Source organism: Bos taurus, chromosome 4, assembly GCF_002263795.3.
Source record: "Bos taurus isolate L1 Dominette 01449 registration number 42190680 breed Hereford chromosome 4, ARS-UCD2.0, whole genome shotgun sequence".
Classification (NCBI taxonomy): domain Eukaryota; kingdom Metazoa; phylum Chordata; class Mammalia; order Artiodactyla; family Bovidae; genus Bos; species Bos taurus.
The window spans coordinates 95,719,779-96,773,206 of record NC_037331.1 but is presented as its reverse complement, the minus strand read 5'-3'; the positions used below and the strand labels follow the sequence as shown (position 1 = coordinate 96,773,206).

General features: G+C 45.8%; 2 protein-coding genes and 2 long non-coding RNA genes across 6 annotated transcripts; 2 read left to right on the top strand and 2 right to left on the bottom strand.

Annotated features, from left to right (window-relative positions):
• The first annotated feature begins 11,858 nt into the window (after positions 1 to 11,858).
• On the top strand, positions 11,859 to 304,388 carry CHCHD3 (coiled-coil-helix-coiled-coil-helix domain containing 3). Of its 2 annotated transcripts, XM_005205750.5 has the most exons (9): positions 11,880 to 12,091; positions 26,939 to 27,026; positions 73,873 to 73,954; positions 116,301 to 116,418; positions 200,939 to 200,953; positions 202,832 to 202,915; positions 244,719 to 244,789; positions 288,971 to 289,106; positions 303,660 to 304,386. In XM_005205750.5, the coding sequence occupies exons 1-9, from the start codon at positions 12,011 to 12,013 to the stop codon at positions 303,681 to 303,683; spliced, it is 699 nt and encodes a 232-aa protein (XP_005205807.1). In that variant the 5' UTR covers positions 11,880 to 12,010; the 3' UTR covers positions 303,684 to 304,386.
• A 198,038-nt stretch (positions 304,389 to 502,426) lies between these two features.
• PLXNA4 (plexin A4) lies at positions 502,427 to 984,946 on the top strand. Of its 2 annotated transcripts, NM_001191504.3 has the most exons (33): positions 576,488 to 577,672; positions 597,266 to 597,448; positions 622,984 to 622,991; positions 780,207 to 780,234; positions 815,037 to 815,141; positions 872,597 to 872,697; positions 882,608 to 882,731; positions 883,400 to 883,553; positions 884,756 to 884,855; positions 887,239 to 887,353; positions 899,140 to 899,340; positions 906,623 to 906,719; positions 907,094 to 907,284; positions 911,913 to 912,064; positions 914,815 to 914,932; positions 920,507 to 920,643; positions 921,890 to 922,054; positions 924,306 to 924,399; positions 924,879 to 925,118; positions 925,773 to 925,919; positions 926,937 to 927,171; positions 930,125 to 930,267; positions 938,438 to 938,706; positions 941,855 to 941,921; positions 942,689 to 942,835; positions 947,714 to 947,873; positions 960,220 to 960,323; positions 960,852 to 960,951; positions 962,285 to 962,475; positions 963,691 to 963,860; positions 967,878 to 968,090; positions 975,403 to 975,553; positions 977,858 to 978,103. In NM_001191504.3, the coding sequence occupies exons 1-33, from the start codon at positions 576,488 to 576,490 to the stop codon at positions 977,951 to 977,953; spliced, it is 5,691 nt and encodes a 1,896-aa protein (NP_001178433.1). In that variant the 3' UTR covers positions 977,954 to 978,103. The 2 variants fall into 2 exon arrangements, with proteins under 2 accessions (XP_005205806.1, NP_001178433.1); XM_005205749.3 differs by lacking the exons at positions 622,984 to 622,991; positions 780,207 to 780,234 and adding an exon at positions 502,427 to 502,941 and having other exon boundaries at positions 576,421 to 577,672; positions 815,010 to 815,141; positions 977,858 to 984,946.
• On the bottom strand, positions 887,337 to 890,478 carry LOC132345132 (uncharacterized). The gene is made up of 4 exons (XR_009494265.1): positions 890,146 to 890,478; positions 889,904 to 890,001; positions 888,877 to 889,049; positions 887,337 to 887,420 (listed from the first exon to the last, which is right to left on the bottom strand). It is a non-coding gene; the product is annotated as an uncharacterized lncRNA (long non-coding RNA).
• A 26,566-nt stretch (positions 984,947 to 1,011,512) lies between the features above and the next one.
• LOC132345131 (uncharacterized) lies at positions 1,011,513 to 1,031,889 on the bottom strand. The gene is made up of 3 exons (XR_009494264.1): positions 1,031,581 to 1,031,889; positions 1,030,895 to 1,031,023; positions 1,011,513 to 1,011,815 (listed from the first exon to the last, which is right to left on the bottom strand). It is a non-coding gene; the product is annotated as an uncharacterized lncRNA (long non-coding RNA).
• Between the last annotated feature and the right edge of the window lie 21,539 nt (positions 1,031,890 to 1,053,428).

Genomic DNA, 1,053,428 nt, shown 5'->3' with positions numbered 1-1,053,428 from the left:
CATGGGGTCACAAAAAGAGCTGGACACGACTTAGTGACTAAACAACAAGGTATGTATAACATACACTTTAGCCATTTTTAAGTATATGGCTCAGTGGTCTTAATTGAGTCCATTCATATCACTGTGCGGTCATCATCACCATCCATCTCCAGAATTCATTTCATCTTGAAAAACTAAACTTTAAACCCATGAATCAATAGCTCCCATTTTACCTGCCCTCAGCCCCTGGTAACCACTATTCTACTTTCTGTCTCTATGAATTTCACCATTCTACATACCTCATAGAAGTGGAATCCTATAGTATTTGCTTTTTATAATTAATTATTTGGTAATGCCACGTGGCATGTAGGATCTTAGTTCCCTGATCAGGGTACATGCTCTTGCCCACTAATTTCATGGCTAGGATTTTATCCTAGGAGATAACCATAGATGTGTGCAACAAGTTACCTACAAAGATCCTCATCAAAGCATTGTTCAGTTCAGTTCAGTTCAGTCACTCAGTCGTGTCTGACTCTTTGTGACCCCATGAATCGCAGCACGCCAGGCCTCCCTGTCCATCACAAACTCCTGGAGTTCACTTAGACTCATGTCCATCGAGTCAGTGATGCCATCCAGCCATCTCATCCTTTGTCGTCCCCTTCTCCTCCTGCCCCCAATCCCTCCCAGCATCAGAGTCTTTTCCAATGAGTCAACTCTTCGCATGAGGTGGCCAAAGTACTGGAGTTTCAGCTTTAGCATCATTCCTTCCAAAGAAATCTAGGGCTGATCTCCTTCAGAATGGACTGGTTGGATCTCCTTGCAGTCCAAGGGACTCTCAAGAGTCTTCTCCAACACCACAGTTCAAAAGCATCAATTCTTCGTCACTCAGCCTTCTTCACAGTCCAACTCTCACATCCATACATGACCCCTGGAAAAAACCATAGCCTTGACTAGACAGACCTTTGTTGGCAAAGTAATGTCTCTGCTTTTGAATATGCTATCTAGGTTGGTCATAACTTTCCTTCCAAGGAGTAAGCGTCTTTTAATTTCATGGCTGCAGTCACCATCTGCAGTGATTTTGGAGCCCCAAAAAATAAAGTCTGACACTGATTCCACTGTTTCCCCATCTCTTTCCCATGAAGTGATGGGACCAGATGCCATGATCTTTGTTTTCTGAATGTTGAGCTTTAAGCCAACTTTTTCACTCTCCTCTTTCACTTTCCTCAAGAGGCTTTTTAGTTCGTCTTCACTTTCTGCCATGAGGGTGGTGTCATCTGCATATCTGAGGTTATTGATATTTCTCTGGGCAATCTGGATTCCAGCTTGTGTTTCTTCCAGCCCAGCATTTCTCATGATTACTCTGCATAGAAGTTAAATAAGCAGGGTGACAATATACAGCCTTGATGTACTCCTTTTCCTATTTGGAACCAGTCTGTTGTTCCATGTCCAGTTCTAACTGTGGCTTCCTGACCTGTATATAGGTTTCTCAAGAGGCAGGTCAGGTGGTCTGGTATTCCCATCTCTTTCAGAATTTTCCACAGTTTATTGTGATCCACACAGTCAAAGGCTTTGGCATAGTCAATAAAGCAGAAATAGATGTTTTTCTGGAACTCTCTTCCTTTTTCCATGATCCAGCGGATGTTGGCAATTTGATCTCTGGTTCCTCTGCCTTTTCTAAAACCAGCTTGAACATCAGGAAGCTCACGGTTCACGTATTGCTGAAGCCTGGCTTGGAGAATTTGGAGCATTACTTTACTAGCATGTGAGATGAGTGCAATTGTGCAGTAGTTTGAGCATTCTTTGGCATTGCCTTTCTTTGGGATTGGAATGAAAACTGACCTTTTCCAGTCCTGTGGCCACTGCTGACTTTTCCAAATTTGCTGGCATATTGAGTGCAGCACTTTCACAGCATCATCTTTCAGGGTTTGAAATAGCTCACCTGGAATCCCATCACTTCCACTAGCTTTGTTCGCAGTGATGCTTTCTAAGGCCGACTTGACTTCACATTCCAGGATGTCTGGCTCTAGGTGAGTGATCACACCATCATGATTATCTGGGTCGTGAAGATCTTCTTTGTACGGTTCTTCTGTGTATTCTTGCCATCTCTTTTTAATATCTTCTGCTTCTGTTAGGTCCATACCATTTCTGTCCTTTATCGAGCCCATCTTTGCATGAAATGTTCCCTTGGTATCTCTAATTTTCTTGAAGAGATCTCTAGCCTTTCCCATTCTGTTGTTTTCCTTTATTTCTTTGCACTGATGCTTTAAAAGTTAGGGGAAAAAACCCCTTGATGTCCAATTCTAGGAGATTTGATAAATTAGCTTATTATACAAAGCAATACAATACAATCATTAAAAAAAATTAAACACAAGGAAAAGAGAGTCACAATATATTAAGCAAAATTCCTAGCAGGCTAAAGAACAGTATATTCTGTATAATCACATCAATTTTGGAGTAAAAAATACGTGTATGTTTTTAATACATTAGCAGTTGTTATTTATGTGTAGTAGATATTTATGTGTATTTATGATTTAAACTTCTAACCCTATGTTTATCTACATTTACTACAATGAACACATAATTTTTAATAAGTTACTTAAGAAAGATTAAGTAAAATAAGATAGTTTAAAATTAAGAATTTCAAAATAAAATCAATCTAAGGAATTTATGTAAAACATGCAAATGAAATATAATATTTAGGACTTGGAAATATAGTTAATAAGATATTTTAAATCAAGCAAAATAAATTTAACACTAACAGAATAATACAAAATCACTATTTATTGAGCCCCCAGTCAATGCCAGATGCTGTCTGTACTAGCTATTTTATATACATTAACTAAAGCAAAGTAATAAGGTAAAAGATTTTCTTTTTTAAAGGAATCAATGGATGAGAGGAAAAAGGCAGAGACTGAGAATATTTCAGATTTCTAGTCATTCAGTCTAGTACTTTGCCACCAGCTCTTGCTCTCTCTTTCTCCCTTGAGAAATTGCCCTCAAGGGCATAAAGTGCCAAGTTCTGATGCCCAATACGAGATATTGCAGTGGCTACTGGAACTGTGGCAACCATGATTAAATGGTTGTTGAGGTCACTTCCACTTGAAAATCCTGTGATTCCCAATAAAAGAATCACATTGTCTGTACTCTTGTTCCAGACTGAGCGGTGAGGTACACTGTGCTTTGGAAGATGTGAGTAGAATAGAGTTTCAGTGAAGTTAAGATGCTCACAAAGTGCCCTCCTTGGGCCTCTGTCTGAGCTGGAGCCAAGGTGGAAGGAAACAGGACAACACTTGCAGGTGAGGACCACTTTGTGGAATATTTACTTAGGGGCATTTCTACACCATCAGCATCAACAAACAGGCATGTTTCTGCCTACCCAACATCACAGCAGAAGTGCTCATGTAACCTTGATGCGCTTTAAGCATTTGTTATTCGGAAGTAAAGAGGCTAACAGCCTGCATTTCAGAAATCTCTCAAGATCCATGACAGGCAGATATTGTTAAAGGGTTAGGAGAATGTCCCTGGGCTCTCAAATAAAAATGGTTTGAGAATTCATCAAGGCCAGAGGAGCCATTCAGGAGAGATGACAGATGATATGTTTGTACCTGTTTAAGGATTAGAGATGAGAAATGAGCCTCTTCTGACTTGGGCTCTGTTTGTCAGAGATGATCACTCTAAATCCAGCACAAAGGAAATCAAAGGGACCTGGGATCCTTGCTGGGCTTGAGAGCAGACGAGACAGGAGCTAGGGTGGGCTGGTCTCTCATTCCCTGGGCAGACTTTTCCCCACTCACTAGCATTCCTCCTTCATGCTCAGATACCAATCCTCATTATTTCAGCCAGTATATTATGATGAATGTAGGATGAAGAGAAAAAACACAAAAATGGAAAAAAAAAATAGGTGTGTGTCTTAGAGAATGGTCTTTTAGAAACCAGCTGTAAATTTGCTGAGACTAGGATAATCTCTATGCCAGAGATACCAGGAAATCTTGGCACACTTTGCCAAGTTATAGCCCATGTGTAGAATTTATTTTAACTATGTGTACATCTGTTAAGCAGATTGCTCACTGGAGTCTATGACACAGTGTAGAACAGCATACTTAATATTGCAAATAAGAAATTAATAGCAAAAGGTACTATCAAGACTCATGATTTCACTAGATGCATGGGTAATGTAAGAATCAGTTTTTCTTCAACAGCGATGGGATACTAAGTGGAGAACACGTGATCTGAGTCCTTGCTGTGGATACTTTCAAAGATACAGAGAAATGATGTTATGCTGTATTTGTGAATGCCTTGTCATTACTGCTGACTTGTTTCCTGCTATTTCAGGAAATCTTCAAGTGTGCTGCCCCAAATTCTTGTGTTCAGTATATGTTGCATAAGCACATTCAAGCCCCTCTCTCCCCACATACATACTGAGAACTACTATTTTAGGGTTTCACTGTTTTTATGTGATTCTACATTCAGTGTTTGGTGGTGAAAGCTTTAAGGCTGATGTCTTGTTATGTCTTGTTGGATAAGTTGGTCCATATTTTCAGAATGTCCTTATATTGATTGTGCTACATAAGAAGCCCTTTTCAGGGATTTTAATTGGTTCGCTAAAATTATGGCAACTCTATGTCCTAGATTTTCTAGGATGATCCTGATATCAAGGACTGATTTAATTGTCTCTATAAGTGTACAAATAATAGAGCATGTGTGTCAATTTTCAGCTCAGAAAACATGATGGTTATATCTATATTCTATTTCAGCACAGGTCATAGAATCTGAGTGCTCTACTGTGTAGCTGAAATGCTACTCAGAAGAGCTGGTCAAGGGTTATGATGAACAATGCATGGACTATCTTTCCTAGCTGGGAAACAGGACAGGCCTTTTCTCCCTGATAGTTCGTCATGTCAGGTCACGTTCTTTCTGTTTTTACTCCTCCTTTTCATTCATCTCTTTCTCTATATTTCATCTCATCTCTCTACTCCCAACCAGTGCATTAGGACAGTAAAGTGATGTGCAGAGTTAAGTGGTAGAAGAGGGACAACCTGGATTTCACCTTCTGCAACTTTTTCTTTAAAGTTGGGTTTGAAAAAAACCAAGAGTATGTAATGCAAACCTCCTTCCTTCTGGAATTTTGTCTGTTAGAGTGATTTGGAAATCTAGGCAGATTTTTTTTTTTTTTTGCTAATTTATTTAATTTTTAATTGAAGGATAATTGCTTTACAGAATTTTGTGGTTTTCTGTCAAACATCAACAAGAATCAGCCATAGGTACACACATGTCACCCACCTCCCAAGGCTCCCTCCTGTCTCCCTTCTAGATAGTCACAGAGCCCGCTTATGTTCCCTGAGTCACACAGCAATGTCACACTGGCTCTCTAGTTTACATATGGTATTGTAAGTTACTCTCTCTTGAATTAAATTACTCCATGTTACTCTCTCCATACATCTCACCCTCCCCCTCTAGGTGGATTTTTTTCAGGGGACAGGGGATATTAGGAATGACTGGAATTTTGACAGCAGACCTATTTATTGGTTTGTTTGTTTATTTGCAACATTAATTCTAAAGGTTCGACACTGTGAGAAAGTAAGAAATCCCTCAGGATGAAGGCAATATGGCTTCATGGTCAAGCTAAGGTCGGTGAAGAATCACATTACTGCTCAGTTCTCCGCTCAGCATCCAAATAACCTGTGAATATCCAATGTTTTTACTTAGAGTGCTGGTTTCATGGCCTGAGACTGAAGGAAATATTATGTTATATTATTGTAGATATTCGAGTAGGCCTCATGTGATTAGGGATGTTCCTTGGTAAAATGCCTCAGAACCTAAGACACAAGGAATAGCTGGCCCTGAGGAAGACTGGAAGTACTTTGGCCACCTCATGTGAAGAGCTGACTCATTGGAAAAGACTCTGATGCTGGGAGGGATTGGGGGCAGGAGGAAAAGGGGATGAAAGAGGATGAGATGGCTGGATGGCATCACCGACTCGATGGACGTGAGTCTGAGTGAACTCCGGGAGTTGGTGATGGACAAGGAGGCCTGGCGTGCTGCGATTCATGGGGTCCCAAAGAGTCGGACGAGACTGAGTGACTGAACTGAACTGAGGAAGACTGGGAGCTTTGATGGATCCAGTCATTACGAAAACTGCAGTTGGAAGACTTTTCTGAACCTCAGGCAATCCTAGAAGCTTCTGGACTTGTGGGTCTTTACTACAGTACTCTGTTACTTGTAGGACACTAAGCTAAGTCTTTTTTTGTTTCTTTCTGGCAGTGCGTGCAACCTGCAGGATCTTAGTTCCCCAGCCAGGACTTAAACCCATGCCCTCTGCAGTGGAAGGGTGTAGTCATAATCTCTGGATCACTAGGGAAGTCCCTTCTATCACATTTGAGTAGTTTATGTTCTTTAACAGCTTTATTGATATATAAGTCACATATTATAATGATCATCCACTTTAAGTGTGCAGTTCAATGAATGTTGGTATATTTATGAATTTGTACAAGGATCACTATAATCTGATTAAAGAATATTTTTATTACTTTCAAAAAAGAAATTTTGCACCAACCAGAAGTCACTCCTTTGACAAGTCTAACCTATTTCATTTTTAATAGATTTGTCTACTCTGTACATTTCATTTAAATAGAATCATACAACCTCAGATATGCAGATGACACCACCCTTATGGCAGAAAGTGAAGAACTAAAGAGCCTCTTGATGAAAGTGAAAGAGGAGAGTGAAAAAGTTGGCTTAAAGCTCAACATTCAGAAAACTAAAATCATGGCATCTGGTCCCATCACTTCATGGCAAATAGATGGAGAAACAGTGGAAACAGTGGCAGACTTTATTTTTTGGGGCTCCAAAATCACTGCAGATGGTGACTACAGCCATGAAATTAAAAGATACTTACTCTTTGGAAGGAAAGTTATGACCAACTTAGACAGCATATTAAAAAGCAGAGACATTACTTTGCCAACAAAGGTCCGTCTAGTCAAGGCTATGGTTTTTCCAGTAGTCATGTATGGATGTGAGAGTTGGACTGTGAAGAAACCTGAGCACCGAAGAATTGATGCTTTTAAACTGTGGTGTTGGAGAAGACTCTTGAGAGTCCCTTGGACTGCAAGGAGATCCAACCAGTCCATCCTAAAGGAAATCAGTCCTGAATATTCATTGGAAGGACTGATGTTGAAGCTGAAACTCCAATACTTTGGTCACCTGATGTGAAGAACTGACTCATTGGAAAAGATCCTGATGCTGGGAAAGATTGAAGGCAGGAGAAGGGGACAACAGAGGATGAGATGGTTGGATGGTATCACTGACTCAATGGGCATGAGTTTGAGTAAACTCCAGGAGTTGGTGATGGACAGGGAGGCCTGGCGTCCATGGGGTCACAAAGAGTTGGATACAACTGAATGACTGAACTGAACTGAACTGAGAATCATACAGTATGTATGTTAGGGGCTTCCCTGGTAAAGATGGTAAAGAATCTGCCTGCAATGCGGGAGACCTGGGTTCAATCCCTGGATTGGGAAGATCGCCTGGGAGAAGGAAATGGCAACCCACTCCAGTATTCTTGCCTGGAGAAATCCATGGACAGAGGAGCTTGGTGGGCTACAATCCATGGGGTTGCAAAGAGTTGGACTGAGTGACTAACACACATACAGTATGTGGTCTTTTGTGTTTGTTCTTTCACTTGGCATAATGTTTTTGAGGCTCTTGTATACTGTAGCTTATGCCACAACTTCGTTCCTTTTTGTTGCTATATAATACTCCATTGTCTCTGTGTACATTTTATTTGCCCAGTCATTAGTTAATGAACATTTGATTTGTTTTTTATGCTATTATAAATGAAATTGTTTTCTTAATTTAATTTTGACTTAATTACTGGTGTATAGAAATATAACTGATTCTTGTATGTTGACCCTCTTTCCTATATAAGCTTGCTGAACTTAAAAAAAATCAGTTTCAACAGATTTTAGTGGATTTAAATATTTTTTCTATTTATCATTATCTATAAATACAGTTGTACTTATTTTCCAGTAAGGATGCCTTTTATTCTCCCTATAGTTCCTGCTTCCACCTATCTTTAGTTAGCCTCATGGTTCTAACTCAGTATCACACCTTCTTTCTTTGCTGTTTTTCTCTTTGCTCTGAATTTTCAAGTTTAAATAGAGGGGAAAAAGGGAAAAAAAATACAGAGAATCTGATTGTCTCAAATGTTAGCTATCATTTTTCCTTGGGCAAAGTTCTCCATTGTAGCTCATAACTCTCTGGCTAATAAATGCTGCCTTTGGGTTAGATGATCACTAATAAGGTATAACCAGAGAGAAAGGCAGACCACAGCTTCTGCGTAGCTGGAGAAATTTTCTTTAAGAGACTGTATGCATGGCCTGACTTTGAAGTTGATACAGACAGAATACTATTGTTATAGTAGGTATTGTTCCAAGATAAGATGCATATAAAGAAAGTGAAAAGTGAAGTTGCTCAGTCGTGTCTGACTCTTGTGACCCCTGTAGCCTGACAGGCTCCTCCATCCATGAGATTTTCCAGACAGAATACTGGTGAGAGTTGCCATTTCCTTCTCCAGGGAATCTTCCCGATGCAGGGATTGAACCCAGGTCTCCTGTACTGCAGGCAGACTTTACTGTCTGAGCCACCAGGGAAGCCCCAAGATGCATATATATTTTTAATTCAGAGGATTTCTTTGTGATGTTGATTGGAATGGATTATTAATTCTAGAATTTTAATTAATTAAAATTGAGGTATAACTGACATACAACATTATATTATTTTCGGGGCTATAATGTAATGCTTCAGTACTTGTCTATACTGTGAAATGATCAGCACAGGGAAGTCTAGCTAAGGTTTTTCCCTTGTGATGAAGACTTTCAAAATCCACTACAATTTAAAATGCTATCTAAAGCGTTTTTAGATTGCCTTATAAGACTCAGTTCAGTTCAGTTCAGTCGCTCGGTCGTGTCTGACTCTTTGCGACCCCATGAACCGCAGCATGCCAGGCCTCCCTGTCCATCACCAACTCCCGGAGTTCACTCAGACTCACGTCCATCGAGTTGGTGATGCCATCCAGCCATCTCACCCTCTGTCGTCCCCTTCTCCTCCTGCCCCCAATCCCTCCCAGCATCAGAGTCTTTTCCAATGAGTCAACTCTTTCCATGAGGTGGCCAAAGTACTGGAGTTTCAGCTTTAGCATCATTCCTTCCAAACAAATCCCAGGGCTGATCTTCAGAATGGACTGGTTGGATCTCCTTGCAGTCCAAGGGACTCTCAAGGGTCTTCTCCAACATCGCAGTTTAAAAGCATCAATTCTTCGGCACTCAGCTTTCTTCACAGTCCAACTCTCACATCCATACATGACCACTGGAAAAAACCATAGCCTTGACTAGACGGACCTTTGTTGGCAAAGTAATGTCTCTGCTTTTCAATATGCTATCTAGTTTGGTCATAACTTTTCTTCCAAGGAGTAAGCGTCTTTTAATTTCATGGCTGCAGTCACCATCTGCAGTGATTTTGGAGCCCCAAAAAATAAAGTTTGCCACTGTTTCCACTGTTTCTCCATCTATTTCCCATGAAGTGATGGGACCGGATGCCATGATCTTCGTTTTCTGAATGTTGAGTTTTAAGCCAACTTTTTCACTTCCCTCTTTCACCTGCATCAAGAGGCTTTTTAGTTCCTCTTCACTTTCTGCCATAAGGGTGGTGTCATCTGCATATCTTACAAGACTACTTATTAAAATTTTTCTTTTCTTCTTTTTGGCCATGCCCTGAGGTTTGCAGGATCTTAGTTCTCTGACCAGGGATCTAACCTGGGCCCTGACAGTGAAGGTGCTGCATTCTAACCACTGGACCACTAGAGAATTCCCCTCATTTAACATTTTAAAGAGATAAATATATTCAAGATAACTAATTTTCCTTGGTCTCTTTACTTCCTCCAAGAAACCCTTTCTTTGTAATTAGTTATTTCAGTACGAATTTATTGCACATCTGTTTTATGTAGAACCTTCAATACCTGGTACATATTGGGGTAAAAAATGAGGAGTGTGTATTTGTGGAGGGGAGGTCTCGAAGAAATGAAAAGCGTGCTTCCTTGGATTTTTAGTTCCCTGTAGAAAGAAAGTGGAAACATATTATAGAACTTGAGAACATATAGAAAGTAACATGGAGTCTGGAAACTGCAAAATAGCCTAGTATAATTTGGATAGGTATACTGTTGAATAAAATCATGATATGTCATAAATTCAATACTCTACTGCTGACCAGGGATACAGAGATGAAAAAGACACAGTCTCTGCCCTAAGACTTTATTGTAATAAATCAGTACATAATTGAAGCTCAAAAATGTTATTGTATTTTTATGTGTACCTTTGAAACAAGCTATGATTTTTCCAGTAGTCAGGTATGGATGTGGGAGTTGGACCTTAAAGAAAGCTGAGCGCTGAAGAAGTGATGCTTTTGAACTGTGGTGTTGGGGAAGACTCTTGAGAGCCCCTTGGACTGCAAGGAGATCAAATCCTAAAGGAGATCAGTCCTGAGTATTTATTGGAAGGACTGATATTGAAGCTGAAACTCCGATACTTTGGCCACCTGATGCAAAAGACCCTGATGCTGGGAAAGATTGAAGGTGGGAGGAGATGGGAACGACAGAGGGTGAGATGGTTGGATGGCATCACCAACTCAATGGACATGACTTTGAGGAAACTCAGGGAGATAGTGATGGACAGAGATGCCTGGTGTGCTGCAGTCCACGGGGTCGCAAAGAGCCTGACATGACTTAGTGACTGAAGTGAACTGAACTTGAAAGAAGAGGATGTCATGCTGTGTTGTGACTGGCTGACTTTAATGTTGTAAGAGACTACCTGAAGAGTATCATCACTAACCTAATTTCTAAAGAGAATACATACACCTCTGTAAGCCTAAGGTCCTATGGGTAAACTTATATATGTCATAGAATATTTGCAAAAACTAAATTTTAAATATGTATTTAGGTAACATAAGCATTATTTATGTGTCCTGTAGAGGTGAAATACTGATTTAGAAACTTTCCAAAGGAAAACTCAACTTTGTCAGATATAGTTTTAATTACTGCACTAATTCATATTAATACTATCTTTGACAATCACTTTTTTCTGCCTGATCCTATTATGATATAACTAGCTTACGTAACCGAAGTGGAAGGAGACAAAAGTGAACGCTCTGCATGCTTGATGCAAATAGTTTTCTCTGTTTTCTTATATGCAGCTTTGGAAACCATAATATTTAAAATTTTATTTTTCATAAAAAAGAAATAAAAACTAGTTTACAAAATAAAGCCGTAGGCCAAATGCAGTCGTGTGCTTTGTTTTGTTTTGCTTTGACTGGTTAAGACTGAAATAAAGAACATTCTGCCTCATATATTTGTGTATAGGAAAATAGGAAAGGCTCTATTAGGAGAGTGCAGCTCACTCTTTAAACCGTGAGTTCCCTTTCGAAAGAGATTGTATCTTTTAACTTGGTAGTCTAAACTTTAAGGGTATCTTTAAGGATAGAATACTACCCTTAAAGCGTGCTTTGTTGGGATGAGAGAACTTCCTTGACAGTTCCCCCAGTTTCACGCCTTTTCTGCAGCCAAGACTACAACTCCCAGAAAGCCATACTCCTCTGGACCTCAAAATATGAAGGCGAGAAAAGTTCCAGCACCCATCGCGCCAGATCGAGAATACAATTCCCACTATACCCAGGGGCTCCGGAAACCTTGTCAGTAACCACCTGTTGTCATAGCATCCGGGTCTGCGCTAACCAATCCGAGAGCCCCTGCCTTGTAGAGGCGGGCAGTTCGTATCTTTGACCAATTGGAGTCAAGTGTTGTTGTGTCACGTGACCGGAGGAGGCGGGAGCTCAGGACGGCGCCTTCTCCTTGCCTCTTGGGGTCGTGGCCTTGCTCCCGCTGTGCAAGACAGGAGTCTGGGCCCGTCCACACACGTGTGTGCCCGTGGGACCTGTGGTGCCTGTGGGTCCGTGCTAGGTCTCGGCGGGGTCAGTAGCCGAAGCCATGGGCGGGACGGCCAGCACTCGTCGGGTCACCTTCGAGGCGGACGAGAATGAGAACATCACCGTGGTGAAGGGCATCCGGGTGAGTGACAGTGGGCGGGCGGAGGGCCAGCATTCCGACTCGAACCCCGTATCTCTTGCCTTTCCAGGTTCTGCTCGGCCTACTTTCCCCCAGTTCTGCCACCAAAGTGTTGTTCGGCCCAAAGCTGAGTTCCTTGCAAAGAAGGTTGAAGTTTCTCAAGACTTGGGACATCTATTCAGAGATACTTCCTGCTGTGTGCCAAGTGCTGAACACTGTGCTGGGGCGACTGGGGGATGCCAGGTTGATTTAGACCTTGTAAGGGCTCAAAGACCAGTTTAGACTGTATTGCTTAGTAGTTCTGGGACTTTAATTGAAACCCCTGCCTCACTGTACCCACCTGTGAAATGGGCTTGTCTTCTGGATTCAGAATTCAAACCCTGCTTTTTCCCTGCTCACATGACCTCTCTTAGGATGAACTTGGCGTTTTAAGGAACTCTTTATGTAGTGTCTGTTGTTGAATACTCTTCCACTGACAAGTCCCCATTCCCCCAACACCCACCCACCCACACCTTAGACTTTTCTGCCTTGCTTCAGGTGACTTCTGGCTTCTCCCTTCTTCACTTTCGCTTGATATCTTGTCTTTCTCAGACGCCTCCTCTTGTGGCCTGTTGTGCCCAAATTTTGGACTAGGCCCAGTGGCTTCTAGACTAACGTCTGCCGGCCTCATAGGACTTGAGATAGGTTTGCAAGTTTTCATGTCATTAGGAGCAGTACAGTTTGTTTTGACCGAGACGTTGGAGAAAAATTTTAAATGCCCCTGCTCATGCTTCATACATAAACTGAAAGCTTGATTTTTCTCTAGGGTGTCAGTATACCAGCACTCACTTCATCAACACACCCTCCACCGCACCTGAATTAGCAGCCTCAGGTTTTTGAAGTATGATGACTGAACCTAGTAGATAAAGCAGTTTGACCCCAGAAAGTTTTATTCTGTTTTCCTTCCTCTGTACTACACAACCAGTGTAAGTAAATGTGTAAATTCTTTTTAGCATTGATGATGAGGAATTAAAACTTCTTAAATATTTGAAATGTTAAAAAACTTTTTTACTTTGCAGCTGTTACCTTGAAGAATTTGTTAAAGTTTTCTTTATGAAAACAGACTGTTGAGCTCAACTTTTGGTCTGTGGCCAGCATTTCCTTGCATTAATGAATGGTGGTACCGCATTTTGTAATAAGATGTCTGAGGCAGCATTCTTTGCACTGTTGAGGTTTAGTTGGTACTCTTTAAAATAAAAATTTCTGTAGGCTCTGAGTTTTATGCGGAGACTTGATTAATCTTGCCTTCAGAAGCTTTGAGTGTTACACGCCAGAGGGTGAAGAAGAAAAGTAAGAAGAAGAAAAGTAAGTTTGGGTTGAGAAGGCAGTTGGCTAGAAAAATGTATAAGTTCATGTTCTCATGCTTTAGTACAGGCACAGCGATGGCAGCAAACAAAATTAAGAGAGAATTGGGCTACAGCACAGAGATTCACGTCAAGTATTAGACAAGGTTAAATATGTTAAGTATGAAGAAAGTTTGAGGTTAGATTAAATGGAGAGATTTTCTTAAAGCCCCTTTTAAAAAAACTGTATAGGAAAAAAGCTATGTCCTTCGGCTGTTCAATTTGGTGGAAATATTCTTTTATTTCCTTTTTCTTTCTCATGGAGTACATTTTATACTGTTCTAATTCAAGCACATAATGCTCCCTGTGACCTCTGTGCTTTGCTTTGCTTCAGTTTATACCCTTCACCTGGATTGCCCTTGCAGCGTTCTCCCTGTTGCTTCAAATTCTTTTTCAAGGATGATTTTCGATCTCTGAGCTTCAGTTTTCTCACCTGCAAAGTGGTGGGGTTTGAGTACACCTGTAGCCTCTCATCTCTTCTAATTCTGAAATTTTGTGCGTCTGGCGGCACTGTGAGTTTCTTGTAGCCATGCTCAGCCTCTTGCACTTTCCCCTAAAAGTAGTGTGCTGTTGACTTGTTGAGTACTTAGGTATCATTCTGATTTCTTTGAGGTCGTGGTCAAAAGAACATCAGTTAGTTGTTGAACAGACCTCAGTTAAGTTAATTAGGCATGTTCTGGTCTGCATTCTTGGACAGGTCACTTCCCTGATTATATTCCTGGATCGCCAAAGGGGAGTATCATCTCTTGATTGTGCTAAGAAGATGAAGTATTTAAAGCACATTGTAGATTTTTAATAAAAGGTAGTTGTTATTAAAATGATAGGGTTCCTTCTACATCTCATGTTGTAAGACGCTTTGAGAGTCCAGTGGTAAGAGCATGTTCTTTGGAACCAGGCAAACCTTAGTGTGGTGCCAGGTGTGCTTCTCAGCAGCTGTGTGCAGCATACTTGCAGTACTTATGAATTCAGACACTGCTTTTGAGAATTTGATGTACGTAAGCGTCCCTGGTGGCTCAAACAGGAGACCCGGGTTCAACCCCTGGGTTGTAAGATCCTCTGGAGAAGAGGATGGTAACCCACTCTAGTATGCTTGGCTGGAGAATCCCATGGACAGAGGAACCTGGCGGGCTACAGTCCATGGGGTCACAAAGAGTCGGACATGACTGAATGGCTGAGCACGCATGTAAGCATCTGGCAGGGTCTGGTACTCTGAGGGTGTTCACTATGCACATGAGTAGTAATTGTTTTTGGAGCTGGGCAAGGAGATGGATGTGTAACCTTACATGAACTGAATAATAATCAATAGATTAAAAAATAAGAGCATATTGTGTTCCCACAGGTATACCTAAAGGGATATGGACTGGGGAAGGGACTCCTGGGTTCTACAACTGATTGCCTGTGTGATTTTTTTGTCTGTGTGTTTTCTAGATGTTTTTAAACTGATATATATATATATTTTAGCTTGCAGCACTTCTTATTTCCCATGAGAGAGCTACTGTTTTAGCTCAGTTGATTGAAACATGGTGCTCATGAGGCCCAAACTTCAGTATTGAATTGCAGATAGGTTAGTTCAGCTTGGCTGCTGAACACGTTCCAGATTTTCCCAGTTGACCAACATTTATGCTTTTACTCAGAAGAGTAAGAGTTTGCCACATATGCACACTACTATATGTAAAATAAATAACTAGTGAGAACCTATTGTACAGCACAGGGAACTGTACTCAATATTCTGTAACGGCCTGTGCGGGAAAAGAATCTGAGAAAAACAAGAGTGGATGTATGTGTATATATCGCTCTGATTCACTGTGCTGTGCGGCAGAAGCTAACACAACACAGTAAATCAGCTGCTCTCCAGTAGAAATTTTTTAAAAAATGCGTTCCCCTAAACACTGTTTAATTCCTACATGTGTTTCTCTCCAGTGGTTTTGGGCTTTACCACATCTTGCCCACTTTAGACACCTTTTGTTAGTTTCTTGCTAAGAGAATAACTTGTTTCTCTGATACTTTCCCCTTACTTCGGTGCACACCACTTTTCCGCACCCACTGCTTCTGTGTTTAGAGCATTTTCTTTTGGACCACTGTGACCATATCACCTGTAGTTACCCTTTTTCATAACAATAAAACTTTAATTTTTGAAATAAAAATAATAAGAGTGTGCCAGCAGTGCAGCAGACTCAGTCGCTGCTGGAAAACCAATTTTGTGTTCCACTGATAAGGATAGTAATTTCATCTTCATTTATCTTAATGTACGAGGAGTCATATTGAGTAAGCAGACATAAGGCTTTTAGTAACTAGGCTGCATTTATTAATAGATCATGTTTTTCCAGATTTTTCTTGCTGAGGTCCTCATCAGCTGGCGATTAAAGGACCTACCTAAAATGTTGAGTTTGAAGTGTCTTCTCACCCACCATGTGCTATTTTCACGGTTATTTGTAGGGTCCTGGTTTTTTCTTTCCCTTAATTCTCACCAGTCAACAACTCCCTCTCCCCCCTTCCATAAAATAACCTGTGTTCTTACACCTGACTCCAGCTTTGAATCTGAACTCATGGATTGGATGAAAGGCCACCCTTTTGCCTTGTCCTCCTTTCCAAGTCTAAACTAAATTTCTTGTGATCGAAAGACCAAGCGTTTTGATTACTCATATTGCATGTGGTTAATAGGATTTTTCTGGGCACCTGCTGAGCCTGTTTGGAAAGTGTGCCTTCCACTCAATCTTGCACAAGTTTATCTGAAACATCAAAGCTGTGAGTGAACTCTTCCAGAGCAAATGTCAACTTCAATAAGTATCATTTTCAGAGTAATATTTATCATGCTTCCCAGGCATAAACTAATCTCTGCAACTTGCCTTGAAGTTGCAAGCTGAAATTCATAGGAGCCAGTTACGGTAGCAGGGATGCTAATGTGGAACACAGCTCATGCTTTGGGAAGACTTAGAGTTAAGAGCCCCTGCATGAAGAGATTACTTCACATGGGATGTGGTTAAGGATCCTACAGAGGGTCCATTAACAGAGTCAGCAAATCCCGTCTGTCACTGGGATGGTTGAGGAATGTTATCAGGTAAATGATTGGCCCCTTTCCACTTTAGGTTCTGTGAATCCCTTGGGTATATATATTACCATGCTAAGCTTTCTAGGATTTTATACAGAGAGGAGAAGTTCATGATTTCCGCTGATAACAAAGGCAAAGAATATGAGTGATGAACTACAGACACGAGCTGAAAGTTACATTTTATATATATGTGTTTGTAGTATGGAATATATTCCCCCTTAAGTAAGTATTTAGGAGTAATTTCTTTCAAATACTAGTGGCAGTTTTTGAAGTCTTGAAATGGTAGTTGAAAAGGAAATGACCTATGCTGCATGGAAAGAGGACCAAGTGAGAAAAATGAGTCTGAGTCTTTTAATCATTTTGACAAGCAGCACCTGGAAGAAGTTGAGAAAAACTATTATGGGGCTGTGGGTCGCATTCATTTCTGTCTCATGTGGTACCTATCTTGACGTCTTAGGGGGAACTTACAGGGAGTTCTCCTCCCCCTTGACTCTGTTCCTTGGAAGTAGAAAGACTTGATCTTTGTCTGTCCCAGTCTCTTGTTTCTGAGAAAATACTAGATTCTGGGTTGATGAGTGGTGTGTTCTAATTTTAGATAAGACCAATGAAGGTGGGTGGGAAGAGATGAGTGGGAAGACTATGGAAGATGACCCACAACTTTTCCTCTTCTGTCGAGCACATGTTGGTGTGGGGAGTAGTATGGACCATGACTTGGCAAGCCTTGTTTACTTAACTACACCTTTAGGAGTAGTAGAGAATAGGGCAGATAAGTCAGTGAACGGAATTCAGCTCTGTTGGCAGGCCCCATTCTTTGGTTCTCACTAATTGTAGAACCCGGGTCTCCTGCACTGCAGGCAGATTCTTTAGTATCTGAGTCACCAGGGAAGCCCCAATAGAACAGGGGTTCTTAACTTTCAGTTCACAGACTACCGTAAATCTGTAGGCTTTGGACTCTGCACATAATAATGCAATAAGCAGAAAATTTTGCATACAATTGAGAAATTAATCCATAGACTTCTGAATCCATGGACCTCAGGGCATAGTTCTAGCATTAATGTGGGTGGGTGGGTGAGGGGTTTCTGTCACTCTTCTTTACCACAAATAATTTCTGTAAATTGCACTTGGTATTTGCCTTGATGGAGATTCCAGAGATCGTCTGGAAACCAGGTATGGCAGGTATGGATATTTAAACAGGAAAAAGCTTTTCTAAAAGAGGTATCCTATTTAAGGAAAGATGCTTCCTAAAGAAGTTGCTGCTTATACAGAGGCTGGTTGTCCAGCTCTTGCAGAAGCTTACGTTTTACCTTTGACCCCTTCTAGGGTTGGTTTTGGAGAAGGCGATGGCACCCCACTCCAGTACTCTTGCCTGGAAAATCCCATGGATGGAGGAGCCTGGTAGGCTGCAGTCCATGGGGTCACGAAGAATCGGACACGACTGAGCGACTTCAGTTTCACTTTTCACTTTTTTGCATTGGAGAAGGAAATGGCAACCCACTCCAGTGTTCTTGCCTGGAGAATCCCGGGGACAGGGGAGCCTGGTGGGCTGCCGTCTATGGGGTAGCACAGAGTTGGACACGACTGAAGTGACTTAGCAGCATCAGGGTCAGTTTGCCTCACAGAGAAGAGTTGTTCTCTAGCTGCAGATTGTATAACAGGCTAGCATCTCTAAACCTTGTCAGCTGCTTAGCAAGTGAGTCCCCAGTTAACAGAGATCAGGTGAGTGCGAGGCCTGAACTCATTATTGAAGCTGGGGTGTCAGCTCAGCGGGTATCAGTTTGAAATACAAAGGATAGCCTGGCTGTTGCCTTCCATCAGCCTAGTTGTGACCAGACTGGGGAGACGGTAGATCAGGCTTGGAGTAAGCAGAGACGCAACTGTAAGGTGCCATGGGCGCTCCTTTGGAAAGACTTCTGAAAACATGTATGAGTAATTCTAAGAACAAAAAAAAATAGGTAGACTCTCAAGGCAACCTTACAACATATTTATCGACTTAAAAAATGAATTGTGTACCCTTGAATGACATACTTATAAATTTACTGAAGTATGACCAAAGACCTTATTGGGAAATCCTTTGAACTGATTGAATTTGACATTAAGTAGCAAGTTTTGCGGAGAAGGCAATGGCAGTCCACTCCAGTACTCTTGGCTGGAAAATCTCATGGATGGAGGAGCCTGGTAGGCTGCAGTCCATGGGGTCGCTAAGACTGAGCGACTTCACTTTCACTTTCATGCATTGGAAAAGGAAATGGCAACCCACTTCAGTTCTTGCCTGGAGAATCCCGGGGACAGGGGAGCCTGGTGGGCTGCCATCTGTGGGGTCCCACAGAGTTGGACACGACTGAAGCGACTTAGTAGCAGCAGCAAGTTTTGAGGCATCAGATAAACCACATAAATAAAAGTTACCAATAAAATAAGAAGTAATGTTTAGGTTGAAGGAGACATTGTACTTTTAATGCAAAGAGCATCAGTTCAGTTCAGTCGCTCAGTCGTGTCTGACTCTTTGCGACCCCATGAATCACAGCACACTGGGCCTCCCTGTCCATCACCAACTCCTGGAGTTCACTCAAACTCATGTCCATCGAGTCGGTGATGCCATCCAGCCATCTCATCCTCTGTTGTCCCCTTCTTCTCTTACCCCCAATCCCTCCCAGCATCAGGGTCTTTTCCAATGAGTTAACTCTTCACATGAGGTGGCCAAGGTATTGGAGTTTCAGCTTCAGCATCAGTCCTTCCAATGAACACCCAGGACTGGTCTCCTTTAGGATGGACTGGTTGGATCTCCTTGCAGTCCAAGGGACTCTCAAGAGTCTTCTCCAACACCACAGTTCAAAAGCATCAATTCTTCAGCGCTCAGGTTTCTTCACAGTCCAACTCTCACATCCATACATGACCACAGGAAAAACCATAGCCTTGACTAGACGGACCTTTGTTGGCAAAGTAATATCTCTGCTTTTGAATATGCTATCTAGGTTGGTCATAACTTTCCTTCCAAGGAGTAAGCGTCTCTTAATTTCATGGCTGCAGTCACCATCTGCAGTGATTTGGAGCCCAGAAAAATAAAGTCTGACACTGTTTCCACTGTTTCCCCATCTATTTGCCATGAAGTGATGGGACCAGATGCCATGATCTTCATTTTCTCAATGTTGAGCTTTAAGCCAACTTTTTCACTCTCCTCTTTGACCTTCATCAAGAGGCTCTTTAGTTCCTCTTCACTTTCTGCCATAAGGGTGGTGTCATCTGCATATCTGAGGTTATTGATATTTCTCCCGGCAATCTTGATTCCAACTTGTGCTTCTTCAGCCCAGCGTTTCTCATGATGTACTCTGCATAGAAGTTAAATAAGCAGGGTGACAATATACAGTCTTGACGTACTCCTTTTCCTATTTGGAAGCAGTCTGTTGTTCCATGTCCAGTTCTAACTGTTGCTTCCTGACCTGCATATAGGTTTCTCAAGAGGAAGGTCAGGTGGTCTGGTATTCCCATCTCTTTCAGAATTTTCCACAGTTTATTGTGATCCACACAGTCAAAGGCTTTGGCATAGTCAAAGCAGAAATAGATGTTTTTATGGAACTCTCTTGCTTTTTCCATGATCCAGCGGATGTTGGCAATTTGATCTCTGGTTCCTCTGCCTTTTCTAAAACCAGTTTGAACATCTGGAAGTTCATGGTTCACGTATTGCTGAAGCCTGGCTTGGAGAATTTTGAGCATTACTTTCCTAGCATGTGAGATGAGTGCAATTGTGCCGTAGTTTGAGCATTCTTTGGCATTGCCTTTCTTTGGGATTGGAATGAGAACTGACTTTTTCCGGTCCTGTGGCCACTGCTGAGTTTTCCAAATTTGCTGGCATATTGAGTGCAGCACTTTCACAGTATCATCTTTCAGGATTTGAAATAGATCAACTGGAATGCCATCACCTCCACTAGCTTTGTTCGTAGTGATGCTTTCTAAGGCCCACTTGACTTCACATTCCATAGATAGGGATAGATGGGCACCTTTAGTCAGACCAGGACTCATGCAGGCCTTGTCTTCACGTACCACGTAGAGAAGGATCCCCATATGAACTTGGTGCAGCTGATGAGAGTGAACTGAGATAAGTGGGCTGCTGAAGTCCTGGTGGCTGGAGCTGTATCAGTTATTTGCATTGCATCTTGGAACCCTTCCTCCTCGGTAACTCCGGGGCTAGGTGTTACTTTCCTAGTTTCCAGATGAGGAAAGGGAGGCCCATTGAGGGGTTATATAGCTAGTCAGTGACCAGTGCTTCTTCCTTTATTTTGGGCCATCGTTTTGTAAGGTATAAAATCATATATGTCAAATTAGCTCACAAGAAAGTGGAGAGTGAAAAAGTTGGCTTAAATCTCAACATTCAGAAAACGAAGATCATGGCATCCGGTCTCATCACTTCATGGGAAATAGATGGGGAAACAGTGTCAGACTTTATTTTTCTGGGCTCCAAAATCACTGCAGATGGTGACTGCAGCCATGAAATTAAAAGACGCTTACTCCTTGGAAGGAAAGTTATGACCAACCTAGATAGCATATTTAAAAGCAGAGACATTACTTTGCCAACAAAGGTTTGTCTAGTCAAGGCTATGGTTTTTCCTGTGGTCATGTATGGATGTGAGAGTTGGACTGTGAAGAAACCTGAGCACCGAAGAATTGATGCTTTTAAACTGTGGTGTTGGAGAAGACTCTTGAGAGTCCCTTGGACTGCAAGGAGATCCAACCAGTCCATTCTGAAGGAGGTGAGCCCTGGGATTTCTTTGGAAGGAATGATGCTAAAGCTGAAACTCCAGTACTTTGGCCACCTCATGCGAAGAGCTGACTCATTGGAAAAGACTCTGATGCTGGGAGGGATTGGGGGCAGGAGGAGAAGGGGACGACAAAGGATGAGATGGCTGGATTGCATCATTGACTCGATGGACATGAGTCTGAGTGAACTCCAGGAGTTTGTGATGGACAGGGAGGCCTGGCATGCCGCGATTCATGGGGTTGCAAAGAGTTGGACACGACTGAGCGACTGATCTGATCTGATATTAGCTTTAAGCACATAAATTATATTACATATGTAACATAGTAGATGTATTAGAGGATAATATGTAGTAATATGGTACGTAATATAAAATATATATTACAGCATGCTATGTTAATACAGTACATTGTATATTATGTATTAGTACATTACATTATATTGAGTAAACTTCAAATTATATATCCATAAATATAGCTTTAAGATTCCAAAACTTAATAAGCCTCATTTTATTTCCTCACGAGGAAGTGATACATGTGTGGGATAAGGAGTGTATTATTTAGCAGCAGAGAAAGCATGGGACGAGAGAATGGGGTTACTGGTTGCTGGTCCTGATGCTACCAGTAGCTGGATAGCACTTAGAATCTCTCTTTTGCTCACCTGTGAGTTGAGAGGATTGGGGTCAGTCTTAAGGAGTTCTTCCTATGAAGTAGCTCAGCTTTGCAGATAAGTTGAGGCAGCAGTCTCCGTGGCTGTCAGTTGATAGAGAAGCCGAGTCTGTGGGCACTGTCCTTCCTAACTTCTGCTTCTCTTCTGAGAAAGGAGTCATGGTTTCTCCTTCAAAGATCACAGCTTTTGAGCTGTCGACTTTCCCTTTGCTGTCTCACCTCCGTTCTGATTTGGGTCCTGAGATACAAGTAACTGTTCAGCTACAGACCGTTTCGTGTTCATTGATGTTTCCCAAGGGCCTCCGTTAGTGCTCGGCCTAGTCAGCCTTGTTGGGCGACTCTCCAGCGTAGGCGCTCACAGTGTTGTGGAAAGGCAGACGCTTGTTCTGTCACTGGAGCACTGGACGTTTGTGCGAGGTACCCGTGGGCGGCACAGGAGGGGTCCTTCCTGTTGGGTAGGCAGAGTTGGCGTGGGATGACTTGCGGATGTTTTGAGCTGAAGTTTGAAAGGCAGTTCTGTCCCAAGGTGTGAAGGCATTGTAGGCAAAAATAAAGGCAAAGAGATGGCAGCGAGTGGCCAGTGTGGGTAGAGAACAGCTTATGAAGTGCTGAGGGAAAAGCCATGGAAGTTGCGGTTGGAGAATGAGGCCATAACCAAAAGAAGAGGGAGTCTTGAATGCCATGCAGAAAAATTTGGCCTTTCTTGTCAAGAGAGGTAGCTGTTGAAGGACTTGAAGTGAGAATTACCATAATCATTTGTATTTTAGGAGGGATATTGAGGATGCCATGAATTAGGGCAGGGGAAACAGGATGGGAGAAGGGACGGCAAATTCATTAGCTGTTTAGGGGTTGAGGAGGTCATGGCTCAGAGAATGAGGGAGAGGGAAGAGTCGAGAACTCCTGAGTTTTGATTTAGGAAGCTGGGTGGAGGTGGTGTCATGAATGAGATAAGGAAAGCAAGAGGACACAGAGGTCTTTTTTGGCAAATGTGAATTCAGCCTGGGACATGTTGGGTTGGCGGTGCTTGTGGTCTGTCCCCGGAGAGGTGTCCATTAGGCAACTCGGTGTTTAGGTCTGCCTTTTGGGATACAGGTCTTGGACTGGAGATAATGGGTTTAGAATTCATTAATCAATCAACAGCAGTTATTAATAAAACATCAGGGGAGTGAATGAGAGTACCACCAAGAGCACGTGGAGTGAGAAGAAATCAAGGCAAAAAACAGAATGTGGAGCCCTCTAGCATATAAGGGTGGGCAGGGGAGGACTAACCCCACTCCAGTACTCTTGCCTGGAAAATCCCATGGACGGAGGAGCCTGGTGGGCTGCAGTCCGTGGAATCGCTAGAGTCGGACACGACTGAGCGACTTCATTTTCACTTTTCACTTTCATGCATTGGAGAAGGAAATGGCAACCCACTCCAGTGTTCTTGCCTGGAGAATCCCAGGGACGGGGGAAGCCTGGTGGGCTGCCGTCCATGGGGTCGCACAGAGTCGGACACGACTGAAGCGACTTAGCAGCAGCAGCAGCAGCAGCAGCAGGGGAGGACTTCCCAGGTGGCTCAGTGGTAAGAATCCGCCTGCCGAGCAGGAGATGTGGGTTCCATCTCTGGGTTGGGAAGATTCCCCTGGAGAAGGAAATGGCAACCCACTTCAGTATCCTTGCTTGGGAAATGCCATGGATAGAGGAGCCTGGTGGGCTGCAGTCCATGGGGTCACAAAGAATCAGACTTGACTTAGGGACTAAACAACAACACAAGGGAGGGGGAAGCCTGCAGAAGAGAGGAGACTCAGGCAGAGTCCTAGGACCAGCAGGAAGGGGATGTTGGAAAAGTGGCGTGGGGGCTGGGGGCTGCGTTTCTGGAAGCCGGGAGTGATGCTAAAGATAAGTCATAAATTAGGTGCTTTGTAAATATAAAAGATGTTTATTTATATAAATATCTTGCTCAGTTGTGGCTCACTGCTTGCTACCCCATAGACTGTAGCCCACCAGGGTCCTCTGTCCATGGGATTCTCCAGGCAAGAATAGTAGAGTGGGTTACCATGCCCGCCTTCAGCCCACTTCTCTTGTGTCTCCTGCATTGGTAGGTAGATTCTTTACTACTGGTGCCACCTGGGAAGCCTGTATAAATATAGAAGGTTATTTATTTGATCTGTGGTGACTTTTGCCTGGTATTGGGTTACAAGTCAGTCATTGGAGTGTTAAGGAAGTAGAAACTGGAAGAAGGTCCCTGAGGATGTAGTGGTGGTGTATGGTGGGGTTGGGGGGTAAGGGGTGGGGTTGTTTCTCCCCGTTACTTGACCTGTAAACCTTTTTGATGATTTCTGCTTCACCCTCATCTAGTCAGACAGTGAGTCTGGCAGTGAAGGGGATATCTGAGTGTGACCTTGATTCTCAGACTTCCTGGATTTGAGTCCTGGCTTCATTATTGACAGCCTGTAAGATCTAGCACAAGTTATTTAATCTGGCTTTGCTTCAGTCTCCTCACCTATACAATGGACATGATAAAAGTATCTCATAGGATTGTGGAGGATTAAATGAGCCAAATACTTGGTTTAACATCAGTGCCTGGCACCTAATAAGCACTTGGTGAAGGTTAACTTTTTTTTTTAAACAACTTTATTGTGGTGTAATTTACATATAATAAAAGTCACCTGTTTTCTGTGTATAGCACTTTCTAATGAATTTACAGAATTGTGCAACCATCAGTACTTTCCGGTTTTAGAACATTTTCATCACCCCAATAAAATCTCTCATGCCCATTTCCAGTTAATCTCCATTCTCATTCCAGCCTTAGGCAACCACTTACCTAAGATATTTTCCATCTGTATAGAGTTCCCTTTTCTGAGCATTTCAGGTAAATGAAATTATACAGTATGTGGCCTTTTGTGCCTGGCTTCCTTAACTGTTTTTTAGGTCTGTCCTTATTGTAGCTTATTTCAGAATGTCACTTCTTTTTATTGATGAATCCTTGTCCATTGTATGGCCATATAATGTTTTGTTTATCCATTCACCAGAAGATGGATATTGTTTCCACTTTTGCTGTTATGAATAGTGCTGCTCTGCACATTCTTGTGCGAGTCTTTGTGTGGACATATGCTTAATAGCTTCTTAATTGGTCCTTTAGCCTCCTTCAGGGGTCCTCCTGCTTCTGTTCTCATCCCCCTCCAATCTGTTCTTCACACTGTAGCTAGAGTGATCTTTCTAAAATGTAAGTCTCATTGTGTCATTACCCTGCTTAAAATCCTTCAGTAGTGCCTAGCTGCCCTCAGGATCAAGTTCAACCCCCTGACTTGAAGGATTTATTTACTAAGAGTCTTCAAAATCCAGAATCTTATTTCCCTCTCCACCTTCTGTTTCACTGAGCCCCCTCCTCAACTTCCTGCTTCAGCCATTCTTTTCTTCATCCATATTGTTTCATTTATTTAACCATTCACTAATTAACCAAGCTTATTGAGGCTCTGGGGTATAGTACTGGACAGGACCGCCAAATCCATGCTTTCCTGGAGCTTTGTTTCTAGTGAGCAAGACAGGCAATAAACAGCAAAGTATCAGATAGTGATAAGTGCTATAAAACAAGTGAAAGTCCCTCTGTCCTGTCCGACTCTTTGCGACCCCATGGACTATACAGTCCATGGAATTGTCCAGGCCAGAATACTGGAGTGGGTAGCCTTTCCCTTCTCCAGGGGATCTTCCCAACCCATGGATCGAACCCAGGTCTCTCACATTGCAGGCGGATTCTTTATTAGCTGAGCCACAAGGGAAGCCTGATAAGAAAATAATAAAAGGATGGTATGATACCCAGGGGTTAGAGGTGCTGACGACTCAAAGCTCATGGCCTGAGTGTTCCTCGTTGCCTCCGTGCTTTTGCCAACTGCCTGTTTGATATTTCCACTTGCTGTTAAGCCCTGCTGCTTAATGGTAGCTTCATGTGGTACCCTCTTCTTTCTTTTTAATTTTTAAAATATTTGTTTTTGACTGCTCTGGGTCTTTGTTGGTGTGCATAGGCTTTCTCTAGTTGCATTGCTCGGACTTCTCATTGTGGTGGCTTCTCTTGGAGATGAGCACGGGCTTTAGGGCACGCAGGCTTCATTAGTTGTGGCTTCTAGGCTCTGGAGCACGGGCTTTAGTAGTTGTTACTAGTTGTGGCACATGGGCTTAGTTGCCCTGTGGCTTGTGGAATCTTCCCAGACCAGGGATTGAACCCATGTCCCCTGCATCGGCAGGTGGATCCTTAACCACTGGACCACCAGGGAAATCCTAATACCCTCTTCTTATGGTACTCTTATCCTGTTCCTTCTGTTCCTAAGTACTCTTCATCCTTCTTAACCTCCTGCCCAGCCCCGCTCCCAAAGCCTGGCTGGATGCCCTGCCCATCTGGCCATTGTGCTGTCTGTCCTTCCATTACAGGCCAACTGACTTAAGTAACATTCTTTACATTATATAAATGCATGGTGGTCTGTTTCTTCTCTTTAAGCAACTTGATTGTTAGAATCAACTGTTAGAATACTTGAAGTCTAGCCTAGTTCCTGGCACAGAGTTGGTGCATAAAGAAATCTACTGAAAGAGGGATTGTTTGTGGTTAGCCTTGAACGGAGGGAGGGTGGGAGGGACACCATTTCATTTGGGACTGGAGGGAAGGAAGGCGCTAAGGCCTGCTGCAAGTGTAAATTAATTTGGAGGATGAGGGCAGAAAGTTGGAGGAGTTCTGATGGCTTACATTTTCTCAGAGATTACAATTTCGTGCACAGTGTAGAATGAGGGAAAGAGTTATTTATAATGAGCAATGAGCATTGCATTAGAAGAAATGAAGTAGTGCTGTGGGGTGCATCTTGATATCTTAACACTCTTCTTGGTTTTAGTTTCACAGTGATCAGATTTAGTCTGATTTCTTCAGGCCATTCGTTACACACATTGCCATGGATGACTGGCTTACTTGGATGCTGTTGTACTGTTTTCTTTCTTGTTCTCTTATAATTGATTTTATTTTGATGTTGCTCTTTTCAGCTTTCGGAAAATGTGATTGATCGTATGAAGGAAACCTCTCCATCTGGCCCGAAGTCTCAGCGGTATTCTGGTACTTATGGTGCCTCAGGTATTTCAGAGTTTGAATTTCTGAGTTCTTAGTAGAAAAACTTCTAAGTGGTGAAAGTTCACTCGATAGTCATGTTCTCCTGCACTCTGTCTTTTGTTACTTGGATGCTTTTTACAGGAGAATTGTCTTCCTTTGGTATTCATGGGGAACTGGTTCTGGGACCCTCTTGAATACCGTAGTCCATGGATGCTCAAGTCCCTTATATAAGACGGGTAGTATTTGCCTATAATCTATGTACATCCTCCCATATATTGATCGTTTAAATCTTGTTTAGATTATTTATGATACATATAATACGCTGTAAATACCATAGAAATAATTGCCGGCATGACAGATTCAAGTTTTGGGTGTTTTGGGTTTTCCGGAATTGTTTTTTTTCCTTCTCCCTGAATAATTTCAGTCTGTGGTTGGTGGCATCTGTGGATGTGGAACTTGCAGTTACGGAAGGCCAGCTGTGTTAGTGGTTAATATTGGGCTTTCTTTTAAAATGCTTTGCTGTAAGGTAGAATGAATCTACTTTCAGTCTTGGGAAATTTTTTTTTTTTCTCTTCCAGCTCCTGGATCCTCTGTTAGGCTTTGGAAGGTTATTGCCTAGTTTTTTGTGTAAAATGAATGACGTATAAGGGGTATTAGAGGTTTGGGAGTAAATATTTATTTAAAAAATTGAACTTAGAAAATACTGATTTATTGTTTCCAGATGGTGAAATATCTCTAATGATTTTACTTTGTAATGGATTTCTTCAAGTTTATAAGCAGTTTATTCCTTCAGAGTCTTAATTATTGATGAAAATATGTTAAACGAAATCCATGGAGGATTATTGTCTTATTTTGTCTGTGGATCCTGGAGGATAAGAGATTGCTTTTCTTTCCTCTGTCCTACCCCCATCCATTGATTCATCCACCTAATACTTACTGAGCACCTGCTCTGTGTCTGGCACTGTTCTTGTTGCTGCCAAATTTGATGGATGGACATGCTGTGTTTTGGTGAAATGACAGTGAGGAAGTAGTTGAGATGATTCATTGTGAACTAAATGAGAATTTTCATTATTTATTAGAAAGTATTGGGTGGTAAATCTAGCTGCAGACTGAAATACCTTGAGAAAGATGAGCTCCTGCACAAATGCCTCACCTGGCAGCATTTGTGACCCTCTTACTAATCATTAAATTGATAACCACAAGTTGAACTTCTGATGTGTTCAGAGCAGAAAGTGCCGAGATGAATAAGAAATAGTTCTTGTCCTTTTAAAACTTCTTGTTTGGTAGGAGCATTAAGAAGGGTTCATAGTTCATGACGGTTAAATAGTAAGTGGCCACTCCCTCTGCCAGAAACCCTTTCTTTGACTTCTGGGCCACACTCTTGGTTTTCCTTCTACCTTACTTGAATTCTCCAAAAGTTGGCTTAAAACTCAACATTCAGAAAACTAAGATCATGGCATCTGGTCCCATCACTTCATGGCAAATAGATGGGGAAACAGTGGAAAGAGTGACAGAATTAATTTTTTTGGGCTCCAAAATCACTGCAGATGGTGACTGCAGCCATGAAATTAAAAGACTTTCCTTGGAAGAAAAGTTATGACCAACCTAGACAGCATATTAAAAAGCAGAGACATTACTTTGCCAACAAAGGTCCATCTAGTCAAAGGTATGGTTTTTCCAGTGGTCATGTATGGATGTGAGAGTTGGACTATAAAGAAAGCTGAACGCTGAAGAATTGATTCTTTTAAACTGTGGTATTGGAGAAGACTCTTGAGAGTCCCTTGGACTGCAAGGAGATCCAACCAGTCCATCCTAAAGGAAATCAGTCCTCAATATTCATTGGAAGGACTGATGCTGAAGCTGAAACTCCAATACTTTGGTTACCTGATCTGAAGAACTGGCTGATTGGAAAATCTTTCCCTGATGCTGGGAAAGATTGAAGGGGACAACAGAGGATGAGATGGTTGTATGGCATCAGAGAGTCAATGGACATGAGTTTGAGTAAACTCCGGGGGTTGATGATGGACAGGGAGGCCTGGCGTGCTGCAGTTCATGGAGTTGCAAAGAGTCTGACAAGATTGAGTGACTAAACTGAACTACTTACATTCTCAGTCTAGTCTTTGCTGATTTCCACTAACGTCATCAAATTGCATGCCTTTTGAATCATTATGTACTTGCCTCTCAAAACTCTGTCTCTAGCCCTGACTTCTCCCTGAAACTGCCGTCTCAGGTAACTGCCCCTTAGATTTCTTCAACTTAACACATCCAAAGCAAACCTTTCCGTTCTTCAGAGTTGCTTCTCCTCTTTATCTTTCCCAGTAAAGGGCACTGGGATTCACCCTTGTTTGCTTTTTTTTTTTTTCATTTTGATTCTTATATTAGACCATTAGCTGATCTTATCAGCTCCATCTCCAAAATAGGTTTGGAGATGGTCTTCGCACATCCGTCTTCACTGCTGCATCTCCAGTCGAAATAACCACCATCTCTTATCTTGTCTTTCGATGAAGCCTCTTAACTGGCTCCCCACTTCCACTGTTGTCCTCCGTGTGTGCTCTGCCATGCACAAGAGGCCTCAGTAGCCTTTAAAAACATAGATCAGCTCATGTCACATCCCAGTGGTGATTCGCCATGTACTGACAAAATAATTTGAATTGCTTTATTGGCTTCTGAGGTACACCATGACTGATCCCTTTCTGCTTTTCCAAAATCATCTTTTGATACATGGGGATTTTTAAAAATTGGAATTTGATCTAAAATGTGCTTTGTTCTCGGTTGATTTCTTTTTTACGTGCTGGGTTAAGGAGATAGGATGATGCTATGCACTGATGATGAAATAGTGAAAGAGAATAAGTAATGTTTATTATGTGCCAGGTACTCTGTTAAATCCTTTGTGTCTGTCTTATGTAATCTGTATAACCCTATGAGGAAGGTACTATATTAAGTCATTTTACATGGGAGGAATTTGAGACTTGAAGTGATTAATTATCTTGCCCAAAGTCACACAGCTGGTGAGTAGTGGAGGTAATATTTGACTTCAAGTCTATTTGACTCCAGAGCAAATGCTGTAAAGCACTGTTTTATTGTAGTTTGAATGAAGCCTTGCTTCATATGTAAAAAGGATGTGAGAGAAACGAGGGAAAGAGGTGCTTTTTAGTGATGTTCTGCTAGAGTTTAAGAAAGCACTTTCTTTTTCTAACTGATTTTTGGTTTTTTTTGTTTTTGATTTTTGGTTTTTCTAGGTTTTCCCTTTGTTGGCTCTCATTAGCAGTGAGTCGAAGGAGAAGAAAGTGTTTTCCTTCTTGGCTTGGTTTCTTAAACTGGTACTTTGAGCAAACGGGTGAAGGTGGAAAGACTTTCTATCAGTGCTCATGGTGTGGCCTTGCGGAGCATCACACTGACTTTGTGATGAGTTGTGGCTGTGCTGAGGGATCCATCCCGTCCCATTTCTCCGTTTGATGTGACTGATGACCTCATTGGTCCATGAGCATCCTGGGCACTGAAAGCTCTCTGAATGCTACCTTGTGTTTTGTTGGTTGGACTAGAACTACACTGTCTCAGTGGTAGCCACTTGTCACATGTGGCTATTCATATTTAAGTTAAAACCAATGAAAATGAAGTAAAATAAAGGCTTCATCTCTTCGCGCTTGGTGACTGCCTGTGGCTCGTGGCGCCGTGTTGGGCAGTGAGGCAGAGGACACTTTGGTCATTGCAGGAAGTTCTCTTGCTCGGCTTTAGAGTTTTCGCGCTTCATTAGATGGTTTTAATGATGCGGTGACTGAGGTAGTGGAGCTAGATGGCTCTTTGTGTTTGTGAATCTAGTTTCCTGCATTTTCTACATCCCAGCTTCCCCAGGGCTGCAGGTAAATGGATGCTTTAGCAAATATTTCAGGGAGTACTGCCTTCACCTCAGTCTTCAGCACAGCTTCCTAACCTGTGCGTTATGAGTGTATTGGAGGAACTGATTTCTTAGCTCAGAGAGGTTGGTGAACACGTGCGTAGCCTCATATTGCCATACAAGCACTTGCTTTTTCTGTCTGCACCTTGATGTGAAAAAAGCTCAGCAAGGCTAATAGTGCCAACTCTTTAAGGATATTTCCCTTTCCCATGCCAACCTAACCCAAGAAAAAAGCTAAGATTTGACATACTGTTGCAATTAGACTATGATTGTGCAAATTAGCAAAGATTTATTCTTCTTAAGATTTAAAAAATATGTTTATAAAAGTAAGTAGCCTCAAAGTTTATATTCTCTTTCTCATTTGGGGTTTTAGTTCATACCCAATAATAGATTTCTTAAGATTTATAATTTAGATGTGTTATGAAATAATTTTTCAAGTCTACAAAAATAATATTGATAAAAATGTCACCAGCTTTTTCTGCATTTTTCAGTGTCAAGTAAATTATATATTAAATGTGAGTTGAATTTTTAATGTTTGTTAAAATGCTTTCTTCCTTGCAGGACTATTAATTTATACCAGCCCTCTAGGCTATTCATATGTGTGAATAAACTAAATTTTGTTGTATATATAGTTTTGAGAATATAATTTATGCTGTTAAGAAAGTGATTTCCTCTAAAGACTTTACTGAAACTATTTTCTGCCCAACCTTGAACCAGAACAATGACTCGTTGCAGTAAGTATTTGCATGTAAAGCTGTTCAGGCAAAATAATACACTGTGTGACACACAGCAGATTGTGATGCCACTTTAATAAATGAACGTGCTCTAAAGAACTTAACTGTGTCCTTGCTGCCTCAAGTTCTCTGCTGCATTATGTGCTATCTCAACTACATTGGCTTTTTTTCATACCAGGGCAAATTATTTTTTTCAGACTGACGTAAAGGGATTGTTGTTGTTGTTCAGTCGCTAAGTCATGTCTGACTTAAAGGGTTACCTTTTCATGAACATCTTGCATTTTTCAGTGTTGGATATTGATTTTTTTCCCTGTCCTCCTTGATCCTTTAGTTTTTCTGGCTTATAGGGAGGTCAGACCTCTCATGTTTGATCCCACCTAATACTGAGGAAACCCTGTCCCCAAGTCAGTATGAGAAAAACAGGCAGGAATGATACTAGGAGGCTCTTTGTTGGTTTCCTGAGCTGCTAGCAACCAGATGAAAAGGATGAATCTGGGCAAAAAGACAAAGGAGCTCACTTGTATTCTTATCCTCACTGTGCAAGGTTCTCTGTACCTTTCTTGTCATTGGGAAGAATAAGAAAGATTTGCTGATTTGCTTTAAGTGTATAACTGAGATCACTAAGTATTTGGCAGCCATAACAAATCGCAGGAAACCAATTTAAGCAGGAAATAGCACAGCCCAAACGAAACAGCCAATTTAGGGAAACAGATTTGTCTATACGTTCTATGTGTTTTTCTCCCAGCATCTGGCCCTCCTAGTTCTTTTTAAACAGCTCTTTAAGGCTCATTTAGACCTAGTATTGTAGGGAGAGTTCACAGTGACGAGCTGCCCTTACTCCTTTGACTTGAGCTACAAGAACTGAAGGGGGTTGCCACGTCTCGGTTTCCAACTTTTAATATGTGAAAGTTTGTTGATGGCACTGTCTTGACACTGCACTGTTTTGCTGCTGTTGTTTTTAATGTGTCCAGTAACAATTTATAAAAGGAAGAAATGTATACACTATTGATTTAAAGCTATGATTTAAATAAAATTCTTCAGTCAGTATATTCTGTTCTTAAAAAGAAATCCATAAACCATCTACATTTAATGGATGGTTGAACTCCATTAGTCAACAGGTGTTAGCAGGGAGGTGATCTTTGACTTTGAGGAACTGTTAGTTTCGTCAAATCATGTTTAACATTATAGTGTAATGAATAAGCACTAATGTAGTGCCCTTCACCTGCTCAGTTAAGATTTTGGAGGAGGTTAATGAGTATGTAAGTGAGAGAGAATAGATAAAAGGTCTAGGAAGTGCTTTAGGACTTCAGAGAAAGAAGATCAAGAGCTTGGGTGGCAGACCATTCAGGGAAGTGGACTTGAGCCAGACCCTGAGGATAAGAGGGGTTGGGGTATTGGTGCTGAAGGTGTTCCCGGCAGAATCAGTGCTGATCTAGAGTTCAGACCAGATAAGAGGTTTCAGTAGGGGTTCTCATGGGTGGGAAGGTTGGGGGGAACTGAAGAAGTTTAATCTTATCCTATAGGGTTTAGTGGCTACTGAGCTGCTGCATTTAATTTTAAGATACAAGTTTAGAAAATTGCATTAGTTGCTGCTTTTCGAGTATACTCAGTCATTAATAACATATTTATGCCTAAAAATGCAGTGCTGATTTTCTCCTTGATATTTTTATATTCAACAAAGAAATCTAAATGGTAAGAACGTGTTTTCCACTGTAGCACTAAATGAACCCAGTTTCATTTTCTTGAAAAAATAAGCAGCCTCATAAGCATTTTTATTTGTCCTTAGCTGACCTTATAGCAAAAAATAAAAAGGAAAGAATATTCAGCTACTTGAGGCTGTGGAAGGTAAACTTTGTGAGCTGGGAACGTAAAATGGTACAAGTGGAAAATGTAGAACATGAGTTGGAAATTGAAGACAGGGAAGACAGCAGCTGTGTGGTTGAGGTGGAAGTGAGGAAGGCAGAGGAGGGTTTGGGTGGAGTTGGTGACTGAGGCCACGTGGCTGTCTAGTGGCAGGCTCACACTTCTGTCGTTTCTCCCCTGGTCCAGGGCACGTTCCCCCTGTGCCACTGGATTCATCACTGTTTGTGTTGTATGTATTTTAAGAAACCAGCACAAACATAAGCACTCTATTTTGCAGTTGAGACGTGAGCATTGTTATTGTTCAGTTGCTCAGTCGTGCCCAACTCTGTGACCCCCATGGACTGCAGCATGCCAGGCTTCCCTGTCCTTCACCATCTGCTGGAGTTTGTCCAAACTCATGTCCATTGAGTCGGTGATGCCATCCAACCTTCTTGTCCTCTGTTGTCCCCTTCTCTTCCTGCTCTCAGTCTTTCCCAGCATCAGGGTCTTTTCCAATGAGTTGGCTTTTCACATCAGGTGGACCAAGTATTGAGGCTTCAGCATCAGTCCTTCCAATGAATATTCAAGGTTGATTTCCTTTAGGATTGACCGGTTTGATCTCTTTGCAGTCCAAAGGGTTCTCAAGAGTCTTCTCCAAGATGCAAGCATAGAAAACTTTAAAAAAGGTATAACAGATCATTGACACTATAATGTATATTCCCTGGTATTTTGGGGTGGTTGATAGGGGAGTTGCACAGAAAAGCAAAAGCTGTAGCAGAAGAAGAAAGAAATTGCAGAGAGAAGCTTAGTAGGTCTTGAAATATCAGTGAGTCACACCTTCCAGTGGTTTTTCTGTGACTTGGAACTTCTGCCCTTTGATTTCTTAGTTAACAGACTAACCATTGGCTGCTTTTTATTAAATCCTCAGAGGCCCCTGCCATACTTCTACTGTAGCACAATTTACTTTGCACTCGTTCTTCCAAGTGGCTTGAAATCGAGTGGGCCAGAAATTCCCTATCTGTTCCTGCATGACTAGAAATAAGCAGCTCTTTTGGTAACGTGTGTTGCATTCTGTAGATTAGAGATGTAGTTATGACCTGCAGTCACAGAACTCAGGAGCTGGAAGGATGTAACTTTAGTGACCTGAGGAAAAAGAGAAACTGTTTTGAAGAACCTCTTTTTTTTTCTGCAGTGGGTCTTGAACACTAAAAGGATAGTGTATTGCACTTTCTGATAGAACAAGTGTTGTTATTGGGTATAACAGTCAAGTGAATCATTAATATCACTCATAATAGTAAATAATAATCAATAAACTGCAAAGAGAAAACAACTGTAAACTGTTTTATAATCATACCTCAGGGTTTATGAAAGAAAATAGCAGACCTTGGTTGTATAAGCAGCTTGAAGGAATTTTAAAGTATAGGGCATATAATATGTAAAATCACTATTTTTAATTTTAATTTAATATGCCAGGGGTAAAATAAACACTAGGTTAATAGTATTTTTGCCTTTCTTGGAATTTGATAGACTTTGAGGGTCGTTTAGATGGCTCAGATTTCTTCAGACAAATTGCCTGAGAGAATTTGAAATTCATACTGCAAGTAGAGGTGTTCGGAATTAATTCACAACCCTTCGATGTGTCAACTGAATTAATAGACTGTTGTTGTTGATGACAATGTTTTTCCTCTAAGAAAACATTTTAGAAAAGTAAAGTCTGACCCGGCATTTCATTTCTTCCTTTTCCCCTTTCCTGTCTCTCTGGTTTGTTCAGAATTGCCTGGCCAGTGCTCTGTGTTAGGCCAGGTCCGTGCTAGCAGGGAACAGTAAGTGCTTTTCAAGTCCTCTGTTTAGACCTGATCTGCCCCTAGAGCTACTTGACGCTTTGGGTTGACAGCTGTCACTGTACTTGAGTGTTTCTTGAAAAGTGTTGGGAACCCACGTGAATCACTATGGTAAGGCTCTTCAGACTTTTTCACGGAATTGCTGTGGGATGCTTAAAACAATATTCTGGTTGTGCATGTCCTGGTTCCCTTGACTGAGTGGTTAATCGAAATACAGGTTTTAGTTAGCCAGCGTCAAATGATTGGAGTTTGAAATTACAGGGTGGTAACGATAACTGTCTCCTTATTTCAAGGCCGGATGTGGTTAGAACATCTTGCACACTGTATCAGTGGTAGCTGGATAGCTGCTGAAAGCCCCTGTACATTGACATTGTCGGTGGGACTTGACTTATTTACCTTTATGTTTTTGCTGCTTCACCCCCATTGTTGCTCTCATCCTGCAGGGGACACCGCAGGCCTTGCTCTGCACGTGGTGAGTAGCAGTAGAACCTTGCTCTGAATTTTCTTTTCCTGCTTTCAGGTCTTACAGTTTCTCCCATTCCCGGTATCATTGCCTTAGTCTGGCCACCGGTCCCTCTTCTCCCATGTTCTAGGCATCTCTTACTTGGGGTCCCGGCCTTCAGTCTCCCATTGCCTAGTCTGTTCCCACTGCAGCCCTAAGAATCTTTCCAAAGTATGGGACCAGTCATGTCATTCCTCTGTTTAAAACTGTAGAAACTCCCCCTTCCTCTTAGGTGAAGTCTAGGTCTCTTTTACATAGCCAACAAGGTTCTGCACAATTTTTCTCCACATTGATGTCCTGCATCATCTCCCAGACCTGCCCGTGTCTCTGTCTAGCCATGGGGCAGTTGTTGAGTCCTTGAACTTGTCCTTTTTGGTCTTTCTCTGTGTTGTCTTTTCTTTCTCACTGCTGTTCCTTCAACTGTCTCCCCTAGCTCACCCTGTCTCCTCCCTGTCTTTTATCTGCTGACTCTTCCTCATTGTTCAGGTCCCTGCCTAGAAATCACTTACTTCAGAATTTTTTCTGACTCCAGGTCTGGCTTCCTGTGGGGTCGCCCAGCATCCTGGGTGTACTGTTCTGTCGCAGCCCTTGGCACGTGGTGCTCTGACTACGATCCATCACCTCTCTCCCTCGGATCCACAGCTCTCATTGACTCATTTGTCCTCTTGGGACCTCCTTTTATGATACTTTTTTCCTGCACTCTGACTTATTTGGTGTTGATCTCTCCTTGCTAAGGTGAAAAGCAGTTACAGACCAGTCTGCTGTAGGTAAACATTGACGTTTTGAGGAAGTCAGAGTTGAGGGGTTTTTTTTTTCCTTCAAGAGCTCCTCTTCACCATCTCGTCTTCCATTTGGCTGCATCTCCATTATCAATTATCTTAACTTTTTTCTTCTGAAAGGATGAACTCTCTGCCCTCATTCACTTCCTCAAGGCCCTGGGACAAGCTCTGACACCTGGGGTTTTGGTGTCTGAAAATCAGGCATGTTGAGGATTAGTTTGGCTTCTGGTTGAGGATTGGTCTTCCCTGGTGTCTCAGGTGGTAAAGAATTTGCAGGAGACCTGAGTTCAGTCCCTGAGTTGGAAAGATCCCCTGGAGAAGGAAATGGCAACCCACTCCAGTATTCTTGCCTGGGAAATCCCATTGACAGAGGACCCTGGTGGGCTACAGTCCATGGAATTACAGAGAGTCCCACTCGACTGAGCAACTAATGCTTCTTTGAGGATTGAAAGGAAGACCTACTGCTTGGATCCCATTAGGCCAGCAGAGGAGGACCAGGGATCTGGCTCCTCTGTATGTCCAAGCACATAAATAGTTAAGCCCTAAGGACAAAAGGAAAACTAAGAATGTCTTAGCTCATATGGGCATTTACTTGGTGCATCCCATTTTCTCCTTATCACCCTGTGCTACAGTGACAATAATTCATATAACTCTTATCAGATTTGCTTTACATCTTAAATCCTTCAGATGTAATTAGTTCTGCTGTTGACATAATGGTCATCTCATGACTTTAAAAAATAAGAAAATATTGATTGCTGTCTGTCATTTTTGAGGATGAACCAGAGGAATAATATGAAAATCAATTGCTATAATCAGGATGGATTGTTTTAAATAAAAATTATTAAAGCGGTATTTGAGATTGACAGTTTTACCCAAAACATTTTTATTGTTCCACTAATGCAACCAGCTCAGTTATGGATTCTGAATATTGTCCTATAATTATTTGAAGAAATTAATTTAACAAAATATAATTATTTTGAAAAAACACCTCTAACAGTCATCAATTAACTTTCTTTCTTATAACTTGCACTTTTAGCAAGAAGAGGTGACTTTGACTCTTGTGTACCACATGCACTCTTGTAGACATATAAGGCCAGTTGAATCTGTTCTCTGGTATGGCCAAGCAGCTTTTGTTTAATTTTATGGATCAGCATAGATACCTACAGGGCATAGTGTATTTTTAAATAACATGTTTTTTGGGGAATTTTATGAGATTGTGCTCATAGACTACTTTGGTGACATCTTTATACAACTTTTCTAAAAAGGTTGCTTTCATATTCTTTCTCAGAAACCTTTTAGACTGATTATTACAAGATTATGGGGTGTTGTAACCCTCTTTTCATGATTCTTTGACCTTTGACATATTTTACTAGTTTTTTAATAAAAAAATCTTTAAGAAAAACATGAATTGTATAATTAAGAAATAATATTTTATCAGGCTTGATAAACATACAAATGATAGATTACTTCCTCTAGTTCTTTTTTTCTTGTCCTGTTAAACATACCTCTGCTGACTTGACCGTTGTTTCATAACCCAGGTTCATCTTTTTGCAGAAATGATATTTGCAAAAATGGCAAAGTGAAATTTTAAAAAACAGTAATTTTTTAAGTTGCTCTTTTTTTTTTCTTATTGTTGCTTATCAGACTTTGATCTGAAACTTTTAAAGGTCATGTTATATTTTGATTGAGAACTACCTTCTCTTCGGCCAGGTAACATTCTTTGCTTTGAACAGCGCGGGGGCCTCTGTAGCGCTCAGGCCTGCAGCGTTTCTTCTAGAGTGCTCAGGAGGCATGATTCGTACTGGACCAGCCGGACCCTGGATGGGGGCTGCAGAGGGTGCCTGAAGTCACCACCTTTGCTTAGCTTGGCTGGCAGTGACGTCATGCTACTGTGTGCTTTCAGTAATGGGGCTCCAAAGGAGGTGAACCCCAGTTTCTTCAAGTAAGGTTGTAGCTGAATTATCTCTAAATAGAAGTATGTGTGCGTGTGCACACACACACACACACACACACGCACACAGTGTGTGTTTAGTGTTTGAAGAGCTTTTGGCACTTAATAGTTGTGTCATCTTGTGTTAAGTTATTTCAGATTCCTCCAGGATAGGCTAGAGAGACTAATTTCATATGGTTGTCATGGAGACTAAATGAGATAATGTACCAGTGCTGAAATATATTAGCAGATAATCAATAAATGTCCCCTTCTTTTTCTCATACTTTAACAAAGCATCCAGGGCTCTTACTTCACTGCCTGCTTTCACGCACTGCTAACCTTTCTGTCTACTTCTGTGCCCTTATTCCAGCAAACAGTTAGTGCTGGCTGTGTGCCTGACACCTTGCTCAGTGCTAAGATTTCAGAGATGAACAAAACAGAGCCATGCAGATGAGTTGTAATAGAGATACACTTGTATCATAAAGAATGGCTTAAGGACTAACTATCTGGGGAGGTCCCAGTAGACTTCATTGAAGAGGTGATGATATTGGAGCTGAATAGTGAAGGATGAGTAGGAGTTCACCAATCAGACATGATGGGATTGATGGAAAAGGCCATTTTTTGGGAGAATTGGTGGGTGGAGCAGTTAGGATCATAAAAGGCTTAGTGATTTCTAGGAATTATAACTAGTTATATTTATTTGAAATGCGGGTACTGAGTGGGAGATCAGAGTACAAGGAGTAAATATAGATGGAATAACAGAGCCAAGGGCTGTGGGTTTGCTTCTGTACAAAGTGCCTCCATCCCTGTGTTGTCATACTTGAGTTAACTGTGTGTGTGTGTGTGTGTGTGTATGTGTATGATCAACTCAAAGGTTGCCTTATCAGAACTTTTCTTGATCTCATTTATGTTGCCTTCCTCTAAACTCACATGGCCGTCAATATTTTCTACATTAAAAAAAAAGTTGTTTATAGCTATGTTAGCATCTTTATTTTGCAGTGAGCCTTATGAGGGCAGAATTCATACTGAAAATCTGCCAGGTCTCCTTGTGACCCACGTAGTGTCTGTCTCACCTGTAGAAGGTGTTCAAGAAGCACCTGAAGATGGAATGAGCGAGTGGAAGGAGCCATGAGCATCAGAGTCCCAGCTTCTTCAAAACACTTTTGACCTCAAGACACTGTTCAGTGAAAGAAGCTGGTCTCAAAAGACCACGTAGGGTCTGATCCTGTTTCTGTGAAGTGTCCAGTATAAGCAAATCTGTGGAGGCAGAAATATTGGGTTAGTGGTTGCCTAGGGCTGAGGGTGTTGGAGGTGCGGTTGAGGAATACAGATGACTGCTTCTGGTGGCTCAACTCTGCAAGTCTGTTAAGGCGCACTGAACTGTACCCCCTATATGGGTGAATCTTATGGTATGTACGTTTTCTTGGAATAGCACTGTTAAAAGGCACTTAAAATCTTGTCATGTTTGTAAGAAGCATCTTCAAATGCGTATTTTCTCTGTTCCTGTGTTTGCAGCATTCACTTAGGGACTTGCATGACGATATTTATTATTCTATTTTAAGATTTTGACTTGGCTCAGTAGAATGGAGGTGAAGAAGAGCTTTGGGAATTCATACCCCTTTCAGAGACACTGGGGAGTGTGAGCCAGGACCTCTGCTGAGCCTGTGCTGGGTGACCTCATTCTCTGGTCAGAGGAGCACGGCAGTCACTCAGTTTAGTATCAGCAGAGTGGCATTGTTGGATGTATTTGAACAGTGCATTTTTATTTTTCAAGTTTTTGAAGAAGTCTGTCTTTAGGGAATTACGTACCACGTTGTCTTAATAACAAGAAATACAGCATTCACTGAAGAAGAGGAGATGGCGCTGTTTTTCTGTTGCCTTTGGAATAAGAGAAGGAGATAGTTAGATTTTCAGCCTGTTGATCTTGTTTTTCTTATTAACAGGTACTTCGTTTTAAAAAGCTGTTTTATACTAAAGCATGTATGAAGCTATACATATTAATATAACGTATTCCCTTAGAGAAATTGTGTAATGTGGTTTTCTCTTTGCTCCCATGATGTAGGAACTAGTAATCTCTGTGTTGATGAAACAGCAGGGGCACCTATTTCTAGTGTGCCTATTCATGCAAAATTTAGCCCTCTTGAAAATGAACAAAGATCATAACCAGAAGGTATTCATCATGCAATCTATCCAGAAGAAATCACGAACGAAATCATCATCAAATAACTTAAATAAAACAGTTATTTCCTGACATTATATCACCAAGTATAATTTAAGACATTTACCATTATTATGTGTGCATTTTTCTTTTTCATATGATTACCAACTATCTTTAAAAATGGGCTGCTTCAGATTACTGTTTTGGGGAGGCTGATCTGATCTACTTGACCTTGATTTCACTTGAGTTAGTGGCCGTGGGTGGTTCTTCATCATAGATCTGATTGTTCTTTGGGTTTCTTCAGCGCCTCTATGAAGCAAAAGCACTGCATTTGATGTCTCTTCACTTAGCTTCGCAACTAGCAGAATGTTACCAGGTGCTTTGGCCTGAGGCTGGATCGTACTTCTTAAATGGGAGGACTTAGGGCTGAGAGAGCAGAGTCAGGATTTGGTGGGAGATTTTCAGTAGGCCCCCTGCCCCTCCTGTATGTCACCCAAGAGGTAGCTCAGACACCTGCCTATTTAGTAAACGCCCAGGGCTGTGGTTTGGTGGAAGGAGCAAGGATGTTGATAGATCTCGAAGACCTGATGTGGCTGAGCACGGGTCTCAGCTCTGCCCCTTACTGTGTATGTCACTTGAGGGCAATGTTTTGAACCTCAGCTTTCCTCAGTTCTTGGTAATGCCCAAGAGTGATAGGGCTTCATGTGCTACAGCCACTGCTCTTTCTTGGGCCATTTCTGATTATTGAACAAAGAAACTCAAAATGCATTTTCCCGAAGAAAGAATGAGTGCAGCTGAAAATAATGTTTTTATAAGTAATTCTTCAGGCTTACCATGGATTCTTGGGTTAACTTGGAAACCCAAATACCATTTCACTTTTAATGATGAATTTACAATAAGCTTTGCCACCACAAAGTTGTTGGTACCTTCCCATAGCTCGCAATCAAGGTTTCTTTATGTCTTGTGAATGGGCTGAAATGGCTCACTTTCGTTTCCAATATTTGGGTTCATATATGGTCTGTATGTGGTTCTCATTGAAACAGGCAGCAAACAAATATTTGTCTACACATATACACGCAGATTGTGTGTGTGCAAATGATGTGTTAACTGCAGAGATGTTAGTATAGACATGTTAACAGTTTAATTAGTAGTCACTGAAGATTCCTTGCAAAACATGTAAACTTACATCAGAGAGAATCTTGTTCCCTCTGCTGTTGTGCCTGAGGCTGGTGTGGCTGGACAGTGAAGTGAAGGGGTTGTCACAAATTTGCTTTTATAATAGCCTATATAATTTTCGCTGGCTTTTGTTTATCTGATTTTTCAGGTTGATAGTGGTGGCTTTTTTTTTTTTTTTTCCCTCTATTTCAGAGTAATTACTCTTGCATTTTTCCCCATTAAACTCTTAAGTAGGAGGGAGAATTTAGCACAGGTACACAGCACTAATTTCATGCTGTGTCAAGCCATTCTTCAGGGAGGGTCAGAGCCTGCAAACGTCTGTTGTTGTAGAGTCAGGTGGAGGCAGTGTGGTAAGGAGGGGAGCTCACGCTTTGGGACCCATCATCCTGAATCACCACAGGCCAGTCACAGCGATTTCTTTGTCTATACGATGGGGTTCTGATTATTGTCGTTCAGTCGCTAAGTCGTATTCCACTCTTTGTGACCCCAAGGACTGCAGCTTGCCGGGGTTCACTGTCCTTCACTATCTCCTGGAGTTTGCTCAGACTCATGTCCATTGAGTTGATGATGCTATCTAACCATCTTATCCTCTGTCTCTTCCTTCTGCCTTTGTCTTCAGTCTTTGCCTGCATCAGGGTCTTTTCCAGTGAGTTGGCTCTTCGCATGAGGTTGGCCAAAGTGTTGGAGCTTTGGCTTCAGCATCAGTCCTTCCAATGAATATTCAGGGTTGATTTCCTTTAGGATTGAGTACTAATTACTAGAGTGGTAACCTGAAGCTTAGAACATTGCTTAATAAATAGAGACTGTTTAAATTCATGTGTTATTGGCTTGCTGGTTGGAAATAACTTCTATCTCAGCCTTATTGGCAACTAGCCATTTTACCTTGTACAAGTTTATTACCCTGAGCCTTAATGTTCTTATCTGTCAAATGGTGGAATGGACTCTTATCTCCTATATTCCTTGGATAGCTTGTGAGCTTTTTTGATAAGAACCATTTTCATTCATATTTGTATAACAGCACTATTATGTGGGCAAGACATTTTGTGATTAATGATTGAGTTTGATATTTTCCCACTCAAGTCATAGTTATATAGTTATGTAGTTATATGTAATTACAGTTACGGTCTTATTTGTGTATGCCTATTCTGAAAGAGACGGGAATACCAGACCACCTCATCTGCCTCCTGAGAAATTTGTATGCAGGTCGGGAAGCAACAGTTAGAACTGGACATGGAACAACAGACTGGTTCCAAATAGGAAAAGGAGTTTGTCAAGGCTGTATATTGTCACCCTGTTTATTTAACTTATATGCAGAGTACATCATGAGAAACACTAGACTGGAAGAAACACAAGCTGGAATCAAGATTGCCGGGATAAATATCAATCACCTCAGATATGCAGATGACACCACCCTTATGGCAGAAAGTGAAGAGGAACTAAAAAGCCTCTTGATGAAAGTGAAAGAGGAGAGTGAAAAAGTTGGCTTAAAGCTCAACATTCAGAAAACGAAGATCATGGCATCTGGTCCCACCACTTCATGGGAAATAGATGGGGAAAAAGTGGAAACAGTGTCAGACTTTATTTTTCTGGGCTCCAAAATCACTGCAGATGGTGATTGCAGCCATGAAATTAAAAGACGCTTACTCCTTGGAAGGAAAGTTATGACCAACCTGGATAGCATATTCAAAAGCAGAGACGTTACTTTGCCAACAAAGGTTCGTCTAGTCAAGGCTATGGTTTTTCCAGTGGTCATGTATGGATGTGAGAGTTGGACTGTGAAGAAGGCTGAGCGCCGAAGAATTGATGCTTTTGAACTGTGGTGTTGGAGAAGACTCTTGAGAGTCCCTTGGACTGCAAGGAGATCCAACCAGTCCATTCTGAAGGAGATCAGCCCTGGGATTTCTCTGGAAGGAATGATGCTAAAGCTGAAACTCCAGTACTTTGGCCACCTCATGCGAAGAGCTGACTCATTGGAAAAGACTCTGATGCTGGGAGGGATTGGGGGCAGGAGGAGAAGGGGACGACAGAGGATGAGATGCCTGGATGGCATCACTCACTCAATGGACGTGAGTCTCAGTGAACTCCGGGAGTTGGTGATGGACAGGGGGGCCTGGTGTGCTGCGATTCACGGGGTCGCAAAGAGTCGGACACGACTGAGCAACTGATCTGATTTGATGAACATTTATAAGTGGAAATTATATCATTTTTTGAAGTTTGTCTCCAAACAATCTGAAATATACTTCTATCTCGAGAGTATATCTTTTATCTCTAGAAGTATATGACATATATAAATGTGTGTGTGTGTATGTTTAGTTCTGGTGTACCAAAATTTAAACTTAGGTAAAAATACGTGAACATGAACAATGTATAAGGATATACATTCTTAAAGGTCTCTTGCTTTAGAATAGTTTATTTATGTTTCATTATTTGGATATAATACTCAGAATTACTTGGCCAATAACAAAACAATGCTGTTGGCAGTGTCTGGGTTTAAAAAAAAACACTCTCGAGAATTAGGGAATAATAGTAATTAAAAGGGTAGTGTCAAGATTGGTAGGTCTAAATTTAGCATCCCAGCTGTGTTTTGGTTTGTACGGGGTATGAGTGTCATGCTGTCTCCCCCAGTGGTTTGCCTTCTGTGTTAGGAGCCAGGAGTGTGCTATAGCGCAGGTACAGATACTGCCTTCTAAAGCGCGGTCTCAAGAAGTGGCTGCCTGGATGTTGCAGGGCCCAGCTGGCTGGCCTGCAAGAACCTTGTCTGTGTCTGGAGCAGTTGAAAGCTGGCAGATGTAATGTCATTGGATTTTCTGGCTTGGCTGTGGTCATTTTCTGGTACAAGTCGTAACCACTGGCCCACCAGGGAATTCCCTTGTGATTTTTTTCTGAAGGAGCTCTCTAAGCACAGAGGACGGCTCTCTGCTCTGTGCTGGGAATTCTGTGTTCTCTTGAACTGAAGTGCTGTGTGCTCATTCACTTCAGTCGTGTCCAACTCTTTGTGACCCCATGAACTGTAACCCTGCAGGCTCCTCTGTCCATGGGATTCTCCAGGCAAGCATACTGGAGTGGGTTGCCCTACCTTTCTCCAGAGGATCTTCCGACCCAGGGATTGAACCTGTCTCTTTTTAACCTAAGATACCAGTAATTAAAAGATATACCATTGTTTTATGTTTCACTGAGAAATAACCTTGACAATTAAGCTGTGATAAAATGCTTTCTTATTCTTTGGGAACATTCATTTTGCATTTATTAAAGAATGTAGATTAGAAAGGAAAATTGAAGTAAAATGACTTGGTTATGATATTCTTCAATTTTATTCACAGAGTCCTAGTTTTTGAATTACTTTCCAACTCCAAATTGTCATGTTGGTGTATTTCCACAAACTGTCCTCCTCTATGCCTTTAAAAGTGCTAGTGATGGGGCATTTCTCACAAAAGGGTTTTACTCTCTGCTCTGGAGTTTTCTCCCAAGCTGCTGACATTCTTTGTCCATGTTTCGATGCTGTTGCTTTCTTGATCATACATAGACAAGTCATGAATTATGTGATGACTGCTGCTTGGCCCCCAGCAACAGTAAGATGCCATCCATATCAGAGCTGTTGGAATGTGAGTAATTGTGCTTCTTAGAGTCACTGGACTACATTGATGGACTACTACAGCATCAGTAGTGGCGGGGAAGGGACTTGCACTGAGGAGTCAGTATTGGAGTGGAGGTGTAGGAGTGTAGTAGTGGAGGGGTGGGAGATGGGGCCTTTTTTTTCCATTCTAAATGATTAGCAGGTGAAGAGGAGAAGGCAGTGGCACCCCACTCCAGTACTCTTGCCTGGAAAACCCCATGGACAGAGAAGCCTGGTAGGCTGCAGTCCATGGGGTCGCTAAGACTGAGTGACTTCACTTTCACTTTTCACTTTCATGCATTGGAGAAGGAAATGGCAGCCCACTCCAGTATTCTTGCCTGGAGAATCCCAGGGACAGAGGAACCTAGTGGGCTGCTGTATATGGGGTTGCACAGAGTCGGACACTACTGAAGTGACTTAGCAGCGGGTGAAGATACTTATTCTCCAATCACTTTTATGTACAGTTCCCTTTTCTCTCTCATGGAGAATCCTAATGGAGTTTAATCTTAACCTGAAAAGATAGACCTGTTTCTTCTGCTTGTCCTATTGAAGTGTTTTTCAAAAATCAGACTTTGAATCAAACATTCATAGCTATGTGTTAATTATAAGGGATACAAAAACAGTGATTCAATGGGGATGAACTCAGCGGACAGGAATACAGCAGTGTCTTGTGGATCTCATTTTGGGTGACAGTGCATTTACTGTGCTTCATATACTGAAGTGAGTTTAAGGAGGCCTCTAGTTTTTTTTTTTCCTTTAAAAACATGGAAGACTAATGTAATAGAGCATGTAAATCAGTTCAGTTCAGTTGCTCAGTCGTGTCCGACTCTCTGCGACCCCATGAATCGCAGCGCGCCAGGCCTCCCTGTCCATCACCAGCTCCTGGAGTTCACCCAGACTCACGTCCATCAAGTCAGTGATGCCATCCAGCCATCTCATCTTCTGTCGTCCCCTTCTCCTCCTGCCCCCAATCCCTCCCAGCATCAGAGTCTTTTCCAATAAGTCAACTCTTCGCATCAGGTGGCCAAAGTACTGGTGATGTCCGTGTATAGAGTCTTCTCTTGTGTTGTTGGAAGAGGGTGTTTGCTATGACCAGTGCGTTCTCTTGGAAAACTCTGTTAGCCTTTGCCCTGCTTCATTCTGTATTCCAAGGCCAAATTTGACTGTTACTCCAGGTGTTTCTTGACTTCCTACTTGTGCATTCCAGTCCCCTGTAATGAAAAGGACATCTTTTTTGGGTGTTAGTTCTAAAAGGTCTTATAGGTCTTCATAGAACCGTTCAACTTCAGCTTCTTCAGTGTTACTGGTTGGGACATAGACTTGGATTACTGTGATATTGAATGGTTTGCCTTGGAAATGAACAGAGATCATGTAAATAGAATGGAAGAAATTAAACCAGGATAAAATTGCTGGGCACTTCCCCTCCTGGATTTATTAAGTCTGCCTTACATAAATTAAAGAAATACTGTCACTGAATGTATATGATTCTGGATTGGATCTGAGTCATGTGTTTTGTTTTTTGTTTTCTTTAAAAGATGTATGGACGATTGGAGAATAGTATAAGACCTATAGATTGTAGTATTGTATGTTTATGACTATTATTTCTTAATTTTGATCATTGTACAGTAGTTATAGAACAGATTGTTCTGGTGTTTTAGAAAGCTCCCTGAAATATTTAGGGATAAAAGTTATCATGTCTGCAATATACTGTCACAGTTTTCAGAAGAAACTATTATGTGCGTGTGTCTGTGGAGAGAGAGAGAAGGAGACAGTGATCAAGTGTATCTGATAACATGTCAGTTGTGAAATATGGGGGAAGGGTACATGTGGATTTTTTGTAGTGTCCTTGCAACTCTTTTTGTAAGTTTGAAATTATTACAAAAAATAACGAGATTGAGAAGCTATTGCTAAAATACTAGATGTCCAGTAGTTTATATCAGCTATTTATTTTATGTGGCTTTAGGGCAGGTATAGGCATATTTACAAAAAACTCCACTCTTGGCAGAAACTCGCAAAATGTCCTGACTCTGGTTCCCGGCTTTCAGACATTCTGAGTTGCTCTGTCACTCTGTGGAGAGGGAGGGGGAATATATATATATAATATATATATTTATGTAAACATAATATAAATACATATAATTTATAAATGATGTATATTACATAAATTTATATATATGTATTTAATATATATAAATATATATTAAATACATATACATGTGCACACACATGTACATATATATATTTTTTTTTTTTGAGGCCAGTTTGGGACATTTATGCATAGGTTTCTGTATTGTTGCTGTTGTCTAACTACTTTGTCATTGCAGTGTCTGAGAGGTTTTAAATGATTTTAGGGGGGCCAGTTTCCTACACTTATTTTTTGATAGTAAATTCCTGATGATATATGAATATAGATTTTGATGATTTAATTCAGGAAGGAGATTTCCTCTTTTTAACTTTCCAAACTAACCCCTTGAGATTCTAGCTGCTCTCTTGCCTCTCTCCCCTTGCCTTATTTGTCACAAACCCTCCCCCTAAAAAAAATTGGGTCAGATTTGTCTTTAAAATCAGTACAATCCTGTCTCTTCAGGAAGTCTTCTCTGATAATTCCCACTGAATTCTAATCACTTTTTAACCAGCATTTACTCCACTAAGTTATTGTATTGTTTTATGTTGTCTTAATTATGGATTGACCAATGGTATCTTAAGTTGTGTCCGACTCTTGTGACCCCATAGACTGTAGTCTGCCAGGCTCTTCTGTCCTTGGGATTCTCCAGGCAGGAATGCTGGAGTGGGTTGCCATTTCCTTCTCCAGGGGATCTTCCGGACCCAGGGATCGAATCCAGGTCTCCTGCACTGCAGGCAGATTCTACCCACTGAGCTATGAGACGATTGCATTTAAAGGCATGTGTACAGACTATTTTCACTGCCCAGTGTCGAAATACTGGCAGGTACTAATTACTCTCTGTTTTCCCTCTGAATTTATCCCCACAGCTCATGGCTGCTGTCCCTATAAGGTGGTTGTTCACTAACTGATTCTGTCCAAGTGGATACCTCTTACTAGATCCAAAATAAAGCTTTGATGTTTGACTTTTGGGATTATCTGCATCTCTCCTCTCTTCCTTTTAACTTCCAGTCTCCAAGGGTTAAAGATTTTCTTGTTTGCCTGCATTAGTTGAGATAGTATTTTCATAATTTAGCCATTTCATTTGCTATTTTAAATTCAGACATCACAAATAAACTGATTAAAAAAAACCCCTGTGATTAGATCTGTGATTGTTAAAATTTGTAAAACATATTTGAACAAAAAGACATTTCAGCATAATTTATAAGCGTGCTATACTCTGTGGTAAAGATAAAATGATGAGAATAATTTTTGCTTGAGGATAAACCATATTTGCATCTTAAATATAACTGGTAACGTTTCTCTTGTTAATTCAGGTAAAGTAACTTTTTTAAGGTAACTTTCTCAAGTGACAAAAATTTAGATGATGATGTGAAATAATGAGCTGTGGCTGTCTGTTTGGTTCATGTCTTAATTGTTACTTGCCTTTTCTGGTTTGTCTTTCAAATGCTACCCGAGGACAAGGTGTTTTAATAGGGTTTGGATTAAAAACTGTCACCCGTCCCCTTTGACCTTTGTTTTTTCTCTGAAATCTTAAAAATCCTTTACAGAAATTGTATTGGCCTAGATATGCTTCTAATTCTGCCTTCTTTATCGTGGTCTGGCATCATGTAAAATTTGATTTATGCTTTTTCACACATTCCCACGTCCCAGCTACCCTCAAAAGTAAGCACAAGTGAGAACACAGCCTCTGAGAGGTTAATGACCGGGATTTAGGCTTCTGTCTTTGCTGCAGGTCTGTGCACTCTACTGTGTTAGAAGCCCTTAACCTTTTTTGTGCCACGTTTGACGTTTTGGTGAAGCCTGTGGGTTCATCTTCAGAGTAATTTTTTTTTTTTAAATACATAAAATATATACCATTACAAAGGAAATTAATTATAACAACATTTTCAAAATACTTAAAAACCCAAATTTGTACCATGGTAATATGCTTATTTATTTGCACATTAAATAAAAAGATCTGACATTGGGTTTATTGTATTTTGAGGTTCTGAAACGTTTTAATCTTATGAAAATATATGCTATCTTTTGATGACAAAGTCACAGGTACTGAGGCTAATATGACCTGATTTTAGGCCATCATTCATCACTGGAGGAAATGCTTACTTTCATTTGTGTGCTATGAGCAGTCTTTCTGTCCTGTCCAGATCTTTGTGATCCCATGGGCTGTAGCCCATTACGGTCCTCTGTCCTTGGAATTTTCCAGGCGAGAATACTGGAGTGGGTTGCCATTTCCTACTCCATTTCCCTCTGACCCAGGGATTGAACCTGTCTCTGTGTTTCTGTGTTTCCTGCGTTTTGGCAGGCAGATTCTTTACCATTAGTAAAAATGAAGATGCTTTTTTTTTCCTTATCCGAGTTTACAAACTTGTTGCATTCCCAAGGTCAGAACTGCTTTAGACCACACTGTCTTTGTTGCCAGTGTACATTTTGTCACCTGCTGGTCTTGGCACTTACTAGGCATTAATAAAGGTTGAATAAACTATTTGCAGAACCCAAAATATATGCTAATGATATAAGGCCTCCAAAAAAAGAGAGAACTAAGATCATGGCATCTGGTCCCATCACTTCATGGGAAATAGATGGGGAAACAGTGGAAACACTGTCAGACTTTATTTTTTTGGGCTCCAAAATCACTGCAGATGGTGATGGCAGCCATGAAATTAAAAGACACTTACTCCGTGGAAGGAAAGTTATGACCGACCTAGATAGTATATTGAAAAGCAGAGACATTACTTTGCCAACAAAGGTTCGTCTAGTCAAGGCTATGGTTTTTCCAGTGGTCATGTATGGATGTGAGAGTTGGACTGTGAAGAAGGCTGAGCGCCGAAGAATTGATGCTTTTGAACTGTGGTGTTGGAGAAGACTCTTGAGAGTCCCTTGGACTGCAAGGAGATCCAACCAGTCCATCCTAAAGATCAGTCCTGGGTGTTCATTAGAAGGGCTCATGTTGAAGCTGAAACTCCAATACTTTGGCCACCTCATGCAAAGAGTTAACTCATTGGAAAAGACCCGGATGCTGGGAGGGATTGGTGGCAGGAGGAGAAGGGGACCACAGAGGATGAGATGGTTGGATGGGATCACTGACACGATGGACGTGAGTTTGAGTAAACTCTGGGAGTTGGTGATGGACAGGGAGGCCTGGCGTGCTCCAGTTCGTGAGGTCGCAAAGAGTCGGACACGACTGAGTGACCGAACTGAACTAAACTGAATAAAGGGAAGAATGATTAAGACATATGTTGAGAGCCTCTTGAGAGTAAGAATTAAAGTTCACTTTAATTTGAGATGGTTAGAACCTATTTATTTAAACAGAATTGTTAATATTTTGTTCCTTAGGATTCTAGTCAGTTCTCTGCCTCTCTTTCCCCTAAAGGTAAACAAAAAAAAGAAAAGGGATTATGGTATTTTCTTCATTAAAAAGCTTTAACCTTCTGTATTACAGTTTCTTTTGGGCAATTTGTTTTAATGAGGGTGACTGACTGTCATGGAAAGTTTAGGTTAGTTCTCCATCAGTGATGACTGGTATGCAGGGCACAGACAGGACCTGAAATAGGATGTTTAAGAGCGTTGAATTGGCATGGCTCCCCTGCATGTTATGTAAGCCTGAAAAGGTTTATTTTACTGCTTTTTACCTGGGTGAGTCTGAACTTCATCAGTTGTCAGATGCGACAGCTTAAGTGTACTGTAGTTGCTTCTGTCCTTACTAAAATCTAATTCTACTAGTTTTTTTTGTTAGTTAAATAGGAGGTAACCACTTAAAAACATTTTATTTCCTCCCTTAGGTGAGGAATAGGCAGGCTGTTTTTTCTTAACTGTTCAAGGCCCCTCTGTCTGACTCTGTGTAGCTCCAGAGACCCTGAGTAACTTGGATGGTGTTGAGAGGGAAGGCTTCAGGTACTGGGGGAAAGCCCTTTAGCACTTTTTCCATCAGTGGAGTTGTAGCCCCTGGTATACATGAAGTCCGTGGCTGAGCTCTCTCCAGTCCAGCCTTGTGGTCAGAGCTGTAAACTCGGGGCACTCTCTGACACAGCCCAGCTCCTCGGTCCCATCTCCTCCCAAGGAGGATGCTTTCAGACAAGTATGCGCTTCACTCAGCTTCCTTGGTTCTGTCTCCCAGCTCGGCCCTGCAAGAACACCTACTGAACTTCTCTTCCGCCATATGCATTTTTCCCTCCATTCTTCCCAACCTCTAGTTTGTTATTTTTTTGATCACTACCAACCCTTAGAATCAAAAACTTTTTGTATTTGATACAGGTAGTTTGCAAAAGCTTTTAGCCTGAATTTTTATAAGATTTTTGCTTACAGCAGGGGTGGAGCATACTATTATCTCCTGATTATCTGAGAACAAATCATTTTAAATTTGGCATGTAAGTTGAATAGTACATTTTTTTTCTTTTAGTACCTCTTCTTTTGTAATGACATTTTTTTGGTAGAACTGTCCTTCCCCCATTAATTTTTATTTTGCTGCAACCCATTAGGAAACTTCCTGAGACCCACAACATAGGTGTTTATCCAGTTATTAGGAGAGTTTGAAAGAATCCATATTTGCTTAGGTTTTTATTTTGTACCATTTTAAAGCAGTGTTTCCCAAGTGGGGACTTGAATAACAGTATTTGGAAGAGCACGTTGCTGCCAAAAGCTCTAATGGAGGCTATTTTAAATTCTCAATAAATCCAGCAATAAAACAATTATTAAATTTTTTTTTTGCATGTCTAATGAATTTTGTGATAGTCAGTGGAGATAAAGCAAAAGGGCTTCAGTTCCTGACTTGCTTTATCACACAGTTGGTTTACAACATACGTATATTCCTGCCATGGGGATTAGATGTTTATGTGGTTTAAAATTTTTATTCATAGTCATGTAGTATTTAATTTATGGCCTATGGTGGATTATTGGCTAAAGTCTAGAAACATCCAGGACTCTGTTGATGAAAAGCAGGTTAATGAACATCATAAACATGATGATAGTTCTGAAAATTAACTTCAGGATGCTTTCCACTACATTAGTAAGCTGTGTTCATTTGATATAAATCCTCATTTAGCGCATTGAGGTGCACCTATATTTTAGTACTTAATGTTAAAAAGAGAAAAACATGGTGATTATTCAGTTTTGTTTTTAATTTATTGGGAATAAAAACTGCTCCTTCACCCCGCCTCCCCACCCCAACATATTCACCTTTACAGATAGCACTCTGAACTCCTCTGTCTTGTCTTGTTATTTAGAAGTAAAACACAGAAAGTCTAAAATTAAACCACTTAGTTCATTTAAGTACAACATGCAAGAGTTCTGAACATTAGATCATGAAAACAGTCTTTGTTTATTTTTGATATTACATTTAAAAATACTGCATATGCTAAGTCAATTCAGTCATGTTCAGCTCTTGGTGACCGTATGGACTGTAGCTTGCCAGGCTCCTCTGTCCATTGGATTCTCCAGGCAAGAATACTGGAGTGGGTTGCTGTTCTCTCCTCCAGGGGACCCTCCCGACCCAGGGATCGAACTTGCGTTCCTTAAGTCTCCTGCATTAGCAGGACGGTTCTTTACCGCTAGTGCCATCTGAGGAACCCTTAAAAATACTATTGATCCTCAAACCAAAGATAATATAGTATCATTTTTGAAAATTTTTTTGTATAATGAAAGATTGAAATAAGTTGAATTTTACTTTGATAAATTGTAAGTGTTATAAAAATATTACAGTCAACCTTGTCATGATCTTAATGATGTTAGTGATTTATGAGCACATGTTTTAAGTCTCTTTATCTTGTGACGTACAAATTACAAGGTCTTTAAAAAAAATTTCCATGGGTTTCTTAAGATTGTATTGTATTGGCTAACAAGTTCATTTGGGTTTTTTTGTAAGATATTAAACACAGGAATGAACTTTCTGGTTTACCCAATACTATGGTGAGAGGATCTGCCCTTCTGAAAATGTTGAGAAATGCATTTTGTCCATTGGAATGTGCAGTGGGGAGAAACGCTCTGGGAAAAGAAAGGAAACGTCTTGCCAGTGAGGAGAATGTATGGAAACGTGTACACGCTGGCTCAGACTGGGGTCAGCTTTGAACGCTTTCAGTAGTATATTGGCCCTGGTTATAATAGGGCCTGTTCCCTGTATTACTGCATTTTTGATGGTAACGAACATCACCTGACAGGGATGCCAAGATCTCTGCATCTTGCTGGGTTAAGGATGATTTTAGTAAAAGAGGGTTCACTACTAGAAGACTCCTTCAAGGGTGTTACCTTGTTTTTGAGCCCTTAAAGTTCTGTCCTTAACTGCAGGAATGTTTAGATTAATTGTGGATACTAAAAGGGAAACCCAAGGTTGAGAGAATCTTAGGAAAATACAGAAATACTACTTCAGTGTGAATAAGAGAAGCATTTTTAAGATGATAAAAGTACAAATATTGCTCATTAAAAACAAAAAAAAGATGTTTCAACCAAGCTTGCTGTTAAGTGAATATGTTTAAGTGGCTTATAGTTCTCATTTATTTTAATACATCTTTTATAAAATTGGACATGCTATATTGAAAAAAAATGGGCCCCTGGATATAATTTGCATTTCTTAAGAATGTAGCAAATCTGTCATGGCATGCTTAAAATAATTATTTTCTTACAGAATTTTAACACTAATGCTAAGACCATTGCTGCTGCTGCTGCTGCTAAGTCGCTTCAGCCGTGTCCGACTCTGTGCTACTCCATAGAGGGCAGCCTACCAGGCTCCCCGGTCCCTGGGATTCTCCAGGCAAGATCACTGGAGTGGGTTGCCATTTCCTTCTCCAGCTAAGACCATTACCAGCAGCTTTAATGTATTAATATTTCACCTAACTTATGCCCAAGCAGACTGTTCTAGATCTAAACTAACGTTTACTTTTCAACTGTTAGTTGAAATTCTCTTAGGGATTGTTAGCATATCAAAGGGAGTATTGAAGTAGTGTAGTTGTTTGTTCTGGGACTTCGGAATTTCTGAAGTTTAATAGAATGTAGAGTAGTGGAAGTGAGGTTCCTAAGTGGAAGACACAGGACAGGATGCTCACACTTGAATTTTGTGCTAATATGTGGAAGAGGCGGAGGTGGGATGCATGAACTTGTGACTTAATCCTTTCATTTCAGGTTCAAATTCTGATTTTAGTGAATTTGCAATAAAAGAGAATCTATGGGAAAAAAGGGAGAATTAAATAGGATTTATGTTGTATGCCACCATCCATTGGATCATCGAAAAACCAAGAGAGTTCCAGAAAAACATCTATTTCTGCTTTATTGACTATGCCAAAGCCTTTGTGTGGATCATAGCAAACTGTGGAAAATTCTGAAAGAGATGGAAATACCAGACCACCTGTCCTGCCACCTGAGAAATCTGTATGCAGGTCAGTAAGCAACAGTTAGAACTGGACATGGAACAACAGACTAGTTCCAAATAGGGAAAGGAGTATGTCAAGGCTGTGTATTGTCACCCTGCTTATTTAACTTATATGCAGAGTACATCATGAGAAACACTGGGCTGGGTGAAGCACAAGCTGGAATCAAGATTGCCCAGAGAAATATCAATAACCTCAGATACGCAGATGACAACACCACCCTTATGGCAGAAAGCGAAGAACTAAAGAACCTCTTGATGAAAGTGAAAGAGGAGAGTGAAAAAGTTGGCTTAAAGCTCAACATTCAGAAAACTAAGATCATGGCATCTGGTCCCATCACTTCATGGGAAATAGATGGGGAAACAGTGGAAACACTGTCAGACTTTATTTTTGGGGGCTCCAAAATCACTGCAGATGGTGACTGCAACCATGAAATTAAAAGACACTTGCTCCTTGGAAGGAAAGTTATGACCAACCTAGACAGCATATTCAAAAGCAGAGACATTCCTTTGCCAACAAAGACCGTCTAGTCAAAGCTATGGTTTTTCCAGTAGTCACATATGGATGTGAGAGTTGGCCCAAGAACACTGAACGCTGAAGAATTGATGTTTTTGAACTGTGGTGTTGGAGGAGACTCTTGAAGAGTCCTTGGACTGCGAGGAGATCCAACCAGTCCATCCTAAAGGAAATAAGTCCTGAATATTCATTGGAAGGACTGATGTTGAAGCAGAAACTCCAATACTTTGGTCACCTGATGTGAAGAACTGACTCATTGGAAAAGACCCTGATGCTGGGAAAGATTGAAGGCGGGAGGAGAAGGGGACAACAGAGGATGAGATGGTTAGATGGCATCACCGACTCAATGGAGATGAGTTTGAGTAAACTCTGGGAGTTGGTGATGGACAGGGAGGCCTGGCGTGCTGCAGTCCATGGGGTCGTGAGTGAGCGACTGAACTGAACTGATGTTGTATCCTTACTGCTGTCGTGTAGAATGCTGTGTGAGAAGAGAGAAGGAAAAAATTTGAGAGTGTTGTTTCAAGTAGTCAGATTCTCAGCAAACTTTGAGATAGCTGCAACATTTTCTCATGAAGGTTTAGCTTGCTGGAAAGGTGGTGGAAAGTTTGTGAATTATTAGTCTGTAGGTTGTATGATTATGTTAGACGGGTTGAACAGGCAGTAGGTGGAAGGATGGAACCTCAAAGAATTCCTGGGGTAGAAAATGAGTAATCTATCAATTGCAGGCTATTTGAAATTTGAGGATTATTTGTATGACGTTCTGGGTGAAGTAGGTTTATGGGAGGGAAAGAGTAATCTGATGAGGTAGTGGTATATGTCAGAAGATAATATGATGCTCACAACATTTTTTTTACAAGGTTACTTTCATTATACCTGCTTTGTAGGTGGGGAGACTGAGTCACAGGAAAGCTTATGACTAAGGATGCAGAATAACAGATGGCAGAGCAGGGTTTTAGATCTAGGCAGTGTGATTCCAGAGCTGACATTCTCTTCTGAAGAGATTAAATAACTTGCTTAACTGACTTGCCCTGATTTGGACAAAGCACCTCATTGATTTTCCAGTTTTCTCTTACTACACATATTTTGGATGAGGAGACTTTCCTGGGGCAAATATAGACTTCTAAGGTAGAAGTCTATACCACCTCTTTCAAGTATGCTCAGTATAGCTAATTTTTTAGCTTCTTAAGTGTTGATGTTTTTAAGGCTGTCTTTGATTCTTCTAGGTGTGAGAAAAGTTAAATTAGAACTTTGAGGTTTTTTTTCTTTTTAAATTCTGAAAGTATGCTAAGACATTTACGGAAGACTTGGAAAATGCAGAATACAGTTATAATAGTTCCATTAAATACATTACAATTTTTTTTATGTTGATAGAGATTTTTAGTTGGAGTTTCAATACCAAACTAACTCTCAAAAATTGATAGAATGAATAGAAAAGATGAAGGATATAGTAGATCTGAAAATCACTGTGAACCAATTCAGTATAATTAAAGTTTATATAGTTTTCACACAACAGCAGGATACAAATTCTATTCAAGTTCCCATAGAGAGCTTTGAATTTTTGCCATGTTTTATCAGGATATTTGGGGTAGAATAGAGGTTCTGCTGTCTAATGGAGACTCTACGTAACAGTGGCTTAAAAAGTTAGAACTGGACTTTTCTCTTGTATAACATTTTGGATAATTTCATGACTCCTTAGTTTGGGGACCCAGGCTCCTTCTGTCTTATTGCTCTGCATCCCTAAGGTTTTTCCCTTGTCCGTATGGTCCACGAAGGCTCCCAGCTGTTCTCTAGCCCGGGCCATGGGGAATAACTTCGAAGCCATTCACACCACATCCAGTCACATGTTATTAACCAGGATGTAGTCATGAGACTACGTGACTGCAAGCCAGGCTGGACAATGTTGTCTTTATTCTGATCAGCCATGTGCCCAACCACACATCGCCTGTATGGCAGTCTGTGCTGGGTTAAGTTATTCATCCTTTTCTTTGGATTCCCAGGTGAGAGTGGAAAAGGGTAGTTTGTGCTGAAAATGTTGGTAACCCTGAGACGGACGTTCTTGCCAAAATAAAATTGAGTTACCTTGGGATATTTTGGTTCACTTTCTCACATGTTTGAATTCCTGTTTGGATTTTAGTTACTCCTCATATCAGCAGGATGAAAAACTGAAAAAACATAATATTTCAGTTGATACCCAGATTACATAAACAGCATCTGAGGATTTCTTTACTACTGCAAGGATTGAATAATTTAGTCTAATTTTCTTTTAGACCCAAATAAATAAGATGGAAGTCAAGATAAAGCTATAGTATCTGTTACAGAGTCCTGTCATTTATCATTGCTACCCTGTCTTGAAAGCTTTGTGAAAAGAGATGGTTTTGATATTTGTGATTGAGATACAATTCCCACAAAGAGGTGTTTCAAACCTTTTCATCTTATCCAGTGATTGCGGTGTGTGCATGTACTAAAGCAACTTTTAAAAAATGAAACTTTGGTACATCGAATAATAGCTTTTACTAGAGATGCTTCAGGCCGTGGAACCCCAGTGAGAAGTTGTCAGATACCATTTTAGAGAAACAGGGCTATATTTTGATATGTATTTCCTACCAAGTATAAATCGAGTCAGCAAGCAAAGAACACGGAATCCTTTAATTTGCTGGTGGCAACAAAGGATGTAATGATAGATACAATATAGTTAAAATTTATCGTTGATGTTATATGTTCTTTTGGCCTATGCGTGTGTGTGGAATAAAATAAATAGATCTCTATGTCTGTTTCACAGCCCAAATGGACAATTTATAGAGTGATTTTCTAGAACATCCCCAAATAGAGTGACGTTTTGTAGCAGTGAGTGCTTACCTGTGGGCAGTGTAGCTCCATGAAGCTTCACCTGCGTTATGTTGCGGGACATTTGTTGCTGATGCAGAAAATCCTGTCAGTGGTTCTTTCCTTCCTTTTATCTGACTTAACCTCAGCTGATTGCTTAAGTCACTGACTAAGGATTTTTCATCAGCTGTCTTTGGTAACATATATTGTTCATCATACTAGGGGCATTGGTATTATCAATTGAAAAGTCTGAATGGAAGGCAAAAAATTAAATGCTACATTAAAAACTGAAGTGAAAAGAGAATATTTTGGCTAAGATTTCCTCCATATTCTCCATACATTTAGTACGGCCACCGAGTCTTTTTTCCTGACACTTTGAATCATCATTTTCAATCCAGAAGAATTCTTTGTCAAGCAGCCCTCGTCACGTGGTGTGCTTCCAGACAGTGTATAAAAAAACTGTGTTAGAAATAAGACTTTAGTATCATAGTGGTGTGTGACTGTATTTTCTTTGAGTAATTTGCCTTTTAAGAATGGGGTATAGGCAGGATGGCTGTGGGGTAAAAGGAGAAAATGAAAGCCAATTTTGTTATCTTGAATCTTGGGGTGTTGTTTTTGTGTAGACTTTTCTACACTTTTTAATCCCAGTCAACTCTCCTTTGGTGTATAGAAAGTGGTTTGAACTTCTGTTAGCTGAGCTGATATAATTTGTACAGTGGATGTTCATTGAATTGATTGAATTGATAGTTTTTGTAAAAACTGGCATTTTTTCCCCTGTTTATTCATGCCTCATTTAAAATGGTTATGAATATAAAAATGTGCTTTTGGTATGAAAATACTATTAAGTATAAAGAGAGAAAGAAAAATGAGCCATTCTCCCCAAATTCAAAGATAATCATCATCATTTTGTATATATCATTCCAGGCCGTATATGTGTATGTATTTCTTGTGCTTTTTTCAGAGCTGGACATAATACAAAACAAAATGAAGAGCAACAGTATTTTCAGTTTTTAGTATCTTGTCCTTTTTGGTTACTTGTGAGGCTATTTTTCTGGGATTAATATTATTACTTGTTTCTTAATATTAGCTTAGTATTTTGTTATATGGCTGTTCTGTTTTACTATTTGGCCATTTTCCTATTTTTGGAAGTGTAATTTGGTTCCTTTTTCTCATTATTTTATGTGTAAAAGATATATTGCTCTTCCTTGTTGTTTAAGTCTTTCTCATTGCCATCAGCCTTCATGCTTCTAAGAGGAAGATTTAATAGTCATTTAACCTGGCCATGAAAATGAATTTTTAGACAATCCTTGATCAGCATCAGTTTTACCTTACCCTTTCGTCTCCTCTTCATTCATCATAATCTGTGACTTTAGTAATGTTCAAAGACAATGAAAGAGATTCCAATTAATTCTTGTTACTGTCAGATCAAATTAATTTACAATAAATATGTGAACCTTGGAGATCAGAAACTAAAATACTTATGTAATTGGACCTGGACATCAAGCTAGATCCTAAATCCTCTTGAAAGATGCACCACAAATTCTTCTGTTACACACTCTTTGCTGTGGGTTTTAAAAATTGTAAATCCTAGCATGTTGACATTCTGAAGGATATATGGCTTAAAATTGCCTCTCACAAAATATAGTTTTGGCTCAATGAAATGTTATATAGCATCAGTCAGGATTTTTAAAATAAAATGCTGGTGGTTCTTCAGTTGAGGGGCGTTTCATTCTGTTTTCATAATGAGTTCATTTTGGACTTAAAATACCTCCTCAGTTCATTTCATCTTCAAGAGAAACTTCATTGGTAATTTACAGATAAAAATTTAAGTCACAGAGAATAGAGTCAGGAATAGAACACCGGTCTCTCTTTAAACCTGATTCTTTAATTAAAATTGTTTTGTTTTGAAATGTGCTTTTATGTCCTTTAAGAGAAATCAAATATAACATGCGTGTGTATTTCACAATCCTATGGTGTATACACACACACACACACACACACACACACATGCCTTCGGCCCACGGTTATGATTATAAAATGAAAGTCTTTCATTTTCATGTGTGGCAGGTTGTACCATTATGATTATTTTATGGCCATGTTTCAGATGCGTATCAACTTAAATCTGATCATTTTATACTATCTTTTAAAAGATCTTTTTATATATGAATAATGTCATAAATGCCTCGCTGTAAAATTCTTTGTAAATTATATAACTGAGATCAAATACATTAAAGCCATTTCTAAGTGATAAAACACACAGCAAAGTCTTATTAATTTGGATTCATTTAATTTACAGTTTGTCATGAAGTTAGAGAAGATTTATATTTACTCATATCAAACAAGGTCAGGGTAGGCGATGGCGTAGATAGGGTTTGGTAAGAAAATTCAGAGGGGAAATCTCAGATTACTTAGCACATTATTTTATGTAATCATCATGTACCTTGGACATTACTATTTACAGAGGATAAGTTGCTATTCTAATTATTAGTTTCATTAAAATAGTTCCTAGGGACCTCTGCCTGATAACAGTTAAAAGAGTTAAAAAGAACATGAATGTGTATCTTTTAAAATATTATATGTTTAGATTGTACCGTTGCTGCTTTCCTACCATTTATTCTATATAATTTTGTATTATATGCTGTAGTAAAAGCTAATTTATTTTTGGTGTTTATAGAGAAATTATTCCTTATTAAACCCTTCAACTCCTTAATTTCAAAATGGAATCTCTGTGAATTATTATAAGTTAATTTAGAGTGAATAACTTTAAATCCTTTTCTCATTTTCTTTGAATATAAAATTATAGCCTTATTGAACTGTTTGTTCAACATTAATTCTGATATTGTCACCTATGAAAGATATAATTTTAATTGGCCAAGAGCTATCTGATGTAGATAGTTTTGATGAGAAGTGTGTCAGCTTGAAATAAATCTATGTTTGAGAAATTTACTCTTAAAAACATTAATCTGAAAATGTCTGTGAATGCCTAATGCATCTGAATAGCTTGGGTAGGTGGGTATCACCTTGTATCTGTGTGCATTCTTATGATACCATAACAGTGAGCTGGGGCTTGGCTGTAGTTTGTAGTCACTTTCCATTTCCATTGGATTCTTAATGAAGTCCTTGTCCTTATTATATGACATATTTTGAGGCACCAGGAGAGGGGGTAAAAAAAAAGACAGTTGGATAATTTAGCACAAAGTGGTTTTGGATACCCTAAGGAATAGCAGGAGCCTGGCAGGTTACAGTTCATGCAATCACAAAGAGTTGACGCGACTAAGCGACCCACACCCACACACCAATGCCCCCTCCCCCAGTCAAGGTGAAGTGGGACTGGGGAGATGTGACTTTGGTGAGTATGGAGAGAGAGGAAGCTGGTAGTGCTTGGGCACCTTGAGGCAGAGGTCATGTGGGAGGAAGGTGCTTTGCTGTCATCAGCAGATTTTCATCTGTGTTTGAAAAGTCCGTATTACTGGAAGTGCATTATTTGTGATTATCAGTGGTCATACAGACTAGGTTTCCCATGTTTATCTTTTATCAGGGTGAACATTTTGGCCCAGTCTATAACAGTGTTTTCCGGTGGTGGGGCAGTACTGAGTCCAGGGAGGCTTAGAGATCTGTGGGCAAGCCACTGGTGTTTAGTGGGGAGGTGGGGACAGGGATCTAGAGAGCTTGCAGTGCCTCGGGGAGTTCCGCCCCTTGAAGAACTGTCCTGTGTCCTCCATTTCAGAATGTCCCATCAGGAATTCATGCAGCTGAAAACCTGCCCACCTAGCCCAGAACGGACAGAAGGCGTGTGGTTTTGTATAGTTTAAAGATACTCTGAATTTTCTGGGGATGCAACTGCTCTGTCACAGTAACCATAGCTATTGCATATGCGGTGGTTTAACAGAAGCTCACGAGTCAGCCTGTTTTATTGTATCTGGTATAGACTTGAGGTCTGATTCCCTGGTGGTTCAGTGGTGAAGAACCCGCCTGCCAATGCAGGAGACGCGGGTTTGATCCCTGAGTTGGGAAGATCCCCTGGAGAAGGAGATGGCTGTCCCCCGCTCTAGTATTCTTGCCTGGGAAATCCCATGGACAGAGGAGCCCGGCAGGCTACAGTTTGTGTCCGACTCTGTGATTAAACAACAGCAACAAGTGCAGGCTTGAGCATTTACATACTAAAATGCCATTATTCATTATAAATTAATTTCTCTTTATTTTTTTTTAATGGTACACTTAGGGTATTATTGATTAAAAACCTTGTGTCTGTATTGTCTATTTATTTTCAGCATAGTAGAGGGAGTGTTACAAAATACTTTATTTTGTATTTCACCCTATAGGGTGAAACCCAGTGGTCTGAACAAGGACCTTTTATGTCATCCCAGGTGTTCTAAACCAGTTACATCCTAAGCCTTGAGCACATGATATAACTGCTTCTGAAAGACAAAGTGTTCAACGGCCTTTCTCTGTGTAACACTAGTGTGAAGAAAATTTGTGGATCTTTAGGAATATAATCATAATAAATGTTTGTACTATTCTGTTGAGTTGAGCTTGACTATAGATAATTTTACTTTTAGAAAAAAGGTAAAGTACATTCTTGTGTTTAAAAGATAAGCTAGGGCCTTTGTTCTTGAAATTCTTGTGCACAGTCTTGTCTCTTACAGATGGTGAAGTCACTGGTGGTCATTGACTTCACAGAGTTTCCACAGTGCTTCACAGAGAATTATGTTTGGTTTATTAGACATTGCAACCGCCGGTGACTACGTTGAAATAGGGTTTTCTGAACAATAGGTAGATATTCGTTGGATGGAGGAAAAAAATAACAGGGCTATAGATAAAAGCGAGGCTGACCTAATTTTCACAGTGTGAATTAAAAAACGAAGCTCAGGGTATTGCACTATAGTTTAATGAAAAATATTATACCAATATGTATTATGCTGCCTCACAGTTTTAATATATTTGAACTACCATAAATAAAATATGAATCAAGCATGGGTGTAAAATCTCAATTGCTTTATTTAAAACTTCCCAGGAGAGGCCGTTGTTCTGCAGTGGTTAGCTCATGGGTTAAATAGGTCCTTTTTGGCATCTCACCCTTAATGGACTATAAATGAAGCCACTGAAGCCCAGAGGTCTGACTCTGACCTGCTGCTGCTGCTAAGTCGCTTCAGTTGTGTTTGACTCTGTGCGACCCCATAGACGGCAGCCCACCAGGCTCCTCTGTCCATGGGATTTTCCAGGCAAGAGTACTGGAGTGGGGTGCCATTGCCTTCTCTGACTCTGATCTGCCTACTGTTTTTGCTGCCTAGTGGTAGGCCAATATCTAGAAATAGGACTCTAGGTTTTTTTTTTTTTCTTCTTGTAGAAAGGGCTGTCATTGGGTCAGAACTTTTACTTTCATTCAGAAGAAGAAAAGTCTTGAGGTTGGAGTTAGTTGACATTTCCCAGGGCTGTAGGTGGATTAGAAGATAGATTCTGTTTTTAGACTTTTGCTTTCCTTGGACTTCGAATATGTGCAAAGATAGATTTAAAGTCTTCCTTGGAAAATAGTGTGGGTCAGAGTTTGAAGTACTAAATATTTTAGTTGAATTTAGGAATTTTATTAGCAGTAATGGATTTTTGGCTAAAATACAGTTTTTATCACTAATAGGAAGAAGGAAGAATGATTTATGACTTGCTATTTTGACTTTCTATTTACCAAAGCAAATTACTTAGGTTAGGACATTAGTCTTGGTTAAAGCCCTTTAGCACACGAGAGTGGGCTTGTCCACTGTTGCAGTGTTCTAAACTATGTTTAGAGAAATGTGCTGTGAGCCTGGCTTGCATCGGCGTGGCAATCAGGAAGGAGGACTGGAACATGATAAATCAGTGTGAACTGGTCCATGCTGCTGCACAGCCACATCTTTGTGAGTAATGTAGACATTATAGTCTCTAAATTACTTTTGAGCAGCGACCACTAGCATTCATCAGTCTTTTATAATTTAGTTGCAGATTATTGATTATGACTGCCCTTCAAACATGCACAGGTCTCTACCAATTGCGAAAATCATCTTTTATTTATAATTTTTCCAACTCGTTCCTTTTTGTTTCATTTCTAAACTTGGTGAAGAGAGGCTTGTAATTGCTGCCTTCCATTGTCTCCTCCCACTGGTTCCTGATGCCCGGACCACCTGATTTCCATGCACTCCATGGGACGGTGGGTCATTGCAAGCATGCTGCCAGGTCTTCCCGCTGTGCCCAGGATAGACATGAATTCACTGAACCTGGACTAGGCCGTGGAGTCCTGCACAGAGTGTCCCAGGCCGCTGCTGCCAGCTAATCAGAATTGGCACATGAGTCGAAATCTGTTTCACTGTTTCTGTACAGAGTACTTTGGTTCATATCTTGCTTTTCCCATTCCATTTCTTCTTGGTCTCTAATGATGTTCTTTCACGCCTCTCCTTCATCTGATGAATTTTTAAGGCCTATTCTTTAGCCTTCTACTCTCTTTATACATTTTCTTTATTTTTCCAGGAAAATTCACTGATCTCAGATCTGTAACAGTTATTTCCAAATCAGCATTTCCAGCCAAGTCTCAAATCAAATCTGAATTTCAGGTTCAAATGTCTAATTGCCTGCCATTCCATGTGGTGATTCTGCCATTACTTTCAACTGAAAGTATGTCTGACCTGAAACTCATTACCTTTCTTCACTTTATTGACCATGCTGGGTGTTAGTTTTCTGGCATCTGGGTGCACCTTTGACTTTCTTTCTCGTTCATCTCTCAGTCACAGATGATCAGTTTTTCCCATCAAAGTCCTTGTATCTCAGAATCCATGCTTATGGCCAGTATCCTAGTTCAGGTCCTCATCAGCTTACACCAGCAAAGCTCAGGCTCGAGTGAGCACCTCAGATTTGGTGGGCTTGTTAGCACACAGATTGCTGGGTCCCACCCCCAGGCCTTCTGAAGTATAGTTCTGGGGTGCATCTGAGTTTGCATCTCTTAGCAGATTCCTGGTGACGCTGCTGGGGGACGGAGGCAGAGAGAATGAAGCTGCGTTTTGAGAACCACTCATTGCTTTACATTTTTCCCATCCAATTAATCTGCAAATCTCTGCGAGATTAGACTAGATTAGACTTCCTGGAACACCCCATTTCATTGAATTATTTTCATTTTTAAACACCTGTTTATGATACCCTCTCTCTTAACATTTCTTATCCAAGCCCTGCCTAGTTTCCAAGACTCCTCACAAATGAGCATAAATTACCCTTCATTTTTTTTTTCCTTACAAACAAGCTTTGTTTGGTTTCCTTTCCATTTGTCTGGTCTTATGTCCTTGCTTCAGTCCCTCTTCCTTTGTGAAATACTCCATGAGTACACCCCACCTTTGTAAGTTTCATTATTACTAAACCCCCAAAGCACTCATTCAGACTCTTATCTCCTTAATGGTAGGAACCATATGTCTTCATCTCCTACAAAGCCTAGAATAGGATTAAATCAGTGTGGATTTACTACTAAGTGAATTGATTGATTTCTCTAGTTTGTATATTCCTCGAGGCTGCTTGATTTGGGAGAAAACAATTAAGCAAAAATAATTTCATATATTTAAGCATTAAACCTTACAGCTAGTACAATAAGCTTATAATGAATGTCCATCCCTCTCTCCTTTATGAATAATCCACTGCTGGTAGTGGTGGCTCAGAAGTGTCCACAGGAGCAGAAGCCTGGTGATGGTGGTCGTGGCATGCAGAACTGGGGAGAAGCCCTTTGTTTTGAATTTCTTTTGGCAGTCCGCACTTTTTCCTTAGATAACATGTGATTTTGGAGAGGGTGTTCTTAGTTTTTTCTGAATCATCCCTAAGTTACCTGAAAAGTTGGTGGTTTACTTCCCCTAATGACTGATGTTGACTCCAGAGAGCAAGCAGTTAAGATGTTTACTGAACAGCTGCTGTGTGCCTAGCAGAGTCTGCACAATATTGCTGTCTCTCACCCTGTCCTTCCTTCCCTCCTCTGTGTTTTTGGTTTGCCTGTAAAGCGTAGAGGATGTTTTTGCTAGTTTTCAGGGTGTTTGCTAGACAGTTGTCCCAGATGAGCGGAACGTCGGTTCAGGGGAACACTTGGCAGTATATGTTGTCAGCGGTAGAACCTTGGTTCTTTCACCTTCCGGTTTGGGGCTTTTTGGGGAAATGGAGGCTCAAGCATGAATTCGGTCTTGTCAGGCTCTCATTTAACACAGCCGTGTTAAGGGGAAGGCTGTTGGAGAGTTTCTAGCTTGGGTTCTCATTTTACAGAGGAGACAGCTTTGACCTAAAGCAATGACGTGTTTTTGAACAAAGTCACAAAAACGCATTATGGCAAAGCCAGAATAGACGGGAACCGCCTTTACATCCAGCTTGGTCCTCTTTGTGTGTCATGGATCTTTATGGAGAAGCCTTTGAATGTGGCCACACTCAGGACTATTGTAAAGAAACAGGAAAAGGTTTGGGTGGTTTTGGTACTGCATTTGGGGTTGGAGGTTTAACGCTGCTGAATTTATAGTTTTATCCCCAGTGAACAAAATACATCCATTTGTGAAACAGACAAAAAAATTAAGCTATGCATCAAAAAGCAATATCCAGAGGTAATTATTATTTTTTAATTTAAATTATAGATCTTATTTTCCTAGAGGCTGTGTGAGATTTTGCAACTATTATTCAGAATATTAAGACATGAAATACTAGGTATATCTGATTCTCAATACTGGTTTATGAATTGTCTTCTTAAAAATGTGGAGACCGTAGAATATGAGTGATGAGCCTTTCTGCTGCTATACAGCGTCTGCAGCCCGTACTGATGTTTGTTTTCACATAGAATGGAGCATGGAGCTGGTTTCCAGGAGTGCTTGTTGTGAGGCAAACAATAAAATGAACATTATTTGCATATTATGCCATTCAGATTAGAAATTTACGAAAGCATATAAATCCTCATGGAGCAGTAATACTGCAAAATAAGCCATTAACTTGATGCAGTTGATGTTTAGGTTGCCAAACTCTTTGTGACACTGTACCTTCTGATTCGATATTTATGGTTCTGAAAGTGCAGTTAAGGATTTTCCTTCCAACGTCGTCATTAGCTTTGATGTATATGTGGCCTCAGTTACCCGGCCAGGTATCTAGACAAATGGCATTTCTCGAAGTCAGTCCTAGGTTACATTACCCTTAAGGTGATGGTGAACGTTACTGTCAGCTTATCATCACACTTAACACTCCGTGTGTGTGTGTGCTTAAATCAGGTTTGTCTGCTAACTAGATGCTGCCACAAATGGATAATGGCACACTGTTACGTGATTCTTTCTAACCCTGGAGATTTATTGTAGCCATCTTTTGACTCTTCTAATCAAACCCTGTACCTTTTATAAGATAAGGAGCGTGACAAGATTTATCCTGCAGCCCATGCTGTGAGTCATTTACTCCTGATACACTCTGTGTTGTATTTCATTGATTGCATGGATGCTTCCATTATTATTTTTTAAACAATCAGTGCTCTTTTTATATTAATGAATTTATTGAAATAATAAGATTAATGGATATTTCTATGGAGCTGAAAATTTAATTTGGCTGTATTTTATGGTGTTAGCTTTGGCTCAGCTATCTCAATCCTGGCAGAGTCAGTGTTTATCTAAAATCTGCTGCTTGTGTTATGCAATTACATACATTTATTTCCTTCTGAGAGTAGACCGCCATAGTTCTCTTTGGTGTTTTTAAACTAGCATATGAAAATAATAGGCTTTATAAAATTGGATATGATACATATCAGCAAATGGTAAGACCAGAAATAGAAATGGAATAAAGGAAAAATCCCAAAGGACCTGACATTTCTCTAAGAGGCAAGCCATAATTTTTATTAAGTAACTTATGGAGATAGTTTCAGAAATACTGTAATTGAGGAGGGAATTATAATGTAAGGGTTATGTTAAGAAAATGAAGGAAAGGGAAAGTCATAGTGGAAACAGTTGCAAAAGGAAATTGGTATGTTCCTTGAAATCCAGGGAATCTGTGTAAGTCAAATCATGGTTGTATTTTTAGTCTTGTGTTTTCATGACATAAGCTATTGTGTTACGGCTTGATGAGCCATTCATAACGACATTTTGTCTTTTGGAGTCATTTCTGTTCATCATTCAGGGAACTATCTTAAATATATTTGTAGAGTTCCATCTCCTCTACCCCATCCCTCTCTACCCCACATTTAACCACATTTAACAGAGAATTAGGACATTGTCATGCAACATAGAAGCCATTCATAACGACATTTTGTCTTTTGGAGTCATTTCTGTTCATCATTCAGGGAACTATCTTAAATATATTTGTAGAGTTCCATCTCCTCTACCCCATCCCTCTCTACCCCACATTTAACCACATTTAACAGAGAATTAGGACATTGTCATGCAACATAGAAGACAAGTGAAGTGTAAGAAATTTATGCTGCTCTTTCTCTCAGAATTAAGACCGTGGTATCCACAGTTCCTGAGAATACTAAGAATCAAGTAATATAAGGTTAGGAGTTTGTTATTTGATCCCCAAGTTAGAAATTCTTAGAATTTATTAATTTAATTTAGTAATTTAGAACATGGCTAAGAGGGACAAAAGTTTGCTAGGTGGTCAGTAAAGAAGAATCTTTGGACTAACCAAAACATTTTCTTTTTTAGAATGCTGTTTACCTAAAGCAAGCATAAATTTGAGTTGTTTTTAATTCAGATACTTCTTACTTTCAATAGTAATTTCAAATAAAGGGTTTAGGGCAGACACCAAGCAGTTGTAATGCTTGACTTTTTCTCACATATTTTGTGGTCAGTGTCATATCATGTATAACTAATTGACAAAAATGCCAGTCTTTGTGTTTATTAGGATACATTTGCCATTGAGAAAAAAAATTAAAGTGGTTTCTGAGAACATTTTACCAAGTCCATGAGTTACAAGTATGTGAAGAAAGCATCCTTTTGTCTTAATACATTTTAAAAGGAAAGTGAGAAATGTATATGAAAGCTTTGGAACCCTACTTACTGAGTCTGAACTAGTTTTGCAGATTTGCCTGGCAAATCTGATGTATATGGTTTGAAAATTTCTCATTTTTACTTTTTCTCATTTCACAAACTTTGCCAGTCCCCAAAGATCTGCTTGGAAACTCACTGTGCTAATAGGCAAAGTTGGCCTTTCCTGAGCTTCTGTTCAAGTAGTCCATCCTGAAACACTGACCTTTTAGTTTAATAACAGTTTTATTTGAGAAAATGTTTAGATCCTGAAGCTGAAAAGAGTGTTTTCAGAAAGGCCATTTTAAATAGTGGTCTCCAAATGGTATATCTGTTTTCCCTCATGCACTTTGGACCTATCTACCTAGAAGAAATGTATTGTTGCTTTCTGTATTCTATTGATTTAAAAACAAATAACATGAAACTTAGATTTGCTCAAAACCCATTACCACACCAGTTTATTTTCCTGCCTGGGCTTTGAATTGCTATTTTAGATTTTAAACTTTATGCTTGGTCATGTTTTATCTTTTGTTATTTTAAATTCTCCATTGTAGCTAAAGTAATTACTTTTTCAGCTGTGACCTTGAACTTGGGACCCAAAAGGGGTGGGTGGGTGTGTGTGTGTGTGTGTGTGTGTCTTTTCCAGGAATAGCTATGGCATTAAAGAGACAGCCGTGCTTTGACTGACCAGAAGTGATGGAACTAGCCGGTCCCTTGGGCGTGTCTTCTTCAGTGGCTTCGGGAGCATCCCTGCCTTTTGCATCTCTGGTGCTTCCTCCTCTCACCTTTCTCCCTCCACTTGTGGCCTACCTAGGTGATTGCACCACTTTCCATCTATTTACCACCTCACCCACGGCAGGTGGCTTGGCAGACAAGCCTTCTGCACTTCCTTCTCTGCAGTCTCTCTTGGCATGGCTGGCTTCCCAGCCCCCAACCTGGCCATCATTTGGAAAAGGAGTCCTCACCATTCTCTTTGAGGTTTATCACAGCATCATGAAAAACTCACTGCTGAATTTGGCTTTTCCCCTGGTAGGAAGCCCCTATGTGAGAGGCATTCATGGTTGTTCACCTGCTAAGTCATGTCTGACTCTTTGTGACCCCATGAACTGCAGCCTCCTAGGCTCCTCTGTCGTCCACTATCTCCCAGACTTTGTTCAAATTCATGTCCATTGAATTGGTGATGCTGTTTCACTGTCTCATGCTCTGCTACTCCCTTCTCGATGTGCTCTTCAATCTTTCCCAGTATCAGGGTCTTTTCTAATGAGTCAGTTCCTCACATCAGGTAGCCAAAGTACTGGATCTTCAGCATCAGTCCTTCCAGTGAATATTCAGGGTTGATTTCCTTTAGCATTGACTGGTTTGATCTCCTTGCAGTCCAAGGGACTCTCAAGAGTCTTCTCCAACACCACAAGTCAAAACCATCACTTCTTTGGCGCTCAGCCTTCTTATGATCTAACTCTTACATCCATCCATGACTATTGGAAACACCAGAGCTTTGACTGTGCACTGTCCTTATAGTGCACTGTGAGGACATGTTGGATCAGCTCCCCTAGAAGATTGATCTCACTGCTTCATGCTTAGACCTGGTATACCAAGGTCTTACCAAAGCCTAGTTCTGTTGAGTGAAATTCAGCTGAATTGTGATCAAGAATTTGATTGAATTTTGCCTGAGAAAAATTTTGCTGTGATAATTTGATTATCCTGGCAGATTTGTGTGATTTTACACGTGGTCTGACTGTGCACTGACCCAAACTGATATACTGTACTTCACAGTATAGTTTCATCGGGTAGTACTAACTGGGTTAAATATGTGTCTCAATGTTTGCTACTAATAGAGCTACCAGCTGTGGACAACTTGAAAAACTGTGTCACATTGTTTTGCTTGGTGATAAGAGGGTGAGGAAACCGTGAAAACCATCACCTTGTGGTGGGCATAGCCTGGAACTTCATAGCCAGCTGACATCTATGTAACCTACCCGGTCTTGTTTTTGGATGAGGAAATCAAAACTCAGCTAGGTTAGCTGATTGACCTAAAGCCTGGCTGATAAAAAGACAAAGTCTATCCAGACTCCTTGACGAGCCATTACTGTCTGTAATTTCTCTGCTGGGTTTTGTATTGTTTTAAACTCTTAGTGCTGGAAAAGAAAATGAAAAAAAAATCTTAAGATTTGCCTGAATCAAACAATTTCTTTTTTAGTTTCTTAAAAAGTTTTTGTTTTGGATGACTTTTTCAAAACAGAGACTTGTCTCACACTTTAGACTACCAAGTAGAAGAATGGCAAACAGCAGAATAGTTTGTGTATATTATATGTATGTGTGTGTGTATATATGTGTGTGTATACACACACACACACGCACACACACATACATATATATATATATATATAGTTCTAATGGAGAATGTCCGTTTGAGAGCAACTTCTTGAGAAAACTGCCCAGAGAGGCTAGTAACTTGCCCAGGGTCTCCCAAGTTGCTGATGGGCAAACTGGGATCAAACCTCAGCTAGTCCGTACATCTTTCTCTGGTTCCTTGTCCATCATTCTTTTCATTTATAGTATATTCTTTTCTCAGCTTTATTGAGAGACATTTAACATATTGTACTATTCACTCATTAAAGTGTACAGTTCACTAATTTTTAGTATTTGCAGATTGTGCAACCATCTTACAGTCTAGTTTAGAACATGTTCAATACCCCCAAAGAAATCCTATACCCCCTTAGCTGTCACTCTCCATGCCCCCACTCCCCTGCCCCAGACAACTACTCACCTACTTTCTGCATCTGCAGGTTTGCCTTTTCTAGACATTTCATATCAATGGCCATGTACAATACGTGACCTTTGTGTCTGACTTCTTTCACTTAGCATTTTTTCAAGATTTATTCATGTTGTAGCACATATTAGTACTTCATAACTATTTATGATTGAATAATATCACACTGAATGGATATACTACATTTGTTTATCCATCCATCAGTTGATGAGCATTTAGATTGTCTTCACTTTTGGGATATTATGAATAATGCTGCCATAAATATTCATCTAGAAGTTTTTGTGTAGACATGTTTTCAGTTCTCTTGGTTATACACGGTATCTAACAGTGGAATTGCTGCGTAATATGGTAACTGTTTAGCATCTTGAGAAGCTGCCAAACTATTTTTATACTGACTGCATTATTTTACATTCCCACCAGCAGTGTATTAATATGCAGGTTTCAGTTTCTCCACATTCTCACTAACCCCTGTTAATTGTCTTTTTCATTAAGTTTGAATTGGTAAATCACGTGGCTTTGGTTTGCATTTCCCTAATGATGGATACTATTGAGTGATTTTTCATGCAGTTATTGGCCATTTGTGTATCTTCTTTAGAGAAATGCCTGTTTATGTCCTTTGCCCATTTTTAGTTATGTTACCATTTTATTGTTCAGTTCTGTTGTAAGTGTTCTTTTATATTCTGGATACAAGCACCTCAACAGCTATATGATTTGCCAGTATTTTTCCCCATTCTGTGGGTTGTCTTTTCACTTTCTTGATGATGTCCTTTGATATTGCTATTTTCTGATAGTCCACAATTAACAGAAAACATCCTTAAGAGCTTTCATATATTTTCTTTTCTTGCTGTTACCCAGTGTCAGCTAAATTTTTGCGTATTTCCTAAGGCAAGGTTGTTATAATATCAAGATTATCAAATAAAATGTCATCAAAGAGCAGAGACAGTACTGTCTAGTTTCCATCTAATAGGCTCAACCAGTTGAAATCCTGGGTGAGGTCCTGTGTGTATTCCTAGAGTTTAAATGTTTCTGGTGCTTTCTTGGTCATAGTTTTGGGTAGTGGGTTTTGGGTAGTGAAGAGGAAATAGTCCTTGCTTATTTCTTAGGGAGGGCTCTTAAAGAGTATATAAAATTTGTCAATTTATTTGCTGTCATAGCTGTAAGACTCTTACAAAACATATTGTACAAAATCATTTAATTGGAAAGACCAGCTGTTTCAAGTCAAGTCACCAGGTACTTAGAAAGCTCCAGCTGTGTTCTCAGCACTGTTCTGTGTCTCTCTCTCCAATTGTTGGGACTTGAATTTGAAGGACACGTTTTCCAAAAAATATGGTTTTAACATTTTCATGAGTCAGTGAATTCCTTTTTCATAAATCATGGATAAGTGAATTTAACCACACATGATTTTATTTCTCTAATAAGTGATTTTTTAAAATGTTCAGTTATCAAAGTGGGAATGTTTTGATGTCATTTTCTTCTCTGAAGTCCCTTCCTTGCAGCCTCTCCTCTTTCTCTATGCAATTGTCAGACTTTAGTGGTAGGACATCATTTTAAAGAATTTGTACTTAATGGCTCAGTCCCCACTGGGCAGTAAGCAGCTCCTTGAGTTTATTATAACTTTTGGCAGGTATGGAGATTTCTAGGTCGCCAGAGAGCTCTTGATTAAATTACTTCTGAAGTGCACTAATTGGTCTTTTCCACAGTGCTTAGGTGGTTCCAAGGAGATACTGACCAGCTGGCAGAACTTTGCCCATTAAGATCTAGTCTCAGTTTCATCTTCCTGAGTATTCTCATGCTTTTGTTTAAAGAAGTCACTTATTGTATCTTTTTCCCTTCTTTGTTGATTTTAGTTTCTGATGAAGAATTGAAAAGAAGAGTGGCTGAGGAACTGGCATTGGAGCAGGCCAAGAAAGAATCTGAAAATCAGAAACGGTGAGTTTCATGGTGTTTGAGACAGATTTTGGTGGACCTGTCATAATTATGAAATGCTTTTGGAGAGGAGTGATTATAAAGAGACTCATCATCGGTGTCTGGCTCGACTTCAGAATCTGCTGAACATAAATGGATGTGGCTCTTTTTGGTTTTGGACTGTGCTTGTTAAAGCCCTAGGTTATCCCTTTCCCAAACTCAATTGTAAGTCACCATTTTATCTCTTGTGTTGTTCTCAGTTGCATGAATAACTGAGCCTTGGTTTTTCAGTATGTGAAAAATAGTTTTTGAGGATTCTTCTGGCATTTCTCAGGCTAGATTCTTTTAATGAATGTATTTTTGATAGAAAATTACATTATCTGCTATGGGTATTGCCAGTATCTGATGGATCATTGAAAAAGCACAAGAGTTCCAGAAGAACATCTACTTCTGCTTTATTGACTACTCCACGGCCTTTGACTGTGTGGATCACAACAAACTGTCGAAAATTCTTCAAGAGATGGGAGTACCAGACCTCCTTCCCTGCCACCTGAGAAATCTGTATACAGGTGAAGAAGCAACATTTAGGATCGGACATGGAACAACAGACTGGTTCCAAATTGGGAAAGGAGTACATCACAGCTGTATATTGCCACCCTGCTTCTTTTACCTATATGCAGAGTACATCATGCGAAATGCTAGACTGGATGAAGCACAAGCTGGCATTAATATTGCTGGGAGAAATATCAATAACCTCAGATATGCAGATGACACCACGTTTATGGACAGAAAGCAAAGAACTAAAGATCCTCTTGATGGAAGTGAAAGAGGAGAGTGAAAAAGCTGGCTGAAAACTCAACATTCAAAAAACAAAGATCATGGCATCTGGTCCCATCACTTCATGGAAAATAGATGGGGAAGCAATGGAAACAGTGAGAGACTTTATTTTTTTGGGCTCCAAAATCACTGCAGATGGTGACTGCAGCCATGAAGTTGAGATACTTGCTCCTTGGAAGAAAAGCTATGACCAATCTAGACAGCATATTAAAAAGCAGAGACATTACTTTGTGGACAAAGGTTCATCTAGTCAAGGCTATGGTTTTTCCAGTAGTCATGTATGGATGTGAGAGTTGGACCATAAAGAAAGCTGAGCACCAAAGAATTGATGCTTTTGAACTGTGGTGTTGGAGAAGACTCTTGAGAGTCCTTTGGACTGCAAGGAGATCCAACCAGTCTATCCTAAAGGAAATCAGCCCTGAATATTCATTAAAAGGACTGATGCTGAAGCTGAAACTCCAATACTTTGGTCACCTGATGCGAAGAATGGACTCATTTGAAAAGACCCTGATGCTGGGAAGGAGTGAAGGCGTGAGGAGATGGGGACAACAGAGGATGAGATGGTTGAATGGTGTCACCCACTTGATGGACATGAGTTTGAGCAAACTCCAGAAGTTGGTGATGGACAGGGAAGCCTGGTGTGCTGCAGTCCATGGGGTCACAAAGAGTCAGACACGACTAAGTGACTGAACTGAACTATGGGTATTAAGGTTAACAATATTGTAGCTAATAATGAATGTCATAGATAGTACCCATGTTAATAAATAGGGTTAATTAGTAATCAGTTCTGTTCAGTATGCTCACTTAAAAATTCAAAGACTTTACAGATGTGTAAGGTTGAAAAAACAAAATCCTCCACAATTTCATTCTATTAAGATCATCACATTTCACTCCTCTAGCCTTTTTTCTGTGTACATACTTCTATTTTATTGTTGTCTTTAGGACTACTTCTACTAGCAGTAGCAGCTGAAAGAGTTCATTGAAGTTCTTGTAATAAAAAACTGGAAGCAGTCCATGTGCCTGTCATGGGAGACTGGATGAATGAATTATGGCACGTACCCATCATGGAATATTAGATGCTCAAGTAGATCTTACATTCTGATTCAAAAAGATGTTGAAAAGCTGTAAACTGAACACAGTATTTGAAACAATGTAGATGGTTTTTTGTGGGTAAAGCAGCGCCATGGACTGTAGCCAGGCTCCTTTGTCCATAGGATTTCTCCAGGCAGAAATACTGGAGTGGGTTGCCATTTCCTTCTCCAGGGTGTCTTCCCAACCCAGGGATCAAATCTGCATCTCTTGCATTGGCCATGGATTCTTTACCACTGAGCCACCAGGGAAGCCCTGGGGGTAAAAGTTGTACTTTTTAAAGTATGCTGCTGCTGCTGCCGCTGCTAAGTCGCTTCAGTTGTGTCCGACTCTGTGCGACCCCATAGACGGCAGCCCACCAGGCTCTGCCATCCCTGGGATTCTCCAGGCAAGAACACTGGAGTGGGTTGCCATTGCCTTCTCCATTGTGTGAAAGTGAAAAGTGAAAGAGAAGTCGCTCAGTTGCGTCCGACTCCTAGCGACCCCATGGACTGCAGCCTACCAGGCTCCTCCATCCATGGGATTTTCTAGGCAAGAGTACTGGAGTGGCTTGCCATTGCCTTCTCTGTTTTAAAGTATAAAGTATAGTTACATAAAGTATAAACTATACTTTAAAGTATAGTTGCTTATTCATAAAAATATGTGAATACATTTTAATCCGCAGTAGTCAAGTGCTTCCCTTCTGTGCTGTTTCTGAAATTTGCATACGGCACAAAGCATTATTATTCTGTGATCATGTGAATATCTTCCACATGCACAATGACTACTACCAGTAGATGGTTTGTGAGTACTACTACCAGTAGTACTACTACTACCAGTAGATTTTGTGTGTGTTTCTGAGTGTGTGTATTTGTTTTGGACTGCTTCACTAGTTTGCTTGAAGAGAGCTAAATGTAAAGAATCTTTGAATTGGTAAATCTAGTCTTCATTGGCTATAGGTGGTGGTGGTTTAGTCGCTTTCTGTCTGATTCTTGCAACCCTATGGACTGTAGCCTGCCAGGCTCCTCTGTCCATGGGATTCTCCAGGCAAGAATACTGGAGTACTGGAGTGGGTTGCCATTTCCTTCTCCAGGGAATCTTTGCAACCCAGGAATCAAACCTGGTTCTCCTGCATTGGAGGAAGATTCTTGACTGACTGAGCTACGAGGGAAGTCCTATAGGACCTTTCACATATAATTTAACCTCATTGGCCCTTAAATATTTCATATCTAAAGTGAGGAGTTTATGAAGTATTTTCTAATATTTCTTCTCTTTTGATGGAGTGCTTGGTACGCTAGGTCCAATTTGCCTGAAATGTCTGGGACAGGACATGAGTTTTAGTTTATACCACCATTTTCTCAGGAAATAGAGAAGACTCATGGCTTAGGATTTTAAAAATCAAGATGTAATTAGTACTGCTAAAAGGGTTTACGCATATTTCAATAGTTTCCTATACAGCCCTTTTTAATTATTTAATTGGGGTTAGGTTGATGGAGTACATAATTACACAGTGAAGTTTATTCAAAAACATTTCAGACCATTTTCTTTAAGAAGCAGAGAAAATCAGCATGTTATGGTAGAATTCCTTGTCTTTGAAATTTTATTATTTTTAATTGAATTTTATTTTAATTAGGAGTTTTTGGGTTAGACCTTCGTATTTACTTTGCTTACGTTTTTCACATAGAAATTTTTTGTCTTCTTTTCTTCTGCTATGGTACCGGCTGTTGTTACAACAATTCTAGCTGTGGTGGTTTTTCCCGCCTCTGTCACTTAGCGCCCATCTGCTCTCCCTGTTCTGTGAAAGATAAAGGGCAGGTGAGGTGGATAAAAGGTGTCAGTGAGAGCCGCTTTCATCTCTCACGTGGACTAGGGTTGGCAGCTTAGCTGTAACCTGGGACAAATGACTATTGATAAAGAATTTATTTTCTGTCACTTTTAAGGAGAGTAGAGGGTGGTACAGCATTTTTTTTTCCCCCTCTCTCTTTTAACAAAATGTTTTGTTTGAAACCTTCTTCATGAAAACTTCCAGCTGTCAAATCTTGGCAAAAAGTGTGTGTTTATCTGTATAATAGTTCTTATAAGAGTCAATAGCTATTATTTTCTTTCTTTTATCAACCAGAGAAGAAACTTCAGAAAAAGCATTAAGAAGGTTTTCAGTGTCATCTTTTAAAAGCATCTTTTTTTAGAGAAGCACAGAATTTATAGATGACTGTACCTATTGCCTTAATTGAATGAAGTCTTGAGAATGGTTCCTTGTGCCTTTGGATCGTCACTTGCACATCCTTGGCTTACCACGTCTTCTGTTTTCACCCCAAATGCACGCATAACTGTAGCTGAGTTCCTGAGTGCTTAAGACTGGGACACAGACACAGTCCAACATACGCAGAAAGGACTTTGGAAATGACTTCTGTTGTGATCTTTTTCTTTGTAGGATATTAATCATCTTTAGCTTTTTTATTATGGACAGTTTAAAGCACCTTCAAAAACAGAAGAGTACAGTGAGTCCCCATGACACTGTTTCAACAATTTTTGTTTCATCTGTATCCTATTCACTCTACCATTGTGGTGAGTGGTATGGAGAAGCACTAATATTTTTAATAAGTTGGTGAATTTTGTGGCAGGGAACTACTCTGAAATATTTTCTGTCAGCCTAGCTTCATTTCAGTTAGTTTTTTTTTTTTTTTTTGGTTGAAAGACTGGAACTTAACTCTGGCCAACTTGGGAAGCAAGGAAATTTTTAGAAGCATATTAGATAGTTCAAAAGAATCAAAAGGAAGACTAGAGAACCAGTACGTAGGGAAGAACTGGGTACTACTTAAAGCTTTACACAGTGGGGAAGAAGTAATTCCCCTGGATGATGGTTCCATGATAAAGGGGAAAGGATGGCGTGTGGCTGAATTTCATTGAATGGAAGATGCTGTTAATTTTTAGGAAGCATTGTATTTGGTATACCGCTAAGAAAAAAATAGTTGCAGATAATAACACAGTAGTTAATATCTCTTAGACTTTTCTTATTGAAAGAGCTCATTAAGATTGACTTTGAGTTTTTAAAAAGCTATCACCTGTGTGTTCATGAAAAGGAAAATGTGAGGAAAATAAATAGGTTAAGGCAGTGTTGTCAACTAGGGGAGATTTTGGTTTCCAGGGGATATGTGAAAATGTCTGGGGACATTTTTGGCTGTCACAGCTAGTTAGGTCTTACTGGTGTCTAGTGGGTAGAGGCCAGGGATACTGCTAAACATTCTGTAATGCACAGGCTACTCCCCCAAAACTCCCAAAAGCACACAAGAATTATCTGGCCCAGAATGTGAATAGTGCTAATAGTGAGAAACTCAAGGTTAAGTAAGGGATTCTCAAAACTTGTTCACATTGGTCTGATTCTTCTAAATCGCTCTGTGGCTTGGGGTCTTGATGTCTGTATTTTTCTACATAGTGTCATATTCTGTGCCATCAGAACCTTGATGACGACAACAGCCTCCTGCTGTCGTTCCTGGGATTTTTCCAGGCTGCTGAAAACCAGTTTTTACAAATTTTGATGCTTCTGCGCAAGCTATGACAACTGCTCAGGGCAGATTGGCAGAATGTAAGTGTGATATGCTTTCAGGCATGTGGAAACTGGACAGATGGGATCCTAGAATGTATTTCATCAGGACAGTCTGCAAACACTGTAGACCGTAACCTCTGTTAGGTTAGAAATGATTTCTTGAGTGTCTGCCTCATGTCCTACCTAATGCAGAAACCCTTTTACAGCATCTCTGACAGGTCACGCCACACACTGAGAATCATTTACACTGAAGGTATTTTAAAGTGTATTGGAGTCCTTAAAATTTCCACTTCCTTACTTTTAACTTATTTAGAGAATTTTATTTTTTTAAATTTTAGTTTTGGCTCTGCTGGTTTTCCTTGTTGTGCTGGGTCTGGTGGAGGTGATCAGGGCCACTTTGGTTGCAGTGCACGGGCTTCTCACAGTGTAGTGACTTCTCATGGAGCACGGGCTCTGAGGGCACGTGGACTTCAGTGCTTGTGGCGCGTGGGCTCAGTCGTTGCAGCTCCTAGGCTTTGGAGCACAGGCTCAATAGTTGTGATGCACAGGCTTAGTTGCTCCGAGGGATGTGGGAACTTCCCCAGCCAGGGATCAAGCTGGTGTCGCCTGCATTGCGAAGCAGATGATTAACCACTGGACCACCAGAAAAGCCCTATTTATTTTTTAAATTGAAGTATAGTTGATTTATAATATATTAATTTATGCTACACAGCAAAGTGATTCAGTTACATGCATATATATGTACACATTCTTTTTTATATTTGTTTCCGTTTGGTTTATCACAGGGTATTGAATATAGTTCCCTGTGCTATACAGTTGGAGCTTGTTTATCTAAGTCTCCGCTTCTTTAATAGGCAGATACAGCCTAATTAAAAGTTGCTTTCGAGGAAAAGGTTTCTACTAGGGTCACAGTGACGACACAGCTGATTATGAGCATGCTGTATATGTTCTGTTCTCATTTGTAAAACACATTTACATGTGGAATCTCAATTCATCTTAGATCTGATTCTGTTTTATGAGACTGTTGAGTGATTTGATGCCCTCCAAAATCACTGATATAGATTTAGTGCACACAGTAAAATCACTGGGTCTAATCTGGAATCGTAGTTTTGCTTATGACAACACCTAATGGGTGGAATAGTTGCCTGGTGTATTGGGAGTCAAGAGCAAATTAAATGCCCGTGTCAGCAGCTTGTTTTTCTGTGATACTCTGTGTGTTTGGGATTATAGCTGATCGTATTGTGTTGCAGCTAGAGAAGGCCAATATAGCAAGGACGCAATGTGCTACAGTTTGAGTATAGACTTTTAAAATGTGATTTGCTTCTCTCTTTTGCCGTACCTCCAAAAGTCAGTCTCTGACAGCAAGAAGAATGTGACTGCATCTGACCTCTGACCTTTGGTATTTGAATTTCACCTTTGTACCTATGAAGACAAGTGAAAGTTGCCTTCATTTTAATAACCTTTTTCAAGAAATCAAGAAGAAAGAAAGGGAATAGCTACTTGATGTTGTAACTAGCTGTAGATCCACCAAGATTGTTTGATGCTGCTTTTGGATGAATGTTGGTTGAGATTTTACCCCAGTTTTAATTACTTGAGAAATTAAATGCCATTTTCTAGTCATCAGCACATATTACGCAGTTGTTATTATGAAATTACATACCTCCAACCTGCAAGTAATCTCTAGGTATATAGTAATTAAAAAATAAAGCCACTTTCAGGGAGTAAGTTCTGTTGATTACTAATATTTATCAATCTCTTTTATCATAAAAATATGGTTTGTAAGGGACCTGAAAAGATGAGTTAGCAGTCACAGGCGGTGAATCTCACTTCTGATTTATGCTATGCTATGCTATGCTAAGTCGCTTCAGTCGTGTCCGACTCTGTGTGACCCCATAGACGGCAGCCCACCAGGCTCCACCGTCCCTAGGATTCTCCAGGCAAGAATACTGGAGTGGGTTGCCATTTCCTTCTCCAGTGCAGGAAAGAGAAAAGTGAAAGTGAAGTCACTCAGTCATGTCCGACTCTTCGTGACCCCATGGAGTGCAGCCTACCAGGCTCCTCCGTCCATGGGATTTTCCAGGCAAGAGTACTGGAGTGGGTGCCACTGCCTTCTCCATCTGATTTATAGGTATTTGCAGAGAAAGTGATTACAGTTCGTACACTGCTGTGATGTGAACAGATTTCCCAGTGTCTGGCTCCGGTAGGGGCAGTGGACAGTTGGTTGGCTTTATCTGCAAACTGTTTCTTTGTGTGCTCTGACATTTGCGAGATCCTTCTATAATATAAAAATCCCAGTGTATTAGATTAATTTTTTTATTAACCTCATTAAAGCTTTTTTTTTTTAAATGTATGTTGTATTGCTTTTCTATTCCATTCTGCTTAAATATAAAGACTTAACTCCATCTGAATGAAATAGATCACATCCTAGCCACCCGGTACTGTTCACTGGGGGATGATTGAAAGTGCTGTGTATGTACTAGGTATTGAAATCTGTAGCCATCTGCTACTTTTGTCTTTATTTTTTCCCAAGTGTCACTTTTCTATTTTTAATAGAGACAACTGCTTTCTATAACCAACAATTACAGAAGGTTGGGTTATCCAGTCTATGTTTTATTCACATCTCTTTACGTCTTTTTCCAAATCCAGTTTTCTTTCCTATTGATGTTATGCTGTTGTAGACTCCTACTCTGAATTCTGTTTGACAATCTGTTTTTTTTTTTTTTCAAACATGTAGGAATATTAAACCTGGAAAACCAGAATCAATCAAGCATGCCACAGAAATCTGTAACCCCCCCTTTTTTTTATTGGATGTAATAGCAGCCTTGATATTCAACCACTTCTTGTTCAGATGTTTCTTTTGACAGTAATTGCAGTGTTTTCTCTCATGAAGCAAGTGTTTGAAGTAATTTGTGCCAGAGTGGGTTTCTGCATTTGGAAATTTCTAGGAACTGGTTTTTGAGTGCCCTGTAGTTGTAGTAGTACTTCCTGAAGTTTCCCTGTTACCCAGAACAGTCTAGGAGAGTAGGGGTGGTAATGTACTCTGTAAAACATTTATTATTCTTTACATAAACTGTTAATGTTTCTTATCAGTGTTACCACCGATTTATAAAAACAGATGACTCAAGTAGACATCTGTAAGGTTGTCAGTCAGCAGGGGAAGCCGGTCTTGGGCCGCCTGCCCCACAGCCCTGCCCTCTGTTGCTGAGGTGATAGAATCATGTTGCCTTTGGTCGTTGTTTGTGCTCAGTGGTTCAGTCGTGTCTGCTGCTTTGTGACCCCATGTTCCGAGGCCCGCCAGGCTCCTCTGTCCATGCGATTTCCTAGGCAGGAATACTGGAGTGGGTCTGCCATTTCCTATTCCAGGGAATTTTCGCAGGTCAGGGATTAGACCCGTGTCTCCTGCATTGGCAGGCAGATTCTTTACCACTGAGCCACCAGGAGAGCCTCACATTGCCTCTCACCACCCTGTAAACATTTATTCAGAGGAGACTGACAGAACTCCGATAAATAGCTGGTCCTGGTGCCATCTGGTTATAGCTCGGACAAGGGGTTTAGAGCTCTCTGTCAGCCATTTTCCCCTCCTTTCCCCTTCCCAGAGACGTGGGAATCAGGGGGCTTAGAGAAACTTGTGGTGAGGATAATAGTCTCTCAGATTGGGACATTTCATGTGTGAGGAGTAAACTTTTCTCTTCCAAACAGCATTTGTTGGATAGACTCAGTTCAGTTTCCGTTTCAGAAGGTGAGTGGGCAGGCCTGATGTCCACTTCCTTGAGTCCAGAAGCCTGTACTTATGGACAGTGGCCCACGTAGGCTGGGCCTTACCCCTCTGAACCCTCAGTCCCGAGCCTTCTGGGGAACCATCTGCTGAGCCTGCTGGTGATGAATGCCCTGTTAGGAGGAGGGGAGCAGAATGAGAGGCAGGTCTGGCAGCTCCCTCTGCAACCGGGGAGAAACTGGCAAAGCTGCTGAGGTCAGAAGAGGAAGGGGAGAAGCCTGTTGTGTTTCTCCCTTCTCCCCTTCCTCTTCTGACCTCAGCAGCTTTGCCAGTGGAGCCTTGAGCTGAGAACGAGTGCAGGCAACATAGTTATAGTTCAGATGTCAATTTTATCTCAACATTATCATATTTCTAACTATTGGCACGTTCATGTTTAAGTAATCCCCTGTCCCCTTTTCCTAGTTGGAGAAAACTGTTAAAAAAAAAGAGTATCTCAAGTTTCTGATATATATATATTTTGAGAGAACCCATATTCTTTTGCATCCTATTCTTACGCAGAGCAGTTGTCATTTGTCTTTGATGAAAACTTTCCTCACAGTTTATAGATGACATACGTATAGAATACACACCTTGGGGTCACATTATGTTATGAAAACCATTCCAGAGTACAGGACCCATATGTCCAACTAAAACGAAAAAAAAAAAAAATTAAAGCAACAGGTGTTGGATTCTTGTATTTCCTGAGCACTTTATATATTTTAACTCATTTCATCCTCACAACACTTCTGTTATCCCCTCTCTATAAGTGAGAGATGAAGAAGAAATTACCAAAGTCATATCTAATAAGTGGTGAGCCTGGGATTTGAACCCACGTCTCCGTCAAGTTCATGCACTCCACCATCCTGCAGTACTACGTTGCTGTGTGTACAGGGAATACTCCCTTTAAAATTTTTCATTTGCAGTTGTGGGAAGAGGTAACAAACATTTACTTGAGCTTTCACCTCTAAACCGTTAGTAAATAAAAGATCTCTTGAAAGTGACCTCAGCTGTGTGCTTCTAGTTATTAGATCTGGCAGCCGCTCGGTATTTTTAAAACCTCCTTTATCTTAGTACCAGAATCTTTTGAGAGTTTGTGTTTCAAGTTAATATTCTTTAATCACGTAGGCTATAACTCGCTGTTAAATGCTGGTCTGTGTCCACCTTTTCAGTGATGGTGGCAATTTGAATTTCTTGTTTGCTTAAGATTGGAGCACAGCAAGGGTGGGGTGTCTGGAAGCAGATGGGGGCCTGCCTCGTGATTTGGAGGTGAGGGCTGCTTCCGCTCAGGGAGGCACGCAGTGCCCAGTAGTCCGTGCTCCTGGGAGCTCTCTGGAGCAATCAGGCCCTCCCCCTGTGCGGGAAGCAATAAAGAGGCACAGCGCTGCCTTTAATAGATGGTCATGAAGTAGAAAGCATTTTGCATTTCTACTTCTCTATTCATCTTTAGCCTTTTTTTTTTCTTTTTTAAGAGGGTTTGCCTCATTCTCTTACTGATACTTTGTTTTCCATTGTATAGCTTGACATGTTGGGTTTTGGTTTGTAGTCTTCCTTACCATTTATTTGCTTTTTGTGTGATAGGGTATTTTGAGAAGTCATCACCTTTTTTCAAACTTAATGTTTTTAAATCAGTGAAAACAATCTAGCTACTAGGACAGTGTGACTTTGGAACTCAAGTGTGGAGTTCCTCCACTGAATGATGTACAGCTACACACGGCAGTTATTAGTTACATGCCTTTACAGTTGCTCCCTTACACATACACTGGGTAATTCCTCCAGGCAGAAACCATTTCACTTGGAAATTTTCTCAAGTTATTCCATTAAAATGATTTTAGTGATTTTTGGTATCAAGAATAAGGTATAAAAATAGATGTTAGCCATTTAAGTATTTCAGTTAGTGATTTAAATTTGAATTTCTTCACAACTTCTTAGAATGGATCTCTTAAATTCTTCATTTCCTAGTACCATTCTGTTAATGATTATCAGAGTAAAACAAAAATCCTTTCAAAATCCATAGATTACAGTTTTGCTTTCCTGAGGTTGATCGATTGAAACCAAACCAAATCAAAGCAAAACCAAAAAAAGTCACTTGAGACCACTAATTTAATATGGGAAATGTCTATTAGTTTAAAAACCATTACCTAACAGTTTCTATAGTTTTTATTATTGCTACAGAATATGGTAGGTTTGACCTAGGAAGGTCACTCATTCCTCAAACTACTAAATACATGGATAATGTTGATTTATTTAAAACCATTACAAAAGAAATATATATCAAAGAAATTCAGAGAACATACATGCATCAAAAGTTAGTCATGTTTACCCTGTTCTCCATTACTCTGCTCTTCCCTCCTCCCCAAAATTCACACATTATACCCTAAGGGAAATATATCCTTATATAGTTTGTTTTTTTTTAAACAAAATGAGATTGCAGTAATAATGTTGTAGGACTTGTTCCCCCCCACCCCCACCCCATCATGTCCTCTATTTGCAGAATAAGGAGATCTTGAATAGACTTAAAAATCTGATGATATGCACCACTTAAGAAGACTTTGACCTGAGAAGTAATACTAACAGCAGTAACATTTAATAATAATTAGTAGTATTAGCTAACAGTTTTTGTACACTTCCTTTGTTCCAAGGACTCTCCGAGCACTTTGCACGTAATGATCATTTAATCCTCACACCTACCCTATGCAGCTGTTTCCAGTCTGCTGGTACCCTCATTTCACCGCCTCATCAGGCGGCTGCTTCTAGTCATATAACCCAGAAAGCAGAGGAGTTGGGATGTGAGCCTTTGCACTCAGGAACCTGAAACCACTCTCCTCATCCCTCTGCTTGGTTGCATCTCACAGGCCAACTTGTTTTCTGGCCCAACAGGGATGCTTCCTAGTACATGTTAGTCTGAACGCTCTAAGGCTCTTTTGATGTGGTTTACTGAAGATGTATGTTTCTCAGGTTTTAGTACAATAAGTTTTACCTTGATTGTGGAGCTCATTAAATAAGGAATTTAGTTATGAAAAGAATTCACAAGGGACTTTCAAAGTTTTTTTTTTTTTTTAATTCACATGATGATATTTTGAAATAAAACTGTCAAAATACTGTCAAATAGTGGGTGAAAGTTAATATTTCTGTGGATTTTGCTATAAAGTGTTGGAAATTGTATATTTCTTCATGAATATACCTGTTAGTTGTACAATTTGGTTTTTATAGTCTTAGAGAAAAGGAGTCCAAGCCATTGTCCACATACGTTTCTGTAGCTTAGCTAGTCTGTGCAGCCCCAGGTAGGTTTGACTTAGAAAACACTTCCCTCAAACTACTGAAAACTTGGACGTTAGTCTGACAAACCGAGAGTCATGTCAGAAATTTGATTACTGGTTATTCTGGCTCCTTCCTTCTTGCCTTCGTGTTTCTACTTTTTAAATAACTGCAGATTCATTCCTCTCACCATTTCCATGCCTACTTAGTCTAAGCACTAGATTCTCAACTGAGGGGCATTTTGCCCCCTCCTCTCAACCCCACCTCCAGGGGCCGTTTGGCCACATCTGGAGATCTTTAAGGTGGTCACCACTTGGAGGGTTCTGCTGGCATCTGTCTCATGGATGGTGTCCAGGGATGCTATTAAATATCCTGCAGCACAGGACAGTGCCCCACAGTGAAGGATGGTTTGGCCCACATGTCAGTAGTGCCATGGTTGAGAAATAAATCCTGGACTGTCATTATCACTTCTCACGTGAGCTGTTAGAGTCTCCATGTCAGGAGCCAGTCCTGTCCCCCAGATCCTCCTCTCCACAAGGCAGAGCTGATGTGCTTTAAAAGATGCATTCTTAACCACAGCAGTTTATTTCTTTAAAATCATTTTTAATGGCTCTTCTCTAGATTTAGCATAAAATCCAGATCTTCCCCCAGATCTTCTGGTCCTCCTCTGCCCTTTCTATTTATACCCTGGGGACCCATCTCTTACCACCTTCCCACTGAGCATTTTAGCTATAGCAGCTGCCAGACCTGTTTGTTCTCGTGTTCAACTCTTTGCCTAGAATACTTGTATTTTTGTGGCTGACTCCCTCTTACTATTTAGTGCTCTTCTCAACCCCACGGAGGGGCTTTCCTCGCTTGCTTTCTGTAGTCGTCGTCTTTCCTGTCCTCTGACTCTAGCTGTCCTTTTCTCTGTCTTATTTCTTCAGAGCACTTTTATCTGTTTACTGACTGTTTCCTCCACCGGAATATAAAGGTCTGTGAGGGCAAAACTCATTGTCATATGCTAAGTGTCAACAAGAAAGCATCACTAAATTACAGCAGTACTTTATGGTTGTGGTGAACAGGTTAAAATGGGATAGACTTTGTTCAAAAGAGAAAAAGAGGCAGGAGCATCATCACAGGACTACAGCCAGCCACCACTGAATGATTGCATACTATTCACCAGGCGCTGTTTGGGTTCAGGTGCTTGGAACTCACCAGCAGCCTTCTGAGGTTTGCCTTAGGTTTTAGTCAGTGGCCTGTAAGGTGATGCCCCTCACATCCCCCCAGGCCCCAAGATGAGTGACCCGTCTCCTCCGCACTAGACTGGAAAGACTCGGTTGTGTAGCTGTGCTGTCTATGGGTTTATTTTACAATCAGGATGCCCCTGCTGCTGCTGCTAATTCGCTTCAGTCGTGTCCGACTCTGTGCGACCCCATAGATGGCAGCCCACCAGTCTCCCCCGTCCCTGGGATTCTCCAGGCAAGAACAGTGGAGTGGGTTGCCATTTCCTTCTCCAGTGTATGAAAGTGAAAAGTGAAAGTGAAGTCGCTCAGTCGTTTCCGACTCTTTGCGACCCCATGGACTGCAGCCTACCAGGCTCCTCCGTCCATGGGATTTTCCAGGCAAGAGTACTGGAGTGGGGTGCCATTGCCTCCTCCGGCAGGATGCCCCTAGGAGAGGCTAAATCCCTTGCCCATGGCTGTGTTACTGACAGAAGCCAGCCTCAGAATTTAAGCCCAGTTCTCTATTACTCCAAGCCCAAGCCTCTTTGCCAACACTTTTTCAGGTTTTCTTGGTTCTTAGGGAACATCTTTAGTTCATATCCCCTGTTCTAGCAGGCTGAGGTGGTGTCCATTTTTTGATATTGGGACTGTATTTTTAACTCCAGAGGAAACAATTTCTTTGGTTTCTGGTGACTTAGGCAAAAATAATTGCTTTTCTCTCTTGTCCTGAGACATGTCCTCAATGAACATGAATTTGAACAAACTCCAGGAGATAGTGAAGGACAGGGAAGCTTGGAGTGCTGTAGTCCATGGGGTCACAAAGAGTCAGACACGACTTAGCAACTGAACAACGACAACCTGAGACAGTTGCTTAGTATTGTCTAGAAGTAAAACAAAGACGAAAACCTGACATTATGAGAATATAATCTAGGCTTTGGACTGTTTTTATTGGCAACCAAAAACATTCTCAAAAGTTGTAACTATGAATATGTAAAACATTTACTGTGTCATGCATCCAGATTTCTGAGACTGACCCAGAACATGGTTTGTCTGTCTTTGAGCCTTGACGTTGGTGTAGAAGTCGGGAAGCCTGTGGCTTGGCCCTCGTGCTCCTCATGCCCCAGGAACCCTGTTGATGACAGCGGGTTTTCTTTTGCACGTTTGTTGCTTTAAGTTCAAGAGGAACCAGGAGTCACATGGATTTGTATATTGAAAATTTGCATCCATTTCGTGATATGATGAGAGTTTTTGATTGAAACCGGAACTTAACTGCTTTCCTTGGCTTTCCTGCCTCCCAGGAATCCATGCTCGCTTGGGGCAGCCGGGGGAGGTGGAAGCCCAGGGTGGCCTGTGATGGCAGATTATTCTGAATTTCAGCTTTCCTATTATGTTTTGTGAGTTGAATATTGCTTTTGCTTCATGCTCTCTTGTATCTGTTCCTCCCACTACCTTCAAATTTTTTCTTTTTTTTTGGTGGGTTTTTTTTTTTTTTTTTCTTCTTCTTCTTCATTTTCTATCAGCTTGTCATAGGATGACACACACTCAGCAAACTCAGCCTCAGACAGCGTTTCACAGACAAGAACAACACATTCACCAGTCAGGGAACAAAGTGAGAGAAAAATGAAGAACAATATTAGAAAAGAACCCTTTGGGAAACTGCACAAAAATGTTATATTAAAATCGATCCCAGGGCTTGACCTTTTGTGGTAGTGTATATTTTAAAGCCTTCTATTGATTCTCTTTTAATAACATGTTTATTCTAGTTTACTGACAGAAGCCTAGGGAGAATACAAAAAGAAAAGAGCAAATTCTTTATTATGACGGTCATTTAAATTTGTCTTGGGCGCTTTTTATGTCTGACTAGTGTTATCTTTTTATGTATTTAACATACATCATTCTTTCTCAGGACAAGACTGAGAGATGTTATGAAGGTGGGGATGTGATTTTTTAATTTACTTTTATTGAAAATATGCTCAGCCTTGCTGTTACATATGAGTGCCCCTCCACCCTCTGAATTAGAATTTGTTGCTTTTCTGCATGTGTGTTGAAGACAGAAGAGTCTTCATTTTGATTTTTTTTTTTCCCCTAATCCTGAAAGCCATCAGTAATTTAAACAACCACGTCTGGGAACGTTTGGTGACAGTTCTGCACATAAAAACAGTTGTCCTTACTGTGTAACTAATGGCAAAATGTTGAAGAACAGGAAGATCTCCATACCCGACCCTTTTGATCACTCAGTTTTGTCATTTCAAGCTCAGAAATATTCATCGCTTTGCACGATGAGGGACTCCTTGTACCTCACATAGGAAGCCAGTTCTCTTAAAAGCGTCGTCCAGTCATGAATGATGGCACTGTGTCCTCATCCCTTCCAGTTTTCATCCATTAGGGGGAAAAAAAAAGGAAACAGAAAAAAAAAAAGAAACAATTACCCCATCAGATGATTTTCCCCAACATACAGATTTCAGAGGTATCCAGAGCAGCAGGAAGGACTTGAAAGATACACCTGGAAAGGTTATTCTGTAAATGGCAAATTGAGTGAGATTTTGCCTGTAGAACATCAAGTTAATAGGCTTGGGGAGAAATGGGATGCTTGGATCTAATTCACGGCTCTAATATAATAGTCCTGTTGTTTATGGGACATCTGATATCACATGTTGAGAAGCCAGACAGCTATTCCAGGAAGGCTGTAATGAATTAGAGGACATTTTGAAAGGGCAAGTAAATTAATCAAGAAGCTAAAGGAAGATTGGGAGATATGGATTGTAGCATTGCAGGGAGCAGGCTCCACAGAGGGTACAGCTCGAGGTCCCTAAGGGCGTCCAGAGAGTTACTCGTTTCCTCTGCCTTGGAGTCTTTTAAGTGCTGCAGGGCCTGGCGTTAGCAGCCTCGGGACAGCCACCTTCTCGTGGTCTCTCAGGCACGCCATAAGGAGAGTTGTTTCTGAGCACGGACCCTGCTTCGACTACTTCTAGAATCTGTCTCTGCTTTTTTCTCTTACCTTGTCCCACAGTTGATTTTTTATTGTAGCCTGGCCTGCTTTTCTGTGTTCTGACATCACCTCACCCACAGTATCTTCCTAGGACCTAAGAATATCTATAGATAAAAGCAAAAGGCACAAGCCACATGATAGTAATAAGTGTTTCTTCTAATTACCAAGATAAATACACTATATAGAAAATTAGAGATATGCAGCTAAACAAAATAAAGCGAAAATGGCCACAGTCCCACTAATTCACACACGACTGTTGTCAGTGTTTTGGTATACAGGCATATATACGAAGGGGGAGAATAACAGAAGTGGTGTCATGCTATCCCTATTTTTTGCAGGGCTTTGTTTTTATCATTAAGATGTATCATGGATATGTTCTGTCAATAGATAATTTCATGGTAGTTCACTGTAAGACATTGAGGCTTCCAAATAAATGGTTCAGAATGGCTCACTGTCATGAACACACTGCTTTGAATATACCTGTTATTAAATTTACACATACCCAGTATTATATCCTTAGGGTAAACTTTTACCAAGTGGAATTACTAGGTCAGAGGTTGTACAGAATATTATTGTTGCCAAATTACTTTCAAGAAATTGTGCAAGTTAGCTCACTACCAATATGAATCTCTGCTTTTGTCTTCTTGTTCCAGATATTGGGACTATAATAATAAAACAGGTGATGGTTTTGCATTATGCCCACATGACCATTGTCATATCTGTTTATTCGGCTAGTATTTTCATTAATTTTAGTAGTGGTTAGTGGGATTTCATTAATTTTAGTAGTGGTTAGTGGGATGGAGTGTGTAGTCTTTATGTTCCTGATGGAGTGACGTTCAGGCACCTAGTAAATACTTCTCAGATCATTTTGGATTATTGTCAAGTCACCTTCTAAGGTGCTAGGGTACCTTCCAAGGTACTAGGCATTAGGGCTAACAAATGAGTTTGAGAGGGACTGATTTAAACCATAAAAGATTGACTAGACTGATTGACAGATACATGTATGTGAGTTGATGGGTATGGTCTTCCTCAGTAGGAAATAAATTCTTCTATTAATTTCTTTGAAGTGTCTTCTAGGTCCAAAATTCTTGAGTGGTGATTTTCTAATGAAAACTATTTTCCTCAGGATTTTTTTAGTGACTGTGGCTTGAAGTATAAAAAGGGTTAAGGCTAGGATTTACTTGATTCGTGAAAATAATGTCATATGTCTCTATCCATCTGTTTTTAGTTAGGTAGGTACATTTGTAGTAATAAAACAAATAGGCCACAGAGTAGCCTTGTAAAAGTGGCAGATAACTTGGGGCAGCATCTTGAGTTGAGGCACTGAGCCTCCACAGGTGTAAAACAGAAGACTGTCTACATTAGAACTTGACAACTAACTATCAATTTTCATGGCTTCTCATGGCAAGGAAGGCAGTGAGACTGGCCTTTACAGCCACCGGTGCCTCTTCACTGCCGTACATCCAGGACTCTGACCAAACTATCTCCCCTCCATTGCTAAATTTTTGAGCTATATGAGTATTTAACTAGCTTTATGTATCTCACACAGATAAAAATAAAAACTCCATGGTGTTATATGTTATTCTTAATTTTGCTTTTAAAAAATAATGCTTTATTTTGTGTTTCCATTGAAATGACCCAAACGCAGAGAGGTTAATTTACCGTTTGAAGCCCTTCTTTTTTTTTTTTTTAAAGCCAGCAGTTCTCTGTTTTAGGAGCATGTTTGCCAGTTCTGTACTCCTTTAGCCCTGTAGATGTGGAATTGTTAAGAATTGGCAATAATGAGAGTTTCAGGTTCTAACAGTCTTTTGTATATCTTGTTGCATATTGTCTTTGAAACATTTATCTTACTTGAGAATCTGCTTTCTGAGGATTATCTTGGTTAATTTTAAAACATAGATCCTTAATTCTTTTAGGGTTGATTTTTTTCAAAAGGTTTCTGAATTGGTCTCATTGGTTATTTATTTTTTCACCCCATTCTCAGACATGTATATACTGTAACTAGTAGAAGCACAAATGTGTATTTTATTTAACAGTGACTTAGCCATTTCATTTCATCCTGGAGACCATTATGAAACTTAGAACAATGTCACTCATTTTCATTTGTATTCTTGTGCAGTCACTATTTAAATGAATGTAAGTTAATATCATTGCAACATTTACTGCCAGTGCGATTGTATTGTGTATGAAGATTTCAGGAGATGTCATTATTACGTGACATGTAATGGAAGAGCAGTTTTAATGAAGGTTCTATAGATAGTTGAAAATAAAAAAAAATGTAATTGTGTCCCTATTTAAATAGTATTCCCATTCTGAGTTAATTCTGTTAAAACAAGCTAAAAATGATTTAGAAATTATTGTAGCCTCTAGTAGTCTTATATAAGTGGTCTTTTTTTTTTTTTTTGGTGGTGCTCACCTTCATCCAGGTTATCTCTATACAGAGTATGTTTTTTGTGAACTGTCGTATACTATGAGTGAAATTATTCCAGTAGCAGGAAAGCGTAATTATCATGGATTTCTACCATTATACTAATTACAAATCCACCTAAATTATGAGGGGAAAGAAAATAAGGACCGAGCATCGTCTTTGGATGGAGGTCTGATCTGAGTGCTGGCTTTGCCTCACAGCAGTGGTCTGTGATCCCGAGTAGGTGACGCACCCTTTTGCACCTAGTCTTCTTGTGAAATACTTACCTTGTTTTTAAGTGAAGATGAAATCAGATAACGTATATGGAGTGCCTGGCACACACTAAACTTGCGATATAAAATGCTTATTCTTACAGAGGACTCCTTTCTGTCTTTGAACTGAAGAGCCGCAGATCATGATGTGTGGTCTCAAAGGTCGGACTACTTGGCTTTAATTCCAGCTTTACAGGTTTCTAGTTTGGAGGCCACATAGTAATTGCTTAACTTCTTCAAGGGTCAGTTTACTCATCAGTTAGGTGGGGGACAGTAATGACACCTACCATTGGCTACCGTCAGGGATATTTTGAGGATTAAATGGGATATTCCATGTAAACTTCTTAGCATAGCCCAGTGACTTACACAGAATCATAGCAAATGCTCTATAAATGTGTTTGTTTATCTCATCCATCCATCCATTTCAGAGAATTATGCTCTAGTTGTATAGTGTTTTCTTCAAATGCCCTTTCTTATTTCTTCTTGCCTTTATTCTTGCTAAGAAGTATAGAAAATCTTTATATTGGTGAAAATACAGGAAAGATAAGCTAAAGGAGGCTATATGAATTTGTTCTCTTTTGCATGAGCCATTGATTATCTTTTTTCAAGAGTGTGCCCAGGAATGGGGCTTCCTCAGTGGCTCAGTGGGTTAGGAATCTGCCTGCAATGCAGGAGCACAGGAGATGCAGTTTTGATCCCTGGGTTGGGAATATCCCCTGGGTAAGGAAATTGCAACTCACTCCAGTATTCTTGCCTGGAGAATCCCTTGGACTGAGGAGCCTGTCAGGCTATAGTCCAAAGGGTTGCAAAGAGTTGGGTATGACTGAGCAACTACACACTCATGCATGCATGCCCGAAGTGGTAAGTGGGAGAAATGAGAACTATTTTATTCTTTTCAGAGCAGCAAGTGATTTAAAAAGCTCAGTGTAGCTTTTAGTTTGAAAAATATTCTTTTGGGTAATATGATTTCTAAAATTGATGGTTTTCCTTATGTATTGATGCCTTACACTTTTTTTTTTTTGTTTGCTCGGAAAATTGTTTTCAAGGGCTGGGAGATATAAAGTCCATGGGTCTCCACTGTTGGAATGTTGCAGTGTTATGTGTGGCGGAAAAGGATGCAGTTGTGTTTAGTTTTTTAAAGCTATTCTGAGAAGAGATCCAGGTGATTAGCTGTAGCCACTTCTGCCAATGTGTCAATAGTTAAAACCGTGAAATGAAGACAGTCAGTGGCATTCACATGAAATATATATGTACCAAGAAAGTAAACAGCACACAAGGGTTGGATAAAGATCTTAGAAATCACTAGTGAGGCGGTAGCTTGCCATGAGCTGAGAACTGATAAAGAGAAGTTCTCATTTATTATTTATTTATTATTTGTCGCTTTGAAATTTAGAAAGAAAAATACCTAACTTACGCCTTGATAGGCCTTTTGAAACTTTTTGTAGCCCTGTACAGTTAAGCACTTGAAGTGTGGTTGGTCCAAATTGGCAGCTGCTCTAAATATGAAATGTCCACCAGATTTCAAAGACTCACTGTGAAAAAAATATGAAATATCTCTTTAATAATTTGTATTGATTACACATGGCAGTGATAATATTTTGGATATATTGGGCTAAATCAGATGAATTTTTTAAAATGAATTTGACCTCGTTCTTTTTACTTTTTTCATGTGACTTAGAAAATTTAAAACTGCATTTTTAGTTTGCATTCTGTTTCTAATAGTCAGTGCTGCTCTAACATATTTTATTTAAGTGTAGTTTACGTAAAATGTCAATATCACAAGTGAAAAAAGCTAAGCCCAGTACCCCATCTCGCTCCCCAGTGATAACCATCATTAACAGTTTCTTGTGTGTTCTTCCTGTCATTTTCCTAAGGATTCTGTTCTGCCCTTAAATACATTGTAAACTAGAGAATAATCGTAAAAGCTGATGCATCGATAATTCAATATTTTTTTTGGATTGGAGTGTGTATAAAATGCCAAGTGAATACCTGCTTTTTTGTCTCAGTTATTCACACTTGAGAAAACTCTTAATTACTCAATCTATGCACCCTTAAAGAGACACCATCATTACCTGTAGGAGTATCAGGACTGATGCTTAGGAGAAATTAATTAATTTTTTTTGAATTGTAGCATCAATTCTTTTAAATGGTTTAAACAGAAAAAAAAAAAAAACGGACTCTCCATGGCAGTGGTGGTAATTAAGATCTTACAGTGAACTAAGATTGTTTATGTATCATTAGCAAGCTTTTCAAGTTTTCTACAGTACACATTTGAAAACAGTTTTCTTTCTTTTTTAAATAATTGTTTATATAGTTGCTGATCTGGTAAAAATGGAATAAAGTGAACTTAGTAGTAGTATTTAGATGTTATGACATAAAGGAAGGGATGTTACTGTGGTTGATGGTAGAGTCACTGATTTTTTATTTTTTTAACAGCGCTTTGTACACTCAGCACATAATACATACTCAATAAATACTTTAATTAATGATAAGAACATGTTATATCAAATTGGTTAATACAGCATTGAGTATCACTGATACTTTTTTTTCCCCAAATGAAGATACCTTATAAACTATCAAAATAAGACATTACATGGAAGTTTAGGATGGGAAGCTATTTCAGGCATATATTTGTGTTGATTCTTCAATTACTTCGTGCTTATTTTCCTCCTTTATTGCAGAAACTAATGGAGGCAACATAGAAATTGCTGTTGCCTGTTCTTTGTGTTCCCACCACCATGGTGATCATGTCAGTGAAGGCCTTTCCCAAGATCATTGCAGGTGCTTGGTAAATGCTACCCAGGTTTTTCTTTGTTTACTCACATTGCTATGAATGCTTTTCGTTTGACTTAGTGCTTACCAATATCATTTAGTTTGATTCTGTAACAGTTGTGTGACAGAGGGTGTGACTGTGCCCATCTTCCTATGAGGAAACCAGCAGAATAGAGAGGTTAAATTGAGAAATCAGTACGTGGCAGAGTCGATTCTTAATCTCGTGATTAGTGACTTGGCTGTTGTGAACTGTGCATGCCCATGAATTTGGGACATTAGGCATTATTTACATCCTTTGACTGGGGTTTTATAATAGTAACATTCCAGTGAGGACTGCTTTACAGTCCTTTCTTCACAGTGCTGAGGTTTGGAGTATTACTTAACTGATTTCAGTAAATCCTGCTCTTGTTCTTTTTACGCTCATCTGTAAGACATAGTATTGTTTGCAAATGAGGCAAGTCCTATAGTGGGTGCGGATTATCCATTCATTGGATTAGATGGACACATTGAACCAGCTTCAGCTTCCCTGAAATTTTTTAGGTTAGCAACTTCTCTTTATAGAAGATTTGGAGATAAGTCATTATTGATCTGAACTTGCTATGAATAATCGAATTGACATGTTGATGCAACTGGCAGATTTGGTTCCTCAGTATATTTGAATGTAGACCACACAATGCTGTTTTTACACTAACCCTCCTTATTTTTTCCCCACACCTCTTGGCACAGATATGTGAGTTCCTAGTAATTTAAAAATTCTGGTGAATGACACTTGTTAGATGGTGTGATATTGTGAATACTGATAAGCTCTAGAAATTCAGTTGGCAAAGCATCAATTTCACACCTGAGACCTCAGCTCAAAGTTTAGGTTAAAGGTTTGCCTGGAGTCCTTAGTCTTTTTCGCAGGTCCCCAGATAAATGCAGTGATTCCAAACCACATTTTTCTTCTGCATCAAATCCAGGCAGCACTCTGAATCATTAAATATTAAACCTTATATTCAAGAACATTATTCACTCATTAATATTGCATTGTGGCCTAAACTGCATTGTTCAAAACATTTTAGGATGTTATGCAAGTCTGTCAAAATACATTAACGAACTTAGTCATGTTGAACTAAGCAAAAAATGACAAAACTGTTTGCACCACAAACGTGTTGTCATTGAGTTTTTGTATCATGTAAGCATTTTACGTTGAGATATTTGGATATCACTGTAAAGATAAAATGGATTGCAGTAGAAGCCAGATGGGATGAATATTCATGTTGCATGTAACATCTGCTATATATCTTAATGAAATTTATAGTTATCCCTGAAATTTTTCTTCCTTGACAGTATTTATTTATCTTCAAAATTGTTTTAACTAGGAGTTGAGTACAATTTAGTACAATTCCAGCTGCTTATAAAACTGTGGTATCTGCATCAGGGACCATTTTTCACATCTCCATGATGGCTATCATCTCTGCAGAATAGAAGCTGGAGAGGCCTCCTGCACACCGTGCAGTGACTGGGAAGCTTCTGATACTCGGCTGAGATGAGAGAGTGATGGAGCTCAAGCTTTGGTCTCTGACAGAATTTGTTGTGGATCACCAGGAACACATCTGGTTTCTTGCTGCTCTTCACAATCCTGTTAGTTACAATGAGAGTCCCTAAAATTCTTCCCAGGAAGGAAAACGATAGAAACATTTTGTCTAATATGCTAAAATTATCCCTTCTTAATGAAAAAGAAAAGAAATCCTTTTTTCTGGTGCAAGAAGAAAGTTAAAATAGCAAAATGTGTGAAAATACACAATTGCTGAAGAGATACTTTTTTTGTGTGTGTGCTGTGGCGACAACATAGCTTATGAGCTTTATCAGAAGTTTGGTTGTCTTGATTATATTATGCATTAGTGATTATTGGCATTTGATGGGTTAGAATTTAATGAGGAAGACCAGTAAGAGGGAAGGTTGATGGTACAGCCTTGATGACCTCAATTTGTTTTTTTTTTTTTTTTTTAAATGAAGGATGGATTGATTTTCCTGTGATAATGTGAATCAGAATCTATGTAAGTAGCCAGTGGGCTCATCTTGAACACCTACAGCTGTTATTTCAAAAATGAGAGGAATGGGTGTTGTGAGGTAAATAATGAAGGTGGCATAGCGAATTCCTGCTGGCTAGGAGTTAAATTATTCATTTTGTTGGTTTAGCTAACATGGTTCGTGCTGCGTGGGATTGGAACACTATGTCAGTGACGGATATTGCATAATTAAAAAGCCTCAGTTCCTCAGGCCTGTAATATAGTTGAAATTTAGAAATGGTTGTTAACACCCTGAAAGTATTTTCCTTTGTGTGGGTTGGTGCGGTTTACCTGCCATTTTGAAGTTTTTATGTTGTTGAACACGGGTGTAACGATTAGCTGTAGTTAGTATTGCTCCCACGCCATTGTGTTTCCCTTCTTGATAGTCTGCCCCATAGTCAGCGGCCCATTTCAAAAGCCTGGTGAGCACACGTCCTCCTCACTCCGACACCACGCTTCTGTTCCTTCTTACTTAGAATTACAGTGTGGATTAGTGAAGGGGTTTGGGAGGGTCCCACTTCTGTAACTGCTAACTTTGGGCACTGCCTAGGCACTGGGACCTTTGCAAAGCAGCTTAGACAGTAATTTTATTACCGTCTCAGCCTTAGTAACTGAAGGGCAAAAGACCATCGCAAACCTCTGAATTTTTCACAATGTTATACATGGTGTTTTGCACTCATACTCAGCATGATAATCTTTACTTTATGCTTCTTCATTCATGTAATTTTATACACGGGTTGGTGCCTGTGAAATAGCCTGTAGCAGTATTTCTTGACCTCAGGAGTCTGTGGGTGGAAAAAGAAAAGCGTGGAAGCGCTTACTGGATAGTTGGACAGCCACTTGTCACCATGTAGTATCAGCGTTTGTGTTCGCATCTGCAGCTGCATCGGGGCCAGTAGATTGTGTCCTCCATTGATGGATGGAAGAAGGAAGGGCTTTGTTAAGGGAGGGAGGAAAATCTAGACGCTTGTATTAATATTTGGATCAGAACATGGAACGTTTTACTTTGAGGGGCTTTGAACGCTTTAGTTCACATAGTCAGGACCACCTAGTATAGTGACTTGCACGTGGTGTCTGGAGTTACAAAGGTAGAAAACAATTACCGCCCCATATTTTGAGCAGTTTATTAAACGTCTCTCAGTTTTGGTTTCTTCAGTTCTGAAAGGTGGATGACAACAACTCTCTGGGATTTTTTTGTTAGGATTAAATGAAATAATGTATGTAAAACTCCTGTTAAAATCCCTGGCATAAGGAGGTACTCCATAAATGATAGCTGTTACTAGTTGAATGTTATGCATTTTTCCGTTTGAATGACATAAGTTGTATCTAAAGTCTTCCCTATTAAAAGTAACAAATCAAATGGAACAGACAAAAGGTCCATCTAGTCAAAGCTGTAGTTTTTCCAGTGGTCATGTATGGATGTGAGAGTTGGACTATAAAGAAAGTTGAGTGCTGAAGAATTGATGCTTTTGAACTGTGGTGTTGGAGCAGACTCTTGAGAGTCCCTTGGATTGCCAGGAGATCCAACCAGTCCACCCGAAAGGAAATCAGTCCTGAATAGTCATTGGAAGAAAGCTTCAACTCCAGTATTTGGGCCACCTGATGTGAAGAGCTGACTCATTGGAAAAGACCCCGATGCTGGGAAAAATTGAAGCCAGGAGGAGAAGGGGACGGCAGAAGATGAGAGGGTTGGATGTCATCACTGACTCAATGGATGTGAGTTTGAGTAAACTCTGGGAGTTGGTGACGGACTGGTGATGGGAAGCCTGGTGTGCTGCAGTCCATGGGGTTGCAAAGAGTGGGACATGACTGACTGAGCGACTGAACTGAAATGGAACAGAGAGAGAAAGGACCACATGAGTCTGAATGCTTTTGTTGGAATAAAGAGACACTTAGTTCTGGCTGGCTCCTCACGAGCCAGGCCTCTCTGCTCCGCGGTGTCTCCTGCAGGGCGAGTCCTTGTCCTCACACTATGGTCTTCACAGTACATTTCTGAAAAGTGCTTTTTAATGCATTTTCATTTTGGGCAACTCCATTTGTTTCATTTATTTTTGTCATCGATGTGCGTTCTGAATGGTAATTCTTATTTCTTAAAGTATGTCTGTGATTTAACCTGCAAGTCAGAGACAGGGAAATGGCAAGTAAGGAAATGAACAGGAGTTACCCTAAGATGACAGTAGGGAAAATCATACAGAGTTTCACTTCATTTGCTCTTTTGATACGTGTTTCTGCTGTCTCATTTTGTGTTTAAGGTGAAAAATTAAAATGAAATTCAATGTACTGAATAGTGTGGCTTTCAGATCAATGTGTTTCTATTCGAATTTATTTTTTCTTCAGCATGATTTTGTAGGGAATGCTAGAAATAAAACACCTGCCAAGGAATGAATTTTTAGCTGATGAAGAATGTCAGAGAGGTGTGAACATGGATCGTGTTGTTTGGGGACAGCACAGTGTGGGGGGGGGCATGGTGGGTGCTGAGGCTGTCTGTCGTACTTTCTGTGTGGTCCAAGGTGACTTTAAATGGAAAAATGAGCCTGGTCTCACAGAGTAAGCCCCTTCAACTCTTGATATTTGTTTTGAGGTTGTAGAGTAGTTGAAGTAAAAAGCATGGGGCCGTCTTTATTCAAAAGTGAGACTGATAGAGGTTCTTTTTGCAAGCCTGTGTTCAGCGAACAATAACAACTGTGGCCATGCTCAGTGATACAGAATTTGACTATTTATCCTTTCGTTGGAGGGGGTTTCAAAGAGTGTTTTGGGAACAGAATTGCTTTTGCAGCACATGCCTTTTGGAGGTGGGTTGTCCCCTTGTTTCATATGCAACTTCATTGGCTCTTCAGCTTTCCAAAGAGGACATCCTCCTTCTCTCAGCTAGACTGCGCTTTATGGCAATTGGCTGAGCGTTTCACCAGCATTATAGGATAGGTGCTTGCCGTGGAGTTTAGTCTTGAACTTACTCCTGTGTAATATTAATCAAAGCAGTACTCTGATATAGGTGGTTTCTCTTCTCTCCACTGATTCTCCAAGACCTGTCCTTCAGTTATGCCTGGTGATTATCGGTGAGCTGCAAAACCTGACAGTGTTGTCTAGCCCACGTAAAATCGCTCTCATTTGATTGTTTTGGTGCTAGTAGTTTCTACCCTGTATGTGTCTAGAAAGACTACATAGGGCTTGCAGTACAGGGGGACTGTGTTTCTTTATCAGTTCAGTTCATTTGCTCAGTCGTGTCCTTCTCTTTGCGACACCATGAACTGCAGCACACAGGCTTCCCTGTCCATCACCTACTCCGAAGCCTACTCAAACTCATGTCCGCCAAGCCAGTGACGCATCCAACCATCTCATCCTCTGTCATCCCCTTCTCCTCCTGCCTTCAATCTTTCCCAGTATCAGGGTCTTTTCCAATGACTCGGTTCTTTGCATCAGGTAGCCAAAGTATTGGAGTTTCAACTTCAGCGTCAGCCCTTCCAATGAATATTCAGGACTCTTTCTTTATAGGAACAATGTGTCTTTTTTTTTTTTTTTTTGAGGGAAGTACAACATCTGCTGGATCATGGAAAAAGCAAGAGAGTTCCAGAAAAGCATCTATTTCTGTTTTATTGACTATGCCAAAGCCTTTGACTATGTGGATCACAATAAACTGTGGAAAATTCTTCAAGAGATGGGAACACCAGACCACCTGACCTGCCTCTTGAGAAACCTATATGCAGGTCAGGAAGTAACAGTTAGAACGGGACATGGAACAACAGACTGGTTCCAAATAGGAAAAGGAGTACGTCAAGGCTGTATATTGTCACCCTGCTTATTTAACTTATATGCAGAGTACATCATGAGAAACGCTGGGCTGGAAGAAACACAAGCTGGAATCAAGATTGCCAGGAGAAATATCAATAACCTCAGATATGCAGATGACACCACCCTTATGGCAGAAGGGGAAGAGGAACTGAAAAGCCTCTTGATGAAAGTGAAAGAGGAGAGTGAAAAAGTTGGCTTAAAGCTCAACATTCAGAAAACGAAGATCATGGCATCTGGTCCCATCACTTCATGGGAAATAGATGGGGAAACAGTGGAAACAGTGTCCGACTTTATATTTTTGGGCTCCAAAATCACTGCAGATGGTGACTGCAGCCATGAAATTAAAAGACGCTTACTCCTTGGAAGGAAAGTTATGACCAACCTAGATAGCATATTCAAAAACAGAGGCATTACTTTGCCAATGAAGGTCTGTCTAGTCAAGGCTAAGGTTTTTCCAGTGTTCATGTATGGATGTGAGAGTTGGACTGTGAAGAAAGCTGAACACTGAAGAATTGATGCTTTTGAACTGTGGTGTTGGAGAAGAGTCTCAAGAGTCCCTTGGACTGCAAGGAGATCCAACCAGTCCATTCTAAAGGAGATGAGTCCTGGGTGTTCATTGGAAGGACTGATGCTGAAGCTGAAACTCCAATACTTTGGCCACCTCATGCAAAGAGTTGACTCATTGGAAAAGACTGATGCTGGGAGGGATTAGGGGCAGGAGGAGAAGGGGACGACAGAGGATGAGATGCCTGGATGGCATCACTGACTCGATGGACATGAGTTTGAGTGAACTCTGGGAATTGGTGATGGATAGGGCGGCCTGGCATGCTGCGATTCATGGGGTCGCAAAGAGTCGGACACGACTGAGCTACTGAACTGAACAGCTTATAGTGAAGACACAATATAGGGAGATGGTTTCCATAAGAATTAATGTACAGTGCCCAAGATTGCCCCATCCAGCACTTTCAATCACTTCCCTCTGCCCTAAAATACTTTAAGTAGTAAACCTTTTACTGCGGGGTAAGAAAGTTGGATGGAAATGTGAAAGGTGGATAGGCTTCTAGGGAGGAGTTGGAGGCTTGAAAGCATCTCCATTGTCTTCTCATTGCAATTTCAGTCTAATTCCCAGCTGCTTTTTCTTAGTAGAGCATCTGCTGGATGGTTGTGAGCCAGTAGGTTAGTTTTGGCACAAGGATCACCAGTGTTGGCCCCAGTCTGTCTGAATTTTGCAGAGAGAACCTTCTGATTTCTCTGCCCCTGTTGACTGCTCTGAATGGGTAGAGGGTGGGAGACAGGAACAGAGAGACTTTCTCTTGGTTCCCTTGACAGGGGCCTGAGCAGGCACCCCTGCTTAACGTAGTTCAGAGCCCTGGTGAGTAGGAGATGAAAAGCAGCAGCAGCCTCTCAAAAAAGGTTCTTCTGGCAAGAACCGTTGGCACATTCGAATGGTGCTTTTGGTGTTGTAGCACGGGCGACTACTGCCACTTGGTCAGATACACTGGTTTTACAGTATGTCTTGATTTCATGGATACTGAAGGATGGTGGGGGGAATACCCCGTATATTTGATGAAATAGACTAAATTCTAGATGGAAATAAAGGGAAGTGAGAGAGAGGAGCAGTGATAATTAAATTATATAAAAACATTTCGCTGAACTGAAGAAAGATTGGAGGCTGCAAATTGAGAGGCCTCTATTCTGGGAGGGATTGATGAGAAAAGATGAGCACCTGGTCAGACTACTAAAATTTCTGAGCTCTAAGGATAAAGAGAAAATCTTATAAGCTTCCTGCCAGAAAGAACCACTAATTTATAGAGGAAATGTGATCAGTCCGGGTTTAGGCTTTTCTTTGCCAAACTGGAAGCTTGAAGGCAGAATGACATCGAGGGGTTCCTGAGAAAGGACTGAGAGCCCCCAATTCTGTGTTTCACTCTCATTCACCTGCCAGGGTGAGAAAGAGACTTACAGATAATGTAAGGATTTGGAGAACTTATTAATGTAAACAACTAGCAGTCAGAATCCACCAAGGAGACAGAACTCATCAGTTACTTTTATGGAGAGAATTTAATGTAAGAATTGTTAGTGAGCCACTTAGGAGCTGAAAAGGCAAAACAGCCACAACAAAGCAACTCACGGGCAGTGCTGTTGCTAGAAGTATATTGTTAGCCATCTATGTAATTATAATTTTTCTAGTAGCCACATCAAAAAAAGGAAAGAATTCTAAGATTTTATTTTCCCTGGTATATCCAGGAGGTTTTCATCTTAACATATAATCAACATAAAGCATGTTAGTGGGACATAGCACATTCTTATTTCCATACTCGGTATTAATCCAGTATGTATTTTGTACTGACAGCACATCTCAGTTTGGACAGATTGCATGGGCTTGGTAGCCGTGTGTGGCTGATTTCAGCGGTATTTGACAGTGCAGCTCTCAGCTATCCCAGAGGTAACGCTGGCAGGAAGTTAGGAGTTAAAACACTGAATCTGGGAGGAGGGGCTCTATGGAGCTGCAGCCCAGGGAAGGGGAGGCCAGTGGTTCTGGCACTCAGATTTTTGAGGACCATCCAGGTAGGGAGGGCTGGTGTTTCCAGAGTGAAGTGCAGGAAGGTTGCTTTTCCAGGTGTGAGCAGCCTGCAAACTGGATTGAACTGCTGCTGCAGGAACAAGTGCTGCTGCTGGCCTGAAGCAGTGAGGCCTGAGTGATGCTGAAAGGCGTGGACTGCAAACTGGAGCATTCCTTTTCCCTCCACCAGCCTGCAGGCTCCCTCTGGCGCCCTCTATTGGCAGAACCTAACAGGGACCCAGCTGCAAAGCAGGCATGGGGTTTAGAGACTCCTGGCTCCCACTTCACAAAGTAGGGGCGTGTGAAACTGAGTCACAGCTAAAAATCTGACATGCGGGTCCATCTTAGGAAGATTCTTAAAGAATTTGAACCAATTTGAAAATTAATTACAACAGAGATCTTAACTAGGGAAAGGTGGAGAGGAGTAATAGAACCTGTGAGAATCCATCTTTTCACTGTGTATTGATACATGGATGATAGAGTGGGAACATCTGATAAAGCTACTAATAAGGGTTTTTGAAAATGAAGAGAAATTCTTAATGGGAAAACTAAGAATTGTATGAATTTAAAAGCACTGAACTCTTAGCTCAGAGTTGGGTTGAGAGTCAAAGCATTCAAATGATTTCATCTTACTGACTTTGCAGAGGGTGGTGGTTGGGAAAATAGTAGGAATTTTGTTTTTAAACAATAGTAGGGAAGTGTTTGTGAATGTTCAGAAAGAGAATGATTACTAATCTCAAAGAAAAATACCAAAGATCTTTTTGGGATGGAAGAGCATGTATAGTAACTTGATAAAACTGGGAAAATAAGGAAAGGGGAAAAAGAAATAAGAGCAAAGTAAGATTAATGGTAGACAAAATATAAAATTAAAGACATAAAGTTAAGTGTATCAGTTTCTAACTATTAATAATTGTAACTGATCACAGTTGCCCACTTAAAGATCAAGGGTGCCAGATTATTTTAACATACACATACATACACCAAGAGCTATGTATTATTTGACATACAAGTAAAACAAAGTTATTTGTTTAATCTTAATAAAAGTTAAAAAATTACTGGATTGTTAAAGCTGTACCAAGCAAAAGAAATATGAGAAAAGGTACAAATAAAGGTTGTCAGCCCTAAACAGAACAAAAAGGCACAATTATGTATTGATAACAAGCCAGATTTTAAAGACAACAGTCATTAACCTTTATGCATTAATCAAATTAGCAGCTCAACATGGGAATCAAAAATGATTACAAATTCAAAGACTGCTTGATTTAAAAAATAATAAAAAATGTTCTGTAATTATTCTTTCTTTAAAAATGTTTACTCTAGGATTGATGGTGGTATCTGCTAAGCTTTAACTTTAAAACATCTACCATGAAAAGTGTTGGAGTGAGTTAGGTGGTGTGTATGTCTTTGTATGTTTCAAGGGTGAGAGGTTGCAGTTGGGTTTAAGCTTGAAAGTCCTTTGAAATAGAAAAGAGGAAAAGTATTGATTGTTTCCCTTACAAATCTTAGGAAGGAGAACGGTGATATCTTCTCTCTCTCTGACCAAAAGTTTACCAAGACTTACTGACTTAACAAGGCCGGTTTCAAAATATGTGTTCTGGTGAAAATGTGTCTTTTAACAAAAAGCAAATGTAAGTACAGAAAACTGTTAAAGGCTTGATGCATCTTTTATGCATGTAAGGGTGTGTACTAAGTTGCTGTCGTTTCTTCGTAGCTCTGGGCCCAACCGTGTCTCACAGGTCCCTTGAACCAGGTGTGTTGTCCTAGTTTTCTGTCTTCAGGAGGACATCTCATGTTGCCATCTGTCCCGGACTCAAGCCCATCTGGGATGAGGCTAGTGCTTAAGTTGATGTCTTGTCCACCTGGGCTCATTAGAGGGGTTTGCCCCAGAGATACCTGCGTTTGACCTCTGGTTCCTTTTTCCTAGAAGACTCTGTGGTTCTCCTCAACATCTTAGTAAATAAACGACTGCAGCGCCCATCCGATACACGTCCTCAAGGGAGGAGGGGAGATACTTTGAAAACAAGTCTTCAGTAGTAACGGGTCATGCATGGGCGTTCCCTGCTACAGCTTCTGTGCAGCAGTTTGTTTAAAGCCCTGCTGCTGTTAAGTCGCTTCAGTAGTGTCCGACTGTGTGCAACCCCATAGTCGGCAGCCCCCCAGGCTCCCCTGTGCTGACTGAGCACAGTTCAGCGTGTGCTGCTCCCACTGTTGCTCACGTGTATTTTGAATATTATAACAATTGGTATATACTCTCTAAGATAAAAAGATGATTATTGTAGCTTAAGATGCCTCTAAATATTTCATTTAAGCCAGATAAGAAAGAGGCCGCAGATTCTTCCAGTAGATACAAGTCAAGGGCACTTTGGGGTGTTGGGTAACTTCCTCAGGGAAGTTTAATTGTGAATTCCTGAGGGAGGGGGATGTGGGCCTTGGATATGGTGACATTAACTTGTGAACCGAAACCAGAATTCTTTTCACGTACAGATCTATTTTTCAGTGCAGTAAGAGAATGTATTTGATAAGCAAATGGTCCCAGAAAATCCAGGGTAGGTAGAACTTGTTCTCAAGTGAGACTTGAAATCGGGACTCGAAGTACAAAGTAATATGCCATGTGTGAACAAGAGGTGATTGTCTCAAATGAGGAGATGAGAACCATTTAGGATTATAACTATGGGTAAATCCCCCATATTTACCTATATTCGCTGTAGGTAACCTATATTAGCTGTAGGCTTCCAGTTAGAGGCTGTATACTTGTTTTTCCTTCAGACATCATTTTGAAAGCCATGCAAGAAAATGCCCAGATTGTGGCTACATTTTAGTATGCTTTTAAACAAAAACACTTTTAAAAAAATGTTCTTGTGTAAAGCAAGGAAACTTTGTTAAATTTTGAATGACATTTTAAATGATATTTGCGTAGAAACAAAGATGACCGAAACAAACATCCTCTTGGTTGTATTCAGAACCAAGTCTTAATGCTGGTTAGGTGATACTGATCGACTGTGGGTCTGCCAGATTGCAGTCATTCAGTTTTCCAAGACAGTGCCATTTCTTGCTAAATTATCATTATATAAAGAGTACCTGTGTTCCATTGGATTAAACTAGGCTCATCCTCTGTTAATTTCTTTCAACAGTGCTTATTGAATGCCTGCCAAGAGCCAGGCACTGTGGAGTGTCCGAGTTACAGTGGTACATGAGACAAAGTTCTCCCCCGTCCCCTGGCTTAATATGTATATATACACACTTACATTCTAATAGTGTATATGTATTATGTGAGTGTATCTTCTGTAAGAATGCAGGCTCTGAAATCAGCCTGCCTGGCTGCACCTCTCACTGGCTTTGTGACCCCAGGCAGTTTACTTCATAAATCCTGTAAAGCCTTATTGTTACAAAACTTCTCTGTGCCTCAGCTTCTTCATCTGAAATAGAGTAAAACAGTTTTGATAGGGGTGCCTTCGAGGATTGTAAATGAGTTACACTCGTCAAGTGCTTAGACCTCTTCCTGGTACAAAGCAAGCATTAATAAATGCTGGCTCTTTATCTGTTATACATACAGATGTTACACATTCAGTATATATACACATACTGTGTATGAATAGGACATGGCCATGTAATGTACATTCATTCTAATGTGTTTATTTTGGAAATACAGTGCATGTATATTTCCTTCTAGGATGTGAAATTATTTGAGCTGAGAAATATTAAGCTTGCTTTTATTTTGGTAAAGTCTTATTAATAGAAAGCTGTATACTTTCTTTTTTGTTATTATTTTTAATAGTCTTAATAATTAGTTCGTTAAATTACCCACTCAGCTTTTCTGTTGAAAAGATGAGTAGTAAACAGTATTTTGAATGCTAGTTCAGCATGTTCTGACAAAGTATGATGCATTAAAATGAAATTCGTCATTAGCATTAAAACTGACCTTTGTGGTCATAGTCGCTCATTTTTCTCTTCTAGTGTTTGAAACAGTCTAAGTACATTGCAGTACTATGCAGATATTCTGTGTGTAATGGTCATAGTTCAATTTTAGATAAATCATTTCCTCAAATCACTTTATCTGTAACAGTCTCAGTTTCCCATTTATTCTCACCCATTATCTGAGGTTCTTATCAACTTTCCTTCAATAATATAATGGCCTTATATATTATATTATAAGGTAATTTTCTAAGCTAGAATTGTGTAGCATTACTTATGTGTCAACCTACATGAAGATAAATCTGAGTATTTGTGAATTGCCAAATGAGCAGTGCCCAGGTTCAGAGAAACATCTAGGGCCATTGAAAGCCAAACCACTTTGGGAAAGGGCTGGTGATAATTTTGACTCTGGCAAACTCAGACTTGATATAATGAAAGCAAATTTTAAAATGAGCTTCTTTTAAAACAATTATGAGTAATGTGGCTTGTAAAAACTGTCCTTACACGAGCACGAAGGTGAGTGACGTAATGAAAGCTGATCCCTGTTGGTGGTGGTGGCGTTGCTGCTTGTGATACTCCTCAGGTTTAAGAAGCGTGGCTTTGGAAATCAGATCAGGTCATTTCATGTCTCCTGTGTGCTTTTCCACATCTCAATTTTCTCATATATATATTTTTAAATAGTAATGCCTCCTTCATAGACAACAACAAAGTTGAATCTATAAAACATGCCTAGATAGGTTATCTTTAGAAACACTCCTCCCATTTTCTTAAAACCTTTAAGTTCTTTGAAATAAAGAACCTTAGGTTCTAAATAAAACCTTAGGTTCTTTGGTCAGTTTTTACACAAACTGAAATACATAAATTTTATATATCAGATATCTATAAGAACTGAACATATGTGAGTAAATTATTATTATTTTTACCATTTAAAGGACACGTGTAATGTTCATTATAAGAGATTTGGCTCATTTTTAGAAATTCATTTTGCTGGTGTATCTTACATCTCTCACCTGGTTGAGAATATATTGAGAACAAGAGCTCAGTTGCTAGGGTTTGAGGTGTAAGGATAGAGCTGACTGGTATTTGTTTCATTAAGCTTAGGCAAGCTATCCAATTACTTAATGCAAATAAGAAAAGTTTACACTAAACTCCTACTTCTTTGCTTAAAACTCTAGAGAATTTAAATGAGGAGAGATATGTATTTAAAAGAAGGAAATTTAAATGAAACTTAAATCAAGGGCTTAATGCAGAATAATATTAGACCAGGAGATCTGAAATAATAAGTGGGAAATGCCAGTAAATAAAAAAGAGAATGTATTCTCCAGGATACTTGGTATGTTTAGTTTTATCTTGAGATAATTCTTAAATCTTTGGATTTAAGTTAATAATGACTTATTTTTGTCTCATACCTGCCCCTCCCCCCCTTTTTAAAACAACAGGGTCCTTGGTGGCTCAGGAGCCTTGGGCTATGTAAAGCTCAGCCTTCAAAATTTAAAGCTAAGAAAACTGATGTTTATTATTAGATTGTGTCATTAAACTGCTAATAGGTAGTGAGGATTGGTTCTGGGTTCTACTGCCAGACTTCTTAAAGATATGAAATTCTGTTCAGGAAACTGTCACTACACAGACCTTTCTTTTTTTTCATTTTATTTTCAGACATTCCTTTAGAATAAACTATTTGAGAATTTGAACAGGTCTATTTGTAAGAAAATGAAAGTGACTGTAAGAATAAGGAGAATTTCTTTTTGGTCACTTTGTGCCATCCCCCAGTGTCTTTTCAACCAAGAGTCAAATATAACTAGGTCTTGGTAGTTGGAGGCTCTGAAATGTTATGAAGTGTAAACAGCCTTCTTCTTTAGGTTGGTGTGGTCCAGGATCATCCCACTTGTGACGCTTAGCATCACGGTGGCTTGGCCCTTGCAGAGCTCTGTTGTGTCTAGTTTCTTTTTTTTTTCCATACTCATAGCTATTTATTATGCCATTGTTAGTTGTGCAAAAATGAGAAAGAAATATAGTGCCCGTGAAGTGAATGAATGAGATACATACCAGCAATAACTCCTTCCAAACAAAAAACTGTATGTATATTTGTGTACAGAAATTGAATTATATTTATGAATAGAAATAATATACATGATTAGGTGAATAAATAAGCTAAAGTATTATAGTAAATTCAGTATATATAGGGTTAAGTATCTGTATATGTTTGTATTTATTTATTTTTTTTTCATTGATTTTATTTTATTTTTTAAATTTTATTTTATTTTTAAACTTTACAATATTGTATTAGTTTTGCCAAATATCGAAATGAATCCGCCACGGGTATACCTGTGTTCCCCATCCTGAACCCTCCTCCCTCCTCCCTCCCCACACCCTCCCTCTGGGTCATCCCAGTGCACCAGCCCCAAGCATCCAGTATCGTGCATCGAACCTGGACTGGCGATTCGTTTCATACATGATATTATACATGTTTCAATGCCATTCTCCCAAATCTTCCCACCCCCTCCCTCTCCCACAGAGTCCATAAGACTGATCTATACATCAGTGTCTCTTTTGCTGTCTCGTACAGGGTTATTGTTACCATCTTTCTAAATTCCATATATATGCGTTAGTATACTGTATTGGTGTTTTTCTTTCTGGCTTACTTCACTCTGTATAATAGGCTCCAGTTTCATCCACCTCATTAGAACTGATTCAAATGTATTCTTTTTAATGGCTGAGTAATACTCCATTGTGTATATGTACCACAGCTTTCTTATCCATTCACCTGCTGATGGGCATCTAGGTTGCTTCCATGTCCTGGCTATTATAAACAGTGCTGCGATGAACACTGGGGTACATGTGTCTCTTTCCCTTCTGGTTTCCTCAGTGTGTATGCCCAGCAGTGGGATTGCTGGATCATAAGGCAGTTCTATTTCCAGTTTTTTAAGGAATCTTCACACTGTTCTCCATAGTGGCTGTACTAGTTTGCATTCCCACCAACAGTGTAAGAGGGTTCCCTTTTCTCCACACCCTCTCCAGCATTTATTGCTTGTAGACTTATGGATCGCAGCCATTCTGACTGGTGTGAAATGGTACCTCATAGTGGTTTTGATTTGCATTTCTCTGATAATGAGTGATGTTGAGCATCTTTTCATGTGTTTGTTGGCCATCTGTATGTCTTCTTTGGAGAAATGTCTATTTAGTTCTTTGGCCCATTTTTTGATTGGGTCATTTATTTTTCTGGAGTTGAGCTGTAGGAGTTGCTTGTATATTTTTGAGATTAGTTGTTTGTCAGTTGCTTCATTTGCTATTATTTTCTCCCATTCTGAAGGCTGCCTTTTCACCTTGCTAATAGTTTCCTTTGTTGTGCAGAAGCTTTTAAGTTTAATTAGGTCCCATTTGTTTATTTTTGCTTTTATTTCCAATATTCTGGGAGGTGGGTCATAGAGGATCCTGCTGTGATGTATGTCGGAGAGCGTTTTGCCTATGTTCTCCTCTAGGAGTTTTATAGTTTCTGGTCTTACATTGAGATCTTTAATCCATTTTGAGTTTATTTTTGTGTATGGTGTTAAAAAGTGTTCTAGTTTCATTCTTTTACAAGTGTTTGACCAGTTTTCCCAGCACCACTTGTTAAAGAGATTGTCTTTAATCCATTGTATATTCTTGCCTCCTTTGTCAAAGATAAGGTGTCCATATGTGCGTGGTTTTATCTCTGGGCTTTCTATTTTGTTCCATTGATCAATATTTCTGTCTTTGTGCCAGTACCATACTGTCTTGATGACTGTGGCTTTGTAATAGAGCCTGAAGTCAGGTAGGTTGATTCCTCCTGTTCCATTCTTCTTTCTCAAGATAGCTTTGGCTATTCGAGGTTTTTTGTATTTCCATACAAATTGTGAAATTATTTGTTCTAGCTCTGTGAAGAATACCATTGGTAGCTTGATAGGGATTGCATTGAATCTATAAATTGCTTTGGGTAGTATACTCATTTTCAGTATATTGATTCTTCCAATCCATGAACATGGTATATTTCTCCATCTATTAGTGTCCTCTTTGATTTCTTTCACCAGTGTTTTGTAGTTTTCTATATATAGGTCTTTAGTTTCTTTAGGTAGATATATTCCTAAGTATTTTATTCTTTCCGTTGCAATGGTGAATGGAATTGTTTCCTTAATTTCTCTTTCAGTTTTCTCATTATTAGTGTATAGGAATGCAAGGGATTTCTGTGTGTTGATTTTATATCCTGCAACTTTTCTATAATCATGATTAGTTCTAGTAATTTTCTGGTGGAGTCTTTAGGGTTTTCTATGTAAAGGATCATGTCATCTACAGATAGTGAGAGTTTTACTTTTTCTTTTCCAATTTGGATTCCTTTTATTTCTTTTTCTGCTCTGCTGTAGCCAAAACTTCCAAAACTATGTTGAATAGTAAGGGTGAAAGTGGGCACCCTTGTCTTGTTCCTGATTTTAGAGGAAATACTTTCAATTTTTCACCATTGAGGATAATGTTTGCTGTGGGTTTGTCATATATAGCTTTTATTATGTTGAGGTATGTTCCTTCTATTCCTGCTTTCTGGAGAGTTCTTATCATAAATGGATGTTGAACTTTGTCAAAGGCTTTCTCTGCATCTATTGAGATAATCATATTGTTGTGTCTAGTTTCATAAGTCCCCCAGTCCTCTATTTTCTGCAGCTTGTTTTCTATTTTCCAATGAGTTGGAAATATGCCACTCATTCATTCATGCATATACTCAAGTATTTTGTGAGCACTTGTGGTGTGGGGCTGGCACTGTTTAGCACTGGGTATATAGCAGTGGAAAAAAGCAAACCAGATCCTTGCCCTTATGGGAAACAAAGAAAGGAACATGTGCAAGGAGGGGGCTACTAGAGTCATTATAGTCGATTTACTTGTTAAAGGTGCTTGATCATAAAAATAAAGCAGAACATTGAAGAATTGGGGAAAAAAGCTGGAGAGGACCAAGTGATAGATCAGATCAGATCAGATCAGTCGTTCAGTCATGTCCAACTCTTTGCAACCCCATGAATCACAGCACGCCAGGCCTCCCTGTCCATCACCAACTCCCGGAGTTCACTCAGACTCACGTCCATCGAGTCAGTGATGCCATCCAACCATCTCATCCTCTGTCGTCCCCTTCTCTTCCTGCCCCCGATCCCTCCCAGCATCAGAGTCTTTTCCAGTGAGTCAACTCTACGCATGAGGTGGCCAAAGTACTGGGAGTTTCAGCTTCAGCATCATTCCTTCCAAAGAAATCCCAGGGCTGATCTCCTTCAGAATGGACTGGTTGGATCTCCTTGCAGTCCAAGGGACTCTCAAGAGTCTTCTCCAACACCACAGTTCAAAAGCATCAATTCTTCGGCACTCAGCCTTCTTCACAGTCCAACTCTCACATCCATTCATGACCACAGGAAAAACCATAGCCTTGACTAGATGAACCTTTGTTGGCAAAGTAATGTCTCTGCTTTTGAATATGCTATCTAGGTTGGTCATAATTTTCCTTCCAAGGAGTAAGCGTCTTTTAATTTCATAGCTGCAGTCACCATCTGCAGTGATTTTGGAGCCCAGAAAAATAAAGTCTGACACTGTTTCCACTGTTTCCCCATCTATCTCCCATGAAGTGATGGGACCGGATGCCATGATCTTTGTTTTCTGAATGTTGAGCTTTAAGCCAACTTTTTCACTCTCCACTTTCACTTTCATCAAGAGGCTTTTGAGTTCCTCTTCACTTTCTGCCATGAGGGTGGTGTCATCTGCATATCTGAGGTTATTGATAATTTTCCTGGCAATATAGTTATGGTATATTTAATGAATGTGGAGAGTTCCTTCTTTTCAGAAAATAACTGCTGCTTCTGTATTCCTGATCCCATGGTGGGTACTATTGTTATTACTGCTCCTCACCTAATGCACTGAGTGCTTACTGTGTCACAGGCTTTGTACTCAGTGCTTTTGTGTATCGAATTCTGTAAGGTAGGTGTTAATACCAGTCTATTTTACTCATGAGAATAATAGGACCAGGGAGGTTAACTACACTCAACTAGTAAGTGGTAGAGCCTTGGTTTAGACTCAGGATTGGTATTAGATATTGCAAGCTGAATAATCTTTATTTTTTTTTTTTTATTATAACATTGAAGACTTTTGCGCTTATGTTATTGCTTCATTTTTCATTAACTTGCTGAACTTTATATTTCCAAAGTTGAGCTACTTTTAACTCCATTTATAGTTAAAACTTATGCCATATACAAGTAAACTCAGAAAAAATGTTATTAAAGTGAATAATACTTTAAAATTTGATATACCAATTGTGGAAAATTTGAGAAGCTTTAGTTATGTAGAACTCACTTTATGTCCAAGAACTAATAATGAAAACTGAATTTCACACTAGTTTTAGGTGTGTATATAAAGTGCCTGGCACAGTGTTTGCATACAAGCAGGTGATCTGTAAATTATAGTCATTTTTATTTTTCGTTTCCACCTCACTTGTCATCTAAGTAATGCCTTTTGCTTACAAGTGATAGGCTGGTAGAAATGCTTTATGTACCTTGTTTTCTGATCTGCTACAGTAACTTCAGCAGTTGTCTGCATGCTGTCCTTATGGGGACCATTTTGTTTCTCATGTTGCTTTCCTTTTATATAACTCCAGGATTTATTTGGGTAAAAGTATATTTGCCTCTGTTATTTATCTTTATTCAAGACATAAGTTTACACAGGTTTAATTTTTAGGCGGAAAAGCATTATCACTTTGGAATGTATTTTACAAACTGATTTTATCTGTTAGAATCGATTTGTGAGAATTTCAGAGTATCAAGGTGATACAGCAATTTAAAACTAGTAACCAAAAGTTTTCTTTTCTTTTCAAGAATCCTTTTTAAAACTGAAATTTGATAGACTAGTATTGAGTTCAATTTGGTTCTCATCATTCCCACTTACGAAGTAGATTGCACTCAGAATTTCACTTATACCAACATACCAATTTTGCTTTTTCTTTTTATAGCATCACTTATAACTTCAGGGATATGATGGTATAGAGGGATTTTTCTCTCAAAGAAGAAAAGGCAATCAAAATCTTTGTCCATGAGATTAGCCTAAAATGTACTCTCGCTCAGTGATTACTGAGAACCTTTATGGGCCCAGGCACGTCTTTGTCATGCACAGGAGAGAGGTTGACGTGGACCGCAGCTGAGTATGGTCTAACTGTGTGATGAGGCTGATAGACCCGATGCAGTCAGATGCTTCATTAGTAGAATTGGTGTTGGTTGGGAATCTTGGGAGGTGAGGTTCCGCTGTCTTACTTTGCTGGACCGCATCTGCAGTGTTAATACTTAGTTTGGAGCTAAGGGGCAAATTGGGAGTCATCCCACAAGTGAGGAACCCTGCTCCTGAAAGGTCTGGCCATTTTTGCAGATAAAGATTGTTGGGAAATGAGAGAGTCACGGGGAGGAAAGATCTTTTAATAGTGTTTGTATTTCCTGCGGTGATGTCAGGTCCATGAGATCGGGGGCTGGTCCTTGTCAGAGCTGTGCCTCGCATAGAGTCAATAAATAGCGGACTCAGTTTGGATGGGAGGATGATGGTTACCTTCAAATATTTGTCTTATAGATGGCTTGTTAATTAGATGTATTACTTCTATCTCCAGAGGGCAGATGGAGTCACCAGGGATAGAATATTTAGTTGGGCAGATTTCAATTTGACATAAGAAGAACTTAGTGAAAACTAATTTAGCAGTTAGATTGATTAGCCTCTTGGTATATTTGAATTCTCTTCTTTTAAATGCTTGGATAAAGGGTGCATGAGGATTTATTAGAAAATATACCTGCTATTGATAAATTTTAGGCCAAGATGACTTCAGCTACTAACTTTGTGGTTGTTTCTATATTTTTATTTAAGTATTCCATTAAACACATGATGTCAACTATTAAAATATATTTTTTTTCTAAGTTAGAACTTTGTTGTCTTTTCAGACTGAAGCAAAGCAAAGAACTCGATGCAGAGAAGGCTTTTGCCAACGAGCAGTTGACCAGAGCTATCCTTCGTGAGAGGATATCAAATGAGGAGGAGCGTGCGAAGGCAAAGCACCTGGTGAGCATGAAAGATTTAGTGGGAAGGTCTTGTCTACAAGGAAACCGCTGATGTTTGGGAGAGGCTTGCCAACTCCCAGTGTGGATGATACTCATGCTCTCTTTGCTTAGATTTTCTTAATCTTTGCCTTTTATAAGTGGCTGACACTTTGCTGAGGTTAGCCATCAAGGACTCTAAGGCAGGTGTAATGAGAGTTATTGAAGAAAAGATCAACACAGAGACGCAGGCATCTTACCTGAGGGATATTGTTTGCTTGTTCCACCCGAGTTGTATTTGAAACCTCTGGGGTGAGAGCCTAGCTTAGTCCTGTCCTTGCTGGCAGCCACCAGATGCTAGCTGGGAAGACTCCCGCGGAGGTGAGTAACGTTTGATCCGTCACTTTCTGGACTTCAGAAAAGGGGAACCATTTTTTATAAGAAAGGAAATAATTTTTTCAAAGAAAATATTTTTTTAGAAATTTAAATATTACATAAATATGTTTAAAAATGACTATTAGTAGCAGAAAATTTAAGAGGCACCCGTAAACCTGCCACTCTCACATAACCACGGTTCACCCCAAGGTGTTTCCCTCTAGACAGTTTCTATTCCTAGGTCTGTTACCTATTGAAGACTTTGGATAGTGCTGTACGCAGTGTTTACATCATGAACATACTCTTTATATCACGACAATGTGGTTTTTAATGGCTGAACAGTAGTGTCTTGTGCATGCAACATGATTGGTTGGACATCTTCCTGTTGGTAAATAAAAGTGGAGCTGTTCTGGGTGAAGCCTGGGGTCCTGACTACTCAGTGCTCACTTTAGCCTTCCTGGAAACCCTCATGTCATTTCCCTGTCTTCTCAATGGAATATGGTTGGGAACTCATTGGAGAGAGAAATGTAACCATATAGCGGAGAGCTTGGGATGTAAGACTCAGGGGATGTCCTAGTCCAGCAGGCAGCTGGGGATTGTTACCAATTAATCAGAAAAGAGTCAGTTTCTGTTCTCTCCTGTTCTTTCTCTTGGTCCTTTCTTTGAGAGGCTAGCCTACGACCAGTTGCCAGTAGAGAAAATAGGAAGCCATTGTGTACTGAATCCATTTCTTCAGTGACTAATTCAGGATCCAGGCTACATGGGTGGGCAGTAAACCAGAACAGAGGTGATGGACTAAGAAAGGAAGGTCTAGGGTCTGGCCAGCGCCCCTGTGAGGACACACACATTGAGTGGAACTGAGGCCTAGAGATGTGGACAGAGTCATTCGTTGTGAATGGGGTTAATTTCAGAATTAAAAGCATTAGATATTGAAGAATTGAATTATGACATCTGTTGTGCTCCTGAGTTTGAGGGTTTTTTGGGGAAGTTGAAAACATGTCGGGCCCATGCGTTAAGGGTCATTCCCATGAATGTTACAGCCTCCCAATTGGAAGGCCAGGGATGGAGAGGAGAGAGTTTAATAGTGCTTGTGGTGGAGGGTGGCGGGTGGGGGTTGCGGAGCAAGCTTCGAGGTTTCTAGTGGGCAGAGGACCCCTTGGTTCTCATTTTTATTTGTGTCCCAGCTTTTGCCTCTTCTCTTTGAAGCATTCTTTTCTCTACTTCTTTTGGTCTAAATTTGAACATGTTACCTTGTTCTTTTATTTCAGGGAGATAAGCAAGATTAAGATTAAAAAAAAAAAAAACTCATTAAACACACTTGCACATGAGAAGGCATAAAAAGAGAGTTTTCACAAGAAATGTGAAAATAAAGAAAAATTTCTTAAGTCACAGTAACTAGAATATTATGTAATGTAGTTGGGTTGGAGCAGTGTATCTTCCGCATATATTTTCCTTGTACCTTATAAATCCTCTCTATTTCCTATCTATATATTTTTGTTTTTAGGTTAAACATAAGAAGTTGGCATTACATATTCTTTTTTGCAGATCTCTTCTTTATTGATTCTGGAGTCAGGGGTGGCAAATTACTGACAGCTCCTTAATTTCAGCATCTGTCATAAATTGGCCAAACAGAGTCCTCAAAGGACGTTGGGACTAAAAGTAGAATTTATGCAATAGCATTATAGTTGATCCAGAGGCTCCTGTTCTGGCTTGAGGATTCTCAGATATTTAAGTGTAGTTCTTGGCCACAACAACATGGCTGCCTACAGCAGTTTGGGTACCTGGTGACTCCCAAGTGATTTACCATGTTATCACCTTTATTGTTGTTACTCATGATTACAGAAGACATGCATATTTGTTGGGTAAAGATCAGGAAATAAATACAAAACAATAAAATCAATTAGATTACCATTATCCAGAGATAATTACTATTAACTTTCTGGTTTATTGTTTTATATTCCTTTTCGCATTGCACTAAGTCTGTATTAAACATTTATGTTAATATGTATATTTGTATTTCTCCAAACAGATAGTAGTATATGTAGTTTTATGTAACTCTTATAGTAACTTTCATATTGAAAAATATTTAGACTATTTAAGGCCTTTCTATACCAATAAATATGTATTTGCATGATTCCTTTTAATGGTTGAGTGTATTTCACTGAATTTTCTTCTGATTATTAAAATAATACAGGGATAAACGTTTAAAGTTACTAAGGAATCATCTTATGTGTTAGGATGACTGTGGTTAAGCTTACCAGTAAGGTGTCTCAGGGAACTGTCAGTGTTTTGTGGCAGCCTGGATGGAGTGGAGATTTAGAGGAGAGTGGATACATGAATATGTATGGCTGAGTCCCATCGCTGTTCAGCTGAAACTATGACAACATTGTTAATTGGCCCTACCCAATACAAAATAAAAGGTTTTTTTTTTTTTTTTTTAAAGACAGTAACAAGTATTGGCAAGGATGTTCTGAGAATGTAAAATGGTACAGTCACTTTGGAAAATAGTATGGTGCTTCCTCAAGAAAAGTAAAACTAGAATCATCCTATGATTCAGCAGTCCACTCTTCTGGCATGTGTGCATGCTCAGTCCCTCAGTCATGTCTGACTCTTTGCAACCCCATGGACTGTCCTTGGGATTCTCCAGGCAAGAATACTGGAGTGGCTTGCCATTTCCTCCTCCAAGGGATCTTCCCCACCCAGGGATCGAACCTGCATTTCCCGTGGCTCCTGCATTGGCAGATGAATTTTGTTGTTCTTTATTGCTTGAGCCACCTGGGAGGCCCCACTCTTCTGGTTCTTTTTTTTTTTAATTTTATTTTTAAACTTTACATAATTGTATTAGTTTTGCTAAATATCAAAATGAATCCGCCACAGGTATGCATGTGTTCCCCATCCTGAACCCTCCTCCCTCCTCCCTCCCCATACCATCCCTCAGGGTCATCCCAGTGCACTAGCCCCAAGCATCCAGTATCGTGAAGAACTAAAAGCAGGACATTGAAGAGATATATCAATGTCCATTGCAACATTATTCATAATAGCCAAGAGGTGGAAGAAATCTATGTGTTCCTCAGTAGATTAATGCATAAACAAAATTGTCATATACATACGACGGAGTGTTATTCAGCCTTTAAAAGGAGGGAAATTCTAACGTATCATGCAATTTAGATGAACCTTGTGGACATTATGCTAAGTGAAATAAACCAGTCACAGAAAGGTAAATACTGTGTGATTCCGATCGTGTGAAGCATCTAGTCACATTCAGAGACAGAAGGCAGCAGGGTGGTCTCAAGGGGCTGAGTGGAAGGAAGAGTGATGAGCCCTTTCTAATGGGTCTGGAGTCTTAGTTTTGCAGGGTGAAAAGAGTTCTGGAGATTGGTTTTGCAGCAGTCTGAATGCACTTTATACTCTGAAACTATACACTTCTAGTTATTAAGATGGTAAGTTTTAGATTATGTGTATTTTACCATAATTACACCTTATGAAAATGGTGTAAAGGAGATGCCTAAGGAACTAGCATTGCTGCGTGTATAGTTCATGTTCAGGGGGTGTAAACTTCCTTCTGCCCCTCCGCCCCCGCCCGCCACATACACAGAGTCTGCATCTCCCTATCCTGTAGGACGTGTGCTGGGGACACGACTTCAAGTCTGTGTCGTCCATCAGTGCCTCGATCCCCAGGCTGTGGCAGTGGCGTCCTCAGAACCCGTGACTCGTGTGAGAGTCACCCAGGACCATTAGCGTTGTTCTGCTGAGTGCTGGACCCCCACGGCTGCCATTCTTAACCCCAGTATATGGGACTCTGTTGAGTGATGGCCAAACGTTGGTGTCTTCCTTTTTATTTAGAATCCAAATATTGCAGCCAGCAAGAGAGTAAAGGTTGGATTTCACACATTGGAAGGAATTGGAAAGCTGTCTTTCAGTAGAACTAGGGGGAAGGATAAAAACCCCAAACTGACGCCTTGTTGGTGCTGCGAATAAAACTCCTCTTCCCCCTTCCCATCCTCCGCCCACACGCGGTTGACATTTAGATTGCTGTCTCCTTAGATGCGAGTCCAGGCCGTTTCTTCCCACAGTTGTTGTAACAGCTAGCTTTATCGAAGCTCTCTGAAAGGCAAAGTCATGATGGCCCTGTTGTTGAAGTTTTAAAATAGGATCAGATGAAAACTTTCCTTTTTGGAAGGATTGCGTTAGCTGGAGAAGCCACGGGTCCTGCTCTCGATTCAAGAAGAGCTTACCAGTCCCTCACCCTCTACCTCTCATGGACAGGGACCAGCATTTTTATCAGCTGATTCTACCCAGAGGTTTTGGGAAAGAATTTCCCTGATAATTTTATCTGCTTGAAAATGTTAACTAAAATTCACATGAAAGGACTGTGGCTTAGGAGCAGGAGAGCAACTCTGTAAAGAAAGAGCGATTAAAAGGAGTAAGCTGGGAAACCTGAAAGTTAATGTGACTTGACATTTGTGTATCTCTGAGAGCCTGTACATCTAAACCTAATATTTGCTGTGTCATTAATTTTTTTTAAATTAAAGAATAAGGACTTTGCATTTACATTTTTTTAAAATGCCAGTTAACATTTTGTTTCACTCCTCCTTTCTGTTGTATTAAACTGTGCTGGTTTGACATTAGTCATTTCTTTTTACAACCACAGAACTGTAGTATTTTTCTTATTTGTTTTTGAATCTAAACTTGAAAAGAAGCCACAATTTACTTAAAGAAATAGTTGCTTAAATATTTTGGAGCTTATAAAGCTAAATGTGAAAGAGTTTCCTGCATTTTTTGGGCAGATGTTTCATTGAGTGCTTACTATATGAAAAACGTGGTGCTGGATACTGTGGCTGTATGAGTGAAAAAGACGAAATCCGTAAGGAATTCACACTGCAGTGTGGGAGACAGATACATGAAAAATAATGTTAAAAAGTGCCAAATCTGTGATAGAGCCTTGCTACTTATATCCTTATGAGAATTCTCACTTCAGTGAAAGCAGAGACTGACTTTCTTGTAACCATTTTGTATCTGCATTCATTCGTTCACACACATTTGAGAGCCTAATACGTACTGGAGCCTGGCAAAGAGTAGAGAGTCAATAAATGCTTGCCTATTTCATAAGTGAGGAATTGAGTCTACTCAGGTTGTGGAAGGAGAAGGCAATGGCACCCCACTCCAGTACTCTTGCCTGGAAAATCCCATGGACAGAGGAGCCTGGTAGGCTGCAGTCCATGGGGTCGCTAAGAGTCAGACACTACTGAGCGACTTCCCTTTCATTTTTCGCTTTCATGCATTGGAGAAGGAAATGGCAACGCACTCCAGTATTCTTGCCTGGAGAATCCCAGGGACAGAGGAGCCTGGTGGGCTGCCGTCTATGGGGTCGCACAGAGTCGGACACGACTGAAGCGACTTAGCAGCAGTAGCAGCAGCAGCAGCAGCAGCAGGTTTTGGAAATGGGAGGAGAGGAAGTAGGGAAGATGAGAAAAGATTTCCTAGAGACATGATACCAGAGTGGAATGTTTGAGTAGGAATTGCCTGTGTGGTTAAGGAGTAGGGATGGTCCAGCCTACAGTATTTGCCAGTAAAGTATGGAAGCCTGGGGGCACTGGAACACCACAGGAGCTAATGAGTGGGAAGTAAAGGGTGAGGAGTGTTGAGAGATGAGGCAGAAGAAGTTGGCAGAGCTAAAATCACGAGGCACATGTATGCAATCCAGAGACCGCTGGACTGTATACATGCAAAGGTTTGAAGTGCAGTGGTTAGACGGCATTTTGATAGTTGTGTAGTGAAGGGTGCAAGATGGACTAGAGGAGGGAATGAATGGAAAGAGATCATTCTTTTCTGTGGTCCCCACCATCACACGTTTATGGAACACCTGGTGTGTGCTAGGTTACATCAGTTGCTGGGGGTGCAAAGATAGATTAGATTTGATCTCTCTTCCTGAGTCTGCCTTCTTCAGTCAAGTATAAGCTGGGTGGGGAAGGTCATTCTTAACTTGGATTTTTTTTTTTTCTGCTGGTAACATTTTTGAATTTGTAAAACCTCATAGTGTTTAGAAAAAAGCACAAAAAATTAGGGTAAGTGAATGCATAAATTTAGTTTTTGCAAATTTAAGTTACTCTTTCTCCAAAATGTCACTTTTTATCCCCAGTTTCCCTTTTGTCTGAAATGCACTAGTGAAGCAATCAAGAAGAATTGATTAATTTTGTGCTTTGTGCTTTCACTTCTGTGTTTTATTTGTGCTTCAAACTGTGACAGTTGAAATTTCGTGGTTAAAGAGAAAAAGGTTTGAATTTGGGGCTGGAGGAAAATGACTAAAGGAAGTAGAAAAGAATACTGCTGCTGCCCAAGTATATAAGTGAGGGTCTTCCCAAGAGCAGAGGTTACCATTGGGGTTGTAATTTTGAAATGATCAACAGGGTTCATGTTCAAAAGTTTTGGGTTGAAGAAAGTTAAGAGTGATCACTTGGGGCTTTTAGTGTCATTAAAATTAACCAGGTGAATGAAGCTGCAGTGTAGCAGCAGTTATCCTGGGTTCTTTTGTTGGACACTTAATCCTTTAAAAAAAAAAATATTTGGTCTTTTTTGTGGTGCAATTTAGTACTTCAGTTATAATCTCTATTAACACACTCCCTCTGATTATATATGCCCTGGGCTGGTTTTTCTTGCTATAGACACGAATCCCCAATTGTTCTGACGTGCATGGAGTATTAGTTTGCTTTGAATGCTAAAAATGAAGTTAATGACTTTGAGCTTTCACTTTTGAGGACTGTTTAAATACTGAATTTCTGTTCTGTGTCAGAAATTTAAGCCATTTAGGCATAAGATAATTTCCTCGGTGTTACTGGTGAGAATGGGACCTAGGATCTGTCTGCAAGCCCATTTCTTCCTGTCTCTCGCTCAGTTCCTATCTGACCAGGAAATTTAAAGGGCAGCAGCCCTCGGGACAGGTGGGAGCAGAGGCGTGCAGCATCATTTTGCCTCCTGTGTAAATATTTGAATTCAGGAGGCCAGGACAAAGCCTCCATCTCCTGTCTTCTCCCTCGTGTGCTTTGTTTTCTGGTGTGGTCTTTGCCTCCTGTGTGTGTTAAAGCAGCACGCTGTTGTCAGCTGAAATGCATACAGTCCTGTGGAGAAATTATTAGGAAGAGATTTTTAGTCAGATATTCCATGGAATGCCAGGCCAGATCTTGGTACCTTTTTTTTGCCACAGTAGTAGAAAAAGAGAAACAGGTTTTGTCTCAGTATGCCAGCCTCATCTTTATGTTAAGAGCCCAGAAAGAATAGGATTACTGTTGCAGATTTCAGCATTGCGTGCGTGTGCGTGTGTGTGTGTGTGTGTGTGTGTGTGTGCGCACTCAGTCATGTCCAACTCTTTGCAACTCCATGGACTGTAGCCCGCCAGGCTCCTCTGTCCATGGGATTTTTCAGGTAAGAATGCTGGAGTGTCTTAACCAGATGAATGTATTTCTCAAATGTATGTGGTCAGACTCTTTCCTCATCAGGATTTGCAGGAATACACAGGCTCGTAACATTACCATCTAGTCCGAGAGAAGCCTCTTGTCATGCTGAGCAGATACTGGGGGGCCTGGAGGAGAGAATGGCTGAACATTGTTCTGAAAGTGGAGATTAAATCTCACTGTCAAGGCTGGTGAGTCTGTCCAGTGAGCACATTGTACAGGTGACTGCAGTTTGCTGGTGTTGCATTTTTTCCCCAAGGAACTATCACAGTTTGTGTGACCTGTTGACAGAAGGATTAGAGAGGATCTGAGGAAAATGCAGTTGATGTTCTTGTCAACAAGTAGTTGTACTTAAAGACAGCTATAAGGAGCACCTCTGCTTAAAAGGTGCTGTCATATTGTCATTCTAAATGCACTTTGCAAATTCATCAAGTTGCTTGCACAGTGGTTGGCTCAGGGCAACTCCTGTTGAGTGGTGTCATATGTGGTCACCCTGCCATAAATAGCTTATTGACATCCCATCAGTTGGGTCATTATGGGTGTCAAGGTGAGGTATGGAGAGCACTGAGTAAAAATCCATAGGTAACTAAGGTGCAAATGGTTGGTTATAATTCCATCTCTTTATAGTGCCCTGGCATTTATTGTTAACTTATTTGCTTCACTGCCTGGTCTGAGATGAACTGTCATTAGGGCCTTGGAATGTTATTAAACTGACATCATAATCTCTTTTCCTACTGAAGAGGCTGAGAAATATGGCCCTCAGTATTTGCTTTAACCTGTGACAGATTAAAAGTTGAACAGAAACATAATGAACTCCATCAATCCTTCCAAATCCCAAAGAGGAGTGCTTTGCGCATTGTTTTGAATGAGACTCTAAGGCCGATGGGCTCGGTTTTGTTCAGAAGCATCCTTTTCGGCCTGTCTCCCTGGCAGGCCTGAGGACTGTCAGTTCTCGTACAGCCGTGGAGAACTGCTTTCCACCTGTGGGACGTGGACCTCTGGTTTGGTGAATGCAGTAGTAAACTGAAGAGCAGTAGTGTTTACTAGGTGACACACCACGGAGGAGTGAGGTGTGCTTCGGTTTTGCTCACTGACATTAAGGTCTTCACAGCGCTGAACATTCTGGAATCACTGTGTGTTTACTTCTTTTATGTATTCCTGCCTTTATTGGGCAGATATGATTCCTAAATGGGACTGAGGTATGTTCTTTCTGTGTTTCTTGATGTTTTGAACTGTGCCCTGCTTTGGTGGGTATAAGGGTTTAGTTTTATGGAGCCTGGGGTTATTCCCTTCACCATAAAGACATTCAACATTTTGTTCCATTGTGGCTCTCTCCACCATTTTCTTTACTAACTATATTTTAAGGATGACTTCTCCTGAAAATACCAAGGGGCAGAATTACCAAATGAAGTAAGGCCTGCATTCTCTAGAGAGCAGGAATCTGTTTGCAAACCTGCAGTATTTATTACATACCTCATTTAGCTCATTCATCATTTTAATAGAAAAATGAGTCATTTTAGATGATTCTGAAATAATTCGAGGTAAGCTACATAGCCCCAGGCAGAATATGATTTCCTCAGCCACCAAGCTGTTTTCAAAAAAAATAAAATGGAATGATCAGCACCAATAATTTATGATTACTTGTGGTAAACTTATCAGATGTCTTCATTGTCATAGAAATTGGTTGAGATTAAGTTTGGAGGAGTTTTCTAGCAAACTTCTGCCAGTTCTTCCATCTTTCATGACACATGGCTACGAGGTTCTGTACTTAGCTGTGTGTTTAAATACTCTCTGCCTGTTTAAAACACTGTAAATTTAATTCCAGATTTGTGTTTAATAATCTCCTGATAAGAAAGAACACAAGTCAGTGTCACAGGGCCAGTTTTATTGGAGATTATTATAAACCTATTTGTGTACATTTCTGTTCAGGCATTAAGAGTTGATCCTTTTCTTTTCCTTAACCTGTCTGATTCTCAGGAACACAGCTAGCTGATGGCCTGGAACCATAACTCTGAAACCAAAGTGAGTCACGGAGTATTTCTAGATTGTGCCATAGTGCTCACGGCCTTTGTTAATAAATCAGCACCACAGCGAAAACACTTGGTACTTGTTTCTCGTGTTCTTTGTTTAACCAAGACCTTTCAAGTCCAGCGTCTTATTTGGTGTTAATAAATGCTTGATAGAAGTAGGACAGCCAGTCATTCCTGTTTCTAAGGGATTGGAAACCTAAAGTGTGCACAACGTAACAGCCAGTGCTGCAGATTGGACCTCCGCTGCGTCAGTGATCTTATTTGGGGCACAGTTGAGTAAATTTAGTTATTATTACTTTTTTTTTTTTTTTGGTGTGAGGGGGACCTTCCCTGGTGGCTCAAATAGTAAAGAGTCTGCCTGCAATACAGAAGACCTGGGTGGGATCCCTGGGTTGGAAGGATCCCCTGGAGGAGGAGATGGCAACCCACTCCAGCCTTCTTGCCAACCTGAATGTGTTCTTAGCCGGAAGTGAATTGGCCCCACCGTATTGGCCTTGGTCCCACTGTAGAAAGGGTGAGAGGACTTTGAGGGACAGGCACATGGACAAAGAAGAAATTACCACAGACATAAATGAAAACAGGCATCCAGAAGCCACACGTATGATGAGCGCACACAGGACTAAAACATCACAGCGTGGTGGGCCTACTCATCGGAGAGGCCGGCAGCCATGGCCATACGCCTGGAGTGCTCCTGCCTGTGAAATAAGTATCATATGCATAATCATAACACTGTTGGGGGTTGACAGTCTGTTTAAGAGCATTGAATGTAGTACTACACATTGCAACTAAAGTTTCCATCTAGGCCATTGTGAATTGAAATAGTTTCTCAGTAGTCCAGAAAAATTCTCACCTGTGAATCTGCGTTGCAAAGGATACTGGTTAAATGAAGTGTTTTTATGTACTTTTATAGAGTTTTTTTTTTTGAGTGGGCTTATTTTTAAAAAATGTTTGCTGTGGTGTGTTCTGTTCTGGTCGGGGAGTGGTTGATAGAGATACAAAAGGACTTGGTTTGTAGCAATTATTCCTTTGCCCTCAGAACATGGATATATAAAGGCAGAAGCTTGGTTGTTGTTGTTGTTGTTGTTAACTTTTTATTTGCAGGGGAGATAAAAGACAATTCAATTTTTTTTCTGTTACTTTATGAAAAGTCAATTTATAAGTATACAGAACTTTGCATTCTCTAAGAACTCCTGTATTTATATATTTATTCATCAAGGTAACAGACTTGAAAGAAAAGTACAGGTGAAAGAAAGGTAATGATGCATTAGCCTGGCGGGATGATTCTTGAGAATAGGCATAGACTTGCTGCAGCAGATAATTCTTAAGAGTCAGTGTGACATATGTTAACAGTGTTTCGTCACTCATGAAGCGGATTCACTCGTGTGTTCTGTGTTTTCACTGAACTTTAGGAAAATTCAGAATGAAGATCCTCCACAGGTTTTTCTTGTACAGTCTACACACACGCACATATGTGCAAGCACACACGCACGTCTTCAAGACCGCTGGAGCGTGGGGTACACACACTGTGCCAGTTGCCCCCTTACATTTCTATACCTTAAAATTAGTGTGTTTCTTATGTAAGCAAGTGCACTCGTCAGAATCAACAAGTTTAACATGGGTGTAGTGCTTTAATTTTTAACCACAATTTCAATAATGTTCCTCATAGCAAATTCTCCTCCTGGAAAAGGATACATTCTTGGGCCATATATTCCATGTATGTAGTTATCGTGTCTTAAAACATTTTTAACGTGATTTGCGAGTAATAGGATCTAGGCAGATACCGTGCTAACCTGAGTTAATGAATTCTTGCCGTCGTTGCTAGAGTTTTAGACGAAAGTAGAATGGATGAAAAGAGGTAAAGAATTTCATGCAGACATATGGATTGGTGTTCCTGTGTTGTGGGTGAAGGAACAATTGTTTTGGATATTTTCTTTTATGAACCCAAACTAAAACAAATGCCTTCACCAAGATCTGTGTAGATTCTGTGTCTTTGAAATGTAGCAGGCATCCAAGTTGTATCATTAAAAATAATTAGAGAGTAAAGTGTTTTCCTACTTCTCTGGAGAGTTTTTTGAAGAGTAATTTTATCAGAAATAGCCTTCTTTCCACACCCCACCACCAGCACCACCCCCCAGGTACTGTTCCATGTAATTTTAGGCAAATTGCTTTTTTTTCTTTGTGCCCTTTGTTCCATGTGTTTAAAACGAGGACAAGGTTGTGAATGTACTTTTCTTTCAAGTCTGTTACCTTGATGAATAAATATATAAATACAGGAGTTCTTAGAGAATGCAAAGTTCTATATACTTATAAATTGACTTTTTGTACATCCTAAGTAATTTTGTTTTATGAATAGGTTACCAATTCCAAGAGTCACATCTATTTTAATTTTCTATAGTTATTAAAAACAGCCCATTTAAAACAAAGAAAAATAGTTAAAGTTAAAAGCTTCTGTTTCCTTGGTTAAATTGGATTTTTGTTATTGAAAACTTATTCTGATTAGTAGAAGTGATTTAGTTGTAGGCACAGTATAAATGCTGTTAGGAGTTCTTGTATTTTGAAAGGATCAACATGAGAGGTGTCCTTTTCTTGGATATGAGAAGGTGGAATCTTTTTGCTAATACGTGTTTATTGGCTTACAATGAAAATTCAGACCTTTGTTAGCAAAATAAAGTAATTAAAATACATTTATCAGTTCAGTTCAGTTGCTCAGTCATGTCCGACTCTTGGCGACCCCATGAATCGCAGCACGCCAGGCCTCCCTGTCCATCACCAACTCCCGGAGTTCACTGAGACTCACGTCCATCGAGTCGGTGATGCCATCCAGCCATCTCATCCTCTGTCGTCCCCTTCTCTTCCTGCCCCCTCCTGTGTATAAATACATATACACTATTAAAAGGTACAGAAGTTGATCTACTTTATGCCTTTAAAAAATGACTATTAAATGCCTTAAATTTATGTATTATAGTGGATTAAACCCTTCTGCTACCTAAGATCAAGGCTTCATCTTTTCAAATGCTTACTTTATTTTCCATTTATTTCCTATTTACTTTTTAACTCATTAAAAGTCATTTGTTATTTTTTAATATGACTATCATATCTCTACCTCGCCCTTGCCTGACATAATTTTCCTTCCTTTCCTAATGCCCTCCCACCCCGCCCCATCCCATTTTAAATTTCCTGCCCATGGATGGTGGCGTTTTTGGAATGTTCCCATCATTTCCTGCCATGAATGGGGATCAGGAGAATGTCTTGGTGCTTTAGACTTTTTTTTTTTAAAACTCCCTGAGGAACCCAGTATATTATAAAGAAACTGGCTCAGTTCCAACCCCGAAGGCATCAAAAAGACCAAGTTCTAAATAATATCCTCCTGTAGGATGCAGCATGTTTTCACCATGTATCCCCATCTTGGAGATCACCATTTCCAAGATATATCTATAGCTCCGCATATGCTCCATGTGTATATTATAACATTGCCCCCCCCACCCCCCACCCCCCACCCTTCGCCTCCTCTCTCCTCGGAGTTTATTTTTTCCTTTTGTGCGAGCCTTGGGAACATGTCCATAGGCCCCTAGACTGACACAACAAAAGCAGACACTTGAAGTAGTCAGGTTTTGTCCTTGTCAGTGACATGGGACAAATGCACGCGGGGGATTAAAATATGTTCACCCTGACAGAAATCTTTTAACTTGAAGTGAAAAAGCCTCCCGTCAGTTCCGATCGCAACAAAGGTTACGCTGCTGCCAGCGAGGGTGGCTTGCCAAGAATGCCAGCTTCTCAAGCTCTGTTCTGGAGATACATTTGTTACTTGATTCTCAGCTTTGAGTTGGTTATAATCTTGTCTTGGCATGCTTTGTTTCCCGAATACATCAGTTTTCAGTTCCTTTGGCTTTTTCTCAGGATTTATGAAGAGGGGAGGTGGATTTAGCTTTTTGTCTGGCGGGTAGCAAAGACTGTTTGAGTTCCCTAATCAATAATTGTAAAATAACTCGAAATTGATCCATGCCTGCTGTAAATCCATCCATGCATTTCTATTAACGTCTGTCATCTGAGAGAAGCTGTACAATAGACATTCCTGTCCCCATGTCACTGTAGATGGGACATGGACAAGTAACAGGCTGCTGTGTATTAAGGGGATGTTCTTAAGGTGTCCACAGTTTGATACAAGGCTTTGGGAGCTGTTTCCTAGATTTGTAGTGTAGACGTTGCAGGGGGTTGACAAAAGCTTGTCGTGTGTGTGTAACCTAGTGGAGGGGGGGACTTACTACTTGTCTCTCATGTAGACAGAGTAGTGACGTGATGTTGTTGCCAGGTTATGCCTATCCCAAAATACACTTTACACTGATTTGACATCACCTCAGCCTTGTCTCAGTTGATCTGGAATTCTTATTTCCCTCCCTTTCTCATTAAGGGGGAGAAGTGCTGGATGTTCAGTTTGACCACTGCTGATAGACATGTCTGTTACCTGGGCACAAAGGATGCTAGCTGGTATTTGGGGAAGAGGGCCACACCTCCTCCTCCTTCCCAGCGTCCATGATGAGGTAGTGTGTTTCATTGCCACTGTGTCATCATGGAGGTTTTATAAAACCTAAGGGTTTTAACTGGACAGGGAGGTCTGTCCAGTTGTATTAATGCAGGGGAGTCTTCTTTCAGTAACTTAGAAACAGGGGAGAAATAGTTGTCTTAAATAAAGTTCAAAACATACTCTGACTCCAGAACAAGACTTGCCTGTCACTGATTGAATATATTAACACGTCTAAAGAAAGAATATGTCAATCTTGATTTTTTTTCAGTCTTTAAAGTTTTAAAAAGATTATTTAATGTCATGGGACTTGTTTACAATGTGATGTGCAGTAGAATAAAAATCAGTATGCTCTTTATTATTTGTATATCTGCAAGGACAGAAAGCTTGGTATAGGTTTGTGGGGTTTTTTTAATATTTCTTTTTCCTTATATATGTTTCAAACATTTTCTGGTTTACCTGATTGTCTTGACTACATTTACTTATATATAGCACAAAATCGGAGAAGGCAATGGCACCCCACTCCAGTACTCTTGCCTGGAAAATCCCATGGATGGAGGAGCCTGGTAGGCTGCAGTCCATGGGGCCTCGAAGAGTCGGACACGACTGAGCGACTTCCCTTTCACTTTTCACTTTCATGCATTGGAGAAGGAAATGGCAACCCACTCCAGTGTTCTTGCCTGGAGAATCCCAGGGACAGGGGAGCCTGGTGGTCTGCCGTCTATGGGGTCACACAGAATCGGACACGACTGAAGTGACTTAGCAGCAGAAGCAGCAGCACAAAATACATATTTTCAGTAATTACTTAGTACTTTTTATATAAAGACAGAAAGATTTATGAAGTTGTATATATAAAAGGAAAGAAATGATTTGAAGAGACAAGCGATTCTTGAGTCCGTCTCAGTGCAGCCCTGGTCTCACAGTTGTCTGGCCCTGGCGGATGCTGGCCTCTTGTGCAGGTCCTTAACGGTAGCTGTCTTAGTTTTGTGCCTGGATACTTTCAGGTCGTGAAATTCATCAAGTAACCCTCTGATTTTGATTTGGCTTCCGATGGCCTGCAGAAGGCACTCGTCTTGGCGGGAGGTCCCGCATGCCTCTTCTTAGCAAGTGTAGTTCTTATTTTAAAGTGATGATTTGGCCTTTGAGTTGATTTGGAAGTCTTGAAACTTCGGGGTCTGTTAGCAAACGAGGCTTCGAAATGTGCAATACTAAGTTCACAAAACTAGTCAATTCTTCACTGGGGCTTTTTGACAGGTGGCTTGATGCTGTGTTCAGTCACAGCCCCGATGCCATGTGCCAAGTTGGGCCTCTCTTCTCCCAGATATCATTGAATAAAGCGAGCCCGAGAATCGTGCGCTCTGGAAAGCGTGGCTCTTGACATGGGAGCCTTACGCTCATAGTGCTGCGGCCATTCCCTAGTCCTGCTCAGAGCCCGCTCTTGGGGTTTGAGCTCCTTTGTCTTGTCCTTTCTCAGAGACCAGTCAGCTGTGGTGTAGATGGAGGCACAGTCATCTCTTGTGATCACTGTAACTTCCTGGTAGAACTTGAGGAGATGGTAGAAATCCCCTGCCTAGCGACCCCCTCTTCTAGGGGGAAGAGCAAGGCCCGGGGCTGTCACGGACAGAGTGATGGAGTGAGGACCAGCACTTAAATCTCTCTTTAGGATGATTTTCCTCTTCGTCAGTGATCCTTTTTCAGATAGGCTCCCAGGATTGCAGATCAGAGAACAAAAACGTCAGGAATCTTTCTGCAAGCTTGGGCTGGCTGGAAGAATAGAAGCCTCCCTGAGGATGGGCAGCCTCCCTGCGGCGTAAGCCAGGCACAGAGGGCATTTGGGACGGACAGCTCTTGAGCAGGGTGAGGCGGACACGTGTTTCTCTGGTATCATCACCTCTGCTGTCTTTCCTTTATATGCTGCAGTTTTCTCAACTGCCCTTTCTGTGTGCGTATCTCCTTGCCTAAGAGCCTTAAGTATCTGGGTAGAGATTAATGTTATAGCTTCCTATAAAATGAAACTGATGCCTCTCCCATAGTTTCTCTTAAATAATGGGGGAAAGGCCCATGGTATTTGTCAATTATCTTCAAGGCCACTGTTATGACTACTGAGATAGGGAGTAAATGTCACTGATCTCTTCCTGTTGTTACCTTGAAACAAAGAGGCAGGAATGCAGTCATTGAATACAGTGAATAATGGTCATGGGTAGTTCTCATTGTATGATCATGAGATTATGTTGTACTTATGTGGAATTAGAGCAGAGCTGTTACAGTAATTTAAAACACAGCTTGCCCATCACAACCAGTGCCCATTGATTTAGCAAGAGTGAACGTCTCCTACTTGCTTTTCCTTCATATATATATATATATATATATACACACACACCTGTGTGTGTGTTTGTGTGTGTATGTCATTTGCATTTGCATTCAGGTATTATTTAGAACCTACTATATTCTAGGCACTGGTTTATGTACTGGGGATACATCAAAACAAAACAAACAATAATGCCTGCCCTTATTGAATTTATATTAATTAGGAATTGTCTGAAACTGTGTCTGAAAAGTTACAGATTAGGGAGAAAGGGAGTTAATCCTAAGGGAATAAAAATATTTAACTTAGTATTTGATGCTGTAATATAACCTCTTGTTTGTTTTTTTTTTAAGTAACTTACTCAGGGCATTTTAACTTTTATATTTGAATTGGAAAAAGTTTGATAATTGGATGAGATGACAAAGTTTTTGAAAACATTCTTTTAAACTATACCAATACTAAACACTATACAAATACTGGGTTTAGGATTAGGTAAACCTGTATTAGGGTTCGCCAGAGAAACAGAACCAGTAGAGGGTGTGTGCGTGGACATACATATTTGCCTGTACGCATATAAAGATTGATTTATTTTAAGGAGTCAGCTCATGTGATGCTGGGGGCCAGCACGTCAAAAACTCAAGAGAAAAAGTTGATGTTGGCGGTCTGGAGGCAGAAATTCTTCCTCTGTGGGAAGAGGACCTCAGTCTTCTTTCTTAAGAACTGCTGCTGCCCTTGTGGCTTTCCTAGGCAGGATTTTGTGGCTTGTTGGAGCTCTGCCCTGTGAGCAGCTGGGGCTAGAGCTGGGGGTTCCTCTGGTTTCTGAGCATGGTAGCATTCCTTTTTTGTTGAGATGCCCAAGGTGGCACAGACGAGGGCTCAGGTGGCACGTATTGGCACTGTCCCTTGCTGTCACCTCCCAGCCACTTCTCATTAATCCTTGTCTCTGGTTGGTTGTCTCCCCATAACTTCTGACCCAGTGACTGCAGAGGCTTGGGTTCTCCCAGCTCTAGGTGTTTCCTATACATTCTCTGAAACTGTGGGGCCGGTGAAAAGCGCTAGTACCCCGGCCATCATCTTCCTCTTGAAACAGCAGAGCTGTGTAATGGGATATAGGTGGCACAGTGTCGCTTACTTTGATTCATTGTTTGAATAGCAGCCCGTGATTAGTAGCCCGTAGGCTGTGTGCGCATCCTCTGTGCCTGGTGCTGTGTCAGGAGCCGGAGAAACAAGAGCGAACGCAGTCTTTGCTCTCAGGAAGCTTACAGTTGGCTGCAATATAGACCACCACTTAGAAAAGAAGCTAGTTAGGCTGACGGCACCCATGCCCGACTCTGTGTCTGCCCGAATGTCATCCTGTACTTCTCCACCCACTCTTAGCCCCTCATTTAAATTTCACCCTTCATTTCAGAGCCCAGCATAAATGTTGTCTTTGTAAAGCCTTTCTGGTTTCTAGCTCAGGAGTGATAACAGCCTTTCCATAGTTCCAAAACTTTTTGTTCATAGCTTTTTTTATGAGTTGGGTGAACCCTATAATTTATCATCCAAACAGAGAAGGTGAAAGAAGACACCATTAAATTGATTCTTTCAGGACAGCACACAGAAGCTGGGACGTTCCAGGGAAGCCAGGACGTATGGTCACCCCAGGTATGACCCTGTTTGAGTAAAGAGTGGTATGGTCAAGTGTGTGTTCATGTCCCATTTTATAATGTGAATTTGTTGTAGGGTTGGGGGAGGCAAAGAGGAACCATGTCGTTTATGCTTGCCTGTCCACATGGAGATTTATTTACACTCAGTAGGAGCTCAGTAGTGCTTACTGAATATTCCATTCTGGTGCTGTTAACAAGAGATGTCAGAAGTGACACAGACCTGCTGGAACCTCTTGCAGATCTGTCAGGAGACGATTCTTGTGAATGGGCAGAGGTGAGGGCCAGGGAGGCTCGGCTGTGAACGGGCTCTTTTGGGTTGTCCAGTAGTCCTCATCTTGGGATAATGTCAGTTAGGGGTCATTCAGGGCTGCTCTGGTCAACCAGATGGCAAGACTGTTCTGTTAGGTGGAGCACTGACCATAGGGAAGCCCCTGGGAGCAGTCAGGAAGGCGATTGAGCTGTGGCTCCTGGGCCATTGTGTCAGTGGAGAGAGGAACTCAGCTGAGGCAGGCTGGTGACAGCATCCTGTTCCTACCTGCTGTGCTTGGTATCTTCAGTGTTCCTTACACCTGACTCCTTCCAGGCAGTGTGTTAAATTGAAAGCATTTGAAAAGGTGATAATCACTTAGTAAGGCTGCTGAAGGTTACACAGAGTAGAGGACTCTATCAGGTTTTTTCAGAGACTAGGTGTCACTGACAAATTCTTTGATGGAGTCTAGATGACATTAGTTCATGGGCTTTTACATATAAATGAAACACTTATTGAAAGAGTCCTTTTCACTGGCCAGAGTAGGCAACTATTGGTAAAATGAAGTGAGGCACTGGATATATAATAATACCAAGTTTATTACCACATGGTTCTAAAATAAATAACGAATGGATACATTGACTTCTGCTTTATAGATGACTTTGGAGACCTCTTCAGAACACTTCAAAGGTCTCCTTAAAGACGTAGTATTTTGCATCTGTTATCATTGTTCCTTAGTGCCTAGGGACCAGTGTCTACTGAAAAGGTGGACACTTAGAGTCTTTTTGTGCATAATAAGCATTTGGCTTTCCCACAGCCTGTAATTTGGACTGTAGTAGCAAGTTGTTAGTACTAACTCTTGAGCCTGGGGTATTACAGCACTTTTTGTCAGACACCTATGCTCAGCACCTATGGCACGAGCTGATTGTGTTCACGTCTGTGAAACTGTACTTCTCATCCATCCATTTATGGCTGTCTTGAGTGGTTTCCTTTGTGTAGTTAAAAATTGCTTGGGTTGGATACTACCTCCCTGGAAGGGATTGTTTAATTCTTTCTACACCTCCTGTCCTTTGCCTGCTCTTGTATAATCTATAGATGACTTACAAAGCTGTGACATTTGCACCAGCCTCCTTTTCTCTATCAACTGTGAATACAGGTGTCAGAGGAAGAGCTGTGATCCTAGCTGGAGGTTCCCAAGCTTGACCAAGAGTCCCCTGTCAATATAGGTGCCCAAGTGGACTCAGATTTACAGGGCAGGACCTGGGCAGGTGTCTTATTGCTCAGCCCTCATTGTCAACAGCTGATGATGGGATGAGAAAAGCAAGGCATCCTCCTCCTTTTACTGTCGCTCGGCAGCAGCCCTGTGATTGGAACAGCTTTGGTGTCAGCCCAGTGGCAGAAGGGCTGTTCATTGGTAGGCCAAGGCCTCGGTGCCTACATACATTTTCACACCTCCGTGTTGCATGATTATAAAATCTGTATTGAACATGTTATGATGTCATAATCTTCCTGTTCTTGTGAGGATTCAAAGAAACCATTCTTACCCTTCTCTCTTGTCCCTTCCCCCTTCATGCCACTTCATTCTTATTTGATCTTTGAGAAAAAAGCCATGGCTTTAGAGAGAGAAGACCTGACTTCTGAACTCTTCAACTAATGAGCCTTTGCTGTTCAGCCAGTCCCCTCAGTTTTGGGCGTCAAGTTCCTCCATTCCAGAATCAACATGGTGTTTTCCTTATAACTTCCTTGGCAGGATCCTGTGAGCTAGTGAGTACACAGTCCCTTTGTAAAAATGTAACGCTATAGGTTTTGATTCCCACAATGGCCAGATCAGTGTTTATCCTTAAAATGGGTCATCAGCAAGTATTCTAACAGACTGTAGACAGAAGATACTTTCCAGGTGGCACTAGCGATAAAGAACCTGCCTGCCAATGCAGGAGCCATCAGAGACATGGGTTCGATCCCTGGGTCAGGAAGATCCTCTGGAGAAGAAAATGACCATGCACTCGTCTATGTTGCCTGGAGAATCTCATGGCCAGAGGAGCCTGGTGGGCTACAGTCCATAGGATTGCAAAGAGTCAGACACTCCTGAAGCAACTTATTTAGCACAGACAGTAAATTCTCAGAGTAATGACACATTCACATCACCTCTTTCTAAATTCTTCTCCTCTTTGTGCCACCCTATGAGGCTGGCAGTTCATTCCTTGTTTCATTCCTGGGGAACTGGCCTTGTTTCCCCTGCAGTGAGTGTCTCATGGTGGAGACCCACCAGTCAGTAAGCACATGGAATTTCTCCTTGGCCTTGTCAGCGGTTTAATTCCAATCACATTGTTAAAACAATATTTCACTACTTCTGTTTTTCCTAATTATCATGCAGATAAACAGTGGGGATCATGACATTAGAATAAGTGAGTGCCTTATGATTTTTGCCTCAGAAAGAGAAACTCTTGCTGCTTTTTCCCCCCCTTGAGCAGCGCAGCAGTAATAAATGAGCAAGTCCAGAGGACTTTATGATAGATAGTTAATGGTGCTGCACCGCAGCCAACAGGCCTGTTTCCACAGCATCTGTCACAATTCAGAGTCATTAGCATACCTTTAATGGTTTCTTTTCAAAATAATTTCTACCAGGGCATTTAGAATACATCAAGGAAAAATATTGAGTTGTAGAAATGAGGAATTTTAAATGTAGACAAATGGTTTTCATTCTTGCAGATGTAATTTTGATAAAATCGAGAAGCCACGTAGCAACATACTGTACGGTCTTAACACAATGGACAGAACTTAATGTACTGCCTGGGAATTACTTTTTTCAGACATTTTAAAACAGTTAATTAACAAAAAATTCACTTAATAAAGCTTAATTGAAAAAATGGTAGAGATTCTTAGCACGGTTGACGCCACCAGAGGCCTTCTCTTGGTGTGGGTTTGGACTGTCCACTGGTTGCCTTTCACACTCTGTTTTGCAATCAATCATGGAATCGATGCTTTTCTCATTTTATAAGATGAAAAATGTCTTGTCAGGTATAAGTCATTTTTACATAATATTGGTAAATACTAGGCTTGTTTATTTATTTAGCTGTGAGGGGGAAATCTTCAGAGAAGGAAATTAAGCCATCTTTTCCCTGAAATGTCAAGGGCAGGTGAGAAGAGATCTTTATTAGATTTTAAAATATGAATGCATTTATGATGACATATGTCTTTAAAAAACAATTACTTTCTTTTCTTTTTAAATGTGAATGCCAATGTGTATTTTAGGATGTGTACCTTGCTTTATGAATAATAGTTCCTTATATTTATAAAGTGCATCTGCTTTAGACCTATTTTCATACTTTTTTCTTTCTTTTTTAAAAAAGTATTTTTTCATATTAAAATGTCTACAAGAGAACTGTGAAGTCACAGGGTGTATATTACCCCATTTCCCAAAACCACTTTGAGAACCTCTAAGAGGAAACTGATACTTCCCTGGTAGCTCAGAGTCTTTCCCCTGTGGCTTAGTTGGTAAAGAATCTGCCTGCAATGTGGGAGACCTGGGTTCAGTCCCTGGATTGGGAAAGGCTGCCTTTCTAATATTCTGGCCTGGAGAATTCCATGGATTGTATAGTCCAAGGGGTCGCAGAGTTGGACACGACTGAGTGGCTTTCACTTTACTGTGGCTCAGTCAGTAGAGAATCTGCCTGCAGTGTAAGAGACCTGAGTTCTATCCCTGAGTCGGGAAATGGCAGTGCACTCCAGTATTCTTGCCTGGAGAATTCCATGGACAGAGAAGCCTGGCAGGCTACAGGCCATGGTATTGCAAGAGTTGGAAACAACTTAGCAACAAAACCACCACCACCACAAGAGGAAACTGGATATGGTCCAGTTTATACAGCTGACAGTTGGAATGACCAGGGCTTCTGACTTGTGTTTTTTAAGCTCTTTTCTCGAATATTGTTTTGGCTCTTCTGTACTTCTCTGGAATGATTTTTGTATCCTCACTGATACAGAAATTTCCACACATCAGTTTTAACACCTTTTTGGGAGAGACCTTGTTTTTTTAAGTATCCTCTTCTTGGTGCTTAGGAATCAAATAGTTTGATTTTTTAAAAAGGTCTTAGGACATATCTGATTAACTCTAGAATCTGAGGTTTTTAAAAATTTATTTCAAGTATTGACACTGTATGAAGTCATTTATTCTCATTGTTGCTGATTATTTTTAATTGGACTAATTAAAATTCAGAGTCAGTTGACTGAATTGGAGAAAGGTATTCATTTCTGAGTACATTTCATATATTTTTGCATTCTGTAACAATTACTGTTGTATTAAGATATAGACTATAAGGATGGAAGTTGCAGTTTTGTTTTTTTTTAATCCTTTTTTTAAAAAAAATTTTAACTGGAGGCTAATTACTTTACAGGGCACCCCACTCCAATACTCTTGCCTGGCAAATCCCATGGATGGAGGAACATGGTAGGCTGCAATCCATGGGGTTGCTAAGAGTCGGACATGACTGAGCGACTTCACTTACGCTTTTCACTTTCCTGCATTGGAGAAGGAAATGGCAACCCACTCCAGTGTTCTTGCCTGGAGAATCCCAGGGACGGGGGAGCCTGGTGGGCTGCCGTCTGTGGGTTGCACAGAGTCGGACACGACTGAAGCGACTTAGCAGCAGCAGCAGCAGCAGCAATTACTTTACATTATTGTGGTGGTTTTGCCATACATCCACATGAATGAGCCATGGTGTACATGTGTTCCCCATTCTGACCCTCCCTCCCACCTCCCTGCCCATCCCATCTCTCAGGGTCATCCCAGTGCACCAGCCCTGAGCACCCTGCCTCATACATCGAACCTGGACTGGCGATCTATTTCACATATGTTAATATACACGTTTCAGTGCTATTCTCTTAAATCATCCCACCCTCAGCTTCTCCCACAGAGTCCAACAGTCTGTTCTTTATATCTGTGTCTCTTTTGCTGTCTTACATATAGGGTCATCATTACCAGCATTCTAAATTCCATATATATGCGTTAATTTTTAAACTTTATATCAGTATTTGCGTATGGTTAGTTCTTATCCATAGGGTCCGGGAAAGCTGATTTTCACATTCTTGTTTCAGACAACAGGACATAGTAGGGGAAGAAGGAAGATAGGGATGTATCTTTTCTCTTTCAGGATGAGTTCTGGCTTCCCAAGTGGCGTTAGTGGAAAAGAATCTGCCTGCCAGTGCAGGAGATGCAAAAGACGTGCGTTTGATCCTTAGGTTGGGAAGATTCTCTGGAGAAGGAACCCGTTCTCTGGCAACCCACTCCAGTATTCTTGCCTGGGAAATCCCATGGATGAGGAGCCTGATGGGCTACCGTCACTCAGTTGTAGAAGAGTCAGACGCAACTGAGCACACGTACCCTCTTGCGCTGGAAGGTAACACTTGCCACCTTTGCTTGCAGTCTCTTGGTCACACCTTGGTTACCCTCCACACCCGGCATCAAGGGAAGCTAGGGAGGGTGTTTTTTCCTCTTTCTAGGATGATAATGAGCTAAACATCAGAGCCCTTATTATGGATAAAGGTGAGATGGATATTATGAGGGTTTATAAATCTGCCAAAATTGCATGGTTTTCCAAAGCGGTAGTTGAGCTTTCTGATGCAAAGTCAATTTAAAAAATATTTAGATATTTAACATTTCTTGACAACTCCTTTGCGATTATAAATCATATTGACTTTTTGATTATATATATTCATTTGAAAACACCAAATTCTATTCTTGCCCTGATATTGTGGTGATAAAAAGTTGTCAGTAAAATCTGGAATCTTTAAATAAATTTTGAAAAGGGGTGATGGACCAAATGGAATTCTAATTACTTGATTTCAACACATTTCTCTTTCATTCGAATCTTTCAAGAGAAAAGTGAAAAGCAACATTATCCTTCAGAAAATTCTCTCTCAGCATCTAAGCAGCCATTTTTAATTACAGAAGATGTTGTCAAAATCTGTTTTGCCATTTTAAGGCTTTAGCTGTGAAAGAGTCAACTGTCAGTTGTGTAATGGAGGAAGAAAATATTACACGGAAAAGCCATTTGTGTATTATGTTGAGTAGACACATATGTTATTTGAACATTGGTGGCTGATTTTCCATAGAAAATTTTTCTTCTTGAAGTTGTTGTCATTGGTCACATAAACACAGAGGAGTCTCTGTTGTCAACCAGTTCATGCCTGTAGAAATATGACTCTAATGAGAACTGTTCAAAAGTAAACCTTACTAATACAATTATGTATTAGTTTAAAAATAAAATAAAATTAAAAAAAAAAAAAAAAGTAAACCAAAACCATGCATGAAGTTCTTCCTTCTAAAGGAGTCTCCTTGGGAAGCCATTGCATTTTTTTTTTTTAATTAATTTTATTTTATTTTTAAACTTTACATAATTGTATTAGTTTTGCCAAATATCAAAATGAATCCACCACAGGTATACATGTGTTCCCCATCCTGAACCCTCCTCCCTCCCCATACCATCCCTCTGGGTCGTCCCAGTGCACCAGCCCCAAGCATCCAGTATCGTGCATTGAACCTGGACTGGCATCTCGTTTCATACATGATATTTTACATGTTTCAATGCCATTCTCCCAAATCTTCCCACCCTCTCCCTCTCCCACAGAGTCCATAAGACTGTTCTATACATCAGTGTCTCTTTTGCTGTCTCGTATACAGGGTTATCGTTACCATCTTTCTAAATTCCATATATATGCGTTAGTATACTGTATTGGTGTTTTTCCTTCTGGCTTACTTCACTCTGTATAATAGGCTCCAGTTTCATCCACCTCATTAGAACTGATTCAAATGTATTCTTTTTAATGGCTGAGTAATACTCCATTGTGTATATGTACCAAGCTTTCTTATCCATTCATCTGCTGATGGGCATCTAGGTTGTTTCCATGTCCTGGCTATTATAAACAGTGCTGCGATGAACATTGGGGTACACGTGTCTCTTTCCCTTCTGGTTTCCTCAGTGTGTATGCCCAGCAGTGGGATTGCTGGATCATAAGGCAGTTCTATTTCCAGTTTTTTAAGGAATCTCCACACTGTTCTCCATAGTGGCTGTACTAGTTTGCATTCCCACCAACAGTGTAAGAGGGTTCCCTTTTCTCCACACCCTCTCCAGCATTTATTATTTGTAGACTTTTGGATCGCAGCCATTCTGACTGGTGTGAAATGGTACCTCATAGTGGTTTTGATTTGCATTTCTCTGATAATGAGTGATGTTGAGCATCTTTTCATGTGTTTGTTAGCCATCTGTATGTCTTCTTTGGAGAAATGTCTATTTAGATCTTTGGCCCATTTTTTGATTGGGTCATTTATTTTTCTGGAGTTGAGCTGTAGGAGTTGCTTGTATATTTTTGAGATTAGTTGTTTGTCGGTTGCTTCATTTGCTATTATTTTCTCCCATTCTGAAGGCTGTCTTTTCACCTTGCTAATAGTTTCCTTTGTTGTGCAGAAGCTTTTAAGTTTAATTAGGTCCCATTTGTTTATTTTTGCTTTTATTTCCAATATTCTGGGAGGTGGGTCATAGAGGATCCTGCTGTGATGTATGTCAGAGAGTGTTTTGCCTATGTTCTCCTCTAGGAGTTTTATAGTTTCTGGTCTTACGTTGAGATCTTTAATCCATTTTGAGTTTATTTTTGTGTATGGTGTTAGAAAGTGTTCTAGTTTCATTCTTTTACAAGTGGTTGACCAGATTTCCCAGCACCACTTGTTAAAGAGATTGTCTTTAATCCATTGTATATTCTTGCCTCCTTTGTCAAAGATAAGGTGTCCATATGTGCGTGGATTTATCTCTGGGCTTTCTATTTTGTTCCATTGATCAATATTTCTGTCTTTGTGCCAGTATCATACTGTCTTGATAACTGTGGCTTTGTAGTAGAGCCTGAAGTCAGGTAGGTTGATTCCTCCAGTTCCGTTTTTCTTTCTCAAGATCGCTTTGGCTATTCGAGGTTTTTTGTATTTCCATACAAATTGTGAAATTATTTGTTCTAGCTCTGTGAAGAATACCATTGGTAGCTTGATAGGGATTGCATTGAATCTATAAATTGCTTTGGGTAGTATACTCATTTTCACTATATTGATTTTTCCAATCCATGAACATGGTATATTTCTCCATCTATTAGTGTCCTCTTTGATTTCTTTCACCAGTGTTTTATAGTTTTCTATATATAGGTCTTTAGTTTCTTTAGGTAGATATATTCCTAAGTATTTTATTCTTTTCATTGCAATGGTGAATGGAATTGTTTCCTTAATTTCTCTTTCTGTTTTCTCATTATTAGTGTATAGGAATGCAAGGGATTTCTGTGTGTTGATTTTATATCCTGCAACTTTTCTATAATCATGATTAGTTCTAGTAATTTTCTGGTGGAGTCTTTAGGGTTTTCTATGTAGAGGATCATGTCATCTGCAAATAGTGAGAGTTTTACTTCTTCTTTTCCAATTTGGATTCCTTTTATTTCTTTTTCTGCTCTGATTGCTGTAGCCAAAACTTCCAAAACTATGTTGAATAGTAATGGTGAAAGTGGGCACCCTTGTCTTGTTCCTGACTTTAGAGGAAATGCTTTCAATTTTTCACCATTGAGGATAATGTTTGCTGTGGGTTTGTCATATATAGCTTTTATTATGTTGAGGTATGTTCCTTCTATTCCTGCTTTCTGGAGAGTTCTTATCATAAATGGATGTTGAATTTTGTCAAAGGCTTTCTCTGCATCTATTGAGATAATCATATGGTTTTTATTTTTCAATTTGTTAATGTGATGTATTACATTGATTGATTTGCAGATATTGAAGAATCCTTGCATCCCTGAGATAAAGCCCACTTGGTCATGGTGTATGATCTTTTTAATGTGTTGTTGGATTCTGATTGCTAGAATTTTGTTTAGGATTTTTGCATCTATGTTCATCAGTGATATTGGCCTGTAGTTTTCTTTTTTTGTGGGATCTTTGTCAGGTTTTGGTATTAGGGTTATGGTGGCCTCATAGAATGAGTTTGGAAGTTTACCTTCCTCTGCAATTTTCTGGAAGAGTTTGAGCAGTATAGGTGTTAGCTCTTCTCTAAATTTTTGGTAGAATTCAGCTGTGAAGCCGTCTGGACCTGGGCTTTTGTTTGCTGGAAGATTTTTGATTACAGTTTCAATTTCCGTGCTTGTGATGTGTCTGTTAAGGTTTTCTATTTCTTCCTGGTCGAGTTTTGGAAAGTTGTACTTTTCTAAGAATTTGTCCATTTCTTCCTCGTTGTCCATTTTATTGGCATATAATTGTTGATAATAGTCTCTTCTGATCCTTTGTATTTCTGTGTTGTCTGTTGTGATCTCTCCATTTTCGTTTCTAATTTTATTGATTTGATTTTTCTCCCTTTGTTTCTTGATGAGTCTGGCTAATGGTTTGTCAATTTTATTTACCCTTTCAAAGAACCAGCTTTTGGCTTTGTTGATTTTTGCTATGGTCTCTTTTGTTTCTTTTGCATTTATTTCTGCTCTAATTTTTAAGATTTCTTTCCTTCTACTAACCCTGGGGTTCTTCATTTCTTCCTTTTCTAGTTGCTTTAGGTGTAGAGTTAGGTTATTTATTTGACTTTTTTCTTGTTTCTTGAGGTGTGCCTGTATTGCTATGAACTTTCCCCTTAGGACTGCTTTTACAGTGTCCCACAGGTTTTGGGTTGTTGTGTTTTCATTTTCATTCGTTTCTATGCAAATTTTGATTTCTTTTTTGATTTCTTCTGTGATTTGTTGGTTATTCAGCAGCGTGTTGTTCAGCCCCCATATGTTGGAATTTTTAATAGTTTTTCTCCTGTAATTGAGATCTAATCTTACTGCATTGTGGTCAGAAAAGATGCTTGGAATGATTTCTATTTTTTTGAATTTACTAAGGCTAGATTTATGGCCCAGGATGTGATCTATCCTAGAGAAGGTTCCATGTGCGCTTGAGAAAAAGGTGAAATTCATTGTTTTGGGATGAAATGTCCTATAGATATCAATTAGGTCTAACTGGTCTATTGTATCGTTTAACGTTTGTGTTTCCTTGTTAATTTTCTGTTTAGTTGATCTGTCCATAGGTGTGAGTGGGGTATTAAAGTCTCCCAGTATTATTGTGTTATTGTTAATTTCTCCTTTCATACTTGTTAGCATTTGTCTTACATACTGCGGTGCTCCTGTGTTGGGTGCATATATATTTATAATTGTTATGATCAAAGGATCAATCCAAGAAGAAGATATAACAATTATAAATATATATGCAGCCATTGCATTTATTTTCTTAGAAATGCTTTCTCCAAGTCCCTCTTCCTTTCTCTTTCCTCCCTCCTTTTCTTTCTTTCAAGAATTGCCTTTGAAAGCATATTTCTTTGCATATCCTCTGATATATGACTCTTCATCAGTTGAGAATAGATTTGATTTTTTGAGAACAGCCAGAAGTCATTTGGAGTCAAGGCTGGTGGGTGATGAAACTGTAATAACATTTTCACTTAGATACAAGGAGTAACTACAAGGTAATGAGACCGATTCTATTGACTTTTTGGAAGGCTGACCAAAAAGGAAGTTCCAGAATAGGAACTCTCAGTCTGGTAATGATATTAATGAAGTTTGTGTATGATTTATTCAGTCATTAATTTCTGTATTTACCCCTAACTCTTTTCTCCAGTGGCTGTGTTTTGTGTCTGCCTCTGGGATCATTGTCACAGTTTTATTTTATGATGATAGTCCTTTCAGAGTTTGTCCTTCTATCTGTATGTCATATTTGAAGTATAGTAATTGAATTGACATACATAGGAGGAAATCGAATTTTACTTAGTGTTTAATTATATAAATTGGCTACCTGATATTTTTTTCTTTTGGAGTTTAACATTTGAAAATTGGCAGTAAGATTTTTACGCTTCCCTTAAACACCATCATCATGTACATCCATATTATCAAATGCAATGATATTATTATAATTCCTTCAAATAAGTAGTATATTTAGCACACTGTCAACTTACATTGCTTGACAACTATAACTTAGAAAAATAAATTGAGGTGTTCAGCAATTTCACGAAACATTTGAGTCTTTCTGTATCTGTTAAATATAAAGCTTAATGATATTTATTAGACTTTAAAAATTTGTGATGCTCATTTTGATTTCTTTTGAGCTTAAGCAGTATCTTATTTTTTAAGGCTATAATTTAGAAAGTTTCTATTTTACATTCTTACTGTCATTAGAGTTTTTGTTTTCTTTCCCCAAACTTCTTGTGTAAAGTTTTAAAAGAAGGGAAGGGCTACTGAATTTGCTTTGGAAGAAGGCAGACAGGCAGGAAAGAAAGAAAATAAATTAGTACAAAAGCTAAAAAGGCATGCTTAGATATTAAGAAGTACCTTTTATTTCCGGTTATTTGAGCTACATGGTTTATTTTATTTTTGATGAATAAAGTTAATGCCTTTGACTATTATAATACATAGTAAGTTTAAAGCACTTGTACTGATTAGCCATACATATAAGAAAGTAATCTTATTAGGATATTCTTTTGTCTGCTTACTTTAAAAAAGCATATTTTACATAAAAGCAACAATTTTCATTAAATTTTCTAATATTGTAACAGAATGGTATGTCTTATAAGTAAATACTCATTAGTTTGTGTTTTGAGAAGGCATAAAAGTTACGCTTGTTCAGCAGAAAGAATGCTGATTCATGAACTTTTTTGGTAAAACAGACGACTGAAAACTCAGTGGCTTAGTAAAATTTTTAGATGGTATAAAAGTTACTGTGGATTTGAATGTTAAAAAAAAAAACCAAATAAACAATATATAGAATTTGGATATTCTCACTAAAGATATTACACTGGGAATTTGTTCATTAATTCATCTGTTCACTTGATAAAATGTATATCAGGCTATATTCAGTAATAGAGATGGAAGTTTGCATTAAAATAGACTCCTATCCCTTGGGAACTCAGTCTGAAATATAGCAGTTTTCACTCTGCTTTTATATTTATAAAATAGGAATATAAGACTAATCATTTTGAATCAAAAAATTCCTGGGGTTAAATCTCGATGACCAGTAACAAAAACAGATTGAATATTTGTCATTCTCAATTGAGTGAAGCCCCAGATGACACGAGAGTCCAGTGTCAACATGGTTTAGCCTCTCAGCCATACTAATACCGTCACAGGAAGAGATCTAAGTGATGTTCCAGCCCTAGGGCTCTAACATTGAAGTTTTTATTCTACAGGTACTGGGCCAGACACTGATTTTCACCAAATCAGGTACATTCAAAGATATTGAGATGCTCTTGAATGTCTCATGTTCTCTTCCAAAATAGGAGGAATAAAAAAGGCCAATTAAAGATTTAAAATTATTCCCCTCTGGTTAACTGAGCATTTCCTATCAAGACCAAATTTAGTAATCATCAACTTGATTTTTTAAAAAATGTTGAATGTAATAATAATGTATCTAGTTTTTAGTTCAGTTTATATTTATTGAATGGATGTTTGGATATTGTGTGCCTGCAGATGGTTCTGTTTATCATTTTCTATAAAAGTGTTTATATGACCTTTGTAAATTTGCCCTCTGAAGATTATGCCAGTGTTTATTAGTATAATTGCTAACTGATGTTTCTTGGTGCAGATTGTGGTGGTGTTTTCAAACAGTTCAGAAAATCTTATGCATGCTTTTTGTGTGTATCATGCCAGTGGTCTGCATTTAGTTGATCTTGAGTATTTATTTAAGTAGATTGTCTTTTTAAAAAGTTCTTATAAAATAAAATTCTATTAATGTGAGTTGAGTTTGTGTAAATGAGAGTTACACAAATGTTTGCTAACTCTTTATATTAATGTTATCTTTTCAGCTTGCTTTTTGCTTGTATTTTGGGGGGGTCTTTCCCCTTTTCTCACTTTCTATATATCACTTTTAAAAGTAAAGTCACTTGGGATCATTTAATCATGTAGGAGTTACTTTAACTTGTAGTCAAGAACAGAAAATCATTTTAATACTTGGCAAGCCATTGTTGTGTGTGTGTTTGTGTGTGTAGAGTTGGGTTTCAGTTCAGTTGCTCAGCCGTGTCTGACTCTGCTACCCTATGGACTGCAGCATGCCAGGCTTCCCTGTCCCATCACCAACTCCTAGAGCTTGCTGAAACTCATGTCCGTTGAGTTGGTGATGCCATCTAACCATCTCATCCTCTGTTGTCCACTTTTCCTCCTACTTTCAATCTTTCGAAGCATCAGGGTCCTTTCCAGTGAGTCAGTTCTTCGCATCAGGTGGCCAAAGTATTGGAGTTTCAGCTTGAGCATCAGTCCTTCCAATGAATATTCAGGACTGATTTCCTTTAGGATGGACTGGTTGGATCTCCTTGCAGTCCTAGGGACTCTCAAGAGTCTTCTCCAACACCACAGTTCAAAAGCACCAATTCTTCAGCTCTCAGCTTTCTTTATAGTCCAACTCTCACATCCACACATGACCACTGGAAAAACCATAGCCTTGAGTAGACAGACCTTTGTTGGCAAAGTAATGTCTCTGCTTTTCAATATGCTGTCTAGGTTGGTCATAACTTTTCTTTCAAGGAGTAAGCATCTTTTAATTTCATGGCTGCAGTCACCGTCTGCAGTGATTTTGGAGCCCCCCAAAATAGTCTGTCACTCTTTCCACTGTTTCCCCATCTATTTCCCATGAAGTGATGGGACCAGATGCCATGATCTTCATTTTCTGAATGTTGAGTTTTAAGCCAACTTTTTCACTCTTCTCTTTCACTTGCATCAAGTTCTTCTTTACTTTCTGCCACAAGGGTGGTGTCATCCGCATATCTGAGGTTATTGATATTTCTCCTGGCAATCTTGATTCCAGCTTGTGCTTCTTCCAGCCCAGTGTTTCTCGTGATGTACTCTGTATGTAAGTTAAATAAGCAGAGTGACAATACACAGCCTTGACGTACTCCTTTCCTTATTCGGAACCAGTCTCTTGTTCCATGTCCAGTTCTAACTGTTGCTTCCTGAACAGTTCCTGAACAGTAGAAACTTTTTGTGTTTTCAAATTTTTAACAATGGCATTTTTATGCAGTCTTGTATTTATTTTGGCATGTGGTATCACGCTAGGTTTTTCTAGAAAGTTTTGCCAGTGTTTGTTTTTTAAATAAATAATTTATCCATTCTCCTTAGAGGTATCTTGTTTTTTTTTTTTTTTTAAAATACCAATTTCTGATGTAGAATTAAGGCTGTTTCTGGTACTTGAATTCTGTAGATTTACACTTAAAAAAAAGTTTGTCAGGGCAGTTCCCCAGTGATTGCTATTAATTTTAAAAATTTCTTAACTGATATAATATCATATGTAATATATAGTATAATAACATCTATTCTTCAAAATGAACATGAGTTTCTTTTTCATAAGCGTTTGAACACTCAACCCTTTGGTTATTTGTGCATTGCAATACCTTTATACAGTATTTGGAATGTATGTGTAAATAGAAATTTTGTGCTTCTATGATTAATTTAAATACTTTAAATATTCTTTAAAGCATGCTTATATCTTATCCTTTCGCCTTATCTCATTGTTTGAGTCCCTTTCTGTCTATTTGCCTTCAAATCCTTTATTACTCTTGCATAGTTGCTTGCTTTGTAATCCTTGCAGCCAATCAGATGCCTAGTGGTAGACAGGACATGTAAGGTGGATTTTGCTATTTATAAATAACATGAGTGTGTTATTTATTGAAGTCGACCTATGGACTTCATTTAGATTACTCTTCCTGTTTTCATTATGACCAGAGAGAATTACTTGTTTGCTTTTTCAGAGGACGTTTATGTCATATGTTTTTCTTTCTTCATGTTTTATGGATGTTGTCATATAGTATTTTCAAGTCTATAATACTGGTCTAGATCCTATCATCTGTTTAGTTCTTCGGTGTATTTCATATAGATATCTTCTTTTAATAAGAAAAAACAGGAGAAACTGTCTAAAAATTCTTATAATGTACAAAGGCACAGGATTCAGTGATGTGAAATTACAGTGGATTCTTCAGTATTTTCAGAAAATTGCAGTTATTAACCCTGAGAGTAATTTTTTTTTTCTTAACGTGTAGTTGGTAGGGAACAGTTTAGTAAATTGATGCTTCTGTCAGAAGTCTAGATGAGTAGGATCCAGGCTCTTTCTGGATGTGCCGTTAAGAACCCTGCAACTTTTACTAACTGTAAAAAAAAGGAGTCTATTTTATACTCCATTAAACTGTTACACATCATAAATAATTTATATCAGGCTTATTCCCATCTGTATCAAGTATGATAAACTAGTCACTGTAAAGATTTTTTAAAATGAATATAATAGTATTCCTTTCTTCTCCTGCATTTTCCCTCTCCCAGTCTCTCTTCTCATTGGAAAGAACTGTACGATCTTGAGTGGTCCCAGCCAGGCCTAGAACTGTGATCAGGATCCACTCAGGACATTTCAGGAAGTCAGATGACTCAGGGTGCTTCCCTGCTCACTGAATACGTATAACTTTGGCCACAGTCAGTCTTCCTGCATCTCAGTTTCCTTCTCTTTCAGCCCAGCATAGGCACTTCCAAGGAGTTTTTGAGAATTCAGAGATATATGAAAGTGCTTTGTAAACTATGTGAACTCTGTAAAATGGACCATAAAGAAGGCTGCAGTAAGTGACATGAAGGGTGCTCCATCGTGTTGTACCCGTTGTGACCCCATGGACTGTAGCCTGCCAGGCTCCTCTGTCCATGGAACTCTCCAGGCAAGAATACTGGAGTGGGTAGACATTTTCTTCTCCAGCGGATCTTACCCTACTCAGGGATCGAACCCATGACTCCTGTGTTGGCAGGTGGATTCTTTACTACTGAGCCACCAAGGAAGCCCATTAAGGAGAATAGAAGATAAGAAATAAGGAGGTTATGGTCGAAGACATGGGATGTCAAATTCAAATCTGTCAGTGGAATGGAGCCTCCTGTCTTGCAGCCTAGGAGTAGCTCCAATGGTGAGTGGCTGACGGTCTTAGAGGGTGTGTTTTGAAGAGGATAAGGCAAGCCGTGGTTGAGAGCTAAAGTGTAGTCATGCTGGGCAGCAGGGAGAGTCTTGGTGGAGCGCAGAGGAGGAAGCTGCAGCCATGTCAGGGACTAGCCTTGTACGAAGGCTCTAAGAAATGCGGTACCTTGTTTTAAACTCAGTCTTCAAGAATGACTTTGAATCTGAGAATTGTTGTTGCAAGCAGGGAACTTAGCCACTGCTTCTGTTAGATATAGTCACAGGTTTGACGACAGAGTTCAAAGAACTGCTGCTCTGCCATAGCCTTTCTGGTATATTTGAACATGCAGATCCTAATGCCTGAGCAGTTAGCATCATGTAAGAATGGATAAGAACAAGCAAGCCTTAAAGTAAGGCACCTGTAAGATTGAGAACCATCAGGTGTAAATAATTTGAGAAGCCATCGAGAAAGTGGCTTCTTTGGTTATACTGGAACTTGGATCTTCTGTGTGGAGTCTGGGGTCTAAGATTTCCCCTGCTCTCTTCTACTAGAAATGGAAACTGACCGGGTAAATAAAGCAATACCTTAGTTCCTTCTGAGTAATAAGAATAATAGTACCATTTTCTTTTCTCCTTATGCCCGCATTCCTAACTTTACTCACATCCATTGAATATATTTCTTAACCAGTTTGGTTATTCTGCCATCCCCTCAGTGATCCTTGGAAGATACAGCAAACTCTTGTATGTGTGTGTGTGCCAAACTGCTTCAGTCGTATCCGACTCTTAGCAACCCTATAGACTACAGCTTGCCAGACTCCTCTCTCTATGGGATTCTGCAGGCAAGGATACTGGAGTGGGTTACAGTGTCCTGCTCCAGGAGATCTTCCCAACCCAGGGATCTAATCCGTGTCTCTTTTGTCTCCTGCGTTGGAAGATGGGTTATTTAGTACTAGCACCACCTGGGAAGCCTGTAACAAACTCTTAAGCTGAAGTAAGAAATGGGATCTGTGACATTAGAGGTGTCAATATTAATCGTGGGAGAAATGACTGCTAAAAAACATTGAAGGAGGAGACAAAATATAAACAGTGGGGACTGTATTAAATTACTCCGGTGATGAGTATTCCTAATAACGGTCTTGATTCGTCTGTAAAACAAAACCCTAAATTCAACAGCATGTCACTATGCTTTCCATTCGGTTGCCTATAAAGGAAACAGGGAAATGAAATACTCAGAGGAAAGATTTTCCTTACAGATGGCCACAGATGTAATCAGGGATTTAGGATGCATGAAGAGATAAGCCTCAGTTATGTAGAAAATGCACTTACGTGGAGCAGTTTATTTCCCAGGGACGCCAGATAATTGAGTTACATCTAAAATCTTGACCCGTCTAAGACACACATGTACATGTCTAGTTTCAGTGAGCTGAGAGGTGTTAAATGGTTTGAAAACTGTAATTAAATAGCTGAAATTGTGCTGCAAAATCACTATCAGCATCTCCTTATTGTAGTATTTCAGCGTTAAGTGCTAAAATTTAATCCGAGTAGCTGTGACTAATCTAGTCTTTATTAGTAACACATTCAAATTAAGAGGTGTGTGTTCCTGTTCGTGTACTTTCTCATTAGCACTAATACTGCTAATGGGAGTGACAAACGTACTGTGTTTTTGCCTGTCACTTACACCTTTTAGATAGCTAGCTCCTTAGAGAAGGCAATGTTCCCTGTGATACATTTACAGAGCTTGTGTTTAATAGTTTCCTCAAAAGAGAATATGTCCATGGGGACTGTTTATTAGTTGATGGGCTCTGGGGAAAAGAGTTTGAATTAATCAATTTGAACCATAGAGGAAATTATGATGGCAATTAATATAAATGAGAATATTACACACTCATTGGTTCCTATAGACCTTTCAGGCTCTTTTCTCCTCTTACTTGTTATGAGATTTCAAGGTTTTTTCCCCCAGACTCTTGGCTTTGCTGCTTGAGTGGCCCGTCTTTATTCCTCTCCTCCAAATCCTCCTGATTGTTCAAAGGACTCCTTAATGTTCAAGAGAGTGACTGAACAGTTCTTAGTATTTAAAATGATGTAAAGCCATCTTCTTTTCGTGAATAGTCAGTAAGGGCTAGTATGTTTGGTTTTTGTATTCTCTCCAACCACCTTAGCAAATACTCTGGGGTTGGTTGATTGGATTTTTAATGTGAGATATCCAGAGTGGGATCTCTTCAGGGAATGTTTGCTGCTACCCAGCGTCTGCAGCTCCCATGACACACTCTCCTCACACATACTCACACACACACACTTACAATTTATTCCTCTCCCCCCACTCCATACCTATTATGAACAGTGGTTGTCACACAGACGTACACACGCACACACACTCCCTCCTCCACTTCTCTCATTCACACTCGTTGCCCCCCTCACACACCCCGTGGAACAGTAGCCAGGCAGTTCTCCCAGCTGCAGCTCTTCTCGGGGCTCCTTCTGTCTTCTCCTCAGGGCTCAGAGATCTGAATTTTCTGCCTGGAGAGCCTTCTCCAGACACTCAGGGGACACAAGTGTGCGCAGACAGAGGAGGAGCCCTGTCATTCTGGCCTGTAGGCATAGCTTCCTGGTGTTCCTGTTTCTGGTCAACATGCATGTTTCCTTAGAGACAGTGTTACGAGGAGTGATTAGGGGTACCTAGGACATTTTCAAGGCTGTACAGTTCAGCTATATTATGAATTCAGTTACAACTTGTCTAGACAGCTTTGGGACCTAAGACATTGATTTCCCAAAACCAAATTCCAAATGACCTTTGGGAATAGCCCATTTCTAAATTGTGTACTGTCCATATTTCTGACTCAAATTATTTACTTGCATCCTGGAAATAGATGAGTCAAGTCTGTGGTGTAGCAGAGAAAGAAAGAAAATGTTCAGATCAAGAAATGAGAATGAATCCTTGCTCTTAGTAGTTTTATATTCTTGGGTGTGAGCCCAAATATTTCTGCCTGTTAAACAGAGGTGATAAATAGACATAGTAACTTATTTCCCAGAACATTTTAGGAGACAGTGTACATGCAGTTGTCTGTAACTTGACAAAAAGGAATGTAAACAAAAGGTACAACTATTTCATAGTTGGAAACATAGAAAACAGCTATATTTTGCATGTCTCCAAAATATAAATTTTAAATTGTTGAGGAATTTGCTAAGACTTTTTTTTTTACTTCTGCCACCTTATAACATCACTGTTATATTATTTTTAAGTAATACCGATTTTTAATGAGTTAATTTTCTTAATAGCAATAGGTTGTAGATAAAACACCTTACAGTAACAAAGTACTTGGATAAGGCACGTCCTTTGATAGACAGAAGATCAGTCAGTCTCTGTATGTGACACAGTTCAGAAATAGCGGCCACCGTATTAAATCTAATCAGTAACAGTGTTCACTAATTACAGAAGCTGGTTTATATGTTGGGTAAATCATTTGTAAGTGTTGGATTTTGTTCACTGACGTAGCATATTGCCAGCCACAGAATCAGCATAAGGTTTGATAAAAGCTTTCATCAGTAGCTTGAAGTAGGCACTGCTGCCTAATATTTCAGTCAGTGTGGAAAGGCAGGTAATGACATTATGAATACGTTTACAGTGCAGGCCAATTTCTTCTAAAATGCATGAAAGTATTACTTTACCAGGACTCTCTGAAATATGATTTATTTAATGCATTTCAGCCCCCATAATATTAAGATATAATTGAGATGAGAAGTTAAAAAAAAAAAAAAGATTGCATGCAGTCAGTATGGTATGTGAATCTTAGACTAAATTGCTTGTAATTTCAAAGGCACTTAAAGGAATTGTGAAATTTATATAATGCATTCTTATATTTGGAAAAGTTATAAGAACAATAGTCCAGTTATTTTAGTATTTCAGTCCTAAAGATAGGACTCTCTGAATTGCTATTAAGCGTTTCAAATAGCCACACAGTGAGCAGATCAAAATCTTTCTGTGTCCAGTTCTCATTAAATAATTTTTGTGAATTTTCCCTATAAACCTCTTACATTTAGCCAAGTAGTTGAGCAGCATATAATTTCTATGAAGGCCATGATCTCGTTTTTACCAGCTCTATGACCAGATGCATGACAACAACGTAAGCGATGCCAACACGTTTAGAAGGGATTCAGTTAAATGGTACTTGGAGTTTTGATGATTATTGCTTTGAGAAGACTGAAAATCACAGGTCTTGGCTTTATAGTTTAATTACTTGCTTAACAATTGCTAGTGATTCACTGAATCACAAGGCTTCCAAACAAATGAGATCAGTAACTGCTGCCATGCCTAAACAACTCCAATTTTCTTGACAATGGCTACCAAACTGTGTGTAGCCTAATATAAACTGTTAGTCTAACAGCAAGCAATAGGGATTTCAAGCGTGCCATTGATGAGAAGCCAGTGGATTGAGCGCTTTACCAGCAGTGACACTTGTGTCAAGCATAACTTGAGCGTATTTCATCAAGACCAGTTGGAGAAGCAAATATAGTAATTATCCACATCCTGTTTTGATACTGGTTTTGGTAATAATGAGTGCTGTCTAGCTTTCCAGAGCATCTAATTAATAATTGTTCTTAAGAACGCAGAATGTGTTTGAATAAAACTAGGAAACGGCAAGCTGAAGATCCTCCATACTTCTACGGGCTGGAGTCAGAACCACCGGTGGCACCTTAAAAGAAGACCACGCTGTAGGCAGAGGTCCAGGTGTCCTGGTGGGAAGGTTTAATGTGTGCCTTTATTGGCCTGTGCCGCTTTCTTCACTGTGTCTTAACGTCGTGGCATTTCCATGAGTACGTTGCTCCTCCATCTTGCCCTTTAGCGATGGCAGGGTCTTTATTTCAAATGGATTTTTCCAGAGTTAGATGAGTTCCTCAGTTTTTATGTATGTAGCTGCCACAGTTTTTGCTCACACAAGAATCATCTTACCCCTCTTCTTTAGTATTACACCATGGAAATAATGGAAAAGAAACAGGTCAGTCTGCGTTTAAGCAGTGGTAATAGCGCCCACTGTCTTAACTGGGTGCCTACTCGCCAGGGAGTGTGCCAAGAAGTCCACATACATTAGGTGGCGATATTAGTATCCCTGTGATAGGAATAATGGAGGCTTAGAGAAATTAAAATTTACCCAGAGTCACTCAGTAGACAGTCTGGCTTCAGACCCATACTCTAGGCTGCTGTGCCAATACCGCCTCCTTAGTGTACATATGAACTCTTACTTTAAATGTGAACATGACTTATTCACGTGAGACACTGTATGAAATATGCTCCTTCTTGACGTAGGTGGGTATTTTAAAAGTTTTATTTAAATGATGACCCACATTAATGCCTTTTGCATTATGACCTGGTGCACACACACATGTTACTTGAAACATAAATAATACCGCTTGTGGTTCATCCTACTATTTTCCACTTTTCATATTTTGTATTTTTACTCTCTTTTCATTTTTCAAAATGCTGGTTGTGACATACCAAGATGATTTCACAGTCCGCTGATAGGTAGCAGCCGACAGTTTGAAAATCATGGAGAACCAGTTCTGGCCTTGGGGGTTCACGCTGGTCGGTGGAATCTGTGTTCTGCTGGTTTGACTCTTGCTAAGATGCTGCCTCAGGAACTTACACTTCTAATTTTGTTACTTTTCTAATTTTGTAAGACCTCAAGTAGTTTCGCCAGTAGGCATTTGTGAGTGATTGAATTCTGTGGATGGATTAATACCTTTCCTGAGGCTCAGAGAGTTTCTCCTTTGCCATTTTATCATGGTCCTTTGGGGGTCCCATGGAGTTTAGATTATAGGGTTTTTCTCCAAATTTGACCTTCCAGAGGCCATCTTCCTTTCCTTCTGCAGGGCAAGCGGGTTCATTTTGGCAGTTGAAGGACAGTGAAGGAGAAGCAGCTTCTCTCCCCAGCTCTCTTTTCCATTTTGTCTCGTGTTGTGCAGGACAGAGTGCTGGGTGGGTTTACAGTAGAGCTGAGATGATGCAAAATGTCCCTCGTCTTCACCTTTCTGCACCCTTCGTCGGGCAGACCTCCCTAAGCACTGGCCAGCAAGCTGGAGGGAGGTTGTTACCCGACTTGTCTTTGCCCCACACCAGCTGGCAGCACCGGACTGGGGCCACCTAGCACCCTCTGGACCTGAGAGGTCCGTGCCATCTCGTCCCATCCCTCCTGGGGTTGGAGTGTGTGCTCTGTGCTGGAGGAAAAGGCAGACAGTAAACAGCAAATAGATACGTAAATACGTTTATTTTCCAAATGCAGTAAGTGTATGAGACACAGAGATGTAGAGTCAGATGCTAGAGAGTTGTGACTGCAGCATCTCTTCACTTGTTTGAGCCCCACAGCCAGGGTGATTGGTTTCCTCAGGACTGCAGAGCCTCTAAAAAGATCCAGAATGTGTGAGTCAGGGCCATGATAGGATTTTCATTTGTGAGAGGCCTATACGAGAGGACAATGTTACAAGGGATAGGTCCAATGACGCTTGTAGGTACATTGATATTATCTGGAAACTTGTTAAAAGTGCTGCCTCTCTGGTCCAGCTTGGACCTGCTGAAGCAGAATCTGCATTTGAACAAGGTCTCAGGGTAAGTCCTTCTGCAAAGTAAAGTGTGAGAAGTACTGCTAGAGTAATAGCTCTCAACTCCTGCAGAGTTGGACATGGTACGTCAACTCCCAGTGAAGTGACATGTGACCAGACCTTCAAGGTTGGACGGTTCAAATCTTGTGGAAACCATCATTTGCCCCACTGTGCTCACCTTTGCTGTGCCCAGTGAGTGCGCGCGTGCGTGCTCAGTCGCTTCAGTTGTGTCTGACTCTGTGACCCCATGGACCCCCCTGTAGCCCACCAGGCTCCCATGTCCATGGGATTCTCCAGACAAGAATACTGGAGTGGGTTGCTATTTCCGCCTCCAGTGGATTTTCCTGACCCAGGGATCGAACCCATGTCTCCTGTGACTTGTGCATTGCAGGTGGATTCTTTACCACTGAGCAACCAAGGAAGCCCACTGTGCCCAGTAAGGCTGTGAAGTAACCTCTCTTGCTCCTTGATCCCTGTCTCTCCCTCCCTTCCCTCCCTAGGAAGGACCACCCATTATTCAGAAGTCCTGCAGGCACGCTCCAGGCCTTGCACGGATATTTCCAGCACCAGGCCTATTCTGTTTCCTTCCACCTGGACACCAGAGTTCTTTTGCTTATGGGTCTCTGTGCCAGGGATTCCCCTCATCCTCCTGTGCCTGAGTGAGTGATACACTTTTGGATTGCATGTGATCACTGGTTCAGCTGTGCTGTGAAAATTCCGAAATTACCTCTGGGAATTTTTGAGAGAGGGACCTACAGACCCAGGTGTGGGCCAAATCAAACTAGAGCCCTGTAGAAAAAAAAGTTGGGGGGAAATCTCAATTCTCAACACATAACTCCAAGCAAATGAAATCACCATCTCGACAGTGTGAGACCTAGCATTTTTTAGGACTCAGCATTTTTTTAAAGTTCTCAGGTAATTCCACAGGGCAGCCAAGACTGGCACCCTCCACTCTAGAGGAAAAATATCCTTAATGTTATTCAGTTCAGTTCAGTCGCTCAGTCATGTCCAACTCTTTGCAACCCCATGAACAGCAGCATGTCAGGCCTCCCTGTCCATCAACAACTCCCAGAGTCCACCCAAACCCATATCCATTGAGTTGGTGATGCCATCCAACCATCTCATCCTCTATCGTCCCCTTCTCCTCCTGCCCTCCCTCTTTCCTAGCATCAGGGTCTTTTCAAATCAGTCAGCTCTTCGCATCAGGTGGCCAAAGTATTGGAGTTTCAGCTTCAACATCAGTCCTTCCAATGAACACCCAGGACTGATCTCCTTGAGGATGGACTGGTTGGATCTCTTTGCACTCCAAGGGACTCTCAAGAGTCTTCTCCATCACCACAGTTCAAAAGTATCAATTCTTTGGCGCTCAGCTTTCTTTATAGTCCAACTCTCACATCCATACATGACCACTAGAAAAACTATAGCCTTGACTAGATGGACCTTTGTTGACAAAGTAATGTCTCTGCTTTTTATATGCTATCTAGGTTGGTCATAACTTTCCTTCCAAGGAGTAAGCGTCTTTTAATTTCACAGCTGCAATCACCATCTGCAGTGATTTTGGAGCCCAGAAAAATAAAGTCAGCCACTATTTCCACTGTTTCCCAATCCATTTGCCAGGAAGTGATGGGACTGGATGCCATGATCTTCATTTTCTGAATGTTGAGCTTTAAGCCAACTTTTTCACTCTCCTTTTTCACTTTCATAAAGAGGCTCTTTAGTTCTTCACTTTCTGCCATAAGGGTGGTGTCATCTGCATATCTGAGGTTATTGATATTGCTCCCGGCAATCTTGATTCCAGCTTGTGCTTCTTCCAGCCCAGTGTTTCTCATGATGTACTCTGCATAGAAGTTAAATAAGCAGGGTGACAATATACAGCCTTGAGGCCTTAAAATATTTTAGAAGCTATTTAAGATAGAAGGGCTTCCCTGGTGACTCAGTTGGTAAAGAATCTACCTGCAATGCAGGAGATCCGGGTTTGATCCCTGGGTTGGCAAGATTCCCTGGAGAAGGGAATGGCTAGCCACTCCAGGATTCTTGCAGGAGAATTCCATGGACAGAGGAGCCTGGTGGGCTACAGTCCATGGGGTCGCAAAGAGTCAGACACAACTCAGTGGCTTTCACTTTCACTCTGTGATAGATACTGTCATTTGCACTGTCCATCGTTGGCACATACCCTGTGCACGTGTGTGTATGTACAGCATACTGCTTACACCTTTCGAATTGCTTGGTCCTGCGTTTGTAAAGCTATGGCAGAACTGACAGCAACAGAGCAGAGTTACTAGAGTTGAATTTGAGTCACCACCATGAGACTGACATCAGATCCTGTGGCATATATGTTGCAACAGATGTGACTCAATTGGTAAATGAATAATAGCATTTTTTTCTTTAATTTAAAAAATAACAGTTCCTTTTAAACTTTAGGACATTTTGGCCTGTCTTGTCATCCGAGACCTGCTAATCTACGTTTGTGAAACTGATCAAGACCTGTTCTGAAAGGGACACCTATAATCCCAAACCCTTCCACACTCTGGGAGATTTCCGTGTCTATCTTGCTTTTGCTCTAGTTTTTCCAGATGACACAGAGCAGCAGGAATCAGCCAAGAGTCCCTCAAAGTCAGAAGATGAAATGGAATTAGAGAAGGTGTTCTGAGGTAGGAGACAATGATTAGATAAAGGGATGTCTCAAAGGGAAAGATCTCCAGATCCTTAGATTTTGCAAAGTTTGATAACCTGGGGCAATAAGCTATGGTTTGGGAGAAACCTGAGTGGAAAAATTGAAAGGAGGTCCCTAAAATTTTGTAGGATGGCAGAAAGAGAAATTTTAGCTGAAAAGGTTTGCGTGTTAATTCTTGATTTGAAATATTGTCCTCCCAGCACTTTGATGCACATCTGTCAGTGACCTGCCTTTGATGTTCAGACTCTGTGTGAGCTGGCTTAACCTGAGAATCCTGCCTTAAAGGGAACAGCTGGGGTTGGCAGGTTCGGTGGTCGTGCGTGACCGTGATTGGCTCCCAAGGTGCGTTGGCCAATCGGCAGCTCCTTCGGGATAGAGACCCAGGGCAGTGCCTCTGCTGCTCAGTGTCTGCGGGTCTTTGACAAGTGAACAATAAAATGTACCGTTTGATTGCAGACTGTCTTGCTTCTTTGCCCTGTCCCTCCTGCAGTCTTTCTTTTTCATGTCACATTACATGAGGAGCTTTTCACCTCTCTTTCCTGCCCCTGGGTTCCAGTGTTCATTGGTCTCTCTCACCAAACCTGTGCTTTAATTGGCAAAACTGGAGCCTGGTGGCGGCAGCCCACTCTTTCCATTTCCTAATTGGTGTCAGGGGCAGCTGGTGAAGCCAAGCCACGCTGGATTGACTGATAGCTTGGCTGCTGTGACTGTCAAGCTTCCGTCTGACCAAAAAGTTTATTATTTTCAAAACTAAAAATTAAAATGTTAAATATATCTGACAGTGTTCACAGTGGGTCTGAAATTAAGGAGAACTTTCAGTGTTAACTGAAGGTCCCTTGGCTTTGCAACTCAAAATTTTGTTTTCTTTCTGACTGACAGCGGACTGTTTTCTTGCTTTTATGATATGTTGTAAAGCTGCATTGTATTTCCCACCACCTGCAGCACACAGGGTTTCTTCTTTTTAGAAGTATTGCAGACATGATGCTAAATGTGAGTGCTTAGAGTGGCGATCAGGGTGGCATTGAAGACACTCTTATGGAACTTAAAATTTACAAGCTCGGTTACGTGGGTCAGTGAGAAGGTATTGTTCTGTTAAAAGTGAATTATAAGAGCAAGAAGGTACAAATTCTTTTTCAAAAGCTATTTCATTTAATTGACATTTATGTTGAAGATATGAGGGGGCATTTAGGCATTTGAGTATAATATGGTCGTTTACCCAAATTAATGCCACAGTTACAGAAGGCTACATACAACATGCTGTGTTTTAAAATCTAGTTTTAATACTTTGATTAGCATATTATATTCCAGTGTAATAAAACAAAGTAGTCAACTTAAAGAGATCACATATTACCAGAGAGCAAACCTCTGATGTTTTTGTCTCATCTAATTCCTGTAGCCAGTATGAAATAATTTCTAGCAGCATTTCTTTCGTAGAAAGAGGATTTGAGTCATTCTTTATGGGCACACATTGTGTAAAATGTTATAATAATACCATCTTTCATTTGTTTGCATTATGCTGGTTTTCCAAAGAACTGTCATATGCATCGTTTCACTTGGTCCTTTGAACATCCTGAAGTTAAGAAGTACTATTTTACATTTGATGGTTGAGGGGACTGAGAATCAAAAAGTTCAGTAACTTAATGGAAATCACTCCTACCACATGTGACTGATTCATGACATGAACCAACCCTCTTGACTCCAGATCTGTTGTTTTCCCACTATAACGTGCTGCCCTCTACATGCAGAATTTTAATGCTTTGAAGGTTACAAAGATGATTCCAGCTCTCTAGGTCTTAAATGCTAGTTTGGAAGATTGGCAGCATTCACAGATAGAAACACAGAGTGCTAAAGTGCTGAAGGAGTAATTCAGGCTCTGAAAGTGGGGTTGGCCATAGAGGTGATGAGGAGGGGAAGTTGCCATGGTTTCTTAGAAGAGTGAGTATCCAAACTGGACCTTTAACAAGGGAGGGGCATAGGGATTTGGAGGGTGTTTGGCACATAGAGTAAGAGAGTAGCTGGAACAAAAAAGTACAGAGATGGGAGAAAGACATAGGTTCTGTTTTGGGATGTTGAATAAAGGGATGTAGTGAAAACGGGGGTGCTGCGTAAAAATGCACTAATAATGGTTGGCAGACATGGAATGCAGAGAATAGCCGAACTGCCACTCTCATGACCGTGCTGGGGACAGATTATAGGTAGGAGAGAAGGGTGACATCTGTTAGGAATGTGGTGCAGCCTTCCCAGGAAGGGGAAGCTGTTTGAAGTAGGGGACTGTTCACTGGCATTCAGAGAGAGATTGTATTTGGTAGATGTTCCTGAGGTCAGAGACAGATTAGAAATAAGGGGGTTTGAAAGGAGAGATGAACTGGGCCCCACCATAAAGCTTTTTTAGTCCAGCTTTGAAGACTTGGAGAAGGCAATGGCACCCCACTCCAGTACTCTTGCCTGGAAAATCCCATGGACGGAGGAGCCTGGCGGGCTACAGTCCATGGGGTCGCGAAGAGTCGGACACGACTGAGCGACTTCACTTTCACTTGCACTTGAACACTGGCAAGAATCACATTCCAGTGTAATAAACTTCCAATTTAAGGAACCAGCAAATCAGCAATTCAAAGAGTGTACACGAGTTAAGGGCCCAAGTAACTGGGTGAGGCTTCTTCTTGTTTTATTAATTCTTCACAGAAGCAGACCCAGGGTTCTGTGGTCATTACCTCCATCCCGGAGGAAACAGTCTGCCGTGCTAGTGACAGTCAGAACCAGAGCTTCTCTGACTTCCTTCCTGTGGGAAGCTGAGCAAGACACCCTCTCAGCCCTCTACCGATGGGGCAAGAAGAAAGCTGTCCTGAGTCTGGTCTTGTGCTCTGTCCCCTGCTGTCTCGCTGGCTCTGACCTGGGCCAGGGCGTGAAAGGTCGCTGCCATTTGAAGCTCAGTGACGACTTTTGACTGGGTTGCTAACAAGTGGTGTTTCAGGTTGCTAGATTTGAAGGACCTCCAAGGTATCCACATGGATCTATTAATTCAGGAAATTGGAAACATAGGTCTGGAACTGGGGCAGGCAAACAAGGGTGGAGAGAGTTCAGGAATCCTTCTCCAAGAGGTGAAGATCTGGGAAGAGGTGAGATCTCCAAGGAATAGAATGGAGGGAAGAGAAAAGAGGGCAGAAATGATTTTGGAAACCCTCACCTAAGAGGCAGGTGGGCTTCCCTGATAGCTCAGTTGGTAAAGAATCCGCTTGCAATGCAGGAGACCCTGGTTTGATTCCTGGGTCGGGAAGATCCACCGGAGAAGGAATAGGCTACCCACTCTAGTATTCTTGGGCTTTCCTTGTGGCTCAGTTGCTAAAGAATCCACCTGCAATGTGGGAAACCTGGGTTCAATCCCTTGGTTGGGAAGAGCCCCTGGAGAAGGGAAAGGCTACCCACTCCAGTATTCTGGCCTGGAGAGTTCCATGGACTATATAGCCCATGGGGTCGCAAAGAGTTGGACACGACTGCGTGACGTTCACTCACTCACTCTAGGCAGGTGGAGGACAGGTGGAGTTGCACTGGAGACTCCATAGGAGCTGGTAGCAGGGCAAGGCGAGAACGAGCAGCAGGCGCCACCAGGAGAGACTGGGGAGGCAAAGCAGTCGGTCAGAGATGCATTTCCAGAAAGGGCTGGTGGAGGAACCCCAGTGGAAGGCCAGTGAATTGATGATTATTGATCCATAATAATATCATATTATGATATTTGTACACATAATCAAAAAGCATGTAGAAATCAGAACCCAGATTTCAGGTGGTTAAAGAAGAAGGAAGAAAGGGGATAGCTGAGGCAGTTACTATTCTTTCAAGATTTTATTCTTTGAAAGAAAGGTGATAAAGAGTATGTACCTCGAAGAGTCAGCAGAATTTTTAGGATTTTTTCTTTAAAGACATTAATGTGTATGTGAGTTGAGGGGATGAATTTGATGGCAAGATAAGGATTAAAAATGCAAAAAAAAAAAAAAGATGGTAATAATTGGGTGGAGCAAAATCTCAGAATTTTGGGAGTTCTGCTTTCAAGGGTAGAATTGAGGGTCTTTGGAAGATGGGGAAGGAGGGGACCCTTTCTGTTCAGGGTGAGAGAAGGAGCAAAGGAGGGATGACTGTGGAGATTTAAGTGGGAGGAAGGGAGGTTTTCTAACGGCCTCCATTTTCTCAGTTGTAGGATTTCCTGACACTCGACATTCTTCTGTGTAAATGCGGAGTTAGCCTGTTCTTTAGGGGGGGAACGGGGTACCCCAGGGTGACTAAGGTCAGATAATGGACTTATCAGGCAGGTGCCTCCTCTGCTCCTCAGATGTTGACACCTCTCACCTGCCCTGACTGCCCCCTGCCTGGCGCGTCTGTCCCAGCTTCGGCTTTCGCTCAGCTCTGCTGGACTTCTGTCAGTTCTTACCCTTTATTCTTGATTTCGTTTCCTTCATGTGGCAGATCTTCCTTCTTGCCTGACCTGCCCTCCTCCTTAACAGGCCACCAACTGAGGACCTTAGCCTAGTCTTCCACTGGGACCTTGATGGGGGGAGGGTGGGTTCTGGGATGTAACTGGTTTCTATGCTAAGAGCAAAGAAGACCAAGGTTGCCTTTGGGCTCCTCTTTTAACTGTATCAATGTATTTGTTATATGAATAAGTGAATGTGTTAGAGGATCCTACAGGATGTGGGGTAGGTTAAGATACTTCTTGGGAAAGATGAGACCTTGTAAATAAATTAGAATGAAGTCTTAAAGATATCTGACAGATTTTGTTTTCCAGCAGATTAGTCTTTCTCACTGAAGCATACTTTTGAGTCTTATTTAAGGTTGAGTTCTTGCAGTGCTTCTGAAATCTGTTCTGACTTTCTGACAGTAGACGTGGACATCCAGTTCCAAGAATAGCCTTAAATTAAAGACTGTCAATTTTAAACAGTTTAATAGATATGTAAGTGATAGCTCTATTTTAAGTGTCTTTCATTTTTTGAAAAATAACGCTTGTTTTAGAAATTCAAGCTGTTTTAAACCAGTTGCTTCCTTGTAACTTGGCAACAGCCGTTAACCTATGCTAAATGGTCTGGGCAAGGTTCATCCTTACAAACTTGGAGGGTCTGAAGTTTGTTTCGAATTTGTTATGAATCACCAGCCTGTCCCATCTTCTACAGACTTGTGTAGATTGTTTCATTCCTACCTGTCTAGATTAGGAGTGGAGCTGGCAGGTGAGAAGTTAGAAATGAATACAGAGGTTCCAGAAACTTGGTTCCTGTGCACACAAGATCTCCCATTTAACTTCATTGTGGCTAATAAAGGCAGCTGAGGAAGGGACCAGCAGCATCAGTAGTTTGCAGAAAACTATGGTTTTCCGTGAAACTGCTTGTTGATACTGCCTTTTAGGGAATGAGCTAACGTCTGTTTCATAGGCTTGATTCTAGTAGGCTCTTATTTTAGTGGTTCTCATCCAGGGTTATGGATTTATGTGTAATCTTGTGAAGACATGTTTCAATAACCAGTACTGCCTAAAGTTCTGTCATATTTTGGGTTCTGATCATTGCACCCATATCCATGTAATATAGTTGCTTGTATAGACAGATCAGTAGAGATTCTTGATAAACAGGGTGGACACTGATGTGGTATTAAAACAAAAACACTCAAGTATCAAAGATGCAGATGACAATACATTCACGTACATCTCATTTGCTTGTCACAGCGTCCTTTGCAATTGGCGTACTTCCCTTTAAACCTCTCTGCTATCCACAGTCTCATCCACCCCCGTGACTCTAGCCATCAGCTGTAAACCAGCAACCCTTGCATCTAGTCAGGGCTGTAGTTTTCAGCATGTAACATTTAACCAGTCTTTTCTTTCCACTTGCCAACTTCCTGAGGACCTGATGTTCTCTTTCTCAGTGGGCGAGATGGCCATCCCCATCATAAATCCAGCTGTACTCCTTGCCTTCCCCCTCCCCTTTTCCAAACCCTGCTGATTCCATTTCCTCGTTACATTCAAACCTGCTGCCACAGACCTTCCCAGCCTTCCTGACATTTAGCCTGTGTTTCTTTAGGTGTACCCCTGCATGCCTCTGGGTTCCACATTGCCACATTGGGGTGGCTGATCTGCAAGGACACTCTGCTGTGTCACTGCCACGCAGGAAGTTCAGCAGGGGCCTGCCACAGTCTCTAGGTCGAGCAGGAGCTTCAGTCTGGTACCGAGGGCTGTCTCCGTCCTCTGTCTGTGCTTGCTTCTGCTGCCTTATCTCTGACTGCTGCCATATTTCTAAGTGAATAGACCCTGCTGCCCAGAACCTCGGGCATGTTGCTCTTCCATGCTGCCATCCCTCCATGCCTTCATGCCTTAGCCTTAGAATATCCGCCTACATCTTTGCCACCTCTTTCTTGAGCCCCATCTTTTGGAAGCACTTTCGTCAGCATTTTCCATCCATGTGGAGTTTTGTTTTCCTTCCTCTCTGTGCCTGCTCTGCTTCCCCAGTGGACAGAGAAGTCTTAGAAGACAGGTGCATCTGTTTCTGCAGCACCTTGTACCCTACGTGGGACATACACCTTCGCAGAACATTTCACAAGTCTGAGTCTGCTCACATTTTAAATAACTAAATGACTTATTCAGGGTTATAGGGCGAGGTTCAACTAGAAATAGTTCCAGGTCCAAAGTTCTTTTATTCTACTTCTGTGTATGCTGTGTTTTTATTTTTTAAAAGTAAGTCGAGATAACTAACCAAACCTTTGGTCTTAGTTGAGTTTTCCTTTTTTTTTTTTAGGACAAAAAAAAGAGTATTGCTGTTAAAGTAACTTGTTAGTATGGCTGGGTGCTGGTAGGCTCTGCCATAGGTGAAAAATATCAGCAACAGATCTTTTCAGAAATTTCTATAAATAACACAAACTCAATAAAACCTTCACATCACTATCCTGAGGGTGTAGCCAGGGGAACCATGTCCCCTGTGAATGATGCATTTAATTAAGTTCAACTTTAATGTTTAACGACAATAACTAGACAAATTTATTACTCCCAATATTTATATCTTATAAAGTATTAACTTGTAGCTGGAAAGCAGTAATCATTTTGAAATGAATTCCAGAGTCACAGTAATGCGGGGTTAATTCATGAGGTTGGTACTTGCAACTTTGGAGTCTAATCAGGTTCTTTTAAAATTAGTACCACTTAAATGAGAAATTGTGTCTTACCCATTTTCTTTTTTTAGAAGATTAGAATCTCTTTCCTTTCTGATGGAGACTGAAATGGTTTTCCCCACCTTCATTTTTCCTACTCTGCTGCTTCCCGCCGCACTCCATTATTGATGTTATTATATCATAAGGATTGTTTTTTGTTTTGAGGATTTTTCTCCTGTAAATTCCCCCACTCTTTTCCCCTTTCAAACAGATAAATATAAAGAAAGAATAGCCCTCTTTCATCCATTATAAATGATTTTTCATTTGAGCATGTCATCTTGCTTTTTGTTACAATGGAGATCAAAGGGATATAGGTTCACCACTAGTGTTCAGCAGTTCTTTTCAGTTTTGGACCTTAAAGAAATAAGATCTAGTTTAATTTGTAGCAGCTTCAGATCTCTCAGGCATGTGGCACTCAGACGGGTGGCTGTTACTGCATGCTCTGTGTGTGTGTGTGTGTGTGTGTGTTAAGGCAATGAGGGAGCTGGAAATTTGGTACTTCATATGCTTTGCATATCCCAAAGATACAAATCTCAAAGGAATGCATTTGTGTTGAAATAGTACTTGTTTCTATTTAAACTAAGTTGAGAGTCCTTTAAAGATCCCCATTTAAAAATATTCATTCCATAGTTTGAACGCTGGTGTCATACAAATTTTCAGTGTTCTATTGCTTGGCTTTTTGTTTTAAAAGAGCCTTTTAAAACAACCTTTTTGTTGGTGCAGTGTTGAAAGAATCCGAGTGCCAGTGCAAGAGACACAAGAGACATGGGTTCATTCCCTGGGTTGGGAAGATCCCCTGGGGTAGAAAATGGCAACCCACTCCAGTATTCTTGCCTCAGAGATGCCATGGACAGAAGAGTCTGGCGAGCTACTCTCTGTGGGGTCGCAAAGAATCGGACACAACTGAGCATGCACGTGCACATTATTGGATAATGTTAAACCAAAACCTTACCACTCAGTAGGCTTACCATCTGATCCTTCTTAGTCTTCAAACCTTCCATATGATGTATTCCTTACTTCACTGAAACCAGGCCTCTTTCTCCCAGTGTCATCACTGTGACCTGATCTCATCCTTTGTGGTCCAAGTCCCATTCTTCTTGCAGTTATATCAAATATTTACTCTAAGATTTATAAGTCAAATGTTATTTTATGGTTCTGATGAATTGCATAGTTTATTAGTGTTATCTGCTAAGGATTGCACTACTTTCAGAAATCCAGTACCCACTCATTATTGCATGGAACTAATAAATACTGAAATGGTGCATCTATGTATTCTGTGCTTATTTAATACTGCTCCTTCCCTAGATCAAATTGACCTTCGCCTGTATCCACTTTTCATCTTTGGGTGGCAAAAGGATTTAAATAAAATTTCAGAAGCTAAAGGCCAAAACTATGTTTGGTTGCTGAGTGGGTTCTATCTTTTAGTCTATCTCCCATTGACAAAGCCTGTTGAAAAAGACTTTACTTGAATGTAGAACTTGGGTTCTAATTTTTATCTTACTTTCCATGTAGTTTTATGGATGAGGATCTGAAGAAACATAAAACCCTCGTCTAGAGTCAATTTAACAGAACCTGAGATCCCTGTTGCTAAGAATTAAAAAAAAAAATCATATTGAAAGTCAATACTATATTCTAGCTTGTTGTGCTTTCAGAAATCTGGCCATTGCATAAATGGAATAACAAAAAAAAAGTTTTTTTCTTCTCTATGACTATTTTATATTTATTTCCATCTATGTTTTCTAATCGTGTCAATTCTGACCATATGGAAAAAGGGGGTTTGGAGTGTCCAGTCGCACAGAAATCTGCCTATAAATTCTGTTCAACTGTGTGGAAAGATATAAACATAGACATTTAAAACCTGCTAAAATGTCAACTGAACTGAAAAAGGATTATTAATGTGATTTTTTTGATAATTAAACAAAAAACCAAATGTATTAGCAGATTCTATTGATACATTTGAATTTTTGATGTTATGACATTGTCGTGACAATGTCTGTTATGACATATGTGGAAAGGTATACGCTTTGTTCTCATTTGAGCAAGATGTTGCTCTGATTATCTGGAATTCATGTTCTCAGTGGCTCTGTTCATTTTGGTTTTCCTTCTGAACCGTTTTGAGATTCTGACTTATGAGGGAATGAATCACTTTTCACATGAAGCATGCTCAATCATGTCCAATGCTTCACAACCCATAACCTATAGCCCCCCAGGCTCCTCTGTCCATAGGATTTTCCCAGCAAGAATACTGGAACAGGTTGCCATTTGCTTCTCCAGGGGATCTCCCCAACCCACGGATTGAACTTGCGTCTCCTGATTCTCTTGCATTGGCAGGCAAATTCTTTACCACTGAGCCACCTGGGAAACCCTTTCACATGGAATGAAGTGTGAAAGTTTCTCAGTCGTGTCCGACCGACACTTTGCAACCCCATGGACTATACAGTCCATGGAATTCTGTAGGCCAGAATACTGGAGTGGGTAGCCTTTGCTTTCTCCAGGGGATCTTCCCAACCCAGGGATCAAACCCAGGTCTTCTGCATTGCAAGTGGATTCTTTACCAGTTGAGCCACAAGTAAGCCCCTTCACATGGAGGTTTATTGGTAAATCTATTTAAGGTGTACCTTAGTATGTTTATTCAGGAACACTCAGCACAACCATGGATGGTGTAGGTTTGATGAGGCAAGACCATTTGGAATGGTATTTCCTCACTGGCCAACATATGATATAGAAAAGCAAGAGGTAGGTGCTTTGGAGATAGATTTCTCCATACCTACAGTAAAGGGGAGCTATTTGTAAGTAGCCCTGAATTAATGTTGGGTGTCTCAGTTTTGGCTAAAACCCCAAAAATGAATACAGTTCTGTAAAAATTGATCAAACCACTTGGACTCAAATAATCAGAACCAGGTCTCAAGGAGAATAATTTCATGCTTAAGGGAAAAATAACGACTTACATATTTCAAAATTGTGACAGACATTCTAAGAAAGTTCCAGTATATGGTTACCTGCTGGTAAGTTTGGGGATATTGTCTTTTTCTTTTTTTGGTGTCTGGAGGGAGAGAAGCAGGTTACAGGGTCACAATGTTTTTTTTTTAACCGTGAGCATAATGTGGGCTATGCGAGGCCTGGCACAGACCACAGACTACTGTCTGTGCGAGGGATGCGGGCAGTTCTCTAAAACTCTGTGGCCTTCTCTTTGGTATTTGCGCTTTGGAGGAGATGAACTGAATACTGTTGAGCAGAGGTGCTTGGTGGTAATACTAGTAGTTTTGCTTGGGAGAGGTCACACATCACGTCTGTGAACCAGTATTGAAGTCAGGAGAGGTTTGCCAGCCCCTCTGCCTTCCTGAAGCCGGGCTTGGTGAATTTTGAGCATTACTTTACTAGTGTGTGAGATGAGTGCAATTGTGTGGTAGTTTGAGCATTCTTTGGCATTGCTTTTCTTTGGGATTGGAATGAAAACTGACCTTTTCCAGTCCTGTGGCCACTGCTGAGTTTTCCAAATTTGCTGGCATATTGAGTGCAGCACTTTGACAGCATCATCTTTCAGGATTTGAAATAGCTCAACTGGAATTCCATCACCTCCACTAGCTTGTTCGTAGTGGTACTTTCTAAGGCCCACTTGACTTCACATTCCAGGATGTCTGGCTCTAGATGAGGCTTCAGCAATATGTGAACCGTGAACTTCCAGATGTTCAAGCTGGATTTAGAAAAGGCAGAGGAACCAGAGATCAAATTGCCAACATCCGCTGGATCATCGAAAAAGCAAGAGTTCCAGAAAAACATGTATTTCTGCTTTATTGACTATGCCAAAGCCTTTGACTGTGTGGATCACAATAAACTGTGGACAGTTCTGAAAGAGATGGGACTACCAGACCACCTGACCTGCCTTTTGAGAAACCTATATGCAGGTCAGGAGGCAACAGTTAGAACTGGACATGGAACAACAGACTGGTTCCAAGTAGGAAAAGGAGTACGTCAAGGCTGTATATTGTCACCCTGCTTATTTAACTTACATGCAGAGTACATCACGAGAAATGCTGGGCTGGAAGAAGCACAAGCTGGAATCAAGATTGCCGGGAGAAAAATCAATAACCTCAGATATGCAGATGACACCACCCTTATGGCAGAAAGTGAAGAGGACTAAAAAGCCTCTTGAAAGTGAAAGAGGAGAGTGAAAAAGTTGGCTTAAAGCTCAGCATTCAGAAAACTAAGATCATGGCATTTGGTCCCATCACTTCATGGGAAATAGATGGGGAAACAGTGGAAACAGTGTCAGACTTTATTTTTTGGGGCTCCAAAATCACTACAGATGGTGACTGCAGCCATGAAATTAAAAGACACTTACTCTTTGAACGAAAAGTTATGACCAACCTAGATAGCATATGGAAAAGCAGAAACATTACTTTGCCAACAAAGGTCCGTCTAGTCAAGGCTATGGTTTTTCCAGTGGTCATGTATGGATGTGAGAGTTGGACTGTGAAGAAAGCTGAGCACTGAAGAATTGATGCTTTTGAACTGTGGTGTTGGAGAAGACTCTTGAGAGTCCCTTGGACTGCAAGGAGATCCAACCAGTCCATCCTAAAGGAGATCAGCCCTGGGTATTCTTTGGAAGGAATGATGCTGAAGCTGAAACTCCAGTACTTTGGCCACCTCATGCTAAGAGTTGACTCATTGGAAAAGACTGATGCTGGTAGGGATTGGGGGCAGGAGGAAAAGGGGACGACAGAGGATGAGATGGCTGGATGGCATCACCAACTTGATGGACGTGAGTTTGAGTGAACTCCGGGAGTTGGTGATGGACAGGGAGGCCTGGTGTGCTGCAGTTCGTGGGGTCGCAAAGAGTCAGACACGACTGAGCGACTGGACTGAACTGAACTGAACTGCCTTCCTGAGGATACAGCGCTTGTGCTTCGCCAGCCTGATCTCTGTGTTCGTGACGCTGTCTTCATCAGCCTCACGTGCCCACCCGTTCTCACCCTAAGCAGCTTCCTCCTCTTCTGCTCTCCAACCTTCTGTCTACCAAGTTGACAACAGGTTTCCCTTTTACTCTGTACATTCTCTATCAGCTTACGGAAGCTGACCCAGTCCATACACATCAAGGGGAAAATTAAGGAAGGAGGTGGCATTCCTTTGCCCTTCCCGTTTACAGGTTTCTTCTGACTGGGCATCCTTGGACCATTGTTCACTCCTGCTGAACCTTTGTTTCCACGTCTGAACAGAAATGTGGCTTTGAAAGGAGGGATTTCTCAAGGCCTTGGAAACTGTAAAATTCCTTGTCTAAAAGTTCCGTGGTCTGTGGGGAAATGAGTCCTCTTACTAACCCAGAGTCATCAGCGTCTGAGAATTGGTGATAAGAAGCCCCATTTAGGTCTTGCCACTGCCTTAGGACCATTTTTGAAAGGAAAAATACGTTCAGAATTCCAAACAGTTGCCTTTAGAATGTCGTCTTTGGAAGGTAACTTAGATAAGCCTTTTTTGTGCTTTGTGTTTATATCCGTGTATCTTATTTTTCTGTTCTGTTTGTAAAAGTTTCCAGCTCTTATTAATTTGTTTATTTACCTATAAATTAATATTCTTGACACCTCCTTCAAGCAAGCATTGGGTTTATTTACAGCTTACTTTTCGGATGAGTCTAATATGCAGAGATGTGTTAGATTATTAATCTTATTACTTTGGCAAAGGACTGTTTCAAAGGGTGAATACTGAAACTTGCCCTCATACTTGGAATTTATTTGTTTTTATTACATTTCATAAATGAAATTTCAGAGCCTGGAGGAAAATAGTGGGGTTAGTATATTTCAGGAATACATAATTGGCTTGAATTCTTTGGTAGAGAAGAATTTTATAAAATTAAAGTATCATTATGAGTAAAGTAGCTTTTTGCTTGTGTATATATGGAGCCTCAAATCTTTTAAAAATTGGAGTCATAATTTACTCAAATGTAATAACATTAAAGCTAAAATATTGCTCAGTTTGTATATATGACTGTTTCCCCCCGTCCTTGTTCCACATTTAATGGTGTTCCATGGTTTTTGCTTCTCCACGGCGATTTGTCATGAGAACTGACTAGTCATAGCTGGGAAACAACTTGGGAAACAACTTGCATCCTTGGGAGCCCTGAGGAGGATGTTATTGCTATTTTAGCTCAAGCAATGCCTGTTACTGTACTTCTTCCCCAGCCAGTAAATGTGGGTAAGAAAGCATAAGACAAATGTGTTTAGAATTATCTTTCCTACAAGCATTCCACAAATAAGCTAAACTGTAATGGGAAGTATGGTTTGAAAAAGCTGTTTTCATTATAAACTACTTACTGGGCCAGATTTTTATAAAGGTAATCAATGAAGAACTTTTTAAAGCCAAGAACATTTAAAAAAATAGTGGTGCTTGAAACAATTAAGTGAACAGTGATTGCATCTCCTTTTGGGACATAGCAAGCCTGCTATTCAAATCAAAATGCCAACCACTTGCTCTTGGAGTGGCTGGACCACTTGGTGGGCGGCCATATTGGGCACAAAAGCAACTCGCCTCTGAACCGTGCAAGAGCCTTCTGTCAGCATCCGGGAACTCCATGACTACATTTGCTTCTGTTTTTCATGACAGCAAACAAGTAAACAAATACCAGTAAATAAAGAATAAGATAGGAAACAACATCCTCTCTATTTCTGACTCATATTTCTTCTGTTTAACAGGAAGAGTAAGGTGAGAGAATGTGTTGCTTTTCCATGTGTGTTTGGTCATTCAGAAAACTAGTGGTCCTGCATTGAAATCATCTGTTCTTCTGCTTTTTCAGAGGATCTGAACGTCAGATCAGCAGCTTCTTTGTACAGCTGTTCATTTTCTTCCCCTGAGTGTTGGAAAGAGGGGTCAGCAGACTTTTTTTCTGTCAACGGCCAGATGTGGATGTTTTAGGCTTTACAGGCCATACGGTTTCTCTTGCAGCTACTTAAATCCGTCCTGGTGGCGTGAAAGCAGCTGTGGACTGTGTATAGGGGAATGGATGGGTTTGTGTTCCAGGAAAATGGGAATTTTACTGTATTTCCAAAACAGGTGATGTGCAAGATTTGGTGCTTGAGCCATAGTTGATTGCCCCCAGTGTTGGAATGATGGTTCCTGCTTTTCATGTGTCCACATATATAACACTGCTCCATGGATTACCTATATTATAAATAAAGGGATAGATAAAGGGGTGATCATTATGGGTGCTTCCAGGGTACTCGCTGTAGCTCTATCCCTTTCTTCCTTAAGGCAACATCCCAGAAGTCCCAGGAATTAGTGTAGCTTATCACAGGGATAACCTTGGATCTTCTCTGATTTTGTAACAAGTAAACCAGTCAAAATCCTCAGTACTTTAATAGTAGTATCAGATTACTCATCAAACTCCCCACACCAGGCTTTCGCCATTGGCCTTTGAGAGTTCTGGTTTGAGAAGGCCAGTTCTTTGGAGCTCACGGTTGGAGTCTCATGGAACAGTTTGGCAGAGTTGAAGCAAGACATCTCTGCTCATCACTGGTGTCCACATGGGCCAGGTGGAGCTTGGTGTGTACAAAACGCTCTCTTGTGTTGTTCATGGAGGCATGCGAGTCAGGTGAGCCAAACAGTTATAGACCTTGTGTTTTATTGTCCTAGATCTTACCCTGTTCCTCCCTCCTGCAAGCTAAAATTGCTACAGACTGATCTTGAATACATGTGTCTGCGTTTGGGTGACTGGAAAGTTTGTTTTACAGATTTCTGGGAGGTGGTTAGAAATCAGCTGGTTTTGGGGTATTGGTCAAAGAAGGGTAAACAATTCATGTGAGTTCCTGCAAGAACACACCCAAATAGATGGGATTAGAGTTAGGATAATACTTTGGACACCTGGTAGGAAGAACTGACTGCTTGAAAAAGACCCTGATCCTGGGAAAGATTGAAGGAGAGAGGAAAAGGGATCAACAGAGGATGAGATGGCTGGATGGCATCACCAACTCGATGGACATGACTTTGAGTAAACTCCGGGAGTTGGTGATGGATAGGGGAGGCTGGCGTGCTGCAGTCCATGGTGTCTCAAAGGGTCAGGCACGACTGAGCAACTGAACTGAAAGGTGGTACTGGTACTGATGATTCAGATACATGTAACTCTTACTTGGCCTTCTTACAGAATCCACTTGGTGGACAAAACAGTTTGTGCCCCTCACAACATTTGATCTGCGATGTCCATGCCTCATTGGTCTATGCCTACCAGCCTTCTGAAATTTCTTACCTGACCAGTTAAGTAGATGTTCCCCAGGAATCAGTTGTGCTTGTTTGTAAATGTATTCAAGTTAGTTGTTACTGTTATTAATGTTTTAATTACATGTCATTTGTTGTTTGTATGAAAAATAAGATGACTGATTTGGAAAGACCCATCCAGGTGACTTACCAAAAACTTGTTTTTGACTTAGGTGTGGGTGTGGGTGGGAGAACTGTGGAAGAGATGGAGGGAGGCAGCAGAATTGAGAAAGATCCCACTCACTGACTAGTGTATAAGGATCTTTACATTCTCACTCACCTTTAAAGAAACCAGTTGAAGTTGTAGGTAATGTAGTGTGCAGGTTGCAGGGAGCTCCCCAGAGCCATACTCCCAAGGCTCATTTTTGTATCAAGCAATTGGCAAATAATTTATATTTAATGTTTTATTACAACTTAATGTATAAAGCACATATGTATCTTTTGGTTTTTACTTTGTGTTTTAAATATATTGTTTGCTGGTCCTGATTGTATCTGAGTGCTTCCCAAATGTGCCAGAGCTTTGCATAGTCTTTTATTTATCCTCACCATTGCCTGTTGGAAGAGGGCCCAATTATGATCTTCATTTTAGCAATTGGGAATCCAAAGCTTAGATATCTAATGTAACTTTCCTGAGATCCCTAGGCTAGTAAATGCCACATGTGAGATGCAGTGTCTTTGTCTTTCTCATTATACCATCTCCCTGCCTGCAGCCAACTTGATATTTAAATGCAATATGGATTTTTTTTGGAATAATGTAGTTGGTAAGATTTTAACTTATTATGAATTGCTAAGCTGATCTTTATTAGAATTAAACCTGGACGTTGCCACAGGGTGAATTAACTTTAGTTAGTGCAAGAAATACAAGCACAACTTAACTTAAACCTTAACTATATTGTCCTTACGTCTTTTCTGCGTTCTGGTTTTCTTGTCTGGTTGCAAACATACCTACTTGGAGTGAGTATATTTTTTTTACTTCTTAAAAAAATCATAGGTATATGATTTAATTTAATTCTTAAAAAGAAATGTAATAGGGAAGATATTAATAACTCCATGTTTTTTAGATGAAGAAACTAAGATTCATAGAATTTAAGTGAACTAAGAGACATATTTGGAAAACCACTAGGCCTTTCAGGTATGACTTAAATCGAATCCCATATGGTTAACCACTGGAAGTAACAAACAGATTCTAGAGATTAGATCTGATAGAGTGCCTGAAGAACTATGCACAGAGGTTTGTAACATTGCACAGGAGGCGGTGATCAAAACCATCGCCCAAGAAAAAGAAATGCAAAAAGGCAAAATGGTTGTCTGAGGACGCCTAACAAATAGCTGAGAAAAGAAAAGAAGCTCAAGGCAAAGAAGAGGAAAGGTATACCCATTTCAATGCAGAGTTCTGGAGAATAGCAAGGAAAGATAAGAAAGCCTTCCTCGTGATCACTGGAAAGAAATAGAGAAAAATGATAGAATGGGAAAGACTAGAGGTCTCTTCAAGAAAATTAGAGATACCAAGGGAACATTTCACGCAAAGATGGGCACAATAAAGGACAGAAATTGTATAGACCTAACAGAATCAGAAGATATTAAGAGGTGGCAAGAATACACAGAAGAACTGTACAAAAAGATCTTCATGACCCAGATAATCATGATGGTGTGATCACTCACCTAGAGCCAGACATCCTGGAATGCGAAGTCAAATGGGCCTTAGGAAGCGTCATTATGAACAAAGCTAGTGGAGGTGATGGAATTTGAGTTGAGCTATTTCAAATCTTAAATGGTGGTAGTGTGAAAGTGCTGCTTTCAATATGCCAGCAAATTTGGAAAACTCAGCAGTGGCCACAGGACTGGAAAAGGTCAGTTTTCATTCTAGTCCCAAGAAAGGTAATGCCAAAGAATGCTCAAAGTACTGCACAATTGCACTCATCTCACATGGTAGCAAAGTAATCCTCAAAATTCTCCAAGCCAGGCTTCAATAGTACGTGAACCAAGAACTTCCAGATGTTCAAGCTGGTTTTAGAAAAGGCAGAGGAACCAGAGATCAAATTGCCAACATCCGTTGGGTCATCGAAAAAGCAAGAGAGTTCCAGAAAAACATCCGCTTCTGCTTTATTGACTACGCCAAAGCCTTTGACTGTGTGCATCACTGAAAAGCAAAGTGGTGAGGAAATGTCAAATTCTGCAAGACGACAATTTCTATCAGTGGAAGGCAGCAGACCCACCATGGAGATATTAATATTGGAGACGCAGTGCGGGCCTTAGGGCATTGTATCAGAATCACTGGAGATGCCCTTAAAAAGGCAGATGGCTGGAGCTCCACCCAAACCTAATGTGAACTGTCTCTGTAGGTGGAGCCAAGGTATTTGGTATTTATACCTTTAAGGTATTTATACCTTTAAGAAGTATCCTGGGTATTCTCTGCACTTCAGTGCCTAAGAACTGCCTGAATTAGAAAGCCATCAGACTAAGTAGAACTCTCTCTTTGGCACCCAACACTACCTGGCACTTCATAGGCACTTCAATTTCAAGGCTGCTTTGGAGAACAAAACTTTTGTAGGAGCAGATAAAGAAATTAGCAATGCAGTTGTGATGATTTCTTCATAACAGGATCACTTTGGAGAAAGAGAGCAAGAAATACTTATCATGAAAATAGCATTTTTCTAGAGAATGTAGTATTTGATTAGGAAACCCCCACCTCAGGTTTCAAAGGATAAAGTAAATGAATGGACTGAGAGGACTTAAAAGTATCTTTCTTTGAAAGGTGTATGGAAAGTATCACTTGAGTGTTCAGACTTACTGTTAGTCCACATCACGGGATTTTGTATATAAAAAGGTATTACAGAATAGCTCCGGCTCAGAGCGGTGCCAAGTCAAAGAAACATTCATGATGAAAATACTGTTTGCTGAGTTTACCCCCCTGAATTCCTGCCAAGGTGAGCTCCCACCATCAGAGCCCAGGGCCAGAAGGAGGAAAACAGGAGTGAGCAACTCTCTCTCTCCCTTACCTCCAGTGTGAACTACTATTGGCTGTTCTAGAGGAAAGTGTATTTTGTTTGCCTGTTGTGGGGGGTTGTAATTTCTAGCTCAGACTCAGCACACTTTCAGCAGTCCAAATTCTCTTTGGATAAATTCCAGCTAGCAGGAAAAGAGAGCTTCCAGTTAACTTTTTTTCTTAAGAAGTAAACACTTTTTAAAAGTCTTCAATGAATTTTTTTAAACAGTATTGCTTCTGCTTTTTGTTTTGGTTTTTTGGCCAAGACACGTGGGATCTTAGTTCCTTGACCAGGGATCGAACTTGTCCCCCCTGCATTGGAAGGCGAAGTCGAAGCTGCAATACTGTGGCCACCTGATGCGAAGAGCTGACTCATTAGAAAAGACCCTGATGCTGGGAAAGATTGAGGGCAGGAGGAGGAGGTGACAACAGAGGATGAGTTGGCTGGATGGGATCTCTGACTCAATGGATATGAGTTTGAGCAAGCTCCGGCAGATGGTGAGGGACAGGGAAGCCTGCGTGCTGCAGTCCATGGGGTCACAAAGAGTAGGACATGACTGAGCAACTGAAAAATGATGAGATGGATGTAGAGTTTGAATAACATAAAGCAAAAGATCCACATTGCAGTTGAAAAGTTGGATTAAAAGATATTTTCCTATGTAATACAGATATTTAGTTAAAGGAGGAGAATGTTGAGGGGCTATCCTTTCCCTAGTATGTGCTGAAGTATTATATGGAGGATTACTACTGGCTCTTCTCTAGCTGCATCTGAGTATGGGATTAATTTTTTTTTTTTTAAAGGGTTCAATTTCAGCAGGAGGGATTTAGTTGAAAGACAGGAACTAGTTCTGGTAGAAGGAAACTCTGTAGGGTAATCTTCTCTGTGGAATTCTGTAGAACAGTTTTAAGATTCTGCCCAGATTTAAAATAATAAACTAGCTAACCAAGTACAAAGTTCTACAGTTATGTATATTGATTTTACTGTTTTTTTTTTATTGTAATTAATTTCCTACCACCTTCTTTTCATTCTACAGGGAAAATAATGGTGGTAGAAAACAATGTATTTAGGCAGACAGAGGCTTTGCAACAAAGTTTCACTTTTATCAGTTTATATCCTTTCCCACTGAGTGTTTTAGTTGTTATTCCTAATTCTCCGAAAGAACATTTTAATGGTAGACCCCAGACAGCAGTAAACTTATTAGAATGAAGGATGAAAAAGGAAATGATGGATTTAAAAGTTAGAAGCATCTGATATTCAGGGATAAGAAGTAGTATTCAACTAAATCATTGGGGAATAATTAGAAAAATAGGTCATCAGACAAGAGACTTAGAAATCTTTCAGAGGGAGGCTCAGGAATTCACTGGACTGTTACCCATATGTGTTAATTCTGCAGTGTGAGATTCCAGAATGACAGTGCTAATTTTGGCTTACCAGAGAACATTTTACTTTCTGTGAAAATTTAGTTTTTTATATCTTACCACAAAGCACCAAAGTTTTACATGCACCAGCTATAATGTATCCTTAGTACTTTTCTTTCCTTATCCTCCAAGAATAAAAAAAATTAGAAAATTAATTAAAAAATTTGGTGAGGCAGCAATATGAGCAACTATTAAGAGAACTAAGAATGTGTTTGCTAAATCAGGAATGGGGAATTTTGAACTTAAGTGTAATAGCAAGTAGACTTACTAAAGTAGAAACCAATCTTATGGTGACCAGGAGAGAAAGGGGGAAGAGATAAATGGGAGATTGGTATTGACATATATACACTACCACATATAAAATAAGTAACTAATAAGGACCCAGGGAACTTATATAAACTCTTCTCAGTACTCTGTGATGATCTGTATGGGAAAAGAATCTGAAGGGTGGATATATGTATACCTACAATGGATTCACTTTGCTGTACAACAGAAATTTAACACAGCATTGTATTTCAACTATACTCCAGTAAAACAAACAAACAAAGGAATAGAGATTTTTCTCTAAAATGTCACTAATTATCTGGAGGGAACAAAAAGAAATCTGACCACCAGTAAGGTGGTGGGTATAAGATTAACGCTTAGGGATTTTTAGAGTCAGAAATACGAAATATTCAACTTGAGCCTTTTGAACTTTAGAACAAAACAAACAAGACACCCCTGTAACAGGTCACATACATTTTTAGCTAAGGGCAAGGATTAAAAGTGAAGCAGAAATGAACAAAGAGAACAAGAGAGACAAGAAGTTCCTGGTAAGTGGAGAGACAGATAAGAGAGGGGGAGAATATGGCAAAAGTCCAAAAGGAAACACCAGAGGAGAAAGAATGAAACAGCCGTGGAGGTTGTCCCCGTCTGCCGTCTTCACGCCAGTTCTGCAGGCTTCCTGGCCATGCTTCCGCCCTGTGGCGTGGCTCCACCTGCTTGAAGGTTTGCCAGGGTTCTCCTGTTCCAACCCCGTGTTCACCTGATGTCCACTCCTCTTCTGCTCAGCTGCAGTTGCCTGCTGCTCTTCCCGGGTGAATGTCCCCAAAAGCTTGTGAGAGCTCCCACACAGAGAGCTCTCCAGCTCGTCTGCCTGTCTTCTCCGTGCCTTTTTTATTCTTGGTTGTTTATGGCTCAGAATCCTCTGTGCTGCCTTGTGGGCCCAGTCTGTGGTTGCATCGCAGCCCCTTCATAATTCTCCTTGACCTCTCTCAGTTTTCTGTTAAGTTCGTCTTCAGCTTGAATCACTCTTCCTTCACCCGTAGCGTGTCTGACAGCCATCTCATAGTCTAACGAACCGTCAGCCAGTTCCAGTGATTGGCAGTGCCTGCCTCTAGAGCACTGCGTGGGGAGGACTGTGTAGCTCCATTCAGACTCAGTGCGTCCGGAGTGTTGGTGGCTGAGTCGCCCTTGCCGAGGGCGCGGCGGTCAGGAATGGTGACCCGCTTGCATCCGTCTGCTCTCCTGTTGAGTGTTCTGGATGCTTGAAGTTGTTATGTTCAGTGTGCTAAAGGGGGTCAGGTTGGATCAAGAGGAGTGGACATAGGAAGTTGCCTGCTTAGACCCATTTCTTGGAACAAGTGATATCGAGAAAATGACCGGAGAAATGAGTAGTATTAAATGAGGAGACAGAACTACAATGGGGAATTCCAGAAATACGCCTTTCTCTGTCAAAGGCACATGCCTTTCTATGCCTTTTACCTTTCCCTGTCAAAAATCCAGTCCTTGAAATCCCGGTAATTTCTAAGAATAGAAAGTCAAGGAATAACGAGTATGCTTTAGTTAAACCTCCCTGTGTCTGTCAAGATGCTGAACTATATAGGCATTATAGGAGCCAGGGGAAGCCTTAGCACCCATCCATCCATTCATCCATCCATCCATCCGTCAAACCTGTATCGAACCTCTGTTTCATATTGCCAGGCTCTGGCCATATGGCCATCAGAGGACACATGCCCTGCCCTCAAGGAGTTCAGCCAACACATTTTATTTTCATCTTTATAGTTACTTATATGCTTATGTTTTTTCTTGATACAAGTTTTTTTTTACCAGGTAAACCTGTATCTGATCATTTTCTCATTTTTGCTCCTGCCCTGTGGTGGTTAATATTATGTGTGAGCTTGCCTGGCCTACAGGTTGCCCAGGTAGCTGATACAGTGTTACTTCTGAGTGTGTCTGTGAGGGTGTTTCCAAAAGGGGTGAGCACATTTGTTTCAGTACACCATGAAAGAGGTCTGCCCCAACACGGGCAGGCTTTGTACCATCCGCTGGCATCCTGCATGGAACAAAAAGGTGAAAAAAGGGCAAATTCCCTCTCTTCTTGAGCTAGGACGTCCATTTTTTTTGCACTCGAACATTCTTGGGCCTGGTTCTTGGGCCTCCAGATTCCAGGACCTAACCAGCACCCTGCCTGTGTTCTCATACCTTTGGCTTCAGACTGTGAGTTACCCCAGCAGCTCCTCTGGTTCTCAGGCCTACCCCACTGACTCTCCCGGTCCTCCAGTTTGCAGACAGCAGATTGTGGGACTTCTCAGCTTTCATAACTGTGTGAGCCAGTTCCAATAATAAATCTCTTCTTTGAGATACATACATATATGTATATATATCTCCTTGGCTCTGTTCATCTGGAGAAACCTGACTAACACACCCCTAAGCAGCTGCCCTCTCTACAGTGCCTCATACATTGGAGTTTCTCCATAGCTGTTGCCAAGTGAATCGTTTACTATCGGCTGCTTGGGCCCATGAGAGTTTATATAAGGGAGTGGTCGGTAGAGCTGTGCATGGCTTTATAGAGAAGGTGATAGAAGTAGTTGTGTAATAATGAAGAAGTGGTTGATTAAAAGCCATCTTGACCATTTATCAGCCATGTGATTTGGCCAGTTCATTTCACTTCTGTGACCCTTGGAGTGCTCTGCTGTAAAATGGGGGTGGTAATTTTGACAAGGTTTGCTTATTTTACTGTTTCTGTCTGTGCTAGGTTAGTAGCTTTGAGAATTTAATTTAGTCCTGGGGTGGTTTTCATTTTTTTTTAATTCTGTTTTATAGAATTTATAGTTTTAGACCTGATTTTGCTCATTGCTGCTTTTCTTTTAAATTGTAATTCTTTTTTCTTTTCTTTTTAATTTATTTTTTTATTGAAGGATAATTGCTTTACAAAATTTCCTGGCGTTCTGAGAATTAAATATTATCAATGTGAAGGAAGTTTATCAACTCTTAAGTGTTACGCAGTTATTAGTTTTTATTGATCTTTGTCATTAGAAGCTGCTGTCCCCAAACTTCTGATTTCAGACATCTATGCCTTGGATCTGTCTTCCATTTTATTAAATTGTCTGCACAGTCCTAAACGAGGCAGTCTGCCCTAGGCCCAGCACCCTGGACAGAGGTTTATGCTCCTGACTCATTTCCTGGGGCATCTTAGCTATCCATTGAAAAGAGTAATCTCTTAATTTAAGGAGAGTCTAGAATTTTAACTTTTCAACCATGCCTTAGAAACCAAAGATATTAAAGGATGCCTTTAAAGCACGAGTTAAGAATGGATTACCTTGATTCACATTTTCAAGGTGGTATGCTAACAACATCTCAGTGAAATACCTGCAGAAATATTAAAATTAACACATTCTGAAATTGTCTATGTGAGATTTATACTATTCTAAGGTTGGGGGTTTTATATAGTAGTCTTTTGTTTAGGGTAAAGGACTTACACTTAGTGTCAGACTGCAGCATATTTGAACTTTGATGGAAGTGCATTAGTACTGGACATAAGGAAACCTCTCGGTTATTTTCTCATGTGATGACAGCATAATTCTCTCAAATACCAGATTTTCAACCATATACTGACACTGTTGGTCAAAGAAAATAATTCCTATGGTGATTGCAGTTAATAATATAGTATTGTATATTTGAAAGTTGCTAAGAGAGTAGGTCTTAAAGGTTCTCATCACAAGGAAAAAGAATGTTGTAACTAGGTGTAGTGAAGGATGTTAACTAGACTTATTGTGATTCTTTCACAATAGATGCAAATATTAACATTGTGTTGTATACCTGGAACGAGTATGTCAGCTATACCTCAATAAAAAAAAAATCCTAATAGCTCATGATATATGCCAATTTTCCTCCTCTTTCATCAGTTGTATTTTCCTCTTTTGTTTTAGAATAGAGTGTGTGACATCTTAAATGTATTAATATTTCCACATTACAGAGTGTCTGGTTATTTCTCAGATTTTCTGAGCATGACCAACAGCATGCATTGTCTTAATTCTCGCATGTCCCCCCCATGTTGTAGAGCATGATGTGCTCTTTCAGTTTCGTAGTTTGCTGTCCTCTCACTAGAATTTGTGCATTTACTTTAGACCATGTTTAGAAAGTGCTGGTGGAAACATATCTGCCATTCAGCACGTGTAGGCCTCTATTATTCATACCTGGATCCTTTCAGTTGCCCCCTTAATGGTTCCCCCACTGGCATTCTCCCCTCTTTCTAATCCGTCCTATTTACCAAGATTAATCTTCCTAAAATGCTGTGTTCATTGCATTCAACCTTTAGAGGCCCCCTGATGGCCTGCAGGATGAAGTCCAGACCTCTTAGCCAGACAATTAAGTCTTCCTGCAGCCCAGTTTCCACTTACTTTCTGGCCCTCTTACTGTAATTCCCTCTTCAACTGATACACCTGCGGAGGCCTCCTGTCTTCCCTCCTCTGGACCTCTCTTGATTGTCCCCTTTCTTGCTATGGCCTTTGACTCAGTCTCTGCCCATCTAAATGCTACTCATCCAGTTTTCAAGTTCCAGTCCAGCTGATGACATCTTTTATTTCCCTTGCAGCATTCACTGTCTTTATCATATATTGTCTTTTATTGTGGCTGTTTATACAACCTGTGGGCTGCTCTCCACCCCACTCTGTAAGTTCTTGAAAAACACAGCATCTATGGACAGGAATGGATGGCTGCTAGTTTATCGCTCTATATGTGAACTGGAGCTTTAGGACTATGATTGGTGGTCACTGAGTGAGATGCAGCTGGCTCACTTACTCATTGTGTTCTACCATCTTTGTCACAGGATCTTCATAAAATAGGTTTCATTGAGTGCTTGTCAAATAAATGAATAGAGACATTACGTTTATTTTGTTCTTCCCATAGGTGAATTGTTTTAGCATTTAACAGAACACATTAGCATGCATAGAGTTTGGTTTATTCAGAATGCCCCAGGATCATTTATGGATGGTCGTGAATTGTGTGTAGTCTGCTTAGGTCATGCTGTATGCTTAGTTAGAACTTAGTAAGTTGGCGGCCAGGTCTTTCTATCAAACAGATTGGAAAAATTCTCCAAAGTGTTCCAGGAACTCTTTGGAGAATAGATCAATTAACAATTTTATGTTGCATTTCATCTCTTGAAGGTTCAGGCTACCTCAGGTGCAGGGAAGCTCCTGCAGGACAAAAGATGGCTTGTTGCAAAGACCAGCTAAACAGTCTTTTTACACACATTCAGCCAGTTGTCAGTTCTTCCTTGATCGTATCATCATTACTGCTTGTATTCATCTGACACCAGACTGAAAGAATAAAGGCAAAAGATGGGGGGACCTGGGAGGGAATTCCTACAGCGTTTATACCAGGCTTGTCACGCTGCAGGAGCACAGTGTCTGGTTTTAATAATCTCATATGTCATTTTCAGTTTATTATTAGTAAAATAAAAACCTATTTCTGAGAATTATTTTTATTTTTGAGAAGATTATGGAATGTCACTTATGCTCTTCTTTCAGGAAAGTCATGGAGGGGGCTGTTAACTTGCTAAATGTTATTATACTGCTTGTTTTCAGTTTCAGATTAATTGCAGGTGGTAGCCATTTTTCAAAGCAAACAGGCTGTCTTTTTAGTTCGGTTAGAAGAAGAGCACGGATTCTTTACTGTAGCCTGGAATATTCTGTGCAAGGTGACAAATGGCAGGGATCACAAAATGCTTTAAAAGATAGAAAAGCTGCTAATATTGTAATTTTTAAAGGACCAAGGCTGAGCTTGCAGCAGACTATTTCTTTACCATACTAAACAAGTTACACATCTTGGTATTTATGCTTAACATATATATCTATTACTTTCAGTATATTTTTATGCAGCTGTTTTTGACTTGGCAGTAGTATCTTTGTCCACTTCTACAGTGTTCATTCCAGATAGTAAACACCCCTGGGAAGGAATTGCATCTTAGAAGCTCCTTAGATAATGACCCATGCAAATATAGCTTTTAATTTAAGATAACCTGTACAATACTCTTAAATTGTGACTAACTGGCTTTGTCATCTAATGAGAGTAGAGCTGTCCCGGAATTAGACTGAGTTTGGGAGGTACATTCCTACTTTGAATGTATATGACTCTTTCTCCTTTTGTCTGAGTGTTTTTGGTAGCTGATAAGTACGGCATCAAATGTCTTTCATGGTTGGTCATTAAGATCATCATTTTACGTGTGCTTGGTTTAAGAGGCTTTGAGGGTGGGGGTCACTTTCCTCTGAGCCATGGCGTCTGATCACTTAGCTTCTCAGTCTGAACTGTTGCTAGGAGCTTTCTAGCATCTGATCAAATGATGGATGAGTGAAAATCATACTCACAGGAGGATGATTGTTAAGCCAGAAAGATAATATATAATTAAAATGATAGCCATAACTGTAAAGCAGACAGGATATCGTGTCAAGTAGCTAATAATATTCTGACTTCCCAGCAAGTAAAACCAAATAAAAAATCACATGGCTCGTGTTTATTTCTTGGGTCCAAACCTGCAGTGGGGTCTGCTTCATGAGCTTTAGTGGGAAGGGTCAGAAATTGTTTTCATGACACAACTCTTCCAGTTGTAAATTTCAGGGAAACTCCTGTCTGCAACTGTTTCCTTAACTATAAAAATAAATGAATAAGTAAGCAAATAAGCAAAGTGGGTGTAGTGACTCTTTGTGATGTGATTTCATTGTTGTGTCATGAGGCTTTCCTAGTGTGATTGTGTAGTTTTACTTCTTTAAAAGTGATATAGGATGTTAAAAATTGTAAGTTGACATTTCGGTTATGTCTGTTTTTCAGTTTCTTGTTAGCAAGTCTCTGATGAAACATGCTCACCAGTGCACCAAGGAATTCTGGAATTTTGATTCAGAGTTCTCTGTTTTATATGGTCCTTCTATACCAATGTACTAGTACGGATGAGAACAAAGCTAAGTCTCAGCTAGCTTGGCTCAATTTATGAGTCAGAAGTCGGTTCGGCATGGCCCGCATGATGGCCAGTACTGGCTGTTTCTTCATCCTTCTGCACCAGCTCCAGTAACTGAAGTGGCTTATTTACATTCTCTCCTGTCTCTTTTGCCTTTCAGCTGGATGATTTATGCTTTGGGTTCATTCTCTTCTTTCCATTCCCCTCTAGGACTTCATTCCCTTTGCTTTGTTCAAGCTTGATTTTATCACTAGTTATTCCTGTGATCTCATCTCTTAACCTCTTTTCCTTGGTCAGTTGAACTGGAGACTTCATACAGAGGCTGAAGATTTTATGCATGTACGTGTGTGTTTATTTATACTGAAGTCTGCAGATGATGATTGCAACCATGAAATTAAAAGATGCTTACTCCTTGGAAGGAAAGTTATGACCAACCTAGATAGCATATTGAAAAGCAGAGACATTACTTTGCCAACAAAGGTCCGTCTAGTCAAGGCTATGGTTTTTCCTGTGGTCATGGATGGATGTGAGAGTTGGACTGTGAAGAAGGCCGAGCGCCGAAGAATTGATGCTTTTGAACTGTGGTGTTGGAGAAGACTCTCGAGAGTCCTTTGGACTGCAAGGAGATCCAACCAGTCCATCCTAAAGGAGATCAGTCCTGGGTGTTCATTGGAAGGACTGATGCTAAAGCTGAAACTCCAATACTTTGGCCACCTCATACGAAGAGTTGACTCACTGGAAAAGACCCTGATGCTGGGAGGGATTGGGGGCAGGAGGAAAAGGGGACGACAGAGGATGAGATGGCTGGATGGCATCACCAATTCGATGGACATGAGTTTGAGTGAACTCTGGGAATTGGTGATGGACAGGGAGGCCTGGTGTCCTGTGATTCATGGGGTCACAAAGAATCGGACACGACTGAGCAACTGAACTGCACTGAACTGATAGTTGATTTACAGTATCACGTAAGTGTCAGGTGTACAGCACAGTGATCCAATGGTATATACATTTTTTTTTTTCAGATTCTTTTCCCTTACAAGTTATTGCACAATATTGACTATAGTTCCCTGTGCTCTACAGTGGAGAAGGCAGTAGCACCCCACTCCAGTACTCTTGCCTGGAAAATCCCATGGACGGAGGAGCCTGGAAGGCTGCAGTCCATGGGGTCGCTAAGAGTTGGACACGACTGAGCGACTTCACTTTCACTTTTCACTTTCACGCATTGGAGAAGGAAATGGCAACCCACTCCAGTGTTCTTGCCTAGAGAAGCCCAGGGACAGGGGAGCCTGATGGGCTTCCATCTCTGGGGTTGCACAGAGTCGGACACGACTGAAGTGACTTAGCAGCAGCGGCAGCTATACAGTAGCTCCTTGTTGATTATCTGTCTATACATAGTAGTGTATATGTTTTAATCTCAGCCTCCTAATTTATCCCTCCTCCCACCCTGCTTTCCTATTTGGTATTCATGACTTTGTTATATGTGTCTGTGAGTCTCTTTCTGTTTTGGCAATAAGTTAATCTATGTCTTATTCTTTTTTTTTTTTCCTCCATTTAGAGTCCTTGTATAAGTGATATCATGCGGTATTTGTCTTTCTCTGACTGACCTCACATAGTATGTTAATCTCTAGATCCATCCATGATGCTGCAAATAGCATGATTTCATTCTTTTTTGAAGGCTGAGAAATAGTCCACTCTGTGTATACACCACATCTTCTTTATCCATTCATCTGCCAACTTCATATAGAGGCTGAAGATTTTTTTGAATTCCCTCATTAGCTTTGGGGGAAAATGGGATGTCTTAGAGGGCCAGGTACTCCTTCGTACTTTCATTACCAGTGGCCACTGCTGAGGCCATTTTAAAATATAATTTTTATCCTTTTAATACTTTTACAGTTTCATTGTTTCTTGGTGTACAGTAGAATTGCATCTTGCTTAAGAATTTAGTTTTAACACCAGCATGTGAATTTTATTTGCCAGTTATACCTTAATAAACCTAAAAAAAAAAAAAAAAAAATCCACATGTGAAGCCAAGATCCCTTTGTTCAGATTTACTCTCGGGAGTCCGGCATTGCTGTCTTTCTTCCGTTACTGAGTTAGTAGGTTTCTTTGAGCACTAGATGAAGTGTTGGCTTTCAGTTAAGGATTTTGTGACTGCAAACTCTCTAGAACCGCTAGCATTTCATTCTCTGGGAAGAGTTGGGGTGTGCGGGGCATGAGACAAGCCGAGCGTAGAGCTGGCCTGGGCTTCTGAAACAGGTGGGATCCTACACACGAGTTAAACTTTCCTCTTTCTGCTCTTTAGCCTGAGGAGTTGGAGTTGCATAAGCTAAGTGTGCATGTGATGCAGTTGCACTGTACCGTCCTCCTTAAAGCACGGTGAATGAGATGAGGATGCCCAGTTGCTTGAACTTTAGTCTTTTGTTGGCAGAAGAGGAGAGCGGGTGTGACTTGGTTAGCAACAATGTATTGAACTTATTTTAGAAAGTGGCCCATTGCACCCTGGATCTTACCTTTTTGAATCGGCCAGGTGGTGGTAGGTTCAAGAAGCAGCACAGCAAGTATTCCTGAGTGACAGAGAGCCAGTGAAGTCCCTGATGCTTCACCAGTAGCTGCAAACCCACCAGCGGTGCCAAGGCAGGCAGAGAGGGAGCTGCGCTGCTGCCGTGCAGGGTCTGCCCCTGGCATCCGGTGTCATGTCCACATGGTCATTTCCAAATGTTGTCACATGTGTGCTTGTAGCCTCCTGGCCACTTGGCAGTAGAACATCCGCATTTGTGGAATTTCCTCTGACCTAGCTCTAGAGTAGATTCAAAATGAATAATGGAAGAAATGTTGTGGTAAATGTAATGCATGAAATGCAAATGTTTAGCCCATCCCCTTAAATTTACAAGGAAACACTCAAAGGTTAACCTGCCCATGATCATGAGAGAGCAGCCATTCTGGAATTGGAACTTGAATTGTCTGAATACTGTTTTGTAGGTTTTCCTACCATACAGAATTTCTGGATCGAATTGTATTCCACAAGTCTGTTTGGATTTATTCCGCCTGGCCTACACAAGTGAAGCCTTTCTAAAGTGAATTGCAACAGATAGAACCTCATTTTTGCTTGCTGGTTTACTTTCTATTTGAACTGGAAGCCAAAGTTCAAGACCTGCTCAGAGTTCCTTGTTTGTCCTCCTTTATTTTTGGTTAAATGGCGAATCAGGTGACGTGGCTGCCCTGGGGGGTGTACCTGTCAGCTCTTTCTTTAAGGGGGAGCCTGCTGTCAGAGTTCAGTTAGCAGAAACCTGGGATCCACCACAGCACTGGGATCCACCGCAGTGTTGACTGACAGTACATGGCATGGATTCTGGAGCTGGGCCTTTCTGCTTGACACAGGATTCCTCATGGGCAGTCTCTGCCCTGGGGCTCTGCATTGGCTGGCCAAGGTTTTCTTAGAGCTGTGCTGTTGCTTCCTTCCTCGTCTCCCAACACAGGTGTCAAACCTACAGCATCATAGAAGACTCCCTGTCTTCTTCTGCCCCCACCCCCCACTTTCTCCTTCCCCCTAATAAATTTCCTCTACTTCTGATTCTATCTCAGTATCTGCATCCCAGAGGAACTGAACTATGATAAGCTACATAGGTGGTTTTGAAGGCATTTTCAGGCTATTCTCCATTAACCAGTCTCTTTATATTGAGTAGTGCTGAAATGTGACTGCCAACATTTGACTGGCCATCTTTATGTTGTCTTCCCTTAAAGTCAAACCAACATGAGATAAGGTTAGATAGTGATGGTTTGTGCACTGCTGTCAAGAGGCAGGGGTCTGAGAACCAACTTTGTCCCTGACCTCAAAGAATTCCCTCTGACACCAGGGACTTTGGAGTCTCTTACTTCCTATAAAATGAGCTGGATGGTCTCTGAATGTTTTTTTCCCAGCTCCAGATGTGAAGTAGATTGCAAGAGGAGAGATTGACTCTGGCCAATTGGTTTCAGTCCTGTGACCATTAAACCCAAATTTAAACTGAACAGATACAAGTTAATACAAAGAAAAGGAATTCAGAAGTTGTGCAGTAATTGTCTCCATGTTGTTGTCCAATTTATTTGTCAGATCAGTGACACCAAATACCTTGGCACAGATAGTACAGCTTAACTAGCAGCTCTGTGTTAGAGTGCTTCTGAGATTTTAATATCTATGGTGAAACAAGATTATTTGTTAAGTGCCTGGAAATGGAAATATTATTCCCTACAATATGGAGTAAGAGTAGAGACAATTTAATATAATTGGGATTTAGGTTACAAATTCCAAATGCCTCCACTGTATCAGCTGTGGTCTAGAGAGAAACCACTCTGCCTTTACATGTAATGGTAATATTCAATGGCTTATAACACCAATCTCTTCTGCAGCTGAATTTGATAGTAAAAGCTCCTTCCTGCTCTCAGTCCTTATAGTCATATCGTAGTTTTATTAAATATGACCCTTTTAAACCACATTTTCCTCTTTGAAATATAATTCTTATCTTTAAAGTTTCTGAGCTTACTAACAATTCCCTGATGTAGAGTTCTTATATATTTTGTAGAACTTGGGTTTCTGGAACTTTGTTTTTATGCAGCTGCTGAATCTAATTACAGATGGTCTTTCGGACCTTGCATGTTTGCATTCACTTGGTCCACCACAGTCATATAGTCAAAGCCAGTGTCATTAGAGAAAGTAAAAACTACACATCTGAGAACTCTGAAGCCCTCACAGTTCATTTCCCTTTTGCCGCCACATTTATTTACTGTTTCTTATGTGTTGGGTATCTTGATGTGTGCTCTCTTTTTAAATGGCTGTTTCGAGAGGAGCACAGAATATACGAGGCTGAGCTGATGAGGTGATATATTTCAGCGCCTTTCATGTTGAGACTTCATGTTGAAATGTCACGTTGCTTTGTGACGTGAAACTATTGTAAAATCGTAACATGCCTGTTCTTAGGAATGGTGTATAAGATATTTAACAACAGGTCTGGCATTGTCACTGCCCAGGAAGAACAAGTGTTAAACCTCCAGTACCAGGGCTCGCCAATTCTGTCTGAACTGAACATTGGTCACATAGATTCAAAATCTTACGTTATATGCACATCGATTCTCTTGTTACAGGGAGCCATACAAAAGATAGGACCTGTTTTGTGCCTTTCCTACGTAATTCAGAAAGAATACGTTCAAACTTCCAGTTTCTTCTCTAACTGGGACATGATTAACCATTTTCTATACCTTCCTTTTGTACATTATACCCTTCAGGCAACCCTACAACCGAATTACACTGTGATCAGGTCTCTAACCCTGTTCTACCATACATGTAGGCATTTACTTGATAGAAATTTATTAGCAAGCAGGTACAAAATGCTTCATGTAACTCATCTGTAGAACTCAGCGGAGTCCCAGTTGTCTGTTCTTTTAGGTGCTCTTTGCAGGGATGGGTCACCTGAGTGACCCAACGACTACTTACCATTGGCCTCAGACAACCAGCAGTCTTTTTAAACCAGTGGTTCTCAACTGGTGCCCGTTTGGCTTTCCTGGGGACATTGAGCTCTGTCTGGGAACCTTTCTGTCTTTTGCAGCTAAAGAGCTAGGGGGCGCTCCTGGCGTCGTAGAGGCCAGATATACTGCTAAACATTCTGCAGTGCACAGGACAGCTCTCTGCAGCAAGGGGTGATCTGGCCCCAAATGGTAGTGGTATCCAAGGTGAGACTCTGCCCTAAACCAGTGGCTGGACACAGGATTGTTCAGAGATCACACCTGAGGCACTGTTCGTAAAGTTAGAACCACCGGCCTTGTTCTCATAACTTGTTCGCACAACAGATGTAGGAGTATCTTTATATACGTTCATAACCCTTACATCTTTTTGATAGTTTTCATTTTACCAATAGAACATCTGCTATTTATCATGCTAGTTAATGAGCCATTTTCTCTAATAAAATCTCATTTCCAACAGTCACTGTGCTAACTATAACCAGCAAGGCATCACGGTTGATCAAGATATGGATAGGTGAAGCCCTGGTTGCAGCCATATCTAACGTTTTAAGCTTCCAAATTGTGGAGTTTTTGATAAGAATACTACCTGCTGATCGCTTCTGGATTGTGCGTTGTTTACTGATACGCCAGCAGCTCCGAGTTCAGAGCTTCATCTAAGTAATGTGCACACATACCATCCCACTGAGGGTGCTCTCGTACTTTGAAGTAACGTCACACACTGCGACAGATTTGTTTCCCAGAAGCTGTGTCTGCTCACCTTCTACAAACTCTTCCCCTCAATGCACTTAATTTCATCTTGGCTACCATGTCCTGAGAGTTTCCCTTGTGGAAGATAGAGGAGTAAGTCTCTTTTCTTGTCTTAGAGAGTCTGAGGTTGACAATAGGAATAGTGGGTAAGTGAACATGTATAATACAAGACAAAGTCAAAAATATGTGCCCTGAGAGACACGTGGAAAATTTTATTAGGTGTAAAAGTGTGAGAGGCGGCAAGGGTATGACATGGCAAAAACCACATGAGGGAAGAACATTCAGAAGGTGTTTTGAAACTTGATAGGGGTCTGGACTGGGTCAGTGCATGGTCACCTGGTGATTTAGCTGAGCTCAAATGGATGTCCTGGTCTCCTGACCCCTCACCAAGTGGATTTCCAAGTATGTCATAGTGCTGGTAAGTTCTGACTTACGCTGGAAAGCTGAGGAAGTAAATCTGTGGCATATAAAAAAAAAAAAAAATGTTTTTTTCCCCCTCTCTAAAACTATAGAAGAAAGCTTGTAAAATTGTTTGCGATTTCATCTAGCACTTGATGTCACTGCTTTTGTCGAGAAGCATGATCTGCACAAATGTTATGAGAGAACTACTGGAAAAATTTAAAGCACTACTAGGGTGCTTTCTGTTCTAAATGTATGTAGCTAACAACCTCCTCACTTCATTGTTAGTTTACTTTTTAATTTGAAAGACCATTTATCTTTGCCTTTGTTCTTTTCAAGAGAATAGGCAGATACGCTCCCAAAAGCAGGGGACACATTCAGTAGGCTGTTGATAGTAAGTTGACAATATGACATGTAGACCAGGGTCCTTTGGGGAAGACAAAACAAACAGAAACAAGTGGATTTAATAAAATCCTGGGAGACTGAGTGTGACTTCCAAACTTGGGATCAAGACGTCTGTTGGAAGAACGGCCTTTGTCTTTCATCCCTTGGTCTGTACTCAGCTTGCGTCAGCTCTTACTGTGTTAGGGAACAGAACATTTCAGGCTGGGCTTTGCTCATAGCTTGTGTTTAACGCCTCTAAGTAGTCACTGAAAGGTGTACTCAAGTTGATACTAGGTTGGACATGGTTCACGTTCCCTTGCATGAGTTACCATTTTGAAGGTCACCTTCTGCTGTGGTTTGGAAACCAGGGCTTTGAGTATAACTCTTTGTTTATTAATCCCACTTGATAAAAGTTCAGTGAACCCTATGTAATTTCTCATTTGTAACAAAAGTCTAGTATTCAGCTAATTGAATTCATGGCCACCTTAATTATTTTGTTACGGCTAATTGATATTCACAGTGATCATGTTCTACAGTTTCTAAATGTAATATTACTGTATAAGTTTATGGTTCAGCTGCTTCAGATATTTCCATTTTTTTGTCTCTTAGTGTCAGCATGTAGTTTTATTTTCCTGTGTATCATGCTTGATATAGGTCTAATGTGGAAGAAAGTTCCTTGCCCTGTTCTTACTTGCCTGTGTGAGTTGATAGATGTATAGATTGATTTTTGCCTACCACAGATTATCCTTATGACTGAGAAAGATTAACTCTTTCCCAGTTCATTATATGTGTGTTTCAGATTTGTTCAGTTCAGTTCAGTCGCTCAGTCATGTCTGACTCTTTGCGACCCCATGGACTGCGGCATGCCAGCCTTCCCTGGCCATCACCAACTCCCGGAGTTTACTCAAACTCATGTCCATCGAGTCGGTGATGCCATCTACCATCTCAACTTTTGTCATCCCCTTCTCCTCCTGCCTTCAATCTTTCCCAGCATCAGGGTCTTTTCCAGTGAGTCAGTTCTTCACTTCAGGTGGCCAAAGTATTGGAGTTGCAGAATAGTCAGGACTGATTTCCTTTAGGATGGACTGGTTGGATCTCCTAGTAGTCCAAGGGACTCTCAAGAGTCTTCTTCCAACACCACAGTTCAAAAGCATCAGATTTCTTACAAGATTTTCCTGTTTACATTGATTTAGAATTATTGCCTTTTCTCAGTTTTAGTAATTTCTGTCTTCATAACATCATCCCATGGAAAATTGAGCTGATACCTGCTTTGTTTTCTACCTTGAGGTATTGAAATTGAACCCTGGCCTTTAAAGAACTATGTCATTTAAAATATATAAGCTTTCCCATAGCACCAGCTCTCCCCTTACATGCCTTGTACTTGATGTGTGAAGTAACAGTACTTCCTCTGAGCTCAGTGATTATGATGTCACTGCGTTTCCAGTGCTGTGTGCTCTGTTCCTCATCTCAGTCTTCACGGAGCAGCCAGGCCTAAGAGGGCCGAGCTACCATGCCAAGAATCTGTCGGCGTGAAGATTTCTCTAGGAACATACATGGAAAGGTACGTGGGAAACCACCTTTATGTCACAGGCGGAATCCCAGTTTTTACTTCTCTTAACTTACTGTATGGTTTGTCGTTAACAGCTTCAGGTCTCTTCTGAAACGAGGAAAGACTTTAAGGAAATACGTACGTGTTGTATACTTCGTTTTGAATCTGGCTACCAGCACTGAGTGCAAACATCAAAATGTTTATGTGTTGGGTTTCTTAAAATTCGATTTCCTTGTTTTCTTTCTCTTGTATATGGCACACTCCAGTTTTCCATAATGATCCATTTAGGCGCTTTCTGTCATGTTTTCAAGCCCAATCACATTATCCAAAATCTAACAGAATCTGAAGACTAATCAGTACATATTACTTCTTGAGAAGGAATAGCGAACCAGAGACGGTGGGTGCCGGGGTCCAGCCCCGGCTGATCCAGGGTATTCGAAGGGGAGACGGCTTCAGCGAGGATCAGGATACAATAGCTTCAATTAGACATTAATTAGAGATGTAAAGAGTAATAGAATGAGGATAGCTCAGTAGGAAAATTCAGTGGAGAAAAGAGGCTGAGTAGCTTGGTTTACGCAGGAGACCAATAAAACTTCAAGAAGTTTGCACCACTTACGTAGGCCGCAAGCGTCCTTCCGTTCTTCCGAAGGAGAGGAGACACTGAGGCCTCCCCGGTCGGATCTTAGAAGCCCGGGCAAAATTAGTAAGCTTGGTGGGTTCCGCACTCCAGATGGAGACTCAGCCAGAGTTTGAGAGAGAGAGAGACATGGGGAGACCAGTATTTCAAGGAACTGATCCCAATTCTTTATTTTCCAGGGTCTACTTTTATACACTGAGGTGTTATACAAAAGTCACGTGGGGTCAGCAGTCCTGACTTTTATCAAAGTCAGGTGCTTCATACAAATGTATACAGAGGTCTTAGGGGTGTTACATCATCTTCTGGCCAGGGGGCCTGCTGACAATTGATGACCCTCTCCTTGTGACAGCGGTCAGTCAACCAGGACACTTTTTTCTCCAAGGGTGATTATTCTTAAAACAGACGCCACCCAAATAAAGTTACATTCCTATAGGGTGAGTGTGTAGTGGGTTTTAGTTAAGGAAAGAATTTACTTAGCCTAAGGTCTAACGTGATTTATATCAAAGGTTAATACTTATTTCTTCTATATATTCATTAATGTGTATAAGGGCAGGGGATGTGGAGACTCAGCAACAAACATTGGCTCAACAAATGAAAAACCCTTCACCAATACAATTTCTAATCAGCCCACTATACTTATACTAATGGTTTTCTAACTTCTCTAAAGAACCTGTTTTTAGAAGGTTTAAAGCACCTCGTGCCTCTCACAGCAATCATATGTGGCCAGACAAGCCTGTCAGGCAGGCTAGAGAACCTTCAGAGGAGTTTGTAAGTTTGGAACACTCCTATCACACCCAGGAATTATTATTAACTGGAGCTCTAAGTTAACTCCTTCTCCGAAAGAGGTGGTGGGGGACAGCCCCCCGTAAAGTCAGGTGTAGGGGAGAGCACAAAGTAGTAAAGTAGGCAGGCTCTGGTTATGGGGGTAGATGCTCGAGAATTTCCAGGGGTCTCCTGAGGCTCCATCCCGCCTTTGCGTATGTCGAGCCTCCTTCCTCATGACCTTTGCCATGGGTGGAGTGCCTCACGCTGGCCCCCAGCAGGTGGGGGGAAGCTTTTTATATCCATTTCCCCCCTCAGAAACGATTCTCCTGTAACAGTGAATAACGTTGTAATCCTCTTTGTTGTCATTTGTTCGTTTACCGTGATTCCATATCAGTCAGACAGGTCTACGTGGATGTTTCATTCCCTGCAGTTGGTTTATCGCTTTTTCTTAAGTCGCGTGTGACTCTTCATCCTCGGCAGCTATTAGTTTAGCCAGTGTATCCCAGGCTTATTTAAGTTTCCAGGTTCATACTGTGTGACTTTCTCTCCCAGCCTCGCATTAACTGTTTCAAAGCAATGTGCCATTGAGGTGGTGTAGCCGTGTTTCTGGCTCTGTTCTTCTCCCCAGCAGATCTCAGGCTATTGATTCTGTTGACAGTCTAAGGGAAAGACCTGTGATGTCAGCCTGTGGTTGGGTGTTTTCAGGCCTTTGGAGGTGGTTCGTCTTTAGTGTGCATATCTCACCTTTTGACGTGTTTCTTTAACAAAATTCCAAGGATTGCATCTTACAGTGTGGGAGTTTCTGCATATCTTTTATTTAGGTGGTCATCAAGCTTTCAAAATTAAATTTGGTGGTTAGTGTAGTCTCTTTTAGGCTGAAGTTATATACTTGTGATACTGAATTCTTAATATTTTCTAAATAGCCATAATAGAATATCTATTACTTTTTTTTTTCTTAGAAAAGAAATCTCAGTGTGCAGCACTATGTGAACAAAAGCAACATTATTTAGTGTAAATGGTTTAAGAACCATGATTGGTAATGTCATGCATTGAATGGGGAGATAATCAAGTCCTTATGCGTTAAGCATTTACTAGGTAAAGTAATTTTCCATGCTATAAATAACTGTTCAAGTTGTTAAATTTTTATGTTTGTTAGTATAGCTACTTAATCACTCACTCTTTTGTCTTTTGTACCATGTTATATTTCCATCTGATAATCACAGATAAATGTATGTCATTATAATGTTTAAAGTTTTTTTAATTAAAGAAATATAACTTTGTTACAGAGATTTTGGAAAATAGAGAATAGTCTAAGTAAGAAAACTATACCGCTGTGCATATCATATCCACTGTTAACATCTCAGCAATATTACCCTTTTTTTGTGTCTACATAATCAGGTACTCAGTTTTTCCTGTCCTTCCCTTCTGCCCCCCGAACCCTGTTTCTTAACCAAAATTAGGAATTTGGTGTACATGGTAATTTATGACCATCCCCCTCCCCTTAATATTTTGAGTTAAAGAAATCAATTATTCTATTAAAACAGTATTTTTTTAATGGCTCTCAATGTTTGATCATTATGGCCAGACTCAAGTCTTTATAATAAAGAGACAATATGGTTGTTGGACCATATCTTATTTACACAAACCTCTGTTGTTCCCAGTTTTTTTTTTTTTTAATAATATAAATTTATTTATTTTAATTTGAGGCTAATTACTTTACAATATTGTATTGGTTTTGCCACACATCAACATGAATCTGCCACGGGTGTACATGTGTTCCCCATCCTGCACCTCCCTCCCACCTCCCTCCCCATACCATCCCTCTGGGTCATCCCAGTGCACCAGCCCTGAGCATCCTCTATCATGCATCGAACCTGGACTGGGGATTTGTTCCCAGTTTTTTTGTTGCTTTAAATAATGTTGGCAGCGTTTTTTTAGATATAAATTTTTGTGTGCTTTTCTTAGTATTTCTTAGAATTAAGTGCCTAGAAGTGAAATATAGCTAACTGATAAGCAAATTAACATTAGTAAAGATATACATATATATTTATAAAATTATTTTCATAAATTTTAATATGCTTTATTTGGATCAACTTAAAAATTTTATATTGTTAAATTCACACTTTTGTGATACACTGTTGTTTGAGTTTTGACAAATGCATGCACTTGTCTAACTACCATAATCAAGAAGGAGAATTGTTTCCTCACCTCAGAAAATTCTCTCCTTTGTCTTTTGACTGCAAAGTGTGTTTATTTTTAATATGGAAAACTTAAGGAAAAAAAATAATTAGAAACCCTCCATAAGCTTACCACCCTGCCATAACCTCTATTGACATTTTGTTGAATATCCTTCTGGTCTTTTATTTCTTCTTCCCTACAAAAAAAGAGATCATACTCCCCTTTCTGTTTATAGTCTTCTTCTTTTTTTACTTAGTATATTTTGAGTATATTTTAATTTAACTGCTAGATCGGTTTTTGTTTCTGTTTCTTTGCAATTCTAATTAATCTTATCGTGAATATCTTTGCATATTGCCATAATTACTTAAGTCCTAAAAGTAGAGTGTTTAGATCTCAGTGCATATGTACAGTTTTCAAACTTATTTACATTTTGTCAAACTGATTTTTAAAATGCTTATGCCAATTTATATTCTGACGAACAGTGTCTTGAAGAGCATGTTTTTCATGTATCTTGGGCAGTATTATTTTTATTTTATATTTTTAAATCTGATAGATGAATTATGGAATTTTGTTATTTTAATTTTCATTTTTGATTTCTTGTGGGTTTTTAAAAATGTGTTATGTACATTTTTGTGCAGATTGCTAGTCTGTGTCACTTGGATGTTTTTCTCTTGACTCTTTTTGGGGATGGAGAGCTTATTTTTTAAGTGCTCTTTATGTGAGCAATACTAATTTCACTGTTAGGAGTAAGTATTTCTTTTCATGTGCTTGTTCATTTTGTTTAATGTTTTTTATCTTATGGAGGTTCTCATAAATCCATCTTTCTGCATTTCCTTTATATTTGCAGGGATATGTGTTCAATTTAGACAGATAGAGGAATCTAGATCATGTAGTCTTGCATATTTTCTTCACACATAATTTTTTTTCTCTCTTTTTTTTTGTTTGTTTTTTTTAATTTAATTTAATTTTTTAACTTTACAATATTGTATTGGTTTTGCCATATATCAAAATGAATCTGCCACAGGTATACATGAACCTTGTATACCTGTTCCCCATCCTGAACCCTCCTCCTCCTGTTCCCCATCCTGAACCCTCCTCCCTCCCCATACCATCCCTCTGGGTCTTCCCAGTGCACCAGCCCCAAGCATCCAGTATCGTTTACACATAGTTTTGTCAAAAATTCTTTCTCCATTGCTACTACTCCATTGTTACTCTATTACTTACTCCATTACTACTCCATTATTACTCCTACTCTTACACTCCTGTTAGACTAGTGAGGTTTTTACTGTTATGTCAAGGAGCCGTAGATTATGTGCTCGCATATGTGTGTGTTTTTTATTTAATTCATTATTTGGTTTTTAAATTACACTTATACTTTGAAGCAGCATGAACTTTTCATTGAAATCTTCTATTCAAACAGTATTTAATAGTGCAATAATATTCAGATATGTGCCAAGTTAAGCAAGTCCTCTTATTTTTTCCCCCATTGTCACCTTTGGCTTGCACTTTAGGTAAATACTATCCATCTGATTTCTTGGTTGACATTAGGGGAAAAAGTGTTTCTCCTGGTAAATAACTATTTCTCTGTTTTTTACATGCCACAGGATATTGAAGTCAAAGTAAGTAGCAAAACCGTTACCTACAACAAATGGGCACATGAGCTGACCTAAGTGTGTAGTGACAGTCTCCCTTACACAGGTTGATCCAGGCGACCCTTGATCGCATTGCATGGCAAAAGAGTGGGAATGCCAAAATATGTATTTTGCTTATTTCTTAAAATTTCTAGCTGGGCTTGTGTTCAACATTCATTGACCAAAAAGTATGTTAAAAACTTTTCTAACATGGGTGATGTAGGGAGGTTTGTTCTCAGAAATAAAGGTCATTTAAATATAATAAAAATAGAAACAGCAGTTTAAGAAATGCATTTTTCATTGTCCCTCCCCCAGTTTTATTGAGATATGATTGACATACAGCACTGTGTAAGTGTGAGGTGTGCAGCATAACAATGATTTGACCTACATACCTCCTGCAGTGATGACCACAATAGGTTTAGTAAATACCCATCATCTCATATAGATACAACATTAAAGAAGTAGAAAAATATGTTTTCCCTTGTGATGGGAACTCAGAGGATTTACTCTCTTATGATCTTTATAAGGTAGAACAGTATTAATGATCTTACCATGTTGGACATTACATTCCTAATGTTAATTTATCTTATAACTGGAAATTTTTGTCTTTTGACCACCCTCATCTATTTACCCCTCTCTCTTCCCCTCACCGCCAATAGCTACAAATAAGATCTCTCTTTCTCTGAGTGTTTTCCTTTGTTTGTTTTTGAAGTATAACTGACCTGCAGCGCTGTGTTAGTTCTTGGTGTACACCATTGTGATTTGATATTTCTGTATATTGGAAAATGGTCATCATAATACGTCTGGTTGCCATCTGTCACCATGCAGAACTATGACATGATTATAGACTTATAGACTACATCCCCCAACTGCAGTACTTTTCACATTTGTGAATCATTCATTTTGTAACTGAAAGTTTGTATCTTTTAATCACTCTCACTTATTTTTCTCTTCCCCCAGGTACCTCCTCTCTGACAACCCCCTGTTTCTTTGTATCTATGCCTCTGTTTCTGTTTGGCTATATTTGTTCATTTGTTTTGATTTTTAGATTTCACATATAGTGAAATCATACAGTCTTTGCCTTTCTCTTGTCTGCCTTATTTTACTTACCATAATACCCTCTCAGTCCATCCGCTTTGTCCCAAATGGCAAGATTTCAAAGAAATGCATTTTTAATTTAGCTTCAAAAACATCCATAAGAAAGCATTATTTTTTTCAAGGATAAAGATTTTATTGCTTGATTTTTGATTTCATAAAAAAGATAAATTAGTTAAGAGTTATAAAATTACTTTTATTATTTTACTTTTAATTACTTAAAATTATTCAAATATAGAATTAGAATGGTTTTTGCCCTTTTTGCCAAAGACAGCTATGCCATTAAAAAGGAAGTAGACCGATACATTTATTTATATGCTGGTTTCACTGGGTATTTTAAGGGTTCTCGTATGTAAGGTTTATGTACAAAATGTTATATAGGCGTTTTTTATTGCTCAAGAAAGGTTAATAACTGTGTCTTTTGCCTGGGATAAAAATCAAAGTTTTATTAAGCAAAATATTAATCCTTGAAATTACTCTTTGAAAGAGAAGTTAAATAAAACTGTCTGTGCTGTATTCTGACATTATCAGAAACATTTGGACAAAGTAGGACACAGCTGTTACAGTTTAAAAAATTACAATATAGGCCCATTCTTTACATTTAAATACAGCAATCATCATCTTATAAATGTTTTTTCTATGGCAGAGACCTACTAGCCTGCAAAAAATCTTCATCTTTATATACGTATTTCTAATGCAATTTATACTTAACTTTTGCTTTGCTGTTACTGCTCTTTCTTAATTTAGTATATTTTTCATTTCTTTTTTTAGGCTAAGCAGCTGGAAGAGAAAGATCGGGTGATAAAGAAGCAGGATGCATTCTACAAAGAGCAGCTGGCTAGACTGGAGGAGAGGGTATGGCTGTTTCTTGTCAGTGATTCTCTTCTCTTAACCACATCTGCAGTGTTCTCAGGGGTGTATTTAAAAATCAATACATTAGAACTGTAACCACTTTTCCTAGTTAAAAAGTGGCCAGGAAGTAAAGAAGCCAACCAGGCCGGTCATTATCAAAGATAATGTCGTTTCTACTTTGGTAGTTTTGCGTGTTGTTGTGTTCCTGGCTCGTTGATAACATTTTACTACTCAGGAACTCCCCCGAGATATTTTCCCCTAAACGTTTAGAAGCTGCACTGTCTCTAGGTCAAGCAGTAGAGTGCTATTCCGGGCTCTCCCAAACATTGACTAAGCTTGAGCACGTTCTTAGAAGCGGAAATGTTTTGAAGGATAAACTGTCTTTGTGAAAGCTCAGTTTCACTGCACTTGTGGCCAAGAAATGAATGTCTTTTTCAAAACTGGTGGACAGGAGCTGAATAATAGGACTCAGGAGAAGAGTTAGGATGGAGAGAGGAGGAAGTATCTCTGGTCTCCATTTCTATAGAATTCGACAAAGACTCGAGGAAATTGAGACTGAAACAGGAGGAGGCAGTGGGCTTAAGATTGGAAATTTGGGGACCCAATCAGTGCCCCTGTTCAATGAAATATTTTATTGTCTAGGATAATTTCATACCTAGACCATGAGGTTGCAAAGCTAGTTTTCTCTTTGCTTTGATTGAGACCTCCAAATTTGATTTGGAATAGCATGTTTAGTAAAAAAGTAGAAACTAAGAAATAGACTATCAAACTCCATTCAGTACAAATATTTGTATGTTGTCTTCACCTCTCTCTGTGTCATTGAACTTAGTACTTCTTGAATGTAGGGATCATTTTCTCATATGTATATGTCAGTCTTGTATATGTCAGGCCTTGATAGTGCCAGAGAGAAGCTAATGAAGAAAGTGAACTGAACTGCTGCCCTTGTGGAGCTTAAATTCATTAAAACCCTGTCAGCATGTTGAATGGCAGATTATAATATATGCAAACAGTGGAGTGGAAAGAGGAGTCCCAGGGCCTAGGAATGCAGGTGTGGCGCTGGGTGGAAGGACCTTTCTAAGAGGTATCTGGGTGTGGGAAGCAGGCCAGGACCAAGCCCTGAAGCAGGGTGGTGCTTGACGTGTTTGGAAAGGTTAGATGGCTTGTGAGTTGCTGTCTTCAGTAAGAACTGAAGCAAGAGGGACTTACTAGGTTGATGCAAAAGTAACTGCAGTTTTGGACTGTGAAATTTTAAATCATAACTAGGCTCAAATATATCTTTATTAATCAAAATAGGAACCATTGCAATAAACACATTTTTGCCAACGAGAAATGACCCTTGAGCTATGGTTTGCAGAGGACTGATTTAGTGCATGGGTTCTGACATCTGGAGGCTTAGATTCAAGTCCCTGAACTGGCATTTACCTGCTGCCTATCTTGGAGTGGTGGTGGTGCTTTAGTCACTGAATCATGTCCGACTCTTTGTGACCCCATGGACTATAGCCTGTCAGGCTCCTCTGTCCATGGGATTCTCCAGGCAAGAATACTGGAGTGGGTTGCCATTTCCTTCTCCAGGGGATCTTCCCAACCCAGGAATGGAACCCAGGTCTCCTGCATTGCAGGCAGATTTTTTACCAACTGAGCTATGAGGGAAGCCCTATCTTGGAGTGTTATATGTAAACTTTAGCTTTCCTCAGCTATAAACTGAGGATTTTGTAGTACCTACCTCGCTAATTTGTAAAATGAGATAATTCTCATAAATTAACTGTAAGACTGTCCAGCCGTTCAGTCAGTGGTAGCTCTTCTTTTACTTCTATCCCAAACACTGTTTCTGATGTAATGAGTAAATATTATCTGAATCAAATGAACGAGTGAAAGTTTTTCAGGTGATTAACCAGGAACCTGCCCCCCCCACCCCGATCCAGTGATAAGTTTTCTGTGCCTTCAAGTATTACCGTGCTAGGTATGTTTTGAAGTTCTCATCGATCACTGTTACATATTGCCCATTTCTCATAAATCACCAGTTTCCTAGAGATATTCAGTGATTGGTTTGAGGCACTGAGAGGATGGATTTACTCTTGGCCAATTAAAGATGGTGCTAGTGGTAAAGAACCCTGCTGTCAGTGCAGGAGACATAAGAGAAATGGGTTTGATCCCTGGGTTGGAAAGATCCCCTGGAGAAGGACAAGGCAATCCACTCCAGTATTCTTGTGTGGAGAATCCCATGGATCAGAGGAGACTGGCAGTCTACAGTCCATGAGGTTGCAAAGAGTCAGACCACAACTTAGCAACTAAGTTTCCACCACATGCAGTACCTCTCACATTCTTGAAAAGTTTACTTCACATCCATGTCGGCTTTGATAAAGCTGGCAACATTTGCAATGAAGCAAGTATTTGAAAAACTTTAAAATGGCTTTGACTTTCTTTGTCAGTGAAGAGTTGATAGCTTTGCCTATTGGTTCTAAGAAGGGTGAAATTGGTGTACAGTTAAATTACACTTATTACTTCTCTGGAGTTGAAGAAAGGCAGAAATTATCTCAGATGTCTGGGGAACCAGCTGATATGAATACCAGGGAGGAGAAAGCTCCATTCACACAAGGGAATGTCTAATTGATAAGGAGTGTATTAAAGTAGAATCTAGAGACATCCCAAGCTGTATTACAGAACTGCTTGTGTTTCAAATGCTCAGTAGACTTGGGTTCATATTCTCAAATGACCATAAATTTCTCACTTTAAAAGAAGCACAATGAAATATTAAAATAACTCTTAGAGATATCATGCCATAGTTGCATCATGAAATTTGCATCAAGTCAATGAAAATGGATGGCTGAAGTAATAAGATTATGAGTCATCAAAAAGTGATAATGTACAGATGGTTAACAAACACATGAAAAGATGCTCAACATCACTCATTATTAAAGAAATGAAAATCAAAACTACAATGAGGTATCACCTCACACCAATCAGAATGGCCGTCATCAAAAAGTCTACAAACAGTGAATGCTGGAAAGGGTGTGGAGAAAAGGGAACGCTCTTGCACTGTTGGTAGGAATGTAAATTGATACAGCACTGTGGAAGGTGGAATGGAGATTCCTTAAAAAAATTAGGATTAAAACCACCATATAATCCAGCAATCCCACTCATAGGCATATACTCTGAGGAAACCAAATTGAAAGAGACACATGTATCCTATTGTTCATTGCAGCACTATTTACAGTAGCTAGAACATGGAAGCAACCTAGATGTCTGTTGACAGATGAATGGATAAAGAAGTTGTGGTACATATACACAATGGACTATCACTCAGCCATAAAAAGGAACACATTTGAGTCAGTTCTGATGAGGTGGATGAACCTAGAACCTTTTATACAGAGTGAAGTGAGTCAGGAAGAGAAAGATAAGTACCATATTCTAACACATGTATACAGAATCTAGAAAAATGGTACTGAAGAATTTATTTACAGGGCAGCAATGGGGAAACAGACACAGAGAATGGACTTATGGACATGGGAGAGGGGAGGAGAGGGTGAGATGTATGGAGAGAGTAACATGGAAACTTACATTACCATATGTGAAATTTACTGTATGTCTCAGGAAACTCAAATGGGCTCTTTATCAACCTAGAGGGGTGGGATGGGGAGGGAGATGGGGGGGAGGTTCACAAGGGAGGGGATATATGTATATCTATGGCTGATTCATGTTGAGATTTGACAGAAAATAGCAAAATTCTATAAAGCAATTGTCCGTCAATAAAAAATAAATAAATTTTTAAAAAGTGATAATGTATACAATTACTGTGGCTGCTAATGTAGCTGACAGGCAGATAGTATGGTGGTCTTAGAAGTTATCCTGGGAATGACTGTATAAGATACCATGTCCCCTCTTCATTAATAAGACCACCTAGTATTCCATTGATGGTTTCAGCAGTTCATCTAGTTAAAACAGAGAAAGATAAGTACTTGTATCCACTTTTAAACTTACATTTTTAAACAAGAATCTGGACTTCATAGTCGGTTAAATGATTCTGCAACTTATGTAATACCACAACCATTTTTCCTTACATTAGCCACTGCTGGATTCTGCATTTTGCATCTTTTAACACAAAGTGTGCAGAATTTCTAACAGAAATGGTTAGACATTGTACTTTTTTCACTGTAATCACAAGAAAATCCTCCTTACAATCTTCTGCATTAAGTTTAGAAAGTGCTTCATCTTTGCACACCTAAATGTCTCTCAAATATTCCAAGGTGAAATCCAACTGGAAAAAATTCAGCTTAGCTACTTTTAGGAATGGCAGTAATAAACAAAAATAAGATATTATAGAAATGGACAGAAGACACCAGGAGGTTGAATACCACGAAAGTAATTTTATGATTTTCAGTATCTTGCACACAGTGGAAAATATTCTTTTTATAAAAAATATTTATTTCTTTGGCTGCACCGAGCCTTAGCTGTGGCACCCTGGATCTTTGAGCTTCATTGCAGCATGTAGGATCCACTGCCCTGACCAGGCATTGAACCCCGGGCCCCCAGCATTGTGAGTGCAGAGCCCTAGCCATTGGACCACCAGGGAAATCCCGAAAATACATATTCTTTAAGGGGCAACAGCTTATATTTTGGAGAAGGCAGTGGCACCCCACTCCAGTACTCTTGCCTGGAAAATCCCATGGACGGAGGAACCTGGTAGGCTGCAGTCCATGGGGTCGCTAGGAGTTGGACACGACCGAGCGACTTCACTTTCACTTTTCACTTTCATGCATTGGAGAAGGAAATGGCAACCCACTCCAGTGTTCTTGCCTGGAGAATCCCAGGGACGGAGGAGCCTGGTGGGCTGCCGTCTGTGGGGTCGCACAGAGTTGGACACTGCCTAAGCGACTTAGCAGCAGCAGCAGCAGCAGCTTATATTTGTTAAGCTCTTTCTTACCTCATGTAGGTATGCCCTAACTGAAAAAAAGCTTGAGTATCAATTCCCATGGGTTGATGTAAGAAGCTTGAGAGAATTAATTCCTGATCAGTGATTGATGAAAGGAATCACAGAGCAGCTTTCGAGGAAAATGTTCTTAAATGTTTTTAAGACACCTTTGCCAGTCCCTATGAGGCTTCTCTGGTGGCTCACAAGGTAAAGAATCTACCTGCAAAGCAGGAGACCCGGGTTTGATCAGTGAGTTGGGAAGATCCCCTAGAGAAGGGAATGGCAACCCACTCCCATCTTCTTGCCTGGAGAACCGCATGGACAGCAGAGGCTGGCGGGCTACAGTCCATGGGGTTGCAAAGAGTTGGACACGACTGAGCCACTTTCACTCGTCAGTCCCTCAGGTAATTCTCTACAATGCTTTATGTCTCTCTTAATGTGCCATGTTTATGCTGACTATGATTAGTTACCTGTGTTTATCTGGTGAGCACCTTAAGGATAAAATCATTTTCTCATTTCTGTATTTTACACAACTCAAATGCAGTGATTGAATCCTGCAGTTCCTAAGTTTATGCCATAAGGTTAGATCCAAGCCATTCATGTACAGTTTGTAAGTATTGCAAAATATTTAGTTTCGTTTTCATTAGTTAAATTAATAATCTAAATCTATCGTATGAAAATATCAAGTTTAACTTTGAATATCTGGATATGTAGAGCATCTTCATCATCCTCATAGCTAACAGTAACATCTTTTGAGTATTTATGTTGTGCTGGGCACTTTGCATGGATTATATCATTTTATTCTCATAAACAACCCTAAGAGGCTATCAACCCTGTTGTTTAGGTGAAGATCCTACAGGTTCAAGTAATTTGCCCGAGAATATACAGACAAAGGGCTTTCCAGGTGGCTCAGTGAGAAAAAATCCATCTGCAGAGAAGGAGCCTCAGGAGACCCGGCTTCAGCCCATGGGTTGGGAAGATTCCCTGGAGAACAAAATGGCTACCCACTCCAGTATTCTTGCCTGGAGCATCCCCTGGACAGAGGAGCCTGATGGGCTGCTCAGTCCATGCGGTCAAAAAGAGTCAGATAGGACTGAAGCGACAGAGCACATAAGCACGCATACAGTCAAAATGTGACCTGAATTTGAACCAGGTCCAACATCCGAGCTGTTAGCCATTGTCCAATACCATTTTTAATGCTTGTCAGTTCTGCACTTTAGAGTTAAATCCTGCTGATTGCTTTATTAGTTCTATGGGTAGTAACTTAACTCCTTCTGGCTTCTAATACAGTGTTTTAGGTCCTGATGTTAAAACTTGATCAGTGTTAACATATAACCTGGAAGTGTTTAGCATTCAAAATGCTTAATCCCCCCCCCCCCACCCGCCCCAGGATTTGGCACTTCCTGGGAAAATTTGACCAGAAGGGCAGCAGCAAGGTCATATTACTTAGTAACTGTGGCATGACACCCCCAAGAATTACTTTAATGTCTGGTTGTGCTGCCTGTACTTTGAAGGAAGAAATTCAGCTATTCAAGCAGTTTAGAAATGTCTTTGGGGCATCCCATTCATTCATAGGTTCACAATGTCGCTACGGGATAATCATCTCATTCCATTTCTAGGATGAAAACAAATTTTCTGTTTTATCAGCTGTTTGATGGTTATTTGATGAAAATCTGAATTTGCCTGCTCCTGAAACATCCGTTGCCTGGGTATTCTTCAGAAGAATATGTATTTTCCCATAGTCTGTTAGCCCTCTGGAAACGAATGGAGAGGCAGGACTAAGTCCATGGTATAAAAGGACAGAGTCCAGTTTCTTCCAGGATCTTCTGGGATGAAGGACCCCTCCCTCCCTCTCCCAGGATATCTAGAGATGTGCGTTCTTTGATGATGAGTGTGTGTTGCATGTCTAACTTCTCAATTATAAACTTGAATTGAGTTGCTCTATGAAATCCACTTTGCTCTTGGCGTTCCTAAGAATGGTGGGGTTTGGCACAGCATGAAGAGAGCTATAAAGCCCTAGTGGCTCGAGTAGCTGAGGGAGATCAGAGAGCTTAGTTGGAGACCATTACAGTGCTCAGATCAGCGGGGTAGTGCTGTTTGTATTGTTTCCAGTTTGCAGGTTCCTCTGGATTTCGGCAACTATTTGCATACACACTGCCGTCAGCCCCATACAATTGAGAAGGAGAGGGAATTGTACAAGCTGAGTGAAAGAGAGTGATGCAAAGAGAATGGTGAAAGATAAATTGTCATTAAGAAGAAAAGTACTTTACTAGTTCATCACCTGTGGAGAGAGTTGCTAATTAAATTCTAAGGTCATGCTTACATCAAATGAGCAAGTTTTCAAAGCCTTTTACTTACAGTGGGTGGCGTATCTTCTATTGCATCACAGTGTTGGACTCATCTGTATGATTAATTGGCTGTTTTGATTGCTTGACTTCTTCTTTGTCAGTTGGTACCTTCATTTCTGTGTTCCTCTCCACAAAGCTTGAGGGGGAAAATGCCACAAATGATGATAAAGAGAAATGACAACAGAACAGATTATTGCCGGCCCCGTGTGCTCCTTATGGAAAGAAATTATTGGTGCTTTTGTACTATCAGATGAAATCTATCATTGTAAAAAGATTTCATTGAGTGGAACTAGGTCAGCCATTTCAAGGGATTAATACTGGATGGAATTTCAGTCAGACCACTGGCATCTGTGATCCTAAAACATGAAGATTCTTTTTTGAGGGAAGTGTAGAGCAATAACTACTTAGACTCAATTTAAGGGATAAAAAAAGCCCTTTGATATTCTTCCTCTTAGGTACTTCTAAACATTTGTCCATGATCCAAGGTCATATGGGTAGCTCATATACACTGAATTGTGTGTGTGTTTTGGCCAGGCGCTGAGATATAGCAAGTTTAACTCAATAGTTAAAAGCATTACTTGGTGGGAGATATTCCTTGGGAGTTTATGCTAGTTTGCACTTGTCAGTCTAGAAAGAGAGATTATTCCATTGACACTGGGAACTTTTGTACTGGCCTCCTCATTCATCTTGAAACCAGGGCAGTTTCTCTAGTTACCAAGAGTTGCAAGAAACAGATAAAGCTCTCTTGTCCAAGAGTTTGTATGTTGAAGGCATAGAAACCAGTGTCACTTTTAATTGTATTGCTGTTACAAATGACAGAGATTTCAGTGAAGTGGTTTTTAGCATATACCTTTTGTTAATCAATGAGTGTTTTTTTTTTTTTTTAAATAACAAGTATTGATAGTTCAAATAAATGTACTTAGATGTTAGCGGTTAGGTAGAGAAATTAATAAGGCTCAGTATCACTATGTCTCTTGTTAATATAATTGAAATAGTTATTTATAACTTAGGCTCAGAGACTGACCCTTCTGCACTTTACTGGGCTCCCTAAAGGAAGTTTATTATCGCAGACTTTCCGAAAGTAGCAAGGCGGGTGGACTCCCCCCACCCCAGTTTTGCTCTACGGAACAAGGGGCAAGGAAATCGGTACAGTGGGGGTCTTATCCTTAATTCGTCATTCAACAAGTCCTCCAAACGCACTGACTTTTCTGTTAACCTCTCTGAGTTTTCTAATGGGAAATGTGCCATGGGTAACCTTGAAATGCTTTTTTAATCTGGCTTTAGGGATATGAGAGTTACATTTTTTTTTCCTGGGATGAGCTGTTAAAAGTGCATCCTGTTAAAATGATCCCTTTAACTGGAGCCAGTTTTTCTGTGCCTAACTTTAGAGGAAAGATTTGCAAATGATGGGATCAGCACTTAATTTGGGGCTCTATTTACCATGTAGGCTGTCAAGAAGTATTAACCTTAAGGTAAGATGAGAATGTGGAATACAAAGCTATGAGCTGATGGCACAAAGTGCACCAGGTATTAAATAGCATTATCCATCCTGCTTGCTACAGTAAATAGGATTTCACTGTTATGATGTGTCAGGGCTTTCAGGGAAATCACATTTACAAGACACTAAACTGCCATCCTCTCTGCTGAGCAGCTTTATTCTGGGATCTTGCTTTCATATTAATCCTGTTGGTTAGGAAATACTTGTAGCAATTGTGCATGGAAATTATAATTTAATGATCTCTTCCTTTTCTCTATTCAGAGCTTAGAATGGACCATTGTGCTTTGTAGCGATAGCCCCAGGGCTCTGAGAAAGAGATAATGTGCAGTTCCAGCTTTAAAGCCCAGTATTGCCTTTCTGCGAGCTCTTGTAATGATCATAAGTGCTAAGATGCCAGCAGTATGGGCTGCATGCTTTCTCAGCTCTTCACATCTCCTTTACCCTATGAGAGGCGGCACAGTAAACTGGATTCTGTTTACCACGACAGTTTTTCAGTGCCACCTGAATGGGTAAAGACCAGGTAGAGAAATGAAGTGTGATGAAATCTAGGGAAAATTAATTCTGCTTTTACAGATTCTGTTTGTTCTGTCTAGGGAGGCTCAGTAGGCTGTTTGCTTTGAAAAACAATTAATACCCCCTTTCCTGTGCTGGGATCTTTTCTTGCTATTGATAAGAATGTTGCAGCCAGGAAGGCATTCTGTGTTTCCTGTGTATTTCCTGTGTATGTGATTGAAAATGAGCTAAATCTCTTGAATTTTCTTTGCATCCAATTTCATCATTAGTGATTGTTTTGCTTCTTGATACCGTGTTTATTTATAAATTTCAAATGCACTCGATTTAGGCAAACCAGCCACTGCTCATTTCCCTATTTTCCTGACTGAAAAATTAAACTGCATGAATATTAATTCTTTTAAGGGAAATTGCAGGGCTGGTATTGGAAAATGCTCTTGAATCTCAGTTTTATGTCCAGACCGTGAGCCAGCTGTGCCTCTGTAAGGGATTACATCTCAACACATTAGCTTCCTTAAGAAAGATGTATTTGGTCATAAAACATTTGCAAATAATATTATCTCAGAACAAAATCAAATAAAAAGTGCCCATATCTGAATTTGGCATGTCAAGCAGATTGGCATGGTAAGGACAACATGAAATTAAGGGAATTTAAATCTAACCTGACCATGGAGACTATCTAAGATAGGAGTTTAACCTTGGTGGTGTTTATCAGAATTGGGGGCAGGGGGGTAGGGTTTGAGGGAATCCTCGACATTCAGCATTCATTCGAACACACATTTGTTAATCTCCTCTGGTGAGACAGGCACTGTACGTAGATACAGTGATGAATACAAACAGCACCGACACCTGTTGGCATCTGCTACAGAGCTTTTGATCGCCATGGTGGACCATGTAGGGTTTGCCAGGCTTTCTTCCAGAGGGGAACTGTTTCGTGAGGAGAAAGCCACTGCTTTTGTCCCTTCAAGGTCTAAAGATCAAGGGATTTAGAGGGGCATTTTGTGGGTTGAAGAGATTCATCAGGTTAAATGCTCAGATAAAGACCCAATAAACTGGTTACCTTCAATGGCAGTCTTTGGAAATAAATGTTAAATATATAAGTTCCATAAAGACCAGAACTGTTTGTGCTTTTTGATCACCATTATAGTGCCTGGCACATAGTAGGTGCTAGATAACTTTTAAAATCAACGTGTTAGTCAGGAAGTGGGATGGGTTCCTTGGCCAAATAATTTTGAAGAATGTTAAGCTTAACTAAGCAGAACAGATTTCTTTACTGTAGTCCTTCTCTGAGTTTGTGTACATTCTGAGCTTCCAAGATGAGAATACTGCATGCCATGTTTCAGCATTATACTTGAACCATAAAGTCCTTTTTTCAAGGAACACTCATTAACTTATCCCAGCCCACCATCTGAGATTTCCTGTGCTCTACCTAATGCTACTGCTTAGCATTTTTTGAGTTCTTCCTGATGTGCATCCTAGAATGTAGAGGTCAAGAAGCCATAGAATTTCATTGATAGAGTTCCTAATTTGAGGGCTTCTGAGGACCTGGACCCTCCTGGAATTGCCTGCCTGTATACTGTGTTGTAAAAGAGTGGACAGAGGAGAAAGAGACCCAGGGAGTCGATAGTTCCTCTGGAGGGCTCTGTGTTCTGACTCTATACTCTGCAGAATCTCTATTCTCTCTAACAGTCTTTGAGAAAGCTACGCCCACAGTAGCTCAGTTTCATCAGGGCCCTCCCACCACAGGACACTTCAGTTCAGTTCAGTTCAGTTGCTCAGTTGTGTCCCAACTCTTTGCAACCCCATGGACTGCAGCACACCAGGCTTCCCTGTCCATCAGCAACTCTCGAAGCTTGCTCAAACTCATGTCCGTTGAGTCGGTGATGCCATCCAACCATCTCATCCTCTGTCATCCCCTTCTCCTGTTGCCTTCAATCTTTCCCAGCAGGACGCAGAGCCATGCCCATTAACCCAAGAGTCGTACATCCTCATATGAAGAATCGGGCATGTAGAATGCCCCCAAGGATCAGAGTCCCCATAGAAATTTTCTTCTTTTTTCATTAAATCGAGTAGAGGAATTGGATTTCATAAATATTGAATTACCACCGTGGATCTTTAACCCACAAGTGTTTGCCAAGACCCAGAGCTGAAGGAACAAGGAACAACATTTTTCATTCCTTCATGATCTTGAGTTTTCTGTGCCCCTTCGGAAAGACTTTGGAAGTAGTAAGATTTGCTAGCCATGATCAGAAAAATCGTGCAGTCTGTGTCCTCACAAGTTCAACAGTCCTTCTCTGTAACCTCATTCGCCTTCACACAAGAATCCAGGGGGGATAGTGAGGCCACAGCACTGCCCCTCACGACTTGCAGTTTCACACCAGATCTCTGCGATCAGTGCCTCCCACGTAGTAGGTGTTTGACAGATCTTTGTTGAGTAAACAAATAAAGGAGCTTTCAGCAAGTAAAAGGCTTCAATCTTCAGACTGGCCCAGGTACCTTAGGTGTACATCTTCCAGGTGACTTAGTGAACACTTCCCGCCAAGCTACACGTTATCCTGCAGGTTTTGCAGAGATTCAGACTCGGGTCCTTCTGCTCCAACCATGCCAGCTGCTAATATTAATGCAACAGCCTATCTTACTTATATAGAATTAAACAGTGCAGATGCCACTATTTGGGCAAACTTTTGAAGTAAAGTAAATCACATTGCCTAAGTGGTGTTCTTGTCCATTACTTTTCTGTGACTTGAGGCAGGGGTAATCCATTTTATCCACAAACCCTGCCCTAAATAGAATCCCACCTTCATGAGTTCTCCCCAAACTTGGCTTTTGGTGAAAATGTTCGTGAGTACTTTGCACTCTGGACGTCCTTGCTGTTCCAAGGCTATTGGCCGAGAAATATAGTATCATTAGAATCAGCATCATATTAAAACAGCTACCATGTATTGGGGGGCTCCCTGGTGGCTTGGACAGTAAAGAATCTGTCTGCAATGCAGGAGTCCTGGGTTTGATCCCTGGGTTGGGAAGATCCCCTGGAAAAGGGCATGGCAACCCACTCTAGTATTCTTGCCTGGAGAATTCCGTGGACAGAGGAGCCTGGTGGGCTACAGTCTTTGGGGTCACAAAGAGTCTGACACAACTAAGCAACCAACACTTTTCACCATCTATTGAGGGATTATCATAAGCCGGGCAGTGCAGAGAAAATGTTTTAACAAATCATTTAACTCCAGGACAGACCTCCAGGGAAAGGTATTTTTTTCCTTTGCCACCTGACTAGGTACTGATTTTGTTCTTTGGGCTCAGAGACATCAGGTAACTTGTGCTAATGTTTCCCAGCTAGTGCAGCCAGGCCTCTCTCTGTCTCTTCACTGACTGCCTCTCCTTCTGTGTGACCAGTGAGCATCTATGAGACTCCCTTAGGCTTACATCTATTACTCAATTCCACTCCCCCAGACTTTAAGAAGAATTTTGGTGGAAGTAGGCATGACGGTTCTTGTTTAGACCCGGTAGAGTCAAATAACAGATTCTCAGCCATGTTTCCTTTAGCAGCATTTGTACTTGACGACTTTTATCAACTAAGCACCCGTAGTCTTACTTAATCGTGGGTCATATTCTACAGTAAAGTAACAGTGATAAAGCATGATTGGATGTTGGATACAGAGAGTATGGCTTTAGTACATAGACTGAACTGATGGAGACACTGTCAGTAAGGAAACAGTACAGGTTCTGTGGATTGGGCCTTATCCTCTGAGGTGATGGGTGGAAAAGATGAAGGACCTGGAAATACCAGGGGGAGAAATAGCTGGAAATCAAAAGGACAGGCTAGATCAGCCATGGGGATGCTGAGATCTAGTGGGGTGACCATTGGGGGAAGCAGGTGGAGGGTTCAAGAGTGATCAGGTAACTCCCACTGCCACTTGGGCACTCCTGCCCTTGCCGTCTTCCTTTGTAAGGGCCCACTTTGCAAAATTGCTTCCAGTAGATCTCTGACAGAACCCTTGAAACTCGGTGTCCACGGCAGCCCTGCCCATTTTGCCTGCTCTTCAGATTGTGAACCTATGGAAATTTGGAGTATAAACTTCCTGCAAAGTTAGATTATAGTCATACAAATATGTATTTACTGTTAATCTCCTTTTTCTAGTTTAAGGCCAAAGATGTTGCTCCTAAATTAGAGCTATTTGAACCTCAATTCAGGGGCTTCCCTAGATTCTGCCACAGAATTAACTCAAGTAATCAAATCAATGTCAGAAATATACCATTCAGTCAGCTACCCTTAAGCCAGGCATTCCTGCGTTTAACCTCTGTGATAGCTTTCCCTCTACGGCTTCAATATGGTTCATCCCCTGTCTCGGGGGATGTTGACCACCTGCTCTGTGCCCAGGTATTGTGCAGAGTAGGTCCTGTGATTCACGGAGTGGCTAAATCAGGCCCAGTGTACCTCTGCTGTCTCATCCCTCCTCCTTGCCCACTAGTTCTTCTTCTTATTATTATTTCTAGAACTTAACGTAGTCTCTGCCTTGCCTAGACTGACTATAAATGATGTGAGGTGGAGAGTGTAAATAGAAGTGTGAGGGAAGAGTAGTTCAAGGTTGAGGGTTAAGATCCTGTGGAAGGCAGTCCATGTGCTGGGATCTGTATTTCTGTTTATCTATCATTAAGACAAAAGTGTTACTAGAACTACAATGAATGTTTCTGTAGCTCCAGAAAAATAATACATAATAAATTGAAAGCTGTCTAGTCTCTCATGAGGTACTTGCTCTAGATTGTAGAAATTTTGGCAGACATTCCTAGAACTATTTGTTAAAATTCAATAGCATGTAATTAAAGACAGAGACTGCCATTTCTCTGTTGGGTACATTAAAAAATTATATTATATATCATTTGGATTTGACCCCAAACTCCGTTCCCAAAAGAATAATGCCAGAAAGACAAAAGGGTAAGTATTTTAGTCTTAACTAGAGGCACAAGTTACATAAAGTAACTACATTTACAGAACTGTCAATTATACCCTAGCTATTTAAGAGTAATTATGCAAAAGATAGCTTCTGAATGAATATTACTTTACACATCACCAAATGGAAATAGTGATTCTGATGAAATTCTGGGTTTTCAGCCTTGCCAGGCAACAGAATAAGATTGCTGATGTTTTTAGCGTGTGCTGACGATTAAAACCAATATTAATACAACAACCTGGATGCTATGTTAATGAAATGGAATATTTTATAGGCACATAAAATTTACTGCTTCTTGGAACTTTAATATTCTTCTAGCACAGAAGTGTGTGTGTTTTTTTGTTTGTTTGTTTTGTTTTCAGACAAATCTAGAGGTTTAAAAATTGGTTTTATGTACTTAGGGAGAGGAGTGGTGGCATTGTTTACCTAGTCATTATTATTGTCTCATCAAGTAGGTTCTAAGTTAGTGGATGAGGATTTGTTTATTTAGGTTCCTAGAACTGATTTGTGTTGGGGTGGCCTAGCAGATATTGCAGAGGTGACTGAAATGTAATGAATACTTGGGAACCATTCCTTAGGTTTTATGAAACTTAATCAAACAGACAATAAAAGTTTCTCCAGCTTTGTTGATATCATGGTACAAAGCAGACATGCAGTAGTTTTAAAATTATTTGCTATACCGAACAAAACAAATTTTTACTAGAACTCACCTGGTTTGTTCTATTGGAAGAAAGGACAGCTAAGTTGCTAATCTGTTCCAGTTGCTAATTTTCATCTACCTACCAATGCTTGTCTTTTGGTCATTGCCTGAGATATTTAAGAATAACCCCAGACCTCAAGAAAGTAGGGAGATGAGCTTGGATGATTGCAGAATGCATTGAAGCTTTGGGACCCCCCACCAAAAGACCTCAAGGTAAATATAATGGTATCAAAGACAGGTGGATATAGATCCAGGTGTTAGACCTTCTACTTACTGGTTCTTTGTCCTTGGAAGCACCCTGCAACCCGTTTGACCCTCAGAGTCCTCATCTGTAAGGTGGCTTTCAAAACATGTTTCCTGAGGGTGCGGAGAAGAACTGAAATGTTATATGTGAATTTATATGGATATTAAATTAGGATAGCACTAGGTATCATCATTAGTTTCCATCGTCTAGGAGGTTGATAATTATATGCTGTTTGAGGTAACTTGTTGAGGGGAAAACCCTAGGAAAAAATAGCTATTATTTTGTCATGTTGAAATGTTAACGTGGATTTTGCCAGAAGGAATGGAATCATTGGCTCATTTGTAGAACCGTTGTGTAAAACGGATAAAAAAACGTTTAAAGCTACAATTTAGATCTACATTATCTTTTGGATTTTCAGATCTCTTTAATGTACTTCATTTTATCAGGTAAAAAGGGATTTCTCTTGCATGTATTTCTATTCAAATTTGGCTGCCTGTGTGTGTGAGAGCGAGTAATCTGGATACTTCAGTGTCCTTCTGTACTTTGGGTTTTCTGCCATTCTCCATGTTTTGAGAGAGGCTGGTGTGAATCTTTGTCCATTTAGTTGAGTCTTTCAGTGTTCCAGGTTAAAAATGGCCTATTTATGAAACCCTGTGACATTATAATGTTGGCATCTAGCTCCTCAAGACTGGGCACACAAAGACAGAGAGGTCAGGTTCCAGAGACTGTCGTGGTGAACTTTGGGGTACCATCTTTAAGGCGGTTACTGGGGGATGGGGAGCTTAGGGCCAGAGGAGACTCTAGACTCTGGGAGAAATGCTGTGCAACTCTTATCTAGGTTGGTTCTTCTTGTTGTTTAGTGTTTGCTTTTCATTTTAATCTTCTGTTGGCAGTCTTTGACTTTGGATATTAATGGAGAACAAGGATTTGCCTCTTCACTGTGACTTTTGGGTCAGTCTTGCAGAGTTTCTTACTTTAGTGTTGTTAATTTTTTTAAAGCCCTCTTCCTATTATCCATTAAAATGGAATGGATGGCAAGGAGGAGGAAGCATGAATGAGGACAGGTTACAGGGTGGTGATGGGACAAGAACAAGGAGACATGAGGCGAGGAATCATAGAGGGGCGATCGCTTGATAGATATTGCTCTTCTCTGGGTGGACTTCTCAGTTAAGAACATTATAGCCCTCATTAAAAGGGTCTTCTCTTGAAAAATGAGGCAGAAACCATCTCTGGTGGGGTCATAGCTTCAGGAAAATGCTAGGGGTATCTTGATATCAGTATTGTAGATTTCATTTCTACAGAAAAAATGCACTAGGTCAGGTGTAATTCTGTGTTTATACGAGGATCTATTAAACGTACCCACCAAAAAGCAAAATCTCTGAAGTCCTTTTGATTATGAAATGAAGAGCCTCACAATATTGTTGGCCAGCTCCGAAAGCAACCACAATACAAATACAACACTAATACAAAACAAATACCAAGTAATACAATACAAAATAAATGCAATACAAAACAACAGTAATACCTAGTCTTATCATCTTCAAAGTGTACCTTTTTTGACTAGATTCCTCAAGAGGCCTTTTGAGATTTGAGAGTTTTCATAAAACTTAATTACTAAAGACTTCAGTCTAAAAAAAAATCATCAACCGGTAACCTTTCAAAAAGATTTATCTGTATAAACCACTGATGTCTTTCTCATGTAAATTCATTTTCATTTATTTCCCACAACTTCCTGTTCTCTTTATTGCTTCTGTCTCAAAAAGCAAACCAAAAAACCCAATTAATATTGGTTAGTCCCTAAATTATGCAGTTGTTATGTTTTTAATCCCTTGAATCATAGTATATTTTTAATAACTAAAGCATCCAGTTGTTATAAATTATGAGCATTTTAAGGATTAAAAGCCCAGTTTCTTGATTGTGGGTAAATGTCTTTTTATTGAAATACGGGCATGTTTAAAGATAAAGGTGTAAGTAGCTATTGTAAATTGTTTTTTCTTGCTCATTTTCTGTGTGGTACAAAACATGGTGAAATACCTGCTAACTCACCACTCTGAACACCCACACTGCAGTTAAAAAAAGTTCTCATAGCCTATTTTATATAATATACCTTCTGGATCATCCCATCATCCAAAGAAAACCATTTTTCTTTTGAGAAAATTGCAGCTCTTAAAGTTTATCCACATACCAAATAAGCTGTTGGTAGATATTCTTTATGCTTTATAGTTCTCGTTATTTCTTTATCCTAAAATCAGTGGTGGCAATAAAATATTATATGTTTGTAGTAAGTATTTTTAAGAAGCTGAAATACTGACTTTTATTTAATGTATTTTTAGTAATAACTTCATCTGTGAACATTTTAAGGGGGAGGTGAACATTTTAAGGGGGTGGTGAACGTTTTAAGGGGAAGGGAAATGTTTGTTGATTTCAGTTAACAAGTGAAATAAAAACTTAAAATATTTGTTTTCATAAACCCACCTTGCATGTTCCTCAGTTTGTTTTCTTGCTCTCAGAAGTGACAGTCCTTTCAATTTCTTGGTCTGTCTATGATTTAAAATACTTTTAGATAGTTTACTTGGATTTTTGGAAACTTTTAAAAAGTAATTATTAAAGATATTTTTATTAATTTATTAAAACAAGCAATTTAGTACCCTTCTTACTAACAATTGAGAACTTTTGGCAAATGTTTTCTTTGTCACTACGAGCTGTTCCTCAGGCTCAATCATTCATTTGATATTTATTTAGAGTGAACTCTGTAGAAGGCTCCATTTTAGGCTCTGTGGATTTAACAGCGGCAAACAGAAAATAAAAAAATCCTGTTTTCATGAAGTTTCAGTCAGTTCAGTCACTCAGTCGTGTCCGACTTTTTGCGACCCCATGGACTGCAGCACGCTAGGCCTCCCTGTCCATCACCAACTCCCGGAGCTTACTCCAACTCAGGTCCATCGCGTCGGTGACGCCATCCAACCATCTCACCCTCTATCGTCCCCTTCTCCTCCCGCCTTCAATCTTGCCCAGCATCAGGGTCTTTTCCAATAAAGTTTAGTGCTCTGTTAATATGAGACACTCAATAATGGATACATTTTACGTCAAGTAGTGATGTGCTCTATGAGGAAAAATGGCTCATAATAAGGAGAGAAATTGACAGTGTGTGGAGGGGTGGAGATGCTGTTTCATGCAGGGAGGACTCTGATCAGCTGCCACTTGAGCAGGGACTGAGTGCCAGGCTGAGCCATGCTTTTGGGGGAGAAGAGCCTTCTGGCAGGTACTGTTGAACAGCCGCTGCCCAATCTCTTGTCTTGATTCCATGCCATTTATTGCTCTGGTGTATTCTTCACTATCTTTTCAGAAAGTGCCAGGTTTGCTTTTCAAGTACCACAGTATAGGTCTTGCCAAGCCTCGCAGACGGTGCTTATTTTGGTCTGTACTTTGTTAGCAGATCATTTCTATGTTGAGTTCAAATGGCACTCTGATTTCAAGAGTGATTCCCATCCTTGTTCTGCTAGAGGAACAGTAAACAGGCACTGTGGATCAGGTAGACGAATATTGAAGTATTTTCAAAAATGCCTTTTTCAAGTGAAAATGTGCCCAAGGCTCCCTGCGACCTTGTACTCCTCTCTTAAGCCTCCCCTGACTCCCCAGTTCACAGCATGCATAATCCTACCTAGCTCTTTGAAAGGCAGAATGGCAGCTTCTATCATAAACTCCCCATTTTCCAGCACTCTGCTATGCACTTTACATGTGTTATTTCATTTAACCTTTCCAGCTGTTCAAGGTGGTTATCCTCATTTTACAGATGAGAGTGAGGCAGAGTAGTGGTGAGTACTTTATCCAGTGTCACAACAGAGTAAGGTGTAGAGCCAGGATTTGAACGCTGGACGTCTAGGCCCACAGTCTCACCCTGTGCCCAGGGAGGGCTCCTGGGAGGTTGGAGTTGGCATGGGACTGAATTAGACACAGAGGTTGCTTTGACTTAGGCTGTCCCTTCCAAAGCTAGACATGTGTGTTATACCATTAGTTCAGCAAAAAGTAGTCCTGTCACCACGGTTAGCTTGTCCACAAGGTGGACAGATCTTTCACCATCTCCATGTTCCCTTTCCTCTGTTCATTGAGCCAGACTTCAAAGGCCTAAAGCTACTTTTTGCACCTGTCATCTTTGAGTCTCTATTTTGGGGTTGTTTTTTCTTTTTCTCCTCTCACTTTCCTCTCTACTTTTAGGTTCCTGACCCTCCCTGCCCCCACCCCCTACCCCAGCCCACCACTGCCCCTTACCTCCTCTCCATCATTAAAACAGAAAATGGTTGGACTCCCCAGAGGTTTGTCTACTGTGGACAGGCTGCTGAAGCTACAGCAGTTGAGCACCATTGTAAAAGTTAAAGTGACTATTCTGGAGCTTTGGGACGCATGTTCATTTCTCATTCTTAGCGAAGTGACCACTCTCTTTTTTCCCCTCCCTGTAAATTTTTCTCAAGACATTTATATGATTTGCTTTCTAATACATTTGGCATAATTTTAAGTGTTATTTTGTGCCATAACCCTCTTTATCTGAAAAATTCATTTTAAATGTCTGTCTTAGCATTTCCGACTGTAGACAGTGAAGTTTTAATGACAGAGGTATATGGTTGAATACATCTTTGTAGTTAATAGAGATATTTAGAGATATTGCTGACACTATTTGAAAATAGTGGTTTTTCTGAGCAAGATGAGCTGCAAGATAATATGAGTTTTCAGAACCTTTATGTTATTTTTTAAAAGTCTTTCAGTTAGTTGAGTCATTACTGTAGTTTGAAATTGATGGTTATCATATTGCCACTCATCTTTTGAAATGGAAATCTTTCTCAGTATGGTCAGATGGTACCAGGATCAAGAGAAAATAAGCTTTGTCCTTGTTTCCGACTTGTAATACGCTTCTGCTGTGCCTTGCCTTCCTCCTTTTATCAATGCACATTGACTACTAAGTGCTAAGATTCAGGGACATGGTTCCCTTTTCTTAAGGAGCCAGTAAACTATAGCAGGTATGTAAATACAAGGATTATTTCTCTCTTCTCTAGTTTGTTGCATGTGAGAAGCATTTGAAAGAATGTGTCTTCATGAGATTAAGGGTGTCTTCAGAAAGACTTTCACTTGGATAAAGTAAGTGATGAAACTAAATGGAAACATTTTATTTATCATCCCATGTTGTATCACAGATCTGATCTGTAGGAATTGTTAACCTGTGACTCACCTCTGTATTGTTTTTTAATCTGAGTTGGTTATATAGAAGATAAGGCAGATGAGGGGAACTGTAGCACCTAGGTCATAATAACTAATGTGTAATTTTTATTTTTTAATGACACATCCTCTGGCTTTAGGTTGACATTAACTATACTGGGCGGGAGCACACGAATAAGTCTTTGGAAAGTTGTATTTGCTATGTTTCGCAGGTTTCTAAGATTTAGTTGGACATTTAAGGGAACTTTTAGTGAAGTTATCGAGTACATCACTGCATCACTTTCTTCCGTTGAGTTCACCAACTGTGAGTAACGCACTCATGGTAACAAATGAGGATCTCTTCCAGGTGGTAACCTGAGGCTCCACAGTAATGACTTAACTCTGATTCTTGTTGAACTAAATGTCAGTGCACAGAACACTATAGCTGCTCAGGGTGCTGCCAGGTCAGACTTAAGAGCTGTTTAGGGGAAAAAATGTCTTTATGAATACCTAGCTAAGAGATGTTACTGATTTGTAAAAATAATATACTTGCTAGTGTTTGTATTCTTTCTTAACCCCAAAATGATTCAATTGGACTTGAATATTTTTATCAGGAAAGCTGGAGTTGTCTGATATATAAACCCTAACTGTGCAAAAGACTAAATACCAATTTTTCTTTATATTATTCGTGCTGGCACAGTACTAGGCTCTTTATGCTTTTTTTGAACTGAGAGCTAAGCCCCAGAGCTTGCTATGAGAGAGTCGGGGGATCAGGGCAGGACTGGGGTAGGCCAGCTGCCTGAGGGGTTGTGTCTAGGGCTGGTAGCCTCAGCAGAAAGCTCCGTCTCAGTATTGCTGCCGCTTTGTCACGAAAGAAAGGTGTATAGCAAGTGTTGGTTGAAGGGGGGTGAAGCCAGAGATGAAATAAGAAAAAAGAACTAGAAAAGAATTGAAGACAGCTCTACTCTAAATGAGCTCCAGTATCCGGATTAGAATAACCCACATCTCAGTGTGGAAAATGCTGGCAGGTGCTGGCTCTGCTGTGGGGTGGCTGCCTCCAAGAACAGTAAGGGATCTTGGAACACCAGACCCAGTGGTCTTTGGACTGAGTTGAGGTTGTCAAGCTTCTTGGTGACCTCCCCTTCCTTCAGCTCTGATCCTGTCACCATCCTAACTTTGAAAGCAAGGACCCCAAGACCCAGAGAGGTTGAGTGGCTTGCCCAAGGTCACAAGCAATCAGGTCACCCTGGGGAGTGACCCCTGTTAAGCAGAAGTTTCAGTTCTAAAATCAGCTGCTCTGTGGGATATGCCCATCTCCTGGCTGCCGTCAGTACTTTAGGCAGAAGGAGAGTGATCGCTTGTCAAGGATGTTGCAAAGAAGATTCTTGCAAGAGGATTCCATGACCTGTAAGATCCCTTACAGCTTTAAATTCTATGATTCGAGCTCCGTTTTCATTGGTTTAAGCAGACCGTCTTCCCTCTCTAGCTTCCCAACTTCTTACAGAAATTGATCTTCGAGAGCATTTTGTTACATTTTCCATTTAAAATAAAAATTAGCCTTGCATCTCAGGTACTTCACAGTGTATTGAGCCACATGTATCATTCCTTTGGAGTATTCCTTCACCAGACAGTGCCTACAGTTTTAGTTACATATGAAGTGGTAGTTTGATGAAACAACATTCTGGCTTCTTTCTCAGTAAACCAAAAGCTCTAGAAAGCTTCGTGTCGCAGAGAGACCTTCATTTTCCCAGCTGTCAACCTGACTGATATTTTAATTTTTCTGCCCTGTAGAAAACTTCAGTCTCTTATCCAATAGATAAATGAGCGAACCCCCCCAGGAAATGCAGCAGAATGTTTCTGTTTGCCAATGCAATAAATGCAGAAGCTAATAAATGTCTCCTTCCATCAGGAGGAGGCGTGTAATGAGTAAATGATGAGAAAAAGAATTCAGGGAAACAAATGATCCATCCAATCTGAGATGACAAACAATTTCTTAATAACTTATCCTCTGGTCGGAGAGAGGGCTTTCACCAGGCAAAGAGAATGCCTGTTGAAACTAAGCCCAGCACACGGCCATTTGCATCTGGCTGCTGATGGATTTAGTCTGGTTCCATTTGGGTCACACTGAGCAATAAGCTGCAATTCAAACTCAGCCCGGTTATGGGTGACATTCTTTGCTGGGTAATTTCTGTGAATGTGTGCTAGGAAAAGGGATCATTTCCAGGCCAAATTCACATTTCTTACCCCAGATTACATTTATATTTCACATTTGTCTTTTTTAGTAAAGATCCAGTCTCCTTCCCTTGAGATGTGTTCAGAGCACAGGGGTTTTACAAGTACTTCTTCCCTGTGGGCTGAATATGTTATTCTTCATAACACTTTTGTGAACCTCAACTCTGAATCCCCAAAGTCTGCCTTTATGGAAGCCAGTGGAAGACTGTATGCTTTGTTCCCCGGGGATGGCTGCGTCCTTGCTTAGGGGTCTAGTTTGGAAGGACTTGTACGAGACAGAAGGCACAGTGTGACTAAGGCAGAGGCAGTGAGATTGGCTTTGGAAGAAGAGGAGTTGCAATCTACAGTGAAGATGTGAGAGAGAGAGACTCCATGCCAGACCCAAAAAAAAAAAAAAATCATTTGACGAAGTGCATTTTATTATCACCCCATTGTGGGATCTTTCTAAGAATGTTTCTCAGAAAATCGTGTGGAAAAGATTGGCTACCAAATACCAGCAGTTTTCAGGGACAGATTTTCATGAATATTTCTAGAAGAAGACTATCAGATTGCCTTACTGGGTCTTCTGTAATTATCTTTTCTTCCCCGTTCCACCACTCCCTCACCCCCCACCCCCTTTTATTTTAAATACAAATAAGACATTCTGGTATGTTTCAGTACCACATGAATGAATACATTTGTGCAGTTGAGGAGTGCAGCTTTTAAGTAGTAGTAGGGTTTAGGGCCATAATGCAGGAAAATGTTAATGAATCATCAGATAAAAGCTGGAAAGAGGTGATACCGCAGGGCCCTTGGTGTACTTGGCAGCGTATGAAATGTACCTTAGATATTCAGGAATCCTGCACAGGACTTTCTAAGGGAGAGCCATTATACCTGAAAGCTAAGACTTTAGTGTGCTTCTATTCACATGCATATTTCTATGCCACATCTTTCAAAAGGCCTTTCCTTTGAAACACAAAAAGATAAACATGTCTTTGAAATGGATAGGTGATCGCTTTGCCACTTTTGAAATCTTTCTCCATTTCATAGCTGAGATTTTTTTTTTAACCCTAAAATTAAGACCGACTTTTCTGTTCACCTGAGTAGCTTTTTACACATTGCTGGACTCTAGAGAACCATTGTCACAGTCTTGAGTTTGGGCACAAAATCAATGAAAGGAAATTAAACCCTGAGATAGGTGTTCCATCTGCATAGGATCATATTTTTGCTTGAGTCTCTTCAGTTCATTGTTGTGTGACTGTTAAATAAATACAATACCTTCATACTCAGAGGAAACCATGAATTTGAAAGTACTTACAGAGTACCATTTATTGCTTAGTGTTGAAAATACTACAGTATTTTAAAATCCCAAGCCTTAGATTTGGAGCCCGAGAGCTGGCCTGATCTGGTTTAGCACTTATACCTATGGGCCAGTAAGCACTGTATGTAATTTTGGTTACGCATACCATTCCTGATAGATAAAATGAGGACAGTAGCCTCTAACTTTACTTCTTCCTTGACTGTTTTTTTTTTTTTTTTTTTAATGTAATCAATTGAGATAAATGACTGCTTCCTAGTCATATTTGCTGATGGGGAGTCCAAGTCTCTACCAGCCTCCCAACAGTTTTAACTTTTGCTTTGATGGAATTGTTCTCTTGTAAACATGGAATCTTTAGATCATCTGCTTTTCCAGGGACTTTCTTCGTATGAATATCACATCCCTCTGGATTATGAGGACTAGAGTCATGTAACTACTTAAAAATTGTTTTGTTAGCGATTTCCCTTAGCTATTAATACCTTGCTCTTAGGAGATGGTTGTCAGTAAATATTTAGTACATTAAAAAATGAACATTGACTCAACTTAACAAATAGCAGAAGAATTTCAGAGACACCAGGAGCTTTCAGTTCAGTTCAGTCGCTCAGTCGTGTCTGACTCTTTGCGACTCCATGGATTGTAGCACGTCAGGCTTCCCTGTCCATCACCAACTCCCAGAGTTTGAGGAGGTACTCAAACTCACGTCCATCGTGCCGGTGATGCCAACCAGCCATCTCATCCTCCTCCCGCCTTCAGTCTTGCCCAGCATCAGGGTATTTTCCAATGAGTCAGTTCTTTGCATCAGGTGCCCAAAGTATTGGAGTTTCAGCTTGAGCATCAGTCCTTCCAGTGACTATTCAGGACTGGTTTCTTTTAGGATTGACTGGTTGGATCTCCTTGCAGTCCTTACCTTCATAATTTAAAAGCTTTTCCCTCTTTAAAAAATTAATATATATTAGTTCATCTGTATTGGCCTTGTGGGTGGATACATTTGTAGCTTGTGAAAATGCCAGGGTTTTATTTTTTTTATTTTTATTTTTTTTAGAGGAGAACTGGTACAGTTTGGAACATTATAAGAAACGGTTGTGTGACTGTCCTTATTTTTAAATCTCTTCACCAAGGACTAAATCTTAAAGAAATGTAAATATTTCTTTTCCTTCAAGAGAAAAAGCATAACTAAAAACAACTCCCATCCTTCCGTTGGATGGGTCATCTGTTACTTATTTTAGCTGTCCTCTGTGACAACTTGAATATTTAAGTTGCTTTTCATTTTTCAGTATTATAAACTTTGTGATGAAAATTTTTTTCACTACATTTTTATACACACCTATGATTGCTTCAGATATTTCTAGAAATGAAACTGTGTCAAAGGCATTTGAGACATGTTGCTGTGAATTGTACCAATTCATATTCTCACTAGTAAATTATTAGTGGAACCCATTTCCACATACACTTATCAAAGGAAGACAGCCAGTCTGCTAAGTATACAGTAATGAAATGATTTTGTCAATCATTGTCTCACGAATTTTTCTATGACCTACCAAATGCTGCTTTCAGGAAAGTGTATGTACCCAGTACCTGTGCCCTAGACCGTTTTTTCAATCAGGAGGTACTGAAGAATGGCATGTCTCTCCAGTAAGTTTTAATTATTTTTAAAGTTTTGGCATTGGTTGGATTTCACATAGTTTTCCTCCTCGACCTTTGAGAACGCACAGTGCCAGGGACAAGAGGAGATCCACACGTGAGAAACCATGGTGGGTGGCAGTTCCATGCCCCTTACCAGCCTTAAGCCAAAGTTCTGTTGAATGTAGGTGTTCAGTGTATGGGCTTCCCTGTGTACAGCGTAGGGGTGAGGGTGAGCATCCTAGCTCTTAATGAGTGCATCCCAGAGATGCAACACGTGACTTTCAAAGCCTAGTATGAAATTATCTTTGGAACTTAAGAGAGCTTTGCCACATCTCCATCTTCACAGCCCCTCTCACTAAGGCTTTTAAAGCTCGTAACTCTGCTGAGGTCAGTCAGTTTTTCATCATCTAATTCACTTGGAGAGATGTGCTCAGTCTGGGATTCCGAGCTTGGTTGAGGCCCTCTTCCTGTCTGTGAGCTGCTTATTTTTGGTAGTGTTGGAAAGGTATTACCTTCGAACAAATAGAGTTGATTCAGTTTGGGGCTGGTGCTGGGGAGAAACCAACTCTATTATGTCTGTGACAGAGTTCAAAGGTTTGCTCAATGTTCAGGAAAGTTTTTCTTAAGTCGGTTTTCTGGCTTGGTATGAGTTACTGGTGTTGGCCTCGATGATATTTTAAAAACTCAAGTTCTAGGCAAAAGTGGGAGGAAGGCAGACTTGTCTTGGCCTCTCCCTCCTCTTCTGTCACAATCCTGTTCTCCCCTGACACGTGTCCTTCCTCTCAAGGATTCAGTGGTTACTCATACACACTTAGCTTTTGCTTTTGAAAGCACTAGGCTATTTAATTATGAGTCCCTTTTAGGGAGTTAACTGATGATAAGCTAAAGGGTAATAAATGGATTAGCCTTGAATTTCTCAACCTGGATTCTGAGGAAATCATCTCAGAAGGTCTTCAAGTCTCTGTGAGAATCTTTCAGGTTTGTTTTCTGTGCTGTGGTTTCTATGATTCTTTCTATAATTAATGCAATCTTATTTTCAGTCAGTAGGATGGACCCTACTACACTTTTGAGGAATCCTAGATTGAATGACAGAACCTGCTCCCTCCTGCCGCATTAGCGTTAGCACACGGAGCTCTTGGAAGCAGAAAGGACTAACAAACTGAAGACAGTTATCGTTGTGTACTGCAGTGGATTCGCCGTGCGTGTGTCTCTCCCCACTGGCCTTTAAAGATGTCCTCACCCTCCCACCCCCTGGGCCTGGTCCAAGTTCCTTCTTCAGTAAGCTCTTCTGAATGAATGAATTTTAGGCTAGCCTGTCAGAGGGCTGGAAAAGAAGGAGAAATGGGTGAGAAAGATCCTCCAGGGGAGCATCTGTTATACACCCTTTAGATCCTTAATATAGAATCATGAGGAAGGCAGAATGAAACAGCTGAGGATAATGCAGCTCGTGTATCTGCCTGCTTCTCTGCAGTAAGGATTACTGTTCACAGGTTTCCTTTTAGCCCACGGTTTTCAAGAGGACACTGTGTGCGTGCCCGTACGTGTGCTGGAGCAAGTGCAGGAGAGTGTGCGTGTTAGAGTTACAGAGTTCCCTTCTGTGGGAGACAGACCAGCTTGCGGTGAGGTGGAGTGCACGCTGAACTAGGTTGGTAATACCAATGCGATGCTTTCTGAATACAGCCATCCAATGTGTGTGCTTTTGAATGTACATAAGGCACTGAGCCCTACACAGGTAAGGCTGTGGACCTTGAGAATGACTGTGTCACATTCCTCAACCCTCCAGCACAAGAGCTTCCTGCGCTGGTAGCATACAGTGATTTCCGAGTTTCTGTCTGGGTCTTGCAAGACATCATGGGATGACCCTTAGGATGACCGTGAACTTGCTCTGTCTCACTGCTGTAGAAGAGCAGCGAGACACCCAGCTGTTTCAAGAGCAGAAAGGCCTTAGGTGTGTAACTAAGAAGTCTGAAAGGTAAGTATAGAAGGCTGGATACTGTTGTATTTCAGGTATTGTTTTAAACAGTAGGCGGATTTCAGACCTTTTATTGACCTTGTTGTATAAAAGAAAAATATCAAGAAAAATGAATAACTTATAGTTAAGGTAGATGGGAGTTCTCCATATAAGCAGGGTTAATGGGAGCTGTGGGTGGGAGAGGGACAGGCAGTCACTTTGCAAAAGTGGTAGATCTCCCTTATTTTTAAAGAGATTAGAATAAAATTTTGCAAGTAGAAAGAATTCTGATAAGCAGCTTGAATTCTGACAGGAAAAGCTAGTGATATTAAAAGGAAATTAAAGCACAAACTGACTTAAGAACTGAATATGAAGGGTAGTTTGGTACTTGAGAGAAATCAGGGCTTTGGAGACTCATTCGAAAGACAACTTCTTAGAAATAAATAAAAGATTACACTATATGTGGTCTGGTAGCACTGTGATTCTTTATTAATTATACATTTATTTGTGTGATTTTTAAATTTATGTCTTTCTTCTCCAGTATGCCATAATAAGCTCCATAGAAGTAGGGCCAAGTATCTTGTTTGTTCACCATCACATTACAAATTCCTGGCCTAGTTTCTGGCACAGACCTTCAGTATTTGTAGAATGAAGAAATGAACAAATAATAGGAAACTTGGAATGCCAAATGAGTGTTTGGTGCATATGTTGAAGTTGCTCAGATGAAAAAACTGAGGCGTGAGATAAAATAGCATAACTAATATAGCTTGAGTATTATTGCAAGGCTATCAATGAATGTAAGGATTTCTATTCTAATTAAAAAAAAAAACTAAAGAAAAAAAAAAAACCCTCAGACTCTAATTAGTGAAGTTTCTAAAGTGCATGGAATAAAAGTAGAAATGCCAGAAGAAGCTCTGTTTCTTTATATGAGAAATAGCAAAGATGGAATGAAAAGGTAATTACAGAAGCTGTGTATTAATTTTGCCAGGGTGCCCAGGAGACAGTGTGGTTTCCATGGAATGTGGCTTCTTTAGAGATAGTAAGCTTTGATGCTAGAGTTAAGCATCATTTAAAAATTTTTAATTCTGTTCTGTGTCAGGAAAGGAGAGAGGCAGAAGGAAATAAATTTCTGACAAGTGGAAGCAGAGGATTCCACAAAGGAAAAAGATGCTCCTACTGGGTCATTGCATTTGACTTTATTAAAGTTATTCATGAGGCGTGCAAAAAGCAAATATACCAAGGTGTAAAGAACATTTATTCCTCATTCATTTGCCCCTCTCTATCATAAAAATGAAATTGCTTAAATTAGGAAGTTTTTTTGTTTTGGGTCCCCCCGCCCTTATTTAATGAAAGTCTAGAGGTGAGCAGTCCCAGGACTGGAATGGTAGCTTCAGTGTCGTCAGAGCCCCAGGCACTTCCTGTTTCGCTCTTCCATCCTAGTACAGAATTTCCCTCTTCAGGGTCAGCTCACTGCAGGGTGGCTGCTGGAGCTCTGGCCATCACATCTACACTGCACACTAGAAGAAGGAAAAGGGGCAAAATGACTGAAAAGATTCCCTGTCAGCTGAGGTCAGCTGTCTTTAAGCAGCCTACCTGGAAGTCCCACGCAACAACTCTGCTTATGGCTCAGCCGAAATAGAAGCAAACTGGAAATTTTAGTTGAGTTGACCATATATTTAGCTTCAAATGGAGTTATATAAGGAGGAAGGAGAGATTTTCGTAAGCTACTGCTAATAGTCTTTTCCCTGTGGAAAGATTCCACAGGGAATCTTCATTTGTCTTTGCTATGGAACTTAATAGGGTTTTTGAGTCATTGCATGCTAAGTCCCTTCAGTTGTGTGCGGATCTTTGTGTCTCCAAGAACTGTAGCTCACCAGGCTCTTCTGTCCAGAGGATTCTCCAGGCAATAGTGGAGTGGGTGGCCATGTCCTCCCCAAGGGGATCTTCACTACCCAGGGATCAAACCCACATCTCTTATAGCTCCTGCATTAGCAGACGGGTTCTTTACCACTAGCACCACCTGGAAAGCCCTTGAATCATTAGGAACTGCTTAATAAATCAGTAGTTTATTGTTGATCACCAGTAATAAGGATTTGAAATAAGTAAGGCTGAGAAAAGTTAAGATATACTTGTAGATGCACACAAATGGTTATATGCAAATATTTAGGGATGCTCAGGACAAATACCTAGCCTTGTAAGTTTATTGCTTACACAAAGCATTACTCAGTGTTCAAAGAACAGAGATTAAGTTCAAATCCATCTACTTGATGATCATTCTTCAGGTTTGTGCGTAGTTGTATAGGTAAATTAATGGGGATCTAGGTTCTGATGGCTAGGCCAGGGAGCCAGGGCCTGTGGGCAGGAGTTGTATTGTGATGGAGAATCCTGTCTTCCACAAGGAGAAGCCAGGCTTTCTGCCAATTTCTGAACTTAAATTGTTCCACTGATGCAGTCATCCTGAAAGATAAGGTCCTCGTCTTTGTGTTAAAAACCGAGACTCAGTTTAAATAACCCAAACCATTCCTTGGTGTGCCTTTTAGAAACAGAATACTGAATCTGATATTCTGTGTATCTGAGCCAGTGTTGGCAGTTTGCAGACTATGTCTTGTTGACAGAATTTGCCTGAGCTCCAGGGGGTTCGGGGGACAGAAAGGAGTAAAAGGAGAATGTCTCGGAACAATGAAATCAAGACCATGGGTCTGAGAGGTGGAAGGTTCTTCAAGACGCCAACTACTCTATTCGAGGGCCACTTTTCTCACCAAGAATTGTCAGATCCCTTGCTCTGCTCTCCTGCCCACCTGTAAAAAAAACTTCAGCCTGTTCAGGAACACAGGGAAGGCAGAACTCAAACCTGCCAGCAGGCTGCCTTATAGAAGGTTTGTCGGGAGAAATACCGAAACCACTTGATCAACTGAAGTTGTTTTAGACAGTGATTAAAACAAAAAAAATTCTATAGCTCTTAAAATTGTTGTGGTGGAGATCAGTCAGTCTCTGTGATCCTATATAATTCTGTAGAAAGACAGGATGGTTGAGGAAGCATGAACTCTTTCTAGAGTATAGTTACAGCATATGACTGGACAGTAAATGACTGTCTCAGGGCTTCTGGGCCAGGAATTATAGCCGTACTGCATTTGCCCCCAGATGCTTAACTTTCATATTAGGGGAAGTATAGTTACCTGCAGCCAGCTGATTACAGACTATAACAGTTCCTGGTTGAGTGTTAATAACAAACTGTAAATAAGTCAGTTCTGAGTCCATCTACTTAACAGTAGGAATGCTCTTATTGACATTGTCAGTAGGAAGGCTTCTTCTGTTGGTTTGTGTAAACACTAGACGTTTGTTTGAACTAGCTAGCCAGATAGAGTAATCCTTGTGTTTGGGTGGATACAAGAGGGATGGAGACCAACAGTTGGTGGTGATAATTATAGACCAGATTAAAAAGAGGAGACCCACACTTGCAGTCAGTCTGCTCACATCCAAGGTCAGACTCGTTCCATCTCTCATCCACTCTTCTAAATAATCAGAGTCGCCACCCATCTGAATGGATGGTGTGCAGGAGTGTCCGTCTCCTCTGAGAAACAGTGTCAGATCACCAGAATTTAAATTGCATCTCAGCATGCAGTGTTGTGTAACATTTTATAAAAGAACTGACAAGAGCTAGTTAACAGATTTTTCTTGTGACCATTTTGATTTGGTCTTTTCTCATATGATACAGATAATGATCATGTTAGTGATAATAGAACCGAAATAAGTTTCTGAACCTGAGAAAATATTATAAGAATATACTATGTGCATGTTTTCTTTTGATTGAATTTAGAACTTGAAAAGATGCTTTTCGAGTCTAGCAATAATGTGTGTCTGCACATGCATTTTAAAATACACTTCCAAAAGGAAACTTTGCAAATGGAAAATGGCAGCATCTCACACATTCAGAAACTTGGGCCACAGCCAGCCCAAACGCGGGGATGATGCCCACGCTTGTTGATTGCCGTTTCCTTCTTACAACTGGCTAAAAACTTTGGGCATCAGAATGCCAAATGGGTAAATCCCCTGATACCCCAAAATAGAACTCGCAGGGAGACGGAAAAGAACTATTAGAATACTTGTATCTGAAGATCCACCTCACTGTTTTGCTCATGGTTTTGTGCTGTTCCTTCAGCTGTCTGTGGCAGGTATGATAAATTGGCTCAATAAACACCAATTCCAAACGCCTCCCTTCTCTTTCTTTACTCCAGAAGTGAGAAAACAAAATTACTTAATTTCCCAGCTGCTTTCGCAGCCAAGGTTGTGCATGATGTATAATTCTGGCCAAAGAGATGTAAGTGGGAGTCTCTGGTGAGGCCTTCTCTTCCCTTGTAACCTTCCTCAGAACCTGGGCATGCTCACTGGAGGTGTGATAGCCATCTTGAGACCCTGGGGACAAAAGCCAAGTGCTCAGGGTGGCTGGGAAAGGAATACTTCACGGTGTCCTTGGCACTTGCATCAGCCGTGGGTTTCTAACATCTGAACTTCTTATTGCATGAGAAAAATGACGTCCTTACTCGCTCAAGCTACTATCTGTAGCTTAAACTATTATTGTACTGATATTGCAATTGAACACAATCCTTAGCAATATTTATTTCCCTTTTACATAGCAGAGCACACTGAAGTGCTGGTCAGTTTGTAGGAGGTACGTAATAAATGTAGTAGTGCACGTTCTCCGTGTTCTGATGTTCATTTTAGACCTGTCTCTCTCCCATTCTGTTTTAAATAGGAGCAGAAGTTGGAATTCACTTTAGGATGAATAGGTCACTCTTAACATTATTTTAGTAAGTTGTGTGTGTCGTGTAAACTGAGTGCTCTAAGTATAATGATAAATGGGACAAGATTCCTGCTTTCGGGGACCTTGTGGGCTAACTGGAAAGACAACAGGTGAACATATATTGTTGGTACGTGGTGGCAGGTGCTTTGATCAAAGTCTGTGATGCTGTGAGAACACAGAGGAATCTTTGTGACTCCGAGCAATCACCGTTTATTTACCTCCTGATTCTACATGTTTGTCACAGTTTGGGCTGCTATCAGCTGGGCAAGTCTTTTCAGCTTGTCCAGGCTCACTCTTGCTGAGTTGGCTGCAGTTTGGCTGGTCTATGATGGACTCAGTGGGGAAGACTTGTAATCTTTCCTTCTCCAGCAGACTGGTGTTGCTATTCAGTCACTAAGTTGAGTCTGACTCTTTGCGACCCCATGGACTGCGGCACACCAGTCTTCCCTGTCCTCCACTGCCTCCCAGAGTTTGCTCAAGTTCATGTCCGTTGAGTCAGTGATACTACCTAACCATCTCATCCTCTGTCGTCCCCTTCTCTACCTGCCTTCAATCTTACTTAGAATCAGGGTGTTTTCCAAAGAGTCCAGCTCTTCCCATCAGGTGACCAAAGTATTGGAGCCCCAGCTTCAGCATCAGTTCTTCCAGTGAATATTCAGGGTTGATTTCCTTTAGGATTCACTGGTTTGGTCTGCCTGCAGTCCAAGAGACTCTCAAGAGTCTTTTCCAACACCACAGTTCAACAGCATCAATTCTTCCACACTCAGCCCTTTTCCATGGGCCGACTGTCACATCCGTACATGACTACTGGAAAAACTCCTTGTCCAGCAGTCTAGCTTGGGCTTGTTGATGTGACATCTGGGCAGGGTTCCAAGAGCGAGTCTTGGGTTGGGAACTGGCACTTCATCACTTCTGTCACATTCTGTTGGCCAGAGCAGGTCACAAGCACAGCTCAGATTGAGTGGTAGAAAAATAGATTTCACCCTTTCATGATGAGGGAGGCTAGAAAGTGTCACTAAAGGACATGAATGTAGAAAAGAGTCAAGAATTGTGACCGTGTTTGCAGTCTGCCACAGGGCTCTGAGGAAGCAGGGGGGAGGTGAACAATAAAGGATTTATCTCAAATTTTTAAGATTCAAGATAATAGCATGCTCCTTTTCATTAGCTCTTAATAAAAAGTGATAGTGTCAGCTACCATATAGTAGTGTGCATATGTTAATCCCAAGTTCCTAATTTATCTTTCTTCCCCACCCTCATTACCCCTTTTGATAAACTTAAGTGTTCTTTGTGTGAGTCTGTTTCTGCTTTGGAAATATCAGTAAGTTCATTTGTATCACTTTTTAAAAAGTTTCCACATGTAAGTGATATCGTGTGATGTTTGTCTTTCTCTGACTTACTTCACTTAATAATCTCTAGGTCCGTCGGTGTTGCTACAAATGCTATTATTTCATTCCTTTTTGTGGCTGAGTAACAGTCCATTTATATATATCTATATACACATGCTAAGTCACCTCAGTCATGTCTGACTCTCTGTAGCCCGCCAGGCTCCTCTGTCCATGGGATTCTCCAGACAAGAACACTGGAATGCGTTACCATGCCTTCCCCCAGGGCATGTTCCCAACCCAGTGATCAAACCTGTATCTCTTAGGTTTCCTGCTTGGCAGGTGGGTTCTTTACTACTAGCACAAACTGGAAAGCGCGCACACACACACACACCCCCTTCCTTACATCTTCTTTATCCATTCATCTGTTGACGGACATTTAGGTTGCTTCTGTTCGTGCTAAGTCACTCAGTTGTGTCCGGCTCTTTGCAACCACGTGGACTGTAGCCCGCCAGGCTCATCTGTCCATGGGATTCTCCGGGCAAGAATACTGGAGTGGGTGGCCATTTCCACCTCCAGGGCATCTTCCTGACCCAGGGATTGAATCCGCATCTCTTAAGTCTCCTGAATTGGCAGGTGGGTTCTTTACCACTAGAGCCACCTGAGAGGGTGCTTCTGTGTCTTGGCTCTTGTAAACAGTGTTGCTGTGATCGTTGGGTTGAATGTATCTTTTCAAATAAGTGTTTTCTCTCAATTTATGCCTAGGAGGGGGGTTACTGGATTGTATGTTAGCTCTATTTTTAGTTTTTTAAGGAACCTCCATACTGTTCTCCATAGTGGCTTCAACAATTTACATTCCCACCCACAGTGTAGAGAGGGTTCCTTTTTCTTCATACTCTCTCAGGCATTTATTATTTGTAGGCTTTAATTTTATGTATGTATTTTATTTTTTGCTAGATTTTGCTTTTTTTGAAAAAAGGATGTTGAAGAAAAATGTCAAGGCCACTCACGGAAGTTCTTTCACTGCCTGAACTGTTCCTATTTTTTTATTAAATTCTTTGTTTTATATTGAAATATAGTTGATTATTGACAACGTGTGTGTTAGTTTCAGGTGTATAGCAAGTGATGAAGTTATATATATATCTGTTTATTTTTTCAAATTCTTTTCCCATTCAGGTTATTATGGAGTATTGAGCAGAATCTTCAGAGAGCTTTGTATGACTTACCATCTTTAATCCCCCAAGGGTCCTGGTGGTCTTTATTATTACCCTCCCCATTTCACAGATGGGAGACAGCTCTTGAGTTATATTCCATAGCCGTGGAGCCATGACTTGTCAGTCTGTCTCCAAAGTGTGTGCTCTTCTCACTATTCTGTTAAGAATCTTACGTGCAGTGTGCCATGGACGGCATATTCATGTGTTTTAAATGAAACATTTTAAGAGTTGTGTTCAGTGGAGCATTCCGTCTCCTAACTTGGTTTATTGCCTCTGTATTTAGTAACTGGTCCCTGGTGCCTGAGATTGGAAGATGTTTTGATATAGAAAATGAAAATGCCTTTTGTTTCCAGTGATCCAGTAATGCCTTGTCCTCCAATATAGGTGACAGAACCCCAGATCTCAAATGATTGTACTTGGAGATAGTTCACCTCCTCCTAACTCCGTTCACTTATCCTAGACCCCCAAAATATAAACCTTTATCAGGTTTTTGATAGTGCTGAAACATCTGAAAGATACTGTCATTCTACTTTGAATTTATAAGATCTACCTTCTCAAAGAGAATCTTGGTGGAAAACATGTTTTAGTCTTGTATCAAATAAGAATTCATGTTTTGAAGGTCAGTCCAATTCAGTTCAGTCGTTCAGTCATGTCCAGCTCTTTGAGACCCCATGAATCGCAGCACGCCAGGCCTCCCTGTCCATCACCAACTCCCAGAGTTCACTCAAACTCATGTCCATCGAGTCACTGATGCCATCCAGCCATCTCATCCTCTGTCGTCCCCTTCTCCTCCTGCGCCCAATCCCTCCCAGCATCAGGGTCTTTTGCAGTGAGTCAACTCTTCGCATGAGGTGGCCAAAGTATTAGAGTTGCAGCTTTAGCATCAGTCCTTCCAATGAACACCCAGGACTGATCTCCTTCAGAATGGACTGGTTGGATCTCCTTGCAGTCCAAGGGACTCTCAAGAGTCGTCTCCAACACCACAGTTCAAAGGCATCAATTCTTCGGTGCTCAGCTTTCTTCACAGTCCAACTCTCACATCCATACATGACCACTGGAAAAACCATAGCCTTCCTTGACTAGACAGACCTTTGTTGGCAAAGTAATGTCTCTGCTTTTTAATATGCTCACCACTGGACAAATCACATCAAGTATTTTTCCTATCATGGATGGAGCAGCAAACTATGCAGAGTGAATATGAATGCAGAATTTTTAAATTTTAGGTTGTAAGGACCTCACAGGTATGGAACAGTGTGGCCATGTCCAAAGCAGTGATCAGGTCACAGGCACCTCTCTGTGCTTCTTTTTTGGGGGTCTCCTTACAGGGTCATCTCACGAGGCTGTTTCTTTGATACCTTATATAGTATGAGGGCTTACACACAGTACAGCAGTGTGTGGAGGGTGCGTGTGCGTGTAATTGTCTGTATGCATACACGTATAATTGCTTTGTGCAGGGCCATATCGTGTACATAAGTGTGCATTTACATTTCTTTGGAAATAGGAAAGTGGCTTTGACTTACTAGAAGCACTGACCACTTAAAATTTGGCTATTATAGAAAGTGATCAGACTAAAATACAATTGATGTAACTACGTACTACTCCAGACAGTAGGGTTGGTTAGCCACATAGCAACAAACTGAGTTATCAGGATGACAAAGTGACAGTAGTTTACAGAGTAAACAAAAAAGAGCCGCAGATACGACCTGGGGCCATCTCAAGACAACATAGATAACAAAAGCAGCCCACCTGAATATTATGGCGCTTGTACTGCTGGTGAGTACAGTTCAGAGGAGGAGCGCTGTGGTGGGGGAGGCCATGAGGCAGAGCTCTCGGGCAGTTTCAGATCCATCAGTGACTTGTGGACGGGCCTAGCAGCATCCCTGTTTCGCGGCACCTTTGTAAACGTTCTAGTTCTGTTGGGACTTCTCTGGGGGTCGAGACTCTGGTGGTTAAGATTCTGTGTGCTTTCCCTGCAGAGGGCATGGCTTCTATCCCTGGTTGGGGAGCTAAGATACCACATGCAGTGCAGCCACCCCCCCAAAAAAAAATGTTCAGTTGTGGGAAGTAGTTTTGCTATAATTCTTCCAAAACACTGATTTATTTTTCACTTTGAATGGCACACCGAGTAGTGCGTTTTTCATTTTCCTTTCATTGTTCTAGAAACCCAGTAGTGTCCCGAGTTGGTGTGTGCTCAGAATCACTTGAGATGCTTGCGAAGCTTGCAGCCTCTGCACCCCATCCCGAGAGATTCAGGGTGTGACCAGGGAGGTCTGCGGTTTCACAAGCTCCGAAGATGGCTCTGAAACCAGTGGTCCCCATTCCTCTCCCCAAGGGCTCACAAAATAGGATGGCGCCCCAATTCCTGTCCTTGGGAAAACCTGCATCTGGAGCTCAGACATCCCCTGAAAGGGACATCTGAAACCACTCATTGGCCCCTTCTCCCTTTTTCACAATCCTTGCATAAGCCCATTTGGCTCATTCTCCCAACAGTGAGTGGTCACCTCTCTACAGTGATAAGGACTGGCCTGTGTTGGCAGGAGGCTGGGCCCTCTCAGTTATTCACAGTGAATAGGGGTGGAGAGCACGCTCTTCCTGACTCAGGTCTGATCCTCCCCCCAACCCTCACATAGTTCCTTGTTTGCTCCTGTCCCTTGTTTCATAACCAGGTTGTAGGGAATTTATGCTTTCTGAGAAGAGCTCCCTACCCTTTGAAGATTGTTTTTTAAGGCTTTTTCTGTGAGGATACTGTTTTCACTATTGAGTAAGAGAGTAATTGAAGATTATTATGTCAGTGAGGTCTAAATATGCAATAATGTCATTTAAAAATTAACACATCATTCTGTTCAGTTCAGTTGCTCAGTCATGTCCGACTCTTTGTGACCCCGTGGACTGCAGCACCCCAGGCTTCCCTGTCCATCACCAGCTCCCGGAGCTTGTGCAAACTCATGTCCATCGAGTCGGTGATGCCATCCAACCATCTCATCCTCTGTTTTCCCCTTCTCCTTCTGCTTTCAATCTTTGCCAGCATCAGGGTATTTTGCAGTGAGTCAGTTCTTACCATCAGGTGGCCAAAGTATTGGAGCTTCAGCTTTAGCATCAGTCCTTCCAATGAGTTTTCATTACTGATTTCCTTTAGGATTGACACATCATTAGAACACCACAAAAATCCTTGCTGCAGACAATGGTTGGGAAAAACAAAAACAATTGATGGCAAAAGTTTAAGATGAAGCATAGTATTTACATAATGTCAATCAATCTCCTGTAAGATATTGATTACAGCAGGAAAAACAGGAGCTTTACTATGGAGAAACTCTTAGGCACCACCTCAATCAAGAAGTCGAGATCAAGCACCAGTAAAAAGATCTATTAATGTAATGTAACCCTGGATGCAATGCATGGAGATGGGCACATCACTGCTGTGGTATCCTTCCCTATAACGTTGGATAGTGTCCATCCACCCATAAGAAACATCCAACAGGCCCAAAGTGCATGCCATTATACAAAACATCTGACCAGTGTTCTTTGGGGGTGTTGAGGTCATCAGAGGCAAAGCAAGACTGAGGAACTGTCACAGATTAGAGTAGACAAGAAAGCTGTGACAACTACATGCAGCACAGGATCCGGGGCTAGATCCTGTGAGAAGTAAAGTCTAACTCAGAGGCCGCAAGTCTCTGTGCTGTAGCATTGTTACTTAGCAGTTTTCACAATTGTGCTGTGATCATCTAAGGTGCGGACATGAGGGTACGCTGAGTGAAGTATATGCAGGAACCTTCTTCTGTTTTTGCCCCCTTCTGTAAGTCTGAAATGATTACATAAGACAGAGCTGGAGAAAAAAGAACTTTTATTTTGTAATGTATCAACACTCTGCAATAGCTTAGCATTCAGCCACTCTCTTCAGCATGTATCCCCCACACGTATTTTTTATATTTTAGCTCTACTGAGTCATTTGTGGTTGATTAGCTCCTTTGGGGAGTGAGGGGGAGTAACACAATTTTTGTGTGTATTATAAAATATTTATGACCAACGTAACAACTGGCTGTGTACCCACCCCCCAACTTTTAAAAATATGATAGTGCAGTGAAGTCCCCCGCATTGCATTCTTTTATGACATTCTGCCCCTCTGTTCCTCATTTACCACCCACACATAACTGCCACCACTTACAGTTAATCAATAGAGCTTACTGTTTACCAGTCCTATTTCAGTGTTTTGCCCTTTTCCAAACTGACATAAATTGCATTGTGCTGTATCATATCTACAACTTGCTTTTTTGGCCCCACTTTATGTCTGATTCATTCTTTTTCATCACTGTATAGATTTCCAACTTATGAATACACAATACATATTTGTCTTTTCTCCAGCGGGCAGACATATTGGGAGTATTTTTGGTTTGGGGTTTTGTTTTCAGCATGGTTATTCATTTTAAGAAGTATTTCCTCAGGTCAAAAGAGATCTCTACGTTTTCTGAACTCCAATAACACTGCCCACCGCTTTTAGCTCAGCGTTTACAACCTTTCAGTACACTTCTTTTTCTTTTCTCCTGTAGCAGGTAGATAGCTGGGAGATGGCTTCTTGAGGATCTCATTCTCCGAGATGGACATTATTGGAAAAATAAGAATTTCATTTTGTTGACTGAACAAGTAAATACTTAATGAATTAAACATGGTCTACAAACAGATGTTGGGCATATTTGTGTTTATTTTCTTAGTTGTTGTATGGTGTTGTGTCTTGGGGACTTTTCTTGTTAGATTTATGCAGTGTCAGAAACTGGTCACTGAGTTTGAAATGTGGAGCATAAATCAGCTTAAAACTTCAAGAAATCATACTCTAGGTCTGCAGGCAACACAGGTACAGGTGTGTGTGTGTGTGTGTGTGTGTGTGTGGTGTGTGCACGTATGTGCGCATGTGTGTTTGTGTATATTTAACTTTGAAGGAGAAAGTTTGACAAAATTAGCAATTTAATCTGCACTTTGGCGTTACAAAGCAGGAGGGAGTTTGCTAGTTTATATTATGGCAGAACTCTTGCTTTTGTGTATCATTTTTGTTAGAAAGTTAATATTTAATGTTGATCATTTTGTATGGGTGCCCAGAATGGAATTGCCCAAATTAGTTCTTTGTCTCTAAAATTCTTTTATTTGAATGTTCGTCTTGCTCCATGAAAACACAGAGCAGGTTTTATAGCTCTCTTGCCCACCTTACTTGATTTCTACAGCAGTTTTGGCAGAGATAAGTTGTGCTAGTATTGTCCATATTTTACGGTGAGGAAGGAGCACTGGATTGGAAGCCGGCAGAGGTTGTTTGCTCAGGGACCCTAAACAGCACCAGAAACCAGATCTTTCCTGGCTCTGTCCAGAGATGCCAGTTTCATTGCATACACTAAGCAAAAATATTAAGACATTTTTATTTTGCTGGCATTTGAATACTTGGTTCAGTAACATGATGCCAATCTGACCGTTCCCCATAGTGATGCAGGGAGTCCCTCATCACTGTTAGTGGCTCTTTCTAACTGCCTTTTTACTGCCCTCTTTGTTAGAAGGGTTCTGAGAAAAGCTGAAACCAAACCTTACGAAAGAGCATGTCCTGACAAGTATGTGTTCTAAAGGAAAGAAAAGCCTTGTAAGTGGAACTGATAGGAAGGTGTGACACAACCGAAAGTTAAAATAATCTGAGGAGACAAATGACTTTTTGATAGCTCGAGACCTGTAGAAGAATTAAAACCTCTCAGCATATAGACTGGTGCAGTTGATCACTCACATTGCAGTGTTTAAAAAGGCAGAAGCAGTACACTTAGAATATTGTCTTCATGTCAGAAATGCACCTCGTGCTTGAAAATGATAAAAAATTACAATCGATCCTTACAACTGTTCTGTTCATCTTTATTGATCAGGTGCAAGAAAGATAAATCGCAGCCCAAATAAGATTATAGTAAATGTTAGCATCGTCGGGGACTCTAGGTTGATAGAGAGCCATTCATCATCTCAAATGGTGACCTGTCCATTGCTCCAGCCATCCTGAGCCGGCTGTCTAATCACATACCTATTGATTTTATCTACATCCAGCAAACCTGGATGTGACTGTCATTGGGCAACCCAGATTGTTAAATGCAAAGGGGTCACTGGGTGTGAAGAGGATTTCACTTTCATTTTCTCACCAACCAACAATGATGTATTAAAAAATAAACCACCCCAAGTCATGCATGTGAAACCTGAGTGAATAGAGAACGAAGGGACACAATAGACCACTGCATTGCATTGTGTTCTTTTGTACCGCAGTGCATTTTGCAGGGTATTTCATGGAGTCTGAAGGCTCATCGGGTCATTTAGGCCACCCCCTGCAGTAAGACAGGTTTCACAGTAGCTAGTCAGAATGGATCGTTTTTAATATTGCTGCCCCAGGAAAGGCATTACTTGGCTCTTACAACTTGATTTATATTGCTTATGTGTTCATTCATGTAATAGTGGAAACATTTTTTAATAAAAATTACCTAAATCTGCCCCCTTGTTCTTACTGATTAATTTGTTATAAATGTTGATGCTCTTGTGGTCGTATGGAGATGACAGAACAAATTGTACTTGGTAAAGAATCCATCTTGAGGACAAATATACAGTGTAAAAAGAAATGATCCTTTAATATCCTAGGTGGAACACTGGAATGATAGGAAAATATGGTGTGTGAATTTCACATTTCATCTCAAGTGCTCTTTGGTCTTGCAGTGGTAGATTCCAAATACGGGAGATCAAAATAGTCTTTCAGAACTACGTTAGGAATTTTTTCAGAAGGTTCAAATATTGATGACTTACATGAATGTTTAGTCTGTGATTACAATGTGTATGCCAACAATGATACCATTATTAAATATATAATCTTACATGTTATTTTAAGTATTCCTGTCACCATGCAAGAAATCTTCCTCCTCCTGCTGGAGCGGCAGACACAAGATTTTATGTAGTTTTTGAAATCGTAAGTCTTGCACACATGTTGTCCTCTTGAGTAGTGAAAACTCTGCTATCTCTTTATCCACAGAGCTCAGAGTTCTACAAAGTTACCACCGAGCAATACCAGAAAGCTGCTGAGGAGGTGGAAGCAAAGTTCAAGTAAGTCTTTAATAGTATTATCATTATGTACCCTTCCCGACAAGACGAAAGCACGCCTTTACCACTCTTTCACACGTACGTTAGCCCTCTGGAATACTTGGAAGTGTGTTTGGACCAATATTGCTATCATGGAATTCCAGTGCAAGGGACAGGCCTCTGATGAAAGTATGTTGCAACTCCATTTTATGAACTCTGGCGAACTTGAAAGCAATGGTGGTGGTGTTTTCATTTGGAATATGATTTTAGTAGGATACCCCTGATTATGAAGGGGATGTTAAATTGTTGCCTCTAACAGTAGAAACACAGAGATCATTTACTTTCATATAATAAAATGATGGAGATGTCCAAATTTGGGTATCTGTCTTTCTCCCATTTAAGCTGTTTTTATTGCTTTACGTATACCTTGAAAACATTTAAATCACAGAACTTTCCCTTGCCCTTGATTATGAAGGTGATGTTAAATTGCTCCCTGTATTAATCCTTGGGATGATTAAATGAGTGTTCTGTAATTGATGGATCAGAGTGTCCCTGACCCATAGCCCTGTGCTTTCCCTTTGCTTTCAGTACTCACATTAGGTAAGAAAACATTCAGAATTTTCCTGAGTGTATAGATACTTCTGCTGTGTAACCACTGTTAGTCGCACATGTGCAAATTAGTGAAGCACAGAAAGGTGTTGTGACAGGTTTAGTCAAAAGATTGTATTAGGCTCTGACCTCCTTCCTTGGCATGTTTATAAGCATTTGATAAAATGATTAAACCCTAGGGTAGAATGTTATTACTTTCTGCCGTAGTGTAATTTGTGTGGTAATGGATATTGGTGTTATTTTAATGTTGATTTAAAATATTTTTTAGAAAAAGTATGATTTAAGGTATATTTAAATAGATAGAACCCTCCAGTCTTCCTTAGTGAAATTATCTCTTTAGGAGCAGACAGGAAAGACCTTCTAAAAATGAGCCATAAATCTCACTCTTAAAGGTTAATGTGCTATCTTCAGAATGTAGATATAGAATTGGATAGATTTTGATTTTCAAAGACACTCTCCATATGTATTCTTAAAGTTGGGTTTTTATCTTTCCCACGAATGGCAAAGCAGTGTTTTTCAAGCCTTTCGTCTCTGTACTGTGAGAACCTTTCACTTGGCACCCCGGATCTGTCTTCTTTGTAAGGTTGAAGCTATACAAATAAGTAAAATTTAAGATAAATCAAAGGAGATCCATTCTGACCAGGATGATCTATGAAGTCATAAAGAAGATGGCATTTTAGTTGAGGCTTGAAGAAGAGTATCGAGTAGTCAGGAGGGAAAGGTGTTCAAAAGGAAAACCATGCCCCGGAGTTGGTGGCTGACAAACTAGTTAAGATCAGTGGTTTGTTGCAGGGAGACTAGTGCAAGGTAAGGTGGAGAAGCTTGTAGGGGCTTTCGTTACCTGCTGAACTAAGAAGCTGCTCTTCATTTAGCCGGAAGTCATAGTCTTCCAGGTGGTGCAGCAGTAGGGCATCCACCTGCCAAGGCAGGAGACACAAGAGACTCAAGTTGAGTCCCTCGGTCAGGAAGATCCCCCGGAGGAGGAAATGGCAACTCACTCCAGTATTCCTGATTGAGAAATCTCATGGACAGAGGAGCCTGGCAAGCTACAGTCCATGGGGTTACAAAGAGCTGGACACGATTGAGCGCACACACACAAGTTACACACACATTGAAGATGTTTGGCCAGGTGAGTACTCTGAGTTCTGTGGTCCTTTAGTAATAATAAACTGACAGTTAACGCGAGGTTTGATTGGAGGCATGGAAAAGAAAAATAAAAAGCCAGAAATACCAGATGAGAAGTCTCTGGCAAGTGAAAGAAAAGAGATGGATGCAAAAGTCACTGAGAGATTAGATGTGAATTAGTGATTAATTGGTGTACTGGTTTGCTAGGGCTGCCACAGACTGAGTGGCTTAAACGACAAAAGTTGATTTTCTCACAGTTGGGGAGTCTGGAAGTTCAGGGTCAAGATGTAAGCAGGGTTGGTTTCTCCAGGGGCTTTTCTTCTTGGCTTACACGTGACTCTCTTTACATGGTCTTCCCTCTCTCCATCTGTGTCCTCATCTCCTCTTATAAATCACATTGGATTAGGATCTACCCTGATGATGATTTCATTTCACCTTACCTCTTTAAAAAATCCTCTGTCCACATTCACTCTCTAAAGCACCAGGCATTAGGATTTCAACACACAAATTTTGGGGGAGATGCATTTCAGCCCACAGCAAACACTTGGATAGAAGGGATAAAGGAGAAACAGAAATATGAACTTAGTATGTTGGAAAGAAGATTGGCGGAAGCTGAATTTCACAAACAAGTCTGATTTTAGATGAAAAGACTCTCTCTTCTGAAGCCACACCCAGCTGCCATGTCATGGCCCTGGAAAGCATATAATCCGGCCTGGACTGGCCTACTGCAGAATGAGAGCCTGCGTGGAGCACAGAGGGAAGTCGTGACGACTGACCTTCTCCACAATGGCGTGGATCTGTAGGGTGTACTTGGTTTTAAGCAGAGCCTCAACAGCTATGGGGTCGCACAGGGTCGAACACGACTGATGCGACTTAGCAGCAGCAGCAGCAACAGCATCATCCTCTTTTATCTTTAGAAGGTGGTGTTCTTGATCAGCTCCTACTCTGATCCGATGTAGTAGACAGTTTAACCTTCCCCAGAGCAAACTGTGGCCCTTGTACTCAGCTTCTAGGAGTAATCTCTAAATCCTTGGAATTTCCCAAGTGAAAGAAATGTCTTCTTATTCATAACGGACCCCTTAGGCCATGTGGTATCAGCCCAGTGCCAAAGACTGAAGTCAGCCACATGAGCAGTCAGGCCAGCTTGTGCGACGAGGCCCCAGTGAAACTCTGGACACGGAGATGGGGTGAGCAGCTCTAGCTGATGCTGCTCTACATTTGTCACATACACTGATACCAGGAGGGCTGTCCCTCCTGGAGGCAGTGGGAACTTTGCATTGGGAACCCTCTCAGACTTTGTCCTGTGTTTCTCTTCTTCTGGCTGACTCTCTGTAGCACTTCCCATAATGAGCCATAGTTCTGAGTTTTATAGCTTTAGTGAGTTCTGTGAATCCTTTATCGAATTTTCAAAGCTTAGGGTAGTTTGGGAACCCCCTTGAACTTGCAGTTGATACCAGAAGTTAGGATAGTCTTGCGGACCCTGCCCTCAGACTTTGTGGTTTGGCCAACTCCAGTGCAAACAAAAATTCAGGAACGTCCGGAGCTGGCTCTTCAGAAAGTGGTTTTCTTTATGTCATGTTTTTCAGCCACTTCCTGCTAGGCTGAACTCCTAGAATACGGTATTTTGATTGGCAGCTTCATGCCAAGGAAATGATAGTGCTTCAGCAGCATGAGATGTTTACCACCTTTGAGGGCACAGAGATTCCTCAGTGGAATTGTGTTTCTCCTCAGAACCTTGGGGACTTCAGAGAATCATGATGTCCGCAGTCTTTGGCAGGACAGTGTACTGTATCCTTTCCATTGCAGAGCTGGACTCAGCTGACCCTCCTAGACAGCACACCCTGGAGGACTTTGAGGAGGGTTTCATTAATTTCATCTGATGGAAGGATTCTTTTGGGTACACCTTCATTACACGAGATGGAAGCTTCTTAAAATGCAATTTCAAGGGCACTGTTACACGCCTGATGGGGGTGGAGGGCTCCATACAAAACCACAGTAAAGAGAAAGAATAATGAACGCTCAGAGCATTTGGGGCCACATGTGACGAATACCAGTACACTGGTGCATCCTTCAGGACAGCTGATGGAATTGTCTTAGGGATGTTTAAATATTAACTCACACTTCAGTCCCTCACTGTATAGTATGGCAGCAAACCATGAAAACACTTGAGAGCCAATGGAATCCCACTCCCCACTCTCCCCACTTTGTTTTATTAGCACATCATTCATTCATAGTGCTTCTATGAAACCTGCCCTCAGCTGTGTTCTCAGTATATAGCCATGAAGGAGACAGGTGGGTCTTACCGGCATGAAACTTAGAAGCTCATCATAGGAGAGCAGGTGGAAGACAGAATTTTAATAACCCAAAGCTTCCAAAAAAATCCAGAGTGAGTGCTACTGTGGTGAGATAATTGCATCCCTAATAAACATGAAGTTATTAAAAATTATTTATCATTTTTTCAATGGAAATTAAGTAATTTGGGATCAAGAATGTGTGTTTACTTTCATGCAAGAACTTCCCCCCCAAAAAAGCTTTAAAATTAGCTATAAAACTGAAATCACTGGGTAAACTCACTGATGTGTATACACACACACACACACACACCTATATCTAGCTTCTGTTCTAAAGATACACCTTTTCAGCTCAGCTGAAATGGTCATTGTAAGTACCCCTTACCACCTTTATCACCCTTTGTTATTATCTGTTAAATAGAGCAAATTATGGTGTTAGTTCTGGGTTAGTTTTCTGGCAGTAATACCATGTTGTAGTTCTGTTAATGAAAATTATGTTCAGTATTAATCCTTGTAGTCTACCTTATAGATAATTAAGCAAAATATTATATTAATTGTTATATTGATAGTGCTTATTAGCACAGACAGGTCTAGCACAAAGTAAATTGCTTAATTAACTATTAGATTTTTTTTTCTTTTTATTATATATTGTTACTTTTATATTAGTATTTTATTGTTATATCCAACTCATGTTGTAAAACTCTGCACCATTGGAGAAATTTCTATATCTAGTTCCAGACACAATCGAGATGATGTTAAAATCTCCCGGGAACTTCCCTGGCGGTCCAGTGGCTAAGACTCTGCACCTCCACTTTAGGCAGCACAGTCTCCATCCGTAGTCTGGGAACTAAGATCCCCACATGCCATGGGGCGGGGCCAGAAAAATTTTTTTAAAATAACAAAAGAACAAACACACTGTAGGAACTTGTGGAGGTTTCTGTATTTGTTTTTAGAAAAAAACAAAGAACTCCCAAAAGAGCATTAGAGAGAGATCATAGCCATGGGAAGTTCATAGTCCAGCCGGGAGACGGCATGTAAAGCGCTTAAGACGGGACAGCCCAGTACGCGCTGTGTCAGAGCTCTCAGGATGGACAGACAGAATCAGGAGTGTGCAGACGGTGCTGCAGGGCTCTGTGTTAGGTCAGCATCAGAATCCAGTTGCCTTCAGTGGCTTGTTGTCAATATATCACACCTACAGAGAGGAAACGTTACCACAGTGTTATGTACACACAAGTTGTTTTTAAAATACAGAAACAAACATGAAACAAATGTGTAGAGCAATATCAAAGCAATGTGAGATATCGTAAAGGCAGTGTAAACCTCGGGAAGACAATGTAATAGCAAACAAACATTTCAGAGATGGCTGATCTTTCCGTCCCATGTTTTCCTTTAGATAATGGACTGGCCACTTCTACCTTCCATAACAACGTATATGGCAAGTGGCATAGATCTATTGAAAATACTTCTGGACTGATCTCATTAGAGGTGTAACTTTTTAGCTTGGCTTCAGTGTCTTTGAAGGATGAAGCACTCGTAAAGGAGTGTGATTCTGTGCGGTCGGATGTGAATGCTGGTAATGCTCCTTTGTGTGCCAGGCGTTAGCAAGGGTTTTCACTTTTATCCTTGAACGAAGTTGTTCAAACCTGACTTACAAATTTAGGCTCATGGAAGAAGCCTGGGTTATCCTTGTAACGTATTAAAAGATTAGTTACCCCGTGGAAGGAGTTTAGGTGATTCTGCAGAATGCTTTGCAAAAACTGTTCCAGATAAAATGGCTTTTTAAAGTATTATATAGTCAAATGTTTGCATCAATGTAAAATTCTTTTCACTTTAAAATGTCCTTGGTTTTATTAGGGTTTCACTTTGGCCATGCTGTTTAGTTTCTCTTTGGGATGTGTGATTTTAATAGCTACACTACGAATGAGTTAGTGAAGCTGAGGATGACATGCCCGTGGTATCAGCAGGTGTTTCTCGTGTTCTCTGTAATTACACATGTGGATTATGGACAGTTTTAAGCAAGTGTTTAAAGATCCTGCTTAATTGGCTGTAAAATAATTAAATAAGATTTTGACTGGCAAATTTATAATTCTGTTCGATGCATAAGCCAGTGGGCTTGAATGTCAATGTGACTTGAGTTTGGAAGTATTAGATTAATAGGACTAATTGTACTGCGGGGATACAGTTTACTCTGATTAATAGTCTTAGAGCTCTTCTAAAAGTTTCGCCGAGGAAATTTATGTTGCTTACATTCTGCTTAAACTTTTAATTAAAGCCTATTTCCAAAGTTTGAGATATTTAGCATCGCTGTGCCTCTTCCCATTTTTCCGAAAGTTGAACTCCTATAATTTTTCAGTGATGCCAGCTGCCTCATTGAGGAACTTGCCTTATCAAAAGGATTAAAATTATATACTGTCAGGCATGTATCTGTGTCTGCAGCTGACAGTTTCGCTGCACATCATCTCTAACACTTATTGATGTCTGCTTATAACCTACTTTCGTGCTGCGTGAATGGCTCTGATATACCACATGTACATGATAAATGTTTTACCTCTGATTCTCATTGATCAATTTCTAAATGATCAAATGGTTTATCTCAGTAAGACACTAATTCACATTGATCAAATTCTAAATGACCAAGTCAACTTGGTTTTCTGCTGAACACAAATTGTATTAAAACAACATTACTTGAACATGCTGGCTCTTCCAATGCAGGAGTTATGTTACCAGCAGTTACAGTATAACTAGAGTTATTGTATTATAAAGATGTCTCCTCCATAATGAAAAGTTTACACAAGAAGAGAAGAATGCAATATTACAGGAAGAACAAGACTTCGGGCAAGGATTGGGGCTTTTACTAACTAATTAAATTCCACATTTGTATTGGGCCTTCACCCCCCTCCTTTTTTTTTTTTAAATTTGAAGGGCTGTGAACAGGAAATACAGCAGCTGCAGTGGTGACATTTTATTCCCTACGATCCTTAGAGTCAAGCAATGCCTTGATTATTTTGTAAGAGACTTAGCAACGGAAGAGGTTAAATTCTAGAAAAAGTAAATATACCTGTACTCCTTGTATGTACACCTGGCTATAATTGCCTAGTTAGAAGTATAGCGTTGTGTGTTGTTCTTGTTTTTTTAAACATCAACTCACCTCTGTCATCTTCCACAGTGTTTCACGTTCCCACTAGAGTTTGTCTGATAGCAAATACCCACTTGTCTGAAACGTAGTCTTGATTACCTGGAACACCTCACTCCTCAGGCTGGTTATTTATTATATCTTTGTCTTGTGTTTTCCATCTCTAAAATGTAAATTTTAACTGCCATTCTCTTTAGGGCATTCAAGCTGAGAAGGTTTTAAAGTTGAAAAAGAAAAAAAAAAGTTATTATTGATCCTCATCTAAAAAATGGACCTAAGTAGCTATTTTACTTCGATCTAAGACGCCGCCTACCATGGGTATGGCAGCCCCTTCTGTCCTTCATCCGGGGATGTGAGGAGCGGAGCTGGCCACCGCAAGAAGCTGTGTCATTCTCTTCCCCCACATACCCCAAAATAGCAGACTAGTGCCAAGGCAAGTGAGACCTGCTTTGGAACACACCAGTGTTTGACTATACTTCTTACGATGAGCTTGTAGAATTGCTTAGATTTCTAAGGAAACTAGGTGATTAAGGCCTTCTCCCCGCCTTTAAGATCGGATCCCTCCTAATCACATCTGTCTAGTTAGCTAGTTAGTTTCTTCTTCAAGTGGGAGCTCTATCCTTAGTCTACATGCTTAATTCTCTAAGGTAACGGAAGATTAAATGCCAAGAAACACTAACACCACTTGGGAGTTAGGTTTCCACCTGCATCAGTTCTGCATACATTTAATTATAATTGCCCATTTAGAAGTATAGGGTTGTTTGTTGTTTTTGTTGAGACATGACACCATAAAACTCCTGGAAGAGAGAGCACAGGCAAAACAGCCTACGGCATAAATTAACAGTGCTTTCCTAGGTCAGTTCCCCAGGCAATAGAAACAAAAGCAAACAGAAACAAATGGAACCCAAACTCACAAGGCCCTGCACAGCAAAGGGAACCACAAGCAAAGTGAAAAGACACCCCTCAGACTGGGAGGAAACACTCGCAAATGATGCAGCCAATAAGGGCTCAATCTCCAAAACACACAAACAGCTCATGCAGCCCAGTCTCAACTCAGGATGGGCAGAAGACCCAGACGGACACCTCTCCAAAGCAGACGCCCAGAAGGCTACCAGGCACATGAAAAGACGCTCAGCAGGGCCAGCCATCAGAGAAATGCAAATCCAAACCTCCGTGAGGCACTTCCTCACACCAGCCAGAATGGCCATTATCAAAATGTTCAAATACCAGATTCTGGAGAGATTGCTGAGAAAAGGGATACCGCCGCCCCCTATACGCATGCTGCTGGTGGGGATGCAGACTGGTACAGCCACTTTGAAAAACAAAGCACAGACTGTTGACCGTTCCTCACAGCTTTCCACTCAGTCCAGAAGCGTCTGCAGAAGGGGACGGGGCGGGGTGGCAAAGTGGATGAATATAGTACTAGAAGATGGAATATAGGAGTAAAAGGGCAGGACAGGGGTGTAAGCCCTAAGATGGTATTACCTATTTCACAAAACAATAGAAACTGCAGCCATTTCATGAACATGGGCAGTAGGTCTCCAGGTCTAGAGGGTCACAGTGGAAACCCCCTTATCATTTCAACAGTGTGTGTGAAGGAACCTCAAGCAGTGCTACAAGCCGGTGGAACCAGGTTGGCCACATCCTGCGTTCGATCCGTGACCTGGAATTCTCTTCCAGGCCTCAGCAGTGGCAACTGGGGCTTGTTTGGGTTACTCTAGGAATCTTTTTTCCTTTAATACAGTCCATTTATGTGTTGCATGGAAATTATCAAAACCAGTCTTGTTGCGGCCCTTAGGTTAGTGGTCACAAGCTCCTGAATTCATGATTTGTTCTGCATGAGATAACGAATCATTTTGTTTTTCCCCTACAGGAACATTAGCATTGAACTTTCTGCTTTAATCAATACAATCCATTAAGAATCTAGTGTTACTCTACATGGTTATATGAAATATTAATTGCGCACTGTTAGTTAGATAAATGAAGATTCTACCAAAATGATAGCTTGTTTCTTTCTTTGTATCATAATATTTAAATGAGAACATTTTATATTCTGAGATGCACAATATTTTAGAATTATTGATCCTTGCTTATTTGAGTAATTAGCTACACAGCTCATAGTTTCCTAAAGGTATTTCTAACTGGGATTACTAAGTTTTTTCCTGTTGCTGATTGCAGCAAGAGTTCATTTACTTTTTAAAGGATCCATTTGGAAATAATTTTTAAAAATTTTACTTTGATGTTTTCAAAGCTGAGAAATAGTTATTTTGCTTTTTGAGTGCCACTCCGCTACAGGTAGAAAGCAGAGAAGCTTGTAGGGGGGCCAATTAGAGTTAATTACTGTCTGACTGACCGGCCACGCACAGGAAGACTTGTAGGAGGTAGATTTTCAGTTCTTGCCTTGTGTCAAATTTTCAAAGTTTAACCATCTAGAGCCTTAAGTGTGGTTAAAAATTACATCAAAGAAGTTATCTATGCATAAAAGTAATAGCTGTCAGGATGGTCTCTGGCAATCTGTATAGGCTCAGCCATACGGTGGTATCTGCTTGTGTTTCATCAGTCCCTGGTTTGGGAAGCCTATTCCAAGCGCTATCAGCCCTTCCTGCTCTAAACCAGATAATTAACCTAGGGTTGCCCACTCACTGTATCTAGGGTAAAACCATGGTGTTAACATTGAAACCAGGGTACTCATCATTGAACGGGCCTTCCTATTGTTTATTTGAATGTATAATGTCCAGATCATCTCTCTGGGTGTCAGTCTATCAAGGATTCCTATTTCTGGCTCTTTGCAGTTTTTCTTAACATGTAAGCAAACTAAATACAAAAGTTGATAAATTTGGACTTTATTCATTAAAATGTTCTGCTCATCTTAAGACACCATTTTGAGAATACTAAAAATAAGCAAAAGACTTGAACAGACTCTTCAAAGGAAGATATAAGAATGGCCAATTAGCACATGAGAAGTGCTAATAACATCATTAGTTATCAGGGAATTGCAAATTAAAACCACTGGAATGGTAAAAATCAAAAAGATTGACAGTACTAAGTGTCTGAAAGGATGTAAAGAAACCAGAGTTTTCCTGCTTTGCTGGTAGGGGGTATAAAAGAGCAAAGTCACTTTGGAAGAAGCTTGACAGTTTCTTATAAATTTAAACATTCATTTGGTCCATGACCTAGAAATTCCAGGTCTAGGTATTTACCCAAGAGCAAAGAAAATACTCTCAGTGGTAAAGAATCCGCCTGCCAATGCAGGAGACATTGGAGACTCGGGTTCGATCCCTGGGTCAGGAAAATCCCCTGGAGGAGGAAATGGCAACTGACTCCAATATTCTTGCCTGGAGAATTCCGTGGACAGAGGAGCCTGATGGGCTACAGTCCATGGGGTCATAAAGACTCGGACACAACTGACCATGCATATATGAGAGAGAAAGAAAATATACATCTCCAGAAAGATTTGTATATCCGTTTATATCAGGTTTATTCATACTTGTCAAAAATTAGAAACCACTCATATGGTCACCAGTGAAGGACTGGATTAAAAAAGTTGTGGTATATTCATACAGTAGAATACTGTTCAGCAGTTTTTAAAAAAAAGCAAACCATTAATTCATATAACAACATAGATGAATCTCAGGAACATGTTAAGCAAAAAGAAGCCAGACATAAGACATTATTCATTATGTGATTCCATTTATATGAAGTTCAAAAAAAAGGAAAGATTGGTCTATACTGATAGAAATCAGCAAGTAGTTGATGGGGATAGAAGGGGACTTGACTGAAAACAGACCCATGTGAACTTCCTGAGATACTGAGGATTCGTTTTCTGGGTAGTAGTTATAGGTGTATTTATAATTTTTGCTGCAATGTGAACACCTAGGTCAGTGAATTTTTTATGTTAATTATTCTTAAAATATCCTAAATTTCCTAATTTTAATCAGGGGAAAAAATGTCCAAAATACTGGGAATACGCTACTTCTAACAGTAATTTGTCCTAGGTAAAATAAGTTTCCTAAGTTTAATCACAGTTTTAAAAAACTTGTGATTTCTGATCTTATCCATAATCATATTTGCTTACTAGAATTTGAATACTTTATCTCAAAGTCAGGGCTGTTCGTTCAGTATATTTGATCTCTATAGCTATAGGAGTAAATCTTACTTTGTTTTCTTAAAAATAAGTTTCCCCCCTTATTATTATTTTCTTTTACTTTAAAAAAATTTATTGGGTATAGTTGATTTACAGTATTGCTGTTCTACAGCAAAGTGAATCAGTTATTTATAAACATATGTCCACTTTTTTAACAGATTCTTTTCACATATAGGCCATTACAAACTATTGAGTAGAATTCTCTGTGCTATACATATACAGTAAGTCCTTTTCACTTTCAGTTCAGTTGCTCAGTCATGTCCAACTCTTCGTGACCCCATTGAACCACAGCACACCAGACCTGCCTGTCCACTACCAATTCTCAGAGTCTACCCAAACTCATGTCCATTGAATTGGTGATGCCATCCAACCATCTCGTTCTCTTGTCTTCCCCTTCTCCTCCTGCCCTCCATCTTTCCCAGCATCAGGGTCTTTTCAAATGAGTCAGCTCTTCGCATCAGGTGGCCAAAATACCGGAGTTTCAGCTTCAACATCAGTCCTTCCAATGAACACTCAGGACTGATCTCCTTTAGGATGGACTGGTTGGATCTTCTTGCAGTCCAAGGGACTCTCAAGAGTCTTCTCCAACACCACAGTTCAAAAGCATCAATTCTTCAGCGCTCAGCTTTCATTATAGTCCAACTCTCATATCCATACATGACCACAGGAAAAACTATAGCCTTGACTAGACGGACCTTTGTTGTCAAAGTAATGTCTCTGCTTTTTAATATGCTGTCTAGGTTGCTCATTGGAGAAGGCAATGGCACCTCACTCAAGTACTTTTGCCTAGAAAATCCCATGGACGGGGGAGCCTGGTGGGCTGCTGTCTGTGGGGTCGCACAGAGTCGGACATGACTGAAGCGACTTAGCAGCAGCACGTTGCTCTTAACTTTCCTTCCAAGGAGTAAGTCTTTTAATTTCATGGCTGCATTCACCATCTGCAGTGATTTTGGAGCCCCAAAAAATAAAGTCAGCCACTGTTTCCACTGTTTCCCCATCTATTTGCCATGAAGTGATGGGACCAGATGCCATGATCTTCGTTTTCTGTATGTTGAGCTTTAAGCCAACTTTTTCACTCTCCTTTCGCTTTCATCAAGAGGCTCTTTAGTTTTTCTTCACTTTCTGCCATAAGGGTGGTGTCATCTGCATATCTGAGGTTACTGATATTTCTCCCGGCAATCTTGATTCCAGCTTGTGCTTCCCCCAGCCCAGCGTTTCTCATGATGTACTCTGCATATAAGTTAAATAAGCAGAGTGACAGTATACATCCTTGACGTACTCCTTTTCCTATTTGGAACCAGTCTGTTGTTCCATGTCCAGTTCTAACTGTGGCTTCCTGACCTGCATACAGGTTTTTCAAGAGGCAGGTCAGGTGGTCTGGTATTCCCATCTCTTTCAGAATTTTCCACAGTTTATTGTGATCCACACAGTCAAAGGCTTTGGCATAGTCAATAAAGCAGAAATAGATGTTTTTCTGGAACTCTCTTGCTTTTTCGATGATCCAGTGGATGTTGGCAATTTGATCTCTGGTTCCTCTGCCTTTTCTAAAACCAGCTTGAACATCTGGAAGTTCACGGTTCACGTACTGCTGAAGCTGGCTTGAAGAATTTTGAGCATTACTTTCCTAGCATGTGAGATGAGTGCAATTGTGCAGTAGTTTGAACATTCTTTGGCATTGCCTTTCTTTGGGATTGGAATGAAAACTGACCTTTTCCAGTCATGTGGCCACTGCTGAGTTTTCCAAATTTGCTGACATATTGAGTGCCTTTAGTAATGTGTATATATCATCCCCAATCTTCAAATTTATCCATCTCCCCCCCACCCCATCTTACCACCTAATAATCATAAGTTTGTTTTCTCTGTCTGTAGCTCTACTTCTGTTTTGTGGATAAACTCATTTGTACCCTTTTTTAAAAATTCCACATATTTTATTAAATTATGTTTGCCTGTTATACATATGTGATATATATACTAGATTATATAAAAAGGATTTTTAAAGGCAGGATCTGTACATGAAACATTTATATAGTAACTCTGGTACTTTTTAATATTATAATCTTAGGCAGCAATGTGTTCATACTACGTATTGCATGAGCCCTGGCACAATGCTTGAAAACGTGTAAAAGCTTGCATCTTGGCCCTTACTGCATGTTGAGATGAAAGCACACGTTCCCACGTGAAAGTGTCGCCAAGCCTGCCCCACTTGCTCACATGGCTGCCTTGAGCTATTTAATGTGCTTTCTCATGCACTGGCCAGCACTTAAATTGCCCTACTCCTTGTGTGAGTGTGTTTGTCTAAATGCTGGTAATCAACTGCATCCCTTGAAAATTGATAGATGTGCTCGTTAAGGAGAGTGCTCACTCTTGGCTCCCTTCTCCAGTCACCTCAGCTACCGTTTCTGGATGAGGCTGGCAAGAAATACTGTGCAGTGATACATCTGGCTTTATACTCCTTTCCAAGGACTGAAACCTCCCCTTTGAGTATGTTAACACGCTTTGTAGGGATCTTACAAGCACAAAAAAGTCAGCTATTTGCCAATTGCAGTATTAACACAAGAAAGCCTAAGGGCTGCTGTTGTGTGGTGGGATTTCTTTTTTTTTTTATGGTTCTGCCATCCGCTCTTCATTTTGTTCTCTTGTGCTTCTGAGACTGCACAAACACCTATTTATGTGTGAGACAGATCCATCTGTGGAGACTCTGAAGTCCACCAGCCCGCCACCGGTATAAATTTCCACAAAGCTGCGTGTGTGTGAGGCACATTCTGTGTGGTTTATGATCAGGAGTCTGAAGGTAGCATACACCTGTTTCTGCTTTTAGGGTGAGAAATGAATTGCCAATTACTGTCGACGTGTGCAGACATGACACTTCATATGCTAGAAGCTTGCTCAGCCTGCTTTATGCTGGGTTCCCCACTATGAAACTGTCAGTTCTGAAAAAGGGGTGTGTGTTGGCAAGGAGGAGAAGAGGGAAGGGGATCAGTCCTTGATCCATTCCTGTCTTTTTGTGCTCCTGCAAAGTGGCGGGAGGGAGGTCAGTGCCTCTCACCTCTGTTTCCCCAGCAGAGCTCTTGAACAAGATGAAGTGATCAAAGCCGGACGCCAGCACGTCATCACAGTCTCATTACTTTGCAAGCTGCACGCCCAGATGCTGCTGTTTTCTGCATCAGGCTTCGCTGATTTACATGCATAACACCTCAGCTACAGCTCATTTGGTACTATTCACAATTAACTGGTTCTTGTCATGATAGAGTTTCTCTGATACAGAAGACCTTAATGTAAAGAGAATAACATCGCTAGGTGTAGCCTGTTTCTCTCAGACCTCCTGGTTGGTTGACAAGAAACAGGGATCAAATGTTTTGTCACTGCTTTGTTATTTGTGTTATTGGTGTGGTTAGTGGGGTGTGGGTTTGGAGGTATTTTTGAAGTCTTTGAGATACGAGATTTTCCTGGAGACCAATTTCATCAACTCCCCGATCTTGGAAGTTCTTTTCAATGAGTAGATTCTGATATCCTGTTTTCATTTGTTCGGTTTCTTCCCCCAGTGAAGAGCTGCTCAGGGACATACATTTGTTTTGAAGGGTAGTAATGTGACAGCTCATCATTACTATCAACAACACAGCCATCCGTCAGCGGTCTCTGATGCTCCACGCTCTGTGGGTGCTAGAAATGCAGAAATGGATGTCTGAGGCCCTGTCCTCGGAGGTCTGTTACTTGTTGAAATTATGAGTTCTGCTGCAGAAGTGTCAAAACCTGATGCTGGAATTATAACTGTAACAGCTATAACATTTGTTAGGGTTCCCTGGTAGTACAGAAGTTAACGATCTGCCTTGCAGTGTTGGGGACACAGGTTTGATCCCTGGTCCAGAAAGATCTCACATGGCATGGGACAAGTAAGCCCACGTGCCACAACTATTAAGCCTGTGCTCTAGGGCCCGCGAACCGCAGCTGCCGAGCCTGCATGCCACTACTGAAGCCCGAGCACTCTAGCACGTGTGCTCAGCAGCGAGAGAAGCCACCACGATGAGAAACTCATAGCCCCCGATGTCTGCAACTAGAGAAACTCGCATACAGCAAGTAAGACCCAGTGCAGCCAAAAAAAAAACCCCACAACCATTTTTTAAAAAAAGTTTGTTCAAGAAGATTTGTTGAGTATTTAATACATTTCAGGTGGTTTTTATAAACTGGAAACACAGAGGTGAAGAGGCGTGATCCGTGCCCTCAGGACATTGGCAGTACACGTGAGAAGGCAGAAAGTACACAGCCACTGCAGCGTGGCAAATGCTCACAGAAAGGCACAGACCAAATAGGGTGGGGGTGAGGAGGATCTGGACTGCAGGAAGAGGGGCTTTTTTTTTTTTTTTTGAGATTTTCTCAAGGTGAGCAAAGGGAGAATGACTTTGCATGAAGAGGGAATCAAATTCTAGAAATGGTTAGACTGAATGTGGGGGAGGTATAATGGAATAGGAGGCCAGAAAGGAAGATTAGAGTCGGACTTCAAAGGACTTAAAATGCTGTTTGTTTGTTTGTTTTAAATAATTTAATTTATTTATGGCTGTGCTGGGTCTTCGTTACTGCAAGGGATTTTCTATAGTTGAGACGAGCGGGGGCTACTCTCCAGTTGCAGTGCTTTGCCTTCTCATCGTGGTGGCTTCTCTCATTGCAGAGCATGGGCTCTAGGGTGCTCGGGCTTCAGTAGTTGTGGTGTGCAGGCTTAGGTGGCATGTAGGATCTTCCTGGACCAGGGATTGAACCTGTCTCTTCTGCCCTGGCAGGCAGATTCTTTACCAGTGAGCTACCAGGGGAACCCTAAATGCTGTGTTTTGAAAGGCAGAGTTATTGGGATGTGAGAATTGAACCAAAAGTTTTACCTACTCGAGAGTATTTTTTTTTAATTTCTTATGCCTGGTGCCGGAGAAGGCAATGGCACCCCACTCCAGTACTCTTGCCTGGAAAATCCCTTGGACGGAGGAGCCTGGTAGGCTGCAGTCCGTGGGGTTGCTAAGAGTTGGGCACGACTGAGCGACTTCACTTTTACTTTTCATTTTCATGCATTGGAGAAGGAAATGGCAACTCACTCCAGTGTTCTTGCCTGGAGAATCCCAGGGACAGCGGAGCCTGGTAGGAGGCCGTCTATGGGGTCGCACGGAGTTGGACACGACTGAAGTGACTTACCAGTATGCCTGGTGCCCATAAATCTCATCATTAAGATTATGCCTTTTGAATTGGTCATTTTTTCTAGAAGGAGGCTGTCAAATATATAAATAGGATATTTGGTGCATACATACATGTGTATGTTGTAACAATCACGATTTGCTATTTATATTACTATTATATATACACATGTTAACATGCATTAAACATAAGCACATATCAGCCTATATTAATTGTCTCTTAGCAAAGTTCAGGGCCTTGAGAGAATGGGACATAGGAAAAAGTAGTTTTGATTGGAAAGATGGAGAGGAAAGAGTTCAGGAAAGGTTTAGTTCATAGGATGCTGTCTGGAGAAATCTTAGGGCAATTTTGCAGAGAAAGAGCCTTAGGAGATAGAGGGCCACCAAAAGGTAGGACACTGGTTCTGCATACTAGCCCTGTCCGTGCAGTCTGTGATACGAGATCATCTTTTAACTGAAATGGTATAATGACGGACTTAAATACCCTTAGCCATGATCTCTGTCCACAATGTCCTGAGAATTCTGCATGTTTTGGGAAAGAGTGCTTTGAGGCAGTTGTATATGGTTTATTCATTTATGGTCCCTGTGGGCCACAAGTCTTGGTTTATGTCTATAACTGTGCTTATGTGCACCCAGTGTATATAAAATTAGCTCATGGACTGCTGGTCCCCTTGAAGATTCTATTAGTATTATTAAATGAACCTTTTAAGAATTATTTCTCCTTCCCATTGCATTTTGTTATCAACTTTTGTCTGTTGATATCCTCCCTGGATGCTTAGTGTAAGTGAAAAACATGAAATTAATAAATGATAATGGATTTTTTAAACTGTCAATATAGTGCCCTCTACTTTTTTTACAAAACAAATGTAATTTTTTCCTCTTCCTTCTCAATCCCTTAAAAGTAGTGTGTGAAATTGTAGTTTGATACTCATCTTTCCAAGTTTACTTCTATCCACAGAACCATTAATAAACATACATGTTTCATTTTTACAAAAAATGAGATTATACCATCTATGTATTTTACCTTACATTTATTATGGGTATATCGCTCCTGGTCAACACATGTAAATCTAACTCCTGCTTTTCAGTACCTGCATAGTATTCCCTGGCATTATTGTACCATGGTTTATTGAATCCATCTCTTACTGACAGTTACTCAAGATTGTGTCTCAGTAGGTTTTATTTGTTTAAGGCTGCAGTGAGACACATTTGTACATAAACCCTTAGGAACTGGTACTTCTGTTTCCATGACGTGGATCGGGTTTGAATTACGACCAGTCCTTCTAACTATGTGGCATTGGGCTGCTTAACCTCTTGGGCTTCTTTTTGCTGATAAAGGAAATGTTTATATAAGACCTTATAGGGTTCATACAAGATGTGTAAGTTATGAGGATAAAATGCTGGGTACAGAGTAGGTGCTCAGCCCTACCTGGGGTGATAGCTAGAGATCTACTAGGGTGGGCTTACAGTGGGCAAGGCCCAGGTTACTTCACTTCAGAGGGTTTATTATTCTGAATCTATATCCAACCTCCCAAGCCTGTCTGTCTGTCTGTTGTTTTTTTTTTTTAAGAGGGAGAAGCCCATCTTGTGAAGAATTTCAGCCTTCTTGACTCATGCAATTTAAAAATATTACATTTTGGCAGAACCTTTGCAGGTTTTGCCGCTAGTCTGTAATTCCCCAGAGGTGAATTGCGAAGATTAGTGGTAGAACTTTTTCCATTAACTCTGGGAAAGACTACAGAGCAAAAAAATTGTCCTTTGGCAGAAATGTCAGTCCATACCTCTTTTGGAGCATTTGGGACTGAAGCGCTGAGAAGCTGATTTAATAGGGGAACTGAAAACCAAAATGTATACACAGCTTCACCTTTTCTAAGTGATGACAAGACAAGTGAAAAATACACCCTCAGAACTTGATGATGCAAAGAAAATAGGATCGTTGCTCCAGAAAGTACATTAAGGCTGGATCTTTAAAAGATTTGAGTGCTATGCTCTTGGCCGCGTTCTTCAGGAAACTGATCCATTCTTATTAATGTTGCATCTCTTTGTACTTCATGCCATAAAATTCTTCCTCTTCTTTTTCTTCTTGATGTGTAGTGCTTAGGAAGTAGGTTTAAGAAAAAAGGAGTGTTTAATACACTACAGATTTTGCTGTAGCGACTACCAAGAAAATGTGCTCATCTTCTCGTCTGTGGTTCTTAGTCTTCCTGATTTTTTTAAAATGTATTAGAACTTCTCTTAATTTTTCAGTTCCATAGTGTCAGTAGAACTATATTGAAATAGTAAATTTCTGCATGAGCGGAATGTCTCCTGGATATGATCTCGATAGAGATCCTTCACAGTGCAGTAGAGTGGCTCTAGCCAGTTAGTTCTCTTCTTTCCTCACCCCATCTTAGTTTTTTACATCTGTAAAAGGTGATCATCACAGAGATGTTACACAGGAATTAGAGAAGGTCCACTCATGTTCTTGGCACACTCACTCAAAGCAGTCAGTAGTTAGCTAATGATTACAGTCATCGGTAGTTCAGGTTTCTGCTGAGTGAATTTTGTGTGTGTTTTTAAATTGACACCCATCATATAATCCAATATATATGTTTCCCTAAGGGATAATCCCCGCATCTGTAAAATTGCCATTGAGAATATACTGTGCCTGTGAAAAGATGTGTTTGAAGACAAATGTTTTCTGTCGAATCATTAACCAACGGTTAGCAACACTACTCAAAATAATAATTATATTTTAGCAGGCTAGGAAGTACATAATTTAGTTAGAAATGCACACAGGAGGCTCTGTCAGGAGAAACGTAGCTAGTGTTAGTGTGTGGTGCCATCCTCATCTAATCACTTGTCACACTTTAGAATATTTATATCTGCTTGAGATTGTAGGCAATTACAGGTTGACAGTCTATGGTAAATCAACAAAATTTTCCATAAAGTTGGTCTGAAGTCAGTTGCTTGGCATTTGGACCCTAATTTTTCCCAGAAATAAAAATGACGCTTATGGATCAGTGTCTAGGTTACTCCTCAAAACCCTATTTAACCCCTGTATGTTTGCAGTGAAGAAGGAAAGGCTGGAGGTTTGGTGGCTTAGGGTTGGAAAGAAACCAAAAAAAAAAAAAGAGTGCACTTGCCTGTGTGTGTTTAAACTACATTCTAGATTTTAAAAACTAACTTGATCACAAGTATAATCTTATTTCTTTGAAAAACTGTTGATCCCTGGAGAGAGTAAAAGGGAAAACATAAGCCTTGAAAAGAACAACTTCCTCCCTATCTCCCAGTCCCTCCAGTAGTTTGCAAAGTAATTTTTTTTTTTTTTTAAACGGTGAGTAGACTCCTATTTTCAAATGAAATCTTGTGTGGGATCCTAACGCTGACAGTATCTATGTTATTAATATCACTGTAGTTAATAAGCTTACTTGCAACCTTTGCTTATTATCAAGAAAACAATGACACTTTATTTCCATGAATCCAGCACTTAAACATTAGGAGCTCAGGATGGTGAACCGCAGATCTCTAGCAGTCTCAGCACTCACATTCATTAATTTGGTTGTGCAGTGTTGTGATAATCCTGATTTATAGTGATAAGTAGTGACTACTCATAATAGTTTTTTTTTTTTTTTAACAGCTTGCCTTGCAACCTCAAGATACTCATCCATCAGTCTGATCCATATGATTGAAAAACGAAATAAGTTTCTGCTTCAAAGCTAAATAATTGACAGTATCTAATAAATCATTATTTAGAAGTTGGGACTAACATCCCAAACTTACAATATTGAAGCATACTGTGAAAATAACCTTTGACGCCTCCTCACCCTCTTCTTTCTTCCCCCTCTTTCACGGGCCCCGGAGTTGACTCTGTAAAGCAAGAGAGAGTGCCTTTCCCTGTGTGTCTGCAGCTTTGTAACACAGCGCACCTTCACCTTTTCCTCCTCATCAGCTGTCCACTGGCCAAGACCAGTCCCACATGTCAGTGTCTCTGAAATATTCCTTGGCACGTCCCTTCTTCCCACTCCCAGCTTCCAAGCGCAGGTCGCATTTGCTCCCTCTGTGTACAGGTAACGTGAGCCCTTCTTGCAGCCCGCTGTGGATCATAGATGCCTGCGTACCTGCTCCCTTCTGAGGTGAGGGCCTTGGATGCACGAACTGCCTCTTGGCCGTCTTTGTAGTGGTAGTACTCTTAAACACATGTCCAGTTAACATCACTGTTGTTTCTACTAAGTGGAATTAAAACTCTTATAAAACTTTTTCCTGCTTTTCAACTTCTGCCTTCGGGATGTTTTCACTCTAGAGGGGCATTTGAATTTACGGTAGGGGAAACGTATCTAAAAGGCTAAGTGAGAATTACAGACTTTCGGGAATTCGAAGGGTCCGTTACCAAGGTTGTGGATCAGGTTACAGTATGTGAATCTCATTCCTACTTGAAATGAAACCTTCTTGAGGGTAGGGATTGTATTTGTTAGTTTGTTTGTAGATCTCCACCAGCACCTCGCACATATTCTGTACTCAGTAAATACAGGCTGAAATAAATTCACTCAGCAAATTAGGGGACTGTGGCTATGTGATGTCTCTGTGTCTAGCTAATGGTTTGATTTATCCAACTATTGTTGGTCTTTATTTATAGGCTGTGCATACAGGGCTGATTTTTGTCGGGCATTAGCTGATTGCCAGAATTTATCTCCAGAACCTGCCCTAGGGAAGGCAGGTGCTCCTCTTTGCCGTATCAATAGGGTACTTAAGATGAGCAAAATTAAAAATATAATTAAATATTGTTTATTAGATTAAGATTTGTCCTTCCTTCAGTTTAGATTTCTGTATAAGACAGATTTTTGTTAGGGAAAGATTATTGAATGTGAAAACTTTTGTCCTTTGCTGTTTTCAAGGACTGTTTTTCCCTTCTCTTAATGTACACAGATTTATATATTTTCAAAACCAAAATACATCTAATTAATACTTTCTACTTGAATTTGACAGCATGACATCTTCCAGTCAGGTAGCTCTCTACCACAAAAGCCAATTAAACACTTCATATAACAAGTTACCTTCTTAGAAAAGCTAACTTACCTGCTTCCCCCCATGAGGTCTCTGTATACAGTGTGCTATATACAGTTGAATACAGTTGCCTGTATTCAACTCGACTGTAGGTACTTTCTGAGCAAGGACCGATGGAACCAAGGCAGAGAGGAGAAAACTCTGTACTTGAAGGCAAGGATAAGAGAAGCCATTTCTCTTCCTGGCTCAATTAAGACGGTACTGATCGTCAGGTCCCATTAACCTAGTGGGTCACTACCTTGCATGTATTAGCAGCAGTCCCACTGTGACGTGTAGCGGTCTTGCCACGTCACGGACACATTTATGAAGATGGATAACAGTGAAGGTTCAGTGTTAACTTTTATTGTCAGGCAGGCTGTACACGAAACTGTCTGGTATTGGCTTTTGCTTTGATTTATGAGAAGGTTGCCACATGAAGAAGACGTCACGTAAAACAGCACTGCTAGCAGCAGTATGATTAGATGCAGTTGTAAGTATAGCAGATAATTGCTAATAGATTCATCATCCTCTCTTGCCAGTTCCATACTTTGGATGGGTGGATCCTCTTAGCAGTGCAGTACCTGCTCTTTCCCAAAGGAGTAGGTCCCTCACTTGCTTTCACCTGGGTGAGCATGTTTCTCCAGAGGTTTCCTCTAAACAGTAGCTAGCAGTGTGATGCTGCTTGTCTTAAGAAGGGATCGTTATGTAGTCGACTTGACGGTCCGCTTATCCTGCCATGAGAGCAGCAAGTAATTACCTATTGGTTTTGCCTGAGGGCACACAAGCGCACACTCTCCCACACACACCCTGGAGATGGAAGGACTCTGAAAATCTGGCTCTTGAATATCTACTCCAAGGAGTAGCAGGTGGTTCTTCTGGAAAATGGCACCTCTAGCTTCTTGCTCAATAGGACTTTTGTCCCCAAGGAGAATAGTCATTGCTTTGCCTCGGCTTTTTAGTTTCAATGCATGTTGGTTTGGTGGAGTGTCTTTTATGCTGTAAAAACTTTCCTTCCCTTTGAAATCTTTGTTTGGTCTCTGTAGTTCCAGTTGTGTCTTAATATGCAAGAAAAGCAGCTGTGTTTTCCTTTAAGCAAATATAATTGTAGGGGAAGGCGTCTCTGTTTATCCCATGGACAACCACATTATGGGTAATGCCAAAAAAAAAAAAAAAAAGGAAAGAAAGAAAAAGCTTGGGACCCCAGAGAAATGACGTAGGTCTTTTCAACTCTCTGTAAAGCAGAGGAGTGCTGCCCTTTGTGTGGCCACTGCCTGCAACCAGCACTTTCTCGAGAGCCAGCAGCTGTGGGGAGCTGGGGACAGACACGTTCATAGGAGAAATCGCCACCTTTCTTTCCTCGCAGGAATAGATGGGGGCGGCCCGGGCAGCTCTTCTGGTCTGTGTCCCTAGTTTTCAGGCAGCCACATTTCTGAATTTTCTGTATTTATTTTTGGCTGTGCTGGGTATTTATTACTGTGCGCGGGCTTTCTGTAGCTGTGGAGAGCGGGAACTACTCCAGTTGCTATGCTGGGATTCTTCATTGTGGTGGCTTCTCTTGTCGTGGAGCATGGGCTTAGTTGCCCCACGGAACCTGGGATCCTCCTGGACCAGGGATCGAACTTGTGTCCCCACATTGGCAGGTGGGTTCTTAAGCACTGGATCACCAGGTCCACATTAACAGAGCCCCCTACATTTCTAATCATAGTTGAACCTGCCTCCATTTCAATACTCTAGTTGAGACTTATGTGTGCCATTTATCAAATTAAATTGTGGCAAGGTAGAGCCATCCTCTGATCTTCTATTAACTTCTTTATCCAGGGAGATGCTCTGTGCAACTGTGGGAGGTGTGTTGGGGGCCAGAGTGAGGCACTCGGCCCGTGGCAAAGGTCATCAGGAAGGAGGCTCGGCATACGCAAAGGCGGGATCGAGCCTCAGGAGTCCCCCTGGAAATCCTCGAGCATCTACCCCCATAACCAGAGCCTGCCTACTTTACTGCTTTGTGCTCTCACCTACACCTCTGACTTTACGGGGGGCTGTCCCCCACCACCTCTTTCGGAGAAGGAGTTAACTTAGAGCTCCAGTTAATAAAAATTCCTGGGCGTGACAAGAGTGTTTTAACCTACAAACTCCCCTGAAGATTCTCTAGCCTGCCTGACAGGCTTGTCCAGCCACATGTGATTACTCACAGCCTCCCAACCGTGAGAGGCATGAGATGCTTTAAACCTTCTAAGAACAGGTTCCTTAGAAAAGTTAGAAAACCATTAGTATAATGGGCTGATTAGAAATTGTATTGGTGAAGGGTTTTTCTTTTGTTGAGCCAATGTTTGTTGCTAAGTCTCCACATCCCCTGCCCTTACACACATTAATGAATATATAGAAGAAATAAGTATTAACCTTTGATATAAATCACGTTAGACCTTAGGCTAAGTAAATTCTTTCCTTAACTAAAACCCACTACACCCTCACCCTATAGGAATGTAGCTTTATTTGGGTGGCATCTGTTTTAAGAATAATCACCCCTGGAGAAATAAGTGTCCTGGTTGACTGACCACTGTCACAAGGAGAGGGTCATAAATTGTCAGCAGGCCCCCTGGCCAGAAGATGATGTAACACCCCTAAGACCTCTGTATACATTTGTATGAAGCACCTGACTTTGATAAAAGTCAGGACTGCTGACCCCACGTGACTTTTGTATAACATCTCAGTGTATAAAAGTAGACCATGGAAAATAAAGAATTGGGATCAGTTTCTCGAAACACTGGTCTCCCCATGTCGCTCTCTCTCTCTCACTCTGGCTGAGTCTCCATCTGGAGCACGGAACCCACCCAGCTTACTAATTTTGCCTGGGCTTTTAAGATCCGACCGGGGAGGCCTCAGTGTCTCCTCTCCTTCAGGAGAACGGAAGGACGCCTGTGGCCTACGTAAGTGGTGCAAGCTTCTTGTCTTGAAGTTTTATTGGTCTCCCGCATAAACCAAGCTTCTCAGCCTCTTTTCTCCACTGATTTTTCCTACTGAGCTATCCTCATTCTATTACTCTTTACATCTTTAATTAATATCTAATTGAAGCTATTGTATCCTGATCCTTGCCGACGCCGTCCCCGCTTCGAACTCCCTGGATCAGCCGGGGTTGGACCCCCGCAGAGGTGGTCTTCTCTCAAGTGGTAGAACGAAAGTATCCAGGCAGAGGCAGACATGAGTGATCTTTGGAAGCAGAAGGTGGCCCTGGCCCAAGCAGGTTGCATCTACTAGCTTCTGCTGCCTGGAAGGCTCTGTGCCTGGAATGGCTCGAAGTGACCAGGCAGGCCCCTGCCATAAAGCAGGACACACAGCAGCAGCTGGGGAGTCACGCTTGGCCCTCCACTGCAGGCGGCAGGCAGGAGACGGTGCCCAGGAACTCCGCTGTCTGAGGAGGGGAGCCAAATTATGAAGGCTGGATGTGAGATGGTGTCATTAAGGGCTTCCTGGAAAGAGAGAGCAATTAAACTCAAAGCCAAATGAACGACTGTGCTAATATATAGGGAATGTCTGTCGCTCAGTCGTGTCCAACTCTTTGCAACCTCTCCAGGCAAGAACACTGGAGTGGGTAGCCTTTCCCTTCTCCAGGGGATCGTCCCAACTCAGGGATTGAACCCAGGTCTCCTGTATGGCGGGCAGATTCTTTACCATCTGAGCCAGTTCCAGATTCTTTACCAGTTTCACTTTCAATATATAGGGAAGGTACTCCTTAAAATGCTTGTGCAGGCTCTAGTGACTGTCATGAAACTTTCTTTTAAGCACATACTTTTTTAAAAGGGTGAATGCTGAACCTGAACCTCATGCCAGCTTTAAAAGCAGACATAGTTAAGATCAAGGCTTAAACTTGAATAGGGGCCTACTCTTGTGCTCCCCACTCTTTTTCTCCAGGAAGTAAAGACATAGACTGCTAAGCCCAGATAATTTTTCCTGGCTTTGCGTGCCTTTTGGAGGGATGTGAAATGAGTCAGAAAGGTGTATTTTCTGGTCTCTTCCTCACTTTCAGAAGCCTTGGATTTTGTACAGCAAAGTTCTGGTTGGAAGAAAGCCAGGCTTCCAGTGAGAATCAACATCACACAGTACTCAGCCTTAGCTGCAGGACCACAAGGATGTGTAGAACTGAGAGAGTCGAACCCAAGGCTAAGGCTGGAACACCACAGAGGCTGGAAGGCTAAGGGATCTGGAGTGCCCTGATTGATTGGTGATGTTTGTCGTTGGCATGCGCGTTAAGAGAGTTGCTGGTTTTCCTTTGACTTGCTACCCCTGCTTTAGAAGCCTATATAAAAGTCTGTTTACCTCCCTTAATTGATAGCACCTCCCCCGAAATAGGAAGGATAGAGAAAGGAAGAAGGAAGAAAGGCTGTGTAATGCAATTTTAATATCTTTCTCTTTTCACTGTTTACATACCAGCAGGTTTGGGGAAATGAAATAACCACAAGACGGGACTTTTATGTTTTGTTACCTCTTGTCCTGACATAGCTCCTAGTAGGAAGGCCAGTTTCTTTTTCCTTACTTCAGAGCACCAGTGGGACCATGACTGGTATTTGCTGGGACTTAAAAACAAACTTAGAATTGAAAATACTGTTGGCAAAATGTCTTTAATGTGCAGTCATATCTGCTGTTTTCTTTTATAATGAGTAAGAGAATATATTAACATTGCACTTTGGTTAGCATTTGTAATACATGCAGAGATACTAACCTTCAGTGCATTTCTGAAATAGTGTCTCATGGGTAGAAGCCTTAGTTTACAAGCAGGGAAATAAGACTGCACTCAAATGACCTCTTTCCTAAATATCCAAAGTAGTAAAACTCCATCTGTTAAACGATTCTTCCTTCAGTCTAAATACTGGTGCTTATAGCTAATATTGGAAACTGAAAACTGATAAAAATTAATCGTATTTGGTAGAAATTAATATTATAATTGATTTACCATTGTTTTGAAAAGTTTAAATGAAAGCATTTAGTACTTTATTTTATTATGTGTGGTTGTGATAAAAATTACCTCATCAGTTCATGCAGTTTGGATAACCAAACCGATCACGTGCGTGTGTGCCTCAACTTCTGCGTAGTAATCAATCCACACATATCTATTGTGGTTTTATTATGTGCAAGGTCCCAGGTTCTCATATCCTTCACAACAGCTTCTCACCAGGCACTAGGGAGGCCATCTTTAATTTCTCGTCAGTATTGCAGAAAAGAAACTCCTTCGGTGCCCAGCTTTCCCCCAGTCCCCACTGTGGCCTGGGCCGCAGGGCCGTCACAGTCAATGCTGTCCTTGCCAGCAGTCTGTCTCGCATCTGAAAATGAAAGCATCCCTGGTCCTCTCACATTTCTCCCCGCTCCTGAATGCCCTTTGGTGGTTAATGTTTTCGAGGGTGGAGCTAGGGGGAACATCACACGACATAAAGGAGCTGAAAAGTTAGCCGACATTTTTAATTAACGCTGGCACTCCTGGGCCTCCTGCTGAGGACTGCCAGCCTGCCTTTACAAAATGACATTTATGACGTGAAGGATATAGAAACTCATGGAAAGCGGCTGAAAACCAGTTCCTGGCCTGTTTGAACACTGGTTTAATGGCAATTGAACTTTAACTGTGTGGTGTTGATTATTCTTGAAATGTCCAGCTTGTTTTAGACAGGACTTTGCTGCCACTAAAGGAAATTAAAGCAGTTTGCTGTCGATTCTGTTGAGTTCCCCCTCAGTACCTAGTCACAGGCAGCAGCTCTGCCACCAGCAGTGGGCGAATCTGTGCCAAGTGTAATTACTCCAAATACAATTCCATTTATTCATAGGGAAGGCTGTTGCTCCCCGTGAGAATGTAGTTGAGAGAAGAAAAGATGTATAGGTTTATGTTAATTATACTCCCCATGCTGGAGGTTTGATTTTAACATGAGTGCGACTTTTTAATCCCTTTATCAGAAACACAGGCAGGAACCTTGTTTGCCACCGTCTGAACTGTTTGTGGGCACCTTCAAGTTATGTGAACGGTCACCAACTTTCACACGAATTGTGTTCTAAAACTTGGTTTTTAAGTTTGAAAGTGGAAACCCATTTTTCTTAGAAATAAGCTAATAGCTAAGAGGTTCCCAGAACAACCTCCCAAAGTTGATCAGTTGAGATAATAATAACAATAGTAATAATAGCAGCCACTGTTATTTTGTTAAAATGCTTACCATGTAGCAAGCATTATATTGAGAGCACATGCATTATCTTACTAACGTTTACAACAGTCTTAAATGGTAAGCGCCCATGAAGAAGTTGCCCTTTAGAGAGGTTAAGCAACTTGCTCCAGCTTCCAGAGCAAGAGAAAGGTGGAACCCAGGTTGGGACGTGGGTGTTTTAGGTACCTGATTCTGTGTTAATTAACCATCACAGTAAGTGGTGCACATAGAAGCAGTGAGTGTATTGTGGAAGCTAACTTTGATCGTACTGCTTTATTAGAAAAAAGCTCATCTTGATTCCACTTGGGATGTTAGGAACACTTGCCTCCCCAGTGTACTAGTTTGGACATATTTCCTCATATGTCCCCCTTATGCCTGCACATTCACCCGGGCTAAGATAGTGGTGAGGAGAAGTGGAGAGGGTGCCCTGGTAGCCCTGTAGTGAGGGCCTGGGCAGCCGGTGGTGTTTGGCAAATGCTGTGCCAGGTTCTGGAAGTACCGTAGAGACTAAACAGACAGGAGCCCTGCCTTCTTGGAGCTTACAGACTAATGGGAAAAATGACTAGTATCCCAAATAACGTGACAGTTATAGCTGTGCTAAGTTCTGTCTAATGCTATGAGAGCATATGATGTGGGAATCCACCATGAACGGTCAGGGATGACCCCTTTTCAGGCTAAGATAATAGGTGTTATCCTAGCTGATAACACCTATTATCAAGCAAGTTGCTTAACCACTCTAAAGGGCAACTTCTTCATGGGCGCTTACCATTTAAGACTGTTGTAAACATTAGTAAGATAATGCGTGTGCTCTCAATATAATGCTTGCTACATGGTAAGCATTTTAACAAAATAACAGTGGCTGCTATTATTACTATTGTTATTATTATCTCAACTGATAATAGGGGGAGCTTTATGGAAGGTCATTTAAGCAGCAAGATCAGCCTGTGTTAAGGCCCCAAGGAAGGAGCATAGCTCCTTTGGGATTCTGAAAGGAAGCCTGCAGGAAAGCAGAGTGGAGAGAGATGAGATGGGGGTCGGGGAGAACCATGTCCTACTTGGCCATAATTAGTATTGTGAATTTTATCCCAAAAGCGGTAGAAAGTGTTCGAAAGATTAGCATTATAACCTGTAAGTTCTAAGATTCATTTATAAAGGGGAACTCCAGTTGTTGTGTTCATAGTGAATTGCAGTAGAAATGAGGCTGGAGGACTTAGAAACCAGCAGAAAACTAACTACGAGATTTTTAAAATATTCCTGGTGGTGGTGGTGACTTGATCTAGAATAATGACGATGGAGAGAAAGAGGTCGATTTCAGATCTATTCTAGAAGTTTAATTGATAAGACTTAGTGACATTGGATATTGGGAATGAGAGAAGGGTAGATATCAAGGTGATTCCCTGATTTGAGAAGGTCCATCCACTGAGATGGGGAAGAAAGAGCAAATTGAGGGTAGAAGAAAGAATTGTTTGATTTTAAAAACGTGGCACGTATAAAATCTTCAGTGTGAATAGCACGAGGCAGTCACCTGTAGGAAGGCAGGACTGGAGATACAGAATTTGATAGTTGTTAGCTCGTCAGTGGCATTAAGGCCATGAGAGTGGTTGAGATCATGGTGGAGAGAGTATATAGAGAGAAGAGCAGAGAAACTCCCACATCTGGAGATCCGTTAGAAGAAGAGCTGGAGGAGAAACAAGGAAGGAAATGTAGTGTTTACAGAAGCCAAACGTCCCTTTCACAAGGAGAGAATAATTTACTCAAGCAAGTCCATGCCAGTGGGTCCTACAAAACATCTACTAAGAATGATTGGATTTGGTCACTTGGATATGAATAGAAGCGAGTGGATGGAAGGTAGGGAGTGGAGGTGGCTGTCATAAGAATAGTGTTTGCTAGAGTTGGGCTTTCAACAATATGAAAGCCACTAGCCATGGGTGACTGTTTAGTTTTAAATTAAGTAAGATATGAAGTTTTACCTCTGATGCATTAGTCACCTTTCAGGTGATCAGTAGCATACGTGACCTTCACCAGTGTGTTGGGCTGCATAGACATGACCCTTGCCATCACTGCAGGGAGTTCTCGGATTAGCACTCTTCTGGAGAAGGTGGGCAAGCTCATGAAAATGATACAGTAGGGAAAGAAATGGTTATCAGAGAGGCACCCTTTCTCCAAAGTAACTGTAGAAAAGGTGCAGATCCAGATTTTATGGTGGGTCAGTGAGGGAGTTGTCTCTTGATTTCTGTTTTTCTCAGTGAAAACTAGAAATATGGTCAGGAGTGAAGGGGGAATGGAAATGGAATGAAATAGTCATTGGAAGGGGGCAAGAGTGAATTTACCACACAACTGTAGAAACATGGGAGGTAGAAATTAGTGGCTGCCTGTGAATTTACCCTGGTGATATGATTTCCCTCCAGAAACACTCACTGGAGAGCTGCATTCAAGGCCAGTCACATGGCAGATGTTCAGAGACTGGAGCTGCGTGCGAAGGCTTAGATTAATACTGCTGAATTGGACCCCTTGGGGAGATGTAAAACTAACGGGGCTCAGCATGGGGAATCCAGGCCAGGACACAAATTGAGAAATGCATTGTTCGCTCCTGCAGCAACACATCATTTTCCCTTTACGTAGGAACCACTGAGATTCTGCCTCTGAAATGCTCGTGTGTGAGGCGCATCATAATCATTTGAAGAATTTGTGTGCAGGAGGTTGTTGTTTTCTCTACTTTCATGGTTAGTCTTGTTAATTTCCGTCTCCACAGCAGCAGCTGAGAATGTTAAGCCAATTTGCTAAATCTTGCCTGTCCTCAGAAAAATGCCAAAATCTGTTTATGTAGCACAAGAGGTGAGATTGGATGATGTGTTACGGCATCAATACCGAACACTTTAATCAGAACCGAAAAGAGAAATGTTTGAACTTTTAAACTAAAGAGTAATTGTGTGGGTGTTCCATAGATGCAGTGTAGTTCACTGTGATTATATATCCCATATAAACTCTTCACTTTTATCTGTTACGAAATTTCTTTGGTGTTGTATCCCTCATATGGGGAAATATTAGCTCTTTGAATTCATAATATATTTGCCTTCCAAAAATTGGTCAGTAGTGTTACCATAGATTAGTTGTTCTTAATGATAGAGATCAAACATAGTCTGAATTAGTAACCCACCTTCTAAGTTCTTTTCTCTACCAGTTACCTTGAACATATCTATTTCCCAAATGCAAAGAGTTCCCCCACCACCACCCTCCATTCCACGGCCTTTCAGAGACTTAAAAGATTAATATTTATAATATTTTCCAAGTTTCAAAGATGTAAGGCACTAGGTACAAAATCATGTTGTTTGAGCACTTAAAAAAAAAAAAAGCCTCAATATTCAAACCCTTTGAAATTGGATTTAGTTCCTGTGGAAACTTATCACTGTTGTAGATAGTGCCCTCACCCACGGGTGAAAAATAAAGTCAATTCAGAGAATGATTTTATAATTGTATAACATGGCCTGGGAAGTAGACGTTAGGAACATGTGGAGTTGTGCTCTCTGCTGTTACACTGGTTCATATTAGATTGTGTTTGAAAACAACCTTGCATGTGTCACCATCTGTGCTTCACTTTGAGGCCAGAATAGGTATATAGTGGTTTAGTAGAAGTTTAAGTGGAGTCCCTTTCTCCTAGTAACATGAGTAGTAGCTGATGAGAAGGTAAGGAATATGAGACATTTTAAAAATAAAATTAGTTATGGGAGGGGAGGGAGAGGGAAGAGTCCCAATTGCCCCTTAAGAAAGGTGGGCATTTGCAGGTTATGCATTTAGTAGAACTCATGTTGATGAACTCGAAAAGTGGGCAGCTGAGGGCAGACTGTTTGGAGGCTGATAGTAACAGTAGTCTAGGCATGAACTGTTGGAGAAGGCAATGGCACCCCACTCCAGTACTCTTGCCTGGAAAATCCCATGGATGGAGGAGCCCGGTGGGCTGTGGTCCATGGGGTCACTAAGAGTCAGACACGACTGAGTGACTTCACTTTCACTTTTCACTTTCATGCATTGGAGAAGGAATTGGCAACCCACTCCAGTGTTCTTGCCTGGAGAATCCCAGGGACGGGGGAGCCTGGTGGGCTGCCGTCCATTGGGTTGCATAGAGTCTGACACGACTGAAGCGACTTAGCAGCAATAGCAGCAGGCATGAACTGTAGCTTAACCTAGGGTGGTGTAGGGGGAACCGAGGAAGGGTTGAAAGTGAAAGGCTTTTCCAAGAAGGAACTAGCAGTCTCAATGACTTCTTCAGTAGGAAGTATTCAACCAGAACAAAAAAGCCAAAATTGGATGCGTGATGCTGAGCTAACAATACTGCGGTTGGTGGAAAATGGAAGGAAGATCTTGTCTAGATAAGAAAATGGAAATCAAAGAAACTGGCCATATCCAGTTGTTGCCTAGTCTAGTGGTCTTCAAGATAGAAAGGATATGAGGACCATCAGATCGAGTCCCTAGCTTCAGAGGGGTAGGATTACTATCTGCGTATTTTACAAAGAATGGAAACCCCGAGAAACCTAAGATCACGGAGTTTCTAACTGATGGGGAGCAACTAGAAAACCCATTTCATCACACACAAAGCAAAAGGAGAGAACCCCCAGAGGGAAGAATAACTTCCACAGGAGAAGAACAGCAGGGACAACGACCTGAGCTCTGGAAATGGCTCCCCTTTACACGAGAGGAGGAGGTTGGGAGAGAGCAAAGAGAAAGAGAAGGGACCAGCTTCTCTGACAGACAAGAGAAATCTATAGGCTTTTCAAACACTCAGTGGTGCGTTATTCCCAATGGCTTGCCCTGTGACTTAAAATAATTAGGCAGTTTCTCTGTCTCATTTCTCACAAGGTTTCTGAGATTGAATCAGAAGGGCTTGTGCCAAAGGCTGGCGTGTCCTCAGGCATTTCCAGGTTTGCACTCCCATCTCAGCTCTTCTGTCACCAGCACTTGCTGATGCCTTTAGAAGGAGAATCCTCCTTTTCGTGGCTTCTTCCCTTTCTTCCAGTGGATTTCTTCCCTAACTCGTATGAATTGCCATTGCTGTCAGATGATTCATCTAGCTTTGGGGATTTCCTACTGAAAGATTTCCCTTCCACTCCTCCATCTCACCAACCCCACTTTTAATATTCCTTTCTGTGGACTTCAGCTTTAACCAAGAGGTCTGTTTTTCTCCTTAATCATACCCACGTCTACCCTCCTTTCTGCCTTCTTGTCTTTCTTTTTAAAGACTCACAGTGGGGACTTCCTTGGTGGTCCATTAGCTAAGACTGTGCTCTTGATGCAGAGGGCCCAGGTTTGATCCTGGTCAGGAAACCAAATCCTACATCCTGCAGCTAAGACCTGGTGCGGTCAAATAAATAAATAAATAAAGACTGTTGAATCAAAACACTCCCCTTTTCACACAAGCTTCCCTTCTACCCAACTTTGGAGTAGTTCACTTCTGCTAATTGCTATACTTAATGGGAGTTCCTTTATTGCTGACAGAGCGTGTCCTTGCTGACACTGTTTATGGCTTTCTGATCTGTATGTGAATTTTCATATGAGTCTTAAAAAAGAAAAAAGTTCATTAGTGACATCACTGCCTCCAAACTTTCTTCTCTTCTTCCGCAGCCTTTCCTTCTTCCTCTTTTCTGTTTGGAGTGCCTTGCAGTCCTATCTCACTGCCTGGGCCTTTCTTGTTCTTTAAGGCTTCTGAATTCATTCATCTGAGACCGTTTCCAGTCATCTCCAGCCAGCTGTGCTCCCTCCTTTCATATTTTTACTGTTCCCAGATGTGCCCCATAAAAGCAGCTCTTATAGGATGAGTATATGTCTCTCTCTCTCTCTCACACAGACAGACAGACAGACACACACACACACAAACACACACAACCTGGTATAGAGCAAGCACTCCATAAAGGATATTAAACTAACCTAATCCCACTGCCTTCCTCTCTTTACTGCCCATTTTCTTATTTGCCAATTTCCTGCTGTCTGACTTCTGTCTTATGCCTTATAGTGAAATTATTTCTCTAAATTGCTGGGGATTGAATTCCACGGCGTTTTATTGGTCTGTATTTTTGCTTTTTTCCTTTTTCATGAAGCTCTGGTTTCCCAGCCTTGTGATGCTGTGTCATACTGGTTCTTCCCTCCACTCCCAGTTCTCTGACTGCTCCATCTTCCTTCCCTGTCACCTCCCCCCAAGCAGGGCTGCTGCCCAGACCTCAGGTGTCCCTCCTGCCATCTCTCTCCTCACTCCCCACCTTTTCTTGCTGGGAAGGCCCAGTCCGTGATGGTGGCCCTGTTCCCAGTGATGAGCTCTGACTCCATGCTCTAGACCTTGGTGGGTTGTTTCCACTTGGGAGCAACATCACTTGAGCAGTTCCATTCTTTTAATCCCCAGGTGTAAGCCGTGCTACTGCACAATTGCACTCATCTCACACGCTAGGAAAGTGATGCTCAAAATTCCCCAACCCAGGCTTCAGCAGTACATGAAGCGTGAACTTCCAGATGTCCAGCTGGTTTTAGAAAAGGCAGAGGAACCAGAGATCGAATTGCCAACATCCACTGGATCATCGAAAAAGCAAGAGAGTTTCAGAAAAACATCTATTTCTGCTTTATTGACTGTACCAAAGCCTTTGACTGTGTGGATCACAATAAACTGTGGAAAATTCTGAAAGAGATGGGAATACCAGACCACCTGACCTGCCTCTTAAAAAACCTGTATGCAAGTCAGGAAGCCACAGTTAGAACTGGACATGGAACAACAGACTGGTTCCAAATAGGAAAAGGAGTACGTCAAGGCTGTATATTGTCACCCTGCTTATTTAACTTATATGCAGAGTACATCATGAGAAACGCTGGGCTGGAAGAAGCACAAGCTGGAATCAAGATTGCAAGGAGAAATATCAATAACCTCAGATATGCAGATGACACCACCCTTTATGGCAGAAAGTGAAGAAGAACTAAAGAGCCTCTTGATGAAAGTGAAAGAGGAGAGTGAAAAAGTTGGCTTAAAGCTCAACATTCAGAAAACTAAGATCATGGCATCCGGTCCTTTCACTTCATGGCAGATAGATGGGGAAACAGTGGAAACAGTGGCTGACTTTATATTTTTGGGCTCCAAAATCACTGCAGATGGTGATTGCAGCCATGAAAGTAAAAGACGCTTACTCCTTGGAAGGGAAGTTATGGGCAACCTAGACAGCATATTCAAAAGCAGAGACATTACTTTGCCAACAAAGGTCCATCTAGTCAAGGCTATGGTTTTTCCAGTAGTCATGTATGGATGTGAGAGTTGGATTATAAAGAAAGCTGAGTGCTGAAGAATTGATGGTTTTGAACTGTGGTGTTGGAGAAGACTCTTGAGAGTCCCTTGGACTGCAAGGAGATCCAACCAGTCCATCCTAAAGAAGATCAGTCCTGGGTGTTCTTTGGAAGGAATGATGCTGAAGCTGAAACTCCGATATTTTGGCCACCTGATGCAAAGAGCTGACTCATTTGAAAAGATCCTGATGCTGGGAAAGATTGAGGGCAGGAGGAGAAGGGGACGACAGAGAATGAGATGGTTGGATGGCATCACCAACTCAATGGACATGGGTTTGGATAGACTCTGGCAGTTGGTGATGGACAGGGAGGCCTGGTGTACTGCAGTCCATGGGGTCCCGAAGAGTCAGACACAACTGAGTGACTGAACTTAGCTGAACTGAAGCCATGTGTGTGTTGCCCTTCTTTATGTCCACATCTATCAGTTACCGCATCCTTGCTTCCCAGTGCCTCTGTTCCTGCCTGTCCTTATAGCTGGACACAGCTCCACTGGCCTCCCAGCCTGGATGCTTCCCACTTTCATCCATCTGTTTTATTCACATCCGGTCAGCTTTCTAAGAGAGCACCTTTGTAAATGTATTCTCTCATTTAGAAAGGTTGGTGGCTTGTCTTCCCCTGCAGAACAGAATCTAAGTATCTTCTGCCTTGTCAGAAGACCATCCGCATCCCTGTGCCTCCCTTTTCAGCACCACCTCACCTCTGCCAGCCTCCCTGCAACCTGATCCCCTGGACATGCCCAGTTTGACTGAGACCTGGGCCTTGGCTCACGTGGAGCCTCTTACGTGTCCTCTTGCTGTTTTACCCTTCATTGATGGTAAGACTTCCAAGACCCTGTCTCCTCTCCTCCATGGACTCCGTAGATTACCCTCAGCTACTTCCTCAGGACAGCTGTAGCACTTCCTGATGTACACTCTGACCCTGGACCCACCTGTGAGCTTTATGAGGGTGTTTCTTTTACAGATATGAATATTTTTCCCTCTTTGTGTTTCTGCACATGTTTACCTCCCCCTTCACCTGATGTCTAGGTGACATTTTTCTGCCTGGCCATTTCCTGGAGGTTTGCTGGCATGGCCTAGGGCGCCCTCTTTGGGATTTCCCTCTTGCCATGGGCAGACCCTCAGCCTCCTCCCCTACAGATTGTCACCAGGACAGGAAACAGACAGAAGGCCCAGCTCTAGCCCTCTTTCCACTCCTCATTATTAGCACTCTGACACTTTGGGGGCTTCCCTGATAGCTCAGTTGGTAAAGAATCTGCCCACAATGCAGGAGACCCCGCTTCAATTCCTGGGTCAGGAAGATACCCTGCAGAAGGGCTAGGCTACCCACTCCAGTATTCTCGTGCTTCTGTTGTGGCTCAGCTGGTACAGAATCCACCTGCAATGCGGGAGACCTGGGTTCGATCCATGGATTGGGATGATCCCCTGGAGAAGGGAAAGGCTACCCACTCCAGTATTCTGGCCTGGAGAATTCCATGGACAGTATAGTCCATGGGGTCTCACAAAGAGTTGGACACGACTGAGTGACTTTCACTTAGGGCAGATCAGTGTGGATAATTTTATCCTTTACTTGTCACTGCAGTAAATACATTTGCAGTTCTTTCAGTTAAAGAGAGTCAGACACATTCCTCCCTGGGTGTACCTAGTATTTGGATCTTGCTTTCAAAATGTTGGTGAAAAGAAGAATATCACCTAAATGTAATATAACACGCTCTCTCATTACAGACTTAAAATTTTATCTTAATCCAGTTTTTTAGACTGTGTCACAGTCATTGAGATACATGGCGGTTTTGAAATGTTTTAAATTAAGCTATTCTTGAGTTACATTACTAGTAAAAGCACTCTCAGATTTGATCACTGCAGGGAAGAGGTAAGGGTACTGGCATGTAGTTTTATGCTTGGGTAACTCAAATGGAATTTCACCAAACATCTCACCCCCCAGTCACTCCTCAACTGAGAAAGGAGCATAGACAATTCTTCCCGAGGGTAATGCTTTTTGAAAAATTATAAGTGCCTAAAAATAGGGGCCTAACATGAAAGTGTGTGCTTGACCATATTTCTGCACAGGCTGCTGGTATCACACTGCTCAACTGGAAGATGCTCTGATTCTGTGCTACTACAATAGTTAGATTGCATTGATGAAAATGAGATAATAAATCCTGTGAAATAAGTATTGCTCCATATACGGAAGGATTACCTCTGGGACGTTGTGTCTGGTGTTCAACTTGATCTTGGCATGTCTTCGTCTCATTTCAAGTGTCCTCTGTCAGGAAAAACCCGCTAGATTTGCCAGCACTGGTACCTTCCCCTTGGCTGGGCGGGGGACAGCCACATCGACTGTATCCAGCTCTTCCTCTCCTAAGCCTGAGGACTTGAGCAGGAAGGATGCATGGTGAACCCTTCCAGAGTTTGGAAACAAATGCCTGTTTGTTCCAGCCCCGTAGGCTGGAACTTGCAGCCCCCCCTTTCCCTTATCCTTCCTCACAGGTGGGTTAGCTGCTCAGCCTGTCCCTCTGCTCTCTCTCCATCTGGACTGTTCTGGCCCATAATGCCTTCCCTTTCTTCTCCAGGAGTCCCCTCAGATTCTGGAAGGTTCTTCCCCATCTTATTGCAGCTCCTCCTACCTCCCTCCTGCCTCCAGATCTGGGCCTTGCTCTAGGACCAGTTTATCCAGTCTTCTCCTTCCTGGCCATACGAAGTAGTAAAGCAGTAGAGTGGTTGCAGAAGTGTTAGTCACTCAGTCATGCTCGACTCTTTGCAACTCCATGGTCTGCAGCCCACCAGACTCCTCTGTCCATGGGATTCTCCAGGCAGGGACACTGGAGTGGGTTGCCATTTCCTTCTCCGTGGTTGCAGAAGGCAGTCCCTAAGTAGGGAATATGATGAAGGCTGAGTAATTCTGAAAGTTACCACCACCGCCCTCCTACCAAGACAAAGCAACTGGGAACCTGTCTCAACATTTGTTTATTGTTGACAGGTCTGAAACCGGGCTCCTGGCCTCTGGTTATTTACAGGGGATCCCCTACTTAACTCAGAATTCATAAGCTCTTACTGTACGTGGCTACTCCCAGCTCTCCAAACATGTCTGTACTGGCAGATGTCATGAACATAAACACTAAACTTTGCTCTCAGAGAAAGCAGAAGCATCCAGAAGGCTTGGAGTCACCAGACTGTGGGTGTATTCGTATCTCCACGGTGTGAGGAGGTCTGTTCTCTCCATCTCGGGGCCTTATCTCTATATTCCAGGTGCTATGGACAGATCTTCCTGCTGGCTTGAAAGTTACTTCAAGAACCCAAAGGCAGCCCTCACTTGCTATTCACTGGTGATGGATGTCCGCTTGTCTGGAACACTATTCAGTTTCTGTTCCGTTCAGAATCAGAGCTCTGTTTAGCATTTTGTTTGCAACTTACCCGTTCTCATTGTAAGACTCTGTGTGCACGTTTGTCTCCCGTGCCGCCAACCCCACCCCCTCCCCGCCCCCAGTTTGGGAGTCAGTGGAAGGCAAGGAGCTTGTCTTATTCAACACCTACCATGGTGAGTGGCATGTAATGCATGCTTGATAAATGTGGCTCAGTGTTTGTTGTTGGAGTAACTGAAAGAAATAGCTCTCATATTTTCCATCCTTAGCCCAATTTCAGTGAATATTCTAAAGTAGCAAGATCGGAGGAAATGGAAATAATTCACAAAGCCTCCTAGGTAAAATAACTTAATGTAGTTTTAATTTGTGTTGGTATGAGTGCAGTGGGCTTCCTAGGTGGCGCAGTTGGTAGAGAATCCACCTGCCAATTCTGGAGATCTAAGAAACACAGGTTTGATCTCTGGGTTGAGAAGACCCCCTGGAGAAGGAAATGGCAACTCCAGTGTTCCTGCCTGGGAAATACCATGGACAGAGGAGACTGGTGAGCTACAATCCACGGGATCACAAAGAGTCAGACACGACTGAACATACATACGCGCACACACACACACACGAGTTCAAAGTATTATATAGATGCATGTATTTAAAGTAAAAGAAATCCAGGGGCAGTGCATTGTGTATGCTCAATATTAACATTTTCTCAGTTTTCTAATTAAAATTATTATAAAGTCAGATTTTCCACATTGAGGATGGTGATGATCGTGGTGCTGGTGATGCTTTTCCTGGCCTTAAAGCCTTATTGAGATATTTCAAATAAAAGTCGTTTGGTGTGTGTTAAGATGACTTGGTCTCATTTACACACTGATGAAGTCTTTGGAGATTTAGATTTAACATTTGGTCCTGGAGTGTCTTCATTCCACAGCTTGTAGGTTTTTTGATGGGACAGAGAAAAATTTTTTGATTAGGTGATAGACAAACATCATAGCTAGTGTTCGTTTTGTAAAATAAATATTTTTAAAAGTCTTTTTATTTTATTTTACTTTTTAAGATTTTATAGCGAAATGTATATGAAGACAAACTGAAGTAGAGAAAGCAAGCAGCTTTTGGAGATGTTAAGCTGCTTCCAAACTGTAATTGTGGAAATTTGATTACAGCTCAGATAGAAACATCATTAATAAAGATGGTTAGCAGTTATTAAGAATGTCAGAAAAGCTTGAAATTGAGTTGTTTTTCAGATCTTGCATTGTTAGAAAGAGGCTGTTTACATTTTATTCTGAAAACGATTATAATTTAAAGTAAAATTAAAAATGAAAAAACTTAATAAAAGATAATGAATACATTTGAGATAAATACTTCCTTTATATTACATTTATGATAGCTTTATGACACATGATAAGAGAAATTAGTGAATTACTAAATATTGGCAAGATGCTTGGCAGTTTTAGTTTTGTGTTGTGAAAGAAAAGCAGAAAGACCCTGGACTTAACAATCTAGTGAAACATTTTCAGCACAGAGTTACAGTTAGAGCTTTTGCATTGTGTTGCAGAAGTTAGAACTCAACGTTTCCCTCCCCGGGTGTGTCATGTACCTGCTTTTAATGTAAGGTAATCGTTTTATGAGGCCACCAGATCCCGCAAAGGATGCATGGTTGCTACCCTGGTATCCACTATCGTATTCACCCTCCACTTAGAACGGTTTTTGTGTTCCTGAGAGCCTCAGAAGTTGTGCCTGCTCACTATTATATGACTTCTTGAGCCTTCTAAGTGGCATGAGGAGGGCTATCTCCATATTTTTTTCCCTTCTCTGAAATTACCTCATTATCCTTGGTTTATATTAGAACTGAAAAGATGGGTTAAGTAGTTTCCTTGAAATAGAAAGCTCAGACCCACATCAAAGAAGTTTCTAAGATATGAAAGTAGGAAAGGCAGCAGCCAAATCAACAGATAGCTCTAAAACAGAGGACCAGGTAGAAATGTATCATACCAGAGCCTTAAGAAGAGTGTTCTGAATACGGCTTGTTTGTCTCAACTTCATTTTTACCAAAGTATCTTCATTTCTCTTTGACCAGTTAATTCCCAAGTTACAGGAAACTCTTTGAAGGAAATGATCAGAAACAGTAGTGATAATTTTTGTCCATCACCATGATATTTTAAGAACTTAGCCTTAATTGGGATTCCCTCCCCCTGAAGTTTCTACAATGGATCTGTCATTGTTATAAGAAAAATACTTGGATGTATTTTCTAAGCTACCTTTTCAATGAATATTAGTGTTTGTTAAACATTAGCAAAAAAAAATCGATATGTTACTGGCTATAGACTACCTACCAGAGTGCTTCTGTGGCTTTTGTTCTTTATCTAGGTATTTGGTCTGTAGTTCTGCCACTGGATGCTATGAGTGAGGTCCTTGGCCTGAAGTGCCACCGCGGGGTGAAGAGGGGTGGGGATGGGGATGGGGAGGGCTTGGCCCCAGCTTCTCGTGCTGGTGAGAAAGAGGGAAGAGACAGGGAACAGACTGGGAGTGGACTAGAGAGCACAGAGGGACAGAAGGGGTAGACAGACAGATGTACAGGCGGTGGAATCCATCAGAAGTCCCCAGTAATTTCAGGTTCACTCAACTGGATTTTTTTTTTTTTTTTTTTGAGTAATATATGTTTCCATGTATCAACTTTATTCCACCAATTCCTTTTTGCTAAGTATGTTTTTGGATAACTATTCTCTCTCTCACTTCTTTTTTTATAGTTTTGAGTTCTCCAAATATTTCATCTTTCTCTTTTGTTGTTCACTATTTATTTTTGTTAATCTTTTCATACCAAGAAATTAAATTGTTTAAATGTCTCTTGCAGCTAAGATTTAATTTTCCTTCTTGGGTATCTTGAAATTCTGCCTTGTGTTATTTTTACCTAATAGTGGCTTTTTCCATAAGCAGGAATGGAAGCAGTCAATAAAAATCAATTGCTGACTCAATGACTGTATGGAGGGTTTACCATAATGCATATTGGAAATGACTTTCAAACCCTTTTCCTGAATGGAAGGTGCCATGCTTGGGTTTTATGGCCTTCTAATGTTAGATAGTAATCTCGTTTAGCATTTTCCCAAAGTGAAAACAGTGCATTAGGGCAGCGTAACAAGCATTGCAGATCAATACAGAGACAGAGCTTTGCCCTTACAGGTTAATCCAAGCAAAATATACCAGAGCCTAGTCCAGGAACTGGAAGATAATTACGCTGATTCCCATCCTCTCTTTCCCCCAGTCTGTCATCTAATCATCAATACAGGCTGACATGTATACAGAAAGGGTTTCAGAAAATGTCTGCATTTGCACGTGCACACACACACACTCTCACACAGACCTAACTACCACACAGGAAATCGAGGGCCCTGGAAGTGAGTAGTATTGATTTCTGGTGACAAAAGTATGTTTTGACACCTTGCAAATCATAAATAACTCATGGACTTTAACTTGCAGGAGTAATAGCTGAACCCAAGATAAAATGCTTACTTACACCTTAAATAACCCCATTCTGAGGAGCCCATAGTGTTTGATGAATGAATCCTATTGTGAATAGTCTTTTTAGAAGGGAAAAGTACTCTAGCATCTTCCTGTGATGAGCCGTATGTGGCAGCTCATTCTTTTCGGTCTTTCACTGCATGTTAATGGGGAGGGTGCTTCTAGCCTTCTCTCCCATCTCCCTTCCCCTGTTTTAAATCCAAGGTATATGGGAGGGATGTTGGTTCTCAGCACCCGGATGGAATGTAACCCTGCTTCCTCTTCAGCTGTTAGAAGCATTAGTGGTACATGTGCTTGTCTCAGCTCACCTGATGCTTAATCCTATTTTATTATTTGTTCAGATGTGTGTCTTGCTGTAATCAGTCAGTCGTGTCTATGCTTCTACCCTTTGAAGCACAGCTGACTCCTTTTAGATACTGATGTTCATGGTAGGGGATTAGGGAAATCCGTGTCCAGAGACATTCACAGACATCTGAACTTGAGAATCTTAAAGCTAGGATGGGATTGGATTTAAATTCTGTTCTTGGGTATTTGGCAAAACAGTAAGGTAATGAATGAAAAAGTACAATGTTATCTCTCTGTCTTCTTTTTCAGAGGGTAGTAAGAAGTAAATTCCCTTAGGGGCCAGTAACGTGGTTTGCATTTCAGTTTTCTATTCTAACGATATATATATATTAGCTTAGTGTTGGATAAAAGTAATGAGGAGACAAATCTTCACCCAGGGGTTTCCTTATTGATGAGAAATATTTCTCCTGTGTTCTCTAGGGGTATTTTAGAACCCATCAAATTTAAAATAATGCTATTTTCAAGATTACTATGGAAATAACAAATTTACATTTCAAGAAAAGAACTGGTAAGAAAGTCTAGAACCTTTTGTATTAAACAAAACTATTTAAAAAAAACAGACTCCCTAGATTAAAGTGATAATATATATTTTTTTCTGTGTATTTATTCCTTATAATCCAAGTTCCTCTACCATTTTTACAAGAGTATTTCAGTTTTGTTTGTATAATCCATTTGGTATATTTTATTGTTACCATTTTTCAAGTGTATATTGTCAGCTTTTTGGAAGCATTATGTTAGTTCTGCATATTCACTGAAAGCACTCTAAAATCTTGAGGTTTGTAAGTATAATTAGTAAAATTTTAGCTCAGGAAATGAAAAAAATTTTCTGTCCACTCATTTGTATTCTGAACAATTTATTGCATGCCTTCTGTAAGAGGGATCCATGTCAATAGCTGAGATCACAGAGAAAATAAGATGCAGTCCTTACCTGGGATTTGCATGCTAGTAAGTCACAGTCGACTGTAGTACAATCAGTGTTCAGTACACGGTGAAAGAGTTAATACAGGCGAGAGGTCATCATAAAGGGAATGACGGACTCTACTGTGGATGGAGAGAGCTAGTGAAAGCCGTATAGAGGTTACACTTCAGTACTTAGCTCAAGTGTTAGAAGATGGGTAGGTGTTTTCCTAGAGAAGGAAATGGCAACCGACTCCAGTATTCTTCCCTAGAGAATCCCATGGACAGAGGAGCCTGGCAGGCTACAGTCCATGGGATCGTGAGAGTCGGACTCGACTTAGCAACTAAACCAGGTGTTTTCCAGATACATAGAAAAGGGTGAGGCTTGGGTGCAGAGCATTTCCAAAGTCAAGAGCAATGGAGCAAAGACGTGAAGAGATGTGGAAGAACCAAACCCTGAAGAACCAAAGACATGAAGGAATGTGGTCAGGCTGCAGCTTGTACAGGGTGGGACCTGAGGCGAAAAAGTAGGCAGGAACCTGATCCCAACGACCTGCCTGTTGACCATGTATTTCATTTGGAATGCAGATGCTGTCTAGACTTGGCTGTGAGAAAGAACCTTTTGGGAGAGTAGGAGTGGAGGGTGAAAGCTAAGAGACAAGACCAGAGATTCATGGCTTGAATCCAGGATATAAATGATTAAGAATTAATATAAGAACAGTGAGTATGGAGAAAGGACTGGACTGCAGGATCTCCAGCTCTGTGACCCACTGGAGGTGGGAGCGGAAGAGAACATAGGCTCCCAGGTTGCCGACCCAGCTGCTGGGCTGCAGTGTAACTGACTCCATTCATGCAGTCACGTTTTGGATTGGGTGGCAATGCTTCTCTGTCCAGAGAGCCTCATGGGGGTGTCAGTTAATAGAATGAATTTCATGGTAGTCACTTATCTTGTAGAATATCTTTCTTAAAAGGTCAAAGAAAATTATTTCTCTTAAAGTTTTTTTTTAATTATTATTTTTTCATTTGCAACATTTGTATATTGATGCTTTACGTATTTTTTAGCCTTGATCTTCATTCAGGTTGAAGCCCATTTGTCTCAGTGGTACCTGTTTTTGTTTCCAGGCGGTATGAGTATCACCCCGTCTGTGCTGATCTGCAGGCCCAGATTCTCCAGTGTTACCGCCAGAACACGCAGCAGACCCTCAGCTGCTCGGCTTTGGCCAGCCAGTACATGCGCTGCGTCAATCAGGCCAAACAGGTGGGTGCACGAAGCAAGCTACCGGGGGCGCCGGAGGAATAGAAGGACTGCCATCCAGGGCACTGGGAAGGCCTTGGTAGGTTAATGGGGGTGACAAGCTCTGTGCGGTCAAGAGTTGATTAAGCTTTCATCCAGATGGTGGTAGGAAGAGTCCATAGTATCCTTGTGTTCCACTTGCAGAAAAAAAAAGACTTTACTTAAATAATACTTTTTCTAGTTGCCCTGAACTTTTGTCCTCTACACTGTAATTGTGTCATCAAGGTCATTGCCCCATATTCTGGGCCAGTAGTCAAAGCCAGCAAAGAGGAAGGATACACATTAAGGGGCCAACAGCTTCAAGCTCATAAACACGTAGCAGTCACGCCGATGGAGAAGGCACTGGTGCCCACTCCAGTGCTCCTGCCTGGAAAATCCATGGACGGAGGAGCCCGGTGGGAGGCCGCAGTCCATGGGGTCGCTAAGAGTCGAACACGACTGAGTGACTTCACTTTCACTTTTCACTTTGCTGCATTGGAGAAGGAAATGGCAACCCACTCCAGTGTTCTTGCCTGGAGAATCCCAGGGACGGGGGAGCCTGGTGGGCTGCCGTCTGTGGGGTCGCACAGAGTCGGACATGACTGAAGCGACTTAGCAGCAGTCATGCCGAAAGCCTGGTTTAAAAAAACAAAAGGCAGACATAAAACTGAAACAACCCCTCCGTCAAATGCACGCACCTCTCCGTCTTCTGCCAGTTGGTAGAGTCCACTCAGTTGGCAGGAAAAGAGAGGCCAGAGATGGGCTTAGGAAGCAGTTCCCATTGCTTCTGTGTACCATAGCCATATGCTTCGTATGATCTTTCATAGCAGAATAATGGGAGGATCACAGGACGTGTGTTCTCCCTAATTTATGTACTTTAGAAAGCCAATGATAAACCCTGAAGCAAATTAACAATTCTGGCAGGTCACATAATTGCCTATCATTTAACTGATTTAACAGTTGGATATAGGTGGTTCTGAGAGATGAAAATTGTTGGAAACTGTGGTTCTTTCTGCTGACAAACTCCCTAGAGTTGACCTTGTAACCCAACTAAATCTAGTGTTTGAGTTGCACAGCATGCCTTCCTGCAGTCTCATTTGCTGTAGTTATGATAATGCCAGTTAGTATAAATTTCTAACATGCTGGAAATATGGGAGGGTCAGTATTGTCTGGATAGCTGGAAAATAACAGCAAAACCAGTGTAAAAACTGGAACCAAGATTTATTAAAAGCCTGTGTTGTCATTAAAGATCTTGTGGCTTGAGGCTTTTATCTGTTCTGCTCCTGTGGCGCTTGTCTGACTATCCATAGTGTGCCAGAAATTCCTTTCTTTCAAGGTTTTTGGTAGAAGCAATGTTGCTAATGTTAAGTTCATTTTATTAATTAAAAATAGCTTCTGATATGCTCTTAACAATCTCCAACCATCTATATCAGTACTGACTAAAGCACATGGAACCTGTAAGTTGGATTCATGGATTTTTCTAGCTTGATGTAGGTGCTGTATCCAGGTGATGGTGGTAGTCAGTGCAGAGAATGGCGGGGCAAAGTGTATATTTCGACACCGGCGTCTTGTAACACAGGTGCCCATGTCCACGATGTGATCTGTAGCATCACTGAAGCAGTGCCTGCAATGGCGTCCAGAGTGTTGACTCCGTCCTGATTGTCTGGGTTGTGTTGAACTGTGTACACACCACCTGGTGAGATCAGTAGCCCACATTCATAGAGTAAAACAAAATTAACTTGTGACAAAATCAAATATACCACATGGTACAGCAGAGGGTTTGAACTGGGCAAATCTGGGTTTGTATCCAGGCCCTGTTTTTTACTGGCTCTGTAGCCCTGAGCCTTGTGAAGTGAGGTCATATCATTTACAGTGTTGTGAGGATTCCATTTCTGTAGAATATTCAGGAAGTCTAAAGTTTTTCCTTTCTTGCCTCAACTGTGCCAAAACCAACTTATTGGCCAAAAGCAGCAAATCACTACTAGTGATTCCCAAGGGGGCCTCCCGTCCTCCCCACCCCTCTCCTCTGCAGTGTAATATAATGCTATTTTCAGTGAGTGTGTTTCTGGTGCCTGTTGTTTTCACAGCTGTTATATTCGAGTATTAGAATTGGAGTATATAACACTAGGTAGTATTAAAATGATATGTCCACAAAACCTTTTAAACCTAAGATGAGCGGCATTGAAATGGGAAGTACCGGTAACACCCTGTATGTCTATAGATTTAGATTTCAAGGTCATTTCACATCCATTCTCTTACTTGTTTTTTTATGACAACTTGAGATGTAAATAGAGATGGTTTTATTTTCACCATTTTACAGTTGAGAGAATTGAGACCCAGGGAAGCCATGATGGTAAATTTAACAACTAGACCAAGACAGAGCCTGCCATAAAACAACACATTTAAAAATAGTGTTTGGCTTTTGAGTTAGGTGTGTGAAGAGACATCCAGGAACACAGAAATAAGGTGGTGAGGGAAGGACAATAACGAAGGAAGTGAAAGGGGAAAACCTGAAGACTGAATGAAGTCCTCTTTGAGACTGAAAGTAACAAATAGAGGGGTGGGGTTGTGACGACGAAAGCCAAAGGTGCAGTTGAGCGCTGTCCCGTTTTAAGGCCATGCCAGAATGGCCAGTGTTTCCTGAGCGCTCACTTTCCCACCAACACCACGTTTTCCCGTGTGTGTGAAGTTAGCCTGACTTTGTGACCCCCGTTCTGCGCCTGTTGTTGGAGACTTTGGGCAGGATACCTGGTCCCGACCCTTCATTTGTGGTTACAGTTCCTGACCAGTCAACACCTCTTCTTACGTTTCCTTGTTAAATCCAAAGAACAAGTTGAACATGCTAAGATACTAAACATAACAGCAACCCATTAGGTCATGTTGTCCATTTCCTGCGCAGCACAAGTGTTTTCCCCTTGGAATACTTCCAATAGCCAAATCCACTCCACTTTTAAATGACTCATAAGATTGGGCTTTCACTGGTTCCCTTGGGGCATTGTTCTCCAGACTAATAGATTTCACTGATAAGAAAATTTCCGGATATTCCTTAGCCTTATTTTTTGTTTCTTATTCATCCACTTAATTCACATCAGTCTTTCTTCAGCTAGTCTTAAACAATTCCTCATGGTCAAGACGAGACATTTTAGACCATTACTTCCAATATATTAAGTTATGTTTTCTTCATAATGGTAAAGAGATATTAAATTGCTGTAATTATTACTGCTAAGACCTAAAAGCTACTGGCTAGCTTTATGAAATCCAGCATTTAAAAATATAGGAGGACATTGATTGATAGACTTCTGTGTCTTTCATTTCTCATATCTGCTTAGCCTCATAGCTTTTTGTTTTTTTTTAAGCCTTAGAGCGTTCTATAAACTCTTCAAGATTGAATTACCTGTTCTTACCGGCAAAGCCTGATTCACATTCACTCTTGTTTTCACGTACCTTACAGGAGAATGGGAGGGAGGGGCAGCGGGAAGCCAGTAGTCCTGGCCCACTAGTGGGCCAAAACGTGCCCAAGTCCCGCTTACACAGCAGGTGTGTAGAACGGGCCTGCTCCCCAGCCTGCACTGCCCTGCTCCCTGGGACCCCCTTCATTGCCCCTCAGTTTATTTGCAGAATGTAGCTGCTTAGCGGGTAGCAATTCTAAGCTTTCCAGCTCTTTCCCAGCCCTGCTGCTATTGACAGAAAGGTACAGAAGCTGGCTAGATTCTTGAACATCCTGTGCTCACTGGAGCGGGAAGTTTATGGGGACTGCTGGAACACTCCACTCTAGTCACAGTGACCTGGGCTTCAGTTTCTCCTTTGGTGAATTAAGGATTTGAGCTCAGGGGTCCACCAAGGCCTCGTAGCTCTCATGTATTCCGTGTCTGAGAGCAAGCGACCGAGCGCACGAGCGCCCAGGCTCCTGAGCACCTTCGCAGTGAGAGACACGGGCTCTTTGGCACAAGCAGCGTCTCTGCTTCGGTGGCTTCCAGCATTCGTGCCTTTACTTCTTAGATTTTGCTGTCAGCCTTGAGCTTCCCCTCTGGAAGGAGAGCCATGCTTCTGATTGGTCCGTGTGTTGACTGGTCCTTCGCTAAAGCAGGTACTCCTGGCAGCCCCGAGGAAGCCAGGGTAGCAGAATGAACTGGGAGGGGGCAAAAAGAGTCTCACAGTTTCTCCAAAGTCAGTGGAGTGAATAATGGTGCTCTCAGCGCTGCCTGGCAGAATGGAGCCCCCCGACTAGTAAGCTGCATTGGAGAAAGCAGGCTACATCCCTCAGCTGGCCCCAGGCTTCTCTGCCCTGGGCTGGCTTCCACCCCATGCACCATGGACCGTGGGTGGTAAGGGATTGTGGAAACAGAGCAGGAAGCCGGCTCAGGAGAGCCAAGGAAAGACCAGACTGGAAATAAAGGCCTGACCCAGGAGAGGCCCATGGGCCAGAGGTGAGCAAGGAGGCTGGAGTCAGATGGTGGAGGCTAGACAGAACTCCTGAACTGGAGCCAAGATTTAAATCAACAAGTGGGTAGTGGGGCGGTGACCAGGCAAGCAGCTCAGCTACAGGAAGGACTGAAATGAGGACATCTTATCAGTGAGTCAGCCCCGCCCTCACTTAGGCCTTTGTGCTTCCACTGACCTCTTTGAGGAGATCAGAAAGTTATTTGACCTGATAAATGAAGCCAGATCCTAATATGAAGTGACTCTGTTCCAAGACTAGTGTACCTGATTCTTTGTTTTGAAAATATAAGCAACACCCCAGTCTGTGGTTGTCCTCAACATAGAAGACCTCAAGATCAGTGCCTGTAGAGGAATTTGCCATGGCACGACGTGTCGGTGTTCTTGAGAACAGTGGATTTATCTCCCCTTGTACTTGGATTTACACTAGATCAGGGATCGAGGACATACATCCCTGTTATTTGAGTATGAAGAGCACCTGAAACCATATCAGTAGCTTTCACTTTAGAAATCAGAATTCTTGGAAGAAAAACCTAGTGTTCAGAGCAAGTTGTGTTTTATCGTTGTTTTAAGATGAGCTATAAATTACATGCAAATGGTTTCATAGACTCAAGCTGTTAGAGCTCAAAGGACATAGAAATCACATAACCTAATCACATCTCTTAACTTGGAAAAATTAGCACCCCAAGGGTTTCAGAGGTCTGTAGATGGGACAGAGTCCAAACCAGAATGACTTGATAATGCCAGACTCAGTACGCTGTTCCCTGTAATGTCAGATCACAGACATGGATGATCAGAATCACTGGGGGAATGTCTTTAAAATGCACGTGCCTGGTCCATCCCCAAGAATCAGAGGTGGGACCTGAACATCTGAACTCCCAACAGATTCCTCATGTGCCCATGGAGTCTGAGAACCATAGCTCTAGAGCCCCATTGGCCTGAACCACGTGAGAGGTCTTTAGCCTCAGAGATCTTGCCAAGTCTGACTCCCCACTCTCAGGAGAGGCAGAGCTGCCAGTCACAGCCTCCTGGGTCTGAGCCACCTGCAGCAGTCTCATCAGACTGACTAGTTCCGTTCTCAGCCTCAGCAATAAATCAGATGTCTTAGAGGTCAGGAGCCTCTGAAAAAGAAGTGCCTTTCTCCCATCCTCTTGCCCCACTGCAGCTGTGCCTGTGCGCTAAGTTGCTTCACTTGTGTCTGACTCTCTGCGACCCTATGGACTGTAGCCCACCAGGCTCCTCTGTCCATGGGATTCTTCAGGCAAGAATACTGGAGTGGATTGCCATGTTCTCCTCCAGGGGATCTTCCCAATCCAGGGGTGGAATCCAAGTCTCATTATGTCACCTGTGTTGGCAGGCGGGTTCTTTACCACCTGGGAAGCCATTGCACCTAGAGGTGCTGCCAAATGGGGAGCCACATCCGGTTTTCCTGGGCGGGAGGGAGGAAAGGGCACCCAGGCGAGGTAACAGCCCCCTGGCCAGCTCACACTTGTGACTGGACCCTTCCTTGGCTCTGCTGCTCCCAGGTACCCGCTCCCCTCCCCTGACCCACATCAGAGACCCTCTCCTTAGGCTGTTGCTTCCAATGCACACACATGCCCACCTTCAGGGAGCACCAAGATAAACCAGAAAGGTTCACCTCCTGAGAAGGCTTTAAAAGGGAGCCTGCTCTTATTGTGTCTGAAGGCTTGTTTATCATCACCACCTAATGACGTTAGTCTTGGGGCTTCCCTCATAGCTCAGTTGGTAAAGAATCCACCTGCAATGTAGGAGACTCCGCTTCGATTCCTGGGTCAGGAAGATCCTCTGGAGAAGGGAAAGGCTACCCGCTCCAGTATTCTTGGGCTTCCGTTTTGGCTCAGCTGGTAAAGAATCCGCCTGCAATGTGGGGGACCTGGGTTCAATCCTTGGGTTGGGAAGATCCCCTGGAGAAGGGAAAGGCTACCCACTCCAGTATTCTGGCCTGGAGACTTCCATGGACTGTATAGTCCACGGGGTCGCAAAGAATTGGATATGACTGAGCGACTTTCATTCACTCACAATGAGGTTTCTTAATCACCTAATGGGCCACTTATCCTGAGGAGGACGCATGGGCATTGAGGAGGGCATTCCCATCCTTCCATGGGACACCCCTTCAGATTTGGAGTCATGTCAAAGCAAATGAAATTCCAAAGTTTAGATTTACTACTCCAGCCTCTTCTGTCACAGGAGTCCTTTTCTAAAGCACCTTTTGAGAGTAATAGTTGCTTTATGACATTTTCTTAAAAAAAAAAAAAAATCTGGTTTTAATAGAAGAAATATTACTGTGGTAATAGACTCTTATTTTTCTTAATAGGCACTTCTTTTCTAGTGTTTATGCCTCAAGAGTTAGAAGTGCAGTATGTTAGTGTTTTGTCTGTTATTACAGCAGGTTGTATAAACAGTTAATTACTTGTAACTTAATGTGAATATCACACAGAGAGCATTTGTCATAAGAAGAGATGAAACTAGACCCAGGCATAAAAAAATTAACCTGCATTTCCTCCAAGAAGGAAGAATAAAGAACAGCACTTGCTGGGGGGAAGAGACAGATACTGAAAACAAAATAAGTTAGCTAATCGGATTTTCAGGTGGCCAGGAATAGTACTTGGCACACAGACAAGGCATGCTTTGTGCTTCTCATAAATTGAATTTATTGATTACTTTCTCTTACTTCTCACAGTCTTCTCCTCCTGTCTCTCTCACTCCCTGTTCCTCCTCAGAGCTCCATTCTCTTCTGCTTCCCACTTTTCCTGTCCCTCTGTAGTGAAAACTCAGGTTTGTCAGGACACGTTTCTGTTTCCAGGTAAACCTTTCCCTGGTAAGCCTTCCTTCTTCCATAACCCAGCTTTACTAGGTCTTTTGAAATCCTGGTGAGATTCTGGGTAAGCTCACAGAGACAAGCACTCTGAGTGGTGATTTTTTTTTTTTTTTCCTGGCTGCACTGGGTCTCTGTTGCTGTGCATTGAACTGGCTTCTCATTGCAGTGGCTTCTCTTGTTGCGGAGCACTGGCTCCAGGGTGCTCGGGCTCAGTTGTAGTGGTGCACAGGCCCACTTGCCCAGCGGCACGTGGAATCTTCCCAGACCAGGGATCGAACCTGTGTCCCCCTGCATTGGCAGGTGGATTCCTAACCACTGGGCCACCAGGAAAGTCTGGTATCTTTTTTTTTTTTTTTTTTTCCATAAAGACCAGGAACAGTACTTTTATTGTCAGGATAGTTGTGAGTAACCCAGGGTTACCGTAATTCTTCTTACATATATGGAGAGGACCAGTTGCTCACATGCTGCTAGTGGTGGCCCACCCCTCCAAGAAAGCAGTTGATGAGATCACTATGTAACTAAAATATTTGAGGAAGACCTTTAGATCATCTTAATCAATGGAAATGACATGCGTCCTCTTGTCCCCAGGGGCCCTGCTCCTGTCTGACACGGTGCTTTGCCAGCTTCTTCCTCAGTGGCCGGGATCAGAGAGACTTAGGAAAAGAGCTGTGTTGGGTGCCTGAACCAGTCTCTCCTTTGGGTAATTTACCCAGCTGTTGATAAAGGCGTTTCCGCAGGCCCCACTACGTGAATGATGAGCAAATGCCAGGAATTTCTTTCTCCACATTAAGATTAAGTGTTAGCAGTTCCTTAAATGAAGGAAGCAGTTTTTTATAACTTGCAAATCTTTTCCCTCATTCTTTGGGGAATTTCCTATGTTAATTTATGCAGCGTTAAATTTATGCAGAGTTGAAATTCAGCCCAACAGCAGCGACTTAAAAAACCTATACGTGGAAGCTGACTGATACAGACCCTGTCAGGCCTCAGGTCCTTGCTCCTGGATTGGGACAGGTTTTTATTGCATACTTGTGATACAGTAAAAACACGAAATGTTTTTACCAGTTTGTTCACTGAAAAAAAATTTCAACTTGACATCATGTCTGTGAATGTCTCTGACAGAAATGAGGTGGTCTTGTACCGCCTCCACCACCCATTGGTGGCAGCTGAGTGCAGTTTGACAGCATGTGTACGTGTAGACCAGCCCTGGAAGACACAGCCTCGCCCCCTGTGTCTTCAGGGAGTCGCCTGGGAGTCAGGTGAACGGCCATGCACTCTTTGAGGATGCAGTTTTTAATACACATAGCAAAGTATTTTGTGACTGGTTACTTCTTTCATGTTTTATATTTGTTCAAAAATGTTCTTTTAGTGCCTTCCTGGTAGACTGGCCCATGGTCCTCACACCATCCAAGGCCCAGCTTGTCTCTCTTAAGAGTGTCTGACATTCTTAGCGTTACATGACCGGGCTGAAAAATTACCCTTCTGTATTTGGTCAGGGTTACAGGGAGGAGAACAGTAAAAAGGTTCCCTAGACTCTTGCCAATACTTTTAGCAGTTGCTTTCAGTTATACTGTAGTCACTGTGGATCATTTTGTAACATTGGAAAAGAGGTACATGGTCACACGACTGTTGCTATCACTGTGAGACCTGAATTGTAGAATGAGGCACAGCTATGTTGTTTTGAGCAGGCAGGTAACAGATTATAACCTGCAAAGTGATCATTTTCTTTAGTATCTAAGTGCCCTTGCATAACCTCAGTGTAGATCTCTCTACACTGACTTCCGTTTTGTATTAACAACTAATGTTGTGGCAAGGTTGTCTGTGTATGTGGAGTTTATAGAGCTTCCTGCCTCTATAGTTGGAGAGACTTTCATGGATCAAGTCACAAGGGTGTGAGGATAAATGATAACTGTGGCATTGCCTGGTCTGACTTTTACATGGTAAGTGCTCGATTTTTAAGCTTTCAAACAAATAGAGAGCTCATACTTGAGTGATGGGTTTGAGAGAAGCCTCACGTTCTGGTGTTAATTCTGCAAGACGATTCTCTGCCGAGTGGAGTCTTCCGCTTGATCTGCTTTGTCTTTTCAGTTTTCTCTAGACGCGTCTAGCTTTTCTGATTCACTTCCTCTTTGACTGTATCATTGTTTTTCTGACCATTTCTATATGCGTCCTCTACACACTGCTTAGTCTGCTTTTATATCTTTTGTGCCCTGTGGACATAGGCTTCTTAGAAACCTGCCATCATGGACACTTTAGGATAACCTTTAGGGTACGCTCTTCCCCCTGTGCTCCTATGACCCAGGATGCTTATTTGTCCTCCTCTTCCTTTTCATCCCCTTTATTTCAGCCTCCTTTCTTCATCTCTATCCTTAAATCTTTATCTGTAAAGACCTTTGAGCTCTTTCCCAAGCCTGCAACTTCCCTCTGGACCTTTCCTTCTGGGATGTCTCATCATCGTCTCAGACCCAAAATTAGAGTCATCTTTCTTATTCCCAAAATGACTCCTCTCACTGACTTGCCTGTGTCTTTTGGTCACACCGCCTTCCTCCCTGTCAGTGAGGAGCCCTCATGCCTGAGGTTCCATCACTGCTTTCTCCCCTTTCTGCTGTCTTTTTATCACTGTTTCTTGCTCCCAGCCTGGCTTCATTTCTAATCTGCCTCCTCTTGGTTTTCCTGCCTCCACACACTTCTCCATTGAAGCCGTTGTGTTAAGGATGTCAGGGTAACCTTTCTAAATGACATTTTCCTGTCAAGAAAAAAAAAATTGTTAGATTCCCAGGTTTTTTCAGTGGCCAACAAGGACGAATCCCAGCCTAACATTCACAGGGGGCCCTTTTTATACTCTTTTCCTTGGTGCGTCCGGAGAGTCCGTCCTTTCCTCTAGCCAGGCCTGTCTCTCCTTCATTCTTCATCCCATGCATAATGGGCTTGTGCCCTCCTCTGAGTCTTTCCCAGTTCTTCCCCACCTCATCCCCCCACCTCCAGTCCTTCTGTCTGTGTATTCTGTCCATAGTGGAAGGTCATCGGAGGCGCCTTGCTTGATCACTCCAGCTGCAGAGAGTTACCTCTTCTGAAATAGGCAGCACCGCTCTGCTTTTGAACTAATACCTTCTCTGGAAGAGTACACAAAAAACTGGGAAGTAGGAGAAAGGGAAAGTGACTTTGTCCTGTGTACTCTTTGTTCCTGAGTCTTACGCTGTGTACATGTATCATTTATTCAGGAAAAGAAAATGTTAACGTATTTAGCAAATTATTTTTAAAAATAGCAAGTTATTACTCTCTATTATGCCTCTTTCCTCATATCACCTAACTCAGTATAATGAGTGCCTAGTAGGAGCTCAGTTAAGAAGTTGGATACGTGAATAAGTGGCTGGAAGTGTGAGGGATGGAAGGAAGAAGGCATGAACAAATCAGAGGCAATATTGGGCCTGACCCAGCCTCTTCCTCTTGATTAATTTCAAAACTAAAGGAGAAAGGATTCTTCAAAACTAAAGAGTTTTGTCTTCTTGTGAAGTGAAGTGACGTCACTCAGTCGTGTCCGACTCTTTGCGACCCCATGGACTGCAGCCTACCAGGCTCCTCCGTCCATGGGATTTTCCAGGCAAGAGTACTGGAGTGGGGTGCCGTTGCCTTCTCCACAAAACCTAGCCAGGCCTAATTCCATGGCCCCAGCCCTTGCCCTCGGCAATGGTTTACATCCTGAAGTGTGGCTTCTCTCTGGATCCTAGCAAATCCACCTCTTATCGCTTTGTCTCTCAATGAAGTTTTGCAATGAGACATCAGAGCCTGAGTTTCATTAGTTTTGGCCGGGCTTGAGTCCCGGGAGAGAGCTGAAGGACAGGAGGAAAAAGCAGTGGGAAAAATGTGCCAAGGAATCCCCTTCATAGCCGGCTGGAAAATTTGTTAAATATCTGACCAGTGCTCGCAGTTTCATTGGTCTGATCCTTGGCACAGAGAAGAGAAAGGACAGAAGAACCCGCACCGGCTTGTGTAATAGCTACTGGGGCTCAGCAGATAGTGCCTTTGGGACATGCTGAGGAGTAGCCTCTCCAGAGTCCCTCAGTGTGCCCCTGCCGCCCGCCTGTTCGCGGGAGGTTCAAGGAAACAAGAAACAAGAGATTGTAAAGGTCCCTCCAGCCATAGGAGCGAGGACCTCTTACCTTAACCGGAGGTCTTCTGGAATCTGAGACTGGGCCGCGTGAGCTTTCTGCTGAGTTCGGTTTTCACTGTCCCGGTTTCCAGTACGATGGGCCTTCCCCCGCGCTGGGTTTCTTCGCCTTCCGCTTCTAGCACGGGAGCTTCCCTGAGTTGGGCTCCTGCTGTTCTTGGTGTCCTAAAAAATAGAGACAGTTTATCTCCAGGCCCAGCTAGTTAGAGTTTTAATCTGATCATTAAGAACTTTTGTGTGTTTGTTTAGGATTTTGTATGTAGAAAATCTTAAAAACCCAACCAAGAAAACTGTTAGAATTGATCAACAAATTCAATAAAGTTGCAGAATACAAAATTAACATACAAAAATCAGTAGTGTTTCTATACACTAACAGTGAATTTTCTAAAAAATAAATTGATCCCATCTATCCCTTGTGGGTTAGCTGGTAAACAATCCGCCTGCAATACAAGAGACCTGAATTCAATCCCTGGGTTGGGAAAATCCCCTGGAGAAGGGAAAGGCTACCCACTCCAATATTCTGCCCTGGAGAATTCCATGGACTGTATAGTCCTTGGGGACACAGAGAGTCAGACACGACTGAGCAACTTTCACTTCACTTCATAGTAACATTAAAAAACAATACAATGCTTAGGAATATTTTTAACCAAGGAGATCAGAGATCTCTCCTCTGAAAGCTATAAGACATTGATGAAAGGGATCAAAGAAGATACAAATAAATGGAAAGGTATTCACTGATTGGAAGAATTAATGCTTCTAAAATGGCGATACTAACAAATGTCATCTATAGTTTTTTTGCAGTCCATATCAAGATTCCAATGGTATTTTTTAATATAAAAATAGGGGGGGGAAAGAGAGGGAAAAAAAACACACTTCTAAAAATTTTTGGAACCACAGTAGACCATGAATAGCCAAAGGAATCCTGAGAAAGAAGAGCAAAGCAGGAGGTGTCATATCTCCTGATCTCAAACTATACTCTGGAGCTATAATAATTAAAACAGTATGGTGCTATCTATGGTATAGACACATAGACCAGTGAAACAGAATTGAGAGCCCAGAGTTAAACCCAAGCACATACAGTCAAATAATGTTTGACAAGGGAGCCAAGAATGTTCAGTGGAGAAAGTCTCTTCAATAAATGGTACTGGGAAAATTGGATATTCATATGTCAAGGAATAAAAACTAGACCCCTGTCATATACCACTCACAAATATTAACTCAAAATTGATTAAAGACTGAAGTAAAAGAAAACATGAACCTCTCAAAAGAAAACATAGGATAAAAAGCTCCATAACATCAGTGTTGATAATTAGTGTTTGGAAATTGTACCTAAAGTACAAGCAACAAAATATACAAGTGGGACTCCATCAAACTAAAAAGCTTGTGTACAACAAAAGAAGCCAACAAAGTGAAAAAAACAACCTAGAGAATGGGAAAGAAATATTTGCAAACCATGTTTCTGATTAGGGTTTAATATCCTATGTATATAAAGAATTCATGCAACTCAGAAGCAAAGAAAAAGATCCAATTAAAAAATGGACAAAGGATCTTAATAGACATTTTTTCAAAGATATATGAATGGCCAACAGATATATGAAAAGATATTCAATATCACTAGTCATCAGGGAAATGCAGATTAAAATTACAATGAGATATTACCTCATACCTGTTAGAATGGCCATCATCAAAGAAACAGGAGACAACAAACACTGCATAAATGTGGAGAAAAGGGAACCCTTGTGCACTATTGGTGGGATTATTAAATTGGTGTAGTAACTATGGAAAACAGTATGGAGGATTCTAAGAAATTAAAAACAGAACTGTTATATCATCCAACAATTCTGCTTCTGGGAATATATCCAAAGGAAAAAAACCCACGAAGTTGAAAAATATATCTGCATGTTCATAGTGGGATTATTTATAATGGTCAAAACATGGAAACAACCTGTTTCTATCAGTAGATAATGGATAAAGAAGTTGTGGTGCAGTCGAATATTATTCAGCTATCAAAAAACCCAAGGAAATCCTACTGTTTGCTGCCGTGTGGGTGGATGTTGAAGGCATTATGCTAAGGGTAATAAATTTGACAAAGAAAGACAAGTCTGTATGATCTCACTTATATGTCATATCTATAGCAAAAAACAAAACACCAAGCTTATAGAAAAAGACAAGATTTCTGGTTACAAGAGGTGGCAGGTGTGGGGGGATGTGGCATGGTGGAGGTATTGGAGGAAGGTGGTCAGAGGCACAAACTTCCAGTTATAAGATAAATAAGTACTAGAAATGAGTAACACTGCATTATGAAATAGGAAAGTTGTTAAGGAAGTGAATCTTAGAGTTCTCAGTACAAGGATAATTTGTGTCTTTTATTTTTATTGTATCTATATTAGATAATGGACATTAAACCTATAGTGATAATCATTTCAGAATATATATAAATCAAACCATAATGCTGTATACCTTAAACCTATACAGTGATGCGTGTCAATTAATTCTCAATAAAGCTGGGGAAAAAAGAATTCTTCCTGTGTGCTGTTCCTCACACCCACCCACACAGATAACTAAATAGAATGTAGGGGCCGTTTCTGAAATGTGGGAATACTTAGATGTGTGTAGCTCCAGCCAGCATTGTGAGTTCATGAACAGCTGCACCCTGCCTCAAGTGAGCAGAAGTTTAAGGGACCAGATCTTGACCTTAACTGAGAGATGCCCTCTCTGCCCCACTTCACCCCACCCCTTGCCCCGTTGCAATAGCTTTCTCCCAGTCCATGCCACCAGAAAGCCCCCACACATCCCCAGGTGTCCAGCGTAGTGAGACAGCAGCCACGCTCCCCCGTACCCTTACTCACAGGCCAGGCCGGGCTCACCCTTAGGGTTCAGTTGGATATGGTGGGGGAGGGCTTATTTGGAGATTATTCGTGATTCCGTAGTGGTGTTCATTAGAGGTAGTCATATTTCGAGACTAGGAAGCATATGCCTTGCTGTACATGTTTTTGAGGTGGGTCTTTGAAAAGCAACACAACAGTACCAAGTAGTTCCTGCCCATTTCTGGCCCCCTCCTTCTGATGCTAAATCTTACGTTTTCTTTCTCTTGCAGAGCACGCTTGAGAAGGGAGGATAAAATCAACTTTTAGAAGAAGGACAATTCCTTCAACATTAATTCCAGAGGTGGAACATTTCTTTTTTCCTAGTGAGAAAGCAACCCATTTAAAGAGAAGATCATTAGAGAGAAACATCGGAGAGCAAATTCAGCAGAAGCATATCTCGGTTTGATCAGGAGCAGTTTGAAAAGCCAAGGCCTAGATCAGGGATCATCCGTCAAGGACATGCCGCGGTGTTAATAAACCCCATTTATGATAATTACAAAGAAAGGCAGCCCTCTCCACCTTGTGTACTTTCTATTCTACTTCCTCTTCTAACCAGGCTCCATCGTTTGGTGAACCTGGGCTCCCACAGAGCCAGGGCTTGGAATCAAGGGCTGAGGTCACTGGAGTGGGGAGAAGAGAAGGCCAGATTTCCTCCATCTCCGGCCAGCAGTGCTGGCGGAATTGGCTGCGCTGTGGCATGTCAGGCTTCTCCATTTTCCTTTTCTGCCTTGACTATCTAAAAGCTACTTTATTTTAACTTATTATGGTGATCATGTAAGAAGACAAAAAGAGAAAGTGTACCTCTTTTACTGGAATAATGTTTCTGATTACAAGTGAAATAAGGCATTTTTTTATAAACATAAAGGCAACCTGGCTTCTGCAACCTCTCCTCTATCATGAAAACCGACATCTTTACTTCACTCACTATCAATAATAAATATATTTTCTGACAAAGACTGTCATAGTCTGGGGCTTTGTGTGTTTTTTGTTTTTCTTTTTTTGCCGGGTTAAATGGTTATCCTTATGGGAATTGAGTTGACTTATAATGTTATTAATTTGCATTTGTGTGGTACCTTTCCTCTAAAAAGCTCCAACACATTTTGTAGAACCTCAGACAGGCAAAGTTATAATTTGCCTCCCGGGGAGGTAGGATTCAGTAAGATCCTTACCAATTGCACAAACCTTCCTTTCTTTGCGATGACCAAAGCCACCCTGCCTGGAGCAACCACTAGTTCCTGGGTTAGGCACTTCTGACCCTGCAATACTAGAAAAATGTTAAAAGGAAAAAGAAAAATTAACCCCGAGAGCCTCATCTCTTTCTGATTTTATCTAAACTTCCTGATTTTAACTCTCACTTTCCTACCAGCAAATTGGTGTTTCAGCACTGGAAGTTGGAAATGAGCATCCATGCCAAATGGAAAGATCTTTCTGGAAAATAAATGAAGGGAAAACCAGTGCTCTGTGATGTCATATCTTTGGACATTAGAATTTAAGCATTCAGGCTCCGGAGTAGGGTGCATCTGTGTTCAGATTGTAGCTCTGCTACCTACCACCTGGGGGACCTAGCTAAGCTGCCCCACCTAAGCCTGAGATTCCTCAACTGTAAATCGAGGGGAAATGCAGGAACCTGCTTTGTAGGCTTATGGTGAAGAGTCAAGATGCTTTCCACATCCATTCGGTCAGGTCCATTGTTAGATATGTGATGATAATAAACGTATTTGGAGTTGGGGGCATGGAAAGAACATCCACATACCTTTTAGAGAAAGTTGGGATGCACCTAACATGTCCGGAAAATTTCAGCCAGCCCCCTGAAGTGTCAGTGTGGCTTCTCATGCATCTGAATCCCCAGGTTGGCTCCATTTGTTTGGCATCTTCGTGGACACACCTGTAAACCTGATGTTGATTCTGAGTGACATCGGGGACACTCCTCAAATAATTATTGAAAGGCTCTGTGACTCTTGTTTAATGAAACTTTTCTTTTTGTTAAATGATGCAAAAGAAGTTGCATTCATTTCAGCGTGAATGAAGGAAGCCTTGGTAACTTGAGCAGCGGCACATTCTGTCAGGAAGGCATCCAGGTAGCTGCCTGGGAGCAATAATAGGTACACATAAACAAATGTGTACCTGGTGACTTGCTGCAGTGTTTGCAAATCAGCTAACTCACAAATTCCCTCCTATACTGCTTTGTTTTGCAATTTAGAGCCAAGAACTTGGCACATCCCAGGCTGCCAGTCTTGTTGGCTGGCAGAGAGATACAGCACGGAAGAGTCAGGCACTTCACGCTGGTTAAATCCATGAAAACAGGAGGTAGTTTGTCAGGGCATCTCTCTCCCAGCACCATTATTAACTTTTCGTCCAGATAAGCAAGATGCATGCAAGAGGAAAAGACCACACTTCAGGGGAAATAAAAGGTGAGATGATGCCTTTTTCTGCACCTTGGAGCCCTCCCTGTGAATTGTATCACAACTCTGCCCAGGTCAACTGTTAACCTCAAGACAGCTGTTTGGGGAGAATGTTTTGATCTGTGTCAGGCTCATGGAGCGACACACTCCAATCAGTATCTGCATTAAGTAGAACATACCTTGAACCACAACGGTTTGGCTCATGAAGCCAAGAAGAATAAAGTATCTTGAAAGCTGGTCAGATGTTATCACACTAAACTAATGTCTGGTAAACTTCTAGAAGACAGCAGGGTCTAATCAGCACCAAGTCCTGCCTTTGGAAAGTCAATAACTTATTACAGAAAATGTGCCAACGTGCAATGGTTTAAAATATTGACTGGCTGTTATTAATAGTGAATGTGTACTGCTAAAAGTCAGGCGCTGGTGGCCTGCTCATCCACCAGTGAGACTCCTCTCCGTAGTAGCTCTAAGCTGCTGGTGTTCTGCTTCAAACTAAACAAGCGGCCAGACATCCTCTTAGGAGTCCAGGCTGAGTCAAGAATCTTAGTTTGACATCTTTCAGGCTAAGACATGGACAGGGAATTAAAGGGAGGGGATGAGGCCATACTGTCCGTAAGAGAGAACACTGGCTCTGGGCGATCCAAGCTGTTCTTAGCTTGACATCTTTCAGCCCACAGGTATAATTGCCTTCACCAGAAACCTGCAGGATAATTCTCTTTCCCCGTTTCTGTGAGCTGTAGAAGCTGACCCTTTGAAGATATAAGAATTAGAGCAGTTGAACAATTGAAAGAGTAGCAATGACTTACTGTGGTGGTTCTGTTTTGAGTTACAATTCTTGATAAGCTAATACTTTAAATGAACAAGTTGATGTATATTTGTTTCTTTGTCATGACACCCCCAAGTTTTCATCTATTTCTCAGCTTCCCCCTTCAATCGTTCCATCTTTATCTCCTTCTCTAGACTCTTCTGTGTATTTAAACTTTTCTCACCGTTGTTGGCCTTCCAGGCCTACTCCTGACACATTCGGCATTATCTTGGGTACAGAATCCTAGGCTGTTGGTCTGAGTTCTGTGCTCTGACCCATTGGATCGAGTCACTTCCCCTCAGGTTTCTCTGTGCCCAGTGGCCCACTCTGATTCTTCTCCAATACAACAAGTGATTTTATTTTTTCCCATGCCTTGCAGCATGTGGGATCTTAGTTCCCTGACCAGGGATCAAACCCATGCCCCCTGCATTGGCAGCTTGGAGTCTTAGCCACTGGACCATCAGGGAAGTCCCTATAGCAAGTGATTTTTTGATACTTCTCTTTTTTCCCCAGCCTCCTAGTTCTAGTAATATATTTAGAACTTATTATCATTTAGTTTTTTAAATTTTTAGTTACTAGTTTATAAACATGGCAATTGGAACTTTTAAATTCTTGGGGGTGGGGGGGAGCCCTAAATTTGTATTTAGTTCTCTGGCCATTGATTTTATTTTTTTCTTATAGTTTATGATCTGCATTAGAGAAATGGTTTCTCATCATTCGCCCCAGGGGATTTTAATGAGTGGGCGGGGTGTGTCCATTCTGAAATGTTGCCTTAAGAACTTGTTCTCTGTGAGATGAATGAAACCCACAATCCAGACCACCCCTAGAAAAAAGAGCCTGTGATGCTGTTGCTATTACCTGCATTTGTCTGAACAGCACACAGGGTGGTTAATTCAGGTCCACAATTTATTTTTAAATTTATATTAGACATTTGTTTTGGCTTCTTGTCTTGCTGAGTCCTTAATACAGTGTTATGGTTTTCAGTTTTCACTCTCTCCTTCTCTTGATGTACTTGGTGTTGGAGGTTCCAACAATGACTGAAACCGTGGAAAAAGAATTAAAGAGAAGGGATCAGGCCATCCTATCTGTAGGATGGAATGCTGGCTTTTGGCGATCCAGGCTGTATGGAGAAAAGGGCTAGACATTATCCCATAAACTCCTTGTCATTTCACCAGCCTCTGTCATTCAGAATCCACTAGGACAAGAAGAGAAAGGTCCTTTGTAGTTACTTCAGTTTAGCTGATCTATAACTGTATCCATTTTACTATCATCCCCATCCCCCATGGGAGATGGGAATAGTCAGGGATTTTCCGGACTCCATAGAATAGGAAATTTTGAGGCTGCCCTTGTATCCCATGGAGGTTGACTCCTGCCTTGATGTACCTTGGAGAGCACTCTGATGAGTGGGTTGACTTGATACGCACCAGAAAGACAGAGTGAACTTGACCTTACCCGGAATGAAATCACCTCATTCATCTGACAAGGTCCCTTACAGTAAGAATTTTGACCAAAGTACCAGAAAGCTTAAGCAACTTTCAATTTCATTAAAAAAAAAAAAACCAGAGTCATTGGGGAAAAAAGTGACCAACCACCTAAGTCATCCTCCTACCTCCAGGCTGATGTTTGAATGAAGATGGTGAAACTGTACATTCCGTCTTGTGTCCTCTCTGCTGGTGCCGCCCAGCCTCAGTTTTGCTGGCAGAACCCCTGTAAAAATGTTGGATTGCTTTAGAGGAGAGCAGAAGTCATCCAAATTAGAGGTGTTCCACTTTTCCTACAAGTTGTCTTGAACCTTCCAAATAGACCCTCAGCCTTCTCCAGACCATGATAATATGCCCTGTGGTTTAGGGGACAGTTCAGTGTTGAATCCAGTTTGGATTCAGGAAATGTGGTCACCATATGACTTTCAGTTAAGGAATGTGGAAACCAAAAATTGAAACTGTCAACTTCAGTCCCTGAAACTCCCTCAAGCCGAGTCAGCTGTAGACGGAAAGCAGCTGTACTTCAATTGAATGCAGTGACACAGACTTCTTGAAGTGAGTTTGTTGAGGCAAGACCTCCACATGCTTCAGAGATAATGCTGGAAAGCTTGATTTATCTCACTTCTCTGTCCCCTGACTTATCTCATTTCTTTGTCCCCCAGCGTAGTCTCTGCCTCTCCTGGGAGCATCCTCACTGCACTGTGGTCCCTGACACTTTGCTGAGAGGACAGCCTGCTTTGAATATCACCCCTCAAAGTAAATTATATTTCCATAATGACTTTTAAATGCAAATGTGGAGATTGAGATCAGTGGCCACATTGCAGGATACCACTCTGCTCCAGGGCTCCCCTGGTGTCTCAGATGGTAAAGAATCCACCTGCAATGTGGGACATCTGGATTCGATCCCTGAGTTGGGAAGATCCCCTGGAGGAGGGCATGGCAACCCACAGAGGTGCCTGGCGGGTTACAGTCCATGGGGTCACAGAGAGTCACACACATCTGAGTGACTAAGCACATACATACTCTGCTCCAGCTAGGCCTTTCCTTACTAGACTTGGTCCTAGGAGCGGCCATGCCTGGGCTGGACCCCAAGTGGCCCATGTTTGGGGAGCCACCTACAGTGCCCTTTACTGGTGAGTCTGCCCACAGGTCCTCACCAGTGCCCACAGCACAGGTTGAAGGCCTGTGCTCGCTCACTCCCTGTCCCTGGAGAACATACACAGCAGGGGTTGAAGGCCAGATGACTGGGTCCTATTGCTTATTTTTTGCTGCCTGAGCGGTTTAAGAGACAAGGGTAAAAACCATTTTCTTCATTTCATAGCCCTGGGCCATGTTTCTCAGTCAACATCAAACCAGAAATGCAATGCCAGCCTGCAAATTTCAGCTTTGCCTTGCATCTCCCTAAGGTAATGTGCAGCCTGATCTCAGAAGCATGACCACAGAGTCATTGAAAACACGATTCAACAGTGAACTGAAGTGGCAATGTCATCTTATTTCAAGGCCAGCTGCAGGGCAGGAGCTGGGAGCTCAGCTTTAACAGAGGGTGAAGAGGGTGTCAGCTCACCTGCTGGTGGGAGTTCGAGTTTCCTCAGTGTTCTTAAAAGCCGATTGCAGCAGCCACGTTTTAAATGTGAGTCCACGCACTTTACCCTGAGGTGGTTAACACAGAACTTGGAAATCTCAGTAACTAAGGTGAAGGTGATTTTCTTTCACTGGAGATGTCTCTTTCAGCCAAGTTAGATGTTATTGTATAGAAGTAGTCTAGAGGGGTTACGCATCACCATTAAGATACTACTATTTCAGGAACATGGGAAATTACTATCCTGAGTTTTTATAACCACTTCCAACTCCCTCATTGTAGGAGCGGCTTATTCATCACCGTATGGACCAGCCATACCACTTAGCTCTCCACTCCTGCATTTTCTCCTAGCGGGGAGAGGGGTTTTCTCCTATAGTACCACGTCATACTGGCCTGGCCTGAATCATTCATACATTGATACATCAAACCAGCAGAAGCTACCTCTGGGCCCCAGTCACTGTTCCTGGAGTCAGGGAAATACGGATCAACATGATGGACAAGGTCCTGACCTCATGGAGCTTATGTTCTTGCGGTGGGGAGGAGGGCCTGAACATTAATGTCAGGGAGTAATAAATGTTCTGTGAAATACTGCAGCAGGGAAAAGGAATAGCTCAGGGAGAGGGAATAAGTCTTGGAGGGGAGGGTATGCTATATTAGTGGGCAATAAAGATAGCTGAATGTGACATTTGGCAGATTCTTGAGTGTAGTGAGGGCACCATTCATATGAAGATCTGGGGAAGGGTATTCCAGCCTAGGGGAGCAGTGAACACAGGTCCTCAGGTAGGAATGAGTTTGATATGTTAGGAGGTCATATCAAGGAGACAGCAAGGAGGTCCCAGGGGCTTGAGTGGAGTGAAATAGGCAATGCTGGCAGATGGTTCAGAGAGGTACGCAGAACTTCATTGTCCACGGTAAGAATTTAAGTTTTATGCTGAGCGTGGTTCAAACAACAACGAAAAAAAAAACAACTGGAGGGTTTGGTGCAGGGTCATCGGTTAATCTGATCCTTTAAAGATCACTAGCTGCTGTGTGCGGAGAAGGCAATGACACCCCACTCCAGTACTTTTGCCTGGAGAATCCCATGGACAGAGGAGCCTGGTAGGCTGCAATCCATGGGGTCTTGAAGAGTTGGACACAACTGAGCGACTTCACTTTCACTTTTCACTTTCATGCATTGGAGAAGGAAATGGCAACCCACTCCAGTGCTCTTGCCTGGAGAATCCCAGGGACTGGGAAGCCTGGTGGGCTGCCGTCTATGGGGTCACACAGAGTCAGACACGACTGAAGTGACTTAGCAGCAGTAGCAGCAGCTGCTGTGTGAAGAATTATCTGAAGTATGGCTAAAGTGGAAGCAGGGGAAATAATAGAAGACTGTAACATTAATGACGAAGTAAAGGACTTCCTTGGAGAAGGAAATGGCACCCCACTCAGTATTCTTGCCTGGAGAATTCCATGGTTGGAGGAGCCTGGTGGGCTGCTATCTATGGGGCAACACAGAGTTGGACATGACTGAAGCGACTTAGCAGCAGCAGCAAGGGACTTCCTGGTGGTCCAGTGGTTAAGAGTCTGTGCTCCCAATGCAGAGAGCCCAGGTTCGATCCTTGGTGAGGGAACTAGATCTCATATGCCACAAGTAAGATCCCACATGCTGCAATGAAGATCTCATGTACCGCAACCAAATTAAAAAAAAAAAAAATGATGAAGAGGCGGTGACTGGGACTAGGATGGGAGCAGGAGAGAGAGAAGTCATCACATGAAGGATGTCTACAGATGCCAGTGGGCCCAATAAGACTGACGATTGCCTTAAATGTGGGGTGTGAGGAAAAGAGAGGGAAAGTATAAGAGCTCCAAGATTTCCCTGAGCAACTAGCAGAACGGTGATACCATTTACTGCATTGGAGACACGACTCTAGTGGGTTCAAGTTTGATCCCATCAGGTGGAATATATAAATCACAACTCCAAGCCAAAATGCTAAGTAGGCATTAGATCCCTATAGCTGGGGCTATAGATGGAAGACTGAGCCGTCCCCATCGAGATGGCACAGAGCTGGGCACTGGTTGTGCTCACCAAGCGAGTGAATGTGCAGAGTGAAGAGGGTTGAAGACTTAACCCTGTGGCTCCCTGAAGAGGGTGAGCCAAGAGGAGTGGGAGGACAGTCAGGGAAGTGGGAGATCAATCCAGGCTGACCTGCCATTCAGGGGAAGAAAAGGTTTCAAGGAGAGAGTGACCAGCTGTGCGAAACGCTGCTGGTGGACTGAATAAGATGAACACAGAATTAACCAAAAGGTTTGGCGACCTGATGGCCACCTGACGAGGAGTCTTGGTGACTGGTGAGGATGAAAGCTGGTCACATAGGGTTGAGAAAAGAATGGGTTTGGAAAGTGGAAACAGAAGAGGCAGCATTTGTGAGTAGTTTTGCTATGTGAGGAGTTGGGGGTGGGAGAGGTAGGTGGAGGAGATGAAGGTGATCAAAAGGTACAAACTCCCAGCTATAAAAGAAGCAAATGTAAAATAAATGGAAATAGCCGCCTGCCAGTGCTGGAGACATAGGAGATGAGGGTTCAATCGTGGGTTGGGAAGATCCCCTGGAGGAGGGCATGGCAGGCCACTCCAGTGTTCTTGCCTGGAGAATCCCCATGGACAGGGGAGCCTGGTGGGCTACAGCCCATAGGATCCCACAGTGTCAGGCATGACTGAAGCAACTGAGCATGCATGCCAAGTAAGAGTAAGTGGTGTCATGTATAGCATGGTGAGTATAGTTAATAATACTGTATTAAATTCTTAAAAGTTGCTGATAATAGATCTTAAAAGTTCTCATCACAGGAAAAAAATTTTGTAACTACATATGGTGACAATGTTAACTAGATTTAATGTGGTGATCATTTCACAATATATACAAACATTGAATTAGGTTATTCACCTGAAACTAATATAACACTGTATGTCAATTACATTTCAATTAAAATATACACATCTCTATCTCTCTCTATGTATATATACACTGCTGCTACTGCTGCTGCTGCTGCTGCTGCTAAGTCGCTTCAGTCGTGTCCGACTCTGTGCGACCCCATAGACGGCAGCCCACCAGGCTCCCCCATCCCTGGGATTCTCCAGGCAAGAACACTGGAGTGGGTTGCCATTTCCTTCTCCAATGCATGAAAGGGAAAAGTGAAAGTGAAGTTGCTCGGTCGTGTCCGACTCTTAGTGATCCCATGGACTGCAGCTTACCAGGCTCCTCCACCCATGGGATTTTCCAGGCAAGAGTACTGGAGTGGGTGCCATTGCCTTCTCCACTTTTCCCTTATAGGTTATTACAAAATACTGAGTATCTATTTTCTCTGTAGTAGTATGCTGCTGCTACTGCTGTATATATACACACATACATACAAATACATGTGAAAAGTGAAAGTGTTAGTCATGTCCAGCTCCTTGTGACCCCACAGATGGTAGCCCGCCAAGCTCCTCTGTCCATGGAATTCTCCAGGCAAGAATACTGGAATGGGTTGGCTATTCCCTTTTCCAGGGGATCTTCCTGACCCAGGGATTGAACCCTGGTGTCCTGCATTGCAGGTGGATTCTTCGACACCTGAAGCACCAGGGAAGCCATGTATATAGTGGTAGGTCAGTTAGATGGCTACATGGGAGAAAAAGGAAACGGGACTGCACCTCATTCCTCACTCAGAAGTCAATTTTCATTGTAATATCATTTAAATGAGTAAGTCATGCCTCTAGAATACAACATAGAATAGCTTCACGACTTCAGCCAAAGGAAGTACTCCTTAAAACAGAATACAAAAATGGTAACCATAAGGGAAAAGGTTGATAAATTGGATTGCTTTAAGAATTTCTATTCATCAAAACACCATGAAGAGAGTGAAAAGGCAAATCTTAAGAGAGAAGATATTTGTGAAGCATAAGCCAACAAAGGGCTCACATCCAGACTATATAAAGAACTACAAATCAGTAAGAAAAGGCAACGGAACAGAAGAAATGAGCAATGAGAAATGAGACTGAAATAAGCACTTCGCAGGAAGTAAATATCTAAATGGCCAATAAGCATATGAAATGTACTCAACAGCATTGCTAATTAGGGACACGCAGACTAAATGCACAACGAGATGCCACCATTCATCCACCAGAATGGCAAAAACTAAAAAGATGGGGAAAAACTGCCTGTTGACAAGGATACAAAGCCACTAGCTTCTCATGCATCGCTGGTAAGAGCGCAAGTGGGCGCAACCAGTTTGGGACGTGATCTGGCGTCATCTGTTAAAGTGGAACACATTGTCTCAGTTGTAACAAAAGTCCTCTAGGTGACTGGGTGGCTTAGAAACAATAGAGATTTATTTCTCACGGCTCCAGAGGCTGGGAAGGTAGGATCACGGTGCTGGGGGATTGGTGTCTGGGGCAGGCACAATCTGTAGGTGACAATCTTCTCTTGTACCCTCCTATGACGGAAGGGGTGAGAGGGCTTTCTGAGGTCTCTCTGTTTATAAGGGCACCAGTCCCACTCATGACAGGTCTCCCCTCATGCCCTAGTCACCTCCCAAAGGCTCCACCTCCAGATACCATCATAATGGGGGTTAAGTTTCAGTATATGAATTTTGAGGTGACACAAACATTCAGTCTGTAGCACGGACCCATATTTGATGACCCAGCAATACCATTCCTATGTACATACCTAAAGTGTTCAGTAGCATTCACAATAGCTGCAAAGTAAACAATCATATGTGCATCATAATGAAAACAATATATATATATTGTGACATATGGAATATTATACAGTGATACAGGTGAGTGAGTTATGGTTACAAGTAAAAATAGATGATGCTCACAAACTGTTGGGCGAAATAAGCCAAGGACTTAAAAAATACGTGTTGTGGGACTTCCCTGGTGGTCCAGTGGTTAAGAATCTGCCTGCCAACGCTGGAGACTTGGGTTTGATCTCTGGTCCGGGAGGATCCCACATGCTCCGGGACAGCTAAGCTCCTGTGCCACAACTACTGAGCCTGCGCACCTAGAGCTCAAGCTCCTCCCAAGAGAAGCCCACACACCGCCACCAAGAGTAGCCTCCGCTCACCGCAACTAGAGAAAGCCAGAGCACAGCAGCAAAGACCCACTGTAGCCAAATAAATAAAAGGTTTTAAAAAATACATGGATAATTCCACTTCTATAAAATTCTTAAAATGGAGAGATGAATGATAATGTTTAAGGACGGATGCCTATGTGGTAAAACTGCTGCTGCTGCTGCTGCTGCGTTGCTTCAGTCGTGTCCGACTCTGTGCAACCCCATAGAAGGCAGCCCACCAGGCTCCCCCGTCCCTGGGATTCTCCAGGCAAGAACACTGGAGTGGGTTGCAATTTTCTTCTCCAATGCATGAAAGGGAAAAGTGAAAGTGAAGTCGCTCAGTAGTGTCCGACTCTTCGCAACCCCATGGACTGCAACCTACCAGACTCCTCCATCCACGGGATTTTCCAGGCAAGAGTAAAAAGGAATGGGTTGCTAATTGCCTTCTCTGAGGTGTGGTAAAACTACATAGAGAAGTAAGGAAGAGTTATCATAAATGGATAGCAGTTAGGTTCCTGGGCGTCGGAGTGGGTACTGATGCATGCATGCCTGTGGGCACGTTCAGTCATGTTTGACTCTTTTCAATCTCGTGGACTGTAGTCTGCCAGGCTCCTCTGTCCATGGGATTTCCTAGGATACTGGAGTGGGTTGCCATTTCCTCCTCCAGGGGATCTTCCTGACCCAGGGATCAAACCCACGTCTCCTGTGTCTCCTGCATTGGCAGGTGGATTATTTACCACTGAGCCCCTTGGGTACTGATGAGACAGGGCACAAATGGGTCTTCAGGGGTCTTGGTGATGTTCTATTTCTTCGGGTGATTAACAGATCTACTTAATTATGGTAATTGATCAAGCTGCATACTTCTATTGTGTGCTTCACTGTGTGTCTTATACTTCACAATGTAAAGAGTTCAAGATAAATTTAAACAGGTTCAGGCTTATCCCATCATTTCCGCTCCCTTGATGATTACTAGTGATTGACATTTGTTGAGTAATCTGAGCCAGAAGCTGTATTAACTATTTTATATGTATTATCTCTGATTGCAATAATGCTAAAAGTTAGCTACATTTGTTATCCCCATTTTCCAGATACGAAAACTGAGGCTTGGAGGGGTAAGTAACTTGCCAAGGGTCATACAGCTAGTAAATGTCAGCCCTCCCTAGATGTCTGGCTCTTAACTGCTGTGTATTCTCCTCTCCGTACACGCATCGTCCTGCCGATAGATGTTTAGGGCAGGCTTCAAATCCCGCACGGCATCTATTCCAGTGCAGTTGTACAGTATAAGCTCTCAGTAAATGTTGAGTGAATAATGAATAGAAACCCCTTTCTTTTCATCCGCCTCCTCTCATGTACTGGGTGCTGCAGTGCAAGATTTTCTTGCCTGGGCGAAGTTCCTAAAGTTTCAAGCGGAGGAAAAATAACAGGAAAGCCTCCTGCTTGAAGCTGATGCGAGTTTTGCTCGCTGGGGTCTGTCAGACAAATTGCCTACTTCCTTTTTTACTTTCCCTGAGCTCCCAGACATCTGCCTAACTACATCGTGTTCCTCCCTTGGCCTGCCACCCAGGAAGCGGAGATGGAGATGTAGCCAGGCTGTGTGCATGCCTGCTGCTTCCGCCTCCGGAGGGGGTCCCAGGTGCAGCCCCTCTAAGGCCCCAGGTGGGCCAGAGGGTGAAAGGCGCCGAGCCCAGCTATTCCAAGTAAAACTCCCAGTCCCCCCATCGCTGCTGGTTTCCCAAGGTCTTCTGAGGCAAAAAGACTTGGGAAGGGAAGTAACTGGGGGTCTGGAACTTTCAGGCCGTGTTCAGGGGTGGTGTGTCGAAGTTGGAGCCACTCACTAATGCAGTTGTGCACAGAGCATCTGCGTGGGGCTCCAGGAGGCATCCCCAGCTCAGCCTTTGCCACCTGCCTTCCCTGGGTGCTCTTCCCCTGATGTCAGAAGATTAAAAATAAACAACCACAAAAAAAAGAAGAAATCAAAGTTTGAGAACTCTGCACATGGTTTCCTGGATGATTTTGGCCACAGTCTCAGTGGTCCAAAACAGCTGATTATTAACAATTCCCTACCCACCACTCATGTCCCCCACACTGGCTCCTTCTGGCTTTTGACTACCCACCCACTTCATGTTCCTGTTACCAGGACCTGAATTCTAGAGGTCCCTGGACTGCCTTACTTATCCACACCTACCCAGGCCCACCCACGAGTACTATCCATTTGGACCTGACAGTCTTTTAGAGCCAGGAGAACTTGGGCCAACCCTTTGTTTTATAGACAGCTTGAATCCGCATAAATAACATCCTTAGAGTGAGGATTACTGGGCACTGAAAAGGTTACAGGTGGTCTATAATGTCCTTCAGGAAAATCTCTATAAATCTGTAGAGGGTGATGTAAAAGGGTCAAGGTCTCTCCTAGGTCTTTTTTCCATAATTTCTCCCTCTAGCTGTGATAAATGATGTTTGCTGAGGCCTGAGTGTTAATCCTCTTCTTGACTGATGGAACCTTGAGTTTGTTCAAGCATCAGCCTTTCAGGCGAAATGAGTATTCCCCACCCAGCCCCCGGGGGTGAATCTTTGATTAATCCAAGGCTATCAGTGTCCTGGCAGTGTCCTTGCCAGTGTCCATACCTAGGTTTAGGAATGGACATGTGACGTAATTCTGGCCAATGGGGTTTGAGGAAAGTTTCCTGAGTGCTGCTGCTGCTGCTAAGTCGCTTCAGTCGTGTCCGACTCTGTGCGACCCCATAGACGGCAGCCCACGAGGCTCCCCCGTCCCTGGGATTCTCCAGGCAAGAACACTGGAGTGGGGTGCCATTGCCTTCTCCAATGCAGGAAAGTGAAAGTGAACTTGCTGAGTCTTCTCTGACTCTTAGCGACCCCATGGACTTTGGCCCACAAGGCTCCTCCATCCATGGGATTTTCCAGGCAAGAGTACTGGAGTGGGGTGCCATAGGAAAGTTAAAAAGCAAATTAGTAAGGCTAGGTCATGTGTCCCCTAGAGGCCTTGGATGTTGCTCTGGGAGTATACGAGGCCTGGAGCCCTGGTGTCCACATTGTGATCATGGAGTGAGGGACTTGAGGGCAGAGACCAAGAGGTGGGGATAACAGAGGCAAAAGTTGAGCAGAGCCTGGGCATCAGACAAACTGCTCTATCGTTGGGATTTTTGTTGCAAGAGGTGGTATGTTAATACTTTTCTTTTATTGGTTGAGTTGGGTTTGCTGTTACTGAAAACCTCCTAACTGATCCGTTTGCATTTGACAAGCATGCAGGCTTCTCTCCCACTTCCTGTTCTCCTTCTGTCATTAGGGCACCAATTTCAGACTAGCTTTCTTCTTAGGAGAGATTGGGTTTTTAATGAGATCCTTGTAATCCGTCACATGTGTCTCCTTCTCACCAAATGCTTGGTCAAGGTTAGACTTCTAATCTCTAGTTGTGGGATAGAACAGTGTTAAACAAAGTCCCCAGTCAGGTCCATCAAAATGACATGGAAAATAACCAAAGGATCTCAACAGACCTTTCTCCAAAGAAAATATGCAAATGGCCAGTAAACCAATGAAAAGACAGCATCACTAATCATTAGGGAAATGCCAGTCAAAACCACAGGGAGATGCCACTTCACACCCACTAGGGAGGCTGTGAACAAAAGCATCGACATCAGCAAGTATTGGTGAGGGTGTGGACTACACAGAACTCTCATCCACTGCCGGTCAGAGTGACGGGGTCCAGCTGCTTTACAAGAGTCTGCTAGTTCCTCACATGGTTGAACAGGGAATTGCTATACGACCCAGCAACTCCACCCCTAGGAATATACTCAAGAGAAATGAAAATAGGCCCCCACAAACACTTGTACATGAATGTTTATAGTGAAGTGAAGTTGCTCAGTCATGTACAACTCTTTGCGATCCCATTGACTCTAGCCTACGTGGCTCCTCCATCCACGGAATTTTCCAGGCAAGAGTACTGGAATGGGTTGCCATTTCCTTCTCCAGGGGATCTTCCCAACCGAGAATACTGGAGTGGGTAGCCATTCCTTTCTCCAGGGGATCTTCCCAACCCAGCAATCAAACCCAGGTCTCCCACGGTGCAGGCGGATTCTTTATCAGCTGAGCCACAAGGGAAGCGCATGTTTATAGGAGTAGTATTCATAATACTCAAAAAGGAGAAATAACCCAAATGCCCATCAACAGATGAATGAATAAACAACAGTAACAAAATGTGGCATATATATACAATGCATAATTTTTGATAAGAAAGAAGAATGAAGGTATGATTCCTCCTACCATATGGATGAGCCTGGAAAATGTTATTTGAAGTGAAAGCCAATCACACAAAAAAAGACATGTTGTGTGTTTCCGTTTACATGAAGTGTCCAGAATAGGCAAATCCAGAGAGACAGAAAGTGGATTAGTGGTTGCCAGGGGCCAGGTGTCAGGGAGAATGAGGAGAGATTGCTGAAAGGTGTGAAGATGCCCCCAAATTAGATTATGGTAATAGTCGTGCAACTCTGAAGGTACTAAAAGCCATTGAATTGTGCACTTTAAATGGGTAAATTTTATGACATGTGAATTATATCTAAATAAGGATGTTTTCAAAAGAAATCAATCTAATTAAATCACTTTGCTTTCTGAAATTATAAGAATTGGAATTGCTCCCATTCATCTGTTAAAAAGTAACAGTATAGGCAAAAGCAATTCCTCTATAGAATAACAGTAAATGGGATTTGTATGTATCTGAAAAAGATCATCTGTGGTACTTAAATTATAGATTCCCTGGCATCACCTGAGAATTACCTATTGAACCCTCTTCTGGGGATGGATAGCTCCCCAGAGATGCCAAAGTTGGGCAACCCAAACCTCAGAAGAGCATTCTGGTTTTCACAATAATGTTTCCCAGCTAGTAGAAGGTGTTTATTTGCATAAAGGATTCTGCGTGTTTGATACATGAGCATAATGCAATGAATGATGAATATATGGTTATGGCAGAGTTTTACAATCAGACATAACTCAGATAGTAAATAATCCACCTGTTATGCAGGAAACCCAGGTTCGACCCCTTGGTTGGAAAGATACCCTGGAGAAGGGAATGGCAACCCACTCCAGTATTCTTGCCTGGAGAATTCCATGGACAGAGGAGCCTGGCGGGCTACAGTCCATGAGGTCACAAAGAGTCAAACATGACTGAGCAACTAACACTTTACATACCTTATCTTGAGCACTGGTTCCATTAACCAGAAAGCTGTGTGAGCTCTGGAAAGTTACTTTAACCTCTTCAAGTCTGTTTTATAATCTGTAAAATGGGGATAAAGGTATCACCTCCATGGGGCTGATGTAATAACAAGTTTCAAAAATCCAAGGTGCTTCACAGAGTGTTTGGTATCTAATAAGCTTTTATCTGAGTGGGTATGGAGTTAATCTCATCAGAAGGCCATCCTTATATCAATTGAAAAAGCACTGTATTGAAAGAACATTAGCTCAAGCAACACTCAGAATTGCCTTTATTGAACTGCTGCCCATGTGATGAAGTCTGTTGCACATAAACCCCATGGGAGTAAGGCTCCATTTTTGGCTCCAGGCTGTGTTATCATTGTCTGGAGGGTAGTGGTTCTTAAATATTTGTTGGCTGCATGGGAGATACAGGGTTTTTCAGTAATTGTTTTGAGTTAATATTCCCTGTATCCCCTGACATATATGAGCAGCACAATTTGCCTGATTGTGGAAACCTGGTGTCTTAGTTGGCCTGGCTGCTGTAACAAAATATCATAGACTGAGTGGCTTAATCAAATGATATTACTCTCTCACGGTTCTGGAGACTGGGAAGTCCAAGACCAAGATGCTGATGGATCTAGTTCCCAATGACACATCTTCTTGGCTTGGAGATAGCTGCTTTCTAGCTGTGTCCTCCCAGCTGTGTCTCTTCCTAAAAGTCACTAAACCCATTATAAAGGCCCCACCCTAATGCCCTCATCTGACCTTCCACAGGCCCCATCTCCAGTTACCATCACACTGGAGCTTAGGCCCTCAACATATGAATTTGGACACGACAGAGCGACTGAACTGAATATGAATTCAGAGGAGACACAACGGAGTCCCTAGCACCTGGCATTCCTCACCAGCCCCAGCTTGCCATCAGGTGTCTGATGCTTCCATCCCACTCCCCATGCCCTCCTCCACCCACGCCTCAGCTATACCTGCCAGGGGTCTGCCTTTCTGCCTCTGCCCATTCCTCCTCCTTGGCTCCACACCCCTGCCCCCAGACTTGGCCAGGCTTTTTCTTTTAAAATGTATTTATTTGGCTGCACCTAGTTGTGCGTGCACACACACACACACACACACACACACACACACACACACAGTTTTATTTATTTGACTGTGCTGGGTCTCCATTGCCATGTGGGATTTTCGCTAGTTGTGGCTAGCAGGGGCTACTCTCTAATTGTGGTGGCGGCTTCTTCTGTTGCTGAGCACGGGCTCTAGGCCACATGGGCTTCAGTCCTTGCCACTCCCAGGCTCTAGAGCACAGGCTCAATACTGTGGCACAGTGGTTCAGTTGCCCTGTGGCATGTGGGACCTTCCTGGACCAGGGATCAAACCCATGTCTTCTGCATTGGCAGGCAGACTCCTCATCACAGAGCCACCAAGGAAGACCTGGCCAGCTTGTTTTCATGTTACAGGAACCTGTTGCTATTGACCAGCTGGGTTGTGCTCTGCTCTGCTCAGCTGTCCCAGATCCTCACCTCTAAAGCCTCAGTAGGCAATATTTGTAGAGCCTCCTGACGAATCTTTATGTTCTCAAAATTCCTGTGATTGCCACCCAGGAGAATGCCAGCAGACATAAAAATACTTTTGAAAAAGAAGGTTTTTGCTCCCATCATGGTAGGACCAAGGACTTTGCTAGAAGAGTTGGCATGCTCTGTTTTGCTAAGCTAATGGCTCCAAATTGCACAGTCTTTTCTACTGGCACTTCCCTATCTCACGTGCTGTAGATTATCACCACGAGGCGACATCAACACTCACGCCTCTTAGGCCTCAAGGAAGCAGCTCCTGCTCCTCCTTCTCTGCCAGCGGTGATTGCTCACGGGCATTGTTTTCTAGCACGCCTCACTGGATGTTCACTTGTCTGGATTTCTATCCTCTCCCTCCACAGATTGTTTGCTTTCTCTCCTAGAGCTGGTGTTTCCTACACCTCCCAAATTAGTATCATCTGTGAATTTCCTCACACACTTTATCCCGCTTCTCCAAGCTCATTAACAGTGATGCTTTCCATCATGGCAGGGGAGGGCAGGGCTGCCTTGAGCTCTGAGGGGCGTGGCCACCAGTGCCAGGAGCTGTCGGCCTGTTCTGGGGAATGGAGACAGCGTCTTCTAGAAAAAGGAACTCTTAGGCCACTTAAGGCCTCCCACTTAGGCCGGTTGGGAGATTACATAGTCAACAGTGGGTGATGAGAGAGGACTCCTGGATGCCCAAGGTACCTAGCCCTTCCTCTCGGACTGAGAAGCTTTCCCCAGGCCTGAGCTGGGGGCTCAGAGGCATCAGAATACCCCTTGTTCTTGGAGGTGAGGGGAGAGGCCACATGGCTTGACTGTCTTCTTGGTCCAGAGGCTCCCACCCAGCTAAGAGCTTTTTTAACCCATATGTCTTCCATCATGGTCCCAGGAGTTGTTTAACCAACTACTTGCATCCTAAGTCATTTCTTTATTACTTTACTTCACCGATGTTATCACCGGGCCCTGGCAGAATGTAAATACTCAACTATTTAACTGAAATGTATCTAGTTCTACAAACCAACTAGTTGTTGATATCAGATCATCATTATTGCCACACTGAGAGTTTCCAGTCAAAAGTAAGACTTGACATTTTGGTTGGCCTGTTCAGTTTGAAAATGGGGTTACACCAATTTCATTCATTGAAAAAGCACAGCTTTGTTGAAATATAATTCACATTCCATACAATTCACTTCTTGTAAGTGCACATTTCAGTGTCTTTTAGTATATTTACAGGGTCAGGAAACCATCACCACAATCTAATGTTATTGCATTTTCATCACCCCAAAAGGAAACCCTGTGGCCATTAGCAACCACTCCCTATCTACTCTACTCTCAAATCCTCAGCCTCAGGAAACCACTAATCTACTCTGTGTCTCTATAGATATACTTATTCTGGATATTTCATGTAAATGGAATCATACAATACAGGGTCTTTTTTGACCAGCTTCTTTCAGCACTACGTCTTCAAGGAACACCCGTGTTGTGGCATTTATCAGAACTTCATTCCTTTTTATTATCCAACAATATTCCATTATATGACTGTCCAACATTTTATTGTTGAAGATTTGGGTGGTTTCCAACTTTGGCCTTTAAGGAAAATACTCCTGTGAATATTAGTGTGTATGCTTCTGTACAGACTTTCATTTCCATTTCTCTTGGGTGTGTACTTAGGAGTGGGATGGCTGGGTCATAGGTACCTGTGCTTAAGGTCTGGGGAACTGCCACATTCCTTCCAGAGTGGCTACACCATTTTACATTCCTACCCTCAGAACACAAGGGTTCTAATTTCTCGGTATCCTCATCAGTACTTAACTGTCTGTCTTTTGGAGCACAGCCATCCTAATGGGATTATGCTGAGTTTTTGATTTACATTTCCTTGATGACCAACAGGATCTTTTCTTGTGCTTTTTAGGCAGCTTTAAATCTTCTTTGGAAGAATATCTGTTCAAGTTCTTTGTCCATTTAAAAAATTGGGTTATGTACCTTTTTGTTGTAAGAATTCTTTATATATTTTGGAAACAAATAACTTATAAGATACAGGATTTGCACATCTTTTCTCCCATTCTGTGGATTGTCTTTTCACTTACTCATTGTATTATTGGTAGCATACAAACTTTTGATTTTTATGAAGTCCAATATATTTCTAAATCAGTTTTTTTTTTTTAATTTAATTTTGTTGTTTGAGGTTTGGGTGTCAGATCTAAGAAACTGTTGCCTAAATCAGGGTCATGACAACTTACTCCTTTATTTTCTTCTAAGAGTTTTATAGTTTTAGCTTTCACATTTAGGTCCAGGGCCCATTTTAAGTTAATTTTTATATACGGGATGAGGAAGTCTAATTTCATTCTTTCACGAGTGTAATTTTTTTTTTGGAAGAGTAAAAATAACTCAGACCCCCATTCTAGTCTTGTGCTGCAAGGCTGCCACCCAGGCCCTCGCTGTACCCCTCTCCCAGGGCACCTGGGGATGAAAGAAGTGGCATCTGGGGTGCCATCCGGGGAAAGATGAGCATGGAAAGTATGAAACTTTCCACGAAGCTCAAAAACCAACAGACCAAGTGACTGGCTATGGATTTGAACTGTAGCATCCTTTTGTAGCTGCCACTCTTTTGGTTGTTAAACTGGGAGCATCATTGCACTGGGGGTACCTTGACCTTTTGAAATACACTGGATGTTAAATGGTCCTCAGAGTTCGTGCCTTTGGCAGAGAACTGTCTGGAGGAAAGAGCTAAGGCCAGTGCTTACCACATCCAGACACAGTTGTGGATGTTTTACTTGAGTACACGCCAGTGCGTGAACCTGTGAACCCGTGAACCCAGGATACCTGTGAGCACGGCTTTAGGAGCCCGTGGCTGTGAGCATCAGCAGCAGTCCATTCTGTAAGGTCAGCAAGGGAGGGATGGGGAGCGAAGGGGAGCGGTGTTAGAGAAGGGAATCCAACAGAGGGAGCAGTTTGTGTGTGGGGAGGTAAAGGAGCATCTTAGAGCAAAGTGGAGGTGGAGGAAAAGATGGTCCCAGGCGAACAACACGCCCTGTCCCGCTCCTCCTCCGTGTGCATCCGCCGGACGCCCACACACACCTGTGCTCAGGGAGACGCTTTCTCCACTGGGCGGCCTAGAGGATGTGTGTGTGCGTGCGCGTGTGTGCCTGGCAAGGGGCACCGTGGTGTCTTTCTCACCTTGTCTCTGTGCCCCCTTCCTCCTGGTGCCCCTGTGTCTCTGCCGCTCTGAGCCGCCCCTGCCTAGGGGACCCTTGTGCGGTGCACCCCTTCGTTACTGTGTTCCTGTTCCTCCCAGGAGGCACCGCCAGAGTCACTGACGAGCTCATCAGACCGACCGAACCTCAGCTCTGGGTTACCCACACCAGATGATTCACTTGCGCTTTGGCTTATCAGGGCCAGTGTCAGGGCCTGCTCTCTCGTTGACTCTGGGAAGGGAAGACATGGCGGGGAGTGGTTCATCTTCCTTGTCGCTTCATCCCCACAGCGGCCTTTCCGGCCCAGGCTCGCCTGTGCTCCCCGCCTCAGAGCAGCGAATATTCCCCACAAGGCCTCAGAGCCCACTCTCTGCCTTCCTCATGGATCTGCCCCAACCTCGAGTTGACAGGCGTCATGAGGAATGGAAAGAGCCCTGAGTAGGCAGCCAGGATGCGAGGGCTGAGCCTGCTGAACTAACCAGCTGAGCGCCCTGGGAATGGACTACCCACCACCCCATGCCCCCGACCTCATCCACCTGGGAACATGAGGGGTTCGGTTAGACTCTCCCCCGGCCCCAGCCCACACCCTTCGTCCACTTCACTCTCCCAGGCAGCGCTCGCTGCTCTGCCAGCGTGCGGCTCCAGGGGGTGTCTGTGTCTTTCTCTTCCTCCCTTTGCAGGGCGCGAGGGGCTGCCCTCCCAGACAGTAGGCCCTGGGGTCCCTCTCAGGGGAGACAGAGGCTGGGTCTGCCAGTCACTAGATCTGTGAACCCGGACAAGCTATTTAGTCCATTTTGCCTCAGGTTTCCCAACTGTATGATGGGGATGTAGAACTTTCCTCAAAGGGTTCACGTGAGGTTGAACCGATCAACCACAGAGCTTTTGAACAGGGCCTGGCAGAGGGCGAGGGTTAAGCCTAAACTCCCATCCGCACTCACGCTCCCGTGTTTCCCGCTGGTCTAGCACAACCTCGGGGTAGACGGGCACCTACCACGGAAGTGCGCTTCAGTCGACCCCTGCTCCTCCCTTTCCCCCTGCTTCCTGCTTTGTGAACTGAGTCCTGCTCTTCGATCTGTCTTCCTTTGGGTTCTCTGGTCTCTGCCCTCCTTCTGGGGTCTCTAGTCCACCCAGGGACACACAGAGGTCAGACCTGGGGCCTCAGTGCTGCTGCATCCGGAAATCTGCATCTCTAAAATCTCCACTTTCATACCTACACGGTCACTGTTGGTTTTAAAGGCCTCATATTGCGTTCTATCTGGTCCTATGTGGTCCAACGTGTGGACCACACCTTGATGTCCCGAATTCTGTTCCCTGGATCCTCCAGGGTCCACCCCTTTCCTAAATCTTTAGCTATTGAATGGCAGATTTTAAAAAAAATATTTGCTTTGAATTGGTTTATAAATGATACCTATTTGTAAACTGAGAACTTACAGAAAATATGAGATAAAAACAAAAGCAATTGATGTTTTATTTACTAATCCTGTAAGTGAAAATATACTTACACATGAACAATGACATGAGTTAATACTTTTAAGAGACTTAGCTAAAGTATTTTTAGCAACAAGTTTTAAGAGAGGATTTAAATACGCTTTTTTGACCATGATTGTACATTTCATTCCTTCAATTCAGTAATCCTTTATTTCTGGCTTATTGTTTTCTCCACTGTTCTGTCAGCCACCAACATTTCTACATCCTGCATCACCTTCTCACTCGACCAGGACGCTGCTAAAAATAATTAGTTGTGTTGTCAGATGCTGAATTAAATTTATATCACCTTCTTTATTGCAGGACTTTTCAGAGCCTTTAATTGCTAACATAATTTCCTAGAAAGGAAAGACTATATGTAGCATTGCCCAGATTTGACTTATAGAACAGCCCCACACTTTACAAAATGAAAGACATCTTGCTAGGAGTTAGGGTTCCCTGGAAGAACTCCTTTACATCAAGCCATCCAAGCTTTCACCTGGCTCACTTCACACCTGAAAGCCAATAGTATGGAATTCCAAGGCATAGGCTGAGTTGAGAAGTAGCTTATGTGCAGTGCTGTGCTTAGTTGCTCAGTCGTGTCCGACTCTTCGAGACCCCATGGACTGTAGCATGCCAGGCTCCTCTGTCCTTCGTGATTCTCCAGGTATGAATGCTAGAGTGGGTTGCCCTGTCCTTCTCCGGGGGTCTTCCCAACCTAGGGATTGAACCCAGGTCTCTCTCATTGCAGATAAATTCTTTACCATCTTGAGCCACCAGGGAAGCCCAAGAATACTGGAGTGGGAAGCCTATCTCTTCTCCAAGGGATCTTCCTGACCCAGGAGTCGAACCAGGACCTCCTGCATTGCAGGTGGATTCTTTACCAACTGAGCCACCAGGGAAGCCCAAAGTAGCTTATAGCGAACCCTGATTTCTGAGTGGAGCAAACCTAGGGTGAAGCAGAACACTGGACGTGGAACAGAACAGAGGGGTTCATGTCTTGGTGCTGCTGTTCAAGACTGATGTGAATTTGGTTTGTCACAAGTAAGGCTTTTTCTGCCGACAAGCCGGGGATAAGATCTGCCTCCCAGGGTTGTTGTAAAGAATAAATGACGTTGTTTATGAAAGTGCTTAGTCAAATGTAACTGCTCCAGACAAGTAATTTGAAGGTGTTTATTAGTAGAGGAACCCAACCCAAAAATTGTAACCTTGTTAATATTGTGCTTTATCAACTTGGCTCCTGCCTGGTGCTCTGGAACCCACGGGCTTCTCTGACCTGGCAGATGGTGTCCTCACTCTGCAGGACCTCCTGGAGAGAAGCACAGAAGCTCCGGCCTCACTGAGCCCAGCCCGCAGGGACCCAGTCCATTCGTGTTGCAAGTCCCACCGCACCAGGACGCCCAGTGCTGGGCCCTGAGGGCTGTGCTCCATCTCTCCTGGAGGGTAAGAAGCAGCCAGACACCCAGAAGCCTTTGCTTCCCTCCCCACCGCCACCCCATCAGCAGGTCTTCACTGAGCTGAGGCTCCAAAGGAAAAGAGCACATTAGCAAACTCCCCGAGCTAGAAACTGGAGGCGCACCGCCTGCCGAGGTCCTCTCTCTAGACAGTGGGACTAGGATGAACCATTAACTTCAGAGAGTTTGTTGCTTCATCTGGTAAGATGTCTGGGAGGCTGACCTCATGAGAGTTTTGCTAACAAGAAAGAGAAAGGATGTCAAGCCCCTGGCCCTCTGGGAGTTTACATTGTAGTGTGGGAGACAAGATTCACACCCTAAATAAGAGCAGGTGACTTTCTTATAATGAAGTAGCTGCCGCATGGCAGAAGGAGCCTGGCACACACAGCTGTGGGCTGCCTCGGCTCACCGTGGCCGAGGAACCCAGCTGGCCACGGTGTGATGGTATCTCAGCCCGGGTGGCCATAACAGCATACTGCAGACCGGGGGCTTAACAACAGACATTTGTTTTCTCACCTTTTCTCCACTTTCTCACAGTGGAGGCTGGAAGTCAGGGGTCAGGGTTCCAGCATGGTTCCTGGCTTGCAGACAGCCACGTTTTCACTGTGTCCTCACATGGCCTTTCTTGGGAACATGCATGTGTGGAAAGAGAGCTCTCTTGTGTCTCATTGTCCAAGGTCACCAGTTCTATACATTTGGAACTCTACCCTTATGACTTTATATACCCTTTGATGCTGTCGTTCAGTCGCCAAGTCATGTCCGACTTTGTGACCCCATGGACTGCAGCACACCAGGCTTCCCAGGCTCTCACCACCTCTTGGAGTTTGCCCAAGTTCATGTCCATTGAATCAGTGATGCCATCCAACCATCTCATCCTCTATCACCCTCTTCTCCTCCTGCTTTCAAGCTTTCCCAGATTCAGAGTCTTTTCCAGTGATTCGGCTCTTTGCATCAAGTGGCCAAAGTATTGGAGCTTCAGTTTCAACATCAGTCCTTCCAATGAGATTCAGGGTTGATTTCTTTTAGGATTGACTGGTTTGATCTCCTTGCAGTCCAAGGGATAGCGCACACCCTTAATTACCTTCAAATATGGTCACCTTGGGATTCGAGCTTCAGCCTATGCATTTGGGAAAACACAATTCATTCCACAGCAAATGGTAATGAGGTCAAGGCAGTGCATTGGGTTCCTGGGGGTCGGCTGACTCACCCTGGTTCTAGGCACAGGTAACATCTTACCTGAGTCTGCTCATGGTGCAGGGGGGCAGATGCATTGCAGACCATGCTTACCACCCAAATGGCAAAATATGCCTTAAGTGGAGTTTAGTTTTACCCCTTCCTTTGAAGGATGAGGAGATCACGACTCCCAGAAATGAAGTGATATTACTCTCAAGGTCCCACAGTCCAAATCCTTGATTCCCTCAGGGATTCACATTTTAAAAATGTGATTTCTGGGCTAACTTGTTCATTCAAGCCACCTTGAATACATCCAGGGCTGTGTTTCCCGCATCCCAGGCAGATGTTCCCCCTCGATCTTGCTTAATGTCAGACCACTGTCAATGGACTTTTAGTAGCCCCATGATTAACTCTTGAGGCAAGGAACACAGACCCAAACTACTCTATTTCTGCAACTTTCCACTTAGAAACTTCTGGAGCTTCCAAGAAAACCGTAAGGCTCCTGGAACACAAGCAGGAATTCACTTATCCTAGTCCAACATCCTTATCTGACCCAGAGGATGGTGACTTACCCAGAGTTATACACGCAGGAGTGGAAGTTATCACCAAGCCTGAAACAGAACCAAGGTCTCCACTCAAAGCCTCACACCTCTTTCAGTCCAGAAGACCCCCATGCTCAAACCAGTGTCAGAATCACTTGGGTGTTTAAAATAGATGTTTTTCCAGGCACCACTCCAAAGAATTCAAATTGGTACGTCTGGAGTGGGGCCCTAGCGTGGGGATTTTTAGGAAGCACCAAGTGGCTGATGGAGCTGCTTTTGCTATAAGCAGGGACATGCATTCAGTGTGCAGCGGCTTTATCAAAAGGCATGGATGTGAGTCGCTGAGGTTCTCAGGCCAACCTGTCGTTGATTTTGCAGGTCCCTGTAGCACCAAGAGCTCTATTCTTATCTCTACCAGAGAACTAAAGGGTGATCCCCAGAGCTATAGGCTGTGTCTGATTGCAGAGCATCACTCGTTAGACTCACCCAGAACGTTCCGAGCACATTGCTAACATTGCTATAGGTGGAGTGTGTACATAAACAGTAACAGGTGCAGACAGGCGATCCCGCTAATGATCACCATCTGGATGAATAGACTTAAAAACAACCCCAAAAAGTATGTGATAGAATTTTCCCCTCTTTGTTTTCTTGTTTCGGGCGGCTTAAATATTGTGTTTGGTTTTAAATACAGACATGATCCGACCACAAATATTATGGGCAGAAAAGCCAACGCAGCAGACAGGGTGGAGAGACTGTCGCTTTCAGGTAAGACATAAAAACAGTGCGTGCTGCGTCTGCAGGTGCGCCTGGCTCTTCTTGGCGTGTGTCACCTCCCTCCTCCGGAGGATGTCTCTGGGGAGTTGGTTTACTACCATTTTGAGAGAAGTGAGCAGAGGAGAAGAGTTTAGGCAGCTCAGGGTCACAGAGAATTGGTGACGGAGTGGAGATGAAAATGTGGCCAGCGTGTCTTAGCAGAGACCAGGTCTTGCCTTGGTTGCTGGCCCCTGGCGGTGGGGCGGAGGAGGACCAAGGCCATGGCCCCTGGGATACTGGAATCAGGAATGGCGCTCCGGTCAGCTGCTTGTTTGTGTTATGATGATTAATAGGACCATTGGAAAGGTAATCATCTGTGTAAAGTACATTCTAATCCACAGCCACGTCCTCCTGCCCGCCGGTTATTGGTTGTGGCTATCTTCATGGTAACGGGGGGAGACAGTGTTGAACTCAGCTGTCAGGGCGCCCCTGGGGACAAGTGTCTCTGATCAGCTGGCCCCTTCAGTATTTGAGAAGATGAGATTTCAGTCCTCAAGATCTTGTCTTCAGAGATTGTCATAGTTTGCATTTTATTTCTGGGGGCTCTGCACCTGGCCCTGGTCACCCATATGGCCTCGCCTTTCTAGAAGCCAGTGGAAATGGGCCTGATCTAATCAAGAAGTGAGAACTTGGTGGCCTTCTTTCCCTATAGCTTGGGCATCAGAACCAGGGCTAGTGTGGCCCAGGGAGAGTGCTGGCCATTCCATTCTGACCTGCTAAGCGCTACAGGACTCAGAGAGGAAAGAGCCAAGGTCTCACCGTACCCCAAACTTCATAGGATGCTGCCAGGCAGAGAGCCACAGAGCTGGGTGTGCTTAAGCAGGCTTCTGTGGGAACACCAAAGACAGATCCAGTTTGCCACAGAGGAACATGGCCAGGGGCAGGCAGGGGTGAGCTGGCCTCTCCAGGCTTCTAGCAGCAGATTCTGCTCCGTTTGAAACATGGCAAACCCAGGTTCCTCACGGAATCTCTTTAGCATATTTTGTGTCTACGTGATTCTTGGAGGGACGTTAGATGGCACAAAGGTATCATGCTGGTCAGCTCTTCCGTATCTTGGCTTCTGCAGCAGTGTTTGTGCTAGGCTAAGGAAGACACTTATGATAGTGAAAATGTTTCTTCTGCCACTGGCGTCTTGTGAGTGAAGGCACTGGAGCTCTTGATAAATGGAAAATGGTGCTTGATAATGCAAAGCCTAGTCACTGTTTTCGGAGAAGGCAATGGCACCCCACTCCAGTACTCTTGCCTGGAAAATCCCATGGGCGGAGGAGCCTGGTAGGCTGCAGTCCATGGGGTCGCTAAGAGTCAGACACGACTGAGCGACTTCACTTTCACTTTTCACTTTCATGCATTGGAGAAGGAAATGGCAACCCACTCCAGTATTCTTGCCTGGAGAATCCCAGGGATGGGGGAGCCTGGTGGGCTGCCTTCTATGGGGTTGCACAGAGTCGGACACGACTGAAGCGACTTAGCAGTCACTGTTTTGTTTCCTCTTCCCTCCCTGGAGGGCGGGACTTGGGGCAGGTCCTATTTTCCTTACTTGAGAGAGAGAGGGAGAGAACCAGGAAGATGACCTTATCTGGGTGCTGTTGCTAAGGCAGAGTGGACGGTCACATGAGGCCACTGGACAGTGCTTAGCTGGGGCTGCAGGAGCCCACACACCTTGCCAGTGATGCCCAGCATCAGGCTCGGGGTCTCTGCTCCTGCTTATTCACCCCTGTGTATGGTGCATTGAGCAGAACTCCCACAGGAGTGTCACCCACCTGCCTCCCTCATGTCCTCCCCGCCTTACTGTCTCTGTTAATCCCCCTCCTTGTAGCTGTCTTCTTCTTAGTCTGGATTCTCTCTCTTACACGTAGCAAAAGGGTTGCCTGTCTTGAGCCCCCCCACCAAGGTGTTCTGGGGTCTTCATTTGTAAAACTTAAGCTGTTTTACCACTTAATGTCAGTAATTTGTAAATTTCACAAATCCGGTGAATTACTTCTGACATAACAGATGTGGAAAGCTCAGCAGTTGAAACAAGAGGCATTGTTAAATGAGTGAAGATGCCATTGTCTGTTGAATTGGGGGTATAATAGGCAGAAAGGAATGAGTTGGTTAGTTCACTGGGGCAGGAAGGGTACTGAGCTAACACCAGAGTTGGGGCTAACCCCTGTCAGAGTGTTCCAGTGAAGACGGGCAAGGGGCAAGGCAGAGCACCCCCTGGCGGACCTCACATTGACCAGCCATCCCTGTAAGTGTCATTGGTGGGGATGGCGAGCATGGAGTCATCCCCAGTCCCTCCCCTAGTCGTCTGAGACAGAAACTTTCCTTTCCAAAAGGACTGGCCAGAGTTAGGAATGTGATAGGTGGCTGCAGCACACTCCAGAGTTGAGTGGCACCCACTGACATACCATGGGTTTTGGGTGTGGAGGTGTCTAGTAAAGAAATTAAGCTTACCCAAGGAGGGATCTAGCCTTTGCTCTCAGCTCTTGGAAGGTGATCTCAAGGCCTTTGGAATGTCCCACTTAATGAGAGTGTCTTTCTTTTACGTGGGGACCTTAAGCCACACAGGACAATGTGGTTTATGGTGGGGGCTTTGAGCACCCACCATATCTAGCTCTAGAGGGGTCAAGCCGTGATGGCAGTGAGCCATGGAGCCCCAGTAGAAACTCTGCAGACCATGGCTCAGGTGGGTGTCCCTGGTTGGCAGTGCTCTCTGTGTGTGTCACACATCACTGCTGGGAGGAATTAACACTGTTCACAATACCACGGAAGCACTGAATGCTGAAGCTCCGATACTTTGGCCACCTGATGCAAAGAGCTAACTCACTGGAAAAGATCCTGAAAGACTGAAGGCAGGAGGAGAAGGGGATGACAGAGGATGAGATGGTTGGATGGCGTCACCGACTCAATGGACATGAGTCGACTCAACTTTCCTCGACTCTGCTGTATACACCTTGTCCCTTGGCTGATTTTAATCTGCATCCTTCCACTGTAAGAAACCATGACTGTGAGTGTAATGGCTTTGAGTGAGCTCTGGGAATCCTTCTAGTGAATTTTTGAACATCAGGGTGGTCTTGACTCACCCATACGCCCAGACCTCGCAGTTGATAATTATGCAGTATGAGTTGTTTTACTGTATGAGTTGTTTTGACGCTGACTATGTGACTAAGCTGACTGACCACAGACAAGTAGAACATCAACAAGAAAAAAAATGAAGAAAAAAGTGCTCGAGACACAGGGAGACACCGGAGAGGCAGGTGTCACAGCAGTGACGCTGGACTGAGGGCCCAGCTCACCGCGTGATGGGCTTCACGTGTGGCTGCAAACTGAGCTGCCTGGGCTCTCACCGAAATGCTCTCTGCTGCCAGGATGAAGAGAAATCCCAAGTCAACATCCAGGGTTAGAGGGTAATTGTGGCCCCGGGGACTGCTACATTCTTGCCAGAGGGGACCTCTGATTTCTGGAATTAAATGAGCATAGCATTTGGGTGGATTCAGAATTGGAAGGTGGGTTGGTAACAGGAAGGGGAGGAAAAACCAGACGATGGGTCAGAAGATGGGTATTTGGATCCTGATACTGTTATCAGCCTTGAAAGGGTCATTGATGTTGCTGGATCTTTGCCCCATTTGGCTTCTTGCAGGCAGGCATTCATACATTTGATAGGAAAATGGAATTAGATTCAGGGAAGGTAATGAAAGAGAATGAAAATTTGGGTACTTTCTCTGGGGGGCTGTGTGGAGGCTTGACTTTACTATATTAATCAGGGATCTTCATAGAAATAGAACCAGTAGTACACACACACACACACACACACACACACACACACACACACACCATTTATCTATGTGTCTATATATCTATCTCTATGTAGTTGCTGTTCAGTTGCTCAGTTGTGTCAGACTCTTTGTGACCCCACAGACTACACAGCACGCCAGGCTTCCCTGTCCTTCACTATGTCCTGAAGTTTGCTCAAACTCATGTCCATTGAGTCAGTGATGCCATCCAACCGTCTCATCCTCTGTCATCCCCTTCTCCTCCTGCCTTCAGTCTTCCAGGATCTTTTCCAGTGAGTTAGCTCTTCGCATCAGGTGGCCAAAGTATTGGAGCTTCAACATCAGTATCAGTCCTTCTAATGGATATTCAGGTTTGATTTCCCTTGGGATTGACTGATTTCATCTCCTTGCTGTCCGAGGGACTCTCGGGAGTCTTCTCCAGTGCCATAGTTAGAAAGCATCAATTCTTTGGCACTTAGTCTTCTTTATGGTCCAACTTGCACATCTGTACATGACTACTGGAAAACTAGAGAGTGGTATTAAGAAACTAGCTTAGTAATCATGGGGACTGGCAAGTCTGAAATCTGTAGGACAGGACAGTAGGCTGGAAACTCAGGAAAGAGTTCATGCTGCAGTCTTGAGTCTGAATTCCTCAGCAGACTAGAGAATCAGGCACATTTTGTGTATTACAGGCTTGAGGAGAATCCCTTTTTCTTCAGAAAATCTTAGTCTTTGCTCTCAAGGCCTTCAGCTGATTAGATGAGACCCACCTACATATGGAGGGTAATCTACTTTACTTGAAGTCTACTGAATTAAATATTAATCATATCTGAAAAATACCTTCATAGGAACATTTAAACTGATGTTCACCCAAACAACTAGGCACCACAGGCTAGCCAAAGTGACTCATGAAATTAACCATCATGTATTTTCATTTAATGCTCACAGCAACAATGCAAAGTAGGTTGCAGTAGTGAAGAACAGTACTGGGCCTGGGCCTAACATGTTTCTGCTCTGTCTTCACATGATTCTTGAGACATTTAAACTCTTTGTAAACCGAACATTTCCTACTGTCTCCACCCCCAAAAAGAGCTGCTGGTACTAGCATTCCTTTTTTTTTTTTTCTAACAAGGTAATGGTTTACTTGGAACCTGGACAGTTTAATAGCGGCCAAAGATTTGTCCTTATGTCTAGACTGTGATACTAGCTCAAGTAGCTCAGCTGGTAAAGAAAAGTGAAAGTGAAAGTCACTCAGTCCTGTTCAACTCTTTGCGACCCCATGGACTATACAGTTTATGGGATTCTCTAGGCCAGAATACTGGAGTTGGGTAGCCGGTCCCTTCTCCAAGGAATCTTCCCAACATAGGGATCGAACCCGGGTCTCCTGCATTGCAGGTGGATTCTTTACCAGCTGAGTCACCAGGGAAGCCCCCAGCTGGTAAAGAATCCCCCTGCAGTGTGGGAGACCTCCATTAAATTTCTGGATTGGGAAGATTCACTGGAGAAGGGAATGGCTGCCCACTCCAGTATTCTTGCTGGAGAATTCTATGGACTATACAGTCCAAAGAGTCGCAAAGAATCGGACATGACTGAGTGAATTTCACTTTCATTTTTTCACCTCTTAACCTCTTGACTCGGAGAAGGCAATGGCACCCCGCTCCAGTACTCTTGCCTGGAGAATCCCAGGGACGGGGGAGCCTGGTGGGCTGCTGTCTATGGGGTCGCACAGAGTCTCGACTTAGCAGCAGCAGCAGCAGCAACCTCTTGACTTTGAATCTCCACTGAATGGCTCAGGAAAGTCATCCATCCATTCAACCAAATCTGTTAAATCTTTATGATGTATAGTCATTTTGATAAGGACCAGGGATGGAACATGGCCAAGACACAGACCTCTGAGTCTCTCAGGATAGCTGATCTTGAGAAGCTTATGAGAAGATGAGTAAATGTTTGGAAAGTGCTTTTGATGTTGTAAAATGCTAGCTATACCTTTTTGCATGCTTATTGTATGCAAATGAGCCAGTGAATCTCCAGGCTTCCAGTGATCTTATGAGAATGATAGAGCTGACTTCATTGTCAGCATGGAAGTGACTAAAGATTGTAAGCTCTCTGAGCACTTACTTGCCTAAAAGTTTAAAAAGTTTGTCAGTTGCTTTAACCACCTGTAAAATCTCCAAAATCTCAGAAAAAAAATGCTAATGAAAGATCTGAGCTGAATTTCAGAGGGTGAGCTTCACCAAGGAGAGGAAAGAATGAATGGAAACGTAGAGTGTCATTATGCAGGACTGATATTTTCAAATGCCAGCTGCTAATAGTTAAACTTTTCATTCATGGAGAAGAATGCAGCAGAAGAAATGTTACATCAATGAACTAAAAAAAAAAAAAAAAAAAAAAAAAACAACCTCTTCTCTTGCCTAAGTGACTTGCCTTCCATTTGGGAAAATACCCTCTTCTAAGAACCATGAGTTAACTAGGTAAGTTGTCCCATGCTTGAAGAAACAGACTTTTGTTGTCTGTTTACCTGTGATGTCACAGATGAGTCATTGTTCTCAGGAGTGCTATGTTTAGACTCAAGGTTGTAACTAGAAGTAGGTTAGAACTACTGTGAAGTATGTCAGTAAGTAGGAACACGTATTTTACCCACGGAGAGCAGTACTCTTCCTTCACCATTGATTTTAAAGCTATCCTGATAGAGAAAACAGTTTTATTAATTCATGTAGGCTCTGCAGTAAAATTACCTGGAATAGAAAAAGAACCTAAATGGACCCCCAGAAAGCTGACTTTTTGCTTATGAAGATCATGGCCAGTCTTGCTCAGATGTTTTGTTAACTCTTTCAGAGCTCACATCCAGAGAGCTAGTTGTGTCTGCTGCTGCTGCTGCTAAGTCGCTTCAGTTGTGTCCCACTCTGTGTGACCCTATAGACGGCAGCCCACCAGGCTCCCCGTCCCTGGGATTCTCCAGACTTTATTTTTTGGGGCTCCAAAATCACTGCAGATGGTGACTGCATCCATGAAATTAAAAGACGCTTTCTTCTTGGAAGGAAAGTTATGACCACCCTAGATAGCATATTCAAAAGCAGAGACATTACTTTGCCAACAAAGGTCCATCTAGTCAAGGCTATGGTTTTTCCGGTGGTCATGTATGGATGCAAGAGTTGGACTGTGAAGAAAGCTGAGCGCCGAAGAATTGATGCTTTTTAACTGTGGTGTTGGAGAAGACTCTTGAGAGTCCCTTGGACTGCAAGGAGATCCAACCAGTCCATTCTAAAGGAGATCAGTCCTGGGTGTTCTTTGGAAGGAATGATGCTGAAGCTGAAACTCCTGTACTTTGGCCACCTCATGTGAAGAGTTGACTCATTGGAAAAGACTCTGATGCTGGGAGGGATTGGGGGCAGGAGGAGAGGTGGACGACAGAGGATGAGATGGCTGGATGGCATCACTGACTCGATGGTCGTGAGTCTGAGTGAACTCCGGGAGTTGGTGATGGACAGGGAGGCCTGGCGTGCTGCGATTCATGGGGTCGCGAAGAGTCAGACACGACTGAGCGACTGAACTGAACTAACTGAACTGAGCCTTCTCCGCTAGTTGTTTCTATTTCCCTCTAATTAAAGGATGTCTTTAACTTTTTTAAAAAAATTACTTAATAGCTAAGAACAAAAATAAGCCATGGATAAATATGGTTTTAGATCCTATTCTGCCCCTACTTCCTCTCTCTGGGCCTCAGTTTGAATATGTATATATATTCAAACTGGGTTTTATTGCTTCCTGTTCTTTCTAACTTCCTGAAATCACAGCTCCTCACCCCCCAGCCCCAGACCACTCAGTGGCTGAGGCGAGGGAAGCTGGGGAAATGGTAGCTGAAGGCTGATCCCCAGCTTCTCCTGGAACCAAAGCGTTGTGCCCTCCCTCCCCTCCATGGCCCTGGTTGTGGCTGGACCAGCTGGGCAGGGAAGGGCAGCAGTGTTCCCTGGGGCCAGACAGGGTCTACGGGCTTACTGCGTGTCGCTGGGATAAACATTTGGTGAGGAAGCAGGGGGTTGTGTGGAAAGGAGGTTGCTATGGCAACCCTGAACTGTGTGCTGCTCTGGACCTGTTGATGTCTCCCTCTCTGGCCACGTGTCTTTTCTGATGGGAGGGGGCAAATACTGGGAGTGACATGGGGATATGAGCTGCTGCTGCTGCTGCTGCTGCTGCTAAGTCGCGTCAGTCGTGTCCAACTCTGTGCGACCCCGAAGATGGCATCCCACCAGGCTCCCCTGTCCCTGGGATTCTCCAGGCAAGAACACTGGAGTGGGTTGCCATTTCCTTCTCCAATGCATGAAAGTGAAGAGTGAAAGTGAAGTCGCTCAGTCGTGTCCAACTCCTAGCGACCCCATGGACTGCAGCCCACCAGGCTCCTCCATCCATGGGATTTTCCAGGCAAGAGTACTGGAGTGGGGTGCCATTGCCTTCTCCAGGGAGATGAGCAGGTTCCCATAAATCACCTGGAAGTCCCCAGCCTGAACATGATTCAGGGGGGCCCAACTCCAAGACACCACACAGCAGTCTAAGCGTGCTGCATCCCAGAACCAGCTTCCTTGGGCCCCTCAGTCTGTCTTCAGCACTCAAAGCCCACCTGCTCTGAGGAGCCCTCAAGGATTACCCCACATGGCTGTCTCCCTTCTCTGAATTCCTTTTGCATGTATGCGGGTGTGTCATTGCCTGGTAGCTTAGCTGGTAAAGAATCTGCCTGCAATGCAGGAGACCCGGGTTCGAATCCTGGGTCGGGAAGATCCCCGGGAGAAGGGAGAGGCTACCCACTTCAGTATTCTGGTGGCTCAGATGGTCAAGAATCCACCTGCAATGCCAGAGACCTGGGCTCAATCCCGGGGTTGGGGAGATTCCCTGGAGAAGGAACAGCTACTCATTCCAGTGTTCTGGCCTGGAGAATTCCATGGACAGAGGAGCCTGGTGGGCTGCAGTCCATGGGGTAGCAAAGAGTCAGACACGACTGAGTGACTTCACTTTCACGTGTGCCATTAAGGCTTCTCAGCTGCTGAAGCCTCCACGTCAGGAGAATAGTTAGCCTTAGTATAAACTGTTTCTATGATAAGCCATGTATATAACCATTCACAGGTCACCCAGGAAGAAATTGCTGGCATGGCCAGAGGTCTGTGCTCAGGTTTAAGCACAGAGAGGGAGTCATCCAAAGAAGCCAAGTAGTGAGAGGAGAGGAGAGAGAGGGGAGGAGGGCAGGGAGAAGACCAAAGGGAAGGGGAGGAGGGGCATGCGAGAGAGAAAGAGAGTGAGTACATGTCGAGGCATGAAGGATTCGGTGCTGTTCTGGAAAAGAGGTGAGAAAACTAGAAGCAGGAACAGGCACAATTCAGTTATGGGGAAACTAACAGGTGACTCAGCGGTGAAGAATCCACCTGCCATTGCAGGAGATGATGGTTCATGATCCCTGGGTCAGGAAGATCCCCTGGAGAAGGAAATGGCAACCCACTCTAGTATTCTTGTCTGAAAAATCCCGCAGGCTGTAGTCCATGGGGTCACAAAAGAGTCAGACATGACTTAGCGACTAAACAAGAACAAACTGTAAAGAAGTCTCCTGGTTACACTAAGGAACTGATTCGGGTTTTAGCTCCTGCAGCAGGGGTGGCTGCTGAGCGCCTACTCTGTGGGCCGCTGTAAAGAGAAGCCGCTTCTGCATTTCCCTCCCAAGGCCCCTTCCCACCCGGGAGCTGCTGACCCCCCGGGGGAGTGCTGGCCTCGGGGGCTGGAGGCACCGATGACAGCGTCTCAGGGTCTGCTCCAGCCACCGCTGTTTTCCACTTGACTTTCAAGAAAGTAATGAACCAATCCTGGAAATGGCCTTGACTGCTCCGTCTCCACCACGAGCCTGTCCACCCGGCAGAGCCTCCTGTTGTCTTGGCTGCTCCCCTGTCACTGAGGTGTCAAAGCAGGCAGTTGTTGGGTGGTATATTTGTTACCCGTGTGAGCTCATTGGAGTCTGCTGTGCGTGGTACAACTTCCACTGTTCCCTCAGCTTTTTTCCCAGGCTCCCTGGCTCGGAAGAAAGCTCTGGCAAGAACCTCCATGTATGATATGACAACATGATTCCTTGTATGCTATATATAGGTGTGCACAGGTGTTAGATAAGAAGTACATGTGTTATAAGTGTAAAATTTGGTCAGAAGACCCAGATGCATAAATCTATTTGTTTACAGTCACGTGCATCTGTTTGCAAATATCCCAGTGGTCCCTGCCCTGCTCCGGAGAATTACTTAGGACCGTTCAAAATGAACCAGACTTGTCAACATGTTCTAAAATCCAGTTAATAAAAAAGGAAAATGTCAAGTTGCTTCCAAATTGATCTAACTAGGATTTAGAAAATATCCCCAATAAAAGTTATTTATAAGACAAATTCTATCATTTTACACCTAAAAATGTTAAAAACCTTTAATGGCATTCCATTGCCTATGGTGAACAGTCCAGATTCTGGCTAGACATTCAGTCAGTTCAGTCACTCAGTTGTGTCCGACCCTTTGCGACCCCATGGACTGCAGCATGCCAAGCTTCCTGGCGCTTGCTCAAACTCATGTCTATCGAGTCAGTGATGCCATCCAACCATCTCATCCTCTGTCGTTTCCTTCTCCTGCCTTCAGTCTTGCCCAGCATCAGGGCCTTTTCCAGTGAGTCACTTCTTCGCATCAGGTGGCCAAAGTATTGGAGTTTCAGCTTCAGCATCAGTCCTTCCAATGAATATTCAAGGCTGATTTCCTTTAGGATTGACTGGCTTGATCTCCTTGCAGTCCAAGGGACTCTCAAGAGCCTTCTCCAACACCACAGTTTGAAAGCATCAATTCTTTGGCACTCAGCTTTCTTTATAGTCCGCTCTCACATCCACACCTGACTAATCTAGACTGAGAGTTGCTCGTCTTTGAGACCATGGCCGCCACTGCCGGTGCTGCTGCTGCCGCTCGGTTCCTCACTGGTGTCCGACTCTTTTGCGACCCCGTGGACTGCAGCCCACCATGCTCCTCTGTCCATAAGATGTGGTACATACATACAACGGGCTATTACTCAGTCATTAAAATGAAGGAAATGACGCCATGTGGAGCAACATGGATGGACCTAGAGAGTGTCATACTGAGTGAAGTACATCAGACAGAGAAGGAGAAATATCATATGGCACCCCTCATATGTGGAAGCTAAAAAGAAATGATACAAATTAAATTACTTACAAAACAGAAAGAGACTCATAGACTTAGAAAATTTATGGTTGCTGGGGGGAAGGGAGAGTTAGGGACTTTGGGAAGGTCATGTACACACTGCTATATCTAAAATGGATAACAAAGACCTATTGTGTAGCACATGGGACTCTGCTCAATGTTAGGTGCCAGCCTGGATGGGAGGAGGTTTGGGGGGAGAATGGATACGTGTGTATGTATGGCTGAGTCCCTTTCTGCTCACCTGAAACTACAACACTGTTAATCGGCTACACCCCAATACACAATATTTTTGGTGTTAAAAAAAAATAAAGATTAAAAAGAAAGAATACTGGAGTGGGTTTCCATTTCTGCTTCCAGAGGATCTTCCTGACCCAGGGTTTGAACTCACATCTCCTGCATTGCCAGGCAGAAGCTTTATTTGCTGAGCTACTACTGGAGAGCTTATTTTCTTGTTGTATCCTTCTGACTATGTATAAATATCAACTTCTTCGACAAATATATGACTTGTGGATCATCTAAAGCTAAAAGAGATAGGAAATTCATTCATTCAACTGGTATTGAACACCAAGGCTGGCTCGGTTTGGTTCTAGCACTGAAGATACAGCAGGGACAAAACGAAGCATCTGCTCTCTGGAGCTTGCATAGTAATGAAGGAAATGGACCAAAGTGTTAGGTGGGGTAAACAGAGATACCAGGCGGCTTGTGATGGGGGTGATCTCTGCTCTTAGAAGGGAGCTTCCCTGATAAGGTAAACTTGGAGCGCCAACTAAGATTCAGGAAAACGGTGTTTTCAGGCAGTGGGAAGAGCAGTGCAAAGACTCTCGAAGGGTTAGAGCATTTGTGAGACAGCAAGAAGGCCAGTTGTGGTGGTGGTGGTGGAGAGAGTGAAGGTGAGAACTGTAGGTGATGAGGTCAGAGAGGTGGCTAAGGTCAGATCTTCCAGAGCATCCCGGCCATGGCTTTGGATTGTACTCTGGTAACATCAGAAGGCACTGGAAGTTTCTGAGCAGATGAGAAAGATGACTGACCTTTGTCTTATGCAATTACTCTGATTGCCATCTGCAGAACAGGCTACTCTGGGGGATCAAGAGTGGAAGCCTGCAGACCAATTAAGAGGCTATTCTAATAGTCGAGGTTAGAGACAGTGGTGCTTTAGACTAGGGTGTGGCTGATGGAGGTAGTGAAAATGGTAGAATTCTGTAGATACTTTGAAGGTCGGCTTGTAAGGATCTGCTGATAAATCAGATGTGGGCTGTGGGAGGAGAGTCAGTGATTCCAAAGATTTTGGACTGAGCAGTGAGGAACATTGAGAATACAGTCACGATTTATAAACATGGGGAGAAGGAGTCTGGGAAGAGGTGGGGGTGGGAAGCTAAGGGTTCTATTTTTGATTGATTAAATTAAATGTAAGAGACCCATTCTATAATTAGAGATATTCAGTAAGCAGTGGATATAGGAGTCTGAAATTCAGGGAGAAGCTAGGACTGGAGAAATAACGTTGGGAGTGGTTCAGCCTATAGATGGTTTTAGATGGGAGGGAGGGTATATAGAAAAGGGAAGAAATCCAAGGACCCAGCAAAGACAGAGGAGCATCCAAAGGGATATAATGAGAAGCTAGAGAGAGGGATTCCCATGAGGCCAAGGGAAAAAAGCATCCTCAGGGACTTCCCTGGCAGTGCAGTGGTTAGGATGCCACATTTCCACTGCAAGAGGCACAGGTTCAATCCCTGGACAGGGAACTAAGATCTCGCCAAAAAAATGATAATAATAATAAAGAAAGAAAGAAAGCCTCCCCAGAAGGAGAGAGAGTAGCTGGCTTTCTGGTGATGGAGATGTTCCGACTCTTAATTCATATGTTCCTCTTCCATTCATTTAAGCATCTTACTAAATACCTATGATATGCAGGACCCTAAGCTAGGTACTGCTGGGGGTAAAAAGATGGATAGAATAAAGTCTGTGGGATGATTTTTACAGACCCCTGGGGAGAAATGGAAAAACAAAATAATTGGTTATTGAGAGATAATTACAGGTAATGAACAGCGGGAAAGCAGAGAAGAGAGAGAATTTCTGACAGGAATTGGGTTGTGGAGGATGAGGAGGACCTTGGAGCCTTTACAAAAAAGGTAACTTTTTAGCAGAGAAAAAGGAAGGAAACTAGTAGTTATGGAGTTTTCGCCTGTGCCAGCACCTTACTAGGTTCTGTGTGAATGCTTTACCCTTTAATCCTATGGCAACCACATCATTTCCATTTAACAAATAAGAACACTTGATCTCAGCGTGTTCGTACAGAAATGGTCAGGTCTTGGTCTGGCTGGTCTAAAAATCTGTATTCTTTACAGGAAACTAGACTGCCTCAATAAAATTACCACATATATGATAATTTAAATATTTTAAAGTACTTTATGTACAAAGGCTCATTCAAGCCTCACGACAAATATGAGGGAAATATCATCCCCATTTTATAGGTGAGGAAATTGAGACTCAGAAATTGAGTCAGCTAGGGGACTTTTGCAGTAATTCTTCCCTCTGCCTCCCTTTTTTTGTGACTTTATGTTGCTGGCTCCTTCCTGTCATTCACATCTCAGCTTAAAGTCACCTTTCCTGGACTTCCCTGGTGGCTCAGTGGTACAGAATCTACCTGCCCGTGCAGGAGACACAGGTTTGATCCCTGGTCTGGGAAGATCCCACATGCCAGGGAGCAACAGGGCCCATGTGCATCACAACTCCCGAGGCCTTCACAGTCTAGAGCCCAAGCTCTGCATCAAGAGAAGCCACTTCAAGGAGAAGCCTGCACGCTGCAGCTGGAAAGTGGCCCCCACTCGCAGCAACTGGAGAAAAGCCCGTGTAGCAATGAAGACCCAGCACAGCCAAAAATAAAATAAATAAATAACATAGAATTATTTTTAAAAAGTCACCTTTCCTCTTCACTAATTCTGAAGGGACCCCCAAGTCTTCAGCCCTCACATCATATTTAAATTTTTGGTGTGGCACTTGTCACTGTTTGGATGGTCTGCTTTTTTGTTTCTTTAAACTTCGCTAATTACTGGCTCTCAGTTTCTCCCCATTGGAAACTTAACTCAGTGAGTGGAAGGTTTTTTTTTTTTCCCTTTTGTTAATTCTCAACTTGAATTTATTTTACTCCCACCCTTCTGTTTCATACAGTCATATTTATTTTTATTTACCTACAAGTTTACTGTTTCTTATTGTTCAGTAGTCCTTTATTTTTGTCCTTTTTTCCTGATATCATTTTCCTTCTTCCTAATGTACATCCTTTAGTTCAGACATTCCTTTAGTGAGGAATGAACTCTGATTTTGTATGTCTGGAAATGCCGTATTTTCTCTTGTTCTTGAAGAATAGTTTCAATGCATATATTTAATACAATTCTAAGATGTCAGTGATTTCCTCTCAGCATTTTAAAGATGTTATTCTCCTGACTTCTGGCTTTCATTGTTGCTGTTGAGGTCAGCTGTCAGTCTAATCATTGTTCCTTGAACAGTGTTTCCCCACCCCACTGTGCCCCTCAGCTGTAGAAAACTAAAGTCAAAAATCTGCTTTTAGGATCTTCTTTTTGACTTTGATTTTCTATAGCTTCATTATGGTATGTCCTGCTTGGAATAGGTTCAGTTCAGTTCAGTCACTCAGTCGTGTCTAACTCTTTGCGACCCCATGAATCGCAGCACGCCAGGCCTCCCTGTCCATCACCATCTCCTGGAGTTCACTCAAACTCACATCCATCAAGTCGGTGACATCATCCAGCCATCTCATCCTCTGTCGTCCCCTTCTCCTCCTGCCCCCAATCCCTCCCAGCATCAGAATCTTTTCCAATGAGTCAACTCTTTGCATGAGGTGGCCAAAGTACTGCAGTTTCAGCTTTAGCATCAGTCCTTCCAAAGAAATCCCAGGGCTGATCTCCTTCAGAATGGACTGGTTGGATCTCCTTGCAGTCCAAGGGACTCTCAAGAGTCTTCTCCAACACCACAGTTCAAAAGCATCAGTTCTTCGGTGTTCAGCCTTCTTCACAGTCCAACTCTCACATCCGTACATGACCACAGGAAAAACCATAGCCTTGACTAGACGAACCTTTGTTGGCAAAGTAATGTCTCTGCTTTTGAATATGCTATCTAGGTTGGTCATAACATTCCTTCCAAGGAGTAAGCGTCTTTTAATTTCATGGCTGCAGTCACCATCTGTAGTGATTTTGGAGCTCAGAATAATAAAGTCTGACACTGTTTCCACTATTTCCCCATCTATTTCCCATGAAGTGGTGGGACGGGATGCCATGATCTTCGTTTTCTGAATGTTGAGCTTTAAGCCCACTTTTTCACTCTCCACTTTCACTTTCATTAAGAGGCTTTTGAGTTCCTGTTCACTTTCTGCCATAAGGGTGGTATCATCTGCATATCTGAGGTTATTGATATTTCTCCCGGCAATCTTGATTCCAGCTTGTGTTTCTTCCAGTCCAGCATTTCTCATGATGTACTCTGCATATAAATTAAATAAACAGGGTGACAATATACAGCCTTGACGAACTCCTTTTCCTATTTGGAACCAGTCTGTTGTTCCATGTCCAGTTCTAACTGTTGCTTCCTGACCTGCATACAAATTTCTCAAGAGGCAGGTCAGGTGGTCTGGTATTCCCATCTCTTTCAGAATTTTCACAGTTTATTGTGATCCACACAGTGAAAGTTAGGTTCCTTCAAACTGACAAGTAGTGTCAACTCTGGAAAATTTTGAATTGTCTTCTTTTCAAATATTTCTTCTTTCTTTTCCTCCCTATTTACATCTCAGTTCAATTCAGCCACTCAGTTGTATCCAACTCTTTGTGACCCCATGGGCTGCAGCACGCCAGGCTTCCCTGTCCATTACCAACTCCTGGAGCTTGCTCAAACTCATGTCCATCAAATCGGTGATGCCATCCAACCATCTCATCCTCTATCATCCCCTTCTCCTCCTGCCTTCAATCTTTCCCAGCTCAGGGCCTTTTCCAGTGTTCAGTTCTTTGCATCAGGTGGCCAAAGTATTGGAGCTTCAGCTTCAGCATCAGTTCTTCCAATGAATATTCAGGGCTGATTTCCTTTAGGATTGACTGGTTGGATCTCCTTGCAGTCCAAGGGACTCTCAAGAGCCTTCTCCAACACCACAGTTCAAAAGCATCAATTTTCATCTTCTGGACCCCAATTAGATATAAGTTGCGTCTTTTCCTTCTCTCATTCATGTATCTCAACCTCTTATTTATGTTTTTCACCTTTTTTGATTGATACATTCTAGATAATTCTTTAGCTATATTCTCCAATTTAATAGATATATTTTTCCTGTGCCTACTCTGCTGTTTAAGTCTTCCTATGAGTTTTAAATTTCATATGTCATAATACTCATTTCATGATGTTATATTTGAGTTTTTTATAAATAGGTTTGTTCAGCTTTGCTAATCTTTTGCTCCTTTGCATTACTATAAATTCCCTTATTTCTTTAACCATGTTAAACTTACTTGTTAACGATTTTTTCCTGACAGTTCAGGACCTGCAGATTGTATGGGTCTGGTTCTGCAGTGTATTGTTTCTGTTGACTCTTACTAATATGGGTTTGTACTCCTGTGTGTTCAGTGATGTTGCTGTTCATTTCTGAAAATAACAAGAGGTCCGAGTTGAATTTTCAGAGAGAGTTTTTTTTTTTTTCTTCAAGAGAATTTGTGTTTCTTCTACCACGTGTTTGGTACACTGTCCACGGTAAGACAAATTTAAAGTAAGTTTCGTATTCTTCATTTATTCCTTCTGGCCCCACAGTTGGTATGAATTACAGCTCTGTATCATCATAAGTATTAGTTTGTGGCAGGAAATATTAGGGGAAACTTTTTTCTCCCTGGCACATTCCTACTCCAAGGGTCAAGGTTGAACCAAATAAATCTCCTTTGATGGGACCACTGAGATATCACCTGTAGGATTCCCAGTTAATAAAAGTCCCATTTTCCTTGGGACCTTGGATTTTTTCCTCTGGTCTCTTATATGTATAGCCCTAGACTACTAGCCCTACTACTACTAGGAAATCCACAGATTCTCACAAGGAACATGACTCTGTAGTTTAATTATCCTCATTAAATTGTACTTCCTTATCTTGATTTTTTTTCTGATTATATTCCTTATTCTCTTACTAGCCCAGCCACACTTTAAAATATGTTTTATGTTTTATACAGAATTTTTAGTTGTTCTGTACTGGGAAGATATTCTCTCCTTGTTTATCCCAACATATTGCCAGAAGCAAAAGCACCTGTTTTTACACGTTATACTCCTTGACTTCTAAGCTTGATGAACACTTGTCAGAGATGTAGCAAAAGTCATTGTTGTTTTGAGCAATATTACTAGAATCTTGTTCTCTTGATATTAAAAATGTCCCTCTTTCCCTCAAGACCATCTAACCATATAAGAAACACAAAGTTCTTTGTGTAAAATGAAGGGCCAATGTGGCTGAAACATAGTAAGAAATGGGAAGAGAGGTATGAGAATAAGTTGGAGATAAAGACTGAAATCAGGTCGTGAACGAGTATTGTGGGGAACTGGGTTTCATTGTAAGTCATAGAGGAAATCACTGAAGGGTGTTAAACAGGAAAGGAATCTGAACTAGGTTTATTTAAAGAATATAAATGAGAATGACAGGTTGTTGGAGGACAGAGAGGAAAAGGGATACCTTTTCATTATCCAGATAAGAAATGTAGGTAGCTTGGAGTAAGTAGCATGGTAGCCAGGAGATGCAAAAGTGTACTTAAGTATAATATCTGTTGTTGTGTAACTAATTACTCCAAAATTTAGCAACTTAAAACAATCAACACTGTTAGCACACAATTTCTGAGCACCAGGAATCTAAGAGCCACTTGTCTGTGTGGTTCTGGCTCAGAGACAGTAGTCAAACTGTTGTCTGGGGCTGCAGTCATCTTAAGTCTTGACTGGGCTGGGGAATCTGTGTTCAGGCTCACTCATGTGGTTTCTGGAAGGCTCAGTTCCTTGCTGCCTGTTGGCCAGAGGTTTCTGTTGCCAAAGGTTATTCATAACATGGTAGCTTGCAGCTTGCTTCCCTCAGAGTTGGGGTGCTGGTGGGGAGAACAAGATGGAAGTCATAGTCTTAATATATCCTAGTCTCTGAAGTAGCATATCATCACCTCTGTCATATGCTATTTGTACAGTGTGGGAGGGGACTGCATAAGGGTATGAATACCAAGAAGTGGGGCTCACTGGGGACCGTCTTGGAAGCTGCCTAATGCATATGAGATGTACTTTGGTTGTAGGAACGAACCAAATGGTGAATTTGATGATTGAATTTGATATGAGGAAAGGGAAGAAAATAAGGACAGATTCCAGGCTTTTAGTTTGAGTACTACAATTGGAGGGCTTCCCAGGTGGCTTGTTGGGTAAAGAATCCACTTGCCAATGCAGGGAATGCAGGAGACTTGGGTTCAATTCCTGGGTCTGGAAGATCCCCTGGAGGAGGGTATGGCAACTGACTCCAGTATTCTTGCTTGGAGAATCCCATGAACAGAGGAGCCTGGGGGGCTACAGTCCATAGGGTTGCAAAGAGTTGGATATGACTGAAGCAACTGAGCATGCATGCACACACTACAATTGGAAGAGAAGCATGTTGGAAGGGGGAGAAATCAAGAGTCCTTTCAACTTGTGCAGAAGTTGCAGTGCCTTTTAGATATCCTGGTGGACCTGTCAAGTAAGAAGTTTGAATGAGTGATTCTGGAGCTTGGGTGAGAGCTCAAGATAAGAGACTAAATTTCCAAGTCATAACCTACAGATGAGATTTAAGCTCTAGGCTCTGGATGAGATCACTTAGTTGCAGTTATTCTCAACCTCAACTACCCGTTCGAATCACCTGCTAAGTCACTTCAGTTATGTCTGACTCTGTGACCCATGGACTGTCACCCGCCAGGCTCCTCTGTCCAGGGGATTCTCCAGGTAAGAATACTGGCATGGATTGCCATGCTCTTCTCCAAGAATCACCTAGGAAGCTTGAAAAAAATTTTGACACCAGGCCATTCTCCAAATCGACTAAATCAATCTCTGGATGTGGCACCCAACAGTTGGGATTTTTAAAGTTCCCCAGTGATTTCAATGAGACTCAAAGGTTGAAAACCACTGATAAGGGAGAAAACGCCAACAGGGAAGAGAAGGAAGCCAGTACCCTTTGGTGTGTGCGAGGCTGGAGCGTGATAGGGCTGCAGAGGTGGAAGGTTAAGGCAAAAGGCACAGCTTCTCTTGCAGTGCCCAGGAACTGGTTTCTTTCGTGGTTGACCAGCCGGCGAGGACAGTTTGCATACTCCATATGCAAAGGGCTATTCTCTGTGGCTGATGGCGAGCACAGGATGACTTTGGAATTTCAAAATGTAAAGAGTTGAATACGCGGATTCCATTTCATAATGCAATCAGACATAATTAGACCCAACATACTTACCAACTGTTCCTCTGGCCTTTTTAATTAGGGATAAAAGTTAAGAAAATTTGAACCTGACACTATTTAAGGGTAGAAGATTCTGTGCAGAGATGTGGCTGGATTTCAGCAGGAGCTCCTGAAGTCAGGCTGTCAGGGAAAAGACTAAGTGTCCATTCTAACTTCAAGTTAACAGTGACAACATGCCGATCTTCGTGTGTAAAAAGACCTTGGGGCAATCCATTGATAAGTAGCTGTTTGCGGTGTCTTTCCATCTGTGGGGTGTGTGTGCTGAGAGATCCATTCTCTAATATTGAGGTTTCCATTCATTACTCTTCTCACTGCAAACTTTTGCAAATGGCTGTACCTGAATAAGCCAAGAGAACCGTGGTTTGCAGCTGTGTGTTCTCAGCCTTGCTTCCTGAGACATTGACTCCGTGACCTTGATTTCACTAATCCATTTTCCATGACTGTTGACCAACAAATCAGACAGGTCACATTCATAACTGTTGAGTCCTTTGCAAGGATATAGCACATTCCCTCACCCTGTACCTGCACTTGATCAGGCTATTTTAAAAGCTGTCCTTCTATTTCTGGCTATTAGGATCATTAAAGGAAAGTGCACAAAGTCCTTGGTTCAAGACTGAGCTCTTCCACTTGCTGGCTGTGAGCCCTAGGGCATGCCACTTAGTCTGCTTAGGCTGTTTCCTCCTCTAAAATAGAGAGTCACTGCCTTACCTCTTCACCGAGATCACTGTCCTTAGAGAAGCGAGAGAATGCAATAACCTTATCTTGTTGACGTATATGTACCATTGTTGCCATATCTACTGCACCGAGTGTGTGCAGAAGCCATTCATGTACCTTGGACTTCTGCTGCCTTGCCTTCTCACCATCAGGCCTTTCCTTCCTTCCAAATCTCATGGCACAAACCTCACATTTCTTGAGGAAGTCCCTCTCATTTGTGTCATCTTTTTTTGTTTGTTTGTTTTTCTCTAATGCCAGAAGAATTTGGTGTTCTTTTAAAGCACCATTTACTTGTATGATTCTCTATAGATATCTTAAATTTATCCCAAGTCTTGATTCTGAATCTGCGTTAGATTGTAAGTTTTGGAGGCTTAGAGACTGGAGATTTCTCCCACCTTTGCAAAGTAATCAATGAGAAGTTTTTATCCATTAATGTGGACTCTTAACTTTTTATCTCTGATTAGCATTTCCTCACTGATCTTTACGAATCAGAATCACCCAGAAAGCAATCAAGTTTGGGATGTTTGTAGATATCTTCCTACATTTATAGCTCAGTCCTTCCCTTGTTAAAACAATTCTTGGCCACTAGAGTCTTACAGATAAATGGGTATCAAGCCAATGAGGGTGGGAATGGAAACATACATTTTTGCCTTTCATTTGCAGGATCATGTCTTCATCAACACACTCCACTGAGATGTCAACATCACTATCCTTCCTTCCTTCCCTTTCAAGTTGTTCCAAGCCCAGTGACATTCAAAATGATGAGTCATTGTTTAAATGTGGAGGCCATAATTTTGCATGCACAACTGTGCGTGCTTGGGTGCCATGCCAACCCGTGATGGTAAGCATGACTTTGACCTCCAGAGGAGGGCCTTCTGAAAGTGATCCTCCAGGAGCAGGAAAGGGGCATAAACCATGATCTCATGTTTTTGGAACTGCCACAGGGCTGAGAGGACTCAGGCTGATGTTTTGTAGGTTTTATGTATTGAACATGCATTGTAGACTTCTGTAGTGCATTAGAACAACTCCGTTCTTGACGACAGGAGACCTGAACTGGGGTCTTGCTCTTTTATCACATAGCTGTGAGGCCTTGGGCAAGCCACATCACCCCTCTGGACCTCAGAGAGGAAGCAGGTTGAATTGGATCATCTTACAGTTAATTTCTTTAAAGCTCCAAGTTCCTACTGAGGGCTGTGTGATACTGTGACTCACTCACCAAAGACTTTACTCATTTTTCTTGCTCTCTGGTGTTTTTGTTGATTCTGAGGGCTCATAGGGAGAGGGTGACTATTCTGGGAGAGCTTTCTGGGTGTCTAAAAGATACATGTGTGACAGACGATACAAGGAGCTCAGAGACCAGAAGGTACAAGTAAGAAAAAAAGAAGAAAAGAGGATGTCCTGTGTTTCCCTCTATACTGCCATCTTTGTGGTCCAGTAGTAGGTTTCTGGCCATTCCCAAGGGGTCAAGAGAGGATACTGATTGTTATGGACTGAATGCTTGTGTTCCCCTCAAATTCTAATGTTGATGGTATTTGGAGGTGGGGCTTTGGGGAGGTGATTAAGTCATGAGAATAAAGCCCCCTTGATGGGATCAATGTCCTTACTAGAATAGAGCTGGCTGGCCCTTTCTCTCCTCATCCTTTGACTATAAAATGAGAAGATAATCATCTGTTAACCAGGAAGAGATGACAGCATCAAAAACCCAACCATAGTGGCCCTCAGCCAGCCTCCAGAACTACAAGGAATAAATGTGTAAGCCATCCAGTCAGTGGTATTTATTATAGCAGTTGGAGCCGATGAAGACGGTGATAGCCAAGACACAGAATGTGAACCTGCTTCATCCCCAGTTCCAGGCTGCAGTGATCCCCTAATCACTCACTCAGTTTCAAGGACAAATGTTTGTGGGGTTCCTGTCTGCTTGGAGAGGCTGAACTTAACTGCCCTTGGAGCTCTGATGCTGAACCCTAGCCCTTGCATGCCTCTAAAACTTTATATAAAGGTATCATACATGTATTTTTCTGGAACTTGCTTTCTTTTTCTTGCTGTGGCTTCTTGTTGATGCATGTAGCTCTAGTTGATTTCATGTTAATTACTACTACTTTTCCATTCTAAGAATATATATATATATATATATTTATATATCTTTTGGGGGACATATATGTTGCTTCTATCCTTTTTCTGTTAAAAACAAAGCAACAAAATACATTCTTATACATGTCTCTTTGAGCCCAGAGAGTTGTAGAATTAAAGAATATGTGTATTTTCAACTTCAAAATGCTCTTAAAGGGGTCATGCTCATTTATATTTCTATCAACACCATAGGAGAGTTCTTATTTTTTCACTTCGTGTATACACAGTATTTTCCAGGTCTTTTAGCTTTTGTCAGTCTCTGATATAGTGAGCTTTTAATCTGGTTCCAGATGTTTAAGGGAATGATTTAAACAGTTTCAGCATTAAGATATTTAATATGGATGCTTGACAGATATTATTTATTAGATTGAGGAAGTTACTAGCTTTATTTTACTATGATTGTAATCCGTGCATGGGTGTTGAGTTTTATCAAATATTTTTGTTCTGCATATTTAGAGGTGATCATCTACCATTGAAAATAATCTTCCTAGTAGTATTAGACCCATGTGGCTGGTTTGATGGGAAACTAAGAGATGAGATAAAGATTCTAAAGACCAATCTCTTGCAATTTTTCAAAACATCAACTTCCAATAGAGCATCTCAAAAGTCAACTCCCGCAGTCAGATGGTTGGAGAGGGATTCAGGTGTTGTCATGTACCACAAATAATTCATCACATGCTAAGTGGGGATGTGCCAGGGTGTTGTTAACTGGAGACTATTGCCTCAAAGGCCTAAAGAACAGCATGCTTCCCAATGGGTTATTTGAACAATATGCGATTATTATGGGCCGATGCCTGGGGCTTGGATATATTTTTGTTAAGGTGAAATTTTCTTTGTAATGGACTTGGTTATAATGGGATTTGATCTCCATTCATCTCACTTACCCGTTCTCCCTCTGGCGGTTTTGATAACCTTGCTCCCTATGCAGCAGCCAGCCCAGCTGAGTCTAAGGAGCCTAACATGCTGCTAATTTGTGACCAAAGGCTCTCCAACAGAGCTCTCTCCTGAGAAGCCTCAGATCTCTTTGATTTACCAAGCATCCATCCATCATCCTTGGCCTTACTCAATCTTCTTTCCAAGGGCTTTTATCATCTTCCATGGTATAGCTCTCTCAGAACGCTCCCAGCCTGTATAGACACGACCTGTATAGACACAATCCCACTTTGTGGATGATGAACGGTTATGTTCTAGAGGGTTCTGAGTTCTCATTTCCAGCTGGGGTGAGTGCCATGTCTGTCTGGCAAGGTGGTAGTCAGTTATAGGATGAGGATAACAGCCTCATATTACAGGTTTTGAATAAAGGCACATCTGCCATCTACCTTGCAACGGTGTTTGGAGTTTTAATTCATAAATTTGGCCTAGAAGGAGGGTGTACACAATGCAGTCTGCCGTGTCACCCCTCCAGCCTACTCCATTCAAAGGATATGCCCCACGGCACTGGGTTTTGTTAGATAATCTAAGTGCAAATAAATCATTCCTCTTCTCCTGAGTGCTTTGTTATGTGTCCTAAACATTTGCTCTATTTATTTAATCGTTTTCTTTCTTTTCTTATTCTGTACATAGTCCGATTCTGCAAGAAGTTACAACATGGAAGTTACTTATGGCATTTCAATCGAAAGGTGAATAGAGAGGGTCAAGGGCCCCCCTCACCAGACCTGTTTCCTCTGCCAAGATACCCAAAGTCTCACCAATAATGGCCCCTGAGAAAATGCGACTCAAGGTTGGATGATGTAAATTGTTGTCACTCTCAGGTGATGATTAATTAATTAATCAGCTCAGTCAGAGATTTGGGTGGGGCCCACAGGAAGTACAGGGCTTCCCTGGTGGCTCAGTGGTAAAGAATCCACCTGCCAATGCAGGAGACTGGGGTTCGATCCTTGGTTTGGGAAGATCCCCTGGAGAAGGAAATGGCAACCCACTCCAGTATTCCTGCCTGGAGAATCCCATGGACAGAGGAGCTTAGTGGGCTACAGTCCATGGGGTTGCAAAGAGTTGGACATGAGTTAGTGACTAAACTGCAACAAGAACAACACAGGAAGTATAACACAACATTCATTCATTCAGAAAACTTTTATTAATAAGAACCAGTGAGCATGTGCCACTGCTCTGTGATTCAAAGACATGGCCCATGCCCTCCCCCAGACAGGCACAGAGTCACGTGGTGTCTCTGAAAGAGCCCTAGGCTGGGGCCTTGGTCTCTTGTACCAGCTGACTCTCAGATCTGAGCACCGAGTGAGCCAGGGAGCCCCACGGGGAGAGGGTGGAACAGGATCCAGGTCAGGCCTGCTCTGAGCGGAACCGGAGTTATGTTCACCTGCTGGAACCATCAAAGGGAAATCCCTTTCTCCTGTCCTCATGCCTCAGGGGCCCAGTTCTGTCTTCCCACTCAAGTGAGGGGCACCATTGGTGTTGGCTCCTTGCTTATCCTTTCAGAGATTTTAAAAAGTGGGCTAGTCCATGGGCTTCCCTGGTGGCTCATCCAGTAAGGAATCTGCCTGCAGTGCAAGAGTCCTGGGTTCAATCCCTGGGTCAGGAAGATCCCCTGGAGAAGGGAATGGCAACCCACTCCAGTATTCTTGCCTGGAGAATCCCCTGGACAGGGAAGCCTGGTGGGTTACAGTCTATGGGGTCACAAAGAGTCGGACACGACTGAGCGAATGAGCACTTTACACTTAATCCATCCAAGTCTACCTTCTGTATCCCTTTTCATTTAACACAGGATATAGTGTACCATCAACACTGTCCTGCCCTCTGCTTTTTTCCAATTAGCAAGAAGTCTTGGAGATCTTTCCATGTCAATACTGAAAGATCTTTAATCCTTTTCTTTTTAAATACTTAGAATTCCATTGTATGCATGTTCACTAATTTAAACAGTTCCCATATACGTGGCAATTTGGCTGCTTCCGTTCTTTTGCTATTTCAAACGATGCCAAAATGTATAAGGTTGTATTTACATCCTTTTGCTGCTGGCAAGTATTATCAGTAAGATAGTCCCTAGAAAGTAGAGTTTGTGGTTGAATCAAAGGTAAACACATTGGTGATTTTGAAAGTGTGATTATTTTTTCCTGACACTGAATGTGTGCTGTCTTTTCCAGCACCCATTCTCTGATCATTCAGCTCAATTCTGACACTATTTATCTGAAGTTAGTGTTACACTCCACAGGGTTAGTCTCTTCCCCAAGACTGCCCCCACTTCAGCCATAAACAGGGTACCTGTCAGCTAAATTTGGGGGCTCCCATGACAGCCCCCTCAACTTCCATCTGATAATTCACTGCAATGACTCACATGCGTGCTAAGTCCTACATTGGCAAAAGGGTTCTTTACCACTCAGTTCAGCTCAATTCAGTCGCTCAGTCATGTCCGACTCTTTGCGACTCCATGAATCGCAGCAAGCCAGGCCTCCCTGTCCAACACCAACACCCGGAGTTCACCCAAAACCATGTCCTTTGAGTCAGTGATGCCATCCAGCCATCTCATCCTCTGTCTTCCCCTACTCCTCCTCCCTTCAATCTTTCCCAGTATCAGGGTCTTTTCAAATGAGTCAGCTCTTCACATCAGGTGGCCAAAGGATTGGAGTTTCAGCTTCAGCATCATTCCTTCCAATGAACACTGAGGACTGAGTTCCTTTAGGATGGACTGGTTGGATCTCCTTGCAGTCCAAGGGACTCTCAAGAGTCTTCTCCAACACCACAGTTCAAAAGCATCAATTCTTCGGCGCTCAGCTTTCTTTATAGTCCAACTCTCACATGCATACGTGACCACTGGATAAACCATAGCCTTGACTAGACAGACCTTTGTGGACAAAGTAATGTCTCTGCTTTTGAATATTCTATCTAGGTTGGTCATAACTTTCCTTCCAAGGAGTAAGCGTCTTTTAATTTCATGGCTGCAATCACAATCTGCAGTGATTTTGGAGCCCAGAAAAATAAAGTCAGCCATTGTTTCCACTATTTCCCCATCTGTTTAGCATGAAGTGATGGGACCAAATGCCATGATCTTAGTTTTCTGAATGTTGAGCTTTAAGCCAACTTTTTCACTCTCCTCTTTCACTTTCATCAAGAGGCTCTTTAGTTCTTCTTCACTTTCTGCCATAAGGGTGGTGTCATCTGCATATCTGAGGTTATTGATATTTCTCCTGGCAATCTTGATTCCAGCTTGTGCTTCATCCAGCCCAGCATTTCTCATGATGTACTCTGCATATAAGTTAAATAAGCAGGGTGAGAATATACAGCCTTGACGTACTCCTTTTCCTATTTGGAACCAGTCTGTTGTTCCATGTCCAGTTCTAACTGTTGCTTCCTGACCTGCATACAGGTTTCCCAAGAGGCAGGTCAGGTGGTCTGGTATTCTCATCTCTTTCAGACTTTTCCACAGTTTATTGTGATCTGCACAGTCAAAGACTTTGGCATAGTCAATAAAGCAGAAATAGATGTTTTTTACCACTAGCTCAGGACTTAGCACAATGTGAATCACACTAGTGAATTATCAGATGGAGGTGGAGGGTGATTCACAGAACTCAGTAAAGTGCTTTACTACTATTACTGTCATTTTTTTTTTTTGGCTGTGTCATGTGGGATCTTAGTTCTCTGGCCAGAGTTTGAACCTGGATTCCCTACAGTGGAAGTGCAGAGTCCTAGCAACTGGACTGCCAGGGAAGTCCCTATTATGGTTTATTATAAGGGATGCAACTCAGGACGAATGAAAGGGCCAGGTCTGTGTATGTGTGTATGTGTGTGTGCGCGTGTGCAGAACTCCCATACCCTCTCCAAGTGCACCCTTCCCAGCACATCAGTGTGTTCACCAACCTGGAAGCTTTCTGGAACCTTTCTTGTTCCAGTTTTGATGTCCTCATCTCTGGTCCCCCTCCCCGCCCCAGAGGTCAGGGAGGGAGGCTGAAACTTCCTGCCTTCTAATCACCATCAGTTTGGTGATATTGATGCTATCCAGGGACCCTGCCCCAAGCCATCTCATTAGCATAAACCCAGCTGGTTGACAGTGGCTCCTTGTGAATAAATAAAGACCCTCCTATCACTTAGAAAATTCCAAGGGTTTTAGGAGCTCCATGCCTGAAACCAGGGACAACGACCAAATATATATATTTTTTATTATGTTACAGAAATAGAGTCAAAGTATCCTAGGACATCAGTTTACCTCTCCACTCCTCCCATCAGTGAACGAGAGTGTCCGTGTCCCCACAGCCCTGCAGCCAGCCTGCAATTGAGACTTCGGCCTTCTGCCACCTTTATGGTGATAAATGGAAGCTCAGAGTCGTTTTAATTTGTATTTTATTCTGAACGAGGCTGAGCATCTTTTCTTATTTTGGAGAGCCACCTCTATTTTGCATAGCTAAGTTTTGAGAGAAAGAGAATGGATGGGTTCAGAACTTGTTACTCCTTAGAAGGGAGGAGGGACTGGGGGGTTCCTGCAGAAGAAGGTCAGAAGGTCAGAGGTGGGCTGAAGGTCACTTTTTTCATACACACTTCTGTTAGAGTCAACCCCGTTTTCCTCATCTTCGGCCCGCCCCCAGGTCCACAGTGAGCCTCTGAGTGAGTGAGTCGCACTCCCCTTGTAAGGACATCTCAGGTCCCTGGTGGATCCTCCCATAGGCGATTTCTGGGTGAGCTGAAGTGACCCTGCCAAGGCCCCGCTGTGAGAGCCTGGCTCCTGTGTTTTGCTGATCACCGTGTTCTGATGGACTTGGGACAATCAGAATTCTGGGACAAGGAGAGCCCTGGCCTCTGGCCTCACCCAGCCCCTGTCTCTCCTGTTGACAGTGAGGGTGAAGCTGTCCTGGGGGCCAGGACCTTGTTGCATATCTGAGAAAGGAGAAGAATAATCTGTGAGACTCCTGTCCTTGAATCAACGGAAATTGGAGACAGAGAGAAGGCGAGAATGATGGTCATGTCGTCCCAGGGATGGCTCTTTGCTGTCAGCCTGGTTGGTACAGATTCATTTCTGTCCAGGGGCCCTCATTCTGGGATGTGGGGCTTCAGACAGGCATCAGAAGCATGGCTGGGACTTGGGGGCTTGGAGGTTTTGTCTCTTCCTGGAAAAGAATAGGGAACAGTCCTGGCTGCCAGGGCTGGGGGAGTGAGCTGTCCCTGGGAGGGTGAGCTGTCCCCACCCACCCACCCAAGATGTCACACATCTCCTCCCAGAAGACAAGAAACCAGACATTCCTGGGACATGGATGAAGGGCAGGAGGCAGCCCCCTTGAGAGAGCAAGATCCTGCTGGAAGGGTGATTGACCTCACCCATATCCCTGTCCTGAACCTGTGCCTACTCCCAGCCTTGAGCATTGATGCCTAGCGAGTGAGAGAGTAAGTGCCCGCTCTCAGTGGTTGTTTCCACTCAGTCTGTTTCAAAACACTGTTAAGACACAGCTGTAGTTTACACCTGTTTCTGTTCTGTGATGCTTGACTTGGTTTGCACATCTGTGAAATGCTTGTGAAAGTTCCTGTAACCTTTTCATCTCTGGGAATCTTAAGCGTCTAAATGACTGGTTGCTCAGATCTTCTCCAAGAAGCCAAGTAAGAAAGTTTATTCCCCGAAAGGTACAGTGTCTCAACCTGAGTTTTAGCATACTTGAGGCAGAGTGCTGCCCACAAGGTGATGGATGGAGGTCCCGGGCAGCAGGGTCTTTTGGCAGCAGCCTGCCTGGAGTCTGATGAGCAGCCAGCTCGGAATGAAGATAAAGCACCAGTGAGCTTTGATGGACGATGGGCAAAGCTTGTCTTGAAATTGGTCTCTCAAAACAATATACAAACTAATACACAAATCAATGCAAAGTGTTTAAACCGGCAGGAAAACTCAGCCCATCGATCACACTTAAGCAGGGGAGGGGGCTGTGGAGTTTGGCAATTGCCCGAGTCCCCAAGACCCCTGGGGAAGGAAACTGTCTCTGGGAACTGACAGCCAGATTTAGCATCTCCCTCCTGAGCACAGACCCCCATATGCTTTGAAGGAGGTAAAGGGAGAGAGTTCCCAGCTCTGGCCACATACCTGTGCTGGATGGGGCAAGCCCAGACCCTGTCTCTTCATCCCCCGCACTGGCCACTCAAGGAGGGACTGAACCTTTGGAGGGGGCGCCCTGAGGTGGGTGATAGCTCCAAGCCTTGTGCTGGTGATGATGTCAGAGAGCTGGTCTCAACTCAGGGCAACTAAGCGCCCAGGAGCATGGGGACCGTGACCAGCTTACACTTCATCTCTCAGGCGTGTGTGTTTAATATGTGTCTTTGTTTTTAATAAAAATTATATATATTTATGGTGTAAAACATCTTGGTGTACATACACAGAGTGAATTGATGGCTACAGCCAAGATAATTAGCATATGCATCACCTCACATGGTTACTGTGTGTGTGTGTGTGTGTGTGTGTGTGTGTGTGGTGAGAGTACCTGAAATCTGCTCTCTTAGCAAATGTCCAGTACTCAGTAGAGGATTGTTAACTACAGTCACCACACTGACATGGGATCTCTAGACTCACTTGTCGTACGCGACAGCCACTTTGTACCCTTGGACCACCATCTCCCCAGTCTCCCCAGCTCCCTGCCCCTGGCAACCACCGTTCTGTTCTCTGCTTCTAGGTATTCGACTCTTTCTGATTCCACACAGAACTGAGCTAGATCATGGTGTACAAGGATTTGTCTTTCTGTGTCTGGTTTACTTCACTCAGCATAATGTCCTTCAGGTTTATCCATGTCGGCAAAAGTAGCAGGATCGCGCGCGCTCTCTTTTGTATTTTTAGGGCTGAACACTATTCCACTGTAGGTAGTAGCTGTTTCTTTATGCATTCCTCTGTCGATGGACACTTAGGTGTTTCCATGTCTTGACCATTGTCAGTAATGCCGCAGTGACCTTGGGGTGTTCCTTGGCTCTCACACCAGCCCTGTTCCTCCTACCCTCTGCCTATCTGGGGTGACTCACTTCTTTCTTCATTCTCTGAATAATTACACTGTCTACCTCGGACTGTTTCTTCCATTGAAATCAAGGTCTTAACTTCGTAGCAACCTTGTTTAATCTAGAAATTTCTTAACTGGTATAGGAGGGGAATAAACATAACTTATGTTCATAGCAGGCCCTGCAGCTTGCAGAGTCCTCTCTTGTACGTGGTTGGTAGTTTCATCTCCATTTGATGGGAGAGGAGCTGAAGCTCAGAGATGTGAAGCACTGGGACCAGACTGCTGGAAGGGAAAACCTAGTTGGAATGTGGAACTGAAGTTGTGCTGCATTTCTCAAACCCTTGACCCCAGAAGCAGGCCTCTGGCAAGGAGACTGTATTCATCCCAGCTTCCATGGAGTCTCTGGGGAAGCATCAGCAACTCCATCCTTTGCGCCTATTGTTAAGGTTTCTGACCTCATCTTAATTGGTGCTTGCCGTGCCTTGTACCTTATTCCTGTACATTAATTGGCCAGGAAATTGGCCAGAGTAAAAGATGGGTACTTTTTAAGAATTTCCTCCCCCATGACTCAAAGCTGAAAGAATAATCCTGTGTCTGGCCATCAGGATAAGGAGTAGGAAGCCCCCAGCAAAGGGGCTTATAACTCACAGGGGCAGAGAGCCCCTAAAGGATGCTTACCCATCCCCCCCATCTCAGTCTCCACACCTGCCAGCCAGGTGTGTTCCCAGCTGACCCTTAGGTATTTTCAGGGCAGGAAAGGAGATGGCCTTCTTCCAGAGCTCATCCCAGTGATTTCCAAAGCCCTTGCCTAGGAGTTCATTCTCAATCCCTCCTTCTGTAATTTTCATGCGTGGTCTTTGGTTGGTCTGTGTTGCGTTATGATGTCTCAAACCTGTGAAGTCATTCCCTGAACCTATGGGCTGTTCTCTGTGCCCATAGGGCTCACCTCTGGAGTGTATGGTCACTCCTGGGTGTCCAGTCATACAGAGGGTGTGGACGAGCTGGAGGCCCCCCGAGGAGAGGGAGCAACAAGTGGGGTGGATGGGCCCCTGCGCCACAAAGAGAACGGTCCAACAGTCTGTATACGATGGAAAAGGGACTCGAGTTACTGGTTGGGGTTTCAAAGAGGTACACTTGGGAAAATGCAGGGATGCGTGGAGATGAGAAGCACAAAGGTGGGAGCTGTGGGGAACGTGACTGGAGAGAAAGGCAGGGATCTGGGCTTGCAGGCTGAGCGCCATGCCAGGGAGTTTGGTCCTGAGGGCAGTAGGGAGCCAGGGAAGGTCAGGGTACAGCAGCAGCCTGCTTCGATGTGTGTTCCGAGGTCAGTAGGAGGCTGTATGCAGGAGGGTTTGGAAGTGGCATGATCGGAGGCAAGGGGGGCCCTCAGAGGCCTGAGCAGGGTCCACCTGCACCCAAAGTGGAAACTTTTGGCTCTTCCATGGGGCTGGGCGTTGCACAGGCTACTCCTTCACTCAAAGGCCAGGATCTCAGACGAGGTGCGGGATGAAGATGTGGGAAATAGAGGAGGGGTTGCCTGAAGGAGGGCTCTTGCGGTGGATCACATGGGGTCTGATCACCCGCCGAGCTGCTGTCCTAAGAACAGCCACCATGTGAAAGCCCACAGCTGCCCTCTCGCTGCTGTCTAGGTGTCCCACTTGGCCCAGCATCTGGGCCTTGGCAGCTGCTGGGAAGGCCAGAGAATTCCAGGTTCCCCTTAGGAGGAGAGGAGAATGTGGGCTTCTCTGGTGGCTCAGCTGGTAAAGAATCCACCTGCAATGCGGGAGACCTGGGTTCAGTCCCTGGGTTGGGAAGATCCCCTGGAGAAGGGAAAGGCTACCCATTCCAGTATTCTGGCCTGGAGAATTCCATGGACTGTATAGTCCATGGGGTCACAAAGAGTCAGACACAACTGAGCAACTTTCACTTTAGAGGAGAAGCCCCCCAAAATGATTCACAGAGGGGCAAGCAGCAGGGTTTTTTGAATACCTGCTCCCTGGTTTCTGTTGACATAAAGAAAAGCCCCAAAGCTCTGGTTTTCATAGACACACAGAAGGGCCGAGGCCAGACCTCATCCCGGGGAAGCCTTTGGGGGCAGTGGCTCAGCTTTTACCTGCTGGGGCCCAGGGAGGTCCAGGCCTGTCCCATCACAATTTTGTTTTTAATTGTGGCAAAATATACATCACACAAAATTTCATGTCTTTACCGTTTCTCAGTGTGCAGTTCAATAGCATTTGATTCATTCATGTTGTTGTGTGACCGATTTCCAGAAATATTTTCAGTTTTCAGAATTGAAACTCTGGACCCCTGAGACAGTAACTCCCCATTCCTCCTTTCCCCAGCTCCCAGAAACCAACTTCTACTTTCTGTCTCTGTAAGTCTCCGCTCTAGGTACCTCTTACAAGTGGAATCACAAAGCCCCTGTCTTTTTGTGACTGGCTTATTTCATGTAGCATAATGCCCTCACAGTTCTTCCATGCAGCTGGTATAAGAATTGCCTTCCTTTTTAAGGCTGAATAATATGCTATTGTGTGTATACACTACATTCGGTGTATCTGTTTGGCTGTCGATGGACGCATGGGTTACTTCCACCTTTTGGCTAATGTTGCTGTGAGCATGAGGGTATAAATATCCCCTTGAGACCCTGCTCTCAGTTCTTTGGGGTTTGTTCACCCAGACGTGACATTGCTGGATCGTATGGTAATTCTACTTTCAATTTTTTTAAGGAACCACTGTGCTGCTTTCCACAGTGGCTGTCCCGGTGGCCACCTCAGTTGCTTTACCACATGACTGTAAGCCACAGGGCCACCATAGGAGGCGGGGTGCAGACTGAGTGACAGCCGCATTGGGCACGTCACTCAACAACCACACAACCACACTCTCATGAGCCCTAGGGTGGGGGTGGGGAGCCGGGTGCAGTAGAATCTGTCAGCCAACTGAAGCCCAAAGTCACTTTTGTTCAACTTCAGAGCCTTGGGTTTAAAGGTAGAAGTTCCCCCTAAATGTACCTGTAAGAAACTATAGATATTTTGAATAAACTTCTTGAGTTATAGGTTGTGTAGAGGGCTAATTACCTTACATCCTTTATTCACTTTCTTTTTGTTATGATAAGAAATTTTAGAATGTCGCATCCTACACAGAACCTTTTTGTGAGGATCTCCAGACTGCAAGGATTGTTTTGCTACTCAGTTCCAGGAGATATCCTGAAGTTGGAAGATGCAGGAACTAATATTTCTGACTAATGGCTGCTCCACTGAGGTGCAGTGGAGTGGACTCTGGCTGGGGGTGTCCTCTTAGACTCCCTTCTCTGGGAACTTGCCCCCCTCCTCTGGGCCTTGGCTCCCAGCTGCTATATTTCTGCTGTCTCCCCACCTGCCTGCTTCCTGACTAAGGGATTCGCTACTGACCTGCACTGAAACCATTCAGATCCTTCTAAAAGTTTGGGCCTGTGTCTAAGGCAGGGGTCGGTCAACTAGCCAAATCCTGCCTACTGCCAGCCTGTTTTTGTAAATAAAGTTTTGTTGAAATGAGGCCACATGCCCATCCATTTATGTATAGACCAGGACCACTTTTACCAACAATGGTGGAGTGGTGCCAGAGACTGGATGGCCCACAGAGCTGAAAATATTCTCTACCCAGCATTTACGGAAGAAGCTTGCCCACCCTTGGTGTAAGCGCAGCCAGTCAATCTCTGAAAGGCTGGGCTGCATGTGAGAGCCCCCACATTCTGCCATGTAGACTGAGGAGAAGAGAAAGCCAGTCGGCAGACAGAGAGGCCTGGAGATGGGGATGAGAGGAGGAGAACAGACCACAGTAACCTCTGGGACCTCAGCTCTGCCTCCTTCCTACGATTACTGGGACTCCTTGGTTTCTTTTAGACCCTTGTGATAAAATCATCTTTTTTTTTTTAGACCCTTGTGATAAAATCATCTTTTTTTTTTTTTTTGCTTAAGCCCAATTAGGTCTCTAGTTTTGCCATCTCAGTTCAGTTCAGCTCAGTCGCTCAGTCGTGTCTGACTGTTTGCAACCCCATGAACTGCAGCACACCAGGCCTCCCTGTCCATCACCAACTCCCAGGGTCTACTCAAACTCATGTCCATTGAGTCGGTGATGCCATCCAACCATCTCATCCGCTGTCATCCCCTTCTCCTCTCGCCTTCAATCTTTCCCAGCATCAGGGTCTTTTCAAATGAGTCAGCTCTTCACATCAGGTGGCCAAAGTATTGGAGTTTCAGCTTCAGCATCAGTCCTTTCAATGAACATTCAGGACCGATTTCCTTTAGGATGGACTGGTTGGATCTCCTTGCAGTGCAAGGGCCATCTAGAGTTCCAGAAATACTCTGGAGCATCTCTGTTCCTCCTGCTACTCTAAGGCGAGTGGTGGACCAGCACATCAAACTCACTCAGGAGCTCCTGCCTTCCCTTCATCCTTTCCTTGGAGCCGGTGAGTCTCTCCTGGCCCTGCCCAGGGAAGCAGGTGTGCACAAAGCTTGGCAGCTGTGCTGACATAGAGAGAAAGTTGTTGCTGAGGAGCCCAGGATCGGAGCCCCAGAGCATGGCCTTTTGTTCTTGACTGACAGCCACTGTGTCCTCCCGGCAGGAGCTGGAGTGGCCTCCGAACCTTGTGCATCCCAGCAGCTGCAGTTGGGCAAAAAGCCAGAAGCTTCCAACCCTGGCCTTTCTGCCCTTGAGCTCTTTGAAACATTTCTCTCCAGTCCACTTTGAATTTCTTTTGGTAACTTTTTAATAAAAATGGGCTCAAATGTAATCTGGAGTTGAACACTTCTCGAACTTGCAGCCTATTAAAGACAAACACAGTGTTTGGCACAGAGTAGACCAGCAGCTGTAGTTTCAATTCATAGCAGAATTCAAACAAATTCTTGAGGAGGGCTTTTGGTTCAAGACGACAGCTGGAACACATGTTTTCGTCTTTGTTACTCCTTAATATTTCACTGGAATAAAATGATCAATAATACCTATCGTGGCAAAGAAATGGGAGCCGGGGGGAGATTGCCAGTAAGCAAGAAAGTTCAACCCTTTCCTGGAAGATGGAATAAATGGAATTTGTGATACATGCAGCAGTCAAAAAAGCATCAACCTGGAAAGGAAGGGGGCAGCAGTGGGTATGAGAACCAGCAAACCTGGTAGAAACTGAAAGCATTCTGGATTCATAGTTTGAAGGCACAGTGGGAGGCAGGAATAAGAAATGAGGTTCCCAGAGGAGGGATGGTTGAGTTGGTGCGGCCCACCTGCCATACTCTGGTACAGTTTAGCCTGGTGTCTGCTCCCAGACAACATGTAAAGTCTATGTCGTTAAGCCAACCTTCTGGAGAAGGTTGGTTTCCCAAGTGGCTCAGTTGTCAAGAATCTGCCTGCCAATGCAGGAGACACAGGAGACAAGGGTTTAGCCTCTGAGTTGGGAAGAGCCCCTGAAGGAGGAAATGGCAATCCCATGGAGAGATGAGCCTTGTGGGCTACAGTCCATGGGTCACAAAAGAGTCAGCATGACTGAGCAACTGAGCAAATGCATACACATTAGACAAGGCTCAGGTGCAGACTGCGGTGTCCGGGTTAGAACCTCCACCTTCTGGCACTTGAATCCATGGCTTAGTTGTCGAGGCCAAACCTGTCAGCCGGCATGCCACCAGGCAACATTTCACACCCCACAGAGGGCTCCCAATCAGAGTTCCAGGGAAGAGACTTGGTGAAAAAATAGATCTCCTTGGTTCCAATACAATGCAGAGAAAAACCACATCAGTGGTCTAGTCCTTTATACCTTGGAATGACAACCAAAAGTCACAAAAATTTGAGAAGAACTCCAGAACCCAAGAGACAGACCAAGATAAATAGACTTACCACAGTGGAAATCTGGGTTATTCATAAAAAAATATCTTATAATTCATACAGTTGGATTCTTTAAGAGTATATTATATCCATGAAACAGGGTGAGAGGTAATAAGATACAGAAGAATAACGAGAGACAGTTCTTAGAGATTAAAAAGTTTTCATTATCGAAATAAAAAATTCAAAACAAGCTTGGAACATTAAGTCAAAGGAATCTCTAAGAATGTAGAACAGAAATATTGGAGAAAATATTAAAGCATTAGAACACATCCTGAGGTCACACATAAAAGGGGAAAGAATCACAGAGAGTTGAGAAAATGGAAATTAGCAAGGAAACAGGAGAAGAAAATTTCTCAGGGCTGAAGGACTGAATTTTAAAGGGCTGAGGATATCCAGCAAAATAAATGGAAACAACAAAACAACCTAATCCTTAGATGCTTTTCTGTAAACTTCTAGAGCACCAAAGATAATATGTAGAACCTAAAATCCCCCAGAGAGATCAAATAGGTCACCTTAAAGGAGCTGAATTCAAACTCACAACTGGCTTTTCATCTATAACCTTCAGTGCTACAAGACAATACAATAATGCCTCCAAAGGTCTGAGCAAATGAGACTTAAAAAAAAAAAAAAAAAGACAACAACTGAGGACTTCCCTGGTGGTCAAGTAGTTAAAGAATCTGCCTTTCAATGCAGAGGACATGGGTTCGATCCCTGGTCAGGGAACTAAGATCCCACATGTTGCAGGGCTACTGAGCCTACACACTCCACAGCCTGTGCACTGCAATGAAAGATTCCATATGATGCAACTAAGACCCAACACAGCCAAATAAATAATTTTTTTTTTCACATGGCTCAACTGTCAGTTAAATATTAGGGCAAAATAAGCATATTTAATTTCCATGTACCCTTTTAAGGAAGTTATTTGAGGATGGATCCCAGAAGCATGGGGAAGTCACAAAGAAAGAGAAAGACATAAAATCCAGGAGACAGGAGGGCAGCCTAATCAAGGAAGAAGGTTCAGGGACCCCAAGCAGCAGGATGGTGGTAAGTCTGGAGCAGAGCCAATTCTGGTGGACAACCAGCCCAGACTGGAGAAGAGGGCAGTGCTCTGCTTGGGAGAGTGTCCAAGAAAAATGGCCAGTCCTCGTGGCAGGTAACATGATTGAGAGGATAGAAAACCCTGAGGTATGAAAAATGCCCATCTTTCAGGGAAAAAAATAATGTATTCAGAAATGCCTAGAGAAATAAGAAGCTGTACTGGAAAGTCATTATCCAAATAGCAAGAAAAATGTATCATGATTTTGAACAATTGCTGGAATCTAAGAAAGCGAATTCATTGCGCTTTAGGCTACAGGGACTGTTCTTGAGTGGCCAAGGGACTGTAATCCCAAGCTAGTAGAGGAGGAATTGATACAGTGGTCCTACTTGTTTGGGCTGTGTGCAACTTATATTGGGTGATAACACTGTTTACAGTATTATAACCCCACTTTTTAGCTTATCAACTCTAAACAGTATCCATTGATATTAATACTGATTTGTAAAATACAAGGATTTGAATTTTTTGGAGTAAAGATATGGGAATTTAGAACATGGGATTATGGTTGCAAAATGTGAATATTAACCGTATCAATTTAACATGATCATTCATCTGAGGGAGGTTGAAGACAGTAAGGAGACAGAAGGATAGAGCATAAATACTCTCATCTTACAAGAAGGAGAATCAGAGACTTCCCTGTTGGTCTAGTGGTTAAGAATCCCCCTGCTGATGCAGCTCACACAAGTTTGATTCCTGGTCCAGGAAGATTCCGAGTGCCACAGGGCAACTAAACCTGTACACCGCAACTACTGACCAGAGCGCTGGAGCCCAATGCTCTGCAACCAGAAAAGCCACTGCAGAGAAGTGCACACAGGCAACTAGAGAGCAGCCTCTGCTTACTGCAACTAGAGAAAGCCTGTTAGCAGCAGCGAAGATCCAGTGCAACCAAAACTAAGTAAAATTTTCTTTAAAAAGGAGAATCAAAATACTGTAGTTGATGAGACAGTAAGTGGAGACACAGTATGTATGTTATTTAATGTTATGAAAGTAACCACATATATCTATAAAATAATAGGAAACCACAAACACTGAGCTAGGTCTTGAAGGAGAGCAGTGTAAGTGAATTCAAACCCTTGTATTTTACAGATCAATATCAATGGATACTGTTTAGAGTTGATAAACTAAAAAGTAGGATTATAAGCACTAGTTTGATGAAGACAGTAGCCACCAGCAGACACTGCATTGATCCGCTGGGTTTGCTGTAGGGACAGGTGGGGCTGAGGGTGGCTGAGCTCCCGGAGGCTCTGGGACTCAGACCTTTCTGCATTCCCAAGGACACCGTATGAGTCATGTCTGTTCATACATTCAGCAAAGTGAAGTTAGGGAGGGCTGTTTTTGAACCTGGTGGGCCTTGCCCTTTCCCATCTCAATTCATGGTCTGTCCTGGTTGCTGGGAATGAGTTTGCATTAGAGACAGAATATTCCACAGGGTTCCATGTGGTCAGTTGGGGCCTATGGGATGCTGGTGGTCAGAAGGACAACTGTGATGCTCTTTGGAACCGGGAAGGACCTTCTAAGTGACACGAAAGTGTCTTCCCAGCTGATCCTAAAGCCACTGTGTGGTGCTCTGCTGGTGATGTCTAGTGCTTGAGATGAGCCCAGGTCTCTGTGGGTTTCCCTGGGAGATGCTGGTTTCTATTGTTGGGCGGTTCTTAGAGTAAAGAGTCAGCATACTTTAAGGAGGAGAAAGCACTAAATTTTGCTGCCCTGGTTAAAGTGTATTGAAGAGTCAGCAAGAAGACGGGGCTAATGACAATGTGATGTTCTCCTGTTGCCTGTACTGAGGGACAGTCCTTTACAGTTACAGATGCTGCATTTGGCAGCACATAATAAAAACCAGGGGCTTTCCAGGTGGCGCTAGTGGTAAACAACCCACCTGCCAATGCAGGAGATGTAAGAGACACCGGTTCGATCCCTGGGTCGGGAAGATCCCCTGGAGGAGGCCATGGCAACCCACTCCAGTTTTCTTGCCTGGAGAATCCCATGGACAGAAGAGCCTGGCAGGGCTACAGTCCAGAGGATCGCAAAGAGCTGGTCTTGACTGAAGCGACTCAGCAGCACACATGCATAATAAAAACAGAACAGGTCTTCAGCAAAGGACACAGTAGACTTTCTAGGAAAATGGCAGAAAAGGGAGCCCTGTAAACGTTACTTCATGGGCTAAGGATGCTCTTCAGAGATGGACACGGTCCCTTGATGATGTCAAAATCCCTTCAGTGCCAAGTGACTGAAATAATAAAACATCTGAAAAGCATCTCAGAACAATGGAGGAGAACTTCAGAAACAAATGACGGATGATTTGAATGAAAATACTCATCTTCAGGAAAGTCCAGAACGATTTGCCCAAGAAAAGCAAAGAGCTTGAGAATCAAAGGATCAGGAGAGGGACTTCCTGGGTGGCTCAGTAGTAAAGAATCCACCTGCCAATGCAGGAGACACTGGAAAGATCCCTGGTCTGGAAAGATCTCACACACCTTGGAGCAACTCAGCCCGTGCACCATAGCTACTGAGCCTGTGCCCTAGCCCGTGCTCTGCAGCCAGAGAAGCCACTGCAGTGAGAAGCCTGTGCACCGTGACTAGCGAGTAGCCTCCTGCTCATCAGAACTAGAGGAAACTCTACAGAGTAGTAAAGACTCGGCATAGCCAAAAATAAACGGATTAATAAGCAAAGTTATATATATATATATATTTAAAACAAAGAATCAGGAGAATAAAGAAGCTTGAAAACAAAAAAAGTATATGAATGGGACAGGTCATAGATGAGAAAGAGAGCTAGCTGAAATACCTGGCTGAAACAGTTCTGAAGGTGGTAGGTTTGCCTGCTCTCTTTAGAGGAAATCACATGATGATGGCAACTTAGAACTAGAGACAAAGATGGAAACAGAAGATGGAGATCACTTAATAGCTCAGTCAGAAACTGACTGAAAGAAACTCCTTGATCTGCACATTTAAAAGGGTTGTTTAAAGCACTTGGAGGAAGGCAAAACATATCCAGAAAATTATGTGGAAAAAAAAAAATCAAATGAATGAAGAGCTTACAGAACAAAGGAAAAGTCTTCAAACTGAGCAAGCCCCTTTGCAGCCTGAAAATCCACAGCTTGAAGGTGAGGTTCAGAAGCTTCAGCTGAATCTTGAAGTAGATGGTGTCACGCAAATTCAGAGAAAATCCATCAGAAAGGAAATTACTGCTCAAAAATACAGAAGAAACATCCCCAAAGTGCATAGAAACACGAACCACACGCATCAGAAGGGTCACCTCTATAGGAAGATGGCTGAAGACGTGGACAAAGAACGGGGAAGAATCACTTCCTTCTATCCAAACCAGATTCTCTTCTATGAGGACATTCCTTCTATGAGGAAGTTGGATGGGGTTTCTCTCGGCAGAGAGAAAGCTTAATGAGCTAAGACTGATTGAGCTAAGATCTTTTTGGCTAACTGGTTTCCCAGGTGGTGCTAGTGGTAGAGAACCTGCCTGCCAAGAGGAGGCATAAAAGACTTAGCGTTTGATCCCTGTGTAGGGAAGATCCCCTGGAGGAGGGCATGGCAACCCACTCCAGTATTCTTGCCTGGAGAATCCCATGGACAGAGGAGCCTGGCAGGGCTACACCCCATAGGGTCTCAAAGAGTCAGACACTATTGAAGCTACTTAGCACGAGTGCAGAATGTTGGCTAACATCAACTTTAAGACCCAGTCTTTCCCCAGTGGCTTTTCCATTTGTGATGTCCCTCAGGCAGCCCATAAGGCCTGGGAGTGTCAGGGGATCCTCTGATCCCCCAGGAGAGAGAAGGATGAAGCTGTAGGGGCTCCAGGCTCTGGGGTCTCAAGTGGGTTTCACTCAACTTTGACAGTGGCTGACTGCAGCAAGATGTTCGCCTATGTTTTCTCTCTGTTAAAGTAATTTTGATTTATCTCTTCTTAGTTTAGCTGCTGTTATTTAATTGATGCTATAATTGGTCTTATTAAAGTTTGATAGCATAAGAAACAGGTAATAGCCACTCAGAGAGCTGAGAATGGATGAATTTGAGAACTTACCTCTGGGAAGGGAAATGAGGAAAAGGGGATGGGTCTGGTCATCTGAAGCAACCAATGAGAATGGCCTGGGGCATATGTCTGGCCCCCAAGAGCATCCAGTCCAGGCAGGCTGGCTTCAGCCACTTCTTTGAGGGTGATGGGAGCCCAGGGACCATGTGCTCTGCTATTGCTCTGACTTACAAATACTCCTTTGTAATTACTATGTCATATTTACACCACCTGGCACTAGTCAATTATGTGTGCCTGTTCTTTTGAGAAAAATTAAAACTGTAAAAAAAAATTTATGGAGGTTCTATTATATGACAGGAATGATCCTGGGTACTGAGATTAGGAAAGTAAACAAATAATTGGAGGTGACGTTTGTTTTGAACGACTGAAGACAAAAGACATGTGTGAAGTAAATCAACTCAAGCATCTGCCCGTTCTCCCCACCTTGCCACCTGTCCCTTTCTGTGCAAGGCGGTCTTTGCTAGGCCCCAGGGTGAGGGCTTCTAAAGTAACCAGCCTTTCCATTTGTGCACATCTTTGACCAGCCTTGAAGAAGGCCTGAGAATGGCCAGAGATTTGCAGTAATCAGAGAGATTTAAGCTGATGGTGTGTGTCTGAGTTCAGATTTCATATTGCTGGAGGGATGATGCGCACAGGATTTAGCTTTGCCTTTTTTTTCCTTCTGAGTGGCTTGCTATCCTTTTAAGCTTGAATACCTTTTTTCCAAAACAAAACTAAAAGCAAAACAAACACACACAATCCCTACCATTTTCATTCTAGAAGGACTGAGTCATTTGGGGCCAGTGGAGCCAAGGTGATGAATTCAATCCCCTGCCCCCACTTGTTCTGTGTCTGGGTATCAGTCAGATCCCTGGAGGGTGAGGGCTCAATCTTATTTATCCTTCAACCCTTTGTACTGGGGACAGAGTACACAGTGCTCAAAAAATATCACTCTTAAGTAAATAAAAGTAATTTGTGCTATATACAAAAATATAAGGTCTCAACAAATAATCCACTAAGAAGTTTATCCCTTAGATATATGATTTGGTCCTGAACACATAAATCATGTAGTTAATCTGCCCACTGTCTTTCTCCCAAAAGCTGAGTGGTTGAATGAATAAGCGAGTGGATGCCCATGTTCAGAAGTGAGCATTTGCTGTGAGTAGGTACGTTTTAGACCAAACCCCTCTGCACTGTGGATGCAGCTACTCCAGCACAACCACGGGACAGAGGCATTTATATGCCCTCAATTAAGAAAAAGGCAGCATCCATTCTGTTGTCAAGACCACTTCAACAAAATTAATTTCCTTTGGGGTTTTTGTTTCTGTATTTTAATAATCTAACATGGTAGTGCTCTACACACATTACATGATGGTTCTCCCTACTCTCATTTTTTCTTTTCTTTTTTCAGATTGATCAAAGGTTTCACTGCATATTGTCCTTTATTCCTCCACACCCTCAACATTCTAATTTTATTCTGCAGGGAGCTGGCCTGGCTTTAACCAAGCCAGAAAACACACTCACTCAGACCCAGGAATAGGTGTTTGAGGGTTGCTCATGCCCAGCTCTGAAGTTTCTGTCACCAGTGGGACCTGGTCCCTAGTCATCACAGAGAAGAGGGGCATGGCAGGTCATGATCAGGATGAAACAGCAAGATCAGAAAGGACTTGGGAGAGAGAGAGAAAAGAACCACACTCTCCATCCTCTGTCTTGGGGGTGCAACGATCACCAGGAAGCGACACATTTCCCTGCCCACGGTCTCCTGTCCTGATCCCACCCACAAAGCTGTGGAAAGGCATGGGCAACTCTTTATTACAGTTGAAATTGAACACTTCTTTTCTCATCCTTATGGGCTGAAGGAGAAGATTTACCTTCTTGGCCCTCTGTTTTCCCCATCTGTAAATTGGGGATCCTGACATTTACTTACTAAGGAAGGCAAAGAAGTCTCCTGGTAAACACTAGCCTAATGAAACGAACCTCATCATCCACTATGCAAAGAAACATCGATAAAAGCCATGGCAAGACTGGCCTCCCTCCTGACTGAGGTCTAATCCCCAGGGGAGAGGAAGCCGCTTCCTGCTCAAAGGAGAGCTCTTCAGAGGGATGTTTTATGGGTCCTGCTGAGAACATAGGGGATACAGTGAAACACAAAGACACAAGTTCTTTGAGCTGGAGATCTCATCCATTCTGCTTGACAGACATAAATTACTGACCAGACTCAAGCATTTCCCCCTTGGTCATCACCCGATGAAGGGGAGAGCTTTTATTTTCTAAATGATTTATTGATCCGATAAAATTATTATTACATCATCTCTAGTGCCCATCACCACTCACAATGGGAAAGCATTATAGGGAAAATGAATGCTCCCTCTGGAATGAGGTATAGAGCATGCATGCCTCTGTGTGTGTGTGAGAGAGAGAAAGAGGATGTGTGAGTGTGCACATTTGTGTGTAGAGATTTCTGATTGAGGAAGAAGGGGAGTTTCATTAATGTTGGTTGATGGAGTTCCAGCACTCACATGCAAAAGCCACTCAGCTCTCCTGGGACCTTCCTCGGGCTGTGGTGGAAATTAGACGCTGATAGGAAAAGGCGTGGAAAGAGCAAGTGGAGCAAGGCCTTCCGGGCTTAAAGACTGAGACTAAAGGGCTCTTGTCAGACGCCATATGTCTTCCTTAAAGGCGGGAGGGAGGGCGCACAGGCAGTGTGGAATTCCAGGCAGCTGGAATGGCAGGGGAAGAGGCTGAAGAATGGGATGGTTGAGTGCATCCCAAGCTCTCTCAAAGCCTGCCTCCTGGCAGTGTCGGGGGAGAAAGCCACCCAAGGAAGCTCCAAAGATCCAGGGAGGTTTTAGCTTCCTGAGGCAAGTTACTGGTGGATTAATGACCTTGAGTCAAGTCGGTTGTGTGGAGCTGTGCCCTTCTATATTCACAGAGGTGGTGGGCTTGTGGGTAGGACTGCAAAGCAGGACCAGCTTTTACCACCTGGCCCCTGAAGATGGCTGTGTCTGAGTCCTCAGCTACCTCTCTAGGTCTTAGAGAGCCCTGGATCTGCAAGAGGATTTCTCTGACTTCCGTGGGCTTAAGGGAACAGCTGCACTGGGGGAGTTTTTCTCTCTTGACTGAATGGTCTGTTTCCCAAAGCATCCTAGCAGTCAGCCATGATGCCCTGGCCCTCCTGGGAGCCCTGGGGTAGAGCACACAACCTCACAAGCAAGCCTTGACCAGTGGGAGAACAGCCTTCAGTCCTGGGAAATCCACAAGTTAGGCTAAGCATACATATGCAGGGCCATGTACATACACACACCCACAGAAACTGACAAAAGATGAAGATGTTTGTTAGTATGAAGTCGTTTTCTGGGGAAAGAAATCTGAACCAGGTTGGACTTTCTTACCCTTATGGTTTAGGAGTACTTCAATTTTGAATTACATATGAGGTTTTAGCATTTGGGGCCCCAGTCCGTTTGGATGCTTTGCAACTGGAGTCCCTAAATGGAAGGAGCTGTGACGACTGGGTTGACCTCTCAGGGAACCTTGGGCCTGCTAGATGTTGGTGCAGCTTGATGAGCCATCGACCTTATGGAGACTTCTGGGGCCCCTCACCTCCTAAGTTCTTATTTCCTCTCCTTATATTCAAGTTTATACTTCTGGAACACAACTTAGTGGAAAAAGACATACCAATAATATAAATTTAGGTAAGGAAACCAAGGAGAAGGAAATGGCAACCCACTCCAGTACTCTTGCCTGGAAAATTCCATGGATGGAGGAGCCTGGTAGGCTACAGTTTATGGGGTTGCAAAGAGTCAGACATGACTAAGTGACTTCACTTTCTTTCTTTGTATAGTTCCTTTTGGAGAAGGAAATGGCAACCCACTCCAGTGTTCTTGCCTGGAGAATCCCCTGGACTAGGGGCCTGGTGGGCTACAGTCTATGAGGTTGCAAAGTGTTGGACACAACTAAGCAACTAACACACACACACACAAGGAAACTAAGGGTGCCGTGCTTCCCCTGCTTAGTCAGTTCAACTTTGCTCTTCAACTGCAGCAAGGTCTACATGGCTCTGCCCCTTTCAGGACCCTGCTTGCCCATCAGAAGGGAGCCAAAAGGAGAGACAGATGCCCATGGGACACCTGAAAGCCCAGAAACCACTGGGTTGTGGTTTAAGAATGTTGCTGTGGGTTTCTTTAGGAAGAAGTGGGGGACACCAAGCCTTGCTAAGAGGAATCTACATAAAGATGTGATGGTGGAGGGCTTGTCCCAGGAAGTAGTTTCTTTCCATACTGGATGTGATATCCAGTTGGAAAAAAGAGCCCTAGAGCATAAAGTGAGAACTTCTCCAGACCTCTGTCCATAGGTTACAACCAAACAAACCCTCCTCAATAGCAGAGTTGTCTTACCATTCTTTTCCCAGAAAACCTATGTTACACCCTGAGACTTCCCTGGTGGCTCGGACAGTAAAGAAGCTGCCTGTAATGCAGGCGACCTGGGTTCAATCCCTGGATTGGGAAGATTCCCTGGAGAATGAAATGGCAACCCACTCCAGTATTCTTGCCAGGAGAATCCCGTGAACAGAGGAACCTGGAGGGCTACAGTCCATGGGGTCACAAAGAGTCGGACACGACTGAGCAACTAACACACTTTCACTATGTTATACCCTAATTCTAGCCACAAGACAGCCAGCTCAACTTTCAAAATGTTACACATTCTCAACACATTTAGCCATACGATAATGTCTCTCTATTCCACTGCAGCCCCAGCTCCTTATGAGACAATTTCCTCAGTGGCTTCCGTGTATGTTGCACTCAGTTCCAAAGCTCAGCAAAACTATGTCCTGCTGAAGCTCCACCACTTCCCTTTGATACTTATCCTCTTTCAGCTTCAGTTTTCTCAGCTGTAAGGAGGAGATAATGGTACCTGCTTCCTGAACCTAGTACTTGACTTGTAATGAAGTACTTGATCAATGTCAGCTGCTATAATACATATGATGATGATAATGATGATGATGGTGGTGGTAGTGTGATGTCAGTTGATCAAAGAGTCCCAGGTTGTAGGATGAGTCCACAGAGTTTTGATGGTGATTCTGGAGAAGGGTGTAACTTCTGCTGTCAATTGCAAATGCATAATGAAAGAAAACATCTTTGAATATACAGACAGACAAGAACCCCTGAATCTGAGGGTGAATGCCTCAGGTGTGCCGGACCAGCCAGCTCAATGACATTGCTCATGCTCTACACCCTGGCTGTCCATTTTGTGTTGAGCTTAATCCATCTTATTTTCAAAATCCCAAGAATATTTCAGAAACGGTCTTCGAAGCTGCCTTGGGAATGAGCCATGTGATTACCTGTTAACATAACAGTGCGATGGCTCTTCTGCGTGCTTCTTTGTTATTTTAGAGTTATCTTAAAAGCTTTCCAGAGATGGTAGGGAAGGAAGGGACTCTAAATGGAGAAAGGAAACCAAAAGGGAAACAAGGGGCATCAAAGTAAGAGCTCTAGAGACCCATCGTTAAACATGAGCTTCATCTGGGAAGTCAAGTCTTAGAGCTAGCTGATGGCTTTTCTCTCCACAATGGATGATTATATTACAGATAGTTTGTGTGGTTGTAAGCATTTATTTGGAAACAAGCAAACTCACAGCTTTAATGATTGGATGTCATTGGAGAAATCCCTTCTTCTGATGTTCTTTGCATCACATCAGTTTCACAGAGAGGATCAGACACTTCCAGTTGGCATTTGAGCCTTCTTTCATCCTGTCCTTACTCACAAGGGTACCGCCAGGACTTTTCTTGGCCACGTCTAGAAGACTCTTTAGCACCTCCTGCCAGGATGCCAGGGTTATGTGCTTCCCACCTCTTCTTTCAACAACTGTGGCCAGGCTAGTTTAAAAGACTGCTAAACCCATTCACACTGAGGAGTCTGTGATTATCAGTAATTTAAGGCTGCCCTTAAGGTACCCTCTCCCGACTATGGGCACCTTTTAAAGTTGGGGCAATGCCCTCACCCGACGGAATGAGTCACATAATGGCAGGATTTGAGGCCTCATGGGTTGCCGTGGTAGAGAAAGCCCTGAGGAATGGGTGATTTAGTGCAAGACCCTTTTCAGAATGTCTCCAAATTATACCACACAGGTGACCTTTACTCTTCCAACAGTTTAAGGGTATAGCAGCAATTATAGTCTGCGGAGAGCCTGGTACTTGAATAAAGAGGAAGCTTTGGAAAAGACAGTGGAGTCTTGTTGCTATATACCAGATCCTTGACATTCTTAAAGGCTATGGCCTCACACCTTCATGAATTACTAAGTTTGAGACTAAGTCTTAAAATTCCTAGCCTCACAAGGTAATAAACTATAATTGAAAAACCTAGTGCTTCTTTAAGACCCATGATGTTTCGATAAATATGGGACCCAGATTATTGATAAAGCTACCTTGTGACTTGGACCATCATGTGATAAGACATCCTCTTTCTCCTTCCCCATGCCTGCTGCTGCCTTTCTTGGGGGACTCAGTTTCCCACAAAGCCCCACAGGCTTCATCACCTCCCATGTAGTCCTGCCTCCAGATGACAAATAGAAGAGAACAAAGTCCCCAGCCATGAACCCTGTCCATGCGCCGGGCCCAGAGTGCATGATTCAAGTCTGCGCCTTGGCAAAATGACTCACGACTCTCATCACGTGTCGTAAGTTATGGGATCATTCATGAATAGTTAACACCATAAATGCTAAGCCTTTAATGCCAAGGGTCTCCTGGGCTGATACAGAAATGACTTTAACACGTGAGCCGGGTGCTGGGAAACTTCAGTCCCTGTCGTGGGGCTGTGCACGGGAGGCCATCCTTGGTATTACCCTTGTATCGCCCACCTTTGTCTCCTGACCTACGTGCTAGCTTCTTAGGGCCACTGCTGCCAAGTCCCGCATGCTGGGGGACTTAGAACAACTGAAATGTATTGTCTCGCAGCTGTAGAGGCCAGTCCAAAGTGAAGCTGTCAGCAGGGCCATGCTCTCTCTGACGGTGCTGGGGAAGGGTGTGTTCAAGGTCTCTCTCCTAGGTTCTGGTAGCCTCAGAGGTCCCTTGGCTTTAGATGGATGACTGTTATCTTCCCGTGTCTCTCCACATTCCTCCTCTCCGCTTGTCGCTCTCCATATGGCATTCATTTTTATGAATCCACCGGCCACTGGGTTTAGGGTCCACCCTCCCCGCTCTTCTTAGCAATTACATCTGCAGCCACCCTACTTCCAAATAAGGTTGTGTTCTGAGGGACTGGAGATGAATACGTCAACTGTGAATTTGGGGGGAGACACAATTCAACCCACGGCAACCTCATAAACTTCTAGACTCTGCTAATATTTGTGAGGAGGCCACTCTCAGGAGTGATAAACATGCAATTGCTTTAACACTCTAATGAGGGATAAACACCTAGTTGACTTGTTCTTACCCATCTCCCCTCACATATGTGCACACACACACAGCTGCTTTTTTTTTTTTTTCCCACACAGCAGCTTTTAAAGAAGCTTTTAAAGAAGTTTTAGCACTGCATGCACATGCAGAAAGCACGTGGCAGCCCAGAGCCAGGCACGGGGGAGTTAAATGTGGAAGCTGGAAGTTCCCATCAAAGGCAAGCATCCAGTCACCATGGGGGCCTTAGGGACAGAGGAGACAAGGCCGTCTGCTCTAACTCTGCCCTGGCTTGTGGTGAGGCTGTGTCCTTTGAGAGAAGGAATCTGATCACCCCAAAGAATGACCACGCCCCACGGACCACAGGACGATGGGAACTGGCTGCTTCTGCTGGAGCAGTCCTGCCCACCTGCACTCTGGCTGGAATGAATGAGCGATGACACCTGAGCTGACGAGGCTTCACGATAAGTCTGTCCCTGTTCTTTCTTGTCTCTGAGGCCCAGGGGACATAAGCCTTTTGAGGGGAGATCCACCTAGAGCAGCTGCTCAGAGCCTCCGAGCTGGGCTCGGGCCACTTCCAGGAGCAAGGCTGCTGTCTGCAGCTCAGTGAGCGCTTGTCTCCTGAGCGTGGGGGTGCAAGGTGGCCGGGGTGGGACTGAGATCTGATACCTGCACTCGGTGGTCAGTACTCTTCCTCAGCTGTGAGACTCTGTCTGCCCAGAGGAAGTGATAGAGGAAGTGACAGATTCCTCTTGAACTCTCTCACTTCCATTTCCCTCCTACTTATAATTCTGCTTCAGAACAGCCTCCTAGCTTGAGACCAGCATCTTCTGCAAAGGGTGTCAGGGACCCTGATGTCTTCACTCTTCCTTTTAGAGGAGACCTGCCCCCTCAGGTAGGGATAGTAGCCAAGTTGGAGCCAACCAGGAACCAGGGCCAGTTAACCAGTGTTCCCCAAAGCCTCTGACCAAAACTGCAGTTTTCCCTGTCACAGCCAAGATGACCATCAGTGGGCTGTGAACACTCACTGAGGTCCTTGTAGAGAGGCTGATGCACTGATTGGTCTACACGCTCGCTCAGCCCCCTCATGGCTGGAGAGCAGGGAGCCATGGACAGGAACCAACCTATAGTGCACATGGGGACATCAGACACAGAGTCTCGAGAGTTGTCTTGATAGGATAGTGGCAGGAGTTGGAGCAGGAGTGTCTGCTGGTGGGCACGGCTGCTCAGAGTTCTGGCTGAGTCAGGTGTCGTCACAGGCATGGTCTCATTTATTCCTCACAGCCGTCCCATGTCGCAGGTCTCATCATTTTTTCAGAGGAGGCCAACAAGGCACAGAATCCCTCTAGGGAGCCTTAAAATGGTCACTGACAAGGTCAGTGTTAAATCTATTATTAAAAAAAAAAAAAAAAACCACAACAGGGTGATTTGGGGAATTACCCTGACAGAGTGTCTAACTGGACAAACTCTAATCAGGTTCCTCTGAACCCTCTTCTCAACTAAGCCCTGACTTCTGTGCTTCTGTCTCTGCATTGTCCAAGTTTAGGAAGAATCCTGCTAAGTCTGTTTAGCCAAAGCCCATCCTCCCTTGATATCTGATCATCCTAAAATCTGACTGGGTTCCACACCCTCCACCAACCCTCAGGTGATGTCTGATCACCCAGCCACCCTCAGCAAGAATCCTGTTAGGTCAGTCAGGTCTGAATCTGTTCTCCCCCACCTCAGATGCTTCCTCTTAGTAATTTTCCATCTGCTGACACCCACGCGGTTCCTTGGCTGTACATTCTCACTTTTCTTTGTCATATTGAGAACTGAGTGCAACCTCTCAACCCCACGGCAAAACCCCATCGCAGTGGTCCCTATGCTTACTGTATCCGGGTGTGTGCATGTGCGTGCACGCATGTTCGGTCATGTCCAACTCTTGGGACCCCACGAACTGTAGCCCACCAGGCTCCTCTGTCCATGGGATTTCCCAGGCAAGAATACTAGAGTGGGTTGCCATTCCCTCCTCCAGGGGATCTTCCCCACCCAGGGATTCAACCCGAGCCCCTTGTGTCTCTTGCACTGGCAGACGGATTCTTTACCACCAGCACCACCCGGGAAGCCCCCATCTTGGCAGTTGGCCTTCAGTTCTTTAACAAGTGTCATGAATAATTCTATCTTCAGCAACACCAAGGGAATTACCAGTGCTTTTAGGGGTAGGAGAGGAGGAGGCATCTACATCCAGGGAAACCATCCCAGCATTATGATCTTTGTGACCATTAGAACCTTCTGGAAGTCTTAAACAAGCAGGCCTATCACTGCCATTGGCAGAGGAGCTAGAGAGAAGGGAAACATTTGATGCACAGTTGAAAGCAGTAGCAGCTTTTGTGGACAAATGTACCATCTCTGGAGGTATAAGCAAAATATAAAACCTGGAGGAAATTCCTGGGTGCTTTTGTGAGGTGATCTAGGCAGGCCAGGCATAGAGGATATCGGTCTCTGGGAGGCAGAAAGAAACAGAGCAATTAGATGCCATGCTCTTCCCCTCTTTTCCTCTACACATCCTTAAGTATCCATTTAAAATAGAGATCTCCTATTACTTAGACAATCAAAGAAAAGCAATCTGGGCCTTTATTCCTGCTTTTTCTTTTCCTTTCCTGAAAGCTTGCGAAGTGCCTGGTGTTACAGGGAGAAAAATATCACCCAGAGCTCTGAAAGCAGACGAAACCACCGCCTCCATCACCACTCTAGTACTTGCTCCAAGTCTGGCAGGACAGGTTCCTGGCAGTGCCAATGCTCTTGAGATAAGGGTCACCACTGTGTCAACACCAACAGCCCAGGGCATACACTGAGGCTCTGGGGAAATATGGTGGGGTGACCCCTGTTTTGCTGTCCTTATGGATCCAGGCACAAAGGTGCCGGAGCAGAAGGCAGCAGAATGTCAGGTTCTAAGCCAAGTGGGAGCGTGTAGCAAGCAGAGAGCAGGGTCAAGCACATGTGTTAAAATATCCATCCACTTAGGATCCAGAATGTTTATAGCCCGGGCTCACAGCAGGCATTGGCAGACCATGGCCCCATGGGCCAAGTTTGACTTGAGGTTTGTTGTTATAAGGCCCCTGAACTAAGCATGGTTTTTACATTTTTAAAGAGTCAGGAAAAAAAAGTCAAAAGAAAGAATAATATTTTGTGACAGGTGAAAATGATGTGAAATTCAAATTTTAGTGTCCATAAATAAAGTTTAAGTGGAGCACAGCTGCTTTGTCTACATACTGGCTACAGCTGGTTTTGCCTCATGAGAACAGAGTGGAGTAGTAGCAACAGAGACAGTGTGACCCTCAAACCCTAAAATATTTATTATCTGGTCCTTTCACAGAAGGAGTTTGTTGACCCCTGGCTAAGTGGAATTTAAATCCTGGCTCTAACACTTTCAGACTGGGTGACCTTGGGCCAGTTCTCCAGCCTTCGTAAACCACATGTTTGTCATCTATAAAACGGAGATACGAGTACGCTTGCCCTATGGAGGTGTTAGATTTTTTGAGACAGCAGATGTAGCAGAGGGCTTGGGGCTCAGTAAAGGTTTGTTACTGTTGCTCTGTTTTCAAAGCTTCTCAAGGAAAGTTTGGCCTGTGTAACAGACATTGCTGATTTACTAACCCTGTGTATCTTCTCAAGGGCTTCCCAGGTGGCTCAAGTGGTAAAGAATCTACCTGCCAATGCAGGAAGCGCAGGTTCGATCCCTGGGTTGGGAAGATCCCCTGGAGAAGGAGATGGCTACCCACTCTAGTATTCTTGCCTGGAGAATTCCATGTTCAGAGGAGCCTGGTGGGCTATAGTCCATGGGCTCTCAAGGAGCCAGACATGACTGAGTGACTGAGCTCACCTCTATCTTCCCAATATGCTACTCTGACATTAGGAAAGGAATGGCCATATGATACAATCTGGCTGTGTGTGTGTGCTCATTCATGTTCAACTCTTTAGTGACCTTATAGACCATAGTCTGACAGTCTCTTCTGTCCATGGGATTCTCCAGGCAAGAGAACTGAAGTGGGTTGCCATTTCCTTCTCCAGGGGATCTTCCTGACCCAGGGATCAAGCCCATGTCTCTTGCATCTCCTGCATTGACATGCAGATTCTTTACCACTGGCACCACCTAGGAAGCTTTCACAATCTGGCCAATAAATGGAAGTTTGCTTTGAGTGTTCTTTGCTATTGCTTTCCTAATAAAAGTGATGGCATGGCTGAATGCCCCCAATTCTCCGTCTTCTGGTCTTGACTTATAATAAGATGTGATGTCTGGAGCTGGGTCAGCCATTTTGGGCCCATGAAACCAACAGTCAATAGAATTACAGAGATCACTTGCCCTGATATCAGTAAGCTGTTAAGTCAATGTTATCAAGTACCTACCTTCAAACTTTTTTGTTGTTTGAGAAACATAAAACCCTATTTGTTTAAATCACTCTAAGTCAAGTTTGCTATTACCTTTAACTGAAGACATTTCTGATTATTATATCCTTTTGGAAGTTGATTGGAAGGTAGAGGACCCATGTGCCAGAGTGGAGGGCTTTTGAGTGAGGAAATCTAAAGTGACCAATAGATACAGGGATATGAATATATACCTTTTGAGGAATTCAGTTCAGAGACACAGGCCCCAGAGAAGAGAGACAAGAGCTCAGAGCTCTGGTCAGGTTAAGCTTTGGCAAAGAGTCACTGTTAGGACACAGGCAAGGAAAGGTTAAGAAGACTTTTGCCTTTTGTCTGTGGAGCTGATAGGGAAGAACAAAGCCTATGAGCCTTCCTGAGGCTGCTAAGAGGGAGAGGAAACATTAAAATAGATACTAGTAGCTTAATTAAAATCTACAGACTTCTAGAAAACATACCTATGTTCTAGTCCTTTGAGTCAGTTAGCAGCCTAAAGAAAATCTGTGCATTAGATCTAAGCAACTCTAAATAAGGCCAGCCCCAGGGGACCCCAGGAGAAGCAGTGCAGGCTGGTCTACGGAGAGGCAAGTCTCCTCCCAGCTGGCCTTGACCCACTTAGGTTTCCAGTAGTGAAAAATGGTGTGTGGGAAGGAAGTGTAAGAGAAATCGCCTCTGTGGGATGGGCTATACCTGTTTTCTGGCAATCTTTGCAAATAGTTGATCCTCCCTGGATCAGTCTGGGAAGGCTTTGTCAAGGAGGGGAGGTTTTAGTTTAAACGTATGGCTTCTTATATATCTTCTGTTTAGAGAAGTAATACATGTTCATTATAGAACATTCAAATGATGCAGAGAAGCATAAAAAGAAAGAAAAATCACTTTGAAATTCCAACGTTCCCCACCCCCCACCCTTACTCCGCCATAGGCAACCGCAGTTCCAGACTTCCTTCTGGGCTTATATTCATATATAATTAGAAGTTTTACACAAATGGGATACCATTATGCTGAACATGCTTTCTTTTTATTTTCTCCCTTTCTCTTTTGCATCCTATTTTTCATTGGTAGGACAACTTCTTCTCAGTAACTGCAGATGCCCATCATCCTTCATGCTGTCCACATCACATTCCTTTGCACGGCTCCCTTGGGGATGGAATTGGGAGACTGTTTGGACGGTGGGAAGGAGTGTTCTGGCAGTTCTCTGGCTGGAGGTGAAGCCTGGGAATGATGTAGAATAAGTTCTGGATGGAGTTTTATGTAAAAATGTAGGTTAGGGTGGAGACGAGGAGGCCGGTACGAAAAAGGCAGAGGTGAAGATCCCATGAAGAGGTGGGTGGCTGCCCATCCTCCTGAGCCTGCATCCCAAGCACAGTGCTCACTCATCCCCTCTCTGCCCCTCCCACCCCACCGTGAGTTATTTAAGGGACCTGCTAGCTGGCTGCATGCCCGCCTGCACCTTGGAGAGTCCTGGTGCCTGATCTATTGGGCTGATGCCCTGGTGGTTACCTGGTCTTGCCTGAGATGGTCAGAAGTGGGGCACATGCTTGACCCCCTGCCACCCCCAAAGCCCAAGGAGACTGCATTGCTAACCAGTAAATGAAGTGGATGAATGATCCTGGCCAGAGAACCTGCTGGGTGATTTGCTCCGGGCACATCTTCCCTGGTAACTAGGTCCTTTCCAAAAACCAAACCTGTAACTCAGAAGCTTGCTTCATGGACACAGAAAGAGAGCACAAGGTGTTGGGAAATTATGTCCTAGATTTTATGCTAAGGCAAGTTTCACTCCATTGACACTTTGGTATTCCCCCTGACTGGTCTTTGAATTTATTTCAATCACTCCATTTTTCATGTCCTTCATTCACCCTTTACTCCTTCCTGTACGGTGATAAATATGGCAGAATGCCTCACTCTGTGGGAGCCTGGGGTCTGGAGTCCACCTGACTTCACAGCCTGGCTCCTTTAGCTACCCGCTGTGTGACCTTGGAAAAGTTACTCAACTTCTCTGAGCACCTGTTCCTTCACCTGTAAGATGAGGATACGAATGGTCCTGTATCACACGGTGTGCTGAGAGCATGCCTTTCTTTTTCACAGCTTCGGTTCATAGTCAGAGGGAGTGTCCACTGACCTGGTTTCCCACCATCCTCTCACATCAGCATGGCTTTTCAAACTCCGGCAAGTGAGATCGTGACAGGCCTTCCTCTGTGTAACTGTGCTTCTGGGGGCGCCCGGCTGAAGGAGCTCACCGCAGTGCTTCTCTTTAAAATGCTTCCTGCAGACACCATAAGGGACAGAAGTGAACACAAGGCAGTGATTCGGGTCACCTCAGGACTCCATCCCTAACTCTGCTTCGATGTGTTAATGAGAACCAGAAATAAAATTTCAGAGCTAGAAGTAGGAGGTGGCAAGCAGTGCTTAGGGCCAGTGAGAAGATGGACTGCAAACAGATGTGAGTGGGAGATGGAGACCTCTCCGGAGCACCAGGGGTGGTGGGAGGCACCCCTCGCCTCTCCACCTGCCCCGTTTGGGGCACGTGTTCTGGCAACATGCTGAGCATCAGTCCAGACTGGTGAGATGTGTTCCCAGCTTAGCTGGGCTGGTGATCGAGTTCCTTCCTGCTTTTACTATTGAATGCTGCAGGGAAGAGGCGGGCAGAGGACCACAGCTTGGAGACTGGGACCCCTGGGCTGGGTTCTTTTTCTTTTCCGCATGTGTGTTTTGGTGACCTGACCTGGATATCCAAGGAAGCTGGGCATGGACGTGGAGAAAGAACCAGCTGAGAGTCAACATGGGTCGACTAGCCGATCCTCCACACCCAGATTTAAACCCAGTTGTGACTTCCTGCCACCCCAGGGTGATGGGAAATAAACAAACAAAAAACCCAGGTCCCACGGAAGGGTAGTGCTAAAGCAAGGTTCCCCAGCCTCTGAAATCTATCTGATGCCTGATGATCTGAGATGGGCCTGATATACAATAACAGAAACAAGGTACATAATAAAGGTAACGCACCTGAACCATCCTGAAACCACCCCCACCCCCGGGTCAGTGGAACAGTTGCCTTCCACAAAACCAGCGCCTGGCGCCCAAAAGGCTGGGGACGGACTCAGTTCCTGTAAACCTTGGGAAGTAAGGGCTTCATCAAATTCAGAGGCTGGGCAAGGGGCTCTGCCCCTCCACCCTACAGTCAAGCCCCCAGCTCGTGCTTTGCTGGGTATCTGGGGGTCGGGGCGGCTTAAACACGGGAATGTCCCTCTTTCCCCCCTCGCTCGCCACTTGTCCGTGCCATCAAGAGCCAGACCGCAGCCTAAGGCCTCTGCCAGGCTTGAGTGCTGGGTGTTTTGAACCCACAGCTGAGCTCCTGAGAAGGATTCTGGAAAAGGAGAGCACCTCAGATGCCACTGCTGAAAACCAGCTTCCTTCTTCTAGTCTGGGGCTTCCTGAACAAGGCATGAAACACACGTTCAGCTGGTTTCTGCCCTGAGAATGCTTTCAGACGTCCTGGATGCTGTAAATATCTGGCACATTTCAGAGATGCAGGGTGGGGGGCTGCATTAGAGCTGGGCATGGGGGTGATGGGGCTCAGCCTCTCTCTTCCCAAATGACAGGCGCGCAGCAGGACCAGAGTCGAACAGCCTGGGCCAGCTGCCACCAGCAATGTTTCATTTTGTTCTTAAAGAAATGAACTCAATTCACTTCAGAATAGAAAACGAGCATGACACGCAGCACTTTATAGCCCTAGTTCTCGTCCATGACTTGTCAATAATTATATACCTTTTTAGATAGCTGTAATCACTGTGTGCAGAGCGTTTTATGTTGCTTTCTCACTTAACATGATTTAGAACGCGTGTTTTCTGTGTGTGGACATAGTTTCCGTGTTGGATGTACATAGCTGTGTGACGTCCCGTTCAGTTGACACCCTGTAATGTGTTTAGCTGAGCTGTTCCCCTATGGCTGGACATTTGGGTTGTTTCCAGCTTTTCGCCATTTGAAACGGGGCCGGCAACCACATCTTCAGATGGTACAATGATGATAAAGAGCTGGATGTTGCTGACTTTGTTTTCACTGGCCACCGAGTTTAGAGAGAGCCTCAGTGTTGCTCCTCCCCAATGCAGGAGTAATTGAACAGCTGCCTTGGAGGATGGCTGGATGATTTATAGCAGCGAGATGCATGCAGTGGGTTTGTCAGTATCCTGCGGCATTAAGGATACGCTTGTTAATTATCTGTGGTTAATATGATAATTTAGGAAAAACAACACCTATTACGGGTCCTTCATTAGGCAAAAGGCTTCTCATTTTTGAACAAACAAAGCCAACAAAGCCTCCAAAATTAATGATCTTCACCTCTGATTTGTCACTGGGCAGGGATGGCAAAGAGTTCCATTTCTTTTTAACATTTCCACAGCGCCCTGGGGGAGAAAGGTGCTCCCTCTTAAAATCCTGCCAGGCCCTTCCCCTGCCATTAGGACTGCCTTTTTTCAGAGCCACCAAATTAACCATTGTGGGACTAATTAGTTTTGTTTCCAGGAGTCTCAGGAAAATTTGCTCTATCAGCTGAATTAAGAAACTTTTACCTGTTAATTTCTGGGGCATCCATGAAACCGTTAGTTGTGTTCTTACTTTTTAGATGAGGAAACTGAGGTCTTAGGCTGGCCTGGGGTCCCAAAGCCAGGCAGGGGGTGGGCAGGGGGATCCAGACCTCCGCCTCTCCCACCCACAAGCCCTATCCCAGCCTCTTCCCTTTCCTGGCAAGATGCTCTCACTCAGGGAAATCCCTCCAACCAGATCTTATTCGTGGGGAAGCTTCATGCTTACTTCAGTTCCAGGAGAGGGAGGGAGTGGGCAGAGAACAAGGGCAACACATAATGTGAGGTGAGAGACAGTGTCTGGAAGACCTGAGAGAAATAACCCGTCGGCACGTAACCTCATCCTTAAACTTCGGTAAGTATTGAGTGTAGCTCACGGGCTGTATTTAGTCACTGCTCCCCCCAGTCACCCTCCACCACCCCATCCTCATATTTCATTTCAGCCTGGACAGTGCAAACTCCATCCAAGCCATCAAGAATAATTTTTATATATGGGGCCTCTGCTGAGCCAGCATCTGTGGCACAGGTTTCCAATTATCCTGTTGGGTGGTGGGTGGTGGTGGGAGTCAGAGGTGAGTGGGAAGGAGGCGTTCCTGAGCCGGAGGCCCCCTTGGGAGTCAGCAACATCCAAAACAGCAACTTCCCAGCTCTTTCCTGGAGGGCAACAGCGGTGCCCGCTTGGAAACACCACGACACCCCCAACTGTGTCTTTTGGGAAGAGTTCGGAGGAGGGAAGGGATGTGATGCTTGTCCGTATGAACAGGTTTTCGACTGTCACTCTTCAGAATAAACCCGAGAGATCTATGTTACCATCCTCATCGAGACAACAGAGAAAGGGAGGCTGCAAGAGGTTAAGTCTTTGGTCAGGGTCACGCAGGGATTGAATTGCAGCGAGATACATTTAAACTTAGATGCTCCTTTCATGTGCCCTTCTTCCCCTCAACGCCACACCCCTGGGGGGCATGACCCCATAGACTGGGGCTCTCTAGAGGGGCGGGCAGGGTGGCATAAAGGGTGTAAAGGCAGAAGTTACAGGGCAGAGGCAACCTAGCATGCCTGGAGGGGCAGCACTTCCTGCCCAGGGGTGTCACGGATGGTGCTGGCTGTGGTCTCTGAGGACAGACAGAAGCATGGCCAACATAATTTTGCCTCCATGTGTGTCTGAGTGCCCACTTGGTCATTATGGGGGCCCCTGAAGAGAGATGATTGGTCCTGGTTTTGAATTCTGCTGCCATTTAGCTAAATGTGTAGCCCCAAGCAACCACCTAACTTCTTTTAGAGCCCCAATTTCCTCTTTGATGGACCAAGATGATTACCATCCATTTGGGCTAAATCCTTGAGAAGATCAAGTCAAATCAGTTGCAAAGTGCCTTGGAAATTGAAGCATCCTTGTTATTAAAATGAACAAATGCAGGTGTAGAGAGAAATGACCACCTTTTGTCTCCCAGCTTCCTCTTTCTGCCCAACAAGTTTGCCTTCCAAGATTCCCTTAACTAATACTTTTGCCAGGTTCTTCAGAGTGAGGGGCCAGCCTCATCAGAGATGATGGGAGGGGGGCTGCTGGACATGGACCTCCTGATCCAGAATTACATGGGGGCAGGGGGAGCCCAGGCGTCTGCCTCGTTAGCTTGCCCCCGGGTGAAGCTTATACCAGAGCTTTTGTTGTCCTTTTCACTCACTTGCTGAGCCCCGTTTCTCTGCTTTAGGAAGGGCTGAAGGGAGAGTGTGGGGTGTGTGTTCTTTTGTCTGCTTTCTGCAGGTGGCCAGGCCTGGTTCCCCATCCTTGGAGGTAGTGATCCCCTGACCTGCTTTTCCTTCAGACAAATCAGAAGCCTGTTAGGTGCCCCACTTCTGACACGACACCGGCTCTCTCCTTTTAGAGGTTCACCAAGCCTCTCCCTGGGGGAGGTGTGGTGACTTGGAGAACACCTATAGGGCCCAGCGCATCCCTAGGTTTGCTGTGTGGCATCACCACATCCCTGGAGTTCCGTGTGTCTCTGAGCCTCTGTCCCACAGTCAGGAGAGGGACGTGATCTACCGAGCGAGGCCCTGCTGGTGTTGCCAGGTCAGGCTTCCGGGTGGTGAAGCTAGTTTTCGTCAAGTCTGTACCTTTCCTCTAACAGCAAAGCCGGGTGTGGCCTTGTGACCTGAGGGAGTCCCCACCCAGGAGGCAGGAATGGGTGAGATGTTCACTTTCCGGAAAGTGTCTGCCCCGAGTGGACACCTCGACTCCTAGTGTGGTACATCCCGCTTCCTCAGAGTAAGATTCAGTGTAAAGGGGGGTCTGTTCTCAGCCCTGGGGAATGAAGGAGCGAGCGGTGGGGTGGTGGGGAGGGATGCGTGTGTGTGTCGGGGGAGTTGCTTTACTGAAGAATCACCAGGACCGCATCCCAAGGCCCTGGTTCCTCAGGCCGGCTTGGTGTGTCCACACATTTGTTGGGGAGCAGGACACAGCTGGGGAGCAGGCAGATTTTGCACTGGGTTTTCTTTTGTGAAATTGTTTATTTTTTAGCTGTGCTGGGTCTCTGTTGCTGCAGGTGGGCTTTCTCCAGTTGTCGTGCACTGGCCTCATTGCAGGGGCTTCTCTTGTTGTGGAGCGCGGGCTCCAGGGCTGCAGGCTTCAGGGATTGCGGGTCCTGGCTTCCAGAGCACAGGCTCAGCAGTTATGGCACACAGGCTGTGTTGCTCCGCTGGCATGTGGGATCTTCGCAGTTCAGAGATCCCATCCGGATCTCCTGCCTTGGCAGCCAGATTCTTTATCACTGAGCCACCAGAAAAGCCCTGCTCTGGGTTCTGGATCTGGCACTTGAACCCAGGATTCAAGGAGGCGGTGAGAACTACATCAGAGGAAGGAGACAGTGTAGCTGAAAGAGGCTCAGCAGGGGATGAAGAAGGGCAGACGCTGTCCCATCCGGCTGGTGGAGGAGACTCTGGTTCGTTCAACTTGCTGAGTTTTGTCCCTGAGTCCCCAGGAGCGCCACTCCTTCCAGAAAGCCCCCAGGCCCTGCAGACCCTCTGCTGTGTGCTGGCCACACACAGGATGCCAGTCCTCATGCCACCTGACTCACCGCTAACCTTACTGCCCCTCCACGTGCAAGCGACAGGCGTATTTCAAGGCTGCCCGCAAAGTGCGGCAAAGGAGAGTTGATTTCATACTTCACTTATTTCATCTTCCTTCGTGGTTCTGTGCCCCATTCATCTTTCATTCAGAATTCTCTTTTCACCCTTGACTGATCTGGCCCTCTCCTAATTCGAAAATCTATTTTTTCCTCTCCCCACTTGCAACCTGCCAGTGAATTGCGTCAGTATCACTGTCTGTTTCTATATTTCTTTTGTAAGTCAGCCTTTTCTTCCCAGCGTATCCTTTCAGGCACAGCACTGGGCCTGTGAATGGGGGTGATTGCCTGTGCTGGGCCATCTCCCTTAGACACACCAGGATGAAGATCCATCTCTAAAAAGATGTGTGACCGACCTGGCCACTGTACTTCAGAGCCCCTGGTTTCATCATATGTAAACTATGGGAAAATAATCAACTCATAACCCCCTGCACAGAAAGTCTTTGTATCTAATTTCCTTTGTATCTAATGTCATAGGACTTCCCCAGGCATCTGACCGCCACCAGCTCAGTGTGTAAGGGATGTAAATTATTAACTTGAACCTAAGAGAAGCCCAAGACAGCAGTGACCAGCGACCCAAGTGCTAGGCGTTTATTGATACTTTTGTTTATGACCCAAGTGTGTGTGCCCTCCCGCCCCCTTAGGGGCTTCCTTGAATCTTAGAAGTAGAGCAGCGTGCCCAGGCTCACTCAGCTTGTCCATGACAGAGTGGGTCCTGGAGCGCAGGCCTTAGGTCTGACTGGATGCTGATGAGGCAAAGCTTGGCCCTGGGGTGTTGGCAGAATGGACCCGTTCTGGGGCTCTTGCTGGCAAATGGATGTTTTTGAGTAAATTAGAAAAGTCATCCCCTCTGAATGGATGCAGGCCCACCCTTTGTTCGTGACAGATCTACCTGATGGTCCCACCTGGGAGATCTGCCCAAATCAAGGACCATCCGCCACTTTGTCACTGCGGAGACAGCTGGGTTCTCTTCCTGGAAGCCCAGTGCACCTGGGCTTACCCTTACCCAGGGGACTGCCAGATGGCCTTCTGTATCATGTCCAGTCTCCCTGCCATGAAGGCTTCCAATTTATGTCTGCCTTGGCTTTTGCCCCTTTCTGGATCTCAGGATTTCTTTTTTGGAAATGGGTGGGATAATAAAGCACATTATAAACTCCATGAACCCTCACATCTAGAGCCTATATCCAGCTGCCGTGCTAGTTTACACATGACTTATAATTTCTAAGCTTGTTTCTTCCTTGAATCTTGACTCTCCTATTCATTAAGGGCCTCGGACAGTATTTTCCACTTGAAAAACCAGATTTGCAAAATGGTGAGTATAGGGCTGAATTCTTAGATGTACTTCAATGCAATTGGGTTTAGCTGAATACTAGGTGATCATACTCAGAGGAGAGGAGGAAAGGTGGTTGTGATGTGGCCCTGGTAACACCCCCAGGACCCCAACTTCACTGAGAGAAGCAGGTGTCTTCCTTCTTCCCGACACCCCTCTCTCTCCCGTCTTCCTCCCATCTTGGCTCCAACAAGGGTTCTGAGTGTCTTTGGGGAAACAGCCCTTGGTCTCACTGCCAGTGAAAGTGGATGATGTGCTGAGCACATTATAATGTGCTGAGCCCTTGGATGCCTGACTGGCTGCTTTCAGTGTTGAGGACATTTTCCTGATGGAAAAGGAGGTGGTGAACGACTGAGAAGTTTTGTCCTGGAGGGAGCCTTGTCAGCATCTGGAAGCCACTGGAACTTTCTGTCCTTTGCCTTTTTCTCTGCAGACCCCTGCAGAATGCCTTTGGTGGGGAGAACAGGATAAGAGGGTTGTCTCCAGGGCTGGTGGAGAAAGGCAGGTGGGTGGGGATGTCTTGGTGTGAGCTACGACTACACTTCTGCTCACCTCTGCTCTGGGGACTGGGAGCTCCCTGGTCCAGTAAACCAGTGATCCCCAACCTTTTTTGGCATCAGGGACTGATTTCCTGAAAGACAATTCTTCGGCAGATCTGGGGGCTAGGGGATGGTTTCTGAGTGACTCAAATGCATTACATTTATTGCACACTGTTTTCTATTGTGGTTACATCAGCTCCACTTCAGATCATCAGGCATTAGATCCCAGAGGTTGGGGACCCCTGCTATAAACGCTGCTCCTCCGAGGTGCTGCTGGAGTGTATCTGCTTTAGAGGCAGGCAGCATAGCATCACCGGAGGCAGTGGTGTCCTGGAGCCAGCGGTCACACTGTTGGTTGCCTGAATTAGGCCATAGTGAGAGCATTTACACCATGGAAATTGGAAAACATTACAAATCAGAACTTTTTTTCCTCCCAAGAGCTGCTTAACCATCAAGCCAGTGCCTACAGAAAGGCAAATACTTGCAAGCCCACACTGCACATTCAGGCTGATTAGAGTATATAGAATCTTTGTGTTTAAAGCCAAGGCTTGAAGCTTTTTCAAGCTTCCCAGGCTGCTTTCAGTGTGCAGCCAAAGTTGGAATCACTATCAAAGTCAGAACCACTTTACACAGGACACATTGAGGTAAAGTGACTCCCAGTTCTAACAGCTTGCAGGGGGCTGGGAGCAGTTCCTGGACTTTAGAGAAAGCACTGATTCTTCTGCAGTGAAAAAGGATTTCTGGGTGGTGGAGACTTGCTTCTGTGCCATTTTGTCCCTCTTCTGCTGTCTTCTCTTCTGCCACATTTCCCCTTTTCTCTTCCTTCCTGCCAGTGACTGAGATGTATTCCCTAGTTGTTCAGTTGATAAGTTATGTCTGATTCCTTTTGCAACCCCGTGGACTGTAGCCTGCCAGCCTCCTCTGTCTATGGGATTTCCCAGACAAGAATACTGGGTCGGTTGCCATTTCCTTCTCCAGGGGATCTTCCCCACCCAGGGTTCAAATCCGAGTCTCCTGCATTGGCAGGCAGATTCTTTATCACTGAGATGTGGTTGTTGTCCCCAAGTCAGGTGTCTCTGAGGAGACAAGAAGATGTTAAGGGCAGTGTGTCCCCACGTAAGACATACAGAGTTTCCCTTATGGGCAGAGTGGCCTTGAACCGAGCAGAATGGTTCCTAGAGAAGAAATAGATCTCCCTCAAAGGACCTAAGTGTCATTTCCATCCTGCAAAGTCTGAAAAAAACCACTGGCCTGGGATTCCTCCGGGTGACGCCTGGGACCTGCCCTTGAAAACTTCCTGGTCCCTCTGTCCCAGGACAGCTCCCTTACCTCTGGGACAGAGGGTGACTGGAGATGGCGGTGGAGGGCCCTCCTCCTAAGGGAGAATGGGTCATAAAAATAGTTTATGAAGTGCTTTCACATACATGATCTCATTTGAGTTGATGACCCTGGGCTCATGAATGGAGAGGGAAGTGAGAGACTTGGGAATTCAAATTGCAGCTCCATTGTCTTGGGAAACCCTTTCCGGCAAATAGGAGTCAACACGTCCCCACCTTGCCATCCCTCTTCTCAGGCCAGGAGCATTTAGAACTAATTGAATCACTAGATTAGCTAATGGAGCCTCCATTAGGACGGCAGGATCCCAGAGGAGAGGCTGTTGAAGACAGCAGACATCTCCACACCCGCCCCGGATCCTGGCAGCCCCCAACACCACTGCCTTGGTCCTCGCAGTCTGAGGAGGGTCCTCATGGAGCCCGTGGCTGACCCCTTTACACGTCCTGTGTCTCTATAATTGAGGACAGGACCGATTCATGCCCTCTATTATGCCAGGTCTTTATCATAAGGAACAAAAACTATATAATAGAGGATGTGTTAGTTATCTCTGGATTTTCTTTTTAGAGTCAGATCTTCTAATCTGGGGGAAATTGAATCACAAATAAATAGCTTACCTCCCAAAGGTCATGAGGTGGGTTGCTGGAAGGGCAGGAACAAACACTCAGGTCTTGTGACTAATTTTCTTTCCTTCCAGCCCAGCAGCCTCTTCTGGGGTGAGGTGGGATGGTATTAGACTCTCTCAATCATTCAGTCCATTTTGGTGGTGTCTGCCAGTCCCTGGACTAACAGCTGGTTGGGGGACAGCGCTGAGTAAGGCAATGATGACCCCTGAACTCATGGGGCTTACAGTGTGATGGGGGAACATGGGCATCCAGTCCAAATTTGGGGAGTGAATGAACAAGGGTGAATTGGCTGACTTGGGACAAATACTTCTTTTCTCAACATTTCAAGGTGAATGACGATCTCCCCCCAGTGGGATGGTGATGGATGTTGTCTAGTGTATTTACTGCCATATGTGAAGGCCAGGATCTTGTCTGTTCCCTCCAGAGCCCTTTGTTACCACCGTATTCAAATCCTTTCTATCCTCAAATTATGTTGCACGAATGATGGTCACTGTCCCTGCTGGAGATAGTAAGTGGGATCCCCACTCCTTCTCTTGGGCTTCCCAGATTGCTCAGTGGTAAAGGATCTGCCTGCCAAGGCAGGAGCCGCAAGAGATGCAAGTCTGATCCCTGGTTCGGTAAGATCCCCTGGAAAAGGAAATGGCAACCCACTCCAGTATTCTTGCCGGGAAAATCCAATGGACAGAAGAGCCTGGTGGGCTACAGCCATAGGGTCGCAAAGAGTCAGACATAACTCAGTGACCACGCACACATGCCACTTCTTTGCCCAGTCCCCTTCCCCACCCCAGGGCCTCTCTGTGCCCCAGGGAAGTTACTTTGTCTGACTTTTAAATCTTTCCTGCCTCCACTTTCCAGTCTTCTCTGCCCTTGGACCACTGCACTGTTTGGATTTCTGCGAAGTGCTGAAACTTGCTGCTGGAAATCGCGTTTCCTGTGCCTCCTGGGGCCTACTACCAGTCAGTGTTTCAAGTTAACGGTAAATCCTTCAACAAGGTTTGGTCATTTTCTTTAAAAAAAAAAAAAAAGCTTTTGCCCCTTTCCATAATATTTCATTGTGGAAAAAATTAGAAATGACAGAAAAGCACACACACACAATAGAAATGTCATCTGCCACTATCTGGGAATAACTATTGATTTTTGTGATTTTCTTAACAGCCTTTTGACTGTGTGTGTATATTCCCTCGTAGCTCAGATGGTAAAGAATCTGCCTGCGATGTAGGAGAACCAGGTTTGATGCCTGGGTCGGGAAGATCCCCTGGAAAAGGGAATGGATACCCACTCCAGTGTTCTTGCCTGGAGAATTCCATGGACAGAGGAGCCTGGCAGGCTAAGTCCATGGGATGGCAAAGAGTCGGACACTGCTGAGCAACGATCACTTTCACTTTTCATATATACATTGTAAATACATACACACAAATACATATATATGTATATGTACATACCTTTGTTAATATATTTATACACACATATTCACATATATATATTTATAATATATATTTATAATCCCCCAGTCCCTTGAATATATATTTATAAGCCTGTATATATATACACACATATATATTGTTGTTCAGTCGCTAAGTCGTGTCTGACTCTGTGACCCCATGCACTGCAGCACACCAGGCTTCTCTGTCCTCTTCTCTCCCAGAGTTTGCTCAGATTCATGTCCACTGAGTCAGTGATGCTATCTATATATACACATATAGATATGCACAAAAGCAAAACAAAAATGAGGTCAAACCTTGAGAGATTTTCTTTCCCAAGAGAATGGTTCAAGGATGAACAGAGAGAATCATAGCTCATGAAGTGTTCTCTGTGGCCAAGATGCCTCTTCTTTTTATTTCTTTTAAAATGCCCCTCCTTGGGCCAGATGACATTCCAGCTCTCGGGCATGGGGCTGGCCCCACCATCTCAGTGAATATGGGCTGTATCACCAAGAACAGCCATCCTTATGGGCAGTCTGGATGGGTAAACAGTCACTCTTGGACTTGCCTAGCCCAAGTTAGGCAGACAGAACCTCAGTTTCTGCATCTGCAAAAGGGGGGACATAAACGGTGCCCACCTCAGAGGGTTTGTGTTTCTCTCTGAAAACAGTGCTTAGGACAGGAGTTGGGGGCGAGTGGTTTCTTTGGGAGGTGATGCCCAGAAGCAGAAGGAGGAAGCAGACAAGGGACACCCTGTGCTTCTGTGCCTGGCGCTCCCAACCAGCTTCCTGCAGACTCTGGAATTGTTGGCCTGAGGACTGGAAGGCTGGGGTATTTTCCCCACAGCCCTGGTGGAGTGTTGCCCAGGGAACATGAACTTCCCTGGGCTTCAGGCTTCTGCTGCCAGTCAAAGCCCTGGGGTTTGCAAGAGGCCAGCTGGACTGCAGTTTGAGGTAGGACAGGTCCATGTGGGGGTGAGTCTGAGCTCACTCTGAACTCTCCACTGCAGGGGGCTGAAATCGAGGTGGGTCAGTCATGTGATGCAGGGCAGCCCCCTCAAGCTGCCTGTGGCCACAGGGTGAAATGCCAACACCCATCAGAGGAGAGAAGAGCCAGGCTCTGAGACACACACACAAAGGCTCAGGGGGATGATGTCAAAGCAGTAATTTTCTGAGGTCTAACAGTAGGAAGGGAGAGGAAAGAGCCAGGTGGAAGGGAAAAGAGACAGCCCAACCCCTCTCCCAGGCCTTTAACCTCCTAAAGGAGAATCAGGCTGCACGGGGAGGACTCCCCTTTCTCTCCTCCACTTCCCAGGAGCATCTGGCCCTGCCCTCACTCTCTCCTCCAGGAGACGGCATGGGAAACGTGGCCTGTGACCTGTAGGTAGGAAGGGGCTGGTGCTGCCTGTCTGCCAAGTTTCCTATTCTAGCCTGTGCTGGACTCTCAGACTTTTCAGTATGACTATCCATGTCAGGAAGGCATGGTTTTGTCTGCATTCCATGGCCCATGGAGGTGGGCAGGGTTTGGTTTCAGCACTAACAGGCCTCAGCGTGTTCAGTTGTAACATGGGCACAAATTCAGAATACATCACGACTTTCTTGCACTGGTGTGATTGAACCTATCTACATCCACAGAGCCCACGGAGGGCACCGCTTCTCATGTTTGCATTTGCTGACACCTGGAGATGGGCATGGTGAAAGGACAGATGCTGTGAATCAGGGCTTTTTGTTTTACTCTGGAGAACCAGAGGTTAAGTATGTACTAGCACACCACTGTGCTCTAGGAATTTGTCCATCCTTCAAGGAACCAGCAACAGCTGAACTCCCATTAACCCTCTGGTGGCCCCAAAAGAAGGAAGTGGGTGAAGGGCTCCCTTGTGTGTTAAGGGCAGAGAGGTGAGGCTCAGTGAGTCACTGGAAGCAGTGGGGATCAAGGAATGGAATCAAGGAAGCTGCAGTCCACTCTTGCACTTGTTGACTTAAAAAATAGTCACAATCTAAAAGCTGAGTTATATTTTATTCACTGGGAATTTTTAGGACTTCAAGCCCAGGAGACAGCAGCTCAAGTAACCCTGAACAGACCCTAAGAGTACTGCTTCGAAGAGGTTAAGTTTGCAACAAAGGGCAGGTAGTCTGAACATCAAAAGTATTTTTGTGAATTAAAGAAAACCAGATACCCCAAGGTAAGGAGTTTAGCACTTTTCTATGTCTGGGAAGATGCAAGAGTCTGGGCTAACTAAAATCATTCCTTTCATATACATCTCAGCTCTCCTGGAGCCAGGAACCTGTGTGTTTTCATGCCTTGAGTTCCTCGGTGCTCACTGTAAGGAGTGGGGGCAGCCCAGTGGCTGCCAAATCACACAGGTATTCTTCTCCTTCCTGGCTGCCCCAGAGGGCTAGGATCACTGATGACTGTAACATCCTTGTTTACTCATATGACAAGAAATACTCCATTTCTCACACTCTTGCAATAATTTCTGCTATCTCTTGAGCCCTGCACTCTCTCAGCCATCAGCACCTCTGCTACCAAGTTGGGCATCTGCCCCTGAGGCTTGGTTTTGGTCTGCAGGACGGGGGTAACAGCATCCTTAGGAGACAGCCTGACAGTTTGCTGGGGGCACATCATAAAAACAAGATGGTGTAGGAGAGCGTTCTGTGATTGGTGATGTGCCATCTCGGGTACAGGGTGACAAGCAGGTGGTTGACTGAGGGCAGCACCGTGCCCATGAGGAGGAGGTGCCACTGGGAAATCTCGCCTGATGGAGGCCCTCAGATATCCTGGTCTGTTCTCTCTTCACTTTAAGTGCACGGTTCCCAAACACTTAGCTATCTTTTACACACACAGGCTGAAATGCCCCCTCTCCTGTTCCTTCCCTGCTTCCTCCAGCCCCACCCGCCAGGAGCCTGCCTGCCACCAAATTGCCATGCCAGCAATTTTCTCAGCCGCTTAAAAGGCCATCAAGACAGCATCAAACTGCCTGTACATGCTAAACCCAAATGCTTATGGAGCAGAGCCCAGAGTGGGATGCTAAATTGGATTCTATCAAATCAACATCAGCTGCATGCAAGCCGCTGATAATGAAAGGCTCCTAATGATGGCGTTCATTGCTGGAAGGAGATGACTAAGAGCTGGGGATGGACGACTGCTGGCTCTGGCTGGGCTGGGAAGGAAGCAGTGAGGAGAGATCATGGTGTTGGGACTGTCCCTGGGTGAAGGAGGAGGCCAAGAAGAGCTCTCTGTTCCTAGTATAAGGATGGATGTATTCCTAGATGTTAACAGTCCCCTTTCCAGTTCACACACAAAAACCCAGAAACACATTGAGATCATGAAGGTAGGCCCAACCCAGATGTGGATATAAGTTCTAAATTCTGATATGGAAACTACTTTCCCATCACTTCCTGCCCACACACTTTCCTGAATCCTTCAAGACGGGGTATGATGACTTACAGAAAGGAAGAGGGACGGAAGAGCAGGCTAAGGGCCTGTCTGGGGCTGTCGTTTCCATTCACTCCTCGACCTTCACTCCAGGTCACACCAGCTGCTTCTTCCATCTTCCTCTTGGTGTGTGTACCAGTGTCCTGTTGCTGCTGTACCAAATGACAGCACACCTAGGGGCTTACAACTACACTCACTTTATTGTCTTACGGTTTTAAGTCACAAGTTTGCCATGGGTCTCCCTGACTAAGATCAAGGTGTGGGCAGGGCTGGATTCCCTTCTGGAGGTTCTACGTGGGGGGATCTACTTCCTTGCCTTTCCCAGCTTCTAGAGGCCCACTATTGCTTGGCTAAGGGCCCCCTCCCTCCACCTTCAAAGTTGATGTCCTTGCATCTCTCTGACCCTTATTATACAGTCACATCTCCTTCTGGCCACAGCCAGGGAAGGGTCTCCACTTTCAAGGACTTGGATGGTTAGATTGGATCCACCTGGGGGATCTGGGCTACAGTCCCCATCCCAAGGGGTGAATTACATCTGCAAAGTTCCTTTTGCCAGGTGGGGTGACATATTACCAGATTCTGATGGTTAGCACATGGACATCACTGAGAGGAGGCTATCCTTTTGCCTACCACAGCATGCATAAGTTCAAGCCTTGCTCTTCAAATTCCTTTCCTTTGGCTGAAATGCCTGGTGACCAGGATGGAGCCAGATGTAATTTGCGTTTGCAGCCTTGGGCACCATGGCCACGGGCAGATGACATGGTGGAAACTGTGACTATGAACATCACTGCCAAGGTTTATACCACCTTGGGATAGAGGGAGAGGCTTGTTGGATGGGAGTTACCTTGAGCTCTTTCTTAAACCAGTAAGCTGATGATAATGCTGCGTATGTGTACAGCACTTTATGGTTTTAAGAACATTTTCAAAGACTGAAACTGGATAGTGTGTAGCTGATTGGACTAGCAGAAATTAGACCCATGTTATAGAAGGAAAAACCAGGGCTCAAGATGAGTCAGTGATTCCCGTTGTGTCGTTGATGGCTTCATGACCAGGATCCAAGACTTTTCATTTGTGGTCCAGGGCTCAGTTCAGCTGGAGGGAGCATCCAGAGGTGGTGACAATGGTTCCTTTGCATAAGAGCTCAGGGCCAGGCCTGAGCTGCACAGCAGAAGGTGAGTGGTGGGTGAGCGAGCAAAGCTTCATCTGTATTTACAACCACGCCCCATAGCTCACATTACTGCCTGAGCTCCTCATCCTGTCAGATCAGTGGTGGCATAATAACTTTAATGCACTTGAATCATCCTGAAACCATTCCCCCTCCTTCCTGGTCCATAAAATATTATCTTCCACAAAACCCATCCTTGGTGCCAACAAGTTTGGGGACTGCTGGTTTAAAAGACTGAGATCCCTGAAGAGGAGGGGCTTCTGCCTCCAGATGGGCCTCAGACTCAAGTCTGCAGCATCAACTCCTGCCAGAATTTCCAGCTTGACAGCCAAACCTGCAGAGTTCAGACTTCCTGCCCCTATAATCACATGAGCAATTCCTTAAAGTATCTCTATCTATCTCTGATCTCTATCTAAAACTAACAATCTATGTCATCTCCTATTGGTTCTGTTGCTCAAGAACCTTGAAAAATACAGGAAATATTATAATGTCAGTGATACAGCTGAGTAAGTGGGACACACCATTTTCCACCTGTAACATGCTCCCTGACATTTCCCAGCCTCCTGTGTTGATATCAGTCATGTGACTAGAGTGTGGGCAGAGTGTCATACATTAGAACTGTACCTGCTTTGGAATTCCCCACCCTCTCTGTTCTGTCATTGGCTAAATGGAGAAGACCCAGTGAGGGCCTCTGTTGTTGTTATTAGGTCGTTAAGCTGTGTCCTACTCTTTGAGACCCTATGGATTGCAGTGTGCCAGGCTTCCCTATCCTTCACTATTTCGTAGAGTTTACTCAAACTCATGTCCATTGAGCCAGTGATGCTATCTAACCATCTCATCTTCTGTCACCCTCTTCTCTTCTTGTCCTCAATCTTTCCCAGCATCCGGGTCTTTTCCAGTGAGCCAGCACTTCACATCAGGTGGCCTCTGAGGGGGAGCCAGTAGATGCCAGGAGGCTGGGACCCTACACTATGCCATGAAAGGCCACCTATGGGGTTGGACTATGATAGGAGCAAGAAATAAGCCTTTATGGTAAGTCATTGAGATTTTGCAATGATTTATTGTAGGAGAAGACCCACTAAGACTGCCTGGTAGCAGGTTCAGAGTCAGGGCTCAAGCCTGGGCAGCTTGGCTTGCTTAGCCACTACCCAACCGTGCACAGCACTGCCCGTGGCATTGTTGTGAGGGTTAAGTGAGATAACCTGCAGCAGGCTTGACACTTGGCAGCCCCCCACCATGTTGGTTACTGATATAGCAGGGGTTTTGGGGGGTCCAGGATTTGACAGTACCTCCCATAGTGTTGCTGTGAACAAAATAGATAATGAGGGCTGAATGCTGATTTCCATACTGGTTGAACAGTTGTCCCTAAGACGTGTTGATTGATGAACACATGTCAACTGGGAAGTCCCCAGTACTGGGTCATGAGAGGCTTGTCCATTTCCTTAAAGAACCATATGATGTGTCTGTATTCTTTGACATTTTATCCTTAGATACATGAAGACTTAGAAGGCATGATTAGCAAATTGATAGATGGAGCAAAGCTAGATGGGAAAGCTCATATGTTGGATGACAAAGAAGATTAAAAAAGAGTCTGGGCAGACCAGAACAATGGACTGAATCTAACAAGATAGAAAGTAGGAGGGATAAATCAAAGTCCTGCCTTTAGTTCAAAAAAGGAACTACAAGAGGGCTGGATGAGGGAGGCTCAGTGCAATAGCAGCTTATATGTGAAAGTCCTGGGGCTCTCATTGTCTGTTAGCCTGATATAAGTCAAGAGAATGACACAGATTCTCTTAAAATGCAGGACACCTTAGGTTGCACTGATGGAAGCATTATGCCCAGACTTCAGTCATTCGCTCAGCAAGTATCTGTTGAGTGCTTACTGTGTGCTGGGCATTGTGCTGGGTGCTGGGGAGAGAACAGTGAACAAGACAGACAAACCCTACCCTCACGCAGCTGACGTTTAGGGATGTAATTACCCTGAGCTCTGTGCTAATTGGCTCGGACAGCCTCTTCCTTCTTTCTATAGGCAACCAAATGGTAAGGGCTTTAGAGACTATGTGATATGGGGAATGGTCCAAGGAACTAGGAACAATGGAATTTAAGGAATCTTAAAAACTATGAAGGATCATCCCCTCTAACGAATGCTACATATTTCAGAGGGAGAGGGGAACCAGCTGCTAAGAAAAGATGTTAGATGTTTGTGGAGCTCTGGGCAAGGAGTTCACTCACTCTTCCCCTTAATCCTCCCAACAACTCTGTAAGATAAACAGTATTTCCCCATTTCACAAATGAGAACACAAATGCTTGGAGAGGTTCCTGTAACTTGGATGTGCTCATAATGCTGGCAAGTGGCTAAGATGGGATATGAATCTCATCTGTCTGAATTTGAAGCCCAGTGTTCTTTCCCTGATGGAGATTTAGCCTTAATTTAAGGGAGAAGTTCCCATGACCTTCAGCTGTACATAGGTGGATCAGTGTGCTTCCCTTCTTGGGAGTGTTTTACCAGAAGCTGGGGGACAGTCTCCTGAGATATCCCATCAGGGGCTTCTCTATGGGTGTCCATGACATGGACGGGGCAGGGAAAGGCAGTTTGGGTGTGCAGGCTCCATGCCTTCATCTCTGGCTTCATCTGCTACATTCTAGCTTCCCGGGACCCTGGGAGTTCCTCCAACAGGCCATCTTCATTCCCAATGTGGGGCCTTTTCACACATCAACCATCCTCTTTCCACAGCGAACTTTTGCCCGTCTTTCTGGTTTTAACCCAAACCACACTGGATTAGGTGTCCCTAGTAGAGTATCGCCTGCCCTCTCCCTAGGGGCACTGAGCCCTCTGCTGCAATCCTCTTGGTAAACTGGAGGCCCCCTGAGGGGACTAGGACTCGGCAGGGTGAGTCCTCTAGTCTGCTCTGTCCTCGCTGTCTAGCACACAGAACGTGCATGCGTGCTCAGCTGTGTCTGACTCTTTGTGATCCCATGGACTACTGCCCGCCAGGCTTCTCTGTCCATGGGATTTTCCAGGCAAGAATCCTGGTTTGGGTTGCCATTTCCTCCTCCAGGAGACCTTCTTGACCCAGGGATCAAACCTGTGTCTTCTGTGGCTCCTGAGTTGACAGGCAGATAGGATTTATGGCAGGCATCTCATAACATCTGGTGATTATTTTGAAGCCATGGGAACAGCCAACATCCTTTGGGTTTTCCATCTGGCCTCTGTCTTCTCAGCACTAGGTGGGCCTGGCACTGGGCTGGGTGGGTTCCGGGTATGCTATGCTGAGGAAATATGGGAGCCACTGGCCCCAGCCCTGCAGTCTTCCCCGTGGTGCTAGAATCCAGGCGAGGTGATGGTTGTGGAGCTGGGTCTGATAGAGGATGGGTAGTGAGCTACCCCAGTGACCTCAGTGATTCTCCGGACCTCCATAGATTCTGGGCTGTCTGACACATTTCCTCTGCCTTGCAGAGTGTCCTGAGCCCCGACCTCTCTGGACATGGGAGGTGTACCTCACATTACTCTGTCCTTCTGTGTGATCCTGGCTTGACTTCCTGACCAGCAGGCAGCAGGGAGAGAAGGGGGTTAACCATGAGCCCGATCCATGGGGGGATGAAGGATGATGTCAGCCAGACTGCCCAGCAGAGACAAAAGCCTCTAATTGCTCTTTTCCTTCTTGTCAAAAGGCTGACTCCATAGTTACTGTAATAAAGGCCAGTGGATAGGGAGGAGGCCGACTAATGAGGGAGCCAGTGTTCGGTGGTGAGAAGTGGGAGCTGAGATATAGTCCAGAGGGTCAGGAGATATGGTCCCCCAAAGGAAGATGGAGAAAGGCCATTGAATCACGTGACCTCTGCCAGACTCATGGGCAAGTTGATCTGAAATGCCTATTGTGGGAGCAGCTGGTCCCCTTTGTTTGGGGACAGACTCAGACCGTCACTGGGAGAAGGCTCTGTGGGGAAGAAACCGGGGCTTGGTGCTTGTGTTCTTCTATTAAGAAGCAGAAGTGAGCTCCTTCATGGGGCAGGTTTGAGAAGCTGTTCTGTTTGCAGGAGATGGTCCTGGAGACCAGGTCACTCTCTCTTCTCTTATAAACGTGTTGTGAGTGATTCACTTGAGCAATTCTCCTTCTAGAAACTGCCTTAGAATCTGAGGCTTCCAGGAGCAGGAGGGAGATCCATTCCTCCATCCATTGGTAGTCAGGTCTTGTTTTCTGGTGTGATCCAAAGGAACAGGTGTCCTTGTCAGGCTACAGTCCCTGAGGCAAAGAGACTCCACCACCTCCAGACACCAGCAGGTCCAGGATCTTGGGGATACCATCACACGCCTGTGCACAAGCCCCCTGGGTCCTGTCCCCGCCACGGGGAACCCACATGGAGCCATCCAGCTTCCTCACCCCCCACCATTTCTCTCCACACCTGGACTGTTGCTCTCTCTCCTCGGGCCTTGTAATCTCACCTCTGGCCTCCGCAGGAAGGCCTCCTGACGTCCCCCTGTTCTCTGAGCGCCTGCAGAGCTCACCCTGGACATCCAGTATTTGCACCGTCTCGAAGCCAACCTGGATGTTGGAGCCACTGGCTTGGGGCTGGAGCCTGTCTGCTCCCCTAGACGGTGGTCCTGCCAGAGGCTCTGGTTCTGTCATTGTGGATCCACTCAGTGCTGAGAACTTAGTCTTCAGGAACCACTTGCTGCACTGAATTCAGCTGGATTCTGATCCTCACCAGAAAACCAGGCTTTTCCCTTTGAGTCATGAGTGGCCTCCCTTTTTGACCAAATGGGTTGAAACAACATTAAGTCCTTATCAAATGCCCTGGAGCCTTAGTGCTCAGAGCCAGCACAGAAGAGGTAGACGTGGTGTCATTTTAGGAGGAAGACACTGGAGACGGGGCTTGGGGGGAGGGCCAGGGTGGGGTGAGGTCTGTGAGGAAAGGGTTCTGCAGTCAGGCAGCTTTGGAAACTGTATGAGCCAAGTTAAACGGGTCTGTCTACAGCTGGGCAGTGTTGCTTCCCACACTGGTGTCACCCGCAGTCGCTTTCGGGGGAATCCAGTCCTGGAACTAGGGTTTATGGCTCACTGGTGGGGAACCCCCATGTGCGCAGGGCTCCACTGAGAGGGCAGAAGGATCCACATCCTCCTGTTGGGTCCAGGCCCTGGGATGAGGGTCTTGTCTGCTTGGCCCCTCCACCTGCCTCGCAGGGTGTGCACTGCTCAGGGGCCGTGGTCTCTGCCCCTCCCAGGTCAGTCTTGTCTTCCTGGCTCCCAGGCCCAGCACCCCTCCCCCCACCTGAAGCCTCTTTATCTTGTCTTCTGTGCCCCCTCCCCGGTCCCCTTTCTCCCCACCCCCCTACCCTGGCCAGAATGCTCTGATTGATTATCCCCGGTTCTCCATCTCCTCCCCGCTGCTCCCAGCCACCCATTCCATCCATGTTCAGTCTTGCATTATTTAAATCTAGAAAATGTTCTGGGCTTGAGATAAAAGAGGAAGAGACTCATTAAGATGGGCCTTATGTGTTTATTTCTAACGCTGGAACTTCAGAGAGCTTGCACCCTGATCCCAGTGGCTCTTAAGTCAGCAGAGCAGCGGGGCCCTTGGAGCCCTGTGGGCAGAGGCACGAGGCCTTGGCTCTGATGTTACTGCCGAGCAGGGCTCCGCTGCGGTTTCAGGGGGCCGGAGACGGCTGGATGATCTGTATGCTGATCCTGGCTTTGCCACTAACCACCCGGGGTCCCCCAGGGGATCCCCCCTCTCCCTGGCCCTGCTGTCCTCGTCTGTGAGGTAAGGGCTGTGGACCATGCAGCCTCTGAGGTCCCTTGGAGCACACATACTATGGTGTGCCTCCCCACCCCTTCACGGCTCCGAAGGGGACAGGAGTTAAAGACAGCAAATCACACTGGTTGACTTGTATGTATTTCAAACAACATTTTATTTTTTTAAAAATCTGTATTTGTTTGGCTGCTCCGGGTCTTAGCTGCAGCGTGCGGGATCTTTAGTTATGATATTCAAACTCTTAGTTGTGGCATGTGGGATCTAGTTCCCTGACCAGGGATCAAACCTGGGCCCCCTGCTTTGGGAGCGTTGAGTCTTAGCCACTGGATCACCAGAAAAGTCCCTTCAAACACGTTTTAGAAGTCTTGAAGAACAGACGCATCACAAAATGGGTTCATTGTTTGAAATCAATGAAACTCCATAGGAAACTCTAGAACACTCAAACCAGAGACTGTTTAAATCCTTTTTATTTATCTAAAGCTGTATTTCCCCAAACGCCCAGATTACATGTTTTCACTTGACCTTCATGATCTAGTTCCAGCAGGTGAGCTGAAGAAAGAGAGTATTCCTGTTCACAGATCGGGAGACTGATGCTCAGAGAGGCTAAATGCCTTCCCCTAAGGGACTGAGGGGCGTGGGGACAGAGCTGGACTTCACTTTGTGTTCCCTGGACTGTTCTCCACCAGGACACCCCTCCCGGCCAAGCCCTTGGGTTTCACGTGGTCAAACGGAACCCATTTTCTGTCCTATGTCTTGTCTCCCTCCTGACCATCTTCACTCAGCCTCATCCAGGCCAGAAATCTGGGAACCATCCTTGTTTTTGTGACTTTGTTACTCTTCTAAGCGAAGGGAAAGTCACTCAGTCATGTCTGACTCTTTGTGACCCAATGGAATTCTCCTGGCCAGCATACTGGAGTGGGTAGCCTTTCCCTTTTCCAGGGGATCTTCCCAACCCAGGGATCTATCCCAGGTCTCCTGCATTGCAGGCAGATTCTGTACCAGCTGAGCCACCTGGGAAGCCCTACTCTTCTAAGGATTTCCCTAATTCTTCCCCCTTCTCTCCACCCTAGAGACAGCTCCATCATCTCTTACCTGGACTGGAATTTTGCCGTAGCTTTGTAACTGGTCTCTTTGCTCCCAGTCTTTCTTCCTCAAACCCATCTCTGAAAATTTTAAACTGTCTACATCCCACCTCTTACCCTCACACTCCCACCCCAACCCCAGTTTGAAGCCCTTGAGTGGTACTCATTATTTATTGGATAAAGTCTATGTTTTCTAGCATGGTGTCTGGGAACTACTGACTTTATCTTTCAAATGTATCTGCCCTGTACCTTATATTTTTAATAATACTGGGCCAATAATCATTCTCCAAATGAGACAAAAGATTTCCCACCTCCATGGCTTTGTTTGTGTTGTTTTCTCTGCCCAGAACAATCACTGCAGCCCTATTCTTTTCTGGGCTAATTCCTGGACCTTGTCTTCCAAGATTCAACTCCCATGACATGATTCAGCCCCTACTCGTCCTGTGGCTGGATTAGGCGCCTCGCTTCCTTGTTTGTTAATCCCATAACCTCCTCTATCATGTTATTTATGTGACATCTCCATGATAAGACTGTAAATGGTTGAAGTCAGGAACCACATCTTACTCATTTTTATAGCTTCGGTGCCCCTACCAAAAAGCAGTAAACAATGTGTGTTTGGTGTGGGCTTCAGAGAAAATATCATCTTTGGTTTTATTCTCAGAGTAGTGGCGGGAAGCAAAGTATCTGAGAGGTAGGGTGTCCTAAAAAAGAGGAAGTACTTTCTTTCTATGGATCCCAGAGGTCTTTTCCTAAATGCTTCACTGAGAGTCAAGGTCAGTCAAGGTCAAGCAGATCTGCTCAACAGCTTCTCTGGTCCTGAGTTCAAGGCTACGGACTCCACTCTTCAAAGGGAGTTGTTTCTGTGGCCTAGAGAGAACCTCTGTCCAAAGCCACAGATGCTCCCGTGACCTTGGAGATCTATGTCGGATGAGGGAGAGCTAGTGAACATTATGGAAAGACAAGTACAAACCCATCCTTTCTACTGGGGAGGACTCACATCAAACTCCAGGAGGCCCTCAGTGTCACGGTCTGTTTCCAAGCTATGGTGGTGAAGGAAGGGGGACAGAGGGTAAGTGCCATTTCTGGAAAGTGTGTATGTGAGTGTGTGTGTGTGACACACTTGTTTTCTCTGCTGCGTAGGCAAAAAAAATCAGTGTCGGGACAGAGTCCAACAGCAGACAAGGTCTCCCCGGAGTAGCAATCAGCTCTCCCTCCCAGGAGGGCACCTCATCCCTGTATATCCAGGAGCATAACAAAACAATCACTGCTTCCCACTGCTTTCATCTTTTATTCAATCATTTAATTATTTCTCAGGTCTGGGTGGCATGGCCACTGCCCTGTTTTAACTCTGAATATAATTATCCACCATGTTCCTCCCGACCTTGCCTCCTGTTTAAAGCTCTTAACTGGACCAAATTTTTCCCCATCTTCTTGCTGTGGGCATAAAAAGGACCATGGGCCTCTAATCACTGCCTGGGGCCTTGGAGCAGCTGGCCATAAAGTGCAATATCTGCTCGTTTATTCCTGTTCATTCAATTGACTCCAAATTGCTCCGAATGAATTCTTGGGCTCAGAAGAAGCTGTGTGGGCTTATTTTCATTAGCGTGGACCCTGAGCAGAGAGAGGGGGACAAAAGAGGAAAAGAGAAGATTTTGTGGCCAGTTTTCTTTGTTTCTCACCCCTTTGTATGTTCCCCACCCCTCTGCATACCATCCCTCACTTCCCAGTGCAGGAAACAGGCCACTCCAGGTGCCTGAATCTTCCACAGAAGCCCTGGATCTTATTGGTATAGACCACTCACACCCATTAAATCTATGACTTTATGAGTCCATGATGGGAAGGAGCGCTAAACCTGTGTTTCTTCCTGTTTGTTCTTCCAGCAGAGTTGTGCTTAAAAGAAGAGATGCTCTACCTAACCATCTTTTTACTTCTCCAGGGAGGAGCTGGAGAAGCTCGGTCAGGGGAGACGTGGTCCTGTGTGGTCATTTAAGCATGACTGCACCATGACCCTCAGACATGAATCATTTTCCCTCCTCACCATCAGCACTACCTTCAAGGGACCAACTAATCTTAGCACCCTTGGACTGAAAGAAAGCCTGTGAAATCAAGGCAACTGATTTCCCTGCCCTGGGTCCTTCCTTGAGTTTCTGCCTTACTGCTTTTACAGCCTGGAAGTTCTCAGGGATGTCTGATCTGAATCTTCCTTATAAAAGAGAAGCCTATTTCTTTTTGGATTGTCTTTACCTGACCATCTCTGTCTATAACTCTTTATAATCTTGTCATTTACAGAAGTCTGTTTCATTTCCCTGTTGGGGCTTCCCTGGTGGCTCAGACGGTAAAGCGACTGCCTGTAATGTGGGAGACCTGGGTTCGATTCCTAGGTTGGGAAGATCCCCCTGGAGAAGGAAATGGCAGTCCACTCCAGCACTCCTGCCTGGAAAATCTCATGGACAGAGGAGCCTGATAGGCTACAGTCCATGGGGTCACAAAGAGTCGGACATGACTGAGTGACTTCACTTTCTTTCACTTCCCTTGGTCTTCTGTTCTCCAAGCTATGTTATCTCAACTCCAAGAGTCATAGTATCACATAACCTAAAAGTCAGAAGGCTTCCTTTACTCAGTTCTCCTCAACTTGGCTCTATTGCTCTTACACATATGAGGGACTTCCTTGAGATCTTGTCCAGTTTCTTGGCAAGACTTTACAAATATGGGTAGTGAGCTTCTATTTCTAATGGCCCATCAGTTCTGGAGCCTGAGCCGAGTACTTTAAAGGGGGTTCTTGTTCTCTCAAGCTTTCCTTCTGGAATTGTAGGGTAGGCAAATATTCACCAGACTTCATTTTTTTTTTTCTTTAGGACAGGGCAGAGGGGATGGGTTCGGTGGAAGTACGGGTTTTCAGAAGCCAGTGCCTCCAATTTAGCTTCATGAAGGAGGGCTTCCCTGAGGAGGTGGGGCTGTGGTGGAAAGAATACTGTTTGTATCCAGGATGCTTGGTTCTGAGTCCAGTTCTCCAGTCTAGCTGGCTGGCCATGGGCACATCACTCTACCTCTCTGGGTCTCAGTGACTTTGTCTATAATGTGAGGAAATCAGAGCAAACGAATCCTGAAACCCTCTCTAGTTCTGGCATTTGTGAGTGAGGAGCCTTGTAGAGGAATGCTCAGAAAGCAGGGTGTGGACTTGGTGGTGGATGATATGGGATAAATGACTCTGGTGACCCAGGACAGTGCTGCTGAAAGAAGGTGGACAGATGGGGCTCCGGTGAGACAACTGAGAGAAAGTGATGCTGGGGCAAGCTGAGAGGGCGGTGTCAGTTTCAGAAGCTGATATGTATGTGTGTGTGTGTGTGGGTGGTCAGGCCCATGTGTGCTGGGTTAGTGTGAACCCCCTCTTTGTTCTTCCAGGAGGTGCAGTCCGCTTCCACAGTGCTGTTCATAGTGCTGACCTCCAAATGGTGACTATCCTATGCCAACAGCTCCCTGTTGAAGGTTGTTCAAGGCCGTCTAGATAAGCTGGAGACCCTTGTGTTTTGCAGGGTTCCTCTCCATCTGATCAGCCAGCAGGGGGAAAAAAACCTGTCTAAGGACTGGGCTTGTCTTACAGGTAGATAGTAAAACCTCATCAGATTCAAACCAACTTTTTATAACAGAAGGATCCAACAGCTAGTATTTTCTGCTATTTTTTCACTCCTAATGACATAGAAATGGTGTACTAGATGCAGGAGCTGGAGTGATTTGAAGAAGGATCAATGCTATATCTTCTGTGTCTGTAAAAACATTTTCCCCTAAACTTCTTTGACATGGTTGGATGTGTTCATGTCTTGGACCCTGGCAAGAATGTCCACTGCAGTAGTCACATTTCTGCTTCTGACTAACCAGGAAATGCAGCTTTTTTTCTAGTGATGGAGGCAGGAGCAAGCTTAGAGTCCTGCAGCTTACCAGATAGTGCTGGGCGGAGCTGCACATCTGAAACCTCCCCCATGGTGTAGTCAGGTGAGAGACAAGGTTGACTCATGACTGTTTCTCAGAGCTGTAGTTTTCCTTTCAGCTGAGCCAGATCTGCCTAGCAAGTCAGGAACAGGGGCTGGTGAGAGGACTGAGGATGGCATTACTGTTCCTAGCTCTAAGTAGAATGCTCTGGGCATCAGGGCTCAGGACTCTTAGGGAAGCTTCTTTGTGTCTGCAATTCTACTTGCCTTCTGTCTCTTTTTCTCTGGGAACCTCTTGCCATCTGCTAGCTCCCCACCTCATGGTTGATAATACCAGCTCCAATTTACTTCTTGCTCTTTGTACATGATTGCTTTCTTCATGGTATCTCTATGAGATGGTCGTTGTCGTTATCTCTTACAGAAAAGGATGTTGAAGATCAGGAAATATTATCATTTGTCCAATTCTCACAGAGTAGTAGAGCTAGGACTGAAAGTCCAGTTTGTCTGATTCCAAAGCCTATGTCTTTGCCAACCACAGTGTAGCAAATGTGGGAACCTACATTACAGGAGATTGAGGCCGAATATCCTTCTGTAGATTCTGGTATTCAGATTTGGGACTCTCACTGACCCAAATACTCAGTTTCTCTAAGATGCTCTTTCCTTTGAAGACAATTTCCCATCCATTTTGTCAAGGCCAAGTGGTCATTGAGAAAGACCTGGACCACAGAGCCCAGAGACCTGGAATCTAATTCTGGTTCCACTACAGCTCACATGATATGTGACCTTGGACAGGTCTCTTGATTCTTGAATTTCTGTAAAATGGGAGCAACATCTCCCCACTGACTGCTCCCTGCATCCCTTTCCAGCATCACAGAGCAGAAAGGATCATGGACCCAGAGTCAGACACTTGGGTTTCAGGTTCAGCTCTGCCACACCTTGTGACCTCAAGAAACACTTTCAATCTCTGTAAGTTTCTATTTCTTCATCTGTAAGATGGATTTGATAATATTTGCCCTGACAGAAGGGTTTTGTTTGAATCAGATGAGATGACAGTGCTTTGAAAAAGGAGAAATCTCATACAGAAGGAAGGCAGTGCTAACGGTGTGGACATGTGTTGGAAATTTCACATGAAATGCTTGAGTTCTTTATCAGAAAGGATGTGTATAAGGTCACTGGAAGCTCTGTGTTTAGAAAGGAAGTGAGCGTGTTTGAACCTCTTCTCAGGTGCTCAGGACTCTGTGCTGTCGTTATCATGCTTTCATTATCCAGCGGCATCTGGGACACAGTTATTGAGTGAGTGAAGTGAGTGAAGTCACTCAGTCGTGTCCGACTCTGCGACCCCATGGACTGTAGCCCACCAGGCTCCTCCGTCTGTGGGATTCGCCAGGCAAGAATACTGGAGTGGGTTGCCATTTCCTTCCCCAGGGGATCTTCCTGACCCAGGAATCGAACCCAGGTCTCCCGCATTACAGGCAGACGCTTTACCCTCTGACCCACCAGGGGAGCCACAGTCATTAGGACTACCCAATCCCTTATCTAGTTATTCCTCAAGCCATCCCCAGGGAGGACTTTTTGGGGAGGACAGAAGAGAGGAAAATAAAGTAAAGTGAAGAAGACAAGCAAGAGCCACCCCAGTTTCTGGTTCCTCGAGGTCACCGCCCCACCCTGGTGAATTCACCAGCAGCTGCCCCAACCTTCCCAGGCAGGCCTAAAGTTACAGTGGGAGGATCTGCTTATCTAAGAACTGGGTCCTGGAAACTGGGTCATGAGTCCTAACTGATGAACAGAAATCAGGGGGACTGTGCGCTAGGGTTGCTCAACTCAGAGCTAATTCACTGAAGAAAACTTCACATGTTGTGGATGTTTCATATGAAGAAGGAGCCAGGCTGAGAGTCTGTGTACAGACAGAGTTGCTCTGTAAGTCATTACCAGCATTATGGAGGCTGTGCTGATACCGGCTTGTGTCTTTGCATGCAGGTGTGTCTAGGCTTGATGCATATCACATAGATAGATATCTTCACTTTGCTTCACTTTGACATGTCTAGACTATCCTTTAAAATCTTCCATGAGAGGAGAGTCCACAATTTCCCTAAGCAAGCCATATAAATATTAGCAAATTTAACAATCTGAAAGTATGGGTCCATATTTTCTTTTCTACAATTAAAGAGAATATTCTTTGGTTCTTAGAAAGGAAAAAATAAAATTTGCTGACCTCACTTTAAAGATACACCATTCCTTTTATTGAAACTTGTTCTCAAGTACATGAACGTCAAATATTATGGAGAATCTGAGATTTTATTTTACTGACAAGATAAAAAGTTAGCCTGTTTTTGTTTCAAGTTGGCAGAAGACATGAGATTCTTGGATCAGAGATGAAAGACTTTATTACTCACAGCAAAAGCAGTAGCCACAATGTCAGCATATTTGTGCTGGCTCCCTGACTCCTAATTCCCATAGGGTAGGAATGAAGATGGTCAGATGATAGCTGTACACACAGGGAGTTCCGATGTAGGAGAGGAACTCTGAGCCTAGGGAACCCAACTCTTTTATAATAAGCAGTAAGCATGGCTGCCCTTTGCTCTAGACAGAGACACTATATCTTCCAAGTCTGTTTGCTATGCAAACATTCTTAAAAAGGTGGTCTGGGACAAAGCACAGTCTGCCCCCTGCTTGCAAGACATGCAAAACTGTCAGAGCCCCATGGAGAATTGTTTCCCAATGTTTATCAGTATTATTACATTTAGGTGAGCAAATTCCATTTCTTTATTTTTTTTGGTTTGGGTTCTGTCTCCCAGTTTCTTCAGTTGTTAGGCAGTTATCTCTCCTTGGGGCTCTGGTTCTCTTTGAATTCTGTATTTTCTCACCTTCTGGGGCAGACAGAACTGATACTGTGCTGTAGGGGACTTCCTGGGGTCTTCCACAAATGAAGTTTACTTCCTTGTTTGGGGGGCTCCAAGGAAACTGCACCTGGAAGACACTGCGATCATCTCTTTAGTTCTCGAAAGATGAAGACAAATTGCAGGCAATTTAGACAAAGTAACTTAGGTGATTAGAGGTGATGTCAGGGGAAGGATGAAAAGAACTGCACATGCAAGCGTCTGCTCATACTGGCTTGCAAAAATTGGAGGAAGGGGATGTGGAGAAATTTCCCGTGTCTGCACAAATAAGGCTATCTTTCTGGACACAGACCTCTGACTCTTTTCCTCTCTAGCTTGACCTCCCTATGCATCAGTTTCCTCTTTCCTAAAACAGGAATGACAATGCTATGTTGTTGGGAATTAAAGGACATAATACGTATTAATCACCTAGAGAAGTGCCTGCCACCTAGAAGGAGCTCGAGCAACATATGGTATTTTAATAACACAGAAAATGAGAACTAGGAAGAATCTTAGAGAGCCTTATATTGAACATCTCAGTCTACAGAGGAAGGAGCTGAAGCTCAAAAGGAGATGTGACTGTTCTATGGACCACAAAGCTAGTTATAGGAGGAATGGGACTATTCAGAAGCCAGGTCTCTCCACATCCAACTTGCAACTGTGTAGAGATCAACTTTTCTGTTGTTACATTTCTCAAATGAAGGTGTAATTTTCTAAACCAAAATTCATCCAAAATATTTAAGACATAAGAGTATGTTACGATTGCCTGTTATTTTAACATGTTTTGATTGTTAATGTTTACAATGAGAAGTAGTTACAAGTCTATTAGGTTTCAAGTCCTCCTTCTGAGTTGCTTAAAGGAGGGTGAGTGCATTTATGACCACTTTTCTGAGATGAAACATCAAGCTCGTTGTTCAAAGGCCTCCTGCTAAGTCCATTGTCTTCCTTACTTTGGATGTTGACACCAATGGCTTTTCATCTGAGGGCTAAGTAGGAGTGGCCACAAGTTCTCTGTTTTCCAAAGTTCTGTTGTAGGTGTCTGTAGATATGGGTGAGAAATTGATTACAACTTCCCACAAATAAATTGTTTCCTCTTACAACATAGATTAAGGGTGCCAGTGTTTTTCACTCCTAAGTAACCTCACAAGTCATTTTCTCAATCAAGCTTTACATTGATTAAAGGATGATTATTTCTCCATCTTATATTAGTCAACTGCCAATCAGAGCTTCTGATCCATATGTGACTATCGCTATCCCACTTGTTGAAATAATTGTAAGCTATTGAAATATGACTTTTTTTAGGGTGCTCGGGAAGGCTTATCTCCAACAAACCATTTCTGATACATTTTTAGAAATATTGAGAATAGTCTAGTTGTTCATTACTATTTTCCAGAAGCACTGGGAACCACCACCATTAGCTACAGGATAAAGAAGCAGAAGGGATCTTAGGGAAATAGTGTCCAACTTCTGACTATAGAAGGAGCTGAGGCCCAGGAACTGGGCCACTTGCCCAAAGACTCTGGCAGAGGTCTCTAGGAATGACTCTCAGTTCTACTGATGTCCCCCCTTTTCTGAGAATGTCTGCAGTTTAGGAAGAAGCTCCCAGGGCTATTATCCTATTCTGGTGAGTTCCTCCTGTTGTTCTTCTTCAGAAACCAAGTCATGTCTGACTCTTTGCGACCCCAAGAACTGCAGCATGCCAGGCTTCCCTGTCCTTCACTATCTCCTGGAGTGTACTCAAACTCACGTCCATCGAGTTGGTGATGCCATCCAACCATCTCATCCTCTGTCATCCCCTTCTCCTCTTGCCTTCAATCTTTTACAGCATCAGGGTCTTTCCCAATGAGTCAGCTCTTTGCATCAGGTGGCCAAATGCCCTCCTGAGTAAGCCTCATAAACAACTAGCTCTCAACCCTGGTCTAAAGCTGAGCGTATCAGTCTCTTTCTCCAGAGTCTGATATTTGAAACAGAGCCTGGAGGGTTCTTGAGTTTAAGTCCATGAAGGGCAGCATGGTTGGAAGGATCCCGCCTTCCCCCGATGTTGTGTGCCTGGGGGCTCTTGTGTATTCTCCTCATGTCTTGTTGTTCAGTTCTTCCTTCAGTTTCATGAGCTGTCCCAAAGTCCTTCCAATGAATTATTCCTTTAAAAAAAATAGCGGTCATTTATAGTTGATTTTGGTGCTGGGAAGTAAAATAATTGTAAGTAAAAGAGACCCAGGATTAGTAAATAGCAGTACTGGCATTGAAACCTAGGACTCGGGATATTAACTCTAATGCTCTTTCTGGTACAACATGTGCAACTCAAAAAATAATCTATAAATCCTTGATATAACTCATGCTTTGACTAATATGATCATTATTAGACTTTAGGAGTTCTAGGAAAAACAGCAACTTTTGGGGGGGCAGAATTCTTATGAAAAGCTCTTTTTCAAATTATGAGTTAGAGAAAACAAAAAATCACACACATCTAAATATTACATTAAAGTAGAATAATGGATTCAGTTTACTTTAAAATAAGATATTATTATAATGCAATCTCTAGGGAAGATTTACCAAAGCATCAGTATACAAAACAGAAACACATTCTCTAAATTTGGAAAAATCTTTCATTGGCGTGTTTAATAATACCACTTTGTTTTCTATGCATTCCTAGAGGGATACAGATCATTGCACTATAGGCAAATGAAGATGCTTCTCTTCAAGGTTGTGAGAGGGGAAAAAGGATTTTATATTTTACTACTGTTCCTATTTTATCAATGGAGAAACCCAGGAGTTGAGCTCATTTAATTGCTGGAGATCCACTGACGGAATGGAGAGAGCCAAGGTCAGAGGAACCAGTAGATTGAAAACTCATGTGTTTGCTGCACTCAAAATGTGGGCTGATGTAGAAAGGAATAAAATAATGGCATTTGCAGCAACACGGATGGACCTAGAGATTATCATACTAAGTGAAATAAGTCAGGTAGGTGACATCACTTACATGTGGAATCTAAAAAAACAATACAAATGGACTTATTTACAAAACAGACACAGATACAGAAAATAGTCTTATGGTTACAGAAGGGGAAGGGGTTAAGGGATACATTGGGAGTTTGAGATTACCAGATACAAACTACGTGTCAAAAATACATCTCCTGCACTGGCAGCTGGGTTCTTTACCACTAGCGCCACTTGGGAAACCTATATCTGGGCGGTATATTTATGCTTCCCGGTGGCGCTAGCGGTAAAGAACCTGCCTGCCAGTGCAGGAAACATAAGAGACGCAGGCTTGATCCCTGGGTTGGGAAGATCCCCTGGAGGAGGGCACAGCAGCCTGCTCCACTACTCTTGCTTGGAGAATCCCCTGGACAGAGGAGCCTGGTGGGCTACAGTCCATGGGGTGGCAAGAGAGTTGGACATGACTGAGCAACTGAACACACACACAAGCACACACACACCCTGGAATCACTTTGTTGTACACCTGGAATGAACACAATATTGTAAATCAGCTATACTTTTAAAAAAAAAGTGTGAGCTTAGCTTTTCCCTCTTTTTTTTTTTTTTCTCTTTTTAGCCACACCGTGTGGCATGTGGGATCTTAGTTATCCAGCCAGGGATTGAACTCTTGCCTCCTAAAGTGGAAGCACAGAATCTTAACCACTGGATTGCCAGGGAAGCCCTGGGCTTAGCCTTTGAAGTGTATTTTGAGAGGAGAAAGGTGGCTTAGTTTGTGTGTTATTTATCTTTATTGTCCCAGGTCCATAAACAGGTCCCTAACAAATATAGAAGGAGAGAAGGATGGAGGGAGGGATATTGGAGAGGAAGAAATGAAGGAAAGAAGGAGGAATGGAAGAAAGGCAAGCTGCCGCATGGAGGCTGTGCAAAGAGCATCATGGGAGAATGATCCAGTGAAGTCCTTGGGACACACACCCAGGTTAATGTCTGCGGCAGACAAGTTGGGGAAACCCGGAGCCACCGTGACTGAAGTAGTGACTCTTCCATGGAAAGTGGAAAAGATGAAGCATGAGGAGAGTGAGGAGGAAATTAAAACAAAGCAAGGAGAAAGAGGAGGTTGCAGTTGACCCTGGGGAGAGAGAGAGACAGGCACATGCTGGCTACCATTCTTGTTGCTGGGCCTTTTTCTCCCATCGTGCTTTTTGACCTCTCTCCTTGCCCAGGGAGCCCACTACTCTTCTGTTCTAGATCAAAACCAGCCTCCCCGGAAGTGGAGACACTTTCATAGCTGAATAAAACACCAACCTCTCTTTAAAGTGTCACCAATCCTGAAGCCCCCTCCCATCTCCCTCCCCATCCCATCCCAGGTCATCCCAGATTCATGTCAGTGTATGACAAAACCACTACAAGATTGTAAAGTAATTAGCCTCCAATTAAAATAAATTAAAAAAAAATAAAGCGTTACCAAGACCCTTGTGACTTAACAGATTTAAACCTCACCTGCAGGACCAACTGTGTAGGAATGGGATTAAGACCATCGACCAGAGCGTTGGTGCCCTGAAGTGACCCTCATGGGATGGCTCTCACTGGGCTCTGCCTGCTTCTTCCTACTCTCCACTCAGCCCTCCTCCACACACCTGGGCATGACCTATCTGTCCATTCAGTTTCCTCCCTGCCTCCCTAGCTGGTTGGTGACCTGAGGGATCTAGCCCCCAGTACACACACAGAGAAGGGATGTTTGCTCCATTCAAAAGTGGGTGTGTACTGTCCGTGAGGAATGTGGGGAGTTCTTCCCCTGGACCCCCACTGGGCTTACTCCTGGAGTAAGAGGATTGTGCTTTGGACCCGTGTGGCATGTCCATCCTCCTTGAGATGTAATTAGTGCTCGTCCGTGTCACAGACAGATGCAGAGTAGATAAGAGATTTTAGGAAGAAAGCCTTAAGAGGGGGCAGTGTGGGAATGGACTGAAGTGGATGGGAATAAGAAGAAAGAGAGGGAAGCTACCAGGATGAGGAGGGTCCACCTGGCCACAGTGGTTAGATGCCCCCCAGAGGCAGGCTCACCTAGAGGGCTCCTGTTTTTGTGATCTGAGATCTGAGAGCAGGTGATTAGGACCCAATGGGAATAATTTGAGTTCCACAGATTGCAATGATGACTGAGTGCAGAACTTTACGAGCAAACAGTGCAGTTTAAGGGTGTGAATAAATGCTCTCTCTGCGTGTTTTCCAAATTCATGGGGAAGCCTGCTATATCAAGAAACTGACATTTTTATAAATCTAGGTCAGCTTCTGTTCCAACCATGTGAGTATTCCTCTATAATTCTGAAATCAGAACCTTTAAGGCCTTGTTGGATCAATACCTTCATCACTGGGTGCTTCAGTTTCCCAACCAAATGAGTATTCAGTTTTTTTATTTTAGTTTTGCTTTGACCATATCAAGCATACAGCACAAAGGATTCAAATTCCTGCTGTGATAAAATTTCGATGGATGATGGACCCCCTGGGTCAAAATAGTGAAGGTTAAACATGTAAATGTCAAGGTAGTGTCTACAGTGTGGAGTAGGCCTCCCCATGGAGGGCACCGGTGGGGTTTCCACTACATTCAGGTCCATTTACAGCTCAGAACTGCTGTGTTTTGAGATGATGGGCAGGAGATTCTTCACTGAGATGGGAATCTATCTGACAATTCTCCTTTCTTCAGGCTCTGGGGTGCACCGTGGAGGCTGGTGAGCCAGCTGCTATGGTTTCTGGTCCTCCAGGGACAGGGCAGTGCAGCTGCAGCTGAGCCTTGGCTGGCTCTGAGAGATCTGCTGGCTTTGGGATCTTAGCAGGGGAGATGCGGCAGACAAGGGGGAGCCCAGCACAGGATGCATGCGAGCCGAGCAGAAGACGCAACAGTGTCTGCCAAGTGGATAAAGAGCGTTGCGGCCAATCCTGAAATCTCTGGAAAGTACAGCCAGAGGGGGTGGGGAGGAGAGGGAAGCCAGTGTCCCAGCAGGAGCCGCAGCACTCTGTTTCTGGTATGGTTCCCGTTAAGCATGGCAGACAGACTCATTCAGAGAAAGAGTGGGGGGCGGAGAAGAAAGCCAAGTATTCTTCATATGTATTGATCACCTTCAATGAACCTCTGTGATCATGGGGTGGGTGGAGGACAGAAGAGAAAGAGTCAGCCTCCAGGGTGAGTGAGTGGCCATCCGCTGTGGCATGGGAGAGCCGCGAGGCCACTGAGGTTGCTGGGCTAGAACCTGCCCTCTGTGACCCCAGAGGACATGGGCGCGCTCCACAGCAGTCTACCCAGAGTTGGGAGGAAGGGCCTGAAGATGCTTGTTTCAGTGTTGAGGGTTGGAATCTCATCCAGATGGTTTAGATTAGATTTTCCTCCCTATTTTAGAAACTAATACATGTATAATTGCAGAAAAGATGGCCACAGAGAAGTGTAATATAATAGAAAAATACATATTTTCACCAGAGTGCTGGAACCATTCCAATCTGGTCTGTATACATAGAATATGATCTTCCCTGTAGCTCAAACGTTAAAGAATCTGCCTGCAGTGCAGAAGACCTGGGTTCAGTCCCTGGGTTGGGAAAATCCCCTGGAGAAGGGAATGGCTACCCACTCTAGTAGAGTATATGATTATAGTAGAACTACATGTACTATATTGTATTCTTTGTTTTTTTTGCTTATCTATAAAATGCATTTCCCACATTATTAAAACTCTTTAGAGCATGCTTTGAGAAAGGGTTTTTTGGTATTAAGTAATAAACCAAAAAAAAAAAAAAATTGGAAAAAGTCCAAAGAATATAAAAAAAACGTAAATTCATAATTTCACCAGCCAAAAAAGATATTTTAGTGTATTTCATTCTAAGCCTTTTTCAATGCATACACACACACACACACACACACACACATGTGTATATATACATATATATTTCCCTCCATGAAATTTCAAGCATGAAATATATATAATTTTTTATGTTCTGCTTTTTCACTTACATTGTGAAAATTATTTTAAATTGTGATTTTTAATGTTTGTATAATATCCCATTCTATGTGTCCATCAATCTTTATTCAGCTGATCTGCTATTATTTCCAATGTGTTGGCTATTAGAAACAGCACAATGATGGCTTTCTTTACATCTGTCTTCAACCTCCTGTCTCTTGGTATCTGGAAAAGAATTTTTTTTTTGCAGGTGGATCTGGGTTTTTCCCTTAGTGTCAGGTAGAAACCCCCACTCTCATAGGCTGACCATTCAGAGTCCCTGAACTTGCTCAGAACCTCCCACTGGTGGTGGTTCAGTTCAGTTCAGTTCAGTCGCTCAGTCGTGTCTGACTCTTTGCGACCCCATGAATCGCAGCACGCCAGGCCTTCCTGTCCATCACCAACTCCCGGAGTTCACTCAGACTCAGGTCCATGGAGTCAGTGATGCCATCCAGCCATCTCATCCTCTGTCGTCCCCTTCTCCTCCTGCCCTCAATCCCTCCCAGCATCAGGGTCTTTTCCAATGAGTCATCTCTTCTCATGAGGTGGCCAAAGTACTGGAGTTTCAGCTTTAGCATCATTCCTTCCAAAGAAATCCCAGGGCTGATCTCTTTCAGAATAGACCAGTTGGATATCCTTGCTGTCCAAGGGACTCTCTAGAGTCTTCTCCAACACCACAGTTCAAAAGCATCAATTCGTCGGCACTCAGCTTTCTTCACAGTCCAACTCTCACATCCATACATGACCACTGGAAAAACCATAGCCTTGACTAGACAGACCTTTGTTGGCAAAGTGATGTCTCTGCTTTTGAATATGCTATCTAGGTTGATCATAACTTTCCTTCCAAGGAGTAAGCGTCTTTTAATTTCATGGCTGCAGTCACCATCTGCAGTGATTTTGGAGCCCCCAAAAATAAAGGCTGGTGGTGGTCTCCCTCTAAAATACCTCATCTTTTTAAATTAGAAAAAAATTTTTTTTAATTTAGGTTTTAGAGCCTTGTTGTATAATGCATTGATACATAGCCACTAACCAGATGTGGCTCTTCAAGTTTAAATTAATTAAAATCAAAGAAAATTAGAAACAGTTTCTTGCTCATAACATAATATTTCCAGTTCTCAAGAGGCACAAGGGGCTCATGGCTACCATATTGGACAGTAAAGATACAGAATATTTCCATGGTTACAGAAAGGACTCTAGGACAGCGCTAGAGGAAAGGTTACCCCAGGCCCTTCTTGCCTGGCTTCCTTGTCATGGGGTCTCCCTGAATTCCCCCCCTTTCAAGCCCCTCTCCCCAGAGCAGAGTTTGGGTACTTATCCTCTACTCATGGTCCTCTCCCAACCTTGTGTGATTAAAAATCTTTCAAATGATTTTCCCTGTTGTGTGTTATTCACTCAGTTGTGTCCAACTCTTTGCTACCCCATGGACTGCAGCCTGCCAGACTCCACTGTCCATGGAGTTCCCAAGCAAGAATACTGCAGTGGGTTACCATTAGCTTTTCCAGTGGGTCTTCTGGACCCAGGGATCAAACGTGGGTCTCCTGCATTGTGGACAGATTCTTTACCATCCGAGCTACCAAATTCTCCCTGTTAAGTGAGTGAAAGTCACTCAGTCGTGTCCGACTCTTTGTGACCCCATGGACTATACAGTCCATGGAGTTCTCCAGGCCAGAATACTGGAGTGGTTAGCCTTTCCCTTCTCCAGGGTATCTTCCCAATCCAGGGATCGAACCCAGGTCTCCTGCCTTGCAGGCAGATTCTTTACCAGCTGAGCCACAAGGGAAGTCCAAGAATACTGGAGTGGTTAGCCTATGCCTTCTCCAGAGGATCTTCCCAATCCAGAATTGAACCAGGGTCTCCTGCATTGCGGGTGGATTCTTTACCAACTGAGCTATGAGGGAAGCCCTCTCCCTGTTAGTACTTACTTAGTTAATGATATTTTTTGATAACAATGTTTTTTTTTTTTTTTAATTTTTGAACAGAAGGTCTTGACTTTAGAGCTGCCAACATTTGTCAGTCTTTTACACTGGTTTCTGAAGAAATCCTTCCTTTATTTTGAGTTTACAAAACTACTCACCTGTATCATCTTCTAAATGTTTTAATGCTTGTCTTTCATATTAGTCTCTTATCCCTCTGGAATTGACTTTTATTTTACATGTGAGTAGGAATTCATATCTTTCTATCTTCCTCCCCTTCCTTACCTTGGATCATCACTTGACTTAGCAGCATTTGTGGTACAGTCAGCCTTTTTCCAGTGACCTGAAATACCATTTCTGTATCAAGGATATAGGTATGCATAATAAATCTTGAAATCTAATAAGACAAACCCCTCTACTTTATTTTTCTTAAACAGTATATTTCTCTCATTCTTACTGAAATATGGAAAGATGGTGGCACCAATGCCCTAGGTCATAAATACCAGAGACTTGAAACTCAAAAATTTGTGTGTGATGCTTGCTTGTGAGAGCTGTACGGAGTAGACTAAGCCAAAAACATCATGTCTGTGATCCTGAAGTTCCCTATTCAAAGTAAGACATTCTGAATCTCCTTTAGCCTTTCAATATCCTTCTAAGTCCAGAATTCCTAAGACAGAAGAGCAATCTGACATGAATATTAGAGTTTACCCAAAGGCAGGAAAAATATCAGCATTTGACTTGTAAACTAAATGCATTGGATATGAAGGTCCCAAGAAAGAAGTGGCATGTTCTCAGAATGGGTTGTAGACTGTGGTTTGTGCTGTCACACATTAGGGAGAGAAAGTGAAGCAGAAACACCCTGCCTGAGATACACCCAACAAATCCCTTTTAAAATCAAAGCCTCTGCTTCTTGACAAACAGACTCTAAGATGCAACTCAGGAACATCTCTGCTGCTGCTGCTGCTAAGTCGCTTCAGTCGTGTCCGACTCTGTGCAACCCCATAGACGGCAGCCTACCAGGCTCCTCCATCCCTGGGATTTTCCAGGCAAAACACTGGAGTGGGTTGCCATTGCCTTCTCCAATGCATGAAAGTGAAGAGTGAAAGTGAAGTCGCTCAGTCGTATCTGACTCTTAGCGACCCCATGAACTTCAGCCTACCAGGCTCCTCTACCCATGGGATTTTCCAGGCAAGAGTACTGGAGGGAGTCACCATTGCCTTCTCCCCAGGAACATCTCTAGTGGGGAAAAAATACAAAGTCAGAGACATGTCAGGTGAGGGAAGGATTCATCCCCTCATCCATACAGTAACTATTTATTGGGCACCTACTGTATTCCAGGCCCTGTTCTAGGCACTGGAGATGCAGCCCTGAACAGGACAGATAAGGGGCTGACATTCTAATAGGAGGAGACAGATAATATAGGCAAATAAGGAAGATAATCTTAGATACGGTAACACTCATCTAGAGAAGAAAACTGCGTGGTACAAAGGGAAGGTTTCTCTGAGGGAGTGTGACTGGCAGGAAGGAGCAGCCATGGGAATATCTGCGGGCACTCATGCTCTAGTTCTGGACTAGCGAGTGAACAGCCTGGAAGTGCTGTCTGGGCACTCAAAAAAGACTTGTGAGGCTGAAGGATGAATAGATGAGGAAGCAGTAAGAAAATGAGGTTAAGAAGATTCGGGATAGCCAGATCCTTTGGGGATGTGTGGGCATCCCTATTGGCTCAGACGGTAAAAGAATCTGCCTGCAATACAGGAGACCCAGGTTCGATCCCCATGCCGGGGAAGATCCCTGGAGAAGGGAACAGCTACCCACTCTAGTATTCTTGCCTGGAGAATTCCACGGACAGAGGAGCCTGCTGGGCTACAGTTTGTGGGGGTGGCAAAGAGTTGGACACGACTGAGTGACTAACACTTTCATTTTGGGGACATGCAGGCCACATGCAGAGCTTGGACTTTATCCTAACTGAATGGGAAGTCTCTGGAGGGCTTATAGGGAAGTGATGTGTTCTGGCTTAGAACTGGAAAATGATGGTGTCCTTCATGAGATGAGGAGACCTGTGTGTGGGGACCGTGAAAGACTCAACTGAGAGTACAAAGCTAACGAACAGCAGAGGCTGCAGAACCAGGGCCCCCCAGGCCTAGGAATCTTTAAGCACCCACGTGCTGTGTCCAGCATCATTCCCTGGATGGCCATCTGGTTCTCCATCTGGGTGGATGCTCATAGCAGGAAGCTCTGAGTTTGCTGACTCCTCTGCCAGGAGAGACCTGGGGCTGCAGGAACAGAACTATTCAAGCTTAGGTGGATATGGATTTGAATGCCTGTGTGTGTTATATCATATGTATCTCTTACAGAGGGTTTGTTTGGATTGACTGGAATATTTATCAAGAGATCGCTCAGTTTTTTATAGAATTTGGGGTGTGGTTCCCCTGTGTCTTGATTATCCTCTTACAATGTCAGGGCTGTCCTCCATGGCTGCCTGTGGACCCAGGGCTCTGTCACTGGGCCTGCCCTTGACCAGTCTGCAGTATAGAGAACTGGGGCAGGAAGCCAGGAGGCCTGGGTTCCTCTTCTGGCTTGCTGGGTGACCTTGAGTAAGCCTGTCAGGACACACACCTATAAAATCAAATAATCACCCAAGTGATCCTCAAACTGTTCTGTGGTACCCTAGGTCTCTTTCTGCCAAAGCAGTTTGAATTTCATCCAAAACCTATCTTTAGAGCTGTAATGAAAAACACATCTCTAATGGGTTATATGCCAAATATCAACATGTTCAAAACCAACATGCTAATTTGTTTTGCTAGGTGAACTCATATTGCATGACCCTTAGAATATAGCTTTTTCTGTCATCCACATGTGTGTATATGTATATGTGTGTGTGTGTATGTATACACACACTATTTTTCAACATGTCATTGGTTTGGAAGGTTGTAATTCCGCACTAATTTATTGAAAATTCAGGCCTTGGCATGGCTGCACCCAGTAAATAGTACCAGCAAGTACATCACCACAGCACGTGAGCACCCTTCACCCCTCTGTGAGGGAATAACTGCCAAGCAAGACTCAGACCCACATGTGTGAGGCATGCTCATGTCATATGTAACCATCAGTTGTATGAGCCTGAATGAACATACAACATGCTGCTTTGTGGTAACCAGTGGCCACAGGACTGGAAAAGGTCAGTTTTCATTCCAATCTCAAAGAAAGGCAATGCCAAAGAATGCTCAAACTACCTCACAATTGCACTCATCTCACACGCTAGTAAAGTAATGCTCAAAATTCTCCAAGCCAGGCTTCAGCAATATGTGAACCGTGAATTTCCTGATGTTCAAGCTGGTTTTAGAAAAGGCAGAGGAACCAGAGATCAAATTGCCAATATCCACTGGATCATGGAAAAAGCAAGAGAGTTCCGGAAAAACATCTATTTCTGCTTTATTGACTATGCCAAAGCCTTTGACTGTGTGGATCACAATCAACTGTGGAAAATTCTGAAAGAGATGGGAATACCAGACCACCTGATCTGTCTCTTGAGAAATCTATATGCAGATCAGGAAGCAACAGTTAGAACTGGACGTGGAACAACAGACTGGTTCCAAATAGGAAAAGGAGTACGTCAAGGCTGTATAGTGTCACCCTGCTTATTTAACTTATATGCAGAGTACATCATGAGAAACGCTGGGCTGGATGAAGCACAGGCTGGAATCAAGATTGCCAGGAGAAATATCAATAACCTCAGATATGCAGATGACACCACCCTTATGGCAGAAAGTGAAGAGGAACTAAAAAGCCTCTTGATGAAAGTGAAAGTGGAGAGTGAAAAAGTTGGCTTAAAGCTCAACATTCAGAAAACGAAGATCATGGCATCCGGTCCCATCACTTCATGGGAAATAGATGGGGAAACAGTGGAAACAGTGTCAGACTTTATTTTTCTGGGCTCCAAAATCACTGCGGATGGTGACTGCAGCCATGACATTAAAAGACGCTTATTCCTTGGAAGGAAAGTTATGACCAACCTAGATAGCATATTCAAAAGCAGAGACATTACTTTGCCAACAAAGGTCTGTCTAGTCAAGGCTATGGTTTTTTCTGTGGTCATGTATGGATGTGAGAGTTGGACTGTGAAGAAAGCTGAGCGCCGAAGAATTGATGCCTTTGAACTGTGGTGTTGGAGAACAGTCTTGAGAGTCCCTTGGACTGCAAGGAGTTCCAACTGGTCCATTCTCAAGGAGATCAGCCCTGGGATTTCTTTGGAAGGAATGATGCTAAAGCTGAAACTCCAATTCTTTGGCCACCTCATGTGAAGAGTTGACTCATTGGTAAAGACTCTGATGCTGGGAGGGATTGGGGGCAGGAGGAGAAGGGGATAGCCGACGATGAGATGACTGGACGGCATCACTGACTCGATGGAAGTGAGTCTGAGTGAACTCTGGGAATTGGTGATGGACAGGAGGGCCTGGCGTGCTGCGATTCATGGGGTTGCAAAGAGTCGAACACTAATGAGCGACTGAAATGAACTGGACTGAACTGAACTGAGGCAGGCGCTGCCTTTTATGTAATACATAGTTTGTTTTGGAATAAGTTTAGATTTACAGAGAACTTGCCTAGATAGTACACATACCCTTCACCCAGCTTCCCCTAACATTATCCTCTTACATACATGTAGTAGCCTTGTCAGAAGGGGAAGTGAGCATGGATGCAATGATATGACCTGAATTGCAGACTCAGTCCAGATTTCCCCAGTTTTTTCCCTGTCATCATTTCCTTTTCCAGGAGTCAGGCCAGGATCCCACATGGTGCTGTCTCCTTAGGCTGCTCCACGCTGTGCACTTTTCCAGTCCTTCCTTATTTTTCATGACCATGAGACTTTAGAAGATTACTGGTCATATGGTTTGTAGAATATCCTGGCTGATGTTGCTCATAATTAAACTGAGGTTATGGGATTGGGAGATGCAGACTACCTAAGCCGACTATTTTAATGCACCAGGGTCTCGCCTGTGGTTAGCCAGGTTAGTAGTTCTTCTTAAGCAGGATTGAGGAGCAAGGAACCACAGAGCCAAAAACTTGCTTCTGCTTTAATTCCCCCCAAAAAGGTAGGAAAAGGATTGGCTAGAGGAGGCACCTCAGCAAGAATCACTGGGGGTTTTGAGCAGTGTAACTGTCAGGAGTATGAAGGCAAAGGCCATTTAAGAAACAGCTCTTAGTAAAGTCCCTGAGAGTAAAGTTCCCATGGCCGAGGCCCCATGGGAAACAGCCAGGTTCTAAATTTTATGTCACTGAAAAGTCGGGGAGAGGTGATCGGGGGAAGGATCTTTGAGTCACTCGTCTCAATAATTAGAAATTATTTAATACTGTTGGAAATGGAAAGTTTGATCAGAAAGACGGTCATGGTGTGTGTGTAATAGTGTGTGAGAGTGTGTGTGGGAGAGTGTGAGTATATAGGTGAGTGTGTATGACTGTGAACGTGTGTCAGTGTAAATGTGTGTGTGAGTGTGTGTGTAAGATTGTGGAACTGGAAATGGGTTCAAAATTAGGGTTAACATTTGGGCTTCATCCTAGCCTGGATCCTAGTCCTGGCTTCATTTCATTCAACAACTCTATGCTTCAACTTCCTCCTCCCATGAGATGAGAAGAATTCCTGCTCCTAGATACCTCACAGAGTTACTGTGAGGAAGGAATATGCTTCAACATGCTTGGGGAAGATGTGAAATGGTGGATGGTGTTGCCATCAAGGGAGATGGAAGGAGCAGGAGTCAGCAGTTGTTGGTGAGGAAGAGAGGACAGGGACCGAAAAGATGAGGATCGAGAAACACAGGCCTGATTAAAAACCCCGGTCTCACATTGTACTCGAGTCACTGCCTTGCCTTCCAAGGTCAGAAAGGCGTTCTGTGCGGATCTGACTTGCTGTCTGTCTTCCCAACTGCTGGCCTGATTTCTGTGTCTAACAGTAGCACTTGCTGCCGAGGTGCAGTATATTACAGACTAATTAAGGCTGTTAATGGTCATGGCAATCCAGTAAGTAATCTACAATATTATCCTGATCTATCTCTGTCACCCTCCTCTCATCGGGCCATTAAGGTGACAAGCTTCAGAGAACACAGTCATCTTCCCTCTGTCAGCTGCTTGATGCTTTTTTTTTTTCCTGGGAAGAACTATGGACTTTCTTGGGCTGAGTCACATGAAGATGCCACTGGAAGGCTAGCTCCTCTCCATCCAGAGTCTGCTCCACTCATGAGACGTGGGGATTCTCTCTCTCTCTTTTAAATGCTTTGCTCCCTCCCCTAGTATTCTTGAAGAGGCTGGAGATAATGAAATGAGCGCAGAGGAAGCAACATTCATCAGTAAGGGACTGGTTAAATAAACAATGCTCCAGGCAAACAAGAGTTTCTAGAGACTTATAAACAAGAAGGTAGAACTCTTATCTATGGAACTGCAGTGATCTTCAAGATACATTAAGTGCTAGATACAAGGCAGTGAGTATAATATGGTACCTGGTCATGGTGTGGACCCTTATGGACATCCACATTCAGCTTTGCTGAGCCACACACTATGCCTAACTGAGCAAGCATTTTGGTATTTCTTGGTCCACAGGCATTGGGTGAGCTCCTCACTCAACAGGAAGCATCTGCTGGTTTCCCCACATCCTCAAGCTCTCAATTGCTACAACCTCCTCTCCTTCCCTCTCCCCTGGGTGGACACTGGTTGGCAGCTGTTGGCACTGGTTGGACCAGTGTTGGCAGCTGGTTTGGAAAGTGTGAAAGGAAGAGGGAGATAAACTTTGAAATTTTCACCAGAAGAAGGGACTCAGAACAAACCCTCCCCATTGTTCAAAGGCTGCATCTGGGAACCAGAAGAAGGAATGTCTTTTTGTCAAAGGCCCCAGGATAAAGTACGTTCACTCTCAGACATTGATTCATCATCCTTAATTTTGGATGGGGCCATGCATATCATATATTCTTTCAAACCACAAATCAACTGCCATCTTTCTCTTCATCGTCTTCCTCTTTAAATCTCCCAGGAAGGAATTATGATGGCTGGAGACCATCTATTTCTCTGGCACCAAGGCCGAAAGGGGGCCAGAATAACAAATGTCTCCATTAGAGCAAAGTAATGTTCTCTGCTGAATTGAGACATTCCTTTCCCATCATGCAGCTCCTCAGATGGTCAAGAAGCAGGGAGCTGTGGACCCATCCGTTCCCTGAGTGGCCCTGGGCAGGGGAGCTGCTGGTCAGGAGTGCTCTGAGGATGGCCAAGTCTATGGTCTGCTGGTGGGCCAGGAGGCTTGACAAGATGGAGAGACTATTTCTTGGTGGTGATAGTAATATTCTGAAATGATAGTAATTTTTGAATGCTGACCATTGCGCTAAGCACCTTATAGCAGTCCCATGATGCATTGCTACTCTCCACATTCCACCCAGGAGAGACTGAGCGGGCATCTAGGGGACTGGAAGTCATAGAGGTAGTGCTGAACCATGCTTTGCCTGATTCTGAGATCCTTGCACTCACTTTCTCCTCTAGACCACTGGTTTTCAAACACTTGGGGCTAAATGTGTTTTACCTCAGGACCCTCTTGTTGTTGCTGTTGAGTCGCTCAGTCATGGCCGACTCTCTGACCCCGTGGACTGCAGCACACCAGGCTTCCCTGTCCTTCACTATCTCCTGGGGCTTGCTGAAACTCATGTTCATTGAGTCAGTGATGCTGTCCAACCGTCTCATCCTCTGTCGTCCCCTTTTCCTCCTGCCCTCAATCTTTCTTTCCCAGGATCAGGGTCTTTCCCAATGAGATGGCTCTTTGTAATGCCCTCTATACACATACATATTTGAAATTGAACATTTTCACAAAGCAGTACTTACCTTTACTAGTGTGTGATGCATTCTGATTTTTAATTCTTCTTCTTTTTTTTTAAAGCCAGTTGGACCCACTAAATTGATTTCACAACTCAGTGATGGATTGTGAATCCTCAGTTTGTAGACACGTCCTCTTGGTGCTTGGGAGAGTAAGCTTAACCACAAAGAACAATTCTAATCAAGTCGTGTTTCTCTGACCCTTAGAGCAGTCTGGCGTAACTAGGAGAAGAGCAGTTCTTGACCTTGTTTATGCGGCATTTGGGTTGGGGAGACTCCAGGGGTCATTGTGACAAGAGGCAGATGAACCAGCAAATTTGGTGGCTAGAATGAAGACCCCCTTTGCTAGATCCGGCCTGGGTTAGGCTCTATGGAGATCCTGAACCTACACATCTGGGTTCCTGGGAGTTTATAATCTTCCGCAAGGAACACCCCCATGTGAAGTGACTGTAGGAAAAGACCAGAGAGAATCCTGAAGAAATCTGAAGGAACATGAAGGATCTCCACCATTACTTGTCTTCACACAAGTCTTTCCAGAAACAGAGTCACAGACCCATATGAGCTGCCCTTACACTTAAATTATCTTATTTCTCTTTTATTATATTCCTTCTCCTCCTCCTTTTTTTGCCGTGTGGTTTGCAGGATCTTAGTTCCCTGACCAGGGATTGAACCCTGGGCCCTGGAAGTGAAAGCAAGAAGTCCTAACTGCTGGAATGCCAGAGAATTCCCCCCTCCTCCTTATTAACAGACATTACATTGGTAAGATTCAAAGAGCAGGCTATTGTATTGAGTTGGCCAAAAAGTTCATCGAATTTTTCCATAAGATCGTATGGAGAAACCTGAATGAATTTTTTTTAGCCAACCCAATAGTTCCCCCTCCTGTCCCTGTCCTCAGCCACCTCATGCCCAATCTGTAGGTAACCACCATTTCTAGTTTCTTGTGTATCCTCCTAGAAATAGTCTTTACTCACCTATAAGCAAGTGTCAATTACTTTCTTTTTTTTAAAAGTAAATTATACTCATTGTCTTGCATCTAGCACTCAGTCATTCTTGGAGATCACAGCATATCGATCCGTAAAGAATTCAATCCACTTTTTTTTGCAACTCTCTAGAAATTCTTGGTTTGGTAGACCATCATTTTTTCAACCAGTCCCTTTGATGAAACGTGGAGACTGTTTCTAACCTTTGGCCATGGTGAACAGTGAAGCAATGAATGGCTTCCTTATACTTGGTCGTGTCTAGACATGGCCCAACAAGCTAGGACCCACGGGACCTCTACCTAACCTCCAGCCTCGCAACCTGCCATACCCTCTCATGCTTGTGCGCTCAGCTCCAAGTCTGTCTGCCACCTTCCTCAGTTGTTCTCGCCTCCACATGCTGCTCTTCTTGGAATATTCACTCCCTACTCTTTGCCAACACCCAGCTCACTGGGGTCAGCTTGAGAAGTACTTTCTCAGGTCAGTTCTGTTCATCCCCAAAGCACTGTCATCAATCACTTGATACTGTACAGAATGGCCCTAAAGTCCTTACCCAGGTTGGAATTTTAATAAATTCACTTGTATATATGATACAAGCAATCTGCAAGATAAAACATAGAGAAAATTTCATTATAATTTACTATACTTAATTACAGAAATGTTGAGTTTCAACATATCTAATGTAATTTTAGATATATTTGGCTGTAACTATTCTATATAGTATAGGGTTTATTACCTAAAAACATTAACAAATGTTAACAGACATTAACAAATTAACAAACAGTAGAACAAATGAATCATTAACAGTTTAATTGCAATCTTAAGTAAATTCCTTCTCTGTTGCATTTTACAAATTGTTTACATATTATATAGAAGTGAATTTATTAAAAACTCAAACTGCACAAGAACTTTATGAATATCCTAATTTAATTTTGTTTTACCATATTTCATCTATATGCACTTTTGTTCACATTTAAGATTTTTGAAACTGGAATATGTCCTTCTGTTGATACTGCCTTGCAGTGTAGTGGACTGGGCAGCTGTTGGTGCTATTACCATTGTCTGAACAAACACATAGTTGGTCATGGTTTTTCATACTTCCATCACTTCAGTGGAGTTAAGTACATTATTTATATTGTGTCTTGGGTTTAGTTGATATTTAAAATACTTCAAAGGATCATACTCTATTTTGGAACTGAAACAGACAGTTTATGCAGAGAGGCAAGGAAATAGAACAGCAGGTTGTCAATTTTATATTAGCAAGGCACATGTTTATCATTGGAAATATAATATTAATTTAATATATTCTTGCAGAGTAACAGCAAAATGCTTTACAAGACTGTTGTGGGCTGAATTGATTCCCTCCAAAATTTATATGTTGAAGCCCTAACCTCCAATATGACTGTATTTGGTAATAAGGCCTTTAAAGAGGAAACTAAGGAGGGATTGGGGGCAGGAGGAGAAGGGGATGACAGAGGATGAGATGGCTGGATGACATTACCAGCTTGATGGATGTGAGTCTGAGTGAACTCCAGGAGATGGTGATGGACAGGGAGGCCTGGCATGCTGCGATTCATGAGGTCGCAAAGAGTTGGACACGACTGAGTGACTGAACTGAACTGAACTGAAGGTTAAATGAGGTCATAAGGGTGGGAGCCTAATCCAATATGACTGACGTCCTTGTGAGAAGAGGAAGAGATACCATGGATGAATGTGTATGGAGAAAAGGCCATGTGAGGACATAGCAAGAAGACTGTCAACTGCAAGCCAAAGAGAGAGGCCTCAGAAGAAACCAACCCTGCCAGTACCTTGATCTTGTACTTCCAGCCTCCAGAATTGTTTGAAAACAGATTTATATTGTTTGTCACCCAGTCTGTGGTATTTTGCTATGGCAGCCCTAGCAAACTAATACGAGGACCTAAGTAAGAAAGACTCTTACAAGCAGATGAAGCTATGTTACATACTGATACTAGCATGAAAGAATTGTGTATCATAGAACACACGTGAAAGCATCCAACAGCCATTTTGCATAATGGATGTCAAGGGTTTGAAAGAGCCCTGGAGATGATAGTAGAAGATACTTTTAAGAAATGCTGTCTCATCCATCATCCATCCATGGCACCATTTTCAACTCTGAGTTGAAAAGTGATACAGAAGAGTTGGGTTGTGAATAAGAAGTTTTAGAATCACTTTAACAATTTACCTTGATTATATTTCCCTTTTTGTCTGCATAAGATCAACAACAAAAAAATCTATCTGAATGATTCAAAAAGTCTTCCAATAAGTCTGAATATTCCAGTTGATACTAAAGCATTATATTTAATTGGCGGTGTTTGTTTGTTTGTTTGTTTCCTTGTGTGTGTTCTCTGTTACTAAGTTGTGTCTGACTCTTTATGACCTCATGGAGTATAGCCCGCCAGGCTCCTCTGTCCATGGGATTTCCCAGGCAAGGATATTGGGGTAGGTTTCCATTTCCTTCTCCAGGGGATCTTCCTTTTTCAGGGATTGAACCCATATCTCCTGCATTGGTAGGTGGGTTGTTTATAACTGAGCCACCAGGGAAACCCTTTTTAAAAATAGAATAAAATAGCAAAAGAGTGTCACAAAGTCAGTGGCATCCTGGATTTGGTTAAATATGGTGTATTAGTTTGCTCGAGTTGCCATAGCAAAATGCCACAGACTAGGTGGCTTAAACAATAAGAGATGTATTTTTTCACAGTGTCAGAAGCTTAAAGTCCCTGATGAAGGTGACAGGAAATTTAGTTGCTGGTGAGGCCTTTCTTCCTGGCTTGCAGTTGATTGCCTTCTTGCTGTGTCTTCATGTGGCCTTTTCTCTCTGAATGAGCGGAGAGGAAAACTCTCTCTTCCTCTTCTTACAAGGATGCAGATTAGGGCCTCAAACATGTGATATTATTTAACTGTAATTACCTCTTCCAAGGCCCTATCTGTAAACATTTGGGGTTAAGACTTCCACATATGAATTCTGGGGGGACCCAATTCAGTCCTTAACATGTGGTGATACATATTTATTTAGTGTAAGTCTGTCCTGCCAACTGATAGATAGACCTTTGATTGTTAGTGCCATGGTGACACTCAGATTTTTCCTTTGATCATCATTGTACCCCCAACACCTAGCACATGGTCTGACACTTAGGAAATGTCCCATGAATGTTTGTGGCCTCATTGGAAACTTTGTGATCCCCTCTAAGAACTGGGTATGTTTCTGCTTTGGGAAAGAAGACCAGAGATCACCCATATGTGCTTCAGACACTGGTGTCAAGACCAGCTCCTGTTGGTCATAACTACTAGTCATGATTGATAGTGAGCACTAGAACATGAGAGCTTGGCAATCCTTAGAAATCAAGTCAAATCCTCTCAAATCACAGAAGAGGAAACTGAGCAAAATCCTTACTCAAAGCTAGTTAGAGGCTCAGGAATCCTCTACAATGCCCTTTCCACCTCCTGAGTCTGGTCATCAGTCTGGAAATTCACAAATGTCCCATGACTCTAAGACTATTTTCTATTTGACGTATGAGAGCCAGGAAATTTGTAGTTGGAAAATTTCATGCAGTTTTTTTTTAAGCTGGAGATGAAAACTTTAATATTATATTTGGGAAGATTAGACTTTTGTTCTAGAAGACCCATCTGAATGGCTCCTTTGGCTGTATGGAGCAGCACCCATGTATGCCAGGGAAACTGGAGAGTGGTGGCTGGAGGCAGTGTTGATCTGATGCAGATGTAAAGCCTGAAAGAAATTTTTGCTGTGGGTGATTGGAGTGTAGGGTTTGGGGGGCAGCAGTTTGGGGGAGATGGGAAGGCTGAAGGGCAAAGGTCCTCAGGAATCACATCTATGCATCCTGTCCTTCCCGCTTCCCACTTTATTTTACTTTACCCAAGTTCTTGCTTTTTCTTGTACAAGGAAATGATGCTAGTGTTGGTGGTGAGGAGGTGGGGAGTTGAGGGTTGTTTTCAAAAAAATGGAACAGAGAGAAGACTCTAGGGGGTGAGGTTTGGTCTTTAACTTGGGTTGGAAATGGAAACTGAGACACAGGATATCCTTTTATAGAAAATGGACACATTAAGGCTTGGAAGCAGAAGGTCTGTTATGGCCTGTTCAGAAGAGGGGCCTGCCCTGGGATCCCAGAGCTGGAGGTCGGGTCTCAGCACAGAGGCACTATTCTGGTTTATCCACCTTGGGGTGATGTTCAAGGTCTCCTGGGCTGGTCCACATGCTGCCCTCAGCTCTGGTGTCACCATCCCTGGAGATGAACTTCAGTGTGGACGGGAATGTAGCTAGGTTGCTGCTGGGGAGCCCGACCCCATAGAACATATGGGAGGGGTGCCCACCGGAAGCAGGAAGGACAGGGTGCATAGATATGATTCCTGAGGGCCTTGGAAACTTGGGAACGATGAGATGACCTTCTGGTCAAGCAGGCGCGGCTCAGAGGTGCTGCTCTTTGTGCACTGAATGTCAGTGAGCCTTCGTCCCCATGGGCTGAGACATTCTAGGTACACACACCAGAGTATCTCTCGCTCCCTCTTGGCCCAAAATGCTTCCCTCACATCATTCTTTTATTTATTTATTTTCTTCTTTCATATTATCAGGGTAAAAGAGAGCTGCCATAGCTCAGTCACCATGGGAACTAATGCCCAACCTCTTCTTTTGTATGAGTTTTACCCAGATTGTTTTTCCCTTCTCCAGGGGATCTTCCCAACCCAGGGATTGAATCCAGGTCTCCCACATTGCTGGCAGATTCTTCACCAGCTGAGCCACAAGGGAAGCCCAAGGATGGGGAAATAGTGGAAACAGTGAGAGACTTTATTTTTTTGGGCTCCAAAATCACTGCAGATGGTGACTGTAGCCATTAAATTAAAAGACATTTGCTCCTTGGAAGAAAAGCTATGACCAACCTAGACAGCATATTAAAAAGTGGAGACATTGCTGACAAAGGTCTGTCTAGTCAAAGCTATGTTTTCCAGCAGTCATGTATGGATGTGAGAGTTGGACTATAAAGAGAGCTGAATGCCAAAGAACTGATGCTTTTGAACTGTGGTGTCAGAGAAGACTCTTGAGAGTCTTCTCAAGCCAGTCAATCCTAAAGGAAATGAGTCCTGAATATTCATTGGAAGGACTGATGCTGAGGTTGAAACTCCAATGCTTTGGCCACTTGGTGAGAAGAAATGACTCCTTGGAAAAGATCCTGATGATTGGAAAGATTGAGGGCAGGAGGAGAAGGGGACGACAGAGGATGAGATGGTTGGATGGCATCACCGACTCTATGGACATGAGTTTGAGTAAACTCTGGGAGTTGGTGATGGACAGGGAGGCCTGGCATGCTGCGGTCCATGGGGTCACAAAGAGTCAGACAAGCGACTGAACTGAATTGAACTACCCAGATTGTCTATTTAATCTTCAACTGTCCCAGACTTAGACTTGCCATGATGAGTGTGATCTGCTTGTGACACCATGGGGCAGGCAGGAAGGCAGGGGGCAGGACTGTGCCTGGCATGAGCGCTCCCCTGGATCAAGGGCCAGAGATGGGGGAACCAAGATGCAGTCTGCCAAGTTTGGGGCCAGCACTCGGGCAGCACTTCTGTGGATGATGATGGAGGCCAGCTGGCCACCGGGGCTCCAGGCAGATGCCAAGACCAAAGGAGGCCAGGGGATCCCCGGCTTAGTATCCAGTTTTGGATTTAGCAGAGACTAAGGTAGAAAACAGAAAGAAAGGCAGTGGAGCCACTGTAAGCTTCCTGTCTTGGTTGGGGTTGGCTCCGGATCTGGGTGGCAGTGGGGAGAGGGGATCCTCAGTACTCAGCCTATAGAAGAAGGGAAGGCAGAGACAGGGGAAGGGAGGGAAGGCCCGGAACTCACAATTCTGGGGAGTCCTTTTCTATTTCTGTGTATTTGCTTAATAAATACCACATAGCAGGGTTAGGGAGAATGAGAGCCAGGCCAGACCAGTGCTAATTCTGCCGAGAGTTTCTCATGGACTTGGAAGACAAGCCTGGCCTCTGTTTGTCAGCCTTCCAGAATCTTCTTAGGCAGGAGAAGGAGTGGAGGGTGAGAGGCAGCTGAAAGCAGATCTGGGGGCATCTGTGCTAATTTCTGTTCCCAGATAAAGGGCACTTCCAGGGCCTCAGAACTTTCTGTGGCCTTCCCCTTGTGCACGGTGTGGAAAATTGCATTCTCCTGTGCTCAAGGCTGCCGAGGAGAGCATGCTTTGCGCCTGGGCCCTGTTCATGTCTCTTTGTCAATTCCTCCGTGACAGCTGCAGACTGGGAGACCACACTTCAATTATGTACCCAGCAGGTGAGGGTGCTCAGGCAGGGGCCATCTCGGGTGAGATCAAGGAGGTAATTCATCCTTTTTACACACACCCGCAGGCCAGGGAGGATTGTGCATACAGATTGTGGCCTTGGCCTGAGAGCAGGGAGAAAAGAGGCAGGAGGGAGGGAGAGAGGACAGGGGAGTTGAGAGCCAAGGGGGTGATCGCATGGCTCCAGGGCATGGACTTGTTGAACCATCCATCTCGTGCTCTCTCTCACTCATCCCATCATTCCTGGCATTTCCACAAAGGACAGTTTGTGCATCAGAGGATACCGAGAAGGCTGGAGGCCACTGCTTCCTGGGACGGTGGACCCTGTGATGGGGCTGTTGGGTGGAGCAGAATTCTTCCCACCTCACCACCGGCTCCATCCTTTGGCTTCAGCTAGCTATGGTTTTTGCAACCTTCAAAAGATCAGAGGTGAGACTGGCTGGAGGTGCTCCCCAGGGAGACCAGAATGATTCAACTGCCCAAGGTCAGTTGCATTTTAGGAAGAGAATGAGTCACAGGAAGCTGCCAGGCTGAGAAGTCTTTTTGCTGCTCAAAGAGGGCTGCCTCATTGGAGTGCGTTGGGGGTGGATGTGGGTGGCAGGTGGGGACACTCTGACCCTCCCAGGCTTGAAGTCACCCAGGAGAGCAGCAGGCAGGGCAGGATCTTGGCAGCTGCTGCTGCTGTTCCCTGGGCTGTGAGATCCTTGCTTTGGAGCCCAAGTGCCCCAGGGCACTTGGACCTTTGTATAGTGACCGTGGGATGGAAGCAAGTATGGGGGACAATAGCCACTGGCTGCGAAGCTCTGTCTCCCCTGGGGTGCAATTGCTTTGGAGAGTCTCTAAAGCTCACACATTCCTGGAAATGTCATTCCCCAGAGGTTCCACACCTCAAACCCTGGACTCCAGGGGGACCTTTCCCAATCTGTGGAACCAGGAGTCCAGGCTGCCAGCACCTCAGCTCCTCTCCCTGATTTCAAGGGGGCCCCTTTTTTCCTCTACCCTGGCCCCATTTCTCAGTGTCCCCCAGTTCCCAGTAGCCTCAGCACCCCCAGTAGCCTCTCAGCTTACTGCTGCAGGGGAACCTCTCAGAAGAGCTCCCCAGCTTTCTGGCTTTGAAGCTCCAGCTTTTCCGGAGTTCTTGTCCAAAGCTGAGCCAACCTGGGCCTTAGAGCCAAGGCTCTGAGCCAGAGTTGCTGCCTTTGTTTTCCATCTTGATCACAGAGATGGTGGCTGCTCCTTCTCGGCCTTTCCTTTGCTCGTTGGAGCGCTCTGCCCCCTGAGTTCTGGTGAACAGGATGCTCCCAGCGGAAACTTGGAGCCCCCTCCTCCTGCCGCCAGCCTCCTGGCAGAGTTGCATTCCATGGCCGTTGCCATGGTTGACAGAAGTAATGATGAACTTGAGCCAGGGAAACCTCTGGGGAAATGTGAAAAATACTCCTGGGGTGACATCATCAGGACTGGAGCCTCACCTTGAAGGCTTCAGTTATGGACTGAATCCTTGCTGATGGCTTTCCCAAATGGAGGGAGGCTATTGTGCAGAGTGAAGTTAAGTCAGAAAGAGAAAAACAAATGTCATATATGAAGGCATATACATGGAATCTAGAAAGATAGTACTGATGCACCCTGTTTGCAGGGCAGCAATGGAGATGCAGACACAGAAAACAGACTTGTGGACACAGGGAAGGGTAGGAACGAGAGGGTGGGACGAATAAAGAGAGGAGCATGGAAACATACTCACCAACATAGTAAAATAGAGAGCCAGTGGGAATTTGTTGTATGACTCCAGGAACTCAAACCAGGGCTCTGTGACAACCTAGGGGTTGGGATGGGGTGGGAGGTGGGAGGGAGGCTCAAGAGGGAGGGGACATATGTATACCTATGGCTGATCCACATTGATGTATGGCAGAAACCAACAAAATATTATAACTATCCTTCAATTAAAAATACATAAAATTTTTAAGAATGGCATAAAGTTATTCTCCCCTAAAGTCTCGAAGTAAAACACCACCCTGCCAACATCTTGGTTTTGGATTTATGGCCTCTAAAATTCTGAAAGAATAGCTTTATGCTATTTTAAGCCATCAAGTTTTTGGTAATTTATGAAAAATTTTAGGAGCTAAAACATATACCAGTAAGCTTTTTACATTCTGTTACATTAAAATCAGATGATCTATAAAAAAACAAAACAAAACAAAACAGTGGAATCAAGGCCCACTGTTTGTCAACTACCTTGAGCAAATCGTGTTTGTCCTGCTCCGTCTGGGGGCAATTAGCTGCCTCATTTCATTTGGCGACCTTTGCTCTCTGCAGCCTACTGAGAACACTGGCTGCACTGATTTTGCTCCTCGATCTTCATCTCCTTGCCCACCTCCCCTCATGCTGATTTTCTTGGTCCAGGAGTATTTGGGCTTCAAGGGAGCATGGAAAGTCTGGTTAGGATGGAGGGAGCCTCAAAACAGACCTAGTCTTCTCTACCTGGAATGTTCCCAGGCTTGAAGCTGAGGGTGTGTGTCCCCCATCAAGGTTCCACAGCAAGTGAACCAGGACGCTTGACTCTGCTTCCCAAGACATAGGCATTCCAGAGAGCTGAGCGCTGGCTCCAAGTGCTGTAGAGGGGTCATGGGGGTCGCTGGCAGCTTTCACTGGTCTTCAGGAAAAATGGAGACAACAAAGGGCATGCAGCATTTTTCATGAGTCTAATTTTCTTTGGTTGAGATTTCTGCTCTTATTCTGTGATTATGTTCTTCCCATTTTATAGTGTTAACAAGTCATTTAAAAATGAAATGATGGTGATAATAGGATTTATTTTTAATGTGCTTATTTGGCAAAATGTAAAGTTGGCAATCCTGTGTCGATCTACCCTCCCCCAAATTATTTTGAAATTTTCTTGGCATGTGACAAGTCAGAGTCTGGGAGTGGGGGAGAGAGATGCTACACTGCTACTTTAGGAGCTGGTACAGTGGGTAAGAGCCTGAGGGGGCTCAGGACAGGCCACCCCCAAGAAGGCCCCTTGGCAAGTGAACATTTCAAGCTCTAGGAATTTGAGAGACCACAGGGGCAGGAAGAACTCTTTGACCTGCCCTGAAGTGGATCGTAGGCCCTCGTGTGAGAGGTGCCCTCTCTCTGTATGGAGGACAAGGAACATTCTTATCTCCAAAGATGGAGGGTTACTGAGAATAACCCAAATGAGCAGACCCTACTAAGCTTCCACCCAGCTTCCTACCCTCAACTCATGCCCTTTGTCCTATCACATTTTCCCCATGACTTTCATCTCTTCACCAGCATGAAAACACGCAGGCTTAACCACTTCTTTGGGTCTTTATTTCCTTAGGAAGTTTCTCATGCCACATAATATTTATATGAAATAAATTTATATGTTTTCTCTTGTTCATCTGTTACAGAGACCCAGCCATGGTCCTAAGATAGGCAGAGGATAGAAAGGTAGTTTTCCTCCCCTACACACCTCACTCTGGAACCAGACAGTCTTGGGTCTCACAAGGTTCCCACATGTATTAGTTATGTGACCTCTGGGCTTTAAGTTCCTAATCTGTGAAATAGGAGTCATATAGTACCTACCTGGTGGGGTTGTAATGAGTTTATATGTTCTCTGTTATTACTTCTAAATATTTTCATTAAAGATATGATTTTCTTGTCCACCAAGAGCTTTAATTCCAGACATTCTACACAGGAGACTTGGAATGTTTTCCCCCAGCTGGTTAATCCAATCTCTCTCTCATACTTCTCTACCATTTAGGGCTTTAATGAAAGGAAGAGGCAAAAAGTAAGAGATGGAGAGGAGAAAAAGGCAGGAGGATGCTCAGGAGTTGTTAGAGATGTGGGTTCAATCACTGGGTCAGGAAGATCCACCGAAGCAGGAAATGGCAACCCACTCCAGTATCCCATGGAACATAGGAACCTGGTGGGCTACAGTCCATGGGGTCTCAAAGAGCTGGACATGACTGAATGACTGAGCACACAAAGTTATGGGGTCAACAGAAAAGCATCTCTGAAAGACAGTTTTTGGCGATATCAATCCAAACCATTTTCTTCCCATTTCACCTAGCAGTTCATTTCTTGGAAATTATTCTATAGATAAATTTACACTTATGCTTAAAGATATATGAACAAGTGGGCTTCCCTGGTAACCCAGCTGGTAAAGAATCCACCTGCAGTGCAGGAGACCTGGGTTCAATTCCTGGGTTGGGAAGATCCCCTGGAGAAGGGATAGGCTACCCACTCTAGTCTAGTATTCTTGGGCTTCCCTGGTAGCTCCAATGGTAAAGAATCTGCCTGCAATGCTGGAGACCTGGGTTCAATCCCTGGGTCGAGAAGATTCCCTGGAGAAGGAAATGGCAACCCATTCCAGTACTCTTGCCTGAAAAATTCCATGGACAGAGGATCCTGGTAGGCTACAGTCCATGGGGTCGCAAAGAGTCAGACAGGACTGAGCCACTTCACTGTATGTGGAATGAAATCATGCAACTTGACAATAATGAGGCATATCTACATGGCTGTATGAAACAGTTTCCAAGATAATTAAGTTAAAAAAGAAAAGGAAAGGAAATAAAGGATAAGAAGAGGATGATAACTGTGCTAACTGGAGTGGGTTGCCATTTCCTTCTCCAAGATAGGAAGATAGGAAGAAGATAGGAAGCTGCTTGTATATCAGTCATTCTAGAACATTACAGACTCCCCATGGCACCCCTCCCAGGGAACCCTTCCCGGGCACTCCTCCCATGGTACCCCCTCCCATGGTACCCTTCCCAGCGCCCTTTGTGTAGTGAGAGGACAGTGATTCAGGGGAAGGATTTCTGACTTCCTGGGAGATTGCTTAAGTTGAGGGACTATCCCTGTCATGCTTAAAGTTGAAAGGTCTGACCATGCCCCTCCATGGAAGACCATCCCTGCTTCCGAGAATATAGATTCTAGCACTAGCTCAGCCATATAGCATAGATTTCATCTTGCCAGGAGCTGTGAGGAGGGGTGAGTGAGGAGCAGCTGAGAGCCTGGGGCAGGGAGAGTTTCTATGTAGTTATATGTCATAATAAAGACACTTCATTAACAAGGCCCATTCAGGGACACAGCTCTCTTGGGATCTCAGGCAAAATCTCAGATATAAGAACATTTGGAAAAGCTCTCAGCCTGGGGTACCATCCAGAGCATACTCACTAGACTGTGTTCACTCCTTTCTGTAGAACTTGGCTTGGCTAAATGGTCTTCTTGCAATGCTCCCTGCTCCTCCCCACTCCCCATCCAAATGATAGTCTTCCATCAAGACCATTCAGTTCAGTTCATTCATCAAACACTTGTCAAGTATCTTCTTACAGCCTGAATCTGTGCTGGGTTTTGGGGACACAATACGAATAAAGGCTGGGCCTCTGAAATTGAAATCTATGTCTCATGGATACACAAAGCCATGAGATAAACACGATGTATTTCCAAAGCATCAGTTTTACTTGAAAGATTGGGGAAAAGAAATTAAAGCCATTTAAATTCCAATAATTGAAAATAATATTCTTATATTAAAACAAACAGATCTATTATGGAATAGGGGCAAAATTTGCATATATTAAAAAAAATAAAACTTCAAATTTCAAAGAAATTGCACACAAGTGGTTGACTTCTTTGGACTACATCCCAGAAACTGAGGAGTACACATGTTAACTCTCTTCTGCCACTATGAGCGTATTGACTGAAAAGTTTCAAAGTCTCTTCTGCATGTCATGGGGAGAAATGGAAGGGTTTTAGTTAGGGAAGAGTCATAATAAAGCTTGCAGCTTATTTATTTAATTATATTTTTTATTGAAGTATAGATAATTTACAATGTTGTGTTAGTTTATACAGCAAAGTGATTCAGTTTTATACACATATATATATTCCATATATATTCTTTTCATTATGATTTATTATAGAATATCTAATATAGTTTCCTGTTGTATACAATAAGATGTTGTTTATGTATTTTATATACAGTAATTTATACCTGCCAATCCCAAATTCTTAATTTATTCCCCCCCCCACCCCCCTTTCTCTTTGGTAACCATAAATTTGTTTTCTATGTCTTTGAGTCTGTTTCTGCTTTGTAAATAAATTCATCTGTGTCATATTTTAGATTTCACATATAAGTGATATCGTATGGCATTTGTCTTTCTCTTTCTGACTTCACTTAGTATGATCATCTCTAGGTCTATCCATGTTGTTGCAAATGGCATTATTTCATTCTTTTTTATAGCTGAGTAGTATTCCATTGCATATATATATATATATGTATATATACCACATCTTTTTTATCCATTCATCTGTTGATGGACATTTAGTTTGCTACCATGAATAGTGCTAAACATAAGGGTGAATATATCTTTTTGAATTAGAGTTTTCTCTAGATGTGTGCCCAGGTGTGGGATTGTTGGATCATATGTCAAAGGTTGCAGTTTAGAAATGTCACTTTCAGGGAATGGGAAGTACACTTATGGGTCAAACACTTGCACTTATTTCTACTCCCTCACACCAGAGAGTTCCTGTTCCCCCCCACCCCCACCTTTTCCATCCTGGACACCCTCAGGCATCCAGAAGAAAAACTGTGTGAGGAGCCACAATGCAAGGCAGCCACGTGCAAGCCAGAAGTGAGGTTTCACTAGGAGTCATGATCTGGGACTTCCATCCCTCAGAACCGTGGGAAAAATATTTCTATTGTTTAAGCTACTCAGTCTGTGGTATTTTGCTATGACAGCTCTGAGCTAAGACGCACTGAGGCACATCATGAATTTTCAAAATGCCATAAAAACAGCCTAAAGCTGAGAGAGACAGAGAGTAATGGAAGAGGAAGGGAGAGAGAGGAGAATATGAAAGAGGAGTGGTGGCATCTTCTCATCAGCAGTTAGAAGACCGCTGAACACTGACTTCAGACTTCTGAGGAAAATTGTTTAGAAACAATAATTCTATACCTAGCCAAACTACCTCTAGCATGAGAATATGTGGTCGTTAATTTTAGTGGCAACTTGACTAAGCTAAAGGTGCCTAGGTAGCTGGTAAAGCACTATTTCTGAGTGTATATGTGAGGGTGTTTCCAGAAGACATTAGGGTTTGAATCTGCAGACTGAGTAAAGAACATTGCCCTTACCAGTGCAAGAGGACATCATCTCAGTCATTGAAGGAAGGAAAGGAAGGATGACTTTGCTCTCTTTCTTAAGTTTGGACAGCTATCTATTCCTGCTCTCAGACACCAGAATTCCTGGATCTTGGGCTTTCAGAATTGGACTAGAAGTACACCTCTGGCTTCCCTGGATCTTCAGCTTGCAGATAGCAGATCATGAGATTTCTTAGCCTCCACAATCATGTGAACCAATCTCTCACTATATATATATATATATATATATATATATATATATATATATATATATATATGTTATATTTCTCTGGAGAACCCTGACTAATATAAGATAGAATACATTTTTAGAAATGCATGCCTTATACACTTAACCCATGTGTACCCTTGGTCAGGAAGCTGCTATAAAATAGATTCCACAAGTGAAAGTGAAAGTCACTCAGTCATGTTCGACTCTTTGCAATCCCACGGACTACACTCATGGAATTCTTGAAGCCAGAATACTGGAGTAGGTAGCTGTTCCCTTCTCCAGGGGATCTTTCCAACCCAGGGATTGAACCCCAGTCTTTGGCATTGCAGGAAGATTCTTTACTAGCTGAGCCACCAGGGAAGCCTATATTCCATAAGGACGAGAATAACTGAGCAGGATTAGGGAGCTTCAAATGGTGTTAGAAAAAGAGGAAAGAGAGTTTTAAGAGGGAAATCTAGAAGAAAACTATGAAATGGATAAATTACCAAATGTGTTTAAACATATCAAAAAGAGATGTTCTGGTAAAGGGTTTGGGAAGAAATTAGTGAGGAGCACATAAAAATGAAGCATATTGGAAAACATGGCAATTACTTATTGGAGGAAAAGCAAAAAACCTGTACAGAAACAGAAATGTAATCATATACTACATTGATCAGCTGTGAATATAATAGAGTAAAAACAAGAAAAACAATGAAAGTTGTGATACAACAATATTGGGAGAATGAAGAGAGGAAGAGTATGTATGGGTGTAAAAGATCTAAACCCTCATCTTCTATGGTAGCAAGTCAATAAACATCTAACAGTTAAAATCATCAACAAATAGAAGCATATTCAGGTTATTTAGAATTTAAAAGTAAATGCCAGAAGATGATGGTCATGGATGAAGAAAGGAGATATCATTCTGTGGTATAACCCTTGAGTAACATTTTGAATACTTTATAGTGCTTTGATAAAATTTAAGCTAAATCTGTTAGAAAGTCAGAAATAATACTTTTGTAGATATTTGGAGATTAAGTGGAAGCAGAGGAGGAAGTCAGGAGGCACTGCAGTTATCTGAGCATCATGGGTTGGCTTCCAGCTTGCAGGCTAATTGTTGAGGAGGATCCTTGGGGTCAGCACCTGTGGAAGGGAGGGGGCGGAAGCAGGAATGGGCAGAAGAAAATGTCTTTCTATGATGCAGGTTCAACAACAGCTGACCCCACAGGGAGCTCTGGAGCTACAGTAGCTCTTTGGAGTTCTCCCGAGTTGGGCTGCGATAGATGAGCCTGGAGTAAGACAGTTCTCTGCAGCTGAAGCACTTCCTAAGGGGTGGGCACCAGCAGCATCCCCAGAGCTGGGGCCACAAGGCTTTTATGGAAGGAGAACCTGAACTGTGCATGACCATCTCCACTACTTATGTTTCTACAGAAGACAGGCAATGATGAAGGTTCAGCTAGGTTATGGCAGTGGGAATATGGAAGAAGGAACAGATTTCAGAGGTAATTAGGAGATAAAGCCTAATGACATGCTGAGAGATTGGCTGTAGTGAGTGAAAAGAAAGGAAAGTGAGTTAGGACCATCTGGTATACCTCCAGGTTTCTTGCTGGATGGATGGTGATGCTGGCTGGATTCACACAGAGAGGGCCTCTTATATAAGAGAAAAGATGATACATTCAGTTTGGGATAAGATGATTAGAAAGGCCTGTGGGGGGAGAAGTCCCCCTAGAAGCTTCTACCTCAGCTCACCCAGATATCATCTCTTAGTTACAGATGACTTTTGTTTTCTGACCTCCACAACCAAACCTTGAATTATTGTATTGGCCAATAAGTTTGGGATTTTCTGTAAGATGTTCCAGAAACACCTGAGTAAAATTCATGGCTAACCCAATATACTTCCTACCAGAAGTTCAACTCCATGAAATCAGGGACTTTTTTTTTTTTTTCTGTATCCCAGTACCTGGGGCAGATCCCAGTGCTGAGAATACAACACATGTAGATATTTGCTGTTGGTCAAATGTACTGTTCCTATGATTGTCTCTTTGTGTCTGGCCACCTCAATGAGAGCTCAAACTTTTTGTTGCCAGATATCACAAATTATTTAACTTCTGTCCACCCCACAGCACCCAGCATAGGGCTGGACCCACATACCAAATGCAACTAATTGAAGAGCATCCAAGGGGTCTCAGGTCTAGGACTCCATACACCCCACTCTGCCTCCCAACCTGTTCTCACCTTTCATGATGGTCTCTCTGGTGCTTGGGTAGACCAAATGCTCTGCAGGATCTATGTAAATGGTGTGAAAAGATGGTGTCCAGAGAGGGCAGAAAGATCTATTTAAAATATTGCAGAATTAGCCAATTTTGTTGAAAATGAGCTCAGATTATGTACCTGAGCAAGACAGGGGAGTGATATTTTTAGGGCCACAAAAATAGGAAAGGCAGAATTGGTTTCCCTGATCACCATAACTCTGCTTCTTCAAGCTTTAGTCATGTTCTGGGATGCCAGGGAAGAGGAAGGGGAAGTCTTTTATTATGTGATCATACAACCTTCAACCCAGGGAAACTCAAGTTGAGTACCCTCCAACCTCTCCTGGGCCTCAATCATTGGTCTGCACCCCACCAGGAGGTTTAGGTTCTTGTAAATTGCCTAGCCCTCACTTTTGAGATGGAAAAGGTCAGTACAGAAGGAACTTGAAGAACAAAAGAAGGAAAGATCTTGAAGGCCAAAAAACTGCTTTGTGGCCAAGACTCAGTTTCTGCAGTTGGAAATGCATTCATAGCACTGGCCATCCATTGGAAGGAGTCAATGGTGACCTAGAAGTAGAAGAAAGTTCCCTGGCTTAAGCTATTTGTTCCTCTCTTGCACCCCCGTACGCATGCTTATTGTTCATGCTTGCTCATGGACTAACCTTCAGGGAGGTGAATTTCTCAAGGTTTATGGTGAAGGTGATTCTAAGAGTAGAGGACAGGCTATGGATAGCTTCTATAGGATAGCCCTCAACAATTTGCTGGATGGTATTTCATCTTTATCACTAAACACCAAATCAGCAACCTGTGAGTTTTACGGACCAAGTTCACGACTTATATTAGGATATAGGAATTGTAGTTTCTAGATTCATGCTTCCTTTATCAAGATTGATTAACTCTCAGATGTAACTTCCTGTGCGAAGTAGGGCTTGGAGTTTGAATTGGTTTCCAGGTAATGAAAGCAACTCTGCATTCCATGTTCTTCAAACCCCTGGAGATGCCTGGTATGAACGTTTAGGATGACTATTTGATGTGGGGTCTGTGATCTGTGCCTGTGGAGCAGGGATTGACCTTTTCAGTGTAAAGAAACAGAAGCTACAGACATGTAAGCTAATCAGCAGGTTTTGCTTACAGTCAGGGACTAGATCTTTCTATACGTTGGATGTGCTGTGGTTGTAATGAATACTCCACCACCATCACCACCAATGGTTGCTGCCACTACGGTGGGCACACCTAAGAACCTCAGCAGTGAGGGTAGTGGAAGGAACATCGACACTTGGAGCCTGAAGATGTGCTTCTAATCCTGTAGCTGCCCTTGACTAGCTGTGTGACATTCAGCAAGTCCCCTGACTTCTCTGAAATTCAATTTTTATTGAAAGAATGAGAATCAGTCTTGATTGCATCACAGTGGGTTCTGAGGATTGGATGAGACAGTATAAGGGAAAGTGCTTTGTAAACTGTAAATTGCTGTGCAGCCAATATGCTATAAGTGTTGCTGATTGCAATGCGAAGACCTGGCTTCCTTTTTTCTCTCATTCTCTGGATATTAAGTGCCTGCTCTGTGTCTGATGCTAAGCCAGGTTCTGGGAATACAATGAAAGCAGTGAAGTCTCCAGTTTCACGTGCTTGTGGGGCAGTGTTAGCATTCCCACATCCAGAAAGGCTGGCCTGGCACCTTTGGGTGTGCTGCTGCACACTCTTGGGCTTGCTTCCTACTAGACCTTTGGATGGGTGGGCCATCTGGAAAGACCTTCAGAGAGAAGCTCTTCAAACTGTGCTCAGGGAGAAATCACATGGGTGAGGGGCGGAGGAAGCAGGAGGGACTCCAAGTCCTGCTCTCTGCCTTCAGCTAGCTTGCTCCTCTTCTCCTGCTTTATATCACTGTGTGAAGATTGCTCCTTTGGTGAGAGGAGCTAGACAGCCTGGATCCTTGATCTTTTCTAACTTTTACTTCTGACTCATGGGTGAGCCTCTTTCAAAGTCTCTTTCTTCTCTTCCCAGTGGTAGCCAGAGGCAGAGATGGCTGGTTGCCATTATTAGGATGGAACCAGGAAATGATGGTTTTAATCTGAATACTCATATAGAATAGGGAAGGGACCGGGTGGGTGACAAGTCACCTGGAGGGGTGGGGTGGCTTCCTTCCATAGCCACAGGACAGCAGCCTGGACAGTTACCCTGCTGGGACTGTGCTTCACATGAAACGCTGGGTCTGACTCCCCTTATGGTAGTTTCCCTTTGTTGCAGACAGCCATCCTTAGTAGGTAACCTGGTGATCAAGTGGTGGCCTCACCCCCGGCTCCGAGCTCATGGGCAGCATTCTAACAGCAAATAGCATTCTGAGTCATCTTTGACCTTGGATGAAATGCTTCTGCAGCGTCTAGGCTCTCTGTGATGATTGACCTTGAGAGCTGACAGGACATTTTAATGGAACAGAGTCCCCTAGGCCAAGTGCTGACCAACAGCCAGCTTCCCCAGTGGGATATTCAGGCCACAGTGGGAACCAGAAAATGGACAAAATCCTTTTGGTAGCCAAACTGTGCAATATTTCAGACTGTTTTATTTGTTTGTTTTGCCTTCAGCTAGCTCCTCATTATTTAGAGAGTTCCCAAAATGAAATATTCTGCCCTGGGAAATTGTCCCCCAAACCTAGGAAACTTCCTTGATTTTTAGCATCCACGATCATTTTAATGAGTTAGTTCTCATTATATTATATTAGCATCCCGATGGCTGCTGTGATAACCTCTCCCCTCCCCCTCAATGCTGAAACATGCTAGAAATGTGGTCTTGTTTAAATCAAAACGGGCTTGGATTGATAGGTGCCTCTTCTCCAAGCAGTTATTCAAGGACCCAGGCATCTTTCCTGCTATGGCTCTGCCATCTTGAAAATGAGACTTCTAGGCTCACCACGCTTATTTGCATCCAGCCAGTGGAGGGGAAAAGAGCCTGAAAGATAGTGGGTGGAAAGTTTTTATAGGTCAGTATGGGAAGTGGTACATATCCCCCCACTTATGTTTTCATGGCTAAAATCCAGTAATAAAGCTCTACCTAACTGCAAAGCAGTCTGGGAAATGTAGTTTCCCTGTGTGTCCAAAAGAGGAGATTTGGTGGACAGCTAGCAGTCCTTGCCATGACCATCTGCTGAGGGTATGTCTCTGTTTACTGGGGGCAAGAAATACAGCACAGTGAGGAAAACCTGTCTTAGAGAGTAGCAACGTCACTGACCTTCCACATTCAAACCACTACAGGGTGAAATAAAACAACAGCGGGAAATTATTTTCACTCATCTGGTCAGCAATCATTTTAAAGTTTGATGGTGATGACAGGGGTTTACAGAAGCTGATTCTCTCATACGGTACTTGTGGGAGAATAAACTGGTGCAACCACTTTGAAGAGTTATTTGTCAGTGTCTGTGAAAATTTAAGTGTTCATACCCTTTGACCCAGCAATTTGATTTCTCACTGCTTTTCCTAGAGTAGGACTCTCTTAAGTGTATAGTGAAGCATGAATAAGATGCTGATTGCTAGTGATGTACATAAACCAAAAGATTAAAAACCATGTACATAGCTAGTAGTGGGGGACTAGGTGAGTAAACTATAGCATATTGAGAATGAAAGCAATGTGAAAGTCACTCAGTCGTGTCCTACTCTTTGTGACCCCATGGACTATACAGTTTATGGAATTCTCCAGGTCAGAATACTGGAGTGGGTAGCTGTTCCCTTTTCCAGGGGATCTTCCCAACCCAGGGATTGAACCCAAGTCTCCCACATTGCAGGTGGGTTCTTTACCAGCTGAGCCACCAGGGAAGCCTAGGAATACTGGAGTCAGTAGCCTATCCCTTCTCCAGCAGATCTTCCCAACCCAGAATCAAACCGGGGTCTCCTGCATTGCAGATGGATTCTTTACCAGCTGAACTATCAGGTGGTATGGAATACTATGAATGCTTAAAAATATAAGGTAGATTTATACAGATGAACATGGAAAGGGCTTTAAGACATATTCCAAAAGAAAATGTAAGTCACAGAGCACCAGTAATAAATTATACCATTTATAGACATGAAGACTAGATAAAACTATAAATGTCTCTAGGTACATATACATTTATATGTAAAAGTGTAGGAAAAGATCTGGAAGGGTACAAACCAGGGAAAGTTGCTGCCTCTCAGGAGAAGACTGGGTCTCAGATCATAACCAAGGGGATTTTGGTTTTTATTGTTGGGATTTTAATCATTGTAAAGCATCATTCATATACTAATTATGTAATTAAAAACAAATAAAAATAAGGAAATGACTAAAGTGAGAAAACAAATTAAAAAGTCTAAGTATGTTGGATTTGAAAATATAAATAACGATGTTACTTATACTTTTTATTGTTATCATAATGTTTTACGATCTTAAACAAAGACACAAAAATAAAACAATCAAGAATCCTCTCACAAATCCTACTTGTCCCAGTTTCGCTCCCCAAATCACAGGAGTTCTTGGGATTAGGATCTCACACATACTGAGTGTGTCATGCAATTTTTCAGAACCAGGAGGAGTGAGGATGGCCCTGGAATCTTGAACACATTTACCAACAAAAAAGAGAACACCGTTGACACGGAGTGTTGCTGTTGGCCAGCAGTTGTCAAAATCGACTCCAGTTGGAGTGAGAGGTTCCATAGCTAAGATGAAAGAGCTGGTCACATGTATTTGTTTCCTTTCTGAATATGTCAGACACTGTCCTAGGAACTGAAACAGAGGAACAAATAAGATAGTCATTGCCACTTCCCCTGTGGAGTTTACCGTCTGGAGATGTCCTCCTAATTTACAGAAAGCATTAATGCACAGAATTTTCTCCATTTTCAGATTTGCTCCCATAAACTTTCCCTTTGATTTTTCATATCGCTTATGTAACCAGTAAGCACAGACAATTGTGATAAGGATGAAAGTGAAAGTGTTACTCGCTCAGTCATTTCTGATTCTTTGAGACCCCATGGACTGTAGCCCATGGGCTCCTCTGTCCATGGGATTCTCCAGGCAAGAATACTGTGGAGTGGGTTGCCTTGCTTTGGTCCATGGGATCTTCCCCACCCAGGGATTGAACCTGGGTCTCCTGAATTGCAGGCAGATTCTTTACCTTCTGAGCCACCAGGGAAGCCAATAAGGATGAGCCAGTTGCAAAAGAGTATTAACAGGGAAATTCAGAAATAGTTTTTTAATGTTTAATTTAACAATGAATCTTTTCAGACATGTATGCCTGGATATGATATTATATTTCATATACATGACTTAGATAACATTGTCTCATACTAAGATTATTATTTATATTATTATTTATTATACTATTTATATTATTATTTTAAAATAGAATAAAAATACAAATATATTCTGGGGCTATATGGCGAGCATCATCATTTCTAGGCTTGATACTACCTGAAAAATGTTTGAAAACCACTGACGTATACTTGGATCTTTGGCAGAGTTGTTTATTTTTCCTAAGGATCCAAAGCAGGCAGAAATTTGTTGTGAAGCAGCCTTTCTGGGATTTACACTTCCTTGACATTTTCCTGGTGTTCTGAGTCATTTCCTTCTGAGCCACAGCTTGTCTAGTCACCAGGCAGCGTCTGGGTCATAGAAACAGTCTAACAAATTTAAAATTTTTTCAAATAGATTCTGTCCTGTTCTTCTTGCATTTCTTAATGCCATGATGCCCACAGTGATACACCTTAAATCTACTTTTCTTTGCTATTCACTTTGCTCTTGCCAGGACAGTTATTCAAAAACTGTCCTCTCAACCTCAGCCTTCTGCTTCTTTCTCTCTCCTCTGTTTCTCATAATCGTGCATCACAAAAATCCAAAGCACTGGTCTTGCCAGAGGGAGCCTGGCCTCGAGGAGAAGACAGAAAGAGCGGGAGGCAGGCAAAGATAGGCAAGACTAGAGGGCAGTAGGGAGGGAATGCCAGAGAACAGCCATAACTTAATAATTACTCTCCTATCACACAATCATCTGTTTATTTAGTCAATAAGTATTTATTAAGCACTAAGTGCCAGGCCCAGGGGATATAAGGATAAACCAGATGAACACAGCCTCTGCTTTCGTGAAGTTTTGCCTGATGAGACACAGAGAAGAGTAAGTAGCCATTTACAGCACACTGGGTTGGGTTCCATGGCACATGGTACTCCATATGTTGAGTACCAGCAGTGATGAGTACCAGTGATGAGTTGTGTACCATGAGTGATGAGTTGTGTACCACAATGCACAATGAGCACTCCATCGTGTGTTGAGTATCAGTGATGTGTTGAGTACCAGCAGTGCAGGGCACTATGGGCGCTTGTGGACAGGGGCAGAGGTGGGAGGAAAAGCTTCCTAAGAAGGCTAGATAGCACACCAAGAAGCAAGAGGCTGTCAGTTGTTCACTAATATTCATTCTTTTTCTCTTCCTTTAATAAAGTGTGTTAATTGCTCAGCCGTGTCTGATTCTTTGCACACCCATGGACTGTAGCCTGCCAGACTCCTCCATTCATGGGATTCTTTAGGCAAGAATACCGGTGTGGGTTGTGCACTTCCTTCTCCATCCTTTAATAAAAGCATGTCCCAAAGCATGTCTGCCCCGCTGGAGATTATCTTTCCCAGGGTTCCTTGCAGCTTAACTGCAGCTATGTGACTAAATTTAGGTCATGAGATCTAAGCAGCAGTGACGTGTGCTACTTCTGGTTTCTGGGATGTGCCTTCCGTCTCCTATTCCTATTGTCTGAAAAGTGGTGGTAACTGGGACAGCCATCTTAGACCATGAGAGGGAAGCTCAATGGTGAAGGTAGCCAAGGAGAAAAGTAAAATGAACCAGAAAAAGTACTGCACAGCAGAGCTGCCTGACCAGCACAAGACCTGTAGACTATTATGTGGGAAAGAATAGACAAAGTATATCTGGTGGAAGCTACTGTTATTTAGTCTCTATTAGGGCAGCTAGACCAATATATCAAGCCTTATATCAGGTTTAAAAGTGTAAAAGGTTTAACAGAGTTTCAAACTCAAAATCTCCTCTTCTTAACCACTTGGGATCCCATAGTGTAATTTAGGAACAGGCCTTGCATCAGCTGATCTGGGAGGCGTGTGAGAAATGGGCTGTTTAGAGCCAATGGAAAGGTAGCTTCAGTAATATAGGTACTTTTCCAATTTAATTCCCCTGAAATTTTCTTAAAGACAAAGATCTACAGCCTTAGGAGCTAAAAGAGTAACTTGAAGGAGAAGGATTTATGTATCTGGCTCCAAACTGAACTTATTTCTATTAGCAAGACACAGGACATGGAGAAACCAGGAACATAGTCATTTTTCACCCCCTGTCTTGGAACTCTTCTGGCCAGCATCCAGGGAGGGATTTTGGATTACAGTGATCACTGCCCCTCAATTCCTGGGCACGTCTGCTCAGATGGCACCCCATTGGTCTCCAGGTTTGCTTGTCACACCCTGGGCCATTTCTTACATCTTGACTCTTAGCTCAGTCCCCTACTCTTTCTTCCTTGATGGTACAGTGGCTGGCTGTCACTATTGTCTCAGCAATGCAACTTGGGAGAGACCAGCCCTCAGAGGCAAAGTAGACAAACTCAGGACCATGATGTCATCTGGTTCATTACAGAGAGTATCAGTCAAGACAAGTTAGGTTGTGCTGCAATAACAAACAACCACCCAAACTCAAATCCAGGGTGGCTCAGCAGTATCTGTAATATAACCACTTGAGGGTTCCCAGAGGACCATCCACAATACCACATTTCAACATGAGGCTTCAGGCTTTTTTTGTGGCAAGAGAAGGGAGAGCATGGAGCATCGTGGTTCCTGGTGCTCCCAAGCAGAAGTGAGTCATTTTTTGGACATGCCAGTCACATAGCCACTCCTACCTTCAAGGACTGGGGTTCGCAATCTTCCCATGTGTATCTGGAAGATAAGGGGAACTGCAAATGTTGATGAGCAGCAGCAATGCCCACCTCAGAGACCACACTGTGAGAAGGCTGATGGGGGAATAGGAAGTCTGCAAAGTGGGCATGCATCCCAGGAAGTATACATGATCCACTGGGAGAAGGAAGAACATAGTGGTCCTTCCAGTTATATTTATCCTTTATCCTCTCATTTTTAAATGTCTATTTTTTGAAAATGTCTATTATACCTATTATAATGAGTATATCTATTTATAAAGTGCATAATGTATATGTAGTGGTACATGATTATAATTTATAAGTAAATAAATATGCATACACTGGGGGTGGATGCTCAAAAAAGCTCTGTGGATGGAGCAAGCAATCAGAAATGTTGGATGACCACTGAGCCAGAGAATGGGACCAAAAAAACCTTAGGCTGTGAGTGCCAAAGGCTCTTTGAAAATGGGGCCTGGAGCCTTTAACCCCAAAGTGACTGTGGTTTCCTTGGCTGTGAAATTCCAATCATGACTCACCTTTCAGAAGCTTCTAGGATTGATATCTGAAAAGTCCTTAAAGAAAAGAGACTGAGACAGGATAAAATTAGGTTGAATACTGTTTCACTGCCCTTGCCTGTAGCCAGCAAATGCAAAAGCAGCTGCAGGGCTTTGCAGAAGGACTACAGAGAGGCAGCGTGCATTCATGGCATATTAGGGTGCATGGTGCATGGGGTGGGCGTGCTGGGTGTGTGGTAGTGATCAATGTCAGGTAGAGACTGCTGTCTCGGTTGGAAGAGCCAGGGGAAAATATAACAGGGGACTCCATGCATTATCTGCCATTGCTTTCCCCAGAGAGGCTGAAAATCTTTGAAAGGTTTGCTCTAGGGAAAAAGTGTTACTGGATAAGTCTGGCTGATGGAGAGAAAGAGGAGGTGGGGGGGTACAGGGAGAGGGAGAGAAAATAAATGCATGCATTTGTGTGTGTTTGTGTTGTGTGTGTTTGTGTGCACACGTGCATGTTTGTATATATGTTAGGTTTTCTTCCTCTGTTTAAAGTAGGGTACCCCAGCTCTGGGACATGAAGAGAAGGGAAAGAAGACCACAGAGTGGGGAGACTGGTGCAGGGAATAAGCGGCAGGTGCCAGTGGGAGAGAAAGCGTCAGAAGACAGATCTGAAGGTAAACAGCAGAAATGACTATTTGTTGTAGCCAAAGCCGGCAGCAGACCAGGAGATGAAAGGCTGTAATCCGGAAGCCTTAGGAAACCGTTCAGACCAGGGTACCCGTGACAGCCTGCTGGTGGGCACAAGCAGCCCCACACTCAGCCAGGGCCATGGGCTGCCCAGCATCTCCACATGCCCAGCCAGGGCAGAGATGCTGAGAACTTGATGTCCATGCACAAAGCAGCATCATTTCCCCTTCGAGTTCTGCCCTCCCTCTCCTCCCCCTCCCACCTGTGTGGAGGACACGAGCAATTTTCCAGTCATCCAAACTCGAACCTTTGGCATCTCCCCAACACTCACCCACTTTTCACTGAATCAGGTGTTGACCCTGACCATTTCACTTCTCACACGGGTCCCTCCACTTCCTCCCTGTGCCTTCTTCCCAGATCAGGAAGGGGGAAAAAAGCCAACCTTGCATGTTATAAAACCCTGTACTAATAGTATTTCTCAGGACTCTAAACTTTAGTTGCATGGAGCAGAAACCAGCATTCTACAAGGAGGAAGAGGAGAGAGATTTTAGTTTAAGCTTAAAGGACATCCCGAGGGCAGGATTTCAGGGGAGCTCAGAAGAGTCTGGAAGCTGGAAGCTGAGAGCTGGTGGTACCCAGACAGCCTTCTCATAGCCTCCGGTGCTCTCTCTCGGCACCTCTGTCTCCCTCTTCATCCTATGCAGCTTGCTTTTCTCTGCTGCTCAGCTCCTGGTGGGAGGCGCCTCCCCACATCTCCCTAGTGTTTACATCTCCTCCATTCAAGAGACCTGAGTAAACTAACTAGCCTCAGATTTCCTTGACAGCTTCCTATTAGCCAAGTCGGGCCAGGTGCCTCTGTCCTGGGAAGTGTGGCCAGGCAGGGGTCATTATGTACAGTGGTAGCTGCAGGGGACCATGTCTGTGACCTCCAGCCTTGCCTCGGTACTGTCCCTGCCAGTCTCACATTGATAACCTCTGCCCTTGACCGTGTTCCTGCAATCTTCTGTACCTCCCATTTTTGAGCTTGTACGGATAACTCACATTATGAGAACCATAGTATTAAACACGCCCATTCAAACTTCAGCCTCTGCCACATCCTGTTATCTTCCCTGGATGGGTCCGCCCTAGGCCGCCCAAGCACGCTCTACCTGAGTGCACTGGCCTCTGAGCCCTTGAAGTGTGGCCAGCCCAAACCGAGATGTATAGAAGGTGTCAGACACACTGTGTTTTTAATAGTTAGGGAACAGAATGTGAAACATCTCATTAATGATTGTTTATATTGATCATGTGTTGGAAAGTTTTGGATATATGGAACTAGATAAAATGTAATATTAAAATTAATTTCCCTTGTTTCTTTTCACATTTTAAAATGTTGATACTAGAAAATTTAACATTACCTACGTGGCTCACATGTCATTTCCGCTGCACAGTGCTGACCTAAGCCACAGTCTTGGGAAAGGCATGGGTTTTCTCAGGCGCTGCCTTTATTCAGATTGCTTCTCCCTCCAGGAAGGCTTGTCCATCTTCCACTACCCAGCTCCTACCCATCCTGCAAAACCTCCCCTTCAGTGCTGCCCTGTGAAACTCCATGTCTAAGATACTTCTGCCGGTAGCTATTTACATTCAGAACTGTTGAACTTCTTTTTTTTAGTTTTACTTTTCTGTATTTTAAAATATACTTTTGGCCCATTCTACCTTCATTGTAATTATAGTATGTGTGTGTTATCCTCTGTATCAGGGGTCCCAGCCTCTGGGTGGGATATGAGGTGGAACTGATATAATTGCAAAATGAAAATATCTCCTACCATATCAATAATCAAGAAATGTTACAGCCAGCAGCAATTTCTGGGCTCCAGATGTGAATAAGGGCTCCCAGAATTGCAATCCAGTGGATGCTGGATAGCTGAGGAGCTGGGGGAATGCAAGAAGCAGCGATATGCCAATCCTTAAGGAGAACAAGAAAACAGGGTCGGCCCCAGAGAGCTGAGGTACGTAAGCAAGGAATGAATTCAGTGAGCCCAGAGGCTTGCATCTTCCCATACAAGGAATGCTAAATTCCTTAACTTGATAGCTGATCTTTAATGTTCAGAGTGCTTGCTCCCTTTGTTGCAAACTTGTTTATAGGCTGATTTCCCCTCCTGCCTCCTTAGAGCAGTTTTCTCAGAGCTACTGAGATGCTGCCTCCCAGGCTCGAAGTCCTGAACATTCCCACCAAATAAAATAACTCTGCTTCCAGGTTGTGAGTGTATTTTTTTAGTCAACATAATAATAGAAATAAAGTGCACACTAAATGCAATGTGCGTGAATCATCCCCAAACCAGCCTCTCCCACCCCGTCCACGGAAAAACTGTCTTCCACGAAACCGGGCCCTGGTGCCAAAAAGGCTGGGGACTGCTGCCATATATTCTATTGTAGGTCCTTGTGGCCATGCTTCATTTATTTGTCTATTCCAGATATAGACACCCAATAAGCACCTATAACTGACTGGATATACGAAGTCTGTGAAAGAAAATCACCCTTACTACAGATTAGTTATTGTGAGCTCAGATGAAGCTTTTGTCCTGGTCTGCTTTCCTTTCTTCCCATCACTCCTTCCCCGACTCCCTCCCACCCCATTATCTCTCTCTCACCTCCATTACCATCTTCGTTCAGTCATTCATTTATTCAATCAGGTATGTAATGGCACTTTGTTGCACCAGGTACTGGTAAATACAGGTGAATCGAGAGATATGGTCTCCGCCTTAATAGAAAAGGGAAAATATGTTAGTCACTCAGTCGTGCCCGACTCTTTGCAATCCCATGGACTGCAGCCCTCCAGGCTCCCCTGTCCATGGGATTTTCCAGACAGGGATGCTGGAGTGATTTGCCATTTCCTTCTCCAGAGGATCTTCCAACCCGGGGATCGAACCTGAGTCTCCTGCACTGCAGGCAGATTCTTTACCGACTGAGCTACCAGGGTAGCAATATAAAGGTCTCCGCCTTAGTGGAAATTATAGTCTAACGAGGGGAAGAATGATAAAGGTGAGTAAGAACACATTTATGAACTGCGATATGGAGGATTCAGGAAAGGAACCAGGAGGTGGGTGGGGGGCAGGTTGACTTAGATTCGTGGTCAATTTAAGCTGACAACATTTAAGCCGAGGAGTCATCTGTGCATAGAGCAGAAATGGGAGAGGGGCCCAGACAGGGTGAATCTGGTCGGGGAAGACCCAGGGATGGAGAAGAAGAGCTGCCCGAGGCCAAGGACATTATCTCTGTAGTTCCAAGCTCTGGATGGTGGGACGAATCACTGGTGGGTTGGTTCACTCAGTGTGTTCTGGGTTTATCCTTTGGAACTTGGTGAGCATCGTAAGGTACACTTGACTCTTAAAATCTCTCAAATGCTTTTCAACAAAACATAAGCAACCAACAAAGCATCAACAAAGCACTGTTTCTCATGGTGCTACCCCTAGTGAGCAGGGGTAAAATTCATACTCCTGCTGTATGAAAGTCATGCTTATCATCTCATTTGGATGCCCTTTTGATGTGCTTTGGTGGTTCTCACACAAGGGTGAGTTTGTCCCCCTGGGGATGTTTGGTGACATCTTGGAGACATTTTTGGTTATCATGACTGCTGGGGGTGCAGATGTTGCTGTTGGTCTCCAGAGAGCAGAGGTCAAGGATGCTGCAAACATCCTATAATACCCAGGACAGCCCCCCCACAACGAAGAGTTACTAGCTTAAAATGTCAAGAGTGCTGAGGCTGAGATATTCTGATATAAATATAATCAAGATATATATATTCATTTGAGTGATGGAAAGCTGAGTCTGTGGCAGAGGCTGCCAGTTGCCACCTCATATTCAATGTTCGTTCTATCCTTAGCAAAAGAAGCCCATTTTTTTTGAGATCACAATGCTCCCAGTTAAAGGGCATGATTTCCCACTGTCCTGTGAGGTTAGGTGTGGCCATGTGGCCAAGTCCTGACCACTGAGATGTCAGCAGAAGTATCTCGTCATTTAGGAAGATGGCTAGAATGGAGGTGACGTGGCTTGCGGTGGTGTTGGGACACGTTGCTCTTCTTTCCTTCTTTCTGATACATAGAACATAGTATGATTGCTGGAGCTCAATCATTCAGAATACCAGGGACCTTGAATATGGAAACCAGGGCCTGGAGTAGGAAATGGCAACCCACTCTAGTATTCTTGTCTGGAAAATTCCATGGGCAGGGGAGCCTGGTGGGCTATAGCCCATGGAGTCTCAAAGAGTTGGACACGACTGAGCATACACACACACACACACATACACGTGGAAGCCAGAAAGTGGCCTTGAGGTGACCTTGAAGATGACAGAGCACAAAGACAGAAGGAGCCTTAGTTTTCACTGGCTTCACGGAGCCCCTGGACTCTTTCCTTCCAGACATGTTTTACATGAACCAGTGAACTTGGTGTGTTCATATCTCTTATTTGAGGTTGCCTTAATAGATGGTGGAAACTCCTTCTAGCTGAGAGTCAGCCAGCAAGGAGAATATAATAGGTCCGTGGCACTTTCTACTCCATCTTGGGGACTCCTTTCTTACTTCTGTTCTGGTACCAGTCTCCTTGCATGCTGAATGGTCATCCAACCTCAGGTGACATTTTCACAGTTTTCCAAGTTCCAGGTCAGACTCAACTGATGGAGAGCTTTGGGTGTAGCCCATCTTCCAGGATGGCACCCTGGGTTGTTTAAAGAATTCCCTTCCTCTGGGTGTGTATTATCGCATGAGCTCAGTACATGCGAGATGCTCAGAAGCTGTGAGTGAGCAGGTACTGAGGGGTGCTCTCAGGGCCGGCTCCGCACCATCACTTTTGAAGTCGGCAGTTCTGTGCCGAAGCTTGGATTTGGAAGTGCTGAGACATGCTTGCCAAAGGCTGGAGTTTTGATGTGAAGTGGAGAAATAGCTGTTACTTTGAGTGGGAGAAAAAAACACCTTTCATTTTTTTAGGGAAAGATAAGTAATGCAACTTTGTGGTTTCTCACTTCTGATCTTCTGGAGAGCAGATGTTCCTTGAGGAATGACTGGTCCAGAGGCGACGTATTTAAGTTCGCAAACAGCACACGTTGAGATGTTAGACATTTCAGTGTTGCTAAAGAAAACCATCAAGTTAAACAGCCAACTTTCCCTCTTCATTTCGTCAAGGAGATTAAAAAAAAAAATTAACTTGGCTGCTGGCGGTGGGCCTGGCTCATTTGGCAGCCTCGAGGGCGGGGGATGAGGTGGCCGTGTGATCGGGCTTGGGGACAGGAGTGACAGTCGGAGGTGAGGGGGAGAGCGGTGGCTGGAGGCAAGGAGATGCTTCCCCTCCTCTTGGGGCAGGCAGGGAACTGCTCCCATGGGCCATGCACACCCTTGCTCGTCTACCTTCCATGTGGCAAACCTCTGCTCTTCCAAGAGGTGATATCTTCACGCGAAAGGGGAAATCCACTCATTTGCCATGTGGGTGGTTATCTCTCAAAAGACCCATCCTCCAGGGAGGGAGAAACCAGCAGGAGAAGACTGGCTTAAGTAAACGCGTAGAGAGCATTGCTTCTGATGAAAATGAATGACGCTGGGGTTTCAATGGTGTGCTTCCAGCTGGGTAAACTGCTTCTTTAGCCCTGTGACCCTCTGATCACTTCTGCCCATAGTTTTTAAAGCATGGTGGAGTCTGGATGTTGGAAGAGTTTGTTGCAGAGAGCAGGAAAGTGGAGCCTCAAGCAGCTGCAACTATCCTAGCTGTGGTGTGAATACAATGAAGTGCAGCCTTTTGTTTTTAGCGGGGGTGGGGAGTCAGGGGGAATCTTTGATGCAGGGTTTGAAGAGCTGCTTCTGGAGGATGAGAGTGAGAGGTTGGGAAGATCCCTGCGAACACCCACCCGAAGCACCAGAAGTAGCAGCAGCCAGGGCAGGCCTGCCACACGAACAGCAAAGCACCACTTCCTTTTCTCGGGGGCTCCCGATGTCTGTGCCCTGGGGGAGAAACTGAGGCCCAGAGAGTCACAGTGACTGGTCTCCCATCGCCTGGCAATTTCCTGGGAGGAGCAGGGCCAGCCCGGGTCCCCCCCTGGCATCTAGTTTAAGGGTTTTGTCTGTGTGATTGCCTCGGCTTCATAATATCACTTTCTACTCTGGTACTTGGAAGTGGTCCATAAATGCTGTGCTATGTGAAGCTCTTTCTTAAAATAGGAAAAGGATAAGCGCCTCTGAAGGGATGGAGGGACCCTGTGAAGAGAACTGGGCATAATTACAAGTCACCCTGGTTTCACTAGTTCAAGCAGGCAGATGGTGGATAGAACCGAAGCCAGACAATTTGCACTTACCAAATTAGCACCCGTCTGTTAGTCTGCAGAAATGGGGGAAAAAAAAATGGGCATCTCTCTTTTCGCCATATAAGGTAAATAAAAACCAGTGCTCACAGAGTGCTGGCCCTACAGGACGCAGAGGCAGTGTTATCCAAACTGCGCCTGTCTCGGCCACATGTTCCCCACTTCCACTGCAAGCGGGAGGCAGCCCTGAGTGATGGGAGGGACTCGTACTGTGGAATCAGACAGCCAGAGGTTCAAATCCCAGCCCTGGTACTTACCATAGCTAGTGTGGCCTCCGGCAGCTTAACCCTAGCAGGACTGTTTGCTCACCTATAAGATAGGGATAATACTATCTATGAATCCAATTCAGTAAGTAAAAGCAAAACGAGCAGTGCACAGTAGGCCTCCTATAGTCATAGCCCACAAGTAAGGGCCACGAACCACACTCTCACTCCAGCTAGTCTTCACTTATATGTGACAATGGACACAAGATAGTGGCTGAGGGACCAAGAAGTGTGTGGGGACCAGAAAAGATTCCCTAACTCCAAGACATGCCCACAAACCACATGCTCTTGACATCAGCCTTAGGAGAAGGCAGGATGGTGACTTTATACAGATGGCAGGGCTTATGATCGCAATAGAGGATCTCATGTACTCTGTGGGGAACCACTGGCAATTTCGAAACAGGCTCTGTCTGTCATCATGCCTTCCACCAGCCATTACTGAGTTCCCCTACTCTATGTCAGGCCCTGACCCGGCATCAGGGAGACTGGCCCTGCTCTCAAGGAATTCAGTCTAGGCGGGAAGAAAGGTATTCAAACAAGGAATTATGATAAAACTTTAAAAGTGCTGTAATTGAAGTGGAATGAATCCTACTTGGCATGAGAAGAAAGGTGTTGGGAGAGGTCATTTGTGTGGAAATGGGGTGGACCTTTAGGGAGGATGGGGATATTGGCAGGTAGCCACGGGGGCAGAAAGGATAACATGTGAGCAAGGCTTCAGGGTGTGACCCAAAGAGCTCTCCCTGGGATCGGTGAGCACTGTAGGGTGACAAGAGTCAGGCCACCCAAGGGTGTTGGACGTGAACTGCTGAGTGAGGCCTGCTCCCAGCCTGAACACAGGCCTGAGATAAGGGTGGGGGTGGGGGGGAGTTAGTCGGTGGAGTGAGTGACACCTTCGGTTTGCCTTTGGGAAGATCTGTTTGGCTGTGCTGGGGAGGGTGGACCATAAGCGCAAGGGTGGAGGCTAGTTTGGGGGCTATTGCAAGATCCTGGAGGGCCGGAGCCAAGGCAGAGGAACAGCGAGAAGAAAGACTGGCAGCCTTGGTGATGAGTTGACTTGGGGGATGCGTGACAGGAGGCTGAGGATGACTACCTATTACTCTGTTGGGTAATTAGAATTTGGGGCCAAATTTCTCTATGGTGCTTAAGTTATAATGCTTGCAGTTTTTTCATCTTTGCCCTTTGACCAGGTGTTCCTTGAACGCAGACACTAAGTCCTATTCACTCCAGTCGTACCCCTCATACTAATACAGAATAGAAGCCCAACATCCATAGAGTTGGGGCTTCTCTGGTGGCTCAGTGGTAAACCATCTGTCTGCCAATGCAGAAGACTCAGGTTTGATCCCTGGGGGAAGATCCCCTGGAGAAGGAAGTGACAACCCACTCCAGTATTCTTGCCTGGGAAATCCCATGGACAGAGGAGCCCTGTGGGCTACAGTCCATAGCGTTGCAAAGAGTCAGACACGATTTAGCAACTAAACAACAATGACCACCAAAGAGTTGACATGATGATGAATGAGTGAATGGACTGTTCATTTTGCCTTAAATTGCACACATGTGGGAGGGGTACATGCACAACCGCTTCCAGCACGGTGTCTCACAGATGCCTGTCCAACGCCGTGGGATGATGATGCTCGTGGTGACGCCATTTTGCTCACCATCCTCTCTCCACACACAATGCTTCCCAGCTTCCCTGGGGAATGCAGGAGGCCAAATTAATTAATGTGAGCAAAGTGTCCTGATTGGAACTTTGTGGCTGGAAGAAACCACAGGCTCAGGGAACATTTCCATTACAGAGTGCTCACTGCTCTCCTAGCTCGCAAGGGGCCCCATTAAGGCTCTTCTATCAAATCCCCTTAGCCTGGTTATGGCACTTCAGGACTATCCATCTCTCCATCTATAAAAGTTTCCCTTGATTCCTCATCTGCTTAATATAGATTTGCAGCTGTTACTCTGCTGTGCTCAGTGTTCCTCCTGGCTGGGTGGGGGAGCTCCCAGGTGAAGCAGGAAGAGATCCAGGCTGGTGGAGGAAGGGAGGGAAGAGGGAGTCAAAATCACCCTAAACTACTGGAACCACCTGAGCAATTTCCCCAGCATTGTGTGTGTGTGTGTGTGTGTGTGTGTTAGTCACTCATTCATGTCCAACTCTTTGCGACGCCATGGACTGTAACCCACCAGGCTCTTCTGTCCATGGAATTCTCCAGCAAGAATCCTGGAGTGGGTTGCCATTTTCTTCTCCAGGAAATCTTCCTGACCCAGGGGTTGAATCTCCATCTCCCACATTGCACACAGATTCTTTACTGTCTGAGCCACCAGGGAAGTTCAGCATTTTAAACTGTGATGTATCTTGCATGCTCAGAGGGCACATTTCCTATGGGCATACATAGGTAACCTCTGTGAATGCCTGGACCATGCCTTTTCTGGTTAACTGAGGATTATAAAAAACTCTGTTTTAGTTAGCCTTCTTTAACTTTTTTTCAAAGGCTTTGGTCCATTTTCTTTCCTTAAGCCGTTTGAACACTGCACACTGTTTACTCTTGATTTTGTGATTCGGAACATACTCAGGATCAGGATCAGAGTCTCTAGGCTGAAATGCCAATTTTTTATTGCACGTAACCACAGGTGTGGAAGGCTCGGGGACTGGGTAAATCTCATTCCAGGATGTGTTCTTGATTTTACTTGGCTAACTCCCAGACATCAGTTTGTTTCTTGTGATTGACTTCTTCTGCAAGTTGAAGATGGATAATTCTAAATGTATGAGGGCTTGAGGTGTTTCCAGGTTAATGAAAATTTTACCACGTGTCACAGGCTCCCTAGTTTTTCTCAGGCTAAAAGTGAGATATGGCCCTGCCAAGTCAAGAGAATTTAGTATAAACTGGTCAGCCCTATTGCTAACTCCCCTATGTGAGTTTGGCTATATAGTGAGCTCTGCTACAACACTTGTTTTGGAAATGCAAATTTGTTCCAACGCAATTGATGTCTTAGGGAACAATCTGAGCATAACACAGATTTCACATTTACTTATGTGCCATTTAGCCTGCAAGAAACACTAGGTGAATGCAGAAAGCTGCACACAGCTGAACTGACTGAACAGCATAAGAATGTATGGAATGCACACACACGCCCCTAACATCTACTGGCCACATCTGTTCACTGCATCTTAGGAGCTACACCCATCCACATCTGTTGTTACAACTCTCTGTTGACTTCATGTTATAATAACTCACAAGCTGCAAACTTTCCAGGGTCGCATTTCCATAAGCAAGCATCAGAATTTTTCAGGGTAAATTACCATATTTATTGTAGTATTTGTGGCTTCCTTAACTGTTTTTACATGCGTCACATTGTGCTACCATTTTCATTAGATTCCTTTTTCTTTTTTAAAATGTGTCATTGATGCATGTACCCCAGCGTTCACTGCAGCTCTATTTACAATAGCCAGTACGTGGAAGCAACCTAGACGTTCATCAACAGATGGATGGATAAAGAAGATGTGGTACATATATAAATGGAATATTACTCAGCCATCAAAAAGGATGAACTAGAGTCAGTTCTAGTGAGGTGGATGAACCCAGAACCTATTATACAGAGTGACGTAAGTCAGAAAGAGAAAAACAAATATAGTGTATTAATGCATATATGTGGAATCTAGAAAAATGGTATCGAGGAACCTATCTGCAGGGAAGGAAGGGAGACGCAGATGTAGAGAATGGACCTGTGGATACAGTCGGGGAGGAGAGAGTGGGATGAATGGAGAAAGCAGCATCAGCATATACACACTATCGGGGGCAAGATGGATAGCTGGTGAGGAGCTGCTGGGTAGCACAGGGAGCCCAGTCTGGCACTGTGTGATGACCTGGAGAGATGGGATGGGGGAGGGGAGGGAGATTTGGGAGGGAGAGGATAAATGTATAATTATAGTTGACTCACATTGTTGTATGGCAGAAACCAACACAGCACTGTAAAAATTAAAACAAACAAACAAACACAAACCCAGAAAAATACATGTGTCCTTGATGAAATATCTGAGTGCTGCGCCTCTAGCCTCACTTGTTCCACAACGCTGTGATTTTTATAAAGCCATTTTGCACATCATGGTGATTTTGTGTTTGCTACGTTAAAGCAAACCTGGCTGTAAGTGGGGGGCTCCCAGCCTCACCCTGACCAGCTGGGAAAGGAAGATAGTGTGCATCTTGGAGAGAAGGGACCTTATTATTAATACATCTGTGAGTAACATTTGATCTCCTTACCACTGGCCACTTGGATTGCTCACCAAAGATACATAACTTATAAAGAATGTTTTTAAAAGGCTGAGGATATCTTCCAGTTTACAGAAATGAAAAATTGAGCAAAATTGAAAAATAGACCTCTAAGGTAGTATCGCTTCAACTTTATTTTATGGTATCCAAAGTATAGAATACACATCCTCCCAGCTTTGGAGTTAAACATGGAAATACTTGGTGAAATGAAAGAAGTGTTCAGGGACACAGAAGGGGCAGAACTGGCACATACTGCATCTTTCCTGTGGACAAGATGCCCTGTATACATCATCCCATTTCATCTTCATACCACCCTCTCTCCACACTGAAGCCCTGCCACATGTTGGGTCCTAATCTGGGTACGGGGTTATATCAGTGGGCAGAGCACGTGGCTGCCCTCCAAGAGTTGAGCTTCTAGTGGAGCGGGGTAGACTGTAGGCCAACATACCAACATTCCCTTGACCGTGCGCGGTGAGTGCTATGGAGAAAGACAGTGCAGGGAGGAGTATTGGGGGCATAGGCACAGAAGGGGCACCTGAAGGGATGCCGAGCAGCCCACAGCAGCACTGCCACCTCCGTCCTATAGGTGAAGAAACCCAGCTAAAGAGAGAAGGGCCAGGTGGCTCTGAGCCTTCAGTAGGCCAGCAGGGAGTTAAGGGGAGAGAAGGCAGGAAGGAATCCGTTCCCTGGCCTGTAGGGAGAGAGAGAAAGTATAGAGACTGCTGGGCTGAGTCTTCATTTTCCTTCAAAGTCTCTTTTCTTTCTCTGCCTCAGAGCAGTTTCCACTGCTTAAGCTTGATTTTCAGAAAACACGACTTCCTTCTGGTTGCCCCAGTCTTATTCAAGGACCTGGGGGTTTCTCTGATGATCCCTATGTTAGTTTTCTAGGACTGGAAAAAAAACTCAACGCATTTTTCTTGACTCTTATAGGACTGTTCACTTTTGACACTAGATGCGTGGGTTTTCCAGAACTGACCCCAATCTACCAGCGTCACCTGCCTACTCCCAACAAGCCCTCCACACACAGTCGGACCTCTGGGCCACTGACCTTTCCACCATCTGTCATGTCCTCTTCCTGTTCTGCAGGGTCAAAGTCTAGTACCTTGTCCCTAAATCCTCTCTCACCTTATCAGCCCACACTGAATTCCTTCTCTGAATTCTTGTAGCCATTGCTCAGACAGATTTTCTGTATAGTACATTAAAAAAAAAAAAAAATCAAAGCCCATCTTGAAAGCTGTAGTCTAGTGTGGTTTAAGAGGTAAAGTGCATGGACCTTGGCAACACAGCACGGATTTGAATTTAGCTCTGCCACTTCCTATCTGTATGACCTGGGATAAATTGCTCACCCTCTCTGTTTCCTCAGCTTCTTTGTCATTAAAATATGGATAATAACAGTGCCAATCTCATAGATTGTTGGGGTAATTAAATGAGATGATTCCTGTGGAATGCTCAGTGTTGGGACTGCACAGTTAGCTCTTTTTATCATGAGGATGGGGAAGCTTGCCTTTTAAAAGTGCCTCTTTCTTGATGGGTGCTGAGGCTGGGCTGCTGTTTGCTGCCAGGGCTGGAGTCAACAAAGGAAGGGCCATCAAGGGCTGGGGTAGGATGGAAGTGCAAGACCACATGGGCTGGGTTCCAGGAAGTCACTGTGGTGGGGCAGCATGGGGGATGGGCAGAGTCTGGTGTGAAGAAGGTCGTGTTCAGGGGAGAGGGTGAGAGATGTAGCCATCTGCACATGGACATAGAGCTAAGTTATGGTCTTCGACCTCATACGGAGAAGCAGCTTATCAAATGAACAAGTGATTGAATAATGATAAGTGTGGGTCAAAGTTGTTCTAAAGGATATAAAAATAGAGTGGGGCTCCTAGGAAATAATTATTTCCAGGCAGAGAGAGGGGAAGAATCTGTGGCATCATTTGATCAATTCTGTCATTTTCCACACGTTGGTGTTTACCGTTTATTGAATCACAACTGTTTACCAGATTGTTAAGACTCTTGCATGTAACAAAAACCAGACAAGCTAACCTAAAAAGAAAAGAACTTGATCAAGAGGATACAGGGGTGTGAGGTTCATGGAGCCCAAGGGCGAAGGTGAACTAGAGACTGAGGCTAGAGTGTCATCTGCATTTTGTCTCTTTTCTCCTCTCTGTGTCCATCTTCTCTCTTTTACATTTGAAGACCAGCTTCTCTGGCTATTCCAGGCTGCTTGGCAAGGCATCACGCCCCCGTCAGCTCCTGAGCTCCTGGGTATCCGTGGTCCTCTCTCTCTTAGTACCTAGCCAATGCTAGATCTTGAGAGAAGGGACTTGTATTGACCTGCCTTGGCTTAGGCAGCCATCCTGGACCACAGAGGGGTAGTGGAGTTGGGTATCCTGACAGCCATCCTGGGACTACACAGACTGCAAACACAGGGGGATGTCTCCAAAGAGCGCTGTGCCCAGTGATTGACTCAGCTGGGCAAGTAACCCACACCATTTACTACAACGAGATCACCGTCTATGTACTTTATATGTTATCTTTCAGATCCTCATTACAACCTTACAAACTATGCATTAATGGTCCCAACATACTGGTGTAGGCACTGAGGCTTGGAGTGATCATGTAATTTGCTTAAAGTCATCATTAATATGCAGCAAATTCAGGGTTTCAATTCAGATCTGTGTGAAACTCAGGCTCAAAAGTGAATGATTTGCCCAAGGCCAGAAGTAATTGGGAACCAAAGGTGAACTACGTGGTGTGTGTGTCACTGTGAATGAGTGCTCAGTTGTGTCTGACTCTATGTGACCCCACGGACTGTAGCCCGCCAGGTTCCTCTGTCCATGGAATCACCAGGCAAGAATGCTGGAGTGGGTTGCCATTTCCTCCTCCGGGGACCTTTCCAACCCAGGGATCAAACCCACATCCCCTGCAGCGGCCAGTGGATTCTTCAACACAGCGCCACCTGGGAGGCCCACTAAGTGGTCTAAAAAACAAAACAAAACCCAGCCCAAGGGAAACACACAAATAGACACTAGCCTCACAGCTGGCCATCTCGTGTGCTTGGCGCCAGCTGACGCCCCCATCTCCCAAGTCCTGGTTCATCCTCTGTCCTCCTACGTGCTGTATGAGCTGGGCCCTGGGGCGTGGGGGCCTCTCGCAGAACAGAGCCTGTGCTTTTAGGAGGGGCCTCTCTACCCAAGATGTTTACGTGCCAGGCTGAATCCTGGCTGGAAGGTGGTTCCAAATCTGGTGTGCACTGGGGCTAGACTCCCTAACTTCTTCCTGCAGCCAAAGCTAGCACCAGAATCCTCTTAGGGGATGTCAGTGAAGCTTCTGTTCAGAGACAAGACAGTCACTGTCTGGATTATCTGCAATTCAGGGCCGCAGAGTAGCTGGGCAGAAGTGATTTACAGAAGAATAATTCCCGACAAGGGATTCTGGTGACCTTATAAACCAGGAGACTGAAGTTGCTTGACTTCTGTCTTCCCAGGGTGGAATTAATTCCGTCTAACTCTCTGAAGTCCATTTGATTTTTTTTTTTTTTTTTTCTTTTAAGAAAGAGAATACAGATTCCAGTGGTCTGGGCTGTTTCTTTGAAACATTTAAAGTACCAATTGCATTAGTGAAGGAGCTACTTAAATGAGGAGTGAAACCAGCAAACTGGCTATGAGAAGAATAAAAACATGGTGTAAAAAGTAAAGGAAAAAAAAGAAACTTTTATTTCAAGGCTGGTAGCTCTTTTCTGGGTACTTGTGGGATTTTTTTTGTTTTTTTCTAGTTTTGACTGATCAGTTGTAAGTGGTTGATGGGTATATGTGTCAAGAATTTGGGCTTATGGTAAAGGGAGAGATCCTCTTCCTTTCTCCATGTTTATTTTGGTTTGTAGAATTATACCAACACTTCCTGATTATATCAGGAAGAAGCTTCTATCTTACTTACCTACCAAGGGTGGAGGAGATTCCACTGACAGGGGGGATGGTGAGAGTCTGACATTTTTAGTCCATGTGACCCCATGGGGCAGAGTCTTCATCAGAGACTGGTTCCCATATCTCTGGTCTTTCTTTGACTCTCTTCCCCTGTCTGAGATAGAGACAGGCTGTTGTCATTCTTGATAATCATCCTGGTACTGGGTATGTGTCTTTTCTGCCTACTCAAACCTCCCTCTGTGTGTGAGCACCAAGGTTTCGGGCTTGGGAAGAAAGGAAATATGTTTTGGTCTTAGGTCTAAACTGTGTCCTCCACTTTTACCAGTAAAAAAAACCACCTAATGTCTTTATTCCTATTTAACTCCTGATTAACTCTATATCTCAGCTGATTTTGGCAGAGGAGAACAGGTTATGATCAGTGGTCACTCCCTCAAGAGACAATATTTCGTTTACATTTAGTGCCCCAACTACTAACCACATTAATGGCCTGGATAGAAAGGCCATTATTTCTTGTTTCATAAGGAGTGGTAAATGGTGTCTAGAATGACCATCTAGGAAAGGACTGGCTTTCTGGAAAATGTCTGGGGCAAAGAGCAAGAGGTTGGAGTTAACTGAACCTGGATTTGAATCGTGGTTCCTCCACTTATTAGCAGTTGAACTTGGGAAAGCTATCTTAAGTCTCTGACTCTAATATTCCATTGTGTCATTCCATGACTTTATTAGGGGGTGTAATAAACCCATTTTGAAGTACCACTGTGAGGATTAACAATCACAGCCCTCCTGGGACTGACATATAAACTGCTGATGCGTGCTGTGTGCTGTGCTTAGTTGCTCAGTTGTGTCCAACTCTTGGCAACCCCGCCAGGCTCCTCTGTCCATGGGATTCTCCAGGCAGGAATATTGGAGTGGGTTGCCATGCCCTCTTCAAGGGATCTTCCCAACCCAGGGATCAAACCCAGGTCTCTGCACTGCAGGCGGATTCTTTTCTGTCTGAGCCACCAGGGAAGCCCAGAACGATGATACTATGTACCAATGAGAACTGACTGTATAACACAAGGAACTCTACTCAGTGCTCTGTGGTGACCTAAATGGGAAGGAAATCCAAAAAAGAGGGGATATATGTATACGTATTACTGACTCACTTTGCTGTACAGTAGAAACTAAAACAGCGGTGTAAAGCAATTAGGCTTCCTTCAGTAAAAACGAAAAACAAAAACAGTCATAGTCTAGGCACTGTTTTAAAGACACAGATTATATAAAATTCAAGAGGTAAGAACTAGTTTACCTCCTTTTTACATGAATCCCAGAGAAGTTAGTCACTCACTCAAGACCACAGAGCTACTAATTATGCTTAGGCATCACACTATACTGCCTTTCATCTGAACAAGGGATTCCACGCATGTTGAAAGTGCCTGCTAACAGTGCCTGGCACACAGAGTGCTCTCACTAAATATTTTATCTTCTTTTCCTCTTTTCTGGTGAGATGTCTGGGTCAGAGGCTGCTCTGGATCCAGCTCACTTATAAAAGTACAAAGCTGGGACTTCCCTGGCAGTCCAGTGGCTAGGACTCTGAGTTCTCACAGCTGAAGGCTCGGGTTCAATCCCTGGTTGGGGAACTAAGATATCACAAACTGCACAGTGCAGTGAGGGGACAAAGAGAGAGAGAGAGAGAGCACAAAGGCATCCTAAGTCCTTTAAAATCCCCTCTACCCTATCAATCCCCAAGACTAAGGATGCTTAGTCTTTGACTTTGGCTAAGACTTTGGATGTTTTGCCGTATAATCCCAGGCCCTGGTGTCTGGAAGATACAACCCCTTCTAGAACTGTTTCTTTTCTGTAGAATTCTCAGATCAATACAGGGCTGATGTTGATGGTGGCCATGGATAATGATGCCACTTAAGAGAGAATCTTCCAAGAATCCCCTGGTCACAGCAAGGACACCATAGGGAGATGAAGTTGGTAGTGAGACAGAGGCAACAAGATCATTTGATTTAACAGATTACAGAGCATACAGGTGTCTCCCATGGAGCTTGCTCTGGAGTGTGCAAAGCCATGCTGAGTGTGAACCCCAAACCACAACTCCTGGAGAAACACATAGAGCAACCCTCTGAGAGTTAAGGTCATTAGCCACATAGAGGAGACAAACCTTTTATATCTTTGACTTGTCTTTAACCTTTCTCAAAGGGACTGGGAACCTGATTATCTTGTAAGCAAGAGAGTCAAGCATGAGAAAAATCATACTGGAATCTAGAAAACTGAGGTTGAACTGGACTTTACCCAGGTAATCATTGGGGCTGCAAATTATTGGGAGTTGGCATGAGAATCCCTAGATTCTTCTATGATTAGAACCCCTGGAATCAGCCTTCTTCTAACTGATTGAGTTTACAAGGGTATACTTCATCAGTAAGCTGAGATCTGAGTAAGAATGAGAGGTGAGTCTGGACCTCGGCTCCCTCACTGCATTCCCCACGTGGGAAATGGGGATTTTTTTTTTTTTTTTATCACCTTCTTTCTTGGGTCTTTGTTGTGTGAAGAGAGATTTGCATTAGAAATGAACTGACAAGTCTCTGCTGAATTAGTTTCTAAGCTAATTTTATTCTGATAAGTTGCTATGTCCAGCTACATGTGACAGAAGTCTTCCCACCCCTCCCCCAAGAAAAAAGACCCCAAACAGCACCTTAAACAAGACAAGAATTCTCTCTCTTGTCAAGAAGTCTAAGAGCAGTCACCTGGGGCTGCCATGGAAAGTTCCTGGTGAGAGGAACCCAGGCACTTGGTCTTGTTCCTCTGTTTTGTGGGCTTCTGTCCCCAAGGTCAGTTCTTGATCCATTATAACCCCTCAAATCCCAACCATTGAATCTATGTTCCAGAAAGCAAGCAGAAGGGAAAAGGCACATCTCTTCTGAGGTTCACTTTCTTAAGTTGTACCCAACATTTTCACTTATGGAATCACTGATGAGAACTTAATCACTTGATCTTCATTCCAGATAGCTCTGTCTCTAGTTAAAATTAGGGGTTCTATCACTAAAGAAGACGAAAAGAGTAGAGGGTCACTAATGCCACTATGGTTGTCTGTTCTTTTTTTAAATCAGAAAACTCAACTAGAGGACCTCCATGGTTTCCTTTAGGGAGAACTGTATTTCCTTGTATTAACAATTACCTCAGTAAATATTCCCTCAATCCTTACTGAGGTCTCCCATGTGCTAGGTGATGTAGTAGGTGTTCTGAGGACTTTGAAGATGGATAACATATATCATCTGACTTCAAGACATTTACCATTCATTCATTCATTCAGTAAACATTTGATAAAAAGCTTCTATGTACTAAGTACATGCTTGTCTCTGGAGATATAAAGTGAAAAAGAAGTATGGAGTTAACACAAAGAAATAAGAATAAATGAACTAATAAACATAATAGCAGTTTAAAATTGAGAACAAAAAATAATAGAAAAATTGAACAAAACTAACGCTGATTCTTTAATATCATTTGTTAAACCTCTGAAAAGACTCATCAAGACAAAAGAGAGAAGGTACAAATAAATAAAATGTGTAATGAAAAGAGAAATAACTATACAAAAAGCAAAGATTAGAAAAATCAGCATAGTATGAATATACTAGAAGTTATGGATACATTTTTAGGAAACATAAATGCTAAAAATTGCTATAAACAAAAATTAAATAAAATGAGAAAAATTAAGAATGATACAAATGAACTTATATGCAAAACAGAAACAGACCCACAGACATAGAAAACAAATTTATGGTTACCAAAGGAGAAGTGGGGGAGGGAAATATTAGGAGTTTGGGATTAATATATACCCACTACTATATGTAAAAGAGATGACCAACAAAGACCTATTGTATAGCACTGAGAACTATACTCAATATTTTATTAAGAACTTATAAGGAAAGAGAATCTTAAAAAGAAAAGATTATATATTTATAATCACTTTGTTGTACCCTGAAACTAACACAACATTTAAATCAACTATAATTCAATAAAAATAATTTAAATAAGTTTAAAAATTCAAGACCATAATTAGAACATAAGTACTAAAAAAATTGAAAGGGCTTCCCTGATAGCTCAGTTGGTAAAGAATCCACCTGCAATGAAGGAGACCCCGGTTCAATTCCTGGGTCAGGAAGATCTGCTGGAGAAGGGATAGGATACCCACTTCAGTATTCTTGGGCTTCCCTTGTGGCTCAGCTGGTAAAGAATCTGGCTGCAATGCAGGAGACCTGGGTTCAATCCCTGGGTTGGGAAGATTCCCCTGGAGAAGGCAAAGGCTACCCACTTCAGTGTTCTGGCCTGGAGAATTTCATGGATTGTATAGTCCATGGGGTTGCAAAGAGTCAGACATAACTGAGTGACTTTCACTTCACTTCACTAAAAAAATTGAAATGATAACCAAAGACCTCTTATTCCCTCATATGAGCCTCAAATTGAGGCTTATATAGTTTTAAAGTTTCATCCTATCACATTTATAAAGAACAGTGAATTCCTACCATACAGGTATATTTTATTCTAGAAAAACAACATGAAATATATGTTATTATATATTTATGTAAATACAAATTTTGTGTATATAAAGATATACACATTTGATAACAATGCATAAAAGCAAAAGAACCTCATTAACTTAATGAGAATGGTAATCAATGATCAAGGTAACAGCATTGAGAAAGGGGAATTAAGGGAATAAATGAGTACAAGAATGAAGGAATGAATGGAGAAGGGCCATACAGGAATGAGTGTGTCATGAACTAGGAGTATGGTTTACTCAATTCTCTGACCTTAGATCTAGTAGAATAGAAAAGAAAAACGATGATCAAGTTATGTCCATTCAGTTCAGTTCAGTCGCTCAGTCGTGTCCAACTCTTTGCGACCCCATGAATAGCAGCACGCCAGGCCTCCTTGTCCATCACCAGCTCCCGGAGTTTACTTGAGCTCATGTTCAAGTCGGTGATGCCATCCAACCATCTCATCCTCTGTTGTCCCCTTCTCCTCCTGTCCCCAATCCCTCCCAGCATTAGGATCTTTTCCAATGAGTCAACTTTTTGCATGAGGTGGCCAAAATATTGGAGTTTCAGCTTTAGCATCAGTCCTTCCAGTGAACACCCAGGACTGTAGGGCTTATAATTTAGTAGAAGGAGATAGACATATTTCATTTGAAAAGTGGAATAAAGTGATTTAAAATATTTTGGAGCAATTTTGCTCATGGTAGAAGGAGAACACAAATCATGGTGGTCTAATTTTTACCTGGGGGGATGGGGAGATGAGATTCTAGAGGAGACAGTGGTGCTCTAGTGGAGGAGACAAGAATGACATGAATAATGTAATTCAAAGAATAATGAAGGAAAAATTAAAAGTGAATGTTAAAGGTAAATCCAAAGGGATTGCCTTTTCCCTTGGCCTGCAAGGAGATCCAACCAGTCCATCCTAAAGGATCAGTCCTGAATATTCATTGGAAGGACCGATGTTGAAGCTGAAGCTCCAAAACTTTGGCCACCTGATGCAAAGAATTGTCTCATTTGAAAAGACCCTGATGCTGGGAAAGATTGAAGGAGGGAGGAGAAGGGGACGACAGAGGATGAGATGGTTGGATGGCATCACGAACTCAAGGACATGGGTTTGGGTGGACTCTGGGAGTTGGTGATGGACAGGGAAACCTGGTGTGCTGCAGTCCATGGGGTCACAAAGAGTCGGACACAACTGAACAACTGAACTGAACTGAAAGGGATTGCCAAGGCTAACAGTGATAATCCTTTGTAAGGAGTAGCATTAGATGTCTTGATACCTGAGCTGACCCATAGAATTGGCAAATGACTCAGATAATCTGCCAGTCTGGGGCCCATCTAGGTTCAGAAATGGGTTTTGATGTTGGCTCCAGACTCTCCATGCAGCCCAGGTTAACTCTGAAAAATCATACACTGCACATAATTAATTTTACCTGAGAACCAATCAATTAGTAATAAACAATTAGTAATAAAACGTCAGCTTTGTCTCCGCTTCCTCAACTAGGAGGTGAATCTCTTTAAAACACGTCCCAATGCTTTTTTTCTTTTTTAGGACAATGGCATTTAGATTTTGCCTCCGAATTTGCAAATATAATAGGATGATTTATCATGGAAAATTATTGCATGATCATCAAAAAGTAATGAAAGTTGTCACAGCCTCTCTTCTTAGTGGTATTTCTCACTGACCTTCTTCTTCTACCCTGAAAATGAGCTGTAGGGGTCTAGCATGGAGCCAGCCTAGGGATCTGATGCTGTTTAATTCACTCAGGCAGTCAACCATGAACACATTTTTTTCAGAAGTAAAGACAACTTCTGTAACTTTTTATTTGAAGCATAAAAGCCCTTAATTAAAGAGACATAAATCACCAAAAAATCTTTAAATGGTTGCAATCTTCTGTGGCACTGCTTGGACGTTTCCAGCTGTGTCCACTCAGACCTCAAAGGCAGTGGATATGGATAGGACTGCACTGTGGTGCGGTGGCCCTGGAGCAGTGGCCTGGCAGGATGGAGCATTCAGTGGCGGTGCTGTGGTGGAGATGCTGGCATGGAGCCTGCACTTAGTGGAGAGAGAGATCAGGGTACTTTAGAACAGGAGCATTCAACCCTGTTTCTATCTTAGCCTAAGTCCATAATCAGAGATTTTGATAGGTCAAGATGGTGGCTGCCTCTAGGGGATAAAGTAACAGGTCACACAATACTACAAGGAAACAATCAGTTTGAGAATGGAAAACACTCCATTTTTGAGTCTGGGTTCCTCAAAAAGTCTCTACTTTTTAATATGCTGTCTAGGTTGATTATAACTTTTCTTCCAAGGAGCTTTTAATTTCATGGCTGCAGTCACCATCTGCAGTTATTTTGGAGCCCCCCCAAAATAAAGTCTGACAGTGTTTCCATTGTTTCCCTATCTATTTGCCACGAAGTGATGGGATCAGATGCCATGATCTTCATTTTCTGAATGTTGAATTTTAAGCCAACTTTTTTACTCTCCTCTTTCACTTTCATCAAAAGGCTTTTTAGTTCCTCTTCACTTTCTGCCATAAGGGTGGTGTCACCTGAATATCTAAGGTTATTGATATTTCTCCCAGCAATCTTGATTCCAGCTTGTGCTTCCTCCAGCCCGGCATTTTGCATGATGTACTCTGCATGTAAGTTAAATAAGCAGGGTGACAATATGCAGCCTTGACATACTCCTTTCCCAATTTGGAACCAGTCTGTTGTTCCATGTCCAGTTCTAACTGTTGCTTCCTGACCTGCATACAGATTTCTCAGGAAGGTCAGGTGGTCTGGTATTCCCATCTCTTGAAGAATTTTCCACACTTTGTTGTAATCCATACAAAGGCTTTGGCATAGTCAATAAAGCAGAAATAGATATTTTTCTGGAACTCTCTTGCTTTTTTGATGATCCAACGAATATTGGCAATTTGATCTCTGGTTCCTCTGCCTTTTCTAAATCCAGCTTGAACATCTGGAATTTCATGGTTCATGTACTGTTGAAGCCTGGCTTGGAGAATTTTGAGCATTACTTTGCTAGTGTGTGAGATGAGTGCAATTGCGCAGTAGTTTGAGCATTCTTTGGCATTGCCTTTCTTTGGGATTGGAATGAAAACTGACCTTTTCCAATCCTGTGGCCACTGCTGAGTTTTCCAAATTTGCTGGCATATTGAGTGCAGCACTTTCACAGCATCATCTTTTAGGATTTGAAATAGCTCAGATGGAATTCCATCACCTCCACTAGCTTTGTTCGTAGTGATGCTTTCTAAGGCCCACTTGACTTCACATTCCAGGGTGTCTGGCTCTAGGTGAGTGATCACATCATCATGGTTATCTGGGTCATGAAGATCTTTTTTGTACAGTTCTTCTGTGTATTCTTGCCACCTCTTCTTAATATCTTCTGCTTCTGTTAGGTCCATACCATTTCTGTCCTTTATTGAGCCCATCTTTGCATGAAATGTTCCCTTGGTATCTCTAATTTTCTTGAAGAAATTTCTAGTCTTTCCCATTCTGTTGTTTTCCTCTATTTCTTTGCATTGATCACTGAGGAAGGCTTTCTTATCCCTCCTTGCTATTCTTTGGAACTCTGCATTCAAATGGGTATATCTTTCCTTTTCTCCTTTGCCTTTAGCTTCTCTTCTTTTCTCATCTATTTGTAAGGCCTCCTCTCGGACAACCATTTTGCCTTTTTGCATTTCTTTTTCTTGGGGATGGTCTTGATCCCTGTCTCCTGTGCACTGTCACAAACCTCCTTCCACAGTTCTTCAGGCACTCTGTCTATCAGATCTAATCCCTCAAATCTATTTCTCACTTCCACTGTATAATCATAAGGGATTTGATTTAGGCCATACCTGAATAGTCTGGTGGTTTTTCCTATTTTCTTCAATTTAAGTCTTAATTTGGCAATAAGGAGTTCATGACCTGAGCCACAGTCAGCTCCTGGTCTTGTTTTTGTTGACTGTATAGAGCTTCTCCATCTTTGGCTGCAAAGAATATAATCAATCTGATATTGGTGTTGACCATCTAGTGATGTCCATGTGTAGAGTCTTCTCTTGTGTTGTTGGAAGAGGGTGTTTGCTATGACCAGTGTGTTCTAGTGGCAAAACTCTATTAGCCTTTGACCTGCTTCATTCTGCACTTCAAGGCCAAATTTGCCTGTTACTCCAGGTATCTCTTGACTTCCTAGTTTTGCATTCCAGTCTCCTATAGTGAAAAGGACATCTTTTTTGGGTGTTAGTTCTAGAAGGTCTTGTAGGTCTTCATAGAACCATTCAACTTCAGCTTCTTCAGCATTATTGGTCTAGGCATAGACTTGGATTACTGTGATATTGAATGGTTTGCCTTGGAAATGAATAGAGATCATTCTACTGTTTTTGAGATTTCATCCAAGCACTGTATTTCAGACTCTTTTGTTTACTATGATGCCTACTCCATTTCTTCTAAGGGATTCTTGCCCACAGTAGTAGATATAATGGTCATCTGAGTTAAATTCACCCATTCCAATCCATTTTAGTTCACTGATTCCTAAAATGTCGATGTTCACTCTTGCCATCTCCTGTTTGACCACTTCCAGTTTGCCTTGATCCATGGACCTAACATTCCAGGTTCCTGTGCAATATTGCTCTTTACAGCATCAGAATTTACTTCCATCACCAGTCACATCCACAACTGGGTGTTGTTTTTGCTTTGGCTCCATCTCTTCATTCTTTCTGGAGTTATTTCTCCACTGATCTCCAGTAGCATATTGGGCACCTGCTGGCCTGAGGAGTTCATCTTTCAGTGTCCTATCTTTTTGCCTTTTCATACTGTTCATGGGGTTCTCAAGGCAAGAATACTGAAGTGGTTTGCATTCCCTTCTCCAGTGGACCATGTTTTGTCAGAACTCTCTGGGTGGCCCTACACGGCATGGCTCATAGTTTCATTGAGACTTTGCCAACAAAGGTCCATCTAGTCAAAGCTATGGTTTTTCCAGTAGTCATGTATGCATGTGAGAGTTGGTCTATAAAGAAAGCTGAGCGCTGAAGAATTAATGCTTTTGAACTGTGGTGTTGGAGAAGACTCTTGAGAGTCCCTTGGACTGCAAAGAGATCCAGAAAGTCTATCCTAAAGGAAATCAATCCTGAATATTCACTCAAAGGACTGATGCTGAAGCTAAAACTCCGATATTTTGGTTACCCGATGGGAAGAACTAACTCACTAGAAAAGACCCTGATGCTGGGAAATATTGAAGGTGGGAGGAGAAGGGGACGACAGAGGATGAGATGGTTAGATGGCATCACTGACTCGATGGACATGAGTTTGAGTACGCTCCGGGAGTTGATGATGGACAGGGAAGCCTGGCATGCTGCCGTCCGTGGGGTTGCAAAGAGTCAGACACGACTGAGTGACTGAACTTAACTGAAGTCCTCAAAAAGTCAGTGTCATCAAAGAAAGGAATTGGAGGACTCTGCTGAATTAAAGGAGACTCAAAAGATACAACAATCAAATGAAGTATGTGAACTTTGATTAGAATCTGATTAGAAACAAACCAACCTGTGGCACTTTTTAGGATGATGGAAAAAATTGTATATATACCTGATACTTGATAATATTGTGGAATTATTAATTTTATTATGTGCAGTCATGGTATGGTAGTTAAATAAGATAATGTTTTATTCTAAGAGAATTATGCCTAAGTATCTAGAAGTGACATTTCATGATGTCTACAAATGTGCCTGAGTGATAATGACGATTGGGCTGAGAGTGGAAGGTATCCATGGGTTCATTTCACTAATTTTTAAGCTGTTTATGTATGTATGAGACAATTTTGTAGCACAACTTGGAGGAAGAAAGAACGGTGACCTCTGTTTCTTTGTCTCTTGGAGGTCTTCCTCTGTGTGGAGGGTCACAAGCCTACAAACGCAGGAGGAGAATCAGGTTGGGCAAGTGGAGCTGGCCAAGTCTTCCTTCTTTTGTGGTGTGGAGTCTGGATGTTGTGAATGCATGCCTTTCCCGGTTGGCAGCTCTTTTGATCTTCAACTGTAGCACTTATGGTTTGTCCACCTGGATCTGAGGATTCAAATCTGAGAAGCACAGTGGACTCTATTTGCACAGAGTTCTCAGTCTAGCTTAGGAGACAGATCAATAATCAGCCAGTTCCCACAGTGTCATGATGTCATGTAGAGGCTTCTGACATGTATGCGATCAGGTCTGGCAGGGTGCCTGTTGCCCTCCAAATATTTATGACATCATGCGCTTTCTTTCTCTTTTTAAAGATAGAACCACGGACATCATATACATCTCGAAAAGTATCTATTGGGGTATCTATTGTTCTATGAGATATTAGATATGGCCACTAGATGCTGGGGGTTGATGCAGGGAGATGAAGATGTGGTAGGTCACAGAACCTTCTGAGTTCCAAGTGGCTGGATCAGGGTCTACAATAGGACTGAGTCCCCAGGATGCACGCCCAGCAAATATGTCTGTGTCTGAGTGGACATGTCACTGGACTAGACCAAGACATCTGCAAACTGGATGAAGTAGCCTCATTTTCCTAAGGCTTAGTGGCTGATAAAGCAGGGTGAATGTGTGTGGTGTGGAGATTGGCATGGGGCCAATTAAGCAACTAGCCTGTCCAGAGAGTTAGAAGGAAAAAAAAAAAAAAGCCCCAGGAACATCCTTCCCAAAATTTTGAATACTGCTTTGTCCAAATTGAAAAGGGCTTTAATTTAGAGGGCACTGGAGGGGGTTTGGAGATTGCTTGGCCTCACGGTTCTCAAAGGATGCTGCCAAGAACTGCTAGGACTCCGAGGAAGTTAAGTTGAGTCAAGATTCATTGAAAAGTCACAGACCTAATCCAACCCATTCCCCTTACAGAAATTGAGTGTGTTAGTCTCCTAGAGCTACTGTAACAGAGTACCACAAACTCTGTGGCTTAACAGAGATTTGTTGTCTTACAGTTCTGGAAGCTAGAAACCTGAGATCAAGGTGTTAGCAGGCCAGGCTTCTCTTAGCTTCTGGTAGTTCCTTGGCTTGTGGCAACGTAACTCCATTTATGGAGACCATTTTCCCCATGGGTGTCTGTGTCCGCATTTCCCCTTTGTACAAATTATTATTAGTTAGGGGCCCTGCTCTACTCCAGTATAATCTCATTTAACAAATTACACCTGTAATGACCCTATTTTCAATTAAGGTCATGTTCTGAGGTACTGGTGGTTAGGATTTTAACTTATGAATCTTGGGAGGGTCATGTTTCAACCCAAAAGAGTGAGCTAGAGGGAAATGGACTTGCCTTAGCTCAAACAGATTTGCCTTAGCGTCCAAGCTAAGTTTGGGTTTCCTAACTCACGGGTAAGTGCTCTTTTCGTCACTGCAAGCTGTTTCCTACTTGACGTCAGACTGAACAGGGTCCCAAGCACACCTTTCTTAGCCCTAGTCTAGGAGTCATTTGCCAGTTTGGGAGTGCTCATCGTTCCACTACTTTGGCCACGTGATGCGAAGAGCTGACTCACTGGAAAATACCCTGATGCTGGGAAAGATTGAAGGAGGGAGGAGAAGGGGACGACAGAGGATGAGATGGTTGGATGGCATCACCGACTCAAAGGACATGAGTTTGAATAAACTCTGGGAGATGGTGAAGGACCGGGAAGTAAACAACAGTCCACGGGGTTGTAAAGAGCTGGACACAACTTAGTGACTAACAACAAATTGTTCCACCTCTTTTTATTAGCACCGGATCTTCCTCTTGGAGAGTCTCCTATTGTGTGACACTTCCTCAGCAGATAGCACATTTCCCCTTCTCAGATCTGAAAGGGCAGACCCTCCTGCTATCTCCAGGTAGCCAGATGGACACATGCCTTAGTCTCAGCCTGTCAGACCCATCCTCCGGGATTTTGTCCCCTGAGTAAGTGATGCTATGACTCGGAGGCCAGAGCAACACTCAAACTAGCCCATTCCTATAGGCTAGCTCTGCTGGGTCTCCCCTTGGTCATCCCTTAGAAGAACCCCCTGACATTCTGCTAAGAGTCCCTGATGTTCTTCTAAGCCCTGTTTTTGTGTAGGAGAACCAGAATTCATTTCCGTTACTTATGAAAACAAACTCTAATACACCAGGATGTCACAGGTTACCTGGCATGCTTACGTGCAGTTGCTCAGCTGTTTCTGACTCTTTGCGACCCCATGGACTGCAACCTGCCAGGCTTCTCTGTCCATGGGATTCTCCAGGCAAAAGTACCAGAGTGGGTTGCCATGCCCTTCTCCAGGGGATCTTCCCAGACCAGGAACTGAACTCATGTCTCCTGCACTGGCAGTCGGATTCTTTACCACTGAGCCACCTGGGAAGCCCAGGTTAGGTTACCTGGAGAGGTGTCACTAAGTTCATTTTTAGAATTAAGCAGGACACATAATGAGACCCAAAACATGACAGATTACCATTATGTGGAATGATTTTTTTAGACCCAGATCCGAACTGGGACCTTAGACCCATGCTCTGTGGGCATCACTGTCACCCCTAGGGGAGCGGGAGCGAGCCAGAAGAAAGCTACCGCCGACCACCGCCACTTGCTAATCCATATTCCATAACAGCCCCCGTTGCGTGTCAACTGCGTGGTAAACAGCTTCACCAGGCAGATCACAGGGCCCAGCGATTTTATCTTATTTAAAACTGAGCCTAAAGAGAACAGATAAGCGCTATATCATCTCCATGAAGTAATCCACATACGGTTTATCTTCCAAGAGGCTTGCCAGGGTGTCATTTGTGTCAGTGTAAACACGTTGGGTAGGTCACTCTTACTGATTTAATTTGCTTCTAAATGCGTGTATGTGGGACCTCCCCTAAACCAAATAATTTGGAATAAAAGCGTCAAGGGAGTGGAGTAATATATGTGGTAAACCAAGGTCTTGGGGGGGTGTGTGTGTGTGTGTGTGTGTTTAACTCTGAAGGGAAAAAAAAAGGACACGTAGGGGGTTTATTTTTGATTAAATGCTTTAGCCTTGCTTTGGTATTTATCTTCCCGTGGCAGCCCCTGATCCAGTCACAATGTGTAATTCCATTAGCATTATCTCTCAATTCATTTGAGAGGAGCCTTCAGCCTGGACAGTGGCGGCATAAAGGGCTACAGTGTTCAGGAGGCTTATTTCTTATTTCTTCAGCAAGTTTATTCCTTTATCGGCAGCTCGTTTAAAGGAAGCTAAAAGGGGAGCCGGTCAAATCGTTAAGTGAGAATTTAGTGTGGGTTTTTAAAGGCAGAGCCAAAAGCTTTGGGGGGAAGAAAAGGTTAAATTAAATAAATGAACAATGCCTACACAGCCAGGAGAACTGATGGCCACAGATAATATTTAAGGACCTCATATTTATAAAGGAGGCTTTATCTTTGTACTTTTAATGAGAAAAGTGATTTCAATCGGGTGTCAGGACTCCTGGGTGTTTTCTAGCTGAGCTGCTAAGTGACCTTGTGACTTTATTTCTCTACCCGCATCTAACGCGGAGATGATGCTCAAGGCAAGAAAGAAATGCTCTTCTTCCTAAAGTATCCTGAGTCCCTGCAAGGAAAGACGAGGGTGGGTGTAAAGGAGATGTGGGCACTTCTCATTTGTCCATGCTAATGGGAAGCAGGGTTCACAGGGAGAGGTGAATTGTACAGAAAATTCCCAAACCCCTTTGGAGTTTTAACCCTCCCCTTCCACGGGGGCCTTTTCTCTCCTGTGCCGGCAGGTCTCCTCCCTGGCTGGCTTGGCTTCCCCTTGTCCTTGCTTTTGTTCATCCCTTCCTATAGAAGCGCCCACCTGGCCAAAGAGAAGAAGATGCCCAGGGAGCTGGGGAAGCTACACGATCGGGGCCCCTGGGAGCTGCTTTGCGTGGTGCGCTGTTTGTAATCCTGTTTTCTGGGAGCGGGATTTGTGGTGGCACAAGAGCACATGATACGCAGCATTTTGAGAGCAGAGTTGGGAGGGACTGTGACAGATGCATGCTCATGCCATTAAAAACCGCAATTCTACTGCATCTGAAAGGCAGCTACGGGGCCAGCCTTTTTTGAAGGCTCAATACACACCGGTCCCGTGCCAAGCACCTTACATGCATTGTGTTCTTTAAAAAAGTGTTGCCAAACCGATTATGTTAAAAACCTGGAGGCTTGTCAGTACATTTTTTGAGCACTCAAAACATATGTACTTTTATTTATGTATAAGTTATATACCTATATATGTTATTGTAATGTAGTATGTATATTATAGATGCATATTTTATATGGCATGTATTATTTATGTTATATGCTATTGTATAATATATAACCACATATATTCTTAAAGACTGAGCAAAATAAGTAGAAATAGAAGTTACTGTAGTACTTTCACCCTGCAACACGATAGAGTCTTGGGAATACGCTAAGGACTTACAACCCGTTCTGACAATTTCTGCTCCTCACAACCTACCTGACAGGTAGGTGGTGGTGTCACTTTCGTTTTATAGATGAAGGAACTCTGGCTGAGATTGTTTGGTAATTTTCCCAGAGCTGAGATTATAATCCATGTCTTGTGATTCCAGATCTGGGAGGTCTTTCCATCACTCTATACTCCCTGCTTCTTTCCTCTCACCCTGGCAGGGGCTACAGTGAATGACCCACTATCCCCTCCTTCTTCTGTTCCAGGGCTCTCCAGGTTGATTCAATCTATGGGGGGGTGACTACTGGGGTCTTGGTTAGTCCAGATCAGTGTCAGGAATCCTGTTCTTCTTTGCCAGACGCTCATGTCCCCAACTTCCCTTACATCTTGGAGTGACCATGTGGCCCAGTTCTGGCCAATGAGACATACAGAAGCATTTTGAGAGATAAGCCACTGCAGAAGAGCTTTCTGGCACTGCTTTTCCTTTTGGGGGGCTTAAATGAAGCTTAAGGGCAAAAAAAAAAAAATGACATGTTAGGGATGAGACACAGACAAAACAGAAAGAGGCTGGATCCTTGATAACCTCAGTGAATTCCTGCACTAGACCAGGAACCACCTACCTCCAGGCTACTCAGGTGAGATATTAAATGTCTTTTAAACAGCTGGATGGGTATGTTGTTACTTGCAGATCAAAGTCTTCTTAATAACACAGTCTCCACCTCAGTATTTCTAATTAGCATCTTCCATCCTCATTTCATCATTTTGTCAGTTTCCTTCTTATCCACTACATTTTATGGAGCCAGGCTTGATCCACGTGGTATAAGAAGTCATATGATCCAAAGACCTTTTTAGAGTTATGCATTTTTCCTAACTCTTTTCTACTTTATTTTCCCCAATTGGATTAGTATGGGTGTGTGTGTTTCTAACGGCTTGTTCTCTCTTTTTCCTTGCAAAGTTCTGCCCACACTGACCATTTCATGGTTCCCAAAGCTTGTCTTCTTTGGAAGTATTATTTTTCTTCTCCATTCCACCTCAAAACCCTTGCACTTACTGCTTCTTCACTCCATGTCTTCCCCTGGCTGGTTCCTTCTTGTCCTTCAAGCCTCAGGTCAGAGGTTACCAGCTCAGAGAAGCCTTTCTTCACCCACATGGAGACCCCTCAAAACACTATATTCTCATATTATTCATGAAACAAATCACTACTTGCAATCATCCTGTTCATTCATTTAACTGCTTCATTCTTGCCTTAATCCACAGTGCGCACTGCACAAGAGCAGAGACCTGCTGGCTTGGGCTCCATCTTAGCTCCAGCACCTAGAACTCAGCACGTAGGAGAAACTCAGAATATATTCATATAAAGAAATGAATCGAAGAAACAATGTATAGGGGACTCCTTTTTTTCTGTTAGACTGGATGCTGTCTGATTCATAAATCACTGAATAAAGCCAATAAGATCTTCAGCATTAAATAGAAAAAGGCTGAATAGATATGAATTACCTGCTCATGTGACTCCTTAGTTTTATTCCCTGGGAGAATTTTTCAGTATTTATGAAACAGGGATACTAAAAGGTGAAGTGATACTAAAAGGTAACGTTTACCAAGTACCTGTGTATTTACCTATTTACCTGCATGGAGCCTGACAGGGTCCATGGGGTCGCAAAGAGTCAGACATGACTGAGCAACTAACACACACACACACACACACACACACACACACGTTTCTTTCACCTACATCCTTTGCAACCGAGTCAGTCCCAGTGGCTGATCTTCATCGTTCATTCCTATCTTCTACTCGTCCATGCCTCAATGCAGCTTCTTACTCCAAGTCCTTCTGATCAGAAGAATAGATATTATTATTATTATTTCTCACTGAGTTGAACTTTATTTTAAAACTATTGAAACAGCAGAGACACTATTAATAACAAAATGAATAGTTATAATTTGAATATGGTATGATCAGAATTAAGGAGAATTGCTTTCTGAAATGACAGTCTTTTCCTTATAATCCCCTGCTGTTGCTAAGTCGCTTCAGTCGTGTCCGACTCTGTGCGACCCCACAGATGGTGGCCCACCGGGCTCCCCCGTCCCTGGGATTCTCCAGGCAAGAACACTGGAGTGGGGTGCCATTTCCTTCTCCATAATCCCTTATTACTTGGCAAATACTTATATCTTAGCGTTGACAACATATTGCTGCAGTTATTTGTTTACCATGTTGTCCCCCATTCACCTGAAAACCCCTAAGGAAGGGACTATGCCTGAAACAGCTTTGATCCACAGTATAGTGACATATGGCAGGCACTTCATAAATGATTTTTGAATGGATGATCCTAAACATGATATGAGTTGCAGAGCATCCCCTTGGCATATTGTACTCTACAATTACAATGAAATTTTACAAAACCTTTAAAATCTCATGAAAATCTGTGCTATCTGGCTTTAGTCTTTGGAAGAAATCTTTATCACTGTTAGCATCAGTATCACTTGACTCTTTCTTCCTTAAGATGTATTCTCTCTTCCTGTAGCTTTATGCCTGAAGAAGCATGACAAATCAGGAAGGGAAATTAGGACCAGGCCTGAAAGGTGTTGATGAAATCACTGGAGAGGAAGAGATAGGGTGCTTTTGTTTTATTTACAGAAGAAAATGATGAGGTGTCAATAATACCATTAATTCGGGAGGAAGCATAATTAGGAATGACAAAGGGATAGACTGAAAATTTGGAACTCTCACAGAAGAAGCCAACACCCACTCATTTACAGAGAGGTGCATTTGATGAATAATTTCCCCTGGGGCGTAGAGAGGAGGCAGGGATGAGAATGCATTGTTCATATCATTTAAGACAAGCTAGAGGGTGAAAGAGCAGTCATTACATGAATAGCTTGTTGCATGTCCACAATGCAGTTAGATATAGGACAGAGACCTGTTTAGCCCGAGGTTTACAAGATGACACAGTTTGACACTGAGCCTATTACCTGCAACTTCTCTGAGACACTAGGGCCCCTGGCCTGGTTGTCAGGGCCCTGGTAGCCGTGGAAAGCTTCGCAAGCTAAAGGGGTAGGAATAGAGGAATGACAAAGTTCCCCTGATGGAGTAGGAAGAGATGTAGAGGAAAGGGAAATAAAAATCAACCTGAGCAGCCAGAAAGAGAGAATGGGTATTTGGGGAGCAAGAAATAGGGTGGGGGCAATAATTTGAAAACCAAAGGAAAAAAAATAAAAGTTCGGAACTCTGGATTGTGGGAGTACTCAGTGAATGAATGATAAGGAAAATGGTTCTATCCGGCCTGCACAAGGCAAAGGATGGCCTGCCTGGTGAATGAGATGTACAGTGCAGAGCATGAAAGAGGCAAGGTTCACCTTAGCTCTCTGGACAGAGACTCATTCCCTTTATCTCAGTCTTTGACTTGACTATATTTCTAACTTCAGCCTTGATTCTTCTCCTTGGTGATAGTCTTGGGCAGCTGCTGCTGCTGCTGCTGCTGCTGCTAAGTCGCTTCAGTTGTGTCCGACTCTGTGCAACCCCATAGAGGGCAGCCTACCAGGCTCCCCTGTCCCTGGGATTCTCCAGGCAAGAACACTGGAGTGGGTTGCCATGTCCTTCTCCAATGGATGAAAATGAAAAGTGAAAGTGAAGTCGCTCAGTCATGTCTGACTCTTGGCAACCCCATGGACTGCAGCCTACCAGGCTCCTCCGTCCATGGGATTTTCCAGGCAAGAGTACTGGAGTGGGGTGCCATTGCCTTCTCCATAGGCTTGGGCAGGATGTTGGTTATCTTCCCTAGACATGACACTCAAAGCATTTCATTTTGATTCAATAAACATTTACTGAGTCACAGCAAAACCCATGGCATTGTGGAGGATACAACAACAAACACAAAATAACTAAAATCTCAGACCCTTAGAGACACTGGAGGTCATTTCATCCAAACTCTAGCCTTTACCTAGGTATCACTTCCTGTTTGAACACATCAAGTGACAGAGAACTCACTGCCACCCAAGAAGGTCTCTTCTGTCTTTAGTAACCTCTATTAGAAAGGCATTCTTTTAGTGGGCCAAAATAACCCTATGTAAGAGAAATTCTGTTCATTGATCATGCTTGGATATTTTGAAGTTTTAGAGCTAATTCAGCAACTCTTCCCCTTGACAGCTCTTCAAATATTTGAAGTTGTCATATTGCCTTGATGCTTACTTCCTTGAAGCTGGACATCACTCATTCCTTTGATAGTTCCAAATATAACAGGATTTTAACTCCTTTTTGGGCTCAGCCACTCTGAAAATATGGGGCCTGGGACTCATATGCAATAATCTAGGTATGGTCTGGCATCTCCAAGTAGAGCAGAACTATCCTTGTCCCCTTTGGGACTCCACTCTCTAATAACATAGCTTGTGATTCCATTGACTTTGACAGCCTCTCACTGTTGATTCACATGTAGAGCTTATTTTCAACTTTAGCTTATACTCAACAAGAATATGGCCACATCTCCTTGATCCTGTATTTGTAAAGTTTTTTTCTACACCCATGTATAGGATCTTGGTTGTATCTATATTAAATTTCATTTTGTTGAAAAAAATTTCCCCATAATTTCAGCACGCAAAATTATTTTTGAATTCAGAGAGTCTATTTTATGTTGTTAGACTTTGATCACGCACTTGTATCCTGAATAAAACAGGGTCTTCTTGATTCTGCCTTAAGATCCATCCCAACTTGACAATATATCCAAAAGAAATGCAAAAATCAACCTTTTCAAAGCGTTGACAAATTACAAAGTTTTCTACTGATGATCTCTTGAGGAGGCATCAAAAGAAGGAATTACATCACACGCTCTGAGAGACTTCCTGCAACCCACTCTTTTTGTTACTGATGCTCACATGCCTCCAGGGACTCCATCCTCACAGCCTTATTTCCACCTTCCTCCCACCCATCCTTACAGCCCCCTTCCCTCTCAGGCTGCTGCCCCATTCCTTCCTCTTTGCCAGATCCTTCTTTTTGGAGAGCTCTGTATATTTTCATATGTAGGTCAGTTCAGCTTCTCTCACTGTTTCATTCCTCAGCATGGTGTCCCAGGTCAACATCAAAATTCCTTACAAACACCAAAAATGCCCAATATTAAGCAAAGGTTTCTTTTTCCTGAGCAAGGAGAAGGATTGTAAATACTTATATTTAACTTTTTTTTTTTTATTGCAGTCAGAGACAAATTTGATGACTATGTCTCCTCCGTCTTTATCCAAGTTACCAGTAAATCTGTTGAACAGGATTAGTTTGAGAACTGAGCTCAGACACAGACCCCAAGAAAACCTTCCTCGATGCTGTCTTGATGCACTGAAGATGATCTTTGGGGTCTCACCACTGAATTAGTTGATCCATCCAGCCCACATTACCCTGTGTTCTAGAAAGATCTTATTAAAGAATCCTTGATCAATTCAGATAGTCTCTCCCACACTTCTTTGATGTGAAAGCCTCACCACATTGTTGAATTAGGGAGCAAAACGAACCTGGTAGGGTTTGTTCTTGGCAATCACAGGCCCTTTCCTAGCACTCACTGTATCATTTTCTAAATAATCACATGCCAGCCCTTTACTGAGCCAATGGTCAATATCTGGGCCCAGCTCATCTGTTTGTAGTGTTCAGAACTTACATTATTTTCATCATTTGAAAAATGAGAATGAGGTTTGCCTGTCTCTAGTCCTTTCCCTACACAGTTCCTGGGGCTTCCCAGGTGGTGCTGGTGGTAAAGAACCTGCCTGCCAATGCAGGAGACATAAGAGATGCGGGTTCAGTCCCTGGGTCAGGAAAATCCCCTGGAGGAAGAAAGGGCAACCCACTCCAGTATTCTTGCCTGGAGGTCCTCATGGACAGAGGAGCCTGGTGGGCTACATTCTAAGGGGTCACACAGAGTTGGACATGACTAAAGCGACTTAGCAAGCACACCCTTACACAGTTCCTGATGAGATTAAAAACACAATATGGAGTTTTTCACCTGTTAATATCTAAATGCTTCCTGGCATTACCATGTGTTTAGCCTGTACCATTTCTGCGTATCAATGTCCATGAGTTTACTGACCATAGTGGAGAAGAATACTGCCTTTGACTTAAAGCTACTTGCTTTGGGCCTTCCCAGGTGGCTCGGTGGTAAAGAATCCACCTGCCAATACAGGAGATGCAGGAGATGAGGGTTTGATCCCTGGGTTCGGAAGATCCCCTGGAGGAGGAAATGGCAACCCAGTATTCTTGCCTGGAAAATCCCATGGACAGAGGAGCCAGGCGGGCTACAGTCCATGGGGTTGCAAAGAGTTGGACACGACTGACAAACTGCACATGAAGGCAAATTTACCTGCCTTAGCATGGAAAGGATGTTCTGGATCAATCCGGGAATCTCCCTCTAGCCAATTAGTACCAACAGAAGTCCTCAGTGCAAGTAGGATGCTGGCTGGTCTTCAGGAAATGAGAGATGAGAACTAGAGTTTGGATGTTGACCCCATCATGCTGCGCAGACAGACTGCTACGTGACCTTCATGGCAGCCCGAAGAAGACAAGCAAGCTGGAGCAGATAGTCGGAAAGTAGAACAAAAGCAAACTTGAATATGATACAGATGGGGTGGAGGAGTGGTTGGCTGGATTCGGGAATCGCGAGTGGTGTGATGAAGATGCTTTTAGCAGCAGTATTTTTTGTTCCTTTTTAACTAGCTTTTTTAATACTTGCATGGAGAATGTAATACTTGCACAGGGTAAAATGTCAAAAAGAACAAAAGATATACAATGAAACAATAAAATATATATCACCCTGGTTCCGACTCTAAGGTTTCTGCTGGTAAGTATTTTTTTGTCTCCTTCCAAAATGTTCTATGTATATATAAAGCTATATAGATATGTATGCAGTATTCTCTATATTCAAAAATATGCAAGTATACACACAAATACCTTTCTGCATTTTTTTTTTCAGAGCATTGATTACATAGATTTACTTCATTTGTTTAAGAGCTACACTGTGTTCCGTTACATGGGTGTACTGTAATTTTAACAGCAGTGCTTTAAGGGAATGAAAATAGAATTGTTGCCAAATCCAAGGTATTAATCTGAAAGTTGAAGTGGTGAGAATGACTGACAGGTGTTAACAGGTTTACATTTCAGATTCCTGTGTAACCTGAGATACGTCACTTCAACATCTCTTGCCTCAGTTGCCTGGCAAGGAAAGGAAATCACTTTCCTTCTTGATTCTAGTGTCAAAAAAATACGAGACAAAGCTCCTTAGACACATGGCAGCCCACTCCAGTGTTCTTGCCTGGAGAATCCCAGGGACGGGGGAGCCTGGTGGGCTGCCGTCTATGGGGTCACACAGAGTCGGACACGACTGAAGCGCCTTAGACTTAGCGGGAGGGGTATGCCTTAACATTTTCTCCTTATCTAGACGTGGGGTGTGGGCAGAAGGGAACTCTCACTCTGGCCACAGGGATACTACATTGAGCTCCTGTGGTTGCTGCATTTGCTGGGCACCCGTGAACAGTCAGCTGAACATCTCAGCCAGCCTGGCCTGCACTGACCTGCCTCATTTTTGGCCCTTCACTGGCCCTGCCTGGTGCCTTTCTGGAAAGGTTTAACAAGTGGCTGTCCACCAAAAAAAAAAAAAAAGGGTGGTGGGGCGCCCTGGTTTTCAGTGTGTGCTGATTCCTGTGGTGTAAATATTCCTACCATGGCTGGTTTCTGCTGTCAGATTGTTATCAATGAGTGCAGGGCTGAAGAGAGGTGCGTCCAGTGGGACCTCCCAGGCACTCAACTACCAAACACCGCTATGACCTTGGGGATTCCACAAGGGACAGACACCCAGCATTTGTAAAGCTGGCAGACAGGAGTGCTTTGGGAGGAAGCCCTTTTAAAACAGAGGAAAAGAGAATGAAGGGAGATGTGAAGGAGGAAAGAAGTCACCTTGGGTCTACGCATGGTCCCCGGAAACTCCCTGAGGCGTCATCTGCAGCTCTTTCTGCGCCAGCTCAGTTCAGGCACGTCTTTCCCTTGCTTCTTTCCTTCCTCCTTTCCTCCTTCCCCTTGTGAGTGCCTTGGCCCCTGACGACCCTCAGGCGCTGTCTTGTTCTCCAGAAGCTGCAGAGGGCTGAGGAGATTCCTCGAAGCTGGTGATGGGCGGACGTCCTTACGGCACCGAGTGGAGGGGAAATGGCCGTCTTCTGTTTCCGGTCTCTTCCTCCTGTGTCTTCTCTTGAGACCTTGGGCCTCCCCGCTGCCTGGCAGTGCAGGGAGGGTCAGGATCAGGTGGGAGGAACTTTCTCAGTACTGCAGGGGTGGTGCTCACACCAGAGTCCACTCAATCTGACCTCCAAGAGGCTCCCCGTGCGGGCAGGTGCCGGGCAGCTTGATAACATGAATGAGATCCAGCCCCACTCTGTACCTCAGTGTGGGCGTTTCTGAAGCCGACTCTCTGGAAATGACCACATCTACTTAAAGTGAGCACGACTCCAGCACTGTGTGTGTCGTGCCTTCCAGCGCCCTGGCTGGGTTTTTTCATTTTCACTTAACACAGTGAAATATGGTGAGGGGCTTGACTCAGGAGCTTTGTAGGGAGTTCCTGGCAGGGCACATACATACTGGTGCCCAGTCCTGCCCAGTATAGTCAGTACCATGCATGAAGTATGCCCCACTCTGTCCTTCTTTCTAAAGCCAAGTGAGCTCAAAGAATAAGAGTAAGAGGCTAATGATGCCAAGGTTGGGGGGGGGGCGGGGGAGGATTCCCTCTCCTGTAAATCACTATATGATTAGTTATCCACAGCTTAATAACCCATCTCCAACAGTATGCAAAATCACTGTGGATGGTGATTGCAGCCATGAAATTGGAAGATGCTTGCCTCTTGGAAGGAAAGCTATGACAGACCTAGACAGTGTATTAAAAAGCAAAGACATCACTTTGCTGACAAAGGTCCGTATAGTCAAAGCTATGGTTTTTCCAGTAGTTGTGTATGGAGGTGAGAGTTGGACCGTAAAAAGGACTGAGTGCCGAAGAACTGATGCTTTCGAATTGTGGTGCTGGAAAAGACTCTTCAGAGTCCCTTGGACAGCAAGGAGATCAAACCAATCAATCCTAAAGGAAATCAACTGTGAATATTCATTGGAAGGACTGATGCTAGAGCTGAAGACCTAATACTTTGGTCACCTGAGGTGAAGAGTCAACTCTTTGGAAAAGACCCTGATGCTGGGAAAAACTGAAGGCAAAAGGAGAAGAGAGCAACAGGGGATGAAATAGTTAGATAGCATCACAAACTCAATGGACATGAGTTTGAGCAAACTCCAGGAGATAGTGGAGGACAGGAAAGCCTGGCATGCTGCAGTCCATGGGGTTGCAAAGAGTTGGACATGACGGAGTGACTGAACAACAGCAGTATCTTGTCTCTGCTCTACAATGTCTGGGACCTCAATTGAAAGACTTAAAGCTGGAATCATCTGAAGACTCGGGGAGGGGGCGGCTAGAGGACCGACTTTCAAAGCAGTTCTCCCATGGGATGCCAAGTTGTGCTGGCTCTTGGTGAGAAACCTCACTTTCTCTCCTCAAGGATGCTTGAGGGTTCTCACCACCTGGTGATGTTCATCCCCCCAGAGAGAGTGATCCAAGAGACCAAGCTGGAAGCTGCAACATCTTTGATGACCTAGCCTTGGAAGTCACACATCGTCTTTTCTTGGTCTCCTGAGTCAGTTTCTGTGGGAGGAGACTGCAGGAGGGCAGGAATACCAGTTGGCAAGGATCACTAGGGCCATTTTGGAGGCTGGTTATCACAGTCACTTAGAAGACTATACTCAGACCACCTGGCAGTCATCTTGGAAATGTGTGTTACCAGATAAGGTATTTCATCCATTAGTGCAAATCCATCTTCGTTACGAGGAAAACAGCCGAGGCCTTTGTGCTCTTGGTACCCCAGTCAGAGGGGCCAAGTGACTCGCTTTAAGCTACTTGGCAGGTGAACGGGGCAGAGGCAAGATGGAGCCTTCATGTGGAAGCCGTGAATGGCATCTTGTTCTTGGAATTCAGGCGTGCTATAAGACCTCATGCCTCCTGGGGTGGAACCCCCAACAAGCGTCACACAGAAGTATTTATGTTTTCTTGTTGTAGCAAGATATGGAGCTGGCCAGAATGGGGACTCTGCTATTTCTGGCCAATCGAGTTAGGTCACATCCCTACCACCCAGTATCCTCCAACTTCTGGTTCCTGCAGTTGAAAAGACAAGTGGTTCATTAGCTGGAAGAGAAGGGAGAATTCTGGAGAAAGGTGGTTGGTGAGGGGTCTGGGGAGGATCTTCTTGCCTGAAGAATCTTATGGACAGAGGAGCCTGATGGACTGCAGTCCATGGGATCACAGAGAGTCGGACACAACTGAGTGACTGACACTTTCTCACTTTCTGTGGGTGAAGGGGATTTAGGGCTTGAACCCTGGGAGGCATGGGAGCTGCTTCAGGGCCCAGATGACCAAGATCCACCAAGCGTGTGAGTGGGAGAAGGGAGCGAGCATCCTCCTTGCCTTGGCACTGGACCCCTGGTGTGGACTGGGAAGCCACAGCAGAGCAGCAGGGCTGGCCGTGCCCAGCAGTGTAGGCGGGCAGAGGCGATGCCAAGATGTCCTTCCATCTCGTGGCATGTGGCAGTGGACGTCCATGACAAGGCCTGCGGAGGATAATGTGATCAGACTTGTTCCTCAGAACAACCATTCTTGGAGGTCTCTGACATATGGGAGGAATCAGGGAGGGGCTTGTCAGTGGAGGCCAAGTCTGCATGAGCAGGAAAAAGCTGGGAGATGAGATTCAGATGTCACTATGAGATCCCTCGCTAGCAGCCACAGACTGAAGAAGCCTGAGATGATTTGGGTCTACTAATAACTGTTGGAGAAGGCAATGGCAACCCACTCCAGTACTCTTGCTTGGAAAATCCCATGGACAGAGGAGCCTGGTAGGCTTCAGTCTATGGGGTCGCAAAAGAGTCAGACACGACTGAACAACTTCACTTTTACTTTCACTTTCATGCATTGGAGAAGGAAATGGCAACCCACTCCAGTGTTCTTGCTTGGAGAATCCCAGGGATGGGGGAACCTGGTGGGCTGCCATCTCTGGGGTCGCACAGAGTCGGACACGACTGAAGTGACTTAGTAGTATGTAATGATACCCAGTTACCAGTGTCAGCCGCTCAGTCATGTCCAGCTCTTTGTGACCCCAGGGACTGTAGCCTGCCAGGCTCCTCTGTCCATGGCATTCTCTAGGCAAGAATATCAGAGTTGGTAGCCATTCCCTTCTCCAGGGGATCTTCCTGACCCAGGAATCAAACCCGGGTCTCCTAAATTGCAAGCAGATTCTTTACCATCTGAGCTACCCACCCCCTTTGTCACCAAGGTCAAGTACAATTAGGAACTGTGGTGCCACAAGGATGTTCCTCCCTCACCCTCCTCAAAGGGAAGTCATTTCTCTGTCCAGTTTTACAGCATTATGGCTTGGAGTCTTGGAAATGGAACCCTTAGGTTAGAGGCTCTTGTTTCTTGTTGTTTAGTCACTAAGCAATGTAAGACTCCTTTTTGTGACCCCATGGATGGTAGCCCACCAGGCTCCTCTGTCCATGGGATTCTCCAGGCAAGAATACTGGAGTGGGTTGCCATTTCCTTCTTCAGGGGATCTTCCAGACCCAGGACCCAGGGATGGAAGCTGCATCTCCTGCATTGGCAGGTGGATTCTTTACCACTGAGTCACCAGGGAAGCCCAACTTAACCCCTTAGGAGACAGGAAAAAAATAAGTTTGTTTCCACAGACTGAGAATCTTGAGAGCAGTTGTGGACACCTCGAAATGGCAGCTTTCAGGAGGATGCAGATCGAAGCTGGCAGGAGTGTGGTGGGCACCTGGTGACACACTTGGAAATCAGGGGTCAGCTGGGGAGTTGGGGTCCTTCTCTCCGTCTGGAACCCTGACCCCCTGTTTCCAGCGCAGTGCCACCTCTTTCCTCCCAGTCTCCGCTGCGTTGGGATAATGTTGATATTTCTACTCGCCTGCAGGTGGCGCCACAATGTAGGTTTTTAAGCTGCGGACTCGGCTTGTTTTTTTTGTTTTTTGTTTTTTTTCCTCCATCCAGCGCCGGGTGCAGTTTCAAACCCAGCCATGGGGCCAGTTATGGGGGGAAAATTTTCTCTATAGCACCACCAGGCTCTGGTGATTTATTTAACGAGCATATCTGGCTTTTATCAACTTAAATAGCGGTTCTGTTCCTAGACTAATAAAACGGTGGTGGCTAAGTGAAGGAAAACTCAAGGATTTCTTCTCCCCTCTGTTAAATCTGGGCTTTTATTCAGCCTGAGGGATGAACCACTACTCTACTTCTCAACTGTCTTTAGAAACCACCATCAAATCGCCACCAAAATAGTCTCCTTAGAAAACAGGACTTCAGGAAGCGGTGTGCCGTTTAGTTTCTCCCTCTTGTGGCCGTAAACCAGGCAATGACCTCTGCAGTGTACCCACTAGCGCAGGCAGAGAGTGGGTGACGTGCAGACCCACTCTCAGCAGGAGAAAGCTCTGGTCTCTCTAGGCCCCCTCCCCAGCAGGCAGGGGCGGGGGGTGGGGGGGATGTGCAGGAGCTAAGAGGGTCTGTACATCCTGCAGAAACCCACTTTGAACCTGTGTAGACGCTGTGTTTCCCAGTGTCTGAGAATGGTCAAGATGACAGAGAACCTTCTGGCCCTCCCTGTAGGGTGCTATTTTTAAAAAGACTTGGTCCTCTGAAAAGCATTGCTAATCCCTTAGGTGTGTATCACGCTTACCTTAGAGTCTCCAAGCACATGGATAGCATCTTCCTTGAATGGCACTGCTTCCAAGGGGTAAATGGGGCAGGTGAGAAGACAGAGTGTCACTGAGGAGGTCTGATCCACCGCAAATTATACAACGGGCAGGTGGCAGAGTCAGGACTAGGACCCAGGTCTTCTAACATCCGGTCTAGAGCACTGCTCATCCTAACCCATCACACTCTCCAGTGCAGAGAGAGTAAACACAAGCAGCTATCATAATTAAAACAAAACAAAACTAAAAAACAGGTCTGGCACTGTTGCTAATTTGACCTTTCATGTTCTTCCTTGCAAGGACCTTATAACCACCCCTCAGCACACCTTTCACCTGGTTGTTAAGTGGAAGGTTAAATGGAAGGGAAAAGAAGGAAAATGGCCTTGTTGACTACAGGAGAATTGGCTGGTGGGACCCCTCACCTGCCCGCTGTTGGGCCAGCTCGTTCCCTCACTCTTTCTCTGTCATTTGGCTCTGTCATTGCTCTTCAGGCACCACATGGCATTCATTTCTTTGAATGAAAATAAATGATGCCACACACTAGGCAGGAGATAAAGAATAATAAATACACTTTATTTGCTACCGCTTAAAAAAAAAAGGTCTTTGACTTCCCATCCATCCATCAGAAAATGGACCTGGGGCGTACCAGCAATATTCACACACACACACACACACACACACACACACACACTCATGTGCACACACAAGCTACAAGAGAAAAAATCAAGTTGTATTAAAAATACATGCTAGATGGCTGAGAATGGAAGCAGAGCTGTTTTTCTCACTCCCCCCCCCCCACCTTCGGCATTTTTATGGCGCACCCTGAAAGCTGAGTGGTAAACACATTTGAAAGGGTTCCCCCTCCCTCCTGCTTTTACGGAACCATATTCCATAAGTAACCCATTAGGGTTTTCCGTGGGGCTGTCACCTCTGGGAGAGGACTGTGATGGTTTCATCCAGCAATTTCAGAGAAGATATCTTGAAGTGGGGCCTAGACTGGGGTGAGGACCGCCTGACGGGAAGGCGCCTGAGCATGCATGCCTCCTGAAATTTTGCCTCTGGGGCGCCTGGCTTGTCTCTCCCTAGTCTGGGTCCCGCCTGGAGAAACATTTGGTCCTGGGCTTCCTCAAATCCTGATGGAGTTCCAAGAAGCAGCAAGACTGACTTATTTTGTTCTGTTTCTCTGGACTTCCGAAACTAACCTGATAGTGTGTGCTTTATCTAGAGTCTGGGATCCAGGGTTTCTGAGAAGAGAAGAGACAGATCAATGTATTAACGCAAGCTAATAAGATAAGTCCTTGCTGCTTTCTGGGCCTTGCGGTGCTCAGCGGAGGACCAGAAGCTCCCAGGGCTCCACTGTGTCTCCTGGAATACCCTCTCACCAAACAACCCCATGTCTGGTTTCCTTCTCATTGGGGCTTGGTGCTCTCCTGCTCTCCCGGCATCCACCTCTCCAGGGCAAAGCTTCAGCAAGGCCTGTCTGGGTGGGTCCGGCCTGACCTGAGGGCAGTGTCACCCTGGGGCTTGTATAGCCCGCCAGTGCCCAGCTGGTTTTAATCTCCCTGGTTTACAACCCTGATCTCTGTGAAAACAGAATTCCTACAGGAAGGTATAGAAATGTATGCTGTTGTCAATCATTTCCACCCAATAGGAAGATTGCCTGAAGATGTTTTGATGGGAGGACAGTAATGGACAGGAAGTTACTGGCTGTGGGGCGCAAAAAGGAAAGTTGAAGACCAGACAGGAAGGAGGAAGCCAGAAACCATGGGCTCCTTTTGAGGGTCATCCTTGATGGCTGCCCATGAGAGGAGGTCCCTGGAGGGCAGAATTGATGGTGCCAGTTTGGTGTGGTGGGTGGAAGTTGTAGCCGGGATGTGGGAGGGACACATGGATGTCTTGGGCTAAATTAAGTGTGGAAATCGCAGTTTCTTTTGCTGGATGGGGCACAGTCCTGGGAGGATGGAGACAGAGGTTTCAGGGATAGAGCTGCTCACTTCCATATTTGCGCCCTGCCCCATGGCTCTCTGAACCTGAGCAACGTCCTGATTGTTTTCTTTGGACTTCAGAAACCACCCTGATGTTGGTATTGTCTGGTTTTGCTCTGATCTAGGATCTAGGGTTTTCGAGAAGAGAGGAGCCAGGTCGGCCTCAATATGAACAGGACTCGAGAAGTCAGGTTAACAAGGGAGCTCTAGGGCCATTGACCACCCATATTCTCTCAAACAAGCCTGGCATCCTCAGGTCCCCCGCGGGGTGCTGGGGCGGGGTTCTGATTCGGGGCACGGGTGCCTGCGTCGGTGTGTTGGCTCTGAGCACCAGGGGTTCCCTCCGACCGTCGGCGCCCACATCCGGACCTGCTGGAGGCAGCTGTGTGCCCCATCCTGCGGGCGCGCCCGGCCCCCGTGCCACCAAGTACGCTCCCCTCCGCCCCACCTCGCCGCCGGCGGGGTCGCCTGGTGCGGGCCGAGGGCACCAGGCGGGTCTCCTTCAACGTGGGAGCGGGGAGCGCGGGCCAGGCGGGCGGCGCGGGCGCTGGGTGCGGGGAGGCGCCCCCTGCCCCCTCTGCCGGCCGCTCTCGGGCGGTCTAGCTGTCAGCCGAGCTCCGAGCCAGCCAGCGCGAGCCAGGGAGGGAGCGGCGGCGGGCGGCGGGGAGGGGCGGGGGCACGGCGAGGGAGGGAGGCAGGGAAGCGGGGAGGGCGGGAGGGAGGAGAGGAGGACCCAGAGAGCGCCAGGCAGCTGGAGTTTTTGCAGCGCTTGGCCGGGCTTCAATGCACAGCAGCAGCGAGCCGCGGCGGCAGCAGGCAGCCCGGGAGCTCCGGCGGCGGCCGAGCCAGCGGCGGCCCCGCTCCCTGCCCCCTGCAAACTTTGCGAGCAGCCCGCCCGGGGGGCCGGGGGCGCGCCCGGGAGGCCCGGCTCGGCCCGCAGCCGCGCTCTCAGCCGCCGCAGCGCCGGCGGCCGCCGCCGCCGCCCCGCGCCTCCCCGGGGAGCAGCCGGCGGCTCCCGCGGCCCCCCAGCCCCGGCCCCTCGGCCCGGCCCGGCCCGTCCCCCGGCGGGGGCGGGGGCAGCCGCGGCGCGGCCGACCGCGGGTGGCCGGGGGGTGGCCGCCGCTGCCCAGGGAGGCGCGCGGAGGCGCGGACAGCGCTCCCCGGCGGGTCCCCGGCGCACTTGCCGCGCCCGGGCAGCGGCCCGACCGGGCGAGCATGGGCGGTGCGGAGTGACGCCGCCGTGCCCGCTTGGCATCAAGGACATTCAGCCCGCGGGGGTGGGGACGAAGGGGGGCGGCCCCGCGTCGCCACCGCAGCCCCCGAGAGCCGCCACCGCTGCTGCTCGGGCTTCGGGGCTCGGGATCTCGGGGAAAAGGGGTGCTTGGAAGCTAGCCGCATTTCCCGACCTTTCTGTTGGACATTCCGCCCACCCTGGACGCCGCCAGAGGAGCTGTCAAGTCCCGCAGGCTCTGATTTCGCCCTCCGCTTCCCTGGCCTCCCCCCTGGGTTCCCCGCGCCTCGGTGGAGTATTCGCGTTGGTTCGGGGCTGGGCTGGAGGAGGCAGCCACACGCGCGCACACGCACACGTTCAGAGGAGGGCGAGAGGCAGCGGCCCCAGCACCATCTGCAGTGTCAATGCGGCGCTCCCGCTGAAGCAGGCAAAGCGGCGCTTGCAGGTAAGGAGCCGGGCGGGCGAGGACAGCGCGGGTGGAGATACCCGCGCGGTCCGGAGTCCTGGGCTGCCCCGGAGCCAGCCCCCTGCACGCACGCACACACATACACACACACGCGCGCGCACACACACACACACATACACATAGGCACACGCCGCGCATTCGCACCTGTCCACGTCCCACCTGGACACCCACGTAGGTGCGGCGTGGCCGGAGCAGGTATTTCCCGTGTTCTTTCTCCTCTGACGCTCTGGGATTCAGACTTCGCCAACCCGGACTTTCGGGTGGGATTCTGTGCCTTCTTGCCTCTCCCTCCCGGCCCGCCAGGTTGAGGGAGCGATTTTTTTCGCCCCCAGTTCCCAGCCACTGGCATCCCTAGCTGGTTTAAAAAAAAAACCCAGAGAAGTCATGGTCTTGGGAGACCCGCCCCAGGTAATCTCTGCTCCGTGGCCTTGGCGCACCGGGAGGGGTTTAACGCTGGGACGGACCGACAGATATTCAGACAGATCTTTGGAGAGCGGGGTGGCCCCGCGCACGGGGAGGAGGCCACAGAGGCGGATGGGGCTGCAGTTCTGTAGGGCGGTGCGTATGGAACAGGCACTGCGTTTCCCCAGTAAGAGGCAGCACAACCGCCTTTCTGAAGCGAGGCAACGCTTTCCCGGGAATGCGCCGGGGTTTCAGGCAGGAAGGGGCTTAAGCATCGCTTTGGGTGTGTGGCTGGTCTAGAGAGACTGACTGTATGGGGCCGGATCCTCCATAGAAGGTCTAACCTACTAGCATCTCCAGTCTGTGGGCAACAGCAATCCTACAAGCGTCTGGGGCTTCCTAGCCTTCCCTCTGCACTGTGCCCGGGGAAACATGGGGATGCTTTCCCCTGCCTGCGCCTAACACCTGCCACATGCCTTTCGAGCTGTGTGTCTGAGAAATAGAACTAGAAGGGAGATGGAGGAGGGCGCACTGCAGGAAGGGAGGAGGCCCCCCCCCACACACACCTTCATGACCACCTCAGCAGTGCCCACCCTACAAAGAGGCCAGGCATTCTTGGGTCTGGCAGCGTCTCCCAGAGCCAGGCTGCTCCTGACATGTGAAACCACAGGCTCTCCAGAAGCCTGTGGTTCAAGGCTCTATCTCCCTTAAGCTTGTCCTTTTTTTTTTTTCCTCCCTGGATGGAATGTCACAGGCTGCCCATTTTCAAACTTTTTCTGGAGGAGGTGGGAAGTAATAGGGTTCCCAAAGTTTTTTTTTTTTTTTTTTTTTTATTCACAGTTCCCATTTGGGGATCAAAGACCAAACCGTTCAGGGCTCAGTTGTAGGGAGCAGAATGTGAGATCCATTACAACAGCAGTTTGGAGTTGAATATAGATTTAGCGAGGTTCTGTGTTTCTGGAGCTGTCCCTTTTGGCATAGCTTGTTGGGCAACTTGGCAAGAAATGGAATCAGCTTGTACTCTCTATACAAGATCATGTGTTCAGTGTGTCCTGCAAACCCACCAGTGGGAAAAATATGTTGGGAGTTTTCCAGAACATTAGGGGAAAGGAGGCAACATTCTTTCGAACAAGTGGGCTTCAGTGCTGAGCACAGGATTGGGCTGATTCTGTAAATACTGAAGATGGGTGCTGAACTAAAGGGCCCTCTTCCTACCCCCATCTCTCTGCTATTTTCAAACTTTTTTCAGCTCCTGCAAAGGTCTCCGGTTAGGCTGGGAAGGAGAGAACCAGACATCCCCCAGAGGGAGATTGTATTCCCCGCTGTGTGCTGTGTGAGCTGCCCTTTGATTGATTGAAAAGGGTAGATGGAATAAAGCAAAGCTTTCACAATGGGGAGAACCCAGTCGGGAAAAGAGATATTATTCTCTTTTTAAGAATGGTGGGTGTGTGTACATGCACCTAGATATACGCGCGCCTTCTCAAAAAGCCTTGCTATATGTGGTCAGCTCTTTCAACCACATAACAAAGGTTGACAGCGGGGACCCCATCTCTATATCTTTGTGGCTACGGGAGAGCCTTAACATTTCACATGCATGCCTTGTGGGTGCGTGGACAGGGAGGTCCCATGCGTGGAGCAGCACATGGTCTTCTACAGAAATAGGGAGCACCAGCGACGGTGGGTGGCTCCCAGGTAAACATTCCCTCAGGGCACCTTGAAAGGGCAGAAAGGTGGGGTCCAAGCTTCCGGAAAGGTCTGTGTGCCTTCCAGGGGAAATCTCTGCACCTTTCTCTGCTTCCTTCCCCAATCACTTTCCTTTCTTGATTATTTGCAGCCTCAGGATCCATCATACTCACGCCAAGCCAGGAGTCACTATGCTGGTGACAAGCTAAACACTTTTTTTTTTTTAACGTGGGTTCAAAAAATCCCCACACTTTTGGAACTTAGTGTTAGGTACCAATTTGGTTTCTAGGACAAAGCAGGCATGAATTAACATCTGTGTAAAGCTGGCTGTACGTCTCATTTTTTCCCTGGCTCTCTGGCCTAGCCCTGGAGCATGTCACGTTCCTTGTCACTCTCCCTCTCCACCAGTCCACCAGTACCTTCCAGTTAAGTTCTCTGGGGGGTGGGGGGCCTTCCTCATTGCTCGGAAGGGAGTCAAACTAGCTTCTCTGCAGACCCTCGCTGCTGCGGAGCTGTGCTCCGGGCGCCTCTGATGTGGGCGCGCGGCGTGGCTTGCCGGCGAGCCCTTCCTTCTCGCCGGATCCAGTTACTGCCGGGCTCGCCTCTGTCCTCCCAGCCCATCATTCTGGATGCCCACCGACACTCGGGCAAACGTTTCCTGAGGAATCCGAGGCCGCCAAGTTGTTTCCTTTCTACGTCTCTGCACCTCTCCCTCCCCGCGGCCTCTGTTCCCCGCAGACAGGGAAGTCTGCGCCGCAGAGTCTGCCTACACTTGGCCTCCCGATCCTTCTAATCACGACGAAGGCTGCTGGGAATTAAGTCCGGGGGAGGAGGGGCGGGGGGTGTCTTTCTAGCGCGGCAACGATCCTGAAGTGGAGAGAGCGCTCAGGGGGCGGGGAAATCACCCGCTCTTAGCTCCTAGTTATCCCTAAGCTTTGATGCAAAAGAAATCGCCGCCCATCTCTCTCCTCCTAGCCAGCTAGGGGGCATTTTTCAGTCTTTTTTCTCCCCATCCTCACCCGGAGAAGCCAATCCACAGACAATGCCATTTCAAGACCTGTTGGGGTGGCTTCAGCGAGGGACTGTGATAGGGTGTCTGCCCTGCAGAAAACCCGCCAGAGATTTCAGGCTGGGATGCGTCTGGGATGCGACACACGTGCTACTCTTTCTAGGCTCTTTTCTCCTCTTCTTCATCTGTGTCCAGCGCTGCCCGATGTGAAGCCAGTTGGGACCCTCGGGCAGTGGAGCAGGGCTCATGTCCCTCCCTTGACACCCCCTCTTCACCCCTCCCACCCCGCCATTTCCTCCCATCCCAGCCCCTCCCCTTGCCAATCCACCTCGTGGCTTCGTGCACACATCCGCCAGCCCATTCGCCCTCAAATTTGTGGCACTCCAAGAAATCAATATAACATGAATTTAACGACAGCTGGATGATTAAGTGTTATTTATATTTAAGAGCGGCATTTTTAAAAGACGGCGCACTAATAAATCAAACGACTGTTGCGGAGACGCATGTGATTAGAGTAATTGCTCTATGGGTTCTGTGGAGCAAGGCTTGGGCGAGAGGAGCCCTGCGGAGGCTACCTTTTTAGTAGGTATGCACCCGACTGCTCTCCACCCTGCACCCCAACCTGATCCCCTCTCTTGGTTCGGGCTGACCAGCTCTTCCTTCTTCCCTCCTTACTGCCCAGGTCACAGCTAGCCTTCCAGTTGTGGCAGGAATGTGAAGTCAGCAGGGAGGCTGAAGGGGGCTCTGCTGCTTAGTGGAAAGCTAGGGATCTTTAAAGCGGAGGGAGGCAGGGGTCCTAATTTCCAGAGCAGGGGCCTTGTTCCTGAAAGAGGAGGCTGCTTCCCTGCTTGGTACCAAGCCACTTGGAAGAAAAGCTTCCTGAGTCCCAGGCCAAGTCTACATGAACCCTGCATCTCTGTGCTTAGGATCATGTGACATCAGCCTCCCCAGGGGAGAGGCTGTGAGGACGTATTTGTCCTTGTGAAAATAACAGAATGAAAAATAATAATAATTAGTAATGATAATGGTGGCTAGTATTTCCTGAGCACTTACTTGGTAGAGGCATCGTTTAAGGGTTTGCACAGGTTGGTCCATGTCTTCCTTACCCGGAGGGACAATCACTGCTATTATCCCCATTTCCTCCACCAGAAAACTGAGGTGGGGGCAGTGTTGGGGGAAGGGTATGGACTTTGTCCAGGATCACACAGCTAGTAGGGGGTGGAGTCAGGTCTCAACCCTAGGCAGACAACCTGGCCTCTTGTCACTGTGGTGTGTTTGCATCCTTAGCAAGCCATGGGGAGGTTTGCGGGGAGTGTGCTGGGGCAAGGTTTAGAATATCTGGTTTCTCCCTTGGACCACCTCTGTGATCCCAGGCAAATCTATTCATTCTTTGAACCTCGACTTCCCCTATCACCAAATGGGCCTTATCCTTGACTGCCGTTGGCTGTGAAATTTCGAGGATCATTCTGGCAGAGTGCTCCGTTCCTGAGGGTGACTCTTGCCTCATTTGGCAGCTCCTATTTCATCCTGGGAAAAACCTAAGGAGGAGTGAATGCGTGCAGTCCTGATCTCTGCTTTTGACTCTGTGAGGCTCTGAGTCTTATGCTGGTAGGAGTCTAGTTCTCCCAGTGGCTGCTTCACACTCTCATTTACTCCTTCAAATCACCCAGTAAAGTGGGGATTATTTATTCTCATTTTGGTGGTCTGGGAACTAAGATGGAATGAATGCCCAAGGTCCCAGTCTGCTATACAGCGCATGGTCTTTTCATTCTTTGGGAAGTATGCACACAGTAGGTGCTCACCACTTGCTGGCTCATTCATTGATTAGCCACCCTAGGGTTCCAGATCTTGGAAGCCAGAGGCAGGACAGGAATCTTTGCTTGTGGATGTCATGATGTGCTGGAGGCCTGGACCATATGGTGTTGGAGCAGAGATTCATTGGAAATTGGTGCAAATGGCCTGTGGGTGGGGAAGGTCATTGTGCAGACTTATGGTAAGTGTAGCGCTTAGCCAGGAATGACATACTGATTCTGAGAAATGTGGGCAGCAAGGCCCTGATGGAGCCCATTCATCCAGCTGGGTGCTGTCCCCCCTGGAAGTCGGGCCTAAGCTACCTGACTTGGTCTCTCTGGCCTGAATACTGTAGGGAACATCCACAGGTGATCTGCTTGTGATTAGTTTGTTTTTTGTCTCTCTGAAAGACAAACTTTCATTCTGTGTGTTATTTATTTGGCTTCTCCTCCACGCTGAAGTGAGTGAAGCTTCTGCTAAACTTGAGGCAGCTAGAAGGGTGCCCTTGGATTTCATCACCACCCCTCCGGGCCGCAGCAGGAGTGACTGCCACCATTGGCCTGCTCAGACTCATGCCAACAGGTGCGTGCGAGACCTCAAGCATCCTCTTTGCTGGCTCAGCTTGGCTGCCCGCCGCCCTCTTCACGGTGCCTTCTCCATGAACCAGGATTCGCAACAGCAAATTGGATTTTGGAATGTTTTGTCACTCCAACACAAAACAGATCACTAGCTAAGAGGATATCGTCTCCGCAGTCGATGTGCTGAACACAGACTCGTTGAATCAATTCCCGAGGTCTTCCAAGAACGAGGATTTTCATTAGGAAGTGAGAGGAGAGGAGCAGCGGAGGACGAGGTCACTGAAATCGCAGGAAAGGAAAACCAGAGCTGGTCAGAGGCTCTCCTGGTCTCTGCTCAAGTTCGGGTTCCCGTTTGACAGCCTCGTTGAACTTATCTGTTACAAGACCCACTGAATTTCTCTCTGGGTAGTGTGGGATCGGGAACCAGAGGGAGAGCAAGCCATTCCTTGGCTTTGGCCCAGAGGTCGAGAGGAAGGACAGGAAGCCGAGTAAAGATGGGTGTTTGCGTCTCCTCTCGTGGAGGGAATAAATAGAGAGGCGGGCCTGGCAGGGCAGCAGCCAGCCCTTCGGAATGTGGGATTGAACCAGCCTTCGTGGAATGCCAGCCAACTTTGCTGCTGCTGCTGCTAAGCCACTTCAGTCGTGTCCGACTCTGTGCGACCCCATAGACTGCAGCCCACCAGGCTCCGCCGTCCCTGGGATTCTCCAGGCAAGAACACTGGAGTGGGTTGCCATTTCCTTCTCCAATGCATGAAAGTGAAAAGTGAAAGGGAAGTCGCTCAGTCGTGTCCGACTCTTATCGACCCCATGGACTGCAGCCTACCAGACTCCTCCATCCATGGGATTTTCCAAGCAAGAGTACTAGAGTGGGGTGCCATTGCTTTCTCCAAGCTAACTTTGCAGAGACGATTAAAGTGGATTTTCTTGCTCCTCATCTCAGTCCTACTTCCTGAAGGTGATACCTAAAATAGCGCAGAATTTCACAGAGCGTACTCTGTGAATAGGTGTTACACATACACAAAGTTTCCATGGCCAAAGAAGTTTGAGAAATCCTGAATGTTAAGAGCAAAGCGAAAAGGGGTTCTTTGTTGCAGGACTTCTCAGAGCCTTTAAACACATGAATGTGCATTGGGAAAACCACAGGAAGTAGATACAATGTGTTGTGGCTCTGGGAATCCCCCAAGAGATGCCAGACTTGACAAGCACTTTCATTCATCTACCCCTGTCTGTGAAAGAAGGAGTGAAATCTATAAAAAAAAAAGTTTCAGTTGAATTATCATGATAAGTATTAGGTTCTGCTGATTATATAGACACTAGGGTTTCAAGCAGAATTTTGGTGGGCAGACAGTTCAACTCCAGACTCAGTGTTTGGCCCTTGTCCTTCCAAGGCAGCTGAGAGGTTCTCAGACAGTAGTGAGATCCAGGAGGTGTGTATTTTCTCTGGTTCCTGGATGATGCTGGTGTGTCCCCCTGGTTAAACAGCGCTAGTGTTTTGGGAGAAAGCTAGGTTTTGAAGAGGGCTTCCCAGGTGGCTCTAGTAGTAAAGAACCTGCCTGCCAATGCAGGAGACTTAAGAGACATGGGTTCAGTCCCTGGGTCAGGAAGATCCCCCAGAGAATGGCATGGCAACCCACTCCACTATTATTGCCTGGAGAATCCCATGGACAGAGGAGCCTGTTGGGCTACAGTCCATAGAGTTACACAGAGTTGGACATGACTGGAGACAGATGTAGATAATCCTAGCCCTGTCACCAGCAAAGGGGTCTTGGGAAAAATCACCTTATGTTTCAGTATTACTGTTCATAAAATTAGGGAGTTGGTCTAGATCAGTGATTTTAAAAATGTTTATGCAGTTGCGTGCATGCAAGCTAAGTCCCTTCAGTCATGTCTGACTCTTTGCGACCCTATGGACTGTACCTGCCAGGCTCCTCTGTCCGTGGGATTCTCGAGGCAAGAATGCTGGAGTGGGCTGCTATGCCCTCCTCCAGGAGATCTTTCCAACCCGGGGGTTGAACCCATGTCTCTTATGTCTCTTGCATCGGCAGGTGGGTTCTTTACCACTAGCGCCACATTATGCAGTGGAATTCTCTACGAAGGCAATGGAATTCTAATGCACAGAACAGATGCTAGATGCGTTGTTCTGGTGCAAGCAATGTAGAACTCAGGGCCTGACACCCTTATCTTTCTCCCCACCCCCAGTCTTGGCCTGGATTCCTTGGAAAGCAGAGCCCGAGGCAAAAGCTGATGTGGTGACTCTTCATTGAAGGGCAGAAAGACTGAGGCAGAAGAGAGGAGAGGGAGGGAAAAAGTGTACAAAGAATGATGTATTACCAAGCCAACCACTGTGCCCCCAGGAAACAGCTGGTGGCTCAGACTCTCAGGATGTACCAAGAGAAGCCTGATGGGAACATGGTTTCAGAAGAGCCTGGAGGACAGGCATGGCCAGCATCCATCTACCTGCTGGGTCCTTCCTGCTGCATCTCCCTGGGCACTGTTCACCCCACAAGGTGGGAACTCCCCTGCCCCTTGGGGTCATGATGGCAGGTCATGCTGGAGCCTGTGTGGTCAGGCCCAGGGCCTGGGTATCCGTTGCTCCCCCACAGTAGGCCTGCAGTATCCTGACCTTCACCCCTGAAGGAAGAAAAGGAGCAGGAACTTTAGGAGCAGAGGAATGAATGGGGCAAGGTGTCTATGGGGCTGCTTTGGCAGGGAGCAAGCACCACAAGGGGTTGAAGTTCAGAACTGGGGATGGGGTGGGGTGTTAGGTGGGGCTCAGTGATCTGAGAAGATACGTACTCTGGGGTCTGTGATAATGGGTTCCATACAAGGAAGAAGCGATTCCTCAGCACAGTCAGTGAATCGAAGCAGCTGCTCCAATAAGGCATCATTAAGCTGCTAGAATCATGACTCTGGCCAAAATAGCCAAGCACACTATGGCTTACCCAATTTAAACCCCTGAGGAACCACATGAAGAATGTGTTCTAGCCAGGTTTCAAGAGGCTTTCCTGACCCCTAGGGCTTATTGACCAGAGTTATGCCTTCCACATGCTGATGTGCAACTACCTCAGACACTTCTCTTGGTGGGGGCAGAGGGGCATAGCCGCTGGGAAGCTGGAGGCAGATACAGATAACTTTTGCCCCCTCCCAGTATTTAAAAAATATTGTGAACATTGGCAGACAAAGCAACAGGGGACCTTTCTGTGTAAAATATTTCCCGTAGGTCATTGCCTGAAGTCAGTCCCCCTCCTTTTTTAACAACCCTTGTTCTTTGATTCATGCTTAGTCAGTCTAACTCTTTGGGTCCCTGTGGAATGTAGCCCGCCAGGCTCTTCCTCATCCATGTAATTCTTGAGGCCAGAATACTGGAGTGGGTTGCCATATCCTCCCCCAGGGGATCTTCCTGACCTAGGGATCGAACTCACGTTTCCAGCATCTCCTGCGTTTGCAGGCAGATTCTGTACCGCTGAGCCACAGGGGAAGCTCCTCTAGGGTCTGGTGGAGCAAAAGTCTGCTGGTCACACTGTGCTTGTGACCCGCATCCCCACTCCCTTCGCCATTAGATACTGACCCCTGTCTTCTTCCCCTAAATGCACCTGCCCTTAACCACTGATTGAGGCAAGCAACTCGCTGACTTTGAGACAACATCTGTGTTAGCACGGCTGCTTGAGGTTTCCGGCTCCCAGAGGGCCAGAACCAGCCCCTGCTTGAAGCAGTCTCTTGTGTAATCGGGAACTTAATTCATAAAGAAGCTGCCACTGGCCATAGCAATGATGAAAATAGCATTGAAATTACTGATTTCTTTGTGCTTTTAGATGACAGGGCTTGTTTCTTATGTCTCTTTTTGCATACTCGGTACCCAGCTTAGGGCCTGTGTTACTGGAAGCAGTCAATACATATTTGCTGAGTAGAAAGAATGAATGAGTGGAGGCAGAGAGCAGAGGAACAGTCTATAAAGGAGAAAACTAGGGAGGTGAAAACCAGCTGCCCTGGCGGGTGCCTGCTCCCTGGCAGGGGCGGCTGGAAGCACATCAAGGCTGGTGGCTGTTTCACAAGATTAAGATGAACCAAGACTAGCACAGCTGAACCCATCAGTCACCCCAGGGTGTTCTGGGCGATGGTGGTTTGGAGGCCATCAGGTGCCAAAACCCATCAGTCACCCCAGAGTGTTCTGGGCGATGGTGGTTTGGAGGCCATCAGGTGCCAAAACCCATCAGTCACCCCAGAGTGTTCTGGGCGATGGTGGTTTGGAGGCCATCAGGTGCCATGGTCTTGTTACACTGATGCACACAGAATTGAATTCTTGCTCTCCATGAAAAACTCGCTATGGGTTTAGATACCAGTATATTGGGAGAGATGACCAAACTGCATTTACCAGAGCATTCCAAAGACAAGCTCCCCCCACACTCCCGCCCCGTGGAAAATGCATTCATGGCCAAGTGTAAGTCTTACAAACACCTTATGCTATGTCCTCCTCTTGGAGATTCAAGATGCACTTTAAAGGCAACGGAGTTTGGCTATAGAGAATCCTGGTTAGTTATTCTTGAAGTGAAGAAGTGAAAGTGTTAGTTCAGTTGTGTCCGACTCTGCGACCCCACGGACTGTAACCCGTCAGGCTCCCATGTCCATGGAATTCTCCAGGCAAGAATACTGGAGAGGGTAGCCATTCCCTTCTCCAGGAGATCTCCCCAACCCAGGGATCAAACCCTGTTCTCCTGCACTGCAGGCAAATGCTTTACTATCTGAGCCACCAGGGAGGCCCTATTTTTAGCCAATCATTTTTTTCAATGGAGGGATCCCTTTGTGTGGGTGTATTTAAACCTGTTGACATTTCTTGGAATTAGGGTTCTCCAGAAAGCATTTTGGGAGATACTGGCCTTCATCTGGAAGCTTTCAGCTTTGAGTTTAGTTTGGAGGAGAAAAACAGAACAAATTTACTATGCTCTTAAAACAAGGACTGGTGAGGTGCTAGCTTCTGCTTATCCTTGTCAGTTGCTTTTGGGAATCTCAGAAATGGCTGTGAATTGCTCTAAGACGTTGGTGACCCTGGTGCCTTCAGATGTATGTGTTCTAAAGGGACCGTTTAGGAGCGTGACTGCAGTTCTGACAGGTTTGTGGCAGCGTTTCCAACAAGTAGCACTTCCCGGTTGTGCATTATAGATCAAGATGGATGTCTGCAAGATACGTGAGTAATGACATTCACCTTCTCAATATATTTTTTTTAGCTGCACTTATTGAATAAGAGACTTCAATGTAACTGGCAAAGATAAATGTTCAGAATTAACAAAAAAGGCGTGAGTTATTAAGATACAGCTCCCTAAATTTTGGATGGTTGAAACACATTTTCTCTTAGGAAGAAACTTTGCTACCCCAGAGAGGCTGGAGGTTTCTAATTAGACTGTAAATCCATGGTTTCTACCATTGGGTAGTGACCCAGAGAGCAAAGCTAGGCATTTCCCACGGGAAGCCTTTCACCGCCTAGTATTTGTCTTACCTAGGTAATGATGTGTGTGTGTGTATGCTTGCGTGTGTGAGTGTGCGTGTGTGTGTGCATGCATGAGTCAGGGTGGGGGTGGGGTATCACCCCATGCTCCTTGGCTTTGGCACCTGCGGACGCTGACTGAGAACCTACGTGCCCAATTACAGGGCCTCACCATGCTTTGCCCAAGCACTGTGCTCCTTTTCAACGTGAATAGCAGTTGCTAACACACACTTACTAACAAAATTCCCCTGACGCCCATTCATAAAACAGAGCACTGGTGACTCTAGCAGCATTAAACTGTTTGGCGACCGAGTTTAGAATTATAGGAATCGGGGAGATGAATTAGCAGTAAATCAAGTCCCAGCTGAGTTCGGACCCAAGTGCGGTGAGTTTTAAATTAAACATATCTTGCCATGATGAAGGCGTTGTAAGTCAAGCACTGGAGCTCTGTCACTCTTGACTCGGGAGGAGTGTGGCAGTCACCCTTTGAAAGGAAAACCCCGACCACAACTTGTATTGATTCCCAGGCATTCTGGGAAATTGCCACTTCATTTCTTCATAAACTGTTGACTTTCAGTTTTTTTTTAGAATAGGAGTCCTGTTCCCCGGGACTCAGTGGAGCTCTGGGACCAGGTGGGTGGAAGAGGGCTCAGGCCCAAGGGGGACCACTCGGAGCCTTCTCTTTGGTCTTTCCCAGGAGGAGTCACGCGGAAGGGGAACCTGGGTCCGTGGGTGCTGTGTGGTTTGTTTTCCCGCTCAGACTGTATTTGATACTTTTTTCCTGGGGGATCCGTACATAAAAACAACAAAGAGAACACCTCAAGGAGGCTGCAGCACGGTTATATTGCAGTGACAATTGCAGTGTAATAGGAAATCATTTATGTAAGTTACGGTGCCCTCTGAATGGAGCGTGTTGGAAATATGGCTACAGCTTCTTGAGGCTTATTTTTTCCCCCTCCTGCAAAATAATCCTGAGGTTTTCATTTTCAGAGCAATTGAAGAAGTATTATGTGCTGGCCAGGGAATTGGGAGCCCCGGCTTCTAATCCTAGGGTTGCTGAATCGCTTTCAGGGAGTTCCCTCTCTGGGCTCGGCCTCGATTTCTCTTTCTTTCAAGCCACAATAAGCCCTTGCTGTTTCTGACCTGAAGCCCCGGACGTGAGGATGAACGTTGCCATGCATAGTAAAGGACCAGGTGAGCATCAGAAAAAAGGTTCTATTTACATCCAGTGTTAGAGAAAATCAAGTAAGAGGGAAGAGTGTCTCAGATTAGGCCTCTCACATCGCACCTTTACCAGCTCCTGTGTGTTTGCTGATCTGATGAAGAGTGACTAGTGATGAAAACAGCTCACAGAGGGTCAGAGAGGAGAATGCCCCTGGGATAGCAGGAAGCCTGGGAGAGAATGGTTAGTGCAGTAGTCCAGAGGCTTGGGCATGAGGCCAGGGGTGGGGGTCCTGATCCTGGCTATAGTATGTTGATCGGGGACCATGTGAATGTGTGCATAATGTCACTTCAGTTGTGTTCAACCCTTTTTCAACCCCATGGACTGTAGCCCACCAGACTCCTCTGTCTGTGGGATTTTCCAGGCAAGAATACTGGAGTGGGTTGCCGTGCTCTCCTCCAGGGCATCTTCCTGACCCAGGGATCGAACTCATGACCTTTATATCCCCTGCATTGGCAAGTGGGTTCTTTACCACTACTGCCTCTTGGGAAGCCCAATCAAGGACCACAAAGATAGCCAAAAGGTCTTGATTTCCTTCCCTAGCTGTCATTCCTACTTTGGCCCATATGTATATATTTACATACTGTAGGTAGATGTGAGCTAAGGACTATTTAACCAATGAATTGATCAATTCATCAATTAGTTAATATTTCTTGAGTGCCTATGATGTGCTAGGCATGATGCAGGAGTTTGGCTGGAAAGAGATGAAAGACTCAGTTCCTGCATGGGAGAGCCTGCACACAGCTTGGTGTGGCCACAGTGCACGCATTTCTAGATCATTAACACAGGACGGTGAGACATAAGCTCTGTGCATGCAGAGGACCTTCTGTGAAGATGTAAGAAGGGGCGCCCATTTAGATATGAAGCAGGACATGGTGAAAGTCTTCTGGAGAAGAGGGGCATCAAGCGGAGCGTTGAAAGGTATTTTGAAGGGAGAGCAGGACTGGCCTTGTGAACACATGGGGAAGAGGTGCCCTGAGGGAACAAGCAACATAGACAAGGCATGGAGAGCTGAGCGCCCACAGCACAGGTTGGGAAGTGGACCAGATATAAACACTGTTGGAGGCCGGGCCAGGACAAGAAGCATCCAGATCAGGGTCTCATCCAGCAGGCATTGGTGAGGCCTTGGGGATTTCCAAATGAGAGAAGCAACAAGACCAGCTTTGCATTCTAGAAAGATCCCCATGGGACCATGTGGGGAAAGAATCAGATCCTACTATGGTAACCCAGAAGACATGGAAGAGGGCTACCCAGAGGTGGTGGCCAAAGAGAGAAAGGGACAGATTTGGCAGGTCCGTGGGCGTTAGAGTTGACAGATGGTGAATATGGTAATGAAGGTGGTGGGAGGGAGGGGAAGGGGAGTTGGAGATGTCTTGCAGGCATCCAGCTTGGGCAGCTGTGAAAGGTGGCCCTGCTTCACTGAGCTACAGATTTCTAAACTGACACTTGGTTGAGGGACAGGATGTGGTCTTTTCTGGATGTGGTGCATTGAGGTGCACATAGATTTTTGGGTAGAGGCGACCAGGTGGCCAGTAGCTATAGGGCCTCTGAGTTGCTGGCAGTATCATCTCCTTGCTTACTATGCTATTTACCGCTGGTCCCATTTGTCGACGTAGGAGCTCATTTTGGGATCTGGCAGAAGCTTGGTAAAGAAGCAAGAAAACCTACATATAGATTTTTACATTTTTCAAGTGGTTCATGTTTTGAATTAAACATACTATCTTGAACATTTTGCTTGAGATTATTCTGAAAACATCCAGGCATTCACCTTGCCTTAGGAAATTTCTACTATTTTCCAATGGAAACAGCATGGGCCTGGAAGGTTGAGTCATATGCAGCTGATTACAGAGTAGGATCAGAATAAAGGCAGAAGTAGAATTTGGCAGAGGAGAATCACAGGCCTTTGTTCCAGGCATTAGCTTGTTCCTCTTCTTGGTGTGTTCATCCTATTTTCAATGTTCAGTTGCTCAGTCATGTCTGACTCTGCGACCCCATGGACTGCAACACACCAGGCTTCTCTATCACCAACTCCCGGACCTTGCTCAAACTCATGTCCATCGAGTCAGTGATGCCATCCAATCATCTCATCCTCTGTCATACCCTTCTCCTTCTGCCTTCAATCTTTCCCAGCATCAGGGTCTTTCCCAGTGAGTCAGTTCTTCATATCAGGTGGCCAAATTATTGGAGTTTCAGCTTCAGCATCAGTCCTTCCAATGAATATTCAGGACTGATTTCCTTTAGGATGGGCTGGTTTGATCTCCTTGCAGTTGAAGGGACTCTCATGAGTCTTCTCCAACACCACAGTTCAAAACCATCAATTCTTTGGCTCTCAGCCTTCTATATAGTCCAACTCTCACATCCATACATGACTACTGGACAAACCGTAACTTTGACTAGACAGAGCTTTGTCAGCAAGATAATATCTCTGCTTTTTAATATGCTGTCAAGGTTGGTCATAGCTTTTCTTCCAAGGATGTGGACACACTCAAAACAGTGTTGTTGTTCAGTTGCTCAGTCATGTCTAACTCTTTGTGATCCCATGAACTGTAGCACACGTGACTCTCTGTCCTTCACAATCTTCACAAGTTTGTTCAAACTCATGTCCATTGAGTCGATGATGCCATCCAACCATCTCATCCTCTGTCGCCCCCTTCTCCTCTTGCCCTCAATCTTTCCCAGCAGCAGGGTCTTTTCCAATGAGTCGGCTCTTTGCATTAGGTGGCCAAAGTATTGAAGCTTTAGCATCAGTCCTTCCAGTGAATATTCAGGGTTGATTTCCTTTGGGATTGACTGGTTTGATCTCCTTGCTGTACAAGGGACTCTCAAGAGTCTTCTCCAGCACTACAGTTTGTAAGCATCAATTCTTCGACGCTCAGCCTTCTTTATGGTTCAACTCTAACATCCATACATGACTATTGGAAAGACCATAGCTTTGACTAGACAAACCTTTGTTGGCAAAGTGATGTCTCTGCTTTTTAATATGCAGTCTAGGTTTGTTATAGCTATTCTTCCAAGGAGCAAGTGTCTTTTAATTTCACGGCTCAGTCACTACTCACAGTGATTCTGGAGCCCAAGAAAATAAAACAGCGTGGTCTGGTGAAATGAGCCCCACCCTGAGCTGAGAGGTGGGAATTAAAATTTTGACCTTGCCCTTTAGAAGTATTGTTTGTCTAATTTTGTGTCCTGTGCGCAGGAACGGGTCTACACAGTCTAGACTTGCAGGTAGGATCTGGCCACTAGTGAGGTTTTGCTTGGTCCAAAGAGCCTTCAAGAGAAATTTGTGTGATTTTCATGGTGAGACGTTAGGTGGGATGGTCCCTGTCCAGCGGGTGGCAGGTTCCCCTCCCTGTAGTCACGCCTTTGCTTCACACATTTACGGTGGAGATATTTGAATTAAAATACCAGCAGCCTAATACCTAAGAGCTACTCAAGTAGTGGAACTTTCCCCCTCTTTACAGTATATGAGGGTAAAATGAGTTATTTTTGCATCCAGTGCTCTGCATTCTGCAGGGACGCTTTGTCATTTAGTGGCCCCTGTTAAGCCCAGGAGACATAGATGTGGCTGCTGGCAAAACTTTTAGGCAGTCCGTGCTTATACTATGGAAACTTTAGGAAGCAGGATGTTTGGTTTGAGCACTGTGTAGAGAGAAAAATACCCAACTGCTTCAAGTCCGCCCAGACCCTTTCAACCTCCAGCCCTGCTGTGTGCTGCTGTGGAAGGGTCACCAGGCTGCCATGAAGCTGGGGGTCCTCTGATGAGTTGAGAGGTCTGGCTGGCACAGATGCTATTCACACCAGTCTTCCTGAATGAGGGATTCTGGGATTTCAGCTCCAAAGATGGTCTCCAGCTGCAAAGTCACCATGCAATTTCGAGGGAAACAATGGGGCTACTCTGGGTCACCCCTGGGTGTCAGAGCAGCTAATCAGAATGGCTTGTGCTGCGGTCTCCCGTGTGGAGAGGGAAGGGGGCAGGATAGGTGTTGCTGAGCTCTTACCTCCTCAGAGCCCCGTAGAGATGACAGGGTTCGTGTTCTTCCTGCCCCTCACCTCTGTAGCAGCCCTTCTCAGCTATACTCGGTACATAATATATTTATGTACGTGCGCTGCTGGTCTCAGGGAACTCAGTAGCTTTTCCCACTTTGTCTGGTGGCATCTTGTTTCCCTGTTTGAGGGCAGAGGGCAGGGCCTGGGGCTGTAAGAAGGGAAGTAACTTAACCACAGTGATGTGCGGCGAGGACTCAGATAGACTGGTTGATAGCACCCAAGGCTGTGCTGGTGGCGTCCCCTCTGCCTGGCCCCGAGTGCTGGGAGGCAGGGGGCTCCAGATTGCTGGGCCATGTGCTCTCTGAGGCTGCCTCTGAGTCTGGGACAGAGGCAGGTGATCCCCATTGCTCCTGCTTTTCTACTTTGCCCCCTTAAGTGTCATTGTAGAGACTTCCCACTGAACCTGTGCTTAGCTGACACCCTCAAAGGGGGTAGATGGGATGATCCAGGAAAGGTGCAGGTACCTGAGCTGTTGACTCTGTGCTCAGTATCGAACTGAGCAGAACGTCTGGGCTGTTGATGGGCCCTGGGCTGGGTGCTGGGGGAGGTGAGGGGAAGCATGCTTTGCTAAACCCAGGCTTGATTTCATGAGGAGTTCGCTTTTGCTCATTCTACCCTACTTACTCTTTTTTTTTTTTAATTAAAAAATTTGGTGACTCAGATGATAAAGAATCTGCCTGCAATGCAGGAGACCTGGGTTCAATCCCTGGGTCAGGAAGATCCCCTGGAGAAGGGCGTGACAACCCATTGCAGTATTCTTGCCTGGAGAATTCCATGGACAGAGGAGCCTGGTGGGCTCCCATGGGGTCCCAGTCAGACACTACTGAAATGAAGGAATGTATCCAATTTCTTTTTGGCTGCGTGGGTCTTTGTTGCTGCTCACGGGCTTTCTCTAGTTGTGGTGTGTGGGCTTCTCACTGGGATGGCTTCTTTTGTTGTGGGACACAGGCTCTAGAGCATGTGGACTCAGCAGTTGTGGCCCACGGACTTAGTTGCTCTGCAATATGTGGGGTCTTCAAGGACCAGGGATTGAACTCATGTCCCCTGCATTGGCAGGCAAATTCTTAACTACTGGATCACCAGAGATGTCTTTATTCCTTTTATTATTATTATTTTTTTAGGACTTGATACTAGCAAGAGCCAGTGCTTCGTGGCAAGTACTAAAAAATAAATGGATTGCATATTTTAATTTAAAAAAATTTTTATTGGGCAATAGTTGCTTTACAGTATTATGTTAGTTTCTACTGTATGGAGCTGCCCTTATAGGGTACAGTGGTATTTTCCTGGCATCTAGTATTGAAGATGCAATAGAAATTATCTTGCTTTAATTTGAAGATGCCCATGTTTGAAGTGTTCCAGAGAGCTTGAGTGTAAAGCTTGAGGAACATCACGTGGCCAAAGAGAGAAAAGTGACTCCTAAAAATATCAAGCAATATTTCACCAGCACATATTGTTTTGAAAGAATGGCATTTATATTTGCAAATTAAAAAAAATTCTTCAGGCCTGGGCGAGTTTTTCCTAGTTAACAAATTTTGCATGTAACCTTGTCCACATTCCAGACATGAGCCATACCGAGGAACTTCTATGTCAAGACAGCAGGCATATAGCTAGAATCTCTCTACAAATTCAAGCTGCCAAGAATTTGTTTGTCATATGTGATTTACTGACTTGTATTTTTAACATTTACGTCTCATATCTCCCTTTAGCTACAAGCTTCTTAAAAGCAGACGATTGTCTTATTTCTTGTTCAGTTGCTAGGTTGTATCTGACTCTCTGCGACCCTATGAACTGCAGCACGGCAGGCTTCTCTGTCCATCACTATCTCCCAGAATTTGCTCAAACTCATGTCCATTGAGTCAGTGATGCCATCCAACCATCTCATTCTCTGTCACCTCTGTCTCCTCTTGCCCTCAATTTTTCCCGGCATCAGGGTCTTTTCCAGCGAGTCAGCTCTTCACATCAGGTGGCCAAAGTATTGGAGCTTCAGCTTCAGTCCTTTCAGTGAATGAATCTTCAGGGTTGATTTCCTTTAGGATTGAATGGTTTGATCTCCTTGCTGTCCAAGGGACTCTCAAGAGTCTTCTCTAGCACAACAATTCAAAAGCATCAGTTCTTTGTGCTCAGCCTTCTTTATGGTCCAACTCTCATATCCATATGTGATTACTGGAAAAGCCATAGCTTTGACTATACAGACCTTTGTCAGCAAAATGATCTCTGCTTTTTAATACACTGTCTAGGTTTGTCATAGCTGTTCTTCCAAGGAGCAAGCGTCTTTTAATTTCACAACTTAAGTCACCATCTGCATTGATATTGGAGCCCAGGAAAATAAAGCCTGTCACTGTTTCCACATTTCCCCCATCTATTTGCCATGAAGTGATGGGACAGGATGCATGATCTTAGTTTTTTGAATGTTGAGTTTTAAGCCAGCTTTTTCACTCTCCTCTTTGACTGTTATCAAGAGGCTCTTTAGTTCCTTTTCACTTTCTGCCATTAAAGTGGTATAATATGCATATCTGAGGTTATTGATATTTCTCCCTGCAGTCTTGATTCCAGCTTGTGATTCATTCAGCCCAGCATTTCACATGATGTACTCTGTGTATAAGTTAAATAAGCAGGGTGATAATATATAGCCTTGATGTACTCCTTTCCAAATTTTGAATCAGTCCATTGTTCCATGTCTGGTTCTAGTCCTTCTTTTCCTGCATACAGATTTCTCAGGAGGCAGATAAGGTGGTTTGGCATTCCCATCTTTTTAAGAATATTCCACAGTTTGTTGTGATCCACACAGTCAAAGGCTTTAGCATAGTCAATGAAGCAGATGTTTTCTTGGAATTATCTTGCTTTTTTCCCTATGATCCAGGGTATGTTGGAAAATTGATCTCTGGTTCTTCTGCCTTTTCTAAATCTGGCTTACACATGTGGAAGTTCTTGGTTCATGTACTGCTGAAGCCTAGCTTGAAGGATTTTGAGCATAATCTTGCTGGCATGTGAAATGAGTGCAATTGTAGGGTAATTGTACCGTCTCACGTGATCTGCAATTCATTTGGCTCCAATAATAGGGTAGTTTGGTTTTCTTCTTGGTTTCCTGAGCCAAAAATAGAGGGGTGCTGCAATGGGCAGATGGTAGAGGGCATCACATATAATGAAGCAACTTTGAACTCACAGGAAGTGGGAAGTAGTTTCACAGGGAAATCAGCACGCCATGAAGTCTGCATGCTGGTGTGTAATCTTCCGTCTAATCGTAGTTGCTCAGTGATTGTGAATGGAGCATCTCCTGAGTTGTAGTCTTGACCACAGACTTACTGTAAGGCCTTGGAGGACATAGGAGGACATGGGAAGATCCAGTCACTTCCTTCCCCAAATGGGAAAACCCCATTAAACTCATCTGCTTTCTTGTGGTCTTTGGCTGGAAGTTTCTCAGGTTTCATAAAAGTGAAAAAATAATAAAGATAATATCTAAGTGAAATTCAAGGAAATAAAGAGTTTTTTATTTAGGGGCACAGATGATTGCCCCTCAGTAGTTAATGGCCTGCTTTTATGTTTCTCCTTTCTCCCCCCACCCCATTCCTTCCATTTTCTGTGAAGAAAATCTTAAATTCCCAGCTTAAATTCCTCAGAATTCCCTTAAATTCTGAGCTACACATCTGGGCTATGCATCTTTGTGGGGGATGTGAACAACCCTGTGTGACACACGATGATTCTTTCTCTTCTACTGACCTTCCCACATGGACTGAGAGCTCATTGCTGCCATGAAAGAATAGGTCTGACTCCACATCTGACTTGGGGACAGATGTGTGGAGAAGGTGGGAATCTGTGGGAGGTGGGACACCAGATCCCAGTGTTAGAATTCCCCTGCATCAGAGGTGCTGGGCACGGGCTCCCATGTACTTTAGGGGCAGCCCCATGGTACTACTGGTCCAGAACTTGGGGGTTTCTAAACTCCTTCCACATTCATTTGATATATATTTTATGTTAACTTCTGCCACCTGGTACTTTATTCACTAATGTGTTTTTTAAACCTAAATTTTGAACCTTACCGCTAGTACTTCCTGGGAAGCCCCCAAAGAATTTTAATCAATTGTTATTTGTCAAACATATAAGGGAAGCTCTCCAAGAAATGCCATGCCAAAGGGTTCTGTCCTTGGTGCTCTGCAACAAAAACCTTAGTTTTTTTTGTTATTGTTGTTTAATCACCAAGTCATGTCCAACTCTTTGCGACCGCATGGACTATAGCCCGCCAGGCTCCTCTGTCCATGGGATTTCCCAGGCAAGAATACTTGAGTATTCTTTTGGCAACTAGAGTTGCCATTTCCTTATCCAGAGAATCTTTCCAACTCAGAGACTGCACCCTCATCTCCTGTATTGCCGGCAGATTCTTTAGTGTTGAGCCACCAGGGAAGCCCTGAACCTATGTTTATCACATTCAGTTTTATCTTGGAGTCATGTTCAGATCTGTTCCAGCCTGCTAAGATAGTTTTGAATTATGTGTCATTATCACCAATAGAGACCACACAACTTCTCCCATTGCCTCTCATTTGACCTTTACGAGTCCTAGAGTTTGTCTTCTGCAATTCTGAGAAGTGTCTTCATTCATATTACTGATAAATTGTGAAACTGCAGAGCACCAAGGACAGAACCCTTTGGCATGGCATTTCTTGGAGAGCTTCCCTTATATGTTTGACTAATAACAGTTGATTAAAATTCTTTGAGGGTTTCCCAGGAAGTGCTATTGGTAAAGAACCTACCTGCCAATGCAGGAGACACAGGAGACCAGGGTTCAATCCTTGAGTTGGGAAGATCCCCTGGAGAAGGAAATGGCAACCCACTCCAGTATTCTTGCCTGGAGAATCATGAACAAACAGACCTGGTGGGCCATAGGGTTGCAAAGAATCAGACATGACTGAAGCAACTTAGTACACACAAGTTTCTCTGGACTCAAGAAGCAATGGAACCACAAGGACCCAGCAAGGACTTTGGAGGCAGACAGACCTGGCCTCGCAACCTGGCTTATGCCAACTGGTCATCCATTCCCAATAAATAGATTATCTGGGGGCTCAGTTTCTAGTGATTACGGATGAATGAGAGCTATAGGCCTTCTCCTCCACAACCTTCCAACAAAGCAAGTATCAGACTGGATTCCATCACACACACCCGTCTTTGTTAGTAAGAAGACATAAAATCAGTTGCACTCCTGTCCTGAAAGCTCAGTGATGACCCTGTCTTTTTGATCCCAGCTAGTACACCACAGATAGCAAGTCCCCTCAGCCCTGCTGTGGACATATGAGGCTTACAGATGGCAGAGCCCCCAGGCCAGCCCTCTCTAGCTCCAGAGAGTAGCACAAATATTATCATTTTCTTCATGTGTCAGGAACTGAGAAAGTTTGGGGAGCACTGGCTTAGTGACCATCTTGGTCAGTTTAGGCTGCTATACAGCATACCATAGAAAGAGTGGCTGGAACAGCAGACATTTTTTCATAGTTCTGGAGACTGGAAGTCCAGGATTAGGGGGCCAGCATGGTTCAGTTCTTGAAGATCCTCTTTCTGATTTACAGGTGACTGCCTTCTCCTTGTATGATGTGTGTGTGTGTGTGTGTGTATGTATATATATATATACCGCCCACACACACATCATATATATATATATATATATGATTATATATATGTTACACACACATATGGGGGCAGGGGGACACTTGTTCTCTTCTTATAAGGACACTAATCCTATTCAGGAGGGCTCCACCCTCATGACCTAATTACCTTGCAAATGCCACACTTTCTAATACTATCACACTGGGAGTTAGGATTTCAACATATGAGTTTTGGGGGGACACATTCAGTCTCTAACATGACTCTGTGAGGTTTATTTAAAGGGAGGTTTACTTGAGGCAGAGGCAACAATATTTTTCTTATAGGTTTCAGCTCACCTTCTAGTGGGATCAGAGGACAGAATCATTTGAAAGATGAAACATAGATCTAATGGGGCCCTAAGCCACAAACTTTCCAGTTTCTTGTGCCATATAGCAGAGGTGCCCAGACAGTATTTCAGTCCAATTGTCTGTCTTTGACAGTACTTAATTTCCCACTGAAAAATTATTTCCAACATTTCTTATGCTTTTTAACAAACCCAGTGGTGCTGATCAAGATAGTGAAGTTGAAAGACTCAGGGTGGACTCTGATGTGAGTCTTTCAAAAGCCAACTCAGCAACCCTGGAGTGTGTGTGCATTTTTGATGTCAGTACTTCAGATGTTGACTAACTGTCCTTGGGTGTAGATTAAAAGTAACTTACATACATTATACCACACTGTCTACACTGAAGTGTTTTAAAGTAAGTTACAGATGTCATCAAACTCTGGCTCCTTGGCTGTGTGACTCTAGGCATGTAACCCATCCTCTCTGATGTTCAGGTTTCTTATCATTGAAAAGGTAAAATAATAGATCACAGAATTACTAAAACAATCAAGTAGCATTATGCACACTGCCTGGCACATATTAAATGCTTATAATACTGCTGAAAATTATTGCCTCCTCTTCAGATAACTAAAACATGTTAGTTATGATTCTTGCTATTCTGTGCTGGACTAAAGCACTTAAACTTTATTGGCTTGTAAATAGTCACACTTGTTTCTAACACTAGACTTCAGTGTGCCTACCACTTGAGACTGTACATGCATGTGGGAGAAGCAGAAGGGCAGGTGGCTGATCCCATGGATCCTGGCTCTCCTTTTAAGTATGGCGTCCTAGAAAAAGATTTAAAAGTTTCTGTAGGAGTTTCTTCATTTTGGGAAAATCCAGTGTTTGCTTGGAGTTTAAGTTTAACAGCAATATTATATCTTTGATCTGTGCTCAGCTCAGCCAACCGTTTTGCCAATGCACTCCTGTAAACATACATGGTTTTACGTATGTTTCACCTTCAGTGATACCTTAGATAATGTGTTCTTGCCAGGCGGTGGCGATGGTTGCTGTTTTTTCAGGTTTACCACCCAGACCCAAAGATTTGGTTTAAGGGAGAGCACATAGGAGACTCTTGGCTTTAACTCAAGGCAGTGACTAACCATTAGTGGGTAATTATTGCCTGGAGCCTACCTGATAATTACATCAAGCTCTGCAGGATGGAGCATCTGCTGTGTGCCTGCTTCAAAGTCATAAAGCTGACATGGTCCATTGGAGACCAGAAGGGTGGGTCCAGTGTACATGGCATTGACATACCTGGATATACTCACCTGAGTCCAACAGGAGATATTTATGGAAACAGCCCATCTCAGTTGTCTTCAGTTCCAGGCCCTGGTTTCCTGGTAGGATAGCCTTTAGCTGGATTGCAAGGGCCTCTGGGACTTTCCTGCCTGCTTTTCACTGTATGTGTCCAGTGACCCAGTCAGAACCCATTGCCCCGAGACACCCCGATTGACAGAGCACACCCAATTTCTCCTGTTAACTCAGTTCTGATAGCAGTTAAATCTCTGCGTGATGATGGACTATTAAGCTGGAAACATGCATTTTCCCCAGCAACATTCTGGCTGAGGGAGGAATAAACCACTGGTTGACTGTGGAGAGAGGTGATGAGCCACTGTGGAGAGGGAGCAAAAGCCTGGGAGCCTGGGGACTTTCAGTGCATTGGTGGATTTTGAAGATGATGGAGCCTCTATGAACGGTGAATTTAGCCAGCTTGGAATGAGATGGTCATTCTAGAGCAATCACACCACAAAAAGATCTGTCACGTCTCCCCTGTTCCCTGAAGGAAAGGAGGCACTTATTGGCAGTATCACCCCCATATCCTTGTCACAGCCACCTGCCACTTTCTGGCCTGTCAGTAGTGACCATGCACCCTGGATTTAGTAGACACAGACTTCAGGTATTCTATGCCACTGTCCAAGCATGTGTCCTGGTATTTTTGGTTTAAAAATAGTCACTATGTAGGTATAGATATAGATATGGACATAGATATGGGATATACATATATCTATATGTATAGATACAGAATGCACATACACATATACATATGTCTATTTACGTATCTGCCTACATCATCGACTCAATGGACATGAGTTGAGCAAACTCTGGGAGATTGTGAAGGACAGGGAAGCCTGGTGTACTGCAGTCTGTGGGGTCACAAAGAGTCAGACGTGACTGAGCAACTGAAGAACATATCTCCAAAGGTTATCCTTGGACAAAATTGGAAAGTAGTTGCTTTTCTCCTTAAGAACTCCATTCAGAGTGAAACTTCTTCCTTTCTGCCTCTCCTTATTTTCTTTAGACAGGCCCTCAGGGGCTCTAGCTGTATATCTGTGACTCGGGAGTTAGTGAGAGCTGCCATTGTGCCATGTCCCATTGGCCAAGCTTTGTTTCATCTCCTTGCTGAGGAAAGACTTGTCTCTTTCTTCTACCAAAATCCTTCTGCCCACTAAGCTTTAGTTGACCAGAGAGGACGCTTCTCCTCAGTCTCACCGTGTAGCTTTGTAGACCAGTGGGCCCCTGCTCTTTGAACCCTCTCCACTCACCTGGTCTGCCTGCTCTTGTGTCTCCCTGTCCACAGGGAAAGAGAAATGATGGAGGAGCCACAGTAAGGAGTGGGTTATTGGGAGAGAGAATGTAACACTTGACCCAAAGACACAAAGCTCCATTGGTGGCATTTCAGGCATTTCAGTGGAGAAGGTAAGATGAAGACTGATTCAGGGGGACTTCTCTAGAATTTCTCAAACTGGACAGGGAGGCCCCTGACTACCGACTTTAGGTGTCTGTGTTTCAGATTGGGCCTGGAGCAGTTGTCTCGGGCCCCTCCTTCTGCATTTGATTTCGTGGCCCTGTCAGGAAGCTCTGCCCCTGCGCTGAGGCTGTCACCTTTTGGTTTTTCTGATGGATCTGGGGAGGAGACCCTTCCAACAGTGTTATGAACCTCCTGGGGCAAAACACCATTAGTTGTCCTGTGGACAGTAGCTCAGGGGCAGCTGAGAAATGCCTCCTCCCAAGGCCCCATGCTTCCTTTTATGTGTCTCCTCGCTGTCACTCCAGGAAATGCTGGCCTTCCGGTGAGTGGGTCACAGGTACTACCTGAGGCTGGCAGAAACACACCTCATGATGTAGCCTCTGCTTCCGGGTCATCTGCTGTGGATGCAAGTGCTAGGGATAGGTGTGCAGAGCAGCAGGATTTCTGCCTGTGGGGTAGCTCAGAGAGACTGGCTTTTTCAGAAACAGGAATTAAGAAGACCCTCATTTTCATGGGGGGCCTTACAGAAACCCAGAACTCTGGGTCACACACCCCATCAGGGCTAACAAGCCAATGCCTTGCTTCCTAGCAGGACCACCCCAAGGGGTTTGTCATGGGCAGTGCCAGCCCCAAGGCAAGATTTCTTTTTCTGAGTCTCTTTCATCTGAACAGTTTCCACTTCACTTAGTATCACTTAGCTCGTGTCGACTTAAAAAGCATTTACAACCTAAAAGTTGAGCGTTCGATTTGGTGGCAATTTTTAGGACTTCAAGCCTGAGAGACAGCATCTCAAGTGATCCTGAGAGAACTACTCTGGGGAGGAAAGGGGAGGTGCCAGATAATATAGAAGTTTTGCAACAAAGGGCAGGTAGTCTGAACATCAACAGATTATTAATTAAAAAAATCCAGATCTCCCAAGTTAAGGAATGTAGTGTGTACTGAAGGATGCGAGAGTGGGGACTCACTGAAATCATTTCTTTGATATGCACCTCAGCTATCTGTGGGCCAGTATCCTGTGCTTTCACATCCAGAGTTTCCTCAGGGCTCACTGGGACTGACTGTGGTCTGATGGCTGCTAGAAGTCAGGTACTCTTTCCTTCCTGAGTTCTCTCAGGGCTCACCAGCTCATGCTGGTTCAGTTCAGTTCAGTTCAGTCGCTCAGTCATGTCTTACTCTTTGCGACCCCGTGAATTGCAGCACGCCAGGCCTCCCTGTCCATCACCAACTCCTGGAGTTCACCCAGACTCACTTCCATCGAGTCAGTGATGCCATCCAGCCATCTCATCCTCTGTTGTCCCCTTCTCCTCCTGCCCCCAATCCCTCCCAGCATCAGAGTCTTTTCCAATGAGTCAACTCTTCGCACGAGGTGGCCAAAGTACTGGAGTTTTAGCTTTAGCATCAGTCCTTCCAAAGAAATCCCAGGGCTGATCTCCTTCAGAATGGACTGGTTGGATCTCCTTGCAGTCCAAGGGACTCTCAAGAGTCTTCTCCAACACCACAGTTCAAAAGCATCGATTCTTTGGCGCTCAGCCTTCTTCACAGTCCAACTCTCACATCCATACATGACCACAGGAAAAACCATAGCCTTGACTAGACGGACCTTTGTTGGCAAAGTAATGTCTCTGCTTTTGAATAATGCTATCTAGGTTGGTCATAACTTTCCTTCCAAGGAGTAAGCGTCTTTTAATTTCATGGCTGCAATCACCATCTGCAGTGGTTTTGGAGCCCCCCCAAATAAAGTCTGACACTGTTTCCATTGTTTCCCCATCTATTTCCCATGAAGTGGTAGGACCGGATGCCATGATCTTCGTTTTCTGAATGTTGAGCTTTAAGCCAACTTTTTCACTCTCCACTTTCACTTTCATCAAGAGGCTTTTTAGTTCCTCTTCACTTTCTGCCATAAGGGTGGTGTCATCTGCATATATGAGGTTATTGATATTTCTCCCGGCAATCTTGATTCCAGCTTGTGTTTCTTACAGCCCAGCATTTCTCATAATGTACTCTGCATATAAGTTAAATAAGCAGGGTGACAATATACAGCCTTGATGTACTCCTTTTCCTATTTGGAACCAGTCTGTTGTTCTATGTCCAGTTCAGTTGGAGGGCTGCAGTTGCTGATGACTCTGACATCCTTTGTTTACTGATATGGCAGGCAATATTCCATTTATCACTGATATTGGGGATGGGGCTCAGGCACTGAATTGATTTTGTACTGAAGGGTGTGACTCTTGAAATTAATCTCCAGGAAAACAAAAACCCAGGTTTCTTTAGCTCAGAGTTTTCGAGCCCAGAGGGGTGTGTTTCCAGGTGGAGGAAATTCACTGAGGGTATCAGTGCTAACCTGAGCCCCAAGGAGGTGGGTGGGTTTGCAGGTAATCAGATCACCACTTCAGCTGGAAACCTCATACCTGCAAAAAAATTTCCTCTTTTCACCTTCCTGAGCCTTCCTGGTCTGAGGTGCACTACAGGAAATTGAGGGCTGATGAAGGGCAGGGTTTGTCCCAGTACCACCCCTAAAGCTGTCTCAAGCCCTCCAGACCCTTGGCCTCCCAGCACCCCATCTCTGGGGGCAAAGGTACTTCCAGCTACTCTTTATGGACCAGGAGTTTGGAAGGGAGGCAAGAGGAACAGAGAACCTCCAACAAATAACTCCCATCATGGCTTCTAGTTTAGAGCAAGTGTTTGCTAAGGATGAAATCAACCCTCCTAGCTTGTTATTTTTCAGTATTTTAAATTAGGGTCTAGGAATCAGGTCTTTAGCACTGAGGTTCTGGGTAAAAACTTTGCCAGCTGTGATCTGGACAGGATCTCTGAATGGCTTTTCCAGCCCCAATTAACATCCACCCTGCCAGTCCCATTAACTCTCACCAGGAGCTTTCCTGTTAAAGGGAGGCGGCATGCAGGCACTCAGCTTTACACACACCCTCCACTTGGGCTGCATCTCAGTTGCATGTGGGACATTGATTTTACACTTTGCTCCTCAGCAAACCTGCTAATAAGATCCTTTTTCCTCCTCCTCCCTCCCTCCAACCTCCTTCAACCTGGCCCGACTCCTGGTCAGGCCTTGATTACATGTCTCATTGATTCCATTCAGCTATTTATTAATACACTAATTAGTATGTTCGTTTAAAGGAGAGTGACATCGCCTTTTAAAAATAAATGTACAGAGGTGCAGGTTAATGGAAATTTCTGTTTATTTAACATTGACGTCTGGTGTGAAGAGGATTAGTTTTGGATGTTAAAAGGACACAAGGGTTTTTTTCTGGGGCTTAAATCACTTGTGCTGACAGTCTTTGAAAGGTGACACCTAGAGTCATATTGCATTTTGCTTGGGAGATCAGAGGCTCTCTCCACTACTCGAATAGGGAAACTGGAGGGTGTCCGAGAGGGTGTGGGGCTGTCTGTGCTCCATCTCTCACAGGAGACTGGTTGTGTATGAGGGTGGCTGGCACATCCTCATTCACTATGGTGAATCACACTTACTGCTCTGCCTGTAGGGCTGTCTGGAATTTTGTAATTCAAGGTCAGTGAATGGACGGCCATTGCTTTTCTAGGATAAGCTTGCTCTGTTTGTTCTTGAGTTGCTCATGAATGGTGTATTAGTCAGCATCGGTGATTTCTGTAACAAACAGCACCAAAGATCAGTGGGTTTGCACATTGCCATCCAATATTGGTTCATATGTTATGGGGGGATTTTGCTCTGTGTAGTCATTGATGTGAGATCTTCCTTGGTGGCTCAGATGGTAAAGAATCTGCCTGCGAAGTGGGAGACCTGGGTTCAATCCCTGGGTTGGAAAGATCCCCTGGAAGAGGGCATGGCAACCCACTCCAGTTTTCTTGCCTGGAGAGTCTCCATGGACAAAGGAGCCTGGTGGGCCACAGTCCATGGGGTCGCAAAGAGTCGGACACGGCTGAGCGACTTTCACTTTCTAGCTTTTAATGCTAGATTGGGAATTTACCAGAAAGCACCAAAGAATTCTTGGTGTTTGGTGAGAACTCCCAAACTTTGAGTCAGAACAGGTGTTTCTGGGATGGGTGGTGGAACAGAACCCAGACTGCCTGGCGTGCATTCAGCCGCAGGCTCGTCCACTGCTGGCAGTTTCGTCTGTTTCCAGCCTGTCCCCCGTTTTCTGGGCTCTACCCGCCAAGCAAAACCCTCAAAGGTAGACAAAATGATGGGACATTACAAAAACAAATAAAAACCTCCCTGGAGCTTGAAATGGCCCTAGGCTCATTGGCTTATCATAAAATCCTTTGGCAGTCATCTTGAAGTTAGAATTACACTGTACTCTGAATTAATTTTGCATTAGACTTTAATTTGATGAAAGACCAGGGCTACCCGAGCCTAGGACTCCACTTCCTACTCTGACAAGGAAGCGCTGTTCAACGCCCGGGGCTCTCCAGACCCCTCCCAAACCCCACCGGATTTGGGACGTGGCATTCCTAGAAACTCTTTTGAGCCTTTCCAAAGCGAGGCTTTGTCTGTCTTCACGCTCTCCCCATCCGCGATCCTGGAGCGAAGCCATCAATTCAAAGGGCTCTGTTTGGCTGGGTGTTTTCTTTGGTTTCACGTTTTGTTCGACAGCATTAGATGCGCTCACGCTCAGACTCCCTGGGGCCCGTGTGTGCGTCAGTGACGGCTTTCTGTCCTAATTTGGTCCGGGTGATCTGGGGATCTGGACTTGTGGTTGCAGAGAGAGGTGCTCTCTGGTTTCTTCTCACCCCCAGAGCTCAGCTGTAAGCTGAGGCAGGGGCTGAAATACAGAGCAGCCCGAAGAACAGAAATCCAGGCAACTAACATACTCTCTTGTCTTCACCTCTGATTTGTTGTTCTCGATGGGTGTTTGTGGAATCCTGGTGGCTTTCACCCCTTCCCTGTCTTCTCTGTGGGTTGGGAATGCCTGTCCTTTGGTCCTTCTGCATAGTAGATACAAATCGGAAATCCCGTAACAAACAGCCCCAAAGATCAGTGGGTTTGCACATTGCCATCCAATATTGGTTCATATGGGGGGATTTTGCTCTGTGTAGTCATCGATGTGAGATCAATGACTCACATCATCAGGCAAGCCTGGGAGGAGGCCTATATATAGCTCCCAGGCTCTCCTCTGACCTTGCCCTCAATGGTGCCTGCACGCCTGCAGGAGGGCCCTGACATAGGAGTTGAAGGAACTCTGTTGGCGTGGAGGGGATGTTTGTTCAGTGATGTTCAGAGATCCAGGAGCAAGCAGAGATGTAGATGTGGGAGGGGTGAAGGAAGAAACGTGCTGCAGGCTTGAAGGTAAAGACTCGGGTCAGATGCAGGTGAAGTTCAATCTCCCCACTTCCTAGCCTGGGCAAGGTACTTAACCCTCCACTTCTTCATCTGTCGCATGGAATCCCGATCATTTCCTTACAGAGTTAAGTGAGGTGATGCATGTAAAGTGCTCGGCCCTGTGCCAGGCCCAGAGCAGGCATTGTCAAAGAATGTGGCCTCATATCTCTTCCTTTTGGAAAGGATTTTCAGTTTTAAATGATCTCTGTGAACTGGAATTGGGGGAAATACCACTGTGGAACTAACCTGATGTAATTCAGAGTATTCTTTCAAGAGAGGAAGTATTTGAAAAATAAATGTATCTCTTAGGCCACTTGTAAGGAATTGGCATACTTTGGGAATCTCCTGCCTTGAATAGTAGAACCAGCTAGGCTGGTTTGATATTTGACCTGCATGTTTTCATTTTGTGAATCTCAGGGTTGACCCCATGGTTCCCAAGCCCTGCTTATTTTAAGATTCACCTAAGAAAATTTGAAAAATTGTAGATACCCTGGCTTCATCCCAGGCTGATGTAATCAGAGCCTCTGAGGGTGTTGGGAGTGGGGGGTTGAGGATGGAGAACCTTCTGGAAAGGGTTTCAAGGAGGATCTGATGATCAGTCAGTTTAGGAAACCTGAAGCAAGATCACTGTCTTTGGAGTGCAGGGCATGGGAGGAAGACATGTGTTCCTTCTCCCCGCTGCCCACCTCTGCTGAGCTTAAAAAGCTCAAAGCTCAGCACTCAAAGAGATATCAGTGTCTGTCAGCTTCTGTTCCTGAATCTAGATGAGTGTCTGAGTTACCTGTGGCCCTTTAGGGGTGATGATGCTATAATCTGAAGATAAGTTTATGAATGACTTCCGCTGGCATTGGGCTTTCACTTGGGTGTTTGCATCTGACATATGCATTGGATAACTTTCTCTTTCAGGTCCTACATCCAGCAGTGTAGCATGGTGAACCCACTAGGGCTGATAGAAGGAGGGGGGGGAGATCAAGACCACTTCAAGCAAACCCATGTCAGTGTGATGTCCTTTTCCCTCCCTCTCTCTTATCTTCAGATTCTCCCCAGCTATGGCCCCAAGGAGGTGTGAGGGGAAGAGGGAGAGAAGCACCAGATTGGGTGTGAGGGTGGGTGTCCCGCCTTGACCCTTCCTCGCTTCCCCTTCATTGTTCTGTTCGGCCCCATTGACCAGGGCTCCTGCTAGAGCCAAGGCAACAGCTCTCTGCTGATCCTCCCAAGGAAGATGCTTCTGAAGGGTTTTCCTGATGTCTGTAAGAGCCACTGCAAGGAGCACAGACTCTAGGAAATACACTGGGTGATTTTGTTTCCGTTTCTTTTCTGCTTCTCAAGGATGGGTTTCAGATGTTGTGAGGGACCATATTTCAGAGTCATGCCAGCTTTATTCCTCTTACAGACTCTGGGAACTCAAGGGAAGGACCTTGGAGCCTGGAATCTGTGAATTTCCAAGAATCCTGATGGCTTCCGGCAGGTCAGTGAGGACCTCAGTGAGGCAGAGAACGCTCCAAGCCAGGAGGGCACGCCTCCTGTGATGGGAGCTGTAGATCTGCCCCTGACCTGACGGCGGGGACATGAGACCACATCCCCTTGAGGGGTCTTGAAAACATGGTCTTCCTTCTCTTCCCTGGGAGGAACCAGAAGGCTTCACTCTAGTAGACTAGGCAGCCACTGGCTCCTTTTGCTTCTGTGGGCTGATTAAGATGGGAAACAGAGGGTCTTGCTAGGTGTGGCTGAGAAACAGTCTCAAGTTTGTTGTTGTTGAGTTGCCAAGTTGTATCTGATTCTTTGAGACCCCATGGACTGCAGCACACCAGGCCTCGCTGTCCCTCACTGCTTCTCAGAGTTTGCCCAAGTTCATGTCCATTGAATTGTTGATGCCATCCAACCATCTCATCCTCTGTCACCCTCTTCTCTTTCTTCCCTCAATCTTTCCCAGCATCAGGGTCTTTTCCAGTGAGTCGACTGTCTGCATCAGGTGGCCAAAGTATTGGAGCTTCAGCATCAGTCCTTCCAATGAGTATTCAGGGTTGATTTCCTTTAGGATTGACTGGTTTGATCGCCTTGCTGTTCAAGGGACTCTCAAGAGTCTTCTTCACCACCACAGTTTGAAAGTGTCAATTCTTTGGAACTCAGCCTTCCTTATGGTCCAACTCTCACATCCAGATCCTGAAGTTTAGCAGTTCTTAAATTGATCCTAAACCAGTGGTTCTCAATGGTGACTGTTAAGTGGAAACCCATGAGCCGAAGCACACTTGTGTTTCATTTAGGTACATGGAATATTTCCCCATGGCCAAAATTTAATGATCAAGAGATTGCATGTAAAATGTGGTTTTTACACATCTGTAGAAATACAGGCATATCTGAGAACATGGAGCCGTTCTTCTTACATGGCAATCGCAGAGTTGGCTAGAGGCCACTTCCCAGAGGACGTGTTCTCCAGCTTGCAAAGCTGCATGCTCTCTGCTCAGCTTGCTGTGTTCTCTGTGCTATTTGCCTTCCTTGCCTGGGCCCAGGGTTGTCACTTGATTTTGGGAGCCCTGCCTCCTGGTGTCATAAGGGGCACCTAAAGATCTATTATCTAGAAGGCTGCTTCCTGCACCCTCAGAGGTTCTGATCCCATGGGTGCAATTCTGCTCCAAGAAACTACACTTGGAGAAAAACCGTCCTAGAGTTCAAGGCACAGTTTCCTATGAGGGCGAGTGTGTGACCACAGAGAGGTCCAGGCAAATCCCACCAAGGAGAGCAGGCCTCAGGTCTCTCCATCAGCTCAGCGTTAGAAGTTGATGTGAAGGCATCTTGTTCCTTTTTCTCCTCTGGGGCCAGGGGTCTCGGGTGGGGACACAGCATCTGTAACACAGCTGAGCTCTGCTTTTGCACCTGTTGGTGGAACGTGAAATGCTGCCTTCTTGGTGGCTCTGCTTAGTGAACAGAACTTGCCTCGCTAAGCTTTCCAGGAGAAATAGAAAAGCCACTCGTTCCTCTACTCACTGTTCAAAGTGGAAGCCCTGCTCTAGGGCCTGGATGGCTGGACAGGGATTTCTGAAGAAACGGAGAGGTGAAGCCTGAATGCAGGCCAGCTTGGGCCAGAAGCAAGCAGGGGACGGTTGAACCACACGTAGAGATTCCCTGCTTCCTTCACTGGTCAGGGGCTTCTGAGGAAACTGTAAACTCTGCCTAGGGTAGATGGATGAAAATGAAGAGAATTCAGACTTCTTCTGGGCCCAGAGATGGGAGGAGCTAGGAGAATAAGCCGGAATAACCAGAATAATGATGAAGCTCTCTAATGCATGGCCCCCTCCTGGATGCTATAATTTTTTGAGGTCCTGGAAGCATCCATTCCCACGTATCTGCCTTCAAAGTTTTTCTTTGCAGTGCTGCCCTTGTTGTGTTTTGTTTTTTTTTGCTTCTGGTTACTCTTTATTTTGGGCTTCCCAGGTGGTGCTGGTGGTAAAGAACTGCTTGCCAGTGCAGGAGACACAAGAGACGAAGGTTTGATCCCTGGGTCGGGAAGATCCCCTGGAGGAGGGCATAGCAACCCACTCTAGTATTCTTGCCTGGAGAATCCCTTGGACAGAGGAGCCTGGAAGGCCAAAATCCATAGGGTCGCAAAGAGCTGGTCATGACTGAAGCGACTTAGTATGCACGCACACCCTTATTTTGGCTTCCCAGGTGGATTAGTGGTAAAGAACCTGCCAGCCAGTGCAGGAGCCACAGGAGACACCAGTTCGATCCCTGAGTTGGGAAGATACCCTGGAGTAAGAAATGGCCACTGACTCCGGTATTCTTGCCTGGGAAATCCTATGGACAGAGGAGCCTGGTGTACTACAGTCCATGGGATTGCAAAAGAGTCAGACATGACTTAGTGACTAACCAAGCAACCTTTATTTTATTGTCACTTTAACTTGAGTATAATTGGTTTACAATGTTGTGTTAGTTTCTGCTAGACAACAAAGTAAACCAGTCATGTGCATGCATATGTTCCCTCTCTCTTGAGCCTCCCACCCCCAATCCCATTCCTCTAGCTCATCACAGAGCACCGAGCTGAGTTCCCTCTACTATGTATCAGATTCCCACTAGCTCTCTACACATGGTAGTGTGTATATATTAGTCCTAATCTCCCAGTTTGTCCCACCCTTCCCTGTCCCACCCCCCCAACCCTGCTGCACCCACATGTCCATTATCTACATCTGTGTCCTTATGCTTGCCCTGGAACTACGTTCATCTGTTGCTCTCTATTCCAGAGATCAGCATTGGGAGTAGGCAAGGTACAATTCCGTAGCTGGAGGACAGGGCCCCTGGTCCTTGGGTGGTGGCCAGAGCGTCACAGAGGGACACCGTGGCTTAGTTCTGGCTCAGGCATGTGCACCCTCTGGAGTGCCTTGTCCATTGGGGACAGTTGTTAAAGCCACTGTTGCCCTAGCTGGTATTGACTGGAGTTATCAGAGATGATTGGTCACTCAGCACTAGTCAGTTTCCAGGGTTGGTGGGTTACTGGTGGTCCTCTTCTCATGTCCCACCTTAGCTGTGAATAGACAAAGTTACTCCATCAGTCATCAGGAATATACCTGGCTACCTCCTGCTGGGTGCTTACCCGCAGGTGCTGGTAGCTGTGCAGTGGATGGTGTCAGCCCTCAGCCTTGCAGGTTCCCCACCCTAGCAACACTCTTGACTTTTCTTAGCCTCTTCTCTCCTGTTACACTTTTTAACACCTTCATCCCAACTTAACCTTATCCTCACCTTCTTTCTTTTCCTGCAAAAAACACAGGAAAGTCATGTAGCCCTCCCTTTCTCAGGAGTCTGGAAATCCAACTGCTATTTTTCTTTTTTATGGAACGAGTGCTTTGAGAGGCAAAAAGAATACATTTGCAGGGATAGGGGGAGCCTCCTTGGGACGATGTAATGAAAGAGTTAGAAAAACATTGTGTCAATCCATTGCCTGGCTCTCAGATGGCAAAATATTTAAGAATTATTTGGAAAGACATGATGCCTGGCTTGCTTTCCTCCTCCCTGGAATCTCAGTTCAACAGTTCTGGCATTTATGGAGTATCTCCTATAAGCTAGGTATGGTGCCAGAGCCTGGGTTTCAGTGGCGAATCAGCCAGTAGGACCCTGCCCTCAGGGAACTGATGATCCATTCCTGGGACACCTTTACACAGGCCACACTCTGCCTCCATCGGTTTTCCAACCTTCTAGCACTCCCACGGCTTCCCTGATGGCTCAGTAGTTAAAGAATCTACCTGCAATGCAGGAGACTCAGGTTCAATCCTCAGGTTGGGAAGACTTCCTGGAGGAGGAAGTGGAACCCACTCCAGTGTTCTTGCCTGAAAAATTCCATGAACAGAGGAACCTGGCAGGCTACAGTCAGTGGGGTTGCACAGAGTTGGACACGATGAAGTGACTCTGCTCAGGTAGCGTAACCACAATCTAACTTTCACTTGGTTAAATGTAAGCTGCTTGCAGGAGCCGAAGACCTGATTGCAGGAGGTGGGTTCCTTTGCGGAGAATTAGTGGGAATTTTTTGAGCCCAGAGGATATTGGGAGAGAAAGTACATTTGCTTTCTGCAGATCCCATTGGTTTGGTGCAGACAATTAGTAAGAAAGTCAGGGGCAGACAGGTTCTGTACGCTTGGTGAGCTTTGCCTGATGTGGCCATCATGTTCTCTTCTGTCTGTAGCACAAGTTCAGCTCAGATCGATGCCAAGCCTGGTAATTTATTTATGAAATTATATAGCCCTTCCCAAAGTAACATTTTACTTTTATTTTATTTCATCTCCCAGATCCCTACCGTGAAAGCAGAAGTTATTTCCTCACAGGTGGCTACCTTTTGACATTCATATAAATGGAAGGGAGGAAGGGGAAAAATATCTGTAGTACATGGCAGATGTGTAGGCCAAGGAAGACGTGATGATAGTTTAAAGGTTTAAATTTCTTTGGGATTGAGTCTCTAGCTGGAAACCTGGGAGCTCAGCCCTAGTGGACACTTTCTGTGGCTCAGGGGAACCAGTGATGGCGGTCCTAGGAGTCTCCGAGGACCAACTATCACACATAGTGATGGGTCCACACCTCTTGCCCTCTGTGCATTTAAAATCCATTTCTATGCTCTCTGTTTTCTATGGAACTTCCTGGCTTGTGTTCTGATCTCCCAGGATATCTGGTTATTAACAAAGTGCCCTGAGACCTTTCTCCTTGCCCTGGACAAGCATTGTGCAGTCAGCTACCATCACTTAGAGAATCTCTGAAATCACAAAATAGGGTAATCTCCCTCTCGCCACAGGCTGGTCCTTCCTGCCTGATCACGTGCTATGCTGGATGCTTTCTAGTGGCAGGTTCTGTATTTTAAGCCTGAATTTCTCCCTCCCCTGGCAGTTTTCTCGATTGGAGAGTAGTGCCATCACTAACTTCAAAATGTATCTCCCCATATCTAGAAAAAGTACTAAAATTCTTCATGGTGATGACATTCCCCATTTGGAAAAGGCAATGGCACCCCACTCCAGTACTCTTGCCTGGAAAATCCCATGGACGGAGGAGCCTGGTAGACCGAAGTCCATGGGGTTGCTAAGAGTCGGACACAACTGAGCAACTTCACTTTCACTTTTCACTTTCATGCATTGGAGAAGGAAATGGCAACCCACTCCAGTGTTCTTGCCTGGAGAATCCCAGGGACGGGGGAGCCTGGTGGGCTGCCATCTCTGGGGTTGCACAGAGTTGGACATGACTGAAGTGACTTAGCAGCAGCAGCAAAGCTTCATGAGACTAGTAGAAACCTTCTGGAAACATATGTGCTTGACTGCACGTATTCTCCCTTCCCCAAAATCACATGTTTACTGACCTTTCCCCCTCCCTGCCTCTTTGGAGCAGTTTCTCAGAGCTATATGAGGTGCTGTCTCCTGAGCTTCAGTCCTTATTTTGCTCTAGATAAAACTTAACTGAAACACACACACAAAAACCAAAACCAAAAAACCCGACAGCACACTAGAAACTATAAAGAATATATAGTAGATTTGAAACCAAAAAGATATTCCAGAACTGAAAAGTGTAGCAACTGAAATTAATAACTCAGTGGATGGACTTTTAAATGCTTTAGACACAGCTGAAGAGATAATTAATGAAGTGGGGAACAGGGCAAGAGAAACTATCCAAAATGGGAGGTAAAAAGGTACAGAAAAGGGGGGTAAGGGACATCGTGGGCACATTGAAAAAGTCTTACCTAATTGATTGGATTTCTGCAAAGAAAGAGAGAGAATGGGGAAGAAGTAGCATTTGAAGAAGTAATGGTTGTGGATTTTCCATCAGCCATCAAAAACAGATTCTAGGAGATCTACAAACTCCAAGCAGGATGAATAAAAAGAAATCTACATCCAGACAAGTCATAATGCACATGTAGAATGTTGAAGACATACTGTATTGTTTATGATTTCCCAGGCAAGCCCCCTGTATCCTGTACCTTTGCATATACTGTTCCTTGCTTCTTCATCTTTGTCTCCTCAAGCTTTATCTGATAATATTCCTGTTCTTACCACCCACTAGATTTACAATTAAAATTATAAAAATTTGTAACGTCACCAGTGTCAATTCTATTTCCTTGATGACTGCTCTCATTATGGAACACTGAGTTAGTTCCAGGCATTGTTTGGGTACTCATGATACACGATCCCATTTGATTCTCCTAAAACTCACCAGGGATTTCTACACAGGAACGACCACCCAGTCCTCCTCTGAACCTGAAGCATTTTACCGATCTTATACCACTTACACTCTTCTCCCTGAACGTCTGTAATTTCTAAGCCCATCTCATCTGGGGGAGGACCCTTTTTCTTCTTTTTCTGTCTCACTCTGTGCCTTGCACCTAGCTTTGCATACGCACGGCAAGTGCCCATTTACTTGTTGAGTGAGACTTGCGTGTGGTTTGTCCCCAGAATGCCTTAAGTGCCTGTGGATCTGTTAAAAGTCTGAGCAGATGCACCAATGGAAGCTGTGAGCCCGTCTCCACACCTTATCATCTCTGCCTGCCTCAGCGGCTGCCGTTCACACGTTAAATTGAAAGCAGCGACCGATGCTCTATTTAAAGTGTCCTCGAAAATGGTACTCAAGTGTGTAACACAGCTATTTCACTGATGTGGGCAAAGTATTTATGGAGAGGTTGTTTTTCCTTTGGATAGGAGGGTTTGTAACCAGAAGCCATTATAGAACACCTATGTGGATGTCAAAAGGAAAACAATGAAAAAAACCCCAAAACTCCTCTGCTTGTTACCTCCATCTCTATCAAGACATCATCTCCCTGGTTATTTTCTGCATCAAGTTGTGTCTCTTCCATCAGTATCCGAAGATCGCAAAATGTGACCTGGGGCCAATAAAGTTGAAGCAGGGATTGTCCAGAGCAGAAAGAATAATTGCAGTGTTTGCCATTAGCATTCCAGCTCTGGTTCTCTCTGGATTTGTTCACCACCTGGCTTGACAGCTTAATGGTTTGCAAGGGAAGAAACGTTTTAGCACAGTTGGTCTCTACCCCTTGCGGGGAGGAGTAACTGGTGAAAGCACTGGGTGAAGTCTCTGGGGGAAGGAAGGGGGCGGTGTTTGGGAAAAGAGGTGTTAAGTTAGGGGCAGCGGCCCACTTCATCAGGGTCACATGCCGTCCCTGCTTCCGGCAAACTGGTGACTTGTATGCACTGTTGCCGCCACCCTTTCCCTCCTCCACCCTCTGTCTGGGCACCTGTTCACGGGGCATCCTTTGAAGTAAACTTTATTGATTCTACCGATTCAGTCCACTGCTCGCACTTTTGACATCCAGGATATTTTACTTTCAGAACAATATTCACATTCTCTTCCTTTTCTCTCCTTCTCCCTTTCTTGAGCATGTGTACTCAGTCATGTCTGACTCTTTGCCACCCCATGGTTTGTAGCCCACCAGCTATCTCTGTCCAGGGGATTTCCCAGGCAAGAACACTAGAGTGGGTTGCCATGTCCTTCCACAGGAGATCTTCCCGACCCAGGAATCGAACCTGCATCTCCTGCATTGGCAGGTGGACTCCTTACCACTGAGCCACCTGGGAAGCCCTCTCCCTTTCTTAGCAGCACATAGTAAACAGCACAAAAATTTTAAGACAAGTCCCTTCATACCCTCTAGTCTCTGCACTCGGCGTCTGTTTCCAGTACAAGCTTCTGGAGAATCCTCAATACCACAGAGCTGGACAGCATTTTCCTGGGTTCTGGAGGCAGAGGCTCACGTAGGTTTGGTGGGAAGCTTTAATCATTGCATGTTCAAGAGAAAACAAAATATTGAGGGTAAAACCCAGTCCTCACCATACCCGATGTGGGCGTTGGGGATGCCAGCAGGAATCCTGTCCCCTGAAACTTCAGTCCTTCACTGCAATGACTGTGATTGCATTGCCAGGTTCTCCAGGCAGCCTCTGACATAGAGTTCTGCTCTGTGTAGCTCTGAACCTCTGGTGCAGCCTATGTTTCTTGATGGAGGTGTCACTGGGCCTTTTGGTCAGTACAGTTCTTCATTATGCATGACCATCTTCCAAAATACAGGGTGAGCATCCCCCACTGGGGGCTAAAAACCAGGGGCTCTTGGTCAACTGAAAAAGCCTCCATACATTTCTGGATGCCCGTGGTGGAGCACTCCAGACTGAGAACTTCTGCAAGCCTGAGAAAAAGAAAAGCATGGTTTACACTCTTCCTGCACATGACTCCTGTTCCTCTTTTGTTATCTTGGACAGAGAAATGACCTTGAACAAATCACATCAAAAACTCTCTGAGCCCTCAGGGTCCGTCCTTGTTGAATAGTGATCATAGTAAAACCTATGTCTTAGGTTCAGGAGGAAGATTAACATTAATGAATGTTTGTGAATGTTTACAATGTGCTAGGCAATTTGCTAAGCATGTTACATGGAGGATCCCATGTAATCTTTGTAACCAACCACCCAAAGAAGTGGGTCCCATTATTATTCCCATTTCACAGATGATGAAACTATTTTTAGTCCCATCTTACGGATGCCAAGACTCAAGATTATTTAGCCACATGGGCTATAAGTTCAGTCAGTGGCTCTCAAACTTCAGAATCTCCTGGAGGGCTTGTGAACATCACAAGTGGTAGGGACCCACCACTAGAGTTTCTAATTCAGTAGGTTTGGGATGGGCCCAAGAAATTGCTGGGGCTGCTGCGCTGGGTACCACGTGTTGAGAACCACTGATTTAAGTCTGAGAACCACTGACTTAAGTCTTCCAGTTTATTACTTCCAGCAATTTGCCATGTATTGTAAGCTCTAAGAAGGCAAGTGGAGAGTATGTCCCTTACCCACTTGTACACATCACACACACACATATCCACACATCAAGCGATTCTGTATGTTTGATGTGGCCTTCTAAGGGCTCAGCCCCTGAGGCAGGGGACAGAGTGCCACTTGGGTTGTCTTCACTGTCAGTCTGCTGAGGCTCAACGTGTCCCTGAGCTCTAGATGTAGGGGCAGGGTCCTGAGAAGTCCTAGTGAGGTCCATTAATAGGAGAGAGAAGGGGAAGGTAGGTGATGGGGGTGGCAGCGGCCACAGGGCGACAGGCAAGGCTGGGAGCTTGGAAAGTCCTCTAGGATGTGTTACTACAGATCCTGAGACTTGTTCTCAGGATACTTCATTTCTATTGTGCCTGAGTTTTCTGGGACTATTGGGTTTTGTTCTCCTCTCCTGACACTGTCAACCTGTGCACACAGGAAACAGGGGAAGGGATTTTCCTCCTTCCATGCTTAAGCCAGCCTGTCAAGAGGGAAGCTGCATCTCTTGATGGCTGTTCATGATGGTGACCAAGTGAGGGAAACCCAAAGAGAGGTGGACATAGAACAGGACAGCTGCCAGCAGCATCCAGGCCTGCTTGGTCCAGGTGCCCTCCCCACCCAGAGATCCTTCCAATAATAATATTATAACCACCGCTCATAGCTGCTGATTGCTTACTGTGTGCCAGGGCTCAGACTGAGCACTTTATAGTAGTTGTGGGTTTGGGGCCTATTTTCAACTCTGTTTTATGGATAAAGAAAGTAAGTTTGGAGATCCAAAAATTTGCTCAGGTTTGCATAATGAGCAAGCAACAGAGTAAGACCTAGGGCCCAGGCTTTGCCTGAGGTAAAGCCCATACCCTTAACCCTTTCACACCGAAGTTCATTAAAGCCTTGGCATTTTCTCTGTCTCAATTAGGGAAGACTTCACTCACTGCAGGAGGACCTTACCCAGGGGCTTCCCAGGTGGCTCAGTGGTAGAGAATCTGCCTGCAACGCAGGAGACATGGGTTGGATCCCTGCGTAGGGAAGATCCCCTGGAGGAGGAAATGGCAACCTACTCCGGTTTCTTGCCTGGGAAGTCCCATGGACAGAGGAGCCTGATGGGCTACATACAGTCCATTGGGTCACAAAGACTTGAACACGACTTAGCGGCTGAACAGCAGCAACTCCTTACCTAGAAGCAGGTACTCTCTAAGTCTCGTGGAGCTGACGATGCCCCAGGCTTCAGACCAGGTTCTGCCCGTGAACCTGAACTGGTCCTCCAACTCCATGGGCCTGAGTGTCTGCCCTTTGTGAGCGGAGGACCCCTCTCCTCTGTTGCAGGGCTGCTGTGTGGATGGCTGATACACCCAGGCTGCTGGGAAGAAAGGTGGTGATGGTGTCCTCTATCCATAGCTGTGCAGGGGCTGTCCCCCGCGAGGGGCTGGCTCTCTTGGTGGTCACATGGCACCCACACACCTGCCTGCTTCTCTGTGTGTGTAACTGCACCAGGAGAGCTGGAGAAGGGATGTGAGTAGGGATGAGACTGATGTCTTTTCTAGGAGGAATTGAAATGCAAGCAGGTCTAGGGTCAGGGCGGATTCAGCGATGCTCTACATCCTGCAGAGGAGTTGCTGTGTGCTGGGGGATTTTCCCGTCTGCTGATTTGATAAACGATCCAGGGCTGGGTGTCCAGGCCAAGCATGTGGGTTGCGGTGGCCCCCGCTGCCCGCGCACCTCCCCGTGAAATTGACAAGAGAGCTCCTGGCTTGAAAAGGGCTTGATCCAGATAAACACTTTTTTTTTTTTTTTTAACCTACCAGTCTTATCAGAGGTTTCCCTGTCACTGTGGACTTGACACCTCACTCTCAGAGGGCCTTGGGGCTCCTTTTCTTTCTTCCCGCATGTGCCTCCCTCCTCCTTTCCCCGCCCCCCGGCACAGCCCGAGCTGAAGACGGTGCTGCAGGGAATGACCCCTGCGCTGTGCTGAGACATATGACTCTCGGTCCAGGTCCTGGCCTTCTGTTTCAGGCTGTCTATCCCGACCTGGGGAATCTCGGCGAAAGGCCTTAAAAAGGGTCTTAACTTTCTTTCTTTTAAAATTTATTTAATTATTTTATTAATTCTTTTTTTTTTCTGGGCTAGGTCTTTGTTGTGGCACGCAGGCCTGCTATAGTTGTGGTGAGTGGGTTTCTCATTGCGGAGGCTTCTTTTTGAGGACAACAAACTCTAGGGCACGTCCGGGCTTCAGGAGTCATGGCACAGAGGCTTAGTCGCCCTGGAGCGTGTGGAATCTTCCCGGACCAGGGATTGAAACCGTGTCCCCTACACTGGCAGGCGGATTCCCAGCCACCGGACCACCAGGGGAGTCCTTAACTTTCTTGAAATGGTATTTTGGGTGCTGAAAATAACCTCGTTCAGGGCGATAGTGGACTTGAAGGATTAAGACCTCTTCGAAAAAGGCTGTTTTTATTATTATTGGCTCAAAAGAACCGCACTATCTTCTCACTGGATTAAATTACCATAAAAGCTATCACAGGCTGAGTGCTTAGTAGGTGCTAGATGCTGCTAAGTGCTTCTTTCAGCATCACTTGGTCCTCTCCCCTGCTTCTGTGCACAGCATCCCTGCCAACTGGACACTCGGCTCCTGCCTCAGCCTGTCTGGGGTGGCCATGTCTGAGCCTGTCTGGCATGGCCGGACTGGTCTCCTGGACTCAGAGAGGATCGAAATCTCTCTGCCTCATGACCCCCACTCACAGGCTCTATCTCTGCTCCTTGGAGTCATCCAGAAAGGTTAGTCTCCCCTCCCAGTAGCCCCCAGCTTCAGCCGAAACATCCCCAGCCCCATCCTCCATAGCTGCTTGTTTTTCCTTTCATTTTTAAGCAGCTTGATACCTCTGAGAGTATGGTCAACTTAGTAACTCTTCTGTGCAAGAGGCAGAGTCTGAGACAGAGTTGGAACTCCACAGTTCACTCTCAAAAAATATGCTTTTTTTTTTTTAAAGAAAAAAATACCCTTCGCATGAACATCTCTCCCCCCAACTTCTTACAGTTAGGACCTCTGAATAGTCAAAGTCATTCATCTCTGTAGCGTGGCTTCTCACTGAGGGGAGGGCTTTTGAGTTTTGCTCCTGCCGCCACTGCTGCTGGATGGACAGGGCAGCTCCTTGAAGTGGCTCTGTGATTGCAGCCTTCCAGCCTCTCTCAGCAGCTGCCTCCTGTTGGGTTCTCTGGGCTGATTTGCCCAAGGACTGGCTGCCTAGTTAGTCTCCAGGTGTCTGGAGCCCCAGCAAAGCAGCCTATACTGGGCAGACTGCCTTGGAGGAGAAGATTAGATGTGCCAAGTGGGGGCTCTGCATGAGCTGAAGGAGCCTTGAAGCCTGCATCTTCTTTCTTCTGCTCTATTCACTTTCTGGCTCCTTTGGTGGAGACCTGACTGTGGCCGAGGGGTGTTTGGTCTTTCCCCTATATGATCTATAGCTTCTCCCCAGGCCTGGAGCAAAAGTCAGGATTGGGATAAAATGACAAGGATTAGTCTTTCATGGGGGATGAAAAAAGAGACTAAGCTTCCTGGGAGAGCAATATAACCCAAGAATGATGGCAATAATCATGGCGAACACTGATGTGATGGCTGTGGGTGCCCAGCACTGTTTGAGGCATTTACACCTGTTCACTCATTTAATCCCCACATGGTTTGTGCTATTGTGACCCCACTTTTTAAATTAGAGTGTACTGCTTTACAAGGACTTCCCTGGTGGCTCAGATGGTAAAGCGTCTGCCTACAATGCCGGAGACCCAGGTTCGATCCCTGGGTTGGGAAGATCCCGTGGAGAAGGAAATGGCAACCCTCTCCAATACTCTTGCCTGGAAAACCCCATGGACAGAGGAGCCTGTTAGGCTACAGTCCATGGGGTTGCAAAGAGTTGGACACGACTGAGCAACTTCACTTTCATACTGCTTTACACTGTTGTGGTCATTTCTGCTGTACAACAAAGTGATCCAGCTATATGTACACATATATCCCCTCCCTCTTGATCACACCATCATGGTTATGTGGGTCATGAAGATCTTTTTAAAGCTGAGCACCGAAGAATTGATGTTTTTGAATTGTGGTGTTTGAGAAGACTCTTGAGAGTCCCTAGGACTGCAAGGAGATCCAACCAGTCCATCCTAAAGGAAATCAGTCCTGAATATTTGTTGGAAGGACTGATCCTGAAGCTGAAAAACTCTAATACTTTGGCCACCTGATGTGAAGAACTGACTCACTGGAAAAGACTCTGATGCTGGGAAAGACTGAAGGCAGGAGGAGAAGGGGATGACAGGATGAAATGGTTGGATGGCATCACCGACTCAATGGACATGAGTTTGAGCAAGCTCTGGGAGTTGGTGGTGGACAGGGAAGCCTGGCATGCTGCAGTCCATGGGGTCGCAAAGAGTCAGACATGACTGAGTGGCTGAACTGAACTGAACTCCCTCTTGAGCTTCCCCCATCCCACCCCTCTAGGTCATCACTGAGCACAAGCTGAGCTCCCTGTGCTATACAGCAGCTTCCCACTAGCTATCTATTTTGCACATGGGAGTGTATTAGGTATTATGACCCCATTTTTATACATGGGAGCCTGAAGTTCAGAGAGTGACTCATCCAAGGTCACAAGACAAATGTGAGTTTTTCTCCAGGCTTGGCACTCCTGATCTCCTTGAGAAGCAGAAGAGAGGTGGGGAGCTGAGGTTCCAAGCCTGGGATAGAGTCTGGACTCCAGCCCTGAAGAATTCCTACCCTCTATGAACCCCAGTTTCTCCCCTTGTCAGAGGGCAAGACTCACACCTACCTTGAGGACGTGTGGTGAGGATTATCAGAGGTGATGGGGTCAAGCATAGAGCCTAGTGCTGGGCAGGTAGTGAGGTCTCAGTAACTTGCTCTTATGAAGGGGAAGATACTTTGATATTCAATCACAGAGAAAATCTCCTGACTGTGGGCACTGCCAAGAGTCTGTTCATCCAGGACTAAAGCAGAGTCAGGGAGCCAGGGGACCTGGGTCCTCATTTCTTGGCATCACATTTTTTCTTTTTTTTTGGTTCTCTTGGGTGCACTGCTGGAATAAGGGGGCACTGGACATGGGGTAGCTTCCATGAAGGTGAATGAGATGAATGAAGTGCTTGAATAGGAAGGGACCCCTTCCCTTTTCCTCCAGAGCCCCAAATCTGTGACTGATGTGAGAAAGAGGGTAGGAGGAGAAATGAGTCAGCTTGTTGGTCTCAGCTCAAAGGCCTTTAGGAAGAGCTGGATCTTGAGATGCATGAGAGTATAACCCCACTCCTTCCTCATGGTCCCACGAAAGCCCACCAGTCAGATCACAGGTCCTCCCTGCCCCGGCCCTCCCACAGAAGCCTACGGTGGACCAGGACACGGACTATGGTCTGCCACATTTCAGTGTGTATTGCCATCCGTGAGGCAGTATCTGAAAGTAAAGCAGCGCTTATGGGGAAGGTCAGCATTCATAATGCGTTCACAATGGTGAATCTAAATCCAGATATGAAAGCAGTCTTCTGAATCATTTTGATTTCTTTTCTTGGAGAAGGGAGTGACTTCTGGTCTGGTTAGGTGGCCCTGTGACTTGTAATGTGGGTAGTGAAGAGTTTGTGCTGGCAGTAGAAGGGACAGAGGACGGCCTCTTCATTCTCTGGTCCCTTGCTAGCACTTGCACTTCCTATTCTCTTCTAGCCATACTCTTATTATAGGCATCTTTTAAAGCCATTTGTCCATTTTGAAAAACACGGGATGGTAAAAATGCAATAATGCAGTGCATCATAAAACCCCTTAGCTGATGCAGATATGCAGCCATATCTTGCTCATACTGCTGGCAAATTCAGGTGCGAGGGGACCACACGAGTCCCGCCCAGCTCTGCCCTCAGGACACCTGCTCTCCCTGCAGGATACAGGCCTGTTGACATGTTAACCCAGGGCCATGCTGGTTCTCTGTGTCGAATATTTGTAAAGCTGTTATCTTTCATTCTTTTGAGATAAAAATATATTTAAATAGAAACTCTAGTATTTTCTTCCCATATCTCCTTATTTTGGAGACCAGTAAAAGAAAACACCTTCTGCACCAGCCAACCTAGCATCTGTCCCATTTGCTCTGACTCTCACTCGGAGACTCCTTCCTGCTCCATGTGCTCTCTCCTCACCTCCCTGCCCCTTGTGTCTGTAAGCATGTGTATGTCTCCATGGGGATGTCCCTTACAGCCAGGCTCTCGCCTCTGCACTGTGGCAGGGACACAGCATAGGGAGACCGTGCTTCTCTCTCCTGGAAGAGGAGATGCCCCTTCCTTACTGGGACCCCTACAGCAGGAGTGCATCTAATGGTGGGAGGAATTAGTAGGACAGGTGGCCCCATAGTCGGTCAGTTGGGGAGCCCTAGATTAGGGTCGGGGAAGAATAGAATTGCTGATGGATCTCACTAGGTATCCCTCTTCTGGCCAGGCAGAGAGAAGCAGTGCATCCTTTGTTTATGCTGACCAGTTATCCATTGGGTCAGTTATCCATTTGGTGGCTCAGATGGAAAAGAATCTGCCCACAATGTAGTAGACTTGGGTTCGATCCCTGGGTTGGGAAGATTCCCCTGGAGAAGGAAATGCCAACCCACTCCAGTATTCTTGCCTGGAGAATCCCATGGACAGAGGAGCCTGGTGGGCTACAGTCCATGGGTTGCAAGGAGTTGGGCCCAACTGAGTGACTGTCAGTGACTATCCATTTCAGTGTGAGCTCCTGCTCCCCCTTCCTCTTCACCTGCCTCCCCTCACCCCTGCAACCTCCCTTATCCCTCATCAATCTTCCTCTTTAGTGGCCTTTTCTTCTGAGTCGGCTCAGCCTTGGCAGTCATCACTGAGCGGCCATTTTGTTTCCCAGCCTCCCTTTCTTCAGCCCCTCCCCAGCAGGCCCCACCCTCCCCCCATCAAAGGAATGTCCTTCAGTCTCATTGCTTCTGTTGTTGGCGAGATGCCAAAACAAACAGAACCCCTTAATGTGTCCTTAAGAACCCACAGTGGTCTGGTTCTACAGGCAGTGGGCCCAAGCCAGAGTTCCAGAGTCCCAGGATGATGTGGCTTTGCTCAAGGAGGTGGCTTGGTCTGGGATGATGGTACCAGGGATGCCCAAGGCAGGCAGTAAGCAGAGGGGAGGCGAGGTGGTGCTGGCAGTGGGTGGAGGAAGGGGCCTGCTGGGCTTGCAGCCTGTGTGTGGAGAAGCCCCCAGACTCCACGGAGTCAGAGCTCCCTGAGGTGGGCAGGGCAGCAGCAGCTTCATAGACGAGCAGAGCACGGGAAGAACAGAGGCCCAGAAGCATCAAATGAGAGAAAAATGGTTTTCTTGTGAAGCCAAGGTTTTTTGTTTTAAGTAAGCACAAAGGACTCCTGTTGTGGAGGAGAATCTTTGAATTATTGGAAGATGCTTTGGGGATGGAAAACCGGGCTGAGGCTGGCCTCTAGGGATTTGGGGGAACTCTTTGAACAGGGATGTCTGGGGACCCTTCTCCAAAGCTTAGCAACTGGTTCACAGGACGAGTTAAATCTTTTCATGTTGGAGGCCTCAGTTCAGTTCAGCCACTCAGTTGTGTCTGACTTTGTGACCCCATGGACTGCAGCACACCAGGCCTCCCTGTCCATCACCAACTCCCGAGCCTACCCAAACTCATGTCCATTGAGTCGGTGATGCCATCCAACTATCTCATCCTCTGCCATCCCCTTCTCCTCCTGCCCTCAATCTTTCCTAGCAGCAGGGTCTTTTCAACATCAGGGTGTTGGAGGCCTCACCCCATCTGATTGCTGACTCTGTGGCATGCCCAAGGATGTGGCTACTCTCATGGGGCTGAAAGCACTGGGAGGGACATTCTAGGGTCCATTTATGGTCACACAAAACTGATCATTTATCCTTCCAACTCCTGTTGGGCACTTACAGTGGGTTAGGTGCTGAGCTCTGAGCCTTGAACTATACATAAGAATCATGTCTTCACCTCATTAGGGCTTAGGTAGCTGCCAAGTGAATACAGGTATAAACGTGATGGCAACTGCAAAGTTCAAGTGATAAGTTCTGATATTTGCACACATTGTTTTGGAAACTCAGGGAAGGAAAGAGATTCCTTTGGCTTGGAGGTTAGGGGGGCTTTGTGATGGTGGTAACCATTTATGCAAACTGCCTCAGTTATTCCTCATCACAATCTAGAAGGCAGGTCTTACCCTCATCCCCATTTTACAGTTGAGGAACTGAGGTCTAAAGGGAATAAGTAATCTGTCCAGGGTCAGATTTGTAAGGGCAGAGCTAGAGAAGAGAGAAGAAGGGAATCTTAGGCAAAGGAAACAACTTGACGAAGGCGTGAAGGCAGGAAAGCATGGGACAAGTATCAGCAGTGAAGAGGAGTTCTATTCGAGTGAAATGATGAAAGCCAGATGGAGGAGGTATTTGAACACAAAGCTAAGCCTCTCTTTCATTCTGTAGGCAATAGGGAGCCACTGAAATTTCCCAAGTAAGAGGGTGTCTTGATCGGAGCAGACAAGCAGTCAGGAAAGAAGAGTATCAGATGTGTAGAGAATTAAGAAGTGACTCTTACAGAGCATGTGAGAGGTAATTCACTGTGCCCAGAGGCGTATTACTTTGGACAATGCAGGAGAGAAAATTTCTTTTCGTTTTGATAAGAGGTAACTCATTTCACAAGAATGAAGGGAAAGTTGTCCGCATTTCAATTCCTTCCAATTCCATCTACACATTTGCACCTATTACCCTGACCCCCAGACTGGTCTCTAGTTATCACCGCTTTATTCTCTTCCTGTCTCCTTACTGGATATTTTGATACCAGTGCCAGTTGCTTTCTAGATATCTCTCTCAACATTTTACTGGAATGAATCTAAACATTTTTTATGCCTTCAGACATTTATTGCCTTTGAGGGAGGTGGTTGGTGAGTGCACAGAGCACTAAGCTCAGGTTCTTGGTCAAGGCTGTAGCTTCTTTTGTGGTTCTAGGACACACGATTTTGATTTTGAGTTTCTGCATCACTTTGCCGACAAAGGTCTGTCTAGTCAAAGCTCTGGTTTATCCAGTGGTCATGTACAGATGTGAGAATTGGACCAAAAAGAAGACTGAGCATTGAAGAATTGATGTTTTCAAATTGTAGTGCTGGAGAAGACTCCTGAGAGTCCCTTGGTCTGTGAGGAGATCAAACCAGTCAATCCTAAAGGAAATCAACCCTGAATATTCACTGGAAGGACTGATGCTGAAGCTGAAGCTCCAATGCTTTGGCCTCCTGATGTGAAGAGCTGACTCATTGGAAAAGACCCTGATGCTAGGAAAGATTGAGGGCAGGAGGAGAAGGGGATGACAGAGGATGAGATGGTTGGATGGCATCACTGACTCAATGGACATGAGTTTGAGAAAACTCTGGGAGATAGTGAAGGACAGGGAAGCCTGGCGTGCTGCAGTGCATGGGGTTGCAAAGAATTGGACACAACTTAGTAACTGAACAACAGCAGCCCACAAGATGGGGATTATAACCCCGAAGCAAGTGAGAAACACGAGGTGGTGGGAAGAGAAATACGAGTCCGTGTATCAGTGGTCCCCAGGCAGCAGCAGTGTTGCCTGGCAGTTTGCTGGAAATGCACGTTCCTGAGCCCTGCCCCATCATGGGAAGGTACCTAATCTGGGACTCAGGGGCCCAGACCGCTGGTGTTCTGACTCTGTGGGCAGTGGAGGCTGGTGTCCAGCGGCCCCTTCCCTCACCTGGGCTTGCCGCTTCTCCTGCTCAGGACTGGCTGTCAGTGGTACTCATCCACTCTGACTGCACTATTAGAGCAATCACTTGGGAATCAAGTGGTTATTGCTTATTTTAAAAAGCAACATTTTATTGTTTTATAATTAATTTTGAATAACTATTGCTTTTTAAAGAATACTGATATCTATCCCACATCTTTTGGGTGAGAGTTTCTGGGGATGGGATCCTGGGTCTTTGCTTTTTACAAAGCTCCCCCAGTAATTCTGATGCACAGGAAGTTGAAATGATTTTCCACACAGCCTTCTTATCCAAAATACAACACTTTTGTATTCTTCATGTTGATTTTGTTTTACTCTCAAGAACACCGTGAGGTAGGTAAGAGAGATGTTGTTTAGTTGCTCAGTCATGTCCGACTCTTTGTGACTCCATGGACTGTAGCCCACCAGGCTCCTCTGTCCATAGGATTCTCCAGGCAAGAATACTGGGGTGGGTTGCCATTTCCTCCTCCAAGGGATCTTCTCGACCCAGGGATCGAACCTGTGTCTTCTGTATTAGTAGGCGAACTTTTTACCACTGAGCCACCTGGGAAGCCTCAGGAGAGATGTAGCTTGTTTAAAAACAAGGATGCAAGTACATAGAGTAGATAAGGGACTTGAGTGGATATAAATGGGTGGGGCTGGAAGGAGGCATGTGTTTACCATTGTTCCCTCCAATTGCTGTTAAACAAGGTGACACCAGCATTTAGGCCAATTGCTATTAAAAAAGGTGACACCAACATTCAGGCAGCAAGTGGCCTCTGGGTTGGGTACCCCACAGTGGAGTTACCATAGACCAGGGTCTGTATCCAGAGATGGAGAGATTCTCAGGACTGACTCAGTCTAATTCTCTGGGATATTGATATTTAAGGTACAAATGCCACCTCATTCATTGTTGTGGAGTCTGTTCTAGTTAATGGAAGAAAGATGCTTGCTCTCCTAGATACCCTTCTTGGCTCCATGGTGGTTGGGTATCTGGAGAACCCCTGTGTAACCTGAAGGTTTCCTGGGAGAGTCAGTGAGAGGCTTTCAGCTGCTGTTAACAGAACCCAAAGGATAATGTGGACAGTAAGTGAATGACCGTCTCCCATGAGACGACTGCAGGTTGGTGCCTCCAGGTGGGACTGTTCAGTGGCTCAGCATCCAGTGATAAGGTGGGGTGATGGGTCACCCCCTCCCCAGGTACTTCCTTTCCTCCGCTCAGCCACGGTGGGTATATCAGTGATGCCTCCCCTCCCGTTCAGGAGAAGCCTGCAGCAGTTGATGGCCCCAAGGGTGGTGGACTCACCAAGGGTGAGGAAGAGGACTGTTCCTCTGCGTGGAGTCCCCAGCAGGCTTCCCATTCGGTCCAGTGGGCCAGGCTTGAGTCTCATGGCAGTTCCAAAGCTCATTACTGGCAGGGGGAAGGGGACCCCCATGATTGGCTTAATCCAGTCATGATTACCCACTAGGACTGGGATTCACTGGCTTATTCCAATCTTGATTGGCCCCCTTCTGAGGTGAGGCTGCTTATGGAGGCTGTACTCCTGAATAAAGCTGGGGGGATATACCAACAAGAAAGAATAAGGGGTTCAGCTGGCTCAAGGGAGTAATGTGGAATTGGAGCCAGGAGGCTGGTATCATCCATGCCATGGAGAAGCCTGGTGACCAACTGCTGTCGTTCCTCCCAGTGGGTAAGCCCCACACTCATGTCTGACGGCCACTCCCATGCTCTCTCCCTGGTTGGTATGAGATTAAAACTCAGCAGTTCATGCTGGTTTGCTCTGTACTCCAGGCCGACTGCCCTGAGTTGGCTAATATCTTCTTTATTCAGACTACAGCCTTCTAGAGTTACATTCTTGTCTTGACGAAGAAATCACGTCACCCCGAGTGGACTTTGGCTTGCTGCTCTTTCAGTAGTGATCTGGGGACACTTAGTTCCTGTAAGGTGGCTTCTGCAGATATCTGCTGCTTCCGTGAGGATGTCTTTATCATTACTAAATTAACTCTCTGAAGGTGACCTTATCTCCTCGTTCCAGGGGCTTCTTCCTGTAGCCTGTCTGTGCAAACTCCATCAGCTACCTCTCAAGGGATGTTTGAAGATGCTGTTCGAATCAGCACCAGGGGTCGCCTAGGTGGAGGTTGAATCTGGTACCCAGGGAATATGCGGGCAGGTGGCATGGGGGGTTGGTTTGGGCAAATACAAACATGACCGTGATGTGGTCGGGTGTCAATTCAGGTGGGAATACGGGTCGTTGGTTGGTTGCCTCATCGATCTTTACAGGCTGAGCATTTTGCCTTATTGATTTTTCACTGTCGACTGACTCTTGTTCATTGTTCACTTAGAGATCGCTTCATTTCTTTTCAATTCATTTTTCTGTGCCCGTTTGACACTTTACCACACTGTGTTTTCCTTCCTTGATGTGGTTGCTGATCATCCCTTTCCTGGGACACTCTCAGTGACCTTTGGAAAGGCCTTTAACCTCTCTGAGCCTCTGTTTCCTCATCTACTCAATGGAGAGGATAATTCCTCCCCAAAGCATCTAGAAGGTAGGGAGGCGGGCAGGTGGGGATCTGGGAGGGTAGAGGTGCTGGCAGGATTTGCTTGGTCAGGGAATGATGGCCTTGCTCAGACCTGGCACTGGAGGAAGAACCTCCACTTGAGGAGGGGTGGTGACTGAGATCCTGCTCTCCCCCAGAGATTGGGATTTTTCCTGCTAATAACTGCAGCTTCAGCTGCATTGGCTCCCAAGGATGGGATGTATCTTCCTTAGAACCTCAGCCCAGGAATGGATTTACAACTTCCCATTAATATCTAATAGCACGGTTGAGACAAAGCTGGACATTTTAATAGTATTTTGCCTAGGGCCTGGCTATCATAAAAGGAAAATAAATACTGTAACAAGTCATTGTGATTTCCAAGTTATGGTTTATTTCTCTTCATCGGTAGATGAACACGCACTGTACTGCCATCTCCACTGTCCTTTTTTGACCCCTGGCTGGATCCCAGCCTGCCTGCCTGCAAAGTCACTTCAGTCGTGTCCAACTCTGTGTGACTGCATAGACAGCAGCCCACCAGGCTCCCCCGTCCCTGAGATTCTTCAGGCAAGAACACTGGAGTGGGTTGCCATTAGAAGCCCTTTAAAGTTTAGGCATAAAGACTGGGGACCAGAGAGGGATAGGAATCCCCTGTCCTGCCTGCAAAAGTGTGCCCATTTGGGAAGCCACCTCTTACCTGGATGACTGATGCCACTTTGGTCACCCCTTCGTGAGACCAAGATAGAGGCTCATTATCCTCAAACAAAGCAGCAGCCCCCACAGGGGCACCGCAAACGCCTTCACTACAGGCCGAGAGGCAGTGAGACTTCCAAGCCAGGAGCCTTGAAGTTGAACCTGCTCTTTGGCTGGAGGATGGAGGGGCGTTTGAACCTGGGAATGAGTTAGGAATGTCTGAAGCAGAAACCCATCATTTGTTCACAGAGACACACTTTATGTGTCTTCCTTTGTCTGTGTTTGTTTTGTTTCCCCGTCAGATTTCATATTATCATAGAGAAAATTGTGGCCGTTCTCAGCTGTGTAAGGAGGAGGAAATGGCAGCCCACTCCAGTATCCTGGCCTGGAGAATCCCCATGGACAGAGCAGCCTGGTGGGCTACAGGCCATGGGGTCGCAAAGGGCCAGACACGACTGAGCGGCTTTCACTTCACACTTCACTTCAGCTGTGTAAGAGGCAGCAGGAGAGGGTGTTCTCACGGCCGTGTAGTCCTCTGCCAGAAGATTAGAAGTGGGGATGCTGTGTGTCCCGGGGCTGTGACGATGGTGGACACAGTGTGTTATGGGAGTGGGCTTTTGGCCGAAAGGAACATCAGGGGGACAGAGTCCAGACCACTTCTTCCAGATGCTTCTCTCACCTGGAGATTTTCCTTCTAGACCTAAAGCTCGATAGCTGTGTGTGTGTGTGTTTTAATGAGTGAAGCAAATTACCTTAAATTTCTCAATCTACTTGACAGGGTTTTTATAAAGACTAAGTGAGAAAATAGATGGAACAGTATTTTGAAGCCTGGAAGCCAGCATACCGACATTTCCCAAAGTGTGGATGTGGAACAGTGTTCCTAGAGACATTAAAAGGCGTTAAGCAATGGAAGGTATTAATAGGTATTAAGCATCTGTAGTCAAACATGTTTGAGAAACTCTGGTTAATAATCCTTCAATGGGTGTCTTCGTCAAAAGACTTCTCAGGACTTTTAATAATAAGCACCTGAGGTCGCAAAGAGTTGGACACAACTTAGTGACTAAACAACAGCAACAAAGATGGAAACTGACTGTCTAGGAGGGTGACTGGTGTTTCTCAAACTTGCTTCATCAGGGACCATTTTAGGGCAAAGCTTTGTGAGGGCCTGATGTTCTTCGTGTTGCCATGTCATGATAAGTGTGCAGGTTTGGAGTTGCAGGTGTTGTTAGGGGGTATGCTTTCATTCAGGAAGCTTCCATGGGCATTTATCCTATTACATTTTCTCATTTCAACATTTCTTCCCATTCTCACCAGTGTCCATGAAATGGCAACTGTGAGCAGGAATTACTTAAAATCCAGAAAAGTTTCTTTGACAGGGGAAGTCCATGTTTTAAAATTAAACACTGTCTTACTCTATGTGCTACAGCATAGATGAACCTTGAGGACATTATGCTAAGTGAGATAAGCCAGACATATAAGGACAAGTACTGTATGAGTGCATTTAAATGAGGTCCCTAGAGTAGTCAAATCCATAGACAGACAGTGGAATATTAGCTGCCAGGGGCCTGCAGGGAGAGGGGTTTGGTGAACTGGTGTTTAATGGGTACAGAATTGCAGCTTGGGATGAAGGGAAAGTTCTGGAGATGGATGACAGTGATGGTTGCACCACAATACAAATGTTCTTAATGGCACTGAACTGTGCAGTTAGAAATGGCTACAGTGGTTACAGCCCCTATATGTGGAATCTGAAAAGTAATGCAAATGAACTTGTTTACAAAACAGAAACAGACTCACAGACATAGGAAGCAAGCTTATGGTTACCAAAAAGGAGATGGTAGGGATGGAATAGGAGTTTGGAATTAAAAAACTGCTATATATAAAATAGATAAACAACAAAGATTTACAGAATAGCACAGGAAGTGCCTGGGCTTCCCAGGTGGCTCAGTAGTAAAGAATCTGCCTGCTAATGCAAGGGACACAAGGGAACATGGGTTCGATCCCTGTGTCAGGAAGATCCCTAGAGAAGGAAATGACAACCCACTCCAGTATTCTTGCCTGGGAAATCCCACGGACAGAGGAGCCTGGCGGGCTACAGTCCTGGGATTGCAAAAGAGTCAGACGTGACTTAGTGACTAAACAACAGGCTGCTGCTGCTGCTAAGTCGCTTCAGTCGTGTCTGACTCTGTGCGACCCCATAGACGGCAGCCACCAGGCTCCCCCGTCCCTGGGATTCTCCAGGCAAGAACACTGGAGTGGGTTGCCATTTCCTTCTCCAATGAATGAAAGTGAAAAGTGAAAGTGAAGTCGCTCAGTCGTGTCCGACTCTTGATGACCCCGTGGACTGCAGCCCACCAGGCTCCTCCGTCCATGGGATTTTCCAGGCAAGAGTACTGGAGTGGGGTGCCATCGCCTTCTCTGAAAAAATAGGCAACTATATTTAATATCTTATAATAACCTATCATGGATAAGAATATGAAAAAGAATATATATACACACATCTATTAACTGGATCATTTTGCTGTACACCTAACACAATATTGCAACTCAACTATAGTTCAATAACAAAGAAGAAAAATGGTTAAAATGGAAAATTTTTACCTTATGTAGATTTTGCCACAATTTTCTTAAAAGTTAATATTAAAAGGTCTTATCCTTATTCTGAATTCTTTTGATTTCAGTCTAATTTCTTAAACTTTCACTGGTTAGCATAACTGGGTGCCCAAGATGCTCTTTATAGCTTGGAGAGAGAGTGAAGAGAGAGCTCATTGCTAAGAAGTATATGATTGATGCTGAATATCCTTTACCATTTCCACTCTTTTAATATTATTAATTTTGGCTACAAATTTATGAGCTTACAAATTAGCCTGTACTTCATAAGCATTTGCAATTTCCCTTTAGTAAAATGGAAACTTTGATATGATAGTTTTTCTTTCATAAAATGTAAGTGTGAAATGCCAGGTCTCTTAGGAAAATATTTTAGTTGGCATCCCCCTTTGCCAGCGAAGGTCCCTTGGTTCAGTCTCTGCCTCTACCAAAGGCTGATGCAAGCAGGATGCCTCTGGGGTTTTCTGCAGGCATATTAGGTACTGAGAATCAGTTTCTCATCTAGAAAATAAGGATACCATTAGCATCCACTTGGAGCATTTAAATGAGATGCTTTATGTAGACCACACAGCTGGGTTCTCTGTGAGCCACTTCCCTCCATGATTCCCTTCCATCCCAGCATGTAGACTCTGCAGACAGCCTTGCCCTTGATGTTCCAAACTGAACTCTTGACATCTTTCCTTATTTGCCCTGCTCCTCCCTGCTGCTGCTGCTGCTGCTACATCGCTTCAGTTGTGTCCGACTCTGTGCCACCCCATAGATGGCAGCCCACCAGGCTCCCCCATCCCTGGGATTCTCAAGGCAAGAACACTGGAGTGGGTTGCCATTTCCTTCTCCAATGCATGAGAGTGAAAAGTGAAAATGAAGTTGCTCAGTCATGTCCGACTCTTAGCGACGTCATGGACTGCAGCCTACCAGGCTCCTCCATCCATGGGATTTTCCAGGCAAGAGTACTGGAGTGGGTTGCCATTACCTTCTCTGTGTTCCTCCCTGCTAAGTCGTTTCAGTCGTGTCCAACTCTGTGTGACCCCATAGATGGCAGCCCACCAGGTTCCCCCATCCCTTGGATTCTCCAGGCAAGAACATTGGAGTGGGTTGCCATTGCCTTGCCTTCCCCATATCAGTAGAAAGGAACTACCATTCACCCAAGTGCTCCGGCCAAAATCAAGGTGGTATTATAAATATTCCTTTTATTTCCATATTCACCAGTAAGCCCTACTGGAACAATGATGACCCTGTTTTCACCTATAACACCTGAGTCAGGCCTCCATCACCCCTCAAGGAGCTCCGGCAGGTCACCTGTTCCACCCTCAAATCATCCTCCACGTGGAGCCAGACTGAGCTGGTCAATGATACACTGATCGTGTTACTGCCTTGCTCAAGACCTTTCCGTGACCTCCCACCCCATTGGGAATGAAACTCTCATTCCTCCCCTGGATTTGAATGTCCTCTGTCATCTGTCCCCTGCCCTTCCCTCGGACCCCATTACTCACATGTCCCTGCTTGCCCAATGCCTTCCGGCAGTTAAGTCTTCTGCCTTTTCCTTGCCAAAATCTGCCCTCTTCTCAGAGTTTCTCACTCACTCTGTTTTTGCCCTGGAATGCTGTGTCCCCAGATCGTTGCATAGCTGGCTCCTCCTTGTCATTTGTTAAGTCCCCTTCAAGCATCACCTAGGAGGCACCTCTACTGGCCACTACAGCTGGGGAACACCCTGCCCCCGAAGTTATTCTGTATTAAATGACTATCCTTTTTTAAAAAAAAATAACTTCAAAAATTTGAAAATAACACTCTCTGAAAATAACTATTCTTCCTGTTTATTGTCCGTCTTCTTCCTGTTAAATGTAAGCTCTGTGACATCAAAGATCCTTTTGTCTTACTCACTGTGCACCCTTGGAACACAGGTTTCTGGTATGTAGTAGGAGCTGATTAAGTGTTGTTGATGAATGCAGAGATAGACTTGGGTCGCCCACCCTGCTTGCTACTTGGCCCCTTATATCATCCCTTGGCCACTGAGAACTTGTCTACTTGTGCCATCTCCTTGGTCTGAAGGAAAGGGTCCCCTTCCATCACATGCAAGCCGTCAAAATATATGGAGGTCATGTCGGTACAAAATTGTTTATACTCTAACAGGCTAGGAGGCCTCCCTTTCTTTCCAGCTAACCACTGCATTGGTCACGTCATCTTTATCTTCTCAACTTATCCCCTACCCCACTTTTGACATGCCACCCTCATTGATGGCTCTGATGGGTGGCCTTGTGGTTTACAGGGAAGTGTTGGGTCCATCAGAAGACCTGAGTTGTAGACATATGAAGAGCAGGGCTTTGGGAACTTAATGGAATTATCTGAGTCTCTGTGTCCCCATCTGGCCAGTAATAATAATGGGTTGGATGGGGATGGATATATATTTTTGGAGTCATGAGGGCTGATTGCATATGAAGGAGAATGTGGAAAGCCAAATATAACCCACAAACAAGAGGTGATGGTGGTGGAATTTCAGGCCGTGTGAGAGGAGGAGGTTGGCCAGTGCTGGCACGTGTTCTCTCTGAGTGGAGCATTGCATGGTTCCATCCACTGAGTGATGTGCAGAGCAGATTCGTAAGAGCTGCAGGGTCTACTTCAAGGTCTCCGGGGTTTCACAGTGGGTTTGATCCTCTATCACACCTTGGATCCACCTCTTGGACTCTTGTGCCCCTGGTAACACAGCTAGGAGGTCCTGAACAGGTCCTGAAATGAGGTGTCAGCAGCATCCAACAGGATTCCTTCCTCTGCTTGGCCCTGCCCCGGCCATCCAGCACCCTGCCCCCCATGTTCTTGTCACCTGGAGAAGGAGGAGGGGTTGACCGATTCATAGGGGTGCTATGGGAGGGACCAGGCTCCCTCGGGAATGCTGGCGAGAGGGCCTGACCTTGATGTGGGGGCAGAGGTGGACTCTTTGAGACCCATGCTGTGTGGCGTCTGCAGTGATGGGCACCTTGGAGAATGGTCTTGGAGGGCCTTTGCCATTCTGTGCCTCGCTTGAGAAATGGCAGCAGAATGGGGATTCAGATTTCCTTCTCCTTGTTCATATGTTGCTGGCACCAATATGGAAATAGAGAGAGGTCTCAGCAAAATGGTGTGGGGTGGGCGGGGGCAAAGGAGTTGGAAGATAAGACTGTGTTAGTTAATGGAGAATCATTGCCAGAACCCACAGGTCTCCTTGGTCCTTTGATTCATAAGTGTGTACAGCAGGTGGGAGGGGCAGGATGAGATGGTGGCTCAGGTCCCCCAACTGCCTGGGACCCAAACACCTAAAGCCCATGAGAATAAGGAGAGAGTGCGGGGCTAAGAACCTCCTGCTTAGGAGGTACGGCCTCCTAATACTACCATTACTTGATCAAATATTTTAAAAATTCAGTGTTGCCTTGGTGATAGAGATTATTTCCAAACTTGAAGATATCAAATACCCTATTTTGCTAGCTCCTTGTCTGTTTACAGGTAATAGTGCCTGGTCCCCAAACTTTGTTCCAGTCGATTCTGAACTTTTTTTTTTAAAGGAGTGAATATAGCTCTGTTCGGCTTCCGGCTGCAGGGGAGATTTCTGCCAAGATTTGCGGCACGCAGCTGAAATGTGTTTTGTATTTTATGAGCTTTGGCTCATCGTGGAATTAAATAGCACTAATTACATGAATATAGACCAGCAAGGGAGACAACTGTTCACTTCCTGATTTTCTGGGGGATTGAAAAAGAAAGGGAGGAGGAGGACAAGGACAAGGACGGGACCAGGGAGAGAGCTCTCTCACCAGACATTAGGTGACACAGAAGTGCAGTTATTTAGCCTAAATCTGCTCCAAATGGCCTGTTCCCTCATGTTGCCCCTGCTGGGTGGAGTCACTCATTTCCTGTCAGCAGGAAGACCCTGTGGGCTGGAAGGCAGGGGGTCAGGGTGTGGGATGCAGGGCTGCTCTGAAGGAGCTGGCATTGATGCTCTGGGTGGGAAGAGGCATTCTGGGAACAGAGTGGTACCTGGGAGAGATGCTGAGTGCAAGGATCTGAGCACAGTGGATTCCCATCTGGGTCCCCCTGGCAACCTGCTTCTAGCATCCTTTCCAAACCTATTGACTTTTTTTAGTTAGAAAAGTCTACTGAGAGATTTCCAGCCATCTAAAGAGAGGAATTTCTATTCTTTTAAAAATTTTCTCCTCTTGAGGAAGATAGGAGATGAAATAGGCAGGATGTCCTTATCGTGGGGTGGTGGTTAAGCCCTTTAGTGGGTGGGGGAGCCTCAGAACTTGGAGGCCTCCTGCTGATTCTTCACTCAACTGTCGAGAGACTTGGGGTCCTCAGAGGCTGGGAGCAGTGAAGGCCCCTCCTTGGAGGGTTAACTTGCTCTCTAGAGTCTGACTCAGTGAATTGGCCAATGCCTGAGCTGACAGTGTGTCCTGCTCCAGCAATCCTTACTGAGAGAGAGAAAATAGGTTCAATGAGTGTGATGGAAGCCGGCTTAACAGCTGCATGCCCTGAGTTCTCCAGGGCCAGATCGTGGGACTCGACCAGCGGGCCTTCCCAAAGCACCTCACAACTTTAGCCACTACAAAGCCTTCAAGTGAAGATGCAAAGAGACTCGAGAGAGAGACTTCAGCACCAGCCTTCAGTTTTGCAGTGAACACCCACCCCTGGGCATCGTCACCCTCACCATTTCACGGCAAAGGCCACTTGTGGATCTCTCCCCACATCAGTGTCAGCCTGTGCTCCACGCAGCCTGAAATGCTTCACTCTCACTCCGTCTAGAATTAAGTCCAAAAGAAGCATAATGAGTGACCTTGACTCAGCACCCTGTTTCCAGAAATGCCATTTTACAGATGGAGACACTGAGGCATCAAGAAAGCAGGACTGTGGCCAACGAGAAGGACCATTCCTGATGCCTGTAGCATCCTTGCTACTGTGATTCAGAGAGAAAGGCGTTCTTAGGAGTGACCTTGGCTGATAGGTCAACTGCTGTGAACGAAGAAGATCCAGCCTCTTCCTGAGACCGTGGAAGGAGAGAAGGGCCTTGAGAGAGAGGAGCTCGCTAGCTTGAAGCCCACAAGATGTCACTTTGTTTCCTGGGAGTCCAGGGCGAGAAGATGGCGAGGCTCAGGGGAGGGGCGAATGGGTGGCTGGGGGAGCCTCCATTTTAGATGAAGATCAGACAGCAAAGCAAGCCTTCAGTCTACTTCACCCCAGGCCACACACTTGAGGTGGGCCTGGCTGGGTCGATGACTGTCCCCAGCTTGTGGTGGGCCCCCGAGACCCCTATCTGTGATGTGAATGTCTACCCAGACCTTGGGGCAGCAAAAGTGACAACAAATACTCCCTTTGTCACAGCTTTGGGGTGTCTTGAACATCTTCCCATGATATGCCCCCATTTCTGCATATCCACAGGCCAGTGGGGACGCTCAGAAGTAACTGGGAGCTAGCCCCCCTGGACAGGGCATTTTTCACCAGCAAGACCAAGGATTGGGATGGGAGAGAGTGACCACATGGACACCAAGTCAGCTTGGGACATCTGCCCCCCAGTTCCTGGCCGGCCGTTTCCTTTAAATGAGACCCTGGAAAGAAGCTGACAATTGTGTCCTCCTAGCCCAGGCTGCTACTGAGAGTGTTGTGTTTTGAAAGCCTCGCAGCCAGACTTGGAGTAAAGAGACTCATTGCTTAGCGACTCCCCCGCCCGAGCACAGCGCCTAGAATATAAAGGACTGCCGTGGTGTAATAATAGCATTCCATATTGGGCTGCCTGGGCTTCACTGGAGCTCCCACTCTGCTCTGCTGGGAATGGCGGACTTGGCCAGGAACAAGTGGTTCTGCACCCTGGGAGGGGGCTCCCTCAAGGCCAAGGAGGGGAGACCTGGGGGAGGGGAAACCACAGATGGGGGCCTCAGGGTTCCAGCACGGACCTAATCTCTGAATGGGGGCGGCTCTCTGGCTCATTCTCTGGCAGGGGCTTCTTCCAGGCTGATTGCAAAGGCTCTGTCCATGGTAATCGTGTTCCCCCAACCCTGTCTAATAAACTGGGAAGTAAAGGATTAAGTCACTGAGCTTGGTGCTGATTTTCCCGGGGACCGGGCTGGTTGCCTGGCAGCCAGACTCTAAGCTTGGGCCTGGCTCCCCATGTCTCCCTCTCCGTACCTTTTATGCCCTTCTCTAGCCCTTCCCTGACCACGGATGGCACATTTCTCATTGCTCAAAGAAACAGAAGCACAGCAAAAGCAGACTAGAGGGATTGATCCCTGGGCTTGTGACCTGCCCCTGCTGTTGCTGCCTTCTGCTTTTGTGCTGGGTTACAACCAGGCTGACCCTTCTGGGCACGCCCCCGCCCCACCAGCCCTGCATAGGAGACTGTTTAGTCACAGCGCTGTGACCTCCTCCTGGGAGGACAGTTCCTTTGACCTGACCTTTCCCCCAGTGGTAGTGATGGAATGCACTAGGACACCCACACCTGGAGTGCTCTTCCTCCCATGAATGCGGCAGTCATTTCTGAGACATCGACAAGGAAGAGGGGTAGCAGCGAAGGCCAGGACTTGGCAGTGCAGCGCACAGGGGACGCTATAACCATCGTGTCTTCTTCTAGAAGGCAGGGACAGATGTTCTATGAAAAAAATAATTCTCTGGGAAAAGAAAGAAAATCACAATTCATGGCTCCTTCTTCTAGAAACCAAGAGTTTAAACTGAGAAATGCAAACAGGAAAAAATACCAGTTACTTCCTGAAGGTGTTCTTCTGAATGCATTGATTACAAATTGGAGGAGGAATCTTACAAAGACCTTTGTCCATTTTACTATTTCGGGTCAGTAGCTGGCTGGTGTTTCTTAGGTGAAATAGAAAGGGGACCTGGGCCGTGTCCCCAGTCCCCCCACTGCTCCCAGCTGCACACACATAAGGTGCCTCCTTGGTCCCAAACTTCAGAAAGACCACTTGAGAGTAACATGAAGATTTTTTGCCTCAGGGAGACACTGGCATGGCCTTCTCCCACCTCGCTGGGCTTGGTGACTTGCAGTCTGGTTTTGGGAACAAGGAGGGAGCTACTGACACTTAAAGAGGACTTTCCCTGGGGTCATGTACTCCAAGGAACAGAACCTCCCGGGTACCAGTTTCGGATTGGAACCAGCTGAGATACACTGTGTGCTGGCTGTGTTCTGTGCTCATTTGGTTGGTGCCAACTGTTGGGACACACAAGTCCACCAGTTCAGAGCCTTGTCCCAGTTCAGTCCAGTTCAGTCGCTCAGTCGTGTCCGACCCTTTGCCACCCCATGGACCACAGCACACCAGGCCTCCCTGTCCATCACCAACTCCTGGAGTCTACTCAAACTCATGTCCATTGAGTCGGTGATGCCATCCAACCATCTCATCCTCTGTCATCCCCTTCTCCTTCCACCTTCAGTCTTTCCCATCATCAGGGTCTTTTCCAATAAGTCGGTTCTTCACATGAGGTGGCCACAGTATTGGAGTTTCAGCTTCAGCATCAGTCCTTCGAATGAATATTTAGGACTGATTTCCTTTAGGATGGACTGGTTGGATCTCCTTGCAGTCCAAGGGACTCTCAAGAGTCTGCTCCAACACCACAGTTCAAAAGCATCAATTCTCTGGCACTCAGCTTTCTTTATAGTCCAACTCTCACATCCATACATGACCACTGGAAAAACCATAGCCTTGCTTAGAAGGACATTCATTGGCAAAGTAATATCTCTGCTTTTTAATATGCTGTCTAGGTTGGTCATAACTTTTCTTCCAAGGAGCAAGCATCTTTTAATTTCATGGCTTCAGTCACCATCTACAGTGATTTTGGAGCCCCCCAAAATAAAGTCTGTCACTGTTTCCATTGTTTCCCCATCTATTTGCCATGAAGTGAACTGAACTGATGGGACTGGATGCCATGATCTTAGTTTTCTGAATGTTGAGTTTTAAGCCAACTTTTTCACTCTCCTCTTTCACTTTCATCAAGAGGCTCTTTAGTTCTTCTTCATTTTCGGCCATAAATGAGGTATCATCTGCATATCTGAGGTTATTGATATTTCTCCCGGCAAGCTTGATTCCAGCTCGTACTTCATCCAGTCCAGCATTTCTCATGATGTACTCTGCATATAAGTTATATAAGCAGGGTGACAATATATAGCCTTAATGTACTCCTTTCCTGATTTGGAACCAGTCTGTTGTTCCTTGTTCAGTTCTGACTGTTGCTTCTTGACCTGCATACAGATTTCTCAGGAGGAAGAATGGTTTATTTCTTGTCTGACTTGGATGTCTGTGGTTGGTCAGTGGGTCCTTCCATCTTGAGGCTCCATGATCTTGCAGGGCCTCAGAATCCTCTTTATTCAGCTGGTGAAAGGCTCTTTAGAGAACACATAGCCATTTCTTACCTGTTTTGGCATGAAAGTGTCACCATGACTCCTTCACCAGTCATGCGGTCACACCTGGAGGCCATGTGGATGCAGAGAGGCCAGGGAGACCATAGCTGGTAGGCATCTCTTATCAACAGCTTTACATCAGGAGCTGCAGTGATGGAGAAGCATACCGTTTTGGTGGATAGCTAGCTTCCTGTCCCCCCTGGGCTCACCTGCACAAGAGATGAATTACCTCTAGTGTAGCCCCGTCAGGAGGATGAAGGAGGATGAAGTTCTTGGTTTCTAGGAAACCAGGTGGGACTGAGAGGTAGAGCTTGGCAGAGCTTGCCAGTGACTGTGGACAAGCTCAAAGGGGAAAGCTACAGGGTCCAGTATACCTTAGCCACCAGACAGCAGGGCTACTGCTCTCTGCTTTGGAGTGTCTATAGTCCTTGACACCCAGCTCAGAACCCCACATGTGATACATATTCCATCAACACTCATTGGCCGAATGAACGAACACATCCTGACTTCCAGTAACTGGGTCTCCTGTGTTGTCTCTTTTCCTCGCTGCAGTTTAGTTTTCATGCCCAGCTCTTTCTTCTCAACATGGTCTGTGCTGAGTTCCTCTGCTGAGTAGGGAGATGGTCCTCAAGTCTAATTTGTGGATGCCAGGCAACCTATTATGATGTTCCACTTGGTGGACTGGCAGCTCCCATTGTAAACCATGTCTGAGAGATGTAGTTTCCCATTGCATTTGAAGGCATGTTTTTAATGGACAAAATAGGCTATTTAAGTAGCTACATGCCCTGGGTTAGAGTGGGTAAAGTCAGCATTGTGAGTTTGGCCTAAGTGGCTCAGCATCGAGATTTACATGGTACTTCAGTTGTAGGGGAATCCCAGCTGCTGTCTCATACACTCTTCTGTGAAGTCGTCATTCATTCCTCATTTAGTCACTCATCAACTCGTTCATTCATAATTCATCCATCCACTCATTTATGCATTCCCAAACATTTATGACATACCAACCATGTATCCAGCTCTGGGCTTGAAATAGAAGAGAATAGTGGCAAAAAATACATAGTAATTTCTAACCTCCAGAAGCTCATATTTTTTAGAGAAGGGGGAGCATCAATGGGCAAATATAACAGCGTTTGTGGGATGTGAGACTAACCTGAGTTCCTGCAGTAACACATGGGTGAGGGGCTGTCCTAGACCAATGCCAGGGTCAGACATGATTCATCAGAAGAATGAGGCCTTAGGGGAGGGGTTGGGGTGGTCATCCCAGGCCAGGTAACCACCTATGCAGAAGACACGGGGGTGTGGACAGGTGAAGATCCCAAGAGACTTGTCAGCATGGCCTTCAAGGCAAAGGCCTAGCAGACAGGGAGCATTGTGATGGACTATGAAAGTCAACATGCACACACACACTCATTATATTAGCAAAATTCTAGTTTATCTCTGGGGCAGTGGGACCCAGGCATGATTACTTCTTGTGAAAGGACAATCTATTAGAGAGGATGTGGTGAGAGACACTTATTCTTTTGGCTGGAAGGCTGGATTTTTCTGTGTATGGGTCATAATTCTTTCATTAACAAGTGCCAGAACCCTCGCTGGCTTATATAAAAGGGGAATTTTTGGCTCCTGTAGCTGGAAAGTATAAGCATAGAGCCGGCTTCAGTGCACGTGATCTAGACATCTGTGTGATCACCAGGACCTGGGACTCAGGACTTTCCGTGCCCTGGCTCAACTCTGCTCTCCCGGGACTAGGCTTCCTTCTCTTCAGGGTCCCCGCCCCTCTCCAACCCCTCTGGTTACAAGATGGTGCCCAGAGTTCTTAAGCCCGCCCCTCTCCAAGGACACAGCCAATGGCAGACCTAGAATGTTTCCCTCAGCACTCCCGTCCAAAGTCTATTGCCTCCCAGAGATTCTGATCCAACCAAGTGCCCATCCCTGAACCAGTCACTGGGACCCGCCCCTGCTCTGTGCTGATTGGTTTGAGCTTGGGTGACGTGTCCTCCCCTGAACCAGGGGTGAAGTTAATTTTCCCAGAAACTTTTGGCTGAGAAAGGGTGAAGGGGTGGATCTCTAGAGGATAAATGAATAGTAGCGAAAACAACAGGTGTCTACTGTGTCTAACAGTGTCTTCCAATTTTTGTGTTTTGATCATGACTGTGTTAGTCAGGGTTTTCCAGAGAAGCAGAAGCTCTGTGTGTGTGTGTGTGTGTGTGTGTGTGTGTGTGTGTGTGTGTGTAGATAGAGAGAGAGAGGAGTTTATTTTAAGGAATTAGGTCATGCAATTATAGAGGCTCCAAGTCCAAAATCAGCAGAGTAGGACTGCAGACTTGAGACTCAGAGGAAAGCCCATGTCGTAGTTCAAGTCCAAAGGCATCGGCTGCAGAATTCCCTCTCCCTTGGGGAGGTCACGCTTTTGTTTGAGTCAGTCTTCAACTGATTGGGTGGCTGCACACCCATATTATAGGGGAAGTCTGCCTCACTCAAAGTCCACTGATTCAAATGGTACTCGCATCCAAAAACCCCTCTCAGAAACATCCAGGATGACGTTTGCCCACATATCTAGGCACCATGGCCCAGTCAAGTGGACACATCATAGTTACCATGACAGTGACCGACTGCAGGAAGTAGACTTACTTCACACTCATGCATGCACTTACGTGGCTGAAACATCAGTCTCACACAAGTTTTATCCTTCCTAAATGTGACATGCTTTTATTTTTCTCCTCGATTTTATTTCATTAAAAAGAGCACATGTGGCCTGCTCAGTTGATTTCTAGACTCAGGATGGATTGTGATTTGTCTTTTGAAACGCCATCCCAGAAGACATTTTCTGGATGTTCTATTATTCCATAGCAAAGGTCCTGAGGACAAGAGGATTCTGTTCAGAGGTTCAGGGAAGTACTGTGTGCCACCGAGGAAGACCTGAAGAGATTTCCAAGTCCCAGTATGACTGGGTGTGACCCCAGCCAGGACCTATAACTACTCATGCATCTGTTTCCTTATCTGTAAAGGCTGCCTACTTACAAATACTTCTTCTGCCTAACAGGGTTGCCACGCACAGTACAGTCAGAACAAGGTAATATATATGAAAACACTTTGTAAACTCAGAAGTAATTTTGTGCAGTAATTGCTATTTTTAAACTACTCTATAATAACTTTCTTCTCTGCCACTCAAGAATCTGAGAAGATGATGCTATTTCATGAAAATTAGTTTGAGCTCTTCACCACGTGCCACATAAAACAAAGCCCCAATTTCTTTAATCAAAATGATGATCAGCTTCTAAAAATGAGTCCCACCTCTCCTGAGATGATTTAGAATTAAAATTTGATTTCAAAGAGGGGGAAAACAGCAGCGTGTTTGGGTTTGATTCAGAATCTTTCAGTCCCACCTTCCTGAGCCTTTCTCATTCTTCCTAGTTCCTGAGTCCTTCAGGGCCATTTGGGGGTGACTCGGCTTCATTATTTGCCTTGAAGCATCTGAACTGGGCTGAATGCCACCTCCAATACTTGGTTTTTCAAATCAACCGAGTGATGACCCAAGAGAGAAATGGCAGATGGGACCTGGAATCTCAATGGGGGTTTCCTAGGTCACGTCCTCACTTACCAGGATTAAATCCAGCTTTGCCAGGACGGACAGCCTGAGGCAGCCTTGGGCGGGGGCAGGTGGGCAACTCTACCCACCTTTGGGTCTGGCCCTGGGCTGGGAGGGCTGCAGTTGGTTCACCCCTGGGTGGCACCGGGTGGGGTCTCTGATGAGGCAAGCTGGGGCCCTCCACATCCCTAGAGCTCACATCCCTACCTCCCCCATTCTCTTCCATTTCTCTTATTTGTTTTCTAATCAGTCTCTTTCGTGGTGTGTGAAATGAGAGGCTGGTTATTCCTATCACACGTTATTGTTTTCTGTGGGTTCCCCCCTCTCCAGGCGCAGTAATTTCGCCGTCCTCAGATGAGGGTGACGAGTGTTTGAGATGCATAACTGTGTCTCATTTCAGTGCCTAATAGAAGATGGGGAATGAGGCCTGGCACCTTTCTGCTCAGTAAATTTATAATTACAGGCTTCCTCATCTCGCCTCTTGCAAACCAGAGAGCTGTTGATTGGCTTATGGGCCCGTGAGTGGGTACAGTAAGGCAGGGCTGTGGCAGGCACGCTTTCCTGGTGCTCGGCAGGTTCCAAAACAGGGACTGTTGACAGTTCCCTCCAGAAGGCTGGTGGCTGAGGCCTGACCCGCACCTGCCTGTCTGGAATGAGGATTACCAACCCTGCTGGAATTTGGCTGTTGGCAGCGGTGTTCTCAGAGCTGCAGTAGCCAGCAGAGCACATGGCACCCATACAGCAGGCTCCTCCAGACAAAGGCTGAAGGGGTTCAGGTAAAGTCGGGAGACAGGCCAAGGGTGGTGAGAAGAGCCCTGGATTGGGAGTCCAGGGACTTGAGCTTGACCCCATCCCCACTGTGAGCTCACTGTTTGACCTCCTGCAAGTCATTTAACATCTGTGGGTCACAGCTTTCTTGTCTCTAGAATCAGCGGTTGGAATTGTCCAAATGGATCATCTCTTTCAGATAAACTTCTAGATTCTGATACTTAGATGTGCACAGGCAATTCACAATGAACCATCCTGACCCCTCATCACTTACAGAGGTGGTACCTTTGGGTATTTTTTGATCCTAGTCCCTCTAATCTTGTTAAAGTCTTGTCAACAACAACACAGCAACATCCACAACAACCCACACATAAGAAACACTTACTTGGGGCCGGGAGAGACTGTGTGCCAGGCACTTTCCAGTCATTATTGCTTTTAGAAATAAATACCTGTGCCTGCCTGATGGGCGTTACCTGTGAGGTTATGCCCTGGGGGTTCCAGGGGCTTTGCTTTGCCCCTACAGAGCTAGAAGAGGTATTGCTGGGTGATGTATTGGGATTTCTGTGTGTGGGAACTTAACATGGATTAAAATGGACTTCCAGGACTTCTCTAGTGGTCTAGCGGTTAAGACTTCACCTTCCAATGCAGGAGGTGCGAGTTCAATCCCTATTTGGGGGGCTAAGATCTCACATGCCACATGGCCAAAAAAAACAAAGCATAAAACTGAAGCAGTGTAACAAATTTGATAAGAGCTTTCACTGGAAAGAATCAAAATTTAAAAATAAATAAGTAAATAAAATTGACTTCTGGGGGCTCTGGAATTGCGCTTTCCTAGAAAGAGGACAGCTTTTGTAGTACTACAATGCTGGGCTTCACCTGAGCTTTCCTGGTAGCCCAGTCAGTAATGAATCTGCCTGTAGTGCAGGAAACCCAGGTTCGATCCCTGGTTTGGAAAGATCCCCTGGAAAAGGAAATGGTACTCCATTCCAGTATTCTTTCTTAGAAAATCCTATGGACAGAGGAGTCTGGTGGGTCTCAAGAGTCAGACACGACTTAGTGACTAGACCACCACCACCACCAACACTGGGTTTCAGCCTCAGCTCTGCCAGCTTATGAGCCATGAGCCATGAGCCATGAGCCATGTGCTCTTGCTGAGCTGGCTTCCTCACCTGCAAAGCAAATCAAACACTTCTGACCCCAGCCAACAGGTGTCTGATGAGTGAGGTCATGGGTCTCCTAGCATTTGGCTGGGGCCGGGGGTCCTGTAAGTGATACACAGATGCTGATGCTCCTCCTCACCTCCAGCCCTCTTCCTGCCAGCCAGAAAAAGGTCTTGAGTCTCCATTCCATGTCAGCTGTGGGTCTGGCGCTGTGGACGCACCAATGAACAAGGTACCCCCTGCTCCCAGGGAGCTCTCACAGGCCTCAGCTCCAAACTCAGTTCTTTCAGCAAAGGTTAAACCGACAGGAGCATGGAGGTCCTTTCTGGAAGCAGGACCTAAGCTCTTCCCAAGTTTTTTCTCCGACACCGTGTATTTTAGTCTCAACCTCCCAGGGACACCTGGACAAGGTCCTGGCTCCCTTTCTCACCCTATGTCCTTCTGACTCTTACGAACCGTGTTTTCCAGACAGACGCCTCCTGGTGTGCACCCTGAGGGTGCCCTCGCTGTGGCTCCAAGGACCCCTCCCCAGGGAGGCCCTTCCTCTCCAGCTCTTCAGGTCCTCTCAAAGTTCAAGGCTCAGCCCAAATGCCCTGGCCTCGCTGAGGCATCCTGCAGCCTTCTCCTTGTTCCCCTTGCCCCAGGTTAGAGGTCAGCTGTACTCATCTGAGCTCTTGAAGTCCATCATCTAACATTCCATCATCTGAGTAACTGGGGTTCTGGCGGTATCCACCCCCCTGACTCAGGGTTCTTCCAGGGCCTGGTCCAGCCTTGGCCATCCTTGGATCCACAGTATCTTGCTCATTTGGAATGTGCCCTGAGCGCATGTTTGCCTTGTGGAGGAAGAGATGAAGGTCATCTGCTCACAGGATTGCTGTTGGTCCTGGGTGTGCTGTCTGCCAGTTCCCCTCCTCTGATTTTTTTTGAGAAGATTTGTGGTTTTCACTGGGACCTTTGCTGACAATGTCAAGTGTCTGTTTAACTTTCTTCTTTCGTCTCTTGTTTATTTGCTCAGTTGTGTCCAACTCTTTTGGACTCCATGGACTGCAGCATACCAGGCTTCCCTGTCCTTCACCATCTCCCAGAGCTTGCTCAAACTCATGTCCTTTGAGTCAATGATCCCATCCAACCACCTCATCCTCTGTTGCCCTCTTCTTCCCCTGCCCTCAATCTTTCCCAGCATCAGGATCTTTTCCAATGAGTAGGCTTTTCACATCAGGTGGCCAAGATATTGGAGCTTCAACTTCAGTATCAGTTCTTCCAATGAATATTCAGGGTTGATTTCATTTAGGACTTTGCACTCTCTCTGCTTGGGATTTCCCTGGTGGCTCAGATGGTAAAGAATCTGCCTGTAATATACGAGACCTAGGTTCGATCCCTGGGTCGGGAAGGTACCCTGGACAAGAGAATGACTACCCACTCCAGCATTCTTTCCTGGAGAATTCCATGCACAGAGGAGCCTGGTTGGGCTATAGTCCATGGGGTCGCAAAGAGTCTGACATGACTGAGAGATTAACAGTAACTAACAAGTTGCTTGGGATGGGGGATGGGTCTTTGGCTCAGTCACCTACCTCTTCCTATCAGCTTGTTTCTGAGTTATTTGGGCAGGGACTGGGGGGAGAATGAAAGAAATTCCACAGAGGTGAGATGTCCCTGAATAAGACGTAGGCCATTCCTTCCCAGATTTCTCCCAAACTGGAAGAAATATGAAAAGCCATTTTCTGGAAATGCATGCCAAAAGGCATCTTGAATAGAAATGAATGAGACCATTAGGATGGAAAACTATATTGTTCCACAGGGAGTTGTTTATTTATTTATTTACTTGACCATTTCTTAAAGCATTTGTTCTCTGCCTTTAATGAAAACCTCTCAGAGGAGGCCTCACTATGGGCGGCAGCCAAGATCTGCCTCATTAAAATGACATCGAGGCTCAGAGCTGGGCAGTAGACCCAGAGGACCGGGTTGCTGACACGCAGTGAAGGGATCTGGGATTTGGGTTGTTAATTTGGCCTCTTGCACGGACCAGCAGGGATTGGGGTGGGGGGGAGGGGCAAAGGAGAACCTTCCCCTGCAGTAGGTGCAGACCCAGGGGGCTGGAGCTGTAATGGACAGCCCCCGAGGAAGGGTTGTTTGAACTGATCTGTTGTGTATAAGCCGTCACTGGTGGACATTCCCATCTGTGCCCGGCTGGGGTAAACTGAAATGGTTTAGCAGGACAATACGAGAGCATGGACCTCAATTAACCTTTGTGCCAGTGACCTGATTTGCATGTATGATGTTTCCATGCACGTGTGAGTTGGGCTCTCTTGCTTTTTTTAAAAAATGAGTCAGTTTATTCAAGTATAGTTTTATACATATATAGCATTTCAAAACATTTATTTATTTTTGGCTATGCTGGGTCTTCGTTGGTGCGCATGGGCTTTCTCTAGTGCTGGTGAGCAGGGGCTACTCTCCAGTTGCCGTGCATGGGCTACTCATTGAAGTGGCTTCCCTTGCTGAAGAAGCATGGGCCCTGGGTGCAAGAGCTTCAGTAGTTGCGGCGCAGGGGCTTAGTTGCTCTGAGGCACGTGGAATCTTCCTGGACCGGGGATCAAACCCATCTCCCCTGCATTGTTGGCAGGTGGATTCTTAACCACAGGATCCCCAGGGATGTCGGATGACCTTTACTGCTTTTACCTGTGCATCTTGGATACCTGCCCTCCGCTCTAAAGTGGGAGTGTCAGAGGTTCTTACATCAGGAGGCTGCTAGTTAGGGTCCTAGTAGGAAGCATCCTACATGCAAATCAGGTCATTGGCACAAAGGTTAATAGAGGAGCTGTTGACCAGGTGCCTCCTCAGAGGCAGGGCGGTGTTTAGGGCCAAAAACACGGAGGCCCTTTATCTCCCCTAGGACCAAATGGAGGCAGATAGGAGGCAATCCACAGACTCCGGGGATGGGGAGGCCGAATACACGCAGCCCACCTCCCCTCTTCTGAGCCTCTCCCCTTCCCACTGGGTTTCTGCTGATTATCCTCACTCTGCTGCACCTAACTCAGACCAAGGGCAAGGAACCTGCACATGTAAGGGCTCCTGGGCACAGAGAAGGGAAGAGAGCAGAGCTAGGTGTGTGTGTGTGGGGTGGGGAGGGGCAGGTGGAAGATACACAGCACTAAAAATTTGTTCAAATGAAATGAGAGTCCCTGGAAGGTGCTGGACAGTGACTGATGCACAGCCAGGCATTCTGTGGGCAATGACTATCATCATCAACATTATCATCATTATTACCACCACCATTATCACTGTTGCTACCATCGCTAGTATTATTACTAGTACTACTACTGACATGCCCACCTGCTGCCACTAGCTTGGGCTGACTCATACATGTATGCTGGGGACCAGCCCCAGCTTCCCCCCTTGAAGATCTATTTCAGTGTGTGCAGGATGCTTTGAGGGCCCAGCCAGACAAGCTATGGGGTGAAACTAAGACTCGGCCTTTGTCATCAGCATCACCTCTTTCCTTTCCCCCACAGGGAGCCTGCACTCCTCACGTGACACTGCTGTGCCCAGTGCCCCGTGCCCCAAGGACGCGTCTCTGAAATGAAAGCCATGCCTTGGAATTGGACTTGCTTGCTCTCCCATCTCCTGATGGTGGGGATGGGCTCCTCCACTCTGCTCCCCCGGCAGTCGCCCCCACCATCCCAGAAGCGGTCTTTCGTCACGTTCCGCGGGGAGCCCGCCGAGAGCTTCAACCACCTGGTGGTGGATGAGAGGACAGGGCACATTTACGTGGGCGCCGTCAACCGGATCTACAAGCTCTCCAGTGACCTGAAGGTCCTGGTGACCCACCAGACGGGGCCGGACGAGGACAACCCCAAGTGCTACCCGCCCCGCATCGTCCAGACATGCAACGAGCCCCTGACCCCCACCAATAATGTCAACAAGATGCTGCTGATAGACTACAAGGAGAACAGGCTAATCGCCTGTGGGAGCCTGTACCAGGGCATCTGCAAGCTACTGAGGCTGGAGGACCTCTTCAAGCTGGGGGAGCCTTTCCACAAGAAGGAACACTACCTGTCGGGGGTCAACGAGAGTGGCTCCGTCTTTGGGGTAATCGTCTCCTACAACAACCTGGATGACAAGCTCTTCATTGCCACTGCTGTGGATGGGAAGCCTGAGTATTTCCCCACCATCTCTAGCCGGAAACTGACCAAGAACTCGGAGGCAGACGGCATGTTCGCATATGTCTTCCACGACGAGTTTGTGGCCTCGATGATCAAGATCCCTTCGGACACTTTCACCGTCATCCCCGACTTTGATATCTACTATGTCTACGGCTTCAGCAGCGGCAACTTTGTCTACTTTTTGACGCTCCAGCCTGAGATGGTGTCTCCCCCGGGCTCTACCACAAAGGAGCAGGTTTATACGTCCAAGCTTGTGAGGCTTTGCAAGGAGGACACAGCCTTCAACTCCTACGTGGAGGTGCCCATCGGCTGTGAGCGCAGCGGGGTGGAGTACCGCCTGCTGCAGGCCGCCTACCTGTCCAAAGCCGGGGCCGTGCTCGCCCGGACCCTTGGGGTCCGCCCAGAGGACGACCTGCTCTTCACCGTCTTCTCCAAAGGCCAGAAGCGGAAGATGAAATCCCTGGACGAGTCGGCCTTATGCATCTTCATCCTTAAGCAAATCAACGACCGCATTAAAGAGCGGCTGCAGTCCTGCTACCGGGGCGAGGGCACGCTGGACCTGGCCTGGCTCAAGGTGAAGGACATTCCCTGCAGCAGTGCGGTGAGTCCAGGGAGGACCTGTGGGCCTGGAGGGCACAATGAGGAGGCCCAGGCTGTGGCCTCCACAGGGTGTGAACCACCTGTCCCGTTTTGTAGATGAGACAAGTATATCCCACCTCTGGGGCTCCTTAGGCTCCGATCATCACCAGCTCAGGCATGCTGTGACCACTAGCACTGAGCTTATGAGAGTCAGAGCCGGAGCTGAATGTAGATTTCCTATTGGCACTTTTCTCTGTTCTGATTGGCTCATTGGCTGAAAGAGGAGGGGCTAGAATAGGCAGGAATTGTATGCTGTACATTCCGCGTGGACCAGGCATTGTTGAAGGCTGCATTGTGTGTGCTGTGATGCCAGATGTGTACCCACCTTCTTCTTTTTTTTAATTAATTTGATTTATTTTAATTGGAGGATAATTATATTACAATATTGTGATGTTTTTTGCCATACATAACATGAATCAGCCACAGGTATACATGTGTCCCCCCAAACAATCCTGAATCCCCACCCACTTCCCTCCCCACCATATCCCTCCAGATTGTCCCAGAGCCCTGGCTTTGGATGCCTCACCTCGTGCACTGGTGTACCCACCTTCTTACCAACCACACCTGTTAGTCACCCTTCTGAGCATAGAATAAAACCATTGGGTGATGGGGGCGGGGGGAGAGCTTAGAGTAAAACCACTACTGGGAGTAGGGGAGGCAGTCATTTCACATTTGGAGTAGATGTAGAACTTCTGAAGAGGTATGTTTTTATCCCCTTGTGTCTTTAGGAAATGGCAAAATAAGATCAGAAGGAATAGGATGAGAGTCCAGTGAACACGGATGAAAAACAGAGCTTGCTTAGAAAACTGCATTTGTTAGGCATCTTCTGTGTGCACAGTTCCATGGAGGAGATATGTCACAATGTCCAGAAGCAGCCACGGAGCGGTGCTGGGTGACAGAAGGGCTGAAGGAAACTGGAGGAAGGGGAGAATGAAGGGTTGGTTTGGGAAGCCTGCCCAGGGTCCTGATGGACAGACGACCTCAGGCTGCTGGGTGACCGCAGGTGCTGCGGGCTACACAGACTCCTGCCTCTCCCAGCCTAACCCACTTGTGACCCAAAGTGAAAAGCACCTGCCTTTCTATGGCTTGACTTCTGTTCATCTTCATGGTTGTTTTTTCTCAACCACTCTTCAAGTGACTTGGAAGTTTCAGCTATTGGCATCTTCTATGCTCTGTGTCACTCTCCTTCCCCTTTTTCCTATTTATTGTCCATTTGAAAAATTATGAACCTTGTTTGAGAAAACCTATCCCATAATATTAGTGTAGGAGAAGAAAAGTCAGTTCACTCATCAGGTAGAAGCATTCAGTTGTGTGGATGTAGTTCTTGACTCCTAGTCAAACTTTGATGGAATCCCATATTAGGAGAGGGTATTTGGACTGATTTAAGAAGTGCAAGTTTCGTTCATAAAGTGTGGCTGCTTGCCAAGCAGCCCTCAGAGGGCACTGGCACCCCACCCCCAGCATGTGGTGAGGTCGTTCCTCGGGCTACTGGGATTTGGGGTGATGGCAGGGGAGAGGAAGAGAAAGAAGGAACTCACTTGCCACCCAAAGTTTGTCTTTGGTGCCCTAGCATTTAGGCTCAGGCTGTTTTCTAGTGATGCATTTTCCAGAGGCTGAAATTATAAGATGTCATTTCTTCTTGGAGGTCCTGAAAAGCCAGGAGATGCCCCTAGTGTCACAAAGGGAATTGAAGAGGCATTGAAGAGGCACCATGAGCCAAAGAAGGAAGCAACACATTGAGGGGGCTTGAGGCCAGGGAATGGAGGGGACTCCCTTGTATCTGCTGAGCCCTAGAGACTTTGGTTTGGGCAGTAGGTGATCCACTCAAGAATCTATAAGATGGGTTTATGGGCTTCCTGGTCTGTGGACTGCTCCCACATGAAGACAAGGAATGACAGGCCAGATGCTGTGCTGTGTGTATGTTTATTACACACTCAGATGTAGGTCCCTGGGGGAAATGCCCCAAGAGTGTTTCCACGGGAAGGTGCTCAGAGATCTCCCAATCTGTATCTTTGTTCTGAGGCCCGACAACTTGAGTGAGTTGCACTAAGTCACATATTTTGTGTATGCATGGCAGAGACTGCATTTGAGGAGAAAACCCTTGCCTCTCGCCACCACGCTTGCACACACGCCCACACACACCTCTATACACATGCATATGCATGTACACAAGAAATACCCCCATGAGCTCACACACATGCTCCTTGTGTTAGAAAACAGTAAGTTTATGCTGTGTGCTTACTTAACAGCTAGTTCTTTTGAGATTAGAGGGGTTGGCTATTTTTGCTGCAGAAAACTTGCTCCTAGCCTGTCTTTTGGGGCGATGCTTTTGGGAGTAAAATCAGCGGTGGGGATCAGCCTGACTGCCCACAGGCAAGCATTTGTCTCGCCCTTGCTCCCTGCCACAGCACAAAAAGCAGAGTTCATCATGGGGAGTCTGCAGAGCTGTAGGTCCTAACATCCGCCTGGCGGCCTTGGAGAGAACAGAGGAAAGGCAGCTTTGCAAGACAGGCTAATGCCAGTACTGGGACTAATGGAGCCAGATAACAAGCTTTTGATTTTTCTTTGGGCTTTAATTAGCCTTTTCAAGTTCGAGGCAAGTTCAGGGTTGAGAGCAGAAAGGAGGAGGCCAGAAACTCCACACAGGGCTGGGGCTGTCTCCCCAGCTAGTCTAAAAGACCACACTGGCTTTTAATGCACAGTATCAGTTTCTTTTGATTCAGCGGATGCTCGAGTTACTTTGCTCTGGGGCTAGGCTACGCTTCTTTTGGCCTCAGCCCAGACCACACAGGTTTCACCCGCCTCAGCCAGGCCAGGCTCCTGAGCATTCCCATTGAGGAGCCCTCTCAGGGACACTGTTAGCAAACCCAGCTTTTCCCCGCACTCTTCATTCTCAAGGCCATTGCATTCCTTTCCCTTATGCCTTCTTACCTTGAGGCAATGAGGGATGGGGATGGGACGAATTCTAGAATTTTGTTTTGTTTTGTTTTGTTTTGTTTTGCCTGGAGTCTGGGATTCCCTGGAGGCCTGAGAAGGGAAACACAATCTCAGATGACCTCTGTCCTGTGACATTTCAAGCAGGAAAGTGGAGGAGGGGTGTGTAAGGTACAGGAGGCTGACTTTAGGACTTATGCTTTGTAGGATTGGGGTCCCCTGTAGGTTTTGTCATAGTTACAGCTCAAAGAGCTTACAAAGTGGTTCATTTTAAAATTGAGATGAAATTGACATGTAACATGACACTAGTTTCAGATGTAGAGCATAATTGTTCAATATTTGTATATATTGCAAAATGATCACTGCAAGAGTCTAGTTAACAATCCATCACCGTACGTAGTTACATGTTTTCTTATGATCAGGATTTTTAAGATCTATTCTCTTGTGGCATTGACATATATACACCGCCATGAGTAAAATAGCTAGCTAGTCGGAAGCTGCTGCAAAGCACAGGGAGCTCAGCTCAGTGCTCTGCGATGACCTAGAGGGGTGGGATGGGGGGCGTGGGAGGGAGGCTCAAGAGGGAGGGGATATATGTATACATTTAGCTGATTCATATAGTACAGCAGAAATTAACGCAACATTGTAAAGCAATTATACTAAAAAACAAACCTCTACTCTGTTCAGTTCAGTCACTTAGTCATGTCTGACTCTTTGCAACCCCATGGACTGCAGCACGCCAGGCCTCCCTGTCCATCATCAACTCCCGGAGTTTACTCAAACTCATGTCCATTGAGTCAGTGATGCCATCCAACCATCTCATCCTCTGTCGTCCCCTTCTCCTCCCACCTTCAATTTTTCCCAGCATCAACGTCTTTTCCAATGAGTGAGTTCTTTGCATCAGGTGGCCAAAGTATTGGAGTTTTAGCTTCAGCCAGTCCTTCCAATGAATATTCAGGATTGATTTCCTTTAGTATTGACTGGTTGGATCTAGTCCATGGGACTCTCAACTGTTCTCCAATACCACAGTTCAAAAGCACCAATTCTTCAGTGCTTAGCTTTCTTTATAGTCCAACTCTCATATCCATACATGACTACTGGAAAAACCACAGCTTTGATTAGAAGGATCTTCGTTGGCAAAGTAATGTCTCTGCTTTTTAATAAGCTGTCTAGGTTGGTCATAACTTTTCTTCCAAGAGCAACTGTCTTTTAATTTCATGGCTGCAGTCACCATCTGCAGTGATTTTGGAGCCCCCCGAAAATAGTCTCTCACTATTTCCACTGTTTCCTGATCTATTTGCCATGAAGTGATGGGACCAGATGCCATGATCTTAGTTTTCTGAATGTTGAGTTTTAAGCCAACTTTTTCACTCTCTTCTACTTTCATCAAGATGTTCTTTAGTTCTTCTTTGCTTTCTGCCATAAGGGTGGTGTCATCTGGGTATCTGAGGTTATTGCTATTTCTCCCAGCAATCTTGAGTCCAGCTTGTGCTTCCTCCAGCCCAGCATTTTTCATGATGTACTGTGCATATAAGTTAAATAAGCAAGGTGACAATATACAATGTAGATGTACTCTTTTCCTGATTTGGAACAAGTCTGTTGTTCCATGTCCAGTTCTAACTGTTTCTTCTTGACCTGTATACAGATTTCTCAGGAGGCAGGTCAGGTGGTCTGGTATTCCCATTTCTTGAAGAATTTTCCGCAGTTTGTACTCCCTTAGCAGCTCTCAAATATACAACACAGTGTGTACATGCTAAGTTGCTTCAGTTGTGTCTGACTCTTTGCAACCCCATGGACTGTAGCCCGCCAGGCTCCTCTGTCCATAGCAAGAATACTAGAGTAGATTGCCATTCCCTCCTCCAGGGGATCTTCCCAACCCAGGGATTGAACCCATATCTCTTTTGTCTCCTGAATTGGCAGGCAGGTTCTTTACCATTAGCACCACCTGGGAAGCGCATACAGTATCATGAACTGTATCACCATGCTCTACATTACATCCCAGGACTAATTTATTTTATAACTGGAAGTCCATCCCTTTTGTCCAGTGACTCGTTTTTAATGCACTCTTGTCCTAATTCCTTGAGCTAGAATACTTGTCCCATGGTGCTCTTCAGGCTTTTCTGGTCTCTTCCATTTCCTGGGATTCACATTTCTTCCCCTGAACTCATGCCTCCAGGACTCCGAGCAGGAAGCAGTATGAACCTGAGGACCCACCTCCTCACCAGGTCCCTGCTGTATTCAGCTGTACTCAGGGAAGATGAGGTCCGAGGGCCTGCACGTGTGGGGCATCAGTGGAGCCACGTGTGGCCCATAGCCTGGTGACTAGGTGAGAGGACAGACTTTGGGCTGGGAATCTAGAGTCTTGATCTGTAGGGAGCAACCTGTTGTCTTTACTCTTGGAGAACCAGGGAAGTCTGGTTGAGCCCCCATCATGGATAAGGGCCAGTTGGCGAGAAGTGGCTTCCTCATGGGATTGTGTCCCAGTGAATGTCAGTGCATGTTGCAAATGCAAATCCCAGAATGGGCATCAGGTGTAGAGGCTGGGGAAGCAGCCCGGGCGCTTGCTGGTGCTTGGGGAGGGCTGGGTAGGGGAGGGGAGAAGAAACTTCTGCCTTTGCCTTCTGGCCCATTCCTTATTGGGTCCTGGTTTTTTTCCCCCAGCCTGGATGGAAAGAGGTATCCAAGAACAAATGGGCTGGTATCTGAAAATTGCTCTAAGGACCTCAGGAGGGCCTCAGCAGAGGATGGGTCCTAGAGGGATCGACCAGGCCTCCTCCTAGTGTGTCTTAGGATTTGGGAGACTGTAGACCAGCCTAACACCCTTTGCTGGTGAGCATCCAGGGTGAGGGTTAAAGATGGCGGTGTAATTTCTGTGTTTCTGCTACTTAGCACTGAGATGGTCTCTATCTTTGGTCCCTTTAAGGGCTACTGCCTGGTCTCCCCACACCCTCTTCTGTCTGCTGTTGGGGTGAGGAGCTCATAGCCCGAGGCTACTGTCATATCCCATGACCTGAGCAGGCCAAGGTAACAGCTCTCAGTCGCTTTCTGGGAGCACCAAGAATCCTGACCTGGAGTGAGGCCACCAGGCTGGAAAGTGTGCTGTTGGGCTCCAAGACCTTGTGTTCTTCGTGGGTAGAGAAGCCGGGCATCCTACTGCTCCCCAGGAATGGCTATCTACACCTCCTCACCCTTTCTTCAGCCTTCTGGGGTCACCTACAGAACACTAGCCCTTCTGCCTACAAATGAGTTATTGAATGGATGAAATTTTTATTAGGCCCTTGGCAATGTACTCTCTCCTGGCTGATGCCAAGAATCATGAAATGACATCAGTCTCTAGGAGCCTAAGAGTCCAGAAGGGAGATGCCTCCAAGCAGGTCATTATAGCCTCTGTGATGGGAACAAGGGCTGTGGCCCTGGGAATGACCATCACTCATGCCACTTAAGTCTTCCCTAAGTTTGGAACCAGTTGAGAAGTGGGTGTAGGAGTTAGGCAGCATCAGCTTTAATGCTGAGAAGGCTGGATGGGGCAGAAAACGTCAGTCTCCAACTCTTTGTGACCCCCTGGACTATAGCCCTCCAGGCTCCTCTGTCCATGGAATTCTACAGGCAAGAATATTGGAGTGGGTTGCCATGCCCTCCTCCAGGGGATCTTCTGAACCCAGGGACTGAACCTGGGTCTCCTGCATAGCAGGCAGATTCTTTACTATCTAAGCCACCAGAACTCAGCTGCTTAATCTCCGCCTCCAAGGCTTGAACTTAGAGTGACCGTCCAATAGTAGACATTGGTCCATGGGGCAGAAACTATGACCAGAATTCCCGCTTCACCCCTGTCTAGCCTCCAAGCAGAGTGTGTTGGCCTCTGAGCCGCCTGGCAATCCCACTGGAGTCCTTGTGGGGCCTGACAACATATAAAGGGCTTCATCACCTCCTTTTCTTCTCCCAGCAGTTCTGTAGGATAATAGGGAAGGCAGACATCCCATCTAGTTGAGGAAATGGAGGATTGGAAAAGTCAAGGACTTCACTGAAGGTCATGTAATTGGTGGAGCAGAACCTTCTATACATCCTAATTCTCAGCCTGGGGCTCTTTCCACTGGTGTTTCTCGATAGGGCCGTAGTGGGACCTGGGGCAGGGGGATGATTGGTGGTGCTGGGCACTTGCGTTGCTGGACTATAGAGCCCTACGTGCCCACGGGACTCTGCAGTCACTGCAAAACCAGGAAATCCCTCCCGTTTCCTGGAGCCCCTGATTGAGAGCTGTTGCCAGACCAGGCATCTTCTCAACTTTGGGGTTGACTTGCCAGTCCCTCTCAGACTCACAGAGGCACTCGGACTGAGCTTTTCATTTTTAACCCCAAGCTTCACTTCACATCAGCAGTGGAGGAGAACCCACTGGTGTGTGCCGTCACTCTGACTCACCACTGCTCTCGCAGGGCAGCCCTGGGAGGGGACAGGGTCACTCCCTGGATGCGGGCTGGCCTCTCTGCCCGGCCTGGATGGTCACTCAGTGAGGTCTGGCGCCTGGGATCCTGACACTCCACCAGAGTCCGTATCCGGAACGGCCAGGCAGCCACCTCAGGCTCCGGGGGCTGGATTGTGCCCATCTGCTCGGGCTGTTTTCTTTTCCTGTCGGCAGGAAGTGCGGCTCTGACTAGATGGGTGTATCCTGTTGTTTATGGCGCAAGGCAAGGCTTTCTCTTTCTGCTCAGCTGAAGTCCTCTCTTAGACCATAATCTCCTGCTCCTGCGTGCCCCTCATCCCTCCTTCCTCAGCTCTAATACATTCAAGACTCACTCACACACACACGCACACACACATGCACACACACACACACACACACACACTGGGACCCAGCCCATATGCCACACTCAAGTCCCCCTGACAGCACACATCACAAATCTCCTTTCACATCGGTGCAAGCCCTCACCCCTCACAGCCCCATGACCCCTTCTGGTTTAGCACTGGGGGCCTGCCACGTCACAACTCCAGTCATTATAGATTCAACCTTCTTCCCCCTCCCCACGAGAAGGCTTCTGTCTCAGGTATTCAGGTGAAAAGGACACCTACCTCTTTCTCTTTGGGAGAAAGCATTTGCAATAAACGTTACATCCCGGCCAAGAGCATGCAGGGCTTTGGGTCCCTGATGGTGGCCAAGCTGTAGGTGATGAGCTGGACCTGGTGAGAGGAAGGGGCTTGAAGCTGGCCTCCTAGGCTGGGTGTGACTTCCTAGGAACCACTCTGGAGCCCATCGGGCCAGCAGAGAGGGTGATGAGATCCAGGAATCAGGCCTGCAGATGTTAACACAGACACCTGGCACGGCCACAGGGTGGGGTTTGCCCAGTGGGGGATTAGGGCATGGGGCAGCCTTGCCATGTCTTCACACTGAGATTCTGACCCTGACTTCATGAAGCCCCCAGAGGCGTGCACTCCGGTGCACACCCACACGTGCACACACATCCTCTCTGCCTGTATGTCCGACTCACACTGCCTGTCCCCTGTCTTTTCCCTCTGTTGCTCTCTCTGCTGTGCTTCACTTTCTCACTTACACTCATACTCTGTGCAAGACATCCCTGAGGCTCCCCGTTTCTGTGGTGGATCCTCCCCCACACCCCCACACCACACACAGCAGCTCACACCGCAAGTACAGCTATGTACCCACGCCCGTGTACACACACACTTGTGCACACACACCCCTGCAATGGCCCAGCCCAAATCAGCAGCCGAGCCTCTCATTCGGTCAGCACACAGACCAGCCCGACTTATCCATCCAGTTCTGCCTTTCCTTCAACTCCTATCATCCTCTCAGGGTGGCGTCTTGGCCAGGATGCTGGCCTGTGAGCTTGGGTCTTTGAGTCTCAGCCAGGTCCATCTCATGAGAGGTCACTGAGCTGGTGAGCGGTTTCCCTTTTGCTTTGAATCATACATTTCATCTTTTAGAAGGAGGCGATAAAACCATATCCCTTTAATAAAGTATGCCGAGACTCCTAGGGAAAGAGAAATACAGAGACATTCATAAGTGATGATAGACACAGAACACCTTATATTTGTAGAACACTGAAATAGCTCATGGCATCATCCGTATAGTCTCCTTGGGTTACAGTAACCACCTGAGGAGACAGAAAGGGATTTCATAATATTGCTGTGCTTTCATACTTAATGTTTTTTTTTCTCCACCGATGTCTGCTTTTGAGAAATTTGGGCTGTGCCAGACCCAGATGTTATGTTCGGAATCCCAGGCCTGGAGCGTGCCCACCCGCCTTCCCTGCCATCCAGCACATGATATGAATACAAAGTCAAGGCCTTTGAAGGAGAGGAGACATTTCCAGCTAGATCCTCCCTGCGGTCACCTTCCTGTGCTCCTCTGGTTTTTGTAAGGCAGAAGGGAATGGCTCCACGTTGGCACACGGCGCTGGCGTCACCTCATTTACAAAGTTAGTGGAAAGAAGGAAAAAAGACAACTCACGGAGTTCTCCATTTAGTCCCTCAATTTACATATTTTTTTTAATTTTTCCTAGTGAATTGGGCCCTGCATGCCTTCCGCATATATGAAACGGCATCAGCGGGGGGAGAAGAAAGCCTGCATCTTTTCCCAGTCTCGGTGTCATTACTGTGTCTCTGTCAGTGTTCCAAAATATAATGGGATTTGTTCGGCTGATTTATCCTGCGTGCCGGCAACATTATCCAGACCCACACTCGGGCCCGAGGAGCGAAGAGGGGGAAGATGCATGGCAACGAGACTGGGGCTAATAAAATTTATTCCTCCTAACAAGGGAATGACCTCCTCCGTAATTCAGCCTGGCGAGCGGGGCCACTGCTTCCCAGCGCCGGCCAGAAAACACACAAACTTAATCATTGTGGTGTGCCCCGCTCCAATTACCGTTCCGGTGGCGGCTCAGGTTGTCTGCAGTAGACAGGGAGAGCAGTGGGGATGTGGAATTGATGGTCTGGGGATGGGGAGGTGGCTCCTGGTCCTTGACAGGCAGCCTCTGGGGACCTCTGAAGCTTAAGGTACCCAAGGAAAGGGACGCACGTGTGGGTTTTGCTTGGTGCCATTCCAAGGCCTTCTTCGGTCTTTCCCAGGGGTCCAGCTTTGGCTTCTGCACTGAACCCATCGTGGAGGTTACCTGCAGAACTGGACTAGTGGAGTTTCATCCGTGTTTCTCTTGCTTGGCCAGCCTGAATCTCTGGTCATGGTGTCCTGGCCCTCTGCTTACCCAGAGGGAGGAACCTGGGGCTCTCAGCAGCTGAGCTAATGAGGAGAAGGTCAGGGCTTTGATCCCTGGGGTTCCTGACTTGGAGCTGCTCTTTGCCTGCCATGCTCAGCAATTCCTAGGAGGGGTGCATTGCTATGGCTGGCCATTGGTTACAGCCTGGAGTGGGCTTAGTGTTCCTCTCTTGGGAAAGCAGCTCAAATTAGTGGCATTAGTTGCCTATTAGAAAGATAACTTGTTATCATGATGAGTGAATGGCCACTTAGACGACCTGTGTTTTGGTACCTATCTCTGTGAGATGCTTAGAAACAGGGCACATAGCTCGTTGGGAATCTCGGTGTGATTCATTGGGCTCTTTTTCCAACCCCAAGACACTTTTCACAAAGCCCCTTCGATAATGTGTTGGTCTAACCAGGTTACTGTGACTGCGGTTTGCTGGCTTCCTCTCTCTTTCTCTGCACATTCACTTCTCCTTCAATCTCATTGAAAAAGACACAATAAAGAGCCGTTCTGAGATAATGTGTTAGTAACTAAGTGGATGAGGTCTCCTTCATGCTCTTTTCTTGACATCTGGGCTCACGGCCGAGGTGTGGGGCCAACCTTTGCCTCTACTGGGGTTTCTCTGGCTCTGAAGTGAGTTTGACTGCCTGGGATCAGCCTGGGCCCTGGGCAGAGCTTCAGACAGGGTTAGAAAGTATGAAAAAGAGGAAAGTTTATGAGAAACAGTAAGCAATCGTAGGGCGATATTGTCTGAGTTTTTGGATCTCTTTGTTTTAGAAACGAGTGCTCAAGGCACATGGGAATATTTTATGGCGAAACAAGCTTTCTGATGAGAGTAACCTTAAGTCAACCAGAGCCTCCCCATGAGGTTCCTGCCTCCCTGAGGACTCTCCCTGCTTCCCTCCCTGCCTGCTGTCAGAGGGCACACAGAGTCGTCTCCAGGGATAGATACGCTGTGGGCATCAGAGCCTGGCACATCTATGAATGCCATGGGGTCAGCGGTTCTATTTGAGATCTGGCCCCAATAAGTGGGGATCATTACTTTCCTGCACTGCAGAGATATACAGCTAGAGTCTGTATTTAGACATGAGCTACTGTACTTACCTGATCAATATCTCCCTTTATAAAGGAATCCCGCATGTGTAATTCACCTAGTCCCTGTTTCCTGTGGAGCTCTACTCTGGTCAGCTCCCAGTATATGTGTGTGTGTGTAAGTGTATTAATTAGTGGGTACATGTTTGGGGCCGCTGAGCATGAAGAATCTAAAGACCTTTACTCTTCCACATCAACAGGCACCTCTTTTTCTTCTAACTTGTGTTTATTTTCTAAACTTCAGCTTTCCCTCTCCTTAGGGACAGGTTGGCCCAGGAAAGGAGGAAGCCCACTCTGATGACTGGCCAAGGGCCTCCTCCAGACAGGAGGTTCGGTTTCTCCCAGAGATCACAGAAGGGCAGGAGGCTTTTCCTGGATGGTAGCAAAAGAAGTCAGGCCTGTCCCTCCAGCAGCCTCTCTCATCCTGGCATGTTGAGAGACCAGTTCCCTGATCCTGGTCCCTTTGGCGCCACCCTCCAGCACCCTAGAGGAAGCCTCTATGTAATACCCTTTTTTTCCCTCCCAACTGGGAATTTGGGGTTCTGGTATCTATTTCTCAGTACCTTGATAGAACACGAGAGGTCATTTTTCTCTTCTGTAAAATGGGGCTGTTCAGTTCTAAGCTCTGGGGTCAATTTCCTCTGAAATTGTACAATGTGTGAAAGCATGGCCATGCCCTGTCCTGGATGGAGAACCCACAATTGACCCCCAGTGTTGCCTCTTCCTTGAAGCCTTACTGCCCCCCTCAGCAGTCATGGTCCCACCCTCTGTCCCTCCAGCCCCGGTGCACAACTGAAGCTGGTCATACATGGCCTTGTCTAGTCATGGACCTGGTCTGCAGGTCCTCTAAGCCATCTTTCTATTGTTAGGTCCTTACCTGCTGCTTGGTGCCTAGTAGATCCTCCTAAACTCTCTTAAGCAAAGTAATCAGCGAGGAACAATAAATACTGCTGTCTTCATTTAGTGCCTCAGTGTCCTCTAGTGGCAACGGAGAGCTCCAGTAGCACAAGAGACCAAAAGTTGGATGGAAAAAGGCCCGACTGAAGGCCCCACAGTGGGTGAGCCTGGGAAGGTCTCAGATGCCTTCTTCCCCATAGTGGTCCAGCCTCCTAGCTTTGGGGGTGGGTGCAGGGTGCTCAGGACTAGATGGCTCGAGGCTGGATGCTACTTTTGCCTTCAGAGAGAGCCGGAGAATGGGTTTGCTCCCAGATGGAAGGATTCATCTCCCTGCTAGGCCAGGAGCTACCATGAGCAATGGGAGGACCAGGTCTGACTTTGTATTTTTCCTTCCTGGGTTCAGAGACGGTGGCTGCCAGCTCAGAGTGGTTGGCAGCTGTATCTCCAGGTGGAGAATTCGCCCATCCCCGAAGGCTCACCTGGTCAGTCTGGGATATTTGTAAACAGTGGATGTCTGGGGTGAAGGGGGAAGCCTATGGCTATGGAAGAGACCAGGTCCCAGAGCTGAGCTAATTGGCCCACAGGGGCATGGACCTGGTGACCTTTATCTCATTAGCGCTGCTTTTGAACCACTGAGCTCTGGTCTAGTTCTGATCTTTCCATAATAAGGACTCGATCTGGGGTTTCTGCAAAGGTGGGGTGACTAAGGGCGGGACTAAAAGAGCTCCACCCGGCAAGAGGGATGCATCTGGAACCAGGCCGGGGGCCATGCTAGCCAGGACAAAGAGTGATTTCAGAATCAGGTCCCCACCCAAGGCCTTATCACTGGAGGGCTTCAGGATGGATTGGCCCAGGTTATGAGGGTGGTGGTGGGGCAGGGGTCGGAGGGTGATGCCCACTGTCTCCCAGGTCTACTCCTTCTTCAGCCGTTCTCAGGGGGTCTCCGCAGAGACCACCAGAAACCGCTGGGGTCCCTGGTGGCTGCTCTGCAGCTCTGCCCTGCAGCCTGGGGAGACTGAGCAGGAAGGATGCTGGCAGCACTTAAAATCCCCTTTCTGTGGAGATGATAGAGCTTTTCAGAGTGCCAGTCTGTCTACAGAGTGGGAGCAATTTCCCTGTAATTGGTAAAGTAACCGTAACTGCTCTGTCATTTGTATGTAGCGACACGTAATTGCACGGTAACCTTTGCCGCTGAGTGCGAGGTAAGCGCGGTAAGCTATTAGATTGTAATTCGGAGTGTCAGCTCTGGCTCCCCACGCCACCTTCACCACCGCTGCTCGGCTCGGGGAGGCGGCCACGGGGCCCCTCTGCCTCCAGGTCTAGTGGGTCCTGCTCTGGTGGTTATGGTTGTCACATGGCGTTCTCTCCTGGGCCTAGTCTGTGGCACCCTCAGCCAGGAAGAGACCCCCGTGGGTGACCTGGGATGGTGCTTCTTACTAAATCATCTGGAAGGGGTTAAGATACAGATCTCTGAGCCCCAGCTCCAGACTTTCTGATTCAGTAGATCTGGGGTGGGGCTGACCAGAATTTGCATTTCTAAGGAGCGGCCCTAACTCTAACCAGGGCTTCCTTGGTGGCTCAGATGGTAAAGAATCTGCCTGCAATGCAAGAGACCCGTGTTTGATCCCTGGGTTGGAAAGATCCCCTGGAGAAGGGAATGGCACACCACTCCAGTATTCTTGCCTGGAGAATTCCATGGACAGAGGAACCTGGCGGGCTACAGTCCATGGGATTCTCCGGGCAAGATTCTCTCAGATCTCAAAGAGTCGGACTAACACACACACCCAGCCCTAACTCTTCTGGACCTAAGACTATTTCTCCTTTATTCAGCCTCATTGGCCTTGATAGATCTTTAGGAAGAACCACCTTTGCTCTTTCATCTTGATAACCTGAGTGCCTTTAATCTTGATCACACCTCTCTGAGACAGGTATCATGAATTTCCCCAAAGATCTAAGACTCACAAAGGTTGTTTGAATTGTCTATGGATGACTTGGAGTCAATCCCTGGGCTGGGAAGATCCCCTGGAGAAGGGAAAGACTTCCCACTTCAGTATTCTGGCTTGGAGAATTCCGTGAACCATATAGTCCATGGGGTCACAAAGACTCGGACACGACTGAGGGGCTTTCACACAACACACAAGGATAACCAACAGGAACCAGAGCTAACCACTCTCTTGTTTGTTTTTGCTGTTCAGTTGCTGAGTTGTATCCCACTCTTGTGAGACCCCATGTGTTGCAGCCCACCAGGCCCCTCTGTCTTTGGGATTTTTCAGGCAAGAATACTGGACTGGGTTGCCATTTCCTTCTCCAGGGGGTCTTCTCAACCCGGGAATCAAACTCAGGTCGCTTGCACTGGCAGGTGGATTCTTTACCACTGAGCCACCAGGGAAGCCCGACACTCTCCTAGCACTTACTAAGGGCCAGACATTGTTCTATGTGAATTAGCCATTGAGTCCTCTCTACAGTACTGGGAAGTATATGCTTTTATTATTATTGTTATCCCTATACTACCCATGAAAACCTGGGGCACACAGAAGTTAAACAACTTGCCCAAGGTCACACAGCACTAAGTGGTGGAGCTGGGATTCTAACCTAGGCTTTCTGGCTCTATTTCCAAAATAGTGTTAGCTATTTTGAGACTCAGGTCTTTATTTAGTCATCCATCAATTCATCCATGCATTTTCCATTTAATGTATATGTCTTAACCTATTATGAACTAGGAACAGAGCTAAGGGTACTGCTGCTGCTGCTGCTGCTGCTAAGTCGCTTCAGTCGTGTCCGACTCTGTGCGACCCCATAGACGGCAACCCACCAGGCTCCCCCGTCCCTGGGATTCTCCAGGCAAGAACACTGGAGTGGGTTGCCATTTCCTTCTCCAATGCATGAAAGTGAAAAGTGAAAGTGAAGTCGCTCAGTCGTGTCCTACTCTTAGTGACGTCATGGACTGCAGCCTACCAGGCTCCTCCATCCATGGGATTTTCCAGGCAAGAGTACTGGAGTGGGGTGCCATTGCCTTCTCCGAGCTAAGGGTACAAACATGCCTAAAATACGGTGCCATCCTTGAGCTCATGGCCAGCCCCCAGAATCCAGTGGATCACCAGTCTCACTTTACAAGTCAGGCACCCCATGAGGACATCTGTGCAAAACAGATCTGGTATCTTCATAATGGGAGAAGGCAATGGCACCCCACTCCAGTACTCTTGCTGGAAAATCCCATGGATGGAGGAGCCTGGTGGGCCGCAGTCCATGGGGTCGCTAAGAGTCCGGCACGACTGAGCGACTTCACTTTCACTTTTCACTTTCATGCATTGGAGAAGGAAATGGCAACCCACTCCAGTGTTCTTGCCTAGAGAATCCCAGGGACGGGGGAGCCTGGTGGGCTGCCGTCTATGGGGTCGCAGAGTCAGACATGACTGAAGTGACTTAGCAGCAGCAGCAGCATCTTCATAACGGGCCAGAAGGAATCCCAGAGGCTATGGCCCTGTCTGAGGCTTTGGGGTCTGTTCACGGGGTGCCCACTGCATACATTCCCATGCAGCAGACCCTAATCTTTTCCCTGGTAAGAATGAAGCTGCTGTCTAATGAATAAGCCCTGGAGAGGTGGCCAGAGCTCATTCGTGGGTATTTGTGGACTGGCAGGGGACAGGGCCTGCAGGCGCGCCCGGCTCCTGATTACCACAGAGTCCAGCCCCTTCCTGGCTCCTCTGGCTCCAGCTCTAATCTTGCTGTTAATGGGGCCCAGGGGAGGGCTCGGCCAGGGCTGGAGGAGCACACACTCTCCTTTCCTGTTGCCCAAGGTGCTCAGGAATCCACTCCAGCCTTTGCTTGTCGAAGGTGTTCGCCAATTAGGCTTCCCTTCCACGGGTCCTGGCATCTGCTCCCTACACCCCAGCCCCCCAGGGTCTGCAGGCCCTGTGGGACCCTCCCTCTGTTCCTCTCCTCCCATGCAGCAATTACTCTGATGCTTTGGCTCAGACTCTGAGGGTGGTGTCCTCAGAGAGCTATGCTCTGGCAGGGGGCACGCAAGGGCCACTCCCTGCTGCACCCTTCCCCCCCCCACCCCCGAAGGCTGTTCTGAGCAGGATTTCCATCAGGAAAATGAACCCGAAGAAACACTGTACCTTGAGGGTTCCCGTTTAGCCAGTGCCTTCACACCTGTTGTGTCACCTTGGTCTCAGGATGAGCCAGTCTTGCTTTTTACTGTCAAGGAATGGTAGGCCCAGAGAGTGGGAGGAGGCTGTGCCAAGGTGTATGCTTGGGAAGCTGCTCAGCTGCCGTGTGAGCCCAAGTCTTGTGTTTTCTCCCACTCCTTCACTGTTAAAAATCCTTCCCTTATCAATCCCGGCTGGAGGAAGCGAAGAGTAAGACCCCGCCCCCACCCTATGCCACAGTTGGGGACCTCAGCTTCCATGCACACCCAGGCTGGTGTCTGGTCCAGGCTCCTGGCCCAGCATCTCCATCACCCTTGTTTCAGCTAGGGCTCCGCTCAGATGGGAGAAACCAAGACACAGGGGAGTCTGAGTGGGAAGCTATCTTTGTCTCCAGAATCCTAGGGCCACGGTAGGAGCCCCAGTTGAGGCCTTTGCTTCATTTGAGCCTGATGACAATACCATGAGGTCAGCAATTTGGGGATGTACCTGCAGGTCTAGGTGAGGAGCCCGGAATCTGCCCCCTGTGTGGGTCTCACAGGGAGCTGACTTGAGCTGAAACTGGTGGAGTCCTGGCTGCCAGGACACCAGGCTGAGCTGTTCTCATGCCCCCCCCACCATGAAAACATTCCTCACCAGGGCTTTTGCGGTGCAAGATGCTGCCGTGGTAAACACTTGTGGGTCCCTGACTTTCTGCCTCTGAGCAAGCAAGGATTTAATGCAGCCATTGGCTGAATACACACTTTTGTTTTTGTAGGTGGATGTTTTTCATCTCATGTTCTGCCCAGTGAAGAAGAAAGGTATCTAGTTACTTAAAACTCAGAATTGCAGTCCTGGGGGCTGAACAACCTGAGTCGTGTCAGGTCAAGGTGGTGGGAAACATGGACAGCCTTGTTCCCTGCCTCAGTTTCCCCTTGTGGAGAGTGGACAGTCCTTCAGCCTTATCCACTTGGAAAATGGTAGTAGTGGGTGAGATCCTTTGGCTAATGGCAGACATCCTGGTAGCACAGTTTAGGGCTGAGAAAGTCCAGGGTGAGGACAGGACCAGAGGCAGGAATGTGCAAGGCCATGAAGATCCCTAAGCTGCCCTCTGAATGCTTGGCAGTCACCGTGGTTATGTCTACCAGGGAGAAGACATTGTCTGTCCTTTATCTGGGCTTTGTCCTTCCTGTTTCCTCTCCATCTCTTCTACTCTCCACCCTAGCTGTCTCTCCCTTCCCTAGTTCCTCATTTTAGGAAAGAACCATAAACGTCAAACTGGACCTTGAAAGCTTCCTCCTGCCTTTGACTCCTGCAGTTGTTTTTGGAGGGAGTGGAGGTAGTAGAGGCTTCCCTAGTGGCTCAGACAGTAAAGAATCCACCTGTGATGCAGAAGACCTGGGTTTGATCCCTGGGTCGGGAAGATCCCCTGGAGAAAGCAATGGCAACCCACTCCAGTATTCTTGCTATAGACAGAGAAGCCTGGTGGGCTACAGTCCATGGGGTTGCAAAGAGTCGGACACGACTGAGCGAGGTAGGGGTTGTGTTTGGTCTGGGCTGTTGGATTAGATGATGCGAGAGAGGCCAAAGGCAGGATGTGGGGTGGATGTCTGCTCTGCACGAGGCTGTAAGTGCTCCCTCCCTGCCCTGGCTGCCCCCACCACAATAAGAGGGAGGTCGAGATGCTCGGCACACAGACATTGCCTGTCACCCCTGCCCCCCACTGCTGGGAGGGAGCTGAGGGCCCCTGAATCCCTGGAAAGCTTGGAGTTGGCCACTTTGACGTGGCTCTGCTGGCAAGAGCCTGCCTGCTGGTTCTCCAGAAGCCTCTTCCTTTGGCTGGACTGGAGCTTTTAAAAAAATGACACCTTGTATTTTATTTCCCTGCTTTCTCCGAAAAGTCCAAAGGCGTTTACAGGCATGAGCTCTATAGGCTTTATGGATGCCCATCAAAAAGCGGGGTTTGTTTCCTTCATTTTTATAGAGTGGAAAATCAAAGCATAGAGAGATGGAATGACTCTTAGGAGAGACAGTTCTTCTGAGAAAAAGGGGGAAATCCATTGTAGGATCTTTGAGCCTCAGGGAGGTCTGTGCCAACCCCTAAGCTGCTCAGTGGGGGGCACTGGAGGCCCCTCAGCAGCCACTGTCAAGGTCTTCACCACTCCCTAGGAGGACTCCCTAGCTGTGACCCTCTGCTTACATGGGGATCTGGGAGGCTGGAATAAAACAGGGAGAGACTCAGCTAAAACACTGGGGGTAGGGTAGGGTGCAGAAATGGCTTTACTTGTTGGTTCCTGACTCCTGAAATTGTCTTGGAATCAGAAGCCAGAGTTGGGTCCCTGTGTCCCACAGCGTACCTGGGAATCCCGGGAATGTCCTCTTTAAGGGATGCTAAGAGGTGTTCCTGTGAAAAAATGGTTTAGGAAATAAATTGTTTGGAAAAAATGCTGAGAGAATTTTAAAGCTATTTCTTCCTAAAAAGACTTTTCAGACCTTTTTTTGTAACAATTAGAAATATCTTACATGATGTTAGAATGCACTGGGTTTCAGGACATTGCCCAAAATCCTTTGCCCAAGGAACCCGTTTATGGTGGAAAATCCTGTGGGACTTGTGTTCCATGGAAGGCATTTTGGGAAATGCTGGTGAGAGTCTGACAGTGTCAGGGCTGCCCTTCTTCACTATGCTGTGAAAGAAAAAGGAGGCTGAGATGGGACGTAGGGAGGCACCTGTGGCCCGACTGAATTCAGCCACAAACTTTCCACTCCTCCCATTGCTCCTTTCCCCAACCAACTGTCCATACACGTCTCTGCCATGGTGTTGGCGTACACGTATTAACATTCCTATTTTTCTGTTCCACACCTTTGTGTCCTGATCTGTGTGTCTGCTCAACAGTAAGTGTGTAGATATGGAGACCTTGCCCCACTCACTCCTTATCAGGGATGTCTGGGTCCCATGCGCGTGAGTGGTGGCCAGTACCTTCCCAAGTCATGGTGATGATGGGCTGTCAAGATGGTACCTGGAGCAGTTGGAGGTGGGGCAGAGAGGCTGCAGAGTATGGTAGAAAGAAGACTCCAGGGATCTGTGACTTTCTGCCATGTGACTTTCTGCAATCTACCTAGATGACTGTTGACAGGCAACCTAGTTTCTTTGGAGCTGAGTTTTTCATGTGATAAAGCAGAGATTTATACCAGGTGATTCATTTCTAAGGACTCTGCTAGCTCCAGAGTTTCCTGACTCAGTACCTCCGAGAGTTGCCCAGCTGCTTGCTTCTAATTCTTCTCCCTGTTCCTTTTCAGCTCTTAACCATTGATGACAACTTCTGTGGCCTGGATATGAACGCCCCCCTGGGCGTGTCAGAGATGGTGCGTGGCATCCCCGTCTTCACAGAGGACAGGGACCGCATGACTTCTGTCATCGCTTACGTCTACAAGAATCACTCTCTGGCCTTTGTGGGCACCAAAAGTGGCAAGCTGAAGAAGGTAGGACAAGGGGTAGTCATTTTGGTGATTGTATGGACAGCCTGTCCCCAGCAGGATGGATATTGGCTTGTGTTCTCTTACTACCCCGGGCCTGGTTGGTGAGTGATACAGGTTTGCACCAAGAAGGTGTCTTGCTGTTTTGAGGTCGACAGTGGTATTCTTGTCCCTTCTCTGCCTTCACATGAGGATTGTTGTAGGACTCACACTGGGTGAGTGTGTGGCTCCACCTCTTCTGTGGGCTGGTGTGCTCCTGAGAGGTGTGCGTCTCCAGGCTCCTAGTCTAAATGGTGTGCTCTGGCCAACGTGGGCTTATGCCCTAAGGCAAGACCCTTATTAGGCATGGATGGTTGGGAAGGATGGACAGGGGCAAGGGATGTGCCTGTTCCTCCCTCTTCAGCCTTTCTGGTTTGTGCATCCATCTGGAATCCATTTAGGGAACAGATGGAGGAAAGTATATAGTACCCACTGGAATTGCTATTGGGGCTAAGAGCCAGATTGTGGGACGAGGAAACCATGGATGCTGTGGGAGCACAGAAATGCCTGCAGGTGGAGTTGAACCGTGTGATCCGGGGACATGAGCTTTCCTCCTCGTTCTCCAGAAGCTTGCTGGCTTCAGTGGTACTGGGTGACCATGGCTTATCCGCTGTGTTTCATGTCCCCATCTATGCAGAAGTACTCTGTCACCTGCTTGGCTTGGGCTCTCATCTTAGTGGGTTGTTGGCACTGGTCCCCCAGAGTGCCCTTCTTGCTTGGACCAAAGCCTTTCTAAAACTCAAGGCAGTAGGTCCTGTTTTCTATTGGCTGATAATCATACTTCACGCTTTCTCCTGGGAAATACTGATGATGCCATGCGGAGATCCTGCTTGTTTTAATTAGGCTTCCCCTGGAATTTTCTGGACATCGTGTGGTTCAGATGGATGAAGCAGCGGTGCCTTATCTGAGACCGAGTTTTGATGCCTGCTTTTCTCTTTGCTATGTTTGTCGGTATGAGCTTGATGGTCAAGGGGAAATGCTGTCTGCAAATCTCGAGATTGTACCTGTTACCCTGTTCTATGGTGTGACAGCCCATTCCAGCCATTGTTTTTCTCTCTTCAGATTGTGCATCTTTGTGGAACAGGTGGTGGGGCTGGAGGGTGGGAGTGTGGAGGGGGAGAGGCAGGGAGCAGAGTGTGTGTGGGTTGGGGATGTGTGTGGAGCAGTTACATGGCTAGCGGCTGGAAGAGAAAGCGTATGTTGGTGAAATGCCATGGCACGAAGTGAGAGTGATGCAGGCAGCCCACCACGCGTTGGGATCACCCTCCTCATTGTAGTGTCCTGCCTTCTATGTCAATGAACAGATTCATTTAACCTTTGTCCTTACAGCTTGAAGAATGATATTACCTAGTCACCTGCCTTTCTGCGAAGACTATGTTAAACGCAACTGAATATTTCCTTGCTGCCTTGGCCTTCTCGTTGTGATTACTACTCACACAGTGGACAGGGCTCATGGACGCCCAGGGAGGATGCTGGGAAGTGCAGGCATGTTGTGTCTGATCGTTGCGGCCTTCCCAGCTCTTCCTCTAGGGCACCTTGTCACTTATCCCTTCCAGATGCTGCCTGGTCCACATCAGCACCCTGCCTCCTCCCTGAGCTGTAGCTTCAGCTTTCAGTGAGCTGGGAAATCAGATAACCAAACTTGCTGAAATTATGTCTGATAAGCCTCCGTATAAGCCAAGGAGGGGGAAGTCCACGAGCTTTAGAGCAGGGACTTCGGGAAAAGATGTTTCTGTTGGTTGCTCAGGTGATTTCATTCTTCATGAGGATTCAACGAGTTCGATTTGCTGGCAAAGTGGATTCTAAATACCAAAGTCATTCCCATATACAAGTCACACAGTGAAATGTCTGTTGACCTGCTTTGCTTGCTCTGATGGTTAAATAAGCACTGTTGAGGGGTTGCACAGAGTCGGACACGACTGAAGCGACTTAGCAGCAGCAAAGGGTAAATAAGTAAGTGAAGGAACTGGGAGTGCTTTAGGTCTTGTCTCTACTAAGCCCATCTCAGTGGAAGGGAGAGGTGACTTTTTTCAATGTTCTGGAAGGTTCCAACCCCCTCAACTTCCTACCAGGGGCCAGAGGATCTTTTCACTTGCTGGCCAGACCAAGTAGACCATAAAGAATTTTTTTTTTTTTTGCTATTGTCTGAGCTGGTGGGTATATGGTGTCTGTGATATAAACATTGAGAATTCACTGCAAACAACAGAACAGAAAGTTATTTTCTCTTGGGGGGCGGGGGGAGATGTTTCCTGGCCATGGCTGCATCGTAAACCTAAGTTGGTTGACTTGCAAATAAATGTGTGCTCTTGGTCAGAGGGTGGTCAGAGGCTGATGGGGGCTGACTCTCTCACCTGTGGAAGCCGGTCCCCTGTTGGGGGTCAGAGCGAGGCCCATCTCTGTGAGTGGGGGCTGAAGACACCTCCAGGACCCCGGGCAAGCCAAGTGCACACATACATCCATTGTGGGGCAGGCTGTGAGCAGAGCCTTGCCTTGAAGTGTGCCCCGAGGTCAGCCAGGCTGGCCATGACAGGCCACACCTGACCGGGGGCTTTAGGGCTTTATAAACTGTGGACTGGCATTTCTCATCTTTTACTTTGGAGCAGGGGGTGGGGGCGAGGTTCTCTTTCAGTCACCTGGGACATTACATTTAATTTCCAGGACTGTAGTGGCACTGGTGAAGCGTAAACATTTGAGAAGTAGGGCCAGAGAGTCATGTGTAGGGGAATGAGCCAGTGGCCCTCCTGGGGGAAAGCCAGGCCATGGGGGCAGCCAAACTTTCTGCTCCACGAGCTCAGAGTGGTGGCCTTTTTAATAGTTTTGCTGAAGCCCAGCTACACTCCTGCAGACTCAGCCGGCCCTGGGGGACAGTCTGAATAGGGAAAGGAAAGCTGGGCCGCCGCGTCTGTTGTTTGAAATAATAAAAAGCGAAACTGGCCCATTTATTTATTTTTTTCTAAACAATAGAATTCCCCACCACTCTGGCTCACTGAGCACCACTCCCCTTCCCCTGTCATAACTCTGTCCTGCTTTTCCCAGAGGTTATCAGGACCCCATTCACTCTTTGGGCAGAGACCCAGCCGTGGAAAGCTGTGGGGCTGCAGGAGGATTTAGTGGGAAGTTTTGTGAGCTACTGAAACTGGGGGCTCAGGATAATAGAAATCATACAGCCGCCGTAATTACAGAGCCGGCTTCTCTGAGCCCTGTAATAATCTCCCGCATGAATCAAGGGCCTTGCAGCATTCTTTGCGATATGACAAGGGACTCAAGGTGGGAAGGCTAGGCGGGAGAGGGTTAGGGGGTTTGCTAAGAGTAAGGGACTTTGCTGTGAGTTTCAGGAGTTCAGGAGCTAGTCTGTGGCAGCTATCCATGGGCTGCCCTGAAAATTACTGACTTTCCATTTTGTTTGAAAGGTATGGGTCCCCATCATTGGCAACCTTGTCTCTGATGACTGTAATTTTACTCCTTTAGTGCACACATCACATGAGGCAGGGGGAAAGGAGGTGAGGAAAGTACCAATTTGGATGTCTTTTATTTTTTCTGATCTGTGTGTGTGTGTGTGTTATGGCTGGCATTGGCACATAAATGCTCCAGTCATCAGGAGGTGCCTAGAAATTTAGGAATAAGTTATGGGCTGTTACAGTTTCAACTACAGGTTAAACTCTTAAGGCCAGCACCATTCTGATTTGCTTTAAGGTGTCCATATAAATCTGAAAACCTTTGACCCAAGTTGGGGAAATGAGGTCAGTGTTGCCTTGGAGGACAAGATCTCTTTGCTTAAATATTCCAGCTCCGATTTCTCTGTCTCTTGCATTTTTACCACTAAGTGATCATATTTTATGGCTGCTGTTCAGCAGTGAATTACTGCCTGACATTAGTGGGAGAGACTAATGTTCATCGTGAACCAGAACATCATAAACTTTCACCTGAGGTGTGATTGCTCCTTTCATTTTGTGATTGCATCTTTCCTGGGTGTTTTGTTAGGTTGAACTGCACACACCAAGGGGCGGAGCACTGGGAGAATGTTGGGTAAGCAGAACCCTGGCTGGCCTTGCTGTTGGCTTGTAGTCGGATGTGTGTGTGTGTGTGTGTGTGTGTGCATGCACACACACACAGCCTCTCTTGTGTGGGTGTGTGTCAGCATGGAGAGTCACAGGAGTAGAGAACATAAAGTCATTCTTCTTGGGAATTGTCATGCAGCTTAATTCAGTCTTCCTACATTTTTTTTGTGAGCCTGTTTGAATTTTGTTTTTTTTTTACTTTTTATTTTATTGACATATAGTGGATTTATAATATTGTGTTAGTTTCAGGTGTACAGTAAAGTGGTTCTGTTATACATATCTAGCTTTTCTTTTTCAAATTCTTTTCCCTTGCCAGTTATTACAAAATATTGAGTAGAGTTCCCTGTGCTATATAGTAAGTCCTTGTTGGTAACCTATTTTATATCTATTTCATATATAATAATGTATATATGTTAATCCCAAACTAATTTATCCCTCCCTCTCTTTCCCCTTTGGTAACCATATATTTGTTTTCTATGTCTATGAGTCTGTTTCGTATATAAATTCATTTGTATCAGATTTTTTAGATTTCACACATAAATGATATCATACGTATCTGCCTTTTTCTGTCTGAGCCTGTTTGGAATTGATTTGCCTGTGTTCCTTAGGCCCTGAACACAGATCCAGAAGGGCAACTAGCAGAGGTGGAGGGAGACTCGCCTGAGGCTGTGTCATTCTGAACATAAGCTCTCAGAAACAGATGCTGCGTGTGTGGGTGTTTCTGCAGTGCTCGAGTCACAGGGCAACACCAGATCAGAGGTGTGCAGCCCCTGCCTTGCAACTTCCTCAGTGTATCTGAGAACTCTTTAATATTCACCTGGAAATTTATCCATAAATCAATTGATAATAACTAATAACAACGATAATAACAAAATAAAAACAATAATAATAACAACAATAAGTTAACGAAAAAGAAACTCATGTCATGGAAAGCTCTCTAGATGACTGGAGGCATCACAAAATTCAGTGGAGACAGTTGAAACTCCAGCTTGCCCTGCGATCAGAGCAGAACCTGAGTGTGCCGGATATAAGGTTTGGGCGTTCCCTCTGTTATGTTGTTGTTTGGTCTCTCAGTTGTGTCCAACTCTTTGCGGCCCCATGGACTGCAGCATGCTGGCTTCCCTGTCCTTCACCATCTCCCAGAGTTTGCTTAAACTCACATCCATTGAGTCAGTGATGCCATCCAACCATCTCATCCTCTGTTAGTTTTTCAAACCAGAGAGGCTTTGCTTGTGGGTAGTCACTCAAGCAGAAGGGAAAAAGAAATGTTGAAGTATCAATGCCAGACAATTTCCATAATGAGAAGAGTGCATCAGAGTTGTTGGCTTTTTGTTGTCATTGTTGTCGTGCTGTTTTTGCATTTCCCACCCCTGGTTTTGCAAGTATTAGGCCCACGTAGATCTTAACCTATGGGTTGAGTGAGGGGGATGCTGAGGCTGAGATGCTGCAAACAGAAGAGTGCAACAGATGTTCCAGGGACCCTCTTTTCTCTGACTTCATGTCTAAGGAGGGACAGAGAGATGGCTGGTCATTCAAGCCTGGGGGTCCTGGGACTGGCCTTCAAACCAGCCTTGCCTCGTGCCCTTCCATCCACTCCTTGTGGCCCTCCTCCCGCTTCGTTTCAGTCTCCTCAGCTGGGCTGTAGGCCTTTTTGTTCACGTTGTACCTGGGAGATGTGGCAACCAGCTCAGCTGGCAGTAGCCTCTTGTGTGTGTGTGTTGGTCGCTCAGTTCTGTCCGACTCTTTGTGACCCCATGGACTATAGCCCGCCAGACTCCTCTGTCCATGGAATTCTCCAGGCAAGAATACTAGGGTGGGTTGTCATTTCCTTCTCCAGGGGATCTTCCTGACCCAGGTCTCCTGCATTGCAGGTGAATTCTTAGCATCTGAACCATCCTCTTGGGCATATCTTATATTCCTGAACAACATCAAGCCCTCACTCAACCATCCTTTTTGTGTAAATGTGTTCCCACTTGTGCTATTTTCTTATCCTTCCCTACTTTTCACTACTCAGCCCTGAGGCTCACCCTCTGTCCTGCAGGTCTCTGGGCGGGGATCCCAAGCGGTCACCAGTGCTGACCCAAGTGGGGTTAGAGTGGTGTCCTCTCAACGGTGCGTCTGCTGCAGCCCCTCTCAAGGCAGTTGGACCCCAAGAGCTGGGGCTTAGACTTGTTCTCCTCCTGGTGTCCTCTTTAAACACACTTTGAGCTTCCCAGAAAATACTACCCTGGAAGCATTTGTCGTTCTTTTTTCCAAATGATCATTGCTAGTGCACATGACTTAAGGAGATGATTTTAAATGAGCTTTGCCAATTCAAGATTTATTGATACATGTGTGCCATTTTTTTGAATCATATGTGTGTATATATATATATATATCTACATTTGTGTAGAATGATCCTGATTATAAATTAAAGCACAGACATTAAAATTAAAGAAAGTGCTGCAGAAACACCCCAAATCATAGAGCGTGCTCAGTCATCTGATGCTCAAATGCCAGGCACGCTGGAGGAATTTATCCAGTGACACATGCAATTGAAGTAAAATATTGTGCTTTACAAGAACATATCATTAAAATGAAAACTAGCGGCATATCAGGAGTCTGGCCATGTAACCAAGACAACAAAGATGGGAAAGGATGAAAGGCATGATGTTCCAGAGGAAAAGGGAGGAGGCAGGAGGCAAGAGGAGGAGGTGGGGCACCTAGCCGTCAATGGTCCCCTCACTACTGGGCTCATAGCTTATCAGTTTTGGACGGGAAGAGGATAGAATCTGGATGGTGATCCTGGTGGAGGCTCCAAGCCAGGATAGGACCAGGGATGGGGAAGGCAGTGTAGCCAAATTGACTTAGAGTCCACCCGTGGAAGCTCTGATTGGGGGGTATGGTCTGCTTATAGTTCCTACTTGTTCTCGAGTGACTTCCCATGAATTCCATGCTTCCTGGTGCTGTCATGGTGCTTCTTCCAGCAGCTTTGGTTTCTCATAGAGGCATTCCTGGTGACTTCTAAACAACTCCTCACATCTCCCACATTCACTCCATGCCTTCTATCCCACCCCCAGGGGACACAGATGTATTGATTATGGACTGCTGTGTGACAAATGACCCCAACACAGAGGCTTTAACAAATTTATCTCACAGAGTTTATGGGGCAGGAATCCAGGTCTGGCTTAGCTAAGTCCTCTGGCTCAGAGGACTATAATCAAAGTGTTGTCTGGAGCATCCATCGTCTCCAGCTCAAGGCCGGAGTTGGGGAGGATCCTCTTCTAAGATCATGCACTTGGCAGTGCAAGGCCTCAGGTCCTCACTGGAAACCTCGGCCCCTGGCCACGTGGTCCCCATGATGGCCACTCACACAACAGGGCAGCTGAGAGAGGGAGCCAACAAGAGGCGGCGAGCACGATGACAGCCAGATTTTCTGAAACCTAACTTCAGAGATGACTTTTGTGGCATCCTGTTATTAGAAGCCAGTCACATGGTCCAGCCTACACTCAGGGGAGGGGCTTCCACAATGGTATGGATAAGGAGGCAGGGGTCCTTAAGGTCACCTTAGGTCCTTAAGGTCACCTTAGGTCCTTAAGGTCACTTAGAGGCTGCCTGCCACATGATGACTGTTTCTAAACCATCAAGGACCCCTGAACCAGTACTTTTAAAGTTCAAGTTGACTTTTAGTGGTATAGGAAGAAGCACAGCCTTACTCAGGAACCATCATGGCACCAGCACTGAATCCTGACTTTGGGCTCCCACAGACTTTGATTGACATAGGAGAGAACCCAAAGGATGGACAACAAGGGGCGAAGTGGCCTGCTACACTCATAGGGCCAGAGGGCAGCACATCGTCTTGAGTGGGTGGGTGGTCTGGGAGCTTGGGGAGGCGTCCCTGGGGACCCAGCTTATCTTAGGGAAAGGGTAGTAATTTGTGATGGTGGATAAGCGAGACTTACCTTTCATGTCAGTAACTGATGAGAGCTCTGATTCCACGGAGAATCCTTGCCCCCTGACTCTGGCCTCTTTGGGGGATCACCTAGCTTTTAAAGTGAAGGAAGCAAAGAGAAAGTTGCTCAGTCATGTCTGACTCTTTGAGACCCAATGGACTGTAGCCCCCCAGGCTCCTCTGTCCCTGGGGATTCTCCAGGCAAGGATACTGGAGGGGGTTGCCACGCCCTCCTCCAGGATATCTTCTCCACTCAGGGATCAAACCCAGGTCTCCTGTATAGTTGGTGGATTCTTTACCAACTGAACCATGATGGTGGAGTAGAAGGACGTGTGCTCATCTTTGACCTCGCTTTTAGGAAGGGGTCATTTTCCTGTGGATTGCGCCTGGCAGGAAAGAGGATGGGAAGGGGACCACCGTGCTTTGAACACCTCGTAGGCAGCAGGCACTGTTCTAGGTGCTTCCCTTGTGTTGTGTACATTGATCATCTCATGGCATCCTCAGCCTTTCCTTTCAGGTAAAGACTACAACCTCCCTTCTACACAGGAGGAGAGGGCTTGAGTAACTCACTAGAGGGCGTGCAATTTGATCTAAGGTCTGCCCTCGCTGATACAGGCAAGTCATGGACTCTACCTGTGGCTACGTTCTCGGCCTGTGGGTAAATCTTACCTCCTGCCTCTGGCCAGCATACCTGTTGGCCAGAACCTTCCTACTTTCCTTTCCTTCCCTCTGTCTCTGCCCTGGCTCAGGGCCCCAGTGGTCAAGTGTGGACGGTTGTAACTGAATTCCCCATCTCAAGGCGCCCCCCCCACTTTAATTTCCTGTAGATTGTGCCAGACTCATCTATCTAAAACAGCTCCAGTTCTCTCATTCTCCTACTTGAAAAACTATAGATCTTGTCCAAGCTTCTGTGGCCCCCACTGCCTGTCACCCACCTGCATGTCAGAGGTCCAGCCTCTCCAAGGACACAGGTCCTCCAGCTCAGCCCTTCAGCCCTGAACACTGCCTGGGCCCCCACGTTATGAGTCTCCAGGATCCCAGCTAAATTGAAATACCAAGGAAGGAGCTCCCACCTAAGAAATGGTGGGCTTCCCACCCCTGCAGCAGCTCTCGCATCACAAACCTCCCTCCAAGAACAGCCTCCTTTGAGGGGGAATTATGCTGGAGTGCATTGCACAGTAGAGCGGGTGGTGGTCCTGGGGAGGGGCCGGAGGCTTTCTGGGAAACAAGCTGCGCTTTTCCACTCACAACTGACCCGCCACCCGGGACTCACTTGGGGTGTTTGTCTTGGGGGTTGTCACAGAATTCTCTCTCCCAACAGCCCCCGGGACTGTGTTCAGTGGTTCCTGATTCCTTTCCCTGTTATTGGTCAACCAAGGTCCCCGTGACTGGGTCATATCCCATAACTTCTTGGCAAGCCCCCTGCAACTGAGGACCTAATTATACCGTCTCCTTAGACCCCCTGGTCCTTTTAGCCTCTCCCTCCACCAGTCCATCCAGCCTTCTTTTTCCTCCTAAATGCCGGTCCCCTCCACCCAAGCCTCATGGCCTTTCTCTGTCCTGGACCTGCTCGCCCCACGTTTACTCTCTCAGCTCTTGGCCTCTGCTTCTTGTCATTGTGCGGCTTGTACACTTTACATAGGGGAAATCCATTCGCAGATGTTATCTTGACTGATTACCCAGGACGACAGTGGGGTAGCAAGTCCCGAGGCAGCTCTGGCTCCACGATTTCTTCATAGATTTAGTGGCTCGAGGGACACTGTGATTGGATGGTTGATTCACTTGACCTGCGTTGCCCTGTTGGTGCCCCTGTGAGTCTCTTTAGGAAAAGCGGGCCAAAGAGTGGGTCCATCAGCAGTGGGTGTTGGCTCAGGGCTCCTCCCCCTCCACTGGCTCTCTCTTCCTTGGGGCCACTCTCTGGCATCCCCAGCGCCTCCCCTCAACCCAATTTTTCTGCTTTGAGCCCCCTTCCAGAAGGTTCCTCCCTCACCATACCCCACCCTGAAGGCTCCAGAGGTTTTGGGACCAAGAAGGGTGGAAGGGAAGGCATACAGGAAGAGATTGTTGCCAGGGAGTTGGATTGTCTTTCTGCTTAACTCATATCTCCCACCAGATTGAGAGTGTGCTGGGGACGGGGGAGCTGAACTTGGGTGTGACCTCAGTGGCTGGTTGGACTTGAGGGGCCAGAACGATGCTGAGACCGGCTTATGACCTACTCTCATCACTGCATCCACAAGTCACATCAAATCCTGATGCTTCTCAGGTCTTCCCAGCAGGAATCCCAGATGCCAAGTGTTGCTTCAGGCAGGATTATACCTAATATCACATGGGTATCTCACATGCTTTGTGGTTTCTGATAACAGTGAAGATGGTTAGATACCTTTGGTTCATTCTTAAAGATCTGTAAGTGGATGAATTCTCTACCTTGGTCTTTCGGCTAACTTGCCAGCCTTCCCTGCTGTGATCATTCAATTCTCTCTATTTCATCCTAAGAGCACAGCATTTATCCATGCTTTTCTACCAGAAACAGAATCCCTTTACAGCGATTTCTCATGATAGGGGCACCGGCTTTTTGAAAAGTTGTGTGTACCTAAAGCCATATTTTAAATGCTTTGGATGAGCATACAATAAGAATGTCTTATTTAATCTTTATTATTAAAGCTCTTCTGGGCCTTCCCCCAGATATACCAGGCTTGGGAGAGGAAATTACGTTTTAAATATCACTCACAGAATCCATCTTTCTTAAATCCCATGAAGTTTATCAGGCAGGATCATCTGAGGCCTCGTAGAGCTGAACCACGCTGTTGGCCTTAAGTGCCCCTGTGGCGGCTGGGGAACTGGTCTCCTCCAGAGCTGGGCAGGGTCAAGGACAACTTGACTGACTGCTCCATTGCCTCAGTGAGGCTCTGGGCCTCTTCACTGATGGAAAGATCATGGGCTTAAGAGATAGGAGTTCATCAAAGGAACCAATGAATCCTTTTCTAAACTGAAGAACACTTTCCTAAAATTAATAGCCTCTGAACATATTTATTTTACTAAGTTGAGTTTTTATTCACTCCCAGTTTTATTACCCAGAAATCATAGGCAATAGTTTCAAAATCTTAGAATTTTTCCCAAGAGGAATTTGTTCATTTTCTTTGCATTAAAAAATAGTTTTTTTGGTTTGTTTGTTTTTTCACTTCTGGATCAGACTTCTAAACGTCTCCCCCAGCATGTCTAAACCTTTCCTAGTTAGATGTGGGTGTCCAGCACAGCACTTTCCTGAAATGCTAAATAAAAAACATATTTTGAGATTGACTCTTGGGGCTTGGGGTCTTATAGTAGCTGTGTGTGTGTGTGTGTGTGTGTTTATCAGCTAGTTTAGGCTAAGCTAAGGCTCAGTAACAAATAACCCCCGTTTTAAGTGACTGCCACAACAGCATAAACTTGTCTCCAGCTCATGCTCATGTGCACCCTGGTTTGGCTGCAGCTATGCTCTGGGTCACTTCTTTCGGACAGAGGCTAAAGACATGCCCAGATCCCTCTCGGATGTTAATGCTGTGGCTTGGATGTGGCACATGTCATTGCCCCTCACATTTTATAGGCTACACCAAAGGGAATGGTGTGGAGACTCTACTCTCACCACGGGAAGAGGCCAGGTGCATATATGTTCCTGGAGGGAGGGACAGAGGATATTCTGTCAATAGTACAGTTTACTATAAGGATTATTATTGTGAACATTACCTTGAGTCAGGACATCTCTACTTGACCTGTCTGTAATATGCTGGATGTTTCTTGAATTAAAGAGCACAAGGTATCTTCTTACTTAATATTGGAGAAGATGTATGAAAAAATACAGGATGTGGCTGGTTTTATGACATCAAGCTCAGAAAGAGTGTTGGAGATTTTTAAAAACAAAATGCTCTATCAGCTTGTTTTCTGGTGACTTGCTTCTTCTGAAACTGAAATGAGAATCACTCAGTCCCTTCCATTAGTGAGGGCTGTAGTTGTTTGTATTTCCCTGCATCCAATTTTCCTTAAGAGTGAGGGCACTTTTCTACTTAAATACAAAGATTAGACTGTGCTCAATGGATGTCTCTTGGAATAATTAAATTATCCAAATTTATTAAATCATTTCTCGTAACTACAATTAAATGGAATCTTCCAAATTAATTTTCCCCATGTAATTTACTCCACCCACTGACAAATTCCCCCATCTCCCCTCTGTCCTCTTGTTTTTTGACTATGAATTCTAAAAGAATTCACTCTGGACAGTCAGGACCACTGGCCCTTGAAATTCATCCTCCAGGCGAGGAACCTAATTTGGGAATTCTAGTCCCAAAGCTGGCTACTGACTCAGGGCCAGGTTCCCTGTCAGGCTTCCCCACCATCTCCTCCTCTTTGGAAATGGCAGAGCTGGAATCCTGCATGGAGGAAGCAATCCTGCAGACTGGTTTGAAAAACACTGATTTTTTTCAGCCTTCGAACTCATTCTGTGGATAGCAAATTTTTTGGCTGATGTGTCTTAAACTTACATCATATTGACGATGCCTGAGGAGTCCTTGAACATCCATAACTGGATGGCACTTGGAATAATTAAATGATATGTATTTTCACGGCTGAGCTGGTGGCAGCCACTGGGTGAGTCTTGGAAATCAAAGAAAGCTTATAGGGAGTTGCCCTGTTGCAGATGTGCTAGAAGGAGCCCTTTGATCCTTTCTAAGCTCTTCACCTTCGATTTTCAGGTGGATACGAAATACTGTGGACCCTCTGCCACACACACACACACACATTCATGCCATAAACGTGCACATGTACCTAATTCCATGCATACCTGTGTGCACTCATGCATGCTGATGTGTACCCATGCATGCACACTTAGGAGCCAGACCGGTCTCTTAAAAAAAAAAAAATTGAAGTATAGTAGATTTACAATGTTGAAATAATTTCTGCTGTACAGCACAGTGGCTCAGCTATGCATATATATGCATTCTTTTTCTGATATTCTGTTTCATTATGATCGGTCCCAGGAGACTGGATATAATTCCCCGTGCTGTACAGTAGGGCCTCATTGTTCATCCATTCTAATGTAATAGTTTGCATCTACTAACCCCAAACTCCCAGGCCGTACCTCTCCCCCGCCTCCGCCCCCTTGGCAACCACACACCTGTTCTCTACATCATGATTCTGTTTCTGCACTGAAGATTAGTTTGTTTGTGCCATATTTTAGATTCTAGACCCTTCTCTTTGCACTCAAGCCTGGGGCAGGTCCTCCTGTGCTCTGCCCTCTTGGACTGAGCCCACTCCCTCGCATTCTCTCTGGGAAATTAGCAACACACCATCTAATCAGTTTACCTCTGACTCGCCCACTTTGGCTTTGAGATGATGACAGAGTGCAGCTATTTAGCTGTCAAAGGCTCTGACTATTGCCCAGATGGACAGTGCCTCAAACATCAGAGTGGTTTCTTGCTTCCTCATGGGTGGGGGGGTAATGACTCTCCCAGTTGCTTTTTTAAGTGCTTCATGCATCTGCCTTTAATTTTAATGCCTCTTGCCTGCTGACCTCGCTTCCCGACAGCCAGCCTAAGTGTGATTCCCATAATTAACTTAGTGATAATTTAATCTCTCTGCTTTAAATTTGATTGTTTTTGAGGGAGTGGGGTCTGGGGACAGGAGAAAGGGGAACTTTGCGCTTTGTATGACCTTTGTTTTTGTCTGGACTCTTTCTCTGACAGCAAGATCAGAAGGATATAGCTGGGTCGGGTGAGGGGACACAGGGAGAGAGAGGCTCAGGGCATCATGGGTAGATTCGAGAAAGGATGCTAAAACAAAACTCTCTCTCCATTCCTTTTCTTGTAAGAGGTCGTCTTTCTTTGTCCCCTTTTCTCCCCCCAAAATGTGCAAACATGTGAGAGAGAGTACACAAATGCTTTCAGATGCTTTGATGGGGAGTAGCTTGAAAATGAAAAAATAATAAACTTCCTTAGTGGGCATGGCAACTATTCTCTTAAGCCAGAAGAAGGCAAGAAGGGGGGAAAGGCACCATTGGGTGCTACCCTGCTACTTCCCATGTTCGCTTCTAGGCATCCTCGCAGCCTTTGTGCCCAAGTGTCTGTCCAGGTCTGTGTCAGGGGTTTCCCATGCTTCTAAACTGTTGAAACCGAGACCGGCAGATTGTCTGAAGAGGTGGAACCGACAGCTGGGAAATCTCAACTTTGTTGCTGGCTGCACTCCTGATTTTGGACAAATTGTTTAACTATACATATTTCACCTTTTGAGCAACTAGCATGCTAATATATGCACCCCCCATCTCTCATATGAATAAGCTGAGAATAAAAGGTCTTCACATCTGGAGAACATTTCTTGATTCAGTAGGAGAAACGAATAAAAATTAAGACAATGGTGAAGACCAAATGATTTTATGTGCTTAGTAAACTTCTAAGGAGAGTCTTCAAACTCCATTGAGGTAAACACATATGTGAACCCAGGCAGAGTATTAGAGCAGAGGGTAGAAAGTCCCCAGGGGAAACCTCAGAGGCTCCAAATAGATGCACTAACCAGTCCTTGTGGGATTTGTGTGTGTGTGTGTGTGTGTGTGTGTGTGTGTGTGTGCGCGCGCACATGCGCGCATGCGCATGTACATGCTCAAGATCTCTTTGGGAGAACTTCAGGAAGCCACCCTTGGTTCCTCCTTAGATTGCTACTGCCTTGAGGTGCTGTAACGGGGTGCATACCGTGGGTGAAGGAAGCGGGGACACAGGGCAATACTCAGTTCTGAAAAGCTTGGGATTCTTCCTACCACCTCCTGCAGCCTGGAAACAAGGTCTTTGATTTATGAGCTAACTTTTAATTAAAAGAACAGCCAAAAAAAAAAAAAATCTCATATTGCCTCTCCAGGATAAATGGTTCACAGTCTGAAGTAATTTTGTTTCTTCTCCCGGTGCTGCAGGGGCGTGTGAATACGTGTATGTATGTGTGCACAGATGTGTGTGTGCACGCATCATGTGTGTCATGGGATGTTGGCTGAGTGCTCTGTGTCAGACCCCCCCCCCAAAGATTCTTTGCTCCTGCAGCTGACCCTGCCTCTACCCTCTGGGTCCTGGTGTGTAGCCCTAATGCTAGCTTCTTGCTCTGTATCACAGTTTCTCCCTGCAGTTTTTCCTGACATCTTTACATGAAGAGATGCTGCTGTCAGTTTCTTTCTGACTTGCTTGTAGAACTTCCCTTCCTTGAGCCACAATGATGTCTCTGCTGTCTTTGGCAGAAGAGATTTTATTTTGGTGGTCACCCCGAATTCTCAATATGTTTTGATTTATTTCTCTGACAGCCCCTCATTACCTCCCATTGGCACTTCCCAGTATGGAATTTATCAGACCCCCAGCCCTTCTTCTCTGGGAGTTGATCTTCCCTAATATGACTGAAACTGACATGCAACTCACCCCTGGCGGGTTGGGATATAAACCTGGCCTTTCTTATATGACAGCTTTTATTCTCCATCACTATCCATCACCTTTAGCTGTGTGATGGGGACCACTCTTTTCTGTGGAGTCCAACCTTCTAGGAGTACCAATGTTTATTTGGTAGTTAGAGATGGATTTCTTTCTATGAGAGATGTATTAAGTCCACTCTGTTAGAATTTTCATTCCTCCCTTCATCAGGAAGGGCTGTGGAGCCCCATCTATTGACTGCAGAAGCAGGAGCCATGGGTCCTCATCTCAAAGAACCTGTCCCCTCCACTGCCCTCCTGGGGCTTTGGCAGCAGCGTTGGAGTTGCCGCTGTGGCTTCTTTGCTCTGGAGGGAGAATCTGTCCATGACACACACTGAAAAACCTCAGGAGAACTGACCAGCAAAAGTCCCTAGTTAAGATAAGCCAAAAAACCAACTGTGAAGCCATGGAGAGGTGGCCTGGGCCAGCGGCAGAAATTTGGGTTTGCACTTGATGATGAATTCTCCGCCTTCTCTGCTGCTGATTCACTGCAAGGAGCAAGGGACAGTCATCACCAACCTGGCCCTTTGCAGGGCTTTGGTCTTATTTGCAGTAAACAGCAGAGGGAATGAGCTCCAGGCCTCCCCCACCTTCTGCTGCTGCTCCATTTATAAACACTCTATCACAACATGTCTTGGTATAAGCAGGAGCGGGGCTTCACAGGGACGTGAGCCACCAGCTCACGGTTAGGATATTTGTTGCTACTCACTGCTCATCACAGCAAAGAACGTTGGTATATATATGTACTCACCTTAAAGCGCCAGCTCACAGTACCTGGGCTCTCCGGGCTGGGGGAGAGCAGGGTGGCAGCAGTCCAGGCCTCACCCAATGTCCCATCTCTTCCCATGCCCTGCCATCACCTGCACCTGCTCCTCCTGGGTGAGCCAAGGGAGGGACCCCTGGGCGCTCCACCTACCTGATAGCACCAGCAGTGACATCCACTTTCCAACTTCCCAAAGTGATGTTTCCCAGAGTACTCTGAGGCCCTGGGGCTGTTCTGCAAGATGAAATCATTGGTTCTAAATTTGTCTTTGCTGACAGCCCAGAACCAGGTTCCAGGGCCCCTGGCAGGCTCGGGAGGTAGTCTGCTGGAGGAGACTCCCACGTGTGCCCCGGCTCCTGCCACCACCACTGTTCCACAAGAGGGGCTTCCGTCTCCTCCGACAATTCTCACTTCTGTCTTCAGCTTCCCTGGGTTCCCTATTCTTAAGATTAGCTTTTGTGCCTACGACCTCAACTTAGGAAAGAGCCAGCATAACAACCAGCTTAGAGAGTGCACCCAGACTCAGAAGAAAGGGCCAGCCTCTTCCGTGTTTGTGCTTGCTTGTGGACAGTTGTCCTGCATCACAAGCACGGTGCTGGATATTTTTCAAGTCCACCTCTGGGTGCCGGAGCATCCTCACCTTCCCCCGTGTCCGCAGTCCCTCATCTGACAAATTAGCTTGGAACTCGAAGGGTCCTAGGAACAAGTCTTGGGAGTGTCTTTAAGGAAGCAGGGCTGTTTGAAATGGAAAAAGAGGACAGGCTGCTCTTTTGGTGAGGACCTGGGCCAGAGCGCCACAGAAGTAACAGGGGAGGCAGGTGAGCTTCTGTGCTGGGAGGACTCAGCCGGCAGTGCCTTTGGAAGAATCAAGCCCTGAGGGAACGTGGGCAGGCAGCAGCAGACCCCTTCCCAGGGACCAGCAGTGGAGTGTGTGTCTCCTATCACTGCTGCGATAGATTATGAAAATTACTGACTTAAATCAGCACAAACTTACTGTCTTACAGTTCTGTAGGTCAGATGCTCACTCGGCTGAAACCAAGGTGCCAGCAAAGCTTTACTCCTTCCTGGTAGCTCACAGAGTCCACCTACAATGCAGGAGACCTGGGTTAGATTCCTGGGTCAGGAAGATCCCTTGGAGGAGGGAATGGCACCCCACTCCAGTATTCTTGCCTGGGAAATCCCATGGACAGAAGAGCCTGGTAGGCTACCGTCCACGGGGTCGCAAAGAGTTAGACACAACTGAGAGGCTAACATGTTCACAAAAGTTCTAGAGGGGAATCTGTTCTCTCATCTTTTCCAGCTTCCTGTGGTTTGCCCACTTTCCTTGGCTCATGGCCCCCTCCCGCCATGCTCAAAACCAGCAGCACAGCATCTCTCTGCCCCTTCCTCGAGTGCATCTCCTACTAACCACAGCTGGAAGAGGGTCTCTATTCTTAAGTATTCCTGGGATTGGATTGGGCCCACCTAGATAATCCAGGGTAATCTCCCCAGGTCCTTATCTTTGTGTGTTAGTCACTCAGTCTGACTCTTTGTGACCCCGTGGACTGTAGCCCACCAGGCTCCCCTGTGCATGGGATTCTCCAGGCAAGATTACTGGAATGGGTTGCCATTTCCTTCTCCAGGGGATCTTCCCAACCCAAGGATTGGACCCACATCTCCTGCATTGCAGGCAGATTCTTTACTACTCAGCCACCAGGGAACTTGCCAAATCCCTTTTTCCATGTGAAGTAACATAGTCTCTAATTCTGGAGGTAAGATGTGGACATCTTTCTTTGGAGGGGCAGTGATTCTGTCTACCACAGAGATGGCTCTGATATAGCTGCAAGGTTGTTGGGGAAGATGTGTGAGAGTGGAAGTTTGGGGAGGCATTTTGGAACCAGATAGGACCCATGGGAGACCCACCCCTAGAGGGGTAGGATGGGAAGGGGTGGGAGAGAGGCTCAAGAGAGTGGGGATATATGTATACTTATGGTTGATCAATGTTGTTATATGGCAGAAACCAACACACCAGTGTAAAGCAATTATCCTCCAATTAAAAAGAGAGAGAGAGAGAGAGAGAGAGAGAAGTAAAGTGTTTAAAAAGACTGAAAATCCCACCAGACTTTGGCATAGTTCCCAATCAGATTCAGCTCCTCCCACCCCAGCCAGACGGCATGAGGATGGTCTCCCATGTTTTGGAACCCAGGAAGCTCCACTGGTCAAGACAGCTTTGGGCTTTCCTTCTTGGACATTGGAATGAAAGGGGCCTTTCATGGACTTAATCAGTTTCAGTGACTTTATTTGGAGTTTCATTATCTGTAAGTTTGCTTTCCCTTGGTTTCAGAAGAGCTTTTTCTGGGGGGAAAAAAGGCTTTTGGAAAGCTCCTCTTTGTCTTTATTTTACAAGGCAAAGTAGGTTTTGTTTCCTCCACTATGTGCAACAGCTACCAAAGCCCAGTGGGAAGAACTGGAAGGAAACCTGTCAGCACGAGGGTCAGTTGTGACAGCTGTGAACAGTGTCCCCTCCCCCGAAAGGGAGTCACCATTGACCTTGATGATTTACCGGTTGGGAAACCGTGATTGGCCAGGCTCATGTTTGTGTGTCTACTTTTGTTTCCTTCCTAAAATTTCCCAGCACCATGGCCAGCTTCTCCTGAGGTTTACTGTTGAGCAAGATGAGATTTTAGGCATTGTGAGATGACCAAAGAAGAGAAAAAAAAAGGGGGCTTTTATGGGCTTGGTGACTTTAGGTGGGCAGAGTGAGTGAGAAAGGGCCAATGGGTTTGTTAGACCAGACTGAGGTCTGTCTTCAGTCTCAGGTGTATGAAATAGAATTTTCAGCCCCTGGGTGAATTGTCAGTAAGAGCTGGTTCTGCTTCTAAATTGGAAAAAACAACTGGGACTTCGGTCAGGGCTGGGGAGGAAAGAGAGAAGCCAGAGGTGAGGGAAAAATGAGCAGCTACTGTGTGCTGTGTGCTTTGCGGCTCAGACCTTACAGCGAATGCCTAGCGCCCTGCAGCAACCCTGCATGGTGAGGGCTTTTGCTGCAGTTTTGCCCTTGAAGAGATCTGTATTCAGAAAGGTAGAATGCTAGCTGGCATACAGACTCCAAAATCTATGCCTTTATAATCCATTGTGCAATCTCTACCTTTTATGAATATAAATGACTTTTTGGTTCCTTTTGCCTATGTGCATTTTATTTTATTTTTAAAAGATTTTTTGGATGGAATCATTTTTTTTTAAGTCTTTAATTGAATTTGTTATAGTAGTGCTTCTGTTTTACGATTTGTTTTTTTGGCCTCGAGGTATGTGGGATCTTGGCTCCCTGACCAGGGACTGCACCTGCTCTTGTCCATTGGAAGGCAAAGTATTAACCACTGGAAGACCAGGCAAGTCCCCCTGAGTGCGTTTTCCAACTCAGTTTTGCTTCCCCCTCAAATATCCAGTTTTGTAGAGGGATGGGTTGTTGCTGCTATTTAGTCACTAAGTTGTATCCGACTCTTTGTGACCCCATGGACTGTAGCCCACTGGGCTCCTCTGTCCATGGAATTTTCCAGGCAAGAATACTGGAGTGGGTTGCCATTCCCTTCCCCAGGGGATCTTCCTGACCCAGGAATTGAACCCAAGTCTTCCACATTTCAGGCAGATTCTTTATTGTCTGAGCTACCAGGGAAGCCCAAGTATACTGGAGTGGGTAGCCTATCTCTTCTCCAACGGATCTTCCCAGCCCAGGGATCTAACCCTTACCTCCTGCATTGCAGGCGGATTCTTTACCATTGAGCCACCAGGGAAACCTGGGTAGAGATGAGGCTGGGGCATATGGGGAGTCTGAGGCTCCAGAAGGAAGCACTTGAGACTCACGTTTTTGGGTGGCTCTGCATGCTGGAAGCTTCTGGGCATATCAGGGCCTGCGTTCTGAGCCTGGTAGAGACTGGGCCTTTTCCCTCACTGCTGGTAGCCATCCCTGGACTCTCACCACAGGCTTCCCTATTCCAGGATTGCTCTCAACTGGGCTTGTGAAAATGAACAGCTGATGTGTTCTATAATTCTTTGTCTCTTCATATGTGTATGTAACAGTATGTACATAAATATAATTATGTATGTGGGGATAGGGTGGGGTTGTTCCTGGAAAAGCTGAAGAAGACCTGTTTGCCATTTTGATGACTTATTCTAAAGCTCGGCCCTGCCTTCCTTCTCATCTCTTTCTGCTTCTCCTCATCCTGTGGGAAGAAGGAGAGAAGTACTGGGACGGCAGGCATAGAAAGGGACCCTGGAACTCTGTGTGCACCTGTGACTGTCTCTCCTACTTTCTCACCACAAGTCAAGACTTCCCCATCTGACCTCAGTCTTTGGGTTCCCAAGATGAGGATTTTTTTTTTCCCTTTGCAGTTCATGGGGATTGAGTGTGAGGACTAACACTGTTAGGAAAATGTGTTTGTGTAGAATATGTGTGGTGTATGTGTAAACATTCATCTACAAAATTACCAATGGGGGCAGTTTCTAAATAGAGTTTTAAAAATATGAATTCTAAGTTTTCAACAGTACCCTATGTGTGTGTATCAGTCATTTAAAGTCTGGCAGTTTGAATGTAAAGGTTTTCCTGACTCTGGGACATCCCTGGTAATCCAGTGGTTAAGACTCTGCACTTCTACTACAGGAGGCATGGGTTCAATCCCTGGTAGGGGAATTAAGATCCTGCATGCTGTGTGAGGTAGCAAAAAATTAAAACTTAAATTGTTTAAAAAAAGATTTTCCTGGGCTTGCCTGGTGGTCCAGTGGTTAAGACTCTGCACTTCCATAGCAGGGGAGTGGGTTTTGATCCCTGGTAGGGGAACTAAGGCTTCCCTGGTGGCTCAGATGGTAAAGAATCCACCTGCAATGCAGGAGACCCAGGTTCAATCCCTGGGTCAGGAAGATCCCTTGGAGAAAGGAAAGGCAACCCACTCCAGTATTCTCGCTCGGACAATTCCGTGGACAGAAGAGTCTGGTGGGCTATACAGTCTATGGGGTCACAAAGAGTTGGACACGACTGAGTGACTAATACACTTACAGGAGAACTAAGATCCCACATCCTGTGTGACATGGCAAAAAGAAAAAAAAATAAATAAAGTTGTTTATAAAAAAAGAGATTTCCCTGGGTTTCCCTGGTGGCTCAATGGTAAAGAATCCATCTGCCAGTGCAGAAGACAAGGGTTCAGTCCCTGATCTGGGAAGATCCCACATGCAATGGAGCAACTAAACCACGCACATTGAGCCTGTGTTCTAGAGCCTGGGAAGTGCAGCTACTGAGCCCACGTGCCATAGCTCCTGAAGCCTGAGTGCCCTAGAGCCTGTGCCCTGCAACAGGAGAAGCCACCGCAGACAGAGGCCCGTGCACAATAGCTAGAGAGCAGCCCCTGCTCGCTATAGCTAGAGGAAGCCCACACAGCAATGAAGACCAAGCACAGGCAAAAATAAATAAATAAAATAAAAGATAAAGATTTTCCTAACTCTGTCATAATTACTTCAAACTCATCTAAGCCCAGTTGATACCAGACTACAGAATTTTATGCCAGTTTTCCTAGAGAATTAAGAAGGAGGGGCTCTTCCAACTCGGTCATGCCAGGATTGACAGGGAACACACCCAGATATATACCCAGGGAAGCAGCCGACGAGGCAGTTGGAGGCTGGGTACGTATGATTGTGTGAGAGCCATGTGTAATTACCTCTGATGGTGTTAGAGAGGACAGGTGTTTCATTAAGTTTGAGAGATTTGGAACATTTCAGCTATGCCGTGGTGGGATGCTGGCATTCCAAAATGAGCTAGCAAGGATCCCACTGCCAAGAAGCTGTATTTCTCAGCAGCACTGTCATCCACGCATGGCACATGTTACCACTTGGAGACCACTGCCCTAGATGATGAGCTTATTTAAGCTATTAGAATGACTCGGAAACAAGGTCCTCCCACACCACCTATGGGAGCGTTCTCTTCGGCCATCATGGGAGTAGACGGAAAGACTGGTCCCTGGTTCACCGCTTTGAAATGTTGTGATCGTGGGCAGTAACCTTGGCCTCCCTGTGTGTTCATTTCCCCACTGTCTACAGCAGGCCAGAAACCGTGCTTGTGAAGCAGAACTTTGAGGAAGCCCTTGATGAGAGCAGCCTGGGAGTGGACCAGTTTTCAGAGCCTAGGATTGGTGGGCCAAGTTGGCCAAAGCGGGTGGTAATGAGGCCAAGGTCTTTCACATGCCCGCCCCTGCTTGCAGGGGGACAGCAAACAATTCTGGCTGGTGGCCTCAGGCAGAACCCTGAACTCTTGCCTAATGGGTCACCTTGACCACAAAAGAGTGTGACTGTTGCAGCTCTGAAAGAATGCAGGCCCCACACCATCCCCACTGGGGGCGGTGAGCCTCACACCTCTTTTGGCCCCAGACCAGCCACTCTGCAAAGCTCGGGGGAGGATTCCAGGGCAGGCGGACTGGGAGTTCCTTCTCTTATTTGATTACTTGCTAAGTGAGGAGACAGCAAGCTGGTAGGAAGATCAGAGCCTGTGGGACCTCAACCCCTTCCCCTCCAGGAGCTTCTCGGGCTGTCTTGCAGCTTTCCCACGTGTGAAACAAGTGGTGGGCGATGTTACCTGATGGAGCTGTTTAGGGAGTTGCTAATGACTGATGGCCAGTTAAGGTTGGAGGGTGACAGTGTGAGTTTCTCTAATAGGCTACAACACATTCCAGTCAGGGGATAACCCTCCGGCCCCCAAGGTACTTTTATTTGTGAGTCGATGACTGCATCCACGACTATACTCATTTAGGCTTCGTTGGCTTGGCGATCTGACTTTATGAAAAGAGCACAGAGGAAGAACTTAGAAAACGTTTAGAAAACTTCCAGAGAAGGGAAATGGAGAGGTTTGGGAAAAGAAAAGATGGAAGAGATGGAAGTGGGGTGAATGTCCCATATGAGGCGGTTGTGCCCAGAGACAATTGCTGCTCACATCCTGCTGACACCTTGAGAGCCTGAGTGATCCACCTCATGCCCGTCAGTTAGTGGGGCTGAACCCAGTGGGGCTCATTATGGTCAGGGGTATTTATCTGGGACTTGTCTGGCCAACATTTAGTGCATGGTTGCTAAGCGTGGGCACTACTCTGGATGATGTAATTTATTAATTAATTTATTCAATCCTCAGGACTGCCCTGAAAAGTAGTTGTTGTTTCATCACTAAGTCATGTCCAACTCTTTTATGACCCCACGGACTGTAGCCCACCAGGCTCTTTTGTCCATGGGATTTCCCAGGCAAGAATACTGGAGCGAGTTGCCATTTCCTTCTCCAGGGGATCTTTCTGACCTAGGGATTGAACCTGCATCTCCTGCATTGGCAGGTGGATTCTTTACCATCTGAGCCTCCAGGGAAGCCCTGCAAAGTAGACATGCTTGTTATTGTCAAGGACGCTTGAGGAAACAGGCCCAGAGAGGTTCAGTGGCTAACCCAAGATTATATGATTAAAGCTGTGGAGGCAGGGTCTCAGTGCAGGGTGCTCAGAGCCCATGCTTGTGCTCATTGTGCTTTCCTGGTCTTGGGCTAAGCACATCATCCATGATGCCCACAGCCTCCTAGAAGTATCAGATGGTACCCTCGGCTTTGTATTTCTCCCATGGACTCAAACAGGCTCTCTCTCTTCATCCTCCTTGCCCTGAGATCTTTGGTAGCCAAGCCATGATGTGTAAATGCTCCCTGCCTGTCTGGTTGATGGTTCCAATTTTCCCATGTCCCCAGGGAACAAGCTGGGGCAAGTGGCTCTCCCACTGGCTGACCTCCCGATGGGTCTCAAGTTGGGACCCAGCCCCCGGACATGTGGGTACCAGGGAGAATAGGCTGTTGTTGCTCGAGTGCTTTCTGCCCCCTTTGAAGGGATGCTCTTCTGCTGTAAGTGGGATGCTCTCCTGCTCTCTCCTTCCCGAGCCTCCTCCTCCTTTTCCAAAAATGTGCATTTCAGAAGAAGCAGATGGGCTCACGGGTGCTCTTCTAGTCTCTCTCTCCTCCAGCTCCATGGGGAGTTGCCTCCTCTTGGTCTTTCTGCTTTCTTTCCTTCCCCCAAACCTTCTGTCCGTGTCCCTTCCAACTCACTGAGAGTGCTTTGCCCATTTAGGTTCATTGGCCTGAGCTGACACCGCTGGTGCCCATGGTCCTGGTACTGTAGCACACGAGAGAGGGAGAAGAGCTATTTCTGTGCATGAGACAATTCCTTCTCCTCGGGTTCAGTAACGACAAGTCCAGGGAAATCCTAGATGGTGTTCCTGTTGGACTGTATTTTGTCACTTAGAAAACATTGTCATTATTTGGGTGGGGAAGAGGCCCTTACGTGACTCTGTTGCAGCCCAGGACCCAAGATCCCCTTTCCATAGACTTATTACAGGCTTCTAGAGCAAAGATTTTTGAAGCTTTTTGGAGAACTTTTTCTTCAAAGAAAACCTTATGAGGAAAGTGAAAGTGTTAGTCGCTAAGTGATGTCTGATTCTTTTAGACCCCGTGGACTGTAGCCCACCAGGCTCCTCTGTCCATGGAATTCTCCAGGCAAGAATACTGGAGTGGGTAGCCATTCCCTTCTCCAGGGGATCTTCCCAATTCAGGGATTGAACCTGGGTTTCCTAAATTGCAGACAGATTCTTTACTGTCCAAACCACCAAGACATCAAGCCCCCAAGACCCTCTGAGACACTTTCACACTCTGAGGAAGTCAAATATAAAATATAAAATTCAGTCTATGTTGGTGTTGGTAGGATAGGTGAGGGGAAGAGGGACATGGTTTCAGAGCTCCCCTCTCTGTCTTCCCAATGGCCCTCAAGACTCCTAGGACACCTCATGGATTGTAGGCAGCATTATGGAGCAGGGTATCCCCAGCCTACACTGTTGCCTTGTGGGTGGTCTCGACTGAATGATGAACTCATCCTGGCATCTGGGCTGTGTCCCCTGGGTAGAGCGCTGGAGAATGAAGGAGGTAACTGTGCCAGGGGATGGAAAAAGGGAAAAGACTTTCCATTGACTGACTGTCGCACCATCACAGAAGATGTCACCTGGGTTCCCTGGGGCTATGTCAGGTTCTGAGTGATGGCTCTTACAGGGAAGCTAGCCCTGGAGAAATGCCTTGAGTGCGATTGGGCATGTGCTCTCTCAGTTGACTATCTCAGGGCTATGAGGACAGTGGCTCTTGGCCAGGCCACCTTTGTCTTGAGAATGAGATATTTTCATTTAAGAAACATCCTTGAAGACAGGTGCAGACTCATGTGCTAGGTCAGAAGTGTCTACTGAGCTTCCGCTACAGAGTATCTGAGCTACTAGTGTTATTTTAACCCTGCTGAGAAGAGTGAGGCCAATTCAGGCTAAATTTCATTTTACTAACCAATGAAGGTTGCATTGGGCTTCCCTGGTCGCTCAGCGGTAAAGAATCCACCTACAATGCAGGAGACTGCCGGCAGTGCAGGAGACATGGGTTTAATCCTTGAGTCTGGAAGATCCTCTGAAGAAGGAAGGGGCAACCCACTCCAGTATTCTTGCCTGGGAAATCCCATGAACAGAGGAACCTGGTGGGCTAGAGTCTAGGGGATCACATGAGTTGGACATGACTTAGCAACTAAACCACCACCAGCAGGGTTGTGTTGGCAAATGTCACCTCTTCACTGCCATCACCAGATATAATACCTGGGGACCTCCTCTAACATTTGAGTCTCCCGTTACAATTTACAAAGCTCTTCTGTATGTTACTGCCTTTAAGTGGCACACACCCCAGTGAAGCAGGGGCTGCCGTTCCTGACTCTCATCTTGCAGATAAGGAATCAGCTTAGAGAGGTCGCCTGACTCAAGTGAGGTCACAAAGCCAATTAGGAACATGGTGGGGACTCAACCATCCCATCTCTGATTGCGCATTCAATGCCATCTTCACTCTTCCACAGGTGTCTTTAGCGCACATCTGGGGGCTCGGGTCAGAAGAGGGGCAGGATGTAGAAAGGTGAGAAGAATGAAGGCATTCTAGCAGGTTCTCTGCAGTCCCCTCCGACTCTCCCCTCATATTCCTGCCTGCCTCCCCCACCCTTCTAGGTGAGACAGAGCCGGGCTCTTCCCAGCACATCCCCATTGTTATTTTCCACATCTCGCACCACGTGTATTGCTATTTTTATCCTGTACTAGAAACCACTGATGGGGGAGAAATGTTAATTGGTATTATCACAGCAAACTGTGTCCTAGTAACATTGCAATTCAGAGGTAAGCGCTCCATTCCTCTCCCCGGCCTTTTTGGAGAAGATAGGGATTTTGTTCATTTGGCTGACGGCCAGCTTGGGTTTCTGTAGCTGCTGCCGAGCCTGTGGGGAGATGGATTCAGGACTCTGCCATCCACTGGCCAGACTGCTGGGCCTCCACTGCATGCTTGGTTCCTGAGGGAAGGACGTGGGTGTGGGTGGAGTTGTGATGGATTTGGTTCAGTTTCGTTCTCCTGAAACTCAACTGGAGGGATAGTGTGTCTGCTCAGGAAGCGCTCATGGGGTGCGGCTTGCAGGGTCTTTGTGCAAGAAGCTGGGGCATTTGTATTCACGGTCCAGCTGAAAATAAGAGATAGCAACCCTCACAGTTGTGTCCTCCTAAGCCAGAGCAAAGTAGGGACAGATTAGAAAAGAATAGCAATGAAGTCAGACAAGTTTTGCTTAACTTCCAGAAGAGAGAAAAGAAAGAGGATTTGAAAAACAGTCTGTCTACTGGCTGCCAGGGTTCAGGTCCTGACAGTGTTCCTTCCCAGCCGTGTGACCTCAAACAAGCTTCTCCTCCTCTCTGGCCTCAGTTTCCTCATCTGTAAAAGGGGGCTAGTAAAATCTGCCTCTCTGGGCTGCTGTGGGGATTAAAGCACGTGGCACGAAGCGCAGAGTAAGGACTGGGAAAAGTAGAGCTTTCTTGGTAAATTATTTCTCGGAGGGTCCTGAGACTCCCGAGGGCTAAAAGTGCAGAGGCAGCGGGAGATGGAAAGCCCGGATACCAGCTAAGTGTCCCCTGATTGCTTGAATCTTCCAAATCCTCTTGGTCCTCCATTCTGTACTGAGGGAAGAATCCTCAGTTTGATTTCATGGCACCCTAAAACTTATTTTTATAGTGCTCGTTGCTTTCTGAACTTATTATAGCAATAGATATGGGCTTCCCTGGTGGCTCAGATGGTAAAGAATCTGCCGACAATGCAGGATACCCGGGTTCAATCCCTGGGTCAGGAAGACCCCCTGGAGAAGGGCATCACTACCCACTCCAGTGTTCTTGCCTGGAGAATCCCATGGACAGAGGAGCCTGGCGGGCTACAGTCCATGGGATCACACACAGTTGGATATGACTGAGCGACTAACACACACATAGCAGTATGTATTATTTGTGGAAAAGTTCAAAAAGAATATATGAGAAAGTGAAAAATCACCTGAAATTCCACCACCTCCAGAAAATGATGACTGACACAAGCGTGAATTTTTGTGGGTTATTTTTTTTCTTAAAAACGTACCTTAAATATATGCATGTTATGGTGGCTGCTGTTTAGTCACTAAGTTGTGTCCAACTCTTTTCAACCCCATGGGAGCCTGCCTGGTTCCTCTGTCTATGGGATTTTCCAGGTGAGAATACTGGAGTGGGTTGTCATTTCCTCCTCCAGGGAACATTCTGACTCATGGATCAAACCTGTGGCTCCTGCTTGGCTGGTAGATTCTGTGCCACTGAGCCGCCTGGGAAGCCCAAATACATGCGTAGATGATCTGAAAATCTTTCATCTAAAGATGGGAACCTTTCTTCAGCTCAGGGTGAAGTTTTTTCTGTTATTTCTCATGAATGTTTCACTTCTGTTTTCTTGGCTTTTTCTTCCTGGAAATCCCATTTTATTTTTCTTAAACAGGTGCTGTCCCACAGACATAGAATTCAAGCCACATGGGCAATTTAAAAGTTTCCAGTAGCCACATTAAAAATATAAGTAAAATGTTAGTATTTATCCAAATATATCCAAAATATTATTGTTTTAAAATATAATCTAAGAAGTATAACTGATTCACTTTGCTGAACACCTGAAACTAACACAGCATTGTAAATCAACTATACTCCAATAGCAATTTAAAATTAAAATGTAAATATATATGTAACTGAGGTAATGTAATATCTATAATATCTACATATTTTTATATGTGCCTTTGCCCCACTTTTCATTGTGAGCATATTCCCATGTGATTAAATACCCTTCTAACATGATTTTTAATGACAGTCTAATATTTTATAAGACAACCTTTGCTCTTCTGTGTCTTTAGGCTTTCTAGCTTCCTTTTTAATGCATTTATTTCCTATTTCCTTTTTATCTGTTAATTTTTGCTCTATGGCTTGAATTTTCTCTGCCTTCCTTCCCTCTGGTGATTTGGCAAATATTCACCTTATTTGAACTTAATAGAGATCATCCTTAAGTTTTTAAAAGCAGATTTAAATTCATAAGCATCAAAGTTAAGGATTAAACACTATGGTTTTATGTCCTTTCCCTCCTCCAACTTTCCAGTTTTCCTTAATATGACATAAGTTTCTAAGCTCATACTAATATTTTTACATTATGATCATTTCAGTATTCATTCATCCATTTTAAACATTGTGTTTTTGCATTTCCACTATTTTGAATAGCTATTCATTGCTCAAGGGTCTGTCAACCTACAAATTTCTCACCTATGGATTCTTAATTTTAATTTGTCTTTTGGTAGATCAGCATTTGCCTTTAAGACTTTCTTTTTTTCCATGAAGGGAATACTGGTAATGTGATTTTTAAGCCCTTGAATGTTTGAGAATGTCATTCTGTTGACCTTACATGAAAATGGCTACTTGGTTTAGTATTTTTCTTTCCTCAAAGTTGTTGAAATTACTCCATTGTCTCTGAGCAATGAATACAGAGGAGAAGCCCAAGGCCAATTGGATTTTAGTTCTTTTGTATGTTTTTTCCCTTTTACTTGTCTGAAGGCTTATAGAATGTTCTCTAGATACCAAGGAAGTGTTTCACGATGTGTATACTTGTTGATTTAATTTCTTTTGCACTATATTTCAATATGCTCTTTCAATCTGTAGCCTCAAATGTGTAGCTCAGAAAAGATGATGATGATTTTATATATAAATATATGTATATATGTATAATGGAAGAGGGCATGGCAACCCACTCCAGTATTCTTGCCTGGAGAATTCCCAAGGACGGAGGAGCCTAGCGGGCTGCAGTCCATAGGGTTGCACTGACCGACTAAGCACAGCACATGTATGTATATATATATATATATATATATATATATATATGTTAGGTCCCCTGGTTTTGTCGTCCAGGTTTCTTTTTTTTTCCCTCGCTATCTATCATCCAAGTTCTGGGAAAGCTTTTCAAGTGTATCTTTACTTCCTTAACTTAATTTTTTGCAGTATGCTTTCTGCTGCTTTCAGTGAGGTTTTAATGCGGCCACTCATCTAAGCGTGCCCGACGAGCTCTTCCTTCTAGATCCGACGTGAGAGACAGGGTGCAGCTGCAGTCCAGATCTGTTCCCACCCATCCCCTGCCTGCTGTCCCCTGGAGCCAAGCTGAGCAGTTGCGAAAGCTGAGTGATTGCCAAAGATATCATGTGGCCCTCAAAACTGCTAATCTTTACTCCCTGGTCTTTTAAAGGAAAAGTTTACTGACCTCTGCTCTAGATACTGTTTACTTTGATTTTTTTCAGACCAAAGTCCTCTTGAATCTTCCTGAAAATCGAATAAGAAAATTTCCCAAGCATTCTCTTTCTCTCTTTTCCTTCATGGTAAATCTCTCTCACAGGAAAATATTTGTCAGCCATCTTTTTTACTTTTTGGATGTCCTTATGTTAATTTTTTCTATTTGTCCAGACTTACTAAGGGAGGTGTGGTGGGTTCACAAAAGAGCAATGTGGACTTTATTCTGAAATGTTTAGATTTCCAGTACCTCTCTCTGCCTTTCTCAGTCTCTCTCTTTTTATGTCTCTCTCTGTGTTTGTACTTCACTGAAAAGCCAAATTCACCCTCTCAGGGAGTGATAAGTGCGATTAGCAGAGGTTAGGATTCATTCTTCCCGTTTTACGCAGTAAAGGAAGAACAGAGACAAACTGCGGGGCAGGGAGGCTGTGATGGTATACACACAATTTTGACCTGAAACACTGCCTTCTTGCTTTGAAGCCCCCGGTCCACTTCTCAGCTGGAAACCCACCTCCAAGCGTGTTGACCTGACTTGGTTCCACCTTAGTGAAACCTTACCCGGGACCCTTTGACACCTGAAGCCCTTGAAGTCTACAGTGCTGTCATGCCAGGGGTGGACTCTGGAGCCCCAGGAGGGAGGAGCAGCCATGCAGCTATTCTTGAAAATATTTGGAGAATTTATGATTTGAATTCTTTTTATGTTGTACATGTATTGTACGTAGTCATAAGTGTTCTTGCCATTGCCATCTTGTAATTTCCATACCTGGACTTTTGGAAGCAGAAGATGTGAATGTTTACCTGCAACAAAGCTGGGTATGTTCCCTAACTTAACATAAAATATTGTTTGAGAGTGGTACTCCTTCACCATGCATGTCCTCACAGGCTGGCAGGGTGACGTATTGCCAGCGTGTGTGTAAGTGTGATCCTCAGAGGGGAAAGGGAATAGAGAAGGGACCAGGTGTGGGCTCACTTCTTTGTACAGATGTGAATTTGAAAATCAGGGATATTTGCAAGTTCAGTTCAGTTCAGTTCAGTCGCTCAGTCGTGTCTGACTCTTTGTGACCCCATAAGTCGCAGCACACCAGGCCTCCCTGTCCATCACCAACTCCCGGAGTTCACTCAGACTCACGTCCATCGAGTCGGTGATGCCATCCAGCCATCTCATCCTCTGTCGTCCCCTTCTCCTCCTGCCCCCAATCCCTCCCAGCATCAGAGTCTTTTCCAATGAGTCAACTCTTCGCATGAGGTGGCCAAAGTTGGACTCATTTGCAAGTTAGTCAACTCCAATTATCTGTACTTCTGGAAGGGAGATGTGATAGGGATAATTGAAACCTGCAGATGATTGAAGGATGATTTCCACTTTGTTCTGGGATTGTTGTTGTTTAGTCCCTTCAGTCATGTCCGATTCTTTTGCAACCCCATGGGCTACAGCCCTCCAGGATCCTCTGTCCATGGGATTCTCTAGGCAAGAATACTGGAGTAGATTGCCATTTCCTCCTCTAGTTCCTGACCCAGGGATCTAAACCGAGCCTCTTGCATTGGCAGGTGGGTTGTTTTTACTGCTGGGCCACCAGGGATAGTTTGCATTAAATGCAGAGGAGTCTCCCATTTCACATCAGGCTCCTCACCCCCCACCCCTACCCCCCTGGGTTTACCCTCTAGTCAGTGGGCGGGCAATAAAACAAACCCAGATTCTCCAACACGCTGACCATTGGCCTGAATGTCTGGAGGAGTGGGACTATGGATTGGAAATTCCAAAGGGGAATAAACCCCCACAAAACCTCAGGACTGGACCCCCATCTATCTTCTCACAGCATCACTAATACCCTCTTGTGCTTCACCGGAAAGAATCTTACAAAATCAAATTTACTCTAGCCCACTTACATCTCTTCTATCCCCGGGATTCCTCACTGTACTGTCAAGGAAATATGAATATTCCACTTCACATTTGCTGCCATTCTCAGCATTTCTTGAATGATAGATTATGACCAAGGCATTGAAATTCAAATAGGAAAAGAAGATAGGGGTTCTTTTCCTAGACAAAAAATCTTATTGGTGTTAAAAACAAGATCTTAGTTAAAATCTTGCCCTGTGCTTTTTCACGCAATTTTTAAATTAGGGATTCTGTCCCAGAAAATTTGCCCCCAAAGTTGCTGTCTTTGTTCAGACGAGCAGCCCAACGTGTCCAAGAGCTTCATGACTGGATGGGAGGAGGCAGGTGGAGGCTGGGCCGCGCTCTGCATTGGTCATGCCGTGTGAGTGGACCTCCCTCACCCAGGCTCTCGGAAATGTATGCATTTATGCTCACTAAGCTGCATGTTTCAGGGTTGTAATTGCATCCCGTGTCCCCACAACATTATAGACATGAAAGGAAAATGAGGGCTTTGCAAGTTCCCAGAGATGTAATTATGGTAATAGGCAGACCTTGTTGGCTGTGTTTGTCCCGTTCGGCATTTAGCCCAGCTCTCCACTGCAGCGGCTTGGGGAATGGATGGACTTGGTGGGGGAACCGTTTCCCAACTTTGATTTCTTGGATGACTTCTTATTGAACTGTCATATTCATAGGGAAGGGCACATCTCCTAAGTGTACGCCTCAGTGAGTTTTCACCTGCAAGACTTGTCCATGTAACCTGTACCCAAATCAAGAATCAAAACAGTCCCCACCATGCACCACCCCTGCCCCCCCCAGCCCCATTCTGGTCATTATCCCTACCCTCCCTAGGGTGGCCACCCTCTGGATCTCTCACAGCACAGATTAGGTTCTCTGGTTTTGTACTTTATACAAATGGAATCACACATCTACTGTCTCATGTCTATTCATTCTTCTGTCTTTTACTCAAGACATGGATTTCTATCACTGCACAGAGTTGCAGCTTTTTCATTTTTGTGTTTGTAAAGCACTCCATTGTGGACTATACTAAAATTTACTTTTCTGTTTCATTGTTGATGAGCATTTGAATGGTTTCCCATTTTTGCCTTTTATGAACATGCATTTAATTACTAAGTCATGTTCCGACTCTTTGCAACCCCATGGACTGCAGCACACCAGGCTTTCCTGTCCCTCACTATCTTTGGGAGTTTGTTCGAACTCATGTCCATTGAGTCAGTGATGCCATCCAACCATCTCATCCTCTGTCACCCATTTCTCGTCCTGCCTTCAATCTTCCCCATTATCAGGGTCTTTTCCAATGAGTTGGCTTTTCACATCAGGTGGCCAAATTATTGGAGCTTCAGCTTCAGCATCAGTCCTTCAATGAATAGTCAAGGTTGATTTCCTTTAGGATTGACTTGTTTGATCTTCTTGCTGTCCAAAGGACTCTCAAGAGTCTTCTTTAGAACCACAATTTGAAAGCATCAATTCTTTGGCACTCAGCCTTCTTTATGGTCCAACTCTCACATCTGTACATGACTGCTGAGAAAACTAGAGCTTTGACTACACAGACCTTCCTTGGCAAAGTGATGTCTTTGCTTTTTAATATGCTGTCTAGGTTTTGTCATAGCTTTTCTTCCAAGGATCAAGCAGCTTTTAATTGTGTGACTGCCATCACCATCCACAATGATTTTGGAGCCCAGAAAAATAAAGTCTGTCACTGCTCCCACCTTTCCCCCTTCTATTTGCCATGAAGTGATGGGGCCAGATGCCATGATTTTAGTTTTTTGAATGTTGAGTTTTAAGCCACCTTTTTCATTCTCCTCTTTCACCTTCATCAAGAGGCTCTTTAATATCTCTTCGCTTTCTGCCATTAGGGTGGTATCATCTGGATAGTAGTTTCCTATGGCTGCTGTAATAGATGTCCACAAAGTTGGTGCTTATACCAATACAGACTTATTCTCTTACAGTTCTGGTGGTCAGAAGTACAAAATGTGTCTCAGTGGGTCAAAATCAATGTGTTAGCAAGACCATGCTCCCTCCAGAGTCTCTAGAGGGGAGTCCATTTCTATCTCTTTGCCTTTTCAAGCTTCTAGAGCTGCATTCCTTGGCTCATGGCTCCCTCTTCCATCGTTAGGGACAGATCAGCATAGCAGCTTTCAATCTCTGCTCTGTCTTCCCATTGCCTTCTCCTCTGTGTAGCCAAAGCTCCCTCTGCCACCCTCCTATAAAGACACTTGTTATTGCATGTAGGACGTTCCCACCCACATGGCCCAGGAGAGTCTCCTCATTACAAGACCTTTAACTTAATCACATCTGCAGTCTCTTTTTCTGTGTAAGGTAAATCACAGTTTCCAGGGATTAGCGCCTGGATGTCTCTGGGAGCCGTTACTCGGCCTTGTATCTTGATTTTCACCATGTTATCCATAATACCCACCTTCGTAAAGCATCGTCATCCTACATCACAAGGTTGCGGGCTCATTCTGCCGCTCTCTACGCTTCTCATTGCATTGTGTGAAAAAGTCACTGGGTGGGACCAGAGAAATATATTTAAAGGATAGATGATGAATTGTTTCATCAAATTATTAATTCACTTTGTTACTTTGGTAACAAAAACTCTAAATGGATAGGAAGGAAAATTTCAAAATATAAGTCACTCTGAGTGCATTGTGGGATCTTGGATTGAGTCCTGGAATAGAAAATGGACATTAATAGAAAAACTGGTGAAATCCAAACAAAGCCTATAGTTTAGCCAACTTTGTCTTGGGAATTATACCATGATGATATATGATATTAACATTAGGGGAAGGATATATGGGAGCTTGATCCGCCTACAATGCCAGAAACCTGGGTTTGATCCCTGGGTTGAGAAGATCCCCTGGAGGAGGGCATGGCAACCCACTCCAATATTCTTGCATGGAGAATCCCCATGGACAGAGGAGCCTGGTGGGCTACAGTCCATGGGATTGCAAGGAGTCGGACACGACTGAGCGACTAAGCACAGCACATAAGGGAGCTTTCTGTATTATCTTTGCAAGTCTTTTGCAAATCTAGAATTACTTCAAAGTAGAAAGTTTAAAGAAATGCAGGGCCCTCAGGTACCAGTGGGAAAGTTCCAAACTCCATCTGTTTTTGTGACATGGAAGAAAGAATCCAGGGTTGGCAGAATGTATTCAGAAGATCCAAACAGAAATGATGAGGTTTACAGCACATAGAACCATTTAAGTGTAAATGAAAGTGTGAGACAAATAAGATGGTGTTTGTTACCTTGCTGGGAACATGTGGGTCATCTCCAGTCCTACCCAGGGCTCCCCCAGGGGAGCAGGAGCTGGGCAGAGGGTGATCCTACCTTGTGAATGGAGAGGGAGTCCCGCCCTCAGTCTCTGATTGATTCATCAGCTCCCCCCCACCCCCTCCCCTCTCTTCCGGGCCCCATCAGGGCTCAGTCTAAGGGCTCCCGGGTGGCCAGCCGCCTCACAGCTGAGTTGTTATCTTCCCGTCACACACTTATCTGGGCACGGTTAGAGCTTCCTAATAACATTTGTCACTGACTGTAATCCCATCACTGTCCAGACTTGCTTGATTAGCCCCTCTGGTTGTTTTGGCTTTGCTCTGCCCCTCAGCCTCTTCCGAGGAAATTGGTAGAGAGACGAGTGCAGAGAGAGCTCCTGGGCTTGGAAAAAGAGAACAGGGATGAAGCAAACCAGGACCACCAAACTACTTCTACAGCAATTAGATCCAAGTGGCTCAGCCTCCCTCCTGCTCCCCGGCCAACCCTATTTCAGGCCCAGAAGCAGGAAAGGGGCCGCCTTCTCTGGTGGTGCCTCAAGCTGCAGAGTCCAGCCTCGCCTCCGTTGTTCTCCTGACAATTCCTCGTGTTCCCCACGCCCATCCTCGGTCTCCTGAGATGGGAGAGGGGACGAGGGGGTGGGGTGGGGGTGGGGTGGGGTGGGGTGGAAGCTGCGAGTCTGCTTACTGGGAGCCCTGCACCCATAGCCCACACTAGCTGTGGAGAGTCTGGGCCACATTCCCCTCCCCTCTGCCAGGCACCAGGGAGTGCCCTGTGGTTGTATAACTCTCGTCACAGCTGCCTGCTGGAGGGCTAGTTCTGCAGCCCAGAACAACAGAGTATGTGGTGAATGCAAAGAGGGGAATCCTCTAAGGGGCACCCTCACTCAGCAGCTAGCTTGTGGGTGTGCCCCAAAGATGTGTAGACTGTGCTGGCATGGGAGTGTGGGTGTGTGTGTGAGACCAATGGGATCTGCTGTGTCTAAACGTGTTAAGTGCAAGCAGCACGCCCAAGTTGTGTGTGTGTGTGCATGTATACGTGTGTGGTGTAGACACCAGCGTGTTTGGCTGTGAGCTGGCCCTTTCTCCCTCCTCTTCAGTTCTGCTTCCCACACAGCTGCTACCCAGCCCCCGCCCATCCCCTCTGCACAGGGTGGGGGCCAGCTGCCCCTCCCTGCTCTCTCTTGAAGGTATCCTGTTCTTGTGAGTCTCCCTTTATCTCTGGGCTTTTCCTTCCTCCGTGGTCAGGACTTTGTGCTCTCTCTCTGGGCACCTGCCAGATGGGAGGTAAACCCTGGAATGGCTGAAGTGAGCACTTGCTGTGTGTGTACACAGGAAGCCCAGGGAGGCAGGGCCCTGGAGGCCATGCTGCCCCCCGGAACCTCCTGTCTCCCTGCAGTCCTGGCCCCTCTGCAGGCAGGAGGGGGCACCTCTGCAGCCTCCAGCCCCTGCCCAGGGCCGGGATGCGGGGCGCCTGCACCGCTGGCCAGAATCAGGCCCAGAGTGGGCACGGCAGGCACTGTGAGAGGGTGGATGGCTCACAGAGGGGACAGGAGGGCGCAGCCATAACGGAGGCCCACAGACTAGGTGGCTTACAGCAGAGGTTCATTGTCTTATAGCTCTGGAGGCTGGAAGTCCAAGGTCAAGGGGTCGGCAGGGAGGGATCCTGCCAAGACTTGTCTCCTCAGCTTGTGGATGACTGTTTTGTCTTCTCATGGCCTTCCCTCTGCACCTGTCTGTGGTCACATTTCCCCTTCTTATAAGGGTGTCAGCCATACTGGATTAAGGCTCACCCTAATGACCTCATTTTACTTTACTTAACTTTGAAAGACCTTATCTCCAAATATTGGGTTGGCCAAAAAATTTGTTCAGGTTTTTCCATAACGTTTTATGGAAACATCTCAAACAATCTTTTTGGCCAACCCAGTACATCTTGAGGTGCTATGGTGAGGAGGTCAGAGTATGAATTTTAGAGGACACGGTTCAGTCTATAACAAGGTCATCTCCACCTGCTCTCTGTAGGGCCATTTTCCAGCCAGCTCTGGCCAGAGCCATGGTGTGCCCCTCGTAGAACTCGAGCTCTTTGTCCTGCATGGCTGATAAGGCAGCTCTGGGTGTCATGGCTTGCAAATTAACTGCAAAGAAAATGGAGGGTTTGGGTTGAGGGGCTATTCTTTTAATAATTTTAGAGAAAAAGGCAATGCAATGTAGTGGCACAAAAGGGAGACAATGGTTGTGTGGCATCCATCAGATTACTTCACCCCTCTGTGTGTGTTTTCCTGTGCACACCATCAGGCTATTGTGGGGATTAAGTGGGATCCTGTGTGTGAAACGCCCAGGGCAGTAGCTGGCGCATAGTAGGTGCTCAACACCTGCTTCCTTTACTTTCAGTTTCAGTCCTGATCCCACTGCCACCCCTGCAGACAGGACAGTGTGGAGATGACAGGCACCCTGTACCTGATGGGCGACTTGTCACATACCTTCTGTTCATGCCAGTGAGCTGAGACAAGGGTGTGCTGAGTGCTCCACGCAAACCGCGTTCTGCTGCTTCTGAAAGAACTACACTCAAATGTCATTTCTGCTGATGTGCTCAAAGACAAAATCTCTGTCTATAAAATGATTATATTTTCATGGAAAGCAATGTCCAATCTCAAGGGGTGTTTTGAACACAAAATTTGAAGAAACTCACTAGCGGTAAAGGATGGAACACCAAATTGGAATCTCCTTTCCCGACAGAGTGGTTCTCAGACTTAAATGTGATACAGAATCACCTGGGTGGGGTGGGGTGGGGGCTGGTCAGCACACGGATTGCCAGGCCCCAGCCCCAGTTTCTGATTCAATACACCCGCAGTGCGTGCGTGGATGTGTGCTAAGTCACGTCAGTCGTGTCCGACTCATTGTGACCTTATGGACTATAGCCCGCCAGGCTTCTCTGTCCATGGGATTCTCCAGGCAGAAATACTGGTGTGGGTTGCTATTTCCTTCACCAAGGCATCTTCCTGACCCAAGGATCAAACCCCAGTCTCTCATGTCTCCTGCACTGGCAGGTGGGTTCTTTACCACTGTGCCGCCTGGAAAGCCCCCAGAGTAGGGCCTGAGAAGTTGCATTTAGCAGGCTTCCAGGTGATGCTGCTGCTGCTGATCCAGGGCCACACTCAGAGAAGCACAGCATCTAGCCCTGGCTGGGGTCTGTGTCACCTTCTCTCTCCAACCTGTCCTGTCTTTGCTGTTGTCCGACCTGCCTGAACGGATTTTTCTGCTCTCATCCTGGGGGGTGTAGAGCAGTTTGGTGAATCTGCTCCGTCTTCTCTCTGATTTATGTAGGCTTCTCACCTGTTAATGGGCAACTGTTTCTTTGACCTTTTTTTCTTTTTTTCTCTTTCATTCTCTTTTTATATTTGGTCCTCCAGATACTTCATCAAGACCGAAGAGTAGACCCAGGTGAGGGTACAGCTCCCTCACTGAGGCCTGTGCTGACCCCAATTAGGAAGAGTCAGATGCAAAAAGAGCATCTTTCCCATCACCAGCCTCATCTTCCATAGCCTCGTGTCCCTCTACCCCAGCATATCAGTTCCCTGGCCCCAATTCCCTAATCACTTTGGCAGAGTAAATAATTGCTGGTGTGTGGTGACCCCAGGTCATAGCCAATGGAGGAATGTAATTAGGGCCTTCATTTCCGACCATCTTGGGAGCTGTCTTCCAGCTGATACTTGTTCCCCTGGTCCCCCACGCTGATGTTCCTATCCTCCCAACCCTTCCCTGCTCAAGACCAGAGAGCTTGGGTTGGATTAAGTTGCTCACGAGCAGATGTGGGTGTTGCCTTCCTTTGTGTCTTTCCCTACACGGACGGGAGGCCAAAACATCCTCTTCCTAGGGGCTGGGTACCTGCCCCTCACGCCTCTCATACCACACCTCATAGTGTGTGTGTGTGCTCCGTTGCTCAGTCATGTCTGACTCTTTGTGACCCTATGGACCATAGCCTGCCAGGCTCCTCTGTCCATGGGATTCTCCCAGCAAGAATACTGGAGTGGGTTCCCATGCCCTCCTGCAGGGAATCTTCCCCACCCAGGGATCAAACCCGTGTCTCAAGTGGCTCCTGCATTGCAGGTGGATTTTTTGCCACTGAGCCATCAGGGAAGCCCATAATGTGTGAGTGCTCTTTAGTGACCGTTTCCGGGAGGGATCTGAGCCTAGAAGCTTGCTCTGTGCCCTGTCTTTTTGGACTCTGCAGTGCACATGGCCACCGTTGCTTTTCCAGTGTTAGACCATCTTATGATCTTTTCCCTTTGCTGTTGGAGCCCTCCTCGTTTCTGCTTGCTGGGAATGGGCCTGGGCGAGCTCCCTTGGGTTGAGAAGGCCTGAAGGACTTGGTGGCAGGTGGGACCATAATATGGGAAGCAGAAGCCTTGCCTTTTCTTCCTGCCTCTTCCATCTCTCGATCCTGGATTGATTTTCCTTTGTCTTAGACACATGGTGCCAGGGTGCTCCAGTGGGGAGATGATGACAGATAACTGTTTTTGAGTTCTTTTGGAAACATTTCCCCCCTAGTCAAAGCAGGGGAGGAAAACATCTTCTTGCCTTTTCTCTGACTCTTAAAGCTCAGCCAGATTTGAGACAAAAATAAACTCGTGACTACTCCAAGAGAAAGGCCAAGAATCACTTGTATGTCCTTCCAAAGTGTCTTTTTGGAACGGGGAAGGGACTTTGGGTGAAGAAAAAGAGCAGTAAATGTGATGTAATGTTTTGGTGTCTGATGCCTTGAGCCTCATTTTGGAAGAATGTCCAATCTAACCCTGAGGGAAGCAGAAGTTTTATTGATTTAAGAAAAGGAGGCTCATTGGCCGTTATCTCTAGGAGGGTCATTGCTGTAATAAACTTGCACAGCCCACACACCCCACCCCTGTGCCTGGGGACCCAGCCTGTTGTGCCCAGTCTGTTCTGGGATGCTGAGGCAGCCAAAGGGTTCAAGCTTGCTCTCTCCTAGTGGGCCTGGTATGGCCTTCCCCACCTGGCATCCCTCTGGGTCCAGGGATCAAGCTCTCACCTCCCTCTCCTCCTAGAAAACTCTCCACAGGCAAAAATGAGTCTTGACAGCTTGCCCCACTGCTCTTCCCCTTCCGGACACAGCAGACACAGCCTACAACAAAAAGCAAGGGGGCCACGAAAGAAAACTTCTTTCTTTGCTGGAAATCAGTGTAAGAGAGCCCTCTCCAAAATTTTTACTTGGGAGTAAGTGTCTCCATTGCTTAATGCTTGTGTTTAATGTCTGTTCCCATGTGTTGGTAAATTTCCCCCGCTGTCTGAGGACCTGTCTGCCCTGTTAGACTCTCCACCCTACCTCCTCCTGAGCTGTTCAGCACACCAGTTCATGGTGGTGGAGATGATGCTGGTTGGAAGGACACTGCCACTGCCTCCAGCTCCCTTCCTGTGGAAATCCCTAGAAGCCTTAGGATGGGGGTGCAGTGAAGAGGGAGCCAAAAGCAGACCTCAGCGAAAACAGCTGTCTTCCTCATTGCTCACTGGGTGAGCGCTCTGGCCAGCGTGGATAATGCTTCGGCCGTGAAGGGTGAGCCCTCATTCACTGTGGTCTGGGCTCACTCCACCTGGCCTCTCACTGTCTATTAGTACACGGTCTCCTGTAGGTGTAGGAGAAAATTGCCATTTAAAAGGAAGGGGCAGGTGGGTCTTGGTAGCTAGGAGCTTATCTCGAATTAGCAACCAGGAACCTTTGAGTTTATACAATCCCTATTTGGAGGGATGGATACAGAAGAGAGTGTCATCCAGGAATTGTCCTCAGGCTTGAATCACCTTCTTTCTGAGATCTCTAGGATTTGGCTCCTCCCTGGGGTCCTGAGCTGTGAAGCAAGAGGCCTGGGCACAGATTTACCCACTTGGGTCTCTCTGGATCTCCAGCTTGCCCCGAGCACCTCGAGGTCAGAATGGAACAGAGTCTTCACTTACGGACATGCAGAGATGGTTCTGGGGGAGGGCGAGGTCCTAACTACCATCCCTGCAGCTGCCTGGTGGGGAACAGCCCTCTCCAGCCGCCAAGTGGTTGGAGGAGTTAAAGAGGGGGTGTGAGGTGAATATGTCCACTTGCTGAAGCAGGATTAAAATTAACAGGCTCCTATTACTCCCCCGTTAATGCTGGAGTCAGTGGTGTGTCTGTTTCCAGTGTCAGTCCTCTAGATGTCAGCTCAGGATGGACAGAGATGCTCTGCCTAGTCTGTTTAGAGACCTACCTGCTTCCTGGGAGGGGCACTTCCTTCCTTTATGAAACCTTTTGGTGGGAACTCCTAGCTGAGGAGAAGTTGAAGGCCAACATTTTGATGTGGTTGTTTCTTAGATCTGTGGGAACTGCATCAGGTAGCAGCATCGTGTAGCTGCTTTGAGGACCAGAGAGAGGCCCTCAGATATGCATAAGAGGCCCCAGCTCTCTTAGTAACTTACCGTGTGAGCCTGAGCCTCTTCCACAGCCTCTGTGATGTTAGTCTGTAACGTGGAGGGATCCCATTCAGTAGTCCTCTTCCTTCCTGGAGACAGGGAGGGATTCAAGAGATGAAAAATAGGAGCTGGTGTCCAGGAAGGAAATGAACAGTGTGACTTGGAGGGGCGTTTCATCTGGTGTCCTCAATCTAGAGTCACTGGCCTGGTAATCACTGAGCTTTTGGAGCCTTATGAACCCTCTGAAGTCATCTATAAAAACAGCGAGTGAGTGAGCACCTTTCAGAGTCTTCAAGAAGATTCTCAGAGAGGTCTTGGCACCCACAAACACCTATTGGCAGCTTTTGGTGAGAGCAGTCACGAGACGGGGGAGAATTGACCTCCTTTTTAGAGGCAGCATTTGAATCAGCATCTTGGCCTCTAGTCCAGGGGACTGAGGGCACATTGATCCTGATTCTGGGGAAGTTTGGGGAAGGAAGAGAAGCGTGAAAGATGGAGGCTGCCATGTGTGACAGGGAAGTCAGAGAAAGACAGGTTTTCAAGTGAGGTGCATCTCGCTCTTTGTGGGCACAGAGCTGGGGGTCAGAGACCAGGATATGTCTCTTAAAATCCTTGGGCACTGGTTTTCCTGTAGTGGATCAACTGTGGGAAAAGCACTAATCAGGCAGGAGGTTTTGAGGAGATGGTTCCTCTAGCTTCTGAGCCACTTTGGAGGTGGCTCCCTTTGTTGTCTTGGCATGACTAGACTTTGGGTTGCCCTCATCTGGGGGCGTCTCAGGTACACAGCTGAGTATTATCAGTGACCAAGTTAGCAGTTTACTAAGAACCACAATCTCAAATAGAATCATTCTTAACAGGAGATCAGGATCCTGGGAAACTAGAAAGTAGGAAGATAGCCCGCTGGGAAAATGAGAATGAGGTGAAGCCATAGGTATGGGCTTAGGTAAGTTCCAAGGTCAAGATCATGTATCACCTAGTATCTGTCTGTCTAGCCAACAGCTAAATTTCACCTCATTAGAAAAAAAAGGGCTCTGATGAAAAGTCAGTGGGAGGTTTGTCATCAGTTTGATTCAGTTCAGTTAATAAACCAAATGTATGGATATGACACTTGGACCATAAAGAAAGCTGAGCATTGAAGAATTGATGATTTTGAACTGTGGTGTTGGAGAAGACTCTTGAGAGTCCCTTGGACAGCAAGGAGATCAAACCAGTCAATCCTAAAGGAAATCAGTCCTAAATATACATTGGAAGGACTGATGCTGAAGATGAAGCTCCAATGCTTTGTCCACCTGATGTGAAGAACTGACTCATTGGAAAAGACCCTGATGCTGGGAAAGATTGAAGGTGGGAGGAGAAGGGGATGACAGAGGATGAGATGGTTGGATGACATCACCGACTCAATGGACATGAGTTTGAGCAAGCTCTGGGAGTTGATGATGGACAGGGAAGCCTGGCATGCTGTGCAGTCCATGGGGTCACAAAGAGTCAGACACGACTGAGCTGAACTGAACTGAATAAACCAAATATTTGTGGGTTATCTGTTTGTCTTTGGTACCTTATCAGACACCGTCAAAAATGTATAAGAAATAAAAGGTACAGTCTCTGATTTTGATGAGCTCGTCAGTTGGCTGGGTAGAATAAACATTTATACAAGGAAGAGCTGGAGACAACCATGGCTAAACTTCGTATAAGTGTACATCTAGAATTCAGCCTCTGGTCAAGTGTGCTCTTAGCTAGTTCTTTTATCTCCAATTTATAGCTTTTGAGAAATGATAGAATCCCAAGATTCACCTGTCTCTTCAACCTTTCCCATTTTAGGTATGAAAGTGTGACCAGTGATAGTTTTCCTGGGAGGAAGTGACATAGATGAAGAGAGAATGAGGTTGTACCGGGATAGGAGATGAGGAAGAGAGGTGATTATGAAATTAAAGGTTGTTCTTTCCAAGAGATTAAAGACTGTGGATTCCTTGACTTGCCTCCATTCCTTCCAACTTTTACTCCACCTGTTCTTTGACTTCTGTCTCTATTTAAGCTTATCACTTGACTGGCACTCGTTTCAATAAAACCCTCAGTCTCCAGGAAAAAAATGTCCTGATTTATAGCATTTTATAATGCCCTGATTTAGGCCAGTTTCTGTGGTATAACTGTTCCCTCCATGATGAGCTCAAATTACCGACGATTTAATGGCCAGATCCCAGAATCCCTAAAATTTAACACTCAGCTGTCCCAAGCTGGGCTGCCACTACAAGCCTCCTCTCTGTTGAGCTGGTCATCCACTGACCACTTAACAGAGCACTGGGTCCAGATATTATTGGCAGAGTGGTGGCTTCCATAAAATTCCAGCTTGGGTAGCATCCACCGGGGATGGAAAGTTCAGGAAAGGAAAATGTAGCTCTATTTGGTACCTGGTACCCCAACAGAATGATCAGAGACAAAAACTGGAAAGTTGAGAGAGAATCTATGCAGTTGAGTTCATAAACTTAGGAGAGAAGCTCATCTTTTTGAGATATGCTGTGTGGCCTGTACAGAGGACTGGCTTAGATGACCTTTGAGGATTATTAAGTCCATCTTTAAAAAACTTCTCTGAAGGTTTCTCAATGGGTTAGAGATCAGGACCCCTCTGTTTTCAAGATCGTATCCCACTGCCTTTCCACCCTGCTCATTGAGCCCATCTTCCTCATATCTTCTGATCCGTTTTGCTCCAGGATAATCCCCTTTGTCATCTACAAGATGTCAAATTACCCAGGTCTGGTTGAAAAACATCAGTACTTAAGAGGTCAAGGCTTACTGGTCCTACCTTAAAAGGATATGCATTTCTTGCAATTTCCCCCGGCTCCCCTGCACGTTGAGGAGGGATTGAGGAGTACCTGATGGATTGAGGAGTGTGTGCCCACCCACTAGGTACATTGGGAACAGAATCCAGGGGGCGCTGAGTCTTGGCATCCATGAGCAGGTAAGCGTGGGGGTGGGGAGGTGGTTCAATTCAGCTTTTCCAGGTCAGTGGTCCCCAACCTTTTTGGCACCAGAGACTGATTTTGTGAAAGACAATTTTTCAATGGACTGGAATTTGGGGGGATGGTTTCAGGATGATTCAAGTGCATTAAATTGATTGTGCATTTTATTTCTAATCTAACACAACCACTGATCTGACAGGAGGTATCAGTCCCCGGCACAGAGGTCGGGGGCCCCTGATCCAGGGGATGTGCTATTCCAAACCCAGCTCCTGTGGGAGCCTGGAAAGTCTACTGAAGGCCTCTAAGGTGAAATCAGCCAGAAGTGTCAATCAGGCAGTGGAGCGGGGCCAGAAAAATCAATGCTGAATTCCAGATGCCAGGAGGGCAGGAGAGGGGGGAGCAAGAGGACAGAATGAGAGCATTTGTTTGCAATTCTAATATAACAAATCAACAGATCACTGGGCAAAGATGCCTAATGAAAATGCACATGGTGGATGTGGGTGGGGGGAGAGAGAGAGAGGAATGGGAAGTCCAGACGTGGGGCCTGCTGAGAAATTCAAAGGTATTCATGTCCATGCCAGCCATGCTGCCAAGGGCCAGGGTGCCCAGGGCAGCTAGCCTTGGGCTGAAACCTTAAATTTGCTATTTATTCATCATGTAGCCTTAGACCAGTTACCTTACTTTCTTGCTTTTCCATTTCTATAAAATACAAACCATGTAGGGGTTTTGTGATAATAAAAGGGGATAACCAGGATAGTTACTACCCACTATATGGAAACAGCCATTATTTTATATTCTTATTTAAAATGCAAATTATGGTGACTGAGAATACAGTTAATTTCCTTTTCTTTCTTGGGGCAGTCTGAAGGCCGTCACCAGGTTTCCTGTCTGGGCCCCTTGGATGGAACCAGAAAATTCCACCCTTCCATAATTTTGCTTCCCAGTCTCTAACTGTGTGATGTGGGGCAGATTTCAATGGCCTGGGGTTTGCCCTTCCTCATATGTAAAGGGATGGTCATGGTGCCTTGCTGCCTGAGCTGTTGTGAGGTTGATATGCAGGGTTTTAGGGAGATGTTGGGTGTCCTGACCTCACCTGTACTGCTGAGCATGACGGGATGTCTCTGGTCTAAGGATGCTGCATGTAATACCTCATTTAACCACAAACACCTGAAGCACCTCGTGTGTGTTTGTGCTCAGTCACTCAGTCACGTCCAGCTCTTCTGTGACCCCCATAGATTGTAGCCTGCCAGGCTCCTCTGTCCATGGGATTCTCTAGGCAAGAATACTGGAGTGGATTGCCATTTCCTTCTCCAGGGAATTTTCCTGATCCAGGGATTGAACCCATGTCTCCTGCATTGGTAGGTGAATTCTTTACCCCTGAGCCACCTGCGAAGCCCAAGCACCTAGTACTGTTATTCATTTATGGCTCAAGGAGAGGGGAAGTCAGATTTGGTTATGTCCAAGAACAAACCTGGTGTCTCAGCCTTGGCACACTGGCCACCCTGCCCCCATCTGGCCTGGTGTGCTCTCACTAACATGATGCTGGACTGAGTTGAATCTATTAGGCAGATGTCAGCTCAGCTTTTAGAGTTGGGCAATCAATCCCCTTCATCAAGAACTTGTGAATTTAACCCTTTAACTATGGCCTTGATTTTATCACCTTATCCTGTGAGCCCAAGAGGTTGTGAACAACGTGGGTGTGAAAATGCCACCATCTATTCAGAAGTGAGTGTCATAGTCATGGTGGGGTGACCATGTGCTATGGACAGAATATGGTGTCCTTCAAATTCACATGTTGGAACCTAATCCCCAGTGTAATGGTGTTAGGAAGTGAGGCCTTTCAGAGGAGCTTAGGTCATGAGGGTGGGGCCTTCATGGATGGAATTAGTGTCTTTATAAAGGAGGCCCCAGAGAGTTCCCTAACCCCTTCTGCCATGTGAGGACACAGAGAGATGACGGTCGGCTATGAACCAGGAAGAGGGACCTCACCAGATCAGAATCTGCTGGCTCCTGGATTTTGGACTCAGCCTCCAGAGCTGTAAGAAATAGATTTCTGTTGTTTACAAGCCACCCAGTCTGTGGTATCCTGTCATAGCAACAGTTCATATCTTATAAATGAAGGAAATGCAATAACTCTTGGTTTGCACCCAGGAGATAGTCACCCAAGCACCACCCCCTAGGCAGCTGGATGCACCTCTGTGTCTATGAGGTGCCTGCTATGGGCATGATGAGGGCTGAGTAAATGGACACCACAGCAGGCATGCCCACCCAGCTCCAGGGAGGAGAAGGCTGTGAAGAACATCAAGATGCTATGTGTGTGAGTTACTCCAGACAAAACTCTGCTCATCTGCTCCATAGATAACAGGGAAGAAGGAGCAGGTGGCAAGTGTTGAGAGTAGCTGTGGGTATAAGGGTGGTGGTGGGGAGGTGGTTTGTCTGGCTAGATCAGGAGGTTAATGAGGACACAGCTTGAGGAGATGCCCCTGGAAGGGCCCAAAGTTGCCCTTATTTACTCTGGGAGTGGGAATGGCAACTGTTAGTTTCTTCTGTACTTTAAAAAAAATGATGTAGCATGGGTGTGCTGCAGGTATGTCCAGCCAAGTCCTTGTTGTGTGTGGTTGGGGGCTGCACATCCATGGATAGGCACACCCTCACTCAGACCTCACAGTCCCTCCCACCCTACACTACCACCCACCTCAGCAAAGCTGGGCACCAGGCTGCCTGGTGTTGGGGAGGGGGGCTAGAACTTTCATCCCTTTAGATGCCGCCACCAGTCAGCATGCTGCGAGTACAAAACAGGGTCCTCTGTGTCCGTCAGGGAGGTGACTGCTGATGACAGCACCCAGGAGAAAGGCATGGCTAAGGGGGTGAGCATCTGTCACCCCCTTAGATGGTAAAGCGTCTGTCTACAATGTGAGAGACCTGGGTTCAATCCCTGGGTTGGGAAGATTCCCTGGAGAAGGAAATGGCAACCCACTCCAGTACTCTTGCCTTGAAAATCCCATGGACGGAGGAGCTTGGTGCAGGCTACTATCCATGGGGTCGCAAAGAGTCAGGCACGACTGAGCGACTTCACTTTCAAGGGGGTGAGCAGATGCATGTTTGGTGTGCTTTCCTAATTTGAAGGAGAGAAGTACATATGGGAGAGGACTTCAAAACAAAACTGTCAGATTCTAGAAAAGAATATTAATGAAGGCTGAAATTCAGCAAGATGACGCTCTTAAGTTCATCTGAATGTTTTCTATCTGGCTCGGTTTATAAGCAGGGTATTTGGAGAGAGAGCGCAAGGTACGGGGTTCCCCCAAGTTCACAGAGGGGTGTGTGGCCCCATTGGCACCTGTTTTAGTATATGCTGACCCGTATTGAAGCTGATCGGGTCCATGGTCCTCTCTGCCCATTGATAGGATCGACCTGTTAATTGTGTTTCTGGACTGGAGGCACACATTTTTTTTAAAAGCAAGCTCTGCCAGAGACGTTTTAATTTGAGAGAAGTGTCAATTTAGAGAACGAAGGGGAACCCTGGAGATGCCAGTCTCGGGAAATTCTCTCTGCTAAGTCCTTCAGTGACAATATTTTCCCTTCCGTGTAATAAAGAAAGGGTACAGACATGAGGTTAATTAAGAGGGATGTATCCAAGGAAGGCTGAGCGCAGAGCAATCCAGGGGGAACGCGGCTGTGACCACCTGCGGCATCGTCTTCACTGCCCTTGATTCCTATCGACTGAGAAAACAGACCACGCACCCAATGGCAGCCGCAAATTGATTCTGGAAACATCCAAGGTGAGAGGGCACGGAAGGCGCGATCAAGAAACCATCAGTGTCTCTTATCATTGTTCAGAAGGAAGAAAAGAGACAGTCCGCAGGGTGTCGTAGGAACCGGGTCCTGGGAAGAAAATGGCTCAGTTGGCTTTACCTTCGGGGAGTATGACTCCTCTTTGTGAAGTTTTGGGGCTTTAAGATGTGACTGGGAGCAGCCCTGAAGATGGAAGTCTCCCCTCAAAGAGAACAGGGTGGGAAAAAGATGATGCCACTGATGGGATTTGCCTTTGCTGTGGAAAGAAGGCTACGGAGCCTGGAGAGGCTCTGAGCATTGTGGAGGGAGGTCTTCCAACTGGGGCAAAATGTTCTGTTCCTGCACGGAACTCGAGGCGCTAGGCCTCGGGGTGGGAGGGAACGCTGGGTGTGTGAACTGTGGTAGAGAAGACTGCTTTCCTCGGACCCTCGGCCTTCTCCGTGATGAAGCACCAGTGGTCAGGTGCACAGCTGGGGCAGCACACGCACTGGCACTCGGAACCGGCACTGCTTGCAAGCAGCATCGGACCCCATCAGTGCCGCCCTCTCGGTGATGCCAGCCTTAGGCTTACACAGGGGTTTGGCTTCTCAGAGCCATGCCAGTCCCAACAACCCATAGCCTGACGACTATCAGATCAGGACAAGGGGAGGCCAAAGGACTCCGAGAAGAAGCCATACAGAAAATTAGGAAACAGAAGACCTTCCCTGGTGGTCCAGTTTTTAAGACTCTGAGCTTCCACTGCAGGGGGTGCAGGTTTGATCCCTGTCTGGGAACTAAGATCCCACGTGGCCAAAAAATTAAGAAAGAAAGAAAGAAAAGTCAGGAGGCAGAAGGTATTGCTTTTAGGGGCAGCCTGGATCCTTGTTAAACGCTGTGTGTGTGTGTGTATGTGTGTGTGTGTGCGTGTATGTTAGTTGCTCAGTTGTGTCAGACTCTTTGCAACCCCACAGACTGCAGCCCACCAGGCTCCTCTGTCCATGGGGATTCTCCAGGCCAGAATACTGGAGTGGGTTGCCATGCCTTCCTCCAGGAGATCTTTCCAACCCAGGGATCGAACCCAGGTCTCCTGCATTGTAGGCAGACTCTTTACCATCTGAGCCACCAGAGAAGCCCCCTTTCATAGTAAATTGTAAGCTCCAGGAAGCCTGGGACAGTTTTCTTTCTTAGCCACTGTTTCGTGCACTTTGGGGCTTAGCCCAGTGCCTGGGGCATATATGCTTCATGAGTGCTGCCTAAACGCATGACATGAGTTTGCAGAGGGGGACTTTTCTGAGTGACAACTTAGAGAGGACAGAGGTCAGTGTTTAAAAGGAAAAAGAAAAAGAACAGGAAGAATCCTAGAGAAGGAGCAGATTGGAATCCAGAAAGCGAGCGTAGGTAGTGGAGTCAGCTGCCCACTGCAGAGAAATGAAGTCCTGAGGTATTCCCAAGAGATGGGGGCGGGAGGGACATCTGCGAAAACTTCTGAAAAAGGAGTGGGTACTGGAAGGATGCCTCGTTCCTATCTTTCCAGGATTTTCCTCCTTTGTTTCTTATTTCCCTGCTTGCTTACCTGCAGTCTGATACACACCCTGCAGGCTCACCCCAGCTGCTGGCATCTGGGACCTCTGGGGCCCTGGAACCCTAGAATCCGGGCTGTGACATCAAGCATGTTCCTTTCATCACCAGCTCTTTGCTCCTGACTGGTGACTTTTCTCCATCCCTTCAGAAATGTCCCAGCTGTGTCTTCGCTTTTGCCCCTGGGTCTTCTAGGCCAGACCCAAAGGGAAGTGTGATTCTTCAGGGCTGGGGCTCCTCCTCAGATAGGACGAACCAAGGGCCCCAGCCTCAGCAGATCTGGGGCTTCGTTTCAGTAGAGGGAGCGGTGACTCGGGGCCAAAAATGTCATTCTTGTGTGCAGATATTCACCGAGAGTGCTGGCGACGTCGTGCTACTTTGCAAAACGGTTGGCACTCCTTTCCCTGAAGGGCCCCTTTCCAAACACAGCCCAGTTTAAACCTCTGGCCTCATTAAGCTGGATCTGCCTTTGGGAATCTCCCATCTCTGATGTTCAGCCTTGAGTGGCCTGGGGCAAATCCTTCTTTGAGAGGCCTCCATTTCCCTGACTGGTGGCCTAGCAGTAGGATTAGCATATGACTGAATAGGTTGTTTAAATGTGGTAGATTCAGAATATCTATATCTTTGAGCTTAAAAAAAATAATTCCATCCATTACTACCTAGAAAGGCAGAGCTGAGTAGAGTAAGCACAGGGACGCACTGCTGTTCTGCAGCGTTGGGATCTGTGGGCAGTGTCCTGTGCTTTCAAGCACGCGTCCCTCACTTGGAGACATCAGTGGGAGGTGAACGAATTCTGTTGTTCTCAGTTCAGTTCAGTGAGCAGGTAGGGAGGACACAGACGAGCCCAGGCACCGTGCTGGGCACTGCAGACCCTGAAAGAATGAACCACGACCCGAGGCGCTACCAGCCCCACTTATAGCTCAGTCTTCCAGAATGTTGTAAGAGGGAGCATCTCATCCAGCATCTCACAAGTTCAGTGACAGAGCCAAGTTTAGAAATCCCTTTTAGACAAAATCTGCATTTTGTTGCAGTGCAGGCGAGGTGCAGTCTCACGGGGCAGAAGCGAGTGGGGGCGGGGAGGGCACATGGAACCAACTCAGGAGACGTGGGTGCTAGCTCTGACCCTGATGGAAGCTCGCCACGTGATCATAGACAAGCCATAGTGTTGCTATTTACACTGGAAGGAACCCAGGGTCGCCTGTTCCTAGGATATGATTAAGGAGGCTGAGTGAGTCTTTACTACTCCAAGCCTCAGATTTTTCTGTGTACTGTATAAAATAGAAATAATAGTAAGATGATGCACTTCCTTAGTTTACATGGATTTTTAGGAAAGAAAATGTGAGAACAGCTGTCAGAATATTTAGGAAAAGCCCGAAGTCCATAGGCGTATCGATTCTGTTTCTAGAAGCATCATCCTGCATATTAACCTTCTTTGATCTTGTTTCCCTTAGGGACCAGGTGTCCCAGTGAAACCCAGTAGAGCCCAGCACAGTTGCAGCAAAGAAAGTCAGAGATGATTTTGGAAAACATTCCACTTACGGGCAAAAATGCCTCCGCAGCATCTGGGCCCTGACCTCTGTAGAGTTGGCTCTTGCCACAGACCAGTGCCTGATTATCACCCTTCTTGGTGAACTATTTGATTTATTCGATGGAGCCTCATTGGAGAGCCTTTCTAAGAGGAAACTGTGTAATAACATTTACTAGCAGCTTCAGGGACTGAGTGGAAGGAGCAGAGAGAATTATGACCACACACCCCTGGAATTGTTATCATATTAAACCTGTGTTCCCTGAGTGGATGGATTTTCTGATCCAGTTGGTATGCACTGCCTCTGGACAGTGAAATTGCCATCCTCTGCCACAGAATAAATTACCTGTCAGGCTCTTTTAAGCAGTTTCAGGATGGTTAGTTTGAAGACAGCAGCACACGCTGGGGAAGGCAGGCGGGGCCCCGGGGTGGGGAGAGCGGACTTTCAAAAGTTGCCGCATGCGTGTCATAGTGCTATTTGCTGTGTCGTGTTGATCTGGTGCAATGTGACAGCTCCTCGAGAGAGGCAGAACCTCAAAGACTTGCAAACTGCCTGCCAGGTGTTTGTCTGTGCACCTACGTCTGTGGAAGGCATGGAGAAAGTAAAACAAGGCTCCCTTTTTAAATACAGGGATCCTGGCATTTTCCCGAGGTTGAAGCTCAAAACTTTTATGGAGCCCTCCTTGTGGGGAAATGGAAGGCTATAAGTGAATCCCGTAAACATCTAAGTGTGTCCTATGGCAGCAATGCACAACCCCTTGCAGACTCACGTGCACACACACACAGAGAGACACACACACATACATAGAGTAAGGTTTTCCAATTACCTTGCCAGAGCATGTTATCCTAATCTCATAAGCTTCAGAAGGTACATGCTGTTTAGTTATATTTAGGACATTTTCTGGGGTCAAGAACCAGGTGCTTTCCACCCTGGTAATCCCCCAGCCAGCAAGGCCTAGAGGGCTATACATTAAAAGGTGACTGTATTAAAACATCTGCAAGTGGCTTTAGGGAAAGGGAAAGGAGGAGAGAGCAGAGAGGATCGCTCCCGCAGACTGTGGTTGATCATCTATCACCTGATCTGAGTTCAGGTCTTGCCCCTTTAACCAGGGGTTTACAAATGTCTTTGGCCACCTGATGTGAAGAGCTGACTCATTGGAAAAGACCCTGATGCTGGGAAAGATTGAGGGCAGGAGGACAAGGGGACGACAGAGGATGAGATGGTTGGATGGCATCACCGACTCAATGGACATGAGTTTGGGTAAACTCCGGGAGTTGGTGATGGACAGGGAGGCCTGGCATGCTGCAGTTCATGGGGTCACAAAGACTGGGACATGACTGAGTGACTGCACTGAACTTACAAATGTTTGGATTCCAGAAGCTGTTTGAGCCACAGAAAACGCTCTTCTTTCTCCCACAAACATCCCTGGCAGTCATGTCACTTGAGGAGAAGGGGAAGTGTGGTTGTTTAGTCGCTAAGTTGTATCTGACTCTTTGCAACCTCATGGATTGTAGCCTGCCAGGCTCCTCTGTCCGTGGGATTCTCCAGGCAAGAATGCTGGAGTGGGTTTTCATTTCCTTCTCCAGGGGATCTTCCTGATCGGGGATTGAACCCTCATCTCCTGCACTGGCAGGTAGATTCTTTACCACAGAGTCATCAGGGAAGCCTGAATAGGAAGTGTAGTCACCACTGATATATGCATATGCATGGATTTATGCATATGTATGTCTATGTACCAGAGAAGGCAATGGCACCCCACTCCAGTACTCTTGCCTGGAAAATCCCATGGACGGAGGAGCCTGGTGGGCTGCGGTCTATGGGGTCGCTAAGACTTGAACACGAGTGAGCAACTTCACTTTCACGTTTCACTTTTATGCATTGGAGAAGGCAATGGCAACCCACTCCAGTGTTCTTGCCTGGAGAATCCCAGGGACGGGGGAGCCTGGTGGGCTGCTGTCTATGGGGTCGCACAGAGTCAGACACAACTGAAGCGACGTAGCAGCAGCAGCAGCAGCAGCAGCATGTCTGTATCCTGTATATGTATGTGTGTGTGGATGTGTATGTATGTGTGTATAATCATATATTATGCATGCATGCATGTTAAGTTGCTCAATTGTGTCCGACTGTTTGTAACCCTGGGACTATAGCCTGCCAGGCTCATCTGTCCATGAGATTCTACAGACTCATCTGTCTATGAGATTCTCCAGGCAAGAATACTGAAGTAGGATGTCATGCCCTCCTCCAGGGCATTTTCCCGACCTATGGATTAAACCCATGTCTCTTATGTCTCCTGCATTGGCAGGAGGGTTCTTTACCACTAGTGCCATCATATATTATATGGATAAAGCCCCAATCATATGTTATATGGATAAACATTATTAATTCATATATTAATGAGAAGCCCCAATCATATATTATATGGATAAACATTATTAATTCATGTGTTCTGAAGAGTGGATGATCACCCCTTCTGGGAGACCTGTCTGCAGACAGCTGGGAGGATCTTGTGAGGCACCCAGGGGCGATTTCTTTCACAAGGGCTGGCCTCCTGAGCTGCTGAGCCTGGGCAAGGCAGGCCATTGCGTCTGTGGTCCTTGTGTCTGAAACTCCGACACCTGCCAGCTGAGATGTGAGCGTCAGGGCAGCTGGATCTGGCAGAGATGATTTTTCTGCTTCTCAATTCCCTCCAGGCCTGAGGTAAAATGAGAAGTGCAGTTTGTGAATGAACCAGGGACAGTTGACGTTCTGGCTGAGAGTAAAGCACGTTGTGTGTTATACGTGGTGATAACGGTGAGTTCATGCTTGCTGCCTGGGATAGAGAGTTTAAAAGGGACGTGACGATTTGTCTCAATGGTGGTGGAAGAATTCGTATGTCCATATGCTTCATAGAGTCGTGGCATGTTAAACCTTCCATGTGTGTGCATGCTCAGTGGTGTCTGACTCTGCAAACCCATGGACTGTAGCCTGCCAGGCTCTTCTGTCCATGGGATTTCCCAGGCAAGAATACTGGAGTGGGTTGCCATTTCCTCCTCCAGAGGATCTTCCTGATCCAGTGATCAAATCCGGGTCTTCTGTGTCTCCTGCACTGGCAGGCAGATTCTTTACCACTGAGCCACCTGGGAAGCCCAGACTTTCCGCACCTTCCTGTAAAAGTCTTTTTAATGACTTACTATCTGGCAGTAGCCAGCCAATATTAAACAGAATTTTTCGATTTGATATGCTGACAAATAGTCATACAAGAGATTGAAAAAAAAAAAAAAACCACCATGAGATCAGGAATAGAATTGTCAATATAAAACACATTTAAGACTACACAGGATTATACTTTTTAAAAACATTTATTGGGCTATTAGTAGGTGCCGATTTGGGCTAAGCCAGGCCAATTGCTAGCAAGAGGTAAATATGGGATAATACCACAGTCTAGTATCAGAGTCTTTGCTTTAGCATTACGGTATATGACTCTTTTAAATGTATATAAGACTAATATTGAGATTATCTAGCTAGGATGATCATCTCATTCTTATATTTACTGTGTGATTAGGAAGAGAGCCTTTCCATGCTGGGTAATGTGAACAAAGCTGTGCTGCAAATCATAACATTATGTATCTAACACCCCTTTATTTTTGCTGTCATTTTGGACCTTAGATGGTGGGAGCCTGGAAAATAACAATAAAAGAGGTGAATGTTTATTGAGTGCCTACTACATGCCAGGCACTGTGCCCACTGCTTTTTTCGTGGATTTTGTCATAAAAGCAACCAACCATCACTTAATATCATCTGCATCTCATAGATGAGAAAACTGAAGCTCCAAGTGGGCACATTTTAACCAGAGTCCTAGCCTTTAACCTCAAGTTACCAGCATGTGCTTTGGGGTTGTTATGTGCAAACCCATTTATATGTTGTCATATCAGTGAGCTGTGCAGAGACTTTCCTGCAGATACTGTACCCAAGAGGAGCTTCTTAAAACCATGCTCACTTCCCCCACAGATGAGCCCCCTCCTCCCCCCAGTACAACCACATGATGTATGTGGCTCCTGCCACTTCCCGTGGGCTGGCCTCCAGCCTTCCGCCCACAGAGCCCTTGGCTTTCTCCTGGCTCTTGCTAACCCCACTTTGCCCTCCCGCCCTCTCCTTCGACTCCCGTCCTAAGCCTGCTGGCCCTGCTCTGGTGACAGTACGTGCCCTCATCATCGTGGTCCCCACCTCTGGGTCTTCCTGTATCTTCCAGGTCATGGGCACTTAGTGGCTTGCATCAACCTGGGGAGGATGAAATGAGGGAGATCTCTGCTTGGTTGGCACTGGCCCAGGGGATAGAGGGAGGAGCTGAAAGAATGAGTGAAGGCACAGGAGGCTAAGGAGCTCTTGGAAGTACTCTCCATCCATTCCTGATCCTGAGCTACGCATAGTCACAACACTCACATCCACATACCACCAATTATTGTGGCTTCATTTCCTGAGAACGTGTATGTCTGCATGCACTCACACGCACACACTGTGGCCACATCCCTCCGTGATAGATTTCTGCCCCTCATGAGTCAATTTCATCAGGGCCTTTAATGATTTCAGCTCAGGCAAGGAGATCCAACCAGTCAACCCTGAATCTTCATCGAAAGGATGGATGCTAAAGGGGAAGCTCCAATACTTTGGCCACCTGATGCCAAGAGTCAACTCATTGGAAAAGATCCAGATACTGGGAAAGACTGGGGGCAGGAGGAGAAGGGGGTGGCAGAGGATGAGATGGTTGGATGGCATCATTGACTCAATGGACATGAGTTTGAGCAAACTCTGGGAGATAGCGAAGGACAGGGAAGCCTGGCATGCTTCAGGCTGTGGGGTCACAAAGAATCGGACACCACTGAGCGACTGAACAACATCAGTGGAGTATGGTGACCGGAAAGCCACTGCAGGGACTCCATCCTCACTTAAGGAAGGGACTGGGGATTTCAATAGACATTCTTAGCCAGTGGCAGACACCCTTTAGCCTGTCCCTTCCCTCTCTTGTTCAATGACCTTCTCACTAATTTCTATCCTGTGCTGATTTCAGATCTCCCAATGTCTTTGGGCAATCAGCTGTGAACTGAAATTCAAGACCCCAATTCTCCATGTAGCAGCTTGGAGGAGAGGTGGAATGCGAGCTTTTCTCTAGGACTCCCTAAGGATTGGGAGTGGCAGGGAGGACTGCCTTGCCTCCTCTGGGACCTTCCACCCCTCTGGCTCCTTCAGCTGTGTTTCCAGGGGAGGGTGACAGTGCTTGTGGAGTGGGTGCAGGTGGAGAGCTGGCACTCCTGGAGCGACTGGCTCTGTCCCTGCTGCTCACAGTCCATGGGGCAGACCTTCCCCTATGCCCCACTCCCCTGGCTCCAGTCCAGCGAGGCGGTGTGATTATCCTGGACCACTGCACAGTGTTCACTGCCATGGCCTTACCTCATCAGTCCCGTTTTCCACTCTAGCTGCTTAAAATATAAACCAGATCCCCTGTCCCCACAAGCCCCAGCCCGGACTCCCTTTGGAGCGGGACGGAGTGTGGTGTGTCACGTGTCCTCTGATTTGTAGTGTGTTTGGGTGATGCCAGATGGGCGTAGAGGGAGGGAGAGGGCAGCTCAGCAGAGGGATCGGAGTTTAGTTTTCTAGGGACCCCAGACCCAGAAGGTGACCTTGATGCATGATTTGCCTCCAAGGCCCCATCTGCGGATCGGAGGGAAACCTGTAAGTCACCGACCATTTTCTGGGAACTTAGAGGAGTCTGGGGTCTGTGTGGAGTCCCTTAGCCATAAACCCTTCACTGCAGTGTGACTCTGGAGAACGTCAGGGGCCACTGCTGTCTTCAGTCCCAACTCACCCAGCTAAGGTCGGGGGCTGTGGTGCCTGTTTCCTGCTGGGCACCAACCCAACCCACACCTCACCTCTGCCTCCCAGGGCTTACCCTGGGACTTCAGAGCTTTGTGAGACAGGAGAGAGAGAAGACACAAGAGGCAGGGCCTCAGAGAGGGGAGGGAGGCGTGGGCAGGTTCAGCTGACGTGCCCACGGGCAGCCATGCTTGTGCACAGGCTGGTATCATCACTTGTCCTGCCAGTGCCCGGGGCTCACTGGTGCCCAGATAAGCATCCTCGACATGGGCAGTCCCAGCACACACACACGATGATGGCTCCCACACTTCTGCCGGGAGTGATTCTCAGTCTTCCTGACACTTTCCACTTTTTCAAACGCCCTTCGTCTTTCTTCCCTCCCCAGCAAACCCCACCTTGTAAGCGCAGGCCCCTTCTCCTTTACAGGAAATGGGGTCACAGGAGGAGGGGTTCGTGGTCTTTCTGAAGGAATGGAGCTGGGGGCCACCACAGACGGGATTGAAGGCTCCATCAACAGCACTGATTAGAAAGGCTGCAGTAATACAGAGCGTTGTCACAGAAACCAGTTCTTGATGTTGTCCAGATTTCAGAATCCCTCCCCTCTCCCCACCTTCGTTATTTTCCCTCCTTCCTGGTGTTTAACCCCAAGGCTATGGTGACATGTTTGGCAGGAGTTTGTGGGCCCACAGCTGAGAGTGAGGATCTCAGATCTCAGCCAGTCTCCGTCACGTGGCTGCCCTTTAAATGGAGACCTGGACATGCATGACCAGGAAGCCTGAGACAGGACCCACACACTTGTGCTCTGATCCTGAAGGTCTAGGCAGTGTGTCTGGATGCCAGAAGCAGAGCCTGAGCCCCTAGATGTGCCCTCTGTGTGTGGGGATGGATGGGGGACTGGGAAGCCAGGAGCAGAGAAGCTGGGCGGGGTCGGCAGACCTGGGACACTCACTGCAGGCAAAGAACCAGAGCAAGGACTTTGGTTGTCACCACCCGCAGGGCCAGAATCCAGGCGTGGCTCAAGCGTTCCACCTGCACGGGGCACGTTCTCTAACTCCTCCACCTACAGCCAGTCAGGGTCATGCTTGACTGGCCGAGGGTGGTGAGAGCCAAGCGTGACATTTAGACTCAGTACGGTGTCATTCAGTGCTGTGTGCCTCTGTGTCCCCAAACCGCAAAGTGGGGCTCACGTCCTCAGGTCTGACTGCATCCGTTCCAAGGTTGAGAGCAGACTAAAGAGAGACAGCAGAGAGCGAGCTCTGGAACGGAACAAATCACACACATAGGAAAGATGTCATTGTTGTCTGGAATTTACTTGTGAGATGGACTTGGAACCACAGGACTTACTAAGAGTACCACACTGGCCCCCTTGTCTCAGAGAACCTGCATGTCTAAGTTTGAATTTTGCTGAATTTCTGGGAGAGATACTGTTGTTCTTGCTTAGTTGCTACACCATGTCCAACTCTGCACCCCATGGACTGCAGCATGCCAGGCTCCTCTGTCCTGTACTGTCTACCTGAGTCTGCTCAGATTCCTGTCCATTGGGTTGGTGATGCTATCTAACCATCTCATGCTGCACAGTGCCCAGAGCACATTTACCCGCCTTCCCTTCCTCTTTGATCACCCCCGTGGACATTGGCATGGGCGCGGCAGAGATGCCACCAGTCTGGCCCATGCGAGCTGGGCCCCAGCCACAAGTGAAATGGACACCCAGCCGAGATCCTGCCAGCTGGGGGTGAGGTGCAAACTGTGGCCAAAGGGAGCATTAAAATTCAATGGTTGAAGTGCCAGTTCTGGTGCCAACGAGGAGACTGGGGATGAGGAGCGGGAGACAGGAGCACAACGTCTGGAGCTGAGTAGAAGTGGGAACAGAAGGGGAGGTGAGACCAAAGACCGACAGTGGGTGGCCGGCTGTTAACTGGCCGTTGCTGTCGTTACAATGAAGTGCTGAACCCTCTTTGGTTGGTTGACATGGGTCATTGTCAATCCCTAGGGATCTGTATTCTCAGCGTTTCTCTCTGTGTGTCCCTAGTCTGAGTTCTGGCTCGGGAAGCATTTTGTTTCTAATTTTACTCCTCTGTCTACTCAATTGAATATAATGAGGGTTTGGAGGGAATTCCCCAATGTGAGTTCTTTCCAGAATCCAGGAAGATGTTAGATGAGTTATCAGGAGGGTGAGGGATGCCCCAAGTCCCTTTATCTCACTTTTCAGGAGGGCTGGGGGACCCCAAGTGGGCTCTTCTGTCTGGGGACCACTCCTTGCAAGCGCTAAAACGTGCCTCACTCTAAGTTGTGCTGTGCTTAGTTGCTCAATCGTGTCCAACTCTTTGCGCCCCAATGGACTGTAGTCTGCCAGGCTCCTCTGTCTATGGGGATTCTCCAGGCAAGAATACTGGAGTGGGTTAGCCACCCCTCCTTCAGGGGATCTTCCCAAACCAGGAGTCGAACCAGGGTCTCCTGCATTGCAGGTGGCTTCTTTACCATCTGAGCCACCAGGGAAGCCCATGGATACTAGAATGGATTGCTATGCCCTCCTCCAATGGATCTTCCCAACCTAGGAATCGAACGAGGGTCTCCTGCATTGCAGGTGGATTCTTTATCAGTTGAGCTACAGGGAAGCCCCACTCTAAGTTAGGAAGATGGTAAAAGCTGGGGTGGAATACGGCGATTCTCTGTTCTGAGACTTGAGAAGCAACTTCAGACACAAGGCAGCCACTCTCTTCTTTCAGTGGTGTCCGAGAAAACATCCTATCTAGGATGGCTCTGCTCATGGTCACTTGTGTCCTCTCTCGGGTGTGTTTTATTTGCTCTCCTTTTCCTTCTAGCTCCCTGTTTAACACTGACTAGCAAGGTGGGCACCAAAGTCTTTGCTGGTGTTTATTTTAGGATGGAAGGTGTTGAGAATGTGCCTCGTCCACTTTTAGGGGCCCGAAAGCATGTTTCCAGTATCACTTTGGCTGTTACAATAAAAGGGTGACATCAAACCAGGTACTGGAATAACAGGCAACAGCACATAGTTGCCAAAGTGATGAATGACTTTCACAGTCAAAAATATTGATTTCTTTTTTCAAAAATTTTACTTGGGTAAGGGGATATCCGTAGAATTTTGGAAGTAAAATATAGCTTCTGAAATTGTCAACCCAGTTGAATGCTTTAATCTTGTCATTTATCCCTGTTGCCAATTGAGTACTCGTACCAAGCAGAATTCGAGAGAAGAATTACCTACATGAGAGCAAATAGAATGATGAGCATTTCCAGTGGGGCGATGGCAAAGCATAGAAAAGACATGATCACTCTAGGAGCATGTTATAATTCTTTGCAGAGATGTTATAGGAAAGAAAAAAAAAAAAAACACTGACAAGGAACTCAAAAGCCCAAATTCGAGGTACAGCAATGCCATTTCTAGCTGTATGACTTTGGACAAATCACTTAATCTTCTGAGCCTCATCTAAAAGAGAATGAAATGAGCCTACCTCCCAGGGATGGTGTGAGAAATAGCTGGAGAATACACGTGATAGCACCATCACCTGCCAATCACTGTTAAGAGCACTCTCTTCTCACTGTGGACAGTGCTTCACAGCCTTCCTTTCTTGCGCCCCCTCAGTTTTTCCATCTGTTAAATAGAGGCATCGGTTCAGTCCTGCCCCACCCCACCCCCTGCTGCACACCTCCTCCAGGGTCTCCCCCAAGTTAGTGCAGAAAGGATAATGTGAAAGCTTTAAGTTCCTTGAAACCAAGGAGGTGGGATAAATACTTTACTATATTGATTATGATGATTATATCTGGGACCAGAAAAATATGATTGCCTGGTTGCCAATGGCAACCAGATGGCGATGCAGAAGAAGGACTGTGTGCAGAGGTGCCCTGGGAAATGAAGGATGTTTCTTTTCTTCTCTCTTTTTTAAATCCCCATTCCTTCTGCCATGGTCTGGCATTCCTGCTCTTAGGAGATGTGGTCAGTCATAACTGGGATTTGAAGGGAGTGGCAAAGAGGGCTGACTCAGGGCGTCCATGGGAATGGCTCACGAGCGGCTGGTGCCTTCAGAGTCACGTTTCCTTCAGACGCAGAGATGGGAGATCCAGCTGGTTGGCAGGGAGGGCCAGGGCAGAGGAGAGGTGGGACCATATGGAGCAACACAGAGGCCCCAGGAGGGTGAGGGGCAGAGCCCATGACTGAGGCCCTGGGTTGGGGGTGGTGGGGGAGCCTTGGTTAAAGCCACTTCCTCCTCCCAGGTCTGAGGCCAATGTGGACTGAGGGAGGAGAAGCCTCATCCTCCTCTCAGCACGTGAGCAAAACCTCAGTGTTTTTAATGCAATGGCACTGACTTCCAGAGTCCTCCGCCTTTATGCCAGAGGTCCCAGTGCTGGGCTACAGTGTGGGCCAGACACTCATTATCTCACGAACCCTCCCTTGACTGCTGTCCTTGTTTACACAGTTACGTAGCCAGGGAGTGGGGACATTCAGATCAGAACCCCAGCATCGTCTGCATCCCTGCTCTGTCTTCCACGATGCTGATCACTTTCTGGGCAGGTCAGAGCCTGACAAGCAACTGATCGCTAGTCTCTAGCATGAGGGATCTGAAAAGACAGGCTTGGCCTATGAGAGGACCCCTAGCTTGTCTGCTGGCCAGAGGCCTTGGCTCGAATCCCTCTGTGACGCCTCTGTGTTCTGAGATAGAAGGCCTTTGGCCTGTGGGTCAGGACTCCCTCCCTCCCGCAGTGCTGGGGGCGGGGAGCTTTCTGTAGAGCACGGTGACTTTTCTTGACTAAGGTCCCGTGTGGGGCCGCACATTTTTGGCTGCTGGCGGCCACTAACTGACTCTGGGGAGTGACTGGGAGAGTATGTCAGCTTCCTGAGGATATGGTGGTTCCATGGTCCAGGGTTTGGAGGATGAGAAAGAAGGCAACGGGGAATATAGAATGTTCTCGGCTATCCCTACACTCTGCTGAAAAGAACCTGAAAGAAAGTGAAATTATTAATAGCTTAGTCGTGACCCCATGGACTGCAGCCCACGAGGCTCCTCTGCCCATGGGATTCTCCAGGCAAGAATACTGGAGCGGGCTGCCATTCCCTTCTCCAGGGGATCTTCCCGACCCAGGGATCTAACTCCAGTTGCTTGCATTGCTGGAGGGTTCTTTCACCTTCTGAGCCACCAGGGAAGCTCAAGTACCTGGTCTGGCCCACATGTGACTCCTGAACAATGGAAACTATTTGACTGCTGGCTGCGTAGAAATATGTACTATTTATCACAGCCCTCAAAAGAGCATTTGTGCGAGTAACTCTGTTATTGTGGAGTTTTCCTGGAACAAAAGAACACCGACAGCTAACGTACATGGAGCATACATAAGCACGTCCATGTGTAACCTCACCCAAACGTCCAGCGACCCTGTGAGGTGATTGTCCCGTTTTATTACATTTATCCTATTTCACGGATGGGGAGGCTGGGTCCTGGTGACGGCGAGTAAGCACTGGGGCTGGACTTGAACCCAGCTTCCCTGACTCCTGGGTGTGTACTCATAATCACTGATCGTGTTATGAGTCCCACGTCATCGCAGGCCACACTTCTCTTCCTCCCAGGGGAATGGCCCAGCTTGCCTGCTTTTGTCCTTCTTGCTGACTCCTGTCTTGATGTTCTCAGCTGTCATATTAATTTTACTAATCTCATTGCCACTCGACTACCTCTGTTCAGAAGACTCAACACCTACACAAGTTTAAACTTCTTTGCCTGACATCCTGGGCCCTCCGGTGACCTGGATAAAGCTCACCTCCTGGCTTCTAACCCTCTTTGTCATTTCTCTAGTTGCATGTAAGAATCAGCAGGGTAACCTGTTGGTGTTCTTGCAGATGTCATCGCTCCCGAGACCCTTGCTGGCTATCCCTTCTGGCTGTAATTTCTTCCCTCCTCTCCTTCCAGCCCCCAGTGTTACACCCAAATCTCACCCACCTTGTCAGCCTTAGCTCAATCACCTCCTCTGCCACTGGGCCTTTCATGATTTTCTCAGAAGGGCCCAAATTCTCCCTCCTCTCAGCTGGCATAGGATTCGATCCATCTTACACCATTAACCATTTCCATCTCATGCCTTCATTCTTTTACTCATCCGTTCAGCATTTTCTGAGCCTCTCCCACGCAGTGCCAGGTGCTGGGATTGAAAGAGGAATCATTGGTCCCAGCCCTGAAGGCACTAACTGCATGGAGACTTGGACCAGTGTGTGCCTGACATCCTGTGCCCGATTGTCACCTGGCATAGCGCCGTGGAGGACACGCAACACAATTGCTTTGAATGAGTGAAGGTGCTTGATGTTCCCCAATGCTAAAAGCAGAGACTGCAGGAGGACATGGGGTAGGTTGGCATGTGCTGCGTCTAGAGCCAGGAGGTTGGTCCTCAACTAGTTTATATGCCAGGAGACCTTCTGTCTTGTCCAGAAAGAGGCAAATTGGAACACAGCCCGTCTTCCATCCTCTTCTGGGAAGAGACTGTTTGCCCGGCTGGGGAAACCTCTGCTCTGCCTGCCTAGCTTCCTCCTAGGTAGGGCCCAGGTGCTCACAGATGGCATGCCTGCATGTTAAGTCCCTTCGGTCCTGTCTGACTCTTTGCGACCCTATGGACTATAGCCCACCAGGGTCCTCTGTCTGTGGGATTCTCCAGGCAAGAATACTGGAGTAGGTTACCATGCTGTCCTCCAGGGGATCTTCCCAACCCAGGGCTTGAACCAGAGACTCCTTCATTACAGCCATCGCAGATGGCAAGGATGTCTTTTCTTCTTTTTTAAAAAAATTTGGCTGCACCAGGTCTAAGTTGCAGCATGGGGTATCTTTAATTGACATTCTTGTGCTCAGTCGTGTCTGACTCTTTGCAACCTCATATACTGTAGCCTGCCAGGCTCCTCTGTTCATGGGATTTTCCAGGCAAGATTACTGGAGTGAGTTACCATTTCCTTCTCCAGGGCATCTTCTCAACCCAGGAATTGAACCTGCATTTCCTACATTGGCAAGTGGATTCTTTAGCACTGAGCTACCTGGGAAGCCTGGAAGGGATGTCTTGAGTAAGACTAGCAGGGCGACTTCCTGAGGTCATTCCATGGTTAACATGCCAGCATGACCTAGCAAACACTGACCACCAAGACTTTCCAAATGCCGTGCTGAGTCCACAGAGTCCTGTTTAGGGTCTGGGTATGGAGCAATCAGAGAAACACCAAGTGTTCTAGCAATGTTCTGGAGCAGGGGTCAGCAGGCACCATCCACCATCTGGCTGGCCACCTGTTTTCGCACAGCCCGCAAGAAAAGAATGGTTCTTCCATTTTTAAATGGTTGGGGGAAAAAATATCAAAAGAAGAATAATATTTCATGACATGTGAAAATGATATGAAATTCAAATTGCCCTGTCCATAAATAAAGTTTGGCTGGAACTCAGCCCTGCTCATTTGTTTACATCTTGTCTGTGGTTGCTTATGCAGTGGAACGGCAGTTACAACAGAGAGCACGTCGCCCACGAAGCCTCAATATGTATTCTCTCCCGCTTTACAGGATAAGTTTGTGAGCCTTGTGTGAAAGGATAAAGTTCTTTCTATACCTATCCTTCTTGGTGAAGAATGAAGGACTTGGGGCTTCCCTAGTCGTCCAGTGGTTAAGAGTCCACCTGCCAATGCAGGGCACGTGGGTTTGATCCCTGGTTGGGACGATTCCACATGCCGCAAAGTAAGACCATGCTCTGCAACAAGAGAAGTCGCAGCAATGAGAAGCCTGAGCACTGCTCCTGGAGAGTAGAGGAACAAAAACCCAGTGCAGTCAAAAATAAATAAATTCATTAAATAATTTTAAATCAAGTAAATTTTTTTTAAAAAAAAGAAGGAAGGACTTCCCCGTGTGGAGAGTCAGTCAGCTGCTGGCTTTGAGAACAAAGCCAGGTGTTTAGGGGCTTGCAGATGCACGAAACCTTGCCTCTGGGGTTCCATATCCTGAGTTCTATGTGTTTTGGGGATGAGACCTTTTTTTCTCTGGGTCTTTGATCCTCGTAAGTTTGGGCTGCATGCTCTCTAAGGCCCTGTCTTCCTCACAGGTGGGCACACTTCTTTGGTCTACGAGGCTTGTTCTGCACACTAGCATAAGGACAACTTTGGGCCTCCTCCCAGACCTGTGCTTTGAGGCTTTGGCCTGGGCAGCCATGAAGGCCCCAGCTGGGCCAGCTGGTGGACATAGTAGCCCCTTGGCTGCCCCCATCTCCTTGGGCCCCAGCCCTTGCACCCCCACCACTCACCAGGCCCACCGTCTTCTCCCTCGCATCCATCCCTTTGGATTTGAGTTCTGGTTTTGGACTCAGTTCGGCAGTGTTTTTGAAGCACCCGAGATCTAGGCGGACTGTAATTATGTAATTCATCCTTGTTATCGTTTCTAATTGTTCTCAGAGCTGTTTCCTAAACTGATTGGAAGGGAATGGAGTGGGAAGTAGGCGAGGGCCTGGCGGCTGTCCGGGGCCTGACTGTGTGCTGGAGGCCACGTCAGAGTGGGTGGGCACAGGGTGGGGCCCGAGAGGGCCGCCCCTCGTGTTTCCTTGCGTCTGGGTGGTGAGGGTGACAAGAGGAAGCACGCTGAGGTGCTGGGAGCTTTGGTTTAATCATTCATAACTAACAAACCTCCCTCCTGTTCCCGGCCCCACAGGCTGGCTGTTTTCCCTTTCTCAGTGGCCTCCATGACGCTGGTGGAGCTCCCAGGGGAGCCTGCCAGCGGGCAACAGGAGCCTGGCCTCTCCCTCCTGGCTCTGAATTGTTTGCGTTTTCCTGACACAGAAAGAATGCAACTATTGAGCCATCCCTTACCCCCAGAAAGCCAAGGAGAGCCTGTGGAGGGAGAACGGGGTGGGTGGCTTCCTCCTGATTTGGGCCCGAGCAGGTGAAACGGGGCTCCTGCTCGTGTCCCCTGGGGAGAGCAGCCAGAACCCCAGAAAAGGGACCCAAATAAGTGCTTCCTGCAGGACCCTGCTGTTAGGAACGTGTCCCCCAACTGCACAGTGCTCTGTGCCCTGTGGGACCAGGCAGAGAACGGCTCACTGTGGCAGGGGGTGTACCTGGAGCATCTTTCCCCCCCGACACCACCCCTTCCCCCCACCACCAGGTATGTGATCTGGTCTGCGACCCTGTCATCCTCCTCTCCCCCATTCCTCTCCCCACCTGCCTGCAGAAATGAAATGAGGTGACTTCCAAGAAAACCACTGAATTTCTAGAAAGGGTGGAGAAGCCAGCAGAATGGGGCGGAGACACCCAGGCTATCTGGTGCTGGAAGAGATGCTCACCCCGGCAGGTCGTCAGTGACACCTCTGTTCACATTCACCAAGGCCCTCTGAGGGCAGGGAGACCATGATGCCCATGTTCCTACTGGGAAGCGAAGGAGTACATGACTCCAGAGACAAGCTGAAGCACCTGAGCGTGACAGGTGCTGGAGGAGGCGAGGCGCATGGAAGGTGGAGGCCGGTGGAGCCCAGGCCTGGGACCTTGACTTTCCAGGTTCCCATGATGTGGACGCTATACTTGAAGCCATGTGTGTCTGACTCCAAGCTTTTCCCACAGGCCAAAGCTGCCCGCTGAGGCGGAGGCTGGTCAGGCGGAAGCCACACCCCTTGCCTGAAAGACGCAGCCCAGGGTCATGTCCAGGGGGGTGGGGTAGGGGCCCAAGGACCTTCACTGCCAGGTGTTTAAGTGGGGGGCAGGGGGCACAGGTGTCCGTTTTGCTGGTGTTTTTTTTTTTTTTCTCTCTCTCTCACTCTCCATTTCTAGCTTCTGGAGCCAGAGAAGGGGGAGAAGGAGGAATGAGGGGTACCTGAGGAGTTCAGGGACTCAGGCTTCCTCCCTGCCCCGCATTCCTCCTCCCCAAGTACCCTGGCTCCACCGACCATGTTCAAGGCCCCGCATCCTCTCAGCCCCACCCTCCATCCCTGCCCCAGGAGCCTGCCTGGCCAGTCCACCTGGTACTCCATCGCTTAGGGCTTGAGGTCTGCGGTGAGGGGTGTGAAAATCCCCATGTTTTGAGTTCTGGAAGCTCTTTCCTGGGACCCAGAAGGATACACAGCATTGTGGCATCTTACACAGTTGCCTACCCTGGTGTTGCTTCAAGCCCCAGGACTGCTGGACTCTGCCACCACCTCTAACGCCTGGGATTGTCTTTGTCGGGATGTCTAGGGCTCACCCACTAGGACAGAGCCCGCTCCTGTGGCCCATGTCCTCTTCAGTCAGCTGAGGTCAATCCCCATGGGCAGGACATCAGCGGGTCCAGCCTGGATGGCCATGGAGGTGGACCCTGGGCTCTAGCATCTCTCAACCCTTTTCTCATTATCACTTTCCTCCACTAGGAGAAAAAAAGAAAAGAACAACTAAATTTAAATTCTTTCAAATGCGAGACTATGCTAAGCTTTGAGAATTTGGGCTTTGGAGGGCCCAGACCACCATAATGTCCAAGAGGGCATTATGCCCTCCATTTTCACCCTCTTGGGGGTGCTCATGCCCCCTTGAGAATGCATGCTGTACTGTAGGCTTTCCAGAATGTGTTTCCAAACTGGGTGTAGTTTCTCTGTAGTCTCCTTTACCGTAGAGAACCAAAGGTCTTCACGAATGAAGAATGTGGTCTCAAGGACTGAGGCAGACATACAAAGCTGCTACTCGGGTGAATGGTTTCTCATGTCTGAGGTTCACTTGTTCCGTTTATAAAACTCAAACCCTCGCTTCTGCTCACCCAACATGGAGGCCACACCCAGGGTGGGGCACGCACAACACCGGCCACTGTGTGTGGGCCTCGCAGGGGTTGGGGGCCATGTTCTTCCCTTAGCTTCTACCCTGCAACCCAGCCGGAGGCGTGCAGCCCCCGGAGTGGGGATGGAAGGGGGACACCCACTCTTGCCCCCTTGGCTGGCAGCTCTTCAGGTTGTAACTGTGGGCAGGAGAGGGCTATTGATGGTCTGGCGCTGGCGGGTAGGGTCTGCAGGAGGGTTGGGGGCCACTGCAGAGGTCACTGTTCTCCCTGGCCTCCCTTCTTTCTGCAGCCTCCTCTGGCAGGGAGGTCTTCTCATCCCTTCCCCTGGAACCAACACCCCACCATACAGCCATCCCCCGAGTGAGGCCCCTCAGAACCTCTCCCTTCACGTTAGGATGTGTGTTCTCAGTTTCGGGACCAGGCAGTGGGGATCCACAGTGCAGGGTGTGCCTGGAGGAAGCGAAAGGGCTGCGGAAGCCCAGGGGCCTCCCGTTTGGAACTGGCGGGGCCCGGCAGCACTTTCACAGCAGCCCCCCGGACTCTCACCCGGGACATGGTGGGTAGTTGAACGGGAAACGTAAATGAGAAACAGGTTCCTGGAACCCGGCCATGGCTCCTGTCTTCTCTGTTCCTTCCAGCAGCCTTCTCCTCTTGCTCGTTTTCTCTTCCTTGTATCTGTACCAGGCTGGGTGTCCACCGCTGTCTGGCTTCACATTCATGCAAGGCAGGTGCCCCTGATCAAGGCAGGACATGAGATGGGGATGGAGGGGGAAAGGGAGGAGGAAGCAGAAGGGGAGGGGGAATAAGGAGGGTCCCATCTATTCCTATAGATAGAAATTAACCCTCCCAGCCCAGGTCAACAACCGCCCCCCACCCACCCATTTCCCTGCACTTTCCCACCAAGGTCATAAAATCTGCTTCTAACTCTTACCAATTCCCCTGTTAGGACCAGAAACACACAATTAGCTTTCAAAGTGTCTCCAAGCTGTGTCCAGTTAGAAATTTATGACTTTTTTTTTTTAAGGTTTCCTTTAAAGTGGCTAATTAGGTGTATTTCTCCAGTGGTAATTTTAAAAATGTTAATTGGTCTGCTCTCTGGAAGGAGGAGGAGAAATCTCCACCTTTATTATCTCAGTGCTGGGGAGGCACAGAAGAGACCAGCCTGGCCTGAGCAGCCTCCAAGAACAGGGCCCCGGTTGGCACAGATTTGGCAGCAAGCAAGTCGGGGATCTGGGAGAAAGGTTCTCTGTGTCCCACACACCTCCTTGGGAAGGGGAAGCGGCAGCATGTCTGGAGATGGCGGCCGGGGTAGGGCAGGGGTCGTCATGGTTCACCCCACTGGTGCAGTGGGGCCAAGATACCCAGTCCCAAGCGGACCTGAGAGACACCTTCACAGTGGCTTTCAGGGAGGATGGATGAGCAGGGAGGATGTGTGGAGGGCTGACACTCAAAGAGGACTTGCCTCCCAGCCAGGATGTAGCAGCCCTAGCACAGAGCTTGACAGCTAGTAAACTGCATGCTAGCAGAATATGCCATTTGGGGGAGGGTGTTTATTAAAACTACAATTCCAAATTGAACCTAAAGGGGGCAGAGTTCAGGTGTATGGTGTCCTCCTAAACCCTTGTGGGGTGCTCAGTCGTGTCTGACGCTTTCCAACCCCACGGACTGTAGCCCGCCAGGCTCCTCTGTCCATGGGATTCTCCAGGCAAGAATACTGGAGCGGGTTGCCATTTCCTCCTCCAGGGGATCTTCCAGACCCTGGGATCAAACCTGCATCTCCTGCATTGGCAGGCATATTCTTTCCCACTGCGCCACCTGGGAAGCCCCATAAATGCTTGCTCAGGAAATGGTCTGGGGCAGCTCTGGCCAGGGGGTTGCCCTCGGTGTCACCCCACCTGGCCCAGGGAGCCCCGGGGGCGAGCGGTGCATCATCCTGGAGGGATGTCCAGTCTTCCCCTTGGTGCAGGCGCTGCTGGCTCTCGCCCTTCCATCCCTGTGCGTTGCTATGTGAATAACACAATTATGAAGACACAGGACAGGGATAAGCAGAAAACATTCTGCAGCAGAGACAGCGGAAGGGAGAGCCAGTCACAATCAGATATTTTGTTATTGACTCATTTCAGGGAAGAGTAGAATTCTTTAAAACCCTGTGCTATTGCAGAAGGGAGGCATGATGAATGATTAGACAGATTGCTCAGTTTTATTTTTCAACATTAGCTTTTATCAAGGATCTCTCCCAGCCCACAGTCTCTGTTGGGCTCCATCACCATCTCTAGAAAAGCCAGACAGAAGTGTGACTGGGACTCTGTAGTCCTGAGTCTGCAACCACTGCCCTGCCCTGCTCATGGACTCAGCTTACCCATCAGTCAAATGGGAGGTGGGGCTGTCCCTGCAGTATGTCTGGGGCAGAGGACAGATTGGTTAGAGTGGGCGGAGCAGGGTCTGAATCCTGGCTTTATACTTCCCAACTGGATGAGGTTGGGAGGATTACTTTAGTTTGTAAGCTTTGGCCTACTGGGAACAATCAAAAGAAATAATGCACAAATTGTGCAAAGTGGAAATAAAGACGTGATGTTATTGTCCTAAAAATGAATTGAGATGATGGATGCAAAGTATCTAGCACAGTGTTGGAGATGTGTTGGAGATGTGGAGCCCTCTGGAGGACAGATTTTTGCTTGATGACCAGCCCTTCTTGGATAATTCTGCCCTGCTCATGCGGGAGGCTAGAGAGGAAGAACACAACTCGGGACCTGTGTAAACATTCCTGAGCCACCTCAAGGGGCTAGAGGGACAGGGATGATAATTGATCCATTTTCCTCTCCCCTGTGTCTCTGAGGCTGATGAGGCGAAGAGACTTGGTGGCCTCAGCTATGGGAGAGTTTGTCTGAGGTTCCCAAGGTGCTATGGACCACCTCGTCCATTCACCTCCTGGGTTGTCTAGAGTTACCTAACCTTTCTGACCTTCTGTCCAGTGGGGAAATTACCCCCTTTCCAAGGTTATTATGAAAATTAAGAGAGCTAATACATTCCAGGAGTTCCTGGAATAGGGCTGGGGTCTTAGAAAGCACTCAATGAATGCTACTTTCCTTCTCTCTATGAACCCAGTGGCCAGAAAATTGGCAATTGGATGTTGGACTAAGACCATGACTAATTAGCTTGAGCCATAAGGGGGAGAGAAAGGAAACAAGAGCCAGGCCATTAGGTAGGACCAATGCGAGTCCATCTCTGGGTGGATTTATGATGAATATTTAGGATTGGGTTTTATTAGAATGGCTGTGTAGAAGAGTAGAAACTTTACAGAATTTGGAGGCAGACAAAACTATTTTTTATATCAACTTTACGAGATACCAGCCGTGTGGCTTTAGACTAACTACGTATCCTCACTGTGCTTCTTTCTATGTGCTCACATATGGGAAGGATTAAATGTCATTGTGGGTGTGGAATACTTGGTAATATACAGTAGATCCCCAGTAGATGTTAACTTTCTCCTCTCTGAGGTGGGTGATCAGTGTGGTCTGCAGAAGGCACTCATTGTTCTCTGTAAGTCACAGTCTCTGGGTCACACATGTGCACAGTCATGCATGGCGATGGGTAATGAGGTCATTAGTCCATCCTTGTTTCCCGGCCTCTTGGATGGGTCCTGGCATCAGGTGAAGACTCAGAGCATTCAGGGAGCAACTGGGTGTTTTAGTTCCCAAGGTATTAGCATTTGTTGTAACCACATGCGTACATTTGACAATGACTTCCCTGTGAAAAGTTCTGAGACCTTTGAAGCCCTTGCCTCATTGTGAGCAAGATTTTAGAGGCGTTATTTGCTAAACTTCACAGAGGAGGAGGCTAGAGGATAGAAAGATGCTGGCTTGCCCAGGTCACAGAAAAGCAGTGCTGGATTTGACATCTTCCCGTGGGCCGCCGTCTATGGGGTCACACAGAGTCGGACACGACTGAAGTGACTTAGCATAGCATAGCATAGCAGGCTCTGACTGTGGTACTTTTTGTAGTAACTCAGTTGGCATCTCAAAAAGAGGTTCTGGGATTTTCCTGGGGGAATCTCCAGGGTTCCTTTTGGGATACTAGGAACCAGACTGTGACCCTGGAAATGATGAATTGGGTGAAAAACAGTTATAATTTTGAGGGCTAAGTTCTAAGCTTTGTGTTAGACAATTTGCTTTTAATCTCATTTTACTTTTACAACATCGTTACATGTAAGGTGGATGTTTCCATGTTATAGATGAAGTTCTGGTCAAAACCTTTAGCTCATACAGTATAGAAGCAGCTAAGATTTAAATTTGGGAATTTCAGCTTCCTCTTTGTGACACCGCACTAAAGAGTGGGAGGGTAAACCGAACCAGGGAATGTTCTAAGAACAGGGTAATGACAAGGAGATGGAGTGGCATCTAAACTTGATATTTCTGGGGGAACATATGAAAAGAGTTTGTCTTGAAATCTGTATTAAATCTGGGAAAGGCCCAGTTATATTCTCACTTTCTAGGAAAATCTGGGGAACCCACCTGTTAAAAGAAAGTGATCTATTCAACTCTAAGAAGGAAGAAACGGATACATACTATGACAAGGATAAACCTTGAAGACATGATGCTCAGTGAAATCGGCCCGTCACAAAAGACTTCCCAGGCGGCACTAGTGGTAAAGAACCCACCTGTCAGTGCAAGAAACATAAGAGACCCGAGTTCGATCCCTGGGTCGGGAAGATCCCTTGGAGGCGGGCATGGCAACCCACTCCAGTATTCTTGCCTGGAGAATCCCGTGGACGGAAGAGCCTGGTGGGCTACAGTCCATGGGATTACAAAGAGTCGGACGTGACTGAATCGACTTAGCGCAACACAGCAGAGGACAAATACTGTATGAGTCCGCTTACAGGACACCTAGAATAGTCAGCCCACAGAGACAGAAGTTAGAATGGCAGTTTCCAGGCCCTGTGGCTTCAGATTAGCTGGTGGGGCTCTGTTCAGCCAAACCAAGAGAGGAGGCCCAGGGAATGAGCTCCCGAGCAGATGGTATCCATGAGCCAAGAGAAGGCTTGGAAAGAGCAGATACTTTCCTGTCTTCTGCTGGACCAGCAGCTTCTGGGATCTATTGCTTCACATTCTCAGGAAGACCATAAGCAAGCAAAGTGATATTTAAAGACAGTGGGAGAAACTCATGGCAGAGAAAGCACACTCTCTCTGAACAAACTGTTAATTGAATATGTTAGAACTCAGATTCTAACACATAGGCGCGAGATCAACATGGGCTTGACCCTGACTAAGGGCACCTGTGAGGAGGGGGCTTCCACAGCCCAGCCTGTTCGTGGATACCGAACCCTTGAGAGAAGGATTAGCAGCACACCCCAAGCATGGTGGCAGACATGGTGTGGGCTGGGGGCTGTCTGGCTATGGCTGGACCACACCCTGACTTTGTACAGCCCAGGAGCTAAGGATGGTTTCTACATTATTTAATGATTAAAAAAAAAATAAAAGGCGAACAGTATTTCATGACACGCGGACATTATATGAAATGTGATTTATCATGCATTTCAGGGAGGTTGTATTTGAACACAGCCACACTTCAGTGTTTACTCACCCTTTGTGGCTCCTGCTGCAACAGCAAAACTGTTGTGACAGATAATACGGCCCGCAAAGCTGCACATATTTCTCACCTGGCTTTTACCGATAAGTTTGCTGACCCTGGTCTAGTCCGATAGTTTTTTTCAAACTCTGGGTCACAACCCACAAGTCAGTTATGAATCAACTTAGTGGAACATGATGATCAGCATTCAAGATGAAAAAAAAAAAAAAAAAAACAGAAAAATGGCAGAAAAATCAGAGTACATCATTTGTTGTAAGGCAGTTTTTCTCCTTAAAGATTTTTTTAAAAAATTTCACTTAAGTAGGCATATGTGCACTCAATTGTGATGTAAACTGTTTCTTTGGTTTATGGGTCTTTGTTCAAAATGTAAAGAAAGCTGCCAGTCTAGGTGAACCTAGGATATTTACTGTTGCGTACCTGGATGTTGGGGATAACATTTGGACGCGTGCCTCTCAGCTACGTCTGCTCAGGGCATCGTTATCTGTGCCCAAAGCCCAGGTTCAAGCCAGGTGGGTGTGGATTCCCCACTGTGTCTCCCTTCCCCAGAGCACTGTGGTCCAGGAGGGTCGAGATGCAATGCCTGATCCCAGTAGGGCCATTTCCTCATTTCTGCCCAATTTTTCTCCCATTTGAAGGGGGAGGTTTCAATTTTCCCAGAGGGCAGTGAATAAGGAATGTTTGCTCTTAGGAAAAGAGAAAAACAAGCAAGACCCAGGACCAAGGCCACAGAGCTCCCTTCCTGACCCCTTCGATTGGCTGCTGACACGGGAGTGACGAAGGATGGCTCTTATGCAAGGTGACAAGAGGCAAGATCCGAGGTGGCTTTGTGTTTACAAACATATTGCCCAAAGTGTCATGGATATCGTTGAAAAACATCAATTATCGATTGAGGCCAACAGATCACAGGTCCCAGCCATTAAAAACAGAACAGAAATTCAGGTGTGGAGGAAGAAAAGGGGAAGAATGAGCAGAGGGTGGGAACACTGGTGTAACCCCTCCCCACTCCTCCCCAACCTTTCTCTGTCTCCTTTTTCCTTTCCCTCTGCGTCTCCACCTGCTTGTCACTGCCAGTTTTTCTCTATGCAATGGAAGGAAAATCATTGATTTGTTCAAGAGCGTTTGCCTCAGTCTTAGAGGCTACCTGGTTTCCCTTTCTTTTCTCTCAACTGTGCCTGGCATGACTATGAACTAGACAAAATAATGACTCCATGAACTAGTGCTTAGCCAAGCTTCCTAGTCTCAAAGCTGTTTAATCATCAGTATCCTCCATAAAGACCTTTAACAACCAGATAACGCATTACAATACAGTTTGCTTAGTTGGAAGCAGACTATTCCAGACTTTAAGAGCTAAGCTGGGTTCAGTCCATCTTGATTCTGGGACTTTGGGAAGGTCAAGGGGTCATGTTCATCAGGAGGCTTTGACCCTCATGTCATAGTACAGAACAGATTGCACTGTCCTGTAAGGAAGAGCCATCCACAGGTAAGAATTCTAAGAATTTAAGGTGAATATGCCTTTTCAGTCCGAGGGTCCAGGGTAGACGTCTGGGATGGAGAACCTTGGGGAAGAATGAATGAACTCTGATAGACAGTGAGGAGAAGCTTTATTAGGTTCAGGTCACTTTCTGATGTAAGAAATGGCTGTGATGATAAAATAAGATAAAATAGTATAATCAAGTAAAATAAAAAATAAAATAAAACTGATAGCAGCAGCGGGATGGCTTAGTGTGGGTGATGGGGCTGCCAAGGGGTCTAGGGAGACCCAGTCATCCAGACGACAGAGTTGGCTGGGTGCTTGGAAGTCTTTTTCAGTGCCCAGCATCTCTTTTTGTACATCAGCTCAAAAAAAATCTTAAACATAAAAATTTTGGATTAGGGGAATTTGATCCTAGTAAACCAAAATGAGAGGGCTTCCCCGGAGGCTTGATATGCCTGCCAATGCAGCAGACACAGTTTTGATTCCTGGGTCAGGAAAATCCCTTGGAGGAGGAAATGGCAATCCATTCCAGTGTTCTTGCCTGGAAAACTCTATGGACAGAGGTGCCTGGAGGTCTATAGTCCGTGGGATCTCAAAGAGTCGGACATGACTTAGCAATTGAGCATGCACACACACAAACCAAAGTGACCTAGGACGAGATGCTTTAGAGGGTGAGAATCAAGCGGTTACAGAGAAAGCAGTTTCACCACAGAATTGAAGGAGAGAAATGGGGACCTAGTAAGAAAGAGAAGGGACCCAAGGACCAAGGAGTAGGCCAGCCTTCCTGGGGATAGAACAAGAACTGACTGGGTACCAGCTGAAGTACCAGGGATAGTGCTGATGGGGTCTCTCTCAGTCTCTCTCCCTCTCTCTCATTTATTTATTCACCCTTTATATTGGTGGTTTATTATTTGCCAAGCATTTTTATGCATGTCGGAAATTCAGATTTAAAAGATACAGAAATAAAATCTCTGCCCTCAAGGAATTTGTGAGCTAAAGCATTATCTCATTCCTTATCTACCAGGCAGCGTCTATATCCTGAGATTTCTCATTTTGCCTCAAAACAGTTTAATCATTTAAACGGCTGAATGTGTAGTTGGAGGCAACACCACGGAACGTGAGTCCAGAAAGAGAGAGAAACAAAGGAAGCAGGCCCCTTTCCTAGCCTGGGCCTTGTGAGGAGGCAGCAAACCTGGCTGTCTAAGGCATGGAGAAAATGGGGCCCAGGAGCCCTCAATGAGGCACCCCTTCTGCCATTTCATTTCTGGCTATCAGAGGCTCCCCAACTGTCCTGTTTGGTCAGTGACGTGTTAGGAGGATGGGTTGCCCTCGCAGCGAGATGGGTAATGATCTTTGAGGCTGAAAGGGAAGCAGGAGTCCCTGTAGAGTGGTCACACGCTTGGCTTAGAGTCTGTGGATGTCTAAAGCAGGCAAAGTGGCATCCAACAACATTCGTTTGCAGAGACACAAACCCCTTCTTTGTCCTGATATCATCAGTAGGACTACACTCAGTCTCTAATAGTGGGCTCAGATTGCAGTCGAGTTTGTTCTACCTTCCGAGACACTTTCCCCTTTCTGTAGTATGTGAAGAAGCACCCATGCTGTGTCAATAGCAGTGGGGGGTAAGAGTGGAGGGGTTGTGGTCCCAGCCCATGAAGTGCTTAAAGAACTTTTATACAGATGTCTTCTGTCCATCCATCCATCCATTCATATACCCATCCATCCACCCACCCATCCATCCATTCATCCATGCATCCAACCAACCACCCACCCAATGACCCTACTCCACCATCCACTGGTTTACTTGAGAAGTGTCTGTTGACGTCCCATAATGTGCCCTAAGCCACGCCCTAGGGACAGAGTAGAAAACAGCCCTACTTCACAGCTTCCCAAGCCCCAGGTGTACCATTTATCTTTCCGGTGGCTTCCCTTTTTTAAAGGCCTACCTTTTCATTCTTGAGCAGCCTTGCTTCATTACAAGAAGGGAAGAGGCAACTAGCGGGATGAAGGCGGTTTATTGCTCCCAAGCAAAACTTACCCGATAGGAGTCAGAATAGTGTGAAGTTGTGATGAGAATCACCTCTTGAGTACACATCTTAAGAGGGATCAGGAATGGGGACAATGGAAAGGACCCAGGATGACAGGCTGGGTGGGATGGGGAGAGCCCTGGGCTTAATCGACTGTGTGCCCCCAGGGCAGCGGCTTCTCCAGTGGTCACTGGCCTCCTTTGTAATGGGAAGGGGTTGGACGCGTGAGTCCTCAAGGTCCCCTCCTTCTGCAATATTGAGTGACATCGATTGATCTGTCGCTCACTGCCTCCACCCTCTTCTTTCCTGTTTTCTTGTCCTTTCTAGATCTAACCAGCTCACAAGTCGATGTAATCCTTCCTCCAGATGTTTTCTTTCTGAAAAGCATCCCATTTTGCCAACATCTTAAATTATCTTCTCACCTGCTACTGTCCAATAGATCTTCCGGTGATGATGGCAGTAGTCATTTTTGCACTGGTCATCCTGGTAGCCACCAGCCCCATTGACAACTGAGCACTTGAAATGTGGCCGGTTTGGCTGAGAAACTGGACCTTAAATTCTATTTAATTTTAACCTAACATATGAATCTAGTAACTGCCTTATTGTACAGCACAACTCTAACCTCTTTTCCCAATGCTCTTTAGTCTATTGTGTTTATCTATTTATTCTTCTTAAATAGATAGGTTGAGAGCTTATTATCTTTATTCACATGTCCTTCGCTTGAATTCTGCATAACCACTCGTTAGCCATGAGACCTTGGGCAATTAACTTTTCCAAGCGTCAGTTTCCTCACCTGTAAAGTGAGAGTACTGATCATCCCACCTGCTAGGATTGTTGTAGGTATAAACTGAGCTAATGAACATACAACATTTAGCTTAGTGCCTGGCACTTTGTAATTGGTAGGTGAGCATGGGTGAGTGCTTAGTCACTTTAGTCATGTCCGACTCTTTGTGATGCTAACAGACTGTAGCCCACCAGGCTCCTATGTCCATGGAGATTCTCCAGGCAAGAATACTGGAGTGGGTTGCCAGGCCCTCCTCCAAGGGATTGTCCCCACCACGGGATAGAACCTGGGTCTCCTGAGTCTTCTTCATCGCAGGTGGATTCTTTACCGCTGGGCCACTGGGGAAGCCCCAATTTTTAGATGAGACTGGGGAAGAAGAAGGAGGGGAAGAGGAGAGGGAAGAGAGAAAGAAGAGGGGGAGCAGGAGGAGAGGAGATATATTTCATCATTTCTCTTCTATTAGAGTGAACTCTTGTGAAGAAAGCTGAGTGCCAAAGAATTGATGCTTTTGAACTGTGGTGTTGGAGAAGACTCTTGAGAGTCCCTTGGACTGCGAGGAAGTCCAACCAGTCCATCCTAAAGGAGATCAGTCCTGGGTGTTCATTGGAAGAACTGATGCTAAAGCTGAAACTCCAATACTTTGGCCACCTCATGCGAAGAGTTGACTCATTGGAAAAGACTCTGATGCTGGGAGGGATTGGGGGCAGGAGGAGAAGGGGACGACAGAGGATGAGGTGGCTGGATGGCATCACTGACTCAATGGACGTGGGTTTGGGTGAACTCCGGGAGTTGGTGATGGACAGGGAGGCCTGGTGTGCTGCGATTCATGGAGTTGCAAAGAGTCAGACACGACTGAGCAACTGAACTGAACTGACTGGGGACTAAGACAATGTAACCTTTAGTTATTACCAGTTAACATATGAAGACCATACTGTCTCCTGGGGTTCACATAGGTATCCTTTTTATTTGATCCTCAGTCTCCGCCCAGTTACCAGCTCTCCTGTATAGGTGCCCAGATACCCCAGTCCTCTGCCCAAGGGCAGATACACACCAGCTACAGGGCCCACCCTGAGGAGGTGTGTGAGGAGAGCAGGCAAAATGGCATCTGACAACATTCGTTTGCAGAGACACAAACCCCTTCTTTGTCCTGATATCATCAGTAGGACTACACTCACTCTAATATTGGGCTCAGATTGCAGTCGAGTTTGTTCTACGTTCTGAGACACTTTCCCCTTTCTGTAGTATGTGAAGAAGCACCCATGCTTGCGTGAATAGCAGTGAGGGGTGAGAGCTGAGTGACGGTCACCCCATCTTCACACACACATACATGTGCACAAATGCTCAGGTCTTATGGATTGGATGGACCTGCGATTTCATTCCTTCAGACACATCTGTGTCTCCTGTCTCTTGCTCCTGCTCCTCTGAGCCATGGGGAACAGGGAGCTGACCCCATTAATTCCAGGCAGGTCCTTGTTGCTCAGCAGGTCCCTGACCCCCTTCAGACCTCCCCTCTGGCCAACCTGATCTCCTAAATGACATCTCTCAATCCTGCCCCAGGAATCAGGTGTCTAAATAGCAAATGAAAGATTAATGCCAGTGACCAAGATTGGGGCGTGAATAATTTAAAGGGCAGAAAAAGAGCCGGCTCCGCTTACCCACAGGGCTGCCTGGGCAGAGGTCAGGGAGAGGGTAAGGGCCAACTCCGGGCCAAGGATAGGCAGTGGCAGATTCTAATGAATTGGTCTGGGAGAAGGTTTGTTGTCTTTGGTGTTGGGAGGAATTTGTAGCTACAACCAGGAAATGGGTTCTTTGGCAGTCTTATCAACCCAGGGATTGTGAGTTTCATGAGGAGTGTGGGCAGTTTTCAAGTGGGTGCCACATTTCTGTGGATATTATAAGGCCAGGGACTGCCCATCAGATGAATATCCTGTGCCCCTCACCATGAGGACCACCTCTCACCAGGGTCTCTGTCCTTGTTGCCACCTTGAACCTGTTGGGCTCCAGGAGTCCACGTGACTTGGATATTTGATGGAAGGTTGCCTGGGGGCATGGGATTTGAGGTGAGGAGAGAAAAGCAGCCCAATGTTGGTGAATCAAGCAGATATCTTACAGTCAATGTGGCTCTTGTCCAGGCAGGAAACCTCCATGTGGATATTTTCTTCTTCTTTTCCTACCACCTCGGTCACCTCCTTGCTACCCTGGCTTCCTATTAGGTTTACCGCAGCCTCTCCTCTGATGGTTTGGGGGTTTGATAAATATTTTCCCCTCCGGAAGTCTTTAGCAGTGCAGCAAGAAGGTTACATGATAGATTCTCCCCATCACTTAATTGAAGCCATAAAAAATGGAAAGAGAGTCTCCAATAAACCAAACCATTACTCACTGGTGGATAGAGAGGGGATCCGAGAACTGGGCCCCCGGGAGGCGCAGCTGGGAAGCCCTCCAGCTGACTGTCTATTATGATTATTAATCACAGCGGCAACAGGGTTCATCTAGAGCTTCTTAATGAACTTGGACTCATGTCCTTACAAGGTTGTAGCCATTATAGCAGCCAGGGCCCTTTGGTTTCAAATCCCTGAAGGCTTAGTTGGCTGGGATGGATGTCCGAGTGGGCTCGTTTTTCCTGGTGCTCCCCCCAGTTATGAGATATGTGTGGTTGTGTTTGGGCCCCAGCAGTGGAAGGGAGGAAGTTCATCTGCTGTGGTTGGGAGACTCGGGTAGGGACTAGGAGTATAAGAGTATGCCAGCTGGTGGCTGGTGTATTGTGTGCCTAATATCGATGTGTATGTATAATGCAACCATTGTAGATTAATGGTTGCATGATGTATGGGGAGTAGTGGATGGAGGACATGGGGGTCAGAGTAAGGCATTTTAATGGTTGTGGGTGGATATACTTTAAAATAGGCTTCCCTCATAGCTCAGTCAGTAAATCATCTGCCTGCAGGAGACCCGGGTTTGATTCCTGAGTAGGGAAGATCCCCTGGAGAAGGAAATGGCAACCCACTCCAGTATTCTTGCCTGGAGAATCCCATGGACAGAGGAGCCTGGCAGGCTACAGTCCATGGGGTCGCAAGAGTTGGACACGACTAAACGACTAAAACCACCACCATACTTTAAAATAGCATCATTGCTATGAGGATTTCACACATTTGAGTATCCAGGTGCATCACAAGTAGGAAGACTCTAGAATTTCTTGTCCAAATGAAAGAGTTTTAAAGTAAAAGGGGGCATTATTAATAGTTTGCCTCGAACACTCACATAAAAGAGGATTGTTCCAGGCAACCAGAGATGCGTGGGAAGTCCATTTGTAAGCCACCCCTGAGTGGCTTAGATATGTTTTCCATGGTATTGGGTGAGTTTATGCTGAGAGTGAATCTGTCCGAATTAGAACTTAGAGGCATGGGTGAAGGGTTGCCTCTTGGTGGCCTCATAATTGCTGACATAGGCCCCGATTTCTGCCATGTGGTGGGAAAAGCAGTCCATGGACCCTGCCCAGGCTCACTGCTCCTGTTTCACAGACGTCCTGGTGGGGCAACCAGGTCTCGATACCTGGGGAACTTTGGCACACGCTCTAGGTGTGTGTGCTTAGGCACTTCGGTCATGTCTGCCTCTTTGCAACCACATGGACTGTAGCCCACTGGGGTCCTCTTTCCATGGGATTCTCCAGGCAAGAATACTGGAATAGGTTGCCACTCCCTCCTCCAGGGGATCTTCCTGACCCAGGGATCGAACCCATGTCCACTTCATCCTGCATTGTAGGCGGATTCTTTACCCACGGAGCCACTGAGGAAGTTTCGGCACACACTCTAGGAGCTCTGATTCTCTCAAGATGGAAAGTGTAGCCTGAGCCAGTAGGCTTGCAAGCTCACTGCTCTGGGAGAAAGTGAAGCCGCCTCTGTCCAGAGAGTCTTTAGAGTTATCGTCTGGGGGTTTGCTGTATGTGCCCTGTGTCACGGGGCACAGTGAGTCAGGAGCCAGCCTCTGTTTTATTGTGGTTGGGTCTGTCCTTGATCGCTCCCAGGCCTCAGTTTATCTCTACGTGAAACTCAGGGAAGAAGAGTATTTACTAACAAGAGTATGGAGGTTTGAGACAGCGACTAAGATGAGCTAAGAGGAAAACACCCTTTTCTGTTTCCCTCCCTCATTGTTTAATCTGCAGTTCTCTTATGGGTCAGGTCACTTTGTCTCTAAAACCCTACATTTTGTTCCTGGGAGTTGTTCCACTTCAGCAGTGGCAGCCCTGAGGTTTGGGAGGGAAGGAGAATGGAGCCTCATCCAAATCTTGGCCTGTATTTTCTGAGTGGAGGTCCCTCCCCAGGGGCCCTGATTATCTTTCCGGCTCACCCTATGACCTTCAACAGGCAATATGCTTCCTAGCTGCTGTTTACTTGTTAAATCATGCCCAGCTCTTTTCGATCCCATGGACTGTAGTCCACCAGACTCCTCTGTCTGAGGAATTTTCCCAGTAAGAATACTGGAGTGGGTTGCCATTTCCTTCTCCAGGGGATCGTCCCAGGAATCAAACCCATGTCTCAGGCACTGGCAGGCAGATTCTTGAGCACTGAGCCACCTGGGAAGCCCTGTGCCCCCTAGAATATCACCTAAAGGATTCTGTGCAGGCTGCTCTCTCCAGAGGCCTTCTCTCCCACCTTCTTTCTGAAAACCAAGAACTCCCCAGGCCGTAAGCAACTAGATGTAAACAGAAATTAATCCATCTGCAAAACCTCAACATGTCACCTGATCCTTATCAGGGCCTCATAATCGCCTCCAAGGAAGATCTTATTATATTAAAGAGCAATTGCCCTCCAAGCCGGTAGCACTAATAGATTTTCTGTGATATTTACACCGGATTTAGCTTTCGGCTGACGAGATGCTGTTCCCTTCCTCCTGCCTTTGTCTGAGCTCCTTCATTTTTGCATAAGCCTCCCGCAATTTCAGTTTCTCATAGGGCCTCTGTCTGCAAGATGAGAAGCCCCATGAGGCCATCTGTCTGGTAGAATGTTGCATCGCCTGTGTAGGAAGAATGCTTGGCATGGTGCTGGCATGCAGTTTCATCCATCCATCCAATTCATTCGTTTGTTCATTCAACAAAGGGAGTCAAATTATAAACAGGGAAAGGACAAAAACAGATAAAATAATGACAAGTAGTTATAAGGACTTTGGAAGAAACAAGTAGGGTGTTGAAATAGAAGATAACCAGGTGTGGGGGGAGGCCCTCTACTCTGAATGGAAGGTAGAAATGTCTACCCTGAGATCTGCTGGGTGACAAGGAGCCACCAGGAGCAAGCAGAGGGGAGAGTTTCTAAGCAGCAGGATCAGCTCTGTAGGGCATTGTTGTTGTTGTTCAGTCACTCAGTCTTGTCAGACTCTTTGCAACCCATGGACTATAGCATGCCAGCCTTCCCTGTCCTTAACTATCTCCCAGAGTTTGCTCAAATTCATGTCCATTGAGTCGGTGATGCCACCCAACCATCTCATCCTCTGTTGCCCCCTTCTCCTTTTGCCTTCAATCTTCCCAGCATCAGGATCTTTTCCAATGAGTCGACTTTTTGCCTTAGGAGCCCAAAGTACTAGAGCTTCAGCATTAGCATCAGTCCTTTCAATAAATATTCAGAGTTGATTTCCTTTAAGATTGACTGATTTAACCTCCTTGCTGGCCAAGGAACTCTCAAGAGATTTCTCCAGCACCACAGCTCAAAAGCATCAATTCTTCAGCACTCAGTCTTCTTTATGGTTCAGCTCTCACAGCTGTACATGACTATTGGAAAAACCACGTAGCTTGGCTATGTGGCCCTTTGTCAGCACAGTGATGTTTCTGCTTTTTAATATGCTGTCTAGGTTTGTCATAGCTTTTCTTCCAAGGACCAAGTGTCTTTTAATTTCATGTCTGCAGTCACACTCTGCAGTGATTTTGGAGCCCAAGAAAATAAAATCTGTTGCTGTTTCCATTTTTTCCCCATCTATTTGCCATGAAGTGATGGGGGTTATTAGGTGGGGATAAAACTGAACACCTTTGAGGGCCTAGGAAAGGCTCCCTGAGGATAGAACTCTATAAAGGGGGGTGTTGGGTGTTTGTTGGGTTTGGAGAGGTAAACCATCTCAAAAATATCTACCTGGGGTGGTCAAGACACTCAAGGATGTGGTGGATAGAATTTGGAATCCCTCCTACTCCAAGCATAAGGATCTATATGATCTAGAGAAAACGGCCCTGGGAAGTCTGGGATGTGGAAATGAAAAGTCGAAGTGGTGAGGAGTGCACTTGAAACAACAGGTGCTAGGCAGCAGGTTGGATGCCAGAACTTCTTGGTCCTTTTCTGCTCACACATCAATGGGCACATCGTTTGCTTGTGTCTTTGGTTCATCTATGGGCTTCCCTGCTACTCAGACAGTAAAGAATCTGCCTGCAATGTAGAAGACCAGGGTTCAATCCTTGTGTTGGGAAGATCCCCTGGAAAAGGGAATGGCAACCCAGTCTGGTATTCTTGCCTGGAGCATTCCATGGACAGAGGAGCCTGGCGGGCTACAGTCCACCGGGTTGCAAAAAGTTGGACACGACTGAGTGACTGACACTAACATTACTCTCTTCCTCTACGCTTACAAACATGATGTAACTATAAACAGTGCATCTGGGCCCAAGTGGCTCTTGCTTAGATTGGAACAAAACTTGAAAGCAGGACCTTGCTGAAGACTTGTGATGAATTGATAAGACTCAAATTTCAAAAAAACGACCATGAATTTACAATGGCAGTAATAGCCCATTCCTACCTTCTGGGCTCTTTGGTGTCAGTAAACTGAAAGCAGTTTCAAGTTGAGATAGACTTGGTGGCAAGAGCCAAGCCTACAAAACGTCTTTCACTGGTCTTGTCAATTGCGTGTCAGAACTGTTAATAGTTGTTGATGAAGGATTTCAGAACGGAGGCTCAAGTAGGAATGAGAGGTGCTAGCATGCAATCTGATTGGTGCAAGTTGCTTAACAGAGACAGGGAGATAGAACCTGTGTGGAGCATCAACCACTCCAGGAGATAGGGGTGGGGGAGCCTTCATCTGCAGTTGTGGGGAGAAAATGGAGCAATTATTAATGAGACGTTAAACGACCCACTTTCTCTACCAGATCTGAATACATTCAAGTGAAAACATATGAGCACAAGCTCGTTCCTTTCATTCTGTCTGTTTCTAAACAATTCTTTGCATTAACCACCACCTCCCACCCTGCCCTGAGTTCCTTTAATCCATGACAGCCAGATCATATCATGGACAAACATAATTGGGATGATGGCCAAGACACCAGAACTTTTTCAACAACACACTACGGAAGACTGGGGCTTGCCTCCTGGGCTGTTGTCTCCTAGAGCTCACGTCTGAAGTTTTAGCTTTCAGTAGAGTCCCTGCCCAGGAGGGATGGTAGACTGCAGTGAGGGGATGGACAGACAGACTGACAGACAGAAAGGGCAAGACCTAGAGTCCAGAGACGTCCTTGACATCTTCTACATCTCCTGATGGAGAGTCTGTAAAAGTATAACATGATGGTGGCCTTTCTCAGCAGAACCTGGGGGTGGGGTGAGTGCTAGGAGAGGGCAGGCCAGAATGACAATGGTTTCATGATCAAAAGGCAGCACTTCGACCCCTCCTTCCCTGAAGCCAATCTCTCTGGCCTCCATCTCATAAACCAGTCTCCCACATACAGCGAACAGAATGCAATCCTGCCAGAGCTCTCCTCTGCTGATGGGAATGGAGGTGATAATTCCACGATTCTCCCATGGAGGGCAAAGGGCGAGGCTGGGTCTGTTCCCAGCTGTCCGTATGATAGATGAGGTGACCCAAGGCCATCTGCTCAGCATCTCCATCCTTCTCTTCCCCTTAGAGCCAGGAAAAGCATCTCTGCTTCCTTCTTCCTCCTCAAGATGCCAGGTGGGAAACACAGTGACTGCTCAGTAGCTGCTGGAAGAGCCCAGAAGGACGGCTGGTGATGCTTGTGTGATACTTCAATGTCTGTTCACTCAGTAGGACTTTCAACCCAGTTGGTAAGGAGGAAATGTGAGCCCTACAAAGAGAACAGGGGCATGGGGCAGATGACACAGCCTACTTTTGGATTTTGGTACCCATGGGGGCTCCGGGGACCAACACTTGCAAATCCCAAGGATGACTATGCAATCTCATGAGATTATCCAGTTGTGGAATTCCACATTGGAAGGGACCTGAGAGATCCATTCATCCTCTTGTCCAGGGTAGGAAGCCAGTTTAGTATGTGGATTCTCCTCATTTCTCCTCCCCTGTGAACCATCCAGCTGCAGTGGGATTATCCAGAAAGGGGAAGACATCAACACCACATCAACACTTCATTGCCAGATAACACCACTGAGGAAATGGGACTCAGGACTTGAGATGACGACTACAAATTGGGAGGAAGGGCTTCCATGCTCAAAACAGAGAAGAGCATCCCCGGAGTTTGGTCAAGGGTGGATGCTGGGGGCTGGAGCTGCTGAGGAGGCTATGGGAAGTGAGATCTGTCCTGCTGTCCCAGCGTGGGTCATCATGCCGTCTGCCCTGGACACGAAAGATTCGCTATAGCCAGCCTGGTGGATGGAGACTCAGGGCCGAGACCCCGCCTCCCCCAGCTGCCATTCCTGGTTTCACAGCACAGCTGCCAGCAGACCCGTTCTTTTGGGTGTTTGGCTCCAGATGTCCAAACCCAAGGACATCATGTCAGCATGTTTCTCCGCTGACTGTAAAAGAACAGCTGCATCTTCTAGAAGACCCTTCCAAGTCCATTGCTTGTTAGGATGATTATAGTGTTTTACTCGTAAGCTGGTTACGCCTCTCGGGCCCCTTTTTGAGATTCCATCCTCAAACACAGGGGGATGATATTTTGAGACACAGAATGTTAGAGAAGAACGGATTTTAGAGATCATGTGATCCTACACACTCATTAGCGATTGAGGGGAGGGGTGATGGATAGTGGAGGGAGGGAGGTAGAAAGGTCACATAACTTCCTTGAGGTCACCTGCAGATGTGGTTGGTGGCAGAGATGTGACTGGTCTTTTCCCTCTATAACATACTTCCTTGTTCAAAATTTTAAAAAAATGAATTAAAAATGAAAAATTTTTAGTTTTAGTCCAGAAATACAGAAATGGATAAAAGAAAGATAAAAAGAAATGCATACCCAGAGTTCTACCACCATTGTTAATATTTCCTTCCAATTTTTATGTTAATTATTTTTCATAGTTAAGGTTATTTTATATACTATACATATATTCACTGAATAGTCTGGAAAGAAAATCATATACACACATACACACATGCATATATATATATGAAACTTTGTAACTCAAGTAATTTCCTCACTTGTAAACTCTTCATAAACATAATTTTAAACATGTGCTTAATATTCTACCATGTGCATGCAACATAATTTACTTATCCACTCTCTTACTGTTTTATATTTAAGTTACTTCTCATTTTCAGATGATAAATAATGCTAATATAAAAATGATTGTGCATAAAGTTTTGCTTTTCTTCTTTTTAATCTCTGTATTTCACACTATTTCCTTTGGCTAGATTCCCAGAAGTGGTGTTTCTAGGTCAGAGGGCATAAACACATTCAAGATTGGCGATCTATTACTAAATTGTTTTCTAAAAGTATTGTTCCAATTTATGTTCCCACTAGAAAGCTATGAAATTTTATTAAATCTTTGCTAATGTGGTAGACAGTCCTCATTTCCGACGTGAAAAATCTCAGTGTTCTAAATTTAAGTGTGGCTGTGAGGCAGCCAGGGACTGTGATATGAATAAACTCTTTTCTTGAGTATTTTTGAAAATACAACAAAGCCCTGGATCCATGCCCCTGGAAAGCAAAAGAATTGACCCCATTCAGTTAAATTGACCAGGACAAACCCTACAAACTAATGCCTGCACCCCAGACCGGGAGAGATGTATTGATATAGCCTCAGGAATTTTTTAAAAGGCTGATTGGTCCCTAGAGGCACACTGGAATGTAGGATCTGAATGGTACGTGTGCCTTGGTGCCTCTGTATATGTGTGCATGCCACCAAAAAGCATCTCCATCCCTGAAGGAAACCTGAGAGCTGGATCAATGGACTCTTAAACACATGTCTCACAGTAGAAAATGGGACTGATGCCCCATCCTGTGAAAATCACCAGGGTGGCTCTCTGGCTTCTGTGAAGCTCCCCCTCAGTCCACCACAGCCCTGCTGTTCAGAGAACAGCCCAGGCCTGGAGGGTGGGGTATCCCAGCAAGGGTGAGGCCATCTCAGCCAGGCTCAGGGGGATAGGCCAGCTGAGATAATGAGCCCCTGCTGATCACAGGGAGGTCTTGCAGGCAGGGACCACTCGGGACAAATGAGAGTGTCAATATCTGTCTCTCTAGATCCATAAACCTAGGACAATTAGTGTAGGTATGACTAGAGCCCCTGCCCCTTCCAACTTCACACGAAACACGAAGATGCTGCCGTGATTTGTCCTCATAGAAGCAGATATCCCACGTGGGCTTGCTTTCCTTCTCTTTAGAAAAGGAGGAAATGAGGCCTAGAAGGCTGAGTTTTCCCCTCAAAGTCATCACCTACTCCTTTTCAATTCTCTTGAGACAGCCTCAGCCTCCTCTGCTAATACATCAGAGGGTAAACGCAGGAGAATCGGAAATTCGGTCTTTCTTACTTCCGTTTGTGGAGAGTGGTGTGGGGTGCTGGGGGCAGGGGGACACATCACCTGAATTCTAGCCCCTGACTCCAGTAATCCGTGTGTTTCTAAGCAAGTCACCAGCTTCCCTGGGTCATGCTCTTCTCACCTGAAAATAGGAGTCTGGATTAGGTGAACACTTGTCCTTTCTGAAAGCTTTATAAAGTTTGTAATATGAGAAAAAAAAATCAGGTATGCCTAGATACTTTGCTCCTTGGCAAGAAGGAAACAGCTGCTGTGAATCTAAGCGGCCAGAGGAACAGTCCTTTTCCTCTGTCTCATGTGGGTGTCCTTGAACATCCAAGAGAATTAAGGGTAACCTGCATGTGAATTAGAAAGGGCCTGAGTTTCTGCATTCCTGAAAGTCTCAGAAGTGAGGGAAAACCTCCGTTGGAGTAGTTTAGTACCGAAATTTTTAAGAAGTTCTTGGAGAGCGTGTGACTTACCAAATGCAGCTTCTTTCACAACCCACGTGGACAATGCATGCATGGAGTCTCCTGGCAGGAGGAGTGTACCATGTTTTTTAAATGGGCCAGCTGAGGTCTGTGCTGAGAGTTAGTCACCGGAATGATACAGAAGTCCTTCTACAAAGTGGCCCAGGCCTCTGGAAAGTCCTTGTCAGTCTTCAGTTTAGCCCTAGGGCTATTCTGTCTCTGAATATGTCAGGTAGTCTGTCCCTCCAAAAATCAGGGTCTTTGCTTACTTTGCAGCCCTGTGGAGTCACTGCCTCTCAAACAGCACTTTCCAAACCAAGGTCACAACCTCTCAGCAGACCATTAAGTCAGTTTCATGGGCTGGGCCCAGTGTTTTTTAAAATGAAATGGGATAAGAAAATATCAGAGTGCATTCCAGGAAGCTAAGGTAAGGCCTGTTTTCCTGAAAAGTTTTGTTTGATCCTGGGCTTTCCCGATGGGTCAGCAGGTAAAGAATCCATCTGCAATGCAGGAGACATAGAAGATGTGGTTTAGATCCCTGGTTGCGAAGTTCCCCTGGAGGATGGCATAGCAACCCACTCCAGTATTTTTGCCTGGAGAATCCCAGGCAAAAAAATCCCAGGACAGAGGAGTCCATGGGGCTGCAAAGAGTTGGACACAATGTGAATGAGATCTCCTGAGTAAGTCTCAATTAAAACAGGCAGAACTACTCTGAAGGATGGGTGGAATAGGGAGGATGAGGAATAAGGAGTACAGAGGCTCCCTGTACATCTTTTTAGAGTATCTTCATGTCAGGTGGGTATGTTTGTGAGCATGGCCCGCCAAGCTCTGCTCGCGGTGGGCTGTGTGGAGCCCGGGTGCATCCACTCGGTCCACTGACTCCTGCCTCTGTGGTCTGGATTCTGGACCCCAGAGACCTGTCTCCTCCCCTGGGAAGACAGACACCTGTCACCAGTCCTTTCAGCCTGGCAAGGAGCTCTCGGTCTCCCTTTGTCCCTGCTCCTCTGGCTGCTTTCAAGACTAAGGCGGTTGAATGAAAGAGGAACAAAGTCAGAGAGCGAAAGGAGTGAGTCGAGCACCTCACAGTGAGTCAAACGTGGCAGGAATGGAGTCACAGCTCCTAGAACTTAACAGTTAGAAGGAGCCTCAGAAACATCCAGGTCCTGCCAGCATTAGGCAAGGAACCTGATACTTGGTGAAGCTGTGGGCAAGCAACGTGCAGTAGGCAGTTTAACACCCAGGTTTTCAATCGACAAAGTTCACACTCGGTCCCCTCTGAGTGCTGTCCTCATCCTGGCTGCAAAGTCCACAGTTTTGCAAATGGCTTCTGAGAGCTTTGGGGTTAAACATATGAGGGGAATGTGAGTTACATGTCCCCCTACCCAACACACACACACACACACACACACCCCTCCAACAGCTCTACTCTTACTGTCTGCAGAAACAACTGATCCCCTGAGGTTCTCAGAGCACAGTGAGCTCCCATTCCAATAGGCAGGGCCAGCATCGGGGGACGGTGGGGCGATCGGGGCGACAAGAGGCCACTAACATCCCTCTGTCTGCATTGCTCCCTCACACGGACCCTGCAGTCCCGTCAACCCAGGCCACTAGTCTCAGTCACGAGAGAGGATAATAATAAAAATAAAGGATAATAACGTCAACCATGGAGATCAGACTAGTACTCATAGCCTACACCGGGCACCCACCCAAGCTTGGCGCTCTTCCAAGCACTTTACATGAATTATGTCCATTAATCTTGTACCTTGATGATGTGCCGCTTTTGCTCTCACCCTTTGAACAGTAGACCAGTCGGGGCACAGGGAAGTTAAAGAAGTCATGGTTAAGGTGGCTCGTCGGATCCCAGCCCCACAGTTGGGCTTGGAAGCCCCATTCATAACCACAGCCCCGTGCCGTGTGACCTCCCTGTTGCCAGGGTTCACAGCTGGTGCAGGGTGAGGGGATCTGAGTGGCTTCAGCTGAGACCCCACACAAGCCATGCTGGCCTGGCAGTGTCCTGGTTCTGTCACCTGGCCAGTGACCCCTGTCTGGTGCCTCCCTGGCTCGGGGCCTGTGAGAACAGGTTTGCAGCAAGTGGTCAGTTGATGCAGGCTTGCAGCCCCATCCAGCCTCTTTTTCTGTCCTGGGAGATCAGGGGGCCAGCACCTGGTTCCCCCAGGGGTTCATTGGCAAAGTCACTAAGGTGAGTGTCCCCCAGCTCGAGGGATAACTTTGGGAAAAGTTTCTGGGACGCCACCCTGAGTTTTATGAAACGGGACTCAGCAGGGATCTGGTACTGTGTGCAGCCTCCGTCAGTCTGGGAGGGTTACATAAGGTGCAGCATCTCGGGGAGCTATTTAGGGTCAGGCCTCCGGGTAAGTCCTCTGAGGAGGAAGTTCTGACCCATATTGCATCACAGAGGTGATGCAACAGGACCAAAGGAAACAAAAGAAATGAAACAAGATCTCTGCAGTTGCCATCAGGGCTCGGGCCATCCTTGTCCTCAGGAGTGACAGGGTCACCGTCTCTGAGCCCCTCGGCCAACTCAGCAGGGCAAGCTCTGTTCTCCGCATCGCACCGTGAGATCCAGTCCCACCGGGAAGCCGTATCTCTGATGCACAACTCACCTGGCTGCCCTGGGAATGGAGAAGGGGTTTGCCTTGGAAGGAACACTGGCCAGGAGAGTCTGCAGGGGGATCCAGGCGACCACCTTCTCCCTCCTGGTCACTCAGGTTCTGTCCCCCCATGTCGGCACCCAAACCCCTCTTCCTTCTCTCTCTGCACCCCCAGAGTGAAGCCACAAGCCTACCTTTTGGAGTCTGCTTTCGGTAGGGATGAGGTTGGGGGAGGAGGTTGGAGAGAAAGAACAGAAAAAAGCTAGGAGGGAACAAAAGTCCCCGTTTAAACCCAGGCCGATGCGGGAATCTGGCTGACGCAGCAGGAAAGCAAGATTAGTAACAAGTGAGAGGGAGATGATTTATGTTTTGTGCCTGAGGATCCACGGAAGACTCCCAGCTGTCACCCACGCTGCCTGGCGATCTTTAGCAGCAATTAGAGTCGGAGACCGGGCCCGGGCCCCCACCCTCTGACCTGCTGCCTGGTTTTAGGCTAATATTTTCATCTACTCCTTAGTGCACAGGGGCTTCTAAGCGTCTCTCTTCCCTGCCTGATTTCTCTTTTCAACTTTTACCTTTGGATGAAAGCAGGACATGGCAGCAGCCGGAGAGAGCTGATTGGGGGCTCTGGAGGAGAACATGTGTGTCACACATCAGGATGCCTGTGTTTGGAGCCTCTGACCCCCTTCCTTGCCACCTCTAGGGCTACTTGTGTGTGGCAAGGCCTCAGAGTCCAGGGCAGCTTGTTTTTGTTTGTTTTTTTTTTTAATTTTTTAAAATGTTTTTATTGGGGTATAATTGCTTTACCATGTTGTGTTCATTTCTGCTGTACAACAAAGTGAATCAGCTATATGAATACGTATATCCCCTCCCTCTTGAACACCACCCCCCACCCCCACCACCCCTTCCCATTCCTCTAGTTCATCACAAAGCACTGAGTGGAGCTCCCTGTGCTGGGGACCTCTCTTCTCTGAGCACTACTTCCTGGGATGGTTGTGTTTGGAGGGGGTTGGGGGTGGTGACCACCCAGCCTGCCTGTCCCCACACAAAGAGCATCCTAGGAGATACTCAGCATCAGCACCAAGGGGAGGAGAGTTCTGGTGACTGCACACTGGTGTGTGGTGGCATTGGGTCAGCTAAGTATTTTGCTAACCAGCTCTTCTGCTCTAGTCTCTGGACAATGGGTCAGTGGGTGGGGTGCTCAGGCTCAAAGAAGCAGCTAGGTCAAGGATGCACAGAGTTTCTGACCAAGCTGATGTTGGAGTTTACAGCTGGTCCGTCTCATGCAAAGGGCTGTTTCTGTGGTCATGATGTGAGAAGTGCTTCTCGTGGTCCCTCGGATGCCTCCCTGCTAAGTTTAGTTGAACTAAGAGACTGAGTAGTTTGAGAGCAGCCTGCCCTTTGCATGTCCTGGGAGGGCAGTGGTGGCTGCTACAAGGGAAGACGACAAGCTTCAAGATGGGCATTGGTTCTTGTGGCAGAGGGCATCCTCTGGAATCAAGAAGGCTAGGCAGCTGCCCCTCACCCCCTGGCAGCTGCTCACCTTTGTCTATACATTGGACAAGTTGATAACAGGCACAAGGGTAAAGCAAGGAGAGCCTCGGCAGCGCTTTTAGAACTTGGGCTTGAGCATCTCAAAGCTCTTTCTCTGCCTTTATAGCCGAGCCCCTCAAGCTTGCTGAGGTGGCCTTCTTCTCAGATGAGCACCTCTGGTGACTTCGTCTAATTCCTGTCTCCCCTCCACAGTTGGTGCGTCTCACACCTATCACTTGTCACAGTTGTCAGTGGTGCTGTCTCGTGTGACACCTGTTTAATTTTGTTTTGAAATTTTTCGTTTACTTGGAAAGCGATCATCAAGCTTATTAAACTTGTGTAAAACAAGAATAAAAAGACACTGAGTGAGTACTCAAAGGACCTGCTGTGTCAAGTGCATTAGCTTTGGTTTGCAGGCACTGAGATTTCTATCACAGCCATTCTCAGGCCAGTTCTGGAATTTTCTGGCACTTGACTGAGTTCTGGGCTGCGGATGTCTAAGGCCATATGGAGTGGTGGAGATAAGCAAGGCATTTTCAGCCGTGATGAGGACTGTTTACAATGCGTAGTTTATACCCATTGGTACTATGCTCTGAGGGCGTCCCCAGTGGTTCAGTGGTAAAGAATCCACCTGCAATGCAGGAGACCTGGGTTTAACCCCTGGTTCTGGGAGATCCCCAGAGAAGGGAATGGCAACCCACTCCAGTATTCTTACCTAGAGAATCCCATGGACAGAGGAGCCTGATGGACTACAGTCCATGGGGTCACAGAAGAGTAGGATGCAATTGAGTGACTAAACAGCTATATTCTGAGCCTCTCCAAGTTCTCCACATTGTGCTTACCTGAAAAAGGCCACGGGTCTTCTGGAGAATTGTCTCTGCTGACAATTGCTCTTGGTAATTTGCAAGGAAAAGCTGATTTGAGTGGTCAGGAGAGCCACCTGCCCAAAGACAGGGAGACAGCCGCTTTTTAGTATCAGCTTTATCCACCCACACTCTTCCCTGTGCCAAAAATAGAGTCCTTGCCCTCCACCATCCCTTCCTCCTCCCAGAATGGCCACACCATCTCCAAGCCTTTCTCTGCTGACCTGCAATGCTCTTTCCTGGCTCCCCTCTCTGAACTCTCCACGTCTATCAAATCCAGTTTGAATCCCACATCCTCCACAGTGCTTTCCCCTAATACTGTGCCTTACCCTTTCTCTCAGCACCCCTGACTCCTTCTATGCAGCTGTTGAGCGGTTCATTTATTCAACAGGTATCAGTGAAGTGATTAGTACAGAATCATATGTGGATGATTTCCCAATTTCAGGTGTCTGTCTTACCTTCTCCATCAGCATCTCCACTTCTGGAGTGGTCGGTTTTCAACCTTCACACATAGAATCACGTGGAGAGCTTTGAGCACTCTGGATCAGAAGCTGCACCCTAGATGCATTAAATCAGACCCCTGCAGCACTTTTTTCCAAGTTTTCTATTTTGAAATAACTGTGGATTTGCATGCAATTGCAAGAAATAATACAGTGAGGTCCCTTGTGCCCTCCATTCGGTTTCCCTCCATGATAACATTTTTACGTAACTATGGTACAACAGGCTTCCCCTGTGGCCCAGTGGTAAAGAATCTGCCTGCATTGCAAGAGATGCAGGTTCGATCCTTGGGTTGGGAAGATACCCTGGAGAAGGAAATGGCAATCCACTCCAGTATTCTGGCCTGGAGAATCCCATGGACAGAGGACCCTTGCGGGCTATGGTCTGTAGAGTTGCAAAAAGTCAGACACAACTGAAGCGACTTAGAACGCACACAGTACAACGCAGCAAGTGGAAAGTCAGCGTTGGTGCAATGCATCAAAGTTCCCCATTCAGATCTGGCCAGTTTCCACATACACTCGTGTGAGTATGTTTATGTGTGTTTAGCTCTATGCAATTTTCTCACATGCGTAGATTCATGTGACTACCTCTTGATAGCATTATTTTCCACAACTCCCAGGTGATGCTCTCAGTGTGTGACGAAGGCTGAGAACCACGGCTCTGAAAGCTACACCCCATCTGCATCCCACTGTGCCCAGCCCTTGCTGCCCCCCTTCATCCTCTCTGAATGCACGTTTCTTCGCTGAACCCACGTGACCCTCTGTGGTCTATCAGACTGCTCCCACTCTCCCAGCTGCAGCCTCCCTCTCCCCCTCTACATCCAGACCCCGAGCTGGGATCTGCGTGCTTGCTTGCCAGAGTCCTCCTCTGGCCTGCTTGCACGGATCACTATTTCCAGGGCTGGGGAATGAAATTGAAAATAGACCAAACAATGTGACAGTTTTCTGCTGCTATTTTTTCTCCCGTGAACAGAATGTTCAGCATTATTTTTTTTCTCTTTTGTGCAGTACTGCAAGTGAGAAATAATCTGATTGGAATGCTGGCTTATGCTGTTTAGAAGCCTGCAGTCTCCCACAAGCTGTGCATAGGGAGCTTTCCCGGGGACCCTGACAGTGAGCGTGCTGGCGAGGAGTCAACTCCGGCCCCATCCAGGTGCTGATTAGGCCAGAAAGTAAATGGGCCACATGCATATGGATGGTCCTTCCTGAAGCTTCCCTCTGCTCTGGAAGCTGTGTAAATGTTTTAAGCCTGAAAGCTATTAAGGAGTGGCCTGGCTCTTTCACATAGCAAAGGATCTGGGAAAAAAGACTGGGGGTGTCCGAGGTGGGGGCACATGGTGTCAGACATTGTCTTCAGAATAGCGTAGGGGACAGATGGGAATTTCTTATGGCCCAAACCTGCTTTTCTTGAGACCTTGGAGTTTGAAGTCTAAGACGGGCTGGCTATAGAAAGCGCACTCGAGGTCAGGGCTGGGGGGCAACAGGAAAATGCTCTTTTGCATGCTTCTAAGACCTCCCCTCCAAGAGGGGGACAGGAAGGCTTTGTGATTGTCAGTGTCATATGGGAACTTAGAGAAAGAGGAGTCCATCATTTCCCTGAGACATTAATCTGAGGATATTCGTTCTTTCCCTAATTTAAGAAACACGAGTGGATGTCTGCTCTGTGTCACATATTGGGCACTGTTCTGGAAACATGAAGATGAGAAATACAAATGCTCATTAGGTGTTTGTCTCTCCAAATATGACTTAATATACTTTATTTTTTTCTTCTGGGATGGGAGGGTGGATCAGAGTTGAGCAAGAGAGGAAGTTGATCATTCTGAGTTCTTCCCATCCACACATGCCCAGAAGATGTAGGACAGGACAATCAGATTTTAAAAGTCACCTTCGTATTCTTCAGGCCCCATGGGAGTGTCCAGCTCTCAATCGGGATGTTAGTTACCCAGGTGAATACATTTGTCAAAAGCTCATCACACTGTACCCTTGAGATTTGTACATTTCCCTGTGTGTAGAGTTTACCTTAAAAAAAATCGCATTCCAGGAAAAAAATAGAAGCAGTGAAGCTACAGTTAAGAGAACAGTTAAGAATAACTTTCATCAGCAATAAAGCCCTGCTATTGAGATTTCATGCTAAAGAAATTCTCAGAGGTGCACCGTGGCCCCAAGCCTCTGCCTCCAGAGCATAGTCACGTGTCCTTCAGGGGACCCACTCTGCCCCTGGCCCTGGTGTGTCCGCTGCTACTGCTTCTAGAACATCCTTCCCACATTCCAGCAGGGCCAGGACAGTCCTGCCTTCTCCACAAAGCCTTTCTCCGTCTCTCCAGCCGAAGTGACCTTCCCTGTTTCTGCTTTATTCACACTGACTGCCTTCATGTGATTCGACACATGATGACTCAGTATCTCCCATTTTTATTTACTAAGTTAGTATATTTAAAGAGCTTAGAACACCGCCTGGCACACCACAGATTCTCAATATATGATCACTGCTACTGTTGTCGTTGTTATAGTACGCTTCTGAGCCATCTTCCTAGGTCCTGTGTCCTTGATTGACAGACAAGTCCTGAGGAGGAGGGCTGAATCGTGTCCCTTACGTGCTCAGCGAGATGCCGGATGCTTGTACTCGTTGAAATCTGCACAGATGTGTGACTTCCAGACACACTCTATGCCAGATATTTGGGGAATCTGACCACGCTAGAGATGTGACTGAGGGACCTTCTAGCAGAGACTTCTGCTCGTATATGTAACACCAGCCAGGGTGGGGAGGGAGGTGTGAGGAGGGCGGGCAGGCCAGTGTTTTCAAACCTCTCTCCAGCCCCAAAGTTGAGCGACCTTGAGAGAAGACTGGTCCCTAACCCAGCCCAGGGGCAGGGGGTGTGGCCTCAGAGTACTCGGTCTTTGTGGATGGTCTCTTAAGTCTCCCGTGGCACCCCAGGGTGGGGTGATGAGATGCCACTTGATGACAACTGCCCTGCCTTTCAAAATGACACTCCGCGTAGGGGCAGCACGACAATGACACCTGCTTATTGGCCCCGGCCACCTGGCATCTGCGTGGGCTGGGCCACCCTGCTCATTAGGTCAGCATCTGTCCCCATCGGCCTGCCTGCAGCTGATGCTCATTAATCCCGGAGCCCTGAAACTGGAGGGCAGATGAGGCTGAGCTCTTAGAGCCATTTATGGCAGCGGGCTTGGCGAGGACTCCTAGATTGATTTATAATTGGGCTGAGGGTCCCCTTGCCTCCCTGGAGCCCAAGCTTCCAAGCGAGGCAGTCCAGGAGGATAGTTTGGGCTCTCTGGTCTCATGAAAAGGACCGGTACAGGGATGCGAGGCCTACCAGACCAGCACAGCAGACTCCAGCACACCCCAGGGCCTCCTGACTTGAGGATCCCTGTTGAGGAAGCTCAACAGAACCTGCATTGGTCCCCTCAAGAGGACTGGACACTTGTCAGGGTCTTCACAGGCCAACCTGGGGCCTGGTCTTCTGAATGCACAACAGTTTTGCAGGAGAATAACAGTAATGAAAGCAGTACATGTTATGTATTGACATGTTATGTACTGACTGTCTCCTTCAATGCGGTGTAAGAACCGTTCAGTTCAGTTGTCGCTCAGTCGTGTCCGACTCTTTGCAACCCCATGGACTATAGCATGCCAGGCTTCCCTGTCCATCACCAACTCCCTTAACTTGCTCAAACTCTTGTCCATCAAGTTGGTGATGCCATCCAACCATCTCATCCTCTGTCGTCCCCTTCTTCTCCAGCCTTCAGTCTTTGCCAGCATTAGATTCTTTTCCAATGAGTCAGTTCTTCGAATCAGGTGGCCAAAGTATTGGAGTTTCAGCTTCAGCATCAGTCCTTCCAATGAATATTCCGGACTGATTTCCTTTAGGATGGACTCGTTGGATCTCCTTGCAGTCCAAGGGACTCTCAACAGTCTTCTCCAATACGACAATTCAAAAGCATCAATTTTTTTGGCGCTCAGCTTTCTTTATGGCCCAACTCTTACATCCATACATGACTACTGGAAAAACCATAGCTTTGACTAGACAGACGTTCGTTGGCAAAGTAACATCTCTGCTTTTTAATATGCTGTCTAGATTAGTCATAGCTTTTCTTCCAAGGAGCAAGTGTCTTTTAATTTCATGGCTGCAGTCACCATCTGCAGTAATTTTGGAACCCAAGAAAATGAAATCTGTCACTGTTTCCACTGATTCCCCATCTATTTCCCATGAAGTGATGGTACTGGATACCATGATCTTCACTTTTTGAATGTTGAGTTTTAAGCCAGCTTTTTCACTCTCCTCTTTCACTTTCATCAAGAGGCTCTTTAGTTCTTCTTTGCTTTCTACCATAAGGGTGGTGTCATCTGCAGATCTGAGGTTATTGATATTTCTCCTGGCCATCTTGATTCCAGCTTGTGCTTCCTCCAGCCTAGCGTTTCTCATGATGTAGTCTGTTAAGTTCAGTTCAGTTCAGTTGCTCAGTCGTGTCCAACTCTTTGAGACCCCATGAATTACAGCATGCCAGGTCTCCCTGTCCATAACCACCTCCTGGAGTTCACCCAAACTCATGTCCATCGAGTTGGTGATGCCATCCAGCTATCTCATCCTCTGTCATCCCCTTCTCCTCCTGCCCCCAATCCCTCCCAGCATCAGGGTCTTTTCCAATGAGTGAATTCTTCGCATGAGGTGGCCAAAGTATTGGAGTTTCAGCTTCAGCATCAGTCCTTCCAGTGAACACCCAGGACTGATCTCCTTTAGAACAGACTGGTTGAATCGCCTTGAAGTCCAAGGGACTCTCAAGAGTCTTCTCAAACGCCACAGTTCAAAAGCATCAATTCTTCGGCACTCAGCTTTCTTCACAGTCCAAGTTTCACATCCATACATGACCACTGGAAAAACCATAGCCTTGACTAGATGGACCTTTGTTGGCAAAGTAATGTCTCTGCTTTTGAATATGCTATCTAGGTTGGTCATAATTTTCCTTCCAAGGAGTAAATGTCTTTTAATTGCATGGCTGCAATCACCATCTGCAGTGATTTTGGAGCCCCCAAAAATATAAAGTCGGACACTGTTTCCACTGTTTCCCCATCTATTTCCCATGAAGTGATGGGACCAGATGCCATGATCTTCATTTTCTGAATGTTGAGCTTTAAGCCAACTTTTTCACTCTCTTCTTTCACTTTCATCAAGAGGCTTTTTAGTTCCTCTTCACTTTCTGCCATAAGGGTGGTGTCATCTGCATATCTGAGGTGATTGATATTTCTTCTGGCAATCTTGATTCCAGCTTGTGTTTCTTCCAGCCCAGCATTTCTCATGATGTACTCTGCATATAAGTTAAATAAGCAGGGTGACAATATACAGCCTTGACGTACTCCTTTTCCTATTTGGAACCAGTCTGTTGTTCCATGTCCAGTTCTAACTGTTGCTTCCTGACCTGCATATAGGTTTCTCAAGAGGCAGGTCAGGTGGTCTGGTATTCCCATTTCTTTCAGAATTTTCCACAGTTTATTGTGATCCACACAGTCAAAGGCTTTGGCATAGTCAATAAAGCAGAAATAGATGTTTTTCTGGAACTTTTTTGCTTTTTCCATGATCCAATGGATGTTGGCAATTTGATCTCTGGTTCCTCTGCCTTTTCTAAAATCAGCTTGAACATCTGGAAGTTCATGGTTCACATACTCTTGAAGCCTGGCTTGGAGAATTTTGAGCATTACTTTACTAGTGTGTGAGATGAGTGCAATTATGCAGTAGTTTGATCATTCTTTGGCATTGCCTTTCTTTGGGATTGGAATGAAAACTGACCTTTTCCAGTCCCGTGGCTACTGCACATAAGTTAAATAAACAGGGTGACAATATATAGGCTTGACGTACTCCTTTCCCAATTTAGAACCAGTCTGTTGTTCTATGTCCAGTTCTAACTTGCTTCTTGACCTGCATACAGATTTCTCAGGAGGCAGGTAAGGTGGTCTTGTATTCCCATCTCTTAAAGAATTTTCCACAGTTTGTTAGAAAGGTTATCAGACCTATTTTGCAGATGAGGAAATGGAAGCACAGAAGGTTAAATAATCTGCTCAAGACAGCCCTTAGAAAAGACCACACCCCTTGCCCCTGGGCTGGGTTGGGGACCAGGCTTCTCTCAAGGTCGCTCAACCCTGGGGCTGGAGAGAGGTTTGAACCAGGCATTTGGGGCCACTGTTTTCCCCTGCCCTGGGCACTGTATGTGGCCAGCTTAAGCAGTGGGTCTGCTGGGTGTCAGGGATCCTGGGAGCCTCCACCGTGAGGTGAGAAGCCAGGGCTGATGGAAGGGAAGGTGTCTGAAAGTCAAGAAACTGGGATTCCCACTTCATTCCAGCCCCTGAGCAGCCTGTGACTTAGGAAGCCTATTCTCTCTGTTTCACGGCCTCAGGTACGCCGTCATCCTTGTTTTTAAGTAAAGATCCTAGGTTGCAATAAATCTGAAAATACTTGGAAAAAAAGATAATGGCAGCAATAACTGCCCTTGGCCCTGCCGGAAGGGTCCCACCATCTGGAGCCCCTGCTTGAAGGAGAGCAGGGCATCTCGGTGCTGAAGCGGATGCTACTTGGTCTTTTGCCCAGGTGAATTCCCCACTCCCTTTGTCTTCCTTCTCTTCCGTGGACTGGGGCGTGGCTGGGCTTCCGGGAAGCTCGCATCCGCCCGCCTTCCCTCTGGGTCTCTCCCTCCGGGCTTGGCTTTCCGGAGTGTTTCCTGGGGAAGGCATCTTCTCTCACTCTCGTCCCTCCAGTTCTTCCTGCTACCTTGTCTCCACTTCCGGCCTCTCTCTCTTTGAGCTGGTTCACCGTCATCAAAGATGCATCTCCTCCTCAAACTGTGGACCCAACTGTCTCCGTTGCTGCAGGTTTCAGAGCAGCCTGTGACGGTGACTTTTTTTTTTTTTTTTTTACAGCATCAGAAGCTGCTGATGCATAATTCAACAAACAATCCAGAAATGCATCAGAATTCAAATGACTCACATCAGAGGGAGCCGGATGTTAAACACTGTCTCTTAAAAACCCACTCCATTCATGCTGGTCCTGGTGCTTTTATCTTCCAGTATTTGTAAAATTTTCAGGAGGGCTGGGCTACAGAGGGGAGTTTCAGCCTAAAACTGATGACTGGGTATCCGTGTGGAGAATGTGGTGGTGTGCGGTCCCAACCCTCATCCCTGGCCAGCTGTCAGAGTGGCAGGTGTCTGGGGCTGGGTCTTGGGACCAATTCTCCCAGGTCCCAGGAGGGGGTGTAAGCTAGCCCCAGAGTCTAAAGGGCACGCTAGTGATTCAAAGTCTGGCTCTGGCACAAGTCAGCTGCTGGACCTTGGGAATGTTACTTCCCCTCTCTCTGCCTTCCTTCCCTTCTCTGTAAAGCGTGGAAAATAATAGTGATTATCTTACAGTGCTGTTGTGAAAACCAGTTACTGTATGTGACTGCTACATAAATCTTGGCTGTGGTTATTATTCCAGAAACTTCCATGGATATCTAGGGAATCCCTGGGTCTCCCCCACTCCTTTATGGGACCTCCAGATGTCAAAGCACTCTGATTCTGTATAGGTTGGAAATGCCTGGCCATCTGCAGGACTTTGTAAATGACTCCGTGCCTCCAGCCCATTGCTGCATTCCTCAAATTTATCATGGCCCACACCCTTCATCAGTGGGACTCTCTAGGGTCTTCTCCTCCACGGTTTTATTTATTTCCCCCTTTCATAGGGCCTCAGAATCTAAAGAAACTTCCTATCCGTCTTGCCCCCCACCCCGTATCCTCTCTGCCTGGACCACCACCCACCAGCCCCAGTTCTCAGCCATGCCCACTAGCCTCCATGAACCCCATCACATGGTCCGCTGGTGACAGACACACCTGTGCATTTTCTAAGAGGCTAGAGGGGCTGCTGTGGCCAGTTTGCCCTCAAGTCCAGGCCTGAATGCCTAATGGGGTGTTTCTCTGCTATTTTCAGAAGTGAGAAGTGGGATTATCTGATGAGTAGCACTTATGGTTGCTTATCAGCACCTGGGATGGGTACCCATGGGCTGTGGGGCTGGGGACAGGCCCAGCCTCACGTCTAATGAGTATACAGCTCACGCCACCTACCCCTCAAAGGTGAGAATTCCCAGAGTGGGTCCCAAAGCTCCCTGGGCTGGTGGATCTGAGTCCCAGATGGCCGCAGAAGATGCTGGCTAAGTGAAGGGAGATTTGTAAGTGCTGAGGAAGGGCAGGGGTTCAGAGAAGGGCTGAAAACCCAGTGGGTGGACCAGCTTCTTCCTTGTGACTAGAAGCCCAGCACAGGGGCAATGGGAGAAAGTGGGGAAAAGCACTTCATAGGTCACCATGGGTCTTCCTGGGTTCAGTGGGGCTCTTGCTTTATGAAGTTTTAATCTCATGTTGTATGCCATGTGACTTATAAATCTTAGCTATCAGGGCTTCCCTGGTCACTCAGATGGTAAAGAATCTGCCTTCAATGCAGAAGACCCAAGTTCAACCCCTGGGTCAGGAAGATCCCCTGTGGAAGGAAACGGCAACCCACTCCGGTATTCTTGCTTGGAGAATCCCATGGACAGAGAAACCTGGCAGGCATGGGGTCACAAAGAGTCAAATACAACTGAGCAGCTAGCACTTGGTTGAGGGAAAAGGTGAGAGAATTTACCCAATGTCACACCGCAGATTAATGGTCTTTTCTTTCGAAACAGCTTATGCCGCCATCCTGACATCTAGAACCTCAGACTCAGACAATAGGAGCACCCGGGCTCAGAGAGGTGAAGTGACCTGCCCAATGTCACACAGCTTATTGATGGCAGAGCTGGGACTAGAACCCAAGTTTCCTAATTCTTCATCTAGTGTTTGTTCTGCTTCCCACAGCTGATCACGTTCACCAGTCTCTTCACCTGCTCCCCTCATTAGCAAGGGAGGAGGGGTCCTCCCAGGGACTGGCATCTGCTGGTACCATCTGCACTGAAATCGGCCTGGGTGTCTCACGGGGGTAGGACACAGGCAGCCCTGGTGCCTGGGCAACACTTCAGAGGGAAGCTGGCCCCATCCCGGCCCAGGGACTGAATGGAAGGGCCAGCTTTGCACAAACACAAACAGCTCGCATTCTCCTCCTCCCCCACACCCCCTATGTGTTGTGGGTCTCAGCCAGGGCTTGGAACAAAATAAATTCTGGATGGCTACTAGCCAGGCAGACACCCAGGTTGTCAGGGGATTGGGGAAGGTCAGACAGGGATGCCAGTTAGCATGAAGGAAAAAAGAGAGGGTGGGTGTAAATTAGCAGCTTGCATCTCAACAGCTCTGTGCCTGGAATCTGGAGCAGGCCCCCCTCTACACGATGGCTGTGGACTCTGGATTCTAAAGCAGCCCCCCTTCCCGGGCCAGCCTGGCTGCACCGCCCATGCTGAAGCAGTGTGGCTCAGCATCCACTCGCCCTCTCAAATTCATCCACACTAAGCCTGCTCTCATCTCGAAGGCCTCCAAGCTCTCACTGCTCCCCAGGCAGCCATGTGCCTCTTCTGTGGACGAGACAGCCTCTCTGCTTCCCCCACCATGTCAGTTTCCTTTTCCATCTCTCACCCTCGCCTTGGAGTTTCAGCGGGTCAAAGCTACACCTTGTTCCCCTCTCAATTCCCAGTGCTGAGCATGCATAGCAGGTGCCCAATAAACATTCCTCGGATGAATGAATGAATGAATATCTAACTCACAAAATCAGGACTTGAGAGATGAGCTGGTTGGGGCTTCTAGCATCAGCCAGTCCCCTGTCCAAAGCTGATATGTGGTTCTGTTTGCTCTCCATGTGTTGGTGTGACCTCTGGATCAGAGCCAAATACATCGCCTCTGATCTGTGGGGCCTTGAAGCTAAAACCCATTCAATAAACAACTAAGTGCCAGTCGCTTGCTCAGGTGCTGGACTGATAATACGATGGGGGAGCGGATTTCCCTGACTTTGAGATGAACACAGTCATGGGAAGTATGGTACAAACACCCCCAAGCTATGATGGAGGTGCCTACCACCTGCTGTGGGAGCCTGGAATAGGGAATGAAGCTTCTCCCGGGAATGGGGGCTGGGTTAGGCTTTGGGGCCCTTGGTGATGGAAAGGGGTGCTGAGAGAGAAGAGGGGCAGTGGTCCAGACCCAGAAGAGTAAGTGCAACTTTCCCAGTAGAAAATGGGGGGAGGGTGAGGAACAGCCCACACCAAGTCAGAGGAATAAATTGATAGCCTGAACGGGGAAGTGTAGTTGCTTTATTTGGCTGGAGTGTGGACTCAGGAGGGATGGGTCAGGCCCTGGCTGTAGAAGGGCTTGTGAAACGGCTCCATGACAGTTCAAGAAGTGCATCTTTCCTGAACCCGGCTGCTGGGCTGCGTGATCAGATGCAGAGAAGCAGCGTATCCCCGAGCTGTAGGGTTTGGGGGAATGACAGCATCTTGTCTGCTGACCCACCCCAGGCTCAGCAGAGGCCAGTGTCTGGGTCCGTGCCTAGGCTCAGCAGGAGGCTAGAGTCTGTGTCCACGCCCTGGTTGAGGCACTTGGACCTGTGCTGTGACCAGGACGACCCTGGTTCATAGGATGGTCGCAGCCTCTGACAGCGGGGCACCGCGGGACAGTCTCGAGGAGGCTGAATGCAGGCTGTTGCCACAGTAACGGCAAGCAGGGCGCATAGCAACACGCGATGCCTGGCTCCCCACCTCCCTTCAGAAGGGCGCTGGGGCCAGACAGCGGCTACCAGGACCTCTGTGGCACCTGCTGCCTGTCTGGAGTGTCAGCTCCCCAGGTGAGGCTCTTTTCACCTTGGAGTATCATGTTGGATCTGAGAGAGACCTGGAAGGCTCTGAGAGTGGTTTCCCTGGGTGGAGTCCAGAGGACAGGTTGGAAGAACCAGCTAAGCTTCATCCACATATTAGAGAGGTTACATACAGCCTAGTGATAACCAGGTTTGCATCTAGATACTATATGAGGGCTGGTTAGGTTTGTTTTCACCCTTGGTACATTCCTTCCTTTCTTTATACAGCCACTTGTTAATGTAATAAATATTTATTGAGTGTCCCTTGTGCCGGGGCACATAGTTGTTAAATTGCTAAGTGGTGTCCGACTCTTTGTGACCCCATGGACTGCAGCACGCCAGGCTCCTCTGTCTTCCACCATCTCCCGGAATTCGCTCAGATTCTTGTCCATTGAGTCAGTGATGCTATCTAACCATTCTGTCCTCTGTCACCCTCTCCTCCTATTGCCTTTAATCTTTCCCAGCATCAAGAGTCTTTTCCAAAGAGTCAGCTCTTGACATCAGGTGGTCATATTGGAGCTTCAGCTTCAGCATCAGTCTCCTCCCAATGAATATTCAAGGTTGATTTCCTTTAGGATTGACTGGTTTGACTTCCTTGCAGTCCAAGGGATGCTCAAGAGTCTTCTCCAGCACCACAATTCAAAAGCATCAATTCTTTGGCTTTCAGTCTTTTTTATGGTCTAGTTCTTACATGATCCAGTACATGATGACTGGAAAAACCGGAGCTTTGACTGTACAGACCTTTGTTGGCAAAGTGATGTCTCTGCTTTTTAGTATGTTGTCTAGGTTTGTCTTAGCTTTTCTGCCAAGGAGGAAGCATCTTTGAGTTTCATGGCTGAAGTCACTGTCTGCAGTGATTTTGGAGCCCAAGAGAATAAAATCTGTCACTGCTTCCACTTTTTCCCTTGTCCTCAAGGAACCTGTGTTCTGGAAGGAAGGAAGGAAATATGAACATGTAGCTCCCTTCTGTCCTGTGAGGTGCCCCTGTCCCCTCTCTTTTGTTTGTGCTTTGCTCCTTGCTGCATCCTCTATAAAGTGTAAGGGCATCTCCGTGGCTCCCTTGCCTCTGACTTCTGGTTGAGTTGGACAGTGAGGAGCAGAGGTCAGGGAATGGGGTGGAAAAGAGAGTCCTCTCATGCCTCTGGCTGGAGACAGACTCACCTCTCCATGATTTAACTCTGGAAGCAAAGCAGAAACTCCATCTGTCAGCCCTTTGCTTGTTTCTGAAGGAGGCTGGGGCAAGAGGGAAACTGGTCAGCTAAGGCTGACCAGGGATTCTTGGGAGAAACGACTTGGCCTTACTCTCCAAGACTTTTCTTTTCCCTGGCTTTTGAGTCTCCAGAAAAGAATGTCCCTTATTATAGGCATTGTTTTCCCAGATTCAGAGCACAAAAGGAGAAAGAGCGCGCCCTTAACAGTCTCATGCCCAACCCGTGTGAGGAAGTAAAAGCTGAACTGAACTTTCGAAGAATCCCGAGCACATGCTGAGATGCTGGGTGTGGACCGGCATTTCTCAGAAGACACTGAGGGTGGGCTGTTGCTGGTGAGAAAGGGGGTGACCACAGAGGGCATTTTTGTTCTGAACCAAAATTGGGGTGGATTATTATGCCACAAGGAGAAGGAAATGGCAACCCACTCCAGTGTTCTTGCCTGGAGAATCCCGTGGACACAGGAACCTGGTGGGCTACAGTCTATGGAGTCTCAAAGAGTTGGACATGGCTGAGTGACTAAGCACCTTATGCCATAATATTCAGTACAAAAAATTGTCACTGTAATAGCATATCTGGGGGCTGAGATTAATATGAGTGACTGACTCCCACATGGCTGATTTTTCTTACACTATCTTAGACTCCAACACAAACTAGCTAGATAACTCTGGCAAGACATTTAGCCACTTGGCCCCTTGGTTTCAAGAGTCTCCCAGCTTTGTGAATTGAGGATTCTTGGTGGAGGAGGAAAGGACTTATGAGACTTATGAAGTAGAGGATTTATGAAGTAGAGTCACAGTGCAGGTGGGACAGCAAGGGGTAGGGTGGCACTTGAAAGGGAACCCGGTCCGTGCCCAGAGAAGGGTCCCTGGTGAGTCAATGAGTATGCCTCTTGATTTTCTTGGGCTGTATAACAGGGCCGTGGCTTCTCCCACCTTCGTGTGCAGTTTTACTGTTTTAATTAAGCACCCAGGCTGCTCTTCAGTGAGAATTGATGGAAGGGAGTCTGCAGCCCCAGACAGAGGCACACACACTCTGGAGGAGGGGCTCAGGGCACAGCCCCCTCCCCCGGGGCTGCCAGCCTCTCCTGCACTCTGCTGGAGACAGAGCAGGGCGCAGAGAGCCCTTAATGGCCAAGCAGATTACGAACATGGTTCCGGCTGAGGGCACAGAGCCCTGGAGAATGATAATCAAACTCCTTGCAGCCAGTCAAGCAGCTAAGCAGACAAGATCTAAATCAACACGCTTCTGTCTCCAGTCGGGCAGGCCCCCCTCTCGGTGGTGGAATGGGGTTGTCTGTTGCAACATCCTGACCTCGGATTCCCTCCTTGACCCTGGTACAGCACCAGGTTTCCCAGCGTCAGATTCACAAATATCTCTCATCCTTTGTGCTCACTCCCCTGGGCTCGTTTTAGATCTGGTCATTCTCAGGTGGCTCCCAAGCCATCGGATGATCCAGCTACAAATGGGCAGCTCAGCTCCCATGAAGTATTTCAGCCTGAGGACGCAGCTGAGTTTTTCAGCCCCCTCTCACTCTCCAACATAGTCAGGATGCTTCAACGTTGATTCTTTATTCAGAGGCATTGTAAGGGTGCAATGTGGAGAAAACGTTTGTGATCTATTAATGTGCAAGTCTGGTCTGTCCCAGTGCTTCTCAAACTTGAACACGCACATAAATCATTTCAGGATTTTATGCAAATACAGGCTGCAATTCCAGAGGTCCAAGGAGGGGCCTGATACACTGCATTTCTAATGAGTTCCCAGGTGATGCTGATCCTCTTAGTCCTTGAACTGTAATTCTAATAGCAAAGGTCTAGGTCAGTGCTGTTTGAAATGTGTGAATTGTTAACAGCCTACAAGATACATACAGACATTGAGAATGAGCTTTTAGGAACGTGGATAGTTATTTGACCTTGCTGCTATATCTCAAAGCCTGGTTGGTGAATCTGCATTTCGTGTTTTTAAATTTCATTTTTCTAATCACTTGTCTCTGTGGTTTTTGACAAAAGTGCCCATCTACAATGGATTGGAAATTTTACAGAACAACTCCTCACCACGGATGGAGTGAGCCGCGAAGGACTAGGTGACTTCTGGCATGCTGTGCAGGCTCTGAGATTCTCTGAATCTTCGCAGCTCATGTACAGAGGTGCCCTGTCGGTGGAGGACAGACCCTAGTGGCACGCGATCCCCTCAGAGGATCCCCTGTCGGGTCCTTGCCATTTCCTCACGTCGCCTGTTTTCCAAGTTCAGCTCAGTGTTTTCTTTCCCAGGCAGCATTCTGGGTATTTCAGACAAAGGTTGAATGTGTCAGGGGAGTTCAGCCTCTGCTGATGCCAAAAAGTGCCAAGTAGCAAGAGAGATTGCTAGCCAGAGAGCCTTTGAGTTCACGGCCGCGGAGGCACCCGGGCTGGGTCTGGGCAGCCCACTCTCTCCATCCCTGGTCACTGAGCAGGATATATCTCTACTGCAGCAACCACCTGCCCCACTCTGAGAAAGAAGAAGGCAGGCTGAATAAAACAGGCCAGCGAGAAAGCTTCCTGCCTCGCGTGCCCTTGAGGGAGGGCTGGGTGTTAATGAGCCCAGCGCAGACACAACAGGAATGAGGCCAGCTGGCGCCCGCCCACGTTTGACCCGTGGTCCTTTGGCAGGACCCAGACTGCTGGGGGAGTGGTCAGAGATGAAAACAAGTCCGGCTGTCTCCCTGCAGTGGCAGTCTCTGTTGTTCTTGGCCCACGGTGGGCTGTCGCACAGGCTAGACAGGGCTGGGGGCGGGGGGATGACCTAAGGGAGGCAGGGTGGCAGGACCCATTTCAAATCTTGCCTCCTCTCTTCTACTCCTCACCCTTGGCGGGGACTTCCCAGGTGGCTTAGTGGTCAAGAATCTGCCTGCCAGGCAGGAACAGTGGGTTCCATCCCTGGGTCTGAAAGATCCTTTGGAAAAGGAAATGGCAACCCACACCAGTATTCTTACCTAGAAAATCCCATGGACAGAGGAGCCTGGCAGGCTACAGTCCATGGGGTTGCACACAGTCATACAGGACTGAGCATGCATGCACACACACACCCTTGGTGCCTGGTCCAACTCTGGGCAGCTTCTATCAATACTTTTTTCATGATTGATTGTACACGCTCCCCTCTTTTGAGCTAGAGGTGATTCCTCAACTATAGAGGCTCCACAGAACACCTCTTCATCTTTACTAAATGCTAATTAGGTTGGAAAATCACAGAGAAAGGGGATTGATACTGAATAACCCTGTGTTGAATTATCTTCATACATCCTTTGGAAATTAGCCACTCTGGTGTTCAAAAAAGATATGATTTCAGCTAAACTGGATTTAATTGAGTGGTTAGATTTTGATTTGTACTTCAGTTTGATGACCCAAAGCTGCTTTACCTTTCAACTGGGGTAATTCGTTAACGAGGTTTTCCTTTGGCCGCAGGAGGACTTGTCATTGAAAGTGTTTACATGTGTGGGCAGTCTCACTTTTGTAAAAGGGACTACTTGATCAGGTGGGCCTTTTGAGTTTTTCTTTCCCAGATGGAGATGAGCCAAGCTGTCCTGGTTGTTCTCCCTTGCTAAGACAAATGCCACTGCACACATTCCTGAAACAGGTGTCTGGGGCTGGGGGTGGGGGGTGGTGTCCATGGTCAAGGAACCTAAACAAAGCTATTTGGTTGATCCAGCATTTGGATCCATGACAGTGACCTTGTTAGCCCTGTTCCATAGCTTTGGGCCTCTTAACACATTTTGTGAAACTGAACTTTAGTACAGGTGTTTTCCAAAAACAAGAAGGGATGAAGGGTCTTTGCAACCACATCTGTGTACACTGTCCAAGTCTACTAAGACACTAAAAAGATTCACCTTCAAGATGTCTGGTACAGGCCTCTTTCCTTACTTCCCCCCAGCCAGCCTGCTATAGATGGGCCTTCAGATTCCCCAGAGCCACAATCACTCTGCAAGCTCTGCTACCTAGCTATAGCCAAACTGAGACAAATTTCAGAGTGGCAGGGAACTGTTTAGCATATAATCTGCCTTGGATACTTATTGTAAGGACAGATGCTGAAGCTGAAGTTCCAATACTATGGCCACCTGATATGAAGAGCTGACTCATTTGAAAAAGTCCGGATTCTGGGAAAGATTGAGGTCAGGAGGAGAAAAGGGTGGCAGAGGATGACATGGTTAGATAGCATCACCACTACAATGGACATGAACTTGAGCAAACTTCTCAAGATAGTGGAGGACAGGGAAGCCTGGCATGCTGCAGTCCATGGGGTTGCAAAGAGGTGGACATGACTTAGTGACTCAACAACAAGAACAGCTGCCTTGGATGTTGGAAAATAGAGATAAAGGAGCCAGCATCTACTCATTGTGACTCAGCCAGACATCATAGCTCCGAGCTGGATACCCCAAGTTCCTAGAGACAAAGGACTTCTGATAATGTCTCCCCACTTAGCTTGTTGGGTAGTTGGTCTTCTTCTCCTGCCTCAGGCACCCTGTGAGCACTCTTGGACACTATATGACATTATATGTCAGGTCCTCTAGTGCTGTGTTACCACTTGTGATGTTTAACTAAATTGACTCCCTGATTAGAGCATGGTTGTCTCTTAGATCTGGTTCATATTTTCTCTGATGGGGTAGGATAATCTCATGCTCAATTGTCCACTTCTGCAGCTACAGTCACTGGATACTGTGTGTGTGTGTGTGTACACAAGGCAGAGAGGATAGAGCCTACCTTATTGTAATGTTAATTAACTCATTGGTCAGAACCACACCAGCCTCTGCAGTAGAAAAGAAATGGGAAGCTGGAAGTACTTGCTGTGGCCAATCATGTGCTAAAGCCCCCTGGGCATCTGGAGCAACAGGGACCCCCAAGAAAAGTTAGTGGCGTCCCCTTTTCTTTCCTTAACACAACGGGCTGTGACTGAGCATGACTGTGTCTCCTGCATGACCAATATCTGGTCCAATTCCATAATACTCAATCAGGAAAGCCCAGGAAGAGGAGGGGAGTGGGGTAGGAGGTGAGAACACTTGGCATCAAATGCTCCCATAATTTCTTTCAGTTCACTGAGAAATAAAATGATGCAAAGGATGCATGAAGGCCAAGTGGAAGGTTCAAGACTGGTGTAGTCTCATGATTATTTGAATATAAGTGAAAATTCAACAAATTCTTTCTGTTCTTGAAAAACACCATGCAATCCCCCAAATAATTCCTGTGAGATGTGCATCAGTGCAATTCTTATTAAGGTTGACTGCAGGGTCCTGTCCTGTGGGAGTTGATGGGTCAGGGGGTGCTCACGAACCTTGGGTTGGGTGGTTGCTCCAGAGTTGGGGCTGGAAATTAGTTCCCCAACTAGAGGTTTCATTGGAAGGGTTATCCCTCTGCCAGACAACGGTCTATATCTGGGGGATGTGGTTCATAACAGGCCATCTGATCCTGCACAGGGACAGGTAAACAGAGACTCTGAAGGAGTCGAAACACATGGTAAATAGTTCTTCGGAAATGAGTCCCAGGAGTGTGCTATGAAGCTGGCTCTGTTTGCATTTGAAGCATGGCTGCTGGGAATTCTAACTAGTACAACACGGTCAGAAGACAATTTGTAAATATTTAGCAAGAACCTTTAAAAGATTCAGATCCTTTGAACTAGCGATAATTTTTTTTTTTGGTAGGAATCAATTCAAAGTTTAAAAAATGATGCTAATCATCAGGATACATATTTCAGCATTATTTAGCTGAATTGGAATTAATCTAAATATCCATTTATAGAGGAATACTTAGGTAAATTATACATATTATGCAGCCATTTAACATTTAGTTTAGAAAGGCCAATATTCTAACTAATTCTTATGTAATAACATTAAGAGGAAAACCATGATACAATTAAAACTTTTTACAATGCATAAAAAAAAAACATCCACCCAAAGTCTAATTAATAGCCATGCTTGGAAAACGGGACTAGATGCAATTTACTTATATTTTTTCTATTTATCTGTGTTTTTCTAAAGTTTTTGAATGCATGTTTATTGTTTTTATAATGGAAAAAAATTAAAAATTTTAAATGGAAAGAACCCCAGAGAATTGTTTAGAGAGCATTGAGGTTTGAGAACAGAGAGATTTTAAACAATCAACCCCAAGGTCTTCAGCCAGCCAGTCAATTAACTCAGCAGTTACAGGGTGGGGGGATCTTTCTCTGAGTGGGTCAGTGGGTTTGCTTGGTGGCTGGACCATCTCATGACTCAGCCATGAGTGGGCCTCAGATCAGTGGCTTGTGAGTGGAGGAATCAGCACGAACCTTTCCCCACTGCTGGTATAAATCCAACTGCCAACCAGAATTTATTAGGAGCTTTTAATGAAGGATGTGATGAGATGGCTGGATGACATCATTGACTCAATGGATATGAGTCTGGGCAAACTCCAAGAGATAGTAAGGGACAGGAAAGCCTGGCGTGCTGCAGTCCACGGGGTCGCAGAGTCTGACATGATTTAGCAACTGAACAACAATAATGAAGGATGTTTTCATTATTTCAACCCCGTTTTCAACTAAGGATGATACAGAAGAAATACAAAGAAAAAATGTTACCCCGAAGAACTTGCAGTCTTTTTTTTTTTCTTCTATTTTTTGGCCGCACACTGCAGCATGTAGGATCTTAGTTCCCTGAGAGGAGACTGAGTGGTGTACAGTGGAAGGGTAGAGTCTTAACCACTGGACCACCAGGAAGTCCCAGAACTTGCATTCTCATCTAGGGTTAAAACACAGCTAAGACGTATAGACGTGAAACAGTTCATGAATATAACTACATTTATACACATATACAACCTTACACATTATGTACACACAACAGCATTTGTCTGTGTATACATCTGTGTGTGTATTTATGCTGTTCTATGCTTAGTCGCTCAGTCACATCTGTCTCTTTTCGACCCCATGGATTGTAGCCTGCCAGGCTCCTCTGTCCATGGGGATTTGCCAGGCAAAGATATTTAAGTGTTTCAGTCATGCCCTCCTCCAGGGGATCTTCCCAACCCAGGGATCAAACCCAGGTCTCCCACATTGCAGGTGGATTCTTTACCAGCTGAGCTACCAGGGAAGCCCCATGTGTATGTATATGAATATGTAAATGTAAATACACACACATATGCATATTCACACACACACCTACAAACCGCACTCTCAAATATATTGGTAGCTCAGCCATTATATGCTGATTGTGCAGTGGAAAATAAGCACTTATTGTACCATGTTAGTAGCGTTGTCTTTGAATACAAAGGATGGCATGTCACTGCAGATCATTTCAATGGCAATGATTGCAGACTATGCCCATCCTCTCCTTTCTGATTAATGAGTGGATGCTGTAGCGATCTCCATTTGCAAAATGCCACACATAGCAATTTAAAAATCTTGCTCATTTTTCCTAAATTGACTAGGCATGCTTAGGGTGAAAAGCTCCTAGTGAGCTTGGGAGACCTTGCCACAGGTGTTTCATGTTTGGTTCTCACCTGGATTTCTGCAGGTGAGATGCAACAGCCCTCTTGGTGTTTGGGAGGAATTATGGAGCATGGAGAAGCCTGTGTCAGGTGCCAGGAGCAACAAGACTTTTGCTTCTATGCTGTGCTCCTCAGCTGGTCAAATATTACCCAGGCAGACAAGGCAAACAGCCACCGAGAGCCTTTCGCCCAAGCCAAGGACAGCATCACTCTGACCGCTGAAATCCGGCTTTGGTCTGAGTCCCCTGCTTCCGCTTCTCGGGGCTTCAGGGAGCAAGGGAACGTCCAGTCTGTTTGCTCAGTCTGAGCGGGCAAATGCAGACAACTTCTTAGAAGGTGCATCTAGGGGTCTTCTCCTCACCCTGCACAGGAAAGAGACAATGGCTTTCTTTCCCCCTTCTCCCTTGTCTTTTCGAATCCCCATGACTTTATTTTTATTTTTTTTCTTTTTTCTCCCTCAAAGCAAACCAACAGATAGAAGTGTGAATAATTGATTGCGAGAAGCTGCAATGACTAACAGTTCTGGTTGGAATCTCTCTCGCTCAGGAAGCCTGGGGTTGCAAGGGGAGGTGATCTGAATGATAACCAGGCTCCTCTGACTCCTGCCCTGGAGGTGCTACAGGGGGCCCCAGAGGCGCTGCAGGGGGGCCCTGAAGCCTGTGACCATCTGGTGGAGTCTGGGTCCTCAGATAGACGTCTGTATGCTGGGGAAAAGGTGCCAGGTCCTGGAATCTGTTCTAACTGACTTGGATCACACTAGGCATGGTCTTTGGATTTACCCTAATGTGTGTGTATATGCCTAATAGAATACGGGCTAGTGGTATAAATTCTTTGCCTTGTTAATATCAATGCCAGATGTTACCAGACTATATTGTACACAGTGCAATGTCACCTGAAATTTCAAGTTGTTGTTAAATTTGGGTCATGCTTCCTAGCCTTCTCTCTGAGATTCACGACTGTTGTTGTTGTGCAGTCGCTAAGTCGTGTCTGATTCTTTGCAACCCCATGGACTACAGCACGCCTGGCTTCCCTGTCCTTCATTGTCTCCCAGAGTTAACTCAAACTCATGTCCATTGAGTAGGTGATGCCATCCAACCATCTCATCCTCTGTCACCTCTTGCCATCTATCTTTCCCAGCGACGGGGTCTTTTCCAGTGAGTCGGTTCTTTGCATCAGGTGGTCAAAGTGTTGGAGCTTCCGCTTCAGCACCAGTCCCTCCAATGAATATTCAGGGTTGATTTCCTTTAGGATTTGCTGGTTTGATCTCTTTGATGTTCAAAGGACTTTCAAGAGTCTTCTCCAGCATCACTGTTTGAAAGCATCAATTCTTTGGCACTCATATACTTAAGTATATTAAAATAACCTAGAAGTCTAGCAATAAATTTTTTGTTTGCATTTGCTTTCTCCAAACTTTTTTGACGTGGGATCACATTTTGGGTCACATTTTTGAAAAAAAAAAAGAAAGAAATGAAAACATTTTGTTTGACACTAGACCATAGTATAAAATTTAGGAAAATACTGATGGGTGCATTTCAGCCCTCAGCTCATTCCTAAAACACATGGTGAGACGGGAGATATGAGTTTGAACCCTATTTCTGTCTCATCCCAGCTGAGAGACGTCGCAGGAGTCCCTGAGCCTCAGTTGCCTCATCTAAAACAGGGATAAAAACCAGCCGACCAACCATCCAAGCCCCCAGTTTCATGTTCTACTGGGTGTATTGTATGAATAGTACCTATGACAGTGCTTGAAATGTAGGAGAAACTCTATAATCTAGGACTGAACATAAATATAATTGGTGGTAGATAAAATTTCCATGAAGCTAAGCAGAACTGATTCAGATCCGTTGTGGAAAGATGAGTATCCAGCTCAAGAAACTTCAGCACGGTCCTCAGTAACCTGATCTCCTGTCTTACTCCTAACCTTCGCTGTAGGAAGTTCTTCCTGATATCTTGCGTAGTTCACTCTAATTGGAAGTAATGTCCTTTTCCCCTGCAGCAGTGGTTCCTCAACTGCATCACATTAGCATCACTAGCATCATCACTTAGACCCACATGTTCTGAACCCAGACTTACAGAGTCAGAGACTCTGGAGTTGGGGACCAGCCATTGGGGTTTTAGCAGATTCTCCAGGTGATGTTCATACTTAATGAGGTTTGAAAAACTCTGCTTTGAAGGCTTGTCTCTATTGACTTTGCCAGGAACTCTCAGAGCTCCCTCCTACATGGCCCCTTCTCCTGTTGCTTTGAATCTGTCCTATCTCCTCGGCAGCCTGCCCACAAAGGACAGTTGTCTATTTCCTGGGTTCTGGAAATGTTGGCAGGTTTCTTAAAATCAGGCTTATGAAATTCTCCAAGGCTGGCAACCCTCCAAGCTTAGGCAACATCACCTAAGGGATGCAGGGCCACATCACCTCATGTGTTCCCTCCAAGCCTCCTCCCACTAGTCTCTGGGCAAGTTCTCAGATCTACCCATCTGCTTCCACTGCTGTGTTCCTGCCAGGGACTGGGTGGGAGGGCCAGTATTGCACTGGAGGAAAAACAAGCTCTCGGGGGAGAGGTGCTGGCTAAGTGTTCCTCCTGGTTATTACCCCTGGGGCTTGGTCCTGCCCTTTGCACGTGGTACGTAGCTGCAGATTCCACAGGCTGCTCTCTGCCGGGAGTTGGGCAATAGATAACAAATGTCCGGAGAGCTATTTCTTTGGTATTTTGGTTCATTAAAAAAGTTGTCTGTAGTTCCCAGAAGCCCCAAGGGGAGGGGCTGCTTCTACTCCTGGAATCCCATATGGGGCCAGTTTCAGTAACTCTCAACCAATTCTCAAGCCACAAGTAAGTCAACACCTTACATGAGGTGGTGAGCCTACCTCGGGGGTATGTATATAGAGGAGCTGTTGGTAGTTGGCTTCAAGATCATGTGTACAAATAGCAAAGGTCAGACAAGAATTAATTTAAAAATTGGTCTCCAACCCAAAGCCTTGAAACCTAAAGACAGTGGGTAGGGTAATATTGGACGCAATCATTCACTGCTTGGGAAATTTGCAGAGTTAATATGAAGAGCTATGCCCTAGGTTTCAGGAATGTGTGCACCATGTGATCAGTCGCTCAGTCGCTCAGTTGTGTCCAACTCTTTGTGACTCCACGCACTGTAGCCTGCCAGGCTCCTCTCCATGGGATTTCCCAGGCAGGAGTACTGGAGTGGGTTGCCATTTCCTCTTCCAGGGGAACTTACCGACCTAGGCATCAAACCTGTCTCTCCTGTGTCTCCTGCATCGGCAGGAGGATTCTTTACCATTGAGCCACCTGGGAATACTGGTTTCTAATGTGGACTTCGTCACTGATGGTTTGTGACTTTGGGCAAGATTGTTTTTTCATTCATTCTTTTATTTTTTCTTTTCCTTCAACGTTGGATTAATACTCACTGTGCTCTTGGCACTATGCTGGTCGCCTGGGGTTACATCAAAGAGTGAAGCACATCCCTGTTCAAAAGTGGCCCACCATCTAAGGAGACATACGGAGGCAGGGCTTTCATGGAGGTACTCACAGAATTCAATGGGAACTGTAGGAGAGAGTCATGAATGCTTTCGGAGAGAGGAATGCTTTACTGACAAAACTTTGAGATGCTCCCTCCATTTCTTCCTCTCCTCCAATGATTTCATAAAAGCAAGGTCTCATTAGTGTAGGCCTAGTTCTCTCTTGGGTATCACAGGTTCCCAGAATGAGAAGGCAGATGAAAAATTGCCTGGTTTAGCCACCTTTGAATGTTTCATACTCCCTCCTGCAATATACCCCCTCCCTTGCCCATACACAACCACCCAGCCAAGTTTCTGTCCAGCTTACACTTGAACAGCTGCACCAACTTTTATGGACATCTGTTACACACAAGAGAACTAAGTGGTCATTTCAGAGTTTTTAAATATGAGAGCAGATACCCATTTCAGAATTGTGTTGGCTGTCATGTTGGTTTAAAGGAGACTAGATCCAACTTGAGGTATATCCCGAGACCCTTAAGTGGAATTCCAAATTTCAGTGGCTCCAAGAAAATCAGGAGTGAAGGGACTTTTGAATATTCTAAGTCATTCTCATTCTCTCGTTCCTTAAACCCTATTTAACAAATGAGAGATCTGGGGCCCAGAGGAAAGAAATGACTGGCCCAGGGTTGCAATTTGCCTTGGCTGCTATCCATGAACCTTCTTGGAATGTCTGACAGTTTCTCAGGGACTGGGGAGCTTGTAAGCCCACTGCGGTGGCCTCTGGTGGTCAAGGATTGGCAGAGTCTGCAGAAACCTGCCACTGGAAGGGCTCAGAATAGTCCCACACCACCACACACTTCACGCCTCCTCCTCACACCACCCTAACGTCCAAGGGTTGTGCTATATTTGAGAGGGTTTGCATTAACTAAAAAGTCAGAAATAATCACCCAGAACATGCCACATGCCAGCTAGGTACCGGAGGTGGTAAGAAGCTGAAACTGTGAAGTAAATACTCCTCCCCAGGCTTCCCTGGTGGCTCAGTGGTAAAGAATCCACCTGCCAATATAGGAGACACAGGAGATGCGGGTTCGATCCCTGATCCGGGAAGATCCTGCGTGCCGTGGAGCAACTAAGCCCGTGTGCCACAACCTCTGAGCCAGCACTCTAGAGCCCAGGAACTGCGACCACTAAGCCTGTGTGCCCTTGAGCCCGTGCACCGCAACTGGAGAAAAGCCTGGGCGGCAATGAAGACTCAGCACAGCCAAAAAGTAATAAATAAATACTCCTCCTTTCTGCTCTAAAGCACATCTCCAGTCCTACACGGCGAGAATAGCTATTGTCGTGGCTTGAGAGCATTCGACCTCTGGCACATGAGAGCAATGTCACTTCTGTGATGTGAGACACTGAGCTGTGACAGTGAGTGGCTCCGCGTAGGTACAGTCGTGACTCCTGAGAATAACGTGGGTGCTTCTGACAGAAACAAGATAATTGGAGAACTTCAGTCCCGGCACAGATGGTTGTACTGGGAACACGTGGCTTGGCGGGGAGGCGGGCAGGGGTCAGGGATGGAGTCACCGGGTGTTGCCCGAACCTTCTCTCCCGACACTCAAAGAACAGGGACTGTGTTGGTAGGAGTTGGTGGATTGCTCTGAAGTCCCCGTGAGCCTCCCACAGGGTCTCAGCTCCCTTCTCTCAGCACCCAACTCGTAGTCCTGAAGCCTGGGTATCTTTTCCTTTCTTTTCTCTCTTCTCAGACAGTGTTGAGAGAAACAGCGCTTTGTCAGGCCAGCTCCTCAGCCCTTCCCTCTACTTAGCCTGGGTTTCTCGCGTTCTAATCATTACCTCCAGCCACAGCTTCCCTCTCACAGATGTCTCCTGGAAAGCAAAGTGATTTTCAAGTAGAAAAGCAGACGTTCCTCTGCCGGCTCTGTGCTGGTGGCCGCTGAGGGGCACAAGTCAATCAGACAGTCCCCCCAAGCAGCAAAGCACTGAGGCGGGGAGCAGGCGTGATGGGCAGGAATGGGGCAGAGGCTGGCTCTGCAGATGCTGTGAGGATGCCTGACAGCCCTGTCCCATGTGCTGTGTGGGTACCACAGGTCGGGGGAGAGTCACACTTTATCCTCCAGGTTTCCTCCCTACTCATCGCGGTACTCTCTTTTCCTCCTCCTCCTCCTCTCTCTCTCTCTTTTTAAGTTTGAGCATGAAGAAACCTGTGTCTGGAAAAGCTCTATGCTTATCAGAGAAACACATTCTTCAAGAGCCATCCTATGAGTGTTGATAAACAGGAAGCAGAGGGTGTTCAGCTTGGTGGGGAAAGAAAGATCTTTAGAACTGAAATTACTTGAAATGATTTGGGGAAGATGAGGAGACCTAGCTGTATTTTGAGACCTGGCTGTATTTTGGGGCCTGGCTGTTTTCCAAGTGGGTCCTCGTAAACAAGGCCACTGGGCACTGTTTAATAATATAAGCATCTCATATCACCGGCTCTTGCTAAATAGCCTTTCCAAGACAGAGAGAGAGAGACGATTCCTTTTATTGTCTCACAGAGAATATCTGGGGAGTGCTGTGTAAGAATTTTTTCCCCTTGTGTTTTGTTTTTTACAAAATTCATGAGGCTGGGAGAGGAGTTTTTGTTGGCATTCATGTTTGATGAAGAGAACAACGCAAGCAAGATAAGTTTCTCCATAAGCAAGTGTTGCCCGGGGCTGGGATTCAGCTTTTCCCAATGAAAGCCCGGAGGTGATTAACCCTGCTTCACACCTGAAAGTCATAAGGTGACCTCGGTGGGGAGGGGGGAACAGAGGTGCAAGGAAGCTGGAGTGCAGGTGGGGCCTGGTTGGCGTGACGGTCAGCCTGTGTCCCTTCTAGGACAATTCCAGGGACCACATCTCTGAAGGATCCCAAACCCAGACCCAAGTCACGGGCGGGGACCAATGGGTAAAATCCCAGGCGAGGGGCCAGGCCTCCGCTGCAGGATGGAGATGTTAGGAGGCTGGGAGGCCTGTTCTCCTGCCTGCGCAGGAGATTGATCAGGGCTCCTGACAAATGGTTATCACTCAGCAAATCGCTTCCTGCGAGCACAGATTTCGCGGCAGCCAATTTCGTTTCCTTATGGTTGCTTCTTGCGGAAAGCGCCTTGCCCAACATCACTGTTTATGGTCATGAAGTCTGAAGGGCCTTCAAAACAGCACCTGTAAAGAAAGGTATTTGGGAGAGCGAAATCCAGTGTAAATGAAGAGAAGCAGCCACTCCTTGGGATCCTGTTGGTGCGGGACTCTGCTGCAGGTGCCTGCATGCGTGTGAGCCCGGGACACCCTCCTCCCTCCCCTCCCCATGCCTGCCTGCTTGTGTTGTGCCTCCTGGTCTCCTGGTGCTGTGGGTCTGCATCCCCCACCCCGGCGGTAGGCCCCTAGGACTTTCCAGGGACTTTGAACAATCCGTGGGCTGAGGTTCTGTAAGTGTCAGGCGTTTGTCTATGGTCATGCCCACAGACCAGCCGTCCACTCTTTCCTATCAAGTGAGTTGGAAGGAAATATCGCTCCCTGCCTCCCTTGGTTTCTGTTAACCTTTTTTAAAAAATTATGTATTTATTTATTTGTCTATGTGGCGTCTTAGTGGTAGCACTCAGGATCTTCATTGCAGCATACGGGATCTTTAGCTGTGCCATGTGGGATCTAGTTTCCTGGCCAGGGATCGAACCTGAGCCCCCTGCTTTGGGGATTGTACCCAGGTCCCCTGCATTGGAAGTGCAGAGTCTTAGCCACTAGAATACCAGGGACGTCTCTAACTGCTTTCTCTTCTAAATTGCATGCGTGGTCCCCCAGCTCCATATACTTAAACTCCAGCAGTTCCAAATTGTGTTTTGCTCTGTTTCCCCACCTCCCTGATGAACATGTCTGGTCTTTTCTGTCTTTAGCACCCTCCCCACCTTTTTGACTGTCCTGAGAGCTCCTTCTCAGCTCAGATGTCACCTCTTCTCAGAAGCCTTCTCTGATCTGTCCCTCTCTCCCTCCTTGTCCTGGAGCAGAACAAATTGCCCCACTTAATGGACTGCAGCTGGACTCCTCGATAGCCCCGTGTTTTCATAGATCACACTGTTTCGGTCATTCGATCACGTGTCTGTCTGCTGTTCTTCCTGGGTCCTGTGTGAGACACTGTTGGGCAGGGCAGTTGACACCTGTCTGGTCCCCAGTGGCACACGAGAGTGCACACAGCGTTTGTCTTTGGTCAACAGTGTTAAAGGCTGGGGGAGCCCTGTCCATAGCATTTTTTTTCAGCCTCCAATGACTTTCCCACTTGTTGGGGGACACCCAGACTTCTGGACTCTTGGGAAGATGTCTCTGTGAGTTGAATGATGTTATCCTAGATATTCTAGAGCTGGGCTGGGTCAGAGGTAGGGAGTCTGAGTCTCTGGAGGCTGCTCAAAGGAAAGGACCAGGATGAGGTGGATCTAGACAACTGAGGCTAGTCGACACCAGCCTCGAGAAGTCTGTCTGGCCAGGTGCCTCTTCTACCCTGGCCCTGCCCAGACCTTCACCAGGATGCAAAATCCCTCTGCTTTGGAATAAAGAACACAGATAGGTGGGGAGCGTCCACATCACACCCCTTGCTGAAGTGAGCTGTGCTGTCCAGGGAGGAAACGGGGAGGGCAGGGAGCAGTCCTGCCTCTGTTGGTCTTTCCCATGCACTCTTGTGCACATTGTTTACCAGAGTAGCTCTCTGATACCTTGAAAATATGGAGGGTTTGTCCTGGGCAGAAATAAACTTGTCAGGTAATGGCCAGGACTGACTCTTGGTGCCTTACCACTGCATGTGTTTCTTTCTCCCTGGAGAAAGATGGAGCACTTTTGTGGATTTAAGAGCAAGTGTGCCTGTTTGAATTGGTGATAAAATTGCTGTATGGAAGTGATATGGTCCCTGTTGGTGCCAGCGCTTCACACAGATTTGTCCAGAAGTGAAGATCATGTTGCTAGCCGTGATATTTCTTAGTCTTAGTCTTAGGGCTGGGGTTCAAGGGCTTAACAAGTGGTGCTCCTTATGCAATAGTGGAATAAAAACTCAGAACCAACACCAGCTCCCATCTCTCCTGAAGACACTGGGGCGTGTTCATCTCTGTGGGTTTCTGATGGATGTGTTCTGATACCCACCGGTGATTTCTAATTACCAGCTGCTCATACCCCACCTCCCTCCAGACTCTGCTGGCTCAGACCTGGCATCTCCCAACAGCTCCGCCGTTGTGACATCCTGCCCATCTCGTGAAGGAGTCCGTCGGGTGGTATTAAGCATTGTGAATCAGCCTTTCAGAACTGAGAGTGAGACCCCCTGAAAGAATTGCATCTGACAGGGGAGATGAATTGGACCACTGTGCCCCGGTCCAAATGAACATGATCAGCCAGTGCTGATGGGAACCTTAAGGGATCAGGCGTAGATTAAAGCCAGGGAGGCTTTCAAATGCAGACGTCCGTTAATAAATCACATGTTGGAACTGGTCGGCATACTCCTTGGGTCCCCTCTTAATAAAGACCAGGAGGATGAGCGTCTCCATCCTCCAAGCAGGCATGCACAGGAGCCCGGCTGCCATCTTGGCCTGGCCCAGGTCAGCATCAAACGGCTCATGATTATTCTCTGATGTGCAGCGGCTTGTGTGTGGCTGTACCGGCAGCTCTGCGATCAATCCCAGCTGCTGGGCTGGAGGGTGGGGGGCTGCAGCCACCTGAGCCTCAGGTTGGGATCATCTCTTATATCCCCATTAAACTCTGGGCCCCTACCACATGGGAGAGTTTAGGGGGAAAATGAGATTTTATTAAAGCCAGGGGACCTCCCTGACTGAGCCGAAAGCCTAATCAGAGCCGTAAGTGTTTCTTATCACAGATGAAAAGTTCCCTGTTTTCCCAGACTCCTCCGTTTTGTGACTGCTGAGTGCCCCCTCCTCCACCCTGGCCTTTCCATGGGCTTCTCATTATTTAAAGTCATGGTGCAAATGCCAGAAAGCCGTTAGTAGCCAGACCATCCAACAGCCTTTTTTCCCTGCTAATGAAGGCCAGCGGTTTTGCGTGTATGTGGTTTATAGTCTGAACACAATGACTTCAAAAGGCTCCTGAGTTTCAGAGCGATAATGTGATCTGGATTTCCAGGGGAAAATAAGACAAGCCAGAAAGGTGTATGTCTGCCCCTGAGACTCTTGCACTTGGAGGTGTCTGTGACTTAAATGTGCCAAAACTGCCCCTGTGGTCTCAGCAACTCAGTCTGAAAACTTGTTGCCCTGGCTCCAGTCGTAGAATCCTGGTGTGTAAGGAATGGTTGCCTTTTCTTTCCCATCCTCTGGACTTCTCCTCTAGACCTTGGGAAGGACTTTATAAGAGTGGGCATGGCCAATGGTGGGTTCACTGGTTGCTGAGTCTGGGGATGAAGTTGGCACTGAAGTTCAGGCAGGACTTGTGGGTAGCCAGGGCTGGTCCATGTGCCCTATGAAAGAAAAGTGAAAGAATTATTCACTCAGTTGTGCCTGACTCTTTGCGACCCCATGGACTGTAGCCTGCCAGGCTCCTCTGTCCATGGGATTCTCCAGGCAAGAATACTTCCTGGAGTGAGTTGCCATTTCCTTCCATGTGCTCTATAGGCTTTGCATTGCTTCCACTGTCAGGGCACATCATCTCTCAGCCACTTTCAAAACTTGAAATCGTTGTTGCCCATGCAAAATGGGGATAATTGTATTTACCCACCTTCATAGTGTGTGTGGGGGGGGCTTCCCCAATGGCTCAATGGGTAAAGAATCTACCTGCCAATGCAGGAGTTGACATGGATTTGATCCCTGGATCAGGAAGATCCCCTGAAGGGGGAAAATGACAACCCATTCCAGTATTCTTGCCTGGAGAATCCCATGGACAGAAGAGCCTGGCAGGCTGCAGTCTAAAGGGTTGCAAAGAGTTGGACATGACTGAGTGACTAAGCACATAAAGTGTGGTAGATTAAAAGCAATAATGGATGCTAAACCAATAGAAAAGTGTCTGGCAATAGTAAGCACTCAGTAAATGTTTAGTCATTTATAACGGCATTGAATCAAAGTATTTTATGACTTTGCAAGTAGACGCTTATGAAATGTCAGTTTCCTAAGAACTGCCCTCCTCTCCATGCCAAACCCTTTACGGAGTCCACAGGCATAGATTAGTTTCTGTAAGCATCCCAACTTTCCCTTTCTATAGTGAGAGAGTTGAGCCTTCAAGAACTTGCATGATACCATTGATGAGGAGCAGAACCAGAATTTCATTTGTCAGATATTTATCAAGTGCTTGCTGTGTGTCCGGCTTCCCGGGTGGCTCAATGGGTAAAGAATCCGCCTGCAATGCAGCAGATGCAGGCAGACGTGCGTTTGATCCCTGGGCCAGGAAGATGCTATGGAGGAGGCCTTGGCAACCCACTCCAGTATTCTTGCCTGGAGAATCCCATGGACGGAGGAGCCTGGTGGACTACAGTCCATGGCGGCGCAGAGTCAGACAAGACAAGTGACTGTGCAGGCATGCACGCACACACATGCTGTGTATCAGACAGTATTCCAGGCTCTTTAATTTGATCCTTTGAGGGTCTGATTCTAAAAGCCTCCATCTTTCCTACTCATCATGCTGGGGTCCAGTCTGTGAGATCTGGGTGCTGATGAGTAGCATCTACTAACCATCGAGGTATTTTAAAATAGAGAAGACACATAGGTTGGCTTAGGAGATTCTACTGCTTAGAACAGGTGTGGAGTAGCTGAGCTGATGTTGTTAGGAGGAGGGATCTGCAGACGGCAGCCTACCAGGCTCCCCCGTCCCTGGGATTCTCCAGGCAAGAACACTGAAGTGGGTTGCCATTTCCTTCTCCAATGCAGGAAAGTGAAAAGTGAAAGGGAAGTCGCTCGGTCGTATCCGACTCTTAGCGACCCCATGGACTGCAGCCCACCAGGCTCCTCTGTCCATGGGATTTTCCAGGCAAGAGTACTGGAGTGGGGTGCCATCGCCTTCTCCGTCTTTAAGAACAGTATCCACAAATCCTAACAAAAAATGTGTTAGGAGACCCCTTCGATGAGGAAGAGACACTTGAGGACACAGACACACACCATACCTATGTGATCAATGTGATGATACTGAGTGCTACATCGTCTGTTCTGTGGAAACTTACAAATCAAAGTGACAGAAACAGTCAAAGCGATCATCTCAGACTCAGCTTAGTCATTCTCTCCTGCTTCTTCTGTATTGGAAAAGTTAAGCTCTTGGCTGGTAGGAAATCTGCTCTGCCTTTTTGTTTTGTTTTGTTTTTCGCTGATTACCTGGCCTCACAGCCCCTCCTGTGGTGCCATGTGGCATGGCCCATGGATATAGGTTTTTTCCCAAAGCATGTGTGTGTATGTCTGGTCACACTGGGTCATGGTGAGTTGACTGATAGGAAGTAAGAACCAGGCTGGGGCCAAAATAATATTAGTGTTAATCTAGAGGCAACGATCCACATTAATTACACAGAGTGGTGACACAGATCATCAAAAGATGGTAGGCTCTGGAATGCACAAGGAATTTCTGGAATTATTCCCGGTTGCACTTCTCCCCTTTCTGATCAAGTGTCCCCAGGGTGATTCCCTCAGGCTGCTTATATGAACTCCAGTGCTCCTCCGTGGCTGAGTGTGAATTAGGAGGGTGTCGGAGGGGGCTGATCAACAGGCCCCTATAAGGGCTGTGATGATGTCCCTGGCGCCTTCTCACTCACTCCCTCTCACTCACTGTCCCTGGCAGCTTCTCTTTGATTCCTCCATTTTGAGGATCGCTGTGACCATCCCTCAACCCCCTCAACCACCCCACTCCAATCCGAGACTCCCTCCCGGGCAGTCTGCTCCCCTCCCCTCAATGTCACTTTAGTCTTGGGCTTCAGACCTCTCAGTACCTTGGTTTTATTAACTCCTCCACCAGGACTAATGCCCCATCCCAACACTTCCTTCTTGGAGCTCTGTTCAGAAATAGGCTCTCACATCTGAGAGGTCCCGAGGTCATCAGAGAGAAGTGTCACTAGAAGTGATTTAAGACCCCACCTGTAGGCAACTGGCAGCTGAAGATGGGGGGTGCCTCTTTGCCTTTGAGGGTCCCGGGCCATCCCTGAGGGACGTCTGGGGCAGTTTTTCATAAACATTTTTTCTCATCCATTCAAATGGCCATTGTCTTATTGTCATTCTTTCCTTCTTCTGCTTTCCCTGCACCCCTCCCTTCCATCATACTGGCTTCTACTGTATACATACCATGAAGCCAAGGAACATATAACCTGGTTCCTTCTGTACCCCAGCCTGCTTCTCTGCCTTGACCCCACAGGCACACACAGTCCCTTTCAGTCAAGTCCTAGCCCCGAGGCAGGTCCTCCTCCACCACATGTTCTTCTGCCCTGGGATTTCCTCTCCACTTTCCCGATCCTCTCTTGCCTCTCCCCCTGCCCACCAGGGTGGCTGTCCACATGTAGCTATCACTCATTCAGGGGCCCCTGCAAACCAAACACCATCTCTCACTTCACAACCTCACTGGGGCCCCTCGGGGCAGAGATGGGCTGTCAGCTCACCGGACAGCTATGTCTTTTTGGAGATATTGTTGTTCAGTTGTGAGTTGTGTCCAGCTCTTTGTGATTCCATGGATTGCAGCATACCAGCCTTCCCTGTCCTTCACGATCTCCCAGAGTTTGCTCAAGTTCATATCTGTTGAGTCAGTGGTACTATCCAACCATCTCACCCGCTGCCACCCCCTTCTCCTCCTGCCCTCAATCTTTCCCAGCATCAGTGTTTTCCAATGAGTTGTCTCTTCACATCAAGTGGCCAAAGAATTGGAACTTCAGCTTCAGCAGCAGTCCTTCCAGTAAATATTCAGGGTTGATTTCCTTTAGGATTGACTGGTTCTCTGTAAATATGGTTTTCCCTAAATGCAAGGATTGGCCTGGCTCAGTCATAGCACCCAGGAGCTGGAGCAGGTGAGGAGAAAGCCTCTAAAAATGAGTCAACAGAACCCAAGAAAAGCACCTGCTCATGGCTCCATTGAGTGAATTTGCTTCCTGCTGGCATTCATTTATATTTTCTTGTATTAGTGATATGAGAGGAGTAGAAATAGGCAACACACACAGTCCAGGAGAGTTGGCACTGCCAAATATAGACAGAGCAAGACAAGTTTTATTATCTAAATATAGACTTTTCTTCCCAAACAAATGGATGATTTTCTAAAGGTTATTTAAGGCCACGGAGTATCACTGAAGGCCTTGGGCTGGGTGTCCTTCAGTGTTTGAGAGGCTGCTTCCAAGCTGAGAACCCATAATGACTCAGGCCTCAGAGGCCTGTGGGTTCTCAGGGGATCCCCCTTGCAGCTGGCTACCCACTTCATCCCTGGAATCTCATGCAGGGCAGAGTCCATGATAGAAAGGTGTGGGGTCTCTCTGAGCCCACCCACCGAAAGGGCGCTTTGGGCAGAATGTGTCTGGATTTACCACTCTCTAGTTCCCAAACAGGGTTGAGGTTGGGAGGCAAGGAACCACATTGATTCTCGTTGACAGTATGAAAAGCTTGGGAGCCATGTTCCAAACTAGCCAACTGGGGCCCTGAGGCAATTAGCAATTTTTACCTACTTCTCAGGGGGCCGTAATGGACAGATTAGATATCAAGATCATCCCTCCACAGTCTGTAAAAATTCCCTTTCTTTGATGAGTCCGTTGTTCACAGCAGTGGTGTCGGGGCAGACACGTCGTTGCCTGCCTTTTGGCTGAGGCTTTGGTGGAACGTTGTTCACTGTTGATACTGGTGGCGGTATTCTGTCTTGGTGGCGACTGTTGCACCTGCCAGGGCCTCTCCAGTAGCGGAGCCGGTGGGCTTATTAGCCTGACCCCCTTAGGAGGCTCCCCGGGACGGTGGCTGAAACTATCCATCTGCCCGCCTCAGTTCTCACCAGGCTCAGGGAGCTCTCTGCTCACCTCCAGGCTGGACTCCACAATTCTGTCAGTTTCACTGAGGAGGGAGGAAACTCACATGATATCAGCAAGGGGTCTGGTGCTGCGTCTTAGCAGGTTGCTGGCGCCTGCGTGGCTCTTGGGGCCTGAGAATCAAAGGAAGGGGCTTAGGTCACTCCACTTAGCGTCGTCTTTGCTGCTGATTTTGCTCGAGGGGAAGACTGAGTTGAAAGGGGCTGCGTTGGTCAAATAGCAGAGGCGCTGGGTATCTCAGCTCATGTTAAAGGGCTGGGGGAGCCTCCGGGCTCGCCTGTGCAGCTGGGTGCTTCAGTCTCCAGCAGATCTAAGCAGGTCACCCAGATGTGGAGCTGGCTGCTTGGGGTGGAGCAGGGGAATGCTCTGGATTAGGGCTGGGGAAGGACCTGGCCCTTGGGTGGTTCTGTGAGCCGTGGGAGGTGCGTGCAGACATGACTGCAGATGGGAGGTGGGGCCCAAGGTCAGTGCTTGAAATCCAGTGTCACCCCGTGACTCAAAGCTTGTGCCTGCAAATTCTACCCTGGCTGCCCTGCTACTCGAGGTCCTGGGCCGAGATGCTCTAGGGCTGTGGCCGGCTCCTTGGTAGATGCGTGTGTGTCAGCTTCCCCCCAGCTCCAGCCTTGTCTGCAGCTGTTGGCTGAGCTGGGCACACTGCCCAGAGTGGAATGAGGTGTCCTTGAGCCAGGAAGGATGAGGCACACCTGTGCACAGGTGTCTGGGCCTTCATGGCGGGGCAGGAGCTGCCGAGGGCCCAGCCTGGGACCTCGCCACATGCCAGCTGGAGCGAGGACAGGGCTGACAGGAGAGAGCAGGGTCCTGGCTTCTCCTCTGGACCCCAGGTCAGTGGGGGCGTCCCACCAGCTGGACTCAGGCTCACACAGCTGCTCCTGTGGATGCCTGGCAGGTCCATGGAGCTGCTGGCAGGAAGGAGAGTGATGGGGAGAGAGCTGTGTGGACCATCCACTTCTCCCCTTCCTCCCCTCCCCTCTGTTCCTTCCGCCTGACATTGTACTGTCCTTGCTGCCTTTTCCTCTTGAATCTTAATAATTGATCAATAGTTTTGTACATTCAACCAAAAAAAAAAAAAAATCCTGACTAGCATAGAATAGTAAAAAATGCCCCTGTTTTACTTCCTTCCTCCCAAAGTGACCCTGCCCCACCTTTGCTCATGCTCTCAGGATTTACTGTGGTTCAATCAACACCCTGCTCTACGGCCATTTTCCAAGGCATCCTCCTCTCTTACCCACCCTCCTTACTCCGTGTGAGTGTTCTCTACGTTATCACAGAAAACTCCTTGCCCCCTACTGTGGTCTCTGTCTTCCATCAGGCCTGGAACACCAAGAGAATGGTGACCCAGTGGAAGGAGCCGTCTTTGGCCAGGGACCCGGCGTGGGGAGTGCAGTTCCACTGCTCACCCCTGGGAGGCCAAGGTTCAGCTACTTAGCCTTCCGGTTCTCAACTTTCTCATCTATAACAAACCTAGACAGAATATTAAAAAGCAGAGACGTCACTTTGCTGACAAAGGTATGTATCGTCAAAGCTATGGTTTTTCCAGTACTTACGTATGGATCTGAAGATCTACATGAATTTCAGAAGTTCCATGAACTAAAGAAGGCTGAGAGCTGAAGAATCGATGCTTTTGAACTGTGGTGCTGGAGAAGACTCTGGAGAGTCCCTTGGACAGCAAGGAGATCAAACCAGTCAATCCTAAAGGAAATCAACCCTGAATATTCATTGGAAGAACTGATGCTGAAGCTCCAATCCTTTGGTCACCTGATGCAAAGAGACAACTCACTGGAAAAGACCCTGATGCTGGGAAAAACTGATGTCAAGAGAAGGAGGCAACAGAGGATGAGATGGTTGGATGGCATCACTGACTCAATGGACATGAATTTGAGCAAACTCTGGGAGATGGTGAAGGACAGGGAAGCCCAGTGTGCTACAGTTCATGGGGTCACAACAACTCAGACACAATTTAGCAACTGAACGACAACAGACCCGCACTGCCTGTCTGCTGTGAGGACTCAAGTCAGTTCAGCTAAAGAGCCTGAGTCCTAGTGGACATTCAGCTCCTGCCAATGCCCTTTGCTGGTTCCTTCTGTCTCTCTTCCTCCTGTCCCTGTGGGCATTTGTGCTCCATGGACATGCTGTCTCCACATGTGATCCTCTGGCCCAGCTGTATTGGCTCTTCATCTGGACCAAGTCATCTGTGATATTCCCTCAAGACGGGGGTTCATTGTTGGTCCCCCTCCTTCTTCAGGTTCTGAACAATATCTCCTCCTCGCCACTGTGATGCGAGGAAGGGGTCGGACCCACCGTTGCCCCCGTGTTCATCCTGGGTTGTAGATTTCTTCCAGTTTCTCTCAGTGTGCAGCTCCCTGTAACCAGTCATATTTGAGACAGGCTCACACCTTCTAATTGATCTCACTGAGTCACTTCGGGAGTCTCCCAGCTCCTTGAGCCATAGCAAGGTACCTGGGGGACTGGGAGGGTGGCAGAGTCCCATGTGCGACTGGTTACTGGTACAAAAGATGGAGGCAGGGCCATCCAGCTCTCCCACTTGCAGTGAGCACTGCCAGCTCAGTTTTTACGTTCTCAGAGGAACTGAGTTTCAGCATTGTCCTTGGGGATACAGGTTTCCATGTGAGAGGACTTGGCAGAGAAGCTATTTCCTTGCAGGTGCCTGTCCTCTCTCTGGATCTCCTTTTCCTCTCTCTGAATTTCCTCTCCTTCGGCCTGAGTAGCAGGAGTCCTGAGTTTGGGCCCCACCCTTACCCTCTGCCTTGTGTCAGTAGCCTTTCCTGTCCTTTTCTTTCCTGGTACTCCTATCCCTCACCCACAGTCTCAGAATCATGGACCCATTAAAATATAAAGCAGTCAAGAAATGAATTTGTCCACCCCCTTGTTTTAGAGATAGGAAGATTGAGCCCCAGATTGGGATGGCTTCCTCCAGACAGAGGTGTGCCCAGAATCGACAAGCCCCCTAAGGGGTCCTGGAAAGATAAGGGGCAGGACATGAAAACACTCAGAAGGAGGCCTTCCTCTTTGCACCCAGGGGCCATAGTAAGCTAGCATTTTTATTTACTCACTACTGAGTGCTCTCGGCTTATTGGTGGAGCATTTACCCTCACCAGATGCAAACTTGGAGGAGGTGAAGTGTCAGGTTTTATTCCTAGACCTTCAAGTTTGGTGAGAAGCCACTGTCATCCGGCAAATGCCTAACAGCTTTTGGAGGCATTGGTGGAAGGGCATCTGCCCAGGTCGACATCTGTCAAAGGGGCTTTGGGTACCTTCCCTGAGGGGGATGCCTCCTCCTGGAGGGAGTATAACCCTCATAGCTTACACTGTGCTCTGAGGTGCCAGGCACCCCGCATCACTCAGTGAGATAAGGCAAGCATTCTTGTTTATCTCCAGTTTGCAGATGAAGAATGTGAGGATTAAGCAGTGTAGTAATTGGAGTAATTTTCCTAAATTCACAAAGTAATAACTGTGAGCCCTGGGAGTCAGCCTGAGTAGCTGGATCCCAAAGTCTGCCTATTCCTCCTCATGTTAGACCATGAAGATGGAGTGGAAAAGGAACCATCATTTTCCACATCCACAGAACAGGGCCAAAGAAGGAGAGTTTTGATAGTGAGAAGAATTCCTGCTGGTTTGGAATGGTTTTGCTAGTGTCCTCTCTAGGCAGGAGTTTGGGCTGAATGACTATCCGCAGGCCCTCTAAGTCCAGCAACTTCCAGACAACTTTATGGAGAAAGGAAGAGCCCATTGGGCTAGCTGCCACTCCCAGATGCCAATGGTGCCCGGGCATGGGATGCATCCAGGCAGCTCAGCCACTTAATGGCTGTGAGCTGGCATTAGACACCACCTCATCATCGGAAGGACAAGAACTCTAAAGCTTTGTACTCTGGCAGGCTAGCTCGGGTCTTGCCAGCTGCCAGGGCCTTTGTGGAACAAAGAAAGGCAGTGCATTTCTTTCTTTTCAGCCTGTTATTTGAAAGCTGAGTCTCTATCAGAATATCCTGTTATTTGCAACACATGACAAAGCCCGAGCATAAATATGTTACAACTAAAATGCTAATGGCTTCCTCCCACCATGGCCGTCCACCCTTCTCCATCTTTCCCTCCCCTTCGCCCTTCCCACGGAGGGGTCTGCGTTCCAGGAGGCAGCATCTGAGCTATCCGCCTGCCAAGGGAAACACTCTTGCCCATAAGCCTGTGCCTTCCCACTAGAGAGTTGGTCCAGGCCCAGGGACCATGTGCTCCCTGCACATCAGCGGGTGGCAGGGCAGACAGGCTCAAGCTGTTGCTCCTCCATCCTGATGCCCTGCTGGAACCACCTGCATCTCAGGCAGCTGCAAGAGAGGGATGGGAATTCACCGCCTGCTCCTGGCCAGGTCCAGGCTGACTTCCATTTACGTTTCATCAACTTTTGTCTCTTTGTGATCCTTTAACTTCTCGATGAAGTATTCCAAACAGGCATTACTAATTGAAATTTAAAAAGAGATGGTAACAGTATGGTGGTTCTGAAAAAAAAAAAAAAGAAGAAGATAATTAGCATGACTCAACCATTCCTCTTCTGGGGTATATACCCAAAAGAATTTAACGCAGGGACTTGAATAGCTATTTGCCCACTCAAGTTTAGAGCAACATTATTCACAAGAGCCAAAATTTGGGAACAGCTCAAGTGTCCATTGAGAGAAGAATGGATAAATGAAATTGGTCTATACATAAAATGGAATAGTCTTTAACGTTAAAGAAGAAGGCAATTCTGATACGTGCTACAACATGGATGGCACAGATGAGCCTTGAAGATGTGCTAAGTGAAATAGGAGTGAATACTGAATGATCCCACTTTTATACGGTCCTAGAGGAGTCATATTCATAGAGACAGAAAGTACAGTGGTGGCTGCCAGGGGCTGGAGGAGGGGAGAATGGGAAGTTGTTGTCTGATGGATGCAGAATTTCAATTTGGGAAAGTGAAAAAGTTCTGGAGATGAATAGTGCTGATGGTTGCATAGCAAGATGAAGGTACTCACTGCCACTGCATTGTATTCTTAAAATTTGTTAAAATGGTCAATTTTATATGTTTTTAAAGCTTTTAAGAAGTATTTATTTATTTATTATATTGTATGAGGTCTTAGTTGTGGCATGTGGGATCTAGTTCTGTGACCAGGGATCAAACCCAGGACCCCTGCATTGGGAGCAAGAAGTATTAACCACTGGGTCACCAGGGAAGTCCCAATTTTATGTTCAGTTCAGTTCAGTCACTCAGTCGTGTCTGACTCTTTGTGATCCCATGGACTGCAGCACACCAGGCCTCCCTGTCCATCACCAGCTCCTGGAGTTCACTCAGACTCACGTCCATCGAGTTGGTGATGCCATCCAACCATCTCATCCTCTGTCATCCCCTTCTTCTCCTGCCTTCAATCTTTCCCAGCATTAGGGTCTTTTCCAATGAGTCAATTCTTCGCATCAGGTGGCCAAAGTATTGGAGCTTCAGCTTCAGCATCAGTCCTTCCAATGAATATTGAGGAATGATTTCCTTTAGGATTGAGTGGTTTGATCTCCTTCAGTCCAAGGGACTCTCAAGAGTCTTCTCCGACACCACAGATCAAAAGCATCAATTCTATGAGATATATATATATATATTTTTTTTTTTTACTGGAATTTTTAAATAAAAGGAATAGCATGTGTGAACATGTTCCACAAATTGCCAAGTCCATTTATGTATATCAATTTTCTGTCATTAGTGTTAGTTCTAATGAATAGGCTACCTGTGACTCAGAAAGATTTGGTCTTTCCTAAGGTCATAGATCATGGTCTTTTTTTATGTATTTTTTAAAAATTATGAAGGTAGGATAACACACTTATAGGAGATGTGTAAATTACACAACAAGGTTGCATATAGTTCCACTATATATTGCAATTTTTTAAGTAGATAAATTAAGATTTTTGGTTGGAATTTAATATCAAACTCTCAAAAATTAATAGAATGAACAGACAGAGAAGTCAAAGGATACAGTAGACCTGAAAAACACTGTGAACCAAGTTAACATAATTAAGATTTATACAATTTTCAGACAACGGTAGGACACAAATTCTATTCAAGTTCCTCTAGATTGTGAACTAGGAGACATACCCAGGAACATAAGACAAGGTGCAAAAATGTCATGGTCTAAAGGTATTGAAATCATATGGAGTCTGCTGTCTTATCACTATGGAATTATGTTAGAAATCAATATCAAAAGATAGTTTGAAAAGAACCCACATATTTTCAAGTGCATTGGATCACAGTCTTTTGACTCCATATCCAGTGCTCTTTTCAATTACCCAAGATGCCATATACATGGCATATGGTACCAATGTCTTCTTCTACCCCTATAGCAGGCATCAGTCAATTGATCACTTTTCCTAATGAAATTCAATATCCTCAGAATCATTCTCAACACATGTAGTCACTATCAATCAGTCAGAATTAGTAGGCAAGGTGAAGGTTACATCCCATCTCTGTACTTCTACCATCTACATCAGATTTTTTTTTTTTTTTTAAGTTTAGATGCCCCTGGTTTATCACTATTTACTTATGAAATTTCAAAGGTTCATGAGAGCTGCTATACAAAAGGCATGGCCATCTTTGGAGAGCCATGGAACTAGTTACACAGATTCCTGACCCAGAAATAAGTCAAGTGCTTGCAGCCCTGTCTTAATTGAATATTGCTGCCTTCGACCACCTCTTTGAGACTGGTGGAGCAACCAGCCTTGCATGGAAGGAACCCCTTACTGCAAGTGGATCTGCAGAAAATCTACTCACAATGGGAATATAAATTAAAGGCCTCTCTTCACTCACATTCCATCTTGGTCTGACTTAACCTTGATACCAAGTCCTCTAAATTGTCTCCTGCTTTGTGTGCAGACCAGCTGACAGGAGAGGATCTGTGACTGAGAGAGGGTCCTTGGTGACCTAGTGGCCTTTTGAACTCCCTCTAGTTAAACCTATTTCTGGTTTTTATTTGTGGATGTCCTGGGTTCAATAACTGGTCATACCTCACTTCAAATCTATTTGAGTTATTAATGCAAGTAAATAAAAGAAAGGAAACAAGATTGGTGTAAATTTCTGTTCTTCTTTTTCTTTTTCAAATGTTCTTCTTTACTTTGAAAGATCAAAGGAGGGTCAAATAGAACTCTTTTTTACCCCTTCCCCCACCATAATATAATACAGGAGGAGAAATTCCTGAAAGAAATTGTTCTCAGACATCTTTTTATTTTTCCTTACAGTGACTTTGATTGAGGTCCTGTGGCTTTAATCAAAGTGTTCAAGGGACACAGAAATAATTCTGTTAAACAAGTTCCTTGCCTCCCTCATGCTTCCTACTCTAACCATTCCTTTGTCCACATTTTGTGTTATTGTTTTTTATTACTGTGGGTTGGAAAAAATATTCTCCCAATGAAGGATTAAGTGAGGCCTGGAGAGAAAGGTTATTTTCCAAGCTAATAACGGGATGCTGGTTCAGCCACTCTGCAGCTGACAGACCATCCTGCAAATACGATTGTCCCTTCTCTCTTTGCTGAATTCTTCCATCACTCTGGGCAAAATAAATAAAAGGCCCAGTAAACAAATCAATCAATCCATCGTTTTCTCTGAGCTCACGAGGTACCTACAGTGGCCACACAGTGTGTTTCTGTTCTCACAGTGGCGAGTCTCACACCAGGCATCGCAGACCCACAGGACCCATTGGAGATGCTGGCCTCTGGCACAGTGAGCGGTCCCTGTGGTTGTCATCTCGGCCTTACGCCCACTTAGGATACTTCTCGCTCTCCCAGCTCTTCCCAGTTTTCCCTGGAAGGTGCTCTGTGAGTTCACATCGAGCCGTGTAGCAGCAGCCCGCCCCCTGGGGCTCATTATGAGTGACTCCTTGGGGAGAGGGGATGGCATTGAGGACCATCCACATCTTGGAACAGGTTGGCAGGCAGCTTGCTGTAATATAACACTTTTTACTCATCTCCGTGTGCCATTTAGCATCCGTTCTGCAAACATTTACTGAGTGCCTCTGCAGGGTTAAGAGCAGGGCTAGCCACCAGAGATAAAAGGTGAATATGGCGGGTGTGGCCCCCATCTTCAAGCTGCATGCATTCAGTAGACTGACGCAGAGGGGCAGGGGCTACACAAGGTGGGGGTCCAGGGCTGTGCTTATTAAATCAGTCAAACAAGGAGGGCAGCACCCACCAGCTGTCTCTCACAAGCAGACCTCTGTGCCACAGTCAAAGCTCAGTGTGGACCCAGGTGCTGGCCTCTCTGCAACAGTCCTGGGTTTGGGCTTCCTCTTCCAGATCCATGTGCATGTGTGTGTTTGATTGAGAGATGCACCATTCAACTCTGAGATCTTAGCCTATAAAGAATATGCAACATGCCTGCTAAAGAAAGGAAACCTCAGGGCCCTTATTTTTTGTAGTCCTGTAGTCTGCAGGGTAACTGAGTGTCTTTGATCTGCATTGTTAGGGTGAGCCCCTTCTGTACTCTGATCCTCACAGTCTTCTGTCTTGGTGTAGTGGGGAAGGGCTGGTGCCTGGAACCTGGGGTGGGGGTGATAAATAATCAACTAAGCACATTCTCCCAAGCCGTCCTGGAGTTCATTAGGGAGACATGAAGGGCAGGGAGAACTCTCATGGCTATCTGGTGGGGCAGACCCCCTTGGAGGTCTTGCCTTGATTTCTCTCCTGGGCCCCTGAGACCATAAGGTTCTGACCAGCTGAATTGGTAGAAAGGTGAGCTTCAGAGGAGAAAGTGCCCGTGCTTCTGGGGTTGGTAGCCATGGTCCTGAGAGCTGGGTAATTCAGTGAAATAAGAAAAGGGATGTTGTGTCTTTAACATCAGGTCCCTAAAGGGAATATATTTGTTAAACATTATAATTACCCTTCAGCAACTGAACTCCATGGCAAATGAGAACTCAATAGCAATTGAGAACTATATAGCAATTGAAGCCACACCGAGGCCCATTACTGTTTCTCAAATGATGCTTTCATTTAGATAAGGCAGATAATTATACATCTTGATTAGGTCACTGCTCTCAAGGGGATACGGCTGTTCTCAGGATTGGCCCCCTCCCTGTAAATAATGCCGTACAACCACAGCCATCTCCCAGCTCTGTCTTTCCTCCTTTCTCTCTAGATCTAAATAATGAGATAAAGATGCAGACACAGACAGATATATACACATGCAGGCACAGCTCCACTTTTCTGTTTTAACATGAAGGGACACTGAGATGAGTAAGTCTGTGGCCAGGGTGGAAGAGATCAGAACTAATCATAATAATACCACCTTAGGTATTATACTTCATTTTACAAAACATATTTATGGGCATTATTTCTTTTGCTCACTGCCTCAGTCAAATGAGGCAGACAGAATGGATATTAGAAACCTTGATTTTTGTTTTCTTCTAATCTAGGAGGGAGCTGGACTAAAACAAAACAAAAATCTCAGATGCCTTCCAGCTGTAGTCTTGAGTCTATCTCTGTGACCCTTTTACAGATGAGAAGACTGAGTCTGGGGAGACATGGCTTTCTTAGAACCACCTGGCTCCTTGAGATGTCAACTTGAGTACAGAGCCCAAGTCTTCTGATTCTGGTGTTTTTCCCTCTATATCATGCTCTGCCCTCCAATGGATTCTAACTGCATTCATGATGAAACTGAACATCACGTATGTGGCCTGCCAGATCCTGGCCAATGGGGCCCCTCCTCTTCCCCTTATCTGCTCTGTCCTAGAGGAACCCCACCCCCCACCCCACCCCTGAGCAACACCAGTTGAGAGCATGTCATCAACACCCATTGGCAGAATTCTTTCACATTTTTTCTCCCATAGGACTTGTCACAACTGTAACAACTCATTTGCAAAAGTTTAAAAAAAATGAGAGAGGAAAAAAAAGCATGTTTCACCCCTTTATCTCTAGCACCTGCCAGAGTTCCTGTCATACAGCAAGGATCGAATTAATATTTGTTGAATGAACGTGTGCATTAAGGAATTAACTGTGAATAAATAATGGCCTGGAACCTCTGAAATCACCATGTCTGAAGACCCTGTAGAGCTAATTACTTCCAGAGAATTTAATAAAACGCAATCACTTCCTCTCTCCTTTTTCTTCTCCCCCAACACTCTCCTCCCAAACTCTTTGGCAAATTTCTTCTATATTTAGAGGCCCTGCCGCTATCTAGTTAGACCGATCGTACGTATTCTTCACGTTTTATTCTCCCAAAATGTGTGGGTCCATTGTTTTGAGATCGCTTGTTCTCGTAAAGGACATTCTTTTGAGACAGTTGGGCTTGAAACTCCCCTGGTTTTCAGAGGAGAAAACTGAGTCGTAGACACTCTCTACAGAAGACAAACATCTGGGTTACATTGGGAGCAGAAAAAGAAAGGATTCATATATTTCAAAATATCTGGATAATTTAATAAACTTCTCAAGTCCCTTCCAGATGGTTGATGCCACATAGATGCAGCCACGGAAACATTTTGTTTCAGAGTCTAAAAAAAAAGTGAGCGGTGGCAGTGGAATCTGAATCTTGTTCACAAATCCTCAACTCCGTTGAGGTGCGCTGACTGGGAAAATAAATATACATGTCATTGGCCTTCCATCCAAGTGGAGAGCCCTGTGCTCAGCCTCCTGCTTTTTGGCAGAAAAGGCCCTGTAATTCCTCTCTCTGACTTTGGCCTAACAAAATCCTTCACTCTAACTTGGGCTCAGCCCAGCACTCTTATGTAGTTATTAGTGCTGCCTGTGGAGTTCTAAGACCACTGGGCCCACACACAAATCTATAAAAACACACAAGCCAATTTCCAAAAACTGCAGTAAACTCCCGCTGAAGAGCCCGCCGTCATGGGGGATCTTAGGCTTGAACGGCTTGCGTTGGAGGCAAAGAGAAGGCCGACTTTCTTGGAACTGAATAAAGAGGGAGATGAGAAGTCCTTGATTTTTTTGTGGGAAACGTTCCGAGCCCCTCTTCTACCTGAGACCAAATGTCAAAGACTCTGGCTGATCTTTGTGGAAACGTGGGTGGAGAGACAACGTGTGAATTTTGGTGTCTTGATATCTTAAGATTCCCCAAAATGGATGTGGATTCAGAGGCTACCTACTACACAACTCCTGGGGGGCATCGTTACAAAAAAACCCATATGATTGTGTTTCCAAGAGCTGTGTCACATGATGGCGTGGGGGTGAGGACAGGAATTCCCCTTTGGCTGGAACCCTAAGTACGAGGAGTTTTCCTTGAGTCATGCACTCTTGACCATCAGAAGAAGGTGAAGGAAGCCCCTTGCAGAGGGGAATCACAGAGGTGAGAGGATGTGGAAATGCAGGCAACAGAGCTTTGCACTCAGCACACCATGGCGGGTCACACCTTGGCCAAGCAGTTCTGGCTCATCAGCCATCTTCTCTGTTTACCCCCGTGGTCTCTGCAGAGTTCATGGTTTCCTGTGAGAAGAAACGACTGGGGAGTTCTGCTGATTTTAGATGGAAGTGTCTCTGGACACTAGTAAAATTTCAAGGCTCTTATGTCTGCAAGAGACTTCTGGCTGAAAAGCCCCAGGTCCCTCCTACCAGTCTGTCCATTTGGACGCTGCCGCCCATGTAACAAAGATGTTGCTTAGAATGTTGAAGGCCTCGGCTGGTTCCCAACCTCTCCTTGGGAATCCTTCCATGTGTCTCTGTCTCCTTTCTTTGCTAATGAGAATTCCTCCAGAAGCATTTTTGACTCTCTAACACATGTTCAAAGCAGAAGAAGGTCAGTTACCATCATTCCTATGACAGCCCCACACCTAGAGAAACAGTCCTAATTCAATCTTGCCTCCTATTTTTTGTTTGGGTTAGAGCTTTGACAGCTTCTCTGTTTGACCTTTATAAATCCCCTTGGCTTGCCTCTGGACATCTCAGGACTTGCTGAGGATTTGGAACCAATATTTCCTGAGCTAGAGTTATTATCCAGCCATGTCCTTGTTCCTAGATGGTGGATTCTATGATACCCCAACCTGGGTCTCACTTCCATTATGGTGGCCAACCACAGTGGGCTGAGATCTGTTCTCACCAAACAGTTAAAACAGCTATGATGATAAAGGAAAAAAAAAAAAAACACAAAAACTAAAGGGCTACTCCCTTGCAGGCTTCCCAGGTGGCTCAGTGGTAAAGAATCCATCTGCAATGGGGGTTTGATCCCTGGGTCAGGAAGATCCCCTGGAGAAGGGAATGGCAACCCACTCCAGTAGTCTTGCCTGGAGAGTCCCATGGACAGAGGAGCCTGGTGGGCTACAGTCCACGGTGTCACAAAAGAGCTGGACACGACTGAAGCCACTGTGCACGAACACACACACGCCCTTGCAGGAGTGTGCTATTCTGTGTTTTTCTTGATTCAGAGTAGAAGTGAGAATATAGGAATATTTAAAACACGAACCCCTCCACTTTTGTTTTCTAAAAACAGCATTGACCGAACGCAGGAAGTTCATCTTTAATATCACTGTTTATAAGCTGTTCAGCAATGTTTACAGTGGTTATAATTGGTATCATTAAGCTTGGGTGACATTATTAATGCTGCTGATTAAATTGCTGTAAACCTAACTTTACCATTAACACAGACAGCCACATCTGAGCTGCCGGTGTTCACACTGGAGCACTGGGGCAGGGAAGCAGACTCGGAGGGGTGCAGTCGGGAAGGAAAAGGAACCCCACTTTCTCACCTACCTGTAGGAGCTTCTAAGAAGTTCCAGTTCTAAACATCTTTGCTATTAGTAAAGTGTTTTCACTTTCTGTAGCAATTCTTTTGAGAACTGGACATCCTGCTTCTGTAAAAGTGAAATGAAAATGTTAGTCACTCAGTCGTGTCCAACTCTGCAACCCCATGGACTGTAGCCTGCCAGGCTCCTCTGGCCATGGAATTCTCCAGGCCAGAAGACTGGAGTGGGTTGCCTTTCCCTTCTCCAGGATATCTTCCCGACCCAAGGATTGAACCCTTGTTTCCTGCATTGCAGGTGGAGCATTTACCGTCTGAGCCACCAGGGAAGCCCTCCTGCTTCTATGAGTGCACTTTAAAAAGGGCTCAGGGCCGGTGCACTGGGACGACCCTGAGGGATGGGATTGGGGGAGCAGTGGGAGGAGGGTTCAGGATGGGGGACACATGTACACCCATGGCTGATTCATGTGAATGTATGGCAAAAACCACTACAATACTGTAAAGTAGTTAGCCTCCAATTAAAATAAATAATTAATTTACAAAAAAAAAAAAGAACAACAACAACAAAAAAAGAAATATCAAATATTTCCGTTTTTGCTCTCCCATCCCTGCATCTGTCCTTTCTCCTCCCTTCAAACCCCTCATAGTTGTCTGCTGCTGTGTTGTTGTCATTTCTCAGACTGCACCCTTGTCCACCTGTTTGTTAATTTACCACTTACAATTCTGTACCCAGTGAACAGTCACTTCGCATTCTCCCCTCCCCGCAGTGGTACCCACCATTCTGCTTTCTGCTTTTATGAGTTTAACCCACCTCATGTAAATAGAATCATGCAACATTTGTCCTGTGACTGACTTATTTCACCAAGCACAATGTCCTCAAGGTTCACCCATGTAGCATATTGATAGGATTTTCTTCTTTTTGATAGCTGAATAATATTCCATTCTATGTATATACCACATTTTCTTTACCCATTCATCCATTGATGGGCATTTAGATTGTTTTTACCTAATGCTGCAATGAATATGGGAGTGAAAATAACTCCTTGAGATATTATTTTTAATTCATTTGGATAAATCCCCTGAAGAGGGATTGCAGACTCTTAGGGTAGCTCTATTTTTAATATTTCACCTCCATACTATTTTCAACAGTGGCTACACCATTTTACATCCCCACCAGCATAGCACAAGTTTTCCAATTTCTCCACATTTTAACCAACACTTGCTTTTTTTCTGTTTTTTTTTTTGTTTTGTTTTGTTCTGTTTTGTTTATTTGTTTTATAATGGCCACCCTAACAGGTATGAAATGACTTTCATGATTAGTGATGTTGACCGTCTTTTCATATGCTGGTTGGCCATTTGTATGCCTTTTTAAGAGAGATGTCTGTTCAAGTCCTATACCCAGTTCTAAATTGGATTGTTTGAAGGGTTTGGGGGTTACTGAGTCCTTTATATATTTTGGATTAGTTCCTTATATATTAACTCTTCATCAGATATAGGTTTGTGGATATTTTTATCACACCTTAGGTTGCCTTTTTCCTTTGTTAACTGTTTGCTTTGCTGCACCAAAGCTCTTAGTTTAATGTAGTCCTACTTGTCTATTTTTGCTTTTGTTTCCTGTGCTTTGGTGACATATCCAGGAAATCATTGCCAAGACCAATGTTATGAAGCCTTTCCTTTATATTTTCTTCAAGTGTTTTATAGTTTCAGGTATGACATTTAAGTCTTTAATCCATTTTCAGTTCAGTTTTGTGCCTGGTATAAGACAAGGGTCCAGTTTCATTCTTTTGCTTGTGGAGATCGCAGTGCTGTTTGATTAAGATACTGAATTCTCTTGGCACCATTGTCAAAGATTATTTGACCATCTACATATATGCAAGGGTTTATTTCTGGGATCTTTATTTTGTTCTATTTGTCTGTATGTCTAGCTGTATGATAGTACCATGCTGTTTTGATTACTGTTATTTCATGAAGAAAAAGTTGGAAAATATAATGCCTCCAGATTTGTTCTTTTTTCTCAAGATTGTTTGGCTACTTGGGGTTCTTTGTGTTTGCATGTGAATTTTAGGATTGATTTTTCTATTTCCTGCAAAAAATGCCATTGGGATTTTGATAGGGAGTGCACTGAATTTGAAGATCACTTTGGGTAGTATGGACATTTTAGCAATATTAAATTTTCCAGTTCATGAACATCAATGTCTTGCTATCTATCTCTTTTATAATTTCTCTCAATATTGTTTTGTAGTTTTCAGTTTACAAGTCTTTCACCTCCTTCTGCTAAGCTAAGTCACATCAGTCATGTCCGACTCTGTGCGATCCCATAGACGGCAGCCCACCAGGATCCCCTGTCCCTGGGATTCTCCAGGCAAGAACACTGGAGTGGGTTGCCATTTCCTTCTCCAATGCAGGAAAGTGAAAAGTGAAAGTGAAGTCGCTCAGTCGTGTCCGACTCTTAGCGACCCCATGGACTGCAGCCTACCAGGCTCCTCCGTCCATGGATTTTCCAGGCAAGAGTATTGGAGTGGGGTGCCATTGCCTTCTCCTTCACCTCCTTGGTTATATTTATTCCAAAGTATTGTATTCTTTTTAATGGTATCATAAATTGGATTGTTTTCTTAAATTTCTTTTCAAGCAGTTTATTAGTGTGTAGAAACCCAAGTGATTTTTGTATGTTGATTTGTTTCCTGCAAATTTGCTGAATTTGCTTATTAGTTCTACCCTTTTTTGGGTAATCTTCAGGCTTTTTTACATATAAATGATGTCATTTCCTAATATCCTTTCTAATGTGGATGCTTTTTATTTCTTTTTCTTGTCTAATTGCTCTAGTTAGGACTTCTAGTATTATGTTAAGTATAAGTGGCATGAGTGGGCATCCTTCCCTCATTCTTAATCTTAGCAAAAAGCTTTTGGTTTTTCACTGTTGAATATTATGTTAGCTGTGAGGGTTTCATATATTCGGCCTCTATTATATTGAGGCAATTTCCTTCTATTGTTTGTTTGTTGAGTGTTTTTATTATGATAAGATGTTGAATTTTGTCAAATGTTTTTCATCTGTTGAGATGAACATGAGATTTTTATCCTTCATTCTATTAATGAGATATGTCACATTGATTGATTTTTGTGTATTGAACCATCCTTGCATGCCAGGGTTTAAATCCCCCTTGGTCATGGTGTACGGTTTTTTTACTATGCGTTGAACTTCGTTTGTTAGTATTTCACTGAGGATTTTTGCATCTATATTTGTCCAGAAATGTTGAGTTATAGTTTTCTTATATTGTCTTTGTCTGTCTTTGAGGTCAGAGTAATATTCGTTCAGTCGTGTCCGACTCTTTGCAACCCCATGGACTGTAGGCCACCAGGCTCCTCCGTTCATGGGATTTCCCAGGCAAGAATACTGGAGTGGGTTGCCATTTCCTTCTCCAGGGGATCTTCCTGACCCAGGGATCGAACCCGGATCTCCCACATTGCAGGCAGACACTTTAACCTCTGAGCCACCAGGGAAGCCCCCAAGATGAGTTTATAAGTGTTTCCTCCTCTTCAGTATTTTGAGAAATTTTGAGAAGGATTGACACTTCTTCTTTAAGTGTTTGCTAGAATTTTTCAGTGAAACTATCTGTTCTTGGACTTCTCTTTGTTGGAAGGATTTTATTTATAATTTTTTTTTAAGTTTACTCTCCTCACTAGTTATAGTCCTGTTTAGTTTTTTGTTTCTTCATGAATTAGTAGTGATAGGTTGTATACTTCTAGAAATGTATCCATTTCTTTTAAATTATTCAATTTGTTAGCATGCAATTGTTCAAAGTAGTCTCTTATAACCCTTATTTCTGTAGCATCAGTTGTAATGTCTCCCCTTCCATTTCTTATTTATTTGAGTCTTCTCTCTTTTTTTTTGTCTAGCTAACGGTTTGTCAATTTTGTTCATCTTTTCAAAAAACCAACTTTTAGTTTCATTTTTTCCTGTTGCTTTTCTATTTTGTTTATTTCTTTTCTAGTCTTTGTTATTTCCTTTATTCTAACTTTTGGCTTAGTTTTTTCTTCTTTTTCTAGTTCCCTGAGATGTAAAGTTAGCTGTATTTCTGAGGTCTTACTCCATCTTTCTCAAACATTTTTTCTCTTGGCTTTGGATCTCTCTATCTCTCTCTTTCTCTTGCCTCCCTGCTTCCCCTCACCCATTCCTCCTCTCTCTTTTTCTCTGATTTTTCCTTTCTGCCTCCTCTCCCCTCTTCTCTCCTGTCTACCTCACTGTTTGCTCCTTCTCATACCCCTTTACTGGAATACCTTGGCGCATCACCCCTGCATCTCTTCTTTTCTCTAACTCACTACCTGGAGTGGGGAGGGTCTCATTTAGTTCCTGTCTTCGAACACCATCTAGATGTTGGCGATTTACAAAGATCACATCTCCAGTCTCATATCTTTATCTTGAATTCCACACTCATTTACCCACATGCCTGCTCAGCATCTATTCTTGGAAGTCTAATAAAGATTTCAGACTTAACATGCCCACTGTTCAACTCTTGATTTCTCTGTAAAATCCTGCTCCATTCCCAGTCTTCTCCAATAAGTTAATGTCAATTCCACTCTTGTTGCTGAGGCCATACTTTGGCGTTATCCTTGGCTCCTCTCTTTCTGTCACACTCTACATTATGTTGACTATAATAGTCTGCTTAATCTGTCTTTCAAAGATGTGCAGGCTCTAACCACTTCCACCATCTCTGGAAAACCCATCTAGTTGGGTCACTTTAGCCCAACTCACAATATTCTCTTGCCTGGACTAGAACAATAGCTTCCTCACTGGTTTCTTTGCTTCTTCCCATCCTACCATCCCAAAGTCAATTCTCATCCTAAAGGCAACCAGAGGAGACCTTTTAAAACATCAGTGGAATTGTGTTACTCTTATGCTCAAAATCTCCCAGTGGCTTCTCTTTTCACGCAGTATAAGATCCAGTTTTTATGGTGGTCCTTGACATCCTTTGCCAGATGGCCTCCTGCTCTCTCTCCAGATTCTCTCCCTCGCTCAGTAGTTTTAACCATGTTTGGCGTCCTTGCTGTTTCCTCAACACATCCTTAAGACTCCCGCTGCAGTTGCTGCATCTTCATTCAGTTCCTTCTTCCTGGAATTCTTTTCTCCCATGTGTCCGTATAACTAGCTCCCTTCCTTCTTTCAAGTCCCACTGACACTTTACCCTGTTCTGTAAAGCAGCCATGCTCCCATCTCTTGCACTCTGTACCCCTCTTTCCCAGGCTTATTCTTTTCACAGCACTTAGAAACACCTGACATAGGAAGTATTTCTATGCCTGTTTATGACTGCCTGTCTCTCTTGCCATCAGGATATAAACCCCATGAGTACAGAGATGCTCTCTTTTTCATTGCTGTATCTCATACCTAAAACAGTGTCAGACACATGGTTAGTGCTAGATAAATGTTAATTGAATGAATGAATGAAAGAAAGCATCTGCTGAGCCCCTGATGGTCTCATATGTCTGGATGTTATATGGAAATGGTGATTGCTATTGGGTGCATTTCTTGCTCGTAGCCAGTGGGACTTGCCCTTCAGCTAATGAAATCTGACGTCAGCTGTCTTGGGGATTTATCAGTTAGGATGTTTCAGTTGCAACTAATAGAGACTGACTCGGGTTATCTTAATCAAAAGGAGAATTTATGGGGAAGGATATCAGGGCCTCCCAGATTGATGGGTAAGCTGAAGGAGCAGGCTTGGATGGAGCATAGGAATTGGGGCACTGTGGCAGCTGGAAGTGTGACAGTCATCTTTTAGCAAGAACATCAGCTGGATGTGCTGTCCCTGCTATGACTCACCCCTGCCATCCTGAGCAATTTCTAACCATCCTTCATCTGCATTGCCTGCTGGAGATCCAGATTCACTGAAGCAAGACTCCATTGACCAGGCCAGGTCTCCAGATGCCAGAGGCAGGAAAAGGGGGTGTCTGGTTCCTTCTGCTTCCCAAGTAGGGGCACTTGGTCCTGCCTGCCACCAAGACCTCCCTTAATGGAGGGTTTCTCCAAAGGAGGGGGTGCTTGTATACCGGACTACCCCCTAGTTTATAAGTCCAGTGGAGGAAGACATGCATTTGCCTGATCTTTTACCAATTCTTATTTCAAAGCCACTCAAAGACTCATTTACCCTAAAACCACATCGGTGCTGAAAAGGGACTCGGGGATCTTCTCCACATTTTCCTGGGGCTGTCAGCAAGTTGCCTCCCAGGAGGCCTTTGTGGAACTTCAGACCATTTCTCTAATTCTCTGCCTCTGCCGCATCTGTACATGCTGGTTGCTAAGCAGGGGGAGGAGCTAGAACATCTTCCTTTTTGAAGGAAAAGAATCCCTCTCCAAGAGCTTTCCTTGCCTGGATTAATTAGACCCATCTGCAGAGCAAGGGTACATCAGGGACACACACATATGTGTACAAACAAATACACCCACAGACCCATGCACTAAGCAGCCTGCCCTTTGTCAGTAACCTACACGTATTAGTACTAAACGACACTGATGGTAATGACAGTGCTTTCTGATCAAAAGTTGTTTTTATGAAAGACACTAGCCTACCACCCTCCGTTATCTGAATGTTCTATTCCCTGATGAGAAAAGCAGAGCTATAAGGCACAGCAGGAAAAAAAAAAAGTGAGCACAAAGGACTTCCACTCCAGATCACCAAGCCCTAAAAAGATTTGAGACCCTAGTGGATTTAAAAAAAAAACAAAAACAAAACTCTTCCTGTCTTAATTGTGCAGACCATGAGTCTAAAATGACATGATGCCTGTTGGTGAATTTCAGCTCATCCCTGATCGAAACCCCTTGTTAAGCACATGCTCAGCGTGCACGCGTGTGCACACACAATCTGCCAGTACCCCCGCTCACAGACATGCACAGTTCGGGCTGTAATAACTCAGATGCCATTAATCCAATCCCACCAGGACAGTTGCTCCTTTGATGTTCCCTTGGGGGAACATTCCAAGAGGTCCCCTCTCTTATTGATGTGGGAGTCTCTGGGGGCCAGTGAGCAATGAGGGCATGTGTTGGGATGGGGAAGAGGAAAAAATAAAAATAAAAACCTGAGCTCGGGCTCCATAAGGGAGACAGATCTGCCATGAAAAGAGCACAGACATTCAGGAGGTGCAAAGCCTTCAAGAAGCACAACAGACTTGGTTCATGCCAGACAAGAGGGCCCCCTCTGTTGAGACCAGGACAGCTGGGACCCCATGACAGGGCCAGGCAAGATACACCCTGTCCTCTGCCTCAGATTCCCACTTGATTAGTGGAGGGAGTACATGCTTTCTATGCCTCTCAAGATAGAACCAAGTCATTCATAGACTTAACCAGTCAAATAAGAACAGTAGAAGAAGCTACACATTGCAGAGATGAGATCTGCTTGTCTGTTTCTCTTTGTTTTGTAACAAGGTTTCCCTCCAGTTTCAGGAAACTCGATACCCCAAACACACTGAACTTGCCAAACAGATATTTCAAGGTGTAATACTCTGTGTTGGATGGGGAAGGTTCCTAATGAATATAAAAAGAAATTCAGTTCATAAACATTAGATTTACAAGCAACTTTCCTACGTACATCTGTGGAATGGAATTGAGTACACTAACATGTGATTAAGTAATAACAATAAGATTATAGCAATTGGCATTGCACGGATGCTAAGTTTGTACCATAATAATTAGCCCTTAAATGTGTTAATAAGGGCACAAACACATAGTTAAGAATGGATCTAAGAACAACTTAGAAAGTAATCACAAAAAGTATTCTGGGATGGAGCCATAAAAACCAGGCCAATAATATCTGCCAGCCACCCAGACATTCTGTTATTTGATAAAGCTAATAATGCAAAACTTATTGCTATAGCAGAAACGTCATAAAAATGTAGTAAAAATAAACAAGCACATGGCTCTGGCAGAAGAGCTGAAAACAAGTGTGGAAATTGAAGACATCAAAGGAAAGCCAAGAAGCATCTTGGCAAGTGGGAGCAGGAGATGTTCACATATATGAGTGGAAAACCTTAAGGAATTTGGGATTTTTTTTCATGTTTGAGCAATATTTTGGGAAGTGGTATTTCATACATACTTGTCCCTGTACCAAGAAATTTCTCCTCCCAACATTATTTTGTAACGTACTTGACTGGTAAGATCTGTTTCCGTTACGATGCCTTTTAGCAGAAGTACTGGATATTTTTAAGCACAGGGAAGGGGAGAAGACAGTCATGTTATGAAACCTTTCCCTCGCCATTTACCTGCAATTGCTTCCATTAATTCTCACAGCGATCGTGACTGGAAGGAAAGGGTTCCAGTCCTCCTTTTCAGAGGAGGAAGCTGAAGCTCTGAGAGGCTGATCCCATAGCCAGGTGGCAGAGATGGGTCTGACTCCAGAAACCAAGGGCTTGACCATGGCCTTTGTTGCTTCTTATCCTACTTTTCATTGGAAATTGCAAGAAGAGAAGGTGATTCTGGTGGGACCAACCACTGGTCAGCAAATGTGCATGAACGTTCCTTTCCCCATTCAGTGTGTGGACTCCTTCCCACGTTCCTTCCCTGTTCAGACTGTGCCACTGGCCTGAGGGGCAGTCAAGGATTGACCAGAGGGAGTTATTTCCCAGAGTCTGGCCATTGGGGAGGGGATGGGAGGAGTTTCGAAGGCCAAGGTCAACATTACTTCATGGCAAATAGATGGGGAAAAAATGGAAGCAGTGGCAGATTTTATTTTCTTGGGCTCCAAAATCACTGCAGATCGTGACTGCAGCCATGAAATTAAAAGATGTTTGCTCGTTGGAAGAAAAAAATGACAAACCTAGACAGAATATTAAAAAGCAGAGACATGACTTTGCTGACAAAGGCCCATATAGTCAAAGCTGTGTTTTTTCCAGTAGTCATATATGGATGTGAGAACTGGACCATAAAGAAGCCTGAGTGCCAAAGAATTGATGTTTTTGAACTGTGGTGTTGGAGAAGACTTTTGAGAGTCCCTTGGACTGCAAGGAGAGCAAACCAGTCAGTCCTAAAGGAAATCAGTCCTGAATATTCAGTGGAAGGACCGATGTTGAAGCGGAAGCTCCAGTACTTTGGCCACGTGATGTGAAGAGCTGACTCATTGGAAAAGACCCTGATGCTGGGAAAGACTGAGGGCAAGAAGAGAAGGGGGAGGGCAGAGGAAGAGATGGTTGGAGGGCATCGCCGACTCATTGGACATGTATTTGAGCAACTCCGGGAGATAGTGAGGGACAGGGAAGCCTGGCATGCCGCAGTCCATGAGATCGCAAAGAGTTGGGCACAGCTTAGTGACTGAGCAGCTACAAAGGCCAACGGGGCTTCCAACCCCAAAGCCTTCTGTTCATCAGCATCCACAAAAAGCCCCAGCACCTCCCACTGCCGGTCAGGTCAGCCTTCATGCTGCCCGGAGTCTAGAAAGGTGAGGCCAGCTCTCTCCATGGTCCCCACTCTCAGCATCTGAAGTCTTCTCCCCAGCCTTGCGGGGGCCCTGCTGCTGTGAGACCCAAGTGCTCAGTCAGTGATGGGCCCACAGATGCACCAGACGGGCCCATGGTGGCCTCTGGGCAGTTTACCAAAGGAGCAGAAGAGGGTAGAGGAGGAGGAGGCAGAGGACAGCTGTGTTGAGGGTCTGAATGGGTCACAGGCCCTCGGGTGGCCGCCAGCAGGGGAGTGGGAGGCTATGAGGAGAATACCAAGTTTCCCCTTGCAGGGGCCTACTCCAGCTGAAAGCAGCCTCCTCGCCCCTAAATCCAATTAAAGGCCGATATTATGTCAGCGGAAATGTATGCCAATCCTAATATAGTCTAATAAGCCTTAAAATAGCACTCTGTAAGTGGAAAGCCCTGTGCTTTAATTTGATTCGCAGCCTAATAACAGGCTTAATAAGAGGGAATTGGCCCCCTTTTATTTTCCAACTGGTCTCTGCATGCTCTTTTCTTCCCCTCTTTCCTTGCCTCCACTTTCTCTTTCTCTGGAGCTCCGGGGGTGAGCCCGGAGAGGTGGAAGCCCTCAGAGCTTCCAGCTGAGAGGCTCCTGGTCCTGCCGTCTGAGGAAAGGCGGTCCTGGCGCCTGGCGGGGAATCCAGGTCCTTTATCCCAGGCTCGACTCATTCCTGCCCTGGACAGGCAGTGGGGGAGACGGAAGTGAAGTTCCTCAAGGCAATGAGAGGGGCCTCATCACTCCGTTCTTCTGAGGCCTGGGGGTCTTCCCTCCTAGGACAATATAGCCAGTAGCCAGTCTCACTCCTGGAGCTGACGGGATGGATCCCTGTGGGCAGGTCTCATGAACTCAGTCTAGAAATTGATCCAAGGACTTGATTTATAGAACCTTGGCCCAATTCTTGATAGCAAAGGAGTCCCAAACATTTAAAAAGCAGAGTTTTAGTGTACACATTTTTTGCAGCGTTAATGAGATATAATTCACATTCCATACAATTCATCCATTTAAAAAGTACAATTCAATGGCTGTTAGCATAATTACAGAGCTGAGCAACCATTGCCACAATCAATTGTGGAACATTTTTTATTATTCTGAAAAGAAACTCCGTAACCTTTAGCCATCACCCTCCTCCAACCCCTATGCCTCTCAGCCTTAGAAAACCACTAATCTTTTTTTCTTTAAAAAAATTTTTTTTTAATTTATTTTTTGATTGCACTTCACTGCATGTGGGATCTTAGTTTCCCGACTAGGAATTGAACCTGCACCCCCTGCAGTGGAAATGTGGAGTTTTAACCACTGGATCACCAGGGAAGTCGCAGAAAATCTTTATAGCTTTGCCTAGTTTAAATGTTTCATCTGAGTGGAATCATCCAGTATGGGGTCCATTGTGACTGAGTTCTTTCATGCAGCATAATGTTTTCAACGTTCATCTGTGTTGTATCATGTGTCAATACTTCATCCTTTGTTATTGCTAAATTATATTCTGTTATATGAATATAGCACAATTTATTCACCCATACTTCATCCAATGGACTTGTGAGTTGTTTCCAGTCTTTGGCTATTATGAATAAAGCTGTTATGAATGTTTGTGTACGGGTTTTTGCCTGGATATATGTTTTCACTTCTCATGGATATATACCTAGGATTTGAACTGGGGGATAATACAGCCAATCTATGCCAAACCATTTAAGGAACTGTCAGAGCATTTTCTACAGTGGCTGCATCCTTTGCCTCCCCACCAGCAATGTGTGAGGAGCTCTAATTTCTCCACATCCTCACCAATACTTGTCATTATAACTTGTCATTATTTATTATAACCATCCCCCTCCAAGCGGGTGTGAAGTAGAGTCTCATTGTGGTTTTGATTCAGATTTTCCTGAATGGATTTAATGGACTCTTGGTCTAAACTGGTCTGTGAGAAATGAATTCAAAGCTCAACTGTGCTGATTGTTGGGCTTTTCTATTGGCTCAACTGGTAAAGAATCTGCCTGCAATGCAGGAGACCTGGGCTCACTCCCTGGTCTCCAAGATCCCCTGGAGAAAGAAATGGCTACCCACTCCAGTATTCTTGCCTGGAGAATTCCATGGACAGAGTGGCTGGCCAGCTACTGTCCACGGGGTCACAAAAAGTCAGACATGGCTGAGGAACTAACACTTTCAACCTTTTTTTTTTTTTTTAATTATTTGACTGCATCGGGTCTTAGTCGCAGCACATGGGACCTTTCTTAGCAATGCACAGACTCTCTAGTTGTGGCACACAGGTTTAGTTGCTCCACAACATGTGGGATCTTAGTTCCCAGAACCCGTGCATCCCCTGGATTGCAAGGTAGATTCTTAACCACTGGACCACAAGGGAAGTCCCTAACCAGTTGATCTTGAATAGGCAACTGTTCCTCTGAATCCCAGTTTTCAGATTTGTGAACTGGAGGTTGTGAATTGGAGGTTCCTGACCTTCTCAGGTCATGAAGTTTAACAGAGAACGTAGAGGAAGCAGCCAACTTGTGAAGGGTAGGCACACAATCCTCCTTCCTTCCCTTCCCCCGCCCCTGGTGCCTAGACCTCCACTCTCCTGCTGGTACAATAGGAATGATATGTATAGGTGCTCTTCTGATTTTATAACAAGGTCAGGAGGAAGCATATAACTTTAATGAGAGAAAGAAGGTGATGATGGATTGAGTTCGGACAAAGCAAAAGAGCGTTTGATGCCAAGATAAAGAAATTGAAGTTTTTTTTTTTTTTTTTTTAACAAGGAGAATCAAAAGGTGAGGAGTGACATAATAACCATCTTCAATATGAGAGAGGTTATTACGTGGGATGGTGACCAGCTGTTCCCCATCTCCACTAAGGACATCAGAAGGAAAAATGCATTTAAACTGTGAGAAGCAGTCTGTAGCTTAGTTATTAGGAAGAGCTCCTTTGCCGTCAGGGTCGTGAAACATTGGAATGGGAATTTATCAAATTTCCTGTCCCTGAAGGCCTCTCCAAATATGATAAACTGCATCCGGGATCATGAATGAGATGCCCTGAGGCAGGTCCTTCCATCACAAAAACACTGCAATTCCTGGCAGTGCTCGCCCGTGACAGTGCTCCCTGTAAACCCCCCATTTGCACCGGGTAGTGTGGTGCTGACCCCTCCACTCCCCCCTCCACATCCCTCCCCGTCTTCACTCCATCCCCTGCCCACCTCCACCTCCATGCCCCCACCCCACGCCCAGTTTCAGCCAGATCTGCCTGCTCTCTCTCTCCTCACCCTAAGTCATGGGAGAGTCACTGCTCACTGTTTCAATAGTGAGTGATGTGGTTTCTATACATAATCCCAGCTTATAACTTCTTTGGCAGCCTCCGGGTTGAAAGGTGCTTTTAACAGAGAGGGAGAAAGAGAGCTAAATAACCCTTTTATTTAAAACACACTTTTAAGACAAGCTCAAATGTTTGGTCCTTTAATTGATGGCTTACTGTGGCCATGATTGTCCTTGGCAGATCTTTTGAGTTTGGGAACTTGGCTGGCAACTTCTGTTTCAAGGATGAGCAGATCAAAGTGCATGTTTGGGGAAGGCACAGCATTAGGATCAAAGAGGGAACATCTCCAACTTGGGTACTGCTCCCACTGGGAATCCTGTCCCTGTCTCTCTGTCATGGGCATCGTTGTGGTTTCCACCCCATGGTCATCCACCTTCCTCCCTTGTAGTCTAGTGACCAGGAATGTAGGGGCTTCCCAGGTGGCGCAGTGGTAAAGAATCCGCCTGCCAGTGCAGGAGACTCGAGAGGGGCAGGTTCAATCCCTGGATCAGGAAGATCCCCTGGAGTTGGAAATGGCAACTTGTTCCAGTATTCTTGCCTAGAAAATCCCATGAATAGAGGAGCCTGGTGGGCTACAGTCCATAGGGTCACAAAGAGTCAGACACAACTGAGCGTGCGCACGCACACACACACAAACACCAGGAATGTAAGGAGGATTGTCTCCACTCCCCAGGACCACAGTAGATTCCCATCAACCAAACCCAGTGGGGTGATTCTTCCTGCCTTGTATAACAAAGTTTGTTCCAGATAACCCTAAATCAATAAGTGCCCAGAATTTCCCAGGCCCCAGAGGTTGGGGCTTCTGCCAACCCACCTCCATGTCTCCACTCTCATATTTTGGGCTGTGCTTTCTTTTTTACAATTAGATTTGGGAGGCGGACTGCACTGCACGGCTTGTGGGATCTTAGTTCCCTGATCAGGGATTGAACCCGTGCCCTTGGCAGTGAAAGCCCAGAGTCCTAACCACTGGACCACCAAGAAATCCCCTGGGTTGTGCTTTCTTTGCCTTCTCTTGGCTGCAGTGGGCCTAGATACAGGTTCCCTCCCCACCACTGGGAGCCATCAGGAGGGGACTGGGGCAGCAAGAACCCTTGGGGCCAGCTTCCTGCCCCTGCAGGAAGTCCTGCAGGTTACCTCAACACTTTCTACAAATATGACTTCTCTACAGGCATCATGGTGTGAAGATCTGCGCCCCAGAGAAAAGTTTGGATGAGATGGGTGGGCGGCCATTCCTTCATTCCTTTACTCCTGTACTCAGGGATTTTTCAGCTGTGTCCTCAGACTGAGCTTCCCTCAGTGGAAGGCTAGAGGGCAGCTAGAAACATATTCCCTGGTAGCTTAGCTGGTAAAGAATCCACTTGCAATGCAGGAGACCTGGTTTGATTCCTGGGTCGGGAAGATCCGCTGGCAAAGAAATAGGCTACCCACACCAGTATTCTTGGGCTTTCCTGGTGGCTCAGCTGGTAAAGAATCTGCCTGCAATGTCAGAGACCTGGATTCAATCCCTGGGTCAGGTAGATCCCCTGAAGAAGGGAACGGCCACCCTCTCCAGTATTCTGGCCTGGAGGATTCCATGGACTGTATAGTCCATGGGGTCGCAAAGAATCAGACACGACTGAGTCACTTTCACTTCTCAGAAACATATTAGGGCTATCTGGGTGTTGCTATTGTGTTAAAGAGTCAGAAACCGAGGCAAAGAGGTTACCTGGGCAAGATGGCTCAGTTAGCGGTGGCAGGGCCAGGGTGTCACTCTTTCCCCCTCTTCTTTCCAGCTGAGTGATGGGCCAGTGGGGAAAAAGGGCAGGTTTACAGCTGACCCTCCTACCCCAGAAAGCACTTCTCCAGCACCAGCGAAAGGAAAAACCACGAGGCAAATGAGACTTGCACCTCCTTCCCTGCCATGCTTTCTCCCACGTCTGGCCCAGAAGAGTCACCCCTGGGAAGGCACGCAAATCGTAGTGTCTGGCTGTCCTGTGTCCATGCTTCTGTGCAGGGGAAGTCTAGTTCTGATGAGTACACTGGTGGCAATGAAGTGCCTCTGAAGATCACATGCTGCCTGGAAAAATGGGAAAAGGGGAGAAGGAGAGGGTGAAGCCGATGGAAGAAAAGGACGGCCCTGGCATGAGGGTTAGAAGCTTGGCGTGGAATCCTGGGCAGCTACCTGCCCTCCTGGAACTCAGATATGGTTTGCAGACACTTCTAAGAGCACACCTGTCCCCCGGGGGTAACCTGCTCAACGCCAGGCCCTTGGAGAGCTGTTACTTCTGTGACCCACCCAGAACTTCCTTCTTGGCCATCTTGGGCATCAAAACTCTTCTCCAGAAATACCTCTTCACTGGGCTGGCTTTTATTTTTTTTCCCCACTGATTTTATTTTCTAGCCCCTTTCTTGAATCTTCGTTCCTCTTCTCCCTTCTCAGCACAAATGCTCACCCACAAACACACACACACCCCACACACCCATGTACAAACTGGCTCACACTTAGGAGAATCCAAACTTCCCGACAGCTACTGGCTCTGTCTGCCTCTTGCTTAGTTTCCAGGTGATGAAACTGGCCTTGGGCCTGGGTGGTTGCCATGGAGACGCATCCCCACGTCTCACCCCACATCGGCCCTCAAGCTCTTCCCGGCAACCTTTCTGGGCTAGAAAAGAAAGATCTGGCGTTGCCCTCTGCTTCTCCTTCTTTGCAGGGAGAGGATTCAGCTGAGAGCACTTTGATGCTTACCTAATCCAAGTCTTTGCGCTGGGGAGAGGGCAACGGCTGGCAAAAAAAAAAAAAATCCAGGAGGTTTTTTGTTTGCCTTGTTGTGTTAGCTAATTATTCCAAACAGTGATCAGAGAAAAAAGAAAAAAAAAAAAAAAATGGAATCAGGGTAGCATCCATGTTATCTATATTTTATCATCTTTGGCAAGGTCAGCAAAGGAATGCATTTTTATTTCTTCCTCTGACCCTTCATTTAATGTCATCTTCTTACTGCTGAGCAAATCTTACCACCTATTGATATCACCATCAAAAAATATCTCAGCTTCTCATTCACAGCTCTGAATAGACAGCTCATCAATGCTATCTACCTTCACCTCTGCAAGGGCACATCCTCCAGGAGCTTAGATTGGTCCAGATTTCTAGTAATATATGTGTGTGTATGTGTAATTTATCCAGAACTGCTTTTTAAGCATCTCAAAGGACTTTCAGTTCAGTTCAGTTCAGTCGCTCAGGACTTGAGCCAGTGTCATATATATAACCCAACCCCTTTGGGTAGGAGAGGGAAACTTCTTGCAAAGTGCAAGTGAGGAATGGCATGTCTTTTCAGAGTTCTGGAAATTAACTAGGTTGAAATCTATTGACCACAAAGAGAAAACTATCTAGGTTTCCCGATTGTTCTGTAACCTTTCTGGCATGCTTGGAAAACAAGCCTACTGCAAAAATTCTAGCCACGAGACTTATTTTACGGAGGGAGGGGTGGGGTTAGCTCTGGATGGGGAACTTAATGGTAACCTGGGTTTTAATCCTGCCTCCTCCATTCTGGACTTCTCTAAGTCACATGATACTGTCAAACTCTGGTTTTAACTTTTTTTTTTCCCTTAAAAAATAACTGAGTTGAAATACCTACCTGCCTCCCCTCTAAGTGACCCAAAGATGTGAAGATACTTTGTAACCTTCAAGGCATGCTAGAAATGCTAAGATTAATTAAAGCCATGAGACATCTTTGGTGCTGACAACCATCCTGTGAGGCTGGCATTCATGTCTAAGGATTAGAGACATCAGATGGCTTATCCAGAGTCACTCAGGTAGCAGGCAGCCGTGTCTGGACCAGGATGAGCTGACTTCAACTTGAGGGCTTTTCAGCAGCCCACAGCTGTCTCTGGGAACAAGGTGTAACCAGCACTGAGACTCAGTCCCCGAGACTGGGTCATTTCAAGGTCATCCCAACAAACAGACCGCTGTACCAGCTCTGGAATTAGATGCAGCTCCGGTGACCAGGAATTAGAGGAGCCTTATGGCTCCTGCAGCAGATGGGGAAAGAGGAAAAAAAAGGAACAGAGTGGAGAGGACAGAAAGTAGAGGAAGCCATGTGAATGCCCGTGCTGGCCTGGAAGAGGGGAGGGTAATGAGCCACGCTGAAGGCCTTTGAGCCCGGAGAAAATGTGCGTCTTTATCTCTGTCTCTACAATTTATGGTCCAGCTGGGTTCACTCGTAAGGCTGGGGCTGCTCTGGCGCTGCCTGAAGAGTTACTCTCGGGGTAAGACACTGGAACCCTGGGGCCCTGCCAGGAGCATAATGTAGCCATGGTTATTGGAGGGAAGTTCCCAAATGGAGTGAGTTGCTGGCAGAGCCCAGAAGATTTAGAGGGTGCGACTCTATGGAGTTTCCGGAGCAACCAAGCAACCGACTGACCTGAACTCACGTGTGTTAGAACCGTGGATTGTATCCTCTCTTTTCCTGGCGGTTTCAACAGATGCTCCTCTTGATTCACTCATTCATTCACTCACTCACTCATTCATTTATTTATTCAAGAACAATGTAGGTTGTTGTTACAACTGTAGATGAGATATAACATGTCTTTCTACAGGAGAGTTCCACATACTGGGTAAATTTGAGCTTTCTTGCCCTCAAGAGATAAGAGTCAAGTATTCATATTTAATTAATGCTTGTATAACAAGCACCCATGTGTACAAATTATTAGTTTGCGATTGTCCATAAGAAACATGCGTGGATATATAAATTATTACAGTTCATCACTGTCCAAATAACTTTTTGCAGTTGCTCATTTAAAAAAAAATAATTTTATTTATTTATTTATTTTTGGCTGTGCTGAGTCTTCATTGCTGTGTGGGCTTTTCTCTAGTTTCAGCGAGTGGGGGGTACTCTCTGGTTGCAGTGTGCAGGGCCCTAGGGCATGCAGGTTTCAGTACTTGTGGTGTGTGGACTCGTAGTTACAGTTCCCAGGCTCTAGAGCACAGGCTCAATAATTGTGGCACACAGGCTTAGTTGCCCCAAGGCATGTGGGATCTTCCCAGACCAGGGAGTGAACCCTGTCTCCTGCATTGGGCAGATGAATTATTTACCGCTGAACCACCAGGGAAGCCTTGGAGTTGTTCATTCACTGAGATAAATGATGATATTCATGTCAAACTAGCAGAAAAGTTAGTTAACCAGTGCTGATTGTATGTGCCCTTAGAACTCTAATATTAAGTAACCAGTCTTAATTCATTAAGAGTCTAGACTTTAATACCTGTTTTGTTGGTTAATAGTTTAAACACTGTTCATCCATGAGGTTTCACACCTACACCCATTTCCAAAAGGAGTTATTTTAAAGATCTAAGATGCATACATGTATGCATTTCCATGTGTTCATTTCACCACCGTTTATCGATTGCTGGTACCTGTTCTGGTGGGGAAGTATTTACTATGGACATATTTCTAATGAGAAGGCTAAGGTATGATATTCTAGAGGGCATATCCAGTCCATCTTTCCTGTTGGTGTTTAGTCACTAATTCCTGTCCAACTCTTTTGTGACCACATGGACTGCAGCCCACCAGGCTCCTCTGTCCATGGAATTCTCCAGGCCAGAATACTGGAGTGGGTTGTCATTTCCTTCTCCAGGATATCTTCCTGACCCAGGGATTGAACCCATGTCTCCTGCATTGCAGGTGAATTCTTTACCATCTGAGCCACCAGGGAAGCCCTCCTGCTTCTGTGAATGCACTTTAAAAAGGGCTCAGGGCCCGTGCACTGGGACAACCCTGAGGGATGTGATTGGGGGAGAGGAGAAGGCAATGGGAACCCACTCCAGTACTCTTGCCTGGAAAAATCCCATGGACGGAGGAGCCTGGTGGGCTGCTGTCTCTGGGGTGGCACAGAGTTGGACACGACTGAGCGACTTCCCTTTCACTTTTCTTTTTCACTCATTGGAGAACGAAATGGCAACCCACTCCAGTGTTCTTGCCTGGAGAATCCCAGGGACGGCGGAGCCTGGTGGGCTGCGTCTCTGGGGTCGCACAGAGTCGGACACAACTGAAGTGACTTAGTAGGGAGGGGGGTTCAGGATGGGGGACACAAGTACACCCATGGCTGATTCATGTGAATCTATGGCAAAAACTACTACAAGTAGCCTCTGATTAAGATAAATACATTTACAAAAGAAAAAAAAAAAGAACAAGAAAAAAAGGTTATATCAAATATTCCCCTTCTTGCTCTCCCATCCCTGCATCTGTCCTTTCTCCTCCCTTCAAAACCCTCATCAGCTGTCTGCTGCTGTGTTGTTGTCATTTCTCAGACTGCACCCTTGTCTTCCTGACCCAGGCAACAAACACATGTCACTTGCATCGCAGGTGGATTCTTTCCCTCTAAGTTACCTGGGAAGCCCACATGGTGCCTCTCATTTCTCTTATGAGGGGAAGAAGGGAACTCCTGCTGTGTTTTGTATTTAGACACAGGATCCCTGCCTGCCTTGGAGAAATCCTTTACCCTTAGTTCAGTTGAAAGGTGAGTCCTGCTCGACTCCACCCTTCCTTGAAATATAGTTAAATTGTAATATAGAAAGTGACAGCACTTTGAAGAGAGAGGTAGAAATACAGTATGTTCCAATGAACAGCCACTGGGACTCTGCATTCAGTCATACAGATGATGGGACAACATTGGGATACAGTTGTTCCAATGATGGAACATCTCTATCTCCCTAGAGATGATGAACAATGTCTTCCTAAGGAAGAAAGAGGAAGGAGAACACTAAAGCCCAGCACTGAGATAGTGTGTGAGGGTCTGGAGGCTGGCCCTCACTTGCTGACTATTTCTGGTGCAGAGAGTAGGCACAGAAATGCCCTTGGTCTCCAGGAGTTGAGACTCTAAATGGTCTTTCATTTGAACTGGTCTCCCCACCCCACCTCCTCGCCCCCAAGAGCTCAGAGTTCTTCTGAATTTTTTGGTTGCAGATCCACACCTCAGAAGTCCTTTATCATACTGTGCCATACAGGAAGTGACCATTTCTGTGGGGCATTTGAGGCTGCCTCCCCAAGAACTGAGGGGAAAAACCAGGTCTTGACTCACCTGTGGCCCCTTCCCGGTGGGGACATGCTCATTTCAGGTGATTTTTCTGGAAGTCATGGAATCTCTTCCTCTGCCCACAGGGAACAGCTGCCCTTGTGTCATCCTGATAAGGCACAGTGGTCAAATTGGCAGTTTCTGGTGGGAGTGAGGGAAGGTGGCCACTGGGTCTGCGTGTCTGTTATCAAGAGATGGCACCTGCTTTTGCACTGAGCGTCTTCTTCCTGGGTGCTCAGGCCGGCCTCAGATTCCTGCTTGCTCTCTTCCCAGTGTCTGTTTTTGTTTTTTTTTTTAATTAATTTTTATTGTGTTGTGTTAATTTATTGTGTTAAATTAATTTATTGTGTTAATCTATTTTGTTGTGTTAATTTCTAGTTTCTGCTGGACAATAAAGTGAGTCAGCTATATGTATACATATATCCCCTCTCTTTTGGATTTCCATCCCATTTAGGTCACCGCAGATCACTGAGTAGAGTTCTCTAAACTATACAATAGGTTCTCGTTAGTTGTCTATTTTATACCTAACGTCATAGTGTGTATGTGTCAGTCTCTCAAGTTATCCCAACCCCACTTCCCATCTTGGTGTCTATATGTTTGCTCTCTACATGTGTAGATTCACCTATACCGTTTTCCCACATATATGCATTAATATATGATATTAGTTTTTCACTTTCTGATTTACTCCACTCTGTATGTCAGTCTCCAGGTCCATCCATGTCTATGCAAATGCCACAGCTTCATTCTTTTTATGGCCGAGTAATATTCCATTGTATATATGTGCCACATCTTCTTTATCCACCTGTCTGCGGATGGACATTTAGGTTGCTTCCATGTCGTGTAAATAGTGCTGCAATAAACATTGGGATACGTGCAAACAAAGCAGTTGACAAAAGATTAATTGCCAAAATATACCTGGTGGCTCAGATGGCAAAGAATCCACCTGCAATGCAGGAGACCCGGTTCAAATCCTGGGTCAGGAAGATCCTCTGGAGAAGGGAATGGCTACCCACTCCAGTATTCTTGCCTGGAGAATTTCATGAACAGAGGAGCCTGGTGGGCTACAGTCCACGGGGTCCCAAAGACTCAGACACGACTGACTGACTAACACTTTTACTTTCATGCAGCTCAATATCAAAAAAACAAACAACCCAACCAAAAAATGGGGGAAGACCTAAATAGACATTTCTCCAAAGAAGACATACAGATGGCCAAGAGACACATGAAAAGATGCTCAACATCACTAATTATCATAGGTGTTATTCAGTCCCTAAGTCTTGTCTGACTCTGCAACCCCATGGACTGCAGCATGCCAGGCTCCCCTGTTTTTCACTATCTCACAGGGTTTGCTCAGATTCATGTCCATTGAGTCTGTGATGCTATCTAATCATCTCATCCTCTGTCACCCCCTTCTCCTTTTGCCTTCGATATTTCCCAACATCAGGGTGTTTTCAAATGAGTTAGCTCTTCACATCAGGTGGCCAATGGTTGGAGCTTCAGCTTCAGTATCAGTCCTTCCAATAAATATTCATGGTTGATTTTCTTTAGGATTGATTGGTTTGATCTCCTTGCAGTCCAAGTATCTTTCAAGAATCTTCTCCAGCACCGCATTTCAAAAGCATCAATTCTGTGGTGCTAAGTCTTCTTTATGGTCACTAATTATTAGAGAAATGCAAACAAAAATACAATGAGGAATCACCTCACACAAGTCAGAATGACCATCATCAGAAAATCTACAAAAAATAAATTCTAGAGAGGGTGTGGAGAAAAGGGAATCCTCCTCACTGTTGGTGGAAATGTAAATTGATACAGCCACTATAAAGAACAGTATGAAGATTCCTTAAAAAAGACAAAAATAGAACTACCATATGACCCACCAATCCCACTCCTGGGCATATACCCAGAGAAAACCTTAATTCCAGTGTCTCTTTAAGCCAGATGACTCTGGAAGCATGACCCTTCCCTCTTTAAAGGACTAAATTTTCAGAAGACCTAAGTCTCCTGGGAAGAACAGTGCAATCATGATTATGAAATGGTCCATTTAAAAAGAACATTCCAGACAGAAAGTAAAAGGGTGGTTGCCCGGGGCCATGGTGAGGGAGGAACGGGAAGTTGTTTCATGGATCCAGAGTTTCAGTCTTGTAAGATGAAGTGTTCTGTGGATGGATGGAGGTGATGGTTGCTCAGCTATGGTAATGAACCGCACTGTACCCTTTAAAAAATGGTTGAGATGGTATATAGTTTGTTTTGTGGATTTTACCACAATTTAAAATGTTTTTAAAAAAAGACTTTCCACTGAAGTCACACCCTGACTATATCATTTCAAAGTAGCTTCCTTTCTTCTTTTTATAGTTTATTTTTTCTAGCCTTAAAAACAACTTACTCTTTTCAGTGGATCCTCAGCACTAGAACCTTGAATCCTGTTTTTCCTCCTCATTCCCAGGAGACTCTGCCAGATGCCAGGGTCCCTCAGGCCTCCATAAACATCTGAGGGAAAACACTCACTGGACTAGTCAACCTCATCCAGGCTCCCTTCTCCTTAAGGTGCATTACAAGCTCAGTCCTGTCCAACTCTTTTCGACTCCATGGACTGTAGCCCTCCAAGCTCCTCTGTCCATGGGATTCTCCAGGCAAGAATCCCGGAGTGGGTTGCCATTTCCTCCTCCAGGGGATCTTCCAGATCCAGGAATCAAACCACCATCTTCTGTGTCTCCTGTATTGCAGCAAATTCTTTACTCGCTGAGCCATCGGGGAAGCCCCCTTCTTCTTAAGCCAACGTGCAAAAGTCCGAGGTCACAGGCACATCTGACCTATGAGGGGATCGGCAGGAATGCTGGCCTCGCATCTGTGCCCCCAAATTCCTGAGCCCAAGAAACAGGAGGCAGACCTCTCGCTTTGGGGTGTCCTTTCAAGTACATTAAAACCCACCCTTGTTGGTGGCATGAAATTCTAAAGCCTGGCTTAATTTATAATAACAGCAACAATCACAGAAGCTTCTTATTTTGTAGCCAAGATGAATCTGTTTGCAACTCATTATATTCACAAAACCTTTATTTTCCTAAGTATATTACAATGGCTTGTGAATTCTATTGTTATTATTGGCATTGTTATTCCTACTTTGATCCATGTTATTATTTTTATTGAGTTGCCTTTTTCTTTAGTTTTCAGTAACATCTTAAAGGCTTTGTTTTATTTATGCTCATAAATTCCTTAACGGCAGGAATGATTTTTCTGATGTTATGGGGAAGAGGGATAGTAAGAGGCAGAGCAAGACGAGCTGGTCTCCTCAAAGCCACATGGAAGCCAAAGGAAAAATCTGTGGTGGATGGATTCATTCATTCATGTCACACGTGCTCACGGAGGGTTCCTTTATGCCTGTGTGATGCCGATGCTCAGGCCGCTAGGAGGCAAAATGATTACAAATGGGGCAATGGTATCACCAGACCTTGGTTCAACGAAGCCCATTTTGATGCAGGAGTATATTTAGTCAATAGCCTGTGTGAATTTGGCAGCGTTATTGTTTATATTTCCCTCATTAGATAACAGCACCCACTTGTATATAAAATGCATGTATTAATAGTAAATGCTTATCTTAGCTGGCACATAGTAAATGCTCAATACATGTTAACTGTGGTTGGCTGATCTTCCTTAAGGAGCTCATAACCCAGAAAAGGGGTCAGACCCTGAAGTCCCCAGAACTGTGCTATGAGGGAAGGGGTCAGGGCCATGATGGGAAAGGAAAGTGAAGTCACTCAGTCTTGTCTGACTCTTTGTGACCCCATGGACTGCAGCCTGCCAGGCTCCTCCATCCATGGAATTTTCCAGGCAGGAATACTGGAGTGGGTTGCCATTGCCTTCTCCAGGGGATCTTCCCAACCCAGGGATTGGACCTGGGTCTCCCACACTGCAGGCAGATTCTTTACTGTCTGAGCCACCAGGGATGTTTGGTGAGGGAAAGAGTCAGGGCCATGATGAGGAGACATCAAAGTGTGAGGACTGGTCCAGGTAGAGGGGAGACTGGGCTGAGAGGCTGTTTGCCAGGCAGAAAAAACAGCATCAACCAGGCCCAGAACTGAGTGGGGGTATGTGCGAATGCATGAAGGGAAATCTGGCTGGAGCACTGGTCTTACAAGTGGGGCCAGGGCCTGAGGCTGAACGTTGATTGGGACCATTCTGCAAAGAGCTTGAATGCCATCTTAAGGGCTTTAGGTTTTACTATATTTTAACGCACATTTTCCTTCACCTTTTAAGCATCTCCAAACTGAATACATCTTACAATCAATGTGTTGTCATAGTTAATTGCCAGCATTTTTTCCTTTCTTAGTAGTACACAAAATTACAGTGTACTGTAAATCGGTGCCTCCGAGTGAATGAAATATGGCGTGTTAAAGGCTGCAGGACCCAAGGCCTGATTGGAGAAAGCTTTATGTTGTTATTGTTTCCTTTCCATTCCAGTGACTTGTTCTGCTGGTAAACACATGCCCATGCCCAATTGTGCTCAGATGTAATCAGTACTGATAAAGGACATGAGTCCTCCCAACACTTAAGAGCCATTGTCTCAGCGGAGGTCCCTGGATAAGGTTGAGTCCCCACCCAGGATGAACTGTCTTTCTTCAAAGAGCCGCACGCAGAAAACAAGAAGTGTAGGCAAAGCAGCGAAACTGCTGAGAAAGGATGCAATATGTTCCAAAGACGACTTATACACAACACTCAGACCCTGCTGTCTTGTCCTTCACACGGACTTATCCATGTGCCCCTTGACATGTTCTACCACTTCCTCCAAGATTGGGTCTCCCTATCTGTGTGCAACTGCTGTGGATTCTGCAGAGTTAAGAACCTGAGCATAAAAATTGAACTGAAGGGATGATGCTATGGAAGGGAGATTTTTTGCTTTCAGTCTCTTGATTCTTCAGAGTGCCTTCTGTCTCCTCCCATGCATCTTTATGCTTCTATTTTCTGCCTCTCTTCCTTGAGGAGAGCTGTCCTTAGAATACAAGCAATCAGTGGGCCTCCTGTTAAAAGGACAGGGACACGGAGACAGATAGTGAAGAAGAACCTGGAGGTCCCACTAGCTGATGCTCAGAACTATCTGAGGCTCATCCTGGCAACACAGGCCCCACCCTTCTCTGGTGGCCCAGGCTGGTTGCCTAGCAACAATGTCCTCTGCTCTTTCCATACAGGCTTCTCAGCATCACTTCTTCTTCTGTGTGCTTCCCTCAGACCAGTCCACGAGGTTCATTGCATCCAATTTTTATTTATTAATATAGTGAAGATAGGTGAGAGAAGTGTGTGGTGTGATTTTCCTTGGATACTCAACCCCTTAAGCTCCACCAGACCACTAAAGGTAGAGCTTTAGTGGACTGAATAGAATCCACTGAACTCTCAATCTCAGCTGTATTACAAACTCACTATTACTCACTGTGTATTACAGTCTCACTGTGGGATTGGCTAAGAGCAAAGTTTATGGACAAGACCTAAGGAGACAAAAAGATTCACTGGGATCTGTAGGGTCCCGAATTCCATCCTAGTGGCATTCCCCTGCTATAGCCAGGCAGAGGAGCTGAGCAGTTCCAGTCCCAGTCTGTATTATTTATCATATATGATATGTATGTTCTTATCGGGTCTTTGGTGAGACGTCTTCACTATGAGGTTCAGCGTCTATGCTAGGTCCTTTCAGACAAGAAACACTGGTGGCTCTTTCCAATGCTTTCAAAGAAGCTTCCGGTGAAAAATCCAGTCTTCTGTGGTCTTGCCACAGTAAGTCCTGAATGCAGGCATAGGACGTATTTCAGCATCTTAACCAAGTATGGGGGCCCTGGAGTATTCTGTCCTAACCTAAAAAAAGATGGAAAACTTAGGTCTAATCAGTTCCAATTATTGTATACAAAGAAGGAGCAGGGGTGGAGTGGGGAGAGGGAGAAGGAGAGGAAAGCTACATTATTAAGGTTTACTTATTTATATGTGAGGAAATACAGCCATAATTGCTGGTCTTCCTAAGGTGGAACAATTTCCCCTTTTGTATCAATGCTTTGCATATAATATGTACACAGTACCTGTTTGTGAAAGAATGAAAGGAATCTCTACTTCACTGGCTTATTAAAACAAAACTTTTGATGGGACAAAACACGGAAAGGTGAGCTGTGGAGAACACGATTGAGAACTGACATTAAATGTGAGCTGAGAAATTATTTCAAGAGATAAACATTCTTTTTTTTTTTTTGGACCTTGTTCAGTAGGAAACTTCAGATTGGGAATTGGGCAATAGAGACTACATCAGCAGTCACCAGCCTTTTTGGCGCCAGGGACTGGTTTCATGGAAGACAGTTTTCCACGGATGGGGCGGGGACTGGCGATGGTTTCAGGATGATTCAAACACATTGCACTCACTGTGCACTTCCCTTCTGTTATTATTACATCAGCTCCACCTTGGATCATCAGGCATTAGATCCCAGAGGTTGGGGAACCCTGGACCAGACCATAGTTCTGACATCAGAATTTTCACTTCAAAAAAAGTACATTGTGGGTAGGAGATCCCTGAGCTCTGGCCCAGATGTAACATTCTGTGAGTCCCGATGTCAATCACTTTTCTCTCACTGGGTCTCAGTTCGTCTGGTCTGTAACACAGCAAGGATGCTGCTCACCCTGTATTTACAAGGACCCCTATGGATGCTTTTCTTTCCTTGGCTCCTTGACATTCTAAATGGGAGAAGCTGTGTCTCATCATGGGAGGATCCCTGGGCTTCCATTCCTCCTCTTCAGTCATCGCATCCCTTGAGGGGCCTGGCATGGAAAACAGTGATAGGTGGTCAGGTCCTCTGGAGAGAGTGATGTGAGCCGACCTTCTTCCCTCATTTGGCACATGGACAGCCCAACATCCAAGTGCCACTCTAGGATGCTGTTTTGTGTCCCAGAAATGTGTCTTCTTGGGGGAAGAAAAGGACTATTTTCTTGTCTGGAGGATGGGAGCTGAGTGCCAGATGAGAGAAGTGAGTGGCTGGGGTCATCAGTTTCCACAGTTATTATCTGAGAGCAGATCTTGTTCAGTGTTGCGTTCCCAGAGCCAGACCGTCCCCCACACCCCAATATTTACAGTGTGGTCACTAAGGAATTATCTGTTGAATGTTGAGCATTGTAAGACATTCCGCAGCCACACTAAGAAGATATCTGGCTGTCTATAGAACATCCTCATGTGATTTGGAGGGTGAGAATGTTAATCACTGTGTAAATATCTGAGTAATTGCTGCACTGGCAGCATTTTTAAGATGGTTTGTCCTGAAAGTGTGGAGCAAGTCGTTCTTACCAGTTACATTTCATCCAGACTTAATAGCTGGTTGGCTTTGACACGATCAGGAGGTATTCTCTATCTCTTTTCAATGCCATTCTCTGTAAAAGGGAGATTGACATCTGCCTTTTATCAGTGTATTTCAAAACATTTGGGGGTCCTAGAATTTGAAAGGGCCTCTCTGACCTGCTCAAGAGTCTCTGCCTCATTTAGAGGCTAGGAGGAATTGGAATCTGTCGGGGTCCCTGGGCTGGTGGCAGGGTGCGAGCCAGCTCTCCTATCTCCTAGTCCAGTGTTTATTCTCCAAGGCGCACAGGAACCTTCAATCCTTGCAGACATTGGGAATTTTAAGAACTTGCCCTCACCACAGTGTGCGGCTGCAGTGTGAGATGAGTGGAGGCTGAACATGTTTGTGAATTTCAGAGAGCATCTCACCTTTTGAGAGGTGGAGAAATAACAGGTTTCCACACATGTGTCCATAAAGAGTGTGCTGAGCAGATGTTTGCTCTCCCCATGAGAGGGAATGGACCTACCTTGCACCAGGAAGGACTTAGGGCAGATCTTCAGGAGAACTTCCTGGTGCAGTGAACTCATCAAAGGTAGATCTTAACAGCTGCAGACTTAGGCAGCTGTTGTCAGGGCTTTCTGTTTTCTCCCAAAGTGCAACAGAAGCCCCGTTAGTGAGAGAGGCACGTTTACTGAGCCTGGAAATATGTTCTAAGCAGGGCTAATGTCCCCGAGACTCATTGTTTTCTGCTCTTTGCTGAGCAGCCCTGGTTATGTCATTCTGGATCAAGCCAAGCCTGCCAAAACCGTGGAAGCTGCCTTGGCTGTTTTTCCTTAGCAATAGGTCAGGAAGAGAGCGTTCTGGCTTTTAAACATTACTCTGAAAGGGATTGAACTTGCTACTACTGGGGTGCAACTGATTGCAGAATTCTCCAGGGTGGTGACTGGTGACATTTTGGAGGCGAGAATAAAACACATCCCTCTGCCTAAGGTGAACATCTGTACACCTGTGTGGAGCAGCTATGATGTGCATATCACAGGTATGTGTGTACTATTTCAGCTGCGTATGTCTGCACATGCCTCTGGGTGTTCATTTTACAGTCATGTGCGCTTCCACAGCCAGGGGACACGTGTGGACAAGTGCATGGGTGTGTGTGTGTGAACATGTGTATCTGATCCTCGTCAGTTTCTCTTTCCACATGGCCCGCAGCTGCACACATAGGCAGATAGCTGCAGCACATTTGCAAGTGTCCATTCTCTCTGCTCCTGCTATTCTCCCTGCCTTCAGGGGGAAGAAATTGTTAACTGTTGGCAATGCAATAAAGAGAAACTGATTTCAATGGGAAGTTTCCTTGCCCTGCAGACACATTGCCACCGCTTTTATGCTGGGCACATTACACTGTGGTGAAATTTAGTTAATTTTATGGTTTGTTATTACAACAGCAGAGTGGATTGAGAGAGGCAGCTTTTGTTGGCGCCATGTCCCAAATTTCCTGGGTGTGATGGGAGTCGGAGCAGGAAGCTAGCAGCGGTCGGAAACAAGTCCTCGCAGAAGCAAAGTGGCTGCTCTAGTTGGCTTTTAACGTCTATTACTTACAGGAATTAGTTAATTGGTCAGCAGAGGCTTGGCGGCTGCCCTCACTGAGTGTATATTTTGGTTAGGGAATCAAAAGGAGCGGTGAGAGAACAGTGAGAAAATAATCAGGTTGTCAACTGTTGGGCTGAAAAGCAATAGTTTTGGTGAAGAGAGCTTTGCAGCCTGAATGTGCCATGTTCAGCTCTCAGCTTTGCCAGCTATTAGCTTCTGCATCTTGGACCTCAGTTTCTTCATCTGTAAAGTAGGATAGTAATGGCCACCCTCTGAGGTTCCTGGGAGACAAACTCATGGAACATAGTAGGTGCTCAGTAAATGTTCCTTCCTCTTCTCCCTCCTTGCTAGGAAAATCTCTCTGGAGGCGAGAGAAAGTCAGAACCCTTGGGGTTTTGAAATCAAACCAAGTACCAAATGGGAAGGGATTAGGGGGACACAGGTGATGGCATGCATGATTTCTGAACCCCCTGATCAGGACATACAATCTGAGAACTTTGGAAGGATTATTCTGGAAAATCCACAGCAAACATGGGTGCTGCCTGGATCAGATGCTGAGGACCTAGAGTGGGAATGTGACAAAAGCCATTAGCTCATTGGGAGGTACGGCTTCAGTCACTCTGAAGGAAGCAAAGCTATTAGCATTCTTATTTATACTACTAATGAAGCTAATTAAATCCGAAATCTGAAACAGAGTTGGTGGGGACTAGAAAACTTGGAGAGCAGAAGCGATTTTCACAAAAAATATGGCTTTCCTTCTCATTCTTCTCAGCTGGGTCCTTGGATCCCGCCACCAATGGTAGGGCAAGCAGATGACAAAGAATATGTCAGCCCCGCCATCACTCCTCCAAGGCCTGGCAACTTCTTCCCGGGGGGCTGGGAGGCTGTTTATCTCTCTTCTAGTGACTCCTTTGTTCTCAGCAGACAGGAGCCCAGAAACTCCCATTGGTCTTGACAAGTAGCCTGTTCTGGGTGGGACGTGCCAGCAGCAAGCTCCTGATTGCCTCCTAGAATGAATGAGAAAGGTCTTAAGAGAGGGAGACCACACAAAAAATGGCCAATTCAGGTGCTCGCACCAGCAATTTTATCCCTCCATTGATTCCGTTGCTCCTCTTTGGGAGCTTGTTTTCTGAAAGTTTCCTTGCCCTGTCCTGTCTTAGAAGAGCTCTGGGAGCACTGAGATGCCATAAACTCATTTTATCTGATGGTTTGGGTGAGAGAAGAACAAACAACGAGATCTTTGTTTCCTAAGTTGAGACTCGTCATTTCACAGATTATGTCAGAACTCATCAATTTAAAACTTAATATAGGGTGGCCTTATGCCTTAATGCTAAAAAAAAAAAAAAAAAAAAAAAAGTTCTATTTTGGCCCAGGAAGCCCCAGAATGAAAGTATTTGAAAACCACACAAGGCTGACTCATTTAAGGGGAATTTAACTCAAGTGCTTTGGGGCAGTGGGGCAAGGAGGGCGGAGACTTGGAAATGAACACCCTCTGGAGCAGAATGCTGGCTTCTGAGTCACAGGATCAGAGAATAATTAGACTTTGGTGATTTTAGCCATCAGTAAACCAACCCCCTTATTATAAAAAGGGAACACTGTTTATTTAGTGTTCTCCTGCCAGACTCAGAATATTCCTATTGTTCATCGTCCCCAGACTTAATTTCTGATAAAGCTCACGGTCACTGTGGAGGGAGTGAGAGACAGAACTGCTGATTTATGAAGTCTCTGCTTGGGGAATAAGGTGAGGGTTTTGTAATATTGTGAGTCACTAGAACACAGATCTGGGGCAAGGGGAGATGCATTTTCTAAAAGATTAAAAAGAAGCAACAAGTTTTCCTTGTCCTTTATGCTTTCCATAGAATAAAACTATGCTGAATATAATATATTTAAAAAAAAATGATCTGGAATCCATCAGGATTTGTCCTGTGCTAGAGTAATCATCCCAAACATGAACCCGTCAATGTAAATGTACAGATATTCTGGTCAATAGAAAGACCCAGTAAACAGAACAGCAGGAACAACATAAAGTACTGCATATTTTATTAATGTGTTTTGTAATGGAGTTTATTTTTCGATCAGAAAGTTAGACTCCAGAGAGAGTCTCCTGTTCTAGTCCCACTGAGTCCTAGTGTCCCACTGGGGAGTGCCTTCTCTTGGTGGGGGGTGGGGGAGGTGGGGGTGGTTGAAGGAATATCAGGAAGGAACCTTCTCCTCTAACCCAGGAGGGCCACCATTTCCTCCTGCTTAACCCACAAAGTCCAATCCTGACTCTGGCTCTAATGTAATGCTGTTGCTGCTGCTGCTAAGTCGCTTCAGTCGTGTCTGACTCTGTGTGACCCCATAGACAGCAGCCCACCAGGCTCCCCCGCCCCTGCGATTCTCCAGTCACGAACACTGGAGTGTGTTGCCATTTCCTTCTCCAACGCATGAAAGTGAAAAGTGAAAGTGACGTCGCTCAGTCGTGTCAGACCCTTAGCGACCCCATGGACCGCAGCCCACCAGGCTCCTCCATCCATGGGATTTTCTAGGCAAGAGTACTGGAGTGGGGTGCCATCGCCTTCCCCGTCTAATGTAATGAGGGACTTCTTAATCTAGATTTCCTTATTGTCTGCAGTCAGGCCACAGAATCTGAGGTGTCACTTTCTAAAGTAGGCAAAACTCTCAGAAAGCCCCAGAGCATGCATGATTCCTAGCAAAAGATCTACCTCTTTTTTAAAAATATAACCACTGAGATTGTTCTTTGAGGACAGAAGGAAGAGAGGGAGGGAGGAAGACCAGAGAAGGGAATGGACGGAAGATAGATACCTTTCATTCCCTGGTGGTTTAGTTGCTGAGTTATGTCCGACTTGTGACCCCATGGACTATAGCCTACCAGGCTCCTCTGTCTGTAGGCTTTCCCAGGCAGGAATACTGGAGTGGGTTGCCATTTCCTTACAAATAGCTGTGAAAAGAAGAGAAGTGAAAAGCAAAGGAGAAAAAGAAAGATATAAACATCTGAATGCAGAGTTCCAAAGAATAGCAAGAAGAGATAAGAAAGCCTTCCTCAGTGATCAATGCAAAGAAATAGAGGAAAACAACAGAATGGGAAAGACTAGAGATCTCTTTGAGAAAATCAGAGATACCAAAGGAACATTTCATGCAAAGATGGGCTTGATAAAGGACAGAAATGGTATGGACCTAACAGAAGCAGAAGATATTAAGAAGAGATGGCAAGAATACACAGAAGAACTGTACAAAAAAGATCTTCACGACCCAGATAATCACGATGGTGTGATCACTGACCTAGAGCCAGACATCCTGGAATGTGAAGTCAAGTGGGCCTTAGAAAGCATCACTACGAACAAAGCTAGTGGAGGTGATAGAATTCCAGTTGAGCTATTCCAAATCCTGAAAGATGATGCTGTGAAAGTGCTGCACTCAATATGCCAGCAAATTTGGAAAAGTCAACAGTGGCCACAGGACTGGAAAAGGTCAGTTTTCATTCCAATCCCAAAGAAAGGCAATGCCAAAGAATGCTCAAACTACCACACAATTGCACTCATCTCACACACTAGTAAAGAAATGCTCAAAATTCTCCAAGCCAGGCTTCAGCAATATGTGAACCGTGAACTTCCTGATGTTCAAGCTGGTTTTAGAAAAGGCAGAGGAACCAGAGATCAAATTGCCAACATCTGCTGGATCATGGAAAAAGCAAGAGAGTTCCAGAAAAACATCTATTTCTGCTTTATTGACTATGCCAAAGCCTTTGACTGTGTGGATCACAATAAACTGTGGAAAATTCTGAGAGATGGCAATACCAGACCACCTGACCTGCCTCTTGAGAAATTTGTATGCAGGTCAGGAAGCAACAGTTAGAACTGGACATGAAACAACAGACTGGTTCCAAATAGGAAAAGGAGTACGTCAAGTATATTGTCACCCTGTTTATTTAACTTATATGCAGAGTACATCATGAGAAATGCTGGACTGGAAGAAACACAAGCTGTAATCAAGATTGCCAGGAGAAATATCAATAACCTCAGATATGCAGATGACATCATCCTTATGGCAGAAAGTGAAGAGGAACTAAAAAGCTTCTTGATGAAAGTGAAAGTGGAGAGTGAAAAAGTTGGCTTAAAGCTCAACATTCAGAAAACGAAGATCATGGCATCTGGTCCCATCACTTCATGGGAAATAGATGGGGAAACAGTGGAAACAGTGTCAGACTTTATTTTTCTGGGCTCCAAAATCACTGCAGATGGTGACTGCAGCCATGAAATTAAAAGACGCTTACTCCTTGGAAGGAAAGTTGTGACCAACCTAGATAGCATATTCAAAAGCAGAGACATTTCTTTGCCAACTAAGGTTCGTCTAGTCAAGGCTACGGTTTTTCCTGTGGTCATGTATGGATGTGAAAGTTGGACTATGAAGAAGGCTGAGTGCCGAAGAATTGATGCTTTTGAACTGTGGTGTTGGAGAAGACTCTTGAGAGTCCCTTGGACTACAAGGAGATCCAACCAGTCCATTCTGAAGGAGATCAGTCCTGGGATTTCTTTGGAAGGAATGATGCTAAAGCTGAAACTCCAGTACTTTGGCCACCTCATGCGAAGAGTTGACTCATTGGAAAAGACTCTGATGCTGGGAAGGATTGGGGGCAGGAGGAGAAGGGGACGACAGAGGATGAGATGGCTGGATGGCATCACTGACTTGATGGACGTGAGTCTCAGTGAACTCTGGGAGTTGGTGATGGACAGGGAGGCCTGGTGTGCTGCGATTCATGGGGTCGCAAAGAGTCGGACATGACTGAGCAACTGATCTGATCTGATCTGATCTCCAGGGAATCTTCCCAAACCAGGGATGGAACCTGGGTCTCCTGCATTGCAGACAGATTCTCTACTGACTGAGCCACCAGGGAAGCCCACTCCCTACCACTTAAATATTTTAGACTGAGCCACAAGAATTCCTTTAAATAGATGCTACATGGTATAAAAAAAAAGTTACAGATGTTATAAAATCATCACAATTATTACATGCCCTTAATTAGTGTAACAGCTTTAGTTAAATATGTTTGCACAGCTATGCTCACAGCACCTTATAAACAGGGAAAAATTAGGTCTTCTAGGACCTTGGAGAGGAAGTTAGGTTCCTTCCATGTAGGAACGGTCGGAGGGGCTGGAGATTGCAATGAATTTTGGGCTGTGCCAGCAACTGCTTTCCCGGTGAGCACTGCTGTCTGGGCTCACGGGACAAGGCACAGAGACCATGGCCAGACTTAGAACAGTGTCTCCCCAGCAAGTCCCCACCGCACCCCCGGGAAGTGGATGGCTAGCTGATTCTCCCCACCAAAGGAGAGAGGTGCTTTCTCCTGACTGCTTTCTCTCAGGGCCCCCCATGCACGGCCGCTCCCCGCTCAGCGGTCCCACCCTGGTGGTGGGAAGCATCCGTCAAGCCCAGACACCTCCTCAAGCACCCCCAGGGTGGCCGTGGCCCTCCGCAGCTGAGTCCCAGGCACAATTAGACAGCCCAGTGGCACTCCAGCCACACCTGCTCTCTCAGCGGGGCTGTTAGCAGCAGGAGCCGGCCGGGAGCTGGGGGGAATGGGGGCATGTCTGAAGCCTCCCCTGCCAACCGCCCTGGCCTAGGTTACCCCACGGTAAACTAGGTGTTACCTCCCCCGGCCCCAGGTTCACTGTTCTTCCTCTCTGCTTAGCATCCAGGGGAGTACCAGCTCTGGGCTGGGAGCAGGTGCAAGGATGGGGAGGAGCTGGGGGAACCTATTAGCACTCGTACACATGTTGTCTAATGAGCATCAGGCCGGGAATCCTGGTAACAAGCTGGTGTCGGAGACCCCTCCCTACAACCCTCTCTCCACCCCCCACCCCCAATCATCCCAGGGAAGGCTGTTGTGGAGGAGCAAGCAAATGAAGAAGATGCCTACCCATTCCCGTTTTGAACCCAGAAATGGGAACCAGTCACATCCTTTTGAGATCGTTGAATCTGATGACTTTGAGATTGTGGAGTGGTACCCATTAATGTGTCATGAAAGCCATTTAGTGGGTCGTCACCAGCATTTTACTGTTAAAAAGGGAAAAATATCAGAATGCATGTCACATATAAATGGAACTTTTCCTTCTGTTGTCTGTAAGCGTGTGTGTCCTGGGTTGAAATGTATTTCCGATTGTAAAGAAAAGCTGGAGAAAGGGTGATGGTAGCCTCACCCTACTCCTTCTGTGCTGAGTTCCGTCCAAAGCTCCTTGAATCAGTGGGAGCCACCCAGGATGCAAAGATCTCCTAAAGGAAGTGCCCGACTTCTGTCGGTAAGCAGGTCCTGCTTTCATGAACACTCCTCACTTCTGGCAAGTTCTCCCCGACTGTCCAGTGTAAATACCAGTTGATACCATTTCTCTTACTAGGTAATAGAAATCTAACTGCCCTTCATGCAATAATCCTTGGTTAAAGGATTCTCCCGGTGAGGAATTTAGAAATGCCACCTCAGATTCTACGGCCTTATCGCAAACAATGAGGAAGTCTGGATTAAGGAATCACTCGTTACGTTAGAACCAGAATCAGGGCTGGACTTTGTGGGTTAAGCAAGAAGGAATGGTGGCCTTGAGCCCTCCTCCTTCATGTGAAGTTTCCTCTTCCTCATTTCACAGTTGCCAGGCCCAGGAAAGGACCAGGGAAAGGCTGTGTCCAGGGCAGTGCGTCAGCCAAAGTTTCAATTTAAATAAGAACGTCCACTCTCTGGCCTGAGGGTCTCAGTCATTATGTGCAAAGAACTGTGATCTACAGCGAGGTGGACCCAACATTTTCCTTCCCCTCCTTTCACAGGTGCACAGATGCAGAGGGATGAGTCAGGGGTTTCAGAGGCTTTGGGAGTGTTCACTTGATTAGTAATGATTATTAACCAGGTGTGAGTGCTTGAAGGGAAATGAGCAACCATCTATGTCTGTTTACATGGAAGATGAAGCGACTGCCCTTTGAAGGTCAGTGCCTTGTGCCGGGTGTCTGAGCAAAGTCCAGAACCCAGATCTGGACACCCAAGAGCTCTGTCCACTCCCCCAAGGACCCTTGACTGTCACTGTGGGCTCTTGTGGCATCTCTCCTTCTCCTATAGGAAATGGCCCTCCCCTTCCCCTGACCTTGGCCAGGCATAGTTTGAGGCAAGTGGGTGACTCCTGGTTTTTGCTGTCAGCTCTTCCAACAGGGGTGCTTGGGCAGCATACTGGTGGTGGCAGGGGGGCTGGTGCTCTGGGTCCCCTGAAGGGAGGCATGGAAGCAGAGCCTGCAAGCAATGGCCTCGCATTATTATGATGAGAGAGATACTATAAACTTGAGGTTATTACTTTTATCATTGTTATTATTAGATTTAATGGCTGAGTGAGCAGTTCACTTGGCCCTAATAGAAAATTGCTCCTGACAGCTCTCCATAACCGCAGGATGGGAGTGGGGTGGGGAAGGAATGCTTTCACCTCCACTGGGGAGTAACACATGCAAGACTGGGACACGGACAGCCTAGGTCCCCAGCAGCTGAGCATCTCACCCCCTCCTGGACCTGTGCCTCGGAGAGGGAGGGGTGAGGACAGGGAGCAGGTGGGGGCAGGCCCTGTGGACTCTAAGCAGAGGCAAGGCACCATCCTTGGCACAGGTAAGGTGCAAATAGGGGTGTTATGGCTCCCAGCCACTTCCGGGCCCTGGGGCCAGCAGAGATGCCCGTTTCCATCTTCTTTCCACTCTCAGCTGAGTCCATTAAAAATGTATCTCTGTCTCCCGATTGCTCTTCTGTGCTATTAATTTGTGGTTGTATTACTTCCAGCTGTTATTATACAGCCAGGTGATGCAGAACAAAGCTTCTCATTAACATGGCTGGGGAGTTACTGCTTCTGCCAGGGTAGACCCCCTCCCCCAGTCTGTCCCTCCCCCACAACCCCTGTTCTGCCTTGACATGCATGGAGCCTTGGAAAATGACTGACGGATCCTGAGACCCAGGCAGCCATTCCAAAGTCAGAGGTGACTGCGGGAATCACAGTAAAGGGAGCAGCTTTGCTCAGTCCCTGCCCTTGCTTGCCCTTCCCCTTTATGAAAATTTTTTTTCTTTTCACTCTTAAGTACCACCTGCAACCCCTGTGACAGGTGTCTTGGGCTGTATCGGTGATGGGCAGGACAGCAAACGGCAGCAGGTCACTGGCGAGGTGACTGCAGGGTTAATGATGCTGTGTGGTCTTGGGTATCCTCTCCCTGTGAGCCCTGACAAATTGTGACCCAGATCAGACCCACAGCTCAGGTTGGGTGTGAGGCACCCAGCCCACTCTATCATTCAACTATGGGCTGGTTTGGTTTTGGGCCAAAGCGGTTCAGTTGGGGCCGCTCACCTCCTCACAGCCACACACGGACACAGTTTGGAATGGAAAGGGTCTGCAGTGGGACTCTCTGACTTACCAGCTTCTTAACACTTTCATGTTTTGAGTTGTGCTGTAGAAATACTCAGGACTTCATGGGGAGATGGCACGGTTTGTTTTTAAGGATGGTGGGCCTTTTCTCCTCTTTTCTCGGTACCTGTCCCTTCTGAACCATTCATGGTAAGTGGGTTATATTTCACGCTGAGCAGTGATTACTGGAAAAGTGGGAAAGCTTCATTCTGGTGGTTCCTCTGTCACAGTGAAACGGTCGATTCAGTTCCTGCTGGTGTGTCCCCGAGGCCCACTCATGGGAGGTGACCAGCGCTACAGAGGCCTCCCTCTGCCCCCAGCTTCATTTTCTTTCCAACAACCCCTCTAGCATCCTCTGCTCAGTTACGCTGTAACCCCTCTAGCATCCTCTGCTCAGTTACACTGTAACCCAGACACAGCAGGTCCTTCCCACCTCTAGTCTTCACACATGCTGTTCCCTAAACTAGACTGTTCCCTCTTTTTCCACCTGCGGAAGGTCCAATCCTTCCTTGAGAATCAACTCAGGGGCATCTGTTCTGTGACCCATCCCCTTGCCTCTCTACATACCCACTTTCTGGATTTCAGCTGTAGCCCTCAACACACAGTACAGTGCACCCCTGAAAAGAGTTAGGTCTCTCATACATTATTTGTACCAAATGCCCCATACAGCAAGCACCTGGCTTCCTGTAATGTCCACAAAAACCTGTTGAATGAATGATGGAATCCTCTCAATTTTGTAAACAGAGGATCTTCATTACAGGGCTCAGAGCCCCAGGGTCAAGGTCACCGAATAAAGCAGGACTAGAACCTGGGACCTCTGGTTCCTGGGTGGGGCCCCACTCCTCTGTCAGTATCCCCAGATTTCCAGAGTGCATCCAGAGGCCAGGAGCCAACCCGTTTTTATCTCCATGTCCTGTGATCCCTTGAGAATGGCTGGTGCAAAGGGCTTTGAATTGTCATTATTCTGGTAATTAAAAACAACCCATGGAGTTGGAGGCCAGGGATGCAAACGAGGCAAAGCAGCGGGAGTTAGTTCCAGGCTCTCTGGCAATGCTGCCTCAATTAAGGGTTGTGCTTAACCGATTCTCTCTGGTTTCCATCAAGGCAGCCTGTGACCATCACTGGGGCCATGGACCCAACAGCACAGAGACAGGTGGGCTGAGCTCCCTGGGGCAGAATCTTGCAGGGACACAAACAGGAGAAGCTCAACAATTCCTGTATAAAAGGGGAAACACACACACACACACACACACACACAAAAGACAAAAATACACTGAGAGTCAGTGTCAGGAGTGGGTGAGAAAATGATGGGCCATGGCGTTCCCAAATGTTACAGGGGAGGACTTCCCTGGTGGTCCAGGGGTTGAGAATCTGCCTGCCAATGCAGGGGTCACAGGTTCGATCCCTGGACTGGGAAGATCCCACGTGCCACGGAGCCAAGAAGCTTGGGAGCTGCAATTACTGAAGCCCATGCTCTAGAACGCATGCTCTGCACAAGAGAAGCCCCCATAATGAGAAGCCCGCACACCTAGAGAGTAGCCCCTGCTTGCCGCAACTAGAGAAAGGCTGTGTGGATCAGTGAAGACCCAGTGCAGCCAAAAATTAATTAGTTAATTCATTTTTTTTTAAGTTAAAAAAAAAAAGACTATGAGGAAACTCCAGAATGGGCTTGGGATGCATGTTAGAAGGGTAAGGTTGGAGCTGAATTCAAGGGATAGATTTTACCTGTGCGGAGAGGCAGACTGAGGGTATTTAGACTCTGCCTAGAGGTTTGTTCCTTGGGCTGATACTCAAGTATCCTCTGAGTGCAGTTCCAAACCTGAGTGAGCCTCAGCATCATCTGGAGGATATAAATGATGATGGTGGCATTCCCGAAGATTGCAGGGGAGGACTTCCCCGGTGGCCCAGTGTTAGAACACGCACTGCTGGCTCCACCCCAGGGTCTCTGATGCTGGTCTGGAGGGGGCCTGAGAAGTTGCTTTTGGAACAAACCTGGTGATGCTGACGCTGCTCACCCCAGGACCACCCGTTGCGAACCATGGCCTTGGAGAGACCAAACTGAGATTCCTCGGGAAACAAGACCGTGAGGGTTTCCGTCTGGGTATGGTATCCTCCATAGCTGGGTCTTCATGAAGGACAACCTCCTCATCTACAATGGTCTTTACCTCTTAGAGCTGCCGTGAACATGCCATGAAGTAAGGCATATAGTGATTCTGATCACTGTCACCCATGTCAGCTTGCGCAGCTAGTTTGAGATGGTCAGTAAGGTTGTTCAGGGAAGATCCGGTTCCAGTCCATGCTCTTCTCTCCTCTCTAGAGTCAGCCACCTCAAAAGAATGGGCAGCTGGTGGCCCAGGAGAGAATGCGAGGGTCTATAGGCAGGCAGTCCCAGAGGGGAGCATCCTCTCTGTGAAAAGACATTCCCCCCTGAAGGCTGGGCCCTCCACCCACCCTCAGGAGCCCTCCTTCTCAGCAGGATGCTTCGGTGAAGGATGTTATTATGCTGAAAGCAGAGGGGGTGGGGACAGAACGAGAGCTCCCCTCTCCACAATAGACGCTGCCAGCAGCACGCCTCACAGGACGCAGCACCATAGTATGTGTCCCTCGTGGCAGGTAGTGGGGCTCGGTGTGCCTGAGGCTGAGGCCCAGGGACACACCCTGCAGCACAGACCCAGCCTTCACTTCTTGACACCCGCGCTCTCAGCTTTGTGAGCAGGTTCCCTGGTTTCACACCCCACCCATCCCCAGCAGCCCACCCTCTCACCGCATCTTGCCCAGAGAGTCCCAGGAGGGCACACGGAGAGCCTCCCGACGAGGGCAGCATGCTCTGTATTGGTGAGCCGTGGAGGTGCAGGTTGGCATAGGTGTGACACGGATGGGGTGATGGGGACCCCCAGTGCTTGTGAGCACCACATGGCAGATACCTGGGGACATGATGGCCACCTCCCACAGCCTGACTCCTAAAGCTGCCCCAAGAGCATCTTCCCTGCAGGGCTGAGGAGGGGAGCTGTTCTTTTCTGGGGTGTTCTTCCAGCTGATGTGGCCTGGGGGACTCAGAGCTGGTGTGTAGAATTTCTGGATCTGCCCTGCTTTGCTGTCCCCAGGGGATTCTGCAAGGACAGATCTGGGCAGAACACACACCCTTTCTTGTCCTTCATCCCAGGTTTCGCTCCCACGAAATGCTCTCTCGGGAATTGTCACCCTTTACTCTCTCCACAGCCAGGACTCTGTGGAAACTCCTGGCTTCCAGTAACAAGCAATCTCTCCCAGAGTCAAGAACCCATGCCCAGTGGTCCTTGTACACAGCCCACTGGACCAGATGAAGGAGGTGTGGGGTAGGGTTAGGCAGCCGCCCCAGCACTGCCAGTGTTCAAGCATCATGCACAAAATGCTCCTTTTGTCCAGACCTACGAGCCTCAGTGATGTCATGACGGAGACTCGGTGGGGAGGGCAATGGAGGGGGGGAGGGTGTCATGGGCCAAGAGGATCAGAAACGCAGCTGAGAAGGTGGCTCAAAATAGCTCATGGAGAACAGACTTCTGCTTGACAGGCTGACAAAGATATGCCTGGAGCCAAGCACTCCTCTTTGAATGCTCTGTCTCCTTCTAATTACGGATCTGTCAGGAGGAAGAGAAGCCAGCGCCTGCCCGACCCCAGTGACCCTCCACTTAATGTGGAGACGGGAATGGGAAGCCCAGCTCCCCCACCTAGCAGAGTCAGGCGACTCACGGGGAAGATAGCTGCCCACCCCACCCCCACCCCCCATCCCTTCCTTGGGGACCAGAAGTTATCTGCTCCACAGCTGGTTTCCTTCAATGTGGAGGGAGAGATCTCACCTGTCCCTAGCAAGGCCGAGTCTCCCCTGTTGTCAGAGCCCAACAGGAAGAATGTGGACTTTCTCCTCATCCAACAGGCAGACAGGGAGTGTGGTCCCCCGAGGACAAGCTGGGAGGTTCTCTGCCATCAGGGACTTCACATCCCTTCTTTATATGCAGGCCAGAATGGACCGCAGGCTCCCTTCATTTTTTTAAAGATTTGTTAGCTTACACACAAACTTACTTCCAAAGGATTGAAATACAGTCTAATTGGAGGATGAGAGGGTTAGATAGCCTCATTGCCTCAATGGACATGAATTTGAGCAAACTCCGGGAGATAGTGGAGGACAGAGGAGCCTGGAGTGTTGCAGTCCCTGGGGTGGCAAAGAGTCCGACACGACTTAGAGACTCAACAACAAGAAACGATGAATAAATCAGACAGAGAAAAGACAGTGCCTTTCCCACACCGTGTTCCTTTCTGTGTCCCGAGGACCTGCAGCATCACAAGCCCTTGGTGCTTATTTCTGAGTGAGCGCTCACTGGGTCCTCACAAGGTGACCCCTGAAATGTGCTCAGAGGGGCCTCACTTTCCAGACAAGGAAGGTAGACACTGATCTTGTTCTGGAAGAAGAACTTGCCATTTCAGAAGATTTGGGAGATAGAAGGAGGAAAGTGAGGTCAGTGTGCCTGTGTGTGTGCTCGGCCATCACTTAGTGGTGTCTGATTCTTTGTGACCCCGTGGACTGTAGCCCACCAGGCTCCTCTGACCATGGGGATTCTCCAGGCAAGAATACTGGAGTGGGTTGCCATTTCCTACTCCAGCGATCTTCCCAACCCAGGGATTGAACCCATGTCTGTAGCATCTCCTCCATTGGCAGGGGGATTCTTTACCACTGTGCCACCTAGGAAGGCTGAGAGGTCAGCAGAGGTTAATAATTAGCAATCATAATCTTCTCTGAACTTTTATATAAATGCTTATCTTAACATGTATGTGTGTGTGTGTGTGTGTGTACATATGTATAAAATTTTTATTTACATGACTGACCCTTCTCTTGGCACTTCTAACCTCTGGACTGCAGCCTCCCTCAGGAACATCAAACTGTAGGATCTCTGGTCTTGAGCGGACCCCAGGGGCCATCCTTGGATAATGGATGGTGGACTCGGGGTTTGGGCTTGCAAGGCTCTTCTCCTCCCTCCCTCCTTCCTTCCCTCCTTCCTTCCCTCCTTCCTTCCTTACTGCCTTCCCATCACAGAAGTTACTCAGTAGCCTGTGCCACCCACAGGGCACAGACACTGGAGGAATAGTCAGGAACGAGACAGACATGGTTCCTGCCTTCAGAGAGCTTACATTCTAGCAGGGAAACAAGCAGTATCTCAAGAGCTGTAAGGGCAGGTTGTGCTATAGATAAATACCTGGGTGAGGGAATGGAGGCAGATTAGGAGCGTGGGAGTCATGGAAACTGGGGGGGTCAGGGAAGGCCTTTCTAAGGAGCAATGCCATTTGAATAAGAGACCTGCGGGAATTGAGGGGCAGCCCTTTGAATTTCTCCGGGGAAGCAACCCAAGTGGGCAGAAAAATTCTGAGGCAGAGACTGAGGTGGGAGGTATAACAAGAAGGCTAGAGAGATGGGAGTGAAGTGGGCAAGGCGAATGGTGGGGTGGACAGGGGTGGAGGGAGGCCCAGATCATGTAAATCTTGGAAACATCTGGAACACATGAGACAAGGACTTTGGGGCAGCTGATTTCAAAGGGTATTAGTCAGAGAAGCAGAACCAATAGGAGACAGAGAGAGAGAGAGAGGGAGGCAGGCAAATAGATGATAGATAAGATGATAAGGAATTAGCTCCTGTGACCATGGAGGCTGAGAGGACCCAAGGTCTGCAGTCAGCAAGAAGGAGACAGATAGCCAGTGATGTAAGCCCCAGTCTCTGAGTCCAAAGGCCTAAGAACCAGAAGAGCCGATGGAGTAAGTTTCAGCCTGGGTCCAAAGGCAGAAGACTGACTGACGTCCCCAGCTCAATGAGAGTGAAGCAGAAAGAGAATTTTCCTTATTACAGATGTTTTGTTCCATTCACACCTTCAACCGATTAGATGAGGCCTACCCACACTGGGGAGGGCCATCTGCTTTACTCCGTCTGCCAGTTCAGATGTAATCTCATCTACAGACACCCAGAATGTTTAACCAAAGATCTAGAAACTTTGTGGCCCAGTCAAGTTGAACATAAATTTGTGTTCAATTCTTTGCAACCCCATGGACTGTAGCCTGCCAGGCTCCTCTGTCCGTAAGATTCTCCAGGCAAGAATACTGGAGTGGGTTGCCATTCCCTTCTCCAGGGGATCTTCCTCACCCAGGGATTGAACCCAGGTCTCCTGCATTGCAGGTGGATTCTTTACCATCTGAGCCACCAGGGAAGCCCTAACAGCCCACAGGCTGACTCAATTCCAGGTCTGTGAAAGAGAAGAGGGGCTGGTTAGTGGTGACAGGAAGGCCTGCTGTGTCCAAGAAATCACTTCTGTGGCATCTGCTGCCTTCCAGGCCCTGGGGGCCCTGCACCCCCATGTCCCTCCCCTCTCTCTTTTAACATCCAAGGATGACCTTCTGGGCTTTCTTGTTGTCATTTCCTAGGGCTGCTGTAATGAAGTACCACAAGTTGGGTGGCATGAAATAACAACAGTTTATTGTTCCGTGGTTAGGGAGGCTTGAAGTCTAAGGTCAAGGTGTGGGCAGGGCCATGCTCTCTCTGAGCCTCGGTGTCCTTCCTCTTCCAGCTTCTGATGGTGGCCATCCATCCTGACCTTAAAGCTGTATCATTCCAATCACCACCTTCATCCTCACATGGCATTTTCCTATTTCACAAGGACATCAGATCCAGACATACTGAATGAAAGCCCACCCTAAAAACTTCATCTTAGCTTGAGTACACCTGCACAGCCACCATGTCCAAATAAAACCCCATTCACAGGTGCTGGGGGTTAGGGCTCCAGCATACCACACAGTGCAGGTGTGCTTAGTCCCTCAGTTGCGTCTGACTCATTGCAACTATGGACTGTAGCCTGCCAGGCTCCTCAGTCTATGGGATTCTCCAGGCAAGAATACGGGAGTGGGTTGCCATGCCCTCCTTCAGTGGCTCTTCCCAACCCAGGAATCTAACTCATATCTCCTGTATCTCCTGCATTGCAGGCGGATTCTATACACTGGGGAAGCCCTCAGCATATCTTTGGGGGTGCCTAATTCATGACACTTCTCTTCCTGAGCTCCTCAGAGGAGCCAGAGGCATGTCCAGGGGGCCCTGATTATTATAACGGCAAGAATTCCTTTGCCATCTTTTAATTACCAACAAATCCCCTGAATGTAGACAGCCAGGCACCCCAAAGCCTCTGATGAGGCTCTGTAGCACCTTTGCCTACACCCCACATCCAGAGGAAGTTTTACATATCCTAGAAACTCCTCTGCAGATAAGGCAATGGCACCCCACTCCAGTACTCTTGCCTGGAAAATCCCATGGACAGAGGAGCCTGGAAGGTCCATGGGGTCGCTGAGGGTTGGACACGACTGAGCGACTTCACTTTCACTTTTCACTTTCATGCATTGGAGAAGGAAATGGCAATCCGCTCCAGTGTTCTAGCCTGGAGAATCCCAGGAATGGGGGAGCCTGGTGGGCTGCCGTCTATGGGGTTGCACAGAGTCGGACACGACTGAAGTGACTTAGCAGCAGCAGAAACTCCTCTGAGAAGTTAGGTGGTTAAACTGAAGGCAGAGTGGGTTTTTGTTTTTTATTTTTTCCTTCTCCTGAGCTGAGTTAAAAGCTACCTGGAAGAATGGACCAGTTTGAGGAGCCCCGGGAGTATAAGTGGGTGGGGAACAGGTGTCTGAGCTACTGAACGAGTGTACTTGTTGGTCTGCCAGGCCGAGGACCCCAACGCAAATTCCAGCCAGACAGGAGAAGGCTGCTGGCCTGTTTTGTTCTCTGTGGAGGGCTCATGCTCTTGATTTTAATCTTTTTCCTGAGGACACATAAAAAGCTCACAAGTTGGACTCTGTCTCCTGCCACCATCACCCAACACTCACACACCTTTCCAGGAATCCTTGATGCTCGTGTTTGGGCAAAATGCAGTTTTCACCCATTTTCTGATGCCCATGCTCCATCCAGAAAGAATCCTGCCAGAGTGAATTCCAGATGCAAGCATCTTTTCCATGAGCCCTGGGGAAAGGCAGTTTAATCTGCAAAATGACTTTAAAGTTATCAGAAGGCTCTCCAATTCAGAATATTTTTTAATAGCCAACACACTTTCCTTTCCCAATGCAAAGGAGAGATTTATTCTGGCCAGTTTATCCCAAGTAAATCTTGGGCATCTCAGTTTTACATTTTAACGAGAAACAAGCACTTTATAATAACTGCTCAGATTAAACTCCAACATACTTGCAAACCGTTAACCTGAAGGAATTGTAACGATAAATTAAGCATATTAATGAAGCTGTACTACAAGCTCAAAATTTGTTAGGTAAATTGTAGCATTATTAACAACCAACTTGACTTATCACCATCTATCATTGGAGGGAAATGAACTAAAACAGTGATTACATGACATGCAAACCCTGCCAGAATAAATAAAAATGGAAATGATTGTTAACAGAAAATGCAAATCTACTAGGACATTTTCATGTGTGTGTTAACCCCCATGGAACTCTTAAATTTTTCTCTTTTTCTCTCCCCTTCTCTTTTCTTTCTCCTCCTCGTCCCTTTTCATCCGTTCCTGTCACTCTCCTTTTAGGAGGATCTTAGAGTCCCGGTTTGGTTGACATCCTTGTTCTTTGGTTGACACCCTTGCCCTCTGTTCTCCACTAACTTTGGAGAGGAGCCTGCTTTTTGTACATAAATCTCTCCGGAGTACTCGTGACACAACATTTGCCTGTCTCTGTGATTGTCCCTGCGTGGCTCGGTACAAGCCAGCTCCCTCTCGATCCTCAGGTGTATGTTGTGATCATTTGCAGTTGAGTTAGTTTGCACTTCTTATAGCATCATAGCATCTTCTGCTTGGAGGAACTGCAGACATATCAGGCTCTCACTTCCACATGACAGAGCTGAGGCATGGAAGGTGACACGTCTTTTCCACAGCCATGCAGATATTGAAGGGGCAAAAAAAATGGAACCTCCAAGCCTTGCCAAAATGATGTATGTGTACAAGAGATCACTGCTGGGCTCAGAACTCTGGGCAGAGTCTGAGAACAGCCCGTGCTTTAGTGACATATCTGGGGCCTGTCCACCCAAGGCCCAGAGGAGCCCCTAGTACCATGACCCTGCCTGGCAGAGCCCGGCCCAGAGGAAGGATCTGGCAGATCTACTTTGGAAGGAGGGGCTGCCTAGAATTGTCCAGAGGGATTTTACATGGACAGAAGTCAGACGGCTGGGAAGGAAAGCTTTGCTTTTACTGCCCTCCTCATAAGCCCTGAGATGCTAATGTCTAATTCCTCGTATCACTATGAGAACTGGCTGAGATTTGACAAGCATTTGTAAACCTGGTACCCAAGCAGGCCTCCATAGTACCATGGTGATTACTACTGCACGTCAACACACCCCATCATCGCTTTGCCTGAAGACCTTAGAATTATATCCACCCTCAGCCCCTCTGCCTCCTCCCCTCCAACAGAGGTAAACTAGGCACTTCCTTACTACAGGGGCAGGGTGGAGGAGAGAGGAAGCAATGTTAGGACCTAGGAAGGAGGGGAGGGACGTCCCTGGATATCTAGTGGTTAAGACTTCACCTTCTAATGCAGGGCGTGCAGGTTCAATCCCTGGTTAGGGAATGAAAATCCCACACACCTTGAGGCCAAAAAACCAAAACATAAAACAGAAGCAATGTTGTAAGAAATTCAATTAAGTCTTTTAAAAAGGGTCCACATCAAAAAAAAAAAAAAAAATCTTTAAAGAAAAAGAGGAGGGAGACGAGATAAGAGCTTTAGTTGGAGAAGAAAAGAAAGGGCAAGAGGGAGGAAACACACACAGTCTGCGACTGGAGTAAGAGTAACCTTAACCTACTGGGGAGCCTGAAAAGCTAGTGGCTGGGGAGGACAGCTCATGGGCTCCTGAGCCCACGCCATGGAGGCACGTGGACAGGTGTTGTGGAAATCACGGCGTTGGAATCCCCGAATCTCCGCCTCACACTCCTCCACCCTTCACTGTCCTGTTCTCACCAGGGCACCTGTCCATCGGGTCTCATGAATCAGCCCCCAGCTCTCAGCAGTGTACACACAGGTGATTTACAGCCAGGTGTGGGGTGGGAGGGAAGACAGGCTGGACAAGGTGAACTCACGGGGGTCACAGCTCAGTGGCCACCTGAGTTATGAGTCTCTCTTTCCATAGATCTCCTCCCTCCATGAATTTCCATTATGTCACCTGGTGTATTTCATCCGTGCCAAAGGAGAGTTCATTGATATGAATGTGTCCCCTCTCCAACCTTGGTTTCCGATCTTAAGGCCCTTTTGGCTTATGTTGTCTAACGGAGTCCCCTTGAGAAGTGATGGATCAACTGTCCTGTTTAAAGTCTGAATGGATCTATAAGTCACAGGAATTTGAACCCCAGGGCAGTGGTAACCAAAACCTGGTTTTGGACATCCTTTTCTTTCTGGGTCCCTCTGGTTGCTTTGAAGAGTAACCCGATGGTCTCCAAAGCAAAATAAGTCACAGTAGTTTAAAAATGTATATGGGATCCCACTCCAGTATTCTTGCCTGGGAAATCCCATGGACAGAGGAGCCTGGCCAGCTAGAGTCCAGCTGAACAACTGAACCAGTAAGCATCTCCAGTGTCATATCCTGGAATGGAATACAACCCTGGCTTTGGGTTTCCAAGAGACAAAATCATATTAGCCTAAGGGAAGAACTTATCCCAGAGAAGGGACAGCATATCAGGTCACAGAATTTAAGAAGGAAGAGATTGCTGATCCCAATACCCTGAAAACACTGGTATTTCAGACTTCACGGTTGGTTCTTTGAGAAGCTGAATTGCTCTCATATTTCAGTTGTATCTCATGAGTCAGAAATCGAAAACCACTTCCATTTTACACAAACATTAAATCAAGAGCAGCCAAGACAATATCTAAAAGAAAAAATGTATATGGGGTGTGATGTGCTTAAGAAGAGGTTTGTTGTTGTTCAGTCACTCAGTCATTTCCGACTCTTTTCAACCCCATGGATGGCAGCACGCCAGGCTTCCCTGTCCTTCACCATTTCCCGGAGTTTGCTCAAATTCACATCCATTGAGTCGGTGATGCCATCCAACCATCTGGAGAAGGAGATGGCAACCCACTCTAGTATTCCTGCCTGGAGAATCCCATGGACAGAGGAGCCTGGCAGGCTGCCGTCCATGGGGTCACAAGAGTCAGACACCCCTAAACAACAACAACCAGCCATAGTCATAGAGCAGTCGACTCCTAAATGGCCAAATGCTCTTCAGGGTTTGAGGCTGGTGAATGGTCCTGAGAGGTTGATATCACATCAGAATCAGTTGCTGGGGAGGGGACTGTGGTTGCCCATGCTTGGCCAGGCTGCATCCTTGTTGTGTGATAGAAAGATTAGAGTCACTGCCTCGTGTGTTCTGAAGCTCCATCTAGAAGAATGGAGAGGAATGAAGCAGTTGTAGGGAATTTGAACTCAAGCCTTTGCTCATCTGGTTTCCAGACTCAGTGCAAACAGCGTCTCAGACCAGAGTGCCGGCATGCAAAAATTTCCAGATTTCTTTGCCATGGTCCATTTGCATCTGGTCCCTCACTGTTATTCATTTTGATTGGGTGGATTTCTATTTTTTTCCCATCCACTATGATTTTACTATAATTGTGCCCAACTTGACAACTGGGGAAAAAAGTCATGGAAACTGTACAGTAATTTGCCCAAACACCAACACAGTTGGCTCGACAGGTGAATATACTGGTTTCTGCTGGTTGCCACCTTCTTTGGGGGTGGGGCTTTGGGATCTCCACCTGCTCCTCCCCACACTGACTTCCCTTCCTCCCAAGGTGCTCAGGTGGGCCATCTCTCCAGAAACTGGGATGTCAGTCACTCACACATAGATCTCCCTTGGACTCGCACTCTGGCCCTGGCCAAAGTGCCTTCTGCTCCTCCCTACCCCTCACCCACAGAAATATCTTTGCAATCTTCTCTTGAAAGCTCACCAGACTGCAGCACATGTCCCCCGGGGCTCCCCGCTGCCTGTCTATCTGCCTTCCTGCGGGTCTGTCACTAGCGCGTGCCGACATAACACACACACGGTGCACCAACACTTCAGCTCAGCGTCGCTTTGAACAAGGGATCAGCAATGTGGGGAGCAGATGTCAGAGGTGACCCGCCGTCTGCTGTTTGTGGGAGCTGCTCCTTCCCTGGGTCGGGGAATGTGTACGGAGGCTGTCACAGCCAGTGCCATGAACATCCGAGAGGTTGTCACTGGTCTCTCTCTCTAAGAGTTGGACCATGATTTAAAAAAAAAAAAAATTAAAACGCTTGCCTAGAACACAGACACACTGGGGTAACTGTAGATCTGACGTTCACACAGATCCTGGGTTTGACATCCTGTCTTCGGCAGCTTGGCAGATAGAAAAATAACAGTTTGTTTTCTGTGTGATCAGACTTATCTTAACCAACCCCTGCCAAGCTCTTCCCTTCGTCAGGAGCAAGAGCCAGGGGGAGTTGAGGGCATCCTGTGTTTGAGGGGTGGCAGGGGAGCCGAGGAGGGGAGATGGGGAGAGGGAAACACTGGGAGAAATGCTGGCCCGTGAGTATGGAGTGAGTGGTGCTGGCATCCCTCAGCTGCTCAGGGGGTGGAGTGACATGGGGAGCTGAGAATGGGCATTGCCGGGACGGGAGGGCAGAGAACAGGGAGATTTGGGGCCACAGGTGTGACAGCCAGCTGCTGGCCCTCCCTGGGGACACTGTGGGCCCCCTTCTGCTGGAGTAAGCATTTTCATCCTTAACTGAGCAACAAGATCAGCAGGAAGGCTTTTTGTATGCAGGTTGCTGGCCTCACCTCAGAGTTCCTGATTCCAAGGTCTGCTGTGATGCAGGGAGAATATGCCTTTCTAACATGCTCCCAGATGCTACTGCTCAGGGGCCCACACTCTGAGAGGCACTGCGCCAGGGAACCGCCAAAGCTGACATGCTTTAAACTCTTCTAATCCAGCAAGTCACCAGGGGCTCTGTGTTAACTGGGCTTTCATACTGTGTCCAGCAAAAGAAATCGCTTTATTCATGGGAAATACTTGGGGAAGCAAACCCTGGACCCTGAAACCTGCTCTCCTCTTTAATCAGAAGGTCAGGTGTGAAAGGAGTGCCTTTGGTGTATGGGGTGTGATGGACTGAATTGGATGCCCCCTCAAGAAGCACTGAGGGGCTTCCCAGCTGGTGATAGTGGTAAAAACCCAGCTGCCAGCGTGGGAAACATAAGAGACTCAGATTCGACCCCTGGGTTGGGAAGATCCCCTGGAGAAGGGCATGGCAACCCACTCCAGTATTCTTGCCTGGAGAATCCCATGGACAGAGGAGCCTGGTGGGCTACAGTCCATGGGATCACAAAGAGTCAGACACAACTGAAGCAATTTAGCACGCAAGCACCCAAAGAAGCACTGAAGTCCTAACTTCCAGGACCTGTGAATGTGACCTTATTTGGAAATAGTCTTTGCAGATGTAATGAAGTTCTTTGGATGTAATTGGAAGTTTGCAGACCCAAGTCGTACTGGATGAGGGTGGGCCCTAAATGCAATGCCTAGTGTCTTTATAAGGGAAAGGAGTGGGAGGTTTGGATGCAGAGACAGAGACACAGGGAAGGGTGCCATGTGAAGTCAGAGGCAGAGATTGGACTCACGCTGCCATAGCCGAGGAATGCCAAACTTTGCCAGGAACCACCAGACGTTAGGATGAACCAGAGAAGGATTCTTCACTAGCGCCTTCAGGGAGAGCATGGCCCTACCAACGCCTGGATCTCAGACTTCTAACCTCCAGAACAATGAAAGCATAAGTTTGTCACTTTCAGTGACCCAGTTTGTGGTCATTTGTTATGGTAGCCCTAGCAAACCAGCCCCTGGGGGCTGCAGAGTTTGAGGGTACTGTTTGCTTAGGAGCACCAGCATGACTACTTTGGTGGGGTGGGGTAGGGTGGAGTGGGGTCTTATGTCTGCTGACTCTGAGGAGATGCCCTGTTCCCCAAGCACATCCATGGGTCAGCTTCAGGTTGCTAGACCAGGAGCCCTGCTTGGAGGACACCAAGGGGGTGGAACCTCCTGCCAGGGCGATCCAGTTGGGTGGCTGGGGCAGCTGGGGGGATGGAGAAGGGGAGAGGGATGGAGAGTGACCTCTGTTCTGCAAATTCCAGCCAAGCCCCTGACGGTCAAGGCTGGGGATGGTGCTAGGGCTTTCAGGACACTAGACACAAATGAAAGAAAGGCTGGGATGAGAGCTAGGCAGTCTGAGAAAACCGTCCTAAGGAGCCAGAAGTCCAGGGGTCTTAGAGCACCGGGAAAGGAGCCTAAGGAAAAAATATGGGCTTCCCAGGTGGTGCTAGTGGTAAAGAACCCACCTGCCAATGCAGGAGACAATAGAGATGCAGGTTCCATCTGTGGGTTGGGAAGATCCCCTGGAAGAGGGCACGGCAACCACTCTGGTATTCTTGCCTGGAGAATCCTATAGATAGAGGGGCCTGGTGGGCTAGGGTCCATAGGGTCGCAAAGAGTCAGACATAACTGACTTAGTATGCATGTACATATTTAATATATTTGAAGAATAAGAAAATTTACATGAAAATTTTCGTGTAATTACGTGAAATTACGTGAAAAATTACATGAGGCTTAAGAACAGATCTTGAAGCCCTCATCATGACACCTGGGGGTGTCCTAGTTTGGGGCTCGCTGGTCACTGTATGGACATCACCAGGCGCGCTTACTCGAAGTGCAAGTTCCTGGGCTCCATTTCAGTCGTGCTGAGTGAGAATCCAAGTACACAGGGGAAGCTGCATTTTCACAGACTCCCACAAAATCTGAAAAGCATCCTTGCAGATGCTTTGTAAATGTTAATAGACTGTTCCATATGAGATAAAATTAGGGGCTCAGCGGGTAAAGAATCTGCCTGCAATACAAGAGACGCAAGTTCAGTCCCTGGGTGGGGAAGATCCCCTGGAGGAGGAAATGGCAACCTGCTCCAGTATTCTTACCTGGAGAATCCCATGGGCAGAGGAGTCTGGCAGGTTCAATCCATGGGGTCGAAATAGTCGGACACGCCTGAGCACAGGAGCACATAAAGCAGGGCCAAGTATGGAGGGATGGAATCGAGGAGGGGAGGGGTTTTGGAAGCGTTGTTAGCTCGCTGTCCCTCAAATCATCTTGCCCAGGACCCCTGTGCAGGCCCCCCGGGGGTGTCCGTGGACACACCTTCCCCCGACAGTTGGACCACTTCTGATCAGTGTTGCGGGGCCAGGTGCCACCGGACTGAAATCAGCGGCCTGTTGCAGCTCTGCCACCTACTGGCTGTATGAGGAGGTGCAGAATGCAATGCTGGGTTCAGCCTGGTTAAACACCAGCTTCAGAAAACAGACACATCAGGCACACACGCACACACACACACATCTGCACACACGCACACACACACACCTGCACATAGGCACACCCCAACCAGCGCCCCTCCGGCCCCTGGTGGCCCTCAGCAACAGCTGTTTGTTCACTTGTTGTCATGAGTACAGATACGTTCAATTTCTCTGTTCAGGGATGGATGAGATTGGAGGGGGAGAAGGGAGAAAAAGGAAAGAAAGTGCATGATGGTAACCAGAGGCTCTGAAAAGATGTCCTCTTCCTCCTTCTTCCCTGTTTTCCAGAACACGGAAAGTAAAAATGTCAGTGAGAGCTGTGGACATGAAGTCTGCTGGGGTGAAGAAGGGAGAGGCTCCCGGGAAGGGCAGGACAAGGCAGAGAGGGAGGGTGTGAGCCCAGAGGTGGTGAGCACGGACCAACCATGCCTCAGACGGGCACCCCTGGGATCCAGAGCAAGTGAGCACAGGCTGACAACTCATCCTCCCCCGAGGCTCTGGCTGCTGGCCAGTATCAAGGTCTTTTCTGCCTCAGTTTCCTCTTTTGTGGCTTGAATAACTGTATCCCCTGCCTTCAGAGGGGGTTTCCCAGGTGGCTCAGTGGTAAAGAATCCTCCAGCAATGCAGGAGACATGGGTTCAATCCCCGGGTCAGGAAGATCCCCTGGGGAAGGATATGGCAACCCACTCCAGTGTTCTTGCCTGGAGAATCCCATGGACAGAGGAGCCTGGTGGGCTGCAGTCCATGGGGTCACAAGAATCAGACATGACTTAGCGACTAAAGCACTACCACACAACCTGCCTTCAGAACCCAGCCAGAGCCTGACCTTCTCCAGGCTCAGAAGAGCAGGAAAGTGGGTGGCTGTCCCCTCTCTGACTAGGAGGGCTCTAGCACCCCCAGAGTCACTCCGAGGACGGCTGACCTCTGCTCACCTGTCCGGCCACTTGCATGCCCACTTTTCTATGGGGATGAACTTCTGACCTTGTCTTGGCTTGGGACCGTGAGCTTACATCAAAACCACCCTGAGTTTCTTGGACCGGGTTACTTCAGGTCTTCAGGGGAAACAGATCACCAGACTCCCACCGTTGCCAGGAGCCACGGAGTCCTGCTTCTCTAGAATGAGAATGCTCTGGGGCTGCACTCTCTACCCCGCCCGCCTTCTCTCAGCCTGGCTCTCTCTGGGCTCACCCCTGCTCTTGGCTCCCTTCCCTGCCCCTTTCTGAAGCTGCCTGGCTGCCTGCAAGCTGAGCCGGCTGAGGAGGGAACCAGCTGGGAACCCATGGAGCCAGAGTCCAGGCAGTGAGGGCTGACCTTGGCTTGTGGTGCCCAGGTTGCCCCTGCTGTGCATGCAACTTGGACCCGAAAACTGTGAAACCACTGTGGTGGGACTCTGCTGGTGGATCACTGGTTAAGACTTCGCCTTCTAATGCAGGGTTGTGGGTTCAATCCCTGGTCAGGGAGCTAGGATCCCACATGCCTCACAGCCAAAAACCAAAACATAGAATGGAAACAGTGCTATGGCAAATTCAATAAAGATCTTTTAAATGGTCTGCATCAAAAAAAAAAAATATTAAGGAAAAAAAAGAAACCATTGTGACTTGGCAAGGGCCAACAAAACACCAGCACTTACCACGGAGTGTGAGCCCCAGGACAAACTTTGTTATACTGAATCACAGACCAGTAAATCCAGTCCAGTCCAACAAAATGCAGCACAATACAGCACAACACAACACAATCCAATCCAACAAGCACAATACAACCAGTTCACTCCAACATAGCACAACACAATGTAACCCAACCCAATGCAATACAGCACAACACAGCACAAGCAACCCAATCCAACAGAACACAATCCAACACAACACAACACAACCCAGTGCAACACAACACAATCCAATCCAGCAGGCGTGACAAAACCAACTCAGTCCAACACAACACAACACAACACAATACAAGCAATGCAACCCAACATAACCATTCTAACACAACATAACACAATGTAACCCAACCCAACACAACCCAACCCAGTACAACACAATATAACACAGCACAATAAAATAAATAACTAAGGCAAAAGGCAGTTTCATAGCACCCTATTTACTCATCTCACTCTGCATTGATGGAACTGGGAGAAGGCAATGGCACCCCACTCCAATACTCTCGCCTGGAAAATCCCATGGATGGAGGAGCCTGGTGGGCTGCAGTCCATGGGGTCACTAAGAGTCAGACACGACTGAGTGATTTCACTGTCACTTTCCACTTTCATGCATTGGAGAAGGAAATGGCAACCCACTCCAGTGTTCTTGCCTGGAGAATCCCATGGACAGAGAAGCCTGGTGGGCTGCAGTCCATGGGGTCACACAGAGTTGGACACGACTGAAGCGACTTAGCAGCAGCAGCAGTACCATGACGGGTACCATGGAACACCTGTCTATTCATTCCTCCTAGGCTGGAGGGCTGGGGCCTGAGTACACTTTGCCAACCTGGCTCACTACGCTGGTGCAGGATACACTGAAATAATGGTCACAGAATCCCTCCGCAACGTTTGAACATGAAACTATTGTTAGTTGAGTAACTGCTTATGGACAAGTGAAACCTGTTTTTAAAATCGTAGCCTGGAGGCCTGGGAGAGTCAGGGTCTCTGTCTCGTCAGGAAAGTGCTACAATGCTGTGACTGAGTCTCACTTTCTGTGAGTCTAGATGGGCTGATTCCATTTATATTAAGAGTATCAGGGTTTTCCAAAACCCCAGTTAGAGAGCTTGGTGCAGAGAAATGCGTTATTCCCTTAACTTGAACGCTAGACCTGGCCACAAGGAGAACTGGGAGGATGTGGCTGATTCAATACAATCCATTCCCAGCACAAAGTCTGCAGCCTCGTGGCAGTGGGGAAAGATTCATATTTAGTTGTTTTAGACAATAAGCAGATTCTCAGCTTTGCTAAAGGAATGAAAGTGTGCATCTTCCAGGAAGGGTCTCCAAGCTGGGAGAGTGGAGGAAGGAATACTGTCTTTATTTCACACAAGTCAGATTCTATCAGTTTCCACCTCTGCAACATGCAACGCTTCCCCTTTGCCTACAGATGAAAGGTTGGTGCTTTAAAGGGCATTCAGTCTGTTGTACCTGCATCCAACCTCCCTCTGTGTCCCTCTGCAGTCACATGGCCTGGCCGTTGCTGGCCCCTCTCCGCTGCACACACGTGACATTCACACCCACCCCTCATGCCAGGCAGTCCCAGGATCCATCTTCCTTGCAGTTCCTGCCATCGGGATCCCATTCTTCCTTTAACAGTCAGTTCCAATTGTCACTCTTTTGTGAAGAACCTTCTCCGCATAACCATCCCTTCCTTTCCTTGGAAGGGTCGGGTTGGGTGGGTGGCATCCCGGGCTGATGCTAGGAGAAAGGGGGTCTCCATTGAGCCCTGGTGTTCTAACCCTATACCACACTCTGAGCTTCCCTTTTCTCCAGGAGTGGGAAGAACTCTAAAGTTCTATCCTGACCGTCTCTCCCCACTTGCCTATGTGGTCAGAAGTCAGCATCTGAAGTTCAGCACCACACACTTTTAACATTTTTTTTTTTTTTACAATTTTTGGATAAAGGTTGAAATAAAGTTTTTTTAAGTACAAGTTATCTGCATGCACTTCCCGCAGGAGGAGCTTAGTGTGGGGAGTAGAGCATGTTGGGCTGGTAGAAAATTATGCCACGACTGCTTGTTAGCTATGTCTGACTTCAGGCGTGTCCTCTCTGAGTCTGTTTATTTACACATGACACGTGACTAAAAATAACGCTCTCCCGATCTCGTCAGAATTATAGCTCGTTTATGAAATCAACCAGTGTTTCTTGTGCACCTACTATGTGTGGTGTGAATTAAATCAGAAAAGAGATGTGAAACTGCTTCCTAAATTCTGTTTGGCATCTTAGCTGTTGTCGACAAGACATTACTGAAGGTGGGAAACCTGCCAGATTCTCTTTGACTCCCTTGCAAGATTCCCTGTGAGTCCTCCACGTGGAGATGTTTCACAATGAACTTGAACTAGAGACTCCTACAGGTCGTGCACAGTGGGCCAGCGAGAGAGCCCAGAAATCCTGTTTCCCGAGCATCAGTCACAGAAATATCTCCCTTGCTCCCACTTGCTCCCAGATCCTCCGACCTGCTCATCTTAGGTGATAAGTGAAAAAGTCAGGGAGGGGAAGCTATGGAGGAGGAGTTTGTTTCCCACTGGGTAAAGAAAATGCTTAGGGTAGAGGGAGATAAGATTATTCTTAATTATCTGACACCTTTGTTTATGTGGTGTCTGTAATAATAATAACTGCCCAGGAAATAAGTACCTGCTTAGAAACCTAGGAGGAAATTAAATGCTGGAGATCATTTTGTTGCTGGGGTTTTTTTTGGGTCTCTCTTTCCCTGGAGCAACACATCAAGCTGATGTGGGCAGAGTCCTGCTGGCTAGAGAGGAACAAAGAAGTGTTTCTGTCCTGCTTTTTCCTGGTCTACCTCCAGGGATGGGAAATAAAACTCGCCCAGGAGTCGCGGGCAGAAATCCAGTCAATGGCCTCCAGTCTACAGACCAGGGCTGTAGGGGGCTTCTGATTCAGCCCCTGGGGCCTTTTGAGGCTGGGCTGGCCATTGGGGCCTGTCTTGGGTCCCAAAGAGTAACGCCTGGATGGTTTCCTTCTCTCTTCCTGAAGTTTCCTGGCCCTTGGCACCCTTTCCCCTCCTCCCTCTATTGCCTCTTTCCCCTTCCTACCAATAGTAGCAAAAGCAGGAAGTCACCAAGGAGCAGAAGGGAGCCAGCGACCCCTGGTGGTGGGTACTTGTGTGGAGCTGACCAAAGGCGACCAAAGGAAAGGGTCTGTGAGCAGAAAGAAGTCAACCTTCAGAGTTCTTCACTTGGTTTTAAGTCTTACATCAGAGCAAAACATAAAACCTGAGGGTTATTTCTTTGTAATAATAGATAAATTCAGATTTTTGAAAATGACATAGACTTTGGGTAGAAATTCCAGAACCAGCCCCAATCAAAACCATGAAAACTGTAATGTGAAATGAGATTTCTCTTTAGTTCCTCGAAACTGCCCCCCACTTCTCCATTATGAGTCATCCAGATTTATATTGTCCCCTTGTTAACCTTTCCCTGGGAATCATTCTCTCCCGTCATGAAAAAACTGCTAAGAAATTCTATTTATACAGGCTACGTAATTATATTATGACCTGGACCTGAAGGAGCATCTAAACCCGCCATGTTGCTGACGGTACCTAAGGAATTGGGGGACTTGGCCAATGGGACTCATCTCCTGTATCCCTTTCAGGCCAGGGCCTTTCACTTTACCTCATGCCCCCCAAAGATGGGCTTCCCTGGTGGCTCAGACGGTAAAGATACTATCTTAAATGTGGGAGACTCAGGTTCGATCCCTGGGTCGGGAAGATCCCCTGGAGAAGGGAACAGCTACCTACTCCAGTATTCTTGCCTGAAGAATTCCGTGGACAGAGGAGCCTGGTGAGCTACAGTCCGTGGGGTTGCAAAGAGTCGGACACAACTGAGCAACTGACTAACACTTTCATTTTCACTTTCCCCAAAGATAGCTTCCCCTCCATCACAATATTTGTATCATAAAAAGATGTTTCACCCAAAGAAATGTTCCTCCACCGGAATTCAAGGATAGTGGTGACCATGTAGAGAAGATGCTGCGATGGGCATGTCTTTCCTGTGTTCTTCAACATGCCTGCCTATTTATTTGTAAGCTCAAGTAGGTTAAGGCATGGAGCCTATTTTAGGGGCTAGCCTGGGACATGGGAGAATGTTCCCTGTTCTCAACTGAGGGACTCTTTGTGGTTGTTTGGGGGCAACATGAAGGGAAGCAGAAAATGTGACTTTATTCCTTTCACCACTGACTTTCTGATCTGTACCTTGTAATCCATGAAGTGTGTCACACCTGACCCTCAGAAAGAAGGCGAGAGGGTCAGCCAGGCACAGTGGCTTAAATTCTGACTCTGGGAAACGTCTCGTGTCATGACTTCATAGTCTGCCTGCAGAATGGCAGTGACCAAAGGCAAGCCCTTAGCAATGATCCAAGCACCAGTCCTGAATTTCCAAGGCAATCAGACAAGGCCAATTGACCATGCTTCCATGACTTCATGCCACAGATCTGACTCACACTTCACTTCCCAGCCACACCAGTTTCTCCTCCCAACTTGCCCCTTGGTGGAACAATCCAGAGCAGTAACTGATCTGCAGTCTCCACCACTTCCTACCAACATCCATCTCCTTGATTCCTAAAGCCTGGAGGCGGGATCAGAGTGACCGTCACTCTGCTTCTCATCTCTTCACATCCATGCCATCCAACGTAAGAGATTTTGGCTCAGGAGCATGCAACTTCCTAATAAAAAGGTTTATGAAGTGGAATCATTTTCGTACCTTCCCAGACACCCACTATTCAATGTATTTTATCTTTTAATATATCTTCAAAATGCATTAAATAATACATCAAATACATTTCATAAATAAGACTTTCCATAACCATCATTAGCTTAATATTGACTCTGAACTTGAAGAAAAATGATGGGGCATGAGGGCATGTTCCTGGGGTGGAGTGTGGTAGGCAGAAGGGGAGATTGGTGTCCAAGGACTACCCCTACCCACATCTAGGTGACCAGCCACAAAGAGAAGTCAGGTCCAGCTCCTACCTCAAGGCTATCAGAAAAGAAGGGAAAAAAAAAAAAAAAGAATGTGTGCTACTTATCTTGCTGCAAATCTCAGAGCCTCACAGGAGACCAAGCCTACCCTTGGTCCCTCACCAGTGATGGAACTATGACCCCCGAGTTCAGAGAGAAGCGTCCTGGGTGAATGAGAATCCTGTGGACCGGCTGCTACGATAACAGGAAACTTGAGTTTAGCCCCAGTCATGTTCCAGCCCATGTGCTAATTGCCTTTCCTTTACTAACTCATGAATTCTTCACGTCAGCTGAATGTGTTGGGTGTTGTTATTATTAAGATTTTATGAATGAGGATACTAGGAGAGGTTGACTCATTTCCCAAGAGGTGTTGTATCTAGTTCATGCTGGGGCTGGGTTTGGAGTCCATGGTTGTAGCCCCTGGGACTCATGCACTCCATCACTCAGCTGCACTATGTAACTTCTTGGGCAAGCCTGGAAAATAACATCACGATGGACTAAATGCCGGCCAAATGGAGACAGGACCATATTACTATTGCTATGTTAAGATAATATTAGCTTATCATGTCAATATATTGATTCTCCTTTTTAATATGTATTTATTTGGCTGCATTGGGTCTTAGTTGCAGCACGTGGGACCTCTTGTTGTGGTGCATGGGCTCTCTAGTTGTGGTGCTGGGGCTCAGTTGCCCTGTGGCATGTGGGGTGTTAGTTCCCTGACCAGGAATCGAACCTGCATTGCTTCCATTGCAAGACGGATTCTTAACCTCTGGACCACCAGTGTGTGTGTGTGTGTGTGTTAGTTGCTCAGTTGTGTCTAACTCTTTTGCGATCTCATGGACGATAGCCCGCCAGGTTCCTCTGTCTGTAGAATTCCCCAGGCAAGAATACTGGAGTGGGTAGCCATTCCCTTCTCCAGGGGATCTTCCCAACCCAGGGATCGAACCCAGGTCTCCTGCGTTTCAGGCAGATTCTTTACAGTCCGAGCCGTCAGGGAAGTCCCCGATATATTGATTCTTAATATTAGTTTTCCAACTACTAACTCTTCTGCTCTTGGCTACTTCCTCCTCAGTCTCAGTTTCCACGTCTGAGCGTGGGGACAGACGACGCCCACAGGGGCAGGAATGGTGGCAGTGGGTTTTGCTCAGCGCCTCAGAGCTGCAAGATCAATAGTTTAATTGCTGTGAAACACGCGCTATGGTGATGCCGTATAAATAATTGTAATAACTGTGGCCAGTGACGGAGAGGATGGTTTTCCAATATCTTATTTTTAAAATGCATTTCTCTGCAATTAACTCCACATACTGCTGGCAGAACGAGTATTCCATACAGGCACTGGTTATTTCTTTTTTTCCTTCGAGGCCCTTTAGCTCTGAAACCTCTTGCCTTTTCCAGGCTCGCCTCACTGAGGTCAAAGGTCACCCGTTGGATTAGAGGACAGTGTCTTTAGGCCCTTCTGCTGAGGGAGGGGGGCAGCTTCAAGAAGAATCTCTGTGGTTTTCCCGGGATGAAGGGTGGTCAAAAGACCCTTTGTGGTATGACAGCCCAGCTCTCTCCTGGCCCTGGGGCCCCTTGACTCTCCACATGTGTGCATTCCAGCCCCATCTGCTGATGTCACAGCCACACAGGGACGCCCTTCTCCACCCCAGAATTCTGATCCCGAGGAAGGCCCTTCCCCTGGTCTCTGGGAACGGATTTGCTGACTGCAAACCATTCACATGCCTCACCCAGGCCTCATGTGTTCTGGGGTTCTCATTTGAAAGAGTTCCAAGTGTTTCTTGCTCAGAGGAACTGCTGGTGTGTGTGTGTGTTAATATAAAATGCAGGCAGTGGCTGCCAGGGGAGATGTGTGGAGATAAAGAGAGGAAGAATTGAGTAATCCTTGGTGATCTGTGAGGCAGTACTGAGTGGACTGAAGTCTATTCTTCAAAGAAGATTCGGAAAGTTTTTACTAGATAATAATAATGGACATTGCCGCTAGGGCACCCAGCAACACCTACTTTTCTGTCAGCTGTCGCTGAGAATGGATTTGGAGCCAGAAAACTTAAACTCCAGTCTGGGGCTCCACTCACTGGCCTTGTGACTTTAGGGAAGATGAACGTGACATAGTGCTGTGCTCGGGGAGCACATGGGCAGGTGGAAAGATGGGCACACATAACGACCCCATGTTGTGAGGTGTCCCAAGGGCCATGGTCCCGGCAAGCCAGGAGGAACGCAAACTGGGTGGTGGAGGTGGTGATTGAACCCATCCTCAGAGACAGTGGGGAGAATTCTTGGAGAGAGTTATGGTGACCTGTGTCTTGAGTAAACACGTTCTAACCCTCATTTTGACCACAAAATATATCTTAGGTGGCTCAGAATCTGGGGCTTTAAATCCTGGTACAAATCTCAAGTGAACAAAATATGAATCTCTGCCTGTTTCAGGGCTTTCCAAGCCCACTGCCATTCAGCCAGGAGCGGGGTGGTGGCTACTGACCAACATGCTTCCCAAGGGGGAGGTGGCACGCGGAACGTCGGGTGAGCAGTTGCTGGAGATGCTGCCAGTCCGTCTTGGGGAGTTGTACGTAGCTGGCTCCTTGGCCCTTAGCACTAAGTCAGCAAAGGTTGTTATTAGGCCCACAGAAACACACACAGCTGTCCTAGGATGAGAAAGGGCTGATCCCCAGAAGTCTGATGAGGCTGCAGGGAAAGAACCCAGAGCTGAGCTCATCAGAGAGAGCAGATGTCGAGGTGACGCGCACTTGTCTGATGCTCCCTGGGTTATTTGTTTGCGAAGAAAATTGCTGAGGAGTGCCTAGGGGCTGAGCCACCAGTTCATGGGGCTTCCCACAGGCAGCTCAGTGCAGGGTCTGGCGGGCGGGAACCATACAGGGCTGGCTGCCGCTGCAGCCCTTGGTCTTACAAAGAGGACTGGTGGGCCTCTGGAGATGAACATCAAAAAGATGTAAACTTGGGAGGGAGTCTCTGAGGATCCTGGGATCCTTTTGATCTTTTCCCATTGTGATTGGAATTTGTGCATTCATTTGTTAATTGACTAAACACCTATTAAACAACTCTGGTGTTCAGAGAGCTGTTGGGGACTAGAGGCTGTGGGCGGCTACATTGTCACCATCACGGCATTATCTCATTTCCATCTTCAGACCAATTCACTAAATACAAGTGAGTACTGACTATCCACCACTAGCAGTCATGTGCATTATTTTACTTCCAACATGTTGTTGTTTTAGTCTCTAAGTTGTGTCCGACTCTATTACGACCCCATGGACTGTACCCGACCAGGCTCCTCTGTCCATGGAATTCTCCAGGCAAGAATACTGGAGTGGGTTGCCATTTCCTTCTCCAGGGCATCTTCCTGAGCCAGGGATCAAACCCGACTTTTCTGCATTGGCAGGAAATTCTTTACCCCCTGAGCCATGAGGGAAGCCCTACTCCCAATACACCAGCCACTTTAGTAAGAGCAACTCATAATTCACCTGATGAAATCCTGACTGCAACCCTGGGCTCAGAATTCTGAGCCCCATATTTCAGTGAAGTCATAAGGGCTAATAATGGGCAGAATCAGGACTCCAGCTTGGCTGGCTACACAGCCCTGTGCTTAAGCTCAATGCTATAGACCTGCCCTCAAGGGGCTGACATTCTCACGGCTGAAACGAACACACTGAAAGCAGGAGAGCAAAGGACGGGCGTCCACAGGAGCCGAAGCCCAAGACAACTTTTAGTGGTTGGGCTGTTGTGGCCGCGGGTGATATGAAACAGGGAGGCATTCAGAGTGGGGCAGGTGTTATGGAGAAAGCCTTTGGAAGAGTGTCCTGGACCAGATTCAGAAGGAGGGACATGAGTGGGTTGGTTGAGAGGAAGCAGAGAGGAAACTGAGGGACATGGTGTGAATAGGACTGTGAACAGGACTGTGAGAAAGGACCAGTTTGATTCTTCGAGGAAACAGGAAAGTATAGGCCTGGCAAGAAATGCAGGGCTGTGTGGAGGCGTGAGGATGCTGCACCTACAAGTGGGTGGGTGGTCGTGGATGGTGGTTGCTAGGTGATGAGGAGGAAGACGGGGAGGTGTTTCTGAAGGGGAGAGCTGGGAGGAGGCCTGGGGGGCAGAGTTTGGTTCTACTCTAGGGCAAAGATGACAATATGCAAAGGACCATCTGAAGATGGAAACAGTTGGGATCAGGAGAGAAAGTAACTAGGAGGGAAAGTTGCTAGAGGATCCAAGTCTTGATTCCTAGATGAGAAGAAAGTGGAAGTGAAAGTGTTAGTCGTTCAGTTGTGTCTGACTCTTTGTGACCCCCATGGACTGAAGCCCACCAGGCTCCTCTGTCCATGGGATTGATTCTCCAGGCAAGATACTGGAGTAAGTAGCCCTTCCCCTCTTCAGGGGGTCTTCCTGACCCAAGAATTGAACCCTGGTTTCCCACACTGCAGGCAGATTCTTTACTGTCTGAGCCACCAGGGAACCCTGGGTGGGTGGGCCTTAGGGACTAGAGCAATGGGGCATGCAGTAATGGTAAAATCTGAGACGTGAAGGTGTGGGGGGTGCGGGTGGGGGTTACAGCTGCTTCTAAGCTTGGAGAAAACCTAGACAAAGCCCACTTTCCTCGTTCAGTCAACACAAGTCCTGAGTCTTTACTCTGGGCCAAGCTGCTTGCTAGAAGCTCTATCCTCTGAGCTAAGACCCAGCCAGCTGAGACTCATAGAACTCCTGTAACAGCTCATGTGAGAGTCCATCCGTCCCCAGCCTTCACTCCGCTTCTGGTTTCTCCTGCTTCCACTACAGCTACCTTGAGCAGCTGCTGGGTCCCACTCTGGGGGAGGCTCAGTTTCCAGCAGGAGGAAAATGCTGACTGCTCCTCAGCCCCTTGCAGCCAGGATACACCTCTGCTCATTAACCCATAGGTGACTGCAACAGTTGTGGGGGGCACAGAAGAGAGGACATAGCCTCCTCCGCACTTGGCAGGAGGGCCCTCTGAGCCCAGAGGATATAGGGCCGGGGATGGGGTGGAGTTTCATGGAGGAGGCAGTAGGGGAGTAGGCATGAGGAATCCAGCGTCCTGCTTCTGGGTTTGAGACTGTCTCCAGTGCCACTGCCTCACCTTTAGGAAACAGGCCCTGCTTCTCCTTAGCATCCTGCCAGCCCTGAGTCCACTTCCCACCCTTGATGGGTCCCCAAAGATGCTCCTCCTTTCCATGAGCTGGGCTGTGGTACCCCACTTCCCTTTCTGGGGCTTGCCCAAACGGTATGCATGAAGCTGCTTTCATCTTTCTCCATAAAGTTGCTGGCTCTCTGAATCATGCCTGAGTGGAACCAGGCTCATTAGGACAGTTCCTCTGGCTTGAGGCATCGTGTGACAGTCTCTGGACCACATTGGTGGGATGCCCGTCTGAGCCCTCCATCATGGGCACAGACTCTTCCAGGCCTAGTTTCCTCTGGTGATGCCCATTTTCTGGTTGGCTCAGATAGTCCACAGCTGACCCCTGGGGCCTCTTCTCTCTTCCTTTAAGTGACCTTGTTGGAATTTGAAAGTCCACTCTGTGGGGCCACATCCTCTAACCTCTCTTTCTATAGCACATAAGGTTGCTGCTTCCCTTGGGGATGAGTGGGGATCACAGGGATAGATTCATTAAAACTGGCTTCCTAGCAATCAATGAGATTACTGAAACTTACTGAACATTTATTGAAACATAACCATCACCCCCTCATTCTGCTAAGTATTTTGCATGCTTGGGACATGATCAGACTCCCACAGTAACAACCAAGAATTGTTATGATTATTTCTGTTTTTTTTTTTTTTTTTCCCAAGAGGAAAGCAAACTCAGGAAAGTTTGGTAGGTTGTCTAAGGCCACACAGTTCCCAAGCGCAGAGCTGGGATGCACACCGTCTGCCCGTGGGCTTACCTTCTCACTCTCTGCCTACACGTAGCATCTCAGAAGCCAGGGGATGCTGGTCTTCTGCAATACAGAACGAGCAGATTGTGCAAAGCACACAGCAGTGAGTGGCAGGCATGTATCAACAGTCTCTTCACGGGTGCTTGTTTTTCCAGGAGTGGGAGTAATGCGTCCATGCTCCTTTGGGGCTAGAGGCACATAGCTAAAAGCCATTCAGGATTTGGAGGTACAGCCTACTCTAAGGTCACAATCTGGCTCACACTAAGTTTCCAACCCAGTAACTTGTGTGTGCAATTCTCTCCAATAAGATTGGGAAGATGCCGCAAGAGAAGTGGATTTTAAATATTTTGCATTTGAAACATACTGGTTTGAACTTTTTTCTGGTATTTCCTTCTTATCAACCGTACTGTCTTTCATTTTTTATTTCATCAGCGTCTTTCTCTCCTGGAGTTGTATCATGTTCTTTGTGTCATGCCCCAAGCAGGGCGGGGGTGGGGGGTGAGATGGAAACCGTTGTCCCTGATTTCTCTGATGTGGACCATACAGGCAAGAAGTCCTAATGGCTACCTGGACAGCGTCATTCAGTTTTGTGCGTGTTCAGCGGGAGACCCACAGGGACCTGTCGTCCCAACAGTGTTCTGTAACACGGTTCAGGCTTCATGTGCACGCAGAGCCTGTCTAATTAATTACTGTTTACCCTCTTGCAGTTCCCTTTACAAGCTCTTTCTCCTGGCTAGAATCAGGAAATCAAAACAAAGCACCCTCACTGTGCTATTCTGGGGCGGCTTAAGCAGGGTGAATGCAGAAGCAGGGGCCCTGCTCGAATTCGAAGCCCTGGGATTCAAGGCAGGGAGGTGAGCCTGTGACGTGTGGCACGGTCCACTTTGCTGGAGGAATGGGCATCGCTGGCCCCTTGGGTCTGGGTTGGATGATTCCAGCTTCTCCCCTGCTGCTGAACCTTCCAGTGCGAACATCCGCAACTGTTCTGTTCCCTTGTCATAAGATAAGAAGGAAATCTGCATCCTGGGGACAAAGGAAGATGTTGATGAGTAGTTTAAATGTTTCCATTTATTCAACAGATTTTTATTGACCCCCCCCCCCTACTATGTGGCATGGTTCAGGGGGTTGGCAGACACCAGTGAGCACAAGAGATAAAGATTTCTGCTCTGTGGTGTTTACGGGGAGATAAATAATCATCATCATAAAGAAATAAATTATATAGCATGTGAGATGGTAACAAGTGCTGTGGATAAAAAAGAGAAAGTAGAGCAGGAGAAGGAGATTGGAAGGGCCAGAGGCAAAAAAGGAGAGGCTCTGATTTTTAAATTCAAAGCACTGGGCACTACTGTATGGCACAGGGAACTCCATCAATATTCTGTAATAACCTCTCTGGGAAAAGAATCTGAAAAAGAATGGCTGTATGTATATGTGTAATTGAATCACTTTGCCGTGCACCTGAAACTAACACAGCCTTGTAAATCAACTATTCTCCAAAATAAATTAAAAAAAAAAAATTTTTTTTTTAATGGGCATGCCACTGAAAAAAATTTGAAAGCACTGGGGACAATTCAAGTGAGTATGAGTGGAGTTTTGTTGCAGAAGTCCTTGGTTGCGGGTTGTAGGAATTAACAGTGAGTACTTGGGGCCAAGGGATCGGTCCTTGGCAGGGGACAGGCTTGCAGCCCCTGGCAGTCTGGCGGGAGCTTAGAGGTCATCCCAGCCACTGCCCTGAGAACCAGGCAGCTCTTCCGCAGGGATGCGGAGACTGTAAAGAGGCCCCTTGCCCTAAGGAGAGGTAACCCCACCACCAGCAAGTTTCTAAGAGAGTCACGCCTCGTTCTTCTGTCTCTTTTCCTGCTGGCATACGACACCCTTCCAGGTCCTCCTCGTCCATCACTTTGTCGTAGAGTGACCCATGGAAAGTTCTAGAGGCCGTGTTTGAGTGGAGATCTAGCCTCACCTTCAGGGATGGAGATGGTGTGTGTGTGTTTGTGCCTGTGAGTGAGTCTGCACATCTAAAAGTCCCCAGTGTGGCAGCTCGGGCTGAGAGTGAGCTTCTCCGTTCACTCATTCATTCAACCAAGGATCAAGACCGGCCACACACCTGCTGCGGGCGCTGTGCCGTGTGCCCAGTTCTCCTTTCACGGGCTTTCCAGTCTGTGTGGCAAGCGGCTGAGTGACAGTGACCAGGGTTGCAGTGCTGTCAGCCTCTGGAGACCAACAAAATAAACTGCATAAGTAAGATCCAAAAGCTGCAGTATTTTTCCCTCCTGGGAGACGCCACAACCCCGTATGTGCCAGAGAAGCAGATCCTGGCCGCTCTTTTCCCACCGAGGATCCTCACGGCTATTCTATCTCTGCCTCTGTGGGAGACAGGTTGAGACCAGGACACCCAGGAGAGCCGCAGTCGTGTCTTGAGGCTCTTGAGGGGAGCAGCAGAGACTGGGTTCACATGCCTCTGTATTGGAGGCACAGGGGTCCAGGTGGAGAATTCAGAGGGTCCCGGGACACTGGTTTCTAGATTTAGTCTGCTCCCACCCTGCGTCTCCAGCCTCAGTTCACATCCCTGCCTGCCAGGTGAGACCCCCACCCTTGCTGCCTTATTCCTGGGCCTGATCGGGAGGTCTGGCAGGCATAGACCTTAACCAGGAGGTCTGGGGAGGATGTGAGAGGAGAGAGGAAAGGGGAATCCTGGGGTGGCCTGCATCTTTAAGGATGAATAGCACTGTTTGCTCATTAGGGAGATTATTTCAAGCAAGACGGCAGCCAGAATGCTCTAATGCAAGCATCTGCCTGCTACCAGGAGACGATATTTATTGCTCAATTCTTCAATGGATGTAAATAAACAGCCCGGCCCAGATAATGTTCCAATAAACAAACAAGCAGCTGCCAGGAGCTCCCCGGATGGCTGACCTTTGCGGAGGCCACCCCGCTGATGTTTTAATAGCAGTTCTGCCTGGCAACGTAGATGCCCACCGTGCCAGGGGTGGAGAGGTGGCGGTGCTGCTTGCTGGATGGGCTGGTGGGAAAGCGGGGCCAAGCAGATTAATCCTAGGCTGGAGACCGAGCGGCTGCGAAGGACTGGTGAGGAGGCCTGTGTATACCGGAAATGTGGCTGGTCCAAACTGAGTTCCCCTGTCAGTGTGAAATACACATCAGATTTCAAAGACGGGGCATGAAAAACACGTGTAAAATATTTCATTGACAATGTTTATACTATAGACATGTTCAAGGGATACTATTTTGGGGCACAGTGGGTTAGTAAAAACATAGATTACTGAAATTAATTTGGGCATTTCCCTGGTGGTCCAGTGGTTAAGACTCTGAGCTCCCAATCCAGGGGGCTTGGGTTCGATCCCTGGTCAAAGAACTAGATCCTGCATGCTCCATCTAAGACCCCACATGCCAAAACTAAAAAAAAAAACAAAAACAAAAAACAGACTCACCCCCCACCAGTGTCACAACTAAGATCCCACATTGTAACTGAAAAGATCGTGCACGCTGCCACAAAGATCCTGCATGCTGCGACTAAGACCTGGCACAGCCAGAGAAATCAGTAAAAATGAACACTTTCTGAAAAAATTAATTTTACCTTTTTATTTTGGGAGACTTCCCTGGTGGTGGCTCAGACGGTCAAGAATCTGCCTGCAATGAAGGAGGCCCAGGTCCTATCCCTGGGCCAGGAAGCTCCCCTGGCGGAGGGCATGGCAACCCATTCCAATATTCTTGCCTGGAGAATCCCATGGACAGAGGAGCCTGGAGGGGTCACAGTCCATAAGGTCACAAAGCGTCGGACATGACTGAGTGACGAACACTTTTATTTTTTAATGTAACCACTGCTGGAAACTTTTTAATTGCCCATGTGGCCCGCATTTGTGGCCAGCACTCTATTGCTGCTGTCCCGTGCTGTCTAGGACCTTCCACTGGGCCTGTGGTGAGGCCTGAAGTGACACCTCACCCTTCAGGCCTTGGAGAACACCTCTGTGCTGTCTCCTCAGGACAGGGCTTCATGAAGCTGGCCAAAAGTTTCCCCGTCTCCCCCTTTTTCATGTGTTCATTCTTGCCTCCCTCTGCCAGCGTATCTTTGTAAAATCTGTTAGTGCCACTCATTTTGCTCCTTTAGATCAGTCTTCCTACTGACCAAAGAGATTTCGGCTCTGAAGTGGGTCTTTGAATGAATCTGATATTACCCACTAAGTGTTGTATTAGTCAAACTCTCATGGCTGGTGGTGCCACGCGGTGGCCCTGTTATTCTGTGACATGCACATGCTCCCTTGAGCCTCGACTGGGGCTGGGCTGATAATTCCTGGTTACAGCCTAGTCAGTTGGCCAGATCTCCTGGGACAAAGGAAAAGAGGCCTTTGAACACTTCTCTGCTATAGCATTTGCTGCTTGGCCTCATCCTTGTGAAATCTGAACCCATTAGAAGACTAATAGCCCAGAGGGTGGGCTTCTCTGGTTGCTCTGCAGTAAAGAATCAGCCTGCAGGGCAGGAGATGCAAGTTCCATCCCTGGGTTGGGAAGATCCCCTGGAGGAGGAAATGGCAACCCAGTCACTGTTCTTGCCTGGAGAATCCCATGGACAGAGGAGCTTGGTGGGCTACAGTCCATAGCGTTGCAGAGAGTCAGACATGACTAAGCGACTGAACACACACACACGCACATTCCCAGAGGGCAGGGCAGGCACTCACTGATCTCCAGAAACTGGCTCGGAGTCTAGTATACACTGCACATTCCATAAATGCACGCTGGATGATGAGTGAGTGTAGATTGTCGCTCTGTCAAGGAACACACAGGGTGAGGGTGCAGTCTCCTTCTTGGTGTCAGCCTCAGAGAATAACATCTTCTAAACACCAAAATGGACATGAGGGGTTTCCTTATATTTTCTACCTTAAATCAATGTCTATTTTCATTCTTTCTCACTGCCTGGTTGATATGCAAGTATCATCTGTGCTGTATAACAGAATACATTTTATTTGTCCTAATGCGTAAGACAATAAATCTTGTTTATTCTAAGCTGTCCCCTCCCAAGCTTGAGGGTGGCCCCTGTTATAGTGATGGAGCCACCGGCCACTGTGTCTCCTTTCATCTCAGCTGTGTCTTTGTGGCCTGGGGGAATCTTTCCCAGGCTGTCCCCAAGTTTCAGGCGTCTGGTTTGTTCTAACTTACCAGAGGTGGACTGGACATGATTTTCTGTATCTAGGAGAACTTGGTCCAGAGAATGGCTTCTGTTTGCCTGTTTTTCCCTGGAATCCCATGTGAAAGCTGCCGGTCATTCTGTTGGACTTTTTGGCTGCTGTGGGGTACTGGGAGCAGTAAATGGTAACAACCAAGCTCTGCCTTTTCGATCCTGCTTCCTACCGTGATCTTGCCTTAATCAGCTCAGAGTCCATCCTCTGATTGGTAGAGTGCGGCTTGTTTTACCTGGAGGGAGTTGATCAGTTATTTAGTAACTACTTGCTTTTCCCATCCCTGTTGTTGTTGTTGTTTAGTTGCTAAGTCATGTCTGACTTTGCGACCCCATGGACTGTAGACTGCCAGACTCTTCTGTCCACGGGATTTCCCAGGCAAGAATACTGGAGTGGGCTACCATTCCCTTCTCCAGGGGATCTTCCTGACTCAGGGATGGAACTCATGTCTCCTGCATTGCAGGCAGATTCTTTATTGCTGAGCCACCAGAAAAGCCCTTTATCCATCTGTGGAGTACAATTGACAAGTTAATATTGTATATATTTAGGGTATACAGTTTGATGTTTCGATTCATGTATTCATATATTGTGAAATAATGCTACCTGATGCAAAGAGCTGACTCATTTAAAAAGACCCTGATCCTGGGAAAGATTGAGGGCAGGAGGAGAAGGGGACAACAGGATGAGATGGTTGGATGGCATCACCGACTCAATGGACATGGGTTTGGGTGGACCGTGGGAGTTGGTGATGGATAGGGAGGCCTGGCCTGCTGCGGTTCATGGGGTCACAAAGAGTCAGACACGACTGAGTGACTGAACTGAACTGAATCACTGCAATTCAGATAATTCACATATCCGCCACCTCATGTGTGTGTGTGTGTGTGTATGATGAGAACACTAAATATCTACCCTCTTCATGAATTTTAAGTATGCAGTATTGTATTATTATTATAGTCACCTTGTTGCACATCAGCTCTCTAGACCTTATTCATCTAATAATTGAAACTTTATATCCCTTGACCAACATGTGTGCATGCTAAGTTGCTTCAGTTGTGTCTGATCATTTGAAACTCTATGGACTGTAGCCTGCCAGGCTTCTCTGTCCATGGGATTCTCCAGGCAAGAATACTGCAGTGGGTAGCCATTCCCTCCTCCAGGGGATCTTCCTGATCCAGGGATCAAACCTGAGTCTCTTTTGTCTCCTGCACTAGCAGATGGGTTCTTTACGATCAGCACCACCTGGGAAGCGCATGCCTTGACCAACATCTCCCTGTTTTCCCCTCCCACCATTCTACCCTCTTCTTCTAGGAGTCTGACTATTTTAGATCCCACATATATAAGCAAGACTGTGCAATATTTTGTCTTTCTGTGTTTATTTCAGTTTGCATAAGTGTTCTCCAGTTTCACTGATGTTGTCAAAAATGGCCAAATTTATATTTTAAGGCTGAATTACATGTATATAATCACATTTTTTTATCCATTCATCCCTTGATAGATATTTAGGTTGTTTCCATATCTTGGCTATTGGAAGCAATGCTGAAATGAACATGGGTGGGCAGACATCTCTTTGAGATACTGATTTTATTTCCTTTGGGTATATACCCAGGAGTGGAATTGCTGGATCAAATGGCAGGTCTGTTTTTAATTTTTTGAGAAGCTACCTTACTGTTTTCCTCAGTGGCTATACCAATTTACACACTACCAATAGTGTACAAGGGTTCCTTTTTCCATACTCTCACCATACCTGTCAGTAACTACTTCCTGAGCACCAGTCGTGCCTTGGGTCCTGTGCTAGGCACTGGGGCTGCAGCCTTGGATACACCGAGCATGATCCCTGCCACTGTAAGATGTGACGACCCAGGTCTATTTGCTCAATTATAGCTCCTCCTCCACCCTCAGTTCCCACAGAGGAGGCACCGTCTTTCTGTAGCTCAGTTCCATCATGGGCCTTCTGGCTTTTCCAAAGAGCTTAGCATCAGCTGTAAATGTTCCTGCTCCCTGCTCCAGACCATTTATAAAAAATAGTAAATAAGACCAGTCACAACACTACTGCTTGGAGAGTGCCCCAGTTCCCACTTCTCCACGCAGAAATGTGTCTTTTTCTATCTCTACGTTGGTTCTCTCTCCATGGCCAAACTGCCCAAAGTCCCATGGAGACTCATTATTTTTAAAACCTTTTCATGTGGAACCTTGTCAAAGGCTCAGGGAAAATCTAAATAGCTCAACTGCAAGTTCTGAGCTAGGAATCAGGAGACCTGGGTTCTAGTCCTGACTGTCATTAGTTTATCACTGAATTTTAGAAAAGGCCCCAAACAACCCCCATCTCAGTTTTTTCATTGATAAAAAGAGAATGATTATGCTGGCAGTCAACATCATAAAAATTGTATAGCCATCAGATGAGACAGTGTTATTTAAGAATAACATTCTCAGCAAGGTATAAAACAAAAATATAAGGGATCGTTATTTTGAAAATTTACAACAGCATCTTTTTCATTCATATGCATGATTCTTTCCCAAAAGGACTGTGGAAGATAGACATGGTTCCTCCAGCACTCCTGGGGTGATGCTTGTTTATCATTAACAACTTTCACTCCTAGAAGAGACGAAGGTTTATAGATCCAGTAGGACCTGGCTTAACTTGTGTTGGTATACTATGTAAGTGCATTGAAGAGTGGACTCTGGAATTGGTCAGACTTCAGCAGGGGTCCAGACCACGCTGATCACTAGATGTGTGACCATGAACAAGGTATTAAAACCTCTCTGTGCCTTATTATTCCTGTAAATGGAATAATATTAAGGCTTCATGGAGCCGTGAGGTTTAAATGAGAAGATAAATACATGTAGAATGCCTTCCATCATGCCTGACACATAGCAGCCACTAAGTTGCTAGCAGTTCTTGTTGCCCAAGAGCCAGCAGCTAGTCCAGCCTACTTAATTTGATGGCTGTCCATCAAATTGTCCATCATTCAGCACATCCCATCACAAACTCCTGTTATCCATGTCTTGTGTGAGACTCTTTCAGCAGACAGATTGAATGGATGCTTTCCTTTCTGTTTCCTGAAACAAGTAGTATGGATTGGGTGGGTTGATGTGCAGGGAATAACCACCTTTTCAATTACTGATTTCCTGCCCTGGAGGAGTGGGCAAGGTGGGTCCCATTGCCCCATGCCTTGCCTCTCCAGGCCGGGAAAAACTGGCCGCATTAGTGCTCCCTGGTCCACACCTCTGTCCCTGCCCAGTTCTCCTAGTTTCTTCTGATGTCCACATCCAGCCCATCACCTCATCCTAAAGAGCAGGGAAGGTGGAGCCAAATGATAAAGACAGTCACTTAGGCACTGAATCCAATTTCCCTCGGGGATCACAACACAGGGCACCGGAGGGGACTCCTTTCTGCCAGCATCCCCGAGGGGTGCCTGCTCCTGCTGGCAGCCTTAAGGGCCTGGAGACCAGCCAGGCTGCACAGGATCACTCTTGTGCTGCTGCTCCAAGGGTGATTCACAGCTGGGGAGGCAGCCTGGCTGGGCTGGAGGCCAAGGCCATCACCGCACAGTCAGACTTGGGTGGTAATCCCAATTGGTTTTGCATGAGCTCCCATTTCATTCAGATTAAGGAAAGACCTGCTTGGGGTGGACATTTGGTGGCTTGGGGGTGGGGACAGAAGGAGGAGGGCTACTGGATTCCCAGGCATTTGGATTTTAACAGCTAAGCATGTCTCTTCTTAATTCCTTCACCAGTTTTTTTTTTTTTTTTTTTCCATTCTTGTTGTTGTCCTGAGCTTAATGGGAAATCTGCAAAGAAGAGTTTGAACTTCATTCATTTCTTCATTTTAAAAATAAATATCTGTCAAGCACAAGTGTTTTAGCTTCAGAATTGGGAATAACTGATGAAAGCCTCTGGAATTTGTACATACCGGAGGCCCCTGCCTTTGGTGGTATCCCCAGAAAGTAAACGTGAACCTCATCAAGGAACAGTGTCCCTCATGTAACCGGAGTGGTAGGAAAAATACGGATTCCTGGGTCAGACTGGATCCTCATTCATTTGTCAGATTTGATAGCTCAGGGCAGTTATTTAATGCGCTGTGTCCCATTTTCCCCATCTATTCTATCAGAACATATCATTAGATATTGCAGAAAACCTTTGTGTTACTTTAACAATAAGGAAATATCCTGAGTAGCTAGAAAGGCCTGGACACATGATAGCCTTTGGGGCTATTTTGATTCAGTGGCTCAGGGACATCACCAAAAACCAATGCTTTTCATCTCTGTCCCTGACCTTCCCTGGCTCCAGCCCCCTACCCTCTTCTTATAACAAGAGGGTTGCCAATAGTTCTGGGAGCTACCTGATCTTATGAAGGGTGAGGGGAGGTGCTTTCTCCCCCTGTCACAAGACATAGTCCTTGCTTCACTCTAATTGCAAGTGTTGAATGGTTTGGGTCTGCTTTCTCTCCACCACTGTGGCCAGAGAGTGAGATTAAACCAATTTGTTTCTGCCCATCAAAGACCAGCCCAGGAAGCAGGGGGTGGGTCCAGTCCCACCTAAAAGGTGAGAGAGGTTGGAATGGATCCTGGAGGGGCCATGCAAGCCAGGACGAAAAAGCTCTTGAGAAGATTATATCAATAAGGAATCATGTGTAAAATCATCTCCCAGTACCTGATGTCTAGGAAGGGCTGAAAAATTGTGCTTAAGAGGAAGACAAGCAAAAAGGCTAGCACAAACCCCAAATCAAATACATATGTCACACACCACCCTGGTGTCAGAGTTCAGTGAATTTAACAGAAAGGAGAGACAGCACACTTTTGGATGAATTGATGTTATCAGATGGTATTAATATGGTGTTCTTTCTGTAACTTAATTCCTCTGAATAGCTCTGCCATTCTCCTTGAGCTCATAAAAGGTTAAGAATTACCTATTAAAATTAAAAATGAATATATAATGGGAATATTATTTTTGGAATAATTTTCTAATAATTTGGAATATTATATTTTTTCTCTAATTTGTTTCTCTAGTTTCTCTAGTTTGTTATTGAAATTTCTAAAATTACACCGCATTATCTTATAGAGACTTGTACAAATGGCAACTGATCAAGTTTGGTGATCTAGCTATCGCTTCTCCCCATCTACCTCTGGCATTCTCCTCACTTCCTACATTCTTACATGGATGGTAATGTTTGATCCCAACTTATGTGGATGGAAATATTAGTGCTCATCAATAGTCATGGCAAATCTGTGAGCCCAGACTGGTGATGATCCTGAAGACCTGGGCCAGCACCTTGAATCAGGGAGTGGGTGGCATTGGGAAAGTCCTATCTTTTCTAGACTAGTCCTCAGCCTTGGGGAATGTGGACAAAAGTCTTTCCTCATGGTCTTCACATTGTTCCAACAGTTCTAGGAAGGACTGTTAGATGGCCCAGAGATGACCTAGTCTGTTAAGTGTTCTTGGAAGACTGAGAATGACTCATGCCCAAAACACATTTTCCTGGAATGCCCACATGCCCTTCACTGGGGACATAAATAGAAACTCTAGGGTATTTGGGGACCCTACATGTATTCCAGAATCTGAAGCATAAGCCAGTGGGTTCATAGACAGAACAAGTCCACCTGGTGTGAATTTTGGGGGGTTCTGGCTTCTCCTCGAAGGGCAGCAGTGATCCTGGCTGCCAGTTTCAAAGAATCAGCCCATATCTTTACATCCAGATTTATTCTGCTAACAAATGTAGCTAATGATACTGCCTTTCTGTTGTAGGATGATGCTGTGATCTGAAGCAGCATCAGTTTTCCCATTTGCCTCATCCCCAGATTCCTCTTCCCCCATATCAGCCCCACCCTCTTGTCCAAAGATACACAAGCAAGGCGTCAAAGTTGTGAGCCTAGGCATAGTGAGCCAGAGAGAAGACATCAGGTTCCGAGTGCAGCCTGATTTCGCCTCCCCCTGCCCCCCACTCTCTCCACCGCGTCTCGGCGTCTCGGCCATTCCCCACGAGAGGCTCCTGCTGGGCATGCGCCGCTCTTTTGTCTTTCCTGATAGTTTAGTTGGTAAAGACTCCGCCTGCAATGCGGGAGACCTGGGTTTGATCCCTGGGTTGGGAAGAGCCCCTGGAGAAGGGAAAAGCTACCCAGTCCAGTATTCTGGTCTGGAGAATTCCACTGGATGAGTCCATGGGATCACAAAGAGTCGGACACAACTGAGCGACTTTCACTTCCCTTCACTGGGCTCACCGCCCGTCCCTTGCCCATGGGGAGGGAAGCTCCGGCTGAGGCTGGACATACGGCGGCTCAGGATCTGAACTCACATCTGAACTCTCTTCTTCCTCTCCTCCACAGATCCGGGTAGACGGGCCCAGGGGCAACGCCCTGCAGTATGAGACGGTGCAGGTGGTGGAGCCCGGCCCCGTGCTCCGGGACATGGCCTTCTCCAAGGACCGCGAGCAGCTCTACATCATGTCAGAAAGGCAGGTAAGGCTCTCTGCGCTCTGCCAGAAATTCATCTTGCCGCTAAAGACTAGCCTGTGGCTCCGTGGAAACCTACAGGAGGCTGGCGGCAGAGAGGGGGTTTGATTTATTGGGCTCAGTGTGTATCCTTTCTGTTCTGCTGCCTGGGGATGGAGGCTGAGTGCACCAAAACAGGGAATGAAATGGTTCACATATCAAAATATCCGTGAGTCAGAGACAAATCTACTGAGTTCAGAGTGATGGTGTGTATAGGGGCAGGGCCAACACTTGCCCTCTTTTGAAGAAACACGGTACGGATGCTCAAGTTTCTGGTCTAGGTTTTCCTACACACTGTATAATCTGCTGCCAAAGTCACTGTCACGGACCCTGGAGTTCTATGGTGGGCAAGGATTTGTCACCCCCCCAAAAATAGTTGTGGGCAGATCATGAAAGAGTCAGATGGATGGAGATTCTGAAAAGGTCCATGTGTGTGAAACGAGATGCTGTGGCATGTGTCCTGAGCCTTTGTGTGATAAGATGCGTGGCATCACCGATGCAACAGACATGAACTTGGGCAAACTCTGGGAGATGGTGAGGGACAGGGAGGCCTGGCATGCTGCAGTCCGTGGGGTCGCAAAGAGTCAGACATGACTGGGTGATTGAACAACAGCAGCAAGAACTCTAACATGAAACCTCCAGCAAATTCCATGCGGCCATGCCAGGCAGAACAAATACGGTGTGGGGATGGCTATTAGCTGAGGTGGAGTAGGAAATGGCAAAGCTGGAGTTACTTCTGGAACTCAGCTGAGAACTCAGTTCTTCAGGGGTCCCTGAGTGTAGATCAGGGCTCATAAGTTTGCAGCAGGCAGAGGAATCAATTTTCCTTTGGAAATCTGGTCCACTTAAGGGTATGTCCTGTGGTACCCTAATTCACAGAGTGTTCCACCCTGCAAGAAATGCCCCATCCCAAGTGTGGCTTTGCACGGCCCTACCTCCATTGCCTCTCTGGAGGATGGGTCGTCCTGGGAGCTGTCCTCCCAGCCCATGAATATGTATACATTAGCTCCGAGCAGCCAAGGCAGATTCCTCGTCTTATTCATCTTCATTAGCGAGGCCTGGACTCCCCAGAGGACCTTGCTGACAGAGTCTAGATTGTTCCCTCTCTGCAGAGTGGGGGAGATAAATACCACATTATGCCACCCACAGGGCTTGTGCATTATGCCTTGGGAGCCCACAGCAGCTCCAGCCTCCCCCAGAGCTCGATGACATCTTCCCGGGGTGTGAGACCCCCCTATTCAGCCACAGTGGGACTCATTGTGGTGTCCTGGTTGAGGCTGCCATGGCCGGGGAATGGCCTGAGGTGGGGCTGAGCGGGGAGCCTTTTATCCCAGGAGTCAGGACCCGTATGAAGCTGCTCCTTTGCTTTCATTCCTTATTCCCTTCTGGTGGGGCCTACACTCTCCCTCCCTGCATACCTCCAAGGCCCTGGATGCTGAGAGGAAGTAGCTTTCCTCTGTGGAATGAATTCTTCAGAGAAGACCCAAGACCTCTACAGGTGTTGAATGCTTCAGGATTTCTTACATGACCTGAAAGCCAAGGTTTCTGAACCTGAGACTTAAAGACTTCCAAAGAAGAAAATACAAAAGCTGTGTGGAGCCCCCTCTGATAGGTGCCTTGGGATTTAAGTTTCTTGACCTCAGCTGTCCTGCTTCCCTGAGGGCACAGTTAGTGGTCAGCACCCATTCAGGCTTGACCCGAAAGGCCTGCTGGGAGCGCTGGATTATGGGCACTTTGGGAAGAAGGCAGGAGTAGATGGAGTCAAGGCCTTCATCCATCATGGCGCTGCTTTTCATGGAGAAGGGGTGGCTGCCACCCAAATCATAGCTCCAAAGCCCTGATATCTGGGCCAACAATCCACTGGGGTTACAGATTCTCAGTGGGGAGTGGTAAGGTAGCAAGACGGGTAAATAACCAGGCCTTGTTTTCAGGATATCTGATCATAAACCGTGGTCCTGCCATTTGCTAACTCTGATCTCAGGAGCTGTTAAGCTTTGTAAGCTTCCTTGTTCTCAGCTGGCTCATGGAGGTAATGATAAAATCCAGTAGTGTGGTTCCATGGATCAAATGATGTAATGCATGTAATCAGCATGAATCAAGCCTGGCAGAGTAAGGACTCGATAAGTAGAGGCTCTTATTCTTATGACATTGCACCAGGAGTGTGTGGAACTGGCTGCGTGTGGAGTCAGGCATCAAGGTTCTGGGTTATCTATGAAGGGTGGAGCACAGGTCAAGGTCAAGGCAGGCCTCTGAGCAGGGATCCAGTCCTAGTGGAAAGCAAATCAAGAACCCACAACCTGCGGCTCTGACGGGACAGGAGCAGCCTGGTAAATACATGTAGCTGGAGATATAGCAGGCCCCAGGGCATCAAGTGAGTGAGTCATGAAGGATTGGAACACTTTGCAGGCCAGGACTACAGGCTCAGGGTATGGGCTGATGACACTGATGTCGGCTCTCCTAAAATGTGCTTCAGTTTCTCATCTGGCTAATATTCTATTGTCCCTTAAAGCTTAGCTTTTTTGCCACATTCTCCACTGAGTTGTTCCTGACCCGGGGTTTACACCTCTATGGTAGCTCTTCTCCAACTGAGTCGTGATGACTTTCTTATTTATCTATTTTTAGTTGAAGGATAATTACTTTAACGAATTGAAAGCTAAAGCCATATGATCATCTCAATAGATGCAGAGAAAGTTTTGGACAAAATTCAATATCCATTTATGATTAAAAAAAAAAAAAAAAAGAACATCCAGAAAACAGGCATAGAAGTAACAGCTCAAAATGATGACTTTGATTTTTCCCTCCTACTAGACTGTCAGCAGATGGAGGACAGTTCTTTGTCTTTTTCATCCGTCTAAACCTCAACTTTAAACCCTTTATTCTGATGAATGAATGAATGAACCCCCAGTGTCTTCACTGAGCCAGAGTTAGAAAAGAGAAGGACTGATACAAATGATTTATTGCTTATCTTAATTCCTAAGTTTGAACTTAGGTAATTAATGAAAAGACTACACTTTGGATAAAGGAAACACCCCCCTCACCACCAGCAAACTTCAGTCCCATTTATTACTGCCATGACTTTTGCCCTGTTTTGAACTATTTTTTTCTTTGTGTTTTGTCTTATATAAACTTGCTGGTTAAACTTAAATAGCCTACTTTATCTCTTAAGTAATAATATCATACATCTCATGTGCTGCTGCTGCTGCTAAGTCGCTTCAGTCGTGTCCGACTCTGTGTGACCCCATAGACGGCAGCCCACCAGGCTTCCCCGTCCCTGGGATTCTCCAGGCAAGAACACTGGAGTGGGTTGCCATTTCCTTCTCCAACGCATGAAAGTGAAAAGTGAAAGTCAAGTCACTCAGTCATGCCCGACTCCTCGCAACCCCTTGGACTGCAGCCTACCAGGCTCCTCCGTCCATGGGATTTTCTAGGCAAAAGTACTGGAGTGAGGGGTGCCATTGCCTTCTCCTCTCATGTGCTAGTCATACATAATATTCCTAATTGTGATACTGTGATTTAAAATAAGAAAAACATACTTGGTCTCCACCCTATTTATGGTACAGAATTACCACAATATTTGGAATTTCCCAAGTGAAGAGAGTAATGGAGCTACTATTACAGTTATTTGCAAGCTGAATAATTCCATAGCCGGATACTGTTTCTGTTGTTATGGATAGCTGAGTTCCGCTTTGTTTCTTGTCCAGCAAGGGCCGCCTTCCATGTGTACTTTCTGGGAGTGGCTGAGTGCGCCCTGCTAGGTATCAGCGTCATTTTGTCAAGGTCTGCCTGTCTCCTGCTGGGCTATATCATGCGTCTGTCCCTTTCCTTTCTTCTGCATGACTCTGGGTATCTCCCTAGGGTGTGTGTGTGTGTGCATACACACACCTTCCCCTGTGTCTGACTCTGTGTGTCTCCATCAGTCTGCGTGACTGTATATGGTATGTGTACTGCAACTGCTGCACTCCCCAGGGAACGTCTATATACACCGAAACCAGTGCGATAAAAACCTGCCAAACTGATGGGGAGGGAAGTGAGAACAAGTGTCAGTGAGGCAGACGCACGAAGAGACGAGGCGGCAGAGCTGGTGGCTGTCCTCAGGTACCCTGGAGCGACCCCCTACGGGGAGGAGAAGCAGCTATTATCCCCACCAGGAAAGTGTCTTCCTTGATAGCCTCAGAGCAAGTGGCAGATTTCTCAGTAAATTTCAGCATCCCTGCCAGCCACACTCCATCTCTCCCCTGCCTGAGAGCCGGGGGCCTTGAACACATGTTTCTGCTCATGAGATACACTTTCAATTGTGTTTGGGCCAAGCTGTCTCTCACGGAGCTCTTTGTTTTACTGACTCCTGTTGACAGTGGGTCAGCTTCAGGTGCCTGGGGACATCACAGCCTGTCCCTCTCATAAGCCAGTGGCACTCTAGTCCTAGCTGTACTAGGATACGGGCCAGGATACGGATGCCTGCAGGAGCTGAGGAGGTGGGTCCACCTGTGGTCAGAGTTACCTAGGAAAGCAGGGCCAGGCAGGGGTCCACCGTAATCCGGTCCACTTGGCTCCATCATAAGCCGGTAGGGAAGCAGCGAAGGCCGTCTTGCTTTGTGATGAATCACCCAGGCCTGATTCATTCGTTCACTCAACAGATTCACTCAACTAGGCAACTCCTACGTGCTGAGCACGAGCTCAAGCACTGGGGATTCAAAAGTGAAGAAGCGTAAATATCCTTGACTTTAGGAGCTTGTGGTTTCAGCAAGAGGAAACAGTCAAGAAGAATCAACCTGCTAAAAAGTCCTATAGTAGATTATCAGGTCATACATGCCATGGAGCAGGATAAGGGAATTCGGGAGGACTGGTCAGGGTGAAAGTCTTGAAATTTAAAAAGCACAGTGATCAGAGAAGGCTTCCCAGAGAGCAAAGACATCAAAGTGAAGGGGCCTGTGGAGGACCCCTGTCCCCTTCTGTGTTTTCTGTATTTCTGTTCAAGCTCTTTGCCTGAGATTGTGAAATGGAGAGATGGTGAAGAACGCGTGGTGGGAGAGAGGGCTTCGGGGAAAGGATGCTTCGTAAATGATTTGTACCAGGTTGTGAGTTTCAAAAGGAAGCTCAGTTCAGGGGAAAGTGATACTGGGGTTCAAGGCTCACGCCCCTTGGGACTTGCACCCTCTCTGGGTTGTGCTCCTGCCAAGGACCCTCTGTGCGATAAGGACACCATTATTGCCCCTCTGTGCCTCAGTTCCCCTCCCTGCCCCCACCTGCCTCCCGGGATGTTCTGAGACTAGCCGACATGAAGTCTGACAAGCTCAGAGGTCCATGGACCTTGGTCTCTTACAAGTGCAGTCCTGGGGTCCAGGGTGATGGCTCCTGTAAGAATGATTTCCCTCCCTGGTGCTGGGTCCCCAGGCACAGGTCATTCCTCCCGTCCCGCAGGGCCGAGCTGTCTGCTCCAGTTTGCATTTGGATGGCTGACATTTGCTCCCAGCACCCAGGCAGGGCTGTTCCCAATAGCTCCTGGGAGAAGGGGCTTGAAGTGCAGGCCTGAGAGCAAGCGACTGCCTGTGAGCCACCGCAGGCATTCGCAAAAAGAGAAGAGCTGTTGCCCTGTTTCCCCCAGTTTCACTCAGGTGGAAGCCTTCCCACTTGTTTGGAGCTGTTCCCAAAGTATCCTGGGCAGCATGACTGAGATGTTTCACTTCTCCCTTCCTTCTAATAAAGGCAGAACCTGGACTTCCCTGGTGGTCCTGTGGTTAAGGGTTCTCCTGCTAATGCAGAAGATACGGGTTCAATCCTTGGTCCAGGAAGATCCCACATGCCATGGGAAAACTAAGCCTGTGCACCACAGCTACTGAAGCCCACCTACCCTAGGGCCCATGTTCAGCCATAAGAGAAGCCATTGCAATGACAAGCCCATGCACCACAACTGGAGAGTAGCCCCAGCTCACAGCAACTAGAGAAAGCTTGCGCACACCAACGAAAACCCAAAAGCAGCCCCAAATCAATTGATTCATTAATTTTGAAAACATGGCAGAACCACTCCCTGGGAGGGACCTGGGCAGGGGAGATGACTTCCTGTTCCAGGTTCGACACTCCGGTGCTGGTAGCTGAATTCTCCATTGGGCCATAAGGCCTCAAGGCTTCTCAGGCCCAGCTCTCTCCTGCTGCCTTTGCTTCTGTGTCATGAGCAGACTGAAGCCCAGAGAGGTAAATGGCTTATTTAGAGTCACACAGCAGGTTGGCAGAGGAGCCAAGTTAGAACACAGCTCAGCTCCTACTGCAAGGTCTGCTCCAGACCCCCCTTCCAACGAGGACCGTGGAGCTCTCGAAGGGGGCGAGAGTCCTCTTCATCTCCTAGTCTTCCCAGCAGGACAGTTCTGTATCCCAATCCTTGGCCACCATAACAAGCTTTTGAAATTGAAAAGGCTTGCTGGGGTGGGGTGAGGTGATTGGGACGCTGCGGGTGATGATGAGAACTCAGAACCAGGACTTCTCTGGCGGTCCAGTGACTAAGACTTTGCTCTCCCAATGCAAGAGCCTTGGGTTCGAACTAGATCCCACATGCCATAACTAAAGATGTCGCATGCTGCAGCTAAGACCTGGGGCAGCCAAATAAATAAACAAATAAAAATAAAAGAACTCAGAACCCCCCACCGCCACGTGAAGAAGGGCCCTTGGTTTATTCTCCCAGTCCAGTGAACACTGGGACAAGAGCCCCTTTCTATTCTAGAACATCCTGGGGGTACACAGAGTTCTAGATACAGCCAGGACACCCCATAAGGGGAGTGGGCAGCAAAGCACCCTAACCCCACACTCCTTTTCCAACAGACTTGCATCTGAGGGGGACACTCATAGAAAGTGTAAAACCCTCTAACATCTGAATAGGGTCGAATTCAGCAGCCTCCGTGAGAGGAAAAGAATGACGGTGGCCTGGCATCTGTTAGACGATCATGGGGGTGACTGGCAAGCAGAAATGTGTGCAAGATAGAGACGCTGGGACGATAAGGAATAGGCCGTGTAGATGGGGCTTCACCCTGACCCTCAGAGCTCATCTGCTCTGCTCCCCGGAGCAAGTCACTCAAGCAGAGTTTGTGCTTCAGTGTCTTCATGCAGAAAGCACAAATGATAATAACCAGCTTTCAGGACTAAAGGTAATACACATAAAGTGTCGGGCGTGGGCGATATCACTATTGTTATTACTATTATTATTAATACTCTTAGGAACACCCAGACAAACCACTTAACCTTTGGTGGCTAAAAGCTAGTTCACCTTCAGCCACCAGCCCCCCTACAATCTCCGGGCACCCCCCAATACCTTTTAGAATCCCCCAGAAAAGCCTGAGCACCCCCTCTTCACATCTGTTAGCACCAGGAGACTGAGGCCTGGGGGCCTGGGGTCTCCCATCCCAATCAGACAGCTGCATCCCTGCAGAGGGGTCTTGGCGGGGTTATCTTCATAGCTGCTTCTGCTTGTACATGCATGCCAAGTCACTTCAGCTGTATATGACTCTTTGTGGCCCCATGGACTGTAGCCTGCCAGGCTTCTCTGTCCATGGGATTCTCCAGGTAAGAATACTGGAGTGGGTGGCCATTTTCTCCTCCAGGGGATCTTCCCGACCCAGGGATTGAACCCTTACTTCTTATGTCTCCTGCACTGGCAGGCAGGTTCTTTACCACTAGCGCCACCTGGGAAGCCCAGGGAAGGCATTTAGTTTGAGTCCAGCCCCACAGAACTTGACATCATCACAGACTGGACATCTGAATAGCTTCTGGCTCCTCACCTGTCAGGACCTGTAGAGCAGACAGGAAAATGGTTTGTTCTCCTTCTCTGTGCCCCAAACTAAAGAAGAGCTAGTACTAAAGGGAGGGCAGAGGTGGGCAGAGTGGGAGGAAAGACAGGAAACCTGAGGGCCAGGTGATTAGGCGAACGCCCGGCAGCCCTCTGATCCTGAACTCCACTCAGCATCTGTCTGCAGCACTTGGTCTGACAATCAGATCCTCTCTCCGCTCGGTACCAGGGTCTTCGTTATTTCAGGGCACTTGAAGTGCTGTCGTAAAGGCAACGACCTGTAACATCCCACTCAGCAGCACGTGCGGAGACTCCACAGTATGGGCAGACAGGGCCAGGGGCTGCATCTCTGCCACCTTTCAGGTATCTCCCCATGTGTGTTTATTGAGTGCCTACTGTATGCACAGTGCAGGGCCAGGCACTGTGCAGAATAGAGAAAAGCAGAGCAAAAGATGTTCTGGAAGCTCTGTGGGAGTGAGATGAGTACAAACTCCAGCCTACAGGGTGCTGAAAAGAAAGGGGTCCAACTGCTGGGGTTGCCCTAGAACCACAGCGTTTGTGCTAAGTCGCTTCAGTCATATCCAGCTCTTTGTGACCCCGTGGACTGTAGCCCACCAGGCTCCTCTGTCCATGGGATTCTCCAGGCAAAATCACTGGAGTGGGTTGCCATGCCCTCCTCCAGGGGATCTTCCTGACACAGGGATCAAACCTGCACCTCTTATGTCTCCTGCATTGGCAGGTGAGTTCTTTACCACTAGCACCACCTCGGAAGCCCTGTGCATTTGGGGTCCTGGAGAAGGTGGATATTAGCCCGAAGGGCACACTCTCCTTGCAGCTTAGGTGGGTATTGCAAGGACTCTGATCTACAGACAGAGCTCAGGGTATGTGTCCCAAGAAAGCCTCAACTCCACAGGTACCCCATCCCCTAACCCAGGGTGGGTGCAGACAGAAACCATCTCCCACAATCCCACCCCTCTCCCCTTCCTTCATGGATGGTGTCTGAATGGAAGTGGTTAAGTGCAGTGAGAACTGATCTGAGTTGTGCTTGAAGTTCTGCAGAAAAAGAGAAATACTAGATCCTTAAGTGAGTTGTGTGCTCAGTTTGAATATTGATGAGAAGTTTTCGAAAGTAAATAGACGTGTGTTAATTTGTGCCATTGTTCGAGAGGACTAGTTGGCATTAGTGGTGTCACATGACTTTGCTAAACACAATATAGGTATAAAAGTAGAAATTACAAATAGTAGAATTATATCTGATCTGTCTTGTAATTGCCTTTCAAGTATTACATGGAGACAATGGAGACATGAATTTGAAACTGACTCAGAGACGATGCAGTCGTTTCATGGGAATGTATGATGGTTGAGGAAGAGACTGTCTGGATACTTAAAGAAAGTTGTGCAAAACAATGGAGTAGAGAAATAGGTATTTCGTCCTCAGACAGGGTTCAGTGCTGGTGTGGAAGGCATTCTAGTACCTTCTGGGTAACTTGAGGGTGTCCACAGCATGAGGCAGAACCACCAGTCCTGATTTCTGGTCTTGGCTCTGCCACGTTCTACCTATATTACTTTGAGCAAATTATTTAACCTCTGGGTATTTCATTTTTCTCAGCAGTAACACAGGGATGGGCTAGTGCCCACTGACTGAGTGGTTACAATGAATAAATTAGATAATATATATAACTCTTTGTACAGGGCCTGGCACTTAACTAGGGCTCAACAACTCTTAGCTTTCATCTTTATTATTAGAAGCGTGCCTATATTTTATTGAAATAAGTTCCACCTATAATGTTTTTACTTCCCTCATTCATACACTCATTCTTGTCTTCTCCAAGACCTGTGAGGCCCATTTTTTGGTGCCTAAAATGGCAGAGAGAAGACCAAGGCAGCGTCCAGGGGCCACACTTCCCACGTCAGCTCTGGCTCCTAGCCTGAGTCCAAGGCACTGAGGCTGCAGTAGTGGCCCATTCGTGCACAGCTCGCTCCCTTGAGATCTCACCTTGGAAGGGGGTCACCACTCACATCTGTGGGTCCCTCAGGGTAGGAGGAGAGACCCCTCAAGGGAAATCCTACTTCCCTGCAGCCCCCTTTAGTCCACATGACTTGGCGATAAACGCTCACTCTCGTTAAGACAAGGGAGTCTCAGGAGACTAGCAGTACACACGTGAAGTGTGACACACACACAGGTTCTCCCGCATGTCCCTGCCTCGGTGCCACTTTACACATCAGCTGGTCCAGGGTTCCCCAAATTTCATCCTCAGCCAAAGTTTTACAGGATATTAAAAAATAAAAACAAGCCTTCTTTGGTCTAATGCATTTGGAGTATTCTTGCCTGGGAAATCCCATGGACAGAGAAGCCTGGTGGGCTATACAACCCATGACATCACAAAAGAGTTGGACATGACTTAATAACTAAACAGCAATGAGTAAGCAGATATCTTGACTGTAGCATTTCTTAGAGCATCAGCGTGCTAAATCTCCAAGCTAGGGGAGCGCTGGCAAATTTAGGACGTCGTGTCTCCCAGACTCCTTTGACCACAAAATTCACTTTACCACGAGCACTCAGGCTGGAACTTTCACTGGGAAAGACTTCATTTTTATCTTTTCCCAGCTTTTCCAGGTTTCACTCAAGCTGTTTGCCTGGCTCTAGGCCTGGCACTGGTCTCATCTTCTGCACTGTTTCATTCCTAGGCACGGACTGGATTCTTGGTCTTCACTTTTCTGAGTTTGGGAAAGGAGAGTTCTTTTGATCTGAGCCTTAAAATCACAGCTAGACTTTGGGGCTAAGATTCTCTCCTTCCAGTTCACTGCTCCCCACTGCCCCCTGGACTCTCTCTGCTCATAAGGACTCCCAGGACCATCTCTCCTCCATCCTAGGTTCCTTCTGCCCTCTTCAACTCCGAACTTAGCCGCAGCCTTAATTCTTGATTCATTGTTCTCTGAAAGTCACCAATTTTATTAAAATTATTAACGTTCTGCCTCTTGCCTACTGTCACCATTCATATGTATACTGTTCTCACCTGAGATTCATAGATTATACCACTTTGCATCTTTTCAGATGGTTCCTAATGTAGGAGCCATTGTTCTCAGATCTTTATTAGTCTGTCTTCAATAATTCAATAATGCTGATAACCTGCTATTCCTCAATTCACAATGATTTAGAAGAGACAATTCATTTAAGTATGGGGGCTTCTCTGGTGGCTCAGATGGTGAAGAATCTGCTTGCAATGCAAGAGACCAGGGTTCAATCCCTGGGTCAGGAAGATTCCCTTGAGAAGGGAATGGCAACCCACTCCGGTATTCTCGCCAGGAGAATTCCATGGACAGAGGAGCCTGGTGGACTACAGTCCATAGGATCACAGAATTGGGCACAACTGAGCAACTAATGCTTGCTCCAGAACACCAAAGACCAAACTCTCAATATGTGGTACACTTTTTTTTTTCCTTTATTGTAGTGGTCTTAAAATATACTTTGATGCTAAATGGTGCTTAGAATGGTCAGATGGTGCAAGGGAAGAAATGATTAGAGCACCTATTTATTTTTCTATTTAAAGTAGGAAATTAGGCTTTGCTCTTTTAATATACAGTGAATACTGTGCACCATTTTCCTGCCTTGGTCTACACATCAGCCGTTTATGTGTCTAGAAGGCATGGAGGTATGTGGAGGGGCTTACTTCTCCCAGTGGTAGACACTGGCAGTCTTACTGACTGATTCAGTTTCACATATATGACAGAAACTTTGTACATGCAACCGATACTGTCAATATTGTTTAAAAAAAAATCCTTTAAATAGAATCGACAGTATTTTGCGATGAGCTGAGAGTGAGCATGAAAATTTATTTTGTACAACATAGAGGTTTTCTGGTTATGGAAATGTAAAGATTTTTTCTTTTAAAAGAATCAAAATGTTCTACATTTCCTGACCTTTTCAGTTCTGACAAGCAGCTGTCAGAACTATGCCACTTTGCTGATAACTTTGAAAACTTAAACAGTTCATCTGCCCCCTCAATATAAAGGCACTGTGTTAACAGTGATTTAGAAAGTAACTACTTTCAGAAAGCATTTAGGGTAAGGAGAGACCATATGGGAAGAGAAAAAGGATGTTTGGAAATATTTTCACCTTTATATGATTTGATAATGAGGAAATATGACACTTTAAAAACTCATATCTCAATGCTTTAAAAACTTGAAAATAGAATCTTCAACTTGCTTAAAAACCTTCTAAAGAGTTTCTGAGAGTTTTGACCCATTTGTTAAAAAATATAAGAATTTAGCATCTTCCTATTAGTTAAAAGAACAGTTGATTGACATCAGAAAAGATGGAAATCTACTAGCTGAATTTCAACAAGAATCTTCACCTAACTGGTTCATGAAACTGAAAAAAGCATATATATCTTGATTTAGTCAGCATAGCCAACAATGCACTTTTTGCATCTCTGTGTATACATGAAGTGTTTTTCTGTTGTTGTTATGACAGCCATTAACGCAAAGTACTGAAATAAACCCTAGACCTCAAAACCCCATATCATGAAGTGCTAAACAAGTATTTTCAAAAGTAATGAAGGCAATCCCAACACATCAGTCTCACCATTATTCATAATAATTTTCATGGTGATAGTAAAATGTTTGTATCATTCATTAATAATAGAAAATAAAAATTAAGATGGTATTTTATCTTTATCTCACTTCATTATTTCCCCATTTTGTAATAATGCAATGATGTTAGTAAGTATTCTTTGTAAAGAAATATATGAGCTTTGTAAGTGCATGCTCAAAAATTGTTTTTTACTATGGGTATACAACCAGAACTCTTTAAAGACCTACTGGTCATTGGAGTGTGTAAAGTTACAGCTGTTTCACAAATTACTCTCATCTCAATCTCTGATATTCACTTTCCCGTTACCTTTTAAACCACCTTCCTTTGTACCCAAGAGTTTGTGTGTTTAGACCCAGAGGAGCCTGGTAGGCTGCAGTCCATGGGGTCGCTAAGAGTCAGACATGACTGAGCGACTTCACTTTCACTTTTCACTTTCATGCATTGGAGAAGGAAATGGCAACCCACTCCAGTGTTCTTGCCTGGAGAATCCCATGGACGGGGGAGCCTGGTGGGCTGCCGTCTGTGGGGTCGCAGAGAGTCGGACACGACTGACATGACGCAGCAGCAGCAGCAGAAGCGCATAGAGTCTTCTATGAGTTGGTGCATCCATGTGGGTGGAGCCCTTGTGGCCAGTTTCTTTATTCCTCAGTAATTTGCCCAACGCCTTCTAGATCTTTCTAGGGCCAGGATCCCTGAACAGCAGATTGAAAATTCCCTGTGGGAGCAACAATAAGGAATTTGAGGTGGTGCTGACAGATGAGAAAATCTTCGGATAAGCAGGTAGCATTACCATGGCTATGCGGTGAAAGGTGACGGGGACAGTTCTTGCATCAAAACGATCAGAATGGCCGTGGAGCTTGAGAATCACTGTGTGTGCTTGTGCTTAGTTGCTCCAGTGGTGTCCGACCTTTTGTGGCTCCGTGGACCACAGCCCACCGGGCTCCTGTCCATGGGATTGTCCAGGCAAGAATACTGGAGTGGGTTGCCATGCCCTCCTCCAGGGGATCTTCCCAGTCCTGGGACTGAACATGCATCTCCTGTGTCTTCTGTACTGCAGGCAGATTCTTTACCACTGAGCCACCAGGGAAGCCCAGTGAGAATCGTTACATAGACAGAAGCCAGTCAGTCCGGAGTTAGTCTTTTCTCATCATGTCTCCAGTTCCCACTCATTTCTCCTTTGTCTCATTTCATCCCCATTCTTTCCTTTATCTTATTTTCCACATTCCTCCCACCGTCTTCCTTATTTATCCCAATCTCTTATCTCTCTCTTCTCCACATCCACCTTCCACATTCCCCTCTCTGGGGAGGGAGGCAGAGCTAGAATGGGGTCAGGCCAGTGTTTTTCCAACTGCTGGTCATGACACATTAGTGGGTCGAGAAATCAATTTAGTGGGTCACAGAATCAATTTAAAGGGTCATGACCAGAACGTTTTTTTAAATGGAATAGATGAAAATCAAATAGAACAGTGTCCATCAAACATAGTAAGGATAAGTGCTATCTGTAAGACTATATATGTGCCTGAATGTGGGTGCCCTGGGTTGCGACGTAAAGCATATCAGTTGCCGGGAGGGAGTCCTGGTTGGAACGAACACGCTGACCTAGGGGAGAATGAGAGTGATTTGCATACATCGGCAGTAAGGTGACTTCAGCTTTGAACTTCTGGCTCACATTTCAAGCCGTGCTAATGACATCATCTGCTCCTTCACTAGTTTTTAGTCAAGCGATTTCTCACTTCCAACAGTTTGGCTTGAACAGCTGTTTGTTAACAGTTTGGTGTGACAGCTGTGGGCTGGTAGGCAGGCATTGGACACAGAGTAAGGCTAACTGGAACTGGAATCAAAGCTTGGCTTGACGTGAGTCTAGACTTCTGAGTCTCTGTTTTCTCATTTGTGCACCAGATTCATTCTTTCCAATCTGTTATTTTATTAAGGTTTTGTCGTTCAGTCGTTAAGTCGTGTCCAACACTTTTATGACCCCTGAACTGCAGCATGCCAGGCTTCCCTGACCTCCACTATCTCCCAGAGATTGCTCAAATTCATGTCCCTTGAGTTGGTGATGCTATCTATCCATCTCATCCTCTGGCACCCCTTCTCCTTTTGCCTTCAGTCTTTCCCAGCATCAGAGTCTTTTCCAATGAGTCAGCTCTTTGCATCATGTGGCCAAAGTATTGGAGCTTCAGCTTCCGCATCAGTCCTTCCAATGAATATTCAGGGTTGATTTCCTTTAGGATTATTAAGGTACACATGGCAAATAAATTTATTTGCACAGCTCTCTAGGGTGCTGGAGGTCCCCCCATGACCAGAGGGCACCAGACTCTGGAGAACACATCTCCTCATTTCCCAGCTGCCCCAAGGGCTGGAAAGATCAAAATGGTAGCACACCTGCTCTCCATCCCCAGCCTCACTGCATGCCACCACTCCCCAGGTGGGAAACGCTGTCCAGATGACCACAAACAGGTCTGGAAATATTTGTCCCTGTAAACCTGTGTGTAGGTCCCCATGCTGGGAACATACAAAGATGCGAAAGACATCAATGCCGTCTAGAAGCTGACTGTTGAGCAGTTGTCCTCACCACCTGTGGTTTGTAAGAGACACTGTGTGGTTCAGGGCCAGCTGAGTCCTCATCAGCTTTTATTTGCAGTGGCCTCTTTTTGCCTGGGGCCCTGACACTTGAAAGTTTCTTTTCTTTCTGTGGGAACTGAACATAACCTCTGAAATGCCTTGTAATCTTGATATTTCTCAGTTATAGACATAAACCTGAGGTGAGTCAAGACTCTAAGGGCTCTCCAAATGCCAGATTCTGCTGCATTCACCGTGTGCACCGAAGGAAGTAAAACTAATTACTACCTTCTTAAAGAGCTGAGCCTGGGTGGATACACCCTTGAAAGTGGCCAGCAGAATTGCTCCATCCTCCCCACGCAGCTGCCTGCACATCTTTCTGCTAGAAACTTTGATGCCCGAGGACCCCTGCCTCGGGCCATTAGCAAGAAGGCTGGTCATTATTAACTATTTGGCATTGATTGATGACACCAAGCTTTTTTTTTTTTTTTTTTGGCCACACATGGGCTGGTGAAAGACGCCTAGTTGACCCCTGGAATTTGGAGTTTATTCTACCATGAAAACAAAGAAATAAATTAGAGAAATGAACAGAAGCCCACATGGTTAAACACACTGGCTAGAGCCACTCACTAACCTCTGCTGATTGCCTCCCCAAAACTACAAAAACACCAAAGAATCCTGCCTCTCAGCCCCTTGGTTCTCACTCCCAAATTCCTGGCGCTCTTCCTCTCTAGACCATTAAAATGAAGAGAGAGATTTTTGTCCTTTTTTTTTTTTTTTTTTTTGCGCTTTTGAGCCCAGTGTCACAGAAAGAGATGGTCTTTGTGCAACATCTTGCTTACTAAAGATTCAGGAATTCCAGGTTTACATAAATGATCCTTCTTTAGAATATGCTTATATAACAGATTGTATGTTAAGAGTACCATGGAAATCTTCTGCATAGAAATAACTCTTTAACTTTGTTAGGTGGTAGTTGATGTTTCTTACAAGTGAGCGACACGTGTTATTAAATGATATCCTTTCAACTCAATTCCACAAGCACTTGTTATTGGCCTACCAGAGGGACTGGCAAGCGACAGTTCAAATCTGATTGGCCATTGCTTTTGTAAATAAAGTTTTATTGGGACCCAGTCACACCCATTCATGGACATCTCATCTATGGTTGCTTTTACCACCACAGCAAGTTGAGTAGTTGAGACAGGCCATATGACCTCTCCAGTGTCTGAAGTATAAACAGTCTGGCCTTTTATAGACAACAGTGTGGTTTCTCCTGACCTACTATATGTTAAATCTCAAGCTCAGGGAGAAAAGAGAGCTGGATACAAAAGAAGTCTGGCAGGGTCCTTGTCCTCTGGGAGCCTGCAAGTTCATGGGGGAGAAGGATCGTCTTCATAAAGTGTGAACTGCCAACAGTGGTCAGTTTTCTGCTCAGCTACACGGTGTCTGTCCTCACCCTGGGTCTCTGCTTCCATTTTGCTATCTGTCCAGGATGCCCCATGACCTCTCACCAGAGAAATCTTGTGCATGCTTTACACCTGCTTCCCCTTCCCGTCACTCTCACCCCCAAACTCTGCACTACACTCTCCTGCTGGTTTGCCTTTGCAGGCCTGGAGGATAATTTGTACCATGCAGATGTTCAATGAGCATCTGGGATCTTCAGATGAATCCCCACACTGATTTGCGAAAGTAGGGGGAAACCTCCATGAAATGACCTTCTCATTACCAATTTAAAATAAATATCCCAAGCAGAGCCCAGGCAAAACTCACGAGCTGGAACACTCTACATGTCATCTCAGGCCAAGACCTTCGTATGGGCTCTAAACCAAGTTCCAAGGATTCCCCAAATAATGAAACCATGTGGGTTACTGTCTTCTACTGTCTGTCTGTGTCTGTGATAGTTACTCAGTTGTGTCTGATTCTTTGCAACCCCATGGACTATAGCCTGCCAGGCTCCTTTGTCCATGGGATTCTCCAGACAAGAATACTGGAGTGGGTAGCCATTCCCTTCTCCAGGGGATCTTCCCGACCCAGGGATTGAACCTGGGTCTCCTGCATTACAGGAAGATTCTTTACTGTCTGAGCCACCAGGGAAGCCCACTGTCTTCTATACAAGTCACTATTTCTGGAGAATATCTTTTGTACATTTTTGGCCATATAGAAAAAAAAAGAGGGCCAAATAACATATTCTTCTCCTGCTTTCGCACTAACATCTTCTAAGCCCCACCCCTACACAAAAGGAATTTTTTTTTAAATCAAAATGAGAACAATAATTTTACGTGATAGGATTATTTATACGGCTGTTCTCCCCATGATGAATCCATCCAGGGGCTCAGCACCTCCCCCCAGGTGCCAATTCATAAATCAGGAAATGCTATTACCCACTGGCCGTAAAAACAGAGCCCACCCCAACACAGAGGACTCATTTCAGGAGCAGCTGCCACATTTCCAGGGTAGAAATGAGTTCAGAAAAATCCACCTGGCTGTCTAGAAGGAGGAGAAATGTCTTTTATTTGATAAGTAATCAGTCTTTCCTTCTTTCAATCCCTTCTCCCCTAGAAATACATGGAATTAATGGCACAGATATATGCTATTCCACAGAAATAATAATAACAGAGCTAACTAGATTGAAGTGGGGTAAAGGGCATGAGTGAGGATGGTGCAGATTTCCTAGGAAACCTTTCCTATTAGCTTAAATCAGTTCATAAAAAAAAAGGCCTGGAGACAATTTAGTGGAAGTCCTCCTTTCTGGGTGTCTCTCCTGCAAACACCCTCAAGGGCAGGCAGAAAACCAAGAAAAAGAGTTGAGAAGGAAGGAGTCGTTGCAGAAAAGACTGCAAAGTTAGTGATTTTTCCAATGTAATTAGGTACTTCATTTTTATCTCAATGGATATGTGTTAGACTGAAAGTGAAGGTATTAGTTGCTCAGTAGACTCTTTGTGACTTCATGGACTGCAGCCTGCCAGGCTCCTCTGTCCATGGAATTCTCCAGACAAGAATATTGGAGTGAGTAGTCATTCCCTTCTCTAGGGGATCTTCCTTACCCAAGAATTGAACCTAGGTCTCCTGCATCGCAGGTGGATTCTTTACTGTCTGAACCTCCAGGGAAGCTTGAGTTGGAATGGGGAGGGACCATAAAGAGAGTTATAGAAAGAGAAGAAAGGAGAGAGAAATGAGAAGGAAGATGGAAAGAAAAGTCTTCTAGGGATATGACCACAGTCAGCTGGCAATAGGAAAGATACAGCAAAACAGGTGATGCCTTGCATCTCTGTAGTTTACATTCTAGAGGGGATGGTGGTAGACAGTGAGCGAGTAATCCAATAAGCAACCAAGACAATTTCTTCTAGTGCTGAGTGCCATGCAGGAGTCATGTGGCAGAGTGGAGCTGGAACCAGCAATAGGGGGCAGGTTTAAGCTTAGTGGCCCAGGAAGCTCCTTCTGAATAGATGACATATGAGTATTTATGAGGAGAACAGTCTAGACAGAGGGAACAGCAAGTGCAGAGACCTGAAGCAGGGTGCGCTTGGTACATTCAAATAAGAGAAAGATGGTTGCCATGGAGAGAGATGCCGGGGGCAAACGGAAGCCCATGCAGATGTGTAGGAGACAACTTTGGAACTCTCCAACAGGGCTAGGTGTCTGTGACCAACTTTTTTTTTTTTTTTTTTCTGGCCTCACCATGTGGCATGTAGGACCTTAGTTCCCTGACCAGGAATTGAACCTGTGCCCCTGTGTTAGGAGTGTGGAGCCTTACTACTAGACCACCAGGGAGGTCCCAACCATGACTAATTTTGATCTAATTCATGTGGTAGAGCAACAGTCAGGAAATCGTGCAGGAAAAAAAAAAAAAAAAACCCATGAAAAACCTGTCTTCTGTTTATTGCCTGGACTGGCCTTTGCCTGAGCATCAGCTAGAACAGGAGAGAGATGTTCTTTGATAAAACAGCAACAATGATAAGAGCTAACAGTTCAGTTCAGTTCAGTCACTCTGTCATGTCCAACTCTTTGCAACCCCATGGACTGCGGCGCGCCAGGCTTCCCTATCCATCACCAATTCCCGGAGCTTACTCAAACTCATTTCCATTGAGTCGATGATGCCATCCAATCATCTCATCCTCTGTCGTCCCCTTCTCCTCCCACTCTCAATCTTTCCCAGCATCAGGGGCTTTTCAAATATGTCAGTTCTTCGCATCAGGTGGCCAAAGTATTGGAGTTTCAGCTTCAACATCAGTCCTTCCAATGAACACCCAGGACTGATCTCCTTTAGGATGGACTCCTTTAGGTTGGATCTCCTTGCTGTCCAAGGGACTCTCAAGAGTCTTCTCCAACACCACAGTTCAAAACCATCAATTTTTCTGTGCTCAGTTTTCTTTATAATCCAACTCTCACATCCATACACGACTACTGGAAAAACCATAGCTTTGACTAGATGGACTTTTGTTGGCAAAGTAATGTCTCTGCTTTTTAATATACTGTCTAGGTTGCTCATAACTTTTCTTCCAAGGAGCAAGCGTCGTTTAATTTCATGGATGCAGTCACCACCTGCAGTGATTTTGGAGCCCCCCAAAATAAAGTCTTTCACTGTTTCCACTGTTTGCGCATCTATTTGCCATGAAGTGATGGGACCAGCTGCCATGATCTTAGTTTTCTGAATGTTGAGTTTTAAGCCAACTTTTTCACTCCTCTTTCACTTTCATCAAGAGGATGTTTAGTTCTTACTTCACTTTCTACCATCAGGGTGGTGTCATCTGCCTATCTGAGGTTACTGAGATTTCTCCTGGCAATCTTGATTCCAGCTTGTGCTTCTTCCAGCCCAGTGTTTCTCATGATGTACTCTGCATATAAGTTAAATAAGCAGGGTGACAATATACAGCCTTGACATAGTCCTTTACACTAATAGTTACATATTGCTTACTGTTACCTTGGCAGTGTCTTTTTGTATGTGTGTGTATGGAGGGGCTTCATGTTTTGTCAGCTTATTGAGGCATAATTAATGTAAAATCACCTGTTAAAGTGCACAGTTATATGGTAGTGATGTTTATAAGCTGATTGCAATGGTGGTCACATGAATCTATACAGGTGATAAAATGACAGCACTATATAGACACTTCATAGCAATTTCATTTTCTTGGTTTTGCTATGACAGTTTTGTACAATGTAATCATTGGGGGGAACTGGATGTTGGATACATGGGACCTTTCTGTATTATCTTTGCAACTTCTCAAGAATCTAAAATTATTTAAAATATTTTTAATTAAAAAGCAAAATAAAAATTTTAAATGTAGATAGAGGAAAACAATTTTAATTACACTACACTAATCATTGTTGCAGAGAAGATCCACCATTGGATACAGAAATTAATGGGCAAAAGTTAGAGGAGAAACAGGATATTTGTATAGTCCCAATGTATTTCTTCCAGATATTTATTCACTTCAATGGGAAAAATAGTAACTTGACAGTGGAAGTTAACATCGTCAGTAACAAGACATATCAGTATGATGAGTTCCTTGAGAAAATGCACTGACAAGGACATAATATCGCTTTTATAACATTCTTGCCCAAAATGCATACATTCATTCTAATTATGCAAAAGCCTCAGACCAACCCAAAATGAAAGACATTCTAGGAAATAACTGACTGGTATTTGTGAAAAGTGTCCAAGTCGTGAAGACAAGGAAAGATTGTTTAAAATTACAGATGACTAAGAGTTACAATAACTGAATAGAATGTGAGATTCTGGAAAGGAATAGAAAATTAAGTAGAAGAACTGGTGAAATTAGAATCAGACCTAGAGTTTAGTTAGTTTACCAGTGTTAATTTCCTGGTTTTCATAGGTGCAACATGGTTATGTATGTTTTTAATATTAGGGAAGCCTGAGCGAAGGGGATATGGGAAATATTTGTGCTAGTTATACAGCTTTTCTCTATGTTTAAAATTAATTCAAAATAAATAGTTCTTAAAAATTTTTTTAATGTATGCAGTAATTTAGTCACAACTGCAATCCAGATATGTTGTTGTTGTTGTTTAGCTGCTAAGTCATGTCCAACATTTTGCGACCCCATGGACTACAGCATGCCAGGCTCCTCTGTTCTCTCCCAGAGTTTAGTCAAATTCATGTCAATTGATCAGTGATACTATTTAACTCTCTCATCCTCCACTGCCCCCTTCTTTTGCCCTCAATCTTTCATAGGATCAGGGTCTTTTACAATGAGTAGGCTCTTTGCACCAAAGTGTCGGAGCTTCAGCTTCAGCATCAGTCCTTCTAATGAATATTCAAGGTTGATTTCCTTTAGGATTGATTGGTTTGATCTCCTTGCAGTCTAAGGGAATCTCAAGAGTCTTCTCCAACACCACACAGTTCAAAAGCATCAATTCTTCCTGCTATAGACATTTCCATCCCCTCATTTTTTTTCAGCTGTAGATTTAAAGCTTTTTATTTTTCTATTATGTAAAGACAGATACATTACCTTGCCAACAAAGGTCCATCTAGTCAAGGCTATGGTTTTTCCTGTCGTCATGTATGGATGTGAGAGTTGGACTGTGAAGAAAGCTCAGCGCTGAAGAATTGATGCTTTTGAACTGTGGTGTTGGAGAAGACTCTTTAGAGTCCCTTGGACTGCAAGGAGATCCAACCAGTCCATTCTGAAGGAGATCAGCCCTGGGATTTCTTTGGAAGGAATGATGCTAAAGCTGAAACTCCAGTACTTTGGCCACCTGATGCGAAGAGTTGACTTATTGGAAAAGACTGTGATGCTGGGAGGGATTGGGGGCAGGAGGAGAAGGGGACGACAGAGGATGAGATGGCTGGATGGCATCACTGACTGGATGGACGTGAGTCTGAGTGAACTCCGGGAGTTGGTGATGGACAGGGAGGCCTGGTGTGCTGCGATTCATGGGGTCGCAAAGAGTCAGACACGACTGAGCGACTGAACTGAACTGACTGAAAGACTTAGTTATTCAGATTACGCTACCCTAAGAGACATGCAACAAATAACAGATTGCTGACCTATTCATTGACAAAATTACTAAACACGTAAAATTGTTTCTCAACAGGTCTACATCTTAAAACTGCCAGTGAGATAGCTTTAAAAAGCTGAATTTCCCCTATTTTTTTTCACCAAAAGCATTAAACACCATACCCTTCAGACACATTTCTTCTTCTCTAGATATCAATTTTCCTGAAACTTTTCAAATAGAAGTAGCAATATTAGTTTATTGTACACTTTTGTCCATTTCTTCCAGCTTTATTTCAGTCTCCAGAAATCACTCTACCCCCAGATTCCTTCCCTGCTCTATCATAGTCAGACCCCTCCCCTATCACCAACCCCTAGACTCACGACTGTCATTCTATCACTATAGTCTGCCATTTCTAGGAGTTGGTGCAAATGAATCATGCAATATGTAGTCTTTCGTATCTGCCTTCTTTGACTCAGCACCATAATTTGAGATTCATTTGTGGTTTTGCTCCTTTTATTGGTGAGTCGTATCCTATGATATGGATACACCTCAGTTTATCCATTCACCTATCAAATGATATCTGGGTTGATTCTGGTTTGGGGGAAAGTGCCTATAAACATTCTCATGCAGGTTTTTGTATGAGAATAAGTTTTCCTTTCTTTTGGGTAAATATCCAAGAGTGGGATTTCTGGGTATATTATGAGAAACTACTAAACTGTTTTCCAGCCTGGCTGCATTTTGCATTTTCACCAGTGAACTATGAGAGTCATGGTTTTTTTCTCCCATCCTCACTAAATGTTGTCTGTTTTTTGGGGGGGCTTGTTTTTTGTGGGGATGTTTTTGTTTTGGGGGGAGGTTGCCCCATAGATATGTAGGAATATCTTATCATAGTTTTATTTTGCTTTTTCTTAATGACTGAGGATGTTAAGCTTATTTTCATTTGCTTATTTGCCATCTATATATTGGGCTTCTTAGGTGGTGTGCTGGTAAAGAATCCACCTGCCAATGCAGGAGACACAGGTTTGATCCCAGGCTTGGGAAGATCCCTAGAGAAGAAAATGGCCACCCACTCCAATATTCTAGCCTGGGAAATCCCATAGACAGAGGAGCCTAGAGGCTAAAGTCTATAGAGTTGAAAAAGAGTTTGGACACGACTGAGTGACTGAGCATGTGTACATGTACCATATCCTCATTGGTGAAGAGTCTGTTCAAGTCTTTCACCTTTTCTAAAAATTCAGAATGTTTCTCTCCTTGTTGTTGAATTTTGAGTCTTTATGTATTTTGAAAGCAAACTCTCTGTCAGGTATATGATATGTAAATACCTTCTCCCAGTCTGTGGCAAGATTTGGACCCATCTTACAGAATAGCAACCCAAGGCACAGAGAGGTTAAGCAACCTCCCAAAGATTACACAGTTCATGAGTCTATACTCTTAGCCCCTCTCTTATGTTGCCTCTGTAGAAACTCTATGTTTTAGGTGGAGACAAAGCTGGATAATCAGCATGACCAGGTCCACTCCCTGGTGGCCCTTTCCACCTGAGGCAGCTTCAGAGTGACCCTGCAGTAGCCAATGGGAGTCTTTTCAGTGGGATCTGCTAGAGGCCCTGATGCCTTTATAAGTAGTATGCTACTACAGAACATTTATCTATCAATGGAGGGCATGCCTTGGCAGCCTTTTGGATTCCATAAGAATGATCATTCACTAATCAAAATATTTTAACCACATACAGAAACCACAAATTCAGCAAATAGAAGGGAAACTCTATTTTCTAACGCTAGCCATTTCCTGGGTTTATTTTAGTCTCCTCTACCTGATTTTATACAGCCTGGCTTGGTAGACCTAATTAGATACTTCCTCAAGTGTTCAGGAAGTCAGTGCCTGTCACAACTCCTGCAGGGGATGTGGAAGAAGATGGACTTTTTTTGTAGCTTGAGGTTCTGCAGGTGAGACCCCTGGAATCCCATTTCCTGCTAAAGCCCCATCCCTTGTTGAAAATATGGAGCCTGCCTCTGATCATTTGGGATATCTGTCGTTAGGTACAATCTAGAATTACAGAGCCCTCTACATACTAAAAATAAAAATAAAATAAAAATTTGGATTTTACCTCCATAAGCAATAGTGATTTACTGGAGTAATTTAAGGTAGGGTAAGACAGTGACATACTTGAAAGTCAAACAGATTATTCTGACGGCAACATATGAAGTGAAAGTTGCTCAGTTGTCTTACTCTTTGCGACCCCATGGAATACAGTCCATGGAATTCTCCAGGCCAGAATACTGAAGAGGGTGGCTGCTCCCTTCTCCAATGGCAACATGGTGAATGAATTAAAAAGTTGGAAACCAAAAGTTAGTGAGACCAAGTAAGAATATGTGTGCTATTACTGTACCAGGTACTTATTTAATTTAATCTTCACAGCAGAATAACAAAGTAGTTATTTTTTTATTTTTATTTTATAGATGAGAAACTGAGAGGCTTTGTAATTTACCTGAGGTCACCCAGCTGGTAATGGATAAAGCTGTGATTATGATAGTGCCATCAGAATTATGGGGTGGGTTTAAGGTTATACAAAGGTATAGGTTTAAGGGATGTTTAGAAGGGTAAACAGCCTTGATAATAACAGCATATAGGGGAGACTGAAAGAGATAAAGGATTTCAAGATGATTCTTGGGGTGTTTGGCCCACTGGGCTTCCCTGGTAGCTCAGATGGTAAAGAATCTGCCTGCAGTGCAGGAGACCCAGGTTCGATCCCTGGGTTGGGAAGATCTAGAGAAGGGAACGGCTACCCACTCCAGTGTTCTTGCCTGGAGAATTCCAAAGACAGAGGAGCCTGGTGGGCTACAATTCATTGGGTCACAAAGATTCAGACATAACTGAACTACTCACACAACTCTCAGCAAACTATTCTCAGAACCTGGTTGTATGATGATGTCATGGACTCAGATAAGAAATAAGAAATTCAGTAGGAAAGCCCTTTCCAACCCTAATGTTTTCCCTCTCTTTGTAACAAATGTCTTCCCCCTGATCTCTGAATATTACCCTCTTCAAACATACAAGGAATTTTCTGTCCACAGTTTTTAATCTATTTCTTCCTGTCATCTTGTTCCTGCACCTTCATCTTCAGTCAGACTCAAGGTCTGCGTTCTCTTTTAAACTACAGCCCTGTTTCTTTCCTTTGCCACCAAATACTCTGAGTTTGTGGTTTAGGCTTTCTGCTTTCATTTTTCCTACTGCCAACTCTTTCCTCAACCCTTGCAATCTGGCTTTTTTGATGAGACTACTCTCTTAAAAAGGTAGCCTGTGACCACCTCTTAACCAAATCCCATGGTCTCTGTTCAGTTCTTATCCTCTTTGACCTCTGCTTGATGGTTACATCCATCATTTGATGTCAGTGGTTGACCTTACCTTGGATTCTTCATACACTGTAGAATTCTGATCATCATAAATCCAATATAGATTCTTTCACCATTTTAAAAGGAATTTCAAAAATATACTTCAATGCCAAATAGAAACTTCAACCTTCTGGGATCACTTTTCCATAGTTTTTCCAAACAAACCAACATATAAGTCATCACTGTGGGGACATTGTCAAATATATTTCATTTTTTCCCCAAGTGATCAAACTTCCTTTCCTCCTTGTGTATTTATTTGATGTCTTTGGTAGCAGCATATAGTTTATTGTGATAGTCTTGGCTTTAAGACATCAAAATGATTAACCAAGTTTATCAGTTAGGGGTAGACTAGAATAAGCCTCAAAATTTCAGAGATTTAATACATGACATTTTATTTCTTATTTATTCAGAGTTTACTATGGGCTCAGTAGTTCTCCAGAGAAGAAACTTTCCAAATGGGAACTTGGGGACAGAGGCTGTGTCCATCTTGCTTCTTCTATATCAGACATGGTCTATATCACTGCTTCTGCAGAGGAAAGAGAAGAGCTGGAAGGTTATGAACCTTAAATGCTCTAGCTTGACTGTTATACTCTCACCTGGAAAATCCCATGGACAGAGGAGCCTGGAAGGCTGCAGTCCATGGGGTCGCGAAGAGTCGGACACGGCTGAGCGACTTCACTTCACTTTTCACTTTCATGCATTGGAGAAGGAAATGGCAACCCACTCCAGTGTTCTTGCCTGGAAAATCCCAGGGACAGGGGAGCCTGGTGGGCTGCCATCTATGGGGTCGCACGGAGTCAGACACAACTGAAGTGACTTAGCAGCAGCAGCAGCTGTTATACATATCACTTCTACTCATACCCCATAGGCCAGGATTATTCAGGGCTCACATAACTGCAGGAGCCCATATAACTGCATGGAGTCTGGAAAGCTCAGTGTTGGGGTGCCTGTAAAGGAAAGAAGAACCAGATGTGAATGACACTACTTATTCCTAATGCACTAAAAAGGTCCAAAGAATATTTCCCTGTAATGTTCTCTAAAACTTTATCCTCTAGCCATGGGATAAGTATTCTCTTAGCTTTACATTGGTCCTGGATGGTTGTGCAGCAACTCTACTCAGAGCCAGAAAAAGACATTCCTTCATATTGTGGAGGCACATCAAATGAAACTAGTGACTCTATATTTCAGCACCAGAACTTGAGGACAGCTCCCTCGCGTTGTAAATAATTCTGCCTGGACATCAGACTTCTTAGCCGTACTGATTTCCTGAATTTTTAAATAGATAGAGACATACGTATACGGTCAAATACTTCAATTACAATCCTCATTACTCCCATTCATCTATGCCACAAATTTGAGCAACTTATGAGCAGGAAGAGACAGACCATCAAAATGCCATCCTCTCTAAGTGTTTGGTTGACAAGTCCATCTGCATTTTAAGTGACATCGTTCACTTGTGAGGCTGTGCTACCTTTCACCTTAATGAAACTGCCAAGTAATTTTGGAACCATGGGGAAAAGTCTGGTCCTAGCCCCCAGGGGATATATTGAATAACTTGTTTCTTGCTGACCTCAATCGGTCTGTAATTTCCAGACGTTTCTGCTATCATCTGTGAATCTGTCCCTCTCTCCAGGCTCTTATTTGGAAACCATCCCTGTGGCACATATAACTTAAGGAGTCACAGGCACAGCAATTACTGATGACAGATATTCACATGTGGCAGTTCCCTCCATATGTGGTATGGAAATTAATGAACATTTATTTTATGGCAAAGTAATAACAAAACTGTAGGTAGAAATATGTCCTCATTTCTGTATATATACATATCTCTTTACACGTAGTATTTTCTCTCTCCAAATAAACATTTAGGAAGATGAGTTCCGCTTTTAGAAAGCCTAAGGGTGAACAGAATGGATTTCTGAGCATGCTGGTGTTCTAGATTATTCCTGTCAACCCCTCAAGCACGTTTCTTTGTGATTCCCATTAGAGGTGGGGGCTCAGTCCTGACTTTGCATCACATACTAAGGGCAGCTCCTGCTCGCCTCTGTAAGCCTTCCTATTTGCCTCATTCTTTCCTCTTCTCTCTAGTGATGAAACTATCAGACGTCCCAGCAGTGTGTCCCCTGTTCATCCAAACCTGGCAGCATCTCAGGGAAAAGAAAAGGGCAACAAGATGAAACCACTCTCAGAAAAATAAATAAAGCCACTAAAGGGACATGTTTTTAGAAGGGCAAAAGTTTCTCCCCTCCATCCCCCAAAAAAGGCTTTTTGCGGGGGGGGGGGTTGGGGGGCAGAAAAAAAAGTGTCAGAACACGATCATCAGGTAGCTTTTTTTGTTTCTACACTAGAGCTGCATCTGCACCTTCTTACTGGCTTTTTCAGGTACACCTAACCCCTCATCAGAGCCCTTCCCAGCTCCGAGGCAAAGTCAATGTGATGTTCCATTCTGCTCTGGGCATTAGCAACAGAATTCTTCAACTCCTGCCCATCTGTAATGTTTGCTCCCCACTTGACACATCTGGACACATTCCAAAAATTAAGAACATAAGCTAACAGAATAAGAACACCTTGTATTTATATAGCACTTTCCCTGGAGGTACTACAAAAGTGAAAGTGAAAGTCGCTCAGTCGTGTCCAACTCTTTGAGACCCCATGGACTATACAGTCCATGGAATTCTCCAGACCAGAATACTGGAGTGGGTAGCCATTCCCTTCTCCAGGGGATCTTCCCAACCCAGGGATCGAACCCAGGTCTCCCGCACTGCAGGTGGATTCTTTACCAGCTAAGGGACTTTGCCAGTTGCATCTCACTGAGACCCCCACCAGCTCTCAACAAAGGCTTTCTCCCTCTGCTATAAGCAGGGACAGCCGAGACATCACTGGGAGTGACTCAGGAAAGGTGACACGACACTTCTCTGCCACACATGCACCAGTCAGGCCGGCGGTTGACATACACATGGGCCTCAGTTGACTGAGGAAGCAGCAGGTCACATCCAAGGGAAGAAGGCTGAGACCTGCACTCCACTGAGTCTGGCAGCTCACCTCCTCCTGCAGGAACCCACTGCTTGAGATGCCCAAAAAGAGGACTGCTCCACAGGCACCCGCACTGTGTGCAAATGAGGCAAAAGCACGGGGTGCTTAGCTGCTTCTCTTAGCAGCCTGTGGATTAGTCCCCTCAACCCTCAAGTAAATGAGTCCTGTGTGCCTCCCACTAGCCACACTTGCTTTGCTTCAAATAATTTTTCATAAATGTTTCCTAATCAAGTCAGTGGTCCACAGATATTTTAAAAGTCACCATGGGGACTTCCCTGGCAGACTTGAGGTTCTGAAGACACTGTGCTTCACTGCAGGGGGTAAGAGTTCAATTTCTGGGTGGGAAACTAAGATTCCCAAATGCAGCACAGCCAAAAAAAAAAAAAAAAGTCATCGTGCACCTGATGAGGATAAAACAAAGAATTACAGAGAGTGAGCTGGGAGTGTACTGTCTTTGGGATTGAGAGCAAAGGGGAAAATGGCCAGGTGGCGCTAGTGGTAAAGAACCCGCCTGCCAATGCAGAAGACATAAAAGACCTGGGTTCGATCCCTGAGTTGAGAAGATACCCTGGAAGAGGACACGGCAACCCACTCCAATATTCTTGCCTGGAGAATCCCACGGACAGATGAGCCTGGTAGGCCACAGTCCATAGGGTTGCAAAGAGTCGGACACGACTGAAGCAACTTAGCCTGCACACACAATCCCACAGTGCTGTCGAGTTCCCCTGCTGACATTTTACAATGTGCTCATGGCAAGCACAGAGGAGCGCTACCTGCAAGGAGAGCCATCCCATATATTTCCCTGTGTTTTATATATATAACCAAGAAGCCAGGGCAATCTTGACAGGTTAGGAAGTTCCATGCCACCCACGTAGTATCTCAAGACCCTACAAACCATGGAGTGGCACGAGAGGCTGGCAAGTTCATAAATTATCCTCCCAGTCAATTGCATTTTTAATCAGGGTGTGTACCATGATCACTAATGGCACTTGCTTACGGGATGAAGCCCCAGTATGTATCTTGTTTTAATTATATTAGAAAGCTGTGATATTCAATTAACCAACTAATCATGCAAGCTAATCAATACTGGTCCTGGCAGGATTCTCCATTTGCCCAGCTCCCTATGCTGGCTGGCAGTCCACACTGTAGAGTCAGATGGCATTAACTCTTGATGGCCAGGGTCATGCTGCTAAGAAGTAGGCAGAAGATAAAAACTCATTTCTCAGACATGGGCAGAAATCCAGAGGGCTCTTTCCTTTGTCCAATTCAGTGAAGATTTGCAACAGGTGTTATTGAATAGGGGTGTTATTTGTTCTATAATGTATATTTGTTTTCTGAGTATGTATGCTAAGTCACATCAGTCATGTCTGACTCTTTGCAAACCTATGGGCTATAGCGTGCCAGGCTCCTCTGTCCATGGGATTCTCTAAGCAGAAATACTGGAGTGGGTTGCCATGTCTTCCTCCAGGGGATCTTCCCAACTCAGGGATCAAACCCATATCTCCTTCGCTCCTGTATTGCAGGTGGATGCTTTACTGCTGAGCCACCGGGGAAGCCCTTCCAAGCACATAGAACGAGCTATTTTTCTTAGCTTGTGGCTTATAGATCTAAGATCCCTATATCCTGTAACAAGCCAGTGGCAGAGCTCTAAATATGAAGCAGACCCACTCACGGAATAGCACGAAGTGTCTTGCCATGTTCCTTAGGGCTGCCAGGTGACTCCTAACTATACCAAGTCATCCTAATAGCAAGTAGACCAACCTGCAAAGCCTCCACCGGGGCATTTTGAGGTAAGTGTCTGGGGTTGTGAGCAGCTGGGACACAACAGAGCTGTTCTCAGGGCAAAACCTCAATGAGCCAGACATACCTCTTGCCCCATGCACACCTGTCCAGGGATACTTGCCTTTGAGACTGTGTGGTCCAAAGCTGGCTGGGAAGTAGTTGGTGACCAGAAAGGAAAGTGATCCCCTTGGGCTATGCTCATTATGTCTTCACCTTCTTCAGATTCCTCCTAAAGGCACACAGGGAACTCAAGTAGCAACCCACTTTCCAAGGTAAACCATTGACTTTTGAGCAGCGTTGCCCAGTCACCTGATTGTTTTTTCTGACTTGTAGGGCAAGAGTCAGTATACAGCTTACCCCTGAATGCTCCCTAAGTTAAGTGGGGGTTATGCTGTTCACTGGACCCTATGCCCTGTGATGGTTTCAGGAACATGCACTCTTTACAGAGCTGAGGACCTCAACAGGTATCTCTGTAAATGTCTGCTTCAAAATGAGGATGGCACTGGGAGAGAAAAAAAATATCCAGGGAAGATGGGACACTGGGTTCTAGCATCCCCATCCCTTCAGCTCTCAATTGGCTAACAGGCAGCAGCCTTCCCAAGTGGCGTTAGTGGTAAAGAACCTGCCCACCAATGCAGGAGATGTAAGGGACACAGGTTCAATGCCTGGGTCGGGAAGGTCCCCTGGTGAGGGGCATAGCAACCCCCTCCAGTATTCTTCCCTGGAAAATTCCATGGGCAGAGGAGTCTGGCAGGCTACAGTCCATGGAGCCCGACATGACTGAGTGACTTAGCATGCAGCATAGCCCAAATACAAGTCTAATCCCTTTGCCAACCAGGTGCCCTAAAAGGAGAATTCACTCCAATGACCACAGACTGCATCCAAGTAATGTCTTCAAATGCACTGAAGTTCCCAAGGCACCCTTGGAAGGCAAGTAGGACTCACTTGTTGCAGCCAGAAAGCTGATGCTGATGCAAGACAGCACATTGTCCTTTGGAGGACCAACCCAAACGCTCAAATTCTTGAGCCTCTGTGGGCAGCTGACTCCCTTCTGCTCCAGCTGGGCTAAGAATCGAAACCTGATTCATTCTATGCAGCTGCCTGAACCCAAGTACGGGTTTTCAAAAGTTTCACACAGAGACACATTAGAAAGAAAAGAATCTCAAGACTGCTATTCATTTCCAAACATTTGATGCGTTGCAATTCATTAAGAGTTTTGTGGGCTTACTAATTTAATAAGAGCAAGTGGTGACCTAATGTCAGACAACAATCAGTAATTTAAAGGGGACAAAAAAAATAAGTAAAACAGTCATTACCTAACACAATGTTTAATCAAAAGGCAACAGAAACTTTCAACTCCACAGTAATGTTTTTAAAGGTTGGAGATATCAAATGCACACAGTTTTGGACTCTATCTGGCAGGCTGGAAAAATGGACAGAGTTGTGATAATTGGCTGTGATGGAATTTGAAAGTCTACCCTCCCCACCATTTGCACCCATGTGTGCACACACACAGACACACACACACAACCCCCCCCACACACATGTGCATGTACGAGCACCCTCTTTCCCTTGAGTTGGGTTAAGTTTGGGTTCCAACCCAGTGAATTTTGGGAAGCAGGGCTTCACCTTGGCGTTTGAGGTCTGCTGAGCCCTATGTTGATATTGAGTCAAGTTGTTCTTGATTTTGAACCATTCAGGGTTTCCCTAGTAGCTCAGTTGGTAAAGAATCTGCCTGCAATGCAAGAGACCCCTGTTCAGTTCCTGGTATCGGGAAGATCCGCTGGAGAAGGAATAGGCTACCCGATCCAGTATTCTTGGGCTTCCCTTGTGGCTCAGTTGGTGAAGAATCCTCCTGCAATGCAGGAGACCTGAGTTCGATTCCTGGGTTGGAAAGATCCCCTGGGAAAGGGAAAGGCTACCCACTCCAGTGTTCTGCCCTAGAAAATTCCATGGACATTCCATGGGGTTGCAAAAAGTCAAACACGACTGAGTGACTTTCACTTTCACTTTGAACCATTCATCTTTCCTCTTTCTAATGAATTTTTTTCTTATTCTCTCTTCATCCCTTTCCATGCTGTAGGACCTCTGTGTGTCTCCATGTCTATTAAGGGAGTAAGCATGTGTTGTTCTATGGGTTCCCCAAGCTCGCTGGGTGCCCTGTCCAGGGTGGGGTCCTTTTGATGGTTGCTCAGGACATTCATGCCCATGTGAGTGGCCTGGCAGGGTCTCAGTGCACAGCACTTGCAGCTGTGTCCTGTTCTTCAAGGACTGTCCCATTCACAGGTCTGTCTTCCAGAGCCTGTGTATACTTGCTGCAGGTATACAGGATGTTTATACCGAGAATCAGAGATCCATGCTTACCTAGAGAGCACCATGTGGATTTCAACTGCCTGCCCTCTCCTGGCTCTCTTCTTTGCCTCAAACAGAGAATGACCCCAATCCTGGCTTCTTGCTCTTTGCCTGCTGCCTAGTCCTTTCTACATATTACCCTGTATGTGGCCACCCAATTCTTAACTGTTCAATTCATGCCAACAGTTGACCATCCAAGAATGAATCATAGTTCCCAAAGTTTTTCTTTGACTTCAAAGATGCTTTCTTGTCCGACGTGACCAGTTGTAGCACAGTACTTAATCTGGGGTAGAGACCCGACAAATGCTCAATAACTGATAAGCAAAATATCACTCTAAGTATATGAAATCACTCCATCTGTTTTGATCCAGATGCTCTCTTTATATATATGCCTGAGTTGGGCTTCCCAGGTGGCGCTGGTGGTAAAGAACCTGCCTGCCAATGCAGGAGATATAAGAGATGTGGGTTTGATCCCTGGGCCAGGAAGATCTCTTGGAGGAGGCCGTGGCAACCCACTCCAGTATTCTTGTCTGGAGAATCCTATGGACAGAGGAGCCTGGTGGGCTACAGTCTATGGGGTCACAAAGAGTTGGACATGATTGAAGCGATGTAGCAGAAGCAGCAGCATGCCTGAATTAGGTGGGACTCAGCTTTCCCCTAAACACGATTCAGAATCAACACCTAAGGCTTCCCAAAGTCATGAATCTAGGAAATGGTGTAGCTGAGACCCAAACCCATGTTTCTCCAGGGCTCTTTCAACACTTTATCAGACTATCCCCCATTGCTCTCACTCATTGCTTGTTATATATTTGCTGTTATTTTAAGCATGGTTAAAAAGTTTCTGTTGTATTTACTTCTGGGCTCTAGCTGCTCTAGTGGCATCAAAAGGAAAAGACAGCCAGGCATTCCTTATAGCCCTTGTTGTTAAGTCATTAAGTCGTGCCTGACCGTTTGTGATTCCATGGACTGCAACATACCAGGTTCCTCTGTCCTCCACTATCTCCCAGAGTTTGCTCAAATTCATGTCCATTGAGTCGGTGATGGTTTCTAACTATCTCATCCTCTGCCGCTCCCTTCTCCTTTTGCCTTCAATCTTTCCCAGCATTGGGGTCTTTTCTAGTGAGCTGGCTCTTTGCATCAAAGTATTGGAGCTTCAGCTTTAGCATCAGTCCTTCCAATTAATATTTACAGTTGATTTCCTTTAGAATTGACTGGTTCAATCTCCTTGCAGTCCAAGAGACTCTCAAGAGTCTTCTCTTGCACTGCAATTCAAAAGCGGTCAGTTTTTCGGTGTTCAGCCTTCTTTATGGTCCAGCTTTCACATCTGTACACGACTACTGGAAAAACCATAGCTTTGACTATATGGGAAAGCTATACAGCTTTGACTGTATCAGCAAAGTAATGTCTCTGCTTTCTAATACGCTGTCTAGGTTTGTCATAGCTCTCCTTTCAAGGAGCAAGCATCTTTTAATTTCATGGCTGCAGCCCACTGGTGCCCATAAAACAAGTGGCAGTGGCTCAGGGACATCAGGATTCCAGTGGAGCCAGAGCATTGAGAGGTGTTAGAAATCCAGCCCTCTTACAGACAGTAGAGCAGCAGAAGGGCTCCAAAAGCAAGCGTTGTCTGCTTTACAGATAACCAGCCCTAAGCGACAGCATATGTTGCCCTTTTGCAGAAGGAATGAGTGAGGTCCAAGTCAGGGAAATTCAAGGACAAGGTCAGGTTTGGCCCAAGTTGTTCATGGCTGTTACCCAAGCCCCACACTAGACAGTCACCCCACAATGATCTCTGGGTGCTGTGGCTGCATCTGCCCAATGATGGAAGCAATTCGAATGCCCAGCTGAAAGATATAGGGAGCGAACTCCAGGGAAGAAGGTTCTGATGGGATATAGATTCCTTAATAACAATTACCACAAGCACCAGGGTTTTCAATTTAATTAAGCCATTTCCTCAGCTTGGGGATCTATGTCTGAGCTTAGTTGCTTTTCCTTCTTCTTTCTTTTCAGCTCTCTCTTTTATAATGTTCTCGTCTCCTCAGGCTTGCATCTTAGTGTAGCAGGATGTCTGAAATGATGATGAGTAGATGAAAAAAGAAAAATGATTTCTCTTCTGGTGCCTTAATGGAAGGTAGTGAAAGAATTGAATCAAGAAGTTAATAGTTACTATCATTTATGCTCCCTAGAAAGCTTGGTACAGGCGAACTCTAAATTATTTTTTGCTAATGGGGCAGTGGGAGCAAATGAAATGATATCACAGATGTGTTTAGTACTTGCCATCTCCCTAGTGCCTTTCCGCACAATACCTCATTGAACCTGCCCGGCAATGCTTTGAAGTTGTCATCATTATCTTACGTAACAGATGAGAAAGCTTAAATGACTTCTCGAAAGTCACACAGCTGATATGTGCCTCAGTTAGTCTCCAATCCAATTTTAAATGTTAAATTCAATGTCTCTGCAATGACTCTATAAACAATTCTAAATTCTCATTTGGGGTGTCCCTTTTAATTTTCCCTCCCACAAAATCAATGCAGGCAAATGGCCAATTTGATAGGTCTTGAGTGTTATCCCCTTTCCATCTTCAGGAAGAGATGCTGATGAGCAGAGAAATATTCCAAACCACACCTACTGTGTGAAATACTCTCACAACAACCAAGGCAAGGACCAGAACCCCTATTTTACAAGGAAGGAACTTAGACTCAAAGATACTAAGCAACTTGCTTGAGGGCACAGATCTGGCCCCAGCCTGCTCACTGTGATGGATAGGGTGACTGCCAGCCTGGGCAGTGGAAAATGCTGGAGGTGCCCACTTCCTGGTAAACCTGTGCCAGGATGGCAGTGAATTTAAGTGACCAGGACAAATTTGCCCTGGTCAGTCCTGCGGTCCCATCATAAAAACCACTCATGTCTCTGCCCCACTGATGGTGGGTCAACCACATGAGTGCTCTTCCTTGCAGGACACCAGTTTTGCATCTCTACTGTCTAGGTGATTAGCAAAGAGGACACAAAAGCCCAGATATCCCGGGGGAGAAGTTTGGCCTTCCCCTCCTGTCTGGACATGCCATTTTCACCAATGCCCTTGTTCAGGCTGTGTGAACAGAAGTCTCGGGGACTCAGGTTTGACTGAGGGCTGACAATGAGCCGCTCTCCAAGAAGGAAGTGAGACTCTGTCCCCACTGCTGGAAGGGTGTGGTTCCAAAAGTCAGCTCTTGTTGCTTGTTGACTGCCCTCCCTGCCTCCGTCTAAGCCTAGGGTTGCAGTATCACACAGAGGGAGTGGACTTGAGCCCTTGATCTTAGCCAGGGGTCACAGATGACAAGCAATCTTTAGGGTTCAGTAGCCCCTGGATGTTTTGACCCCCACCCCCTTTATGCCCAGTAACTTTTACCTTCTTCTTCAGATGTGTCATAGAGCTCATATAGGATAGGGGCTCCCCCTTGCCCCCAGATGGCCATCTGAAGCAGATGGTCCTTCTCTCCTTAAAGCACATAAATGATAACCCTCACAGCAATAATAATCGATCAGTTAATTAATTTAAAAGACTCATAGCCCCAGGAAACTGAAATACAGACAACGCTGTGCTGTCTTTCACCGTTTATCTACGCCACTGCCTCATTCAGACCCCTGGAAATGGAGCCACCTCAAAGTCCCACCGCCCCGCCATCATGCATTCCCCCCCTCCCACCACTAGGAAGGGGGAGAAAGCCCATCGGGGTCTCCTGTCAAGGGGTCGGCTGGAAATCAAGTTACAACCGACACCATGTGTTTTAGAGCATCTCGGCTCCCATCCACCGGCCCAGGGCATCATTAATAATCCACAGCCTAATGACGGAGATGAATATGGGAGCAGGAGCGGGGGGCAGCCCGGTGCAGCGAGGCGGAGGGAGAGAGTGACTTATTAGCCCTGCTCCAGGTGTAACCTTCTCCCACAACCAAGCCGGGGCCACGGGGGCCACGGTGATTTATTGGTACAGTAAACAGATTTTTATAATTAAAATTGATTTTTGGTTTTAGCCTGGTTTGAAAGGACTTGGTCAAGTTCAAGAGGGGAAAGAGGGGCAATCTAGGGAAAGGAAGGGAAATGTACTCTCAGTTGCCCGAATGTCTTAGGTTGTTAGAACAGGAAGGAACCTCGCCTTTTATAGTCGAGGAAACTGCAGCCTGGGAGGTTGAAATATTTGGCCAGTCTCAGATGTGAGAGTGAACTGAGATTCAACCTGGGTCTCCCTGATCCCTGAGACACACTCATTTCCCTGGGGCTGTCTGTGCACGCGCTCACAAAACCATGGTATCCTGGGGTGCAGGTGTTCATGGCACAAGGATGCATAACTGAGAGCATTTGTCATAGACTCCTGGACACCTGGCCATGTCTCGTGCTCGGGCTGGGACCACTGCGACCTAGAGGATATATTCAGAGGTAGTGACTGGGACTGTTTTCTCTAGGGGTCAGCTGGCAAGCTTTCTGTTGCCAGCCAGCAGCTGCCTGGGTCCTCTGGGCCTGTGCCCTTTCGATCCACATCTCACAGTTCAGCCCCCTGAGGCTGTTTATGGAAAGAGCTGAGGGCTCTGCAGTAGAGCAGAGACACACTGGGCTGCCACGTGTCCAGCCCATGTAATTCACCAGCAGGGAATGTGCAGCACTGGGAGTGGCAGAAGCTAATGTCTAGGTGCAGCGTGCGTACTTAGGAACACACAAACCAGCACGTCTGGGAGACTTGGCTAACCTCCCGTGTTAGCCAAGTCTAACTGCTCTCGACCACCGCCTCCGGCGAAGCCTGTGAGGCAGAAGGTGAGTCCACGTCCACTGTCAGGCTCCGCTTAGCAAGCGTCTTCTGTTCTGGCCCATCACAGGACATCGCAGCCACATCACCCCTTCCCTGGCTCTTTGTACCAGGTCCCTCAGCCGGTGGCGCTTCCGGATGGCTCTGGTCATAGCATTTCTCCTTCTGCCCCCCTGCCCATATCCCCCTGGGCATGTCATATTCAGCTGTGTAAGAGCAAGGGAGAATAGGAACACATTCTTTTTAAAATGATGGAGGGACAATATGTTGCCTCTTTTCCAGTATAGTATGTTTTTTTAAAAAATAGACTTTAATTTTTAGAGCCATTGTAGGTTCACAATAAAATTAAGGAGAAAGTACACAGAGTCCCCATTCACCCCCTGCTCTCCTCTCCCTGCCTAAAGCCTCCTGATGATCAACATCCCCCAGCAGAGTGGTGCATTTGTTACGATCAATGAAGCTACATTAACACATCATTATCACTCAAAGTCCAGAGTTTACATTAGGGTTCACTCTTGTACATTCTGTGGGTCTTGACAAATGTAGAATGACATGTGACCACCATGATAGTACCCTACAGAATACTTACACTGCCCTAAAAATCCCCAGGGCCCCACCTATTCATCCTACCCTCCCCACTGGCTCTTGGCTACTATCGATCTTTTTAGTATCTCTGTCATTTTGCCTTTTCCAGAAGCTATACAGTTGGAATCACACGATATGTAGATTTTCAGGTTGGCTTCTTTTACTTGGCAAATTACGCTTAAGCTTCTTTCGTGTCTTTTCATGGCTTGATAACTCGCTTCTTTTTTAGCACTGGATAATATTCTGTTGTCTGGATATACCACAGCTTATTTATCCATTCACTTTCTAAAGGACATCTTGGTTGCCTCCAAGTGTTGGCAATTATGAATAAAGCTGCTACAGACATCCATGCACAGGTCTGAGTTTTCATCTCCCTCTGGACCACCATCCACTATAGGGAGAAGACCCAAGACCCAGGTGCAAAGACTTCAAGGAGTCCAGATTGGCAGAAGGACCTTGGAGAACTCAGCTCACTCCACAGGTGTCTAGCCCATGCCCTGCACTCAGACGGCTCTTGATATCTGTCTGCTAGTGACAGAGGAGAGGCCTCTTTAAAAGGCTGAGGAACCAAGAAACATAAGGAATGCTCCCAGTCCTTTGTTTTTGTAATTATGAGTAGATTATCACGGTACACGAGCAACAAATTAGGGCCCCAGTAGAGATAAGCATGGTTTAATGCTGCGTCAAACTCTTTCATAAGTCACGTCTGATTACATTTAATGATGTGAACAACTCTTATCATTTGCCATTTGAATGGAGTATAACTGGCAAACATATTGAGTAACTAGCTGTGCAGGGTGCTTGCATCCAACAGAAGACAGGATTAGGTGGCCTGAAGGTCTCACCCAGTGCTGGGATTCCTGGCTCCTTGTATTAGGTTTCAGCCGCCGAGCCTTGCATTTATAGTTACCTTTCTCCCCTCCCTGTGGATTTTCTTGGAGCTGTGCTCTGGGTGGGGGTGGGTAGTTGTTCCAAGCATCCCAGCAAGTCAAAGCTTTAGCTCATGCAGTCATGTATGTGAGAGTCCTTGGAGGACTGGTTACAGGAGACAGGGAGGAGCAGATGGGAGAAAAAGTGGGCTCCAAAGGTGGAGGCTGTGGTCAGGCAGGGTCCCCCCATTCCTGGGGTCTTTGGGAACACAGGGCTTTCACTCCTGCCCCTACTCTGCCCCTGGGACCAAGCCTCCAGCAGCCGCCTCCAGGGAGACCTCACTTATATGGCAGGATGAGTGAGTGATCCTGCCTAGCAGTTTCTGAGACAGTGAAAGGGAGAAAGAGAGATAATCACATGGGGTGGGGGTGGGGGTGATGTCAAGGTGGGAGGAGCCAACCGGGGCGGGGGTAGCTCATTGTTTCCCCCTGTGGCATTACTAGTGCCAATCTTCGTTCTGCCCCAGCCTTCCTTTTTCGAACATGGTGCTCTCCTTTGCAACACTTTCATATTCTCTTTACTCCTTGAAGGAGCCATGGACAGAGAGTCACCAAGGTGGGAGACCCTTCAGGCTTTGCTGAGCCTAAATGAACAGGACATGGGGACCAGGGCTCTTGCAGAGATTGCAGGGGACCCCTGTGAGGGAGCTTTCTCATCAACTTTTCTGCCCCCAATGCCCTCCTCTTCAACTGCAAAAAGGTGGATTGTTAAAGCATGTGCTGGCAAGGATGCCTGTGGGTATCTGGTTTTTGCTGCACCTGCCCTGTGTTGAAGAATCTGAGTTGACAGGACCAGCTGAGCAGCACAGAAGACCAGGATGGATCCTCCCAGACTGCACAATCTATAGAGAACCTGCAGGGTCAGGCTTATTCCTCAGCACAGCTGGGGAAGATTGCTCAGAGCTCAGCCTAGGAAAACCAGCCCAGTGATCCTTCAGATCTCTAGGACCACAACTAAGCAACTGAGAGCAACTCCAGGTGGGAATAGGCTGCTCACCTCGTCCTGCCATGCTGCCAGCGGAGTGGAGTTCAGCTTATCTGGATGTGTTGGCCAGTCTGCGGGTTCAGGCTGCTCCATGCCTCCCAGACCACACCCCTGGGCCCCCAGACAGGACATGGATTTATGACTGAGCCCTTGGGGAGCAGCTGCCCCAGGACATGAGCCAGTTCTGAAGTCTGCAGTCCCCAGAGCCAGTGAAACAATTCCATAATTGGTAAAGTCTCCCGACGTCAGGCACATCATACCCTCTTACTTCTGCCAGGGTGACACCATGGCACACTGAGCGATGGTCTCGCATCCCGCCCAGCCTGAGATGAGAGAAGCCTTATTTGGAGATGTGAGTCTTGTCTGTTGACACAGATCTTGCCATGGAAACAAGGCGGCCAGAGAGCAATTCTCAGAGATATTTAAATGAGACCTTCCAACCCAATTCTGCCTTCATCCATTTCCATGATGTTCGGAGCTGGCTTGGGCAGTTGATGCTGCTCCTCATGAGGGAGTTACGGCCACTTGGCACCTGCAAGAGAGGGAATTCCAGTGGAGAAGGGAGGTTGACCAGTCCTGGAGGTCATGGACTCTGAAAAGCCCAGCTCTGCCACTCCCTGGCTATGTGACCTTGAACAAGTCACTTAACCTCCTCCAACCTCAGCTGTAAAGTGGAGACTGTCATTGCTGACCTGGCTGTCTCAACAGGTTGCAATAGGGGCCACACACAATCATGCAATGGGATTGCTTTATAAATTGCAAAGCCAAGTGTGAGGGTCTAGTGTTATGTGATGCCCAATCTGCCTGTCTCTGTGCCCTGGGAGCCTTTGATCTTCCACATCTCTCAGACTCAGGGCAGAAATACATCATCCTTAGTTCCCAGCTCCCCTTCTTCCATGGCCAAAGCCAGGTGTCCTAAACCCAGCCCATCATCTGGGTCATTGCTGAGGGATAAGGGAAGGAATATAATGCTTTGAGAAAAACACAGATGCTTGGCTTCTGGAAATTCTGATTTTGCTGATCTGAGCTTGGTCCAAGCGTGATTGAAATATACATCTCAGTTTGAGCCACTTGGCCTAGACCCCATCTCCTCACTTGCCCCTCCTCCCAAGCATGTATCACATACCCTGCTTCTCTTGTTAAGGCAAAGCTTTCCGGAGGATGTCCACCCTCAGCAAATGGTGCCACAGGGAGCTTGCCAAGGAAGTCTTAGAACCAAAAGCAGCTCCCCACATCCCCCAGACTCCCATCCAGGTCAGGCTACATTCACAGCAGCATCCCAAGCAAGCTTAATGGAGGAGAAAAGCTTTTGTAAATTGGGGATTCCGCTCGCGGCATGCTACCTGCCCTAAATGGTCACATTTTGTTTCCTGGCTGCTGCGTCAGTCCTGCGGTCTTGCGGGTTCGTTTGCAAACTCAGCAAACGCCCTGTGTCTAATCGTGTCTGGAGGCCTCATCCTCATGTCCCTGTCACAGCAGCATCTGCTGGACGCTGTGCCAACACCACCACGCTGGGCCTCTCTGCCCAACTCGGGCCTGCCAGACGTGCCCTGCCAACCAGCAGACCCACATGCCAGCACACAGCACGGCCGCTTGTGCTTGGCCAATAGCCAGCTTGGTGTCCTGTCCCAGCCCCACAGCCAAGTTTTGAGTCTAGCTTTGTGCAGAGGTCAGGGGAGAAACTGAATGCACTGACGCGGCAGAGAACCCTGACCTCGTTTCCTGTAAGAGTTAGAAGGTCGGCCTAGCTTCATCTCACTTTTCCTGGGTGCTGTGCGCAACACAGTCAATTCATTGGGATGTTTTTCCTCCTCTTCCTGCCATCTGCTCTTCAAAGGCAGAGGAACAGCTATCAGAAAAGCAGGAGAGAGAAAAAGAGGAGGCAGGGGCCTGGCTGGAAAGTTCTGAGCTGGCTGTAGAACTAAACCCCAGAACCACAGGGCTCCCTCAGTGAAGTTGGAGGCATCAGGAATAAGACAGGTCCTGAAGTCCCAGCACAACATCTCTCAAGTTCAAACTCCTTCCCCACACTGCTTATAAAGTAACCGAGGGCAGAAATGTTCCATTATTATAAAGGCACATCTGGAAACCTTCAAAGCTGAACTTTACATTTAGGAGAACGTTGTCTGTTTCAGAAGGAGAAGCAAACCCTAAAGGCAAGCTGGCTGTGCTTGTCATCACTGTCCTGATAGCGGCCACTTATTTGGTATGGACACTCCAGGACCTGTTTGGAGTGTTCTACATGTATTGTATTATTTAATCAGCATAACCTTTGTGAAGCTGGAAAATGTGAAGTGCCAAGCTATTAAGTGTCAGAGCTAGAGTCAGAGTGGCAAGTCCTGAGGTTGCAAAGCCCAGGTCCTAACGGCTGCACTGCTGGCTCCCCAGGTAACCCCCTGCCCCGATGGGCTCTCCACTCCTAGACTCCTCCCCCAGGTGCTCCACCCATCGAGCTCATCTGTTGTTGGCAGTGGCATTTGGATGTTGAGGGCCATTGGTTCCTGTAACAGAGCCCTGGGTGGACAAGAATAGAGTGGCTGAGGCTCCAGGCCATCCCCCAGCCACATGTCCTCTGAGAATGGGCACCCACAGGCCAGAATCAGACACCTCCTCCTCCCACCCCCATCCTGGGACAGCAATTATATTTGACCTCGCTGAGTCCCCATCTAAATATAGCCCTGACCAGCCGCTTCTCATTTCAGAAGCAGAGATCTACTCCAAGTCTTAGTCTGATGTACATCAGAGTCCCCAGCTGCATGCAATGTGAAATGAATGAGCTACCCACCCCGCCCCAACCCTACCCACCCCTGGACAATGAACCTCCTAATGGAAACCAGCTGACCCACAGCTATAGTCCAACGGGGTCAGCTCCTGGCAGATGTGAGTGAGAGACCCTGCCTTACCTCCCCGGCTCTGCTGCCTCGAATACGTGAAGCTTGTGAGGATGATGTTGCTAAGTACTTACTGCGTGCTGGAATCTAACTGTCATCTAACAGCAGAACACATTGTTTATTTCCATTATGCACGAGGAAACTGGGGCTCAGAGACATAAAGTAACTGTTCCCAGGTCACTCATTTGATAGGTGGCTGAGCCAGGATTTGAGCCTAAATCAGGGTCTGAAAGCCTGTGCTTTCCCATCCTATCAGGCTGGACTTGGTGCAGCCACCACTCCTGAGCGTTGAGGCCCCTTATTCACCCCACAATTGTTTATATTAATAATAGATAGAAATGGTAATAATAAACACTGGTGCTTTTGCAGTTGTTGATCACAAGCTGCAGTCATTTTCTTTCTGGTAATAAGGCAAAGTAGCTTCCCTGGTGGCTCAGTGGTAAAGAGTCCACCTGCCAATGCAGGTGGGTCACAAAAGAGTCAGACATGACTTAGCGACTAAACAACAACAATAATGCAACATATATTTCAGGTTGATGTCATCTAACTGATTCAAGATCATACGAACTAGAGAAGGGGCAGCTCTGAACCTGCCTATTATTCAAAGTTGTCAGGATGGAATAAAATGGGGAAAGATATTGGAATGAAATTCCTGGAGGCTTTTCTAGCCTTTAACTCTGATGGAATCTTCCAGCTAGAAAGGACAATAAGGATCAACATGTCTGGAAACTGAGAGCTTGAGAAGCAAGGACCCCTGAGGAGCAAGGACCCTTGAGAAGCAAGGACCCTTGACCCTAATCTCACAGCAAGTCAGAGTCTAGGGCCCAGGTCTCAGGACCCCTAACCCTGAGATGCTCCACCACATCGGGGCGCCTCTTCATGGAAGCTAAGCTGACCCAAATGGAAGTGTGTGATGGAGTCTGAACTCATAGGGACCACAGGCAGAGGTGCCCCTTGCTCAGTATACCCATGGAGCCTCTCTGTGTTGGGTGGGGATGAAGTAGTTTTCATGTGCGGGTCTTCTGGGTGAGCATATGAGCTTGCTCAGTGACCAGCTACCTTCTCAGAAATGCCCCCTGCACTCAATATGAGCTAGCGAATGTTCCAAGGAGAAGGCTCGTCTATGACTCAGGGTATGTAGATGTCTACGTGCTGGTTATTGTGAGACAGCCAACAGGTACAGACCAATCAGTTGTGGATCCTTTTCATAGTTCCCAAATGTGAGAAATCAACGAGTATAAAGAAAAAATAGTGACTTTGACCCTAAAATATATTTGGAGCAAATTAATTGGTTTAAAAGACTAATGTTTAAAACATCTTTTGAAAATTATTTTAATCTGCTAAGCTGAAAATTTTTTAGTTATGCCCTGTCTGTGAAAAATGCAGACTTTCCAGAGCTGACCACTGTTAGAAGTTTTACTATCACTCCAGATGTAATTCTCTGCCCAAAAATATGTCTGTATTAGAAATACAGAGTTGTCTCTTAAAAGTAAATATTGAGCCTTAATATACTTTTCCTGTAACTTGTTTTTATAAATTGAAATATGGTGATTTGGGGGCTTCCCAGGTGGCGCTAGTGGTAAAGAACTCACCTGCCAATTCAGGAGACATAAAAGACAAGGGTTCAATCCCTGGGTCAGGAAGATCCCCTGGAGAAGGAAATGGCAGCCCACTCCAGTATTCTTGCCTGGAGAATCCCATGGACACAGGAGCCTGGCGGGCTACAGTCCTTGGGTCACAAGAGTTGGACACGACTGAAGCTATTTAGCATGCTCATGTAGTTGATTTGCAATATTGTGTTGGTTTCAGATGTACAACAAAGTGCTTCATATATATATCTATGTATATATATATATATATGTATATATATATATTCCTGTATTGATTCTTTTCTATTCTTATTTATTACAAAATAATGAATAGTTTCCTGTACTATACAGTAAATCCTTGTTGTTTATGTCACTTGCTTTTTTAACTCAAAGATTGATGGGTTGTGAATATCTTTCCATATGAATAATGCAAACATACTTTATATCAGAATATGGATGTCCCCTAAGGATGAACATTTTAGGGTCTTTCCGAATAGTCGTTATCACATACAAAGCCGCAGTGATTGTCCACAGCCATGCAACTGTGTGTGTGTGTTTAGTTGCTCAGTCGTGTCCAACTCTTTGCGACCGCATGGACTGCAGCCCACCAGGCTCCCTCCATCCATCGGGATTCTCCAGGCAAGAATACTGGAGTGGATTACTATTTCCTTCTCCAGGGGATCCTCCCAACCCAGGAGAGAAGCCAGGGCTCCCACATTGCAGGTGGGCTCTTTACCATCTGAGCCACCAGAGAAGCCTTGTACCTGTATGCAGGTGCTAGTATTTCTATAAGAAAGATTCTAAGAGGAAGACCTGCTGGGTCATTTTAGATTTTGGTAATAACTACAAAATGACTCCTCAAAAAGGTTTTACTAATCGAAACCCCCCACCGACAGTGTATAAAGCATAAAACCCCTTGAAAACGCTGGCATTTTAGCTGCTGTCCTTTCATATGTGAAGAACTCTGGAAAACGCCCTCAGGGCAGCATCTCTTAATGAAAAGGTCACATTTGCCCGTGTGGGCAAAGATGATGCACATCCAAGGATAACTCAGACATCAGAGGACCCCCTCCACTACCCCCAGCAGCAAACTGACTCCTGACCTCACAAGGGGAGCTCATGTAGGTCTGGGAGAGTTCGTTGGCTACACAGAGGCGGGCAGTGAGAGTGGAGAAAGGGGATTTGGGTTTCTTTGGGGCATCTGTGGTCTCTGTCTCCTTCCTAAGCCAGTAGCACCTGGCTATGTGAGAAGGGATGCTATGGTGATGGGACCTCAAAGGCTCCCTGATGAAGGGTATCAGTTTCCTTTCATCTGGACACCATGATTTTTCCCAGGGTCGAATTCCTTGTTTTGAAGGAAGATGTTTGTCTGCTGTCCAAAGGAGCCACCTCACCAGAAAGGGGTTCTGCAAGAACAGCCGTATTGGCTTGCAAAGCTGCTCCCATGGTCCAGAAAACCTCTGCCCGTAGATGCGTGCAAACACCACCCCTGTTACCAGGCACATGTGTCTGGGCATACACGCTTGGGCCACTGTGCACTCATTCACATCAGCGTGTGATTTGCCCACAGCCACTCTTGGGCCTGAACAGTCAGACCTTTGCTGGCGATGCTACCAGCACTGCCCTCGACAGAAGGCAGTTAGAGTGAAGCCTGGGTGCTGGGTGGAGGAGGCCTGCCCTGCCACTTCCCACAAAGAGCTGTGCCAGCGAGCCAGAGGGTCTCGGCATATGCCTCAAAATTCGCTTGGCTCAGCAACCAGGCCTGGATAAAGGTGTCACCACGCCAGCCCCTCCTCCATCCCCTTCTTGACTGTAGGAACAAAGGCCCCCCTTGAGCAGGCTGAGTTTGGGAAACTCACACCAGCAGGTCCCCAGTCCCCACTTGGATGGGGCCATGGTCTGTCTGCGGAGCCCGATGAAAGATGGCTGGACCCGAAGCAGCACTTTGATCCCAGGACAAAGGCTCCTTCCCACCTGCTGGCCTCAGGGGTGGGGTGGGGAGAGAGGTTCACATTCCTCTTTCCCTGGGTGTGAGTCCAGGGCTCCGCCTCCTCCTTCATCCCGGACCCTAGGGCTAGGTCATGAGCAGATGTCTTGGGCAGGAGCCTGTATCTAGGGGCTGGGTGTCAAAGGGTAATGTTGGTAGCCATGTGGCCCTGGACAAACGCTGCAGCAGCTGAGCTTCACCTGAAAAAGTGAGGGGACTGGCAGCTAGGTTGTTTCTGGCTGTCCCCCTTCTTTGGCCACCTGATGCTCAGAGCCGACTCATTGGAAAAGATCCTGGTGCTGGGAAAGACTGAAGACAGGAGGAGAAGGGGCGATAGAGGAGGAGATTGTTGGATGACATTACCGCCTCAATGGACCTGCGTTTGAGCAAGCTCTGGGAGATAGTGAAGGACAGGGAATCTTGGCATGCTGCAGTCCATGGGCTCACAAAGAGTCACACATGACTTAGAGACAGAACAACAAGAACACCCCCCTTCTGCTATTAACCCTGTGAAACACTCCTCCAATCCTGGGTATTTTCTCACTCACATTTTGGGTGTGGGGTCTTTCTGGGCAGGATGTGGGTGTGCTGACTGCCCATCTCCTCTATCAGATGCACCGGATTGGCCCACCTTGCAGGGTCTCCTGAGCTCATTGTGAATGAGAGCCCAGAGAGGGCCAAGAATTTGACCTTTACTCAAAGCGACAAACTTGTGGCAATAATCCAGAAATTATAAATTTGAGGGGAGGGTAGCCGAGACTGTCAAGTCATTGATCTCCATGGGGTCCTTGGGATATGTAGGAGCTTGACAGGAACCAAGTTTATTTCTTCATTCATTCGTGAATGGAAGCCTTCACTGTCTTGCTCATTAATTCTCATTTGCTGTGCCTGAGCTGAGAGCCAAGTGTGGTGGGCTAAAGATGACTTCACACCACCCCTCAGGGGGGCATTTCACCTGAGAAAGGATGCTGGAAGAGTTGTTCTTGGCATTGCACTAACTTGTTTGTATCTGTCATCTCAGTGCATCCCCAAAACAACCCTTCAGTGCACTCCCTCTCATCCCTAGATAAGGGAAAGGAGACTCAAAGAGGTTAAGTAAATTGTCCAAGTCACACAGGAAGTGGCGGATCCAGGATTCAAATCCAGGTTTGCCTTTCCCCCAAATCTCTGCTTCTACTTGGCTCTGAGAGAAAGGATTCCAAACTCTGTTGTCCTCTCCAACCATGCTTAAAAGGAGCCGAGGGACCTACCTGGAAAAGGAGGGTTTGCTGAGACCTGCTATCGGCCTCTTTTTAGGGTGCCTAGTCAATGATAGACCTCTTTGCCCCCGTGAAGGGGCCCCTTGGCCCCTGAATTCAGCCAAACCTTCCTCGTTTACAGTCAGCAGCCTCCAATGCTATGGAATTCTCAACCCTGGAACCTGGGTTCGGTGGAGAGACTAGTGGTTTCTCAGTCCCCTGACCTGTGTGCAGGCAATGGGTGTGTGCTGGCCGGATGCAGGCTGCCCCGGCTTCATTTCAGTTTCCACCTTGGCCGCCGCCCTGCTGTGTGACCTTGAGCAAGCTGCTCAGCCTCTCTGGGTTGTGGCTTTTCCATCTGTGCAGCAGGGAAAGGGATGGCTCCTCGCTTGGTGAGGGGTCTGGCTGAAGAGAAGGCAGGCCATTGTGGCGCAGCCCACACCGGGAGGCAGGAGGGTGGGGTAATTTCTCAAGGCTGCAGAAATCGCATAGAGCGCTCCTGGCCCAGCTACTGCCATTTGCTAATGAGGAGCAGCATATGTTGATGATTCCGGCGTCAAGCTCGCTCCTTGGCTGTCCGAGTTCCCAGAGCAAACTGGCTTCCTATTAGGCATTTATACTTATTAATAGCAGCAAATTGCAGCCCTTCGCAACATCTGCTACTTTTTATTTGCAAAGAGCTTCCCAGACTATTTGTATTAGTAGTATTTTGTGACAGATTCTCTGAGGTAGAGGAGGCCTGGGTCCTCTGATCTGAAAATGAGAGCAGGGAGGCATAAGGAAGGGAGAGGGTTTGTCCAAGGTCACCCAGACACCCAGAAGGGATGAGAGCTTGGGACCTCAGCCCCCAAGCCTTGTGCTCTGGGGCTGTCATCCTTGCTAGTTATGAGTATTTATGAACGAACTTGACCCCGGAACCCCCTGCCGAGAGGCAGGTGGGGACAGTGGTGATGATGCCCTTGATCCCGGGCATCAGTCTGCTCTCAAGTAAGTGAGGCCCCTGGTGAGTGAGCCCGCTGGCCAGAAGGCAAGCAGAAGAAATTGCAAAGTTCAAGGCAAATTATTCCTGAGGAGCTTTTATTACTCCAAGTAGATAAAATCATTTCCTGGCACTGGAGCCGCCAGGAGGTCAGAACAGAGAGTCCTGCAAGCATCCATGCTTCCAGTCAGCTCTCCACCTCTGCAGAGCCATAGTCTCTGTCCGGAGTCTTTTCAGGCATTTTGCTCAGGGCCCGTGCCTCCCTGAGGTCTACAGATCTATGGTCATAGAGAGTTTGGTCAGCACAGGATATACTAGGAAGATTCATTTGTCAAGTTAGTCCCAGTTTTTAATAATCTCTCCTACATGGTACCAAATGCATATAACCTGAGTGTTTATGTAGACCTGTCTGGTGCTCAGGATTGAAACTACCTGTACCACATTGCCACCTTACCCCTCCGCATTCAGCCTCTCCCCTTCACACCTTTGCACCCAGGTGTGACTTTCTTTCTGCATATCGGACCTGTGTATTAGTTAGCTATTGTCCCCAAAACGCTGTGTAACAAACCACCCCCAAACTCAGTAGCATATAATAGTAAGCATTGATTCTCATTCTCACAGACCTGCAGATCCTTTGCACATCAGCTGATCTAGGCTAAGTGAGGCAGTTCTGCTTGAAGCTGCCACAGCAGCTGGATTCCTTTCCTTTCTGGGGGTTGAGTTCAGGTCTCTCCACATGGGTTCATTTTGCAGAAGAGGAAGCGGCTACCTGGGGAAGCTCTCTTCATGGCAGTGGCAGAAGCATGGAGGGCAAGACCAAGCACATGGGCATATCTCAAACCATTGCCCTGTGCTTGCTGCCATCCCCTGGGCCAGATTCAGTCCTGAGGCCAAGCCCAGGGTCAAAGGGTGGGAAGAACACTCCACCTCTCCATTTACCATGAAGTCAGGTAGGAATAAGCATGGGGGTGTCAGAGGCTACTTTAGGGAAGTAAAGAGTTGGGCCTCAGAACACAGTCTGCCAGAGCCTGTGACCAGCCTTCTGACCCCAGCCTCTCTTGCCAGCCTGCCAAGTGGAGAAATACCTGCCACCTCTGAGCAAAGGTATTTGGCTTCCCTGGTGGCTCAGCTGGTAAAGAATCTGCCTGCAATGCGGGAGACCTGGGTTCAGTCCCCGGGTTTGGAAGATCCCCTGGAGAAGAGAAAGGCTATCCACTCCAGTATTCTGGCCTGGAGAATTCCATGGACTGTATAGTCCATGGGGTTGCAAAGAGTCGGACGTGGACACGACTGAGCGACTTTCACTTTCTGAGCAAAGAGGATATGAGTGACTGTGTTCCAGGCACCTAGAGTGACAGGAAATAAACACAGCTTCCTGGACCAGTGCTCAGCCACCACAAGTTCATGTCCTGGCAGTGAGGGGCTTAGAGGCCATCAAGGGGAGACAGGGCTTTCCAAAACCCCTTCATAGCCCCATGACAGCAGAAACAAAGCCTGGAGAGGCAATCACAGGCCACCAAAGGAGGTACTTAGGCTTTCCCGAGACCATGATGCTAACTCCCGTACATATTGCTGAGTTAATAATTTTCTACACAAGGACGGACTTTGCCCAACTCTCCTTCCTTTGCTTGGGGACAGGAGACGGAACAGCACAGGGGACGGTGGACCAGGCACAGCATCCCCACAGGTTGACAGCTCGCAGCAGCCTCTCGGAGTTTCTTAATGCATCATCTTGCCTCATTTTTTTCTTTTTTGACAATTTTGAAGGAAATTGGGTACTTACGAAGCCTTTGGACATTTAAATTAACTCCCACCATCAGGCTCAGTGTATCTACTGTAGCATTAGCATCCAATTATAAGAGGAGAGATGGAGCAATAACTCACATTTAGACCAGAATGTCAAATGCTTAAACAAATTAGAGGTATACACACAGACTGGATGCTCTATGTATGGAACATTCCTGAATGTAATCAGCAGAACAGCAGGCACCCTTTGCAAAGTTAACAGTAACAGGCAGAGTGGGACCCTACTGCTGGAGGAAAGCATCTTTCAGAATATCAGGGAAACTGGACAGGGGCTGGGCTGTAGGGGCCAGAACTCAAGGCAACTGAGAAAATTCCTCCAACTGCCAAGAGCACACCCAGGCCCCAGGCCCAGCAGAGAATAGGTTCCATTGATTAGAGTGAAGAAGCTGATAAAGACCAAGGTCATGAATTGAACTCCTGTGTGGGCTTCTTTGCTCTGCTGTCAGTCACTCCTTGTCTTCCTATCCCGGGTCATTGTTTTGTAACTTCATGGTCTTGTTCATGGGGCTGGACAGATAAAAGAGTAGAGATGATGAGTCTATTGAGCATAGTTTCAAAGCAGACACAACTACACTGTATTATTCAGGGAAGTTTACCTTGGTGGTCAAAGGATAGAGCAAACCGTTGTGATTCCCAGGAAGGTCATGGAGGGGAGATAGAGATGAGCACGCACATGTTCCTGGTCATAATTAGGGATGAGAAATGCTGAGGCAGAGGCTGAATTTGAGGACAATTTGATAAAACCAGGGGCCATTTGACCACACAGGAAGTGTGTGAATTCCAAACCTCTCCCCTGTGCCTCTTGGAAGGGGTGAGATGTGAAGCATGGTTCTGGATGGAACAAGACTAAGACATTATTTTTCCAAATCAGGAAACAGAGGTGCAGAGCTTGAGAGTGACAGGTCCACTTACATGACAATACACGATAAGAGACATTCATCCCAAATTCTTTTGTCCATTTGAGATTAAATTGAATAATGATGTCTATCTTTTCACTCAAGGATCTCAGAATATTTCATGCATATGAATTTATTATCAGTCTACCAACAGAAAGCTTCTCCCCCTTGATCCAGGCTCCTAGGCAGGAAATAGGTGTTCTTATATCCAGCCAATAGTGTTTTTTAAATTTTTTTATTATGGTAAAATACACCTCACATAAATTTGCCATCTTATCCATTTTAGGTGTTTGGTATCATCAAGTGCATTCTCCTTGTGCTACAACCCTTTCTTCCCAAACTGCCTGCTGCTGCTGCTAAGTCGCTTCAGTCGTGTCCAACTCTGTGCAACTCCATAGACAGCAGCCCAGCAGGCTCCCCCGTCCCTGGGATTCTCCAGGCAAGAACACTGGAGTGGGTTGCCATTTCCTTCTCCAATGCAGGAAAGTGAAAAGTGAAAGTGAAGTCGCTCAGTCATGTCCGACTCTTAGTGACCCCGTGGACTGCAGCCTACCAGGCTCCTCCGCCCTTGGGATTTTCCAGGCGAGAGTACTGGAGTGGGTTGCCATTGCCTTCTCCACTCAAACTGCCTATTAAATACTAACTCCCTATTCCCTTTCCCTCAGCCCCTGGCAACCACTTTTTATTTTCTGTCTCTATGGATTTGACTATTCTGGATCTCATATAAGTGGCATCATGCAATATTTGTCTTTTTGTGACTGACTTATTTCACTTAGAATAATGTTTTTAAGGTTCATCCATGCTGTAGTCTGAATTTCCTTCCTTTCTGAGGCTGAATAATGTTTAATTGTGTGTATATTCCACATTTTATTTATCCATTCATTTTTTTTATACATTTCAGTATCCATTCATCTGTCCATGGGTACTTGGGTGTCTACCTTCGGGCTATAGTGAATAATGTTGCTATGAATATTGGTATATAAGTTCAAGTCCCTGCTTTCAATTCTTTGGGAATATGTACCCAGAATTAGAATTACTAGGTAGTATGATAAATTCTAAGTTTAGTTTTTTGAGGAACTGCCAAACTGCCCAATAGGTTTTTGCCTAAAGCTGACAGAATGGGTCAGGAAGACTGCCCTACTAGAACCTTCCACCCCAGGAGCCCCACTCTCTCCCAGCATGGTGTAGACACAGACCAAGGTCCTGAGAGGCAGTGGCTGGTGGGGTTCGGTGCTCCTGTCTCTAGAAGCAATGAGGGGGCAATTGAACCCCTAAGTCAGCACCTGTCCTAGAGTCCAGTGGCCAGGGGAGACAGCCCTCTCTTGTCTGTGGTCTCTGAGACCATCCGCCACTAGGGTCCACTCATCTCTAGATATGTCACGTTGCTATCTGACTTGTTCTCCAAGCAGAAGCCCCCTTCCATGACTTTCTTTTTTCACCTCTTCCTGTGGCCTGAATTCCCTCACCTGGTTAATTAGCATGCCTGGCGCTGTAGCTGAAGACTTTAATCAGCGTGGGGTGCTTTTAATTAATCGTGGCTCTGCATCTGGAGTGGTTTGTGTTCCAGGGTCAGGAGAGGAGTGGAGATGGGGGATGGAAGAGGCGGCTTTGTTCACTGTCAGGCGCAGGTGGAGAAGTTGCATGTCTGGGGAGAGAGGATCCTAGTGCCAAGGTGACTCCGAATCTATCGACCACCTGTGCAGCTTCCTAGCAAGGTGTGGCCAGTAACCAGAGTTGTTAGGGTACAGAATGGCACCCAGATAGATGGTGGGCTAAATCTAATTTTCAAAAGCTATTTAAAGTGTCAGGCAAATTTCTGATGCTCTCCAAATTACATGGGGTGGGGAGTGAGGCAAAGCAATGATGTAGATTGGGAGTTATGGGGTCCCCCTTGGAGAGGTGGTCATGCTGGAGAATACTGCCTGAAAGTGGGACTTTGGACATTTCTCTGAGCCTGGCTTTCTTTGTGAAAGTCCTGCAAAGGTGAAGGGAGGCGGCACTCAGCTTGTAAATAATGGCAGCTCTTCTATGTGGACTGTCAGAATCCTGGTGGTTCCTCTGTTTTAGCACCCGTTCTTTGAGGAGAATGGAGAAAACCTAGGTAAAGTTCAGAAGAGTAATAACAAATGACTGAACATACAGGTAGAAAGAGCCTCTAAGAAAAGGTGAAAGGAAGTTAGGTAGCATAATAACTTCCCAGGACTTCCTTCTACAGGGATTGCCCTGATGAAAAGCAAAAAAAAAAAAAGTTCCTAATGGATATAATAGATGGTAGAATAAATCCAGGAAGCCGGGCCAGGATGAAGCAATGGATGGTTTAGGAGCAAACATCACAGTTCAAGGAGGAAGTTCTTCTTGGCATTAAACTCCTGGCCAAGTTCATGAGGCCTAGGAAGGCTGTCAGGGCAGTTTTGGGGTGATGGGGGAGGAAGAAGTAAAGTGACAGGGTGGTAAAGAGTGAGTATTAATGACAACTTTCCTTTCTCGGTCAGCTTTTCTGGTCTCTTTCACCATTCTGTAACTGCCTGGGGAATTAGAACTACTAACCTAACCTAACCTGTCAGATCATAGACTTTCAAGGGACTTGTGATCCATGCTGTTACTATGTACTTTTACTTAGACCCAACCCCCCCTCCCCCCGCCCCAAGCTTGGGCTTCCCTGATGGCTCAGAGGGTAAATAAATTGCCTGCAACGCCAGAGACCTGAGTTCAATCCCTGGGTGGGGAAGATCCCCTGAAGGAGGAAATGGCAACCCACTCCAGTATTCTTGCCTGGAGAATCCCATGGACGGAAGAGCCTGGCAGGCTACATACAGTCCATGGGGTTGCAAAGAGTTGGACACGACTGAGCAACTAACACTATTGATGACAAAGATGACAGTAATAAAAACTTTCTCTTATGATGTGTTTGATCATTCACAAAGTGAAAGAAAGTGAAAGTGTTAGTCATTCAGTAGTGTCCAAAATTGATGGGGAGTCTGAATTGATGGGGACCTTTATCTCCATGTTGAAAGATAAGGGAAAAAATGGGACTCAGAGACAATAAGACCTCATTGCCAGTAAATAGTGAAACCAGGACTTGAACCCAGCTCCAAAGGCTCATACACTCTTTCCAACCAAACGTAAATGACTCTTGTTTAAAATCAACAGAGGAGAGGCTTTACAATTCCAGTTGGTGGTTTTGTTGTTCAGTCGCTAAGTCATGTCTGATTCTTGGCAACCTCAAGAACTTCAGCACGCCAGGCTTCCCTGTCCTTCACTATATCCCAGAGTTTGCTCAAACTCATGTGCATTGAATCGGTGTTGCTATCTAACAATTCCGGGTAGTGATATTATTAAATACCGGTTGCAAGATGTTTTTAGAAATGTGAATATAAAGGCTTTGGAGGAGATCAGATTCAGCAAGCAGCTGGCTTCATGTGTTGTACACCCCAGAATCCCATGGCATGGCCATCTGAGACAGATTACAGACCATGTCCCTGGGAGAAACCAAGGAGGATATTAATTAAGTTTAGACCAAGAAAATGCTTTTGATTGAGCAAGCCGTGATTTCCTCTTTAAGCCTGTGCAAAATATGGAGTGCTAGACAAGCAGCTGGAACATATGAAAACGTTATTATGTGCTTATGTTACCAACTTTCATCATCTCTGGTCCCCTTTATTACTTTTTTCATCACTAGACATCCAGTTTTGAAAGATTTTTGCCTACTAAACCAACTGTATTTATTAAGTAATAATATATTTCCTATTTTTAATAAGGCAAATACATCACAGAGTATGCACACAAACAGAAAACAGCAACAATCCAATTTCCATTGGGCTTTTGGAAATATTAAGAATAGCTGTGGATCTCATTACCACTTGTGAATTCCTAGGAGTCCATGTGCTTCGGTCTGGGTACCGTTATTCATATGCTTACATGACCAGTGTCTATGCCCATTTAATGGGTAGGTAAGGAAATGAAAGAGGCAACAGGAAGCAGGTCAGTTTCTGGCTATGTGTAGAGTCAGGGGTGTAATTTGTAAGAGGCTGATTGTCAGGATCAATTATGAAAATGGAAAGGCTGTATATACACGGAGCTGAGGCACAGCCCAGGCTGATGGCGTGAGAGGTCATAGAAGGAAAGATAAACTTCCAAATGTGCAAAAAGATACCTGAGAGTGTGGAGAAAGGACCACCAAGGCCCAGGGCAAATCTGTACAGGAGCAGGAAGCTAAAAGGTACCTTGGAAGAAGTGAACACACATGGTGGTCATTAAGATTGCCCAACAGGCACGTGAGAAAACAGGACAGATACATAAAGGGAGGAAGAAAATTAAAGTAGAAAAGAAAAAGAAATCATGTGGGATTGGAAAGTAACAATTAATGAATTATTAATTCCGAAAGAGTTCTGAGACTAATTGAGCAGACTCTGGTGCCAGTTCGCCTGTGCTTGAGTTACAAGTAGCCCCTGCCAAGTGCTACATAATTTTATGGAGGCAGATGTCCCATGAAGCAGCAGGGAACACACAGCCTCTGCATTTGCTCATAAAGCACAGAGGCTCAGCCAGGTCAGGTGATTTATCCTTCACCATGTCTACTGTCTGATGGCAAGAAATTAAAAAGGATAACCAGCCTGGATGGGACGGGAGTTTAGGGGAAAATGGATATATGTGGATTCATGTATATGTATGGCTGAGTTCCTATGCTGTTCACCTGAAACCATCACAACATTGTTAATGCTGTGATATAATCGCCTATGTGTACATGCATGCTAAGTCACTTTGCTACTGCTAAGTCGCTTCAGTCGTGTCCGACTCTGTGCGACCCCATAGACGGCGGCCCACCAGGCTCCCCCATCCCTGGGATTCTCCAGGCAAGAACACTGGAGTGGGTTGCCATTTCCTTTTCCAATGCATGAAAGTGAAAAGTGAAAGTGAAGTCACTCAGTCACGTCTGACTCTTAGCAACCCCGTGGACTGAAGCCTACCAGGCTCCTCTGTCCATGGGGTTTTCCAGGCAAGAGTACTGGAGTGGGGTGCTATTGCCTAGTCCAACTCTCTGTGACCCCATGGACTGTAGCCCACTAGGCTCCTCTGTTCATGGGATTCTCCAGGCAAGAATTCGGGAGTGGGTTGCCATGCCCTCCTCCAGGGGATCTTCCCAACCCAGGGATCAAACCTGAGTCTCTCATGTCTCCTGCATTGGTAGGTAGGTTCTTTACCACTGTCTCCACCTGGGAAGCCCATAGTTGCCTATACCCTAATACAAAATACAAAGTTTGAAAAAAAAAAAAGGATAAGCACATCAAATTCTCTTAACTCAAGCTGAAAGATTAGGTAAGAAGTCCTCCACTGAGTTAAAAAGGTATCCCAAATGGAAAAGAATGATTACCAAAAAATAGAACCTTTTTGTAAAGAAGAAACTGGTAAAAGTGGAGAAGAAAGACCAAGGCTCTAGGAAGAAAATTAAAATTCCATTTGATCCTGTGTATCATTATTAAGTACCTCCTATCTCTCAGGCCCTGAGAAATCATGTCAGAAGACATTGGGGCAAAGCTATGTTAGAGAACAAAGAAATTCAAAAGATCTTTATGGGGATGCAGGAAATAGAAGCATTTGGGCCAAACAGAAATGTCATGTGGAACATTTTACATTAACAAGTGGCTGGTGAAAGTGAAGATAAAGTTTTGGGGTTGGAGAGGAAGCCTCTAGTCAGGAAAAGAATGCGGGTAGGAAGAGAAATAGCAACAGCTGCTCTTTAAAAGCACCAGAGTGAACAACTCTGCCAGCCAGTTGGCCAACATTATGAGAAAGAGAGAGTGGGCAGATGACAGCATGAAGCGAGTGGATTACACCTTGTTACAGAGAGAGAGGAAGGTACTGGATTTGGGTGCAATGCTCTCCGGAACCACAAAAATGATGAAACTTGAAGGAGAAGGTCTGGGAAGGGGGGTGAAAGAGAAACATGAATGGAGAAAGAAGAAGCATCTATGGTGATTACATTGATAAGAGAGAAATGTGTGATGAATTGCATGTTTGTAGCGATATTTGAGGGTTTGGATGGTGGGAAAATTTAAATGTACAGGATATAAATATCTTTGATAACAATGTGATATAAATTATTTGGCGTCTATTCCCAGGGACTTCTAAGAAAATAACCGAAGCTTATGCAGCCATCTGCTCAAATACAATCCCTCCAGGTCTCTTTTGGATCTGGGGTTCTAGGCCCCTACCTGCTACCGCACAGTCTTAGATGATACACCCGATGAGATAATATCAATTCCTGGTAGACTACAGGCTGTTCTACAAAATCTTGACCTCTGTCTCTCCTGTGGTCCTGTCCTAGCTCACCAGAGTCCCTGTGGAGTCCTGTGGTCAGTATCAGAGCTGCAGCGAGTGCCTTGGCTCGGGCGACCCCCACTGTGGCTGGTGTGTGCTCCACAACACGTGAGTACCTCTGGGCAGTTTCCTCCTGCTTCCCACATCCCCAGGTAATTCTCTTCCTCTTCGTCTTCTTCTCTGTCACTGCTCTCCTACCATTTGACCTCTCTCTTCTCTTCCTCTCTTTTCTTACTCTTCCTCCCTTATATCCTTTGTAAATCTTATCTCCCTTCTTGTGTTCTGACTTCACTTTAAATTGTTAACTTCCCATAAAAATGTATGGAAATGTCAATGTGGGAATGGTGATGAGTCAGGATATGGGGTCACCTGGGATCATTACACTCTAAGGGGCTGGAGGGAGATCTCTGGACATTTGTGGTTGCAATTTGACTGCAGACTGATATTCCAGGGCTGAAGAGCAAGAAAAAGGTATTGGACTCTTTTTCTCCAGGCTTACATGGGCCGCTAAATCATTTATGTGATTAGTGATTCAACAGTCACTGAACAGACTTCAGTGTCTCCCCAGAATCTTCTGGTATTTGAAGGTTAAGTTCAAGTGTGTAGCACCTAAAGGCTCTCCTTGGGGCTGTCCGAATATTCAACTGGCTGTCCGAGTGCCCTGTGCCTGGGGTTACGAGACCAGTGGGTGAAACTCTGCCCTGGGGTTGCCACTCCCACCCTGTGCCTCTTCCTTGCTGGCTCCATTTGACTCTCCAGAAGTGGAAAGAAGGCAATGGTGTGCAATGGAGGCAAACGGATCCTGATAAATAAACCAAGGGATGAAAGTAGGGCATAGATAACCACCCAGACACATGCAGAGAGCTGAAAGCCTTTCTCAGTGGGATCCAAAGACCCCTGGCCTTGGCATTGCTGACTGGCAAAACCATCAGTAGTTGGGTCCCACTCAGTGGAACTTGGTCCCAGTCAAGCTTTCATTGCAGGAACCCCAGGCTTCTAGTTAACAGTTGAAACCTAACATGCTAAGAGTTGGATATGTGTATGCGTGCGTGCTAAGTCGCTTCCATTGTGTCCGACTCTTTGCAACGCCATGGACTTTAGCCCGCCAGGCTCCTCGTCCATGGGATTCTCCAGGCAAAAATACTGGACACAAGTACCATAAATTAAAAAAAAAAAAAAAAAAGATTTTTTACTAAGAGCCTGAACTGTATGTGACCAATGACATTTACCAGTCATTTCCAACTATAAGAAGGTGGAGGCAGGGTCCTGCCTCACTCTACCCCAGGAGTGCCTCTGAAAGTTACAGTGACCTGTTAAATTCTAACACATCCTCCCCAAAGGGCCCAGGGCAGGCAACCTCCCTTCTTTGGGTGACAGTCTCAGGCACCACAAGACCTTGAGTTTGCTAAGGAAAGGTTTGAAAGTCCTCAGGCGTACTGTGGGGGTGGGAAAAAATGGAGGCCCATTGACCTACCCTGAAATACACATAGCTCAGAGATGACTGCAAAGCTGGGTAGAGGCACATACTCAAAGCTGTGTATCCTAACAGAACAGTGATGCCTGAGACTGGCCGGCATGCAGAGGATGGGAAAGACTGCATTCAGAAGCCAGATCAGTTCTGATCAGTGCAAAAGAGTTGCCTGGATGATATTTTACAAGGCAGCGGGGAAGTCGTTTTCTTTGTCCCACTCAGTGAGGCCTCTCAGAAAGGGGCCATGCTCCAGATCCATGGCTTCCTTAGGGGCCTTTGGCAGCTGGCATTCAGCTCGGCCAAGGATGGCTCAGCTTCTCCTGGCATGAGGCTTTCACACCTGGCATCGTTTAAGGGCGATCAGGAAAGCCGGCCCCCCCTGACACTCTATGCCTGGGACCCAAAGGCCAGTCTCTGTGTCAGCTTTGATCCTGCCTGGCGATGCTGGCCCACCCCGCATAGCACAGAGCCGTGTGAGGAGCAGTGCCCTGAGGCTCTGAGACAGTGGTACAGGGGGCTACGAGTACTCCCACCTCCCCGCTCTAGAGCTGAGCTAAACGGGAATGACAGGAGCAGGTCCCAGAGGTGACTCCTACCTGGCCTCAGTTTCTCCTCAGTAACCTAATACCTGCCTCCTGGCAGAAAACAGGAGTGGACTGGGTCCAAGGTGAAGTCCAGACAGTTCATGAAAGAGGCCACCAGCCTGCACTGGGAAGCCCAGTCACCCTATTCTCAGCATGGCCTAAAGTAGACAGCCATGGATGTGAACTTGGGGCACCTGCTGCCAAGTCCAAACTGCACATCCCCCAGCTGTGTAGCCACCTGGGGCAGCATCCCATCTCTAGAGTGCTCTGCTGGCTCAAGGTGTGATTCTCCATGACCTTGAGCCTCCTGGCTGTGGGAAGGACCTGGTGCTCGGGGCTGTGCTGATGTAAAGCCCAACTCCCCAGGAGCACTCAGCTCATGAGCATCCTAGACCCAAGCTGCCTGCCCTCCGTGGCAATCTGTACCTGGATCCTTCCTCCCTCCCAGAGTTAATAACCAGGAGAAACCCCTGGCCCACATGGTCAGGTGGAGAAGAGTGGATCCCTGGATCTTCTAAGATGCTTTGAATCAGGATTTAATATTTAATTTACATAGAGTGAGATAAATGGATGCTCTGTGTACAGTCTGAAAATTTTTGATCAATGCATAAACCAAGGTAATCCATATCCCATCAAGATATACAATATTCTCTTATCAAGAAAAGCTATGACAAACCTAGACTGCATATTAAAAGCAGAGACATCACTTTGCCGACAAAGGTCTGTACAGTCAAAGCTATGGTTTTTCCACTAGTCATCTACTGATGTGAGAGTTGGAACATGAAGAAGGCTGAGCGCCAAAGAATTGATGCTTTCGAATTGTGGAGAAGACTCTTGAGAGTCCCTTGGACTGCAAGCAGATTAAACCAGTCAATTCTATGGGAAATCAACCTTGAATATTCATTGGAAGAACTGATGCTGAAGCTGAGGCTCCAATACTTTGGTCACCTGGTGTGAGGGGCACACTCACTGGAAAAGACCCTGATGCTGGGAAAGATTGAGGGCAGGAGATGAAGGGGATGACAGAGGATGAGATGGTTGGATGGCATCATCAACTCAATGGACGTGAGTTGGAGGATGCTCTGGGAGATAGTGAGGGACTGGGAAGTCTGGCATGCTGATTTCAGGGGGGTCACAAAGAGTTGCACTCGACTTAGCAACTGAACAACAACTTCTCCGGAAAGTTCCCTCATGCCCTGTCTTAATTCTTCCCAGGGGGCCTTTCTTTCTTATTTGCTTAAGTTCAGGGCAAAGCCAGACATTGCTTCTCCTAAATATGCCATTTGCATCCCTTTCATCTGAAATAGATGCCAACTGGGCATTCATAGCTACGAATTGATAGATGAGGACTCAGGCTGAGCAGGAGGTAAGGGAGCAGGCTGGGGTTGGGCAGAGGCAGTGGGGAAGGACAAGGATGCCAGAGAACGTGTAGATGCTCCATCGGGGCACCTGAGTTTACTAGGGAGGGGAAGACTGCAGGGGTTTCACCACTTTGGAGGCTCCATGCCCATACACAAAGACTTGTCCCTGTATCTCTCACACCAGCCCTGGGCCTCCTGTGCCAGGCACTCTGCTAGGCTCAGGCACACAGAGGGACCCATATTAGACCTTCTGCCTGGCAGCAAGTCCCGGGAACCAGGCCTGTGATCCAGGGATGGGGTGAGGGTCGCAGTCCACAGTAGAATCAGCACGTTTCTCGAGTTTGCACAGCAGGCAAGACCCTGAGCTAAGTGCTGCGATTCCAGCCAGCCAACCCCAGGAAAATCCCTGCAAAAGAGCATTGGTAATGGGCTTCCTTGTGATTTCAAGATACATCCACTTTCTCTGTCACTTTTGCCAACTTTTCCCATGGTTGGAGGGAGTGAGGCGATGGGGAACTTTGCAGGAAGAGAATGACAGCAGGTGTGTGTGTGTGAGAGAGAGAGAGAGAGACAGAGGGAGGGACAGAAACAGACGGAGGAGTAGGAGGAGAGAGAGCATGTGTGAAGTTCAAGGAGGGGCCCCCACCAACAGGTGGCTCAGGTAGCTGAAAGGGCTGTTTGTACCAGCAAGGGCACAGGTGGGCTACAGACTGAACAAGCTTAAGAAATGCTCATGTAATTGAAACCCTCCCGCCTGTTACTCACCACCCTCAATCAGGCCTGCCAGCCCAGTTGCACAGAGGGTCACCCCTGTAGCCCTCTCTTGCAGCCCCAGGTCCCAGCCCACGGGCTTGGTGGGTTCCACTGATAACAAAAGCTTCAACAAACTGGGTATCTATTTGTCCATCACCTTGAGCCTTTTTTTTTTTGGCAGGGCCTCCACCCTACTGGGCCCTAGCCTATTCTGTCTTGGGTGAAGGAAAGGAAATGCGACAGCCCACCTACAGCCCTGAAGCCCAGCCTTCACTTGTCCTGGGCCTGGAACCCTCCCTCCAACCACCAGGTCCCCAGCCCCCTCTCCCACTTCCCCTCCCATGCCCAGGCCAAGAAGGTAACGGGATCCCTGCAGACCCAGCCCCATCGATTGGCCCAGACGTTACCTTTCTTCAGCAGGGTCACCAGCGTCACCCCTGGGAGGCTCATGTAACCCAGGACATTGACAGGGGAGAGATACGATCAGCTTTGAGAAAGTCTTTCCCTTCCCCACCTGGGGACCCCTCCTCTTTGCTGATTTCTTCTCCTGGAAGGATGCCCTCCCCAGGATGGCTTGGCATGGGTCACTCTTCAGGACTCACTTTGTATAGCTTCTGCCAAGATGGAACAAAGGAAAGGAATGAAAAAATGCTGCTACTTGGAGCAGAAGCAGTGGGTTAAACTAAGAAGAACCTGTCCACGGACAGACCCTGTCTGGGCTCAGTCTCCTTCGCTATATAATGGCTGTGACAAGAGCCATCTTACAGCCACGCCTTGAAAATTAAGGAGAGGATGTGCGGGCAACCCCTGGGGGGCCGGGAAGTAGCTCTGACTTTAGTGGCAGTGTAAGCAGGGGTTGTGTGTCTGACCCAGGGCCTCCTCCATGGTCCCTGTCCCCTCCCTGTCCTCCCCGGAGGGTTCTGGCAGGGTGGCTGGGACTAACCCACTGCTGGGAAGTCTTCCTGCTTCAGCCAACCCCAACCAGCCACACCTTGTCTGAAACAGTTGTGTGTGTGTGTGTGTGTGTGTGTGGCTGTCCCAGGGCCACCTGGGAAAGGGCGGAGAGAGCAATTTGTTCCATTGTTGGTTCTTATTTTTTAATTGCTAAGTCATGTCTGACTCTTTTGTGACTCCAGGCTCCTCTGTCCATGGAATTTCCCAGTCAAGAACACTGGAGTGGGTTGCCATTTCCCTTTTCCAGGGGATCTTCCCAACCCAGGGATTGAACCCACATCCCCTGCAATGGCAGGCAGGTTCTTTACCACTGAGCCACCAGGGACTAAATGTCTCCTTAGTCAAGTCCAAACTGATTCCAAAATGCAAGTCCTTTTGTGCCCCCAGGATCTCCAACTTGAATAAGGTTCCTCTTAACTTTTCTATAAAGTTCATTTGAAAGCCCCACCTCCATTCCATTTTTTCCAACCCCTTCATGTTCTAAACACAGATTCCCCAAATACTGCACTTTAAGCATGACCATCATGAAAGGTTGAGGACTAGGGAATTGCCTGTGGGGAGAGGCAAGGAGCTAGTTCTGATATCCGAGGCCTGCAGGTAGACCCACCCTGGAGGGCCTGGGGAGATGGACCAGCAATGATGTATGCCCCCCGCTGACTCGTTTGGAGGCTCGCCAAGTTCGGACTCACAAATAGCCCCCCTTCCAAATTGAAATTTGCTTGCCCGGCCGGCAGCCCTCAGAGTTAATATTTCTATCGCCGTATTTAGGAATTAATTTCTGGAGAACTTAATCACCACCTCTTTCTCTACCCCTCACCCCCTTCCTTCTTCCATTCCTCTCCCTTCTAATTTTCCACTTGGCTGGGAACTCTCCAGCAGTGAAAGTTCAGGCTTAGGGGAGGCGGTAGGAGCTGCTTCATTAGACAGGATAATCTCATTGGAACCACTGACTTGAATAATAACCCCTCCAGGGGCCAGGGCCTTTGTCCCCAAGGGCTTTTAGCACCTCTGGAATGGGGCTGGAGGACCCTCTGCAGAGAAACTGGAGTAAGGGGGAGAGGGAAGAGGAGCTTAGCAGGGTCGGACTCCAATCCCGGGCCTGGGCTGTCTTGCTGCAGCCCACTTCTTGCAAGTCTGTGTTCGGTGGGGGCAGCCCTGGTGCTGTCAGGAATGGTTGTCTAGAAACTCAAAGCCATACGGCATGCTCTATTTGAGTCCTGCCTGGAAAACGGATGAAGCAGGGTCTTCCGCCATGCACAAGGTGCCCCCACAATGGAATGCAAAAAGATGCTCTGGGAAGTCCCTGTAGTTCCTTTGAAGGAAAGATCCAAGCCAGCAGCACCACCTCCCTACCAGGGGTCATAAATTAACCCTTTTCACATTTCCCAGCTCTTGCCTGGGCTAGTGAGATATCAGAGTGCCAGAAGCACTAAAGCCATTACCCCACCAGACCCTGTAAGAACCCAGAAGGAATCCACTCTTCCCCTCCATTTCCCCATCACTTCTAAGGTCAATTGTCTGCTTTTGGACATTCACAGCTTCCGCCCTCACAGGCCTTGAGGGATAGTAGAAATGTCAAAACATCCCTGACACTGACCTTAAACTTGACTTTCTGTGAAGAGAGCTGAGTCCTCAATACCCTTTGACAGCTGGGAAGAAAGCAGAGCTACAACCCAGGCTTTTCCTCTTTGCTCCCTGCTGCCCTCTGGGGCTCCCTCTCCCTCATTAAGAGGAAAAGTGCTTCCCCTATCCTTCTCTTTTCATCCCTGATTTGCCCCAGGGGCCAGACTGAGAGGAGCTCTGTACTTCTGCATCAGCTGTGATTTGGAGGGCTTGGATGGGGAATGTGGAGGAGGGATGGGACAGTAGCATTAGCTTTTATGGAGGGCTTATTATACATCAGCTGCTGTCTTCCATGCTTTACTCACATCCTCTTTTAGCCCTCATAAATAACCAGATTAGGTAGGTACTGTTTTGTCCCCATTTTACAGATGAGAAAACTGAGGCAGCAAATTCAGTTCAGTTCAGTCGCTCAGTTGTGTCTGACTCTGCGACTCCATGAACCACAGCACACCAGGCCTCCCTGTCCATCACCAACTCCCGGAGTTTACCCAAACTCATGTCTATTGACTTGGTGGTGCCATCCAACCATCCCATCCTCTGTCATCCCCTTCTCCTCCTGCACTCAATCTTTCCCAGCATCAGGGTCTTTTCAAAGGAGTCAGCTCTTCACATCAGATGGCCAAAGTATTAGAGTTTCAGCTTCAACATCAGTCCTTCCAATGAACCACCCAGGACTGATCTCCTTTAGGTTGGACTGGTTGGATCTCCTTGCAGTCCAAGGGACTCTCAAGAGTCTTCTCCAACACCACAGTTCAAAAGCATCAATTCTTCAGCGCTCAGCCTTTTTTATAGTCTAACTCTCACATCCATAGTGGATCCATACTGGATGGTTTTCCACACTGGAAAAACCATAGCCTTGACTAGATGAACCTTTGTTGAGAAAGTAATGTCTCTGCTTTTTAATATGCTGTCTAGGTTGGTCATAACTTTCCTTCCAAGGAGTAAGTGTCTTTTACTTGGCTGCAATCACCATCTGCAGTGATTTTGGAGCCCAGAAAAATAAAGTCAGCCACTGTTTCCACTGTTTACCCATCTTTTTGCCATGAAGTGATGGGACCAGATGCCATGATCTTAGAGTAATTTGCCTAAGAGTACAGAGCAGGATGGGATCTTGAAAACTGAAAGCTATAGATGGCTTCCATGTACTTGTGCTCAGGGTTAGTCGCTCAGTTGTGTCTGCCTTTTTGCAACCCCATTGACTGTAGCCTGCCAAGCTCCTCTGTCCATGGAATTCTCCAGGCAAGAAAACTGGAGTGGGTAGCCATTCCCTTCAAAGTGAAAGTTTTAGTCATGTCTGACTCTTTGCGACCCCATGCACTATAGCCCACCAGGTTCCTCTGTCCATGGAATTCTCCAGGCAAGAATACTGGACTAGGTAACCATTCCCTTCTCCAGGGGATCTTCCTGACCCAGGGATCAAACCTGAGTCTCCTGCACTGCAGACCTAAATCTGAAGGGAGATGATACATGGTTAGTTTCAGGCTCTTGGGAGCTGTGGAAAGATGCAGTCCCATGAACTCTGGGAGCAGCGAACCATGCAGCTAGACCTTGTCGTGAGATTCTCCCACCAGAGTTCCTTTGTACCCCCTGCAACAGAGAGAGAGTCACCTCTTTTCTGCCTGAACTCTATTTGGTAACTCCTGGTGATGTTTGGGCTGAAAGTAGCTTCATTTTTCCTCTCTTCATAACTTAATCAAAGCCATTTTTCAGATCTACTGATTGCTCTTGGAAATAGGAACTTCAAAGTTGGGGAGTCAGTGAATAATTGAAGTTCGTACCAGCTCTCTGGGTCTGCTGTTAATGGGAGTAATAACACTATTAATAGCGATGTCAGTGCAGACACCCTGGAAAAGTCCATAACATTAGCTTAATGGCTGGAGGTAATGAAGTCCGCGCAGAGGAGCTAGCCTGGTAAATTAACTTCCCAGACTTTTAGGCAGATGCCCTTGTTGCCATGGGTCTGCTAGAGCAGCTCAGGGGCGCCTTGGAGACGACCACACTCTTAGCTGACCTTTCACCCTTGGTATGTGATTTCTAGATGAGTCCTGGAGAATTCACAAGTCTCAGTGATATTCAAAGTGCTTCCAGTGGCAGGCAAAAACAGAGATTAGCCTAGAAAAGAAGATTGGAGGGAAATTTTTAACTTTTCCTAAGCACAGAAGGGGACATCAGAATGGCAAGGGAAATGGGTTTAGTAGAAGCTTTGGGGAGGCAGAGCACAGTGGGTGAGAATGGAGGGTCCAGAGTTGATCTGTGTTTAAATGCAGGCATCTCTGATTAGCTGGTGACCTTGAGCAAGGGGAGAAGGAAATGGTAACCCAGTCCAGTGTTCTTGCCTGGAGAATACTGTGGTCATGTATGGATGTGAGAGTTGGACTGTGAGGAAAGCTGAGCGCCAAAGAATTGATGCTTTTGAACTGTGGTGTTGGAGAAGATTCTTGAGAGTCCCTTGGACTGCAAGGAGATCCAACCAGTCCACTCTAAAGGAGATCAGCCCTGGGTGTTCTTTGGAAGGACTGATGCTAAAGCTGAAACTCCAGTACTTTGGCCACCTCATGCGAAGAGTTGACTCATTGGAAAAGACTCTGATGCTGGGAGGCATTGGGGGCAGGAAGAAAAGGGGACGACAGAGAATGAGATGGCTGGATGGCATCACGGACTTGATGGACGTGAGTTTGAGTGAACTCCAGGAGATGGTGATGGACAGGGAGGCCTGGCGTGCTGCAATTCATGGGGTTAGGGTTCATGACTGAGCGACTAAACTGAACTGAACTGAGGAGCGGGCTGGTGGGGAGAGGGGCGCCGTGGCAAGAGCATGGTTGAACCTTGTCTAGAGGGATAGGTAGCAGTTGGGTGAGGGTAATGTGGTGAGAGGGGCATCCAGACAGAGGAGCTGGGGTGCACAAAAGCAAGGAAATCAGAAAGAGGAGAAATCTGGAAAGAATAGCCTCGGTTTGCTAAGGAGGGAGAGGGTGGTGAGGGCTGAGAGTGAGTGGAGAGGGGGGATAGAAAGGACTTTCACCTGTTTCTGTGAATGAGGAGGCCTTGAGAGCACTTTGGGGTGACTTTTAGGGGTTTGATGTGGCAACCAGTGGTTGGAATTGCCTTCTTCCAATGTGGGCGTGATGGGGGTTGGACAGGCTGGTGAAAGGAAACTAGGTTAGTCCTGGGCACCTCCTAGTTGCTGCTGGCAGTGCCAGGCCTCCGTGCCAGCCCCTTGGTGCACCAGGAGCCGCATCCTGAGTCCCCGTGGGTCGCTCTGTCCTTGCCAGGTGCACCCGGAAGGAGCGCTGTGAGCGGTCCAGAGAGCCCCGAAGGTTCGCCTCCGAGGTGAAGCAGTGCGTCCGGCTGACCGTCCACCCCAGCAACATCTCCGTTTCTCAGTACAACGTCCTGGTGAGATGGTGGGAAGGGGTCGAGGGACTTGGGGAAGAGCCCTCTTCCCACCAAAAGGGCCACAGACCCATCCCCACCCCCAGGAAGGCTGGGCTGTGTCTGGCCAGCAGAGCCACCCCAGGGCAAGGCAGGGGTTAAGAATGTGTCCCTGGGGATGGGAGAGGGGAACGTTTGCAGGAATCTTGGGGAAGAGGCGCTGTGCATAATGGATAGAGAGGCAGGGAAAACTGAGACACCAAAATGACCAGAAGAGTGACCAAGACAAGGAGAGTGTTGGGAACGCCATCCTTGTCTGTGAGATGGGAAAGATGCATGTGCAGAGGGAGAAGCCGGGACACAGGCACCTGGATGACTGATGTTCCCGTTTTCCAAAATTGAAGATAATGGAATCATGCCCGTCTTTCTACCTACAAATCCCCTAAACAGTCATTTCCATTTCCTGGGCCAACTACATTCAGACGCTAATTTCTTTTTTCTCTGTCTCTTACTGTTTTACCTTCTCCATCCGCTCCTGTCATAATTCTTTTCTTCTTTATGTCAATACTGCCACATGCTTTTCTCTCTTCTCTTTCTCTCTGATCTCTCTTGCCCTCCCTCTTTCTTACTTTATTCCCATTTCTTCTCCCATTTCTCTCTTCTTCTCTCTCCCCACACTGGGCTGTTCACAGCTGGTCCTGGAGACATACAATGTCCCGGAGCTGACAGCTGGCGTCAACTGCACCTTTGAGGACCTGTCAGAGATGGATGGGCTGGTGATAGGCAATCAGATCCAGTGTTACTCCCCGGCAGCCAAGGAAGTGCCCCGGATCATCACGGAGAACGGTGAGCAGTCCCCAGAGGCAAAGCTGGGCGGCAAGTCCTTCCTCCTGCTGCCTGGACCATGAGAACTCAGGACAGATGCAGGGGATTGGGGAGGGGGGAGCACGCAGGAGGGGAGGGTTGGAGGAAAGGGTGTACCTTGGTGGGGATGCTCTAGGAAGACGGGGATGGAGTGTCCCTCCACTGCCTTTGGAATTGAAACCGGGTGAGCATCCAGGAGTCAGCCTCACCATGGGTGAGGAGCAATGCCAAGAGGGCGAGGGAGGGAACAGCCAGCACAGCATCAGAGAGTGCCAGCTTAGAGATCTTGCTGCAGCATGGGAGGAGGGATGGGGTGCAGGGGTCGTTTGGCTCCTTACCTCCTCCTACACTGCAGGGTCTCTGACCCTGACTGCTTTCCACACCATCCCCGACCCGCCCAGCCTCCCCAGAGCTGCCTGTTCATGGCTGGCTGCCATGGGAAGGATAGAGTGGACAGAAGCCCAGCACTGGGAGGCACAGACCGGCCTGGGCAGCCTGATTCCATGTTGGTCCTCCGATTTGGGCTTGTCACATTTGTTCCGAGCTGATTGATTAATGAGGCTCTTGGGGAAGGCTCAGAACAAGGGGCCTGGGGTCAGGGCTGTGAATTAAACATGGGCCTCAGCTCCTCACTGGCGCCAGCTGAGGAGTCCAGGGACGCCCGCCCGAGTGGAGCCACCAGTCCCCCCGAGGAGGGAGCCTCAGAGTCTCCCCTTACAGAAGTGGAAGGGGCTCGTGGGGCACTTACGTACGTGCAAAACTTCTTGCATGGTTTGTGGCAACATTGCCAAGTGTCTACACGTTTCTCCTGGTAGCTAGTCAATGTGTGTGTTCACAATTCTGTGCAGCCTGCATGGACATCATACATGTGAATGCACATGTGAATACCTGTCAGAGTGTGTGTGTGTGTGTGTGTACAGGAAAGAACCTGGTAAGTAAATGAGAGGTGGATGCTGGGACTAGAGTAAGGAAAAAGGAATAGACTAGAACTACTGTCTGCAGCTGTTCTGTTCTTGGATTATTCCATTCTGCCCTGGACTGGGCCCAGCTGATTCCAAGTCCTGTTAGAGCTCCCCACACCTCCTGGGGAGTGGGCAGCCCTTTCCCAAGGTGTGCTGCTCTCAGTGGGACCTGACACGTGATTGTGGCCCTCCACCTGACCCCATGGCCGGCTCTGCCCACAGGGGACCACCACGTTGTCCAGCTGCAGCTCAAGTCGAAGGAGACAGGCATGACCTTCGCCAGCACTAGCTTTGTCTTCTACAACTGCAGCGTCCACAATTCGTAAGTGTCCCCCAGTCTCACTCAACTCCCTGTTTCTGGGGTCAAAGCTCATCCAAAGATAGGAGGCCCCACCCTTGTTCCATCTTACCATCCGAAGGCCCTATAAGGTGACCTCTCACTTCCCTCCTCTGGCACCCATGGGGTTAATGGGAAGAGGCTAGAATCAGCAGAGTGAGAGCCTGTGAGCTGGGGAGCTCCAGGTCCCTCGCCCATACATCTTCTCTGGCATAAATCTGTCTAACCTGATTCACCTTCCACCATCGGTTGAGGAGGGGGTGCTTTTCACCTGCAGAACAGAGCAGCCAGCACCCCAGATGAGAGAAGGGGTCTGGGGAGTGAGAGGATGTCCCATGTGTGTGAGCACGTGGTCCCACAAGTCACCCGAATGCTCAGCTTGCACAGTTTCCCTGCAGAGGGGTCAAGACTCAGCTGGCAAGGGTCAGAGGAAGGCTTTGGCCTGGGGCGGGGTCTGGCTCTTGCTCAGGTTCCAGCTCTGGCTCTGTTTGACTGGAGCATCCACTTCCTGAGGGAAGCCACGGAGGACAGAGGCTCGGGCTGTGGCATCAGGCCAGCTAGTCCACATAGCTATTCTGCGCCCAGTGTCTTCTGTAAACGAGGAAGCGGTAGTTCTCCTCCTGGGGATGTCACCCACATACTTAACAGCTGACATGGCGAGGGCTCGGTCCCATTGTCTGGTACTTTGCTGATTGCTTGCCAGCCCCCACTGGTGGCTGTGAGAGCTAAAAAAGCCATTACAAGGATGGCACTTAGATCCATGTCTGGCCCATTGTTTAGGCACTGTGCACTTTACTGTTATTATATTATTATTTCCTCTCTAAAAGGATGGATTTGGACCATACGGAGAAGGTACAAACCTTTCTTTCACCATAGAAACCTTTCTTCAACTAAAATCAGGTGTGAAAGCCCGAGAAACAAAATGAATGGAAGTAGAAGATGGTTGAGAGTTAAGGGCACCTGGACCCCTCTGTCTAGGAATCCCTCACGTCTCACACAGTCTCCAGAAAAGCTCCATGGAACTCCCAGGGTTCCCTAGAGCACAGTTTGAAAGCCACAGAGCCTGATCTCAAAAAGCTCTGCTGGCTTTAACATAATGTTCTGTTTCCTTCTCCATATAGGACAAGCTAGTTAACATCACCAAAGATATTTGGGGCTCTAGGCTGTGGGCTTTGTCTGGTTATTGGTTATGGCAGCTGTGAGTCCACAGCTTGGCTCTCTTTGGAGCCCCACGTAACAGGCGGCCATTCCTCCCAGCCAATTGGAATTCTCTTCCTCCTCCTTTCAAAAGAGCTTGCCATGGCTTTACAATTAGTAACCTAATCCCTCACTCCCCTTTTGCCCCTCTAGGAAAGTGAAGTTAGTAGATGAAAGCATATTCTAAGTTTCCATTCAGTCTATCAAATGACTTTAAGCTTCCTATGTGCAAGATAGTGTGTTACTCATTAGACAGGGAGGATCAGAAAATAATAACATGCAAAGATTCAATCCCTACCCCCCAAGAATCATGGCCTAATGGGCAAGCAGATACACAGGACAGCACATAAGTAAAATATAATACAGCAAGACCAGTACTGTCTCAGAGACAGAAACAAGGGGATGAATGGGGTGAAGGTTTCAGTGAGACCAACTCGCCACCAGTCAAAGAAGCAAGAGGAGATGGTGAGGCAGAAGAAATGGTACTCCAGGTAGAAGGACAGCTTGGTGACAGCACAGCCTGTTCTTGGCTGACGCACCAGACGCGTGCTGGGAGGGTGGGCCTGGACCACAAAGGGCTTAGCCTGCATGGCAAGGTATTTAGGTTTGACCTTTTATAAGAAGGGAACCATGCTGGGTTTTAAACAGGAAGGTGCTTTTATCAAGTTGCCTTGTGTTTCCTAGGGTAATGAGTAGAGGTTGGGCTGCCAACTCTACAAGAGCCCATCATACTGAGGGGGCAGCCTCAGGACCTCTGCCAGGGTGGGTCCATGTCAGCCGAGACTCTGGAGTCAACTGGAATTAAAACTCAATTTCACTGTTTGTCCTAATTCCGATGGGTTCTCTGGATGAGCCCCTCAACTCCAGACCTCACTGTTTCCCTATTCAGCCAATGCAAGGGCCATCCTGTAAAAATGGAGGGCGCTTGATGAGGTCCCAGGGGATCAGGCTGTCAAGTACCTGACTAAAAGGGAGGAGGCCAGAGACTCCCAGCTTCCTGAGGACTTGGAGAGAAAGGGGCTGGGTTTTTAACCAGATCTGCTCTTCCTGACTGTGTAAGGGTGGTTTCTCCTACCAGGAGACACGTTTTGCTAGGCTCTGGAGTCTTCGGCGCCCGGCTTTGGGCGCATACGGGTTCTCTGACGTGTGCCTTTTCCGCCTCTGTGCCCAGGTGCCTGTCCTGCGTGGAGAGCCCGTATCGCTGCCATTGGTGTAAATACCGCCACGTCTGCACCCACGACCCCAGGTCTTGCTCCTTCCAGGAAGGCCGGGTGAAGCTGCCTGAGGTAGGTCCCACAGCCAGAGCCGTGAGTGCTGCCTGCCGTGAGCAAGGGACACACAGGGAGGCTCTCCCTTAAAAAGAGGAAAGAGAGGTAAATCCAGGAGGACCACCCCCTCGCTCTCCAACCCCGCCTCTTAAAGGATCATTTCTTGAAAGCAGTAAACAAGCAAAGTTCTCCACTCTGGATCAGTCCTGGGGGTTCAGTTACAGGCAGAAGTGCCTTCCAGGTCACTCCAGCCAGCATGACCCTCTGCACACCAGGTGAGTTCCAAAACAATTCCAGAGATGTGTGTGTGTGCCCTGGAAATAATTGTACAGAGCAGGATTGTGTGTAGAGTCCTCTAGCTTTCCCTTGGAGCATTGTCCACAAAGCCGAGCTGAGATCAAAAAGGTCAAATTACCTCCACCCCTGCAGAGTGGTGGTTCTCAAAGTGTGGTCCCCAGACCAGCAGCATTGGCATCACCTGGGAACACGTAGAGATGCAAAGTCTCCCAGACCAGCTGATGGCCCCTCGGGGCTGAGGCATCTGCGATTCAGCTGCACAGTCCACTCTGAATCACTGACCCAGAGTCAGGCTCCATGACCATGGCACCGTTTCTGTTCCCTCCTCATCTTTAGTCTTATCCCTGCAAAGTCTTCATCATCATAATAGACATCCTCTATGCCTATATTGTTTCCTCTCTGATAATGTAAGCTTTAGGGCAAAGACCTCAAGGATAATGGGTGTAAAATCACTTTGAAAAAGTCTACTGTTGTTCCAACATGATGGTGCTTTTTGACTCCAACCATGGGGTCAGTAGTTCTGAGCAGAGTGGTTTAGAATGCTGTTGTTTAGAATAGAAAGATGGAGAAGCGATATCTATACCATGTTGGTTAGACCCCACTGGATGCAAGGACAGGGCACTCTCTCAACCAACACTGGACTCAGACAGGCTCCGATATTGCCCCCACCCGCAGGTCTTGGATGTACCTTCCAGCCCTCTTCACACACCTACATGAGTGCCATGACCATATGGCAAAACCATAGCTGTGAGAGCAGGGCCTTTCCAGGTACAGAAAGCATAAGGGCTTTTTAGGGGACTGGATAGGGCATGGTGAGAACACAGAGGCTCGCCTTGGTGCCCCCTCCCCCTCCGGCTAGATTCCCACCCACCAGGAACCCTAAATTAGGCCAAACCCTTAAGGGCAGGAGGGAAGCTGTCTTGTCTCTGAAAGGTAGGAATGACACCTCACCACCAGCATCTTCTTTTCTTTTTCTTTTTCTTTTGCCTACACTGGGTCTTGGTTGCAATGCACAAGCTTCTCTTGTTGCAGAGTGCAGGCTCTAGAGCTCACAGGTTCAGTAGCTGCAGCGTGCAGGCTCTCTAGTTGCAGCATGCGGGTTTAGTTGTCCCGAAGCATGTGGGACCTAAGTTCCCCAACAAGGATCGAACCCTCGTCCCCTGCATTGGGAGGCAGACTCTCAACCACTGGACCACCAGGGAAATTTCTCACCACCAGCATCTACTGTGTCGGGCCCTCCTTACCCAGGAAAAATAACTGACTTGTGCCTGGCAATGAGGAATTTCCAGCCCTGGATCCCGTTTTCCCAGGATGTGCTGGCCAGGCAGGACTTCTCCGGGTAGAGAGTGGGCAGAGCCGTCCATGTAGAGGGAAAGGCAAGGAATGGTGAGGTTGTCGAGTAAAAGGATGGTCCCTACTGGGTGGGGGATCAAAGGAACAAAGAAGACAGAAAAAAGCAGAAATGTGAAAACATTCCTCAAGGTCATTAAATGATTTCAGGGCTTGTGAAATCCACGAGATAGCTCAATTGTCTCTGTTTTGGTCTCATTCTTGGGCCTCTCCACACATGAAATCCCTCCCAGATACACCAGCCTGGGAAGCTGGACAGAGGCTGAAATCCTCTTTTGACTGCTCCCGTCAAGTCCCTTGTAGGTTTCAGACCAGAATAAGAACAGGCTGTGGAAATCTCTAGACCCTCTATGACCCTCTGCCTCTATGACCGGGTCTGTCTATGGCTGGAAATGGCTGCTCTGAATTCATAATCCAGAGAAGAGCCCCAGACCTAGATCATCCCTTCATGGGGAAAGGAAGAAAAGAGGTTATGTCCTGGCTTTAAGTAGGAATGTGAGTCTAATTTTTATGGTTACAGTCTCTGCTTGTCTTGAACTAAGACAAAGTGGAGCTAAAGCTAATAAGACAGACAGGGGTCTGACAGCCAAGGGGCACATCTTGGCATGAAGACCCTGAAAAAAGGCTGTACCGTCTCCTCAGTCCTGGACTTTTGTCTTAGTGTGATGTCAGGAGCAGAAGAAGGGCTGGTTGACCCACCAAGCAAGGGCTAAGAACTTAGGAAATATATCTTCTTATGTTGCTCAGAAACCCACAAGTAACTTGATGGAAGCAGAGACAAAGAGGTTTTCAGACTGCCTCTGGCTTCCCAGACTGGTGTATCTGGCAGGGATTTCACGTGTAGAGAGGCCCAAGAATAAAATTAAAACAGAGACAATTGAGCTATCTGGTGGATTTCAAAGGCGCTAATCATCTAATTACCTTGAAGGAGGTTTCCACATTTCTGCTTTTTCTGTCTTGTTTGCTCCTCCTGTCCCAAGTTCCTTTTCTTTTAAATATGTAAAAGGAGCTGGCATCTGCTATTCAGAAAGAGGGGGGAAAAAAAAACAAAAAAGAATAAAGCAAGAGCCCACCACGTTTCCCAGTGGCATTCAGTGATCTCCATAAAAGAACAATGTTTTCAAGAGCCCAGATCACAAGCCAGGCACAGCTCCCATCTGTACCTGGTTGTGGCAAAGGTCACTGGGGATTCATGGAACCTCAGAGGGTGTGGCACCAGGGTCCTCGACAGAAGAAAAAGCCTGGAGGAGCGTGATGGATGGAGGGGCAAAGAGAAGGACTAACCCACTACAGTCCAGTCACCGTTGTTATGGCAAGCCATCACAATGACGGGCTCCCAGATACCTTGAAATCACCATGCCTCTCTTATCACATCACTGAATGGAATTAACATTGGCTTCTCTTTTTCTTGGATGTTTATTTATTTCCAGAGAAGGAAGCTTTAAGCTGTGCTCCTCCGAGTCCAAACTTGTAGGTTGCACTATACCCAGATCAATAACAGACTATTTTGAATATAACACAAACAGGCCAGAGTTCACCACTCCATCGTGGTTGTTGTAACAGTGTCTTCCTGGAGATGTACCAAGGAGAAAAGAAATAAGTACATATCTGTGGACTATTGGCTGATTCGAGCCATTTTAGGTCAGCAGAAGAAGGTCATTGTCCTCAGAGATTTAAAAAAAAAAAAAGTCCTGGCTGCTAATGGAAATATGATGTTTTTTTTTAATGTCATTGTTTTGTTTTCTATATTTTTGTCTCTCAGAAGAGCTGGTAACAGGAATAAGGGGTAACAAAGAAATTTACACATTTGAATGGTGATTTTGAGGAAGACTCCAGACACAATAACCCAGTCTCCATGCCAGGGGAAGAGCTTATTCATGGCAGGGTACTCTGAAACATTGTCACAGGTCACCTCTCATCCTGCCTTACCCACTGCTGAGTATTTCCTACACACAAAGCATTATGGGAGGTTTAACAGTATATAAAATTATATGGTGGCTCAGACAGTAAAGAATCTGCCTGCAATGGGAGACCCAGGTTGGATCCCTGCGTTGGGAAGATCCCCTGGAGAAGGGCATGGCAACCCACTCCAGTATTCTTGTCTGGAAAAGCCCATGGACAGAGAAGCCGGGAGAGCTACAGTCCTTGGGGTCACAAAGAGCCGGACACAACCGAAGGACTAGCACACACACAAGAGACCAGTGGATCTGTATTTAGAGACGTGTGAAATGGGACCATTGGTCCACATGATCGCTGAGGTTCTGTAATTATCAGTGGAAATAATTTGGAGAACATCAACGAGAAACCCACATCCAGGAAGTGGCCTTATCGGGGGGTGTCCAAGGGTGGCCTAGGTCTCCCAGTTCTGCCCAACGAGGGGCTCACATAGCCTCAGGTTTGTAGCAGCCCTGAACTTCTAGGCCCAAACACACCCTGGGAATGAACGGGAGACTCAGCCCCAGCCATTCTTCTAGAAGTCCCCAGGTTTTCATTTGCTTTCCACCTTTGAGTGTGGGGATGTAGACAGAGGCCTTTTGTTAGCCAAGAAGGAGGCTGCCAGGTGGCCCTTCTACTCCCCAGCAGCATCCTGTATCCCTAAGAAGATTTTCATCCAGGCGTCTTCCAGTTTCAACACTGGCTTTGTTGACTGACTATCACCACGCATGTTGAATTACCTCTTTTTTTCCCCTGAACAAAGAGGGCATTCAGGTGAAGTTATTGGTCTGGAACAGAGAACTGGTCAATCATTGTTGTTATTATATTAATGGCAAGTATTCTCCAGTAATTACAATTATTAGAAATAGAATGCCCAATAGCATATGTCGTTTATAGTCACTGTATTCCAGTTACAAGGAATGATTTTGTTTCAACTAATGATGGCATTGTGATAACAAGCCTGGGTCTTTAGATCAGCTGCCAGATCCCAGGTACCGACAAGAGTAGGAAGAGGAAGATGAGGGAAAGCTGAAGATGGATCACAGTTTTCAGTCTTGTTCTTCCAGTATCAGCTGAGACTCCTGGCTTCCCACTGGAATGGGCTTTCACCAGGACAGCTACCAACAAGGCCATACTCTCGCCTTCACCAAGGAGGGAGGGGCTGCTGGTCTCCAAGTGGTTTTGGAATCCTCTGCTAGGTGACCTGAGCCCCCCATCAAGCCCACGCACTTAATAACTATGATTCTTGGGGAACAAAGGCAAACTTCCATGGGAAAGCACATGCATTGAGAAGAATTTATCCTCAAAGGACTATTTTGATGTTATTTCTCATCTACACTGAACGACAGAGTCAGCTATACTTGATGCTGTGTTGTTCTGGCTCCAGCCTGGCTGAGCTTTGCGAGGAAGGCGAGGCTCACCTAGCGCCCATGAGCAGGCTCATAGAGGAGCTTCCTGCAGCCCCTCTCTTCCTGAAGTTCAACCAGAGCCTTTCTCCAGAGAACCGCTGTGAGATCAGAAGAGGCAAAATGAATTCTGATTTCCAAAGCTGTGCTTGAAAGCCTCTCCCCAAGTCCCCTACTACCCCGATAGCGCTGAGATGAATCCATTGCCAGGACAGGTATTGGGAAACCTGCAGATACCAAGGTCAGTCCTCCCCAGGACTGCAGAATTAGTAAGGCAGGGAAAGTCCAGGCCCAGGACAGGCTGCTGAAATAAGCCCCATGCCCAGAGATAAGGCAGGCCAAGGGCCTGTCCCCCAGCAGGACTTGAAGAAGCTCAGGTCACCTTGTCAGTGACTCTGCTTCCCTTTTTGCAAAGGAACTATTCCAGAGACCCAACTCAAGGAAACAAAAGCATCCTTGCTATGCCTTTCACCCTCCTTTGAGAAAACAAAGCCAAACCCAGCTCAAGAACTTGCTCGCCCCTTGTGCCCCTGCCCCCTCTGCAGGTTTCTATTACTGGGTTGCCATTTCTCCACTCAATTGCACTTTCCATCAATCTCATCTGCCCCTCCCCCTGCTTAAGGTTATGGGTATTTCCTTTTTGTATTATTACTTGGCTCTCTCCATAAACCGGCCCATCGTAGATCACGCTAATGGCATTATAAACTTGGGGAACAGTGAAGAAAATATATGGTGCATTGCATTTTTGTATTGGGCACCCTGGGTCTGAGAAGGTGAGTGTAAATTTGGGGGTTGAGGCTGGGGCTGACTTGGCTTTGGAATTGATGGCGGCTGAGGTGACATGGGGGGAGGGGTGACCTGCAAATTACTTATTTCTTAGCTACCCTTCTGTGCTGCCCCCACCCCGCTCCCCCACTCCCACCCCAGAACATCACATCCCCCTAGTCTTGCAGTAACAACTGAGAGAATTAGAGCCCTCATCTTGTAAACACACTAGGGGCTGTAAATCCACAGCCTACCACCACCCCCTCCCCAGGCACCACCAGCCCTGGAGGCAGATTTTCCTCTCCCAGCTGGGCAACACTCTTTATGTCCTTGTTCAATTATTTAAATGTGCAATGAAACCTCTGTATAAAGCAGCCAATGACACGCTGGACATGGTAGACAGAAAGGCGTGCTTTTTGCCCTCATGTGTCAGCTTGGGGTTGACGCTACCCCATAATTGGTCATGCTGTCTTTACTTCCGTGTTCATTTCAGTGGAAAAGTGGAAACTAAAACATGCACAAGGCTAGATGGTGGACCTGGAGTCCACCGGGGCCTCTTCCTGAAAGCCAAGACATTAAAGATGTTCTTGCACTTCAAGGCACCCTTCTCCCCACCCTCAGCTTATTCTTAGGACTGCAGAATGTCGTCACGGGCAAAACAGCCTGCCCAGGAATCTGGCTCTTAATATAGGCATGAGTCTCCAAATAATCTTGCTAAATGCAGGTGTTTTCTACTCTCCAGGAGCTGGCCCTTTCAAATGATTGTTTAAAGAAATATCTTCTCTGGAAAAAGAAGGGCAGAATGTTTTTAAGGAATTCAATTGTAAGGGGGTTTGGTCATCACGTGGGGATGAAAGTGAGATGATGATGGGAGTGTCTTGTTCGTGGTCATTGTGGGGACTGAGTGAGGTAACTGGTCTTCTTCATTTCTTGCTCATGGACATGGGGGTGATCATATGTGTTGTGCTGTGAAATAAGATAGCACGTGGCAAAATGTATGTAAGGTGATGGAAACGTGGGTTACGGGATGAAGCCTTGTACTCCTTGCACCGTGTTGATTGTCTGAGCTAGAGTAGCAGTATCACACACTGCCTATCAGTGTCCACTGGTGTGACTATGCCAGGTTGCAATATTGTTTTTGTCCAGTCACTCAGTCATGTCCGATTTTTTGCAACTCCACAGACTGCAGCATGCCAGCCTTCCCTGTCCTTCACTATCTCCTGGGGTTTGCTCAAACTCATGTCCATTGAGTCAATGATGTCATCCAACCATCTCACTCTCAAAATATCAGTTATTAAAATACTTCCATCCTAGGAGAAGGAAATGGCAACCCACTCCAGTACTCTTGCCTGGAAAATCCCATGGATGGAGGAGCCTGGTAGGCTGCAGCCCATGGGGTCTCGAAGAGTTGGACACGACTGAGTGTCTTCCCTTTCACTTTTCACTTTCATGCATTGGAGAAGGAAATGGCAACCCACTCCAGTGTTCTTGCCTGGAGAATCCCAGGGACAGGGGTACCTGGTGGGCTGCCATCTATGGGGTCACACAGAGTCGGACACGACTGAAGTGACTTAGCAGCAGCAGCAGTAGGTAAATGGCACTTCCAGGAGACCAACCTCCCCCACAAAGTACCCCCCACCACCTTCCAGCATGCAGTGGTTGATATTTTGAATACCACGCTGTGAGCTACCTGAACAGGCATTGTTTGCCCCCATTTTAGAGATGGGAAAACTGAGTCTCAGAAAGGTGATGTGAGGATTGTCCCAGATCATCTACTGGGTTGATAATAGAACCGGGACCATACAATTCACTGAATCCAAACCAGCCTCTTCATTTTATGGGTGAGGAGACCCAGAGGGTTTGGGAACTTGTCCAAAGCCATGTGGTTGGCCAGCCGAGGTCCTCTCTCAGAGCACACGGAACCTTCTGGAAGAGGGGACAGCCGCTAGATGAGCAGTGAACAGAGCTGGGACCTCTCTACCTGTCTGCCTTGTGTTAGGGGCACTTGGAGCTGTTGAAATTGTCAGGCTCTAAAGTCAAGAAGGGGTGGATAGGCTGGACCGTGGGAATTGATGCGAGTTCGTGGAAAAGAACAAAATAACACAGAGGCGAGGTGGGAGCAGGGGAGCAGGAGCCTTAGAAAAAGGGAGTAGCTGAGAGACCAGGTGCAGCCTGAGCTGAGACGGATGAACGAGGAAAGAACCAACTCTTTTTTTAAATTTGAGCACTTGCTCCTCTGTGCCAGACGTATTATACAGGGTGGTTCATGAACTTCCCCTGAAATGACCCTATGGGGACGGGTTTTTAGTCCCCATTGGTAGGGAAGCCCTGCACTGTTCAGAGCCTGAACAGTGAACAGTGAATAAGACTGAAGTCAGCAAGAGGAAGAAAACGGACTTGCACTTGTACAGGATTCCCAAACCAGGTTCTTTCTAGTTAAGAAAGCTCAAAGGTGAGGACCATGGCTGGAGCGCTGGGGAACAGGGCCTCAGAGAAATGTTTCGTGGAGAAACGTGGAAGTCTGCTCTGAAATTTCCCCTGAGCAGACTCAGAGGTGGTGTTGTATCTGGCATCTCAGCACGAGGCTAGGCAGGGTCTGGGGTGTGGGGGCGGAGGCAGCCGGGTGGCAGTGGTCCCTCCATGCCTTGTTGCCTGGGGAGAAATTGCCATTTTACTTTCAATTAGGAGGGACACTGTGGTCAATCAGTAGCGCCACCAGAGGAAAATGGGCCCGGCCCAGCCCCGACTCTCTCCAATTATTATTAATGAACTTAGTCTCAGAGCCGCCAAGCTTTTTATATGCAAAATAGGCCTTTATGGGGCCACTGGCAAGGAGGACTCATTAAAAAACAAATCTCAGAGAGAATCTTACAGGGGAACAGAGAGGCTTAACTTCCATCCCAGACCAGAACGGGTCCAGCCCCCAGGCGAGGATCCAGCTCACCACAGGAGGGTTTTGAAGGCCCCTAGTCCTAAACTCTCTGGGGGATCTTTCTGACCCACCACCCCATCCTAAGGTGGTCCTATCTGCCAGGGAGAACTTGCCTCTTTCATTAAGAGGAGGAAAAATGGCAGGTCAGCATCTGAGTTCTTTAGCTGCCAGTGCATCTGCTGACTGTTATTTTTTCCTCTCCCTGCCTTGGTTTCTCCTGTGCGAAGTAGAAGGGATCCTTGGGTTGACTGAGAAGACTCTGAGATTCAGACACCCTCGCTGTATTGTTCTTGAGCTGCCGGATTTTCCTGTAGGACTTGGGGATGAGAAATCCCAACTCTACTCCTCTTAGTCCAAATACATCCCTAGATGCAGCTCCTCGGGCAAATGTGGGTTTCAGTTCAGTCATGAAGTTGTGTCCAACTGCGACCCCATGGACTGCAGCACGCCAGGCTTCCCTGTCCATCACCCACTCCCGGAGCTTACTCAAACTCATGTCCATTTAGTTGGTGATGCCATCCAGCCATCTCATCCTCTATCGTCCCCTGCTCCTCCTGCCTTCAATCTTTCCCAGCATCAGGGTCTTTTCTAGTGAGTCAATTTTTTGCATCAGGTGGCCAAAGAACTGGAGTTTCAGCTTCAGCATCAGTCCTTCCAATGAATATTCAGGACTGATCTCCTTTAGGATGGACTGGGTGGATCTCCTTGCCATAGCAGGGGGCAAGGTCAGGCCTGTGCCACTTTTGGAGAGGGAGCGCTGCCATGGTCTCAGGGAGGAGGAAAGAGTGGAGTCAGGATGGGCCCAACCCCTCCGGCTCACCAGTCCCCACTTGGCATCAGTCTTCTCTCCTGAGTTCCCAGCATCACACATCTCCCACTCCAACCTGAACTTCATCCTTTTCACAGAATCGTTTGTCTTGTGTCCCGAGTTCTCATGTTGCCCGAGCAGAGGGGCTGAAATAGCAGCAGAGGTAAGGGCACAGGATGGACCTTTAGGACCCTCAGTCCACATGGGACCTCAAGGTCCCGGAGACCCACATGCTCTTGAGCCTCAAGGCCAGAAGCAGGGTTCAGGCTCCATCCCTTCCCCCCTCCTGCTGCTCCTCTCTGTTTTATTTAGTTAAAACTGGGTCAGAACACACATATCATAACATTTGCTATCTTAGCCAGTTTTAAGTGTACAGTTTAGTGGTGGAAAAAGTGCATTCACATTGTTGTATAGCCATGACCACCATCCATCTCCAGAACTTTATTCATCTTTCCCAACTGACACTGTGCACCCATTAAACACTAACTCCCCCTGAAACTCCTGTTCTTTCTTCTGTCTCTGTGCACGTGACTACCCTGGGTAGTCACGTGAATGGGATCATGTAGTGTTTGTCCACAGTGATTGGCTTGTTTCACTTGGCAGAATGTTTTCAAGATTCACCTATGACTTAGAGTGTGTTTGAATTCCCTTCCTTTTAAGGCTGAATCATATTCCATTGCATATCTATATAACATTTTGCTTATCCATTCATCTACGACGGCACCTCCATTGTTTCCACCTTTTGGCTGTTGTGAAGGATGCTGCCGTGAATGTGGCCATCAAGTATCTCTTGGAGACCCTACTTCCAGTTCTCTTGGATTCAAACTCAGATGTGGATAGCTGGGTCTGCTGCTCCTGGTCTGGCCTCTCTTCAGGTTAAAGGAGTGGATACCCTGGAGGAGAGGAGGGGCTTCGTTTAATGGGTCCTGGGGTGCTCCCCTAAGGCAAGGCTACAGGGTCATGGGAAAGAATGGAGGTGAGACCACCCTAATCATGGAATCAGGACTGGTTAGAGCCAAATGGGTCCTTGGATTCCACCCACTTGACAGATGAGGAAGTTGAGTCTCAAGTGGGGACGGATGTGTAATGTGGTCAGGCTTCCATAGCTTGTCAGAAGCTCAGTGGCTCGAGAGCTCTTCTCCCTCCAGTTTTCAGTGACTGAGGGGCTCATGTTTGCTTTCAGACCCAAGGGACAGAACTCCTGGGTGCCTGATTGCCTGGGACCCCTCCCATCAGGGTCTCAGGCCTTCCCTTGGCCTCTTTCTTGCCTTACTTTACTGAGGAAGAGAGCTGAGGTTGGGGATCTGAGAGTCTGCAGTGAGCCCATGAGGCAGCATCCTTATGAAGGATGTGTGAGCCTTGCTTTGACCATTGACCTGCCCAGAGCCATCTGTCTGGTGGGCCTGCCCCAAAAGAGTATCACACTGGGAGGAATCTAGGCATGGAAAACACACCTGACCCTGGGCCTCACTCCGGCCCAGGCCAAGACTGTCTTCCAACCAGCTCCTGAGAATCCAGCCACATGCTAGCACCCACGTCCCAGCTGGGCAGAGCGCCATGCTCCTTACTTGACCCCCTTCTGCCCCCAGCCCTCTCTGGACAGAGCTGATTGCCCAGTGAAAAGGGGCCCAGTGATCCACCTCCTCCATCCCTGAATGTGCTCAGAAATCAGTGGCTTGCCCCATCAGAGGGAGCTCAGTGTGTGTCTGCCGAGGGGCACTTCCCTGGGGTCAGATCATCCCTAGAGCTCAGGCAGAAGCTTTCTGGATTTCAGAGGTCTCTGGGGCTCATTCCAGAACATCCCCAAATGCCAGACTCAGCCCACCTCTGGAAGGTCCTCTCACACCCACCTGGGCCGTGGTCCAGACTGATGTTCTAGAGCCTCGATCCCAGGCTTCGGGGTCACTGTGGGGCTGCTGGCATGGGTCCTTTTGTCCCAGTGCTTGGCAGCCTGAAACCAAGGGAAAGGGGTTGGCAGCCCAAAATGAGACAGGACCCCTACCCAGAAGAGTTCTGTCTGCCAGGGTAGAACCCTCACCCTTGAGAGGGGACCCCTGGGAGTCTGGACCACAGGGGCTGGCGAGAGCGGGGTGGGGGTCGACCTCCGTGGGGAGTGCCTCAAGGACTCGGGACATGGGGTGCTCAGTCCCTCTGCCTGTCTGCTGGGGGCTGGGCGTGGGCAGCAGTGCAGAGGGCCCCATGTGGGGAACCCCTGGGAGGGGTGAGATGATGTGGAACATCTGGGTGATGTCAGGGGCTCCTGCCCCTTGGGCTCCCTGTACCCCAGCTGAGCCTCGCTGTCTGTCCAAAGGACTGCCCCCAGCTGCTGCGTGTGGACAAGATCCTGGTGCCCGTGGAGGTGATCAAGCCCATCACCCTCAAGGCCAAGAACCTCCCGCAGCCACAGTCGGGGCAGCGCGGCTACGAGTGTGTCCTCAACATCCAGGGCAGCGAACAGAGGGTGCCCGCCCTGCGCTTCAACAGCTCCAGCGTGCAGTGCCAGAACACCTCCGTGAGTGCCCACTCGCACCTGCCCCTGCACCCACCCCTGCCCGCCGCTCTCTCCTGGCCTCAGTCAGCTCAGCAGGGCAGGACTGCCCTCAACACCAGCAGAACTGTTTAGCTCCCCTCCCACCGCTTCTGCCAACCCTGCCGACCCAGACAAACTCACCACGCCTTTGCCTGCAGGTGTGACCCTGTTGTGGTGACCCAAGGGGCTAGGGGCCAGCCATGGGGCCGCTAAACACTGTCTGTGGGCTTAGATGTGTTTGCGGGGCTCCGTGCTCTTTCCTGAGAGGAGCTCTGGAAACTCTGGGCCCGGACTTCCTACCAGGGCTGACCTGAGGGTCTCATCTGAGCTCACAGAGGCCACCCTCATCAGCCTTTACAGCCACACAGAGGCTGTATCCCAGCACATGAGGCTTCTGAGCCAGGCCAGGAGCCACAAAGATGCTGGAACAGGAGGGAGCTGGCCGGGGCTGTGCTGCGGAGATCCGCACGAACCCTGCCCAGTATTTAGAAATCCATATTAAATCTGTGCCGGACCAGCTATGGCTCAGCTGCCCTCTACTGCCAACAGCCTTTGCCTGATCCCTGGACACCACACAGTGTGCCCTAATGGGGCACCCCCTGCCTGTCTGCCGGCTCCCCCGATGGCCTTTGACCTTCTCTCTTTCTGGCTACTTCTATGCACCCAGATGCTCAGAGACAAACAGTAGACTTAAACACTTGTAACATTTTCGAGCTATATGAGACCTACATTCTTCTTCCCGGTACAGAAGAGAAACTGGAGGCCCAGAAGAAGGGGCAGGATTGGGTTTGTGGGGCTGAGAGTTGTACAATTTGGGGGACCTTCTTTAAGAATGAAATGCATCAATTCAAATGAGACACACAGGCAGGCCTTAGGATGGTCTGTGCAGGCTCGCGCAGGGCCCTAAAGCTGACCCTTAGGCTCCATTCACTTCAAGGTAACCCGTCAGGGCGTGATGGTCAAATCTGCTTCTGGTCCCCAGAGGCCCCAGGGCCAGCCACCCTTGCTCAGGGTCACACAGCTGGTGAGTGGCAGGGCCAGACCTGGGCACAGGGGTCCCCTCCCCTACCACACTGTGTGCTGGCATTCATGCCATTGCTTCTGGGTACCTACAGGTGACATTGTAATTAAGCATGTGACGTGGGACCAGGAGAGCCCCTGACAAAGCTCTTCCTGGGGCACCCCGCTCTTCCTGCAGGAAGCAGGCTAGGGGTGAACAGAGCTCCGAGGGGTGAACATGCTGGCCCCGGGTTGCTTATCATTTAGCAACTCCTGGCGATCAACCTCCCAACCTCTGAAACCCCAGATGTGTGCCCACCTCTTATGTCTACATCTTCCTCCTCCCCAGTGGCCAGGCTGTGTTGCAGACTTCTGCAGCACCCCAGATTAAACCTGCAAGGGATATTAAATGCCTCCTGCTTTCTCATGAATCCTGAGGCTGAGCAGGCCCCCCAGGGTCCAGCTCAAATGATTCTCCCCAAATGAGGACATCCCGTGGGAAAAGTAAGCCTGAGTTCCACATTTGACCCAGCAGTAGGTTTTCAGGCTTTAGAGAAAACAGGCTTTTGTCCTCAAAGAAGCTGCCCCAGGGATCCAGATCCCAGAGGCGTCAAGAAAGAGGAAAGAGTCTGTGGCCTCTGAGTCACTGGGCTTCAGGGCCCTGTGCTAGACTGAGTTCTGTGGAATACAGGAAGCTACCCCAGGTAATAGCCAGGCAGGTCGGGGCCAGGTCTCCTCCCCTGTGATGCCCCTTCTGAGTCCCTAGTGCTGGCTAGTACCAGTGGGATAAGGAAAGGCACTGCTGACCCCCAGCATGGGCACCTGCTGGTCTGATGTTGAATTCTCGGGAGCTAAGAAATCACAGATCACTCAGCTGCTTGCGTGGGAATTTCTCATCCTAGAGCCTGATGCCCCAGGGCATGATGGTCAAATCTGCTTCTGGTCCCCGGAGGCCCCGGTCCACGGAGTCCTGCCCAATCAGCCAGCCTCCAGGGTACACGGGCTCAGGCACCTGCAGATCTGTCTCCAGGAGTTTGGAGACACCAGATCCATGGCAGAAATGTGACACTGGGGCTGGAGGCCTGGAGCCCAAGGCTCTCACTGCCAAGGAGAGGAGGCGACTTTTAAGCTCCTGACCTTCCCCTTGCCGTCCCTCAGGAGTGGGGAGGGCCTGCGCTGGCCTCTGGCCCCCTGGACTTGGGAATCCTCTGGAGGTCTCCCCACCCCCATGGACAGTCTCAGTGCCTCCAAGGCCCTGCTCCCAAAATAGCCTTTTTCCTCTTGCCTTTTTCACTTCAACACCCTAGTAAGGAAGGTAATGGGAGCATTTGTTTCTCTATCATTTTAAAGTCTTAGAAACTGAGGCAACAGGAAGTGTACCCCACAAAGAGTGAGTTTTAGGAGGGTCCAGGACCTGCTGCAATCACACAGTTCAGGAAGGCTTATCAGGAACCTCTCTTTTCAGGGGGACCAGTGGGATCCCGGTTGAAATGTCATCTGGGCCAAGGTGGTGCTTACTGTCAAGTGACTTCCTTAAAAAAAAACAATTGGGGTCATTGTGAGTGGCAAGCCTCCCTTACCATTGTAATAGAAAACAACGTTCAGGGCGGGACGAGACCTGAGTATTTACTTATTCCTGTGACAGAAGCGGGGAGGGGATCTCCAAAGTCCAGAGAGGGCAGGTGACCTGCCCTAGGTCACACAGCAAGTCATAGCCGATTTAGAACTAAAGCTCAGTCTTATAACACACCCCTCATCAAAGGTTAGGCCAAAACCAGCACTGAGCACTTTATAAAGTGCTTTTATAAAGCACTTTATAAAGTAGGGTCTGCTCTGCCTCAGGGAGGATGGTGGAAGGAGAGTCACTGTTGTTTTGTTTCCTAAATGAGCTCTCTGGAGTAGGGGCAGGAGGAGAGAAGGTTCTAACAGAGAAACCAACCCCTGCCCCCACACCCTTGGTTTCTGATGGCAGAGACAGGAGGGTGACCAAGAGGTCTCAGAGGAGAGCAGAAGAGGAGAGATGGAAAAGAGAGACATGGGAACATTTTGCACGGGGTAACCCCAGGGCTGGTAGGCAGGCAGCTCACTTCCAGCCCACTATGTGGGGACAGGCCCTGGGCCAATCACCGTAGCCCTCGGGGGCCTGTAGGAGGAAAATCAGGGCAGCTCGCAGGCAACAGGGGGAGGAGGGAGCAACTGTGGGTGTTTGAGGCCTCCTTTAGACTATGGCTCCAGAAATGCCAAGTGCTGCTAAGAATAGCACCCAGTCCCGCCCTGCAGTCACTGGCCATCACGATAGTCAGTGGGCCGCAGAGGGCTGGAGGGCTGGCTGCACTGCAGACGTAAGGCCCAGCTTCCACCCGCCCACGGGGGCCTCACGACTCCTTGTGGTGCCCCAGTTTACTGCGTGCAAAACAAGGATGGGGAGACTGATGGGGGTGGGGTGACACGTTCCCGCTTCCTGCTTTACTGGAACACAGCTGGGAGTGTGTCTGCTGAGCCTCTGAGGTCCTGGAGATGGACGCAACACATATGCGTTTGCGTGCCTGCTAAATTGCTTCAGTCATGTCCGGCTCTTTGTGACCTGGACTGTAGCCCTCTAGGCTCCTCTGTCCATGGGATTCTCCAGGCAAGAATACTGGAGTGGTTTGCCATGCCCTCCTCCAGGAGATCTTCCCAACCCAGGGATTGAACCCCTGTCTCCTGTGACTGCTGCATTGGCAGGCAGGCAGGTTCTTTACCACTAGAACCACCTGGGAAGCCCTGGCATCTTATGTTGGTGATAGAATTGATAGAAATTTCCACCAAAATATTTCAGACAGAGGAATGGCTGGAGGGAAGAATCTCCAAATTATACAGAGGTCCTCTCTTTGCTTTTAGAAGGTCGGGAAACTGAGGTTCACAGGGAATGAGTAACGTCATCTGTGAGCTGGGCCACCGTGAGCCAGCTCTTGATTGAGACACTTAACCTCCTGGCCCCTGGGAGCCTGAAACACTTTTCCTTCAGCTCTGGGCTTTGTGCAGATTAACTGCCCACTGATTACACAGAGCTGTATAAATGCTAAGTGGAGTGGAGGTGGGGATGTTAGGGTCTGGGAATCGGTGGTCCAGGCTCCCCAGCAGGCTGCTTCCAGAAGGATATAGGTCAAAGGGGAGGGAGGGCATCTCCAGGAAGCAGAGTGACTTCCCTGGAGACGTAGAGGGTGGTGGGGAACACCGCGGTTAATGATTTCTGTTAATATTTCAGAATTAAGGTCTCAGGAAGGGAAGGAGAAAGAGGAAGCAATGCCCAGAACTTCTGATCCTTAAAGCCTTATAATTTCTATTTTTTTCAAAAAGAAAATGTGTGCATATACACACACACATACACACACGTCTGAACACATGAGTGTTCTCATCTGCATATGTCTCTGTACGTACTGAGTGTCTGGCACATAAACCCTCAATGGGCACTGCTATTATTCCACATGAACATAAACACAGGGAATACAAGTGTGTTTTTACACAGCACCCTTCAGTGTACCCACACAGATTCAAATACACCGTAATATTTGGGTGCCCATTCTCTGTGACAGGCACTGTACCGCCCAGAGCATCGGACGGTTGTCTTGAACCCTCCCGACAGTCCCGTGAGGTACGCACTGTGTGTAATTCCTATTTTTCACGTGGAGAACCTGAAACTCAGCTCCTCTGCCCGCATTCACACAGCTGGTCACTGTGGCGTCCCTTCACAGCAGTACACGTGTGTGCCCATGTATGCTCACGGGCGCACACACGTCTAAAAGCACAGGGGTGCACAGACCTCTCCTCACGTCCACACGCATGCCAAGACGTTCGTGCATGCAGACACTCCCGAGCACACGTGGGTGGTCGGTCTTGCCTAGCTCTCTTGGGGATCTCAGGTCCTTCTGCAGAGGGCCCTGAAGGTGCTCTTGGTCTTTGGCTAACACACCCCTGGGCCAGACCCAGGCCCAGACCTGAGCGGCAGGAACCTGGCTCCAGTGCGATTTAGGCACTGCCAGCATCCTTCCTAGAGGTCTGGGCGGCCTCACACTGGTTCTCACCATCTGTCTCCCACTGGGGTCTCAGAGGAGGGGGATAGGAAAGATAAGGCAGAGGAGCTTGGCCACAGGAGGAAATGGGAAGGGGGTATCTGGAAAGTGTTCTCTGCCTCCCCGACCCCCCACTCCTCTCCTACACACATGCCCCTTGGCAGGCCTCTGTCTTCCTGCTGCTAGCAGACAGCGAGGAGCAGTGATTCTCTAGATTCTCTTTAGCAGCACCCTGGCTCACTAGAGTGCCTCCCTGGAAGTGCTCCTGTACTCCAGGGATTCCGATTTAGCAGGTCTGGGTAGGGCCCTGGAATCTGCATTTAGTAGACCTCATTCCCCACCCCTGAGGCCCCCATGACTCTGATGAAAGCAGTCCCTTTTTTTTTTTTTTTTTAAGAAAACTCAGGGCAACTTGGAATGACCCACCCAGATGCAAAACACTTAACCTCTGGGGAGTTGATTACTAGCCTGCAAGGCAGAAAGCTTATGAATCATCAGCTGAGTTACAGGATGACCAAAAATATTCTCCAGTATTCTTTCTGCAGGAGTAGGAAGCTTTGCTTTATTCTACGGCTCAGCCCAAACTCTGACCCTGGCTCAGGAGTCATCGGTCAAGAGGGAGATTATGCAAGAGTGTGGATGGTGGTATAAACCACCACCACTGGGGGAGAAACACTGCATGTGGCTCCCTGGCCCAGGCATCATCAGCAAAGAGTTCGTGAAAACCTCTGGTGTGCTAGGGTAGAGCCTGAAGAAGGCTGGACTCACACCCTGCTTGTGATTCTGTATGAGGACAAGGTCACAGCATGCTCATCATGGAGCACGCTCTGTTACTCAGGAATATAGGACAATTTCCCAGGTTAAGATAACATCTCCTTTAGAAGCCCCCACAGATAGGCTGCAGAGCAGAGGCCCCCGAGACCTTCTGCAGGCTGAGCATTCCAAGTTTCTGTGCTGTCATCCCCTCAGGGAAACAAAGCGTCAGCTGCCTGCCACAATAGCCACTCACATCCCCATGGCCCAGTCCCTCCAAACATAAACTGCGTTAAGAGGGCCTGCTGGCTCTGCAAACACAACTTCAGACCACGTCCCCTGGACGTAACTCTTCCAACAAATTGCCCACTCCCAGTGCCTCCTCCGCAGAAAACCTGTTTTAGCTTCAATCTCCCATCCCACCCCCTGTGGTGGGCAGACTCCAGTGGAATAATGAGAAAATCACCAGGTAGGATTGGAAGCACTACCCTGAGCGGGCAGCAAGTTCCTGCTGCCTGCCCTCCTTCTCTGGGAATGGTGAAGGGGATGCTGGCAGAAGGTAGATGGGGCCTGGCATGCTGGGGGCTGTACCGCCCACATCCCCGCCTCCCCGCTTAGCACCACAGTTCCTTGGGATAGACCCAGGCTGGGGCAGGGGCAGGGACATTAGAGGAGAGCTGGGTCAAGAAACAGGGCCTAGAGGCCTGGAACAGCTCCCCATCCAACAGACAGCGGCAGGGCTGGGGCCCTCTGCCCGATCTTGGAGCTTCTGGTGTCTTGACCCAGATTTCCAGGTTTGTGCTGGAAATCTGTGCGTTTCCCACCTCACCTCTGAGCTCTCATCCATCCTCTTCTGTTTAACCCCCAGCCACTCACCCCTAAAGAGAGCAGCCCCTTCATTTCTTCCCCATGTCTCCCCTTCTCTCCCTGCCTGAGAATTGATCAGGCTTGGCCAGTTCCCTGGTAAAGTACCCACCTCCCCTGAACATGTACTAGAAATGAAAGTTCCCGAATCGCATCGAGGGCCTGGCAAGGCCTAAAGGTCAGAACTCCCCACCTGGGCACCCAGTGGGAAGCAGTCTTCTCTCTCACCTAAACATCCAGGGGAAGGCTCAGCTGGCAGGAACAGACGTCCAGAGAAGGTGGCCAAGACTTCCTGTAGTCTGCTCCGTGAACCCACATTCCAAATGTGTGTTCCACCCAGGCCCGGCCCCTCCCCGGCTTAGCTTCTTGACCCCCTGCTCTGATCCCCTGAGACAGGCATTCCCACCTTGCTTGCACATGCGTGTATGTGTGTGTGCTTGAGTGTGCTTGCACGTGCACACACACATGTGCTTACGCAGTCTTGGCCTGTCCTGAGCCCCATGCACTCTTGTGGGCACCAAGCTGAACAATAGGCACGCCTCACCCCATAGAAATCTCTGTGACCAACTTTCTCCTTTTTCCCATCCTGGCCGCAGTATTCCTACGAAGGGATGGAGATCAACAACCTGCCGGTGGAGCTGACAGTTGTGTGGAATGGGCACTTCAACATTGACAACCCGGCTCAGAATAAGGGTACGGAAGGTGGGCCGGGTAGGCGGGCAGGGAGGAGCAGCTCCCATTCAGGGCGGTGCCATTCCGTGCCCACCCTCCACGCCTCCCCAGCACCACCACTGCTCTATGACTGCTCCAGTGGGTGGGCAGCTCCTGGGAGTGCAGTGGAGGGAGCAGGGTTAGCAAGGAGCAGCTAGCTAACCGGGTCCCTGCTTATGGGGTAGACTTCACCTCCCAGCCATGTTCTTCTGCCCAAGCCTTTTTTGCATCCAAAAGGCAGAGTGGACAAGGCTGTCCGTGTCCCATACAGAGGCCAGGACTGCGTTCCCGGTCCATACTCCTGGCTGCCCCCGCCCTGCCCCCACATCCAAACCCCTCTTGTCCTCTGCCTGCAGTTCACCTCTATAAGTGTGGGGCCATGCGTGAGAGCTGTGGGCTGTGCCTCAAGGCGGACCCGGACTTCGAATGTGGCTGGTGCCAGAGCCAAGGGCAGTGCACCCTCCGGCAGCACTGCCCTGTCCACGAGAGCCAGTGGCTAGAGCTGTCGAGCACCAACAGCAAGTGCACGAACCCCCGCATCACAGAGGTGAGCTGTGCTCTGCTGGGCCCTGTCCTGCCCCCCGGCTGGGCCCTGAAAGCCACGCCTGGCATGGTGGCCGGCACCCCACTGACCACCAGGTGCCCAACTGGCTGTGAGTAGCCTCGTTTTCCTGCAAATCTGCAGCAGCTCTAGGCTTGGCTCAGAGGCCCTTCCCACATCAGAGGAGGGCGAGAGCTGAGAGGGTGCAACTCAGCTGTCCTGTGGCATCTCCGTGTGCCAGGAAGGACTCGAAGTCCTCAACTCCCCTTCCTGGTCTCTAGGAGTCTTGATGATGAGCCTGTGACGCTTCATCGGCAGCAGCTCATTAAGCAGTCAGCCCATGAGCCCAGGCTGCGTGGGTGTCAAGGGCATGGCCAGCCCTGGAGAGGCAGAGGTCAGAGCAGAGAGGCTTTAGGGTGAACACAGAGCGAGACCTAAGCTGTAAGATGACAGAAACAGACTGGAGCACGGTGAGGAGGATGGGCGGGACACAGGCAGCGTGGCCAGGAGCGGTGATGGGCAGGGCAGAGCTAGAGATGCAGGGGGTCCCAGAGATCCCTGTGCCATCAGCTAATCCCAGCTAACTGTTGGGTCCCATGGCGCTAATTCATCGTATCTCCAGGCCTCAACTTGCTCGCCTGTGCCATGGGTCTAAGCACCCACTTCCCAGCACAGGGACAGGGATTATATGAGTAAATGCATACAAATGCTTGGCTGACGCCCAGCTCGTAGGGATCTCATCACCTTCTTCCTCCTCGTTCATCAATCGACATTGTCAAAATCATTGTTAAAGTGTATATCTGAGCCCTTCACTGCCCTGGTGTCTTGACAGCCACACTCCCTCAGGACGACCCCCTAAGATACCCCCTACCTGGATGGAATCCCTTACTCTTCTTGTAAAATAAGGAAGAGACATGCCTGTCTTAGTAACAGGACGGTGTCTGATATGTCGATTCCTGACACCCAGGATTAAGCACATAGTAGGTGCCTCGGTGCTTGGTGCTGATAATGATAATGTCACATCAGGGACAGACGGAAGAAGAGAAGGAAGCTCAGCCTGCCCATCCAGAGTGAGTGGACGCTGGGCATCCAGGGCTGGGCAGTGTCACACACGCCCCATCTGCTACTCGAGCAATTGTTGCTGGTTGTTTAGTCGCCGAGTCATGTCTGACTCTTTGTGACCCCAGGGACTGTAGCCCACCAGGCTCCTCTGTCCAGGGGATTTCCCAGGCAATAATACTGGAGTGAGTGGCCATTTCCTCCTCCAGGGGATCTTCCCAACCCAGGGATCAAACCCAAGTAGCCTGCATCGGCAGGTGGATTCTTTACCCCTGAGCCACCAGGGAAGCCCACAGTTAGAGGCTGAACGTTTGTGTGGCGCTTGGAGTCTGTGGAAGAGCCGCCTGTCCTTCGCCACATCCGGGCTCACAGCAACCGTGAGGTGTGGTTTCCTAGGGCTGCCGCGACCAAGCGCCTTAAACATAGAAACACATTGTCTCTCAGTTCCGGAGCTGGACATTGAAATCAAGGTGTTGCGGGGTTGGTTCATTCTAAGGGGTGTGAAGGGAAGGGTCTGTTCCAGGCTCCTCTATCCACCTGCCGATGCAGGAGACGCGGTTCAATCCCTGGGTCGGGAAGGTCCCTGAGGTTGCAAAGAATCGGACAGGGCTTATCCACTAAACAACAACAACAACTCCTTGGCTTGTAGGTGACTGTCTTCTTCCTGTGTCTCTTCACATCGTCCTTCTTCTACGTGTGTCTCTGTGCAAATCTCTTTTTATGAGGACACCAGTCATATTGGGTTAGAACCCACCAAATGACCTCCTTTTGACTTGACTACCTCCATACAGACCCTTTCTCCAAAGGTCACAATTCTGAGATGCTGGGATTTAGGAACTTTGACATACGGATTTAGGGGGACACAATGCAACCCATGAATTGGGGGTTATTATCACCCTCTCCTACATAAAGATCAACACTGAGATCTACTCTGACCAAAGAGTAAATCAAAGGAGTCCTGAAAAGCAGGTCTCTTGCTTGCTATCTTCCGCCCTACAAAGGCAGAAGAACATCCACTCATTCCCTGGCTCCTCCCCTCACAAGTGATGCAGGCACAGTAGGAAGGGGCTTGACTCCTGAGTGAGTAGCTCCTCCCTCAAAGCAGCCTCCGGGGCGTGGCCCCCGAGTGTGGGCCCTCCCCCACGTTAATGCCCCGCCACGTTCCCCACTTCACTCTCCACATCCCTGGTTTTCCAGATGTCAAGAGAGCTTCATTCAGTCCTGACTTCAGTCTCCTGCATGAGTCAGAATCTCAACAATAGTTCTCAAACCACGGAACAATACTTATGCATTTTACGTACAGAATTATTTGGAAAAGGCGGGCAGGTGGATGCCTCTGTCCCACCTCTATATGAGGGCCCCTCCTTTCCAGCCACCCTCTACCCTCAGAGCCCATAGCAAGAAACCATCCCCTGGGGCTGCCTCACAGGACTGCTAATGGTGTGTCTGGTGAAAAGGATGGGACTTGCTTTCTTCTTGGCCTGAGACCAAGAAAATCACAGGGAGGAGACAGCAAATGAAACAGATCTCCCTGTGACAAAGGCTATTTACTGGCTGCATACTGGTATCAGCCCTCTGGGGATCCCGGGCACCTGAGGATTGAGCCAGAGATAAAATTCCCTTTTCAGGACCGCAGACCAGAGCTGGAATATCATGCTGCTGCCGCTGCCAGGTGCCAGCGGCGCCTTGCGGACTGGCTGGGCAGGCATCTGGGGAGGACAGGGACTGCCCCAACCCACCCCCCTCTCTCTGGCCACCTTCCTCACACAGAACCAAGCCTGTCTCCAAAGAATCTGTTTTTTTCACTGCAGTGGGAATGTGCATGTGCAAACCCTTGCCCTCATGTATGCTCACTTACAGATTGCACACCTATGCATGTGAGAAGCAGAAATGTTTTGACCTTTGTAGGTGAGCAGCCTAGAAAGCCCAGCAAAGCTGTTATTCCTTCCCCATCTCTCACCCTCCTGCCAGGATGAAATCTCCACTTGTAACCCTGGAAGGATAGAGAGAGTAGGTAATATTAAGAAGTACCCTATCTGGACTCCTCCAATTGTGATCCCGTTGACATTGACAAAGAGCCAGGCGCTGGTGTTCAGTGGCACCAAGAATAAGAAATGGGCCCTTCTCTGGTCTGTCAGATGCCAGGAGAGGCTGGCATGGAGTGTCTTCTGCCATTCAGGTCACTACTGTGTGGGCTCATAATTAAATCACGTGACGTGTATGGAGTCCCCACCACAAAGCAGGCCCTTGGTTGTTGAATTCTAGCATTCCAATCATGGGTTTTTAGCATCAGTGGTGATGTCTTAGGAGGGAAAGCCAGTCATTTTGGCCAAGTTTTTGAGAATAAAGTCTAAATTAAACCCATCTCCTTAGAAACCAAACCAGATAATGACAGAGGAGCTGTGACAAACATTTTTCTAACTCCAGGAAGATCCTTGGATAGTTGGGGTGTTCAATACAATTACAACTCAAGAAATAACTATGGTGCTATCACTAGAAAGTCCATGAGGAGAAGGGAGGCACCACTGTCTGTGCTCTCAGAGACTCAGGATCTGAAGAGGAGGGGGCAGGGGGATGGCAGTGTGAAGAATCAGACACAAATGCTATGATGAAAAGAGCATACAAAGGTGTCCTAAAATTTCAGTGGAGAAAGACAGAGAGAGCATCTAGTGATGGGGAAGTGACTGTTGACAAGGATCTTGAAAGGTGGGTGGATGCCATCGTGTGGGTTGATAGGAGGCTTGTTCATTTTCATTGAGAATGGAACTAACACAAGCAATACTGCAGCTGCTGCTAAGTGGCTTCAGTCGTGTCTGATTCTTTGCGACCCTATAGACCATAGACCCCAGTCTCCTCTGTCCATGGGATTCTCCAGGCAAGAATACTTGAGTGGGTTGCCATGCCCTCCTCCAGGAGATCTTCTCGACCCAGAGATCAAATCTGCATCTCTTATGTCTCCTGCATTGGCAGGCGGGTTCTTTACTACTAGCACCACCAAATAAATGCTGCTGCTGCTGCTGCTGCTAAGTTGCTTCAGTTGTGTCCAGCTGTGTGCGACCCCATAGACGGCAGCCCACCAGGCTCCCCCATCCCTGGGATTCTCCAGGCAAGAACACTGGAGTGGGTTGCCATTTCCTTCTCCAATGTAGGAAAGTGAAAATTGAAAGTGAAGTCGCTCAGTCGTGTCCGACTCTTCGCGACCCCATGGACTGCAGCCCACCAGGCTCCTCCGTCCATGGGATTTTCCAGGCAAGAGTACTGGAGTGGGGTGCCATTGCCTTAGGCTTTAATTCCGATTTCCTATGAATTACCCGGTAACATTGCAGATCACATTCTATCTCTTCTTCTGTGAAACAGGAAGAGGAACAAGGGGCTTTGAACCCTGTTCCTAAAACACCCAGACTATTCTTCCAGAAGCTCCTGCCCATCCACAGTCCCACACCTGGGTGCCCTTGTGGATTTGAATTGGGTGGAGGGAATGGGGTGTAGAAGGGAAAGAGCCTCTTCCTGTGCCATCAGCAGGGGGGGGGTGATGCTCTGTTTTGGTATCAGATTATTGTGCTTCCTCCTTCCAGATAATCCCAGTGACAGGCCCCCGGGAAGGGGGCACCAAGGTCACCATCCGAGGGGAGAACCTGGGCCTGGAATTCCGGGACATCGCCTCCCACGTCAAGGTGGCGGGCGTGGAGTGTAGCCCTTTGGTGGATGGCTACATCCCTGCCGAACAGTAAGTGGAGGCCTTCAGAGACATGGGGAGGGCAGGGATGAGAAGTTCATATAAAAAGATGACTGACCCTGACATCTTCCCGGGTCAACAGCAGAGGCTGTTAGAGCTTGTGGACAAAAGGAGAACGTCCCTCACCTTCTAGGGTGTGTGTGGTGGGGACTCCTACAACTCCCCAGCTCCTGAACTAGCCAGCTGCCACACTGGGGGAAGTCCAGAAAGGGGAAGGGGAGATGGCCAGGAGAGAAGGGAGAAATGATCATTAGCTCTTTGGGGTGTGGAGATAAGTAGGAGCAAGATGGATCAAAACCAAAATCTACAGTAGTGAGAGTTCAGTTCCTCCCCTTGACTCCCTCTGATGTCTCTAACTCCCCAGTCCTGTCCACTCTCTGTGGACTGAAGTCCTGTTATGAAAAAAGCTAGTCCTATGTGACCATCTATGGAGGCTGAGAATGGACCTCCACACCCACTCTCATGCCTGTGGCAACTTGGATTGTTTTCCTCCAGCAAAGTCTGCTGGTCCACAGAGAGGGCCATTAGACGCATGATCTTGACCATGGCCTTGACCTCTAACCTACCTGGCAAGGGAGGTTTATGAATCATGTATTGCCTTGTAAATAAGTAAAGACAATTTTCCAGCCCAGCAAACACAGGCATGAAATAAATGTTCACTAGCACAGTAGAATCTATATTCTACACCCTCTATATTGCCCCTCCCAGAGTGAAACCTTGCCACTTGCCCCTGTGTGCATAAGTTCTTAACTCTTTGCAAGGTCTCACTTAGGCAGGTGAACGCGTTTATGCTGTGTTCTTCTTGCCTGGGAAATCCCATGAATGGAGGAGCCTGGCAGGCTGCAGTCCATGGGGTCACAAAAGAGTCGTACACGACTTAGTGACTAAACAACAAAAACAACAAAGGAAAGCAAAGCTCATTCAATTAGTGGTTCATTTTCAATACCTGGAAAAAGTATATCAGATTTTTATTTCACATTATACACCAAAATAAATTGGTGTATTTATTGGTGTAAAATAGATGGATTGAAGAGTTAAGGGTAAAATATAAAACTGTAAAAGGATTAGAACAAAATGCAGGTGAGAATTTATTTGGTTTCAAGAAAGGGAAGGTGTTCCAGGTGTGACTGCAAAAGAAAAAATATAAAGGAAAATATTAGGAGATTTGAGTACATAATACTTAAAACTTGTGCACCAAAACCGCTGTGTGCCAAGTAGAAATATGAACGATGAACCGAGAATACGGTTTTACCCCGTTACAGTATGCTTTTTCTTAACACGTGAAGAGGTGCTATAGATGAAAGGCAATTATCCCAAAATTAGCAAAGAGTGTGCCTGTGAGAGTCACAAGACAAAGAACCAAAGTCATATAAAAAATGTTTAATATCAGTAGTAACCAGTGGAATGCAAATTAAAACAGTGGGGACAATTTTTAAAAGTTAATACCCAGTTCAAGTGAGAGGCATGAGAAATAGCACATTCATACATTCATGTTGGGAGGGTAAATTGGGATGACCTTCCTGGAAGGCAATTTGGAAATGTAGGTCAAATGTCTTTAGCCTGGCCATAATATTTCTAGAACTTTCCCCAAATAAACAGAACGCACAAATGTTTATTTGCAAGAATGTGTATTTTGGCCTAATTTGTAACAGTGAAATTGTAGAAGCAATTTGTATGTCTAAAAATAGGAAAATAATTTAATAAATTATTGTATATACCTAGGACAGTAACCTACACAGCCATTAAATTTGATGCTGTAGGAGAATCATGACCAGGCATATACACAAGTTTTATGAAGTGAGAACACAGGTTACCAAGCAGAAAACAGAGTTTATAATTAATTTTGTAAGAGAAAAGCAAGACTGGAAACATAAACACCAAGACGTTGACAGCGGATATTTCAGGGGATGCAATGGGGGTGCGGGGATATACATATAGCAGGTGATTTTTTTCCCTTTTTTTTTAACCTACCATGTATTAATTGTGTTATTGGGACAGAAAAGCATACATTTTTCTATGCCTCAATTCTTCATTTATAAAATGGAGATTATTTGTATTATATATTTGCATAGTTCTAGAGAAAGGTCTGCACAGATTTATACACCAAGATTTTGAGATAGATTAGTGAAGAAAGGCACGCTTGCTTTTTACTTTTGTACTGTTTTCAAGGGTATGAACCATTCTGTAAGTGAAACAGTAACACTTTTTTAAAAGGGGAGACGTTCAGATTCTCGCTTACCCCTTCCCCTGCCAGATGGACTAGGAGCAGGAACCACTGCCTGGGGCCGTCCATGCTTTGGGAGCAAAGAGCTCCAAGGCGAGGACTTGAGAACCTTAGGTCTGCTCTGAGGTCCCTATCTGCTGGCTGTGTGCCCTTGGGTAAGTCACTTTACCTCTCTAGGCCCTGCCATCTGTATTGCCTAAGCTGTTTGGCTGAAACGTTCCCTGCACTCTAATTTAGAACTGAGTGGACAATTCATGAATTGAGGACTGAGTGTCTGGGGTCCTCTCCGAGGCACCCCGTTTTTCCCCAAGGAGACCCCTGTAGATCACACTTCATTTCCTGAGAACCAGGGAGGAGCCCTTGCCACAGGAATCAGTGTCTTTCACCTCCTCCTCCCCTGCCCATCCTTGAGACGGTACTGCAGAGAAGGAGGCCCAGGTAGGTGTGGGGCCCACGGATCATGGCAAGGAGGCCTGTGACCTCCTTGTGATCCAGGGGCCGTCTTCTCCTCCTGCAGGATTGTGTGTGAGATGGGGGAGGCCAAGCCCAGCCAGCACGCCGGCTTCGTGGAGATCTGTGTGGCCGTGTGTCGGCCTGAGTTCATGGCCAGGTCCTCGCAGCTCTATTACTTCATGGTGAGTCCTGACCACCAGCGGCCTGGCTGGGCGAGCGCTGGCCACCGGCCTCTTTACCGTGATTGCCGGGCCCTTCTGGACCTCTGTGGGCAAACCCAGGCCAAGTTCTTGGGAGTCCCGTCCTGTAGCGCCTGAGAGTCGGGGAGCCCTGGGTTCACATCCTGACCCTGAGGGGCTGGGCTGGGCTCCAGGGAAGTGGCTTTGACTCTTGGGCCCCAGTGTCCCCTTCTGGCTGAGTGTCAGCCTGACCTGGTGGGTGAGGGTGTGGGCTGTGCATGGGAACTCTTGGGATTTGAACCCTGGCTCTGCCACTTAATAACTGGGTGAACTTGGGCAAGTGGTTTACCTTTCTGTGCCTCAGTGTCTCCATTTGTAAAATGAGGATGACGATAATAGCAACTACGCCACAGTATTGTTGCGAAGATTGGATAGAATAGATCAATCACTTCTGGTATCACTACTGTGATGATTTCTAGTCCTGCGACCTTGCCTACTGTGCCCCGCCCTTTCCCTGTGTGCTGGCAGCCCGCCCCTTCCATCCATCATCCCCACTCACCAGCATCCCAGTCCTCGACCTCCTTCACCCCAGCTCCTCACCCACATCTCGTCCACACTCCACCTGCCTCCTCCCACATTCTTATCCCCGCCTGCCCCAACACCCTTCCCCACATCTCCCTCCCCATCCCATAGCTTCCGCAGATCCCACCATTGCCCTCACATTCCCTCTAGACCAGACCCTCCTCAGACCCTGAAAAGGCTGCTGAACAGCCCTGGCCAGGGATTCTGCAGGCAGGGGACCATCCCCTGCCACACATGTGGTGTCATTTACAAAACTTACCATCCAGTTAACTTCTTGGGTTAATGACAGATGTGATGAGATCATTTCCTCGTGATTCTCAGCTACTTTTGGAAGTGGAAGCCTGAAATGATGGATTTTAGGTCTGGGCATCAAATGCCCTGAAATATGTCATAGGGGCCCGTTTTTCTCCTTCTTTCCTTCCTTCTTCCCTTCAGCTGACAACCACTTATCATCTTGCACAGTACCTCTCCCTGGGTTGTTTGATAAATACTTGCTTAATTGGTTGAATGCTTTGATGGCCTGACTTGCAGGTGATACAGTGATGAATCAGACCCCATGCAACCCCTCCCTCACATAGCCCACAGTCCAGAAGAGGAGAGGAGGTGAAGGACTCCCCAGGAGGGATGTACATCAAGTGCCCCTCCCTGCCTGCATCTTGATCTCTCCATTTCTCCACTCTACTCTTTGAAAACCAGCCAACCTTATGAACACGGCTGACACTGAACCTACACATAAGAACTCATGGAGAAGAACACACACGTCATGGACTTAGTGGATATATAGTTTTACCTATTTGTCTTAGCATTTGTACCCACACCTCATTCTGAAAGGGTTTGAGGGAATTTTCAAGTTAAACCCAATACACTTTAAGACAACTAGTGATATATGTATATATATTTATATAAATGTATATAATATACATGGGCTTCCCAGGTGGTGCCAGTGGTAAAGAACCCTCCTGCCAAAGCACGAGATGTTAAGATATTCAGATTCGATCCCTGTGTGGGGAATATCCCCTGGAGGAGGGCATGGCAACCCACTCCAGTATTCTTGCCTGGAGAATCCCATGGACAGAGGAGCCTGGCAGGCTACAGTCCATGGGGGTCTCAACGAGTTGGACATGACTGAAGTGACTTAGCACTCATGCATGCGTATAATATATATATACATTTATATACCCAGATACTGTTATTCCAGCAGAGCTGAGATAAGAAGCAGAGAGAGGCCAAACCAGGGAGAGTCAGTGACAATGCTCCCCACATGTCTGAGAGGTGTGGCGTGGGCATCGATACTTGGGCATGAAACCTGGCTCTGAATTACCTGGCAGCTGTGGTAAAAGGGAGGACACCGTTGCATGGCCAAAGCAAGCGCTGGACTTCCTTGGCCAGTCAGAGACCTGGAACGGTGTTCATCCCGTGGTCTCTTGGCAGAGACCAAGTGAACGGTACCAGGAACAGCCGCCACTTCATGAGGCTGATGTTTGCTTTGTGCCTCAGCTGTCTCTGGTGTGTTTCCAGCCAGGCTTCTCACCCTTGTGACTAACTCAAAGGCTACTGTCCCTGCATGTCCTGCCATCAACTCCCATACCCATGGGAGGGTAGACCCGCTGTCAGCTCCTGTAAACAGCATGTCCCCCTCACTTGCCCATTTCCTGTCCCCCGGGCCCACCACATCGGTGGCCTTGTGATTGAGGATCCCCTGACATCTGATGTCAGTCCCTTCATCACCATGTCCTGGAGTCTGACTCTCCCCATTCCCTGTGCCATTACACTGGCCCCCTTAAATCCCCGCCATTGGCCTGAGCCCATTCTAATCCAGCCACATGGCGGGGATACCATTTTCATCATGTCAGCCCCCAGCTCCAGGAGAACCCAAGGTGCCCACTGCCTCTAGACTTTGTCCAAGTTCCTCGGTCCGCTCTGCCCACCTATCCAATCCTTCCTCAAGCCTTTGAGTGGCCTGACTTCCTTCCCTTCTCTGTCTCCTTCTTCTGCTGCTCCTTCTGTGCTGTCTGCTCTTGGGCTTAACTCTTAGAACCTGTCCAGGCAGGAGACATTCAAAAGCCTCTTCCTTCTGCTCTTAGGGAAGGTCAGTCTTGCCAGCATGATCATTTCTACCCCAGAGCAGGATATGGTTGGATGTAGGGTATTGAGGAAAGCCTTCATGGAAGGAGCCAGAAGGAAAGGCAGGATCTGTCTAAGACAGAATACAGCTTTCCATATGGATCTCACGTAGTGGGAGGTTGTTCCTGGCATAAGGTGTGACGTGTGACATGGAAGGGCACCAAAAGATGGGAGCAGAAGGGAGCTGGGAGGCAGGGGTCGATGGGCTAGATGAGAGATTGGAGCAGAAGGGCAAGGAAGATGCGAGGTGTGGCTACAAGGCAAAAATGCACTGGTCCAAGGGGTCCTGGGGACCCAGACGTGGGTCACTTTTCTATTTGATGAACTCTCCTGGGGATACACATCCTCTTGGGAAGAGCTTCAGGGAGGGGGAATGGTGCTAGGGACCCCAGCATCCACCTACAGCCCAGGTTGCATTTAAAGATCTGGTCGTTGAGGGCCTCCATACAACTACCAGCAACAGAGCTTCTAGGAGTTCATGGTGGGAATGAGGAGCAGAAGTCCCCCGGCTGTGAGTCACACCAAGGAGGCAGGAAGGACAGAATGCTCCTCCATCACGTCCCCCTCCTCCCAGCACGTCAGAGCCTTCATTTCCTTCCCACCCTGCTGGGCAGCTTACAGGGGGCACTCTTGGGACCTCCCACAGAAGCCCTCTTGATTCAGTTGGGGAGCCCCTTTTCAGCTCCTCTGGGGAATAGGGGTACTTCTCAGGACTTGGTGATGCTGGGGAGCGCACCCCCCCGCCCTGTGCCAGTTCAGTTCAGTTGCTCAGTCGTGTCCAACTCTTTGCAACCCCATGGACTGCAGCACGCCAGGCTTCCCTGTCCATCACCATCTCCTGGAGCTGGCTTAAACTCATGTCCAACGAATCGGTGATACCATCCAACCATCTCATCCTCTGTTGTCCCCTTCTCCTCCTGCCTTCAATCTTTCCCAGCATCAGGGTCTTTTCCAATGAGTCGGTTCTTTGCATCAGGTGGCCAAAGTATTGGAGTTTCAGCTTTAGCATCAGTCCTTCCAATGAATATTCAGGACTGATTTCCTTTAGGATGGGCTGGTTGGATCTCCTTGCAGTCCAAGGGACTCTCAAGAGTCTTCTCCAACACCACAGTCAAAAGCATCAATTCTTCAGCGCCCAGCTTTCTTTATAGTCCAACTCTCACATCCGTACATGACTACTGGAAAAACCATAGCTTTGACTAGACGGACCTTTGTTGGCAAAGTAATGCAAGTTCGGGGTAAAGTTTGGGTCTGCCTCAGTTTCCCTACACAAATTAAGCCAGGCTCTGATGTGTGGGTTTATTCGCCCCAAACCATGATGCCAAGGCCAACAGACCCCAAGTCAGCGCTCTCGGGCTTGTCACCAGTTCCATTCCTAGAGATCTCTGTGAAGGGAGGGAGCCAGGGGAGGAGGTGGCAAAAAATGCCAACTTTGATTTCCGATGCAGACCCACTGAGAAATATTTGTGAAGCAAGCCTTGGATAATGAATAATTTCTCACCATTTTTAAACACCTGCCCCTGTTGCCCTCTCCCGGGCCCCTGGAATAACTCCGGGCCCAGTTAACCCCACACAGAAATGCCACTGCAAAGCCAGGATTACTCACCTCTACCCCTTCTACCATCAAGCTGTCAGAAAACCTGTTTTCTGTTTCCCTTTGCCCCCTACTCCTAAGTAACTCACTCACATCCCCTTTCCTCTCTGGGGAGGTCAGCAGGAGCCACCTTTGAAAGCTCTCCCTTTACAGACTGCAGGACAAAGGCACCATCAGTGGGAGATTAGAACCAGAAAATTGTCAGGCGCTTCAGAGAAAACCATTTTTTTTTTTTTTTCATTCTCTGTGATCAGAGAGGTTAAGTGATTTGCGCCAGGTCACACAGCGCGATCTAGGCAAAGCTGAGAAAGGAAGGCTCTTTCCGAAGCTTCTTCCCATCTTTGCGCGGATCTCAGGGTGAGCCAGCATCAGAGCCAGGATAAGCCTTTCCTGGGCTCGGTGGGTGCCACGGGGCTGCCAGGTTCGGGATCAGCAGGCACCGGGTGGGCGGGCTCGCGAACGCGCCCGCGCAATGGTACTCGTATGTCCCGGCGCGTCCCCCACCCAATGAGGCAACCGAGGCGCGCCCCTGTCAGGCAGCCGGGCTGCAGGCTTCGCTTGACACGTCTCCTCCCCTTGTGTTATCGATCGAGGCCTCGCCGAGCGGAGGTGGCCTGCCCGCTTCGAGGAGCTGAGTGGGTTCAACTTTTGGTGCTGAATTCTTTAAGGGAGTAGAGAAGAGAGAAATCTTCATTTAAATGCAGATACAGGCTTTTCACCTGGGACTAAGGAAAGTTTTTTCCATTAAAATGCTAATGAAGGAACAAACTGAAACTCCAAATCCTCAGCTCACAGAGCGGTCCCCCGCCCCTCCCCACCCCGCCCCCAGTCCGACTCTTCACTCCATCCCCTGACCTTTCCTTGCTGCTTCTCCTGGGTTTCCGTGGAACTCACACATCCTGTGGCCCTGGCCGCTGGGAGCTTTGGGCAGCTCTCTGTGAGAGGCCTGTGGATGGGGCGACTCACCTTCTTGAAAGCAACCCACGCTGTAGACTGGAGAAGGGGTGAACTCCAGCCCTGGAGTCATGTCTCAGGCCACTGCTTCACTTTATGACCTTGGAAACTTAACATCTCTGACTCTTGTCTTCAAGATGGGCAATAATGCCTACCTTGTAGAACTGATGGAGCGATTAAGTATATGTATATATATGAAGGGCATGTGAACCTGCTCGCTGGGAGGCTGCCATGACTAAGGATTCCGGAAGGTGGCTCCAGGAGTGGGGCGCTGCCCCAGGCCTGCCCAGAAGTGTCCTCAGGCCAGATCCTTTCCTGCACAGACGCTGACTCTCTCAGACCTGAAGCCTAGCCGGGGGCCCAGGTCCGGAGGCACACAGGTGACCATCACGGGCACCAACCTGAACGCAGGCAGCAACGTGGTAGTGATGTTCGGCAAGCAGCCCTGCCTCTTCCACAGGTAACTCACCTCAGGGCCAGCTCCAGGGATCCCGGCGCAGAGGGTGGGCAGGGCTGACTCCAGCTGACCTTTGGGAGGTGCTTCTTCCTTCCTGAGAAAGTGACCATTCTCTCTGAGAGGAGACTTTATGGGCATGCTTGGCTGTGGCTCAGTCTGGGGACCTGCCAGGGATCCCTACCCTGGATGGACCTGTCATGCTGTCTCCTACCATTTAGCCTGGGTGCCCCCATACCACCCACTGTGCAGGACCCTAGGGTTCCATAGGACAGGGTTTGGAATCTAGGGTACCTGCCCCCTGGGTTAGCTCCTGGGCAGCTACTGCAGAGCCAGCCAGGACTGCTAAAACCTGGCCAAGGGTCACAGAACCTCCAAAGGCAACTGACTTTCCTTTCCTTCCTCTGGTTCCCGTGTCCAGTCCCAAGAGGACACACCTTCCAGGAACTGGGAGCCAGGAACCTGGGTTGGGGGTGAGGGTTGGGAAGGAGGCGGGAGGCGAGAGGTACATCTAATGCACATCTAGAAGAGGTGTGGTTGGCAGGAAGCTCTGCAGAGAGAGATTGTCCTGGGAGAGCGCTATACTGAGGGCCTGATCTGAATCAGGCCAGGCCAGACCTTGCCTGAGTGTTCCAGAAAACATGGCTCTGACACTTGTTAAAATGGTAAGAAAGAGCTTGTTCAGAACTACTGCAATAGGTGTCAGGACTATTGCAACGGGGATAGAGATCAGACTTCAAATACAGCAGACAGCTGGGGAATTATAGCCAAGGAGCACAGTGAGGGAAGCTGAGGATGGAAAATTACTAAGAGGAAACAAGGTTAAGAGGATTCTTGCTAAACCGACTTAACAAGACTCTTGCTGAAGGCAGTCAAGGTGATCAGGTATCAAGAGTGAGGGAGGCAGAAGCTGCCCAGATATCAAGGGTATTCAGATATCAGGGTGGGGTGGGGGATTCTTACTAAATTGAGTTAGCAGGATTCTTGCTAAAAATGGGAGTAGGCGAGTGAAAGGCAGGGCCCCAGAAAGAAGTCTAGTCAAAAAAGCGGGCTCCGAGGAACCTGTCTACAATTGGGTCAAGGACAGAGTCTTGATCAGTAGATCTCAGATCAGTAGTGTCCAGGGCAGCACTCACCCACTGCCCCCAAGGAGTCTGATGAACAGGGAGGGGTGCAGGAGGGCCCTGACCCCAGACCACAGTCCTGATCGACACCCAGGAGCCCAGCTCCCTGTCTCCCCTCCTCCTTCCAGGCGCTCTCCATCCTACATCGTCTGCAACACAACGTCCTCAGACGAGGTGCTGGAAATGAAGGTGACGGTGCAGGTGGACAGGGCCAAGATCCACCAGGACCTGTTCTTCCAGTACGTGGAGGATCCCACCATCGTGCGGATCGAGCCCGAGTGGAGCATCGTCAGGTAGGGGCTGCCCCGACCTCGGGTTTCCCTCCTTAAGTCTCAGAAACCCAGAAGATGAACTGGGAGTGCTGTGGGTCAGACCTTCCTGCCGGGGCTCCCTCTTTCTAATGAGAACGCCTCTGAGAGGGACCGGCCCTGGAGGCCAAACTCTGACCAGCAGGAGTTTACAGTCCCCGATGTGAGGATTGGTGGGCAACTAGGAAAATGGTGAGCGCCCTGGACTCTGAATCCAGCAATCCGAGTTCAAATCTTGGTGGGAACTTTGGGCTTCCCAAGTGGTGCTAGTGGTAAAGAACCTGCTTGCTGATGCAGAAAACGTAAGGGATGCGAGTTCGATCCCTGGGTAGGGAAGATCCCCTGGAGAAGGGAATGGCAACCCACTCCATTATTCTTGCCTGGAGAATCCCATGGACAGAGAAGCCTGGCAGGCTACAGTCCATAAGGTCGCACAGAATCAGACATGACTGAAGCGACCTAGTACACACGCATGCATGGGCAACTAGGAGGCTGGACGGGGCTGCTGAGGGCATCCTGACGGCATGGATGCTCCCTGGTGATCATTGGAAACATTTGTATCAATGCTTGGGTAGGGAGCAGGGTGGGAAGTAGACTTAGGGTTAGAAGGACTGAGTGCAACTCAGCTCCACTGCTTAGCAGCCAAGGGACCTTAAAGATTAGCTGGCTTCCCTGGATCCAGGGTTTCTCATAGGACCCCGAGAGGATTATGTGAGCTACAAACACCCAGTGCGGTGCCTGGTTCCCCTCCCCTCCCCTCCCCTCCTCCCCACACTCCATCCTCAGCCCACCCAACTGGCTGCTTCAGCTCTGGAAGCCATCTGGGGTCAGGAGACCAGGGAAAGCATGAAGATGTGGTCTCCACAAGCAGAGAGGGGTCAATGACGACTCCAGTCCAAAAAACAGTCTTTTAAACAGGGTCAGTAGACTCCCGCCCAGGGGCCAAATCTGGCTGTCTGCCTGATTTCATAAATAAAGTTTTATTGGAACACGGCCATACTCATCCGTATATGTTTTGTCTCTAGCTGCCTGCTCACCACAGCAGCGGAGCTGAGTAATTACAACAGATCATATGGCCCCGAGGAACCTGAAAGATTTATGCTCTGGCCCTTTACGGGAAGTCTGTCACCTGGCCTTACACACCCAGATGAAGGGCAGCCTTTGGGAGCCTTTGTTGTCCTCAACAGTTACTCTCTCTAAGGCCCAGGCCTTACAAGCTTTAACTGTAACCTGAAAGCAAATAAATATAAGACACAGAGAGGACCAAAGAGCCTGTAAAAGCTATTCCAGGATTTGCCCCCAGGGCCTGGTGAGTCCAGGAAGTTGGCACAGCCCCCTATTCTTAGACAAACTCTATGGTTCCCCAAGGCGTTCACAGCCTGGTTTAATTCAGCTCTTCCTCATGTCGCTGTCACAGAAATAGAGATGTTGGCCTTCCTGGCACTTGGCAGTCACCCCCAGTCACCCTCACATCGAGTGGAAGGCTGGAGGTGCGTTCTGAGTGGTTGGGGCTCCCCATCCCATGCCAGCATCTCAGTGGCACTGAGGGTGGGACAGTGGCATCCAGGTTTCCAATGCAAAGCTACCAAAGACAAATCCTATGATCTCTCCTATCAGCAATCCTCCAGCCAACCCCCGCCCAGGGTGCGAGAGCCCTGAAGTGTTTCATATTTACATTCTTACAGAAGGTTCCTGAGTGTCTGAGCCTCAGCCTTTCCCAGGTCCCAGCCAGCTGAAGCCTCTAAGGTGGAAATTTGTAGTGTGATTGTCCTGTGCTTAGACTTTGGAGGGTCTGGTAGAAGATGGTCTGGAGCAAGGCCAGTGTGAAGAAAGTTCCCTGAGACTGGGAAGGGCAGGGGAAGAGCCCCCGGGGGGCTACAGAGAAGCAGCTGGCTCAGGTCAGGAGGCTGGGGCAGGGAGCAGCAGCGGGGAAGGGGCAAGAGGGCCGTGCTGCAGGTTCAGCCTCCGTGGGGTGTCCACACTCTGAATGAGCTCGGCACAGGACGGCTGCGGACATCTGGTCATCACTGTCTTCCCCTTGGCTGCTGAGAGCTCATCCTTATTATTATACAGTCACTTGTCATCTTGTCCCCATGAACGTCATCATGCCCCCTGGTAATCATTATCTTCAGTGCCAGAGCTCAGCCTGATTGACCGTCATCATCATCTTTGTGCTCGAGAGTCATTACTATTCCCGTCCCTGTCTTTACACGCCGCCTTCTTTCTCCCCGGTCAGTGGGAACACACCCATCGCCGTGTGGGGTACTCACCTGGACCTCATACAGAACCCCCAGATCCGGGCCAAGCATGGAGGGAAGGAGCACATCAATGTGAGTCCCGGGCTAGTGGGCTCGGAGAGGGCTGCCCTAGAGGGTGTGGGGCTCTCTGGGGGCTCAGGCAGGCTCATCTCATACACTGATGACTCATCGCGTGCAACGCCCCCAGACACTGGGATAGTGGGATGCGGGAGCAGGCATGAGGCCCCTTCCACACTGTGGCTAAAGGCATGGAGGAGCCATTGCTCCTGGGTTTCTGAGGTTTCAGATCCTTCTTCCTTCCTCCTCTGATCTCCTGTGGCACTCCTTAGCTTAGAGATAGCCTAATGCCTGCCACAGCTGCCATGCAGAGCAGAGGTAAGGACCAGCTTCTGAGCTTGTCCTTGAATTTCCAGGTCAGGCTGTTGGGACCTGTCTATAACATCCCGTGTCAACACCATGCTGTACAACACCATGGAGGGAGGCCTGGTGGGTGGCTGGGGCTGTGGGTGTGTGGAGACCTGAGACATAAACCTTCTCTGGCTCCTCCCCAGCTCTGCGAGGTTCTGAACGCCACTGAGATGACCTGCCAGGCTCCAGCCCTCGCTCTGGGACCTGACCACCAGTCCGACCTGACAGAGAGGCCTGAGGAGTTTGGCTTCATCCTAGACAATGTCCAGTCCCTGCTAATCCTCAACATGACCAACTTCACCTACTACCCCAACCCTGTGTTTGAGGCCTTCAGCCCCTCGGGAATCCTGGAGCTCAAGCCTGGCACACCCATCATCCTGAAGGTAGATTGATGAGGGAGGTAGGAGGTGTGCAAGGGGAGGCTTTCCATGTCCCAGGAAGAGGCCAGGAGTCATGGCCTTTTGCCAGATCTCACGGTGGTGTCACTAGCTAGCAGAGGCTGAGTTACAGCCCAGACTACGGTAAACGCTCCCTACGAGTCTGTACTAAGATGTGCACTCTCTTTGTGGGTCACCAAAGCCTAGTCAGGGCAGCCGGATCCACGCTGGCCATCTGACTCCCAGCTTTGGCTCGAGTCCAGGACTTGGGAGGTCAAAGACTCATACTGCTTCCTCTTGCAAAGCTCTTTGCAAACCACCTTCTAGGACTTCTTTGCAGCATGGATAATAAATTAATTTTAACTCATATGACAATTTGAATCGACTGGTAGTGACTGACTACAGCTCTGTGTTGAGAAGGATCCTGAGGCTGCCTTTGGGAGAAGCTGAAAAGAGTACCTTGATTATTGATTCCCACTGAGGAAACGAGAATAGTAGTATGGTAGTATAGGTGTTATGAATTTTTTGGACTTAACTAGGGAAAGTGGCCTCTCCACCAGCTCCCCAGATGGATGGGGCCTCAGGGTGGGAGGACATGGTGGCCAGCCAATATCTGTGCTCCTGACTGGAGTGAGAACTCAGGCGCTCCTGTCCATGCAGGGCAAGAATCTGATCCCACCTGTTGCTGGGGGCAATGTGAAACTGAACTACACCGTGCTGGTTGGGGAGAAGCCCTGCACCGTCACGGTGTCGGATGTGCAGCTGCTCTGCGAGTCCCCCAACCTCATCGGCAGGCACAAAGTGATGGTGAGGCTGGCGGGACCCACACCGGATGGGCGGGCACCAGGGATGCTGTGGGAGGAGTGGTCCTGCTCCATCCTGGGCCATCAGGGCTTTCCAACAGGGGATTCTGGCTTTCTTGAACTTTCCTCCTGGCTCACCCACACTCCTGTTTCTTCTCCTCATTTCACTTCAAATTTCTTTCTTCTGTGTTGTCATTCTTTCCATACTGGCTGGTGCTGCAGTAAGGGCAATGCCAAACAGCATCCAGTGATGTGCTCAGTCACCTGTTGGGCTTCCCAGGTGACTCAGTGGTAAGGAACCCACCTGCCAATGCAGGAGACATAAAAAGCATGAGTTCGATCCCTGGGGTCAGGAAGATCCCCTGGAGAAGGGAATGGCAACCCACTCCAGTAGTCTTGCCTAGAGAATCCCACGGACAGAGGAGCCTGGTGGGCTACAGTCCATGGGGTCGAAAAGAGTCAGACACAACTGAGCAGACATGCACGCCAAGTCACCTGTTAGAAGCAAGAGGTGCTTCCCGGGGAGGAGTGTTGTTGACCCAGGCTGGACATAATGTCACGTATTGTGCCTGAGTCATCAGTCCTCAGGATGGGATGTGTCTTCGGGGAGCCAGTCTTTGAGGTCATGTAGTATTCTTGCCTGGAGAATCCCAGGATCGGTAGAGCCAGGTGGGCTGCCATCCATGGGGTCACACAGAGTCGGACACGACTGAAGCAACTTAGCAGCAGTAGCAGGATTTTTTTAGATTCCAGTTGAATGCCATTTCCTCATGAAGATGGCCATGTTTGTTCCCGAATAAAATAACGTGTGGTTTTTCCAGTTCTGGGGGAAAGCTGAGCTATCCATCCTCCCTCTGCCCCGATGGCCGCTCATCTGCTTTCACAGCCAGTGATAATCCTCCTCCCTGGAGCCATTTCCCTCATCCGGCCCTGGTGCCCAGCTCACTGGTGGCTTGGGTCTGTTCCCTGGGATGCTCTGTCCCCATACCCAGCTCCCTCTCCCCTGGTGTGTCCCCCCCAGGCCCGAGTCGGTGGCATGGAGTACTCCCCAGGGATGGTGTACATAGCCCCAGACAGCCCGCTCAGCCTGCCTGCCATCGTCAGCATCGCCGTGGCTGGCGGCCTCCTTATCATCTTCATTGTGGCCGTGCTCATCGCCTATAAGCGCAAGTCCCGCGAGAGTGACCTGACTCTAAAGCGGCTGCAAATGCAGATGGACAACCTGGAGTCCCGCGTGGCCCTGGAGTGCAAGGAAGGTACAGAGGGAGTGGTGGGGAGTCGGGCGTGAGTGTGCGCGCGTGTGTGTGTGCATCTCACACACCAGCAGCAGTGGGCAGTGCTAGGCCTGGGTTTCCTGCCTCCAGAACCTCTACCTCAAGCCATTTTAAACCCCACTAGAGCCATTTCTAGGCTTCCCTGGTGGCTCAGACAATAAAGAATCTGCCTGTAATGCAGGAAACCCAGGTTCGATTCCGTGGAGAAGGGAATGGCTACCCACTCCAGTGTTCCAGCTTGAAGAATTTCACGGACAGAGGAGCCTGGTGGGTTACAGTCCATGGGGTCACAAAGAGTCAGACTCGACTGAGCGACTAACGCTAGCACCAGAGCCGTCTCCAGCCCAGGATCCTGGCCAGGGTGGCTTTGGCACTCTCTTCTCAGGGAGACGCGGAGGTGTCTTGCCATGACACATTCAAGTAATCTTCAGCTCTCTTCCTTCAGAAGGAACATAAAGCTGGAGGGCCGATCTGAGATTTAGAGGAAAGAGTATTTCACAGCTTATATTTTTTTTAAAAATTACCAACAACACCATGAAGTGCAATCAGCCACACTAAATCCAAGAAGGAAATTTAGGAGTCAGACTCTTGTCACCCCCAGGATATCATTCGTGAGTCACCCTGCAAGGGTCTGGGCTGGTTCTTTGTGGAGCTTTATACATGGAGTGATCAGCCTGTACCTGGGGCTCCGGCATTCCCACCAGGGAGGCCATGGTGCTCGGATGGGGAAGCAGACCTCTTCCACCCTCTCTCCACATCCTCAGCTGTCAACACAGCATCCGCCTTGTGGGACTGTTAATTACCGCCTTTTATTATATTTATGCTGCTTAATTTTTTTCTCCGCAATGTACTCTTCCCTCTAATTAGGTGTAGTGATTAGAATCTCTTTTATGTGTGCCAGGCGTGAGGCTTTGAATGTTGGAGGCACTCGGTGACTTGAAGGAAAGCTGCAGACCTATAAAAAGCCAACCGCCTCCTTCTCCTCCTGCCAGCTGAGCCCCCCAGCTGGGAGGGGGGCACGAGGAGAGTGTGAAGCCGGGTTCCTCTCGGAGAACATTCGGAAGAAGGAGGAATTAGCGGTCACACAGTGGCTTCCGGCTCAGGAGAGGGCCGTCTCTCGTTGGTAGGAGGAGGAGATAGAGCAAAGACCCGTAGGATTGGCCCTGAAGGTATTTTCAGGCATGCCCAGGGCCGGCTCTTGAACATTGAAAGGGCAAACTGGGTCCAGGGAAGGCAACCTCCCGAAGACCTGACAATGAGCCAGGCCATACCCAGTCACAGACTCAGAAGAGGCCCTGCCTGGGCCCTCGCTGGCCTGACCTTTGGTGGTATAAACACACATATGCATGCACACACACATACAGACACTCGGTACTCAGGTGGTCACTCATGCCCTCACACACCTTTACACTCACACCCACGCACACACACATTTCCAGAGATAGACACACACGTGTGTGTTCCTCACTCGGCACACACATGAGTGCTCATCAGGGCTTTTGGTGACAGTATTTCCCAGAAAGGCTTACTGACTCCCCTTTCACACACATTGGTGTAAGCTCACACATATTGGTGCAGGTTCCATTCAGTTGTGTTAGGGCTGCTCTGCCTTCTGAATCACTTTTCTTGGCAAGGATCACCCTGCTCCCCATGTCAGTGTGACCAGGGGTGCAGAGAGAGAGCAACATCGAAGGGGTCTACAGTAGCTTCTGAGGGGTCCTGGGACCTCCCCGTTGTTCTGTCAAGCAAGAAGCATTGGTATCCTCAAGGCTCTGAGCTCCAGGGTCACAGGCAGGAAGTCAGCACTTCTGGGGGGCAGTGGGGCCCACTGACAGTGCCTGGGCAGCTGTGTTATGATCATGTCATCTGCAGAGCCCACTGGGCACAGGACTGGCATTTCAAGGGCCCTGGACCTACACTGGGCTTGTGAATTCCTTCTGAGCTCACAAAGCATTTTTTTCATACTTTTGTCTGTATAAATAGAAAGAAGCATTGCCTAATCAACGTCCACTGCCTGTTCTTTGCACGTGTATTTTAATCCATCTTGGTTTGGTGTGTGTGTGCATGTGCACACACATGTTTGCATGCATGTGTGTACGAGTGCATTTGCACGTGCTGAGGGAGAAGATGGAGGCAGGAAGGACCAAGCACATTACCGCTGACAGCCTCCTGGAGAGGAGGGCTGTACCCAGGACAGAGTGTGATCACACGGCTGTGTGATAATGGGTCCATGTATGGAACTTTCTCGGGGGGCCATGGAGGTTGGTCTTGCAACTTCAGGACCGTCTGGAGGTCTGGGCTGTCCCCACAGGCAGTGGTACCCATCTGAAGATCACGATTCACCACCAGATAACATCACCTTGAGCAAGAAAAGACAAAGTGAGGCCCTGTGTGTTTATCCAGGAGGGATGTATCAGTAGGGCAGAGCCTTCATCTGGCCCCATTTGGTGATCTGATGGCTCCGGTAATCTGCGAGGCCAAGAACTGGGACTTTGGAAGAAAGTGTTCCTAACTCCTATAAGGAAACCCACTGTAAAGCATAGAATCCAGAGCAGGCTATCACTGGAACTTCTCCCTCACTCCCCATGTCCTTCCACATCCCCCTACCCCTCCATGTATCTTGCAAGAGCCAAAGCCCTTGTCTTCAGAGTGGGAGGCCCTCATGACCCCAGCAACAGTGCAGATCTGTGGACCTTCTGGCCCCCAGTCATGTTTTGAAGGAATTTGGCCCAAGACAAGCTTCTTCGTTGTGCATCTTTCTCTCGTTCCTATATTGTTCACCTCGGCTGCATTAAACAGCCCCTCCTTATTCCTACACTACTGTGGTCCATCGTGCAGGTCTCAGGGGCCTGGGAGAGGGTTCTGAGTGTTGCGAGGCAGAGCAGCTCTTGAGCTGGCCCCACACAGCAGTCTCATGAGCTTGTCTCTGTGCCAGCCTTTGCCGAGCTACAGACGGACATCCACGAGTTGACCAGTGACCTTGACGGAGCCGGGATTCCCTTCCTGGACTACAGAACCTACACCATGCGGGTGCTGTTCCCGGGAATCGAAGACCACCCTGTCCTCCGGGACCTCGAGGTGAGAAGCAGTCGCCATGGTCGAGTCCTTTCCCGTCACAGTGTCAGTGCAGAGAGAGACATTGGTGACCAAGTCCAGCCACCTCATTCAGAGGAGGGTCAGCTGAGGCCAGGGAGGGGACAAGACCTTGTGGAGCCAGTCTGTCCCTTGGGACGAAAGGGATCTCAGAGCACAGGTGAGAGTAGGGCTTTGGGTCTTAAGGGACTGTGGATCCCCTGAGAATTAGATGGAAGCCAAAGACTTTCTCTCCCCCACAAAAATTGTCCATGTACGCAGAAACAGGAAATCTGGCCAACAGTGTAGGGGGTTTGTGAATGCTTGTTTAAGAAACCACAGTATAAAGGACTTCGCCACTTAGTTGGTGCTCAATAAATAAATATGGAAAAGATAACTGCCGTGCTCAGGAGGGAGGTGGGGAATGTGAATGATAAGAACGTAACTGCCTTTGTACCAGCAGGGACCTCATCCTGTGAACGCTTTATCCCACTTACTGTCTAGTGTAGTGTCTGGCTTATGCATATATTCATATTACGCTTTGTTCTGAAAGGGATTTGGAATGACTTATAAAGATAAACACCAGAGAAAAGCGAAACATATAAATGAGGAAAGCAGGGCAAAGTAGTAATTCTAAGGAATAATTGCCCTGAGTTGACTGCTGACTAGTATCCTGGTCCCGTTTTCAGTACTTTACATGTACACATTGATGTAACCTCCCAGGAGCCCTCAGAAGCAGGCACACCCATTTCACAGGTGATGAAACTAAGATCACACAGTGGGGAGGTAGTGGGGCTGGGATCTGAGTCCAGCAGGTAGACTCCAGAGTCTATATTCTTAGGGACGGGGCTGTATACTTGGCTTCTGAGAGACTATGTCCATGTCATGGTTTGCGGCTCTGGAGACTTCTTTGGATGGATCAAAAATCTTCAGCCAGAGCACCATGGAAGATAAACCTGATTCCATGTTTCTATTGTCCAAAACCTAGAAACAGACCTGTCACTTGAATTGCACGGTTAAGCAGGTGCTGACCCCCGTGGGAATGTCTGCATGGGTTCTCCAAGGGGCCATAGAAGCTGTGTCCCCTGCAGGAAACGCAACAAGTCCCCAGTGCTCAGGGCCCACATGTTTCTCTGACTTGACTGTGGAATGAAGCACAGGAGCGTGTGTGTGTGGGGGGGGGGTGTGCGCGTGTGTATGACTTGTGTGTGGACTGTGCATACCTTATTTAACTTTGTTTTCCATACCTTTCATATCTTTGTCTTGCGTACCTTATTTATCTATTGTGTCTTCCAGCAAGAGTGCCCAGCACATAGTAGGCCTGCAGGAACTGCTGAATGATTTGACTGGATGAATGTATGTCTGTTTGAAATAGGGTAGAAATGTCAGTCCTAGGAAGGGAAGTTGTGTTTGAACATGCCCATACCCCTCAAAATAAGAATTCAACTACGATGAGTATATAAAGTTATTCTCTCGTTTTCACTAGCTGGAAATTCCAAGTAGATTTCCCTGAAGCATTTAACTTTTAAATCAGATTTGCTGAGACCACTTCTAAGCAAGCATCCCTGGAGGGCAGCCTGAATACTTTGGAGCAGGGCTGGGGCACAGCCTTCTCCCACACAAGGTGTTTTCTTATGGATACATACTCACTCCACACTGCTTTCCTGACCAGTCCTATGGCCCAGATTATAAAGCATGCCACATGCTATGTATGATCTTATTCCTCATTTGATCCTATCTCATGTCTTTTCCACCTGCCCTTGCACCTCCATAGATATTTTGTTTTGTTGTTTTAAGATTTTTGATGTGGACCATTTTAAAAGTCTTTATTGAATTTGTTACAACATTGCTTCTGTTTTATGTGGGGTTTTTTTTGGCCATGAAGCAGGTGAGATCTTAGCTCCCCGACCAGGGATCAAACCCACATCCCTGTATTGGAAGGCAAAGTCTTAACCACTGGACCACTAAGGAAGTCTTTCTGGAGATGTTTGGATTGTCAGGCCTGGCTTGGTGCTGGAATAGTGATCACCCAAGAGCAGCACATGCCGAAGGGCTGCTCCAGGTGGTGGAGGGGAATTTCAGGGCTCATCCCCCGACAGGATGTTGTAGGTGGTGGTGCAATCGAACACGGCACTGCTCCAGAGTGCACCGATCATATGCAGCACTTCCTGGAATTGTGCAGTGCACAGCCTGCTTCACTGTCCGTAGCAGCCCTGTTTGCCCAGGATCAGAATTCTAATGATTCCCTCCATTACCTTTTTGAACTGTACCCAGCCCTTTGTTGAAAGCTGGTGGCATCCTTACCTAGCAGCACTTCCCCGGGCCTTTCCTTGAGAGCTAGTTTTCCGAGAGAAGCCGCTGCCCAAGTCCTAGCCTTAATCCTCAGCAAGGTGCACAGTCCACTAGCCCTACCCAGCAAGCTGGGCTCAACAGACAGAAACTCTGGGCCCCCTCACACCCAGCCCAGGCCCCCAGGAATGGAGTCAGCTCCCTCCCCCACTGTGCACTGCCCTGGCCCTGCTTGCCTTGTCCCCCTGCAGCTAAGGCATCCCCTAAACAGAGGCTTCCGGGGCTGCAGAATGAATGGCAGCAGACTCCTTCCTCTGCCCAGAAAGCTTCAGGAGTCCTTGTTCAGTATAGTCCAGAGCACTGAACTGTACTTCACTTCATGGGGACACCACCCACCCTACAGGCTGGATGCACAGGAGGCACGTCCAGGGCTGCACCACCAGGAATCCCTGACGCCCCCCCCACACACACCCACCCATCTGTCAAGGGCTGTGGAATGAACTCAGTCCATGGAGGGCTGCAGAATAAAGCCTCCGAGAATCAGGGCTGCTGGATTCTGCCAATGACCTGACCAGCCTGTATGACTTCCTGTATGCTCTCTGGGTGGATACCCCATTTATGTCTGAGACTGTTTCTATGGCCCCCTGTTACAAGTCACCTCATGTCCTGCCATAGCCTTGCTCCTCATGGGGCACCTTAAAATCTCCCCTCCAACCTGAGGCTTCTGTCTTGTCCTTGCCTTTATCATGAGGGGAGACTTTCTGGTCCTACCCTCCTGCTCAGGAAGGAGTTAACAGCCAGCTTCACTGATCTCCCCGAGGCAGAGACCAGGAGACGGCTAATTGTCAGGCATGGGCTCTGAATCAGGCAGGTCACACAGACTTGTAAAAATTCTGGCAAAATATACATAACATAAAATTTACCATTTCAACCATTTTTAAGTGTACAATTGAGTAGCATTAAGTTCACTCACATGATTGTGCAACCATCATCACCGTCCATCTCCAGAACTGTTTCATCTCCCCCACCTCAATCTCTGTACGCATTGAACACTAACTCCCCATCCTCCTCTCCCAGTCTCTGGCAGCCACCCTTCTACTTTGTGTCTCTATGAACTTGACTACTCTGAATATCTTGTACGAAAGTTCAAGTTGCTCAGTCACGTCTGACTCTTTGTGACCGCATGGACTATACAGTCCATGGAATTCTCCAGGCCAGAATGCTGGAGTGGGTTTAGCCTTTCCCTTCTGCAGGGGATCTTCCCAACTCAGGGATCGAACCCAGGTCTCCCACGTTGCAGGTGGATTCTTCACCAGCTGAGCTGGTGAGCAGGCAGATTCTTTACCAACTGAGCTATCAGGGAAGCCCATATTTTGTATAGTTGGGATCACAGAGTATTTGTCCTTCTGTGACTAGTTTTTTTCACTTAGTAAAATGTTTTCAAGGTTCACCCGTGTTGTGCCATGTGATAGAATTTCTTTCCTTTCAAGGCTGAATAGTAGCCTGTTGTGTGTAAGAACCATATTATGTTTATCCATTCTTCTGTCAGTGGACACATGGGCTAGTGTGAGTAATGCAGCTGTGAACATGAGGGTACGAATGTCTGTTGAAGGCCCTGCTTCCATCTTTTGGGTTCTGTATGTAGAACACAGGAGTTTCTCATTTCCATTAAACTCATTCATTGATTTCTTGCAGACAGAAATTGCCATTTACTTTCCACGTTAGCCTGGGGCTATGTGAGATCCAGCCTCCTATGCATTGTCCAGAGATCTCATATGGATCACTCTATTCTCATTTGTTTCCAACCTCTCCCTGCTTCTGGATTAGTTTCTCCCTGTTGGTTTTCCAGGTTTGGAAACATTCCCGGGGAAGCCACTGACTAACTTAAAGCAGGGTTTCCACCTTCTCAGGTGCTGGGATGGGCATGAATGGTCGGTGCTTGTGAAGAAGATGGGGTCCTCTGGTTTCAGGCCGTCCCGGAGGTCGGGCCACCAGGCCCTCTCTTATGACAATCTGAGTGCAGCCCAGGCATTCAGATAAGGGGCTGCCCAGACACCGGTTACACACCAGTCCTTTAAAGACGCAGAGCAAACAGTAACCGCACACCTCGTTTTCCATCTATCCTTGTCTCCTAAACTCTAACCTATTGGGTTACAATTAAAATTTACTATCCAGTTTTATTCTCACAGACTTCAACTAAATTATCGAACCATCTGGTGAATAAAGAAACTCTTGTTTCAGCGTGCCATTTGCTTAGGAGGTGGGGGCGGCAAGTTACAGAGGGGAATTGTTCTGGATACTTTTCACCAAGATACTTCACTTCCTTCTCCTCTTCATAAAATTGGGGAAAAAAGTGCCTACTTTCTGCCCCTGGACACTGTGCCAATGCATTAAGTACCTTGGATCAGTGAAAACAGCCAAGGGAGGAGAAGCAGGTAGTAAAACTGCTGCTGTTTAAGTGCGTTCTGTGTGTGCCAAGCACTTTACATACATTATCTTATTTAATGTTCATAAAACATTATGACATAGGTACTCATATTCTCATTTTATAGATGAGGCAGTAGAGCCCAGAGGTGACAGAGCCGTCCTCCGTGTACGAGTCTGTTAGTCTCTCTGATTCCATTGCTTGCTGCTACAGGGATGCTCTTTCTCTGCAGGTCATTTTGATGAACCTTCCTGCCCAGGGCCCTGGCCCTGTTGCCTGGAAGGAGCGTGCAGCCACGGCAGGGAGTCCAGAGCCATTCCCCCCACTCCTCCCCTCCTCCCCTGTGCTTGGCTCCCCTGTCCTCCTCCAATGACACCTGAGCTCCAAGAGGCCCAGCATGGGGGGACTTGGAGCTGACTGTCAGTCACCACCCCCCAGACCCAGGGGTAGGATACACTGGCCAACGATGCAGAGGATGGCCAGGGACTAGTAGCCAAACAAGCTGGGGTTTGGCAATGCAGCCTTGCCCTCCACCAGCTGCTTGGCCTTGAGAAACCGCAGTGGCTTCCCTGAGAGGTGGCTATAAGGGGGTCGCGACTCACCCTCGCGAGGTTATGAGAGGGCTTTGTTTGATTGATGTGTGCAATGTGCCAGGACTGTCTTTTGCACAATGCAGGAGCCTGAGAAATGGCGTTATCTCTCATCAGGACAAATTAGAGAAAGATTGTTCTGAGGGGTCCGAAGGTGAGAGGAAGTAAAGCGTGTGCAAGTGTGTGGGAGGGGCTGTCTCGGGGCGGGAGTCAGCAGGAGACAGACAGACAGTGGACAGACTGCGGCCCTGCCTGATGGACAGCGAGGTGGCTGTGTCCCCCTTGCCCTTCCCTCAAGAGCCCCCGTGGAGTGTGGGACTCAAAGAGCCAGGCCGGAGCTAAGCTGAGCTTGGAGGACCTTGGGGAACGAGAGGGTTGCCAGAGGGGGCTATGCTGAGAGCCAGGATGAGTTCCAGGGGGCCTTAGCCAGTACCACCCTGGCTCTGGCGAGTTCCCATCTCTCCTGAGAACTGACTGGAGAGGTACCAGCCTCCATGTATCAGCACAGCGGCAAAGGAAACACAAATGGACCCAATTTGGAAACCCGCCTGTTCCTGACCTGTGTGAGCTTCTGATGCCAGGCAACAGGAGTTCTGTGCGCATGCTTCTCCGCAGAGTTAAGGGGTCAGGGGTTCCCCCACCGAAGGGACTGCATGGTTCCTGGCTGATGATCGGAGGGGAAGGCCTGGGTCTGACTGGACTCTGCTTCAGCCAGCACCAAGCCCTGAGCTCAGAACACAGGGCGGCACCATAAATGAGCAGAAGGAACTTTGCAGCTCTGCATCTGCCAGTTTTGTGGACCTTGACAACAGGGTTTCTCTGGCCACCTCCATCCCCCCCAGTTTAAAATCTCTAGAGAGAAGCAGGATGCACTCAATAACTGGACTGTGGTCATGCCGAGGGTTTTCACATGTCTCGTTCAGTGCTCTCAGAAGCCCCGGGAGGGGGAAGGACACCATGCCGCTGCCCACTTTGTGGCCCAGCTCTGACACTTTTCTGTCTTGGGATCTTGGAAAGTTCCTTATCCTCATGGGGCCCTGGGGTAATAACAGCCCCTGCTTCATAGGCTGTTGTGTGGATTACATGGTCAGTATTCCTAAAGTATGAGGAACCGTGCTTGGCATAGATAAGATCTGTATACATATTAGCTGCAGTGCCTTCTTGTCACTGATAAAGGAACTGAATCTCCTAAGGGTTCTGCAGTTCATAAGTGCCTGTGATGGAGTTAATGCAAGCTCGACAGACACTGAAACTGTGTCCTTTACTGCTCCATACACAACACTCCTTCCCAAAACCTGGCACATTTACCCTCCCCACCCCCAGCGGGTAGGGGACACATCCTTCAAGACAAGGCTTCAAAGACACCTTCAGTGGGTGCCTCTTGCCCCCAGTGCTTCCTTCCAGAGCAGAAGCTATGCTTAATTTCTTAAATGAACTTTTTATTTTCATGGAAGCATAGAGACAGAAGGCTTCCCTGGTGGCTCAGACAGTAAAGAATCTGCCTGCAATGCGGGAGACCCGGGTTCGATCCCTAGGTTGGGAAGATCCCCTGGAGAAGAGAATGGCTACCCATTCCAGTATTCTTGCCAGGAGAATTCCGTGGACAAAGGAGCCTGGTGGGCTACAGGGGTCGCAAAGAGTCAGACACGACTGAGTGACTCACACACACACACATGTACGGACAGAGCAATGCACAAATTATCAGAACACAGCTCAGCACATTTCCCCCAAGTGAACACACCGTCAGGCAGCGCACAGACTGAGAACTTCACAGTCTCCAAAAGTTCCCCTGAGCCCCGTTCCAGTCACAGCCACCGCCCAGAAAACCCTTTTACTTCCATTTTTGAAGAATTTTAATTGTTTTATTTAAATCTGGGTTTAATGGTATTGTACAGTATGCTCTCTTTTCCACCTGACTTTTTTCTCTCAATACGTTTACAAGAGTCATTCCTGTTGTTGTGAGTGGCAATAGGCCCTTCATCCCTGTTGCCCTGAAGCACATCCTTGGGTAAATGTACGATAGTTCCTGGGGGTCTCTTATTGTTGCCCGACCTCCGGCCGTTTCTGATTTGGGGCATGACGCATGGTACCACTGTGCCTGACCTCATGCAGCTCAGAGCTGCCGCTCCCATGCCTGGCTCAGTTGCTGGCTCATGTTTGCTGAGTGGATGGGACACCCTTGCACGGATCTCCCAAATGGACAGAAGATGCAGCATGGAGCAGGGTCTCAGAAGGAATTCCTAGAACGACAAGTGCTAGAGTTAGGCAGTGCCTGAGAGGCTCCTGGGCTTAAGCTTCTCCTTTTTGCAAGTGAATGAACTTGGGCCCCAGAGAAGTAAAGGGACTTGCCCGAGCTTCCACGGCATGGGGGTGTTAGAGTGCCTGTGGAGCCCAGAAGTCCTGGCTCTGAGGCCACTGATCTGTCAACAGGAACCCCAGCATCGGAGACGGGTCAGCAGTAGGTCAGCCGAAGGCGCAGGTTTGGTGATCCCCCAGCCAGGGGGCGGGGATCAGAAGCCCCCACTCCCTGAGTCAGCTGGCATGACCTGGAGTCACCTGGGGCTATGATGGCGGTCTCCGCTGGCGAGGGGCCCCCTTCTCAACTCCGTACTAACGATGACGCTCTCCCTGCCTCTGGAGACAGTGACCTGGCTCGTGGGCTGTGACACGGGTTAGGTAGGCACCCAGTATAGTGCCTGGCTCTAGATAAAGGCTTGGTGGCATCAGCCATGTGGCCTGTCATGAGTGAACGGGAGTTGGGAGGCTCCACACTGTGCACAGCCAACCCCTTGGGGCATCCCTGGCGCTCGGCCTGCCTCACCCCATTGTGGGAGGCAATTAAGACTCCCGCACCCCTGGGTCTCCCCTGCAGGTCCCGGGCTACCGGCAGGAGCGTGTGGAGAAAGGCCTGAAGCTCTTTGCTCAGCTCATCAACAACAAGGTGTTCCTGCTGTCCTTCATCCGCACGCTGGAGTCTCAGCGCAGCTTTTCCATGCGCGATCGCGGCAACGTGGCCTCGCTCATCATGACGGTGCTGCAGAGCAAACTGGAGTATGCCACCGATGTGCTGAAACAGCTGCTGGCCGACCTCATCGACAAGAACCTGGAGAGCAAGAACCATCCCAAGCTGCTGCTCAGGAGGTAGGATCGTGACCCGGGGGCCCCATCCAGACCAGCGCACCAGCCTGGCCCTTCTGCCCTCGGGAGGCCAGGGTGGATCTCCCAGGAGCAGCCAAGTCCCCCAGGGTCCAGCACTGACCTGGCCAGAGGCTGGGGTGGACCCATGCCCTCTTAGAAGAACTTGCCCCTTGTGTTACCTGTGACTTAACCAAGCTCATCTTCTTGCCCCACGGTTTTTCTTCTGCCCCTCTATTGACTTTCCATTCTCTTCCTTCTGCCCTTACACTCCCCTGATTGAGCCTTTCTACCAGAATTTTTCTCTTATGGATTCTTCAGAGGTCATTTTTCCATCCCGTCACCTTTTCCACGCTGCTGCCGCTGCCGCTAAGTCACTTCAGTCGTGTCCGACTCTGTGCGACCCCATAGACGGCAGCCCACCAGGCTCCGCCGTCCCTGGGATTCTCCAGGCAAGAACAATGGAGTGGGTTGCCATTTCCTTCTCCAATGCATGAAAATGAAAGTGAAGTCGCTCAATCGTGTCTGACTCTTAGCAACCCCATGGACTGCAGCCTACCAGGGTCCTTAGTCCATGGGATTTTCCATGACTGAACTTGAATTAGAAGAGATGCCCCAGGGCCTCTCTGGGCACCCACCTCACCATTTCAAGATGGCAGACTTCAGCCCCTTGTAATTCTCACTGCTGTCCGGGGCCAGCAACAGAAGCTTGACCCAGAGTTTGGTGGAAATGCAGATCCTCAGGTCACCCCACACCTACCGGATCAGAATCAGCACTTTAGTGAGGAACCTAGGGGATCTGAATGTGTATTAAAATTCGAGAAGCACTGGTCCAGTCAGCGTTTGAGTTCAAGGTCTTTAGTGACAACTTGCCTGATGCAACACAGCATGTATTTCCTGGCATCTGCTGTGGGTTCTGCCAATTCCAGGTCCACCTTTCAAAACCATGGATGCCTCATCCTTGACACTGTTTGGAATCTGCATGGTCATATGTGCAGACATAACCATATACCATGGCTTTGCTTGAGGAAACAGAGACCCTCTGCCTCTGTCTGATGTTGTTGTTCAGCCACTAAGTGGTGTCCAGATCTTTTGTGACCCCATGGACTGTAGCCCACCAGGCTCCTCTGTCCATGAACTTTCCCAGGCAAGAATATTGAAGTGGGTTGCCTTTCTTTCTCCAAGGGATCTTCCTGACCCAGGGATCGACCCTCTGTCTCCTGCATTGTCAGGCAGGTTCTTTGCCACTGAGGCACCAGGGTCTTCCATTCAAACTGTCCATGCACTTGAAGACCATTTCTCCTCCAGGCTATTATTCCATTTCCTTTAGCCTTTGCATAGATGAGGTTGGAACCTGCCTTCCCCCACATCAAGCTATGACGTCTAGCCCTCTGCCTGGACCACCCCACTTATCACCTGCCTCTGCCTGGCCCCTGCCTTCCATCCTTGGTCTCTGAGTGGGAGGCAGGGCTTCCCGCTCAGTCCAGTGGGTAGTCTTGGCTCTGTGAAGTGTTTACTTCTGGCTTTTTCCTGGTGCAGTGGGCATTTGCCAGGCACAGCTCCAAAAGGTTGCTCCATATAGGCACAATCATACAGCTTTAGAAGCAGCAAGGTAGATTATTTTGCTTTTTGTTTTATTTTCACCATGCAGCCACCCACCAGGATAATTCTAGGGTTGCCACCGCCCGCCAGAACTCCCACCAACAACTTAACAACTTGCCGCCGAGGTCTCACTCTGGATCCTTGTATTTCCTGCTCTCGTTGTCCACTGGCTCTCTCCCAGATGCCCTCTCTCCCTCCTGCTCTCCTATGTCTCCTTTTCTTCTTCTTGTCCTTGGCTGCTCTCCTCCTTTCAACAGTTTTCCTTCTTCTCAGCTTCATTTAGTGCTGGCAGCTGTCCAACCACCTTGAGAGTTGAGGTGTTAGTATCTTCTGGCAACTGCAACTTTCAACTCTATCCAGACATACCTGATACAAGCTTTCTCTCTGGAACTGGCCACACTCTTACTGCAAGTTTGAATGTAGTTTTTCTGTTAAGTGAATGCAACCAAAAGTGTCCTTTAGTTGGTCATGCTGCTGTGATGTTCTCACTTTCCAAAGTAAAAAAAAAGAAAAAATGGGTTTGGGTAGTAGCATGAAAGATGCAAATTAGACTCAAGAATGAAATCACTATCATTGCAAATAAAACTCTAGAAAGGCTCCCAGGAGAAGTTCCAAAGTCCATGGAAGCCTTTTAAATAGGACAATTTGGATATCTATTGGAATGAGCTAAGATTCAGCTCCCTGTTACTACTTACTCTGGGAGCCTTTAGCTTAAGGGATGGTCTCGGTCTGGTCTATCTGGCCTTTTTCCATGACCCATGTCCCCTGTCACCTTCTTTTCCATCCCCAGCCAAATGAGTGTCTCAGGGGTTCTTTTTTCTTTTCTTACTCTAAGGAACACACCTATCTTATAAATTTCTCTAAGATGTTTGTCAGTGTGATAGCTATGAGCCATATGTGACTATTTAAATCTAAGTTAAAGCAAATAAAATAAAAAATTCTGCCTCTCCCCATTTCAAGTCCTCTATGGCTGGTGGCTACCAGGTTGGACAACACAGAAAGTGCTCTTGGACAGTTGGACATGATGTTCTAGCATATTCTCACAGAAACCCACTGAGGAGTCTACACCCAGAAAGTTATCTCCCAGCTTGGTAGGCAAAGCTTATCTTATTAATTATCTTAATCATTATGATGTGTCTAGGAGTCCATGGAACTCAGGTATCCCTTCTTGTTGTTCAGTTGCTCAGTCATGTCCAACTTTGCCATCATATGGACTGTAGCACACCAGGCTTCCCTGTCCTTCACTATCTCCAGGAATTTGCTCAAACTCATGTTCATTGAGTTGATGACACTATCCAACCATCTCATCCCATCCCCGCCTTCACCTCCCGCTTTCAATCATTCCAAGCATCAGAGTCTTTTCCAATGAGTTGGCTCTTTGCATCAGGTGGCCAAAGTATTGGAGCTTCCAGGTATCCCTTACGGTCTTAAGATTTCTGAAAGCCTTAAGCAGCAAGCTCCAAGTAGAGTTCCTGCCCTCCTGCCCTTGAGGTCTGACCAGCTGCCTCTGTCTCTGTCTTGCTCTGTTGGGTCCCTCCATGACTGCTGCCAGGACTGAATCAGTGGCCGAGAAGATGTTGACCAACTGGTTCACTTTCCTGCTCTACAAGTTCCTCAAGGTATGACTGGATGCGGGAGGGAATCTCTGGGCCTGCCTCAGCTTCCCCACCAGCCTGGGCACCAACCTGCAAGCTCCCAAGTTCACAGATACCACAGCCTAGCTCCTAGAATCCCACCGAGAAATGGTGTTTCCCTCCTCATAGTCATGGAGGGAACAGGCTCCTGACCATCTCAGGAGACAGAGCCCCACAGTCAGGACTGGCTTGAGAGGCACGGTCCCCACTTTCTCCCAGGTGAGGGGAGATGAGTTCTAAGAAGACCCTTGTGTTCCCATTTCAAGCTGAAGACAGTTCACCCCTTCTTTTGCGTTCCCATTTCAAGCTGAAGACAGTTCACCCCTTCTTTTCCTCTTGCTCTCCTCCTGCCCTGGCCCCAGCTTGGTACTTACTGATGCTGATGAGGGCTCTGGGCAGGTAGAGAAGCACGTGTGGTGGCAGTTAAACTGCAAATGTGACTGGGAGGCGGAAGAGCTGCTCGGCCTCCAATTACTGACTTGTAAGGAGTTCACACCGCTGAGGACTGACCTCTGTTCCTTGATGGGGCAGCAGAGAAAGCAGGGTACAGCGGGGAACTGGGAGAGGGACAGACAGGGGTGTGGGGCCAGAAACATGAAGAGAGGGCTGTAGAACAGAAGTGGGAAAGAACAAGAAGGGGAGCAGAAGAGAATCAAGACAGAGAAGTGGAAAGCAGAGGAGAGACAGAGGCCATGGGAGGCCAGGCTCCACACATGTGGGGTCCTCCCAGCACGGCTCTCCTCCATATGCAGGAGTGTGCTGGGGAGCCCCTCTTCTCGCTGTTCTGCGCTATCAAGCAGCAGATGGAGAAGGGGCCCATCGATGCCATCACAGGTGAGGCCCGCTACTCTCTGAGTGAGGACAAGCTCATCCGCCAGCAGATCGACTACAAGACCCTGGTAAGCCAGCCTCCTGGCTCCTCCCCGTGACTCTGATCCCACCCTGGTCCTGTGCAGCCCCTGCCCAGCCCAGGGGATGCTGGGAATGCTGACAAGCCGCCTCTCGGGTCCCCACTACACAGGGCCAGCCTGGCCTTCCCCCTGTGCATGGCACCACCCCGACTTCCTCATCCCAACACACCAGGGGACCAGTGTCTCAGACATATCTGAGCAACAGCCAGAGACCAATGTACTTCCAGGCTGGTAACCTGGATTGTAAGGTGGTAACCCCTTGCCAAAAGCTGGCTGAGTATGAGCCCAAGGAATGACACTTTCTTAACAGTTCTCCCAGTGAAGAACCCATGCTTTGCAGATCAGTTCCAAATAGTAGCAGGTAGCGTATGAAGAGGGGAAAGCCAAAAATGGTTGCTCATGGTCCCGAAGCCCACACTTGAATGACTCAGGCTGTAGGATAGGATGCTCGGCTGATCTGTTTAAGGTGTGTGTCCAGGGAACAGGTGGACACCTGTATCCACCCTCAGTCAAGCTTATACTCCCTTTCCTGCTAGAAACAGTTATCCCCACAAAGCTCAGCACTTAGGAGCACGTGGTTTGGAACCAGGCACACCTGGATTGGAGCCCTGATTCCTTCTGACCAGCTGGGAGATTTGGGGCATGACTCTTAAAAAAAAATCTGAGTTTGGGATCTTTAGCTGAAAAAATAGGATAATAATAAAACAGGGATAATTGCACTATTTACCTCCCAGAGCTGTCCAGAAGATGGAGTGTGATCAGGTGTACAAAGCCCTGAGCCCAGGGTCAAGGCTCCCCATTGCTGGCTCATGTGAGTCCTGCTCCTCTTTCCCCCCTGACTGTCTGCTGGTGCCCATTCTCTTTCCAGGCCAGGGAGCTCACTCTTGGGCTTTTCTGGGAGAGAGCTCTGATCTCCCACCAGGCCTTCTCCAGGAAAGAGGAAAGAAGGTAGAAGAAGTGAGTGAAAGTCGCTCAGTCATGTCTGACTCTTTGCGACCCCATGGACTATACAGTCCTTGGAATTCTCCAGGCCAGAACACTGGAGTGGGTAGCCTTTGCCTTCTCCAGGGGATCTTCCCAACCCAGGGATCAAGCCCAGGTCTCCCTCATTGCAAGCAGATTCTTTACCAGCTGAGCCACAAGGGAAGCCCAGAGTGAGAAAATGAGACAAAAAATAGCTGTGGAGGGTGGTACATGGAGGGAGCCCAAGAATGGAGGTGGAAGAGACAGAAATGGACAGAGAATGTTGTTCAGTCACTAAGTACAATTCTTTGTTGACCCCATGGACTGCAATAGGCCAGGCTTCCCTGCCCTTCACTATATCCTGGAGTTTGCTCAAATTCATGTCAAACTGAGTCAGTGATGCCATCCAACCATCTTATCCTCTGTCACCCCCTTCTCCTCTTGCCCTCAATCTTTCCCAGCATCAGGGTCTTTTCCAGTGAGTCAGTTCTTCTCTTCAGGTGGCCAAAGTTTTGGAGCTTCAGCATCAGTTCTTCCAATGAGTATTCAGGGTTGATTTCCTTTAGGATTGACTGGTTTTATCTCCTAGTTGTCCAAGGGACTCTCAAGAGTCTTCTCCAGCACCACAATTCTAAAACATCAATTCTTTAGTGCTCAGCTCACATCCAGTTGGACCATTAAGAAGGACAGAGAATAGACGAGTTTAAAATGCACTTATCAGGAGATGAGATACACAACAGCCTGAGGCAAGGCAGAACTGGGCAGAAGCCCTGAGCTGAGGACGAATCCCAGACCCTGAAGCCAGCTGGGGAGATCTCCTGGCCACTCTGAACACAGCTGGTCCTGCTGGCTGGCAGTGATGCAACCATATGCACCTGTCCCACTCCATCCTCAGAGGGCCATCCTGCTGGGGATCCGAGCAGGCATCTCAATGGATCTGCCAGGATTGGCTCAGTTGACAAGGCTTCGAGGCAGCCATGTCTGCGTGAGGGCCCAGCTTCCTTACTGTCGTGGTCTGCTACAGGGGAGAGTTAGAGTCTCTGATTAACATGGGAAAGGGAAAAGAGAAAAAAACTTCCAAAAATAGATACCTGAATAGATTTCTTAATGAGCTAGAAAAACTACTCTTGAAATGTCTCCTGCCTGGTCTCTCCCTCTCAGATCCCTTTCTTTCCCATCTCATCAGTGGTTCCCCAATATTGACGCCAACGCAATGAGTTATAATAACACTGTGTCCCCAGATTGCAGCATCCTTTATACCAGAGGCCAAACTATTGGCACACCCAGCTCGGTTGCAGATGACTTGACTTCAAGAGATTGTGAGGAAATTGGAGTGGGTCAGGGAAGTGCATCCACTGAGGTAGAAACACTTGGGGAAGAGGCACCGTGAGGGAAGGGGAAGGAAATTGCAACCGTCTTGCCTGGAGAAAAAAATGGCTGCTGGGAGATTTAATAGCCACCCTCAGGCCTGTGAGAGGAAACCCCCTCCTGTGGAAGGGGGAGCAGTCTGGTCATTGGTGAGGAGGGGTCAGGAAGAAAGTGTGTTAGCAGCAGACAGGGCTGATCTGAGAATCGAGATGAAGGGGTCAAATAAAGTCCAGGCCATCCTAGAATTCAGCATGACTGGAGGAGCCCAGGGCGCTGTGGTCCAGCTGATGGTAACCTTGTGCTAGGCGGGAGTGAGACAGGTGCTGAGAGGCTCAGCAAGCATCACTTGACAGTCAGATGCTCCTCCTCTATGCTGAGTGATGAATTAGATTGAACCTAGACTAGCATGCCTAGGACCCTGCTGCTGGGAGTGCCCAAGAGCCTAGCTGGGAGCCCGCTAGAGTGCTAGGTGCTCACTTGGGAGCCTGTCTGAAAGCAGAGTCTTAGGCCTGGTCCTCCACCTCCCAAGTCAGAATCTGCATTTTAACACAACCCTTTAGTAATATGGGCTTCCCTGGTGGGTCAGATGGTAAAGAATCTGCCGGCAATACAGGAGACCTGGGTTTGATCCCTGGGTCGGGCAGATCTCCTGGAGAAGGGAACAGCTACCCACTTCAGGATCTGGCGTGGAAAATTCCATAGACAGAGGAGCCTGGTGGGCTACAGCCCACGGGGTCATAAAGAGTCAGACACAACTGAGCAACTAACACTTTATAACTATTTTAGTGATCCTAGTCACAGGAATGTTTGAGAAGCAATGACCTAGCAGAACAGACCCCAGGCAGTTTGCTCTGAGATAGCCCAGAGGCATGGACATGGGGAAAGGAACTTCCCGGGGAGCTGGGGCTTGGCCTGTGACTGGGAACCCTGTCCCTCGATGGGACCACTACTGCCTGTCCAGATGCCCTGAAGCACTCCACAAAGCTGTTCCTGTGGGGCCACCGTGAACTCCAGGGGCAAGCAGAAATGTCGAGATGGGGGCGGTGTGGGGGCACAAACTCAGGTGGCAGCCTCTGCCTCGTGGTCTCACAGCCCGGATAAAGCTGTGATGCTGCCTGGGGAGATCAACTTCCCTCCTCCTACGTGGCCCGGAGCACAGGAGCCCAGGGCAGCACAGAGCAGCACAGATGGCCAGGCTGAGGGGGCCCGGAGGGGGGCCCAGAAGGCTCTTGGAAGGGAATGGTTTGGAGAATGCGTGCAGGAGGAGTGCGTGGTCCAGAGTTCCTTCCACCATTGTTTTCGATTTAAGACATTTTGAGGGTGAGAGTTTGGTTTTATAGATTTAGGAGGTTTCCTTCTTTTTAATGGAATAAGCATGTTCTGGTTTGAGCTCACAGCAGTCTGGTCGCTAATGAAAGGCAGACGTCCAGGGGCCAGGGCTCTGATTGCCGCCACATGGAGCAGGAGAGGGGTGGGGGGTGGAAGGCCATTGTCTGAATCTGTGAACCAGACATGCAGTTGGGAAATGGTTGCGGGGGGTGGGTATGCAGTGAAAGTTCTGAGACGGAAACTCACAAAGGGCGCAGGTCGCAGGGTCAGGCAGAGGGTGCAGGAGCCCGGATTGGCAGGGCCACTTGACAGCACCTATGACCCAGAGCACACAGCCCGACCAGCTCTGGTTCCCCCCCTGCCCACCCCCTGAAAAGGATTCTGCAGTCTCACCATGTAGAGAGAGCCCACGTTGAGAACAGCAAGAGACTCAAAGCTGTTAGAAATGGTCCAGAACATTTTAAAGGAAAAAGTATAGCTTGGTGATTTAGGCAGAGTCTTGGCTTACCCAACTAGTTCCAAAAAGAGAATTTGAAGTCCTGGGCTGGAGTGGCCTCCTCCCCCAACACCAGGTCGGAGCCAGGACGGGCTTGCGGGTGGCCTGAACCTGAAGTTTTTAGAGGGCATCTTTTTATTTTTTAAAGATCACATTAAGCTTCTTACAGATTCTCCAACCTCCAATCAGCCTGGAACCTGCACAAAAATCAAAGCATATGAAATCTTTGGAGAAAGGAGCCAGCTTCCCATTAGAGTGTGAGAGACAGAGTGACGAGAAAGACAGACTGACACGCAGGGATGGGGCAGGGGTCTCGGGGTGGGTGAGGGTCTGGGTGTACATGGAGGTGGTGCCCAGCGCATGTGTGTGAGACAGTGGGGCATGCAGTAGCGTCCGTTCTCAGACACAGTGCCCCTCGCTGCCTCCTCCTGCTTGGACATCACTCCCCTGATAAATCAGGGTTTTAATGGAGTCTTTTGTGGCGAGGAATTAAATACGCAGCTCCTACTCCTGCAGTGACGCCGAAGTGGTACCTTCCTGTTGCTTGTGGGGACGGGAAGGGAAGAGGGCTTAGCTGGGGTCACCCTACCCTACTCCAGTCCAACCCGCAGAGATGGGAGCCCTTCAGGAGAGGACCTCGGGCTGCTGCTGGTGATCCCTGGGACCTCCATGCTGCCCTCCCCACGTGCCTCCTCTCTCCACTCTACCAGGTCCTGAGCTGTGTCAACCCTGACAATGCCAACAGTCCCGAGGTCCCAGTGAAGATCCTCAACTGCGACACCATTACTCAGGTCAAGGAGAAGATTCTGGATGCCATCTTCAAGAATGTGCCCTGCTCCCACCGGCCCAAAGCTGCAGACATGGACCTAGGTGAGTAAGCAGCCCACCCAGGAGGCTGTCCTTGACTGGTCAGAAGCCCCTCCTACCCACCAGTGGAGCTAGGGTGCACAGAACAGGTATGCATGGCCCCCAGGAGCCCAGGGGCTGCTTCTTCATGGCCACTTAGTGAGAAATAAGCAGAGAGGGGACCACAGTCTGCTTCTGGGGTCTTTTGAGCAGCGGAGGGGTGGCAGCAGAGAATTTAGTCTGAATCCGCGTGGCCCAAGGTCTTGCCACCACCTTCTCTGTGCCCCCAGGCCTTTCCCTTTGCCTCTGTGCTGTGCCTCTAATTTTTGCTGACTACCAAAAGCAGGAGGGATCTGGGTCAGTGATGGAGGGAGGATAGAGAAAAATGAGATATGACAGCCTACTGTGGAGCAGGGTGACATTTTATTTGAATGTTCCATGAATAGATCGCATAGCCTATATAAACAAGGGCTTGCCACTTAGGGCCAGCTGAACTTAGATCCAGTTACAGCTTGCCTGCGTGTTTAATAAGACACTCAGCGACCTGGGGAAATCCTAGTGGGGAGCCCCAGGCTCCAAAGAGGCCAGGGCTGAAGAGAGGCAGTTTGGCATCATGGATCAGCATCACACCTGCCTGAGTTTGGGTCCTGGTTCCACTGAGTTCTGTGTAAGCTTGGTCTAGTTACTTAACCTTTCTGTGCCTTAGTTTCCTTGCCTATAAAATGGAGACAAATAATAGTGCCTGCCTCATTGTAAGAATGAAAAGAGAGGATGCATATAGAAGCTTTTAATGTACTGCCTGGTACATAGTGCCTCCTAGGAAGCATTGGCCACTATTATTTCTGATTATGAAGATAATACTGGTGAGGAAATGGTATGTGCCTGTTGATCCTGGGCATGGAGGGAAAGGTGTCTAGGTGTGTACATGGTTGAGTCTGGAAATTCATGGCAACATAGAGGGGAGAAGACCTCCAGAGGCCCCTAATGCATCCATCTGGCTTCTAAGCTGGCTTCAGCTAAGCCATCCAAGGCAGAAGGGCATCTGTGCTATTTTCTAAAATCCATGGGGAATTTTCATCCCCTCCCACTGTCTCACCACCACCCCTCCCCCCCACCCCCCCAACCCCCCGCCAACACACCAAATTCTGATGCCTAAAGACTCAGGATCAGGAAGTTCACTCACCTCAATTCTTACTCCTTCCCTCCCCCCTGCCCCACCTCTCCTCTTGGTTGGCTCTTGGCAGGATGTGTTTGGCCCTGTGCCTGGAGCTTGGCAGCCCAGAGGGACAGACTGACCGAGCACATTCTCCCCTTCCCTTTGGAGCTGTCTCTGTATGTTTCTGGGACAAGGAGGAAGCATCTGTGAGATCCTCAGGGTAGAGGGTACCAGGCGAGTATGTCCCCAGTGCTGGCTCCTAGAGTTGGAGTGGCCATTTGTGTCTGTGTGGGGGGGAGTCTACCACCAGGAAGATCCCACAGACTGATGGAGTCAAAGGCTCAGTTATAGTACCAGTGAGAGAGAAGATAGTGCCAGGGAAGGAAGACCCCCATGTCCCTACCCCCAAGCAATTAAGTGGGCTGATCAACCATGGGTCTGCCAGGGAGAACTGAGTTTACTACGGTCACCAGGTAGTACTCACCATGCCTTTTATCCGTCTGTGAGAGCCATGGCTTATCAAAGTCCTCATCTGCAATATGGGTGGGAGGAGAGCCCTGGCCTAGCAGGGCCAAGAGGAGGAACTATTATAAGAACCTTTATCTTCATGCTGGAAGGTGAGTTTCAAAAGCTTGTGCCTTAGTTTAGAACATGGCAAGAGCTCACTGGGTGGGTGCATACAGAACTGTGTACTTCTGGTGCTTGGGAATGGGCTGACCTCCCATGGGGGAGAGAGACCATGTCAAGGCTGGTAGATAGATATTGTTCAGGATCAACCATCCCCACCTGGAAGCCATACACCCAGAACTTAGGAGGGGGAGGAACTGCTTTTAACTTTAGAACATTTGTCGGGTGCAAGTCCAGCAAAGCAGATTGTTGATGAAAGGATGTAATGAATCTGGAATGGAGGCAGCAGTATCCAAAGCAGCTGTGGCCACTTCCTGGCATCCACTTCCTACGATCCACTTCCTGCTGTCTACTTCCTGCCATCCACTTCCTGCTGTCTACTTCCTGCCATCCACCATGAGTGAAGGAAGCCTGAGGGCTATGCAGCAAACAGGGCCCGCCCAAGAGTTGCTACTCTCTCGAGTTAGAGGCTGCTCAGGCCAGGGGCATGGTGCTCACCAGGTTCCAAGAGGGCAAAGGAGCCATCTTTCTCATCACAGGAGCTGCTGGGGAGGATGCAGGATCGCTGGATGGATGAGGCTTCACAGAAGGCAGGGTAAAGGGGAGAAACCAAAGGAAGGAGACAATTTGAGCATCTGGGGCCTTGTCTTCCTGGAGAAGTGGCATCATATTGAACTTCTCACAAAGGCCTCCCATGATGGATGCTCTTCTGAGGAATTTCCTTCTTTTCTATTAAATGAAGGGTCTGGAGCTGTCCCCGCAACTCTGGTCTTCTTTCTACCAAAGCCAGATTCCATAACAAATAAAATAGGGCCTCCTCAGAGACCCAAATGCTTCTTCCATAAGATTTGCTCCCACTCAGTTGCATGGCCTCCGTGGGGAGAGAGAGGCAAGGCAAGTTTCTCCCATTGTGTAGGTGAAAGTGCCTTGAAACCTGAAAGCAGTTTACAAATATAAGGTGAGATTGTTATCAAAAATTCATCTGTGCCAAAGGGACATACGGGCTTCCCTGGTGGCTCAGTGGTAAAGAATCTGCCTGCTATGCAGGAGATGCAGGCAGGAGACATGAGTGCGATCCCTGGGTTGGGAAGATCCCCTGGATAAAGGAAATGGCAACCTTCTCCAGTATTCTTGCCTGGAAAATCTCAATCCATGGGGTCATAAAAGAGTCAGACACAACTGGACAACTAAACAACAACAGCAACAAAGGGACACATAGCATGTAGGCACAGAGAAGTCTCTGAGGCACATGCATTGGAGGCAAGACAGCCAAGCATACCCCTCCACTTCATTTCCCTCCATGCTGCCTCTTTCCATAGCTGAGGGCATTGGGCAAAGACTGCCCTCCCCATCCTGGCAAGGCATGGACATCTGTCCCAAGCCAGCTTAGAAGGAAACAAAGACATTTTAAACCACCTCTGTAATTATCCTAAGTACATCCAGCCCCAACTCCTTCCCCTACCTTTCATCATCACTGTGGCGCCTGGCCTGGCCTAGTCCCCCATTCCCAACACTTCTGTTCATTGTTCCTGGGACTGAAGCTCTCCTACCCTGCCCACTCCACCAGCTTCTCCAGGCATTGAGGAGCCAAGATGGGGAACTGTATTAGCCAGTGTTCTCCAGAGAAACAGAACCAATGGGATGGGATATGTTTATATAGAGAAAGGCTTATTTGAAGGAATTGGTTCATGCAGTTATGGAGGATTTCATTAATAATGGACCAGGAGGAATCTGTCTGGGCCGGGATAATGGAATACCATAGCCTGCTTGACTTATAAACAACAGAAAATAATTTCTCACAATTCTTGCAGCTAAGAAGTCCAAGATCAAGGTGTCAGCAGATTTAGTATCCAGTGAGAACCCACTTCCTGGTTCATAGGTGTCCATCCTCTTATTGGGACTATATGACAGAAAGTGGGCAAGAAAACATGTGCTCAGTCGCTCAATCATGTCCAACTCTTTGTACCCCATGAACTATAGCCTGCCAGGCTCCTCTGTTCATGGGATTTTCCAGGCAAGAGTACTGGAGTGGGTTGCCATTTTCTTCTCCAGGGAGCATTCTGGGATCCTCTTTATAAGGACACTAATCCCATTCATGAGGGCTCCACCCTTATGACCTCAGGCACCCTCCCAAAGGCCCCGCTTCTAAATGCCATCTCATTGAGGGTTAGGAGTCAACATATGAATTCTGGGGGGATACAAACATTCAGTGTCTAGCATGAAGGCTGTTAAGTCCAAAATCTATAGGGAAAACCAGCAGGCTTGAGACCCAGGGAAGAGCCATGTTACAGTTCAAGTCCAAAGGCATCTGCTGCAGAAGTCCCCCCTGCTCAGGGGAGGTCAATCTTTTGTTCTACTCAGGCCTTCGCCTAATTAGAAGAGGTCCACCTACATTATGGAGGGCAATCCACTTTACTCAAAGCCAACCAATTTAAATATTAATGTCATCCAAAAACACCCTCACAGAAACATCCAGAATAATTTTTAACCAGCTATCTGGGTGGGCACTGTGGCCCAGACAAGTTGACATATGATAGAACTAACCATTGTAAGAGTCAAAGCGAAGGACACAGAACCTGCCTTTGTTTCAGTCTCTTGGAATCCAGGGAAGGGAAGACATCCCAGGGCAGGAGTTAAGGACTATGCTGGGACCAGTGGGCCTTGGGAGCTTTGAAAGCACAGTGCTAGGGCTCCCCGCTTTGTTATATGTGAGGCTGTCCTCGCCAAGTTGATGCCCCTTTCCACCCACAGGTATTGGTTGTAGGTACTCCCTTATGCTGGACTTCAGTGGTGGCTCAGTGATAAAGAATCTGCCTACCAATGTAGGATCCCTGGGTCAGGAAGATCTCCTGGAGAGGTCAGGGCAACCTGCTCCAGTATTCTTGCTGGGAAATCCAACAGACAGAGGATCCTGGTGGGCTACCATCAATGGGGTCACAGAGTCAGACACGACTCAGTGACCAAATAAACCACAACCCTGTTACACCACCAAACTCCTCAACCAGCATCTCATAAGAGCCTGCCCTGGGGAAATGCCCAGCGCAGAGGGAGCCATACGGCTAAGAGTTCCTCACTTCTTTGCACAGTAGAAGGAGGCTGGACACTGCTCTCTCTGAGCCAAGGGACTCTTTGTCTCCTCTCTTCATTCCCCGGAGGACATAATTGATGCAATTCTGTTCCACTGCACAGGAGGAGACTCTGTAGCTCAGAGAGGCACAGAGCCTGGGCCCTGGTCACACAGCAGGAAGTGAAGAGAACAACCGTTCCCTTCCCTCACAAGCTCCTCCACAGGCCATGACCTCCCAGTTCCTCTGGTTTAATGCAAATGCCCCATCAATAGCCCCAGAACTCCGCCACCCCTTCTGTCTGAAAGGGTATATTTTTTCAAATAACTAATTCCTGTATGCAACAAAAAGATACACTATCTTCTGAGTGAAATATAAAGAGTTCACAGCAGCTGTCGCCCCAGTTTGCATTTTTCGCTGCACCTGATGGGAAGGACAGATAAAGATAATGGGATTTTTTTTTCTTTTTTATTTCACCTCCTTCTCTCCCTGGAAGGTGGAAGTATAGCAAATTGGATTGTGAGTGTGTCTGTCCTTTGTGCTTGGAGCCTGGAGTAGGGCAGGGGGCTGCAGGCTGAGCTGTGAAGAGGTCAGAGCCAGCAATTTTCCCTTGGTGATATGCATATGAATACCTGGGTCACCTTTCCTCCTTCCAGCCGCCCATCTCTTGCCTCTTAACTCTTCTTCGACACAGCACAGCATGGCACACCACCCTGGAGCACCACCAGAGCCTCCATATTATTCCATGTTCAAGAATATCCATTAAGCTCTAGCTCACCTCTCTTAAATCAAGTAGCGGAGCACAGCCCACTTTTTCCTTTAGCTCTCCAGACTTCCCCAAAGCGACAACTAGCTGGTGCACCGCACTTTACAGTTTGCAAAGACCTAGGGCTTGAAAGTAGATGGCACTGTTCGATTTAGGGATTTCTTCTTTTAAACACCACATTTCCTAGTTCACTTATTTTATATTTTAGAATTTGCTCTCACCATAAAATTATTCCTCTTTTAACAAATTATATTTAGATGCCCTCCCCCAATTCCTGAGTCAATTTCCCAACTATTTGCATTGACACTGATTCTCTTCTGGCCTCTCCCCACTCTTCTCTGAAGCTGCTCCCTCCCACAGTTCGGAGTGGCTGGGTGCCGAGGGCATCCAGGCTCCCTGCCAGGTGTTCTCCTTGGGGCTCACCTGCAGACAGGTGTGCAGCAGTAGAGTTGTGTCTCCTCCTCTAGCCTTCTGCTCGGGACCCTGGTTTGGGAGGTAGAGAGGGCCCTGTGCAGGCTGGCGTGTGCACCTGCTGAGATCCTGCTCAGCACCCGGCAGGAAAGAAAGGCTACCTGGAGTGGGAGTGCAGGCAGCTAGTTCTGAAGTTGGTTCCCTGTGGATCAGAAGGGTTGACTCAGCCAGTTCTAACCAGCCTGGTGGGCACCTCCTTCATCCCTCTAGCTCACCCCCTCCTAAAGCTTCCTGTGATGGGTCTGAGGAGAGAGGCTGATGCAAAGATTGGACTAGGGGCCGGGGCAGGCAGAGTTTGGTGGCTGCAGAGCCTTAGGGGGTGAAATGAGGTGCTTGTGTGAGTATATGCGTGCGTGTGTGCATGTGTGTGACTATGCATGTGTGTGCATGCACATGCGTGTGCACCTGTCTGCATGCACACTATGATGCCCTGAGCTAGTGAGTGGATCGTGCTTCCCAGGGGGGTTTCCCTCTCCGAGTGATACCTGCTGGTGGGTAGGGGACCTTCCAGGAGCCAGACCAGTGATGTACTGGGTGCCAGTGTTTCCTCCAGGGTTGGCCTGCAGATAAACCCCTCCTTCCTCTACACCTCAGCTCCCTACTATTCCTCCAGACACCTCTCAGAAATGTGGGGGCACCCCACTGCTGCTCCCACCCCTTCTTCTCCAAGAACCTCCAGGTACCATCCTATCTCCTGAGCATCCCACCCCACCCCACCCCCGCCTTTGGCCAGGTCCTCCCCTTCTTGGGCAGGGCTCCCCTACTCCTTTTCATCCACCCCCGTCTCTGGTTTACCAGCACAACCCTAGATGCCTTAGACACTAGACTAAGATATTAGTAAAGTAATGGTATTCCAGACCTTTCTTAACTCAGTTCCAAACTTCCTTCCTTCCCACAAGGACTCATCCTCATGAATCCCTAGAAGTGTCACACAAGTGGCCCCTGTGGGCCAGAACACCTCCCCGACCCCCAAATACTCCTCTACCCTCCCCCTTTTCTGGGTCTGTGCGCCTTTGTTTTCCTGCATAACCTTCCACACACACAGAGGCCTTCAGGGGCCAGGGCTTTCGTGTTAGGAAGTTTTCTTTTTCACCCGTGTAATGTCCTGCCAGCACAGTGCCTAGCACACCGTGGGCACTCAGTTTTGAGTGAGTGAGGTTAGAGCTCTAAGACTTTCCGGATGTGGATTCTCACCATGGTGGCCGTAGGAGATGCCTCCTGTGTCCTAGTCTGGGGGGAGCGGGGAGATGACCTGGTCCAGCGTGGGCAGGGTGATGAGTCCCTGTCTCGGGATTCACTGGGACCATCACCGAGCTCACATCATTTGGTGCCTTGAGGCATTTTCCAGTCTCACTGGGTCCCGTGGGCAGGCAAAGCTGTCCAGGCAGCTGGGCATTCATCCAGAGGACACTGGCCCTTGGCCCAGCTGTCACTTTGCCCCCCGGCTGTTCTAACAGGGTCACCTGGTACACAGTAAGGTGTGGACACAAAAGAGAGATATTTTTAGTGCTGTTTTCATAGGCAAGACAGAAGGAGCCTATTTGGTGGAAAGAATGCTGAACCTGGGATGAGGAGACCTGGATACTGTTGATTTCCATTACTGTTATTAGGACTAAGCCTATGTTGAATATGCAGAAGTACCCAGAGCACAAAATTAGATATGCCCTTGCTCGGGGGCCTCGTGACCTGACCAGCCGCCCACACTGCCAAGGACACCAGACCTGAAGACTGCAGGTCTGCCTTGCCCTCAACTGGCCCACCCCACCCTTGGGGCTCTCTACCACTGGGTAGGGATGAGGGTTCACGAAGCCAGCCATGCTGGCTGGACTTTGTGGGCTGGACTCTTCCTGGGACAGAGGGAAGCCAGCAGCTTTGATCTTTGACCTTGGCTGTTCCTGGTCCCAATGTGAGCTCCATGGCCCCTACCTCTGTCAAGAGCAGGTCTTGAAGGAGCACAGGAGCATTCCAGAAAGCGGAGCCTACCCTGTTTGATTTTCCTGAGATACCCCATGGTGAGTCTGGGGAAAGAGAGGCCCTAGCTGGCTTGGATATGGGGTTTCAGAAAAGGAAGGAAAAGAGTGACATGGAAATGACATGTGTTCAGGCCACAGGTGAGTTTGAGGACCCTGGGCAGAGAAGAGTGAGATTGAGGGATGGGTTTAGCCCACTTATGTCACTTGGTGCCAGGGACGCCCTGCCCTCATGTTGCATCCATACTTCTTCATTCCGGCTCAGCTGGGCAGGCCACCCACGGCCTCTCTTCTTTCCTGCATGTCCCAGGGATGAAGCTGCCAACACCAGGCTCCCATATTTCTTGCGGTCATTCTTCAGGATTGGTTTGGAGATGGAACAGAGGTTTTCACTTTTTCACCTTTCTGATATTTCAGGGGAAAAAGCACATAGCATCTTTCCTGTAGGAGGAGAATAACAGGCTTGAGAGATCTAAGAGAGCTTCCCTCGTGGATCAAACGGTAAAGAGTCTGCCTGCAATGCAGGAGACCTAGGTCCTTGGTCGGGATCTCCTGGAGAAGGGACTGGCTACCCACTCCAGTATTCTTGCCTGGAGAATTCCACGGACAGAGAAGCCTGGTGGGCTACAGTCCATGGGGTCACAAAGAGGTCGGACACGACTGAGTGACTGACACTTCACTTCACTCGAGAGATCTGAAAGCAGGACTAAGTGTTCTCCAGCTTTCTATCATCATATTGGCCTTTGGAGGAACATTCTTAACTTTTTGAGATAGTTGCCAAAAAAGACAATAGTCATTGCCTCCCTGTTGCCCGCTGGCACCCCAGAGGCAGGGGCCGGGGCTGGCAGGACCAATGGACAGGACACCTCTTCTGACAGCCCCTAAACATGTGACTAAGCACTGATAACAGTGATGGGCAGGCTTCCTGCCGCCCTTGACCATCCTGCTGCCCACTGCATATCACTGACCACAAGCCTCAGCCAGCGTGGAAGGCATGTAACCCCATCCACATGGACTTGATTTTGTGGAGGTGGAAGGGCTGTGTCCCACTGGGATTCCTGGAGCTCAGAGTCTGGAGTTGAGGGGAGGCAGCTACCCACCAGCATCCCAGTGTGGTCACAGCCCAAGCTCCAGTACAGCCATCACTGTCCACACCCCCAACACTTGAGTGGCTCACACACGTGGTGAGCACCACACTACAGAGCTCCAAGTTGCAGTGACCTCCAGGTCTGCCTTCCCAACCTGCTTCTTTAATTTCCCAGTTGTAAAACTGGAAGAACGAGTGATAATCATTCCAGGGAACTTTCACTTTGGCAGTGAATGTGCCCAGCTGAGCTTCTGGAGGTCAGCTCTACCTTTGTCCCAAGTTCTAACAGTTCAGCTCACAGTTGACCTGTAGCTTGCTGTCTGCCCACCATGGAGCAGCAACCCACGGGTAGAAAATCCTTTCACTGCTTGGAAAATAAGCCACCGTTACTCAGTCACTTACTCTTTCTCCTCTTTCATCTATTCATCTATTTCACTCTTTTCACTTATGTATTATTCATGTAATAAATACTCATCAGGTACTTACTGTGTGCCACGTGCTGGGCTAGCCCTGCTGCTGGGCATCTGGTGGCATCAGTTTTGTACTCCCAAGGACAAGCCATCATCCCTTGGCTGCCCTGAGTCGGGGGAGGATGGCCGCACTCTGCCCTACATTTTTTCAGTCGAGGGCAGAGAGGCAGACTGACTTTCATTTGCTTACATAATTGCTGGACACGATTCAGAGCCAGGGCTGCTGCATAGGGCCGCACAGGCTGCGCACTGCACAACTTCAGGGCAGTTGTATAGCGAGGAATTCTGCGTCCAGCTCCAGCATTAAGTCACCAGCTGTCATTGCTCGGTCCCCCAGGTGGTTTGGTTTGTTTACATCCCCCTGAGAGGTGCTACAGAGCCATTGGCAAGGGAGCCAGTGCACACCAGCAAGCTGGCCCTCTGTGGGTACCTTACCCCACTTAATCCTGGCCAGCCCCATGGCCTCTTTAGTGAAGCGCAGTCCTCTACCCTCGGGCCTGGCCAGGAGACTTAGTGTCCAGAGCTGGGCCCCTGTTCCTCCTCCGGCTCCCATGTGGAGCATGCAGAGCACTGCCTGCCTTCTGGGCCCCCATCCATGTGTTCTCCTCTGACTTAATGGCCTGGCACCATTCACAAGGCAAGAGGGGAGACCCACGAGGCTTTATCATTCAGGGCCATTTATCTTTGTGCAACTGGGACAACGTGTGTCCCTGCCTTATCCTTGGCCCAGGCTAGTCTTCAGTTCAGTTCAGTTGCTCAGTCCTGTCTGACTCTTTGCGACCCCATGGACTGCAGCACGCCACTGCAACCACTCAAAAAACATGCACTCATACCTACCTGCATAAAATCCAAAACAAAAAACCCACAACAGACAACATGACAACAAACAAACAAAATGCTGATGACCAGGTGCCCCAGTGGGGCATCTGCCCTTTTACATACCACCCCACCTGCCCCCAGACCCTCACCACCGTGATCGAGTCCAGCCGTGCCGTCAACAGCACTAAGTGACAGCTGGTCCCCAGAGACCTCTGGAGGCTCCTCTGCTCCAGTGAACCCACATGGCACCCTCATGTTTTCATTCCTGGGACAGCCTGTTGCTACAAGAAGCTCTAAACCAGGCAGCAGACAAGCTCGGGAGCTAGAGGCATGGACGTGGCTGTTAGGAACATCTCTGTTCCTGCTGAAGGCAGGCAGCTCCCTTCCTGGGCCGGATTCTCATCTGCAGCACTGGCCATGCCAAGTGCACAAGGCAGGAAGGAATCAGTCATGTTCCCTCAGCTGGACAGGAGAGAACAGGGGAGAGAAGCCGAAATGTGTGTCTGTGGAGCCACAGTAAAAAATCCAAGGCGGGGTTAGACCAGGACAGAGGGTAACTCACGCCAGCCCCCACCCGCACGCCGCAAAAACCCGGTGCTCTCACCCGTTTCAGAATCTCAGCATCTGTGAGGCGCTGAGTGGGGTCATGGCTGCTTGGAAACCAGATTCCTGGCTTTTTGGCAGACACACATGTTGTACTTGAATTGAGAAGGCCGTTTTCCTTTCTGGTGTGTGCATGTGAGCATGTGTGCGTGTGTGGATGTGGATGCATTCGTGCACGAGAGCTGGTCTGTGTCTGGCTTGCACCTGGGTCTCCATGTGCGAACTTTTCAGGACAGGAATGTGCGTGTCCCCATCCCCACGTGATTTGTACCACATGTGGCGGTGAGGGTTTGGCAGATGAGAAACAGTCTCCTGTTCCCCCATGTGGGATCCATCAGGGAACCCATGTGTGTAGGTGTCTGGGACCCATGAGGATAAGGTGGGAGGTAACCGTACACCTATGGCATCAAAGAAAATTAGGTGTCGGATAGATCACCAAGATGCTGTTCTCCACATCGACTTTGTGGCTGTTCTTGGGTGTGAGGATAGGTTTTGCTGGCCCCTCCACGTACATTTACTCAATCTCTCTGCCAAGACTGGCCCACCTGCTGGCTTTTGGGTCCAAGTCGCACCCCTGGAATAGGAAGAGGGTGCCTAGTGGTGGAATTTGCCGTCTTGGTCTCGTTAGCTCCAAGACCTCACAGTCAAGCAAAGAGTACGTGACACTGGTGATGCCACCTTGCATTTGCTTAGTATGTCCTTAAGTGTCCTCACGTGCCTTTTTTTTAATACTTATTTTTGGCCGTGCTGGGTCTTCATTGTCATGTGGGCTTTCTCTAGTTGCGGTGCAGAGGTTTCTCCTTGCAGTCACTTCTCCTGTTGCAGAGCACCTAGGATGCCCAGGCTTCAGTAGGTGTGGCATGTGGGCTCGGTATTTGCAGTTTCTGGACTCTAGGGCACAGGCTCAGTAGCTGTGGTGTACTGGACTTAGCTGTTCCACGGCAGAGTGAGATCTTCCCACATCAGGAGTCAAACCCGTGTCTTCTGCTTTGGTGGGACGATTCTTTACCACTGAGCCTCCAGGGAAGCCCCCTGCCTTCTTCATTCATTTAATCAGCATTGACTTCTTGCCGATGTGGCCACCCACCAGGAACACGTGGGCAGTGGAGGTGACATTATTCCTATGTCTGTCATATAGTTTGTTGGGATGAGAACCAGACCTGGGAATCAGGGTCCCCCTGTGCTTCTGCACCCCTCCTCTGGGAGCATCTGCGAGCACCTGTCTGTCTTTGGAGGCACCCTGAGGTGGTGCCGTGCACTTGCCTGCACAGGGGTCCTCAGGGTCCCATGGGAGGGGCCCAAGGGCCTGTCTGAGATGGAACTGTTCCCCCTACAGAGTGGCGACAAGGAAGCGGGGCGAGGATGATCCTGCAGGATGAAGACATCACCACTAAGATTGAGAATGACTGGAAGAGACTCAACACCCTGGCACATTACCAGGTGAGGGGACCATGGATGGGGAGGGGCTAGCAAGCTAGGCAGCCAGGTCCCTGGGGGTCTCTGTCGGTGAATAACAGGGTCATCCTGAGGTTCTTACCAAGCCCTAAACCCACTTCTTCACCAGCACTTTGTGTGCCCTTAGTGACCCAGGGAAAACATGGGACCCCACGACACCCTGACCTTCCTGGAGATAGCATGCTGGGTGTGCGCTTCCTGCAGGGCATGGGCAAAGACCCTGAGCAAAAGCCTTTCTTAGGTGAGCCCTGGAGTTTAAGGCTGGGTGCTGTCCCAGGGAAGCATAAGGACAGAGGGTGCTGGTGAGAGGCTCTTGCCTGAGTCACTCCAAGAGTGAGCCCCACCATGGACTACAGTTCTATACTCAGATCTGTCCTGTTTCATCAAAGGAAAACTGACAGCCTCCTCCATCCCCTGGTTCTCAGTGAGGCCCTGATTGTCCCCAAGGACCACGTTCGTCCTGACTGGGTGGCAGTTTCTGTGACCAGGCCCTTACCTGCCTTTCCCCGGTAGGTGCCAGATGGTTCTGTGGTGGCCTTAGTGTCCAAGCAAGTGACAGCCTACAATGCAGTGAACAACTCCACTGTCTCCAGGACCTCAGCCAGTAAATACGGTGAGTTCATCAAATCTTTCTGGGGAAGAAAGGATGCCCCCTGAGCAGCTGTGGTCACCATGGCAGCACTGCTGGAAGATAGTGGGTGCCAGGGATAGGGAGTGGGGAGGGATGCGGGGAGTTAGGCAGCTTGGCCCCCAGAAAGGCACACTGTACGCAAAAGAAGGTTCCTGGTTCTGAGCAGGGACTCTGATGCAGGAGCTTCGTCCCTGGAAACAAGAAGAAAGTCTAACCTTCCTGAGCGTCCTACAGTCTCTAAGATGCTTCCACGTTTGTGATAACTCATTATCAAACGTCAGGTTCATAATAATCAGTGAATTAAATAATTATTATTTCCCCCTGTTATGCAGATTAGCAAATGATAACTCTGATGCACAGAGGCTAAATGACGGGTAAAGGTCACACACTATGAAGCAGTTGAGGGAAGGTACAGACCCAGGTCTCTGCTCCTCGGGGTGGGGAGAAGGGTGCCAGAGGTGGGCTGGACGCCCCGGTGCCTTCTTACCAGCAAAACTGGCTGAAAAAGCCACCAGCTTCATGAGACGGTTCTGGGAAATAGAAGACAACACACAGTGGTGCCTGCACACAGTGGGACCTGCCTCTTCTTTTCCCGCTCGGCACTCATCTCACCACACCTGTCGCAGCAGACAAATGGTCCAGGCGAGAGAGGCAGGCGAAGGTACACAAGTGGCAGGGCGATCACTCAGCTGGTCAGTCACCGGTTAAGGGAAACAGGGTCCCAGCTCTTTCAGGAGCGCGTGCTAAGTCGCTTCAGTCTGACTGTACGACCCTATGGACTGGAGCCCGCCAGGCTCCTCTGTCCATGGGATTCTCCAGGCAAGGATACTGGAGTGTGTTGCCATGCCCTCCTCCAGGGAATCTTCTCGATCCATCCAGGGATAGAACTTGTGTCTCCAGCATTGGCAAGTGGGTTCTTTACCACTGACGCCACAGGGGAAGGCCCCCTCTCCCTCCCCCCCGACCACCACCCCGAGCTCTTTCACTGGTACTTAATTGGCGACACAGAACACATCCTGAGACTTGAGAGCTCTTACAAGGAAAGTACAAAAAGAGACAAGCTTGTATTTTTTACAAATTGAATCATAAGGGCTGGAGAGATGCAAGTACAAGAGGGAAAGGAATCCGATTGGGTGGACAAGACACAGAGAATTTCCTGGAGGCGGTGGAAAAGATGTTCCAGTTTCAGGAATGGACAGAAGCGCCTCCAGAGGCAAGAAGGATCAGAGTTGGCCTCAGCTGGAGCCGAGGTGTATCATAAACAATAGGCTGGAAGGCTGGGTGGCCTTACCTGCCTGGGTCCTTGCATTGGCAGAAAACATGATCCGGTACACGGGCAGCCCCGACAGCCTCCGTTCGCGCACACCAATGATCACCCCTGACCTGGAGAGCGGAGTCAAGATGTGGCACCTGGTGAAGAACCATGAGCACGGGGACCAGAAGGAGGGGGACCGGGGGAGCAAGATGGTGTCTGAAATCTATCTTACACGACTGCTGGCCACTAAGGTACAGGACGTCAGCCAGGGTGTGGGGTGCGGGTGGGTTATGGGGTGGGGTGTCATCACCCCACAGAAATGTCAGAGCTGGCAAATACCTAGCATCTGTGCTGGTGCCACCCTGACCCCCACCTCAGTCATCCATCCATGCAGGCCCTGCTCATCAGCCTGATCTCCTTCCCAGCACAGAACCTCAGCATTCTTCTCAACCCAGTCCTGCAGCCAGCCCCTCCCATACATCCAGGCTGGCACGCAGTCTGAAGTCTCGATTCCATCCCTTCTCTTACGGCTACGGCTAAGTCACTTCAGTTATGTCCGACTCTGTGTGACCCCAGAGACAGCAGCCCACCAGGCTCCCCCATCCCTGGGATTCTCCAGGCAAGAACACTGGAGTGGGTTGCCATTTCCTTCTCCAATGCATGAAAGTGAAAAGTGAAGTGAAGTCGCTCAGTCATGTCTGACTCTTAGCGACCCCATGGACTGCAGCCTACCAGGCTCTTCCGCCCATGGGATTTTCCAGGCAAGAGTACTGGAGTGGGGTGCCATTGCCTTCTCCAATCCCTTCTCTTGCCCTTGTTCAAATAGAGAGACACTAGCCATGTGCATTCCTGGTCCTCTGCCATGCCTTCTGGAAGACTGGCTATATATCTCTGGGGTGTCATATACAGTCTCTAGTGGTGGAAACTGCGGCCCCATCAGTGACTTTGCAGGCCCCCTTTCTAATCCTGGTTCTGGGGACCCTGTGTGCCTACAGTTAGTCCCACAAGGCCCGAGACTGGCCCCAGCTCTGCTCTTTGTGGATCCAAATGAGTAAACTGTTCATTAGCTGACGTGAGTAATGCCCGAACAGAACCAGCAGATTGTGCTTCTCTGCTCTGACCGAGTGAGTTGTTCATTAGCATTTGTGAAAAGTGCTAAAATAACACCACCGAAGGGTGTTAAAACCAAACCGCGGTGTTGGCAGAGGGAGGCTTCCTTAGGTCCAGTCATCAGTGTTATATCTATTTTCCACGTGCCGGGGAAATGGAAAGCTGCTCCGAGACAGATGAGAGCGGGCAGGAGGAGGGTGCAGATTCTTTGCACGCGCTTATGCGATTTTACCCAAGCAGGCCTGGCTGTGTGCTGGCCTCCCCTCCCCTCCGCCATCTGGGAGGCCGGGCGATCATACAGCCCCGTCCTCAGAGCTCTCAGGGCGGGCGAACTGTGAACTTGGTCCCCTCCGCAGGGCACGCTGCAGAAGTTCGTGGACGACCTGTTCGAGACCATCTTCAGCACGGCGCACCGCGGTTCGGCCCTGCCCCTGGCCATCAAGTACATGTTCGACTTTCTGGACGAGCAGGCGGACAAGCACGGCATCCACGACCCGCACGTCCGCCACACCTGGAAGAGCAATTGGTGAGTGAAGGGCAAGTGGAAGCCGCACGGGGAGAGGCCACCCCCGAGTTGATGGTCGGCCTTGGAGACAAGCAGAAGGGGCCAGCCCGCCTTCCCCGCTGCGGCAGCTCTGCGCAGGCGCTCTGTGGGGCTCCACCTGCTTCCGGTCCTTTTGGGCGTTCACTTCCTCTCTCCCTTCCCTCAGTGGAGTCGTCCATCTTTGTCATTGGTTCTTTCAGTCAACAAACATTAAACCAACTAAATGAGCAAACATGAGCATGCCAGATGTCACAGCCAGGTCGCTCTCACATCCTGGTCCCTCCCCTGTGCCTGACATGCTGGACCCTGAGTTTGCAAAGACTCGGGTCGTGCCTCCTGCCCTCCGTGGGCTGACAGGACGGCAGCTGTTTGAATAGAGGGGCACATGTGAGGATGTGGAGTGCGTGTGTGCAGCCGGGCTGTAGACAGGCAGGAGCTCACAGAGACTCTTAAATGGAGTTTGGAGCACAGCTAGGAGTCACCTAGATGAACATGGGAGTCTTTCCAGTTCATTCAAGACATGGTTTTCCCTTTTCAGAATTCCCTTTGGGGAAGGGACTGTCCCATAACTAGGGTGTCTTTGAGACGAGGGGAGCCTCTAACTCTTAAATGACACTGTAGGTGTCTCATCACGGTCCCCTCTCTCCTTTAGCCTTTATCCGCCTTTCCCTTCGTTCATGTGTCGGTTGTTTCACTGAGACTGCAAGGTCAGACATCAGTATGCAGCTGTCGTGGCGGAATCTTGCACAGAGCTGGGACTCAATAAATATTGATGGAGATGCAGAGCCAAGATGGTCTCTACTTGAGAGTTCCACCTAGGGTAAAGCCGTCTTATATTTAGTCCCTTTAGTTCCAGAATCGCCTCCCAGTAGCTTTTACACAGTCCCTGTCCTGGGGTGTTCTTCCCCAGCCCATTCTTTCAGAGTAGCACCTGCCAACTGCCAGGATTGACATGGTACTAGGGCTCAGCCAGCCACCCTGACAGCCCAGGGTCCCAGCCTGGGGCATTGGAATGTTATTCAGGGTAGGATGCTCTGGCTTCCTCTCTCCCCTGAAGAATAGTGCATCTCCACTAAATTTGGAAAGTCAGGCAGGAACAGTTTTGGATGTAAAACGGAAGAGTAGGGTTGCTCCCACGGTAATTCGGGGTACATTGTGGAGTTCTTGTGACCTTTCGGAAATAAGACAGTTAGACTCTGGATCCCATCTAGTCCAGCACTAGGTGAAGGCTGCTCCCTCTTCTGAAAGGCTTGCAGGTCTGGCCTTTCCCGGTGACTGCCCGTAGGTAAGACTGCATTTGAGGGCTTCCCTGGTGGTCCAGTGGTTAAGACTCTGCACTCCCAATGCAGGGGGCATGGGTTTGATCCTCAGTCTGGGGACTAAGATCCTACATTCCACATGGCATGGCCAGAAAAAAAAAAAAAAAAAAGAAGGATTGCATTTGACTCTGCACACCTTTACAGAATGACTCTGCAGAGCTGTTCCAAGGGCATGTCCCTGACCCACCTAATCTGCTTCTCTCTGCCACTGAGTCTTCCTTCCTACCACCTGAGTTGAATGCCTGCAGCCTTCAGAATATAAGAAATGCCCTGTCCAGACCTTATCCTGGGAGAGCTGCTATTTCCAGACCATGCCCTTGTAACCTTTACAAGTGCATCCCCTGAAATGGTATCTAAATGAGCATACACCTCCCACTGGGCTAAATCCACCTCCAAGATCCAATAAAGTCCTTCGGGGGGAGGGCAGAGTCTTCCTTCCCTCCAGCTCTTCCAAGTGCCAGCTGTTCTCAGAAAGAGCTCCGGTCCCAGTGAAGGGCAGTCAGGCAGGAGTACCAACTCTCAGGTCCTCTCACCAGAGAACACACTTCCCCAACCCTGACCATGGCCACCTGCGCAAGACTCAGTCAGTCCAGGAATTATGAGGTCTACATACTGACTCAGGGTCCATTGTTCCTGATTGGAAAGAGATTGTTTCCTTATTCCTGGCCAAAGTTGTAGCTCACCCTCTCCCCTGCCCCCTTCCTCCTCATCCCCCTGCCTTTTCTCTTTTAAATAAACCTCCTGCTCATTTAGCCTGAGTGGCTGCAATCAACCAGAGATTAGTGCCACCACTAATGTTAATAATATGCTAATATTTCATTAGGCAGGAGCTGCTGTGGTTTCCCTGTTTGATTTGCCTGTCAGCACAACTGGCTGAAGGAAGGAGAGTGTTGGAAAGAAACATCCATGTGGCAAGTGTGGGCTCCAGGGTCCCTCTCCATGTTGAACTTCGGGAAGCAGGAAGATGTGACTGGAGGTTTCATCATTTGGGCAACCCTGCATCCAGGGCTCTAAGCCAAGCTCTCAGGGTCTCCCCTGGGCAGCTGCAGTGACCCTGACTTTCCCCCGAGTGTCAGAACTTTTACCATCCCTTTATTTGCTCTTTGGATTTCCCAGGATGAAATGAGGGCCACTTAACATTGTTAGACCTCAGTGCTGGCTCCAGAGCACACTTCGTAGGAACTTAATAAATACTTGTTGATTGATTGGCAGTCTTGAACATGAGGTCTTACTGTATTTTAGCATTTGTTTTATGTATATGCTGGCTGCTGGAAGATACAACGAATATAGACATCTTGTTCTTGCTGGGTTGAAATAATGTAATTCAAAAGACTTTTAGTTCTAAGAAGCAAGCCAAACACATAGGAACATTATGACTGTTACCAACTATTACCAACCGTGAGAACAGCAACCAAAACAACAATAAAACATCAGGGCACATGGCAGGAGGTGAGGAGGTGGGGGCAGAGGGAGGGAAATAAGTGATCCCTTGCTGGGTGCCATCCCACTTCCTCATCTACGTCTCCATAGGCTGGATGGCAGTTGCAGGATCAGAGAGGCAGCGGAATGTAGTCACAGAGGGGCACGTGGGCAGGCTTTACCCAATGCTCCAGGATCCTTTCTAGCATATAGCTAGAGGGTTTATGGTTCCCAGACCGCACTGCATGTTTCACGTCCTGTTTGTTGAACTGATTCCCCTTTGGAGGTTCCTTCCTCCTCCTTTTCCTCGCCCTCTTCCTCCAGGCTTCATTCAGCTAAAGAACACCTCTGTATCTTTAAAACAGAGACCATTTAGCGTGGTCCCCTCTGTGAAGACTTTCCGGACTTCCGGACACGTCCCTCTGGGTAGCTTTGATCACACCAACCTAGGTCTTAAACTGGACCCTCTCCATCCTCTGGGTCCAGCACCTAAAATTCTTGATTGCGTGCCTGACCTCCCCATGAGCCCACCAGAATGCAGGCTTCTCAAGGACCAGGGATAGGTCTTATTCACGCTGTACCCACAGCTGCTAGCATGGCTCTTGGTATAGAGTAGATGCTGACTATAAGAAAGGGAGAGGAAGGAGAGGACATAATGGGGCAGGTGAGAGCCAGAAGTGGGGTTTGTTCAGCTTGCCAGCTTGGAGATGAGAATCAGTAAGTTTTGCTTGAACTGTCTAGTGCCAGGGCCCTCACCATGTAAAAACAAATTGATTAGGCCAGGCGGAGAGGAAGAGTGTTCCTTCTTCAGGGAAGAAGAACATGTGCTTCTTCCACATGTTACTGTGAGGACAGAGAATAATAAATAGCCTAGGTTCCAGGCTAGTTAAGATTTGCCAACCAGATATGTTTTGTATCTAACGTGGGGGCAGACAGTGGGAGAGAGAGTTAGACATTCCACTTTCTAGCACCTGTCATGACTGCTTCGAACCCCAAAGCCTTGTGCTCTCAGGGCCACTGGGGAGTCCTACAGTCTGGGCTGGGCATCGAGACCTCCAGTGCCCATCAACACTGTATCTCTGAATGGACTGTTCAACACTGCTGATCTCCAGCTCCCCAGAAGGTGAACTGATGGCATGGAGAAAGGCCCATCAGAAGGCTTGCTTCCCAGCCTTTTCTCTGCCTCCAGGGACCTCTCTGGGTCAGTGTCCAGCTCTCCCACCCCATCTCCCTTGACCATCTGCCTCTTCCCTCTACACAGCCTGCCCCTGCGGTTTTGGGTCAACATGATCAAGAACCCCCAATTCGTGTTTGACATCCACAAGAACAGCATCACCGACGCCTGCCTCTCCGTGGTGGCCCAGACCTTCATGGACTCGTGCTCCACATCGGAGCACCGGCTGGGCAAGGACTCCCCCTCCAACAAGCTGCTCTATGCCAAGGACATCCCCAGCTACAAGAACTGGGTGGAGAGGTGAGTGCTGGCCCAGGGAGCTCAGGCAGGACCCTGGCTGCAGCAGGCAATTCTCTGGGGGTGTGTAGGGGGGCCCCCTTCCCCTCTGCAGTGGGTGGAGCTTGCAGGCTGGTCCTTGCACCAAGCCCCATCCTGCACTGGGACACCCACAGCCCGAGAACCCGGTGTTGTCAGTCAAAAAAAGAATGGGACATGGCTAGAAGTTGCCACGATGCTCTACTCCCCTGCGTGGAGGACCCAGATCTTCCTAGGCCCAAGGAAGAAGTACAGTCCACTGCTCTAACGCTCACCAAAAAAAGAAAAACAAAAAAGACTTCAAGGGACCGAATAACATCTTGCCACAGACAGACTGGAGCCCTGTCCATCTGGCAGTTCTTCCAGTGTCCTGTGGGGATGTCATGGTAACCCTGAAGAGCTTCTTGCTGTCCCTTGATGCTCAGGCAATGAGCTCTAGATGCTTCAGGCCCTGATCTAATCCAGCCTCAGCTGTGCACCTGTGTGTGTGGCGGGGAGGGCACCTGTATGCCATTAAGCTGGGTTTCTCTTGGCACAAAGCTAACTCACGATAAACAACATTCATGGTTTGTCTGGGTCGCATCAGCTCCGTATGCCAAGCACCTGAGCTAGACAACCAGCTGAAAGTCTATTTATTTATTCATCACAGCAGCACTGGAATATAAGAGGACAGGCTTTATAACCTCATTCTGTGCCCATGAAGGTGAAGTATACATATAGAATGGCTGAGTAATCAGTCCAAGATGACTTATGTGGCCAAGAGAAAAGTAGATCCCCAAATTCAACTGACTCCCAAATCTTTCTACCATTTACAATCCTTTTAGACAGGGCCTCTGCCAACCCATATGGTGTCCATGCGAATTAAGGAAGGTGTTCCTTCCTACCAGAGGATGTGGCCCCACGCCAGAATGTGTGGTTTGTTGAGTGACAGGCTGACTGTATGCCCTAGCTTACCCCCACCTTTGTGCAGTGAACAGCCTGCACAACTCTCCATGGCGATTCTGAGTTTAGAGTCCCTTTCTCTTTCTTCCAAGCTTAAAGACAGGAAACCTGGATGGAGGCTCAGATTTTGGATCTTTTTGAAGAGTCAAAGAAACCAGGAGTTGTTCTTAACTCGGCAACTGAGACAGAATGAACAATACCGTTTTGCTCATGGTAGAGACACAGTCCCCATCTTTATAAGTTGAAAACTGCCTTCCTTTATACAGGGAATAACCAAGAGGGGGTGAGATCCTGGCCATTCCCAGTCACAAAAACTGACCATCCCACCCTAGTTCTGCTGAAAGAGTTGCATTGTGTTTTCCCTCTCCCCCTGCCCCTTGATCTCTCCCCCACCCCTTCCTGCTGGTGCCTGTGGTGCGCATCCAGCCTTGGCTGTCAGAGAGAGCGCTCACTCTTTTGTCCTTGTATCTGATTATGTCTGAGTCACCAAAGAGGCTTTTGCCTCCCCCTGCATCGCCAGTGGCTCACTCTTCTGACTACAGAGCTGCCAGAAGCGAGCTCTCCCGTGTGGTCAGCTGGCTCTTCAGTGAAGAGAAAAAAGAAAGAGGCAGCAGCTGGGCTCTTGGGCATCCCTGCCCTGGTGTAGTGTCAATGCGACAGGACCTCGGGCAGGGAGGGAGAAGGCCAGGATGAGATGGGCTGGGGAGCATTGACGAAACATCTGCTTAGAGGACACTGTGGTGAGAATAATGCAAGTTCTGGGCGAACGGTCTCCCTCTTGCTTGGTGCTAAATGAGAGGTGGGCCATGTAGCTGCTACAGGTCACGAGTCACCCCAGTCCATCTGGTTATTTTTAGGAGTGCCTTGATGGTTTCCATTTCTTATCTCACTAGTTTCTTAGCAACCAATGGCACTCTCAGGAAAGTCATCTTTCACTTGTTTGGGGTCCCAAATTCTTCCTCCTCTCCTTATGGGATGAGGGTGCAAAAAGAAGGGGATGAGAAATAGCACGCCCTGGTCTGGAGATCATGTATAGAGACCTTCTTCCTTTGGTGATCAGTTCCACCCTCCCTTCACCAGGAGGCTGGCCTGCTGAGGGCCCCGGCAGCCTCAAGGTCAGAAAAGTGAAGGTAGAACCCCCTTTTCTCATGGCCAGGGCTTTCCTACCCCCTGATTTTGAGGTCTGGCTGCTGTGCACACACAGGAAGTCCATACGTAGGGCCTTGCTGACGTAGAGTGTGCTCTACATGCATTTGGGGAGGGCCTTCTGTCTGTGCCACTGAGAAATGGGGTTTACTCTGACTGGCCCTCTTTCTAGGGACTTGGAACATATATGGATTCCAGAGGCCTTACTAACTGCTGGTTGGGTAGCCTGAGTCATCCTGTCCCACCTAAGCTGTCACACCTCCTAGAAGTTCTTCATCTACCTATCCCTGCACCAACCCCCTCCCAACCTCCCACCTGTCCTCCCATCCCATCTCCCTCCCATCCTTCCTTCCACTTGTCCTCCCATGCATCCCTCATCCCATTCCTGCCTCCTTGCAGCACTGGTGGTTGGCAGCCCCGCTGCAGACTCCCAGTCTTTGCCACCTTCATCCAAGCATGAGGGGTTTTGCTTATGGTCACATCTAGAGTAAGGGAGAAGAATCTCTTGGTTCCCCAGTAGCAACCACCCACTCCACTCATCTTAAGGAACAGAAGTCAACAGTGTTGTCACCAAACTGGTGTGTTACAGTTAGTAGTCATTCCTATCTCATTGCCAATAGCAGTAACATTTTCATGCTAGAGGGATTGCCTCTCATATTAAATAGAAATTAACCCCAATAAGAGGAGAGTGAAAAGTTGGTTTAAAGCTCAACATTCAGAAAACTAAAATCATGGCATCTGGTCCCATCACGTCATGGGAAATAGATGGGGAAACAGTGGAAACAGTGTCAGACTTTATTTTTGGGGGCTCCAAAATCACTGCAGATGGTGATTGCAGCCATGAAATTAAAAGATGCTTACTCCTTGGAAGGAAATTTATGACCAACCTAGACAGCATATTGAAAAGCAGAGACATTACTTTGCCAACAAAGGTCCATCTAGTCAAGGCTATGGTTTTTCCAGTGGTCATGTATGGATGTGAGAGTTGGACTGTGAAGAAAGCTGAGCGCGAAAGAATTGATGCTTTTGAACTGTGGTGTTGGAGAAGACTCTTGAGAGTCCCTTGGACTGCAAGGAGATCCAACCAGTCCATCCTAAAGGAGATCAGTCCTGGGTGTTCTTTGGAAGGAATGATGCTAAAGCTGAAACTCCAATACTTTGGCCACCTGATGTGAAGAGTTGACTCATTTGAAAAGACTCTGATGCTGGGAGGGACTGGGGGCAGGAGGAGAAGGGTACGACAGAGGATGAGATGGCTGGATGGCATCACTGACTCAATGGACCTGAGTTTGAGTGAACTCTGGGAGTTGGTGATGGACAGGGAGGCCTGGTGTGCTGCAATTCATGGGGTCACAAAGAGTCAGACATGACTGAGGGACTGAACTGAACTGAGTAAACCCCAGCCTCCCTTGCATGCAGGCGCAGGTTTTGTACATAGGAATGAGTGAGATGAAACCACAGTTGACCCCTTGGAACTGGACTAAAGGGTGCCACATGTTGGGATGCCGTCTGTCACCTGTGTCACTTGTGAAAAAGGCTAAGAATTTTAACTATTTAAAAATGCCACCTAAAGAAGCCATCACTCAAAATATAAAACTGTGACAGTTCACCCTGGGAGCCATACTGGAGGTGAAGTATGGACATTTCATTAACATATTCATTCATCCATGAGTCAAACATTTTATGGTGTCCATCATGGATGCACTGAACACTCAGGATGGATTAGTCTTGATCCTTCCCTTATGGCCTTCATGGTCGAGGAAGATACAGATAGGCAGGCACCATGAACTGTACTCGTGGGGACTCAGGAAGCAAGGAGCAGAGGGAGGCCAGTGAATGAACACAGAGGAAAAGACTTTTGTGCAGGACCCTAAACGGCAAGCGTCTCTACATTAGAGCCTCAGATGTGTCTTCTGTGTCTACATCTTCATCCTTGAGGTGTTGAAAGGGTGAGGATACATTGGGCTCTGCAAAAACTTCAGGGCATTGGAGACCCTCTTCTCAATCACTGGGGCCATCCTAGAGACAGAGATAGGTGCCACCATCACATTGGGCACATCTCATAGAAGCCTGTGAATGTGAAACACTGCAGACTAGTCCACAGCAGTGAATCCAGCTGTTGGTGATTGGCAGCTGGATTTGTAGCAGCTCCTGAGGGCCAGTGTCAGAACCATGTCAGAACCACGATGGTGCTGGCATCCCACCTAGTATGACCAAGCACAACAAAGAAAGCTGGGTAAGGCCAGTGGTGGGCTCCACCCCTCCTCAGCGGGCCAGTCCTTGGCCAGCTCGAGAGTGGGTCCCAGGAGACTTTCAGAGCACCATTCCCTTCTAGAGAAAGACTCACCTGCAGGAGGACATCCCATGGAGCAAGTTCAAGAAGAGGAGTCCAGATTGACCTTTCCTTTCCTCACTGCGCAGCCAGCAGATAAGAACACTTGTGTGAAGTTCATTAATGGGGCATAATTGCATTCTTCACAATCAATAAGGCTGCTCAGTGGCAGAGCCCAGCATAAAGCCCCTGCATAGCAGGTGCTCAGGAGACAGCAGTTTTGCCCACAGCACAGAGATGCCAGAGCTGGGCCATGAGGCTCAAGGGGTGCAGTTAGGTAAAGCCCTGGAGAGAAGCGGGGAGAGGTCAAAGCAAGGGCAGCAGAGACCTGCAGCTGGGTACAGGCCCACTTAGCTCCAGGCTGAATGTCAGCCAGACCCGACGCCCCACACTCCTCTAGGACATCGAGCATTCCAAAGCCACTCAGCTCAGCCATGTAGAACTTGCTGAAGATGAGAACATGTGGCCCATCCCCAGGTGGGCTTGCGTGTGGCACAGACAGGTGGGGCCCTCTGCACATGGGCAGCAGAGGAGGGGCCGGTTGCCCCCCCCCCAACTTCGGTGAGGAATCAGAGGCCTCCCTCCGCCACTTTACTCTCAACTCCATCCCACACTCTCTCCCTCTTTTTCTCTCACACAAACACATTTTCTAAATATTGTCTTCGGAGAAACCGACCGGGCTTTTAGTGCACTACAAGGCAGGCCGTTCAGAAAGGACAAGGTGCTGGGTGTCTGCTGTTTCTGCGGGAGACGATGTGGTCCCTGACCTGGGCTCTCAGGCTGCCCAGGAACCACACAGGTCGCAGTAGGAGCCCCGATGCTCTCTGCAGAAAGCCTGATAGAGCCATCCTCCTACCTGTAAGGTTTCACAAGCAGGTAACAGAAATGGCAGGAGCCTTTGCTTCTGATGACAGTGCCGTCCCACCAGGGGGACGCTGGGGTTTTCCTTACAGTCAGTAGCTCTGACTGTCCGTGGTGACAGAGTGGGACTGCCTAGAGGACACTCTGGACCCAGCTGTGTTGTCAGAGCCACGTCTGGCTGCTGGCCGGGACACAGAAATGAGGGAGTCGTCCGTTCCTGTTCCCCCCATGCGAGCTTTGGGCATGACCTCTTACAGGACAAATGTATTTTGCTCAGTTGGCATACAATTGCGAGGGGGCGATGGCACAAATATCATTGAGCGTGACGGGGCTGGAGCCACCGCTGATGCTCCAGGTCTCCTCTATAAAACAGAACATTGCATTTACTGTCTTCCACAATAGTGGCAATGAATCCAGTCTCTCACTGGAGTACATGTACCTGGGGTGTCATTCCCCAGAACTCCGAGGAACGTGAAGATGTTTTGGGGTGGGTTGCAGGCCTGGCAGAGAGTGGGCTCTTCTGGAATGGAGCAGAGGACCTAGAGTGAAACAGGACCAGGAGCTGAGTAAGGGGCCCAATGGCTCTGGAGATGAGGGGTGGTGGGCAGGGGAAGAGAGGACCCCACACCGAAAGTTTGTGAAGGAAGGAAGTCCACATGACCCAGGCGTGTGACAGCCTTCACACAGGGCTGTGGCTCAAGCAGGGCAGCCAGCCCAGCTCTGGCCTACTCTTGCTGGCCTGGGGATGCTCTGCGCAGATGAACTGGAACTGTCATTCAGGCAGGGTGTTGAACATGATGCTGGAGTGGCACATAGGTGCCACCTCTGCCAGCCTATCACCCAGCTCCAGTGGGCCCCAGTGGGCAGAGGTGGAGGCGGGGAACAGAGCGCAGGACAGATGGATTCACAGTCAACGCAGTGAGGGATGCGGAGGGAGGGACACAGGACTGGGGTCCAGGGTGAGGCTGATCCAGCGCCTCCAGGAATGTGCCCTCCGCTCCCCTGATCAAGCCTTGAGTTCTGGGAACCCAGGGCCCCTCACGGTCACCTGTGCTCGCCCAGGTGAGAGTGAGTGACTTGACTAAAATGTTGTGCCCCAGTTGCCTCACTTGCCTCACCCTGGTCCCCACCCTGGAGACTGTCCCCCGCCACCCTCCTCTGTTCTAAGCTCTCAGGCTTGCTGTTCCCAGCATTGAAGCCATGGGCATTCAGTGCGGGCCAAGCAGACACCGTGAGGACTCCTGGGAGCGCTGCCCCGAGGTCCTGACCCTACTCCACCCCTGCAGGTGCCTCTCTGCCATGTGGCCCACGGCCGGAAGCACCCAGGAGAGGTGGCTGTCTTTGGGACACCGGGGGGCCTTTGGTTCCTCATTAGGACGCGACACAGCTCCCCTCTGGTGGGAGATTTGGGGGTTGCTGCATAAAATGTCAAACTGCAGAAATTAAAAATGTAAATGTTGGCATCTAATTAACCAGTTGACAGGAGAGCACAGCTGCAAGTGACAGTAACTGATTGCCTTCTCCCAGCCTCTCCCCACCAAGCACCCCCAGCCCCACCCTTCTCCCCGCTAGTACTCACAGATGGGGACGACGTCAGGGCAGAGCAACTGCTTAGAAGAGCCTTCAGGCCCCTGGAGGGGACTTCCTGCATCTGCGGAAGGGGGTGTTAGAAGGACCTGAGAGGCAGACTGGATCACTCCTGTGGGAGCTGGGAGCAAAGCCAGTGCAGGAGACAGCCCGTCCTTCCTCCTGCCCCACTGTGTCCACTCTCTGACCTTGTCTGGGTCACTCTTGAATCCCTTCTCCCTGCCTCCTGCATCCAGAGCTGCAGAGGGCACTCTGAAGCCCAGTTGGAAGAGAGCCTGCCGTGGTCCCTAAGAGGTCACACACAGGCATCCGCTGGACCCAGACCCAGGGCTGGGAGCACCCGTCTCTCCCCTGGGCCCCCCACTACACACACACATGCACACACACACACACACGCACGCAGAGTTCCTCACTCCCATGCCGCCACAGGTATTACTCAGACATCGGGAAGATGCCCGCCATCAGCGACCAGGACATGAACGCGTACCTAGCTGAGCAGTCCCGGATGCATATGAATGAGTTCAACACCATGAGCGCCCTCTCCGAGATCTTCTCCTACGTGGGCAAGTACAGTGAGGAGGTGAGCCCTGCCCTGCCCTGCCCTGCCCTGCCCTGCTCGGGGGCCCCTGGGGAAGGACTGGGGAGAGACCCAGATATTCCTGCCTGGAGTAGCTTCAGTGCCCAAGAGCACCACCCCAGGCACCTCCACCACCCACTTCTGCCAGGGGAAACTCTATCACCCAGGACTGGGGGGCTGTGCTCCAAAGACTGGGATGCTAGAAATGTTCCATTCTGTAAATTCTACATAATCCCTCTTCTTTTCAGATATATACAGCAAGTCTCTGTTTCTTTCATCATTTTTCTCTTTATTTTTTTCTTCCTTCTCCTTTATTTCTTCTATATCGCTCTCTGACTTCATTCTCTTTAATCAAGCAGTTCCTCACATTCATGGGCAGGTCATAAGGAATAGAATAGAAACAAGATGATAGGGTAGAATCAGAACAGGATAGATACAGAGTAGACTGGAATCTGTCTTTAGTTGCTGTGTTCCCTAGTTAAGAAACCTCACCTGGGGTCATTGCCCCTTCAGACATGGCCATCTTTTGGCCGGCACAAAGGTGCCTACAGGAGTTTTCTTGGCCATACCAGTGCAGACCAAGTGGGTTCAGAGTCAGGCTCCCCATGTCCGAGCAGCAGCACAGCCACCTTCTCTGACTGGAAGGTAGTAATAGGAGCTGAAGCCAGTACTCTGGGTTCTCTACGTCCTCCCAGCCTTGTCCCCAAGAGAGGATCTAGGAGCCCCAGCAGGGCCCAGTCCTGGTGCCCACAGGCCATGAGCTGTGAACAAGTGTGGAGAAAGTCGGCAGCGGGTCCATTAAGAGAGGGACCCCGCAGCCAGCCTGTGGGCCCTGCTGGTCCAGGACAGTTTCCACCTGTCTGGGGCCACTTGTGAAGTAAGGATGACACAGAGTAGGCCAGTGTATGAGTGCCACTGTCTCGTCTTGGAAAGGACATCAGTCTGCAGGTTCGGTCCTCTTTTATCTTTTTATGCATGTTCAGTCATACCCAACCCTTTGAACCCCACAGATTCTAGCCCGCCAGGCTCCTTTGTCCATGGGATTCTCCAGGCAAGAATACCGGAGTGGGTTGTCATGCCCTTCTCCAGGGGATCTTCCCAGCCCACAGATTGAACTTGAGTCTCCTGCACAGCAGGCAGATTCTTTCCCACTGAGCCACCAGCTTCCCAAGTTCACTCTTCTACTGTTAGCATGAAAATGTCCCATCTTTATGAAATGTCAGGGCCAATCACTGGTGGTTCTTGGCCAGCTGAGAAGCTGGCAACTGACTTGGTCTCCCCAATTAAAAATAGATTAACTGGATCAGGAAATCCAGAGCTCTGGGTGGCCCTCCTCCAGCCTTCAGCCTCCTCTTCTCTCCTGCTGCCCTCCCACCCTACTCCCTAGTTCCGGACCCCTGTCTGTCACCTGCCCCTCCTGGAGTAGGCATGGTGTGACAGGTGCTCATGTTAGTTACGTGACTTTATGCCCTCTCTTGGAGCAACTCAGAGAGGGGGTCATAGGTCCCAGGTTTTACAGAGAAGGAAAGGAGGGTTCAGAGAGTTCGTGTTTTGCCCCGGCGTCACCCAGCTAGAAACTGGCGGAGCCGTTATTCAGTGCTACACCTCCTGAGTCTGAGCCAGGTTCCCACACATCTTCCTGCTTGTACCCACAATTGCTCCCTGTTATTCTCATCCACCAACCACCGAATCTCAGCGAAGGCTGTGTAGATGCTGGTCATTAGATGTCTGTCACCAGTAAAGCTTGAGACATCACTCTTCGAGGGATATTTGTTTCCTAACAGGCAAAGTTGAGTCAAATAACTTTCTGCACGTGGAATTTCAGGCCTTGGGCTGCTGATGGGAAGATGTTCCTTTCTCACAGGGTAGTGGGATGTCTTGATAGTGTGAAATCATAGTTGCCCTGAGACACTAAGCGCTGTAGTTTCCGTTGGGTGTGGATCCCCCTGCTGTTTAGCCTAGAGGTAACAGCAGCATCTCGGCACAGGTGTCTTCTGCCCATTCTCAGCTGTGGTACGTAGGGAGCAAAAGGTACATGTGTATTCAGACATGCCTACGTGTGTGCTGGCGTCCTGTGCTCACTGACACACGGATGCCCATGAGTTGGTTCCCTCTGCCCAAGCGCCCCCACACACCTCCCCACCCAAGTCGTGGAGGCCGTCTGCCTCCCCAGCAACTTTGTGTGGGCTGCTTTACCCACGCTCGTCTTCCCAAACTCTCTGACCACAAGCCCTGTCAGTGCATACCCCAAGAACACAGACACGTGCACACAAACTGGTAACCACCCTGTTCTTGGCTCTTCAACAGATCCTCGGACCCCTGGACCACGATGACCAGTGTGGGAAGCAGAAACTGGCCTACAAACTAGAACAAGTCATAACCCTCATGAGCTTAGACAGCTGAGAACCGTCCTTCCAGCTCGCCCGCTCCCCCCTCCCCCACCAGAGGGAGGGACACACCAAGCCGTGCCTCAGTCTAGATTATCATCTTTACCAAGTGCAAGTTCCGACTGGCGTCAGCAGCATCCCCTAAGCAGCGCTGTCTCCCTCTCTCTTTCTCTCTCTGCCTGTTTCTGTCTCTCCTGCCTTCCTGGATCCCCTCTCTTTCAGTTCCTCTGCCAACACGACTGAACCAAGCCGCCGACCCTCAAGTTAGTCCAGGATGGCCTGTCCTCACCCCGCCAAGGGGCCTGACCTGAAGACAGCAGAGGGGCCCTCTTTCCCAGCTGACCCTGAGCAGCAGCAGCAGGGCCCAGATACGAATGAGGAGCCATGGATGGGGGTGCTTCTATGCTGTTACCCCACCTTCCGTCTTTCCATAGTCCCCACGTGGGTTTGAACTTGGCCTGGAGAAGAGGCAGTGAGCTCAGTGTTATCTTCACTGGGAAGGTGTCACCTGGCTCAGGTGTCTATCTCCACGGGGTCCCCCTGCAACTCTGGGAAGAAAGGCGGCACCTCCTGCATATGGCTGGAGTGGAGAGCGTGAGGAGTTGAGGGGCACCTTGCAAGCTGCCTCTCACATGTGGGATTGGCAGCAGAGGCTCCCTTGTCCCCTTCAGATCTTTTCGGAGTCCTTCTGAGCGCCCATAGGTGCCCTGCCTGCCCGGTCCTGGCCTGTGGAAAACCAGACAGGAGAAATAGCAGTTACAGCCCACCATGGAGATCCTCCCGATGTGGCTCATAGTGGCAGAAATATAACATGCAGGAGAGAAAAGAAGAGAGTTGCATCTATCTGGAAGCAGAACTGGTTGTTTTCCATTCACCCCCACATGCTAACGAATCACGGCCATTGTCAGAGGTCTGATCCCTTGCAGACCCCCAAGCACCGTCTGGAGGATACACTTCCAACCCTCCTTAGTCATCACTCATCAGGGGTCAAGGTCAAACACCAGTGCATCCAGGAGCTTCTACCTCCAGTGGTCCCCGTGGCTCCACCCCCACCGTCCTTCCTGAGAAGTCTAGAGAAGGTTGGGGCCGACAGCCTCGCTCCTGACTCCCTGCAGAGTCTGGTGCCGTTGCTATGCAGATGACTTTGTGATGGACTGTTCAGACCTCCCCGGGAATTATTTCATCAACATCTCAGCTGTCGCTTTAGTCACTCTCCTCCCTCCTCCCTTCTGCAGTCATCCCGGGAAGAAACACTTGCAAGCACAGCCTCTCAGAGACAAACCAAAATGCCAGCCAAACTCAACCCTAGGTTTGTCATGTCTGGGGAGGACCGAAGAATCAAGAGGAAGGACCTGCCCGGAAATGGGAGGAGGGACATACCACTGACCTTGGCCCTGGCATTGTGTCTCTCCCTCTGTCCTTCCATTCACGGATACGTCGTCTTAGCCAGCCAGCCAGATACGTGCTCAGACATGCGTCCTAGGTGAGCAGGGGCTATGGTGAGAGACAGTCTGATGGAGGGCCGTGGAAACCTGTAACCTTGAAAGGATCTTAGATGCCATCTCTCCATCTGTGGTCCCGTCTCGGCCATAGACTCTCCCCAGGCAACCCCAATGTGAAGTTGTTCCCCACTCTGGGAGACAGGCAGAGGCATCTGTGGGTTGGGAATGAGGTTCCTCCAGTCTTGTCTTCACTCCTCAAGCATCAGACATCTTCCACTGCCATCCACTCCAAAGGGGCCCCTCATGGAAAGAGGAAGGGACCAGACCATTCCCAGCAACATCTGTGGAACACCCTATATTTGAAGAATCCTAGCCCCTTTGGATATGAGCATGTGTGTGTGTGTGAGATCTCATGTGCACATGCATGTGTGTGTGTGTGTGTGTGTGTGTGTATCTGTCTGACCCGGGAGTAGGCAGAGAGCTCAGAAAGCTTTCTGGTCCTATGCGGGGGCAGGCGGGGAGGGTCTGAAGCATTTCCCTTCTCTGCCCTTGCCCACCATTCATTCTGCAACTTCAGGACATTTCCATACTTGTTTTCTGTGCTGCATGCTGGGGGGTGAAGTCACCTGTCTATAGGAAATCAGGGTGGTCACTGACCGAGAGAAGCCTGGACGTGACTGGAGGCCAGGCGGTGGTGACACAGAGCAGGGCATGATGTAGCATCGAGCGGGACAAGTGATGGGCAAAACGCAAGTAGCCTAATCAACGGGAAGAGGAGAGTGAGAAGCGACGCATTTTGAGTGGGAAAAACATAACCAAAGGTCTCGGCAAATGAAGTGCCAGGTGAAGAAGCGTGGAATTTCTCCCCTTGATCATTTGATTTCCTCCCCAGAAGCTACAAGGCCTGGCAGGCCAGGAAGGAAGCATGTGGGAGGCAGGCTGAGGAGGCACCTGGGCCGCTAACATATATTTGCACATGTGAAGGGTTGGGGAGAAGAAAGACACAAACATATTTAACACAGGTGTGCTGAATGGAAGCTGTGTGTGTGTGTGCGTAAGTGAGTGTGTTTTGATTTATTTTTTAAGTTTTGCACAGTTAGAGAAAAAAAAATGAACAAGCAGAGAAAAAGACTGTTACCATGGTTCTGCTGAAGCTTTTTTTTTTTTTACTGGATTATTATTATTGTTATTGTTTTGTTGTCGGTACAAAACTTTTTCTCCCTATGTTTTTCATTATAAGAGAAACCTCAAACCCATCAAAGAAATGTCAGGAAGAAAGAGGGGAGGAGGATGGGCACGTTTCCCTGGTTTCCTCATGTCTCCTGGGGGAAGGTTTGGGGCAGGTTTTCTTTAATTGGTGGGGTGGTGGTTTCTGGTGCTTTGTTTGCCCGAAGTCTCTGCGGCCTGTTGGGGATGGAGAAGTAGGACAGAGTCATGCAGAGCACAACCCGTCTTGCCCATAAGAACTCTCTTTCCGTTTGCTGTTTGTTTTCCATTTCTTTTGTTTGGATTCTTGGTGCACGTGTGATCTGTTTCAAAGTAAAAACAAGGCAGCGTGATCAAAAAAAAAGAAAAAAAAGCTGTTCTTTCCCCCCAGATCTTCTTTCCGAACCTCCCCTGGAATCCCCAACCTCCTCCTGGCAGGACGGAGACCCCGTGCTGGCCAGCATGCATGAGAGAAGGGACTTGGGCAGACTGGGTCCTGCAGGAGGGAGGTCTCTTCAGGGCCCCCCTCCGTGTCACAGTTTATGTGCCGGGTCACAGTTCTGTTCACGGTGGGACCTTTATCTGACTCCTAGAGTCCTGGGCAGAGAGCACAGGAGGAAAGGCCATGTCTCCTCACCTTCCTTTCATCCCGTCTCTTTCACTCCTTCAACCCCTCGGAACCACCAGGGTCTAAAATGGTACCAGGAGATCACACAGTCACACATAACCGACTTGGATTAGGTGAGGAGTTTGAATGTTGGAGCAAAATGGGATGGTAAGAGGCAGGGAGAAATGCTGTGAGGTCCTGAATTTAAGAAAGAATGAGCAGAGAGAGGCTGGGACAATTCGCTGCAGGCTGGTCATCCCTCCCAAGGGCACAAGTCTCCCCAGGGGTGGGCATATTTACCATTCCTTGTCCTTTCCTGGAAGGAGAGACCCTGACATGTCCTGGTCACCACAAATAGCAACACTGCCTGAAGCTGGCTTTTGTGGCTGTTAACTTCCTCTTGCCTTGTTTCAGTGTGGTTTGGAATTCAGGGACTTGGGAAAACCTGGATATCCCATTGACCGAGAATACCGTGCACACCCAGAGCCAGCCTAGAGCCTCTCTCTCTTGAGCCCATGGGTGAGTGAGTGAGGCCAGAGACGCTGGAAAGAGACAAGTCAGTTTAAACATTAGAGGCAGACTAGCCAGGCCTGGTCCCAGGCAGCAGTGGGGTAAGGTCTCCAGCTCTCACCTCCCAACACTGGAGTCAGTGTGATGTGTTATCCCAACACTGCCCCCTCCCCTTTCCCTCATCATAGGTCCTCAACCTCTGATCCCCTTTGCATGTCTGGCTCCTGAGTGTGCCCCTTCCCCAGCAGAGTGCCCCCAAACCCTGCACGTGAGGCTCTGCCCCAAGGCCATGTATCCACTAAGTTCGGGAGCTGTTCAGCCTCAGGTGGACAGCTCCGCCCTCAGTCCAGCCTCCTGGGACCACCCCAGCCCTGTCCTGCCCTCCAAAGTTGCCCCCCTCGAGGCTCCCTGATACAGCTGGGGCCTGGTGGGTCTCCCATCAGAGGAGCCATAGAAGTGGTTTCCCCAGTGACCTCCGTTCCACAAGGCAAGTCCTGTTGATGCTTTCAGAGCCTCAACAAGGCCTCGTTCCCACCCTACAAATGGGGAAGCTCTGTGTGCCATCCGTCTCTTCTCTCAAGACTAAGGGACACTTCTCCTTGACCTCACAGAATGCGAAGTCAAATATTTAGCCTAGTGAAGGTTAAGGTTAATTATTGTTAATCAAGAATAGACGTTCCCACCTCACAGAGACCTGTGGAGGGAGAGGGACCTTGGGGAGGCACTCTGCAGACAGAAAGCCCATAAACACTCTTTTCTTGACCCTGGACTATAGTCCTTCCAGGAACAGCGCCACCCTCTCCCCTCCACAATGAGAACCTAGGGCGGACCTCTGAGAGGCAGTTCCATGGATAGGTACCAGAGTCCCCAGGGTGCCCCCAGCACCCAGTAGACTGACCCAGGCAGATCCCACCTGCTTCCTGGACCTTCTGCTTGCTTCTAGCTCATGTAGTCATCAAGAACCTTCTTTCAGCTTCCCACTCTCTCTGTTGGCTCTCAGGACAGACCATTAAGGACCCCTTGTCTCTCAGCCCTTCCCTTTATCTTTGAACCATCGATGGGTGGTTTGGGGTTTTGTAGTTTATTTTTTGTTTGTGTATGTTAAGAGTTTGAGTTTAAGGAGGGAGCCCAGGTGTGTATGTAAAATCCAAATACCGGGGGTAGGGGGGACACAGAATTCTTTGCCTGTGACTTCCAAGGGGCTGAGGAGAAACTGGGACTGGGGGACAGAGGAAATCCCACTTGTTAAAGAAATGGGTCCAGATATCCCTGGGCCAGGGCCATGCCAGGGGAAGCAGCCAGGGGCTGCTGACATTCTTGGTGCTTCCCTGCACTTTCGCTGGCTGGAGCATGCAGTGCTACCCTGCTCCTCCCCCCTGTGCCGCCTCACCCCACAGGTGTAGCAAACGAGTCATCCTACAACAGACAGAGAGACTGAGGGACAGCTGTAGGTGACGCCGTAGAGGCAGCTCCTGGGACAGGCTGACGCTCTGGGAGCCTCTTCCGGTCATGGTGCTGGAAAACGGAACGACCCAGCCTCCCATTCAGAAAGGAATCTCTGCAGTAAAACTTCATTCAGGAGAGACCTTTTTTTAAACTATGAATTTGTGTTCCCCAATAAAATCATTTTTTAATTAAGGGGAGTATCCAATTTTATTGTATAAGGTAAAGGATGTTTTGGTTGTCAAAGTAATACATACTCATTAAGGTCCAATTAAATCCTTTGAGTAGGCAGGTGACTACCCTAAATCAAAACAAAACAGAATCCCTAATGAATAAAACGAGATTTCTGTTTGTACTGGCAGAGACGGTGAGCTGGGTGGGGATGGGGGAGGGCGAGTGACCTTGGTCAGGTGAGCCTCACCTTCCCTCCACTCTATATCCTCTTTCACTTCTCTCCAGGCTGCCCCTGGTGTTGTTGAACCCCAGGGCTTCCCCCAAACAGCAGGGAGACCCTATTAGGGGTTGGTCATGGAGGGATCACAAAGACAGATGCGCATGGCAAAGAGGTCTGTGCATCTCGTCTTCCACCAGTTTCTTTATCAGAACTTCTTTTGTTGGTATCTTTGGTCTTATAAGTCAAGCACATTTTAGAAGGGCTCCCTTATAAGAGTAGAATTCCAAACAGAGGGTACAGTTAAAGAGCACTGCAAAGGACACCTGAGAAACTGAGGCACCACTTTACCAAACAGGACTGTTGGACACAGTTCAGGCAGATGACCAAGAAGGCATGCATGTCCCTGTGTGTTCTCCTTCCCTGTCCCTCCCCAGTGTTCCCGTCAGCTTGTTGGCTCGTTAAACCTTCCGTTCTTTAAAGAGAAAAGCTAGCTTACCTCAAAGAATCTTGTTTCCATTTGGAAACCATGACTTTGTGTTTTAGGGTGAATGACTCTCCGCACCCCCATCACTGTCTCAAGGCTTGGCATCCTTGAGGCCGGAGGTCCTGGCTTAGTCGTGTGTTGGCTGCACTGACCAAGAACAAGAACCCCAGGCCCCAAGATGGGAAGGAAGGGTTGGAGGCAGCCGCCCTCCTCCCCACTTTAGCTAGTAGAGACCAGCCTATGTCTTTCAGCAGGGTCCTGCCAAGTTACCATAGCAACCAGCAACTCCAGGGTACCACAACAGATAATGGCTCAATGAGCCAAGGGGTGGGGGTAAGAGGAGTCTGGCCTGGTCAGACGACCCAGAGTTAAGTCTCAAATACTAGAGAGAGGAGGAGGAGCAGGAAAGGATGAATGGGTGATTTAAGGGACAGGCAGGGGCCTTTGAGTCTCAGAGACAGGTGGCTGAAAGTAGCAGGTTGGTCAGTCCTGTTCCCATCACCCACTCGCAGCCTCACCCCACTTCTGTCTCCAAAAAGCTCCCACCTTGAACACCAACCCTTTGTTAGAACAAAGCAAAACATATCTTTAGACAACAGTGTTATAATGAGCCTCAAAGATATGTGGATGAAATCTATTAGAGGAAAGAGGGTCTTCTGGTTTGGTTTTTAAAGAAGTGTATCCAAGTAAGATTACAAAAAAAAAAAAGATTTTAAATAAAAGTTTTTAAAAAGGAAACCTATGCTATTTAAATTGGAGCCCAGTTGTAACTTGGTAAAGGCAAGCTTCTGTACCTTTGTTATAATTAATTGTATACCTGTGTATGTAAATATAAGGCATTCCTATTTTGCAGTTCAGAACAAAAAAAAAAAAACCTATTTGTAATATAGAATAAAGTTTATTAAAAAATAATAAAAAATGCAGTTTGGGATTTGGAATGTTTCTTTATGTGTCTGTCTGAAAGGGAGAGGCGGGACCACAAGTAGCCACTGGTGGCCACCATACCCTACGGTCTGGACACACAGCCCATTCTCTTTTCAGCTATGTGATGTCTGAACTCCACCACCTGAGACGCATCTGTTTACTTAAGGCTCTGTCCTCAGCTACAGAGCAGGCATCTCAGGAGGTGATAACCCTGCCAAGCTGGGGAAAGCAGACGTATTCCCAGTCAATACGACTGGGACATCAGCAGACATCGCTTTAGTACAGAGCCCAACAGTCTCTCAGTCTCTCTCAACAGGCTCTCCAGGCACACACTCTGGAGAGAACGCATTCCCCACCCAAGTCCTCACTCTAGATGGCAGCTGCCTCGAGGAGGCAGTGGACGACAGCCTCTTGTGATGTCCAGAAAGGCTGGTTCACACATGTGGGCTGGCTGCTGTCAGCAGCACCTATTGCTGCCTGATTCTAATAAACCTGACGATCCCTCCAAGACAGGGGTCCCCAGCCTCTAGGCCCCAGACTGGTACCCCCTGTCAGATCAGCAGCAGCCTTGGATTAGTAATAAACTGGTGCCTCAGACAGTGAAGAATCTGCCTGCAATGCCGAAGACCCGGGTTTGATCCCTGCATTGGGAAGATCCCCTGGAGAAGGGAATGGTGACCCACTCTAGTGTTCTTGCCTGGGGAATTCCATGAACAGAGGGGCCTGAGTCACAAGGAGTCAGACACGACTGAGTGACTAACACACACATACACAAAGCTCACAGTAAATGCAATGCACTTGAAACCACCCCCCACCCACCCACCCCTGGTCGGTGGAAAAAAAGGTCTTCCTTGAAACTGGTCCCTGGTGCCAAAAAGGTTGGGGACTGCTGCTCTAAGACCAAAGCGGGGGCGGAACACATGCTGCCAGCCGAAGGGACCCTTCTTATGCTTCTTCCATATTGGAGTTCAGAAGTTCAGTCCTGCTGCTTCTACACCTGCCAGATTCCCCCACTGTCTGGTCCAACCTGGCCACCTCTGGCAACTCAAGGGCAGGCCTGGGGGTTACAGGAAGCAGGGTTGTCAGTGAGGGGGCTGGCGAGTCACTGGAGATGGCGCTCAGCCCACCCACGCCAACTACAAGGACCTAATCATGGCACCCCTTCCTCATGTGCCTGACTGCACTGACCCTGATCCCTCAGGGCCCTTCTCATTTCTTCTTCCTCGGTGGTTTGCCTCTAGTTGTGTGAATTCTCATGGGCAACACAGGCGGGATACACCTGGGGCTCACTGTGTGAGCACCCCACATCCAGACAGCTGTGACCTCATCCCCCTTTGTGCCTGAACCCATTCTCTACATAGAATAATAGCAAAGACCCGCCCCCCCCGCCCCCAATTACTGCCTAGCACAGTCAACTGGAGCAAATTCCTGTCTCCAAATCTTGGTTTTTCTCATCTGGAAAGATGGGAATAATAATGCTTTCCTCACAGAGTTGTTGAGAGGATCACGTGATGTAAGGCTTTCAAAGGACTTAGAGTGAGTCCCAACATCTTACAAGTTTTTAGCCGATGGTGGCTTCAGTACTGAGTGACGGGCTCCTGAAGGAAAGACCCCACATGTTGACTCTCTGTCTCATACTTGGTCCTATCCCAAGAACGTAGTAGTTGCTCTAAAAATGTCTGTTAAATGAATGAATAAAGTCAGTGCAAGGATCTCTCAGCTGCCCAAATTTTGAAATATAAGAATAAAGCTTTCTGGGACTTCCCTGGTGGTCCAGTGGTTAAGATTCTGCGCTCCCGGTGCAGGGGGCTTGGGTTTGATTCCTGGTTAGGAAACCAGATCCCACATGCCGCAACTAAGACCTGGCACAGACAAAAAAGAAAAGAAAGAAAGAATACAGCTTCCCAATAAAATACAGAAATGGATAACTGAAAACGATAAGTCCCACTGGCTCTGTGACCCAGCACATTCACAGGTGACTTCTCAGAGGGACTGGTTGCTACTCAACTTCCTCCAGCACCTCTGCCGTTCTTTCTTGCACAATTAGCACCTTATCCTGAGTGGCTAGAGCCTCTAATTGCCTGTAATACAGCATTCAGCACTTTAACAGAACCAGTGCTGATGTATGTACATGATAATTTTATTCCCTAATAATTTCACCTTGTTTTCAGTCCTGTCTCCTCAACTCAGTAGTAGACCAGGTCTTAACATTTCTTTTATTCTGAACTCAAAGCTGGATACTTAGGAATAAGACAAATGCCCACTGTTTTCTCTAAAGCGTTGGGCCACAAGATCAGATACCTGAAGAAGATCATATAATGAAACCAAACTGATCCTAAAGACAAGGTTTTCAAGATGTCATTAGTCTTTGGTATCCCATCAATTAAAAAATTTAGGAGCCTTGAGAATGTATAGCATCTGGGAGGAGATGGAGAAGCATATACAAGTGTAGGGGAGGACTGTAACCTTGGTTTAATGCCCTGTGACAAGAGGGTCATCAGCTCCCAGGCCAGAAGGAACTGCCTTAGAGGGATCAACTCATTTTATGAGTTGATATATCACTTACATACATTACTTCATTCATTCTTAGGATCCAGCCTTCTGCAGTAGCTGTCACTGCTCCACCCATTTTATGGATGAGTACATTGAGGCTCAAAGCAATAGCAACTCCCATCCCACAAACGGCAAATGATAGGGGTGATGGAGCTGGAATGGGAATCTAGGCTTCTCTGACTCTAAAACTTATACTCTTGATTGGGCTCTATTGTAACAAACTATAAACCAAGAGCTTCTCTCTCCCTCTCTCTTTCCATGGTAGGTTGATTATCACCATAGCACTGGCAATGCAAAGATATTGCAGAGAAAATGAGAAAAGATAGGCACTGGATTGCAACTGGGAACTAAAGCAGGGAGAGAAGAAAAGAAATTGAATGGGAATTTAGCTGAAAACCTTAGAGACTGACATTCACAGGGATGAGAGGCTGGCAGGCTCCCTGGTGGGATGCACAAGAGTGACGTGGGATCTGGGTTCTAATCGTCAACACCCTACTTAGCTGTATGTGAGTGGCTTAGACAAATTGATTTACAGCTCAATGCCTCACGCTCCTCATCTGTGAAATGGAAGTAACTTGTGAGAAAATCGTGAGAAGTTGTGAGACAGTAGGATTATATATACAATGTCTGACGTGTAGTAAGCACACCTCGAAAAAGGTAGCTATTTTTTGAGGTAACACTGATTTAAAACCTTCTATAAGTATCACATCTAAAACATTACATTCCTACTTCTGTATACCCTACAATACCCTCACCGCCAAAAACTTAGTTTCCATCCATCACCCTCCTTCTGCCCCTTCTCCTCTGGTCGCCAGGACTGCTCTCTGTAGCTACATTTCTTATTGTTTGGTTTGGTTTGTTCATTTAATTTGTTTTTATTTTTTTTATTAGGCTTTCTTAAGATTGAAGTATGTTGATTTACATTTTTACTTAGTTTCAGGTGTACAACATTCAGCATTTTTACAGCTTGGACTCCATTAAAGCTATTACAAGATAATGTCTGTAACTCCCTGTGCTACACAATATATCCTTGTATCTTATCTATTTTATACATAGCAGCTTGTATCTCATAATTCCCATATCCTTACTTTGCCCCTACAATTCCCGCTTCCCTTTGATAACCGTTAGTTTGTTTTCTATGCTGGTGAGTCTGTTTTGCATTTGCATTTATTTGTATTATTTTTTAGATTCCACGTATAAGTGACAACATACAGTATCTGCTTGGTTTCCATTGTTTGCAGAGAAATATCTAGAAAGATATTGCTAAGATCGATGTCAAAGAGCATGCTGCCTATATTTTTTTCTAGGTGTTTTATGGTTCCAGGTCTTACATTCAAGTCTTTGATCTATTTTATTTGAATTTTTCTGTGTGGAGTGAGAGAGTGGTCTAGTTTCTTTTTTTTTTTTTTTTTTTGTATGCAGCTGTCCAGTTTCCCAGCACCATTTACGTTCTTTACTCCTTTTCCATAAATTAGTTGTCTATATATGCAAGGGTTTATTTCTGGGCTCTCAATTCTGTTCCATTGATCTGTATATCTGTTTTTCTGCCAATACCATGCTTGTTTTATTAAATAGCTTAAAGTCAGGCAGTGTGATGCCCCCAGCTTTGTTCTTTTTTGCCTCCTGATTGCTTTGGCAGTTTGAGGGCTTTCATGATTTCATATAAATTTTAGAATTTTTTGTTCTATTTCTGTGAAAAATTGTCCTTGAGATTATGATAGGGTTTGCACTGAATCTATAGATTGCTTTAGGTAATATGGACATTTTGACAATGCTAATTCTTCCAATCCATGAGCATGGAATATCTTTCCATTTATTTGTGTCTTCTTCAATTTCTTTCAACAATGTCTTACAATTTTCAATGTACAGGTCTTTCACCTCCTTGGTTAAATTTATTCCCAAGTATTTTATTCTTTTTATTGTGATTGTAAATGGAATTGTCTTCTTAGTTTCTCCTTTTGTTAGCTCATTATTAGCATATAGAAATGAAACAGATTTTTGTATATTGATTTTGTATCCTGCCACTTTGCTGTATTCATTTATTATTTCTAATAGTTTTTTGGTGGAGTCCTTAGGGTTTTCCAAAGGCTGCTATATTTAACAGGGCGTCACTGACTCACCACTGGAAACATATTCCCTATGGCCTTTTTATAAACCCTGGACATTACAGAGGCCATGGCGGGAGGCAGAGGGATGGCCAGCATATCGTCAGCCACCCCCTCCTCCTAACCATGGCACATCTTCCCAGCTGGAGGGAGGTCGGTGCCAGCTCCCCCAGCACACGTCTTCGAGCCCTTCTGCAGCACTGTATTGACCGAAGGGGCTATTTTGTTAAAGGGCCAACTAGAGACATGGCTCAGACAAGGGAGGAGAAGCAAGGCAGCCTCATGACACGCTACTGCATTCAAAGAGAGAAACAGGTCCTTGTGGGGTGGGTCCAAGGGACCTAGCAGCAGGTGGCTGCCTCCCCCTAGAACCCCTCAGAGCCCCTTCTGTCTGGTGTCCAGTCCTGCAGACCGGCTGCCCTCTTCAGGCTTGGTCCTCCAGAACTCCCATGGACACAGACCCACCGGGTCTCTGAAACTGAGGCCCCACTGCCAGCACCCAATGTGCAAACAGCCACGAGGGCCACCTCCCCTCACACACCCCAGAAAGCTTTAGAGGGGCTTGCTTAAGGCCTCTGCCAATCAAGCCTCTCATTGTGGGCATCCTGATCAACCTTTCCCGGGGTCGGGGGGTAGGGGGCTGAAGCCAGGCTGGGAGAAAGAGTGGGCCCCCATGAGTTATGAGGCTGTAATTCTATCAAGGGCTTCTGGAGAAATCGTAAACTCATGGCCCACATCTCGCCCGTCCCCCTGGCCCTTTTTCTCCCCAGAGTGATTTACAAGCCTATAATTCTGAGGCGGGACTGCTTCTTATTTCACATAATCCAAATATTTTCCCAAAGCAACATCAGTCTTTCTCTTGGCTTACCAGCCGCCTGCGTCAAAGCCAAGGAGCAGCAGCAATGCCCTCTGGTGGCTGGAGGCCCAGGTGGGTTCTTTGGCGGAGTTTCTGGCACTTGTGGGAACCCAAGTCCTGTCTGAAATCCACTGAGTATCAAGGGCCTCTCTGGGCTTCAAGGTCATGCATGTGTGGGCGAAAGGGACTTACAAATCGTTGATTTTTGCGGCTCCATAGATTCAACTGACAAGCATTTTTTTGAACCCTGGCTTGTGTGGCACTTTCTACAGACCCTGTGAGTCATATTACCAAAAACAGGGTCTACTTTTGGCGGCTGTGTTTAAGCCCTTCACATCACTTCAGATGGACTTTCCAGGTGGTGCTAGTGGTGAAAAACTCCCCCTGCCAATGCAGGAGACATACATAAGAAAGGCAGGTTTGATCCCTGGGTTGTGAAGATTCCCCTGGAGGAGGGCGTGGCAACCCACTCCGGTATTCTTGCCTGGAGAATCCCCAGTGACAGAGGAGCCTGGTGGGCTATGGTCCACAGGGTCACAAAGAGTCAGACACAATTGAAGCGACTTACCATGCATGGACACATCCCCTCAAATACTAAAGTCTGCATGTAAATGTTTCTGCCAACACCGCAGCCCCTCCTGGCCCAATGCACCACCCCGAGGCCAGTGGAATGTATCATCACCTTGCCTTGTGGTTTATGCTCCCATCATCTGTCTCTCCCATTAGGATATGAACTCTATGAAGGCAGAGGCCGTCTCGGCTTGGGCTCTGCTCTATCTCCAGCATCTGGGACAGGTTCTGGCCTCAAGCAAGTGCTCTAGAAATGTTTGCTGAGGGAAACAAAACTGAACAAGCACGTGACTGAACCTGTGAGGCAGAGGACGGACTGAGGTACTGACCCCAGTCGATGACAGTGGAGGAGAGGCTGGACTGAAATCCTGGTCCCAAGCTTGAGCACGAAGGCCAGTGGGGCTGGTACAAGTCGGCTCCCGCCGCCTCTCCCTTATTGCTAACTTTGCTTTGGGTGAAGGTCCACAGACCGCGGGCTTCATGGTGGTGAAAGAAGGTAACCGTCCTGGAGATGGCCCTGGGAGAGGACCAGAGAGGGGAACCCCGGCAGGGTAATCTCTCCTGGTGCCATGATTAAAGGCTTCTCGTCAGCCTGCCTGTGTCCTTTACGGACAGCTGAGATGGCAATGTGCCATCACTGGGTCCCCAGGGCATCTGCCTCTGGGATCAAGACCACAGCTAATGGTCTCTACTACGTAGTAGTGGCCCAGTTTCCTTCTGGGGTCCAGCACCCGCCCCACCTTTCTGACTTCTGGCCGTGCTGGGCTTTTCCCTTTAAAATCTGCTCATGTTCTCCTCGGCGGTGGCTGGTAACTATGGAAACCACAGTTAGGCTGTTTTGCTCAGTGTCTCTAAAAATTGCCAACTGCAGGCATCAACAGCTCCTGACTTATCAGAAACCCCGCCCCGGCAATTCCATATGCTCTTTTGGGGACACGCCCTCTGACCATCTAGGAAAATGCCCCTCCAACTACCTGAGATGCAAGACCGGGTTCTCTGTAAAAATTTTCAGTCCATCGCAGTTCTAAGTGTTTGCAAAACACGATGGAAACAAATGAGATCAATGAAAAGAAGAATATAGATATACACCTAATAAGCCACAATTTTCTAATCAGGAAATTCGATAGACATAAAGGACTCTTTCTAATAGCTGTAGAAGCTTCTCAACACTTACTCTCTCTTTCCATCTTACATCATCGTGGGTGAGCATCAGTTTGTGGACAGGCTTCAATCATGGACTACACTTTGAAGAGCGATGGCCCAGAATGCCACCTAGGGTCTCACCCAGGTCCAGAGGCATCTCTGACCATGCCTGCTGGCCCCATCCAGCTTGGACCTGTATTCAAGGATGCCCCAGGGTGTAAGGTGGGGCTCCACTGGGAATACTGACAACCCACAGAAGTGTCAGCCCTTGAACTTGAGCAGATGTGTGTGAGAGAAACAGCCTTGCCATGCCAGGAACTGCTCTCCCAAAGCCAGGAGTTGGGGTTTACTCATCTAGCCAGGAGCAGTCTTCCGTTCTCTGGATTCCAGCATGGGATCCACTGGCACAGTGCTAGGTCACTCAGAGGAGATCTGACCGAGGTTGCACTGCTCTGCTGCTGCTGCTGCTGCTGCTAAGTCGCTATAACCCCATCACTCTCTCCATGCTTACTCCTGGAAGACAGCATAGAGTTTGCATTGGCTCAGAGGACATTCATCATTTTTTCTACCTGAACGTTGAGCTTCCTTTCCCTTTAAAAAAAAAATAAAATTGAGATCTACTTTTTGTACCCATTGGAAAAGACTCTGACGCTGGGAAAGACTGAAGGCAGGAGGAGAAGGGGACGACAGAGGATGAGATGGTTGGAGGTATCACTGACTCGATGGACATGAGGTTGAGCAAACTCTGGGAGATGGTGATGGACAGGGAAGCCTGGCGTGCTGCAGTCCATGGGGGCACAAAGAGTCAGACATGACTGAGAGACTGAACTGAACTGAGCTTTTTATACACTAAATTATGAAAATATTGAGTACAACTGTGAATGTTCACATGTGTACCAACCAGGTCAAGATACCGAACACATGGCATCTCTGCTGGAAGTTCCCTCATGCCCCTCCCTACTAAATACTAACTTTCCCAGGTGTCACAGTGGTAAAGAATCCATCTGCCAAGCAGGAGACGCAGGTTCAATCCCTGAGTTAGGAAGATGCCCTGGAGAAGGAAATGGCAACTCACTCCAGTATTCTTGCCTGGGAAATCCCATGGAAAAAGGAGCCTGGCAGGCTACAGTCCATGGGGTTGCAAAAGTGTCAGACACTATTTAACAACTGAACAACTATGACAAGCAACCAGATCAAGATATAGAGCACACGCATCTCCCCAGAAGCTCCCTCATGCCCTTTCCTAGTAAATAAACACTAACTCTCCCCCACCTCCTGATCTGACTGCTGTTCTAAGTTTTATCACCATAGATTAGTTTTACACAGACTTCATATAAACAAACAATGTATAGTCAGTCTAGTTTTTTCCCTTCTTTCCTTCAATATAATGTCTTTGAGACTCCTCCACACTGTGGCCTGGTATCATTGAGTTCTTTCTTTTTGCTGCATTGTATTTCATCGCTACTGTGAACATTCTTATGCAGCTTTTCTGTGCACATATATTTTGTTACTTTCACATAAATATTTCGTAGAGAAATTGTTGGGTCCTAGAGCAGACCTGTGTTTAGGTTTTGAAGCAGACACTGCCAAACAGTTTTCCAAAACGACTGAACAAGTCCATACTTCCATAGGAGATGTCTAAGAATTCAGACCACACCACGCCTCTGCAAGACTTGGTTTTTGTCATCTCTCATATTAGCCACTCTGCTGGGTGCATAACGGTGTCTCACTGTGGTTTGAATTTGCATCCATCTAATGAATAACCATGCTGAGGACTTTTTCATGTACTCACTGACCATTGGGATAGCCTTTTTTGTAAAGAACATGCTAACTCTTTCACCCTCTCTTACAATATCAGATTTTTTAAAAAATCAGATGTATAGGTGTATGTCAGAGACATTGTGGGTTTGGTTCCAGACCACCACAATAAAGTGAGTCTCATGGATTTTTTGGTTTCCCAGGTATCTGAAAGTTATACCATCATCATACTGTCTTCCATTAAGTGTGCAATAGCATTAGGTCTAAAAATAATATCCTTACCTTAATTTTAAATGTTTATTGCCGAAAATGCTAACCATAACTTGAAGCTTTAATAAGCTGTAATATTTTTTGCAATAGTAACTCCAAACATCACTGCTCAGAGATCATCAAAACACATATAATAATAAAAGTTTGAAATACTGTAAAAATCAATCAAAAGTGACCCAGAGACACCAAGTGAGCAAATGCTGTTAGAAAAAAAAATGATGCCAACCATCTTGCTTGTGTCAGGGTTGCCATAAAACTTCCCTTTGTAAAAAAAAAAATAAGAAGAGAGTATCTGCAAAGTACAGTAAAGCAAGTCACAATAAACCGAGGTGTGTCTGTCTTGCAAATATCTTCTTCTTGTCCATGGGCTGCCTGTTCACTGTTCAAATGATGACTTAAATGGAAAAAGACCTTTTTAATATAGTCCAATGTATTACTCTCCTCTAACATGGTTAGCATTTCAGGGTACTGTTCAAGAAATTTTTGCACATCCCCAAGGTCATGGAGATGTCATTTGTTATCTGACAGAAACTTTCTTATAATTTGAGGTTGTTGTATTACTGCTGTGGGTTTTCATGTTTTCACAAATGGAATGTTGCTTGCTTGCACTCAGGTTGTCTTAGTAAAAGGAAAGACATATACAAATGAATATACAACTAAGGCAGAAGTGACTGCCTCATATGCGTGGTGAGTGAGTGAAAGTTGTTCAGTAGTGTCCAACTCCTTGTGACCCCATGGACTGTAGCCCATCAGGCTCCTCTGCCCGTGAAATCCTTCAGTCAAGAATACTGGAGAGGGCTGCCATTGCCTTCTCCAAGGTATCTCACTGACTCAGGAATCGAACCCAGGTCTCCTGCATTGCAGGCAGATTCTTTACCATCTGAGTCACCAGGGAAGTGAGGTGGGCCCACTGGAATGAGTTGACTTGGGGCCATGATGGAGCTGGAGATGCCCCAAAAGAACACACCCATGCCCAACTTTCCTGCTAAAATGGGATGGCACCTCCCTCTTGGCCCTGATCTGTGCTACACTTTGGGGGTGATGTAACTGGTTATTAATTGTTGTTGTTAATAGATAAGATATGTACACAAGATCCAATTCAAGAAGTGTAAAAGAGCTTCATCCTTCCCATGGTCCCCAGTCATCAGTCCCCTCCCCTAGGAGCAGCTGATGTCTGTCCATCTCTTTCTTTCCCAGAAACAGCCCATGTGTACTTCATGATATAATTATTCCTTTGACGTTTGCAGGGAACATGAGCTTCAACTCAGAAAACAACAGCGTGAGTATCTAAAGCTTGCTAGATACATGTCAGAGCTCCAGAAGCAGGACTAGTGTGGTTTTTCCCCAGGGGAGTGGATAAGACCATGGGCAAAAAAGAACTAAATAAGGCAAAACAGTGAGAATGAAAGGGAGTGAGAGCCTGCTCTGTAATAAAGCGATCCATCTGCCCAGCATGCTCAGCCAGTTTCCAGATTCTGGGCCCTCTGCTGGTTCCCAGGGACCCACCTGGACTTGGCTGGTAATGCGTGGAAGCCATCGGTCCAAGGCTCAGGCCAGGACCTCCTCTGCTGCTTCAGTGGCTCTTTCTTACTCGTTCTCACTAGATGCCTGGAAACCTTGGATTTGTCTCAAAGTTTCTTCTTCATTTTTTAAAATATAATTGTATAGGCTGGAGTCTCTCTCCACGCAGTTTCATTGAGAGGCTTAGCCCTGCCTTCTGGGACCAAGATAAGAGCCTGCATGGGGCAGGGCAGGGATGGAAGGGACATACAAAACAAAGCCACTTTCCCCAGCATGGACATGTGAAAGCAAAGGGACACCTGGGGAGAGGCAGACCCCGGGCTTGTCTGGGGAGAGGAAGTGTGGAAACGCAGGACCGGAAATGAGAGAAGTATGCACACAGGCTCATTCAGGCCAGTCCTGCCTGGGCTGCCAGCCTGGGACACGCTCCTAACAGAGGCTGTGACCTCAGACACAGCCATGAAAGGCTGTCTCACTCCCTTCGGTGGTATCAACTCAGCTGGCAGAGGAAGTTCGCCCTCCCTTCTCTGGAACAGGAATCCTGTTTGGAGGCGATGCCACAGGCAGAGCCAGGGTCTGCTAGTGCCTCCACACAAAATCACCAACTCACTGGACGTGAATTTGAACAAACTCCAGGAGATGGTGAAGGACAGGGAAGCCTGGAGTGCTGCAGTCCATGGGGTCGCAAAGAGTCAGACACAACTGAGCGGCTGAACAACAGTAACAACCATACGAGATAGACGGTCTTCACTGCTCTGGTCATAGAACAGGATTCAAGACCGTAGAAGGGCTGGTCTTTGCCCTTCAGAGCTCACAGTATAACCGAATAGACCATAAACGAGAATTAAACAGATGACTTAACCACACTTGGTGATGGCAGAAAGGTATGCTACAAGACAGTTCACGATTAATTGGTAAATGAGCAGGAAGAGTATAATTACCGTAGCTTCATGGATGGAGCAGATAGCAAAGCCTTCTCAGGGGAGCTGTGATCTGAGCTGCACCTTGGAGGGTGCCTCAATCACAAACAGCAAAGAGCAAAGTGACTGAGCCCACATAGGAGAGAATTAGCAGTCCCCCAGAGCTCAGAGCACTGGTCCCCTGTCTGCCCAAATACACCCAGGTCCTGACATCCAGGAGAAGTCAAGACCACGCACAAGGTCGACAGTTGTAGCAAGCAGGGTAGCAGAACTTCTGGTTCCCTGGGTTTGCTCCAGCAATGCCCCCCGCTTGCTTATTCTGCCCAATCACATTTCCCTGCAGGAACCTGAGAGACAGTGGCAGGCAGGCCACCATTCTAGAACTGATGGCAGGAGGGGCTTCAGCAAAGCCCCCATGTGAGCATCTGAAGTCTCCTCTCCCAGTTTCTCTTAGCTGTCTGATGGCACCTCAGCCCACCCCCTCTCACTTGCCCACATCTAAGCACTCAAAACTGTTGTTGCCATTCCTTTTTTCTTCTGGTTCCCCCGCACTTTCAGGGAGAAAAAAAAATCCAAAGACACAGAAGAAAATTGCTGCTAATGTTTCCTTCCCTCCCTCCATTAGAGTTGATGCTTATAAATATTGAAGCGCCAAGCTCCACCAAGCTCTGGAGTACCATTGTCTGTTGGCTGCTCCCTCCCTCCTCCGTCTCCTAGGGCAACACATCCCCAGAGGCAGAGGGAAGGACCCTGCTCTGGGAAAGCCAAGGAGGCAGGCAGGGGCTGCCTGAGCAATCTGGGTCTCAAGCGATGTGGGGTAGCCTCCTCATACTGGGATAACTGGGAGCCCAGACCAGGAAGTGACCAAAAAATCTGCAGCCCCCACAGAGGCCCAGGGGAGCCTGACCTCACAGAGCCAGAGGATAGGTTCAGGGACCTTGAAAGGGAACTGGGGCTCTCTGAAAGACATTTTGGGAAATAAATTACTAAAAACAAAAAGGTCCTGATATAAAGAAAAAAAAACAAAACTTGCTCACACACATCCCTCCCATTGACTCACAAGTGAGATCCAGAGCTCCGGACTCAGGGGGGTTGCTGATGAACTCTGCTATTCCACAGCCTTTAGTACAGAGACCCTCAATATCCGAGGAAGGGGGTGTTGAGGGATTTGGAACCCAGGCCTCCTTGACTCACAGACCCAAACAGAGAGACCAGGACAGGACAGGTCTGCCAGTGGCCACGCCCTGCCCATGCATATAGGTGGGATATGGGTGGGTAGACCCATGAACTAGACCCTGGAAGCCCCCCACAGGCCTCCCCCCAGCTCACACAGTGTTTTAGTTCTTCCACTCATGCAGTCAAACCTTTCTGCTCAAAACACTCAAGGCCCTGGCCAGGCCATCTCTGGAGGTGTTCTGAGCCCAGACATCCTTTGAGGGCAGGTGCAGAGCTGTCAGGACACAAGCTGTACACCAATAAATCAGTGGGCCCAGCCCTAGCCTGTGACCACATTAGCTTGGCGTGGATTACCATACAAATTAGATTTTACTGCCCTTTACAGTCTTCCCTTCCTAATTTACCTTTTCTACTTCTCTGCCCCAGTGAACCTCTCTCTCAACATTCTCCTATTCCTAGAGGAAAAGAAATCCTTTCTGTGTGGACTCCAAGTCTGCCCCCACCCAGCTAGTTTTGCTTTTCTCACCTGCCTGATCCAAAACCGTGGTGCCTCTGCACTGCGCCCATAGACTTGACGTGAGTCAGCCTGGCCTCGTCATTCTTGATGAATCTGTATTTTGTAAAGTGCGCCTGCAGTCTGTTTTAGGCCTTCAGTCTGTTTTAGTTTCATGGCCAACCTACCAAAGTCTGTCTTCTCAGTGCGGATGGTCTTCTTGATGCAAACCATAGTGGTCTGGGGACTTCCGTGGTGATCCAGAGGCTAAGACTCAACACTCCCAATGCAGGGGACCCAGGTTCAATCCCTTTTCTGGGAACTAGATACCTCACGCTCAGCTAAAAGTTTACACGCATTTGTGCTCAGTCACTTCAGTATTGTCCAATTCTACGACCTCATGGACTGTAGCCCACCAGGCTCCTCTGTCCATGGAATTCTCCAGGCAAGAATATGGAAGTGGGTTGCCATGCCCTCCTCCAGGGGATCTTTCCAACCCAGGGATCAAACCTGTGTCTCTTAAGTCCCCCGCATTGGCAGGTGGGCTCTTTACCATTAGTGCCACCTCTCTCAGTCGTGTCTGTGTGCCCCAAGGACTGTAGCCTGCCAGGTTTCTCTGTCCATGGGATTTTCTAGGCAAGAGTATTGGAGTGGATTGCCATTTCCTTCTCCAGGGGATCTTCCCAAACCAGGGATCGAACCAGCATCTCTTGTGTCTCTGCATTGCAAGCAGATTCCTTACCCACTGAGCCATTGGAGAAGCCACCTGGGAAGACTACAATGAAAAGATCTCATGTGCTGCAATGAAGACAGAAGATCTTGCATGCAGCCCAGCCAAATAAATTAATTAATTAAAAAAAAAAAAACCATAGCAGCTTGGGCATTTTATCCTAAACAGACTCAGGTTCCCTAGATTTAGAAATGATCAGTGGGCAGAAGGAGTTCCACCACCCCCACCACCTTGGCCTCCCCAGCTCTAAGCTATCTCATTGCAGCAACTAGCTACGAACTGTCTCTTCTGAAAGGAAAGGAAAACAGCTCTGGTGGGTGATGGGAGGCTGGCACCAAGAGGCAAATGAGCAAGAAATACAGTATAATGAATACAGGACTCTGATGATTGCTATTCATTGTCTTGTCTTTTCCAAGCTGCCATGGGCTTTCATTTTCTCCCCCAAAGACTGAAATTGTCACTCTGACTAAAGCCCACGGTGCGACTCATAGAACAAGGGGAGATTTTGCCTACCACCTACCTCTTTCCTATTTCATCAGCTAGAAGATGCTGAATGTTGAGCCTGAGAGTCAAGGTCCATGAAGGAAATTTCAGCCCCATCAAAGAGTGGTGAGATCTCAAATCAGTAGCCTTTTTTATCTTGCTGACTGTTTGACAGCCAAATCAATGCTTCCTTTTTTGTGACAAATTTTACTCTCCCTCTGATCAGCTCACAGCTGGTGGAGACAGATGCTATTCTAAAACCACTTCCATGCTCTTGATTGAGGTTTCTTAGGACAAGGAGGCGAGGACCCTGACCGCTTATGGTCATTCTTGTCTGGCTTCAGGAGTTGTGATGGATGGTAAGTTCCCTGGGAAGCCATGGAACAGAAAGATCTCTAGAAATTGGACAGCTATTCTACTCTAGGAGAGAGATCACCTTAAAACAAGTAGAAGCAAAGAAAGGAGCTGGGGGAAGGAGCAGTAACTGAGTGTTTACAATGTGCAAAGTATTGGAAGGCAACCTTACACATAGGAAGAAAATGCATTAATATATTAATCTGCATCTCTCTGCTCCCCCAACCTTTTGATCACTTAGACCTACCTCGGTTTGTCCCCCCACCCCTACTTCCTGTGAACATACATACATTCTGAAGGGAGAAATTTCCACCAAGATTCTCAGGTCTTTTGATAGAATGAGGAGAATGCGTGGTTAGAATCAAAGAGCCTAGATACAAGGGGAAAGCAGGGGGGTTTAGACCAAAAGACTAAGATCATATATACAACAGAAACCTAGAAAAGAGGGAGAAAGCCAGAAAGAGTAAGAAAGGTCCAAAGGAGCATGGATTAAGAGAGAGTTCGGAGGACTGGTGGGAAGGAAGATTCTGGAGAAGCACAAGATAGACAAGAATGGCTTCCCAGGTGGCTCAGTGGTAAAGAATCTGCCTGCCTAGCAGGAGACACGCGTTTGATCGCTGAATCTGGAAGATCCCCTGGAGAAGGAAATAGCCACTCCAGTATTCTTGCCTGGGAAATCCAATGCACAGAGGAGGCTGGCGGGCTACAGTCCGTGGGGGTCACAAAAGAGTCGGACACGACTTAGTGAGTAAACAACAAGAACAAATGGGACAGAGGAGGAAGAGCCCTCAACAGTGGCGATTAGTTTGGAATTTGTATTTTCTTGAATGTTCTTCAAGAGAGGCAGGTAAAGTTTGGAATTTCTTTTCACTTGCCATTTGGCTGCTTTCTTTTTTAATTGAAATACAGTTGATTTACAAAGTTATATTAGTTTCAGGTGTACAGCAAAGTGATTCAGTTAGATATCTGAATATATACATCTTTTTCAGATTCTTTTCCATTATAGAGTCTTACAAGATATTGAATATAGTTCTCTGTGCTACACAGTAGGCCCTTGTCATATTTCTATCTGTACCTCTTCAAATGAAGTTCTGTACAAAGACTGAGCCATGAGGATCTGAAAAATTTATTCAGGTTGTATATCAAGACTCTTTTTTAATCTAAGGTACAAAATTCAACTTGATCTCAGATAACTAACTGTCCTAGACTTGGGGAAATGAGCAAAGAGCACAATTTCTCCTTGCCAACTCAGCTATGAGAGTCATCCTGAAAGGAGAGGTCAGGAATCAAACAAATGAAGAGTAGTTGCCTAGAATGAATCTGAACTGATCAGGCATTGACATCCTTTCACTGCTCAAAAAATGATTCCAGTTTCTTAGGAAAAGTCAATTTATTGAGGCTGGAATAAAGATGAACTTCTCAGCTTCATCATGGATTTTTCTTTTTAAGTACCTTGGTTCACTACTCTCACATAACACCACCCGGCACACCCTGTTCCATGCCCTCCATTCTCCTGCAAATTGCAATGCTGGCTTCTTCTTCGCCTTGATTTTTTTTTTTTATTTTGAGGTTGCACTGAATGAGCCACATGGGGTCTTAGGATTTACTTTGGTTATGGATACTCTTTACCCCTTAATGAGATGAAGACAGTTTTGTCTTCAGAGCCTATTGTTGATAACTCGACGCTTTAAAATAAAATTGTGGCATCTGACCCTTTTGGATCCAGTGAAGCTGGGATTATCATGAATTAAAAATAGTTTCAGCCCTGGAAAAGGAAATGGCAACCCACTCCAGTACTATTGCCTGGAAAATTCCATGGATAGAGGAGCCTCGTAGGGCTACAGTCCATGGGGTTGCAAAGAGTTGGACACGACTGAGTGACTTCACTTTCTATCTTTCAGCCATGATACACAAAAATGAAAAAGAAAACTAGAAAAGGACGTCTCTTTTATTTCCAGTTGCCCTGCCCTATATTGTCCACATGTTTTTGAAATTAAAAATGTCATACAAATGCAAAGGTGACAGAGTTTTACATGAACATACATATACCTCACTAACTAAATTCTTCCGTTAACATTTTCCTTGACTTGCATTATCATGTTTCTGTCCATGTATCATCCCTCCATTCATACATCAACACGCCTTATTTTTCATTTTACTGTGAAAACTGAAAGTGTTAGTCCATCAGTTGTGTCTGACACTTTGAGACCCAATGGACTGTAGCCCGCCAGGCTCCTCTGTCCATGGAATTCTCCAAGCAAGAGTACTGGAGTGGGTAGCCATTCCCTTCACCAGGGGATCCTCCTGACCCGGGGGTTGAACCCAGGTCCCCTGCACTGCAGGCAGATTCTTTACCATCTGAGCTGATTTACCACTTATATTTATTTTTTAAAGAGATGTAACTTGACACATAACATAGTGTAAGTTTAAGGTGTACAATGTATTGATTTAGTATTTTATACACTGCAATATGATTACCAACATAGTAGTAGTTAACACCTCCATCACATCATATAATTATCATTTCTTTTTCGTGACAGGAACATTTAAGATCTAGTCTCTTAGCAACTTCAAAGCTGATAATACAATATTGTTGTCTACAATCACTGTGCTATGCATTAGGTCTCCAGAACTTATTTATCTGCTAGTTGCAGGTCTGTACCTTAAACAACATCTCCCCAGTTCCTGAGCCCCCAGCCCCTGGTAACTACCATCCTTCATGTGCGTGCTCAGTCGCTTCAGTCCTGTCTGACTTTTTGTGACCGTATGGACTATAGCCTGCCAGGTCCTTCTGTCCATGGGATTCTCCAGGCAAGAATACTGGAGTGGGTTGCTATGTCCTCCTGCAGGGGATCTTCCCAACCCAGGGATCGAACCCTGGCTCTTTTGTCTCCTGCTTTATAGGGCAAGCTCTTTACCACTAGCGCCACCTGGGAAGCCAGCCCTTCACTAATTTGTAGGAAATGTTTCATGAGGCTTCTTGAGCATTTGGATCTTCCGGAGCTTCACAGGATGACTTGGGCTGCCGTGGTGTCCACAGTTGGGAATCACCGTGTACAACCCCCTGGGTCTCTTGTAAACCCAGCCTGGGTGTGACTTGCTTCACCTCTTTGGCACCAGGATTGCAGCCATCCTCTCTTGGGTCCTCGGTCCTGGAATCAGAGTTAAGCTCTGAGCGATCTGCAGAATGTGTGACGAGGGAGAAATGTCTTGTTTTCCTCATGCTCTCTACAGGAGGGAACAGCCAAAGGAAGGAGCTGTCTGCATTGCCTGTGGTGTAAGACCACCCGCCAGCACAAAATAGGAAGCAGAGGGAAGTAAACAGACCAAATTCTGAAACGCGCTCATCAGCGCAATCTGTCCTCTGAAGGGTTGTTTCTTTCTTTTTCTTTTCTTTTTTTTTTTTTTGCAGTGAGAGATCGTCGGATGCAACCAAGCGGAAGGAGCTAATCAACCAGCCTCAATGACAACATTAAAGAGAGGGGAGGAGGCATCCAGACTGCGGTGTCAAGCCCTCACAGGAGCATCAGGGCAGGGTACTCTGCCTTGGATGCAGAGGGCTATCAGACTCAGTCACATAGCTTCCAGGTACATGGAGGTTTTTCATCAGTCACTACAGCCCTGGGTGCCAGCACCAGTCTCCTACATGCCCAGTGCTGAATGCAGGGGTGGCATGGATGGGAAGTAGGGTGATGATGATAGCGTGGATGGTAGTGATGATGATGATATAAAATGAGGCTGTATGTAAAGTAAGGATTCTTTTCAACCTCCCCTGCCTACGTCTCAAGGGTAACCAAGGCTGGGTATTCACAGCACAATTCTGCAGAACTAACCTAGGGATGAGGCTTCCCAAGTGGGGTGCAGGAGATGTAAGAGACTAGTGGTTCAGACTTCCCTGGTGGCTCAGACAGTAAAGACTCTGCCTGTAATGCAGGAGACACAGGAGACGTGGTTCAGTCCCTGGGTCTGGAAAATCCCCTGGAGGAGAGCACGGCAATCCAGTCCAGTATTCTCACCTGGAGAATCCCCATAGACAGAGGAGCCTGCCGGGCTACAGTCCATAGGGTTTTGAAGAATAAGACACGACTGAAGTGACTTAGCATGCACATGCTCACAACCTAGGGAAGAGTAAATGTGAAGCCAAGCGATCAACGAGGGAGAAGGAGAAGGAAGGAGAAGAGGAGAGATTGCCTCTCCTTAGCACAGCTAATTGAAATTAGTCTAATGTTCATAAATATTAAGACCCACATCCTGCCTTAATGGGGCCGCAGGTGCAGAGATTGCTAATAGGGAGAGTCCGCGGGTTCAGAGTTTCTGGTTTGGACCTAATAAGAATGCTAATGGAGGTAATTAGAGACCAATTGATTATCAGGGATGAACACAGGAGTGTCATGGGTTGGTATATATTAAAGTTCGAGGACCATGTGTCCTGGAAGCGTGAACCAGACTGTGAAATCCCCAGCTTCTCGGGATGGGGTGGGGAGGCTTGGAGTCCTGTGCACCCAATCAGGGTGTGAAACAAATTTGCAAGGAGCAGGTGGCAGCTAAGGAAGCCCCCACAATTTTACCTTGAAGCTAAGAGTCAGAAGGAAAGCAAGAAAGATTTTTTTTTTTCTCTGTCTCCCTCTCTGTAAATCCCAATTTTGAGCCATGGTCCTCCTTGGAAACTCTATTCAAAAATATAAAATAACCTTATACCCTGTGTCAGAAAGGACTTTGTCCTAGATGCTCATAATCTAACTCAGGGACAGCAGTTTATCCCCTTTACTTCCTCCCCTGTTTCATTCCCTCCTCCCCCCTTGACACAAGAATAGGAAAGACAGGAGACCTAAATATTTCAAAAGTAAGGCAAAGGAAGGGGACAGCCAAATGAGATGACTTGGCCTTCTGAGCGCTAGTTGTAGTAGCAGTGTTAGTTGCTCAGATGTGTCCGACTCTTTGTGACCCCACAGACTGTAGCCCACCAGGCTCCTCTGTGCATGGAATTCTCCAGACAAATACTGGAGTGGGTTGCCATTATCTTCTCCAGAGGATCTTCCCGACCCAGGGGTCAAACCCAGGTCTCCTGCATTACAAGCAGATTCTCTACAGTCTGAGCTACAGGGAATATCCTAAAGATCTGGATGTGTAACAAACACATGTGGCTACTCCCCTTAATTATTCAAAAGCAGAGATATCACTTTGCAGACAAAGGTCTTTATAGTCAAAGCTATGCTTTTTCCAGTAGTCATGTACAGATGTGAGAGGTGTACCATAAATAAGACTGAGTGCCAAAGCATTGATGCTTTTGAACTGTGGTGTTGGAGAAGACTTTTGAGAGTCCCTTGGACAGCAAGGAGATCAAACCAGTCAATCCTAGAGGAAATCAATCCTGAATATTCATTGGAAGAACTGGTGCTAAAGCTCAAGCTCCAATACTTTGGCCACCTTATGCGAAAACTGACTCATTGGGAAAAAAACCCTGATGCTGGGAAAGATTGAAGGCAGGAGGAGAAGTGAACAACAGAGGATGAGAAGATTGGATGGCATCTCCGACCCAATGGACATGAGCTTGAGCAAACTCTAGGGGATAGTGGAGGACAAGGAAACCTGGTGTGCTGCAGTCCATGGGGTCGCAAAGAATTGGACGTGATATTGACCGAACAACAACCACCACCCTGAAGGGACTTACTATCAAGGGTCAGGCTAAGAAGCATACTAGATGAACCAAAAGTTTTCCAGATGGGGCGTCCAAATTGGGGACTAAGTGACTACTCCAAGTTCCAAGAGCAAATGCCAAAGCTAGGAACTGGTCCCAGCATTCTATGATATATATTAAAATTTAAATCCCTCCAGAAAAGCTTTCTTGAGAATTGACCCACCCTTACTCCACCTGTTTCCATCTTTCCTCACCCAAGTCCCAATCTCTCCATGCCTCTCTGCTGGCTCCATCTGCCCCCTACCATACTCCTTCCCTCCCCACTGCTGGTCCAGGACTCTCCTTCCTTCTGGGCTACCTCTTCATCATGCCCGGGGACACCGTGGAGAAGTCCCCACTCTGTACCTCCCAGTTCTTTTTATCCCATGTGAAATGTCAGGGACACTTCCCGACTTCCTACTGTCCCAGCTACCCAGGTGGAGTCCCAGCAAGAGCCCAGAGCCATCAACCTGGTGGCCAGCCATGTGTGCCTGAAGAGGCAGAGTCATGGTGAATGGCTGAAGCAGGGCTCAGTCCCTCCAGAGCCCCAAGACGGTCTGTGGCATCAGCTCAGTGGGCACTGGCTCCAGATGATGCAAACTTACCTTCCCAGGAACCCTCACGGCCTGACCATCAAACGGCCTGTCGAGCTCATGTTGGCCACTCTGCTCCATCTACCTGCTTGTCTCTCTGTCACTATTTCATGCTCCCTGAACATTCATGGAGGCAGAGGTGACTCCGAGCAGGGTCCCCCTGCCCTCCCAGCAGCTGCAGTTCAAAGCACCTTGCCTTCCTTGACAATTTAAAGAGCAAGAACTGTCATATCCCAGTGTTTTGCGCTCAGTGAAGCATTGCCAATTAAGTCTCCAGGGAGGTTGTGTCTTTGGGGAGCCACTCAAAGGAGGGCAGAGCCTCAAGGGCTAAAAGCAAGGGGCTCCCCTCTGGGGATGCAGAGGGGCCAGCTCCAAAGAAGGGGTGCCCGGGGAGCTGATGCTTTCTCTTGGCCCTTTCTAGAACCCTAGAGACTAAGGTAAAACCTCCTCCTCTTCTTGGCATTTGAACCCCTAACCAATCAGCACCTTTCTAGTCACACATATGCACACATACACAAACACACACACACACACACACGTGCGCTTCTACTCTCCTAGCAGGTACTGTTATCCCCAGTCACACTTCACTACCTGAGACACTTCACAACAAGACAACTGCCCAATTAGAAGCTACAGAAGTTATTTGTAATTTCTCAGTGTGTGGCCATCTCTGATGAAACTACCTGCTCATTCTCTTCCATATCATCTAACTCTAGTTCCTAAAGGGTCCTGACAGGGCTCTGCACTGGGGCTCACTGCCCCTGCAGGTTCACAGGCAGTGATCCTAATGAAGCAGAGGGGGGCTCCAGTCCTAAAAAGAGCACCTCTCAAACCACACTAATTGGATTTTAAAGGAGGGATGCAGCTTCGGTAGCAGATACTTTACTTAATAAGAAAATGGGTTTTAATTCCCAGAGCGCATAGCGGTTGTTGGGATGCAGTTTTGGGGGAAGGTGAGGGAGCACACACATGTGCTGGGAGGAGGGATGGAAGCTGACCTGGGACCAGGAGGAGCCCCTGCTGAAGGATTTACCAGGAGGTCGCTGAGGGCTTTCCCCCTGGCCTGTAAAGATGGGAGGTCTGGGGTGTGCAGTTTAGGGAAACCACAGCAGTAGACCCGGGATCGACCTCAGAAATGTGCTCTCCCATCCACACAGCATCCAGAAGAGGTTCCCAAGCCCAAGAGGTTAGGACCTGATGGAGGTTACAAGGACCAGGGTTGGGTGAGGACTGACCTCTGGACACACTTGGTGCTGCTTCCCCTGCAGCCCACAGATATGTGCATGGTTTTGCCCCCAATAAAAACCTTGTGAGAAACTTCCATGGTGGTCCAGTGGCTAAGACTCTGTGCTCCCAATGCATGGGGTCTGGGTTCAATCCCTGGTCAGGGAACTAGATCCCACACGCTGTGACTAAAGATCCTACATGCCACAACTAAGACCCGGGGCAGTCAAATAAGTAAATATTTTTTTAAATACTATATTAAAAAAAAAATTGTGGCAGAGCTTCCTTCAAGGTGACAAGTGGAAAAGGCAGATGAGTCATCTCCAATCCAAGGACAGTGAACAGTCTTCTCTGTTCTCCTCTGGGCAGAGGGTCCTGGTGGTCACCTCTGCATATCCTCTGGGTCCCCACAAAATCTATCTCCATAGCCCACATAGCTGGGGGAGTATGACTCATGATGACGGTAGAAAAGAGAGACCCTGACTCCCTAGATTGGCAGTTATCAGTGCATTCGCCTCATTCTCTCCCACACACCACCACTGCCTCCATCCAAGCCCCACGGGACTGCCAGCTCCTCCAGGCAGGGACCACGTGCTCTGTGATAGCTTCAGGCCCCAATCCAGAGATTTCCACACGCAGGTGCTTGATACACATTGAATCAAGCCGGACTGGATTAGCTGGGAAACAGTCGCTGGCTGTGCTGCGACTTGGATACACCAATGATGGCAGCAGTTCATGGAGGTGGAGAGGCAGTCTTCTGCCAGGCAACAAGGACAGAGAAACAGACTAGAAGGTTGAATCAATAGTGGGGGAGTGGCCTCACTTGAGGAGTGCTATCAATCCAAAGGAAATATCGTGCAACGTAAAGTGTTGATGGGAATTTATAGGTTACCTCTTTGGCCACGTGTAGTTTAGAGGTGCTGCCAGCTGAATTCTCAACACGTGGTACTGGCCTTGGAGAGCCATGAGGCTTAAATCAAGTGAATGCAAGGGCTGTGGTGCAGATCTCAAAGTTCAAAAATCCAGAAATGTTGGGGAGGGAGGGCCCACAGGAATCATCTAATAAACCTTGCACCTTCAGAGGAAGGGACCATTGGCAGAAAAGGGGAGGCAGATATGGAGTGAATAATGCCCGAGTCCCAGGCTCCTGCCTCCCACACCAGCAGCCCCTCCTTGCTCCATCCTGCTGTATAAGGAAAAGTAATCTGGAATAAGACACCCATGGACTGTAATGAAGAGCTCAGGGATGGAGTCTCTGGAGGCCTGCCTAGGTTAAAGCTAAGTGGCCACCTAATACCCTACAGAGTCCAAGCCAGACTTCAGAAGAAAATAAACAGGCCTGGGAAGGCCCAGGTCCCTCTTTTCTGTCCAGTGCCCCGACCTGGACTCCTCTAACTCACTGCCCCGCGCCCCACACAAACAGGGAAGGAACAGAGAGGAAAACACATGGGCACAGAGGCAGACCAAGCAAGAAGGCAGAACAGGCTGGAAGGAGGTCCCGTAGAAATAGCTCTTGCCCCTGGAGGACTTGCAAACCCTGTGACCGGTACTGGGGCAAGGGGTGGGGAAGGGAGAGCAAGAAGGCATCCTTGTAGTAGAATCCTTACCTGCAGGGCCCTTCAGTCCCTCTTTCTGCATCAAGATGGAGCCCCACGTTCTTCCTCAGGGTTCAACCCAAGGGGGCCGGGTAGCAGGTGGAGGACACACTGCCAGGAGGTGGGGAGGGGTCCTTAGCACTGCCTGCTCCAGATTCAGCTACCAACCTCTATCCTGGTTCCAGCCCCTCACAGCAAGCAACATGAGCCCCAGCTTAGGGTCAATGGGCTTGACCACCTGCACTTTCCCCCAGAGCTCTCCAGGCAAGGGAGCAGATAGGATGCCAAGCTGAGGGCAAGACCCCCCCAGGGGACTCACGGAGTCTGTAAGAGATGACTGGGTTCCTGCTGGCTGGTTACCAACACATCTGTCTACTCTGTCAACTGGGGTGGGGGGTGGGGGTGTGGCAGCTGCCTTTTCAGCCTTTCACCCATTCCCTCCAGTTCTCAGAGGATGCAGTAAATAAAGCACACAGAGCAGTAAACTTTAGTGGACATGTGGGTTCTAATCCCAGCTCTACTCCCCACCAGCTGTTGTGACCTTGGGCGAGGAACCCAAACTCTTTAACTCTTTGTGTCTTCACCTGTAAAAGGAAGCAGACACCTCCTCTCTCAGGCTCCTGGTGAGGGTAAAGGAAAATACTGAAATCGATGTGCAGATGAGCCAGGGCCCATGAGAAGTGTTTCATGCCCTTTCTTCTTTAGTAAATGGCCATTGGAAGGCTTGGCAGTACTCTCAGGAGCCCCTTTACCAATCTAAGACATCATGAGGAAGGGAAACGGGAGCAAATGATAACATCTGGGGACAATTTACAAGCCAGACACTATGCTCAGTGGTTCATAAGGATCTCCCATAACTCTCTTGTTATGCAATATGCATAACCTCAGATATGGAGATGACACCATCCTAATGGCAGAAAGAGAAGAGAAACTAAAGGGCCTCTTGAAGGTGAAAGAGGAGAGTGAAAAAGCTGGCTTAAATCTCAGCATTTAAAAAACAAAGATCATGGCCACTGGTCCCATCACTTCATGGCAAATAGATGGGGAAAAAAATGAAAACAGTGACAGACTTTATTTTCTTGGACTCCAAAATCACTGCAGACAGTGACTGCAGCCATGAAATTAAAAGACACTTGCTCCTTGGAAGAAAAGCTATGACAAACCTAGACAGCATATTCAAAAGAAAAACATTACTTTGCTGACAAAGGTCAGTATAGTCAAAGCTATGGTTTTTCCTGTAGTCATGTATGGTTGTGAGAGGTGGACCATTAAGAAGGCTGGGCACTGAAGAATTGATGCTTTTGGACTGTGGTGCTAGAGAAGACTCTTGAGAGTCCCTTGGACAGCAAGGACACCAAACCAGTCAGTCCTAAAGGAAATCAAGCCTTAGTATTCTTTGGAAAGACTGATGTTGAAGCTGAAGCTCTAATACTTTGGCCACCTGATGCAAAGAGCTGATTCATTGGAAAAGACCCTAATGCTGGGAAAGATTAAAGGCAGGAGGAGAAGTGGACGACAGAGGATGAGATGTTTGGATGGCATCACCGACTCAATAGACATGAGTTTGAGCAAACTCTGGGAGATGGTGAAGGACAGGGAAGCCTGGTGTGCTGCAGTCCATGGGATTGCAAAGAGCTCGACACAACTGAGTGACTGAACAGCAATGCCAACAATAACTTTCTGGATTGTAAGTGAGGGAGCTATGGCTGGGCTCTCAACCATTAGTAAGAGGAAGGCATGAAGAAATGGTGCCCAAGGAGGGAAGCCAGGACTGCCTGTGGGCTGCTCACTGACTCTAGCCTTGTGCCTGGACTCTGCCTGAGGGCAGAAGGTGCAGGGCTGTGAGGCTTGCTCTGGTCACTTCTGTCCCTCTAGGAGCTGAACTGAGATTAAGCATGTTTGATGATGGATATTTGTTTTGGAAATTACCTAATGAGCTACAAGATTGTTATCTGGCACCCAAATGGTATTATCATAACTATTACAAATTAAATTAGGCCACCTTTGCTAAATCACACAAATAATAAGAGTAATTGCAATGATAATAAACCAGAGGATTCCAGCCCACTTGGTTCCTCAAGATGTTCTTGTTGATTTGTGTATTCACTTTGGACCGTGTGGGCTGGAGATGAAAATTGATTCCGTCATCTGTCAGTTCTGTTGTTTTAATGAAATTCTCCCCAGGAACAAAGCGAATCTATATGTGTAATGTGATGGACAGGTCTGTAAAAGAGAGAAGTGACTCTATGGTTCCAGACTTCAAAGTAACTCAGGCCTGTTTCTTCAGCAAAACTACACCATTCTCTACTTTTAACTTGCGGACAGAGATGGATTTCATTTTTGACATTTTTATCCATAGTTTAAGAGAATAACATTTCCTACTGGGATTGGCTGCAATGACCCAGATGGTTTTCTTTTATCATCATTAAAATGTTGAAGCACTACTTCAAATAATTTATTGCAGAAGAAACTGGTCTTCTCTCTTTCAATTATTGAGCAATCACCCTCTCTTTTCTTAGTCATCCCATTCAACCACCGTTTGAAATAACCAGTATTTTATTTTCAAACCAAAGCACCAGCCTAGCATTGAAAAAATTAGTTTTGAAGCCACATACTTTGGTTAAGATGATTCGGCAGAGAGATGATTCTGCAGAGACTTTGCTCTGCACTCGCTGATGCTTCCTCTTTCTAAACACCAGGGAGGCACTGTCTCCCAAGCTCCTTGAAATGAGGCCGGGGCCATGTGCATGAGTTCTGGCCAGTGAGATGTAAACAGAGGTGATTTAACCCACTTCCAGGCCTGATCCTCCACCGCAGTGACCTCGGAGGTTATGTGTGCCGCTGTATCTGAGAGATGAAGACCTAAGTGAGAAACTCTGCTGTACATACACCACGTCTTCTTTATCCCCTCCTCTTTCGATGGACATTTTGGTTGCTTGCATCTCCTGGCGACTGTAAATCATACTCCAATAAAAGTTAATTTTAAAAAATATTAAAATAAAAGGATAACCAAAAAAATCTTTGATGCACTAAACACTAACTATTGATTAATGTAATCTTGCTATGGCAGCTCAGATTCAGCTAATATTTGTAGACTTTCTTTCATGTTCTGAATAGCATATATCTGAGGATAAAAAGCTCTTTGTGTCTATCCTCACCACTAACTCATCTAATCTCTCCAATTCTGATCACATTTTTTGGTCCAAAAGCAATCACCTTTTGTTTGTTTGTTTTATAAAACCTCATTAAGAATGTGTTCCTCTGGCAGTTCAGTTGGCAATAAAAAAATAAAATAAAATAAAGCTTTTATCTCACATAATAATGAGATGGCAACTAATGGTTTATTACATCTCTCTCTGTAATCCTCACAACAATATAACAGATAAATAGTATTATCCCTATCCTACATGAGGTGATTGAGGCTCAAAGAAGTTAAATAATTGGTCCAAGGTGACATAATTGGTTAAAGAGAAGAGCCAGGATGTAAACTCAGACCTTTCTGATCCCATGCTTGCTTTTACTTAAGCTACATTATCTCTTGACTCTGGAATATCAACATAAAGGTAGAAGAATGTACAACATGATGCATTAAAGGGTCTCCTTCGTATCGTCAAGTCAGACAAATGTTAGTTGGAAGACAAAGAAATACACCTTAAAGGAGCTCACAAGTCAGATTTGTTTTAAATTAATAGACATTATTTTTAGAGCATTTTTTTAGGATTACAGAAAAAAGTAATGAAAATCACAGTGAGTTTCCATATCTTCTCTTGCCTACCCTATTATTAATATCTAAAATTAGTGTGGCACATTTTTTACAATTGATGAGCCCATAATGATATATTCTTGTTAACTAAAGTCAATAGTTTACATCAGGGTTCACACTTTGTGTTGTATAGTTCTGTGGGCTTTGACACCTCTATAAGGATATGGAGCAAGAACCAGGGAAATGTTTCACAGGAGTGGAATGTTGGACTTTTAAAAATGGATAAGGTTTTCAGATGAACCAAGAACCCTGAACAAAGCCAAAGAGGAAGGAATGCACAAGGCATTATTCAAGAGGTAGTGTTAGATGTGGTATATACATACAATAGAATATCAGTTTGTTCAGTTTAGTCGCTCAGTCATGGCCAACTCTTTGCAACCCCATGGACGGCAGCACGCCAGGCCTCCCTGTCCATCACCAACTTCCGGAGGTTACTCAAACTCACATCCATCGAGTCAGTGATGCCATCCAACCATCTCATCCTCTGTCATCCCCTTCTCCTCCCGCCTTCAATCTTTCCCAGCATCAGGGTCTTTTCAAATGAGTCAGTTCTTTGCATCAGGTGGCCAAAGTATTGGAGTTTCAGCTTCAATAAAATATCACTCAGCCATAAAAAAGAATGAAGCACTGCCATTTGCAGCAGGGTGGATGGACCTAGAGATTGTCATACTAAGTGAAGTAAGACAGACAGAGAAAGACAGATATCATATGATGTCACTTACATGTGGAATCAAAACAAAATGGTACATATGACAGAAATAGACTCAGAAAACAAACTGATGATTACCAAAGGGAAAAGAAGGGGAGGGATAAATTAGGCATTTGAGATAAACAGATATGCATTACTATATACAAAATTGGAGAAGGAAACGGCAACCCACTCCACTATTCTTGCCTGGAGAATTCCATGCACAGAGGAGCATGGTGGGCTACAGTCCACGGGGTCTCAAGAGTCAGAGACAACATAAGGACTAAACCACCACGAGCAAACAGAAAACAGATACACAACAAGGTCCTACTGTATGTACAGGGAACGGTATTCAATATATTGTAATAATCTGTAATGGAAAAGAATCTGAAAAAGAATATATATATATATACATATATATAAACTGAATCACTTTGTTCAAAACATTCAATACCTGAAAATAACATAGCATTGTAAATTAACTACACTTGGATAAAAATAATAATAAGATTAAAATGCTTGCTTCAGAAAAAAAAGGAGTGGTTAGATGAGTTTGTCTTAAGCAAAGGTCTCATATTTGGGAATATGATAACAAGGGTGAAAATTTTATTTGGCACCATGAAGGGTCAGGCAGTCACTAAAGTTTTACAAGGGTTATATGGATTAAATAATCTAGAGACCAATCTATAACATAGGTACATAACTCCCATTTTTAATAAAAGGTGTGCAAAGTAAAACTTGGAAGGGTTTTTAAAAACTTCCTTGAAGTGACTTAGTAAGTATTTGGAAGATCTGGAATACAGACTGAGCAGAATGAACCCAGAGCCCTTTGTCAAAGCTGCCATACTCTAAGGCCTCTAAAATAAAACCAAAAGAAGATAGCAGGTAAATTAGAAAAGGTAATTTGCAGATAATTTGAGATTAACTCGGATGTCAGGCTAAAAAGTTGTTTTCTTTCAGCAGCAGAGTTTTCAAGATTAGTATATACTAATGTTCCCTTTTGGTTATTCAGTTCAGTTCAGTCTCTCAGTTGTGTCCAACTCTGCGACCCCATGAATCGCAGCACGCCACACCTCCCTGTCCATCACCAACTCCCGGAGTTCACTGAGACTCATGTCCATCGAGTCTGTGATGCCATCTAGCCATCTCACCCTCTGTCGTCCCCTTCTCCTCCTGCCCCCAGTCCCTCCCAGCATCAGAGTCTTTTCCAATGAGTCAACTCTTCGCATGAGGTGACCAAAGTACTGGAGTTTCAGCTTCAACATCAGTCCTTCCAATGAACACCCAGGGCTGATCTCCTTCAGAATGGACTGGTTGGATCTCCTTGCAGTCCAAGGGACTCTCAAGAGTCTTCTCCAACACCGCAGTTCAAAAGCATCAATTCTTCGGCGCTCAGCTTTCTTCATAGTCCAACTCTCACGTCCATACATGACCACAGGAAAAACCATAGCCTTGACTAGATGGACCTTTGTTGACAAAGTAATGTCTCTGCTTTTAAATATGCTATCTAGGTTGGTCATAACTTTCCTTCCAAGGAGTAAGCGTCTTTTAATTTCATGGCTGCAATCACCATCTACAGTGATTTTGGAGCCCCCCCCCCCCAAAAAAAATAAAGTCTGACACTGTTTCCACTGTTTCCCCATCTATTTCCCATGAAGTGATGGGACCAGATGCCATGACCATTTTCTGAATCTTGAGCTTTAAGCCAACTTTTTAACTCTCCTCTTTCATTTTCATCAAGAGGCTTTTTAGTTCCTCTTCACTTTCTGCCATAGGGTGGTGTCATCTGCATATCTGAGGTTATTGATATTTCTCCCAGCAATCTTGATTCCAGCTTGTGCTTCTTCCAGCCCAGTACGCATTTCTCATGATGTACTCTGCATATAAGTTAAATAAGCAGGGTGACAATATACAGCCTTGACGTACTCCTTTTCCTATTTGGAACCAGTCTGTTGTTCCATGCCCAGTTCTAACTGTTGCGTCCTGACCTGCGTACAAGTTTCTCAAGAGGCAGGTCAGGTGGTCTGGTATTCCCATCTCTTTCAGAATTTACCACAGTTTATTGGGATCCACACAGTCAAAGGCTTTGGCATAGTCAATAAAGCAGAAATAGATGTTTTTCTGGAACTTTTTTGCTTTTTCCATGATCCAGTGGATGTTGGCAATTTGATCTCTGGTTCCTCTGCCTTTTCTAAAATCAGCTTGAACATCTGGAAGTTCATGGTTCACATACTCTTGAAGCCTGGCTTGGAGAATTTTGAGCATTACTTTACTAGCGTGTGAGATGAGTGCAATTGTGCAGTAGTTTGAGCATTCTTTGGCATTGCCTTTCTTTGGGATTGGAATGAAAATTGACCTTTTCCAGTCCTGTAGCCACTGCTGAGTTTTCCATATTTGCTGACATATTGAGTGCAGCACTTTCACAGTATCATCTTTCAGGATTTGAAAGAGCTCAACTGGAATTCCATCACCTCCACTAGCTTTGTTCGTAGTGATGCTTTCTAAGGCCCACTTGACTTAACATTCCAGGATGTCTGGCTCTAGGTCAGTGATCACACCATCATGATTATCTTGGTCATGAAGATCTTCTTTGTATAGTTCTTCTGTGTATTCTTGCCATTTCTTCTTAATATCTTCTGCTTCTGTTAGGTCCATACCATTTCTGTCATTTATCGAGCCCATCTTTGCATGAAATATTCCCTTGGTATCTCTAATTTTCTTGAAGAGGTCTCTAGTCTTTCCCATTCTGTTGTTTTCCTCTATTTCTTTACACTGATCACTGAGGAAAGCTTTCTTATCTCTCCTTGCTATCCTCTGGAACTCTGCATTCAGATGTTTATATCTTTCCTTTTCTCCTTTGCTTTTCACTTCTCTTCTTTTCACAGCTATTTGTAAGGCCTCCTCAGACAGCCATTTTACTTTTTTGCATTTCTTTTCCATGGGGATGGTCTTGATCCCTGTCTCCTGTACAATGTCACGAACCTCCGTCCATAGTTCATCAGGCACTCTGTCTATAGATCTAATCCCTTAAATCTATTTCTGACTTCTACTGTATAATCATAAGGGATTTGATTTAGGTCATACCTGAATGGTCTAGTGGTTTTCCCCACTTTCTTCAATTTAAGTCTGAATTTGGCAATAAGGAGTTCATGATCTGAGCCACAGTCAGCTCCCAGTCTCGTTCTTGCTGACTGTATAGAGCTTCTCCATATTGGATGCAAAGAATATAATCAATCTGATTTCGGTGTTGACCATCTGGTGATGTCCATGTGTAGAGTCTTCTCTTGTGTTGTTGGAAGAGGGTGTTTGCTATGATCACTGAGTTCTCTTGGCAAAACTCTACTAGCCTTTGCCCTGCTTCATTCTGTACTCTAAGGCCAAACTTGCCTGTTACTCCAGGTGTTTCTTGACTTCCTACTTTGGTTACTGAAACCAGGAAAAAAGGAAGGTATGAATCTATAGAATTTTGTCTCCTTCACAACAGCTTGTGTGTGTGTGTTCAGTCTCAGTCATGTCCAACTCTTTGTGACCCCATGGACTGTAGCCCCCAGTTCCTTTCTCCGTGGAATTTTCCAGGCAAGAATACTGGAGCAGGTTGCCATTTCCCTCTCTTGGGGATCTTCCCAACTGAGGCATTGATGCTTCATCTCTTGCATCTCCTGCATCGGCAGGTGGATTCTCTACCACTAGCACCACCTGGGAAGCCCTCATATCAGCTTATATAAGCTTAAAAAAAAAAAACCCTCTGTTTAGGAGAATGACATGATAAAATCATATCCGGGGATGTTATCCTGAAGATGATATGTGGAGTAGTTTGGGAATAAAGAGTTAGAGTTAAGGGGGAATTAGTTAGAAGTTTACTGACATCCTTCAGGTGCTGGGCCAGAAAAACTTGGACATGAAATGGCAGCTGTATGAACTGAAATAAAAGGATGATTATGGCAGAAAATGTGAAAGGGGAATTGACCAGTCAGGGGGATGAGGAAGATGTCTGGAAAAGTTAAGGGTGATTGGTAGAATCATGGAACTATTTTGAGAAATTCTAAAGGTGAAAAGAAGGGATAGTATCAGAGGTAGAAGACGAGTGTGGATGTCAAGTGACCATTGAACGTTGTGGTGGAACCGTCCAGCAGACAGTTGGAAATACTGTCTAAGGTTCAATGAGAGAGTCAGGTCTAGAGTTACAGATTTGAGAATCACCTTCATAATAGAGCTGAGACTGAAGGATGGAAAGGGAGAGAGGGAAGAAGAAATGATTGGACTATGCACAGAGGTAGGAAGACAAGTCTCAGAGACTGGAGAGGGGCACTTAGAAAGGCAACAGAAGAATCACTAGCACAGAAGTCTCAGAGTCCAGGAGTAAGAGGGCTTCAGTAGCAAGATGGAGACAAGACTGTCAGATGCTACACTGAGACCAGAGGTGACCAGGATAGGGCCTCTGGGGTCCTTCAGCATGAACCAGAGAATGTAGAGGAGAGCAAGAACGGAGAAGCTAATGTCTGGGGAGTGGGGAGCAGGGCCTGGGGATGCTGGAAACACAGGAAGTACATGACTTAAGTACATGACTCTTCTCTGGCATTGAAGACCCAGGAGACTAGATTTGCTGAAAGCTGTTGTTCAGATGCCAAGGGAACAAGCAAGGATATCAGCGCCCAGGTGACCGCGAGGAGAGCTGTTTGAAACTGAGCAGCTGGCTTGAGCAGAAAGAAGCGACCATCTTCCAAATGGTCTGCAGAAAGCACTGCAAGAGGTGACCCTGGAGAGAAATGGGCGGGGGAGTGGAGGGAGGGAGACTGAATTATCACTGTTTTGTATATTTTTTGAATTCCATACCATGTATAATCATTACCCGTTTGAGCAAATTCTGTATTAAGATAACAAAAGGTAGCAAGAAATAATACCAATTGGGACCAAGAACCTGGATTAAAGGGAGTCTGTGCGCTCCAGGGCAAACAGGTAAGAGCCTTTAACATCAGCATCACCCTTACGAACTAACCTGCATCAGGCTGGAATCAGAGACTCTAACATTATACATGGAAAAGGAATGTTCTCCTCTGAGTAGAAAATGTGCAATAGGCTTAGGTTCTGAGGTCTGACTCCACTTTTCATTCTTTGAGTAGTGGCAAGAAGTCAATCCGAAGCAAAGCAGAGGCTCCTCCTCCACCACCTTTTTTTGTCTTTTTTTCCCTCCTGTTTTTTTTTTTTTTTAAGGTCTTTTCCATCAGATGCAATGGATTCAACAGTGTTTAATAGCCAAAGCAGAGGCTCCTCCTCCACCACCTTTTTTTGTCTTTTTGTCTTTTTTTCCCTCCTGTTTTTTTTTTTTAAGGCCTTTTCAATCAGATGCAGTGGATTCAAACAGTGTTTAATAGCTTATCTTATTTTTCATTGGAAAGAAATGTCAGTTTTAACATTAGTCCAAGGAGAGAGACTGATTAGGAAGGCAAATCAGCTCCCAAGAATGATCAAATGGTACATTTCAAACACAGATGGTAATGATGTACAGATTATCTGCCAGCTTCAGATTACTCTTGCTGTTGCTCACCTCCATCAGCACCGCTAGCCATGAGGTTACTGTGGAATCTACAAAATCCTTTAAAGTAAATGCAAAAGTCCCAGGCATCACCCGAAGCCTGGCCTTTCCCCCACGAGACTGATTTAGACTGCAATCAATTGTGTGTGTACTCGGTGCGGGAGAGAGTGTTAGAGTTAGCATTCACCAACAGCTAATCAGAGTTGAGGGATATTTTGTTTTGAAACTAATTTTGTCCTCTATCTTCCCCCACACCCCCGCCCCCACCCCCTGCCACACACACACACTGCAAATATGGAGAAACCCAGGTTAATCTCATTGCTGAGCACTGGTGTTGATGGAATTACTCTCTTGAAATCCAAATCTACGTGTTAAAGCAGTCGTAGGCCCTGGGCACACAGAAAGGGAAACCACTTTGCTTGGTAATGATTGGATTCTACTTTTTGATCCTGTAGACATTTGTATTTTGGGTGTCTGGAGTCTTTTGAGCTCCAGAGTCAAGTCCCTGAGACAGAAGACAAAGGCCAGTGATGCAAAAAGCAACCTATGATGAGCTTTTTCCAGGAGCTCAAAACTGGAACCTGAACCTAGACTGAAGACAGCATCTAACTCATGGGCTCCATTTTCTAACTACATCATGGCAGCCTCACAGGGCAAGGCCAGGGAGCTGGCCCCAATTCTGAGCCAAATGGGGCCTGCAGAGGAGAGGGCAGGAAGCTGAAGTCCAGCTGCTCTTTGGGGTCCCCAAAGACACCGGGACCAGGCTTCAAATCAAGTATTACAGATTACATACCATCTTATGGAAAAAACCTGAATGAACATTTTGGCCAACCTAATATGTGGTTTGTGGTCGTGCAAAAATTTTGTGCATGCCAAGTGTGAAAGACAGTCTTAGAGACATAGTTTGTGAGCCAAAAACTTCAGAAGGTGAAGGATATTCTGAAAGTTTGTAAAAAGCAGTCGAGCAGCCTGTTTGACAATGCTGGCCTGTCCTGGGCACTTGAGGATGCTGGCTCATCCTCTACCCCGGTTCACTCCCCACTCATCACATTTGTCTTTGACCTCATGGTTCCTGGAGGAGTTTCTGGCAAGTAGAGACCAGCATCTGCCAATTGCCTTTAGAAGTGAACTCAGAACCCAGAAAGAGCCCTCGTCTTGAGAATTATGCCTTCTTTGGGCAAAATGAGGCTCCTGTGTTTGGACTTACTGGGACAATCTGCTTCTTTGGATGACCCCACCATCTGGAGAGGAACCAAGTACCCTTCTTGACCCCCAGGCAGCAGGATCAGGATGCAGAATGTTTTGCACATTCCGAGAGCCCTTCTGGCATAAGAACAGTAGAGAAAGAGAATTACTAATATTAATGTTTAAGATTCTGACACTCAGATAGGATCTTGCAGTCAGAGAGCCCTGGCCCACCATGAAACAAGAGAGAAGTAGGTCCAGGAGATGAATCTGTCTCCCTCCCCAAGAAGCCTGCAAAGCACCACAATGCTTATCTCTTATAGATGGATGTGGGGCATGAAGAGTTCTGAAATCCAAGATGGCCCCGTGCAACTGGCCCAAGAGAAAGGAGCTGCATCAGAAACACTGGGGTTTGAGTTTAACTGTCCTGCTAAAACTGTTGGCTGTGTGCTCCCCAGAGGACTGATTTCCTCTCTGCAAAAGGAAAGAACTAAAGACTCTTCTTCCAGCAAAAGGCTCATGGAGGTGCTTAGCATCCACTTCTGCCCTGCCTGCTTGTGCTACTGAGGCAAAAAAGTCATCATCCTGCCAGAGGGCTCCTGGCAAAGAGTTAGCAACAGATTGTCGGGATCCAGGTGTAGACCCCAGAAGGGCAGGAAAGGCAACCCAAAAGGGTGAGAAGCATCTGGAAGGTTCATACCTCCCTTGAGGGTGGCTGGGGACGGGAGTTGTACATCTGGTGTCGAGCAGCCATGAACTACAAGGTCCCGGTGCAGAACTGTCAGCCACAGCTGTCCTAAGAAGAGGAAGACAGGACCCAGAATCTGAGGGCAGAGAAACAGACCTGCGAAGAATCCTAGAACCCCAGTCCGGGAGTGGGTACAAATTCAGGGCTTGAACAGATCAGATTAGAGGCAAATAACTGGAATGAGGGAATAAAATCAACATGGGAGCAAAAAGGATGACTTGATATTGAGTTGGGTTGGGGAACTACTGTCATAGGTCCAAGATAATAACTTAACAGCCAAATACAGCATCAGCGGTGACCATAGAAGTTCAGTCTTCTAACATTCAACAACCTATCCATGCTCTGGGGATAGAGATAAAGAAGACCATTTCCTGGTCTCCAAGGAGCTCACAGCAAGGTGTGGGAAGACAGCCTCGTAAACTAGTAATTTTAACAGAGTAGCTAGAGTGTGCAGCATACCCTCAGGGTACAAAGCATTGGAACTGAAGAGAGAAGAGGGAGTGGATAGACCCTCACAGTGAGCCAGGGTCAAGTCAGGGGGTGTCTGTCTAGTAGGTCTCACTCCAACCTGACCCACAGGTGGTGAGGGGCCATTGAGAGGCTGTTGACATCCATTCAGGCTCTTTGGTCATAAGCAACAGAAACTAGCTCTCACTCAAGCAAGAAAACACAGGTGATGGAAGCATGAAGGTTGTTCACCAATCTGAAGTACAACCCAGCAGTTTAGGGAAATAATTGAAAACCAGGACTGCTCTGGGACTCCAGAGCTTCAGGGAGCTACCAATAGAACAAATCAACTGCACCGCACTCCCCTGGCAAGCCAGATTCCAGGGAGAATCGGACAGCAAGCTAGGGCCACAAACCTGCTCCTTGACTGACAGTCGCACCAAGACCAGGCCAGGTGGGTGGCACTTCCTTAAAGGTAACTCAGGGTTCTAGAGCCAAGGAAGAGGATTGATTTCCCGGTGGTCAAAAGTTAACTGAGAGCATGCCTCAAATGTTTAGGCTAGAGGGTGATGTAACACATCTAGAGTTTGGAGCCCTTTCTGTAAAGGGCCAGATAGCAAATATTTTCAGCCTTGTGGGCCATATGGTTCCTAGAGCCTGGACTCACCTCTGATGTGTAGCATAAAAGCAGACGGACAATACATACACCAATGGGCGTGTCTGTGCTCCCACAAGGCTGCATTTATAAAAAGAGCCAGTGGGTGTTCTTGACTGTACCGATCCCTGACTTATGTCAAATTAAAGTAAAAAACGAGCCACAGAAGGGAAAAGAAGCAAAGAGAGTTAAGAAACCATCCTGTCTACGAAAATACGTCTTACGAGTTTTCTAGCTAAGAGTAGTCTGTTGGGAAAATTTCTTCTTTGGGGAATAAAACTACCCCTCGATAAAGAGCCCTTTTATAGACTTTGTTTCCATGAGTATTAAGTTCTGTTTCCTCTTGTATTTAGCTTCTTTCTTAACTGTTGGTTTCCATGGGGGGTTCTGTTTGTTTGGTATCTTTTGTGGGCTTTTTATTCTGGCAAAGGCAGCAGCAATCCCCCTCAGCAGGGTATCAGCAATTCATTGCCTGGTTTTGTTTCCCTCATTATTGTACTGGAACCATGGGTTTCCCAGTGTGGTACACCTGTATTTATTTGAGTCAATTTTTTAAAATACAGCAACACAACCACATCCGTGCTTCCCGCGTTGCCATCTAGCTCGCTGCTGGCAACCTCAGAGCCTTACTCTGCATTGCTTCTCAGTCATTACGGCTCAGCCAAGGAGAGGGGGCCAGGGACTTGGACTTGGCATACACAGTCATGGCCAGGCGAAGACCTAGGCCCTCTTTTGTAATCACCTCTTCAGGATGAGGCAATATGCTATGAATTAGTGTGTTCCAGGCCTGGAGTGGTAACATATGGTGTATCTCTGCTCATTCTACATTAAATCCTGACATTTTGCAGCTGTCGAGATAAAGCTGTTTATATGAGGAACATTGTAGTTTGTTTATAGGGAAATAATGTGTAGCAAGTTATGATTAATCAAGGTGTCTAAAATCTGCTGGTGGCTTCTAAATAGATTTGTTTTCACTGCCATGCTTTTTGTCTCCTAAATTGGGGGTTTAGTCACTGCCCATCTCCCTGCCCTTTGAACCTCACCCACTTCTTGGTCCCAGGTCTTCCAGGGCTACTGAGAGGTATGGTTGCAGAGGCAAGAAAAAGGGTATTGCTTAGGGCTGGGTGATGGAAGGAAGTCACCTGAACTCTTCTGAACTCTAGAAAGTCCCTCAACAAGCCATGTCTGCTTCATCCTGGTATTTCTGCACTTGGAACCCCAATCTCCAGCTGGATTGTTGTCATAAAGCACTGTGAGGTTTTCCAGGGTGAGGTCATAGGGTCTTCAGGTAATGCAGACTTTGGGGGTCTCAACTACTACAGGTTATCTGATCTCCTCCTTATGCCTGTGGTTCTGGGTTCAAATTTTCTCTTTGGAGGATAATTGGTTAGAACCCAATGAAAGCCCCTCACACAGTCTCTTGCAGAGTTTTCCCCCCAAATGCCAGAATCCTTCAATGATGCTGATAGCCAGTCTCCAGTCCTGCCTGCTTCATCTCAGCAGGTAAAGTGAAGCCACTTGTATAGTTGTGGGGAGGGTCAAACTTGGGGAAGAAATCAGCCCTCTAATCCTGAGCTTCATTCACCCCTAGTTTCATCCTCTGGGGCAACTTCAAGCTGGCTGATTACTTCTCTGCTTGAAAACCCTTTAAGATCTTGGTCAACTGCCACCATCTGCCTGCAGGCCAAAGCTCCTCAGTGGTGCTTGTAGCACCCAGCCCGCCTCAACCCTAGCCACACTACCCCAAGCACTTGCTGGCTTATCTTTACTCACTCAGAAACCTGGGCTTCAGAATATACCCACATGTCCACGGTGGTAGGAAATACCAGCTGAGCTCTCTTTCCCCTTGTCCTTCATTCCCAGGCTCACCATGGGGGTGTGGTCTAAAGAGTATGTATGTTCTAACAGAGTCTCCAAAGAGTGATCATCATTATTATTAGCCTTGACATTTCTATAAAACTTCTTGACACTGTAAAGGACTTTCCTTTTGTTCAATTATTTCTTTATCGAACAATTATTTCTCCAAAGCAGTGTCTCTCTATCAGAGTATCTCATAGGTACTTCAGTCACTCAGTTGTGTCTGACTCTTTGCAACCCCATGGACTGCAGCACACCAGGCCTCCCTGTCCATCACCAACCCCGGAGTTTACTCAAATGCATGTCCATTGAGTCGGTGATGCCATGATAGGTACTAGGTATACTTATTTTAGGGCTTCCCTGGTGGCTCAGACAGTAAAGAATCTGCTAGCAATGCCCTCCCCAGTTGGGAAGATCAACTGGAAAAGGGAATGGCTACCCACTACAGTATTCTTGCCTGGAGAATTCCATGGACAGAAGAGCCTGGCAAGCTATAGTTCATGGGGTTGCAAAGAGTCGGACATGACTGAGCAACTAACATACACACACATACCGATTGTATTCCTTTGAGCCAAATGCACAGATATTGCTCCAAAATAAATCTCTGCATGCAAGATGCTTGCTTGGATACACACCCACATGCATGCTTCAGTTCTGGGCATGTGTGATCCTTGCCCCAGCGCTGGCCAGGTGGAGAGGTGAGAAGCCAGCCGCCACCAAAGGGGCATGAAGCAATCCAAGACACTGTGGGGGCAGCTTCAGGTACCTACCAGAAGATGCATAAGCAGAGACACATTCTTGCAGCTCTGTTCATGATGTAGTATTGCGGATCAGCTGCCTCTTTGGCCAGGGAGGCAGAGCCAGCAGTAAGTAACAGCAGAAGAAGTTGCTGGAACCTCACAACCCTGCTGCATCTCCTGCCTTTCCGGGTACTTGGAAAGCAGCTGGTTGGAAGGCAGGCAGGTAGGATTTTTGCCGCCTGAGAGCATGAAGCAATTCCACTGCTAGGGAAGACCTTGTGTCATCACCAAACTCTTTTTCAGCAAATAGCCCACCCTCATTCAAATCATCTGCCGGGACTTCTGTGAATGTCCACTGTGAATGTTTACAGAAAAAAGCAGATGGCCCAGGCTGGGGTCTTAGGAGATGCCCCAGTTCAGAGTGGAGGGGAGGAAATGAAGCCATTTGAAAAAGGAGCTCGGGCAGGACTAGGCCAAGAGGCAAAGACCACGAGGCCAATTGTGAGCATTAGCCAAGCATAGTCAGTCAGTCTGGAGACATGGATGAACTGACCTTGCTGGGTCCGGGTGTTGAGCTTCGATCATAAGCTGTTTAGTTCAGCATCACTGAGCCCTGCCCCACCATGGGGTATGGAGGTGATTCTGTCTAGTTGGTTTGAAGGTTACTTCATCTCCTTAAAGGGAGAGATCCCCCCCAGGTCTGCCACATGGCAGAGAGAGAGGAGCATTGAGGTTCCCATTTCACATGTAAGAGCACCCAGGAAGACCAAGTAAAGGGCAGACAGAGCTCACCCAGCCAGTGAGGAAGGATGTAGGAAGAAAGGATTACTGCAGAAGAGTGCTTTCTGAAAACAAATAGGACAGGCAAATAAAGAACTGAAACCAATCAGGAACCTGGAAGCCTCCCTCCTCCCCCCACCACCTCTCCACCTTCCTTTTCCTGCCGGGACAACCAAGTGAGCCTCTTGCTGGAAATGAACATTGCAAGGGATAGTTAATCGAAGCTGAACTGCACCCCCACCACTCCCGGTACCCGGAGCTGAGCTGACAGCCTGGCAGATGAAGGAAGGAGAGGTGGCAAACTTTCCCCAGCAGAGTCTGCCTGCAGGGAGGGGTAGGGTGGGGGTGCAGAAGAAGCCCAAAGCCAGTTCCTTCCCATAAAAAATGATATGAGGTGAAAAACCGTTTACTGCACATTAGGATCCATGGTTGGGCCATTTGTATGTTTTACTGGGATGGTTATGTCACTAAATGAAGCCTGAAAAATCCGTCATGGGCAGAGAGCCTGGCAGTGGTCCGGTCAGAGGAAGGGAGTTGGGGTGTGGTCGGCTGGGCAGGAGAGGAGAAACAGGAAAGGAAAGATGTTGGTGCTGCAGGGGACCTACATTCATCCACCGTCCCCAGATAGCTCAGGACCACATTGAAGGGCCTGGTGAATCCCTCAGCAGCTCTGTGGTTACTTGTCTTTCTAAATAGAAAGTTCAAAGTTTCCCTCTACCCGAGTCTTTCCTGGCTGGTTTTGGGGAGGCACTAATCCATTACCCCTCATTCAATGGGTGACTTTTAATTAAATACTTATGTGCTAGCCTGAGGACCCAGGGGTGACAGTAGCCCTCTTGTCTCCATCAGGACTATCCTCTCCATCCTTTGGGTCTTGACCAAGCCACACTGGTTGTTAAAGAAAATGTGACTTAAGAAGCTCGCAGAGGGACTTTGCCGGTGTCCAGTGGTTAAGACTCCTCACTTCCACTGCAGGGGGCACAGGTTCGATCCCTGGTCAGGGAATTAAGATCCCACAGGCTGCCTGAAAGTGAAAGTCACTCAGTCGTGTCTGACTCTTTGCAACCCCATAGACTGTCCATGGAATTCTCCAGGCCAGAATACTGGAGTGGGTAGTGTTCTCCTTCTCCGGGGGATCTTCCCAAACCAGGGATAGAACCCAGGTCTCCCACATTGCAGGCAGATTCTTTACCAGCTGAGCCACAAGGGAAGCTCAAGAATACTGGAGCGGGTAGCCTATCCCTTCTCCAGGGGATCTTCCTGACCCAGGAATCGAACTGGGGTCTCCTGCATTGCAGGCAGATTCTTTACCACCTGAGCTGTTAGGGAAGCCTGTTGGACCAGGGAACAGACCCCTTTTTATAGCATGTGGGCTGTACCAGGCAGCCCACAGCCAGAAAACCCAGAACCAAACAAAAATAAAAAGAAGCTCCTGGAAAGTTGGGGAGTGGGTAACCAGGTATCAAATGGGGGCAGAACATGGCAGGAGGGAATGTGGGAAAGTCATTGGAACGGATGCTATTAATCAGGTGCCCTGTTAATGAATGCCAGAGCTGGCATGTGATATGCCCATTCTCGTTTCCCTAGCCCCACCTTACCTCTGAGAACAGTGTCTGGCTGTAACTGGCCCATTTGTTACATCAGCAGTATAACTCTAGGAAAGGGGTGCCTTCCTGGTCTCCCTGTTATACCATGGACCTCCTGCCACGTATGACCCTTGGATTTCAGAGCCAGAGAAACCAAGAGAGTGTCTGTCCTGAGCTCCTTGCTGTCCGGGTAAGGAGACTGAGGCTGGTGCTAGAATAGTTCTCCTCATTCCCGGTCCACCCCTCCACACCCGGCTCCTGCTCTGTAGCTGAGTTTTGCAAGCACACAGAGCACCAAATCAGCATCATTTCTGACCACCCAAGGTATAACCCACCACATCTTAGTCATAAGCAGGAAGGATGTTTTCTAGAACATGTAGTGTTCTCATTCAGCCTCCTGCCCCCTCATCTCCCTTTCCCTTTTCATATCACGTTGAGAAATAAGGACACAGACTGTGGGGACTGGTATACTACAAGCAACCCCCAGTGCCTGGAGGAATGTCACGAGATGCTGGGGGAGCGCGGGGGCTGTCAAGATCACTGCCCAGATTCCCAGAACCACAAAGAGCCACGGGATGGATCAAGGACAAAATGAATGGAACAGTCAATGAAGGTCCTCGACCACAACTGGAAACAATGTGCAGTAGCCAAGCAGACTGGCACATTGCTGATTTTTGTGACAAGTTCATCTGAGGACAAATCAAATGCTGCATTTACACAGCATCAACTCAGCTGTCTGATTCATCCTTCCAGGTGAAGGAAATAGATGGAAGGGGAAAAAAAAATATCCCACATGTCGGGTAGCAAAGATGTGTGTCCAGTCCTGACACGTGCAATTTCCCGTGGAGTGAGAACAAGGTGAGAACCTCCCAAGGCCCTGAGTCGACGGCAGACAGAAAGGATGCTCGAGTCTGGGAGGCAGCCTGGGGCAGCAGGCAGACACAAACTGTGGCACAGGGTGGCCTGAGTTTTAATGCCCGATCTGCCACTTACTGGGGCTTCCATGGCAGCTCAGAGGTTTAAAAAAAAATCCACCTCTCAATGCAGGAGACATGGGTTCGATCCCTGGATGGGAAAGATCCCCTGAAAAAGGAAATGGCAACGCTGGAACACTCATTCCAGTGTTCCTGCCTGGGAAATCCCATGGGCAGAGGAGCCTGGTGGGCTACAGTCCTTGGGGTCACAGAGAGTCCAACATGACTTAGTGACTAAACAACCATGACAACTGCCACTTACTAGATGCAATTACCTTGAGCAATTTCATGAACCTCTCTCTGCCTCAGTTTTCCCATCTGTAAAATGGGGAGAACAATAGTGTAAGACTGTCTAAGAATTTAATAGAATATTACTTGCAAGTGTTCAAAATAGTACCTGACACATAGTGAGTTGTTTAGAAGTGTTAAATGAAATAACCCTAATGCAAACCAAGAAAACCAAACTTTGAAACAAAAGGCAGAAATTTTTTTCAACCAAGAATTTATCTGCAGGCAAAAGTGGAAGTGAGTGGTGGGGATGCCGTAGACACACACCCAGTGCCTGACAGCTATGCCCTCCTTTCCCCCTAACTCCTGTCCCGTGGTGCAGATGTGCTGTGCAGCCTAAGAATGTTACCTATGAAACAGGATCCTCCGACATGCATCTTATTTTCAATTTCAAGGTAAAATTAGGCTTGCGTCCCTGAGGGAGAAAAACCTGTCCCCAAATACAAGAAACTCCCCAGAGAAACCTGCTAAAATCATATATTTAAAAGGACATCAATATTTTTCTGACAGAGTATTAGCAACAATAAATAAATTGCCAAATAGAACTGCAAACTAGAACTGCTCAGTATTTGAGAGACAGTTAACGTCTCATGGGAAATAGCAGAGACAGCTGAACATGTCACCAATGGCATGGCCTTGATTGCACAGAATATGAGGGGCTCCTGCTGGAAATGGGGGAAAGCCAGGGCAGATCCAGGCTGCCACAGTGCCCTGGTCCAGGTAGGGACAGAGGGCAAGGTCCAGGGCTGGAACCTTGGGGATAGAGTAATATCTCCCCCTCCTGGGGTCAATGAGCCAGAAATTGACCTGAGTGGGGAGGCAGGACACTGATCCCAGAGTCTACAGCGAGCCCTGGCCAAGGAGCCCATCAAGGGGCTGGAATGTTGGGGTCAAGAAGGGTAAAGCCTGCCACTGATATAAAAAGAGGAGGGAGGGAAATGGCAGTGGGGAGAAGGTCTGGGTGCAGGACATCCAAATGGAAGACCAAGCTGTGGAGCTTGGGTTAAGGTAGCTGCTGATCTCAGGGAGACCACATTCCAGTGCAAAGGACACCAGGCGTGGGTCAGTTGGATGGTTCCAAACCCTTCCAAGCAGCGGGGCAAGGGAAGAACGAACAAAGCTGGGATAACTGCCAACAGGGGGACTGTGAGGTGCAGTGACTGAACCCTTGGTCTTGGAGCTTCTACCAAATTTTCATCATGGGCTGATACTATAATAGGGAAGAACAAGTTTGACTCCATATCAGGTCTGTTTCTGTTTTGTTTTTTCATAAAGTTCTTAAATATTACTAACTGCATTTTTTTTAACTTTTCCCAAATATATTTAGAAATATTTTCAAATATATGATATATATTTTTATATATATATTATATAAATATTTTCAAATATATGATATATATCTATATATATATATAAACATGTATATATATATGTTTGTATTTTTTGGCCATGCCACACAGCATGCAGAATTGTAGTCCCCAGACCAGGAATTGAACCTTCCCTCTAAGCAGTGGAAGCACAGAGTCTTAACCACTGGACTTTCAGGAAAGTCCCTATTAGATCCGTTCCTTTAACTTTAGCCTTCATATTCTATTGCTTTGAGTTAAGAATGTTGCATATAGCCTGAAATATACAGGATAGCCTATTCTCAAGGCTCTTTAACTTTTAAGGGTATAACACTTTTCCATTCACATAGAGATAAAAAGTTACAGAACAGAGAATAACATTTGTCTTGTGACCTGACCTATGTGGATAGCTGAAAGAACAAAGGATTCCAACATCAAGAAGTTTGCCACAATTAACCACACCCCCTTCCCTTTTATGTATAAAAGAAGCCCAAATTCTGACTCGGGTAAGATCGAGCCATGGTCATAGCCCAAAGACTGCCTCTGGGGTTGCCCTGGAACTAGCTACATTTTAGAAAAGAATAGGTCACCCTGGACCTGCAGAAATCCACCCCAAGTCAAACATTCTTGACACTGAAAGAAAGAAACAGGTAGAGGAGCCTCAACACTGGGACCTGATTGTTGTTATTGGTGGTGATTAGTCACTCAGTCATGTCCGACTCTTCTATGACCCCATAGACTGTAGCATGCCAGGCTCCTCTGTCCATGGGATTTCCCAGGCAAGAATACTAGAGTGAGTTGCCATTTCCTACTCCAGGGGCTCTTCCCAACCCAGGATCGAACCCACGTTACCTGCATTGCAGGTGGATTCTTTACCCCTGAGTCATGGGGGGATCCCCTAGGACCTGATAGGAGTACACAAAATTAGTAGGGATGCTCTTCCCAAATCACCCAACTCAGGGCACCTGGAAAGGGCTTTCCTGTACCACAGTGAGTGAGCAGGAGTGCGTGACTAATCAACTTAACCTTGCTTATATAAATTGTTTTAAAATATCTGGTGGACATAGAACTTTGTTAATGAACTATTGGTTGGGAGAGACGTGAGTGACCTAATTACAGAGTAAGGGGGACCTTCACCTACTCTATTATATACTTCTTTCATACTTTAAATTTTATAATAATCCTGTCTTTTATAATAAAAAGATATGTTAAAGAATATGTTATGGGAAGACATGAAAGACTTTTTAAAATAACTTCTGGAAGGCTTTTTTAAGAGTTGGTTTACATGCATTTCTGGTATCTTTAAGTTGAAGCAAGGAAACAAGGAACTTCTTACCAGGAGGTTGTAGTGGGAGTAGTACTCTCCCCTCCCTGTCTTTCTCCCTCACTCCAGGAACTAGGAACTTGCACTCTTGCTGAGCTGTTGGGAAGATACTTCCTGTCCCTTGAGTAAGCCCCGCTGGCTCTGAAAGAAGAGTAATGCATGATGGGAACGGCAAGGCTTCAAATCTCCAGGAGCTGCTCCCCTCTGCCCAGCAGAGTTCATGTTCACCTTCAGATGGCACACCCCTCGGGCCTCTCTAAGCCCCCTGAGGCATCTTTGCTCTTGGCCATCCAACCTTTACACAGAGCAAATCCAGGTCTAGAGTTGATGAACTATATTTGGAAGAGGGGTTCTTGGGTCTAATTGTCTTTCCATAATCCAGCTTTACCAGCAATGAAAATGGTTTTTTCCCTATCTATCTGACTTCTGGTCTATTTCTGGAAGGATTCAAGACTCACGAAGGGAAGGATGTGATTAAATGTGATTTTTCTCATTGCTCAAAAGGGAAAGCCAACACCATTAATGCAGGGGTTGGCAAAGAAAACTCCTGATTGGAGGGAAAGGGTCAGGAGGATTTATCACAAATAACAGCATCAACACACCTACAACTAACATTTATTTACTGAGTGCTTACCAGAAGCCAGGCATAGTGCTAAGTACTTTACACACTTTAGTTTTTGTTTTTATTTTATTCTCACCACAACTTTCCAGATGAGGGAAGTGAGAGCCGGAGAGAGCAGGAGGAGGGCTGGTCACAGGAGAGCTGGCATTCACACCTGGGCTGACTTTGCAGGACACACTCTTGAGTTTCACCCACTATATGTGTCCTCCTGCCTTGAGGGAGGGCCCTCCATTGGCCTCCCAGGAATGGCTGGGTAGCCAGCTTTTGTAGGTGGAGGTCACAATAAAGCAATGCTCACATCAGCACAGAAGGTGTAAAGGGACAAGGGCAGGATAAATTAGGACCAGGGCACGTGTCCAGCTCCCCAAATAACTGGGGGTGAGGTTCCAGATGGTCTGAAGAGCAGGACAGGTTTGTCCCATAATTCCCAAGAGAATCACACAGAGGCAGCCCCTTGAGAGAGAAATCCCTCAGGGATCCCTCAAGCTTGAAGCTTAGGCTGACCCCATCGGTTTACCCCTTCCCTACACCAACAGGGTTATTAAAAGAGCCTCGTTGCTTTGTTCCAGGCTTGGTCATAAAATCATGAACTTTGAACTACTATGAGGCTTAGAGAACTATTCAGCTCTCTGGATTTAGAGATGAGTGAATGAGTTTGGGGACCTGAATGCATTGCCTGAGTTCACAAAGCCAGGTAATGTGGAAACCCAGAAGTTCTGACTCCCCTTCCAGTGCTCATCCCATAATACCATGGTAAGGCTTGGAATTCTGCCCCATATCTGGTCCTACCGACTTTTAGGGAACATCCACTTCAGATTGAAGATTGAAGGTCGGAGGAGAAGGGGACGATAGAGGGCAAGATGGTTGGATGGCATTGCCGACTCAATGAGCATGAGTTTGAGCAAGCTCTGGGAGATAGTGAAGGACAGGGGAACCTGGCATGCTGCAGTCCATGGGGTCACAAAGAGTAGGACGTTGACTGAGTGACTGAAAAACACTTCGATTAGGTACTGGGACACCCGAGCATGTGAAAAGCCCGGGGTTGATTTCCAATCTCAACTGCATATTTCTGGGGCAGTTCATGAGATTGTGGCCAAGTTCTGGGATACACTGAGAATATGTTCAGCTCTTTGGACTGATAAGCATGCCTCTTAAACCTTGCAGGGTATAAACAGATGACAGAAAATGTGATGGAGGAATAGAGGATTGATTTTCTATGTCAAGAGCTTCTTCTAATTTATACACTCTATAATTGCCAATATTCCACATCTTGGGAGACATCTATTTCAGCCACTCAAGATATGATCTTATCTCCCTCTCCCCCTCCTCTTCCCTAACACACAGCCCTTCGACTGCAAAAGGGCCCTGGAGAGTTCTATAGTGGCCTGCCCAAGGTCGCAGAACAAGCCAAGGGCAGGATGGATAGAGAGCACCCAGGTCTCAGCACCAGGCCCTCTCACCTTGCACAGATTTCTGTCACAGAAGAGAAAAGATCACTCAATCAGGAACTTTATGAGTCACTGGAATAAGGAAAGACATGGGTCTCATCTCTGGGGAGGACTGATGGAGGCACACAGAAGTGCAAGGAAGTTGTGTCCTCAGGCCAGGTAGCACTGATCTAACAAAGGTTTTATAGGCAATGACAAAAGAAGATACCCCCCCAAACTCCACCCCTCCCCTCGGCTAAGTGCCCCTGCTGTTCTTTTAATAGAAGCATTTTCCCTGCCTACCCCCCTCCCTCCAAAAAACCTCACAAATATGGTGTGTGAAATATCAAAACTAATTAGACCAAATGGTGTTCATATCTGTCACTGGCTTTTCTGGGGGAGCACAGCCTGTGTCGGGGAGGGAAATTTTGTTCACTAATTAAGGACAGTTTTTAGGAGAGAGTGTCATGGTTCTGTGGGAAACAGGGATGGGAGGATTGGAGAGGGTTCTTGGATGGGCTGATTAAGGAAAACTGAAAATAGAGACAAAAATGGCAGTGACCGCAGGGTGACCTGGAAGATGATGTGGGAGAGAGGGAGGAACAGGAGTGAATCAGGCTGGCGGGCAGCCAGTTTTATGGTTCTTATAGTCAAAATAGGACACGGCTTGGTGGTTCAAACGGTAAAGACTCTGCCTGCAGCACGGGAGACCCAGGTTCAATCCCTAGGTCGAGGGGGGATCCCCAGGAGAAGGGAATGGCAACCCACTCCAGTATTCTTGCCTGGAGAATTCCATGGACAGAGGAGTCCTGCAGGCTACAGTCTGTGGGGTCGCAAAGAGTGGGACACGACTAAGCGAAACTCTGTCTGTCTTGTCAGTCTGCACACAAGAATGAGTGCACTTTCTATACCAATAAACAAATCCATAGGAAGCAGGAGACAGTTTGTCCGAAGTTGGTACTTCATAGTTGTTAATGCTATTGATTTCGGATGTGCGCAGCAGCAAGCAGCAGCATGCAACAAGCAGTAACTGAGCAAGGTCTTACTTTCCCGACAGGCAGTCCTAACCACTGGACCACAGCTTAGCCATCAGTTAGGGCTAAGGTCCCTAGTCTTTACTTGCCTAGTCAAGAACAAATTCAGGCAAAGAGGCAGAATGTAAAGAGTAAAGTAAAAAGTTTATTGAAAAGAAAAGTACATGCAGAAAGAGGTACAGATGAGCTCAGAGCGAGAGTCACATATTTGGGAAGTTCAAACCCTTTATAAGGGTGAAGTTTTCAGGGTCTCTGTCTTCCCTCAGGCCAGCCATCTTGCTCTGTCCTCTCCCACCCAGTTAATTTGTCTCAGGACCCTTCCCTGGGGTGCGCATGCACACCTTAGCCAAGATGGATCTCAAAGTGAAGGCTTCTGGGAGAAGCAAGACTCATTACGGCTTGGAATTGTCCTCCAACTTTCGACTCCAAGGAGCCTTTCTATACATGTATAGTGTCTCCCTTGTCCCAAAAGAAGGGGAAGGGGAGATTCCTTAATCTTTTTACTCAGACAGGGTTTTTGCCTCTCTTTGTCCTTGCCATGATTATTCCCTTGAAGTATTTACAAGAGAAAAAGACTAGCTATTTACCCTCTTTCTGCTGTTCCTTCCATTTTGGAGAGCTCAGTCGTGTCCAACTCTGCAACCCCATGAACAGTAGCCCACCAGGCTCCTCTGTCCATGGGATTCTCCAGGCAAGTATACTGGAGTAGGTTGCCATTTCCTTCTCCAAGGGATTCTCCCAACCCAGGAACTGAACCTGGGTCTCCTGCATTGCAGATGGATTCTTTACTGTCTGAGCCACCAGGGAAGCTCCTTTGAGGGAGCAAACAGGAGGCTGATTGGTTCCTTAACTGGAGCCCCTCTATGTCTTGCCCCAGGAAATGCAAAGAGGAGGCTGGCTGATTGTAACTTTCCAACCTGGAGCCCCATCTATCTCCTACCTCACTACTATCATGCAACCAAGAGCAAAGACCCCATCTTATTTTCTTTATATTTTCCAACTCTCAGCACAATATATGGTGTTGGTAGCAACCCCAAAATTTTACTGTAGAGGAAGAAAAGAAAGCATTTTTATGAGTATGGTTTGTGCTGGAGACAATTTAAGATCTTCTGATGTTTTTGAGATCAAACTAGGACTGATTAGTAGAAGTTATCGGGAGGCAGACTTTGATGCGAAGGAAAAACTTTTTAATGATTAGAACAGTTCAAGAAATTAAACAGGCTGCTATGTGATGGAGGCAACCCCTATGTTCCTGCATGTTTGAGGCAAGACTGTGAGGCATCAGGCAGAGCTGTTTGGAAGGAATTCTTCAAGTAGAGCATTGATTTTGAGGTCCCTTAAGCATTGAGATCTCACCAGTCTGTAGATACTGAGCTGAAACAGGCCATATTTTTCAACTGCATACAATAAAGACTATTTTGCCTCAGGAAATAAAAGGGCAAAAGCCCCTGGGAAAGGCTTTGAAACCCTCTTCATATGAAAGTCTTTAGAAATGGGAGGACATACAGGAATCCTTCTGGAAATACCAAGGTGTTGCTTAGCCCAGGAGACAAGGTGGGGTTACAGGCAGATAGGGACATGACTTTAAGAGTTCTTCCTTCTTCTCACTTCCTCTGCAACACCCACAGCTTCCAGGCAAAGGTATACCTGGGGTTGGGCGGCAGATAAGAAGTGAGGAACTAAAGGACATTTTGTTCAGTTGGCGTTCACATCCCCAACTGTTGACCAGTCATCCTGACCCACACCTGTGCCGCACAGCAGCCGAGGCACATGGCCTCTGACCTGAAAGTGACTACTCAGGACTTTTCCACTTAGCAGCCTGGAAGACCCTCTGGAGGAGGGAGCGAGGGGCAGAGGTGGGAAGAGGCAGCCAGATGCAATAGATGATGGTGAACCTGACCCTGGGCTGGACTTGAATTCTGGCCCTGTCGCTCCCTGGTTACGTGGGCAAATTTCTCAGCCTTTCTGGCCTCCTTGTGTTCTTAAAAAGGCATGATACTGTACTTAGATCATAGGATTGTTGTGAGGGTGGTGAATTCGTATGGCCGGTGGATGCTGAGCAGAGAACGTGGGATACAGTAAGCGCTACATAAGTGCCTGGTCCAGGAGGGCCCTTAGTATTCTGCCCCCCAGACTAGCACCACTGCCCTTTGAGGGGATGACACAGTGATCTGGGATTCCAGGAAGGCCTCCATCAAGTGGCTAAGACACCACGTGTAAAGGACTGCTGGGAATGGAGATGGCTCAAAGAAACCAAATTTCAGAAACAGATCAGGGAGTAGGCAAAGGAAGACCAGTGCAAAATGTCCCCTGGGGACTGGGGGGTTGTCTGCATACCATCTCTTTGACTCTAGAGGTCACATGGCCCTCTGCTGGGGGCTGCAAGGGAGGTCTCCTCCAGCAGACAGGCTCCTCCGAGGCCCCACGCAGGCATCCTCCCACTGGGCTCTCTGCCAGCAATGGCTTTTCTCTTAACAACTTGTAAGCGCCTCCAAGACAGACTTTGCAACTCACATAATGGATGGGGGGCCCCGATACAAGCAGCTCCAACTTGCTCAGAGTCACAGTGTGAGTCTGTGTGGGGCCTGGGGCCAGGACCACCCCCCCTCTCCCACCTCCTGCTGCTGCCTGGCACTGCCCCCCACCCCCCCACTCCAGCCATGGCTCCTCCCCCTGCCTGCCTGTCTGCTCCACACCCTCCACCAGCATTTGCTTGGCTGGTCTAATAACGCTGGCCCTGCTCTTTGGCTCTGCTCGCTTTAATATAGACATAGATTATAGCTACATTAAAGAAGCCCAAAAATACCAAAGCAGAACTAAAGCAATTATTATAATGCGGCCTTAACAGCAGCTGTAATGAGACAGAATTAAAAATGCGCCAGCATAAACACAATTCACTGTTCCCAATGACCTTCCAGAACTGCTTTCATTTGGAAAGTAGCATCCAGTCCTGAACTGTCAGATGGAAGGGGAAAATTCAATTGTGCCTCCCAGCATGGCCTGGTCCTTGGCTACCAGGAGATCTGGCTGTTCCCTATGAAGACATCTGTCCCCGGGCTGATGCTACCTGGTATTATCCATTTGCTTAGTGGGGGTTGGGACAGCGGAGAGGGACATAGGGGCTGGGTGTTCTTCCATGGCACACAAGGCTGGCTTATTCCTCTTCCCTCCATTTGTCACCGAGCCTGCCCGTTCCACATGGAGCAAACCCAAACCTGAGCAGCCATCCGTGCCCAGCTCACCGCGTGTGCCACATGTTGCCAACGCTGACAACTCACATTATTTCAGCTGATCCCCACAGTCACCCTGAGAGGCAGCTTCTATTATTTCTCCAGCTTATGACCAAGGACACAGAGACTTCGAGAAGTAAGGTGACCACCCAAAGCCACGCGAAGTGGGTACTAGAGTCATGACTCCAATCCTCACCTCCATGCTGTGAATCCTCAACCTGACTTTATGGAACTGATATTCTAATAGAAGCCAAGGAGAACTCTATACATTACTTCATTTTGAGGCAAGGGACCGGGGAGGGGAGGGAGAACGTTGAGAGAGAAAAGATGGAAAGAGACAGAAGCACAGCCAACAGGAAAGTCTTCCCCAGGGAGCCGATTTCTGATGGATGAGTCAGGGGCATCCGCATAACAGAAGCACTTACTCATCTTTCCTTCCCCGGTTCTGTACCAAGAACAGAAGTAAGAAGGCTAAGTGCCAGGAGATAAAGCAGCCTGCAGAGGAGGTGGGGGAGGATGCAGTGAAGGTACAGGCTCTGCTCTCCAAGGTGCTTGGGAGCAAATGCTAAGACTCAATGAGTTTGCCAAGCTGGCTCCCAGCCCCAAACTGAGCTTTCTGGAGCCTCACCAAGGGCAGTCTGACCACTTCCTTCTGAGCACGCTCAGTTTACTCCAGAGACAGAGATGGAAGCTTACCTGGCTCTTCACTCGTGTTCGGCTTTCACATCTGTGAACTTGGGTAGCTTGCCTCTTATCATGCTGAACTAGGAGCAGATCCAGCAGGATGGACAAGAATGAGGAGCCACTTCCTTATCTCCTTCCTGGCTGAGCCAGCAGCAGTTCAGGGGGCAGTCAGCCTTCCTTCTCTCCCCCAGTCCCAGACAGGTGGTGGCCTACAGCACTGGTGCTGGGAAGATGTCCTGAGGACTTGGTTCCAGGAGCCCAAGAGCCTTGAACACCTGCTGACATGTCAAGCAGCTGTTGGGTGTAGAGAGTGAATCTGTCCCGCCAGCCTGGGCTCCCAGAGAGGGTCTTGAAAAAAAAAATAGCTGTACCATTTATACTGGGGCTTCCCTGGTGGCTCAGGCAGTAAAGAGTCTACCTCCAATGCAGGAGACCTGGGTTCGATCCCTGGCTCAGGAAGATCCCCTGGAGGAGGGAATGACTACTCACTCCAGTATTCTTGCCTGGGGAATTCCATGGACAGAGGAGCCTGGTGGGCTACAGTCCATGGGGTTGCAAAGAGTCAGACATGACTGAGCAACTAACACTTTCACCATTTAACTAGTTTGCTGTTTTTTTAATTTTAGTTATTTATTTTTGACTGTGCTGAGTCTTCGTTGCTGCACATGGGCTTTCTCTAGTTGCAGCGAGTGGGAGGCTGCTCTCCAGTTGTGGTACCTGGACTTCTCATTGCAGTGGCTTCTCTTGTTGGGGAGCATGGGCTCTAGGGTGCACAGGCTCAGTTGATCCAAAGCATTTGGAATCTTCCCTGACCATGGATAGAATCCGTGTCCTCTGCATTGGCAGGTTGATGTTAACTGTTAACTGTTGGGGCACCTAGAAAGTCCCTGGAGAGGGTATTGAGCCCCACACCGCAACCTCTCCCACTTGCCACTCTCTCACCCCAGTGAACTTTTGAATAATGATTTCCTCATCCTAGGTAAGAAATGGTAACAAAGCACTTGATGATTTGACAACTGCATGGAGGTTCGTTACCATTTCCAGGAACCTAGCTCTAAAAGGTCGTTATCAAGCTGAACGTTTTGCTACACCAACGTTGCTGGTGCCCTGCTTGCCCTGCTTCCAGGGTAGGCAGGACCCCAGAATCAAGCTACAGACGCTGGCATCGTGGCTTGTCTTTGCTGAGAAAAAAAAGAGAGTTGTTGAGAGAAGCCACCTCCTGTTGTTTCCTGTGGACTGTCGTCCCTCTCTCTGTGAAAGTCCCTGCTTCACCCCCAGCCCTATTTTCTGGAAAGAGAAATGAGAGGGGTAGTAATCTGACTCAGCATAGGATAAGGTACAGCAGTTCCTTCTGGCATAGAATAAACTGGGAGGGAAAATCTGGGAAAATGTGAAAGGGCAGTTCAGTTCAGTCACTCAGTTGTGTCTGACTCTGCGACCCCATGGACTGCAGCACACCAGGCTTCCCTGTCCATCGCCAACTCCCAGAGCTTGCTCAAACTCATGTCCATTAAGTTGGGGATGCCATTCAGCCATCTCCCCTACCTTCAGGAGTGAAAGGGCAGAGTGCCTCCAATACTGGTGGCCGGATGGAGCTGTCGCTCATTTGTGAGAGGACAGAAGGGACCGTGGCCACTTCATGTCTTACTTCCTGTTTCTGGGCCAACAGGAGCTTCCTTGGAAGGCTGGGAACTTGAGTATACAAACATGAAGGGATGAGGGCATGGGTGGGAAAAAATGAGGGGAATTGCTGTGGATCTAGGGGGCCTAATTTCCAGCCTAGACAACAGGATGTGCCCTCTGGAGGTGAGTAGTGGCCTAACTGTGGCAGTGAGTGGGGGTGTCTATGAAAAGCACCCTGACCTCCAATCACCATTGGCCAATTATAGCAAGTCCAAGTCATAAGGTCAGCTGAAGACACAACTCTGCAGGGACACGCCTTTCTTCTTCTTCTTCTTCTTCTTCTTTTTTTTTTTTTATAGTATTTCACAGCCATTTATTTTTCTTTTGTTTTTAATTTTTGTTGGAGCATGGTTGATTTTAAACACTGTCTCAGTTTCTGCTGTGTGTGTGTGTGGGTGTGCTCAGTCATGTTGAACTCTTTGCAACTCCATGGACTCCTCTGTCCATGGCATTCTCTAGGCAAGAATACTGGAGTGGGTAGCCATTTCCTCCTCCAGGGAATCTTCCCAATCCAGGGATCAAATCCGCATGTCCTGCATCTCCTGCTTTGGCAGGTTGATTCTTTACCACTGAGCCACCTGGAAACCCCCAAGAAATCATATTAAATCCTCAGGGTTCAGAGATGTGGAAGAGGTCTTCAAGACCTGGCCGGTTGGGGAATCAGTTCAGTTCAGTTACTCAGTCGTGTCCGACTCTTTGCAACCCCATGAATCGCAGCACACCAGGCCTCCCTGTCCATCACCAACTCCCGGAGTTCACTCAAACTCACGTCCATCGAGTCAGTGATGCCATCCAGCCATCTCATCCTCTGTCATCCCCTTCTCCTCCTGCCCTCAATCCCTCCCAGCATCAGGGTCTTTTTCAATGAGTCAACTCTTCTCAGAATAGTAGACTAAAAAACAGTGTCCAACATGAAAGGATTCAGGAATCTGATACTTTGTGTAAAAATCCACACACAAGGGAACAAATAAACAAGCATAGCATCTGAAAGGCCTTTTGGCAGCTGAGCGCTGGGCACCTCCCACTCCGCCCCCCTCGGCTGGCTCGCACTGGTGTGAGCACCACTCGTAGGTGGAGGCTGTGGCTGTGCCAGCCCCTCTCTTCCCACCCCCAGGCGCTAATGAGATCCAGGGAGGATTGTTGCTGTTGTTCACCCAGACATCTTTCTCCAGGGCTCTGCTACCAGCTTGTTAGCACATGGCATTAGTGAGTGAGAAGGCTTTAGGCTCTCAAGACGGGGTAACGCCCTGCCTCAGCTTCCGAGGGGGTATTCTCAGGACACGGGTCCACAGCATCTCCAGACAGATGCTCCAGAGTCCTCCAGCAGTCACCCAGGCCCTGTGTCCAGGGAGCCAGGTTGTAAAGCCCACTCCCATACTTGAAGTTTCTTTTCCCATCTGTCTAGCAAAGGTGTGAATGGAATTAACCAAGGATGAGAGAGGAGGAAAAGGGGAGAGAAATTAACTGCACCCTCTTAACACCACATCACTATCATCACACACGCACATACGCGCGTGCACACACATACCCCCCTACTCATACACAGGCAGCCAGTCATCTGCCAAAGTAGACTATGGCCAACACACTAAGACCAAATCGGGAAGCTAGGAAAAGTGTTCCCACTATGGTGTGAAGTGTGAAAAAGTGTGAGTCACTCAGATCAGATCAGATCAGTCGCTCAGTTGTGTCCGACTCTTTGCAACCCCACGAATCGCAGCACGCCAGGCCTCCCTGTCCATCACCAATTCCCGGAGTTCACTGAGACTCACATCCATCAAGTCAGTGATGCCATCCAGCCATCTCATCCTCTGTCGTCTCCTTCTCCTCCTGCCCCCAATCCCTCCCAGCATCACAGTCTTTTCCAATGAGTCAACTCTTCTCATGAGGTGGCCAAAGTACTGGAGATTCAGCTTTAGCATCATTCCTTCCAAAGAAATCCCAGGGCTGATCTCCTTCAGAATGGACTGGTTGGATCTCCTTGCAGTCCAAGGGACTCTCAAGAGTCTTCTCCAACACCACAGTTCAAAAGCATCAATTCTTCGGCGCTCAGCCTTCTTCACAGTCCAACTCTCACATCCATACATGACCACAGGAAAAACCATAGCCTTGACTAGACGGACCTTTGTTGGCAAAGTAATGTCTCTGCTTTTGAATATGCTATCTAGGTTGGTCATAACTTTCCTTCCAAGGAGTAAGCGTCTTTTAATTTCATGGCTGTAGTCACCATCTGTAGTGATTTTGGAGCCCAGAAAAATAAAGTCTGACACTGTTTCCACTGTTTCCCCATCTATTTCCCATGAAGTGATGGGACCAGATGCCATGATCTTCGTTTTCTGAATGTTGAGCTTTAAGCCCACTTTTTCACTCTCCACTTTCACTTTCATCAAGAGGCTTTTGAGTTCCTCTTCACTTTCTGCCATAAGGGTGGTGCCATCTGCATATCTGAGGTTATTGATATTTCTCCCGGCAATCTTGATTCCAGCTTGTGCTTCTTCCAGCCCAGTGTTTCTCATGATGTACTCTGCATATAAATTAAAGTCACTCAGTTATGTCCAACTCCTTGCGACCCCATGGACTGTAGCCACCAGACTCCTCTGTCCATGGAATTCTCCAGGCAAGAATACTGGAGTGGATAGTCATTCCCTTCTCCATGGGATCTTCCTGACCCAGAGATGGGACCTGGGTCCCCTGAATTGCAGGCAGGTTCTTTACCATCTGAGCCATCAGGGAAGTCCTGGTATGTAGTGGAAAAAGCTGTACCTGCGGGTCCCAGCTCTACTGCGGGCTAGCTGACCTTCAACCAGGCACCTATCATTTCTCTGTGCTGCAGCATCCTTCCCCCATGTCAGTGGTCCATGTTTTTCAAGAGCAAATAGATTGTTCCAGACCACCTATAACTTAACACCCAGGCCCACACTGGATAATTTATTCAGAAGAGGCGCAATCCAGGCGGAATATGTTACAGATTTGGGAGCAGAGGAAAACAAGCTTTTACAGGGATGAGTTTCCTGACTTTAGTCACCCAACAGCAAGCTCTTTTTCTGCCCAGTCACTGGGGTCCATGCCTTATTGATTTCTCCCCTTTGTTTATAAAGTCCCAAGATACATATGTCAGTGACTCAAACAAGCCTTAGTTTACTTGCTACATGGTTCACGGGCCACCCTCACATGGGATCTATCTACAGCAGTGTTCTTGATACGGAACCCATTTCTGGATCATTTCACGTCAGATCCACCACTCTTTCATCTGAATTCCTAACACCTGCTGTGTGAACTTCTCATTGGAGGCATATCTTATGTCATCTTCTAGTGGATTTAACTTTTTACGTTTCCTCTCAGCTAGATTGTTCTGCTTGTTGAAAAGTAATGAGGGGCTCACTCCATTCTGAATTAATGTGGAGGGGATTTTGCCTTAAATATATTTTGTTTGCTATTTTTTTAATGCATCAGTTTTGTTTTGGTTAGTATTTTCACAGTATGCCTTTCTTCATTGTTAACTACTTTCAAACATTTTGCATCTGTCTTCCATAGGTGTGAATGGATTTGACCAAAGATGTGGTAAAAGGAAAAAGGAAAGAAATTAACCAGTCCTCCCCACAACTAGTACATCAGCATCACCACCAACACACACACACATACAAACACACACAAATACAAACTCACATTATACAGACAACCAGATAGTCACTATTAATAAAGTAGAGTTTGGCCAAAGAACAAGGTGTTTCTTATGAATTATACATTTTTCAGACGCAAACTTAAAAATTTTCTCTTTAAAGAGGCAAATTTAATCAGTTTCTAAATTGCTGGTGTGTTCTAATTCGTTTCTGTCATCTTGTTTTGTGTTTGGAAATTGTCTGTAGATAAACCCCTCTCTGGCTTTTTCCTGCTTCTCCGTGTCTTGCTGGGTTTGCCAAGAATATAAGGCTTGGACTGCTCATCACCTAGGTCATTTCTCAGTGTTGTGTTTGCTTAAAAAATATCCAACAACATGAGGTAATATCTCCCTTTAAGACACAGGGCAAGTTCACGGCCTGCTAAGAGATGGATTCCCCATGGACACTGTTCCTCAGCCGCAACACACTCACCAACATGCAACATCTATCAGGGTCTCTCCACGTCATCTCGCCTGGGACTGAGGGACCAAGAAGAACTGAAGCACACGTGATGCTCAAGGTGGTCACCAAATGACAGTGTTAAGGTCCTTTATCTCTGACCCCCAAGTTTCATGTCTTCTGTTAGCATCCAAAAAACAGTAAAAGGCTAACTTACCAGCTTATAGGTAGGATTAATCAAATCAAAGACCCTTCACAACCCTAATAATAGTTCTCATGATTATTTTCTTGTATCATGCTTCCTTTTGGAGTGATTCTGCTTTATTTCCTTTTTAGCCTCTATCACTTTGAAAATTATGCATTGTATTTCTCTTCTTTCATTGGTTCCCATAAATAACCACATTTTAAAAAACCTCTGAAGTTTAACAATGTTTAAAGGTTGTCAATATTTCTATCTCCCTTCAGGATATTCTCTGGAGAAGGAAATGGCAACCCACTCCAGTACTCTTGCCTGGAAAATCCCATGGATGGAGGAGGCCTGGTAGGCTGCAGTCCATGGGGTCACAAAGAGTCGGACACGACTGAACAATGTCACTTTCACATTTTCTTTCAGGACATTGGGCTTCCCAGTGGCACGGTGGTAAAGAACCTACCTGCCAATGCAGGAGATGTGAGACTAGGGTTCGATCCCTAGATTGGCAAGATCCCCTGCAGGAGGGCATGGCAATCCACTCCAGTATTCTTGCCAGGATAATCCCATGGACAGAGGAGACTGGTGGCCTCAGTACATAGAGTCGCAAAGAGTCAGACACAGCTGAGTACACACACACAGAATACACACACACACCCTTGGCATACACCCTTCAGGACAGTAAGGAAAATTCCCCACCCCACCTCACTCCTGTCTTCTGTGCTACCTTCTGTTATCCAACATTTTAGTTTCACCTTGTTTTTAATCTACGTCTTTGTTATTGGTGTTATTATATTTGGTGCTTACTTAGATCTTTTTAATTGTTGTTAACTTTTTCACCATTGTTTCTGGCTTTCTACTCCCTCCATCTGGTTCAGCTCCATCTCTATAGCTGTATCCTTTATTTGTTTTTTCAACTAGGATCTGTGAGTCATAAATCCTCTTGAGTTTTGTTTGTATTTAAAACTCTTTTTCCCTTATATCTGAATGATGGTTTAGTTAGGGTTTGAATTTTAGGGTGCTACTTATTATCCTGGAGAAGGCAATGGCAACCCACTCCAGTGTTCTTGCCTGGAGAATCCCAGGGACGGGGGAGCCTGGTGGGCTGCCATCCATGGGGTGGCACAAAGTTGGACATGATTGAAGTGACTTAGCAGCAGCGGCAGCAGCAGTTATTGTCCTACAGGGATTTGAAGATACACTTCCTAATGCTATCTATTTTTGCTGGTGATAAGTCTTTAGTTGAATTGTAATTCCTTTGTGTACTCTTTAATCTCTAAAACCTTTTAAAGATTTTCTCATTTTTTATTTTCTGTAATTACCTACAGAGTGTCTAGAGTTGCATTTGTTTTTCTTTATCATTCATGGGACCTGATAGTCTTCAATTTAAGAACTTAAGTTCATTTAAATTCTGAAAAGTTCTCTGTGATTATCTTTTAAAATATTACCTCTCTCACATATTCTTTGTTCTGTTTCTGGTACTTGACTACATGCATTTTGATTACATACCTGTTAACTCCCTTTCATATTTTTATTCCAAATTCTAGGTGATAGTCTCAATGTATCTTCCAGGTCATTAATTCTCTCTTTGGCCATGTCTAATATACAACTTCATAGTTCATCAGGCACTCTGTCTATCAGATCTAGGCCCTTAAATCTATTTCTCACTTCCACTGTATAATCATAAGGGATTTGATTTAGGTCATACCTGAATGTTCTAGTGGTTTTCCCTACTTTCTTCAATTTAAGTCTGAATTTGGTAATAAGGAGTTCATGGTCTGAGCCACAGTCAGCTCCTGGTCTTGTTTTTGTTGACTGTATAGAGCTTCTCCATCTTTGGCTGCAAAGAATATAATCAATCTGATTTCAGTGTTGACCATCTGGTGATGTCCATGTGTAGAGTCTTCTCTTGTGTTGTTGGAAGAGGGTGTTTGTTATGACCAGTGCATTTTCTTGGCAAAACTGTATTAGTCTTTGCCCTGCTTCACTCCATATTCCAAGGCCAAATTTGCCTGTTACTCCAGGTGTTTCTTGACTTCCTACTTTTGCATTCCAGTCCCCTATAATGAAAAGGACATCTTTTTTGGGTGTTAGTTCTAAAAGGTCTTGTAGATCTTCATAGAACCATTCAACTTCAGCTTCTTCAGCGTTACTGGTTGGGGCATAGACTTGGATTACCGTGATATTGAATGGTTTGCCTTGGAAACGAACAGAAATCATTCTGTCATTTTTGAGATTGCATCCAAGTACTGCATTTCAGACACGTTTGTTGACCATGATGGCCACTCCATTTTCTGCTTTATTGACTATGCCAAAGCCTTTGACTGTGTGGATCACAACAAACTGTGGAAAATTCTGAAAGAGATGGGAATACCAGACCACCTGATCTGCCTCTTGAGAAATTTGTATGCAGGTCAGGAAGCCAACAGTTAGAACTGGACATGGAACAACAGACTGGTCCCAAATAGGAAAAGGAGTATGTCAAGGCTGTATATTGTCACCCTGCTTATTTAACTTCTATGCAGAGTACATCATGAGAAACGCTGGGCTGGAAGAAGCACAAGCTGGAATCAAGATTGCCAGCAGAAATATCAATCACCTCAGATATGCAGATGGCACCACCCTTATGGCAGAAAGTGAAGAGAAACTAAAAAGCCTCTTGATGAAAGTGAAAGTGGAGAGTGAAAAAGTGGGCTTAAAGCTCAACATTCAGAAAACGAAGATCATGGCATCTGGTCCCATCACTTCATGGGAAATAGATGGGGAAACAGTGGAAACAGTGTCAGACTTTATTTTTCTGGGCTCCAAAATCACTACAGATGGTGACCACAGCCATGAAATGAAAAGACACTTACTCCTTGGAAGGAAAGTTATGACCAACCTAGATAGCATATTCAAAAGCAGAGACATTACTTTGCCAACAAAGGTCCGTCTAGTCAAGGCTATGGTTTTTCCTGTGGTCATGTATGGATGTGAGAGTTGGACTGTGAAGAAGGCTGAGCGCCGAAGAATTGATGCTTTTGAACTGTGGTGTTGGAAGAAGACTCTTGAGAGTCCCTTGGACTGCAAGGAGATCCAACCAGTCCATTCTGAAGGAGATCAGCCCTGGGATTTCTTTGGAAGGAATGATGCTAAAGCTGAAACTCCAGTACTTTGGCCACCTCATGAGAAGAGTTGACTCATTGGAAAAGACTGTGATGCTGGGAGGATTGGGGGCAGGAGGAGAAGGGGACGACAGAGGATGAGATGGCTGGATGGCATCACTGACTCGATGGATGTGAGTCTGAGTGAACTCCAGGAGTTGGTGATGGAGAGGGTGGCCTGGCGTGCTGTGATTCATGGGGTCACAACGAGTCAGACACGACTGAGTGACTGATCTGATCTGATCTGAATATACAACTTCACACATATAATAAAATTTTTAATGATACAGCTTTTATTTCTAGAAGCACTCTTTGCCTATTCTTATTTTTTAAATTAATTAATTAATTTATTTTAATTGGAGGCTAATTACTTTAAAATATTGTAGTGGTTTTTGGCATACATTGACATGAATCAGCCATGGGTGTACCTGTGTCCCCCATCCTGAAATCCCCTCCCAACTGCCTCCCCATCCCATCCCTCAAGGTTGTCCCAGTGCACCATCTTTGAGTGCCCTGTTTCATGCATTGAACTGGGACTGGTGATCTATTTCATATATACTAATATACATGTTTCAATGCTATTAAATATATTTTTGTATTGCTCTTCCCTGTTATTTTATTTTCATTCCTCCTTTGATGTTTTTAAAATAACTTAAATATACTTAAATTGTAGTCTATTTAAAATTGTTCTATTTCCCCTAGATCTTGGAATGCTAACTACCCTGTCTGCTGTTCCTTCTAAGCGTCCTTCATGATAGCTTGTAGCTTTCCATAGATTCTAATTTTTATTGTGAGTTTTTCAATGGCATTAGTTTCCTTACAGAATCTCATGTCTTCTGAATATAAATGGTGGTGGCATATCTCTATACAATACTGTATATTTTCCTTTGCTAGCTTCCCCTGGCTTTACCAATTCTGGACCAGCATTTACGTTAGTTTCTAAGCATTACTTTTATGGTATACATTTGTACATGTATTATGGGGCTTAGGTTTCCAGTTTGTAGTACCTGACTCTCTTCTACTCAAGGCCTTCAGTTCAGTTCAGTTCAGTCGCTCAGTCACGTCCGACTCTTTGCGACCCCATGAATTGTAGCACACCAGGTGTCCCTGTCTGTCACCAACTCCTGGAGTTCACCCAAACTCAGGTCCATCAAGTCAGTGATGCCATCCAGCCATCTCATCCTCTGTCGTCCCCTTCTCCTCCTGCCCCCAATCCCTCCCAGCATCACAGTCTTTTCCAATGAGTCAACTCTTCACATGAGGTGGCCAAATACTGGAGTTTCAGCTTTAGCATCATTCCTTCCAAAGAACACCCAGGACCGATCTCCTTTAGAATGGATTGGTTGGATCTCCTTGCAGTCCAAGGGACTCTCAAGAGTCTTCTCCAAAACCACAGTTCAAAAGCATCAATTCTTTGGTGGTCAGCTTTCTTCACAGTCCAATTCTCACATCCATACATGACCACTGGAAAAACAATAGCCTTAACTAGACGGACCTTTGTTGGCAAAGTAATGTCTCTGCTTTTGAATATGCTATCTAGGTTAGTCATAGCTTTCCTTCCAAGGCCTTGGCAGATGTCAAATCTTGTTGAAACTTTCCCCAAATAGATCTGCTAAGTTTTTCTTCTCCCCTAATAAATTCTAAACTTATGCCAGAAGGTCTCTATCCCTGCCTCTCAACTCACCTAGATTTGAGACCTTAATTCCTTTCCTCGGATGGATGTTAAAATACCCACACTACTATATATAAAATAGATGACCAACAAGGACCTACTGTATAGCACAGGGAACTATACTCAAGATCTTGTAATAACCTATAATGGAAGAGAATGTAAAAAGGAATATATATAATTCAATATATGTAACTGTACACTTGGGCATGCTAAGTCACTTCAGTCATGTCCAACTCTTCACAACCCCATGGACTACAGCCTTCCAGGCTCCTGTGTCCATGGGATTCTCCAGGCAAAGATACTGGAGTGGGTTGCCATTTCCTCCTCCAGGGGAATCTTCCTGATCCAGGGACTGAACCTGAGTCTGTTACAACTCCTGCACTGGCAGGTGGGTTCTTTACAACTAGTGCCACCTGAGAAGCCCTACCGTACAGTTGAAACTAACACAACATTGTAGATCAACTATATTGCAATAAAAATTTTAAACAATTCAAACCCTAAATCCTATCTCTTGGCCTTAAACCTCCTTGGACTAACATGGCTTCAGGTCTCACCCAGCACAGTGGCTTTGAATTCCTCTCCCATCACTGACACTGGAAAGTCCTCTCTCTTTCTTTAGAGTCCTGTGTGTAATTGAATTTTTTCTGTTATATTATATGCAGATTTATATATGCATCATTGGAAGAAACACCTTTCCCTTTCTCCTTAATCCATCATACCAGCTGAAAGTCTTCAGTTCGACTGTAATGAACTAAGAGCAGAAACCCTGTCTCACCCTTCTGTGTCTGCCAATCCTATAAGAGCCAGACTTAGAATCATACACAAAGTCAGAGTTCAAAAGGGGGTTTGTATTGTAAGAACCTCAGGGTCTAACAATAGTGGGTTTGTTAACTGGATCATGATACAACCATGCAATGGAGTGTGATACAGCCATTTTTAAAGATACGGGAGAAAATTTAAGTGATATAGAAAATGCCATCAACATCATTTTAAAACGTAAAATTACAGGTTAGAAAATAGGGTGCACTATCCTACCATATATATGGGCTTCCCCGATAGCTCAGTTGGTAAAGAATCTGCCTGCAATGCAGGAGACCACAGTTCGATTCCTGGGTCAGGAAGATCCTCTGGAGAAGGGATAGGCTACCCACTCCAGTATTCTTGGGCTTCCCTTGTAGCCCAGTTGGTAAAGAATCCGCCTGCAATGTGGGAGACCTGGGTTTGATCCGTGGGTTGGGAAGATCCCCTGGAGAAGGGAAAGCCTACTCACTCCAGTATTCTGGCCTGGAGAATTCCATGGACTGTATAGTCCATGGGGTCACAAAGAGCTGGACACACCTGAGCAACTTTCACTTTCACCATATATATATCATATGCAGAGAAAACAGCCTAGAAGAAAACATACCAGAATGTTAGCACTATATGATCCCTCTACAATGAGAATAGGGGCCATTTTATTTTCTTCTTTTGATTTGTATTTCCTAGAGTTAACATTTACTTCTTACAAGAATGACAGATATGAATTTGAGTTAAAACCTGGAAAAACCCCAAATACCAAGTAAGTGTTAAACTTGAGATGCTCTCTTGACTTCCTCCCATCCTGCAACCTTTGTGGGTTGACACTGTCTCAAGGAAGCATCCATTTGTCATTCATACCACGTGGGGAGCTTGTTGCTTTCTGAGCAGGTCACAATGGCCCACTTCTCTCTGCCAGTGGAAGATGCTCTTGAGCACTGAGCTGACCCAGACTGGAAACCGCCCACTGATCCACTGTTACAACGCCTCCTTGGCTCGTGTTCCTGCAGCAACCCTCAGGACAGGTGATTCTATGTCTAGTGTCCCTCTTCACTTCCTGTCTCACCTTACTTACATCCCCACATGCTCTCTGAGGGCACAAGTGCTGTGCCAAGCTGCTGGGTCCAGCTGGGACTTCCTTTTTTTGGCCTCAAAGTATGTGATATCCTTGGTTTCCCAACCAGGGATTCAAACTGCATCCCCTGCACTGGAAGTGCAGAGTCCCAACCGCTGGACCACCAGGGAAGTCCTCCCAGTTGGAATTCTGACAGCGGCCACCAGCTACACACAAACTTGCCCTCTTCTACCATCCGGGGCACTTCCTCACTAGCCTTTGTTCTCTCTTTCTTCAAGTTTCTTTCTGGACCCTCACAGCTCCCCCTTTCCACCAGCCCTTGATGGGATGTTCTCTATTTCATCTTCAACAGGTTTCCCTGGCTTTGAATTTCAGGACGCAGGGATGGGTGTCTATCTTCCTTGTGCAGAAGACCCTCTGAGCACTTTGGGGAAACTAAGTCAACTTCTGCAGTGATCAGCTTTTACAATTCCAGTAGAGGCACCTTGCTTGGATCACAGGAAGTGTTTTTGTACCCTGACTGCAGAAAGATGGCTTCCTATCCTCCACTTGTTTTTGTTGTTTAGTCACTAAGTGTCTGACTCTTGGCGACTCCACGGACTGTAGCCCGCCAGGCTCTGCTATCCATGGCATTTCTCAGGCCAGAATACGAGAGTCAGTTGTCATTCCCTTCTCCAGGGGATCTTCTCAATCCAGGGATTGAAGCCTCATCTCCTGCATTGGCAGATGGATTATTTACTGCTGAGCCAGCTGGGAAGCCCCACCCTCCATACAATTGCTCAATTAGAAGATATACAGAGCAACATTTCTTATATGTGTAATTTTGGTGGCTTCGACGGTAAAGAATCTGCCTGCAATGCAGGAGACCCAGGTTTAATCCCTGGGTTGGGAAGATCCCCTGGAGAAGGGAATGACTACCCACTCCAGTATCTTGCCTGGAGAATTCCATGGACAGAGGAGACTGACAGGCTGCAGTCCATGGGGTTGCCAAGAGTCATACACAACTGAGTAACTAAAGCACATATAATTTTATTAAAATAACAGAGGGCTATAATGTGGCAAATCAGCATAAGGATTTGTATGGTGTCCTGCAGATAAGGATGAGGTTGCAGAATGCAAGACCCATAGCCCAGGAAGAAGGCAGATGGTACTTAGGTTCTGCCCTGGGATTTCACCCCTGGCCCAGCTATCAGCCTCACCCACCTGCTCGATGGAGGCTAACAAGCTATGCAGAGAAATAAGTAGTTTATACTTTCCCTGTGATAGCATCCTTCTTTTCCTAGCTCCATTTTTGGCTGGCTGAGCTCCCCGAAGCACCATCCAAGGAGGGATCAGTTAAAAGCAGGGGTAAGGACCACAAGAAGGACTGGAGGAAAGAGCCGTCGGAGGCCCCGGAATCCCTTGTCTGAGACATCCTTTTTTCCCCTGCTCTTAACCTCACTCTCTTCCCACTCCCAACTCTTGCCTCTGGAAGTCAGAGAGGGGCAGACACTGAGCAGGTGGCCCTGGTGGGTGCCCGAGCTGATACCAAGTTGGGCAGGAAGATGTTGTCAGCGTATGGGCCAAGGCAACACATGGCCCCGAGTTCCCAGGGATAGGAGGGGAACAGGCAGGAGCAGATGAACTGCTAAGCAACAAGCTTGGTAATTTCAGCCAGGGAACTTTCCAATGATAAGAAATAAGGGAAGGCAGCCAGTGGGGGTGCATGGGAAAGGAGGCTCTGCACAGTGATGTCTCTGTTTATTTCCTTTCAAAAGTAAAATGCTCTTCCTATAGGAAGCTTTTGCTTCTACCAAGTGGCAGAGCCAAACACAGTGGAAAATCATCAATACCCATCTTCACCCTCCCTAGAGGATTAAGTTCCTCATGCTCACATTTAAATCATCTCTGAGCTTCAGGCAGTCCAATGGTTGAATTAACTCCAGATCAACATACAGGGAATGGAGCTGCTTGGGGCAGGGAGGTGGAGGGAGTATGAAAAATAGTGCAGAAGGACATGTACCAGGGTGGTAACAGTGGTTGCCTACAGGTAATGGGATTATAGGTGATTTTTTTACCTCCTTCCTTATACTCTTCCATACTTTTCATGTTTTTATGATATGCATGTGTGTGTGGTTTTTTTTTATCATTTTAGAAAGCTATTTTAAAATGTAGACAAAGGCAACACCAATTAATAAAAAGAGGAACACCTGTGGACCAGTGTTTCCAGAACCTTCTATATGGCAGAATCTAGAGTTAATCTTTTCTTTAAAAGAAAAATATTTATTTGGCTGTGCTGGGTCTTAGGCACATGGGATCTTTGATCTTCACTGCAGTATATGGAATTTTTAGTTGCAGCATGTGGGATCTAGTTCCCTGACCAGGAATCAAAATACAGCCCCCTGCAAAGGGAGTTCAGAGTCTCAGCCACTGGACCACCAGGGAAGTCCCTAGGGTTGGTCTTCACGTCTGTTATTTGATCTGACCATCACAAGCTTACTGTAGTATGGATCGCACCCTTTTTACAGGTGAAGAGACTGAGACTTGGGAAAGTAACGAGCTTCTCGGAAGTGACACAAATGATCACTGGCAGAGTGAGATTTCCACCCAGGCCTGTCAGATGCCAGGCTGTGTACGGGAGCGGCAGGTGGTATCCATGTATGTTCGATCGCGGGGTGCTTGTGCTTAACAGATAACTTTACGATAAAAAGGCCACAGAAGAGACTCAACATGCCCAAGTCCTGAGTGAAAATGTGCCTGGGGTGTTTGAGGAAAACCTGGACACCAGGGCAGCTGGAGCAGAGGGAGCAAGGGGTGATGGGCAGGAAGGGAAACCAGAGGTGATGAGGCTGTATCCACAGAGCCTGACCAGCCTCCATAAGAGCTGTGGAAAAACTCAAAGTTATACTCCTGCTGACGTGCCCGTGGCTCAGCGTGGTTCCTTCAGCCCCTAGTTT

Coding starts and splice junctions, on each gene's coding strand:
- PLXNA4 (NM_001191504.3), top strand. CDS start 576,488: ATGAAAGCCATGCCTTGGAATTGGACTTGCTTGCTCTCCCATCTCCTG. Junction 577,673..597,265: donor ACATTCCCTGCAGCAGTGCG/GTGAGTCCAGGG, acceptor GTTCCTTTTCAG/CTCTTAACCATTGATGACAA. Junction 907,285..911,912: donor CGAACCCCCGCATCACAGAG/GTGAGCTGTGCT, acceptor TCCTCCTTCCAG/ATAATCCCAGTGACAGGCCC.
- CHCHD3 (XM_005205750.5), top strand. CDS start 12,011: ATGGGCGGGACGGCCAGCACTCGTCGGGTCACCTTCGAGGCGGACGAG. Junction 27,027..73,872: donor TGGTACTTATGGTGCCTCAG/GTATTTCAGAGT, acceptor TGTTGATTTTAG/TTTCTGATGAAGAATTGAAA. Junction 289,107..303,659: donor GCGTCAATCAGGCCAAACAG/GTGGGTGCACGA, acceptor TTTCTCTTGCAG/AGCACGCTTGAGAAGGGAGG.